The sequence below is a fragment of the Scyliorhinus torazame genome, chromosome 15 (assembly GCF_047496885.1).
Source record: "Scyliorhinus torazame isolate Kashiwa2021f chromosome 15, sScyTor2.1, whole genome shotgun sequence".
Taxonomy (NCBI): domain Eukaryota; kingdom Metazoa; phylum Chordata; class Chondrichthyes; order Carcharhiniformes; family Scyliorhinidae; genus Scyliorhinus; species Scyliorhinus torazame.
The window spans coordinates 147,308,505-148,455,203 of record NC_092721.1 but is presented as its reverse complement, the minus strand read 5'-3'; the positions used below and the strand labels follow the sequence as shown (position 1 = coordinate 148,455,203).

The 1,146,699-nt window shown below is 47.5% G+C and overlaps 2 protein-coding genes across 5 annotated transcripts; one reads left to right on the top strand and one right to left on the bottom strand.

Moving 5' to 3' along the window:
* Positions 1-235,572: 235,572 nt before the first annotated feature.
* On the top strand, positions 235,573-1,126,173 carry atp8a2 (ATPase phospholipid transporting 8A2). 4 transcript variants are annotated; one of them, XM_072476889.1, is made up of 37 exons: positions 235,573-235,902; positions 392,365-392,503; positions 413,506-413,605; positions 419,635-419,733; positions 448,251-448,296; positions 451,513-451,553; positions 466,283-466,356; positions 472,697-472,766; positions 473,479-473,606; positions 478,332-478,443; positions 508,355-508,520; positions 518,362-518,489; positions 519,442-519,519; positions 523,171-523,259; positions 524,503-524,547; positions 540,366-540,438; positions 549,356-549,461; positions 552,197-552,279; positions 552,682-552,731; positions 553,418-553,487; positions 555,722-555,806; positions 557,306-557,445; positions 561,178-561,316; positions 574,759-574,823; positions 715,591-715,763; positions 811,161-811,344; positions 813,175-813,285; positions 892,940-893,014; positions 896,216-896,338; positions 935,505-935,583; positions 953,270-953,331; positions 960,976-961,032; positions 962,249-962,356; positions 1,016,418-1,016,506; positions 1,019,975-1,020,079; positions 1,085,574-1,085,662; positions 1,122,744-1,126,173. In XM_072476889.1, the coding sequence occupies exons 1-37, from the start codon at positions 235,857-235,859 to the stop codon at positions 1,122,839-1,122,841; spliced, it is 3,525 nt and encodes a 1,174-aa protein (XP_072332990.1). In that variant the 5' UTR covers positions 235,573-235,856; the 3' UTR covers positions 1,122,842-1,126,173. The 4 variants fall into 4 exon arrangements, with proteins under 4 accessions (XP_072332990.1, XP_072332991.1, XP_072332992.1 ...); XM_072476890.1 differs by lacking the exon at positions 235,573-235,902 and adding an exon at positions 236,123-236,228; XM_072476891.1 differs by lacking the exon at positions 235,573-235,902 and adding an exon at positions 392,162-392,259.
* Positions 1,126,174-1,129,550: 3,377 nt separating this feature from the next.
* On the bottom strand, positions 1,129,551-1,142,120 carry shisa2b (shisa family member 2b). Its single transcript, XM_072476907.1, has 2 exons — positions 1,140,936-1,142,120; positions 1,129,551-1,132,859 (listed from the first exon to the last, which is right to left on the bottom strand). Exons 1-2 carry the CDS (start codon positions 1,141,249-1,141,251, stop codon positions 1,132,297-1,132,299), a joined length of 879 nt encoding a protein of 292 aa, XP_072333008.1. The 5' UTR covers positions 1,141,252-1,142,120; the 3' UTR covers positions 1,129,551-1,132,296.
* Positions 1,142,121-1,146,699: the final 4,579 nt, after the last annotated feature.

Sequence of the window (1,146,699 nt, the reverse complement as noted above, 5' to 3'; positions counted from 1 at the left end):
GTCACCACCACAGAACTTCACGATTACTTCCCTGGGGCAAAAGGAAGCAGTGTCGTCGTCGCCAATGCCCGCAACCCTGACTCCCTACAAGAACCCGCCTCCATCCTCACCCATTAAGCCTCCCCCTCCCGACTCCAGCCCTGCACATTCTCCGCGATCGCCGCCCAGTAATAATAAGAGGTACAAAAGACTCAACCCCCCAACTGCTGGCCGCTCTGAAGTGCCACCTTCCTTATCCTGGCCACCATCCCTGCCCAAACAAATTATGAAACAAAGTTGTCCAACCCCTTAAAAAAAAGACTTCTGCAAAAAGACCAGGAGGCACTGAAATAATAGAAACCGCGGCAAAATGTTCACCTTAACTGCCTGCACCTGACCTGCCAGCGGCTGTCCCACCTCAAAAATCAGCTTTCACCCTCCCACCCAGACCCGTAAAGCCGTGCCCAAGACTCGTGAAGCCGCGCCCAATTGCGGGCCACCTGCACCGCCAAATTCCTGAAATGGGTGGTTGCCACCTGAAAAGGCAACCTCCCCCCTCCAACCCTCACTCCTGGAGGAGACACCACAAAATAGTTGCTTTCCCCCAAATTCAACTTGTATCCCCAAAATGCCCCAAATCTCTTGAGCAGACCCATTATGCTTCCCACCGAAGAGCTCAGGTCCAAAATATATAACAGCAGATCAACTGTGTACATCCTGTGCTCCAACCCTCCCTGCCAGTACCCCCCTCCCTCCCTGCCTCACTACCCCTTCCATAAATCCAAGCACCTCAGCGCAGTGGCCAAGGGCTCTATCACCAGCGTAAACAGAAGGGGGGACAAGGGTCATCCCTGCCCCATTTCCCGATGTAGCGGAAAATACTCTGAATTCATATCATTCGTTCGCACACACGCCGTCGGATCCTTATACAACAATTTAACCCATGCTACAAAAGGCCCAATCCCAAACGTCTGCAACACCTCCAACTCCCTTCCAAATTCAGCAGTCGCCGCACATTCAACGACAACTGCCTACCCTTAACAAACCTGTCTTATCCTCCCCAATCAAAGAACAAATAAAAGTACAGCACAGGAACAGGTCCTTCGGCCCTCCAAGCCTGCACCAACCATGCTGCCTGTCTAAACTAAAATCTTCTACACTTCCGGGGTCCATATCCCTCTATTCCCATCCTATTCATGTATTTGTCAAGATGCCCCTTAAACGTCACTATCGTCCCTGCATCCACCACCTGCTCCAGCAGCGAGTTCCAGGCACCCACTACTCTGTGTAAAAAATTTGCCTCGTGCATCTCTTCTAAACCTTGCCCCTCGCTCGCACCTTAAACCTATGCCCCCTAGTAATTGACCTCCTACCCTGGGAAAAGGTCTCTGACTATCCACTCTGTCTGTGCTCCTCATAATTTTGTCGACCTTCGAAGGCATTCCTCCAACCTTAACGTCACCTTCGCCAGTATCTTGGCATCCACATTCAACAGAGATATGGGCCTATATGACCCACACTCCACCGGATCCTTACCTTTTTAAACAACAACGAAATGGATGCCTGACCCATCATTTCCGGCAAGGCCCTCCAACCATCGCGTCTTCAAACATTTCTACCAACAGCAGTGCCAACCTATCCTTGAACGTTTTATAAAATTCCAAGGGAAAACCATCCGCCACCGCTGCCTTACCCGTCTGCATCTGCCCTATCGCTACCTGCACTTTTTCCACCCCCACTGGCTCCTCAATCCCGCCCTGTCCTGCCTCTGGGCATTCTAACTACCCCAAAAACTGCCTCATATCCGACGGATATTCTGACAGCTCTGACCTCCACAGGTCCCAATAAAACTCTTTAAAAAGCTTGTCCACCTGCTCTGGCACCACCACCAACTCACCCATCCTATCTCTGACCCGAACTATCTCCATCGCCGCTGCTTGCCTGTGGAGCTGGCCCGCCAACATGCGGCTGGCCTTCTCCCCATGCTCATAAATGATGACCCCCCCCCCCTTGCCCTTCTCAGCTGTCATACCGCCTTTCCAGTAGACAGAAGATCAAACCTCGCCTGTAACTCCTTTCTCCTCACCAGAAGATCCAGGTCCTCCTCGTACCTCACATCTATTTCCAAAATCTCATCCATCAACCGTTGGCATTTCTCACTCACCACCCTATCCACCGGTGCCTTAAACTAAATAACCTCAACACCGCCTTCAACGCTTCCCATACCACTGACAGTGAAACCTCCCCATTACGATTAAACCCCACATGCTCTTCGATTACCTTCCCCATTTTAGGACAAAAATTCGGGTCTGCCAACAGTCCCACATCTAACCTCCATGCCGGTCTCTGGACTGACCCCTTTAAGGACCACATCCACCCAATGTGGAGCATGATACAAGATCACAATCGCCGAATACACTCTTCCTCAGCCCGGGTAACAGCACCATTCCAGTTACACAAATGTCGATCCTCGAGTGCACCTTGTGATCAGGTGAAAATAACGAGTACATCATGTCCCACGGATGCAAGACCTCCACGGGTCCACCCCTCCAGTCTCCCGCATAAACCCAGCCAACGCTTTTGCCCCCCACCCCCCGACAAGGTCAGAGAACGCGGCTGGGACCTGTCGACCTTCGGCACCAACACTCCCCACCCCCAGTATCAACCTGTGAGTGTCCAAATTCGCAATGGTGGCCAGCATTTTCTTCACAAACTCAACATCTCAATTTGAGACATATACGCTAACCAGCACCACCAACCTCCCCTCCAACGAGCACCCGTTACTATCACATACACACACCCCTGATCTGTCACCACCTTCTCCATCTGGAACCTTGCCCACCAGAATTGACACTCCCAGGGCCCTGCTGTCAAAGCCCGAGTGAAATCTGGCTCACCAAATGCTTCCTCAGTCTCTTCTGGTCCTTCACCCTCAGATGGTCTCCTGTAGCAGCACCACATCGACTTTCAAACTCTTCAAGTGGGAGAAAATTCTTGCTCTCTTCACCAGACTCCCCAGCCCTTCCACATTCCACGTCATCTCCCTGAACACTGCGTGGGAGGTGGTGGCAGAGGCAGTCAGTGCGGCCAATCTCACCAGGAGGAGACAGCTGGTGGTCTGGAGGGGTGGGTGTCACTGGTGAGCCCTCTGCCCTGAGAGGGGCAGAAAACCAGGAAGTGTATCAAAGGCTCCGGTGTAGGTGCCCTCTGGTTGGGGTGAACTCTGCTGAGCCCCGCTTTCTCTGCAATGGGGGAGCGCTTAATAATAAAAATACTAATAATAATCTTTAATGTCACAAGAAGGCTTACATTAACTGCAATGAAGTTACTGTGAAAAGCCCCCAGTCGCCACATTCCGGCGCCTGTTCGGGTACACAGAGGGAGAATTCAGAATGTCCAATTCACCTAACAGCACGTCTTTCGGGACTTGTGGGAGGAAACCGGAGCACCCGGAGGAAGCTCATGGAGACACAGGGAGAACTTGCGGACCCATCCCCCAAACCTTTTAAACTCCCCACCCCATAATCCCACAAACACAACATAAAAAAACACACACAATCCCCAAACCCTCCCTTCCCCACACAAAAATAAGCAACAACTCCCAAATAACAAGAAAAACGAGAGGGGAGATACGTCAAAAGAAAAGAAAGATCATGGTTAGCAACATCAAAGTCCAAACCCATCTCTGTCACAGTCCTTCAGCCTTCACGAAAGCCTCTCGTCTCATCCGCCGTCTCAAAAGTTAAAGTCCTTTGTGTTCGGAGTCACCCTCAGCTTCGCTGGGTAGACCACTTCAAACCTCATGTTGAGACTACACAACGCCGCCTTCACCCAACCAAAGGCTGTCCATTTTCTCACCAGCTCTGCTGTAAGATGTTGGTATGTTCGAATACCAACACCTTCCCACGTCACCTCTAGATTCTGCTTCGCTCATCTCAAGACCTCCCACTTCACCTGGTAGCTGTGGAAGCAGACTAGCTGTGGAAGCAGACTATCACTGCCCTCGGTAGTTCATTCATCTTTGGCTTCGGCCGGAGTGAATGACCGACGGGCCATATGCAACTTGTCTTTCTCCTGCCCCATCAACTTAGTGAACACCTCTGCAAAGTACAGCATTGGCCTCCGGCCCCCCACCTCCTCAGGTATTCCCCGGTCCACAAATTCTGTCTTTGTGATCTGTTCTCCAGGTCCTCCAGTTTGGCTCTCAGCCCTTTATTGCTCTCCACCACCCTCCGCAGCTCCTCATCCATCAAGGTGAACTGGTCGCTGTGCTGCAATAATGATTCCTCCACCCCCTTCAACACCTCCTTGCTCCTGCATCTCCGTCGACGTCTTAATCAAACCTGGCTTTATCAGGGCAAGAGTCTCATCTACTACTCCTTGAGCATGGTCATCATCTCTTTCCAATGTATGTCAAAGTGTTTGGAGAACAACCATTCAAACTCCCCCGACACCACTTCAGTCAGCTTTTCCACCGTAATGGGAGTGGCCCCTCCCGATGAACTAGCACCCCGCCATCTTTCCTCCTGTTTGACCTTCAGCCACACTCGCCGACGGACTTTCACTCGCCCCTTTCCCCTGATTCTTCCTCTGGAACTTCAACAAACAACCTCCTCAGGCCTTCCAACACCTAATCATTCATAAAATCTTCCCATAAACTGGGCATAAAGGGCCAGAAACTCTAGCAGGAGCCACCTAACGTGCGACCTCCACCTACATGTCGCTACCTACTTGTTGCTTTATTTCTTGGCTGTTAAACTTTGTAACTTTGCACTGTAATTATTTCATCTGGTGAGTTATTTTAATGATTATAAATTCAGCAGAACAGAAAATGAGAGAAATTCTCATATTTCAGAAACCACTCAGTACATATTGCAGGTCACTTTCAATAAACGTTGAATTACTTTTGTAACAGTTGTGCATGTTTGCGATTTAAAGTTTCTTCCCAATTGTTTTGCTTGTGGCAACGCTTCCGAGTAGCTGCAAAAAGTATTAGCAGTTATTGGAAACGCTACCAGACTACACTGGAAAAGAGAGTATTTCGACTGTCAAGTATCCTGACAACGATATCTTCTTGGTTACCTCAAGCATACCTTGGCATTTATGTTTGAAGCCACTGACATTAAAACCACCTGTAGTGATATATACCACCTCTAGCAGCTGTGCAATGTATCTTGGGAACTGGATATTGATTGGAACTCTGACTGATTTTGTTTCCCTTCCCTGTCCCTCTACACCGAGTCATTGTGCCCCATTCTCATTTTAGGTGAGATTATCTAAGTGGCTACAGACAGGGAATCAAAGCTGGGACTTTCTTGGTCTGTAGTTCAATCCCAAAGTTTAGTGAATTTGTCCATATGAAGAAAACTGTTTTTGCATTCCTGATTTATTTTTCCTGTTTGTCAACCATTGATTAGTATGTATATTAGCATATGTATAATTTTCATTATGGCAGTCAATATATACTTAAGTATTGCAATTGTATTAAAAATATGATTGGTGTTTACATCTATCTAAATGCTAATCCTGATTCATGAAATTATTGTATGTTTACTATTGATGTGAAGCATTTTTCTATTGGCCTCAAATTTAAACTTTCATTTTAAGATTTTATTAAATTATTTTTGTATGCTTACAGTTCCCCAGACACTTTACGAAGCAAAGTTCCCTGCCCTACACATTCTTGGTTATATGAGTTCAGTATATTTTTGTACAGATTGCATTCATATTGTACAATAGAAATATAGACCAGTACATTTAATTCCAGCAGCGCATAAAACAAATGATATATCAATTGCCTACTTGCAAATACAATAATGCCTGTTTTATTACCATGTCAAAGTTAAATATTCTGGGGATAGTTCCACAATTGGTGGCACCCTTTCACTTACAGCATTATGTAAAGATTGTAATTTGAGCATTGTCATTGATAAAGTCTGTAATGGAAACAAATTTTGCATTTAGGTTTAGCGAAGTTTGATAACATCTGAAAGCCCTAAGCTTGAGTTTTGGATGGAATGCTGAACTAATTAAGGATCACCTTAGATGTAAAACTCTAACAGACACAGGAACCTGTGCCAATTATATCATTTAAATTTTTTAAAAATCTCTGTCCTCCACATTTAACACCTTTACCTGTGGGAAACTGACGAAGGAACTTTGCTGCGATATTCCCTTGCTTGTTATCTGTGCCTTAAGACGAGGGGAGTACTTCCTGTACATGTGCAGATGTGGAAATCCATCCATTAAATTCCTAAAAATAGGAGTTTACTTGTAGCAGAAGAACTTGAATGTGTTTCCTCAGTAATTGTTTGTTCTATTAATATATTTTCAGTGCTCAAGATCTGACTTATAATGGATCTTATTTTGGAGCTATTTTATCCTTTCATGTTGGATCATTGGGGGGGCATGGTGGCACAGTGATTAGCACTGTTGCCTCACGTCGACAGGGACCCGGGTTCAATTCCGGCCTCGGGTAACTGTGGAGTTTGCACATTCTCCCCTTGTCTGCGTGGGTTTCCTCCGGGTGCTCCGGTTTCCATAAGACCATCAGACATAGGAGCAGAACTATGCCACTCGGCCCATCAAGTCTGCTCCGCCATTCAATCATGGCTGATATTTTTCTCATCCCCATTCTCCTGCCTTCTCCCCATAACCCCTGATCCCCTTATTAATCAAGAACTTATCTATCTCTGTCTTACAGACACTCAGTGATTTGGCCTCCACAGTCTTCTGCGGCAAAGAATTCCACAGATTCACCACCCTCTGGCTGAAGAAATTCCTCCTTGTCCCTTTAGTCTGAGATTGTGTCCTCTGGTTCTAGTTTTTCCTACAAGTGGAAACATCCTCTCCACGTCCACTCTATCCAGGCCTCGCAGTATCCTCAACTGTTCCTCATACGACATGCTCTTCATGCCAGGAATCATTCTTGTGAACCTCCTCTGGACCCTTTCCAAGGGCAGAACATCCTTCCTTAGATACGGGGCCCAAAGCTGCTCACAATACTCCAAATGGGGTCTGACCAGAGCCTTATACAGCCTCAGAGGTACATCCCCGGTTTTGCACTCTAGCTCTCTCGACATTAATGCTAACATTGCATTTTCCTTCTTAACTGCCGACTGAACCTGCACGTTAACCTTAAGAGAATCGTGAACAAGGACTCCCAAGTCCCTTTGTGCTTCTGATTTCCTAAGCATTTCCCCAGTTAATATCATCTGCAAACTTAGCAACAGTGCCTTCAGTTCCTTCTTCCAGATCATTAATGTATATTGTGAAAGATTGTGGTCCCAGCACAGACCCCTGAGGCACACCACGAGTTACTGGCTGCCATCCTGAAAAAGACCATTTTATCCCCACTCTCTGCCTTCTGCCAGTCAGCCAATCCTCTATCTATGCCAGGATCTTACCCGTCACACCATGCGCTCTTAATTTATTTAACAGTCTCCTAGGCGGCACCTTGTCAAAGGCCTTCTGGAAATCTAAATAAATCACATCCACTGGTTCTCCTTGTAACTTCCTTGTTACCTCCTCAAAGAACTCTAACAGATTTGTCAGACACGACCTCGTTTGACAAAGCTGTACTGACTCAGTGTTAAGTAATGGGTTAAGAGACATTCCAATTCGTTGTCTCATTTATGTTAAGTGTCCAATAATTGACACTGATTTGTAAAGGGGCTTCAGGTGGCCTTTGTGTCAGGTGATGTGAAGATAGAGTTTTGTGCAGAGTCTGTTAAAGTGAAATAAAGGTGTCTGTGAAAAGGAGATGAACTTTCGACTCTTTATACAACAGCAGCTAAACGTCTAACACTCAGTCCTATTTTATGATGCACTTCCAAGTACTCCGCGATCTCATCTTTAATAATGGACTCTAAAATCTTACCAATGACGAAGTCAGGCTAACCAGCCTATAATTCCCATCTTCTGCCTCTCTCCCTTCTTAAACAGCGGTGTTACATTAGCTACTTTCCAATCCTCTGGGTCTCTTCCTGCCTCCAGTGATTTCTGAAAGATCACCACCAATGCCTGCACAATTTCCTCAGCTATCACCTTTTAGAACCCTGGGGTGTAGTCCATACGGTCCAGGTGATCTATCCATCTTCAGATCTATAAGTTTCCTCAGAACCTTCTCCTTAGTGATGGCCACTGCACTCACCTCTGCACCCTGATTCTTCTGGAGCTCTGGCATCCTCCCACAGTCCATAAATGTGCAAGTTATGTGGATTGGTCATGGTAAATTGTCCCTTAGTGCTCAAACGTTAGGTGGGTTTATGGAGGAGTGGGCCTACTTAGGGTGCTCTTTGAGGGTTGGTGCAGAATCGATGGGCTTCCTTCTGCACTGTAGGGATTCTATGATTATAATATGGTTTATAACTATATTATGCACTCAGATTTACTTCTTCCATTTTCTCTCCTCCACCCAACAATTCTTTTAAGACACATCGATCTTCATAGAACATAGACCATTACAGCGCAGTACAGGCCCTTCGGCCCTCGATGTTGCGCCGACATGTGAAACCACTCTAAAGCCCATCTACACTATTCCCTTATTGTCCATATGTCTATCCAATGACCATTTGAATGCCCTTAGTGTTGGCGAGTCCACTACTGTTGCAGGCAGGGCATTCCACGCCCCTACTACTCTCTGAGTAAAGAACCTACCTCTGACATCTGTCCTATATCTATCTTCCCTCAATTTAAAGCTCTATATCTATCTCCCCTCAATTTAAAGCTATGTCCCCTTGTGCTAGACATCACCATCCACGAAAAAAGGTTCTCACTATCCAATCCTCTGATCATCTTGTATGCCTCAATTAAGTCACCTCTTAACCTTCTTCTCTCTAACGAAAACAGCCTCAAGTCCCTCAGCCTTTCCTCATAAGACCTTCCCTCCATAGCAGGCAACATTCTGGTAAATCTCCTCTGCACCCTCTCCAATGCTTCCACATCCTTCATAAAATGCGGCCGCACCAGAGTTTTGTACAGCTGCAACATGACCTCATGGCTCCGAAAATCAATTCCTCTACCAATAAAAGCTAACACACCGTACGCTTTCTTAACAACCCTCTCAACCTGGATGGCAACTTTCAGGGATCTATGTACATGGACACCGAGATCTCTCTGCTCATCCACACTGCCAAGAATCTTACCATTAGCCCAGTGCTCTGTCTTCCTGTTATTCTTTCGAAAATGTATCACCTCACACTTTTCTGCATTAAACTCCATTTGCCACCTCTCAGCCCAGCGCTGCAGCTTATCTATGTCCCTCTGTAACTTGTAACATCCTTCCGCACTGTCCACAACTCCAACGACTTTAGTGTCATCTGCAAATTTACTCACCCATCCTTCTACGCCCTCCTCCAGGTCATCTATAAAAATGACAAACAGCAGTGGCCCCAAAACAGATCCTTGTGGTACACCACTAGTAACTGGACTCCAGTCTGAACATTTCCCATCAACCACCACCCTTTGTCTTCTTCCAGCTAGCCAATTTCTGATCCAAACTGCTAAATCACCCTGAATCCCATGCCTCTGTATTTTCTGCAATAGCCTACCGTGGGGAACCTTATCAAACGCTTTACTAAAATCCATATACACCACATCAACTGCTTTACCCTCATCCACCTGTTTGGTCACCTTCTCAAAGAACTCAATAAGGTTTGTGAGGCACGATCTATCCTTCACAAAACCGTGTTGACTATCTCTAATCAAATTATTCCTTTCCAGATGATTATACATCCTATCTCTTATAAACCTTACCAAGATTTTGCCCACAACAGAAGTAAGGCTCATTGGTCTATGTTACCGGGGTTGTCTCTACTCCCCTTCTTGAACAAGGGGACAACATTTGCTATCCTCCAGTCTTCTGGCACTATTCCTGTGGACAAAGATGACTTAAAGATCAAAGCCAAAGGCTCAGCAATCTCCTCCCTAGCTTCCCAGAGAATCCTAGGATAAATCCCATCCGGCCCAGGGGACTTATCTATTTTCACACTTTCCAGATTTGCTAACACCTCCTCCTTATGAACCTCAAGCCCTTCTAGTCTAGTAGCCTGAATCTCAGTAGTCTCCTCGACAACATTGTCTTTTTCCTGTGTGAATACTGACGAAAAATATTCATTTAGCACCTCTCCTATCTCCTCGGACTCCAAGCACAACTTCCCACTACTGTCCTTGACTGGCCCTACTCTTACCCTAGACATTCGTTTATTCCTGACATATCTATAGAAAGCTTTAGGGTTATCCTTGATCTTACCTGCCAAAGACTTCTCATGCCCCTCCTGGCTCTTCTTAGCTCTCTCTTTAGGTCCTTCCTAGCTAAATTGTAACTCTCGAGCGCCCTGACTGAACCTTCATATCTCATCTTTACATAAGCCTCCTTCTTCCTCTTGACAAGTATTTTGACTGCTTTAGTAAACCACGGTTCCCTCGCTCGACCACTTCCTCCCTGACTGACAGGTACATACGTATCAAGGACATGCAATAGCTGTTCCTTGAACAAGCTCCACATTTCCATTGTGCCCATCCCCTGCAGTTTTCCTCTCCATCCAATGCATCCTAAGTCTTGCCTCATCGCATCATAGTTGCCTTTCCCCCGGATACAACTCTTGCCCTGTGGTATATATCTATCCTTTTCCATCATTGAAGTAAACGTAATCGAATTGTGGTCACTATCACCAAAGAAATGAAAAATGAAAATCGCTTATTGTCACAAGTAGGCTTCAAATGAAGTTACTGTGAAAAGCCCCTAGTCGCCACATTCCGGCGCCTGTTCGGGGAGGCTGGTACGGGAATTGAACCGTGCTGCTGGCCTGCCTTGGTCTGCTTTCAAAGCCAGCGATTTAGCCCTGTGCTAAACAGCCCCTGTATGTGCTCACCTACCTCCAAATCTAACACCTGCCCTGGTTCATTACCCAGTACCAAATCCAATATGGCCTCGCCTCTCATTGGCCTATCTACATACTGTATCAGGAAACCCTCCTGCACACATTGGACAAAAACGGACCCATCTAAAGTACTCGAACTATAGCGTTTCCAGTCAATATTAGGAAAGTTAAAGTCCCCCATAACAACTACCCTGCTGCTTTCGCTCCTATCCAGAATCATCTTTGCAATCCTTTCCTCTATATCTCTGGAACTTTTCGGAGGCCTATAGAAAACACCTAACAGAGTGACCTCGCCTTTCCTGTTTCTAACCTCAGCCCATACTACCTCAGTAGACGAGTCCTCATCAAACGTCCTTTCTGCCACCGTAATACTGTCCTTGACTAACAATGCCACCCCTCCCCCTCTTTTACCACCTTCCCTGAGCTTACTGAAATATCTAAACCCCGGCACCTGCAACAACCATTCCTGTCCCTGCTCTATCCATGTCTCCGAAATGGCCACAACATCGAAGTCCCAGGTACCAACCCATGCTGCAAGTTCACCCACATTATTCCGGATGCTCCTGGCATTGAAGAAGACACACTTTAAACCACCTTCCTGCCTGCCGGTACACTACTGCAACTTTGAAACCTTACTCCTGACCTCACTCTCTTAACCTCCTGTATACTGGAGCTACAATTCAGGTTCCCAAGCCCCAGCTGACTAGTTTAAACCCTCCCGAAGAGCATTAGAAAATTTCCCCCCCAGGATATTGGTACCCCTCTAGTCCAGGTGTAGACCATCCTGTTTGTAGAGGTCCCACGGACCCCAGAATGAGCCCCAATTATCCAGAAATCTGAAACCCTCCCTCCTGCACCATCCCTGTAGCCACGTGTTCAACTCCTCTCTCTCCCTATTCCTCGTCTCGCTATCACGTGGCACGGGTAACAACCCAGAGATAATAACTCTGTTTGTCCTAGATCTAAGTTTCCACCCTAGCTCCCTGAATTCCTGCCTTACATCGCTATCCTTTTTCCTACCTACGTCGTTGGTACCTATGTGGACCACGACTTGGGGCTGCTCCCCCTACCCCTTGAGGATCCAAAAAAACACGATCCGAGACATCACGCACCCTTCAAGGTATTCACTCCTGTGGCGGGACCATCGTATGAGGAGGTTGGTTAGGATTATATTAATTAATAAAATCATATCATAGAATTTACAGTGCAGAAGGAGACCATTCGGCCCATCGAGTCTGCACCGGCTCTTGGAAAGAGCACCCTACTTAAGCCCACACCTCCCCGTATCCCAGTAACCCCACCTAAACTTTTTGGACATGAAAGGCAATTTAGCATGGCCAATCCACCTAACCTGCACTTCTTTGGAGTTTGCACATAACTGGAGTTTAGAAGAATGAGAGGGGATCTTATAGAAACATACAAAATTCTAACAGGATTAGACAGGGTAGATTCAGAAAGAATGTTCCCAATGGTGGGGAGTCCAGAACTAGGGGTCATAGTTTGAGGATAAGGGGTAAACCTTTTGGGACTGAGCTGAGGAAAGAGTGGTGAATCTGTGGAATTCGCAACCACAAAGTATTTGAGGCCAAAATGCTGTGTAATTTCAAGAAGAAATTAGATATTGCTCTTGGGGCTAAAGGGATCAAGGAATATGGGGATCAGGGTATTGAACTTGATGATCAGCCATGATCATAATAAATGGCAGAGCAGGCTCGAATGGGCGAATGGCCTCCTGCTTCTATTTTCTATGTTTCATTACTCGAGGATTAAGAGTTCCATTATCTACTGACTGAGTGTGTCAGGTTGTGTCGGGATTCCCTGCATTTGTTCACTTGTTCAAATAAACAGAAAGATGACATTGGGTTTAAAGAGAGCTCCACATGTGACCCTTTAAATATTTCAAAATCACTAACTCCTGTCGTGGAAAGGCTTCAGGAACAGCTGCGCCTGCACCAACAGCTGCGGCTGCACCAACAGCTGCGGCTGCACCAACAGCTGCTCTTTGGATTGGGTGCATGTGCACAACTGTTCATGACTCCTTTCTGGTTGGCAACAAGAGTTGCAGTGCTCTATATCAATTGTTTTTCTCGGGAAAAGCGATTTCATTCTCCTGCTTCCTTGTTGTTAAAGTGGTTATCTTTAAGTAAAACTAGAAGAGTTTTCACTCTTTCGGGTTGCGTGCTAATTGAATAGTTTTGTCTAGATAGACAACATAAAAAGCTACCTGATCCAAAGTGCTGCATGTCAACCCAAACGCCCTACTATTGGCTTGCCTGCCGTAGGCAGAGCTCCAGGTTATAATGCCATCCACCTGAACTCATCAAGCATGGGAAGCCAGCATTTCTGTGGCAAAAGCACAAACTGCACTTTGTACTGGAGGAAGGCAACAGTGCTCCAGGTTAGGTGTGATGAAAAGATTGTGACCCTGTAGTAGACCAGGCTGAAGCGGCGATTATGTTAAATATAGAGGCATCGCCCTGCTGAGCATCATGGGAAATTTATTTGCCTGTGTTGCCCTTGTAAGGCTGCACATTCTGGCTGAGTACTCCAATGTGGTTTCAGCCTAATTGACATGATCTTAGTCTGGAAGCTGCAAGAAAAATGCTGTGAACAAAAGAGGCCATGGCAGCCTTCAGCAATCTCATCAAAGCATTTGACTATGGGAGCAGAGGGTGGTCTATTTAAGCAGCTGGAGAAAATTGGCTGCCCGCAGAAGTTGCTTAATGTGTTCTCTTGCCATGACAACATGAGTAAGGTGAGCCACTTGATGGAGGAACATCTGAACTCTCAGAACTGCAGTAGGCACTTAAATTCTTTGCATGTTCTTTTTGCTGTTGTCATGTACTTTAGGTCATCTATAGATGGTATCTACTTGCATACCAGAATATCCAGAAAGCTGTTCAGCATTGCTGGAGGTTGAAGACAAAGGTGTTCATCAGAGGGTTACTCTGCACTGACACTGCAGCACTAGCATTCCATACCAAGGGACACTGGCAAATAGAAAGACTTTTTCATGCCTGTAAGAGTTTGGCTTGACCATCTGCATTGTGAAAACAAATGTCATAGTCCAGGACATTACCATTATGCTTCCTTTGATGCCGTAACACTGGAGGCTGTTTAGTTTCACATGTCTACACTCCACAAACACCAGCAATCTGTAACTTTTAAAAATATATATATTTTATTGAAATTTTTCAAACAGAAATTTTCCGTTTTTACAACTTAATAAAGGAATATACATTAAACGTTATTTAAATAATATATTAAACTAACAACAAATGAAAAAAGAGATAAATCAAATGAAAAAAGAGATAAATCGTTCGCTGGACTACTAGGGACGCAAAGGCCAAGACGTCGGCCTCATTCGCCTCCTGCACTCCCGGTTCTTCTGCAACCCCAAATATAGCTAACCCCCAGCCTGGTTTGACCCGGACCCCCACCACCTTTGAAATCACTCTTGCCACACCCTCCCAGAACTCATGCAGTGTTGGACACGACCAGAACATGTGAGTGTGGTTCGCCGGGCTTCCTGAGCACCTTTCACATCTATCCTCCACCCCGAAAAACCTGCTCAGTCTTGCTCCCGTCATATGCGCTCTGTGTAGAACCTTAAATTGAATCAGGCTAAGCCTGGCACACGAGGACGAAGAATTTACCCTACTTAGGGCATCAGCCCACAGCCCCTCCTCGATCTCTTCCCCCAGCTTCTCTTCCCATTTTCCCTTCAGCTCCTCTACCATCGCCTCCCATCTCCCTGTATATTTCGGACACTTTACCTTCTCCAACCCATGCCCCCGAAATCACTCTATCCTGGATCCCTTGCGTCGGGAGCTGCGGAAATTCCCTCACCTGTTGCCTCGTAAATGCCCTCACTTACATGTATCGGAAAGCATTCCCTGGTGGCAGCTTATATTTTTCTTCCAATGCTCCCAGACTCGCAAACGTCCCGTCTACAAACAGGTCCTTCAGCTTCCTAATTCCTGCTCGCTGCCAACATTGAAATCCCCCATCTATCCTCCCCGGGATGAACCTGTGGTTATTCCTTATCGGGGACCACACCGAGGCACCCGTCACTCCCCTGTGTCGCCTCCACTGCCCCCAGATCTTCAAGGTCGCCACCACCACTGGGTTTGTGGTGTACCTTTTCGGGGAGAACGGCAGCGGCGCCGTCACCTGCGCTTTTAGACTCGTTCCCTTACAGGAAGCCATCTCCAACTTTTTCCATGCCGCACCTTCTTCTTCCCTCATCCACTTACAGACCATTAACACATTAGTGGCCCAATAATAGTCACTCAGACTCGGCAGTGCCAATCCCCCTCTGTTCCTACTGCGCTGCAGGAACCCCCTCTTTACCCTCGGGGTCTTTCCCGCCCACACAAAGCCCATAATGCTCCTGTCTATTTTTTTGAAAAAGGCCTTTGTAATCAGGATGGGGAGGCACTGAAACACGAAAAGAAACCTCGGGAGGACCACCATTTTAACCGCCTGTACTCTGCCCGCCAATGACAGGTGCACCATATCCCACCTCTTAAAGTCCTCCTCCATCTGCTCTACCAATCGCGTCAGGTTAAGTTTATGTAGGGTTCCCCAGTTTCTGGCCACCTGAATCCCCAGGTATCAAAAGTTCCTTGCCACTCTCCTCAGCGGCAGATCATCTATCCCCCTGCCCTGTTCCCCGGGGTGCATCACAAAAAGCTCACTCTTTCCCATATTTAATTTGTATCCCGAGAACTCTCCAAACTCCCTGAGTATCTGCATTACCTCTGGCATCCCCTCTACTGGGTCCGCCACATATAGCAGTAACTCATCTGCATATAGTGATACTCGATGTTCCTCTCCCCCTCCACTTCTTAGAGTCCCTCAGCGCTATGGCCAATGGTTCAATTGCCAACGCGAACAGTAACGGGGACAGGGGGCACCCTTGTCTTGTACCCCTATGTAATCGAAAGTATCCCGATCTTTGCCTGTTTGTAACGATGCTTGCCACCGGGGCCCCGTACAAGAGTCTAACCCATCTAATGAACCCCTCCCTGAACCCAAATCTCTTCAGCACCTCCCACAGATAGTCCCACTCCACCCTATCGAATGCCTTCTCTGCATCCATCGCCACCACTATCTCTGCCTCCCCCTCTGGTGGGGGCATCATCATCACCCCCAGCAGCCTTCGTACATTGGCATTCAATTGTCTCCCCTTTACAAACCCTGTCTGGTCGTCATGTACCACCCCTGGGACACAATCCTCTATCCTTGTCGCCATCACTTTGGCCAGCAGTTTGGCGTCTACGTTTAGGAGGGAGATGGGCCTGTATGACCCGCACTGCTGCGGGTCTTTGTCTCGTTTCAGAATTAGCGATATCGTCGCCTCCGACATTGTCGGGGGTAATATCCACCTTTCCTTAGCCTCATTAAAGGTTCTCGCCAAGAGCGGACCAGCAGGTCCATATACTTCCTATAAAATTCCACCGGGAACCCGTCTGGTCCCGGGGCCTTCCCTGCTTGCATGTTCCCTATTCCTTTGATCACCTCATCCACCTCAATCTGCGCCCCCAGACCTGCCACCTCCTGCCCCTCCACCCTCGGGAACTCTAGCTGATCCAAAAAGTGTATCATTCCTTCTTTCCCCTCCGGGGGTTGGGACTTGTACAGCCTCTCGTAAAATGTCTTGAACACCTCGTTCACTTTCCCTATTCTCTGCTCCATCTTTCCCGTTTCGTCCCTAACTCCTCCGATCTCTCTCGCCGCTCCCCTCTTCCGAAGTTGTTGGGCCAGCAGCCGGCTCGCCTTTTCCCCATATTCATACTGTATCCCCTGTGCCTTCCTCCACTGTTTATTTGCCTCTCCCGTGGTCAGCAGGTCAAACTCCGTCTGTAATCTTCGTCTGTCCCTGTATAGCCCTTTGTCTGGGGCCTCCGCATACTTCTTATCCACCCTCAAAATTTTCCCCACTAATCTCGCTCTTTCTTTACCCTCTTGTTTCCCCTTGTGGGCTCTGATGGAAATCAGCTCTCCTCTAACCACCGCCTTCAGCGCTTCCCATACGACCCCCACCTTGCCCTCCCCATCGTCATTGACCTCCAGGTATCTTTCGATACATCCCCTCACCCTTCCGCATACCCCCTCGTCCGCCAGTAGTCCCATGTCCAATCGCCAGAGTGGGCGCTGGTCCCTTTCCTCTCCCAGTTCCAGATCCACCCAATGAGGGGCGTGGTCTGACACGGCTATAGCCGAGTACTCCGTCCCTGCCACCTTCGGGATCAGTGCCCTTCCCAAAACAAAAAAGTCTATCCGGGTGTATACCTTATGGAGGTATACTCCCGGTGGGCGGGAGGCCTAGATGGGGCCGGTGGAAGAACCGATCCACCTGGGAAGGGGGCGGCTGTGGGGTGCGCCGGTGGGAGGGAGGGTGGGACTGGTGGCGGGGGTGTGTGTGGGGATCCAGCGGGCGCGAGGTCCCGTAGGGAGACCGTATCCTGTCGGCCGTCGGGGTACGCCACGTAGGCGTACTGAGGGTTAGCGTGGAGGAGATGGACTCTCTCGACCAATGGGTCCGATTTGTGCGCCCGCACGTGTTTTCGGAGCAGGATGGGTCCGGGACCTGCCAGCCATGTCGGGAGCGAGATCCCAGGACTTCCTGGGGAAGACTAGGTGACGTTCGTGAGGTGTTTGTATGGTCATGGTACAGAGCAGTGACTGGATGGAGTGGAGGGCATCCAGGAGGACTTCCTGCCAGCGGGACACTGGGAGATTCCTGGACCGCAGGGCCACTAGGACGGTCTTCCAGACCATTCCATTCTCCCTCTCTACCTGTCCGTTTCCCCAGGGGTTGTAACTGGTCGTCCTGCTCGATGCAATGCCCTTGCTGAGCAGGAATTGACGCAGTTCGTCGCTCATAAAGGAGGACCCCCTATCACTGTGTATGTAGGCGGGGAAACCAAACAGCGTAAAGATACTATGGAGGGCTTTTATGACGGTGGTTGCGGTCATGTCGGGGCAGGGGATGGCGAATGGGAACCGGGAGTACTCGTCACTCACGTTCAGGAAGTACGTGTTGCGGTCGGTGGAGGGGAGAGGGCCTTTGAAATCCATACTGAGGCATTCAAAGCGACGGGAAGCCTTTATCAGGTGCGCTTTCTCTGGCCTGTAGAAGTGCGGCTGCACTCCGCGCAGATTTGGCAATTCCTGATGGCTGTCCTGACCTCGATGGAGTAGGGCAGGTTGCGGGTCTTGATGAAGTGGAAAAATCGAGTGACCCCCGGGTGGCAAAGGTCCTCATGGAGGGCTCGGAGGCGGTCCACTTGTGCATTGGATAGGGCATCAGGAGGCTCGTTAGCTTCCCGGGACGATACAAGATCTCATAGTTGTAGGTGGAGAGTTCGATCCTCCACCGTAAGATCTTGTCGTTTTTTTTATCTTGCCCCGCTGTGCATTATCGAACATGAAAGCAACCGACCGTTGCTCAGTGAGGAGAGTGAATCTCCTGCTAGCCAGGTAATGCCTCCAATGTCACACAGCTTCTACCATGGCCTGGCGGATTTTGGAGGCGTGGATGGTACGGGAGAAGAAGGCCACGGGTCTGCCCGCTTGGTTGAGGATGGCCGCCAGAGCTACGTCGGACGCGTCGCTCTCGACCTGGAAGGGGAGGGACTCGACGATGGCGTGCATAGTGGCCTTTGCAATGTCTGCTTAGATGCGGCTGAAGGCCTGGCGGGCCTCTATCGACAGGGGAAAAAATGTGGATTGGATCATTGGATGGGCTTTGTCCGCATAGTTGGGGACCCACTGGGCATAGTAGGAAAAAAAACCTAGGCAGCGCTTCAGGGCCTTGGAGCAGTGCGGGAGGGGGAACTCCAGAAGGGGGCGCATGCGTTCAGGGTCGGGGCCCTATAACTCCATTACGCACTACGTAGCTGAGGATGGCTAGGCGGTCGGTGCTGAAAATGTATTTATCCTTGTTATACGTGAGGTTATGGATTTTTGCGGTCTGGAGGAATTTTCGGAGGTTGGTGTCATGGTCCTGCTGGTCGTGGCCACAGATGGTGACATTATCGAGGTACGGGAATGTGGCCCGTAAACCGTATCGGTCAACCATTCGGTCCATCTCTCGTTGGAAGGCCGAGACCCCATTAGTGACACCAAAGGGAACCCTTAAGAAGTGGTAGAGCCGCCCATCTGCTTCGAAAGCAGTGTATTTGTGGTCACTAGTGCAGATGGGGAGCTGGTGGTAGGCAGACTTAAGATCCACCGTGGAAAAGACCTTGGATTGCGCGATCCTGTTGACCAGGTCGGATATGCGGGGGAGAGGGTACGCGTCAAGCTGCGTAAACCTGTTGATGGTCTGACTGTAGTCAATGACCATCCTATGCTTCTCCCCGGTCTTTACAACCACTACTTGAGCTCTCCAGGGGCTGTTGCTAGCCTCAATGACACCTTCCCTCAGTAACTGTTGGACCTCTGACCTAATAAAGATCCGGTCCTGGGAACTGTACCGTCTGCTCCTGGTGGCGACTGGTTTGCAATCCGTGGTGAGGTTCGCAAACAGGGAAGGCGGATCGACCTTGAGGGTAGCGAGGCTGCAGACAGTGAGGGAGGGTATAGGGCCGCCGAATTTGAAAGTTAGACTTTGGAGGTTGCACTGAAAGTCCAAGCCTAGGAGTGTGGTCGCGCAGTGGTGGGGAAGGACATAGAGTCGATAGTTTTTGAACTCCCTTCCCTGGACCGTGAGGTTAGCTACACAAAACCCCTTGGTCTCTACTGAGTGAGATCCGGAGGCCAGGGAGATTTTTTGATTAACGTGGTGGACGGGGGGAGAACAGCGCCTTACCTTGTCGGGGTGTATGAAGCTCTCCGTGCTCCCAGAGTCGATTAGGAAGGACGTTTCATGCCCATTGATAAGCACCGTCGTCGTAGCAGTCGAGAGTATTCGGGGCCGAGACTGGTCCAGGGTCACTGAGGCTAATCGTGGCATCAGTTGGATGTTCTCTTCGGGCGGTGTGTGGTCAGCCAAACTGGGGTCCTGGGAGTCCATCCAAGATGGCGGCGCCCACTGGTCGCACATGGCTGGGGGTGCACAAAATGGCGGCGCCCATCCATCGCACGTGGCATCCGCGAGACAAAACGGCGGCGCCCGGATGCCACATGTGGCCCTGGAGGAGGAAGATGGCCACACGGGGTCTGTGGAAAGAGTTGTGGTGGCGGGCCATATTCGCCTCCGGAGACCACAGCGACCGCCCGGGCCTGGCATACCGCCACAAAGTGGCCCTTTTTGCCGCGTCCCTTGCAGATGGATGATCGGGCTGGACAGCGCTGTCGGGGGTGCTTGGCTTGCCCGCAAAAATAGCAGCGGGGCCCCCCGGGGTTGCCAGGCCGTCTCGCAGCACAAGCTTGTGGGGGGATGGGAGTTGCCTCGGGGGGGTTCCATGCTGCCCAGGGGGCTGCCGCGTGGTCGGGGACGTCCGCGCGGTCGGGGACCTAAGCGCGGGCGTTTCGGGAGGCCATATCCAGGGAGCCGGCAAGGACCCGTGCCTCCTTCAGGCCTAGTGTCTCTTTCTCCAGCAATCGCTGGTGGATTTGGGAAGACCACATACCTGCAACGAAAGCGTCCCGGATCAAAAGTTCTGTGTGGTCGCTCGCCAAAACATGCGGGCAGCTGAAGTTTCTCCCCAACACCAGGAGCGCACGGTAGAATTCTTCCAGTGATTCCCCGGGATTTGTCGCCTCCTCGCTAGTAGATGTCAGGCGTAGACCTGGTTTACGGGCAAATATAATGTTCTTTCAGCAGCTCCATTGCGGCATCAAAATCATCCGTGTCCTCAATGAGGGTGTAGATTTCTGGGTTCACCCTCGAGTGCAGAATTTGTAGTTTCTGTTCTCCAGTGGTTGTGTTTTCGGCCGTCCCAAGATATCCGTTGAAGCCGCCACCCAGTGCTTGAAGGTTGCTGCTGAATTTGCCGCGTGGGGGCTGAGTCGCGTATTAAATTGATGCACGATCAATAACTCCAGAAGCGAGATTAGAGACAATTGAAGGCTTTAATACGCTAGATGTTTCCCCCAGCAGTGCAGGTACAGAAGAAAGCTGCTGGGGCGGCACGGACTCTTATACCCCACCTTGCAGGGCGGAGCTAACATACAGGCTTAACCAATGGGAACAAGTACATTCTCCACCAATGGTATTCCGGCATTACCAGGTACCATAATCCTTCTAACGCAGACTACCACACAAGGGCATTGGAAGAGGCGGAAAATGAAATAGTTGTCTGAGAAGAGGGCCCAGAGAAAACATGCCAGTGAACCCTGCACTTTGTCAACCAACTATTTTCTTCTTCACATGTTATGGTAAAAGCCACGCCAGAGTGGAGCTCCTAAGCTACGTCAGGCGGTGCTTAACCAACTGCCATGACACAAACCATTTTCTTGAGATGGAAGGCTGTCTAAACTTTTCACAATACTCTAGATGCGGCGTCACCAGATCCCAGTACAACTCTAGTAAAATTTGCCTTACTTTTATATTGCATTCCCTTCAGAATTAACACCAACATTCCATTTACCTTCCTAATTATTGCTTACTGATATTTTTGTGATATATGTATAGGGGCATCCAGATATGTCTCGACTGCAGAATTCTGGAGTGTCTCCATTTTAAATAATCTGCCTGCCGTTGTGCACAACCTCACATTTTCCCATATCATATTGTATCTGGCCAGTCACGTAACTTTTGCCCTCACCTGAAGATTTGCCCATTTGCCCTCACCTGAAGATGCATAAATAACGCCGATTGCTATTAGCCTCACTTTTATTTTAAGGCAAATTTATGGCTTTAATAATGATCTTTATTATTGTCACAAGTAGGCTTACATTAACACTGCAATGAAGTGTGAAAGTTACTGTGAAAATCCCCTAGTCGCCACATTCCAGTGCCTGTTCAGGTACACAGAGGGAGAATACAGAATGTCCAATTCACCAAACAGCATGTCTTTCGGGACTTGTGGGAGAAAGCCAGAGCACCCGGAGAAACCCACGCAGACACGGGGAGAACGAGCAGACTCCGCACAGGCAGTGACCCAAGCTGGGAATCGAACCTGGGATCCTGGCACTGTGAAACCACAGTGCTAACCACAGTGCTACTGTGCGGCCCTTTTATGTGCAAGAAGGACAGGTTTGGTACAAATAAATTCTTTGAACTGGTGAATAATGAGAAGTTCAAGCCAGCCAAAACTTTGGACATAGATTTTAGAGATTTGGATGGTTGCTTTTTAAATAGTCTTTGGCACACAGTCTTCTACACACTTAATAATAAAGTCATTTACTGTCATGGCATTCTCGTTCTCGTCAGTTACTGTTGTGGCGTTCTGGTGGAGTTTTTAAATACTGACCAGTCCACTGACTCTAAGCAGTCCCGCAGGAAATCATCCGATTCCTCAGACGAACAATGCACGACTTTCTTTGACGTATTCTCCCGCTTCAGTTTTTGCTTATAAGCCGGGAGCAGGAGTACAGCCTTGTGGTCAGATTTGCCAAAATGTGGGCGGGCGATAGAGCGGCAGGCATGTTTGATATTTGTGTAGCATTGACGCTGCAGGTAGACGCTGAGATAATGTTTCCACTGACTGGGAAATCTAGAACAGTCTCAGAATATGGGGCTGATAATTTAGGATAGAGGCGAAGATAAATTTCTTCACTCAAAGGGTTGTGAATCTTGGGAAAATCTCTACCCTAAGGCTTGGTGTTTCAGAGCATCAAGGGTTGATTGGAGTGGGCAAGAAAATGATTGCATTGACTGGTGAAATAGAGTCATAGATGTTTCCAGCACGAAAACAAGCCTTTTTGCTCAGCTTGTCCATGCTGCCCAGTTTCTATCACTAAGCTAGTCCCACTTGCCTGCATTTGGCCCATATCCCTCTATACCCACCCTGCCCATGTAACTGTCTAACTGCTTTTCTATTAATAAATTTAAAGTACACAATTTTTTTCCAAAGGGACAATTTAGCATAGCAAATCCATCTACCCTACACATCTTTGGGTTGTGGAGGCGAAACCCACGCACGGGGAGAATGTGCAAACTCCACACGGACAGTGACCCAGAGCCGGGATCGAACCTGGGACCTCGGCGCCGTGAGGCAGCAGTGCTAACCACTGGGCCACCATGCTGCCCTATCTAACTGCTTTATAAACAATTTTTTAAATGTTTTTATTCTCCATTTTCACATTTTCCTTCAAAATTTACAGCCCACCCACAAACAGTAAATGGTAACAAATACAAAATCAAACCCCTTAACAATACCAACGATCCCATCCTTCCACCACCCCAAACAGCGGCCCACCTGTCAATATATGCATTCCATAAAACAAACCCTCCCACGGTGGAAACAAAAAACAAAAGAGAAAAAAAAAGGAGTCCGAACCGCCCATGGTCACCATTAACCTATAGAGTCCACTCCCCCTCCCCCCTACATTCAACGCCCTCCAACCTCTGAAAGAGTACCATACATGATACCCAAGAGTTGTACAACCCCCCCTTCCCCCCCCCCCCCAGTCTCCAACTCCTCCCGTCCACTGCCTCTTGTAAAACTCCTCCCCCAACCTCGGTTCCTTCCCCCCAACTTTCCACCCCGGCTAGACCACTCGAACCCTGTTCTGCCAGGCTCCGATGGCCGCAGTCCCCCTCCCCAACCTCACTCCCGTTCACTGGCTGGCTTAAACCGGCCAGCGTGGAGGCTCCCGCCCGGGTTCCTTTCCCCCTTGCCCGGCCCCAGGAAAGCCCAGAAATCCCTTTTTAAGCACACAAACCCCGCATATCCACCTACACCCCAAAGAGCCCTCATTTCCAGTGAAAGTCCCATCACTTCACTTGTCCAAATATATACAACATTGGCTCCTTTAGCCCATACACCCGCACACAGTGAAACAAAAAAAAAGAAAATACAGTCAGTCATGAGCTCACATCGGCACATGGCCATTTCTCAATTTCTCAGTTCTGCCACAGTCCTTCCGCCTTCGCAAACTCCTCCGCTGCTTCCGCCGTTCCAAAATAAAAGACCCTGAGCTTGTAAGTCACCCTCAGCTTCGCTGGATATACAATGCCGCACCGCACCTTGCTAATGTACAGTGCCCTCTTCACCCGGTTGAAGGCAGCCCGCCTCCTTGCCAGCTCCACTGTAAAGTCCTGGTATACACGTATACCAGCTTCAGCCCACTGCACCACCCGCTTCTGTTTGGCCCAGCTCAGGACCTTCTCCTTCACACTGTACCTACGGAAGCACAGAGTCACTACCCTTGGCGGCTCACTCGCCATTGGCCTCCACGACCGATGAGCCCAATCCAGTTCATATCGGGAGGGATCCTCCCCCTCCCCCAATAGTTTCGCCAGCATCGCGGCAAAATACTCAATCGGCCTCGGTCCTTCAACTCCTTCGGGCAGCCCCACAATTCTCAAATTCTGTCGCCTGGATCTGTTTTCCAGGTCTTCCATTTTTCCTCGCAGATCCTTGTTAATCTCCATCACCTTCCACATCTCCTTCCCCATCGAGGCAAGTTGATCACCATGCTGCAATAACGTCTCCTCCACTTCCTTCAGCACCTCCCCGTGCTCTCGCACCTCCGCCACTGCGCTCGCCACCGCCGTCATCACCGGGGAAATCGCCTCCTCCACCAGCGCACTCAAATCCTCTCTCATCTCCTTCCTCATTGTCTCCATGTATTTTGTAAACTGCCTTTCGAATTCCGCAGCCATCACCTTAGTTAGTTGTTCAGCCATAAGCAATGCCTCCCCTGGTGCTCCAGCCTCCATTTTCCTTGGTGACCCCTCGGTGACCTTTCCACTCCCCGACGGACCTTCAGCCATTTTCTTTACGGACGATTTTTTGCTTACCCTCGACATTTTTCTTCACTGTTTCTTCCTGCTTTTGCCGCCTCCGTGGACCCTGGGACCGGGCTTAAAGCCCCGAAAATGCCGTTCCCGAACGGGAGCCCTCCATTGTGCGGCCGCCTCCCGCCCACCGTCACCGGAAGTCACCATCTAACTGCTTTTTAAAGGACAAAATTGTACCTGCCTCTACCACTGTCAGCCGGTTCCAGATGCTACCACCCTCTATGAGAAGAAGTTTCCCCTGTGGTCTCCTTTGTGGTTTCCCCTGTGGTCTCCTCTCAACTTAAAACTACGCCCTCTAGTTCTAGACTCCTCTACCTTTGGGAAAAGATGGGGACTGTCTCCCTTATCTATGCTCCTCATTATTTTATAGACCTCTATAAGATCACCCCTAAGCCTCCTATGCTCCAGGAAAAAAGTCCCAGCGTCTCCTTATAACTCAGACTATCAAGTCCTGGTAGCATCCTCGTAAATCTCTTCTGTCCTCCTTCTAGTTTAACAATATCCTTCCTATAATAGGGTGGCCAGAACTGAACACAGTGTTCCATGTGTGGTCTTACCAATGTCTTGTGCAACTTCAACAAGACGTCCCAACTCCTGTATTCAATCTTCTGACCAATAAAACCTAGCATGCTGAATACCTTCTTCACCACCCTGTCCACCTGCGACTCCACCTTCAAGGAACTATGAACCTGTACTCCAAGATCTCTTTGTTCTGTAACTCTCCCCAACACCCTACCATTAACTGAGTAGGTCCAGGACCTTTAATGAGGCAAAGGAAAGGGGACAACTGCCCCCGACTATGTCTGAAGCAACGATATCGCTTCTCTTAAAGAAGGAAAAGGACCCGCTACAATGCGGGTCCTATAGACCTATTTCCCTCCTAAATGTAGATGCCAAGATCCTGGCCAAGGTAATGGCAATGAGAATAGAGGAATGTGTCCCGGGGGTGGTCCACAAGGACCAAACTGGGTTTGTGAAGGGGAGACAGCTGAACACGAATATACGGAGGTTGTTAGGGGTAATGATGATGGCCCCACCAGAGGGAGAAACGGAGATAGTAGTGGCGATGGATGCCGAGGAAGCATTTGATAGAGTGGAGTGGGATTATTTGTGGGAGGTGTTGAGGAGATTTGGTTTTGGAGAGGGGTATGTTAGATGGGTGCAGCTGTTGTATAGGGCCCCAGTGGCGAGCGTGGTCACGAATGGACGGTGTTCTGCATATTTTCGGCTCCATAGAGGGACAAGGCAGGGATGCCCTCTGTCCCCATTATTGTTTGCACTGGCGATTGAGCCCCTGGCGATAGCGTTGAGGGGTTCCAAGAAGTGGAGGGGAGTACTTAGGGGAGGAGAAGAACACCGGGTATCTTTGTATGCGGACGATTTGCTACTATACGTGGCGGACCCGGCGGAGGGGATGCCAGAAATAATGCGGATACTTGGGGAGTTTGGGGATTTTTCAGGGTATAAATTGAACATGGGGAAAAGTGAGTTGTTTGTGGTGCATCCAGGGGATGCACCAATTTCAATGGTGAGTAAGTGGATGGGAGAGGAGGAGGGAGCGGCGTGGAAGAGATTAGAGAGGGCGTCCTGTAGGGGGACTAGCCTACAGGCTATGGTGACAGCCCCATTGCCGTTCTCACCGAGGAACTACACCACAAGCCCGGTGGTGGTGGCTACACTGAAGATCTGGGGGACAGTGGAGACGGCATAGGGGAAAGACTGGAGCCTTGGGGGGGGTCCCCGATAAGAAACAATCATAGGTTTGCCCCGGGGGGAATGGATGGGGGATATGGAATGTGGCAAAGAGCAGGAATAACGCAACTGAAAGATCTGTTTGTGGATGGGAAGTTCGCAAGTCTGGGAGCGCTGACCGAGAGAAATATGGGTTGCCCAAGGGAATGCATTCAGGTATATGCAACTGAGGGCTTTTGCGAGGCAACAGGTGAGGGAATTCCCGCAGCTCCCGACACAAGAGGTGCAGGACAGAGTGATCTCAAAGACATGGGTGGGGGGATGGTAAGGTGTCAGATATATATAGGGAAATGAGGGACGAAGGGGAGACTATGGTAGATGAACTAAAAGGGAAATGGGAAGAAGAGCTGGGGGAGGAGATCGAGGAGGGGGCTGTGGGCAGATGCCCTAAGCAGGGCAAACTCGTCGTCCTCGTGTGCCAGGCTAAGCCTGATTCAGTTTAAGGTATTACACAGGGCACATATGACTGGAGCACGGCTCAGTAAATTTTTTGGGGTGGAGGATAGGTGTGCGAGGTGCTCGAGAAGCCCAGCGAATCATACCCATATGTTTTGGTCATGCCCGGCACTCCAGGGGTTTTGGATGGGGGTGACAAAAGTGCTTTCAAAAGTAGTAGGAGTCCGGGTCGAACCAAGCTGGGGGGTTGGCTAGATTTGGGTTGCACAAGAGCCGGGAGTGCAGGAGGCGAGAGAGGCCGATGTTTTGGCCTTTGCGTCCCTAGTAGCCCGGCGCAGGATATTGCTAATGTGGAAAGAAGCCAAGCCCCCGGGGGTGGAGACCTGAATAAATGACATGGCGGGGTTTATAAAGCTAGAGCGGATTAAGTTCGTCCTAAGGGGGTCGGCTCAAGGGTTCACCAGGCGGTGGCAACCGTTCGTCGAATACCTCGCAGAAAGATAGACGGAATGGAAAAAAGAAGGCAGCAGCAGCAGCCCAGGATCGGGGGGGGGGGGGGGGGGGGGGGGGGGGGGGGGGGGGGGGGGGGGGAGAGGAGGAACCAGAAGGACTCTCAGGGTTGTTAATATATACTGTATAGTATGTATAGGTCGTTGCTACAGATAATTATATATTGGACTGTTAAATTATAATTTTGGAGAGTGTTACTTGTGACAAAGCAGTTGCCAATTAGGGCTAGTTTTCATTTTTGTTATTTATTATTTATTCATTTTTTGTTTATAAAATAGGTCATTGTTATTTGTGTAGTTATAATATTGTGTAAAGGATGCACAATGTACTGTGTTGGTTGACCAAAAAGTTTCAATAAAATATTTAATAAAAAAATAAAAAAAACTGAGTAGGCCCTGTCCCGATTCGATGTACCAAAATGCATCACCTCACATTTATCCATCTGCCATTCATCGGGCCACTGGCCCAACTGGTCAAGATCCTGTTGCAATCTTATATAACCTTCTTCACCATCCACTATGCCACCAATCTTGGTGTCACCTGCAAATTTACTAACCATGCCTCCTACATTCTCATCCAAATCATTTATATATATATAAAACAAATAACAGTGGACCTAGCACCGATCCCTGAGGCACACCGCCGGTCACAGGCCTCCAGTTTGAAAAACCACCCTCCACAACCACCCTTTGGCTTTGGTTGCCAAGCCAATTTTGTATCCAATTGGCTACCTCACCCTGGATTCCGTGAGATTTAATGTTTTGCAACGCAACCTACCTTGCGGTACCTTGTCAAGAGCCTTGCTAAAGTCCATGTGGACAACATTGACCGCATTGCCCTCATCAACCTTCTTGGTTACCCCTTCAAAATGCTCAATCAAATTTGTGACATGGCTTTCCCTAATTAGCCCTTGCCTGTCCAAATGCCTGTAGATCCTGTCCCTCGGAATACCTTCCAACAACTTACCCACTACAGAAGTTAGGCTAACTGGTCTGTAGTTCCCAGGCTTATCCCTACAGCCCTTCTTAAACAAGGGCACAATGTTTGCTACCCTCCAATCTTCAGGCACCTCTCCTGTGGCTGTCGATGATTCACATATCTCAGCTAGATAAATGGTCCACTTCTGTTACTTTTTCTGATATCTTTATGCTCTTATGTTTACTCTCCACCCATATCCCCTTTCCACACTCACTCCTACTAGTTTCTGTATTTTCCCTGGAAAAAAACTATATCTCCCCTATTCACTTACAACTACACTTTGAAAATCCCAACTCTCTATCTTCGGCCCTCCATTCACAATGATTCTTCAGCTACTTATTTGTTCAACAGAACCCTCACCACCATCTTTCAACTGACAAAATTATTATTCTCTCCCACCGTGCCAAAGGCCTTGTATAGCTCTAATTTCTGATCCCCTAAGTAAATGGAAGACAGACTTGAACAGATACAGTGGATGATTGGTTTAGCCATTCATCCTCTGATCAGGTTGTATCACATAAAGCATTGTCAGATCCTGCTTGTGTCCTTTAAAACTGCTAACGATTCCAGGGTAATCCGAGAATGCAAAGACAATACTTGACTTCTCTTTATTACTAGCAATCTTAAACCCCTGTCATCTCCAATATCGCCTCCAACCAGTCTGAGGATCTCATGGACTTCTTGAACAGTAAGAGTTAAATTGCACCAATCCAATGAGTTCTTTGTCTTTCCCTCCCTTCCATTAACCCACCAGGCTCAATTTCCTGTGCAATGCATGCCCCCACCCACCCACCCATTGCCCTGAACCTGTACGTTTCTCTTGTTTCTTTCCTATCTCCCTCATATCGTGTCCATGAGCGCTACTTCCTATACCCTCTACCCTACTCGCACTAAAGACTATCCCCATTTCATAAACCGGGCCTGAACCCCAGAGTCTACTAGTCTGCTAGGACAAAGGACCCTGCAACCTCCTTTCAAATTCTGAATCGTTAGAACATTAACAAACTCAGGAATTAAGACAAAGGAATATACCCGTTGTCAAAGCCCAAGTGGCAGTCACATGACATGACCAGCTGCTCTTCCTACCACCCCTCCCCCCCCCCCCCCCCCCCCCGTTGAGAGAACCAGTTGTACTATCGTACTGGACTGCAAATCGCCCTGCCTGCGTCCATCCTCTAAACAGCAGCACTGAAAAAGATCTATGTCCAGGTTTAAATGCCTAGCCCCACTTACACTGTTTCAATTGGAACTTCATAACCTCTCTCCCAGTGCCTACAAGACTAATTCATTTGTGTGTCCGTCAAATTGTGGAAGTCATTTCTAATCAAAGTGAATTTTCCAACATCAGTCTTAGCCTGCCAACCTCTGTGAAAGAATACGCCATTGGACTTTGATGCTGTACTCAAGTGAAACAATATTTTCTCTTGTGGTCTTTGCTCTGTTTATCCCGTTTTATTATATCTGTGTAAATGAGATTACGTTTTGACTCTTCTGTCACGTTTGAGTATATGCTGTGAGGCTATTAATATAAATTGGATAGCATCAAAACTGAAGGGTTGGGAAATACTCCACCGCTTACAAAGGGGAATATCAAAATCAAGACGCCTTTCTGTTTATAGATGGTGATGAGAGGATAAATCGGGGCTGTTTAAACTAAACCCCCTCCTGTCTGTGACCAGGTGCTGTCCCCATCTACTTTAATCTGCTGCCATCACCTCTGTCCACCATCCTTGCAAACTACTGTCTGTCTCCAACTTTCCTTTCCTCTCAAGGCTATGTGTCATCACCTCCCAAATCTGTGCCATCATTCATGGAATTCAAAGGAATTCAATCAGGTTTCTGTCCTGGACAGAATACTGATACTGTGCTTGTAAAAATGACATCCAATGTGACTGTTACAAAGGTAAAGTAGCCCTTCCTGATCCGTCGTCAGCCTTTGGCACAGTTGTCCACACCATCTTCCTGTTGTCCAACTTGGTGGGACTACACTCGTCTTGTTGCATTCAATCTATGCAATCTTAGTCATAGTATCATCTGCAAAGGCCTATCTTCCCACTCTGACACCATTACTTCTGGTGTGTTCCAATCCCGAAAGCCAGTTGTGAAGGAAAATTGGACATTACAAGCGTGCACCTCTGATCCAACAGCTACAATTTTTTTCTATTTCTTAACAAACACCAGGTGCGCAAATTAACAAATCAATAAAGCAAATTAAAATGACAGCCCCTTAATGGGGCACTGTAACTAAAAACAAAATAGAAATATAGAAAATAGAAGCAGAAGGAGGCTATTCAGCCCTTCAAGCCTGCTCCGCCATTCATCATGATCATGGCTGATCATCAAGTTCAATATCCTGATCCCTTGATCCCGTTAGCCCCAAGAGCTACATCAAATTCCTTCTTGAAATTACACAACGTTTTGGCCTCAACTACTTTCAGTAGTAGCGAATTTCACAGATTCACCACTCTCTGGGTGAAGAAATTTCTCCTCACCTCCTAAAAGGTTTACCCCATATCCTCAAACTATGACCCCTAGTTCTGGACTCCCCACCATCGGGAACATTCTTTCGGAATCAACCCTGTCTAATCATGTTTGAATTTTGTAAGTCTGAATGAGATCTCCTCTCACTCCTCTAAACTCCAATGAGTATATTCCTAACCGACTTAGTCTCTCCTCATATGACATCCTGCCACTCCAGGAATCAACCTGGTAAACCTTCGCTGAACTCCCTCCATAGCAAGAACATCTTTCCTCAGATAAGGGCACCAAAACTGCACACAGTACTCTAGGTGTGGCCTCACAAATGCCTCAGTAAAACATCCCTATTCCTGTACTCAAATCCTCTTGCTAGGAAGGCCAACGTACCACTTGCCTTCTTTACAGCCTGCTGTACCTGCGCGTTTAGTTTCAGCAACTGATGCACGAGGACACCTCTTTCAATTTACAACAGAGATGAGGAGGAATTTCTTCAGCCAGAGGATGGTGTATCTGTGGAACGCCTTGCCGCAGAAGGCTGTGGAGGCCAAATTATTGAGTGTCTTTAAGACAGAGATAGATAGGTTCTTGATTAATAAGGGGATCAGAAGTTATGGGGAGAAGGCAGGTGAATGGGGATGAGAAAAATATCAGCCATGATTGAATGGCTGAGCAGACTCGATAGGCCGAGTGGCCTAATTCTGCTCCCATGTCTTATGGTCTTACGTCCATTCAAATAATAATCTGCCTTCCTATGTTTGCTACCGAAGCAGATAACCTCACATTTATTCACATTATATTGCATCTGCCATGCATATGCCCCCTCATTCAGCCTATCCAAATCCCGCTGATGCATCTCTACATCCTCCTCACAGCTCACCCTACCACCCAACTTTGCGTCATCTGCAACTTTGGAGATAATACATTTAGTTCCCTCCATATATAACATGAACAGTTGGTATCCTAGCACAGATCCCTGCGGTACCCCACTCATCACTGCCTGCCAATCAGAAAAAGACCCGGGGCAGATGTGACCTGTATAAGAAGGACGGGTTGCATCTAAACCGGAGAGGCATAAATATCCTGACCGCGAGGTTTGCTAGTGTCACACGGGAGGGTTTAAACTAGTATGGCAGGGGGGTGGGCACGGGAGCAATAGGTCAGAAGGTGAGAGCATTGAGGGAGAACTAAGGAATAGGGACAGTGTGGCTCTGAGGCAGAGCAGACGGGGAGAAGTTGCTGAACACAGCGGGTCTGGTGGCCTGAAGTGCATATGTTTTAATGCAAGGAGCATTACGGGTAAGGCAGGTGAACTTAGAGCTTGGATTAGTACTTGGAACTATGATGTTGTTGCCATTACAGAGACCTGGTTGAGGGAAGGGCAGGATTGGCAGCTAAACGTTCCAGGATTTAGATGTTTCAGGCGGGATAGAGGGGGATGTAAAAGGGGAGGTGGAGTTGCGCTACTTGTTCGGGAGAATATCACAGCTGTACTGCGAGAGGACACCTCAGAGGGCAGTGAGGCTATATGGGTAGAGATCAGGAATAAGAAGGGTGCAGTCACAATGTTGGGGGTATACTACAGGCCTCCCAACAGCCAGCGGGAGATAGAGGAGCAGATAGGTAGACAGATTTTGGAAAAGAGTAAAAACAACAGGGTTGTGGTGATGGGAGACTTCAACTTCCCCAATATTGACTGGGACTCACTTAGTGCCAGAGGCTTAGACGGGGCGGAGTTTGTAAGGAGCATCCAGGAGGGCTTCTTAAAACAATATGTAGACAGTCCAACTAGGGAAGGGGCGGTACTGGACCTGGTATTGGGGAATGAGCCCGGGCAGGTGGTAGATGTTTCAGTACGGGAGCATTTCGGTAACAGTGACCACAATTCAGTAAGTTTTAAAGTACTGGTGGACAAGGATAAGAGTGGTCCGAGGATGAATGTGCTAAATTGGGGGAAGGCTAATTATAACAATATTAGGCGGGAACTGAAGAACATAGATTGGGGGCGGATGTTTGAGGGCAAATCAACATCTGACATGTGGGAGGCTTTCAAGTGGCAGTTGAAAGGAATACAGGACCGGCATGTTCCTGTGAGGAAGAAAGATAAATACGGCAATTTTCGAGAATCTTGGATGACGAGTGATATTGTAGGCCTCGTCAAAAAGAAAAAGGAGGCATTTGTCAGGGCTAAAAGGCTGGGAACAGACGAAGCCTGCGTGGAATATAAGGAAAGTAGGAAGGAACTTAAGCAAGGAGTCAGGAAGGCTAGAAGGGGTCACGAAAAGTCATTGGCAAATAGGGTTAAGGAAAATCCCAAGGCTTTTTACACGTACATAAAAAGCAAGAGGGTAGCCAGGGAAAGGGTTGGCCCACTGAAGGATAGGCAAGGGAATCTGTGTGTGGAGCCAGAGGAAATGGGCGAGGTACTAAATGAATACTTTGCATCAGTATTCACCAAAGAGAAGGAATTGGTAGATGTTGAGTCTGGAGAAGGGGGTGTAGATAGCCTGGGTCACATTGTGATCCAAAAAGACGAGGTGTTGGGTGTCTTAAAAAATATTAAGGTAGATAAGTCCCCAGGGCCTGATGGGATCTACCCCAGAATACTGAAGGAGGCTGGAGAAGAAATTGCTGAGGCCTTGACAGAAATCTTTGGATCCTCGCTGTCTTCAGGGGATGTCCCGGAGGACTGGAGAATAGCCAATGTTGTTCCTCTGTTTAAGAAGGGTAGCAAGGATAATCCCGGGAACTACAGGCCGGTGAGCCTTACTTCAGTGGTTGGGAAATTACTGGAGAGAATTCTTCGAGACAGGATCTACTCCCATTTGGAAGCAAATGGACGTATTAGTGAGAGGCAGCACGGTTTTGTGAAGGGGAGGTCGTGTCTCACTAACTTGATAGAGTTTTTCGAGGAGGTCACTAAGATGATTGATGCAGGTAGGGCAGTAGATGTTGTCTATATGGACTTCAGTAAGGCCTTTGACAAGGTCCCTCATGGTAGACTAGTACAAAAAGTGAAGTCACACGGGATCAAGGGTGAGCTGGCAAGGTGGATACAGAACTGGCTAGGCCATAGAAGGCAGAGAGTAGCAATGGAGGGATGCTTTTCTAATTGGAGGGCTGTGACCAGTGGTGTTCCACAGGGATCAGTGCTGGGACCTTTGCTCTTTGTAGTATATATAAATGATTTGGAGGAAAATGTAACTGGTCTGATTAGTAAGTTTGCAGACGACACAAAGGTTGGTGGAATTGCGGATAGCGATGAGGACTGTCGGAGGATACAGCAGGATTTAGATTGTCTGGAGACTTGGGCGGAGAGATGGCAGATGGAGTTTAATCCGGACAAATGTGAGGTAATGCATTTTGGAAGGTCTAATGCAGGTAGGGAATATACAGTGAATGGTAGAACCCTCAAGAGTATTGAAAGTCAAAGAGATCTAGGAGTACAGGTCCACAGGTCATTGAAAGGGGCAACACAGGTGGAGAAGGTAGTCAAGAAGGCATACGGCATGCTTGCCTTCATTGGCCGGGGCATTGAGTATAAGAATTGGCAAGTCATGTTGCAGCTGTATAGAACCTTAGTTAGGCCACACTTGGAGTATAGTGTTCAATTCTGGTCGCCACACTACCAGAAGGATGTGGAGGCTTTAGAGAGGGTGCAGAAGAGATTTACCAGAATGTTGCCTGGTTATGGAGGGTATTAGCTATGAGGAGCGGTTGAATAAACTCGGTTTGTTCTCACTGGAACGAAGGAGGTTGAGGGGAGACCTGATCGCGGCCACCATCATTAAAGCCCTGCATAGTGTCATCACCCCGTTCGGTTTCCCCACGTACGTCCACAGTGACCAGGGTTCGTCGTTCATGAGCGACGAACTGCATCAGTACCTGCTCAGCAAGGGCATCGCCTCGAGCAGGACTACCAGTTATAACCCCCGGGGAAACAGGCAGGTGGAGAGGGAGAACGTGACAGTCTGGAAGGCCACCCTGGCCCTACGGTCTAGGAATCTTCCAGTTTCCCACTGGCAGGAGGTCCTCCCCGACGCACTCCACTCCATTAGGTCCCTCCTTTGCACGGCCACAAACGAGATCCCTCATGACCGCCTGTTTGTTTTCCCAGGAAATCCTCCTCCGGGGTCTCGCTTCCGTCTTGGCTGAAGACACCGGGGCCCATCCTACTCCGCAAACACGTTAGGAGCCATAAGTCAGACCCCCTGGTCGAGAGGGTCCAGCTCCTTCACACCAACCCCCAGTACGCATACGTTGAACACCCCGACGGCCGACAGAATACGGTTTCCCTCTGGGACCTGTGTCCCACAGGTTCCACTACCACCGCAACCCCAACTTACCCCACCCAACCTACGCTGACCAGCGCCCCCGTCCCTCCATGGCACCCGCACCCCCTCCTGCCCCCCGTCCCCCCTTCACCGTCCCACAGGAACGAAGCTCCAGAAGACACGCACCTGGAGTCCACGTCTGTGCCCGCACCGGCGACTTCACGACCCATGCCCGTACGGATGAGTTCGACACTAGGGCCGGCTGCGATACCAGAGCTTCGGCGATCACAGCGCACGATCCAGGTGCCGGACAGGTTGAACCTGTGAACCCTTCATTCCCGCAGCACTTCAATTTTTTAACAGGGGGTGAATATGGTGAACATACTGTATTAACCATTCACCATGTGTGTCACTGAATCATGCTGTTGCCCATGTGGGGTCCACCTATGGACCATTGTATGATATTACATGGAATGTATTATGTTGGTGCCCTTCTGGGCTCCGCCCCTTGAGGGGAGGTAGAAAGAGCAGTAGCCCTGTAGGCGGCTCTCACTAGCAGAGCAGTCGCAGGCAGGCACTGTTCTAGTCGATTAAAGCCAGTTTACATCTACTCTCTGTTTCGCGTGAATTGATGGTCGCATCATGTATCATACTGATAATGTCATTTTGGTCAAAAAATTCTGTTTTCCTACTGCTTCTGGACATCTAAAATACGGATGAGATTGTAAAGTATTAAGGCTGTACCTTTAAAGATATGGTTATTGGACTGATTCCCTGCTCAAACAGAAAAATGGCCTCTGATCTCAGCATTCTTGTTTGCTCCCCTGGTGGTAGCATGGGAGCCCGAGCCTATTGGAATTTACAGTGTCTCATCATTTACACGTGATCATTCATTTCCTCTACAGTTTGAACCTGCTTCAGGGGCCAATGGGAAGGGAGACCCATGGAATGGAAAAATGTAGCCCTTAAGGGCTGTGGTCCAAATTAAAGGGATATCTTTAAAAAAAATTTAGAATACCCACTTAATTTTTTCCAATTAAGGGGCAATTTAGTGTGGCCAATCCACCTACTCTGCACATATTTGGGTTGTGGGGGAGAAGCCCACACAAACACGGGGAAAATGTGCAAACTCCACGGACAGTGACCCAGAGCCGGGATTGAACCCAGGACCGTGGCGCTGTGAGGCAGCAGTGCTAACCACTGCGCCATCGTGCCGCCCCCAAATTAAAGGGACATGACCACAATTTATTTTTGGAGGGTGAAGTATGGAAACAGTCTACAGCCTTTAGAAAGAATGAAAAATGTTTAATATGTTTATCAGCATTTCCACTGCCATATTTGATGGCTGGTGAAGATAACTTGCTGGCTACTTCAGGTAGGCACAAAGAATCTACTCTGATAGGCACTCCAGTGCACCACATCTCTCCCGAGGGTGACTGCACCATGTCTGGCAGGAATGGCAGCCAGACTGTAAACTGTCTCTTTATAGCACCTGTAAACATGTGTAGAAACAGATGGTGCAGTAAAAGATGGACTGAGGTAATACTAGCAGTATCATGTTACAGTTATGATATGGAGATGCCGGCATTGGACTGGGGTGAGCACAGTAAGAAGTCTTACAACACCAGGTTAAAGTCCAACAGGTTTGTTTCAAATCACTAGCTTTCGGAGCACTGCTCCTTCCTCAGGTGAATGAAGAGGTAGGTTCTGGACCTACCTCTTCATTCTGGAACCTACCTCTTCATTCACCTGAGGAAGGAGCAGTGCTCCGAAAGCTAGTGATTTGAAACAAACCTGTTGGACTTTAACCTGGTGTTGTAAGACTTCTTAATGTAACAGTTAAATTCATAAAATCATAGAATTTACAGTGCAGCAGGCCATTCAGCCCATCGAGTCTGCTCCAGTCCCTGGAAAGTGCACCCCACCCAAGCCCACACCTCCACCCTAGCCCCGTAACCCAGCAACCCCACCCAACCTTTTTTGGATACGAAGGGCAATTTAGCACGGCCAATCCACCCAGCCTGCACATCTTTGGACTGTGGGAGGAAACCAGAGCACCCGGAGGAAACCCACACACACACGGGGAGAACGTGCAGACTCTGCACAGACAGTGACCCAAACTGGGAATTGAACCTGGGACCCTGGAGCTGTGAAGCAACAGTGCTAACCACTGTGTTACTGTGCCGCCCGTGTGCAAAAACATGCTGCTTTCAAGGCTACTTAAATCTGACAAACCAGAAATGGTTGCAACATTATCCTAGTGTTCGATAAAAAACAGGTGTATGTAATGTCTTTAAGCAGCAGACACACAGAGAAATAAATGCAAGTCTCCTGTTTATCTTGAGGTACAAATGTGACCTTCATTGATCCTTTCACACCTGGTTCTCTCTCCACAAACATCTGCAAGGGGCTGGATTCTCCATTTCTGAGACTAAGTGTGGACGCCAGCACAGGATTCGTGGAGTTTCACGACTACAAAGCTGGCACCGCACCTGGACCGATTCTGCTACTGTTAAGGGGCCCACACCAGTGCCGCCTGGAACACAATCGATTCCAATGAGAAACAGTGCAGATTCGCTGGTTTCGCGATTGACACTCCGTAGGCTGACAAGTTGCAGCCGCATATACACACTTCATTCCCCACACACCATCCCTGCCAACAAGATGGCAGCAAGGAGAGCAGCTCCACGCTTCACCAACGCTGACCTGGACACCCTCCTGAACGCGGTGGAGATGGTGCCAATCATCTGTGCCACTCAGGCCAACACTGCACGGGTGGCTTCAATGGTGGAGGCATTGGGGGCAACGGTTTTGGCTATGGATCAGCATGTCCAAGGCCTGGGGCATTCTGTGCAGGCACTGGCTGATATGACACAAACCCAGAAGGTGGTGGCACAGTCACTGGGTGATGTGGCACAGTCCCAGACGGAGATGGTCCACTCCCTGTGTTCCATGGCTGCGAGAATACAGAATAGAGGTGGAGACCAGGGCGGGCCTCCAGGACTGGCACCACCAGTTGGCGGGGCAGCCTTGGGGGATAGCTCAGCTCACATGTCCGTCCCATGGAGTAGCCCGGAGCCATCAGGCACCTCGAGGGAGGAGGAGGTGATGGCGCCCACGCCGGTGACTCCCGCAGGGGAGGTGCCGGAACATCGCAGCACCTCGGAAATGGATGTATTGAGACGCCCGAGTATATAGGGCCTCAGTGATGGAGTGGATGCACACGTGCACCGAGGTCTGTGAGATCCCTGACAGGTCCCCACTCGGTGCCTGGAAGGACCCCGTGACATAAAGGTTTAAGGCATCCGTCACCTTGAAGGCCACCGGGAGCGGGTGTCCTACCCCATACCCCCACGGTGCCAGGTATGCCATTATGTGCCAGATATGTCGCATTGTCACCCTGCTCAGCCTTCATCTTCAATGGCATGCCCGGTCCAGCAGGTCCTCGAATGACGGGTGCTGCTGGTACACGCAAAGCCTCATGCGTCACGTCCTTAGCACCTCATCCTCCTCGGCCTGTTGCGTGGCTGTCTCACCATCCTGGGCAGCTGCTTCCTGTCCCTCGACTCTCTCCCACCCCGTAACTCCCTCACAAACTCTCCATCTCTGCAGCCCCCTCACAAATTCTCCCTCTCCCCTCAAGCCCCTCACAAACTCTCCCTCCCCACAACCCCTTCACAAACTCCCTCCCCCCACAACCCCATCACAGATTCGCTCTCCCTCCATAATCCTCTCACAAACCCTCCCTTCCCCATGATCCCTCACAAACTCTCCCTCCCCCACAACCCCCTCAAACTCTTCCACCCCCACAACCCCTCACAAACACTCCCTTCCTGCAACCCCCTCACAAACTCTCCCTCTTCACAACACCCTCACACCTCTCCCTCCCTGCAACCCAACCCCCTCCTACATTCCCCCTCCCCCATCCCCTCACTGTCTCCCCTGGGCTAGTGTGTGATCGACTCCAACCCCACAGACTCAGCACAAATGAATTAACTAATAGTTTACATAACGTTTCTGAGATCTTTGGCCCTTGATTGCTTACAGGCACCAGATTTGTAAGTGAAACACAACTAGTTATTTATAACAAAAATAGAGTTAAGACATACAATACTTATATTAGAATAACGGCCAGCAAATCTACTACTCCCCCCTTTTACAGTCTCACCCTCTATCCGAACATACACAAGACAGACACACAGAGAGGGCGGGGGAAAGATAATAAGAGGATTAATATGAAATGGAAGCACGTGTCCTTGCTTTGGATGTTGAATTCATTGCAGCAACAGGCTGTCCTCCCAGGATGCGGAGTGATTGTAACCACTGGTTGGAGTGAAAACAAGGATCGTCTGGTGGCGGCATTTAGTCATACCTCCCAGCTTTTGGATTCCCTCACAGCCTCAAGCCTGTGTAATTCTTATTTGTTTCCAACTCCACCATAATGACCAACAGCCCATCTGAGATAAGAACAGAGTTCCCCACACGAGAGTTCAAAAGGATTTTCAAACAACTGGCCCTGCCTGCAGCTGGTGGCTGGTCTGAATGTCGTTGCACTTCAATCTGGCTGTAGAGGTAGAAAGGTCTTTACCTTGGATCTTCAGACAGAAACCATCAGATGAGAGAGATCGATCAGGTGTGTGACCTGATCAAAACACAACTAAAACTGGAAACACAGTCTCACAGAGGGAGGAACGTTCCAGAGAGAAACTTGACCAATCAGCATGATCCATTGATAAGTACCGGCAATCTGAAACAGTCCACCAAGATGTGACATGTCTGATGACCAAACAGCACATCCTGCTGGAGTTTCATTTATTTAAATTAAAGGTGAAGTCCATCTTAAAGTTATAGGTCCCATTAATTGCCCAAGTACAAAAATTGAAATAGCAGAATAACAGAAATTAAAAGGAAAGAACAAGGGACAGACAGGGATTAACAGGAGGATCCTTACACCCCCAACCCTATCCTCTCCCATTCGCACCTCGCTCACCTAGGGTCCTCTAAGCAACCTACTTCACCCATGCTGTGTCCTCTGTGTCCGCACCTCTGCCTTGCTTCAGGATGTCACATGTCTGTTGCTGACCTGGGAGAGAGGATCCGCTCTGCTGTCGACGCCATCCTTGGCTTCCCAACACTGTGTCCTTGTCATGGCCTCGGGGCCTCGTGTGCTGGTCTGTTCTGCTGCTGGTGCAGATCTCGACTTTCCCACACTGTTCTCACGTGGCCAGGTGCCTTGCCTCTCTCTCGCTCCGTGCTCTCATGCACGCCTGCTGCCAACCGTTACTTACCTTTCCGCTCTTTTGTTCTCATCCAATCAGAGTCTGATTTTGCTCTGCATTTGCTGCTGATTGGTTACTCCTGCATTTGCTGCTGAGAGAGCCTGACTCTGATTGGATGCCCTGTTGACTGTCTGGCCATGTTGATGTGCTCTCCAGCTGAGCTGACTTTGAGCATTCCACTACCGGGTCCGGCAGTACAACAGGATGGCCGGTAGTGTGTTTTATTGTAAATCTGCCCCATATGTAGGCTGATTGTCGCACTTCCGATTTCAAAGACATTACTGCAGCAATTCTTCAGGGAGTGTGTGAGACATAACCATCTTTGGTTGCAATGACCTTCCCTCCACCATAAGGTCAGAAGCGTGGATGTTTGCTGCTTCTTGCTGTTGTAACCTCCCCCACCCCCAAGACCAACTGGGATGACCCGATCAATCTCCCCGTGGGTCTCATAGAATGCGACTCCCCCTGCTGAGGGGCGGAAACCCAACTGCAAGGCTTGTTAATTCCCCGAGATAAAAGCGGGCCCAGAAGGAAGCTGGCATCTTCGGATGGGCCCGGCTGGGACTAGGTGCTTTTCACCGCTGTGCGTTGTTACTGAGAGTGTGAAATTAACTACTTGAAATTGCCTTTTCGAGACTCCCCATTGATTACCATATTGGCGATGAAGACAAAACAGAACTCCAGGTGATGGTGCTGGACATTCAGACCAAAGCTGCATCTCACTACAGAGGAGCAAGGTTAGCACTGGTTTAGAAATGTCAATCTGCGGGAGCTCTAAACTTTTGACGTGAATATAGAAGACTGGGCTCAGTACGCTGAGTGAATGGCTTACTTTTTCAGGACGAATGACATTGTTGGGGCTGACCGCCAATGGGGCCCCCCACCTTTAGCACCATAAAGAGCCTAACCTACCCTGCGGCCCCAGGCTCAAGACGTTTGACTAATTTGTGGCATTCATGGCGGACCACTATGAGCCAGCATCAAGTCCAACCCCACTGGATGAGCTGCCTTTTCATTCCACCTGCCCAACACCCAAGGGCCTGGGGAGAATACCTCCTTGGGGCCCTGTAACTCCCACGAGACTCACGTGGTGACCCGTGGGGCTTGTGGGATATGAGCTTCCCACTGAGACGGACGGCCAGCAGCGGGGCTCGTTAATTCCCCGAGATAAAAGTCAGCCCAGAAGGAAGTCGGCATCTTCAGATGGTCTTTGCTGGGACTAGGTGTGCTTTTCACCACTGTGCGGTATTACTGTGAGCAAGAAATGAACTACCAGAACTTACCTTTTCGGGATTCCTGATTGATCACCATTATTGCACAGTGTTCAGTACCATTCACAGCTCCTCATAAGAACATAAGAACTAGGAACAGGAGTAGGCCATCTGGCCCCTCAAGCCTGCTCCGCCATTTAATGAGACCATGGCTGATCTTTGTGGACTCAGCTCCACTCTCCGGCCCGTACACCATATCCCCGAATCCTTTTATTCTTTAGAAAGGTATCTATCTTTTTCTTAAAAATGTTTAAAGAAGGAGCCTCAACTGCTTCACTGGGCAAGGAATTCCAGAGATTCACAACCCTTTGGGTTAAGAAGTTCCTCCTAAACTCGGTCCTAAATCTACTTCCCCTTATTTTGAGGCTATGCCCCCTAGTTCTGCTTTCCCCGACCAGTGGAAACAACCTGCCCGCATCTATCCTATCTATTCCCTTCATAATTTTATATGTTTCAATAAGATCCCCCCGCATCCTTCTAAACTCCAATGAGTACAGTCCCAGTCTACTCAACCTCTCGTCATAATCTAATACCCTCAACTCTGGGATCAACCTAGTGAATCTCCTCTGCACTCCCTCCAGTGCCAATATGTCCTTTCTCAGGTAAGGAGACCAAAACTGAACACAATACTCCAGATGCGGCCTCCCCAACACCCTATACAATTGCAGCATAACCTCCCTAGTCTTGAACTCCATCCCTCTAGCAACGAAAGACAAAACTCGATTAGCCTTCTTTTTTTTAAATAAATATTTTATTGAAAATTTTTGGTCAACCAACACAGTACATTGTGCATCCTTTACACAATATTATAACAACACAAATAACAATGACCTATTTTATAAACAAAAAATGAATAAATAATAAATAACAAAAATGAAAACTAGCCCTAATTGGCAACTGCCTTGTCACAAGTAACACTCTCCAAAAATATAATTTAACAGTCCAATATATAATTATCTGTAGCAACGACCTATACATATTATACAGTATATATTAACAACCCTGAGAGTCTTTCTGGTTCCTCCTCCGTCCCCCACCTCCATCCCCCCCCCCCCCCCCCCCCACCTCCATCCCCCCCCCCCCGATCCTGGGCTGCTGCTGCTGCCTTCTTTTTTCCATTCCGTCTATCTTTCTGCGAGGTATTCGACGAACGGTTGCCACCGCCTGGTGAACCCTTGAGCCGACCCCCTTAGGACGAACTTAATCCGCTCTAGCTTTATAAACCCCGCCATGTCATTTATCCAGGTCTCCACCCCCGGGGGCTTGGCTTCTTTCCACATTAGCAATATCCTGCGCCGGGCTACTAGGGACGCAAAGGCCAAAACATCGGCCTCTCTCGCCTCCTGCACTCCCGGCTCTTGTGCAACCCCAAATATAGCCAACCCCCAGCTTGGTTCGACCCGGACCCCTACTACTTTTGAAAGCACCTTTGTCACCCCCATCCAAAACCCCTGTAGTGCCGGGCATGACCAAAACATATGGGTATGATTCGCTGGGCTTCTCGAGCACCTCGCACACCTATCCTCCACCCCAAAAAATTTACTGAGCCGTGCTCCAGTCATATGCGCCCTGTGTAATACCTTAAACTGAATCAGGCTTAGCCTGGCACACGAGGACGACGAGTTTACCCTGCTTAGGGCATCTGCCCACAGCCCCTCCTCGATCTCCTCCCCCAGCTCGTCTTCCCATTTCCCTTTTAGTTCATCTACCATAGTCTCCCCTTCGTCCCTCATTTCCCTATATATATCTGACACCTTACCATCCCCCACCCATGTCTTTGAGATCACTCTGTCCTGCACCTCTTGTGTCGGGAGCTGCGGGAATTCCCTCACCTGTTGCCTCGCAAAAGCCCTCAGTTGCATATACCTGAATGCATTCCCTTGGGGCAACCCATATTTCTCGGTCAGCGCTCCCAGACTCGCGAACTTGCCATCCACAAACAGATCTTTCAGTTGCGTTATTCCTGCTCTTTGCCACATTCCATGTCCCCCATCCATTCCCCCCGGGGCAAACCTATGGTTGTTTCTTATCGGGGACCCCCCCCCCCCAAGGCTCCAGTCTTTCCCCTATGCCGTCTCCACTGTCCCCAAATCTTCAGTGCAGCCACCACCACTGGGCTTGTGGTGTAGTTCCTCGGTGAGAACAGCAATGGGGCTGTCACCATAGCCTGTAGGCTAGTCCCCCTACAGGACGCCCTCTCTAATCTCTTCCACGCCGCTCCCTCCTCCTCTCCCATCCACTTACTCACCATTGAAATATTAGCGGCCCAATAATACTCACTTAGGCTCGGTAGTGCCAGCCCCCCCCTATCCCTGCTACGCTGTAAGAATCCCTTCCTCACTCTCGGGGTCTTCCCTGCCCACACAAAACCCATGATGCTCTTTTCAATCCTATTAAAAAAAGCCTTCGTGATCACCACCGGGAGGCACTGAAACACAAAGAGGAATCTCGGGAGGACCACCATCTTAACCGCCTGCACCCTCCCTGCCAGTGACAGGGATACCATATCCCATCTCTTGAAATCCTCCTCCATTTGTTCCACCAACCGCGTTAAATTTAACCTATGCAATGTGCCCCAATTCTTGGCTATCTGGATCCCCAGGTAACGAAAGTCCCTTGTTACCTTCCTCAACAGTAGGTCCTCTATTTCTCTACTCTGCTCCCCTGGATGCACCACAAACAACTCACTTTTCCCCATGTTCAATTTATACCCTGAAAAATCCCCAAACTCGCCAAGTATCCGCATTATTTCTGGCATCCCCTCCGCCGGGTCTGCCACGTATAGTAGCAAATCGTCCGCATACAAAGATACCCGGTGCTCTTCTCCTCCTCTAAGTACTCCCCTCCACTTCTTGGAACCCCTCAACGCTATCGCCAGGGGCTCAATCGCCAGTGCAAACAATAATGGGGACAGAGGGCATCCCTGCCTTGTCCCTCTATGGAGCCGAAAATATGCAGATCCCCGTCCATTCGTGACCACGCTCGCCATTGGGGCCCTATACAACAGCTGCACCCATCTAACATACCCCTCTCCAAAACCAAATCTCCTCAACACCTCCCACAAATAATCCCACTCCACTCTATCAAATGCTTTCTCGGCATCCATCGCCACTACTATCTCCGTTTCCCCCTCTTGTGGGGCCATCATCATTACCCCTAACAACCTCCGTATATTCGTTTTCAGCTGTCTCCCCTTCACAAACCCAGTTTGGTCCTCGTGGACCACCCCCGGGACACATTCCTCTATTCTCATTGCCATTACCTTGGCCAGGATCTTGGCATCTACATTTAGGAGGGAAATAGGTCTATAGGACCCGCATTGTAGCGGGTCCTTTTCCTTCTTTAAGAGAAGCGATATCGTTGCTTCAGACATAGTCGGGGGCAGTTGTCCCCTTTCCTTTGCCTCATTAAAGGTCCTCGTCAGTACCGGGGCGAGCAAGTCCACATATTTTCTATAGAATTCGACTGGGAATCCATCCGGTCCTGGGGCCTTTCCCGCCTGCATGCTCCTAATTCCTTTCACCACTTCTTCTACCTCGATCTGTGCTCCCAGTCCCACCCTTTCCTGCTCTTCCACCTTGGGAAATTCCAGCCGATCCAAGAAGCCCATCATTCTCTCCCTCCCATCCGGGGGTTGAGCTTCATATAATTTTTTATAAAATGTCTTGAACACTCCATTCACTCTCTCCGCTCCCCGCTCCATCTCTCCTTCCTCATCCCTCACTCCCCCTATTTCCCTCGCTGCTCCCCTATTCCTCAATTGGTGTGCCAGCACCCTGCTCGCCTTCTCCCCATATTCGTACTGTACACCCTGTGCCTTCCTCCATTGTGCCTCTGCAGTGCCCGTAGTCAGCAAGTCAAATTCTACATGTAGCCTTTGCCTTTCCCTGTACAGTCCCTCCTCCGGTGCTTCCGCATATTGTCTGTCCACCCTCAAAAGTTCTTGCAGCAACCGCTCCCGTTCCTTCCTCTCCTGCTTCCCTTTATGTGCCCTTACTGATATCAGCTCCCCTCTAACCACCGCCTTCAACGCCTCCCAGACCACTCCCACCTGGACCTCCCCATTATCATTGAGTTCCAAGTACTTTTCAATGCACCCCCTCACCCTTAGACACACCCCCTCATCTGCCATTAGTCCCATGTCCATTCTCCAGGGTGGGCGCCCTCCTGTTTCCTCCCCTATCTCCAAGTCTACCCAGTGTGGAGCGTGATCCGAAATGGCTATAGCCGTATACTCCGTTCCCCTCACCTTCGGGATCAATGCCCTTCCCAGCACAAAAAAGTCTATTCGCGAGTAGACTTTATGGACATAGGAGAAAAACGAGAACTCCTTACTCCTAGGTCTGCTAAATCTCCACGGGTCTACACCTCCCATCTGCTCCATAAAATCTTTAAGTACCTTGGCTGCTGCCGGCCTCCTTCCAGTCCTGGACTTCGACCTATCCAGCCCTGGTTCCAACACCGTATTAAAATCTCCCCCCATTATCAGCTTTCCCATCTCTCGGTCCGGAATGCGTCCTAGCATCCGCCTCATAAAATTGGCATCATCCCAGTTCGGGGCATATACGTTTACCAAAACCACCGTCTCCCCCTGTAGTTTGCCACTCACCATCACGTATCTGCCCCCGTTATCCGCCACTATAGTCTTTGCCTCGAACATCACCCGCTTCCCCACTAATATAGCCACCCCCCTGTTTTTCGCATCTAGCCCCGAATGGAACACCTGCCCCACCCATCCTTTGCGTAGCCTAACCTGGTCTATCAGTTTCAGGTGCGTTTCCTGTAACATAACCACATCTGCCTTAATTTTCTTAAGGTGTGCGAGTACCCGTGCCCTCTTTATCGGCCCGTTCAGCCCTCTCACGTTCCACGTGATCAGCCGGGTTGGGGGGCTTCCTACCCCCCCCCCCCCCTTGTCGATTAGCCATCACCTTTTTCCAGCTCCTCACCCGGTTCCCACGCAGCTGTATCTCCCCCAGGCGGTGCCCCCCCGCCCATCCTCTCCCATACCAGCTCCCCCCTCTCCCCAGCAGCAGCAACCCAGTAATTCCCCCCTCCCACCCCCCCGCTAGATCCCCCGCTAGCGTTATTACTCCCCCCATGTTGCTCCCAGAAGTCAGCAAACTCTGGCCGACCTCGGCTTCCCCCCGTGACCTCGGCTCGCACCGTGCGACGCCCCCTCCTTCCTGCTTCTCTATTCCCGCCATGATTATCATAGCGCGGGAACCAAGCCCGCGCTTCTCCCTTGGCCCCGCCCCCAATGGCCAACGCCCCATCTCCTCCACCTCCCCTCCTCCCCCCATCACCACCTGTGGGAGAGAGAAAAGTTACCACATCGCAGGATTAGTACATAAAACTCCTCTTTCCCCCTTTTTAACCCCCCTCTTTGCCCCCCACCACTTTGTTCAAACGTTCTTTTTAATAACCCGCTCATTCCAGTTTTTCTTCCACAATAAAAGTCCACGCTTCATCCGCCGTCTCAAAGTAGTGGTGCCTCCCTCGATATGTGACCCACAGTCTTGCCGGTTGCAGCATTCCAAATTTTATCTTCTTTTTATGAAGCACCGCCTTGGCCCGATTAAAGCTCGCCCTCCTTCTCGCCACCTCCGCACTCCAGTCTTGATAAACGCGGATCACCGCATTCTCCCATTTACTGCTCCGAGTTTTCTTTGACCATCTAAGGACCATTTCTCTATCCTTAAAACGGAGGAATCTCACCACTATGGCTCTGGGAATTTCTCCTGCTCTCGGCCCTCGCGCCATCACTCGGTATGCTTCGTTTAGCCTTCTTAATCACCTGTTGCACCTGCACACCAACTTTTTGCGACTCGTGCACCAGCACACCCAGGTCCCTCTGCACAGCAGCATGTTTTAACATCTTACCGTTTAAATAATAATCCATTCTGCTGTTATTCCTCCCAAAATGGATCAGATAATGAAGCAGTCTATGCCTCCATGCAGCGAGAACTGGGAAACATATTAAGGCTTGGGCTGATGCGGCAAGTAACATTTGCACCATAGAGGTGCCAAGTATTAAGCATCTCCAACAGGTGAGAATCAAATCAGCTACCCCACCCCCCCACCCCCGCTGGTGGTCCAACCAGCCCTGGATCTCCGCACCCACCACCCCAGACCTCCAATTACCCCGCATCCCCGTACCGCCCCAGTCCTCCTCCACAGTCAGCTAAATTGTTCCCCGACACATGAAACTCCAAAGCACCCGGGGAATAAATAACCTTAAACAATTCATTATTTCTATTTATAATAAAAATCTGCAAACTGTTTATAGGGAAGAAGAAATCATAACCTTGATCATCTGAGAACGTGCAAAATTCTACTCCTACATATGCATATATAATTTGCTCTGTTCTCTGAAAAACAGACACAGTTTTTCAAGTATTTCTCCAGATTTCTATTTTTTTAAATAAAAGACCACAACCTTGCCAATGCATGTTCTATTCTTTCTTTTGCCTCAATGATGACATCCGCCCACCTCAGAAAACAATGGACTGCACCAAGGGTGTATGTCACCTCTGGATTTAACATCGTCTGTTGTGGCTGTCAAGGACAATTAGTGAGTGGCAATCCCTTCCGCAGCTGCCACAGATGAATAGGATTGTCCCTTGGTCTACTGGTGTTTTCTTCCTTCTGACAGCTTCTCTTTTCCTCCATCTGGTTGGTTCTTTTTGTCCTCTGCTGTTTCCGTCCCTTCCAGTCTGCTTGTCTTCAGGTACTCAAGTCAGCAACAAGGAATTCCCAGGCATTGACTCTGATCCCGGTCAATTTGATGTCTTGCTTGTGGACACCTTTGTGCCCAGATGTGGGCGACCTGTTAGCCTTATGCCGATAACAAAGTTCACCTCAGAGAAAGTCTTTGGGAATGTAGTTTACATCCATTCAGCTCACTTGAATTCAAGTCCTCATGACCGTGGCAATCCTATGCTGATTTCGGCATCAAGGGACAGGCTGCTGGTCATTGTTGAGCCAAGATATGCGAGACTGTTGACAGCCTCCAGAGCCAGTCTGTCGATCTTGATGGAGTCGCCACATCCTGGCCCATAACTTTGGTCTTCCTGGTGTTGACCGTCAGTCCAAACTCCTTGCAGGCACAGGAAAAACCATCTACAAGCTGTTGCAAGTGCACTTTAGTACGGGAGGCCAGCACTATGCAATTCGTAAACAGTAACTCATGGACTAAGACAAAATAAGCCTTCACTTAATATTGATTCACTTAATAGTGTTTCACTTTAATGTGGCTAATAAAGTCATTTCAGTATATCCATTTAACGTTGCCCATTTCACTTTAACATCCTCTTCTGTGACCTGTCTGCTCACATGACTTTTCCTGCAGTTCTCCCACCCTTGTCCTTGGTCCCTCTTCCTCCTGCTCCCGGCCTTGCCACTCCCACCTCCCCTTGCTGATTCCCAACCATGGCTCTCTAAACTTTGCCTCTCCTGGCCTTCCGACTCGTGGCCATAATTACCGATGCCCCTCTTGCAAACGCCCTGCCTTGCCAACTCCTCCCTTGTAACCTTAATTGCCACTCTATCCTCCGTGCCCCTTGCCTCTCCCAAATTGCCAACTCCTAGCTTTAATTGCCTCTTCCCCTCCACTGAACGACTACTCCCTTGCCTCCTCACCTATGTTCTTACCTGAGTCCAAGGGTCTGTTCCTCAGTCGCTCCCAATCCCTGTCTTGACTCCGCTCGAGGCTTCACTCCTGAACTTAAACTAAGTCTTGGGTTCCATCTAGTGGCAGAAATTGGACAGTTCAGGTAGCCTCAAACTGCACCAACCAACCTCTGTCACTAGATGGCACCTGGTCAACATAAAAATGCCATATACTGAAGTGAGTACCATACTTTTTAATAATAATTTAATTTGTATCTTGTATTTCTTTTATATTTAATGTTGTATTTTATTTTGCAAATTATTTCACCTAGGAATTCACAGTGCTTCAAATGCATGGTATAGTATTTCAACTTGTACATTGCTTTTTTGTGGGCGAGATGTATTTTTCTGGGTGAGAAAGGACCCAGAACCTAACTTTAGCTTCAACATTGATTCCTATAGAAATCTATGATTCACTTAAAGTCATCTCACTTAAAGTTGCAATTTTATGGAATTCAACCACAAATTCAAGTGAGGACTTATTGTATTGCACACTTTTGTCTTGGTGTGCAGTCTTGCCAAGTTGAACAGCTTGCCATCAGCTCTGAAATGCAGGTAGGCACCCCCATTGGAGCTTCCAAAAGCAGCATGGAAGAAAATATGGTGAAGAGAATTGGCACGAGTACACAGCCTTGCTTTATCCTGCTGCTTTTCTTGGAAGCATCTGATAATGCTCTATTGTAACGGATGAAACTGGACATATAATATAATAATCTTTATTGTCACAAGTAGGCTTACATTAACACTGCAATGAAGTTACTGTGAAAATCCCCTAGTCGCCATATTCTGGCACCTGTTCGGGTACACAGAGGGAGAATTCAGAATGTCCAAATTACCTAACAGCATGTCTTTCGGGACAAGTGAGAGGAAACTGGAGCACCCGGAGGAAACCCACGCAGACACAGGGAGAACGTGCAGACAGTGGCCCAAGCCGGCAATCGAACCTGAGATCCTGTGCTACCATGCTGCCTACATGTCATAGAAAGAAGAAATGGCCAGGGGACCAGGTGGGCAGGTTATTTTCCATAGCAGCTAAAAGATTCAACCTCTGCTGATGAGATCAAAGGCCTTGGCAAGGTCCACGGAGGCAGCACTTGTTCTGAATTATCAATGAGAAAATCATGTCAACTGCTGACCTGCCAGATCTAAAGCTACATTGGGACTCAGGGTAGATACGTGAAACCAGGGTTTGCAGTTCAGTCAGAGCAATGCGAGTAAAGACCTCCCCATCATACTTAACAAGGAGATGCCTTGGTAATTGTTGCAGTCACTGCGGTTCCTTTGTTTAAGTTAACTATATTTGTATCACGCATGTCTTGAAGCACAAATCTTTACTTCGAGAAAACGTTCATGGGGATATTGCAACAGTGTCATTTTGAGGTGGAATGTCATTGTTTCCTGGGGCTTTACCATTAGCTAGACAGTCAATGGCCTTGTTAAACTCCACCAAGATGGGCTCACTGTCCAGCTCCTTCCTGACTGGAAAGTCCAGAAGGGTGCTGAGAGCTTCTTCAATTAGCATGCAGATTGAGATAGTGCTCCACTGACCTTTCCATCTCCTTGCTAGGTTGAGGGATGGCCATCCCTATCTTTGTCTTCAAGGGAGCTGAATTGTTTGCTGTTGGGCCTGTTGTTTTCTTGATTCCTTCATACATCCCTCTAGCATCCCTGGATTCAGCAGCCGATTATATGCTATTGCAGAGTCTCAACCAGTAATGACTGGCACAGTGCTGAGCAGGCTGCTGAAATTTCATTCTGTCAGCTCTGAGAGCATCTAGATTTTGGTTACATAGAAAGATACTGAGAAAATAGGAGCATGAGGAGGCCATTTGGCTCTTCAAGCCTGCTCTGCCATTCATCATGATCATGACTGATAATCAAGTTCAATACCCTGATCCCGCCTTCCCCCATCCCTTGATCCCTTTAGCCCCAAGGGCTATATCTACTTCCTTCTTGAAATTGAACAATGTTTTCGCCTCAACTACTTTTTGTGGTCTTGAGTTCCACAGATCTCTCCCCCCCCCCCCCCCCCCCCCCCCCCCGGTGAAGAGGTTTCTCCTCACCTCAGTCCTAAAAGGTTTACCCCACATCCTCATACTATGACCCAAAGTTCTGGACTCCTCCACCATCGGGAACATTCTTTCTGAATCTACCCTGTCTAATCCTATTCGGATTTTATAAGTTTCTATGAGATCCCCTCTCACTCTTATAAACTCCAATGAATATAATCTTAACTCATTTAGTCTCTCCTCCTATGACAGTCCCGCCATCCCAGGAATCAGCCTGGTAAACCTTTGCTGCACTCCCTCCACAACAAGAATATCCTTCCTTAGATAAGGACACCAAAACTGCCCACAATACTCCAGGTGTGGCCTCACCAATGCCCTATACAATTATCGTAAAACATCCTTATTCCTAACTCAAATCCTCTCACTATGAAGGCCAACATGCCATTTGCCTTTTTTACTGCCTGCTGTACCTGCGCGCTTACTTTCAGCAACTTATGTTCGAGGACATCAAAGTCTCACTGAGTATCCACCTCTCTCAATTTACACCCATTCAAATAATAATCTGCCTTCTTATTGTTGCTACCAAAGTGACTGGATAATCTCACATTTATCCACATTGCACTCCATCTGTCATGCATATGCCCAGTTACTCAGCCTGTCCAAATTTCACTGAAGCGTCACTGCATCCTCCTCACAGCTCACTCTCCCACCCAACTTTGTACCATCTGAAAATTTGGAGATACTACATTTAGTTCCCTCGTCCAAATCATTAATATATAATGTGAACAGCTGGGGTCCTGGCACTGATCCTTTCGGTACCCCATTAGTCACCGTCTGCCAATTGGATAAAGACCCATTTATTCTAACTTTTTGCTTCCTGTTTGCTAACCGCTTTCTATCCATCTCAAAGCTAAACAAACCACATCTACTGGGTCTCCCTGGTCAATTCTACTAGTTACATATTCAAAGAATCCAGTACATTTGTCAAGCATGATTTCTCTTTCGTAAATCCATGGTGACCTTGACTGATTTTACCACTAATTTCCAAATTCTGTGCTATGAAATCCTTGATAATGAACTCTACAACTTCCCTACTACTGACCTTGGGCTAACTGGTCTATAGTTTCCTGCTTTCTCTTTGCCTCCCTTTTTGAATAGTGGGGTTATATTAGCTACCCTCCAATCCGTAGGAACCATTCCAGAATCCAAAAGAATTTTGGAAAATGATCACCAAAGGATCGACTATTTCTCGGGCCATTTCCTGAAGTACTCTGGATGAAGATTATCAGGCCCTGGAGTTTATCTGTCTTCAGTCCCATTAATTTCCCTAAATCCATTTCTCTACTAATTCTAATTTACTTCAGCTCCTCACTAAACGCGTGTTTCTTAGAACTTCAAGTACATTATTCATGTCTTTCTATGTGAAGACAGAATCAAAGTACAAAATTAGTTCTTCAGCCATTTCTTTGTTCCCCATTTCTGGCTTTACATATCTATAGACACTTTTACAGTCAGTTTTTATGTTCCTTGCTAACTTACTTTCATATTGTATTTTCCCTTCTTAATCAATCCCTTGATCTGCCTTTGCTGAATTTTAACTTATTCCAAATCCTCAGGTCTATTGCTTTTTCTTGCTAACTTGTATGCCTCTTCTTTGAATCTAATATCTCTAATTTCCCCTGTAAGCCATGGTTTGGCCACAGTTCCCTTTCTACCCATGCGCCAAATAGGAATAAACAACTTTTGGAATTCATCTATTCATTCCATGAATGCCTGCCATTGCCTGCCCATTGTCCTTCCTTTCAGTAATGTTTCCCAGTCTGTCATAGCCCTCATACCATCATAATTACCTTTATTGAGATTCAGGACCCTAGCCTCAGAATCAACTACCTCACTATCCACCATGATAAATAATTCTATCATATTCTGGTCACTCATCGCCAAGGATTCTCTCACAACTAGGTTGTCAATTAATCCTTTCTCATTGCACAATATCCAGCCCAAGATGGCCTGTTCCCTTGTTGGTTTTGCTCAACACATCGGTCCAGAAAACCATCCCATACACACTCCAGAAATTCTTCTTCTATTGTACTGTGACTAATCTATATGTAGATTAAAGTCACCCATAATCACAGATTGCACAGAATAAATCAATCAATCCTTTAAGACATGCATCATGACATTTCCTATTGAATGCTATTCCCAACATTACCACTGCAGTTTGGTGGTCTGTATACCACCCCTACAAACGTTTTTTTGCACCTTGGTATTTCTTAACTCAACCCACACAGATACAGTGCTAATATCTTTACTCAATATTGGATCACTATCTTCTTAAATCAATAATGCAACTCCACCACCTTTTCCTTTCTGTCTGTTCTTCCTAAAATCTGAGTGGCCCTCAATGTTTTAGTTCCCATCGTTCGTCACCTTCAGGCCATCTTTTAACGTTCCTTGACTGGGAATTTGCTTGTAGTTCATGAGGGTTCTCCTCTTGGTTCCAATAACTGGCTCCATTGAACTTTTTTTTTCATGATGTTAAAATTAGAAATGAAGTTTTGTGTTATTTAAAGGCTTTGAATCAGGTTTCTTAAATTACATTTCTTGGAAATATTTCTGTTTTTTCACAATTGTTGGTCCTGTTAATTGCTTTCACAATTTTTAATAAAACATTACATAACTTGAATTTATTTGTGTGGTCATTAAGTGTTTGATTTGAGCAGTGGACAGCATGAAGCAGCCGATACTTATAGAATCTTAGAATCATACAATAGAACTGCACTAAAGGAGGCCATTCGATCCATGTGGCTCCTACAGCTTCATTCTTTCCCCATATCCACACAATATTTTTCTCCTTCCAGTATTTATCCAATTCTTTTGAAAGTTATAATTGAAGCTGTTTTTGCCACCCTGCCTGGTGTCATCGTCTGCATCCTTACATCTACCTGAGATATGTCCATGCACCAAATCCTGAGCCAATGGAATATTTTTTGCCAATGGCTAAAGAGGTCAACCCAGGAGAGGGACAAGTGCCGCATGTGACGTGGTTATCAGATGTTGTTATGGATGGGGAGGGTAGGTTGAACCTATCAGACAGTGAGGCAAGTGTGACTGCCCTTGACATCAAGGCAGCATTTGACCGAGTATGGCATCAAGGAACCCTACCTAAACTGGAGTCAATGTGAATCAGGGGGAAAACTGTCCACTGGCACAGAGGAAGATGGTTGTGGTGGTTGGAGGTCAATCATCTCAGCTCCAGGACATCACTGCAGGAGTTCCTCAGGGTAGTGTCCGAGGCCCAACCATCTCCAGCTGCTTCATCATTGACCTCCCTTCCATCATAAAGATCAGAAGTGGGGATGTTTGCGGATGACTGCACAATGTTCAGCACCATTTGCGACTCCTCAGATAATGAAACAGTCCATGTCCAAATGCAGCAAGACCTGGACTATATCCAGGCTTGGGCTGACAACTGGCAAGTTACATTCACATTACACAAGTGCCAGGCTGTGACCATCTCCTCCATGAGAGGATCTAACCACCACCCTTTGACAGTCAATGGCATGACCATTGCTGAATCCTCCACAATCAACATCCTGGGAGTTACCATTGTCAGAAACTGAGCTGGACTAGCCATATTAATACTGTGGCTACCAGGGCAGATCAAAGGCTAGGAGTAACTCACTTCCTGACCCCCCCAAAGCCTGTCGACCATCCACAAGGCACAAGTCAGGAGTGTAATGGAATACTCTTCACTTGCCTGGATGAGTGCAGCTCCAACAACATCAAGAAGCTTGACACCATCCAGGTCAAAGCAGCCCGATTGATTGCTCCCCCTTCTACAAACATTCAAACCTCCACCACTGATGAACAGTGGCAGCTGTGGGTACCATCTACAAGATGCACTGCAATAACTCACCAAGATTTCTTAGACAGCACCTTCCAAACCCACAACCACGACCATCTAGAAGGGCAAGAGCAGCAGATGCTTGGGAACCCCACCCACCTGGAGGTTCCCCTCCAAGTCACTCACCACCCCTAGTTGGAAATATATTGCCGTTCCTCCATTGTTGCAGAAGCAACATCCTGGAATTCACCCTCCCTAAAAGCATAGTGGGTGTACCTACACCACAAGGACTCCAGGGGTTCAAGATGGCAACTCACCACCATCTTCTGAAGGTCAACCATGGATGGGGAATAAATGCTAGCCGAACCAGCGACGGCCATATCCCGTAAATGAATTTTTAAAAAATTCCAAATCCAAACCGGGTCAAAGTTTTTCCTTATGTTGCCCCGGTTTTTTCCCCAGTCACCTTCAATCTGTTCCTTCTGGTTACTGACCCACCAGCTACTGGAAACAGTTCCCCTCCATTTGCTCTATCTAAACCCTTCATGATTGAAATACCACAACCAATATCTTTGTGGCCTTTGCTATTCGAAGAGAACCACTCCAGCTTCTCTCGTCTCTCCACATTACAAGCCATCAATCATGGAATGATTCTAATAAAACCTTCATGTCCTTCCTAAGGTATGGTGTCCAGAATTAGACACTGTACTCCATCTGGGCTGAATAACTGTTTTATATAGACTTAGCATAACTCCCTGGCATTTGAACTCTCGGCTTTTATTTATAAGGATTAAGATCCCATATGCTGTATTTACTGCTTTGTTAATCTGACCTGTCATTTTCAAAGATTTGTGGTTCAATTATGCCCAGGTCTCTCTTCTTGTACCCTCTTTAGAATTGCACCAATTGTATGGGGTGGCAATGGCGTCATGATATTGTCATCAGACTAGTAATCCAGACACAGAGACTTGCTCTGGGGACCCGGGTTTGAATCCTGTCATGGCAGAGGGTGAAATTTGAATTCAATAAATATCTGGAATTAAAAGTCTAATGACCATCATGAAACCATTGTCGATTGTCGTTAAAGCCCATCTGGTTCACTGATGTCCTTTGGGGAAGGAAATCTGCCGTCCTTACCTGGTCTGGCCTGCATGTGACTCCAGACCCACAGCAATGTCTTTGACTCTAAATACCCTCGGGGATGGGCAATAAATGTCGGCACAGTCAGTGGTACCCATATCCCATGAACGAATAAATCTAAAAAAATGTTTTTGCTTGTACTCTCTTGACAAGGTTGCAGTTCTGTTTTACTTTATAGGATGTGGGTGTGGTTGGCAAGGCTATTAATTACTGTCCACCCTTCATTGTCCTTGAAAGGTAATGGTGAGCTAAGGTCTCGTACCATAGATGTTCATGTGGTGAAGGCACTGCCACAGTTCTGTCAACTGGTGAGTTTCAGGATTTTGATCCAGCAATGATGAAGGAATGACAACATATGTGCAAGTCAGGATAATGTTTGACATAGTGGGGAATTTGAAGGAAGTGCTGTGCCCATGCATTTGCTGCCCTTAATTTTCTAGGTAGTAGTGGATACAGGTTTGTGAGGTGCTGTTGAAGTCGCCTTGGCAATTTGCTGCACTGCATCTTGTCAATGTTACACACTGGTGGTGGAGGGAGTGAATGAGGTGAATTCTCAGCTTCTGAACTTTAAAAACATTATTTATAGGGATGTGGGCATTGCTGGCTAGGCCAGCATTTATTACCCACCCCCAATTGCCCTTGCGAAGGTAGGCCACCACCTCCCTCAGCAATTTACCCAGATGTCAGTGATCACCATGAGTCACTAAAATCCTTCCAGTCCTGACTTCCAGCTGCTCTCTATCAAGGATTATAGCTTCTAATTCCACTCCAACTTGGACTGCCCAATGATTGCTTGCTGACCATCTGCTCAATCATTTCTCCCAAGACTGCCTCCCACTGGATTAATTTTTAATAAAAATGTATTTTATTGCAAACATGTGTCAACACAGGTTACAACACATAAACACCCCCGGAAACATACTTCCCAGCAACCAACTATACAGTCTGTAGAGATTTTTTCCCTTTTTTACTCCCCCCCACCCTCTGCGACGAACAGCTCCTCACACACGGTCACAAACATCCCCCAGCTTTTCTCAAACCCTTCTGCTGAGCCCCTTAACTCATACTTTATCTTCTCTAACCGCAGGAAGTCGTGCAGGTCACCCAACCAAAACACTAACCCCGGTGGAAATGCCGCCCGCCACTCCAGTACAATTCACCGCCGTGCAATCAGAGCGGCGAAGGCCAAGACATCGGCCTTCCTCCTCTCCATGAGCACCGGCGTCTCTGAAACCCCAAATATCACCACCAAAGGGTCCGGGTCCACCTCCAACCGCAAACACTCCCACCCAGAATTTTACCAAAATTTTGCAACCCCAAAACATGTGTACGTGATTCGCTGGCCCCTTCCTGACTTTTCACACTCATCTTCTACCCCTGAAAGAACCCATTCATTCTTGCCCGAGTAGCATTCGCTCCAGCAGGGTGTATCCCGGCAATCTAGAGAAGCCCCTCCAGACCTTTCGCACAAAGTCCCTAACGTTTCAATCCCCACTTTCCGCCAACACTGAAAACCCCTTATCCAGTTCCCCCAGAGCGAACCTGTGATTCCCACAGATCGAGGCCCAAATCGAGGCCCACTCAAGCCTGTCAAGTGCTGTCTCCACTGTCCCCACACCCTCAGGGCTTAGGGCTGCCACTACCACCGGGCTTGTGGAGTACCTGGCCGGCGAGAACGGCAGAGGCGCTGTCAGTCAACAGCGCTCCCCGGACTTCCGGTTGTGGCTATGCGGAGCTAAGTCGCACATTCGGCGGCTCCCGCAAAAACAGACTTTTGTGCTCTTTTCAGGGCCCCCAACGGCACTTTTTCGACGTTTCCCGGTGTGGGAAGGAGATTACAACAATTCCCCGATAGTATATGGCTTTTACCAGGAGCGGGGCGACTAAAAAGGTGGTGGTGGACCCGAAGAAGGTGCAAGGGAAGAAGAACAAAATGGCGGCGGGTGGAGACCAGGCAGCGTGGATGCAGTGGGCGCAGGAGCAACAGGAGGGTATCCAGCGCTGCTTCACGGAGATTAAAGCGGACCTGCTTGAGCCGATGAAGGCTTCTATCGATAAGCTGCTGGAGACACAGACAGCCCAGGGGGTGGCGATCCGCGAGGCCCGACAAAAGATCTCCGATAACGAGGACGAAATCTTAGGCCTGGTGGTAAAGGTGGAGGCGCACGAGGAGCTTCACAAGAAATGGCAGGAGAGGTTCGAGGAGATGGAGAATCGGTCGAGGCGGAAGAATCTGTGGGTTCTGGGCCTCCCAGAGGGGCCGGATGTGGGGGCCTATGTGGTCATCATGTTGAACTCGCTGATGGGAGCGGGGTCCTTCCAGGGGCCCCTGGAGCTGGAAGGGGCCCATAGAGTGCTGGCCAGGAGGCCCAAGGCTAACGAGCCGCCGCGGGCGGTGCTGGTGCGGTTTCATCGGTTCGCTGATCGGGAGTGTGAGGTGGGCCAAGAAGGAGAGGAGCAGCAGGTGGGAGAACGCGGAGGTTCGAATATACCAGGACTGGAGTGCGGAGGTGGCGAAGAGGAAGGCCGGGTACAATCGAGCGAAGGCGGTGCTGCACAGGAAGGGGGTGAAGTTTGGTATGTTGCAGCCGGCGCGACTGGGTCACCTACAAGGACCAGCACCATTATTTTGAGTCTCCGGAGGAGGCGTGGGCCTTTGTTCAGGCCGAGAAGTTGGACACAGATTGAGGGTCGGGATGGGGTTTGGGGACTGCGGTGGATGTGTTACTTTTTGAGGGGGGGGTCCTTTGCTCTTGGTTTCTTTTTCTTTGTGTTTTTCTCTTTCTGGTCGGTGAGGGTCGTTAGGGCGGGTTGGGCACTGTTTTGGTTGGGTTGGTCGGGGGGGCTCTTGGAGGGGGGTAAGCAAATGGAACAGGTGGGGATGGCCGGTGGTGAGATGGGGCCCCGCGGGGGAGGGGGCGTATAAAAGGAGCTGCGTTAGAGGTGGCGGGGCCGGGTAGGTGGAAAACGCGGGCTTTTTCCCGCGCTGAAGACTGGAGGGGGCGGGGCCAGGGCAGGGAAGCGAGGGTTGTTTCCCGCGCTCAGCATGGAAGGGGGAGGGGGAGAGCCTGTGGATGGGGAACAGAAGAGGAGGGTGTGTCACACAATGGGAGTAGTCGAAGGAGAGGCGGGAGTGGTCGGGGTCAGCAGGAGTCAGCTGACTTGTGGAAGTGCAATGGGGGGAGTAAAACAGCTAGGATGGGTCCTAGCCCGGGGGGGGCGGGATCGAGTTGCTGCTGCTATGGTCAAGGGGGAGCTGGAACGAGTGGGGGGGGTCGAGACAGGGGTCTGCCGCCGTGGGGAACGGGCCGGGCATGGGATGCGGGCGCGTGGCTGGCCGAGGAGGGGACATGGCTAGTCGGCGGGGAGGGGGGCGGGTAGTCCCCTGATCCGGCTGATAACCTGGAATGTAAGGGGACTGAATGGGCCGGTCAAGCGGGCCCGGGTGTTCGCGCACCTGAAGGGGCTGAAGGTGGATGTGGTTATGCTCCAGGAGACACACCTGAAGGTGGCAGACCAGGTAAGATTGAGGAAAGGGTGGGTAGGTCAGGTGTTTCACTCGGGGCTAGATGCCAAAAATTGGGGGGTGGCGATCTTGGTGGGAAAGAAGCTGTCATTTGAGGCGTCGACCATTGTGGCAGACAATGACGGTAGGTACGTAATGGTAAGTGGTAAGCTGCAGGGAGAGAGGGTGGTACTGGTCAATGTGTATGCCCCGAACTGGGACGATGCAAGTTTTATGCGGCGCATGTTGGGTCAGATCCCAGACTTGGAAGTGGGGGGCCTGATAATGGGGGGAGACTTTAACACGGTGCTGGATCCGGCAGTGGATCGCTCCAGGTCTAGGACGGGTAAGAAGCCTGCGACGGCTAGAGTGCTGAGGGGGTTTATGGACCAGATGGGAGGGGGGACCCTTGGAGATTTGCAAGGCCGGGGGTGACGACCTGACTACCATCTCCACATTGCGTCCCTCTGGGCGCATCGAGGAGGTGAGCGAGCGGGTCCGAGGAAGTATAGAGAGGTACCTGGAGGCCAACGATAACGGGGAGGTCCGAGTGGGGATGGTATGGGAGGCACTGAAGGCGGTGGTGAGGGGAGAGCTGATCTCCATTAGGGCCCACAAGGAGCGGAGGGAGCGGGGGGAGAGGGAGAGGCTGGTGGGGGAGATGGTGAGGGTAGACAGGAGGTATGCGGAGGAGCCCAAGGAAGGATTGTTGAGGAAGAGGTGCAGCCTCCAGGCTGAATTCTACCTGGTGACCACCAAGAAGGCGGAGGTGCAGTGGAGGGAGGCCCAGGGGGTGATTTACGAGTATGGGGAAAAGGCAAGCCGGATGCTGGCGCATCAGCTTCGGAAGCGGGACGCAGCTGGGGAGATGGGGGGATTTAAGGACAGGGGAGGGAGTGTGATGCGGAGTGGGGTTGGCATCAATGGGGTTTTCAGGGACTTTTATGAGGAATTGTACCGGTCTGCGCCCCCACGGGAGGAGGGAGGGATGGGCAGCTTCCTGCACCAATTGAGGTTTCCGAAGGTGGAGGAGGGACTGGTGGCGGGATTGGGGGCCTCGATCGGGCTGGAGAAACTGACCAAAGGGATGGGAAGCATGCAGGCAGGGAAGGCACCGGGGCTGGACGGTTTCCCGGTCGAATTCTATCCAAAATATATGGACCTGTTGGGCCCGCTGTTAGTTAGGACCTTCAATGAGGCAAGGGAGGGGGCCTTGCCCCCGACGATGTTCCGGGCACTGATCTCCTTGATCCTGAAGCGGGACAAGGATCCCCTGCAGTGTGGGTCTTACAGGCCGATTCCGTTGCTAAATGTAGATGCCAAGGTGCTGGCGAAGGTCTTAGCCACGAGGATTGAGGATTGTGTGCCGCAGATCATCCACGAAGACCAGACGGGGTTTGTGAAGGGGAGGCAGTTGAACGCGAATGTGCAGAGGCTTTTGAACGTTATCATGATGCCGGTGAGGGAGGGGGAGGCGGAGATAGTGGTGGCGATGGACGCTGAGAAAGCCTTCGATAGGATAGAGTGGGGGTGCTTGTGGGAGATGCTGAAGAGGTTCGGGTTTGGGGAGGGGTTTGTCAGGTGGGTTAGGCTGTTGTATGAGGTCCCGATGGTTAGTGTGGCCACAAACAGGAGGAGGTCCGAGTACTTTCGGTTGCACCGAGGGACGAGTCAGGGGTGTCCCCTGTCCCCTCTGCTCTTCGCACTGGCGATTGAACCCCTGGCTTTGGCACTGAGTGAGTCGAGGAACTGGAGGGGGTTGGTGTGGGGTGGGGAGGAGCATAGGGTGTCGCTCTATGCGGAAGACTTGCTGCTATATGTGGCGGACTCGGTGGGGGGAATGCCAGAGGTAATGAGGATCCTTCGGGAATTCGGGGATTTTTCGGGGTACAAGCTCAACATGCCGAAGAACCACAAGCTGTTCGTGGTTCATCCAGGGGACTAGGAGAGGGGGATTGGTGAGCTCCCACTAAAAAGGGCGGAGAGGAGCTTCAGGCATTTGGGGGTCTAGGTGGCCAGGAGCTGGGGGGCCCTGCATAGGCTTAATTTCACAAGGCTGGTGGAGCAAATGGAGGAGGAGTTCAAGAGGTGGGACGTGTTGCCGCTGTCCTTGGTGGATAGGGTGCAGTCAGTCAAAATGACGGTGCTCCCAAGGTTTTTGTTCCTGTTCCAGTGCCTCCTCGTGTTTATCCAGAAGGCCTTGTTTAGGCGGGTCAACAGGAGTATAATGGGGTTTGTGTGGACGCGAGGGACTCAGAGGGTGAGAACGGTGTTCCTGGAGCGGAGTAGAGATAGGGGGGGCTGGCGCTGCCCAACCTCTGTGGGTACTACTGGGCCGCCAATGCGACGATGGTGCGCAAGTGGGTGATGGAGGGGGAGGGGGCTGCATGGAAGAGGCTGGAGACGGCGTCTTGTGTGGGTACGAGTCTGGAGGCACTGGCAACGGCGCCGCTGCCGTTCCCTCCAAGGAGGTATACCACGAGCCCGGTGGTGGCGGCTGCCCTCAAAATCTGGGGGCAGTGGAGGCGGCACAGGGGGGAAGTTGGGGCCTCGGTGTGGACCCCAATACGGGGTAACCACCGGTTCATCCCAGGGAGAACAGATGGAGGGTTTTCGGGGTGGCACAGGGCAGGGATACGAAGGTTGGGGGACCTGTTTGTGGACGGGAAGTTCGCGAGCCTGGGTGAGCTGGAGGAAAAGTACGGGCTCCCCCCCGGGGAACATCTTCAGGTACTTACAGGTAAGGGCGTTTGCCAGGCGGCAGGTGGTGGAATTCCCGCGGCTGCTGCCACACACAGTACAGGACAGGGTGCTCTCGGGGGGGCGGGGGGGAGAGGTGAAGATCTTGGAAACTTACTAAGTGATGCAGGAGGAGGAGGAGGCCTCGGTGGGTGGAGGTGAAAGGTAAGTGGGAGGAGGAGTTGGGAGAGGAGATTGAAGATGGGACGTGGGCAGATGCCCTAGGGAGGGTGAACTCTTCCTCATTATGTGCGAGGCTCAGCCTCATACAGTTTAAGGTGCTGCACAGGGCACACATGACCAGGACAAGGATGAGCCGTTGTTTTGGGGGTGAGGACAGGTGTGTTAGGTGCTCAGGGAGCCCAGCAAATCACACCCATATGTTCTGGGCATGCCCAGCGCTGGAGGAATTTTGGAAGGGCGTAGCAAGGACGGTGTTGAGGGTAGTAGGATCCAGGGTCAAACCGGGCTGGGGGCTCGCAATATTTGGGGTGGCAGAGGAGCCGGGAGTGCAGGAGGCGAAAGAGGCCGGTATTCTGGCCTTTGCATCCCTGATAGCCCGGCGAAGGATTCTCCTTCAGTGGAAGGATGCGAGGCCCCCAAGCGTGGAATCCTGGATCAGCGATATGGCGGGGTTTATTAAGTTGAAATTCGCCTTTGGAGGGTCGGTACAAGGGTTCTGTAGGCGGTGGCAACTGTTCTTAGACATTGGTCAATGGCAGCAGCAACTCGGGGGGGGGGGGTTTACTTTATTTTTGTTTGCGTTATTTACAATGGTGGGTCTGAGGGGGTGTATATACCTGTTGTGTTAAGTTGGGGTGTTAATGTTAATTTATGAATTATGTACAGGGGGAAGGGGGTATGCTTTTCTAGACTGTGTTTTGTACGCAACCCTGTTGGGTTCCTTTTTCATTTTGTTCTTGATATTTTATGAAAACCTTAATAAACATTATTTTTTAAAAAAACAGCGCTCCCAGACTAGTATCCTCACAAGAGGCTGCCTCCATCCATTCACAAATCGACCCGCCCCCCACTACCCACTTTCTTACCATGGCTATATTTGCCACCCAATAATAATTCATTAAATTTGGCAAGGCTAACCCCCCCCCCATCCCCTCACCTTCGCTCCAACAAAGCCTTCTTTACCTGAGGGGCCTTTCCAACCCACACAAATCCCAATATCAACAAGTTAACTTTCTTGAAAAAGGCCTTGGGGATAAAAATTGGGAGGCTCTGGAATGCAAACAAAAACCTTGGGAGCACTGTAATCTTTACAGACTGCACCCACTCCATCAGTGACAACGAAAGCACATCACACTTTTAAAATTCGCCCCTCATTTGCTCCACCAACCGAGCCAGATTCAACTTGTGTCGTTGCTCCCATCCCCGCGCCACCTGGATACCCAGATACCTAAAACTCGCCCCACCATCTTAAATGGCAACTTGCCCAATCTCCTCTCCTGCTCCCTGGCCTGAATCGGAAAGGCCTCACTCTTTCCCATGTTTAGTTTTTACCCCAATTACCGAATTTCACCATAATGTCCATGATACCCCTATGCTTCCCAGTGGATCCGCATACCAGGGACACCCTATGCACCACGCTGCCACCCCCCCACCCCCCCCACCCCTCAGCACAATTCCTTCCCAAATCCTAGAAGCTCGAAGCACCATCGCCAGTGGCTCTGTCGCCAAGGCAAAACGCCACGGAGAAAGTGGGCACCCCTGCCTAGACCCCCTGTACAACCTAAAGTATCCCAAACTAATCCGATTTGTTCTGACACTTGCCACCGGCGGCCAGTACAGCAATCGAATCCAATCTACAAACCCGTACCACCCCAGCATCTCCCACAAATACTCCCACTCTACCCGATCAAAGGCTTTCTCCACATCCATCTGACTACCATCTCCACATTGCGTCCCTCTGGGGGCATCATTATAACTTTTAGCAGGCGGTTGATATTGGTCGACATGTGTCTCGCCTTTACAAATCCCGTCTGATCCCCCCTCCCCATCACCTCCAGCACACAATCCTCAATCCACGAGGCCAGAAACTTCGCCAGCAACTTGGCATCCACATTCAACAGCGATATAGGACGGTATGACCCACACTGCTCCGGTTCCTTGACCTTCTTCAGGATCAGCAATATTGAGGCCTGCGCCAATGTAAGAGAGAGCTCACCCTTCTCCATCGCATCATTAAATGCCTGCACCAGCAGGAGCCCCAGGTCACCCAAAAACGTTTTATAAAACTCTACTGGGAAACTGTCCAGACCCGGGGCCTTCCCTGCCTGCATCGCCCCTATATTCTCCAGCACCTCCACCAATCCAGTGGGCGCTCCCAGCCCCTCTCCAGACCCTTCTCCACCCTGGGGAATTCCCCAATATCCCGCATTCCCTCACCCTCAGCCGGGGGCTCCGATTCATAAAGCCTCCTATAAAACTCCTCAAACGAACTTCCGGTTGCGGCGATGACCAGCTAAGCCGCACGTTTCGGCACCTCCCATTTCAACCGACTTTTGGGCTCTTATCGGGAGCCCCAACGGAAATTTTTTACGGCCAAACCCAGTGTGAGGTGACAAAGGAAGAAGTCCCCCCCGAGTGTGGATGGAAAGGAGTGTCAGCAGTGTCCAGATTGCGGAGGATCCTCTGGAGCAGCGGCAGGGAAGAGAAGGGAGAAGCAAGATGGCGGCCGAGGGAGCCTAGATGGTATGGGCCCGGAACAGCAGGAGTTCCTCCGACGATGTGTAGAGGAGCTCAAGAAAGCGGTGCTGGCGCCGATGTTACTGGCAATCGAGGGACTGAAGGAAACACAAAAGGTCCAGGCGATGGAACTCCGTGGAGTGAAGGCAAAGGCAGCCGAGAACGAAGACGAGATACAGGGCCTGGTGGTAAAAACGGAGATGCACAAGGCACTACATAAGAGGTGCATAGAAAGGCTGGAAGCCCTGGAGAACAGCTCGAGGAGGAAGAATCTAAGGATTTTAGGTCTCCCTGAAGGGACAGAGGGGGCTGATGCTGGGGCGTATGTGAGTACGATGCTCCATACCCTAATGGGAGCTGAGGCCCCAACGGGCCCCCTGGAAGTGGTGGGAGCTTACCGGGTCCTCGTGAGAAGACCAAAGGCAGGGGGAACAGCACGAGCAATAGTGGTGAGGTTCCATCGCTACAGGAAGATGGTCCTGAGTTGGGCTAAGAGGACACGGAGCAGCAAGTGGGAGGACGCGGTGATACGCGTATATCAAGATTGGAGTGCGGAGGTGGCGAGAAGGAGGGCGAGCTTCAATCGGGCCAAGGCGGTGCTCCATAGGAAGAAAGTCACATTTGGGATGCTGCAGCCGGCAAGATTGTGGGTCACACACCAGGGCAAACACCACTACTTCGAGACGGCGGAGGAGGCATGGACATTCATTCAGGAAGAGAAATTGGACTAGACTTGAGAAATTGATGTCTGGAGAGCGGTCGCGAAGTGGTGGCACAGAAATGTAAAGTGCAGAGAGGGGAGGGCTAATACGTAAGAATGTTGGACGGGGGATTTTTTCTCCACCCCCCCCCCCCCGAGGGGACACACACGAAGAAATGTGGGCGCCGACGGAAAAGGGGACAGGGAAGGGGAATGAGGGAACTGCTCCACTAGGGGCGGGGCCGAGAGGGAAGAGCGGGTTTTTTCCCTCGCTATGGAAATTGAGGCGGGAAAAAGGGCGCAGGAAGGAAGGGGGCCTCACACGCAGGGAGGTCAATGGATAAATGGGGGAAGCCGAGGTCAGCCAGAGTTAGCTGACTCCCGGAAGCAATATGGGGGGAGCAATCAAGCTAGAGGGGAATCTAGCGGGGGGGGGGGGATTAACTGGGTTGCTGCTGCTGAGGGTAAGGGGAGCTGATACGAGACGAGGTGGTCGGGACGGGAGGGCGCCGTCTTGGGGAACAGACGGGTTCGTGAGACCTGGGTGAGGAGCTGGCTTAAAAAAGGGGATGGCTAGTCGACGAGGGGGGGTAATTGGCCCCCCCAACCCGGCTGATTACGGGGAATGTGAGAGGTTTAAATGGGCCGATTAAGAGGGCAAGGGTGTTTGCGCACTTAAAGAGCCTGAAGGCGGACGTGGTTATGCTCCAGGAGACGCACCTGAAATTGGCGGATCAGGTTAGACTAAGGAAAGGATGGGTGGGACAGGTATTCCACTCAGGGTTAGATGCGAAAAACAGAGGGGTGGCAATACTGGTGGGGAAACGGGTATCGTTCGAGGCTAAGACCATAGTGGTGGATAGTGGGGGCAGGTATGTGATGGTGAGTGGCAGATTGCAAGGTGAGGCGGTGGTGCTGGTGAACGTATATGCCCCGAACTGGGATGACGCGGGATTCATGAAGCGAATGCTGGGACGTATCCCGGATCTGGAGGCGGGAAGCTTGGTAATGGGGGGGGATTTTAACACAGTGCTGGACCCAGGGCTGGACCGGTCCAGATCCAGGACCGGGAGAAGGCCGGCAGTGGCCAAGGTGCTTAAGGGATTTATGGAGCAGATGGGAGGGGTAGATCCGTGGAGATTTGCTAGTCCGATGGGGAAAGAGTTTTCCATCTTCTCCCACGTCCAGAAAGTATACTCCCGGATAGACTTTTTTGTCTTGGGAAGGGCGCTGATCCCGAAAGTGGCAGGAACAGAGTACTCGGCTATAGTCGTTTCAGATCACGCCCCACATTGGGTGGATCTGGATCTAGGAGAGGAAAAGGAGCAGTGCCCACTTTGGAGTTTAGACATGGGACTACTGGCGGACAAGGGGGTATGCGGAAGGGTGAGGGGATGCATCGAAAGATACCTGGAGGTCAATGATGGTGGAGAGGTCCAGGTAGGGGTAGTATGGGAAGCGCTGAAGGCGGTGGTTAGAGGAGAGCTGATTTCTATTAGAGCCCACAAAGGGAAACAAGAGGGTAAAGAAAGAGAGAGATTGGTAGGGGAAATTCTGAGGGTGGATAGGCAGTATGCGGAGGCCCCAGATGAAGGGCTATACAGGGAAAGACGAAGACTACAGACGGAGTTTGACCTGCTGACCACGGGAAAGGCAGAGACGCAGTGGAGGAAGGCACAGGGAACACAATATGAATATGGGGAAAAGGTGAGCCGGCTGCTGGCCCAACAACTTCGAAAGAGGGGGGCGGCGAGAGAGATCAGAGGAGTTAGGGACGAAACGGGAAAAATGGAGCAGAGAGCAGGGAAAGTGAACGAGGTGTTCAAGACATTTTATGAGAGGCTGTATAAGTCCCAACCCCCGGAGGGGAAAGAGGGAATGATGCACTTTTTGGACCAGTTGGAATTCCCGAGGGTGGAGGAGCAGGAGATGGCAGATCTTGGGGCGCAGATTGAGGTGGAGGTGGTGATCAAAGGAATTGGGAATATGCAAGCAGGGAAGGCCCCGGGACCAGATGGGTTCCCGGTGGAATTTTACAGGAAGTATATGGACCTGCTGGCCCTGCTTCTGGCGAGAACCTTCAATGAGGCTAAGGAAAGGGGGACACTACCCCCGACAATGTCGGAGGCGACGATATTGTTAATTCTGAAACGAGACAAAGACCCGCTGCAGTGCGGGTCATACAGGCCCATCTCCCTCCTAAACGTAGACGCCAAACTGCTGGCCAAAGTGATGGCGACAAGGATAGAGGAGTGCGTCCCAGGGGTGGTACATGACGACCAGACAGGGTTTGTTAAAGGGAGACAATTGAACGCCAATCTACGAAGGTTGCTGGGGGTGATGATGATGCCCCCACCGGAGGGGGAGGCAGAGATAGTGGTGGCGATGGATGCAGAGAAGGCATTCGATAGAGTGGAGTGGGACTATTTGTGGGAGGTGCTGAAGAGATTTGGGTTCGGGGAGGGGTTCATTATATGGGTTAGACTCCTGTACGGGGCCCCGGTGGCAAGCGTTGTTACAAATAGGCAAAGATCGGGGTACTTCCGATTACATAGGGGTACAAGACAGGGGTGCCCCCTGTCCCCGTTACTGTTCGCGTTGGCAATTGAGCCATTGGCCAGAGCGCTGAGGGACTCTAAGAAGTGGAGGGGGGTGCTTAGAGGGGGAGAGGAACATCGAGTGTCACTATATGCAGACGATTTACTGCTATATGTGGCGGACCCAGTGGAGGGGATGCCAGAAGTAATGCAGATACTTAGGGAGTTTGGAGAGTTCTCGGGATATAAATTAAATATGGGAAAGAGCGAACTTTTTGTGATGCACCCCAGGGAACAGGGCAGGGGGATAGATGCTCTGCCGCTGAGGAGAGTGACAGGGAATTTTCGATACCTGGGGATTCAGGTGGCCAGGAACTGGGGAACCCTACACAAACTTAACCTGACGCGACTGGTAGAGCAGATGGAGGAGGACTTTAAGAGGTGGGATATGGTGCACCTGTCATTGGCGGGCAGAGTACATGCGGTTAAAATGGTGGTCCTCCCGAGGTTTCTTTTCGTGTTTCAGTGCCTCCCCATCCTGATTACTAAGGCCTTTTTGAAAAAAAAAAATAGGAGCATTACGAGCTTTGTATGGGCGGGAAAGACCCCGAGGGTAAAGAGGGGGTTCCTGCAGCGCAGTAGGGACAGAGGGGGATTGGCACTGCCGAGTCTGAGTGACTACTATTGGGCCGCCAATGTGTCGATGGTCCGTAAGTGGATGAGGGAAGAGGAAGGTGCGGCGTGGAAAAGGCTGGAGATGGCGTCCTGTAAGGGAACAAGCCTGAAAGCGCTGGCGACGGCGCCGCTACCGTTCTCCCCGAAAAGGTACACCACAAACCCAGTGGTGGTGGCGACCTTGAAGATCTGGGGGCAGTGGAGACGACACAGGGGAGTGACGGGTGCCTCGGTGTGGTCCCCGATAAGGAATAACCACAGGTTCGTCCCAGGGAGGACAGATGGGGGATTTCAAAGTTGGCAGCGAGCAGGAATAAGGAAGCTGAAGGACCTGTTTGTGGACGGGACGTTTGCGAGTTTGGAAGCATTGGAAGAAAAATATAAGTTGCCACCAGGGAATGCTTTCCGATACATGCAAGTGAGGGCATTTACGACGCAACAGGTGAGGGAATTTCCGCAGCTCCCGACGCAAGGGATCCAGGATAGAGTGATTTCGGGGGCATGGGTTGGAGAAGGTAAAGGGTTGGAAATATACAGGGCGATGAGAGACGAGGGGGAGACGATGGTAGAGGAGCTGAAGGGAAAATGGGACGAGGAGCTGGGGGAAGAGATTGAGGAGGGGCTGTGGGCAGATGCCCTAAGCAGGGTAAATTCCTCGTCCTCATGTGCCAGGCTTAGCCTGATTCAATTTAAGGTTCTACACAGGGCGCATGTGACGGGAGCAAGACTGAGCAGGTTTTTTGGGGTGGAGGATAGGTGCGGGAGGTGCTCGGGAAGCTCGGCGAACCACACCCACATGTTCTGGTTGTGTCCGGCACTGCATGAGTTCTGGGAGGGTGTGGCAAGAGTGGTCTCAAAGGTGGTGGGGGTCCGGGTCAAACCAAGCTGGGGGTTAGCTATATTTGGGGTTGCAGAAGAACCGGGAGTGCAGGAGACGAATGAGGCCGACGTTCTGGCCTTTGCGTCCCTAGTAGCCCGGCGAAGGATTCTACTCATGTGGAAAGCGAAGCCCCCGGGCTTGGAGGCCTGGATAAACGACATGGCACGGTTTATAAGACTGGAGTGAATAAAATATGCTCCAGAGGATCGGCTCAGGGGTTCACCAGGCGGTGGCAACCATTCCTTGACTATCTCGCGGAACAATAATGGAAAAACAGAAAGGACAGCAGCAGCAACCCGGGGGGGAGGGGGGTGGTGGGCGTATTATCCTGTGTTTTTGTTTTTTGCCAGTTATTGATATTTGATTTTTGTTTATCTCTTTTTTCATTTGTTGTTAGTTTAATATATTATTTAAATAACGTTTAATGCATATTTCTTTATTATGTTGTAAAAAAGGAATATCTCTGTTTGAAAAATGTCAATAAAATATATATTTTTAAAAACTCCTCAAACACCCCATTCACCCCCACCGGATCCAATACCAGTCCCCCCTTGCCATCCTTCACCCTGCCAATCTCCCTTGCCGCTTCCTGAGCTGGTGGGCCTTCTCCCCGTACTCAAACACTGCCTCTCTGGCCCTCCGTAACTGCTCCACTGCTTTCGCTGTGGACACCAATCCAAACTCCATCTGGTGCTTCTGCCTTGCCTTCAACAACCCCGCCTCCGGGGTACCTTCTGTCCACCTGCTTAATGTTGTCCACCAACCTTGACATCTCTGCCCGCTCCTCCTTCTCCCTATGCGCCTGAACTGATATGAACTCTCCCCTGCCTTGCGTGTCTCCCATAATGTGGCGGCTGAGACCTCAACAGTATTGTTCACCTCCACATTCCCCCTGATGGCGGCCCTCACCCGTTCACAGACCTCCTCCTCCGCTAAGAACCCCACATCCAACCTCCACTGTGGGCCCTGAACCCCCCCCCCGATCCACTCACAAGTCCATCCAACGCGGCGCGTGGTCTGAGACCACGATCACCGAATATCCTGAGACCACCGCCAGCAACGGACACACCACAAAAAAAATTAATTGGTGAGTAGACCTTATGCACATGGGAGACGTATGAAAACTCCTTCGCTCTCGGCCTCCCAAACCTCCACGGGCCCACTCCCCCTATGCGCTCCATAAATCCCTTCAGCTTCTTCATCACCGCCGACACCCTCCGATCTCGAACTCGGTCGTCCATCCCCTGGTCAATGACAGCATTAAAGTCCTCCCCCAAAATCAGCCGGTGTGAGTCCAGTTCTGGGAGCTTCCCCAATACTCGCCTCATAAACTCCACATCGTCCCAATCTGGGGCATAAACATCGACTAGGACCACTGGCATTCCCTCCAATTTCCCGCTTACCATCACAATCCTCCCCCCCCCCCCCCCCCAACACCGAGTCCGATACAGTATTCCCCACATCGAACGCCACCCGCTTATTGACCAACACCGCCACTCCACACGTCTTTATATCTAACCTCGAGTGGAAAACTTGCCCTACCCACTCTTTCCTTAGCCTTGTCTGGTCCCCAATCTTCAGATGTGTCTCTTGCAAAAAGGCCACATCCGCCTTCAAACTCCTCAGATGCATGCTAGGCTGATAATATTGAAGAAGTCCTGCATTTTGACTGGGATGTTAAATGAGGTCTTTCCACCTCCTCAGGTGGACACAAAAGATTGCATCACACAATTTTGAAGGAGACCAGAGGACTGATTCCTGCTAACATTTATCCCTTAATCAACATTACATAAACAAAACAGGTTACCTGGTCATTGTCACATTGATGTTTGTCAGACATTATTGTGTGCAAATTGACTTGCATATTTCTAACATTACAACAGTGACCGCATTTCAGAAGTACTCCATAAGCTGTGAAATGCTTTGAGATGTCAGGTATATAAATTCAAGTCTTTGTTTTAAAGTATCATTCAGTATGTGGCGAGTGACTTATGTCCTGATTCCCCACACCGCTTCCACCATGTACAAGGCACAAGTCCGGGCTATGATAGAATCCTGGATGAATGCAGCTCCTATTTTATTCAAAAGGCTCAATTCTATCCAGGACAAGGCAGTCCACTTCCTCAGCACCCCAACCACCACCTTAAACCTCCTCACCCAGTGATGGAAATTGAAGTTCTCCATCCAGTGTGTATTCTGTTCCCTTGCTCCCTTCATGAAGGAATACCGACATCTCGGTGGAAGGAAGAAAATAGCAGATAATTATCAGGAGTGTTCTTTGTTCTGGTTCCACGAGACTTCATAGGGTCCAGAGTCCATGTTGAAAACTCACAGCTGCCACTCCTCCTGCTGTTGCCTCTGGTGGTCTGCCCGGCCAGTAGGATAGGACATACCACTGTCCAGGAGGAGTCTGATTTTGGCTGTTGGCTGTGATTCTGTTAGTATAATTAGCAGGCTGTCGCTCGACTGTTCTGTGGGACAGCTCTCCCAATGTTGCAAGACCTCAGAAGTCAGGAAGGAGGACTTTGTCTGATTGTCACATCTGGTGCCTCCATATGAAGCCCACCTGGTTTAATTATTCTCTTATTATACTTCTTGGTAACAGTTTGGTGCAGCTGGGTGGCTTGCTTGGCCATTGGAGAACGCAATGAGGGTGAACCACATTGCTATGGGTCTGGAGCCACACAAAGGCCTGACCAGGTGAAGCTGGCGGACTTCTTTCCTGAGAGAGCGATAAGTGGACGAGATGGGTATCCCAACAATTCTCTGCCAGTCCAGTAGATGGCGCAGACATTGACAGCTGAGTGCTATCGGGGTTCAAAGGCTTTCTTTTCGAGGGGAAGCTGACCAACTCTTTAGTAAATGTCAGCTTGAACTTGCTGCTCTTAATCACCGCAGGGGTGGAGAGGCAGTCCCATTGTAAGTTTTGTTTTGTTTAGTTTATGGCACGTGCTGTCACAGTTCATTACAAGGACGTTATGTCAATAGGATTTTTTTGGGGGTGTTTGATGTGGAACGTGTCTGTTCAAGTGAGGCCGAGGGTTACCCAGCAACTAGTTACAGAGGAGCTTTTAAATTGAAGGGTAGCCAAATTCCGTTCATCGCCGATATGTTGGATTTGCTGCGATTATTTTTTTCTATTTGTCGCTATTCTCCTTTATCGTAATTCTCTCGAAAAAAAAATCAGAATTACAGGTGGTTTTGATTTAGAGGTAGACATGTTTTGACCTCCAACAAGGCATCTCCTGAAATTCTGTACACGTGTGTGTGTGGGGCAGACGCTGTCTACTTTTCAGGTTTGCGCCATCCGCTGTGGCTCCGTAATTGTTGACTTGTTTTCAAAGTGTCGATTAAAAGTTAGATTTAACAGTGAAAATCCACCGTGGTCGCTGCTAAACGATGTCAAACTGTTCCTTCGTTACTGCAATGGGTTAGAATGTTTTCTGGCATTCACATTCACAGTTATTAACAGTGTGTAGGTGCTATTTTTCACAATGAGATTGTCAGGTTCATAGGAAGATTCAAGATGGCTGCTAGATGGTAAGGGAACTCCTTTAATGTGCAACTCTATGGTCTATGCGCTACCATCCTTTGCCCCTTTCTCCCCCAATCCCCTTTCTTCCACTCCTCAATTTCCCTTGGCCCTCATAGTTAGATGTATTTTAGCCCTAACTCCCAAGTTCAAACAACTGTTATCCATCTAATAATAATCTTGATTATTGTCACAAGTAGGCTTACATTAACACTGCAATGAAGTGACTGAAAATCCTCCAGTCACCACACTCCGGGTACACAGAGGGAGAATTCAGAATGTCCAATTCACCTAACAAGCATGTCTTTCAGGACTCGTGGGAGGACATTTGAACACCCGGAAGAAACCCCCACAGACATGGGGAGAATGCGCAGACCCGCGACTGTGACCCAAGCTGGGAATCGAACCTGGGAACCTGACTCTGTGAAGCAACAGTGCTGACCACTGCGCTACCGTGCCGCCCATCCTCCCAACCATGCCTGCTCCTTGCTTTCCTCAATTGACAATGGCCATGTCTCTTAAATTTAGCTTCCAAATTCTTGGCCTTCTTTGGACATTAAGACTGCCCTGTCTCTGATCTACTGCACTGTTGCTTGAATTTTCAAGTAACTTTGATCAGTTTGCAGTCTTTCCCACATCGCTGTTGAGCCGATGACTGGCATACTGATTTATCAGCTTTGGCTAGTCTGGAACTTTGACACAGTGTCATCCACAGATGCTGTCAGATCTGTTGAGATTGTCCAGCATTTTCTGCTTTTTCATCTAGTCTGGCTCCTGGACAGAGGGAATAACCCTGGATTATTTATTGGACTTCCAACTATGCTTCTGTTTTTTACCTTCCTGGAAACATATTCTGCAGGTCCCTGGATCTTCATTCCTACAAAACACCTCCATCAGTATAGAACATAGAACATAGAAAAATACAGCACAGAACAGGCCCTTCGGCCCACGATGTTGTGCCGAACCTTTGTCCTAGATTAATCATAGATTATCATTGAATTTACAGTGCAGAAGGAGGCCACTCGGCCCCTCGAGTCTGCACCGGCTCTTGGAAAGAGCACCCTACCCAAACTCAACACTTCCACCCAACACCAAGGGCAATTTATCATTGGCCAATTCACCTAACCCGCACATCTTTGGACTGTGGGAGGAAACCGGAGCACCCGGAGGAAACCCACGCACACACGGGGAGGACGTGCAGACTCCGCACAGACAGTGACCCAAGCCGGAATCGAACCTGGGACCCTGGAGCTGTGAAGCATTGTGCTATCCACAATGCTACCGTGCTGCCCTTGAGAACAAATAAATCTACACTATCATTTTACTGTAATCCATGTACCTATCCAATAGCTGCTTGAAGGTCCCTAATGTTTCCAACTCAACTACTTCCACAGGCAGTGCATTCCATGCCCCCACTACTCTCTGGGTAAAGAACTTACCTCTGATATCCCTCCTATATCTTCAACCTTTCACCTTAAATTTATGTCCCCTTGTAATGGTTTGTTCCACCCGGGGAAAAAGTCTCTGACTGTCTACTCTATCTATTCCCCTGATCATCTTATAAACCTCTATCAAGTTGCCCCTCATCCTTCTCCGTTCTAATGAGAAAAGGCCTAGCACCCTCAACCTTTCCTCGTAAGACCTACTCTCTATTCCAGGCAACATCCTGGTAAATCTTCTTTGCACCTTTTCCAAAGCTTCCACATCCTTCCTAAAATGAGGCGACCAGAACTGTACACAGTACTCCAAATGTGGCCTTACCAAAGTTTTGTACAGCTGCATCATCACCTCACGGCTCTTAAATTCAATCCCTCTGTTAATGAACGCGAGCACACCATAGGCCTTCTTCACAGCTCTATCCACTTGAGTGGCAACTTTCAAAGATGTATTAACATAGACCCCAAGATCTCTCTGCTCCTCCACATTGCCAAGAACTCTACCGTTAACCCTGTATTCCGCATTCATATTTGTCCTTCCAAAATGGACAACCTCACACTTTTCAGGGTTAAACTCCATCTGCCACTTCTCAGCCCAGCTCTGCATCCTATCTATGTCTCTTTGCAGCCGACAACAGCCCTCCTTACTATCCACAACTCCACCAATCTTCGTATCGTCTGCAAATTTACTGACCCACCCTTCAACTCCCTCATCCAAGTCATTAATGAAAATCACAAACAGCAGAGGACCCAGAACTGATCCCTGCGGTACACCACTGGTAACTGTGATCCAGGCTGAATATTTGCCATCCACCACCACTCTCTGACTTCGATCGGTTAGCCAGTTCGTTATCCAACTGGCCAAATTTCCCACTATCCCATGCCTCCTTACTTTCTGCATAAGCCTACCATGGGGAACTTTATCAAATGCCTTACTAAAATCCATGTACACTACATCCACTGCTTTACCTTCATCCACATGCTTGGTCACCTCCTCAAAGAATTCAATAAGATTTGTAAGGCAAGACCTACCCCTCACAAATCCGTGCTGACTATCCCTAATCAAGCAGTGTCTTTCCAGATGCTCAGAAATCCTATCCTTCAGTACCCTTTCCATGACTTTGCCTACCACCGAAGTAAGACTAACTGGCCTGTAATTCCCAGGGTTATCCCTAGTCCCTTTTTTGAACAGGGGTACGACATTCGCCACTCTCCAATCCCCTGGTACCACCCCTGTTGACAGTGAGGACGAAAAGATCATTGCCAACGGCTCTGCAATTTCATCTCTTGCTTCCCATAGAATCCTTGGATATATCCCGTCAGGCCCGGGGGACTTGTCAATCCTCAAGTTTTTCAAAATGCCCAACACATCTTCCTTCCTAACAAGTATTTCCTCGAGCTTACCAATCTGTTTCACACTGTCCTCTCCAACAATATCGCCCCCCTCATTTGTAAATACAGAAGAAAAGTACTCGTTCAAGACCTCTCCTATCTCTTCAGACTCAATACACAATCTCCCGCTACTGTCCTTGATCGGACCTACCCTCGCTCTAGTCATTCTCATATTTCTCACATATGTGTAAAAGGCCTTGGGGTTTTCCTTGATCCTACCCGCCAAAGATTGTTCATGCCCTCTCTTAGCTCTCTTAATCCCTTTCTTCAGTTCCCTCCTGGCTATCTTGTATCCCTCCAATGCCCTGTCTGAACCTTGTTTCCTCAGCCTTACATAAGTCACCTTTTTCCTCTTAACAAGACATTCAACCTCCCTTGTCAACCGTGGTTCCCTCACTCGACCATCTCTTCCCTGCCTGACAGGGACATACATATCAAGGACACGTAGCACCTGTTCCTTGAACAAGTTCCACATTTCACTTGTGTCCTTCCCTGCCAGCCTATGCTCCCAACTTATGCACTTCAATTCTTGTCTGACAACATCGTATTTACCCTTCCCCCAATTGTAAACCTTGCCCTGTTGCACGTACTTATTCCTCTCCATTACTAAAGTGAAAGTCACAGAATTGTGGTCACTATCTCCAAAATGCTCCCCCACTAACAAATCTCTCACTTGCCCTGGCTCATTACCCAGTACTAAATCCAATATTGCCCCTCCTCTGGTCGGACAATCTACATACTGTGTTAGAAAAGCTTCCTGGACACACTGCACAAACACCACCCCATCCAAACTATTTGATCTAAAGAGTTTCCACTCAATATTTGGGAAGTTAAAGTCGCCCATGACTACTACCCTATGACTTCTGCACCTTTCCAAAATCTGTTTCCCAATCTGTTCCTCCCCATCTCTGCTACTATTGGGGGGCCTATAGAAAACTCCTAACAAGGTGACTGCTCCTTTCCTATTTCTGACTTCAACCCATACTACCTCAATAGGGTGATACTCCTCGAACTGCCTTTCTGCAACTGTTATACTATCTCTAATTAATAATGCCACCCCCCCCCCCCACCTCTTTTACCGCCCTCCCTAATCTTATTGAAACATCTATAACCAGGGACCTCCAACAACCATTTCTGCCCCTCTTCTATCCAAGTTTCCGTGATGGCCACCACATCGTAGTCCCAAGTACCGATCCATGCCTTAAGTTCACCCACCTTATTCCTGATGCTTCTTGCGTTGAAGTATACACACTTCAACCCATCTCCGTGCCTGCAAGTACTCTCCTTTGTCAGTGTTCCCTTCCCCACTGCCTCATTACACGCTTTGGCGTCCTGAATATGTCCTTTGATACTCTACCTTTCAAACAGCTTCTGGACTTCACTCAACCAACTCAGCTGTCCCTGAACTTGGACAAAAGTAGTTTGATGCACCTTGCTACCGACCAGTCTTAACTCTGGACTGCCTCATTTTGTTTCAGCTCTATTCCCTGTTTACTGGCACAATATATGTATCCTCTAAGAATTGCAATGTAACCAGGCCCCTGTAACTTGAATGTTTCCTGTGTCTGTTCATACGCAGGTTTTTATTGTTGCTCTGGGCTTGAGCCTATTGCTTCTATTTCCACTTTTTAAATCCATTTTTAAACTTCCAGAAGGGAAAAAACAACTTCGACCAATATTCTTATTTTCCTGTTTGACTGGGGTGTTCCAGTTGAAAGTGTACAAGGTCAGTCCAGATCAGTATTCTTATTTCCCTGTTTTATTGGTTATTTTTTTTCCTTTTGGGCTATTATTCTCTTTGCCTCTCCTGCCATTTTTGCCTCTCTTAATTTTTATCTCCCGAATATGCTGCCTGCTAAATTCCGACTCTTGACCTTCCTGTTCTTCTGGTGGCTTTTCAAGCTTAACTCTTCCTTGGATAAGGTTACAGCTTCTCTCTGTGCCTCTCTTGGCATCCTTGTAAAAGCCAAACAAGGCGCATCACTGCTTACTTATTAACAGCAACCCAGTTGCCCTATCTTACTCTCTTGCCAACACAAGATTAATAATCTTGTTAATCACCTCCATGTCTACTCCCAGTAGCACAGTGGTTAGCACTGTTATTTCACAGTGCCAGGATCACAGGTTCGATTCCCGGCTTGGGTCACTGTCTGTACGGAGTCTGCACGTTGTCCCTGTGTCTGCGTGGGTTTCCTACGGGTGCTCCGGTTTCCTCCCACAAGTCCCCAAAATGTGCTGTTAGGTAATTTGAACATTCTGAATTCTCCCTCTGTGTACCTGAAAAGGCGCCGGAATGTGGCGACGAGGAGCTTTTATCAGTAACTTCATTGCAGTGCTAATGTAAGCTGACTTGTGACAAAGATTACTATTATACCAATGCAGACCCTGTAGACAGCTGATTAGTCCTCACAACCTCTTTCTGCAACTCTCTCCTGTATGTCCATTCACTTGTGAACGACCACCTTGCCATCTATGCCCTCATTTTGAATGATACGATCGATATCTTGGTTTAATAGCAATCTACCTGAGGAATTATGATTCCGTCCCCTTAAGGATTTCGTCACAGGTTTCGTCGACAGGTTTCCGTCACAGAAACCTGTGATCCTGGCTATGCCTTAAACCACTTGCCCTACCCAGACCATCATAATGGTGTGTGGCTCTTATTACCAAATTACACCTTTGTCTATCCCTACACATTTTCTCTTCCTTTGAGTAACTCGCCCTGTTTTGCTCCTCTTGCCTCTCATTTAAAATTCTTGTTCTCCAATGCCCACCCAAGTCCAGAAAACATTTACTCACCAAGATAGCTTCACTGCTTTCCTCCCTCGACAGTTGCAGCTTGTGACTTCTCAACCTTGGTGATTTTGACCTTGTCTCATTTCTCTCCTGAGTTCACAGCCCCCTTACCCTCCATTAATATCTTTTTCTCCATCGAAACTCCCCAACCCGTATTCATGGACATGGCCTTGACCTTGTCATCTCATCAAGGATTGTTTTGTTTTTGAATACATTTTGTATAAGAAATAGGTCTTCCCAATTTGGATTCCAATGCAAATCACTTCCCATCCTGGTCCTATGCCTCTGATTAGAAGTTTTAGGATTTTTGATGTATTCCTAGATGCAATCTCAGTGCATCTAGATCAAGACTCCAATGGAGGGTCACTGTTAGAATCAACCATCTTTGACCATTGAAAGTGCATGTGTGTGCGACTTAATGTTCACTGTTAATCTGATTGGAAGCTCATGGCCAATATTTCAAAGAAGCGCAGAGGAGTGTTAACCAGTGTCCTGACGGATATTTACTTCTCAATCAACGTCACTAAAACTCTTGATCTGGTCATCAGTTTATGATAACTTATTATGTGCAAATTGGTTTTATTACGGCAGTGACCATACTTCAAAAATACTTCTTTGGCTATAAAATGCTTGTTGGATATCCTGAGCTAGTGAAAGATGTGATATACGTTGTTCCATCTGGTCCCCAGGAGAGGTCCCCTAATTGTTAACCTCTCAAACGGGACCCCAATTTTGTTACATGCCTGGGTGGGGAGGAATTAGCTGGCTCTCCTTTTGTATTCAACCTCCCCTCTGTTGGCCACAAGGCGGTGGAACGACTATTCATTTCCAATTTTTCACTGACTGATAATGCCCTTGCCTCAGGAAAATTTCCTCTTGGTTGTCGGCCCTACATTCAGATTTTTGACATTGAGAAGCAAAGCTCAAAGATAAAGGGAATAAGTTCCTTCTTACAGATCACCGGGAGCCAGTGTTTAAATGTATAAATTTGCTCTTGGTGGGATTTGGGCATTTTTATCTGAGACCATGGTTCCTTCTGCCAATGGAGGGAGGTGGTAAAGGCTGGATCAGATAGCAAGTTTGTTTTGATAAGTCGTAGTCAAGTTGACTAGGTGCATAGTTTTAGGAAAAGCTTGCCACTGAAGAGAACACTCCAACTATTTCTTGAGCAGGAGAATTTATTTTTCAAAGTTGCATTAAGAGTGCTGTGAAATGCAGTTGATATCAGTCAAGTGTGCAGGAAAATTGAGTCTACTATGGACTTCTGGTGGCGGCTATGAAGGAGTAGGTCGCATATTTGGTAGCTCCCGCTCGGGTCGTACCTTTGGACCTTTTCCCCCGATTTTTTACCGGACTTGATTTGGAAAATTGATGGTAGAGGTAATTGTTGATTCAATTCCCACATCAGTGCAGGAAAGGCGGAATAGAAGTCGCAAAGGGAGAAACAGCCGAACAGAGAAGGCTTGGGCTGAAGCTGCAACGGGAGAAAGCATGGCGGACGACCGGGATCCTGGCTTGTCGACCCAGCGGTCAACGGAGCAACTGATGCAATTTATCCAGGAGGGCTTCGCCAAGCAGAAGCAGGAATGCCTGGACCCGATTTGAAGAATCAATTGCGTGGCTGGAGCACAGATTGGACGCCCAAGATCGGGCGATCCAGAAAGTAGAGAAGTCGCTGGCTGAGCAGGAGGAACATCAAACTGCAGTGGAGTTGGAGGTGGGGATGCTGAGAGACCAGCGAAGAAGGAGGACTTGGAGAATAGGTCCCGCTGGCAGCACCAGAGAATTGTCGGTCTCCCGGAGGGGTCCAAAGGAGCGGACGCTGGGGCATAGATAGCGGGCATGTTCGAGAAGCTGCTGGGGGATGGGAGGTTCTCCCGACCCTTGGAGGTGGACAGGGCTCACAGAGCGCTCACGAGGAAGCCGTGAGTGGGGGAACCCCCTGAGGGTAATAGTCGTGAGATTCCACATGTACTTGGATAAGGAGCATTTTTTACAGTGGGCCAGGCAGACAAGGAGCTGTAAATGGGAGAACAGTATCCTGCGGATCTATCGGGACCTGAGTGCAGAGGTGGCCAGGACAATAGCGGGGGGAGAACTCGAGCTCTTATACTCCGCCTTCAGGGCGGAGCCAGAAGGCGGCAGATCCAACCAGGATCCGGGACTTGTCAGCCAATAGCCTCTCGGCTTCACAGGTACCGTATTACCCCTAATACATACCACCACATTCACCCCTTGTTAAAAAAACCCGGCGGGGTGGTGGTTCGCATGGTGGTAGGGGTTTACAAAGGCTGGTCCTGGAACAAATTTCGAACAGTGGCTATGCATTTAGCCCAACCGTTAACTATGTACAAGTTCTGTCAGAATTATTATGTACCGGTTTTGTCAGAATTATTATGTACCGGTTTTGTCAGAATCATTATGTACAGGTGTTGTCAGAATCATTATGTACAGGTGTTGTCAGAGTTATTTACAAGTTTTTCTGGTGTCACGCGGATTCCACGAGTCGAGCGGGTGCCCTGGTCGTCCTTGTCGATCGCCTCAGCCCCGGTGGTGGTGCAGGTGCTGGCTTGGGCACTGTCGTCCCTGGGCGCGTTGCACTGTTCGTTCCTGTTTCTTTACTCCTGTGCGGGCACGGGAGGAGGACCGATACACCCGGAAAGGGGGCGGTCGTGGGGTGCGCCAGTGGCAGGGAGGGGGTGATCGGTGTTGGGAGTGTGTGTGTGTTTCCGGCGGGCGCCGGGTCCCGCAGGGAGACCGTGTCCTGTCGGCCGTGGGGTACGCCACGTAGGCGTACTGGGGGTTTCCGTGGAGAAGGTGAATCCTCTCGACCAACGGGTCCGATTTGTGCGCCCGCACATGCTTTTGGAGCAAGATGGGTCCTGGGGCTGCCAGCCAGGTCGGCAGCGACGTTCCGGAGGAGGACTTCCTAGGGAAGACAAAGAGGCGCCCGTGAGGCGTTTGGTTAGTGGTGGTACACAACAGCGACCGGATGGAGTGGAGGGCATCCGGGAGGACTTCCTGCCACCGGGAAACTGGGAGATGTCTGGACCGTAGGGCCAGTAGGACGGTCTTCCAGACCGTACCGTTCTCCCTCTTGACCTGACCGTTCCCCCGGGGGTTGTAGCTGGTCATCCTGCTCGAGGCAATGCCCTTGCTGAGCAGGAACTGACTCAGCTCGTCGCTCATGAAGGAGGACCCCCGACTTCCGGCTGCGGCGATGACCAGCTAAGCCGCACGTTTCGGCGGCTCCAGCTCGAACGGACCTTCGGGCTCTTTTAAGAGCCCCAACGGGGAATTTTTTCGGGACGAAACCCGGTGAGGGGTGAGACAACAGGGAGTCCGTCCGTGTGTCCACCCCCCCATCGAAAAAGAAAAATATCGGCGGCGGCGGCCAGATCGCGAAGAATCCTCGAGGTCAGGGGCAGAAGGAAAAAAGGAGCAAGATGGCGGCGGAGGGAGCCCAGGCGACATGGGGACCGGACCAAGACGAATTCTTAAGACGGTGTGTGGAGCTGCTTAAAAAGGAGGTGCTGGCCCCGATGCTACAAGCAATTGAGGGGCTTAAGGAGACACAAAAGACCCAGGCGATGGAGCTCCGTGTGGTAGAGCAGAAGGTGACGGACAACGAGGACGAGATCCTGGGCCTGGCGGTCAAAATGCAGACGCACGAGGCGCTCCACAAAAAGTGCATTGAAAGGATTGAAGTCCTAGAAAACAGATCACGGAGAAAGAACCTCCGGACCTGGGTCACCCCGAGGGAGTGGAAGGAGCGGACGGCGGGGCTTACGTGAGCACGATGCTATGCTCGCTAATGGGAGCTGAGGCCCCCTCTGGCCCCTTGGAAGTGGAAGGGGGCCCATCGGGTCCCTGCGAGGAGACCAAAGGCTGGAGAACCACCTAGGGCGATGATCGTGCGATTTCACTGCTTCAATGACAGAGAGGTGGTTCTGAGATGGGCCAAAAAGGTACGAAGTAGTAGATGGGAGGATGCGGTGGTACGAGTGTACCAGGATTGGAGTGAGGAGGTGGCGAGAAGGAGGGCGAGTTTTAATCGAGCCAAGGATGTGCTACACAAGAAGAAGGTGAAGTTTGGGATGTTGCAGCCGGCGCGACTGTGGGTCACGCACCAGGAGAGGCATCACTACTTCAAAATGGCGGAAGAAGCATGGACCTTTGTGGTAGTATGCATTAGGGGTCATGTGGGACTGTGAAGCCGTGATGTCATTGGCTGACAGATCCCGGGTCCTAGTTGGCTGTTGATCTCTAGCTCCGCCCTGAAGGCGGAGTATAATAACCAGGAGTTCTCCCCCGCAGGCCAGTCTGTTGCTGAACTGCGGGGAACAAGTCACGCTTAATAAAGCTTCATCGACTTCATCTCTATTCGTCTCTCGTGAGTCTTTGTGCGCTACAATTTATTAAGCGTGCTTAAAGGACTATGGAGCTCAGGATCATCCCGGAATGCCTGAGGATCAGCCCCCACGCAGTGAACTCAGCAGCAGTTTTTAAACACTGGCAGACTTGTTTCGAAGCATACCTCCGAACGGCCCCCGGCCGGGTCACAGATGACCAGAAACTACAGGTCCTGCACTCGAGGGTAAGCCCGGAAATTTTCCCTCTCATAGAAGACGCAGAGGATTGCCAGACGGCGTTCGCAGCACTAAAGAGCATTTATGTTCGCCCAGTGAACCAGATCTACGCACGCTACCAACTCGCAACGAGACGGCAAAGTCCCGGAGAATCGCTAGACGAATTCTACGCCGCGCTGCTAATTTTGGGACGGGCCTGCAGCTGCCCGCCGGTAAACGCGATTGAACACACGGACATGTTAATTCGCGATGCGTTCGTGGCTGGTATGAACTGTCCCCAAATCCGCCAAAGACTTTTAGAAAAAGAGTCGCTAGGACTCTCAGAGGCACGGGCCCTTGCAGCCTCACTAGATGTGGCTGCGCGAAACGCCTGCGCGTACGGCCCCGACCGCGCGGCAGCCCCTTGGGCTCCGCGGCCCCCTGTCACGACAAACCACCCCCCCCCCCACCCCACAGGCTTGCGCGGTCCAGACGCCAAGTCGTCCCAGGGGAGCCCGCTGCTATTTCTGCGGCCAGGCGAAACACCCCCGGCAGCGATGCCCGGCCCGCGCAGCGATTTGCAAGAGCTGCGGGAAAAAGGGCCATTTCGCGGCTGTGTGCCGGTCCCGGGAGGTCGCCGCTGTCCCCGGAGAAGAAGGAGTCCTGCGCGTCTCAAACGCTCCCCAACCCCCCCCAGCGCCCCATGTGCGACCCGCAGGCGCAGCCATTCTGGGTCCCGGCCACCGCTGTCCCCGGAGAACAAGGAGTCCTGCGCGTTTCAAACACTCCCCAACCCCCCCAGCGCCCCATGTGCGACCCGCAGGCGCCGCCATTTTGGGTCCCGGCCACCACGAAGGGAGGAGGGGCGCCGCCATCTTGGGACCTCCCAGCCCTGTGCGACGCATGGGGGTGGCCATTTTGTCCACCCCCGCCGCCATCTTGTGACCCCCCAGCCATGTGCGATGCATGGGGGTGGCCATTTTGTTCACCCCCGCCGCCATCTTGGACGGCAACAATGGACCCCAGCATCGACGGCTCCACGGGGTTCGAGGAAGACGCTGAAGCACTACGACCATGTCTGGCCTCAATGACGCTGGACCAAGCACGGCCCCGGACGCTCCAGACGACGACAACAACGGTGCTGATCAACGGGCACGAGACACCATGCCTGGTCGACTCCGGGAGCACAGAAAGCTTCATCCACCCCGACACGGTAAGACGCTGTTTTTTGACCATCCGTCCCAGTGCGCAAAAGATTTCCCTAGCTGCAGGATCCCACTCCGTACAGATCAAAGGCTTCTGCATAGTGACCCTAACGGTGCAAGGGAGGGAGTTTAAAAACTATAGGCTCTACGTCCTTCCCCAACTCTGCGCGCCCACATTACTGGGATTAGACTTCCAGTACAATCTGCAGAGCCTAACTTTCCAATTCGGCGGCCCAATACCCCCACTCACTATCTGCGGCCTCGCAACCCTCAAGGTTGAACCCCCATCCTTGTTTGCAAACCTCACCCCAGATTGCAAACCCGTCGCCACTAGGAGCAGACGGTACAGCGCCCAGGACCGGACATTCATTCGGTCCGAAGTCCAGCGGCTACTGAAGGAAGGCATAATCCAGGCCAGCAATAGTCCCTGGAGAGCACAGGTGGTAGTAGTAAAGACAGGGGAGAAGCAAAGGATGGTCATAGACTATAGCCAGACCATCAACAGGTACACACAGCTAGATGCGTACCCTCTCCCCCGCATATCCGACATGGTCAATCGGATTGCCCAATATAAGGTCTTCTCCACCGTGGACCTCAAGTCCGCCTACCATCAGCTCCCCATCCGCCCAAGTGACCGCAAGTACACAGCCTTCGAGGCAGACGGGCGATTATACCACTTCCTAAGGGTCCCATTTGGCGTCACAAACGGGGTCTCGGTCTTCCAACGAGAGATGGACCGAATGGTTGAACAACACGGGTTGCAGGCCACGTTCCCGTATCTCGACAACGTAACCATCTGCGGCCACGATCAGCAGGACCACGACGCCAACCTCCAAAAATTCCTCCAGACCGCTAAAGCCTTGAACCTCACATACAACGAGGACAAGTGCGTTTTTAGCACAAACCGGCTAGCCATCTTGGGATATGTAGTGCGCAATGGGATAATAGGCCCCGACCCCGAACATATGCGCCCCCTCATGGAATTTCCCCTCCCTCACTGCTCAAAAGCCCTAAAACGCTGCCTGGGGTTCTTTTCATATTACGCCCAGTGGGTCCCCCAGTACGCAGACAAGGCCCGCCCCCTAATACAGACCACGACCTTCCCTCTGTCGACAGAGGCTTGCCAGGCCTTCAGCCGCATCAAAGCGGATATCGCAAAGGCCACGATGCGCGCCATCGACGAGTCCCTCCCCTTCCAGGTCGAGAGCGACGCCTCCGATGTAGCTCTAGCGGCCACCCTTAACCAAGCGGGCAGACCCGTGGCCTTTTTCTCCCGAACCCTCCACGCCTCAGAAATCCGCCACTCCTCAGTGGAAAAGGAAGCCCAAGCCATAGTGGAAGCTGTGCGACATTGGAGGCATTACCTGGCCGGCAGGAGATTCACTCTCCTCACTGACCAACGGTCGGTAGCTTTCATGTTCGATAATGCACAGCGGGGCAAAATTAAAAATGACAAGATCTTAAGGTGGAGGATCGAGCTCTCCACCTTCAACTATGAGATCATGTACCATCCCGGAAAGCTGAACGAGCCGTCCGATGCCCTATCCCGCGGCACATGTGCCAACGCACAAATTAACCGTCTCCAAACCCTCCACGAGGACCTCTGCCACCCGGGGGTCACTCGGTTCTACCATTTTATAAAGTCCCGCAACCTCCCCTACTCCGTGGAGGAGGTCCGTACAGTCACAAGGAACTGCCACATCTGCGCAGAGTGCAAACCGCATTTTTTCAGGCCGGATAGTGCGCACCTGATCAAGGCCTCCCGTCCCTTTGAACGCCTCAGTCTGGATTTCAAAGGGCCCCTCCCCTCCACCGACCGCAACACATACTTCCTGAACGTGGTGGACGAGTACTCCCGTTTCCCCTTCGCCATCCCCTGCCCTGACATGACAGCGGCCACAGTCATTCAAGCCCTTAACACCATATTCACACTGTTCGGTTGCCCCGCATACGTCCATAGCGACAGGGGGTCCTCCTTCATGAGTGACGAGCTGCGCCAGTTCCTGCTCAGCAAGGGTATAGCCTCGAGCAGGACGACCAGCTACAACCCCCGGGGGAACGGGCAAGTAGAGAGGGAGAACGGCACGGTCTGGAAGACCGTCCTACTGGCCCTACGGTCCAGGGATCTCCCAGTTTCACGGTGGCAGGAGGTCCTCCCGGACACCCTCCACTCCATCCGGTCGCTACTGTGTACCACCACTAACCAAACGCCTCATGAGCGCCTCCTTGTCTTCCCCAGGAAGTCCTCCTCTGGAACGTCGCTGCCGACCTGGCTGGCGGCCCCAGGACCCATCTTGCTCCGGAAACATGTGCGGGCGCACAAGTCGGACCCGTTGGTCGAGAGGGTTCACCTCCTCCACGCGAACCTGCAGTACGCCTACGTGGAGTACCCCGACGGCCGACAGGACACTGTCTCCCTGCGAGATCTGGCGCCCGCCGGCAACACGCACACCCCCTCGACACCAATCACCCCCTCCCTGCCACCGGCGCACCCCGCGACAGCCCCCTTCCCGGGAGGATCGGTCCTCCTCCCAGGTCCGACCAGAAGTGAAGCTGAAGCAGAAATCGTAAAGCTCCCGGAGACGACAACACTGGAACAAGCTCCACCACCACCGGGGCTGAGGCGATCGACAAGGACGACCAGACCGCCCGACCGACTCGTGGCATCGGTGTAACACTAGAATGTTGTGGACTTTAACGAGAATTTTTTTCCTTTTTCCCTCTTACGAATACTGTAAATAGTTCAAAACAAAAAAACCCTGTACATAGCCCAGTGTAGGGCACTGTAATGACATGCAAAAGTTTTTTTCCTCCCAGGACTAGCCTTGTAAACCCCTACCACCATGCGAAGCACCACCCCGCCGGGTTCATTTTTAACAAGGGGTGAATGTGGTAGTATGCATTAGGGGTCATGTGGGACTGTGAAGCCGTGATGTCATTGGCTGACAGATTCCGGGTCCTGGTTGACTGTTGATCTCTAGCTCCGCCCTGAAGGCGGAGTATAAGAACCAGGAGTTCTCCCCCGCAGGCCAGTCTGTTGCTGAACTGCGGGGAACAAGTCACGCTTAATAAAGCCTCATCGACTTCATCTCTATTCGTCTCTCGTGAGTCTTTGTGCGGTGGTACGAGTGTACCAGGATTGGAGTGCGGAGGTGGCGAGAAGGAGGGCGAGTTTTAATCGAGCCAAGGATGTGCTACACAAGAAGGTGAAGTTTGGGATGTTGCAGCCGGCGCGACTGTGGGTCACTCACCAGGAGAAGCATCACTACTTCAAAATGGCGGAAGAAGCATGGACCTTCATTAAAAACGAGAAACTGGATCAGAACTGAGGGACTGATGTTGGAGGGGAAATGACAATGCTGATGTATATAGAGATATAAATTGGGGAGGGGGGGACACTGAGAAATGTGGGCGCCGGTGGGGGGGAAGAAGAGACATAGGCGGGGGATGGGGAATGGGAGTGGGGCGGCAGAGGGAGCTGCGCCACGAGCGGCGGGACGGCTCTAGAGAACACGGGCTTATTTTTCTTGTTCCCGCGGCAGAAAGATGATGGCGGGAAGATAGGCGCAAGGCGGATGGGAGTTCCCCACACGGCGGGGGGTCAAGGAGAGAGCGGGAGAAGCCGGGTTCAGTTGAAGTCAGCTGACTTTCGGAAGCAATATGGGGGGAGTAACCATGCCAGATGGGGATCTGCGGTTGGGGGGGGGGGGCGGGATAACTGGGTCGCTGCTGCAGAGATCGAAAAGGAACTGGCAAAAGAAAAGGTGGTCGGGGCGGGAATGCGCCGCCTGGGGAACGGGTGGGTACGCGGAACCGGGACGTGGAACTGGCCCAGAGAGTGTGATGGCTAGTCACCAGGGGAGGGGGGCAGGCAGCCCCCCAGTTCGGCTGATCACGTGGAACGTGAGAGGCCTAAATGGGCCGATTAAGAGGACCCGAGTGTTCCCGCACTTGAAAGGACTGAGGGGAGACGTGGCCATGCTTCAGGAGACGCACCTGAAGGTGGCGGACCAAGTTAGGTTAAGGAAAGGATGGGTGGGACAGGTGTTCCACTCCGCGCTGGATGCAAAGAACAGAGGGGTGGCCATACTGGTGGGGAAACGGGTGTCATTCGAGGCTAGGAACATTGTAGCAGACAACGGTGGCAGATATGTGATGGTGAGTGGCAGACTGCAGGGAATGGAGGTCGTGTTGGTCAATGTATATGCCCCGAATTGGGATGATGCGGGATTTATGAAGCGGATGCTGGGACGTATCCCGGACCTGGAGGTAGGAAACCTGATAATGGTGGGAGGGACTTCAACACCGTGCTGGACCCAGGGTTAAATAGATCTAGATCTAGGACCGGAAGAAGGCCGGCAGCGGCCAAGGTGCTTAGGGGGTTTATGGACCAAATGGGGGGAGTGGATCCGTGGCGATTTGTTAGGCCGATGGCCAAAGAGTTCTCCTCCTCCTCCCATGTCCACAAGGTGTACTCCCGGATAGATTTCTTTGTTTTGGGAAGGTCACTGATTTCGAGGGTGGAAGGAACTGAGTATTCAGCTATAGCTGTTTCAGATCATGCCCCACACTGGGTGGACCTGGAGTTAGGAGAGGAGAGGGAGCAGCGTCCACTCTGGCGACTGGATGTGGGATTATTGGCGGATTAGGGAGTCTGCGGAAGGGTGCGGGGATGTATCGAAAGGTACCTGGAGGCCAATGACGACGGGGAGGTCCGAGTGGGAGTAGTATGGGAAGCACTAAAGGCGGTGGTCAGAGGAGAGCCGATCTCCATCAGGGCCCACAAGGGGAAAACAGAGGCCAAGGAAAGGGAAAGACTACTGGGGGAGATTTTGAGGGTAGATAAAAAATATGCGGAGGCCCCGGATGAAGGACTATACAGGGAGAGGCAACGACTCCAGACGGAGTTCGACCTGTTGACCACAGGGAGGGCAGAGGCACAGTGGAGGAAGGCACAGGGGATGAGATATGAATATGGGGAAAAGGCGAGTCGCCTGTTGGCCCTCCAGCTGCGAAAGAGGACAGCGGCAAGGGAGATAGGGGGAATTAGGGATGAATAGGGAGCCACGGTGCGGACAGCAGGGAAGATAAACGAGGTGTTTAAGACCTTTTACGAGAGGCTATATAGGTCCCAACACATTACTGGAGGGAAAAGAGGGGATGCAGCAGTTTTTGGACCAATTAAGGTTCCCGAGGGTGGAGGAGCAGGAGGTGGAAGGCCTGGGGGCGCCGATTGGGGTGGACGAGGTTACCAAGGGGCTGGGGAACATGCAGGCAGGGAAGGCCCCGGGACCAGATGGGTTCCCGGTGGAATTCTATTGAAAATATGTGGACTTGTTGGCCCCGCTGCTGGTAAGGACCTTTAACGAGGCCAGAGAAGGGGGGACCCTACCCCCGACAGTGTCGGAGGCGACGATATCTCTAATCTTGAAGTGAGATAAAAATCCGCTGCAGTGTGGGTCCTATAGGCCTATCTCACTGCTAAATGTGGACGCCAAGTTGCTGGCAAAGGTGCTGGCAACGAGGATAGAGTATTGTGTCCCGGGGGTGGTGCACGAAGACCAGACAGGGTTCGTAAAGGGGAGACAATTAAATGTCAACGTGCGACGGCTATTAGGGGTGATAATGATGCCCCCAGCAGAGGGGGAGGCAGAGATAGTGGCGGCAATGGATGCAGAGAAGACATTTGATAGGGTGGAGTGGGAGTATCTATGGGAGGTGCTGAGGAGGTTCGGGTTCGGGGAGGGGTTTGTCAGCTGGGTTAAACTCCTATATGGGGCCCCAACGGCAAGTGTGGTCACAAATCGGCAAAGGTTGGAGTATTTTCAACTACACAGGGGAACAAGACAGGGATGCCCGTTGTCCCCATTACTGTTCGCACTGGCAATTGAACCACTGGCCATAGCGCTGAGAGACTCCAGAAAATGGAGAGGGATGATTAGAGGGGGAGAGGAGCACCGAGTGTCACTCTACGCAGATGACCTACTGCTGTATGTGATGGACCCAGTGGCGGGGATGACAGAGGTCATGCAGATATTGAGGGAGTTTGGAGATTTCTCGGGATATAGGCTTAACATGGGAAAGAGTGAGCTTTTTGTGATACACCCTGGGGACCAGAGTAGAGGGATAGATGGCCTACCGCTAAAGAGAGGGGAAAGAAACTTCCGATACCTGGGGATTCAGATAGCCAGGAGTTGGGGAACCTTACACAGACTCAATCTGACTCGACTGGTGGAACAAATGGACGAGGATTTCAAAAGGTGGGACATGCAGCCGCTGTCGCTGACGGGCAGAGTGCAGGCGATTAAGATGATGGTCCTCCCGAGGTTTCTATTCGTGTTCCAGTGTCTCTCTATACTGATCACTAAGGCCTTTTTCAAAAATATTGATAGAAACATCACGAGCTTCGTGTGGGCAGGGAAGGCCCCGAGGGTAAGGAAGGGGTTCCTACAACGTAGCAGAGTCAGAGGAGGACTGGCGTTGCCGAATTTGGGCGATTACTATTGGGCCGCCAACGTGGCGATGATTCGTAGGTGGATGATGGAGGGAGAGGGAGCGGCGTGGAAAAGGCTGGAGATGGCGTCCTGCAAAGGAATGAGCTTAAAAGCGCTGGTGACGGCGCCACTAATGCTTTCCCCAAAAGAATTTACCACGAACCCAGTGGTGGCGGCAACATTAAGTATCTGGGGGCAATGGAGGCGACAGAGGGGTGTGCTGGGAGCCTCTGTGTGGTCCCCGATCAGGAACAACCATAGGTTTTCCCCAGGGAGGCTGGACGGAGGATTCCAGAGCTGGCACCGGGCAGGAATCAGGAGAGTGGGAGATTTATTTATAGATGGGATGTTTGCGAGCTTGGAAGCGCTTGAGGAAAAGTATGAGCTGCCCCGGGGAAATTTCTTTAGAAATATGCAGGTGAGAGCGTTCACGAGACAACTGGTGAGGGAATTTCCGCTGCTCCCGACACGAGGGATCCAGGACAGGGTGCTTTCGGGGGTGTGGGTCGGGGAGGGCAAAGTGTCAGAGATATACTGGGAGATGAGAGAAGAGGGGGAGGAGCGGGTGGGCGAACTGAAGGGAAAATGGGAAGAAGAGCTCGGGGAGAAGATTGAGGAGGGTTTGTGGGCTGATGCCCTAAGCAGGGTAAATTCCTCTTTCTCGTGTGCCAGGCTTAGCCTGATCCAATTTAAGGTGCTGCATAGAGCACACAAAACGGGAGCAAGGTTGAGCAGGTTCTTCGGAGTGGAGGACAAGTGTGGGAGGTGCGGGGGAAGCCCGGCGAACCACACACATATGTTTTGGTTGTGTCTGGCACTGGAGGGGTATTGAAGGGGAGTGACGGGAGCGATCTCGAAGGTGGTGAAGGTCCGGGTCAAGCCAGGCTGGAGGTTAGCTATATTTGGAGTGGCGGATGAGCCGGGAGTGCAGGAGGCGAAAGAGGCCGATGTCGTGGCCTTTGCGTCCCTAGTAGCCCGGCGTTGGATTTTACTCATGTGGAAGGAAGCGAAACCCCCCGGACTGGAGGCCTGGATAAACGATATGGCGGGGTTCATAAAACTGGAGCGGATGAAGTTTGCGCTGAGAGGATCGGCTCAAGGGTTCACCAGGCGGTGGCAACCGTTCCTCGACTATCTAGCGGAGCGTTAGGGGGAAGATAGATGGCCAGCAGCAGCAGCCCGGGGAGGGGGGGGGGGGGGTAAATTGTTTGTGTTTTTGGAGGGTGTGGGGGAGCATTACTGTTTTTTGGTTAGTTTACTATGTTAGTTAAACAATGTTATATAGCAGTTATCATGTTACCATTTTTGTTGATTTGTAAGGGAAAAAATTGGGTTTGAAAACTTTAATAAAATATATATATTTTTAAAAATGAAGGAGGACCCCCTGTCGCTATGGATGTACACGGGGAAACCGAACAGTGTAAAGATGGTGCCGAGGGCTTTAATGACTGTGGTCGCTGTCATGTCGGGGCAGGGGATGGCGAAGGGGAAACGGGAGTACTCGTCCACCACGTTCAGGAAGTATGCGTTGCGGTCGGTGGAGGGGAGGGGGCCTTTGAAATCCAGACTGAGGCGTTCAAAGGGACGGGAAGCCTTTATCAGGTGTGCTCTATCTGGCCTGAAAAAATGCGGTTTGCACTCCGCGCAGATTTGGCAGTTCCTGGTGACTGTACGGACCTCCTCCACCGAGCAGGGGAGGTTGCGGGACTGCACAAAATGGTAGAATCGAGTGACCCCCGGGTGGCAGAGGTCCGCGTGGAGGGCTTGGAGGCGGTCTACTTGTGCGTTGGCACATGTGCCGCGGGATAGGGCATCGGGCGGCTCGTTCAGCTTTCCGGGACGATACAAGATCTCGTAGTTATAGGTGGAGAGCTCAATCCTCCACCTCAAGATCATGTCAGTCTTAATTTTGCCCCCCTGTGCATTATCGAACATAAAGGCTACCGACCGTTGGTCAATGAAGAGAGTGAATCTCCTGCCGGCCAGGTAATGCCTCTAATGTCGCACAGCTTCCACTATGGCTTGGGCTTCCTTTTCCACTGAGGAGTGGCGGATTTCTGAGGCGTGGAGGGTCCGGGAGAAAAAGGCCACGGGTCTGCCAGCTTGGTTGAGAGTGGCCGCCAGAGCTACGTCGGATGCGACGCTCTCGACCTGGAAGGGGAGGGACTTGTCGATAGCGTGCATCGTGGCCTTTGCGATATCCGCTTTGATGCGGCTGAAGGCCTGGCGGGCCTCTGTCGACAGGGGGAAGGTCGTGGACTGGATTAACGGGCGGGCCTTGTTTGCGTACTGGGGAACCCACTGGGCGTAATACGAAAAGAAGCCCAGGCAGCGTTTCATGGCTTTGGAGCAGTGGGGGAGGGGAAATTCCATGAGGGGGCGCATGCATTCGGGGTTGGGGCCTATCACTCCATTGCGCACTACGTATCCCAGGATAGCCAGACGGTTGGTGCTAAAAACTCATTTTTCCTCATTATAGGTGAGGTTCAGGGCGTTAGCGGTCTGGAGGAATTTGCGGAGGTTGGCGTCGTGGTCCTGCTGGTCATGGCTGCAGATGGTTACGTTGTCGAGGTATGGGAACGTGGCCCGCAAACCGTGCTGGTCAACCATTCGGTCTATCTCCTGTTGGAAGACCGAGACTCCGTTCTTGACGCCAAATGGGACCCTTAGAAAATGGTAGAGCCGCCCGTCTGCCTCGAAGGCTGTGTACTTGCGGTCACTCGGGCGGATGGGGAGCTGGTGGTATGCGGACTTGAGGTCCACGGTGGAAAAGACCTTGTACTGTGCAATCCGATTGACCATGTCGGATTTGCGGGGGAGAGGGTACGCATCTAGCTGCGTGTACCTATTGATGGTCTGACTATAGTCTACGACCATCCTCTGTTTCTCCCCGGTCTTCACAACTACCACCTGGGCTCTCCAGGGACTATTGCTGGCCTGGATTATGCCTTCCTTCAGCAGCCGCTGGACTTCGGACCGGATAAATGTCCGGTCCTGGGCGCTGTATCGTCTGCTCCTAGTGGCGACGGGCTTGCAATCCGGGGTGAGGTTCGCAAACCAGGAAGGCGGTTCAACCTTGAGGGTTGCGAGGCTGCAGATAGTGAGTGGGGGTATTGGGCCGCCGAATTGGTACGTTAGGCTCTGGAGGTTACACTGGAAGTCTAACCCCAATAGAGTGGGAGCGCAGAGTTGGGGGAGGACGTAAAGCCTATAGTTTTTAAACTTCCTCCCTTGCACCGTTAGGTTTGCGATGCAGAACCCTTGGATCTCTACTGAATGGGACCCCGCTGCCAGGAAAATCTTTTGGGTGCTCGGACGAATGGAAAGAAAACAGCGTCTTACCATATCCGGGTGGATAAAACTTTCCGTTCTCCCAGAGTCGATCAAACATGGCGTCTCGTACCCACCGTTGTTGTTGCCGTCTGGGGCATCCGGGGCCACGATTGGTCCAGGGTCACCGAAGCCAGTCGTGGTTGTTGCGTCGCAGCGTTTTCTTCAGACCCTGTGGAGCCGTCTATGCTGGGGTCCTTGGCTATCAGCCAAGATGGCGGCGTCCATGGATCGCACGTGGCCGGGGGGGGGGTCACAAGATGGCGGTGCCCATCCTCCCCTCGTGGCGTCCGGGACCCAAAATGGCGGCGCCCACGGGCCGCACGTGGATCGTTGGGGGGGCTGAGTCTGCTGTCCCCGTTCTCCCCCAGGGATTGCGGCGACCCCCCGGGACTGGCACATCGCTGCGTAATGCCCCTTTTTGCCGCAGCTTTTACAAATCGCTGAGCGGGCCGGGCAGCGAGACAAAGAGGAGTCATATCTAATCGGCTTTAATCAGCTAGAACTGTACCCAGCAGCGGTGATACAGAAAGTGAAGGCTGCTGGGACGGCATCGGTTCTTATACCCCACCTCTCAGTGGGCGGCTATGTACATTATCCAATGGTAGACCCCTCGTTCTAGCCAATGGTCATTCACCTCTCAGGTACTGCAATACCTGGTATTACCACATTCACCCCCTGTTAAAAAGAACCCAGCGGGGTGATGGCCAGTGTTACTGTCGCCTTTTGCATGGTAGGACCAGGTATTGCAGGTACCATGATGTCGAGGGTAACAGAGAAAGTTTCTTTTTTTTTTTTTTGTTTCATGGTGCAGCAATCAGACGATCGGGTGGCCTGGTCGTCCTTCTGGAGCGTCTGAGTTTCGGCGGCGATCCTGGTGAGGGCCCTGGCGGTTGTGACTCCGGGAACGTGGTGTCTTCCTCCCAGGCAGTTTTGTCACCCCCAGGCGGCGCTGTTGGGGCGAAAAGTGGGCAGGGGGGAGGGGCGCCTATAGGGGGCATCGGTGCCTGTTCAGCGCTGGGTAGGGGTTCCGGCTGCAACACAGTGCTGCGGGGGGGGGGGGGGGACAATGGCGTGGGTGCACGTGTGGCTCCGGCGGGCGCTAGGTCCCGAAGGGAGACCGTGTCTTGGCGGCCGTCGGGGAAAGCTACGTAGGCGTACTGGGGGTTGGCATGCAGTAGGTGGACCCACTCGACCAACGGGTCCGACTTGTGCGCCCTCACATGTTTCCGCAGCAGGACGGGTCCGGGTGTCGCCAGCCAGTTGGGGAGCGAGGTCCCGGAGGAGGACTTCCTGGGGGAAACAAGGAGACGTTCGTGAGGTGTCTGGTTTGTGGTAGTACATAGCAGCGACCGAATGGAGTGAAGGGCCACTGGGAGGACTTCTTGCCAGCGGGAGACTGGGAGATTCCTGGACCGAAGGGCCAGCAGGACGGTCTTCCAGACCGTTCTGTTCTCCCTTTCTACCTGCCCGTTTCCCCAGGGGTTGTAACTGGTCGTCCTGCTCGAGGCGATGCCTTTGCTAAGCAGGAACTGATGCAGTTCGTCGCTCATAAAGGAGGACCCCCTATCACTGTGGATGTATGCGGGGAAACCGAACAGTGTAAAAATACTTTGGAGGGCCTTGATGAAGCTGGTTGTGGTCCTGTCCGGGCAGGGGATGGCGAATGGGAAATGGGAGCATTCGTCAATCACGTTCAGGAAATACGTGTTGCGGTCGGTGGAGGGGAGGGGGCCTTTGAAGTCCATGCTGAGGCGTTCAACGGGACCACCCCTCCCATCTGCTCCATAAAATCCTTAAGCACCTTGGCTGCTGCCGGCCTCCTACCAGTCCTGGACTTCGACCTATCCAGCCTTGGTTCCAACACCGTGTTAAAGTCTCCCCCCATTATCAGCTTTCCGGTCTCTAGGTCTGGGATGCGTCCTAGCATTCGCCTCATAAAATTGGCATCGTCCCAATTCGGGGCATACACGTTTACCAACACCACCATCTCTCCCTGTAATTTGCCACTCACCATCACGTATCTGCCCCCGTTATCCGCCACTATAGTCTTTGCCTTGAACATTACCCGCTTCCCCACTAATATAGCCACCCCCCTGTTTTTCGCATCCAGCCCCGAATGGAACACCTGCCCTACCCATCCTTTGCGCAACCTAACCTGATCTATCAGTTTCAGGTGCGTTTCCTGTAACATGACCACATCTGCTTTAAGTTTCTTAAGGTGTGCGAGTACTCGTGCCCTCTTTATCGGCCCGTTAAGCCCCCTCACGTTCCACGTGATCAGCCGAGTTGGGGGGCTTCCCACCCCCCCCCCCCTGCCGGTTAGCCATCATCTTTTTCCAGCTTCTCGCCCAGTTCCCACGCGGCTGTATTTCTCCCAGACGGTGCCCCCCCGCCCATCCTTTCCCGCACCCACTCCCCCCTTTCCCCAGCAGCAGCAACCCAGTAATTCCCCCCTCCCCCCCCCCCCCCGCTAGACCCCCCGCTAGCGTAATTACTCCCCCCATGTTGCTCCCAGAAGTCAGCAAACTCTGGCTGACCTCGGCTTCCCCCCGTGATCACGGCTCGCCCCGTGCGGCGCCCCCTCCTTCCTGCTTCTCTATTCCCGCCATAATTATCATAGCGCGGGAACCAAGCCCGCGCCTCTCCCTCGGCCCCGCCTCCCATGGCCAACGCCCCATCTCCTCTCCCTCCCCACCTCCCCCCATCACCACCTGTGGGAGAAAGAAAAGTTACCATACCGCAGGATTAATCATACAATCCCTCTTCGCCCCCCCCCCCCACTCGTCCCACCACTTTGTCCAAACGTTCATTTTCGTAGTCCAATCATTCCAATTTTTCTTCTACAATAAAAGTCCACGCTTCATCCGCCGTCTCAAAGTAGTGGTGCCTCCCTTGATATGTGACCCACAGTCTTGCCGGTTGCAGCATTCCAAACTTTATCTTTTTTTTGTGAAGTACCGCTTTGGCCCGATTAAAGCTCGCCCTCCTTCTCGCCACCTCCGCACTCCAATCTTGATAGACGCGGATCACCGCGTTCTCCCATTTACTACACCGAGTTTTCTTCGCCCATCTAAGGACCATTTCTCTATCCTTAAAACGGAGAAATCTCACCACTATGGCTCTGGGAGCTTCTCCTGCTCTCGATCCTCGCACCATAACTCGGTATGCTCCCTCCACCTCCAACGGACCCGTCGGGGCCTCCACTCCCATTAACGAGTGCAGCATCGTGCTCACATATGCCCCGACGTCCGCCCCCTCCACACCTTCAGGAAGGCCAAGAATCCTCAAGTTGTTCCTCCTTGCATTATTTTCCAGTGCCTCCAACCTCTCCACAGATCGTTTCTGGTGTGCCTCCTGTATCTCCGACTTCACCACCAGGCCCTGTATATCGTTTTCATTCTCTGCTGCTTTCGCCTTCACGACCCGAAGCTCCTGCTCCTGGGTCTTTTGTTCCTCTTTCAGCCCTTCAATCGCCTGTAATATCGGGGCCAACAACTCTTTCTTCATTTCCTTTTTTATCTCCTCCACGCAGCGTTTCAAAAACTCTTGTTGTTCAGGACCCCGTATGAAACTGCCACCTTCCGACGCCATCTTGGTTTCTGCTTGCCTTCCTTGCCGTTGTTCCAAAGGATCCGCTGCAATCCGGCCACTTTCCTCTCCTTTTTCCATCCGTGTCCAGGGGGAACACCCTTCTGGTTTATCGCACGGTGTTTTCAGCCGTTAAAATTGCCGTTAGGGCTCCTATCAAGAGCCCAAAAGTCCCTTTCACAGGGAGCTGCCGAAACGTGCGACTCAGCTGGTCATCGCCGCACCCGGAAGTCTCGATGACCCCTTCCTTAAGCAGCCTTTGGATCTCTGACTTGATGAAGGTCCGGTCCTGGGCACTGTACCGTCTGCTCCTGGTGGCGACGGGTTTGCAGTCTGGGGTGAGGTTCGCAAACAGAGAAGGCAGGTCGATCTTAAGGGTTGGGAGGCCGCAGACGGTAAGGGGGTGGTATAGGGCCTCCAAATTTAAAAGTCAGGCTTTGTAGGTGGCACTGGAAATCCAGCCCGAGAAGGGTGGCTGCGCAGAGGTGCGGCAGCACGTACAGGCGGAAATTGCGGAATTCCCTGCCTTGGACGGTGAGGTTCGCGAGGCAGAACCCTTTTATCTGCACTGCATGTGACCTGGAGGCCAGGGAGATCCTTTGTTTGATGGGATAGGTGACCAGAGATCAGCGCCTTACCGTGTCGGGGTGGACGAAGCTTTCCGTGCTCCCGGAGTCGATCAGGCACGATGTCACGTGGCCGTTGATGGCGCTCGTTACGGTGGCCTTCGCTAACGTCCGGGGCCGACTCTGATCCAGGGTAAAGGAGGCCAGCTGCAGCAAGGAGTTCTGGTCGGGCAGCGCGTAGTCAGCCGTGCTGGGGGCTTGAGGCACCATCCAAGATGGCGCCGGCCATGGGTCGCACACGGCGTCCGGGGATGTGGACTCCGAAGATGGCGGCGGCGAGGGACAAAATGGCGGCGCCCACCCATCCAGCGTGGTTGCCGTGGGGCAAAATGGCCGCGGCCGCGGGTCGCACGCTGCCTGGAGGGACAAAGGCTGCGGTGGGCCTTGGACAGCCGGGACCTGGAAGAACGGCTGTTGGTGGTCGCTGGATACCGCGGCCACAGCGCGGGCTAGGCAGACCGCGGCATAGTGGCCTTTCTTGCCGCACCCTTTGCAGGTGACGGTGCGGGCCGGACAGCGCGCGCGCGGGTGGTTCGCCTGGCCGCAGAAGCAGCGTTGGCCGGTGGCGGTAGCGGGGCGCCTTGCCGCGCAGGCCTGCGGAGTTAGCGGGTAAGTCTGGGGGGCTGCCGCGGCGGGGTGCCACGCAGCCCAGGGGGGCGCTGTGCGCGCGGGGGCATACGCGAGTGTGTTTTTGTACGCAACATCCATGGACCCTGCCAGGGCCCGGGCCTCAGTGAGGCCCAGTGTGTCCATTTCGAGGAGCCTTCGGCGGATGTCGGGGGAAGCCATACCTGCCACGAAAGCATCCCGAATTAAAAGTTCCGTGTGCTCGTTCCCCGTCACCGCTGGGCAGCCGCAGTTTTGGCCCAGCACTATCAGTGCCCGGTTGAAGTCTTCGAGTGTCTCATCTGGGCTCTGTCGTCTCGTTGCCAGCAGGTGACGGGCGTAGACCTGGTTCAGTGGACGAATGTCATGTCCTTCTAGCAGCTCCATGGCTGCAGCATAGTTCGCCGCCCCTTCGATCAGGGAGGTAGATAGCCAGGCTGACCCGCGAGCGTAGGAGGTGTATCTTCTGCCTTTCCGTGGGGGTGTCGGCAGCCGTTTCGAGGTAGCTCCCAAAACACGCCAGCCAATGCTTAAAAATAGCAGCGGAGTTTTCTGCGTGAGGGCTGAGCTGAAGGCACGCCGTCTTGATGCGGAGATCCATCCTTCAAAAGTACTAGCTGATTAAATTGATGCACAATCAATACTCTCGAGACAAAGAGGAGTCATATCTAATCGGCTTTAATCAGCTACAACTGTACCCAGCAGCGGTGATACAGAAAGTGAAGGCTGCTGGGACGGCATCGGTTCTTATACCCCGCCTCTCAGTGCGGGGCTATGTACATTATCCAATGGTAGACCCCTCGGTCTAGCCAATGGTCGTTCACCTCTCAGGTACTGCAATACCTGGTATTACCACAGTTTTTAAACTCCCTCCCTTGCACCATTAGGTTCGCGATGCAGAACCCTTGGATCTCTACTGAATGGGACCCCGCTGCCAGGAAAATCTTTTGGGTGCTCGGACGAATGGAAAGAAAACAGCGTCTTGCCGTATCCGGGTGGATAAAACTTTCCGTGCTCCCAGAGTCGATCAAGCATGGCATCTCGTACCCGTTGATCAGCACCGTTGTTGTTGCCGTCTGGAGCATCCGGGGCCGCGATTGGTCCAGGGTTACCGAAGCCAGTCGTGGTTGTTGCGTTGCAGCGTTTTCTTCAGACCCCGTGGAGCCGTCTATGCTGGGGTCCTTGGCTGTCAGCCAAGATGGCAGCGTCCATGGATCGCACGCGGTCGGGGGTGTACAAAATGGCCGCCCCCACGAATCGCACGTGGCCGGGGGGGTCACAAGGTGGCGGCGCCCATCCTCCCCTCGTGGTGTCGGGGACCCAAAAGGGCGGTGCCCGCAGGCCGCACGTGGATCGTTGGGGGGGCTGAGTCTGCTGGCCCCGTTCTCCCCCAGGGATTGCGGCGACCCCCCGGGACTGGCACATCGCTGCGTAATGCCCCTTTTTGCCGCATCTTTTACAAATCGCTGAGCGGGCCAGGCAGCGCTGCCGGGGGTGTTTCACCTGCCCGCAAAAATAGCAGCGGGGCCCACCGGGATGGTCTGGTGCACTAGCCGCGCAGGCTTGCCGGGGGTGGGGGGGGGGGGGGTCGGTGCCGGGGAGTCGGTCGCAACGGGGGTCCACGGAGCTCAAGGGGCTGCCGTGCGGTCAGGGCCGTAGACGCGGGCATTTTGTGAGGCCACGTCGAGGGAGGCCGCAAGGGCCCGTGCCTCTGTGAGTCCTAACGAGTCTTTCTCTAACAGTCTTTGGCGAATTTGCGAGGAAGTCATACCTGCCACAAACGCACCTCTGATTAGTAGCTCCGTGTGCACGACCGCGTTCACCGACGGGCAGTTGCAGTTCCTCCCCAAAAGCAAGAGTGCGCTGCAGACTTCGTTGAGCGATTCTCCGGGGATTTGCCGTCTCGTCGCGAGTTGTAGACCCGGTTTATGGGCGTGCGTAGACCTGGTTTATGGGCCGAATGTAGACTCCTTTCAGCATGGCGAGCGCCGTCGGGAAAAGTGAAGGATTCTCCTTCTACTCACGCATGCATAAAGTGTACTCCTGGATTGATTTTTAAAATTTTGAGCAGGGCTTTACTGACTGGGTGGTGGACACTGGGTACTCGGCGATTACAATCTCAGATCATGCACCGCACTGGGTTGACCTACAGGTTAGCCAGGACAGTAGCCAGCGCCCGTGCTGGAGGCTGGACGTGGGACTTTTAGCTGATGAAGAGGTGTGCGGGCGGTTGAGGAAGTGTATTCAGAACTACCTGGAAGTCAACGACACGGGGAAGTTTCGGCAGCAGTGGTCTGGAAGGCATTGAAGGCGATGGTTAGAGGGGAGTTGATCTCGATACGGGCCCATAGGGAGAAGGTAGACAGGGCAGAGACGGACCGACTGGTAAAGGAGATATTACAGGTTGACAGAAAGTATGCAGAGACCCCAGAGGCAGGGCTTTTAAGGGGACGGTAGAGGCTACAGGCAGAGTTTGGCTTGTTAACTACAGAGAGGGCGGTGGAGCAGCTGAGAAAGGCGAGGGGAGCGATCTATGAGCATGGAGAGAAGGCCAGCAGAATGCTTGCACAGCAGCTTAGAAAGAGGGGGGCAGCCAGGGAGATAGGGAAAGTAAAGTACGGGGACAGGAACCTGGTTGGAGTCTCAGCAGGGATGAATAAGGCGTTTAAGGAGTTTTCCAGTATGCTGTATGGGTCGGAACCCCCAGCGGGGCCGGAGAAGATGAGGCACTTCCTAGCGGGGCTGAATTTCCCGAAGGTGGACGGGGGGCTGGTAGAAGGACTAGCCGATCAGGTTGGAAGAGTTAGCGGAGGGTCTGAAGGCCATGCAGTCAGGTAAATCCCTGGGGCCGGACGGGTACCCAGTGGTGTTTTATAAAATGTTTTCTGGGATATTAGGGCCGCTGTTGATGAGGACATTCGATGAGGCAAGGGAAAGAGGGGTGCTGCCCCCGACGATGTCACAGGCTATTATTTCATTGATCCTGAAGCTGGACAAGAACCCGGAGCTGTGTGGGTCCTGCATGCCGATATCCCTATTGAATGTGGACATCAAACTGCTGGCCAAAATCTTGTCCTCTAGGATTGAGGATTGTGTTACGGATGTTATTGGGGAGGACCAGACGGGGTTTGTTAAGGGAAGGCAGTTGGTGGCTAATGTAAGAAGGTTGTTAAATGTGATCATGATGCCCCGGAAGGTAGGGAGGTGGAGGTAGTGGTCGCAATGGACGCAGAGAAGACTTTTGATCGAGTAGAATGGGAATATCTGTGGGTGGACAGTTCGGATTCGGGCGGGGCTTTATTGGTTGTGTCAGGTTGCTGTATCAGGCTCCTGTGGTGAGCGTACGAATGAATAGGACAACACGAAGGACCTGTACTGCGCTGTATCGTTCTATGTTTTATGTTCTATCGGACAATTTTAGGCTGCATCGGGGGACGAGACAGGAATGCCCCATCTCCCCACTGTTGTTCGCGTTAGCCATAAAGCCGCCGGCAATTGCCCTCAGAGCCTCCAGGTCTGGGGGGGGAGTGGAACACAAGAGTCTTGCTTTACGCAGACGACCTGCTCCTGTATGTATCGGATCCATTAGAGGGGATGGAAGCAATTATAAGGGTGGCAATGAGCCCAGAGGTGGCGATTTTTGGAGTGTCGGAAGATCCGGGAATCCAGGAGGAAAAAGAGGCAGACATTCTGACCTTTGCTTCCCTGGTAGCCTGGAGACGGATATTATTAGCTTGGCGGGACTCGAAGCCCCCTAAGTCGGAGATCCGGCTATTTGACACGGCTAGCTTTCTCTGCTTGGAGAAAATCAAGTTCGCCTTGAGAGGGTCAATGTTAGGGTTCGCCTGGAGATGGCAGCCGTTCGACGATTTCTTTGCGGCACATTAATCGTCAGCAGAAGGGGGGGTGGGGGAGAGTTAGCTCAGTTTAGAGTAGGGAGTTAGTAAAGGTGGGAACTGTAAGGGAGGAAGACGGCTTTTGCACTATGTTTATAAATTCATGTACATTGTTTACTTTGTTGTAAAACCATAAATACCTCAATAAATGTTTATTTTTTAAAAAAAAATGTAGTCTACTACTCCTTGACAGAAACCTTTGGAACCTCACTGACTTCAGGTGATGTCCCGGAGGACTGGAGAATAGCCAATGTTGTTCTTTTGTTTAAGAAGGGTAGCAAGGATAATCCAGGGAACTACATGCCGATGAGCCTTACGTCAGTGGTAGGGAAATTACTGCAGAGCATTCTTTGAGACAGGATCTACTCCCATTTGGAAGCAAATGGACGTATTAGCGAGAGGCAGCACGGTTTTGTGAAGGGGAGGTGATGTCTCACGAACTTGATAGAGTTTTTCGAGGAGGTCACAAAGATGATTGATGCAGGTAGGGCAGTGGATGTTGTCTGTATGGACTACAGTAAGGCCTTTGACAAGGTTACTCATGGCAGACTGGTACAAAAGGTGAAGTCACATGGGATCAGAGGCGAGCTGTCAAGATAGATACAGAACTAGCTAGGTCATAGAAGGCAGAGAGTAGCAATGGAAGGGTGCTTTTCTGATTGGAGGGCTGTGACTAGTGGTGTTCCTCAGGGACCTTTGGTGCTCGTAGTATATATAAATGATTTGGAGGAAAATGTAACTGGTCTGATAGTAAGTTTGCGGACAACACAAAAGTTGGTGGAATTGCGGATAGCGATGAGGGTTGTCACAGGATACAGCAGGATTTAGATTGTTTGGAGACTTGGGCGGAGAGAAGGCAGATGGAGTTTAATCCAGACAAATGTGAGGTAATGCATTTTGGAAGGTCTAATACAGGTAGGGAATATGTAGTGAATGGTAGAACCTTCAAGAGTATTGACAGTCAGAGAGATCTAGGTGTACAGGTCCACAGGTCACTGAAAGGTGGAGAAGGTAGTCAAGAAGGCATATGGCATGCTTGCCTTCATTGGCTGGGGCATTGAGTATAAGAATTGGCAAGTCATGTAGCAGCTGTATAGAACGTTAGTTAGGCCACACTTGGAGTATAGTGTTCAATTCTGGTCGCCACACTACCAGAAGGATGTGGAGGCTTTGGAGATGGTGCAGAAGAGATTTACCAGGATGTTGCCTGGTATGGAGGGCATTAGCTATGAGGAGAGGTTGAATAAACTCTATTTGTTTTCACTGGAACAACGGACGTTGAGGGGTGACCTGACAGAGGTCTACAAAATTATGAGGGTCATAGATAGAGTGGATAATCTGAGACTTTTTCCCAGCGTAGAGGGGTCAATTACTAGGGGCATAGGTTTAAGGTGCAAGGGGCAAGGTTTAGAGGAGATGTACGAGGCAAGCTTTTTTACACCGAGGGCAGTGGGTGCCTGGAACACGCTACCGGAGGAGGCGGTGGAAGCAGGGACAATAGTGATGTTTAAGGGGCATCTTGACAAATACATGAATAGGATGGGAATAGAGGGATACGGATCTTGGAAGTGTAGAAGATTTTAGTTTAGACGGGCCGCATGGTCGGCGCAGGCTTGGAGGGCCGAAGGGCCTGTTCCTGTGCTGTACTTTTCTTTGTACTAGCGAGGTGTCCAGTTTATTGTGAAGAAGTAATTCATGCCATAGACATGGAGTGGGAGCATGTGCTTGATGAGAATGAGGAAGAAGATTCACCTCCCGTATGAGTATAGCTTTTTGAAATCTTAGCTCAGAAAGAGATCCAGAGTTAATATTATTCTAAACGTTCTTATTTCTTGCCCTGTTTGACGCCGTTGGAGTGCATTCTGGGCCAAGCTGTCATATACTGAATCTTTATGTTCATGTATGTGGTTTTTGGGAGGCATGCATGGTGGCACAGTGGTTAGCTGTGCATGCCGCACAGCGCCAGGGACCCGGGTGCAATTCCAGCCTTGGGTCACTATCTGTGTAGAGTTTGCACTTTCTCCTTGCGACTGTGTGGATTTTCTCCGGGTTCTCCAGTTTCCTCCTACAGTCCAAAGATGTGCACATTAGTTAGGTGGATTGGCCATGTTAAATTGGCTCTTAGTGTCCAAAAAGATGCCTACGTTAGATTAAGGGGTTTATGGCATAGGGTGGGGAACTGAGCTTGGGTAAAGTGCTCTTTCCGAGGGTCAGTGCGGATTTGATGGACTGAGTGGACTCCTGCACTGTAGAGAGTCCATGATTCTAGATCCAAAACACATTGACCTTGTTCCTCGGAGAAACCGTAAATTCAATTAATTGATGTAAGCTTTTTCCTTACAATGGGGTGAGTTGCTCGAGCTGTTGATGCTATCCCCAACCGTTTTAATTTTACTGCCTTCTATTCTGTTGGCTGACCACTTCAGGTAGGCTGGTCAAGTAGCTGTATGGGTATTTTGTTTCATCTATGCTGTATTTCCAGTCTATTCAAAAAGCTACATACAAATGATTGCTATACAAATTGTACCAGTCTACAGAACAGAATGCCATAAATGTACATTTGAATTGAGCAATGCAAAAATGTGGATTGTACATATTAGTGTCAAACTGAAACAGATTTTGTGTTTACCTTTTCACTTTCAGAAATGGGGGAGCCGGATTCTGACAATGAGCTGTTGGAATATTCTGAAATGGAAGAGAGTGGTGAGTATATCTGAGTCATTGGCATGTTTCTGATCACCTTATCCCTTTCAGATAAACAGCTAGAATGTTGTCAGTAAAACTGTACCTGTCATGCATAACTCATCCAATGTCACAAATTAGTGCAGTAGGGATGTGCAGTAAATGCTGGCCTAACCAGCAACGCCCACATCCCATAAATTAATTTTAAAAATATTTAATTGATCAGCAGGTCCATTATCTAATACAAGCAGGTCCATTATCTAATACAATCAAAACTTGTTTATATAATGCCTTTAACACAATAAAAGATCCGAAGGTGCTACACTAGAGCATCATAAAAGAAAGTATGAAGCCAAGGCACACATGAAGCTATTTGGTGAGATGACCAAAAGCTTGTCAAAGAAGTAGGTTTTAAGAAATGTCTTTGAAGGAGTAAAGTAGGTGGAGAGAGGGTGGGGATGGCGCATAGAGTCTCGCTCTGTGCAGACGACCTGCTTCTGTGTGTATCGGACCCGATAGAGGGGATGGAAGAAAAATGAGGATTCTAGGGGAATTTGGCCGGTTTTCGGGGCAAAATATGAGGAAAAGTGAGATGTTTGCGGTCTAGGCGAGGGGACAGGAGAGGTGATTGGGGAGCTGCCAGTTGGATTAGTAGGGGGAAGCTTTAGGTACCTAGGCATTCAAGTGGCGCGGGAATGGGACCGGCTGCATAAATTAAATCTGGCCCGATTAGTGGACCAAATGAAGGACACTTTTTGGAGGTGAGACGAGCTCCCGTTGTCTTTAGCTGGGAGGGTGCAGACGGTGAAGATGACGGTCCTCCCGAGATTCCTGTTCGTGTTTTAATGTCTCCCCATCTTTATTCTGCGGTCCTTTTTCAAACGGGTCAACAAAGTGATCACTGGCTTTGTCTGGGTGGGCAAGACCTTGCGTGTAAGGAAGGTGATGCCTGAGCAGAGCCGGGGAGAGGGCGGGCTGGCGCTGCCAAATTTTAGTATCTATTACTGGGCGGCGAATATAGCCATGATCAGGAAGTGGGTGGTGGGGGAGGGGTCAGCATGAGAGCGTATGGAGGCGGCTTCATGCAAGGGTACCAGTCTGGGTGCGTTGGTAACTGTGCCTCTGCCGTTCCTGCCGGCACGGTATTCCACCAGCCCGTGGTGGTGGTGGCCCTGAGAGTCTGGGGGCAATGGAGGAGACGCGTGGTAGCAGAGGGAGCATCGGTCTGGTCCCCAATCTGTAATAAACTCCGGTTTGCCCCGGGAAGTATGGATGGGGGGTTGCGGATATGGCGGAAAGCAGGGATTGAGAGGATGGGGGGATATGTCTATAGAGAAGAGCTTTCTGAGTATGAGGGCGCTGGAGGAGAAGTTTGGGTTGGCGAGGGGAAACAAAATTAGGTATCTACAGGTGCGGGACTTCCTATGTAAACAGGTGTCAACCTTCCCGCTCCTACCACTAAGGGGGATTCAGGACAGGGTAGTTTCCAGAGGGTGGGTAGGAGAAGGGAGAATCTGACATTTACAAGGAACTTATGGGATCAGAGGAGACGCAGACCGAGGAGCTGAAGCGCAAGTGGGAGGAGGAGCTGAGAGGAGAGATAGAGGATGGTCTGTGGGCGGACGCATTGAGTACAGTCAACGCTTCCGCAACATGTGCCAGGCTCAGCCTGAAACAATTTCAGGTCGTTCACCGGGCTCGTATGACAGCGGCCCAGATGAACAGGTTCTTTGGGGTGGAAGACAGGTGTGCAAAATTTGCGGGAGGACCAGCGAACCATGTCCACATGTTCTGGGCATGTCTGAAGCTTCGGGGATTTTGGCAGGGCTTTGCGGATGTCATGTCTACGGCGTTAAAAACAAGGGTGGCACCGAGTCCAGAGGGCGTTTTCCGGGGTGTCGGAAGACCCGGGAATCCAGGAGGAGAAAGAGGCAGACGTTCTGGCCTTTGCTTCCCTGGTAGCCCGGAGACGGATACTATTAGCTTGGAGGGACTCAAAGCCCCCGAAGTCGGAGACCTGGTTATCGGACATGGCTAGTTTTCTCTGGAGAAAATCAAGTTCACCTTGAAAGGGTCACTGTTAGGGTTCACCCGGAGGTGGCAACCGTTCGTCGACTTCTTCGCGGAAAATTAATTGTCAGCAGGGGGGAGGGGGTTTAGTTTAGCTTAGAGCAGGGCTTAATAAAGGTGGGACCTGTAAGGGAGGGAGACGGCTTTTGCACTCTGTTTATAGTTTCATGTACATTGTTTATTTTGTTGTTGTTATAATACCAAAAATACCTCAATAAAATGTTTATTAAAAAAAAAGTTCCCTAGCCATGCCGAGGCACGAGATGGCATCACAATTCTCCAACTCAGGAGGATTCACCTCTGAGCAACCAGTGAGACGAATGCCAGGATATCTGCACCCCCACTTGTCCACAGGTCCGATACCCCGAATATAGCCACTAAAGGACAGGCTCCAGCTCAACGTGTCGGATTGCCTATATGGTGCTGTTTAAAAAAAAAAAAAGGGACCCAGAAGCTTGGGACAGGACCAAAACATGTGCGTGTGGTTTGCAGGCCCTCTCGAACAGCGCCCGCACCTGTCCTCAACCCCCGCAAAGAAACAACTCATTCTGGCATTGGTATGGTGTGCCCTAAACACTGGATCTGGATCAGGCTGAGCCTTGCGCAGGATGACTCCATACCTCCTTCAGTATGGGTCCCAGCTCCACCTCCCATTTGGCCTTCACCCCCTCCATCAAGACCAGATCCTCTTCCAAAATCCGTCCATACATGCCAGCTGAACTACCCTCTTCTGACCCCTGAGCAGGAAATAATCCTCTCTAATAAGGTTGATAGCGGTGCCTGCCGAAATGTCAGGAATGTCCGTCGAACAAAAGTTTGTACCTGGAGGTACCTCAATGCGTCTTGAGCTAAGAGCCTGACTTTCGCTTTCAGCTCCTCCAGGCTGGCAAGCTGCCCCTCCAGAAATACATCACTCATTCTCTCCGGCCCCTTTCACCACTCAAATGTGGCATCCAACTTTGCTAGTTCAAACAAATTGTTCATACAAATGGGGGCCCACCTTGATGCTGATGGAGGTGCCTCCATATTTTTAAAGTGAAGACAACCACCGGGTTTGACGAGTACTTTGCCAGAGCACAAGGCAGACACCGCCACCAGCGCCCCAAACGAGACCCTCTCCACGTCCCATACTTCATCCACACCCAGGTAGAGCCCAGGTCTCCACACCACCCCAACACCTCCGCTTTGGCAGCCCAGTAGTAAAACATCAAATTTGGCAGCGCAAGACCCCGACTGTCTATCCCACTATAGGATCCCCCTCCGAATCCTCTGGCTTTTCCCCACCCATATGAAACCCGATATAAGCCTCTCAATCCCCTAGAAAAAAGATTTGGGTAGGAATAGCAGAAGACATTGAAAGAAAAACAGGAACCTTGGCAAGAAGTTCACCTTGGATTGAACCCGGCCTGCCAAAGACAATAAATAGGTGGCTGTCCCACTTTTGCAGATCTGCTTTGAGCCTACTTCCCAGGCTGGTGTAATTCATTTCATGGAACTGCTCCCAATCCCTAACCACCTGGACCCCCAAATACCGAAAGCTTGTCCAGCCAGGCGGAAAGGCAACCCCCCCCCACCAAACCAGCTTCCCTCCCAGAAGTGTTGACCACAAAATACTCACTCGTCCTTAAATTTAACTTGTATCCTGAGAAGGAGCCAAAGCTCCTCAATTTTCCCATTATGTTCCCCCCCTCCCCCATAACTGGCCCCAGGTCCCTCATGTATAGCAAAATGTCGTCTGCATATAAGGATACCCTGTGTTCCACCCCACCTCTCACAATTCCTTTCCACTTATTTGAGGCCCTCCGGGCAATCGGCAGTGCAAACAAGAGGGGAGACCTCGGACACCCCGGCTTTGTTTCCCCCATGTAGCCAAAACAACTCCAAACTCATGGTGTTGGTATGCACTCTGGTGGAAGGAGCCTCTTATAACAACGGCACCCACAACACAAACCCAGGGCCCAGCCCAAACTTCTCCAAGGCCATGAAGAAGTACCTCCACTCAACCTGATTGAATGAATACTTTTTCTGCGTCCAGCAACACGATTACCTCCGGTTCTGGTCCAGCCGCTGGGGTGAGAACCACATTGAGCAGCCGCCTCACGTTGGATGACAACTTTCGGCTCTTCCCAAATCCCGTCTGGTGCACCCCAACTATTTCTGGGAGTCATGTTTCCAACTTCAGCGCCAGGATCTTAGTCAAAAGCTTCACGTCGACATTGAGCAGTGAAAACTGGCGATACGACCCACACTCTGTGGGATGCTTGTCTTTTTTCAGTCGAAGGGAGATGGATGCCTGCCCCAGCGTCTCGGGGAATGAATCCCGCTCCAGAGAAGCATTAAGTATCGCCATCAACAACGTAACTAACTGATCCACAAATGTTTTTTTGAAAATATTTTTATTGAGTTTTTAACATTTTATACATAAGTAACGGTCAAACAATGCTGACCTACAAACTTATAAAATTATACCGGGAACCCGACACCTCCCCGTCTGCATCTTTTCTTTATAAAAAAAATTTAGCATACCCAATTCTTTTCTTTCCAATTAAGGGGAAATTTAGCATTGCTGATTAACCTACCCTGCACATCCTTTTTGGGAGGTTGCAGGGGTGAGACCCACCCAGACATGGGGAAAATGTGCAAACTCCACACGGGACAGTGACCCAGGCCGGGATCGAACGTGGGTCATCGGTGCAGTGAGGCAGCAGTGCTAACCACTGCACCACCGTGCTGCCCCCCCCCCCCCCGTCCGCATCGTTCCTCAGGCTGTTCGAACTTCCTACAGTCCCAGCGGCGCCTCCAACTCCTCCCACAGTTCCTCCCCACCATGGGATATTTCAGACGCTCAAAAAGCTCTGCCATTCCCTGCACGCCTGCTGACTGCTCTGACCGATAAAGTCTCTCATAAAAGGCTCAGTGTCCCATTCACCTTGTCTGGTGCGGAAACTGGCCTACCCTCTGAATCCCGAGCCTGAATTATCTCCCTAGCAGCCTCCACCCGCCTTAGCTGGTGAGCCAAGAGATGGCTGGCCTCCTCCACATACTCGTACACCACTCCCTTAAAACACCTCAGCTGGTGCACTGCGCTGTCTGTCGTCAGCAGGTCAAACTTCATTTGCAGCTTTTTCCTGGGTGCCAATACTTCTGGAGTTGGGTTGCCTGCATACCTGCGATCCACTCCCAGGATCTCACCCACTAACTTCTGTTGCTCCTTTTTTCTTTTTGGAAATTTTTTTTTTTTAATAAACAATTTTAATGAGGTATTTTTTGGCATTGGAAACAGTAGAATTACAGAACGAGAAAACAAAAGGACTGTACAGTAAACAAAGTGCATAGTGCAATTGCTGTAACCCACCCCACCCAGATAATAATGCATAATTGATCCCCTATACTACATCCCCTAATCCTTCCTTCCTTCCCCCCCCCACAACACACACACACACACACACACACACACACACCCTGCTGACGATTAATTCTCTGCAAAGAAGTCAATGGATGGTTGCCACCTCCGGGCGAACCCAAACAACGACCCTCTCAAGGCAAACTTGATTTTCTCTAAGCCCAGGAAACTCGCCATGTCTGACAGCCAGGCTTCCGACTTCGGGGGCTTTGAGTCCCTCCAAGCTAGAAGTATCCATCCTCCGGGCTACCAGGGAAGCAAAGGCCAAGACGTCGGCCTCTTTCTCCCCCTGGACTTGCGGGGCCTCTGAAACCCCAAACATCGCCACCTCTGGACTCATTGCCACCCTCGTGTTCAATCCTCTAGACATGATGACCAGAGGAGGGGCAATATTGGATTTAGTACTTGGTAATGAACCAGGGCAAGTGATAGATGTGTTAGTGGGGGAGCATTTTGGAGATAGTGACCACAATTCTGTAACTTTCACTTTAGTAATGGAGAGGGATAGGTGCGTGCAACAGGGCAAGGTTTACAATTGGGGGAAGGGTAAATACGATGTTGTCAGACCAGAATTGAAGTGCATAAGTTGGGAACATAGGCTGTCAGAGAAGGACACAAGTGAAATGTGGAACTTGTCAAGGAACAGGTGCTACGTGTCCTTGATATGTATGTCCTTGTCAGGCAGGGAAGAGATGGTCGACTGAGGGAACCATGCTTGACAAGAGAGGTTGACTGTCTTGTTAAGAGGAAAAAGGAGACTTATGTAAGGCTGAGGAAACAAGGTTCAGACAGGGCGTTGGAGGGATACAAGATAGCCAGAAGGGAACTGAAGAAAGGGATTAGGAGAGCTAAGAGAGGGCATGAACAATGTTTGGCGGGAGGGATCAAGGAAAACCCCAAGGCCTTTTACACATATGTGAGAAATATGAGAATGACTAGAGCGAGGGTAGGTCCGATCAAGGACCATAGCGGGAGATTGTGTATTGAGTCTGAAGAGATAGGAGAGGTCTTGAATGAGTACTTTTCTTCTGTATTTACAAATGAGAGGGGCCATATTGTTGGAGAGGACAGTGTGAAAAAGACTGGTAAGCTCGAGGAAATACTTGTTAGGAAGGAAGATGTGTTGGGCGTTTTGAAAAACTTGAGGATAGACAAGTCCCCAGTGCCTGACGGGATATATCCAAGGATTCTATGGGAAGCAAGAGATGAAATTTCAGAGCCGTTGGCAATGATCTTTTCGTCCTCACTGTCAACAGGGGTGGTACCAGGAGATTGGAGAGTGGCGAATGTCGTGCCCCTGTTCAAAACAGGGACGAGGGATAACCCTGGGAATTACAGGCCAGTTAGTCTTACTTCGGTGGTAGGCAAAGTCATGGAAAGGGTACTGAAGGATAGGATTTCTGAGCATCTGGAAAGACACTGCTTGATTAGGGATAGTCCGCACGGATTTGTGAGGGGTAGGTCTTGCCTTACAAGTCTTATTGAATTCGTTGAGGAGGTGACCAAGCATGTGGATGAAGGTAAAGCAGTGGATGTAGTGTACATGGATTTTAGTAAGGCATTTGATAAAGTTCCCCATGGTAGGCTTATGCAGAAAGTAAGGAGGCATGGGATAGTGGGAAATTTGGCCAGTTGGATAACGAACTGGCTAACCGATCGAAGTCAGAGAGTGGTGGTGGATGGCAAATATTCAGCCTGGATCCCAGTTACCAGTGGCGTACTGTAGGGATCAGTTCTGGGTCCTCTGCTGTTTGTGATTTTCATTAATGACTTGGATGAGGGAGTTGAAGGGTGGGTCAGTAAATTTGCAGACGATACGAAGATTGGTGGAGTTGTGGATAGTGAGGAGGGCTGTTGTCGGCTGCAAAGAGACATAGATAGGATGCAGAGCTGGGCTGAGAAGTGGCAGATAGAGTTTAACCCTGAAAAGTGTGAGGTTGTCCATTTTGGAAGGGCAAATATGAATGCGGAATACAGGGTTAACGGTAGAGTTCTTGGCAATGTGGAGGAGCAGAGAGATCTTGGGGTCTATGTTCATACATCTTTGAAAGTTGCCACTCAAGTGGATAGAGCTGTGAAGAAGGCCTATGGTGTGCTAGCGTTCATTAACAGAGGGATTGAATTTAAGAGCCGTGAGGTGATGATGCAGCTGTACAAAACTTTGGTAAGGCCACGTTTGGAGTACTGTACAGTTCTGGTCGCCTCATTTTAGGAAGGATGTGGAAGCTTTGGAAAAGGTGCAAAGGAGATTTACCAGGATGTTGCCTGGAATGGAGAGTAGGTCTTACGAGGAAAGGTTGAGGGTGCTAGGCCTTTTCCCATTAGAACGGAGAAGGATGAGGGGCGACTTGATAGAGGTTTATAAGATGATCAGGGGAATAGATAGACAGTCAGAGACTTTTTCCCCGGATGGAACAAACCATTACAAGGGGACATAAATTGAAGGTGAATGGTGGAAGATATAGGGGGGATGTCAGAGGTAGGTTCTTTACCCAGAGAGTAGTGGGGGCATGGAATGCACTGCCTGTGGAAGTAGTTGAGTCGGAAACATTAGGGACCTTCAAGCAGCTATTGGATAGGTACATGGATTACGGTAAAATGTTATAGTGTAGATTTATTTGTTCTTAAGGGCAGCACGGTAGCATTGTGGATAGCACAATTGCTTCACAGCTCCAGGGTCCCAGGTTCGATTCCGGCTTGGGTCACTGTCTGTGCGGAGTCTGCACATCCTCCCCGTGTCTGCGTGGGTTTCCTCCGGGTGCTCCGGTTTCCTCCCACAGTCCAAAGATGTGGAGGTTAGGTGGATTGGCCATGATAAATTGCCCTTAGTGTCCAAAATTGCCCTTAGTGTTGGGTGGAGGTGTTGACTTTGGGTAGGGTGCTCTTTCCATGAGCCGGTGCAGACTCAATGGGCCGGATGCCCTCCTTCTGCCCTGTAAATTCAGTGATAATCTATGATTAACCTAGGACAAAGGTTTGGCACAACATCGTGGGCCGAAGGGCCTGTTCTGTGCTGTATTTCTCTTTGTTATATGTTCTAACCCCTGCCAGTATATCCTAAGTTTTGGACAAGCCCAAAACATGTGGACTTGGTCTGCCAGTCCTCTCAGACACTTTACACACCTGTCCTCTACGCCAAAGAATCTGCTCATCCGGGACACTGGCATGTGGGCCAGGTGGACAACCTTAAATTGAATCAGGCCAAGCCTGGCACATGTTGCAGTCCCATTAACCCTGCTCAGCGCGTCCGCCCACATGCCTTCCTCAATCTCCCCTCCCAACTCCTCCCCCCATTTATGCCTCAGCTCCACGGTCTGCATCTCCTCCGCCCCCATGAGCTCCTTGTAAATATGAAATGAAAATGAAAATCGCTTATTGTCACAAGTAGGCTTCAAATGAAGTTACTGTGAAAAGCCCCTAGTCGCCACATTCCGGCGCCTGTTCGGGGAGGCTGGTACGGGAATCGAATCGTGCTGCTTGCCTGCCTTGGTCTGCTTTAAAAGCCGGCGATTTAGCCCAGTGTGCTAAACCAGCCCCTAATATCCGAGACACTTCCCTGCCCCACCCATTTTCTAGACACTACCCTATCTTGGATCCCCCTTAGTGGCAAGAGTGGAAAAGATGTCACCTGCCGGCGCAAAAAGTCCCGCACCTGAATATACCGGAATTCATTCCCTCTCGCCAACCTAAACTTGGCCTCCAAGCGCCTTCAAGCTAGGGAAGCTCCCTTCCAAAAACAAATCTCCCATCCGCTCAATCCCCGCCCTCCGTCTTACCCGAAACCCCCCGTCCAACCTCCCCGGGGCAAACCGATGGTTGTCACATATCGGGGGCCAGACCGATGCTCCCGTGGTTCCCACGTGCCTCCTCCACTGTTTCCAGATCCAAAGTGCCGCCACCACTACAGGACTGGTGGAGATTCACACCGGAGGGAACGGCAGAGGTTCTGTCACCAACGCCCCCAGACTGGTACCCCTACATGAGGCTGCCTAAACCCGCTCCCAAGCCGCCCCTCCCCCCACCACCCACTTCCTTATCATGGCTATGTTGGCCGCCCAATAATAGTTGCTGAAATTCGGCAGTGCAAGACCCCCTTCCCCCCGGTTCCGCTCGAGCATCACCCTCTTCACTAGCGGGGACCTGCCCGCCCATGCAAAGCCCAAAATTATCTTGCTTACCCTCTTAAAAAAGGAACGTGGAATGAAAATGGGGAGACACTAGAACACGAATAAGAACCTTGGGAGGACGGTCATTTTAACTGTCTGTACTCTCCCAGCTAACGACAGTGGGAGAGCATCCCACCTCCGGAATGCCCCTCGCATTTGATCTACCAGCCGGGACAGGTTCAGCTTGTGTAGTCGACCCCAATCACGTGCCACTTGTAGTCCCAGGTATCTGAAACTGTCCCCAACTAACCGGAACGGCAGCTCCCTCAGCCGGTCCCCTTGGCCCCTCTCATAGAACATAGAGCATACAGTGCAGAAGGAGGCCATTCGGCCCATCGAGTCTGCACCGACCCACTTAAGCCCTCATTTCCACCCTATCCCCCGAACCCCAAACCCTCCTAAAGCTTTTGGACACGAAGGGCAATTTAGCATGGCCAATCCACCTAACCTGCACGTCTTTGGACTGTGGGGGTTCTCCTGAACTCCTGAACTACAAACATTTCACTTTTTGTCATATTCAATTTGTACCCCGAAAACCGGCGGAATTCCCCCAGTGTTGCCATGATTCCGTCCATCCCCGCCATCGGGTCCGAAACGTACAAGAGCAGGTCATCTGCATACAATGAAACTCTGTGCTCCACCCCCCCCGAACCAGCCCCTTCCAACCCTCTGAAGCCCTCAGAGCAATTGCCAGCAGCTCTATAGCTAGTGCAAACAGCAGTGGGGAGAGGTGGCACCCTTGTCTCGTCCCGCGGTGCAGTCTAAAATAGTCGGAAATCGTCCTGTTTGTCCTCACACTAGCCTCCGGGGCCTGATATAGCAGCCTGACCCAGTCGATGAAACCCACCCCAAATCCAAACCGTCCCAGCACCTCCCATAAGTAGTCCCACTCTGCCCGGTCAAACGCCTTCTCCGTGTCCATTGCCACCACTACCTCCACCTCCTTTCCCTCTGGGGGCATCATGATCACATTGAGCAATCTTCTTGTATTCGCCACCAGTTGCCTACCTTTAATGAACCCTGTTTGATCCTCCCAATAACACTCGGCACACAATCCTCAATCCTAGTGGCCAAAAGCTTTGCCAGCAGTTTAGCATCCATGTTAAGAAGGGAGATCGGCCTATAAGACCCACACGACTCCGGGTTCTTGTCCCATTTTAAAATCAAGGAGATAGTAGCCTGTGACATCGTCTGGGGCAGCACCCTTCTGTCCCTTGCCTCATTAAAAACCTTGACCAGCAGCGGCCCCAATATAGAACATAGAACATTACAGCGCAGTACAGGCCCTTCGGCCCTCGATGTTGTGCCGACCTGTGAAACCACTCTAAAGCCCATCTACACTATTCCCTTATCGTCCATATGTCTATCCAATGACCATTTGAATGCCCTTAGTGTTGGCGAGTCCACTACTGTTGCAGGCAGGGCATTCCACACCCTTACTACTCTCTGAGTAAAGAAACTTCCTCTGACATCTGTCTTATATCTATCTCCCCTCACTTTAAAGCTATGTCCCCTCGTGCTAGACATCACCATCCGAGGAAAAAGGCTCTCACTGTCCACCCTATCCAATCCTCTGATCATCTTGTATGCCACAATTAAGTCACCTCTTAACCTTCGTCTCTCTAACAAAAACAGACTCAAGTCCCTCAGCCTTTCCTCATAAGATCTTCCCTCCATACCAGGCAACATTCTGGTAAATCTCCTCTGCACCCTTTCCAATGCTTCCACATCCTTCCTATAATGCGGCGACCAGAATTGCACGCAATACTCCAAATGCGGCCGCACCAGAGATTTGTACAGCTGCAACATGACCTCATGGCTCTGAAACTCAATCCCTCTACCAATAAAAGCTAACACACCGTACGCCTTTTTAACAACCCTCTCAACCTGGGTGGCAACTTTCAGGGATCTATGTACATGGACACCGAGATCTCTCTGCTCATCCACACTGCCAAGAATCTTACCATTAGCCCAGTACTTTGTCTTCCTGTTATTCCTTCCAAAATGAATCACCTCACACTTTCTGCATTAAACTCCATTTGCCACCTCTCAGCCCAGCGCTGCAGCTTATCTATGTCCCTCTGTAACTTGTAACATCCTTCCGCACTGTCCACAACTCCACCGACTTTAGTGTCATCTGCAAATTTACTCGCCCATCCTTCTACGCCCTCCCCCAGGTCATTTATAAAAATGACAAACAGCAGTGGCCCCAAAATAGATCCTTGTGGTACACCACTTGTAACTGGACTCCAGTCTGAACACTTCCCATCAACCACCACCCTTTGTCTTCTTCCAGCTAGCCAATTTCAATATCCCGGAGAACTTTTCATAAAATTCTACCGGGTACCCATCCGGCCCCGGGGCTTTACCTGACTGCATGGCCTTTAAGCCCTCTAATACCTCCTCAGCTCTGATCGGGGGCCCAGCCCTTCTACTAGCTCCCTACTCACTTTTGGGAATGTCAGGCCATCTGAGAAGCGTCTCATCCCCTCCGGCCCCGCGGGGGGGGCTCTGAGCTATAGAGTCTGCTATAAAAGTCCTTGAAAGCCCTGTTCACACCCGCCGCATCCCCTACCAAGTTACCACCTCCATCCACCACTTTACCTATTGCCCTAGCCGCCTCCCTCTTTCTGAGCTGCTGAGCCAGCATCCTGCTGGCTTTCTCTCCATGTTTCTATACCGCACCCCTCGCCTTTCTGAGCTGCTCCACTGCCTTACCCGTGGACACCACCCCAAACTCCGCCTGCAGCCTCCTCCGATCCCTCAAGAGCTCCGCACTCGGGGTCCCTGCATACCTCCTGTCAATCTGCAGGATCTCCGCTAACAGTCGGTCCATTTCTGCCCTGTCCGCCTTGTCCCTGTGAGCCCGGATTGAAATCAGCTCCCCTCGCACCACTGCCTTGAGCGCCTCCCACACCACGCTGCTGAGACTTTCCCCGTATCGTTGACCTGTAGGTCGTTTTGTATACACTTCCTCACCCTCTCGCACACCCCTTTGTCCGCCAGCAGTCCCACATCCAGCCTCCACTGCGGGCGCTGGAAGCTCTCTTCACTCACCTGTAGCTCGACCCAATGCGGGGTATGGTCGGAAATGGTGATTGCCGAATACTGCGCATCCACCACCCCTGTCAGTAGATCCCTACTCAGTATTAAAAAATCGATCCAGGTGTAGACCCTATGGACGTGCGAGAAAAAGGAGAACTCTTTCCCTGTCAGTCTTCTAAACCTCCAAGGGTTGACCCCCCCCCATCTGCTCCATGAACTTCCTCAGCTCTTTTCCCATTGCTGACACTCTGCCCGTTCTTGAGCACGACCAGTCGAGGCCTGGATCAATAACTGTATTGAAGTCCCCTTCCATAATCAGCTTGTGGGAATCCAGATCAGGTACCTTCCCCAGCACCCTCTTTATGAAATCCGCATCATGCCAGTTTGGCGCATATCTGTTGACCAGGACCAACTTCCTTCCAGTTTACCGCTGACCATAACGTAGTGACCTCCCCCGTCCGAAACAATATTCCCCACCTCAAACTGCATCCGCTTGTTCACCAGAATCGTGATCCCCCTGGTCTTAGTAGCTAGCCCTGAGTGGAATACCTGACTAACCCAGCTCTTCCTCAACCTAATGTGGTCCGCTACCTTCAGGTGGTCTCCTGCAACATTATCACGTCCACCTTTGGAGCCCTAAGATGCGCGAACACCTTTGCCCTCTTCACCTGCCCATTTAGCCCTCTAACATTCCACGTGACCAGCCTAGTTGGGGCACCGTGCCCCCCCCCCCCTTGCCTGTCAGCCATCCCCTTTCCTGGGCCTGCCGCCAGCCCCTGCTCTGCGCCTCTTGTGGCCCCGCCTCCTGGCAGCACCCATCCCCGATCTCTTCTCCGTTTCTAAAATCAAATCCCTCCCTCGTCAGCCGAACAAGCCGCCCCACTCCCCCCAGCAACAACACTCTGTAACCTAACCCCAACCCTAATCTGATTGTATCTTCTCCCCCCCCCACTGTGCTTCCACAGACTAGCTCACCCAGCTAGCCTGGTGGCCCACGGCTCCACCCACGGCCCACGGTGGCCAGCATGTCTCCCATCTATTGTTGCCTACCTGCCCTCCCCCCGTCCATCGAAACCATCGCCCTCATCAACCCAGCCCCGACAACCGCCCACTTTAAGAAACAGACGCCAACCAAAGTCAGTGTAAAGAAAAACAAAGCCAAACTCTCACCATAACACAGATCAAAGTAATGCTACTCAAAATAATACAAAGTCAAAAATCCCCACCACCATCCCCCTCACAACACAGAAAACCCACCAAAATGGAATAATTTTTAAAAACTACTTTCCCCTTCTTAAACAAAACACAGTTATCGAAAAGAAAAAGCCAAGAACGAAAACGAACGAACAAATAAATCTGTGCAAACAGCATTTAAAACCAACAGGAAAAACAGTTTTTCAAACTTAGAGCAGAATGTTCTCAAGTTGGCACCAGTCCTTTCCTCCTGGCGACTCTATAGCGCCCTCGGGCGACTCAAAGTAATGATGTTGGTCCTCATGCGTAACCAAAAGTCGCGCCGGATACAACAGTCCGAACTTAACCTGCTTCTTGAACAGGATCGACTTGACTTGATTAAAGCCTGCCCTCCTCTTGGCCACCTCCACGCTTAAATCTTGGTACACCCGCAAAATGCTGTTGTCCCACTTACAGCTCCGTGTGCGCTTGGCCCACTGGAGAATGCGCTCCTTATGCAGGTACCTGTGGAACCTGACCACCATCGCCCGAGGGGGGTCTCCCTGCCACGGCTTCCTCGCCAGCCCTCTGTACACCTGATCCACCTCCAAAAGTCGGGGGAAAGCCCCATTTCCCAACAGCTTCTGGAACATGTTCGCCACAAACTCCCCGGCATCATACCCCTCCGCCCCCTCCGGGAGGCCAACAATCCTTAGGTTCTGCCTACGGTACCTGTTCTTCAAATCCTCTACCTGTTCCAGCAGCCTTTTTTGCCGGTCCCTCAGCATCCCCACCTCCATCTCCACCGCCGTCTGGTGTTCCTCCTGTTCAGCTAGCACCTTCTCCAGTTTCTGGATCGTCCGGTCCTGGGCATCTAGCCTCCGCTCCATCCTCTCCACCGTTTCCTTAATTGGGTCCAGACATTCCCGTTTCTGATGGCCATCTTGTCCACTGCTGCAGCCAACACCCAGCTCAAGCCTGTCTTTTTGTTTCATCCCTTTCGATCCCTTCGGGCTCTCTTCTCCATAAACCAATACATACAACAGACACTTGTTCACTGTTTCTTCAAGTGCAGCGCTTAAAAACGCAAAAAAAGTCTGGGGGAAAGGTCCGAATGTCTAGCCAGAGCGGGAGCCACCAAATGTGTTTTCATATTTTATATCCAGCAAATTATAAATTATATGTTATCAGAAAACCCCCCATGCAAAAACGAATATTTACAAGTGAGCACGTCATAACAACAATTGTGGCCGTGACCCCCCTTTAACTGGCTGTCGCTTCTTCTTGATTGTCCCATCCATGAATGCCTTGTACGATATGATCTCCACTCTAATCACCGCCTTTCATGATTTCCACAGAGTAGAGGGTGATTGATTGATTTGATTTATTGTCACATGTACAAGTGAAAAGTACACAGTACATCGACAAATAAGTAATTGACTCCAGTGTGGAACAAGGGCCAAACAAAGCAAATATGACATGAGCAAGAGCAACCTAGGGCGTCATGAATAGTGTCTTACAGAGAGGGAGAGTCATTGATGAGTCTAATAGCTGTGGGGAAGAAGTTGTACGCAAGTGTGGATGTGCGGGTCTTCAGAATTCTGTATCTTCTGTCTGGAAGAGGACAAACCCTAGGTGCGAGAGATCTCTGACAATGCTGTCTGCCTTCCTGAGGCAGTGGGAGGTGTAGACAGAATCAATTTATTACAAACATATTCAAAAACATAAAGAAACTAGAGAACATTCTCCCTAACTCACAATTTTACAGACTGTACAAGTTTTCCCCCTGTTTCACAGCCCCCCCCCCCCAGCACCTCAAAGTCTTCTGGCGAACCCCTCAATTCAAACTTAATCTTCACCAACTGGAGGAAGCTATGCAGGTCCCCTAGCCAAGCCATCACCCCCGGTGGCGTTGTCAACAGACATTCCAGCAAAATTCTGCGCCAGGCAACCAGAGAGGCGAAGGCCATGACATCGGCCTTCCTCCCCTACATCAGCTCCGGCATTTCTAATACCCCAAAAATCGGCACCATATGGTCTGGCCCAACCTCTACCCCCACAATCTTGACTAGTGTCCCGAACACTCCCATCCAGTATCTCTCTAACATCTCACACCCCCAAAACACATTTGCGTGATTTGCTGGTCCTCGCCCACACTTCTCACACTTGTCTGTTACCCACTGGAAGAATCCACTGATCCTCGCCCGAGTCATTTGTACACTGTGTACTACCTTTAACTGTATCAAACTCATCCTTACACACGTGGAGGTCGAATTCGCCCTGCGCAACGCCTCACTCCAAACTATCTCTCTCTCTCTCTCTCTCTCTCTCTCTCTCTCTCTCCCCCCCCCCCCCCCCCCAAACTCCTCCTCCCATTTCTCCTTGATCCTCACCACTTATGCTCCCCCTTATACAGCCACCTGTATATGTACTCCGTTTTACCCTCCCCTTCCACGTCGGAAGCTGCAACCGTTCCAAAAGGGCACATTTCAGCAGCCTGGGAACTTTCCACACTTTCTGTGCAAAGCCCCTCACTTGTAAATACCAAAATTCACTTCCCTTTGGAAGCTCTATCCTCTCCTGCAGCTCTTCCAGACTTGCGAACCTCTCCTCCAAATATAAATCCCTCGCCCTCACCAGCCCACCTCTCTCCATCTCCTGTACATACCATCCTTCTCCCCCGGTCTGAATCCGTGGTTCTCATAAAGCGGTGTTAACACCGCCATCCCCTCCATCCTTGTGTGTCTCCTCAGCTGGTTTCACACCCTAATCGTGGACTGTACAACCGGGCTCTCTGTATGCCTCCTCGGTGCCAGCGGTAGCGCCGCCGTCACCATGGCCCTCAGGCTGGACCCCCTACAGGACTCTTCCTCAATACTAACCCATACTAACCCCTCTCCTTCCCACCACCGCCTCACTTTCTCCACATTCGCTGCCCAATAGTCGTGCAGCAGGTTTGGTAATGCTAACCCATCTTTCTGCCTCTGTAGCAGGGCCTTCTTTACCCTTGGCACCTTCCCTGCCCACATAAACTCCTGAAATTACTGCGTCCAGCTTCTGGAAAAAGGCCTTTCGAATAAAAATCAGGAGTATCTTGAATACGAATAGGAACCTTGGCAAGACATTCATTTTCATCTCTTGGACCCTCCCTGCCAGAGTCAGGTGCAGTGTATCCCACCTCCTGAAGTCCTCCTTTATCCCCTCCACCAACTTTGTTAAGTTTCACTTGTGCAATGTCGCCCACTCCCCCGTCACCTGGATCTCCAGATACCTAAACCTATCCCTGACTACCCTGAATGGTAATACTCCGAAATTAGCTCCCCAACCCGCCTCGTTCCCACGTTCAACTTATAACTCGAGAAAGCCTGACCCTCTCTCTAATGAGCTCATAATCCTCCCCATACACTCCAGCGGGTCTGACACACAACAGCAGGTTTTCCGCATACAGTGACACACAGTGCTCCCTACTCCCCCTCATAATCCTCTGCCACTCTGATCCCCGAAGGGCTATCGTCAAGGGCTCTATCGCTAGCGCAAACAACTGTTGCAGTAGTGGGCACCCCGTCTCGTTCCCCTAAGCAACTCAAAACTCCATGAGCTCAACTTGTTGGTCCGTACACTCGCCACTGGAGCCACGTACAGCAGACGCACCCATGTCACAAACTTGGGCCCAAACCTTCCCAGGATCTCAAACAGGTACCGCCACTCCACCCGGTCAAATTCCTTCTCCGCGTCCATAGACACCACTACCTCCGATGCCCGTCCTCTCAACAGGGTCATGATCACATTCAATAGTCGCCTTATATTATTCGAGAGCTGCCTACCCTTCATGAAGCCCCTTTGATCCTCTGCAACCACCCCAGACCACACACTTCCATCCTCCCCCCGCCACTAACTTAGCCAACACTTTCAAGTCTGTATTTAACAGTAATATGGGCCTGTATGACCCACATTGCAGCGGGTCCTTCCCTTTCCTTGGTATTAGTGTAATTGTCGCAAGTGTCATTGTCTCCGGCGGCTCCCCCTTCACTTCCTTGAACACCTCATTTATCCTCCCCAGCTCCGACACTACCTCACCCTTCCCTGTCCGTACTCTCAGGATTTCTCTAGACATGGCCAAGCTCCATAGCTGATGGGCTAGCAGTCTCTCCACATTCATACTGCACCCCCCCTTGCCCACCGTAGATGCATAACAGCCCTTCCTGTCGTCAGCCTATTGAACTGCCCCGGTACCTTCTTTCTCTTCGCCAATCCCTCCACGGTGGGGGCCCTCAAGTACTCCTTGTCCACCTCGTCTATCTCGCCCAATAATCATCCATACTCCTCTCTCCTCTTCCTATCTCCGTGCGCCTTGATCAAGATAATCTTCCCCCCCCGAACCACTGCCTTTAATGCCTCCCAGAATGTGGCCGCCGATACCTTCCTATTTTGATTCAACTCCACGTAATGCTTAATCACCAGCTGCACCTTATTGCAGAACCCCTGTCTGCTAACAGCCCTGTCCAGCTTCCATCCTGGCCTCTGTTCCTGCCTCGAGCTAAGTCGAACCTCCAGCCAGTGTGGTGCGTGGTCCGAGATTACAATTCCCACGTACTCTTACCCCCACCAACGAGGGCGGCGTGGTAGCACAGTGGTTAGCACTGTTGCTTCACAGCTTTCGGGTCCCACGTTAGATTCCCGACTTGGGTCACTGTCTGTGTGGAGTCTGCACCTTTTTCCTGTGTCTGCGTGGGTTTCCTCCGGGTGCTCCAGTTTCCTCCCACAAGTCCCGAAAGATGTGCTTTGGACATTCTGAATTCTCCCTCTGTGTAAGCAAACGAGCAGCGGAATGTGATGACTAGGGGCTTTACACAGTAACTTCATTGCAGTGTTAGTGTTAATGTAAGCCTACTTTTGACAAAAACACCTCACGGCTCACCACAAAACAAAATCTATTCTGGAGAATACCTTGTACACGTGCAAGAAAATGGAGTACTCCCTCTTCTCTGGGTTCTTAAACCTCCACGGGTCCACCATACCCATCCTTTGCATAAACCCTCCCAGCTCCTACGCCATCCGCAGCCTTCCCATTAACCTGGTACTCGACCTGTCCTCTGATGTTGAGACAGTTCTGGGGGGCAAAAGGACCTGTACAAGTTGGAAAGGTTACACCTAGCAGAGGCAGAACCAATTTCTTTATGGAGTTGCGCTTTCTTTATGATTTGCTTACACTATAGGGAGGGTTTAAACTAATTTGGCAGGAGTGTGGGAACTAGGACGTAATGTTAGTGAGGCAAATAGAGGTGCACTGCGAACTGAGACGGACAGCACTGCGTTTGGAAATAGTATTGTAAAAGGTGGGGTCAGAATACGAGGGAACTAATAAGGTCGAAATGAGGTTTTCTGTGCATTATTGTCAATCTGCGGAGTGTAGTAAATAAGGTTGGTGAGCTGCTCAGCTAACCAAATAGGAATATGATGGCATGGAGATAATGGAGATTTAATTCAAAAAAAGCAGGACTGGATTCCTAGATATGAGATTTTCAGGAAAGATGGAGAAAGAAAGAAGGTGGGGATCAAAGAGAGCATTAAAATGCTGAAGAGAAATTAAGAATCTCTCAGAGAGGTTAAGGACAGAGTCTATTTGGTGAAAGCTAAGAAAGGAGGGAATGAAGAACATTTGGAAAAAATAGAATAATGAATACTCAATATGATTTCAAAACGGACACCTTGCTTGACAAACCTTTTTGAATTTTTTGAGGAGGTTACCTAGCGAGTTGATAATAGTAATAAAGTAGATGTAATTTATCTGGATTTTCTAAATACTGGTAAGAGACATGATAAAGACAATAGACAGAAAGAATGAAGACGAACTCATTATGGTTTGCTAATGAAATGACTCGCCTGATACAGTGGACTGAATGACCACCTCAGTGGCTGTAAATGGGAAAGAGACAAAAGTGGAAATAGAGGAGAGACCGAAGTGGCTGAGGAGGATAAGAAGAAAGATGGGGGGTCAGGTGGGTGGGAAAGGAGGACAGACAAAGGAGGAAGAGCAACAGTGGCAAGCAACTAAAGAAACAAAAGTGACTGAAAATGGATGGTTATATAAGGGGTATTGTTGGTGGTGAAGAGACTGGTGTGCACTTTTTTGCAGACCTGGGAACGACCTGTTTCCTTGGCTAGAGAGGTAGGAAGAGGCTGAAAGTTGACTTCAACTGATGAGTTTGGAAAACTGATGTGTCAGATAGTTTTGTTCAAATTTGTTGTCAAGAATACAATTGATTTGAGTGTGTGTGTGTCAGCAGGACATGTTTCAAGCAGGCACCTGATCTTCAAGTGTTTTATAGATAGTTGCTACTGTTCACTGGCAGTTCACTAAAGTATGGAGCATGTTTTATAGTCTGCAATTACTGTTGATATCAGAAGGCTTGTTTTTATTTTTTCTAATACAGATGCACTTGATGGCAAGAGTAAATGGAGACGGTTTTGGAAGAGTTTCATTGATCATCTTGGTAAGCGTTGCGCTGTCAACCACTTTCACAAAGTTATAATTTCCATCGTCAGCTTCTGCCATTTGGGATACTAAAATGTCATTATTGTGAAATACTTTTGTTTGAGCATGTGACATTCTCAGTTGAATATTTTGTTTCCAATGTTAGACACAGTGAAACAAAAATGCATGAGAAATTGGTAAAAACAGTGAACATTTATAGGTCAGCAAAAGCCTCATTTTATTTGTCTTTCAATGTTTTATTGTGTGATGGCAGAAATGGAAGAGGACTGGACTTCCGGTAGCGACTATGCTGTGAACAGTCACACATTTAGCAGCTCCTGCTCTTGGTGGTTTTTTAAACGGCTTTTAAGCTGGATTTTCGCGGAAATTTTTTCTAACATAGGTGGATAAAAGTGAGAGCAGGAGAAGGTGACCCCTATCCTATGGAACTATGCTCAAAAGGTAATCACAAAAGAAGGAATCAAAAGGAAGTGAGGATGTGAGCTTGGTGGCTGCAATGGCAGAGAAGCGAGGTCCGGCCCCGCCGGCTCAATGGTCGATGGATCAGTTGGTTACATGCCTGGATGAGAAGTTCGCCCAACACCATAAGGACTGTTCGGAAGACCTGACCAAGGTGGTAGCCTCGATTAAGGAGGACCGGACGGAGGTGACAGTGACGGCCCAGGGACAGTCGATCCAAAAGCTACAGGAGCAGGCGATGGAACAAGAGGCGCAGTCCACTGGGATGACACTGCAAATTGGCATTCTACAGGATCGGCAAAAGTGGCTGCTGGAAAAGGTAGAAGACCTGGAGAATCGTTCCCACAGGCAGAATGTTCAGATCCTGGAGGGAAAGGAAGGATCGGATGCTGGTGCGTATGTTGTGAAGATGTTTGAGAAAATGATGGGGGCAGAGGTGTTTGACAGGCCGTTGGAGGTGGACCGGGCTGACAGGGCACTCATGCGCAAGCCCCAGGGTCGTGAGCCCCCGAGGGGGTTGGTGGTGAGTCTGCATTGATTACTGGACAAAGAACGCATCATGAGATGGGCTAGGGAGACAAAATGATTCGTATGGGAAGAAGCTGAGATCTGGTTTTACTAGGACTTGGGAGCAGAACTTGCTAAGAGGAGGGTGAGTTTTAATGAAGTTAAAGCAGCCCTGTATGCAAAGGGAATAAAATTTGGACTACTCTACCCGGCCCATCTTTGGACAACCTACGAGGAACGGGAACTATATTTTGGCTCGCCGAAGAAGTGGCGGGCTTTATGAAAAACAACAACCTGGGGGACCCATAAAGACTTTAAAAAAAGAAAAAACTGGTCGGCAGCGATTTTAAATCAAAAAGTTCTGTGGTGTACTGTAACTTGAGTTGCGATGACCGGGAAGAGAAGGATTTCTCTGAGTTATCTAACTTTGACCTTTCAGTGTATGTACTAAGTTCTAAGGTCTTTCAGTGTATGTACTGAGGTATGTACGGTTTCTTCCTTTTTTTTGTGTTTGTAAAAAAAGAGAAAAGGGAAAATTAATGGAGGGGGTGAAGAAAAGTTCTCAAATTGAGATGTTCTAGGAAGGAAAGACATCAGTTTGAGTTTTTGTATGCATAATTTTTTCGGTCTCTCCATTTCTCCTGTTTGTTTACACTTCCATTGTTTGGCGCTCTGTTTGAAGGTGATGGGATTGATAGGATGTTGTAAAGGGGGAGGACTGGGCCATTGAGCCTAGATCTTAAGTAGATGGTGTGTTTGCTTTCTGTGCTTGGTGCTATTGTTTTGAAAACTTATGTTAAGAGTTGTGGGGGAAAGATCCAGCAGCTGGTAGACTTTTAGGCATCAAGGGTGCGAGCTGCTAGGCTAGCTGGTAAGGCTGGCTCATGGAAGCAAAGTGGGGGGTAAGCTGAAAAGTGTGTTGGGGGGGGGGGTTGACTGCTGATGATTAGGGGACTTCCTGGAGGCTGGAGATGGAGACTAGATGACGGCTGCGGCCGAGGGGCGGATCTGGGGAGGTGCGGGCCATGAGTTAAGGGATGGCCTAGGAAAGGTCATGGCTGATCGACAGGGGAGGAGGGGCAAGAATGCCCCCCCCCCCCCCCGACCAGACTGGTTACGTGGAATGTTAGTGTCCTGAATGGGCCGGTCAAGAGGGCCCGTGTGTTCGCACACTTGAGGTAGTTAAAGGCGGACGTGGCCATGTTACAGGAGACACACTTGAAGCTGGGGGATCAATTTAAACTGAAGAAGGGATGGGTCGGACAGGTGTTCCATTCAGGATTGGACTTTAAAGCAAGGTGGGTGGCCATCCTGATTAACAAAAGGGTGGCATTTGAGGTGGGGAAAGTGGAGGCAGACCCGAGAGGCAGATTTATTATGGTGAGCGGGAAACTGGAGGGAATAGCAGTGGTGCTGGTAAATATATATGCCCCAAACTGGGATGACGTCGCATTTGTCAGGAACATGCTGGGAAAAATCCCGGACCTCGACTCACACCGGTTGATTATGGGGGGTGAGTTTAATACGGTCTTGGATCCTAGGATGGACCGGTCAAGTTCTAGATCGGGGTAGGTATCAGCAATTGTGAAAGAGCTGCAGGGGTTCATGAATCCCATGGGGGGTGTTGATCTGTGGAGATTTGCGAAGCCAAGGAGCAAGGAATATTCATTCTACTCTCATGTGCACAAGGCGTACTACAGGATCGATTTTTTAAATATTGGGCGAAACATTGTTAGTGGGGGTGGTGGACACAAGAGTATTCAGCAATCATAGTATCGGACCATGCGCCACATTGGCGAGACCTACAGATGCACATGGGAAGTTCTCAGCTCCCACAGTGGAGGCTAGATGCAGGGCTGTTTTTAAAAATATATATATTTTATTCAAGATTTTTGGCCAAACATAACCGTACGTAGTGTTTCTTTTACACAACAATAAAGTAATATAAATAACAGTGGCCAGTTTTAAACAAATAAATAAATAATATATAAACAAAAACAAAAACAAAACTGAATGGCAACTGCCTTGTCCAAAATAAATACTCTCCAAAAATACAATCCAACAATCCAACATACAATTACCTATAACAAATACCTATACATATTATACATATACAATAACATCTCTGAGAGTCCGTCCGATTCCTCCCCCCCCTCCCCCCGGGTTGCTGCTGTTGTCTACTTCTTTTCCATTCCCTCTATCTTTCTGTGAGGTAATCGACGAACGGTTGCCACCGCCTGGTGAACCCCTGGGCCGAACCACTTAACACAAACTTAATCCGTTCTAACTTTATAAACCCTGCCATGTCGTTTATCCAGGTCTCCACACCCGGGGGTTTGGCTTCCTTCCACATTAACAATATCCTGCGCCGGGCTACTAGGGACGCAAAGGCCAACACGTCAGCCTCTCTCGCCTCCTGCACTCCCGGCTCTTCTGCAACCCCAAATATAGCCAACCCCCAGCTTGGTTCGACCCGGACCCCCACCACCTTCGAAAGCACCTTTGCCACCCCCACCCAGAACCCCTGTAGTGCCGGGCATGACCAGAACATGTGGGTGTGATTCGCTGGGCCTCTCGAGCATCTCGCACACCTATCCTCTACCCCAAAAAATTTACTAAGCCGTGCTCCAGTCATATGCGCCCTGTAAAAAAGGACGATGAGTTTACCCTACGTAGGGCATCAGCCCACAGCCCCTCCTCAATCTCCTCCCCCAGTTCTTCTTCCCATTTCCCTTTCAGCTCATCTACAATGATCTCCCCCTCGTCCCTCATTTCCCTGTATATGTCCGACACCTTACCGTCCCCCACCTATGTCACTGAGATCACTCTATCCTGCACCTCCTGCGTCGGGAGCTACGGGAATTCCCTCACCTGTTGCCTCGCAAAAGCCCTCAATTGCATGTACCGAAATGCATTCCCTTGGGGCAACCCATATTTTTCCGTCAGCGCTCCCAGACTCGCAAACGTCCCATCTACAAACGGATCTCTCAGTTGTACTACCCCAGCTCTTTGCCATGCTCCAAATCCCCCATCCATTCTCCCCGGAACGAAACTATGATTGTTTCTTATCGGGGACCGCACCGAAGCTCCCGTCCTTCCCCTATGCCGTCTCCACTGCCCCCAAAATTTCAATGTAGCCACCACCACCGGGCTTGTGGTGTATTTCTTTGGTGAGAACGGCAACGGTGCCGTCACCATTGCTTGTAGGCTAGTCCCCCTGCAGGACGCCCTCTCCAATCTCTTCCACGCCGCTCCCTCCCCTTCTCCCATCCACTTACACACCATTGAAACATTGGCGGCCCAGTAGTACTCACTTAGGCTCGGTAGTGCCAACCCCCCCCTGTCCCTACTATGCTGCAAGAATCCCCTCCTCACTCTCGGGGTCTTCCCAGCCTACACAAAACCCATAATACTCTTCTCGATTCTTTTGAAAAAAGCCTTCGTGATCACCACCGGGAGGCACTGAAACACAAAAAGGAATCTCTGGAGGACCACCATTTTAACTGCCTGCACCCTACCTGCCAATGACAGGGACACCATGTCCCATCTCTTAAAGTCCTCCTCCATCTGTTCCACCAACCGCGTTAAATTAAGCCTGTGTAATGTACCCCAATTCTTGGCTATCTGGATCCCCAAGTACCGGAAGTCCCTTGTTACCTTCCTCAACGGTAAATCCTCTATCTCTCTGCTCTGCTCCCCTGGATGCACCACAAACAACTCACTTTTCCCCATGTTCAGTTTATACCCTGAAAAATTCCCAAACTCCCCAAGTATCCGCATTATCTCTGGCATCCCCTCCGCCGGGTCCGCCACATATAGCAACAAATCATCCGCATACAGAGATACCCGGTGTTCTTCTCCCCCCCCTGAGTACTCCCCTCCACTTCCTGGAACCCCTCAATGCTATGGCCAGGGGTTCAATCGCCAGTGCAAACAATAACGGGGACAGAGGACATCCCTGCCTCGTCCCTCTATGGAGCCGAAAATAGTCAGACCCCCGTCCATTCGTGACCACGCTCGCCTTCGGGGCCCTCTACAGCAACTGTACCCACCTGATATACCCATCCCCAAAACCAAATCTCCTCAGCACCTCCCACAAATAATCCCACTCCACTCTATCAAATGCTTTCTCGGCATCCATCGCCACCACTATCTCCACTTCCCCCTCTGGTGGGGGCATCATCATTATATTTGTATTCAGCTGTCTCCCCTTCACAAACCCAGCTTGGTCCTCATGAACCACCCCCGGGACACAATCCTCTATCCTCATTGCCATTACCTTGGCCAGAATCTTAGCGTCCACATTCAGGAGGGAAATGGGCCTGTAGGACCCGCATTGTAGCGGGTCTTTTTCCTTCTTTAGGAAGAGCGATATCGTTGCCTCTGACATAGTCGAGGGCAGCTGCCCCCTTTCCCTCGCCTCATTAAAGGTTCTCATCAGTAGCGGGGCCAGCAAGTCCATATATTTCCTATAGAATTCAACTGGGAATTTGTCTGGTCCCGGGGCCTTCCCCGCCTGCATGCTCCCAATCCCTTTCACTACTTCCTCCGTCTCAATCTGTGCTCCCAGTCCCACCCTCTCCTGCTCCTCCACCTTAGGAAATTCCAGCTGATCCAGAAAGCACATCATTCTCTCCTTCCCATCTTCATATAATCTTTCGTAAAATGCCTTGAACACTCCATTCACTCTCTCCGCTCCCCGCTCCATCTCTCCCTCCTCATCTCTCACCCCCCCTATCTCACTCGCTGCTCCCCTTTTCCTCAGTTGGTGGGCCAGCAACCTGCTCGCCTTCTCCCCGTATTCGTACTGTACACCCTGTGCCTTCCTCCATTGTGCCTCTGCATTACCCGTAGTCAACAAGTCAAATTCTACATGTAGCCTTTGCCTTTCCCTGTTCAGTCCCTCCTCCGGTGCCTCCGCATATTGTCTGTCCACCCTCAGAAGTTCTTTCAACAACCGCTCCCTTTCCCTACCCTCCTGCTTTCCTTTATGTGCCCTAATAGATATCAGCTCCCCTCTAACCACTGCCTTCAGCGCCTCCCAGACCACTCCCACCTGTACCTCCCCATTATCATTGAGTTCCAAGTACCTTTCAATACACCCCCTCACCCTTAAACACACACCCTCCTCTGCCAATAATCCCATGTCCATTCTCCAGGGTGGACGCTGTTGTTTTTCTTCCCCTATCTCCAGGTCCACCCAATGTGGAGCATGATCCGAAATGGCTATAGCCGTGTACTCCATCCCCGTCACCTTTGGGATCAGTGCCCTTCCCAAAACAAAAAAATCTATTCGTGAATAAACTTTGTGGACATAGGAGAAAAACGAAAACTCCTTACTCCTAGGTCTACTAAATCTCCAGGGGTCTACTCCTCCCATCTGCTCCATAAAGTCCTTAAGCACCCTAGCTGCAGCCAGCCTCCTTCCGGTCCTGGACCTCGATCTGTCCAGCCCTGGGTCCAGCACCGTATTAAAATCTCCACCCATTACCAACTTCCCCACTTCTAGGTCCGGGATTCGTCCTAACATACGCCTCATAAAGTTGGCATCATCCCAGTTCGGGGCATACACGTTCACTAATACCACCGCCTCCCCTTGCAATTTGCCACTCACCATCACGTATCTGCCCCCACTATCCGCCACTATAGTCTTTGCCTCAAACATTACCCGCTTGCCCACTAGTATGGCCACCCCCCTGTTTTTTGCGTCTAGCCCCGAATGAAACACCTGCCCCACCCATCCTTTGCGTAGTCTGACCTGGTCTATCAGCTTCAGATGCGTCTCCTGAAGCATAACCACATCTGCCTTAAGTTTCTTTAGGTGTGCGAGTACCCGTGCCCTCTTAATCGGCCCGTTCAGCCCTCTCACATTCCACGTGATCAACCGGGTTGGGGGGCTCTTTCCCCCCCCCCCCTTTACGACTAGCCATCTCCTTTTTCAATCCAGCTCCTCACCCGGTTCCCACATAGCCGTATCTCCCCCAAGCGCCCCCCCCGCCCCGACCACCCCCCCCCCCCCCCCCATACCAGCTCCTCCTTCTCCCCAGCAGCAGCAACCCAGTTAACACCCCCCCCCCCCCGCTAGATCCCAAACTAGCTTAATTGCACCCCCCATGTTGCTCCCAGAAGTCAGCAAACTCTGGCCGACCTCGGCTTCCCCCCGTGACCTCGGCTCACACTGTGTGAGGTCCCCTCTTTCCTGCTTCCCTGTTCCCGCCGTGATTACCATAGCGCGGAAACAAAGCCCGCGCTTCCCTTTTGGCCCCGCCTCCAATGGCCGGCGGCCTCAGCTCCTCATCCTCCCTCCCCCCTCCCCCACGACATGGGGAAGAGAGAAAAGTTACAGGGTCGCAGGATTAACAACTTGGGAAGTCATCTCTTCTCTCTTTTCCCCCCCTTCATCCCACATATTCACCTCCTCCACTTTGTCCCAAACGTTCTTATTCTGGCCCGCTCACTCCAGTTTCTCCTCGACAATAAATGTCCACGCCTCATCTGCCGTTTCGAAGTAGTGGTGTTTCCCTTGATGTGTGACCCACAGTCTTGCCGGTTGCAGCATTCCAAATTTAATCTTCCGTTTGTGCAGCACCGCCTTGGCCCGATTAAAGCTTGCCCTCCTTCTCGCCACCTCCGCACTCCAATCTTGATATACACAGATCACCGCGTTCTCCCACCTACTGCTCCGAATTTTCTTTGCCCATCTGAGGACCATCTCTCTGTCCTTATATCGGAGAAATCTCACCACTATGGCTCGAGGAATTTCTCCAGCCCTCGGTCTTTGCGTCATAACTCGATAGGCTCCCTCCACCTCCAGCGGACCCGTCGGGGCCTCCGATCCCATTAACGAGTGCAGCATCGTGCTCACATATGCCCCGACGTCCGCCCCTTCTACACCTTCGGGAAGACCAAGAATCCTTAAATTCTTCCTCCTCGCATTATTCTCCAGCACCTCCAGCCTTTCCACACACCTTTTGTGTTGTGCCTCGTGCATCTCCGTTTTCACCACCAGGCCCTGTATGTCGTCCTCATTCTCAGCAGCCTTTGCCTTCACGACCCGAAGCTCCTGTTCCTGGGTCTTTTGCTCCTCCTTTAGCCCCTCAATTGCTTGTAATATCGGGGCCAACAGCTCCTTCTTCATCTCGTTTTTGAGTTCTTCCACGCAACGCCGCAGGAACTCTTGTTGGTCAGGGCCCCATATTAAACTGCCTCCTTCCGACGCCATCTTGCTTTGTGCCTGCCTTCCTGGCCGCTGCTCTAGAGGATCCACCGCAATCCGGCCACTTTCCTCTCTTTTTTTCCAGCCCTGTCCAGGGGGGATTCCCTTCTGGATTACCGCACAGTGTTTTTTGCCGTTAAAATTGCCCAAATTATCAAAAGCCCAAAAGTCCGTTCCACCGGGAGCTGCCGAAACGTGCGACTTAGCTGGTCATCGCCGCACCTGGAAGTCCAGATGCAGGGCTGTTAGCAGACGACAAGAGATTTGAGTGAGTGAGGGAGGCCATTCGGGGGTATATAAACACCAACGACATGTGAGAGACCGCGGCTGGGGTGGTGTGGGAGGCATTGAAAGCGGTCATCAGAGGGGAATATGTTTCGATTCGGGCCCATAGGGAAAGGGTTGAACGGGCAGAGCTGGACAGGCTAGTAGGAGAAATCTTACATGTGGCTAGGAGATATATGGAGTCTCCGAATTAGGAGCTCCTGAAGGAGTGTCAGAGACTTCAAATGGATTTTGGGCTTCTTTCCACAGGCAAGGCAGAGGGACAGCCGAGGAGGGTAAAAGGGGCAGTATATCAATATATGGAGAAAGCTGGCAGGATGTAGGCACATCAGCTGAGGAACCAGAAGGCGGCGAGAGAGATCGGGAAAATTAAGGCTGTGAAGGGGAAAGTAGCGTTATGGGTGAGTCGTTTTCAGAACCCCAAAATGTATCATGGAGTTCAACCAACCTCTCCCTTTAATGGATTTGTTGCTTTTCCTAGCACACGGCTTTTTCCCTAGGTGTGGGATTACAATTATGGACACGTTGATTTTCAAACACAAAAAACTGTTTATTTCATGAACTCTCTTAACACCCCTTACTTCAAAGATAACTCAGAAAATATTGCAACAGTAAATAGCTCCTTAAAATGTTCCTTCAAACTTCCAAGAGACTTAACACCTTTAAACAGAATCACATCAGGTTAAAGGCTTCACTTTAAATCACCCAAATGATCCAGAGATAGTCTTTCATGGTAGAGATCCAGCTCACTGCAAAACACAGACACACCCAGCTCTTTTCAAAACATGCAGCCCCCTGGAAACACACAAACACGCACACACTGCTTTTTAAACTAAAACTAAAAACCTGCAAAATGGCTGACCTGAGCTCAGCCCCACCCACTCTCTGACATCACTGTTTTCTGAAAGGTACTGATGCGCAATCAATTACTCTCGAGACAAGGTGAGTCATAACTAATAGACTTTAATCTGCTAGAACTGTTCCCCAGCAGCTTCGATACAGAAAGTGAAGGCTGCTGGGACGGCATCGGTTCTTATACTCTGCCTCTCAGGGCGGAGCTATTTACATCAGCCAATGGTAGACTCCTGGGTCTAGCCAATGGTCATCCACCTATCAGGTACCGCAATACCTGGTATTACCACATTCACCCCCTGTTAAAAAAAGAGCCCGGCGGGGTGATGACCAGTGTTAATAGTCGCCTTTCGCATGGTATGACCAGGTATGGAGGTACCGTGATGTCGAGGGTAATAGCAAAGTGTTCATGGTGCAGCAATCAGTCGATCGGGTGGCCTGGTCGTCCTTCTGGAGCGTCTGGGCTTCGGCGGTGATCCTGATGGGGGTCCCGGCGGTTGCGACTCCGGGAACGTGGTGTTGTCCTCCCAGGCAACTTCGTCACCCCTAGGCGGAACTGCTGGGGCGAAAAGTGGGCGGGGGGGGCACCTGTAGGGGGCGTCGGTGCTTGTTCGGGCCTCGGCAGGGGCGGCGGGAGTACTGACCCTCCGGTCAGGTGCTGCGGGGAGGGTGGGGGCACTGGCGCAGGTGCGCGTGGGGCTCCGGCGGGCGCCAGGTCCCGAAGGGAGACCGTGTGTTGGTGGCCGTCAGGGAACGGAACATAGGCGTACTGGGGGTTGGCGTGCAGCAAGTGGATCCTCTCGACCAACAGGTCCGACTTATGCGCCCTCACATGTTTCCGAAGCAGGATGGGTCCGGGTGTCGCTAGCCAGGTTGGGAGCGAGGTCCCGGAGGAGGACTTCCTGGGGAAAATAAGGAGACGTTCATGAGGTGTCTGATTTGTGGTAGTACAGAGCAGCGACCGGATGGAGTGAAGGGCCACCGGGAGGACTTCTTGCCAGCGGGAGACTGGGAGATTCCTGGACCATAGGGCCAGCAGGACGGTCTTCCAGACCGTGCTGTTCTCCCTCTCAACCTGCCTGTTTCCCTGGGGGTTGTAATTGATCGCCCTGCTCGAGGCGATGCCTTTGCTGAGCAGGAATTGACGCAGTTCGTCACTCATAAAGGAGGACCCCCTATCACTGTGAATGTATGCGGGGAAACCGAACAGTGTAAAGATACCCTGGAGAGCCTTGATGACGGTGGTTGTGGTCATGTCTGGGCAGGGGCTGGCGGATGGGAACTGGGAGTAATCGTCAGTCACGTTCAGGAATTACGTGTTGCGGTCGATGGAGGGGAGGGGGCCTTTGAAGTCCAGACTGAGGCGTTCACAGGGACGGGAAGCCTTTATCAGGTGCGCCCTCTCTGGCCGGTAGAAGTGCGGTTTGCACTCCGCGCAGATTTGGCAGTCCCTGGTGATGGTCCTGACCTCCTCGATGGAGTAGGGCAGGTTGCGGGTCTTGATAAAATGAAAGAAACGAGTGACCCCTGGGTGGCATAGGTCCTCGTGGAGGGATCGGAGGTGGTCCACTTGTGCGATGGCACAAGTGCCGCGGGACAGGGGATCAGGAGGCTCGTTCAGCTTCCCCGGACGGTACAAGATCTCGTAATTGTAGGTGGAGAGTTCGATCCTCCAGCGCAAGATCTTGTCGTTCTTAATCTTGCCCTGCTGCGCATTATCGAACATGAAGGAAATTGACCGTTGGTTCGTGAGGAGAGTGAATCTCCTGCCGGCCAGGTAATGCCTCCTGTGTCGCACAGCTTCTACTATGGCTTGGGCCTCCTTTTCGACCGAGGAGTGGCGAATTTGGAGTGGCGAAGCATGGAGGGTACGGGAGAAGAAAGCCACGGGCCTGCCCGCTTGGTTGAGGGTGGCCACCAGAGCTACGTCGGACGCATCGCTCTTGACCTGGAAGGGGAGGGACTCGTCGATGGCGCGCATCGTGGCTTTAGCAATGTCTGCTTTGATGTGGCTGAAGGCCTGGCGGGCCTCCGTCGACAGGGGGAAGGTTGTGGACTGGATCAGGGGTCGAGCCTTGTCTGCGTAATTGGGGACCCACTGTGCATAATAGCTGAAGAAGCCGAGGCAGCGCTTTAGGTCCTTGGGGCAGTGAGGGAGGGGGAACTCCATAAGGGGGCACATGCGTTCTGGGTTGGGGCCTATGACTCCACTTTGCACTCGAATGGCTAGACAGTCGGTGCTAAACACTCATTTATCCTTCTTGTAAGTCAGATTAAGGATATTCGCGGTCTGGAGAAATTTTCGGAGGTTGGTGTCGTGGTCCTGCTGGTCATGGCCGCAGATGGTGACGTTATCAAGATACGGGAACGTTTGCGCGTAAGCCGTACCGGTCAACCATTCGGTCCATCTCTCGCTGGAAGACCTTGACCCCGTTCGTGACACCAAAGGGAACCCTTAAAAAGTGATAGAGCCGCCCATCTTCTTCGAAGGCAGTGTACTGGCGGTCACCATTACGGAGGGGTAGCTGGTGGTAGGCAGACTTGAGATCCACCGTGGAGAAAACCTTGTATTGCGCAATCCTGTTCACCAGGTCGGCTATACGGGGGAGAGGGTACGCATCCAGCTGCGTAAACCTGTTGATGGTCTGGCTGTAGTCAGTGACCATCCTATGTTTCTCCCCGGTCTTTACCACCACTACTTGAGCCCTCCAGGACTGTTGCTTGCTTCGATGACCCCTTCCCTCAGCAGCCTTTGGACCTCCGACCTGATAAAGGTCCGGTCCTGGGCACTGTACCGTCTGCTCCTGGTGGCGACGGGTTTGCAATCCGGGGTGAGGTTCGCAAGCCGGGAAGGCAGGTCGACCTTCAGGGTCGCGAGGCCGCAGACAGTAAGGGGGGGTAAAGGGCCGCCAAATTTAAAAGTCAGGTTTTGCAGATGGCACTGGAAATCCAGCCCAAGGAGGTTGGCTGCGCAGAGGTGCGGCAGGACGTACAGACGGAGATTGTGGAATTCCCTGCCTTGGACAGTGAGGTTTGCTAGGCAGAACCCCTTTATCTCCACCACGTGTGACCCGGACGCCAGGGAGATCCTTTGGTTTACGGGATGGGTGACAAGAGAACAGCGCCTTACCGTGTCTGGGTGAACAAAGCTGTCCGTGCTCCCAGAGTCGATCAAGCACAACGTCACGTGGCTTTTGATGTCGTTGTAGCTTTCGCGAGTGTCCGGGGCCGACTCTGGTCCAAGTCACCGAGGCCAGCTGCAGTAATGGAGAGTTCTGGTCAGGCAGCATGTAGTCGGCTGTGCTGGGGGCCTGGGGCCCCATCCAAGATGGCGTCAGCCATGGGTCGCACATGGAGTCCAGGGATGAAGAAGATGGCGGCGGCAAGGGACAAAATGGCGGCGCCCACCCGTCCAGCGTGGTGGCTGGGGGGGCAAAATGGCCGCACCCGCGGGTCACACGCGGCCTGAGGATAGGGGGTGGGCGGTGGGCGGCCGGGGTCTGAAAGGCGGGCTGCCGATAGTCGCTGGAGACCGCAGCCACGGCCGCGGGCCTGGCAGACCCCGACATAGTGGCCTTTCTTGCCGCACCCTTTGCAGGTGGCAGTAGCGGGCTGTCTCGCCGCGCAGGCTTGCGGTGTCAGGGGGAAGGTCTGAGGGGCTGCCGCAACGGGGTGCCAAGCAGCCCGGGGGACACCGTGTGTCCGGGAGCAAAAGCCAGCGTGTTTTTATATGCAACGTCCATGGACCCCGCCAGGGCCCGTGCCTCAGTAAGTCCCAGAGTGTCCATTTCTAGGAGCCTTTGGCGGATATCGGGGGTGGTCATACCTGCCAAGAAAGCATACCTGATCAAAAGTTCCGTGGGCTCGTTCCCCGAAACTGGCGGGCAGCCACAGTTTCGGCCCAGCACCAGCAGCGCCCAGTAGAAGTCTTCTAACGTTTCCTTGGAGCTTTGCCTCCTAGTCGCCAGCAGGTGACGAGCGTAGACCTGGTTCACAGGGCGGATATAATGTCTTTCTAGCAGCTCGATCGCGGCAGCATAATTCTCCGCCCCCTCGATCAGAGGGTAGATCCCAGGGCTGACCCGCGAGCGTAGATGGTGCATTTTTTGTCTTTCCGTGGGGGTGTCGGCAGCCGTGTCGAGGTAGCCCTTAAAGCACGCCAGCCAATGTTTGAAGATAGCAGCAGAGTTGTCCGCGTGGGGGCTGAGCTGAAGGCACTCCGGTTTGATACGGAGATCCACCCTTTCAACTGAAGTTGTAGCAGATTAAATTGATGCGCAATCAATTACTCTCGAGACAAGGTGAGTCATAACTAATAGGCTTTAATCTGCTAGAACTGTTACCCAGCAGCTTCGATACAGAAAGTGAAGGCTGCTGGGACGGCATTGGTTCTTATACTCCACCTCTCAGGGCGGAGCTATGTACATCAGCCAATGGTAGACTCCTGGGTCTAGCCAATGGTCATCCACCTCTCAGGTAACGCAATACCTGGTATTACCACAGGTACATTGCTTAAACATCCATGTCTTAAAGGTACCCTCACATGACAGTAGTGAGGGACCCGGGGACGGTTAATGATGTGTTCCGTGAATTCTATAATCGTTAATATGAGTCGGAACCCTCTGCAGGAGAGGAGGGAATGAACCAATTCCTGGAGAGGTAGAATTCCCGAAGGTTGCTGAGGAGCTGGTGGAAGTCTTGGGGGGCCCAATTGGACTCGGTGAAGTGTTAGACAGATTGGGGGCAATGCAATCGGGTAAGGCCCCAGGACCTGACGGATTCCCAGTGGAATTTTATAAAAGGTTTTTGGTGCTGGTGGGACTGCTGTTAGTCAAGGCATCTCAGTGAATCCAAGGAGTTGGGAGTGCTTCCCCCACCGCTATCACAGGCATCAATCTCTCTCATCCTGAAGCAAGACAAGGACCCGGAAAGCTGTGGATCGTACAGACCAATTTCCCTTTTAAATGTAGAAGCTAAATTACTGGCAAAGATCTTGGCCACCAGAATAGAGGACTGTGTCCCGGAGGTAATAGGTGAGGATCAGGCGGGATTTGTGAAGGGCAGGCACCTGACGTCCAATATTAGATGGCTTCTTAATGTTATAATGATGCCAGCTGAGGTGCGTGAGGCTGAGGTGGTAGTAGCCATGGACGCGGAGAAGGCTTTCGACCGGGTGGAGTGGACATACCTATGGGATATTTTAGGCAGGTTTGGGTTCGGGCAGGGATTTGTGGACTGGGTCCGGCTGTTGTATCAGGCCCCGGTGGTAAATGTGAGAACCAACCGAACCCGATCAGAATATTTTCATCTCGGGAGAGGGGCAAGGCAGGGATGCCCGCTCTCCCCATTACTGTTTGCCCTGGCCATGTGGCCTTTAGCAATGGCCCTTAGAACATTTAGTGCGTGGCGGGGAATAGTGAGGGGGGGGGCGGGGCGGGTGGGGGGGGCGGTGGTGAGCGTAAGTTTCTCTCTGCGGATGACTTGCTGCTTTATGTTGCAGACCCGGTGGGGGGGCCGGGGATGACCAAAATCATGGCGGTAGTCGGAGAATTTGGGCGATTTTCAGGCTACAAGCCGAATATGGGAAAGAGCGAGATGTTTGTGATCCAGGCACGGGACAGGACGGGAGACTGAGGGAGTTACCTTTTAAAGTAGTGGCAGGGAGTGGATATTTAGGGATTCAAGTGGCTAAAGAGTGGGGGCAGCTCCACAAGTTAAATCTGGGCAAAGCGGTCAACCAAATGAAAAGGGACTTCCACAGATGGGACATGCTCCCGCTGACGCTAGCGGGAAGGGTCCAGACGGTGAGAATGACTGTCCTCCCAAGACTGTTTTTCTTTTTTCAATGCCTTCCGATTTTAGTCCCAAAGGCTTTTTTTAAGAAAAATAAACGTGGCGATTACAAGTTTTGTGTTGGCGGGGAAAACCCCGAGAGTAAAGAGGGCACTCCTGGAGCGGGTTCACGGAGAGGGGTCCTGGCACTCCCGAGCTTTATTAATTATTACTGGGCGGACAATATATCGATGGTCAGGAAGTGGGTAGTGGGGGAAGGGTCGGCCTGGCAGCGAGTGGAAGCGGCATCCTGCAAGGGTACGGGTTTGGAGGCTTTACTAACAGCGCCTCTGCCGTTCTCGCCGGCACTGTACTCGACAAGCCCTGTGGTGGTGGCAGCCCGAAGGGTGTGGGGGCAATGTAGGCAGCACATAGGATTGGAGGGGGCGTCAGTGTGGTCTCCAATTTGTAACAATCACTGGTTTGTCCCGGGAGGCTGGTGGCAACAGGCAGGGATCGAGAGATTTGGGGAATTATTTTTCCAGGAGGGCTTTCCGACCTTGAAGGCACTAGAGGAGGAATTTGAGCTACCGGGCGGGAATGGGTTTCGATATCTTCAGGTCTGTGACTTAGTCCGAAGGCAGGTCCCAAGCTTCCCTCGCCTCCCTCTGAGGGGACTACAGGATAAGGTGATGTCAAAAACTAATGTTGGAGAGGGGAGGATTTTGGAGATATACAAGGAGTTGATGGAGTGGGAGGGGGCTCCGATCAGAGAGGTAAAACGGAAGTGGGAAGAGAGCTGGAAATGGAAAAGTGGGAAAAAGCCTTGAAGAGTCAATTGATCTTCATCCTGTGCCAGATCCAGTTCAAAGTGGTCCACAAGGCCCACATGACGGTAGCCCGGATGAGCAGGTTCTTTGAGGAGGTGGAGGATAGATGTGTGGGGGTAGCCCGGCTAATCATGTGCATATGTTCTGGGCATGTACGAAGTTGAGGGGATTCTGGCAGGGATTTGCGAACGTTATGTCAGAAGTCCTGGAAGGGAGGGTAACCCCGAGTCCAGAACTGGCAATATTTGGGGTATCGGATGATCCAGGGGCCAAGGGGGGAGGAGGGAGGCCGATGTCCTGGCCTTCCCCTCCCTAGTGGCCCGGAGACGGATTTTGCTGGGATGGAAGGACTCAGAGCCCCTGAAGTCAGGTGTGTGGGTCAGCGATATGGCAGGGTTTCTCAGCCTGGGAAAAAAAAAATCAAGTTCGCCTTGAGAGGATCAGCTCAGGGGTTCGCCCGGAGATGGCAGCCGTTCATCGATTTCTTCAAAGGAAATTGAACGTCAGCAGTAAGGGTGGGGCGGGGGGGGGGGGGGGGGGTTAGTAAAGTTGGGGGGAAGAAAATAGGAGGCGCGGCAGTGTTAGATAAGGACAGGGCACTCCGTATACAGGTAATTAGGGAATAGGGCGTGGGCAGTAGGGAACATTGGTTTTTTTAGGTCTTTTGCGTGCGCCGGCCCACGGGGTTTTCTTTTAAGAAATGCTAATGTGTTAAACTGTGAAAATTACAAATGCTTCAATAAAGTATTTTCTAAAAAAGCAGAAATGGATGAGGACTACATTTAGTCATTGTACTTCAAAAGGTGCATAGGGTTGCCAATTCTCCAAGGTTGGCCTGGCGGCTCCAGAAATTGAAAATCAATCTCCAGGACACTGAGAGAACACTGAGAGTTGCACTGAGAGAGTGCAACACTGGAGAAAAATCATCGGGACATTAAAAAATATTGTTTTTCTTGAAATTTGGGGGGGGGCTGCGTGCGTGTGCAGAAGACTCTTTGGCAGACAGTCAAGCATTATCCAATTGGATAATGAGATTTTTTGCTTTCGAATCAGGAGAAGAAGATAGTATGTCACAAGGATACAAGTGTGGATAACTAATGGCTGGAGTGTGAGGGCAAGTAATGTGATGAAACCACAAGGTGCAGCATTAATGTACTGGTTTTTAATTTTGAATGAATCAAAGGAGTCCATTAAACAAGGGAACTGTTCCAGGCCATATGTTGCTGCACCTGGCCTTTCTATTCCTATTGAGAAAATAATTCCCATGCCAATCCACCCAATGTGAATTTGAATGGGCCGAGAGAGTGTCACCACCATTCATGGAGGTTGGTCATTCTTTCATTCAAGATGTTTCAGCAAATCATTTTTCATTATTTCAAAATAAATGCACACTAACCAGCAAATACATACAGGTACAGTACATGAATATCACCGTCAAAATGTAACAACCCCACTAACCCCATCCCACCTGCCCATAACTAGACACAGACTAATAACCTCCCTCAACTGCTGACAGTTACTAGATCTCTGAAAAAGGAAATGAATTGTTGTCATCTTGAGTAGAACCCTTCTACAGACCCTTCACTTGACTTTCTGTAGGTATAGGAGCTCCATTAGATCTCCCAACCAGGCCGATGCACTGAGCGAAGTAGGAGAACTCCATTCTAGAAGAACTCGCCTCTGCGCTATCAACAAGACAAAGTTGAGGACATCTATGCCTTCACCCCTGCCTGCAGCACCGGTGAGTCCGAAAACCCTAAAATGGCCACAAGTGGACAGGCTCCATCTCGATATCAGAAATCCATGACAAGTTGTTAAAGAAGGAGACCCAAAATCTTAAGTTTAGGACACGACCGGAGCATATGGGTATGATTCACCTGTCCTTGAGAACAACGTTTACACCCATCCTTTACCCCCAAGAAAAAAAACACTCAACCTCGTATTGGTCAGATGGACCTTGTGCACCACCTTGATCTGAATCGAGCTGAGCTTGACACAGGAGGAGGTTGAGTTGACCCTATGAAGAGCCTCACTCCAGACCGCTCCCTCAAAAACCAGACCCAGCTCTCCATCCCACTTCCTTCTCAACTCATCCTGCGCCCCGACAGGATCCGGCCATAAATTTCCGAAATCTTTCCCTCACCCACCAGGGCCAGAGAGAAAATCCTATTCAGGAGGTAGGGCACAGATGTCAAGGAAAACAAAGACATTTTCTGATGCAGAAAATCACACACCTGAAAATACCTGAATAAATTAGACCTCGGAAGTTGGAATTTATCTATCAGCTCCTCATATCCGACAAACCCACTCTTCACAAACAGATCCCCAAACCTCTCCAGCCCTTCTCTCCCCCAGGACCTGAACTTGCCAGTCCAAAAAGAGGTTTCCTACAGATAGGAGCTGATAACGACATGGAGCCGAGCTTAAAATGTTGCCTAAACTCCCTTCAAATCCTCAGTGTGGACACCACTACCAGACCCAAGGTACATTTTGCAGGGGAAAACCCACTCACCAGACTAGCAGCATTTTGTTTATGAAGTGAAGCCCAATCATCGGCTACCTGGATTCCCAGATAATGAAAGCTAGATCTGGAAAGGTGAAAAGACAACATCCTCAGATTGGCTCCCTTCCCTGGGAAGTACACCAGAACATATTCACTCTTGTCTAAATTTAACTTCCACCACGAGAAGGAGCTGAAATCCCTAAGTAGCTTCATTATCTTATCTATGGTGGAGACTGGATCTGTGATATCAAGAAGCAGATCATCTTCATGCCAGGACACCCTATGCTCTCTCCCTCCCACTTTATCCCCTCCACTCAGTGGAAGACCTAAATGCTGTGACTAGTGGTTCGATTGCCACGGTGAAAGGAAGCAGAGACCGTGGACAACCCTGCCTTATTCCCCCTACCCAGCTGGAATCAAGTCATTTGTGTGAGCACTAGCGGTGGAAGCCCTATACAACAAATGAATCCACAATATAAACTTTGGCCCAAACCCAAGTCTCCCTAGGATCACAAATAGATACCCCTACTCGACCCTATCAAAAGCTTTTTCTGCATTCGTTGGGACAATCACCTCCAGTTTGGGCACTGGAGAGGGGTGCAGTACGATACTTAATAATCAACGTATATTGGCTGACAGATGCAGACCCTAGACAAAACCATTTGTTCTTCCAAAACACCCCTGGAAGACAGGTCTCCAACCGCATTACCAATACTTAAAAAATATATATATATATTTTATTCAAGATTTTTTGGCCAAACATAACAGAACACAGTTTTTCTTTTTAACAACAATAAAACAATATAAATAACAGTGGCCAGTTTTAAACAAATAAATAAATAATATATAAACAAAAACTAAATGGCAACTGCCTTATCAAAAATAGTTAGTCTCCAAAAGTACAATCTAACAGTCCAATATACATTACCTAAAACAAATGCCTATACATATACAATGGCATCCCTGAGAGCCCGCCGGGGTCCTCCCCCCCTCCCCCCTGGGTTGCTGCTGTTGCCTTCTTTCTTTTCCATTCCCTCTATCGTTCTGTGAGGTAGTTGACGAACGGTTGCCACCGCCTGGTGAACCCCTGAGCCGAACCCCTTAATACGAACTTGATCCGTTCTAGCTTTATAAACCCTGCCATGTCATTTATCCAGGTCGCCACGCCCGGGGGTTTGACTTCCTTCCACATAAGCAATATCCTGCGCCGGGCTACTAGGGACGCAAAGGCCAAAACATCAGCCTCTCTCGCCTCCTGTACTCACGGCTCTTCTGCGACCCCGAATATAGCCAACCCCCAGCTTGGCTCGACCCGGACCCCCACCACCTTCAAAAGCACCTTTGCCACCCCCACCCAGAACCCCTGTAGTGCCGGACATGACCAGAACATGTGGGTGTGACTCGCTGGGCTTCTCGAGCATCTCCCACACCTATCCTCTACCCCGAAAAATTTACTGGGCCGTGCTCCAGTCATATGCGCCCTGTGTAAAACCTTAAATTGTATCAAGCTTAGCCTGGCACACGAGGACGATGAGTTTACCCTACGTAGGGCATCAGCCCATAGCCCCTCTTCGATCTCTTCCCCCAACTCTTCCTCCCATTTCCCTTTCAGCTCATCTATCATGATCTCCCCCTCGTCCCTCATTTCCCTATATATATCCGACACCCTACCATCCCCCACCCATGTCTCTGAGATCACTCTATCCTGCACCTCCTGCGTCGGAAGCTGCGGGAATTCCCTCACCTGTTGCCTCGCAAACGCCCTCAGTTGCATATACCTAAACGCATTTCCTTGGGGCAACCCATACTTTTCCGTCAGCGCTCCCATACTTGCAAACGTCCCATCCAGAAACAGATCTCTCAGTTGTACTATCCCAGCTCTTTGCCATACTTCAAATCCCCCATCCATTCTCCCCGGAACAAACCTATGGTTATTTCTTATCGGGGACCGCACCGAGGCTCCCGTCCTTCCCCTATGCCGTCTCCACTGCCCCCAAATTTTTGGTGTTGCCACCACCACTGGGCTTGTGGTGTATTTCTTCGGTGAGAACGGCAACGGTGCCATCACCATTGCTAGTAGGCTGGTCCCCTTGCAGGACGCCCTCTCCAATCTCTTCCACACCGCTCCTCCCCTTCTCCCATCCACTTACACACCATTGAGATATTGGCGGCCCAGTAATAATCGTTTAGGCTCGGTAGTGCCAGCCCCCCCTATCTCTACTACGCTGCAAGAACCCCCTCCTCACTCTCGGGGTCTTCCCGGCCCACACAAAACTCATAATACTTTTCTCAATTCTCTTAAAAAAGCCTTCGTGACCATCACCGGGAGGCACTGAAACACAAAGAGGAATCTCGGGAGAACCACCATTTTAACCGCCTGCACCCTACCTGCCAGTGACAGGGACACCATGTCCCATCTCTTGAAATCCTCCTCCATCTGTTCCACCAATCGTGTTAAATTAAGCCGGTGTAAGGTTCCCCAATTCTTGGCTATCTGAATCCCTAATACCGGAAGTCTCTTGTTACCTTCCTCAGCGGTAAATCCTCTATTTCCCTGCTCTGCTCCCCCGGATGCACCACAAACAACTCACTTTTCCCCATGTTCAATTTGTACCCCGAAAAATCCCCAAACTCCCCAAGTATCCGCATTATCACTGGCATCCCCTCCACCGGGTCCGCAACATACAACAACAAATCATCCGCATACAAAGATACCTGGTGTTCTTCTCCTCCCCTAAACACTCCCCTCCACTTCCTGGAACCCCTCAGTGCTATGGCCAGGGGCTCAATCGCCAATGCAAACAATAACGGAGACAGGGGACACCCCTGCCTCGTCCCTCTGTGAAGCCGGAAATAATCAGACCTCCGTCCATTCGTGACCACACTCGCCATCGGGGCCCTATACAGCAACTGTACCCATCCGATATTCCCATCTCCAAAGCCAAATCTCCTCAGCACCTCCCACAGATAAGCCCACTCCACTCTGTTGAATGCTTTCTCGGCATCCATCGCCACCACTATCTCCACTTCCCCCTCTGGCGGGGGCATCATCATTACCCCTAGCAACCTCTGTATGTTCGTGTTCAGCTGTCTCCCCTTCACAAACCCGGTTTGGTCCTCATGGACCACCAACGGGACACAGTCCTCTATCCTCGTCGCCATCACCTTGGCCAGAATCTTAGCATCCGCGTTTAAAAGGGAAATGGGCCTATAGGACCCGCATTGCAGCGGGTCCTTTTCCTTCTTTAAGAGGAGCGATATCGTTGCCTCTGACATAGTCGGGGGCAGCTGCCCCTTTCCCTAGCCTCATTAAAGGTTCTCGTCAAAAGCGGGGCCAGCAAGTCCATATACTTCCTATAAAATTCCACCGGGAATCCGTCTGGTCCCGGGGCCTTCCCCGCCTGCATGCTCCCAATCCCTTTCACTACCTCCTCCATCTCAATCTGTGCTCCCAGTCCCGCCCCCTCCTGTTCCTCCACCTTAGGGAATTCCAGCTGATCTAGAAAGCACATCATTCTCTCCTTCCCTTTCGGGGGCTGAGCTTTATATAATCTTTCGTAGAATGCCTTGAACACCCCCTTCACTCTCTCCGCCCCCCCGGCTCCATCTCTTCCTCCTCATCTCTCACCCCCCCATCTCCCTCGCTGCTCTCCTCTTCCTCAGTTGGTGGGCCAGCAACCGGCTCGCCTTCTCTCCATATTCGTACTGTACACCCTGTGCCCTCCTCCATTGTGCCTCTGCATTACCCGTAGTCAACAAGTCAAATTCTACATGTAGCCTTTGTCTTTCCCTGTACAGTCCCTCCTCCGGTGCCTCCGCATATTGTCTGTCCACCCTCAAAAGTTCTTTCAGCAACGCTCCCTTTCCCTACCCTCCTGCTTTCATTTATGTGCCCTGATAGATATCAGCTCCCCTCTAACCACTGCCTTCAGCGCCTCCCAGACCACTCCCACCTGAACCTCCCCATTGTCATTAAGCTCCAAGTACCTTTCAATACACCCCCTCACCCTTAAACATACCCCCTCATCCGCCAATAATCCCATGTCCATTCTCCAGGGTGGGTGCTGTTCTTTTTCTTCTCCTATCTCCAGGTCCACCCAATGTGGAGCATGGTCCGAGATAGCTATGGCCGTGTACTCCGTCCCTGTCACCTTCGGGATCAATGCCCTTCCCAAAACAAAAAAGTCTATCCGTGAATATACTTTATGAACATAGGAGAAAAACGAGAACTCCTTACTCCTAGGCCTGCTAAATCTCCAGGGGTCTACTCCTCCCATCTGCTCCATGAAGTCCTTGAGCACCCTAGCTGCAGCCGCCTCCTCCCGGTCCTGGACCTCGATCTGTCCAGCCCTGGGTCCAGCACCGTATTGAAGTCTCCCCCCATTACCAACTTTCCCGCCTCTAGGTCCGGGATACGACCCAACATATGCCTCATAAAATTTGCATCATCCCAGATCGGGGCATATACGTTCACTAGAACCACCGCCTCCCCTTGCAATCTACCACTCACCATCACGTATCTATCCCCACTATCCGCCACTATGGTCTTTGCCTCAAACAGTACCCGTTTCCCCACTAATATAGCCACCCCCCTGTTCTTTGCATCTAACCCCGAATGGAACACCTGCCCCACCCATCCTTTGCGTAGTCTGACCTGGTCTATCAGTTTCAAATGCATCTCCTGCAGCATAACCACATCTGCCTTTAATTTCTTTCGGTGTGCGAGTACCCGTGCCCTTTTAATCAGCCCGTTCAGCCCTCTCACATTCCACGTGATCAGCCGGGTTGGGGGACTCTTTACCCCCCCCCCCCCCCCCCCCCCCCCCCCTGTCGACTAGCCATCCCCTTTTTTAATCCAGCTCCTCACCCGGTTCCCACGTACCCGTATATCCCCCCGACGGCGCCCTCCCGCCTCCCCTTTCTGGCGTAGTTGCACCTCCCATGTTACTCCCAGAAGTCAGCAAACTCTGGCTGACCTCGGCTTCCCCCCGTGACCTCGGCCCCCACTGTACGAGGCCCCCTCCTTCCTGCTTCCCTGTTCCCGCCATGATTACCATAGCGCGGGAACAAAGCCCGCGTTTCCCACTTGGCCCCGCCCCTAATGACCGGCACCCACAGTTCCTCATCTTCCCTTCCCCCCCCCGTCCCCCACAACATGGGGAAGAGAGAAAAGTTACAGGGTCGCAAGATTGACAACTTGAAAAATTATCCCCCCCCCCTTTTTCCCCCTTCACCCCATGTAATCACCCCACCACTTTGTCCCAAACGTTCTTTTTCTTGCCCGCCTATTCCAGCTTCTCGTCCACAATAAATGTCCACGCCTCTTCTGCCGTCTCAAAGTAGTGGTGCTTCCCTTGGTGTGTGACCCACAATCTTGCCGGCTGCAACATTCCGAATTTGACCTTCCTTTTGTGAAGCACCGCCTTAGCCCGATTAAAACTTGCCCTCCTTCTTGCCACCTCCGCACTCCAATCTTGATATACGCGGATCACCGCGTTCTCCCACCTACTGCTCCGAGTTTTATTCGCCCATCTGAGGACCATCTCTCTGTCATTATAGCGGAGAAATCTCACCACTATGGCTCGAGGTATTTCTCCAGCCCTCGGTCTTCGCGCCATACCTCGATAAGCTTCCTCCACCTCCAACGGTCCCGTCGGGGCCTCCGATCCCATTAACGAGTGAAGCATCGTGCTCACATATGCCCCGACGTCCGCCCCTTCTGCGCCTTCGGGAAGACCAAGAATCCTTAAATTCTTCCTCCTCACATTATTCTCCAGCACCTCCAGCCTTTCCACACACCTTTTGTGTTGTGCCTCGTGCATCTCTGTCTTCACCACCAGGCCCTGTATTTCGTCTTCAGTTTCCGCGGCCTTTGCCTTCACGACCCAAAGCTCCTGCTCCTGGGTCTTTTGCTCCTCCTTTAGCCCTTCAATCGCCTGTAATATCGGGGCCAGCAGCTTCTTCTTCTTCTCCTTTTTTAGTTCTTCCACACAGCGCCGCAGGAACTCTTGTTGGTCAGGGCCCCACACTAAACGGCCACCTTCCGACGCCATCTTGCTTTGTGCTTGCCTTCCTTGCCGTTGCTCTAGAGGATCCTCCGCAATCCGGCCGCTTTCCTCTCCTTTTTCCATCCGTATCCAGGGGGGAATTCCCTTCTGGTTTACCACACAATGTTTTTAGCCGTTAAAATTGCCGTTGGGGCTCCTATTAAGAGCCCAAAAGTCCGTTCCACCGGGAGCTGCCGAAACGTGAGACTTAGCTGGTCATCACCACACCCGGAAGTCCCCTTACCAATACTTTTTAACCAATAATTTAGCATCAGCATTCATCAACGGGATAGGCCGATGTGACCCACATTCTGTATGGTCCTTATCCTTCTTCAAAATCAGGAAATTCGAGACCTGCGCCAATGTAACCGGCAATACCCCCTGGGACATGGAATCGCTTAACGTGTCTAATATCAGTGGGATCAACTGCCCCGCACATTTCTTACAGAACTCGATGGGAAACCCATTCGGACCCGGAACTTTGCACTGAAGCCATTGGAGCATTGAACCATATACTTCATAACTTCCTCAGGCCCCAATGGGGATTCCCACTCCTTCCTTCCTACCCTTTCCACCATGAGGAAGGACAACCCTTCCAAAAACTGCACACAGGTGCCTCTCCTCTGGGGGCTGCAAACTGTCCAGATTTTGATAAAAAACTTGAAATGCTGCATTAACCTTTGATGGGGCAAACCTGCCATCCCCATCCCTTAGATGCACAATCTCCCGGGAGGTAGCTGGTGGTGCTAAAAGCGACAGGCCTTCTCTCCACGCTCATAATATTGAGCGTCGCAGCTGGCTTACCATTTTATCCATTGAAAAATGCTCAAATTGCATCTGCTCCTTTTTCCTACTCACCAACAACCCTGGTGTAGGGGTAAGCGAGTACTGGTGATCCACCAATAGATGGAATCCACTCGCCTCTGCCGCTCCACCCTCCCAGTCTTGTCCAGTGACGTGTGGGAAATGGAAACTTAAGGGCCTCCCACAATGTAGAATGTGAGATAGACTCACTTATGTTAAAAGTAAGGTATGCCCCAATGGCGGAGAATATCCAGTCTCAAAAATCTTTATCTGCCAACAAAGTTAAAAGGACCCGACTCCAACACCACATCCACAAACTGTGGGGCATGATCTGAGATAATTACTGCTAAGTAACCCACCCTCTTCACCCCAGGATGGAGAGACCTACCCACCACAAAATCAATGCGAGAGTACACCTGATGGGAGAAAAAAAGAAAGGTTCTTACCACAGAAACTGCCACGGGTCAGCACCCCCTACGCTCCATAAAAGCCAATAATGCTTTTGCCACCCCTGATGGAATCAGAGACTTAGACCTACAGCTGTCCAACTGAGGGTCTAAAACACAATTTAAGTTACCACCCCCCCCCGCCCCCCCCCCGGCCAAAATTGACTGGTGAGCCCAGGTCAGGAATAGCCATTAGCCCCCCCCCCCCCCCAGTCAGCTGGGGGCTGGTTTAGCACAGGCCTAAATCGCTGGCTTTGAAAGCAGGCCAGCAGCACGGTTCGATTCCTGTACCAGCCTCCCCGAACAGGCGGCGGAATGTTGCGACTAGGGGCTTTTCACATTAACTACATTTGAAGCGTACTTGTGACAATAAGCGATTTTCATTTCATCAAAACCTGTCCCATCCAACCCTTTTGTAACTCTGTCTGGTCCCTTATCCACAAATGGGTCTCTTGCAGAAACACCACATCAGCATTCAGGCTCTTCAAATGAGAAAATATCCTCTACCTTTTTATTGAGTTAGACAACCCTCCTACAGTTCAAAGTCCAAAGATGTGCAGGGTAGGTGGATTGTCCATGCTAAATTGCCCCTTGATTGGAAAACTAAAAATGGTTTCAATAATTTGTTTATAGTGATTGAGTAAGTGAAATTGTTTTATTACAAGTAACTTTTCCATTGATTTATACTCTGCACTTCCATTAGCTTGTTGAGCAGTAGATTGTTCCATTTTTGTCACATGGAATTACAATATTCGCTAGAACTGTTCTTTGCATCTTGCAATTCTGTTTTACAATTTTTAAAAACTGCAAACTCATAATCTTGCTTATAGCCACATCCTGGTTCCTCACTGAAAGATTTGTTTGAGAACATCTCGTGTCCACCCACACAGTCATTACCATGCTTCTGTAGTTACAAATAATGGTGTAGGCATCTTGTAAATTGCTTTAAATTGCAAGACAAACACTAGTCAGACTTTTGATAAACCTTTGGGCAGTGTACTTAATGAAGTAAAAATTGAAGGGTTTTAACAGATTTTTAAAAAGACCTGTGGTAATAAAAGCAGATGCATAAATGACAGTAATGGAAACAAGATGGTCCAGAAAAAGATAATAGAAGAAATCAAGTGTTTTCATTTGCAGATTTGTAAACTAGGCATTCATGAACAAATGTGAACAATATTGGTGCTAGTAAAAATACAAAGTGTTTGACCTTTTTAAAATAATTATTTAAATATGTTGTCAGACTCTTAATTCATCTTATTGCAGATGTTCCCTTGATGCTGTGTCCTTGAATTGTATTAATTTCAGACTCCACTTCCTAAAACTTCATAGTTTCCTATCCACATCAAGGTTACATGATTATATCTCATTTTTACACAACATCCTTTCCATGTATCACTTGGGATAAATCTCTGAAGGCAGACTAGTTAATTATTAGTCCTGTTTGCAGTAAAACTCCACATCCTGCTTTCTTGATATTTTGGGAACAGTAGTTGGTTTACCTTAAATGGAACAACCTTATTGTCATCTATCTGCTGTATTTCTACATTTGATAAATAAATAGTCATCAACCTACTGAAATGAAAAATGAAATGAAAATTGCTTATTGTCACAAGTAGGCTTCAAATGAAGTTACTGTGAAAAGCCCCTAGTCGCCACATTCCGGCGCCTGTTCGGGGAGGCTGGTACGGGAATTGAACCGCTGCTGGCCTGCCTTGGTCTGCTTTCAAAGCCAGTGATTTAGCCCTGTTCAAGTTGCAGCAAAAAATGGATTGAAAACTCAAACAGATTTAGATAAGCACTATGAAACCTCTCGGCATCAGTTAACTGTTTCTTTCAGTACTTGACCCCAGTGCTTTATAAATTTGTATATCTTAGGCCAGTTGAAGTCCTTAAGACGAAGGGAATGGGATGGGGTCCTTCTGATCAGGCACCCAGTTGCCCATGGAAAGTCACCACAGTTGCATGTTGTTCTTGTTGTGTTCTGTTAATGATGCACACAGAACATCTAGTAGTTTGACGAGAAAGATGATGTATTAACAAAAACGTGGAAAGTTAGCTGACAGACTACTATACAGACAATGGCTACGAAATGAATTCAGTGAATTCTCCTGGAGCTACTCTGTGCGACTATCTTCTTGTACGACTCGCTACCAACTGGCGGGTGTCTCCAGCCACATGATGGATCTCTGACGCCACCTGGTCGGAGGTCATTCCAATAACTATGTGCATTGATATACAACTATATACATTAAAAAAAAAAAAAATTTAGAGTGCCCAATTCATTCTTTCCAATTTAGGGACCATTTAGAATGACCAGTCCACCTACCCTGCACATTTTTGGGTTGTGGGGGCGAAACCCACGCAAACACGGGAAGAATGTGCAAACTCCACACGGACAGTGACCCAGGGCTGGGACCGCACCTAGGACCTCGGCGCCGTGATGCAGCAGTGCTAAACACTGTGCCACCGTGCTGCCCACAACTATATACATTTATGTGTACATGCATATCACCACAGTCCCCACTGGGCAACTTTTTCTTTGCCATTTAGAATGTCTGGGTGCTGAGAAGGAAAGTTGCTATCGTGGGAGGAAGTTTGAGCAGCATATTCACTTCTGCTTTTTGTTGTTGGTGTGCAACTGCTACAAGGTTTCAACATCCCTTGTGGTTTTGACACGCTAGCTGGAGGTTGCTGTGTATACACAGTGGTTTGTGTGTCTATTGACTGTGTCATAATCGTAGTTGGAAGTAGTTGCTTCTCAGACAGTTGATCCTTCTCTGGGGCCAATTCCACTGGAGGTGCAATGAAAGTCTTGTGTGCGATAGGTTGACGAGGTCTTTGGGGATACTCTGGGATCTGGAACGATGTTGGATAAACTTGCTCCACAAAAAAAGAGAAATCACATGTGAAATCAGAGTCTGAGTACTCTTTAGTATTTGAGGAGTCGGGACCGTGTTGTGGCCGGCTAATTACGTGCTAGTCTTAGCATCTTCTGGCAGCTGGAGAAGATTGAGGCTACACTGGCATCTCTGCTCATAGAGACAAGGAGTGGCTGATTGCGGATGACATACATCAGTTCAAAGATTTGTTTGTCACTGTTCCTCGATGGTTCAAACATCATGCCTATGATGCAGAGTTGGACTCCTCCACTCCATACAATGGAGCGGCTGTCATTCAAATCCACCGTCCTTGGAGACATGGTTCCTCGTCTGACAGGACTCGTGCTGGCGCGTGAATCTAATTTAAAATTTGTTACATGACCATTTACCCAGGATGTCAGCATTCCAAAGCGAAGAACCGCATTGTTGGTTGTCCTCCAAGAAGAAAGGCTGTTTGTCTTGCGGGCCTTCAGTCTCGACCTCGTGAATGATCTTTGGAATGTCTGTGCAGTGCTTGGGTTTTGAACTTGGCAGTTTGCAGAAACATCCCTGTCTGTTGCAGTGGAAGCATTGGTCAGTACTTGCAGGATACTGATCGATCTTGTGAGGATGTTTCTCACTGCAGTACTGGCGAAATCATTCCGCTGGTCGTCTCCAGGATTGCTTTCACTGACTTGAGTGGTCCCTACGATTTTGTGACTTGATATGGTGAATGGAAGATTGGCGCCTGCCCCATGAAGTGTTCTCACCCCTCAGCATAGTTCTGTGTTCTTCATGTAGCTCAGGCAGTCTAACTAACTTGATAGGCTTGTCGAGAGCAGGATCATTATCAATTTGTAGGAGGTCAGAGACTGAATAATCTGTAACTGCCACCATTATTCTGTCTCTGATGCGCTCAGACTTTGAATCGTCATTTACATACCCTTCTGCCAGCTTATAGACATAAATAATGAAGGAATCGACAGATTTCCTGGGAAGTTGGGCGCTCTTAAATTTAGTTTTCCAGTATTTTGTTGGATCTCGGGTTGAAATAGATGTTGAAAGATTTCAAAACATCAAGTTTGACAGATGATTCATCAATAACTTGTCATCCAGTGATGTTGTCTGCTATTGGCCCAATTGAGAAAAGAAGTGTACTAACCTGTTCTGCCTCTTATGTTTAAAAGATTTAGACCTGCAGCAATGCACTATCTTAAATCGTCTATCCTAAAGACTACAATTCTGTGACTGGTTTGGGCCACGGGGCAATCTCAGTGGACTTGTAAGTGTGGAATTTGAGATACCCTCAATTACGACTCCGGAGAGGAGTTTGATAATACAAAGGCTTTAATAACCAGAAAAACAGACAGCAGCCGAGAAGTGTGCTCACTGCACGCTGCCTACTGAACGTAACCTTATATACAGCTTCCTAGGGGCGGAGCCGGAGGCAGAGTCCCCCAGGGTTCCAAACCCGGTCTTAAAGGGGCCTAAGCATTAAAGGTACATATGTATACAGATGTGATTCTTCACATTCACCCCCTGTTTAAAAAAAACGCATAGTCCGTCGGGGGTGAAGTGGAATTACAAGTTCAGTCTTTTGGGTGGTCTGATTGCCCGTGTCGACCTTCTCAGCTCCGGCGGTGGTGTGGCAGATACGATCGTCCTCGGTGGTGGTATATCCAGGAGCACCGTTGTCTGAGGCTTTGCCCGCGTTGGAGCAGGGGAGGGTATCCGGGGTGACTAGGGTGATTGGTGTCGGCGCCGGCTGGGGGGAGGTGGGCACTATGGGGGTGGGGGGGGCGCTGTCTGAGTCGACCGCCGGGGAGGGGAGCGTCGGTGGAAGGGGGGGCGTCGGTGGACGAGCCAGCAGGTGCCAGGTCTCGCAGGGAAACGGTGTCCTGCCTGCCGTCGGGGTGCTCGACGTAGGCGTATTGAGGGTTTGCGTGTAATAGTTGGACCCTCTCGACCAGTGGATTTGTCTTATGGCTCCTCACGTGCCTCCGGAGTAGTACTGGTCCCGGAGTAGTCAGCCAACGTAGAAGCGAGACCCCAGAGGTGGATTTCCTGGGGAAGACAAACAAACGGTTGTGAGGGGTCTCGTTCGTGGCCGTACAGAGGAGTGACCTAATGGAGTGTAGGGCATCGGGTAGGACCCCCTGCCAGCGGGCGATTGGGAGACTTCTGGACCGTAGGGCTAGAAGAACAGCCTTCCAAACTGTTGCGTTCTCCCTCTCCACCTGCCCGTTTCCCCGCGGGTTATAGCTGGTCGTTCTGCTCGAGGCGATGCCCTTGTTGAGCAGCTACTGACGCAGCTCATCGCTCATGAACGATGTACCCCGATCGCTGTGGATATAAGCGGGGAAACCAAACAGGGTGAAGATGCTGTGCAGTGCCTTGATTACGGAGGCCAAGGTCATATCGGGGCAGGGGACAGCGAATGGGAAGCGGGAGAATTCGTCGATGACAGTGAGGAAGTAGGTGTTGCGGTTGATGGACGGGAGGGGCCCTTCGAAGTCCACGCTTAGTCGCTCAAAGGGCCCAGAGGCCTTTACCAGGTGAGCCTTTTCTGGTCGATAGAAGTGCGGTTTGCACTCCGCACAGATCTGGCAAGCCTTAGTCATGGCCTTGACCTCCTCGGCGGAGTAAGGTAGGTTGCGGGATTTGATGAAATGGGCAAGTCGGGTGACCCCCGGGTGGCAGAGGTCATTGTGGATGGCCCGCAGACGGTCTTTCTGCGTGTTGCCGCACGTGCCGCGGGACAGGGCACCTGGGGACTCGTTGAGCTTCCCCGGACGATATGTAATATTGTACGTGTAGGTGGAGAGTTCGATCCTCCACCTCAGAATTCTATCATTCTTTATTTTGCCCCGTTGTGCGTTATCGACCATAAAGGCGACCGACTGTTGGTCGGTGACGAGGGCGAACCTCCTACCGGTTAGGTAGTGCCTCCATTGCCGCACAGCCTCTACTATCGCTTGTGCCTCCTTCTCGACTGCAGAGTGTCGAATTTCCGAGGCGGTGAGGGTTCGGGAGAAGAACGTTACCAGTCTGCCTGCCTGGTTGAGGGTAGCAGCCAGAGCGATGTCTGATGCGTCGCTTTCTACCTGGAAGAGAATGGTTTCGTCCACCGCGTGCATGGCAGCCTTGATGATATTGGCTTTGATACGACTGAAGGCCGACTGAGCCTCAGCCGTCAGGGGAAAACCGTGGTCTTAATGAGTGGACGGGCTTTGTCCGCATATCTGGGGACCCACTGGGCATAATAGGAAAAGAGCCCCTGGCACCGTTTGAGTGCCTTGAGGTTACGGGGGAGGGGAAGTTCCTTAAGGGGGCGCATGCGGTCGGGGTCTGGCCCTAGGACCCCATTTTCCACGACGTAGCCGAGAATGGCTAGCTGGGTTGTGTGGACCACGCATTTCTCTTGATTGTATGTCAGATTGAGGGCCCGGGCGGTCTGGAGGAACTTCCTCAGGTTTTCGTCATGGTCCTGCTGGTCATGGCCGCAGATGGTGACGTTGTCCATGTACGGGTATGTAGCCCGTAAGCCGTACTGGTCCACCATTTGTTCCATTGCCCTTTGGAAAACTGAGACTCCGCTTGTGACCCCGAAAGGGACCCTGAGGAAGTGGAAGAGCCGACCGGCTACTTTGAAGGCTGTATAGGGGCGGTCCTCTGGGTGGATAGGGAGTTGATGATAGGCCGATTTTAGGTCGACCGTAGAGAATACTCGATACTGGGTGATTTGGTTCACCATTTCTGCTATGCAGGGAAGAGTTGCGTAAAGCGGTTTATGGTCTGGCTATAGTCCACCACTATACGTTGTTTTTCCCCGGAGCGGACTACCAGGACGTGCCCTCCAAGGGCTGTTGCTAGCCTCTATGACCCCTTTTAGTAGCCGCTGAACCTCTGACTTGATGTAAGTCATGTCTTGGGCACTGTACCGCCGACTCCTGGTGGCGACAGGCTTACAGTTGGGGGTGAGGTTCGTGAAGAGGGGGGGTGGTGCAACTTTGAGTGTCACCAGACTACATACCGTGAGCGGGGGCAGGGGTCCGCCTAACTTCAGGGTCAGGCTTCGGTGGCTGCACTGAAAGTCCAGGCCAAGCAGCAGGTGAAGGAGGACATAAAGTTTAATACGGGCGTATTTGGCGCCTTGGATAGCGAGGTTCGCGACACAGTACCCCGTGATTTGGACTGAATGAGACCCAGATGCGAGGGCGATAGTTTGGGAGGCGGGATAGGTGCGCAGGGAGCAGCGTCTTACTGTGTCTGGATGGACAAAACTCTCCATGCTCCCGGAGTCAAAAAGACAGGGGGTGTCGCGGCCATTGATTTGAACCTGCATCATTGAGTTTCGCGGGTGCTTCGGCCGAGATTGATCGCTCCTCGTTGCGGGCAGTCAGAGTCCTCGGTTGAATCGGACTAGCAAAATGGCCGCCGCCGTCGGTCGCACGTTTTGGGTTTTGAAGATGGGCGCCGCCAAGATGGCCACCCCCATGACTCGCACAAGGCCGATGACGCGTCGGAAATAGGCGTGTCTGGCCGCCGCGCAGCCGCGTTGCGGGGCCTGTAGTCCCGGGAGTTCGATTTCTGGGCCTGATGAGACTTTTGTTTCTGGCCTTTGGGCCCAGCCAAGCAGATGTTCGCGAAGTGTCCCTTCTTTCCGCATTCGCCACAGATAGCGGAGCGGGCCGGGCAACGCTGGCGTGAGTGCTGGCCTTGCCCACAGAAATAGCATTGGGGGCCCCCGGTGTGAGCGGGTCGCCGCGTGACGCAGGTCTGAAGCGTGGCCGAGTCTGGAGGGGATCGAGAGGGGTTCGCAAGGACCGCGGGGTACGTGCGGAGATTATGGTGGGCCGCTTCCAGGGAAGAGGCGAGCGTTACCGTGCCTTGGAGGTCCTTCGCTCCGTCTTCTAGGAGCCGCTGCCGGATGTACGTGGATCGGATACCGGACACACAAGCATCATGAATATGTAAGTTCATGTGGACTTCTGCCGTCACCTCTTTATGGTCGCAGTTCCTGGCGAGTGTGGTGAGTCTCTCCAAATATTCATCTTGCGTTTCCCCGGAGCGCTGGCGGCAGGTCGAGAGCAAATGTCTGGTGTGTATCTCGTTTATCGGCTTTATGAAGTGCTTCTGTAGGATTTCGACCGCCGTTTCGTACGTCGTAGCTTTCTCGATCACGGAGGATAGTCGGTGGCCCACCCGAGCATGTAGTAAGCTCAGCTTGCGAGGTCCGTCAACTTCAGTCTCTGCGGAATTCAGATAGGCCTCAAAGCACCGGAGCCAGTATTTAAAAATTTCAGTGGCTTCTGGAGACCGAGAGTCCAAATTGAGCTTCTCCGGCTTTAGACCACTGTCCATCATGATGTAGTCTGGTTATTAAATTGAAATACCCTCAATTACGACTCAGGAGAGGAGTTTGATAATACAAAGGATTTAATAACCAGAAAACCAGACAGCTGCCGAGAAGTGTGCTCACTGCATGCTGCCTACTGAACGTAACCTTATATACAGCTTCCTGGGGGTGGAGTCGGAGGTGGAGTTGCCCAGGGTTCCAAACCCGGTCTTAAAGGGGCCTATGGATTAAAGGTACGTATGTATACAGATATCTTTCATCACAGAATTGAAATCCAGTTTTGATTAAAAAAAAGTGTATGTACATCTTTAAGAAATTACAGACTTCCAAAATGGCCTCACCAGTTACTGCTGAACAAAGTATCTTCATGCCCTTTTTGTTTTTGGTGAGTTTTGCAAAATGGCAGCAGCACATTTCTGCCTGAAGAAGAAGGGTCCGCAATGGTGGTATAGGTCAGCTGCTGCCAACTTAATTCATTCAGCAGTATGGCGTTACGAGTAGGAGCTCTTGGAAAAGAAATGCAGGCTTGTTGTTTCTGAACTTGGACGGTTGCGAGGCATCCGGAATGGACAAAATATATTATTAATAGTTTGTTTTTGCCAGACCAGGATCTATGTGTAGGGACCCGGAGTCTGGGATCGGGTTTAACGACAGGTTGCTTTCAAGTGGCACTTCTGACTGAATGACTTTAAAAAGGTTTCTCAGGACAAGCTGGCCTGGAATTTAAAAGGTTCCTCACCCTTTCAAGCTGCAAGATCTGCTTGGTGAAGCTGTACTTCCAAGGGGGATACAAATGAGTCTTCTAGAGTAAATTTCTTTCCTTTCTGTTTGCTACCAGGCTCTTCTGCCTCTGGAGCATTTTATTTTATTTTTTTCTGGTGCGTTTTCTCAGCATCTGTAGCTTCAATCAGGAGTTAGGTTCTGTTATACCGTCAATTCACTGTGAGATGGTGAGAACGAGTGAGTACTAAGCTTTATTATCCATGAACTCGCCTGCCAGTATCTGTTGTACAAATGAGTGCCACCCACAGGTGGCCGGTCTATATATCCCCCGGTGAAGGCGGAGCCCACCGGGGTTCCACTACAGTACCTGGAAGTAGACCGTATTATTATTTCCAGGTCATAGGTCACAGCACTATACACACAGTTCATACTTGGGTGAATGCATTCACCACATTCACCCCCTGTTTAAAAAAAAAATCAAGTCCAGCGGGGGTGACGTGGGGTCATCAAATGTTCAGTCTGTTTGGAGACCAGATCGTTCTTTTAGACCTCCTCAGTTCTGGTGACGCGGCGGGTACGGTTGTTGCAGGTGGTGACTCCGGGGGCGTGTTGTCTGGAGCTTGAGCTTCAGCCCGGCGTGTTGGAGACGATTGAAGGGTGGGGGTAGGCAGGGGGATGGTGGATGGCGGCATTGCAGGTGCGGAGCAATACAGGAGACCCAGGGGGGCGTAAGGGGCGCTGGGGGTGGCGGTAGGCAGCAGGGGGGCACGTTGGCAGAGGAACCAGCTGGCGCCAAGTCCCGTAGGGAGACCGTATCTTGCCGTCCGTCCTGATGCGTGACGTAGGTGTACTGGGGGTTGGCGTGCAGCAGCTGGACCCTCTTGACCTGGGAGAGTCGGTCTTATGGCTCCTCGCATGCTTCCGGAGAAGGACAGGTCTCAGAGTTGTCAGCCAGTATGGAAGCGAGACCCCGGAGATGGACTTCCTAGGAGAGTCAAACAAACGATCATGAGGGGTCTCATTCGTGGCTGTGCAGAGGAGTGATCTAATGGAGTGGAGGGCATCAGGGAGGACCTCCTGCCAGCGGGGGATCGGGAGACTTCTAGACCGGAGGGCCAGAAGGACGGCTTTCCATACCATCGCATTCTCCCTCTCCACCTGCCCGTTTCCCTGCGGGTTATAGCTCGTAGTCCTGCTCGAGGCGATGCCTTTACTGAGCAGGTACTGACGCAGCTCATTGCTCATGAACGATGTGCCCCGGTCGCTGTGGACGTACGCAGGGAAAACCAACAGTGTGAAGATGCTGTGCAGTGCCTTTATAACTGTGGCCGAGGTCATGTCGGGGCAGGGGACAGCGAAGGGGAAGCGGAGTACTCACCAACGACGAATAGGAAGTATACATTACGGTTGATGGAGGGGAGGGGCCCTTTGAAGTCAATACTGAGGCGCTCAAAGGGCCGGGAGGCCTTTACCAGGTGGCCCTTGTCTGGCCGGTAGAAGTGCGGTTTACACTCCGCGCAGACTTGACAGTCCCTGGTCATGACCTTGACCTCCTCAGTGGAGGAGGGCAGGTTGCGGGCCTTAATAAAGTGGGTAAGCCGGGTGACCCCCGGGTGACAGAGGACATCGTGGATATCCCGAAGGCGGCTATCTTGCGCGCTGGCGCATGTGCCGCGGGACAGGGCATCTGGGGGCTCATTGAGCTTCCCAGGACGATACTTGATATCGTAATTGTAGGTGGAGAGTTCGATCCTCCACCTCAAGATTTTGTCATTCTGAATCTTGCCCTGTTGTGCGTTGTCGAACATAAAGGCTACCGACCGCTGGTCGGTGACGAGGGTGAACCTCCTACTGGCTAGGTAGTGCCTCCAGTGCCGCACGGCTTCCACTATGGCTTGTGGTTCCTTCTCGACCGCGGAGTGTCAGATTTCGGAAGCGTGGAGGGTTCTAGAGAAGAAGGCCCGCCTGGTTGAGTGTGGCGACCAGGGCAACGTCTGACGCATCGCTCTCTACCTGGAAGGGGACGGACTCGTCCACCGCATACATTGCGTCCTTCGAGATGTCGGCGTTGACGTGGCTGAAGGCCGAGCGGGCCTCAGCTATCAGGGGAAATGCGGTGGTTTTAATAAGTGGGCGGGCTTTGTCCGCATAGTTGGGGACCCACTGGGCATAGTAGGAGAACAGCCCCAGGCATCGTTTGAGGGCCTTGAGGCTGTGGGGAGGGGGAAATTCCGTGAGAGGGCGCATGCGGTCGGGGTCGAGCCCTAGGACTCCGTTCTCCACGACGTAACCGAGGATGGCTAGTCGGGGAGTGCGGAAAACGCCCTTCGCTTTGATATATGTGAGGTTGAGGGATTGGGCGGCCTGGAGGAACCTCTGAAGGTTGGCGTCATGGTCCTGCTGATCGTGGCCGCAGATGCTAACATTGTCCAAGTACGGGTATGTCGCCTGCAGCCTGTACAGGTCCACCATTCTGTCCATCGTTCTCTGAAAAACCGAGACCCCGTTAGTGACGCCGAAAGGGACCCTGAGGAAGTGGAAGAGTCGGCCGGCTGCTTCGAAGGCAGTATAGTGGCGCTCTCCCGGGCGGATCGGGTGCTGGTGGTAGGCCGACTTCAGATCGACCGTTGAGAACACTCTGTACTGTGCGATCTGGTTGACCATCTCCGCTATGCGAGGTAGGGGGTACGCATCCAGTTGCGTGAACCGGCTAATCGTCTGGCTGTAGTCCACATCTTTTCCCCGGTCCGGACGACCACCACTTGTGCTCTCCAGGGGCTGGTGCTGGCCTTGATGATCCCTTCCCTCAAGAGTCGCTGAACTGACTTGATAAAAATCATGTCTTGGGAACTGTACCGTCTGCTCCTGGTGGCGACGAGCTTACAGTCGGGCATGAGGTTCACAAAGAGAGAAGTGGGGGGGGAGGGACCTTGAGGGTCGAGAGGCTGCATACCGTGAGGGGGGTAAGGGTCCGCCGAACTGTAGGGTCAGGCTTCGGTGACTGCATTGGAAGTCTAATCCAAGCAGTAGGGGGGCGCAGAGGTGAGGGAGGATGTACAGCTTAAAACGAGCATACACGGCGCCCTGCATCGCGAGAGGATCTGAACTGAATGGGATCCGGAGGCAAGGGAGATTGTTTGGGGTGCAGGGTAGATGTGAAGGGAGCAGCGCCTTACCGTGTCAGGCTAAACTAAGCTCTCCGTGCTCCCGGAGTTGAAAAAACAGGCGGTCTCGTGCCCGTTGACCCGGACGACCATCATGGAATTTTTCAGGTGCTTTGGCTGCGACTGGTCGAGGGTGACTGCGCCAAGCTGCGGGTAGCCTGTGTGGTCGGCGGTATCACAAAATGGCGGCCCCCATGTGTCGCATATGTCGGGCTGGGTCGAGAGGGCGACCAAGATGGCCGCCCCCATCGGTCGCACGTGTCGGCCGGAGCCGACGGCCAAGGTGGCGGCCCCCATGAGTCGCACGTGTCGATCGGTGTTGTAGCCGGCGGCCAAGATGGCGGCCCCCACTTGTCGCACGAGGCTGATGATGCGTCTGAAAGGGGCGTTTCTGGCTGGCACGCAACCACATTGCAGGGTCTGCGGGCCTGTGAGTCCATGGGTCGGGCCTGGTGAGTTTTCAACTTCTGGGCTTTAGATCGGCCCAGACAGACTCTGGCGAAGTGTCCCTTTTTGCCACAGTCGCTGCACGTCGCTGTGCGGGCTGGGCAACGCTGCCGGGGTGTTGACCCTGGCCGCAGAAGTAGCATTGAGGTTCCCCACTCTGGACGGGCAGCCGCGCAGCACAGGCCTGTGACGTAGTCGAGTCCGATGGGGGCCACGATGATGGTGTCCACGAGGGGTTTGCCAGGTCCGCGGGGAACGCACTGAGGCTCTGGTAGGCCACCGCTAACGAGGTGGCTAGCTTTACCGTGTCCCGCAGGTCAGTGGTCCTGTTTTCCAGTAGGCGCTGCCTGATGTAGTTAGATCGGAACTAGTGCCGGGCATGCCCAAAACATATGTGCGTGATTTGCCGGGCTCCCGCCACACCTCCCACATTTGTCCTCCACTCCAAAGAACCTGCTCAATCTTGCTCCCGTTATGTGTGCTCTATGTAGCACCTTAAATTGAATCAGGCTAAGCCTGGCGCATGAGGAAGAGGAATTTACCCTGCTTAGGGCATCAGCCCACATACCCTCCTCTATCTCCTCCCCTAGTTCTTCTTCCCACTTTCCTTTTAGTTCGCCCACCGACTCCTCCCCCTCTTCCCTCATCTCTCGGTAAATCTCTGACACCTTGCCCTCTCCGACCCACACCCCTGAAAGCACCCTGTCCTGTATCCCCTGTGTCGGGAGCAACGGAAATTCCCTCACCTGTTGTCTAGTAAATGCCCTCACCTGCATATATCTCAAGAAATTTCCCCGGGGCAACTTATACTTTTCCTCCAATGCTCCCAAGCTCGCAAAAGTCCCATCTATAAATAAATCTCCCACCCTCCTAATTCCCAACTGGAACCAGCTCTGAAATCCTCCATCCATTCTTCCTGGGGCGAACCTATGGTTGTTCCTGATTGGGGACCCCACCAGGGCTCCCCGCACCCCTCTCTGTCGCCTCCACTGTCCCCAGATATTCAATGTTGCCGCCACCACCGGGTTCGTGGTAAACTTTTTAGGTGAGATCGGTAGCGGCGCCGTCACCAGCGCCTCTAAACTCGTCCCTTTACAGGACTTTCTCTCCAGTCTTTCCCACGCCGCTCCCTCACCCTCCATCATCCATTTACGTATCATTGCCACATTGGCGGCCCAATAGTAATCGCCCAAGTTCGGTAGTGCCAATCCTCCTCTGTCCCTACTACGCTGAAGGAACCCCCTCCTTACTCTCGGAACTTTCCCTGCCCACACGAAGCTCGTGATGCTCCTGTCTATTTTATTAAAAAAGGTCTTGGTGATTAGTATAGGGAGACATTGAAATACAAATAAGAACCTCGGGAGGACCATCATCTTAATTGCTTGCACCCTGCCCGCCAGCGATAGAGGCTGCATGTCCCACCTCTTGAAGTCCTCCTCCATTTGTTCTACCAACCGTGTCAGATTAAGTCTGTGCAAGGTTCCCCAGCTCCTAGCGATCTGAATCCCCAGGTATCGGAAGTTTCTTTCCACTTTCCTTAGAGGCAAGCCTTCTATCTCTCTACTCTGGTCCCCTGGATGTATCACAAATAATTCACTCTTCCCCATGTTTAGCCTATACCCCGAGAAATCCCCGAACCCCCTCAAAATTCGCATAACCTCTATCATTCCCCCCGCTGGGTCCGACACGTATAACAATAGGTCATCCGCATATAACGAGACTCGGTGTTCTTCTCCCCCTCTAATCACCCCTCTCCATTTCCTGGAGTCTCTCAACGCCATGGCCAGAGGTTCAATTGCCAACGCGAACAACAATGGAGACAGCGGGCATCCCTGTCTTGTTCCCCTATATAGTCGGAAATACTCCGATCTATGTCGACCTGTAACTACGCTTGCCGTTGGAGCCCCATAAAGAAGTCTAACCCAGCTAATAAACCCGTTCCCAAACCCAAACCTCCTTAACACTTCCCATAAATACTCCCACTCCACCCTATCAAATGCCTTCTCTGCGTCCATTGCCGCCACTATCTCTGCCTCCCCCTCCACTGGGGGCATCATTATCACCCCTAATAGTCGTCGCACGTTAACATTCAGTTGTCTCCCTTTTACGAACCCTGTCTGGTCTTCGTGCACCACCCCCGGGACACAGTCCTCTATCCTCGATGCCAGTACCTTTGCCAACAATTTGGCGTCCACGTTCAACAATGAAATGGGTCTATAGGACCCGCACTGCAACGGATCTTTATCCCTCTTCAAAATTAACGATATCGTCGCCTCCGACATCGTCGGGGGTAGAGTCCCCCCTTTCCTGGCCTCATTGAACGTCCTCACCATCAACGGGGCCAACAAGTCCACATATTTTCTGTAATACTCCACCGGGAACCCGTTTGGTCCTGGGGCCTTCCCTGCTTGCATGCTTCCCAGTCCCTTAATAACCTCGTCCACCCCAATCGGTGCCCCCAGGCCTACCACCCCCCGCTCCTCCACTTTCGGGAACCTCAATTGGTCCAGGAACTGCCGCATCCCCTCCTCTCCCTCTGGGGGTTGAGACCTATACAGTTCCTCATAGAAGGTCTTGAACACCTCATTTATCTTTCCTGCCCTTCACACCGTGTCTCCCCTTTTGTCTCTAATTCCTCCTATCTCCCTCGCTGCTGCCCTCTTTCGCAATTGATGAGCCAACAGGCGACTCGCCTTTTCCCCATATTCATACCTCCTCCCCTGTGCCTTCCTCCACAGTACCTCCGCCTTTCTGGTGGTCAGAAGGTCAAATTCCGTCTGGAGTCGTCTCCTCTCCCTGTACAATTCCTCCTCCGGGGTCTCTGCAAATTCCCTATCCACCCTTAAAATCTCCCCCAGTAACCTTTCCCTTTCCTTGGCCTCTGTTTTCCTTTTGTGGGCCCCAATGGAGATCAGCTCTCCTCTGACCACCGCTTTTAGTGCTTCCCATACCACTCCCACAGGGACCTCGCCGTCGTCATTGACCTCCAGATATCTCTCAATACATCCCCGCACTCTTGCACACACTCCCTCATCCGCCATCAGTCCCACATCTAATCGCCAGAGTGTTCTCTGCTCCCTTTCCTCTCCTAATTCCAGGTCCACCCAATGTGGGGCATGATCCGAAACCGCTATGGCTGAGTACTCAGCTTCTTCCACCCTAGAGATCAACGACCTTCCCAAAACAAAAAAATCTATCCGGGAGTACACTTTATGGACATGGGAGAAGAAGGAAAACTCCCTAGCCCTAGGTCTAAGAAATCGCCATGGATCCACTCCCCCCATTTGGTCCATAAACCCCTTAAGTACCTTGGCCGCTGCCGGCCTTCTTCCGGTCCTTGAGCTGGATCTATCTAGCCCCGGGTCCAGCACCGTATTAAAGTCCCCTCCTAAAATCAAGTTTCCTACCTCCAGGTCCGGTATACGCCCCAGCATCCGTCTCATAAATCCCGCATCGTCCCAGTTTGGGGCATACACGTTAACCAACATGACCTCCATTCCCTCCAGCCTGCCACTCACCATTACATATCTACCTCCGCTATCTGCTACGATGTTCTTTGCTTCAAATGCGACCTGTTTCCCCACCAAAATGGCCACCCCTCTATTCTTTGCGTCCAGTCCTGAGTGGAACACCTGTCCCACCCATCCTTTCCTTAGCCTAACTTGGTCCGCCAACTTTAGGTGCGTCTCTTGGAGCATAACCACGTCTGCCCTTAGTCCTTTCAAATGCGCGAGCACTCTGGCCCTTTTTATCGGTCCGTTCAGGCCTCTCACGTTCCACGTGATCAGCCTCACTAGGGGGCTACCTGCCCCCCTCCCGTGTCGACTAGCCATTACCTTCTCTAGGCCAGTCCCATATCCCGCCTCCGCGCTCCCGCTCGCTCCCCCAGCGTCGCACACCATCCCCGCCCACCCACTCTTTAGCCATTTCCTTTTGGATTTCCGCAGCAGCAACCCAGTTGTCCCCCCCACCCCCCCCCCCTCCCCGCTAGATCTCTTTCTAGCATGATTGCTCCCCCCATATTACTTCCGTAAGTCAGCTGACTTCAACTGACCCCGGCTACTCCTGCTCGCTCCTCGACCCCCCCCCATGTGGGGAACTCCCATCCGCCTTGCGCCTGTCTTCCCGCCTTATTCTTTCTGGTGCGGGAACATCCCTTTACCTGACCCGCCTCTTATGGCGCAGCTCCCTTTCCCCTCCCCCTCCCCTTCCCCATTCTCCAACTATGTCCCGTCTTTCCCCCCCCACCGGCGCCCACATTTCCCCAATGTCTCCCCCCTTCCCTGTTTACTTCTCAATTAACTTCCACCGTAACATTAACAATAACATTTCCTGCAGCATCAGTCCCTCAGTTCCGATCCAATTTCTCTTCTTTGATGAAGGTCCATGCTTCCTCCGCCGTCTCGAAATAATGGTGTCTCTCCTGATACGTGACCCATAGTCTTGCCGGCTGCAGCATCCCGAACTTCACCTTCCTTTTATGCAACACCTCTTTGGCTCGGTTGAAGCTCGCCCTCCTTCTCGCCACCTCCGCACTCCAATCCTGGTATACCCGTACCACTGCATTCTCCCATCTGCTACTCCGCACCTTTTTAGCCCATCTCAGGACCTCTTCTCTATCCTTAAGGCGGTAAAATCGCACGATTATCGCCCTGGGTGGTTCTCCCGCTTTTGGTCTTCTCGCCGGAATCCGATTTGCCCACTCCACCTCCAAGGGGCCCGTAGGGGCCTCAGCACCCATCAGTGAGCTCAGCATCGTACTTGCGTACGCTCCACAGTCCACTCCTTCCACACCCTCAGGGAGACCCAGTATCCGAAGGTTCTTCCTTCGCGCTCCATTTTCTAGGGCTTCGATCCTTTCAGTACACTTTTTATGAAGTGCCTCGTGCGTCTGTGTCTTAACCGCCAGGCCCAGGATCTCGTCCTCAATATCTGTCACCTTCTGCTCCACCACACGGAGCTCTGTCTCCTGGGTCTTTAATGTCTCCTTGAGCTCCTCAATTGCCTGTAGCAACGGGGTCAGCACCTCCCTCTTCAGCAGCTCCACGCACCGTCTCACAATTTCATGCTCAGGCCCCCATGTCGCCTGCGCTTTCTCCGTCGCCATCTTGTACTTCTCTCTTTCTGACCCTTTGGTCGACGATTCCTCGCGCTGCAGCCGCCGCCGCCGGTTTTTTCCTCCTTCGTTTGGGGGGGACTCCCTTCTCACACGCCCCACACCGGGTTGCGTCGTCGAAAAATTCCCCGTTGGGGCTCTTAAAAGAGCCCGAAGGTCCGTCGGAGCTGGAGCCGCCGAAGCGTGAGGCTAGCTAGGCATCACCGCAACCGGAAGTCCCTTCAGTGGCCTTGATGAGGTCTTTTCACAGTTGTTCCCTCTGCTGCTAGAATTCACTTTTGATACAGGCCCTCAGGTCAGCTTGCAGCTTTAAGCTTGCCCTTCCCCCGCCTGCATGCTGGAAGAGGCCCTGTTTATCCTGCAGTTGCAGCCAAATCTTTTACTGTTTCTGCGTGTGTCTGGCAACCAAGAGACATACCCTTCCTGGGGGACACTGTCGGGGGAATATTGCAGCCTTCTTCCCACACCGGGAAATGTCAAACAAATGCCGTGGGGGCCCTGTAAAAGAGCCCAAAAGTCCGTTCCAAGCAGGAGCTGCCGAATATGCGACCTAGCTCTGCATAGCCACACCCGGAAGTCCCTAACTATTGCTCCTTGACATTCAATGGCATTACCAGCGCTGAAGCCCCCAATGTCCGCATCCTGGGGGTTATCATTGACCAGAAACTGAACTGGACAAGCCATATAAATACTGTCGCTACCAGAGCAGGTCAAAAGCCAGGGGTTCTGCAGTGTGTAACTCGCCTCCTGACTCCCAAAGTATGTCCACCATCTACAAGGCACAAGTCAGGAGTGTAATGGAATACTTTCCACCAGTCTAGATCAGTGCAGCTCCCACAAAAGTCAAGAAGCTTTACACAAAACAGTCAATTCCTCCACCACCGACGAACATTGGCAGCCGTGTTTACCATCTACAAGATGCATTGCAAAAACTCATAGAACATAGAACGATACAGCGCAGTACAGGCCCTTCGGCCCACGATGTTGCACCGAAACAAAAGCCATCTAACCTACACTATACCATTATCATCCATATGTTTATCCAATAAACTTTTAAATGCCCTCAATGTTGGCGAGTTCACTACTGTAGCAGGTAGGGCATTCCACGGCCTCACTACTCTTTGCGTAAAGAACCTACCCCTGACCTCTGTCCTATATCTATTACCCCTCAGTTTAAAGTTATGTCCCCTCGTGCCAGCCATTTCCATCCGCGGGAGAAGGCTCTCACTGTCCACCCTATCCAACCCCCTGATCATTTTGTATGCCTCTATTAAGTCTCCTCTTAACCTTCGTCTCTCCAACGAAAACAACCTCAAGTCCATCAGCCTTTCCTCATAAGATTTTCCCTCCATACCAGGCAACATCCTGGTAAATCTCCTCTGCACCCGCTCCAAAGCCTCCACGTCCTTCCTATAATGCGGTGACCAGAACTGGACTCAATACTCCAAATGCGGCCGTACCAGAGTTCTGTACAGCTGCAACATGACCTCCCAACTCCGGAACTCAATCCCTCTACCAATAAAGGCCAACACTCCATAGGCCTTCTTCACAACCCTATCAACCTGGGTGGCAACTTTCAGGGATCTAGGTACATGGACACCTAGATCCCTCTGCTCATCCACACTTTCAAGAACTTTACCATTAGCCAAATATTCCGCATTCCTGTTATTCCTTCCAAAGTGAATCACCTCACACTTCTCTACATTAAACTCCATTTGCCACCTCTCAGCCCAGCTCTGCAGCTTATCTATATCCCTCTGTAACCTGCTACATCCTTCCACACTATCGACAACACCACCGACTTTAGTATCGTCTGCAAATTTACTCACCCACCCTTCTGCGCCTTCCTCTAGGTCATTGATAAAAATGACAAACCGCAACGGCCCCAGAACAGATCCTTGTGGTACTCCACTTGTGACTGTACTCCATTCTGAACATTTCCCATCAACCACCACCCTCTGTCTTCTTTAAGCTAGCCAATTTCTGATCCACATCTCTAAATCACCCTCAATCCCCAGCCTCCGTATTTTCTGCAATAGCCTACCGTGGGGAACCTTATCAAACGCTTTGCTGAAATCCATATACACCACATCAACTGCTCTACCCTCATCTACCTGTTCAGTCACCTTCTCAAAGAACTCAATAAGGTTTGTGAGGCATGACCTACCCTTCACAAAGCCATGCTGACTATCCCTGATCATATTATTCCTATCTAGATGATTATAAATCTTGTCTCTTATAATCCCCTCCAAGACTTTACCCACTACAGACGTGAGGCTCACCGGTCTATAGTTGCCGGGGTTGTCTCTGCTCCCCTTTTTGAACAAAGGGACCACATTTGCTCCAGTCCTCTGGCACTATTCCTGTCGCCAATGATGACATAAAAATCAAAGCCAAAGGTCCAGCAATCGCTTCCCTGGCCTCCCAGAGAATCCTAGGATAAATCCCATCAGGTCCCGGGGACTTATCTATTTTCAGCCTGTCCAGAATTGCCAACACCTCTTCCCTACGTACCTCAATGCCATCTATTCTATTAGCCTGGGGCTCAGCATTCTCCTCCACAACATTATCTTTTTCCTGAGTGAATACTGACGAAAAATATTCATTTAGTATCTCGCCTATCTCTTCAGACTTCACACAATTTCCCATCCCTGTCCTTGACTGGTCCTACTCTTTCCCTAGTCATTCGCTTATTCCTGACATACCTATAGAAAGCTTTTGGGTTTTCCTTGATCCTTCCTGCCAAATACTTCTCATGTCCCCTCCTTGCTCGTCTTAGCTCTCTCTTTAGATCCTTCCTCGCTACCTTGTAACTATCCATCGCCCCAACTGAAACTTCACACGTCATCTTCACAAAGGCCTCCTTCTTCCTCTTAACAAGAGATTCCACTTCCTTGGTAAACCACGGTTCCCTCGCTCGACGCCTTCCTCCCTGCCTGACCGGTACATACTTATCAAGAACACGCAGTAGCTGATCCTTGAACAAGCCCCACTTATCCAGTGTGCCCAACACTTGCAGCCTACTTCTCCACCTTATCCCCCCCAAGTCACGTCTAATGGCATCATAATTGCCCTTCCCCCAGCTATAACTCTTGCCCTGCGGTGTATACTTATCCCTTTCCATCATTAACGTAAACGTCACCGAATTGTGGTCACTGTCCCCAAAGTGCTCTCCTACCTCCAAATCCAACACCTGGCCTGGTTCATTACCCAAAACCAAATCCAACGTGGCCTCGCCTCTAGTTGGCCTGTCAACATATTGTTTCAGGAAACCCTCCTGCACACACTGTACAAAAAATGACCCATCTATTGTACTCGAACTATATCTTTTCCAGTCAATATTTGGAAAGTTAAAGTCTCCCATAATAACTACCCTGTTACTTTCGCTCTTATCCAGAATCATCTTTGCCATCCTTTCCTCTACATCCCTAGAACTATTAGGAGGCCTATAAAAAACTCCCAACAGGGTGACCTCTCCTTTCCTGTTTCTAACTTCAGCCAATACTACCTCGGAAGAAGAGTCCCCATCTAGCATCCTCTCCGCCACCGTAATACTGCTCTTGACTAGCAGCGCCACACCTCCCCCTCTTTTGCCTCCTTCTCTGAGCTTACTAAAACACCTAAACCCCGGAACCTGCAACATCCATTCCTGTCCCTGCTCTATCCATGTCTCCGAAATGGCCACAACATCGAAGTCCCAGGTACCAACCCATGCTGCCAGTTCCCCTACCTTGTTTCGTATCCTCCTGGCATTGAAGTAGACACACTTCAAACCACCTACCTGAACACTGGCCCCCTCCTGCGACGTCAAATCTGTGCTCCTGACCTCTATACTCTCATTCTCCCTTACCCTAAAACTACAATCCAGGTTCCCATGCCCCTGCTGCATTAGTTTAAACCCACCAAGCCTCCTCAGGCAGTACATTCCAAACTCACAACCTCTATCATAAAGAAGAGCAGCAGATACCTGGGAACACCACCACCTGAAAGTTCCACTCTGTCACTCACGATCCTGACTTGGAAACACATCGCTGTTCCTTCACTGCCGCTAGATCAAAATACTGGAACTCCATCCCGAACAGCACTGTGGGCGTACCTACATCCCAGGGACTGCAGTGTTTCAAGAAGGCAGCTTCACCGCCTTCTCGACTAGGGATGGGCAATAAATGCCGGCTTAGCCAGCGATGTCCACATCCCATAAATCAATTTAAAAATCATAGCTCCATTTTTTTTCTTCTTCCTCCAGTCCCGTGTTTTCTCGATCTGAACATACTTTGTTCCAGTCCTACTTGAGGCCCCCCCCCACCTCTTTTTCTGGTACATTGATAGCTGTATTTATGCCGTACCTTGCTCTTGCCTTGAATTGGAAAATGTAATCAACTTTGCTTCTGGCATTTTGGGGGCAGCATGGTAGCACAAGTGGCTAGCACTGTGGCTTCACAGCGCCAGGGTCCCAGGTTCGATTCCCCGCTGGGTCACTGCCTGTGCGGAGTCTGCACGTTCTCCCCGTGTCAGCGTGGGTTCCCTCCGGGTCCTCCGGTTTCCTCCCACAGTCCAAAGACGTGCAAGTTAGGTAGATTGGCAATGATAAATTTCCCTTTGTGATCAAAAATGTTAGGAGGGGTTACGTGGATAGGGTGAAAGTAAGGGCTTAAGTGGGTCGGTGCACACTTGATGGGCCAAATGGCATCCTTCTGCACTGTATGTTCTATATGTTCTAATTTCCACCCCTCTCTTAACTTCATGTAGTTTATCACGGAATCTTTTCTTCCCCATTTCTGGGGATGGGCAATTCACTAAGAAACGTCTCTTTTTGGCTGTTGATCTGTCAAGGGAAGAAAGTTAATGTTCTAATGATTGAGAAAAGCTGTTGCCGTTCAGGGAGCTGAAATGAATCTGTTGCACTCCATGAGGTAATTTTTCAGGTCCCACCCACTGCAGGAATCATCATGGGCAGGACAAAACGTTTTACAGTCCATTGAAAGGCCAGTTGACTTCGGGCAGGAATTTCCAGTCTCTGGGTCGGTGGAACTGGAAATTCCCGCTACATATCCCAGTTGAGAGATTACTGAGGTTAACCATAGAGGATTTATGGACTAATTAAGTGAGACATTTCAGGGTGGCAAGGTGGTGCAGTGATTAGCACTGCTGCATCACGACGCCGAGGAAGGCCCAGGTTCGATCCAGGCCCTGGGTCAATGTCTGTATGGAGTTTTCACATTCTCATTGTGTCTGCCTGGGTTTCACCACACAACCCAAAGATGCTCAGGGTGGGTGGATTGGCCACCCTAAATTCCCTCTTAATTGGAAAAAAAAAGGGAGAGACATTTCTGTTGATCAAAGGTGGTCAAATTGAAAAGTCCCTCAGCTGGGGCTGAGTTTGCAAAATTTTAAATTTGAGTGTGTTCAAGTGCCAAGGACAGAAAACACATTTCAAGTTAACAAAACTGGTATTACATATTCTTTATTCAAATATAGATACTGTTCATGTAATGAACTCATGGTTTTACAAGATGATTATATTTTGGGGCTGCCTCTTTAATTGAAGGTACAATGAAAAAATATAGAGGGTCACATGATCTGCTTCGAATTCTGCCCAACAACAAGCCTCGGTACTTTGGTTATCATGGAGACCAGGGCCCAGGTTGAGACTAATTAATTTGTTTGTCTGCTTTACCATCATTAAGAGAGGGGTCACAAAGAAGCAAGAAGTCTGCAGCTGGTGTGGTTGGCAGGGGGTAGAAAGTTGCAGTTCTTTGTGAGTGACAAGGTAGCATGAGGGAGGAGAACAGCTTCTGGTCTAGTGGCAATCTAAATATTTACCCAGGCGAAGCCAGGAAGAGAAATTGCTAAAGTGGATCTCTCAGCTTCTTGTCAGTTTGGAAATTCTCTGAAAACGGAGGGAAGCGCCCTTTGAAGATCATTCTCAGTGAATCAGAGACACATGAATCCGTTGGAAGCTGGGAGAGGCTGTGCAATGTTTCCTATAAAGTATGAAATTCTGTGGAAAGCGTGTTAGAATATGACATGAGGGGAATCAGTCATGTTAAAGTATGAATAAGGGTTAACTTTTCTCCAGTTTAGATGATTTATTTCCTTACAGGTAATGTTTAGTTGATGTTGCTTTTAGTTGGTTTGTTCCAGTAAACACCTTGAAGCTTGAAAATCTGTTCTGCAATTGCTTTAAATTGGTCACTTGGAATTCAAATTTATAGGTCTCTGGGTATGGGGCTCTTGTGGGAGAGGAATCCAGAGGCTGGAAATGAGTACACTGAAATTAGCCAGAGTTTAAACTGACAAGATTTCACAATTTTTGTTGTTTCCATTTAAACGTTAACATGGCTCCAGCTTGTAAGAGAAGACCTATCTGTGAATGCCTTGTGGCAGTGAACAAAGGTTAATTTGAAGACTGTAGCATGAAGGTTAGAAACAGATTTAAAAGTAGGAGCTAAGCGGTAGCACAGTGGTTAGCACTGTTGCTTCACAGCGCCAGGGACACAGGTTTGATTCCCGGCTTGGGTCACTGTCTGTGTGGAGCCTACACGTTCTACCTGTGTCTGCGTGGGTTTTCTCCGGGTGCTCCGGTTTCCTCCCACAAGTCCCGAACGACGTGCTGTTAGGTGAATTGGACATTCTGAACTCTCCCTCTGTGTACCTGAACAGGCGCCGGAATGTGGCGACTAGGGGATTTTCACAGTAACTTCATTGCAGTGTTAATGTAAGCCTACTTGTGACAATAAAGATTCTTTTTTAAAAAATGGCAGAAATGGTCGAGATATTGGCTCAACACCTGAACCTTCAGGAAACGAAAAGTAATCCAGATAGCACCCAGGTTGATTCAGTTACCAATGAAGAAATTTGAATTTGAGGAGAAAAAGAGAAATGTGAAAACTTGAATTAGAATTCTAAATGGAAGAGAAAGAAGAAAGAAGTTTCAAAGAGTAAAACAGCCTTGGTTTCAAAAACATAAACTGGAACAAGACAAATTAGCACGGAAATTTGAATGGGGACAGAGTAAGGCTTAGATTATGTGAACAAGGAGTAGAAGAGAAATATAATGATGATTCAGATTTATCTCTTGGTTTTGATTTACATAAGAACATAAGAACAGCAAAAGGGATTATTATTTAAATGATAAAATATTAAAACATGCTGCTGTGCAGAGAGACCTGGGTGTGCTAGTGCATGAGTCGCAAAAAGTTGGTTTACAGGTGCAACAGGTGATTCAGAAGGCAAATGGAATTTTGTCCTTCATTGCTAGAGGGATGGAGTTTAAGACGAGGGAGGTTCTGCTGCAATTGTATAAGGTGTTAGTAAGGCCACACCTGGAGTTTTGTGTTCAGTTTTGGTCTCCTTACTTGAGAAAGGACGTACTGGCACTGGAGGGTGTGCAGAGGAGATTCACTAGGTTGATCCCAGAGCTGAAGGGGTTGGATTACGAGGAGAGGTTGAGTAGACTGGGACTGTACTCGTTGGAATTTAGAAGGATGAGGGGGGATCTTATAGAAACATATAAGATTATGAAGGGAATAGATAGGATAGATGCGGGCAGGTTGTTTCCACTGGCGGGTGAAAGCAGAACTAGGGGGCATAGCCTCAAAATAAGGGGAAGTAGATTTAGGACTGAGTTTAGGAGGAACATCTTCACCCAAAGGGTTGTGAATCTATGGAATTCCTTGCCCAGTGAAGCAGTAGAGGCTCCTTCATTAAATTTTTTTAAGATAAAGATAGATAATTTTTTGAAGAATAAAGGGATTAAGGGTTATGGTGTCCGGGCCGAAAGTGGAGCTGAGTCCACAAAAGATCAGCCATGATCTCATTGAATGGTGGAGCAGGCTCGAGGGGCCAGATGGCCTACTCCTGCTCCTAGTTCTTATGTTCTTATGTTCAAGGTCCTCACCTGTCATAGCCTCATTTCCATCAGTCACTGGCATGTTATTTGTGTCTTCCACTGTGAAGACTGACCCAAAAAACCTGTTCAGTTCCTCAGCCATTTCCTCATCTCCCATTATTAAATCTCCCTTCTCATCCTCTAAAGGACCAATATTTACCTTAGCCAGTCTTTTTTGTTTCATGTATTTGTAGAAACTTTTACTATCTGTTTTTATATTCTGAGCAAGTTTACTCTCATAATCTATCTTACTCTTCTTTATAGCTTTTTTAGTAGCTTTCTGATGCCCCCTAAAGATTTCCCAGTCCTCTAGTCTCCCACTGATCTTTGCTACTTTGTATGTTTTTTCCTTCAATTTGATACTCTCCCTTATTTCCTTAGATATCCACGGTCGATTTTCCCTCTTTTTACCATCCTTCCTTTTTGTTGGTATAAACCTTTGCTGAGCACTGTGAAAAATCACTTGGAAGGTTCTCCACTGTTCCTCAACTGTTTCACTATAAAGTCTTTGCTCCCAGTCTACCGTAGCTAGTTCTTCTCTCATCCGATTGTAATCTCCTTTGTTTAAGCACAAAACACTAGTGCTTGATTTTACCTTCTCACCCTCCATCTGTATTTTTAATTCCACCATATTGTGATCGCTCCTTCCGAGAGGATCCCTAACTATGAGATCCTGAATCAATCCTGTCTCATTACACAGGACCAGATCTAGGACCGCTTGTTCCCTCGTAGGTTCCATTACATACTGTTCTAGGAAACTATCGCGGATACATTCTATAAACTCCTCCTCAAGGCTGCCTTGACCGACCTGGTTAAACCAATCGACATGTAGATTAAAATCCCCCATGATAACTGCTGTACCATTTCTACATGCATCTGTTATTTCTTTGTTTATTGCCTGCCCCACCATAATGTTACTATTTGGTGGCCTATAGATTACTCCTATCAGTGACTTTTTCGCTTTACTATTCCTGATTTCCACCCAAATGGATTCAACCTTATCCTCCATAGCACCGATGTCATCCCTTACTGTTGCCCGGATGTCATCCTTAAATAACAGAGCTACACCACCTCCCTTACCATCCACTCTGTCCTTCCGAAAAGTTTGATACCCTCGGATATTTAACTCCCAGTCGTGACCATCCTTTAACCATGTTTCAGTAATGGCCACTAAATCATAGTCATTCACGATGATTTACGCCATCAACTCATTTACCTTATTCCGAATACTACGAGCATTCAGGTAAAGTACACTTATGTTGGCTTTTTTACCTCTGTTCTGAATCTTTTTTTTTAAATAAATATTTTATTGAAAATTTTTGGTCAACCAACACAGTACATTGTGCATCCTTTACACAATATTATAACAACACAAATAACAATGACCTATTTTATAAACAAAAAATGAATAAATAATAAATAACAAAAATGAAAACTAACCCTAATTGGCAACTGCCTTATCACAAGTAACACTCTCCAAAAATATAATTTAACAGTCCAATATATAATTATCTGTCGCAACGACTTATACATATTATACAGTATATATTAACAACCCTGAGAGTCCTTCTGGTTCCTCCTCCCCCCCCCCCCCCCTCCCGATCCTGGGCTGCTGCTGCTGCCTTCTTTTTTCCATTCCATCTATCTTTCTGCGAGGTACTCGACGAACGGTTGCCACCGCCTGGTGAACCCTTGAGCCGACCCCCTTAGAACGAACTTAATCCGCTCTAGCTTTATAAACCCTGCCATGTCATTTATCCAGGTCTCCACCCCCGGGGGCTTGGCTTCTTTCCACATTAACAATATCCTGCGCCGGGCTACTAGGGACGCAAAGGCCAAAACATCGGCCTCTCTCGCCTCTTGCACTCCCGGCTCTTGTGCAACCCCAAATATAGCCAACCCCCAGCTTGGTTCGACCCGGACCCCCACTACTTTTGAAAGCACCTTTGTCACCCCCATCCAAAACCCCTGTAGTGCCGGGCATGACCAAAACATATGGGTATGATTCGCTGGGCTTCTCGAGCACCTCGCACACCTATCCTCCACCCCCAAAAATTTACTGAGCCGTGCTCCAGTCATATGCGCCCGGTGTAATACCTTAAACTGAATCAGGCTCAGCCTGGCACACGAGGACGACGAGTTTACCCTGCTTAGGGCATCTGCCCACAGCCCCTCCTCGATCTCCTCCCCCAGCTCTTCTTCCCATTTCCCTTTTAGTTCATCTACCATAGTCTCCCCTTCGTCCCTCATTTCCCTATATATATCTGACACCTTACCATCCCCCACCCATGTCTTTGAGATCACTCTGTCCTGCACCTCTTGTGTCGGGAGCTGCGGGAATTCCCTCACCTGTTGCCTCGCAAAAGCCCTCAGTTGCATATACCTGAATGCATTCCCTTGGGGCAACCCATATTTCTCGGTCAGCGCTCCCAGACTCGCGAACTTCCCATCCACAAACAGATCTTTCAGTTGCGTTATTCCTGCTCTTTGCCACATTCCATATCCCCCATCCATTCCTCCCGGGGCAAACCTATGGTTGTTTCTTATCGGGGACCCCCCCAAGGCTCCAGTCTTTCCCCTATGCCGTCTCCACTGTCCCCAAATCTTCAGTGTAGCCACCACCACCGGGCTTGTGGTGTAGTTCCTCGGTGAGAACGGCAATGGGGCTGTCACCATAGCCTGTAGGCTAGTCCCCCTACAGGACGCCCTCTCTAATCTCTTCCACGCCGCTCCCTCCTCCTCTCCCATCCACTTACTCACCATTGAAATATTAGTGGCCCAATAATACTCACTTAGTCTCGGTAGTGCCAGCCCCCCCCTATCCCTGCTACGCTGTAAGAATCCCTTCCTCACTCTCGGGGTCTTCCCGGCCCACACAAAACCCATGATGCTCTTTTCAATCCTTTTTAAAAAAGCCTTCGTGATCACCACCGGGAGGCACTGAAACACAAAGAGGAATCTCGGGAGGACCACCATCTTAACCGCCTGCACCCTCCCTGCCAGTAACAGGGATACCATATCCCGTCTCTTAAAATCCTCCTCCATTTGTTCCACCAACCGCGTTAAATTTAACCGATGCAATGTGCCCCAATTCTTGGCTATCTGGATCCCCAGGTAAGGAAAGTCCCCTGTTACCTTCCTCAACGGTAGGTCCTCTATTTCTCTACTCTGCTCCCCTGGATGCACCACAAACAACTCACTTTTCCCCATGTTCAATTTATACCCTGAAAAATCCCCAAACTCCCCAAGTATCCGCATTATTTCTGGCATCCCCTCCGCCAGGTCTGCCACGTATAGTAGCAAATCGTCCGCATACAAAGATACCCGGTGTTCTTCTCCTCCTCTAAGTACTCCCCTCCACTTCTTGGAACCCCTCAACGCTATCGCCAGGGGCTCAATCGCCAGTGCAAACAATAATGGGGACAGAGGGCATCCCTGACTTGTCCCTCTATGGAGCCGAAAATATGCAGATCCCCGTCCATTCGTGACCACGCTCGCCATTGGGGCCCTATACAACAGCTGCACCCATCTAACATACCCCTCTCCAAAACCAAATCTCCTCAACACCTCCCACAAATAATCCCACTCCACTCTATCAAATGCTTTCTTGGCATCCATCGCCACTACTATCTCCGTTTCCCCCTCTGGTGGGGCCATCATCATTACCCCTAACAGCCTCCGTATATTCGTGTTCAGCTGTCTCCCCTTCACAAACCCAGTTTGGTCCTCGTGGACCACCCCCGGGACACATTCCTCTATTCTCATTGCCATTACCTTGGCCAGGATCTTGGCATCTACATTTAGGAAGGAAATAGGTCTATAGGACCCACATTGTAGCGGGTCCTTTTCCTTCTTTAAGAGAAGCGATATCGTTGCTTCAGACATAGTCGGGGGCAGTTGTCCCCTTTCCTTTGCCTCATTAAAGGTCCTCGTCAATACCGGGGCGAGCAAGTCCACATATTTTCTATAGAATTCGACTGGGAATCCATCCGGTCCCGGGGCCTTTCCCGCCTGCATGCTCCTAATTCCTTTCACCACTTCTTCTACCTCGATCTGTGCTCCCAGTCCCACCCTTTCCTGCTCTTCCACCTTGGGAAATTCCAGCCGATCCAAGAAGCCCATCATTCTCTCCCTCCCATCCGGGGGTTGAGCTTCATATAATTTTTTATAAAATGTCTTGAACACTCCATTCACTCTCTCCGCTCCCCGCTCCATCTCTCCTTCCTCATCCCTCACTCCCCCTATTTCCCTCGCTGCTCCCCTTTTCCTCAATTGGTGTGCCAGCAACCTGCTCGCCTTCTCCCCATATTCGTACTGTACACCCTGTGCCTTCCTCCATTGTGCCTCTGCAGTGCCCGTAGTCAGCAAGTCAAATTCTACATGTAGCCTTTGCCTTTCCCTGTACAGTCCCTCCTCCGGTGCTTCCGCATATTGTCTGTCCACCCTCAAAAGTTCTTGCAGCAACCGCTCCCGTTCCTTACTCTCCTGCTTCCCTTTATGTGCCCTTATTGATATCAGCTCCCCTCTAACCACCGCCTTCAACGCCTCCCAGACCACTCCCACCTGGACCTCCCCATTATCATTGAGTTCCAAGTACTTTTCAATGCACCCCCTCACCCTTAGACACCCCCCCTCATCTGCCATTAGTCCCATGTCCATTCTCCAGGGTGGGCGCCCTCCTGTTTCCTCCCCTATCTCCAAGTCTACCCAGTGTGGAGCGTGATCCGAAATGGCTATAGCCGTATACTCCGTTCCCCTCACCTTCGGGATCAACGCCCTTCCCAGCACAAAAAAGTCTATTCGCGAGTAGACTTTATGGACATAGGAGAAAAACGAGAACTCCTTACTCCTAGGTCTGCTAAATCTCCACGGGTCTACACCTCCCATCTGCTCCATAAAATCTTTAAGTACCTTGGCTGCTGCCGGCCTCCTTCCAGTCCTGGACTTCGACCTATCTAGCCCTGGTTCCAACACCGTATTAAAATCTCCCCCCATTATCAGCTTTCCCATCTCTAGGTCCGGAATGTGTCCTAGCATCCGCCTCATAAAATTGGCATCATCCCAGTTCGGGGCATATACGTTTACCAAAACCACCGTCTCCCCCTGTAGTTTGCCACTCACCATCACGTATCTGCCCCCGTTATCCGCCACTATAGTCTTTGCCTCGAACATTGCCCGCTTCCCCACTAATATAGCCACCCCCCTGTTTTTCACATCTAGCCCCGAATGGAACACCTGCCCCACCCATCCTTTGCGTAGCCTAACCTGGTCTATCAGTTTCAGGTGCGTTTCCTGTAACATAACCACATCTGCCTTAAGTTTCTTAAGGTGTGCGAGTACCCGTGCCCTCTTTATCGGCCCGTTCAGCCCTCTCACGTTCCACGTGATCAGCCGGGTTGGGGGGGCTTTCTACCCCCCCCCCCCCCCTTGTCGATTAGCCATCACCTTTTTCCAGCTCCTCACCCGGGTCCCACGCAGCTGTATCTCCCCCAGGCGGTGCCCCCCTGCCCATCCCCTCCCATACCAGCTCCCCCCTCTCCCCAGCAGCAGCAACCCAGTAATTCCCCCCTCCCACCCCCCGCCGCTAGATCCCCCGCTAGCGTAATTACTCCCCCCATGTTGCTCCCAGAAGTCAGCAAACTCTGGCCGACCTCGGCTTCCCCCCGTGACCTCGGCTCGCACCGTGCGACGCCCCCTCCTTCCTGCTTCTCTATTCCCGCCATGATTATCATAGCGCGGGAACCAAGCCCGCGCTTCTCCCTTGGCCCCGCCCCCAATGGCCAACGCCCCATCTCCTCCACCTCCCCTCCTCCCCCCATCACCACCTGTGGAAGAGAGAAAAGTTACCACATCGCAGGATTAGTACATAAAACTCCTCTTTCCCCCCTTTTTAACCCCCCTCTTTGCCCCCCACATTCGCCCCACCACTTTGTTCAAACGTTCTTTTTAATAACCCGCTCATTCCAGTTTTTCTTCCACAATAAAAGTCCACGCTTCATCCGCCGTCTCAAAGTAGTGGTGCCTCCCTCGATATGTGACCCACAGTCTTGCCGGTTGCAGCATTCCAAATTTTATCTTCTTTTTATGAAGCACCGCCTTGGCCCGATTAAAGCTCGCCCTCCTTCTCGCCACCTCCGCACTCCAGTCTTGATAAACGCGGATCACCGCGTTCTCCCATTTATTGCTCCGAGTTTTCTTTGCCCATCTAAGGACCATTTCTCTATCCTTAAAACGGAGGAATCTCACCACTGTGGCTCTGGGAATTTCTCCTGCTCTCGGCCCTCGCGCCATCACTCGGTATGCTCCCTCCACCTCCAACAGACCCGCCGGGGCCTCCGCTCCCATTAACGAGTGCAGCATCGTGCTCACATATGCCCCGACTTCCGCTCCCTCCACACCTTCAGGAAGACCAAGAATCCTCAGGTTGTTCCTCCTTGTGTTGTTCTCCAGTGCCTCCAACCTTTCCACACATCGTTTCTGATGTGCCTCATGCGTCTCCGTCTTCACCACCAGGCCCTGTATGTCGTCCTCATTCTCGGCTGCCTTTGCCTTCACGACCCGAAGCTCCCGCTCCTGGGTCTTTTGTTCCTCCTTTAGCCCTTCGATCGCCTGTAGTATCGGGGCCAACAGCTCTTTCTTCATTTCCTTTTTGAGCTCTTCCACACAGCGTTTCAAGAACTCTTGTTGTTCAGGGCCCCATGTTAAACTGCCACCTTCCAACGCCATCTTGGTTTTTGCTTGCCTTCCTTGCCGCTGTTCTAAAGGATCCACTGCAATCCGGCCACTTTCTCCTCCTTTTTTCATCCGTATCCAGGGGGGATTCCCTTCTGGTTTACCGCACAGTGTTTTTAGCCGTCAAAATTGCCGTTGGGGCTCCTATCAAGAGCCCAAAAGTCCGTTTCACCGGGAGCTGCCGAAACGTGCGACTCAGCTGGTCATCACCGCACCCGGAAATCCTGTTCTGAATCTTAACACCTCGATCAGTAACCTCTCCTAAGTTATATTTCCTCTGAACCTTTCTCCTAATTTTCCTTGTCGTCGAACCCATATCTTCCTGTAACAACCTGCCGCGTCGCTTACCATTAATGTTTTCACTTCCCGTTTTATTTCTTTTAGTATTCCTGGTCCTATTCACTGAGCTCCCCTCAGTCACTGTACCTTGTACTGTCGCCCTTTTTGATTTTTGACTATGGCTTCTCTGCCTTACACTTTCTCCCTTACTGCCTTTTATTTCTGTTCCTGTTTTACTACCTTCCAACTTCCTGCATCGGTTCCCGTCCCCCTGCCACATTAGTTTAAACTCTCCCCAACAGCTCTAGCAAACACCCCCCCTAGGACAAGGATTTGGCAAGGAATATTCACACAGCGCCTTAATTCAGTGAGGAAGGAGTTGAAATGTATTTTGTGTGATTTGAGAAAATTGCTACAAGGTTATAATGGCTGAGTGATGGACAGTGTTACTGTGAAATATGTTCACTGGGAAAGCATGAGAAGCATACTCAGCATTTATTGATATGTAGTCCACTTCAGTGCTTCCCAATCTTGTTCCCACCATGACCTCATTTTGAGGCCTCAAAATTGCTGCCACTCTTCAGTGGAAGCTGTGACAGCAGGGCGGGATGAGGTGGTGTAGTGATCTATGAGAGTAGGGATATGGAGGTTTTTAATATTCACAGATTTTTACAAACCTGTTTCATTCGACTTTTGGAGCAGGAATTGAGCCTCCGGCATCAGCCAATTCAGCCTCGCCCACCATTTCAAATAAGCGATTATTGAAGGGCGCCTTGCAGCATTTAACATACAGTTGGAGTTCCATGGCAAGTATTTGCTTCTGTAAAGCTTGCAACCCCAGATTGGGAAACCCTGGTCTAGTGATTATGTTATAGTGCAGAATGCTGTTCTCAATGCATATCAGTTAGTGCCAGAAGTTTACAGTGAAATATTTAGTAACTTAATGGAGAAACAGAATCAGACTTTTCCTGGAGAAAAGGATTTTATATTTGATGGGTGGTATAGGGCCAAGGAGATTGAGCCAGATTTAAAAAAATTGTATAGAAGTAATGTTAATGGGCAAATTTTAAAATAGTGTCCCTTTGAAAATAAGGTACCACCGAGAAGACCAGAAAGTTTCTAGGTTAGTGCAGTTAATAACTACGAATTGTCTCAAACACGAGTCAAAGCAGACTATTATTTGCAAACTTGCACAAAAACTGGAGAAATAAGTGATCTGATAACAAACAGAATACTGGTTAGTGTGAAAGATAGAAAAAAATGAAAGAGACATACTAAGCGTATTTAAAAAGTACAGTATGGGGAATTGGTATGATTCAGGGGGACCAATTTGTTACTTTTGTTTCAAGAAAGAACATCTGAAGCCAGATTGTTGGAAATTAAATGCCAAAATAGTAGTATTTGTAGGTGTGCATACTTAATTAAAGAAAATGTTGTATTGATCAGTAGTGCTTGCGACAAACCAGTAGCTTTGAATGGATTTATATCAGAAAAGATCAAGAGCATAGATTATAAGGATTTTGTGTTCAAGTGTGAAGTCTACACATTTTTGTCTGGTAAAGTAGGCAAACAAATTAATATTCTTAAAGATATGAGATCAGTTCAATTACTGGTAATAAGTGAAAGGAAACTCTCTCTTAAAAAATTATTGATTTAAGGGTATTAATTGAGGTTTTTTAATTGCTCTGTTGCATAACTTTAATATGTGACTTCATTTCTGGTATTGTAGTTGTGGGAAATGCAGTGAAGTTGCCTATGGGAAATGTAGTGAAGCTGCCTCTTGTGTCAATTTTATATTAGGAAATTATCTCACTGTATGTAGTATTGCTATCTCCAACAAGTCCAGTAAAACCATTTAAATTGCAAATTTACTGGGGATATCAATTGACCAAAGGAAATAGGTGACGATCTATACACCTGCTGAAAAATGTACTGTTTCAACTAAGGATGTGCCCAAAGAATCAAAAAATCAGGCTGCTGATGTTAAGGAAGCACTGGAACATCAGACTGACCACCGTTGGCAACAAATGGGAGGGGGTCACATGATGGACGTGCAGGAATAGCAGTGTTTCCATTGGCTCTGGCACAACTCATCCTTTAATCCTCTCAATTATCCTGTTTACCTGTTGCATGCTACGGATCCTGCAGTGAATACTCCATATCTGTCCCTAAAACGTTTCTGGCTAAGTGGTATTGAAAATATGCTGTGGAATCCTAAAAACATTGCGGATAAAAGGGAGCAGTCAGATGCAACTGGGGTGGAGCTGACTTATCAATATGGCAACCTGATGCTCGAGCGGGCTCTTGAACCTGCACTTTCGAATGCATTGTAGATGATGACTGTGAACATCATTCAAGTAAGTAACAATAGACTTGGCTTGTTCGCGCAGAATATCAGTGCTCATGAGACTGAGCTGCAAAATACTAATAGGAGGCTCGATGAAATGGCGGAGAGAATCCTGACTGTCAATATTGCAACTTCCTCAGTTGAGGCTCACTTGCAATCCTTGGAAAACTAGGTTTGTGGTATTTCAGAAATCCTGGAAGATCTGGACAACCGAGGCCAGAATAAAAATGTTCAGGTTGTCGGTTTGCCAGAAGGACTGGAGGGCAAGCTGCCTCTGAAATTCTTTGAGAGCTGGCGGCCATATTTTCGTAAGCTGGATACAAAACCTGGGCTTATTAAGTTAGAAAGGATACATTGTATCGTGTCTAGGAGAGACAATCAATGTCTCTGGCCTGTAATTATCAATTTTCATAACTTCGGAGATCGCCAGTGTTGGAAGTGACGAGGCATGGTGGAACCTGGCTCTAAAAGGGGGTGATGGTCTCTCTTTTCCAAAATCTCTCGGCGGCGACATAGCAGAAGAGTAGAGTCTTCGATGAAGTGAGAAAATGATTCAAAACTGTTGGGATAAATTTTTCCCTGCTTTATATGGCGATGGAGGATGGTATCCAACAACTCCGTAAAGACATTCGACAACCTGGTCATGACTTTGGCTTATGTGAACTGCATGAAAAGCAATATCTTCTGCAGCTCATTATAAAATTGGGATTCTATCCCTGTTATAATACTTATTGTCTGATCGCATGTTGCCAGTTAATCATGCTAGCAGGGATATGTTGGCAGTCGAGCACTATATTGAATGTTTTATCCTTGCGAATCTTGGGGAATTCCATTTATTTTTAATGGAAATTACCCTTCAGCATGGTCCTTGTAGTGAAGGGGTGTGCTGTGTAGGTGGTATAGTAATGGAGCTGCGTGATAGATATGTCTTTTCTTCTTATCCGTGCTTTATGATGGGATTCTATGCTTTGTGGTCTCCTGACTTGAATCATGATGAATACAAGTAGTGCCACTGCCGGGAGGTGATTGAGTGGTTTAAGTCTTCATGGGTGGGGTCAAAATGCAGGAGGGGCATTTGGCACCTATTCTCATTCTGGGTTATCTTCTCTTTTCTGAGACTTATGTCTCCTGAATGTAACAAAGGAATGGTTGTAGGGATAGCACTACATATCCTCACATGCGTTGAGGAATATCCCTTTCGAATTAGAATCATCACATTTTTTGTATTTTTTCATTTTGGGATTTAAGAACAATGGTACAGGGAGATCTCTTATCCGAGGAAAAGATGTTGTATTGTATTTATGCTGCTTGATACTTGGTCGCTGGCACAACTGGAAATGGTGGAGATATGGTTTGGTACATGTCCAAACGTGGCATGAAATTCTTGTCCTGTATTTTCTCTGACTAATTGAGCAATGGCAGTAGCTACATTAAAAATTTGCTCCTGAAATGTGCAGGGAATAAATCATCCTATTTGGAGAAAAAAGATTTTGTTATTCCTTAAAAAAGAGAAAATTGACATTGTTGTGTTTTATAGCTCCCCTGATCATGAAGGTACACATAGAACACAAAAGATATGATGGTATAAGTATTTATTCTTGACACGTTGGATGGTAACCATGCATTTCTATGTACAAACAATTATGGCTATGTAACTGTGAAACTAAGATGGAAGATGACTGTCCCCTTGTCCGTCCTACTGCCAAGTGGCTGCGCCTCGTCCATCCCCTGGTAATATATGTCTGTATGGTGTCTGGTACCACCAGCTTGCGGAACGTCATAACTGTCCCTACATGTATTGGTCAGTGACGATGTACACTGGTGCTGTTATATTCAAATATATACATTGGTACAATTATGTACAGTTATACATAGGTACGCCTATGCGCATATCACCATAGACATAGCTTTATTGCAGGAAACTCATTTAGATGACAAGGGACACTTAAAGTTGAGACTGGAGCGGGTGGGGCGGGTTTTTCTCACCTCGTCTCGACCAGTAGCCTGGGCATGGCAGTATTAGTTAATAAAAATGTTCCTTTCAAATTATAGAACTGTGTGAAGGACGAAGGTGATAGGTATGTGATTGTCAAGGACCTTTTATATGGGGAATTTGTCTTGATAATGAATGTGTGTGGTCCTCCAAATAATTCCCCTGCTTTTATTACTAATGTTTTCATGGACTTTGCTGACCAGGCATTGGTTAATTCCTTTATAAGTGGAACTTCAATTGTCACCTTTACCCCATGATTGCCAAACTCCCAGTGAACTGAAACCCTCCTACCCAACAGGCAAGAGCGTTCATGTCAGTTTGAGAGAAGGTGAGGTACTTAGATGTGTGGAGAACACTTCATTCTTCGGGATAAAGAATTCACATATTTTTCTGCTCCTCATTAATGACATACTAGAATTGAGTATTTCTTCATGCCAAGAGCAACCTTAAACTGAGTGGCCTCCTGCTCCTTAGACAGTATAGTGATTTCCGACCATGCTCCTTATATTCTGGGGCTTTTGCTTGAGCCCCCCCCCCCCCCCCCCCCCCCCCCATCTAGGTCATGGAAGTTCAAAGTTCAACACCTCTGTCCAGGAATAATTATTTTACCACATATATTTTAATTTGGAATTTGACCTCTGCTGCTCAGTCAATTGCTTCTTTGTTGTAAGCCCCTCTATCCTGTGGAAACCTGTAAGGCATATGCTAGTGGGCTAGTCATTTCATTTACGGTCAAAAAAAGGCATAAAATGCTGGAGAAGCAGAGCCGGTAGGAAGTAAAATTGGCCGCAGCGCAGAAGGGAGTATGGCAGGAGTCCTAACCACTTGAAAGAAATTTGTGCTACTCGTGCTGCACTGGACACATTACTGACTCAGTGGGCTGAGAGGAGTTTAAAGTTTGCGGAGCCAAAGTTGTATAAATTTGGAAACAAACCGAGTAGATACCTGGCCTTTTTGACGAGGAGGAAAGTTAGATTTCAAAGGTAATAGGTGATCAAAACTGAGGATATCAACAAAGCATTTAAGGGTTTTTATACCAATTTATTTGAATTGTGCTCGTTTGGGGATGCACTGACACCGATGGAACGCTTCTCTTTTCATCAGCTCCCAGTGATCTCCGAGGACCAAATATTGGTTCTAAATACTCCTATTTCTAAAGGGGAAGGCCTCTTTCATTGACTGAGCTTCAATTTGGTAAGGTCCCTGGGCCCAATGATTTTGGATGTGAATTTTAGAAGGAATTTAAAGACTTGCTAATATATCCATTGATTGGCATACGTAATCACTCATTTGAAACCGGTCTGCTGCCACAGTCTCTCCGGGAGGCGAATATTTCTTTAATTCTATATGGCAATTTTTAACTGTGTTGTTGCCTAAAGTCTGAGCACGGTGCCTGGAGTGAGTTCTCCAGCTGATCATCAACGGAGATCAGACTGGGTTCAAAAGGCTCAGAATTCATGTAACAATGTAAGGAGACTACGGAATGTTATTTAGGTCTTTCCAAAATGGGCATTGGATGGGTCGGTGATCTCCTTAGATGCAGAGGAAACTTGTGGCTGGTGTGATAACCCCCAGGAGGACCATGAGGGCTCTATAGAGCTTGTGGAGTATGAATTACCCTGGTAACGGACGGAGGCCTGCCCAACTGGGACTCGTTAACTCAGCCCTTTCATTGTCAGCCCGAACCTGGACGAGCGGTTCAGATAGCCCCACACTGGGCTCTATTGCTGTACGCCACGGGAGTGCTTTACTTGTGAGTTGTAAATAAACAAAGTTAACCTTCTAGATTGTGTCTCTTGGATTAATATACTGCCAACATGGATCAAGAACAAGATCCTGGATAGCCTTGCCATGGTTGATTCCTGTAAAATAAAGACAGAAAAATCCGAAAATGCCGCTATTTGGCAAACTAGATCCAAATGATGCGGGTGTGGCAGATTGGCCTCAGTATGCTGAAGGACTGCAATATTTATTTCGAGCAAATGGCACAGAAGGCGAAGACTGACAGAAGGTGATTCTTCTGACCACTTGATGAACCCCAACGTCTGGCGCCTGACCTACCTGGAAGCCCCGATTCAAAATTATTTAATTAACAGATAGACCTGGTCGTGAACCGTTCTGATCCTAAACCATCTTTGATATTGCAATGTAATAGATTCAACACGACCGGTAGAACCCCCCCCCCCCCCCCCCCCCCCCGAGAATCAGCAACGGAATTCCTGACCAGGCATTGGAAACTGGCAGATCACTGAGCATGGATTTCCGGTGGTGGCATATAGAGGGGAAGTCACATGCTGGGTAGCTCCTGCTTGAGGCCTGCTTTTAGGAGTTTTAAAGTCCAGTCCTGGGGGGGCAATTTGCAAATGATTGATTGAAAGAATATACAAGGAAGGCAAAGGATGTCAAAAGGATTAAGAAAAACAGCCGTGAAGAAGAGAGCGAGTGAGCGTTCACCATCAAGTGACAGGGCCAGCCAGGGAGCGAGCAAGATGGCGGAGGCTGGGCTGCCGGGGTGGGGCCGCACTGTTCACAGCAGAGAGGATGACTGAGGTGATGTCTTTGGTGCAGGAGAAGCGGTTTGTGAAGCACACGGAGGCGGTGAGGAAGGGGATGGCGGTGGCTTTGCAGACGTTGATGGAGGAGGCAGTCGCCCCGGTGAGAGTAGCTGTGGCAAAGACAACAGCCAAGGTGAGGTAGCAGAGCAAGAAGGTGAAGGGAGTGGAGGAGGCCATGTCGCAGCACAGCGATCAGCTTACTTCGATGGGGCTGAGCTGCGACGGGTGATCAAGGGGCTTAGAGCAAAGCTGGAGGACCTGGAGAATCGCTCGAAGCGCAAAATGTGAGGATTGTGGGCTTGCCTGAAGTGGTAGAGGGCTCGAGGCCGATGGAGTACTTCACCAAGATGTTGGCGGAGTTGATGGGGGAGGGTGAGGAGCCCTCCCGGTATGTACTGGACTGAACCCACCGGTCGCTGAGGTCGAAGCCAAAGTTAAATGAGCTGCCAAGAGCAGTGATCTCTAATTCCACAAGTACCACATGAAGGAGAAGGTTTTGAACTAGGCGAAGCAGAAGCGGGAGGTGCAGTGGGCTGGTGCTGGTGTTTGCATATACCAGGACTTTACGGTGGAGCTGACAAAGAGGCGAGCAGTTTTCGGCCAAATTAAGACGGCAGTATACAACAGTGGGGTTCGATTTGGTGTGGTGTACCCAGCAAAGATGAGGGTGACCTACAACGCCAGAGATTTCTACTTCGAGGCTGCAGAGGGGTTTGTGAAGGAAGAAGGCCTGGGACAGAAGTGAAGACTGGAACTGGAGAGGGGTTGTGGACTGCGAATGGGGAGTTGAGAGAGTGTGTAAATGTGTTATTGTTTGACCTACATTGTTCTTTATTTGCTTCACACTGGTTTAGAGTTCTAGAGTGTCATGTGGATGTACCTTTAAGAAATGGGTGTTTATCAAATAGGTGCAGTGATATCAGTGTGTGGGTGGAGCTGGGCTGTTTTTCTGTCTTTTTACTTTTGATATGAGCAGTAAAACTGCTTTGTGGCTCTGTTTTTGGTTCCGTTTTCAGAGTTGGAGAGCTACATTCAAACCAAGCAAATGTGAATTGATCGATCTCTCTCAATCTAAAAAATGTCTCCAGATTACTTGATGATTTAAAAGTAATACCTGTTTCTGTAGAGAATTTAAACCTGATGTCTTTGTTAAAAAAGGGTTGTTTTAACTTATGGATGTTGCTAGGAAAGGTATTAAGGGTTACCTATGGAGTATTGTGTCTGTGAGATTACGTGTGTTGGTGGTTGATAAGATGTTTACTATGTGTTTATAAAATGTTAACTGGGTTCATAGAATAAACATTGTTTTGTTTTAAAAATACTGAAGGTCTCTGTTGCATAACACCTGGAGAGTGGACCCTTGTGCTCCCCGTAACGAAAATCTATTCAAAGTCATGGGTCTGGTGAACTCCATGATATACTTTGGAGTTTTCTAAACCCTGGCCCATAACAAGAGTTTAAGTTTTTTTTTGATTGTCATTGTGTGGTGAATGTATTACTGCTACCATTCACCATTGTATTACATTCCATTGTATTGTATTATGTTTTTTAAAAAAAATATATATATTTTATTGAAATTTTTTTCCCTGAGCAACATTTTTCCCGCTTACAAAACAAGCGAAACGATAACAGTAACAAAACAGAAATTTTTTAACTTTTTAATAATAATAATAATAATAATAATAATAATAATATACAAGTAACAAAACCTCGTACTCTATTGACCTATACTCAACTGAGCCTCCTTTCCCCCCCCCCCCCCCCCCGGGTTGCTGCTGCTGGTCATCCGTCTTCCCTCTAACATTCCCCTAGGTAGTCGAGAAATGGCTGCCACCGCCTGGTGAACCCTTGAGCCGATCCTCTCAGGGCAAACTTTATCTGCTCCAGTTTAATAAACCCCGCCATATCATTTACCCAGGCCTCCAGTCCGGGGGGTTTCGCCTCCTTCCACATGAGTAGGATCCTGCGCCGGGCTACTAGGGACGCAAAGGCCACAACGTTGGCCTCTTTCGCCTCCTGCAGTCCCGGCTCTTCCGCAACTCCAAATGGAGCTAACCCCCAGCCTGGTTTGACCCGGGCCTTCACCACCTGCGAAATCACTCCCGTCACTCCCTTCCAATACCCTTCCAGTGCCGGGCACGCCCAAAACATGTGTGTGGTTTGCCGGGCTCCCGCCACACCTCTCACATTTGTCCTCCACTCCAAAGAACCTGCTCAATCTTGCCCCCATTATGTGTGCTCTATGTAGCACCTTAAATTGAATCAGGCTAAGCCTGGCGCATGAGGAAGAAGAATTTACCCTGCTTAGGGCATCAGCCCACATACCCTCCTCTATCTCCTCCCCTAATTCTTCCCACTTTCATTTTAGTTCGCCCACTGACTCCTCCCCCTCTTCCCTCATCTCTCGGTATATCTCTGACACCTTGCCCTCTCCGACCCACACCCCTGAAAGCACCCTGTCCTGTATCCCCTGTGTCGGGAGCCGCGGAAATTCCCTCACCTGTTGTCTAGTAAACGCCCTCACCTGCATATATCTCAAGAAATTCCCCCGGGGTAACTTATACTTTTCCTCCAGTGCTCCCAAGCTCGCAAAAGTCCCATCTATGAATAAATCTCCCACCTTCCTGATTCCCAACTGGTACCAGCTTTGAAATCCTCCATCCATTCTTCCTGGGGCGAACCTATGGTTGTTCCTGATAGGGGACCCCACCAGGGCTCCCCGCACCCCTCTCTGTCGCCTCCACTGTCCCCATATGTTCAGTGTTGCCGCCACCACCCGGTTCGTGGTGTACTTTTTCGGTGAGAACGGTAGCGGCGCCGTCACCAGTGCCTCTAGACTCGTCCCTTTACAGGACCTTCTCTCCAGCCTTTTCCACGCCGCTCCCTCACCCTCCATCATCCATCTACGTATCATTGCCACATTGGCGGCCCAATAATAATCTCCCAAGTTCGGTAGTGCCAGTCCTCCTCTGTCCCTACTGCGCTGAAGGAACCCCCTCCTTACTCTCGGAACTTTCCCTGCCCACCCAAAGCTCGTAATGCTCCTATCTATTTTATTAAAAAAGGTCCTGGTGATTAAAATAGGGAGACATTGAAATACAAATAAGAACCTCGGGAGGACCATCATCTTAATTGCTTGCACCCTGCCCGCCAGCGATAAAGGCTGCATGTCCCACCTTTAAAGTCCTCCTCCATTTGTTCTACCAGCCTTGTCAGATTAAGTCTGTGCAAGGTTCCCCAGCTCCTAGCGATCTGAATCCCCAAGTATCGGAAGTTTCTTTCCACTTTCCTTAGCGGTAAGCCTTCTATCTCTCTACTCTGGTCCCCTGGATGTATCACATATAATTCACTCTTCCCCATGTTTAATCTATATCCCGAAAACCTCTGTCATTCCCCCCGCTGGGTCCGACACGTATAGCAATAGGTCATCCGCGTATAACGAGACTCGGTGTTCTTCTCCCCCTCTAGTCACCCCTCTCCATTTCCTGGAGTCTCTCAGCGCCATGGCCAGAGGTTCAAAGGCCAGCGCAAACAACAATGGAGACAGCGGGCATCCCTGTCTTGTTCCCCTATATAATCGGAAATACTCCGATCTATGTCGACCTGTAACTACGCTTGCCGTCGGTGCCCCATAAAGTAGTCTAACCCAGCGAATAAATCCGTTCCCAAACCCAAACCTCCTTAACACTTCCCATAAATATTCCCACTCCACCCTATCAAATGCCTTCTCTGCGTCCATTGCCGCCACTATCTCTGCCTCCCCCTCCACTGAGGGCATCATTATCACCCCTAATAGCCGTCGCACATTAACATTCAATTGTCTCCCTTTTACGAACGCTGTCTGGTCTTCGTGCACCACCCCTGGGACACAGTCCTCTATCCTCGATGCCAGCACCTTTGCTAGCAGTTTGGCGTCCACGTTCAATAGTGAAATAGGTCTATAGGACCCACACTGCATCGGATCTTTGTCCTTCTTCAAAATTAGCGATATCATCGCCTCCGACATTGTCGGGGGTAGTGTCCCCCCTTCCCTGGCCTCATTGAACGTCCTCGCCAACAACGGGGCCAACAAGTCCACATATTTTCTGTAGAATTCCACCGGGAAGCCGTCCGGCCCCGGGGCCTTCCCTGCTTGCATGCTTCCCAGTCCCTTAATAACCTCGTCCACCTCAATCGGCGCCCCCAGGCCTGCCACCGCCTGCTCCTCCACTTTCGGGAACCTCAACTGGTCCAGGAACTGCCGCATCCCCTCCTCTCCCTCTGGGGGCTGAGACCTATACAGTTCTTCATAAAAGGTCTTAAACACCTCATTTATCTTTCCTGCCCTTCGCACAGTGTCTCCCCTTTCATCCCTAATTCCTCCTATCTCTGCTGCCCTCTTTCGCAGTTGGTGCGCCAACAGGCGACTAGCCTTTTCCCCATATTCATACCTCCTCCCCTGTGCCTTCCTCCACAGTACCTCCGCCTTTCTGGTGGTCAGAAGGTCAAACTCGGTCTGGAGTGTCTCCTCTCCCTGTGCAGCTCCTCCTCCGGGGTCTCTGCAAATTCCCTGTCCACCCTTAAAATCTCCCCCAGTAATCTATCCCTTTCCTTGGCCTCTGTTTTCCTTTTGTGGGCCCCAATAGAAATCAGCTCTCCTCTGACCACCGCTTTTAGTGCTTCCCAGACCACTCCCACAAGGACCTCGCCGTCGTCATTGACCTCCAGGTATCTCTCGATACACCCCCTCACTCTTGCACACACTCCCTCATCCGCCATCAGTCCCACATCTAATCGCCAGAGTGTTCTCTGCTCCCTGTCCTCTCCTACTTCCAGGTCCACCCAATGTGGGGCATGATCCGAAACCGCTATGGCTGAGTATTCAGCTTCTTCCACCCTAGAGATCAACGACCTTCCTAAAACAAAAAAATCTATCCGGGAATACACTTTATGAACGTGGGAGAAGAAGGAATACTCCCTAGCCCTGGGTCTAAGAAATCGCCATGGATCCACTCCCCCCATTTGGTCCATAAACCCCTTAAGTACCTTGGCCGCTGACGGCCTTCTTCCAGTCCTTGAGCTGGATCTATCTAGCCCCGGGTCCAGCACCGTATTGAAGTCCCCTCCTAAAATCAAATTTCCTGCCTCCAGGTCCGGAATACGCCCCAGCATCCGTCTCATGAACCCCGCATCGTCCCAATTTGGGGCATACACATTAACCAACACGACCTCCATTCCCTCCAGCCTACCACTCACCATTACATATCTACCTCCACTATCTGCTACGATGTTCTTTGCTTCAAATGCTACCCGTTCCCCCACCAAAATTGCCACCCCTCTATTCTTTGCGTCCAGTCCTGAGTGGCACACCTGTCCCACCCATCCTTTCCTTAGCCTAACTTGGTCCGCCACCTTTAGGTGCGTCTCTTGGAGCATAACCACGTCTGCCCTTAGTCCTTTCAAATGCGCGAGCGCTCGGGCCCTTTTTATCGGCCCATTCAGGCCTCTCACGTTCCACGTGATCAGCCTCACTGGGGGGCTACCTGCCCCCCTCCCGTGTCGACTAGCCATTACCTTCTCTAGGCCAGTCCCATATCCCGCCTCCGCGCTCCCGCTCGCTCCCCCAGCGTCGCATTCCGCCCCCGACCACCCTCTCTTTAGCCATTTCCTTTTGGATTTCCGCAACCCAGTTGTTGTCCCCCCCCCCCGCTAGATCCCTATCTAGCTTGATTGCTCCCCCCATATCACTTCCGTAAGTCAGCTGACTTCAACTGACCCCGGCTACTCCTGCTCGCTCCTCGGCCCCCCCGGTGTGAGGGAACCCCCATCCGCCTTGCGCCTGTTTTCCCGCCTTATTCTTTCTGGCGCGGGAACATCCCTTTACCTGATCCGCCTCTTATGGCGCAGCTCCCTTTCCCCTCCCCCTCTCCTTCCCCATTCTCTGACTATGTCCCGCCTCTCCCCCCTCACCGGCGCCCACATTTCCCCAGTGTCCCCCCCGTTCCCTGTTTACTTCTCGATTAACTTTCATCATCCCATTAACAAAAACAATAATAACAACAATAACAGTTCCCTGCAGCATCAGTCCCTCAGTTCCGGTCCAGTTTCTCTTCATTGATGAAGGACCATGCTTCCTCCGCCGTCTCGAAATAATAGTGTCACTCCTGATGCGTGACCCATAGTGGCTGCAGCATTCCAAACTTCACCTTCCTTTTGTGCAAAACCTCTTTGGCTCGGTTGAAGCTCGCCCTCCTTCTCGCCACCTCCGCACTCCAATCCTGGTAGATCCTTACCACCGCATTCTCCCATCTGCTCCTCCGCACCTTTTTAGCCCATCTCAGGACCTCTTCTCTGTCCTTAAGGCGGTAGAATCGCACGATTATCGCCCTCGGTGGTTCTCCCGCTTTTGGTCTTCTCGCCGGGATCCGATTTGCCCACTCCACCTCCATGAGGCCCGCAGGGGCCTCAGCACCCATCAGTGAGCTCAGCATCTTACTTGCGTACACTCCACAGTCCACTCCTTCCACACCCTCCGGGAGACCTAGTATGCTAAGGTTCTTCCTTCGCGCTCCATTTTCAAGGGCCTCAATCCTATCAGCACACTTTTTATGAAGTGCCTCGTGCGTCTGAGTCTTGACCGCCAGGCCCAGGACCTCGTCCTCAATACCTGATACCTTCTGCTCCACCACGCGAAGTTCAGTCTCCTGGGTCTTTAAAGTCTCCTTAAGTCCCTCAATAGCCTGTAACAACGGGGTCATTACCTCCTTCTTCAGCAGGTCCACGCACCGTCTCACCACCTCGTCCTGCTCAGGCCCCCATGTCACCTGTGGTTTCTCCGCCGCCATTTTGTTCCACTCCCTCTGACCTTCTGGCTGCAGATCCTTCGGGCTGCAGCCGCCGCCGCCGGTTTTTCCCTCCGTCGTTCGGGGGGGGACTCCCTTCCCTCGCGCCTCGCACCAGGTTTTACGGCCGTCCAAGTCCCCGTTGGGGCTCTTAAAAGAGCCCGAAGTTGCGTCGGAGCTGGAGCCGCCGAAACGTGCGGCTAGCTCATCCCTGCCGCAACCGGAAGTGTATTGTATTATGTTGATGCCCTTGTGGACTCCGCCTATGGCTCCGCCACCTCGGGGGAAGTATATAGATTTGCAGCCTGTAGGCGGCACTCAGTACAGAGCAGTCGCAGGCAGGCACTGTTCTCGCTGATTAAAACCACTGTTCACTTCAACTCTCCGTCGCGTGTGAATTGATGGTCGCATCAATCTAATCAGCTACAATATCGCTATGGAAGCAGCCCTCAAACCTGATCGACTGAAACGAGACCCACAGGCAGCTGAAGCCAAAGGAATTTTTTCGCACTGGCTCTGTTGTTTTGAGGCCTACCTCGCCGCCTCCTCCTCGCCCACCGTCACCGAGGAACAGAAACTGAGTCTCCTCCATGCCCGGGTGAGCCACAGAATCTCCGTGCAGATCGAGGAAGCGACCACGTACACAGACGCGGTCGCGATCCTGAGAAGGCAGTACGTGAGGCCGGTGAACGGAGCGTTCGCGTGGCATCTCCTCACCACTCGTCGTCAACGCCCCGGGGAATCGCTGGAGGAATACCTACGCGACCTGAAGGTACTCGCTCGAAACTACAAGGACGTCACGGCCCCGTAGCATATGGAACTCGCCATCCGGGACACCCATGTGGCTGGAGTCTGGTCCAACTACGTCATACAGCGCTTTCTCGAAAAGGGCGCCCACGACCTAGAAGAGACGGTAAAACTATCCACCTCCTTAGAAGTAGCTTTTCAGAGCCTCAATGCTTTCCCCTCCGACCACGCAATCCCCTCGTGGACACCCGACCAGAGGGTGCCCCAGGCCTGTGCCGCGCGGCTGCCCGCCCAACCCAGGGGCCTGCCCTGCTATTTCTGCGGCCAGAACCAGCATCTCAGGCAGTGTTGCCCGGCTTGGAATGCGACCTGTAGCGACTGCGGCAAGAAAGGACACTTTGCCAAAGTCTGCCTGGCCAGATCCAAAGCTCCTAAATCACAGGCCCGACTTTCAGACTCACAGGCCCACAGACCCCATAGCGCGGCTGCGGGCCTGCCGGTACCGCCCCCTTTGGACGCGGCATCAGCCTCGTGCTGTCCGTGGGGGACAGCCATCTTTAATCCTACCCGACACGTGCAACTCATGGAGGCCGCCATCCTGAACGCCGCCCGACACGTGCGACTGACGGGGGCAGCCATCTTGGGACCACCCCACCACCTCCGACCACGCCGGCTCCCCGCAGCTCGGCGTGGTCACCCTCGACCAGTCACGGCCCAAGCACCTCAGGAACTCGATGATGACCGTCCGGGTTAATGGGCACGAAATGCCCTGCCTGTTTGACTCTGGGAGCACGGAGCGCTTCGTACATCCAGACACGGTAAGGTGCTGTTCTCTCCAAATTTCCCCCCCATTCCAAACAATCTCCCTCGCTTCCAGATCGCATTCAGTACAGATCCGGGGGTACTGTGTCGCGAACCTCGCGATACAGGGCGCCGAGTATGCCAATTTTAAACTATATGTCCTCCTCGATCTCTGCGCTCCCCTCCTGTTGGAACTGGACTTCCAGTGCAACCTCAGGAGCCCGATCCTGAAGTTCGGCGGGCCCCTACCCCCTCTCACTGTATGTAGCTTCGCGATCCATAAGGTCGCCCCCTCCCCCGCTCTTCGCGAACCTCACCGCCGACTGTAAACCCGTCGCCACCAGGAGCAGGCGGTACAGTGCTCAGGCCAGGACTTTTATCAAGTCAGAGGTCCAGCGGCTCTTGAGGGAGGGGGTCATCGAGGCCAGTAATAGCCCCTGGAGAGCCCAAGTGGTGGTCGTCAGGACCGGGGAAAAGAACCGGATGGTTGTAGACTACAGCCAAACCATAAACCGGTACACGCAACTCGATGTGTACCCTCTTCCCCGGATAGCGGACATGGTGAATTAGATTGCACACTACCGGGTATTCTCCACGGTAGATCTGAAGTCCGCATACCACCAGCTTCCAATCCTCCCGGAAGATCGCCACTACACAGCCTTTGAGGCAGACGGCCGCCTCTTCCACTTCCTCCGGGTCCCCTACGGCATCACTGTAGCGCACAATGACTTACGAGAGAGACGAGTAGTGATGAAGTCGATGAGGCTTTATTAAGCGAGACTTGTCCCCAGCAGTTCAGCAACAGAATGAAGCGGCGGGGAGAACCTCGGGTTCTTATACTCCACCTTCAGGGCGGAGCCAGGAGTCAACAGCCAACCAGGACCCGGGATCTGTCAGCCAATAGCATCACGGCTTCACAGTCCCACATGACCCCTAATACATACCACCACATTCACCCCTTGTTAAAAAGGAACCCGGCGGGGTGGTGGTTCGCATGGTGGTAGGGGTTTACAAGCCTGGTCCTGGGAGGAAAATTTCGGGCATGTTACTACAGTTTTAGCCCTACACTGGGCTATGTACAAGGTTTGTGAAACTATTTACAATATTAGTAAGAGAATTTTTTTTTTGTTACAGTCCAACAACATTCTTGGTGTCACGCCGATGCCACGAGTCGAGCGGGCGGTCTGGTCTTCCTCGTCGATCGCCTCAGCCCCGGTGGTGGTGCAGGTGCTTGTTCAGGAGTTGTCGTCTCCGGGAGCGTTTCGGTGTTCGTTCCTGTTTCACCCCTGGGCGGGCACGGGAGGAGGACCGATCCTCCCGGGAAGGGGGCGGTCGCGGGGTGCGCCGGTGGTAGGGAGGGGATGATCGGTGTCGGGGGGGTGTGTGTGTTGCCGGCAAGCGCCAGGTCCCGCAGGGAGACAGTGTCCTGTCGGCCGTCGGGGTACGCCACGTAGGCGTACTGCGGGTTCGCGTGGAGAAGGTGAACCCTCTCGACCAACGGGTCCGATTTGTGCGCCCGCACATGTTTCCGGAGCAAGATGGGTCCTGGGGCCGCCAGCCAGGTCGGCAGCGATGTTCCGGAGGAGGACTTCCTGGGGAAGACAAGGAAGCGCTCATGAGGCCTTTGGTTAGTGTTGGTACACAGCAGCGACCGGATGGAGTGGAGAGCATCCGGGAGTACCTCCTGCCACCGGGAAACTGGGAGATCCCTGGACCGTAGCAGGACGGTCTTTCAGACCGTGCCGTTCTCCCTCTCTACTTGCCCGTTCCCCCGAGGGTTGTAGCTGGTCGTCCTGCTCGAGGCTATGCCCTTGCTGAGCAGGAACTGGCGCAGCTCGTCACTCATGAAGGAGGACCCCCTGTCGCTATAGATATATGCGGGGCAACCGAACAGTGTGAATATGGTGCCAAGGGCTTTAATGACTGTGGCCGCTGTCATGTCAGGACAGGGGATGGCGAAGGGGAAACGAGAGTACTCGTCCACCACGTTCAGGAAGTATGCGTTGCGGTCGGTGGAGGGGAGGGGCCCTTTGAAATCCAGACTGAGGCGTTCAAAGGGGCGGGAAGCCTTGATCAAGTGGGCTCTATCCGGCCTGAAAAAGTGCAGTTTGCACTCCGCGCAGATGTGGCAGTTCCTGGTGACTGTACGGACCTCCTCCACAGAGTAGGGGAGGTTGCGGGACTTTATGAAATGGTAGAACCGAGTGACCCCCGGGTGGCAGAGGTCCTCGTGGAGGGCTTGGAGACGGTCTATTTGTGCGTTGGCACATGTGCCGCGGGATAGGGCATTGGACGGCTCGTTCAGCTTTCCGGGACGGTACAAGAGCTCATAGTTGAAGGTGGAGAGCTCGATCCTCCACCTTAAGATCTTGTCATTTTTAATTTTGCCTCGCTGTGCATTATCGAACATGAAGGCTACTGACCGTTGGTCGGTGAGGAGAGTGAATCTCCTGCCGGCCAGGTAATGCCTCCAATGTCGCACAGCTTCCACTATGGCTTGGGCTTCCTTTTCCACTGAGGAGTGGCGGATTTCTGAGGCGTGGAGGGTTCGGGAGAAAAAGGCCACGGGTCTGCCCGCTTGGTTAAGGGTGGCCGCCAGAGCTACGTCGGATGCGTCGCTCTCGACCTGGAAGGGGAGGGACTCGTCGATGGCGCGCATCGTGGCCTTTGCGATATCCGCTTTGATGCGGCTGAAGGCCTGGCGAGCCTCTGTCGACAGGGGGAAGGTAGTGTTCTGTATTAGCTGGCGGGCCTTGTCTGCATACTGGGGGACCCACTGGGCGTAATATGAAAAGAACCCCAGGCAACGTTTCAGGGCTTTGGAGCAGTGGGGGAGGGGAAATTCCATAAGGGGGCGCATGCGTTCGGGGTCGGGGCCTATTATCCCATTGCGCACTACGTATCCCAGGATGACCAACCGGTTTGTGCTAAAAACGCACTTTTCCTCGTTGTATGTGAGGTTCAAGGCGTTAGCGGTCTGGAGGAATTTTTGGAGGTTGGCGTCGTGGTCCTGCTGATCGTGGCCGCAGATGGTTACGTTGTCGAGATACGGGAACGTGGCCTGCAACCCGTGCTGGTCAACCATTCGGTCCATCTCCCGTTGAAAGACCGAGACCCCGTTCGTGACACCAAATGGGACCCTTAGGAAATGGTATAGATGCCCTTCTGCCTCGAAGGCTGTGTACTTGCGGTCACCTGGGCGGATGGGGAGCTGGTGGTAGGCGGACTTGAGGTCCACGGTGGAGAAAACCTTATACTGGGCAATCCGATTTACCATGTCGGATATGCGGGGGAGAGGGTACGCATCTAGCTGTGTGTTCCTGTTGATGGTCTGGCTATAGTCTATGACCATCCTTTGCTTCTCCCCGGTCTTTACTACTACCACCTGGGCTCCCCAGGGACTATTGCTGGCCTGGATTATGCCTTCCTTCAGCAACCGCTGGACTTCAGACCGAATAAATATCCGGTCCTGGGCGCTGTACCGTCTGCTCCTAGTGGCGACGGGTTTGCAATCCGGGGTGAGGTTTGCAAACTAGGACGGCGGTTCAACCTTGAGAGTTGCGAGGCCGCAGATAGTGAGTGGGGGTATTGGGCCGCCGAATTGAAATGTTAGGCTCTGCAGGTTACACTGCAAATCTAATCCCAGTAATGTGGGCGCGCAGATTTGGGGAAGGACGTAGAGCCTGTAGTTTTTAAACTCCCTCCCTTGCACCGTTAGGTTCGCAATGCAGAACCCTTTGATCTCTACGGAGTGGGATCCTGCAGCTAGGGAAATCTTTTGCGTACTTGGATGGATGGTCAGAAAACAGCGTCTTACCGTGTCTGGGTGAATGAAACTTTCGGTGCTCCCGGAGTCGATCAAGCATGATGTCTCGTGTCCGTTGATCAGCACCGTTGTTGTCGTCGTCTGGAGCGTCCGGGGCCGTGATTGATCCAGAGTAACCAAAGCCAGTCGTGGTCGTAGTGTCGCGGCGTCTTAATCGGACCCCGTGGAGCCGTCGATGCTGGGGTCCAATGTTGTCATCCACGATGGCGGCGTCCATGAATCGCACGCGGCCGGGGGTGGACAAAGTGGCCGCCCCCATGGATCGCACGTGGTCGGGGGTGGACAAAATGGCCGCCCCCATGAATCGCACGTGGCTCGGGGGTCACAAGATGGCGGCGCCCATCCTCCCCTCGTGGTGCCCGGGACCCAAAATGGCGGCGCCAGCGGGCCGCACATGGGGCGCTGGGGGGGGTTGGGGAGCGTTTGGGCTATGCTGGGCTCGTTCTTCTCCGGGGATTGTGGCGACCCCCCGGGACCGGCACACTGCCGCGTAATGGCCCTTCTTGCCGCAGCTTTTACAAATAGCTGCGCGGGCCGGGCAGCGCTGCCGGGGATGTTTCGCTTGCCCGCAGAAATAGCAGCGGGCCCCGCCGGGATGGTCTGGCGCTTTAACCGCGCAAGCCTGTGAGGGGGGGGGGGTTTGTCGCGACGGGGGTCCACGGAGCCCAAGGGGCTGCCGTGCGGTCGGGGCCGTAGGCGCGGGCGTTTTGCGAGGCCACATCTAGGGAAGCTGCAAGGGCCCGTGCCTCTGAGAATCCTAACGACTCTCTTTCTAAAAGTCTTTGGCGGATTTGGGGAGAGTTCATACCTGCCACAAAAGCATTGCGAATTAGCATGTCCGTGTGTTCGATCGCGTTCACCGGCGGGCAGCTGCAGCCCCGTCCCAAAATTAGCAGCGCGGTGTAGAATTCTTCTAGCGATTCTCCGGGACTTTGCCGTCTCGTTGCGAGTTGATAGCGCGCGTAGACCTGGTTCACGGGGCGAACGTAGATGCTCTTCAGTAATGCGAGCGCCGTCGGGAAATCCTCTGCGTCTTCTATGAGAGGGTAAATTTCCGGGCTTACCCTCGAATGCAGGACATGCATTTTCTGGTCTTCTGTGATCCGGCCGGGGGCCGTTCGGAAGTAGCCTTCAAAACATACTTGCCAGTTTTTAAATACTGCTGCCGAGTTCGCTGCGTAGGGGCTGATCCGCAGGCATTCCGGGGCGATCCGGAGCTCCATAGTCCTTTAAGCTCGCTTAATAAATTGTAGCGCACAATGACTTACGAGAGAGACGAGTAGTGATGAAGTCGATGAGGCTTTATTAAGCGAGACTTGTCCCCAGTAGTTCAGCAACAGAATGAAGCGGCGGGGAGAACCTCGGGTTCTTATACTCCGCCTTCAGGGCGGAGCCAGAAGTCAACAGCCAACCAGGACCCGGGATCTGTCAGCCAATAGCATCACGGCTTCACAGTCCCACATGACCCCTAATACATACCACCTCAATCACCAACGGGGTCTCGGTCTTCCAAAGAACGATGGACCGAATGGTGGACCAGTACGGGCTGCGGGCCACATTTCCGTACTTAGACAACGTCACCATCTGCGGCCATGATCAGCAGGACCACGACGCCAAGCGTCAGAAGTTTCTTCAAACCGCCCAAGCCCTCAATCTCACCTATAACAAGGAGAAATGCGTTTTCTGCGCAACCCGATTGGCCATCCTCAGCTATGTCGTGGAAAACGGAGTTCTGGGGCCCGACCCCGACCGTATGCGCCCCCTCCTGCAACACCTCCCTCCCTCCCCCACTACCCCAAGGCCCTGAAAAGATGCCTCGGGTTCTTTTCATATTATGCCCAGTGGGTCCCCAACCTAGCGGACAAAGCCCGCCCACTTATCAAAGCCACCATCTTCCCCCCCCTGACGTCTGAGGCCCGCCTGGCCTTCAGCCGCATCAAGGCAGATATTACCAAAGCCGCGGTGGACGGGAACATCCCCTTCCAGGTGGAGAGCGACGCGTCATAGGTCACCCTGTCCGCTACCCTTAACCAGGGCAAGCAGGCCCGTAGCCTTTTTTTCCCGTACCCTCAACGCCTCCGAGATTCGACACTTCTCAGTCGAAAAAGAAGCTCAAGCCATTGTGGAAGCTGTGTGGCATTGGAGGCACTACCTGGCTGGTAGGAGGTTCACCCTCGTCACCGACCAACAGTCGGTAGCCTTTATGTTCAACAATACACAGCGGGGCAAGATCAAGAACGATAAAATCTTGAGGTGGAGGATCGAACTCTCCACCTATAACTATGATATTGTATATCGTCCAGGGAAGCTCAACGAGCCCCCACATGCCCTGTCCCGCAGCACATGTGCCAGCGCGCAAGATAACCGACTCCGGGCCATCCACAATGACCTCTCTCACCTGGGCGGTCACCCGGCTTCTCCACTTCTTTGAGACCCGCAACCTGCCCTACTCCACAGAGAAGGTCGGGGCCATGACCAGGGACTGCCAAATCTGCACGGAGTGTAAGGCGCACTTCTTTCGACCAGATAAGGCCCACCTGGTGAAGGCATCCCGGCCCTTTGAGCACCTCAGCATCGATTTCAAAGGGCCCCTCTCCTCCACTGACCGCAACGCGTATTTTCTTAACGTCATTGACGAGCACTCCCATTTCCCCTTTGCAATCCCATGCCCCGACATGACCGCGGCCACTGTCATTAAGGCCCTGCATTGTATCTTCACCCTGTTCGGTTTCCCCACTTACGTCCACAGTGACCGGGGCTCCTCGTTTATGAGCGACGAGCTGCGTCAGTACCTGCCCGGTAAGGACTGCCAGTTACACCCCCGGGGAAACGGACAGGTGGAGAGGGAGAACGCGACGGTATGGAAGGCCGTCCTTCTGGCCCTACGGTCTAGGAGTCTCCCAGTTTCCCGCTGGCAGGAGGTTCTCCCCGACGCGCTCCACTCCATTAGGTCACTCCTTTGCTCAGCCACGAACGGCACCCTTCATGACCACCTATTTGACTTCCCCAGGAAGTTCACCTCCGCGTTCTCGCTTCCGTCCTGGCTGACTACACCGGGGTCTGTCCTCCTCCGAAGGCAGGTGAGGAGCCATAAGTCCGACTTCTTCATGCCAACCCCCAGTATGTCAACGAGGCGCACCACGACGGCCGACAAGTCTGCATCCGGGACCTGGCACCCGCCGGTTCCCCTGCGACCATCACCTACCCACCCTACACCGAACCCCCACCCCCCGCCTCTACATGGCCTACACCCACCCCCTCCCCCCATTGCCGACCTACAGGGTTGAAGCTGCAGAAGACACGCTCCCGGAGTCAACGAGCTCAACACCGTGCCCGCAGCGATGAGTCCAACACCCGTGCCCGCAACAAAACCAGAGCTCAGGCGATCGCAGCGAATGATCAAGGCGCCGGACAGACTTGATCTGTGAGCCCACTTCACCCCCGCTGGACTTCAATTTTGAACAGGGGGTGAATGTATTACTGCTACCATTCACCATTGCATTACATTACATTGTATTGTATTATGTTGATGCCCTTGTGGGCTCCGCCTATGGCTCCGCCCCCTCGGAAGGTATATAGATCTGCAGCCTGTAGGCGGCACTCAGTACAGAGCAGTCGCAGGCAGGCACAGTTCTCGCTAATTAAAACCACTGTTCACTTCAACTCTCCGTCTCGTGTGAATTGATGGTTGCATCACATTGTTGCGACGGTTTTATATTTTATTGAGATGTTTGGGTTTGATTGTTTTACTGCCACTGGGCAGGAGGGGAGGGAAAGCCTTGGGTGGGGGCCCGTTAACTTAAGTCGGCTAGTGAATGGAGGTGAGGTGGGGGAAGGGGCTGTGGACATTTGAGCCTGGCGGGCAGGTTTTCGATGGGCCTAAGAGGTGTGAAAGGGCGGGGGTGGGGGGGATCGATCCTGGGTGAGGGTTTTTGAGAGTAAGTGCACGGGGTTCAATGTTAACAATGGATAGGGGTGGGTCAGGCTCATGGGGCAGGGCCCGGTGTTACGATGATGGTGGATAAGAAGGGAGTGGGGTTGAGAGACCCCCGGGTAGGATAGTTACGTGGAACATGAGGGGGTTGGGTGGCCCAGTCAAGAGATCAAGGGTGCTGGCACATCTGAAAGGTTTGAAGGCCGATGTGGCGATGCTGTACGAGACTCCCTTGAGGGTGAAGGACTAGGTGAGGCTCAGGAAGGGCTGAGTCAGCCAGTTGTTTCATTATGGTTTTGGTAGTGATCCTGGTCAGCAAAAGAGTACGGTTCCAGATGGAGAAAGTGATTGCAGACCAGGGAGGCAGGCATGGAATAGTGCAGGGGCATTGGAGGGGAGGCTGGTGGCGCTGGTAAGTGTATATGATCCCAACTGGGATGATGTAGAATTTGTGAAGGTGTGTCGGGCCATCCCCAACTTGGTTTCACACGAATTGATAGTGGGTGGGGCTGGAACCTGGTGCGGGGGCTGAGATTGGACAAGGCACGGCCGTGCTCGCTTGTCCCGTCAGTGGGGGTGGAGGGCGAAGGTGTTGCCTGGACTAATGGCGGAAATGGGAGGGGTGGACCCTTTGGAGGTTTTTGCACCCGGGGGGACTCTTTTTTTTTTCTCCTCAGTCCACAAGGTTTATCGCAAATTGACGTTTTTGTGGTGGGGAAGGCGCTGTTGGTATGTGTTAAGGGGTCGGAATACTCGGCAATTGCGATATCGAATCATGCGCCATATTGGGTGGATATGGTGTTGGAGAGGGGGGCAGAGCAGAGGCCGGGGTGAAGAATGGGTGTGGGGCTATTGGAGGACCGTGGGTTCTGTGACGAGATTAGGAAAGTAATCGAGGAAGATGTGAGATTCAATTATATGTTGGGAAGTTTTGCAGGCGGTAGTTTAGGAAGCTCTAAAATCGAGGGGGGAGGTGATCTCGTTTAAGGCAAAGGTGGATAAGGAGGAGAGGGTGGAGCAACAAAGGGTAATAAGATGAGATTCTGGAGGTAGACCGGAGTTATGCAGACGACCGGGATCCAGCGAAGTTGGAAAAGAGGAAGGAGCTACAGGCAAGCTTTGACCGGCTGTCCACGAGGTAGGCAGTGCACTGATTGAGGTGGGCAAGGGGAGCGGTATATTAATATGGAGAGAAGGCATGTTGGCAGGCCAGCTTCGGATGGGGCCAGCGGCGAGGGAAATTGTTCAGGTGCGGGATAGGGCAGGGAAGTTTGTGGTGGCTCCGGATCAGATTAGTAGTGTTTGAGAGGTTTTCCGAGCGATTGTGTTGGTCGGAGTCACAGGGGGGAGGGGGATGCAGGAATTCCTGGATGGTTTAGAATACCCGAGGTTGTGGGAGGGGGATAGGGACATATTGGATGGGGCGATAGCGAAGCAAGAGGTAAAAGATGCGATTGGGAGGATGCAGTCAGGAAAGGAAGCAGGGCTGGATGGGTTTCCGGTGCAGTATTACAAGAAATTTAAAGATATTGCCACCTCTAATGGTGGGGATGTTTGAGGAGGCAATAGGAAAGGGGGTGTTGCCATAACCTCATCTAACCTGCACATCTTTGGACAAGGGCATTTTTTTAAGCATGGCCAATCCACTTAACCTGCACACACTGGACTGTGGGAGGAAACTTGAGCATTCCGAGGAAACCCACGCAAACACAGGAGAATGTACAAACTCCACACAGTCATCCAAGTCCGGAATCGAAATCAGTCCCGGTCGTTGTGAGGCAGCAGTGTTAAGCACTGTGCCACTCACTACGGGACCAACTTGTATGCAGGCTACATAATGTCACGACCCTACCCTGGACCTTAAAGGAGGCATAGAATTGCTACTGTTACATGAGAATTATGAAAATGGTGCCCAGGAATTCTAGGGTTCCATAGATCACAGCATCCTCTGCGTCGGATGACCTCCATACAGGAGAACCAGTTTCCCCACGGACAGCGCTCACATCACCCACCCACCCCCAAGTCAACAATTGGATGTAAGAGGGCGGGGTCAACGGCCGTGTGTCATCAGAAACAAATGGGAAACCTCGCCAGAGGACTCTGGAGAGCAGTCGTAAAGTTGCTGCACTTGTGGTTGTCGGGCATGCCCAAGGCAAGGCTTCCAGAATCGGCAGAATGTGTACCGTCCAGACTGGAAGACAAACCACCTCAGGCCAGTGCATTGTAAATCAACTAGTCTGAACAGGAAGAGTTCATGCAATTAAATTGTGTTTCACTACCCTCCAAAGTTCCTTCAATCTGGATCAAACTCCAGGTCAACGGTCGCTCCCTCGACACGGAGGCAGACACAGGAGCTGCCGTCTCCATTATAGGGGGAACAGATTTTCAGGCGTCTCCGAGTGGGCACTTTGCCCCTGGACCTGAACGATACCAAGGTCAAGTTGGCCACGTACACAGGGGAGCCATTACACATAGTTGGATCCACAGGTCACCCTTGGGCAGCAGATGGTCTGACTCCCCTTAATAGTGCTGGAAGGACTAGGATCCAGCTCCTGGGAAGAGACTGGCTGCAAAAGATCCACTTGGATTGGCAACAGAGTTTTAATATGGGAACCAGTAACATATATGAAGTCAGTGACAAGTATCCTGAGGTGTTCCAGGAAGGCGTTGGAAAAATTTGTGGCGTAAGGGCCAAAGTCTATTTAGACCCAGAGGCCCTATGCAAGCACTTAAGGGGCATGGCAGATCCCCTACACACTACTCGCCAAAGTAGAGGCTGAATTGGAGCAACTGGAGAAACTGAGCATCATATGCCTGGTACAATTATCAGAATGGGCTATCCAGTGGTCCCAGTTTTGAAGCCTGACAAGTCAGTTCACCTTTGCAATGATTATAGGATGACCATCAACAGAGCATCCTGCCGAGCCCGAAACCCCATGCTGCCCACTGAGGAGCTATATGTGAAACTTGCTGGAGGCCACACATTCACAAAATTGCATATGAGCCATGCTTACCTCCAGCTGGAGCTTGCTGTGGCATCTGGAAAATACGTCATCATTAATACCCACAAAGCGTTATACGAGTATACTCGCTTACCTTTCGGAATATCATCGGTGTGCGCTATTTTCCAGAGGGTGATGGAAACCATCCTTCAAGTATTGTCCAGAGTGGCAGTTTACCTGGACAACATATTAATCTCAGGAGCCATCGGAAAGGAGCAACTGCAAAATTTGGGTGAAGTCTTGCGGCGATTATCTGATGCAGGCAATTGTCTGAAAAGAGAGAAATGTGTGTTTCAAGGCAAGCAAGTTAACGTACCTCAGGTACCATGTCGACAAGGATGGTCTACATCCCGTAGAAGATGTAGTAAAGGCTATACCGGGAGCTCTGACACCAAGAAACACAACGGAAACAAAGTTGTTCATAGGTCTCATAAATTATTACTGGAAATTTATACCTAATCTAACCACTTTACTAGCACCCCTGCATGCTCTATTAAAACATAATCCGAAATGGTGATGGCAAACACCACAACGCGAGGGTGAAGAAGTAACTGCTTTCATCAAACATATTGGCACATTATGACCCCTCAAGACCACTCATATTAACATGTGATGCCTCTCCTTATGGAGTAGAAGCAGTACTATCTCACCAATGGGACGATGGCACCAAGCGACCGATCGAGAATGCACTGAGGACCCTGGCAGACACAGAGATGAGATATGCACAGATTGAAAAAGAGGGATTGGCCATGATATTTGCGGTAAAGAAGTTTCACCAATCGACCGATCAGTGCCATCATCCCATTGGTGAGATAGTACCACTCCTACTCCATAAGGAGAGGCATCACATTAATATGAGTGGTCTTGACGGGTCATTATGATAAAGGACAAAACTTTATCACCATCATGGACCACAAACCTCTATTGGGTCTAATTAAGGTGGACAAGACGATTCCTCCCATCACCTCAGCCCGGATCCAACACTGGGCACTATTATTGGCAGCATCCGAGTACATTTTTGAGCATCTCACAGAACGCAAATAACAAATGCAGATACCCTGAGTTGCCAAGCTGCCCACGAGCCTGCGCCGCTCCCCCAGTCTCCCGCCAAGCCAGTGATGGATGAAGTCATTATGACATGGATCCAAATGTACGTTATCCTGGCAAACTCAACACCATGTCGTTCTAAGTGGTGGAGTACAAGGCCACAGAGACCCTTCCTCACAAAACACCAGGAAGTGTGGAAGACGGCATTAACCTGTGGGAAGCCCGAGTGATTGTCGCACATCCAGGTAAGCACCTGATATTGCGCTACATCATGACCATCTAGGAATCTCAAAAATGAAGATTCTCGCAAGAAGACAGGCCTGGTAGCCTGGTCTCGACGTGGACATTGAGAATATGGTAAGACAGTGCCGATCCTGCCAAGAGAATCAAGATCCTGCGTCGGCCTCGCTGTACCCATGTGAGTGGCCAGGGAGACCCTGGAGAATGGCGCATGCAGACCTCACTGGACCATTCATGGGTCCCATGTTTCTAATCTTAATTCAGACCCATTCCAAATGAATGAATGTGCATCGGGTGGCCTCCATTACTTTCAATGCCACCATAGAGAGATTCTGACAGTCATTTCGCACCCATGGAATACTGGAGGCCCTTGTAACGGACAACAGGACCACATTCACCAGTGGGGAATTCCAGGCGTTTATAAAGAACAATGGAGTGAAACACATCCATATGGCATCATATCACCCGACCTCAAATGGCCTAGCTGAATGGGTGGTGCAAACATATCAAGAGTGGCATTAAAAAGCAAACCACAGGCTCGCTCGAGACAAATTTAGCATGATTCCTTTTTAATTATGCCACAGAGAAAAATAGGAGTGGCATCAGTGGAACAATTAATTTGTCAATGCTTCCAGGCCAGCTTAATGTTCCCCAACTGAAAAGGGAAGGTAAGAGTCAAAGCGAGAGGCTCCGAAGAAAAGCCACGACAGCCGGAAACCAGATAGGGTCTTTAGGATGGGAGACAGCATCCACATACGTAACTTCAGAGACGGCTCCCTTTGGATCCTGGAAGTCATAATAGTGAAAATGGGGTGTGACGATTGGAGGATTTTAATAATAGTGGCTTCTAAATAGTGGGTCAATTTAAAAGTTAAAAGCGTGGCAGTAATGTATGTTTGACTGCAATGGTCATGTTATTAAAAAGGATTTTGTTTTGCTTCAGCATGTGAAATTGACCAGATGAATGTATTTTTGACTGGGGGAGGTCCCTGGGGAGTTAATATGCTTTTGCAGCCTGCAAAGTAAAGTTTGTTTTTTCAGCTTGGGACAATGAGGTCATTGCTGGGTGGAGCCCAGAGAGGCAGTGAGTTCTGCCTGACTGAGTCAACAATTATGGCAGGATAATTTTTAAAAAGAGTAAGATTTCAAAGCAGAACAGTCTTGTCTGAAGACCAGGACGAGCCTGAAACAACCTGGTTGAAACAGCTATTTGAAGATATTCAGCCAGAGTCTGAAGGGGTTCCAATTGTAGCCAAATCTGTTTTGTCAAGCAAATATTACTCCAAGGCTTGCTAATTTTAAACTAGATTGAGATGTGTATGTTTCTTTTCTTGTTGTTTTATGGGCAATTGTATCGTGGTGTTAAGGAAGAATTGTTAAGGAAGCTGGTTATATTTTGGGTGTGAAGTTAAAAAGTTTAATGTTGTATTCATCATAAAGTTTTTTGTTTTAGAAATATCAAAGCCCTTTTTTTATTTCATGTAATCATTCCTGGAGTGAATCATTCTTTCTGCAGTCTTAAAATTCGCTAAATTATTGGGCTTTCGGTCCTGTATCCTAACCATTGTTGGGGTCTAGTCTGGGATCAAGGCCAGTATCATGTCAGGTCAAAACCAGAGATAAGACATTAACACAGCATGTAGATCCACTGAAGAAACTACTTTTGGAGAAATTGTACTCTCGATGCCCTTCATACTGACCAACAGACGGGACACAACGCGTCATGGTCCCGTAAATCAGTCAGCAAGATGACGAGGACTTGGGCTCCAAAATATAGGTAGAGGTGACAGAACTCCGGCTGAACATTTGGTGTCAAGTGAACGCCCTTAGCTGATCGCGGAAGAGATGATCCGCCATTCGCTATACGCCCTCTGACATGGCCCCATGACCACATGCGAACAGGCAGAGAAGGCACATTTGGACTTGGGGGTGAGGGGGGGAAATATGATAACCCCATGAGCAGCATGAAGGATCAATGATAGATCTCCGTGTGGGGCTTGTGGAGTAATTTTTCCTGGTACCAGGCGCAAAGGCCACAGAACTCGGACTTATTATCTCAGCACTTTAAATGCCAACTCGAACCTGGACTGGCCGTTCTAGTAGCTTCTGGCTGGGGTTCTATTGTGCTGTGGCTTTACTTTTGAGTTGCAAATAAACAAAGTTAACCTTCCAGGCTGTGTCACGTGGATTACTACAAACCGTTAAAGTGGAATTATTTCTGTTGTACGCTGCAGAGGTTTAGGTGGGAAGGGACTATGTTGAGTGGATACTGGTGCTTTACGGCACTGCTTACTGGCAGATATAGGTCTGAAAATTTGTGTCTCCAGAAAGGAACTATACAGGGGTGCCAGTTATTCCTGTTGTTGTTTGCAATAGCCATGGAGCCCCTGGCAGTGGCAATAGACAGGATCCTTGGTTTTGGGGTTGCATCGTGGAGGGAAGCAGCATAGGACCACACTCTCTGTGCGGAGTATGCACATTCTCCCCGTGTCTTCGTGGATTCCTCCGGGTGCTCCGGTATCCTCCCACAGTTCAAAGACATGCAGGTGGATTGGCCACACAGACAAGGGGAGAATGTGCAAATTCCACATGGACAGTGAGCCGGGGCCGGTGCTGGGATCGAATCCGGGTCCTCAGCACGGTGCCATACTCCCACTGTTATTGACATGATGGATAGATTTAACCTTTTCTCTGGCTACAAGATCAATTTCACAAAGTCATGACGCGGTGCCAATGGGTGATCTCAGAGGGAGACCGCCCCCTTTCTTAATTTTCCATTCAAATGTTCCCCTTCGGGATTTACTTATCGGGATCTAGTGGTTACCCCCTCCTTTATACATTTGTATGGGGCAAATTTCCCCCTGTTAATTGCGCCTATCAGGTGGGATCTGCTCTATGGGTCTTCCTTCCCAATTTTGCGGCTGGGCAGGATAGTGTTGATTACGACGAATATGTTGCTTAGGTTATTGTATCCTGTAGAGATGCTGCCAGTCATGCTTTTTGCTCAGGCCTTAAGGAAATTAACGGGATGTTTAGTTTTTTTATATGGAACAAGGAAAACCCTTGTTTCAAAATAGCCAAACTACAGCTTCCCAGTTCAAGTCCTGTGTAAGTATATCAGAAACACTGCAGACTTGGGAAAAGGATTTTGCAGTTGGTATTAATGAGGAGGCCTGGGGAAGATATGGGAATATATCAATAAAATTTCAGTCTGTAATAAAACAAAAGCAACTCCATTTAAAATATTCCACCATCTGCATATCACACGAAGCTTGAGACACATGTTTGCCCCTGCTATATCCTTGTTGTACCAAAAGTGCAAGGTAGTTGACGGAAACTACATACGTTGCGTGGTACTATGTCAAAATTAAATCCCAGTGGTCTGGTGTACTTAAAAAGTTTGAGAAGGTATTCAGTACGGCTTTAGAATGTGATCCTTTGTTCCTAATTTTGAGGCTCCCAGATAGAAGAATTATTGACGCTAATGGTAAGATGCTGCAAGATATTCTAGGTGTAGCAGCATGGAAGAACATCCATTGTCCTGGATTAGTGATAAATTTCCATCAATTCAGAATTGACATAAAATTATCATGGAATATATCCCTATGGCATTCCTAAGTAGCATACTCCGTTCTCAATTGGATGTATTCCTTAGTGTGACACCTCTATTTCAAGTTTATAGGCCCCTGTAGCCACCTAAAATGGCTGATTCCCTATTAATTTGGCCAAAACCCGATTTAAAATGGTTCACCGAAAAGGCTGATGGGAAAAGCAGCCAACAGGACACAAACGGACAGCTGCAGACAGAATAGCATATTCGGCTCTGGGGAAGTCGGCCCAGAGCGATACTCAAGACCATTAGCAGCACATCAACCCAGACATCTGCAGTTTAATCAGCTATCCCCGGGAACAATTGCAACATATTAGCAATTGAATGCCGGGCCAAACCTGTCGGCGCCTGCAGTGGCCGAAACAAAGACAGGTGAACGACCACCCCCCGATCGAGGAATCGCCCCGTTATTGGACGTATCGAACCCAGTGATTGGGAACAAGTCCAATCACTTGGGACTCAGGGTCAAGCGCCGCCCCGAGAGGCGGGAAGCCCCTGGGCCCTATAAAATACGGGGCAAAGTTCAGAGCTCTCTCTCTCTCATCTTCGCCTGCTCGCGACCTTCGCAAGAACATTGACCAGAAAGCGTAAGTTTGACTCCAGCGATCGCGACCCGATATAGAGACTCCTAGCCATCGACCTGTATCAGCCTTTTGAATCCCGCGGGCCAGATCCGATTGGATAAGCCTTTTGTTTCCCTGACCTGGTGGGCCCTTCCTAAAGCTAAGTATTGGCCAGGAGTGATAGGTTTCTATATAGAGAATAGCATTATTGTATAAGTATTTATTGCTGTATATATAATAAATGACCGTTGATTTCAATCTTACTAAGCGGTGTGCTGACTTATTAATCATAACTCGAGCTTGAACCACGTGGCGGTATCAGAAAGATACCTGGCGACTCATGAGCAAAGGTGACGTAATTAGAACTAAATAAACTAAGGCTAATAAGAGCAACACCCCACTATGTCTGACCTGCTCCTACAAGGTTTTCCCTAAGTTGCAGCACCGTCTCAAACTTGCTATATGTGTTGGTGTACGCTATTTTGCTATATTTACATGGCCTTTTCCTCTTCTCCCTTGTTCCTGATGTTTATCTGCTCGTTGTTCTTTGTTATTATATAGTTGGAGACACCAAATTTAAAGATTAAGCTGAACCAATTGTGTTGTCATTTTCTTGTCTTTCTGTACTCATGTATGCAGAAGCACTTGTACTGTGCCAGTTTTGATAGTCTATTGCGTTATTTGTAAAAATGGAAAATCTGTAATAAAAATACATTTTAAAAACCTGCATGCATACCCGAAGCCAGAGGTGTCAAAATAGATGACAGCAGCTGATGATTGTGTTTTAAAGCCAAATAATTCTGCTGAAACTAACACCGGTACCATGGAGCTATGAGGAAGGATATGTGTACTTAGATGTAAATTTTAACTTTTTAATGGATGAAACATTCGCTTTTGCTCAACAAACTCGACCAGGCAAACTCCTATTGAGTGGGAAAATGAAAACCAAAAATAACTTGCAAGTATTTGTGAAGTGGCTAAAAAAGTGTGAAGGATATTTTGACTGATCATCAATGGGACCTTAATGAGGTTCTTAAAGTAGCAAAGGATGCAATGTTAAACTTGCTTCTCCTGGACAAAATCGGTGAAGATTTGAATTATGGGAATTAATGTGAAGATGGAACGAAGTTAGACACAAACGTAATCTTGCATTTAAACAGGAGGGGACAATTCAGCTGTCTGTCTGGTTCGATATTAAAACTGTACAGCCATGAAACAGAATGGAGATCTGGAATTAAAACCTGAACAGTACACTTCCAAATCTGCATTTTAAAAAGTCAACACCCTGATGGCCATTTAATGTCTGTTTGAAATAAAGAAGAAAAAGAGGAATTACTGAACCGAGTGGGTTCATGACAGGGAGTTTCTTGTGGGTTTATGATATGCATCTGTTTGTACCTGAAAGCCAGAGAGATTATCTAAAATGAGCAATGTTGTTCTTGGCTAAGTTAACCACACAATTTTCCCTCCCAGGGCTCAGAAAAACTGTGAAAATGAGAAAGGAGATTTGCTATGATCAATGATGAAAAGTGAAGCTATCCGTAGTAAACCTAACTTCATTGAGAAGAAAATTGGAATTCTGAAACCTCCTATAAACTGAACTTTAAATCTAATTCTCACATGAGAATGGTTATGATGGGTTAATCTTAATGTGCTGCAAGGATGGACTGTTTAATGATGAAATGCAGCAAGGCAGAGAATGTTACTTGTACTATGTATAATAGCCTTGCTAAAAGGTGACTACGATGATCCATTTAGTGGTGTTGTAGAAAAACACCACAGTAATAATTTTCATCATGGGGGGGGGGGGCGTGTGAAGTTAAGGTTTTATTAGACTATTATGGTTTGGGACTCTCTTTAATTCTAGGTAAAATGGAGGATTGAAGAGGGCCCTGTTATCTGCTTCAAATTCTGCACGACAACAAACCTGGGTGGCTTGGTTACTATGGAGACTGGAGGCAAGATTTGGTGGGAGCAGGATCTGAAATGTTCACACCTGAAAACAAGGCATGAACAACTCTTTTGAGAGAGAAAGCGGTCTCCCAGATCCAAAGGCTGCGGCTGATGTTATCAGAGAGAAGAAGGCTGCAAAGCAGAATTTGGGGGTGGGAGCAGTCTCTTAGTGAAGAAACACATCCTGTCACAAGCCAAAGACTCAGGACAATTTGCTGTAGTGAAGAAATCACTGGAATGGATCTTACTGCTGGAAGTTGGTTTGGAAGTTCTCCAAAAACTGAGGGAAGCACCTTTCAATGGTAACTTGATATTATAACTTCGCGAAACTGGGAGATGTGAACTCATTGGAAGCTGTGCGTGGCTGAGGACTATTTCCTATAAAGAACTCATTGAAAACCGGGAGTGGCTGTGAACTATTTCCTGTAAAGAATGTAATCCTGTGGTGAATGTGTGGTAATGTATTGTTATGACTGGGGTTGGAGTCCCACAACTCCACAGGTCGTACCATTGGTTTAAAAGTTTAATTTACTCACCAAAATAGCAAATGGTTACTTTCCGCACTGGCACCCAGAATAAAAGAGACTTTAACAGGCTTTTTAAGAAATAAACTTAGAACAATTGATTTATTATAAAACCAACCTTTTTAACAAATTGCAAGAACTGGTTAACACACAATGATAATCTGGAAATACAACAATCTATCTCCTCTTAAAGCTTTCCAGCACACAGACTTGGAGAAACAAAGGACACACAAGTAGTCTCTGTAGAGATGGGCAGTTAGAAAAAAATTATATAAATGGGATAAAGTTAGCAGGGTTTGACGTTATTTGTCTGAAGTTTCCTCTTGTGAAGATGGGCCACTGGTCCCAGTCGCTGTCTGGAGGTTCTCACCAACAGAGCTTCACTATGGAGAAATGTATCTTGCTGGATGAATTATTTTTGTCTCTGCTTCGCAGGTTTCCAAATGCAGACAGGTTGCATGGAAATGAGTATTCTCTGCCGACAGGTTGATGATGACACACAGAATTCCAAGCAAGGCTGGGAGAGAGAGTTAGTTAGGGTAGCCTTCCATCTCGCCTTATTCCCCCCCCCCCCCCCCCCCCCGCCCCAAAATGTTTTTAAAACAACAGGTTTAAAACGTAAAGCTTTTCACTACTATGCAATTTCCACTAAGTCCCTTTGACTTTTTTCAATGTTTTCAGCATCAATTAAAGTGATTGCAATTCAAATAAAAGTACAGGTCTTCCCCTTTAAATGCCATGCTGGTCAAGAGATTTCTTTGCAAAGGCATTTTGTTTCCAAAAAAAAAACTTGAGCATCCACATGTCCTTCCAAATTTTAAAAGAAAGTCCAATTTGTGAAAATATGGTTTTCCCAACAGTATATTTATGTACCATGAATGTGATCAACCCTGTTAATAAGGGTTACCTTTTTGTACTTCTCGAGTATTATTTGCTTATTTGGTCATGTTTAGCCATACTATTGTTAGTTGGTTTGTTCCAGTAAAAGCATTAAAACTTGAAATCCTACCTGCAATTCCTTTAAATTAAGTAAGTAAGTCAATTTGCGGATGACACAAAGGTTGGTGGAATTGCGGATAGCGATGAGGACTGTCAGAGGATTCAGCAGGATTTAGAACGTTTGGAGACTTGGGCGGAGAGATGGCAGATGGAGTTTAATCCGGACAAATGTGAGGTAATGCATTTTGGAAGGTCTAATACAGGTAGGGAATATACAGTGAATAATAGAACCCTCAAGAGTATTGACAGTAAGAGATCTAGGTGTACAGGTCCACAAGTCACTGAAAGGGGCAACACAGGTGGAGAAGGTAGTCAAGAAGGCAATCGGCATGCTTGCCTTCATTGGCCAGAGCATTTGAGTATAAAAATTGGCAGGTCATGTTGCAGCTATATAGAACCTTAGTTAGGCCACACTTGGGAGTATACTGTTCAATTCTAGTTGCCACACTACCAGAGGATGTTGAGGCTTTAGAGAGGGTGCAGAAGAGATTTACCAGGATGTTGTCTGGTATGGAGGGCTTTAGCTATGAGGAGAGGTTGAATAAACTTGGTTTGTTCTTACTGGAATGACGGAGGTCGAGGAGCGACCTGATAGAAGGCTACAAAATGATGAGGGGCATAGACAGAGTGGATAGTCAGAGGCTTTTTCCCAGGGTAGAGGGGTCAATTACTAGGTGGCATAGGTTTAAGGTGAGAGGGGCAAGGTTTAGAGTAGATGTACGAGGCAAGTTTTTTACACAGAGGGTAGTGGGTGCCTGGAACTCGCTACCGGAGGAGGTGGTGGAAGCAGGGACGATAGTGACGTTTAAGAGGCATCTTGACAAATACATAAATAGGATGGGAATAGAGGGATATGGACCCCGGAAGCGTAGAAGATTTTAGTTTAGATGGGCAGCATGGTTGGCGCAGGCTTGGAGGGCTGAAGGGCCTGTTCCTGTGCTGTACTTTTTCTTTGTTCTTTGTTCTAAATTGGTCACTGGAAATTCTTTGTTTTAAGTTATTGGTCTCTCTGGAGATTGTAACATTCGCAAGAAGGTGAGTTTAATGTTCCTTGGGTATCTGTAAATTTTACTTGCACATCAGTAACATTTGCCAGTCGAAATTGTGTATGGGAAAATTGAGAATTAGCAGGAATGATCGATAAGTTAATAGTAACAATCAACAGCTGGATCATTCAGTGTGGCAGTTAAATATAAGGAAACTGACTAAGGGCCAGAAACCACTGGAGTTTCTGTTTTGGCCTAGATCGTTTGACTGAGTTTAGAAAGCCAGACATGTTGGATCTTTGTCTCAAAACTCAGCTTTACCATTGGTTGATGGGTATGAAACTCTAAATAAAATGTCAGTTAGCTATAGAGAAGGCTTAGTCAGAATTGTTGGATATTGAGCGACCAGAAAATTGAAATAAAATGTTGCAAGAGGTTTGTCCAGACTGTCCTATAAACTGTATAGATTTCTGAACAAAAATTACAAAAGGAAGAATTTTTTTCTACGGGATGTGGGCGGTGCTCGTTAGTCCAGCATTTATTGCCCATCCCTAGATACCCTTCAGAAGGTGGTGGTGAGTTCCCTTTGTGAACCACTGAACGGTGAGAATACAAGTGTTTTATTTTCCAAGAATGAATTTGATTTCCACTTATTGTGGTGGAGTGCTGACACTGAGAGCAGGAAAAGAAAGTTGAACCCCATGCTGAGAAATGTAACCTCCAGCAAAGGTCACAGATTTATTGTGCATGAGGTGAGAAAAAGAACACACAGCAAACTATAGTGCTGACATAAACAGAGGTTTCTTTCAGAAAAGCATGACCTAATTTGGATTACTTCAAAAATGGAGTGTATAATCCACAGAAGAATTATAGTTTTGTATGTATATGTTTGTATATATTATATATAATGCATGTTTGAATGCGCATATATAAATCAATCATAATGGAGTGTTAAACAACATTATACTTTGCTTAAATATGGTTCTGATGTTGGCTTTTTCAATGTAACTTGTGATGAGGGTTGGTATTAACTTGTTTGAATTTTTCCTTGGAACTATGCTATCACTTATGCAGCAACTCTGTGGGCAGGGGAGTTGAGGATCGAGGGGAAATAAGAGGGTTCCTAAATTCAGTCTAACCTTGCGTCAATCTGACTGTTGGTCGAAAATTTGAAACCTTATTTCCTTTTTGTTTATATGGCTGAAACTGGCAAAATTATTTTCACAGTATGTTAACCCTGTAGCAGTTTATTATTTGCATGCACGTCTATTCCTGTGCACTAATTAGGATGAATACCCAAGTCTAGTCAGATACATGAGCATAAATGTTGCAAATCAATCCTTTTTAGAAGTATAAATGGTATAATGTGTCTGTACAGCAGAAATATATTACAAGATGTACATGTAAATTACATAAATAATATGTGTTGACGACTAGTTGGCATTTATGCATTTGAATGAGGAGATTTCAGGCATGTATGTAGTGTGCAATTTAAGTTGTTTACAGTTCCAGATTAAGAAAAAGATTTGATGGTAACTCTTTAAAAGTGCACAAGCAATGAGGTGTGGCAGTAGGATAGAAAATAGAAATTTAAAATTGTGAAGATTACAGAGTATAAAACTATTACGATTATGAGGTTTATAAGACTTATGTTTTGGGACTTTAAGAAGTTGTGTGACTTATTCTGAAATCTGCCTGACAGCATGCCTAGGTGGTTTAATTTTTAGAAATAAAAGGGGGCCTAGATTGTTTTAGTAGGCAGAAAGTACAAGACGTTTACACTGGGAGACAATGGCAGCAGCTTGTGTGCCAACAGTGGAAAGACTGAGTTTCTCCAAAGTCCTGGAAAAGTGTTGAGAATGTCAGGAGAGTTGGGCTCTCATGGATAACGAATCAGCATTTCTACCTGAATATAAGGCCCATGTTATTCATGTTGCCATGCTGATGGGCTTTGAGAGGGGAGCATTTCTAATGTCTCCTGAAACTCTCTCACAGTTAGTCTGCCAGGATTTGAGGATGGGGAGATAGGTGAAAGGGAGAGAAACTAGACTCCAAAAGTCTCTGTTGTTCACTGTGCAAGAATACTGTTGGGAACTCAGACTTCAAATGAAAAGATTGAATTTGTGAGAATTTAGAACACAGTTGGAAGATTCGCCTAGCCTTAGCTAGCAGAAAAATCTCCAGAGAAAACTCCCACAGGGAAGGACAGTTCTAGGGATAAAAGTTACCAGGCTGGGAAAGGAAAAGAATGAATGTAAATCCTCAGGTCAACGCCCGAGTGACGCCAAAGGAAAGTGTTTCCAGGAAAATTGAATATTGACTAAATATCTATTTTGGTTATGCTTAACATTCAGTTCTGCAGTATAAAGCAGGGCCTTTCAAACTCAGGGTCCCGATCCATGAGTAAATCGCAGGCGGGTGTCAGGAGGGTCATGGAGCGATCGGTCGCGGCATTCCCAATCGTGGGAGAAGCACCCAATGACTGCGACGGGCTTTTGAGAATGGCAGCTGTGACTGGCCTTTTAAATCCAAACGATGGAGTCTTCCCGTCAGATGCGGAGGCAGAGAACAGGTCATGCGCTCAGCACTTACACTGACGTCCCGAGCCCTGTACAACCATGCTTTGGGTGTGAAAACACAGAGGAGAGATTCCTCCATTTTGTAGCTGTCAGCAAGCAAGCAACAGGGCTGTGTGAAGAACTGAAGATGGGTCATTTTGTAATGAGCAAGAGAGGGCCAGAGACACAAACAGGCTAGGATCTCACAACTGAATCTGCTGGAGAGAGCTTCTCAGGAGAGTCCAAGGCAGATGAAAGCAGTGCTCGTGAGATCTGTATGCAGAGCTCCAGGGAACAGCGAAAAAGAAGAAACTGAAATCGGGACTAAAGCAACATAAAAATAATTTCATAAGATGTGGCTTTGTTAATTGTGCCAATGCAAATCAGGATGCAAAGCCCATGTGTGTTATATGCAGGAACGTACTGGTAAATTAAATTTGAAACCCTCAAAAGGCATTTGAACACTAAGCATGGTGAGTTCGAGGACAGACTCTTTGATTTTTTTTCAAAGGAGGCAGAGAGAACTTAAATCATCAACTTAAGTCCATAGCAGAAATGTAACATTGAATGACAAAGCAAGTGAGATCGTGAGGACCATGCAGGTTCACCTGTCACATTAAAGGTAAGAAATAATGGTGTGTCACAAAGGTTGGCAGATGCGGGTCGTAAAGGTCAGCTGGTGCGGGCTTCAAAGGTCGGCTGGCATGGTAAAAGTGGGTCCCGGAAAAAAAAAGTTTGAAAAACACTGGTATAGAGGTTAGGCTGCTTACAAAAGTAGTCAAGTGTTTTGTTTGTTACCATAAAGTCTTAAAATGTGAAGTCTTGTTATGTCATTCTTTCAACTATTAACTGGTTGTTCAAAGATTTTTTTTAAAGAACCAGTCTCTGCCAAGAGATATAGACTCTGTGGTTTGCAGATGTCATTTGCTGTTGCTGGAATTAATTGATGTGCATGTCCTAAAGACCTCTCATCGACCACCAGGTATTTACTTTGTTCCTGGTCCCTGTGTGACTTTCTCCACTTTGTCCCTCTCCCAAACACTTCTTCCAGCTTAAGCTTCTGTATTATGTTTTTGATCCCACTTTCATGTTTGTGAAATATCTAATGATCAACTAGTGACTATTATTGCTACAAATATTAAGTTTTTGTCACATTGTTATGTTTTGGGACTGTTTCTGTAATTTTATGGAGACTGTGGGGGGGGGTCATGTGCTCTGTCCAGAATTCTGTCTGACAACAAGCTTGGGTGGCTGAGTTGGTGTGGGACCAAGAGGGCCCCAAGTCAAGAGAGTTACCGAGAAGATGCAAAATTTTCACACCTGTGGACAATGGCAAGAGCAGTTGTGCTGACTGTGGGTAGACTGTTAGTCTCCACGTCTCATTGGGAGCTGTTAGGAATGTCCGGTTTTAGAAGGAATTATACTTTGTACTGTCCATCTAGTTCCACTACAGAATGGATTTGGGGGTCCATAGGAAAACTGGAGTTAAAAGGGCTGCGTCATCGCAACAACACTCTTCTCCATCTACCTTTCAGCAACATCGCACCTCAGCACCCTGAAGCTCCCTGCTGGAGTGGAGTGAACCTACTGAACAAGCGGGAAACTGTCTAACCTCTTGATGCCTCCAGGCCAGAACCAAGTCCACCCCAACTTCTGTCATCGAGCTACAGTGCGCAGATGATGCTGATGTGCACACTCCAGGCCGAGGTACAAACCATCATCGGCGCGTTCACCAAGGCATATGAGAGAATGAGCCTCAGACTAAACATCCGGAAAACAAAGGTCCGCTACCAGTCTGCACCTGTCACCCAAAACTGCCCCCTGACCATTAGAATCCAGGGTGAGCCACTGGATAATGTGGATCATCTCCCATATCTTGGGAGCCTCCTCTCGGTGCGAGCAGCCATCAACGATGAAATCCAGCATCGACACCAAAGCGCCAGTGCAGTCTTCAGATGCCTGAGGAACAGAGTGATCAAAGACCGAGATCTGAAATCCAGCACCAAGCTCATGGTCTACAGAGCACCATGGAGCCCTCCTATATGTATCAAAAACATGGATAATGTACAGCAGCCACCTCAAATCCCTAGAGAGATATCACCAATGTTGCCTCCACAAAATCCTGCAAATCCACTGGTAGGATAGGCATACCAACGTGAGGGTCCCCCCCCCCCCCCCCCCCTCCCAGGCCAATATCCCCAGTATCAAGGCACTGGCCATGCTCAACCAGCTGCAATCGGCTGGCCACATTGCCTGCATGCCTGACACAAGACTCCTGAGACAGCGCTTTATTTTGAGCTCCGCGATGGCAGCGATTAGTAAGAGGGAAGAGGAAACGCTACAAGGTCACTCTGAAAGCCTCCCTAAATAAATGCAACATCTCCATTGACACATGGGGATCTCTTGTCTTAGAACGCACAAACTGGAGAAGAAGCATCCGCGAAGGTGACAATCTCTTCAAGCATCACAGGGTGGAGCACGTGGAGGCCAAGCCGATATAGCGAAGCGAGCGTAGAATCCAGAGCATCCCATCCACCCACCTCCTCAAACACCACCTGCCAAACCTGTGGCAGAGTCTGGGGATCCAGGATTGGACTATACAGCCACTGCAGAACCCACCTCCCAGAGGTGGAAGCAAGTCATCCTCGACCGTGAGGGACTGCCCACAAAGAATTGTCATTTCCATGTGGATATAAGGTTCATATGATTGAGTTTGGCATGGAGATGGGCTTTGGGAAGTGAAGAGTTCACACCATGCCTTTGTAGTATCAAGTTACTACGGTATTCCAGAAACTCTTAAGACAAGTCAATCTGCAAGAATCTTGGATAAAGAGAGAGCAGGAAATGCAAAGAAAATGTTGACCCGATTGTTCACGATTCAGATAGGAGTGTGTGCTTCCATCAAAGGAGACCAAACTTGAGGATTTAAAGATGGCAGGAACATTCGCCTACCTTAGGCTACAGTGAAGTAATTTCCAGTGTGATTGTCAAAGTGAAAATCAATTCTGGGATTAAATGTTACCCAGCTGTAAAAGACAAAAGGAAGCAGACCATCAGGAATGGAGAATAGCTTCAGACTGGTTCCAGGAGAACAATGTGCATTTTTGATCATTTTATAAGTTAAAAGGGGAAATATTTCTGTATTTCTGAGTATTCGTTGCCAAAAATATATTTTCTTCGATGTTGTTTGTCATTTATTTCAGTTAAAATGTGGAAATTTTAAGTCTTGTGTGATCTTTTCTTTTTAAAAAAAATATTTTTATTAGGGTATTTGCAAATTTTTATAATAATATCGGTGACATAAACATGGTACAATAAACATTTCCACCCCCATCGCAATCTTCACACACCCCAACCATAAAACAACAGTCCCCCCCCCCCCCCCACCTTTGGAATTCTGCTTCTGCTGCCATTTTAATTTTCCCCGGGAAAGTCGACGAACGGGGTGAACCCAACCATTGACCCTCTTAAGTCGAACTTTATTTTCTTGAGACTGAAAAACCCAGCCATGTCATAGATAGATTTACATAGATAATTTGGAGTTGGGGACCAAGGGCAATGTGTCCAAGTTTGCAGACGACACTAAGATGAGTGGTAAAGCAAAAAGTGCAGAGGATACTGGAAGTCTGCAGAGGGATTTGGATAGGCTAAGTGAATGGGCTAGGGTCTGGCAGATGGAATTCAATGTTGACAAATGTGAGGTTATCCATTTTGGTAGGAATAACAGCAAAATAGATTATTATTTAAATGATAAAATATTAAAACATGCTGCTGTGCAGAGAGACCTGGATGTGCTAGTGCATGAGTCGCAAAACGTTGGTTTGCAGGTGCAACAGGTGATTAAGAAGACAAATGGAATTTTGTCCTTCATTGCTAGAGGGATGGAGTTTAAGACTAGGGAGGTTCTGCTGCAATTGTATAAGGTGTTAGTGAGGCCACACCTGGAGTTTTGTGTTCAGTTTTGGTCTCCTTACTTGAGAAAGGACGTACTGACACTGGAGGGTGTGCAGAGGAGATTCACTAGGTTAATCCCAGAGCTGAAGAGGTTGGATTACGAGGAGAGGTTGAGTAGACTGGGACTGTACTCGTTGGAATTTAGAAGGATGAGGGGGGATCTTATAGCAACATACAAAATTATGAAGGGAATAGATAGGATAGATGTGGGCAGGTTGTTTCCACTGGCGGGTGAAAGCAGAACTAGGGGGCATAGCCTCAAAATAAGGGGAAGTAGATTTAGGACTGAGTTTAGGAGAAACTTCTTCACCCAAAGGGTTGTGAATCGATGGAATTCCTTGCCCAGTGAAGCAGTAGAGGCTCATTCATTAAATGTTTTTAAGATAAAGATAGATAGTTTTTTGAAGAATAAAGGGATTAAGGGTTATGGTGTTCAGGCCGGAAAGTGGAGCTGAGTCCACAAAAGATCAGCCATGATCTCATTGAATGGTGGAGCAGGCTCGAGGGGCCAGATGGCCTACTCCTGCTCCTAGTTCTTATGTCACTAATCCAGGTCGCTACACTCTGGGGCTTCGACTCTCTCCACATTAATAAGATCCGTCTCCGGGCTACCAGGGAGGCAAAGGTCAAGACGCGGCCTCTTTCGCCCCCTGAACCCGCGGTTCATCCAATACTCCAAAGATCGCCACCTCCGGACTCGGCACCACCTGTGTTTTAAGTACCGTGCACATTGCCTTAGCGAAACCCTGCCAAAACCCTCTAAGCTTCGGGCATGCCCAAAACATGTGGACATGATTTGCTGGGCTTCCCGCGCACCTCGCACACCTGTCCTCTACCCAAAAAAAACTTGCTCATCCGGCCACCGTCATGTGTGCCCAGTGGACTACCTTGTATTGTATCTGGCTAAACCTGGCACATGATGAGGATGTATTAACCCTGTTTAGGGCATCCGTCCACAGACCCGCCTCTATCTCTCCTCCTAGCTCGTCTTCCCACTTGCCCTTAAGCTCCTCCACCGGAGTTTCCTCCTCATCCAAAAGTTTCTGGTAAATATCTGATACCTTCCCCTCTCCCACCCAGGTACTGGAAACTACTCTGTCCTGTATCCCCTGTGGCGGCAGCAGCAGGAAGGCCGGAACCTGCCTTCTCAAGAAGTCTCGCACCTGAAAATACCTAAACCCATTCCCTGCTGGCAATTCAAATTTATCCTCCAAGGCTTTCAAGCTGCAGAAGCTCCCGTCTATAAATAGATCCCCCATCCTCCTAATTCCTGCCCTTTGCCATCTCTGGAACCCACCATCCAGCCTACCCGGTACAAACCAATAATTATTATAAATCGAGGTCCAAACCGATGCTCTCTCCACTCTTGTATCTCCTCCACTGCCACCAGATTCTCAGAGCCGCCACAACCACCGGACTTGTGGAGTATCGGGCCGGCGAGAATGGAAGAGGTGCCGTTATCAGTGCTCCCAAACTTGTGTCTTTACATGACGCTGCCTCCATCCCCTCCCACATCGACCCCTCCCCCACTACCCACTTCCTAATCATGGCTATATTAGCCACCCAGTAGTAATTGCAAAAGTTCGGCAGCGCCAAACCACTCTCCCCCGACTGCGCTCCAGCAACACTTTCTTCACTCGCGGGGTTTTACCCGCCCACACAAAGCCCGCAATAATCTTATTCACCCGCTTGAAAAAGGCCCTTGGGATGAAGATGGGGAGGCACTGAAAGACAAACAGAAATCTGGGGAGGACCGTCATTTTCAGTCTGTACCCTCCCCGCCAGTGATTTGTGTGATCTTTTCAGTTGGTCAATGATCCTTTTATAAGTTATTAGTTTCTATGGAAATCGTAACATAATCCTGTGGGAGATTTGAAGGGAAGTGCGCCTGGTACCTTGGGAGTCATGTTGGCTGCATGATAATGTATGGTAAAGAAAGACTGGAGTGCAATGAACCCTCTGTAACACATGGGAGAATTCATGAATGAGCCAGGCAGCCCAATTGTACTCCAGGGTATTGTTAATGATTAATTGCTTTATTTTACAAACCTGTGAAGGTTGGAATTCTTCTCATTTGGCACAATAACCGTATAGTTCAATGCCCTCGTGGTCTTGGCTGGACAATCAGCAGGAAGTTTATTAGTCCTACGTAGGGAAATTGTTTGTTTTTTGTTTGTTAGACCCCAGCAGGACTACTGGATAAAGTTGGGAAGTCCTTAAGTCTGCCAATGTGGACTGAAGCTCACTGGATTAGTGGGGAAATTATGGTGTCAGAGTGTGCACATTATTTTGGGAAAACAGAAACACTGGGTCATAATCTCCCATAGGATGCTGAGTAAACTCACATTGGGGCTAAAACTGGAGGCATGCGGATCTGCAATTTCAAAGTTGTCAGGCCATTCCTGCTGGATACCATTTCTCCCAGGGTGGGAAACATGGCAATTGGCGGGCATATATTTACAGCGATGTTGGGAATGCCATATAAATGCCTGTTCCAAATATAATTTATCCTGATGATGGAATTTTCCTTCAGGTGGGTGGGTTCCTGACTGTGGGATAGGATGGGAGGGCAGGTGGGAACAACCATAGGGCTAATGTCCAAGTGAACAGAAGCAAGCCTTTTAACCTGCCCACTTGTTGCCACCTTTGGCTGCATCGGGAGACAAGTGACCACAATTGCACCCTGAGTCTGACACTCGGAGACTTTATCCTAATGTGTTTGGAAAGTACCGGTGCTCCCGATGAGATCACTTGTCTTACAGTGAACATGATGGTATGCTCATATAAATTAAAGATTACCTTTTCCTTTGGGATCATGCTGGCCTTCATTCTTATGGTCACCAGTTGATTAGAAAAGCCTCCATCCTGCCGATCTGTGAGTCTACGTCTAAAACTCCGAAAGATGGCAGATCCAGAGGAATGTATTTGTAGTTTGAAAAGGATGTGTTTATTTGTTTTCCACACTTACAAAAAATTAACGCTATGCAAGTTGCTTCTGTTGGAGTCTTAAGAGTTTACTGCAGATTGTGGTTGTACTTGTTCAGTCTGTCAATTTAACTGTGGTCAAGTACTTGAGTTTGGAAGTTTCCATGTGTAGCTTGGCAGAATGACCTTGAATTTGCGCTCTCGACTCCCTTGATGGTATTGGCATTTGTTTACTTTCATAAATATGATCCATCCCTTACTTTTCGTTTAGTTGGATATTGATGTTTGGCCTTCCCATTAGCATGTTTTATTTGTCCATTTCTTGGTGGTGAGTGCCGAATCTGGATTGATGTGGCTTTGGATGTTCCTTTGTCTGGACTGTTCTTGTAGTCTTCTAAGGCTTAGGTTCAATTAAACCACTAGTTTGTTCAAACTTATTAATTTGATAGATCATATGCTTTCATCATTTTACATAATATAAGAAATAGAAGCAGGAGTAGGCTCTTTAGCCGTTTGATCTTGCTCCATCATTCAATACAATTATTGCTTAAGTGGGCCACCGCACGCATGCGTGGCCGCGCGGTCTGGCTAGCAGGGCCCCGCTGGCAGCCAGAGCTGCGGAACGCATGCCCGGGGCTCTGCTAGCCCCCTGGAAAATGGAGAATCACCCCGGACCTTCGAGGAAAAGGTCCGGAGTGATTCTCGCCTGTTTTCCAGCAGGCGTGGGAACTTAGTCCCCAGAAGGGAGAATCCCACCCATGAAGTGAGTCGGTATGTCTGAAAATATTTTCGTAGAATATAGAGCATAATAGGTCCCGATGAAAGGTTATTTAAAACCTTTACTCTATTGCTTTCTCTGCCTGACTGGCTGAATATTTCCAGCATTTTGTTTATATTCTAGATTTTCAGTGCCTGCAGTTATTTTGCCTTTCGATTGAAAGTGGCAGCTTGTTATAGAATAGAAAAACTGTTAGCGTAGAATTTACAGTGCAGGAGGCCATTCGGCCCATCGAGTCTGCACCGGCTCTTGGAAAGAGCACCCTACCCAAGGTCCACACCTCCACCCTATTCCCATAACCCAGTAACCCCACCCAACACTAAGGGCAATTTTGGACACTATGGGCAATTTAGCATGGCCAATCCACCTAACCCGCACATCTTTGGACTGTGGGAGGAAACCGGAGCACCTGGAGGAAACCCACGCACACACGGGGAGAATGTGCAGACTCCGCACAGACAGTGACCCAAGCTGGGAATCGAACCTGGGACCCTGGAGCTGTGAAGCAATTGTGCTATCCACAATGCTACCGTGCTGCCCTATCTATAAAGGACTATAAAGGATCGGTTCCTGTCAACCTGTCCCCATTCAACTATTTTCTGTCATCTAATTCTAAATCTAAGAGAGGCAGTCAACACCCGCTGGAGAGAGTACTTTGAACTCCTCAACCAAGAATCATCCTTTGGTGCAAGTGCCCTCGACACCATCCCACAACATGCTATCTGCCACAATCTGAGCGCAACCCCAGCTCCCTGCGAGGCCGAAAAGGTCATCCGACAGCTGAAAACAAGGCCTCTGGCACAAATGGAATCCTCACAGAAGTATTAAAATGTGGCAGAGAGGCATTCTTGACAAGAATCCACAACCTCACCACCCATGTCTGGAAGAAAGAAAGCATGCCAGATAATCTCGGAGACGCCTTAATTGTGACCATCTTCACGAAAGGAGACCGGTCCGACTGCGGAAATTATAGAAGGATTTTGCTACTCTCCGCCACGAGAAAGGTCATCGCGAGAATACTCCTCAACTGCTTCCTCCCAGTGGCTGATGCGCTCCTCCTGAGTCTCAGTGCGCTTCCATCCATCAAGAGGCCAAATGCACATGATCTTCAGCGTGCAGAAAATGCAGGGAACAGCATCAACTTCTGTACATGGCCTTCTTCAATCTCGCAAAGGCCTTTGACTTTGTCAACTGTGAGGGATTGTGGAATATCCTCCTCAAATTCAGCTGCCTGCCGACATTTGCCACCATTCTCGCCTGCTCCATGGTGACATGCAAGCCGTGATCCCCACCAAAGAAACCGCCACAGACCCAATCCATGTGTCAAGTGGAGTCAAACAGGTTACTTCATTTCACCAATGTGCTTCTCCATCTTCCTCACAACAACACTCCACCCTGAAGCTCCCCTCTAGAGTGGAGCTAACTTACCGGACAAGTAGGAAATTGTTCAACCTCCGGCACCACCTGCCAGAACCAAGACCACCCCAACTCCTATCATTGAGCTGCGCCAGTGCAGTCTTCGGATGCCTGAGGAAGACTGAGACCAGAAATTCAGCACCGAGCTCATGGTCTATGGAGCATCCATGGTCCTTGCCCTCCTGTATGCATCAGAAACATGGACAATGTATAGCAGTTACTTGAAAACCCTGGAAAGATACCACCAATGTTGCCTCCGCAAAATCCTGTGAATCCACTGGCAGGCGTACCAACGTGGGCGTCCTCTCCCAGGCCAGTATCCCCAATATCGAGGCACTGGTCACGGTCAACCAGTTGCGATGGGCGGGCCACATTGTCCATATGCCTGACACATGACTTCCAAAACAAGTGCTCTACTCCGATCTCCACAATGGCAAGAGATCACTATGAGGGCAGAGGAAATGCTACAAGGTCACTCTGAAAGCCGTGCTAAATAAATACAACATACGCATCTACACGTGGGAATCTCTTACCTTAGAACGCACAAACTGGAGAAGAAGCATCTGCGAAGACGCTAATCACCTCGAGAGTCACAGGGTGGAGCATGCGGAGGCCTGGTATCTTTCCAGGGATTTCAAGTACCTGCTATACATTGTCCATGTTTCTGATGCATACAGGAGCATGCGGAGGCCCAGTGGAAGTAGAGTGCAGAATTCAGAACGTCTCACCCACCCACCTCCTCAAATACCACCAGCCAAACCTGTGGCAGAGTCTGTGGATCCAGGATTGGACTATTCAGCAACTGCAGAACACAACTCCTCGGAGTGGAACCAAGTCACCAATGACGCTGAGGGTCTGCCCAAGAAGATTCATCTATTTTCTGTCATCTAATTATTCTATCCACCCATCTTTCTCCCATTTCATTGGCTAAATATCAAGTTGACAGGGCTATCATGTAATTAATTTATAATTGTGATGGATTCAATCAAATGTCTGAGTTGGTTTCTGCTGGCTGCCATGTTGTCATGGAGCTGGGCACTGCTCCTAAGTATCTGCAGTCTCAACAGTACTGAAATCTTCTGGTATGTTACTGCACTGCAGCCATTCAGCAGGTTTCTCTAGTCCTGTTGTGAGTGTCATGTGAGAGTACCTTTAAGAAATGGGTGTTTATAAATGGGTGTGGATATAAGTACCTGTAGTGAGAGTACCTTTGAAAATGGGTGTTTACTACTGCAGTGATGTCAGAGTGGGTGGAGCTGGGCTGTCTGTCAGCTTTTTACTTTCATTTTTGAGCAGGCTGCAGGGTGTGTTTTAGTTTTGTTTTCAGTGTTGGAGCTGAAGCCAGACCAAGCCGGTGTACTGCTGTTATCTCTGGCATCAAAAGACTATCTCTTGATCATTTGGTGAATTCAGAATTATACATGTTTTCAGTAGTGACTTTAACCTGATGTGCTTCTGATAAAGGTTTTGTTTTTAAGTTGTATGACTGTTAAAAAGGAACTTAAAGGTTTAGTGTTATAGTCTTTGGGGGTTGTATTTGAATTAATGGTTGATAAGATGTTCACTGTTTTTAAAAGGTTAACTTGAGTTCATAGAATAAACATTGTTTTGCTTTAAAAACTACTTTTCCATTTCTGCTCTACCACACCTGTACAGTGGGCCATGTGCTCCCCATGCCACAATCTATTAAAAGTTGTGGGTCAGGTGATCTCCGTGATACACTTTGGGGTTCTCTAAACCCTGGCCCATAACATGAGTGTTATTGTGAGTCTACCTCATACGCTGCAGGAAATGATGTTCCGATACGTTGGCGAGACCATGCAGACGCTGCGACAACAGATGAACGGACATCGCATGACAATCGCCAGGCAGGAATGTTCCCTTCCAGTCAGGGAACACTTCAGCAGTCAAGGGCATTCAGCCACTGGTCTTCGGGTAAGCATTCTCCAAGACCGCCTTCAGGATGCGCGACAATGCAGAATTGCCGAGCAGAAGCTGATAGCCATGTTCCGCACGCATGAGTACGGCCTCAACTGGGACCTTTTGAAATCCTACCAACTGTCCTGGTTTGAGCCAATTCACACCTCTTTAACCTGGGATTATCCCTCTCCCCAGTCGCTCCATCTGGACCTGTAAAGACTTAATTACCTGCAAAGACTTGCATTCGAAGTATTGTCTTGCATCATTGACTTTGTCTATATGTGTGTTTCTGGAACCTACCTCTTTATTCACCTGAGGAAGGAGCTGCGCTCCGAGAGCCAGTGATTCGAAACAAACCTGTTGGACTTCAAGCTGGAGTTGGAAGATTTCTTACTGTGCCCACCCCAGCATCTCCACATCATAATCCTCTAAACACCGCAACCCCCCCCCCCCAAATCGGAATTACACATAATACCAATTGGCCACATTGCCTTGGAGTCATCATAACAATGGCAAGACCATTTTGTTTGGTGTATAAATGTAGCCTGGCCCCAGATCCCACCCATTCTCGATTGTTGATCTTTCTCCCTCTGAGCAGAAGGCCTAGCCTTCGTTTTCTTACATAAATATGCCTTTCTACTACTTCTGGATATCGTCTTGTTGTTTTCAATATCTCTCTCCAATTGATACTAGCTACTCAAAGTAACAGGTGAAGTAAATTATTAAAGTGATATCCATGAGAAACATCGAGAAAGCTTGGGGGACCTGGACTGGTAGGAGACCTAGAGGAGAGGAAACATGGACGAAGAAACTTGAAGAAGACGGAGACAAAAGAATTATGGAATAGGTGGTAGCAAGAATGAATGAAGCAGGCACTCTGTCTAATTGTCTTGTGTAGAACTAGTCTGTTGGGGGGGAAAATTCAGGCATACACTTTTGGTCATGATCAAGGTCGTGGCTTTAAGTAAGAATGAGTTATTTGTGGATTAAACTCTTGAATGCAAAGGTGGGGGAACCCCTTGTCTCCGTATTGATTATTACTCGAACGCAGATGTGTTGTAATTAACCCAAATACTAGCTTTGGTTAGGCTGGAAGTCCAACACGCCTTGAAATTTGAAAGTATAAACTGTCAGGGGAAACCTGGATTATATGAATTACACGAATCCATGCCGCTCCCTGGAATACCCTTTCATTTTCTATATTAGAATCCATTGTAAACGAACGGGGAAATGACAGGGCAGGGAGGACTGTGCTCCGCTGATAATCCCTTTTAGTTTAGCTGTCTGTCAATGGCAAATGCTCTTTCTCTCTCTTCTCCCCACTCGCTGTCATCCGATAATGATGCGTAGGTCCCATCAGAGACATGGCGCTGCTGCTTGGCGCCAGGGAGCCAGCCATTAGCCCGGGAGAAGGAGCGCCGCAGAGAGGCCACTTCTGGCGGACAGGAGCCCGCCACTGACAGCCAGCATCAGCAACCCATCGCCGCCGCAAGATGTCTTTCCCCAGGAAATCCCCAAAAATCCATTCATCAGGAGGAGGTGAGTGGGGGAAATGGAAGTAGGTGGGGCATCTTTCAACCTGGCAAGAACAGAAATGGATTGAATCGCAATGTGTGTGGCTTTTATTTTTGTTAGCATTTGCTTTTGATCGAAGAGGTCGAGCAGTGATCCCCCCCCCCCCCCCTTTTTGTAGTATTATTGTTATCCTTGTTACCGATCACTTTGGGTGGCCACGGATTCGCCCAGTGTGAGTGGGTTGGGTCCGGGCGCCGGGATCATGAGCAGCTGACGTCCTACCTGCACATTGGAAGTGACATCCCGCCTGTCTGACACTCTGACAGAAATGTTTTGAAATGGTGCATAGCGTGAGTACCGGAGCTTACACATACTCCACTTTGATCCGCTTCTGCTGTTTTCAGGCCACATACAACAACACCCCTCCCCCACCACCCTCCATCTGCTGTCACCTTCTCGGTTTCAATTCCACACCAGCTTTCTGTTCCTCCTGGCCGCCCACCTGCTTTTGTTTGGCGGCGCCGCGATGGTTTGGAGACGACCGCATCTGTTCTGTCAGCCCATGTCCTAGTTTACGCAGTGGAATAAACTGGTTTGCGTTCGGATTAAAATGTCATCGCACTTCTCGGTCAGCGAAATGAACCGGCGTGTTTTTCTGTGCTTCCTAATCATGAAATGTCCCCTTGTTTCTATCGCATTTTCAATCAAAACAATGGTCAGTGCAGTCCCAGGCTGAACCCCAGTGTCGGAAAATGTAATCCCGAGAGCAGAACTCTCATTGAAAGAAGGCAATTGGCTGACTTTATGACGGCTTATTTGAAACCGTAAATGTTGTAGAAAAGGTAAATTCAGTGCAGTAGTTTACATCATGCCATGAACAAATGGGGCGCAGGTTCAAGCTGGTGAAGAGTAGTTTTGGGGCAATTGGTGAACAGTTATTATTACGAGCAATTAACATCTGGTTACAGTATTCAAGGTCAAAACCTTTAAGTAATTTAAGAGAGTATAATTTTTTGAGATGGGTGGTGATTCAGTTTTGAATTGCCGTTTTGTAGTGTTGCTCCCCGGTGATTACCAAGATTATTATAATTTCGGATCTAGTAATTAGCAGTTCTGTACTTTCAATTAGGAATAATTGTTCCAAAAATAGTTCTTTCATGAGCCTGGCAATTAAACAAGTTACTTCAAAATGCACGTCAAAGGATTCAATAGTAAAGCAAGATTACAAACTGCTGACTCACAGAGGAAAATTCTACCCCATTATGTGTTTTTTGTCTTCTTGGATGTCTTTCTTCATTCTTTTTGATTTACCAATCACCGTATTAATTGTCTTGCAAATTAGATGACATATCGGTGGCTTGCTGCTGATCAATGTCTGTTGATATTAGGGATAAGACCGTAAGATATAGTAGAATTAGGCCATTCGTCACATCAAATCTGCTCCGCCATTCAATCATGGCTGATGTTTCTCATCCCCATTCTCCTGCCTTCTCCCCATAATCCCTGATTTCCTTGTTACTCAAGAACCTATCTATCTCTGTCTTAAAGACACTGTGATTTAGTCTCCACAGCAGTCTACGGCAAAGAGTTCTACACTTTCACCACCCTCTGGCTGAAGAAAATTCTCCTAATCTCAGTTTTAAAGGATTATCCCTTCAGCCGGAGGCCGTGCCCTCTGGTTCTAGTTTTTCCGACTAGTGGAAACGTCCTCTCCACGGCCACTCTATTTGCGCCCCTCAGTACCCTGTAAGTTTCAATAAGATCCCCCCCCTCATCCTTCTAAACCCCAACCAGTACAGACCAAGAGTCCTCAACCGCTCCTCATACGACAAGCCCTTCATTTCTGGGATCATTCTTGTGAACCTCCTCTGGACCCTTTCCAAGGCCAGCACATCCTTCCTTAGACATGGGGCCCAAAATTGCTCACAAAACTCCAAATGGGGTCTGACCAGAGCCTTATACAGCCTCAGATGGTGATTATAGATTATAGGATTTACAGTGCAGAAGGAGGCCATTCGGCCCATCGAGTCTGCACTGGCTCTTGGAAAGAGCACCCTACCCAAGGCCAACACTGCCACCCTATCCCCATAACCCAGTAACCCCACCCAACACTAAGGGCAATTTTGGACACTAAGGGCAATTTATCATGGCCAATCCACCTAACCTGCACATCTTTGGACTGTGGGAGGAAACCAGAGCACCCGGAGGAAACCCACGCACACACTGGGAGGATGTGCAGACTCCGCACAGACAGTGACCCAAGCCGGAATTGAACCTGGGACCCTGGAGCTGTGAAGCAATTGTGCTATCCACAATGCTACCGTGCTGCCCATGCTGCCGTGCTGCTGTGCTGAGTAGATGGAGAGTCTGCTATGAGTTATGCTGAACTCGATTTGAATAGTCCCAAAGGCAATAAATCAGCTGTACAGAATAATAGATGACTGGTATATAAACAAAAAGTGCGGGTAATATTCAGCAATTCAGGCAGCATTTGTGGAGAGAGAAATAGGGCTGACATTTCTGGCTGGTGACATTTTGTCAGAACTGAAAAAAATTCCTGATGTAACAGGTTTTGATTAAGTACAGAAGCAGGAGAAGAGGTTGGGCTGGGGTTTGGGAGTATGGAGAGGAAGGAATAAAATAATAGGTATGAGTTTGAGTGGAAGGAGGAGTAAGGGATAATGGCTTAAGACAAAAAAGAGCATTAATGAGACAGGTGAAGAAAGAAAGATTGATCTAGAGAAGCTGTAAATGCAACAGTAGAAACATTACGAGCATCCAAAAGGAAAACAAAGTTAGGATTTGGTGGTGAAACAACTTTTGTGATACTTTCATTTCAATATACAGTATTTACTGTGTTCTCCTTTCCAGGGGGAATGAAACATAGTTTAGGAGACTACTTTGTTGAACACCTCCATCTGTACGCAATGTGTCCTTGAGCTTTGGCTACCTGTCATTTAAATTTCTGTTTTCTTGTTGCCTATATGGCTCCAATGAAGCTCAATGGAAGCCTGAAAAAGCACACAACCTTTTGATTAGGCACTTCACAATCTTCCAGGCTTGACCAAGTTCAACTATTCCACATCACCCACCCACCTTGTGCTCCTTTCTTACCTGCCGCTGAACATTCTAAGGACCTACAACATCTGTAAAAGTTTCCACTGATGACAGGGCATTGGCCTGAAATGTTAACTCTGCTTCTCTTTCTGCTCATTTTTCAAACTTCCAACAATCACGGTATTTTGCCTTTGTAATCGATGACTGGTTGTGCGTGAGAATGGTGAAATGTGCTTTGAAATTTTGGTTGGGCAATTTGATTGCCATTTGATTTTTGTTTGGTTTTGAGGGCATGAGGAATAAAGTTGAATAAAACATTTCCTGTTTAAATCTTATTGCTAAAGTACATTGTTTTCAAAAGTACTCAGACATTATTTTACAGGGATAAAGCATGTATTACACAGGTACGGATTCCAACAATACATTTCTATCCCCTGATCAATTCTGTTCAGAGTAAACTTTATTACAAAATCAGAGTAAATAGCCTGAGTGAAATATGATCTATCCTCTCAAAATAAATGTTGGTGAATGAATTTTTTTCCAATAAGGAACATGAAGCTACACACACAAGCAGGTGGTAACATGCTCACGAGCATGAGATGCAAATGTTACATTTTTTAATAAGGTAATAAAATTAATGGGAATTTACAGTCCATTTGAGTTTGACTTTGGGTAAAAATATTAAACCTTTGTTAAGGAGAAGAATATGGAGCGTCTGGATAGAAATAAAATGTGCTTTTGATTGCAAGTTCTTGCCTGTCTATTGCTTTTCTTTGAGGGTGTGATGAAATAACTCATTTATTGTAAAGATAGTGCACTTCGATTTCAATAAAACATTGATTATAGTTATTCCGGAAAGACTGGTACAGAGAATAAAATGGGAATCAGTTAAGAATTCTGTACATTTATAGATGAACATATTTGTATCTAGGTGATGTGGATGTTAATCAGTATACCTGACTTCAAAAATTGCAAGATCATTTTTAAAACAGTACAGTTAAATATATTGGTATGTTTACCAAGGAAAAATGAACTTACATTTGTGTAACAACTTTTTGAAACTTCACAATATCCTAAAGTTTTAAATACATATATTTTTTCATTTGAATAAGGTTTTTATTATAACAAAGAAAACAACAATACAACAAATACCAACCCGTACTATACCAAAAGTACACCCCCCCCCCCCACCCCCCAATACCCCAGTCCTCCCCTTCCCCCCTCATAAAGAAAACAGAACAGATCACCCCCCCAACAGTGATGGTAACCAGTTCCCTGAAAAAACTGAGGAAGTGCTGTCACCTCGAGTAGAACCCTTCCACCGACTCCCTCATGGTATACTTGATCTTCTCAAGGTGCAAAAATTCCATCGGATCCCTCAACCTAGCTGACGCCTTAGGCGACATACAATATCCTAAAGCTGTTCATAGCTGGTTGAGTATCTTTGAAGTGTTGCCACAATTGAGTAGCGTTTGTTGATTTTTTTCCCTCTAAATAACTGTTTGTGTTTTAAAAAATTGTCTCTTATACTTGTTGATTCCTGGCAGCAGATAGCTGCAATACTTCAAAAAAATAGTTTGAGCGATTCAATTGGGAGGCTTTGCTTGTTGATTTATTTGTAGTTGCTTGTCACCAGATTTGATTTTCCTATTTGCTTCCCTTTTGTTTGTTGGTATGTTTTCTACCTGTTGAGTGATATTCAAATAATTAGCTTTGTTCATTTTGTTTGTTTGCTTTTATGTGATTGATATTTGAGTTGGTTAAGCAAGCATGATGTGCAAATTGCATATGCGACATTGAGTATTTTGGGCTTTCAGCTAAATTCTCTGTCAGTCACTTCTGTCAATGCTTAGTGAATTGTTTGGGCGATGAGTGAAGAGGAAGCGGGCTAATTAACTATTTCATAAGAGGATTGAAAGCTATAAGATAAATTGTGATGATCAAATACATCTTCAGAGCACAATAATTCATTTGCTATTGGGATCATAGATGAGACGTTTATTGAAAGCGACTGATCAGAACGTGCTTTGTAATGTTGAAAGCTTGCTCCTTTGTTTCCTTTATGATGGAGAAATGTTGCAAGAGGATGACCTATGTTTGATTACTTTCATTTGGAAATTCTATATGTTGGGAGAATTAATGACCAAGCAAATAGTTTTTCGGCTGCTTAGGGGTTTAGCCTTTTCCCATTGCTTTTCTCATATTCTTGCTTTTCTTTTATCAGTCTGTATGACAGTGTTTCATTTTGCATTGTAACATGTTCTTCACATAATTTACTATGTTTAATAACAGCACAGCTTGTTAGACATTGAATTCAAGCACACGTAATAGACCAATCGTACGTAATACAGTTTGAAAAGAATTTGGAATGTGGAAATTCCCATTGAGATATTAAGCTGTTCTTTCAAATTCTTGGCAGGCTGCTGAGGAGCTTACCAAGTTCAAATGGTCACTAAGCACAGGGTTTGGCTTGGCACTTCCTATTTTCAGAACATTTTTTGTCAGGTTACTGTCTGTTTCAATGAAATGGGTACAAAAAGACAACCAAGTGAAGTATGGAGTATTAAAATGTTCTAAAAACTAAAATTGTAATTGAGATTGTAATTTCTGTCTTCGACTAGATGTATTATTTCTGTGGAAAGCAATTTTTACATGAAAAATTTTTGCAAAAAGGCAACATGTTTGTAATTTCGAAACTGGATGATAAATGCAAAGATTAATGGATCAAGAAAAGCAGGAAGAATCTCGGAGATAAACTTTTAATTGGGGAAAAGTCAATTGAAGGGAACATGCTTTTCAGTTCACTGAAAAGAACATATAATGTTAGGAATAAATTATTTAACTCTCACTACCAGCACCGAATTAGTTCAAAGTTAAGAAACCTCCAGCGAGAGTGAGATTTGAAAAATACTTTGGTTGAGAATTTCCTTGAAAGTTACCACAAAAGGAATGGAACAGCCAAATGAGCTCCCCTTCCTTATTACTTGAGAAAATGCCAGTGGGTTTTCCACTGCTGTCTACCGCAAGCCTATCTTCACTGGTCAATATACCCATTACACATAGTTCTACATTCTATAAGGTAGGCCTTACCAACAACCTCGTAAATAGGGCCGGAGCCATTTGCTCACCATGCAAGTTTGATGCTGAAATACGGTGCATCAAAGCTATTCTGAGAGATAATGGCCACCCAGATCAGACCATCACTTGCTGTATATCACACCAACTCATGAATGGGTCTAAAGCCACCACTTTTGGGCTTGAAAGGTGCGCAGCCTACCTCTGATTACCCTGGAAGAGTAAGGTGTCGTAAATATTTGAGTAAACAGGTTAAGTTATCCATTTCATGCTGTTATTTTGCTGTAGGAACACAAGTGGTATTCTCTGCTAACAAAATGCTGTGATCAAACTAGAAAAATGTTCTGTCTAGCACGAAATGAGAAATGTGGTATATGAATTTTAGTGCTGGTGTGATATCAGGTATGTAGGCTGTATGTCCCAATGATAAGGGGATTGTTTCAAACAGCACATCCCTTTGGCTGTTTGAAACCAATAAAGTACTGACCATAGCCAAACAGCCCATGCTTGCAAGACTCAAAACCTAGAATCACATCTAATGTTGAACATTGTGATTCCACAATATCCATTAAACAATTCTGGTTGTGCTAAGAATTACACTGAAAACCAATTTAAGGTTGTTATTTGGACTCGGTGTGGTTCACTTACTCATGCTACAAGCCACATATATTCACACGAACGGCTCTGTCTGAACATGTCCACACATTGCCTTTTTCAACTAAACAAAGGCTTGGGGAACAGTCATTCCTTGGTTCATTCTCCCATGCCTTAACCAATCAGAGTTGACCTCTCTGGTTTGAATTTGAACAATGCTGGGCAGTTCACTGTTCAGTGCTGCATTCTCAATGATGTGGATATGCCGGCGTTGGGCTGGGGTGAAATGGACATAGAACATACAGTGCAGAAGGAGACCATTCGGCCCATTGAGTCTGCACCGACCCACTTAAGCCCTTATTTACACCCTATCCCCGTAACCCAATAACCCCTCCTAACCTTTTTGGACACGAAGGGCAATTTAGCATGGTCAATCCACCTAGCCCGCACATCTTTGGACTGTGGGAGGAAACCAGAGCACCTGAAGGAAACCCACGCAGACATGGGGAGAACGTGCAAATTCCGCACAGACAGTGACCCAGCAAGGAATCAAACCTGGGACTCTGGCGCTGTGAAGCCACAGTGCTATCCACTTGTGCTACCGTGCTGCCCCCTGTGCTGGGCACAGTAAGAAGTCTTACAATGCTAGGTTAAAGTCCAATAGGTTTATTTGGAATCACAAGCTTTTGGAACGTAACTCACCTTATGCTATGCTCCGAAAGTTCATGATTCCAAATAAACCTATTTGACTTTAACCTGGGATTCTCAATAGCAATACATTACAGAATCCACTTGCCAACCAACCTGCACTCTCTTTTCATGCAGTATAAATTGTTGTTTCCCCATTACTGTTTTAAGTTTTGTGCAAGCTAACCTGCTAAGTGCAAAACAAAAAGCTTTGATAGCATGCCTTTTTTTTTTCAGCTAAAATTATTCCCAAATATTGAGTGGAAACTCTTTAGATAAAATAGTTTGGATGGGGTGGTGTTAGTGCAATGTGTCCAGGAAGCTTTTCTAACACAGTATGTAGATTGTCCGACCTGAGGGGAGGCCATATTGGATTTGGTACTTGGTAATGAACCAGGGCAAGTGATAGATTTGTTAATGGGGGAGCATTTTGGAGATAGTGACCACAATTCTGTGACTGTCACTTTAGTAATGGATAGGGATAGGTGCGTGCAATAGGGCAAGGTTTACAATTGGGGGAAGGGTAAATACGATGCTGTCAGACAAGAACTGAAGTGCCTAAGTTGGGAACATAGGCTGTCAGGGAAGGACACAATTGAAATGTGGAATTTGTTCAAGGAACAGATACTACGTGTCCTTGATATGTATGTCCCTGTCAGGCAGAGAAGAGATGGTCGAGTGAGGGAACCATGGTTGACAAGAAAGGTTGAATGTCTTGTTAAGAGGAAAAAGGATACTTATGTAAGGCTGAGGAAACAAGGTTCAGACAGGGCTCTGGAGGGATACAAGATAGCCAGGAGGGAACTGAAGAAAGAGATTAGGAGAGCTAAGAGAGGGCATGAAAAATCTTTGACGGGTAGGATCAAGGAAAACCCCAAGGCCTTTTACACATATGTGAGAAATATGAGAATGACTAGAGCGAGGGTAGGTCGGATCAAGGACAGTAGCGGGAGATTGTGTATTGAGTCTGAAGAGATAGAAGAGGTCTTGAACGAGTACCTTTCTTCAGTATTTACGAATGAGAGGGGCCATATTGTTGGAGAGGACAGTGTGAAACAGTCTGGTAAGTTCGAGGAGATACTAGTTAGGAAGGAAGATGTGTTGGGCATTTTGAAAAACTTGAGGATAGACTAGTCCCCCGGGCCTGACGGGATATATCCAAGGATTCTATGGGAAGCAAGAGATGAAATTGCAGAGCCGTTGACAATGATCTTTTCGTCCTCAATGTCAACAGGGGTGGTACCAGGGGATTGGAGAGTGGTGAATGTTGTGCTCCTGTTCAAAAAAGAGAATAGGGATAACCCTGGAAATTACAGTCCAGTTAGTTTTACTTCGGTGGTAGGCAAAGTAATGGAAAGGGTACTGAGGGACAGGATTTCTGAGCATCTGGAAAGTCACTGCTTGATTACGGATAGTCAGCATGGATTTGTGAGGCGTAGGTCTTGCCTCACAAGTCTAATTGAATTCTTTGAGGAGGTGACCAAGCACGTGGATGAAGGTAAAGCAGTGGATGTAGTGTACATGGATTTTAGTAAGGCATTTGATAAGGTTCCCCATGGTAGGCTTATGCAGAAAGTAAGGAGGCATGGGATAGTGGGAAATTTGGCCAGTTGGATAACGAACTGGCTAACCGATAGAAGTCAGAGAGTGGTGGTGGATGGCAAATATTCAGCCTGGATCCCAGTTACCAGTGGCGTACCGCAGGGATCAGTTCTGGGTCCTCTGCTGTTTGTGATTTTCATTAATGACTTGGATGAGGGAGTTGAAGGGTGGGTCAGTAAATTTGCAGATGATATGAAGATTGGTGGAGTTGTGGATAGTGAGGAGGGCTGTTGTCTGCTGCAAAGAGACATAGATAGGATGCAGCGCTGGGCTGAGAAGTGGCAGATGGAGTTTAACCCTGAAAAGTGTGAGGTTGTCCATTTTGGAAGGACAAATATGAATGCGGAATACAGGTTTAACGGTAGGGTTCTTGGCAATGTGGAGAAGCAGAGAGACCTTGGGGTCTATGTTAATCGATCTTTGAAAGTTGCCACTCAAGTGGATGGATCTGTGAAGAAGGCCTATGGTGTGCTAGCGTCCATTAGCAGAGGGATTGAATTTAAGAGCCGTGAGGTGATGATGCAGCTGTACAAAACCTTGGTAAGGCCACATTTGGAGTACTGTGTGCAGTTCTGGTCGCCTCATTTTAGGAAGGATGTGGAAGTTTTGGAAAAGGTGCAAAGGAGATTTACCAGGATGCTGCCTGGAATGGAGAGTAGGTCTCACGAGGATTGGTTGAGGGTGCTCGGCCTTTTCTCATTAGAACGGAGAAGGATGAGGGGTGACTTGATAGAGGTTTATAAGATGATCAGGGGAATAGATAGAGTAGACAGTCAGATTTTTTTCCCCTGGTGGAACAAACCATTACAAGGGGACATAAATTGAAGGTGAATGGTGGAAGATATAGGGGGGATGTCAGAGGTAGGTTCTTTACCCAGAGAGTAGTGGGGGCATGGAATGCACTGCCTGTGGAAGTAGTTGAGTCGGAAACATTAGGGACCTTAAAGTGGCTATTGGATAGGTACATGGATTACGGCAGAATGATGGGGTGTAGATTAATTTGTTCTTAATCAAGGACAAAAGTTGGGCACAACATCGTGGGCCAAAGGGCCTGTTCTGTTCTGTATTTTTGTATGTTCTAAGTTCTATTTTTCTGTTCTTAGCCATTTTCAGGCTTTCAGTTTAACTGCTAATTAATATTGCACAGACACTATTATTGAACATTTTTGAAGATGGTTTAAGTAACTTGTAGGACAGTGCCTCAAGGAGTTGTGTTTATGCAGAATAGAGTCACAACTAAAGCAGTTAATGCCAAGTTAGCTGGCTCAAAGACGGTATGGTGGGGTAGTGGTTAGCACTGCTGCCTCATGGCAACGAGGACTTTGGTTCGATCCCGGCCCCTGGTCACTGTCCATGTGGAGTGGACTTTGGTTCGACCCCGGCCCCGGATCACTGTCCATGTGGAGTTTGCACATTCTCTCCGTGTCTGCGTGGGTCTCACTCCCACAACCCAAAGATATGTGGGGTAGGTGGATTGGCCATACTAAATTGCTCCTTAATTGAAATAAATTAAAAATAAACACTTATCTGGCTCCTTTTAAGAAACAAACTGGGTAAATATTGGATTTGGGGTGGGATTCATGGTCATTGGGGTAAGGATAGATAGAAATGTTCAAATGGTCTACTGACTACATTGGTTCCTTTTCTTTTGGGATCATGGACCTGTCTTCTGTGGAAAATCTCCTGGGTTGAAAATGCAGATTGTAAGTTTGTTGAAATTTACTGGATGAGGCATTAGTGAAATGCTGTGCAGAACCTAAACATTGTAGTGTTTAAATATGTTAAAGCCATAAACAAATTGAATATGATCCTGGGGGAAACTTGCAGTTTGGATTTTCCCCCATGCTTTCTAACCTTTTAAAACATCTAACTTAGTCATAAAAGCCCAATGAAGGGTTAGCATGGTGAGTGTAGAGATGTGGGTGCTTTGATCAAGTGCATTTTAAGAGTAGACTTGACACGTTTCCATATGATTCGTATATAAAAGAGGAAATAGAACAATTCAAAGATAACATAGACCATTAGCTTAATGTAGTTGGTAAGAAAGCTAATGGAATTCTCACTGTAATAGAAAAACTCTGAGAAACTGATCGAGTTGACAAGCATGGATTTCAAAAGGGAAGATCATGCTTGACCAAGTTTACTGGATTTTTTTGAACAAGTAGCAAAGTGTAAATTTGTGTAGAGAAGTCGATGTGTCGTATTTGGATTTCCAAAAGTCCATATAAGGAACCACATAGTAGATTCATAACTCAGCTCAACATGTGGAATCAACAATTTTTATTGCAATAAAATGGCCCAAAGTATTTCACAGGAGTGTCAATAATATAGAGACCAAGGTCCCATACAAGTTCAACAGAACACTCTGTTTTTCAATTCTCGCTCTAGAATCGAACAAGGCAAGCTTATCCTCGTGACTTGACAAGTCCTCCTCCACACCCTTCAGCGTCTCCCCTTGCTCTTTCACAGCTGCTTCCGTACCGAGGGGGTGGTTAGAATGTAGAACTTGCTGCTGCGTGGAGTAGTTGAGACAATCAGCATAACTGCATGTCAGGCTGGTGCATGAGGGAGAATAGAATGGAAATTTATGTTAATGGAATCAGATGCAGAGAGCTGAGAGAAGAATAGTGTAGAGCATATGTACCAGCATGGACCTGTTAGGCTGAATGGCCTGTTTTGTTTTGAAAATAACTATGTGGTGCTGTGCTTGCCTTTCAAATTGAAAAGGTTACAATCCTTGATACTCATGTGGAGATGCCGGCGTTGGACTGGGGTGAGCACAGTAAGAAGTCTTACAACACCAGGTTAAAATCCAACAGGTTTGTTTCAAACACTAGCTTTCGGAGCACTGCTCCTTCCTCCGATGAATCCTGAGGAAGAAACAGTGCTCCGAAAGCTAGTGTTTGAAACAAACCTGTTGGACTTCAAGCTGGTGTTGTAAGACTTCTTGCTATCCTTGATACTGACATCTTTGATTTTTAAAAATGCATTGTGATGAATTCAAAATGATATAATATGATTGATTTTCCGAGGTGGCAGGTAGGACCAATGGGTATCATTGCCCAGGTAACACAGATTTATGTTTATCAAATCACAAGCTTTGTACTAAAAATAATTGATGGAGACAATTAGTTTTGCTGCAGTTACTGAATTTTGATAACCTATCAGTTTGTTTTGAAATTTAAGATGAACAAAGGCAGAGGTTCAGGTATTGACTGATAGGAATGACAGCCATGTATTGTTGACTTCTTTATTTCTATGTGAACCACAAGCTGTTTCTTATATTGACCGAATGATGACACAACCAGTATATTAGTTCAGAAGACCATTTATTAATAAACACAAGACTAATTTCTTTCTATATGCAATGATACATGCGGCTATGGACTAAACTATACCTAATAACTAAGATGACCTTTACTTAACTTCGGAGTGACCGGCTCTGTGCGGGAGATGAGGCCTTTATCTGTGTCCAAGTGGGTCGGTTGGAAGTCCGTCAGGTTTGCTCGGCTGGGCTCGTCCTTCAGGTAGCGATCATGGGTCCTTGAACTTGGCTGGTTGATATGCTGCAATTGGTCGCACACAGGCCGGACCAAAAGAGGCCAATCTCTCGGTTTGCAGTTCTTCTTATTCCCCTGAGTTTTCGCACCTTTTGGAGCAGTCCTAACTCCAGATCCAATGGATCGATAGAGTTTCGCTCACCCTCATTGATCCTGGCCAATTAGGGGGCGGATACCTCTGGCTGGGCAGGTCCTAGCTGCCATTGTCCCAGGCACATATGCCTTTCCAAAGAAGGGGAAGTGGCGCCGGTTAGTCTGCTACTGTTGCTGTTCCTTGATTTGAGTTTTATTGTTGTGGGGAAGTGGTGATTGACCTTTAATAGGTGCAAGTTTCTGTCAGGTCTGGCTTCTTTGCACTATACACAGAGGCTGTGTAATTGTCTGTGCCCCAAGTTGACCACAATTCCCATGGTCCTTTGCAGGTGGCCATTTTAGATGGCTACATTCCATCCTCTTGATCCTGAACACGAAGCGTGGTGGATCACAGTATTGATCCCATGTCTGTCTTATGGGTTTTGGTCACTCTTCAACCAGTGACGGTCCTATTCTGCTGTCCTAAAGTCATTGCGCAATTTTACCTAATTCCTTAGTATATACATTCATTAAATCAATTCACCAATAATGGTAAAGGGATGTTCCTGCGCCAGAAAGATTATGGCGGGAAGACAGGCGCAAGGCGGATGGGAGTTCCCCACACGGGGGAGGTCAAGGAGTGAGCAGGAGTAGCCGGGGTCAGTTGAAGTCAGCTGACTTACGGAAGTAATATGGGGGGAGCAATCACGCCGGAAAGGGATCTAGCAGGGGGGGTGGGGGGGGACAACTGGGTTGCTGCTGCGGAAATCAAAAAGGAAATGGCTAAAGAGTGGGTGGACGGGGATGGAATGCAACGCTTGGGGAACAAGTGGGAGCGCGGAGGCGGGATATGGGACTGGCCTAGAGAAGGTGATGGCTAGTCGACACTGGAGGGGGGCAGGTAGCCCCCGAGTGAGGCTCATCACGTGGAACGTGAGAGGCCTGAACGGACCGATTAAAAGGGCCCGAGTGCTCGCGCATTTGAAAGGACTAAGGGCAGACGTGGCTATGCTCCAAGAGACGCACCTGAAGGTGGCGGACCAAGTTAGGTTAAGGAAAGGATGGGTGGGACAGGTGTTCCACTCAGGACTAGATGCAAAGAATAGAGGGGTGGCCATATTGGTGGGGAAACGGGTAGCATTTGAAGCAAAGAACATCGTAGCAGATAGCGGAGGTAGATATGTAATGGTGAGTGGCAGGCTGGAGGGAATGGAGGTCGTGTTGGTTAATGTATATGCCCCGAATTGGGACGATGCAGGATTTATGAGACGGATGCTGGGTCGTATACCGGACCTGGAGGTACAAAGAACAAAGAACAAAGAAATGTACAGCACAGGAACAGGCCCTTCGGCCCTCCAAGCCCGTGCCGACCATACTGCCCGACTAAACTACAATCTTCTACCCTTCCTGGGTCCGTATCCTTCTATTCCCATCCTATTCATATATTTGTCAAGATGCCCCTTAAATGTCCCTATCGTCCCTGCCTCCACTACCTCCTCCGGTAGTGAGTTCCAGGCACCCACTACCCTCTGCGTAAAAAACTTGCCTCGTACATCTACTCTAAACTTTGCCCCTCTCACCTTAAACCTATGCCCCCTAGTAATTGACCCCTCTACCCTGGGGAAAAGCCTCTGACTATCCACTCTGTCTATGCCCCTCATAATTTTGTATACCTCTATCAGGTCGCCCCTCAACCTCCTTCGTTCCAGTGAGAACAAACCGAGTTTATTCAATCGCTCCTCATAGCTTATGCCCTCCATACCAGGCAACATTCTGGTAAATCTCTTCTGCACCCTCTCTAAAGCCTCCACATCCTTCTGGTAGTGTGGCGACCAGAATTGAACACTATACTCCAAGTGTGGCCTAACTAAGGTTCTATACAGCTGCAACATGACTTGCCAATTCTTATACTCAATGCCCCGGCCAATGAAGGCAAGCATGCCGTATGCCTTCTTGACTACCTTCTCCACCTGTGTAGCCCCTTTCAGTGATCTGTGGACCTGTACTCCTAGATCTCTTTGACTTTCAATACTCTTGAGGGTTCTACCATTCACTGTATATTCCCTACCTGCATTAGCCCTTCCAAAATGCATTACCTCACATTTGTCCAGGTTAAACTCCATCTGCCATCTCTCCGCCCAAGTCTCCAGACAATCTAAATCCTGCTGTATCCTCAGACAGTCCTCATCGCTATCCGCAATTCCACCAACCTTTGTGTCGTCTGCAAACTTACTAATCAGACCAGTTACATTTTCCTCCAAATCATTTATATATACTACAAAGAGCAAAGGTCCCAGCACTGATCCCTGTGGAACACCGCTGGTCACAGCCCTCCAATTAGAAAAGCATCCCTCCATTGCTACCCTCTGCCTTCTATGGCCTAGCCAGTTCTGTATCCACCTTGCCAGTTCACCCCTGATCCCGTGTGACTTCACCTTTTGTACTAGTCTACCATGAGGGACCTTGTCAAAGGCCTTACTGAAGTCCATATAGACAACATCTACTGCCCTGCCTGCATCAATCATCTTAGTGACCTCCTCGAAAAACTCTTATCAAGTTAGTGAGACACGACCTCCCCTTCACAAAACCGTGCTGCCTCTCACTAATACGTCCATTTGCTTCCAAATGGGAGTAGATCCTGTCTCGAAGAATTCTCTCCAGTAATTTCCCTACCACTGAAGTAAGGCTCACCGGCCTGTAGTTCCCGGGATTATCCCTGCCACCCTTCTTAAACAGAGGAACAACATTGGCTATTCTCCAGTCCTCCGGGACATCCCCTGAAGACAGCGAGGATCCAAAGATTTCTGTCAAGGCCTCAGCAATTTCCTCTCCAGCCTCCTTCAGTATTCTGGGGTAGATCCCATCCGGCCCTGGGGACTTATCTACCTTAATATTTTTTAAGACACCCAACACCTCGTCTTTTTGGATCACAATGTGACCCAGGCTATCTACACCCCCTTCTCCAGACTCAACATCTACCAATTCCTTCTCTTTGGTGAATACTGATGCAAAGTATTCATTTAGTACCTCGCCCATTTCCTCTGGCTCCACACATAGATTCCCTTGCCTATCCTTCAGTGGGCCAACCCTTTCCCTGGCTACCCTCTTGCTTTTTATGTAAGTGTAAAAAGCCTTGGGATTTTCCTTAACCCTATTTGCCAATGACTTTTCATGACCCCTTCTAGCCCTCCTGACTCCTTGCTTAAGTTCCTTCCTACTTTCCTTATATGCCACACAGGCTTCGTCTGTTCCCAGCCTTTTAGCCCTGACAAATGCCTCCTTTTTCTTTTTGACGAGGCCTACAATATCACTCGTCATCCAAGGTTCCCGAAAATTGCCGTATTTATCTTTCTTCCTCACAGGAACATGCCTGTCCTGTATTCCTTTCAACTGACACTTGAAAGCCTCCCACATGTCAGATGTTGATTTGCCCTCAAACATCCGCCCCCAATCTATGTTCTTCAGTTCCCGCCTAATATTGTTATAATTAGCCTTCCCCCAATTTAGCACATTCATCCTCGGACCACTCTTATCCTTGTCCACCAGTACTTTAAAACTTACTGAATTGTGGTCACTGTTACCGAAATGCTCCCCTACTGAAACATCTACCACCTGGCCGGGCTCATTCCCCAATACCAGGTCCAGTACCGCCCCTTCCCTAGTTGGACTGTTTACATATTGTTTTAAGAAGCCCTCCTGGATGCTCCTTACAAACTCTGCCCCGTCTAAGCCCCTGGCACTAAGTGAGTCCCAGTCAATATTGGGGAAGTTGAAGTCTCCCATCACCACAACCCTGTTGTTTTTACTCTTTTCCAAAATCTGTCTACCTATCTGCTCCTCTATCTCCCGCTGGCTGTTGGGAGGCCTGTAGTATACCCCCAACATTGTGACTGCACCCTTCTTATTCCTGATCTCTACCCATATAGCCTCATTGCCCTCTGAGGTGTCCTCTCGCTGTATAGCTGTGATACTCTCCTGAACAAGTAGCGCAACTCCGCCTCCCCTTTTACATCCCCCTCTATCCCGCCTGAAACATCTAAATCCTGGAACGTTTAGCTGCCAATCCTGCCCTTCCCTCAACCAGGTCTCTGTAATGGCAACAACATCATAGTTCCAAGTAGTAATCCAAGCTCTAAGTTCATCTGCCTTACCCGTAATGCTCCTTGCATTAAAACATATGCACTTCAGGCCACCAGACCCGCTGTGTTCAGCAACTTCTCCCCGTCTGCTCTGCCTCAGAGCCACACTGTCCCTATTCCCTAGTTCTCCCTCAATGCTCTCACCTTCTGTCCTATTGCTCCCGTGCCCACCCCCCTGCCATACTAGTTTAAACACTCCCGTGTGACACTAGCAAATCTCGCGGCCAGGATATTTATGCCTCTCCGGTTTAGATGCAACCCGTCCATCTTATACAGGTCACACCTGCCCCGGAAGAGCTCCCAGTGGTCCAGATAACAGAAACCCTCCCTCCTACACCAGCTGTTTAGCCACGTGTTTGTCTGCTCTATCTTCCTATTTCTAGCCTCACTGGCACGTGGCACAGGGAGTAGTCCCGAGATTACAACCCTCGAGGTCCTGTCTTTTAACTTTCTGCCTAGCTCCCTGAACTCCTGCTGCAGGACCTCATTCCCCTTCCTGCCTATGTCGTTAGTACCAATATGTACAACGACCTCTGCCTGTTTGCCCTCCCCCTTCAGGATTCCCTCTACCCGTTCGGAGACATCCTGGACCCTGGCACCAGGGAGGCAACATACCATCCTGGAGTCTCTTTCACGTCCACAGAAGCGCCTATCTGTGCCCCTGACTATAGAGTCCCCTATAACTATTACTCTTCTGCGCTTTGACCCTCCCTTCTGAACATCAGAGCCAGCCGTGGTGCCACTGCTCTGGCTGCTGCTGTTTTCCCCTGATAGGCTATCCCCCCCGACAGTATCCAAAGGGGTATATCTGTTCGAGAGGGGGACAACCACAGGGGATTCCTGCACTGACTGCCTGCCCTTTCTGGTGGTCACCCATTTCTCTGCCTGCACCTTGGGTGTGACCACACTTACATAACTGCGATCTATGACGCTTTCCGCCACCTGCATGCTCCTAAGTGCATTCAATTGCTGCTCCAACCGAACCATGCGGTCTGTGAGGAGCTGCAGTTGGGTGCACTTTCTGCAGATGAAGCCATCCGGGACGCTGGTAGCAAACTTGATATTGAGAGGGGACTTCAATACCGTGCTGACCCAGGGCTAGATAGATCCAGCTCAAAGACCGGAAGAAGGCCGGCAGCTGCCAAGGTGCTCAAGGGGTTTATGGACCAAATGGGGGGAGTGGATCCATGGCGATTTTTTAGACCGAGGGCCAGGGAGTTCTCCTTCTTCTCCCATGTCCATAAAGTGTACTCCCGGATAGATTTTTTTGTTTTGGGAAGGTCGTTGATCTCAAGGGTGGAAGAAGCTGAGTATTCAGCCATAGCGGTTTCAGACCATGCCCCACACTGGGTGGACCTGGAACTAGGAGAGCAAAGGGAGCAGAGAGCACTCTGGCGATTAGATGTGGGATTGATGGCGGACGAGGGAGTGTGTGGAGGGGGTGTATTGAGAGATACCTGGAGGTCAATGACGACGGGGAGGTCCGTGTGGGAGTGGTATGGGAAGCACTAAAAGCAGTGGTCAGAGGAGAGCTGATCTCCATTGGGGCCAACAAAGGGAAAACAGAGGCCAAGGAAAGGGAAAGATTACTGGGGGAGATTTTAAGGGTGGATAGGGAATTTGCAGAGATCCCGGAGGAGGGACTGTACAGGGAGAGGAGACGACTCCAGACGGAGTTTGACCTCCTGACCACCAGAAAGGCGGAGGTGCTGTGGAGGAAGGCACAGGGGAGGAGGTATGAATATGGGGAAAAGGCTAGTCGCTTGCTGGCTCATCAGTTGCGAAAGAGGACAGCGGCGAGGGAGATAGGGGGAATTAGAGACGAAAAGGGAGCCACGGTGCGAAGAGCAGGGAAGGTAAATGAGGTGTTCAAGACCTTTTATGAGGGACTGTATAGGTCCCAACCCCCAGGGGGAAAGGAGGGGATGCGGCAGTTCCTGGATCAATTGAGGTTCCCGAGGGTGGAGGAGCAGGAGGTGGAAGGCCTGGGGGCACCAATTGGGGTGGACGAGGTTATTAAGGGGCTGGGGAACATGCAAGCAGGGAAGGCTCCGGGACCAGACGGGTTCCCGGTGGAATTTTATAGAAAATATGTGGACTTGTCGGCCCCGTTGTTGGTGAGGACGTTCAATGAGGCCAGGGAAGGAGGGACTTTACCCCCGACAATGTCGGAGGCGACGATATCGCTAATTTTGAAGAGGGATAAAGATCCGTTGCAGTGCGGGTCCTATAGACCTATTTCATTATTGAATGTGGACGCCAAATTGCTGGCAAAGGTACTGGCATCGAGGATAGAGGACTGTGTCCCGGGGGTGGAGCACGAAGACCAGACAGGGTTCGTAAAAGGGAGACAACTGAATGTTAACGTGCGACGACTATTAGGGGTGATAATGATGCCCCCAGTGGAGGGGGAGGCAGAGATAGTGGCGGCAATGGATGCAGAAAAGGAATTTGATAGGGTGGAGTGGGAGTATTTATGGAAGGTGTTAAGGAGGTTTGGGTTCGGGAACGGGTTTATTAGCTGGGTCAAACTTCTTTATGGGGCCCCAACGGCAAGTGTAGTCACGGGTCGGCAAAGATCGGAGTATTTCCGATTATATAGGGGAACAAGACAGGGATGCCCGCTGTCTCCACTGTTGTTCGCATTGGCAATTGAACCTTTGGCCATGGCGTTGAGAGACTCCAGGAAATGGAGAGGGGTGATTAGAGGGGGAGTAGAACACCGAGTCTCGCTATACGCGGATGACCTATTGTTGTATGTGTCAGACCCAGCGGGGGGGATGATAGAGGTTATGCGGATGATGAGGGAGTTCGGAGATTTCTCGGGATATAGGCTTAACATGGGGAAGAGTGAACTATTTGTGATACACCCAGGGGACCAGAGTAGAGAGATAGAAGGCCTGCCTCTAAGGAAAGTGGAAAGAAACTTCCGATACCTGGGGATTCAGATCGCTAGGAGCTGGGGAACCTTGCACAGACTTAATCTGACACGATTGGTAGAACAAATGGAGGAGGATTTCAAGAGGTGGGACATGCAGCCTCTGTCGTTGGCGGGCAGAGTGCAGGCAATTAAGATGATGGTCCTCCCGAGGTTCTTATTTGTATTTCAATGTCTCCCTATACTAATCACTCAGACCTTTTTCAAAAAAATAGACAGGAGCATCACGAGCTTCGTGTGGGCATGGAAAGTCCCGAGGGTAAGGAGGGGGTTCCTACAACGTAGCAGGGACAGAGGAGGATTGGCGCTACCGAATTTGGGCGACTACTATTGGGCCGCCAATGTGGCGATGATTCGTAAATGGATGATGGAGGGAGAGGGAGCGGCATGGGAAAGACTGGAGAGAAAGTCCTGTAAAGGGACGAGCTTAGAGGCGCTGGTGACGGCGCCGCTACCGTTCTCACCAAAAAAGTTTACCACGAACCCGGTGGTGGCGGCAACATTGAATATCTGGGGACAATGGAGGCGACAGAGAGGTGTGCGGGGAGCCCTGGTGGGGTCCCCAATCAGGAACAACCATAGGTTTGCCCCAGGAAGAATGGATGGAGGATTTCAGAGCTGGCACCAGTTGGGAATTAGGAGGGTGGGAGATTTATTTATAGATGGGACGTTTGCGAGCTTGGGAGCATTGGAGGAAAAGTATAAGTTGCCCCGGGGAAACTTCCTTAGATATATGCAGGTGAGGGCGTTCACTAGACAACAGGTGAGGGAATTTCCGCTGCTACCGGTACAGGGGATTCAGGACAGAGTGCTTTCGGGGGTGTGGGTCGGAGAGGGCAAGGTGTCAGAGATATACCGAGAGATGAGGGAAGAGGGGGAGGAGTTGGTGGGCGAATTAAAAGGAAAGTGGGAAGAGCTAGGGGAGGAGATAGAGGAAGGTATGTGGGCTGATGCCCTAAGCAGGGTAAACTCCTCTTCCTCATGCGCCAGGCTTAGCCTGATTCAATTCAAGGTGCTACATAGAGCACACATAACGGGAGCAAGACTGAGCAGGTTCTTTGGAGTGGAGGACAAGTGTGGGAGGTGCGGCGGAAGCCCGGCAAACCACGCACATATGTTTTGGTCGTGCCCGGCACTGGAGGGGTATTGGAACGGAGTGACGGGAGTGATTTCTCAGGTGGTGAAGGCCCGGGTCAAACCAGGCTGGGGGTTAGCTCTATTTGGAGTTGCGGATGAGCCGGGAGTGCAGGAGGCGAAAGAGGCCGACGTTGTGGCCTTTGCGTCCCTAGTAGCCCGGCATAGGATTCTACTCACGTGGAAGGAGGCAAAACCCCCCGGACTGGAGGCCTGGGTAAACGATATGGCGGGGTTCATAAAACTGGAGCGGATAAAGTTTGCCCTGAGAGGATCGGCTCAAGGGTTCACCAGGCGGTGGCAGCCATTCCTCGACTACCTAGAGGAACGTTAGAGGAAAGACAGATGATCAGCAGCAGCAACCCGGGGGGGGGGGGGGTGGAAGTTTTAGTTTATGTTAAATGACTATGTTGATTAGCCATTTGTTTATTGTTAAACTTTCTTTACTGTTATGTTTGTTCTGTAAGGGGAAAAAATTTTGTTCGAAAAAATTTCAATAAAACATATTTTTTTAAAAAAAATTCACCAATAATGGCTATTTCATTTCTAAAATTAGATTCGCATAAAATATTGTTAACTTAAATTCATATAAAGACAGTTGGTTTCTAACAAAACTTTCTACACTACACTCATAGAACATAGAACATAGAAAATACAGCACAGAACAGGCTGCTGCTGCTTTTACATAAAGAACTTATTTACAACACAAAATTTAAACCAGCAGCCCAACATTCCTTCTCCTTATCGTATTTCATCAGTACAGAGGCACAAATGGTCCATTTTAGCAGCGGTTGTTACAGTTGATCGTAAGTTCTACATTCGTATGATAGCTTTGTTGAATTCCAAAGAAGGGGGTTCAAACTGTGTATATAGGGGGCGGGAGACTTTTGCCTTCCATTTATAGAGTCGGAATGTAAGGATGACAATATATATCATCGCAATCAGGAGGAGGGCCTCTACTACGTATGAGAATGGGTTCCATTTTGCAATGTCTTCCCACCAGGTGGGGGTTTTGGTCTCGATCTCTAACAGTTGCTGGGTGGTATCCTGACTGGAGGTGGTCTGTTGCTTGGTGGCGTTTGGGACTGGCTTATGTTCTAATCTAATTATGTGTATTACCAAGTTACCTTTAGTGGGTGTCCCTGGGCAATTTTGTCCAATTCCTAATGTGTTCCCTGCACTTCTCTTTAAACATCCAATTTCGGGACACCCTTCATTAGTAAGTTCCCACCAATCTCCTTTCCCAGTTGTGCTGATGTAACATTCTGATGTGGTCCCATTGGGCTTTCTATACATTGTCCCGTGGTTCTTACACCCAAATAGAATGCTTCTGTTGGGTTAGACCCACAGTGTCCCATCATCACATTCCCCTGTATCTGGGGGGTTTATACCACAAGCCGCCGGGCTGTGGCGAGTCGTTTTGTGCTCTCAGCTTGTGTGGTCGATGCAAGGAGTGGGAGGATGCTTTCTTCCACCAGTCTCCATCTATACTCACAACTATGGGAGGTTGAGGCTTTGCTTAACCAGCCATATTTCAGGGCGGCTAGTTTCATAAAGTTTCATCCCAGGGGCTCAGAGGTAGCGGTAGTGATCAGCAACCATTGTTTTTAAGTGTAAATAGCATTTGGAAACGACCCGAAGGGGTCTAAAGAAAAGTGGAAAAAGTAAGGGTTTAGACTGTGGAGCGAAAGGAAGACTCAAGACCGGAGCGAAAGGAAGATTCAAGACCTGCCCAAATCAGTGAAGCGTGTAGTAAACCATTCCAGGGAGCGTGTGGGCCGCTGCGGGAGAAGAATGGGTGGGATCCCCGGGTAGGGCGGGGGTTAGTGCCGTTACTCCACTACCCGAGCTTGAATTGACCGGATAATTCTGGGACCCTCAGGTCGCCAATAAATGTTGATTTCTTTATTTCTATGTGAACCACATGCTGTTTCTTATATTGACCTAATGACCACACAACCAGTATATTAGTTCAAAAGATAGTTTATGAATAAACACAAGTCTTATTTCTATATGCAATGATACATGCGGCTACACACTAAACTATACCTAATAGCTAAGATGACCTTTACTTAACTTCGGGGTGACCGGCTCTGTGCGGGAGATAAGGCCTTTTTCTGAGTCCACGTGGGTCGGTTGGAAGTCGTCAGGTTTGTCTCGTCTGGGCTCGTCCTTCAGGTAGCGATCATGGGTCCTTGAACTTGGCTGGTTGATATGCTGCAATTGGTCGCACACAAGTCAGTCCAAAAGAGACCGATCCTTTCGGTTTGCAGTTCTTCTTATTCCCCTGGGTTTTCGTGCCCTTTGGGGCAGTCCTAACTCCAGATCCAATGGATCGATACGGTTTTGATCACCTTCATTGATCCTGGCCAATTAGGGGGCGGATACCTCGATGGATGGGCGGGCCCTAGCTGTCATTGTCCCAGGTACATATGCCTTTCCAAATAAGGGGAAGTGGCGCCGGTTAGTCTGCTACTGTTGCCGTTCCTTGATTCGAGTTCTATTGTCCTGGGGAAATGGTGATTGACCTTTAATAGGTGCAAGTTTCTGTCAGGTCTGGCTTCTTTGCACAATACACAGAGGCTGTGTACTTGTCCGTGCCCCAAGTTGACCACAATTCCAATGTTCCTTTGCAGGTGGCCATTTTAGATGGCTACAGTACCCTGTACACTGTTAGATATTGTGTGCATAGAAGCATCGAGAATGGAGTTGTTTTTTTTTGCATGTATGTTCAATACTAGCATTGTGAATTAAAAACAAAACAAATTACTACATATAGACATGCAAATTTTAAAGCTGTATTTTGACATATTCATGATTTGGGTCAGAATGCAGGTCAAACCGTCATGATTTAGGTCAGAATGCAGGTCAAACCGACTTGATTAATGGCTGCCAACCAATCCTCTGTTTAGTAGCTTCTCTTAATATTCAACATGTTTTCACAATTGACTAATTACCTTAAACCAACTGAGTGGCTTTCAATAGTTGTGAGCATGCAACAATGAAGACAGCTTGCATTTATATCGCACCTTAAAAATTAATTGACTCCAAGGACTCCGCGGGAATGTTGTCTGTCAAACAAAACTTAACACTGGGCCACTTGAGTGTTAGGAGAGCTGACCAAAATTTGGTTAAAGAGGTAAATTTTGAAAAATATCCTAAAGCTCAGAGAGAGGTTTAGGAGGAATTTTGAAAGTTTAGAGCCGAGACAGCTGACAGCATAGAACATAGAACATACAGTGCAGAAAGAGGCTATTCAGCCCATCGAGTCTGCACCGACCTACTTAAGCCTTCACTTCAACCCTGTCCCCGTAACCCAATAACCCCACCTATCCTTTTTGGACACTAAGGGCAATTTAGCATGGCCAATCCACCTAACCTGCACGTCTTCGGACTGTGGGAGGAAACCGGAGAACCCGGAGGAAACCCACGCAGACACTGGGAGAACGTGCAGACTCCGCACAGACAGTGACCCAGCGGGGCCCTGGTGCTAACCACTGTCCTAAATGCTGCCCCATGCTGCACTGGCCACAGACAGTGGAGTGATTAAAATTGGGAATGCACAAGAGGCCAGAATTGAGGGAGTGCAGAGATCGGAGAAGTTTGCAAAAAACGCTGGCCTTGCAAATGATGCTCCCGTCACATGAACAAATACATTTCTTGAAAAGTTATTTTTAAACATTACACTTTCCCCAAAAAATATCAGAAGAAAACGATTAAGTCTCCAGAATAACAATCTAATAATGACTCTGTGCTCTATAGCTGATTTCATGGAAAGTTGTGGCCAGAATTCTGTGACGTTGTGACCTCCACTACTTCAAACGCATCCAAAATCTCACTCCATTTGCAACAGAACTGCTTAATAAAAGAGGATTCCCTTGTAAGTTTTCAATAAGCAAATTTGCAGAGCAGCGACAGTGAAAGAAGAATCTTGAAGCTTTTTTTAAACAGAAGTATGAATGTAACTGTTGAAATTAGTTGATGTCTCAATTTCTACCGAATGATAGCATACAGTACATGGTCAAAATTAAGTGTAATGCAGAAAGAGCTAAATTGACCAATTACACCAACATAGTAAATCGGCCATATTCTCCGAGAACTCGTTATCTTCACCATTGTGGCCTTTCTGCTCGCTCTGCTCTTCAGTAACACCATTTCTTCATCTACCTTGTCTAAACCTGCTGTATTCTTGGATACCTTTACAGACCTCGGATGAGAATTAGCCACCGCCTTGCTCCCAGCGAGGATATGGGCGTGCCGGTTAAATAGCGGGAAAGGCCAAAATAAAGATTTGCGCCAGCCAAAAACTGTCCCTCTCCCGATCGTGATTTCCGGATCTTTTCCAAATATGGTGAGCTATCATTAACCCTAATCTGCATGAATTTCCACTTCATTAGTGAGATTGAAGTCGAACGTAATGGCCTCCCAGGAATTAACTGGCTCCCCAGCGAGAAATCATACGGACATCGGTTGGTATTTCTTTTTAAAAATGTGAAGCTGACACAATGGCTGCTGAGGAGAACTGAGGAGGTGAGTAGCCATTTTCATTTTTAGGCATGCAGCTCCAGGTCACTGGAGGGGGCTTTTCATCTTTTGAGGCCTTCAAGGCATCTTTACGTATTGTGGATCCTCATAACCGGGGCACCTACAACTGCTGCCTGTCTGTCCTACCAAACACTTCCAGGCCAGAGCCCTGTTCTTGGTTATCTGCTGAAGGTCACTTTAACTCCCTTTGACTGTGAGCAGCCTCCAACTTCACAGCTGATGGCTATTGCTAATGATAATTGGCCTAGTTAGTTGTGAGAGCACTTCACAGCTGCAGGTTGTGTTTGCTGCTGTCAGTGGCTGCGCCTGCCTGGAGGCTGCTGTTGGTGTTTCTTTCCTTTTCTGTAGCCAGAAAGGAGGACAATTTTTTCGAAGCAACTTGGGTCCTGGGCTCAGGGGAGCGTATGAGTCCAGAAGGAAATCAGGTTTGAAGCAAGAAGATGCTGTGGGGACTGGTGCGTAATATTGTTCCCATTGGACCACCTGCTAATGCCATTGAAGAACTGTTTTTCCGGATTGCTGGTGCTTTTGTTGCTAGCATGTCACGTGGGTAAAACATGCTGGATATCAAGATGTTCAAGTGTATCTTGAGCGCTGGTGGAATATGTGGATGCCAGGATTTCGTTCCAGTGAGATTGGACCGTGTGGGAGAGTCTGCCCAGCTGCGGCTCCTGGAGAGAGAATGGCACTTAGACATGGAGCAAGTCACACGTTGAATGGACAGATTATTTCTACAACAAAGTTCTGGACATGATAACGCATTCTCAGACTTATCCTCCTTTTCTGTTGAGGAACCTGCGAGGGTGATACCCTGTGTTCAATTTTCTTTTGTGAAAATGAGTTGACATAGTTTTGTATTGGTACCAATATGGAACAGTGACGTTTCCTTGTCTAATGGTTAGTGTGATATGTGGAATGTTACGTAGTTGACCGTTTGTTAGGACATTGTTGTAAAACCTTTTGTTTGTCCTGTGTTTCTTTTTATCCCTGTCCTGCTGCCTGTTTTGATCTACAGTCTTCTGGTTAGCTGCTACAACATTACTGAACCATTTGGGATTTTTGTTTAAACTGCAGATGTTAGGGAGAGTTGAAACCCCCTGTCTTTTTGCACCAGGCCAAAACGTCCCCTCTAGGTTCTGTGGCAGAACCTGTGATGTTGATTTGATAGACTTGACAAGCACCCAATCAGTGTATGTAGGATTCTTGGCCTTCTCCTATTGTTGCCTGTGATTGGTGGAACCAGTCAGAAACATCCAAAAAGAAGGCAGGTCAGTTTATAAAGAAATATCAGGACAATGGTCTACCAATCTACCTTTTCCCAGTTCTGCGAAGGAAGCCAACTAGTAAGGTGCTTGAAGATTCTCTCTCTCTCTGTCCTTCTCTCTCTTCGCCAAATGATTTTAAGAGGCATTCTAGCTAAATCTGTCAAGACTTTCTTGTTTAAAATACCTGGGTAAGAGACCTCTGGAATGCAAAAGTGGCATGTGTTATCCATAGGTCGGTAACCTATAGGGGCTGGTTTAGCACAGGGCTAAATCGCTGGCTTTGAAAGCAGACCAAGGCAGGCCAGCAGCATGGTTCAAGTCCCAGGTGGGCAGGCACCAGAGAAGGCAGCTGTGTAGACGCAGGCTGGAGGTAGAACCCCATGTGCACTGGGTCGCTGCACATCCTAAAGATCCGGCCGCCCATCAGACCAAAGAGGAATCCAGAGGGAACGCCAGCGATGGCCCAAGGTGTACAGGCGTTGTTGGTCTTTCAAGGAGATGTTGGACAGCATGTAATGCGGGAGAATGCATCCCAACAAAGAGACAGTGTGGCACCTGTGCCATGTCCTTGTGGATTTAGTACCCCGTGGAGGAGGAGGGCACCTGCTCTCGGTGGCCATGAAGGTGACCGCAGCCCTGAACTTCTATGCTACCTGTTCATTCCAGGGTTCAAGTGTGGTCTTGTGTGGCATTTCACAAGCTACGGTCCACAAGTACATCCGTGAGGGCACTGTTGCCCAGGCATCATACTTTATAAACTTTGAGCTGGACCAAGCCCACCAACATGCCCGGGCCGCAAAATTCTCTGCCATCGCCAGAATGCCCCAGGTCCAGGGGGTAATTGATGGCACGTAATTCGCCTTGCGCGCACCGGGGCAACAGAAAGTACCCTTCATTAACAGGAAGGTGTTCCAGTCCCCCAATGTTTAACTCGTGTGTGACCACCACCTCTAGAGCGCGCATGACCGCTCCAACCTGAGGCACCCGGAGACCCCCGGCATCATCTTGGACCAGTGCTCCTCAATCTTCTTGAACTTACATGACTGAGTGCTACATCTCGGTGTGTATGCAGGATGCAAATCCAAGGTGGAGGCAACCTGCTGCTTTTCGGGCCCTGTGGCCTTTGATCCCCTTTGCGGATGTCCCCTGGAGGAGCTGGAGCCGGAGGGCCTCGGCCGACTTAGCGGTGCCACTGGCTTCGCCATGCCACCCCGTTCTGTCCACTGCTCTTGTGATGCGTCAGTGTCAGGAGATGGGGATTCGGAAGAACTGAACACCGCGGTCGTTTCCTTGATGGCATGTCCCGGGTTAACCTCCCAAGACATCACTGCAGGAGTTCCTCAGGGTAGTGTCCTAGGCTTTCAGCTGCTTCATCAATGACCTTCCCTCATAATGTCAGAAGTGGAGCTTGCACAGTGTTCAGCACCATTCATGACTTCTCTGATACCAAAACAGTTGGTGCCCATTTCAGCAAGACCTGGACGACATTTGAGCTTGTGCTGATCAGTGGTAAGTAACATTCGTGCCACACAAGTACCAGGTAATGACCATCTCTTATTATAGACAATCCAATCCTCATTGAGTCCCCCAGTATTGACATCTTGAGAATTATCACTGACCAAAACTTAAACTGCACCAGCCATTTAAATACTGTGGGGACTTAAACTGCACCAGCCATATACATACTGTGGGGACAAAAGCAAGTTAGAGGCAGGGAATTCACCAATTCACAAGTAGCTTGGGCGCGATTCTCTCTTTCCCCCCCCCCCCCAAACCGGGTGGGAGAATTGCCGGGGCACCGCGCGAATCGCGCCATGCCGCCCCGACCCCCGCATGCGATTCTCCCATCCCCTGGAAACCAGCGCCGCGCGATTCGCACCGGGACGCTCGGAGAACCGGCGATTCTCCGGCCCGGATGGGCCGAGCGGCCGCTACAACACGACAGGTTCCCGCCGGCGCCGTCCACCCCTGGTCACTGCCGGCGGGAACGCCGGGGGGGGGGGGGGGGGGCGGCCTGTGGCTGGGGGAGAGGGGCTCCTTCACTGGGGTGGCCTCCGATGGGGTCTGGCCCCCGATCGGGGCCCACCGATCGGCGGGCCTGCCTCTCCCCTCTCGGGCCTACCTCCTTCCGCACGCGGCCCCAGAACAACGGCGCCACGTTGGTGAGGGGCCGGCGCGCATAAGACATTCCCTGCGCATTCGCAGGATGGCGTGGCCCAACTGCGCATGCGCAGGATTGGGCTGCCCCAAATGCGCATGCGCGGGTTGGCGCGGTGCCCATTTGCCGCTGCGTAAGGACGCTGGAGCGGCATGAACCGCTCCAGCGCCGTGCTGGCCCCCTATGGGGGCCAGAATAAGTCGTGCCCAGGCCCTGTTTGCGCTGTCGTGAAACGTGACGGCGTTGACGACGACGCAATCACTTAGTCTCCATTTTGGAGAATCGTGCCCCTCGTCTTCTGTCAACCCAAAGCCTGTTCACTATCTGCAAGGCACAAGTCAGGCATGTAATGGAACTTTCTCCACTTTTCTGGATGAGTGCAGCTCCAACTATATTCAAGAAGCTCAACACCATCCAGGATAAAGCAACATGCTTGATTGGTACACATACACCAACTTCAACAGCCACTCTATCTATCCCCGATACACAGTTGCAACAGTTTGTATCATTGATATGATTTCCTGCAGCAATTCAGCAAGATTCCTTTGACAGCACAATCCAAACTTACAGCCTCCACAGCCTAGAAGAACAAGGGCAGCAGACACATGGGAATACCACCACACGCAAGTTCATGTTGAAACCACAGACAATCCTAACCTGAAACTATATCGCTGTCCCTTCACTGTCACTGGGTCAAATCCTGGAACTCCCCACCCTGACAGCACCATGGGCACATCTATACCATATGGAGTGCAATGTTTCAAGAAGACAACTCCCCATCATCTTCTCCAGGCAGCATGGTAGCTTAGTGGGGGCAGCATGGTAGCACAGTGGTTAGCATGGTGGCTTCACAGCTCCATGGACCCGGGTTCGATTCCTGGCTTGGGTCACTGCCTGTGCGGAGTCTGCATGTTCTCCCCGTGTGTGCGTGGGTTTCCTCCGGGTGCTCCTGTTTCCTCCCACAGTCCAAAGATGTGCAGGCTAGGTGGATTGGTAATGTTAAATTGCCTTTAGTATTCAAAGGTTAGTTGGGGTTGCTGGGTTACGGGGATAGGGTGGAGGTGTGGGCTTCGGTAGGGTGCTCTTTCAGGGCCGGTGTAGACTCGATGGGCCGAATGGCTGCCTTCTGCACTGTAAATTCTATGATTATATGAATTAAGGGTGGCCAAAATATATGCTGGCCTAGTCAACAATGGCCATGTCCCATAGAAAAATAGAAAACAGGAGCAGGAAAGAGGCCATTCGGCCCATTGAGCCTGCACCGCCATTCATTATGATCGTGGCTGATCATCCTATTAAATAGTCTGATCCCCCTCCCCTCTCCCTTGGCCTTTGACCCTCCTCAAGTGCTAAAAAACAGTACTGTGTAGAACTGGACTCACTGTGTTATCAAACATCTCCTGTATTTATTCCAGCAAAAGTTCCATTGACAAGTTAGTCCCAGTTGGCAGGAATTACCTGTTTTAACCAGCTATTTCAATTAGGCAGCCTTGTCCTGGATGGTGTTGAGCTTCTTGGGTGTTGCTAAAGCTGCACTCATCCCGGCAAGTGGAGTGTATTCCATTACACTCGTGATTAGTGGATTGTGGACTGGCATTGGGTGGGGGGACAGAAGGTGAGTTACTCACGACAAAATTCCCAGCCTCTGATCTGTTCTTGTTGCCACAGTATTCATATGGCTGGTCCAATTGAGTTTCTAGTCAGTGGAACTTCCAGGAGATTGATAGTGGGATTCAACAATGGTAATGCTATTCAATGACAAGGGACGATGATTATTACCTGGCACTTGCGTGGCGTGAATGTTACTTGCCACTTGTCAACCTAACCCTGGATATTGTCCAGTTGTTGTTTCATTTGGACATGGACAGCTTCACTGCGTAACGTCCACTAGCAGACAGCTGTATTTTGTGCTAATAGTGTGAAAACAAGTACTCGGACAACTAGTTCTGCTTTCCTCACCCCCGACAGCAACAACCTCACCATAATAAAGAAGTCAATCCTTGAGTGTACACGTACACCGACGAAAACAAGGAATACTCGCTACCTGCTGGATGTAAGAACAGCCAGCATTCTCTTCATAAACCTGACATCATCCCAATTTGGGGCATACATGCTAATCAACACCACCAACCTCCTTTCCATCGCACCCATAACCTAACATATCCATCTCCACAGTTCCGCGACCACCTTCACCATCTGATACCTGGAGCGCACAAAGACTCCGTGAGACGAATATAGTGAAGTCGATGAGGCTTTATTAAGCGTGTCTGTTCCCCAGCAGCTCGATAGTAAACTGGCCTGCGGGGGAAGACACCGGCTTCTTATACTTCGCCTTCAGGGCGGAGCTTGAGGTCAACGGCCAACCAGGACCCGGGATCTGTCAGCCAATGACATTAGGGCTTCCAGTCCCACATGACCCCCAATACATACTACCACATTCACCCCTTGTCAAAAATGAACCCGGCGGGGTGATGCTTCATATGGTGGTAAGGGTTTACAGGGCTGGTCCTGGGAGGATAGAACATTCACATGGTAGTACAGTATTGGACAGTTTCGTCCTGTTGCAACTATTTACAGAGGGTATAGGAAAAAAACAAAATGTTCTTTGAACAGTCCATCTTTGTTTTACATCGATGCCACGAGTCGGTCGGGCGGTCTGGTCGTCCGTGTCGATCGCCTCGGCCCCGGCGGTGGTGGTGGTGCTTGTACCAGTGTTGTCGCCTCCAGGAGCCGTACGGTTTCAGCTGTCGGTGCAAAGGGGAGGGGGACTGATCCTCCTGGGAAGGGGGCGGTCTCGGGGTGCGGCGGTGGCAGGAAGGGGGGCGGTTGGGTTGATGGTGTCGGGGGGGTGTGCGTGGTGCCGGCGGGCGCCAGATCCCGCTGGGAGACTGTGTCCTGTCGGCCGTCGGGGTACTCCACGTAGGCGTACTGGGGGTTTGCGTGGAGGAGGTGAACCCTTTCGACCAACGGGTCCGCCTTATGTGCCCGCACATGCTTTCGGAGCAGGATGGGTCCTGGGGCCGCCAGCCAGGTCGGCAGCGACATTCCAGAGGAGGACCTCCTAGGGAAGACAAGGAGACGCTCGTGAGGCGTTTGATTAGTGCTTGTACATAATAACGACCGGATGGAATGGAGAGCGTCCGGGAGGACCTCCTGCCACCGTGAAACTGGGAGATCCCTGGACCGTAGGGCCAGTAGGACGGCCTTCCAGACCGTGCCGTTCTCCCTTTCTACTTGCCCGTTCCCCCGGGGGTTGTAGCTGGTCATCCTGCTTGAGGCTATGCCCTTGCTGAGCAGGAACTGGCGCAGCTCGTCACTCATGAAAGAGGACCCCCTGTCGCTGTGGACGTATGCGGGGTAACCGAACAGTGTGAAGATGCTGTTCAGGGCTTTAATGACTGTGGCCGCGGTCATGTCGGAGCAGGGAATGGCAAAAGGGAAGCGGGAGTATTCGTCCACTACATTAAGAAAATATGCGTTGCGGTCGGTGGAGGGGAGGGGCCCTTTGAAATCGAGACTGAGGCGTTCAAAGGGGCGGGAAGCCTTAATCAGGTGCGCTCCATCTGGCCTGAAAAAATGCGGCTTGCATTCCACGCAGATGTGGCAGTCCCTTGTGACTGTACGGACCTCTTCTAAAGAGTATGGGAGATTGCGGGACTTGATGAAGTGGTAAAACCGAGTGACCCCCGGGTGGCAGAGGTCCTCGTGGAGGGTTTGGAGGCGGTCAATTTGTGCGTTGGCACATGTGCCGCGGGATAGGGCATCGGACGGCTCGTTCAGCTTTCCGGGCCGGTACAAGATCTCATAGTTGAAGGTGGAGAGCTCGATCCTCCACCTTAAGATCTTGTCATTTTTAATTTTGCCCCGCTGTGCATTATCGAACATGAAAGCTACCGACCGTTGGTCAGTGAGGAGAGTGAATCTCCTGCCGGCCAGGTAATGCCTCTAATGTCGCACAGCTTCCACTATGGCTTGGGCTTCCTTTTCCACTGAGGAGTGGTGGATTTCTGAGGCGTGGAGGGTTCGGGAGAAAAAGGCCACGGGTCTGCCCGCTTGGTTAAGGGTGGCCGCTAGAGCTACGTCGGAGGCGTCGCTCTCGACCTGGAAGGGGAGGGACTCGTCGATGGCGCGCATCGTGGCCTTTGCGATGTCCGCTTTGATGCAGCTGAAGGCCTGGCAAGCCTCTGTCGACAGAGGGAAGGTCGTGGTCTGTATTAGGGGGCGGGCCTTGTCTGCGTACTGGGGGACCCACTGGGCGTAGTACGAAAAGAACCCCAGGCAGCGTTTCAGGGCTTTTGGGCAGTGCGGGAGGGGAAATTCCATGAGTGCGCGCATACGTTCGAGGTCGGGGCCTATTATCCCATTGCGTACTATGTAGCCCAGAATGGCTAGCCGGTCGGTGCTAAAAACGCACTTGACCTCGTTGTACGTGAGGTTCAAGGCTTTGGCGGTCTGGAGGAATTTTTGGAGGTTGGCGTCGTGGTCCTGCTGATCGTGGCCGCAGATGGTTACACTGTCGAGATACGGGAACGTGGCCCGTAACCCATGTTGATCAACCATCCGGTCCATCTCCCGTTGGAAGACCGAGACCCCGTTTGTGATGCCAAAAGGGACCCGTAGGAAATGGTATAATCGCCCGTCTGCCTCGAAGGCTGTGTACTTGCGGTCACTTGGGCGGATGGGGAGCTGATGGTAGGCGGACTTGAGGTCCACGGTGGAGAAGACTTTATACTGGGCAATCCGATTGACCATGTCAGATATGCGGGGGAGAGGGTACGTGTCTAGTTGTGTGTACCTGTTGATGGTCTGGCTATAGTCAATGACCATCCTTTGTTTCTCCCCTGTCTTCACTACTACCACCTGCGCTCTCCAGGGACTTGCTGGCCTGGATTATGCCCTCCTTTAGTAGCCGCTGGACTTCGGACCGAATGAAGGTCCGGTCCTGGGCGCTGTACCGTCTGCTCCGAGTGGCGACGGGTTTGCAATCCGGGGTGAGGTTCGCAAACAAGGACGGGGGTTGCACCTTGAGGGTAGTGAGGCCGCAGATAGTGAGTGGGGGTATAGGGCCGCCGAATTTAAACGTAAGGCTCTGTAGATTACATTGGAAATCTAATCCCAGCAAGGTGGGGGCACAGAGTTGGGGAAGGACGTTAAGTTTGTAGTTTTTGAACTCCCTCCCCTGCACCGTTAGGGTAACTATGCAGAATCCCTGGATCTGTACGGAGTGGGATCCTGCAGCTAGGCAAATCTTTTGTGCGCTGGGATAGGTGGTCAAGGAACAGCGTCTTACCGTGTCGGGGTGTATAAAGCTTTCCGTGCTCCCGGAGCCGACTAGGCATGGCGTCTCGTGGTCGTTAATTAGGACCGTTGTCGTCGTCGTCTGGAGTGTCCGGGGCCGAGTCTGATCGAGCGTAACCGAAGCGAGCCGTGGTTGTAGTAGTGGGGTGGAGTCCGTTGTTGCCGTCCAAGATGGCGTCGGGGATGGACAAAATGGCCGCCCCCATACATCGCACGTGGCTGGGGGGTCACAAGATGGCGGCGGGGGTGGACAAAATGGCCGCCCCCATGCGTCGTACAGGTCGGGGGCGGTCCAAGATGGCGGCGTCCCTCCTCCCCTCGTGGTGGTCGGGACCCAAAATGGCGGCGTCTGCGGGTCGCACAACGGCGCCCCTCCTCCCCTCGTGGTGGTCGGGACCCAAAATGGCGGCGTCTGTGGGTCGCACATGGTGTGCTGGGGGGTCTGGGGAGCGCTAGGACCGCGAGCGCTAGGACCGCGCGGAGCTCCCTCACCGCGAGCGCTAGGACCGCGCGGAGCTCCCTCACCGGGGACAGCGGTGGTCGGGGCCCAAGTCGGCGGCGCCGGCGGGTCAGGCGTGGGGCCGCGAGCGCGAGGAGCTCCCTCACCGGGGACAGCGGTGGTCGGGGTCCAAGTAGGTGGCGCCGGCGGGTCAGGCGTGGGGCGCGGGACGGGGGTGAGGGTGGCGTTAGGGACGCGAAAAACCCCCTCCGCTCCGTGGAGAGTGTTGGCCGGGACCCAAAGCGGTAGCGCCGGTGGCGGGTCGTACATGGGCTGCGGGGAGGGGGGTTGGGGAGCGTAGGCGGCGTGCAGGGCTCCCAGTTCTCCCGGGACCGCGGTGGTCGGGACCCAGAGCGGCTGCGCCTGCGGGTCGCACATGGCGTGCTGGGGGGCTTGGGACGCATAGACTGCTTGTAGGGCTCCCTGTGGCCCCGGGACGGCGGCGACCTCGCGGGATCGGCACACCACCGCATAATGGCCCTTTTTCCCGCAGCTTTTGCAGATGGCTGCGCGGGCCGGACAGCGCTGTCGGGGGTGTTTCGCCTGGCCGCAGAAATAACAGCGGGCGCCCCCGGTGCGACTCGGCGTTTGGACTGCGCAAGCCTGTGGGGTGTCCGGGGGGGGGGTAGGGGGTTCGCCGCGACGGGTACGTACGGGGCCCAATGGCCTGCCGCGCGGTCGGGGCCGTAGGCGCGGGTATTACGTGCGGCCACGTCTAGGAAGGCTGCTAGGGCCCGTGCCTCTGAGAGTCCTAGCGACTCTTTTTCTAGAAGTCTTTGGCGGATTTGGGAGGATTGCATACCTGCCACAAAAGCGTCGCGCATTAACATGTCCGTGTGTTCGTTTGCATTCACCGACGGGCAGCTGCAGGCTCGTCCCAAAATCAGCAGCGCGGCGTAGAACTCGTCCATCGATTCTCCGGGAGCTTGCCGTCTTGTCGCGAGCTGGTAGCGAGCGTAGATTTGGTTAACTGGGCGAACGTAGAGACTTCTCAGTGCTGTGAACGCCGTTTGGAAATCGTCGGTGTCTTCAATGAGGGTGAAAATCTCCGTGCTCACCCTCGAGTGCAGGACCTGAAGTTTTTGTTCGTCTGAGACTCGGCCGGTGGTCGTTCTGAAGTAGGCCTCGAAGCAAGTCTGCCAGTGTTTGAAGGCTGCTGCCGCATTCACTGCGTGGGGGCTGATCCTCAGGCATTCTGGAATGATCCTGAGCTCCATAGTCCTTTTTAGGCACGCTTAATAAATTGTAGCGCACAAAGACTCCGTGAGACGAATATAGTGAAGTCGATGAGGCTTTATTAAGCGTGTCTGTTCCCCAGCAGCTCGATAGTAAACTGGCCTGCGGGGGAAGATACCGGCTTCTTATACTTCGCCTTCAGGGCGGAGCTTGAGGTCAACGGCCAACCAGGACCCGGGATCTGTCAGCCAATGACATTAGGGCTTCCAGTCCCACATGACCCCCAATACATACTACCACAATACCCAACTCTCAACCGACTAGTACTCCCTCTGACAACTAGTTAACTATGAAAACAACTAGTTAAGGTTCTAGTTAAGTGCTAAGTACAAAATGTAACTCGATTTCAAAAGATGTCAACCCTTAAAACCCTCAAGTTTCCTCAATGACCAAATTCCCCAAGTTTAGTTCATTTTAGAAGCAGTATTCCTTAGAAATGGACCTCATGTACTTGCTTCATATGCAAACAAAGACAGTTAATTATTAGTGCATGTCTGTGCTTGTGTGATTCGTTTTACGAATAGGGTAATTCTAATATATTTATTTTTGAATCGACACAAGTTTAGTTGGTGAGTAGGAGAAATAGTGTAATTTTAAGAGGATAAAAGCCTGTAAGTTTGTTCCGAAAGTACATTTGTAAATTAAGTTCAGATTTTGAGTGTAGACTCTCAGATCTATATTATTTCTTACAAGGAAAAGTAGAATATCACCAATATAAGAAATGGGAGCAAGATGGCGACTAGGGGCTTTTCACAGTAACTTCATTGAAGCCTACTTGTGACAATAAGTAATTATTATTATTAAGAGTGGCCATATGGCGTCTTGAGTCTGCAAACCATCACAGCCAGAATGAACATTTTTATTTTGTGCAATGGAAATTTAAAATATTGTGAATATTTCTAAGTGTTTGGCTAAAACGTAGCCTCATCAGAAAAAAAGAATGTAAATTGTCAGCAAGTCAGAATACTACATTTCCACTGACATATCTAAGGACACAACTTGTAAAGTGGTGTCCAAATGTAGTACAGAGTTGTCATATTTCTTTGTTTCCACCAAGAGAAAAGGTATGCTCTCGATTCCTGTAAAAGACAATGAGAAGTTTAATAAGGATGTTGCCCGGACAATCAAGATGATGATCTGCCCAAAACCTGTACAAATTCTCGACAGATATCACTGCACATCACATAACACTAAACCAGCAGGAATGTATTCTCTGATACATAACACGAGCCATAAACATAAACCAGTGTTGACCCCTGATCTGTGTTGAATTAGTTTATTTTTTCGTGGGTAGTAGCACCCTTGTGCCAGGTAGAGCGTGAAAAAAAGTAATCAGGGTTGTTCCTCGCTATTTACTGACCTTACTAAAAGTCCTTGTGTGTAGCCAGCAGGAGAGACCGGATCAGGTCTAGCTATGAATCTTGGCGCAAGTAACCTGGCATCAAAGCTTCCAGATAACCAGTGCAACCTGAACCTCTGCTTCACAGAGTCATGAGGAAAATGGCCACTGAACCAAATTGGAAAATTTAGGAGGACTGGTCATAAAGATGGGGTTTTAGAGGTGGTGAGGTACATTGATTTAGCAACAACATTTAAAATGTGGCAAGATAGTTGTTGATGAGGATAATCCAGGTATTACAGGTCAGTGAAAGTTAATGTCAGTGGTAGAGAAATTATTGGAAAGGATTCTTCGAGACAGGATGTTCTCCCATTTGGAAGCAAGTGGATATATTACCATGAAGCAGCATGGTTTTGTGAAGGGGAGGTCGTGAGTCACTAACTTGATTAAGATTTTCGAGGAAGTGGTGAAGATGATTGATGAAGATAGGGCAATGGATGTTGTCTGTATGGACTACAGTAAGTCCTTTGACAAGGTCACTCATGGCAGACTGGTACAAAAGGTGAAGTCACAAGGGATCAGAGGTGAGCTGTCAAGATAGATACAGAACTGGTGAGGTCATAGAAGGCAGAGAGTAGCAATGGAAGGGTGCTTTTCTGAATGGAGGGCTGTGACTACTGGTGTTCCACAGGGTTCAATGCGGGGACCTTTGCTGTTTGTAGTATATATAAATGATTTGGAGGAGAATGTAGCTGGTCTGATTAGTAAATTTGTAGATGACACAAAGGTTGATGGAATGCGGATAATGATGAGGACTGTGCGAGGATACAGCAGGAGATAGATAGGTTAGAGACTTGGGCAGAGAGATGGCAGATGGAATTTAATCCAGACAAATGTGAGGTAATGCATTTTGGAAGGTCTAATACAGGTGCGAATTATGCAGTAAATGGCAGAACCCTGAAGAATATTGACAGTTGTGGTAGTATGCATTAGGGGTCATGTGGGACTGTGAAGCCGTGATGCTATTGGCTGACAGATCCCGGGTCCTGGTTGGCTGTTGATCCCTAGCTCCGCCCTGAAGGCGGAGTATAAGAACCTGGGCTTCTCCCCGCAGCTCCAGTCTGTTGCTGAACTGCGGGGAACAAGTCACGCTTAATAAAGCCTCATCGACTTCATCTCTATTCGTCTCTCTCGTAAGTCATTGTGCGCTACAACAGTCAGAGGGATCTGGGTGTTCAGGTCTTTAGGTCATTCAAAGTGGCAACGCAGGTGGAGAAGTTAGTCAAGAAAGTAGGATAAATAGGCGGATACTGTTTATGACAGAGAAGTGGTCTTTTGCGCTATGTTTCTGCTTTGTGTTGATATTTGCACATTACTGTACACTGTAACTGTTTACAATGCCAAGTTGAGGGGCGACCAGATAGAATTCTACAAAATTATGAGGGACATGGACAGAGTGGATAGTCAGAATCTTTTTCCCCTAGTTGGGTAAGGTGGGAGTAGGTTGTTCGGAAATTGTTGTTGGGGTGCTGTTTATGTAAGCCATGTTGACTGGGTTTTGTTTTTCTTGGTGTATGGTTTATTCTGTTAAACTTTATAATATAAATGCCTCAATAAAATATTTAAAAAAGAAAAGTTTTGCCCAGGGTGGAGAGTCAATTACTAGGGGACATAGATTTAAGGTGCGAAGGGGCACGGTTTAGAGGAGATGTGTCAGGGAAGCTTTTTTACACAGAGGGTAGGGGTGTCTGGAACTCGCTGCCGGAGGAGGTGGTGGAAGCAGGTACGATACTGACAATCAAGGGATGTCTTGACAAAGGCATGCGAATAGTGGGATACTGGCCCCAAAAGTGTAAAGGGTTTTAGGTTAGACAGGCAGCAAGGTCGGCATAGGCTTGGCGAGCCAAAGGGCCTGTTCCTGTGCTGTAATTTTCTTTGTTCTTTGATGGGGAGTAGGGAAGTGGGGTGAAAAAATGGTTGGAGTCGGGCAGGTGGTTGGATGAAAGGTGTATGGCTGAAGAAAAATGGCAAAGGAAGATGTTACAAACCATAAGGTTTCATGGCAAATGTTACTTAATGCGAGTAGTTGTGTCATGAGATTTTTATTATTAATCTTGCTGTGGCAATTTTCAAAACATCAATAAACATTGGCCAAAAGGTTGGCTGCAATGAGAGACAAACATTTTAGTTTTCTGTCTGTCTTTCTGATGCCAAATGCACTCCAGAAGAACATCAATTGCCAAACATGCAGCAAGCAAAGAGGGGATTTGTGACTATTAAGTCAGGATTTGTTTTATCTGAAATATAGGATACGGAAGTCTCAGACACAGGAGTCCACTGAGCATTGGAAATAAACTAATTGAATTACGATGGTATTTAACAACTGTTAAACTTTGAAAATGTAAATACCCTAATCTGATGATCTGTACGTTTTCTGCTCTGTTCCTTCTGCCATTTAAAAAAAGTTATATTTTGTTTTGTTTGGCCCTTGATTGCAATGGAAGTTGGTTTTTAAGTAAATACACTTGTGACAAAATGCAAAAGTCAAACAGACCAGTTACTATGTAGTTGGGTTGACCTTTGCAGAGATTGACTTCTGGGCATCATTAGTTGGGCTAGCAATAATAGGTAGTGTGAAATGGCGGACGGTTTTGTGCTGTGGACTTAGAGAGGTAGGTTTTCATTCCATCTTTGTGAACTTGATTCATTTCTAGAACATCGATCTGAAAGAACACTTTGTACTACTTGATCATCAGATGTTAGTATATTAATACAAAAGCAAATAATGCGGATGTTGGAAATCTAAAATAAAACAGAAAATTCTGGAAATACCCAGCAGGTCTATGGAGAGAGAAGCAATTAACGTTTCAGGTATGTCACTTTCCATCCAAATTCTGTATATTTAGTTGTTAGTTCTGTTAGTATATTAACATTTCCTTTGGTGAATGGAGATGAAACATGCGCACATGTGGCATGGTGCTGACTTAGTGCCAAGGACCAAGGTTCAATTGAGGACTTGGGTGACTGCCTGTGTGGAGCTTGCACGTTCACCCTGCGTCTACTTGGGTTTCTCTGGGTGCTCTGGTTTCCTCCCACAGTCCAAAGATAAGCAGTTTAGGTGGAGTGGCCATGTTAAATTGCCCTATAGTGTCCAAAAGTTAGATGGGGTGGGGGAATGGGCCTAAGTCAGGGTGCTCTTTCAGAAGGTCATTGTGGACTTGATGGGCCGAATGGCCTCCTTCTGCAAGGGATTCTATGATACTTTGTTGCAGTAGGAACTTGGCTACCTATTGAATGCTTCTGGGCGGCTCTTTAGTTTATAACCTGAGGAATAACCACTTCCCCCTCACTAAAGTTAGGTTTGGCATAATTGCTTAATTGATTATACCTCCTCATTTTCCTTGGCGGAGCACTAATAACTTCTCTGCATCAATTCCCTTCATGAGTTTAAAACTCGAACTTCTGTCAAATGAGAGACAGTATAACTTCTTCAGTGAGACAGTTACCATACTTCAGAGCCTTCTTGGATCAGTCTTTTTCTGTAAGTACAATGGCTGAAACTGGTTACAGTATATCATATGCCCTCATCTATGATTTATGAACTCTCAACATCATATCTGTAAACTTGTCATTCGTGGATCCTTAACTTTGTAGTTCCTTTTGGAATATTGTAATTGTGCACTGTAATAATGCTTTGAATGTTAAATCAATTGAAGCCTGTATTTCCACATATGCTGAGCTTCCTGATCTTAGCTGCGGTAAGACAAGGTGTTGGAACAAGGCTTTCTCCACATGGAGAAAGGAGGAATTAGAGAGGAAGGCATTCAAGAGTCCTCTTAGTCATAGTAGACAGTAGTGTATGGTACTGGGAGACGAGGAAGGAAAATACTTTATTTATACTATGTTTATCACATCCTCAGGGCATCCCAGAGTACTTCACTGAAAATAGGAAATAAAGCAAATAGAGACTGGCAAACACATTATTTTAATCATAGAATCTGTTTATTGTATTCTTAAAATAGAAACAATTTTAATAAGGAAGTAAAAGTTCCCATTTTCACAGTTTTTCATTGATTGGGTCAGTTCCTCAAGTTTTTCCACAATTAAGAAGTGTTTTCCATTACAGATCTGTGTATATATTTTATTCTGAAACATAAATATTTAACAGCAGATTACTCAATTCCGGTGAAATGAAAGTAAGAAAAGCAATATACATGCATATTGTTCTGGCTAACTAGTGACTGTTAACTTAATTATCTCAGACTGTGATGTAGGTATTTCACAATGTGACACTGGTTCCTGTCATTGTAGATGCCTGGTGATTTGGTTGATATTTAATACTAATCATAACATTGTATTCCTTATGCCAAAGGTGAATGGGTTAAAATGTTAATGTTGATTATGCTGTTGGTTAAATTCATTTAGATAATAAATACCATTTCATTGGCAATTGGTGCATCCTCCAACTACCTGTTCTGACATCACTTGAATGAGTGAAATTTGCTCCAGTATAATATTGACTTAATATCAAATCGCGTTTTGTGCGGGGGCGGATAATCCAATTTGGCGCTGGAATCGGGCCTGGCGCTGGTCTGGCGATTCTCCGGGCCCCGAAAATTGGAGTGTGCATGTAGTACTCAGCGCGGCATTGCCAGAGCCCCTCCCAGTGATTCTCCGCTCCTGACCGGCCGAGTTCCCGACGGCGTGGAACCAATATGCTATGGACGGTCGGGACTCTTGCGTCGTGGCTGCCCTGGTTGGGGGGGGCGGGGCTTATGGGCGGTTGGGGGAGAAATCGGGCCGGTCTGATCTTCAGGCGGGCGTGTCCGTTCGGGGGGGGGAGCCTATATTCTTCAGCTGCCTCCGCGGTACGAGTCAATCATGACCTTTGGCGTGGCCGCTGGAGGCCGCCGCCGTGCTCATGCACAGATTCCAGACCGGAGGTGCAGGGGTCCATATTCACAGGTTATGTTAATAGTAGCTCTGGGAAACGATGGAAGAAACAAAGCTTCTGACTTCAACGCTGCTATTTCAAAGACCCAGACTGACCCCTGCACTGAATCCCCTGGCCCTTGGACTCAACTCTCATCTCAGACCTGACACCTCCACCATTTGGTGCACGTAATTGGGTATGTAGCAACAATCTGACAGTGTTTGCCATTCAGGAAAAATTATGGCCCAGTAAACCTGGAATTGCAAACTATTCTTTGTAATAGTGCCATGAAGCTATTGTTGATTGTTGTAAAATCCAATCTGGTTCATTTAGGGAGGGAAAATGCCACCTTTACCTGATTTGCCATATATGTGACACCAGCAATGTGGTTGACACTTAATTTCTCTCTGAAGTACAGAGCCACTCAGTTCAAGGTAATTAGGGATGGCAATAAATGCTGGCTTTTCCACCACTGCCCACACCCCATGAAAAAATAAATAAATGAAATAAATTGTGCTAATTGAGATTTGAAGCCTGCTTTTTTGGGAGAACTTAAGATGAGGAAATTGTAGTGATGTGGTACAGTATTTCTGCTGCCTAGGAATCAACTACATTTCCATAGTTAATATATAACCGAATAACCATGCAATATAATATACCAAGATGTCTCTGTGAGTTATCTGAAGCTGAACACATTTAGGGCCAAATGACGAACCCTGTGTCCACTACAACTATGTGTAACCCTTGTAAGGTCACATGTAATTTAGTGAAGTGTTTATCGAGTTCTGTTGCTGGTGAGCAGATTGAAAAATTAATTGTCTTTGTAAATCAAATATTTAATAAATTGATGAAACCATGTAGCTTAAGTCATAACTGTTTCTTTGCCTGTCTGAATTAAAAACAGAAAATGGTGGAAAAATCCCACAGATCAGGCAGCAGCTGTGTAAAAACAAGTAGAGTTCATAATTAATTCCGAATTGGAAGAAATAGAAATGTGACAGGATTTAAGCAAGTGCAGAGGCTGGGAGAGAACAATAGTGAAAATAGTGGAGTAAAATCTTACACTGAGTGTACTGTTCTCAGTGAATTTGTCTACTTTCACTGCATTTCCTGTCCAGAATCCATTCAGTTCATCCATTTTCTCTGCCTCTGCCGCATCTCTTCAGATGATGGCACCTTCCGTACCAATGCTTCCAATATATCTTCCTCATTTGAGGATTCCTCTCCACAGTGGTTGACGGGATCCTCAACGGTGATCATTACATTTCCCACATTATAGCTGTCACCCCTCCCAGAACTGGGGTGAAAGATCAATAACCTGAATCTTTATCTCTGTTTCTATCTCCACAGATGCTGCTTGGCCTGCTAAATTGTTCCAGCATTTTCTGTTTTTATTTCAGATTTCCCATATCTGCAATATTTTCACCTGTTTTGGAATTATTTGCAGTCAAGTAAACATGACTATAAAAGCATGTTAGTGCTTCTTTAATTATTTATATATTTTTAATAAATTTAGAGTATCCAATTATTCTTTTTTTTCCAATTAAGCGGCAATTTAGCGTGGCCAATCCACCTAACCAGCACATCTTTGGGTTGTGGGGATGAAACCCACGCAGATACGGGGAGAATGTGCAAACTCCACATGACAGTGACCCAGGGCCGGGATCCAGCTTTTCTTTAATTATAACTTTCAATCTCATAATGGGCACCGTTAGTTTAATCAGATACATCCAAATGTGTTAAATCACCAAATAATTTTGTTTTCTGTACACTTGTTTTATTCTTCTACATTTTCCAATGCGGCTGAATTGAATTTGAACAGATTTTAGATTTTTTTTCATTTAATTAATTTAGTTTCTTTGTTAGAATTACAGGTATGCTCCAAAACTGCACAATGTTGCAGCCTGATATTTTAAATGTTTCTTTTTATTAAAGTGGATTTCTACTTCGAGCATTGTCTATTAATGCCATCAATAAGATTTGTTAAAGTACAATAAAATTTGCAATTGTCATATTAAAAACATTGGTTAAATGGCCAATTTGCATAACTTGTATACTTGAGTAAAGTGGAACTTGTGTAAAACAGAATACTTCAATTTTTGGTCAAATGATCCTTCATTTTTCATTTGCCTCATAAGTTTGACCTCTGACTTCTAACTAAAAAATCCAAACTCTACACGCTACCTACTTGTTGCTGAAGTCATGCTTGCCCCTGGTGCAAACCTATTTGATAGAATCATACGTTGGACATCATTGATGTCAACATGTGGTGTCAAGGCTACTATCTCAATGGTATGTATTGCCATCCCATCCCCAAGAAGGATGGTAGATACACAGCACAGTTCAAACTATAAAGTCATTGAGATTACAGAGCAGACAAATAATTATGCAGCAGATGGAGAATTAAAGGTAGCGGGAGAAGACCGTTAGAGATTGGAGGTAGCTGCACAGCTCAGGCAGATATCTAAGAAACACTGCACAGAGTAAAGTTAAGCATGTGGCCACAGTTGGAAAACAAATTTGCAAAATGTGTCAATGGGAATCGGCAGAATGGACTCCTGTTTCTTGAGGATCTTTCCTGAAACAAGCAAAATATTTAAGTATTGATTTGCAGATTTCAAAGCCAACCCAGGCTTATGAAGAGAAACAGTTTTGTACTACGGCAGAAGACCAACATTTCACAGCATCTCCCAAAAAAACTTGATGACGGGCTTATTCAATTTAAGCAGTTTGTAATAAAACTTGGACAAAAGAAAAGAGACAGATTGGTCTGTATGGGGACATGGATAAGTCTCCTGTGAATTTTGACATGCCAACGAGTCAAACCGTGAGCAAAGTTGGCGAGAAAATCAGTGTGAGCATGAAAGGTGGTCATGAAAAGAGTGGAAACACAGTTGTACTGTTGTGTATTTCTACAAGAACACAAAAAATGAAAGCAGGAGTGGAACATATGCCCTGTCGAACCTGTCAATTCGTTTTGCCGCTCACTCCCCCATATCCCTTAATTCCTTGAGAGACCAAATATTTGTCTATCCTGTTGTGTTCTGTGATCTTGTCTATGCAATGAATCTTCAGAACTGCTGATGACTTAACTAGAATGATAATTTATTTGTGTACACATGGTAAAGTAACAATCAGAGTTGCTATACAGACCAAATTATCATAGAGTTACATTAGACTCGCCTGGAACTACCCTTACGTGCGACTGTCCTGATGTACGGCTTACAACCTTTTGCCGATAGCCGTATGTCACATGACTGATGTCTGACGCCAGCTGCTGGTCAGAGGTCCATTGCTGAGTGCATGCAACATTGCCCACAGGCATATCACCACATATCTCGGCAATGGGAATCCACAACCCCCTGTGATAGAGAATTTAGAAGATTCACAACCCTTTGAGTCAAGTAATTTCTCCATCTCAATCCAAATTGATCAGCCCCCTATCCTGAGACTGCCCCCATGTTTTAGACTCCTCGACCAACAGAAACAATCTCTTAGCGTGTACTCTGAGTCCCTTCGGAATTTTGTAGGTTTCAACGAGATCGCCTCTCATTCTTTTAAACTCCAGATAATATAAGCCCAATTTCATTAGCCTCTCACCATAGGACATCCTCCTTATCCCAGGAACCAATTTAGTAAATCTTTGCTGTACCACCTCCAATGCAAATATATCCTTCCTTAACTGTGGAGCTCAAAACTGCGCTCTTGCTGTAACATCAGCATTACTCTGTCTCTTCAACTAAGTCATTAATATGGATGGTAAATAGCTTAGGACCCAGCATTGATCATTGTGGCACTCCACTGTGCACTGCCTGCCAAAAAGCCCCATTTATGCCCAGTCTCGGTTTTCTATCTGTTAACCAATCATCTATCCATGTTAAATAATTATCCCGTTGTGTGACACCTTATCAAATGTTTTTTGGAACTCCAGGTATACTACACCTACTGCTTCCACTTTATCTGCCCTCCAGGATAAAGCTTGATCCAATGGTGATATGCAAGAGAAAAACCCACTCAAAGCATCTATTCCCAAAGGGGGTAGTTAAAAAATTTTTTTTAAAAAATTTCATTGAAGCATTTGTAATTTTCACAATTTAACATATTGACATTTCTAAAACAACCGCGCAGGTCGACGCACAAAATACCCCCTAAAATAACAACAAATAATAGACCACGTACCCCACTTCTCCCACCCTATCCCCAGTTACCCGTATACTAAATTCCCTGTTCCAAAGTGGGTACTTGTCCATGTTCATAATAAAGGATGGATTGATGAAGGAGTTTTGAAAATATAGCTGAGGAAAGTGTGGAGTTTCCAACCAGGATGTTTATAAAAAGAAGAAAGTTTTTGACTGTGGGATATGTTTAGATCGTATCTTGTTGAAGTTGTTGCTGAAGGTAGATCACAAACTAGCCTTGTTCAACCATTGGATGGCTCTCTAAGCAAACATTTCAAGCATAGCATGAGCAAAAAGTGGAATGACTGGATCATTGGAAGAGAGACGACATTCATAGAAAATAGGAGCAGGAGGAGGCCATTTGGCCCTTTGAACCTGCTTTGTCATTATTTATGATCATGGCCGATCATCCAACTCGATAGCCTAATCCCGCTTCCTGAATCCCCTTAGTCCCAAGTGCTATATCTAACTGCTTCACCAAGGGAGACGGCATATTGGTTCCTACATTAACCTTTCTGTGTGCATGGGTTGTAGAGGCCTGAAATATAATCAGAATTGTGATTGTTGTCAAATCATTCAAGAAATGTGGGACATCCAATTAACTTGATTTCACAAAAGATGATTATTTGTGGAATGATATGGCCATTGAAGATGGTGATGATGATCCATATGCTACCACTCGAGAAGCAGATTGGATGCATTATTTGGATCTGAAAAATAGGAGGAGGGTGATTTTTTTTTTTTTACATTGGATTTTAATTAGTGTTCAGTGCATGCTCTGCTGCTGCATTGTTTTCTGTTCTGCACTGAAAAATGTGAAATTGCAAAAATTTATATGTGGCTTTTGATTAATTTGAATTTAGTGTACGGAAATTAATGTCTGCCTCCATGAATGTTATGGGAAAACAAAAGTACTTGTGGCTCCTTTTGCACTATCTTGGGGGTGGGGTTAGCAGGAACAATGTTCAACCTGGAAACTTTGTGATAGTGAGGCCTTTGGAGAGGGTGGGTTTCAACCTCTCAAATGTTGCCCATGACGAAGTCAACTCCTTTTTGACTGAAAATTTAGTCATTTAACTTTTAGACAGGTATATACGGTATGATGTATCAATAGATTAAATGAAGCTGAGTGAGAGCACATATGAGTTGAGTGACATGAACGGAAAAATATTTTGATTTAATGGAACAAATGAGGGAACAGAAGGGTACTGGAGAGGTTTTGCTAACTTTTACTCCATTACAATATGCCTGTTTAATGTAAAGTCCAGGGGGTAGTAATCCAAATGTACAGGACAACCAATTAAATGTATTTTAAGTGAGCATGTCCAAATGAAGAATTGTTTGGGGACCTCTTTTTTTTTTTTTTTCTTCAATCATAAATCATGTGTAACACATAGCCTCTGACCTAAATAATACATATTTATTACATATGGATATTGGGGTGGCACGGTAACACGGGTTGGCACTGTTGCTTCAGCGCCAGGGACCCAGGTTTGATTCCCAGTTTGGGTCACTGTCGGTGCAGGTTATGTACATTCTCCCCGTGTGTGCATGGGTTTCCTCTGGGAGCTCCGGTTTCCCCCCACAAGACCACAAGACGTGCTTGTTGGGTGAATTGGACATTCTGAATTCTCCCTCATTGTACCCGAACAAGCGCCAGAGTGTGGTGACTAGGGGATTTTTACAGTAACATCATTGCAGTGTCATGTAAGCTTACTTGTGATACTAATAAAGATTATTATTATTTCCCTATTTGTTTTTTAAAAAATATGCATCATCTGTTCACAAAAGCAATATCCTCAAAATGAAAATTTGAAAAAAAGTAAATGCTTCAAAGTTGAAATTAACACGACAGGTAAATGAGCATCTGAAGGTCTGGTGAATGAAAAGAAAAGTGAGGCTTGCATTTATATAGTGCTTCTCATGATAAATGGATGTCTTAAAGTATTGTACACCCAATGAAGTACTTTTGAAATGTTGTAGGAAATGCAACATACAGTTTGTGCATAGCGACAAACATCAATGCGATAATGATCAGGTAATCTGTTTTTGTGATGTTAATTAATGTTAATTAAGCGATTAAAATTGACAAGGATATTGGAGATAATAGTCCTGTTCTTTTTCAAAATAGTGCCTTGGAATCATATAATGGATGGCTGGGACCACTGTTTGACATCTTATTTTAAAGACCACTCTTCCGACAGTGCAGCACTCCCTCAGCACTGCATTAGAGTGTCGGCTTTGAGCACATTTCTAGTACTAACCATTCTCTTTTGTTTGGTCCATTTCCAGCATTTTTGTATTTTCCCAGTGGCAGATTAACTAAAAGACACAGTAAAGGGATTGGGTTGCTTGTCCTTTATCTTTGCTCAAAGACTAGTCCTGGCATACAGGTAGTAGTTCAAATAAAGCCAGAACGTACTGTATTTCTATAGTGCCATCAGATTATATTTGCAAGGAAGGTCGAATGGTAAGTGAATTACACCATCGGCTTTTGTTTTGGGAGGGAGAAGAATTCACCTGTTTTCGCATTGATCTTTAAAATGTTAACTTCTAGTTTCAGACCAGATCTGAATTTTCAGTAAATGTGTTTCTTAGTAGCATGTCTGACATGTGTAATAGTCAGGCCTTTTGCCTGGACTGTAGAAGGGAATTCATTGTTATTTGGGAATTTGCTTAAACAGCGGATCCATCAATGATTTTTTGTAAAGCGCTGCAAATGTTATGTAATCATTTGACAGATAAAACAGTAAGTAAACTTGTCAGTGATGCTGGTGAAATAATTACAGTTGTACATTACAAGTGTTGGTTATGCAAAGCCTGTTTTGCTGTGTGCAATGTTGATTAAACTATACATAGCAACAACATGATGTTATTTGGCTAGAATGAACATAAATATAGACAGCATGACTATGAACATAAGTGGAGTATCAGAGTTGAAATACGCACCACCAGAGAGTTGAACTCGGAGGACAGCACAACCAGTATGCAGGATCAGCAAACAAATCCTTGTTTTTCAAAAATGGACCAAAGGTAGATTTATACTGATGGAAAGCTTTTGTTTGATTATTGATTTGACTAAATTGAGATAGTTTATTTTAAAGAAATGGCAAGACAATTGTAAAGGCCCAACTGAGAGATTGGGGAATGAAGTACTGTATGTGATGGATATGGTATAGCAATTGTGCACAATGATCTTACCAAAACTAATGCAATAAATCACATGTAGGGTTGTTTTTGCTGCTGTTAATTTAGGGAGGAAAGTGCCACATTGTCAGACGTGTTCTTTAGATTGGATCAGGCACTCTCCCACCTCTCTCAAATTAGAAGCAGTGTATCCCTAATATCTGACCTAGGACTGAATTTTGGCCTCTGCATCCAATAATCTTAAGAACTTGTGCGATCCGAAGTCTGTTCCCGACCTAGCTCTCTTAGAGGAAGGAGTGTTTTTACCTAGTAACTAATTGTTGTTACCAGCAAGACCAACAATGTGAAATATAAACGCTCAGGGTTTTCCAAATGTGTTCACCAGACAAAGCATGATTTTGCTGCTGCCAGCTTTGAATTATATTCTTCGTGAAACACTTTCAGGAAGAATTGCTCAACTTCCAAAATCACACCTGCAAATTTTATGTTAAAGCAAAGAACAGAGCTATTAATTGGGGCCGATGAGGAGATTTTAAATTTCTGTTATATGCTGTCATGGATACTGGCGTGTACCCTGCAAGCAAAACTCTCGGACATGTGAAAATGGGGGACACGGAAAGGTTAATTGGGCCTTCACGTCTGTCCCAATTTCATCATGCTGAAATTTCTGCACACCATGACCCTCAATACGTTCCTCCCTCAACCCAACATCCGAGCAACCATGTATTTTCCTCAGCGAGACGACAAACTAGGGGGGAAAAAACAATGCCAGTTACGTTTTCTTTTCATATCTGGAATGCGATTACATAAGTTTCAAGATCTTTTCATCTCTTGTAAATCTCCTTGGACAGTAAATGTTAACATACACATCCTTGATTGTTTTGTTGATTGAAAGCAAAATCCTCAATTTAATTCCCCTCTTGATGGTGTGGCGTTTCGTGCTTAGTTTTCAGCTGGTTGTTGAAATAAGTTGACTTCTGATGGTATTACTCACTTTTACTCTGCAGTACACACTGTTGTGATGGAATAGTTGTGAACTTCGCTTGTTCCTATAAGGCCACGACTCGGGTTCTCCCTATGATGAACTGGTCTGAACATCCATTAGAATTCGATTGACATGTGCTGTGCAAAGTTTTCAGACTTCTAAGTTGTTTCAAATTTTCATCTCAAACAAGACGATCATATGGATTTCTTAAAATAATTTTGATTATTTACAATTTTGCAATTGATAATTGGAAAATCTTTACATACTCTCGTAGATCTCATATAATCATGTACTTGGTAATGTAGAGTCATTGCAATATTTTGACAAATTGTCAATAAAAAGGATTTTGTTTTAAAGACTAATAAGACTCAAGATATTTATGAAGAAAGTCAATTAAGTGAACATTTTGTTTGTTGATATTTTATTGAAGAGTTAATTTAAAAGTTAGCTGGATAACGTTTTTTATCGTGAAGAGTGGAATTGTTAATCAGCATTAATGCCAATTGTAAGGGCCCTTGCTGTTGATTCCCTTATTTCTCATTTATTTTACTTTGTCATCCCGCTGACCTCTTAACTATCCTTGAAGAAGTTGATATACGTTTCCATCTCCGGGCAAACCCCTCCACAGTCCCCCTCAAGTCGAACTTGATTTTTTCCAATCTAAGGAATTCCGAGAGGTCGCTCACCCTCACCCCGGGTTTTGGGGTCTCCGAGTCCCTCCATTCCAACAGAATCCGTCTCTGGGCTACCAGGGAGGCAAAGGCCAAAACGTCGGCCTCTCTCGCCCCCTGGACTCCAGTGTCTTCCGACACCCCAAAAATCGCTACATCTGGACTTAGGACCACCTTCACCCTCAGCCACTCGGACATCCTGGGCAGATTCTCCGCCGGTGGGATGCTCCGTTTTGCCGGCGCCCAGGGGCTGCCCCACAATGGGAAACCCACTGGCCGGTGTAATGGAGCATCTCGCCGGCGTGGTGAGGCAGAAATGTGGCGGAGCGGAGCATCCCGCCCCACATCCGTGAACCCCCGCAAAAATCCCTCCAGCTTCGGACAGGCCCAAAACATGTGGTCATGGTTCGCAGCCCCCGTGCACCACCTACACCTATCCTCCACCCCCTCAAAAAACCTGGTCACCGTCATGTGCGTTGTGTGGCCGACTTTAAATTGAATGAGGTTAGGCCTAGCGCACAATAAGGATGCATTCACCCTCCTCAGAGCCTCCTCCCATAACCCAGCCTCCAACGTCCTCTCCAGCTCTTCCTCCCACTTCCACTTAACCTCTCTGATCGGGCCGCCCCCCAGTGCATTAAATCCTTGTAAATCTCCGACACCCTGCTCTCACCAACTCCTATTTTGACACCACCTTGTCCTGCAGCCCCGAGGGCGGCAGATCAGGAAAGGACCTCACATAGCTCTGCACCTGTAAGTACCATAACCCATTCTTGCTGGGCAGCTCATACTCCTCTACCAGTTCCTCCAAGCTCGGGAAGCTGCCCCTCATGAATAGGTCTCCAAAACGCAACCAGCCCCCCCCCCCCCCCCCCCCCCCGGGAACAAACCTGTGATTTTCACAAATCAGAGCCCAAACCGAGGCACCCTTCAGCCTTAGGTGCTGCTGCCACTGTCCCCACACCCTCAGGGCTGCCACCACCACTGGACTTGTAGAATACTTGGCCGGTGAGAACGGCAGATGCGGCGTCAATAATTCCCCTAAACTAGTGTCCTTACAAGAGGCTGCCTCCATCCACCCCACCCACTACCCACTTCCTGATCATGGCTATATTTGCTGCCCAGTGGTAGTTCATGAAATTAGGCAAGGCCAACCCCCCCCCCCCCCCCCATCACCACCACACTGGCAGCACCTTCTTCACTTTCCCCTTCCACACACACCCCAAGATCAATGCATTCAAGGCCTTTGGAATAAAAATTGGACGGTCCTGAAACACGAATAGAAACCTCGGGAGTACCGTCGTTTTCAAGAATAGCACCCGTCCCACCAATGACAGCGGGAGCAAATCCCACCTCTTAAAATTCCCCTTCATCTGCTCCACCAACTGTGCCAGATTTAATTTATATCACTGCTCCCATCCCCGCGCCATCTGGATGCCCAGATACCTGAAACTCGCCCCAATACTTTAAACGGCAGCTACCCTGACCTCCTCTCCTGCCCCCTTTCCTGGATCAGAAAGACCTCACTCTTCCCCATGTTTAGCTTATACCCAGAGAACCGGCCGAATTCCACCAAAATGTCCATGATGCCTTCAATATTTTCCAATGGGTCTGATATGTAAAGCAACAGATCGTCTGCATATAGCGGGACCCTGTGTTCCACCGCCCTTCCCTGCACTATCCCTTTCCAACCCCTTGACGCTTTTAGCGCCATTGCCAGTGGCTCTTTCGCCAAGGCAAAAAGCAACGGGGAGAGTGGGCATCCTTGCCTCGCCCCACGATACAGCTAAAAATACCCTGAACTCGCCTCGTTCGTCCTTGCACTCGCTGCTGGAGCCTGATAGAACAACCGGACACTATCACCCTCTATCATCCCCGGCACACAGTCCTCAATCTGCAAGGCCAAGATCTTTGCCAACAACGTGGCATCTACATTCAGCAGTGATATTTGGCGGTAGGATCCATACTGTTCCCAGTCCTTATCCTTGTTCAAACCCCAGGTCAAGTGGGACTGGAATTGATTCCTTACTTGTCCAGAGTGGGTCTGGAATTGACTGTGCATTAGTCCAGGATGGGTCTGGAATTGACTGTGCATTACTCCAGGGTGGGTCTGGAATTGACTGTGCATTAGTCCAGAGTGGGCCTGGAATTGACTGTGCATTAGTCCAGAGTGGGTCTGGAATTTACTGCGCGCTAGTCCAGGGTGGTGCTGGAATTGACTGTGCCTTAGTCCAGGATGTCGTTGCACAGTATATAGATTCAAATGAATCAAACTCCACAATGATACTCAATGAAATAAATTGTAGTTAGATAAAGTAGAGTCTAATTTTAGATGGGTAAGTGGAGTTTACTTTATTACTTCTGGGAGTAAGAAGGAAATGAGTTTTATTTTGGAATTGCACACCATGGTTATTCATATCAATCACGCATTGTGGGTTTTGCTCCTTCATTTGTAACTGGGGTTCAGGTGCTAGTTACTAATGGGAAGATAGTCTTTCACTGCAGTACAAGGTTGGCTTGTCACCATTAATGGCTATGGAGGTATATGTACGTTGTAGGGTTTTCTGAAAGTCCAATCAAGCTCATGTCCACAGGCTTTTGTCTCCAAACACCACCTGAGCGAAATGAAAACACCTACTGAGCGAAATGAAAACAAAAGTGCTGGATGCACAGCATCCACAAGGGTAGTCAGTGTGTCCTCTTCTAACATTTTTAGGTTCCTTTATGTTTTGCGTTGTATACAGTGACACTTGGGCAGATAAAATGGACATTGCATAAATATATTTATATTTATGTATGAAATGTCCATTTTTATCTTCCACCAAGTGTCACTGTATATTTATATTTATGTAACTGTAAAAATTATCTCCTATCCCACTTGCATTCGTATCTAATCATATTTGCAATATGTAACCTTTGTATTTTACAAGTCCTATTATCATTTATTTAGCCTCGGAATATACAATCACATGAACTTGGTTAATGTAAGGCACTGAAAAAGTACAGCGATTCTTGTGACTTCTGATAATCAAACAAAAACTAATTTCCTGCTTCAGGAAGATGGGATAGCAGAAATAAAGGCGATGATAAAAGTGGAATGAACCAATTGAGCACGAATTGTAAATAAAAATAATTTTGTTTTTAAAGGCTAATGAGACTGAGATATTTTTGAAGAAAGTAAATTTTAATAAATTTTTTGGTAAGGCATTGCTAGTTTTTAATAAATTAGAGACTGTTGTCTCTCAAAATCTCTGATCTGTGATTAATACCTCCCTGCCTCAAGTAGTAGTGCTCCGGATATTATTTTAGTTCAGTAAACCGATTACTGCACGTAAGGATAACTGTTAATCTTTGGGTCATGCAATTCAGCCTCTTAATTTTAAGCAACTAGGTCAGTAACCTGGGTCAGGTAAATTGGGTAAATAGACGAAAATAAATGAATAGTGGGCCAAGTTAAAGAAACAAAAATACATTCCGTTGAAGAACAAAAACTCAGCAAGAAGGATCCATCCATGGCTCATTAAGTACGTTTTTATTTCTTTCATGGAATGTGGGCATTGCAGGCATTTATTGCCCATCCCTAATTGTCCTCGAGGTGAGTGGCATTTTAAGAGTCAACCACATTGCTGTGGATGTGGAGTCACATGTAGGCCAGACCAGGTAAGGATGCAAGATTTCCTTCTGTAAAGGCATTAATCAACCAGATGGGGTTTTGTGACAATTGACAATGGTTTCATGGTCATCATTAGACATTTAATTCCAGATATTTTATTGAATTTACTTTCCACTACCTGCCATGGTGGGATTCAAACCCAGGTCCCCAGAGCATGATCCTAGGCAGTGGATTTCTAGCCCAGCGACAATACAACTACGCCACTGCCTCCCCCTTATTTAAATTAAGGATAGTATTGCATTAGAAGAAGCAGCTATTAATGTAAAAAAAACAGCAAAAAGTCTGAGGATTTGGGAGTTGTAGAAAGTACATTCATATACATATTGCCGAGCAACCTGTGCACCAGCAGTGATGTGGGGAAGTGCACTCCCTCTCATCTGCACTCAACAGTATATAAAGCAGTAGAGCAATGTTTTTCGATTTTTCCCAGGACTCACTTTTGCCAACTGGCTGTCCTTCAGGACCCAAGCCGGCAGTCCTTCTCAACACACACCACGTTCGCATACCTTTTGTTAAAATAGAATACCCAATTAATTTTTCCCAATTAAGGGGCAATTTAGCTTGACAAATCCACCTACCCTGCACATCTTTGGGCTGTGGGGGTGAAACCCACGCAAACACGGGGAGTGCTTACCTTTAATATGAAAGGGAAGCCTGCTTGGTCCTCACGATCTCAGTCCAATCAGGATAATAGGAGGAGAGGGCAATGCACATATCAATTAAGCCAGTTCCCTTGTGCCATCTTCATCTTTGTGAGAATGGAAAAAAACACATGTAGGTCATCGTGAAGGGCAATAGCAACAAAGTGCTCATTTCACTCAGCACTGGATACTCCTGGGAGATACTATTCCAGAATGTTGACAGACTCATGGGCTTTTGGTGTGTTTTTAATGTGCTGCCACAGGCCTGGTGCAGTAGCTTAGTCTTTTCATTTGGAGTCAGCTGTAAGTTAATAACTGCCTCTGGGGTCTCAAGGAATTTCATCACCCACCACTTTGGCAGCACAATGGTTAGCACTGTTGCTTCACAGTGCCAGGGTCCCAGGTTCGATTCCCGGCTTGTGTCACTGTCTGTGCGGAGTCTGCACGTTCTCCATGTGTCTGCGTGGTTTCCGTCGGGTGCTCCAGTTTCCTCCCAGAAGTCCCGAAAGACGTGCTGTTAGGTAATTTAGACATTCTGAATTTTCTCTCTGTGTCTGAACAGGCGCCGGAATGTGGCGACCAAAGGCTTTTCACAGTAATTTCATTACAGTGTTAATATAAGCCTACTTGTGACAATAAAGATTATTATTATCTTTCAAAATCTGAAACTTCACTCATTTGCTGGTATTTCCCTGCATATAACACACATGGGCTTTGCACCCTTATTTGCTTTGGCACAATTGACAAGACCATGCTTCCAGAAATCATCTTTATACTGCTTTGGTCCTAAGTTAAGTTTCTTCTTTGTAGGCTCTTAACCAGAGGCCGAGGAGCTCTGTGCAGAGATAACCCTATCACTGGTCTGTCCTGCTGTGGATTGTCCTGAGCAGCTCTCTCCAGCAGATTCAGATGTGAGATCCTGATTAGTAGGTATACTGCTTGTTTGTGTCACTGGCCATCTCTTGTAACAAAATGATGCATCGTCACTGTCTTCTTGCCTTGCTTGCTGGCCACCAGAAATTGGAAGACGTTCTCCTCCATGATTTGGCGGCAAAAGCACCTAAGATTCAGGGCGCTTGACGCCAAATGTACATGCAGGACGTGCTGACCTGCTCACTGCTGCCGCTTATAGTCACAAGATCACACACAATCTCATTTTGTGCCAATTTAAAAGCCGGTACCGTCCGCATTTTAAATTTAAATGCATGTAGCAGCCGTTGGGTGTTTCTCGCGCGATGTGGAACACCATGGAAAAGGCGCAACCTTTCGCTCCAGGACCCTCCCAACACCCAACAATAGGTTGCATTCCACACTTTGAAAAATCTGCAGTAGAGTACTTAAGTCAATAAACTGTGTAAGCTATCATCTGTGTCGTCGTTCACACATAACCACACAACATCACATGGTGTCAGGAGCTGGCTGAGATGGCATATGGACTCCAGCGCATCGATCTGTTTATTTTTGATGAGATTATCACTGACAACTGGGAAAATTCCGAGAATGAATGGTGCAACTACTACTACACCTGTCTCTCCGACAAGACAAAGAAGGACCAAACCTGCACGCTGCTGAAGCTGACACGCCCAGAGACTGTAGAGAAATCGGAATCTTTCGAATTCCAGCGTGAGTGATTTAGGATTTCTGACTTGGATAATTAATCTTTCAAGTCTGCTTCTAACTAAGCCACCGAAAGAGGGAAAGTTATCTTCCCATAAAAAAACTGAACAGCTCTCAATAGAAGGCGATTACTCTTCCAGCTTTGAAGTTAGTTAAATAGCTTTCAGTTACGTTCTGGTGGGAATTATTGACGACATCCTAACGAGCGGCTTAGAATTTCAACTTACTCAATGTAACAAACGCAGTTTATATTTTTAGTGGGGTTTTATTACAAAATTTTAGAATATGAAATAGAGTTAGAGTCTACAAAATGTAAGTCTGCTGTTTAAACAAGTTATCTCTACTTCAAAAATTTAAAAGAGTAAGAGAGACATATTCACAAAAGTTTCAAAAGACTTGTTTGACGAAACAGATGAGAACCAAACTGAGTACCGGCTCTGTCAATGTCACTTTTTATACGTTTTTCTCCCCATTCCCGACTAGCCTGATGGTAAGTTTGGTAAATATGTCATATGAGGCTATTTTAGAGATGGCTATTCATATTTGTAGATTTATATTTTTTATAATAGCCTGATGGTAAATAGCCTATAGTGGGCCATCTTGAAGATGGCTAATCACGGGTATAGACTCCCCACCCTTTTTTAAAAAGAGGTTGTTTACAGGACAAGTTAGCTCTGTGTTTAATTGCGGCGCTGGTGGCAATACATCTTGACATGTGGCCAGACTAATGGGTTCGAGCAACATTTTATCTCTGTGGCCCTCTTGCTTAAGCTTTTACTAATAATATTAGGAAGAATTTTATGTTTATCAATTCAAGATCTTGGAGTAAGATTTATTCTCTTTGTCACATTTCTTGTTTGGGGTGGTTTGAACTATTTAAGTCTCATTTTAAAAACAATTTTCCAGCTAAGGGCCACTTTTAGTGTGGCCAATCCACCTACCCTTGCACATCTTTGGGTTGTGGGGTTGAGACCCACGCACACACTGGGAGAATGCGCGGGGCCAGGATCTAACCCAGGTCCTTGGTGGTGTGTGGCTGCAGTGCTAACCACTGCGCCACCGCCCACTTTTTAAGTCCTATTCCTAATTCTATTTATTATGTTTCTATCTCAATGGGTATTAGGGATTCTGAAAGACACTTGTATTATATTGCTTTTACTTGTGTCGCACACACTGTGCACCAGAATCAACCCTTGGTCATGAATTTTGACTCTTACAAAAGCTTTTTATTTTACCTGACTTTGTGGTCAGTGTAATATTCATCACATTCTCCTCTTGATAAACTTAAATCATTTTTCTTTCTGTGCAACCGGAGGGGGTGGGGGGTGGGGTGGCGGGGGAGAGAAAAATGGGGAAACTGCGCAATCTGGGGGGGGGGGGAGAAAAATGGGGAAACCACAAGAGAAGACAAAGGGTGCTGAAACCAATTGCGGGGGGGGGTGGGTGGGGGGGGGGGGGAGGGAGGATATCATAGACCGATCCAGAGGACAGCAAAATGTACGTACAGTTAGTCAAATGAAGGACAAAGCAAACCTCTCTGTAAAATAAAGCAAATTAGCGCGGGCAAGAAAAATGTAATGTATATAAGTAACAACTGTTTATAGGTGTGAGAAAAACCAATAAAAAGATTTTCAAAAAAAATTATTATTTTTCTTTACTGAGTTGTTTTACCAAAGCCCGTCCTCTCATCTACAGTAACACTGACTTGTTCCTGATTGTAGAGCCGATTTAACATTCCCAAATGTTTTGTTTCTCAGAAGTTTTTTGATCTCTATTTCCTTATCAGTTTGGATAATCTTCTATTGCATTTTGTCCAATAAATCATTACAATTTATCTTAGATTTAAGAACTATTAAGGATTAATCTGCTAGGCCCTGGTTTTCTCTTCTTGTCTCCCTCAGAGAGAAATCACAGGAATCTCGCCCCTGTTAGTTACAACAGTGTATCCACAAGCTCTCTGCAATTCTTACTCTTTTTGTTGGGGTAGTGACATGGAACTATTGTAACTAGAATCAATTTTCCATTTTCTTCATATCTGGTCCTTTTTTAGACTGTCCATAGGAGATACCAATGGGATTGGTCTCATTGCCATGTCGTCATATTCATAGTTTAGGTGTCTCATTAGTTCCATTCCTTCCCTATGCTCTAGTTTAGGAGGATTGGAAGATCATGGTCTCCAAATCAGATGTGCCACATCGAATAATTGGGATACCAAGGTAGAATAGATTTGGATTGTACTCCCTTCTTGCCTGCAAATGGTACATTTTTTGGAATTGGGGGATTTAATACACCTGTTTCCTTACAGGAAAATCAGTGTCATGAGTCTCATCCTGAGTACATTGTGTTAATTCTGGGGTGTGATATTCTCGAACACAAATCCATCCAGGTTATCTGCGGGAATTCACTTCGAGCTCCGCTCAATATTCAGCCTTCAATCAAGCTCCAGTCTTTCCTGGCTGTACTTGGTGGTCATCCACTATCAATCCCCATAGGTTATCCAGATTGTCTATACTCGGGAGAATCCAAAGATTCATTTTATCCTTTTCTTGGGGAATGGAAAGAGAATAGAAACCTGGACAAGAGAATTCTATATCAAATTTAATCATCATTAAATTTCAACATGCAATGCAGGCATGGCTTTATTTCTTTCTGGCCATTCTGTTGGTGATAGATTAATCATTTGGTCTTCCCAAGAGGATGTACAGTATTGTTACATACAACAGCAAGGAAGTAAAGAGTTTCTTGATCATTGCTTAACGTGTATTTTCATGTTTGTTCCATGAGGCTCGGATTGTCCAGGCCTCAAAGTATTCTGATCTCCATTCAGTCCTCCCTCTATGCGAGAGGAGAAATATTTCTTTATAATTTTCCCAAAATAGGATTTGGATTTTTGTTCATAAAAGCCATATTGACCTACTATTTGTTGTACATAAACCTGCTGGGCTGTGTTGGGCTCAGTGTATTAATTTAATTTAATTTGGTATAGTCACTAACTAGTTGACATTTTCCCTCTGCATATTCAACTCCGAACATAGACACTGGGCTAAATCGCTGGCTTTTAAAGCAGACCAAGGCAGACCAGCAGCACGGTTCGATTCCCGTACCAGCCTCCCCGAACAGGCGCTGGAATGTGGCGACTAGGGGCTTTTCACAGTAACTTCATTGAAGCCTACTCGTGACAATAAGCAATTTTCATTTCATTTCATTGATGTTCAAGTGAGTCTATTATTTTAGTTAGTTGAGATTTCCCTGAGGTTTTGGGGGATATGACATTGTTTTTGAATGGGAAATGGATTAACACCAAGGGAAGTTGGTTGTTCTTGCAACTTTCTACAGTGCTTATTGTGTTGTAAGTTATCCAACTATTCAAAAGATTTTTAAAATTTGGCCTCCACGATATCCTAATTGTTTTAAATCATGTCCAGTTCTTTCATCTACTTCAGAATTAACTGGAGTCATATTATACCACAATTTTTAGTCTTTTAGCACCAATTAGTAACAAAATCTTGTTACCAGAAAGAAATATCTGATTTATTTTTTTATTTATTTTTTAAAAACATATTTTTATTCTCCTTTTTCACTTTCTCCCGCATTTACACCCAGCAACAATAAACAATAATCAGCAACAGATAGTCAATCCCCATAACAGTAACAACGCTCCCATCCTCCCACCAACCCCCAAACATCAGCCTGCATGTTTACATAAACAAATGACAAAAAGGAATCAGGGATTACCCATAGTCACCCTTAATATACACAATCACCCTTAATATACACAACCCTCCCACCCATCCCCCCTCCCAACTGTTATCCAGTTCTTGAAAGTGCATAATAAATAGTGCCCATGACTTGTAGAACCCCTCCGAACTTTCCCTCAGTTCGAACTTAATCTTCTCAAGGGTCAAGTAATCCAACAGGTCCGCCCGCCACGCCAGGGCAAGGGGTGGAGAGGCTGCCCTCCATCCCAGCAGGATCTGCCTTCGGGCGATCAACGAGGCAAAGGCTATGATATCTGCCTCCGCACCCGTTTCCAACCCTGGCTGGTCTGACACCCCGAATAAGGCCTCCCGGGGACCCGGGTCCAGTTTCACACGCACCACCTTGGAAATTACCCTAAACACCTCCTTCCAGTACTCCCTTAGCTTTGGACAGGACCAAAACATACGAACGTGATTAGCGAGCCCCCCCCCGCAACGCGCTCACACATCCACTACTCCTTCAAAAAATCGGCTCATCATCGCCCTCGTGAGGTGCGCTCTATATACCACCTTCAGCTGTATCAGCCCCAACCTCTCACATGAGGTGGAGGCATTCACTCTCCGGAGCACCTCACACCAGACCCCCTCTATAACCTCTCCCAGCTCTTCCTCCCACTTTGCTTTGATCCCTTCCAGTGGTGCCTTATCCTCTTCCAAAATAGCTCCGTGCACCTCTGACACTGCCCCCTTCTCCAGGCCCCTTGTCGTCAGCACCTCCTCCAGCAATGTGGAGGCCAGTTCCTCTGGGAAGCTCTGTATCTCCTTCCTGGCAAAATCTCGAACCTGTATGTACCTAAACATTTCTCCCTGCTCCAGCCCATACTTTGCTTCCAGCTCCCTGAATCCTGCAAACCGACCCCGAAGCAACAAATCTTTTAGCGTCTTAATCCCCTTCTCTTCCCATTTCCGAAAACTTCCATCCCACCTCCCTGGCTCAAATCTGTGGTTCCCCCGAATCGGCATTTCCCTTGACCCTGCCCCCAACCCGAAGTGTTGGCGAAACTGCCTCCAGATTTTCAATGAAGCTATTATTACCGGACTCCCTGAGTATTTACCCAGAGCTATCCGGAGCGGCGCTGTTGCTAGTGCTTTCAGCCCCGACCCACTGCACAAACCCTCCTCCATTCTGACCCACTGCGAATCAACCCCTCTGACCCAGCTCCGCACCTTCTCCACATTCGCCACCCAGTAGTAGTACAACAGGTTCGGGAGATCCAAACCCCCTGCCTGCCTTCCCCTCTGTAGCAGCACCTTTCTCACTCTGGCCACCTTCCCTCCCCATATGAATGAGGTAATCCTTCCCTCAATCTCCCTGTAAAAAGACTTTGGCAGGAAAATCGTAGGCATTGAAAAATAAACCGAAATCGCGGCAACACATTCATTTTAACCGCCTGTACCCGACCCGCCAATGACAGAGGAAGGCCATCCCACCTTGCCAGATCGGCTTTCACTCTCCGCACCAAACTAGTGATGTTGATATCTGATTTATTTTTAACAAAGCAATGTTTAAATTGTGCAGAATTCTGTTGAATTCTACAGGGCAGTTAAAAATTTGAGATAGTTGTGATTGACTAGTGATTTCAATTATTTGCACTTATTCTGTGGGTTCCCCCAGCTGGAACGGGCAGCACAGTAGCATTGTGGATAGCACAATTGCTTCACAGCTCCAGGGTCCCAGGTTCGATTACGGTGTGGGTCACTGTCTGTGCGGAGTCTGCACATCCTCCCCGTGTGTGCGTGGGTTTCCTGCGGGTGCTCCGGTTTCCTCCCACAGTCCAAAGATGTGCAGGTTAGGTGGATTGAAAATGAAAAATTGCCCTTAGTGCCCAAAATTGCCCTTAGTGTTGGGTGGGGTTACTGGGGATAGGATGGAGGTGTTGACCTTGTGTGGGGTGCTCTTTCCAAGAGCTGGTGCAGACTCGATGGGCCGAATGGCCTCCTTCTGCACTGTAAATTCTATGTAAAACTTAAAGTTTACATGGGGATGTACAATTGAAAATCTGCCCCTGTGTCAATTATTGTTGGTCCTATAAAGTTTCTGATTTTAATATCCACAAATAGGTAATAATTCTCCTGGTTCGCACTGGGTATGCCAATTTCCTATTGTTGGTCTGGTCTTGGGGCTTTCCAGGCTGTTTAGATTCAACCATATTAGTCTGGGCTTGTCCTGGAGTTTGTTGGCCTTTCAGTATTTGATTTTGACGATTCCCATTCTCTTCCTGTCGTCAAGGGGTTGGGGGAACCTGCCCCTGATTTTCCAATTGTATCTGGAATTAGGAATTTTATTTCTCTGAGGATGTTGTTCGCTGGTTGTTGCCGTGGGTACTCCCTGTTGATGATATCATTGAGGGGAGTCTCCTGAGAATAATTGTCAGGGATGGAACTGAGCTTCCTGTAAGTCCCAACTACCTCTTCTCGGAGACTGTCTTAGTCTAGGAGTTGTCGGGCCTGATTGCTGCCGATACCTTTGTTGACCAGAGCCTCCTGAAGGAGTAGTGGGTGGCTGACTATTAATACCCTATGCTCCGGATCACCCTCGTCCACCTGTATTGCCTCCTCCTCTACATCCTGGAGTTCCTTGGGAACCTAACTCTGATCTGGAGGACCCTAATCCTCTGTCTCCATTATGGTTCCTGTGTTCACTGGACGGTACAACAGGGATACCTGCGGCTCCCAGTAGTTGGGTTAGTGTTTGTCTAACATTGTTGTAACTCATTGTTTCACCTCATTCATTAAAGTCTAGCTTGGCCATTGTCCTAACCAGCTCATTCGGGTAACAGTGTGACAGGATGACGACTTCCGGTTGCTATGCCTAGGTAGGTCGCACGTTCGGCAGCTCCCGCCGGGAACGGACTTCTGGGCTCTTCAGAGGGGCCCCAACGGAAATTGTTCAACGGCTCCCAGTGTGGGAAGGTGATAGCAAGGTTCCCCCGACATTATATGGATTGGACCAGGAGTGGAGCGGTTAAAAAAGTGATCCTGGTGCAGCGGAAAGTGCGAGGGGGGAAAAGCAAGATGGCGGCGGGAAAAGCAAGATGGCGGCGGGTGGAGACCAAACAGCATGGGCGCAGTGGTCGCAGGAGCAGCAGGAATTCCTTAAACGCTGCTTTGCAGAGCTGGACAGAAATGCTGGCGCCAATGAAGGCGGCGATTGAGAAGCTCATGGTGACCCAGAAGGCCCAAGGGGCGGCGATCCAGGAGGTGCGGCAAAAAGTCTCGGAGAACGAGGACGAGATTTTGGGCCTGGCCGTGAAGGTGGAGGCGCACGAGGCGCTGCACAGGAGGTGGCAGGAAAAATTTGAGGACCTGGAGAATAGGTCGAGGAGGAAGAATCATCGGATTCTGGGTCTTCCTGAAGGAGCGGAGGGGCCCGATGCCGGGGCATTTATGAGCACGATGCTCAATTCGCTGATGGGCGCGGGAGCTTTCCCGAGGCCCTTGGAGCTGGATGGGGCTCATCGGGTCCTGGCAAGGAGACCCAAAGCCAACGAGCCGCCAAGGGCTGTAGTGGTGAGGTTCCACCGCTTTATGGACAGGGAGTGTGTCCTGAGATGGGCCAAAAAAGAAGGGAGCAGCAGGTGGGAGAACACAGGTCCGCATTTACCAGGACGGTAGTGCGGAGGTGGCTAAGAAGAGGGCTGGTTTTAACCGGGCTAAGGCGGTTCTCCATCGGAAGGGGGTGAAGTTCGGGATGCTGCAGCCAGCGAGATTGTGGGTCACGTTCCAAGATCGGCACCACTATTTTGAAACGCTTGATGAGGCATGGAACTTTATCCGGGCTGAAAAGTTGGACTCAAACTGAGGGTTTGCCGTGGGGGGATGCGTACTGTGTTTACTGCGTTTGGGGAATGTTCTTTTTGTTTTGGTGCTGGGTGGGGATGAGTGAATGGATTTGATGTGGGGGCTGTGGGAGAGTGTGGGTGTCGGTGTTGGAGGGACAGGGCCCCGCGGAGGAAGAGGGGGGGGGGGGTGGAGGCCCGGGGATGGGGAGTTGGGGTAAGGCTGCAAAAAGGAGCTGCGCCAGAGGGGGCGGGGCCGGCTCAGACGGAAAGCGCGGGCTTTTTCCCCTGCTAGGGAAGGATGGGGGGGGGGGGGGGGGGGGCGGGCAGTGCCAGAGAGGAGCGCACACTGACTGCCAAGGGGTGGGAGGGATTCTCACACTGGGGGGGTCGATGGAATGGCGGGAGAGGCCGGGGTCAGCATGAGTAAACTGACTTACGGGAGTGTCATGGGGGGAGCAAAATGGCTAGATGAGGATCTAGCGGGGGGAAGGGGGGGCTACTGGGCTGCTGCTGCATTGGCCAAAGGGGAGCTGGAAGTCGGAGAGGTGGTCGGGGCGGGGGTCCACCGCCTGGGGGGCTGGAGGGTGCGGGAGGCGCAGGCACGAGGCTGGCCTAGAAAAGGAGATGGCTAGTCGGCAGGGGGCCGGGGGGGGGGGCTGGTTGCGAGTAACCCCCTGATCCGGCTGATAACTTGGAATGTGAGGGGCCTGAACGGGCCGGTCAAGAAGGCCCGGGTGTTCGCCCACTTAAAGGGACTGAAGGCAGACGTGGTTATGCTCCAGGAGACACATTTGAAGGTGGCAGATCAGATTAGGCTGAGAAAGGGATGGGGAGGGCAGGTCTTTCATTCAGGACTGGATGCGAAGAACAGAGGGGTTGCAATACTGGTGGGGAAGCGGGTGTCGTTCGAGGCACTGAATATTGTAGCGGATAATGGAAGTCAATATGTTATGGTGAGTGGTAGGTTGCAGGGGGTGCGGGTGGTACTGGTGAACGTATATGCCCCGGATTGGGATGATGCCGGATTTATGAAACGCTTGTTGGGTCCGATTCCGGATCTGGAGGTAGGAAGCTTGATAATGGGGGGTGGGGGGAAACTTTAACACGGTGCTGGACCCAGCACTGGACCGTTCTCGGTCCAGGACGGGTAAGATGCTGGCTGCGGCCAAGATGTTCAGGGGGTTTATGGACCAGATGGGGGGAGTGGATCCATGGAGGTTTGCCAGGCCACAGGCCAGGGAATTTTCCTTCTATTCCCACGTCCATAGAGCCTACTCCCGGATAGATTTTTTCATTTTGAGTTGGGCGCTAATCCCGAAAGTGGAGGGAAAGGAATACTCGGCCATAGCCTTCTCGGACCACGCCCCGCATTGGGTGGAGCTGGAGTTGGGGGAGGAGAGGGACCAGCGCCCGCTGTGGCGCCTTGATGTCGGACTGTTGGCAGATGAGGGGGTGTGCAGGGGTGTATGGAACGATACTTGGAGGCCAATGACAATGGGGAGGTAGTCTGGGAGGCGTTGAAGGCGGTGGTCAGGGGAGAGCTAACATCCATTAGGGCCCACAGGGAGAAGAGAGAGAGGAGGGAGAGGTTAGTGGGGGAGATTTTAAGGGTGGACAGGAGTTTTGCAGAGGCCCCCGAAGAGGGGCTACTCGGGGAGCGACGGAACCTCCAGACGGAATTCGACCTGATAACTACGGGGGAAACAGAGGCACAGTGGAGAAAAGCGCAAGGGGTGGTTTATGAGTATGGGGAGAAGACGAGTCGGATGCTGGCACATCAGCTTCGTAAGAGGGAGGCAGCGAGGGAGATTGGTGGAGTTAGGGATAGAGGGGGGGGAATACGGTGCGGAGTGCGGTGAGAATAGACGAGGTATTTAGGGACTTCTATGGGGATCTGTACAGGTCTGAGCCCAGGGTGGGGGAGGAGGGGATGCGACGATTCCTAGATCAGCTGAGGTTCCCAATGGAGGAGGAGGAGGAGGAGGTGGCTGGTTTGGGGGCGCCGATTGGGCTGGAGGAGCTGGTTAAAGGATTCGGGAACATGGAGGCGGGGAAGGCCCCGGGGCCGGATGGGTCCCCGGTTGAATTTTATAGGAAATACGTGGACCTGCTGGGCCCGTTGCTAGTGAAGACTTTTAATAAGGTGAGGGAGGAGGGGATAATGCCCCCGACAATGTCCAGGGCGCTGATTTCTTTGATCTTAAAGCGGGACAAGGATCCATTGCAATGTGGGTCGTATAGACCGTTCTCACTCCTCAATGTTGAAGCTAAGTTGCTGGCGAAGGTGCTGGCTACGAGAATTGAGGACTGTGTCCCGGGGGTGAGTCATGAGGACCAGACGGGATTTGTGAAGGGTAGGCAGCTAAATACAAATGTGTGGAGGCTCCTCAACGTGATTATGATGCCCTCGGTGAGGGAGAAGCGGAGGTAGTGGCAGCTATGGAATCGGAAAAGGCCTTTGATCGGGTGGAGTGGGAGTATCTTTGGGAAGTGTTGCGGAGGTTTGGGTTCGGGGAGGGATTCATCAGTTGGGTCAGACTGCTATATAGAGTCCCGGTGGCGAGTGTGGCTACGAACCGGCGGAGGTTGGAGTACTTTCGGCTGTACCGGGTGACGACACGGGTGCCCTTTATTCCCCTTGTTGTTTGCACTGGCAATTGAGCCGCTGGCCATGACACTGAGGGAGTCCAGGAAATGGAGGGGATTGGTTCGGGGGGGGGGAGAGGAACGCCTGGGGCGGGATTCTCCGACCCCCCGCCGGGTCGGAGAATCGCCGAGGGCTGGCGTGAATCCCGCCCCCGCCGGTTGCCGAATTCTCCGGCACCGGATATTCGGCGGCGGTGGGAATTGCGCCACGCCAGTTGGCGGCCCCCCCCCGCCCCCAGCGATTCTCCAGCCCGCGATGGGCCGAAGTCCCGCTGCTGGAATGCCTGTCCTGCCGGCAAGATTCAAACCACCTCTCTTACCGGCGGGACAAGGCGGCGTGGGTGGGCTCCGGGGTCCTGGGCGGGGCGATCTGGCCCTGGGGGCCCACCGATCCGCGGGCGGGCCTGTGCCGTGGGGGCACTCTTTTCCTTCCGCCTTCGCCATGGTCTCCACTATGGCGGAGGTGGAAGAGACCCCCTCCACTGCATGCGCGGGGATGCCGTGAGCGGCCGCTTACATTCCCGCGCATGCGCCACATGGCAAAGTCATTTCCGCGCCAGCTGACGGGGCACCAAAGGCCTTTCCCGCCAGCTGGCGTGGCGGAAATCAGTCCGACGCGGGCCTAGCCACTCAAGGTGAGGGCTCGGCCCCTGAAGATGCGGAGAATTCCGCACCTTTGGGGCTGCGTGATGCCGGACTGATTTGCGCCATTTTTGGCACCGTTCGGCGGACATCGCGCCGATTGCGGAGAATCCCGCCCCGGGTGTCGTTGTATGCTGATGACCTGTTGTATGTTGCGGATCCAGTGGAAGGGATGGCGGTGGTCATGCGGATCCTTAGGGAGTTTGGGGACTTTTCGGGGTATAAACTCAATGTAGGGAAGAGTGAGCTCTTTGTGGTGCACTCAGGGGACCAGGGAAGGGTGATAGACTGGTTACCGCTGGGGAGGACGGAGGGGAGCTTTCGGTACCTGAGGATCCCAGTAGCTAGGAATTGGGGGGCCCGGCACAAGCTTAATTTGACGCGGTTGGTGGAGCAGATGGAGGAGGATTTTAAAAGATGGGATATGCTGCCACTCTCACTGGCGGGTAGGGTGCAGTCGGTAAAAATGACGGTCCTTCTGAGGTTTCTCTTTGTGTTCCAGTGCCGTCCCATTTTGATCCACAAGGAGCATCATGGGATTCATGTGGGCGAATAAGACCCCGAGGGTGAAGAGGGTGTTTTTGGAGCGTAGCAGGGATAGAGTGGGGCTGGCGCTGCCGAATCTGCAAGCCTATTATTGGGCAGCCAATGTGTCGATGATCCGTAAGTGGGTAATGGAGGGAGATGGAGCGACGTGGAAGAGGTTAGAGATGGCGTCCTGTCTGGGCACGAGCCTGAGGGCGCTGGTGACGGCACCGCTGCCGCTCTCGCCGACAATGTTGTTAAGTAATGGATTAAGAGACATTGCAATTAGTTGTCTCATTTATGTTAAGTATCCATTAATTGACACATATGTAAAGGGGCTTCAGGTGGACTCTGGCAGGTGGTGTGTTGGTAAGAGTTTTGTGCAGAGGCTGTGGAAGTGAAATAAAGGGTGTTTGGTGAAAAGGAACAAGAACTTTAGACTCTTCATATCACAGCAACTAAAACGGCTAACAATTGGTAGCAGAGGATGGTTGCTGTGTAAATGTGAAGGGTTGAAAGATACAACTTTTCCAGATCAAACCAAGGAGTGAGTGAGAAAAGAAAAAAAAAGGGATATATGGCTGAACCGAGGATACAGATGGCTGGATATGACTATCCTCCCTTATTTTCTGAAAGGGAATCGTACGACCAATGGAGAAGTGCAGGAGTTATGTGGACTAAGGTAACTGCTTTGGGAAAGAGAAAACAAGGTATGGCATTGGCTCTTTCTCTACCATATGGCAGTAAAATACGAAACAAAGTGCTTTCTGAGCTGGAATTGGAAGAGTTAGACTCAGAAGAAGGTCTGGAGACTTTATTACATTATATGGATAAGATTTATAAGAAAGATGACTTGTTAAGTGCGTATGAAGCATGGTCGGATTTTGATAAGTTCCGGAAAATGGTGGATATCTCCATGGAAGACTATATCATGGAATTTGGCAGACTATATAAAAGGCTGCAGAAACACAATCTGGAATTTCCACAGTCTGTGTTGGCCTTTAAATTACTTGACTGTGCTAGAGTGAGCAACATGGATAGGCTCCTGGTTTTGACAGGAGTTTAGTTTACTGATAAGGATACCTTATTTGAACAGATGACAAAAGCTTTACAAAAGTTTCTGGGGAAACATTCGATTCCGATGGCTCTGATGACCCAAATAGGTCAGCCTGCAATACGGCAGAATATGGAAAATACACTACCAACAGGATGGCAAAATCGTATGGCTACGAACAGGGCTCAAGACTATAGATGGAGACCGAGACAAGGAAATTATGAAGACAGAAGCCCAGTTAGAACCTACAATAGGAAGATGAACCCCAGAAATGGACAGGGCATGATAAATAGATGTTTTCGATGTGACTGTCAATACCATTATGCTTTCAACTGTCCAACTCGTTATGATAGCGTTTGAAGCGACACATGACACGGAAGAGTCAGAAGAGGAAAAAGATAGTGACCAGAAAGAAGGCATTGTCCTATTGACAAGCAGTTTTACGCCGGTAATGAGGGTGTTGGTTGCAGAATCCTTCAACTGTGCTGTATTGGACAGTGGCTGCACATCTACTGTGTGTGGAATTGACTGGTTAAAATGTCACCTGGACTCTTTGAATGCTGAAAATCGTAACAAGGTTAAGGAATTTGAAAGTTCCACAAGTTTCAGGTTTGGGGATGATAATACTCTGAAGTCGCTGAAAAGAGTGGTGATCCCTTGCAATATTGCCGGAGTGAATCATTTCATTAGCACGGATGTTGTATCAAGTGAGATACCTTTGTTTCTGAGCAGATCGTCGATGAAGAAAGCACACATGAAACTGGATATGGAACAGGATAAGGCAACAGTTTTTGGAAAGACGGTGGACTTACAATTTACACAGTCGGGACACTATTGTATTCCATTACTGACAAATAATCTTTCAAGTAGAGTGGTTAAGGATGTGTTAATGGCAGTTGAAAATGGGACTTTCGCTGATAAAAAGCTTGTGGTACTAAAATTGAATCGGCAATTTGCACATCCGTCTCCTCGGAGGCTGAAAAATTTATTAAAGGATGCAGGGATAAGGGATGACGACTATACTAAACTGATAGAACAGGTTAGTGACCGCTCTGAAGTTTGTAGGAAGTACAGAAGGACACCAGCACGACCGATAGTAACCCTACCTTTGGCCAGGGATTTTAACGACATTGTGGCCATGGACCTTAAGATCTGGGATAAAGCAAATAATATATTTATTTTGCATTTTGTAGATTTAGCAACCAGATTTAGTCAATCAACAATTGTACGAAGTAAAGAAAAGAGAGTAATTCTGGATCAAATCGTGTAAAAATGGATAGGGACAGGAATGGGTCCACGGCAAAATTCCTTGCGGACAATGGGGGAGAATTTGCTAATGATGAGTTCAGGGATATGTGTGAAAACATGAATATCAGAGTTATGAATACGGCTGCAGAAAGCCCATTTAGTAATGGTGTCTGAAAGAAATCATGCTGTCATCGATGACATGTTTAGGAAAATTTTGGCAGGTCGACCAAATTGCAGGCTAAATTCAGCTTTAGCATGGGCAGTACATGCAAATAATTCATTGCAGATGGTTGGGGGCTATAGTCCTTATCAATTAGTGTTTGGTAGAAATCCTAAAATTCCGTCCATTTTGGATGACCAGCCTCCAGCTTGGGAGGGGACTACAATTAGCTCTAGTTTTGCTGAACATTTAAATGCATTACATAGCAGTAGAAAAGCTTTTTTGGAAGCAGAAGTCTCTGAAAGATTTCGCAGAGCTTTAAGACATAACATACGGCCATCAGATACCGTTTCTCAGCAAGGAGGCATGGTATACTATAAGAGAGACAATTCTAATGAATGGCAAGGCCTGGGGAAGATCATAGGCAGAGATGGCTAAACAATTATTTTGCAACATGGTAATCAAACTGTTAGGGTACATTTATCAAGGATAATGGGTACAGATTACAAATGTTCAAATTTAGACAGAGCAGACAGACATGACGAGGAACCAGAGTCATCTGGTACGCATGTGCTACAGAATTATGAGGACCAATTAACTGATATAGACAGGGTTTCTGTGGAGGAACACAACACTTCTGGTGAATTAGAACAGGCCATTTTTCCAAAAGGGCAACTGCCAAAAGTTGGTACAAAAGTGACATACTTGCCTGACGGGTCTAATCAATGGAAGGATGCAATTGTTATTAGTAGAGCAGGGAAGGCCACTGGAAAGTATAATCATTGGTTGAATGTACAGCATTCAGGGGAAGGAGTCAAGACAATGGATTGGGAAAACAAAGTTCAAAAATGGAGGGCACAGAAACGCAGTGCCAGTTCAGATAGTACATCGGATAGTGAACAGGTCCGCAGGAAAAGGTCGAGAACTATTGAAAGGACATCCCACAGCAGAAGGGAAAGATCAAGCAGTAGCAGTACAGAACGAGACACCAGGCGGGAGAGGGGACTTAGTTTGTCAAGATCTCGGAACATGAGTCAGATTACGAATACTAATAAGAGTAGAAGCCCACATGCACGTGAGATTTTGGTGGCTTCAAATAAATTAGATGAAAAAGTTATTAAAGAAGCTAAACAGCAAGAATTGCATAGTTGGCGTGAATTTGGGGTATACACGGAAGTACCGGATAGGGGACAAAGAGCTCTATCCCACAGATGGATTTATTTGCACGGAAAAGGTTCTTCCGGATGGAACTTATAAGGCAAAGGCCAGGCATGTGGCAAGGGGATTTGAAGAAAACTTAGAAGATCAGGATTTAAGGGTAGATTCACCTACAGCAGGAAAGGTTATTTTAACGATCTTCTTGGCTTTATTAGCCACAAAGGCATGTTAATGCAAATCAATAGATATAAAAGCTGCCTTTTTGCAGGGGCATCAGCTCCAGAGAGACATTTTTCTCCGTCCTCCTAAGGAAGCAGCTAACACAGAAGGGGTACTCTGGTAGTTGAACAAATGTGTATATGGATTAAATGATGCAGCTAGAGTCTGGTATTTTTCGGTAAGGTCAGTTTTGTTAAAGTTAGGCTGTTTGCCAGTTGAATGCAGATCCTGCAATGTTTTACTGGCACTATAAAGGAAATCTTTATGGCATTTTTATGATGCATGTCGATGATTTTTTTGTGGGGTGGGACTAGTGATTTTGAAGCTATTGAAATCTCTGGTTTGAGGAAAGAAATCGGGGTTGGAAGTCAGGCTTCCGGTGCATTTAAATATATTGGACTGGAAGTTGGACAGACTAATTTAGGGGCAACTTTACATCAGCAATCTTATTTGGAAAGCGTCACCCCAATAGCAATTAGTCGTGGCCGGGTTTCACAAAAAGACGCAATGGTTTCAAAGATAGAAAAAGAGCAACTGCGAAGTTTAATTGGGCAACTGAACTGGTTAGGTAGAGAGACTAGACCGGACGTGAGTTTTGATGTCTTAGAGTTGAGTACAGAAATGAATGATCCCAAAGTGGAAGACATAATAAGAGCAAATAAAGCGTTGGCCAAACTAAAAATGCAGGCGTGTATTTTGAAGTTCCCGGTTTTATGTGACCGTAAGCACTTGAAACTCGTAGTTTATAGTGATGCGTCCTACGCAAATTTATGTGATGGGGTTTCAAGCGCAGGAGGTTTTATAATTTTCCTTTTGGGGAACAATGGTAAATGTTGCCCGCTTGTGTGGGAAACAATGAAAATAAGGAGAGTGGTAAAAAGCACCTTGGCTGCTGAGACGTTAAGCCTTGTAGAGGCGGTGGATATGGCCTTTTATATAAGTATGATATTGACAGAAATTTTGGGATTAGGGGATTTGGGTAATATACCTATTGACTGTCACATTGACAATAAATCCCTGTGGGAAAATGTGCACTCTACAAAAAGTGTCAATGAAAAGAGGTTACGGATAGACATTGCAAGTTTGAAGCAGATGTTGGACAGAGGGGAAATAACAAAAATTAAATGTGTCGACAGGAGCTCTCAACTGTCAGACTGTTTTACGAAAAGAGGGGCGAGTTCACAGAAACTTTTGGATATTGTTAATGAAGGGCGCTTGTATCTGTGACTTTTTTTTCCTTTCTCGTCCAAACCCAAAAAAGAAAGCGGGGGCAAATCATGTGTGTGTTTTTGAGTTTCTTGAAATTTTGTTTTCACCTAATTATTTTTTTTCTCCAAGGAAGGGGAGAGCGTTAAGTAATGGGTTAAGAGACATTGCAATTAGTTGTCTCATTTATGTTAAGTATCCATTAATTGACACTGATATGTAAAGGAGCTTCAGGTGGCCTCTGGCAGGTGGTGTGTTAAGAGTTTTGTGCAGAGACTGTGGAAGTGAAATAAAGGGTGTTTGGTGAAAAGGAACAAGAACTTTAGACTCTTCATATCACAGCAACTAAAACGGCTAACAAAGGTACACCACGAGTTCAGTGCTGGCGGCGATGCTGAAGATCTAGGGGCAGTGGAAGCGACACAGGGGCGAGATGGGGGCGTCGGTTTGGTCCCCGATTCGGGAGAACCATCGGTTCGTCTCGGGAAGGATTGATGGGAGGTTTCAGAGCTGGCATCGGGCAGGGATTAGAAGAATGGGGGTCCTGTTCATCGATGGGACGTTTGCGAGCCTAGGGGCATTGGAGGAGAAGTTTGGGCTACCCCTGGGAAACACTTTTAGGTGCATGCAAGTGAGGGCATTTGTGAGGCGGCAGGTGAGAGAATTCCCGCTGCTTCCGGCACATGGGATTCAGGACAGGGTGACTTCGGCTGTATGGGTTGGAGAAGGCAAGGTTTCGGTGATTTATCAGGAGCTGAAGGAAGAGGAGGAGGCCTCGGTGGAGGAGTTAAAGGGCAAGTGGGAGGAGGAGCTTGGGGAGGAGATAGATGAGGGTCTGTCAGCTGATGCCCTGAGTAGGGTTAGTTCTTCCTCCTCTTGCGCCAGGCTCAGCTTAATACAGTTCAAGGTTACTCACAGCGCATATGACAGGGGCGAGGTTGAGTAGGTTCTTTGGAGTGGAGGACAGATGTGGGAGGTGCTCGGGGAGCTCGGCAAATCACATCCATATGTTCTGGTCGTGCCCGGTACTGGATGGGTTTTAGAGGGGTTTTGCGAGGACTATGTCCAAGGTGGTGAATGCCCGGATCAAGCCGAGCTGGGGATTAACATTATTTAGGGTATCGGACGAGCCGGGAGTGCAGGAGGCGAAAGATTGCGTCCCTGGTAGCCTGGCGGAAGATTTTGCTACTATGGAAAGATGCGAAGCCCCCTCGTGTGGAAGCTTGGATCAATGACATGGCAAGGTTCATCAAGCTGGAGAGGATAAAGTTTGCCTTGCGAGGGTCTGTGCAAGGGTTCCTCAGGCGGTGGCAACCGTTCCTAGACTATCTCGCGGAGCGTTAGGAGGAGGTCAGCAGCAGCAGCCCAGGGGCGGGGGGGAGGGGGGTTTCTCTTGAGGTGGTGTTTGGGTGAAGGTGTGGGGGGTTCCTATTTGTGCTTTTTACTGTTATATGGGGGGTTACTTTCTATGGGGGAAATCCAATGTATAATTTCTACTTGTGTTCTTGTTGCTTTCTTTTTGTTGGGGGGGGGGAGGGGTTTGTTGACAATTTGTTGAAAAACTTGAATAAATATATATTTTTTTAAAAACAGTGTGAAAGGATACTCTGACCTGTGTCCCAATTTCCCTCAGTCAATTTGGTAAGTCATAGGCTATTGTGAGTCCTCTTTCTTAAATGTAGTGAGACCATTCGTGAAACAAAAGAGTTTTGGAAAATCAAAGCTAGCACATCCATTATCTCCAAAGCGATTACGAGGGAACGAAAGGAGCACTGGCTGTCGCTATAGAAATAATGGATGTGCTAGCTTTGATTTTCGAAAACTCTTTTGTTTCACGAATGGTCTAACTAAATTCAAAGGCAAATGTTACACTGCTTTTGAAGAAAGGAAAGAGAGAAAATAGTGAACTACAGGCCAGATAGCCTAACATCAAAGAAAATGCTGGAATCTATTATTACGGAAATTTTAACAATGCACTTCGAAAAGCATAGTATGATTTGAATAACTCAATATGGTGGCTGAAATTTTCCGACTGATGTCGCCTTATGGTACCGCTGATGGTGCTCCCAGATGCAGGCAGGTGCATTCGATGGGAAACCCTGTTGACAACAGCAGGACCAGAAGATCCCACTACCAGCCAATGGCAGGGCACCTTCACCACGGCTAAACACTCGGTAGGGGGTGCGGAAAATCCTGCCCGGTTTTACTAAACAGAATTCCTGTTTGACAAATTTGTTAGTTTTCGAGGATGTAATCAGTAGGGTAAATAAAGGGGAATCAGTAGATGTGGTATGCCTGGATCTCAAAAAGGCAGCCGATAAGGTACGCACTAAAGGTTAACATTCAAAATATGGGCCCGTGGAATTAGGATACCATATTAGCATAGATCGCGGATTGGTTGACAGATAGATAACAGAGAGTGGGCATAAGGGAGGCTGTTTCAACGTGGCAGGCAATGAACAATGGAGTGCCACAAGGATCAGTACTATCGGCTATTTCCCATCTTTATGAATGACACAGATAAAGAAACAGAGAGTAATGTATCTAAGTTTGCTGATACCAATCTAGGTGTAAAGGTAAACTGTGGGGAGCACACCGAGACGTTGCAATGAGATGTTGACAGGTTAGGTAAGTGGGCAACAAGATGGCAGATCGCGTACAATATAGGGAGTGTGGAGTTATTCACATTGGTTGTAGGATTAAAAAAGAAGTATTTTTAAAAGGCAAGAAACTTATAAGTGTTGATGTTCAAAGAGACGTTAATATGTTTGTACAAGGTAATGCAGAAAGTTAGCAAGCAGGTGCAACAAATGGCATGTTGGCCTTTATTACAAGGGGTTTGGAAATATAAGAATAAATAAGTCTTGCTACAGTTGTAGACGGCTTTGTGGAGATTCGCATCTGGAATAATGGGTGCATTTTTTCTCTACATTTAAGAAAGAATATGAGCTGCACAGTACCACAGTGGTTAGCACTGTTGCTTCTCAGTTCCAGGGTCCCAGGTTCGATTCTCGGCTTGGGTCACTGTCTGTGCGGAGTCTGCACGCTCTCCCTGTGTCTGCGAGGGTTTCTTCCGGGTGCTTCGGTTTCCTCCCACAGTCTAAAGATGTGCAGGTTAGGTGAATTGGCCATGCTATATTGCCCTTAATATCCAAAATAAAAGTTAGGTGCGGTTCCTGTGTTATGGGGATAGGATGGAGGTGTGAGCTTAAGTGGGGTGCTCTTTCCAAGGGCCGGTGCAGACTCGATGGGCCGTATGGCTTCCTTCTGCACTGTAGATTCTATGATTCTATGAATATACTTGCATTGGTACCTGGGATGAGGAGTTGTCCTATGATGAAAGGCTGTAAATCGGGCTCAGCTTCTCTGGAGTTGTAAATCGGGCTCAGCTTCTCTGGAGTTTCAAAGAATGGGAGGTCATCTTATTTCAACCTACAACAATGTGAAGGAGCTTGATCGGGAGGATGCTAAGAGATTGTTTCCATTGGTTGGGGCATCTGAAACATGGGGGCACATTCTCAGGTTAAGGAGCTGATCATTTAGAACTGAGATGAGAAGAAATGTCTTCACTCAGTTGGAATTCTCTACCCAGAGGATTGTGGATGCTCCCATCGTTGAATATATTTAAGGCTGAAACAGACAGATTTTTGGTCTCTTAGGGGTATGGGGAGCAGGTGGGAAAATGGAGTTGAAGCCCAAGATCAGCCATGATTATATTAAATGTTGAAGCAGGCTTAATGGTTCGTGCGATCTCCTGCTCATACTTCTTATGTTCCTATTTTCTTATGTTCTTAGTTTTCAGAAGAAACTGTGAATCATGTTCCATGAAAACTTAGACCCCTTCTACCATCATAAAATAATTTGGAGAGTCCATGACATGAGCTCAATTGATCAGCACCCCAACCGCTGGACTCTTTATTTACCCCTATCACCACAAGTTGGAGGTATGGATGTGTTAAATATTATGGGTTGAATATTACATGTCCCCAGTTGATGTGTTTCCAATGAGAAGAGGGGGGGGGCACGTAAAATTGTGGGCTGCCACCCCTGAAAGGGGCAGGTGGGCTCTAAAATGGGCAACCCAGCTGCCATATTCAAACGATTAATCAAGGGTCAATCAGGCTTGTTATTAAGTCAACTGACTGTGATAATATACCGTCCATGCAATAAAACATTTGGCTTGGGCAGCCAGGCAGGAGTGGTAGACCCGATTTCCCGTCAGGGACCACTGCACCTTCCTGGGGCTGCTGGGACTGCAGGAGCTCCCAGCCAATCATTTTAGCTGGCAGCTTCAGAGAGTGGGACTTTCTGCCCAATGTGTCTGCTGTTTCTCTCCCCCCCCCCTCCCCCCCCCCCCCCCCCCCCCCCCGCCCCCCGATGTGCTATTCAGCCCAACTCATCAAGGTTACTTTGATAGCACCTTCCCTCCTTGAACATGCATCGCTGGGCCAATTTCCTTAGATTCCTTATCTAATGGATGATCCATCATCATGACTGTGCCCAAATGTGGCCCACTATCACTTTTTTCATTCTTTCATGGGATGCGAGCGTCATTGGCAAGTCCAGCATTTATTTCACATTCCAATTTGCTCTTGAAAAGGCGGTGAAGAGCCAGCTTCTTGAACCTGTTATGGGCGAGGCGTTTTCAGAACCCCAAAATGTATCATGGAGTTCAACCAACCTCTCCCTTTAATGTATTTGTTGCTTTTCCTAGCACACGGCTTGTTCCCTCGGTGTGGGATTACAATTATCGACATGTGGGTTTTTAAACAGAAAACAATGTTTATTCCATGAACTCAACTTAACATCTTAAATAAACATTGGATCTCTTAACACCCCTTACTTCAAAGATAACTCAGAAAGTATCGCAACAGTAAATAATTCCTCAAAATGTTCCTTCAAACTTCCAAGAGACTTAACACCTTTAAACAGAATCACATCAGGTTAAAGACTTAACTAATTATGAGTTTAAATCACCCTAATGATCCAGAGATAGTCTTTCATGGCAGAGATCCAGCTCACTGCAAACACAGACACTCCCCAAGCTCTTTTTCTCCAAACTGCAGCTCTCTGGAAACACACACACACACACACAAGCTGCTTTTTAAACTGCAAAACTAAACTGCAAAATGGCTGACCTGACCTCAGCTCCACCCACTCTCTGGCATCACTGTTTTATTCAAGGTACATTGCTTAAACATCCATGTCTTAAAGGTACTCTCACATGACAAACCTCTTCAGTACACCTGGTTTAGGCACACTTAGGAATGGAAAGTTTTTGACCTGGTGTCAATGAAGGAATCGTAATATAATTCCAAGTCAGGATGGTGTCCGGTTTGGAGGGGAACTTGCAATAGATGTGTCCCATGTGTGTACTGTCCTTGTGCTTCTCACTGGTAGTGCTTGTGGGTTTAGAAGTTGCTGTCTATGCTTACATGGTGAGTTTCTACTATGCATTTTATATATGGCACACACTGCTGCTACTGTACACCGATGGTGGTGATGGAGGGAGTGATTGTTCACAATGGTGAGTGGAGTGCAGATCAAGTAGGCTGTTTTCTTCTGGATTGTCAAGCTTCTTGAGTTTTTTTTGAGCTGCAATCATCCAGCCATATGGAGATTATTCCATTGCTCTCTTAACTTGTGTCTTGTACATAGATAGCAGACAGGGTTTGGGGAGTTGGGAGGTGATTACCCGCTACAGAATTCCCAGCCTCTGACCTGCTCTTGACATCAGTTTTATATGGCAAGTCCAGTTATTTTCCAATTCAGATTTTTAAAAATCGAATTCAAACTGCTATTGTGGAATTTGAATTTGTGCTCTGGAATAACAGTTTAGCTGGATTAATAGTTTAACCCTCTAGATTGGTTGCTTGTCCAGTACACTACTGTATCCCCAAATTCCTCACTTCATCTGTATTTGTCCTTTATGTCGGATAATTGCAACTGTGAAGTTACAGTGTTCTATCAGATTGCACTTTTCATACTGCAATTAAATTCTGGTTGTCGGGTAAGAGAAATATTGAAATGCCAAAGGTAGAAGGATCATGAAGTTAGGCCCCAATGTCAGGAGCCTGACATATGAGGAAAGATCAGGAAAAGCTTGAGCTTTCTAGTAGCCAAAATAATGGGTTTCTGAGATGATTTCATAGAATTATATAAGGTGACTGGGGGAATGGAAAAAGTAATTCCAGAATATTATCTGAAATTAATTTGTGAGAGTAGAACAAGAGTACAGCGGTTCATTCTAATGAGTGATGAACACTTTCCGACAGAGTAGCTAAGGTGAGTATATAGATATGACAATAGGAGTAGTTTATCAACAATGAGCTGCATCATTTACATGTCTGGCACAAAACAATGTTAAATTGATTCCAGTTTTAAAAATACCTAATAAAGTTAATTCTCATTTCTAAAATGTATGGAATAAGGTGGTATTGTTTAAAATGCAGAAATTGCTCAGTGCTTCATTCCACATGCATTTGGAAAAATTATAATTCTGATTTGTCTTTTTTAAAGCAATTTGTCTTTTTTTAAACTTTAGTCCAATGAAATGTATTAAGTTACAACTTTACAGTCCCAGGAAACACAATGAAGAACAGACAGTCCCTTCCTTTCTGAAGATTGCAATGACTTCCTGATTTAATCACATTTGGGTTCCTCAAATTTAAAATCTGGGAATTTGGTGAGGTTTCCTCCCCAATACAGTCGTTGCAGTCTGGAAATCTCCTCTTCCATGTTTTTCTTGTATTCTGGACCAGCATCAACAGGACCACCAGCTTTCTGGCTCTTAGTATTGTTGTCACGGATCTTATCTATGAAGAGTTTTTGGATCAGGTCGAGGTTTTTCGTCTTATTAAACATCACCACCGTGAACCCAATATTTCGCTGGCGCTTAACAGAAAGGGAAGATCGCATGATGGTGGAAAACTGGAACAAGCATTGCAGGATCATTGTGGCCCGGTTAAACCGGACAAAGCAAACACTTGTCCTCACCAATATCATAAAAATGATTAACAGCAGGTGAGTATCTAATTAAGCCTCTTATTAAAGCAACAGATGTTTCTAATTGCACACATGCTACAAGTTAAGCTGATTTAGAGCTTTTGTGTGAGGAGCGGGGGCAAAGAGTTACCACGAGTAAATAATATTCAGCACTACCTTTTGAGTGCAGGCTAACATTTAAAGTAACTAATGCCAACTTTTGACAATTTGGAAATGTTATGTTTATTTGTGACAACAGGTATACAAAATTTAATGATAACACAGATTTTCAAGATTTATGAAACTGATGAAACACTGAGTCCAATTATGACCAATTTCCTGCCACAGATTTACCAAATAAGATTATTAGTGACTTTGTAAAATGTTATCATTTGTGGGGGTATGTAAACTAATTTATAACTGTTGAAGCTCATTTTAAGTTATAAAAGGTTGGTATTATAATTCTAGGTGAGTTTAGATGCATGCTGTTATAATGTGGCATAAATATCATTATTGCATTGGTATATATACGGAGTGAATGTTACTTTCTTCAAACTAATTTATTTTCCATGATGGATTTTGATGGCTACAACTCAAAAATAAGGTTCAGAATTTTCCCTTCATTAATTATGAATGAGAGGAAAATCCTCATCAAGATGTTGCCTCTTTATTGATTCAATCTTTCAATGGAGCCTGAATCCTTTTAGATGCAAAATATCTAATTAGACTGATGCATGTTGTGACAGGTTGGATATGTGATTCCGAACGATCTAATTCGTTTTTCAGATACTCACTGCCAGGTTAAATCGTTGCAAGGTACATGTTAATTGTTTAACATGTACCTTGCAACGATTTACCCTAGCAGAGTATCTGAAAAACTAATTTGATCGTTTGGAGTCACATATCCAACCTGTCACAACATGTCTTAATATTTCAGCAATCACTTTTATTTCTGCTCAAGTTTAGTAACTCTCATCAATGATGGTACTCCTGTATATAGGATGAATTTGGATTTTTCATGTTGGTTCAGAAGAAAGCATAAATATAGAACTAAAAATCGTAATGATCACAATAAAATGTTTATCTTCTGCTTAAGTACATGTACAGAAACCAAAGATAGCTAAAGGATCTCTATTGGTGAATAGACAGCTTATTATTTTACCGTGGCAAGTCTCTCCGGTTGGTTGCAAGATGTGGGTAGATTTTTTTTTTAATATAAATTTAGAGTACCCAATTATTTTTTTCTCCAATTAAGGGGCAATTTAGCGTGGCCAATCCACCTAACCTGCACATGTTTGGGTTGTGGGGGTGAAACCCACACAGACATAGGGAGAATGTGCAAACTCCACATGGACACATGATGAGATATTGGCATCAAATCATGGCTGAAAAAAAATAACTTTAGCTTAGTATAGAAGTTACAGCAAAATTCAAGAATTTTTAATTTCAGTTCATGGAGGTTTTGAGGACTGTACCATTGGGGACTAGGACTTAATACAGTTCATGTTTCAAAATTTGAAGTTGATAAGGGTGGAACTCCAGAGGTTGGAAAGGAGAACAATTCATTAGTTGAGGCATAACTCTGCAAAATCTTCCATAGGCATGTGAAAGCAAAAGGATGGTAAAAGGAGGAGTGAGGCTGCATAGTGGCCTAAAAGGGAATTTGTGTGTGGAGGCAGGGGGTTGGCTGAGATACTAAACAAGTACTTTGCGTTGTGAATGCCACAGAGGCCGATAAATTTTAAAGAGATATCCATTTCCTCGTGAGCAACTCAAATGAACACGCAAGATTTCATGTTTTAAGCATTTTACCATATCAGACACCCTAAATAAAATGAGGAAAGTAAGAATGTAAAATGCGGGGCATTGGCCATAATATTCCAATCCCCTTTAAATGCAGTGGCAGAGAACTGGAGAATTGAAAGTATTACATCCTTATTCTTAAAAGGGTGTAAGGATAAATCCAGCAACTACAGACAAGTCAGTGTTTTCCTTGGTGGTGGGAAAGCTTTTAGAAATAATATTTTGAGACAGAATTAAGTCACCTGGACAACTGTGGATTAGTTATGCAAAGCCAGCATGGATTTATTGAAGGAGAATCTTGCTTGAGTTTTTGGTGGGATAAAAAAGTGGCTTGACGATATGCTTGATGGAGAGTACATTGCTTTCCAAAATACATTTTATTAAGTGTCACAGAACAGGTCCGTCACAAAGTTAGAACACATGGGGATAAAAAGTGACAGGAGCAGCACAGATATTAAATTGGTTGAGTGACCGGATTCAACAGAGCAATGCACAGTTGTTTTTCAGACTGGAAGAACGTTTTTGGTGGGTTCTCCAGCGACCAATCTTGGGACCGCTGCTTTAATAACCTAGATTTGTGGTTTACAGGGCACAAGGTCAAAATTTGAGGATGACACAAAACTTGGAACTTGTGATTTGAGAATAGTGATAAACTTGAAGGGTTTATGTACAGGCTGGTGGAATGAGCAGACAAGTGGCAGATTAAATTTAATGCAGCGAAGCATGAAGTGATTCATACAAATTCATTTTGATAGAAAGGATGAAGAGAGGAAATATAAAATAAAAGGTTAAGTTCTAAAGAGGGTGCAGGATCAGAGGGACCTGGGGATATTGGTGCACAAATTATTGAAGTTGGGGGTTATGATCTCAGTTGAGTTGAGCAGCAACTTCATAAAAGAAATTCAAACTCCAGTTATCAGAAATAATTCTGCTACAAGGTACAACGCTTTAAATCAAACATTTCACTATAGAAGAGTTAAACAAAGCATGTACTGCTGTCTTAACTGACTTGTACTTGTACAATACTTATACTTGCAAATCTCAACAACACATTCCTTGTTCTATTTTTATGTCGCCGTCTCCCCCACCAATTACTGTACTTTACAGGATCTTGAAGGTTCCTTCAATTCTCCAGGAACAAAGCTGAGGTATGCCACAGCTCTCAGTACTTTTCAGTTTTATTCTCTTCAGTGTTCCTTCTACTCTCAAGGTATGAAATTTCTTTGGACCCTTCCACTGGTAACCAGCTGGACGATTCTCCAATTCTCCTTCAACACATCGTGACATGGATTGCCCAGATCGAGCATTAGCCTTGCAACACTTTTTTGTTTGGTGACTCCTCTGCTATTGGTCCCAGCAGATTCTCCCTTTCTGCCTGCCTCAAAGCTGCAGATAAAAACTCAAAGCTGAAGAAGTTTCCCTGCAATCTACCCCCACAGGAATGTTGCATTCCTGAAATGACCTAATAGAAATTTAAACGATTTATATCCAACTTTAACTCTCATTTGATCTGAAAAGTATATGGATTTTTAAGACCTTCCTTTCTTTACCTTTGATCTGGAAAAAATATATGAATAATGTAAACCACTTATTCAGACATCCTGTCTCCATAATGGAGCCTCGGGTCACTCATTGTTCAGTGTTTTCACATAAACAAACATTGGCCTTTAATTTGTGATTACTATAGGTCTGTTTACTAGCTTCTCAAACCAGATGCTTTCATTTAGCTTGCATTCAAAAGAAATTCAATCTCCAAACTAAACTACATTCCTAAAACATCTGAACGATGAAATTAGGTATTTGAAGCAGAGAGCAGGTTGAGAAAGCCAGTAATAAAACACATGGGATCCTGGACTTAGGACATAAATAAAGACATAGAGTACTGTACAAAAGCATGAACAATGTGACAAACCTGTGTAAAACAATGATTAAGGGCAGCACGGCGGCACAGTGGTTAGCACTGGGACTGCGACGCTGAGGACCCGGGTGGAGTTTGCACATTCTCCCCGTGTCTGCGTGGGTTTTGCCCCCACAACCCAAAAGATGTGCAGGTTCGGTGGATTGGCCAAGATAAATTGCCCCTTAATTGGAAGAAAAAATAATTGGGTACTCTACATTAAAAAAAACCCAATGATTCATTCTCAGTTGTAATATTATGTCCAATTCTGGGCTTTGCTTTGTCGTGTCTTCTCTGGGGCGGGAGTCGTAGGGGTGGGGGGGGGCTGTCATTTCGGGTGACAACGACGCACTTCAGATATTTCAGATTGCAGGTGGGCCAGGATTGGGCCAGGCTTCGTAAGTTGAACTTTACTAATCTGGTAGGTAGGGTTAAGGCAGATCTACTTAGGTGAGATAGTCGTCCCCTGTCATTGGCCGGTCGGGTGCAGGCAGTGAAGATTAATATTTTGCTATGTTTTTTTATTTCTATTTCAGTGCCTGCCGGTCGTTTTGCCGAAGTTATTCTTGAAGAGGGTGGATAGGCTGGTTTTGTTGTTTGTCTGGGTAGGTAAGGTGGCTAGGACTAGGAAGACGGTACTTCAGAGAAGGCAGCCATTGGGGCGGAGGGGTGGGAGACGGATAGGGTTAGGCCATCCAAGCTTGTACTGTTGCTGGACGGCAGAGTTGGAGTCGGAGACAGAGGCTTTGTGGGTGAGGATGGAGGCACTTTCTTGTAGCTGGCTGCGGTTGCGGGCGCTGGTAATGGCACCGCTCCTATTTACCCCAGGTAGGTATTCGGGGATGCCTGTGGTGGTTGCCACACTGAAAATATGGAGGCAATTTCGGCAACACTTTAGGTGCTGGGTCAAGGTTGATGCCGATCCAATGGTATCATGGGTTGGGATGATGGATGGAAGGAAAGAGGGGTGATGGAGATGAAGGACCTGTTTCTGGAAGGGCGGTTTGCATGTTTGAGGGATTTGGGGTGAAGTTTGGGTCCCCATGTGGGGAGGGCTTTAGGTTCATGCGGGTGTGGGACTTTACGAAAAAGGTCTTTCCGACCTTTCCGGTAGCACCTTCCTCATCGTTGTTGGAAGAGGTGTTGTGGGTGATGGAGTTGAAGGATGGGCCGTCTCAGCGATTTATGGAAGGATTTTTGGAGGAAGATAAGACGTCTGTGGAGGGGGTTAAGGTCAAGTGGGATGAGGAGCTGGGAATGGCGCTAGAGGAGGGTTTGCGGTGTGAGGTGCTGCGGAGAGTGAATGCCTGAACCTCGAGTGCGAGGTTGGGTTTGATACAGCTAAAGGTGGTACAGGTAAAGGGCATAGAGACACAGGGCGTTGGGACAAAGTCAAGGATGATTCAGTTGTTTGAGGGGATAGAGGATATCTGTGAACGATGTGGGAGGGGCCCAGCTAATCACGTACATGTGTTCTGGTCCTGCCGAAAGTTGGAGAAATTTTGGGGGGTTTTCAGCATGTCGGTGATCTTGCTTATGGACTTGGAGCCTAGCCCCCTGGAGGCCATATTCGGGTGTCAGACCTGCCAGAGATGGAGGCTGGAGCGGGGCAGATGTTTTAGCCTTCTCTTCACTGATCGCTCACAGGGTGGTTTTGTTGGGGGTGAAGAAGGTCAGCTTCTCCATCCTGTGTCTCGGTTGGCTGGGGGATCTAATGGAGTTCCAGCATTTGGAGATGGTGATATTTGCCCTGAGAGTGGTGAATAAAAGGTTCCATAAGGGTAGGGTTTGTTTGTTCTGCATTTTAGAGAACTAGTTACCATCAAGTGTTCGGGTGGGTGGGGGGCAGGGGAGGGTGATGGGTGGTGGTGGTGGGGGGGGGTTACTGGGAGGGGTGGGTTGTATTGGTTTTATTTTTGTGATGTAATGTTTTTCAGATGTTAAAATGTTAAAAATTTGAATAGAAATACTTAATTCTGGGATTCACACTTCAGGAGGAATGAGAAGGGTACTGTAAAGGTTCAGGAGAATGGTTCCACGGATGAAGAACTTCAGTTATGGGGATAGATTGGAGAAGTTGGGGCTTTTCATGGAAAAGTGGAGAGGAGATTTGGCAGAGGTGTTCAAAATCATGAGTGACCTGGACAGAATAGATAGAAAGAAACTGTCCCTGTTGGTAGAAGGGTTGAGAACCAGGCGACACCGATTTGAAGTAATTGACAAAGGAGCAATGTCTACATGAAATTTTTAAAAATGCAGCTGATGGTTAGGATCTGAAATGCACTCCCTGAAAGTGTGATGGAGGCAGATTCAATTAAGGCTTTCAAAAGGGAATTGGAGAATTATATGAAGGAAAACAAATTGCAGGATGATGGGATAAAGGCGGGGGAGAGTTGGGCAATTGAGTTGCTTTAGTAGAAAGCATGGTCATGATGGGCTAAATGGCTTCTTTCTGTGATTAACTTATTTTATGAACATGCAATTTGACCAACATTCTACCATCCTGCTTCTCCTTTAACACTTAATTCCAAAATGCATTGAATTCAAAATTTTTGCCTTTGACTGCAAGTTGTTTCACCCTCTTGTTTTACCAGACCTCTAATCTTCTCCAGCCTTGTGCCTCAGTGTGTATTCTATACTGCTCTGCTTTTCATCTGCTCTTCACCTTCCAAACTCTGGTCCACATGTAGTCAAAGAGACTTGATCCATTTTGAACCCTTCCTGTAGAATGCATCTCTAAACTACTAGTTGTTTGTTTATTTATTTATTTAACTTTGATTTAGCCAGGTGAGTCAGTTGACAACCAGTTCTCATTCTTATGGCGCCTGGTCAACTCTCAACTGTTAACTGAGAGACTGAGCCAGAACCATAACTTTGTAAAGTTTTAAGACGGTGCAGAAAGATCGATTCGTTCCGGGAGTGATAATATAAGAAATGGGGCTTGATTATTTTATAAACAAACTTAATCAGAAGAAAGGACAACCCAATATTTAAACTTTTAATTCAGCTTTAACACTAATGGATTACAAGCAGTTTTTTAACCTTCACATATTAGTTCCTATTAAACATCACATCTGAATAAACATGCTGCTCTCAAGCCACTTACACAGACAGACAAAGGCAATACTTGGATTTACGAAGCAATTTTTCTTCTATGAGTGACATTTGTTCCAAACCCTTTTCCAAAGCCTGCTTCAGTGGCAACTTTCATGACCTCTTTGGTCGATTTCCAAAGCCTTCTCCCTGTAACTGTTCAAAACAGCATTCCTCTCTCTCTCTCTGTAAGCTCTGCCCAGACCCTCAAACAAAGGCTCTCTGTCTTGGGCTGCCTAGACCTGAACACATCGCTGTTATCTTGGCTGCTTGACTTCCCACTTCTGTTTATACAAAAGAACAGAGTCATACTATTGATATGCATTTAACTGCCCATTGACAGACAAAGAGGCCATCAGGTTATGGAATGGGCTATTAGCTGGTCAGATAGTAGTGACCCAAAAGATAATGGATCTTGAGCGAATAACCCTTGCTGAACTGGGCCATCCTATGTATTCCCACTAACGAGTTAAAGTCTCAATGGGACAATGTAACTCAGCCAGATGTGGGCATATCCCTGTGACTCTGTGCTAGAATGTTTTTCTTCTCAGTCTGTTTAACCCCTAAATCGCCTGCTACATTGGGGTCTCATTTCTGAACCCAATTTCCTAATATCTCCATATTTCCCTCATGTGACATAATTTATAATAAAACTAGCCAAGAGGTTAATGCTGCAGCAACAGAAATTACACAGCAATGCACAAAATTACAAACAGTTAAACATGAGAATCAATAAAATATAAATCAGCAGTGAAAGTGAATTGACAGTTTAACAAGTACAGGTATCAGTCAACCGATCCGTAACTCTTTGGCAAAAGGCATACATGGTAAGAAAATTAGTTAGCTTCAGCTTTAGTTGTACCTCGGCAACTGCAAATTGAAATGAATTACGACTAAAGACTGCATTCACTCTTTGACTGATTTGACCAAGTCAAATGACCTCCGATTATAAGAAGAAACAGTAAAATTAACAGATTTCAATAAATTAACAAAAGCCAGTTGCGTTGGTGTGCAATGAGGGCCAGTTAATCAGGGAATACAGGTCACAGTGATGGGTGTGAAAAGGGGGCACCAATCACAAACCTAATTGCAGAGCTATAGAGAGCGTCTAATTTACCAAGAGCGGTTTTGGAGGACATTTTATAAATGAGGTCACTGTAATCAAAAACTGGCAGGTTAGACATCTGAACGAAGATGCATCTGGAGAGTGAGTAAATCAGAACTTACTGCAATATGGAAAGCAAGTCTCGCCTTAACCTTAGCTTGTAAAATGTCAATGTGGAAATTAGGTCAAAGCATGGTCCAGCCAGATTCTGAGATATTTGTAAGTGAAACTTGCTCAAGTTCAGAGTTATCCAGTATTAAAGTTTTGTGATGGCAAGGAAAGTAAGTTTTTTTTCCTATCAAACAGCATTAACTTGCTTTAGTTGAGTTCAGCACAAGGTGAAGAGTAAAAAAGTGCTGTTGTACATCAGCAAAACTGAGTTGTAAAAAAGAAGGAATGGATGGAGCTACAGAATATAAGATTGTGGTATCTGAATACAGATGGACAAAACAGCTCCTTATTACTTGAACCTCATTGTTTATATAAATAGAAAAAAATAACAACTCTGTGTGTAGCCACTTAAAATGGCCAACTCACGATTCAAAATGGCGAACGGCAAAGGCTGATGGGAAAGTCAGCCAACAAGACAAAAACGAGCAGCTGCAGGTTGGCTGTGTATTTACTTCTGGAAAGGCCAGACAAGATTGATACCAGCAACCATCAGCATAACAAAACACCAGCCATCTGCATACTAATGAGCAATCCCCGGGAACAATAAGCAACATTTAGACACACAAAGCAAAACCAGACTCTTCGGCGCCAGCAGGAGCCTACACAAAAGGAAGTGAACGAGCACCTCAAGACTGCCCATCGATCAGGGAACTGCTCCAGCATTGGAGAAAATCGAACCAAGCGATTGGGACAAAGTCCAATCACTTGGGACCAGGTACAGGGTCTGCCCCGAAAGGCGGGAAGCCTCTGGGAACTATAAGAATTGAGCCCCAAGTTCAAATCGCTCTCGTCTCCACTGCTTCTCCAGCTCTTCACTCTTCAGCAGCTAAACAAAACTGTAAGTCTTACTTCAACGCTCGCTACGAGATAGGCGCTCCTAGCTATCAATCTGTACCAATTTCGAATCCCGCAGGCTCAGAACCCGAACGAAAGGCCATTTGTTTCTCTGACCTGGTGGGCCAGTTCCAAGTTAAGTATAGGCCTGTTAGTTGTAGAAATAGCTTAAACGTAGAATTTGTGCATGAGTAGCGATTACTGTGTATAATAAATGTGCTTTGATTTAAATCTTACTAATCGGTGTATTGGATTGTTGATCATTACTCGGACTTGAACCACGTGGTGGTATCATAAAGATACCTGGCGACTCGAGCAAAGGTGATAAAACAGAGCAATTGAACTAAGGCAAAGTTAGCAACATGTGAAACACCATTTTTAACTTTTTTAATTTTTTTAATAAATATTTTTATTGAATTTTACATTTGTACACTTTACAGGAGATGATTGAAATGGTTATTATTTACAACTTACATGCTTTTCCTTTTTGGCTTCTGTTGCTCTTTTTAGCCTGAGTTTATTAGCTCTGAGTATGTCACCTTTGCTCACGAGTCGCCAGGTATCTTTCTGATACCGCCACGTGGTTCAAGCTCGAGTTATGATTAATAAGTCAGCACACCGCTTAGTAAGATTGAAATCAACGGTCATTTATTATATACAAGTAATGCTTACACAATAATCCTACTATCTATGTAGAACCTATCACTACTGGCCAATACTTAACTTTAGGAAGGGCCCACCAGGTCAGGGAAACGAATGGCTTATCGAATCGGATCTGGCCCGCGGGATTCAAAAAGGCTGATACAGGTCGATGGCTAGGAGTCTTTATCGGGTAGCGATCGCTGGAGTCAAACTTACTGTTTCGGGTTGATGTTCTAGCGAAGGTCTCGAGCAGGAGAAGAAGGGAGAGAGAGAGCGATCTGAACTTGGCCCCTTACTTTATAGGGCCCAGGGGCTTCCCGCCTCTCGGGGCGGCCCTTGACCCTGAGTCCCAAGTGATTGGACTTGTTCCCAATCACTGGGTTCGATACGTCCAATAACGGGGCGATTCCTCGATCGGGGGGTGGTCGTTCACCTGTCTTTGTTTCGGCCACTGCAGGCGCCGACATGTCTGGCCCGGCATTCAATTGCTAATATGTTGCAATTGTTCCCGGGGATAGCTGATTAAACTGCAGATGTCTGGATTGATGTGCTGCTAATGGTCTTGAGTATCGATCTGGGCCGACTTCCCCAGAGCCGAATATGCTATTCTGTCTGCAGCTGTCCGTTTGTGTCCTGTTGGCTGCTTTTCCCAACAGCCTTCCCGGTTAGCCATTTTAAATCGGGTTTTGGCCAAATTAATAGGGAATCAGCCATTTTAGGTGGCTACACTTCCCCCTCCCTTTTCTGCTATTCTGGCCCCATCTTAGGCCCTTTCTCCCCTATAGGTGTTCTTAGCCATCATTTATCTTGTTTTGGTTCTTATGGCTTCGTGGGGGGGGCCCTCTGGCCCCCTCCTCAATCTCTCCCTGGAAAACCACTTAGTCTTTCCTTGGGTTCCTCCCTTGCTGCTTGCTCCCCCCCCCCCCCGCCCCCCTCAACCATGTTCCTGTCTGCTTTGTGTGGCCCTGGTGGTTCCTATTGGTTCCACCCCCCCCCCCCCCCCCCCCAACCTTCCTATTCGTTATTGTCTTCAAACAGGTCTTGGAACAGGTTGATGAATTGTCCCCACACTTTGTGGAAAACGTCATCCGACCCTCTTATTGTGTACTCAATCTTCCTCCAGATGCAGAAATTCCGACAGGTCTGCCAGCCAGTCTGCAGCTGTCGGTTGGTCGCCAGCCGAGCAAGATTCTCTGGCGGGCAATTAAGGAAGCAAAGGCAAGGGTGTCGGCCCTCTTCCCCATATGATATTCTGACTGGTTTGATACGCCGGAGAATGTCACTTTCGGGCACATCTCCTCACCCCCACAACCTTGGACATCGCCTCGAAGAAGGCTGTCCAGACCGCAAGCCTGGGGCAACCCAGAACATGTGGCCGTGGTTTGTCCTTCAACTCCGGGAAGAACCTGCTCATTCGGATTCTGGTTAGGTGTGCTCTATGCATCACTTTAAACTGCATGAGGCTTCGCTTTGCACAGGAGGTGAAGTTGATCCTACTCAGTGCTTCGCTCCAAGATCTCCACCCTACTTCCATCCCTAGTTCATCCTCCAATTCTGTCTTGCTCTCGCCCTTTCTAAAAGTTGTCCGTATATGGCCCCAGTTCCCTTCCTCCATACTGTCTTTGTCCAGTAGCTCCTCCAATGTTGCGTCTCTCGGGGCCCTAGGATACCTCGTCGCCTCCTTGAGGAGAAAGTTTTTGATTTGTAAATGTCCATTTTTAGCGATGATGGCCATCGCCTCCGGATCGCACTCAGTGCAGATCCGGGGGTACACCGCCGCGAACCTCTCAATACAGGGCGTCGAATATGCTAACTTTAAACTGTACGTACTCCCCGATCTCTGCTCTTCTCTCCTGTTGGGACTGGACTTCCAGTGCAATCTCAGGAGCCTGACTCGAAAGTTCGGTGGGCCCCTACCCCCCCTCACCGTTTGTAGCCTCGCGACCCTGAAGGTCGACCCTCCCCGCTATTCACGAATCTCATCGCCGACTGCGGTTTGGATAAACTTCTAAGGTTGGCGTCGTGGTCCTGCTGGTCGCGGCCGCAGATGGTGACATTGTCCAAGTCCGGAAATGTGGCCCGCAGCCTGTACTGGTCCACCATTCGGTCCATCGTTCTTTGGAAGACCGAGACCCCGTTGGTGACGCCGAAGGGGACCCGGAGGAAGTAGAAGAGGCGGCCGTCTGTCTCAAAGGCCGTGTCGTGGCGGTCCTCCAGGCAGATTGGGAGCTGATGGTATGTGGACTTCAGGTCTACCGTGGAGAACACCCGGTAGTGTGCAATCTGATTAACCATGTCCGCTATCCGGGGAAGGAGGTACGCATCGAGGTACGTATACCGGTTCATGGTTTGGCTGTAATCTACAACCATCCGGTTCTTTTCTCCGACCCTGATGACCACCACCTGTGCTCTCCAAGGGCTGTTACTGGCCTGGATGATCCCTTCCCGCAAGAGCCCCTGGACCTGAGACTTGATAAAAGTCCTGTCCAGGATACTGCACCGCCCAAGCCCTCAACCTCACAAGAAGAAATGTGTTTTCCGCACATCCAGACTAGCCATTCTCGGCTATGTCGTGGAAAACCAGAGTTCTAGGGCCCGACCCTGACCGTATGCGCCTCCTCCTGCAACTCCCCCTTCCCCACTGCCCCAAGGCCCTGAAAAGATGCCTCGGGTTCTTTTCCTATTATGCCCAGTGGGTCCCCAACGATGTGGACAAAGCCCGCCCACTGATCAAAGCCACCATCTTCCCGCTGGCGGCTGAGGCCCGCTTGGCCTTCAGCCGCATCAAGGCAGATATTGCCAAAGCCACGATGCGCGATGTGGACGAGTCCATCCCCTTCCAGGTGGGGAGCGACGTGTCAGAGGTCGCCCTATACGGCACTGGAGGCACTACCTGGCTGGTAGGAAGTTTACCCTCGTCACCAACCAACGGCCGGTACCCTTCATGTTCGACAATACACAGCGGGGCAAGATCAAGAACGATAAAATCTTGAGGTGGAGGATCGAACTCTCCACCTATAATTACAATATAGATGCCCTGTCCCGCGGCACATGCGCCAGCACGCAAGATGACCGACTCCGGGCCATCCACGATGACCTCTGCCACCCGGGGGCCATCCGGCGTATCCACTACATCAAGGCCCGCAATCTGCCCTACTCTATCGAGGAGGTCAGGGCCATGACCAGGGACTGCCAAATATGCGCGGAGTGTCAGCCGCACTTCTATCGAACGGATAAGGCCCACCTGGTGAAGGCATCCCGGCTCTTCGAGCGCCTCAGTATCGACTTCAAAGGGCCCCTTCATCTACCAGCCGCAACACGTATTTCCTCAACGTCGTTGACGAGTACTCCAGCTTCCCCTTTGCAATCCCTTGCCCCGACATAACCGTGGCCACTCTCATTAAGGACCTACATAGTATCTTCACCTTGTTCGGTTTCCCCACTTACGTCCACAGTGACTGGGGCTCCTCGTTTATGAGCGACGAACTGCGTCAGTACCTGCTCGGTCAGGGCATCGCCTCGAGCAGGACTACCAGTTACAACCCCCGGGGAAACGGACAGGTGGAGAGGGAGAACGTGACGGTCTGGAATCTCCCAGCTTCCCCCTGGCAGGAGATCCTCCCCGACGCGCTCCACTCCATTAGGTCACTTCTTTGCACAGCCACGAACGAGACCCTTCATGACTGCCTATTTGTTTTCCCTAGGAAATCCACCTCCAGGGTCTCGCTTCCGTCCTGGCTGAAGAACCGGGGCCCGTACTACTCCGGGAACACGTGAAGAGTCATAAGTCCGACCTCCGGGTTGTGAGGGTCCAGCTCCTTCACCACAACCCCCAGTATGCATACGTAGCGCACCCCAACGGCCGACAAGATACGGTTTCTCTCCGGGACCTGGCACCCGCAGGATCCCCTACCATCACCTACCTCCCCACCGAACAGCGCCCCACCCCTACATGGCCTACACAACCCCTCCTATACGCTGTGGTGGTATGTATTAGGGGTCATGTGGGACTGTGAAGCCGTGATGCTATTGGCTGACAGATCCCGGGTCCTGGTTGGCTGCTGACTCCTGGCTCCGCCCTGAAGGCGGAGTATAAGAATCCGAGCTTCTCCCCGCCGCTTCATTCTGTTGCTGAACTGCTGGGGACAAGTCTCACTTAATAAAGCCTGAATCGACTTAATCACTTCTCGTCTCTCTCGTAAGTCATTGTGCGCTACAATTTATTAAGCGAGACTTGTCACCAGCAGTTCAGCAACAGAATATAAATTGTAGCACACAATGACTTAAGTGATGAAGTCGATTCAGGCTTCACAGTCCCACATGACCCCTAATACATACCACCACATACGCCCTCCCCCCTCCCCCCATCGCCGACCTACAGGGATGAAGCTCCAGAAGACATGCTCCCGGAGTCCACACCTGTGCCCGCATCGACGAGTTCAACACCCGTGCTCGCACCGACGAGTTCGACACCCGTGCCCGCTGCAAAACCAGAGCTCCAGTGATCGCAGCGCACGATCAGGGCGCCGGACAGACTTAACCTGTGAGCCCTTCACCCCTGCCGGGCTTCAATTTTTTAACGGGGTGAATGTGGTGAATGTATTATGGTAACCATTCACCACTGTATTACATTGTACTATGCTGTTGCCCATGTGGGCTCCACCTATGGACCATTGTACTGTATTACACCGCTTGTATCATGTTGGTGCCCTTGTGGGCTCAGCCCCCTTGAGGCGAGGTATATAGAGCAGCTGTCCTGTAGGCAGCTCTCAGTGCAGAGCAGTCGCAGGCAGGCACTATTCTAGTTGATTAAAGCCACTGTTCATTTCAACTCTGTCTCGTGTGAATTGATGGTCGCATCAAAGGGGCAGCATGGTGGCGCTGTGGTTAGCACTGCTGTCTCACGGCACCGAGGTCCCAGGTTCGATCCCAGCTCTGGGTCATTGTCCGTGTGGAGTTTGCACATTCTCCCAGTGTTTGCGTGGGTTTGGCCCCCATAACCCAAAAATGTGCAGAGTGGGTGGATTGGCCACTCTAAATTGCCCCTTAATTGGAAAAAATGAAATGGGCACAAAAATTTTTTTTTAAAAATCATAATATAATTTAAAGCTTTTAATGCAGCTGTAATGCATCCATGTCCTGAGCGGAAACCAGACTGCATATCTGACAAAATGTTGTTAGTGTCTAAAAGATAAGCTTGCTGCTTGTAGACAATCTTTGCCGTAACTTTAGAAAGGCAGAATAAAATAGAAATTGGTCTGTAGTAGTTTGGTTCTGAACTATTACTCCCTTTAAAAGAGGTAGGACAGCAGCAGATTTCAGTCATAGAATCACTGCACTCCGGTGCAGGACGCCATTCGGCCCATCGAGTCTCTACCGACCCTCTGAAATAATACCCTATCGAGGATCAGGCCCCTACCATATCCCCTTAACCCAGTAACCCCATCTAACCTAACCTCTAACCTTTTTGGACATTAAGGGGTAATTGATCATGTCCATCCACCTAACCTGCACACCTTTAGACTGTGGGAGGAAACTGGAACACCCGGAGGAAACCCACGCAGACACGGGGAGAAATTGCAAACTCCACGCACACAGTCACCCGAGGCGGGAATTGAACCGGGAGCAGTGAGGCAGCAGTGCTAACTACTGTGCCACCATGCCGCCCCAATAATAATCTTTATTAGTGTCACAAATAGGATTCAATTAACACTGCAGTGAAGTTACTGTGAAAATCTCCTAGTCGTCACACTCTGGCGCCTGTTCGGAAACGCTGAGGGAGAATTCAGAATGTCCAAATTACCTAACAAGCATATCTTTTGCGACTTGTGGGAGGAAACTGGAGCCCCCGGGGGAAACCCACGCAGACACGGGGAGAACGTGACCCAAGCCTGGAATTGAACCCGAGTCCCTGGTGCTGTGAAGCAACAGTGCTAACCACTGTGCTACCAATCTGTGGATGCTGAAGGAGTTTCTGCTGTTTAAATAGAGAGATTAAATAGATGACATAAAGAGGCAGAAATTACATGAGCTGCAGTTCTGGCAAAAAAAGGGTCCAGATCATCAGTACCAGCTGCTCTATTAGGGTCCAAGTTGAATCATTCTATCTGAGGCCTCTCTTCTCACCTTCAAAAATCTCCCTTTTAAAAAAAAAAGAAATCTCTTGTTGTAATGTCTTTATCTATGCCTCTAGTCAGCTGCTCTAAACTGCTGTCTTACCCCTGTTCGATTTCATTTTTTGAAAGTATTTTACTATGTTAAAAGCACTATATAAATGCAAGTTGTTATTATCAACTTTCACATATTAGGAAATCAAATAATTGAGCTTTACGGTATAGTCTCCATCTTTTATGCCGCACAATTGGTTTAGCCATTAATTGCCCAGTCTGGCTCGACCACATTAAGTGTAATTGGGACTCGCTCTCCTCTGGTCATTACTCAAGAATCATCCAGAATGTAGTGATAACCACAGATTGCTTTTAGACATAGACAGTCATCTTAAACCCCTCTCTTTGGCCATCCATTTTCACCATTAGCAACAAACACCATGAGCTTGTATGTCTTTGTCACTGAGATTGAACCATCTGTTCAGTTGCCTCTGCTGTGCATGCTTCCCACTCCCTTTGCCAACAAACCAAACTAAATTCCTTCAATGACCTGAGCTGCCCAAGCACTGAATGCACATCTTTCTCCAGTTTCTGTCCAACTCTCCTATATTTTTGAGCTAATTTTATCCTTGATACCTATTGTCAATTGTCTTGATGATACCCCATTAAACTTCTGACCACTGAACCTCTCCTCCTTGCCCTCATGCTCACTGACATTGTAACTGAGGCTGCCTCTTTTGGTTCTGTTCCCCTTCCTTTCAAAGCTGTTGCCATCACCCTTCTCAAAAAACAATCCGTGACCATTCGAGTCTGTCTCCAATCTCCCTTTCCTCCCTCAAATCTTTGAATGTGTTTGTGTTTTCCAAGTTTTTGTTTGAACCTCTCCAATCAGATTTCACAACACTGAAATGGCTCTAATTAAAGCCTCGTATTGCATCCTATTTGATGCGAGGGAGTCCTGTTTATTATGGGGACCCTCATCCAATATCCTCAGCAGTATGACAAATCAAAGATAGATCATAGAATTTACAGTGCAGCAGGAGGCCATTCGGTCCATCGAGTCTGCACCGGCTCTTGGAAAGAGCACCCTACCCAAGATCAACACCTCCACCCTATCCCCATAACCCAGTAATCCCACCCAACACTAAGGGCAATTTTGGACACTAAGGGCAATTTTATCATGGCCAATCCACCTAACCTGCACATCTTTGGACTGTGGGAGGAAACAGGAGCACCCGGAGGAAACCCTCGCACACACTGGGAGGATGTGCAGACTCCGCACAGACAGTGACCCAAGTCGGAATCGAACCTGGGACCCTGGAGCTGTGAAGCAATTGTGCTATCCACAATGCTACCGTGCTGCCCATTATAGTGATAGCTCGAGACAGGTTGTGGTTAGGTAGATCTGTTTTCATTAGCCCACATGTGGATTATGATGTGTTTTCAGATGCTGTCACTAAGGGGGCTACAACTGGATAGATAGGATTGGAACTGGGTGAGGACAATCTCACCCAGCCGGACAGTGGAGGAGGAGGTTGGGTAGGCTGGTGTGGCCACTCGTGCCAAAGTTGGATTGAAAGGATGAAGAGAGACAGTTTACCTTTTTCGCAGTCACATCGGATGTCATTTGAAATTTCAGTGCTGTTTCAGTGTGGCATGGGTGGAAACTTGTTTGGAGACGGCTTGGAATAGGAAAGATTACTGCAGTTTAGGAATGTGGCAATGCATTTAAAGACTTAGGAGGGGAAAGGGAGGGTGGAGCTATGGTGGTAGCTTGCAAGAAAACTAATACATGCTTAGAAACCTGCTTATCTGACAAATACCTGCTTTAAGATAATCCCCAATTTATAATGGGGAAGAAAATGTTCTGTCAGCCTCTGTTCTTTCTAACTGGTCTGATTTGATTTGTTTTTAGTTTCTGGAAGGATCTAATTGACAATTCCAGTGAGAAGGGCAGGTTTATTTCTTAAAATGCTAGTGACTTACATGTATTTTTAAAGGGTCATGTGGCATAAAGGTTCAATATAGTATTTAAGTATACTTTTAGAAGCCATCAACACAGGTGGCTGCCTGCTTGATTAACACCTAGATTATTAATAAAATGAAGACAATTTCCCTTTAGCTCATCAGTCTAGTATTCCAGCTTTCATTTCACAGCATCAATCTCATTTTGAATCTTCCTTTGCTCTCTGATACCATCTCACTTTGTACATTATTCCAATGTTTTATCACTTCTTGAGTATTTCTGAATATTTGTTTGAAATTACCTTTCACCATTTTAATTTTGTGTCTTCTCTTTGCACCTGCTTTCCTGGGTTGCTGCTGTTATCTACTTCTTTTCCATTCCCTCTATCTTTCTGTGAGGTAGTCGACGAACGGTTGCCACCGCCTGGTGAACCCCTGAGCCGAACCCCTTAACACGAACTTAATCCGTTCTAACTTTATGAACCCTGCCATATCGTTTATCCAGGTCTCCACCCCCGGGGGCTTAGCTTCCTTCCACATTAACAATATCCTGCGCCGGGCTACAAGGGACGCAAAGGCCAACACGTCAGCCTCTCTCGCCTCCTGCACTCCCGGCTCTTCTGCAACCCAAATATAGCCAACCCCCAGCTTGGTTCGACCCGGACCCCCACCACCTTCGAAAGCACCTTTGCCACCCCCACCCAGAACCCCTGTAGTACCGGGCATGACCAGAACATGTGGGTGTGATTCGCTGGGCCTCTCGAGCATCTCGCACACCTATCCTCTACCCCCAAAAATTTACTAAGCCGTGCTCCAGTCATATGCGCCCTGTGTAGCACCTTAAATTGTATCAGGCTTAGCCTGGCACACGAGGACGATGAGTTTACCCTACGTAGGGCATCCGCCCACAGCCCCTCCTCAATCTCCTCCCCCAGTTCTTCTTCCCATTTCCCTTTCAGCTCATCTACCATGATCTTCCCATCGTCCCTCATCTCCCTGTATATGTCCGCTACCTTACCGCCCCCCACCCATGTCTCTGAGATCACTCTATCCTGCACTTCCTGCGTCGGGAGCTGCGGGAATTCCCTCACCTGTTGCCTCACAAAAGCCCTCAATTGCATATACCGAAATGCATTCCCTTGGGGCAACCCATATTTCTCCGTCAGCGCTCCCAGACTCGCAAACGTCCCATCTACAAATAGATCTCTTAATTGTACGACCCCAGCTCTTTGCCATGCTCCAAATCCCCCATCCATTCTCCCCGGAACGAACCTATGATTGTTTCTTATCGGGGACCGCACCGAAGCTCCCGTCCCTCCCCTATGCCGTCTCCACTGCCCCCAAATTCTCAATATAGCCACCACCACCGGGCTTGTGGTGTATTTCTTTGGTGAGAACGGCAACGGTGCCGTCACCATTGCTTGCAGGCTAGTCCCCTTGCAGGACGCCCTCTCCATTCTCTTCCACGCCGCTCCCTCCCCTTCTCTCATCCACTTACACACCATTGAAACATTGGCGGCCCAGTAGTACTCACTTAGGCTCGGCAGTGCCATCCCCCCCCTGTCCCTACTACGCTGCAAAAATCCCCTCTCGGGGTCTTCCCGGCCCACACAAAACTCATAATACTCTTCTCGATTCTTTTGAAAAAAGCCTTCGTGAACACCACCGGGAGGCACTGAAACACAAAAAGGAATCTCGGGAGGACCACCATTTTAACCGCCTGCACCCTCCCTGCCAGTGACAGGGACACCATGTCCCATCTCTTGAAATCCTCCTCCATCTGTTCCACCAACCGTGTTAAATTAAGCCAATGTAATGTACCCCAATTCTTGGCTATCTGGAACCCCAGGTACCGGAAGTCCCTTGTTACCTTCCTCAACGGTAAATCCTCTATCTCTCTGCTCTGCTCCCCATATGCTGGCATTCGTATCGATACCATGCATTCACTATCTTACATAAATTGATGTCCTCGGAACTTCCGGGTGCGGCGATGACCAGCTGAGTCGCACGTTTCGGCAGCTCCCGGTGAAACGGACTTTTGGGCTCTTGATAGGAGCCCCAACGGCAATTTTGACAGCTAAAAACACTGTGCGGTAAACCAGAAGGGAATCCCCCCTGGATACGGATGAAAAAAGGAGGAGAAAGTGGCCGGATTGCAGTGGATCCTTTAGAACAGCGGCAAGGAAGGCAAGCAAAAACCAAGATGGCGTCGGAAGGTGGCAGTTTAACATGGGGCCCTAAACAACAAGAGTTCTTGAAATGCTGTGTGGAAGAGCTCAAAAAGGAAATGAAGAAAGAGCTGTTGGCCCCGATACTACAGGCGATCGAAGGGCTAAAGGAGGAACAAAAGACCCAGGAGCGGGAGCTTCGGGTCGTGAAGGCAAAGGCAGCCGAGAATGAGGACGACATACAGGGCCTGGTGGTGAAGACGGAGACACATGAGGCACATCAGAAACGATGTGTGGAAAGGTTGGAGGCTCTGGAGAAAAACGCAAGGAGGAACAACCTGAGGATTCTTGGTCTTCCTGAAGGTGTGGAGGGAGCGGACGTCAGGGCATATGTGAGCACGATGCTGCACTCGTTAATGGGAGCGGAGGCCCCGGCGGGTCCGTTGGAGGTGGAGGGAGCATACCGAGTGATGGCGCGAGGGCCGAGAGCAGGAGAAATTACCAGAGCCATAGTGGTGAGATTCCTCCATTTTAAAGATAGAGAAATGGTCCTTAGATGGGCAAAGAAAACTCGGAGCAGTAAATGGGAGAACGCGGTGATCCGCGTTTATCAAGACTGGAGTGCGGAGGTGGCGAGAAGGAGCGCGAGCTTTAATCGGGCCAAGGCGGTGCTTCATAAAAAGAAGATAAAATTTGGAATGCTGCAACCGGCAAGACTGTGGGTCACATATCGAGGGAGGCACCACTCCTTTGAGACGGCGGATGAAGCGTGGACTTTTATTGTGGAAGAAAAACTGGAATGAGCGGGTTATTAAAAAGAACGTTTGAACAAAGTGGTGGGGCGAATGTGGGGGGCAAAGAGGGGGGTTAAAAAGGGGGGAAAGAGGAGTTTTATGTACTAATCCTGCGATGTGGTAACTTTTCTCTCTTCCACAGGTGGTGATGGGGGAGGAGGGGAGGTGGAGGAGATGGGGCGTTGGCCATTGGGGGCGGGGCCAAGGGAGAAGCGCGGGCTTGGTTCCCGCGCTATGATAATTATGGCGGGAATAGAGAAGCAGGAAGGAGGGGGCGTCGCACGGTGCGAGCCGAGGTCACGGGGGGAAGCCGAGGTCGGCCAGAGTTTGCTGACTTCTGGGAGCAACATAGGGGGAGTAATTACGCTGGGGGGGGATCTAGCGGGGGTGGGTGGGAGGGGGGAATTACTGGGTTGCTGCTGCTGGGGAGAGGGGGGAGCTGGTATGGGAGGGGATGGGCGGGGGGGCACCGCCTGGGGGAGATACAGCTGCGTGGGAAGCGGGTGAGGAGCTGGAAAAAGGTGATGGCTAATTGACAAGGGGGGTGGGTAGGAAGCCCCCCAACCCGGCTGATCACGTGGAACGTGAGAGGGCTGAACGGGCCAATAAAGAGGGCACGGGTACTCACACACCTTAAGAAACTTAAGGCAGATGTGGTTATGTTACAGGAAACGCACCTGAAACTGATAGACCAGGTTAGGCTACGCAAAGGATGGGTGGGGCAGGTGTTCCATTCGGGGCTAGATGCGAAAAACAGGGGGGTGGCTATATTAGTGGGGAAGCGGGTAATGTTCGAGGCAAAGACTATAGTGGCGGATAACGGGGGCAGATACGTGATGGTGAGTGGCAAACTACAGGGGCAGACGGTGGTTTTGGTAAACGTATATGTCCCGAACTGGGATGATGCCAATTTTATGAGGCGGATGCTAGGACGCATTCCGGACCTAGAGATGGGAAAGCTGATAATGGGGGGAGATTTTAATACGGTGTTGGAACCAGGGCTGGATAGGTCGAAGTCCAGGACTGGAAGGAGGCCGGCAGCAGCCAAGGTACTTAAAGATTTTATGGAGCAGATGGGAGGTGTAGACCCGTGGAGATTTAGCAGACCTCGGAGTAAGGAGTTCTCGTTTTTCTCCTATGTCCATAAAGTCTACTCGCGAATAGACTTTTTTGTGCTGGGAAGGGCGTTGATCCCGAAGGTGAGGGGAACGGAGTATACGGCTATAGCCATTTCGGATCACGCTCCACACTGGGTAGACTTGGAGATAGGGGAGGAAACAGGAGGGCGCCCACCCTGGAGAATGGACATGGGACTAATGGTAGATGAGGGTGTGTGTCTAAGGGTGAAGGGTGCATTGAAAAGTACTTGGAACTCAATGATAATGGGGAGGTCCAGGTGGGAGTGGTCTGGGAGGCGTTGAAGGCGGTGGTTAGAGGGGAGCTGATATCAATAAGGGCACATAAAGGGAAGCAGGAGAGTAAGGAACGGGAGCGGTTGCTGCAAGAACTTTTGAGGGTGGACAGACAATATGCGGAAACACCGGAGGAGGGACTGTACAGGGAAAGGCAAAGGCTACATGTAGAATTTGACTTGCTGACTACGGGCACTGCAGAGGCACAATGGAGGAAGGCACAGGGTGTACAGTACGAATATGGGGAGAAGGCGAGCAGGTTGCTGGCACACCAATTGAGGAAAAGGGGAGCAGCGAGGGAAATAGGGGGAGTGAGGGATGAGGAAGGAGAGATGGAGCGGGGAGCGGAGAGAGTGAATGGAGTGTTCAAGACATTTTATAAAAAATTATATGAAGCTCAACCCCCGGATGGGAGGGAGAGAATGATGGGCTTCTTGGATCGGCTGGAATTTCCCAAGGTGGAAGAGCAGGAAAGGGTGGGACTGGGAGCACAGATTGAGGTAGAAGAAGTGGTGAAAGGAATTAGGAGCATGCCCGCGGGAAAGGCCCCGGGACCGGATGGATTCCCAGTCGAATTCTATAGAAAATATGTGGACTTGCTCGCCCCGGTATTGATGAGGACCTTTAATGAGGCAAAGGAAAGGGGACAACTGCCCCCGACTATGTCTGAAGCAACGATATCGCTTCTCTTAAAGAAGGAAAAGGACCCGCTACAATGCAGGTCCTATAGACCTATTTCCCTCCTAAATGTAGATGCCAAGATCCTGGCCAAGGTAATGGCAATGAGAATAGAGGAATGTGTCCCGGGGGTGGTCCACGAGGACCAAACTGGGTTTGTGAAGGGGAGACAGCTGAACACGAATATACGGAGGCTGTTAGGGGTAATGATGATGGCCCCACCAGAGGGGGAAACGGAGATAGTAGTGGCGATGGATGCCGAGAAAGCATTTGATAGAGTGGAGTGAGATTATTTGTGGGAGGTGTTGAGGGGATTTGGTTTTGGAGAGCGGTATGTTAGATGGGTGCAGCTGTTGTATAGGGCCCCGATGGCAAGCGTGGTCACGAATGGACGGGGATCTGCATATTTTCGGCTCCATAGAGGGACAAGGCAGGGATGCCCTCTGTCCCCATTATTGTTTGCACTGGCGATTGAGCCCCTGGCGATAGCGTTGAGGGGTTCCAAGAAGTGGAGGGGAGTACTTAGAGGAGGAGAAGAACACCGGGTATCTTTGTATGCGGACGATTTGCTACTATACGTGGCAGACCCGGCGGAGGGGATGCCAGAAATAATGCGGATACTTGGGGAGTTTGGGGATTTTTCAGGGTATAAATTGAACATGGGGAAAAGTGAGTTGTTTGTGGTGCATCCAGGGGAGCAGAGTAGAGAAATAGAGGACCTACCGTTGAGGAAGGTAACAGGGGACTTTCGTTACCTGGGGATCCAGATAGCCAAGAATTGGGGCACATTGCATAGGTTAAATTTAACGCGGTTGCTGGAACAAATGGAGGAGGATTTTAAGAGATGGGATATGGTATCCCTGTCACTGGCAGGGAGGGTGCAGGCGGTTAAGATGGTGGTCCTCCCGAGATTCCTCTTTGTGTTTCAGTGCCTCCCGGTGGTGATCACAAAGGCTTTTTTTAAAAGGATTGAAAAGAGCATCATGGGTTTTGTGTGGGCCGGGAAGACCCCGAGAGTGAGGAAGGGATTCTTACAGCGTAGCAGGGATAGGGGGGGGCTGGCACTACCGAGCCTAAGTGAGTATTATTGGGCCGCTAATATTTCACTGGTGAGTAAGTGGATGGGAGAGGAGGAGGGAGCGGCGTGGAAGAGATTAGAGAGGGCGTCCTGTAGGGGGACTAGCCTACAGGCTATGGTGACAGCCCCATTGCCGTTCTCACCGAGGAACTACACCACAAGCCCGGTGGTGGTGGCTACACTGAAGATTTGGGGACAGTGGAGACGGCATAGGGGAAAGACTGGAGCCTTGGGGGGGTCCCCGATAAGAAACAACCATAGGTTTGCCCCGGGGAGAATGGATGGGGGATATGGAATGTGGCAAAGAGCAGGAATAACGCAACTGAAAGATCTGTTTGTGGATGGGAAGTTTGCGAGTCTGGGAGCGCTGACCGAGAAATATGGGTTGCCCCAAGGGAATGCATTCAGGTATATGCAACTGAGGGCTTTTGCGAGGCAACAGGTGAGGGAATTCCCGCAGCTCCCGACACAAGAGATGCAGGACAGAGTGATCTCAAAGACATGGGTGGGGGATGGTAAGGTGTCAGATATATATAGGGAAATGAGGGACGAAGGGGAGACTATGGTAGATGAACTAAAAGGGAAATGGGAAGAAGAGCTGGGGGAGGAGATCGAGGAGGGGCTGTGGGCAGATGCCCTAAGCAGGGTAAACTCGTCGTCCTCGTGTGCCAGGCTAAGCCTGATTCAGTTTAAGGTATTACACAGGGCGCATATGACTGGAGCACGGCTCAGTAAATTTTTTGGGGTGGAGGATAGGTGTGCGAGATGCTCGAGAAGCCCAGCGAATCATACCCATATGTTTTGATCATGCCCGGCACTACAGGGGTTTTGGATGGGGGTGACAAAGGTGCTTTCAAACGTAGTGGGGGTCCGGGTCGAACCAAACTGGGGGTTGGCTATATTTGGGGTTGCACAAGAGCCGGGAGTGCAGGAGGCGAGAGAGGCCGATGTTTTGGCCTTTGCGTCCCTAGTAGCCCGGCGCAGGATATTGTTAATGTGGAAAGAAGCCGGGCCCCCGGGGGTGGAGACTTGGATAAATGACATGGCAGGGTTTATAAAGCTAGAGTGGATTAAGTTCGTTCTAAGGGGGTCGGCTCAAGGGTTCACCAGGCGGTGGCAACCGTTCGTCGAATACCTCGCAGAAAGATAGACGGAATGGAAAAAAGAAGGCAGCAGCAGCAGCCCAGGATCGGGAGGTGGGGGGGGGGAGGAGGAACCAGAAGGACTCTCAGGGTTGTTAATATATACTGTATAATATGTATAGGTCGTTGCGACAGATAATTATATATTGGACTGTTAAATTATATTTTTGGAGAGTGTTACTTGTGATAAGGCAGTTGCCAATTAGGGTTAGTTTTCATTTTTGTTATTTATTATTTATTCATTTTTTGTTTATAAAATAGGTCATTGTTATTTGTGTTGTTATAATATTGTGTAAAGGATGCACAATGTACTGTGTTGGTTGACCAAAAATTTTCAATAAAATATTTATAAAAAAATAAAAATAAATTTATGTCCTCTTTTGGAGTGTGGCTTTTTGTTTCCTCTATGGTTCTTAATTTGGAAGAAGGGCAGCACGGTAGCACAGTGGTTAGCATAGTTCCTTCACAGCTCCAGGGTCCCAGGTTTGATTCCCGGCTTGGGTCACTGTCTGTGCAGAGTCTGCATGTTCTCCCCATGTCTGCGTGGGTTTCCTCCGGGTGCTCTGGTTTCCTCCCACAGTCCAAAGATGTGCAGGTTAAGTGGATTGGCCATGTTAAATTGCCCTTAGTATCCAAAAAGGTTAAGTGGGGTTACTGGGTTACGGATGTGGGCTTAAGTGGGATGCTAATTCGATGGTCCGAATGGTCTCCTGCACTGTAAATTCTATAAGACTCTTCTGTACTTCTGTTTCTGGTATACAAATACACTCAATAGTTTTGTTGTTCAGCTCTTACCTTGTCCTGTGTTCTTCTCTGAACGTAACTTTTAAAATTGACTAGAACTTTCACATAGAATTTTGTCAAAGGCTTTCTGAAATCCAAATAAATTTGATCATGGAATGTTTAGTTATTTTATTGGTATCATTATCTAGGAAATTAAGGAGCTATATTACACTGCATCTTCCAGTTCTAATCTTTGCTGCTTATTTCTCTAAATTATTACTTTTTTGGTATCTATCCAGCCTATCCCTTTGATGTATCGGTAATTTTATTGACCTTGTGCCAAAAGATTTGCTAATCTGGTGGAGATGTATGTTATCAAATATCTATGATATTTCTCCATAAAATATTATGACTATTTTAAGAATTGTATTCAGTGACATGAATGTTCACAACGGTGCAGTTCTACAAGTTGTAGTCTGTTGACGTAGATGTGCAAAGTGAAGCAATTGTCTTTAAGATGTTTGTTGTCTGCTTCAGACTCTCTGTTCCAGTGTTTTGATGTTACTTCTAGTCGTGACTATTCTAATGTACACCTGGCTGGTCGCCCACAACTTTTGCCCAGGTATTACAGTCTCTGGATTTCTGAATTGCCCAAGATCGGATATACAACCAAAGCTATGTGTCAGGACCCTACAGGAGTCTTGACGTGCTTACCTCCATGGGAATTCATAAAATCCCTTCAGTGCAGAGGAAGGCAATGCAGCCTATCAGGTTTGCACTGACCCTCCGAAAGAGCATTCTACCGAGGAACACTCCCTGCCCTACTCCCATAACCGCATTCATTGATCATGGTCAATTCACTGAACCTGCACATCTTTGAAATCTGGGACGATACTGGAGACCTGGAGAAAACCCACACAGACATGCGGAGAATGTCCAAACTCAACACAGACAGTCACTCAAGGCCGGAAGCGAACCCAGTCCCTGGTGCTGTGAGACAGCAGTGCCCCCCTTTTTCAGGATGTTTCAACCTTGGATGGATAATTACCCTGCTCTCCAGGATCCTCAGCGAATGTCGCCATCTAGACTTCGGACAGTTCCAATGTGCTTACCTGGATAGTTACCCAGGAAATGTTAGACAGATTAAAACCTAGGTGACTACAGAACTGATTCTCCCAATAACCTGACTGTCATCTCGGCCCCGACCCTTGTGACCACACTAACCCCCATCTACCCCTGACACACCTACCAATATACCCACTCACTACACCACCCACCGCACTACCCACCTCAACCACTTACATAGATAAATAGAAGATAGGTGCAGGAGGAGGCCTTTTGGCCCTTCGAGCCTGCTCCGCCATTCATCACGATCATGGTTGATCATCCAACTCAATAGCTTAGTCCTGCTTTCTCCCCATTGTTATTTGATCCCATTTTCCCCAAATGCTATATCCAGCCGTCTCTTGAATATATTCAAAGTTTTAGCATCAACTACTTCCTGTGGCAATGAATTCCACAGGCTCACCCCTCTTTGTGTACAGAAATGTCTCCTTATTTCTGTCCGAAATGGTTTACCTTGAAACCTCAGACTGTGACCCCTGTTTCTGGACACACCCACCTTTGGTAACATCTTCCCTGCATCTACCCTGTCTAGTCCTGTTAGAAATTTGTAAGTCTGTATGAGATCCCCCTCATTCTTCTGAACTCCAGCAAGAACAATCCCAATCTAGTCAATCTCTCCTCATATGACAGTCCCGCCATCCCTGGAATCAGTCTGGTAGACCTTCGCTGCACTCCTTTGAGAGCAAGAACATCCTTCCTCAGAGAAGGAGATTAAAACTGCACACAATACTCCAGGTATTAACTTACCCTCTCACTTATCCATTTACCACAATCTCCTACCATTCACTCATTCATCTACTACTAACCCATTCAGTAATATTCAGACTGGATCTTTAAACTTATCATGTTGCAGCTAGTGCCATAATTCTATGGCACTATTAAAGGAGACCATGTCTTGTCTTCCCTGACTCCATAACAAATGGATGAAGTTCTCTGCGGGATGTTGCATTTCATGTTTCAGGGAACGCTACGCTTCGAAGACCTGGCCGCTCCTCGGAAATTCGGAACCCTTGTCTTCAGATCCCACCATGGCCTTGACTGTCCTTCTTGTTGAAGTCTCTTCCAGTCCCACAGTACTTTGAGATATGAGCTCCTCTAATTCTGGCCCCCAGTGTATCCCTGATTTTGAATTGCTCCAGCATTGGTGGCTATGTCTTCCGCTGTTTCGACCCCAAACTCTGTAATGCCCTCCTTAAACCGTTCCGCCTCTCTACTTTTCTCTTTTAAAACGCTCTTTGGAACCTATATCTTTGACAAAGCTCTTGGTCATCTGACCTAGTTTCTTCTTACGTGGCTCAGTGTCATATTTTATTTTATTATTTTCCTGCAAAGTACCATGGGACACTTTATTATACTAAAGGTGCAGGCGCGATATAAATGTAAGTTGTTTGGGAATTGGTAAAATTGTAGACACAGGCTTCTTATAAATGCTTCCTATGAAAAGGTTTCTGAATATATTTTGGACATACAAAATCAAATTATAGATGGTTTGCCAGTATAGCAATTCTTCCTTACTCTTGATTATTGCACGATGGTTTTCAGATACCCTTGGTAGCATACTCAATTTGTTCATACTCTTTTCTGCAGATTAATGGTGCCTTTTTTCCCTGTTCTTAATGCTGCAAAGTGTTGTCACTCTCTCTCTCTAAATATCTATCTACACATTTTCTTTGATGCACATTATTTCCCTCCAAGTCATTCCTTCCTCTTCTGGGATAGTGAGGAGTTCTGGGAAAGGGAGGAATTTATTCCTTTTACTATTTTGTTTGTGTTTTTGCTGTCAATAGTGGAGGTTATAGAGTCATCACAGCACAGGTCCATGCCGGGTGATTAGGTTTGAAGTGTTTGGATGCTTCTCACTGATTGAAGATTACCATATCTTCGATATATACTGAAGGAACCCATTTATAGTTATAATGGATGCCTACCTAATAAATACTTAGCAGTAATTTAACAATCATAGACTCATAGAATCCCGAGATGCAGAAGGAGGTCATTCACCCCACTGAGTCTGCACCAGTCTTCTGAAAGAGCACTCCAGCTAGGCCTGCACTCAAACCCCAACCCTGGAACCCCGTCTAACCGTTGGACACTAAGGGGCAATTTAGCATGGCCAATCCACCTAACCTGCACATTCTTTGGACTGTGGGAGGAACTATAGGAACATAGGAATTCAGAGCAGAAGTAGGCAATTCAGCCCTTCGAGCCTGCTCCGCCATTCAATCAGATCATGGCTGATCTCTTCCTGGTCTCAAAGCCACTTCCCTGCCTGTTTCCCATATCCCTTGAACCCGTTTTCTTAAATCAGGAATATATCTATCTCCCTCTTGAAACTATTTAATGATTTAGACTCCACCAAACTATGGGTCAGCGAGTTCCACAAATTCACCACCCTCTGCGAGAAGTAGTGCCTCCTCGTCTCAGTTTTGAATCTACCGCCTCTCAACCTGTATCTGTGACCTGTTGTTCTAGAATGCCCCACAAGGGGGAACATTTGGTCTACATTTACTTTTATCAATCCCTTTTAGTATTTTATATACCTCGATCAGATCCCCTCTCGTCCTTCTAAACTCCAATGAGTATAAGCCCAAACTGTTTAATCTCTCATCGTACGTCAACCCCTTCATCCCCGGAATCAATCTGGTGAACCTCCTCTGAACTGGCTCAAATGCCACCACATCCTTCCTCAAATAAGGAGACCAAAACTGTACACACTACTCCAGATGTGGTCTCACCAACACCCTATATAATTGCAACAGCACTTCTCTACCTTTATACTCCAGTCCTTTTGCAATAAACGTGGACATTCCATTTGCCTTTCTTGTTACATTTTGTAGCTCATTAAATTTTGGAGCAAACTTTCTGCGATTCGTGAGCAAAGACGCCCAGATGCATTTTGAATCTGCTTTTCATTTAGATATTAATTTGCCGTTATATTTTTTTCGGCCAAAATGGATAACCTCACACTTATCCACATTAAACTCCATCTGCCAAATTTTGGCCCCAGCTCCGAGCCTATCTATATCCACCTGTAAAATCTGTATCTCCTCTTCACTGCCTGCTTTCCCATCTATTTTAGTATTTAGGGAGGAAACCGTAGCATCCAGAGGAAACTCACGCAGAGACGAGGAGAACGGGACAGCACGGTAGCATTGTGGATAGTACAATTGCTTCACAGCTCCAGGGTCCCAGGTTCGATTCCAGCTTGGGCCACTGTCTGTGCGGAGTCTGCACATCCTCCCCGTGTGTGCGTGGGTTTCCTCCGGGCGCTCCGGTTTCCTCCCACAGTCCAAAGATGTGCAGGTTAGGTGGATTGGCCATGATAAATTGCCCTTAAGTGTCCAAAATTGCCCTTAGTGTTGGGTGGGATTACTGGGTTATGGGGATAGGGTGGAGGTGTTGATCTTGGGTAGGGTGCTCTTTCCAATTCACCACAGTACAGTGGTGAATTGTAATAGCATACGTTCACCACATTCACCCCCTGTTTAAAAAATTGAAGTCCAGCAGGGGTGAAGTGGGCTCACAGATCGAGTCTGTCCAGCGTCTTGATCGTTCTCTGTGATCGCCGCAGCTCTGGCTTCGCTGCGGGCACGGGTGTTGAACTCGTCGCTGCGGGCACGGGTGTTGGGCTCGTTGACTCCGGGAGCATGTCGTCTGGAGCTTTATCACCATAGGTCGGCGAGGGGGGGGTGTAGGCCACGTAGGGCGTGGGCGGTGTTCGGTGGAGGGGGGTAGGTGATGGTCACAGGGGAACCGGCGGGCGCCAGATCCCGGAGGGAGACTGTATCTTGTCAGCCGTCGTGGTGCGCCACGTAGGCATACTGAGGGTTGACGTGGAGGAGCTGGATCCTCTCGACTAGAGGGTCGGACTTATGGCTCCTCACATGCTTTCGGAGGAGGACAGGCTCCGGTGTTGTCAGCCACGCTGGAAGCGAGACCCCGGAGGTGGATTTCCTGGGGAAGACGAATAGGCGGTCACGAGGGGTCTCGTTCATGGCTGTACAGAGGAGCGACCTTATGGAGTGGAGTGCGTCGGGGAGGACCTCCTGCCAGCGGGAAACTGGGAGACTTCTAGACTGTAGGGCCAGAAGGACGGTCTTCCATACCGTCGCGGTCTCCCTCTCCACCTGTCCGTTCCCCCGGGGGTTGTAGCTGGTAGTCCTGCTCGAGGCAATGCCCTTACCGAGCAGCTCGTCGCTCATAAACGAAGAGCCCCAGTCACTGTGGATATAAGTGGGGAAACCGAACAGGGTGAAGATGCTGTGCAGGGCCTTAATGACAGTGGCCGCCGTCGTGTCAGGGCATGGGATGGCAAAGGGGAAACTGGAGTACTCGTCAACGACGTTAAGAAAATACACGTTGCGGTCAGTGGAGGGGAGAAGCCCTTTGAAATCGACTCTGAGGCGCTCAAAGGGGCGGGATGCCTTCACCAGGTGGGCCTTGTCTGGCCGATTGAAGTGCGGCTTGCGCTCCGCACAGACTTGGCAGTCCCTGGTCATGGCCCTAACCTCCTCGGTGGAGTAGGGCAGGTTGCGGGCCTTGATGAAGTGGAGAAGCCGGGTGACCCCGGGTGACAGAGGTCATTGTGGATGGCCGGAGTCGGTCATCTTGCGCGCTGGCGCATGTGCCGCAGGACAGGGCATCTGGGGGCTCGTTGAGCTTCCCTGGACGATACACAATATCGTAATTATAGGTGGAGAATCCACCTCAAGATTTTATCATTCTTGATTTTGCTTTGCTGTGTGTTGTTGAACATAGCTACCGACCGTTGGTCAGTGACGAGTGTGAACTTCCTACCTGACAGGTAGTGCCTCCAATGCTGCACAGCTTCCACAATGGCTTGAGCTTCCTTTTCGACTGAGGAGTGTTGAATCCCGGAGGCGTTGAGGGGACGGGAAAATAAGACCACGGGCCTGCCTGCCTGGTTAAGGATAGCATCGCTCTCCACCTGGAAGGGGATGGACTCGTCCACTGCGTGATCGCGTCCATGGTAATGTCTGCCTTGATGCGGCTGAACGCCAGGCGGACCTCAGGTGTCAGGGGGAAGATGGTGGCTTTGATAAGTGGGCGGGCATCGTCCGCATAGTTGGGGATCCACTGGGCATAATATGAAAAGAACCCGAGGCATCTTTTCAGGGCCTTGGGGCAGTGGGGAAGGGGAAGTTACAGGACGGGGCGCATGCGGGCGGGGTCGGGCCCTAGGACTCCGTTTTCCATGACATAGCTGAGGATGGCTAGTCGGGTTGTGCGGAAAACGCAAATCTCCTTGTAGATGAGATTGAGGGCTTGGGCAGTTTGGAGGAACTTCTGAATGTTAGCGTCGTGGTCGTGCTGATCGTGGCCGCAGATGGTGACGTTATCCACGTACGGGAACGTGGCCCGCAGCCCGTACTGGTCCACCATTCGGTCCGTCGTTCTTTGGAAGATGAGACGAGAGTAGAGAGTAATCAAGGCTTTATTAAGCAGAGATGTGTGGCCTCCTGCAGCTGCTCCAGAATGGCAGCAACTCGGCGTGCACACACATTTATACTCCGCCTACTGGGCGGAGCCAGCAGGCAGGGATTTACCCCCGTACCTGCAGTACAGGATCCTTACCGTATTACCTCTAATAACAACTATTATACAATCAGTGGGGACGACCACATTCACCCCCTGTTAAAAAAGAGTCCAGTGGGGGTGGTGGAAAAAGAAATTTACAGGTTTGTGAAAATTTTAAGTTTACAGTCTGGTGAAAATTTACAAATTCAGCCGGTTGGGTGCCTTGATCCTCCGCTGTGAGCGCCTCGGTCCCGGTGGTGATGCAGTACCCCCAGATTTCCATGGAATGGGATCCAGAGGCTAGGGAGATTCTCTGGGTAATGGTGTGTACCGCGAGGGAGCAGCGCCTTACCGTAGTGAGGTGGATGAATCTTTTCGTGCTCCCGGAGTCCAGAAGGCAAGATGTCTTGTGCCCATCGACCTTCACCCCCTTCTAATAGGCGCTGGCGGATGTACCCGGACCCCATGCCTGTAACAAAAGCGTCCCTGATTAAGAGTTCTGTATGTTCAGCGGCCGAAACTGCCTGGCAATCGCAGTTCCTCGCCAGGATGTGCAGGGCACGTCAGAAATCGTCTAATGACTCACCGGGGAGTTGTTGCCTCGTGGAAAGGAGGTGCCTGGCATAGAGTTTGTTGATTGGCCGGATATAGTGTCCAGTCAGAAGCTCCATAGCTTCAGGGTAAGTGGGCGCATCCCGGATAACGGGAAAAATCTTGGAGCTCACCCGTGAGTACAGGATCTGGAGCTTCTGTGCGACCGAGGGTTGTTCAGTCGCTGATCCGAGGTAGCTTTCGAAACAAGCTAGCCAGTGGTCGAAGGCCAACGTGGCGTTGGCTGCTTGCGGGTGCAGCTGTAGGCGATCTGGCTTGATGCGTAGTTCCATCGCTGTAATATCTCTGCTTAATAAATTGCTTAATAAATTGATGCACTATCAATTGCGACGAGACGAGAGGAGAGTAATCGAGGCTTTATTAAGCAGAGATGTGTAGCCTCCTGCAGCTGCTACCAGAATGGGAGCAGCTCGGTGTGCATATACATTTATATGCTGCCTACTGGGCGGAGGCAGCCGGCAGGGATCTACCCCCGTACCTGTAGTATAGGAGCCTTACCGTAGTACCTCTAATAACAACTATTATACAATCAGTGGTGACTACCACACAGACGAAACGGTCCCGTAAGGATCGGATAGTGTGACTACAAACTCGCATGAGGCGGCGAGCGTTTGTAAGCGCTTCCAAAAGTCACCATTTGAAACTCCTTGGGCCTGAGGAGGACCATTATTAGGGGCTGCGGGTTAAGATGCGCCTCGACCAGGGCCACCAACACGGCAAAAATCTTGGAGTCCGGTCTGTCCGGCTTTGTGAGGCTCCTGATGAGCGCATCGGCGGGTCCTCCGACTGCCGCCAGCAGGATAACGGTCTGTCGTTCATCTCCAACGATTCCGTTTGATAAAGAAAAACTATATATTGGGTCCAGTCATCGGTACCTAGGTCGAATTGGTAAGTTTCCCGATGTGCGGCATCTCACTGTTTGGAGTGGAGGCCTCTCTGGGCCTGAACTAAGCGGGTCGGTGGTGTAACACACGATGACTGCGGCAGCTCCTCTTCACCCTCATCGCCTGTATAGAACCGAAGTGGGAGAGACAACAGGAAGGGTAGGGTAGAAATGAACGACTGGTTTATTACGATATACACAAAATAACTAAACTAGTACTCCTCTGTCCGAAGGGCCACCCTCTCTGACCTGCACCCAGGTCAGGATTTCTACAGAGCAGTTTCCCCTTGTTGAGGGAAAACCCCACTCCCAATTACCGGGAGAGTTCATACTCCGCTCTGTAAGGGGAAAGCGAATGGAGCAGAGTCCTTGGCCCCCAAGGGGGTCATAACACTGTCCACTGCGTTGGTGATCTATGTTGCTACTGTTGTCTGTAACCATTTATAAATTTTGTTTTGTAAGGATAATGGACTGGATTCTCCATTTCGGAGACTATGTTCACCCACCAGAATGGAATTGCACCAGTTTTACGATCTCCTTGGGGTCATAAAGCAGGATGCAATTTAGTGTTCCGCACCATGTGAATTTATACATGGAGGAGGACTGAGTGTCCAGTACTGTCTGTGTCTGTGTGTAACAGGACTGAGTGTCCCAGCACTGACTGTGTGTGTGTGTAACAGGACTGAGTGTCCCAGCGCTGACTGTGTGTGTGTAACAGGACTGAGTGTCCCAGCACTGACTGTTTCTGTGTGTGGTAAACCACGGTATTACATTATATTGTATTGTATTGTGCATGCCTGGGCTTGTCCAGGTTGGCTCCGCCTGTGGCTCGGCAAGTCTCCGCCTCCGACCCAGTTCGGGTCCAGAGGCAGGAGGCTTGCTGTTTAGTGTATTAAAGCCTCAGTTACGTTCATTATTCGTCGTGTGTTATTGATGGTGTATCAATTTAATACACTAAACTCCTAAAGATGAACTCATCACTCAAGCCTGATCGCTTGGAGCTGGGCCCACAGGCAGCCGACGCTACAGAAACGTTTGAACACTGGCTAAGCTGCTTCGAAGCGTACCTCACATCCTTCACCGAAAACTTCACAGACCTCCAGAAGAAGCAGAGCCTCCACGCACGGGTGAGTCCAAGAGTCTTTCTCCTCATCACATACACGGAGGCAATAACGCTGCTAAAAGGACAATACGTGAAATCCGTTAACGAGGTGTATGCTGGGCACCTCCTCGCCATGAGACGGCAATGCCTTGGGGAATCACTTGCAGAATTCCTGCGTGCCTTGCGCATACTCTGCCGGAACTGTGACTGCCGGGCGATATCGGCTACCCAGCACGCGGAGCTGCTTATCAGGGACGCTTATGTCACGGGCATGAACTCTACTATATCCGCCAGCGATTACTAGAAGGGGGGACACTCGGCCTCCCAGAGACAGTACAACTCTCCAACTCGCTGGAGGTGGCCTCCCAGAACATGGGGGCCTACACCTCCGACCGCACGGCACCCTCGTGGGCGCAGCCATCAACTGACCCGGGTGCGACGCAAGCCTGCGCCGCGCAGCGGCCCGCTAACGCTGGAAGCCCAAGGTGCTACTTCTGCGGTCGGGTAATCACCCCAGACTACGCTGCCCGGCACGGAACCCACCTTGTAACGGCTGTGGGCATAGGGCCACTTTGCAAAAGCCTGCCAGGCCCGATCCCCCCCTAAATCTTCTAAGCCCAGCAGCGTTGCTTGCTGCCTGTCGGAGTCGCCCCCAGCTGCCGCGCCACCCGCCATGTGCGACCCGTGGGCGCCGCCATCTTTAATTTCGGCCGTCACGTGCGCCGCACGGGGGCCGCCATCGCCGCTGCCACCCGCGACCCATGGGGGCCGCCGTCTTGGACACCATTGCCGATGCCACCCGCGACTCATGGGGGCCGCCATCTTGGGACCACTCCACAGCCTCCCGGGAGCCCAGCTCGCCCGACCGTATGCTGGCTGCCGCCACCTCCGACCGGCCTACTGACCGCCTTCCGAAGCTCGCCTCCATCACGCTCGACCAGTCCCGGCGGGCCGCACCACCTCGCGAAGTCCACGATGACCGTTCGGATGAACAGGCATGAGACGGCCTGCCTTTTCGACTCTAGGAGCACAGACAGCTTCATACACCCAGATACAGTAAGGCGCTGCTCCCTCCCAATCCTGCCTGCGACCCAGAAAATCTCCCTGCTCCCGGATTCTATGCAGTAGAAATCTGGGGGTACTGTGTCGCGACATTTACTGTACAAGGCGTAGAGTACACTAACTATAAGCTCTACGCCCTCCCCCATCTCTGCGCTGCCCTATTACCGGGGCTCGACGGGGGAGGGGTACACATCGAGCTGCGTGTACTGGTTGATGGTCTGGCTGTAATCGATGACCATCCGGTGCTTCTCCCAGTCTTAACTACCACCACTTGAGCTCTCCAGGGGCTGTTGCTGGCCTCAACGAACCCCTCCCGCAGAAGCCGTTGGACTTCCGACCTGATAAAGGTCCTGTCCTGTGCACTGTACTGTCTGCTCCTCGTGGCAACGGGCTTACAGTCCGGGGTGAGGTTTGTGAAAAGTGAGGGCGGATCGACCTTATGGGTCGTGAAGCCACAGACGGTGAGGGGGGGGGGGGGGGGGGGGGGGGGGCAAGAGTCCGCCGACCTTCAGAGTAAGGCTCTGGAGGTGGCACTGAAAATCGAGACCTAGTAACAGGGCAGCACAGAGATGGGGGAGGACGTAGAGTCTGAAGTTACTGTACTCTACGCCCTGTACGGAGAGGGTCGCGACGCAGTACCCCCGGATCTGTACGGAATGGGATCCGGAGGCCAGGGAGATATTCTGGGAGGACCGGGAGGGAGCAGCGTCTTACTGTAGCAGGGTGGAGGAAACTCTCCGTGCTCCCGGAGTCGAAGAGGCAGGTCGTCTCGTGCCCGTTGATCCGTACGGTCGTCGTAGCAGTCACGAGGTTGCGGGGCCGAGACGGATCGAGGGTGCTGGAGGCGAGCTGCTGAAGTTGTTGGGAGTGGTTGGGCTGATCGGCGGTGGCGTAGGTATCGGCGGCCCGCGAACGGCCAGGCGAGCAGAGGTCCTGAGGTGCGGTCCAAGATGGCGTCCAAGATGGCAGCGCCCATGGGGCGCACACGGCCGACGACATCCAAAATGGCGCCGCCCACGGGCCGCACGTGGCGGGCGACGGCGAACATGGTGGCGCCCCTGGATCACACGTGGGGGGGTGTAACGATGCTGGGCCTGGAAACGGCAGCGACCGATCCGGCCTGGCAAACGAAGATGAAGTGGCCCTTCTTGCCATACCCGTTGCAGGTCGTGCTCTGCGCTGGGCAGCGTTGTCTGGGGTGCTTGTTCTGGCCACAAAAATAGCATTTGGGGCCCCAGGAGTTTGCTGGCTGCCGGGCGGCGCAGGCTTGCGGTGTACCCGGGTCGGATGTTTGTGCGGCCCATGACGCCCACGAAGGTGCCGCACGGTCGGAGGTGAGGGACTCTAGATTGCGGAAGGCTACTTCTAGGGCGTTAGCGAGCTGTACAGTCTCTGTGAGGTCGAGTGTACCCCCTTTCAATAATCGCTGGCGAACGTAATTGGACTTAATGCCCGTGACATAGGCGTCTCTGATCAGCAGTTCCGTGTGTTGGACTGCCGACACTGCCTGGCAATTATAGTTTCTACCAAGTATCCGCAAAGCACGCAGGAAATCGTCCTGAGACTCCCCCGGGGTTGCCGTCTCGTGGCCAGGAGGTGCCTGGCGAACACCTGATTCACAGTCTTGATGTACTGTCCCTTTAGTAATGCCATCGCTTCCGTGTAAGTGGGCGCATCCCGAATGAGGAGGAAAACTTGTGGGCTCACCCGTGCGTAGAGTATCTGGAGCTTCTGTGGGTCTGAGAGGGCTTCTGTGGATGCTCCGAGATATCCTCCAAAGCAGGCTAGCCAGTGCTCGAAAGTGGCTGTGGCGTCGGCTGCGTGAGGGTTCAGCTCCAGGCGATCCGGCTTGATTAAAACGTTCATCTTTAAAATTCTAGCACAATAAATTGATATACCATCAGTGACCATGAGACGAAATCGTGAACTATTGAGGCTGTATTGTGCTAGATGTCAAGCCTCCGGCAGCTGGAACCAGAATGGAGGCAGCACAGGAGAGTATACACTTTTATACAGAGCCTGCTGGGTGGAGCCAGCAGGCCGGGATTTACTGTATTGACTGTAGTACAATGGCAGTACCGGAATACACGTAGTGTATGACCAGTGGTGTTTACCACAGTGTGTGTTACAGGACTGAGTGTTCCAGCATTGACTATGTCTGAAACAGGACTGAGTATCCCAGCACTGACTGTGTCTGTGTGTGTGTGTGTGTGTGTAACAGGACTGAGTATCCCAGCACTGACTGTGTGTGTGTGTGTGTGTGTGTATATAACAGGACTGAGTATCCCAGCACTGAATGTTTGTGTGTAACAGAACTGAGTGTCCCAGGGACTTCCGGTGGCGGCGATGTGCTGAGCGGATGCACATTAGGTGGCTGTCCTCTCAGTTGGACCCAACACAGTAAATTTATTTGAGTTTTTGGGCGAAAAAGCTGCCTAAAACCCACCCGAATACAGATGGCACCAACAGCGCGAGAAAGAAAGAGGATGCCTGCAAAGAACAGATCGAGGGGACGGTGAGAAGTGAGAAGCGAGAAGCAGAAGTGGAGCAAAGGGGCAGGAACAAAGGGCGAGCGGACGGTGGTCCCACAAAACGAGGTGGAGGCCCAGGCGAACCAGGAGGGGGAAAGATCAGCGACCTGAACGGCGGAGCAGGAACGGACTGATGTGTTATGTACTCTGGGATAACACAGGCTGCAATTGGATGCAGCTTTAACCAAAAGATATTCCAGACCTTGAAGTTAGTTCAATCTGATTTATTGAACCAGTAGCACAGTTCTCTATGAATTCGACTCTCTGCTACCCTAAGTGTGGTTACTCTGTTTGACTGAACCAGACTAGATCTTAGCCACGTGCTGGAGTTGTGATCCTGTACATACACCCTGACTCACTCTGTAGATGTTCATCAGTGGAAAGAGACGGAGTGTGAGTGCCTCGTGCCTTTTATAGTGAGATACCACCCCTGAGTGTCCTGCCTGCTCATTGGTCATGTCCTGTTCTCTGTGTTCATTAGCTGCCTGCCTGTGCCTTCCTGTATATTCCCCCCCCCCCCCCCCCCCACACACACACACGGGGATGGATGGAGGACCGTTTTGAAAAAGGAACTGACCGCCATGAAGGAAGTGATTAAGATGGAGTTCCAGGAGGTGGTGACGAAAGCGGTAGCCACCCTTCAGCGCACAATAGGACCCGGGACGGAAGGTAGAGCCCAGGAGAAGACGTTCCTGGACCTGGAGAAGGCGTCAACTGACCTGAGCGACAGGTTCATGGCTCTGGAGGCCGAGGTGAAGAGGCTGGTGGCGGCGCAGGGGAACCTAAAAGGGAAGGCCGAGGATCAGGAGAATAGGTCCAGGATGCCAACGGGCTACATCGCCCACATGCTGGGCAATCTATTTGGGAGGGAAGACTTTCCAAACCCCCCAGAGATGGACAGGTCACGCAGGTTGCTCCGGCCCAAACCCAAAACTGGGGAGCAACCGAGGGCGATAATTGCAAAGCTGCACCGAATCCAATGCGGGAAAAAAATCCTTAGGTGGGCCCCACAGACAAAGTCATGCTCGTGGGAAGGGTGCAAAATCAAGGTCAACCAGGATACTGGGGTGGACCTGCCAAAAAAGAGGGCCGAATTCATAGAGCAAAATCGGTGCTCGACAAGAAATGGGTGCGATTCAGCATGATATTACCAGCCAGATTCTGGGTGACACACCAGGTGAAGGAACATTACTTCGGCACCCTGACAGAGGCCAATGATTTCGTAAAAACGAACAACCTGGAAGGAGAGCAGACGAGGCTGTGGGGAAAGCGGCAGGGCATAGGAAGAAAGGGAATGAGAGTGGACGTCGGACCGAAAACAAAAACTGTAATATGGACTCGTGTTTTTGCGTGGGACTCGTTTTCGTGTTTGTTTGTTTTCTCAGTCTGAAGAAGGGCAACAGGGAAAGGGAAGCGAGAATAGGGGAAGCAGGCAAGGGGGTGAGACGGGGTAGAGATGGGTAGAAAAGGGCCAAGGCGAAACCAGCACTGGGAGGGGAGCCACCGTACTAGCGCGGAGGGCCAGCATGGAAGACAGGCAGTAAGGGAGGCTGCTGCGCACCTCTCAGGGGAGCGGGAGTGTCTGGCCAAAAGAGGGGGGGACAGGGCAGAAAGAGGGGGAGAACACAAGTGGGGGGGACAGAGAGATGGGGACGGGGAGGGGAAGATAGGGGAAGGGGGAAACGGAAACTGGGGGGGGGGGGGGTGGAAATGTGCAGAACATAAAAGGAACAAAAATACATATGGCTAAGCAACGAGACAGACACAGGCCTCTGCAGGCATGGAGCAGGGCGAAGAACCAGTGGTTGCGCCGCAAGCAACCACTCGGGAGTGCCCCTGGGCAAAGGGAGACCCTGGAGTGCAGGGGCGCACCCACGTGGCGCACACCTAATTGGTGGCCATGTTGGGTGGCCCCTGGACGAAGGGAAACCCCGGAGTGCAGGGGCACGACCTCATGGTGAAAGCGGCGACCGTGGCCATTTTGGACGGCCCCCTGACAAAGGGAAACCCCAGAATGCAGGGGCGCATCCACCAGGTAAGTAAGGTTGATCCTCACGACCGGGATGACAAGAAACCCCCCACCAGGATTGTTACCTGGAACGTAAGTGGGCTTAACGGCCCGGTGAAAAGATCCAGAGTCTTCGCCCACCTAAGAAGATAGTTAAGGCGAGGCAACGAGACAGACACAGGCTTCGGCAGGCATGGAGCAGGGCGAGGAACCAAAATGCCGATGCAAGCAGCCACTGAGGAGTGCCCGAGAGCAAAGGGAGACCCCAGAGTGCAGGCGCGCACCCATGTGGCGTTTGGCCAAAAGTGGGGCGGGTGGGGGCAAAGGCGGGGATAGGGTAAGAGGGAAACGGAGGCGGGGGGACGCGCATAACAGAAAGGGAACAAAAATACAGATAAGGCTAGGCAATGAGACGGACACAGGCCTCGGCAGGCATGAAGCAAGGCGGGGAACCAAAATGGCGCCGCAAGCAGCGACTCGCTGGCAAGGGGCACTTTTCCTCCTACACTAGTGCAGGCCACAATCTCACTGATACCCAAAAAGGATAAAGACCTGGAATGCGGATCATATAGACCCATTTCACAGCTGAAAATACTCGCAAAGGTCTTGGCCAAAAAGCTGGAATCCCGCTCCTATAGTAGCCCAAATCTTTCCAGTACTTCGAGGAGGTACTTCCATTCGACTCTATCGAAGGCCTTTTCTGCATCCAGGGAGATGATAACTTTTGGATACTGAGGGGTAATTTAGCATCGCCAATTCTCCTAATCTGCATATTTTAGACTGTGGGAGGAAACCAGAGCATCTGGAAGAAAGACATACAGACATGGGGAGAACGTGCAAACTCCACGCAGTCACCCGGAATTGAACCTGGGTCCCTGGTGCTGTACGGCACCACTGTGCTTCTCCTTGCAATCTTATTGTGGTTCTTACTGTATTAATTTAAACCTCAGTAATAGACCTTTATCACTTAAAATATTTTAACAATGTACATTTTATTTCTCCATTTACACTCTCCCTGCGCACCCAGAGGTGGTTGCAGAGGATCAAACGGGCTTTGTCAAGCGTAGGCAACTCACTGCGAACATCAGGCGGCTGATGAATGTAATAATGACCCCTCCCCGCTCTTGTTCGCGCTAGTAATCAAACCCCTGGCGATAGCCCTGTGGAACGCGAAAAGCTGGAAGAGCATCCAGAGAGGAGACAGCACAGAGTCTCACTCTATGCAGATGACCTGCTCCTGTATGTCTCAAAGCCGCATGAAGGACTGAAGGCAATCATGTAGATCCTGAAAAAGGTTGGAACCTTCTCGGGTTACAAACTCAACCTGGGTAAAAGTGAGGCATTCCCAGTGAACCCAAACAAGGGAGGGACAGTGCTGGAGGGGCTCCCATTTCAAACAGCCCAGGGAGGAAATCAAAAGTGGCTTGGCATTACCAAACCTGCAGTATTACCACTGGGCAGCAACAGCGGAAAGAGTGAGGGGATGGATAAACAAACCCTGCTCAGAGAGGGTATAGATAAACAAACCCTGCTCAGAGTGGGTATAGATGGACGAGGCCTCCTGCAAGGGGACGACCCTCCAGACCTTGGCTACTCAGCACTCTTATCCCCTCAGCAAAATACACATCAAGCCCAGTGGTAGCGGTCACACTGAAAGTGTGGGCCCAATTAAGACGGCATGTCCCCCATGGCTCCCATCTGCGGCAATCACAAATTCCCCCCAGCCATGACAGTTAGGGACTTTTGGGTAGGGCACAGACTAGCGACCACTGGACGAACTGACGGAGGAGTATCGGTAGCACGAGTGGATAGCACTGTAGCTTCACAGCGCCAGGGTCCCAGGTTCGATTCCCCACTGGGTCACTGTGCGGAGTCTGCACGTTCTCCCCATGTCTGCGTGGGGTTCCTCCAGGTGCTCCGGTTTCCTCCCACAGTCCAAAGACGTGCAGGTTAGGTGGATTGGCCATGCCACATTGCCCTTAGTGTCCAAAAAAGTTAGAACATAGAACATAGAAAAATACAGCACAGAACAGGCCCTTCGGCCCACGATGTTGTGCCGAACCTTTGTCCCAGATTAATCATAGATTATCATTGCATTTACAGTGCAGAAGGAGGCCATTCGGCACATTGAGTCTGCACCGGCTCTTGGAAAGAGCACCCTACCCAAAGTCAACACCTCCACCCAACACTAAGGGCAATTTTGGACACTAAGGGCAATTTATCATGGCCAATCCACCTAACCTGCACATCTTTGGACTGTGGGAGGAAACCGGAGCACCCGCAGGAAACCCACGCACACACTGGGAGGATGTGCAGACTCCGCACAGACAGTGACCCAAGCCGGAATCGAACCTGGGACCCTGGAGCTGTGAAGCAATTGTGCTATCCACAATGCTACCGTGCTGCCCTTAAGAACAAATAAATCTACACTATATCATTTTACCGTAATCCATGTACCTATCCAATAGCTGCTTGAAGGTCCCTAATGTTTCCGACTCAACTACTTCCACAGGCAGTGCATTCCATGCCCCCACTACTCTCTGGGTAAAGAACCTACCTCTGACATCCCCCCTATATCTTCCACCATTCACCTTCAATTTATGTCCCCTTGTAATGGTTTGTTCCATCCGGGGAAAAAGTCTCTGACTGTCTATCTATTCCCCTGATCATCTTATAAACCTCTATCAAGTCGCCCCTCACCCTTCTCCGTTCTAATGAGAAAAGGCCTAGAATCCTCAACCTTTCCTCGTAAGACCTACTCTCCATTCCAGGCAACATCCTGGTAAATCTCCTTTGCACCTTTTACAAAGCTTCCACATCCTTCCTAAAATGAGGCGACCAGAACTGTACACAGTACTCCAAATGTGGCCTTACCAACGTTTTGTACAGCTGCATCATCACCTCACGGCTCTTAAATTCAATCCCTCTGTTAATGAACGCTAGCACACCATAGGCCTTCTTCACAGCTCTATCCACTTGAGTGGCAACTTTCAAAGATGTATGAACATAGACCCCAAGATCTCTCTGCTCCTCCACATTGCCAAGAACCCTACCGTTAATCCTGTTTTCCGCATTCATATTTGTCCTTCCAAAATGGACAACCTCACACTTTTCAGGGTTAAACTCCATCTGCCACTTCTCAGCCCAGCTCTGCATCCTATCTATGTCTCTTTGCAGCCGACAACAGCCCTCCTTACTATCCACAACTCCACCAATCTTCGTATCGTCTGCAAATTTACTGACCCACCCTTCAACTCCCTCATCCAAGTCATTAATGAAAATCACAAACAGCAGAGGACCCAGAACTGATCCCTGCGGTACACCACTGGTAACTGTGATCCAGGCTGAATATTTGCCATCCACCACCACTCTTCGACTTCTATCGGTTAGCCAGTTCGTTATCCAACTGGCCAAATTTCCCACTATCCCATGCCTCCTTACTTTCTGCATAAGCCTACCATGGGGAACCTTATCAAATGGCTTACTAAAATCCATGTAAACTACATCCACTGCTTTACCTTCATCCACATGCTTGGTCACCTCCTCAAAGAATTCAATAAGACTTGTAAGGCAAGACCTACCCCTCACAAATCCGTGCTGACTATCCCTAATCAAGCAGTGTCTTTCCAGATGCTCAGAAATCCTATCCTTCAGTACCCTTTCCATGACTTTGCCTACCACCGAAGTAAGACTAACTGGCCTGTAATTCCCAGGGTTATCCCTATTCCCTTTTTTGAACAGGGGCACGACATTCGCCACTCTCCAATTCCCTGGTACCACCCCTGTTGACAGTGAGGACGAAAAGATCATTGTCAACGGCTCTGCAATTTCATCTCTTGCTTCCCATAGAATCCTTGGATATATCCCGTCAGGCCGGGGTGGGCTTGTCTATCCTCAAGTTTTCAAAATGCCCAACACATCTTCCTTCCTAACAAGTATTTCCTCGAGCTTACCAGTCTGTTTCACACTGTTCTCTCCAACAATATGGCCCCTCTCATTTGTAAATGCAGAAGAAAAGTACTCGTTCAAGACCTCTCCTATCTCTTCAGACTCAATAAACAATCTCCCGCTACTGTCCTTGATCGGACCTACCCTCGCTCTAGTCATTCTCATATTTCTCACATATGCGTAAAAGGCCTTGGGGTTTTCCTTGATCCTACCCGCCAAAGATTGTTCATGCCCTCTCTTAGCTCTCCTAATCCCTGTCTTCAGTTCCCTCCTGGCTATCTTGTATCCCTCCAACGCCCTGTCTGAACCTTGTTTCCTCAGCTTTACATAAGTCTCCTTTTTCCTCTTAACAAGACATTCAACCTCTCTTGTCAACCATGGTTCCCTCACTCGACCATCTCTTCCCTGCCTGACAGGGACATACATATCAAGGACACGTAGTACCTGTTCCTTGAACAAGTTCCACATTTCACTTGTGTCCTTCCCTGACAGCCTATGTTTCCAACTTATGCACTTCAATTCTTGTCTGACAACATCGTATTTACCCTTCCCCCAATTGTAAACCTTGCCCTGTTGCACGCACCTATCCCTCTCCATTACTAAAGTGAAAGTCACAGAATTGTGGTCACTATCTCCAAAATGCTCCCCCACTAACAAATCTATCACTTGCCCTGGTTCATTACCAAGTACTAAATCCAATATTGCCCCTCCTCTGGTCGGACAATCTACATACTGTGTTAGAAAAGCTTCCTGGACACACTGCACAAACACCACCTCATCCAAACTATTTGATCTAAAGAGTTTCCACTCCATGTTTGGGAAGTTAAAGTCACCCATGACTACTACCCTGTGACTTCTGCACCTTTCCAAAATCTGTTTCCCAATCTGTTCCTCCCCATCTCTGCTACTATTGGGGGGCCTATAGAAAACTCCTAACAAGGTGACTGCTCCTTTCCTATTTCTGACTTCAACCCATACTACCTCAGTAGGCTGATACTCCTCGAACTGCCTTTCTGCAGCTGTTATACTATCTCTAATTAACAATGCCACCCCCCCCACCTCTTTTACCACCCTCCCTAATCTTATTGAAACATCTATAACCAGGGACCTCCAACAACCATTTCTGCCCCTCTTCTATCCACGTTTCCGTGATGGCCACCACATCGTAGTCCCAAGTACCGATCCATGCCTTAAGTTCACCCACCTTATTCCTGATGCTTCTTGCGTTGAAGTATACACACTTCAACCCATCTCCGTGCCTGCAAGTACTCTCCTTTGTCAGTGTTCCCTTCCCCACTGCCTCATTACACGCTTTGGCGTCCTGAATATCGGCTACCTTATTTGCTGGACTACAAATCCGGTTCCCATTCCCCTGCCAAATTAGTTTAAACCCTCCCGAAGAGTACTAGAAAATCTCCCTCCCAGGATATTGGTGCCCCTCTGGTTCAGATGCAACCCGTCCTGCTTGTACAGGTCCCACCTTCCCCAGAATGCGCTCCAATTATCCAAATACATGAAGCCTTCCCTCCTACACCATTCCTGCAGCCACGTGTTCAGCTGCACTCTCTCCCTATTCCTAGCCTCGCTATCACGTGGCACCGGCAACAAACCAGAGATGACAACTCTGTCTGGCCTTTTCCTACCTATGTCGTTGGTACCAATGTGCACCACCATAGGAGGGGTTATTGGGTTACGGGGATCAGGTGGAAGTGAGGGCTTAAGTGGGTCGGTGCAGACTCAATGGGCTGAATGGCCTCCTTCTGCACTGTATGTTCTAAAGAGTGGGAACTGCCGACAGGAAATGAGACACCTGCAAATAAAGCACTTCCTCCGCAAAGAGACAGTAGGATACTCCAGGGGCCCAGAAACTACTCTATTAAAGGACCTGATAAACACGTACAGTAAAGAAAGGGAACTATGTGGGAAAATGTATGGACAGCTACTCTACAGAGCCCGAACACCACTGGACGAGACCAGATGGAAATGGGAGGATGAACTGGGGACAGAAGTGGGATGGGGACTCTGGAGCGAAGCACTGAGCAGCGCCAACGCCACCTCCTCCTGCGCAAGGCTCAGCCTCATGCAGTTCAAAGAGGTGCGCAGAGCACACCTGACCAGGACCCGAATGAGCAGGTTCTTTCCGGAGGTGGAGGATAAATGTGAACGGTGCAAGAGGGGCCCGGCCAACCACACCCACGTGTTATCATAGAATTTACAGTGCAGAAGGAGGCCATTCGGCCCATCGAGTCTGCACCGGCTCTTGGAAAGAGCACCCTACGTCCACCCTATCCTCATAACTCAGTAACCCCACCCAACACGAAGGGCAATTTTGAACACTAAGGGAAATTTATCGTGGCCAATCCACCTAACCTGCACATCTTTGGACTGTGGGAGGAAACTGGAGCACCCGGAGGAAACCCACGTACACATGGGGAGGATGTGCAGACTCCGCACATACAGTGACCCAAGCCGGAATCGAACCTGGGACCCTGGAGCTGTGAAGCAATTGTGCTTCACACCCACGTGTTATCATAGAATTTACAGTGCAGAAGGAGGCCATTCGGCCCATCGAGTCTGCACCGGCTGTTGGAAAGAGCACCCTACCCAAGGTCAACACCTCCACCCTATCCTCATAACTCAGTAACCCCACCCAACACGAAGGGCAATTTTGAACACTAAGGGAAATTTATCGTGGCCAATCCACCTAACCTGCACATCTTTGGACTGTGGGAGGAAACCGGAGCACCCGGAGGAAACCCACGTACACATGGGGAGGATGTGCAGACTCCGCACAGACAGTGACCCAAGCCGGAATCGAACCTGGGACCCTGGAGCTGTGAAGCAATTGTGCTATCCACAATGCTACCGTGCTGCCCCATGTTCTGGGCATGCCCCAAACTTGCCCAAATCAAAGAGAGGTAAGTGCAGTGAAATCACATGCTCGAGTGTTTGGATTACACTTAGTGCTTGGAATGCACTTGCCTAGCGTGGTGGAGCTCGCGGTGGTCCAATAGGGAAATGGTCACCCCCTTGACCCACCGCGAAGTCCACCACAATAGGGCCACGCTGGTAAAAACCACAAGTGATCCGTGCCCACATGATTCCCAGCCACGGGGACTGGAGAATCACGGGAGGATGGAACATAGGGCACCAGGCCCGATCCATTTGCATTTATTTACATTTCCTGCTAGTGTGCATCATGGACCCAGTTCACGCCGCCAGTGAGGTTGGGAGCCTGGTGTGGTGGCGATCCTGATTTTCCCCGATGCTCGGAGAATTCTGCCCAATATGTAAAAAAATTATGAGTTACAAATTTAAAGAAATTAAGAATATTGGCAGCAAAATGTAAAAACTGTTGTCGGCTGCAGTTATAGCAAGTATCAGCCCCATTACCTCTTTAAACAAAATAGTCCTTACAAAAGAGTCAAGTCCATTCCCCAGGGAATTGCTGAGCATGCAATTAAAAAGATCCAGGAGCGAATGTTACCTTCCCCTGTGACTTGAGTGGTGTGCTATAGAGATGAATCAGTTCATGCATCATCATATTGATCACCCGAAATCAACTTGAGCCTGCTAACCCTGCCATCAATGGCTGGGTTTTCATGCTGATTAATATGCTTTTAATATCGAAATGGTTGAAAAGTTCCATAGATTAAAGTTTAACAATGACATGGAAAAATTGTGAGATTGACTGTGAAACTCATGCCTATTCAATTGCTAATATCATGATCTTTCAATGACTTGCTAATCAAGTCAGATATAGATGTTAGTACTTCTGGAAATCCTGAAGGTGTATAATATCCCATTGAATGAGTATACTTCAATTTTCCACTATGATATGCTCATAGTTTGATATTTGTAATTATGTCTGTACTTTATTTTGTAATTGGTGGCTGATGAACATCATTGTCCAGTGGGATTGCAGCTGCCAGCAGCAGCATTTTATGTACTGCTAGAAATTACACTGCGACAAGCTCATTGTTTGCTTTTTCAAAGAAACTTGTAATGTGAGCAATGTTAGGGTGGAGGTCCAAGCTATTGAGTTACTGATCTCTGCTGCAATGCTGTCAGAAGTCACCAAGCCCAAGCATCATATTACACTTGGGGGGGAAAAACTTGAGAAAACAGTTTTTGGACAATTTTTGGATGGCAAGATTATGAATGGAAGCTAGTAAGCAGAAGCCCCTATCTTTCTAACTGCAGAATCTAGCCCTGAAATACCAAAAGAGCAAAAAAGTGAAATACCACCCGTAAATCACTGCAAAGAAACCAATACAAAGAGCATAGAAAGCATTGCTTTTAAAACAAATTTGTCGAGAGCAATACCAGCCTGCCCTGGCAATTATGGGCTAGGTTTAAACCTATTTTGCAGAATGTTTGGCCTAGATCTTCCGCAAAGTCTTTACAACCTATTGATATCTGCCCATTTCTTCTGGGATTTTCTTCTACGCCCATTTGACTTATATCCCCTGTACCTCCAATCGAATATTGATTATACTTTTGGAAGATTAATCACTCTGTCAGCGTGCTACTTTGAAGATGCGTAAAAGGATTGAGTTTAAAAAATCATTGGTTGTGTGCTTGGAGACTGGTCCAACATTTATCACCCATCCTCCCTAATTGCCCTTTAACATCGTGACGCCATTTCAGAGCGCATTCTGTGGATCTGGAGTCATATGTCGGTCAAACTAGACCAGATAAAGATAGCAGATTTCCTTCCCTGAATTACATTAATGAGCCAGGAAGTTTTTTAATGATTGTTTCATGGTCATTGTTAGATTTTTAATTCCAGATTTTTATTGAATTCAGATTTCACCACCTGTCGTGGTGGGATTCCAACCTGGGTCCCCAGAGTATTATCCTGGGTCTCTGTATTATTAGTCCAATGACAATACACTGCCACCATTCCCTTATTAGCTCTACCTTTCTTGGGCCTTCCGTGTGCTTTCAGCAAGGTTTCCCCTTTAAGCCGTCTCCAAATTTTCCACAGTTGCAGAGTCCCAGTTCAACATAAGCATCTCCCAGTATCTTAACCACAATCACCTTGGCCCATAGCTCTCAAAGAACAAAGAACAAAGAAAAGTACAGCACAGGAACAGGCCCTTCGGCCCTCCAAGCCCGTGCCGACCATGCTGCCCGACTAAACTACAATCTTCTACACTTCCTGGGTCCGTATCCCTCTATTCCCATCCTATTCATGTATTTGTCAAGATGCCCCTTAAATGTCACTATCGTCCCTGCTTCCACCACCTCCTCCGGTAGCGAGTTCCAGGCACCCACTACCCTCTGTGTAAAAGACTTGCCTCGTACATCTACTCTAAACCTTACCCCTCTCACCTTAAACCTATGCCCCCTAGTAATTGACCCCTCTACCCCGGGGAAAAGCCTCTGACTATCCACTCTGTCTATGCCCCTCATAATTTTGTAGACCTCTATCAGGTCGCCCCTCAACCTCCTTCGTTCCAGTGAGAAAAAACCGAGTTTATTCAACCGCTCCTCATAGCTAATGCCCTCCATACCAGGCAACATTCTGGTAAATCTCTTCTGCACCCTCTCTAAAGCCTCCACATCCTTCTGGTAGTGTGGCGACCAGAATTGAACACTATACTCCAAGTGTGGCCTAACTAAGGTTCTATACAGCTGCAACAAGACTTGCCAATTCTTATACTCAATGCCCCGGCCAATGAAGGCAAGCATGCCGTATGCCTTCTTGACTACCTTCTCCACCTGTGTTGCCCCTTTCAATGACCTGTGGACCTGTACTCCTAGATCTCTTTGACTTTCAATACTCTTGAGGGTTCTACCATTCACTGTATATTCCCTACCTGCATTAGACCGTCCAAAATGCATTACCTCACATTTGTTACCTGATACTAATACGAATGTTACATGTTCCTGATACTAATATTCTTTAACTGTGGAGTCTTGCATCTAAAATGCTGCATTCCCTCTCTCTGTCTGTCTGCCTCTCTCTCTCTCTATCTATCTGAGATTGTAATGGAGGCTGGTTCAATTAAATCATTCAATAAGGAATTAGAGTGCTATCTGAAAAGGAAGAACGTGCAGTGTTATGGGGAGAAGGCAGACAAATGGCACTAAAGGAATTGCTCAATTGGAAAACTGGTGCAGACATGATGGGCTGAATGGTTTCATGTATTGTGGCAATTCTGTGGTTCTCCCAAAAGTGGTTTGAAATTGATAATCTTTTCCATTTTAGGGAATATTAACTGAATTTGGATTGTGTAATATCAGCCTTTACAATGCCCTCCGTTATTGTTTGAAAATTTAAACAAAAACTACAGACAAATTTCAAGTTCTTCCATCGGGCAGGAGATACAGAAGTCTGAGAACACGCCCGAACAGACTCAAAAACAGCTTCTTCCTCACTGTCACCAGACTCCTAAATGACCCTCTTATGGACTGACTTCATTAACACTACACCCTGTATGCTTCATCCGACACCCTGTATGCTTCATCCGATGCCAGTGCTTATGTAGTTACATTGCATATGTTGTGTTGCCCTATTATGTATTCTCTTTTATTCCCTTTTCTTCTCAAGTACTTAATGATCTGTTGAGCTGCTTGCAGAAAAATACTTTTCACTGTACCTCGGTACACGTGACAATAAAAAAAATCCAATCCAATCCAATAGTTCCTTTCAGGTAATGTTTCTTTTCTAGCGGTTTTTAACAGGGTAGAATCTGGTTATTCAGCCAAGCTTCAGTGAGGAAAGTGTGCCAATTGCACAGATGGGATAATGAGAGAGAGACCTCTCGTTAAGAAAAATTGAATCAGCCTATAATTCACACTGTTACATTGACAGAGAAATGTAAAGGTTTTAGTAGTTGACAGTGAAATAATGTTAATTCTTTCCTTAAATTTGAGTCTTATTCCCAAATAAAAACAAGTGAGTAGAATTGTGATGGTTATTATTAGTGTGGTTATTAAAGTAAAAATCTAAATTATTTTCAAACATAGCTAATTAAAATAATTTAGATTTTTACTTTGTCTAATTTCTACTTTTGTTTTCTGAATATATCACAACAGTCACAAAACAATGCCTTTGCAAATCGCATAGCATTGCTACAAGTTATGATATCCTTATTTATTGCTGTTAAATCCTTGACTTGTTTGCCCCTCATTGGCGAGACACACCATGAATCAACCAGTGACCTAAACTTCATAATCACTGTTACTTTCCGTCAGTCTTGTCATTCATAGTCCCTTAAATGCCATGTTTGGCATCCACTGAAATGCCAAATCAAAAGATTATCTTATCCCGCTGTATTCCCAGATATCCCACTATGATAATGGTAAACTCCAGGAACCTCGCCCATGTTCTGCCAAACGTCAATGCTATTCCCCTCTTCTGATGATGCCCAGGATTATCCCATTGTGTTGCCAAAGCTCAGGATTATGGGATTGCTACTAAAGCTCAAGCCTATCTCCAACAGTAGCTGTTCCCCATCCCTCATGACTCATGCCAGCCCTCCATTCTTGCATCCATCCTCCTTTGTTCTCCTCGGTCTCTGATGCTCCTTGCTCCCTTGAATTGCCTCCATCGTCTCCTTGCTTCCTTCTGCCCTTTGCCCTCTTGTCACCCCATCTCTCCTCTCCACCTTCTGCTTGCTATCTCTCTCCCTGTCCTGCTCCCTTTCATAAAGTAACCTCCCATACCTTTTTGCCCCCCCCCTTGTGACCCTACCCACTCCCTCACAATCCCGTCTACTCTCTCTTAACTCTGTCTCCTCTCTCCCAACCCTGTCTACTCTCTCCCAAACCACCTGCACCATATGACCCCACCTGTCCGTTATGACCTTGCCCCCTCCACACACTCCCTTTCTCCCTCCTTCTTCCTCCCACTCTCTCTCCCTTCCTCTGCTTTCTCCTCCTCTTTCTCTCCTCTCTTTTGTCTTCTTTGGGAGGCATGTGCCATGTCTCAGTTGTGCCCCTCAACTCCTGAGTGACAAAATTAAGACTGGCCAAGAGAAACTGTTGCTCTGTTTATGAATATGGCGGTCAATATGGTCACCTTCCTTAATCCTAATTATGTTTGCTTTAGAGTCGCCAGGTATCTCTCGATACCGCCACAAGGTTCAAACCCGAATACTGATCAAAGAGCCAATACACCAGTTTGTTAGTTCAAAGTCAATACTATTTATTTACACACACAGTAATATCTACTCATGCACAAAGTACTACAAACTAAACTATCTCTAATGCAAACGCCTATACTTAGCTTCGGGTGCCCACTCAGTCAGAGGAACAATGGCCGTTGTTCGGATCTGAGGTTGTTGGGTTCAAAGTGGTACAGGAGAACAGCTAAGGTCGTCCGTCTGATAGCGAGCGTTGACCTTGGACTTACTTGCTTCTGGTGCAGCTGGTGGATGGGTCTCTCCACTTTGAGAGCCAAATCCAAGAGAGCGATTCTCTCGTGGGGGTTCCTTCTTCTACCCGGAGGGGCTTCGCACGCTTTTAGGCAGGCCTTAAACTTTGCCCCAATTAATTGGGCCGCTTCTCGATCACTGGTATTGATCTTGACCAATAAAGGGGTGGGTGCCCTGATGGCTGGGCGGGTCTTTGGTGGCCGTCGGCCTTGCTTTGTTTGTGCTTTCGGTTGAGGAACTGGTGCCGGGATGTCTGAAACAGTATCGGTTGCTTGAGCGTCTTTCCTTTGTTCCCGGAGATGGGCCATCAGTATGCTAATTGACCTATAGTTTCAATTCCGGCTGGGAGCTGTTTGCCCAATATGCATACAGGCTCTGTGCCTGCTTGTTTTCCTAACATTGTCCACAGTTCCCTACATTCTTTGCGAGCGGCCATTTTGTATTCTGGAAGTGGCCATCCCAGATGGCTACAAAACGAGCAAACTTGGAAACACAGAAAAGCATAATATTCATTAATGCATTCATCCTGATATCAGTCCTTTGCTAGCTGAGATGCAGATTGTTGGTTGCATTCTACAGTTGAACAGCAGATGCAATGGTTTGAAATTTGAGCCAGGACATGATGTACATCTGCCAGTAAGTCTGAGTAAGAGAAAATTAAGAAGACAGAATGGTGATCTATAATTTCCATGTACTTAGCCAAAAGGGGCAAAAACAATCACTCTCTGGCCAGTATAATTCATGTATTGAATTTTGCCTTTATGTAAATACCATTTTATTTGTAAAATACTTTTTAGCTGTGCTATATTGCCTCTGTCGCCATTTACCTTAAATGAGCATCACCTGGTTTTCAAACCTTCCACCAATGTGCTGATCATCTTGACGCCAATAATCTCAGCCTGCTCCGCCATTCAATATGGTCATGGGTGGGGAATCCAGTCGTAGTTTGGGGCTAGGCGGCGAGAATCTCTGGCCACGCCTGCCGTTGACCAGAAATTCCCACCCGAGGTCAATGAACCTTCACATGGTCTGCGCCTGCCTGTGGCAGTCTTGTGGCGGGCGTGGCCGAAGAATCCAACCCAAGGGGCTGAACCTTTTTGGACTGAGGTGAGGAGAAATTTCTTCACCCGGAGAGTGGTGAATCTGTGGAATTCACTACCACAAAAAAATAGTTGAGGCAAAAAACATTGTGTAATTTCAAGAAGAAGTTAGATATAGATCTTGGGGCTAAAGTGTTCAAGGGATATGGGGGGAAGATGGGATCAGGATATTGAACTTGATGATCAGCCATGATCATAATGAATGGCAGAGCAGACTCGAAGGTCCGAATAGCCTCCTGCTTCTATTTTCTATGTATGAAGCACGGGTTATTTACTTCACCAATATAAAGTCAGAACAGAAAAGAGACAGAAAGCAGCAAGGCAAGAAATAAGCCATCTGTGATAAAACACCATGCAAGCATTTATATTAGGGACATAATATAAAATGGTGCATTCCAGAGTATTTAACCTTTTTTATTAACTTTGTTTTTGTAACCTAGTTAATACAAACTGGTGCAATGAGAAACCAAGAACAAAATCTAATTTCAGGCCCATTAAAGTATATTATCCGAATAGACTTCCTGCATACAAAAATTCCATCTGATTTCACACACACTGTGGAATTTTCCACTACTCCTTCACAAGAGAAAAAGCTTTTGCATCTTTGTTGTAATCGACTGTTTTGCACTCACTTGCAACTGTGCTTTACGCAGAAATGTAATCAGATCAGAGAGAACTGATGAGCATTGACCATAAGTTAAGACTGCCCATTGAGAAAAATGGATGGTCACCTGAAATTGAAGTAAAAAGAAAACAAATAGCAGAGAAAATGGCAAATACAGGTTAATGTTTTAATATTGTTGTTTCTTCAGAGCTGGAAACAAATAGGTGCAAATTAATTTTTTCGACTTCATTTATCTTCCAGTTTCCAGTTCTGAAGCGTCTGTACCCAATATATTAACATATGTTCTTTCTGTTTTTGAGAGGTTGAGTGACTAACTGTGTATATTTTTAACCTTCTTTCCTTTTTATTTCAGAATTCCAGCATTTGCACTTTTTTTGTCCGCACTATTTGATTTACCACCATTTAGGGGAAGTGGCTTTGTATTATCACTGGGCTAGTAATCCAGGGTAATTCTCTTGGAACCTGAGTTCGAATCCCACGATATATATATTTTTTAAAATCTGAAATTAAAAGTCTAATGATGACCATGAAACCATTGTCAGTTGTCGTAAAAACCCATCTGGTTCACTAATGTACTTTAAGGAAGGATATCTGCCAGCCTTACCTGATCTGGCCTACGTGTGATTCTAGACTCACAGCAATGTGGTTGATTCATGAATGTCCTCTGAAATGGCCGAACAAACCATGCAGTTCAAGGACAATTGGGGATGGACAATAAATGCAAGCCGAGCCGACGACTTCCGGTGGCGGCCATGGTGTGAGTGGTAGCACACGTGACAGATCCTACTCGAAGGCATAGGAAAGATCTCTTTTTACCCGATATTGGGTGTAATTTTGCCAAAAAGGTGCAGTTGAAGGTTGGAGGAGTAGTTTCCCCCGGGAGTGATATGTCCGCTGGTTACCAAACCCGGCAAAAAACGGTGCGAGACCTTGCCAAAGAGTTGGAGGAAGCCAAATGGAAGGATGGCAGAAGGGGAAGGGCTGGTGAAAACCCCCAGTTGAAGCAGTTACTGGCTTTTATTAAGGATGAGTTCCACCAGCAGAGGAAGGAGATGCGGGAGGTCCACTCAAAGGCCATTGAAGGAGGTGTGGCACCCCTGAAGAGTTTAATGGAGCAGGTAGAGAAATGTTTGGAGGTGCAGGGGTCGCAGATTGAAGGGATGATTTTGGATCTTAGCAATCGAGTGGTGGGGCTCTGAGGAGACCTTTGCAAGACATTGAGGACGAAGGTGGAGGAGCAGGAGAACACCTCTAGAAGGCAGACCCTGCGGATCGTGGGGTGCCTGAAGGAGCGGAAGATGTGAGTGCCGCGAGGTATGCCTCAAAGATGCTGACGGGGCTGGTGGCGGAGGGGGTGCTGAATAAGACCCCTGAAGTGGACAGAGCACACAGGTCTCTGAGGCAGAAGCCTAAAGCTGGGGCAATTTAGAATGGCCAATCCACCTAACCTGTACATCTTTGGACTGTGGGAGGAAACCGAAGCAACCGGAGGAAACCCATGCAGACATAATGAGAAGGTGCAAATTCCACACAAAGTTATCCAAGGACGGAATTGTTATCTCTGTCCTAAATGGTCTATCCCATATCCTCAGACTGTGACCCTTGGTTCTGGACACACACACACTATCAGGAATATCCTTCCTGCATCTACCATGTCTAGCCCTGTTAAAATTTTGTAGGTTTCCATAAGATCCCCCCTCATTCTTCTGAATTCCAGTGAATACAATCCTGACCAATTCAATCTCTCCTCATACGTCAGTCCCGCTATCCCAGGAATCATTCTGGGAAATCTTTGTTGCACTCCCTCTCAAACAAGAACATTCTTCTTCAGATAAGGAGGCCAAAACTGCACACAATAGATAAGAAGACCAAAACTGCACACAATATTCCAGGTGTGGCCTCACCAAAGCCCTGTATAATTGCAGCCAAGTCATCCCTACTCCTGTACACAAATCCTCTCGCAATTAAGGCCAGCATAACATTTGCCTTCTTTACTGCCTACTGTACCTGCCTACTTACCTTCAGTGACTGATGTATGAGGACACCCAGGTCTCGTTGCACAATGTCCTCCTTATTTATAACCATTCAGATAATAGTCTGCTGCCTTTTTTTTTGCTTCCACAGTGGATAACCTCAGATTTATCCAAATTATACTGCATCTGCCATTCATTTGCCCACTCACTCAACTTGTCCAAATCTCACTGAAGGGTCTCTGCATCCTCCTCGCAGCTTACCCTCCCACCCAACTTGTTGTGATCTGCAAATTTCGAGATAACATACCAATGTAAGCAATTAATGCTATTGTAACCACCTTTTTTCTCAGAAAATTTAATTATTCTATAGCATTATTATATTTTGTCAAAATTGGTGATGTCTGTTCACATCACTATTATTCATGCTGCCAAAATCCAATAATGCAACCATTTCTCCATATTTTAAAGAATAAATGGAGCAAACAGATTATGAATTACAACTGAAAAATTGGAAATGATTGAACAAATTTAATAGAAGAGAACTTTATTTTTCTGAAACAGGAAAGTGTAACTGGAAAAAGGACATGTTCTTAATGTAGCATTTACATGAGCATGCAACGCCTGCATATATTTTCTGAATATTGCTGAGGTACCCTCAATAATGATGCTAGAGATTAAGCTGTAAAGAAAGCTTTATTAGGCTAATAACTATGCTACAGATTTGGACGAGAGCTGACTGCTATACAGACCATGAGGCAGGCCTTTATGTATGGCTCCCAGATGGGCGGAGCCAGAGGCGGAGTCCCCAGGGTTCCAAGCCTGGTCTTAAAGGGGACATCACCTTACATGATGATAAGGCAGTAACAGTTCATCACATTCACCCCCTGTTTAAAAAGGAGTCCGGCGGGGGTGAAGTGCCATCATCGGTCCATCCGTCTTGGCGGCCGGATCGTCCTCCTCGATCTCCTCAGTTCGGGCGGTGGTGCGGCGGGCAACGACGTCCCGGTTGAGGGCACATCCGGGAGCACAGCGGTCGGAGCTTCGGTCCGGGTCGGGGCAGAGGAACTAGGCAGGGCCGGGGGTAGTGGAGCCGGGACAGAGGAACTAGGCAGGGCCGGGGGTAGCGGAGCCGGCGCCGGCGGGGTGTGTAAAGGGGGGGGCGCACGGTAGCAGCTCACCAACGGGTGGTAGGGCCGGAAGGGGGTGTGTTGTAGGGGCGACGGGTCCTGCAGGGGAGCGGCGCGGGAAGGGGCGTCTGTGGTGGAGGATCCAACGGGTGCCAGATCCCGGAGGGAAACCGTATCTTGCCTGCCGTCGGAGTACTCCACGTAGGCGTAACTGGGGTTGGCGTGGAGCAGTCGGACCTTTTCAACTAGGGTGTCCGTTTTATGGCTCCTCGCGTGCCTCCGGAGAAAAACAGGTCCCGGAGCCGTCAGCCAAGGTGGAAGCGAGACCCCGGAGGTAGACTTCCTGGGGAAGCGAAACAATCGCTCATGAGGGGTCTCATTTGTGGCCGTGCAGAGGAGTGACCTAATGGAGTGTAGGGCATCGGGTAGGACCTCCTGCCAGCGGGTGGTTGGGAGATTTCTCGACCGCAGGGCCAGAAGGACAGCCCTCCACACGGTCGCGTTCTCCCTCTCCACCTGCCCGTTTCCCCGTGGGTTATAGCTGGTCGTTCTGCTCGAGGCGATGCCTTTGCTGAGCAGATACTGATGCAGTTCATCGCTCATGAACGATGTACCCCGGTCGCTGTGGATATAAGCAGGGAAACCGAACAGGGTGAAGATGCTGTGCAGTGCCTTGATCACCGTGGCTGAGGTCATGTCGGGGCAGGGAATGGCGAATGGGAAACGGGAGAACTCATCGATCACGGTGAGGAAATAGGCATAACGGTTGGTGGACGGGAGGGGCCCCTTGAAGTCCACGCTCAGTCGCTCAAAGGGGCCCGAGGCCTTCACGAGCCGAACCTTGTCTGGCCGATAGAAGTGCGGTTTGCACTCCGCACAGACCTGGCAGGCCCTGACCATGGCCTTGACCTCCTTGGTTGAGTAAGGTAGGTTGCGGGACTTGATGAAATGGACGAGCCGTGTAACCTCCGGGTGGCAGAAGTCATTGTGGATGGCTTGCAGGCGGTCCTCCTGCGCGTTGGCGCATGTGCCGCGGGACAGGGCATCTGGGGGCTCGTTGAGCTCCCCTGGACGATACCTGATATCGTACGAGTAGGTGGAGAGTTCGATCCTCCACCTCAAAATTTTATCGTTCTTTATTTTGCCCCGTTGCGTGTTATCGAACATATAGGCGACCGACCGTTGGTCGGTGACGAGGGTAAACCTACCGGCGAGGTAATGTCTCCAGCGCCGCACAGCCTCCACAATGGCTTGTGCCTCCTTTTCGACTGCAGAGTGTCGAATCTCGGAGGCAGTGAGGGTTCGGGAGAAGAACACTACTGGTCTGCCTCCTTGATTGAGGGTAGCAGCCAGGGCGATGTCTGATGCATCGCTCTCTACCTGGAAAGGGATGGTTTCGTCCACCGCGTGCATGGCGGCCTTGATGATGTCGGCCTTGATGCGGTTGAAGGCCAATTGGGCCTCAGCCGAGAGGGGAAAAGTGGTGGTCTTTAGGAGTGGGCGGGCTTTGTCCGCATACTTGGGGACCCACTGGGCGTAATAGGAGAAAAGCCCCAAGCACCGTTTGAGGGCCTTGAGGCTGCGGGGGAGAGGGAGTTCCTTAAGGGGGCACATGCGGTCGGGGTCGGGACCTAGGACCCCGTCTTCCACGACATAACCGAGGATGGCCAGCCGGGTGGTGTGGAAAACGCATTTGCCCTCGTTATAGGTCAGGTTAAGGGCTCGGGCGGTCTGGAGGAACTTTTTGAGGTTAGCGTCATGGTCCTGCTGATCATGGCCGCAGATGGTGACATTGTCCAAGTACGGGTATGTAGCCCGCAAACCGTACTGGTCAACCATTTGGTCCATCGCCCTTTGAAAGACGGAGACCCCATTTGTGACACCAAAGGGGACCCTGAGGAAGTGGAAGAGCCGGCCGGCTGCTTCGAAGGCATTATAGGGGCGGTCTTTTGGTCGGATGGGGAGCTGGTGGTAGGCAGATTTGAGGTCGACCGTGGAAAAGACTCGGTATTGGGCGATCCAATTTACCATTTCCGCGATGCGAGGAAGGGGGTACGCATCAAGCTGCGTGAATCGGTTTATGGCCTGGCTATAATCCACGACCATCCATTTCTTCTCCCCGGACCGGACTACCACCACTTGCGCTCTCCAAGGGCTGTTGCTAGCCTCGATGACCCCCTCTCCCAGTAAACGCTGGACCTCTGACTTGATAAAAGCCATATCTTGGGCACTGTAGCGCCGGCTCCTGGTGGCGACGGGCTTACAGTCAGGAGTGAGGTTAGCGAATAGCGAGGGGGGTGCGACTTTCAGTGTCGCAAAGTAGCACACTGTAAGGGGGGGCAAGGGTCCGCCGAACTTCAGTGTCAGGCTTCGGTGGCTGCACTGGAAATCCAGTCCGAGCAGCAGGGGGGCACAGAGGTGAGGGAGGATATAAAATTTGAAACGGGTGTATTTGGCACCCTGGATCGAGAGATCCGCAATATAGTACCCCGTGATTTGTACCGAGTGGGACCCAGATGCGAGGGCTCTGGTTTGGGATGTGGGATGGGTGCGTAGGGAGCAGCGCCTTACCGTTTCAGGGTGGATAAAGCTCTCCGTGCTCCCGGAGTCGAAGAGGCATGCAGTGTCGTGCCCGTTGACCTGGACCTGCATCATGGAGTCCTGCAGGTGTTTTGGCCGAGTTTGATCGAGGGTGACCGCACCCAGTCGCGGGTAGTCGGAGTCGTAAAATGGCTGCTGCCGTTGGTTGCACGTGTCGGGTCGAGAAGATGGCCGCTCCCATGATTCGCACGAGGCTGATGACGCGTCAGAAGAGGACGTGTCGGGTCGGTGCGCAGCAGCATTGCGAGGCCTTTATTCTTTGTTTTTCTGGCCCCTGGGTCTGGCCAGGCAGACCCTCGCAAAGTGCCCTTTCTTCCCGCAGTCGCTGCAGATCGCAGAGCGGGCTGGGCAGCATGGGCGTGGGTGCTGGCCCTGCCCGCAGAAGTAGCAAGGTGTGCCCCCATGGTGAGCGGGTTGCCGCGTGGCGCAGGCCTGTAATACGGGCGAGTCTGAGGAAGTCCGGGGGGGGCTGGCAGAGTCCGCGGGGTACGTACCCAAGTTGTGTCGGGCCACCTCCAGCGAGGAGGCGAGCGTTAGCGTCTCCTGGAGGTCTTTTGCCCCGTTTTCGAGCAGTCGCTGCCGGATGTAGGTCGAGCGGATGCCGGACACAAAAGAATCTCTGATGTGCAGGTTCATATGGACTTCCCCTGTCACATCCTGATGGTCACAGTCCCTGGCCAGCATGGTGAGTTTCTCAACAAACTCGTCGAGCGATTCCCCCGAGCGCTGCCGGCAGGTAGAGAGCAGATGCCGGGCGTGCACCTCATTGACGGGTTTGACAAACCGCTTGCGGAGCAACTCAATCGCTTCCTCATAACTCGTCGCCTTTTCGAGCGTGGCGGAGATTCTGTGACTCACCCGGGCGTGGAGTAGACGCAGCTTGCGTGGCCCCAGGATGGGAGTCTCTGCGGAGTCCAGGTAGGCCTCGAAGCACCGCAGCCAGTATTTAAAAATTTCCTTTGCCTCCGGCGTTCGTGCTTCCAGATTGAGCTTCTCTGGTTTTAGGCCTGCGTCCATCCTGAATCTAGTTTAGCCTAATAAATTGAGGTACCCTCAATAATGATGCTCGAGATTAAGCTGTAAAGAAGGCTTTATTAGGCTAATAACTATGCTACAGATTTGGACGAGAGCTGACTGCTATACAGACCATGAGGCAGGCCTTTATGTATGGCTCCCAGATGGGCGGAGCCAGAGGCGGAGTCCCCAGGGTTCCAAGCCTGGTCTTAAAGGGGACATCACCTTACATGATGATAAGGCAGTAACAGTTCATCACAATTGCCTTTCTAAATGTCTTAATCAGGGCTCCAGATTATATTAGTTAGTTAGTATGTTACAGTTGGTGGATATACTGCACTGTCACTGTTCTTTCAAAAAAGGCAAACATTTGGACCTCACTTAGAATTGTGATTACAGCCCCAATCAAACATACCACTTATTTTTCCAGAACGATTTATTAACCTAGAATCCTTCAATAGTACACTAGCTAACCACTTCATAGATTATCATAGAATTTACAGTGCAGAAGGACTTGACTCCTGTCTCTCCTTTTTTCATTAGTTAGTATTTACAACAAAAAGAACTTGATGAATCAAAATCAGAAACACAGAAATTTATTTTGATCTGCCTGAATGTTGCAAAAGGGACTTAGCTGTTAGCCTGTCAGCCAAACTTTATCACCTTTTATTTCATTATTGAATGATGCTAACGTGTGATGAAACCGAGTTAAAAGATAGCATTTTGAATTGGAAATTAATTTTAGGTAATTCGATCATTGGGGAATTGGAAGTAAAATGGAGGTGAATATACCGACATGCTCTAACATAATGATTAACTTTATGATTAACCGTTTAAGTATATGGGGAATGACAAAAGGATCCAAAATGAGTTCCATAATTGCATACCACTGTTAGTATTGAGTATATTTTATACCCATACAGTTCTAATTGAATGTAGTTGTTCAATTGAACACTTGTCCTTGCAATATGTAATGACAGCTAGATTAGTAAACCAGTAAGTATCTTCTTCAAATGAGATGCAACAACATGCTGACTGTTTCTTGACACATGTTTAGTTTCAGGTAAATTGGGCTACCTAGTGTCTAGTTTCTTTTCTGTGATTATGTGACCAGAAAGCATTTAGACCTGATGGAGAATTGATCAAAAGTTGAAACGTTATTCCAAAACAGCATCTCTTGTGCCATAGGTCAATTTCTCCCGAACAAAATAATGGGAGCTTCCTGGTGACATCTGTGCTATAATGGCTGTTGCCATATGGTGTCCCCTGCTGTTTGCAAATAGGTGACACTTGCAACATATTTTGTGTCTTGTATGGTTCATTTTCAGGATCAATGTTAGTAATAATGTGAGTAAAGCTGTGTGTGTTTTAAAAATGTGGTTTCAAAATTCAATTGAGCTGTTATTCTACCAGAATAGAGAAATATTTAGCAGAATTGAAACCACAAAATAATTTCACTGTATTTTCTCGAAGTATAAAACATATAGATTATTAAGTGCTTTGCATCTGTATTAATGTGTATTTTTATTGATTATCAGCTTGGCTGAGTGGTAGCACTTTCATCTGAGTATCAGCACAAAATCCTAACTGACACCTTACTTCATTGCAGTTGCAGTGTTAATGTAAGCCTACTTGTGACAATAATAAAGATTATTATTATTATTATTATTATGAAAATCTCAGTACAACCTGTGCTGAGGGAAAGATGAGTGCTATGGACTCTAGATGCAATCCAGCGGCCACACTGCACCTGAAAAGCAGCTTGCTGAGGCGCAGTGTGGCCGATAGAAGCCAGGCGAATTCGCTCCCGTGATCTACCCGGCTTGCAAGGCCTCGCGAGATCTAATGTGATCTTGCGAGACGTTGCAGTGTAAATCCCGCCCATTGTGGGTGGTACCACTTTTTAACAAATCTGCAAATTAAAGAAAGGCAGATAGGCTCACTTTAATGTACAGACTCCTGAGGTATCCGAGGCGTGGGAACAGTCTCCCTCGCCTCGGAGATCTCGAGTGCCCTTCAGCATTGGGTCCACAAATGGGGACCAGACGGAACGGCACTTGTGAGGATCTCCCAGGGGATCCGACTCCCAGGTGCATGCCCTTTGGGCAGGCTGGTACCCTGGAACTGCAGGTGCCAGCTGGCAGGGTGGCAAACACCTGATGTAATATGCTTCTGTGATGTCACAATTTCAGCTTATCGGTGTAGCCAGGACACCGAATGACCGTGGTAATATGATGCAATAATGTCATGATGTTTTGCATTGGAAGATGCTATGCAGAGGAGAGGGTCAACCCATGACAAATTATATATACAATAGCATAGCTTTCAGAGATCTAGAAATTAGTGAAAACCTGATGGGTGAAATTATTTGAAGATAATGAAGGGAATGCACAATGTTTCAAGTTTGAGTGGGGAGGAGACCAAAGGAGCAGGAAGTGAGTGTGATGCTCGAGCTTGCTCACTCAAATGAATTATTGGACTTTGAGAGTTATGAAAGGAGCAGTATTGTAGTGGGTTCTGACGAAAGGTCGCAGACTGAAACGATGGCTGTTTCTCTCTCCACAAATGATGCCAAACCTACTATTTCGGGCAGCACGGTTACATTGTGGATAGCACAAATGCTTCACAGCTCCAGGGTCCCAGGTTCGATTCCGGCTTGGGTCACTGTCTGTGCGGAGTCTGCACATCCTCCCCGTGTGTGCGTGGGTTTCCTCCGGGTGCTCCGGTTTCCTCCCACAGTCCAAAGATGTGCGGGTTAGGTGGATTGGCCATGCTAAATTGCCCATAGTGTCCAAAATTGCCCTTAGTGGTGGGTGGGGTTACTGGGTTATGGGGATAGGGTGGACGTGTGGACCTTGGGTAGGGTGCTCTTTCCAAGAGCCGGTGCAGACTCGATGGGCCGAATGGCCTCCTTCTGCACTGTAAATTCTATGATTCTATGATTTCCAGTATTTTGTTTTGAGTTACGTGCTGTGTTGTGGTATTGTCGTGAGTTTGTGATTGGTCTGTTTTTTCCTGTAATTCCTGCTCTCAGGTTCATGTTTCACTAAATCAGCTACAGGACAATGGTGCACAGTTGCTGTTTGGATTGGTGACATTAAAATCTTTTTTAAAAATGACTGACTCTTTTGAAAATCAAGAAAATATCATTCTAGATGTTTTATTGAGGAGTTGGTCAACTTTTTTATCATCTATTCCTAAGATGTGGGCTTTGCTGGCTCGGCCAGCATTTACTACCCATCACTAATTGCCCTTGAGAAGGTGGCCGTGAGCTACCTTCTTGAACTGCTTGCAGTCCAGGTGGGTGTCGGTACAGGAGTTGCAGGAGAAACAGTGAAGGAAAAGCAATATATTTTCAAGTCAGGATGGTGAGTAACTTGAGGGAATTATGCAGGTGGTGGTGTTCCCATGTGTCTGCTGCCCTGTCCTTCTAGGTGGTAGCGGTCTGAGTTTGGAAAGCGTTGTCTAAGGAGCCTTGGTGAATTCACTGCAGTGTATCTTGTAGATGGTGCACACTGTTTACTCTACATTTCGTTGGTGGAGGGAATGAATATTTGTGGATGGAGTGCCAAACAAACGGGCTGCTTTGTTCTGGATGGTGTTGAGCTTCTCGAGTATTGTTGGTGATGCACTCAACCAGACGAGAGTATCCCATCACACTCCTGATTTGTACCTTGTAGATGGTGGACAGGCTTCAGAGAGTCAGGAGATGAGTTACTCACTGCAGGATTCCTAGCTCCTGACCTCTTGTAGCCAGAGTATTTATATGGCTGGTCCAGTTTAGTTTCTGGTCATTGATAGCCCCCAGGATGTTGATACACTAATTGTTGTGAGCATGTCGCTGCGATTGGAAGTGCATTGCCTGGAGAGATGGTGGAAACCGATTCAGGGAAAACTGGTTAAAGATACTTAGGTAATGCATTTTGGGAGGACTAACAAGGCAAGGGAATACATAGAAACATACACAGAAAATAGAAGCAGGTGGAGGCCGTTCATCCCTTCGAGTCTGCTCCGTTATTCATTGTGATTGTGGCTGATCATCAAGTTCAATACCCTGATCCCGCCTTCCCCCCCGACATCCCTTGATCCCTTTAGCCCCAAGAGCTATATCTAATTCATTCTTGAAATTACACAATGTTTCGGCCTCAATTACTTTTTGTGATAGTGAATTCCACAAATTCACCACTCTCTGCTTGATTAAATTTCTCCTCACCTCAGTCCTAAAAGATTTACCCCTTATCCTCAAACTATGACCCCGAGTTCTGGACTCCCCCATTATCGGGAACATTCTTTCTGAACCCACCCTGTCTAATCCTGTTAGAAATGTATAAGTTGGACTTCCGGGTGCGGCGATGACCAGCTAAGTCGCACGTTTCGGCAGCTCCCGGTGGAATGGACTTTTGGGCTCTTAATAGGAGCCCCAACGGCAATTTTAACGGCTAAAAACACTGTGCGGTAAACCAGAAGAGAATCCCCCCTGGACACGGGTGGAAAAAGGAGAGGAAAGTGGCCGGATTGCGGTGGATCCTCTAGAGCAGCGGCCAGGAAGGCAAGCACAAAGCAAGATGGCGTCGGAAGGTGGCAGTTTAATATGGGGCCCTGACCAACAAGAGTTCCTGCGGCGTTGCGTGGAAGAACTTAAAAAGGAGATGAAGAAGGAGCTGTTGGCCCCGATATTACAGGCGATTGAAGGGCTAAAGGAGGAGCAAAAGACCCAGGAGCAGGAGCTTCGGGTCGTGAAGGCAAAGGCTGCTGAGAATGAGGACGAAATACAGGGCCTGGTGGTGAAGACAGAGATGCACGAGGCACAACACAAAAGGTGTGTGGAAAGGCTGGAGGTGCTGGAGAATAATGCGAGGAGGAAGAATTTAAGGATTCTTGGTCTTCCCGAAGGTGCAGAAGGGGCGGACGTCGGGGCATATGTGAGCACGATGCTTCACTCGTTAATGGGATCGGAGGCCCCGACGGGCCCGTTGGAGGTGGAGGGAGCTTATCGACTTATGGCGCGAAGACCGAGGGCTGGAGAAATTCCTCGAGCCATAGTGGTGAGATTTCTCCGATATAAGGACAGAGAGATGGTCCTCAGATGGGCAAAGAAAACCCGGAGCAGTAGGTGGGAGAACACGGTGATCCGCGTATATCAAGATTGGAGTGCGGAGGTGGCGAGAAGGACGGCAAGCTTTAATCGGGCCAAGGCGGTGCTGCACAAAAGGAAGGTTAAATTTGGAATGCTGCAGCCGGCAAGACTGTGGGTCACACATCAAGGGAAACACCACTACTTTGAAACGGCAGAAGAGGCGTGGACATATATTGTCGAGGAGAATCTGGAATAAGCGGGCTAGAAAAAGAACGTTTGGGACAAAGTGGTGGGGTGACTACGTGGGGTGAAGGGGGGGGGGAAATGGGGGAAGAGATGATTTCCCAAGTTGTTTATCCTGCGACCCTGTAACTTTTCTCTCTTCCCCATGTCGTGGGGGAGGGGGGGAGGGAGGATGAGGAGCTGGGGGCGCCGGCCATTGAGGGCGGGGCCAAATGGGAAGCGCGGGCTTTGTTCCCGCGCTATGGTAATCATGGCGGGAACAGGGAAGCAGGAAGGAGGGGGCCTCGCACAGTGGGGGCCGAGGTCACGGGGGGAAGCCGAAGTCGGCCAGAGTTTGCTGACTTCTGGGAGCAACATGGAGGGTGCAATTACGCTAGAAAGGGATCTAGCGGGGGGGGGGGGGGTTAGCTGGGTTGCTGCTGCTGGGGAGAAGGGGGAGCTGATATGGGGTGGGGTGGTCGGGGCGGGAGGGCACCGTTGGGGGAGATACGGCTACGTGGGAACCGGGTGAGGAGCTGGATTGAAAAAGGAGATGGCTAGTCGACAAGGGGGGGGTAAAGAGCCCCCCAACCCGGCTGATCACGTGGAATGTGAGAGGGCTGAACGGGCCGATTAAGAGGGCACGGGTACTCGCACACCTAAAAACACTTAAGGCAGATGTGGCTATGCTGCAGGAGACGCATCTGAAATTGATAATAGACGCAAAAAACAGGGGGGTGGCTATATTAGTGGGGAAGCGGGTAATGTTTGAGGCAAAGACCATAGTGGCGGATAGTGGGGGCAGATACGTGATGGTGAGTGGCAGATTGCAAGGGGAGGCGGTGGTTTTAGTGAACGTATATGCCCCGAACTGGGATGATGCCAATTTTATGAGGCGTATGTTGGGACGCATCCCGGACCTAGAGGCGGGAAAGTTGGTAATGGGTGGAGATTTTAATACGGTGCTGGACCCGGGGCTGGACAGATCGAGGTCCAGGACCGGAGGGAGGCCGACTGCAGCTAGGGTGCTCAAGGACTTTATGGAGCAGATGGGAGGAGTAGACCCCTGGAGATTTAGTAGACCTAGGAGTAAGGAGTTTTCGTTTTTCTCCTAAAAGTCTATTCACAGATAGACTTTTTTGTTTTGGGAAGGGCACTGATCCCGAAGGTGACGGGGACGGAGTACACGGCTATAGCTATTTCGGACCACGCTCCACATTGGGTGGACCTGGAGATAGGGGAGGAAAAAGAACAGCACCCACCCTGGAGAATGGACATGGGATTATTGGCAGGTGAGGGGGTGTATTGAAAGGTACTTGGAACTCAATGACAATGGGGAGGTTCAGGTGGGAGTGGTCTGGGAGGCGTTGAAGGCTGTGGTTAGAGGGGAGCTGATATCTATCAGGGCACATAAAGGAAAGCAGGAGGGTAGGGAAAGGGAGCGGTTGTTGAAAGAACTTTTGAGGGTGGACAGACAATATGCGGAGGCACCGGAGGAGGGACTGTACAGGGAAAGGCAAAGGCTACATGTAGAATTTGACTTGTTGACTACGGGTAATGCAGAGGCACAATGGAGGAAGGCACAGGGTGTACAGTACGAATATGGGGAGAAGGCGAGCAGGTTGCTGGCCCACCAACTGAGGAAAAGTGGAGCAGCGAGGGAGATAGGGGGGGTGAGAGATGAGGAGGGAGAGATGGAGCGGGGAGCGGAGAGAGTGAATGGAGTGTTCAAGGCCTTTTGTGAAAGATTATATGAAGCTCAGCCCCCGGAAGGGAAGGAGAGAATGATGTGCTTTCTGGATCAGCTGGAATTTCCTAAGGTGGAGGAGCAAGAGAGGGCGGGACTGGGAGCACAGATTGAGACGGAGGAAGTAGTGAAAGGGATTGGAAGTATGCAGGCGGGGAAGGCCCCGGGACCAGACGGATTCCCAGTGGAATTTTATAGGAAATATATGGACTTGCTGGCCCCGCTACTGATGAGAACCTTTAATGAGGCTAGGGAAAGGGGGCAGCTGCCCCCGACTATGTCAGTGGCATCGATATCGCTCCTCCTAAAGAAGGAAAAAGACCCGCTGCAATGCGGGTCCTATAGGCCCATTTCCCTCCTGAATGTGGATGCTAAGATTCTGGCCAAGGTAATGGCAACGAGGATAGAGGATTGTGTCCCGGGGGTGGTTCATGAGGACCAAACTGGGTTTGTGAAGGGGAGACAGCTGAACACAAATATACGGAGGCTGCTAGGGGTAATGATGATGCCCCCACCAGAGGGGGAAGCGGAGATAGTGGTGGCGATGAATGCCGAGAAAGCATTTGATAGAGTGGAGTGGGATTATTTGTGGGAGGTGCTGAGGAGATTTGGCTTTGGAGATGGGTATATCAGATGGGTACAGTTGCTGTATAGGGCCCCGATGGCGAGATGGACGTGGTCACGAATGGTCACGAGGGTTTGATTATTTTCGGCTCCATAGAGGGACGAGGCAGGGATGTCCTCTGTCCCCGTTATTGTTTGCACTGGCGATTGAGCCCCTGGCCATAGCATTGAGGGGTTCCAGGAAGTGGAGGGGAGTACTCAGGGGAGGAGAAGAACACCGGGTATCTCTGTATGCGGATGATTTGTTGTTGTCTGTGGCGGACCCGGCGGAGGGGATCCCAGAGATAATGCGGATACTTGGGGAGTTTGGGGATTTTTCAGGGTATAAATTGAATTTGGGGAAAAGTGAGTTGTTCGTGGTGCATCCAGGGGAGCAGAGCAGGGAAATAGAGGATTTACGGTTGAGGAAGGGAACAAGGGACTTCCGGTACTTGGGGATCCAGATAGCCAAGAATTGGGGTACATTACACAGGCTTAATTTAACGCGGTTGGTGGAACAGATGGAGGAGGACTTTAAGAGATGGGACATGGTGTCCCTGTCACTGGCAGGTAGGGTGTAGGCGGTTAAAATGGTGGTCCTCCCGAGATTCCTTTTTGTGTTTCAGTGCCTCCCGGTGGTGGTCACGAAGGCTTTTTTCAAGAGAATCGAGAAGAGTATTATGAGTTTTGTGTGGGCCGGGAAGACCCCGAGAGTGAGGAGGGGATTTTTGCAGCATAGCAGGGACAGGGAGGGGTTGGCACTACCGAGCCTAAACGACTATTACTGGGCCGCCAATGTTTCAATGGTGTGTAAGTGGATGGGAGACGGGGAGGGAGCGGCGTGGAAGAGATTGGAGAGGGCGTCCTGCAGAGGGACTAGCCTACAAGCAATGGTGACGGCACCGTTGCCGTTCTCACCGAAGAAATACACCACAAGCCCGGTGGTGGTGGCTACATTGAAAATTTGGGGGCAGTGGAGACGGCATTGGGGAAAGACGGGAGCCTCGGTGCGGTCCCCAATAAGAAATAACCATAGGTTTGTTCCGGGGAGAATGGATGGGGGATTTGGAGCATGGCAAAGAGCTGGGGTAGTACAATTGAGAGATCTGTTCATGGATGGGACGTTTGCGAGTCTGGGTGCGCTGACGGAAAAATATGGGTTGCCCCAAGGGAATGCATTTCGGTATATGCAACTGAGGGCTTTCGCGAGGCAACAGGTGAGGGAATTTCCACAGCTCCCGACGCAGGAGGTGCAGGATAGAGTGATCTCAGAGACATGGGTGGGGGATGGTAAGGTGTCGGACATATATAGGGAAATGAGGGACGAGGGGGAGATCATGGTAGATGAGCTGAAAGGGAAATGGGAAGAAGAGGTGGGGGAGGAGATTGAGGCGGGGCTGTGGGCTGACGCCCTACGTAGGGTAAACTCATCGTTCTCGTGTGCCAGGCTAAGCTTGATACAATTCAAGGTTCTACACGGCGCATTTGACTGGAGCACGGCTCAGTAGATTTTTTGGGGTAGAGGATAGGTGTGGGAGATGCTCGAGAAGCCCAGCGAATCACACCTACATGTTCTGGTCATGCCCGGCACTACAGGGGTTCTGGGTGGGGGTGGCAAAGGTGCTTTCGAAGGTGGTGGGAGTCCGGCTCCAACCAAGCTGGGGGTTGGCTGTATTCGGGGTTGCAGAAGAACCGGGAGTGCAGGAGGCGAGAGAGGCTGATGTTTTGGCCTTTGCGCCCCTAGTAGCCCGGCGCAGGATATTGTTAATGTGGAAGGAAGCCAAACCCCCGGGTGTGGAGACCTGGATAAACGACATGGCAGGGTTTATAAAGTTAGAACGGATCAAGTTCGTATTAAGAGGTCCGGCTCAAGGGTTCACCAGGCGGTGGGAACCGTTCATCGACTACCTCACAGAAAGATAGAGGGAATGGAAAAGAAGAAGACAACAGCAGCAGCCGAGGGGAGGGGGGGGGGGGAGGGAGGAACTGGACGGACTCTCAGAGATGTCATTGTATATGTATAGACACTTGTTATAGGTAATGTATATTGGATTGTATCTTTGGAGAGTAACTATTTTTGACAAGGCAGTTGCCACTTGGTTTTGTTTTTGTTTTTTGTTTATATATTATTTATTTATTTGTTTAAAATTGGCCACGGTTATTTATATTGCTTTGTTGTTGTTCAAAAGAAAAACTATGTACTGTTATGTTTGGCCACAAAATTTTGAATAAAATATATTAAAAAAAAAGAAATGTATAAGTTTCTGTAAGATCCCCTCTAAATTTTCTCAACTCCAAAGAATATAATCCTAATCTACTTAGTCTTTCCTCATATGGCAGTCCTGCCAGCCCAGGAATCAGCCTGGTAAACCTTTGTTGCACTCCATCCATAGCAAGAACATCGTGAGGTTATCCACTTTGGTAGCAAAAACAAGAAGACGCACTGAGACCTGGGTTCCTCGTACGCCAATCACTGAAGGTAAGCATGTAGGTACAGCAGGGGGTAAAGAAGGCAAATGGTATGCTGGCCATCATTGCAAGAGGATTTGAGTACATGAGCAGAGATGTCTTGCTGCAATTAAACAGGGCCTAGGTGCTGTTTACTGGAATATTGCGTGCAGTTTTGGTCTCCTTATCTGAGGAAGGATGTTTTTGCTGCAGAACGAATGCAGCAAAGGTTTACCAGACTGATTCCTGTGATGGCGGGACTGACGTATGAGGAGAGATTGAATCGGTTAGGATTGTATTCGCTGGAGTTCAGGAGAATGGGGGGGGGGAAATCACACAAGCCTATAAAATTCTAACAGGATTGGACAGGATAGATATAGGAAGGATGTTCCCGATGATGGGTGTGTCCAGAACCAAGGGTCATACTCTGAGGATACGGGGTAGACCATTTAGGACAGAGATGAGAAGAAAATGGGGAGCCTGTGGAATCCGTTACCATGGAACGTAGTTGAGGCCAAAACATTGTGGGCGCGATTCTCCCAGCCCCGGGCTGGAGAATCACCGCAATCACGCCACGCCGGCGCGTGATTCTCCGAGGTGTGGAGAAATTGCCGCCATTTGCGCTGGCGGGTTTGGTGTGGCAGCGGTCGAGGGCTGCTGTACGAGGCCGGGCTGCCGATTCTCCGGCCCGGATGGGCCGAACGGAAAAAGCAGAGTCCCGCTGGCGCCTTCCACACCTGGTCGCTGGTTTACAGTGTCATTATCTGATACAGACACTTGATTTATCAGTTTCCTTATTCTCCTTCCTGTCATTTTCTCTTGTTCTTGATTTCCCCCGTGCTCTGAATCCCTACATAGGTTCCCATCCCTCTGCCAAATTAGTTTAAACCCCTCCGAACCGCTCTGGCAATTACCCCCGCAAGGATATCAGTAACAGCCCTGCCCAGGTGTAACCCATCCAGTTTGTATATCTCCTCCAGAACCGGTCCTAATGCCCAGGAATCTGAAACCTTCCCCCTCGCACCATCTCTTCAGCCACATATTAATCTAATATATCATACAATCTCTATTCTGATTAGCACGTTTCACTGATAGTAATCCTGAAATCACTACCTTTGAGGTCTGACTTCTCCACTTTATTCCTAATTGTCTATATTCCACATTTAGGACCTCATATACAATGAATGGTCAGATCTGAGGAAGTACTGAGGATCAAAACGACCTTGGTGTGCATGTCCCAGATCTCGGAAGACAGCAGGACAGGTAGATAAGGTGGTTCCGAAGGCTTATGGGAATTTTGCCTTTATTAACCGAGGCATTGAATATAAGAGCAAGGAGGATATGTTGGAGCTGTATAAAATGCTGGTTAGCCCAGCTGGAGTAATGTGTGCAGTTCTAGTCACCACACTATAGGAATGAACCGATTGCACTGGAGAGGGTGCAAAGGAGATTCACCTGGATGTTGCCTGGGCTGGAGTGTTTCAGCTATCAAGAGAGACTGGATAGCCCGGGGTTGTTTTCCCTGGAGCAGAGAAGGCTCAGAGTAAATCTTATTACGGTGTATAAAATTATGAGCGACATAGATAGGGTGGATAGGAAGATACTTTTGGCCTTAATGGAGGGGTCAATAACCAGGGGGCATAGATTTAATGTAATAGGCAGGAGGTTTAGAGGAAATGTGAGGGAAAACCTTTTCACCTAGAGGGTGGTTGGAATCTGGAACTCACTGCCTGAAAGGGTAGTAGAGGTGGGAACCCTCACAGCTTAGTATTTAGATGATCACTTGAAATGCCATAGCATTCAACGTTACGCGCCAAATGCTGGAAAATGGGATTAGAATATAAATAGGTGCTCGATGGCCAGCACGGACGCAATGGGCCGAAGGGCCTCTTTCCATGCTGTAAAAATTCTATGACTTGAGGGAAAGATATTTGCAGACCTGTGGATCGATCGGATAGCTCTATCAAGGAGCTGCATAAGCACAATGGATGGAATTGCCTCCTTTTGCATTGTATCATTCTATGGTTTTATGTTCCATCCTATTCATCACATAGTCACTTTCCATTGAGGATCTGCTTAAACTACACTGAGATTACCACCACTATATGCCTCTTGAATGCCGCCATTGCTGTCAATGAGTGCACTACCATTTCCTTCCTCATTGATGATCATAACCTTGTCTAGATTATCTTGTATACTGTAAAATTGCCCTTAGTATTGGGTGGGGTTACTGGGGTATGGAGATAGGGTGGAGCTGTTGACCTTGGGTAGGGTGCTCTTTCCAAGAGCCGGTGCAGACTCGATGGTCCGAATGGCCTCCTTCTGCACTGTAAACTCTTATGATTCTATGATTCACGAGGCAACCATAACTCTTGTACAAAAAATGTAATTAATTATCTGCATCTGTGTTTTCTGCCTAAGCAACATATCTGAAGGATTTAGTTTATACTTCTATTTCTGTTCATATGGTTTTATCTTGGAAATCCATCACAGGAAATAAACTGCTTTGTATGTTTTTTTATCTGAGCATGTTGGTTCTACACCTTGCTTTGGAAGACAATCAAATGGTGGCATCAATCTTTACTCTATTTTTTGAAGATTAAAATTTCCTTGCTCCAAAAACTGCAGTGACAACAAACATGACTCTTTGAGAAAGTAATTACACTGGTGATCAGAAACAGTTGCATTTGGTCATTCTGGTTTGGTATTAGCTACAGGCTCCTTGACATAAATTTAAATCATGTTTGAGTAATATTAATCAAATACTCAAAGATACAGTCGATTTAACAACATTCAAGACTTGAATCAACATAGGAACTTGGGTAGACCACTTGGACTCTTTCACATTTCCACCAATTAATTGGGTCATTGGGCAGCACGGTGGCATGGTGGTTAGCACTGCTGCCTCATGGCGTCAGAGACCCGGGTTCGATTTTGATCTGGGTGTCTGTCTGCGTCAGTTTCCTCCTGGTGCTCTGGTTTCCTCCCAGTCCAAAATGTGCAGGTTAGGTTGATTGGACATTGCTGAATTATCCAAAACATCAGGTGGGGTTAGTGGGTTACAGGGATAGGGTGGGGGCATGGGCCTAGGTAGGATATTCTTTCAGTGGGCCGTAGCAGACCGATAGACTGAATGGCCTCCTTGTGCACTTTGGTGATTCTATGACTCTGGTTGATCTTTACCTCACCTCCAGTTACCCATCTTTGTTCTGTAATAGTTTTATCAATCATAAATCTGTCTCAGTTTTGAACTTTTCAATTGGCTTAGCCTTGACATCTGTGGTTAAATCAGAGCTTTATATCATTGTAGCATAACTTCCAGCCATCTGCATTCCAGTTCCCCTGGGATACAATCAATTCAACATTTTTTGCATCTGTTCACTACCTTTAAGTTATTCCTGCACCTGCTCCTATCTCTGCTCCTCCACAGTTCTAGAAAATAATCTGATCTATTTTTCTTGGGTACAAACTGGATGACCTCACTTGCCGTCATTGAACTCCATTTGCCCATTCACATAATCTATCAATGTCCCTTAGAGCATTTTTCCTCCCATCTACACTACTTATTCCGGCACCTAACTGAACATTGTCAGAAGATGTGGGCATGTGGCTCTCTAAATATAGTGGTAAGCCTGGCATAATGCATATCCCTGTGAGATGCATTAAGCTGCATCTTGTAAATTACAGTACATGCCCATTATTCCTACTCCATCTTCATATTTTCTAATCAATTCGCTACTCATCATAATTTGTTTTTCCTCTTCTACTAATGCAATACAACAACCCCTGGTCATGGGAATAGATGGATCGCTTTTCACTCTGAGCTGATGCTATTCAATAGAAAGTGAACAGTCACCTTGGTTGACCTTCAATACAGAACTTTCTCCTGCATTCTCAACTCTGCTCAACTGAGATTGAGAGGTTATTGTTTGGAAAGAGCATCCTTAGTCCTGGAGCAGTGTGTTAATACACAGCTGGATCTATTTACCATATTTTGTCATTTGTTCTTCCTGAACTAACTGCTTGAGCCATTACTTTGTTTTTTGAAATTGCAATGATAAAATTTTTGACTGCTCGGAATATTAGAATATGTGTTTACAGTAGTAGCTGCTGATCCATTATGTTGTTAGACTAACAGAAATTATGATTGAATCAGTCCCATTGCTCAGTATAAAGCTGACCGATGGACTGATTGGTATAAGCTGCAACAAGGTTACTGCCTGTGGATCCCAAGATACTAGGAAGGGAATCCTTAATATTACATTAGTTGTCTATTTAAGTATTTCTTATCAGCCCTGCATAATTTATTACACTCATAGAGTGAAAAAGTATTTGGTCAGGCATGCTCTTGCAAAGCAACCATTTATATCGCAGTGACACCGACAGTTCACTGATGCAGCTTGCACTTCCATCAATGCTGGTCTTCCCATTGGTCTGGCAAAATTATCTCTTTTGCATTAATAGCCCTTTTGTTGTCCTGAAGGTTATTTATTTTGCAAACCTGAAAGTCTGCTGATAGCTGTGTGCGCCTGCCCCACATCCATTGAACAAAGCCTGGCCGTCAGTCATTGTTTACAGAGCATTGTGCTGCTCTCAGCAGCATAATTTATTGTGAGCGCAGCCCCACAGTTTTATCAAACTTTAAACATCTGCCATCGGCAAAACATAAATTCTGTTCACTTAAAGTTACTGAGTGCTTTCTTGTCTGAACACTAGGAACTGGTTGTTCATCTTCGGGCTACGAGAAAGCTGATGATGAGATGTCTGGAACTACATCTCCAGAGCCAGATCAAGCAGGCCGAGTTATTAATATCAATCTGCCTCAGATAACTAAATTCTGTGACAACCATGTCAGGTAAGAAAGTCTTGTAAACTTTGAAAATTCTGTGTGTGAATGTTAGGATGTTTACAGTCTTATGAAGGGGTAAGCTTCATTTGTTTTCTCCACAGAATTGTAGAGTTTGAATTATTTATTGACTTACAAGTGTGTGCCTGATTCCAATATGCAGTGTTAATTAATAGAAAGAAGTAAGACTTTGTGCCTGTGAATGAAATGAAATGAAATGAAATGTGAGGAGCAAACCTAATTTCATGTCCTGCACAAGAACTCGGTTTCTTCAAGGGATACAAAATCAAGCTTGGCATGAAGATTGTTGAGCAAAAAGTGATTTTAGTGGCAGAAAGAATGTCAAATGTTGCATTGCATTGAAGAATAAATACTTGCAGTATTGCTGATTTCACCTACTAATATGTGCTATTTAAATAAAATGTAATAGAAGCAGAGTTGTAGATTATCTCTGAACTCCCTGATTATCAGGCGTTTCAGGTCAATTCCGGTTTGTATTTGGATGCAGTTAATTCTGCGATTGGAGCACTATTCTGTGGAAATAAAATTGCGTTCCCCTTTTAGGCAGTAGGTTTTTGAACTGGGTTCGAGTGGCTAAGCGTGCAAGGACCGTAAACATGATTGGAGGTTTCTCTTTTTTTAACTTAGAAGTATGTTTTTCTGTTGCTGTAAACTAATTTAAAAAGGTATTTTCTGCAATAATTGGATAGCTCATGGTGTCTTACTGATGTTGGGACCGGGAGACATTTGGGAGTGTATCAGTGTTTGAAAGAGGTATCAAATATGCAAGTCTCAAAACCACTGTTTTATGTTTACTGCACAATGTGCTTTATGGTTGGTGAGTTTTGGATAGAGATGGCAGGAGGAGCGGCAACTTGCTATGGAAATGAGTATTGCACTGAAGACCTGCTTGCAGTCTTGGGAAGGCAACTGGAAACATTGCAAGAGATAAATGACTTATTATAAGATAAGCAGAAATCTGAACACATGGGGTTTAGATTGTAATTTCCCATTTGCAGATCTTTGAATTTCAAGTTCAGATTCATTTCCTTCAGTAAGAGACTAGCACATTTTGTTTCTGTGGGATACTAAACAAGTACTTAAACTTCTGATACTACACTTAAATATCTCCAGAGAACAAATGGAGTAACTTTGGTTAATAATTGAAGTTATAATGCTGGGAAAGGATTCTAAAAGTCAGGGAAATATGAATCTCTATGACTGAATGGTACCTTCTATGCTTTTCCTAGGTGTTATATATTGTACGGCAGAGTGAATATTCCCAGAATGCTGGATATCTGGGAATGATTACAATGCTTTTAGTTGATCAGAAACAAAAAAAGAAGCAAAAATTTCATTTATACTATACTCTCATTACCTCAAAGTCTTCAGCCAATAAAGTACTTTTGAAGAATAGTCACTATTGTAGTGGAGAGAAACGTCGTGCCCATTTTGTACACAGCAAAGTTCCAGAACCACAGTGTGAAAATGACCAGATAATGGGCGTGAGCTACCGGCCTCATACATCTTCGGACCCGACCTGAGGACTCTCTTATAGGTGATCTGGGGCTTTGGGGGGGGTTTGGGCGTCACGCCAGGGGGTCATGAAATCGGGACACCATTTAAAAATGGGATCCCGACCTCTTCGTGCACTGAGGAGTTCTGGCGAATGGAGCTCCTTAGTGCAGGAAACGGGACTAAGTGCAGCCTCGGCGGGGTGTTCCCAATAGATAACAGTCTGTTTCTCGGCACTGCGAGTGCTGGGCAGCACCCGGCTAAATGCGCTCATCACGGACACTGTTCCAATTTTGATAGATGTGCCCCATATATTTTACTGGTGATGGTGGAGGAATGAATATTAGCCAGAACCATCTTCCTGCTCTTTAGAGAATGTCAAGGAATCTTTACTATCTACCTGGGTGAGTAGATATGCCTCAGTTTAACAACTCCTGAAAGGCTGGAACCCTGACACTGCTGAGGCTTGAACCCACAACCTTCTCACTAAGAGGCAGGATTGTTATCACTAAGTCACACTGACACCAAATTGCTCAGCTCAGGTATTAAAATATATTAGTGCAAAGTATATGAGGGAGAAACATCTAAACTGTAAGAAATCAGATTACAACCTTGACATGATTTTCCTGGTGTGTCTCATTCACCTTAATAATTTTTCTTGTTTGTTTGGAATTCATTTTTTAAAAAGTCAGTTTAATCAGAGCAGAAGTTCCAAATGCCATATATTTGTCTTAATGTGCTAGCAATGTCATTCGATGTGTGAATTATAATTTTTTTGTTACCTGAACACGAGCAACTAAAATGAAATGGTACTCTAATAAATTAGGATGAAGTTCCATCAAACCAGGAACAGTGTAAACAATAGAAGAACCCCATAGAACTGATGCTTTACCAGAAAAGCATCGGAGATATCTCAGTAAAAACCTCAACTGAGCAATTTGATGGAGAAATTGGAGATGCTCGTAAAATTAAGTGGAACTAGCCTGAAGGAGTTTTAATGAGGAAGTGAACTGTGAAGTTGGCTATGCCATTGATGGCATTTGGTAAACTAATAGTTTAGGAAATGGAAGTCTTGATGCAATCACGTCTGATTAAGTTGAATTTGAGAGGTAATGGCCACATATGGGTGCTGCAATGTAATCGCTTTATTTCTGCAGTGTACATCTTAAGTAGATTCTCTGGAATTGCATGATTCACTAGAACTGATTTTAAAAAGAAAAGAACATTGCTCAATCCTTTATGAGCATTTGCTATTGCCTATCCAGCATACTTAATTCTGAAGCCAAGTTTTAACGCTTGATTCATATCTGATTTTTGTTTCAAAAGAACCACTGTCACTTCAGAAAGAGTAGAAAATTGGCTCAATTTGTTCATTTCAAAGCATTAGTTACTTTGTATGTTTTGAAACCATGTTTGTTTTGCAACAGTATCTATATTCAGGAAGTTCTGGTATAATCTTTTGATAAAGTGGCTTTAATTTTTGAGCACAACTAGTTTTTATTGTGTGTATATTGGGATTAGCTGAACATCGAGATATGTTTTGTAACAACTATGCAATTTCAGTTGTTTTCCATCAGCTATGCCCTTGTTTCTACAGAAAATCTTTATTACAAGGCTTCAAAGTTAAGGCTACAGTAAGTACTTCTACCTTTAGAGAATTAGAAACTGTTACATTGTGCTCACACCCAGGCCCATGGTGTCACCCTCAACATATCAATTTCATGCAGCCAGCTGCAACTCAGAAGCAAACTTGTTGAGATTCACTAATAGGAATGGTTAGAAAAAGCTGCGAATTGTGGATCTTCCCAACCTTACTGAAAACCAGTGGATCTGTTGGTGGCACTTGATGCAATATAAACACAGTTAAGTGTCACTGGATCATTGGAAGCAGGATGATTGAGCTCGCAAGTGAGCCAAGTTACTTCTGCAGATCCTCAGCACGATCAATTCTTATGGAATTAAATAAGGGACAAGTCACCCTGGACCATTCAAGTGGGGCACGGGGGTGGGGGTACACAGGTTACACAATTCAAGTGTTGATGAAGCTTCAAAGACGATATTAGGGACAAAATTCATTGCTTAAGGATTAATTAAGGAAATCTCAGCACAAATTTGTTAAGGGCAAATCATGTTTAATGAAGTAATTGGAGCAAAGTGACTGGGGAGCTGTGCAGAAATCATTGAAGGTGGCAGGACAGGTTGAGGAGCAGTTAATAAAGCGTACGGCATTCTTGGCTTTCTTAATAGGGGCATAGAGTACAGTAGCAAGTAAGGTATGTTGAACTTGTATAAAGACTAGTTCGGCCTCAGCTGGAGTATTGCAGCCAGTTCTCGGCAACGCCCTTTTGGAAAAATGTGAAGTCATTAGAGTGAGTGCAGATTCACAAGAATGGTTCCAGGGATAAGGAACTTCAGTTACATAGAAAGATTGGAGAAGTTTGGACTGATCTCCTTGGAGAAAAATGTTGGTTGAGTGGAGATTTAACAGAGGAATTCAAAACCATAAGGGATCTGGACAGAACAGTTCAGCAGAAACTGTTCTCGTTGTGGAAGGATCGAAAACCAGAAACCAGCAATAGTGACATGAGGAAAGATGTTTTCTCGCAGGAAGTTGTTGGGATCTGGAATAAACTCCCCGAGTGTGTGGTGGAGGTGGGTTCAATCAAAGCATTCAAGAGGGATTATTGTCTGAAAAGCAAATATGTGCAGAGTTCAGGGGAAAGACAGCACAGTGTGACTAGGTGAATTGTTTCTTCAGAAAGGCAGCACAGACATGAGGGGCTGAATAACCTCTTTCAGTGCTGTAACCATCCTAAGATTCTCAGAGACATTGGTGGGGGGAGAATCACATTGTTTGAAGGGCTTGAGATCAATAGATCTCCTTCTGTTCAAAATTGTTCACAAATTACACTGCAGCTCCATGGTGGTTCGAAACTTTGTAGTTTGACTGGGCAAGATGCATAGAGGGGCTAATCCGTTGAGGGACCAAAGCCCCTCAGCGGTTGGGTGTTCTCTCCTTCTTACATGTCTTGTTGGATCGCCTCTTTGAATAAGAGAAAGATAGCATCTATATTGTTACACACATTATTTATTCACACAGTCCTCCAGACATTTTGCTCGTATTAATGTACGACAGACGGGTTATGGCTCTTAAATACTCTCTGACAGCAGCCGTTTGTATATTTCCTGAAAACAAATCATCAGGGATAATTCTTCCAGCTTTAACCCAAACCCCTCCTGGCTACCCTACCCACCCCCTTCACACCTAAACACACTCGCTCATTTAAACTGAAGAGTTACAGCAATCAAAGAAATATTTGGTGCTGTTCATCTTTCTGGACCTTCCAGCATCGGGTTACTTTAATTCCACCGTGGGAATAGATGAGCTCATATTTACAGTTATTTTTTCATTTGAGTGTTTTTTTAATATTGTGTTGCTTTGCAACTTATTCAGTTGTGCACCTACAGCTCGTTCCCCTTTAAGCACAGTTTTGTTGGTTTCTCTCTGTGGTTACCATCTGATACCCCCTTGTGGATGATGGTGGTAGCACATTGAGGCTGTACATAAATGCCAAAAACAGACAGGGATCTGTAAAACAAGACTCAGGAGTCTAAGCGGACTACCAACTTTTCAAATATGGGAAAATACCAGGTTGGGAAGAAAACGTACAGGACACGGGACAATCAGCAATATTAAGGGCACAATCCCCCAATTTTTATCGGTCACCCTGCTTCCTAATAAAGGGAAGTTTCCCACGTTGTTTGACTAAGATTCTCTCAGTACAAAGAGCGTAAAGCCAACAGATAAAGCACGCCATGGATTCTCATCCAATTTCAATGGATAGTCCATGTAAAGCATTGGAAAAGACCCAAGAAATGGTCAACAATGAAAAAAAAAATTACTATTGGGATGGCTGTGTTGCAAGGCCTGAGATAGTGTTGGATTTGAATTGCAGTTGTTAGCTATGCCTCAGCATAGCATTAAGATGTTTTTCTTTCGTGAACAATGCTATGATGGAGACAAAAATATATATGAAATCCTACTAAAAATGTTTTCAGCTTAAACAATTAAACTGTGAAAATTATCCTGCTTTTTAATCAAATCAGTGACATTTTATTATGCAGTTCTTGGTCTAACGGAATTGTCACATACTCATTGTAACAGTACGGTTGTTACTAGATTAATGGTTCTGATTCATTGAATGAAACATAACTGAACGGGTAACTTTATGTAGCTACTGTAACTGAACAGTTACTGCTACTCGAAGCAATACTAGTTCAAGAATATCTTGGAAATGCATCAAATAAGTATGTTCTGCAATCAGTGCTATTGGAATAGATAGAAGGCAAGAATATAAGTAACTCAGCACTTGAGAATCAAGCAATGGATGAAACATTTTTAATTCTACAGAAAGAAGATCGATACTGTTATAGTGGCCAGAAGGACACTGGGAACATCAATAGATATTTCCGTGGGCTTTGTGGAATATGAACTTCCCTATTGAGCGGGTAGAGAAATGGGAAATGAGCAGCAGGAGTTTAAAGTCCACTGCTTCAACCCAGGCCAATATTCTGTAGGCCCCTGGGCTTGTACGTGTGTACTGTAAGCCGTGGCTGTGGTCTTTTTCCATTATGTAAATAAAAGGGAATGGTGTTGGAAGACTGGCTTTGGCGAGATTATTACAAATACAAACCATCATATGGGCAGCACAGTGGTTAGCAATGTGGCTGCACAGCACCAGGGTCGGTCACTGTCTGTGTGGAGTCTGCACATTCTCCCCGTGTCAGCGTCGGTTTCCTCCGGGTGCTCCGGTTTCCTCCTCCTAGTCCCGCAGGAGTGCTGTTCGGTAATTTGGATGTTCTGAATTCTCCCTCCGTGTACACGAAAGGCACCGGAATGTGGCGACTAGGGGCTTTTCACAGTAACTTCATTATTATCAACGTGATGTGGAATTCTTGTCCTTGTTCTGGATTCCTCCACTTGAGAAAATGGATTCTCTGCAACAATTCTCTCAAACTCTCTTGGCGTGGTAAACACCTTGATTACATCACCGTTCAATCTCCTAAAATCAGGGGAATATAATAATGAATACGGTATAATAGTTAGAATTTAACACTTTAAGCCCTGGTATCATTCTGGTGAATCTGCAGTGCAAGTCCCCAATCTCTAGGACAAAGTGTCTTTCATGAGATGTGGCTCCCAATACTGAACATAGCACTTTAAATGTTGTTTGACTACCGCCCTGTGATGAGATCTGATTAGAGCACCCAAATCGCTGAATTCCACCACAATGCCTAGTCTCTAAATATCAAAAAATGTTTTAAACTAGATGACACTTCCCCATATTGAACTGCATTTGCCACGGTTTAGTCCATTCACTATCTTTCTACATCTCTTTTGCAATTTCCTGCTTCCATCCATGCAACATCCATCTTGATTTTTAAAAATTTGTTCATGGGGCTTGGGAGTCGTCGGCTGGGTCAGCATTTATTGCCCATCCCTAATTGCCACATGTAGGCCAGCCGGGTAAGGATGCCAGATTTCCTTCCCCAAAGGACATCAGTGAACCAGATGGGTTTTTACGATGATCGATAATGATTTCATGGTCACCATTAGACTTTTAATTCTAATTTATTGAATTCAAATTCACCATCTGCAGTGGTGGGGTTTGAACCTGGTTCCCCAGAGCTGAGTCTCTGGTTTACTAGTCCTGTGACAATGCCACAATGCCACCACCTCCCCACATAGTATTGATGTGGTGTAATCTGCAAACCTGGACACACAGCTCACTATTCCTTTACCCAAGTCATTAATACATATTTAAAATCTCACCAAATTATTAACTCACCAATTTATTAACTTTCATTTGAAATCCAAGTTCTCTGCCACTCATCCAAGTACCATACCAATTCTCTCAACAAGCTATCTTCATTGATTTATAATCAGCCCTTGACTTTGATATCTCACATTACCATATGTGATAACTGAGCACCTAGTAAATACTGGCAGGATTGGGCAGAGTCAACATGGATTTATGAAAGGGAAATTTTGTTCGACAATCCTATTGGAGATTTTTCAAGATGAAGCTTGCAGAAGAGATGAGAAGGAACTAGTGGCTGTGGTGTATTTGGATTTTCAGAAGGCTTTCAATAAGGTCCCACACAAGAGCTTAGTAAACAAAATTAGAGGGTATGGGATTGGGGGATTGGGAATTGGTTAATGGACAGAAAACAAAGTAGGAATAAACCGGTAATTCTCAGTTTGACTAGTGGGGTGTCACAAGGATCAATATTTTGGTCCAGTTATTCACAATATAGATCAGTGATTTGGGTGCAAAGAGGTTTCAAGGAGAGTTAGACAGGCTAGGTGAGTGGGCAAGAACATGGTAAATAACGTCGCCAAAGCCCCAGATGACAATCTGCTTTCCATCCTTCAGGGGGAAAGCTGACTGATGGTGATTTAACCTGAGGATGACCACACCTCAGACGAGGGGAAAGGTTGAGAAGGCGGGCCTTCATGAATAACCTCAAGCGGTACGGGAATTGAACCAGAACCTAGCTGTCCAGCCAACTGAGTTAAATCAGCTCCACATGTAGAACATAATGTGAAGTTATCCACTTGAATATGAAAAACGGAAATGCAGAGCATTTTTAAATGATGAGAGATTGGAAGTGTTGATGGCCAACAGGACCTGGGTGACATGTTCATGAGTCACTGACAACTAGTATGCAGCAAGCAATGAGGAAGACAGAGGGTATGTTGACCTTTATTGCAAGAGGATTTGAGTACTGGATGTCATGCTGCAATTATATGGAACCTTAGTGAGGCTGATCTTGAATGTTGTGCACAGTCCTGGCCTCCTTGTGCCATAGAGGAATTGAAATTAATGTTCACCAGGTTGATTCCTTGGATGACGTGATTGTCCTCTGAAGAGAGATTGAGACTGCACCTGTTTTCTCAGAAGAATGAGAGGCAAACTCATTGATTCATACACAATTCTGACCAGGCTAGACAAGCAGATGCAGAAAGGATGTTTCCCTTGTCTAGGGGTTCTAGTACCAGGGGACACAATCCCCGAATAAGGAGCAGGCCATTTCAGAGTTAGAGGAGGAAGAACTTCTTTATCCAGAGGGTGGTAAATCTTTAGAATTCTTGTTTATTAGTGTCACAAGTAGGCTTACATTAACACTGCAATGAAGTTACTGTGAAAATCTCCTAGTCGCCACACTCTGGCACCTGTTCGGGTAAACAGAGGGAGAATTCAGAATGTCCAATTCACCGAACAAGCACGTCTTTCGGAACTTGTGGAAGGAAACCGAAGTGCTCGGAGGAAACTCATGCAGACACTGGGAGAACGTGCAGACTCTGCACTGGCAGTGACCCAAGCCGGGAATTGAACCTGGGTCTCTGGCGCTGTGAAGCAATAGTGCTAACCACTGTGCTACATGCCCTTCGTCGTGGAACTGCGGAGGCTGACTCATCGGAACCTGAGTCTGACATGGAGTCTCAGCCAATGAAAGTTGCATAAGGTCCAGTGGCGCCAGCCGACCCCAGCATGGTAGAACCACTCGAGCATTTAGCCCGAAAATGTCACTCCCCAGTCCATTACACCCTCCTGGTCTGGCGCAGCGGCCACCTGAGAGACAGCCCTGAGCAAAGAGAACAAAGGATTTTCCCCCTCCAGCCATCACATGGTAGCACAGTGGTTAGCATTGTTGCTTCACAGGTCCAGGGCCCCAGGTTCGATTTCTGGCTTGGGTCACTGTCTGTGCGGAGTCTGCACATTCTCCCTGTGTCTGCGTGGGTTTCCTCTGGGTGGTCCAGTTTCCTCCCACTGTCAGATAATTTGGACATTCTGAATTCTCCCTCTGTGTAACCGAACAGGTGCCGGAATGTGGCAACTAGGGGATTTTCACAGTAACTTCATTGTAGTCTTAATGTAAGCCTACTTGTGACAATAAAGATTATTATAATTATGAGATGGACAATGTGTTGGACTGGGGGGTTGGGTTAGGTTATAACCCTACCCAAGGCCATGGGGTCTGCACCATCAGGTTCCCCATGGTCTCACCTGAGTATGATCTCCCCAGATGAGGGGTCGGAGCTAAGCCCTTAACATAGGGGACCATGGGACTTAAATACCCTGGCCCCAGTGTGTGCCAGGTGCGGGAGATCTTTCGGGGAGTAGGAATTTATTGAATAGGTGAATAAATATTGTGTTTTGCTAATCCGTCATCGCTTCCATTTGGTCGCCTGGAAATTTACACCTTCCCTTCAAACATACATGATATTTATTCCGCTTTCCAGATTCACCAAGCAGTTCACCAAACAATCACAGAAAGCTCCTAGAAAAATGATAACGCAATTTGTTAGCATCTGGTTACAAATATTGTCCGATATAGATACAGCATGGGTCATTAATATTAAGAGGAGCGCAAACATAATTCAGTGTTAGTTTGTGTACACCCTCTAGGTGATCCTAGCACAATTATTAAACAAACCAGGGAGTACAAATTTTACTTTAACGGCATCATTATTATTAATTTGATAGGAAAGTATGCCATTGATTTTTTTTATAACACTGCAGACAATAACATTGATTTCGGTGACTGCCTCTGACCTCATCAGTGTGTTCTGCACATTCTGCTATGTGGACCTCGTGCCAGTAAATGCATATTTGGGTGAAAGATTCAATACTTGCAACCAAGATAGAATGCACAAGATCTTTTTCATTCTGATGAAGAGGTTGAAGACTTTCTCCTGTGTGGGTTTATGATATTCAATACCTGTATAATTATTCCCTACAAGAGGTGTAATTGGATGCTGTTTTATCCGTATCACCAAGATATAAAGTTAAATGACTTCTGAGCAACAAAGTGGAATGATTGAACAACTTCGGTCTTCACTGTTAGTGAGAAAAGTTGGAGTCCTCGGGTGTCTCTGCGATACATCTTTTAAGAAGACAGACTGAATAGTTCACAATTGTATCAGTGTTTCTTTGATCAGAAAGTATGAAGACTCTGCTGATTGATGCTTCTCACTACAATATATTTTCAAGATCTCAACAGTTCATAGGCTCCAAGATAAAGTGGGATAATAGGTAAGTATGCAAAAGGACAAGACTAAAGTCAATGGAAAAAGGTGTTGAGAATCATATGCAGTGTACAGCAGGTTACTGATCCACTAAGCCCATTATGCACACCTGTCCTGGCAATTTCACCCCACAAAGCCTGCTCGGCAAATTCCATTAGCAACAAAATAAACAGAACGCCGATTCCACCCTCTGTTCACAAGGCAGTTATGGATGGCAACAGGCTTCTATCCCAGCTCATCCAAGTGACTTTGGGCACATGTATTAGGAGTAGGAGTAAACCATTTGACCCCTTAAGCCTGCTCTGCCATTTGATAACATTGCCTACATTGAAAATGAAATGAAATGAAAATCACTTATTGTCACAAATAGGCTTCAAATGAAGTTACTGTGAAAAGCCCCTAGTCGCCACATTCGGGCGCCTGTTTGGGGAGACTGGTACGGGAATTGAACCTGCGCTGCTGGCCTACCATGGTCTGCTTTAAAAGCCAGCTATTTAGCCCTGTGCTAACCAGCCCCAGTGACTACTTCAATTCAAATGTTCTTTATTGGTTATAAAGTGATTTGGACATCCTGAAAGGTGCTGTGTAAATGCAGGTTTTGTGTTTCTTTCATTACACCAGCATGCAGGAGGCAGAATGATTGGAAATCCAATGCTTATTCACCTAGAATGGTTAATCAAAGAGTAATCAACTGATGTTAGGAAAGTGTCGATTAAGAAATCACTACATTTACAAAACAATTCAACTCTGTAACTAATCCAACTTTACCATTCTGACCTCCCTGACACCAACCATAAATAGCACCTGCCCCTTTTACGCTTATGACACTATCCCCAGGATTTGTCAATCAGATATGTACCAGCAGCTCAGGAAAAATATACTTCGAATTGTTGGTCTGAATTTTTCAGAAACGAATGATAAATGGTGTAAAAATTCAGAAACTGGATTGTTTCCCCTTCCATCAGAAGCTGTCATACACATAGGGCTGAATTATTGCACCCCGCCCACCGCGGATGAGCCACGGACAATGGAGATTTCCAGGCGGACGCGGCCGGAGAATCCCGCCCATTGTGTTATACACTGAATTTGCAGCCTATCTGGGGTGAACATAGGATGGTGTAGAGGTTTGTAAAAACCTATGTTTTTTAGGAATCTGGTGACAAATATGAATTTCATTAACAGACTTTGCAAGAGTAATAAAACGGGCAATATTGTGTATTCCCTGGTTTGTATCAATCCCAGTTTTTAGTTTTACATTTATTTTGGTGAGGCCCAGATTCTCAGACCTATGATCTTTAACATGTCATCAGAATTGTGTCTACTTTAAAATTTGAACTGCGAGTTATATACTGGTTTAAATTCAAGTGCTAATTTTGAGATATGTATAGCATTTAATTTTGTGGTTCTAAACCTTAAAAGTGATTCCCCTCAACCGCATCCCATGACCACAAACACCTACCTTACCCCCTCACGCCCCCCACTGCCTCCCCATTGCCTCAACCCCAACCCCATCCTCTCATCTTGCCTCTTCACCTCACTTCCCCCCACCTCGCCTCACTCCTTCACAACCTCACCTCACTTCCTCACACCCTCATTTCATCCTCCACCTTAACCTCCTGACCTCACACCACCACCTCTCCTCCCTCATCTCACCTCAACCCCACCTTCTCAGCTCAGTCCCGCTGCCCTCCCCCTCACCTAACTCCCCACCTCACTCTCCACTCCCTCACCTCACTCCCCATTGCCTCACCTCACTCCCCACTGCCTCACCTCACTCCCCACTGCCTCACCTCGTATACCTCCCCCACCTCACTTACCTTCCCCTGCACCCACACCTCACCTCTCCCACTCCCTCACCTCACAATCCCCTCACTCTCACTTTATGGCCCCTACCTCATTTGTCCTGCCATGAGAGCATGCACATACGGCACACATACACACACTCACCCCCAGCATCCAATTAACTCTAAAATGATTCAAGCTTCTGATCTTTGGGCTCTTTGCAGTCTTTTTGGTGGATTTTTCTAAATTGGAACTGTCATAATATCCACTCATGTATATAATGAGATGCAGACAGGCAGTGATTGACACACAGGATAACCAATGAACACACACGACACATAACGACCAATCACCAGACAGGACACCACCACTATAAAGCACACAGGGCATTAAGACTCTTCCTCTCTCTACAGGACACAGCTACTGAGATAGTAAGAGTGCACAAGCCAGTGAGCACTATCACCATGAGGTAGAGAGTTAGTCTGGTCAAGCCAGTAGGAGGTTATCTGTTAGATTGATAGAGTGTCAACTCACAGCAGACGATGTACAGCAAACAGGAAGTTCAATAAAACAGTGTTGGACCATCTCCTGTGTCAGAAGCCTGTTTCTAGTTTCACTGCACCCAGTTGCAGTCAACGTTGAACCAACTTACTTAACACTTCATGGTACCAGAGTGCTATTAATACTAACGAACCTACCTCGAGTGCATCTGCAATGACCAGCAAGCAGCCATCCAGCAGCATGAAAAGGATCCAGCCTCCTTCGCAACTCCGGATCTCCGGCAACCTCGGCGCCAACTGGAAAGTCTTCAAACAAAAGTTCTTCCTGTACATCGAGGCCTCCAACCTCGAGGCAGCATCAGATGCCAGAAAGATCGCGCTGTTCCTCTCGACTGCAGGGGATCACGCCATCCACATCTATAACTCGCTTATGTTTGCTGATGGCGAAGACAAGACAAAGTTCAAGACAGTTCTGCTGAAATTCGACAACCACTGCGACATTGAGGTGAATTAGAGCTTTAAACGGTACATCTTCCAACAGAGGCTTCAGGGTAAGGATGAACCTTTTCAGTCCTTCTTGACCCATCTCCGCATCCTAGCGCAGTCATGGATTGATTCCATGATCCGGGATCAGATCGTTTTCGGGGTCTAGTCCAACTCCCTGCGGGAGCAGCTCCTCAAAATCAAACAGTTGACCCTCTCCGTCGCCATCGAAACGTGCGTTGTCCATGAGCATGCCAGAAATCGCTACTCCCGCATCAGGGCGGCGGAAACTGCAAAACTGGCCTCCCACGAGGCAGAAAGGGTGCAGGCCATAGCGAAAATGCAAGGCCTGAGCATCGAGGAGAGTGGCCGTTTTGCGCACTTTTCTCGGGTCCCCACGCATGCGCGCCACGACCGGGTGGACGATTAGGCCGAAGACCCTGAGACGCATGCGCGAACGTCGGCCGACCGCACTGCGCATGCGCGATGGCTCACAGAACGTACTGACGTCAGCGTTATGACGTGTCCGAATTGTGGCCCCGCCCATTTAAAGCGGCAATGTCCAGCCAAAGGCAGGCAATGTCTACTGTGTGGAAAGCCTGGCCACTACGCGGCCTTCTGCAGGTCCACTCCACCGAACAACAGCCAGTGATCCCAGCTGCAGCACAGACGTGTCCGCTGCGTACAACAAGGCATGCAGGATTCTGATCCAGACAGCCCAATGGACCCCGATGATGACAACCTCGAGTCTCCATATCGGGTTGGCATCATCACCACACACGAGTTGATCTCTACTGTGCCTACCAACCGCCTTTTGATCCTCAGTGTGGTTCCTGACGACGAGTGGTGTGCCGTCATCACGGTCAACCAGTCTCACATCCGATTTAAATTGGACACTTGCGCGTCTGCAAACCTCATATCACAGTCGGACCTCGACAGCATCCGACACCAACCTAGCATTCTTCCACCAGCCAGCCAGCTCCTTTACTACAATGATAATGCCATAGTTGCCAGTAGGTCGTGTCAGCTAGGTGTCTCGCACAAGGAAATCAAGGTGACGTTGAGATTCAAGATCGTCTGGCCTGACAAGGCATCCCTGCTCGGTGCTCGCGCATGCAAACTCCTAAATCTGGTAAAGCGAGTTCATGCCATGTCTTTGACACCGGCGACGGCCTTGCCCAATGCGAATCTCCAGGCTGAGATAGGCGACATTCTCACACAATACCACAGTGTGTTTGATGGGATGGGTACGCTCCCAAATCACTACAAGATATTGCTCAAGCCGAGTGCCACCAGGTCATCCATGTACCACGCCGGGTGTCGGCTCCTCTCAAGGATCGTCTGAAAACGCAGCTACGAGAGCTCCAAGACTAGGGCATCATCTCAAAGGTCACGGAACCCACAGACTGGGTCAGCTCCATGGTCTGCATCAAGAAACCCTCTGGCGAAGTCCGCATTTGCATTGATCCCAAACAAAGACCTGAATCGCAACATCATGCGAGAGCATTACCCGATCCCGAAGCGTGAAGAATTGACCTGTGAGATGGCTCACGCGAAATTCTTTACCAAGCTGGGCGCCTCCCGTGGCTTCTGGCAAATTCAGCTGGACGAGTCCAGTCGGAAGCTGTGCACTTTTAACACTCCGTTCGGCAGGTATTGCTACAGCCGCATGCCTTTTGGTATCATATCAGCTTCCGAAGTATTTCATCACATAATGGAGCAAATGATGGAGGGCATCGAGGGGATACGAGTCTATGTGGACGACGTGATCATCTGGTCCACGACGCCCGAGGATCACGCCTCAAACAAGTTTTCCAGAGGATTCATGAAAATGGCTTCCAGCTCAACAGGGCCAAATGGTCGTTTGGGCGGTCCACTATCAAGTTTTTAGGTGACCACATTTCACAGCAAGGTGTGCAACCTGACGCCGACAAGGTGCTGGCCATCAATGCCATGAAGACACCAGAGGACAGAAAGGCGGTCCTCCGCTTCAATTTTCTCGGAAAATTCATTCCCAACGTGGCATCCCACAACACGGCCCTCCGGCACCTCATTAAAAAGTCGACAGTGTTCCAGTGACTTCCCGCACATCAAGCGAAGTGGCTTGAGCTGAAGGCGAAGCTCACCACAGCCCCAGTACTGCCGTTCTTTGACCCAACCAAGGATACCAAGATATCCACAGACGCAAGCCAGGACGGCATTGGGGCGGTGCTCCTCCAGCGAGACAATTCCTCGTCCTGGGCTCCAGTGGCATATGCCTCCAGGGCCATGACTCCAACCGAACAATGGTATGCCCAGATCGAAAAGGAGTGCTTGGGTCTCCTGACAGGAATAGTCAAGTTTCATGAGTACGTATGCGGTCTGCCAAAGTTCACGGTGGAAACAGACCACAGGCCTTTAGTCCACATAATCCAGAAGGATTTAAATGACATGACACCTCGACTGCAGCGAATTCTTCTTCGTCTCCGCCGATATGACTTCTAACTTGTCTATACACCAGGCAAGGAGCTGATTGTCGCGGATGCCCTATCCCGATCCATCACCATGCCACGTGAACCGGGCGACTTCATTCGCCACATCGAGGCACGGGTGCAGTTTTGTGCCAGCAACCTCCCAGCCACTGATGAATGAGTTGTCCAGATATGCGAAGAAACTGCCAAAGATCCTCTACTGCAGCGCGTGATGCAACACCTTGCCCATGGCTGGCAAAAGGGGCAGTGCCCCCAGTTCTTCAACGTGAAGGACGAGTTAACGATTGTCGAGTGGATCCTTCTTAAACTAGATAGAATCGTCATTCCCCAAAGCATGCAAGCCAAGGGTCTCAGACAGATCCATGAGGGTCACCTCGGGGTCAAAAAATGTCGACGCAGAGCTCGGCAGGCAGTCTACTGGCCTGGCATCAGCCAGGACATTGCCAACACGGTCCTCAACTGCACAACATGCCAGAAGTTTCAACCAGCTCAGCCCAAGGAAACAATGCAACAGAACGAGATCGTGACTTTTCCGTGGTCCAAGGTGGGGATGGACCTCTTTCACGCAAATGGGAGTGATTACGTGCTCTTGGTCGACTACTTCTCCAGCTACCCGGAAGTGGTGAAACTGTCGGACATCACGTCCAAGCCAGTGATTAAAGCCTGCAAAAAGATGTTTGCCAGGCACGGCATACCACTCACAGTAATGAGTGACAACGGCCCATGTTTCTACAGCCAAGAGTGGTCCGACTTTGCACGATCCTACCACTTCAGTCACATCACATCCAGTCCCCATTACCCGCAATCAAACGGGAAGGCCGAAAAAGGGGTCCATATTGTCAAGCGGTTGCTGTGCAAGGCTGCAGACTCAGCCTCGGACTTCAATCTGGCGCTGTTGGCATACAGGGCAACCCCTCTGTTGACTGGTTTGTCTCCGGCGTAGCTGCTCATGAACCGCAACCTCGAGGACGACTGTTCCAGCCATCCATGTTCCAGACCTTGACCGCCTCACGGTGCTGCAGAAAGTGCAGCGATCCAGGGACCAGCAGAAGATCACGTATGATGCTCATGCCAAGGATCTACCTGCGTTGGCTCCAGACAATGTTGTTCGCGTCCAGTTGCCTGAGGGAGGTTGGTCAGCCCCAGTTGTTGTCGTCAGGCAGGCTTCCCCCAGGTCCTTCATTGTCCAAATGGCTGATGGTTCCATTCTACGGCGCAACAGGAGGGCGCTACGAAAGGTTCCCTGCCCACCGCCTGGCCGCACTTCTCCGCATGTCATCATGCCTCCTCCGGACATCTCGCAACACGAGGCCACCGACATGGCAGCAATCCCGCCTGCCCGAGTGCCGGCGTCCAACCCTCTACCTTGGAGGCGATCGACAAGAATTCATTGCCCGCCACAAAGACTGAACCTATAGACTTAAATCTGGTAAATTTTGTTCAGTTTGCTCTGTATCTGCACGATAGACACCTTCCCATGTACATATGTTCATTCACTCACCACATGTATATAATCATGCATGTATATACATTGCCACGTTCCAAAATTTACTTCAAAAAGGGGAGATGTCATAATATCCACTCATGTATATAATGAGATGCAGACAGGCAGTGATTGACACACAAGATAACCAATGAACACACACGACACATAACAACCAATCACCAGACAGGACACCACCACTATAAAGCACACAGGGCATTAAGACTCTTCCTCTCTCTACAGGACACAGCTACTGAGATAGTAAGAGTGCACAAGCCAGTGAGCACTATCACCATGAGGTAGAGAGTTAGTCTGGTCAAGCCAGTAGGAGGTTATCAGTTAGATTGATAGAGTGTCAACTCACAGCAGACGATGTACAGCAATCAGGAAGTTCAATAAAACAGTATTGGACCATCTCCTGTGACAGAAACCTGTTTCTAGTTTCACTGCATCCAGTTACAGTAAATGTTGAACCACTTACTTAACCATCAGGAACCAGCAAACTGCTGAATGTCAGAAGCAGTGGAGCAGCTCACTGAAACTAATCTGAAAAAATGGCAAAGCTGCAACTTTCATGTTGATAGTTCTGATTTTTAAAATAAAGTTCATCACTCTGGACGATATTACAACACCGAGCCCCACTCCCCCAATTGTCCCTTAGTCCCAGTGTTTGGCACTGTCTGCAAACCTCTCTCTTGGTCACTGCTCAGTCAAATTGATCTGTGTCACTAATACTATTAACCATCTCCAGAGCAAAAGTACACTTGTGGACTTGTCAGTATTTTGGGGGCACTAGTTTTGCTACGAGTGTGGCGATGCTTGATCATCATCATAGTCTTTCCACCACTATTTGTTCTTAAAAATGTTTCGCTCGGACTTCAAAATCACAAAAATCTTCAGATCTTTCACGCTTTCTGTATCCACAGGATGACTGCCTCTTTAACAGACTCGTTCTCTGAGGTGTGAGAGTGTATGTGATTGTTTTATTATACTGTATTTTTTTCGAATATACAAATTTGCATTGCACTAGTATTTTACTGTTTGCTGGACGAAGAGCTTTCCAGGAATGGGCAGACCAACTGTTTATGTATCAAATGTATGGAGGAAGGATGGAAGGAAGGAAAGGAAGAAATTATTTTAAGTGCTAACCTGTCGGTAATAATATATTGATGACAATGCAAAGTTATTTATCTGCAGAGTGTTTCACATTACTGTTCTGAAACTTTCTCCATTTTTGCAATAATAATAGCACCATAATGCGAGTAGAAAACGTGCTTTCTTCTTGATGCCTTGTCTGCCATTTCCATTGCTGCTGTTACTCCGTATTCTCCTCATGTTACACATTTTTAAATACCTGTCATGAAAGTTTATATACTCTTTTTTTTACCCGCACCAATTATATAGTGGTGTATTTTATTTAAATAATTTCACATGTCAGCAATTAGATGATTTATTTCCCGTCAGGCAAGTACACATTTAAAGAAAAGACTTGCGTGTTTGTATCGTGCCTTCCACAACCTTAGGACATCTCAAAGCACTTTGTAGCCAGCAAAATACTTTTGGTGTGAAGCTGCTGCTGTTATCTCGGCAACCAGTTTGCGCAAAGTAAGATCCCAACAATAGCAATGTGGACAAGATCATCTGTTTTAGTGATGGTGGTTGACGGATAGATTTTGGCCAGGATTCTGGGATGAATGTCTCTGCTCTTATTTGAAACAGTGCTGTGGGATCTTTTACATCCATCTGAGAAGGAGCCTCAGTTTAATGTCTCACCTGAAGGGCAGTACCTTGGACAGTGCAGCATTGCCTTTTGCACTGTAGATTCAGCCTAGAATTGTTGCTCAAATCCATGGAATTGAATTTAAAACCAATAACCAATGATCCCTGTATTATGGGCGAGGTGTTTTCAGAACCCCAAAATGTATCATGGAGTTCAACCAACCTCTCCCTTTAATGGATTGTTGCTTTTGAAGCACACGGCTTGTTCCCCAGGTGTGATATTACAATTATGGACGCGTGATTTTTTAAAACAAAATAATGTTTATTCCATGAACTCAAATGAACCTATTAAATAAACATTGGACCTCTTGACACCCCTTACTTCAAAGATAACCCCGAAAATAATACAACACTAAATAATCCCTGAAAATGTTCCTTCAAACATCCAAAAGGCTTCAAACCTTCAAAACAGTAACACACCAGGTCACAGAATATATATATTTTCTGTTGAATGGCAAAGATATATCAGATTGGTTCACGTCAGCTCCAGCACCTTGCTTTTCTTCCTGCAGCTCTCTGGAAACACGCAGACACACATAAGCTGCTTTTTCAAACTGAAACCAAAAGCAGAAGTGAGCTCAGCTCCCCCCTGTGACATCACTTCAGTAATATGATCAGCTTCATCTGTTAAAGGTACATTGCTTAAACATCCATTTCTTAAAGGTACTCTCACATGACACTTGTAAGCAGAGCGTTCATATGCAGCCATGGAGTAACCTGAAAACAAGAACAACTCACAAGCTGTTCCATTTATTGTGTGACCACACAAAGAAACGTACCAGGCACTAAAATGCACAATGAAAGTATTTAGAGGTATAACCCACAGCCTTCCTATTCTGAGGTGAAGAGGCTAATTGTACTTCCTTGGCTGTTGCCTAGGTACAGTCAAATCGGACTGGAAATTGAATTTGAGACCTTATGATCTTTATAGCTTATTCTACTTTGCAGAAGTGAAAAGACTAGGAAAATGTTTAACTACAGAAATAGTGGTAGGATTTACTGCGCAACCCACCACATGTTTCATGGTGGTGGGAAGTGAACCGCCATTGGTTGGTGCCGGATAATCTGGTCTCACTGTTATTAACAGGGCTTCCTGTTGAATGCACCCCTCACCACCGTGAAACCTACAGAGGTGGTGCGCCGTCGGCAGGACTAGAAGATCCCACCAACATGAATGGCTGGAAAGTTCTGGCCAGTATCTCTAATAATCCATTTGATGTCCATGCAACTCCTTTTCCATATTAAAAATAAATTACTGTGCATGCTGGAATTACAGTGGATGCAGCTTTGACAAAGAGTGATCTGGACTCGAAAGGTTAGCTCTTTTCTCTCCCTACAGATGCTGCCAGACCTGTTGAGATTTTCCAGCATTTTCTCTTTGGTTCCTTTTCCATATTTCTCTGTCCAGGTTTTACTCACTCACTTTCTGTCTGTTTCTCTCTCCCTTCTGGCTTCCTGATTTCATGTATCTCTTAAGTGCTTTGACTATGTTAGACGTGGAAGAGAGTATCCTTCGCAGGTTCCTCTTCAGTGTTCCATTTTCTTGATGGAGATATTTGCTTGTGGTCTCACTGTTACCCCTGCTTTGCCGAAATGGGAAATTAATTTAAATTAAAGTGTTGAGTTTTAAAAAAGAGATGTTTCAGCTGAGACCTGTATTCAGAATTTTCAACAACTCTGATGAAAGTAGCTAAAATGTTGACAAATATTTTTCTTTTTCAGATGGTGACTTATACTTTTGGGTAATATTTTCCCGGTAATAATTTCCCTATGTGTAGAAGTAATAGTCCTTGGTCTTAGTGGACTGACAGTTTTCTTTTGCCAGGGACTGGCAGAGTTGTAAATTTTCTGTGGTTTGATTTTTCTTACGGAAATGACAATATCCTTCTCTTTATGATCAACAGCACTGCAAAATACAGCCTGATAACATTTCTGCCTCGGTTCTTGTATGAACAGATCAGAAGAGCTGCAAATGCTTTCTTTCTTTTTATAGCCTTATTACAAGTAAGTCTAACTTGGACATGTTTGGGTAAAATGCTGCTCTAATTTCAGATTATTTCTCCTGATGTTTTCCCCTTCATTGTGTCCGAACTTTATATAAATTGTTAAATCCTTCTCACTGACCCTCACCAACCTAAGGATTTTGAGACAAATTCTAGAGTGCGGTACACCAACTGCATGAAATCAACTGATGCAGCAAAGTGGGATCTCCAATAATTTAATGAGTCAGTTTGTTATCTCCATTCCTCATATGAAGTCAGACAGTTGGCAGTTAAATTTTCCTTTCCGCTTCTACTCATGTACATTAAAGCCACTCCATTACAAAGAGTTTTATGATAGAAGCTTTAAACATTTTTGAAGGAAAGGCAAACTTAAATAGTTCTGGTGTGGGGTGGCACATCTCTTTTAATATTTATCATTGTTTTTGAGAAATTGTGCTGAGTGCTGACTAATTTAAAGTTTTAAACAATCGGGCCTGCTTCTTGGTTTGTATTTTTTATTGAAACATGTTGATTTCCAGCTAGAGCTTTGTCTACTGGTGCATCACTTACCACTGCTGAACAAGAAACTGAGGGTGACTTCATTCTTAGCAGCCCTAGTTTGGATTTGTGCTAATGTAAAGTGGCTTTTAACCACACTGAAATTTATGATTGTTGCTTTGAAGGCAGAAACTGGAGTATGATCTGAAATAACCCATTTTACTGTATACTCAGCAGAAATTTGTTAGTGATCATTACAACATCTGTTACAGCTCTTTCCTGTCTCCTGACTTCTTTAATAATGATCAGTTGAAATTCTTCTGTCAGTCATCATCTTAACAAAAAGTACACGAATCAGCACTGAAAATAAGCATTATGATTTATGCCACATCGCTCCAGTAAGATTGCTAAGGAAAAGGTGTTTGGTAAGATGAGGTTCTGATTCTCATTTGCTCAAGCTGTTGCCTTGCTTGGGTGTTTCTTGCATAATCTTAATTTCTTTCACATGATTTTTTAAAATTGAGCTGGATAGGTAGTTCCTGCATGGATAGCAATCTACTTTCTTCTCACTTTTATTGTTCATTGAAAGTTCTTAAAGTCAGCACCTTTGGTGGGAAAATTCATATGGATGGTGAGATGTACCCTAAAACTGAATGCTGTCTCACATGTTCTTGCAAGTTATTCCCAATAAATTGGTGAATAATTATACAATTTTAGGACCAATATTTCTGGCATGCATCACTAATTCCCGTAACAGCCTCCCGAACAGGCGCCGGAATGTGGCGACTAGGGGCTTTTCACAGTAACTTCATTTGAAGCCTACTTGTGACAATAAGCGATTTTCATTTTCATTTCATTTCATAATGTATATGGGGGAAATGGGAGAAGAGGCTTATGCATTTTCATTCCAGTTAGAAAACATGCAATTACTTCATTTACAAGTAAGAGAATATTTACTATTATCTTAGTAGTTCATTCCTGATAAATGTTTACTTCTGATAGTTGTTTCAGACTCCATATATAAATTGGAAATTACAGGAATCAGCCAAATCCTTGGTTCATACCTGAGCAACCGTTGGATGTGAAGTCACAGGAACTCCTGCCATTCAGCACTGACATGCTGGAAGTGATTGATCTAACAATTTCAACTAGCACTGACATGCTGGAAGTGATTGATCTAACAATTTCAACTTGCACTGACATGCTGGAAGTGATTGATCTAACAATTTCAACTAGCACAGACATGCTGGAAGTGATTGATCTAACAATTTTATCTAAGTGGCTTAATGATTGTCTTAACTTTTCTTATAAGTTTAACTAATATATTAAAGTTTTTTGAGGAAGTAACAAGCAAGATGGATAAAGGGGAACCTGTAGATGTGGTGTACTTGGATTCCAGAAAACATTTGATAAGGTGTCACATGAAAGGTTACTACACAAGACAGGAGAACATGGTGTTGGGATATTAGCATGGATAAAGGATTGGTTAACTGACAGGAAACATAGACTAGGGATAAATGGTCCTTTTCTGGTTGGCAACCTGTAATTAGTGGAGTACCAAAAGGATCAGTAGTGGGGCCTCAACTATTTTCAGTCGACATCAATGACTTGGATGAAGGGACCAAATGTATGATAGCTGAGTTTGCTGATGGCACAAAGGTCGGTAGGAACGTAAGTTGTCAAGAGCATGTAGGAAGTTTGCAAAGTAACAGGTTAAGTGAGTGGGCAAAAGATGGCGTATAACATGGGAAATATGTGAACTTGTCCACTTTGGCAGGGAGAATAGAAAAGCAGGGTACTGTTTAAATGGAGAGAAATTGTAAAACTCAGTGGTAAAGAGGGATTAGGGTGTGTTGGTTTATGAATCACAAAAAAATATATGCAGGTGATTCGGAAGGCAAATGGAATGTTGCCATTTATCGTAAGGAGATTAGAATATTAAAGTAGGGAGGTTTTATTGCAGCTGTATAGGGCCTTGGTGAGATCACATCTGGAATATTGTATACAATTTTGATCTCCTTATTTAATAAAAAATATATATAATTGCATTTGAATCAGTTCAGAGAAGATTCACTTGACTTATTCCTGGAATGAAGGGCTCATCTTATTAAGAAAGGTTGAAAAACACCTATTGGTGTTTGGAAGAATAAAATATTAGATTTTAATATGTAAGATCTTGAGGGGCTTTGATAGGTAGATACCGGGAGAACATTCCCACATGTAGGAGTGAGTAGAACTAGGGGGCACAGTTTAAGAATAAGAGATTTCCTTTTTAAGACAGAGATGAGAATTGTTTTCTCTCAGAAAGTTGTCGGCATGTTGGATTCCCTTCCTCAGAAAGCAATAGAGGCTGGGCCGTTGGATTTATTCAAAGTAGAGTTAGACAGATTTTTGAAAGACAGAAAAGTGAAGGGCTATGAATGGCAAACAGGAAAGCGGAGTTGAGACCACAACGAGATCAGCCATGATTATACTGAATGGAGGGGCAGGCTCGAAAGGGTGAAGGGCCTACTCCTGCTCCTAAATCTCATGTTTCTTTGTTAACTGTTGTCATAATAATAGTAGCATTGTTGAATTGTAGTTTGATAGTTTTCAATATTGCTTTATTACCTAGGAGCTAAAGTCATCAGAATATTTTCCCTGGTATTCTAAGTTCAATGAATAGTGAGGAATAAAGATAAAAGCAGAGGCAGAGGGTGTCCGCTTCAATGAATATACGAGTTATTCTGTGGCAATTCTGTCAAATCCTTTCATTATATCATTTGTACTAAGGTGTAAAGCCTTTACTGCCCTTCATAAAATTATCTGTCAATGTTCTTAACCATGGCTTCTGAAAAATATGTATCTACTGTTTAATTTCTATGTGACTCCCTGCATATTTCCAGCTGCCCAACACATGTGCAGCATGGATTCTCAAACCAATGGAGACTGTTTCCTTACCTTTGGCCTCCTTTCATTTTGTTTGGATGCTGCAGGTGGTAGTTTTGGTAGTTATGTTCGCTTCTTCATTTGTTTTGTGTAGTGTTAGTCAACTTAAGGAGCTAGTAATCATGCACATCTTCTTAATACCTCATTTTGTTCTAACTCCGATTTAGTCATCTTTGAAAATTATTGATTAACCCCTGGGATGTTCGCATCACTTGCAAAGCAAAAGATTATTATTGATTCCTAGTTGCCCTTAAAAAGGTGGTAGTGAGTCTGCTTCTTTAACCATTGCTGTCCATATGATGCATGTGCTGCCACAGTGTTATTAAGTTAGAAAGTTCTGGGACATTTATCCAGCTGTGATGTAGTGGTGATATAAGAATATAAGCAGTCAGGGGACATAGATCATAAGAAGTAAAAGTAGACCATGTGACCCCTCCAAACCTGCTCCACTATTCAGTAAAATCATGGCTCCACTTCCCCGCCCACCCCTTCCTTTGTTCCGCAATGTACAAACATTTATCCACCTCCTTCTTCAATATACTCAACAAACGAGTTGTATGCAGAGAATTCCAAATATTCACAAACCTCCTCGTGAAGATTTTGAACAAAATTTGAACCCCAAATGGCCGATTCCTTATCCAGAGACTGGCACCTAGTTCCATAGAATCCCTACTGTGTAGAAGGAGGCCATTTGGCCCATCAAGCCTGCACCAACTTTCTGAAAGAGCACTCTACCCAGGCCCACACCCTCACCCTATCCACATAACTCCACCTTACCTACACATCTTTGGACACGAAGGGACAATTTTAGCATGGCCAATCCACCTAACTCAGCTAGGAGGAGCAGCCTCTTGGCATCTAAGCTGCAAAACCCTCTCAGAATTATATATCTTCATTGAGATTACCTCTCCTTCTAAACTGCAGAGAATATAAACAAATTCTACTTAATCTCTCTTCATAGGATTAACCTTTTATTCCAAAAATCCATCTAGTGAACTTTGTTTGACCACCCTCTAAGGGAAGTACGTCCTTCCTAAGGTAAGGAGACAAGCTGTAGTTGTGGTCTCGCCCACTAATTACAACATTCCAATCCAAAATTAATGTTTGTTCCTACTCTGTATTCTGTCTGCTACTGATTCCTCAATTCATAGTAACATGGTGCCCCCAATACCATGAGATATTTGTCTTAACCAGGATGATGTCTGACTTTGTGTAGAGCAGGGAGCTTGAAGTTGATAGTGTTCCCTTCTGGGTTTAGAAGGTGTTGTCTAATAAATCTTGGCAAGTTGCTGCAGTGCATCTTGTAGGTAGTATATACTGCAGCTGTGGTGTGCTTTTGGTGGAGGGAATGAATTTTCAAGGTGCTAATCAAATGGATTACTTTGCCGTGGATGATGTTGAGCTTCTTGAACAACAGTTCCCAAACTATTGGTCACAACCTCAATTGGAGTCACAGAAACAGAAGATGTGGTTGAGAAATAAAGTCACGCTAATCTCTGGTACCTTGCCCAATTGCTGGTTCATGAGTGAGTTTTAATAGTCAGTATCAATAGCCCGTCAACTGTGGGAGGAGCTAACCCAGCACCATCTCTGACACCATCCCCTCTATGGAACACATGACAAACAATTTCAAGATATGTTACTAACTCTTTCTTGATGAGAAATGTAAGCTGGTCTTTCTGTTTCTGCAATATTTATATTATATGAATTATTCTTTTGTCTCCCTGTTTTGATATGCACTGTCAGGCACTCGAGTTAAGATGTTAGAATACCTCAATGCCTGTGTTAGGAAGAAACCCGTACATGAGAAGAGAAAATCTAGATTAGAACACAACAACCCTACCTGAAAATGTATTCTAAAGAAGGAATTGGGGGCTGTTGGGTTAGTTCTCCTACAATTGACGAGTTATTAATACTGGCTGTTACAATTTTCAGATGAACCAGCAGTTGGGTAAGTTACCAGAGGTGGTCACAACCTGTAGAACTGCAATCCAGTATAAACTACATCTGTATACAAGTCAGTTGTTTGTTTAAAACCAAAATCAAGAACCCTTATTAAGGTGGGTTCTTCCTGACCAGACACACGGCCAAAAGTTTTCTGTCTCTACACTGAGGACCTGGGATTTTCATCATAGATTTTTATATTTATGTGATGTATTGTATATTATATATGCAAACTTTGATAAACATGTACGGAATTGCTTTATTGCTTTTTTTGGCATCTGGGGTGACATACAAATTTTGAAATTAAAAATGGGGCTGCATTGAAGAATAGTTTGGAAAGCGCTGATGTTGCACAATACAAGTAGTAAGTGTTGCATCATATTTTTAACCTTGTGACTTTGGGGAGTCAGGAAGGGTGTCTCATGCCATAGAATACACTGCCTCTGATCTGCTCCTTCAACCACAATATTTGTGTGACTGGTCCCACTAGGTTGTGGGCAAAGTGACAGCCAGGATGTTGTTTGTGGGGAATGCTGTTGAACGTCAAGGGGAGGTGATTAGACTCTTGCACTTGTGCTTTTATTACAGTAGCTTTTGCTCTCATTGTTGCTGATGTGATTTAAATTAAGAAATGTAACCAAAATGTTCTTGTTAAAACTAAAAATTGATTGTTTGTTTTAGCAAATTCCGGATGTCTCCCCCACAGGAAGGTATACCACTTTGATGCCACTTATCTTCATCCTCACAGTTGCTGGCATCAAAGAAATCATTGAAGATTATGTGAGTAGAACTGATATTTTGCTTCTGTTACTCAAAGAATAAACTATCACGTAACACATTTCTCAATAATTCTATTTTAGTGGGTCCAGGAATTTGAATAGTCTGAAAACCATAGTAGATATAATAATCTTGCATTTTAAATATGATTTTTTGTTCTAACAGTGGAGGACCTTTTTATTTTTGACTGTAGGATCTGAACAAGTTAATATGTGCTGCTAATATTTTTACAAGTATTATTCAAAATATGCAATGGGAGAATCCGTAACATGGGGTTTGTCTTTCTGAATGCTCAGCTAGTGAAAATAGGTAAAAACAGCTAAATGCTAAGGTATTCATGTGCCTTGAGATCTTTAATTATCTGGATAATGTTCAAAACATGAAGAGCATGTTAGAACGGCGCCGGTGGGACTCAGATTTTTTCAGACGATTCGTGCGCCCCCCCCGCCGATTCTCCGGTCCGGTGGGGCGTCGGAGAATCGACCCGCCGGGGGCTGGAGTGAATCCCGCCCCTGCCGGTTGCTGAAGTCTCCGGCACCGGATATTCGGCGGGGGCGGGAATCGGGCCGCGGCGGTTGGCGGGGCCCCCCGCTCGATTCTCCGGCCCGAATGGGCCGAAGTCCCGCCGCTAAAATGCCTGTCCCGCCGGCGTAACTTAAACCACCTACCTTACCGGCGGGACAAGGCGGCGCGGGCGGGCTCCGGGGTCCTGGGGGGGCGTGGGGTGATCCGGCCCCGGGGGGTGTCCCCACGGTGGCCTGGCCCGCGATCGGGGCCCGCCGATCCGCGGGCGGGCCTGTGCCGTGGGGGCACTCTTTCCCTTCCGTCTCCACCATGGCGGAGGCGGAAGAGACTCCCTCCACTGCGCATGCGCGGGAATGCCGTCAGCGGCCGCTGACGCTCCCACGCATGCGCCGCCCGGAGATGTCATTTCCGCGCCAGCTGGCGGGGCACCAAAGGCCTTCTCCACCAGTTGGCGGGGCGGAAATTCGTCTGCCGCCGGCCTAGCCCCTCAAGGTTGGGGCTCGGCCCCCAAAGATGCGGAGCATTCCGCACCTTTGGGGCGGCGCGATGCCCGTCAGATTTGCGCCGTTTTGGGCACCAGTCGGCGGACATCGCGCCGTTTCCGGGAATTTCGCCTGTGATCTTTCATGGGTTGTGTGCTTTGCTGGCCAGACCAGCATTTATTGCCCATCTCTAGTTGCCCTTGAGAAGGCGGCTACTTTCTTGAACCACTGCAATTCATGTAGTGTACACACACAGTGCTGTTAACAAGGGGGTTCCAGGACTTTGACTCAGCAACAGTGAAGGCAGGGAGATTTTGTTCCAAATCAGGATGGTGTGTGGTTTGGGGAGGAACTTTTAGGCAAAGAGATTTCCATACATCTTCCATCCTGATCCTTCTAGGTGGTAGAGGTCACGGGTATGGAAAGTTCTGTCTGAGGAGTCTGGTGAGTTGTTGCAGTGCATCTTGTTGATGGTACACACTACTGCCACTGTGCATTGGTAGTGAAATGAGTGAATGTTGAAGGTGGTGGATGGGGTACCAAACAAATGGGCTGCTTTGTCCTGGATGGTGTTGAGCTTCTTGAGTGTTGTGGAGCTGCACTCATCCAGGCATGTGAGGAGTAGTACATCACTGACTTGTGCCTTGTAGACGGTGGACAGACATTGGGGAGTCAGGAGTTGAGTTACATGCCGCAGAATCCCCAGCCTCTGTTCTGCTCTTTTAGCCACAGTATGTATACTGCTGTTCCAGTTCAAGTTCTGGTCAATGGCAACCCCAGATGTTGATAGTAGGGATTGCGATTCAATGTCAAAGAGAGATGGTTAGATTTGCTCTTGTTGGACGTGGTCATTGCCTGGTACTTGTGTGGTGTGAATGTTACTCGGCACTTATCAGTCCAAGTTTTGATATTGTCTGGGTCTTTCTGCATTGGGCATAGACTGTTTCAGTATCAAGGGAGTCGCAATTTGGATTGGATTTGATTTATTGTCACGTGTACCGAGGTACAGTGAAAAATATGGTTCTGCGTACAGTCCAGACAGATCGTTCCATACATGAAAAAACATAGGACATACATAGACATGGACATCGGGTGAAGCATATGGAGTGTAGTTCTGCTCAGTAGAGAAGATGTGTGAAGAGATCAGTTCAGCCCATAAGAGGGTCATTCAGGAGTCTCGTAACAAGCTGTTTTTGAACCTGTTAGTGCATGTTCTCAGAATTCTGGATCTCCTGCCCAATGGACGAGGTTGGAAGAGAGGATAACCTGAGTGGGAGGGGTCTTTGATTATGCTGCCTGCTTTCTCAAGGCAGCGGGAGGAGTAGACAGAGTCAATGGATGGGAGGCGGTTTCGCGTGGTGGACTGGGCTGTGTTCATGACTCTTTAGTTTCTTACGTTGTTGGGCCAAGCAGTTGCCATGCCAGGCTGTGATGCAGCCAGATAGGATGCTTTCTTTGGTGCATCTGTAAAAACTGGTAAGAGTCAATGTGGACATGCCAAATTTCCTTAGTTTCCTGAGGAAGTAGAATCATAGAATCATCAAATTTATAGTGCCTGGGCTGATTTAGCACAGTGGGCTAAAGAGCTGGCTTGTAATGCAGAACAAGGACAGCAGTGCGGGTTAAATTCCAGTACCAGCCTCCTCGAACAGACGCCGGAATGTGGTGGCTAGGGGCTTTTCACAGTAACTTCATTGAAGCCTACTTGTGACAAGCGATTATTATTATTAGAAGGAGGCCTCTCGCCCCATCGAGTCTGCACCGGCCCCTGAACAGAGCACCACACTTAAGCCCACCCTATCCCCATAACCCAACCCAATCTTTTTGGACACTAAGTGCAATTTATCATGGCCAAGCTACCTAACCTGCACATCTTTGGATTGTGGGAGGAAACCGGAGCACCCGGAGGAAACCTACGCAGACACGGGGAGAACATGCAGATTCCGCACAGACAGTGACCCAAGCCGTGAATCGAACCTGGGATCCTGGAGCTGTGAAGCAACTGAGCTAACCACTGTGCTACCGTGCTGCCCCAATTATAGGCCCTGTTGTGCTTTCTTGGTCGTAGCATCGACGTGGGTGGACCAGGACTGATTGTTGGTGATGTGCACACCTAGGAATTTGAAGCTGTCAATCATCTCCACCTCGGCAGCATTGATGCACGCAGGGATGTCTATGATACTTTGCGGCCTGAAATCAATGACCAGCTCCAAATGGTACTAAACGTTGCTGAAAATTGATGAAAAGGCAGAAGATGTTTATACCTAGGAAACTATTTTGAGGAACTCCTGAAGCAGTGGTTACAGACAGGAAGGGGATTGATTTAAACAACCCTGAATTATCCTCTCACGACCTGTCCGTAAACAAAAACGTGCCTTTGCTTTTTGATTTTCCTCTTTACAAGTATTTTTTCCAACCCTTAAATTTGGAGTGTTCCAATCCTCTATGAATAACTTGCACAACAAACTCGATAAGATAAGAAAAGGGCTGGTTTATTTTATATACACACAAAACATGGGAAAAGGGTTCCACAACATTGGTCTCTTTTGCACTCATACAATCAAAAAGGGATTAGAGATAGAAAGGGATACAAGGGGCAAGATCATGATAAAAATACGAATTATGATTTTATGAGTTATGAGACTGAGATGATTGACCTCCAACAAGCATAACCATCTTTCTTTGTGCTAGGTATGACTCCAACCAGCTGACAGTTATCCCCCTGATTCCCATTGACATCAGTTTTGTTTGGCTCTTTGATGTCACATTAGAAAAATGATATTAAGGGCAGTCACTCTCACGTCACCTATTAAATTAAGATCTTTTGTCCATGTTTGGACCAAGGCTGTAATGAGATCAGGAGCTGACTAGCCCTGGTGCCAGTGAGCAGGTTATTGCTGAGTATGTGCTGCTTGGTAGCATTGTTGATGACGCCTTCCATCACTTTGTTGCTGATAGCAAGTGAACTCATGGGGTGATAATTGGATTTGGCCTGTTTTTTGTGGATTAGATATAGCTGAACAATATTCCACATTGCTGGTTAATAGCCAATGTTATAGCTGTTGGCTTGGCTACCTGCGCCCCACAGGTAGTTCTGGAGTACAAGTCTGTAGAGCGATTCGTGGAATTTTGTCAGGGCACATATCCATTGCAGTATCTCGTGCCTTCAGCCATTTCTTGATATCATATGGAGTGAATTGAAGTGGCTGAAGACTGCCAACCATCAGGGGCTGGTTGAAATTAATCATCTACTTAGCCCTTCTGGCTGACTATAGTTGCGAATGCTTAAACTTTGTCATTTGCACTGATGTTGAGGATCGGGATATTTGTGGAGGATCCTCCTTCAGTCTAATTGTCTGCCACCATTAACGACTGGCTTTTGAGCATTGCGGTTCTAAGGAATAGGAATAGATCAGTGGCCCAATGAACTCAGCCACTGTACTAAAGTCCTTATTATGAGGAACAGGAGATGATCAATGGCCCAATGAACCCATTCGATACAATCATGGTTGTTCTTCACCTCAACTCCACTTTCCAAGTCACTCACCATGTACTTTAATTCCCTGGATTTCCAAGAGGCATTCGATAACATGGCACACAAAAGGTTAATACGCTAGACAAGGGCTTGTGGAGTTGGAGGTGATATATTAGCATGGATAGAGGATTGGTGAAAGACAGGAAATAGAGTAGGCATACAGTGGGTATTTTCAAATTGGCAGGCTGTGATTAGTAGAGCGCCACAGATCAGTGCTGGGGCCTCAGCTATTTACAATCTATATTAATTACTTAGATAAAAATACAGTAATATTTCTAGTTTGCTGATGATGCAAAGTTAGGTCGGAATTCACACAAGAAGGTGGACATAAACAGGCTGCAAAGAGATATAAGACAGTTAAGTGAGTGGGCAACAAGGTAGCAGATGGATTATAACATGGGGAATTGTGAGGTTGTTGACTTTGGTTGTAAGAATAGAAAAGCAAAATATTATTTAAAAGGCGTGAAACTTGTAAACATTGATGTGAGAGAGATTTGGGTATATTCGTAAAGGAACACAAAAGGTTAGCCTGTAAGCACAGCATTCAATTAGGAAGGCAAATGGCATGTTGACTTTCATTCGAAGGAGATTATTGGAGTTCAAGAATAAAGAAGTCTTGCTACAGATGTCCAGGGCTTTGGTGAGATTGCAATGACAATGTTGTGTGCAATTTTGGTCTCCATGATTAAGGAAGGATATACTTGCATTGGAGGCAGCACAGTGAAGATTCACTAGCTTGGTCCCTGGGCTGAGAGGGTGACAAATGATTAGAGGTCGAGATAATTGAGTCTATACTCTCTGGGGTTTAGCAGAGGGAGAAGTGATTCCCTTTGAAAGATTCAAGATTATAAAGGAGCTTGGAAGGATAGTTAGTGAGACAGTGTTTCCCCTGTTTGGGAATCTAGAACAAGGGATCACAGTTTCAGGATAAGGGACAATCATTTAGGATTGTGGTGAGGGAAAAAAATCTTCATTCAAGGGTTGTGAATCTTGCCCCTCGGGTTATAGATGTGCCATCAATTAATATATTTAAGGCTGAGATGGGCAGATTTGGCCTTGGGGAATCAAGGAATGTGGACAGGAAAGCAGTTGAAGCCCATGATCAGCCATGATCATATTGAATTGCAGTCATAGAATCCCTATTGTACTGAAGGAGACGATAAGACCATAAGACATAGAAGCAGAATTAGGCCACATGGCCCATCGAGTCTGCTGCTCCATTCAATCATGGCTGATATTTTTCTCATCCCCATTCTCCTGCCTTCTCCCCATAACCCCTGATCCCCTAATTAATCAAGAACCTATCTATCTCTGTCTTAAAGACACTCCGTGATTAGGTCTCCACAGCCTTCTGCGGCAAAGAGTTCCAGAGATTCACTACCCTCTGGCTGAAGAAATTCCTGCTCATCTCTGTTTTAAAGGATGGTCCCTTTAGTCTGAGATTGTGTCCTCTGCTTCTAGTTTTTCCTACAAGTGGAAACATCCTTTCCACATCGACTCTATCCAGGCCTCGCTGTATCTTGTAAGTTTCAATAAGATCCCCTGTCATCCAAACTCCAACGAGCACAGACCCAGAGTCCTCAACCGTTCCTCATACGACAAGCTCTTCATTCCAGGGATCGTTCTTGTGAACTTCCTCTGGCCCTTTCCAAGGCCAGCACGTCCTTCCTTTGATACGGGGCCCAAAACTGCTCACAATACTCCAAATGGTGTCTGACCAGAGCCTTATATAGCCTCGGAAGTACATCCCTGGTCTTGTATTTTAGCCTTCTTGAGAATGCTAACATTCATTTGCCTTCCTAACTGCCGACTAAACCCGCATGGTAACCTTAAGAGAATTGTGAACAAGGACTCCCAAGTCCCTTTGTGCTTCTGATTTCCTAAGCATCTCTCCATTCAGAAAATAGTCTCTGCCTCCATTTCTCCTTCCAAAGTGCATACCTTTCTGCACTGTATTCCACCAACACTTCTTTGCCCACTATCCTAGCCTGTCCAAGTCCTTATGCAGCCTGCCAGCTTCTTCAATACTACCTGCCCCTCTGCAGATCTTTGTATCATCTGCAAACTTAGCAACAGTGCCTTCAGTTCCTTCTTTGAGATCATTAATGTATATTGTGAAAAGTTGCAGTCCCAGCACTGACCCCTGAGGCAGCCAATAGTCACCAGCTGCCATCCTGAAAAAGACCTCTTCATCCTCACTAACTGCCTTCTGCCAGTCAGCCATTCCTCTATCCATGCCAGGATCTTACACTTAACACCATGGGCGTTTAATTTATTTAACAGTCTCCTATGCGGCACCTTGTCAAAGGCCTTCCGGAAATCTAAACAAATCACATCCACTGATTTTCCTTTGTCTTACTTCCTTGTTACTTCCTCAAATAACTCTTAACAGATTTGTCAGACATGATCTCCCCTTGACGGAGCCGTGCTGACTCAGTTCTATTTTATCATGCACTTCCAAGTACTCCGCGATCTCATCTTTAATAATGGACTCTAAAATCTTACCAATGACCGAAGTCAGGCTAACCGACCTATAAGTTCCCGTCTTCTGCCTCCCTCCTTCTTAAACAGCAGTGAGACCATTCGGCTCATTGAGTCTGCATCGATCCTCCGAAAGAGCACCCTACCTACGCCCATTCCCCCAACCTATCCCCATAACCCCACCTAACCTACACATCTTTGGACTGTGGGAGGACACCGGAGCACCCTGAGCAAATGTAGAGCAGATGCTTCCTCTTGTGGGGCATTCTAGAATGAGAGGTCATAATCTCAGGATAAGGGGTAGCAAATATAAAACTAAGATGAGGAGAAATTACTTCTCCCAAAGGGTCATGATCTGTCGAATTTGCTACCGAGAGTGCAGTATATGATGGGGCAGTGAGTAAATTTAAGGAGGTGTTAGACAGATTTTTAATTACTAATTGGTTGAAGGATTACGAAGAACGGTCAGGGCGGTGGAGTTGAGCCCATGATGAGATTATTCATGATGGGATTGAATAGTGGAGCAGGCTCGATGGGCTAAATTGCTACACCTGCTCCTAGTTCTTATGTTCTCAGAAATAACTATTCTGTCTAATTCCACCATCCAACTCTTGGTCTGTAGCCCTGTAGGTGACAGCACCTCTAGCACATATCTGGTGTTCTTGATTAATAAGGACATTTCTTGATTAATAAGAAGATCAGGGGTTATGAGGAGAAGACAAGAGAATGGGATGAGGAAGATATCAGCCATAATGGAATGGCGGATCAGATTTGATGGGCGGAATGGCCTAATTCTGCTCCTATGTCTTATGTTTACAAAGCACTCAGTTCACACTCTTGTGATTACTTACGTAGTTTGCCACCAAGTTTTACAATGCAGATTCCCCATTTGATTCTACCCATAATGGTTTCCTGGTTTTGAGCTGGAGCAACATTGGGGAAGTCGAAAAATTAACTTTGCTCTAACTAATTCAAGAACAACACAACCTCAGTCCTGGAATCACAAAGCCTGTCATCCTATCCTCTACTGTTTGCTAAGGAATGATAGAAGTTGTGAGACAAGCATTGGGCTATGTCAGAGTAACAAAATAGGAGGAGGAGATAAAAAAAAAAAGAGAATAATGCAGCTTTGCTATATATTCTTAACATCAGTTCTGTAACAGTACCGCTAATCATCAACATTATCAGCTGTTGTATCTTACAAAATGTGTTGAGAAATGAAAACTTCAAAGCAGTACTAAATTCAATGGAAATATGTTCTTCTCGTTTTGATTTTACTGCCAAATGTAATTGTAAAAATTGATTTTGATGCGAACAAAACTTATTGAATGAACTGTTTTTAAAAATCTACATTGTTGCTACCTAAGCACATTTAATGGCTGATTTTATCTGTTCACTGTTGTACAGTTGTCCATTAGGATTCAACAAATTGATTTCCAGTTTCTTGAGTGGATCTAAAGAATTTTGGCTGGATCTGCACAAAAATGTCTGATCGATGGCTTATAATATAAAACCTCTTTTGTGAGTTTGCTCCTGCATTGAATAGCTCTTGTCATCATTTGAAATTTTTGAGGGAAAATTCACAGTTAGACAATAACGGCAGTGCATTTAACGGTTTGTGTCCCTTTCTACATTCCCACATTTCAATGCCAACAACCTTCATTCCCCTATCTCAAGAAACACAACGTGCAAACAGATACAGAAAGAAAATTAAAATAATTTTTATGTACCAAATAGAAAATCATTGTCCTTTTTTATAGTTCCCTACTAATTAGCTACAGTTAAAGTGGAAGCTGCCCTCCCTCAGTAGAGATGAAAATGAATGGCAGGAAACAGGCTGCCTATCAGAAGCAAGCACAATTGGTTGATTTGAAAAGCAATCAGAATAAAAGAGCTTTGTCGTAAGAACAAATTGAATTGCAATAAGGGGGGAGAAGATGAAGTATGAGTGCAAGCTAGCTAGTAATATAAAGGAAGATAGGAAGAGATTTTTTTCAATATATTTTTCAATATATATAAGGTAAGAGAGAAGCAAAAATAGACATTGGAACACTAGAAAATGAGGCTGGAGAAGTAATAATAGGAAACAAAGAAATGGTAGATGAACTGAATAGTTACTTCGCATCAGTCTTCATGGTGGAAGACACCAGTGGGATGCCAGAGCTCCAGGAGAACCAGGGGGCAGAAGTGAGTGCAGTGACCATTACTAAGGAGAAGGTTCTGGGGAAACTGAAAGGTCTGAAGGTGGATAAGTCACCTGGACCAATGGACTACACCCCAGGGTCCTAAAAGAGATAGCTGAGGAAATTGTGGAGGCATTAGTGATGATCTTTCAGGAATCACTGGAGGCAGGAAGGATCCCAGAGGACTGGAAGGTGGTTAATGTAACATCTCTGTTTAAGAAGGGAGGGAGACAGAAGACGGGAAATTATAGGCCGGTTAGTCTGACTTCGGTCATTGGTAAGATTTTAGAATCTGTTATTAAAGATGAGATTGCAAAGTACTTGGAAGTGCATAGTAAAATAGGACTGAGTCAGCACGGCTTTGTCAAAAGGAGGTCGTGTCTGACAAATCTGTTAGAGTTCTTTGAGGAGGTAACAAGGAAGTTAGACAAAGGAGAACCAGTGGACATGATGTATTTAGATTTCCAGAAGGCCTTCGACAAGGTGCCGCATAGGAGACTGTTAAATAAATTAAGAGCCCATGGTGTGAAGGGTAAGATCCTGGCATAAATAGATGACTGGCTGACTGGCAGAAGGCAGAGAGTTGGGATAAAGGGGTCTTTTTCAGGATGGCAGCCGGCGACTAGTGGTGTGCCTCAGGGGTCTGTGCTGGGACCATAACCTTTTACAATATACATTAATGATCTGGAAGAAGTTACTGAAGGCACTGTTGCTAAGTTTGCAGATGATACAAAGATCTGTAGAGGGACAGGTAGTATTGAGGAAGCAAGGGGGCTGCAGAAGGACATGGACAGGCCAGGAGAGTGGGCAATGAAGTGGCAAATGAAATACAATGTGGAAAAGTGTGAGGTTATGCACTTTGGAAGGAGGAATTTAGGCATAGACTATTTTCTAAAGGGGAAATGCTTAGGAAATCAGAAGCACAAAGGGATTTGGGAGTCCTTGTTCATGATTCTCTTAAGGTTAATGTGAAGGTTCTGTCAGCAGTTAAGAAGGCAAATGCAATGTTAGCATTCATGTGAAGAGGGCTAAAATACAAGACCAGGGATGTACTTCTGAGGCTGTATCAGGCTCTAGTCAGACCCCATTTGGAGTAATGTGAGCAGTTTTGGGCCCGTATCTAAGGAAGGATATGCTGGCCTTGGAAAGGGTCCAGAGGAGGTTCACAAGAATGATCCCAGGAATGAAGAACTTGTCGTATGAGGAACGTTTGAGGACTCTGGGTCTGTACTAGTTGGAGTTTAGAAGGATGGGAGGAGATCTTATTGAAACTTACAGGATACAGCGAGGCCTGGATAGAGTGGATGTGGAGAGGATGTTTCCACTTGTAGGAAAACCTAGAACCAGAGGACACTATCTCAGACTAAAGGGACGATCCTTTAAAACAGAGATGAGGAGGAATTTCTTCAGCCAGAGGGTGGTGAATCTGTGGAACTCTTTGCCGCAGAAGGCTGTGGTGGTCTATTCACTGATGTCTTTAAGACAGAGATAGATAGGTTCTTGATTAATAAGGGGATCAGGGTTATGGGGAGAAGGCAGGAGAATGGGGATGAGAAAATAGCAGCCATGATTGAATGGCGGAGCAGACTCTATGGGCCATGTGGCCTAATTCTGCTTCTATGTCTTATGGTCTTATCATTTTATGTGAATGAACACTCAGAAGTTAGACAATATTTTGTGTAGTTGTCAGTTAGCGTTCTGTGGAACTAACTGTTCTTAACTGTGGTTTTGGATATGAGAGGCTGGCATCATCGACTTCAGAGATTCTGCACTTGAAAGATTCTCCTTTAGTTTTGGGTTCTGGCAGGAACATCTCAAATCCAAGTGCAAATTCCAGAACACATTCATGCCCACTTGCATGTTGTTTGCCTTGAAGATCTTCATTTCCAAACGCTATGTTGTTTCAATCTGTGGAGCTTGTGGACTGATTTAAATGTTTTTGTGCCATTTAGTAATTTGTTTCTGGAATGACATGGGAAGAATGTGCAAATTCCACACAGGCATTGTGTTGCAATGTTGTTTCATAGAATTTACAGATTATCATAGAATTTACAGTGCAGAAGGAGGCCATTCGGCCCATCGAGTCTGCACCGGCTCTTGGAAAGAGCACCCTACCCAAGGTCAACACCTCCACCCTATCCCCATAACCCAGTAACCTCACCCAACACTAAGGGCAATTTTGGACACTAAGGGCAATTTATCATGGCCAATCCACCTAACCTGCACATCTTTGGACTGTGGGAGGAAACCGGAGCACCCGGAGGAAACCCATGCACACACGGGGAGGATGTGCAGACTCCGCACAGACAGTGACCCAAGCCGGGAATCGAACCTGGGACCCTGGAGCTGTGAAGCAATTGTGCTATCCATAATGCTACCGTGGTTGTCAAGTTTAATGTCTGAATTTTCTGCAGCTAATGGATTTATTTGAGCTTGTGTTTAGATATTGATGAGTTAGTGTCACAGACTAGAGAATCATTTTTCCTTTTCCTTTTTTAAAATAAATTTAGAGTACCCAATTCATTTTTTCCAATTACGGGGCAATTTCGAGTGGCCAATCCACCTAACCTGCACATTTTTGGGTTGTGGGGGCGAAACCCTCGCAAACACGGGAAGAATGTGCAAACTCCACATGGACAGTGACCCAGAACCGGGATCGAACCTGGGACCTCGGCGCCGTGAGGCAGTAGGGATTACCCACTGCGCCACTATGCTGCCCTCAGACTGGAGAGTAATGATAGGAATGTGAGCAGAAGACATGGTCAAAGAACAGATTAAATCCCATAACTGGGAAAGCCCATGCCAAACTTTGCTTTTTAGAACGCAATTCAACCGAAAGCAGTTTCTCTTTAAGTAAGAAACCAAGGTAGGGAAGTCTAGCCTTCAGGTTTACGTAAAACCTTTATATTTATAAAAAGCTTGTGAAGAAGGTGAATCTTAGCAATTAGGTAGATGAATTCAAAATTCAATGAATCCCTAAAATACTATTTGCCCGATACCATGTGTAAATAGTGAAATAAACATTAAGCTTAGAGCAGATTTATGAGTTTGTAAAAGGGCAAGACAGACTTCTTATGGTTTGGGATGATATTTTGACAGCAGAGGAGGCATGACTTGTACTTAGAACTGTGGAGAAAACAATTATTTCTTCCACATGTTCGGTGTGAATTAATTGGTTAGGTTTGCTTTTTAATTGATGCCGTGCAGTTCTTTTTTTTCTTTTTTGTCCTTTGAGGCAAAGCTGACTATGTTCATTATCTGTGGTACTTTTTACAGATTTGGTGGGCACAGAAGGCTTTTGAGACTGACCTGCACCCAAAGGTTTCTGTTGCAAATAGGACAGGATTATCGGACCGAGTTTTGGGTGATTTGCTGGCTCAGGGTGTACTCTGTTTGTGTTTCTCTGATGTGCACTTGCTTTCAAAGGAGGCTGCCCCATTTTTATTTGGAATCAATATCCACTGCACTCCCAGGGAGTGCATTCCCAAAGGTTTTCTCATATCACAATTACTTCTCTTGCAAATCACTTTAAATCTGTTTCCATCTTGTTCTTGATCCTTTTCCGAATGGGAGCAGTTTCCTTTCTATCTACTCTGTCCAGCCCCTCACCATTTTGAACATCTCTATATCAGATCTCCTCTTGGAATTCTCATCTCCAAGGAGAAATATCCCAACCTGTCCAATCTATCCTCAGTTATCCTCATAACTGAAGTTTCTCATCCCTAGAACCATTCTTGTAAATCTCTCTTCACTGCCTTAGCATCCTTCCTAAAGTGTGGGACCCAGAACTGTACACCATACTCCAGCGGAAGTCAACTGGTTTTTTGTTCAGCAGAGCCTTCTCGTTCATATACTTTATGCCTCTATTAATAAAGCTCAGAATACTATATGCTTTATTTTATTTTTTAAAAATGTTTTTATTCTCCTTTTTCACATTTTCTCCCACATTTACACCCATCAACAATAAACAATAATCAGCAAGATATGTCAATCTCCATAATAACAACGATCCCATCCGCCCACCAACCCCCAAACCTCAGCCCAGATGTTTACATAAACAAATGACAAAAAGGGATCAGGGATTACCCATAGTCACCCTTAATCTACATAGCCCCCCCCCCCCCCCACCCACCCCCCCAACTAATGTTCGATGTTATCCAGTTCTTGAAAGTGCATAATAAATAGTGCCCATGACTTGTAGAACCCCTCCGAGCTTCCCCTCAGTTCGAACCTAACCTTCTCAAGGGTCAAGTATTCCAACAGGTCCCCCAGGGCACTGGGTGGAGAGACTGCTCTCCATCCCAGCAGGATCCGCCTTCGGGCGATCAACGAGGTGAAGGCTATGATATCTGCCTCCTCTCCCGTTTCCAACCCTGGCTAGTCCGACACCCCGAATATGGCCTCCTGGGGACCCGGGTCCAGTTTCACCCGCACCAACTTGGAAATTACCCGCAACACCTCCTTCCAGTACTCCCCTAGCTTTGGACAGGACCAAAACATATGAACGTGATCCCCCCCCCCCCCCCCCCCCCCCCCCCCCCCCCCGGGCCGCAACGCTCACACGCATCCTCTACTCCTTCAAAAAATCGGCTCATCCTCGCCCTCGTGAGGTGCGCTCTATATACCACCTTCAGCTGTATCAGCCCCAACCTCGCACACAAGGTGGATGCATTCACTCTCCGGAGCACCTCACACCAGACCCCCTCCTCTATAACCTCTCCCAGCTCTTCCTCCCACTTTGCTTTGATCCCTTCCAATGGTGCCTTATCCTCTTCTAGAATAGCTCCGTACACCACTGCCCCCTTCTCTAGTCCCCTTGTCGTCAACACCTCCTCCAGCAATGTGGAGGCCGGTTTCTCTGGGAAGCTCTGTATCTCCTTCCTGGCAAAATCCCGAACCTGCATGTACCTAAACCCTTCTCTCTGCTCTAGCCCATACTCTCCCCACCAAACTAGTGATGTTGTACCTCCGAAGCCTCCCCCACTCCCGGGCAACCTGCACCCCCAGATACCTAAAATGAGTCTCTGCTCTACGGAATGGCAGCCCCCCACCCCTACCCCCACCCCCGGCCGAGACACCACAAAGTACTCACTCTTGTCCAGGTTCAACTTGTACCCCAAGAAAGACCTAAATACCCGCAGTAGTTCCAATATTCCTCCTATCGACACACTCGGCTCCGACACATAGAGCAGCAAGTCGTCAGCATATAAGGACACCCTATGCTCTATTCCCCCCCCCCCCCGCACTATTCCTTTCCATGCTCCCGAACTTCTCAATGCGATGGCCAACGGCTCAATCGCAAGTGCAAACAGCAGGGGGGACATAGGACATCCCTGTCTCGTCCAACGGTAGAGAGAGAAATATCTCGAACTGATATTATTTGTGCGGACACTCGCCTTCGGTTCCTTATATAATAGCTTTACCCAGTTCACAATCCTTGGTCCAATCCCAAACCGCTCCAGCACTGCCATCAGGTACCCCCATTCTACTCGATCAAACGCCTTCTCGGCGTCCAATGCCACAACTACCTCTGTTTCCTTTCTTTCCGCCGGTGCCATAACAACGTTCAAAACCCTCCTAATGTTCGAAAACAGCTGCCTCCCTTTCACGAACCCCGTTTGATCCTCCCCTATTACCTTCGGAAGGCACTCCTCCAGCCTACCCGCCAGTACCTTCGCCAACACTTTTACGTCCACATTCAGAAGTGATATGGGCCGATACGACCCACACTCCGTCGGATCCTTATCTTTTTTTAGTAACAGGGAAATCGATGCTTGCCCCAAGGTTTGCGGCAACACCCCCTTCCCTGTCGCCTCCTCAAATATCCCCACCATCAGGGGTGCCAACCTATCCTTAAATTTTTTATAATATTCCACCGGAAACCCATCCGGCCCTGCCACCTTCCCCGACTGCATCCTCCCAATCGTATCCTTTATCTCCTGCTCCGCTATTGCTCCTTCTAATGTAGCCCTGTCCCCCTCCCCTAGCCTCGGGCACTCCAGCCCATCGAGAAATTCCTGCATCTCACGGTCTCCTCCGAGTGGCTCTGACTTATACAACCTCTTATAAAACTCCTCAAAAACCTTGTTAATCAGCACTGGGGCCACCACCAACTTCCCTGCCCTATCCTTCACCTGAAGAATTTCCCTTGCCGCTGCCTCCCTCCGGAGCTGACCTGCTAACATACGCTGCATAACATACGTTCATAAACTGCACCCCTTGCTCGTCTCAGTTGGCGCACCTCCTTCCTGGTGGACAGTCGGTCGAAGCTCGCCTGTAGTTCCTTGCTCTTTTCCAGCTTCGCCGGGTCCCCATCCTCTGCATACCTCCTATCTACCTCCAACATCTCATCTATTACCCTCTGCCGCTCCAACCTCTCCTCCTTATCCACCCTAGCCTTAAACAAAATTACCTCACCTCTCACCACCGCCTTTAGAGCCTCCCAGACGACTGCCTTCGACACCTCACCCGTGCAATTGAAACCTACATATTCCTTAATTACCTTTTCAATTTTCTCACAGAATACTTGGTTCCCCAAAAGCCCCACATCCAGTTTCCACCCCGGTCTCTGCGCTGCCCCCTTCTCTAGCACCATATCCACCCAATGTGGAGCATGATCTGACACTGGAATTGCAGAGTATTCCGACCCCTTGACTCCAGCCAGCAAAGCCTTCCCCACCACAAAAAAGTTGATTCGCGAGTATACCTTATGGACCGCTGAGAAAAACGAATATTCCCGTTCCCTTGGGTGCAGGAACCTCCAAGGGTCCACCCCTCCCATTTCCAGCATTAGCCCAGCCAGCGCCTTCGCCCCCCCCCCCTGATGGGACCAGCGAGCGCGACTATATGCTTTATTAACTGTTCTCTCCACCTGACTTGTCACCTTCAATGATCTATGCACACATCCACCCAGCTTTATCTACTCCTGCACCCCTTTAAGAATTTTATCCCTTATTTTACATTGTCTATCCATGTTCTTCCTACCAATATGCATCACTTCACACTTCTCCATGTTGGCACCTATTTGCCCACTTCACCATTTTGTCGATGATCTTTTGAAGTTCTACACTGTCCTCTTCATGGTTTACAATACTTCCAGGTTTGTGTCATCCACAATTTTGAAATTGTCCCTGCACACCAAGATCTGGATCATTAATATTTATCAGGAAAAACAAGGGCCCCACTACTGACTCCTGGGGAACACCACCAGAACCTTCTTCCAGCCTGAAAAATATTAATTGACCCTTACTCACTACTTCCAATTATTCCGCCAATTTTGTATCCACATTACTACTGTCCCTTTATACATTTTCTCGCAACTCTGTTGTGTTGAGTGCCTTCTGAAAGTCTGAAAGCTTGGTCATTGCCAGAAGTCATCTGAGATTGAGCAGCTTCCCACTCCTTAATACTGATGTTGATGCTTGAATCACCAATATGGAAGGCATTGGAGAACATTGCGGAGAAAAACATTCTGTTGAACCATTTTGATGAATTTCTGAGGGAAGCCAATTTTCCCCATTACCAGTCAGCCCTTATGGCTGACTGTGTCAGAGGCCTTGGTCTGGTCAATGAATGTGGTGTAGAGATGCATGTGCTGTTGCTGGTATTTCTCCTGGAGCTGCATAGCTGTGAAATCTATATTGGTGATTACTTGACCTTTTTCTGAAACTGCACTGTCTCTCAGCAGCAGATCATGGTCAAGATGTTGTACTAAGCAGATCGGAATGATTCTGGTGAAGATTTTGCTTGCAGTGGAAAGAAATGAGATTCCTCTATTATCTATGCATGACTATTTGCTTCCTTATTGCTTGTATATGTATATTTTAAATTATTCATTTAGGGGATATGGCCATCACTGGCTACTCCAGCATTTATTGCCCATCTCTAATTGCCCATGAGAAACTTGTGGTGTGTCACCATCTTGAACCTCTAAAGTTCTTGTGGCGTTGGTACACTCACAGTACTGTTAGGGAGGGAGTTCCAAGATATTAAACAAGTGACAGTGAAGGAACTGCGATATAGTTCCAAGTCAGGATAATGTGTGGCTTGGAAAGGAACTTGCAAGCAGTGGTGTCCCCATGCATCTTCTGCCCTGGTCCTTCTAGGAGACGGTGATTGTACGTTTAGAAGGTGATGAAGGAGCCTTGGTGAGTTGCTGCAGTGGATCTTGTAGATGGTACACAGTGCTGTCATTGTGCAACGATGGTGGAGGAAATGAATATTGAAGGTGATGGAAAGGGTGCAAAGCAAGTGGGCTGCTTTGTCCTGGATGGTGTTGAGCTGCTTGAGGGTTGAACTTGAACTAATCAGGCAAGAGGGTGAGTATTCTGTCACACTTATTACGATCCCAGAGCAGACCCCAAAAGTGGCTCGTTACTGGACTGAAACCCCAATATTTTATTTTAATTTATTAAGACTGTGAACAAACGATTCCTCGCTCCAGGAGTGATTGCATGAAGAAATAGGGATCTGATATATTAAAACAAACTTTATTATGTACACCGTATTAAAATCTTTAACATCGCACCAAAAAATAGCTTAAACAATACTGCTCAATAGAGTGAATAAAATATCCTTAACCTTGATCTTCATTCCCACTTAAACAACAAGAAAATAGACCATCTCGGCTCTCAATCCACCTTGAATATAAATGGAACAGAGGAATGCTTGCTTTACAGAGGTATTCTTTGCGAAGAGGAGATCTCTTGACACTACTTTACAGAAAAGATCTGGGGCGGAATTCTCCCCCCCCACCGGGTGGGCGAATCGCCCGGGCGCCGTGCGAGTCCCACCACGCCGTCCCGACGCCCGCACGTGATTCCCCCCCCCCCCCAAACCGGCACGGCGCGAACAACGGCTGGCTGCTGGGAGAATCGCCGCTTGCCGTTGGTGATGGACGAGCGGCGATTCTCTGGCCCGGATGGGCCGAGCAGCCTGCCCAACACGACAGGTTCCCGCCGGCGCCATCCACACCTGGTCGCTGCCGGCGGGAACAGCGTGGGAACGCTGGGGGGGGGGCCTGAGGGGGGTTCCTGCACCGGGGGGGTTCTCAAAAGGGGCCTGGCCCGCGATCGGTGACTACCGATCGGCGGGCCGGCCTCTCTGAAGGAGGACCTCCTTTCCTCCGCTGCCCCGCAAGATCAATCCACCATCTTCTTGCGGGACGGCCGCGGGGAGGACGGCAACCGCCCATGTGCGGGTTGGCGCTGGCCAATCCGCGCATGCGCGTGTGACGTCATTTACGCAGCACCAGTCGCGTCATTTACGTGGCGCTGCTTTTACGTGGCACCAAGGCCTGGCGCGTGTAAATGACGCGGTACCGCTCCTAGCCCCCCAGGGGCGGGAGAATAGGGGGCTGGGAACGGCCTCCGACGCCGGAGTGAAAAACTCCGGTTTTCTCTCCGCCGTCGGGACTTAGTCTCCCGATGGGAGAATTGCGCCTCTGATTCTGGTCAAACCCATACAGAAACTGGCTGTATGTCTTCAAAAGCTGTTTCAACTGGCTGTTCAGCTCCCCCGTGGCCTCAGACAAGTTTGCACTGCTTTAAAGACTGTTGATCTATTTTTAACTAAACTGCAGAGAGCAAAACCAGATTTGCAATCTGAGCTTCATCCAGAACAGAACAGAACTGAAAATGCTTTCTCAAAAAGCCTGATGCCTAAAAAAAAAAGCCTGATGCCTTCGATCCACCCAGCGATGGCATTGAAAACTGATTAACTCCCCAGGGAATCTCCTTAATCAAAACAAAATGTCATTAGCCCAAACTTTTTCTGATGGTTAATTACACCAAAGCTTTTTGTCTTTCAAACCCAGATTCTTTTAAAACATGTCTTCAGCCATGAAACACATTCTAACCCAGGCTTTTATATCTAACTTCACCAAATATTCCCTCCATTCACACACTCCTGACATGTGTCTTGTAGATGGTGGACAGGCTTTGAGGAATCAGGAGGTGAGTTACTTTCCACAGAATTCCAAGTCTCTGACATAGAGAATGGAAGCGTTTTGTATTCTTACAGATGGTTCCTTGTTCCCATATGGACTGAGCTTCAGTGAGCTTCTCAACGAGGTCTTGACCTCCAGCCTTGAAGACCTCAACTGGAATGTCCAGCTCCTGATTTTACGAAGCAGTTCAGAAGGATTCTGGGGAAGATTTTTCTCGTGTTTGCATTTACAAAACACATTTCCCCTCACCTCTCCCGTCAGAATTCTGCAGGAATCATTACCTCTGTGACATCCTGGTCCACTACTACATCATGCCCGACTTCTCATCCCTCCCCACATCACCTTCCCTGAAATTGCATAAGGTGCAACATCTGCCCCTTTACCTCCTTCCTCCTCACCATTCAAGGCCCCAAGCACTTGTTTCAGGTGAAGCAACATTTCACTTGCACTTCCTTCAATTTGGTCTGCTATATTCCTTGCTTCCTGTGTAGTCTCCTCGACGTTGCGGGGACTAAATGTAGACTGGGTGGCCGCTTTGTGGAACACCTTTGCTCATCCTGCAACCATGACCCTAACTTTCATGTTTCTTTCCATTTTGGCTCAGCATTTTTGTCTCATGGCCATCCTTGGCCTGCTGCAATGCTCCAGTGAAACCCAATTCACTGGGGGATTAGGCACGTTTCAGTCCTCAGGACTCATTATTGAGTTCAAAAACATCAGATTCTGTGATCTTTTTCCTCCATCTTAATCCCTTAGTTTGTGGCCTCAGTAATGAAGCCATCCAAAGAGAATTGTTGACTGAAGCAGCATTAACCCTAAAATCTGCTACAGAAGTTGCATTGTCTGTGGAACTTGCTGCGAGAGAAGCTTTGCTAGTTTGAGCTAAAGTTGGAGCTGTGAGAAGCTGGTGCACCAAGATACTGCCATGTCATTGCTGCAACCAAGTGGGACATATGGCAGGACATTGTTGGAACAAGGAGAAAAGAATGCAAAAATTATGGTGAAGTTGGTCACATTCCCAAGGCATGTTGGGCATGCCGATCCTCATCAGCACAAAATAAGTGTACCAAGAAAAATACTGCAAAGTCTACAGGGTGCGTTTATCAGTCAAGTGATCCAGTTGAAGACTTACCTTGTACCAATGTGTCAAGTCAGCTTAAGGAATTTTTTTTAAATTATAAATTTAGAGTACCCAATTATTTTTGTTTTCCAATTAAGGAGCAATTTAGCATGGCCAATAAACCCACCCCGCACATCTTTGGGTTGTTTGGGGGGGGGGAGGAGACCCACGCAAACACGGGGAGAATATGCAAACTCCGCACAGACAGTGACCCGGAGCCAGGATGGAACCCGGGTTTTCGGTGCCATGAGGCAGCAGTGCTAACCACTGCACCACTGTGCCGTCCAGCTTAAGGAATTTAAACTCTGTGTTCTAGCAGTACAAGGAGACCAGGAACAATTTTGGGTATAACCAAAATTAAATGGGAACACTATTAAGATGGAAGTAGATTCAGGCGCGCTGCCTTATCACTTATACCTGAATTGATTATACTGTCAGAAATTGACGTATCTGCCATCAGAACAATCTGATATGGTATTGAGGACACATACCGAGGAGGCCGTGCCACTGAAAGGTTTCATCAAGGTGACTGTGGAAGTTAACGGGCAGAAAGTGGAGTTGCCTTTTCACATTGTTCAAGGAAACATTCCAGCATTATTTGGGAGATCTTGGTTAAGTAACCATGATGTGGAGATGCTGGCTTTGGACTGGGGTGGGCACAGTAAGAAGTCTTGTAACACTAGGTTGAAGTCCAACAGGCTTGTTTGGAATCACTAGATTTCGGAGCGCAGCTCCTTCATCAGGTGAGTCACTGATGCTCCGAAAGCTAATGATTCCAAACAAACCTGTTGGACTTTAACCTGGTGTTGTAACAATTCTTACTTGGTTAAGTAAGATTCAGCTAAACTGGACTATTGGAAACCAACTTGTTGATTCTAGGAATGATCCTCAACCACATCTGAGAACGTATGCAAAGGTATTCAAGGGTTACTTGGGTCCATGGCTGGGATCGAATTAAAACTCAGGCACGCTGTTTGCCTTTATCTGAAGTATTTGAAAATGGGTACCATACTCTATGCAATTCAAGGTAAGGTGCAAGAAGAACTCAAGAGGTTACCAAAAACAGGACTCATTGAGCCTGCTACCACCAGCGATTGGGCAACCTCAATCATTCTAGTCTTAAAGAGGATGGTTCAATATGAATATGCGTGTATTTCAAGACGATTATCAATGCTGTATTATGTGTTGATCAGTACCCTCTACCAATTATCAAAGGCCCCTCAGGTGACCAAAAATGTAGCAAAATTGAATCTAGAAATGAACGTAGCTATTGAGTCTCAACCATGACTGACCATAGTAACACACCAGGGTCTGTTTCGGTATTAAAGAATCATAGAATCCCTACAGTGCACAACGAGGCCATTTGGCCCATTGAGTCTGTACCGACCCTCTGAAAGAACACCCCATCTAGGCCTACTTCCCCATTCTATCTCCCTACCCCCACCTCATCTTTGGACACGAAGGGACACTTTTTAGAATGGATAACCCACCTAACCTGCACAACTTTAGACTGTGGGAGGAAACCAGAGCACCCAGAGGAAACCCATGCAGACTCGGGGAGAATGTGCAAACTCTACGCAGACAGTCACCCAAGGTTGGAAGCGCACCTGGGTCCCTGGTGCTGTGAGGCAGCAGTGCTAACCGCTGTGCCCCCGTGCTGCCCAGGCTACTGTTTGGGATAACATCAGCACTGGCACTCTTCCAATGATCTATTGATCAGATCTTGAGTGGGCTATTGGGTGTGCAATGCTACCTGGGTGGCATTTTGATTACAGGTTTAAACAATGTAGATGTAAAGAACTTAGAAGCTACTCTTGCAATGTTGCAATTGCATAATATTAGGGTCAAGAAAGAGAAGTGCACATTTTAAAAATCTTTTATTTACTATATTGGACAAATCATCGACCACCTTGGTCTTCATAAAGAACCTCAGACGATGTCGGAGATCCTGGATGTTCTACGATTGCAGAACATTGACTCAGTTAAGGCCGTTTCTGAGGATTATGAAATTACTATGGAAAGTTTGTACCACACTTAGCTACAAGTTAATGGTGAAGTGGCTTTGTATTGTTTTGTAACAAGCCAACTTGGCTCTGGACGAAAGATTGTGAGGATGCTTACCAAAATGTCAGCAAAATAATAATCGCTTATTGTCACAAGTAGGCTTCAATGAAGTTACTGCAAATAGCCCCTAGTCGCCACATTCCGGCACCTGTTTGGGGAGGCCAATACGGGAATTGAACCTGCTGTGCTAAACCAGCCCCTGGATTATTACAGGGATTGGAGTAATTGATCCATTATAACCCAAAACTGAAGCTGCAGCTTGCTTGTGATGCATCACCCTATGGGGTTGGAACAATTATCTTGAACATAATGCCTTCAGGCAAAGAGCGACCAATAGCATTTGCTTTCAGGATATTGATCAGTGCTCAATCCAACTCTGCTCAAGAAAAGAGCTGAGAAAGAAGCTCTCGGCATTATTTTTGGTATTCGAAGATTCCACCATTATTTATTTGACTGTCTATTAGTGACTGGCCACTGTCCCTTAACAATTGTCCTCTGCATAAGGGGGTCCCTTCGCTTGCTGCTAATCTTGTCGGCACATGCTTACGTAATCGAAGAACGCATGTCTGAACAGCGCGCAAACGCTTTGTCTAGACTGCCGCTGCAAGATCAACAAGACCAGAAAGATAATTACTAATCTTTTTTAAAATATTTTTATTAAAACTTTTATTGTTTTATTCAAATCACAATCATAGTAGCAAACATAATAACAATAAAAAAGCAAAAAACAAAGAATAACAATGCCCCCCCCAAATAGAACTATCCCCCCAACAGTTGACAGTGACCAGATCCTTGTGCCATATGAACGTCCGCCATCTACGATAGAACCCATCGATCCACCACTTCACCATGAACTTGGCCTTCTCAGGATACAAAAACTCCCATCAAATCACCGAGCCAAGCTGTGACGCTAGGTCGTGTTGCCTGCTTCCAACTCAGTAAAATCCATTGCTAGGCCAGTAACGAAGCGAATGCCAAAGCGTCCGTCCCCACCCCCATCCCTGTCCTCAGCTCTGGTTGGTCCGACAACCCAAACGCAACTACAAACGGGCATGTCTCTGGACCCGCATTCAGGAGAGTCCATATGGTGTTTTTAAAAAAGGCCCCTAAACCCCCACCAACTCGGGGCAGGTCCAGAACATGTACATGTGGTGAATAGGCCCTCTCGAGCGCCACTCACACTTCTCCTCGACCCCTTTAAAGAATCGACTCACCCTGGCCCAAGTGAGGTGCGCAATGAACACCACCTTTAGCTGAATCAGATTAAACCTCACGCAGGATCACTAGTTTTTGGTCATGGTTGACGTGCATTTGAAGTGGTCGGAGGATGCCACCATAAAATCGACAACTATGGAACAGGCCATGGGAACGCTTGATGAGGATTCAGGTGACCTCAACAACTTGTGAGCGATAGTGGTACTCCGAATTCGAGGACTATCTGAATGTCTGTGGCACCCGCCATATCAAATCTGCCCCCCACCATCCATGCTACCAATAGCTTCACTGAACGTTTCATACAATCGCTCAAGCATGCAGTGAAGGTTTTGAGGAATAAAGGCTTGCTACCTTACACATGTCAGTAGTTTTTCACTGACATACAGAAACACTGCGCATTCAGCAACCCATAGCTCACCAGCTATACTGATGTTCAAAAGGAAACTTCGTATACTGTCCATTCCTTTGACTCCCCCCTTCAACTTCAGAGATAGTCAGGCAACAACATCAGATGCAAGTGGTTAGAAGGGAACAACATTCCAAAAACCGAGTCTTTGACAATGGGAAACGTATCCTCGCAAGAAATGACACCTCCAGTGAAAAATGTACTCCAGCAATTGTATGAGTCAAAAGGAGTTTGATTTCATATTCTGTGCAATCTGATGATGAAGGAATTTGGAGTCAACATGCTGGCCAATTATCGTCAGCACATATTGAGATTACAGAATCTGTACCGTATGTTTTCACCACAACAGTATGGACAGTGATATACATGACTTGAGGACCACAGCTGCCGAGATTATGGAATCTGTTACAACAGAATCATCCACACAACCAGAGACAGATCCTGAATTGTTTTTGCCAGATGTAATACCGACCAGTGTACTAGAAAACACTCCCAGTACCCCGAAGAGCCAAGTTCCTGAACGTCGTGTTCTGCCAAAATGAGACAGACTTCCACCCAAGGGACTGTCTTACTAATGTACCCCAGCTATTCACAATATGTATTAATGATTTGGATGAGGGAACAAAATATAACATCACAAAGTTTGCAGATGATACCAAGTTGGGTGGGAGGATGAACTGTGACGAGGATACAGAGATCCTACAGCATGATCTGGACAGGTTGGGCGAGTGGGCAAATCAATGGCAGATGCAGTAGAATTTGGATAAGTGTGAGGTTATTCACTTTGTAAACAAAACAGGAAGGCATATTACTACCTGAACAATTGTAAATTGGGAAATGGGAGTGTGCAGGGGGACCTGGATGTCCTTGTGCACCAGTTGCTGAAGGTAAGCATGCAGGTGTAGCAGGTGGTAAAGAAGGCTAATGGTATGTTGGCCTTCAATGCGAGAAGTTTTCAGTACAGGAGCAGGGATGTGTTGCTGCAATTATACAGGGTCTTGATGAAGCCACACACACCTGGAATATTGTGTGCAGTTTTGGTCTCCTTGCTCTCGAGGGAGTGCAGCGAAGGTTTACCAGACTGATCCCAGGGATGGCGGAACTGTCATATGAGGAGAGATTGACTAGGTTAGAATTGTTCTCACTGGAGTTCAGAAGAATGAGGGGGGCATCTCATAGAGACTTATAAAATTCTCACAGGACTCGACAGGGTAGATGCAGGAAAGGTGTTCCTGATGGTGGGTGGGTCCAGAGCCAGGGGTCACAGTCTGAGGATTCAGGGTAAACCATTTTGGACAGAGATGAGGACACATTTCTTCACCCAAAGAGTGGTGAGCCTGTGGAATTCATTAGCACAGAAAGTAATTGATGCTAAAACATTGAATATATTCAAGAGGCGGCTAGATATCGCCCTTGGGGCGAATGGGATCAAAGGTTATGGGGAGAAAGCAGGATTAGGCTATTGAGTTGGATGATCGACCATGATCATGGTAAATGGCAGAGCAGGCGCGAAGGGCCAAAAGGCCTCCTCCTGCTCCTATCTTCTATGTATCTATATATATCCATAACATAACAATGTTGCTTACGTCATAATATGTTGGATCTGTGTTAAAGTGTTTGATTAAGTAAAATGCCAAGGACACTGTGGTATTATAGGTATTACGGTACCTGAGAGGCTGAAGTACCATTGGTAGAACCTGTATGCTTGCTATTGGCTAGAGAGTATAATAGCTCCGCCCTGATAGGTGGGGTATAAGAACCCGTGCCGTCCCAGCAGCCCTCATTCTGCACCTGAGTTGCTGGGGGAAACATCTAGCTTATTAAAGCCTTCAGTTGTACTCCAACCTCGTTTTAGTGGTCATTGATCGTGCATCAGACACTAAAGGAGTAAAGAGGGAGGGGTGTTGTGAATCAGAATAACACTATTCGCTGATGTAATGTCACGTGTTACACTGTGACAGCATTGGAGCATTTTGTGGGCTTTTGTGGAGTTCACTATTGTACCATGTTTGAATAGCACCTTGTAAATCAACCTCATGCACTAATTTATACGAACTCGACGTGTGTCACCTCTGATTCTTTCTCTTTGCAACTACAATATCGAATATAACAGGAAATAAGTTTGTTAAAATAAATGTTCCAAATCCTTTCAATAAATAATAATAGGTTTCTTAATTTGTCTTATTCCACAAAATGCTCCAATGATGTCACAGTGTAACACGTGACATTACATCAGCGAATAGTGATTAAACTCGTCTAAGTTTTATTAATGCAATATTTTTTGTTGAGACTTTGAATCTCAGTATTCAATATCATCAATAGAAGAGATTCAATATAATCAATAGAAGAGGATAATAAACTTCATTGTCCTGATGGATAATTGATTATTAATTGAATTTTGTTATTTAGATTAAATCCTGAATTTAAAAATTCATAATTTTATTGACAAATTTAGCATTTTCCCTGCTGAAGCAATCAAATATCCGGATGCACATTAAGCATTAGGAAGGTGAGAAAGCTGAGCAGAATTTTTTTGCCAAAAATAAACTATTTGTAGAATAAACTACAAAGGTATTGCCATTGAGGCAAATATTATCATAGATCAGAAGATAATCAATGGGATTATGAAGTAATAAAGGAATTGTGAATTAAAGTGAAATGCAGGTGAGATTGAGATCTGTCATAAAGAGAGAGGTTTGTTCAAAAAAAAGTCTTGTTTTCCTGTTCCCAAATGTTTTCACGTTCTGTTACTTTCCTGTACAACTCTACCGATGTGTACTGACTGTTAACCTTGCTAGTTTGCATATTAAGTGGAGTCGTTCATCTGGAAAGAGAAGCCTCCCAATGTTGGCCATTAAACCGAGCGTGTAAGTTAGAGGATATATGTTCCAGCTTTGAACATGAGGTTTTAATTAGTTATCCTTCATTTGTTCAAATGAATATTACACATTGTCAGCTCCAGGGAATTAGTGTGAAAGTCTTCCACTAAATTGCCTGTCAAATGTTTTGACAGTCTTGCAAACTGACAGCATATTCATATTAAGCTGCCATATTTAAAAGTCACAGGGAGACCTATCGCCCCCCCCCCCCCCCCAAACACACACACACACCCCACACACACACACACACACACACACAGCATGTTTCATGGTGGTGGAGGCAACCCACCATTAGCCAGCGGCAACATCTTCTGATCCCGCCGCTATGAATGGGGTTTCCCAGTGCATGCACCACCTTGCTGCCAGAAAACCCACAGCGGGTGTTTGCTGCCAGCAGTACCAGCCGGAAAATTCCGGCAATAGAATCTCGAGAATCTGGAACATTAAAATTGGTATCTTCAAAGTGAAACAGACCGGCTAGCAGAAAAAGTAGTAGCGCCCCTAATATTGAGTGCACCTGTCATATTGGTTGTTTTTGTTTGCTGAAATGTGGATTGGTCTGAGCTGTTCAACTACCACTTACCTTCCTTAATTTGCATCATCTTTAATGTGTTCATGAACACATTTTGTTGACACCAAAATCTAACGAATACACAATTTCAGATTTTGTAGGAATGACATCATTAGCACAGCCACATTTACGTTTCCGTGTACTCCCAATAGAAAAGAAAAGCTTTGTCCAAAACCTAGAGTTGTCTGTGTTTTTCATTTGCCAGCTGTAATCAAAGGACTTAACTCATACCACATAATTTAGTTGAGGTCTGTTATATGTAGTGACCAAAGCACTTGATTAGGCAAGTTATATATATTCTGTGCATGTGATCACACAAGTTTATCTTTGCTGTTTCAAAAATATTCACAAATGCATTGGTAATCAATAGTGCATGCTGTTTTGATAATAAAGTTTATCCCACCTAAATACATAACGTTTTATATGTGTTTATCATGAAAGCAGAAATACTGGAGTTGCATATTCAGGAGCTATGCAAGTAAAAGATGGTTAATTCTTGTACAAAGAGTGTTTAAAGGACTGACTGAAGAAATGAAATGAAATGAAAATTGCTTATTGTCACAAGTAGGCTTCAAATGAAGTTACTGTGAAAAGCCCCGAGTCACCACATTCCGGCGCCTGTTTGGGGAGGCTGGTACGGGAATTGAACCTTGCTGCTGGCCTGTCTTGGTCTGCTTTAAAAGCCAGCTCTTTATCCCAGTGCTGGAGGTCAAATTATAAAATGCAAAATATTTTCACATAAAGGCAACTGATGGGTTCTTAAATACTGGTGGATGGATTAAGTTTGCTCTACAAAATCTCAAAAGTGTGTGATTTATTTTACCTGCCAATTATCATGTTATGTATATTTTTAATTGCCTTTTGGCAGAACTCCAAAATGTTTTTGGCAATAGTGTGAGGGTTTGTCTCTTGTCACTTGTCTTCAGCATTAAAACATTGGGCACTCTTGCTGTGCCTGTGCTAATGACACGATAGGCTATTTTGAAAAATCATGAAATGGAAGTATATCAACAAAATCTATGACTTATTTAACGGGAGGAAATATTATGTCAAAACATTGCAAAGGACCTTTTTTCCCAAAGTACTTAAATTCTCTGTTTTATTTTGTAACAGAAAAGACATAAAGCTGATAATAATGTCAACAAGAAAAAAGCCAAAGGTGAGTGCGTGAGAAGTGAGGCTGAGACTATTTGAGGACTACTGCCTCAGACATTATTGTGAATAATAATAAATTATGCAAACTGAAAGAAATCCAAGGGGTATTACAAATTAACATTGCCAAATTTGATCCAGTTGTTATCATATTCATAATGAACATATATTCAGCAGGGATTTCTTGGTGTATTTCCTGTATTCCTGCTGTAAACCATTTAGTGTGATGATGAACTGTGAAAACTTCTGCAATTAATCAATAATGCTTACTTTTTGAAAAATGAAGACTACAGTTCTTTATCCAACACTGCCCACCTTCTGAAGCACCCAGTCCAATGAAGATATAATAAAATACTCCTTCAGTAACTGTTATTACGAACCCGGACCAAATCCCAGCTGTTGCTAGGATACTGGATGGAAACCCCAATTCTTAATTTAATTTGTAAGTCTGTGAGGAAAGGATACCTTGCTCTAGGAGTGATTCCACACACAAATAGAAATATGGTATATTAAAATACATTTTATTAATAACACAGTACTTTAACATCATAAAGACAAATAGCTTTCAATTACCAGTTAAACAATGCTTAATAACACAATGAAACAATCCTAATTGCTTTCTTGATCTCCACTCAAACAAAACCCATCTCTGGTCATAGTCGCTTTTAAATACAGTTAGCAGATTCCAGAATACTTGCTTAAAGAGATGTCTTGGATAAACCACTTTTTGAGGGTGATGTCCTTCAGGACCCAGCTTACAGATCCTTGCCTATCTCATAGGAACATAGGAATTAGGAGCAGAAGTAGGCAATTCAGTCCCTCGAGCATGCTCCGTCATTCAATCAGATCATAGCTGATCTCTTCCTGGTCTCAAATTCATCACCCCACCTGTTGCTCATATCCATTTAACCCATTTATTAAATAAGAAATATACCTATATCCTTCTTGAAACCATTTCATAGATTCCACCGCACTATGGGGCAGCGAGTTCCACAATTTCACCACCCTCTGAGAGAGGTAGTTCCTCCTCATCTCCGTTCTAAATATACTGCCCTTCAACCAATATCCATCAACTTACTGTTTAAACTGATGGCCTTAGAAATTGATCCTAGCCTGTTCATGGGCAAATCTTTAACTCTGTCTTGAGATCAGCTGCTGGTTGTCCACAGTCAAATCTTAACTGGCTGTTTCTCCAGAAACTGCTCGTCAGCTCACAGACAGATCTTTAACTGAACTGTATTGAGAGCACAGCTTCTTGTCTGTGGACATTCAAACCTAAAACTGAAAACCTCAACTGAAAGCTTCAACCCCTGGCTCCTCTCATTAGCTACATCATCTTACTAAACTGAACACACTGTCACACTGTCTCTAATTATCTACTCCCCAAGGCAGTGTTTTTCAAACTATTGTTTTGTCGGGACCCACTTCAACCGATCAACCTTCGCAACCCACGCTGACCGAATTGTTTCCAGGATGTCTTCCTCCTACATCCTCCTACAGCCAACAGATCTCAGCTCAACATATTTTACTCTTTCATCTTCGATTTTATTGTCCTCTGCACCCCTTTGAACTTTTTTTTCAAAATATAAAACTCTTTCATGTTTTTCCTATTGCCACCTGTTTTGGGTCATATAAATTTAATAACCTCCTCTTTGCAAGCTGTAAAAGTCTTACTCCCATGAAATTTAACAGCTCTATCTCCGAATGCAAATTTTAAAACTTATTTACTTATAAATTCACTTGACTATTAGACGCATTACCATTGCATGACAAGGAAAGCATGTGGTGCAAGGAAGAGTACAGCATGGATAGAAGATGTTTTGCTTATGCATGATTATAATCCATCAGATATTTTGTGATTATAATCCATCAGATGTTTCACCAGAAATCTCAACTGATACTGATATAAAATTAACCCCTCAGTTAAGTCTGATTAATTCCAGCACAGATTCAGTGCTCTTTCTTTGGATGGTTTGTATTGAATGTTTAGTATTGTATTTGAGTTGATGATGTCAGTATGATGAACCATAAAAATACTCTTGTGCTGTCTGGATTGGCACATTTGTTTTTGTTTTTCGATCGACACAGATCAAAACAACAAAGAAGTGATTGTGGTCAACATGATTACAGCTTCACAAACCACGTTCAGATATTAGGTTAGATGGTAAAAAATTCACAATAGTCTCATTTTAATTTTATGGCAAAAATGTCGCAAAATAGTCTCAATTTTATTGAAGCTGCACTACTTTTGAATATAATAAATTGACACTAAACGTGAAGTAAAATGTGATTTATTGTCAAGAGAAAACATATCAGGTCAAGTATGCATGAGGCCCAAAATGCCAGAGTAAGTAATTATGTTGTACTTGCGTTAAGAGCCATTAAGTAAACTTGATTTATGTTCTGCACATGTCAAAAGAAGGATATCAATAACCATTAATAATGCATACAAACAGGAAAACTATTCAATGAATAAATAGTTACCTGCTGTTTCTTCCACTCATATCTCATAATACACATTATTGATTTGTAGTTTTCAGTGAAATAAATTGTAGAGTTATTTCCAAAGTACTGATGAAAATCCCATAATTCAACTTAATACAAGCAAAATTTCACTTTTGGGTCAGTCGTGGCTCAGTTAGAAGCACCCTTGCCTCTGATTGAGCTCAAAAATTTACACTTGATTGTTCAGTGCAGTAATGGAGAAGAGTTGAATTGTCGGAGGTGCTGCCTGTTGCATGACCCATTAAAGTGAGGCCCCATCTGCCTGTTCAGATGGATGTGAAAGATCCCATGTCTTTATTTCAAAGAAGAGCGGGGGCATCATCCCTTGTGTTCTTCGTGAAATGTATCCCTCAATCAATATCTGAAAAAGAACAGGTTATCTGCTCTTTAGCTCATTGTTTATGGGGGTTTTCTGTTTGCAAATTGGCTGCCTACGTTACATATATGACTACACTTCAAAAGTACTTCACTCGCTGTAATGTGTATTGAGTTGCCTGGTGGTCATGAAAAGTGCCTTAATTAAGTAATTTTTAAAATGTCACTTTTGTGGCCATGTTGATGATTTTTAAAATATGTTTCGTGGGACAGCAAGCTCTAATTGTAACAGGTAAATAGTCAGATGTGAACATTTAACACGAGCAACAGAAAAAAAGAATAAAAAGCATAGTTCCAAGTTTTTATTCTACTTGATGGTAAGAAATATTTGTTATCGTTTCAGTTTTAAGAAATGGCATGTGGAAGATCATTATTTGGAAAGAGGTATGTGATTCATGTGTAGAAAAAAATTATGAAGTTGTTACAGAGATTTTTTTTTTAATTGAGTTCCCAATTATAATGTTTTTCCAATTAAGGGGCATTAATGGCTAATCCACCTAACCCGCACATCTTTGGGTTGTGGGGGTGAAACCCAGGCTGACATGGGGAGAATGTGCAAACTCCACACAGACTGTGACACAGGGCAGGGATTCGAACCTGGGTCCTCAGCGCCGCAGTCCCAGTGCTGTCCACTGCGCCGCATGCCACCCTCAAGTTGTTACAGAGAGCAACAATTAGAAGAACTTCATAAAATCAAATGGATCATTTTAAATTAAACTTTCAGAGCTTGGAATTAAACAACTAGAGTATTCAGCAGCATTTTGTAGCATCTCCAGAAGTATTTAACACAGGGACGTTTTCAAACCTAATTGCTACACTGCGGGGGTGTGGGGTTATCCTTCAGAGAGTGGTATGTCTTGTTCATATGTGCAGTAATAAATCCAGCATGGATATGAACCAGGGTTCCCAGTGCTTGACAATACCAAATCTAAAAATTAGGACTTTTAAAAACATTGACTGACACTTAAATAATGCCAAACATTCCACATAACCGGAATAATGATTTGCCTTCCACTACATTCCAACTTGGTTTATTTTGGTAGAGCTTCATCAGAATTTAGCTGAACAACTGATTGTAACAGTTGGCCAGATTGTGCTAGAATTTCAAGTGAAAACTTAATTTATCAGTACATGGTAACTTTTTTTTTAAATTTGGAAATATTAACTTATTTTACAACAATGGATTCATTGAGGGGACTGTTTACATCTACTAGATATGATCTCCAGTTAAGTCTACACTTTTGGGCAATAATTACCCAATTACACATTTTCCATATTTACAGCATTGAATATGTGAAATTGCGGTTTCATCACTTGAAATTTATTTTATAATCCAGGACTGTCATTGCTTAGCTGAAGAAAAGCAAATGTGATGGGTAGGATGCAGCAAATTATATAAAATCCAGGCTAAAAGCTTCTGAGTTTAAGTTTAAATTGATCACTGCACTTGAAAAAGATGGTCTAGCTCTCTGCAGTGTGTTACATTTATTATGTATTTGAAATATCTGTTCCTTCCAAAGTGTTATTGGAAATTAAGCTCAGAGGCCCAAATTTTCGCTGCCAAGTCGATGGGCAGGTGAAAATTGGAATTGGGCTGGCATTCCCAGAAAGAGTGCAGACACAGCCACAGGGCTGCCAAATGCAGAGGTGGGCAGTTTAAAAGGGCCAAACTTTTGATTTACTGTTATTATTACAACTGGGATAAAGTCACTCTGCGGGAGGGGCAGCATGGAAAGAACCCAGGGAAATATCAAGAGGACAAGGGAAAAGACTGAGGAGGGGGCAACAGTAACAAACACAAAACAAAAGAGAGCCTACAACATGCACGACAGAAGAAAGACCCCAACAAGAAGGGGGGAAGGAGGAGCAAGGGTGGGGAAGGCCAATGAAAGGGGAACATATAAATTGTACATAAGAACCGTCTCACTCGCATATTGTATGGTGTACAGATGCAAAATTCAGTAAAAATATATATACATTTAATTTTCAAAGGGGTACCGTACCTCTCCCAAACGGGAACCTGGCTTCTCCAAATAACGGCAGCAAGTTTAGACCTTTTACCCTTTTTCTCCATTTAATAAATACCACTAGTTATGTTTTAGAAATCACATTAATGGAAATTGCTTCTGATTGAAGGATGTTGCACTTTTAAATGTGCTGCTCCCTCTGTGAACAATAGATGTGTGAAATATCTCCCACCCCTGTTCACACCCTCATCCCATCCAGTCTAAATAGTGGGTTGCAGGTTCAGGGGTGGGCCTTCTGGAATTGAGGCTCTGGTGTTATTTTGGCTAAGGCTCGACCAAAAATGCAAAGACCTTCTCTGATTGGATGTTTTATTGTTGCCATGAACAAAATGTACTTGCTTTCTAGAAAAATAGATGCTGAAAATCAAAACTCTAGCTAAAAATCACTTTTTACACCTCAGTCAGCTCTTTTTTAAAATTCTTTATAAAATACACTAGTCAGACTTCCGGGTGCGGCGATGACCAGTTGAGTCGCACGTTTCGGCAGCTCCCGGTGAAACGGACTTTTGGGCTCTTGATAGGAGCCCCAACGGCAATTTTGACGGCTAAAAACACTGTGCGGTAAACCAGAAGGGAATCCCCCCTGGATACGGATGAAAAAAGGAGGGGAAAGTGGCCGGATTGCAGTGGATCCTTTAGAACAGCGGCAAGGAAGGCAAGCAAAAACCAAGATGGCGTCGGAAGGTGGCAGTTTAACATGGGGCCCTGAACAACAAGAGTTCTTGAAATGCTGTGTGGAAGAGCTCAAAAAGGAAATGAAGAAAGAGCTGTTGGCCCCGATACTACAGGCGATCGAAGGGCTAAAGGAGGAACAAAAGACCCAGGAGCGGGAGCTTCGGGTCGTGAAGGCAAAGGCAGCCGAGAATGAGGACGACATACAGGGCCTGGTGGTGAAGACGGAGACGCATGAGGCACATCAGAAACGATGTGTGGAAAGGTTGGAGGCACTGGAGAACAACGCAAGGAGGAACAACCTGAAGATTCTTGGTCTTCCTGAAGGTGCGGAGCGAGCGGACGGCGGGGCATATGTGAGCACGATGCTGCACTCGTTAATGGGAGCGGAGGCCCCGGCGGGTCCGTTGGAGGTGGAGGGAGCATACCGAGTGATGGCGCGAGGACCGAGAGCAGGAGAAATTCCCAGAGCCATAGTGGTGAGATTCCTCCGTTTTAAGGATAGAGAAATGGTCCTTAGATGGGCAAAGAAAACTCGGAGCAGTTAATGGGAGAACGCGGTGATCCGCGTTTATCAAGACTGGAGTGCGGAGGTGGCGAGAAGGAGGGCGAGCTTTAATCGGGCCAAGGCGGTGCTTCATAAAAAGAAGATAAAATTTGGAATGCTTCAACCGGCAAGACTGTGGGTCACATATCGAGGGAGGCACCACTACTTTGAGACGGCGGATGAAGCGTGGACTTTTATTGTGGAAGAAAAACTGGAATGAGCGGGTTATTAAAAAGAGCGTTTGAACAAAGTGGTGGGGCGCAGAGGGGGGTTAAAAAGGGGGGAAAGAGGAGTTTTATGTACTAATCCTGCGATGTGGTAACTTTTCTCTCTTCCACAGGTGGTGATGGGGGGAGGTGGAGGAGATGGGGCGTTGGCCATTGGGGGCGGGGCCAAGGGAGAAGCGCGGGCTTGGTTCCCGCGCTATGATAATCATGGCGGGAATAGAGAAGCAGGAAGGAGGGGGCGTCGCACGGTGCGAGCCGAGGTCACGGGGGGAAGCCGAGGTCAGCCAGAGTTTGCTGACTTCTGGGAGCAACATGGGGGGAGTAATTACGCTAGCGGGGGATCTAGTGGGAGGGGGGAATTACTGGGTTGCAGCTGCTGGGGAGAGGGGAGAGCTGGTATGGGAGGGGATGGGCGGGGGGGCACCGCCTGGGGGAGATACAGCTGCGTGGGAACCGGGTGAGGAGCTGGAAAAAGGGGATGGCTAATCGACAAGGGGGGGGGGGGGTAGGAAGCCCCCCAACCCGGCTGATCACGTGGAACGTGAGAGGGCTGAACGGGCCGATAAAGAGGGCTCGGGTACTCGCACATCTTAAGAAACTTAAGGCAGATGTGGTTATGTTACAGGAAACGCACCTGAAACTGATAGACCAGGTTAAGCTACGCAAAGGATGGGTGGGGCAGGTGTTCCATTCGGGGCTAGATGCGAAAAACAGGGGGGTGGCTATATTAGTGGGGAAGCGGGTAATGTTCGAGGCAAAGACTATAGTGGCAGATAACGGGGGCAGATACGTGATGGTGAGTGGCAAACTACAGGGGGAGACGGTGGTTTTGGTAAACGTATATGCCCCGAACTGGGATGATGCCAATTTTATGAGGCGGATGCTAGGACGCATTCCGGACCTAGAGATGGTCCAGCTGATAATGGGGGGAGATTTTAATACGGTGTTGGAACCAGGGCTGGATAGGTCGAAGTCCAGGACTGGAAGGAGGCCGGCAGCAGCCAAGGTACTTAAAGATTTTATGGAGCAGATGGGAGGTGTAGACCCGTGGAGATTTAGCAGACCTAGGAGCAAGGGGTTCTCGTTTTTCTCCTATGTCCATAAAGTCTACTCACGAATAGACTTTTTTGTGCTGGGAAGGGCATTGATCCCGAAGGTGAGGGGAACGGAGTATACGGCTATAGTCATTTCGGATCACGCTCCACAGTGGGTAGACTTGGAGATAGGGGAGGAAACAGGAGGGCGCCCACCCTGGAGAATGGACATGGGACTAATGGCAGATGAGGTGGTGTGTCTAAGGGTGAGGGGGTGCATTGAAAAGTACTTGGAACTCAATGATAATGGGGAGGTCCAGGTGGGAGTGGTCTGGGAGGCGTTGAAGGCGGTGGTTAGAGGGGAGCTGATATCAATAAGGGCACATAAAGGGAAGCAGGAGAGTAAGGAACGGGAGCGGTTGCTGCAAGAACTTTTGAGGGTGGACAGACAATATGCGGAAGCACCGGAGGAGGGACTGTACAGGGAAAGGCAAAGGCTACATGTAGAATTTGACTTGCTGACTACGGGCACTGCAGAGGCACAATGGAGGAAGGCACAGGGTGTACAGTACGAATATGGGGAGAAGGCGAGCAGGTTGCTGGCACACCAATTGAGGAAAAGGGGAGCAGCGAGGGAAATAGGGGGAGTGAGGGATGAGGAAGGAGAGATGGAGCGGGGAGCGGAGAGAGTGAATGGAGTGTTCAAGACATTTTATAAAAAATTATATGAAGCTCAACCCCCGGATGGGAGGGAGAGAATGATGGGCTTCTTGGATCGGCTGGAATTTCCCAAGGTGGAAGAGCAGGAAAGGGTGGGACTGGGAGCACAGATCGAGGTAGAAGAAGTGGTGAAAGGAATTAGGAGCATGCAGGCGGGAAAGGCCCCGGGACCGGATGGATTCCCAGTCGAATTCTATAGAAAATATGTGGACTTGCTCGCCCCGGTATTGACGAGGACCTTTAAATTAGGCAAAGGAAAGGGGACAAATATATTGAAAGACTATGTCTGAAGCAACGATATCGCTTCTCTTAAAGAAGGAAAAGGACCCGCTACAATGCGGGTCCTATAGACCTATTTCCCTCCTAAATGTAGATGCCAAGATCCTGGCCAAGGTAATGGCAATGAGAATAGAGGAATGTGTCCCGGGGGTGGTCCACGAGGACCAAACTGGGTTTGTGAAGGGGAGACAGCTGAACACGAATATACGGAGGCTGTTAGGGGTAATGATGATGGCCCCACCAGAGGGGGAAACAGAGATAGTAGTGGCGATGGATGCCGAGAAAGCATTTGATAGAGTGGAGTGGGATTATTTGTGGGAGGTGTTGAGGAGATTTGGTTTTGGAGAGGGGTATGTTAGATGGGTGCAGCTGTTGTATAGGGCCCCAATGGCGAGCGTGGTCACGAATGGACGGGGATCTGCATATTTTCGGCTCCATTGAGGGACAAGGCAGGGATGCCCTCTGTCCCCATTATTGTTTGCACTGGCGATTGAGCCCCTGGCGATAGCGTTGAGGGGTTCCAAGAAGTGGAGGGGAGTACTTAGAGGAGGAGAAGAACACCGGGTATCTTTGTATGCGGACGATTTGCTACTATACGTGGCAGACCCGGCGGAGGGGATGCCAGAAATAATGCGGATACTTGGGGAGTTTGGGGATTTTTCAGGGTATAAATTGAACATGGGGAAAAGTGAGTTGTTTGTGGTGCATCCAGGGGAGCAGAGTAGAGAAATAGAGGACCTACCGTTGAGGAAGGTAACAAGGGACTTTCGTTACCTTGGGATCCAGATAGCCAAGAATTGGGGCACATTGCATAGGTTAAATTTAACGCGGTTGGTGGAACAAATGGAGGAGGATTTCAAGAGATGGGATATGGTATCCCTGTCACTGGCAGGGAGGGTGCAGGCGGTTAAGATGGTGGTCCTCCCAAGATTCCTCTTTGTGTTTCAGTGCCTCCCGGTGGTGATCACGAAGGCTTTTTTTAAAAGGATTGAAAAGAGCATCATGGGTTTTGTGTGGGCCGGGAAGACCCCGAGAGTGAGGAAGGGATTCTTACAGCGTAGCAGGGATAGGGGGGGGCTGGCACTACCGAGCCTAAGTGAGTATTATTGGGCCGCTAATATTTCAATGGTGAGTAAGTGGATGGGAGAGGAGGAGGGAGCGGCGTGGAAGAGATTAGAGAGGGCGTCCTGTAGGGGGACTAGCCTACAGGCTATGGTGACAGCCCCATTGCCGTTCTCACCGAGGAACTACACCACAAGCCCGGTGGTGGTGGCTACACTGAAGATTTGGGGACAGTGGAGACGGCACAGGGGAAAGACTGGAGCCTTGGGGGGGTCCCCGATAAGAAACAAACATAGGTTTGCCCCGGGGAGAATGGATGGGGGATATGGAATGTGGCAAAGAGCAGGAATAACGCAACTGAAAGATCTGTTTGTGGATGGGAAGTTCACGAGCCTGGGAGCGCTGACCGAGAAATATGGGTTGCCCCAAGGGAATGCATTCAGGTATATGCAACTGAGGGCTTTTGCGAGGCAACAGGTGAGGGAATTCCCGCAGCTCCCGACACAAGAGGTGCAGGACAGAGTGATCTCAAAGACATGGGTGGGGGATGGTAAGGTGTCAGACATATATAGGGAAATGAGGGACGAAGGGGAGACTATGGTAGATGAACTAAAAGGGAAATGGGAAGAAGAGCTGGGGGAGGAGATCGAGGAGGGGCTGTGGGCAGATGCCCTAAGCAGGGTACACTCGTCGTCCTCGTGTGCCAGGCTAAGCCTGATTCAGTTTAAGGTATTACACAGGGCGCATATGACTGGAACACGGCTCAGTAAATTTTTTGGGGTGGAGGATAGGTGTGCGAGGTGCTCGAGAAGCCCAGCGAATCATACCCATATGTTTTGGTCATGCCCGGCACTACAGGGGTTTTGGATGGGGGTGACAAAGGTGCTTTCAAAAGTAGTGGGGGTCCGGGTCGAACCAAGCTGGGGGTTGGCTATATTTGGGGTTGCACAAGAGCCGGGAGTGCAGGAGGCGAGAGAGGCCGATGTTTTGGCCTTTGCGTCCCTAGTAGCCCGGCGCAGAATATTGTTAATGTGGAAAGAAGCCAAGCCCCCAGGGGTGGAGACCTGGATAAATGACATGGCAGGGTTTATAAAGCTAGAGCGGATTAAGTTCGTCCTAAGGGGGTCGGCTCAAGGGTTCACCAGGCGGTGGCAACCGTTCGTCGAATACCTCGCAGAAAGATAGATGGAATGGAAAAAAGAAGGCAGCAGCAGCAGCCCAGGATCGGGGGGGGGAGGGGGGGGGGGGGTGCGGGGGGTGTGGGGGAGAGGGGGTGGGGGGGGATGGGGGGGAGGGGGAGGAGGAACCAGAAGGACTCGCAGGGTTGTTAATATATACTGTATAATATGTATAGGTCGCTGTGACAGATAATTATATATTGGACTGTTAAATTATATTTTTGGAGAGTGTTACTTGTGATAAGGCAGTTGCCAATTAGGGTTAGTTTTCATTTTTGTTATTTATTATTTATTCATTTTTTGTTTTGTAAAATAGGTCATTGTTATTTTTGTTGTTATAATATTGTGTAAAGGATGCACAGTGTACTGTGTTGGTTGACCAAAAATTTTCAATTAAATATTTATTTAAAAAAAATACAGTAGTCATTACCCTCTTCTGAAGAGAGAAGAACGTGCATGAAAGTACAACTTGTGCACCAGAATTACCATCAAGCAACCATTTAAAACACTAGTCATTTTTGTTTGTTCCTTGAACTGTGGTAATTGAGGAAATTGTTAGAACTTAAAATAAGGTTATAAAGATGCACCTTCACAGACTTTAGCGAACACAAAAGGTATTTGTTTACTAGATGCTCAGCCCTTGTTGATTCAGATATAAGGGGTGGGATTCTCCGAAATGGAGGCAGAGTGTTCGCGCCATCGAGGTTCACGACGGCACGAAACGGCCCCTATCCCGACCGATTCAGGGCCCGATAATGGGCTAGGAGCGGCGCCGTGTCATTTACGCGCGCCAGGTCTTGGCGCCGCGTAAAGGCGGCGGCGCATACATGACGCGGCCGGCGCCGCATAACTGGCGTCACCCGCGCATGCGTGGTTGCCGTCCTCTCCGGGTCCGCCCCGCAAGAAGATGTCTGACGGATCTTGCGGGGCTGTGGAAGAAAGGAGGTCCTCCTTCAGAGAGGCCGGCCCGACAATCGGTGGGCACCGATCGCGGGCCAGACCCCATTTGAGGCCCCGCCCCGGTGCAGGATCCCCCCTCGCCTCCCCGCAGGCTGCCCCCCCCCCCCCAGCGTTCCCGCGCTGTTCCCGCCGGCAGCGACCAGGTGTGGACGGCGCCGGGGGGGAACCCGCCGTTTTGGGCGGGCCGGAGAATCGCGGGGGTGTGAATTGCCATTTTGGCTGTCTCGGGCGATTCGCTGTACCACGCCGCGCAAAACACGATTGAGCCCATCTGGCCGCTTCCGTGAATCGCGGGAGGGCGTCGGACCGGCGTCGCGGGAAAATTTGACGACCCAGGCGATTCTCCCAACCGGTGCGGGAGCGGAGAATCGCGCCCAAGGATTTTGTATACTACAAACCATGGTAGCCCCTGCAGCAAACCCTCCATTAGAATATCGCAAGTGCCAAAGGCATGCCATAAGGCAGATGGGTATACTTGAATAGTATGTTTTCACCTCATTTGAGTTGCTGGTACTCGTGCCTCATATCCAGCTTTGTGTAAGATTGACCTCCTGCCACCTTTGCACTCGGGTCTTCAATTTTCACGATTGGATATTTATCCAGCTTGGCGGCCTGATTAACTGTTAGTTTATAATCGCCGCAGATGCGGATGGTCTTGTCTAGTTTAAAAACGGGGACTATAGGTGCTGCCCATTGTGAAAACTGAACTGTCTGGATAATGCCTGGTTCTTCCACCCTGTTTAACTCTCTATCCACTCTCATAAGACATATGGTACCAGTTCTGCCCTAATGAATCGGGAAGTTGCCTCTGGATCCATATAAACCTTAGCTTATAGTCCTTTGATTTTGCCTAATTCATCACAGAAGACGCTCTCGTATTTTCGTCTCAGTTCAGGCAGTCCCCTTTCCTGCACTTCAAAAATCTCATTCCAGTTCTTTCTTTAAGCCAATCGCGCGAAGAAGGCTTGGTCCGTCACCCATTGCTACTATCACTGGGAGCTGGGTACCATTGTGGTGCCATGTATTTTATTGCTTCTCCCAAGCAAGTCTTCAACTTGGCAGGCGTGCTCTTAAAGTTCAGTGGTTGGACTCCCTCTTAAGTACTGAAATGTATGCTCGCCCATCACAGTGGCTGATGCCCCTATATCCGCTTCTATCTTAAGAGGCTCCCCATTTACCTGGAGCGTTACAGTAATCGGGTCTATTTTGCCTGATTTAGATTAAACAGATAGTGAATACCAGAATCATAGGTGCTAAGTTCTTCCACATTGTATAGTGAAACATCTTAGTTGATCGATTATTCGGTGATGTTGACTTAGCTCTGCACTGCTTCATCAAATGTCCTCTTTTGCGACAATAAAAACACTCCGCCTCCTTCAACTGACATGATTTATGTGTGTGGTTACCGCCAATCAGTAACGCTCTCTTTAAGCATTGCTGACTGATTGCCTGTTCTGCAATTTTTTTTTTGTTGGTGGCTGAAATTATTTCCTGCTTTGCAGCTACTTCAGCTGTTTTGGAATCATGGTTAGCTGCAGGTTCCTACCTTAACTTGTGAACGGTGCCATTTTGGGTCCTCTGCAGCTCCTGTGCATCTTTTTCAGTGCTTTTTCACTGTAGTGATTCTATGATTCTACGATTCTGTGATTATTTCCATGGCCATCCATCTCTCCATTGCTCATTTAAAATTTAGATCAACCTCTGCAAGCAATCTGCTTTGAATAGCACGCTGTTCATGCCGCATACTGTCCCATAGCCTGTTGTTCAGGGTAGCTTCAAAATCACAATGCTCCAATAATTGCTTCAGTTTAGCCATGTAAAGTTGCGATCGATTCGCCTGGTGCTCTCACCTCAAATTAAATTTTAATAACTGGATGGGAGGTGGCGAATAACAAATAAATGACTCATGGGTGAGGTTGAATTGAGCCTTCACTAAATCCATGAGCTTCCTAAATGATTGGGAATCAGGCACCGAGGGACTTTAAGACTGCAAATAAGGATATAGGTCTGAGTTCCACAAACACTTAGGAGAATTGCATTTCACCTCCTCTATTTCATTTGCTTGGAAATAATATCCAAGGTGATCAACATAGTGTGTCCAGGTTCTCAATGGAGGAGTCAAATTCACCCAAAGTGAGGCATTCTGGTGAGTATTGATTAAAGCCAGATAAAACGGGTGTCGAGCCAGAGGCAGTGTCAGAATAATTTATCCTCATCGCCAGATGTAAAGATGCACTTTCACAGACTTCATCAGTGAACACAAAATATATTTATTAATAAACGTTGTACAGCAGTCTCATGGCTGTAGCCAGCTCCCAAAATGTATGCCTATCTCACTATGGGTTCTATGGGTCTGAGTCCCAATTGGTTACAGTCCAACTAGTCACCCAGTTCAGGTGACCCTTGCTCTGCTGCATTGCCCTTGAAGGGACAATCACCATAAAGGTAGAAAAAGGTAGGGACAATCTACCATAAAGATAAAAAACCTAGTAGAGCCTAAACCTCTGGAATGCTTCTTTATACTTTGTGGACTAGAGTTTTCACTGTGCTTTCCCTCCTTTCCTGGTGTAACCAGTGGAATACGAGTAAAAGTCCTGGAGAAACACCAAAAACAGCACAACTTCTTGGGTTTCCACCATTGGAAATTATTGACAGTTAATCATTTAGTATTTTATATGATGAGGGAATGTTCTTCAGTTCATAAGATGCTAATTCAATTGCTAATGAAACCATTTTTCCACTTATGACTGTGTGGAAAAGTAAGGGATACTGATGGTTTGGGGCAGGTCGATGTGGGAATGACGTTTCCACTTAAAGGCATAATATGAATATGATGGATGGATATTTTAGTCTCTGAACAATGTTGAATCACTTTTCCATTGCTTTTAATTTTTTAACATTAGAAATGAAAATTGTGGACGGTGTCATGCTCCCTCTGTCATGTGCAGTGAAGATTGTGCCGAACTGAAAAGCATTCTGGAGGTGCTGCTGATTGCAGCCCCCGGATAAAACCAACTATATTTATCCATATTCATACCTGTTTATTGAGCTGGATGACAATGGTGAAATACCTGCTTGTTTCCCAGATGTTTTGTTTCCATTACAGTATTTGACTTCATAAAATATTAGGAAACGTAACAAAATACAAATAAATATGAATCATGAGGCAGTGCTGTAGTGGTATTGTCACTGGACTAGTTAACCAGAGACCCAGAGTACTGCTCTGGTGACACAGGTTTAAATCCCGCCACTGCAGATGGTGAAATTTGAATTCAATAAAAATCTACAATTAAAAGTCTAATGATAAACATGAAATCATTGTTGATTGTCGTAAAAAACCCATCTGGTTCACTAATGTCCTTGAGGAAAGGAAATCTGCTGTCCTTACCTGGTCTGGTCCACCTGTGATTCCAGACCCACAACAATGTGGGTGACTCTTAACTGTCCCCTCAAGGGAAATACGGGATGGGCAATAAATGCTGACCCAGCTTGCGAGGCCCACGCCCTTGAACAAATCAAAAAAAACAATCACTCCATGCACGCTATGGAAATAAATGTGGAGCACTTATAGCCATGAATATTACATTATTCTGAGCCAGGCATTTGTGTGTGAAGCAGGTGAATATTTCATGCACCATAAAATGCCTCCCAGGCGAGAGAAAATAGTCTTGGACACTTGGCTTGTGTTTGCAGTAGGTTTCTTCATACAAATATCCTCTGTTCAAAGCCAGTTCCGCTTATTTTCAGATCAGCTCGATTTGAAAACAATAGAACTTAGCAAAAAAGTGCTGGGTTCATTTTCAATTGCTGCGCATGGACCAAGAGCCACTTTGTAACTGCGCATGTCACTCTTTGTTTTGACACACCGTCGCTTCACTCACCATCTCTCCCAACCTCATTGCTCCCTCCTGCTTGCCACTTCCCTCTCATGTCCCTATTACTCACTCCTGCCTCCTGTTCGCCGCTTCCTTCTCCCATTCCGCCCGCCGCTTCTGTCTCCCACTCGCCGCTTCCCACCAAACACTGGTTGCCACACCCTCGCTCCTGTCCCTTCCACTTGCTGCTTCCCTCTTCTGACCCTCTGAATCCCTCCTGTTCATCATCTCTCTTTCTCTCCACTGCCTCCTTCTCCCGGCTCCCTCACATTCTCCTCCCACTCGTCGCTTCCCTCTCCTGACCCCCATTCACTGTCTTGTTTGCAACTGCTCTCCACGGGCTTGGGAGAGTGACAACAAGAAGCTCCATTGCAACTAAGGGACAAGGGTCGATAAAGGGGCAGAAAGTAGGAGGGAGCAAGAGAGGCACTAAGAGGGGCAGTGACGAGATGGGAATAGGGGTCGGGAGAGGGAAGTGGGGAGGCAGGAAGTGAGTGGGTCAAGGGAGGGAAGTGGTAAGTGGTAACCAGGAAGGAGTGAGGGGATTAGGAAAGGGAAGCAGTAAGTGGGTGGCAGGAAGCAGCAAACTGGAGGTAAGTAGAAAGCGTTCTAAGTTATTAAGATTAGTAAGAATAGCAAGTTGAAAGAGGGTTTTTGATCTTGTTATGTTTGAGGCAGCCAGAACCTACGGTCTGTAACGTAACCCACCTTTATTATGCTTCGTTCTTGGAAAGTCTTTTTCATTTATCACAATTTCATTTTGCAACCATTGTTTAGGAACACGTTAAAAGTGCCAGACAAAGGATATTGCAATCAAAATTATAATTTGTCTGCAATTGTATCGGCTCATAGGATTAAACTTATTTTGGCCAAACCTGCAACCTGAAAATAACAATTCATCATTGGACCAAAGTGAAATACTGCAGAAGTTGGATACCTGAATTAGAAATATAATATACGGAGGCCAGTCAGCAGATCAGGCAACATCTGTGGGGAGAGAAACAGAATTATAGATTGAATAATTGATCCATCGCAATTTATCTTTGTAAATGGGGAAGGGAAAGGAGAAATGGTCATTGAGGTTTATTTAGGTAAATTCACAATGTCCTTCTTCTTGAATTCTTTTCCTTCACACCAAGAATCCCCTTCATTGTAAATAGTTGCCCATGGAGAGCAAGCTACAGAATAAAGAGCTGATGTAAATACTGTAGTTCTATCATAAAGTAAAGCTATCCATAAAAAAACACTTGCCAATAAAGCTAAAAGTTAATTTATAACCTGCTGAATAATGAAGAATGGCTAGTAATGTACTACATACATACCATGTATAAAGTTTCTGTAATCTAGCATTATACCAGCTGGCAGTCTCTAGTAATTGGAATTGCTGTGTTGAGACTGATTTTTGACTGGAGATGTGTCTCCTCCTTCAGAAGCTGGGTGCACCACTTGTTGCTGAGTGGTAATGTTCACTGCTTCTTGTCAGTCCCACTCTCATGCAACCACTAATGATTATTGTTATCGGCGGCTTGTCCTCTCTCTGGTCTCTGCTCCTGCTGTTCTGCAGAACCCAGTTCCCTTGACTCCCACACCTTTTGCAAGACCTCAACATCCACATCACTGCAAGGTGACCCAACCACTCACTGGACAATGTCAGAATGTATAGAAAGCCTACAGTGCAGAAGGATGCCATTCGGCTGAGTGTGACTGCACCAACCCTCCGAAAGAGCACTCCAAAAGAGCACTCCACTGTACATCTTAATGAACCGGTGCTTTTGATTGACCAGTGCCTCCCATTCCCAGAACATGACAGATATCAGAAATTTTACTCCTGTATGGTGAATTTTTTGAAGGCCAGAAGGAAGAGTAATTGGTGCAAAAAAAGCAATCGTAAATGGCACTGGATGGGCACATTTTTGAGGTCCTTCACAGTCTAACAATCTTTATAAAGTAAATATTGGTTTGTCTTTAGAATTAGTGCATAGCTTTAAATGTTTGCAACTCTCAAACCTAACATTCAACATTTGAATTGAAATATATTTTGGGAAGTGAGGAATTGCAACCATGCTAAGTTACTAAAAGAGCTACTTAAAATTTTGGTTCGACAATATTAAGTGTAAAATCCAAATTTAGACTTAATTAATGAGCTGGATGGAGGCAAAACTAAACTGACATTTAAAAAAAAATTTAGAGTACCCAATTCATTTTTTCCAATTAAGGGGCAATTTAACGTGGCAAATTCACCTACCCTGCGCATCTTTGGGTTGTGGGGGCGAAACCCACGCAAACACAGGGAGAATGTGCAAACTCCACACGGACAGTGACCCAGAGCCAGGATCGAACCTGGGACCTCGGCGCCGTGAGGCTGCAGGGCTAACCCACTGCGCCACCGTGCTGCCCCAAGCCTGACATTATTGACAACACTCTGGATAGTTTGTATCTTGAATAATGTAATTGTGATTTTTTTGATGTATATATTGTTTTTTGTCGTCTGCCTTTCCTTTCTTTCCATATCACATTGTTCTTTTTTTGTAGGTTGCAGTGGGGGATGTTGTGAAAGTGACCAATGGGCAGCGTCTCCCAGCTGATATGATCATTATCTCTACCAGGTCAGGCACCATATGAGGTTGCTCATTGCAGGATGTGCTGAATGAGGCTTTAAAAGCAATGCGAATTGTTTTCAGTGTTGTAATTTTAACAAATACTTCCACATTCCAAAACTTTTAGAAGTTGTTAGTTCTGAGTGAATTAACAGACCTCCTGGCACGTGACAAAGTATTTTGAGGACTAGGAAAATAACTTTGAACTAATTTCAAAAATATCAGAAGATCTCCCGCTCTTAATTTATTCAGAGAATAATGATTTTTATATATTAACTGTGAATGTTCCTCCTATTAATGTCATTAGTTTAAAAATCAATTATCTCAATAGAGTTGATATGAGAGGGTATCGACCTTTGAAATTTCCACAGCACTGATCCTGATTTGATATACTTATCAGATTTATTATTGGTACATTTTGTATTAAACTTGTAGTGAACTTGTGGTATTCATCAAGATTAGGAACGGCAGTATTGGGAATGGATGTTTCAAAAGGCAGCACTTTTGTCCCTTAGTACCATTGCTGAATTCTGTTAGATTTTGCATGAGCTAGAAAGCCCATGTACGGGTACTCTTGCACCAGTATATCTCAATATCAAGCATGAGAGAGCTCCATCCAGTGTGAAATGTATCAAATTACTCCAGCAGTAGCATATTGAACTTCAGAGTAGGGGAAACAGTAATCAGGTGATGAGAAGTGTAGTGTCAAAGGAAAGTTTTGAGAATCTTTTTTTTTAGATATGGAATGCAAAGTAGCAAGTTTGAGAGCATAGTGATGAAATAAGTAGCTTTTAACTTTCTCACTGCTGGTGAATGAAGGGATAAACAGAAAGCCAGAATAAGAGAAATAAAGGACATAGATTAGGAGAGTTTGCAGAATTATGGTGAGATGAAGTGGAGCAGTAGAGGAACATGTAAATATGTATGAGGATCCTGGCATCCCCTCACAATGGGTGGAATTCTCCTAACCCACCCGCAGCAGGTTTGGTGGTGGGTGGGAATGGAGAATCTGGCAGGAGCAAAAAAAGTCGGAAACTTGCCGGCTAAAATCACGCTGCAATTCTCCCAATGGCAGGTTAATGGTGGGTCGGTCTTGCCACTGGCTGGTGGCGTGAACGTCCTTTGCATCTCATGAATTCTCATTAAAACAGCAGGCTGCTGGTATCCTATAAGGCCTTCCAATCTTGGCCCTCAGTTCGCCAGAGACTTCAAGATGAGTGTGCAACAAAGCCTATCTGCCATAGTGCTGTGTAGCTCCTGATGTGCTGTGTACACCACTTTACCGGGGTTCCTGCTGTGCATCTCCATGCCAAACTGGTCTTCATGGGCGGCACCATTCTATTTGACCCATGGACCATCCTGTGTCACTGATCAGATGAGTACTGCACCTGGAGTTAGGGAGTACAGGGCTCTCCTGCCTCCAGGGACCACACATCAGTGTCAATCTGCTGCGGGCTATTGCAGCCACTGCAACAAAGGTCCAAAGATCAACATGGGGAGAGGTGCAAGGCAGAATTGGCTGACAAAGACAAGGGAGGCAATTTAGAGTGATGGGGAAAGGGCAAACATGAGGGGATAATGTGTAAGGAGGGCTATGCAAGTGGGGAAAGGGTGAGGGCTCATGATGGCAGCCAGGTGGCATGGAGGTGGTTTAGGAGGACAAACAGTGAAACGTAGAAAATAGGAGCTGTAGTACACCATTCAGCCCTCCGAGCCTGCCCCACTATTCAGTATGATCATTGCTGATGCTCCATCTCAACACCAAACTCAATGCTCTCCCCATACTCCTTGACCCACAGAATCTAGAAATCTATGTATTTCCTCCTCCTCAAATATATTAAATGATTGGTTTACATAGTCTCCCAAGGTAGATAATTCCACTGGTTCACAACCCTCTGAGAAATGTCTCCTCATCTCAGTCCTAAATGGCCTACTCAGTATCTTGAGACTGTGACACCTTCTTCCAGACCCCACCAATCAGAGGAAACAACATCCTGCATCCAGTCTGTCCAGCCCTGTTAAAATTCTATACATTTCAATGAGACGCCTTCTCATTCTTCTAAGTTCCAGTGAATACAGGCCCAGTTGGCACAATCTTTCCTCATGCAACCATCCCGTGCATAACTGATGAGCTTCCAAGTGTATGTATAATCTGGAATAGGATCCCGCCACTCTAGCCAGCTGGAAAAGCTCTGCTGGAGCCTCCCACTACCGCACTTGTCTCAGTTTGTTTTAAGGCTGAATTAAAATCAACTTTGAGAGGTGAATCAGTAGCTACAGAGAGTTAAAGCAGATAATTTTATTTTCCTTTGTATTTTTAATTGGTGAAGAAGGGATATGATAGATCGCAGTGTTTAAGATGACCCAATTTATCTGGTTCCAAAAAATCATGTTTTTACATATACTCAGCATTATGGTTAACTAACCCTCACTCCCACCCCCTCGACCTATTCAGCCACAACATGTTACACTCTCATCAGTCATCAGCCTCAGCTTTTCAGCCCACAAATGCATGATTTACTTCCCAGTACCTTAAAACTGGGAGCAAGGGATCAAGTGGACTATATTGTGAAAATGCGTGAGAATTTGAGACACTCACACAGAGCAGGCCACACATGGCGAACGACAAAGAGAAGTGAATCTTCTAACAAAACAAAGGAAGTATGAAGCCAGTTTCAAGCTAAAGGTTATAACATTTACTAACTTGTCAAATAATTAACCTGCGACAAGAGAATTTGGTGTAAGTGAAACATTGGAGAGAGAATTGAAGAAGTCTGCTCTGAAAAATATGCCCAGGACCAAATGCACCATGCAACAGGGACCAGCCACTGATCGGAGAAGCATATACCGGAATGGGTCCACTAAAATCAGTGGAATACTTACCTCATCACCAGATGCAATGAGCCAGTCCAAACCCTGAGTTTGTTGGGAGAGTGTTCGTTCCAGAACATAATCAGATGAAGAGGTTTTCAGAGTCTTCTGTAGGTTAACTAAGTAAACTACCAGGACAATTTACACATGAACAGTAAAGGTTTGGAGGTGCCTCCATGCATAGGTCTATACATGGCCCTGCTCAATGCCGTACGGGCCCTGGGTCTGGGCCATGTGCCTTCTTACACCACTGTGGGGGTGGTACTATACTTAGTCCCACATTTACCCTGTATGTGCTAGATCCTTATACTACCAGACCCTTATACTACACCCACCCCCACAAGTCTTTATCCAAAGTATTTGGAGTTATACTAGTTCACATCATATCTTACATTACTAACAGTCTCATACATTTACTTTGTTGTTACTACATTATCACTATTACTACAGTACATTTTGGAGCTAGATTTCAAAGAAGATTCAATAGTCTTCTGCTGCAGTTAAGATTTCTGCCTTCAACTTCCAGGTCTTTCTCTGGAGTGTTTTCTGGCGATTTGTTTTCTCTGCACTCTCTAAAGGGCAATTCAGCATGGATAATCCACCTAAGCTGCACATCTTTGGACTGAGCAAAAAACCTTCATAAAGAATGGAAACGCACGTGTTGCCCCGCTTGATGTTTTGTACGGTTTCATCACCAAATTGTGGGATGCTATTAATGCACAAATTTTAATCCGGTCATACATTAATAATAATAAACGTATATTGTCACAAGTAGGCTTCAATTACGTTACTGTGAAAAGCCCCTAGTCGCCACATTCCGGCACCTGTTTGGGGAGGCTGGTACGGGAATTGAACCCGCGCTGCTGCCTGTTCTGCATTACAAGCCAGCGATTTAGCCCAGTGTGCTAAACATTAAATGCAGAATATCGAATTCAATGGATGGAGCGGAAGATGATTTGTTGTGGTGGAATGATTCTGAAGCTGAAAACACCGCATCCGGCCCAGAGTGGGATCCTTACAATGCCAAAGTGACTCTGAATGAATTTGATTAACTCTGCATCGGATGCTGAAGACAATGAATTTGAGGGGTTTTAAAACGCATTGATCATAGTTGAAGCTAACTTTGTGGAATTAATTCATTCAATAAACCATACCACATTAGTTCAATATAAATTACCTGTGTTATGATTTATTCACATTTCAAAAAGGTCACCACCCACACAGTTGGTTTACATTTTATATTTGGCATATAAGTTGTCACCTATTTTTGCAGGATTTTTGGAGTTTTCAAAAGTTTGACTTATACACCATGATCTATGGAAACTTTTATCTCAGTTCTAGCTGGATTCTGATTCAAATTCCAAAAACTGAAAAAAGTTAAACCTCTACACTGTCAGTCCCTCTTTTTGGAATTATTTTAATGGTAATGTCATGTGTAACTTGCTTTTTTAAAAAGGAAATACTGCTACCTTTATACCCTTATCCAAATATACGATTCAGCTACTTTCAGGATTTGATGTATCGATTTAATACCAAGCGCATCTGCTAAATGTGTTTTCTTAGCTTGCCACCAAATAAATGGTTTGGTTCATTTAAGGTCCTTAAGGCCTCTGCTACTCTGTGCTCTCATACAACACCATTAATTCCTACAGTTTCCTTGTATATGTTTGCTTTTTCCTCAAATGCCTCTTAAACACTATATGGGTTATCCGATGCTCTGTAATAGTTTGCTTTGATAAAGCCACCAGGGACACGTTTACTTCCACTGAGAGTACAGATGCACAGTTTTTAAAAGCAAGTCCCTCATAACAGACCACCAGGACTTTAGTTTGCAAATTTTATAGGGTCACAGAAGAAATGTATGTGAGGAAAATTACAGATTATAATAGAATAAATTGTAAGTCTTGTTGAACTTTTTAAGGTGATTTTTAAGGGGCTGGTTTAGCACACTGGGCTAAATCGCAAGCTTGTAATGTAGAACAGGCGGCAGCGCGGGTTCAATTTCTGTATCAGCCTCCCCGAACAGGCGCTGGAATGTGGCGATTAGGGGCTTTTCACAGTAACTTCATTGAAACCTACTTGTGACAATAAGCGATTATTATTATTATTATTATTATTATTATTATTATTAATATCTTGGAACATTTAAGGTGATGAAACATTTTCAAAATTGTTCAGGTTGTTTTGAAGAGCTCACTTTTGAGTAGCCTTCAGATTGCGCTAAACCTTTCAGAAACAAAACTATGCCAGTATTGCTTTAATCCATTATCGGAAAAGTATGTAGCCACTTACTGTCTGAACATGCCTTCATTAATATGTAATGAGAGGAAAATCCAGAAATAGTTGCTCAAAAAGTGATGAGATAATTGCAGTTCACTTCTGTTTGTATGTGACCATGAGCTATTCCTGTACCGACTGAGGTTATTCATGAAAGCTCCGCCTTCTCAACCTTGCCCCTTGCCTGAGGTGTGGTGATCCTCAGGTTAAATCACCACCAGTCAGCTCTCCCCCTCAAAAGAGAATGCAGCCTATAGTCATCTGGGACTATGGCGACTTTACCTTTATTTATTAAATGTAACTTGTGCAATCATTTTCCTTATTTAGCAGTGTTGAGTATTTTGTTTACCAATTAAATCAGGTTATCTTTATCGGCTAATTTCTGAATTGATGAATATCGAATATGCAATGGCACCAGAAAGGCTCGCAGTTAATTAATCCTAATTGAGACCAACATTTAGGTACTTCATATAACAATAATTATGGTACTGATATAACAATACATAAACCCTGTTTCTGGCTCAGCCTTGGAACATATTCTGTGTGGAATAAAGCCTAGAAGATCCCAAGTTCAGTTGGTCTATCCTGGTTGATTTGATCTACGGCAGGGCAGAATCGAGGGCCCAACATTTGTCTGATGTTCCCACATACTTGCCCAATAACACCTGCTGCATGTCCTGTACGTAATGGTGAGAACACCGTTTGATTTAGATGTTATGTCTCCCGCAGCCTGTTGATACTTCTTCTGAGGACTTGCACAAAAGAGATGTGTCAGGCTGCTGTGCTGATCAATTGTAGGGCTACAAATGCTGTAAAACTTCATCCAGCAAGTGCTGTTAGATTAGGAGAAGCAACATTTGGGAGGGGTTTAGAGCATGTTCATGTAGTTGTATAGTTGGAAGAGTAATGGGCAGGAATCTGGAAAGGAAATAAAGGAATAAATATAAATTGGGAATCTAATGGCAATAATGATTTTTAGATAAACTCATATTTTCACAATTACCAATCTGATTTTCTGTTTGAAGAAAGAGATTGACTAAAATCCATCTCTGTCAGCTTTAATGTGTTCTTCTGTATTGTTGAATCATCATTTAATGTTAAGTGCCCCTTTCCTGTTCATAGTTGCTTTTATGCAAAACGTGCAGGATGTTTTTGTGCTTTTGCTGTATATCATTGAACTAATCGCTTTTTCATTTCCCAGTGAGCCGCAGGCAATGTGTTACATTGAAACATCCAATCTGGATGGGGAAACAAATCTCAAAGTACGACAGGTAAATCAAGTTCCACTCCAAATTGGTGTTTCTGAGAAATATTTTACTATTTAGGACCTGATGGACACATGGGCCTGTAGCTTCTTGGCTCCCCAGCATAGGATTTGAGGGGTACTCCAAAATCCCTCTTGGAAATTCCCAGTCAAGGGTTTAACCGGCAAATGTCCAGAAGAGTTGAAAAAATGAAAATCGCTTATTGTCACGAGTAGGCTTCAATGAAGTTACTGTGAAAAGCCCCTAGTCGCCACATTCCGGCGCCTGTTCGGGGTTAACTTCTCTTCGGACAATTGTGTTGGGAACTATTCGATAAAGCAATTTAAATTGCTACGTTTGAATTGTTCTGCCAGTGATCTGCTAACCAGACTGGGCCCTGCATGGAACGTTTCTCACTCCCACCGCCCCACCCACAACTGAGTACCTGACTCCCCACGGTGTTCTCCACTCGCAAGGGATTCCCCAGCCCCAATGAGGAACCCATAATTCACAACAGCTAGTTATTGTCGGGAGCTCTATTACCTGAAATGTTTCTGGGATTTTTATGAGGATAGTGAAGTTTTAACTTGCTTGATTCCATTTTAACATAGTAGATGTACTTTAACATTTTGTATTTCCCATTTATTTGGTTAGTGCCATGAGAAATATTTACTATATTCCTAGAATTTCTTTTTAAAATGGAATAATCTAAATGTTATTTATCTTTCTTTCTTGTTAGGGTTTGCCCGTGACTGCTAATATTCTATCCACTGCAGATTTAATGAAGGTGACTGGGAGTTTAGAATGTGATGGACCCAATCGACATCTCTATGATTTCACTGGCAACCTCCGAATTGAGAGCAATGGGTATTGCAAAGTTTTGACATACTTGTTTTTTTCCTCCATTTGTAATTTTTTCTCTAACTTCATTAGGCTCGATTGCTCTCCATACTGGAGGGGGGGCTTAAGACTGTGGCTAGGGTTATGCCAGTGACCAAGTCAATAGGAGGTGTGTGAGTAAATCTGGCTAAATTATTACCACCTCATCCCTGCTTTGAGGGGTAATTTTATTTGCTTCTTTATTAGTCATGGCAGCGCACATTAATTGCACCTTTAAGCATTAAAGCACGGTAGCATAGTGGTTAGCACAATTGCTTCACAGCTCCAGGGTCCCAGGTTCGATTCCCGGCTTGGGTCACTGTGTGTGCAGAGTCTGCACGTTCTCCCCGTGCGTGCATGGGTTTCCTCCGGGTGCACCGGTTTCCTCCCACAGTCCAAAGATGTGCAGGTTAGGTGGATTGGCCATGCTAAATTGCCCTTTGTCCAAAATTGCCTTTAGTGTTGGGTGGGGTTACTGGGTTATGGGGACAGGGTGGGGGTGTGGGCTTGGATAGGGTGCTCTTTCCAAGAGCCGGTGCAGACTCGATGGGCTGAATGGCCTCCTTCTGCACTGTAAATTCTATGTAAATTACAATTGATAGACACTTTTGCCTTTCATTTTTAACCTTGATTATATTATGTTATCATAGGAAATGTGGTATCGGGGAATGCTAGTGCTATCATTTCAAATCTGAGCTATTCGTCACAAGATACTTGGTTAAGAACGGGAATTTTTCTCTTTCGTTTACCCATTAGAATCACTACAGTGCAGAAGGAGGCTATTCGGCCCATCGAGTCTACACCGACCCCCTGAAAGAGCATCCTACCTAGGCCAACTTACCTACCTTAGCCCCACAACCCCAGGAGAGAACGTGCAAACTCCACACAGTCACCCAAGGCCGAATTGAACCCGGGTCCCTGGTACTGTGAGGCAGCAGTACTAACCACTATGCCACCAGGCATGATGTGTATGACTGCGTTTAATAGGATTTCATCATAGTTCATCATGAGAGATTGATTACATTTATAATTTATTCAACTCCTTAGTTTTCTTTGTTCTATTCTTCCTTCTCCTGCAGCTTTTGACATTGTTGAATACAATATTCTCCTCTCTTTCGTTCTTCAGTTGAATGGGACTTGGCTCCGGTCTTGTACATCCAGTTTTCCTTGGTCCTTTCCTCTTCCTCATCAGTGACAATATCCGAAGTTATGATGTGAGATTGCATGTGCACACTGCCATCACCCAGCTCTATCTCTTGACCTCGCCACAGACCTTATGTTGTCATTTAGCCCTGGATGAGCTGAAATCTTATCCATTTAAACATCGGGGAAACTAAATCTTTCATATTTTACCCTCATTAAAATTTAGTACTCTCACCCCTGATTTCAGCCCTCTTCATGGCTAATATTTCAGATTAAAACTGCTGGTTCCCACCCACAGCATCCTATTTGACCATGATCTGCATTTCGTGCCCCATACCCCGCCATCACAAAGTCAATTGACTTTCACTTTTGCCAGATCGTCTGCCTCTGCTCTTTCATAAGCCCATCTGCTGCCAAAATTAGCCTGTAACCCAGACTAATACTCGGGGGACACAGGTTCAAATCCCATATTGGACTTTAAATTCAATTAATAGCTATTTTCAGTAATGGTGAACATGTAACCATGGTAGATTGCCGTAAAAGCCCTTCTGGTTTGTTAATGTCCTTTCGGGAAGGAAATCTCATGGACCTGGGACTGCCATCACCTGCAAGCTCCCCTCTAAGCCCCATACCATCCTGACTTGGAGCTATATTGCTGTTCCTTCATTGTCACTGAGTGAAAATCCTGAAACTCCTTTCCGAACAGCACTGTGCATGTACCTACGCCACATGGACTGAGGGGTTCAAGAAGGTGGCTCATGACTAACTTCTCAATGACAGTTGGTAATGGGCAATAAATGTTGGCCTCGCCGACAACACCCAAACCTTGTGAAAGTATTTTTAAAATGCTCCTTCGTGTCTGTCACTTCAAGTCTTAACTGTTGCAGTGCTTTCCTGGATACAATCCAAACCTCCACCCTGCAAGTCCTTCTCAGTCATGACTCTTGTGCTTGCTGACCTACATTGGTTCCAATGTCCCAAGTCTACAATTTTGAATTTTTATTATTAAGTTGAAATCCATTCATGGTTTTTCCCCTCCAGATCTTTATAGCCTGTGATAAATTTGCAGTTATACAAATCCAGGCCCATGCGTCCCCTGTTCCCTCTCGCCCAGGTTGGCTGTAGGTCTTTCAACAAACTCGGGCTAAAACTCCAGAATCCCTAACCCTCTGTTCCTCTCCATAAAATTATAGAATCATAGAATTTACAGTGCAGAAGGAGGCCATTCGGCCCATTGAGTCTGCACCAGCCCTTGGAACGAGCATCCTACCTAAGCCCATACCTTGACCCTATCCCTGTAACCCCACCTAACCTTTTTTGGACACTAAGGGCAATTTAGCATAGCCAATCCGCCTAACTTGCACATATTTGGACTGTGGGAGGAAACCCACGCAAGCACGGGAAGAACGTGCAGACTCCGCACAGACAGTGACCCAAGCCGGGAATCAAACCTGGGTCCCTGGAGCTGTGAAGCAACTGTGCTAACCACTGTGCTACCATGCTTCCCACGTTTAAGGACGAGGAACATGTATCTATAAAGTATCTCATCATGACCTCAGAACTTCTCAAAGCTCTGTAAGCAGTGAAGTACATTTGAAGTGTAGTCACTATTGTTGCATTGTCGGGAAAGCAGAGAAACCAAATTGTGCACAGTTGCATCCATGAACTGTAATGAAATAACTGACCAATTCAGTTGTTTTGGTGGTGTTCAGGAAGGATAAATTGACTGGTGTTACAATCCTGTAAGGGACCATTAACACCCTTAAACATAAAACAGAACACCCTAAAATTAACTGACAGAACTACGCAACAAGATTTCATATGTTCAAATGAAAACAAACCTATTATCTATAAGAATTAAACAATCAAGCGCTATTATGCTATGGCTTGTAATTACTTATGCTATGAACTCAGATCTACTTCTCCCCCCAAAATGTCCTTCTCACAGCTTCCAAGTTAATTCTACTGACTGTTTTCTGCCACAAAGCTCTCTGAGGTGCGCCATAGACATTGTTCTCTATCTACTAACTAGGCAGATCTTACAGCTGCTTTTCCCATCAAAATCCAAACTGAGCTTGAGCCCCACCCATATTCTGTATAGTGGACAATAAAGTTAATATTTTCCTCTGCTTAAAGTGCAGACCTGACTAACAATCATCCCCTATCGGCTCTCTTAAATCAGTCAGATGTAAACTACACCAAAGAAAAACTGCAACTTCTTTCTTGTGAGCAAACACCCAGTTAACTTAAACAAAAGAACCATCTACTCATAATAGGTCACCTCTATGACAATATGGCATGGTTTGTTCTCAAACAAAAATATTAATAAATTATTGACCTTCAACAAAACTCTTTGATTATGCAACCTATATGAATGAGCTCTATTTCTAGTGAATGTAAATGCCCTCTCTACAGACTCAACCCACTAAGAGGTTCAGAGGTTGGTCACCCATTATTTAAATTAATTTTAACTCTGACCCTGTAATAAAAACATGGATAATTAAACCAAAGCTATTTCTTCTGTTTCATGATTGTTTATCAGTTTCTCAATCAGGCTTTTCCATTTATCTTACATTTAAGTCTTTAATTCCTAAAACTTGTAAGTTATTCTAAAACATATGAATTATAAACTAGATGTTTGCAACACTCAAACCCCATGGGAACTCTCCTACTCTTTGAATCCCGCCATGCAATCTTTTATAATTGCCTGAGATATATTCACTCAAAAGATGACACCTTCTACAGTGCAACATTCTCTTCAGTACAGCACTGAAGTGCCATTTGAGTTTTTGTGCTTAAGAATTGAAATGGTGCTTGAATTCACAACATTGTTACTCATTGCTAAGAGTCCCCCGATCAAGCTTTTACTCGCCCCCCCCCCCCTTATTATCTCCTCCTCCAATTTCTGTCTGATTATGTTTCTGTCATTGTCTTGGGGTGTTTTTATTTAAATTGAGTTGTACGCCTAGTTTGGCTTTGTGAGACCATTGCCCCCTATTATTTTGGCAAGAAGATGACAAGTGAGCCAAGTCAAAGGGCACTTGCGGTCTGATCACTGCAGAGTAATGCGTAATTTCCACCCATTTCCTTCTCCTGAAAGTGTGTTGAATTTTATGTGGAAAAGGTTGCTACTGAAGGTTCAAATCCACCTACTTTATTGTAGGGCTCACCAATGGATCCAGCTAACTGGTGCCCTTCCATCTGTAAATAAGCTCATTCTCTAATCTTTAGTTTGGAACTTTTACAATTTTTCACAGATTCTTGTACTTGTCTCTACATTTTCCCTGAGTAGGGATCACAAAGCCACTTCATGGGTGCGATGATGGACAAGTGGAGTGCTGTCTGTATTTTGGGATGCATCTTTAGGAAGCAGTAGAAGAAACTCCTGAATATTGTTATTATAGTGGTTGACAGCTTTGATAAACAATTTTTCACATTTTCTGAAACATTGCAAACACAGATGTTTGTGGCCTTCAAATTTACATCATTAAAGTTGCAGCTTTGAACTGAATAGCTGTAGTGTGCAAAGTTTGTATTTGTGTTTATAATTATGTTATTATCCTGCTGCAGTCCTGTTTCAGTAGGACCTGATCAAATTCTGTTGAGAGGAGCACAGCTAAGGAATACGCAATGGATTCAAGGCCTTGTGGTCTACACTGGACACGACACTAAACTAGTGCAGGTTGTTATCTAAATTTCTTGTTTATTTTTTATTAATTGTGCAATTGCAGCTTATATTTGCATTTTAAAAATTTATTGGTGAAAACACCTGTTCCAAATCTCATGGTTGCATCTAAGCAGAAGAGAATTTAAAAAACCATTACACTGGTGGATGTACCCGTTGAGTTTTTTTTTCCAACATGTCCCCTCATTAACTACATAACCTAATCATTGGAACAGGTTTTCCTGTAAAATCACTGCTAACTATTTCTGTTCCAATTTCTGTGATGAAGATTTAAATGCAAAAGCCTAGAAATCCTACACTGCTACCCCAAAAACGACCCCAAAATGGCATCTCCGCAACTGATTCGCCATTCAAAAGCATTGAACATGCATTGAAATGTATTCAACAAAACTAAATTCCTGTACTGAGCTCATAGGTGTGGACTAAACTCACCATAAAGGTTAAGATTTGTTCATTCAGTTTAAATACCTTTTCATGGCATAGTAAGCCTTAAATACTGCCAAACAATCTCTTTGGCACTGAAAATCAACTTCTACAAATGTGTAATCTCATTGCTTCTGTTTTTAATTATTGTCAGAGCTTTTAATATTGTAAAAAAAAATTTTTTTACCTCTCACCTCAGTCCAATATTTCTTTTTCCCCTCTCTTGCTTGTCGTTAACTTTTGAATTCAATATTCCAATTTATACTACTTGATTCAGACTGTACGGCTCATTAAGATAAGAAGTAGACCACATAGTCCCTGCAGCCAGCTCTGTCATTCCGCAGATCATGGCAACTCTTTACTCTCAATTACAGATTCCTGCCTGATACCCATATCTCTCGCTTCCCTTAGAATCCAAGAATCTAATGATCTTAGCTTTGAATATATTCAACAAATTAGCATCCACATTTGAATGATTCATTACCTGTTGAGTTAAGAGGTTTCTCCTCAAATCAGTTTGAAATGGCCGACCCCTTATCCTGAGATTGTGAGCCCTCGTTCTAGATGGGGAATCACCTTCCAGCATCCTCCTCCTCAAATTATGTTGCATTGAGATTTCCTTTTCATTCTTCTAAACTCCAAGTAGAAGACCCACCCAACTCAATATCTCCTCATAGGACAACCCTCTGATTTCACTGAATCAATCCAGTGAATCTACATTGCACCTCCTTCTAAGGTAAGTATATTCATGTTCAGGAGCAGATGCCAAAATTGTATGCAGTATTCCAAGTGTAGTCTCACGAAAGCCCCATGCAATTGTGACAAGTCGTCCTCACTCTTATACTTTGAACCTCTTACATTAAAGACTAACATACTGTTTGCCTCCCTAATTGTGTGATGCACTAGCATATTAACTTTTTTGTCGACATCAAAATCCCTCTGAACGCCAACATTTGAAAGTATACTAACATTAAAAAAATATTCTGATATCTATTCTTCCTACCAAAAGTGTATAAGCTCACATTTCCCCAGATCTACCATCTTCTTGTCCACTTGCTTAACATTCCTTTGCAGGCTACTTCGGCAGAGCTTAATGTTCGAGGCAAGGTTCACATATACTGATTTGAAAAAAGGAGGGGAACGCCACATTGAGCATTTTCAGGAGCCCCAGAGCAATTTTGTGAAAATCAAACACTTGCATGAATAATTATTTAATTAGTCTGTGGAATTCTCTTCCTCAGAAATCAGTAGCGGCTGGGTCATTGAGTACATTCAGGGCTGAGTTAGATAGATTTTTGATAAGCAAGGGAGATTTCTGTTCAGCAAGGGAGTCCAGCCGTATGAGTGACAGACAGGAAAGTGGAGTTCAGGCCACAACCAGAGCACCCATGATCTTATTGAATGTTGGAGCAGGCCAAGTGGGTTATTCCTGCTCCTAACCCGTGTTCTTGTGTTCATCAGGCATCCCGTAGAATCAAACACCATGCAAGCCTTATATGCTGCCAGCCAATCAGAGGCCAGCAGCTCTCCAGTACTGACAGTACCAATGGGAACAGTGGCCTCTGCCGGTATTGGGCCTTCATCAGGTATTGCTGATGTACACCTGGAGAGAGATCAGTGGGACAGGATGGAGATACCGGGGAAGGAGATCAGCAGTAAGGGCAATGCCTTCTCGTTGGGTTTCCCTTCCCAATGCCGGGCCCCTTGATCGGGCACAGATCTGTGAGTACAAAGGATTCCGCCCTCTCATTTAGACCGTAGGCAAGACTGATGGAGTTGTCCTGCATGGCGGGTTCCTCACTGATTGCTGGTAAAATTCCAGCTGGCGCGATGAGGCCGCTAAGTGGCTATAAAAGCGACTCAATTGGCCACTTGGCCTCCAAGTGGGAAGACTGCCCCCCACTCTTGCACCCTAAACCCGATTGGAGGAACTCCGAAAATGGCATATTAGAGACCATGTCATGAGCTGTGTGGGAGTAGCTGCTTTTCTGCTGGCTCTGGCGCCACTCACTTATAATCCATCATGTATCCTGATTGCCTGACATGTTATGTCCCTAGAAGACTTCTGGCTTAATTAGTATTGGGAAGATTATGCCTAAAAACGTCAAAACATCTGTCGATAAAAGAGTGTAGCCGAATTCAATGTGGGTGGATCGGCCCTTTCAATATGCCAGCTTGATCTTCAGAAGGTCTGTCGACTATGCACCCTTGGATACTCTTGAAAGTGGTGAAAATGATGACTGCTAACATTATCTGAGTTATTGACCAACGGCTCGGTGTGTTGACCCAAATCTATGTGCTCATGAGGTCAAGTTGTAAAACACCATTAAGAGGTTTGATGATACGTAGGAGAGAATTCTGAACGTTGAGCATGACGCTTCCTTTGCGGAGGCAAGAATTCAATCTTTGGAAAACCGGCTGGCGGGTGTGGAGGTTATGTTTTGAGGACGGGCTGCTATGTTTTCTCAAGCTGCGGGTTTCAAATTAGAAAGGGTGCATTGTATCCTATCTTTGAGGCCAAGGGTTGGTTTTCATCCCAAACCCTTAATCATTCACTTCCACAATTTTAAAGATCGTCGGAAGGTCCTGGAGATGACAAGACAGTTGGGACCTGGCTGGACGAGGGAGTATTTCCTTCTTCCAAAACTTCTTTTTTTTTTATTAAATATTTTATTGAAAATTTTTGGTCAACCAACACAGTACATTGTGCATCCTTTACACAATATTATAACAACACAAATAACAATGACCTATTTTATAAACAAAAAATGAATAAATAATAAATAACAAAAATGAAAACTAGCCCTAATTGGCAACTGCCTTGTCACAAGTAACACTCTCCAAAAATATAATTTAACAGTCCAATATATAATTATCTGTAGCAACGACCTATACATACTATACAGTATATATTAACAACCCTGAGAGTCCTTCTGGTTCCTCCTTCCCCCCCCCCCCCCCCCGATCCTGGGCTGCTGCTGCTGCTGCCTTCTTTTTCCCATTCCGTCTATCTTTCTGCGAGGTATTCGACGAACGGTTGCCACCGCCTGGTGAACCCTTAAGCCGACCCCCTTAGGACGAACTTAATCCGCTCTAGCTTCATAAACCCCGCCATGTCATTTATCCAGGTCTCCACCCCCGGGGGCTTGGCTTCTTTCCACATTAGCAATATCCTGCGCCGGGCTACTAGGGACGCAAAGGCCAAAACATCAGCCTCTCTCGCCTCCTGCACTCCCGGCTCTTGTGCAACCCCAAATATAGCCAACCCCCAGCTTGGTTCGACCCGGACTCCTACTACTTTTGAAAGCACCTTTGTCACCCCCATCCAAAACCCCTGTAGTGCCGGGCATGACCAAAACATATGGGTATGATTCGCTGGGCTTCTCGAGCACCTCGCACACCTATCCTCCACCCCAAAAAATTTACTGAGCCGTGCTCCAGTCATATGTGCCCTGTGTAATACCTTAAACTGAATCAGGCTTAGCCTGGCACACGAGGACGACGAGTTTACCCTGCTTAGGGCATCTGCCCACAGCCCCTCCTCGATCTCCTCCCCCAGCTCTTCTTCCCATTTCCCTTTTAGTTCATCTACCATAGTCTCCCCTTCGTCCCTCATTTCCCTATATATATCTGACACCTTACCATCCCCCACCCATGTCTTTGAGATCACTCTGTCCTGCACCTCTTGTGTCGGGAGCTGCGGGAATTCCCTCACCTGTTGCCTCGCAAAAGCCCTCAGTTGCATATACCTGAATGCATTCCCTTGGGGCAACCCATATTTCTCGGTCAGCGCTCCCAGACTCGCGAACTTCCCATCCACAAACAGATCTTTCAGTTGCGTTATTCCTGCTCTTTGCCACATTCCATATCCCCCATCCATTCCCCCCGGGGCAAACCTATGGTTGTTTCTTAACGGGGACCCCCCCAAGGCTCCAGTCTTTCCCCTATGCCGTCTCCACTGTCCCCAAATCTTCAGTGTAGCCACCACCACCGGGCTTGTGGTGTAGTTCCTCGGTGAGAACGGCAATGGGGCTGTCACCATAGCCTGTAGGCTAGTCCCCCTACAGGACGCCCTCTCTAATCTCTTCCACGCCGCTCCCTCCTCCTCTCCCATCCACTTACTCGCCATTGAAATATTAGCGGCCCAATAATACTCACTTAGGCTCGGTAGTGCCAGCCCCCCCCTATCCCTGCTACGCTGTAAGAATCCCTTCCTCACTCTCGGGGTCTTCCCGGCCCACACAAAACCCATGATGCTCTTTTCAATCCTTTTAAAAAAAGCCTTCGTGATCACCACCGGGAGGCACTGAAACACAAAGAGGAATCTCGGGAGGACCACCATCTTAACCGCCTGCACCCTCCCTGCCATTGACAGGGATACCATATCCCATCTCTTGAAATCCTCCTCCATCTGTTCCACCAACCGCGTTAAATTTAACCTATGCAATGTGCCCCAATTCTTAGCTATCTGGATCCCCAGGTAACGAAAGTCCCTTGTTACCTTCCTCAACGGTAGGTCCTCTATTTCTCTACTCTGCTCCCCTGGATGCACCACAAACAACTCACTTTTCCCCATGTTCAATTTATACCCTGAAAAATCCCCAAACTCCCCAAGTATCCGCATTATTTCTGGCATCCCCTCCGCCGGGTCTGCCACGTATAGTAGCAAATCGTCCGCATACAAAGATACCCGGTGCTCTTCTCCTCCCCTAAGTACTCCCCTCCACTTCTTGGAATCCCTCAACGCTATCGCCAGGGGCTCAATCGCCAGTGCAAACAATAATGGGGACAGAGGGCATCCCTGCCTTGTCCCTCTATGGAGCCGGAAATATGCAGATCCCCGTCCATTCGTGACCACGCTCGCCACTGGGGCCCTATACAACAGCTGCACCCATCTAACATACCCCTCTCCAAAACCAAATCTCCTCAACACCTCCCACAAATAATCCCACTCCACTCTATCAAATGCTTTCTCGGCATCCATCGCCACTACTATCTCCGTTTCTCCCTCTGGTGGGGCCATCATCATTACCCCTAACAACCTCCGTATATTCGTGTTCAGCTGTCTCCCCTTCACAAACCCAGTTTGGTCCTCGTGGACCACCCCCGGGACACATTCCTCTATTCTCATTGCCATTACCTTGGCCAGGACCTTGGCATCTACATTTAGGAGGGAAATAGGTCTATAGGACCCGCATTGTAGCGGGTCCTTTTCCTTCTTTAAGAGAAGCGATATCGTTGCTTCAGACATAGTCGGGGGGCAGTTGTCCCCTTTCCTTTGCCTCATTAAAGGTCCTCGTCAGTACCGGGGCGAGCAAGTCCACATATTTTCTATAGAATTCGACTGGGAATCCATCCGGTCCCGGGGCCTTTCCCGCCTGCATGCTCCTAATTCCTTTCACCACTTCTTCTACCTCGATCTGTGCTCCCAGTCCCACCCTTTCCTGCTCTTCCACCTTGGGAAATTCCAGCCGATCCAAAAAGCCCATCATTCTCTTCCTCCCATCCGGGGGTTGAGCTTCATATAATTTTTTATAAAATGTCTTGAACACTCCATTCACTCTCTCCGCTCCCCGCTCCATCTCTCCTTCCTCATCCCTCACTCCCCCTATTTCCCTCGCTGCTCCCCTTTTCCTCAATTGGTGTGCCAGCAACCTGCTCGCCTTCTCCCCATATTCGTACTGTACACCCTGTGCCTTCCTCCATTGTGCCTCTGCAGTGCCTGTAGTCAGCAAGTCAAATTCTACATGTAGCCTTTGCCTTTCCCTGTACAGTCCCTCCTCCGGTGCTTCCGCATATTGTCTGTCCACCCTCAAATGTTCTTGCAGCAACCGCTCCCGTTCCTTACTCTCCTGCTTCCCTTTATGTGCCCTTATTGATATCAGCTCCCCTCTAACCACCGCCTTCAACGCCTCCCAGACCACTCCCACCTGGACCTCCCCATTATCATTGAGTTCCAAGTACTTTTCAATGCACCCCCTCACCCTTAGACACACCCCCTCATCTGCCATTAGTCCCATGTCCATTCTCCAGGGTGGGCGCCCTCCTGTTTCCTCCCCTATCTCCAAGTCCACCCAGTGTGGAGCGTGATCCGAAATGGCTATAGCCATGATTATCATAGCGCGGGAACCAAGCCCGCGCTTCTCCCTTGGCCCCGCCCCCAATGGCCAATGCCCCATCTCCTCCACCTCCCCTCCTCCCCCCATTACCACCTGTGGGAGAGAGAAAAGTTACCACATCGCAGGATTAGTACATAAAACCCCTCTTTGCCCCCCACATTCGCCCCACCACTTTGTTCGAACGTTCTTTTTAATAACCCGCTCATTCCAGTTTTTCTTCCACAATAAAAGTCCACGCTTCATCCGCCGTCTCAAAGTAGTGGTGCCTCCCTCGATATGTGACCCACAGTCTTGCCGGTTGCAGCATTCCAAATTTTATCTTCTTTTTATGAAGCACCGCCTTGGCCCGATTAAAGCTCGCCCTCCTTCTCGCCACCTCCGCACTCCAGTCTTGATAAACGCGGATCACCGCGTTCTCCCATTTACTGCTCCGAGTTTTCTTCGCCCATCTAAGGACCATTTCTCTATCCTTAAACCGGAGGAATCTCACCACTATGGCTCTGGGAATTTCTCCTGCTCTCGGTCCTCGCGCCATCACTCGGTATGCTCCCTCCACCTCCAACGGACCCGCCGGGGCCTCCACTCCCATTAACGAGTGCAGCATCGTGCTCACATATGCCCCGAAGTCCGCTCCCTCCACACCTTCAGGAAGACCAAGAATCCTCAGGTTGTTCCTCCTTGCGTTGTTTTCCAGTGCCTCCAACCTTTCCACACATCGTTTCTGATGTGCCTCCTGCGTCTCCGTCTTCACCACCAGGCCCTGTATATCGTCCTCATTCTCGGCTGCCTTTGCCTTCACGACCCGAAGCTCCCGCTCCTGGGTCTTTTGTTCCTCCTTTAGCCCTTCGATCGCCTGTAGTATCGGGGCCAACAGCTCTTTCTTCATTTCCTTTTTGATCTCTTCCACACAGCATTTCAAGAACTCTTGTTGTTCAGGGCCCCATGTTAAACTGCCACCTTCCGACGCCATCTTGGTTTTTGCTTGCCTTCCTTGCCGCTGTTCTAAAGGATCCACTGCAATCTGGCCACTCTCTCCTCCTTTTTCCATCCGTATCCAGGGGGGATTCCCTTCTGGTTTACCGCGCAGTGTTTTTAGCCGTCAAAATTGCCGTTGGGGCTCCTATCAAGAGCCCAAAAGTCCGTTTCACAGGGAGCTGCCGAAACGTGCGACTCAGCTGGTCATCGCCGCACCCGGAAGTCCTTCCAAAACTTCTTGGCGGTGACTGAGGCCAAGTGTCGGGGCTTCAGGGAAGTTTAAAGGCAACTGAAGGCTGCTCGAGTGAATTATGTTATGCTTTATCCTGCAAACCTGAAAATTGTATCCGACAATTCTGTAATTTAGCTACTGCCTTGGCCTTCATTGAATCCATGCGGGGCAAATATTTTGAATGATGGTTTGCAGCTCAGACTAACTTGAGCTTTAATCTGGACTCTTTCCCTATCATGGTGTTGTTGTCGTCTGAATTTGTCTTTAATCCTGTTCAAGGGAGTTTCTATTATATAAACGCTGATTGAATATCTTGTGCTTCTCTTTGAGTGCTTTAGGAACTCGTATCAGCTTATCTCAGCTATGAAAGATGTGCCATGTGCTGATTATCCACTGTCTTCCTTATAGTATCTGAGTGTTAATCATGTCAAAACCGCGTGGCGCCATTGTTGAAGCGTGGGTGGTGTTCGACGCAGATCTCCATTCTTGGGTCTAAAATGTGGGAGGAGCGTTTGATTCCCATTCCCTTTTTGGCTCTTCTTTTCTTCTCGTTGTACTGGAAAAATAATCCAGATGGTAACGATATTATGGCAGTGGGGTTAATTCTACGGGTCCTCGGTCTTAATGAGGAATGTCCTCTGGGAACTAGTGTGGTCGCGATTCTTTTGTTATTATAGGAGGGGTTCTGTGTTATTGTCCTATCCTACTTTGGTGCAAACTGGTCTTTAATCCATGAAAGGAACGGTTTGAGGATAACCTGGTTTTTCTGACGTAGAGTGAGTTGGATGAGATGGGGGAATGGGGTTGTTGTAGAGGGAGACTTTGATTTTCCTCATATTGACTGGAAATCTCTGAGGACCAGGGGTCCGGATGATGAGGAATCTGTTAAGTGTGTCCAGGAAAGAGTTTTGGAACAATATGTGGATAGTCCGACTAGCGAGGGGGCGAGATTGGACCTAGTACTAGGGAACGAGCCCGGCCAGGTCATTAAAGTTGCAGTGGGTGAACATGTGGCGAATAGTGACCACAATTCTGTAAGTTTTCGGATACTCATGTTACTGTGAGTCTGATCATCTCACCTAGATTTACCTAAAACTGAACCACTTCTAATAAAATAGTATTATTGATCAGAAAGCATTCAATGCCTGTATTTTTCTCTCTTGCCGTGGGAAATCAGTGATTAGTGTTACCCTATAGTCAAATGGATGTGACAGAAATTCAAAATCAGGAATCATAACAGCATGCCTGTGTTCCACTACCTTATTCAGTAATGTTACCATTTAGAGCTTTGTTGCTTTTATATGGCATGTAAATTATTTTTCGTTTGGAGAGTATTTATTGGTGATTCAACCTGTGGAGCTAGAAAAGAGCAATTTATAGCAGATCTTGTAAAATGCCCTCAATATCTCATAACTGAAGTGCGCTGTCTGGATAGTTTAGGATGTCAACAGCACCGAAAAGAAGTAACATAAATGGAATTAGCATACATTTATAATCTACACATGGACCCAACGTGTAGGCAAATAAGCAGTAATTGGAGTGCGATCCATTTTTAATACTCCTAATTATGTTGTGGACATAGAGTCAACTGCTTTTTTGGAAAAGGAAAGCCCATGACTATCCTCTGGGCTATTACTGTATAAATACAATCAAAATTCCTCTCAACATTATTTTAAGTGGCGTCACTCCATTTATTTCAAGGCTATTAACGTTATAGTTAACAAAGGAATTTCAAATTAAATTGTACATGCTGATATCCCTTAGTACAATTTGGAGGTCAGATTTTCTTTTCCCTCCCTTCCTCCTGGTTAATGGAAGCTGCAGTTTTTGGCTTTTTAAAATTCTTTCGCAAGATGTGGGCGTCACTGGCTAGGCCAGCATTTATTGCACATCCCTAATTTCTCTTAAGTTGGTGGTGAACCACCTTCTTGAACTGCTGCAGTCCACGTGGTATTGGTATACCCATAGTGCTGTTAGGAAGGTAGTTCCTGAATTTTGACCCAGCAGCAGTGAAGGAATGGTGATATAGTTCAAAGTTAGGACAGTGTGTAGCTTGTAAGGGTTGTTGCAGATGGTAGTGTTCCCATGCATCTGCTGCCTTTGTTCTTCTAGGTGGCAGAGGTTGCAAGTTTTTAAGGTGCTGCCGAAAGAGTCTTGGTGAGTTGTTGTAGTGCATCTTGTGGATGATACATGCTGTTGCCACTGCGTCGGTGGTGGATGGGATGCCAGTCATACTGCGGGTTTCCTCAGAGTACTGTCCTGAGCCCAACTATCTTCAGATGCTTCATCAATGACCATCCCTCCATCACCAGATCAGAAGTGGAGATGTTCACTAATGTTTGTGCAATATTCAAACCCATTCATTACTCGTCAGATCTGTTTGTCTTGGATGGTGTCAAGCTTCTTGAGTGTTGTTGAAGCTGCACACATCCAGGCAAGTGAATCACACTCCTGACTCTTTCATAGAATTTACAGTGCAGAAGGGGGCCATTCGGCCCATCGAGTCTGCACCGGCTCTTGGAAAGAGCACCCCACCTAAGGTCAACACCGCCACCCTATCCCCACAACCCAGTAACCCCACCCAACACTAAGGGCAATTTTGGACACTAATGGCAATTTATCATGGCCAATCCACCTAACCTGCACATCTTTGGACTGTGGGAGGAAACTGGAGCACCCGGAGGAAACCCACGCACACACGGGGAGGATGTGCAGACTCCGCACAGACAGTGACCCAAGCCGGAATCGAACCTGGGACCTTGGAGCTGTGAAGCAATTGTGCTATCCACAATGCTACCGTGCTGCCCTTGTGCCTTGCTTCATAGAATAGAATCCCTACAGTACAGAAGGAGGCCATTTGGCCCATCAAGCCTACACTGACCCTCTGAAAGAGCACCCTAACTAAGCCCACTATCCCACCCTATCCCTGTAACTCTATAACCCGGCCTAACCTTTGACCACTATGGGGAAATTTAGAATGACCAATCCACTTAACCCACACATCTTTGGACTGTGGGAGGAAACCGGAGCACTCGAAGAAAACCCACGCAGGAATGAGGAGAATGTCCAAACTCCACACAGTCACCCAAGGACAGAATTAAACCTGGGTCCCTGGTGCTGTGAGAAAGCAGTGCTAACCACTATGCCACCGTGCTGCCCATGTAGATGGTGGACAGGTTTTGGAGGGGAAGTTACTCTTTGCAGAATTGTCAGCCTCTGGTCTGCTCTTGAAGCCACAGTATTTGTATGCCGGTCCAGTCCAGTTTCTGGTTAATGATGACCCTCGAGGGGAGATGGTTGAATTCTCTCTGTTGGCGATAGTTTTGCCTGCTGGCACTTGCCACTTATCACCCAAGCCTGAATATTGTTCAGGTCTTGCTGCATATGGACATGGACTACTCTAATATCTGAAGAATCACGAATATTGTGTAATCATCAGTGAACACCCACTTCTGATGGAGGGATGGTCATTGATGAAGCACCTGAAGATAGCTGACAATACCTGAGGAACTCCTGAAGTGATGCCCCAGGACTGAGATGATTGACCTCCAGCAATTGCATCCATCTTCCTTTGTGCTAGATATGACTCCAACCAGTGGAAGTTTCCCCCCTGATTCTCATTGATTTCAGTTTTACCAGGCTTCCTTGATGCCACATGTGATTGAATCCTTGATGTCAAGGATAGTCACTCTCATCTCATCTCTGCAGTTTAGCCGTTTTGTTCATATTTTGAGCAAGGATGCAATGAGGTCAGGAATTAACTGGCCCTGGCGGAACCCATACTGAGCATTCGTGAGGAGGTTGTTGCTGAGTAACTGCCACTTGATAGCGCTATTGATGATACCATCCATCACTTGGCTGGTAATAGAAAGTAGACTGATGAGGTGGTAATTAGTTGGATTGGATTTATCCTGCTTTTTCAGGACAGGACATACCTGGGCAATTTTTCATATTGCCAGATAATAATCTTTATTGTCACAAGTAGGCTTATATTCACACTGCAATGAAGTTACTATGAAAAGCCCCTAGTCGTCACATTCCGGCGCCTGTTTGGGTACACAGAGGGAGAATTCAGAATGTCCAAATTACCTAACAGCACGTCTTTCGGGACTTATGGGAGGAAACCGGAGCACCCGGAGGAAACGCACGCAGACACGGGGAGAACGTCCAGACTCCACAAAGACAGTGACCCAAACTGGGACTCAAACCTGGGACCCTGGAGCTGTGAAGCAACAGGTCTACACAGTGCTACCATGCTGTCAGTGTTGTAGCTGTACCGGAACAGCTTAGTTTAGGATTTGGCTAATTCTGGAGCACAAGTCTTTAGTGCTGGAATGTTGTCAGGGTCTCTAACCTTTGCCTTCAGCCGTTTCTTAATATCGCATGGAGTGAATCGAATTTGCTGAAGACTGGCATATGTGATGCTGGCGACCTTGGGAGGAGACCTAGATTGCACCATCCTTGGTTTTATATGTTTTAGCCAGGTCCTTTGGTCTGATGTGCTGGACTCCCTCATCGTTGAGGATGAGGATATTTGTGAGACTCCACATCTTGTTAGCTGCTAACAACTGGATGTAGACATGGCTGTAGAACGTAGAATTGAACTGTTGGTCATAAAGTCACTTAGCTCTGTATAACATGCTGAGTCCATTGTTTGGTGTGTAAGTAGTCCTGTGTTGTAACTTCACCAAGTTGAACCTCATTTTTAGGTATGCCCTACTGTACTGCTCATTGAACCAAGGTTGATCCCCTAGCCTGATGGTAATAGTAAATTGGGGGATATACCGGCCATGAGGTTACAGATTGTGATTCTATATAGTTCTGCTGCTGCTAATGGCCCAAAGCACCTCATGATTGCCCAGTTTTGAGTTACTAGATCTGTTCATTTAGCATGGTGGTAGTGCAACACGATACAATGGAGTGCATGCTCAATGTGATGATGAAACTTCACCTCCAGAAGGTCTGTGCGGTGGTCTCTCCTAACACTACTGCCATGGACAGATACAGTTATACAGGAAGATTGGATAGGATGAGGTCTTGGAAGGATTTTCCCTCTTGTTAGTTCCCTTATCATCTGCCGCAGATACAGTAAAGCCACAATGTCTTATCGGGCTTGGTCAGTAGAGGCCCTGCCGAGCCACTCTTGGTGATGGATATTGAAGTCCCCCACCCAGAGTACATTCTGTGTCTTAGCCACCCTCAGCGCTTCCTCCAAGTGGTGTACAACATGTATGAGCTGAAGGGGACCAGTAGATGGTAATCAGTAGGGAGTTTCCTTATCCAGGTTTGAAGTGATGTTATAGGAATGAGTTCGTTGTCAATATTGCCAACTCCCAAGACAACTACTCCCCAACTGTGTTGCCACTCTGATGGCTCTGTCCTGCCAGTGAGACAGGACTTACCCAGGGGTGGTGATGGCAGTGTCTTGAACATTGTGTATGAGGTATGTTTTGGGGAGTATGCCTATGCCTGGACTGTTTTGACTAGTCTGTGTGACGATTCCTCCAAGCTTTGTGCAAGCCTCCAGATGTTCATATGAAGGGCTTTGCTAAATCGACGGGGCTGAGTTTGCTTAAATCGATGCTGGGTGGTCCGTCAGGTTTCATTCCTTTTTGTAGACTTAGTAGCAGTTTGATGCAACTGATTGATTTGCTGGACCATGTCAGTGGGCATTTGAGAGTGAACTATATTAACTTGGCAAGAATCATCGGTTTCATGGAAACATAGAAAATAGAAGCAGGAGGAGGACATGTGGCCCCTCAAGCCTGCTCTGCCATTCATTATGATCTTGACTGATCATCAAGTTCAGTACCATGATCCCGCCTTCTCCCCTCATACTCCTTGATCCCTTTAGCCCCAAAAGCTATAACTAATCTTCTTGAAATTACACAACGTTTTGGCCTCAAATATTTTTGTGGTAGCTAGTTCCACAGATTCACCACTCTCTGGATGAAGAAATTTCTCCTTCCCTCAATCCTAAAAGGTTTACCTCTTATCCTGAAACTATGACCCCTAGTTCTGGACTCCCCTCCCCATCGGGAACATGCTTCCTGAATCTACCCTGTCTAATCCTGATAGAATTTTGTAAGTTTCTATGATATCCCCTCTCACTCTTCTAAACTCCAATGAATATAATCCTAATCAATTTAGTCTTTCCTTGATTCCACCACCCCAGGAATCAGCTTGGTAAAATTTAGCTGCACAAGAACATCCTTCCTCAGATAAGGACACCAAAACTTCACGCAATACTCCAGGTGTGACCTCACCAATGCTCCATACAATTGCAGTAAAACATCTCTATTCCTATACTCAATCCTCTCATTATGAAGGCCAACATATACCACTTGCCTTCTTTACTGCCTGCTGGACCTGCATGCTTACTTTCAGTGACTGATGCAACAGGTCCAACAAATTATCGTGTCCTCCGTAGAGAAGGGTGGTTTATAATGTATGGCGAACGGGCGTATGACAGTTCCCTGCATGTTATGAGCCTGGTCGAAAGGAGGCAAGGCGGCTCGGGTTGTTCTCCCGTGTTAGTACAATAAAAATATCTTGTGCAATATCAAAACAGTAACCATACGACAAATAAGATTACAATGGCGATTATAATCCAGAACACAATCCTCTGTTCTGACGACCCTACCATCCAAAGCCGAAGTCCCATCCCTCATTTTTGTGTAATCTTGTTACCTCCCTACGAATGTGATCAACCAGATTATCAATTTTTTTGAGTTGTCAGGGATGTATGTGCAACAGTCACTTCCAATCAGGGCACAAGTGCCTCCCTTTTCAGCTAACAAGAAATCAAGAGCCATTCTATTCTGCAGGGTAACCGCTCTTATTTTTTTTTTAATTAAATATTTTATTGAAAATTTTTGGTCAACCAACACAGTACATTGTGCATCCTTTACACAATATTATAACAACACAAATAACAATGACCTATTTTATAAACAAAAAATGAATAAATAATAAATAACAAAAATGAAAACTAGCCCTAATTGGCAACTGCCTTGTCACAAGTAACACTCTCCAAAATTTTAATTTAACAGTCCAATATATAATTATCTGTAGCAACGACCTATACATACTATACAGTATATATTAACAACCCTGAGAGTTCTTCTGGTTCCTCCTCCTCTCCCCCCCCCCCCCCCCCCCCACACCCCGATCCTGGGCTGCTGCTGCTGCCTTCTTTTTTCCATTCCGTCTATCTTTCTGTGAGGTATTCGACGAACGGTTGCCACCGCCTGGTGAACCCTTGAGCCGACCCCCTTAGGACGAACTTAATCCGCTCTAGCTTTATAAACCCCGCCATGTCATTTATCCAGGTCTCCACCCCCGGGGGCTTGGCTTCTTTCCACATGAGCAATATCCTGCGCCGGGTTACTAGGGACGCAAAGGCCAAAACATCGGCCTCTCTCGCCTCCTGCACTCCCGGCTCTTGTGCAACCCCAAATATAGCCAACCCCCAGCTTGGTTCGACCCGGACTCCTACTACTTTTGAAAGCACCTTTGTCACCCCCATCCAAAACCCCTGTAGTGCCGGGCATGACCAAAACATATGGGTATGATTCGCTGGGCTTCTCGAGCACCTCGCACACCTATCCTCCACCCCAAAAAAATTACTGAGCCGTGCTCCAGTCATATGCACCCTGTGTAATACCTTAAACTGAATCAGGCTTAGCCTGGCACACGAGGACGACGAGTTTACCCTGCTTAGGGCATCTGCCCACAGCCCCTCCTCGATCTCCTCCCCCAGCTCTTCTTCCCATTTCCCTTTTAGTTCATCTACCATAGTCTCCCCTTCGTCCCTCATTTCCCTATATATATCTGACACCTTACCATCCCCCACCCATGTCTTTGAGATCACTCTGTCCTGCACCTCTTGTGTCGGGAGCTGCGGGAATTCCCTCACCTGTTGCCTCGCAAAAGCCCTCAGTTGCATATACCTGAATGCATTCCCTTGGGGCAACCCATATTTCTCGGTCAGCGCTCCCAGACTCGCGAACTTCCCATCCACAAACAGATCTTTCAGTTGCGTTATTCCTGCTCTTTGCCACATTCCATATCCCCCATCCATTCCCCCCAGGGCAAACCTATGATTGTTTCTTATCGGGGACCCCCCCAAGGCTCCAGTCTTTCCCCTATGCCGTCTCCACTGTCCCCAAATCTTCAGTGTAGCCACCACCACCGGGCTTGTGGTGTAGTTCCTCGGTGAGAACGGCAATGGGGCTGTCACCATAGCCTGTAGGCTAGTCCCCCTACAGGACGCCCTCTCTAATCTCTTCCACGCCGCTCCCTCCTCCTCTCCCATCCACTTACTCACCATTGAAATATTAGCGGCCCAATAATACTCACTTAGGCTCGGTAGTGCCAGCCCCCCCATGTCCCTGCTACGCTGTAAGAATCCCTTCCCCACTCTCGGGGTCTTCCCGGCCCACATAAAACCCATGATGCTCTTTTCAATCCTTTTAAAAAAAGCCTTCGTGATCACCACCGGGAGGCACTGAAACACAAAGAGGAATCTCGGGAGGACCACCATCTTAACCGCCTGCACCCTCCCTGCCTGTGACAGGGATACCATATCCCATCTCTTGAAATCCTCCTCCATCTGTCCCACCAACCGCGTTAAATTTAACCTATGCAATGTGCCCCAATTCTTAGCTATCTGGATCCCCAGGTAACGAAAGTCCCTTGTTACCTTCCTCAACGGTAGGTCCTCTATTTCTCTACTCTGCTCCCCTGGATGCACCACAAACAACTCACTTTTCCCCATGTTCAATTTATACCCTGAAAAATCCACAAACTCCCCAAGTATCCGCATTATTTCTGGCATCCCCTCCGCCGGGTCTGCCACGTATAGTAGCAAATCGTCCGCATACAAAGATACCCGGTGTTCTTCTCCTCCCCTAAGTACTCCCCTCCACTTCTTGGAACCCCTCAACGCTATCGCCAGGGGCTCAATCGCCAGTGCAAACAATAATGGGGACAGAGGGCATCCCTGCCTTGTCCCTCTATGGAGCCGGAAATATGCAGATCCCCGTCCATTCGTGACCACGCTCGCCACTGGGGCCCTATACAACAGCTGCACCCATCTAACATACCCCTCTCCAAAACCAAATCTCCTCAACACCTCCCACAAATAATCCCACTCCACTCTATCAAATGCTTTCTCGGCATCCATCGCCACTACTATCTCCGTTTCTCCCTCTGGTGGGGCCATCATCATTACCCCTAACAACCTCCGTATATTCGTGTTCAGCTGTCTCCCCTTCACAAACCCAGTTTGGTCCTCGTGGACCACCCCCGGGACACATTCCTCTATTCTCATTGCCATTACCTTGGCCAGGATCTTGACATCTACATTTAGGAGGGAAATAGGTCTATAGGACCCGCATTGTAGCGGGTCCTTTTCCTTCTTTAAGAGAAGCGATATCGTTGCTTCAGACATAGTCGGGGGCAGTTGTCCCCTTTCCTTTGCCTCATTAAAGGTCCTCGTCAGTACCGGGGCGAGCAAGTCCACATATTTTCTATAGAATTCGACTGGGAATCCATCCGGTCCCGGGGCCTTTCCCGCCTGCATGCTCCTAATTCCTTTCACCACTTCTTCTACCTCGATCTGTGCTCCCAGTCCCACCCTTTCCTGCTCTTCCACCTTGGGAAATTCCAGCCGATCCAAGAAGCCCATCATTCTCTCCCTCCCATCCGGGGGTTGAGCTTCATATAATTTTTTATAAAATGTCTTGAACACTCCATTCACTCTCTCCGCTCCCCGCTCCACCTCTCCTTCCTCATCCCTTACTCCCCCTATTTCCCTCGCTGCTCCCCTTTTCCTCAATTGGTGTGCCAGCAACCTGCTCGCCTTCTCCCCATATTCGTACTGTACACCCTGTGCCTTCCTCCATTGTGCCTCTGCAGTGCCCGTAGTCAGCAAGTCAAATTCTACATGTAGCCTTTGCCTTTCCCTGTACAGTCCCTCCTCCGGTGCTTCCGCATATTGTCTGTCCACCCTCAAAAGTTCTTGCAGCAACCGCTCCCGTTCCTTACTCTCCTGCTTCCCTTTATGTGCCCTTATTGATATCAGCTCCCCTCTAACCACCGCCTTCAATGCCTCCCAGACCACTCCCACCTGGACCTCCCCATTATCATTGAGTTCCAAGTACTTTTCAATGCACCCCCTCACCCTTAGACACACACCCTCATCTGCCATTAGTCCCATGTCCATTCTCCAGGGTGGGCGCCCTCCTGTTTCCTCCCCTATCTCCAAGTCCACCCAGTGTGGAGCGTGATCCGAAATGGCTATAGCCGTATACTCCGTTCCCCTCACCTTCGGGATCAATGCCCTACCCAGCACAAAAAAGTCTATTCGCGAGTAGACTTTATGGACATAGGAGAAAAACGAGAACTCATTACTCCTAGGTCTGCTAAATCTCCACGGGTCTACACCTCCCATCTGCTCCATAAAATCTTTAAGTACCTTGGCTGCTGCCGGCCTCCTTCCAGTCCTGGACTTCGACCTATCCAGCCCTGGTTCCAACACCGTATTAAAATCTCCCCCCATTATCAGCTTTCCCATCTCTAGGTCCGGAATGCGTCCTAGCATCCGCCTCATAAAATTGGCATCATCCCAGTTCAGGGCATATACGTTTACCAAAACCACCGTCTCCCCCTGTAGTTTGCCACTCACCATCACGTATCTGCCCCCGTTATCCGCCACTATAGTCTTTGCCTCGAACATTACCCGCTTCCCCATTAATATAGCCACCCCCCTGTTTTTCGCATCTAGCCCCGAATGGAACACCTGCCCCACCCATCCTTTGCGTAGCCTAACCTGGTCTATCAGTTTCAGGTGCATTTCCTGTAACATAACCACATCTGCCTTAAGTTTCTTAAGGTGTGCGAGTACCCATGCCCTCTTTATTGGCCCGTTCAGCCCTCTCACGTTCCACGTGATCAGCCGAGTTGGGGGGGCTTCCTACCCCCCCCTTGTCGATTAGCCATCACCTTTTTCCAGCTCCTCACCCGGTTCCCACGCAGCTGTATCTCCCCCAGGCGGTGCCCCCCCGCCCATCCTCCCCCATACCAGCTCCCCCCTCTCCCCAGCAGCAGCAACCCAGTAATTCCCCCCTCCCACCCCCCCCCCCCCCGCTAGATCCCCCGCTAGCGTAATTACTCCCCCCATGTTGCTCCCAGAAGTCAGCAAACTCTGGCCGACCTCGGCTTCCCCCCGTGACCTCGGCTCGCACCGTGCGACGCCCCCTCCTTCCTGCTTCTCTATTCCCGCCATGATTATCATAGCGCGGGAACCAAGCCCGCGCTTCTCCCTTGGCCCCGCCCCCAATGGCCAACGCCCCATCTCCTCCACCTCCCCTCCTCCCCCCATCACCACCTGTGGGAGAGAGAAAAGTTACCACATCGCAGGATTTGTACATAAAACTCCTCTTTCCCCCCTTTTTAACCCCCCTCTTTGACCCCCACATTCGCCCCACCACTTTGTTCAAACGTTCTTTTTAATAACCCACTCATTCCAGTTTTTCTTCCACAATAAAAGTCCACGCTTCATCCGCCGTCTCAAAGTAGTGGTGCCTCCCTCGATATGTGACCCACAGTCTTGCCGGTTGCAGCATTCCAAATTTTATCTTATTTTTATGAAGCACCGCCTTGGCCCGATTAAAGCTCGCCCTCCTTCTCGCCACCTCCGCACTCCAGTCTTGATAAACGCGGATCACCGCGTTCTCCCATTTACTGCTCCGAGTTTTCTTCGCCCATCTAAGGACCATTTCTCTATCCTTAAAACGGAGGAATCTCACCACTATGGCTCTGGGAATTTCTCCTGCTCTCGGTCCTCGCGCCATCACTCGGTATGCTCCCTCCACCTCCAACGGACCCGCCGGGGCCTCCGCTCCCATTAACGAGTGCAGCATCGTGCTCACATATGCCCCGACGTCCGCTCCCTCCACACCTTCAGGAAGACCAAGAATCCTCAGGTTGTTCCTCCTTGCGTTGTTTTCCAGTGCCTCCAACCTTTCGACACATCGTTTCTGATGTGCCTCCTGCGTCTCCGACTTCACCACCTGTATGTCGTCCTCATTCTCGGCTGCCTTTGCCTTCATGACCCGAAGCTCCCGCTCCTGGGTCTTTTGTTCCTCCTTTAGCCCTTCGATCGCCTGTAGTATCGGGGCCAACAGCTCTTTCTTCATTTCCTTTTTGATCTCTTCCACACAGCATTTCAAGAACTCTTGTTGTTCAGGGCCCCATGTTAAACTGCCACCTTCCGACGCCATCTTGGTTTTTGCTTGCCTTCCTTGCTGCTGTTCTAAAGGATCCACTGCAATCCGGCCACTGTCTCCTCCTTTTTCCATCCGTATCCAGGGGGGATTCCCTTCTGGTTTACCACACAGTGTTTTTAGCCGTCAAAATTGCCGTTGGGGCTCCTATCAAGAGCCCAAAAGTCCGTTTCACCGGGAGCTGCCGAAACGTGCGACTCAGCTGGTCATCGCCGCACCCGGAAGCCGGCAACCGCTCTTATAGCAACCATCTCAGTTTCTATCTGGTTAACAGCTTCTGCAGTGTCATTAGCTACCTGCTCAAGGATGTCTCGTAGTTCGCATAGTTCGTACGCATTAGTAGCTATTCCTAATGGTGGTATCATGATTCCCAGCATTTGTGCCCATGTCATAACTCTTTGTGTTGCCCTGTGATGGGATGGTCCTGCAGTTGCTGAATGTGATGCACATAAGGGACTACCTATCCCAAATAGGAGCCTTCCCAATTTTCTGGTATGGCCAGAGATAAACTACGTGCCATTATATGCGGTCAGGTTTCCTTTACTATCAGTCATCATTAGTCTAATCGATCCCCTTTCCAGGAGCCTCCACTAGTTTGATTTTCAACTCCTGGCCAATCAAAGATGAATAGTCCTTTAGCTGTAAGGTGGAACATAGAGGGTTGCCAATTCAAGGTCTGGTCGCACTGACTCATGCCTACTGAGTAGGTCCCATATGTTTTATGATTCTTAAAGCATATACTTCCTTTTGGGACTCCAGTATAATTGGGAAGGATCAACCAGGGCAGTGGACTTGTTACATTAAACCTAGGCCCCCACCATTCCTCAAACCTATTCAGATCGTATCCAGCTAATCTCCAATCTAACATATTCTGTGTATCTTCACCACGTCCTGTACTATTTTGTCTTAGAGCCCATTCTGCTATCTCTTTACTGGTGAATGGAATAGGTCGCACAGGGATGTCCTCCCCCGAGCATCTGGGAATTTGTGTACAAACCCAACAACTGAATTTATTTACCCTATCTGATTATGAGTGAGACATGTATATTAAGGTGTTAGTATGCAGTTTACCCTCTACATGATGTAGGATTAATATGATAATATAAAAACATCAACGCCGTCGTTCTCTTCAGGTTAGCGTTTCGCTAGTACTCTTAATGTTCCGTATGATGTAGTTTACACGAGTTGTGTGGATCCCATCTGGCTTTTCTTTTACTTTAGCGGCTGTTTGGGTTGTTAGCAGCACTTGGTAGGGTCCATTTCACCGAGGAGAAAAATAATCTTTGTTTAGTGCTTTCACATATACTTGATCTCCAGGTTTAAACGGTGTGAATTTCCCTCTTTTGGATGCATCTGAGCCTGTCGCACCTTTTCATGTTTTCTTTTTTGTTCAGCGGTTTCACTCATGGCCTGGGCATATTTTAGTGATGCCTCATCTGCCCATATTAAGGCTACTGCCGCTGGAGTCATTGGGGGTTTAGTTCCAGTTGTCATGGGACGTTAATATCTCATACGGGGTTAAACCCTATTAGGATTTCTCTGATTTCTCAGGGCATACATTATTATGGGTATAGCATCTGGCCATAGCAGCCCATTTTGTTGACGCACTTTTGTAACTGCAGTTTTAATTATTCCATTCGCCCTTTCCACCATTCCTCAGGATTGTGGCTGATATGGTATATGCAATTTCCGATCAAATCCCATGGCTTCTGTTAGGGCTTTGGTCAATTTGCTAGTGAAATGAGTTCCCCTGTCACTGTTAATACCCATTGGTATCCCAATCCCAGGATATTCGTACTTCAACACTTCAGTTGTCTGATTTTCCACTGGCTTACAAACACAGTCGCCCACTCTGTGGCTTACAACCACTCCCACCTGCGATCCAGCTATATCATTACCCAAGATAAACTGTATTCCTGGACAAGATAATTTCTCTATTACTCCTACTACCACTTCACCACTCTTCACTGGACTTTCCAACCTTACCTTATATAATGGAACACTACTCCTCTCACCCTGAATTCCACATATTACCACCTTTTCTGGCAACATTCTTCCCAGACTACATAACTCCTCATCTCTTACCATCAAAGATTGACTAGCTCCCGTATCTCTTAAAATCTGGACCTCTTTACCTGCTCCTCCTGATACACATGAGTAAACTTTACCCACACAAGTAAATTCTTGAAAGAGATCTGGCACCTTCTTATCAATCAACTGTTGATCAGGCTGTACAATCTTTTGCACCTCCTTCGCGTCCCTTGGGCTTTCCTTTACTACTTTAACAAACCCCACTGTCTTATCCTGTTTTACCACATCAGCCTTCCCAGTGATTTTCTTCAACCACCAACACTGTGACTTTACATGGCCAGGTTTATTACATTGAAAACATTTGAAACTTTTCATTTCTTTTCCACCCTCCTGGATTTATTTTTTAATCTGAGGTACACTCTCCTTATTATCTCCCATTAGATAACCTTTACCTTTACCACTTGAGTATTTCTCATGTCCCCAGTTTCTATCCCTCACAGGCTGAAACTGATGTCGGAAACCAAACTTTGATTTATGAACTAATTCATAATCATCTGCCATTTCTGCTGCTAGTCTCGCAGTTTTAATCCTCTGTTCTTCGACATGAGTTCTCACTCCATCAGGAATTGAATTTTTAAACTCCTCCAAAAGTATAAATTCTCTGAGAGCTTCATACGTTTAGTTTATTTTCAAAGCCCTTATCCACCTATCAAAAATGTCTTGATAGCAACCTGCTTTTAGCCAACAACGATGCTCCTGCAGAGAGGCTTGCTCCTGTGCTTGTTTTAACTTTGATTCTGTTATGGTGGATGGAAGTTCAACTGCAGCATCTTGCAGTTGTGGTTGCTGTTTGAGAGCCAATTCCTTTGCTATTTTATCAGCAAATCTATTGCTGCATGAGACTTCATCGTCTGCGGTAGTATGCGCTCACACTTTAAAACGGCTATCTTGCTGGGCAGCTGAACAGCATCTAGTAAGTTTAAAACCAATTTAGCATGTTTAACAGGTTGGCCGGAGGAAGTTATGAATCCCCTGTTTTTCCATAATTGGCCAAAATCATGTACTACCCCAAAAGCGGATCGGGAATCATATAAATATTGACTGTTTTATTTTTAGCTAGAATACATGCTTTAGTAAGGGAAACTATTCAGCCGCTTGAGCAGACATTCCCGAAGGCAGAGCAAAAGCTTCCACTATCTCGAATGGAGTTACTATTGCATAGCCGGCCAGGAGGGTCATATCATTTGGTCGGTTTGCTGACCCATTGGTGAAAAAGATGATGTCTGGATTTTCTCGTGGGTGAATCAGGTCGAGTGGTTGTGGTGGCTTCAACTAATTGTAAACAGTCATGATCATACATATGTTCTGCTTCCGAGGGCGTGGGCAAGAGTGTTGCAGGGTTGACAGCTGGCGCTCGCTTGTAGGTTAAGTTGGTTTTAGAGAGGATTACTTCGTACCCAGTGTGTCGAGCCACAGTAAAATGCCATGATGCGGTTGAATTAAGCAGCAACAAAACTGATTTTTTTTTCTACTCTGATCGCTGTGGCTGCTCCTGCTCTTTAGCAATTTGGATAACCTTTACCACAGCACATAGGGCCACCGAGTAATAGGCAAGGGGTCTTTTCCCTCCTCAGTGCTCTTGCACCAGGACCCCTGTTGCAAATCCCCCTGCTTCATTCACATAAAGAGTAAAGAGCTTGCTGAAATTAGGAAGTCCCAAGACAGGGGCGCTAATCATGGCTTGTTTCAAATTACGAAATGCTTGCTCCCTCTCTGGTAATAACTGAACATAGAACATTACAGCGCAGTACAGGCCCTTCGGCCCTCGATGTTGCGCCGACCTGTGAAACCACTCTAAAGCCCATCTACACTATTCCCTTATCGTCCATATATCTATCCAATGACCATTTGAATACCCTTAGTGTTGGCGAGTCGACAACTGTTGCAGGCAGGGCATTCTACACCCGTACTACTCTGAGTAAAGAACCCACCTCTGACATCTGTCTTATATCTATCACCCCTCAATTTAAAGCTATGTCCCCTCGTGCTAGACATCACCATCTGAGGAAAAAGGCTCTCACTGTCCACCCTATCCAATCCTCTGATCATCTTGTATGCCTCAATTAAGTCACCTCTTAACCTTCTTCTGTCTAATGAAAACAGCCTCAAGTCCCTCAGCCTTTCCTCATAAGATCTTCCCTCCATACCAGGCAACATTCTGGTAAATCTCCTCTGCACCCTTTCCAATGCTTCCACATCCTTCCTATAATGCGGCGACCAGAATTGCACGCAATACTCCAGATGCGGCCGCAACAGAGTTTTGTACAGCTGCAACATGACCTCATGGCTCCGAAACTCAGTCCCTCTACCAATGAAAGCTAACACACCGTACACCTTCTTAACAACCCTCTCAACCTGAGTGGCAACTTTCAGGGATCTATGTACATGGACACCGAGATCTCTCTGCTCATCCACACTGCCAAGAATCTTACCATTAGCCCAGTACTCTGTCTTCCTGTTATTCCTTCCAAAATGAATCACCTCACACTTTTCTGCATTAAACTCCATTTGCCACCTCTCAGCCCAGTACTGCAGCTTATCTATGTCCCTCTGTAACTTGTAACATCCTTCCGCACTGTCCACAACTCCACCAACTTTCGTGTCATCTTCAAATTTACTCACCCATCCTTCTACGCCCTCCTCCAGGTCATTTATAAAAATGACAAACAGCAGTGGCCCCAAAACAGATCCTTGTGGTATACCACTAGTAACTGGACTCCAGTCTGAACTTTTCCCATCAACCACCACCCTTTGTCTTCTTCCAGCTAGCCAATTTCTGATCCAAACTGCTAAATCTTCCTGAATCCCATGCTTCCGTATTTTCTGCAGTAGCCTACCGTGGGGAACCTTATCAAACGCTTTCCTGAAATCCATATACACCACATCAACTGCTTTACCCTCATCCACCTGTTTGGTCACCTTCTCAAAGAACTCAATAAGGTTTGTGAGGCACGACCTACCCTTCACAAAACCGTGTTGACTATGTCTAATCAAATTATTCCTTTCCAGATGATTATACACCCTATCTCTTATAAATCTTTCCAAGGTTTTGCCCACAACAGAAGTAAGGCTCACTGATCTATAGTTACCAGGGTTGTCTCTACTCCCCTTCTTGAACAAGGGGACAACATTTGCTATCCTCCAGTTTTCTGGCACTATTCCTGTTGACAAAGATGACTTAAAGATCAAAGCCAAAGGCTCAGCAATCTCCTCCCTAGCTTCCCAGAGAATCCTAGGATAAATCCCATCCGGCCCAGGGGACTTATCTATTTTCACCCTTTCCAGAATTGTTAAAACCTCCTTGAAGCCTTGATGCCCTTGAAGGGGCGTCCTGTAGGGTAGCCTTACGCAGTACTGCATCCTTGATGCCCTTGAAGGGGCGTCCTGTAGGGTAGCCTTGCGCAGTACTGCGTTCATCTCTCTATAGTCCGGTATCCACTGCCTGCAATAGCCCATAATTCCGAGGAAGGTAAAGGTTTCCTTTTTCGTGCGTGGAGTTGGTACCCTTGCTACAGCCTGTAAGCTTTCAGACCCAAGCCTCTGCTCTCCTTGCTGCAGCGGAAACCCCAAATACTGAATTGTCTCCTGACAGAATTGCAGCTTGTCCATTGAGACCCTATGCCCTCTTTCTGCCAGATGTGATAATAACAAAAGGGTATTCTGTTGACAAACTAGCCCTCTCTCTGAGGCTATCAATAAATTGTCATCATACTGAGGGAATGTTGAACCTGCAGACAACTGGCACTTGTCCAAGTCTCCTTTAGTACTGTTATTCCGATATGTAAAGGCAAATAGATATTGACTTTCTGGGTGCAATGGTATGGAGAAAAAGGCTGAGAAAGTATTCGTTGTTGGTGGTATAGAAGACAAAATGACATTTGTGTCCGGCACCAATGGAGCAACAGAGATAACAATTTTATTGATGGCTCTAAGATCTTGCACAAACCACCTTTGGGTCTTCCTACCTTTGGAATGGGGAGTAGAGGGGTATTACAGGGGCTTTGTGTTCTCTTCAGCACCCCTTGCTTTAATAGTGCATTGATCACTCCCTCTATCCCTTTTTCTGCTTCCGGTGCCAATCAGTATAGTTTTAAGCAGGGCAGGGCAACGTTCTTCTGTAACTGCACCCTATGCGCTGGGGCAGAATTCAGCAATGTACTTTTCCAACATGGTTTTTATGTTGGGCCCATAGATGTGCCAGTACCTGGGCCAGGATTGAAGGGAGTAAATAGTGGCTCTCTCGGGGAGGTTGTTGTCTTTCAAATGTAGGGGGCCATTGCTCCTCTTTCTAGGTCACTTTGGATTGGATTGGATTTGTTTATTGTCACGTGTATCGAGGTACAGTGAAAAGTATTTTTCTGCGAGCAGCTCAGCAGATCATTAAGTACATGAGAAGAAAAGGGAATAAAAGAAAATACATAATCGGGCAACACAACATATGCAATGTAACTACAAAAGCACCGGCATCGGGTGAAGCATACAGGGTGTAGTGTTAATGAGGTCAGTCCATAAGAGGGTTATTTAGGAGTCTGGTGACAGTGGGGAATAAGCTGTTTTTGAGTCTGTTGGTGCGTGTTCTCAGACTTCTGTATCTCCTGCCCGATGGAAGAAGTTGGAAGAGTGAGTAAGCCGGGTGGGAGGGATCTTTGATTATGCTGCCCACTTTCCCCAGGCAGCGGGAGGTGTAGATGGAGTCAATGGATGGGAGGCAGTGCCCTCCTGTTTGCCATAAAATTCTATCAGGCAATTTCGTCCGTCCATTTTAATATAAATCACGTGTATTACTTTTTTCCTTTGGCCTCTTTGATCACTTCTCCTATTTGCTTTGCCTTAGCAGGCTGTCTTACGGCCAATGTTAAATAGGGTTCTGAAGTTAAACCCATCTAAAAAGGTCCCTCTGACAATGGGTCGACTGTACTAACATTCCTAATCCCACAACACCGAAAAATAAAAATGAGTAATATGCAATGAGGTCTGCTTTCCTAAGTGACTTTGTGTTTGTAAATTGTTTGCATGCTCATCCTCACAAACATACCAAGCCATGCAATGGGTCACTATATTCTCGCATCTGGACTCTTATCAGGTGTTTTAATAGCTGTGCCCAAGGGTCATTAATCTTTTGCAAGACTTCCTGCAGTTTAAATTTTTTTTTTAAACAGTGGTACTGCAAGGGTTAACATTCAGCTGCCAGCATACAACACACACACAGAGCGATCGGGTGCAGGCTCAGAAGTTACTAAATTTTTCAGCTGGTGAGCTCGTATTTGAGACAGTTCTATAAACATTCCATTATCAATGCAATGTATTACCTCTCCTAATTTGCAGAGTGTCTGTCGGCCTAATAGGGAAAGGTGTCGTTAGGTGGGGTACATCCTTTCTGGGGGTTAAATGTTTCTTGGCCCCTTGCATGATAGCCTCTTTCCCTCTATTTGCTAACCAGTGTTCGAGGGACTCATTTCCTTCATTCAAATGATTATCATTATTGGGAACCCAGCCCCCATTTATGCTGGGTGGGATTGCATCCTTCAAAGCCATGATGCACCATAAGAGTATTTTAGAAGCAGCAAAACATCCCCTGGGAGGGGGCTACAACTAGCACACATTTAAGTCAATTTCCAATGATTGATTTTATAGGCATTAGCTATTCTTAGAGACGCATATTTTTCTTTGTCAATTCAGAAAAGGTCAACTGTCTGCTGAAATGGTTAATGTTTCCTGCAGAATCTAAGGGGCGGAGAACTTGGCATGATGCCATTTACGTCTTTTCACGTGATCTAAAAACTTATTCATATTCAATTACTTTTATTCGTAAAGGCACTTTCTTTCTTTAAACTGATTGTAATTTCCAATGTTTCCATTCATTAGAGAAATCCCAACAAAAATCACTGAAGTTATAATCTCTGACTCTGACTCACAATGACAGACGATAAAAAATACAACCCATGTAGCACTTCATGCTTTGACTTAAATTAATTGGTTAAACAAAACACACAGATTCTCACAGCTCACAAATATCACAGTTAACCGTTAGCCTTATCTCGCGGCTACAGAAAATCTGAAGTCCCTTTCTCGACAGGAACTCATCTGTTACGCTTTTACCTTAATCTTCTATTTACTTTTACTCCCCTGTTTTTTTGTTTTGAGTGGGGGTCAGCTTCGTTAGATTCCTATGCGGGACATATAGGTTTTCCTACCTCATTTCGTTGCTTTACGATTGTTTCTTTTCATTTTCTTACTCATTTTGACTCCCTTATCTGTCCTCTTTGAGGAGTTCACTTTCTTTCCCGATCCGGATGTCGTTACCGAGGCTTCGGGACGACCTGTGAGGGGGCGTCGAGTTTATTGCTCATCGTTCCTTCTGCAAAATACTTTAGAACATATACCTAACAATAACAACGACCGTTGAAATCATTTACAAATACTACAGGGAGCGCACACCGGTGTTTATCCTTTCACGAACCTCAAAGTTTTTAAAAAAAAATTAGTCTCTAAGGTACCTTTTTCTTCCCATGCAGCTATCATTAATTTATTAATTAAGATAACTCTCCTAGCATGAGTCACTGGCCAGTAATTAAGGCTGCCGAGCCGCAGACCCCCCTTTCAGCTGGGGTCGTGCTATGGCTCTCTCCCTTTTAGCTGAGAGAGTCCTGTTTAGAGATTCGTTTCGGGTTTCACTTCCCATTAAATTAGGAAAACTGCAACGACTACGCCAATTTGTCGTGGAAATCAGAATAAAGACAAATTCCTCGAGGTCCGATTTAAGGAAATTTATTGACACAAATATATTTGCGGAGAGAGAGTGTTCCAGCTGCAAAAGCTAGTGCACTGCACCCTGAGTTATACAGTCGAAAACCATTATATTTATAGTGTGAAATAAACAACTTTGAAGAGATAAAGCTTGGGAACATACGCAAGAGGAAATATGAATGTTTTGCCCTTGGTTTAGAAACAATTCGAGTACGCATTTTGTTGTCCTTCAGAAGAAAACTTATTATCATAATAAGGCCGAGTACAAATTACTAAGCTGTATTTAGTTTACATTACTTTACCTACTTATTTTCGCTCAAAAGCAGTGTTAAAATATAGTCAATATTCCCAGCACGCTTCTAAATTGGTAACTCATTAATTTCCCTTCCGCAACAGATCTTATTGTATAGATTTGGAGCTTGATCAGTGAATGAAATGTGTGTGGAATAAGACAAACTTCAAAACCTGGGTTTGACCCAGCAATTCCAGAATCATTTATGAGAATAAAATTGTTTTGCGATGTGGATATTAGAGTAAATGGCCATCATTTTGTCACTTTGCGTAGGTACAGAATTTTATAGGTTCATGCTTCACATCTTTGGCACTGATTTGGGATTCATGTTATGCCTGAAATGCTTTTTAAAACTTTCATTTTGAAGATTGCCTAAATGTCAGACTTTCTGAGACTGGATTTCATTTTGCTTGGTTCATAGAGTATCATGCAGCCATAATCCATTGCTCATATCAAAATTATATGCAGCGCAATTGAAGAGTGCAAATTCATAAATTTTCAGAATGGTGAGGGAAGGGTGAATGTTTTAATGTCTGAAGTATATATTTTTGGCCCATTTAGCTTGTTTGATATTGCATAGGTGTATATTAAAGAACTTTCAATTTGCCAAAGGATTTGAATGATTTTTAAAAGTCTTAACAACCATGGAGTGTGGATTCTAAAATGTGAAGCATAATCGATTTTCAAAAGTTTGATCATACATAATTATTTTTGTTTGGTGTGCTTTCTCAAAATGCAGAATTCTACTAAGGCACCATTGAAGCGATCCAATGTTGAAAGGGTTACAAATGTACAGATCTTGGTCCTCTTCTGCCTTCTTGTGGCCATGTCTTTGGTGAGCGCTGCAGGTGCTGAGATTTGGAACAAGAAACATACTGATTCAGACTGGTACCTGCGTTCAATCGGTAAGAATTATTACTATCCAGGGCAGTACGGTGGCGCAGTGGGTTAGCCCTGTTGCCTCACGGCGCCAAGGTCCCAGGTTCGATCCCGGCTCTGGGTCACTGTCCGTGTGGAGTTTGCACATTCTCCCCGTGTTTGCATGGGTTTCGCCCCCACAACACACAGATGTGCAGGTTAGGTGGATTGGCCACGCTAAAGTGCCCCTTAATTGGAAAAAATGAATTAGGTACTCTTTAAAAAAAATAAAAAATAAAAACTTTTAAAACAAACAATTATTACCATCAAAATTTCCCATCCCAGCATAAACATTGCTTTGAAAGAACAATATTATTCTTTATGCACCGGATCTAGTAATTTTCAAATGTTGAAATATAGTGCACTGATGCAAAATGCCTCCTCACTAGGATTTCTGTGGAATTCCACTCTGAGCAATGATTCAAAGTAACTCTTACTCTTAATTTGTGTTTCTTGAGCTGCTAGTACATTTTAACTATTATTAAAGAAATAAAAGTTCATTTATTTCCTAATTGTTTTCCAATATTTAGCAAATGCACAAAGATACAATAAAAATATCTAAATGTGGTGAAAATTAAAGCACACTGAAAAGCTGGTTTTATAAGGCAGAGCCTAGATTTTCTGTTACTAATGATGCTATGCTGGAATGGTGTTAAACCGCCCCCCCCCCCCCCAAAGTATTCAATTTGCACCCAATTTTTAAGGTCAGCTCAGTTAATACAACTTTAGGTCTGGGTTTGGATAGATCCAACAAGCATAATTTCAAATTAATTTTAAGACAATCGGCAATATAGTTCCTACCAACTGTCCTTGCTTGAGACAATTCACATCTCTTTAACCTGCGATTATCCCTCTCTCCAGTCGCTCCATCTGGACCTGTAAAGACTTAATTACTTGCAAAGACTCGCTTTCAAAAGTATCGTCTTGCATCATTGACTTTGTCTGTATATGTGTTTCTGGAACCCACCTCTTCAGTCACCTGAGGAAGGAGCTGTGCTCCAAAAGCTAGTGATTCAAAACAAACCTGTTAGACTTTAGCTTGGTGTTGTAAGACTTCTTACTATAAACCATGTCTTGAAGGACATAGCGGCTAGGCTGGTTTTGCAGGATAGCTGGTGAGAGAACTAACACAAGGGAAAGAACCTATTTAACCTCATCCTCAAAAATCTACCTGTCGCAAATGCACATATCAGTGATTGTATTGATGGGAGTGACGACTGCGCAATCCTTGTGGAAAAAGTCCACGTCACTTGAGGATACCACCCATTGTGTTGCATGACACTACCCTGGTACTAACTAGAATGAATTCAGAACAAATTTGGAGCTCAGAACTGGGCATCCATAAGGTGTTATAGGTCAGCAGAATTGTACTCCACATTCTGTAACCTCATGGCTCAACATATTTCCTCATTATATTATTATAATTACGTTGTGTGGGGGGTAATGTGGCTTAATGAAGAGTGTTGGAAACTAGAGATTGAAGCAGATTAAAAACCCAGAATATTTTGAAAACATTCAGTGGACCTAGCAGTTTTTGTGAAGAGAGAAATAAAATTCACATGTGACCTTTCATCAGAATCTGTTAGTGAAGTGGGTGTATGGATTTTGGCAGGTGGATATAGAGCATCTCCCACACAGCATGATCTGTCCAGCTTTCTGGTATAAGAGGTCGTCTTCTGACAAACAAGTAAGATGAGATGACATGGTGGCACAGTGGTTAGCACTGCTGCCTCACAGTGTCAGGGACCTGGATTAGATTCCGTCCTTGGATGACTGTGTGAAGTTTGCATATTCACCCTGTGTCTGGGTAGGTTTCCTCCGGGTGCTCCAGTTTTCAAAGATGTGTGGGTTAGCTGGATTAGCCATGATAAATTGCCCCTTTGTATCGAAAAATATGTAGGTTCGGTTGCGGGATGGGGGCAGAGGAGTGGGCCTTGATAGAGTGCTCTTTCAGAGGGTCTGTTCAGAATCGATGGGTCGAATGGCCTCCTTCTGCATTGTAGGGATTTTCAGGTTCTTCTGTCAAAGCTTAGGCTCTTGAAGGTCTGAAACTGAGAATAATATTTTTTTCTAATTATTTGAAGAAATTAGAAAATTACTTCAGAAAATGGTTAACATATACGGAAATTGTCAATGAGACCGATTTTATGGTCATCAGCAAAGTCATGGTGCTTGTCACTGGCCTTGAAGAAAGCTTCCCATAAAGATTTAGTGATCTCTGTGGTGCATTTCGCCTTTACAGTTTACAGGAGATGACTTGTCGTGCAGAAGTGGCGGCCCCATCTCAGAGCCAGAGTGTCCTATGCCAGGACATATTGAATTGTTGACCACAGAAGGAACGTTCATGATGTAGTTCAACCTTCCACCACTTCCCAAATATTCCCCCAAAGGGAAAAAAGTATCTGTGAAGTGTTATTAATCTAGCTGATGTTACCCAACAGACTAGTTGGATCCCAGGGTTTAACCGGGCTTGAATGATCCTAACTTATATATTTGTTTAGAAACATGAAAGAGCGACTACTGAACAGAGTCATGGGAGTCGGCAGATGAACATTAAACAAAAAAAACATTTATTAAACAAGAAAAGGTTAACTATATTACAATACTCCTTCGCCCCTAACTATACCTTTACAGATATATACTGATTTGTAAGGATAACAAAAGTTACTAAATCCATCCAGTACTTATTAATCAGTCCATGTAAATCAGCAGGAGACCTGTTGTCAGACATCACATACTCTGAAACCATAGACGCGACCCAAAATAACCTCTACGGATTATTCATCAACCCCCTCCAGGTGCCTGTCACACTTAGAACCAGCTGGTCTCACTGGAACACCATCTTTCACATAAGGGTTTCCAATCTCTGCTCTCAAAGAACATGACTTGGAATCTTCTCCCAAGTGTTGGTTTCTCTCGGATGTCTTCACCAAGGATCCACCTCCAGTGTTTCAACCTCTCCTTACGGCATTCCTCTCCTCTGGATCACCACGTGCATTCAAACTTTGCCTTACATGCAATCTCATATACTCAGCCATACCAACAGACAACCACTGCTTCTCAGGTTTGTAGTAAAGATCCACCAACCTTTGGCTTTCTCCTTGGAACTTCTGACTTCCAGCAAGCCCATTTTGCTTTAAATCTGCTTCCTGCAGCTTTCTCTCTTCCCCATCTGCTCCTCACCCCTAACTTGACTGAACGGGATCATTTCCAGATTTTTGTTCTTTTCCTGAACATGTGATTTTCTGGAACTTTCTTTCATCCCCACTCCCTGGGATTTCCTTTTGTTTTCCTGGGAAATCGCTCTGCAGCTTTGTCCCGCTCCTTATGTGCCTCTCTGCATAATGGCGTTTTCTTCTGGGTCGTTTGATCATCTTGCCGTTTTCTTATGTTTTTGTTTAATTTACCACGCAGATGCAGGGTTCCCTTTAAAGCTAGGAAATGTGAAAGAACAAACTGCACATGTGTTCAGGGCCATTTACCAGCTTAACACAGAATACTGACCAACTACACATGTGCAACCATTCTCACACCAGCTGAAGCCAAAGATCATAAAATAGGAGTGATTTACGCATATGCGACCATTCTACACACAGCAACGACTGAGACCTACTGGGATTTGTAGTCCCCAGTCTTCAAGTCCAGATCTTCATTTCAAAGCTAAATATTTGTTTTCTCTGGGGCCCATAACAAGGTTTGCTAAAATAAAAATCTATTTGAATCAACTGCCAAGTCGAGGGAATCTCCAGACATCCAGCAGTAGGGATATCATCAGAGTAGACAGCCAATGACTTTGAACTATTCTCAGACATTGAACCAGGATGTATAAACCACTGAGTTCCCTCACTTAATTTTTAATTTTGCAGGTAACAAAATAAATTAATTATGGGATTAGGATAGAAGCCAAAATATCATAAACTTTACAAAATTAAATACATGGATTTTTTAAATCATAATAGAGAATTGTAACATTCAACAAACACAAAATTACTATTTTCAAGACCATTATGGGATGTTTGGCAGTACTTCTGAACTTGATATTTCATAGCTCAGTTACTTCTCATTCATCTAGATATAATTTTTTTCAGCGACCATTAATAATCCCGCTGATATTAAATGCGAGGATATCCCAAAACCCAGAAGAGTAACCTGGAACGCCAGGTTCCTACTGGTATATATTTTCAATATGGTATACTGTGAGAAAAGATATGCCAATAAGGAACAGTCCAGCTGTTTTGTAACCAATTCATAAAGAATATTTATTAACTTGCAAGGAAACACATGGCAAGTACAATATAATACACTCCAGCAGTACACTTAACTGAATTGATTGCTATATACACGCAGTATTTCATGTAGTTACCCCTTTGTTCCCAACTATCTACGTTTCCTGAACTCTGAGATGTCCCTTGTTCCCAAACAACATCCAATATTATCGAACTTTAGACTTCCGGTTGCGGCTATGCGGAGCTAAGTCGCACATTCGGCAGCTCCCACCAGAAATTGACTTTTGGGCTCTTTTCAGGGCCCCCAACGGAATTCTTTCGACGTTTCCCGGTGTGGGAAGGAGATTGCAATAGTTCCCCGACAGTGTACGGCTTGGACCAGGAGCAGGACGACTAAAAAAGTGGTGGCGATCCCCAAGAAGGTGCAAGGGAAGAAGAGCAAAATGGCGGCGGGCGGGGACCAGGCAGAGTGGATGCAGTGGACGCAGGAGCAGCAGGAAGTTATCCAGCGCTGCTTCAGGGAGATTAAAGCGGACCTGCTGGAGCCGATGAAGGCTTCTATTGACAAGCTGCTGGAGACCCAGACGGCCCAGGGGGTGGCAATCCGCGAGGTCCGACAAAAGATCTCCGACAACGAGGACGAGATCTTAGGCCTTGTGGTAAAGGTGGAGGCGCACGAGGCGCTCCACAAGAAATGGCAGGAACAGTTCGAGGAGGTGGAGAATCGGTCGAGGCGGAAGAATTTGCGGATTCTCGGAGGGACTGGAGGGGTCGGAAGTGGGGGCCTATGTGGTCACCATGTTAAACTCACTGATGGGAGCGGGGTCCTTCCAGGGGCCCCTGGAACTGGAAGTGGCCCATAGAGTGCTGGTGAGGAGGCCCAAGGCTAACGAGCCGCCGCGGGCGGTGCTGGTGCGGTTTCATTGGTTCGCTGATCAGGAGTGCGTGCACAGGTGGGCCAAGAAAGAGAGGAGCAGCAGGTGGGAGGGCGCGGAAGTTCGAATATACCAGGACTGGAGTGCGGAGGTGGCGAAGAAGAGGGCCGAGTACAATCGGGCGAAGGCGGTGCTGCTCAGGAAGGGGGTGAAGAAAGGGGGTGTCGTTCAAGGCGTTGAGCATTGTGTTGGAGCATCCGGTGTTGGATCCGGCACCGGATCGCTCCAGGTCTAGGACGGGTAAGGAACCGGCGGCGGCTAAGGTGCTGAGGGGGTTTATGGACCAGATGGGAGGGGTGAACCCTTGGAGATTTGCAAGGCCAGGGGCTTGGGAATTTTCATTCTCCTCGTATGTTCAGAAGGCTTATTCCCGGATCGACGTTTTTATTATGAGTAGGGCGCTGATAGGGAGAGTAGAGAATACCGAGTGCTCGTCGATAGCCATTTCAGATCACGCCCCGCATTGGGTAGACCTAGAGCTGGGGGAGGAGAGGGTCCAATGCCCTTTGTGGCGCTTGGAGGTGGGCCTGTTGGCGGACGAGGAGGTGAGTGAGCGGGTCCGAGGAAGCATAGAGAGATACCTGGAGGCCAATGATAACGGGGAGGTCCGAGTGGGGATGGTATGGGAGGCGCTGAAGGCGGTGGTTAGGGGAGAGCTGATCTCCATTAGGGCCCACAAGGAGAGGAGAGAGCAGAGGGAGAGGCTGGTGGGGGAGATGGTGAGGGTAGACAGGAGGTATGCGGAGGTGCCGGAGGAGAGACTGTTGAGGAAGAGGCGTAGCCTTCAGGCCGAATTCGACCTGTTGACCACCAGGAAGGTGGAGGTGCAGTGGAGGAAGGCCCAGGGGGCGATTTATGAGTATGGGAAAAAGGCAAGTCGGATGCTGGCGCATCAGCTTCGGAAGCTGGTCGCAGCTTGGGAGATCGGGGGAGTTAAGGATAGAGGAGGGAGTGTGGTGCGGAGTGGGGTTGACATCAATAGGGTCTTCAGGGACTTTTATGAGGAATTGTATCGGTCCGAGCCCCCACTGGAGGAGGGAGGGATGGGCCGCTTTCTGGACCAATTGAGGTTTCCGAAGGTGGAGGAGAGACTGGTGGTGGGATTGTGGCCCCAATTGGGCTGGAGGAGCTGGCGGGGAAGGCACCGGGGCCGGACGGTTTCCCGGTCGAATTCTACAAGAAATATGTGGACCTGTTGGGCCCGTTGCTAGTTAGGACCTTCAATGAAGCAAGGGAGGGGGGGGCTTTGCCCCCGATGATGTCCCGGGCACTGATCTCCTTGATCCTGAAGCGGGACAAGGATCCCCTGCAGTGTGGATCTTACAGGCCGATTTCGTTGTTAAATGTAGATGCCAAGATGCTGGCGAAGGTCTTAGCCACGAGAATTGAGGATTGTGTGCCGCAGGTGATCCACGAAGACCAGACGGGGTTCGTGAAGGCGAGGCAGTTGAACGCGAATGTGTGGAGGCTCCTGAACGTTATTATGATGCCAGCGAGGGAGGGGGAGATAGTGGTGGCGATGGACGCTGAGAAGGCCTTCGATGGGGTAGAGTGGGGGTAGTTGTGGGAGGTGCTGAAGAGGTTCGGGTTTCGGGAGGGGTTTGTCAGGTGGGTTTGGCTGTTGTACGAGGTCCCGATGGTGAGTGTGGCCACGAACAAGAGGAGGTCTGAGTACCTTTGGTTGCATCAAGGTACGAGGCAGGGGTGTCCCCTATCCCCCCTGCTCTTCGTACTGGCGATTGAACACCTGGCTATGGCACTGAGGGCGTCGAGGAACTGGAGGGGGTTGGTGTGGGGTGGGGAGGAGCATAGTGTGTCGCTCTATGCGGACGACTTGCTGCTATATGTGGCGGACCCGGTGGGGGGAATGCCGGAGGTAATGAGGATCCTCAGGGAGTTCGGGGATTTCTCAGGGTACAAGCTCAACATGGGGAAGAGCGAGCTGTTCGTGGTTCACCCAGGGGACCAGGAGAGAGGGATTGGCGAGCTCCCACTAAAAAGGGCGGAGAGGAGCTTCAGGTATTTGGGGTCTAGGTGGCCAGGAGCTGGGGGGCCCTGCATAGACTTAATTTCACGAGGCTGGTGGAGCAAATGGAGGAGGAATTCAAGAGGTGGGACGCGTTGCCGCTGTCCCTGGCGGGTAGGGTGCAGTCAGTTAAGATGACGGTGCTCCCAAGGTTTTTGTTCCTGTTCCAGTGCCTCCCCATGTTTATCCCGAAGGCCTTCTTTAGGCGGGTGAACAATAGCATAACGGGGTTTGTGTGGGCGCAAGGGACTCCGAGGGTGAGAAGGGTGTTCCTGGAGCGGAGTAGGGATGGGGGGGGGCTGGCACTGCCCAACCTCTGTGGGTACTACTGGGCCGCCAATGCGGCGATGGTGCGCAAGTGGGTGGTAGAGGGGGAGGGGGCTGCATGGAAGAGGCTGGAGACGGCGTCTTGTGAAGGTACGAGTCTGGAGGCACGGGCAACGGCGCCGCTACCGCTCCCTCCAATGAAGTATACCACGAGCCCGGTAGTGGCGACTACCCTCAAAATCTGGGGGCAGTGGAGGCGGCACGGGGGAAGTTGGGGCCTCGGTGTGGACCCCAATACGGGGGAACCACTGGTTTGTTCCAGGGAGAATAGACGGAGGGTTTTAGGGGTGGCACAGGGCAGGGATAAGAAGGTTGGGGGACCTGTTTGTGGACGGGAGGTTTGCGAGCCTGGGTGAACTGGAGGAGAAGTATGGGCTCCCCCCCGGGGAACACCTTTAGATATTTACAAGTAACGGCGTTTGCCAGGCGGCAAGTGATGGAATTCCCGGGACTGCTGCCACAGGACAGGGTGCTCGCGGGGGGCGGGGGGGACTGCTGCCACAGGACAGGGTGCTCGCAGGGGGGGGGGGGGGTTGGAGTGGGAAAGATCTCGGAAACTTACCAGGTGATGCAGGAGGAGGAGGAGGCCTCGGTGGTGGAGGTAAAAGGTAAGTGGGAGGAGGAGTTGGGAGAGGAAATTGAGGAAGGGACGTGGGCAGATGCCCTGCGGAGGGTGAACTCTTCCTCATCGTGCGCGAGGCTCAGCCTTATACAGTTTAAGGTGCTGCACAGGGCACACATGTCCGGGACAAGGATGAGCCGGTTCTTTGGGGGAGAGGACAGGTGTGTTTGGTGCTCAGGGAACCCAGCAAATCACACCCATATGTTCTGGGCATGCCCAGCGCTGGAGCAATTTTGGAAGGGCGTAGCGAGGACGGTGTGGGGGGTGGTAGGATCCAGGGTCAAGCCGGGCTGGGGGCTCGCAATATTTGGGGTTGCAGGGGAGCCGGGAGTGCAGGAGGCGAAAGAGGCCGGTATTCTGGCCTTTGCGTCCCTGGTAGCCAGGGGAAGGATTCTTCTTCAGTGGAAAGATGCGAGGCCCCCAAGCGTGGAATCCTGGATCAGCGATATGGCGGGGATTATTAAATTGGAGAGGGTGAAATTCGCCTTAAGGGGGGCGGTACAAGGGTTCTTTAGGCGGTGGCAACCGTTCTTAGACTTCCTGGCAGAGTGGTAGACAATGGTCAGCAGCAACCCGGGGGTGGGGTGGTCTATTTTATTTCTGTTTATTTACCCTGGGGGATCTGAGGGGGTGTATATATTTGCTATGTTTGCTTTGTGTTAATTCGGGGTGCTAATTTATTATTTATGTATACGGGGGAGGGAGGCATGGGGGTTGTTTTACTTTGTTCTGTATTTAATTCTGTTGGGTTCCTTTTTTATTCTGTTCTAGATATTTTGTGAAAACCCCAATAAAAATTATTTTTAAAAAAATATTATTATCAAACTTTTTGAGCTAAACCCAGCAGATGGTTACCATCCCCAGATTATTTGTCACGTTTGTGAAAACCATCTTCAGTTTCAGCGTAGGTGTAATATTCTTATGTTCGAGTTTTGGAATTTAACTAGCGGCTTTTTAGCAATAACTTGTTTTCAGGAATATCTGCTTTCTGCAGCTGGATGTGGTTGTCATGGTAGCTGCTTCTACTGTTCCCTTTATCCAGTTGTTGTGCTATAGATATATCATTTTTTCCCTTTGATGTACTGCACCCTGTGGACCCAGCTTTTAGCATACAAGCAATTCCCTTATCTCTCCACTTTGAAGTCACCCTATGGAGGAGCTAGGCAGTTCTGACTGCAATCTCTGCATTTCTGCATGCAATTGTCACGTGTGGACACCAGAATTTGTCAGTTTCATAGTTTTAGTGATGGTCAACGCTGATGGATTTTGCATCATTACGACCGCAAGATCTGGGCCGTTGTAAATTTGGGCGATATCCATTGTAGAGTCTGTGTGTGTATGTGTGCGTGTATTATGTATATGACAGGAGTCATATGTTGTGGCTAAAATTTGAAATGAACACTCCTTGTTCAAATTTGTATGTGAAGCCTAAAAAATGGCTAATTTGGCCATAGGAAAATCACTTATTGTCACGAGTAGGCTTCAACGAAGTTACTGTGAAAAGCCCCTAGTCGCCACATTCCGGCGCCTGTTCGGGGAGGCTGGTACGGGAATTGAACCGTGCTGCTGGCCTGCCTTGGTCTGCTTTAAAAGCCAGCTATTTAGCCCAGTGTGCTGAACCAGCCTTTACATTTAGATTTTGTTCTGATATCTGTGTTGAGCAATTAATTGTAACTTTGTTTCCTTTCATAGGTACTGTCTCAGCTAATTTTGGGTACAATCTTCTGACCTTCATCATTCTTTACAACAATCTTATTCCAATCAGCCTGCTAGTAACACTGGAAGTTGTTAAGTTTACCCAAGCGCTGTTTATTAACTGGGTATGTGTCTTTTTTAAAACATGTGTTATTTAAGATTATATATTCAAATATTTATATTTCTGTTTTGCTGACTCCCATAATGGCTCAATGAGTTCATTCAGTGAGCCGAGTGATGCAGATGTGGGATTTGCTACGACAGGGAGTGGTTGAAGTGAGTAGTGTAGATGAATTTAAGGGGAAGCTAAACAAGCATATTAGGGAGAAGGGAATAGAATTTTACAATGATAATTTTGATGAGAAACAATGGGGAGATTGAGTGGAGCATAAATTCACCATGGACTGGTTGGGCCAAATGGCCTGTTTTTGTGCAGTATTTCTTATGTAAATGGTCCAGCAAGTTTTGGTTCTTAGTCTGTGCTGACTAACCTAGAAGTGGGAAAACTGCAACTATTTGTCATGTCCCTATATATAAAGAAATTGCTGCTTGCTCCTGTTCTTGATTGTTGTCCAGTGAAACCAATTGTAGTGAGCGGGTGCGAATAATAACTGGACAGAATGGAACATCAGCATTGATGTTTTCTCACAATTGAATGAGTCAGACATGAATAATAACAACTTTGGTAATGTACAGGATGATTCCCATGGGACCTATATTTTAACAAGCAATGACCTTGACGAATGGAGAAAAATTGTTAGGAAATTGTTGAATTATGAATATCAAAGGAATGTTTGGGTAATACTTTAATCAGCTTTAAGCAATTTTCTTCCTTGTACAGTTGCAATTTTTAGGGTATTTGCTATATTTTTCTTGTGCTTAAGGAAAATAGTATAATGCACAATATTTGATAATTATCTTTGAGCAATGTGTCTTTAGATATGGAGACAAATTGTTAGTTTTATCATTCAGTTCTAGAATGTTTACCTTGTAAAATAAATTGTGGGTACATGTTTAAATTGTAGTATATGTAAGGGGCTCTGAATTGGATGTCTCATTTGTCCTTGGATATTTTAGGATATGGATATGTACCATCCAGAAACAGACATGCCTGCAATGGCTAGAACATCTAATCTGAACGAAGAACTTGGACAGGTGGGAGTCATCTACAGTTTTAAATAACAGAATCATTTTCACGGAATTTCATCAAACAGAAAGTGGGACACAATTGACTTTTGCGTTTATTTCCAGGAAAATACTTTGTTTTCAATTTGCCTTGAGCTACTTTAAAATGTTAAAATATGTAAGACTTTGATTTAGAACTTTGGGATCTACATGTTGTAAGGATGGGAATAGAGGGATACTGACCTCGGAAGTGTGGAAGATTTTAGTTTAGACGGGCAACATGGTCGGCGCAGGCTTGGAGGGCCGAAGGGCCTGTTCCTGTTCTGTACTTTTCTTTTTTCTTTGTTCTTTGTACTGTTCCCACAATGAACATTTTGTATTTATGGCTTTATGACTATCAAAAATCCCCATCTTTGATTCTTGCAACTTCTGTCAACAATGTTCTTAGAAACCACGTTTCTAGTAGTGTACGTCAGATATCCTTAGCTTTGATTGCCCTCTTCGTGAATAGTCTTGGAACAGATATGAACTGAATATACTTGAGATGGTTCAGTGCGTTATAAAGATGTATCGTTCCAACTACTCTTTTCTGCAAGCCCTACCCCTTTCCTTCGATAATTGGTGACCATTCTCTCAGCAGTTTAGGCCCTTAAAACTGTCTGCTGATGCACCTTATTCTCTTCCTTTTAGCCACCCCTTCTAACATCTCCTTCCTTGGCTTGGTATAAACTTTTCCCATTATGCTTCCGTCAAGTGCCTTGGGGTCCTTTCCTCTGTTAAAGGTGTTATTTAAGTGCAAGTTGTTTTCTCTTTTGAAGTGCAGTCACATTCCTTGCAGGTGTGCTGCCTGTGCAGCTTTGCATGTATTAGATATCAGAGCAACATTGTTGTCTTAACATTGTAATAGTCATAGAACATAGAACGATACAACGCAGTACAGGCCCTTCGGCCCACGATGTTGCACCGAAACAAAAGCCATCTAACCTACACTATGCCATTATCATCACTATCGACAACACCACCGACTTTAGTATCGTCTGCAAATTTACTCACCCACCCTTCTGCGCCTTCCTCTAGGTCATTGATAAAAATGACAAACAGCAACGGCCCCAGAACAGATCCTTGTGGTACTCCACTTGTAACTGAACTCCATTCTGAACATTTCCCATCAACCACCACCCTCTGTCTTCTTTCAGCTAGCCAATTTCTGATCCACATCTCTAAATCACCCTCAATCCCCAGCCTCCGTATTTTCTGAAATAGCCTACCATGGGGAACCTTATCAAACGCTTTGCTGAAATCCATATACACCACATCAACTGCTCTACCCTCGTCTACCTGTTCAGTCACCTTCTCAAAGAACTCGATAAGGTTTGTGAGGCATGACCTACCCGTCACAAAGCCATGCTGACTATCCCTGATCATATTATTCCTATCTAGATGATTATAAATCTTGTCTCTTATAATCCCCTCCAAGACTTTACCCACTACAGACGTGAGGCTCACCGGTCTATAGTTGCCAGGGTTGTCTCTGCTCCCCTTTTTGAACAAAGGGACCACATTTGCTATCCTCCACTCCTCTGGCACTATTCCTGTAGCCAATGATGACATAAAAATCAAAGCCAAAGGTCCAGCAATCTCTTCCCTGGCCTCCCAGAGAATCCTAGGATAAATCCCATCAGGACCCGGGGACTTATCTATTTTCAGCCTGTCCAGAATTGCCAACACCTCTTCCCTACGTACCTCAATGCCATCTATTCTATTAGCCTGGGTCTCAGCATTCTCCTCCACAACATTATCTTTTTCCTGAGTGAATACTGATGAAAAATATTCATTTAGTATCTCGCCTATCTATTCAGACTCCACACACAACTTCCCATCCCTGTCCTTGACTGGTCCTACTCTTTCCCTAGTCATTCGCTTATTCCTGACATACCTATAGAAAGCTTTTGGGTTTTCCTTGATCCTACCTGCCAAATACTTCTCATGTCCCCTCCTTGCTCGTCTTAGCTCTCTCTTTAGATCCTTCCTAGCTACCTTGTAACTATCCATCGCCCCAACTGAAACTTCACACCTCATCTTCACATAGGCCTCCTTCTTCCTCTTAACAAGAGATTCCACTTCTTTGGTAAACCACGGTTCCCTCACTCGACGCCTTCCTCCTTGCCTGACCGGTACATACTTATCAAGAACACGCAGTAGCTGATCCTTGAACAAGCTCCACTTATCCAGTGTGCCCAACACTTGCAGCCTACTTCTCCACTTTATCCCCCCCAAGTCACGTCTAATGGCACCATAATTGCCCTTCCCCCAGCTATAACTCTTGCCCTGCGGTGTATACTTATCCCTTTCCATCATTAACGTAAACGTCACCGAATTGTGGTCACTGTCCCCAAAGTGCTCTCCTACCTCCAAATCCAACACCTGGCCTGGTTCATTACCCAAAACCAAATCCAACGTGGCCTCGCCTCTTATTGGCCTGTCAACATATTGTGTCAGGAAACCATCCTGCACACACTGTCATCCTAATATATAAGGGAACTTTGGTACTACAGTAACAGCCATCAAGTAACATAAGGCCTATTGCACCGGGAATGTTCAAGTGATGACATCCTGGTATGTTAAACTGCAGTTGCTGATACTTTTATATCAAATGCCTAACCATCAAAGTAACTTTACCATTAATTTTGGAACAAAAAGCATTTGCTTATTTCTTGTAGGTTACTTCCCATGTTTCATTTTGAAACTTAATGAATGATAATCCTGCATTTTACCTTTGACAATTTTAAAGGTCATGCGTAACTCAGCAATGCAACACTCAATTCAGATTCTGTTGTTGATGAGTTGTGGAGAATATCAGACATTGCCAACTGAACTTGCATATATCCTTCAGAATAAGCTTGACACCATGTCCCAAGAGGTTTTGCAGCAACATTAATGTGGCAACTGGCTTATGCATTGCTTAAATAGGACCCTCTGAAATTGATTCAACTCAACAAACAAGGGTGGCTGTATGCCAGCAGTTCATTTTCATAATTCATCCATGAACCTTAACAATGAATATCAAATTATTCAACAATGAGAGTATCGTGGTTAAGCCCAATGATGTCCTCATCTTTAAAAATCAGTTGCAACATTGGTTACTGGATAGTGATCAGGAGAGGGGATGTTGGGGTTGGATTTTTACCCATCCCTCTCCTGAGTTAACAGTGCTCAAAGTAATGTAATGCTACAAATAACTAGCTAAATCAACACCAATCACAGATGGATTCTGACACCTTGGTCTCTATGGCTAAATTCTTAATCGTGAAAGGCTTGATCTTATTTTTCTTCACCTGAAGATTTATGTCATAGGACCCTGTCTGTAATATGTGCAAAGAACCTCAGAACTTGGTAATAAGAATGTGTTGCTATACAGAACGTTAAAAGAATCATGTATCCTTCAGCAATTTAACTGAACAGCAGGAAGCAATCTGGTAGATTGATCAATCAGTTTAGATTATCATCTAATCAAATATAACCATATTTGAAGTTCAACCTAAAAGTTAGGATCTGCAAAGAATTGTAATATGTGCACAGACAGTTCCTGCTGTGAGGGGAAAAACTTCACCTGTTCTTTCATTTTAAGCACATTTAAACAGATTTCTGAAAAATTAAATTATTTTTCTTGTTCCATTTCAGGTCAAGTACATATTTTCAGACAAAACTGGAACCTTAACTTGCAATGTCATGCAGTTCAAAAAATGTTCCATTGCTGGCATTACATATGGGTAAGGGCACAAATGAGTGGTCAGACATCTGCATATTTTTAGATTCTACTTTACTTTGAAATTACCTAGATATCAGGAATATATTTCCCAAAAGTGTAAGAGGAAATGTAGAGAAAAATTATACAAAATTATACAAAAAATAGTCCACCGGTTTACTGCACAAAACCAGTAGTGCTTAGAAACCATCAAACATACAAAACCAGGGGCTCGTTTATTCTTCTATATTTGGTCCAATTTGTCCTAATTTATTGTGTGCCACATCCTTCCATATTGTCATTATCCAAGTTACTTGTTACCATTGTTGTGAGTGAGAGAAAAATGTACCCCTCTGCCAAAAATATTAATGAAAATTTATTATGAATTTAAATTCATGGACAAATCAAAACAGCTGAAAATAATTAGCTGACAGTACAACAGTCGCTCCTGGGATCAGCTGATTTTGGAAGTGTAAACCAGGTTCAATCCCAGGTCTGTACTGAGCTAGCATCTCAGCTGGGTGGTAATTGTGAATACAATAAAATAAGTCAACATTATCACATTTAATAATTATTCATCGACGGCTGTTGAAAATGTAGATTTTTTTTTACATGTTTGGTGACACAATGGTGAGGTCATGGCTTGTCTGTGGTCTCCTCACAACATAAAAAATGTAACGGTGTTTACCAGTCAGACTCAGAAGGCCCAGTTGAGTTATGTAACAATACCTAGTTACAGTTGCGGGTTTAATGGAACAGGGAGGGGAAAATGAAGGAACGGGGTAGAATAGCAAAATAAAATTGGAGATGTGTCAAAACATTTGATCCACTCTGAAAAATGTGCAATAAAAAAAAAATCAAGTTTACAGTGCGTTGTCTGAAGAAGTAGGAAAGATTAAAACAACATTTGTAAATAATATAGGGTTTTTTTTGCTGCAGAGGATTTGATGACATCTGGTGTCTTCACACTGTGATGGTAATTCCATTCTTAGAATATTGTAAGAGAAATTCTTTAATATAAGAGAAAAAGTATTAAGGGTAAGTTAATTGTTGATCACTTTTATTGCTAATTTGTCATTTGCAAAATTGCGTCAAACAGTGTAATTATCCTCAGTGTTCTAGAGAGTGAAAGACTCAGATCCATTGCAAGATGAAATCCACAAAACACCCGGCCTTATCCCATGTGGATTTATTATAGTTATTTGCATTTTATGCTTCTAGAGTTGGTGCACTCTGTATACAATAAAATTCTCATCTCTTTCTCCTAGTCATTATCCAGATTCAGACACTGAACGCTCTTCTGACGATTTGGGGTACGAGAATCTTTTTAATGTTCTACCAAGTTTAATTTGCAATTTCTAACATATATTGCATATTATGTTTTGTCAAGGAGGTTTTTTTTAAGTACTTGATGTCACTGAGTTGCTTTAGGTTTGGCATTAAAGGCCTCCTCTCGGTGAAATATTCACAATTGATGAGCAGAGGTTAGACATTGAGCTAAACCATAATAATAGCACTCGATGGGTAAGGGCGAATACTGATTTCTCAAAATATCAGAGTATGAATATATGAATGAAAATGAAATGAAAATCACTTATTGTCACAAGTAGGCTTCAAATGAAGTTACTGTGAAAAGCCCCTAGTCGCCACATTCCGGCGCCTGTTCGGGAAGACTGGTATATGTTACAGCTCCTACCTCCACATTAAGGACAGAGATTAAATGCCCATCCCTGCTATCGATGGCAGAGGTACCAGCTGAATCAGATCGGGGAAGTGGTCACATCATGGTAATATCACTGGTCAAGTAATCCAGAGACCCAAGCGAATGCTCTGTGGAATGGATTCAAAACTCACCATGGCAACTGGTAGAATTTAAATTCAATTAATAAATCTGTGATTAATAGATAGTCTCAATATAAGTGACCATGAAGCAATTTTAAAACCCCATTTGGTTCATTAACGTTCTTTAGGGAAGGAAATCTGCCGTCCTTAGCTGATCTGGCCTATATGTGCCGCAAGACCCACAGCAATGTGGTTGACTCTTAATTGCCCTCTGAAATGGTTGATGCATGATCAATTACACAAAGACGAGAGTTGGATGCAATCAAGGCTTTATTACACTAAGATGTGTGGCCTCCTACAGCAGCTGGCGAAATGGCTGCTGTATGAGGAGCACACATATTTATACTCCGCCTATTGGGTGGAGCCAGCAGGCAGGGAACTACCCCCGTACCTGTAGTACAGGGCCTTACCACAAAGCATCGAATGTGACTACCACATTCACCCCCCCCCCCCCCGTTAAAATTGAGTCCGGCGGGGGTGGTGGAGAACTATATATAAGTAGATGTTTTAAAGTAAAGAAAAAAAATTGAGTCCAGCAGGGGTGGAGGAGAGTTATACAGAAGGATGATGTTTTTTTTTAAAGAGTCCCGATCAAGTTACAGGTTCAGTCGGTCTGGAGCCTTCATTTGCCATTGAGAGCGCCGCAATGATGGCGGTGATTCCGGTGTCGGTCTGGTCTTCGGTGACTCCGGGAGCGTGCCGAAATCCTCTTCATCCATGGGCAGGGGGAGGATGGATTGTCCTGGGGCGGGGGTTGCGGCTGGGTGCGCGGGGGGAGGGGAGGGTGGCGCCGGGCTGGAGAGGTGTGTGTGGAATCAGCTGATGCCAGGTCCCTGAGGGAGACAGTATCTTGGCGGCCGTCGGGGTACGCTAGGTAGGCGTACTGTGGGTTGGCGTGGAGTAGCTGTACCCTCTCAACCAACGGGTCCGCCTTGTGGAGCCGTACGTGCTTACGGAGGAGTACGGGTCCTGGAGCTGCGAGCCAAGTCGGGAGCGACACCCCGGAGGTAGACTTCCTGGGGAAGGCAAAGAAACATTCATGGGGTGTGTCATTAATCGCAGTGCATAGGAGCGACCGAATGGAGCAGTGCGATATTCATCGACCACACTGAGGGAGTACGTGTTACGGTCGGTGGAGGGGAGGGGCCCTTTGAAGTCCACGCTGAGGCGTTCAAAGGGGCGGGAGGCCTTCACCAGGCGCGCACGGTCTGGCTGGTAGAAGTGCGGTTTGCACTCCGCGCAGACCTGGCAGTCTCTGATGATTGCCCTGACTTTCTCAATGGAGTAGGGCAGATTGCGGGCCTTGATGAAGTGGTACAAACGTGTGACTCCCGGGTGACAAAGGTTGGCGTGCAGAGTCTGGAGTCGGTCAACCTGTGTGCTAGCACACGTACCTCAGGATAGGGCATCGGGGGGCTCGTTGAGCTGACCAGGGCGATACAAAATCTCGTAGTTGTCGGTGGAGAGCTCGATCCTCCACCTCAAGATTTTATCGTTCTTGATCTTGCCTCGCTGTGTGTTGTTAAACATGAAGGCTACCGACCGTTGGTCAGTGAGGAGAGTGAATCTCCTGCCGGCCAGGTAATGCCTCCAATGCCGCACAGCTTCAACGATGGCTTGGGCCTCTTTTTTGACGGAGAAATGCCGAATTTCGGAGGCATGAAGGGTTCATGAAAAGAATGCCACAGGCCTGCCTGCCTGGTTGAGGGTGGCGGCTAGTGCGACGTCTGATACGTCGCTCTCGACTTGAAAGGGTAACGTCTCATCGACTGCGTGCATCGCGGCCTTGGCGATGTCAGCCTTAATACGGTTGAAGGCCTGGCGAGCCTCGGCCGTTAGGGGAAAAAGAGTGGATTGAATGAGTGGGCGGGCCTTGTCCGCATAATTTGGGACCCACTGGGCGTAGTAAGAAAAGAATCCCAGGCAACGTTTGAGGGCATTGGGAGAGGGGGAGTTCCATGAGGGGGCGCATGCGGTCGGGATCGGGCCCCAGAACTCCGTTCTGGACCACATAGCCGAGGATGGCTAAGCGGTTCGTGCTGAACACGCACTTCTCCTTGTTATAAGTTAGGTTGAGGAGAGTGGCGGTGTGGAGAAATTTAGCAAGGTTGGCGTCATGGTCCTGCTGATCGTGGCGCAGATGGTGACATTGTCTAGGTACGGGAAAGTGGACCGTCAACCATTCGGTCCATTTCCCGTTGGAAAACTGAGACCCCGTTTGTGACGCCAAAGGGAACCCTAAGAAAGTGGTAAAGGCGGCCATCTGCCTCGAAGGCAGTGTATGGGCGGTCCGCCTTACGGAAGGGGAGCTTGTGGTAGGCGGATTTTAGGTCGACAGTTGAGAAGACCCAGTACTGTGCAATCTGATTGACCATATCAGATATGCGTGGGAGGGGGTATGCGTCGAGCTGCGAGTACATATTGATGGTCTGACTGTAGTCCACGACCATTCTGTGTTTCTCCCCAGTTTTCACAACTACCACTTGGGCTCTCCAGGGGCTGTTGCTGGCCTCGATGATGCCTTCCCGAAGCAGTCGCTGGACTTCAGACCTGATGAAGGTCCTGTCCTGGGCGCTGTACCGTCTGCTCCTGGTGGCGATGGGTTTACAATCTGGGGTTAAGTTTGCAAATAGGGAAGGTGGGTCGACCTTTAGGGTCCCGAGGCCTCACACAGTAAGGGGTGGTAGGGGCCCACGGAATTTCAATGTTCGGCTCTGGAGGTTGCACTGGAAGTCCAAGCCGAGTGGCAAGGCAGCGCAGAGGTTGGGGAGGACGTAGAGGCGGAAGCCGCTGAACTCCAGGCCCTGGACAGTGAGAGTGGCTATGCAGTACCCCCGGATCGCCACAGAGTGGGACCCGGAGGCCAGGGAGATTCTCTGGTTGGCGGGGTGTACCGCGAGGGAGCAGCGCCTTACCGTATCGGGATGGATGAAGCTCTCAGTGCTTCCAGAGTCCAGCAGGCAGGAGGTCTCATGCCCATCGATTTTCACGTTGGTAGAGGCCGTTGCTAGGTTGCATGGGCAGGACTGGTCAATCGTGACCGAGGCGAGACACGGCTGGTCGTTGGTGGTGGCAGACGATGGGGTGCCCGGGTGGCATGGGTTCTGGTACGATGGCGGCGCCCGTGGGCTGCACGTGTCATGGGGGAAACAAGATGGCGGCGCCTGATGATCCTGGGGAGGACAAGATGGCGGCGCCCACGGGCTGCACGTGGTGGGGGTCGAACAAGATGGCGGCGCCCACAGGCCGCACGTGGTGGGGGTCGAACAAGATGGCGGCACTCACGGGCCGCACGTGGTCTGGGGAGGGGAAGATGGCGGTGCCCACTGGCCGTACATGGGGGGTGCCGGAACAATAGCGGCGACTGCGTGGACCTGGAACACCGCAGCAAAGTGTCCCTTCTTGCCGCAGGCCTTGCAAAAGGCGCTCCGGGCCAGGCAGCGTTGTCGGGGGTGTTTTGGCTCCCCACAGAAGTAACATTTGGGGCCTCCAGGGTTGATTGGCTGCCGGGTGGCACAGGCGTGGGGTTGGCTGAGTGGGGACCCGATGGGACGGCCGTCTGTGGAGTCCAAGATGCGTAGGAGGGGTGGGCCGTGCGGCCGGGGTTGTAGGCCTAGATCTTGCGCGAAGATGACCGTCAGCGAGAGCGCTAGCTTTTTGGTTGCCGCAATGTCGAGCGTGGCCCCGTCTAAGAGGCGCTGGCGGATGTAATCCGACCCTATTCCCGTAACAAAAGCGTCTCTCGTGAGCAAGTTCAAGCGTTCCGTGGCTGTGACGGCCTGACAGTCACAGTCTCTGACTAGGGGAATTAGAGCACGCTAGACATCTTCCACTGACTCACCAGGAAGTTGACTCCGAGTGGAGAGGATGTGTCTGGCATAGAGCATGTTAGTCCGCTGAGCGTAGTTTTCCTTCAGTAGCGTCATGGCGTCTTCGTAGGTCGGCGCATCCTGGATAAGTGGAAAGACGTTGGAGCTCAGCTGCGTGTAGAGGATCTGAATCTTCTGAGCTTCCGGAATTGGGTCTGGTGCAGACCTGATGTAAGCTTCGAAACAGGCTAGCCAATGTTCAAAGTCCTTTTTGGCATTGCCCGATTGCGGATCCAGCTGCAGGCGATCCTGCTTGATGCGGAGGTCCACCTTCTGAAAACTTTAGTGGAATAAATTGATACACGATCAATTACACAAAGACGAGAGTTGGATGCAATCGAGGCTTTATTACACTAAGATGTGTGGCCTCCTACAGCAGCTGGCGAAATAGCTGGTGTACGAGGAGCACACATATTTATTCTCCGCCTACTGGGCGGAGCCAGCAGGCAGGGAACTACCCCTGTACCTGTAGTACAGGGCCTTACCACAAAGCACCTAATATATACATCAGTGGTGACTAGCACAATGGCCTAGCAAGTCACTAAGTTGTATCACATCACGATGAAGTATAAAAGGAATGAAACCAGACAGACCACTTGACATTGACCTAAGCAGCGGAAACAATAACAGCAAATACAGTACAGTTGACCCTGCAAAGTCTTCTTCACATCTGGGAATTGTGCCACAATTGGAAAAGCTGGCCAAACCACCTACCCTGCACATCTTTGGGTTGTGGGGGTGAGACCCTCTCAGACACTGGGAGAATGTCCCGAGAACAAACCCGGGTCCTTGGAGGCAAGAGACAACAGTGCTAACCACTGCGCCACCGTGCCACCCTTCTGTGCGTATATCCTATCCTACCGGCAGGCCGATTCACCAGAAGTGGCTCACAGTCAGGAGGGATTTTCCCTGGGAGTCCTCACTTTGTGTCTGGATCCCATGAAATCTCATGATATCAGGTCAAACATGGGCAAGGAAACCTGCAACTTATCCCGTAACTCCTTCCCTTAAGGAGACTGAAAGTGTTTACAATACTTTAGGTGTGGTCTCACCAATGCCATGTAGAATTGCAGTAGCAAGAGTTCCCTACTTTTGTACTCCATCCCCCACACAATAACAGCAACATTGCATTTGCCTTACTTATTACTTGCTGTACCTGTATGATAGCTTTCTGTGCTTCAGGTACGAGGACACCCAGACCCTTCTGTACCACAGTATTCTGCAGTGTCTCTCCATGAAAATAATCTGCTTTTCTGTTCTTCCTGCCGAAGTAAACAACCTTACATTTTATTACATTATATGCCATTATCAGCGGCACGTTGGACAGTGGTCAGCACTGTTGCTTCACAGCGCCAGGGTCCCAGCTTCGATTCCCGGCTTGGGTCACTGTGCAGAGTCTGCACTTCCTCCCAGCGTCTGTGTGGGTTTCCTCCTGGTGCTCCGGTTTCCTCCCACAAGTCGTGAAAGACGCGCTGTTAGGTAATTTGGATATTCTGAATTCTCCCTCTGTGTACCCAAACAGGTGCCGGGATGTGGCCACAAGGGGCTTTTCACAGTAACTTCATTGCAGTGTTAATGTGAGCCTACTTGTGACAATAATAAAGATTATTATTATCATCCACTAAGTTTTTGCCCACTTAGTTAACCAATCTATATCCCTTTGCAAACTCTTGTATCCGCCTCAAATCTTGCTTTGCTACCTGTCTTTATATCATGAGCAACTTTGGCTACAGTATGCTCAGTCCCTTCAATTAAGACATTAACATAGATATAAATAGTTGAGGCTGCAATGCTGACCCCTGTGATATCCCACTAGTTACACATTGCCAACCTGAAAGTGACACATTTCTGCTTTCTGTTAGTTAGCCAATCTTCTATCCATGTTCTTTCTCCTACCATCCTCGCCAGCATGAACTTTTAGCTTGTGCAATAATCTTTGAATTTTTTTGTGCAGCACCCTTTTATGTGGCACTTTATTGAATGTCTTTTGGAAATTGAAATGTGCTAATTACACCTGCTATCTTCCTCTTAAATCCCTAATAAATTTGTCAAGCACTATTACTATTTCATAAAACCATTTTGACTGCTTGATTATATTGCAGTTTTCTGAATGTCTAGGTACTACTTCCTGAACCATAGATTCCAGCATTTTCCCAATGACCGATGTTGTGAAACCATCTGCTTGTTAGCCTACTTTCTGTCTCTCTCCTTTCTTGAATAGGGCCATTACATTTGCAGTTTTCCAGAATTTGTTCAGAATCAAGGAAATGTTGGAAGGTTTCTAACAATGTATCCACAATTTCTGCAGACACTTTTAAGATTATAGAATGCAGACCATCAGGTCCAAGGAACGAGTCAGCCTTGAGTCCCAATAGTTTCTTTGTACTTTTTAGTGATCATGATTGTTTAAATTCCTCCCTCCCTTTTGTCTTCTGATTTGCCAGTATTATTGGGATGATTTTAGTCTTCTACTGTGAAAACAGACATAAAATATTTGCTCAAAGTCTCTTGCCATTTCCTTGTTTCCTATTATTCATTCCCCCATCTCATTCCCTAAGGGACCAACATTTACTTTAACTGCTCTCTTCCTTAATATATACTTAATGACGTTCTTACTGTCTGTTTTTATATTTCTTGGAGCTTTATTCTCAAACTATTTTTCCTCTTTTTTTTTCAGTCACCTCTTGCTGGCTTCTAAAATTTTGCTAACATTTGGTTTACTGTACATCTTTGCAGCATTACTTTCAACTCTATATGATTCTTAACTTCCAAAGTTCACCACAGGTTGTTCATTATTTTGTACAGACTGTTTCTCAATAAAATCTATTTTTGTAGAGAATTCTGAAGTAGATGCTTTCTTTCTAATGAAATGGTTCTTATCCTTCTATCTGCATTAGTTGATGGGAATGCGACCTCAGAAACTTGGTGAAGTCAGATGAGACTGTACACTTCACTTCTTTTGGTGGCTGAGCAAGCCGATTCTGGAAAGGCAAAGTCTGCCACAAGTGACACACACAAATTGTCCCTAGTGTTAAGAACCCCACTGATGTTGGATACTATGATATCCCAAATTCCAGAAGGGTAATTTGGAACACTGGTTCTTAGTGGTGTGTATTTTCAGTTTGGTACACTGTAAGAAAAGATATGCAAATCAGGGGGGAATAGTCCAGTCATTTTGTGATCAATTAAGAAAGAATATTTGTTAACTTAAAAGAAAAACACACAAGAAGGACTATCATACACTGCAGCAGTACACTTAACTAAACTGATGGCTATACGTACACAGTAGCATGTGAAGTTACCCCTTTGTTTCAACTATCTACATTTCCTGAACTCTGAAACCCCCTTTTCCCCAAACAATATTATATAACTCTGTGAGCTAAATCCAGCAGATAGTTGCCATGCACAGATTATTTGTCCATGTTTAGGAAAACCTTCTTTTGGAGTTTTAGATTTTTCTTAGCCACCTTTTAGCAATAGCCTGTTTTCAGGGGAATCTTTCTTCAGCTGGGTGTGGCTATCATGGTAGCTGCTTCTACTATATCCCTTACTCCAGTTACTGTGCCATGGATATATCATTTTTTCCCTTTGATTTGCCCACTCTGTGGATCCAGTTTACAGCATATATGTGCCACTTCCTTTATCTCTCCACTTTGAAGTCACCTCTTCTAAACCCAATGTTCTCCCCATGCCAACAGGTAAACATTTGCTGTTCTCACTATTATGCTAATTTGCATATCAAAACACCTCTTCAGACAGCTGGATTTATTAATCCCCTTTTATCCCAATTTCATTTTTTATTCTTAATTTTCCCCAATTCTTAACACTAGTCATTAGTGCAGGGTGCTCTCTGCAAATGCCTTGTTTGCAGGGCTGGCATCTGCTTTGGAGCTTCTGAAAGTATGTTGATGTGGCAATTTTTTGCCTACAGCTGGAGCCGCAATTTGCATCAATCGTTAGATAGAGATTTCACTTGTCATTATTTATGTTAAGGGCTTTCATTTGATTTCGACAGCATCCTTTAATCGGATTTGCGGGCCCTGCTGGGCTCTTGCCATGGGCTACCTCTTTTATAGAATATCCTTGGGATGTGCCCAAGATAGTGGTCTTACTTTGCTTGATTAGGTCTAGCATATTTGACATGTTTGCCATAGAAAGGAGTGCTTCATTGCACAAACCAGGGTAAAGATCTGGGCCTATATTCAGTTGACATTGTCTTTCCATGTGATGTCAAGGATGCATAATAGAGACCAGAGATGGATGTTTTTGAGCTTTTGCTATTGGTAGTAGTACGTCATCCAAACTGCACTAACATTCAGTAATGTGACTTCCGGTGACGGCGGGCGGGAGGCAGCCGCACATTGGAGAGCTCCCGTTCGGGAACGGCATTTTCGCGGAGTAACGCCCGGTCCTAGGGCCAGCGACGGCAGTAAAAGTTAGGAGATAGCGCAAGGAGAAGAAGGATGTCGAAAATCACCAAAAAAACGGCCGGGAAAAAAAGTGGCTGAAAGTCCGTTGGAGAGGGGTAAGGTCACCGCGGGGTCAACAAAGGAAATGGAGGCTGGAGCACCAGGGGAGGCCGCAGTGCTTACGGCTGAAGAACTAACTAAGGTGATGGCTGCGGAATTCCAAAAGCAGTTGCCGCAGATTGAGAAATGTATGGAGATGGTGAGGAAGGAGATGAGGGAGGTTTTGAATGTGCTGGTGGAGGAGGCGGTTTCCCCGGTGAAGACGGCGGTGGCGAGCGCAGTGGCGGAGGTGCGAGAGCAAGGGGAGGTGCTGAAAGAAGTGGAGGAGACGGTATTGCAGCACGGTGATCAACTTGCCTCGATGGGGAATGAGATGCGGACGGTGATGGACACGAACAAGAATCTGCGAGGAAAAATGGAAGATCTGGAAAACAGATCCAGGCGACAGAATTTGAGGGTCGTGGGGCTGCCCGAAGGAGTTGAAGGACCGAAGCCGACTGAGTATTTTGCCGCGATGCTGGCAAAACTACTGGGGGAGGGGGAGGACCCCTCCCGATATGAACTGAATCGGGCTCATCGGTCGTGGAGGCCTGCACCAAAGGTGAGTGAGCCGACAAGGGCAGTGACTCTGTTCTTCCGTAGGTACAGTGTGAAGGAGAAGGTCCTGAGCTGGGCCAAGCAGAAGGGGGTGGTGCAGTGGGCTGGAGCTGGTATACGTGTATACCAGGACTTTACGGTGGAGCTGGCGAGGAGGCGGGCTGCCTTCAACCGGGTGAAGAGCGCACTGTACATTGGCAAGGTGCAGTGCGGCATTGTATATCCAGCGAAGCTGAGGGTGACTTACAAGCTCAGGGACTTTTATTTTGGAACGGCGGAAGCAGTGGAGGAGTTTGCGAAGGCAGAAGGACTGTGGCAGAACTGACAAATAGAGGAATGATCATGTGTCGATGTAACCTCATGACTGTATTTCCTTCTTTTGTTTTGTATCACCGCGCGCTGGTGTAGAGGCTAAAGGAGCCAATGTTGCATATATTTGGACAAGGGAAGGGACGGGACTTTCACTCGAAAGGAGGGCTCTTTGGGGTGTAGGTGGATAAGTGGGTTTTGTGTGCTAAAAGGGGATCTTTGGGCTTTCCTAGGGCCGGGCAAGGGGGAAAGGGACCCGGGCGGGGACCTCCACGCTGGCCGGTTTAAGCCGGCCAGTGAATGGGAGTGAGGTGGGGGAGGGGCTGCGGCCATCGGAGCCTGACAGAACAGGGTCCGAGTGGTCTAGCCGGGGTGGAAAGTTGGGGGGAGGGCACCGAGGTTGGGGGACGGAACCGAGGTTGGGAGGAGGAGTTTTACAAGAGGCATTGGGCGGGAGGAGCTGGAGACTTTGGGGGGGGGGGGTACAACTTTGGGGTATCATGTACGGAACTCTCTTAGAGGCTGGAATGCGTTGGTTGGGGGGCTGGAGACCTGCGGGGGGGGGGGCAGGGGGGAGCTGTGTAAGATTAAGGGTGACTACGGGTAATCCCCGATTCCTTTTTGTCATTTGTTTAGGTAAACATGCGGGTTGAGGTTTGGGGGTTGGTGGGTAGGTGGGATCGTTGTTATTATGGGGACTGACATATCTTGCTGATTATTGTTTATTGTTGATGGATGTAAATGTGGGAGAAAATGTGAAAAAGGAGGAGAATTTTTTAAAAAATGTTTTAAATAAAAAAAACCATTCAGTAATGTGCTAAGGATACAGGCTTTGTAGATGAGCATCGTGTCCTACGGATTGGTTTGTTGTCCCATGCCTATTTTGGTCAGCCAGAGCTGGTGGCTGCCATTTTCAATGTATGTGCTCAGCTCTTTGTCAAGAGGCATATTTTTGTCATGGTAGATCCAAGGTTGTATAATAGACAATGTGCACCCACTTCCCTCACCCCTGACAATGTGCATTCACCTCCCTCAGCCCTGACAATGTGCACCCACCCCCTTCACCCCTGACAATGTGCACCCACCCCCTTCACCCCTGACAATGTGCACCCACCTCCCTCAACCCTGACGACGTGCACCCGCTGCCCTCACCTCTGGCAACATGCACCCACCTCCCTCACCCCAACAATGTGCATCCACTTCCCTCACCCCTGATGACGTTCACCCACCGTCCTCATCTCTGACAATGTGCCCCGCCCTCTCTCACCCCAAAAATGTTAATCCATCTATCTCAGCACTGACCATGTGCACCCACCTCCCTCACCCCTGACAATGTGCACTCACCCCTGACAATGTGCACCCACCTCCCTCACCCTTGACAATGTGCACTCACCCCTGACAATGTGCACCCACTTCCCTCATCCCTGACAATGTTCTCCTGCTCTCCTCACTCTAACAATGTTTACCTTTCCTCCCTCACTGGATGGAACTGTTTAGTTCCCTTCACTCCCCAGAAATTCCAGAAGGTGGGTTAGGGGAGGGGCTGGAGGAGAAAGTGAGCACTGTTTGAGTGCAGTGTGGGTAAGCAACGTCCGAGGAGGAGTGAGATGAGGAGTGGTGATGAGGTGGGGTGTGGTGAACCTTGTCGGGTTGAGGGTTGAACAGTGCTGTGGATTTTTGAATGCTTTGATACTCCAGCTGATTTACTTAGAGTTTTGCTGGTTGTTATTCCTGCTATGAAAAGCTTTCATGCCCAAACAAGGGTAAAGATCTGGGCCTATATTTTCACAATTTCTTTTTCCTTTATTTATTCATGAGATGTGGGCATTGTTGGCTGGGTCAGCATTTACTGCCCATCCCTAGGGGAATGTAAGAGTCAACCACATTGCTGTGGGTCTGGAGACACATGTCGGCCAGACCAGGTAAGGATGGCAGATTTCCTTCCCTGAAGGACATTAGTGAACCAGATGGGTTTTTATGACAATCGATAATGGTTTCATGGTTATCATTAGACCTTTAATTCCAGATTTTTATTGAATTCAAATTACACCACCTGCCATGGTGGGATTCAAACCCGGGTCCCCAGAGCATGTCCCTGGGACTCTGGATTACGAGTCCAGCGACAATACCACTACACCACTGCCTCCCCCATGAGCACATAACTTTTAAAAATATATTATTTACAATTTTGTCTGTTTTCTGTTTCTTCCACTTACAACTTATTTCCCACAACCAAAAATCTCTGCAATTCCATGCCTTTCTCATATTTTCGTTTTTCCAACAGTCTGTAGCCCATTTAAACCCAAGCCTGATGTTCCATTATCAGAATGTCCTTACTTATCTCTGATAATGTCGCGCGGAAAATTACACAACTATTCGACTATTGTGTACTTCACCGGCGGTATACAGCTCGCACACCAGACAGCTTTACATTACGATGCTTTACATTACGATACAGAAAATTAGCACATACTAATCACTTGTTACTAGTTGTCTGTGTCCAAGTATGACTTTCGATTAGGTTTACATCATGCATAGTATATGAGAATACTTAACCAATCGCATCAAAGTTCTGCATGCTTAATTAAACTATTCAATCAATACAAAGGCACATGTGTTGTCTTGCAATTATTGATATTGGTTGTCCGGTTACTGGTATTGGCCATCAATCAACCCTCCCTGCTGTTATCAGGAGACATCCTGGGCCTGTGCAAATGGTATACTGTCCTACATTGTTGTACAAGCCGTGAGAGTTAACACCTGGCTATTTCCTGCCCGGGAACTAGCCCCATAGCAGATTGTGTCCTTGGGGTGTGTCATGTGCGAGTACCTTTAAGAAATGGGTGTTTATCGAATAGCTGTAATGGAAGTACATTTAAGAAATGGGTGTTTATCAAATAGCTGTAGTGGGTGTACCTTTAAGAAATGGGTGTTTATCAAATAGCTGCATGATGTCAGAGTGTGGGTGTAGCTGGGCTGTCTGTCTGTTTTACTTTCGCTTTGAGCTTGCAGCTACAGGGTTTGTTTAGTTTCGTTTTGCAGATTGGGAGCTGCATCCAGAAAAAACAGATGTAATCCTAATTTCTTTCTGCATGAAAGGAATGTCTTCAAATCACTTGCTAATGTAAAAGTGATAGCTGCTCTCAGTAGAGAAATTAAACCTGATGTCTGTGTTGAAGAGGGTATTTGTCTTATGGATGTTGCAAGGAAAGATTAAGGGTTACTTATAGAGTACTGTATTCTTTGTGGGGATTATTGGTGTTGAGATGTTTACTGTGGGTTGGTGTTAACTGGATTCATAAATAAACATAGTTTTTGTTTTAAAGGTACTTTAGATCTCTTTTGCAGCACACCTTGTGCTCCCCATAACCACAATCTATTAAACGTTGTGGGTCAGGTGAACCACATAATACACTGGGGTTCTCTAAACCCTGGCCGATAACAGGTGTCTTCTTAGAATTGGCAACTTCAGTTAAACAGCTTGGGGGTGTATTACAGATTGATACAGAAGTGTTTAATCCCTTCAGCACTTATTGGATGACTAAAGTTTTTTAAAACTAATTTCCAATTAATTCCGATACTATTTTTTCCCTCATCAAGTTCATTACTACACATGTATGGTGCTTCTGAACTTTAACTGAAGCACCTTGATGGGATAGAGTAGGAGGAGCTATGTTCTAACAACAACTTATATTTATATAGCACCTTTAACATAATGAAATGGTCAAAGGTGCTTTGCAGGAGCATTATAAAACAAAGTATGACACTGAGCCACATATGGAGATATTAGATCTGTTGACCAAAAGCTTGGCCAAAGAGGTAGGTTTTAAGAAATGTCTTCAGGGAAGAAAGCGAGGTCGAGATGACCTGTGCAAGAAGGACGGGTTGCATCTAAACTCAAGGGACATCAATATCCTGGCTGAGAGGTTTGCCAGTGTCATTCGGGAGGATTTAAACTATTACGGCAGGGGAGTGGGAACCAGAGTGTTAGCTTAGAAGGTGTCATAACTGAAGGGCAAATAGAGAACAAAACATCACCCTCAGGCAGAGCAAAAAAGGTGACCAGTGTGAGAAGGGAGATGGTCAATGCACGACTGAGGGTAATGCACCTTAATGCGCGCAGTATACGGAACAAGATAAATGAGCTTGTTGCGCACATTGAAATTGGCAGGTACGATGTTGTGGGCATCACAGAGGCGTGGCTGCAAGGGGATCAGGGCTGGGATCTAAATATCCAAGGATATGTGTCCTATCGAAAGGACAGGCAGATGGGCATAGGGGGCGGGTTGCATTGTTAGTAAGGAATGAAGTTAAATTGATAGCAAGGAGTGATATAGAATAAGAAGGCATAGAATATCTGTGGGTAGAGTTGAGTAATCGCAAAGGTAAAAAGACCCCAATGGGAGTTATGTACAGGCGCCCTAGCAGTAGTCAGGATGTGGGGCAGAAAATAAATCAGGAGATCGAGAAAGCATGTAAAAAAGGTAATATCACAATAGCCATGGGTGTCTTCAATATGCACATGGACTGGGAAAATCAGGCTGGCAGTGGATCCCAGGAAAAGGAATTTGTGGAATGTTTAAGAGATTTTGTTTGGAGCAGCTTGTAGTAGAGCCCACTAGGGAATAGGCAATTCTGGATTTGGTGATGTGTAATGAGGCAGACTTGATTAGGGATCTTAAGGTGAAGGAATCCTTAGGGAGCAGTGACCACAATATGATAGAATTTATCCTGCAATTTGAGAGGGAGAAGCTGGAGTCAGATGTAACAGTATTACCATTAAATATGGGTAACTACAAAGACATGAGGGAGGAGCTGGCCAGAGTTGAATAAAAAAGGAGCCTAGCATAAAGGGACTTGGGAGTCCTTGTTCACAATTCTCATAAGGTTAACGTGCAGGTTCAGTTGGCAGTTAGGAAGGCAAATGCAATGTTAGCATTCATGTGAAGAGGGCTAGAATACAAGACCAGGGATGTACTTCTGAGGCTGTATAAGGCTCTGGTCAGACTCCATTTTGACTATTGTGAGCAGTTTTGCACCCCATATCTGAGGAAAGAATGTGCTGGGCTTGGAAAGGGTCCAGAGGAGGTTCACAAGAATGATCCCTGGAATGAAGAGCTTGTCATATGAGGAACGGTTGAGGACTCTGGGTCTGTACTCGTTGAAGTTTAGAAAGATTTGCGGGATCATACAGGATATTGCGAGGCCTGGATAGAGTGGATGTGGAGAGGATGTTTCCACTTGTCGGAAAAACTAGAACCAAAGGACACAATCTCAGACTAAAGGGACGATCCTTTAAAAAAGAGATGAGTAGGAATTTCTTCAGCCAGAGGGTGATGAATCTGTGGAACACTTTGCCGCAGAAGGCTGTGGAGGCCAAATCACTGAGTGTCTTTAAGACAGAGATAGATAGGTTCTTGATTAATAAGGGGATCAGGGTTATGGGGAGAAGGCAGGAGAATGGGATGAGAAAATATCAGCCATGATTGAATGGCGGTGCAGGCACAATGGGCCGAGTGGCCTAATTCTGCTCCTATGTATTATGGTCTTATTGAGAGGTGTAGGGAGGGAATTCCAAAGCTTGGTGGAGAGCGGTTGCTGCTATCTCAAGCCCAATGGTTTTGATCTAAATTTAAGATTATTTCTCAGAAAAAGCAGTGGAATTCTGGAACTCTGCATCTCAAAAGGCAATGGATGTGGGGTTAATTTAAACTTTCCAGACAAGGGGTATAGAACAAAGGTGGGTAAATGGCATTGATATACTGATCAGCCATGATGTAATTATATGATGGAAAATACATGAAAGAGCTGATTAGCCTGCTGCTGTTCCTAGTCCCTTATGGATGTTCTAATGATTCAAACAGTCACGTCCAAGCCTTTCTCATTCTTAGCAAATCATTTGGTTTATCTTCACCTTACTCACTTTTATAACGACCTTAAATTATATTGGAACAAGAGGAAATGGAAGGAACTGTGAAATATTTCTCTGGTGAGAAAAATATTATGTGCTGAATTAATTTTATTTTTCCATTTTTCATTTCTCAGGCATTTGGTTTCCTCCAAGGATTCTTTTGAATTTGATGATCCAACATTGTTAGACAACATTCTCAGTGAGCACGTAAGTCTTTATTGAACCAAGTGATACTACTCCTGTTGTAAGTTATAATTATAGTATGATTAAGACTTGAGTTTGCATAATTTCTTAACCTAATTCCAAGAAATTTACCAAAGTGTTTCACACAAAATAAATAGAAACATACACAGAAAATAGAAGCAGGAGGAGGTCATACGGCCCTTCGAGCCTGCCTTGCCATTCATTATGATCATGGCTAATCATCAAGTTCAAAACCCTGACCCTGCCACCCCCACCCCCCAATACCTTGAACCCTTTAGCCCCAAGAGCTAATTCTTGAAATTATATGACATTTTCGCCTTGTGTTTTCCACAGATTCACCACTCTCTGAGTAAAGAAAGGTTTACTTACCCCTTATCCTCAAACTGTGGCTCTAGTTCTGGACTCCCCACCATCGGGAACATTCTGAACCTACCCTGTTGGAATTTTATAAGTTTCTATGAGATCCCATCTCACTCTTCGAAACACCAATGAATATAATTCTAACCTACTTAGTCTCTCCTCATATGGTTGTCCCGCCATCCCAGGAATCAGCCTGGTAAACCTTCGCTGAACTCTCTCCATAGCAAGAACATCCTTCCTCAGATAAGGACACCAAAACTGCACACAATACTCCAGGTGTGACCTCACCAATGCCCTATTCAATTGCAGTAAAACATCCTTATTCCTCTACTCATATCCTCTCGCTATGAAGGCCAACATATCATTTGCCTTCTTTACTGCCTGCTGTACCAGGCCGTTTATTTTCGGTGACTGATGCACAAGGCCCCAAGGTCTCACTGAGTATCCACCTCGCTCAATTTACACCCAACAAATAAAAATCTGCCTCCCTATTTTTGCTACCAAAATGGATAACCTCACATTCATCGACATTATACTGCATCTGCCATTCATATGCACACTCACTCAGCCTGTCCAAATCCCGCTGAAGCATCTCTGCATCCTCCTCACAGTCCACCCTCCCACCCAACTTTGTATCATCTGTAAATTTGGAGATAATACATTAAGTTCCCCAGTCCAAATCATTAGTACATAATGAGAACAGTTGGGGTACTAGGTACCCACTTGTCACTGCCTGCCAATCGGAAAAAGACTCATTAATTCCAACTTTTTGCTTCCAATCTGCTAACCAGTTTTCTGTCCAACTCAAGACATTACCCATGCGCTTTCACTTTACATAGTAATTTGCTATGTGAGAGCTTGTCGAAAGCCTTCTGAAAGTCTAAACAAACCACATCCACCTAGTCTCCCAAGTAAACGCTACCAGTTACATCTTTAAATAATTCCAGTAGATTTGTCGAGCATGATTTCCCTTTCATAAATCCATGCTGATTTTGTCTGATTTTACCACTACTTTCCAAATGCTGTGCCATGAAATCCTTGATAATGGACTCGAGCAACTTCCCTACTCCTGACGTTAGGCTCACTGGTCTATAGTTCCCTGTTTTCGCTCTTTTTTTAAGAAAATATTTTATTGAAGCATTTGTAATTTTTACAGTTTAACACACAACATTTCTTAAAAGAAAAACCCGCGTGTGCCGACACACGCAAAAAACCTAAAAAACAATGTCCCCTACTGCCTACGCCCTATTCCCTAATGACCAGTATACTGAGTTCCCTGTCCTTATCTAACACTGCCATGCCTCCTATTTTCTTCCCCCCCCCCCCTTACTGCTGACGTTCAATTTTCTTTGAAGTCGATGAATGGCTGCCATCTCTGGGCGAATCTCCTGAGTTGATCCTCTCAAGGCGAACTTGATGTTTTCCAGGCTGAGAACCCTGCCGTATCGCTGACCCACACACCAGACTTCAGGGGCTCCGAGTACCTCCACCCCAGCAAAATCCTTCTCCGGGCTACCAGGGAGGAGAAGGCCAGGACATCCCCCCCCTGACCCCTGGATCATCCGATACCCCAATAATTGCCAGTCCTGGACTCGGGGTTACCCTACCTTCCAGGACTTCTGACATAACGTCTGCAAATCCCTGCCAGAATCCCCTCAACTTCGGACATGTCCAGAACATGTGCACATGGTTAGCCGGGCTACCTCCACACCGCCCACATCTATCCTCCACCTCCTCAAAGAACCTGTTCATCCGTGCTACCATCATGTCGGCCCTGTGAACCACTTTGAACTGGATCAGGCTACGTCTGGCACAGGACGAGGATGAATTGACTCTCTTCAAGGCTTTTTCCCACTTTTCCATTTCCAGCTCTCTTCCCAGCTCTTCTTCCCACTTCCGCTTCACCCCCCGATTGGTGCCCCCTCCCACTCCATCAACTCCTTGTATGTCTCCAAAAGCCTCCCCTCTCCAACCGCAGTTTTTGACATCACCTTACCTGTTGTCCCCTCAGAGGGAGGCGAGGGAAGCTTGAAACCTACCTCCGGCCAAAGTCCCGGACCTAAAGATATCGAAACCCATTCCCGCCCGGTTAGTGCCTTCAAGGTCGGAAAGCCCTCCTGGATAAATAAATGCCCAAATCTCTCGATCCATGCCTGCTGCCACCTCCTGAAGCCCCCATCCAGCCTCCCCGGGGCAAACCGGTGATTGTTACAAATCGGAGACCACACTGATGCCTCCTCCAATCCCATGTGTTGCCTCCATTGCCCCCACCTCCTTAGGGTTGCCACCACCACAGGGCTTGTAGAGTACCCAGCCGGCGGGAACGGCAGGGGCACCGTTAGTAAAGCCTCCAAACTCGTACCCTTGCAGGATGCCGCTTCCACTCGCTGCCAGGCCGACCCTTCCCCCACTACCCACTTCCTGACCATCGATATGTTGGCCGCCCAGTAATAATTAATAAAGCTTGGGAGGGCCAGGCCCCCCTCTCCACGACCCCGCTCCAGGAGTGCCCTCTTTTCTCTCGAGGGTTTTCCCTGCCCACACAACCTGTAATCGCCACGTTTATTTTTCGAAAAAAAGCCTTTGGGACAAAAATCGGAAGGCATTGAAAAAAGAAAAGCAGTCTTGGGAGGACTGTCTTCTTCACCGTCTGGACCCTTCCCGCTAGTGTCAGCGGGAGCATGTCCCATCTGTGGAAATCCCTTTTCATTTGGTCGACCGCTTTGCCCAGATTTAACTTGTGGAGCTTCCCCCACTTTTTAGCCACTTGAATCCCTAAATATCTAAAACTCCCCACCACCACTTTAAAAGGTAACTCCCTCAGTCTCCTTTCCTGCCCCTGCGCCTGGATCACAAACATCTCGCTCTTTCCCATATTCAGCTTGTAGCTTGGAAATCCCCCAAATTCTCCAGTACCTCCATGATTTTGGTCATCCCCCCCCACCGAAAGCAGCAAGTCATCCGCATCGAGAGAAACCCTGTGCTCCAACCCCACCCCCCGCGGTCACTATTCCCCGCCACGCACTCAATGCCCTAGGGGCCATTGCTAAAGGCTCTATGGCCAGGGCAATCAGTAATGGGGAGAGCGGGCATTCCTGCCTTGTCCCTCTCCCGAGATTAAAATATTCCGACCGGGTTCGGTTGGTTCTCACATTTCCCACCGGGGCCTGATATAACAGCCGGACCCAGTCCACAAATCCCTGTCCGAACCCAAACTTGCCTAAAATATCCCATAAGTATGTCCACTCCACCCGGTCGAAAGCCTTCTCTGCGTCCATGGCTACTACCATCTCAGCCTCACGCCCCTCAGCTGACATCATTATAACATTAAGAAGCCATCTAATATTGGATGTCAGGTGCCTGCCCTTCATAAATCCCGTCTGATCCTCACCTATTACCTCCGGGACACAGTCCTCTATTCTGGTGGCCAAGATCTTTGCCAGTAACATCTACATTTAAAAGGGAAATTGGTCTGTACGATCCACAGCTCTCCGGGTCCTTGTCTTGCTTCAGGATGAGAGAGATTGATGCCTGTGATAGCTGTGGGGGAAGCACTCCCAACTCCTTGGATTAATTGAAAGCCTTGACTAACAGCGGTCCCACTTTGACTAACAGCGGTCCCACCTTGACTAACAGCGGTCCCACCTTGACTAACAGCGGTCCCACCTTGACTAACAGCGGTCCCACCTCGACTAACTACCTCCCTTTTTGAATAGCGGGGTTGTATTAGCTATGCTCCAATCTGTAGGAACCATTCCAGAATCCAAAACATTTTGGAAAATGGCTGCCAATGGATCTACTATTTCTAGGGCTACTTCCTTAAATACTCTGGAATGAAGATTATCAGGCCCAGGAGATTTATCTGATTTCAATCCCAGTACTTTCCCCAACACCATTTCCCTACTAGTAGTAATTTCCTTCAGCTCCTCACTAAAACTTGTGTTTCTCTGAACTTCCAGTACATTATTCATGGCTTCCTTTGTGAAGCCAGAAACAATGTACAAATTTAGTTCCTCAGCTATTTCTTTGTTCCGTTATGAACTCCACAATTTTTGACTGTAAGGGGCCTACATTTGTTTTTATCAATCTTTTTCTCTTTACATACCTATAGAAACTTTTACAGTCAGTTTTTATGTTCCCCACTATCTTACTTTCATATTGTATTTCCCCCATCTTAATCAATCCCTTGGTCCGCCTTTGCTAAAATTTAAACTGTTCCCAATCCTCGGGCCTATTGCTTTTTCTTGCTAATTTTTAATACCTCTTTGAATCTAATGCTATCTCTAATTTCCATTGTAAGTCATGGTTTGGTCACGGTTCCCTTTCTTTCTACTCTTGAGCCCAATAGGAATAAACAACTTTTGGAGTTTACTTATTCGTTCTTTGAATGTCCGCCCTCTCAGTAATGTTTCCCAGGCCATCATAGCCAACTCTTGCCTCATACCATCATAGTTACCTTTATTGAGATTCAGGACCTTAATCTCAGAATCAACTACCTCATTTTCCACCATGATACAGAATTCTATCATATTATGATCACTCATCCCCAAAGGTGATCTCACAACTAGATTGGTAACTAATCCTTTCTCATTGCACAACACCCAATCCAAGATGGCCTGTTTCCTTGCTTGTTTCTCAATGTATTGGTCCAGAAAACCATCCCGTATACGCTCTAGAAATTTCTCCTCTGTTGTACTGTGACCGATTTGACTCATCTAATCTGTATGCAGATTGTCACCCATAATCACAGATGTTCCTTTATCACTTGCATCTCTGATTTCCTGTCTAATGGTATTCCCAGCATTACCACTGCAGTTTGGTGGTCTGTATACCTGCCCCCATGAAGGTTTTTTGCACCATGGTGTTTCTTAACTCGACCCATACAAATTCCACATAGTCCTTGCTAATATCTTTCCTCAATATTGTATCAATATTTTCCTTAATCAAAAATGCAACTCCACCATCTTTTCCTTTCTGTTTGTCCTTCCCAAAAACTGAATAGTTTCATAATTCATACAAAATGAATTATTTAGAACTGTAGTAATTGTTGGTGTGTTGGTAAAGACATAGTTTGTTATCCTAACAGCACAGATGGAACAGACAAGCCTTTGAGCACAGCAGGGTAGCCTATCTCTTAGAATATCTGTTGTTTGAATTCCTCTATTGACATGTGGAGCATTCTGGGGACCAAAAGAAAATGTTGCTCTTGGGAATAAAATATTTCATCCTTTCAAATTGATGTTTCCATAACTTTCACTGTTCTTCCAATTTTTATAACTCATTTTAATAGTGCTCGCTTTTCAGAACTTGCGTGATTCCTTTTTGCTCTCAGGCCCCAAACTTGGTTGCTCTTAAATTAACCACTAGGTGGTGTACAACAATGACAAGTATCACAGGGAAATGCCTGGGATTGCTCGCTCAACACATGGGGTGCTGCAGGCGTAAACTATTCTTCGTGGCACAACATGTTCATCTTTGGCTTTGTGCTCCACCACCATACTCCCCCATAAGTTAAAATGTTTTCATTGTACCAGAACGTTATTGACTACTTGGTTGTCTGACTTAAAGGAAACCTTCAAAGTGCAGAATTTGTAGTTGCATCCATTGAAGTCGCTATGAGTGTGTTGCAGTGGGTTAATGCATCTGACACTCAGTGAAATCCTGCTCATAGTTACTGTAAAGTTTAGACTGTTTTAAATGCATATCTTCTTCAGCACCACTGTAAGTGAGGAATGCCTGATTACATCTGGACCAGTCAGTTATTCAGGAATCATTATTTATATTCTCTTTCACACCACTTTTGTGCTTCATTTTGGTCTGACGTACTGCTGTAATGGTTGTGCCTCAACAAAACATTGAACAAAATAAATTTCTTGTGTGAGCCCTGCCGGCTATCCAGTGGCTACCGCGGAATGTATTCTGCTTGGATGCCATTTATTGCCCCTTGCCTTCCAAGTGGAATGGTCGCTTGAATGGGTGCTTGTGAAGATTAGCTGCACCCATATTCATACCCCAAACTGTGTTACTGTATGTAAGAGAAAAACGGAGTGAGATTGAAGATGTTTCATGTTTGTTTTAAAAGTTAGTTTAATTCATGATATTCACATCAAACTTGTCTCATATCTGTATTGTCTTAGGGATGGTAGAATGTCACAAACAAATATGTCAGTGTTATAAATAACATTGCCTGTAAATAATATCACACCACTCTCATGAGAAAAATCGACAACAATCTCAAGTTGAATGAGATACAAACAAGCCATTAAATCAGGTTTCATTTAACACATGGCTAGAGAATTCAAGTAGAGACCAAACATTCTGTACTATAATGCAGCTAATTATGGTAACCCAAGCTCGTAACATTATACTCTATTGTGCTTTAATTTTGTACACGTGAAATTGTATAGTTTTATTAAGTTTACAGCAGTTTGAATTTGAAAGCTTTCACAAAATAGATTAGAGAATGTTTCTGTGCAAAGTAGTTGATTCAGTTGATAAAGTAACAGATTTGTGTTTCCATGAACTTGTTAAAAATTACTACAATCAAAGTTGTGTTTTGCAAATGTCAGGCTCAGTTTCCATTTTTGACCTGAAGCAATTTGGTCGCTGCTCATTGAAATGCTGACATTTACTCCCCTGCATTTCTTTCACAATACTTCAGGATTAAGACAGTAATACTGGTGTTCAGGTGCAGTTACAAAAGTTGTTTTCCTTTTTCATAGGTTATGCAAATACTTGATTTGGTCAGTTGTATTATATTTGCCTAGTAACATAGAATAGTGACTTACAATAAAGAAAATAGTGCAGCTTTTGTCACAGTTTTAATGGGTAATTAGTTAGTGAGGTTGAATGACTGGGCAATAGAAAATAACGAACAAGTGTGTAGCTTAAGAAATTGTGATTTGAAGTGGTGTTCTTGGTCTTTATCGTTCACCCTGTTAGTAAATGATTTACATCAATACACTTAAAGCAACTAAAGCAGTTATGTGGTTCATGATAAGTTAACCATCTCGGTGAAGGAGTGATAGCTAACAATGTTGAAAAACTTTGGTGTTCAGCAGACCAAACGTGTGTGTGTATTGAATTGCTGGCCACTGGTGAGTGGACAAGGAAAAAGATAGAGTGAGATTTAGTTAAACTTAATCCAATACTTGACAGAACATGTGGATTCTGGTACAATTGGGAGCCTGTGAATTATATATGGGAGACGTACATTTAGCCACATGCTTGAGTACCTGTCAGCATTCATGAGGGTTCCAGGTTAAGGATTCAGGTGTGCCCGGCATCTTTGAATTTGTCTATATTAGTGTTTCTGGAACATACCTCTTCATTCACCTGAGGAAGGAGCAGCGCTCCGAAAGCTAGTGACATCGAAACAAACCTGTTGGACTTTAACCTGGTGTTGTAAGACTTCGTACTGTGCTCACCCCAGTCCAACGCCGGCATCTCCACATCATTGCATTTAACTGATATGGTGAATTATAAACATGGGAAAAAGAAGCATGGGATGTCTACTCCAATGTGAAGGAAATGTAGCATATCAGCTTTTAACTTGCGAGCTGAAGAGATTGAGTTACATTTTGTGGCAGTTATTGTGAAATAGGAGCTTATTTGTTTACTTTTTTAAGTTTTCAAATCATAATTCAACTGCTACATCAAAATAGTTCTGAATCTGTTATGCATACTTTTATCTTTCTAAAATGTTTGTTGCTATCATCAAACTTCAGTTAGTTCCTTTGGCATATATGTATCTACATTTTTAATGATAGCAATTATTATTGCTTCTTCTGAACTGAATTATAAACACAAATTAGCAGTACTATGTATACACACGAAGCCTATCAAAGAACTCCTGAAGTGAGGGGAGTGGGTTGAAGATCAAACTTTCTATTTTTTGGATTAGTAGCACAAACCAAATGTTTAAATGACAAAGTTATATCTCAAATGGGAAAGTTGATGCAACTGTCCCATTTGAATATAGAATGGAAGATGTGGAGCGCTAGGACTGTTGCAACTGCCTGTTTTACTCTACTGGCTGTTGGCTACGAACAGGTCTTGAAACAAGTTGGTGAACAGCTTCCATATCCTGTGGCAACCTCATCCCGACCCACAGATGGCAAATTTTATTTTCTCCAGCCTGAGAAATCCTGCCGAGCAGGATTCCCCAGCAGGCAATCAGGGAGGCAAAGGCTAGGGCGTCAGCCCCCCTCCCCATGAAGAGCTCTGGCTGATCTGATACCCCGAAGATTGCCACTTTTGGGCATGGCTCCACCCTCTCTCACAACCCTGGATGTGGCCTCAAAGAAGGTCGAACCGTACCCGACAGGTTTGGGGCATGCCCAGAACATGAGTGTGGTCGGCCAGGCCTCTCTGGCACCATTTGCATTTAAATATAATTATGCTGTCCTGACAGTGGGAAAAGTGTGGATTCTCAACAGTATGTGAAATTTGAACATGTATGTGATCAGATAAATAGATTTTGAAACTGTAAGACAATATAAAGGAACATGAAAAGTTCTTAACTTGGTTGTTCACGCTGAATATGCATGCTTAATTTCAGCCAACGTCTGCCGAGATCCGGGAGTTTCTCATTATGATGGCAATTTGCCACACAGTAGTTCCTGAGAAAGATGGTGACGACATTAACTACCAGGCTTCATCTCCAGGTGAGATAACTAGAATATGATAGTGAGAAACTGCAAGGTATAATTGTAGAACTAAGATCACAAGTGGAATCCATGCCTTCATTTATCGTGCACCAGCTCCTTAAAGAATTTTAGTATACTTCAGTGGAATGTTATGATTTTGAAGGGCCGAGGGGGGGCCCTTCAAAATCATATTTTTTTTAATGGTTTTGAAGGGCCACAATCCTGAACAACGCCTTTCTGAGGAGCCCGTCTTACTAAATTAATTCAGAGTCATTCCATGTGCTTAATTTGCTTCAGTCTTGATTTACGTATCCCTCTGACAAATGCACAGACATCTCCCAATTGTGTTAACCTTATAGGGTGGATTCTAACTTAATCAACTGAGTAGCAGCATTCTCTTTTCTGTTCAGTTCCTTTAGTTGCCCTGGCTGTCTGTGCAAAGGAATTTCAGGGCGGTATGCACTTTTGTTTCAGTGTTCCATGGTTATGCACAAGCCTGTTTTGTCCAGTGTGTCATTGGATCAGCTCCTTATGGCTGTGCGAATGTGTGACTTTATTTGGGTACCAGTACTTGGACTTGATCACTTTCTGGTCTTATTGTTATCTTCTAGCCATAGCTATTAACAGCTCGCTGTTCCTCTACTGTATGCCACAAAATCTGTCATTTTAACTGGGATTGAACAGCAAGGTTCGATACATCATAGGCAGGAACTGCTGACAAATAGGGAACTTTTAATCCATCAGATGCAGGAACTGATTTTTATATTTATGTATCCATTGAGTGTTTAATAGATTTAAACTCGAGTGTTTTAAATATTTATAGTCATTATGATCTTGAATCATTGTGATTCATGGTGCATCAGATCTGCTGAGGTAGCCAGTCCTGTTCAGTGGAATGTTAGTCTGTCTAAATTTATTGCATGTGCTTCGGCAGCTGGTAGTTAATTGCTAGGAAGTTATATTTACTCAAATTGTAAAACAGATGATCAAGATGGGCTGCATAGAATACTGTTTCTCAATAAATCGTTGCTCAGGTAAATATTGTATCACTGTAATACTAATCAAAGGAAATGATTGTAAGGTATAAATTGCATATTGTGAGTTCTGATGTTTATAATTGATTTTCACATCAGCGCAAATAAAATGCTGGGAAAATCCTAATTGCAAACAACATAAATAGAGCATTGTCTCGTGAGCTTTGTCAATCATATGAGAAATATCCCTTTCTTCCTTTGCACCTCATGCTTCCAGATTTTTTCTGATGTGTGTCATTTGTTTTACAACCTGCCTGGCCATACAATTGCTGCCTGACATAATTTCCATTGTTCGTCACACATTTGTGTGTGTCTTCCAGAGAAATAATTGTTACCATTGAATAGAGCACAAACTCAATGTGGTAGGAATGGATTGATGTGAGTGAAAGAATAATGAGAGTACCAGTATAAGAAGTGAAGTGGTAAAGAAAAATATGATTTGGTACTGCAGTGATAATTGAGCAACAAATTTGAGAAATTAGGATCTATGTAGCCTACCTACTCAGTTACCCGTTTTGACGTTCACATTCATTCATGAGGTTAATAATTACAATAAACTGAAATGTAGTGACTTTAATATAGAAAATGGCTCAAAGTGATCAGAGGGGAAATTGATTTGGAGCAAAAGTTGAAGAGTTAGGAGAGAAGGCAGAAAATAGAGAGATTAGATAATATTTTGAGGAAGTAATGAAGGAAGATAGCAAAGCAGGAGGATTCCAGAGAAATTAAAGTTGGTAGAGCTGGAAACTGTACCATCAGTGGAGGGAGGGGGAATGCACAGGAAGGTAAAGCTTTAATGGATCGAAGGCTGCAAACTGCAGCATTAAACTGGAGGTTGCAGAAGTCTTTGGCGATGGAAGCAGTGGAGGTCACAGGATATTGTGTGGGCCACTGCAGTGTAAGGTACAATTGGTGGAATTATGAACCAATCGATCAGTAGAACTTGATGCTTGGCAGGCCAATGAAGTGCACACTGATCACATCCAGTGAAGAAAGAGCTCGCAGTTTATAAAGTCTTTGTTCATCGGATATCCAAAAACTTTAAAGTCAGTTGATTACTTTTGTATTATAGTATACTGTGGTTAGATGGAGCAATACAGCAACCAACTTGTGCAGAGCAAGGTCCAGAAACAGAGAATGTTTTTTGGTGGTTGCTGTTGAGGTACAACTATTTGCCAAGGCACCAAGAAAACTCCCCAACTTTATTTTGAATAGTGCTGTGGGCAACATTCTGGCCCACGATGTTGCACCGAAACAAAAGCCATCTAACCTACACTATGCCATTATCATCCATATGTTTATCCAATAAACTTTTAAATGCCCTCAATGTTGGCGAGTTCACTACTGTAGCAGGTAGGGCATTCCACGGCCTCACTACTCTTTGCGTAAAGAACCTACCTCTGACCTCTGTCCTATATCTATTACTTCAGTACTGCCCAGAAATATCACTCCAGATTATGTGCTTCCACCTCTGGAGTGGGAATGTAAAACACAATCTCCTGTTTTATATGTCAGTGTTGCTATACTGAACTAAGGCTGTCACCAAAGTTGATTAAACTATGGATAAGGGTGAAAGTGATGAAATGGAGGAACCATGCCATGTTTTGTAGGTGGAGGTAAGTGGTGTTAGCAATCGGCACAGAGGAAAGGTCACCACTTACTTTTTTACTATTAATTATGGGGGTAATCCTACTGACTGACAGATATGTTTTTGCGCAGACGAAAACTCATTGGTAAAAGCTGCAAAGAAGTTTGGATTTATCTTCACTGGAAGGACACCTGATTCTGTTATTATAGAAGCTGTAAGTAAACTTATTGATTGATTTTGCTGGAGGTAGGATGGCTGAGAGTGGGTGGGGTTTTATGGTGAAAGTGCATTGAACATTTTGGGATGGGATTGGCTTGATGAACCAGTTGGACTTTTCCTACCTATGTTCATATATTCTCTCATTATTGATTGGGGTACTTCATTACAGAGAATGAAATGTTTATGTATTTTCAAGGTTTGCTATTGAAGAACTGAGGAGCAGTGTTTTTAATTTTTCTGGAAACATCAAAATGAAATATATAAAACTGCATCATTTGTTTTGCCAAGTGTCATGTGTGTTTTGATTGCTGAAGTTTATTGAGAACTACTTGTATGATCTGAGAAGTTAAAATTACAAGCCAGACAAAATAACTTGATTTTACTTCTCATTTACCAGATGGGAGAAGAGCAGACCTATGAACTCCTTAATGTTCTGGAATTTTCCAGGTAATGCATCTGTCATTTAGTTCATCACAATGACCAGTCCCATTGAAGTAACTGCATGGTGAAAACAATGCATTTAGAATGTACCTTATTATGACATCAAATACTCAAAAACCTTCACACAATGAATTACTTTTAGTTGTGATAATTGTTGTGCAGGAAAAACTGCACATTGGGGCCAAGGGTAGATATTTATTGAGATCTGAATTTAACTGTTAATTATGAAAATAATGGTCCATAATTTCTCTCTATCTGTTTTGATATGAGACTCTGTAGCGGATGCACTTGATCAAGTTTCAGTTTGTGAGGATGAAATAGGGACGGTTCGAAATAAATGTCAGGGTAATGCAGGCCAAACCTTCTCAAAATTGACTTGTGGCTGTTAATCTTTGTTAGACTTTGGGCTTATTTTATTATGTCCACATTTTGGGTTATATTTTTCATAGAGTCAGAAAGTTTTACAGCAATTGAGGACACATCAGTGGTGTGCTCTGTGCAGTTGAGAATGTTTATGTGCACAGCAAAAAATTAATAATTGCAATGTAACACCTTCAACTTTGTCAGTTAGTAATCCTCAATAACGAGGAAGTTATTTATTATGAAGAAAACAGAATTATGTGGCTTAGCTGGTGTATACTATTTTTATTCACAATTGTGTGAAGTGAATTTGTTTGTTTTACCACCAATAGCACAAGGAAGCGAATGTCGGTGATTGTTAAAATGCCATCAGGAACGATCCGACTGTACTGCAAAGGAGCAGTAAGTGTTCTGTTCAATTTGTTCAACCACACAAATAGCACAAATCTGTAAGGCTGTTCCCAACTCTGATTACCATTTGGGTTTTTTTTTAAGTAGTGTTTACTTTAACATTTTGTGTTCAGGGAGAATTCAAAGCATTTGTAAATACTGTACATACAAAAATAAAACTCATTCCATTCATGCTTCATGAAGTCCTAAATTCACAAAAACTGAAAAGCTTCATATCCTCTGTGCTCTGATATCAGCTGGGATGGCAATTTGCATATTTGTGCCTCAGAACTAGTTGCATCCTGTTGGCCAAGCTGTTCTAGTACAGCTACAATACTGGCATCTCCCCAACAATGTGAAAATTTCCCAAGATTGACCTGTTCACAAAAAAGGGACAAATCCCATCTGGTCAACTATCACCCCATCAACCTCCACTCAATCATTCGCAAAGTGATGCAAGGTGTTCTCGACAGTGCTTTCAAGCACACTACAGCAATAACCTTCTCATTGATGTTCAGTTGGGTTTTGCCAGGTCCACTCAGCTCCTGACCTCTACAGTCTTGGTCCAAACATGAACAAAAAATTTGAATCCTAGAGGTGAGGTGGGAATGCCTGCACCTGACATAGGGCAGCATTTGACTGACAGGAGCACTGGCAAATTGAAGTCAGTGAGAATTGGGGGTAAACTGTCTACTTGTTGGCGTCATACCTAGCACAAAGCCACCATCCTGACTTGGAAATATGTATCAATTATTGGAGGCCAATTTGTCCCTGGACATCACTGCATCACTACTCAGTCTGGTCTGGGACACTACCCTATCTTCAACTGCTTCATCGATGATCTTCCTTTCACTGTACGATCATAAATGGGGATGTTTGGTGATAATTGCACAGTTGGTGCCATTCACAACTCCTCAGACACTGCAAGGCATGTTCGACACACATTTGACGGGCAGCACGGTAGCACAAGTGGCTAGCACTGTGGCTACACAGCGCCAAGGTCCCAGGTTCGATACCCCGCTGGGTCACTGTCTGTGCAGAGTCTGCACATTCTCCCCGTGTCTGCGTGGGTTTCCTCCGGGTGCTCCGGTTTCCTCCCACAGTCCAAAGACGTGCAGGTTAGGTGGATTGGCCATTCTAAATTGCCCTTCGTGTCCAAAAAAAAAAGGTAAGGAGAGGTTATTGGGTTACGGGGATAGGGTGGAAGTGAGGGCTTAAGTTGGACGGTGCAGACCGAATGGCCTTCTGCACTGTATGTTCTATGACGCGCCTGCCATACAAGTGCAGCACGGAGGCACAGTGGTTAGCATTACTGCCTCACAGCACCAGGGACCCTCGTTCAATTCTGGCCTTGGGTAACTGGGTGGTGTTTGCATATTCTCCCTGTGTCTGCGTGGGTTTCCTCCGGGTGCTCCGGTTTCCTCCCGCAGTCCAAAAATGTTTTTTTTAAAATAAATTTTAGAGTACCCAATTATTTTTTCTCCAATTAAAAGGGCAATTTAGCCTGGCCAATCTACCTCCAAAGATATGCAGGTTAGGTGGATTGGCCATGGTAAATTGCCCCTTAGTGTCCAAAGATGTGCCGGTTAGATGGAGTTACAGGGGCGTGGGCCTAGGTAGGGTGCTCTTGGTAGGGTTGGTGCAGACTGGAAACTGTCAATTACTGGGTAGGGGGATGCCCTGGGGGTTTGGGAAGGGGGTGATCGCGACATTGGGGTTCGACCCAGGGAGAGTGGTTGAGGTAGGGCTGCAGCTTCCATGCCCAAAGGGCAGGGCAGGGCACCCCAAATCTGACAGGCCTACAGATTGAGGCGCCCTAGCCCCGCTTCCTGCCTGAGATGGAGAATTGTTCCTTTTTCTGTTTCTCAACCTGCTGGGCAGGGTAAGGCCTTTAAGTGGCCATTTTGGCCAGCTGAGGGCCTGAATAGTGGAATTGCAGCTGAGTTGGGGTGAGGGAACTCACGTCCATGTGAATTTACACCACTCCCGCTTTGCAACTCACCTGGGGGAATGGAAAATTCTGCCCAACAGTCGATTTTACTTTTTAAAATATTTGCCTTTTGACAATGCAAAAGTGCTGGTCCTCAACCTACGGGTTTTTCAATTGCATGGATAATAGTTTGCAGTTAGGTTTCCCAGATTCCAGAAAATGGTGGCCATTTTCAAAGCAGACCATCTTACATTCCTGCAGAATTTAGGTGCAATATTTAAAAGGTAAAATAAATTAATATTTTGCCATTTAACAGGACAATGTCGTTTTTGAAAGACTTGCTGAATTATCAGAACATAGAGTTCAGACATTAAATCACCTTGAACAGTTTGCTACAGAAGGTAAGAAAACTCTGAAATACCATGTACTTCGTGATGTCGATGAATGTTTGACCACAACCAGCCATGGAATAAAATAGTGGCAAATTTACTATAATAGCGAGCAAAATAGTGGTTCATTTTATTGCAATACTCTCAATGACACCAGTTTCTGCAATATCAGAATCTTAAATTCCTAACTCATAAGATGTTTTCTCTTTTGTGATTTGGCAAATATCTAGAATATCAAATGTTCCTAAGACTCCTGGTCAATCAGGAAAATTATTGAAAACAGCCTTGAAAACATTAGATTTAAGTACTCTTTTTATCACCAATGAGCATCTGCACTGGATGGTTAAACAGAATTACGACACTTCGAAAAATAGAAACATCGAAAATAGAAGCCGGAGGAGGCTATTCGGTCCTTCAAACCTTCTCTGCCATTCATTATGATTATGGCTGATTAAGTTCAATACCCTGATCCCACCTTCCCCCATATCCCTTGATCCTTTTAGCCCGAAGAGCTACATCCAATTCCTTCTTGAAATTATACAACATTTTGGCTTCAACTACTTTTAGTGGTAGCGAATTCCACAAATTCACCACTCTCTGGGTGAAGATATTTCTCCTCACCTCGGTCCTAAAAGGTTCACCCCTTATCCTAAAACTATGACCCCTAGTTCTGGACACCCCCACCATCAGGAACATTCTTTCTAATCTACCTTTCTAATCCTGTTAGAATTTTGTAAGTTTCTATGAGATCCCCTCTCACTTTTCTAAACTCCAATAAATATAATCCTAACCGATTTAGTCTCGACTCATATGACAGTCCCTCCATCCCGGAATCAGACTGAACTCCCTCCATGGAAGTACATGGGTGGGGGGGGGGGGGGGGGGGGTGGAGTAGGGCTGGGGAGTAGCAACACAGGGTGGGAGTTACGGTGGATGGAAGTGATAGCAGCAAGGGAACTTCCTCATAGTAAAATAATTTAACATACTCTCTAGGCAGGATTTTTATTCTGGGGTCAAGACCATTTCAGTGTCTGTGGCCCGTTGCGATTGTTGAACTGCTGGCTCAGCACCCCAGAGAGGTTTGAAATCCTGCTGTCCGAGATGGTAAGAGAGAGAGGATGTCTCAAGATTAAGCAACTCTTAAAGACTTTTTAATTAAGATGAAAATTGACAGAGGTGGCCACAGGATTGGGGTGGCTGTGGCCTCAATTACCAGCTGGAAAATTCTAGTCGTCTTTGCCCTTCTTCGACTCTTTGAGGGCCTTAATTGACTACCAGTTGTTTGAAGACAGGTAACTGTCCTATCACCTGAAGGTGAGAACATATAGGCAAACTGGTCTGGTAGAGTCATGCGCCGATTTCCAGCCCTCCCAACTTTTTTTTTGCATCTGACACAGATGAAAATTTCCAATCTCTGTCTCTTAAATTGGATTAGGTTAGGTTCACGGCACAATTATTTCCTTAATTTACAGTTTAGTATTTAGTATTGAAATAGTTTTATTCCTTTTCAGGTTTAAGGACGTTGTGTTTTGCGTACACTGATCTGGAATTGAATGACTACAAGCAGTGGTCACAGATTTATAACAAAGCCAGCATAGCTCTTCGGCATAGAACCACTAAGTTGGAGGAATGCTATGAACTCATAGAAAAGGTGAGGTGTGATTACTGCTGTGTTACATGCATGTGCCACAGTTGTGGACAGTGCCTCAAAACTTGCGCATTGGAAAAGCGAGAGACCATGAAAGCAATTTGTTATAGAGTGTTATTATTATGCATCATCTTTTTTAAATCCATTGCTGATGTCATTAGTTGTTGTTACCACCTGTGTATCTTCATATTTAACTGCCGTTGGTTCTAATTGTATTCAGTTACTGTTATTTTGATATTTAGCCAGCTGCTCCATTTTTGAGTCCATACTGCATTTTAAACTGCATTATTTTTATATATTAAAGAAGATGAACTTTCACCGCATTTCGACTACCTTTTCGTGGCCAAGTTACCGCACAATTGACATGGCACTGGCCTGTGCTAGATACCCACAGAGCTTCTTTTATATTGTCCTGATACTTCAGCTAGGTCCCAATTAAAGTGCATCTCATTTCACTGGCTGCACCCCAAAAGTGAATTTGCTGATATATTTTTATTGTCTTGCTTTGAGAAGAAGGAGGACCACCTGCTTGTGAAAAGAAGACAACAGCAGCCTTTTGCAGTCCAGAGCCAGTCCACAGTTGGAAATGAATATATGTTGCTCTAGACACTGCAATAGAGCAGCTGCAAGAGTTCCTCGATCCTGCCTCAAAAGCAGCGCAAGAGTCATTGATTGTTTCGCAGATTAGCTCTGAGAGAACAACCGCATAACCTGGAAGCTTTTTCAGTGACTCCACCATCTTCTTTTCCCTTGAACCATTAACTTTTAACTGCCTTTTATTTTATAATTTTGTGTATCTCGAAGGAGTAATTGGCATTCTTTAGTAGTTCATACTGTATGTTAATAAGCGTTGCCTTTCTATTTGACAAGGCTGAATTTATAATACGCTAATAAGTTTGTTCAATGAGAGAAACTTTGTTAAAGTTTATTCTGGGTAACAGTAAGCTAAGGTAAACAACTGACCATTTTGGGGTGTGTGAATCAACCTTTTAATCTAATAGTGCAATCTGTGCAGCAGGGGGGCTAATTAAACTAGCACTTCTCTCATCTCGATCCTAACAGTATAGAAAACAGAAAATGCAGATAAAGTTAGGATGACTGGTCGTGTGGTGGATTGATTGGGACAAATGGCCTGTTTCCATGTTGTAATTTTTGTGTGTAAAATGAAAGTGTTATTTGAACTAAATCCAGCAGAGTGCAGCAGTATTTAAACTTCTGAAGCTGTAAAAGAAAATCTCATTTATTTTTAACAATATGTTGTACCATTTAACAGTACGAATGCTCAGTGAAAGAATGAAATTAGAAATTAGTTAAGAAAATCTGTACATATCGGGGGGAAAATGAGTGAGCAGGTTGAAGTTTAAAGTACTTTCAGGCTTGTTAATTAACTTTAGCTCTAGAAGTCAGCGCTGTTCCTTTTGATGGCTCAGTAAATATATATTGTATCATGAGGTGTGGCAGTAAGTCATGCAAACTTGAAGCCCTTGGTCGCCTGTGCTGAGTTAATTGTTTTCAGTGGTAAGAATTGGCCTCCGTGTCCTGTGACTGCAATAGCAACTTGCATTTAAACTGTGCCTTTATTGTAGTAAAATATACATGAGCAATTACACAGTCAGATTATTTCATCCCCATTCACCATTTGTCTCACTTTCACTCTGATTGAAATAAGTAATTACTTATGAAATGAAATGAAAATCGCTTATTGTCACAAGTAGGCTTCAAATGAAGTTACTGTGAAAAGCCCCTAGTCGCCACATTCCGGCGCCTGTTCGGGGAGGCTGTTACGGGAATTGAACCGTGCTGCTGGCCTGCCTTGGTCTGCTGAAAAAAGAGACATGCTGTCAAATATTTTTGTCTTGCACTCATCAGCACAGCTGCAAGCATGCCAAATTTCAAAGCGAACAACAATTTAAACTGAGAGAGAATAGGGGTGCTGATTGATTGATTTGCTGATTTGCAAATGGGCTTTGATTGGTTGAGGCGTTGCTATGGTGACCGCCATATTGACCCAATCCTTCTGTTTATTCAAAGAAGGTTCAATGTTTGGGCATATTTCTTTTGTCTACAGTAGACAGGTCCCTGCACATTAATATCTGTAATATCTAGCAAGCTACATTGTGAGCCCAACTGATAATTATGATTGTTAGTGTGATTCTGAGCACATCTGGGTTGTTCAGTAAGTTCTGCCCAATAATAGAATCACATCTAATGTTAGACATTATTTTCTGAGCTTTACAAACACAAATGGCTGAGTATGGTCAGTGTTCTGCCAATTGTGAACAACTGATGAGAGGTTGTGTTTCATATGATTGACCAGTCATTGGAATGTATGGCCTACATATCTGGCATCATGCTGGCACTAAAATTCATATACCACATTACGCATTTGTGTGGTTTGTCTTCATGGCAGCATCCTGTTACTGGAAAACACCCCACATGTTGCCACTTCATAGTAGGAGTACGAAAACAGCTAGCGTTAGCCATTGCTGGAATTTTTGAGATATTTTACCCTTGCAGAATAATTTGAGATAGAATGGACACCTTGCAGGTCCGAAAGGGGTGGCCTGAGACCCATTTGTGAGTGTGTAATATACAGTTCGCTTTGAGCAACAGTGAAACAGTGAAGCTAGCCATCTCATGCTGCTACCACGTGGTGACAGCACAAGTGATATTTTCCACAAACCAAATGCTGCTGTCAAGCCAAAAGACATTCTGTCTACTGTACAAGTGTATAAATCATATAATCTACAGTGCAGAAGGAGGCCGTTTGGCCCATCGAGTCTGCACCGGTCCTTGTAAAGAGCACCCTACTCAAGCCCACAGCTGCAATCTATCTGCATAACCCAGTAACCCCACTTAACGTTTTTGATTTTTGGACACTAAGGGCAATTTGGCATGACCAATCCACCTAACCTGCACATGTTTGGACTGTGGGAGGAAACCGGAGCACCAAGAGGAAACCCACGCAGACACGGGAAGAACATGCAGACTCCACGCAGACAGTGACCCAAGCCGGGAATCGAACCTAGGACTCTGGAGCTGTGAAGCAACTGTGCTAACCACTGTGCTGCCCTGATGTGCCATATAAATTCCAGTGCCCAAAGGCAGTATGGTGGCGCAGTGGTGAGCACTGCTGCCTCACGGCGCCGAGGTCCCAGGTTCGATCCCAGCCCTGGGTCACTGCCCGTGTGGAGTTTGCACATTGTCTCTGTGATTACGTGGGTTTCACACTCACAAACCAACGATGTGCAGGGTATGTGGATTGGACACACTAAATTGCCCCTTAATTTAAAACAATAAAATAAAAAAGTAAATTACAGTGCCTGTGTGATACAAGGTACATATGTCCCAACAATGATGAATTGTATCAAACAACAATGGGCAGAGTGTTGAATGTACCCAACAAGACCGTGCTACATATATTCATGTGCAGGCAAAAGGAATATGTACAGCCATGCATCTTTTTGAATAAACAAAAGCATGGAGGACAATCAATTCTTGTGCATTCACAATGGAAATGTCCTGACCAATCAGTGTCAATCTTCCAACCAATCAGCACTCCTTTTCTCATGCAGTATAAATTGTTGTTCCCTTGAAATGTGGCTTTCTTGTGTATCACCTGAAGAGTGAAAGAGGAAAAGCTTTGACAGCACGTTTCTTTTTTCAGAAATACTCAGGTTCTGTTTTCCAAGAGACTATCTGTGTAATATATTTTCTCATAAACCTATTTTTCAGAATCTGTTGCTTCTTGGAGCAACTGCCATTGAAGATCGTCTTCAAAATGGAGTACCTGAAACCATAGCAACACTATTGAAAGCTGAAATCAAAATATGGGTCCTGACAGGCGACAAACAGGAAACTGCAATCAATATAGGTGTGTCTACCTTCTATTCCACATACACTAGTTTTTTTAATGCCCAACATGTTAATAAAATCATAATATAAAATCCATATTATTACATTTGTGTATTCTAAATTCCTGGGTATATTTGAAATAAAGTTCAAGATTAAATAGGGTGAACTATGAAGACACAGATGGCAAAATTGCTTTGACTAGATGCTTTGTTGCCTGAATTACAGAATGAGGGGCAACCCAATTGAAATTATTTTGACTATACTCATGAAAATGAATTTAGGTAAATACAATCCTGTACAGAGTCGAAATTTTCAAATGCACATGAATGAACCATGATTGATCATTTTAGGCAGAAGTGAACAATCTAGGAACAGTTTGCATATTGTTTTCAACCAAGTCAATACCTCTATCTAAAAGCATGTTTTGACCAGTCGTGCCCGAAATGACTTGCAAACTTGGCATGATTTGTTCAGTAACATGATTTGTTCAGTAACCACGTCTGATCAAATGAGTCAACAACAGTTGGAAAGTTGGTGGGGGAAATGGGGATTCTCAATAAAGTTCATAGCTGGGACTTCTGGTGGCGCAATGTAGGGGAAAGATGTGCATGAGGCGGCTCCCGCTAGAGTACTGCACTTTTTGCTCTTTTCTCTCAGTTTCAGCGGGTATTTTCTTTTGAAATCCTACATAATTAATGGGTTAAGGATCCTATATGTCTGAAATGTCCAGAAACATCAGGGAAAGAAGGTGATCAGAAGTTCGTTGATGGAATTGGAGGCCTCTCAGAACTCGCCAACAGATAAAATGGCAGAGGCGGGCTCTGGCAACTCCACTAACAGCTGAGGGGATTCTGAGTACATTGGCGAAGGAATTTGATAAACACTGGCGGATTGTGTCGGGGGACCTCCGGAAATCGATGAAGGAGACCTTGGCCCCATCCGAGAGGCTCTGGAGAAGAACAGTGAAACCGTGAAAGCCCGTGGAGTCACGATAAAAGATATGGAAGTGGCCCTTTCAAGACACAGTGATTGCCTCACTGGAAGCAGAGATGTCTTTGGTGGCCAAAGCGAACAGATCATTGAAGGCCAAGGTAATGATTTAGGTGGCGAAGACACCCTCCCAATTCGAGGGCATAGTGAAGGGCTGTGTCCACTGGCGCTGCGATGAGGAGGGACGGGGTGAACTGTGCGGGATACGGATACTATGGGCAGGTGTCACGGTGCGTGTCTGAATGAACCGTGACCAGGCAGCCGGGGCACCCATTCATCGAAAGGCCCCTGGCTGCCTACAGGTGGTCGTGCCAAGGCGGCGGAGGCGTCCCATGCGTCACCGTGTCTACCAGAACCGCATTTCCTTCGAGGACCTAACGGAAGCGGCATGCAGGAGGCGACTCCAATTGGGCCGTGAGACGGTCGGGCACATATGCCACCTAATAGCGCACCTGGCACCACGTGGAACGGGGGGAGGACATGCCTTCCCAGTGAGAGTGAAGGTCACTGTCACCCTGAATTTTTTCGCGACCGGCTCCTTCCAATCGCCGAGCGGGGACCTTTGTGGAATCTGTCCGGCCTCGGTGCACCAGTGCATCTGGGCAGTTACCAACGGCCTTTATGCTGTCGCGGGACGATACATCAATTTCCCGGAGGAGCACGCGCACCAATTCGCCTCAGTGGCCGAGATCCCGATGGTACAGGGCGTCGTGGATGATGTGCACGTCAACCTGCGTCCACCCTCTGAGAACAGGGACGTCTTCCTGAACAGGAAGGGGACATATTCGATGAACGTCCAGGTGGTATGCGACCACGGAATGCGAATAATGCACATGTGCGCCCAGTACCCGGGAAGCGTGCATGACGCCTTTATACTGGCGCAGTCCTACATCGCTGCAATTTTTGAGGGTAACACACCCCCCCCCCCCTACCCCCCACTACAATGAGGCCCATGCTGCAACCAGGGGTGTGGTGGAGAGGTGCTTCGGCCTCCTTAAAATGAGGTTCCAGTGCCTGGACCGCTCTGGAGGCGCTCTACAGTACAACCCCGACAGGGTCGGAAGAATCATCGTTGCATGCTGCGTCTTGCACAACATCGCCCAACAGAGGGGCGATATAATGGAGGAGGAAGAAGCAGGTGAGCCCGATGAGGGCATCGACTCTGAACATGAGGAGGAGGTGGAGGATGAGGAGGGCGAGGATTGGAGGGCGGCGGGGCACAGACACCATCGGGGTGCGGGATTTGGCCGGGAGGCCGCACAACGCCACCGGTTGGGACAGCGAGGCGTTGATCGATGCATGTTTCGCACACTAGGGGGAGGGCATCGTTGTTCAGGGCACTCGCACCGTTGACCGCACGCACAGGCTCCACCCAGCAACCCCCTCACCTACCTCCCGCACCATCGCACAACCCTACCACACACGGCACCACTCTCAAGCAACACTACACCTGCGGCACCTCGTTACTGTCGGTACACTTTTACTTCCGTAAGCCGGTGTGAACAGTGCCATGTTGGATGATGACAACCCGCTCTGCGATGAGCTGTGAGCTACAGATCACTACTGAATGTCTGACTTATGGCCATATCTGAACACCACCACCTTGGTGTCCCCTTTGTGCGTCACGGACACTCCATCACATGTCCATGTGGGGCAGCGGGCGTCGGAGCACTGAGGACGACGGCGTATTTGGTGTTGGGGGGGCTGATGCGACCATCATTCACTCGAGACAAGAGTAGAAATACACTGGCTTTAATCAACTAGAACAGTGCCTGCCTGCGACTGATCTAACACTGAGAGCCGCCTACAGGTCGACTGCTCTTTGTACCTCCCTTCAAGGGGAGGAGCCATGGGCAGAGCCCATACAGGCCCCAACATGTTACCTTATGGATAATACCATACAATGGCCCATAGGTGGAGCCCACAAGGGCAACAGCATAGCACAGATACACGTGATTATTAATGTAATACATTCACCCCCTGTTAAAAAAATGAAGTCAGGCGGGGGTGACGTGTTCATAAGTTCAGCCGGTCCGGCGCACGGATTGTGCGCTGTGATCGCCGAAGCTCTGGCATTGTTGCTGGCCCGGGTGTCGAACTCATCCGTGCTGGCATCGGTGATGAGGGCGCCGGTGCGGGTACAGACGTGGACTCTGGGAGCGTCTCTTCTGGAGCTTCATTCCTGTGGATAGGTGAAGGGGGAATGGCGGGCGGGAGGGGGTGCAGGAGCCATATGGGGCAGGGGCGCTGGTCATGGTAGGTTGGGCGGGATAGGGTGAAGAGGCGGTGGTGGTGGAACTGGCGGGTGCCAGGTCCCGGAGGGAGACCGTATCCTGTTGGCCATCAGGGTGTTCGATGTATGCGTACTGGGGGTTGGAGTGTAGGAGCTGGACCCTCTCTTCCAGGGGGTCGGACTTATGGCTCCTGACGTGCTTTCTGAGCAGGACGGGCCCTGGTGTCTTCAGCCAGGACGGAAGCGAGGCCCCTGAGGTGGATCTCCTGGGGAAAACAAATAGGCGGTCATGAGGGGTCTTGTTTGTGGCCGTGCAAAGTAGGGACCTAATAGAGTGGAGCGCATCGGGGAGGACCTCCTGCCAGTGGGAAACTGGGAGAATCCTAGACCGTAGGGCCAGTAGGACGGTCTTCCAGACCGTCGCGTTCTCCCTCTCCGCCTGCCCATTTCCCCTGGGGTTATAATTGGTAGTCCTGCTCGAGACGATGCCCTTACTGAGCAGGTACTGACGCAGTTCGTCACTCATGAACAACGAGCCCTGGTCACTGTGGACATAATTGGGGAAACCAAACAGGGTGAAGACACTATGTAGGGCTTTAATGATGGTGGCTGTGGTCATGTCGGGGCAAGGGATCGCAAAGGAGAAACGAGAGAACTCATCGGTAATGTTGAGAAAATATGTATTGCGGTTGTTGGAGGGGAGGGGCCCTTTGAAATTGATACTAAGGCGCACAAAGGGCCAGGATGCTTTACCAGGTGGGCCTTATCTGGTCGATAGAAGTGCGGCATACACTCCGCACAGATTTGGCAGTCCCTGGTCATGGCTCTGACCTCCTCGGTGGAGTAGGGCAGGTTGCGGGCCTTGATATAGTGGGTAAGCCGGGTGACCCCCGGGTGGCAGAGGTCATCGTGGATAGCACGTAGTCGGTCATCTTGCGCGCTGGTGCGTGTGCCGCCGGACAGGGCATCTGGGGGTTTGTTGAGTTTCCCAGGACGATATACTATATCGTAATTATAGGTGGAGAGTTCGATCCTCCACCTCAAGATCTTATCGTTCTTGATTTTGCCCCGCTGCGTATTATTGAACATGAAGGCTACTGATCGTTGGTCGGTGACGAGGGTGAACCTCCTACCAGCAAGGTAGTGCCACCAGTGCCGTACGGCTTCCATGATGGCTTGGGCCACTTTTTCGACTGAGGAGTGCCGAATTTCGGAGGTGGTGAGGGTGCCTGCTTGATTGAAGATAGTGGCGAGAGCGGCCTCTGATGCGTCGCTCTCCACCTGGAAGGGGACGGACTCGTCCACTGCGCGCATTGCGGCTTTGGCGATATCCGCCTTGATGCAGCTGAAGGCCTGGCAGGCCTCAGTTGCGAGTGGGAAGATGGTGGCCTTGATTAGTGGGCGGGCTTTGTCCGCATATTTGGGGACCCACTGGGCGTAATATGAAAGGAACCCGAGGCACCTTTTCAGGGCCTGAGGGAAGTGGGGGAGGGGGAGTTGCAGGAGGGGGCGCATACGGTCAGGGTCGGGTCCTAGAACCCCGTTTTCCACGACGTAGCCGAGGATGGCTAGTCTGGTTGTGCGGAAAACGTATTTCTCCTTGTTGTAAGTGAGGTTAAGTGTTTGGGCGGTTTGGAGAAATCTGTGGAGATTGGCATCGTGGTCGTGGCCGCAGATGGTGACATTGTCCAAGTATGGAAATGTGGCCCGCAGCCCGTACTAGTCCACCATTCGGTCCATTGTTCTTTGGAAAACCAAAGGGTCATCCTCCCCCACGCGGCCCGCCACATGCGATCCATGGGGGCCGCGATCTTGGACGCCATCTTCCTCACCGCCCGACATGCTCAACCGACGGGGGCCATCGAACGAACGGGGGCGTTCGTGACGCCAAAGGGGACCCGGAGGAAGTGGAAAAGGCGGCCGTCTGCCTCAAAAGCCGTGTAGTGGTGGTCCTGCGGGCAGATTGGGAGCTGGTTGTATGCAGACTTCAGATCCACCGTGGAGAACACCCGGTAGTGTGCGATCCGGTTAACCATGTCTGCGATCCGGGGAAGGGGGTACGCATCGGGTTGCATGTACCGATTTCTGGTTTGGCTGTAATCTACAACCATCCGGTTCTTTTCCCCGGTCTTGACGACCACCACCTGAGCTCTCCAGGGGCTATTGCTGGCCTCGATGATTCCCTCCCGCAAGAGTCGCTGGACCTCGGACCTGATAAAAGTCCTGTCCTGGATGCTGTACCGCCTGCTTCTGGTGGCGACTGGTTTGCAGTCGGCAGTGAGATTTGCGAAGAGTGGGGAAGGGTCGACCTTTAGGGTCGCGAGGCTACATACGGTGAGTGGGGGTAGGGCCCCCCGAATTTCCGGGTTAGGCTCCTGTGGTTGCATTGGAAATCTAGTCCCAATAGGAGAGGAGCACAAGAGGTCTGGGAGCACATATAATTTAACATTGACGGACTCGGCGCCCTGTATTGCTCGGGTTCCAGCACCCTCGGATTTGCACCGAGTGCAACCCGGAGGCGAGGGAGATGGTTTGGTGTGCCGGGAAAATTGGGAGCGAGCAGCGTCTTACCATGTCCGGATGGATGGAGCTGTCTGTGCTCCCGGAGTTTCGTGCCTGTTTACCCGGACGGTCATCATGGAACTCCGGAGGTGTTTAGGTCACGACTGTCAGAATATACACCAGTATATCATGGTGCAGACACACACACTGATGGACACACAGCAAGACAAATTGACACACGCAGCCAATCACCAGTTAGAGCACACTCACTATATAGACAGGGGGCATCAGAGTTCCCGCTCATTCGAGATGCAGCCTCTTAGAAGGACAGAGCTTACAGCTTACAGCACAGATCTTCACCATGTGCTGAGTGCATAGACAGGTTAGGACAGGCATAGGTCTTTAGTTTAATCTAACATCGTGTTAACCCACAGTGAAAGTATGTTCAACAGTTTCTAACTTAAAATAGTGTTGTACTATTTTAAGTGTTGGTGGCCTGTATGTGTTCCACGGATCCAGAGCACCCAATACATCAGCGACTGGTCCAGGGTGACCGCGCTGAATTGCGGGTAGCCGGCGTGGTCAGAGGTGCTGGGGCGGTTCCACGATGGCTGCCCTTGTTGGTCGCACGTGTCGAGCGGCGTAGCAGATGACGGCTAAGACGGCGGCCCTCGTCGGTTGAGCATGTCGGGCGGTGAGGAAGATGGCGTCCAAGATGGCGGCCCCCATGGATCACATGTGGCGGGCCGCGTGGGGGAGGATGCCCAAGATAGCGGCCCCCATGAGTCGCACATGCTGTGTGGGCTGGAAGATGGCTGCCCCCACGGATAGCACGAGGCTGATGACGAGCCTACAGGGGGTAGAGTCGGCAGACATGCTGCCACACTGCGGGGTCTGCAGGCCTGTGAGTCTGAGAGTCGGGCCTGCGATTTAGAGTTCTTGGACCTGGCAAGGCAACCTTTGGTGAAATGTCCTTTTCTCCTGCAGCTGCTGCAGTTCGTGTTACGGGCCGGGCAGTGCTGCCGGGGGTGTTGGGACAGGCCGCAGAAATAGCAGGGTAGCCCCCCATGGTGGGTGGGCAGCCGCGCGGCATATGCCTGAGGTATTCTTTGGTCGGGGGTCCACGAGAGGATCGCGTGGTCAGACGGAAATGCGTTAAGGCTTTGGAACGCTACTTCCAGAGAGGAGGCTAATTTTACCGTCTCATCCAGGTCTAGGGCCCCTTTTTCGAGTAGGCGCTATCTCACGTAGTTGGACCGGACTCCTGCCACGTAGACGTCTCGGACGGCGAGGTCCATATGTTGAGTGGCCGTAACGGCCTGGTAGTTGCAGCTGGGTGCAAGGACTTTGAGGTCGCGTAGGTAGTCTTCTAGCGATTCCCCGGGACGCTGGCGGCGAGTGGTGAGGATATGTCGCGCGTATACCTCGTTCACGGGCCTTACATAGTGGCATTCTAGCATCGCGAGGGCGTCTGCGTAGGAGGAGGCCTCATTGAGTTGAACAGAGATTCGATGGCTTACCCGTGCGTGGAGGAGGCTCAGCTTCTGTTCGTCGGCGACGGAAGGCGTGGAGGAGGCGGCAAGATAGGCCTTGAAACAGCGGAGCCAGTGCGAAAAATTTATTTCGCCTCCGCGGCCTGCGGATCGAGTTCCAGTCGGTCAGGTTTGAGAGCCGATTCCATAGTGGCGTTGTAGTTGATTAAATTGATGCGACCATCAATTCACTCGAGACAAGAGTAGAAATAAACTGTGGCATACACATGGTGAATTATTAATGTAATACATTCACCACAGGGGCGCACACCCGGACTCACCCTTGCAATGATTTTCAAACACCATCGTCACCGGGCGCCCTCGTCACCAGGCGCCCTCACGTGTCCCCCCCGACCCCCCCAGGCACCGGACATAGGACGGACGCATGTAGGTTTGGTGTAACAACTTTAATTGTGACATTGAAAGACATGTGCCCTAGCCCCTATTACTAATCTGTGCCCTGCACCCGTGTCTAACTTACTAAGTGTCTAACTTTTTGGCCATACGCGCCCTACCACTATGTCTAGGTGATTCCCCAGACGGTACAGCAGGAGTGGAGGCGGACTGCTGAGAATCCTGCCCTTTAACGTGGCTCCCCGTCGGCGTGCGCTTCCTGGGGTGGCCCGGCCTGGATGGGCCAGGCTGCTCGGCGGGCGTGCTGGATGGCGTGTTGCCACCCTCCTCTGCCCGCTGCCCACCAGATGCACCAGGGACAGGACGGGGGGAGTGCGAGTGTTCCGGTCCCTCCCTTGTTGGTGTAACCGGGACAGGCACCGGGACCTCCTCCTCCCTCGGGGAGCCCATTGGCCCCCGGGCCCCTCTAAGGGATGGTGGTTCGCCCGGAGGCAAGCCCCGTTGCACCACCGACATCTGGCGCTGCCAGTCCTGGAGGCCCGCTGTGGAATCGACTGGGGTCTGAACCTTCCCGGCGATGGTGCTGAGGGAGTGCGACATCCCTGTCAGGGACTGCGCTACCTCCCGCTCGGTCTGTGCGACGCCATCCACCACATGGACAAGGCCGCCGATGCTCTCAGCTTTGGCCTGCTGGGACAGGGTCATGGCCTACTGAGACTGGGCCAGACCCCGGAGCGCGGTGGCAGTGTCCACGTGGCTCTGGAGCATGGCTGCCTGTGAGTGGGCAGCCCGGTCGTGGGCCACGGATGACGCGTGCACACTAAGCCCCACGCCCTGAAGAACCTGACCCATGCCCGAAACCGTTTCCCCCATTGCCTCCATCAAGGACGCCACCCGTGCGGTGTCGGCCTGGGTGGCAGCCATGACCGGCACCACTCCCTGCTCGTGGACGCGGGTGGACTCCTCCAGCTGCGTCTGCAGTTGCCGGAAGACAGCCGTCATCCCGTGGTCTGGTCCCTGGGGTTGCAAATGCATCGGGTCTGTGGGTGGGCCTGGGGGCCCCATCCAAGATGGCGTCACCCATGGGTCGCAAATGGTGTCCGGGGATGAAGAAGATGGCGGCGGGGAGGGACAAAATGGCAGCGCCCACCCGTCCAGCGTGGTGTCCGAGGGGCAAAATGGCCGCGCCCGCAGGTCGCACGTGGACTGAGGATAGGGGGGTGGCGGTGAGCGCTGGGCGGTCGGGGCCTGAAGGGGGGGTTGCCGATAGTCGCCGACGGCCCTCAAACCTGATAGTTGCTGACGGCGCGGGCCTGGCAGACCCCCACATAGTGGCCCTTCTTGCCGCACCCTTTGCAGGTGGCGGTGAGGGCCGGGCAGCGCGGGCGGGGATGATTCGCCTGCCCGCAGAAGAAACAGCGGGGTCCGGCGGCGTTAGCGGGCCGTCTCGCCGCGCAGGCTTGCGGGTCAGGGGGAAGGTCTGAGGGGCTGCCGCTGTGGGGTGCCACGCAGCCCAGGGGGCCGCCGCGCGATCGGTGCAAAGGACAGTGTGTTTTTATAGGCAACGTCCATGGACCCTGCCAGAGCCTGTGCCTCTGTAAGTCCCAGAGTGTCCCTTTCTAGGAGCCTTCGGGGGAGGTCATACCTGCCACGAAAGCATCCCTGATCAAAAGTTCCGTGTGCTCGCTCCCCGAAACTGGCGGGCAGCCACAGTTTCGGCCCAGCACCAGCAGCGCCCGGTAGAAGTCTTCCAACGTTTCCTCGGGGCTTTGCCGCCTAGTCGGCAGCAGGTGGCGAGCGTAGACCTGGTTCACAGGGCGGATATAATGTCCTTCTAGCAGCTCGATCGCGGCAGCGTAATTCTCCGCCTCCTCGATAAGAGGGTAGATCCCAGGGCTGACCCGTGAGCGTAGGAGATGCATCTTTTGTCCTTCCGTGGGGGTGTCGGCGGCCGTGTCGAGGTAGCCCCTGAATCACGCCAGCCAATGTTTAAAAATAGCAGCAGAGTTGTCCGCGTGGGGGCTGAGCTGTAGGCACTCCGGTTTGATACGGAGATCGATCCTTCCAACTGAAGTTGTAGCAGATTAAATTGATGCACAATCAATTACTCTCAAGACGAAGTGATTCATAACTGAAGGCTTTAATCTGCTACAACTCTTCCCCAGCAGCTTCGATACAGAAAGTGAAGGCTGCTGGGACGGCACTGGTTCTTATGTGGCGGAGCTATGTACAACAGCCAATGGTAGACTCCTGGGTCCAACCATTGATCATCCGCATCTTAGGTGCCGCAATACCTGGTACTACCACACCTGGAAAGCCCAGGAACCCGGGAGCCGTCAGGGCAGCAGCTGGGTGCTGGGCCTGGCCTGCCCTCCGACCGTCCAGCCCCTCGGCTGCTCCTACCTCCACCTGCTGTACCGATTTGGCTGTGTGGTGCGCACCAGTCAGTGACCCAGAAGCCTCGTCACTTACTTGCCCAACCGAGGTGAGTGTATCTGCGATGGCTGAAGTGGTGGGTGACAGCAGTGCCGCGGCCACTAGGTCCTCGTCTGTACCCAGGTCTGGGGTCTCCTGGCTGGAACCTTGGCCGGTGCATTAAGACCTCGGCCCATGCCAGGTGCCGTGCCCCTGTGCCTCGAATGTCGCAACGTCCTCTGTGCGCCACTGGCCTGATGGGCTGTCCTGTCGCCGTCACTGTCCTGGCTCGTTGTACCCTTGTCGTCCGTCTCACTGTCATACGTGTCTGTCTGTCCTCTGTGCGTAACCCCTCGGTGTCCCGGCCCCAGAGGAGGGCCCTCCTGCCCATGATCCTTCCCCTCTGTCTCGTGCGTCCTTGTGGCCGGAAGAAGTTGGAGCTGGACGGCGGCGGGGTGACCGAGCAGTTCCACGGCGGTGCTCCTCTGGCCCTGGAGAACACAGTAAGGCACGTTTCGTTAGCGGGGTCATATGTGAGGGAGTGGAGGGGGTGGTGCAGTGCCAGGCGGTGGGGTGCGAGGGTGTGGACTGCGGGGGCTGTGCAGTGTCAGGTGGTGGGGTGTGAGGGGCCCGACTCTGGGGGTGGTGCAGTGTCAGGCGGTGGGAGTGAGGGGGTGGTGTGTGAGGACGGGTGGGGGTACTGATGGGCTGAGGGACTGGTTGCATGCAGGGGATTCTCACTTGGTGCTTCGCCTCCGACCTGGCACGGTGCTACCTCCCGGCTGGAGGCTCCCCCAGCAAGGTCCAGTGCCCTTTGCTCATAGACGGTAAGGGGTGCAGCTCAAGTGATCCCCCTCCGGTTCTTGAACGCTCCCTCTGATTGTGAGCTGTCTTGCCCTGGGGGAGGGGGGGAGGGGTACTTACCCTCGCTGCCCTCGTGAGGTCGTGCAGTTTCTTCCTGCACTGGTCTCCCGTGCGGGAAATGTGCCCCACAGCGCTGACCGCCATCCCGACCTCTCGCCATCCACGCCTCACAGTGCTGCACGGCTGCCGGTGTCCATGTCTGGGGAAGAGGATGGCCCGGCGCTCCTCCACAGCGTCTCAAAAGTGCCTCCAGGTCCCTGTCCCGGAAGCGGGGAGCAGCGCGACGGGGCTCATCCATCTCTGACCTCGGTGTCTGTGTGCCAATCCGCTCACTTCCTCTTGCGCAGCGTCATCCTGGTGTCGCACGATGACGCTGCTGGTCTTTCGCCACGCCCACCGCGTTTCTCGTGGCGCCGCTGCTGGCCCCTTTTCTGTCCCTGAATCAGTCGCGGCTGGGGCCTGTTTGCGCCATTGTGAAACGCGACGGCATTCACGATGGCGCGGGCACTTAGTCCCGCAATCAGAGAATCGCCCCCACGATATCCAGATCTATTGTTCTTCAGGACACTCCTGTCTGAACAACTATTAGCCCGTTACAGAGTCTGATGGCCTCTGTCCGTCATTGAGAGGTTCGTTGCATGTCAATAATATTGCTCTGTTTTATATAAATGGGAGTGAGCAATCAAACAAACAAGATAACCCTGATGATTCCCAGCAAGGAAACTCCAGCAGAGAACTTAGCCACTGCTGAGTGCTGACCAGGCACCAGTAACAGCTGACTCTGGATTGAGGGGGAGGTAGGAGACCCCCAATTCGCTTAGTCACCTGCAACATCGGGGGGGGGGGGTTGAATGGCCCAGTAGAATGCTGAGAATATTTTTTCACCTTACGAGTTTAAATTCTGACGCGGTAGTGGTTTTGTAAGAGACTCATTTGCAGGGACAAGACAAGGCTGTGAACGGGGTAGGATAAGTCTTTCATTTGGGCTTCGATGGGAAGGCCAGGGGTGTGGTAGTATTAATTAATTAAAATGCTCAGTTTTCTGCCTCTAGGATCTTGGCCGACCCCAATGGCAGATATGTTGTTTTCTGTGGCTCTTTAACGGGCACTCCGGTGGTTCTGGTTAATATCTGTGCACCAAACGGGGACATTATGAAGTTTATTAATAATCTGCTGGCCTCCTTCCCCGATTTGAATTCACATCAGCTTATTTTGGGTGGGGAACTAAATTGTATTCTGAACCCGAGTCTGGATCGTTCCAGTCCCAAATCTCTGACTCCATCAGGGGGGTAGATCCTTGGTTCTTTTTACACACAGGTGACAAAGAGTTTTCATTTTTCTCACACATGCATCAAGTATACTATTTTGTGGTGGATAGGTATCTCCTCCCTTCTGTGGTGGCTGATGAGTGTTTTGATTTCAGACCATGCACCGCATTTTGTTAATTTGACACTAGAGCTTGGCAGGCATAGTTCAGACTATTGAGATGAACGTACTCCCGAGATTTTTATTTATTTTTCAATGTCCCCCCACTTTTCTCCCCAAGCTATTTTTTGTAAAAATCAACAAATGAATGTCTTCCCTTATTTGGATGGGTAAGACTCCAAGGATCCGTGGGCCTTTTAGTCGGGAGCTTGGCTCTACCCAATTTATTGATTTACTATTGGGAAGCCAATATTCAGAAGATGTAGTTGTGGTTCAGTGATCTTGATTCCATATGGAGACAAATGGAAGTGAGTTCCTGCACTGTTTCTGGCCTTGTTACTGCATCATTGCCTTTCTCTCCGATAAGATTTTCCCTGAATCCAGTGGTGATGTCCACCCTGAAAGATTTGAAGCAGTTCAGGCAGCATTTTAAGCTTTGTTCCCTGTCTTCGCTAACCTTCATCTGCAACAACTACTTTTTTTCTGCCAGAAAGTTTGGACATGACATTTGAGGGGAAGGGTTTGGAGATATGGTTGTGAGTTTGCCAGTTTTAAGGGGTTGGTGGAGAAATTCCAACTGCCTAGTTCCAGTCTTTTTTGGTACTTCCAGATTTGTGATTTTTTTTGCGCAAGGCTTGCCCCTTCTTTCCCTTGGCACCACCCTCTTCCCTGTTGAAGAGGATTTTGGCTTCAGTTGGGTCTGAAGGTAGAACATTTTTGGGCACATTTGGCCATATCCTCTCAGCGGAATCAGCTCCGTTGAATGAGGTGAGGATGAAATGGGAGGGTGAATTGAGTCCCATTCTGAATGGTGAGGTGTGGAGTGAAGATTGAACATACCACCTTCCTCATATGTATGGTTCAGTGCCAAGGTGAACAATGCCTTTATCAACTGAGCCATTAGAAGTTTTTAGTTGAAACTGCATTATGACCGTTATGAAAGTTGTTTCTTTGGTCCTGGTGACTTCCATCATAAGTGAACTAGGAGTCCTTTCCTGAGATATTTTTCAAAATATTCATACTTGTGCTTGGAGTTTGGAGCGAAAAAGAAACGTCGTCAAAGTATTATTCTGTGACTTTTGTAATTGTCAGTGTTGTGTTTAGGTTGTCTGTTTCAACTGACATGTGTTTCTGTTCTTTTAACAGGTTATTCCTGCAAGCTTGTGTCCCAAAGTATGTCACTACTTATAGTGAATGAAGATTCTTTGGATGTAAGTCATTCCTTCTTTCCAAATCTTGTATTAATTTAAACCTTAAAATATGCATCTTTGTGAGCATCTTTCATTTACCATCGTAAGCCTTTCCATCATTCAATGCCGACAACATTTCTCACCTGTCGGATTACTGAATAGGCACAGAAACTTTAATTGTCAATAAGTTGTGATATAGTATTGTGCTTTTTGATTTTGCATTTCTTCTGTTATGACCAAGTGAGAAAGGATGAACTGACTTCCCTCTAATCAATCTCCTTGGTTGGTCACAACAAATGTTTAAGTTTCTTCTTTACAAGGATATGCCTTTTCCCACTTGGAATGTATTTAACTAAGCTGTGAGCAATGAGGAGCCAATCAAACAAGGTTTGAGTCAAAGAAAGAGCAAATTTATTAACTAAATCCGAGAATAATAATAAATGCAACATTCAGCATTCGGGCACAACATGCTGTCATTAGGGCATGCACGCACACATATTGGAAATAAGGGGTATCGAGTTCAATTTTTTTAAAAGGTAAAAAGAATATATATTTAGTTGTCCTTTGATTATCCTTGAAGTGTAGGTTTTTAAACACTGTGGCTGATACAGGTTAGCTGGTTACTTGGACGCAGTCAGATAAAGCAGTTGCAATTATTACAAAATCTTCTGCTAAAGACTTTCTGGACACTGCCGGTGTCTCTTGCAATCTTTCTCTAGTGGCTGGCAACCTTGCCTTGGGATACTTCACCCTTTATGGATTTCCAAGAGGTTTTGGTGGAGTCTGTCTGTGATAGCCATTGTTTCAATGTCCAGTACTTTGCATTTTTAATGTCACTTCCTTCGAGGGTTCCGAACTTCGATGGGTATCTGGAATATAGGAACTGTCTCTCACTTCACACTCCCCTGAGGGTGATTTGATGGTTTCTCGCCTTCAACCTCGAATGAGGCCTTGCATTTTTAATCTTTTTACTGTGTCTCCGTTTGAATTGCAAACGTTCCAGTTCGTTGAAAGTTGAAAAAAATCATACTTTCTAAAATAAAGATGCCTTGTAACATGTACCATCATAGTAAATTAGGCACTGTACCAATATGCCATAGGAGACAGGCTATAAGTGGATACTCAACACTTCTCTACATGCAGAGAAGGAAAAGGATTTAGCCTTGGCCTGATTTGGTGTCTAGTGGTTGATCCAAATCTTCACGTCTCAAGTTTGAATCTCGGATTTGATAACTAATTAGAATCACAGACCCTTCAGCAGTGTAGAGGCAGATTCTCTTTCCCACCTCTCCTCCTCGTCTTTTCTCAGTTCTCAAACTGAATCTTCATTATCATAAATATCATAGTGCAGAAGGAGGCCATTCGTCCCATCAAGCCTGCATCAACCCTCTGAAAGAGCACCCTACCTAGGCCCACTCCCCCACCCTAACCCCAGAGGCTGGTTTAGCATAGTGGGCTTGTAATGCAGATCAAGGTAGCAGCACGGGTTCAGTTCCCAGACCGGCCTCCCCAAACAGGCGCCCGAATGTGGCGACTTGGGGCTTTTCACAGTAACTTCATTGAAGCCTACTTGTGACAATAAGCGATAATTATTATTAATATTGCACAACCCCACCTATCCTTTGGTCACTAGAGGGCAACTTAACATGGCAAATCCACCTAACCTGCACATCTTTGGACTGTGGGAGGAGACTAGACACCTGGAGGAAACCCAAGCAGACATCGGGAGAATGTACAAACTCTACACAGATAGTCACCCAAGGTCAGAATCGAACCGGGTCCCTGGTGTTGAGGACTGTGCCGCCCTTGTCTCACAAGAAGATACCAAATAGAAATGACATACCTCCTTGCATTTAGAAGAGAAAGTAGGTGTACAAATCCTCAGTGGGCTGCTGTTAAGTAAAGAACAGCTGAGATAACAACAGAAGTTGCACCCCCCACCAGTCCTCAGCAATGCGATGTGACGTAGGAATTGATTGGTGCTGGGTGTGTGGGGGAAATTAGGGGTAATAAAACCTGTAGGTTCTTTATTGGAAGATAAATTTACTCGAATATAAATACAATGACATGGCCTCAACAAATGCATTTTGTTGGAATCTAGATGAAGTTGACATTAGCGCACTCCGTCTTGGGAGGAGTTAGAATGTTGGTAACTATTAGGATTAATTTCACCATTTTTGGTCATGGTGAAATTGGTGTGACTTTGTTGCCCTTCTGATACATCTGACAAGGAAGTGGTTTAAGGATAGAATTATAAGAGCTATATGAATGAACAAAAAATTGATCATTTGATACCAAAAATAAATAAACACACGGGTCAATAAAGTGGATACTTTGGACAAGAGTATAACAATCTCTTGTTCGTGCTATATGGTGTTCATAAATTGTTATGTTGTAAAGTTGGGTGAAGTGTAACTGTACACATAATTATAATTATATTTTGACTGACAGATTAGCATGTGCAACTGGCCAGCATAATCGCTGTCTGGGCAGTCAGTGACTGAGACAGGTGAAGATAAAGCTCCAATATGAAGATTGCACACACACATTACTTGATAAAAGCAATCCTTTACCTGCATGATCATTGTATCCTCAATCCTTTCAGATGTTAGATTAATGACACAGGAATGTCAAGTTGTTTGACTGTTATATCTTGGAGTTAAAAAAGTTTCATCTAAGTTTATAATTCACTGCTAGAGAACCTTATTTAAAATTATGACTAGATAACTGGAGCAACATTTTAAAAAGAATATATTATGGGCAGTCACAGAACATTTTACCAGTTTTCAACGAGGTGGGTGAGGTCATGAAGAGACCAGGCCAACCTTTTCCTGGCACAGAAGAATGAAAAATTGGATGTCAAATCAGCTGTGCATACCTCATAAATCTTGCTAAAATGTCAGAGCCAATGTGTAATTTCCACCTATCTTTTAACCCACAAAATAGCTCCGGAGACAAACTATAACAATTTGTTTTCAAATTAAATAAATCACTTTATTGCAAAGTAATTTGATAGTTGCTCATTACAATGAATGAATGTAAAATGTTTGGGTGAAGTGAATCTATGGAATTCCCTGCCCAGTGAAGCAGTTGAGGCTCCTTCATTAAATGTTTTCAAGATAAAGATAGATAGTTTTTTGAAGAATAAAGGAATAAAGGGTTATGGTGTTTGGGCGAGAAAGTGGAGCTGAGTCCATAAAAGATCAGCCATGATCTCATTGAATGGCGGAGCAGGCTCGAAGGGCCAGATGGCCTACTCCTGCTCCTAGTTCTTATGTCCTTATGTTTCACTGTGTTTCTTAAAGAATTCATTAAATGTACAGTTACATTGCATTGAATTATATGGAGGCCGTAAACAAAATCAACCCTCTGGCAGATTTTGTAATCCAGTGTATGTCAGCAATATTTCAGTCTCCCATTGATTGAACCTGTCGCAGCTTTGGAACTTGGAGAAATAAACGAACAACAATAAAAATAACTTGCAGTTATATAGCACCTTTAACACAGCAAACCATTCTGAGGTCTTCACAAGAGGCTTATCGATCAAAATATGAGAGTAATCCACAGAAGGAGCAATCAGCACAGATAGCCAAATGCTTGTTCAAAGTGATAGGTTTTTAGGAACATCTTAAAGGTTAAGAGGACATTGGCGAGATGATGAGGTTTAGGTAAGGTATTGCAAAGCTTAGGACGAAGGCAACTGACAACACAGCGACCAGTGATAGTGCAATTAAAATCAGGAGTACACGATGACAGAATTGGAGGATCACAAAGATCCCAAAGACTTATCAGGCTAACGGAGTTACAAAGCTAGGGAAGGCTGATGTATTTTTTCACCACCACTGGCTGTCAGATTTTTGTAACTTGGCACTGTAAGGGCCCTTCCTGCTGTTTCCCTTATTTAACATTTCTTTTATTTTAACGTTATAATTTTTGTTTAATGGACATATACCTTTAAGTCAAGCAGAGGAGGTGAGGAACTCAAAAGTTACAATATAGTACACTGTGATAGCTTTCGAACAGCAGAACTCAGACGTTTGGCATCTGAGCGATAGGAGGGACTCGGTTTGATTGGTCGGCTGGTGGCTATTGAATTTGCCAAAAGACCGTATTCTGCCTGGTAACAGGCAGTAGTGGCTGGGTCCTACCTCAGTGGGATGGATTTCAGAGAACCAAGGAAAGGACAGTCAGGTCCTGGGTGCTCAGCAAAGAAGCTGTGTGAGTCTCTCTCTCTCTCTCTCTCTCTTTCGCCAGAAAAGCCTCATAACTGCTGTATTTCTGAATCTACAGAGATCCTGGGTGAATCTATAGTGATAACTATCACATACTAAAAGCATAAACCTCCAGCTGAAAGCTTAAACTAAAGGAAGGTGTACTAGAAGACAACCATCTGAAACAAAGACTCTTATCCTTTTTGCTTTCATCATTATTTTTACACCTCTCTTTTCCCCTCTCTGTGTTTGTCTGTCTTATGTGTATGTGTTTGTTTAGGGGATGAGGCCAAGTAAAGCGGGGCGGAGGATTAGGAATTAGATAATAGTTAACCAGTTGTATTTGCTGCATATTGAATTATAGTTATTGTTATTAATAAAATTCATTGTGTTTAAATTTACAAACCTGGTGACTATAATTATTGGGCAGGCAAGGGCCAAAGACTGTAGGTGTTTCTGAGAATTATTTGTTAATTTCAATTGTGTTGCGACTCCGGATCAAGTGGGGCTGGAATTGACCACGCACTAGCCCAGGAAGGCCTAACAGCACCATTATCTCCCAGATAAATCTTTAAGCCATTGCACAGGAGATCGTAAGCACTTAGTTGGACATAACCAAAAACAGCCTTATTAATGCAACTCTTCACGCACTTAAACACAACACCTGCAACACCTCTGCTTCTGTCAATCTGGACTGAAGCTCATGGCTTTGGATCATTGGGATCGTTCTCCCACTCCATTTCGGGCAAAGAGAAAGTCCTATAGCCGTGTACAGATTTCTTAGTAACTTGATTTGGAGACTTTTAAACATCACTGACTCAGTTGCCTGGCTTGTCAGAATGAAAATTGCTGATTCCACAGACTTGTGTTGTTTAAAACAAAGCAAAGTACAATTTAAAATACCTTGGGAACATTTGGATTTTCCAGTTTTTCTTTGCTTGTACACGGATCCAATGAAAGAAAAAAGGGGAATGCGATGCTGTGATGCCATTGAGAGTCTAATCCATGAGTCTCTTGTAACAGTGGTGATTTCTGATTTATAACTGTCTGATGCGTGAGTGAAGAAAATGGAAGATTTCATGGCCAGTCACAGTTGCTTATCATGAGAAATGTGCACTGTGCTGACTTCAGAGCTTTTTTTTAAACAAGATTGTATGTTATATTTGACTTTTACATGCAAAAGTTCTGTGTTGCTTGATAGTTTTAAAAAATATATATATTTTATTAAAATTTTTCAAACACAATTTTTCCACCTTACAAATCAACAAAAAAGATAACACAATAACTAATAAATAACATAATTTAAATAAAATAGTGATATAATAAAGGAACAAAAAATAGTGCTCCCCCCCGCCCCCTCCACCCCAACCAGAACAAAACAGGTTCCCCCCGCCCCCCCCCCCTCTGGGCTGCTGCTGCTGACAATCTATTTTCCCTTAACGTTCCGCGAGATAGTCAAGGAACAGTTGCCACCGCCTGGAGAACCCCTGAACCGATACTCTCAACGCAAACTTCATCCGTTCCAGTTTTATGAACCCTGCCATATCGTTTGTCCAGGCCTCCACGCCGGGGGGTTTCGCTTCCTTCCACACGAGTAAGATCCTTCGCCGGGCTACCAGGGACGCAAAGGCCAGAATATCGGCCTCTTTCGCTTCCTGCACTCCCGGCTCATCCGCTACCCCAAATATAGCTAACCACCAACCTGGCTTGACCCGGACCTTCACCACCTTTGAAATCACTCTTGCCACTCCCCTCCAGTACTCATCCAGTGCCGGACATGACCAAAACATATGTGTGTGGTTCGCCGGGCTTCCCAAGCACCTCCCCCACCTGTCCTCCACCCCGAAGAACCTGCTCAGCCTCTCTCCCGTCATGTGTGCTCTGTGTAGAACCTTGAATTGTATCAGGCTAAGCCTGGCACACGAGGAAGAGGAATTTACCCTACTTAGGGCATCAGCCCACAGACCCTCCTCAATCTCCTCCCCAGCTCTTCTTCCCATTTTCCCTTCAGCTCCTCTACCAGCACCTCCCCCTCCTCTCTCATCTCCTGATATATTTCGGACACTTTGCCCTCCCCGACCCATACCCCCAAAATCACTCTATCCTGGATCCCCTGTGTCGGGAGCAGCGGAAATTCCCTCACCTGTTGCCTCGTAAACGCCCTCACTTGCATGTATCTAAAGATATTCCCCGGGGGCAACTCATACTTTTCCTCCAGCGCTCCCAAGCTCGCAAACGTCCCGTCAATAAACAAATCTCCCAATCTCCTCATTCCTGCCCGATGCCAGCTCTGGGACCCTCCGTCCATCCTTCCTGGGACAAACCTATGGTTGTTCCTGATCGGGGACCACACCGAGGCACCCGTCACACCCCTATGTCGCCTCCATTGCCCCCAGATCCTTAAGGTTGCTGCCACCACTGGGTTCGTGGTATACCTTTTCGGGGAGAGCGGTAGCGGCGCCATCACCAGCGCCTTTAGGCTCGTTCCTTCACAGGACGCCATCTCCAGCCTCTTCCACGCCGCCCCCTCTCCCTCCCTCATCCACTTGCGAACCATCGCCACATTGGCGGCCCAGTAATAATCGTCCAGATTCGGCAACGCCAGTCCCCCTCTGTCCCTGCTGCGCTCCAGGAACCCCCTCCTTACCCTCGGGGTCTTCGCTGCCCACACGAAACTCATAACACTCCTATCTATTTTGTTAAAAAAGGCCTTAGTGATCAAAATGGGGAGACATTGAAACACAAAAAGAAACCTTGGGAGGACCATCACCTTGACCGCCTGCACTCTGCCTGCCAATGAGAGCGGCAGCATATCCCACCTCTTGAAATCCTGCTCCACCAGCCGCGTCAGATTGAGTTTGTGTAAAGTTCCCCAGCTCCTGGCTACCTGAATCCCCAAATATCGGAAGCTCCTTTCCGCTCTCCTCAACGGCAGGTCGTCTATCCCTCTTCCCTGATCCCCGGGGTGTACTACGAAAAGCTCACTCTTCCCCATATTAAGCCTATATCCCGAAAAATCTCCAAACTCCCTCAATATCTGCATAACCTCTGTCATCCCCTCCACAGGATCCGCCACATACAGCAGTAGGTCATCTGCGTAGAGTGACACTCGGTGTTCCTCTCCCCCTCTAACCACCCCCCTCCATTTCCTAGAGTCTCTCAACGCTATGGCCAGTGGTTCAATTGCCAGCGCGAACAGTAATGGGGACAGAGGGCACCCTGCCTCGTTGCCTTGTGTTACCGGAAATACTCCGATCTCTGCCGATTTGTGACTACGCTTGCCACTGGGGCCCCATAGAGGACTTTAACCCAGCTGGCAAACCCCTCCCCGAACCCAAACCTCCTCAGCACCTCCCATAAATACTCCCACTCTACCCTATCAAATGCCTTCTCTGCATCCATCGCTGCCACTATCTCTGCCTCCCCCTCCGCTGGGGGCATCATTATCACCCCCCAACAGTCGTCACACGTTAGCATTCAGTTGTCTCCCCTTTACAAACCCTGTCTGGTCTTCATGCACCACCCCCGGGACACAATCCTCGATCCTCATCGTCAGCACTTTTGCCAGCAACTTGCCGTCTACATTCAGGAGCGAGATAGGCCTATATGACCCGCATTGCAGCGGATCTTTATCCCGCTTCAGGATTAATTATATCATAGCCTCCGACATTGTCGGGGGTAGAGTCACCCCTTCTCTGGCCTCGTTAAAGGTTCTTGCCATCAGCGGGGCCAACAAGTCCACGTACTTCCTATAAAATTCCACCGGGAACCCGTCTGGTACCGGGGCCTTCCCTGCCTGCATGTTCCCCAGCCCTTTAGTCACCTCGTCCACCCCGATTGGCGCCCCCAGACCTGCCACCTCCTGCTACTCCACCTTCGGGAATCTTAGTTGGTCCAAAAACTGTTGCATCCCCTCTTTTCCCTCCGGGGGTTGGGACCTATATAGCCTCTCATAAAAGGTCTTAAACACCTCATTTACCTTCCCTGCACTCCGGACCGTAGTTCCAGTTCCATCCCTAACTCCCCCTATTTCCCTCGCTGCTATCCTCTTACGAAGCTGGTGGAACAAAGAACAAAGAAATGTACAGCACAGGAACAGGCCCTTCGGCCCTCCAAGCCCGTGCCGACCATGCTGCCCGACTAAACTACAATCTTCTACACTTCCTGGTCCGTATCCCTCTATTCCCATCCTATTCATGTATTTGTCAAGATGCCCCTTAAATGTCACTATCGTCACTGCTTCCACCACCTCCTCCGGTAGCGTGTTCCAGGCACCCACTACCCTCTGCGTAAAAAACTTGCCTCGTACATCTACTCTAAACCTTGCCGCTCTCACCTTAAACCTATGCCCCCTAGTAATTGACCCCTCTACCCTGGGGAAAAGCCTCTGACTATCCACTCTGTCTATGCCCCTCATAATTTTGTAGACCTCTATCAGGTCGCCCCTCAACCTCCTTCGTTCCAGTGAGAACAAACCGAGTTTCTTCAACCGCTCCTCATAGCTAATGCCCTCCATACCAGGTAACATTCTGGTAAATCTCTTCTGCACCCTCGAAAGCCTCCACATCCTTCTGGTAGTGTGGCGACCAGAATTGAACACTATACTCCAAGTGTGTCCTAACTAAGGTTCTATACAGCTGCAACATGACTTGCCAATTCTTTTTTTTAAATTTTATTCAAAAAAAAATTTTCGGTCAAACAAAACAATACAAAGGTTTACCTTTTTACAACAATAAAACAATATATATAACAGTGACCTTTTTAACAAATAAATGAATAATATATAAACTAAATGGCAACTGCCATAACAAAAATAATAACTCTCCAGAGATAAAATCAAACAATACAATATACATAACCAAGTACAAATATCTATACAAAAACACCCCTGAGGACCTGCCCGAGCCCCCCCCCTCCCCCTCCCCCCTGGGTTGCGAGGTAGTCGATGAACGGTTGCCACCGCCTGGTGAACCCTTGAGCCGAACCCCTTAGTGCGAACTTTATCCGTTCTAGTTTTATAAACCCTGCCATGTCATTTATCCAGGTCTCCACGCCCGGGGGTTTGGCTTCCTTCCACATAAGCAATATCCTTCGCCGGGCTACTAGGGACGCAAAGGCCAAGACATCAGCCTCTTTCGGCTCTTCTGCAACCCAAAATATAGCCAACCCCCAGCCTGGCTCGACCCGGACCCCCACCACCTTCGAAAGCACCTTTGCCACCCCCACCCAGAACCCCTGTAGTGCCGGGCATGACCAAAACATGTGGGTGTGGTTTGCTGGGCTTCTCGAGCATCTCCCACACCTATCCTCTACCCCGAAAAATTTACTGAGCCTTGCTCCGGTCATATGCGCCCTGTGCAAAACCTTGAATTGTATCAGGCTTAGCCTGGCGCACGAGGACGACGAGTTTACCCTACGTAGGGCATCAGCCCACAGCCCCTCCTCAATCTCTTCCCCCAGCTCTTCTTCCCATTTCTCCTTCAGCTCATCCACCATGATCTCCCCCTCGTCCCTCATTTCCCTGTATATATCCGACACCCTACCATCCCCCACCCATGTCCCTGAGATCACTCTATCTTGAATCTCCTGCGTCGGGAGCTGCGGGAATTCCCTCACCTGTTGCCTCGCAAATGCCCTCAGTTGCATGTACCGAAATGCATTCCCTTGGGGCTGGAGAATAACTCAAGGAGGAAGAATTTAAGAGTCCTGGGTCTTCCCGAAGGCGCAGAAGGGGCGGACGTCGGGACATATGTGAGCACGATGCCTCACTCGCTAATGGGATCGGAGGCCCCGACGGGCCCTTTGGAGGTGGAGGGAGCACCGGGAATCCGTCTGGTCCCGGGGCCTTCCCCGCTTGCATGCTCCCAATCCCTTTTACCACCTCCTCCATCTCAATCTGTGCACCCAGTCCCGCCCTCTCCTGCTCCTCCACCTTCGGGAATTCCAGCTGATCCAGGAAACACCTCATTCCCTCCTTCCCTTCCGGGGGCTGAGCCTTATATAACCTCTCATAGAATGCCTTGAACACCCCGTTCACTCTCTCCGCTCCCCGTTCCATCTCTCCCTCCTCATCTCTCACCCCACCTATCTCCCTCTTCCTCAATTAGTGGGCCAGTAGCCGACTCGCCTTCTCTCCATACTCATACTGTACACCCTGTGCCCTCCTCCACTGTGCCTCTGCCTTACCCGTGGTCAGCAGGTCAAACTCCACATGTGACCTTTGTCTTTCCCTGTACAGTCCCTCCTCCGGTGCCTCTGCATATTGCCTGTCCACCCTCAAAAGTTCTTTCAACAATCGCTCCCTTTCTTTACCCTCTTGCTTCCCTTTATGTGCCCTTATGGATATCAGTTCCCCTCTGACCACCGCCTTCAACGCCTCCCAGACCACTCCCACCTGAACCTCCCCATTGTCATTAAGCTCCAAGTACCTTTCAATACACCCCCTCACCCTTAGACATACCCCCTCATCCACCAACAAGCCCATATCCATTCTCCAGAGTGGGTGCTGTTCTTTTTCCTCTCCTACCTCCAGGTCTACCCAATGTGGAGCGTGGTCCGAAATGGCTATGGCCGTATATTCCGTCCCTGTCACCTTCGGAATCAGTGCCCTTCCCAAGACAAAAAAGTCTATCCGTGAGTATACTTTGTGAACATGGGAGAAAAATGAAAACTCCTTACTCCTAGGCCTACTAAATCTCCAGGGGTCTACCCCTCCCATCTGCTCCATGAAGTCCTTGAGCACCCTGGCCGCTGCCGGCCTCCTCCCGGTCCTGGACCTCAACCGGTCCAGCCCTGGATCAAGCACCGTATTGAAGTCTCCCCCCATTACCAACTTTCACGCCTCCAGGTCCGGGATACGTCCCAACATACGCCTCATAGAATTTGCATCATCCCAGTTCGGGGCGTATACGTTCACCAGAACCACCGCCTCCCCTTGCAATCTGCCACTCACCATCACATATCTACCCCCACTATCCGCCACTATGGTCTTTGCCTCAAACAGTACCCGTTTCCCCACTAAGATAGCCACCCCCCTATTCTTCGCATCTAAACCCGAATGAAACACCTGTCCCACCCATCCTTTACGTAGTCTCACCTGGTTTATCAGTTTCAGATGCGTCTCCTGCAACATAACCACATCTGCCTTTAATTTCTTTAGGTGTGCGAGTACCCGTGCCCTTTTAATCGGCCCGTTCAGCCCTCTCACGTTCCACGTGATCAGCCGGGTTGGGGGGCTCTTTACCCCCCCCCCCCCCCCCTTGTCGATTAGCCATCCCCTTTTTTAACCCAGCTCCTCCCCTGGTTCCCACGTACCCGTATATCCCCCCGACGGTGCCCTCCCGCCTCGCCCACACCATCCCATAACAGCTCCCCCTTCTCCTTAGCAGCAGCAACCCAGTTAACCCCCCCCCCTCCGCTAGATCCCCCTCTAGTGTAATTGCACCCCCCATGTTGCTCCCAGAAGTCAGCAAACTCTGGCTGACCTCGGCTTCCCCCCCTTATCCTCGGTTCCCACTGTGCGAGTCCCCCTCCTTCCTGCGTCCCCGTTCCTGCCATAATTACCATAGCGCGGGAACAAAGCCCGCGTTTCCCACTCGGCCCCGCCCCTAATGGCCGGCGCCCACAGTTCCTCATGCTCCCCCCCCCTCCCAAACATAGGGAAGAGACAAAAGTTACAGGATCACAAAATTAACAAATTGAAAAATCATTTCCCCCCCCCCTTGTAATCACACCACCACTTTGTCCCAAAAGCTCTTTCTCTCGCCAGACTATTCCAGCTTCTCGTCCACAATGAATGTCCGTCCACGCCTCTTCTGCCGTCTCAAAGTAGTGGTGCTTCCCTTGGCGTGTGACCCACAATCTTGCCGGTTGCAACATTCCAAACTGGACCTTTTTGTGAAGCACCGCCTTAGCCCGATTGAAACTTGTCCTCCTCCTCGCCACCTCCGCACTCCAATCTTGGTATACGCGGATCATCGCGTTCTCCCACCTACAGCTCCGTGTTTTCTTCGCCCATCTGAGAACCGTCTCTCTGTCATTGTAGCGGAGAAACCTCACCACTATAGCTCAAGGTATTTCTCCAGCCTTTGGTCTTCGCGCCAGAACTCGATAAGCTCCCTCCACCTCCAAAGGGCCCGTCGGGGCCTCCGATCCCATTAGCGAGTGAAGCATCGTGCTCACATATGTCCCGACGTCCGCCCCTTCTGCGCCTTCGGGAAGACCCAGGACTCTTAAATTCTTCCTCCTTGAGTTATTCTCCAGCGCTTCCAACGTCTCCACACACCTTTTATGCTGTGCCTCGTGCGTTTCTGCCTTAACCACCAGGCCCTGTATTTCATCTTCGTTTTCAGCAGTCTTTGCCTTCACGACCCGAAGCTCCAGCTCTTGGGTCCTCTGCTCCTCTTTTAGTCCTTCAATCGCCTGCCATATCGGGGCCAACAGCTCCTTCTTCAACTCCTTCTTCAGCTCTTCCACACAGCGCCGCAGGAACTCTTGCTGCTCCGGGCCCCATAGCAAACGGCCACCTTCCGACGCCATCTTGCTTTGAGCTTCCCTTCCTTGCCGCTGCTCCAGAGGATCCTCCGCAATCCGGCCGCTATCCTCTCCCTTTTCCATGCGTGTCCGGGGGGATTCCCTTCTGGTTTACCGCACAGTGTTTTTGCCGTTTAAATTGCCATTGGGGCTCTTATTAAGAGCCCAAAAGTCCGTTCCAATGGGAGCTGCCGAAACGTGCGACTCAGCTGGTCATTGCCGCACCCGGAAGCCTGACTTGCCAATTCTTATACTCAATGCCCCGGCCAATGAAGGCAAGCATGCCGTATGCCTTCTTGACTACCTTCTCCACCTGCGTTGCCCCTTTCAGTGACCTGTGGACCTGTACTCCTAGATCTCTCTGACTTTCAATACTCTTGAGGGTTCTACCATTCACTGTATATTCCCTACCTGCATTAGACCTTCCAAAATACATTACCTCACATTTGTCCGGATTAAACTCCATCTGCCATCTCTCCGCCCAAATCTCCAAACAATCTAAATCCTGCTGTATCCTCTGACAGTCCTCATCGCTATCCGCAATTCCACCAACCTTTGTGTCGTCTGCAAACTTACTAATCAGACCAGTTACATTTTCCTCCAAATCATTTATATATACTACAAACAGCAACGGTTCCAGCACTGATCCCTGTGGAACACCACTGGTCACAGCCCTCCAATTAGAAAAGCATCCTTCCATTGCTACTCTCTGCCTTCTATGACCTAGCCAGTTCTGTATCTACCTTGCCAGTTCACCCCTGATCCCGTGTGACTTCACCTTTTGTACTAGTCTACCATGAGGGACCTTGTCAAAGGCCTTACTGAAGTCCATATAGACAACATCCACTGCCCTACCTGCATCAATCATCTTAGTGACCTCCTCGAAAAACTCTATCAAGTTAGTGAGACACGACCTCCCCTTCCCAAAACCATGCTGCCTCTCACTAATACGTCCATTTGCTTCCAAATGGGAGTAGATCCTGTCTCGAAGAATTCAATCCAGTAATTTCCCTACCACTGAAGTAAGGCTCACCGGCCTGTAGTTCCCTGGGTTATCCTTGCTAACTTTCTTAAACAGAGGAACAACATTGGCTATTCTCCAGTCCTCCGGGACATCCCCTGAAGACAGTGAGGATCCAAAGGTTTCTGTCAAGGCCTCAGCAATTTCCTCTCCAGCCTCCTTCAGTATTCTGGGGTAGGTCCCATCAGGCCCTGGGGACTTATCTACCTTAATATTTTTGAAGACACCCAACACCTCGTCTTTTTGGATCTCAATGTGACCCAGGCTATCTACACACCCTTCTCCAGACTCAACATCTACAAATTTCTTCTCTTTGGTGAATACTGATGCAAAGTATTCATTTAGTACCTCGCCCATTTCCTCTGGCTCCACACATAGATACCCTTGCCTATCCTTCAGTGGGCCAACCCTTTCCCTGGCTACCCTCTTGCTTTTTATGTACGTGTAAAAAGCCTTGGGATTTTCCTTAACCCTATTTGCCAATGACTTTTCGTGACCCCTTCTAGCCCTCCTGACTCCTTGCTTAAGTTCCTTCCTACTTTCCTTATATTCCACGCAGGCTTCGTCTGTTCCCAGCCTTTTAGCCCTGACAAATTCCTCCTTTTTCTTTTTGACGAGGCCTACAATATCTCTCGTTATCCAAGGTTCCCGAAAATTACCGTATTTATCCTTCTTCCTCACAGGAACATGCTGGTCCTGAATTCCTTTCAACTGACACTTGCAAGCCTCCCACATGTCAGCTGTTGATTTGCCCTCAAACATCCGCCCCCAATCTATGATCTTCAGTTCCCGCCTAATATTGTTATAATTAGCCTTCCCCCAATTTAGCACATTCATCCTAGGACCACTCTTATCCTTGTCCACCAATACTTTAAAACTTACTGAATTGTGGTCACTGTTACCGAAATGCTCCCCTACTGAAACCACCTGGCCGGGCTCATTCCCCAATACCAGGTCCAGTTCCGCCCCTTCCCTAGTTGGACTGTCTACATATTGTTTTAAGAAGCCCTCCTGGATGCTCCTTACAAACTCCGCCCCGTCTAAGCCCCTGGCACTAAGTGAGTCCTAGTCAATATTGGAGAAGTTGAAGTCTCCCATCACCACAACCCTGTTGTTTTTACGCTTTTCCAAAATCTGTCTACATATCTGCTCCTCTATCTCCTGCTGGCTGTTGGGAGGCCTGTAGTAAACCCCCAAAATTGTGACTGCACCCTTCTTATTCCTGATCTCTACCCATATAGCCTCACTGCCCTCTGAGGTGTCCTCTCGCAGTACAGCTGTGATATTCTCCCTAAACAGTAGCGCAACTCCACCTCCCCTTTTACATCCCCCTCTATCCCGCCTGAAACATCTAAATCCTGGAACGTTTAGCTGCCAATCCTGCCCTTCCCTCAACCAGGTCTCTGTAATGGCAACAACATCATAGTTCCAAGTACTAATCCAAGCTCTAAGTTCATCTGCCTTACCCGTAATACTTCTTGCATTAAAACATATGCACTTCAGGCCACCAGACCCGCTGTGTTCAGCAACTTCTCCCTTTCTGCTCTGCCTCAGAGCCCCACTGTCCCTATTCCCTAGTTCTCCCTCAATGCTCTCACCTTCTGACCTATTGCTCCCGTGCCCATCCCCCTGCCATACTAGTTTAAACCCTCCCGTGTGACACTCGCAAACCTCGCGGCCAGGATGTTTATGCCTCTCCAGTTTAGATGCAACCCGTCCTTCTTATACAGGTCACACCTACCCCGGAAGAGCTCCCAGTGGTCCAGATAATGGAAACCCTCCCTCCTACACCAGCTGTTTAGCCACGTGTTTTGCTGCTCTATCTTCCTATTTCTAGCCTCACTGGCACGTGGCACAGGGAGTAATCCCGAGATTACAACCCTAGAGGTCGTGTCTTTTAACTTTCTGCCTAGCTCCCTGAACTCCCTCTGCAGGACCTCATGCCCCTTCCTGCCTATGTCGTTAGTACCAATATGTACAACGACCTCTGCCTGTTTGCCCTCCCCCTTCAGGATGCCCTCTACCCGTTCGGAGACATCCTGGACCCTGGAACCAGGGAGGCAACATACCGTCCTGGAGTCTCTTTCACGTCCACAGAAGCGCCTATCTGTGCCCCTGACTATAGAGTCCCCTATTACTATTGCTCTTCTGCGCTTTGACCCTCCCTTCTGAACATCAGAGCCAGCCGTGGTGCCACTGCTCTGGCTGCTGCTGTTTTCCCCTGATAGGCTATCCCCCCCGACAGTATCCAAAGGGGTATACCTGTTCGAGAGGGGGACAACCACAGGGGATTCCTGCACTGACTGCCTGCCCTTTCTGGTGGTCACCCATTTCTCTGCCTGCACCTTGGGTGTGACCACATTTATATAACTGCGATCTATGACGCTTTCCGCCACCTGCATGCTCCTAAGTGCATCCAATTGCTGCTCCAACCGAACCATGCGGTCTGTGAGGAGCTCCAGTTGGGTGCACTTTCTGCAGATGAAGCCATCCGGGACGCTGGAAGCCTCCCGGACCGGCCACATCTCACAGTCCGAGCACTGCACCCCTCTAACTGACATTGCGTCAATTAATTAAAATTAAAAGTTTTTTTTAAAATTTATATATTATTTTAATTTTTTCAAAGTTACTGTTAACTATCTGCTTCCTAGCACTAGATTGCTAATATAAATGCAAAAGCTAAATATAGTACTCTCCGATCTCTGGCTTAGATACCACTCTGAATTATTTCATAGAATTTACAGTGCAGAAGGAGGCCATTCCGCCTATCGAGTCTGCACCGGCTCTTGGAAAGAGCACCCTATCCAAGGTCAACACCTCCACCCTATCCCCATAATCCAGTAACCCCACCCAACACTAAGGGCAATTTTGGACACTAAGGGCAATTTATCATGGCCAATCCACCTAACCTGCACTTCTTTGGACTGTGGGAGGAAACCGGAGCACCCGGAGGAAACCCACGCACACACGGGGAGGATGTGCAGACTCCGCACAGGCAGTGACCCAAGCCGGAATCGAACCTGGGACCCTGGAGCTGTGAAGCAATTGTGCTATCCACAAGGCTACCGTGCTGCCCTATAACTATAATTAAGTAATTATGTTTAATTAGTTACCAATGCTTAATTTTTTAAATTTAGTGTAGATTCCCAACCAGCCACTCAGGTCACAGCTTTTCTGTGATGTCATGTGATGTGGGCCAACAGCCGACTCACCTTGTCCCCATATTCGTATCTCATCCCCTGTGCCTTCCTCCACTGTGCCTCTGCCTTCCCTGTGGTCAGCAGGTCAAACTCCGTCTGAAGTCTTCGCCTCTCCCTGTATAGTCTTTCGTATGGGGCCTCCGCATATCTTTTATCCACTCTCAAAATCTCCCCCACTAATCTCTCCCTTTCTTTGCCCTCTTTTTTCTCCTTGTAAGCCTTAATGGAGATCAACTCTCCCCTAACCACCGCCTTCAGCGCTTCCCATACTAACCCCACCTGGACCTCACCATCATCATTGGCCTCCAGGTACCTTTCAATACATCCCCGCACCCTTCCACAGACTCCCTCATCCGCCAATAGTCCCACATCCAGTCGCCACAGTGGGCGCTGTTCCCTCTCCTCTCCTAGTTCCAGATCCACCCAGTGCGGGGCATGATCTGAAACGGCTGTGGCCGAGTACTCCGTTCCTTCCACCCTTGGAATCAGTGCCCTACTCAAAACATAGAAATCTATCCGGGAGTAAGCCTTATGAGCATGGGAGAAAAAGGAAAACTCTTTGGCCAACGGCCTAGCAAATCTCCACGGATCCACTCCCCCCATTTGCTCCATAAACCCCCTGAGTACCTTGGCCGCTGCCGGCCTTCTTCCGGTCCTGGATCTAGACCGATCTAACCCTGGATCCAGCACAGTATTGAAATCCCCCCCATTACCAGGCTTCCTACCTCCAGGTCCGGGATACGTCCCAGCATCCGCTTCATAAATCCCGCATCATCCCAGTTCGGGGCATATACATTTACCAGCACGACCTCCATTCCCTGCAATCTACCACTCTCCATCACATATCGGCCACCGTTGTCCACTACTATATTCCAACCCTCGAACGACACCCGTTTCCCCACCAATATAGCCACTCCTCTATTTTTTGCGTCCAACCCTGAGTGGAACACCTGTCCCATCCATCCTTTCCTTAACCTAACCTGATCCGCCACCTTCAGATGCGTCTCCTGAAGCATGACCACGTCTGCCTTCGGTCCGTTTCAGTGCGCGAACACTCGGGCCCTCTTAATCGGCCCATTTAGGCCTCTCACATTCCATGTGATCAGCCGGATTGGGGGGCTGCCCACCCCCCCCCCCCCCCCCCCCCCCCCCCCGCCGACTAGCCATCCCCTATTCTAGGCCAGTCCCACGTCCAGGTCCCGTGTACCCACCAGTCCCCCAGGCGGCGCACTCCCGTCCCGACCACCTCTTCCCTTGCCAGCTCCCTCTCGATCCCAGCAGCAGCAACCCAATTATCCCCCCCCCCCCCCGCTAGATCCCCATCTAGCATGGTTACGCCACCCATAATGCTTCCGAAGGTCAGCTGACTCCAGCTGACCCCGCCTTCCCCCGCTCTCTCCTTGAACCCCCCCCCCCCGGTGTGGAACTCTCCTCCTCCTTGCGCCTATCTTCCCGCCATCATCTCCCTAGCGTGGGAAAAAACCCGCGCTTTCCTAGATCAGCTCCGCCCCCTATGGCGCAGCTCCCACTACAGCCCTGTTCCCATTCCCCATCCCCCACCTATGTCCCTTTTTCCACCGGCGCCCACATTTCTCAGTGTCCCCCCGTCAAAGAAAAAAGGAATTCTTCTCTTCCCTTTCCCCTCCCCATCTATCGTCCCGATACGGTGAACCTCCCATTCCCCAATTTACATTTCTGTACATCAACATCGTCATCTCCCCCACAGCATCAGTCCCTCAGTTCTAGTCCAGCTTTTCTTTTTGGATGAAGGTCCATGCCTCTTCCGACGTTTCAAAATAATAGTGTGTATCTTGGTACGTGACCACAATCGCGCCGGCTGCACCATCCCAAACTTTACTTTCTCAATGCGAAGCGCTGCCTTGGCCCGATTAAAACTCGCTCGCCTTCTCGCCACCTCCGCGCTCCAGTCCTGATACACTCGCATCACTGCATTCTCCCACCTGCTACTCCGTACCTTCTTGGCCCAGCTCAAAACAGCCTCTCTGTCCGTGAAGCGGTGAAATCTCACCACTATCGCCCTTGGTGGCTCTCCAGCCTTGGGTCTCCTCGCAAGGACCCGGTGAGCCCCTTCCACCTCCAAGAGGCCCGAGGTGGCCTCAGCTCCCATTAGCGAATGGAGCATCGTGCTCACATAAGCCCCAATGTCAGCTCCCTCCACTCCCTCGGGGAGACCCAGAATCCGGAGGTTCTTTCTCCTCGATCTGTTCTCCAGGACTTTGAGTCTTTCAATACACCTCTTGTGTAGCGCCTCGTGCGTCTCCATTTTTACCGCAAGGCCCAGAATCTCATCCTCGTTCTCAGCTGCCTACTCCTTCACCCCACGGAGCTCTATCGCCTGGGCCTTTTGCGTTTCTTTTAGCCCTTCGATTGCCAACAACATCGGTGCCAGCACCTCCTTCTTTAATTCCTCCACACAACGTCGAAGGAATTCCTGCTGGTCCGGGCCCCATGTCGTCTGGGCTCCATCCGTCGCAATCTTGCTTCTTCCTTCTCTTCCCTGCCGCTGGTCCAGAGGATCCTTCGCAATCGGGCCAGTACCACCGATCTTTTCCATACACACTAGGGGGGACTCCTTACTTCGTCACCCCACACTGGGTTTGGTCCGAAAAAATTTCCGCTGGGGCTCCCAAAAAGAGCCCAAAAGTCCGTCAAAGCGGGAGCTGCCGAAACGTGCGACTTAGCAGTGCATCGCCGCAACCGGAAGTCCCGTTACTTGATAGTTAAGATGAGAACTCCAAAGATATTCCTAGGAATGGAACAGCTCGAAAGTGGTGTAATGACTGAATTTATCACACTCATGGCTCGTATAATTTTACAAGCCTGCCTGAATTCTGTAAACAACTTGAATGTCTGTATGGTATTCTCAATTATTCTAGCTCATCAAAACCTGATGGTGTGCCACGTGGCACTAAAATTTAAGCTCTCAAACAAACATTTCAAGAGTCATAAACAATGCAAGTACACAGGCTTGTGAGGCAGTTTCCTCTATGTCAATATAAATGCAAGTAGATAAACCCATGAGAAAGGTCAATAGAACTTAGCATTTTATAAATATGGACTTAAGGGTGTCGGTCATTTGGTCCTCCAATCCTGCTCCACCATTGAACAAGATAATGACTGATCTTCTACCTCAACTCCACTTTGCTCCATTATCCCCATATTCCATAATTCCCTTCATACCTAAACATCTAACAACCGCTGAATTGGATATACTCAGCAACTGAGCGTTCACAGCTCTCTCGGGAAGGCAATTTCTTTGACAAATGAAATAACTCCTTATCTCTGTCCTGAAGAGTCAACCCTTTAGTCCAGGGGTTCCCAAGCTGGGATTCGAGGACCCCCAGGGCAAATGGAGTCAGTGTGTGAGAGGGAGTCAGTGTGTGAGAGGGAGTCAGTGTGTGAGAGGGAGTCAGTGTGTGAGAGGGAGTCAGTGTGTGAGAGGGAGTCAGTGTGTGAGAGGGAGTCAGTGTGTGAGAGGGAGTCAGTGTGTGAGAGGGAGTCAGTGTGTGAGAGGGAGTCAGTGTGTGAGAGGGAGTCAGTGTGTGAGAGGGAGTCTGTGTGTGAGAGGGAGTCAGTGTGAGAGGGAGTCTGTGTGTGAGAGGGAGTCAGTGTGAGACGGAGTCAGTGTGAGAGGGAGTCAGTGTGTGAGAGGGAGTCAGTGTGTGTGAGAGGGAGTCAGTGTGTGAGAGGGAGTCAGTGTGTAAGAGGGAGTCAGTGTGTGAGAGGGAGTCAGTGTGTGAGAGGGAGTCAGTGTGTGAGAGGGAGTCAGTGTGTGAGAGGGGGTCAGTGTGAGAGGGGGTCAGTGTGAGAGGGAGTCAGTGTGAGAGGGAGTCAGTGTGAGAGGGAGTCTGTGTGAGAGGGAGACAGTGTGTGAGAGGGAGTCAGTGTGTGAGAGGGAGTCAGTGTGTGAGAGAGGGAGTCAGTGTGTGTGAGAGGGAGTCAGTGTGTGTGAGAGGGAGTCAGTATGTGAGAGAGGGAGTCAGTGTGTGTGAGAGGGAGTCAGTGTGAGAGCGAGTCAGTGTGAGAGCGAGTCAGTGTGAGAGGGAGTCAGTGTGTGAGAGGGAGTCAGTGTGAGAGGGAGTCAGTGTGTGAGAGGGAGTCAGTGTGTGAGAGTGAGTCAGCGTGTGTGAGAGTGAGTCAGTGTGTGTGAGAGGGAGTCAGTGTGTGTGAGAGGGAGTCAGTGTGAGAGGGAGTCAGTGTGTGAGAGGGAGTCAGTGTGTGTGAGAGGGAGTCAGTGTGTGAGAGGGAATCAGTGTGTGAGAGTGAGTCAGTGTGTGAGAGTGAGTCAGTGTGTGAGAGTGAGTCAGTGTGTGAGAGTGAGTCAGTGTGTGAGAGTGAGTCAGTGTGTGAGAGTGAGTCAGTGTGTGAGAGTGAGTCAGTGTGTGAGAGGGAGTCAGTGTGTGAGAGGGAGTCAGTGTGTGAGAGGGAGTCAGTGTGTGAGAGGGAGTCAGTGTGTGAGAGGGAGTCAGTGTGTGAGAGGGAGTCAGTGTGTGAGAGGGAGTCAGTGTGTGAGAGGGAGTCAGTGTGTGAGAGGGAGTCAGTGTGTGAGAGGGAGTCAGTGTGTGTGAGAGTGAGTCAGTGTGTGAGAGTGAGTCAGTGTGTGAGAGTGAGTCAGTGTGTGAGAGTGAGTCAGTGTGTGAGAGTGAGTCAGTGTGTGAGAGGGAGTCAGTGTGTGAGAGGGAGTCAGTGTGTGAGAGGGAGTCAGTGTGTGAGAGGGAGTCAGTGTGTGAGAGGGAGTCAGTGTGTGAGAGGGAGTCAGTGTGTGAGAGGGAGTCAGTGTGTGAGAGGGAGTCAGTGTGAGAGGGAGTCAGTGTGTGAGAGGGAGTCAGTGTGTGAGAGGGAGTCAGTGTGTGAGAGGGAGTCAGTGTGTGTGAGAGGGAGTCAGTGTGTGTGAGAGTGAGTCAGTGTGTGAGAGGGAGTCAGTGTGTGAGAGGGAGTCAGTGTGTGAGAGCGAGTCAGTGTGAGAGGGAGTCTGTGTGTGAGAGAGTCTGTGTGTGAGGGAGTCAGTGTGAGAGGGAGTCAGTGTGTGAGAGGGAGTCAGTGTGTGTGAGAGGGAGTCAGTGTGTGAGAGGGAGTCAGTGTGAGAGGGAGTCAGTGTGAGACGGAGTCAGTGTGATAGTGAGTCAGTGTGTGAGAGGGAGTCAGTGTGTGAGAGGGAGTCAGTGTGTGAGAGGGAGTCAGTGTGTGAGAGGGAGTCAGTGTGTGAGAGGGAGTCAGTGTGTGAGAGGGAGTCAGTGTGTGTGAGAGGGAGTCAGTGTGTGAGAGGGAGTCAGTGTGTGTGAGAGGGAGTCAGTGTGTGTGAGAGGGAGTCATCCCCGCCCACGCTGCCCGGCCCGCACCGGTGATCTTTCAGGAATCACTGGAGGCAGGAAGGGTGCCAGAGGACTGGAAAGTGGCTAATGTAACACCACTGTTTAAGAAGAGAGAAAGGCAGCGTATGGAGTTGGCTTCATGCAAGGGCACCAGTTTAGGGGCGTTGGTAACTGCGCCTGTGCCGTTCTCACCGTCATGGTACTCCACCAGCCCCGTGGTGGTGGTGGCCCTGAGAGTCTGGGGGCAATGGAGGAGACGTGGGAGCAGTGGGAGCATCGGTCTGGTGCCCAATCTAATATTCACCGGCTTGCCCCAGGAAGTATGGATGGGGGGTTCCGGATATGGCGGAGAGCAGGGATTGAGCGGATGGAGGAGATGTTTTCGAGGGAGCTTTCCGAGTATGAGGGCGCTGGAGAAGTTTGGGTTGGCGAGGGGAAACAAATTCAGGTATCTGCAGGTGCAGGACTCCCTACTTAAACAGGTGTCAACCTTCCCGCTCCTACCGCTAAGGGGGATTCAAGACAGGGTAGTTTCCAGAGGGTGATTAGGAGAAGGGAGCATCTCGGACATTTACAAGGAACTTATGGGGTCAGAGGAGACGCAGCCCGAGGAGCTGAAGCGCAAGTGGGAGGAGGATCTGGCGGAGAGATAGAGGATGGTCTATGGGCGGACGCGTTGGATCGAGTCAACGCATCCACAACATGTGCCAGACTCAGCCTGATACAATTTAAGGTCGTTCACCGGGCTCACATGACAGTCAGTGGCCCAGATGAGCAGATTCTTTGGGGTGGAAGACAGGTGTGCAAAATGTGAGGGAGGACCAGCGAACCATGTCCACATGTTCTGGACATGTCCGAAGCTTAGGGATTTTGGCAGGGTTTGCAGATGTCATGTCCACGGTATTAAAAACAAGGGTGGTGCTGAGTCCAGAGGTGGCGATATTCAGGGTGTCGCAAGACCCGGGAATCCAGGAGGAGAAAGAGGCAGACGTTCTGGCCTTTGCTTCCCTGGTAGCCCGGAGACTGATACTATTCGCTTCGAGGAACTCAAATCCTCCGAAGTCGGAGACCTGGCTATCTGGAAACCTGGAGACATGGCTAGTTTTCCCTATTTGGAGAAAATCAAGTTCGCCTTGAGAGGGTCACTGTTGGGGTTCGCCCGGAGGTGGCAATCGTTCGTCAACTTCTTCACGGAAAATTAATCGTCAGCAGGGGTGGGGGGGGTTAGTTTAGCTTGAGTAGGGGGTTAATAAAGGTGGGACCTGTAAAGGAGGGAGACGGCTTTTGCACTATGCTTATAGTCTCATGTACATTGTTTATTGTGTTATAATACCAAAAAATACCTCAATAAAATGTTTATTAAAAAAAAAAGAAAGGAGGGAGGCAGAAAATGGGAATTATATGACGGTTCACCTGCCTTCGGTCAATGGTAAGATTTTAGAGTCTGTTATTAAAGATGGATCGCGGAGTACTTGGAAGTGCACGGCTTTGTAAAAGGGAGGTCATGTCTGACAAATCTGTTAGAGTTCTTTGAGGAGGTAACAAGGAAGTTAGACAAAGGAGAGCCAGTGGATGTGATTTATTTAGATTTCCAGAAGGCCTTTGACAAGGCGCTGCATAGGAGACTGTTAAACAAGTTAAAAGCCCATGGTGTTACGGGTGAGATCCTGACATGGATAGAGGATTGGCTGACTGGCAGAAGACAGAAAGTGTGGATAAAAGGGTCTTTTTCAGGATGGCTGCTGGTGACTAGTGGTGTGCCTCAGGGGTCTGTGCTGGGACCACAACGTTTCACAATATACATTAATGATCTGGAAGGAGGAACTGAAGGCACTGTTGCTAAGTTTGCAGATGATACAAAGATCTGTAGAGGGACAGGTAGTATTGAGGAAGCAAGGGGGCTGCAGAAGGATTTGGACAGGCTAGGAGAGTGGGCAATGAAGAGGCAAATGAAATACAATGTGGAAAAGTGTGAAGTTATGCACTTTGGAAGGAGGAATTTAGGCATCGACTATTTTCTAAATGGGGAAATGCTTAGGAAATCAGAAGCACAAAGGGACTTGGAGTCCTTGTTCATGATTCTCTTTAGAATAACGTGCAGGTTCAGTTGGCAGTTAGGAAGGCAAATGCAATGTTAGAATTCATGTGAAGAGGGCTCGAATACAAGACCAGGGATGTACTTCTGAGGCTGTATAAGTCTCTGGTCAGACCCCATTTGGAGTATTGTGAGCAGTTTTGGGCCCTGTATCTAAGGAAAGATGTGCTGACCTTGGAAAGGGCCCAGAGCAGTTTCAAAAGAGTGATCCCTGGAATGAACAGCTTGTCGTATGAGGAATGGTTGAGGACTCTGGGTCTGTACCTGTTGGAGTTTAGAAGGATGAGAGGAGATCTTACAGGATACTGTGAGGCCTGGATAGAGTGGACATGGAGAGGATGTTTCCACTTCTAGGAAAAGCTAAAACCAAAGGACACAATCTCAGACTAAAGGGACGATCCTTTAAAAAAGAGATGAGGAGGAATTTCTTCAGCCAGAGGGTGGTGAATCTGTGGAACTCTTTGTCGCAGAAGGCTGTGGAGGCCAAATTACTGAGTGTCTTTAAGACAGAGATAGATAGGTTCTTGATTATTAAGGGGATCAGGGGTTATGGGAAGAAGGCAAGAGAATGGGGATGAGAAAAATATCAGCCATGATTGAATGGCGGAGCAGGCTCGATGGGCCGAGTGGCCTAATTCTGCTTCTATGTCTTATGGTGTGTGTGAGAGACTGTGCACGTGTGCGTGAGGATGAGCGTGTTTGTGCGTGTGAGGATAAGTGCATGTGAGGGGGTGAGCACGTGTGTGTGAGAGAGGATTATTGAGCCTGCGTGTGAGAGGATGAGTGTTTGTGAGGATGAGTGTGTGTGAGGAGAAGAGTGTGTGAGAAGGGGATGAGTGAGTGTGCGAGAGGGGATGAGTGCCTGTTCTTGAAAGTGTGGATGAGCAGAGGGATCTAGGTGTCCATGTACATAGATCCCTGAAAGTTGCCACCCAGGTTGATAGGGTTGTGAAGAAGGCCTATGGAGTGTTGGCCTTTATTGGTAGAGGGATTGAGTTCCGGAGTCGGGAGGTCATGTTGCAGCTGTACAGAACTCTGGTACGGCCGCATTTGGAGTATTGCGTACAGTTCTGGTCACTGCATTATAGGAAGGACGTGGAGGCTTTGGAGCGGGTGCAGAGGAGATTTACCAGGATGTTGCCTGGTATGGAGGGAAAATCTTATGAGGAAAGGCTGATGGACTTGAGGTTGTTTTCATTGGAGAGAAGAAGGTTAAGAGGAGACTTAATAGAGGCATACAAAATGATCAGGGGGTTGGATAGGGTGGACAGTGAGAGCCTTCTCCCGCGGATGGATATGGCTGGCACGAGGGGACATAACTTTAAACTGAGGGGTAATAGATATAGGACAGAGGTCAGAGGTATGTTCTTTACGCAAAGAGTAGTGAGGCCGTGGAATGCCCTACCTGCTACAGTAGTGAACTCGCCAACATTGAGGGCATTTAAAAGTTTATTGGATAAACATATGGATGATAATGGCATAGTGTAGGTTAGATGGCTTTTGTTTTGGTGCAACATCGTGGGCCGAAGGGCCTGTACTGCGCTGTATTGTTCTATGTTCTATGTGTATGTGAGGATGATTGTGTGTCTGAGGGAGTGAGGTTAATATGTGTGAAATGTGAATCCGCTTTCCAGCATAATTCTTTCCATTAAAAATGACAACGGGAAAGATTTAAGTATTTTTTTAAGTAAGAGAGCATTTTAATTATTACCAGATTACCCACTCTTAAAGTGGATACTACTTCCAGGCGTTAATTTTAAGGGGGCATGGGAGGAGGGGCCATATAGCTGGAGAATATATTTGCGACAGTGTGACTCGTCCTAATTCCTCATTTATGCACAGATATAGCTGGAAAAGACTTGTTTACATTTGATTTCTGTGTTTGCAGCTCTTTCATGGCAAAAAAGGGACCTCGACATTATGAGAATGCTTGGGGTTCTGCAATGCCTTTGGGAGGACACTTGGGGTTCAACGATTTGAGAAGTATGGGAAGCATTGCCTTCGTCCAAGACTGTAACCTCTTGTTCTAGGTTCCCTAGAGGGGTAATACTTCCTCAGTATCTAGCCTGTCAATAAAGAATAATTTTGCATGTTAGATCATTTCTCATCTAAAATCAGGAAATGTAGGCTATGGGTGGGATTTTCCAGCTGGAGCTGCTGCCGAGATGGTTGATCCCACTGTAAGTAAATAGACATTTGGCACCACATCCCCTGTGACAGGTCCCACCATGGTGGGGCCGCAAAGTCCCAGCCTTAGTCTACTCAATCTCTCTTCACGGGCAGTCCCTTCATCACACGAGTCAGTCTCGTGAATCTTCATTATACTCCTTCCTTAGATGAGGAAACCGAACCTGCTGCAGTACTTCAGGTGTGGCTGTCACAATGGCCTATATATTTGCAGCAAGACGTCTTTACTCTTAGACTCCAATCCCTTTGTAAAAGAAGATAATGTACTTGGTAATTGCTTGGTGTACCTGCATGCTAACTTCCTTTGATTCATGTGCAAGGACGTCCAGGTCCCTTTGAATATAACTATTTTCTTGTCTCTCACCATTCAAAAAATATCATGCTTTAAAAAAAATTCTTGCTGAAGTGGATAACTTTATACTTGGCCACACTAACGCTGAAGAAAACTGTATGGCTACACTAACGCTGATGAAGTCGAGATTCTGGAGTATGGTAGGGATGGATTTCTAGAGAAGTATGTTGAGGAACCAACGAGGGGGCTGGCTATTCTAGATCTAGCATTACGTAATTGTTATAACCCACACGGCCTATAGTGTTGGAGCCATCGGTCTGTCCGTTAGTCTCGCTGAGAACCTGCTCCCCGCTGAGGGAGTGGGGATACCGAGGACATTCATGATTGGGTTCTATATAAAGTCGGCCAGGTATGGAACCAACATAGCAGACCTGGCTGAGATCTAATGCATATTGTAAATAAAAGTGCTGAGCAATAAACTTAGTTTTCTTTCACCTACTCGATTTGGACTTGTCTGTGGCCTACAGAATTCAGGAGCAACTTCTCACAGAGGGTGATGAATTTGTGGAACTTGCTGCCAATAGTGCGGTGGAATCTGAATCATTAAATGGTTTCAAGAAGGAGATAGATATATTTTTGATTAATAAAACGGGTTAAAGTGATATGGAGAACAGGCAGGGAGGTGGATTTGAGACCACGAAGAGATCAGCCATGATCTAATTGAATTGCAGAGCAGGTTCGAAGGGCTGAATTGCCTACTTCTGCCCAAATTCACATGGAATTCCCCGGCACTGCCTCCTGGCACTGGGCATGACCCTCTTTCCCCCCTGAGCGATGCACTCACCTGACCTCCTCTGGCAAGTCTACCGGCCAGGTTCATGCCTTTGAAACCAGTTGTAATTCATGCTGGTTGGCCCTCACGCTGATAGAAATGGACTTTCTTACGGGATGGGGGGTGAAGAAAATGATTCCGCAGTAGAGGTCCAATAATATGTAAATGTATTTAAATGATGTTCCTGATGTTGAACAACTATGTCATTGACGGGGCGGGGACAATCACGTCACACTTCTATGGCAGCTTGAAATCATTTGAACATCACGCAAGATTTTCACCTCCCATCGCCAATCCCTCCCGACAAAAACTTCTCCATGCTGACTGGCCTGCTGTATATATATCCTGCATTTTCTATTTTGTATTAGTTTTCTAGTATTTGCTGGTTTTTTTTGCATTTTATATGTTTCATAGTATATTCTGTCAGAATAAGTTGTGTCAGCATGCTATGTAAAATCGCATTACAGAAACTTCCCAATTTGAATTTCAATTGAAATCCTGAATTTCGATATTTTATTTGCGCAGTACGTTTTACACCAAGGCAGTGAATCGAAACTCCGCCCCCCGCTATCATGCACTGACTTTATGGAGGTCTGTTTATTCTTCGATCTTGAACTTACAGATCCCGTGTATAGGCCACTATTTTATAATGGTGGAATAAGTCCATTTCTGTATGTTTTGCATTGGATTGTTGTCAGTCTTTTGGCCTCTAACCTTTTGTTGTCTGTCCCTTGTTTACTCGAGTTAAAAGGTGGTGTCATTTTCAATGGCGACTAGTTAGCCTCCACTCTTCTTTCCTGTCCGAGGCATCCTTTCCTGGTTTCCTATTTTTCATGAGCAAACCTCCTCTGCCATTTAACTACTTTATTTGTGCAGCTTGTTCATGCTTGGTTCTTCCTCATACAGAAATAACAGCTATTGGTCAGCTATTATTCAGGTGTGTTCATGCTGGTGTGATCCATTTTGTTAAAATATATTCAGCAAATGGTATCCTCATCAATCTTTATTAGATATATTTTTAGTTTGACAATTAACTCATCAATCTTTATTAAGTATATTTTCAGTTTGACAATTAATTTCATGCTCATTAGGTGAAAAGTTGGAACTCCTTTCTATCCAGTGGCAGCATCAGCAACTCCCCAGGTCAGATACAGTGTAAAATTCCCTCTATAAATGTTACTATTGACTTATGAAGTGAAAAGTGACAGGACATTAGAGTTATGAATTTTGTTTTGCCTATCTGTAAATGATTATAAACTACTCGAGCTTTACTATTGCACTTTGTTATAAAGGTGTGAACTTCTACCTTGTAAGTCAATTTTAGGTATTTTAAAACTATTAGAGAGTACGATACATCCCATTGTTTAATGACTACTTTTTATTTACAGTGATTGACAGACCTTCAGTCCACATTATCAATACATTTTCTCCAAATGATATTTGCAATCTTTACAGCCTTTTATTTCTCCAGTATATTTTGTTTACTCTATCGAGATACTATAACCTTCCATTTCATGTACCCATTGTAAATGTCTATTTCTAACACCACACAAGCTTTGTTATATTCCACTGTTGATAATATCGGATGGTTGTGGTGTTGTGTTGAATGTTTTGGGGGAAATGCACCTTCATATCCATTGTACATGCGTAATGGAGAACAGGAATAAATGACACACATTTGTGTGGACCTAATAATGGACTGTGTTTTCATAGTATACGCACTGCGTTTAAATCAGAAACCAAGAACAACAATGTTTGCTGCAAAAGATTAGGTAAATCGACAAGTAATAATTAAATAGCTTTAAAGTTAGGTTTTGTAAGGGTGAGGTTGCAGGAACAAAGGAAAATTCAGCAGGTCCATAGCTTTGAAGTCCTAAAATGCATGAAGAATAAGAGTGATGAAAACCTATTTATTTGTTTTCCCTAGCTGTGTCTTGTATATTTGCTCTTGCCTCCTAAAGTAGGTTTGAAAGAATTATTCAGTTCCAACTGTGTGGTTATATTGTATAAGAAATATCTCAACTAATTTAGTTCCAGAATATTGGCAGAAGGAGATCCATATAACACCTATTTACTAAATTATCTGGAATCCTTGAATTGACTAAAGAGCTCAATTTATTTGGGGTAACAGAACAAGCTAGGATCTGTTTACGTGTGCTGTACTTTGAGAGGGACTTTTAAACATGATAAACTTTTCAGTAAGAACATTGCAATTTGAACTACCATTATTATAATGATTGAAAGATGCAAGTTATGCTGGTACATGATGTATGTACAGGCCACTGGGAGGCAGGCTGTTGGAGATTCTATTTACATTAGAGTTTGTGGCCAAAATTTAAGATTGTAATTTGGAGACACTGTTGGGATATATATATGTCTTTCTATGAACTGTGAAATAACTTGAACTTTTCTCATGGAAGTGAGGAATGAGCCTCTGGTAATTAATGGTTTCTCCTACATTTTCAGACAGGCTTTCCCTTGAGAATAAATGCTTAGTTTCAAGTGAGGCATGCTTAAACCATTATAGTATGTGTCCCTAGAGATGGAATACCAGAAATGTGAGGTAACCATTATTTGCACAGAATAGCAATGGGAATGTTCTTTTTGGGTTGGAGGTGGCATGTTGGGGCAGGAGTGGCAGGGGAAATGCATAGACTTTATTGTATTGCTTATGCAAACTCTCTGCTTTGAGCTCCCGCTCTTGCATGTTCTCTGGCTGTTCAAATGTTCTGTTTGTTTATGGAGATGTTGCAATGGTTCATTGAATTCACTGCTTCTAGTTATTTATGGTACTGGATTACAGAAATTAATGCTTGTTTGTAGGAATGTCATAAACCTAATCCTTTATCCTGTAAATTATCGTAATGATGATGTCACCTCTTAATCTTTAACATACCATTATTATTTTTGTAACACATACTACTGGGCTTTAGAAGCCCTGTTACTTTTTTTTAAAATGCTTCAGGAGCTCTCTTGGCACACTGAAGGATCCCATCTTGCATCTCCTTTTTTAGATTAGCTGATCCTATCTGGGACTGCAGTTGAGGGCCTACTATTATTGGGGTGGGCACATCTATTTTCAGGAACAAAATCCTGAAACTGTGAAACATAAATAAATCTTTCTTTTGAAACATACATCAACCTGTGACTTACTTACACAAAACAATGTCCTTTTCAGTAAGCATAAATAAATACCAGTACTCAAATTGATTTTAGATAGAAACACTTAGCAGAAACAAATTTGCCGAGTTGCTCAGATCTCTGTAGCTAAAATTGTGGATACAAGTATTTAAAATAAAAGGTTTGTCTCCTTTCGTTCCATTCCTCATTGTGTTTTTCACATGAAGTGTCCAGTTTGGTGCTGATCAATGGTGACTCCTAAGAAGGTAATAAAGGAGGGAACTTGGGCTTGGTGGTTACATTCGATGTGTATGAGAGACAGCCAAATTCTATCTCAGAAGGCATTTTACATTTTTACACCTTTTGCAGAGAAATTACAACAAAGAAACCAGCAAATTGCAACTGGTGTTAATCCTTCACATGAGCAGTAGTTAGAATCTTGTGTGCCTTTCCTGTTACAAATTATTTTTATTTGTTCTTATAAGTTGATCTGGATATTCTTTCAATCACTAACTCTGTTTGTGCAATCCGTAGCCTCAGAATCCTCAGTATGAAAAATGTTTCTCCTGCTCTGAAATCCAAACTGCTAGTATGGTGTGTGACTACCTGCCTGACAGGTGATTCCGGCTAAACCTGAATCGTCTTCAGCTCAATGTTGACAAAATGGAAACCATTCTGTTTGGCTCTTGCTAGAAATGTTTTCCTTCAGTCACTGATCTCAACCTTAATGTGAATGCATCCTCAATGCCCTGTTCAACCCTGAAGTGCACATCAAACTGTCACATCTATTCAATCACAGAATTGTTACAGTGCATGAGGAGGCCATTTGGCCTATCATGCCTGCACTAGCTCTCCGAATGAGCAATTCACCAAGTGCCATTCTCCTACTTTCTCCCCATAACCCAGCATATTCTTCTTTTCTAGATACCAGTCTAATTCACTTTTGAGTGCTTCAATTGAACCTACCTTCACCATGCTCTCTGGCATTACAGATATTAACCACTCGTTGCGTAAAAAGTTTTTTTTCTCCTATCATTTTTGTTTTTGCCAATTTAAAAACCCTGTTACTGAGGGCTGTGCCCTCTTCTTCTCTGACCTTGAACAAATGGAAAGAGTTTCTCCCTATCTATTTTGTCCAGACTCCTCATGACTGTGAATTTTTAAAAATTCATTTAGGGGATGTGGGCATCGCTGGGTAGGTCAGCATTTATTGCCCATCCCTAGTTGCCCTTCAGAAGGTGGTGGTGAGTTGCCATCTTGAACTGCTGCAGTCCTTGAGATGTAGGTACACCCACTGTGCTGTTAGGGAGGGTGTATTTCGTACCTCTGTCAGATTTGCATATCCCCCTCAACCTTCTTTCCTCCAAGGAAAACCGTCTCAACTTCTCATTTATGTAACTGAAGTTTCTCATCCCTGGAACTATTCTTGTGAATCTTTTCTGAACTCTCCCCAATGCCTTCACATCGTTCCTGAAGCCAAACCAGTATCTTGTACACGTTTAGCATAACTTCCTTGTCCTTGTACTCTATGCCCCTATCAATAACTCCTAGGATATAGTATATTTTACCAACCACTCTCTTAAACTGCCCTACTACCTTCAGTGAATTATGCACATGTGCACCCAGGTCCCTCTGAACCTGCACCCCCTGTAGAGTTGTACCCTTATTTTAATTAGGATTTATGACTCCCACCTCTGAACCTCCATGTATTTAAGTCAATATCTCAGCTCCAGCACTGCCAAAATTCTCCATCACACATTCACCAGAAACTTCATTTTTGTAGTGCCTAATATACAAATTCTAAATGCAGTGTGAGAACTGGAAGTGACTTAAGTTATCATCCAATTTTGACAGTTGACCTGTAATTTTCCATTGCATAACTTCCATATAGTTGTTTTGAATTCTGCTTTAAGACTAATTAAGAAGGGGATTAGCAGTATTATAGAATCATAGAATGTACAGTGCAGAAGGAGGCCATTCGGCCATCAAGTCTGCACTGGCTCTTGGAAAGCGCACCCGACTTAAGCCCACCCTATCCCCATAACCCATTAATCTCAGCTAACCTTTTTTGAACACTAAGGATAATTTATCATGGCCAATCTACCTAACCTGCACATCTTTGGACTGTGGGAGGAAACAGGAGCACCCGGAAGAAACCCACGCAGACATGGGGAGAACGTGCAGACTCCGCACAGACAGTGACCCAAGCCGGGAATTGAACCTGGGACCCTGGAGCTGTGCTAACCACTGTGCTACCGTGCTGCCCTATTGGTTTATTCGGAATGAAGGGGAGAGAACTTGGCACATATGTAATCCTTTTTACATTCTTGGACCACTCCAAACTGTTCAATAGCCAACAAGTTACTTCAAAAGTGCAGTCACTGTGATATGAGAGAAAGATCAGATAATAGCAAAGATTAATCTAGGTTTGGTGGTGTTCGGTATATAAAAATAGATGATTCATCTCAATGTTAAGGAAATGGGTATTATATAGTGTGACCATTTACTTCGCTTCCAATGGACATCAGGTTTTGCCAGAGAATAATCCTTTGTTTTACCCTGCCCACTTTGGAAATAGGATAGCCCTTCATAAAGTAATTGAAGATTACATAGCAGCATGGAAGCCTATTGTGTTCAACTATTGTGATTGAATAATACATACTTTGTGATAATTTCTTTCCACCTCTAATATTACAGAAATTACACGCAATTGGGGTTAGTATTTCTAGCACATTAACAAATTGATGCAATGTCTTTGACTTCTCTGAGCACTTATTTATTATTTAGGTTGCAATCACGCAGGGGTAAATAAATTTGGTGTTAGGTTTTCATGTCACGTATCTAGTATTTTGTTCATGTTTCAACCTGTGTGACAAGACTGACTTGGCCTCTTAAAAGCCGGTATTATTTTATTAGGTGAGTAGAGTTTGAATTCTGAGGACTGCACCTGTTGCCCAGAGACTAACTTTCTACAGTTGACCTTTATTGAGTCCTCCCGGTACTGTGGGAGGGAGGGGTGCAAACATAATGTTTGACTAAAGATTATCTTAGCATGGATCGATTCTGATATGCGAGTCCGCCACAATCATCTTTTGTCAGCTTTATTTGAGCATGCTTGAGAACAGGTTTCTACCACCAGGATTGTGCACATTGAGGCTGCTGGCTTGAATTTCACTACTTTTCCGGAGTCTGGAACTTAATTACCAATTAAAAGGGTTTTTGAAAGAAACTGAAGTACTGTGGCACTGGAACAGCTGGAACAGTTGGTTCCTAATTAACAAAACAAGTGGCACACCTACTTTGAGAGAGAAAAGATTAAAATCGATTGCATGAGAGTTCAATGGAAAAGTCATGCAAATTGCCGTAAATGTTAATAACGTGAATAGTAGTATTGACTTTCCATGCATTCATGACAGTGTACTATTGTCTTTTAAAGTCTTTCAATCACGCTGAGAAAATGTTCTGCACACCTGTTTTGTATTTTAATCTTTTACCTGCTTCTATTCTCTCGGAGATATCCTCCTTCCTTTCCTTTCCTCACCAATGCACTGAGCTACTCCTCATCCTCAGTGATGTCAGTCTCCACAGTAGCTCACCTTGTTCTCTCTTTAATTTTATTGGCATCCTTTCTTCCCTAACAACCTCCCTCCATATGAACATTCTTATTCATATGCACTGACACTCCTTAGTTTTGTGACTGCACATGAACTCTACTCCCTTTGAGTTTTTCACAGACGAGGCCATTTCTGACCACTTCCCTGTACTGTTACTAACCACACCCATCTACCTGCTTCCATTCCCAATTTGACTTTATCTACTGCCACAAAAACTCTTGCCAAGTCAGTTGCAATTGTTCAGTCTTTGGCCTTCTCGTCATCACAATATTTATGCAGTTCTTCATCTGCTCATCAACTCCTACACCCCCACCTTTAGTGTCCTTGTCATGAGAAAAATCTTTTATCCTTCCATCCCAGCAATTGCTCCTGGTATGGCTTTCTTTCAAATCCGAGGGTTGTACAATCCAAAAATGTGCAGGTTAGGTGGATTGGCCATGCTAAATTGACCTTTAGTGTCCAAAAGGTTAGGTTGGGTTCCTGGGTTACGGGGATAGGGTTGAGGTGTGAGCTTAAGTAGAGTGCTCTTTCCAAGAGCTGGTGTGGACTCGATGAACCAAATGCCTCTTCTGCACTGTAAATTTTATGATTCTATGTGAAAATAGCAGGGTTGGTGTGGTGGGTGATTTTAATTTTCCCCCATATTGACTGGGGCTCCCTTAGTTCCAGAGATTTGGATGGAGAGCAATTTGTTAGGTGTGTCCAAGAGTTTTTTTTTTAAATACTACGTTGATAGTCCAACCAGAGAGGAGGCCTTACTGGACCTAGTATCGGGGAATGAGCCCGGCTAGATGACCAATGTTTCAGTACGGGAACATATTGGGAATAGTGATCCTGATCCGTAAATTTTCAAATACTCCTGGATAAGGACAAGAGTGAGGCTGCTAATTGGGGAAAAGCTAACTACAACATAATTTGGCAAGGGCTGGAGAATGTGGATTGGGAGCAGCTGTTTGAAGGTAAATCCACATTTGATATTTGGGAGTCTTTTAAAGACCAGTTAATTAGAGTGCTTGTCCATACAAAAATGAAGGACAGAAATAGCAGGATAGGGGAACCATGGGTGACGGGGGAAATTGTGCGACGAGTCAAAAAGAAAAAGGAAGCATACGTAAGGTCTAGGCAACTTAAAACAGACAAAGCTTTTGAAGAATATATGAGAAACTAGGAACAAACTCAAACGGGGAGTGAGGAGGGCTAAAAGAGGCCATGAAATGCCATTGGCAAGCAGGGTCAAGGAAAATCCCAAGGCCTTTTATACATATATAAGGAGCAAGAGGGTAGCTAGAGAAAGAGTAGGCCCACTCGAGGACAAAAAAGTTTTGCGTGGAATCAGAGGAAGTGGGTGAGATTCTTAATGAGTACTTTGCATTGGTATTCACCAAGGAGAGGATCATGACGAATGTTGAGGTTAGGGATGGGTGTGTGAAAACTCTAGGACATGTCAGCATAATGAAGGAAGAAGTGTTGGATATCTTAAAATGTGTTAAAGTAGACTAAGTCCCCTGGACTGGATAGGATATATCCCAGGTTACAGTGGGAGACAAGAGAGGAAATAGCTGGGGCTTTAACAGATATCTTTGCATCATCTTTGACCACAAGTGAGGTTCCTATGACTGGAGAATAGCCAATTTTGTCCCTTTCTGTAAAAAAGACAGGGATAATCCAGATAATTATAGGCCAGTGAGCCTGGTATGCGAGGTGGGGAAGCTGTTGGAGACGATGCTGAGGGACAATATTCATTCACATTTGGAAGCAAATGGACTTGTTAGTGATAGGCAACATGGTTTTGTGTGGGGGAGGTCATGTCTTACCAACTTGATAAAAGTTTTTTGTGGAGGTGACAAAATTAATTGATGAGAGAAAGGCTGTGGATGTCGTCTACATGGACTTAAAAAAACAAACATTTTATTAGGGTATTTGTAGTTTTTATACTAATAACGATAATAGCAACAGAAGTATGGTACATAAAACATTTCCATCCCTATCACGTCTTCGCACCCCCAACAATGAAACAATAGCATAACCCCCCCCCCCCCCCACTAGATTCCTGCCTCTGCTGACATTTTAATAATAGTAATAATAATTGCTTATTGTCACAAGTAGGCTTCAATGAAGTTACTGTGACAAGCCCCTAGTCACCACATTCCGGCGTCTGTTCGGGGAGGCCGGTACGGGAATTGAACCCACACTACTGTTCTGCATTACAAGCCAGCTGTTTAGCCCACTGTGCTAAACCAACCCAATTTTCTCCAAGACGAACCCTAACATTGACCCTCTTAGGGTGAACTTTATTTTCTCGAGACTGAGAAACCCAGCCATGTCACTAACCCAGGTCTCTAATTTTGGGGGCTTCGAGTCCCTCCACATTAACAGTATCCGTCTCCGGGCTATCAGGAAGGCAAAGGCCAAAACGTCAGCCTCTCTCGCCGCCTGGACTCATGGCTCTTCCGACACTCCAAAGATCGCCACCTCTGGACTCGACACCACCTGTGTTTTAAGTATCGTGGACATAGCCTTAGCAAAACCCTGCCAAAACCCACTAAGCTTCGGGCATGCCCAAAACGTGTGGACATGGTTTGCTGGACCTCCCGTGCACCTCGCACACCTATCCTCTATCCTAAAGAACTTGCTCATCCAGGCCACCGTCATATGTGCCCGGTGGACTTCCTTAAATTGTATCAGGCTAAGCCTGGCACATGATAAGGATGTGTTAACCCTGCTTAAGGACTCCGCCCACAGACCCGCCTCTATCTCTCCCCCTAGCTCATCTTCCCACTTGTCCTTTAGTTCCTCTATCTGAGTTTCCTCCGACTCTATAAGTTCTTTTTAGATATCTGATACCTCCCCCTCTCCCACCCATGTTCTGGAAACTACCCTGTCCTGTATCCCCTGTGGTGGCAGGAGCGAGACTGTCGGAACCTGCCTTTCCAGAAAATCCCATACCTGCAGATATCTTAATCCATTCCCTGCTGGCAGTTCAAATTGCTCCTCCAAATCCTTCAAGCTAGGGAAGCTCCTGTCTATAAATATATCTCACACCCTCTCAATTCCTACTCTCTGCCATCTCCGAAACCCTCCTTCCAGGCGCAAACCAATGGTTGTTGTAAATCGGGGACAGACCGATGCTCCCTCCACTGCCCCCACACTCTCAGAGCCGCCACTACCACCGGGTTTGTGGAGTACCGGGCCGGCGGGAACGGCAGAGGTGCCATCATCAGTGCCCCCAAACTTGTGTTCTTACACGATGCCGCCTCTACCCCCCCCCCCCCCCCCCCCCCCCCCCCCCCCCCCGGCCAGTGACAGCAAGAGCATGTCCCATCTCCTAAAGTCCTCCTTCATTTGTTCTATGAGCCAGGATAAGTTTAGCTTGTGCAATGTCTCCCATTCCCGTGCCACCTGGTTTCCCAGATCGCGAAAGCTCCTTCCTACCATTATAAACGGCAGCTCTCCCAGTCTCCTCTCCTTCCCCCTCGCCTGGATCGCGAACATCTCGCTTTTCCCCATATTCAATTTATACCCCGAGAACCTGCCAAATTCCCCTAAGATCCGCATTATCTCTCCCATCACCTCTAATGGGTCTGATATGTATAGGAGCAGATCATCCGCATAAAGCAAAACCCGATGCTTCCGTTTCAGAATCAGTGCGATCGAGGCCCGCGACATTGTTGGGTGAAGGACTCCCCTCTCCCTTGCCTCTGCAAATGTCCTCACCAGCAGTGGGCCCAATATCTCCGAGAACCTGTAGAATTCCACCGGGTAGCCGTCCAGCCCCGAGGCCTTGCCCGACTGCATGACCTCCAGCCCCTCCATTATTTCCTCAATTTCAATTGGGGCTCCCAGCCCTTCCACCAGATCCTCATCCACCCTCGGGAACCTCAGCTGACCCAGGAACTGCCTCATCCCCTCCACCCCAGCCGGGGGTTCCGACTCCTTGCTATAAATGTCCTTAAACACCTCATTCACCCCCACTGGGTACAGGACCGCATTCCCTCCTCTGTTCTTTACTCTCCCTATCTCCCTGGCTGCCTCCCTTTTCCTCAGCTGGTGTGTCAGCATTGTACTGGCCTTTTCCCCATACTCGTACACCGCTCCCCTTGCCTTCCTCAGTTGTTCAACTGCCTTCCCTATAGATAACAGCCCAAACTCCAGCTGTAACCTCCGCCACTCCTTCACTAGCCCCGCGTCCGGGGCTTCCGAATATCTCCTATCCACCTGGAGTATCTCCCAACCAACCTATCCCTCTCTGCTCGTTCCACCTTTTCTCTATGGGCCTGTATTGAAATTAACTCCCCTCTAAGCACTGCCTTCAGAGCTTCCCACATCGTTGCTGCCGAGACTTCCCCCGTATCATTTATTTCCAAATAGTTCTAGATGTACTTGCTTACCCGCGCACACACACCCTCATCTGCTAATAGATCCGCATCCAGCCTCCATGATGGGCGCTTCCCTCTCTCCATACTAACCCGTAAATTCACCCAATGTGGGGCATGATCTGACACCGCGATTGCCGAGTACTCGGTATCCACCATCCCCGGCAGCAGAGCCCTGCTCAGGATAAAAAAGTCGATCCGAGAATATACTTTGTGGACATGGGAGAAAAAAGAAAACTCCTTCGCTCTTGGCCGTCCGAACCTCCATTGGTCTACTCCCCCCATCCGCTCCATAAACCCCTTTAATTCCTTCGCTACGTCTGGCACCCTCCCTGTCCTAGATTTTGACCGGTCTAATCCTGGATCAATGATTGTATTGAAATCTCCCCTCATGATCAGATTGTGTGACTCTAGGTCCGGGATCTTACCAACACCCGCCTCATAAATTCCACATCATCCCAGTTTGGTGCATATACATTCACCTGTACCACCCGCATCCCCTCAAGCATCCCACTCACCATAATGTATTTGTCCCCCACATCTGACATGATTCTCCCTGCCTCAAATGCCCACCCGTTTGTTAATCAGGATCGCGACCCCCTGGTCTTAGAGTCCAGCCCTGAATGAAATACCTGGCTGACCCTCCTCTTCCTCAATCTGGTCTGCTCTATAACCTTTAGGTGTGTATCTTGTAGGGCAGGATGATGGCACAGTGGTAGCACTGCAGTCTCACGGCACTGAGGTCCCAGGTTCAATCCCGGCTCTGGGTCACTGTCCATGTGGAGTTTGCACATTCTCCCCGTGTTTGCGTGGGTTTCCTCCCACAATCCAAAGATGTGCAAGGTAGGTGGATTGAACATGCTAAATTGCCCCTTAATTGGAAAAAATGAATTGGGAACTCTAAAATTTAAAAAAAGGTGTGTCTCTTGTAACATTGCCACATCCGCCTTCAATCCCCGCAGATGCGCAAACACGCGAGCCCTCTTAACTGGCCCATTTAGCCCTCCGACGTTCCAAGTAATCATGGCTTCCCGCCCCCCACCCTGCTGATTAGCCATCACTCTTCTTACGCCAGCCGCCAGCTTGCGTCTCTCATCTCCTCGACCCGCCCCCGGGCATCCGCTGTCCTCGACCTTCCTTTTGTCACCTAGCAACAGTTCCTCCCCTGTCAGGAAAACAGATCTCCCCCTCTCCCTAGTAACAGCACCAGAAACCCAACCCCCCAATCAAACTTATCACCCCCCCCACTGCGCTTCCGTGAGCTAGCTAACTGAGCTGGACTGGTAGCTCCCATCCTTGGCACCAGACATCCTATCTCCCCATTGTTCTCATTCTTTCTCCCCCCCCCCCCCCCCCCGGCTTAGACATACATATTCAAAGCATCACAGTCCCCAGTAAACAAACAGGAGAAAAAATTCCTCCACCCAACTTCCAATGGAACAGAGTTAACTTACGTTTCTGAGCGGCTGCTCAAACATCTTATCACAACGAAAACCAAAGAAAAAAGGAAGTGGCAAACAAAAATAACCCCTTGTTACAGAGCACAGCATATTCAAAACAACACAGAAGTGATTTTGACCAAATCGCCACCGCAGCGCCCTCCCCCAGGGTTCAGTGACCTTAATCCCCTGCTAGCCTTTTCTCCTTGATAAAGTTCATAACTTCGTCCAGTGATTCAAAATAAAGTTCCTGGCCCTCAAACGTGACCAAAAGACGGGCTGGATACAACATCCCGAATTTCACTCCCGAGGGCCGTTTTGCACTGTTAAAACCGGCTCGCCTTCTGGCCACTTCTGCGCCCAGGTCCTGGTAGATGCAGTTCTCCCACACGCAGTTCCGTACCTGCTTGGCTCACCGCAAAATCTGTTCCTTGTCCAGGAACCAGTGCATACGCACCACCATCGCTCTCAGCGGTTCATTCGCTCGCGGCTTCCTTGCAAGAGCTCTATGTGCTCTATCCACTTCCAAGGGCTGCGTAATCGCCCCATCTCCCATCAAGTTTTCCAGCACACTTGCCCCATATGCCTGCGAGTCCGAACCCTCACTGCCCTCAGAGAGGCCGTCGATCCTCAGGTTCTGTCTCCTGGACCTGTTCTCCAAGTCCTCCAACTTCTCCTGCAACCTTTGCTGGTAGTCCATCATCAGCCCCATCTCGACCTCCAAAGCGGTTAAATGGTCCTATTGCCCGGACACCTTTTCCTCCACCTTCTGAATCACTCCGTGGGTTTCTAGACCCTGTTCCACCCGATCGATCGATGCTTTAATCAGGGCCAGCGTATCTTTCTTTAGCTTGGCGAAGCTCTCCTTAAAGAACTTCACCAGCTGTCCCGTCGACCACTGTGCCACCGCACCAGGATCCTGCGACTCTGCCATGCTTTCCTGCGCTGCCGGCTCTGCACGAGTCTTCCTTACTTGACTATGTCTCCTTACACGGCCACTTCTAGTCCACTGCTGCATACACTGGTGGGGGTTTTCTCCTCACAGTCTCACTCTCCACCGATTTATCCAGTGAAATTCCAAAATAAACGGACAAAACGGTCCAAAGGTTTCATCACAAGCGGGAGCTACCAAATGTGTGACCTCCTACTCCATGGCCGCCACTGGAAGTCTACATGGACTTTAGTAAGGCATTTGACATTCTAGCCAAAAGGCCAGAAGACTGCGTGCCAGAGGTGGTCGCAGAGGACCAAACGGGCTTTGTCAAAGGTAGACAGCTTACCTCCAACATCAGGCGCCTGCTGAACGTGATAATGACCTTATCCAGGGAGAGAACACCAGAGGTGATCGCCTCCCAAGACGCAGAAAAGGCCTTCGACAGAGTCGAATATAAATACCTCATAGAGGTACTGGAGCGGTTCGTGCTTGGAACAGGATTCACCCCCTGGATAAAACTCCTATACAACGCTCCCATGGCGAGCGTACGGACAAACAACACCAACTGCCGATACTTCCAGCTGCACAGGGGCACCAGACAAGGATGCCCACTGTCCCCGCTGCTGTTCGCCCTAGCAATCGAGCAACTAGCAATTGCGCTCAAAGCGGCAAAAAGCTGGAGGGGGATCCGAAGGGGTGGCAGAGAGCACAGAGTCTCACTCTATGCAGAGGACCTGCTCCTCTACACTTCGGACCCACAAAGCAGCTTGGACGGAATCATCGCGCCCCTGAAAGAGTTTGGCGCCTTCTCGGGCTACAAACTCAACATGAGCAAAAGCAAGATCTTCCCGGTACGCCCACAAGTAGGTGGGGCAGCACTAACGGGACTGCCGTTTGAACAAGCCCAATACAAATTCCGCTACCTGGGGATTCAAATAGCCCATGACTGGAAATGGATCCACAAATGGAGCCTCACCAGTCTGACAGAGGAAGTAAAAAAGGACCTGCAAAGATGGAACACACTCCCACTCTCCCTCGCGGGGAGAGTCCAGACGATCAAAATGAACGTGCTGCCCAGGTACCTCTTCCTATTCAGATCCATCCCGATCTACATCCCCAAGGCCTTTTTCAAAGCATTAGACAAACTAATCATGGTGTTCGTATGGGGGGAGGGAAGAAGGCTAGGATCCCAAAGAAGGTCTTAGAAAAAACAAAATCAAGGGAGGACTAGCCCTCCCAAACCTACAATTCTACCACTGGGCGGCGAAGGCCGAGTGAATAAAGGGATGGATCAAGGAGCCAGAAGCCGAGTGGATGCACGCAGGAGGCCTCCTGTAAGGGGACCTCCCTCTCGGCCCTCTCCACGGCGACACTTCCATCCCCACCCAAAAAACACTCCAGCAGCCAGGTGGTGATAGCCACCCTCCAGTCCTGGAACCAACTAGGGCAGCAGTTTGGCCTGACCAAAATGTCGGACAAAGCTCCATCTGCAACAACCATAGGTTCACACCAGCACTGACTGACGCCATCTTCAAAAGGTGGAGACAGGACGGGGGGACACTGACAGTCAGGGACCTATACACCACGGCAGGGTCGCAACACTGGACGAATTGACAGAGAAATTCCAGCTAGCCAGGGGGAATGAGCTAAGGTACCTGCAACTCAAAAACTTCCCACGAAAGGAGACAAGGACTTACCCACAACTGCCACGACAGACATTCCTGGAAGAGTTATTGGACGCAAGCATATTAGAGAAAGGAAACTGTAGCGACATGTATGACCGACTGGTAGAAGGGGCCGACACCGTACTGAATGCAACAAGAATGAAATGGGAGAAGGACCTGGGGATCTAAACAGGGTGGTGACTCTGGAGCGAAGCACTGCATAGGGTCAACTCCATCTCCACGTGCGCAAGGCTCAGCCTGCCGCAACTAAAAGTGGTACATAGAGTCCACTTAACAAGAACCCGCATGAGTAGGTTCTTCCCGGAGATGGAAGATAGAGGTGAATGGTGCCAAGGAGGCCTGGCGAACCATGCCCACTTGCCCCAGATTTGTGGAGTACTGGACTGCCTTCTTCGAGGCAATGTCCAAAGTGGTGGGGGTGAGGGTGGAGCCATGCCCGAAAGTGGCGGTCTTCGGGGTTTCAGACCAGCTAGATCTATTTCTGGGGAGGAGGGCAGACGCCCTTGCCTTTGCCTCCCTGATCGCCCAGCGTAGAATCCTGTTCGGCTGGCGGTCAGCAGCATCAGCCAAAGCTGCAGACTGGCTGTCCGACCTCTCAATCTCTCCAAATGGAGAAAATCAAATTCGCCATCCGAGGGTCAGACGACGGCTTCCACAGAACGTGGGAGCCATTCACCCAATTGTTCCGGCACTTGTTTGTGGCCAACAAACAAGCAGAAGAATAGCCAGGTAGCCAAGAACTAGGGGAAAGCAGCCAAAGCATGAGAGAGAGCGGGAGAGGGGTGGTGGACAGCTCAATCTAAGAAGAGGGAAAGGCGAACCGGGGTGGGGGGGGGGGGGGGGGGGGGGGGTGGGGAGAGAGAGAGAGAGAGAGAGAGTGACAGGGAACAATAGAGGAGAGCCAGGGAGGTAGGTGGGGGGGGGGCAGAGAAACGTTAACTAACTTGACATCCACAGGAACAGAGAAAAAGGAGAATACAGGCGGAGGATGGGAGGGCAGGCTGAAGCGGTAGATTGCACGAGAAGACAACGGCAAATATACTCTGTTCAAAAATCCAATAAAAATCATGTATTAAAAAAAAAGTAAGGCATTGGACAAGGTCCCTCGTAGCAGACTGGTACAAAAAGTAAAGTCATATAGGATTCGGGATGTGCTAGCTAGATGCTATCTTTCTAAAGGCTGTTGAGGCACCTCCAGAATGCAATTAATAGAAAACTCTTTGAATTGACAAGAACCTCCACGCTTATGTTTTTAATCTTTCTATTAGAACCCTTTCATGTTTATAATTTGTTGAATGATATGTAACTGGATAGTGTACCATCTTCACAGTTATTTCCTCCCTGGTCTTGAAAAGTTAATTTTGTGGAATGCCTAATTTCTCCATGATGATCAAAAATTCCACTTCTTTTTTAAAGAGTTTGTTTATCTTTAGTTTGCTCACTGAAAATTTTGAAGTGAAGACATTAAGTGCTTTAACTTCCTGGTTTATCATGTGTGAATAATTCAATTTGAAAGGCTGCTTACTTGCTTGCTAACATCACTGCTGCTATCTGCCAAGAGATCATCTTGACTTGGTGCCAGATTGTCACCAGGAAATGGGAAATCCATGCCACAGAAATTGCTAGATCTTTTGCGGGCAGCTCCCTTTGAGGTCAGTAGTGAGCACTATTGCACAGCTGCTGACCCCAAAATTATGACCATTTGGACAAGGAGTGGAAGTGCGCCTTTCAGCCTCTTGAACGTGATCCACCATTTCATGTCTGATCTGATAGTAACCTCAACTCTGGTTTTTTTTCTCTTCCCAGTATCTTTTATTTGCTGTTTTATACCTCCCTATTACTTTGAGAATCATTGGAGAGATCTGGACAGAGGGGCCATGTGACATATGGCAATGAGAAAACAAATTGGAAGTTATCTTTGTTTTTCAGAATGATTATGGAGTAGTGGGTTGTGTTGCCAGGGAGAGTGAGGGCTAATGGTGCTTACTAGATAAAAGATATCTAAAGCAGTTGGTCCGATATGTTCAAGCCTGTAGCCCTTGGCCCTAAGGAGGCCGTACCAAGGAGAATGGCTCAAACGAGAGAGATGAAAGATTTTTGGGGAGGGCCTCAAGGTGGAGGTGAATAGGTGGTTCCGCAAATGGGCAGTTTCAGAGTTACTGTGGGAAAAGTAAAGCTAAAGGCTAGGTAGTTGGAAGTTTTGAAGTTCAGTTGTGATGGAAATTTTTTAAGGTCAGATGGCAAATAAAATTAGGACTTGGTAGGAGTTATGTAATTGTGGGTGTTGGGGGATACAAGGAGATATTCATGTCTCTGTAAGGTCATGTGAGTAAAGAAAGATGGAGTTTAGAAGAGTCAGTGCTGATGTCATGAAAACTTGATGATTTCCTAAGGAAGATGATGTGAGGTCTTTCTAAGTGGCAGGTGAGTTTGGAATTGGGGATCATACTCTCGGGTTAAGTGATAAGCCATTCAAAACTGAGTTGGGGAGAAATTTTGTTAGTTAAAGGGTTTTGAACGTTTGGAATTTTCTCTCCCAGAGAACTATAAATGCTCAGTCTTTAAGTATCCTTAAGACCCAGCAAATCACACCCATATGTTTTGGACATGCCCAACGCTGGAGGAATTTTGGAAGGGCGTAGTAAGGACGGTGTCGAGGGTGGTAGGATCCAGGGTCAAACCGGGCTGGGGGCTCGCAATATTTGGGGTGGCAGAGGAGCCGGGAGTGCAGGAGGCGAAAGAGGCCGGTATTCTGGCCTTTGCGTCCCTGGTAGCCCGGCGAAGGATTCTTCTTCAGTGGAAGGATTCGAGGCCCTCAAGCGTGGAATCCTGGATCAGCGATATGGCGGGGTTTATTAAATTGGAGAGGGTGAAATTCGCCTTGAGAGGGTCGGTACAAGGGTTCTTTAGGCGATTGCAACCGTTCTTAGACTTCCTGGCAGAACGGTAGACATTGGTCAATGGCAGCAGCAACCCGGGGGGTGGGGGGGGGGGGGGGGGGGGGGGGGGGGATTACTTTATTTTTGTTTTTGTTATTTACACTGGGGGGTCTGAGGGGGTGTATATACCTGTTGTGTTAAGTCGGGGTATTAATGTTAATTTATTATCTATGTACAGGGGGGAGGGGTGTATGGAGGGTTGCTTTTCTAGACTGTGTTTTGTACTTAACCCTGTTGGGGTCTTTTTTCATTTTGTTATTGACATTTTATGAAAAACTTAATAAAAATTTTTTTAAAAAAAAAGTATCCTTAAGACCCAGATCAATAGATTTTTAGATACCAAGGAACCCGAGGGCGATTGACATAGGGCAGAAGAGTGATGCTGAGTTTGAGGATCAAATGTGATCTTCTTGATTGATGGACCAGACCTAGGGGGTTCTAGGAATTATTTGGCTCCTATCTTATGTTCTCACGGAGATTGAAATCATTGAGGACATAGAATCACTCACTCCTGAGGTTGATGAAGGATTTCTCAGTGAGAAACTGAGGATAAGTTTTGTAGATAGCATTCGGCACAATTGTGAAGGAGAGGCCAGACGGAGGAACAAAGTGAGAGCCTGGAAGTGGGAATGGTACCCAAAGAGTTGGAAATGAGGCCAAGGTAGGATTGGGGTTATGAGCGACACTGGCACTGTAGCATTACGGGTGAGGCGGATGGCAGAAATTATAGTTAAGCTTCAGTAAGAGACAATGTTGTTGCCATCTATGAAGTACATTGCTGTCAAAGCCAGGATGGTGTCAGCTGTGGATCAGTTGATATCATTCTCGCTATTAAACCACAAAGTTTCACGTTCAAGTCCCTCTCCTGGGCTGGAGCACAAAAGTTAAGGCTGACACTCCAGTACAATACTGAGTCAGCGTTGCACCATTGTAGGTACCTTTTTTTAAATTACACATTAACCTGAGGCCCCATCTTCCTGCTGGGGTAAATATAAATAATTGATGGCACTATTTCAAAGAAGAACAGTGGCGTTATTTCTGGTGAACCTGGTCAAACAACATATTACTTGACCTCATCTCCATGATGGTGATGCAAGATCAGAACTTGGGAAAGAAACTTCAAGCAGTTGATGCAAAAAGCAGTTTATATTGGCTGTAGGCGACCTGTTAATGGCAAGACAGTTTGATAAATAGAGCGAATCTTGAATGATTAATAACCTTGTTCTGGTTTTCGTTTGCTGCCAAGTTATAAGTGTTACTCTCATGCATTTATAAAGAAAATGGATTTAGTTGGTATTGGCTTTTCCATTAGACTTTGCCCTAATTGCATCAGATTGCAGTGAAAACACTAGCATTCATTCAGTATCCATCATCACCTGTCCTCCTTTAAAAGCAAAAGTGCAGAATTCTGTTTATTGTTCCATGGTGTTTGTCTTCCATTCAGTTAGCAGACTTCTACTTAAATGATGGACTTGACAAAGATTTTTCCAGCTTGACTTAACTGGAATGAGTTGACCATTTAATTTTTCATCACAGGCTCTGTAAATAAAAGCCAACTAAATAGCCACTTTAATAGCCAACGGTACTGTCATGTTTAATATTTAAAACCATGTACTGATACTGTTTACAAGTCTATCTGTTATTATATGCATGAGAAATAATTTATTTTGCGATCTGACCTCCTAATTTCGGTGCTGAATTGGAAATGAATGTTAGCACGGTAGCACAAGTGATTAGCACTGTGGCTTCACAGCGCCAGAGTCCCAAGTTCGATTCCCTGCCGGGTCACTGTCTGTGCGGAGTCTGCACGTTCTCCCCGTGTCTGCGAGGGTTTCCTCCGGGTGCTCCTGTTTCCTCCCACAGTCCGAAGACGTGCAGGTTAGGTGGATTGGTCATGATAAATTGCCCTTAGTGTCCAAAAAAAAAGGTTAGAAGGGGTTATTGGGTTACGGGGATAGGGTGGAAGTGAGGGCTTAAGTGGGTCGGTGCAGACTCGATGGGCCGAATGGCCTCCTTCTGCACTGTATGTTCTATGTTCATACAAGCTGCTGCTTTACAGGGAAATTTCAAAGGAAAAGTCAATTCCTGTGGGCCTCCCATGGGAGGGGCTAGCTCCAGTGCCTTGTCCAAATGACTATTCCTTCTGTGTGAGCCTGGGTCAGTGTTGGCTCTTGTAGGGATGCCACAGTCACCGCTGATACTGTAAACCAACACAAAAACCTGTTCACCTTCCAGCAACAGAAGCCAAGAATCAGTGATCAGGAGTCAAAACCTTTAGCTGATTTACTCCATCCCCACTCCAACCGTCTGGAGATTAGATCTGAGAACGATCAGCACCCTTCTTAACCTTAATCACCTCCATCAACAATTCTTTTGTTTTTATATCCATGACATCATTGTCAATCTCCACCCATCGCTGCCCCCTATTCCGTCCAACCACTCCATGCCTCTCTTCCCCCCCCCAAACAACAGTATAAGTCTGACTCTATTTACAGTTCTCTCTAGCTTTGACAAAGAGTCATCTAGACTCAAAACGTTACCTCCCTTCTCTCTCCATAGATGCTGTCAGACCTGCTGAGATTGTCCAGTATTTTCTGATTCTTTCAGATTTCAGAGTGCGCAGTAATTTGTTTTTATTTTAAGATCTGGGAACTTCCTGCTTCAAATCGTTTGTTACATATTGCTTTTACCAACCAAGGCCTAGGAGGAGCAATTCAAACTGAATGTGATGCAGAAACTTTTCAAGTGGAACCACTCTAACAAACTAGATCAGGGCACTATGGGAGTGGCTTTGAGATGTCTGTTACTTATTTCCTACATCCATCATCTAATGGGTTGCGGAAGATTTTTACACCACAGCTGGATAGGAAGCTGTTAATTGGCCCACAAAATTGAGGTAATTGAAGTTTGAGTTTTAGATGACTGTATAAGTGAATAAATATAACAAATATATGTAAGGGGAGGAAAACAATTAACAAAGCTAGTATTTTCACCCTAAATACTATTACAACACCCTGGCTAGTGCGCGGCCAATTCCAGCCCCACTTGACCAGGAGTCGCAACACAATTGAATTAACCAATAATTCTTGGAAAAATACCCAAGATTTTTGGCCCATGGCTGCCCAATAATTACAGTCACCAGGCTTGTAAATTTAAACACAATTACTTTTTATTTAGAAAAGAACTGGAATTAAATATGCAATTAATTCAACTGGCCATGATCTAATTCCTAATCCCCCACTTTAACTTGCGCACCCTCTGCGCGCACACACATAAGACAGAAACACAGGAGGAAGGAGAGGGGTGAAAATAATAAGTAAAAGGAAAAATAATCTTCATTTCAGATGGTTGTCTTTAAGCAGATCTTCCTTGAAACTAAACTTTCACATCCAGGTTTCTGTTTGCAGCCTGTAATGGTTTCATTCAGGTGTCTGCAGTTTCAGAAATACAACAACTCACAACCTTTCAGGAGAGAAAGAGAAGGTCCTTTCCTCTGAGTGTCCAGAATTCAAACTGAGCTTCTTGGGTCTCTGAAAATCATTCCACTCGAGTAGGACCAAATCGCCACCTGTTACCAGGCAGAATGTGGCCTTTTGACCAAATCATTGGCCATCAGCCAACCAATTGAACCAATTCCCACCCCATCTCTCGGGTGCTGGAAAGTATGGGTCTGGCTGTCCAAAGCTAGCAGCACCATTTACTATGTTGCAACTTCTTGAGATCTTCCTTCTCTTTGCTGCTTGACTTCAAGATGCATGTCCATTAAACATCCCTGGATCAAAAATGATAACGGCAAAAATAAAAAGGGGAAATAAATAAAGCAGGAAGGACCCTTCTAATATACTTAGTCTGGTAATAATTGAAGAGAGTAGGAAGTCTTGCAACACCAGGTTAAAGTCCAACAGGTTTGTTCGAATCACTAGCTTTCAGAGCGCAGCTCCTTCCTCAGGTGAATGGACTTTAACCTGGTGTTGTAAGACTTCTTGCTGTGCCCACTCTAGTCCAACGCTGGCATCTCCACATAATTGAAGAGAGTCCAAATTCCTGACATTTGTTTATTAAATCACATCCCTGATAATATTAATAGATAGAACAGAACGAGCTTGAAACGTTGTGGTTCTGCCAGCCTGATTTCCAGGTTGTGGACACCAAATCACAGAAGTAAAGTGAATGAAAGGAATCACAAAATAGTTGAACACATCAAGGAAAAGTAACAATGGCATATTATTTCCAAAGTAAAGACTTAATAGACACTATCTAGGATTTCGCAAATATCTATAAACCCTTTGGATGCAGCTCCAAGCTGCTAATTGCAGCGGAGAAGAAAAACTCTTTGCTTATTTCCCATCTATCTTTTGTGAAGTGTTTTCCTAATTTATGGTTTATGTGTAGAGTAATTTAATACTCCTGCATAAGGCCTGGAATTGGAGTACCACCTGAGGCCTTTTTAACTGGCTAGTGGTTTTAATTGGAAAGCAGGGAGTTTATAATTACAAAAGTGAAGTTGGTAAAACCAGCAACATTCTTTAAGTGTTGAAGTCGTACAATATTTTCCCAAAATTAACAATAATGCTCATTCCATGTGATGTATCTCAGTCAATTGATTAAAATAACATCGCAAGATCATTTTTTTCAAATCGACTTTGCACAGAGCAAGTATTTGTTTCCTATACAAGCTGAAGTATGAGATTCAAAATGTGGGAAGCTCCAGTTCTTTGACAGAAATTGAAATAAAGATGAATATTGTTTTTTTTAACCCAGTCTTTCTTTGTCTCTAAACTCCCCCTTCACATCTTAACCAACTGAAATGGCATAAAAATGGATTGTGAACTTCATATTAAATAAGTGATGCTGTCGATGCTGAGGTAAAGAAGGCCAGATGCTTTTGGTGATTCATGTACTTCTGCGGCCAGGGAAATGCTATCTGTGGGAAAACTATCAGCCAGAGCTAAGAAATGAAGATTGTAAGATTGGATTGATTGCAGGCAGTTCTGGAGAAACTTTTGTCAAACTTACCCTTGGAGTAGATAACTCTCTATGTTTAAAAAATATACATGTTAGGTGAAAGATTGAAATTAATGGACAAATTACCTCTCTTCATTCTTTGCTCCCTTATGATCATCATATAAATGTTGTCAACAGACAAATTTCTACCTAAGGATCTCACTTGGCGTTTACATATTAGTATGCAGTTGTTTTATGGTATCTTAGGTTAGTGTAGAATTGACAGCTTGCTTTTTTGACCATTCTCCACCCTGTAAACTGCTCTGAATAATAAAGCTCATTTAAAATTTGAGAGAGAAACCTGCATAGTAAAATTGCAGTGGTGTTATTTTCAATTTTCAATTAACAGTCCAAATTACAAACAAACTGTAGGCCAAGTGATAATTTTCATAAACAAATGTTTAAAGGAGCCTGATGAACTAGAGTTAGTGCTGCATGTTCTGTACCTAATGATATCAGAGTGACCTTGCAAATACTAGAGATCAAGTGGCTTACTTGTCCCTTTGATCAGAGAATGTTGCATGCAGCAAGAGGAGGCATAAATAAATAACTAATCAAAATGAGAACTGCAAGTCCAAATATCTCTTTCTTAAATTTAAAGCTATGTTTGGTAAACACTTTTATAAAAAAAAAAATTATTCTCCTTTTTCACATTTTCTCCCACATTTACATCCATCAACAATAAACAATAATCAGCAAGATATGTCAGTCCCCATTATAGCAACGATCCCATCTACCCACCAACCTCCAAACCTCAACCCGCATGTTTACATAAACAAATGACAAAAAGGAATCGGGGATTACCCGTAGTCACCCTTAATCTTACACAGCCCTCCCCCCCCCACCCACCCACCCCAGGTCTCCAGCTCCTCCTGTCCATTGCCTCTTGTAAAACTCCTCCTCCCAACCTCGGTTCCTTCCCCCCAACTTTCCACCCCGGCTAGACCACTCGGACCCTGTTCTGCCAGGCTCCGATGGCCGCAGCCCCTCCCCCCACCTCACTCACGTTCACTGGCCGGCTTAATCCGGCCAGCGTGGAGGCCCCCGCCCGGGTCCCTTTCCCACTTGCCCGGCCCTAGGAAAGCCCAAAGATCCACTTTTAGCACACAAACCCCGCATGTCCACCTACACCCTAAAGAACCCTCATTTCGAGTGAAAGTCCGGTCCCTTCCCTTGTCCAAATATATACCACATTGGCTCCTTTAGTCTCTACACCCACACGCAGTGATACAAAAAATAAGAAAATACAATCATGAGGTTACATCGGCACATGGTCATTCCCCAATTTGTCAGTTCTGCCACAGTCCTTCTGCTTTCGCAAACTCCTCCACTGCTTCCGCCGTTCCAAAATAAAAGTCCCTGAGCTTGTAAGTCACCCTCAGCTTCGCTGGATATACAATGCCGCACCGCACCTTGCTAATGTACAGTGCCCTCTTCACCCGGTTGAAGGCAGCCCGCCTCCTTGCCAGCTCCACCGTAAAGTCCTGGTATACACGTATACCAGTTCCAGCCCACTGCACCACCCGCTTCTGCTTGGCCCAGCTCAGGACCTTCTCCTTCACACTGTACCTACGGAAGCACAGAGTCACTGCCCTTGGCGGCTCACTCGCCTTTGGTACAGGCCTCCACGACCGATGAGCCCGATCCAGTTCATATCGGGAGGGATCCTCCCCCTCCCCCAGTAGTTTTGCCAGCATCGCGGCAAAATACTCAGTCGGCTTCGCTCCTTCAACTCCTTTTGGCAGCCCCACGATCCTCAAATTCTGTCGCCTGGATCTGTTTTCCAGGTCTTCCATTTTTCCTTGCAGATCCTTGTTAGTGTCCATCACCTTCCGCATCTCTTTCCCCATCGAGGCAAGTTGATCACCGTGCTGCAATAACGTCTCCTCCACTTCCTTCAGCACCTCCCCTTGCTCTCGCACCTCTGCCACTGCGCTCGCCACCTCCGTCCTCACCGGGGAAACCGCCTCCTCCACCAGCACACTCAATACCTCCCTCATCTCCTTCCTCACCATCTCCATGCATTTCGCAATCTGCGCCAACTGCTTTTCAAATTCCGCAGCCATCACCTTAGTTATTTCTTCAGCCGTAAGCAGTGCGGCCTTCCCTGGTGCTCCAGCCTCCATTTTCCTTGGTGACCCCGCGGTGACCTTTCCACTCCCCGACGGACCTTCAGCTGTTTTTTTTTCGGCCGTTTTCTTGCTCACCCTCGACATTTTGCTTTGTTTTTTTTTCTCCTGTGTCTTCACTGTGCCTCCGTGGACCCTGGGACCGGGCTTAAAGCCCCGAAAATGCCGTTCCCGAACGGGAGCCCTCCATTGTGCGGCCGCCTCCCGCCCGCCGTCACCGGAAGTCTCGGTAAACACTTTTTTTGTAAGAATCTTTACAAGGCATGACTTAGTTAAAATTGGTGTATATATGGTTTTTATGACTTTTTAAATATGTGCTCTTCCTTTTGCTTCTCACTTAATCAGCCCCAGTTACGTAAGAAAATGTAATACTCCCTTCAAAACACAGCCAGATGTAAGAAGGTTGCTGAAGATTTTAAATTGAAAGAATTTCTCCCTTGCGTCCCTTAACAGCTGTCAGAAAGAAAGGAAAGCTTTGTCCTCTTTCTCAGAGCTGCATACAAGAGGTGAAAGATGATGCTTCAGATTAGTGCACTGTGCCTTACAATGCCAAAAACTATTTGCTGAGCCTATGCATCGGGTTTAAGCCAAACTGTCAACCAACACCCCTCCAACTACAATTTTTTTAAATCTTAAAATAGACATGCTCATTCTCAAGGTGTTTGGTCAATTTGTGGCATGGCAGAAACTGCCATTGTCATCAATCCCATCTTTGGATTGGACAATGTGGTGTGATGCTGATTTTACAGCAAGAAGAGAAAAACATATTTTTCAATGCTTTTGTTAATGTGCCTTGTCATAAAAATAAGTTGATAATCATGAATAAGAAAATGATGCCACCTTTAACCAGCACACCAATATTTTGAGAAGCTATTTTAAGCATCAAACTGTAATTTTAAAACCTTGCTTTTACATGGCACACGTTTAAGTGTAGTCAGGGATATAGGAAAATGTGGTAGTCACTTTATGCCATATGTTAGTAGTCAATTTAATTTTGTTTCATAATGTTCATTGGGGTAATAATATTAGCCAAGATGCACAGGAATACTGCTTCAGCCCAATATATCATATTTGTTCGGTATTGGCTGGATAATTGTCTGTACGGAAATTTGTCGGTTCCTGTCAAATGACATGTTTTCACTTCAAACAGCAGGGGTGAATCTGCAGTTGTACTTTGTTTCTCCTGAGAATATAAAAACAGGGAAAGGACATGAGCCTATCCCACCACTCTATTAGATCACTACTATTTCTATACTCCAGCTCGGTTTCCTCGCTTTTCCACCATTTTTGCTCTGGCCGAATAACAATCTATTGATATCGGTCTTGTAAACTCAACTCATCCACAGCCTTTGGGGAGATTTTTACATTTCCATTAACTTTGGGGTTCCATGCAACGGATTAAAAAAAAGTATTATGGACTTCCGGTTGCGGCTATGCTGAGCTAAGTCGCACGTTCGGCAGCTCCCGCCAGAAACTGACTTTTGGGCTCTTTTGAGGGGCCCCAGCGGCATTTGTTCGACGGTTCCCAGTGTGGGAAGGTGACCGTATGATTTTGCAAGAGCAGCAGGAGTTTCTCAAGCGCTGCTTCACGGAATTGAAAGCAGAGCTACTGGAGACGATGAAGGCTTCGATCGACAAGCTGGTTGAGACCCAGAAGGCCCAAGGGGCGGCGATCTGCGAGGTGTGGCAGAAGGCATCGGAGAATGAGGACGAGATATTGGGCCTGGCGGTGGAGGCGCATGAGGCGCTGCATAAGAAATGGCAGGAGAAGTTCGGGGACATGGAGAATCGGTCAAGGAGGAAGAATCTGCGGATTCTGGGTCTCCCGGAGGGAGTGGAGGGGTCGGATGCTGGAGCATATGTGGTCACGATGCTGAACACGTTGATGGGCTCGGGTGCCTTCCCGAGACCCCTGAAGCTGGATGGGGCCCACCGAGTCCTGGCGAGGAGGCCCAAGTCTAACGAGCCGCCACGGGCGGTATTGGTGCAGTTCCACCACTTGGTGGACAGGGAGTGTGTCCTAAGATGGGCAAAAAAGGAGCGGAGCAGCAGGTGGGAGAATGCAGAGGTCTGTATATACCAGGACTGGAGCGCGGAGGTGGCGAAGAAGAAGGCCGGGTACAATCGGACTAAGGCGGTTCTGCATCGGAATGGGGTGAAATTCGGGATGCTGCAGCTGGCGCGACTGTGGGTCACATTTAAGGACCGACACCATTACTTTGAGACGCCGGAGGAGGCGTGGACCTTTATTCAGGCCGAAAAGTTGGACACGGACTGAGGGTCGGTTGTGAGGGGAGGTCGCGGGGGGCTACTGTGGTAACTGTGCTTTGGGGGATGTTCTGTTCTGTATTGTTTCCTTGGGTGCTGGGTGGGGTAGGGTGAAATGGTTCGAAGTGGGGGTTTTGAGAGAGTGTGGGCGTCGGTGGTTGGAAGGACGGGGCCACGTTGGGGAGATGGGAGGCCCGAGGTGGGGGAGCTGGGATTAGGCCACAAAAGGGAGCTGCGCTAGAGAGGGCGGGGCCGGTCTAATGGAAAGTGCGGGCTTTTTACCGTGCTAGGGAAGGAAGGGGGCAGGGCCAGGAGGGAAGGGCGGTGTTGGAGAGAAGCGCCCGCTGATGGACAGGAGGGAGGGGGGGAGACTACCACATTGGGGGTTTGATGGAGTGGCGGGAGTGGCCAGGGTCAGCTAGAGTCAGCTGACTTACGGGAGTGCTATGGGGGGAGCAACGCAGCTAGGGGGGGACCTAGTTGGGGGAGGGGGGGAGAACTGGGTTGCTGCTGCATTGGCCAAAGGTGAGCTGGAGCTCGGAGAGAGAGTTGGGGTGGGGGTCTGCCGCTGGGGGGAATGGAGAGTGCGGGTGGCGTGGGCACATGGCTGGCCTAGAAAAGGGGATGGCTAATCGGCAAGGGGGGGTAAGAAGCCCCCTGATCTGGCTGATAACTTGGAATGTGAGAGGCCTGAACGGGCCGGTCAAGAGGGCCCGTGTGTTCGCGCACCTGAAGGGACTGAAGGCAGATGTGGCTATGCTCCAGGAGACGCATTTGAAGGTGGCAGATCAGGTTAGGCTGAGAAAGGGGTGGGTAGGGCAGGTTTTCCACTTGGGGTTGGACGCAAAGAATCGAGGGGTGGCGATTTTGGTGGGGAAGCGGGTGTCGTTTGAGGCGCCGAACATCGTGGCAGACAATGGAGGTAGGTATGTGGTGGTGAGTGGTAAACTGCAGGGGGTGCGGGTGGCATTAGTGAATGTATATGCCCCGAATTGGGATGATGCCGGATTTATGCGTCGCATGTTCGGCCGGACTCCGGACCTGGAGGAGGGGAGCTTGATAATGGGGGGGGGACTTCAACACGGTACTGGATCCAGCATTGGACCGCTCCGGTCCGGGACGGGTAAGAGGCCGGCGGCGGCCAAGGTGCTGAGGGGGTTTATTGACCAGATGGGAGGAGTGGACCCATGGAGGTTTGTCAGGCCGGGGTCCCGGGAATTTTCTTTTTTTCCCACATCCATAAAGCCTACTCCCGGATAGACTTCTTCGTTATGAGCAGGGCACTAATCACGAGGGTGGAGGGCACGGAGTATTCGGCCATAGCCATCTCCGACCATGCCCCGCATTGGGTTGAGCTGGAGCTAGGGGAGGAGATGGACCAGTGCTCGCTGTGGCGCCTGGATGTGGGCTTGCTGGTGGATGAGAATCTGGGGGTGCATTGAAAGCTATCTAGAGGCTAACGATAATGGGGAGGTGCAGGTGGGGGTGGTCTGGGAGGCGCTGAAGGTGGTGATTAGGGGTGAGCTAATCTCCACTAGGGCCCACAAGGAGAAGAAGGAGAGGAGAGAGAGGGAGAGATTGGTGGGGGAGATTTTAAGGGTGAATAGGAGGTATGCAGAGGTCCCCGAGGAGGGACTACTCAAGGAGCAACGAAGCCTCCAGGCCAAGTTCGACCTGTTGACCACCAAGAAGGCAGAGGTGCAGTGGAGGAAAGCGCAAGGGGCGGTGTATGAGTATGGGGAGAAGGCTAGCCGGACGTTGGCACACCAGCTTCGGAAGCGGGAGGCAGCGAGGGAGATTGGGGGAGTTAGGGATAAAGGGGGGAACATGGTGCGGAGTGCGGTGGGAATAAATGGGGTATTTGAGACTTTTATGAGGGGCTGTATAGGTCTGAGCCCCCGACGGAGGAGGGGGGGATGCGTCGTTTTTTGGATCGACTGAGGTTCCCGAGGGTGGAGGAGGAGCAGGTGGCTGGGCTTGGGGCACCGGTAGGGCTGGGGGAGCTGACTAAGGGGCTGGGGAGTATGCAGGCAGGGAAGGCACCGGGGCCAGATAGGTTCCCGGTGGAATTTTACCGGACGTACATGGACCTGCTGGGCCCTCTATTAGTGAGGACTTTCAATGAGGCGAGGAGGGAGGGCTCCACCCCCGACGATGTCCAGGGCACTGACCTCATTGATCTTGAAGCGGGACAAGGACCCATTACAGTGTGGGTCGTATAGGCCAATCTCTCTCCTCAACGTGGACATGAAGCTGTGAGCGAAGGTGTTGGCTACCAGAATTGAGGACTGTGTCCCGGGGGTGATTCACGAGGACCAGACGGGTTTTGTTAAAGGAAGGCAGCTGAAATCCAATGTGCGGAGGCTCCTTAACGTAATCATGATGCCTGCAGTGGAGGGGGAGGCGGAGATAGTGGCGGCGATGGACACGGTGAAGGCCTTCGATAGGGTGGAGTGGGGGTACCTCTGGGAAGTATTGAGGAGGTTTGGGTTCAGGGAAAGGTTCATTAGTTGGGTTAGGCTACTTTACGAAGCCCCGGTGGCGAGTGTGGCCACGAATCGGAGGAGGTCGGAATACTTTTGGCTGTACCGGGGGACGAGGCAGGGGTACCCCCTATCCCCCTTGCTATTTGTATTGGCAATTGAGCCTTTGGCTATGGCTCTAAGGGAGTCCTGGAACTGGAGGGGGCTGGTCCGGGGTGGGGGAGGAACATCGGGTATCATTGTATGCCGATGACCTGTTACTGTATGTGGCGGACCCAGTGGGGGGGATGCCGGAGGTGATGCGGATCCTCGGAGTTTGGGGACTTTTCCGGCTATAAGCTCAACGTGGGGAAGAGTGAGGTCTTCGTGGTACACCCAGGGGACCAGGGAAGGGGGATAGATGAGCTTCCACTGAAGAGGGCGGAAAGGAGTTTTCGGTTCCTGGGGATCCAGGTGGCCAGGAGCTCGGGGATCCTACACAAGCTCAACTTGATGAGGCTGGTGGAGCAGATAGAGGAGGAGTTTAAAAGGTGAGATATGCTGCCACTCTCCTTGGTGGGTAAGGTACAGTCGGTGAAGATGACGGTGCTCCCGAGGTTCCTTTTTATATTCCAGTGCCTCCCCATCCTGATCCCGAAGGCCTTTTTTAAGCGGGTCAATAGGAGCATCGTGGGATTCGTGTGGGCGAAAAAGACCTAGAGGGTGAGAAGGGTGTTTCTGGAGCGGAGTAGGGACAGAGGAGGGTTAGCGTTACCTATCTGTGTGGGTATTACTGGGCTGCCAATGTGGTGATGATACGCAAGTGGGTAATGGAGGGGGAGGGGCGGCGTGGAAGAGGCTGGAGATGGCGTCCTGTGTGGGCACGAGTCTGGGAGCGCTGATGACAGCACCGCTTCCACTCCCGCCGACTAGAACATAGAACATAGAACATTACAGCGCAGTACAGGCCCTTCGGCCCTCAATGTTGCGCCTGGTACACCACGAGTCCGGTGGTGGCGGCGACTTGCAAAATTTGGGGGCAGTGGTGGCGCCACAGGGGTGAGGTAGAGGCTTTGGTTTGGTACCCGATCCAGGAGAACCAACAGTTCGTCCCGGGGAGAATGGATGGAAGGTTCCTGAGCTGGCACAGGGCAGGAATTAGAAGGATGGGGGACCTGTTTTTAGATGGGACATTTGCGAGCCTTGGGGCGCTGGAGGAAAAATTCAGGCTTCCCCCGGAAATGCCTTCAGGTACATGCAGGTGGAAGATAGGTGTGGGAGGTGCTCGGGGAGTCCAGCAAATCACACCCACATGTTCTGGGCGTGCCCGGCGCTGAATGGGTTCTGGAGGGGTATTGCGAGGACGGTGTCTAAGGTGGTGAACACCCGGGTTAAGCCGGGCTGGGGGTTAGCACTATTTGGGGTATCGGACGAGCCGGGAGTGCAGGAGGCGAAAGAAGCCGATATTCTGGCCTTTGCGTCCCTGGTAGCCCGGCGGAGGATTCTGCTACAGTGGAAGGATGTGAGGCCACCGAGCATGGAAGCCTGGATCAGCGACATGGCAGGGTTCATTAAATTGGAGAGGGTAATATTTGCCTTGAGATGGTCTGTGCAAGGGTTCGTCAGGCGGTGGCAACCGTTCTTAGACTTTCTAGCGGAGCGTTAGGAGGTGATCAGCAGCAGCAGCAACCCAGGAGGGGGCGGGGGGTGTACTTTGTGTTTTCTACTGTGCTTATTATTGCTTAATGGGGGGTTTGTATATTGGGGGAATTCGTAATGTAGTTGTAAGATGTTTATTCATGTGTTCTTTGTTTTTCTTTTTTCTGTAATTTTTCTGTATTTGTTGAAAATACGTAAAAATCTGAATAAAAATATTTCTTTTTAAAAAGTATAATTATTAATTTTTTATTTCATTTTTAAAAATTTTATTGAAGCATTTGCAAAAATTTTATAACAATAACAAACAAAACAATAATAACATAAACATCAACATGATAAACTAGACACTTCCCACCCAACCCCTTCTGTACATCCCTTAATCGTATTGCACCTACCGCCCCCCCCCCCCTTCAGAATGCTGCTTCTGCTGACATTTTAATTTTCCCCGAGAAAGTCGACGAACGGCTGCCACCTCCGAGAGAACCCCAGCATTGACCCCCACAGGGAAAACTTTATTTTCTCCAGCTTGAGAAACCCAGCCATGTCAGTGACCCAAGTCTCCACACTCGGGGCTTCGAGTCCCTCCACATTAACAGGATTCATCTCCGGGCTACCAGGGAGGCAAAGGCCAGAATGTCGGCTTCCTTCACTCCCTGAACTCCCGGGTCTTCTGACACTCCAAAGATCGCTATCTCTGGACTCGGCACCACCCGCGTACCTTGGACATTGCCTTGGCAAACCCCTGCCAGAATCCACTGAGCTTCAGGCATGCCCAAAACATGCTGGGCTTCCCGCACACCTTGCACATTTAGCTTCTACGCCGAAAAATTTGCTCATCCTCACCGCCGTCATGTGTGCCCCGTGTACCACCTTAAACTATATTAGACTGAGCCTGGCACATGATGAGGAGGAATTAACCCTGCTTAGGGCATCCGCCCACAGACCGCCTCTAACTCCCCACCTCGCTCCTCCTCCACCTTGCCCTTCAGTTCCTCCACCGGGGTCTCCTCCACCTCCAACAACTCCTGATAGATATCCGACACTTTCCCCTCCCCCATCCAGGTACCGGACACTACTCTGTCCTGTATCCCCCGTGGCGGGATCAGTGGGAAAGCCAACACCTGTTTCCTCAGAAAGTCCCGGACTTGTAAATATCTGAAACCATTCCCCGGCGGCAGCTTGAACTTCTTCAGACTGGGAAAGCTCCCGTCTATGAATAGATCTCCCATCCGTCTAATTCCTGCTCTCTGCCAACTTCGGAACCCGCCATCTATCCTGCCCGGCGCAAACCTGTGGTCATTGCAAATCGGGGTCCAGACTGACGCACCTCCACCTTCTTATACCTCCTCCATTGCCCCCAGATCCTCAATGCCGCCACCACCACCGGGCTAGTGGAGTACCGGGCCGGCGAGAACGGCAGAGGTGCCGTTACCAGTGCTCCCAAACTGGTGCCTTTGCATGACGCCGCCTCCATCCGCTCCCATGCCGACCCCTCCCCCATTACCCACTTCCTAATCATCGCTATATTCGCTGCCCAGTAGTAGTTGCAGAAGTTCGGCAGCGCCAGCCCAACCCTCCCCCCGACTGCGCTCCAACAACATTTTCTTCACCCGCGGGGTTTTATTCGCCCATACAAAGCCTGAAATTATCTTTTTTACCCGCTTGAAAAAGACCTGCGGGATGAAGATGGGGAGGCTCTGTTTTGTTTGTATTTATAACAAACAAAAGATAAGAGGACACAGGAAACATATATAGGAACACGGGCATATTAACAGTAAAATCACAACTGATCGGTTACAGAAGCCTACAAAAGCTATATACATGCTACGTCATTGCATTAAAACATACTAGGGGTATGATCGAGGCAACAGCAGCATAACCCATTAGTCGCCATGGCAGCCTAAATGGGTTTTCCCCTCCCTTCGACCTTTTTAATGTCTCTGTGCTTGTTTCCCCTGTATTCTGGGTGTTGTCTCCTCTACTCTCCCTTCCCCTTAATTTCCCTAGTTCACCCTCTTCCTTCCCCCCCCTCCCCTCCCTCCCACCCCACCTCCCTACTCCCTCCCCATCCCTTAGTTGCTGGTCACAAAAAGGTTCTCGAAGGGTTGCTGAATTTCCTCCATGTCTTGTGGAAGCCTTCTTACGATCCTCTGGTGGTAATTTTATTTTCTCCAATTTGAGGAATTCCATCAAGTTGGACAGCCAGAGGGCAGCACGATGGCGCAGTGGTTAGCTCTTCTGCCTCATGGCGCCAAGGTCCCAGGTTCGATCCCGGCTCTGGGTCACTGTCCGTGTGGAGTTCGCACATTCTCCCTGTGTTTGCGTGGGTTTCACCCCCACAACCCAAAGATGTGCAGGGTAGGTGGATTGGCCACGCTAAATTGCCCCTTAATTGGAAAAAATGAATTGAGTACTCTAAAATTTTTTTTAAATATTGGACAGCCTGTCTGCGCCTTGGGTGGCGCTGCTGATCAGCAGCTGAGCAGGAATCTCCGGCAGGCGATCAGGGAGGCAAAGGCTAATGCGTCTGCCCCTCTCCCTGTAAAGAACTCTGGCTGTTCCGATAACCCGAAGATCGCCACTAGTGGGCATGTTTCCACCCTCACCCCTACAATCCTGGACATGGCTTCGACAAAGACCAGTACAAGACAAGTTTGGGATAGGACCAAAGCATGTGGGTGTGGTTGGCCGGGCCTCCCTGGCACCGTTCACATTTGTCCTCCACTTCCGGGAAGAACCCACTCATGCATGTTCTGGTCAAGTCTTCCCTGTATGCTACCTTTAGCTGCGTTAGGCTCAGTCCTGTGCATGAGGTGGTGGAGTTCGCCCTATGCAATGCTTCAATCCAGAGTCCTACCCCTATCTCTATGCCCAGCTCCTCCCCCCACCTTTCCGTCCTGTGGGGCCCTTCCCTCTAAGATTCGTCCATACATGTTAGCGCAGTTCACGTCCCCTAATTCAACCGCGGCCAGCAGTCTGTCCGGTAGGGTGTGTCCGGGGATGTAGGGGAACGTTGCGGTCTTTTTGCAGTCCCTCAGTTGCAGGTATCAAAGCTAGTTCCCTTTCAGGCGTTGGAACTTTTCTGTTAGTTCGCCCAGGGTCGCTCTCAGTTTACGTACAGGTCTCTTACTGTCAGCACCCCTTTGTCCTGCCTCCATGGTTTGAAGGAGGCGTCTATTTTTGCTGGGATGAATTTATGGTTTTTTGCAGATGGAGGCCGCAACAGACATGTCACCAAGTTTGAAATGGGGCCTGAGCTTGTTCCAGAACTTAGCGTGGCCATCACCACCGGGCTTCTCGAGTATTTGGCTAGAGGAAATGGAAGTGGGGTCATGGCCAGTTCTCGGAGTGATGTCCTCATCGAGGAGATCTCCTCCATTTGCAGCCATTCCGCCTCAGGCTCTTTCACCTACCCCCATACCGTTTCTACATTTGCTGCCCAGTGGTAGAATTGGAGGTTTGACAGCACCAAGCCCCACATATTCCTCCTCCTTTGTAAGATGCTTTTACAGATTCTGGGGTATTTTCCTGCCCACACAAACGCCATTATTAATTAATCTACCTTGATGAAGAAAGCCTTGGGACTGAAGATCGGGAGGGATCTGACTAGGAAGAGGAATCTTGACAGCATTTTTATTGCCTGCACTCTTCCCGCAAGATAGAGCGGGAGCGAGTCCCACCACCACAGGTCTCTTTTACCTCTTCCACTAAGCTCGACAGGTTCTACTTCTGGATCCGTGTCCAGCTATCCGGATCCCCAGGTATCAGAACTTGGTTTGGGACAGTTTGATCAATGCCACAGATTTGCGAGAAAAGTTATAACTCATGCAATAAAAGGGGCACTAGCAATGTGGTTAGAAAATTGGCTGAGTATTAGGAAACAGAGAGTAATGATCAGTGGATATTTTTGGGACTAGAGGAAGGTGTGTAGTGGAGCCAATAATGGGACCCTAGATCTTGCTGCGCAGTGCTCTTTACATGGCATCGGGGGCCTGTGTGAAAAGGATAAGCAAGTGTATGTACTTAAACTATCAGATTGAAGTACTGTTATGAGTATGAACCAGGAGGTGTAAATTAAAGATACAAAAAGAGAATGTAAAAAAAAATTTAAGCTCATTTTTAAGATTTTCCGACAACAATTAAACTCTGAAGGAATGAGACTCCACACTTCTAAAGTTTCATTTTCAGTGGCAGAGAAATTGTTTGGTTCTAATTAAAATTTGCGGCATAGTTAAGAATGGTACTTTGAGCTGGACAAGCCCTAGCTTTCAGTGGTGCGTTTTGTCTGTAGCCACAACATTAAATACAGAAACTTCAGGATGTCCAATACATTCAAACAAGGAGCCAGACAGTGTGATGTTGCTTTGGCATGTTTGTGAAGGCATGACTCATCTCAGACGTCAATTTTAGATTTTTACATTATCTGCACTTTCCGAAAATGCATACATTAAGCAGCATTAGAGCCACAGTTATTTTAAAGTGTTGCCACTTTGTAAAAGGTTTCAGCAAAAACTTGGAAGCTTTATTTGATGTATTGATTTGATACTTAATTATTTGACTTTTAACATTCTTACCACGGAAATGGTTGCAAGAGGAATCCAAGTCATTCACTGCTGTTTTTTCTTCCTCTACAAAGATTCATAGTAATGAGGCAAAACCTAAGGTGACACGATTGTATGACATGCAAGAAATGACAGAATGGAAGTGCTTGCTTCAAAATGCAGCTCCCCAGTGGCTTTTCATTTCCAGGCTAACACCAGATTAGTTATAATATTTACAGCACAGTGTGACAATTGGAAGATTTTAGGAAAATTGGATTTTAAATGTATTGTGCAAGTTGAGGGTTAAAAGCCTGGGGTTAGAATGTGTTAAATTGTAATGATCATTTTTTATTTTCAAGAATTCTGCTCTGCAGGGCCTGGGTGAATTTAGTAGCCAGCAGGTGAAATTGACAAAGGAATATGTTTTTCAGTCTGGGCTAATGCATAGTGGTTTGCCTGGGGAAGTCCCTGGGGAGTTGATGTGCGTTCAGTCCCTGGGGGGAGTTGATGTGTTTTCAGTCCCTGGAAAGTTAATTTGTCTTTTAGCTTGGGGAGATGAGGTCATTGCTGGGTGGAGCCAAGGAAGGTAGAGAGACATTTTGAGAAAGCGGTTAGAGACAGGGTTTTGGAGAAAGTCTATTTGGAAGTGAAGTCTGATCTGGCAATACTTGTTTTTTTTTAGACCACACATGAAGGCAGTTTTCTTTCCCAGCAGGAGAGTTTAAAAACAGGAGTAACAAAATTTTAAAAGTAGAACAGTCTTGTCTGAAGAGAAGGAAGAGGCTGAAACAACCCAAGCAGCTATTTGAAGATATTCTGTCTGAAGGGTTCGAACAAGAGCCAGAACCTATTCTGTAATGGAAGTATCACTTTATGCCATGCTGGTTTAAACAGGATGGAGAACTGTATATTTATTTTCTAATAGGAAATTGAGTAGCAGTATTTAGGAGTCAATGTAAGCTGTTCTTTTTGGGTGTGAAGTTAAAAGAAGTTCAATATTGTAATCATAATAAAGTTTTTTAAAATAACCAAGCTCTATTTGTCCATGCAGTCACCCCTGGAGCGAATCATGCTTTCCGTACCATTTTCCGAATAAAATGAAACATTGGGGTTTCGGTCAAGTATCCTAGCCACTGTTGGGGTCAGGTCTGGGATCATAATAACAGTGATTGAGATTATTTTTTTCAGCCAGGAACCAAATCTAATACTGCATTATAATTAAGTTTAACAACAAGTAATTTCCTGTATATAGTGCTTCAAATGTAAAAGACATTCCTCAACATATAGAAAATAAAAGCTAAGACAGGAACGAATGATCAGAGAGATGGGATTTAACGTATTTGAAGGGAGAGCGAGGTTTGGGGAGGCAAAAAGATTTTTGGCGAGAGTACTGAGCAGGAGCAGAGAGGTTCAAGGAAGAAATTAAGGAATATGTAAAAGAGCGAAGTCAGAGGAACAGAGTGTTATGGTTGCAACGGTATAGTGGGGAGAGGCCATGGAGAGATTAGAAGATGAGAAATTTAAGATGTTGGAGGGCATAGGTCCACAAAGACTGGAATGATGGATGAGTGGAACGTAGTGCAGGAAAAGATAAGTGCGGCAGTGTTTTGGACATACTGGAGTTCATATACTGTAGGGGAATGAAGGTTACCAAAGATACATAAAAGAGGGAAAGAACTTGAAGAAGGAAATTGTAACTACTGCTTCGGTATATTTGGAAGTTATTATGGGATTTAACATATGGAGCTGATCAAAATATTTTTCCAAATTGGCTTTTTTTATCTGTTATGGAAGGAAATATCTTTTAACTTCAACTACATTGTGGTGCAGTTGCAATTATCTTTGATTTGAGCTCAAACTATGGCCACTTTGTCATGATATTCAAACACACACATCATGATGGACACACCAACAGGCAAATCAGAGCACACAACACCACAACCAATCACAGACAAGAACACCAACCACATAAAAAGCACGAGCACGACACCTGGTGGTCAGTAGGTCTGGGGATAAAGAAACAGAGAAGAGCTGTTACAACATCACAAGCAGGGAACCCCCACGTGCAGAGTGCAAAGACAAAACTGTACATAGTAAGTTTGAATAAAATAGCGTTGTACCATATACAACCGTGTTGGCTCATCTGTGTGTCAGAACACCCAACACCACACACTTGTGGAGTGTGTCTTGCTGTTACGATTCACACATGGATGAGGTACCAAAGGGCTCCTGGTACCAGTGGAACTGAAAAGTGAAAGCCAGGTATGATGAGGAGAAAGTATATGGGAGGAGAGCAGGTGTCAAAACATGTCACAGAAATAATCAATTCGCAAAGAGACTAAATGTTAGAAAGGGCAGGTCGCTGAAGAAAAATGGAGACAAATATTAGTTACACAGGCACAGAACATACAGTGCAGAAGGAGGCCATTCGGCCCATCGAGTCTGCACCGACCCACATTAAGCCCTCACTTCCACCCCATCCCTGCAACCCAATAACCCCTCCCAACCCTTATGGACACTACAGGCAATTTAGCATGGCCAATCCACCTAATCTGCACATCTTTGGACTGTGGGAGGAAACCGGAGCACCCGGAGGAAACCCACGCACACACGGGGAGAACGTGCAAACTCCGCACAGACCGTGATCCAGCGGGGAATCGAACCTGGGACCCTGGCGCTGTGAAGCCACAGTGCTCTCCACTTGTGCTACCGTGCTGCCCCCGTAAAGGTGACTGCAAGAAGCAATCATTCACTTTTATCACAGGAATGAATCAAATTAACCATGAAAGCTTATTTGAAGAAACTTGAATGGCATTTTAAATTAAACTGTTTTTTCAATAGAACCAAGACATGCAACTAGGCATTGGGGAATGTGGCTTGCAGCAAAGTTTCACATTAAATTAACATATAAATTGGCATACGGTTGAGAAGGTGCAGAGACCGAATCCCAGTCTCTGGGATAAGAAGCGGAATGAAAATGTTAAGTCTGGAAACATTAGAATAGCACTTTGAGAGCCCTTGGGTATTTGGGAGTGTCGAGAGGCAGTGTTGTAAAAGCTACAGAAAACAGCTGCACAAAGTATGAGGGAAATGGCAATAGGGTGAGTGAACTGATACTATGTTACTGTGTGACCAGCTGAAATGGGGCTTCCTTGCCAAAATAAATTTGAGCACAATAAAATGTGTGATAATGGACTCACTGGATTTGCCCCTTCATTAGTGCACCCACTCTCACAATACATCAGAATGCATGTGGAAGTCATTAAAGTGTTGTAGGAGTCAACAGGACTGCCTGATAGCTGCTGTATGACTGACAATGGATTATTGGACACCAAGATTGGAATGTCTTGAATATATCGTGTGGAACTTGCATTCCTTTAAATATCTGGGATTTTGAAATGTTGCTACATCCCCAGGTGCAGTAATTTTGTCATGAAGGAAAGTTTTCTTTGTACTATGTTTTTCAGAGTCTATATAAGTAAAGATTCACAGTATATTCCTAGAAGAAGTAGATTTGAATGTTAAGTATAGAAAGGTTTGTTTTGCAGTTTGTTGATCCAGCACATATGGTATTCACTTCAGTTTTAAAATAGTAAATATTTATGGCAGCGTTGCTGTGATAGGGCACTGCTTTGGGAGTGTTAGGTAGTTTTGCAGTATCGCAACACCGTACGTTACTGATCATGGATGTTCTGACACACTGTTTTTAAATAGAGTCCAGGCAATTTCAAATTGCAGGCGGATAATTGTGGAATTCCCTCAGTTGGTGCAATTCAAAGACAACAGATCTGACACAGAGAATCATAGAATGATTCAGAAGGGAAGACATTTAGCCCATTATATCTATGCCAACTTCACGAGCTACCCAATAAGTCCCATTCACCTGTCCTTTTCCTGCATTTTTTCCTTTCAAGCATTTATCCAATTTACTTTTGAAACTTGTTATTGAATTTGTTTTCACCACTCTTTCAGGGAGTGCATTCTAGATCAGAACTTGCTGTGTTTAAAAAAAAAAATCTCCACATTTTGCCTCTGTACCTTTCTGCTAATTACGCAAAATCTGTGTCATCTGGTTATCAAATCCTCCTGCCATTGGATTAAGTTTCTTCTGATTTATTCTATCAAAGCCCTTTCTATTTTCTACTTGAATCCCCCATTGGCCTCCTCTATTCTAAGGAAACCCCAAAAAAGAAGCTGTATTTTATAAAGAGTTTTTAAATATAATTTTGTTATTTTCAACGTCAGTAGTGGTAGATTTGTTGCAATCCGATATTTATCATCACTTTTCATTCCTTGGTTCTCGCAGTTTAGATTTGCAAGTTTTATTTGAGTTCCAGAGAAACAAATTAGATTTTTCTGGTATTTGATTTTCTTTGCTGAATTGTACAAGTGGTGCTGGTTTATGTACGTTTTAAACACAAAGAAAACCCTGAGCTTTTACCCCTTAACCCTAAAAAAGGTGGTCCTCATGGACATGGCCCTATGAGGTGGGCTTGACCCACTTCTCCACACAACATCGCAAGAATGGAAGTGCGTTAGATTTTGCCATTCATCTCCTTGTAATGGTACTGACTCAAGTTGAGATACAATTCCATGGGTGCCTCCTGGAACAAGGCTACAGATGTCTTACATTTGTGTGTTCACGATCTGTTATTAATAAAGTTGGTTTATATTAATGGTTTCAGTAATCCTGGAACAACAAGATATGGTATCGGGAGTGAACTAAATGTAACAGTGGAGATTCTGTGTTATGGTGGCCACAAAGGACATGGGGGGGATTGTCAATAGATCACCTCCTGGGCTTTGTAGGATATAAATTCCCCTTTTAAATGGGTGACAACGAGCCCAACAGGAAATGTATGGTGGGTGCTTAAAACCCACTGTTCCTACCTGGATGGGCACCCTGGGCTTGGGCATGTATATTGTGAGCCATGGCAGCAGCCTTTTTCGTTACGTCAATAAAGGGATTTGGAATTGGAAGACTGGCCTTGGAGAAGTTATTACATTGGCTACAAGCAGGAAAAGCAAGTTTTTCTGAACAAAAACAAGCAGCTTCTCCAGTTAAAAAAAAATGCGCCTCCTCGATAAACGCGAACCCTATGACAGTGGACTGGGCTCAATATACGGAGCACATGCGTTACTTCTTGTGAGCAAATAATATTGTGGGAGATGAGAAACAGAAAGTAATCCTGCTGACAGTATGCAGGGCCCTGACGTTCAGCGTGATTAAAAAGTCTGACCTACCCTGACTCAAAACCTTTTGATGAGCTTGTGGACCTAGTGCGAAATCACTATGACCCTAAGCCCTCTAACATCCTCCAGAGATGGCACTTTAACACGGGAGAACCCCGGGGGAACCTGTCACTGAAATTTTGACCAGATCGAGGAAACTGGCAGAACATTGTGAATTCATCCCATCCCTGACCAAAATATTGCATGTGGACTAAACAATGCGACAACTCATAAAGAGTTATTGGAAGAACCCAATATGTATTTTTTAATGGCCATTAAATAGCTCTAAAATGCAGAAAAAGGGGTTCAGGACCCACAAGGGGCAGCAGATAGCAATGTCCTCTGGTTGGGGGGGAACCTTGTGTAAAAGTGACCATTCTTCAAGTGAACTAAATAATCTGACACCAAATCGAAGCTGAGTTCACATTTCTCCACAGTCAAGGAAATATTATGACAGTCTGAAAGTAGGTAGGGGACCCACGTTGAAAGGTTGCATATATCAGACGATGGACTATTGTAAGCACTGTAAAAGGGCACAGCCCAGGCAAAGCTATAGCAAAAGGCAATACGCATGCGCTACTCAGGGAAGAAGCCAAGTTCAGCACAGGCCCACACCATGCCGGGATAACTACTCCCAGAAGCAGAGACAATGAGACTAAACCGTATCATCATGACCAAAGTCATCCCAATAATGGTGGAACTGCTGGTAAATGGGCATCCATTGAAAATGGAGGTGGACAGGGGAGCTGCAGTCTCTGTCATTGGGGAGCAGACATTTGATCACCTACAAAGTGGTGTCCAACCCTTGAATTTAGAAGATACAAGAGCCAGAATAGCCACCTACGTGGGGAAACCTTTGCAGATTTAGGGCACCACAATGGCTCCAGTGACCTACAGGTAGAAATCAGTTCATTTTGTACTCATCGTTGTGCAGAGGCAGAGACCAAGACTTATGCGGAGAGATTGGCCTCAGCGGATCAGATTGAACTGGCTAGAGATTTTCAAGCTGTGCGTGGGAGGACAAAATGAGGTCATCAGCAAATACCCTGAAGTCTTCCAGGGGGGCCTTGGAAAAATAAAAGGAGCCAGAGACAAATTTTATGTCAACCCTGATGCTACGCCTAAATATTTTAGAGCAAGATCCGTTCCATATTCTCTGTTGAAAAAGGTATAGACAGAACTGAAGTGCCTGGAAAATTGTGCCAGTCATCCCTGCCCTTAAACTGGACAAATCGGTCCACCTCTGTGGAGATTATAAGTTTCCAAGTTGGATAGGCACCCCATGCCATGAATTGAAGACCGATAACCCAAGCTATCAGGTGGCCATTCACTAAGTTAGATATGATCCACAAATAACTTCCCCGCCTTCCCGCAAGTATGTTATGATCAACATGCACAAGGGCCTATATGAGTATACTTGCTTTACCTTCGGGGTCTCGTCGGCATGCAGCATATTCCAAAGGATCCTGGAAAATATGCTCCAAGGGTTACTTGAAATGGTGATGCACTTGGATGGCGTTCTGGTCACAGGGACTTTAGAACAAGAGCACCTGGCAAACCTAGAAGAGATCTTGTGGTGATTTTTAAAGTTGCAGTACATCTGAAAAGGGAAAAATGTATAGTGATCTTTTGAGCTGTCGGGTGGATAAAAAAGGGGTACATGCAGTGGAGGACAAGGTGAGGGCAATCAGTGAAGCACCAAATCCAAGAAACACCACGGAATTGAAATCCTTCCTTGGATTTGTCTATTATTATGGGAAGTTTATCCCGAATTTGGCCTCCTTGCTATCTCCACTACACGCACTACTGCGAATGTACCAAAACTGATTTGGGAGACACCACAAGTGGTGGCATTCGAGAAAGTAAAACAACAGCTGCTGTCGCTCAATTTATTGGCCCATTTCGACTTCAAAAAGAAACTCACCGTGACATGTGGGGTCGGATTCTGTGATCCTGAGGCTAACTGTTGACACTGTCAGAAACGCCGTTGCATTTCTTGACGGCGTCAACACGGCTTCAGGATCAGCAATTCTGGCCCCTACAGGGGGCCAGCACAGCTCTGGAGCGGTTGACGCTGCTGATCCCGCGTGAACTGTGCGCCGCGGGATCCGCGCATGCGCGGTGGCACCGGCGCCAACGCGCACATGCGCAGTGGCTTCCTTCAACGTGCCAGCCCCGACGCTACCATGGCGCAAGACTACAGGGGCCAGACTTCCGGTGACGGCGGGCGGGAGGCGGCCGCACAATGGAGGGCTCCCGTTCGGGAATGGCATTTTTGGGGCTTTAAGCCCGGTCCCAGGGTCCACGGAGGCGGCAAAAGCAGGGAGAAGGCACAGAGGAGGCACAGTAAGAAAAGAGAAATGTCGAGATTGAGCAAAAAAACGGCCGTAAAAAAAACAGTTGAAGGTCCGTTGTGGAGTGGAAAGGTCACAGAAGGTCACCAAGGAAAATGGAGGCTGGAGCACCAGGGGAGGCCGCATTGCTTACGACTGAAGAAATGACTAGGGTGATGGCTGCGGAATTTGAAAAGCAGTTGGCGCAGATTGCGAAATGCATGGAGACGGTGAGGAAGGAGATGAGGGAGGTTTTGAGTGCGCTGGTGGAGGAGGCGGTTTCCCCGGTGAGGACGGCGGTGGCGAACGCAGTCGGGGAGGTTCGAGAGCAAGGGGAGGCGCTGAGGGAAGTGGAGGAGACATTATTGCAGCACGGTGATCAACTTGCCTCGATGGGGAGGGAGATGCGCAAGGTGATGGACACTAACAAGGATCTGCGTGTGCCAGGCTAAGCCTGATACAATTTAAGGTGTTACACAGGGCGCATATGACTGGAGCACGGCTCAGTAAATTTTTTGGAGTAGAGGATAGGTGTGCGAGATGCTCGAGAAGCCCAGCGAATCACACCCACATGTTCTGGTCATGTCCGGCACTACAGGGGTTTTGGGTGGGGGTGACAAAGGTGCTTTCGAAGGTGGTGGGGGTCCAGGTCGAACCAAGCTGGGGGTTGGCTATATTCGGGGTTGCAGAGGAGCCGAGAGTGCAGGAGGCGAAAGAGGCTGATGTTTTGGCCTTTGCGTCCCTAGTAGCCCGGCGCAGGATACTGTTGATGTGGAAGGAAGCCAAGCCCCCGGGTGTGGAGACCTGGATAAATGACATGGCAGGGTTTATAAAGTTGGAACGGATTAAGTTCGTCCTAAGGGGATCGGCTCAAGGGTTCACCAGGCGGTGGCAACCGTTCGTCGAATACCTCACAGAAGGATAGAGGGAATGGAAAAGAAGAAGACAGTAGCAGCAACCCAGGGGTGGAGGGGGGGGGGGGGGGAGGAAGGGGGGAGGAACCAGAAGGACTCTCAGGGATTTTAGTGTATATGTAAAATATGTATAGGTTGTTGTTATAGGTAATTGTATATTGGACTGCTAAATTGTATTTTTGGAGAGTATTTATTTGGGACAAGGTGAGGTGGGGGGAGGGGCTGCGGCCATCGGAGCCTGGCAGAACAGGGTCCGAGTGGTCTAGCCGGGGTGGAAAGTTGGGGGGAAGGAACCGAGGTTGGGAGGAGGAGTTTTACAAGAGGCAATGGACGGGAGGAGCTGGAGACTTGGGGGAGGGGGTGGGGGGTACAACTCTGGGGTATCATGTACGGTACTCTTTCAGAGGCTGGATGCCGTTGGTTGGGGGGGGGGGTGGAGGGGTGTGGAGCTGTGTAGATTAAGGGTGACTACGGGTAATCCATGATTCCTTGTTGTCATTTGTTTATGTAAACATGCGTGTTGAGGTTTGGGGAGTGGTGGGTGGGCGGATGGGATCGTTGTTATTATGGGGATTGACATATCTTGCTGATTATTGTTTATTGTTGATGGGTGTAATGGAGAAAATGTGAAAAAGGAGGAGAATTTAAAAAAAAAAAAATTTTTTTAAAGGACTACAGGGGCCAGCGCGGAAGAAACGAGGCCCCCAGCCAGAGAGGCCGGACCGCCGATCGGTCGGCCCCGATCGCGGGCCAGACCACATCGGAGGCCCCCCCGGGGTCAGACCCCCCCCCCCGCAGCCGTCCCCTGACCCTTCCATGCTGAGGTCCCGCCGGCTGAGAGCAGATGTGGACAGCGCCGGCAGGCCTCGCCGTTTTTACGACGGCCGCTCGGTCCATCCCGGGCCGAGAATCGGCGGCCCAGCCGCATCGGGGCGGCGTGGCTCGATTCGCGCCAGTCGCGGGGATTCTCCGGCCCAGCCCCGGTCTGAGAGAATCCCGCCCGTGATGCCTCCCCTTATAGGGTTGACACTACTTTCACACTACTGGAAAGACTGAACCGAAAGGCCCATCACCTACATATCAAGGACTCTCTCAGATGCTGAGTGGAAGTATTCTCAAATCAAAAAGAAGAGTTGGCAGTCAGGTTTGACATAAAAGGTTTCACCAGTACGTCAATGATAGGTTTTTCATAATAGTGACCGAACACAAGCCCTCATTGGGACTTTAAAAAAAAACTCCAGATACAAAATAGAACCCCTATATCCCAACCCACATCGCCTGTCCCTTTTTCTAACTATAATACCCAAAAGGAAAACCCCCACCTCCCATAACAACCTCCCGATTCATCTTTGACACCGTCATATGTGCTCCATGCATCAACTTAAACTGAATGAGACTTAGTCTCGCACATGAAGAGGATAAGTTAACCCTTTGCAGAGCCTCACTCCATAGCCCAGCTTCTAATGTCCTTCCCAGTTTCTCTTCATTTTCTGCTTTATTTCCTCCATCGAGGACCCCCCAATCTCCATCAGTTTCTGTAAATGTCCGAGTTCCTACCCTCCCCTATCTCCTCCTTGGACAGGATCTTATCTTGTAATGCATGGGGTGATTGATTCGGAAACATAGCCACCTCCTTTCTGACAAAGTGCTTGACTTACTGGTACCGAAACCGATTTCCTCTTGGTAGTTGAATCTCCTACTCTATTCCCGCCTGCTCCCACGTGCTGAACGTGGAATCCAACCCCGCCAGAACAAACCTTATAATTGCTGTGCATTGCTGAGCAATGAGACAACCACCGAACTCATGGAATACTTGGCAGGCAAGAATGGGAGAGGTGCCAATCACCATGCCCTTAAATCCATCCTCCTGCAAGAGGCCTCCTCCATCAGTCCCCACACGGGATCCTTCTCCCACCGCTCACCCCCTAACTTTTTCAACGTTCGTCGCCCAGTAGTAATTCAACAAACCCAGCAGCGCTAACCCCCCTCATTGCCTGACCCTCTCCAAAAACATGCTCCTAATCAGGGGTGCCTCACCCGCCCAGATGAACTCCGAGATCATCTTATTTATCCTACCGGAAAAAAAGATTTGGGCACAATAATCAGAAGGCTTTGAAAAACAAGCAGGAAGTTATTTTTAATATCTGGCCCCTTCCAACCAATGAGAGCAGCAGGGCATCCCACCTCATAAAGTCCTTCATCCATTCCATCAAGTTTGTCAAATTCAGCTTGTGCAACTGGACCCAACTGTACGCCACCCATATCCCCAGTATCGGAAACTTGACCCAACCAGTGAATCGGCAACTTCATCAAGCCCTTCCACTGCAAACAAAGAACAAAGAAATGTACAGCACAGGAACAGGCCCTTCGGCCCTCCAAGCCCGTGCCGGCCATGCTGCCCGACTAAACTACAATCTTCTACACATCCTGGGTCCGTATCCCTCTATTCCCATCCTATTCATGTATTTGTCAAGATGCCCCTTAAATGTCACTAGGTGCTTCCACCACCTCCTCCGGTAGCGAGTTCCAGGCACCCACTACCCTCTGCGTAAAAAACTTGCCTCGTACATCTACTCTAAACCTTGCCCCTCTCACCTTAAACCTATGCCCCTTAGTAATTGACCCCTCTACCCTGGGGAAAAGACTCTGACTATCGACTCTGTCTATGCCCCTCATAATTTTGTAGACCTCTATCAGGTCGCCCCTCAACCTCCTTCGTTCCAGTGAGAACAAACCGAGTTTATTCAACCTCGCCTCATAGCTAATGCCCTCCATACCAGGCAACATTCTGGTAAATCTCTTCTGCACCCTCTCTAAAGCCTCCACATCCTTCTGGTAGTGTGGCGACCAGAATTGAACACTCTACTCCAAGTGTGGCCTAACTCAGGTTCTATACAGCTGCAACATGACTTGCCAATTCTTATACTCAATGCCCCGGCCAATGAAGGCAAGCATGCCGTATGCCTTCTTGACTACCTTCTCCACCTGTGTTGCTCCTTTCAGTGACCTGTGGACCTGTACTCCTAGATCTCTTTGAATTTCAATACTCTTGAGGGTTCTACCATTCACTGTATATTCCCTACCTGCATTAGACCTTCCAAAATGCATTACCTCACATTTGTCGGGATTAAACTCCATCTGCCATCTCTCCGCCCAAGTCTCCAAACAATCTAAATCCTGCTGTATCCTCTGACAGTCCTCATCGCTATCCGCAATTCCACCAACCTTTGTGTCGTCTGTGTTATAACCTGCCTACTTACGATTGGCTGGGGACTAATGACTATCACACAATCCTATGGGAGTATGAACTTCCCCAATGAGGGGGGCGGAGAAACTCCTAGTATAAATAAGCTGGCTAGTTCAGGAACCAGCAGGAAGGAGAAGGTAGCAAGGGAAGTTACTGCTACTGTTATGTATATATTGTTATAGTAAATAAATGTTATTACTTTGTATCCTTAAAACTCGTGCTGGATTCTTCGTGGCCCTTACAAAACTGGCGACGAAGGTAAAAGTGAATAGCTGTCTACACTGCTGAAGCCACCTCCCTGGATTTTTGTTGGATACAGGTTGGAAGTTGTTTTCTATTATACCATGCCTCTGTACGGACGTTTGGATGTTTTTGATGCTGCGCTGGAAAGCTGGAACCAGTACACACAACGGATGCGTTACTATTTCCGGGCAAACAATATCACTGAAAACGAGCGCCAGGTGGTCATATTGCTCACCGCCTGCGGGCCGCATACGTTTGGGGTGATTAGGAGCCTTACGTACCCAGCTGCGCCGGACACCAAAACGTTTGACGAACTTGGGAATATAGTGGGGCAACACTTTAACCCAACCCCGTCCACGATAGTCCAGCGTTACCGGTTTAATACCGCTGAGAGGACCCCTGGAGAATCCCTTGCCGATTTTTTTATCCAGGCTACGCGGGATTGCGGAATACTGTGACTATGGTGAGACCTTGTCAGAAATGTTACGCGACCGTTTGGTTTGCGGTATTAACAATGCAGCAACCCAGAGAAAGTTGTTAGCGGAGCCAACATTGACTTTTCAACAGGCAATACAAATAGTCTTGTCCCGAGAGAGCGCAGAGTGAGGAGTACAGGAGCTACAGGGAATGGAAGTGCATGCCTTGGGGCGCAACCCTTTCCGCCCAAAAATGTCCCCCCGCCGTCCTGCGGTACCTTGGGCGAGGCAACGACCGGACCGACGCCAGTGGCCATCGGACATTCCTCCCCGAAGGGAGCCTTCTCCAGAGCCAATGGATGAGGAGCCATGTCCGTGTCAGACTTGTAGGCGCCGACCCCGTCGCGGACGGCGGTCCTGGGGACGCCAGAGGCGCCGTCGTTCCGACCGAAACTGGGACCAGCCCAGGGGCCGTAACTGGGACCAGCCCAGAGGCCGTACCTTCCATGTGGATGAACCTGCGGCGACCACTCCTGAGGACGTGGAGACGGAGGACGACTGCCTGCAGCTGCATTGTGTGGCAGCTCCCCATGTGGCCCCCATTAAGGTGACAGTACGGGTCAATGGCCACCCGCTGGAGATGGAGTTGGATACTGGCGCAGCGGTCTCCGTGATCGCCCAGAGGACATTGGACCGCATCAAGCAGGGTATACAGACCCTTACATTAACTGACTCACAGGCCAGGTTGGCCACCTACACGGGGGAACCACTGGACATTGCAGGAACTACAATGACCCCTGTTGTCTATGGACGCCAGGATGGGCATTTCCCACTTATCGTAGTGCGTGGCCATGGGCCCAGCCTGTTGGGTCGGGACTGGTTGCGCCATTTGCGGTTGCAATGGCAGCACATCCTCCAAACAGTTTCTGGAGGGTTGACTGAGGTGCTAGGACGATACCCAGAGGTATTCCAGCCTGGTTTGGGGAAAATAAAAGGGGCCGTAGCCCGTATCCAAGTTGAACCAGGAGCCACGCCGCGCTATTTCCGGGCGCGCCCAGTGCCATTACGCTTTGCTCGAGAAGGTAGAAGGGGAGCTCACTCGTTTGGAGAGTTTGGGTATTATCAGGCCCGTCCGTTTTGCTGACTGGGCAGCACCAATTGTACCAGTAATGAAGCCAGATGCCACAGTTCGCTTGTGTGGCGACTATAAACTTACAGTGAATACAGTTTCCCGACTCGACCGATACCCAATGCCTCGCATAGAGGATCTCTACGTGAAACTTGCAGGTGGACTCTCATTCACAAAATTAGATATGAGTCACGCCTACCTGCAGTTGGAGCTGGACCCTGCCTCCCGACCATATGTAACAATTAACACACACCGGGGCCTGTATGAATATACACGGTTGCCCTTTGGAGTATCCTCTGCCTGCACAATTTTTCAACGTGTTATGGAGGGCATTTTGAGAGGTTTACCACGTGTGGCTGTCTACCTAGGTTATCGGGTGGACCGCGAGGGTCTGCACCCCGTCGCAGAGAAGGTGTGTGCAATTCAACATGCCCCCACCCCGACTGACACTTCGCATCTTCGTTCTTTTCTCGGTCTCGTAAACTATTACGGGAAGTTCCTCCCCAATCTGGCAACTACGCTGGCCCCCTTGCACCTGCTGCTAAAGAAAAATCACACCTGGGTTTGGGGTCAGCCGCAAGAAACCGCTTTCCGGCGGGTAAAGCAACAATTGTCGTCATCTGGGTTACTAACCCACTATGATCCGGGAAAGCCTTTGCTCGTCACATGTGATGCATCCCCGTATGGTATTGGGGCTGTCCTGTCCCACAAGATGGAGAACGGGGCCGAGCGACCGATAGCTTTCGCCTCCCGCACATTGACTGCAGCGGAGAAAAAGTACGCGCAGATCGAGAAGGAGGGCCTGGCAGTGGTTTTCGCGGTGAAACGCTTCCACCAGTATGTGTACGGCCGCCATTTCCCTATCGTGACTGATCATAAGCCCCTGCTGGGACTCTTCAGAGAGGATAAGCCAATACCGCCCATTGCTTCTGCACGGATCCAGCGCTGGGCTTTGTTGCTTGCTGCATATGAGTATTCTCTGGAGCACAAACCAGGTACGCAGATAGCAAATGCCGACGCACTGAGCCGATTGCCTTTATCGATCATCCCCTCAAAAGATTCCCCGCCCCCAGAGCTCATTTCAACAGCCGCAAAGACCAGAGACAAGGGAAGGTAGTCCTCAAAATCTTCCACTGGTGCCTCACTCGAAGCCTGCGCAGGTCGTTACGGGACCGAATGGAGATAGAGACGCTGACATGACGGAGGCAGCAGACTCTGACTCCGAGATGGAGACACAGGATGCATCAGAGGGGGAATCCTCGGGTCCACAGGCCGTGGATGTACAACCGCGCCGTTCATCACGGAAGCGCCGGTCTCCGTCTCGTTACACGCCGCCTGACCCAGCGCCGCGTGCAAATGGCGTCCGGCCTGCGGCCAAACGAGTTCGACGCCTTCCTTCGCCAGGGTCTTCGGTGGATTCCTTGGACTTTGGGGGGGAGGGATGTTATAACCTGCCTACTTACGATTGGCTGGGGACTAATGACTATCCCACAATCCTATGGGAGTATGAACTTCCCCAATGAGGGGGGCGGAGAAACTCCTAGTATAAATAAGCTGGCCAGTTCAGGAACCAGCAGGAAGAAGAAGGTAGCAAGGGAAGTTACTGCTACTGTTATGTATATATTGTTATAGTAAATAAACATTATTATTTTGTATCCTTAAAACTCGTGCTGGATTCTTCGTGGCCCTTACAAAAGTCTGCAAACTTACTAATCAGACCAGTTACATTTTCCTCAATCATTTATGTATACTACAAACAGCAAAGGTCCCCGCACTGATCCCTGTGGAACACCACTGGTCACAGCCCTCCAATTAGAAAAGCATCCTTCCATTGCTACACTCTGCCTTCTATGACCTAGCCAGTTCTGTATCCACCTTGCCAGCTCACCCCTGATCCCGTGTGACTTCACCTTTTGTACTAGTCTACCATGAGGGACCTTGTCAAAGGCCTTACTAAAGTCCATATAGACAACATCCACTGCCCTACCTGCATCAATCATCTCAGTGACCTCCTCGAAAAACTCTATCAAGTTAGTGAGACACGACCTCCCCTTCACAAAACCATGCTGCCTCTCACTAATACGTCCATTTGCTTCCAAATGGGAGTAGATCCTGTCTCGAAGAATTCTCTCCAGTAATTTCCCTACCACTGAAGTAAGGCTCACTGGCCTGTAGTTCCCTGGATTATCATTGCTACCCTTCTTAAACAGAGGAACAACATTGGCTATTCTCCAGTCCTCCGGGACATCACTTGAAGACAGTGAGGATCCAAAGATTTCTGTCAAAGCCTCAGCAATTTCCTCTCCAGCCTCCTTCAGTATTCTGGGGTAGATCCCATCAGGCCCTGGGGACTTATCTACCTTAATATTTTTTAAGACACCCAACACCTCGTCTTTTTGGATCTCAATGTGACCCAGGCTATCTACACACCCTTCTCCAGACTCAACATCTACCAATTTCTTCTCTTTGGTGAACACTGATGCAAAGTATTCATTTAGTGCCTCGCCCATTTCCTCTGGCTCCACACATAGATTCCCTTGCCTATCCTTCAGTGGGCCAACCCTTTCCATGGCTACCCTCTTGCTTTTTATGTACGTGTAAAAAGCCTTGGGATTTTCCTTAACCCTATTTGCCAATGACTTTTCGTGACCCCTTCTAGCCCTCCTGACCCCTTGCTTAAGTTCCTTCCTACTTTCCTTGCGTATAGCCACCCCTATATTTTCACAGATCCACTTTTTGTTAAAATAATATTTTTATTGAGGTATTTGAAAATGTTTATAACATTTACAAAAACAATAACATCCACATGGCAAAATGAACATTCCCCCCACCCCCCGCCCAATCTTCACGCACCTCAACCAAACAACAACAATCCCCCCCCCCCCCTTCCTTGGAATACTGCATCTGCTGACATTTTCATTTTCCCCAAGAAAGTCGACGAATGGCTGCCACCTCCAGGAGAACCCTAACATTGACCCTCTTAAGGCGAACTTTATTTTCTCGAGACTGAGAAACCCAGCCATGTCACTAACCCAGATCTCTACACTCGGGGGCTTCGAGTCCCTCCACATTGACAAGATCCGTCTCCGGACTACCAGGGAGGCAAAGGCCAGAACGTCGGCCTCTTTTGCCCCCTGAACTCCCGGATCTTCCAACATTCCAAAGATCGCTACCTCCAGAGTCGGCACCACCCGTGTTTTTAGCACCGTGGACATTGCCTTAGCAGAACCCTACCAAAACCCTCTAAGCTTCGGGCATGCCCAAAACATGTGGACATGATTTGCTGGGCTTCCCGCGCACCTCGCACACCTATCCTCTACCCCGAAAAATGTGCTCATCCTAGCCACTGTCATGTGTGCCCGGTGGACTACCTTAAATTGTACAAGGCTAAGCCTGGCGCACGATGAGGAAGTATTAACCCTGCTTAGGGCATCTGCCCATAGACCCGCCTCTATCTCTCCACCTATCTCGTCTTCCCACTTGCCCTTAAGCTCCTCCACCAGAGTTTCCTCCGCCTCCGAATGCTCCTGGTAAATATCCGATACCTTCCCCTCCCCCACCCAGGTACTGGAAACTACTCTATCCTGTATCCCCCCGTGGCGGCAGCAGCGGAAAGGCCGGCACCTGCTTTCTCAGAAAGTCTCGCAAATACCTAAAACCATTCCCTGGTGGCAATTTAATTTTATCCTCCAAAGCTTTCAAGCTGGGAAAGCTCCCATCTAAAAATAGATCCCCCATCGTTCTGATTCCTGCCCCCTGCCACCTCCGGAACCCGCCATCTAACCTACCAGGTACTGTTGCCTTTTTTACCTACTGTAAATATGGCAATCAATGAGGTTGCCCTTTCTTTGGATATCAATATTATATTGCTCAGAGTCGCCAGGTATCAAACGATACCACCACAAGGTTCAACCGGCTATCGATCAAAGAGCCAAACACCAGTTAGTTAGTTCGATATCAAGGGTACTTTATTTACACACACAATTAATCATGCAACATAAACACTACTAGTTAAACTACACCTATCAACTATGACAACCTGTGCTTAACTTCAGGCACCCTGCTTAGGTCAGAGGAACAGTGGCAGTTGTTCGATTCTGGATCTATCGGGTCTGTAGAAGTATCTGCTGCTCAGCTAGGCTCATCTATCTGGTAGTGGGCGTTGAACTTGAACTTGCTTCTGGTAGTGCTGCACTTGGAAGTAGACGTTGCCAGAGCGCCAGGTCCAAGAGAGGCCGAACACATGGTGGTCTCTCTTTTTTTCCTTGGGTGTTTTTGTGCTCTTTTGAGCGGTCTTTCAGTTTGGACCCCACTAATTGGGTAATTCCTGATCATTGTGTTCGATTCGAACCAAGAAAGGGGCGGGTGTCTTGATGGCTGGGCGTGTTCTAAGTGGTCATTGACCCTGTTGTTTACGCTTCCCGAGTACAGGGAGTGGCGCCGAAATGTGTGGGATTGTATCGGTCGCTCAAGTATCAGTCCTTTGTCTGACGGAGATGGGCCATCAAATGCTAATCAGTTGGGGGTTTCGATACCGTCTGGATTCCTCATTCGCAAATATACATTCAGGATCTGAACCTGCCTTACTCGCGCATTGTCCATTTTTCCAGCTATGCTTTGCGACCTTCCCTGTTCCTGGTTGTAAGTGGCCATCCCAGATGGCTACATTCCGTTCTCTTGATCCTCAAAGCGAAGCGTGAAGGATCACACTACTGGATCGTCTCCTGTCTCTGACATGTTGTGTATCCTCAATCAAGGACAGGTTCTATCCTACTCTGTCCTATGGGTCGAAATATTTACTCAATACAACACATATCTCTAAAAATTCCAAAGCGGCACTATAACAGTCAAACATACATTTCAGTCTCTTTACACAAAAAGGGGGAACCTCTAACTGTCTTTAACTAAACTACACTCATGCTGCTATCTAATAACCAAATAACTTATATTGCAATACAAAATACACAATAGCAGCATCACATTCCTTCTTATCACTAATGTCCATGTACAAAGAAAGTAAATTTATTTAAAAAAACAACCGCTGAATTTATTCGGGAGGAAAGTTCAGAAAGTGTGTGGGGTTTGCTGGAGTCCGAGGAAAGGGGCTCTAAGTGTTTATCCTGGAGGGCGGGAGGCTCTCCTTCGTCATTTCCGAAGTCTGATTGTCTGGATGACACTGTAAAGTATAGCTATAACAAGTAGGGCCTCTACTGTGTACGAAAGGGTGTACCATTTTATGATATCACACCATGTGGGGGTATCAGTGGCTGTGTCTGTGAGTGGTGTAGTGTCCGGGCTAGGGGTGTCGTGTTGGGCGTTCATGTTCAGGGTCTGTGTGGTGAGGGGTGTAGGGGCGGGTAACGCGCGCAACTGTATTGATCCAACGATGATCATGATGCAGAGCATCAGGTTTGTCTTCATCTTGTCTGTATCTTTCTCTGTCTTCAGGTATATCCGTATCTTCCTGGGGGTACAAGCATAATATCTGTTATTATCTTGTTGCTTAATATCTCGTTTGTCTGTCTGTTTCTCCTTAACAACAATTTTCCATTTAGAATCGTCACCATATGTGACTCCCTCATTTAAAAAAAAAAAAATTCCAACAACCATTTGGGAGACAAGACATCCGGAAAAAAATTCTGTCACAGTGCGAGCATTCTCGCAGCCTGTGTTTGATGGGCTGAGTGGGCGGACAATTTCGCCGTCCTCTGCAAACTCGTTTCAGTCAAGTGTTTTGAACATGTAAATAGCAGGTGGGGGGATAGCAACCGAAGGGTCGCCGGAAATGGAACAAAAGTTGTGGCAAAGGTGCATTCTTTAAACCACAGTTGTAAAAAGAACAGCAAAAGAGTTTCAAACATAATTCTCCGAATGGGGTGCGTATGAGCCGCGCGCGGCAGGGCAAGAATGGGTGGAATCCCCGGGTAGGGCGGTGATCAGTGCCATTACTCCACTATCCGAGCTTGGCTGACCAAATGTATAGGGGGTCCTCAGGCAGGGCGGGGATCAGTGCCGTTACTCCACTGCCTGAGTGACCTTCCAAGAGCGGTAAGAATTTGAGGATATATGGGCTTCAGCAAACTTGTGCCTTTAACTGCCATGTGGCGTCAGAGGAGTAGTCATAACTGTATCAAGAAACGTGCCTGAGATCGACACACAAAGTCGTACAAGAGAGAGAACATTCAACATTAAAAACAAACGAAAGAAAGAAAGCGGGCAGGTTCCATCAGGGAGTAGGACACCGTAAATCTCAATCGGTTCCTTTCTCTCATCATCTGGACACCTCAAGGTTCCATTCCAAAAAGGGTCTCAAAGGGGTTAGCATGGTGGGAGTCATACTCTGAGTCATCACCATCTCCCGGGTGCCAAACTCGTGCCTGGAGTTTTAGTGCCAGTGCGGCGTGTGCCGATGTGGGGTCCATCTCATCGTTCCGTGTCAGACGACAGGAATTGTCGCGGTGCCAATGTTTCTTATTCTGTAGGGCGGTAGGGGCAAGGGGGGTGTCGTTATCGTCGGTTGGTGGTTCAGGTTCTGGTAACGGCAAATAGATTGTGTCCAAGGGGCCGAACATATCGTGGTCGGTGTCTCTGGGGCTGTAGGGACTGGGGCCTGGTCTGTGTTTCCATTGTTCGGGTCTATCAAGGGCGTCCGTTGTGCTGTTGCTATCGCTAGTGGCCGAACCAAGTGTTAGGGTGAAATTGGACTCTGGGGGTGGGGTCATGTCTGTGGACGCGCTGTCCTGGCTGCGGGAGGACTGGATTGGGTTGTCAGTGGGCGGGTCTCCGTTGTCTGCCATTGCCAATGAGAGGTGGTGCGAGTGGCTGCACTGCGTTCCATCAACCTTAAGCAGGTTTATATGGAACCACCCTGATTTTCCATTAGGATATGTGATCTTGTAAACTGAGGGACTTACTTTATTGGAAATTGAGTAGGGTCCTGCAAATTTAGGGGAGAGGAATGAACTAGGATTGTACAGGGAGATCAAGGCTTGCTGTCCGACTGTATACTCTGTCGGGTGTACTTCTTATCAAAGCAGGGCTTACTCTGCTTTCGTCTAGCGCCTAGTCGAACAGCTGCAGCGAGCTGTGCTGCTTTAATATTCTCCATCATGTTTTGGACTGCTTTCTCTTGGGTCAGGGCGGTGACTGCAGGGCTGGCCAAATCAAGTCCAAATAAATACTCAGTACCCTTCATGGGTCGTCCGGTAATGACGGTATGGGGGTGTAACCTGTCGAACTCGACACCGTGTTTCTAATAAACATCAGTGCAAATGGGAGCACTGTGTCCCATGTCGTATTATGCTGCTGTACCATCTTCCTAAGTGTGGCCTTTAGTGTCCGATTCATGCGTTCCACAATGCCGCTGGACTGCGGGTGATAGGCAATGTGAAACTTCTGTTTTATGCCAAAAATTGTCATGATATTTTTCATAACTCTGCCTGTGAAGTGCGAACCTGGGTCCGACTCAATACTACGGGGAAATGCCCATCTAGTTCAGAAAATCTGTTCAGTAGAATTTTTGCCATGGCTTTGGCCGTGTTTGTTCTTGAAGGGAAAGCTTCTCCCCATTTTGTGAATGTGTTGATGACAACCAACACATATTTGTATCCATTTCTGCAGGAGGGGAGGGGACCAATATAGTCTAACTGCAAGTTTGTCCATGGGCCATTAACAGGGAGGGTGCGCCTTATCTGATCTTTATTTGCATATCTGTCCGGGTTGTTCTGGGCGCAAATCAAACAATTCGCAATGTAATGGGATACGTCGGTTTTTAAATCGGGCCACCAGCAGAGAGGTCTGAGGTGGGCAAGGATGGATTCTATCCCTTGGTGTCCATGTCCGTCATGGAATTTGCAAATAATCTCGTTCCTATCCTGGGTGGGGACTACATAAATGCCATCCTTTAAAACGATTCCGTCATGGATCGTTAAAGTATCTTTAAACTTATCATAGGGAGCTTGGAAGTTTCCTTCTAGAATTTCCTTCAGTGTCTCATCTTCCTTTTGTGCTTGGGCTAAGTCTTGAATGTTGGTCTGTGAGACCTGGACCACGTGCACTGGGGCACTCGGGGGGGTGCCAAAAGTGGCATGTCATGAGCCCGCTTTCGCTAGGGCGTCTGCTTTCACGTAGCCAGGTGAAGAGGAGCGGTAATGACTTCTAACTTTAGTATTTTCTATCTTTCGCTCCAGTTCCTAGAGGCTCTTAACGGGGAGAGAGGGCACCCTTGCCTCGTCCCTCAGTGTAGTTTAAAATACCCCGACCTCAGCAGGTTCGTACGCACACTCACTACTGGTGCCTGATAGAGCAACCGCACCCAGTCGATAAAGCCCTCACCAAACCCAAACCTTCCCAGCTCCTCCCACAAGTAATTCCACTCCACCCGATCAAAAGCCTTCTCCGCATCCATCGATATCACCACCTCCGCCTCCCCTCCTTCTGAAGGCATCGTAATAACATTTAGAAGCCTCCGAACATTGGCCTTGAGTTGCCTGCCCTTAACAAATCCCGTCTGGTCTTCCCCTATCACCGACCGGGACACAGTCCTCTATCCTTGTGGCCAGATTCTTAGCCAGCAGTTTGGCATCCACATTTAGTAGAGAAATCGGCCTGTATGACCCACATTGCTCCGGATCCTTCTCCCGTTTTAGGATCAATGAAATCGAGGCCTGCGACATTGTTGGGGGGAGGACTCCCTTCTTCTCTCTTGCTTCGTTAAGTGTCCTCAACAGCAGTGGGCTCAATATCTCTGAAAACTTCTTATAAAATTCCACCGCCTAGCCGTCAGGCCCCGGGGCCTTGCCCGACTGCATGCCCTCCAGCTCCTTGATTATTTCCTCAATCTCAATTGGGGCTCCCAGACCCTCCACCAGGTCCTCCTCCACCCTCGCGAACCTCAGCTGATCCAGAAATTGCCTCATCCCCTCAACTCCAGCCGGGGGTTCCGACTCATACAATTTACTATAAAAATCCTTAAACACCTCGTTCACCCCCGCTAGGTACAGGACCGTATTACCGTCTCTGCTCTTTACTCTACCTATCTCCCTGGCCGCCTCTCTTTTCCTGAGCTGGTGCGCCAACATTCTGCTTGCCTTTTCCCCGTACTCATAGATCGCCCCCCTTGCCTTCCTCAACTGTTCCACTGCTTTCCGTGTGGTCAACAGCCCAAACTCCACCTGTAGCCTCCGCCGCTCCCTCAGGAGCCCTGCATCCGTAGCCTCCGAGCATCCCCTGTCCACCTGGAGTATCTCCTCCACAAATCTATCTCTCTCAGCCCGTTCCACCATTTCTCTGTGGGCCCGTATTGAGATTAATTCCCCTCTGACTACTGCCTTCAAAGCTTTCCAGACTGTCGCTGCAGAGACTTCCCCCGTATCGTTTGTTTCCAGGTAGTTCTGGATGGACTTGTTAACCCCCCACAAACCACCACGTCCGCTAGCAACCCCACATCCAGTCTCCACAGCGAGCATTACCCTCTCTCCACACTAACCCAGAGATCTACCCAGTGCGGGGCATGATCCGACACTGCAATAGCCGAATACTCAGTATCCACCACCTTTATTAGCGCCGTGCTCAGAACAAAAATGTTGATGCGAGAGTATACCTTGTGGACATGAGAAAAAAAAGAAAACTCCTTCGTCCTCTGCCGTGCAAACCTCCATGGGTCTGCACCCCCCATCTGTTCCATAAAACCCTTCAATTCCTTTGCCGCAGCCGGCCTCCTCCCTGTCCTGGATATTGACCGATCCAATTCCAGATCAATGACTGTGTTGAAGTCCCCTCCCATGATCAGGTTATGTGACTCTAAGTCTGGGATCTTACCTAACATCCGCCTCATAAATTCCACGTCGTCCCAATTTGGAGCATATATGTTCACAAGTACCACTCACACCCCCTCCAGCTTCCCACTCACCATTATATACCTACCCCCCTTGTCTGACACGATTCTCCCTGCCTCAAATGCCACTGGTTTGCTGATCAAAATCGCTACCCCCCCCTGGTCTTTGAGTCCAGTCCTGAGTGGAACACTTGGCCAACCCATCCCTTCCTCAATCTCATCTGGTCTGTAACCTTTAGGTGTGTCTCTTGTAGCATTGCCACGTCCACCTTCAGTTCCCTCAAATGCACGAACACGCGAGCCCTCTTGACCGGCCCATTCAGTCCTCTCACGTTCCATGTGATCAGCCTGGACGGGGGGCATCCCCCCCCCCCCCCCCCCCCCTCCGCCGATTAGCCATCACCCTTTTTAGGTGAGCCTCGAGCTCGCGCCTCCTGCTTCCTCGAGTCCCCCCCTCGGGCTGTCGCCGTTCCCGACCTTCCATTTGTCCCCTAATAACAGTTCCCCCCCCCCCCAAGCAACAATACTAAAAGTCCCCCAGCTGACCCATGCTGACTCGATAGCTCCCATACCTGGCACCAAGCAGTCTGTCTCCCTATTGTTCACTCCTCTCTCTCTTCCCCCCCCCCCCCACATGAATAAACGTTTTAGCAGCATCACATTCCCCAGTAAACAAACAGGAAAAAAAAGTGAAGAAACAAATACTTTAGAAAAATAGTCACCCAAAAAACAGAACTAAATTCAAAGCCCATCCTCCCCTCAAACAAGGTCTCTGCAAGACAAAATATCCTTTAACCATCCACACAGCCCATTATTTCACACAGAACTACTTAAATTTTTACAATCCAACACTACAAATCGCCGCCACAGAACATCTCCGAGGCTTAAATGTCTTTTAATTCGCCTCCAGCTTCTTTTCTTAAAAAAGATCCATACTTCGTCTGGTGTTTTGAAGTAGAAGTCATTTTCCTCATGTGTGACCCGCAGACGGGCTGGGTACAGCATCCCGAACTTCAACCCCTTCTTAAAGAGGGTCGTTTTTGCCCGATTGAACCCAGCTCGCCTCTTGGCCAAATCCACTCCCAGGTCCTGATAAATACGCAACTCACAGTTCTCCCACTTGCTGCTCCATTCTTTCTTGGCCCATCACAAAACGTGTTCCTTGTCCATAAAAAGGTGAAAACGTACCACCATGGCCCTCGACGGTTTGTTCGCTCTGGGCTTCCTCGCGAGGACTCTGTGCGCTCTGTTCACTTCCAGGGGCCGAGGGAACGCCCCAGCCCCCATCAAGCTCTCCAACATGTCCGTCACATAGGCCCTCGCATCCGATCCCTCACTGCCTTCAGGGAAGGCCAACAATTCTGAGATTCTGCCTCCTGGACTTATTCTCCAGGTCCTCCAGCTTCTCCTGCATTCTTTTCTGGCGGTCGTTGATCATCCCCACCTTGCTTCCCAGCACGGTTATGTACTCCTCATGCTCAGACAACTTTTGTTCGACCTCCTGGATCGCTCTCCCGTGGGTTTCCTGACTCTGAACCACTTGATCAGTCGAAGCCTTAGTCGGGTGCAGCGTGTCCTTCTTCAGCTTGGTGAAGCAAATCTCGAAAAACTTTGCCAGCTGCTCCGTCGACCACTGCGCCGTCTCCCCGCGGCCCTTGCCCTCTGCCATGCTGTCCCGTGTTACCAGGTCTGCTTGCTTCTCCCTTATAGGACTTTGTCGTTTCACCTGGTCACTTCTGGTCCAGTTCTCCATACACCGGAGGGGGATTTCTCCTTGCTGTCTCACACTTTACTGATTTATCCCATAAAATCCAAACAAAACCGGGGGAAAAAGGTCCAAAAGTCTGTTACAGGCGGGAGCTATCAAATGTGCGACCTACCCCTCCATGGCCGCCACCGGAAGTCTTCGCGCACCCACTTATCAGCCAACAGCCCCACATCCAGCGGCCGCTGGGAACCCCCGCTTTCCACGCACAGGACCACCAGGTGCGGCGTGTGATTCAACACCACAATCGCCAAATATTCAGTTCCAACAATATTTTGCCCAGGACAAAAAAAAACATCTGGAAATACACCCAGTGCACATGCGAGAAAACAAAAATTCCTTTGCCTCTGGCCTACCAAACCACCACAGCTCCACCCCTCCCACCTGCTCCATAAACCCAAACAACTCTCTCTCCATCGCCGATACCTTCAGAGACTTCGGGCACGACCAATCGAGGATCAAGAACCGTATTGAAATCCTCTCCCATAATCAACTGGTGCGTGTCCAAGTCCAGGACCTTCGCCAGCACCCTCCGCATTAAATCTGGATCATCCCAATTGGGGGCATATATATTCACCAGCACCACAGGAGCACCCTCAAACCTCCCACTCATCATTACATACCTACCCCAGGGATCACCCACAATATTCCTCGCTGAGAAAGCCACCCTCTTGCTCAGCAACACTACTACCCCTCCTCACATTCTTATCGAACCCATGGTCAACTTACTCGCCTCCCCCGAAATACCAAAGTAGTGTTCCTGTCCCCCATGCGTGACCGACAACCGAGCAGGGTATAACACCCTGAACTGCACCTTGTTCCGAAATAGAGTCACCTTTACCCTATTAAACCAGGCCCAACCGCTTGGCCATCTTCGCTTCCAAGTCCTGGTAAATGCGAACCTCTTGTCCATCTCAGGTACACGCTCTAGTTTCCGTCACCCACCGTAGGACCTTCTCTTTATCCAGATAGTGATGCAGCCGCACAATAATCGCCCTCGGCAGCTCCCCCGCTTTGGGCTTCCCCCTCAAGAGACCTGTGCGCCCGATCCATTTCAGGAGGTCGGTCAAAGATTCCATCCCCCACCAACCTCTCGAACACCCCAGCCACATATTTTGTGGCCTGCTTTCCTTTGTTCCCTTCAGGTAGTCCCATGATCCTTAGATTCTGCCTCCTCAAGCGGTTTTCCAAATCATCCACCTTCTCTCAGTTTCTTCTGGCACCCCGCCATCATAAGCATTTCTGCCTCCAATGAGACCAGCTGACTTTCATAATCAGCCACCGACTCCTCCACCTTCTGAGGCATCACATTCTGCATCTCCAGCCTCTACTCCACTCTCCAGGGCAGCCCGAATCGGCTCTGCCACCCTAGCCAAATCTTCCGAGGCTACCTTACTCTGCTGCTGAAACTCAGCTGTCGGAAACTCCACCAGTTGCTCCATTGACCATTGTGTGGACAATGACGCCCCAGATCTCTCCGCCATCTTTCCCTCTGCTGTGCCATGCCGGTCCTCTTGGCTTGACTGTGGACCTTTGCTCGTTGCACTCCTTATTTGGTAAGGTTGAGACATTCCCTGCCGAAGGAGAATCACCAGTTCTTTCTTAATTTCACGTTTTTCACCAACAAACACATCGGAAAGCTCAAAGAAAGGGCTAAAAAAATCCAACCTCAGGCAGGAGCCACTTTGTGTGCAACCACTTACTCCATGGCCACCACCAGAAGTCCTTATTGGGACTTTTTAAAGAGGACAAAGTAATTCACCCCTCTTGCTCTTTCTTTCTTTCTTTCGTTTTTGCATTTTATCCGCAAGTTATCTAGAGGGGATGGCAGGAAAGCAGTGCAATGTTCCTCCTGCAGAATGTTTGAGGTGAGGGACACTGTCAGTGTCCCTGCTGATTTCACCTGTGGGAAGTGCACCCATCTCCAGCTCCTCAAAAACCACGTTAGGGAGCTGGAGCTGGATGAACTTCGGATCATTCGGGAGGCAGAGGTGGTCATAGATAGAAGCTTCAGGGTGACGGTGACAGGGGCTGGGAGAAAGCAGTCAGTACAGGGATCCCCTGTGGTCGTTCCCCTTAGTAACAAGTGTACCGCTTTGGATACTGGTGGAGGACGACGACTTACCAGGGATAAGCCATGGGGTACAGTTCTCTGGCACAAAGTCTGTCCCTGTTGCTCATAAGGGAAGGGGGGAGAGGAGTAGAGCATTAGTTATTGGGGACTCCATAGTTAGGGGGACAGATAGGAGATTCTGTGGGAATGAGAGAGAGTCACGGTTGGTGTGTTGCCTCCCAGGTGCCAGGGTCCATGATGTCTCAGATCGTGTTTTCGGGATCCTTAAGGGGGAGGGGGAGCAGCCCCAAGTCGTGGTCCACATAGGCACCACCGACAGAGGTAGGAAAAGGGATGGGGATGTAAGGCAGGTATTCAGGGAGCTAGGGTGGAATCTTCGAGCTAGAACAAACAGAGTTATTATCTCTGGGCTGTTACTCGTGCCACGTGCTAGTGAGACGAGGAATAGGGAGAGAGAACAGTTGAACACGTGGCTAAGGGGATGGTGCAGGACGGAGGGATCCAGATACCTGGATAATTGGGGCTCATTCTGGGGTAGGTGGGACCTCTACAAACGGGATGGTCTACACCTGAACCAGAGGGGTACCAATATCCTGGGGGGGGGGGGGGGGGGGGGGGGGGGCGTGGTTCTGCTAATGCTCTTCGGGAAGGTTTGAACTAATTCAGCAGGGGATGGGAACCTGAATTGTAGCTCCAGTGTACAGGAGGTTGAGAGTAGTGAGGTCATGAGTAAGGTTTCAAGGTCGCAGGAGTGTGCAGGCAGGCAGGAAGGTGGTTTGAAGAGTGTCTACTTCAACGGCAGGAGCATCAGGAATAAGGTGGGTGAACTTGCAGCATGGGTTGGTACCTGGGACTTCGATGTTGTGGCCATTTCGGAGACATGGGATAGAGCAGGGACAGGAATGGTTGTTGCAGGTTCCGGGGTTTACATGTTTCAGTAAGCTCAGGGAAGGTGGTAAAAGAGGGGGAGGTATGGCATTGTTAGTCAAGGACAGTATTACGGTGGCAGAAAGGACGTTTGATGAGGACTTGTCTACTGAGGTAGTATGGGCTGAGTTAGAAACAGGAAAGGCGAGGTCACCCTGTTGGGAGTTTTGTATAGGCCTCCAAAAAGTTCCAGAGATGTAGGGGAAAGGATTGCAAAGACGATTCCGGATAGGAGCGAAAGTAACAGGGTAATTGTTATGGGGGACTTTAACTTTCCAAATAGTGACTGGAAAGGCTACAGTTTGAGTACTTTAGATGGGTCAGTTTTTGTCCAATGTATGCAGGAGGGTTTCCTGACACAGTATGTAGATAGACCAACGAGAGGCGAGGCCACATTGGATTTGGTACAGGGTAATGAACCAGGCCAGGTGTTAGATTTGGAGGCAGGTGAGCACTTTGATGATAGTGACCACAATTCGGTTACGTTTACTTTAGCGATGGAAAGGTATATACCCCAGGGCAAGAGTTATAGCTGGGGGAAAGGCAATTATGATGCGATTAGGCAACACTTAGGATGCATAGGATGGGGAAGGAAACTGCAGGGGATAGGCACAATTGAAATGTGGAGCTTGTTCAAGGAACAACTACTGCGTATCCTTGATAAGTATGTACCTGTCAGGCAGGGAGGAAGTGGTCGAGCGAGGTAACCGTGGTTTACTAAAGTAGTTGAATCACTTGTCAAGAGGAAGAAGGAGGCTTATGTAAAGATGAGACATGAAGGTTCAGTTGGGACACTTAAGAGTTACAAGTTAGCCAGGAAGGACCTAAAGAGAGAGCTAAGAAGAGCCAGGAGGGGACATGAGAAGTCCTTGGCAGGTAGGATCAAGGAAAACCCTAAAGCTTTCTATAGGTATGTCAGGAATAAAAGAATGACTAGGGTAAGAGTAGGACCAGTCAAGGACAATAGTGGGAAGTTGTGCATGGAGTCCAAGGAGATAGGAGAGGCGCTAAATGAATATTTTTCGTCAGTATTCACACAGGAAAAGACAATGTTGTCGAGGAGAATACTGAGATGCAGGCTACTAGACTAGACGGGATTGAGGTTCATAAGGAGGCGGTGTTAGCAATTCTGGAAAGTGTGAAAATAGATAAGTCCCCTGGGGAAAATAGATAAGGAATACGGATGGGATTTATCCTAGGATTCTCTGGGAAGCTAGGAAGGAGATTGCAGAGCTTTTGGCTTTGATCTTTAAGTCATCTTTGTCTACAGGAATAGTGCCAGAAGACTGGAGGATAGCAAATGTTGTCCCCTTGTTCAAGAAGGGGAGTAGAGACAACCCCGGTAACTATAGACCAGTGAGCCTTACTTCTGTTGTGGGCAAAGTCTTGGAAAGGATTATAAGAGATAGGATTTATAATCACCTTGAGAGGAATAATTTGATTAGGGATAGTCAACACGGTTTTGTGAAGGGTAGGTCGTGCCTCACAAACCTTATTGAGTTCTTTGAGAAGGTGACCAAACAGGTGGACAAGGGTAAAGCATTGATGTGGTGTATATGGATTTCAGTAAAGCATTTGATAAGGTTCCCCACGGTAGGCTATTGTAGAAAATACGGAGGCATGGGATTGAGGGTGATATAGCGGTTTGGATCAGAAATTGGCTTGCTGTAAGAAGACAGAGGGTGGTGGTTGATGGGAAATGTTCAGCCTGGAGTTCAGTTACTCGTGGTGTACCACAAGGATCTGTTTTGGGGCCACTGCTGTTTGTTATTTTTATAAATGGCCTGGAGGAGGGCGAAGAAGGATGGGTGAGTAAATTTGCGGATGACACTAAAATCGGTGGAGTTGTGGACAGTGCGGAAGGATGTTGCAGGTTACAGAGGGACATAGATAAGCTGCAGAGCTGGGCTGAGAAGTGGCAAATGGAGTTTAATGCAGAAAAGTGTGAGGTGATTCATTTTGGAAGGAGTAACAGGAATACATAGTACTGGGCTAATGGTAAGATTCTTGACTGTGTGGATGAGCAGAGAGATCTCGGTGTCCATGTACATAGATCCCTGAAAGTTGCCACCCAGGTTGATAGGGTTGTTAAGAAGGCGTACGGTGTGTTAGCTTTTATTGGTAGAGGGATTGAGTTTCGGAGCCATGAGGTAATGTTGCAGCTGTACAAAACTCTGGTGCGGCTGCATTTGGAGTATTGTGTGCAATTCTGGTTGCCGCATTATAGGAAGGATGAGGAAGCATTGGAAAGGGTGCAGAAGAGATTTACCAGGATGTTTCCTGGTATGGAGGGAAGATCTTATGAGTAAAGGCTGATGGACTTGAGGCTGTTTTCGTTAGAGAGAAGGTTAAGAGATGACTTAATTGTGGCATACAAGATGATCATAGGATTAGATAGGGTGGACAGAGAGAGCCTTTTTCCTCGGATGGTGATGTCTAGCATGAGGGGACATGGCTTTAAATTGAGGGGAGATAGATATAGGACTGATGTCAGAGGTAGGTTCTTTACTCAGAGAGTAGTAGGGGCGTGGAATGCCCTGCCTGCAACAGTAGTGGACTCGCCAACATTAAGGACATTTAAATGGTCATTGGAGAAACATATGGATGATAATGGAATAGTGTAGATGGGCTTTATATTGGTTTCACAGGTCGGCGCAACATCGAGGGCTGAAGGGCCTGTACTGTGATGTTCTATTCTATTCTATTCTATTCTTGCCTCTGCCTAGATGTAGCATTGGGCCCTATTACTTGAAGCTTATGAATATCTCTTCGAGCACTGCCCAGGAGCGCGAATACCTAACGCTAATGCTTTGAATTCCCTCTCACTACTCACAAGCCTGGCACCCTTTCTAGCACTGAAAGTGGCTGCGATGACCAGCCTCCATAGAGACCAAATTGGCAAGGTTTTTTTGATTATAGAACCACTCTCATACAACAACCGTAATCGCCCCAGCAGAACTGTTAATGGGACGGTGGCTTCATACAAGATTAAGCCTCCTGTTCACAAACCTCGTGGGGAGGGTGGAGTCCCAACAAGAGAAATAGAAAATAAATGAGGACTGTGAGAACCAAAAGAATATTCAAGACAGGTGGTCTGGAATATGAGGAACTTCAGAGCTGGTTCGAGCTGGATCCCCAGAATCATAATGGAGAAAACAGAGTCAGTGTCCTATAAGGTGAAGGTCCAGGACAAAGCCTTGAGGAACCACCTGAAGCACCACAGGACTGGAGAGTCCGTCCCCATGCAAGCCTCGCTACCTGCCATAGAGGTGGCCACTGTTCGTACAGGGCCCCCCCCCCGATAATGAGGATACAGGCTGTGCTGTTCAGATTTGTATTGTGTATACTCACAATTGGGCAAAAGACTGCCACTTTTGAACCTGACAAGGACCAGTGCCTGCCTGCTTGATCATGCCACCCGGGCACCCTACCATCAGAGTGGCAGTGCCAAGACACCAGGCTGGCAGTGCAAAGATGCCCAGATGCCAGAGGGAGAGCCAGGGCACCCCCCTGCAGTGTCCCCGATGATCCAGTGGTCTCCAATGACCTGGAAGATCACCCCAGGTTTTCCGTTATACCTGGTCCACGTTTGTGTGGACCAGTACTAAATGGTGCCTGGTTCAGGTCCAGCTGCTGAGGTTTTTAGTTACCAGACGCTCGGAGAATCTGATGCAAACATATTTAAATGAGCCGTATGCATATCTGAATCTCACCCAGCACTCGTGATCCAGATTGCGACGTCTCACGAGTTTCAGATGAAGCTCACAAGATGACTAACCATCGGAATCTCGCGAGAAGCCTCTCACGAGATTCAGCGGCCTCATCGTGTCACCAAGTCAGGCGTGACAAGGCCAGTAAATTGCACCCTTTAATGCTGAAGGTATGAAGATGCATTCTGTTACCCATTGTCACTATAGTTATTTAAAATGTGGAGATGCCGGCATTGGACTGGGGTGGGCACAGTAAGAAGTCTTACAACACCAGGTTAAAGTCCAACAGATTTGTTTTGAATCACTGGCTTTCGGAGCGCAGCTCCTTCCTCGGGTGAATGAAGAGGTGGGTCCCGCAACCACATATATAGACAAATTCAATGATGCAGGATGATACCCTAAATGCGAGTCTTTACAGGTAATTAGGTCTTTACAGGTCCAGACGGTGCGACTGGAGAGAGGGATAATCACAGGTTAAAGAGGTGTGAATTGTCTCAAGCCAGGACAGTTGGTAGGATTTCGCAAGCCCAGGCCAGATAGTGGGGGGGTGAATGTAATGCAACATAAATCCAAGGTCCCGGTTGAGGCCGTACTCAAGCGTGCGGAACTTGGCTATCAGTTTCTGCTTGGTGATTCTGCATTGTCGCGCGTCCTGAAGGCCGCCTTGGTGAACGCTCACCGGAAGATCAGAGGCTGAATGCCCTTGACTGCTGAAGTGTTCCCCGACTGGAAGGGAACATTCCTGCCTGGCGATTGTTGCGTGGTGTCCATTCGTCCGTTGTCGCAGCGTCTGCATGGTCTCGCCAATGTACCACGCATCGGGACATCCTTTACTGCAGCATATGAGGTAGACAACGTTGGTCAAGTCACACAAGTATGTGCCATGTACCTGGTGGGTGGTGTTCTCACGTGTAATGGTACCCATGTCGATGATCGGGCACATCTTGCAGAGATTGCCATGGCAGGGTTGTGTGGTGTCGTGGTCGCTGTTCTGAAGGCTGGGTAGTTTGCTGCAAACAATTGTCTGTTTGAGGTTGCGCGGTTGTTTGAAGGCAAGTCGTGGGGGTGTGGGAATGGCCTTAGCAAGATGTTCATCTTCATCGATGATGTGTTGAAGGCTGCGAAGAAGATGTCATAGTTTCTCTGCTCTGGGGAAGTACTGGACGACGAAGGGTGCTCTGTTGGTTGTGTCCCGACGGGGTTTGTCTTCTGAGGAGGTTGGTACAATTTTTTGCTGTGGTGCGTTGTCGATCGACGAGTAGAGCGCCATATCGCGTTGTTACAATGGCGTCTTTCAGCATCTGTAGTTGCATCTTTTGGATGGTCTTTGCAGACTCGATGGGCCGAATGGCCTCCTTCTGCACTGTAGGGATTCTGTGATTCTATGAGTATGGTGTACTTGGATTTCCAAAAGCCATTTGATAAGGTGCCATGTCAGAGGTTACTATACAAGATGAAAGTTCATGGTGTGGGGGATAACATATTAGCATGGATAAAGGATAGTTAACAGGAAGCAGCAAGTGGGGATCAATGGGTCTTTTATTGGTTGCCAAGTTGTAACTAATTGAGTGCCATACGGACCAGTGCTGGGGCCTCAACTATTCACAATCCACATGAATGATTTGGATGAACGGACCAAATGTTAATAGCTAAATTTGTTGATGTCACCAAGGTAAGTCGGTAACCAAGACGCCAAGACGAGGTAAACAGTCTGCAAAGGGATAGAGATAGATGACTAGGAAAAATATTGGCAAATGGAGCATAATGTAGGAAAATGTGAACTTGTCCACTTTGGCAGGAAGAATAGAAAGACAGTATACTATTCAAATGGAGAGATTGCTGAACTTGGTAGTACAGAGGGATATGGGTGTTAGATACATGGAGTGATACGAAAGGCAAATGGAATGTTGTTGTTTATTGCTAGGGGAATGTGTCATATGGGAGTACCTTTGAGAAATGGGTGTTTATAAATGGGTATGTATTTAAATATCTGTAGTGAGAGTACCTTTAAGAAATGGGTGCTTACGACTGCAGTGATGTCAAAGAGTGGGTGGAGCTGGGCTGTCTGTCAGCTTTTTACTTTTGTTTTAGGCTGTTTGCTGCAGGGTGTGTTTTAGTTTTGTTTTCAGTGTTGGAGCTGAAGCCAGACCAAGCAGGTGCACTGCTGTTCTCTCTGCCATCAAAAGACTGTCTCTTGGTCATTTGGTGAATTCAGAATTATAAATGTTTTCAGTAGTGACTTTAACCTGATGTGCTTCTGATAAAGGTTTTGTTTTTAAGTCGTATGGATGTTAAAAAGGAAAGCTTAAAGGTTTACTTAGTGTTGTAATCATTGGGGGTTGTATTTGAATTAATGGTTGCTAAGATGTTCACTGTATGTTTTAAAAAGGTTAACTTGAGTTCATAGAATAAACATTGTTTTGCTTTAAAAACTACTTTTCCATTTCTGCTCTACCACACCTGTACAGTGGGCCGTGAGCTCCCCAGGCCACAATCTATTGAAAGTTGTGGGTCAGATGAACTCCATGATACACTTTGGGGTTCTCTAAACCCTGGCCCATAACAAATGGAATATAAAAGAAGGGAAGTTTTACTGCAGCTGTACAGGACATTGGTGAGACCACATCTGGAATACTGTGCACAGTTTTGGCCTCCTTATTTGAAAAAAGGTACAATTGCATTAGAAGTACATGGGAGGTTCTCTCGACTGGTTGGTGGGATGAAGGTATTATCCTATGAAGAAAGGTTCAACAGGTTAGGCCTATATCCATTGGAATTTAGAAGAATGAGAGGTGATCTTATTGAAACATAAAAGGTCCTGCGAGGACTTGTTCGAATCAATACTGGGAAGAGGATGCTTCCACTTGTGGGGGAGACCAGAACTAAAGAGCACAGTTTAAGAATGAGAGGGCTCCCTTTTAAGACTGAGGTGAGGAGAATTTGTTTCCTTTCAAAGGCTCGTTAGTATGTGGAATTCTGTTCCCCAGAAAGCAGTGGAGGCTGGATCATTGAATTTATTCAAAACTGAGTTGGAAAGATTTTTTTTAAAAATAAACATTCTATTGAGATATTTTTGGTATAGTAACAACAACAAAATAAACAACATACATGAAACCATAAATATAGTGCAAAAGCCATAGGTCCCACCCTTATTGACGTCCTACTCTAATATCTAAACTACTCTCCCCCCCCCCCCCCCCCCCCGGGTCTGCTGACTATTAATTTCCCGCAAAGAAGTCGACGAACGGTTGCCACCTCCGGGTGAACCCTAACAGTGACCCTCTCAAGGCGAACTTGATTTTCTCCAAACAGAGAAAGCTAGCCACGTCCGATAGCCAGATCTCCGACTTTGGGGGCTTTGAGTCCCTCTGTGCTAATAGTATCTGTCTCCGGGTTACCAGGGAAGCAAAGGCTAGAACGTCTGCCTCTTTCTCCTCCTGGATTCCCGGGTCTTCTGATACCCCGAAAATCGTCACCTCTGCACTCAGCGCCACCCTTGTTTTTAACACCGTGGACATGACATCTGCAAACCCCTGCCAAAATCCCCATAGCTTTGGACATGTCCAAAACATGTGGACATGGTTCGCCGGTCCTCCCACACATTTTGCGCACCTGTCCTCCACACCAAAGAATCTGCTCATCCGGCCCACTGTCATGTGAGCCCGGTGAACAACCTTAAATTGTATCAGGCTGAGCCTGGCACATGTTGCGGACTTGTTGACACTACTCAACGCGTCTGCCCAGAGACCATCCTCTATCTCACCTCCCAGCTCCTCCTGCCACTTGCGCTTCATCTCCTCGGTCTGCGTCTCCTCCGACCCCATAAGCTCCTTATAAATGCCCGAGACGCTCCCTTCTCCTCCCCACCCTCTGGAAACTACCCTGTCCTGAATCCCCCCCTTAGCGGTAGGAGCGGGAAGGTTGACACCTGTTTACGAAGGAAGTCCAGCACCTGCAGATACATGAATTTGTTTCCCCTCGTCAACCCAACTTTTCCTCCAACGCCCTCAGACTCGGAAAGCTCCCTTCTATGAACATATCCCCCATCCTCTAAATCCCCCCCTCTCCGCCATAACCGGAACCCCCCCCGTCCATGCTCCCCGGTGCAAACCGGTGATTATCACAGATTGGGGCCCAGATCGATGTTCCCACTGCTCCCACATGCCACCTCCACTGGCCCCAAACTCTCAGGGCCGCCGCTACCACTGGACTGGTGGAGTACCATGCGGCAGGAACGGCAGAGGCGCAGTTACCAACGCCCCCAAACTGGTGCCCTTACATGAAGTCGCCTCCATACGCACCCATGCCGACCCCTCCCCCACCACCCACTTCCTGATCATGGTTATATTAGCCGCCCAGTAATAGTTACTAAAATTTGGCAGCGCCAGCCCGCCCTCTCCCCAACTCTGCTCAAGCATTACCTTCCTTACTCGCGGGGTCTTGCCCGCCCAGACGAAGCCCGTGATCACTCTGTTGACCCGCTTAAAAAAGGACCGCGGAATAAAGATGGGTAGACACTGAAATATGAATAGGAATCTCGGGAGGACCGTCATCTTCACCGTCTGCACCCTCCCAGCCAGAGGCAACGAAAGCCCCATCTCCGATAATCGTCCTTCATTTGGTCCACCAGCCGGGCCAGATTTAATTCATGCAGCCGGTCCCATTCCCGCACCACTTGAATGCCTAGGTACCTAAAGCTTCCCTCTACTAACCTAAACGGCAGCTCTCCCAATCGCCTCTCCTGTCCCCTCGCCTGGACCACAAACATCTCACTCTTTCCCATATTAAGCTTACACCCCGAAAACCAGCCAAATTCCCCTGGAGTCCTCATGATTTCTTCCATCCCCTCTATTGGATCCGAAACGTACAGAAGCAGGTCGTCTGCATAGAGCGAAACCCTGTGCTCCACCCCTCCCCCAGACCAGTCCTCTCCAGCCCCTCGAGGCTCTCCGAGCAATTGCCAACGGCTTTATAGCCAGCACAAACAACAGTGGGGAGAGGAGGCATCCCTGACTCGTCCCCAGGTGCAGTCTAAAATAGTCCGATGTTGTCCTATTCGTCCGTACACTTGCCACAGGAGTCTGATACGGTAACCTGACCCAGTCATTAAAGCCCCGCCCGAATCCGAACCGTCCCAGTATCTCCCACAGATAGTCCCATTCTACCCGATCAAAAGCCTTTTCTGCATCCATTGCGATCACTACCTCCACCTCCCTACCTTCCGGGGGCATCATGATCACTGTCATGATATTCAAGTGAACATCACAGCACATACACACATACATAATGATAGACAGATCAACGGACCAATTAGCACACACAACACGACAGCCAATCACAGACAAGAGCTCACACAGTACAATACAAGGAACACGACACTTCCTGGGCAGTCCAACAGGAGACGGCTCAGGGCAAGGACCTCCAAGCCAGACACTCAGACAATCACCATGTGCTGAGTACCAAGTTTGTTATATAAATAGTTCAAAGAAATAAAACTGCGTTGTACCAATCGCAACCGTGTTGGTTCGTCTGTGTCTCAGAGTACCCAACACGTCAATCACATTTAACAGCCTTCTTACATTGGCCACCAACTGCCTGCCCTTAACAAACCCAGTCTGGTCCTCCCCAATACCGTCCTGAACACAATCCTCGATCCTGGAGGACAGGATTTTGGGCAGCAACTTGGTATCTTCATTCAACAGGGAGATGGGCCTGTAGGACCCACACAGGTCCGGGTTCTTGTCCCGCTTAAGAATCAGCGAAATCGGTGCCTGTGAGATCGTCGGGGGCAACACCCCTCTTTCCTTTGCCTCATTGAACATCCTCAATAACACCGGCCCCAATATGCCTGGGAACGTTTTATAAAACTCCACTGGGTACCAGTCCGGACCTGGGGCCTTACCCGCCTGCATGACCTTCAAGCCCTCCCCACCATCTCTTCCAGCCCGATTGAGGCCCCCAGCCCTTCTACCCGCTCCCCGCCCACCTTTGGGAAATTCAGCCCCTGCAAGAAGTGCCTCATACCCTCCGGCCCCGTACGGGGTTCCGACCTGTACAGCCTGCTGTAGAAATCCCTACATGCCTTATTCCCCCCCAATGAATCACCAACCAGGTTCCCATCTCCGTCCTTTACTTCCCTATCTCCCTAGCTGCCTCCCTCTTCCTAAGCTGCTGTGCAAGCATTCTGCTGGCCTTCTCTCCATGTTCATAAATCACCCCCCTCGCCTTTCTCAGCTGCTCCACCACCCTCCCTGTGGTCAACAAGCTAAACTCCGCCTGTAACCCCCGCCGTTCCCTTAAAAGCCCTGACTCTGGGGTCTCCGCATACCTCCTATCAAACTATAATATCTGTCTCTGTCCACCATCTCCCTATGGGCACGGATCGAGATCAGCTCCCCCAGGACCACCGCCTTCAGTGCTTCCCACACCACCGCTGCTGAAATGTTTCCCATGTCATTGACCTGCAGGTTGCTCTGAATACATTTCCTCGGCCGCTCGCAGACACCTTCATCCACCAAAAGTCCCACATCCAACCTCCAGTGCCGGCACTGGTTACTGTCTTTACTAACCTGCAGGTCAACCCAGTGTGGAGCATGGTCTGAGATTGTTATTGCCGAATACCCCGTGTCCACCACCCCAGCCAGCAAGGCCCTGCTCAAAATAAAGAAATCAATCCGGGAATACACTTTATGCACTTGTGAGTAGAAGGAGAACTCCTTTACCCTCGGCTGCCCAAATCTCCATGGATTCACTCCACCCCCCCCCCCCCCCACCCCCACCCCCACCCCCCCCCCCCCTCCGCCCACGATGTTGTGCCGTACTTTTGTTCTAGATTAAGAACAAATTAATCTACACCCCATCATTCTACCGTAATCCATGTACCTATCCAATAGCCGCTTGAAGGTCCCTAATGTTTCCAACTCAACTACTTCCACAGGCAGTGTATTCCATGCCCCCACTACTCTCTGGGTAAAGAACCTACCTGTGACATCCCCCCTATATCTTCCACCATTCACCTTAAATTTATGTCCCCTTGTAATGGTTTGTTCTACCCGGGGGAAAAGTCTCTGTCTGTCTACTCTATCTATTCCCCTGATCATCTTATAAACCTCTATCAAGTCGCCCCTCATCCTTCTCCGTTCTACTGAGAAAAGGCCTAGCACCTTCAACCTTTCCTCGTAAGACCTACTCTCCATTCCAGGCAACATCCTGGTAAATCTCCTTTGCACCTTTTCCAAAGCTTCCACATCCTTCCTAAAATGAAGCGACCAGAACTGCACACACTACTCCAAATGTGGCCTTACCAAGGTTTTGTACAGCTGCATCATCACCTCACGGCTCTTAAATTCAATCCCTCTGCTGATGAACGCTAGCACACCATTGGCCTTCTTAACAGCTCTATCCACTTGAGTGGCAACTTTCAACGATCTACGAACATAGACCCCAAGACCTCTCTGCTCCTCCACATTGCCAAGAACCCGTCTGTTAACCCTGTATTCCACATTCATATTTGTCCTTCCAAAATGGACAACTTCACACTTTTCAGGGTTAAACTCCATCTGCCACTTCTCAGCCCAGCTCTGCATCCTATATATACATCTTTGCAGCCGACAACAGCCCTCTTCACTATCCACAACTCCACCAATCTTCATATCGTCTGCAAATTTACTGACCCACCCTTCAACTCCCTCAACCAAGTCATTAATGGAAATCACAAACAGCAGAGGACCCAGAACTGATCCCTGCAGTATGCCACTGGTAACTGGGCTCCAGGCTGAATATTTGCCATCCACCACCACTCTCTGACTTCTATCGGTTAGCCAGTTCGTTATCCAACTGGCCAAATTTCCCACTATCCCATACCTCCTTACTTTCTGCATAAGCCTACCATGGGGAACCTTATCAAATGCCTTACTAAAATCCATGTACACTACATCCACTGCTTTACCTTCATCCATGTGCTTGGTCACCTCCTCAAAGAATTCAATAAGACTTGTGAGGCAAGACCTACCCCTCACAAATCCATGCTGACTATCTCTAATCAAGCAGTGTCTTCCCAGATGCTCAGAAATCCTATCCCTCAGTACCCTTTCCATTACTTTGCCTACCACCGAAGTAAGACTAACTGGCCTGTAATTCCCAGGGTTGTCCCTATTCCCTTATTTGAACAGGAGCAAGACATTCGCCACTCTCCAATCCCCTGGTACCACCCCTGTTGACAGTGAGGACGAAAAGATCATTGCTAACGGCTCTGCAATTTCATCTCTTGCTTCCCGTAGAATCCTTGAATATATCCCATCAGGCCCGGGGGACTTGTCTATCCTCAAGTTTTTCAAAATGCCCAACACATCTTCCTTCCTAACAAGTATCTCCTCGAGCTTACCAGTCTGTTTCACGCTGTCCTCTCCAACAATCTGGCCCCTTTCATTCGTAAATACTGAAGAAAAGTACTCGTTCAAGACCTCTCCTATCTCTTCAGACTCCATACACAATCTCCCGCTACTGTCCTTGATCGGACCTACCCTCGCTCTAGTCATTCTCATATTTCTCACATACGTGTAAAAGGCCTTGGGGTTTTCCTTGATCCCACCCGCCAAAGATTTTTCATGCCTTCTCTTAGCTCTCCTAATCACTTTCTTCAGTTCCCTCCTGGCTATCTTGTATCCCTCCAGTGCCCTGTCTGAACCTTGTTTCCTCAGCCTTACAAAAGTATCCTTCTTCCTCTTAACTAGACATTCAACCTCTCTTGTCAACCATGGTTCCCTCACTCGACCATCTCTTCCCTGCCTGACAGGGAAATACATGTCAAGGACACGTAGTATCTGGTCCTTGAACAAGTTCCACATTTCAATCGTGCCCTTCCCTGACAGCCTATGTTCCCAACTTATGCACTTCAGTTCTTGTCTGACAGCATTGTATTTACCCTTCCCCCAATTGTAAAACTTGCCCTGTTGCACGCACCTATCCCTCTCCATTACTAAAGTGGAAGTCACAGAATTGTGGTCACTATCTCCAAAATGCTCCCCCACTAACAAATCTATCACTTGCCCTGGTTCATTGCCAAGTACCAAATAAAATGTGGCCTCCCCTCTGGTCGGACAATCTACATACTGTGTTAGAAAAGCTTCCTGGACACACTGCACAAACACCACCCCATCCAAACTATTTGACCTAAAGTGTTTCCACTCAATATTTGGGAAGTTGAAGTCACCCATGACTACATTTTAAACTTTTCATGTCTCTTCCACCCTTCTGGATTCCTTTTTTAATCTGAGGTACACTCTCATTATCTCCCTTCAGATCACCTTTGCCTCTACCACTTGAGTATTTCTCATGTCCCCAATTTCTATCCCTCACAGGCTGAAACTGATCTCGGAAACCAAGCTTTGATTTATGAACTAATTCTTAATCATCTGCCATTTCTGCTGCTAATCTCGCAGTTGTAACCCTCTGCTCTTCCACGTGAGTTCTCACTCCATCAGGAATTGAATTTTTAAACTCCTCCAATAGTATAATTTCTCTGAGAGCTTCATACGTTTGGACTATTTTCAAAGCCCTTATCCACCTATCAAAATTACTCTGTTTGATCCTTTCAAACTCCATGTATGTTTGATCAAATTCTTTCTTTAAATTTCGAAACCTTTGTCTGTAGGCTGCAGGCACTAGTTCATATGGATGGATTTTTTCACCTCTACATACGTCACAGATACCTCCTCCGATAGTGATGCAAACACTTCACTAGCCCTACCTACCAGCTTTGTTTGAATCAGTAATACCCCCATGTCCTGTGGTCATTTCATTTGTTTAGCTACCTTCTGAAACGAAATGAAAAAGGCTTCTATCTCCTTCTCATCAAACCTTGGCTCTGCATGGACATATTTAAATAGATCCCCACCAAGCCTTCGACTATGACGCTCTTTCTCACTATCCTCATCACTATCTTCCAACTGTACGTTTCCCTTTATGCCCGCCAATTTTAACTGACTGTCATGTTTCATGGCCATTTTCTGAAGTTCAAACTCTCTCTCTTTATCTTTTTCCCTGATCTGTATCTCCCTTTCTCTTTCCTTTTGTTCTGCTAGGGCTATTCTCTCTGTTTTCCTTTCTTCTCTCTCCTTTTCTTTTTCCTGTCGATCTCTTTCTTTTTCCTCTCTCTCTTTCGTAGTCAAGCTGCTTTAATTATTTCTCATGTTCCATTTGTTTAATTTGTAACTAAATTTTTGCTATTTCCAATGAGTCAAACTGCATCTCACGCAATTTTAAATGCTTAGCCATCGCCATCATTTCCTCATCTTTTCGCATTTTGTCAGGTAATGTTAACTGCAATGTTTTTGCAACTCTAAAAGCCTGTTTTTAGTCTCTGTCCGTAAGGTACTGCGTGTGACCGTCTCCACCCCCAAAAAACTTCAGAGCCTCTGAAAGAGCCATTGTCCACAACACACTCCCTACTTAAACTGAAATACAATACCTGAAAAGCAACGACAATATGCTCACCCCTCACTGTCTTTACGTTCACTAAGCCAATCCAATAGAAAGACTTTTATCCCCCTCGGACCCCCAATTTGTTATGGGCCAGGGTTTAGAGAACCCCAAAGTGTATCATGGCGTTCACCTGAGCCCCGACTTTTACTCGATTGTGGTATGGGGAGCACACGGCCCACTCTACAGGTGTGGTGCAGCTGCAATTTAAAAGTAATTTTTAAAGCAAAACAATGTTTATTCTTTGAACTCAGTTAACCTTTTTAAAACATACAATGAATACCTTAGCAACCATGAATTCAAATACATCCCCCAAAGAATACAACATTCTAAGTAATCCTTAAACTTTCCTTTTAACATCCATAAGACAAAAATCCATTTTACAGAAGCATATCAGGTCTAAATTCTCTACTGAGAGCAGTTATCACTCTGAATTCACCAAATGATCTAGAGATAGTGTTTAGATGGCAGAGAGATCGAAATTACACCTTCTTTGGCTGGCTTCAGCTCCAACACTAAAACGAAACCAAAAAACACAGACACACCCAAGCTTTTCCTCAAAGTGAAGCTAAAAAGCAGAGCCAGAGCTCAGCTCCACCCACACTCTGACATCATTGCAGCCACCTGAGCAGACAGACATTTCTTAAAGTGACATTCCCATGACACTACGTGATGGTCGGGTTTTTGGTGTGGAGTACAGATTCCGTACAAGTATTAATGTATTTTTTATGATTTTGAAGTAACAAGGGAAAGTTGCTATGTTGCTTCACAGCCTGAAGTGGTTCTGGTATTCACTAAGGGCAGTGTTGTAACAGAAGTACTGATTGATCACCAGCCTTTCTGTCCACCTACAATTCATAATAGGTAAAAATTAGTGCGAAACATTCAAGTGCACACACACTCAACATCATGTTTTTGTTTTGTAATGTATTCTCCTTCTCAATGCCTAATGCAAAAGTAAGGTATTTCGTCTTGTCTTCTTTGTGGCTCACCATTCGTGTCTGTGGGCCATACTCGCAGTCCTCTGCTGATTCTGCTTTATCCCACTTGAAGGCAGACCAATCCATCAATGATTTTTCCTCCTTGTTTTTGTTTATACTTTTCCACCCAGTTTGGTGTACCTTGCATCTACTCATGCATCTCACAGGAGCATGGCTGTCATAAAATAAATGTGTGGTTGGGAAATCATCAGGCTGAACCCATTACTCCCAATTCCATGATGCAGTGCTCCAAACTGGCTGTGCCATTGAAGTATTTTTAAATATCGGCGTGACTTTTACCTTCATGTGATAGAGGATGGAATTCTGATGAAGACCTTTACCATAAATATATTGTCTCAGGTTAAAGGAACAAATAGATAATTTACACCAACTTGTCTTCGGAAACTCAGTTCAACAGAAGCCCATCAACTTTGGTGGGATCCAAACCATGCAATCATTATAATTAGCATTATATGCTTTCTCCTTGAAATTGGTTCCAAAGTCCGAATTGTCTGTTCTTTGGTTTCCAGCTAAGAAATTAAAATCATATTTTTATTTTTCATTCTACTCGTGCACACACAAGAAAATGCTCGACTCATTAAGGTTGAGGCGTATTTGTGCCTGTGAATTGAATACTTCTCCATCTAGTCACTTTGTGGTACAGAACATGAGTATTGCTGAAAAATGAGAGGTGCTGTTGAAGCTTTTCATCTTGCACTTATCCAGACAGCTTCATAAGAATACCAAGTCTAAAGGGAACTGCAGTTTGTATTGCAGCACCCTCTTCTCTTTCAATATAAATTGTTGTTCCCATTAGATTTGGTGTTGTTCTGAATCTGTCCCTGGTGAGTGCAAGACAAAAAGCTTTGGCACATGTCTTTTTTCAGCAATGCTTTTCCACTTTTGAACTCCTCAATCAGTTTTGCACAGGGTAGATTCATGGTTAAGGTGTTCCCACTCTAACCCAACAGTGTACCTTAACCCAACCCAACCCAACCACAAGTGAGATTTGCAATCTGTCAAGAAATTGGAAATATTCTTCAGAGATAAATTCGTGATTCGAAAATAGTATCTGCAGAAAGTCTTTCTCCCAATGTACTTGAATTGAAACTTCAAGAGCACTTGCTGTTACACAGACCACCGTTTGGAATTTTTGGAGCCATTATTTGTGCCTTTCTGACTGAGCTAATATCTGCGAAGTTTGACGCCAAGTATGGAACTTCACAATTTCACCCTCAAGAAACTAGTGTTGCAATTACTGCTATATTTGAACATTAGCCCAGCTTGAAATAGCAAAAATTAGCTTCTGCTACCCTGTTCTGTCCACCAAAGTTTAGATAATCACAGATTCCTGACCAGTGTTTACCCGTTCTAAGCCTTGACTATGATAAAAATGTTTTTGTTAGTTGTGTTCCTAACAAGGTCAATATTTGCTTAATTTTATTTCCTTAAATTGGTGTTTATTCATGAGTGCAATAATGACTTTGAGGTATTTCGAACTGTAGCCTGTTCTATTGCGTCACATGATGGCCATGTGGATTGAGCTGCAAAAAAGCTTTGAATGATCTTTTGCAAGCATTTGATTATTTACTGTGATCCAGTAAATATGTTTGTTCTCTGCTAGTGTTTAAGAGGTATTAACGATGGCTATAAATCTGATTATTGACTCAAACACATTCTCACAGATTCCACACAAGGGTGATATATTATTTGCTTTGATATACTTTAAGGACATCCTTTTGATGACCTTCAAGCATCCGCTCCAATAGATCTTTTGTGCTGAAACACACTGAATAAAGCTTCACAAATCAACTCTCCCTGACATGGTTCATACAACTGAATGATTTGAAGCTATAGAGCTGGTGCAAAGGAAATTGGAGTTAGCTGCAATCAGAAAGAAATCTTCAGCTTCTTTCCAGGTTTTTTGCTAATCAGAAAATCAGGCATTTAAAAATGGAAGTTTCACTTCATTCTCTGAGGATGATTTTTATCAAAAAGCATGATACTCCAGCCACTGGCAGTCTGAAATAAAAACATTTTTTTAAATCCTGGAATTATTCAGGAGGTCAGGCAACACCTATGAAGAGCGAAACAGAGTTAAAATTTCAGACCTTTAATCAGAATTGGGAAAAGATAAAGATACAATAGGTTTTGAGCAATGGGTGGATGGGACAATGACAGAAGGAAGATCTGTGGTGGCGTAGAAGACATTGAGTGACAGACAAGTTAGCCTTGGAGAACAAAAGGGAATGTTCATGGGGCAAGAAAGGAAAAGACGTGCCTGGAGCAGGTGTGCTACTGTTAGAAAGCAAAAAGAAGAGCTAAAATGAAACACTTGTGGGGTGGCACCATGGCACAGTGGTCAACACTGCTGCCTCACAGCGCCAGGGACCCGGGTTCAATTCGGACCTCGGGTGACTGTGTGGAGTTTGCACATTCTTCCCCTGTGCTCCTTCAGAGGGTCGGTGAAGACTCGATGGGCCGAATGGCCTCCTTCTGCACAGTGATCCTATGATTCAATGCAAAGCAAAGGAAACAAAAGAAGTGTGTGTGTGGGGGGGAGGGGGTTGATGGGAAACAGAGTTTATGGTTTGAAATTGTTTAACTCAACTATTGAGTCCAGAAGCCTGCAAAGTGCCTAATTGAAAGATGAGGTGCTGTTATTCAAGATTACTTTCAACTTTACTCGAACAGTGCAGAAGGTTAAGACAGCGTGAGAGCAAGGTGAAGAATTAAAATAACAGGCCATCAGAAGTTTGGGGTCATTCTTGCGGACGGAACAGAGGTGTTCCACAAAGTGGTCACCCAATCTAATTTTTTATCAAGATTCTTATGTTTTATTGATTGTATCAAATGATTGCTTGCGTGACTGTGAAGAAGCATTTAGTCACAGCATGTGGAAGTGTATAATTCTCCTAAGGCAACCATAATAATAGGTAATGTGATTGATGTGTGTCAGCTGTGGCTCTCACCTGTGAGTCTCAAGGTTCAGGGTTCAAGTCCCAATCCAGTGCAGTGCTGAGGGAGTTCTGCACTCTCTGATCTGCCATCTTTCAGATGAGACCAAGGCCTCATCTGCCTATTTGGGTGAGATTTCATGACACTATTTCATAGAAGAAAAAGGGGGGGGGGGGGTTATCTCCCTCATTCAACACCAGTAAAACAGGTTATCTGGTCATTATTTCAGTCCTGTTTGTGGGAGTTTGATGTATGCAAATTGCCTGGTGCATTTATTATATTAGAACAATGACGGCTCTTCAAAAGTAATTTGTTGATTGTTGAGCCCTTTGAGTGTGACAAGCGCTGTGTAAATACAAGTCTTTCTGATTTAAAAAGTATCAACTTGGCAGTAATGGCAATAATTGAAAATAGATATGAATTGTCAGCACAGCATGAGCAGTTACGAAACCATATGATTCAGGTGAGTTACAGCATACATACCAGTGATATTACAGCATAAAGGAGAGAACTTTCATTTATTTGGCACCTTTTGTAATTTCAGGACATCCCAAAGTGCTTTATAGTCAATGAAGTATTTTTGAAGCGCAGTTACTTTTATAAAGTAGGAACACATCTTGCACATGCTGGTGCAAAGCTTATTTATCTTTCATAGCAATGGAAATAAAGTAGCCTGGAATGTAAGATGGGTGTTCAAGTGTGAGCTGACCGTAGCATTAGTGTGAAATGAATTTGCTTTGGATTGACTCTACCGTTATAGTGTTCACGCATTCTAAGAGCTATGTTGTGATAATCGTGAGGGCTATCACTGGTATTGAAAAGATGAGGAAAAACCAAATGGTTTAGTATTTCTTTGTGAAATCACATAAGTTTGCAGTGGTAAAATTGACTTAATCTTGAATATAAACTGTGCAATAGAGCATGGGGCCAGATATTTGTTTTCATATTCACCAGTATTGACAACTAATATTAAAAATCAGTGACATCATTGATCATTAATAAAGAGAAACATCTGCTGGCTGGAGAAGTTCTAATGAGGTCAAAGTGGCAAAGTAAGAAAACTTTATTTCGATGATAGAAAGAGACTTTGAACAAATTATTGACCAAAGGAGTGGCAACGAAGTGCATCCACAATGCAGGATCAGAGTTAACAAATAAAAATCAAGAACTACTGAAGATTGGAAATCATGCTGAGTTATGAATTGCTAAAGACAGCACAAGAGTGATTGGAAGGGTTTTTGTGACAGTGAAAGAGGCGGTGATTAAAAGTGGGACAAGTGGGTCAAAATCTAGAAGATCAGAAAATGGCAGATGTGTTAAATGAATTCTGCACATCAGTCATCACAGATGAAGATCTTGGGCAAATTCCAGATCCAAACAACAGATATAACAGATGTAGAGGTCAGTAAAGCATGTGTTATGAAGGGAATCAAAGCATTAAGTGCCCAAAAGCCATCTGGAGCAGATGAAATGCATCTTTGAATCCTCAAGGAAATGACTGGGGTGGGGGCCGTTGAGGTGCTGAACAAGGCACCAAGTAAAACATTTTTGAGCCTTCAAAGCACTTAGTTCACCTGATATAACTCATTGACGAGGCTACATATGGAATATTGTGTGCAATTTTGGGCATACTTTATTTCTGTTTTATTTCCTTAAACTCATCAAAAGTCAATTTCGCTGCAACCTCATTCAAAACAAAAACTTTGTTTTAATGCAAAAATATTCTTTTGTACTTAGTAGAATTAGAAGGTTCCTGCATCCAATGGCAGATGAGGCTAACAAATCACTTGCTTAAATCTGTTTCTGTAGTATCGGGATTTGGTTCTATAATTGAACTCCCAGAGTAAGAAAATTCTTGTTGCGGCATAACCATATTGGTAAAAAGGACAAAGACTAATTTAGAATGTAAACTAGCAAGGTCTATTGGACAATAAAGATTGGTGCTTAACATTTCACTCGTTGAGGCATGGTACAAAACGTAACTTTAATGTCTGGGACTTTTGCAGTCTTCTCTTAATTCTTTGAACCCTGGTCTTTTGACTCACGATGCTCTTTGTGATTTTAAGCCACCTTAACTCTTAACGTAAATGCAGCTTTAAGACTTCAACTCTAGTGAATCCTTTTCAAAACCACAACTTCCCAGTCTAGCTGAACTACTGAAGTTACACCTTTCATAGTTGCCTGCTGAAAGTTTTCTCTCACACTCACCCTCTCAAGGCAATTGCTTCAGCCGTTTCAATTCTGTCTACAGAGGATTCACTGATATCTATACTGGAATCTTATGGCAATCCTCAAACTGTGACATATACTTTAGTAACTAAGACTAATGCTGGGTTCTTACAGAAACCAATTCTCCAATCTGTGACAAATACCCATCGGCTGGCAATTTCCTACTCAAATGTTACTTTTCCAGTAAATGTCCTGCTTCTGATAGGAGCTCTCTCCGAAGTGTGTTACGCACTTGCGTGTACTGGAAGCTCTATATATTAATACACAGGGCCCTGTTCTTTGCAGACAGAAAGAACATGTACACATTGCACCTGTTTCAGCTGAACCAAATGACGGCCATTTGCTGACTCATTACTCGGGGCAATGCCTTTCCAATTGGGATCAAGCTGCCTGGTTTAAATGTGAAACAATTCTTGGCAGCTAACTACCAGCCACCTGGTGCATACTCCGTGGTCATTCCTCTACTAGAGTGTACTTGCATTTTTTTCTCATACAATATAAATTGTTGTTTTCCCCATATAACAGAATTTTTGCGAAGTGTTTTGATGAGTGCAAGACAAAAAGCTTAGATGTGTCTCTTTCTTTCAGCAATAGACAAGTTCTGTTCTGCCAAATGACTCTTTGTAAATAAGAGAGTTAAATGTACGACTCAAAGATTGATGTGGGAGAAAAGGGTTTTGATTCATGGGGTACTGGCATCCAGTAAAGGGAAAGTGGGAGCTGTGTTATTGGGACAGTCTTCATTGAACCCTGCAGGACCAGTGTTCTGTTGAGTTGTATAACTAAAGTGGGAGAGGAGGCTTTAAACTAAATAGTGGGAACAAGGGAGCCAGTGTGAGAAGATATTATAAATTAAAGAGAAAAGACAAGGCAAAACAGCAAGGTGGCAAAGAGGAGAATGAAGGTCAGAGTGTGGCAGGAAAGGACAGAGCATACAAACTGATCAGTGTGCCAGCAAATAAGGGTTACAATAGAGGTTACAAAAATAACAACAGGACAGAATTAAAGGCTCTGTATCTAAATGCCCACAGCAGTCAAAGTAAGGTGAGTGATTGGTCCTCCAATGAAATGTGGGAATTAATAATGGAAGGAAATGGCAGGTGAATTGAATTGAATTGAACAGATGTTTTGCACTATAGAAGATACAAATAACACCGCAAGATAATTGTGAATGAAGCAGTAAAAGGGTTGGAGCGAAAAGATACTGAGAAAATTATTAAAACTGAAAGCTAACATGGCCCCATAGCCCAGTGGACTTCATCCTTGGGGTGGCACAGTGGTTAATACTGCTGACTCACAGCGCCAGGGACCCAGGTTTGATTCTGACCTCGGGTGACTCTGGAGTTTACACATTCTCCTTGTTTCTGCATCGGATTCCTTTGGGTGCTCCGGTTTCCTCCCACAGTCCAAAGATGTGCAGGTTAGGTGGACTGACTATGCTAAATTGGCCCTTAGTGTCGAAAGGTTAGATGGGCCTATGGGGATAGGGCAGAGGTTTGGGCCGAGGTAGGGTGTTCTTTCAGAGGGCCAGTGCAGACTCGATGGGCTGAATGGCTGACTGCTGCACTGTAGGGATTCTATTATACCATTGTATCCTCGGGCCTTAAAGGAAATGGCTGCTGCAATAGTAAATGCATTGGTTTTAATTTTTCAAAATTCCCTAGATTCTGGTACGGTCCCATCAGATTAGAAAATGGCAAATGTAACTTCTTTATTCAAGAAAGGAGGGAGACCAAAAGCAGGAAACTGCAGGCCAGTTAGCTTAATATCTATAATAGGGATTCTGTTGAGATCTGTCATTAAGAAGGTTATAGCTGAGTACTCACAAAATCTCAATGCAATCAGATGCCGTCAGCATGGTTTTGTGAAAGAGAAATTGCATTTGACTAATTTCTTTTGAATTGTTTTGAGTACGTAATTCGCAACATAGATAAAGCAGAACCTTATATTTCCAGAAAGTACCACATTAAAGGTTGCTACTTGAAGTAAGAACTCATGATGTAGGGGATAACAATTAGCATGTACAGGGAGTGATTAGCTAACAGGAAACAGAGTAGGCATAAATGGATCATTTTCAGGTTGGCAAAATGCAATGAATGGAGTGCCACAGGGATCAGTGCTAGGGCCTCAACACTTTAAATATATATCAGTGATGTGGATGAAGGGGCCAAATGCATAGTAGCTAAATTTTTGGATTTCACACAGATTGGTAGACAAGTAAGTTGTGAAGAGAACATACAGAGTCTTAAAAGCGATATGGATTGGTGAAGTGAGTGGGCAAAACTTTGGCCATTGGAGTAGAATGTGGGAAAATGTTAACTTGTCCACTTTGACAGGAAGAATAGCAAAGCAGTATATTATCTATATGGAGAGGGTTCTTTGTGTCCTGGCACATGAATCTCAAAAATGTTAATATGCCAACTTCTTAACAACATACCCCAAGTTTCATGAGTTATCCTAATGGTGCATGAAAATTAAGATTTTTCTTCAGAAGCCTATGTACAGTACAATTTAATAACTTAAGCCTTATTAATTACATCAATCTGTCTGACCACATTATGGGCACGATTCAATGGCCATGCTGTGCCCGAAAAGCAGCAATGTGGCCGACAATATTCGGGAGACCCCGCTCCCGGGATCTACCCGGCTCGCAACACCTTGCGAGACCTAACACGATCTCGGGAGACATTGCCATGTAAATCCCGCCCATTGTGGATGGGATCACTTTTTAGAAACTCTGCATATTAGAGCGAGACAGATAGTCTCACTTTAATGTGCAGATTCCCAAGGTACCTGAGGCGTTGGGATCTACCCCCTTCACCTCTTGAGACCTCGGGCGAACGCTGTTCAGCACTGGTCATTAACTCGGTGAAAGACGCTCTTTGGTCTGCCCGGAACTTGCTGATCTTCCAGTGCAAAGAGCTGTCCTCGACCGAGTGTTGCAGACTGGCACATTCCAAGGTCCAGGACTACGTGCTGAGGGACGCACTCAAGCTTGGGGCAGCTGCCGCCAAGGCGCAATGGGGAAAGTCCACTGTGTATGGTCTTACCAGCAAATGTACACCGAGGGGTGGGTAACAGTGTAAACCCCCCTCGGTCTGGGTCACTAACACTCCAATGTATAAAGGAAACATGACAATGTAAATATTAAAGAAGGAATTGTAACGTAAAGAGCGATATGTGTGTAAGGTTATCAAAATTGAATGGAAGAAAGTCAAGGGAATGTGTAACTCTGATGGAAATGTACAGTCAAGACAATTCAAAATGTTCTGTCATGTTTATGATAGATTTTATGAATAAAGTATATTATTTGAAAAAAAACTGGTCCCCACAACCAGGGATCAGATTGAATTGCACTCGGGGAGTGGGGGGGTCTTCCAGGGGGGTCTCCCAGGGGAGCAGAGGCCACCAGGTGCTTGCCCTTTGGGCAAGGTGGTAGTCTGGCACAACTGGTGCCTCCCTGGGCACCCTGGCAGTGCCACCTAGGTGCCAGTCTGGCACTGCCAAGGTGCCCATATGACCCTGCCAGCTGGTGGGGCATTGACAGGGTACCAGGTTGGCACTGCCAAGCTGGCATTTTTGTGTGCTGGCGATCGGGCCAGGGGTGCCCTGTGCGGGCATTAGGGGGGATGCTTGGGGGCATCGGAGATCAGGACGCCATATAAAAATGGAGCCCCGATCTCGCGCTACACTGAGGAATTCCACCAAGCGGAGCTCCTTGGTGTAGAAAACGGGGCTATATAGGCCCCAGAATCATTGTATAATCATGTGTTTATCGGCACTGCAAGCACCGGGAAACACACGACTAAACACGCTCGCTATGGGACTTTGTTCCCATTTATTTGAATCACTCCCTGTGAATGCACCTTCTGTGGTTATCAAGTCCCAGAGTGGGTCTTGAGCCTGGAACTATGGGCTCAAAGGCAGGGCCGCTACCCACTGAGTCTCATGATCTCCCTTATAGACGTACTAACCCATTAAAAAGTAACCACAAATATTGTGTGAATTTCCAGCCTTTGTTATGGAATGAGGCAGCGTGTGGCATAAATTTGTTAAGTTAATGACTTTAGACATGGCATGGCAACTTAAATTGGTTAAAGTGCTTTGTCTGGCTTAGCATTGACCAGAAATGTCAAATTTGTCTCATTGATGAAAAATCCTGCAGCCTAAGGACACTGTCTATGAAATATCTATGCTTAACCTATGCTATGGTCGCCTCCTAACTGTTTTACACTTGGACCCAGATCAGTTTGTTCATCATAAAACATTTCCAAAGTTCTTGCTTAAATGATTTTTTTTTGGCTCTGTTAAACTTTCAACTTTATTTTAGCACGCTCTTCCTTTTCTCAACATTATTGCTATTTACTCATTGTAATGATATTAAAAGGGTCAGCACGCTGGCACAGTGGATATCACTGCTGCCTCACAGCACCAGGGACCCAGATTGAATTCCGGCCTTGGGTGTCGATCTGTGTGAAGTTTGCATATTCTGTGTCTGCGTGGATTTCTTCCGGGTGCTCTGGTTTCCTCCCAGTCAGAAAATGTGCAAGTTAGGTGAATGCTAACTTGCCCCTTAGTGTCCAAAGGTTAGGTGAGGTTATCGGGATAAGGTGGGGGAATGGGCTGAGTGGGGGGTTCTTTCAAGAGGGCTCAATGGCCTCCTTTTGCACTGTTCGGATTCTATGATTTACAATTAAGTTCTTTATGGGGAACTGTTATTTTTACAAAAATGTGCGAGCTTAATGTCAGAAAGGGTGGTGTAAGGAGCTGGTAAACTTTTTTCATGGACCTACTTACGTTGCCCATTCTGTTCTGCCCTGCGTGGAAGTCACTTGGTTCAAACCTGCAAAGTAAAATTATTTTTAAAATGAGACAAAAAGCAATTGTCTGAAATCTGCTTGATTCGATTAACTATTCAAATCAATATTAAATCAGTTGCCAGAAATAATAATTTCACATTGTAAACAAACAGAAGGGAATGAAAATATTGAGCTCTTAGCTAATATAACTTTCAGAAGAATCAAATCCAGCTATTGGTTGGCAGCAATGAAAATCTCCTACAGACAGGATCCTCAAATCACATCAAGGCATTTCATTCAAAACACATCTTGTGATAGAAATGCTTAAAGCTGCAGTGGTCAGTAAGAAAAATGCTAATTATAAAACCCCAATTGTAAGTGAAATGAGAAGAAGGAAATGTAAAAGCACACTTGTTGATACCTCGCACAGTTAGATGTTCAGATTTAGCTAGGCAGGACTTAATAGATTTGGCATGCCTGGCAACTACACCATATATATTCCCTTTCTTCTTTTGGCTTTGTAAAATATACCATGTGCAGGTTGCAATTATAAGTTCATAAGATATAGGAGCAGAATTAGGCCATTTGGCCCATAAAGTCTGCTCCGCCATTCTGTCATGGCTGATATATTCCTCATCTTTTCGCTACAATGCTATAGACCAAGGGCTAGATTGCAAAATCAGCCAGAGCATTTCCTCCCTAGAACACATGGCCGAAGAGCAGGAGTAGGCAATTTAGCCTCCCGAGCCAAAACACCTTCAATGTCATCATAGCTGATCCCATCATGGCATCAACTCCACTGACCTGCCCGTTCTCCATAACCCTTCAACCCATTACCAATTAAAAATCTGTCTTTTCCTCCTTAAATTTACTCACTGTCCCTGCGTCCACCACACTCTGGGGTGAATTCCACAGATTCACGACCCTTTGGGGGAAGTAGTTTCTCCTCAAATCTGTTTTAAATTTACTACCTCTTATTCTAAGATTATGACCTCTCATTATAGAATGCCCCACAAGAGGAAGCATCTGCTCCACGTCAACTTTATCCATACCGTTTAGCATCTTGTGTACTTCGATTTGAACTCTTCTTATTCTTCTAAACTCCAGAGAATGTAGGCCTAAACTTCAATCTCTCCTCATACGATAAACCCCTCATCTTTGGAATCAATCTAGTGAACCTCCTCTGAACTGCATCCAATGCCACTACATCTTTCCTCAACTAAGGGGACCAAAACTGGGCACAATACTCCAGGTGTAGTCTTACCAATGCCTTGTATAGTTGCAACAATTCTTTCTTACCTTTATACTCAATTCCTTTTGCTATGAATGTCAATATTCCATTTGCTGTCCTTATTATCTGCTGTACCTGCATGCTCGTTTTCTGTGACTCATGCACAAAGACACCCAGATCCCTACACATCGGAGCACCCCGAAGTATCTCCCTATTTAGATAATAAGTTGCCTTTCCATTTTTTAGACCAAAATGCATGACCTCACACTTATCCACGTTAAACTCCATCTGCCACGTTTTGGCTCCACTCTCTATATCCATTTGTAAGGTTCTTATTTCCTCATTGCAACTTACTGTCACACTATTTTTGTGTCATCTGTGAATTTGACTATAGAACCTTCTAACCCTGTATCCAAGTCATAAATATAGATGGTAAATAGCTGGGGCCCAAGTATTGAACCCTGTGACACCCCGCTAGTTACATCTTGCCATCCAGAAAAAGATGCATTTATCCCGACTATCTGTTTCCTGTCCGTCAGCCAGACTTTTATCCAAGCTAATAGGTTACCCCTTATCCCATGTGATCTCACCTTGTGAATTAACCTTCTGGGCGGCACCTTATCAAACACCTACTTAAGTCCAGATCTATAGGATTCCCATCATCCACTTTGCTTGTTACATCTTTGAAGAACTCAAGCAAATTAGTCAAACATGATTTGCCCTTCATAAAACCATGCTGACTCTGATGGATAGCTCTTTGGCTTTCCAAATGTCCTGATATTATGTCCTGAATAATTGATTCCAACAATTTTCCAACAACAGATGTTAAACTAACTGGTCTGTAATTTCCCACAATCCGCTTCTCTCCCTTTTTGAAAAAGGACGTTACTTTAGCATTTTTCCAATCCACTGGAATCTTTCCCGTGTCCAGGGAATTTTGGAATATTATAACCAATGGGTTCACTATCTCTGCAGCCACTTCCTTTAACTCCCTCGGATGAAGGCCATCTGGCCCTGGGGACTTGTCTGCCCTCAATCCCAAGAATTTGTTGAATTCCGTTTCCCTATTGATGCTAATTGTTCCAAGTTCCACCCTTTCTATTACCTTTGAATTGCCAGTTCCGAAAGGAATGGTACTAGTGTCCTTCGCCATGAAAACCAAGGCAAATTATTGATTTGGCATCTTTGCCATTTCTATATTCCCCAGTATTAACTCACCGGTTTCATTTTCCAAGGGGTCAACGTTGACCTTAGTGACTCTTCCCTTTTATGCACCTTTAGAAGCTTTTGTTATCCTTTTTGATATTCTGTCCTAGTTTTTTTTCCGTAATTTACCTTGGCTCTTTTATCATCCCTTTGTTTATGTTTGAAAGTTTCCCAATCTTCCAGCCTGCCACTGACCTTTGAAATATGAAATAACTTAGTTTTTGTCTTTATAATGCCCTTGAGACCCTTGTTTAGCCATAGATGCTTTTTACCCCTCCAACCTTATTTCTTCCTCACCTGGATATATTTTAGTTGTGAGGATTTGAGTATCTCCTTAAACAACTGCCACAGCTCATCAGCTGTCCTTTTAGCCTTCCTGCCCAGCCTATACGGGCCAAATCGAAGTGGGTTTTCACATTTTCAGGTGTTTTTTTCCCCCCAGTCGGAACTCTGTCAGTTTCAGTGAGAGGGAGAGAGACAGGGGAAACTTCCTTACCTTCCCGAGCTGCTGTCTTCTCCGTTGCTGAAATTGAAGGTCTCAGATCCCTGCTCAGAATTTAAACTTCCTTACCTTCCCAAGCTGCTCTCTGTTTAATTGCCAGTCAGCTGCTCTCCTCTCCACTGCTGAAATTGAAGGTCCCAGATCCCTACTCAGAATTTAAACTTCCTTACCGTCTCGAGTTGCAATCTGTTGCTGCAATACGTTGACATTGCACAAAACTTGCTTAAAATAGTCATCAAATGCCTTCAGGAGCTTCCTTCCAGAATCAGTAGATAACAAATGGTTTCAAGATGCTGCTTCATCATCAAACCACCATTTTAAATCACACATTGTTAATTCAATTTAAAGCGTTTCTCTATATGTCATGGACTGATAAGGTCAATGTCACTTGGTATATCCTGTGCATACATGTTTGGTGGTCAAGCCTGAAGAATTCAATTAACCATCATGTGTAACAGGTGAATATCATCTCAAACTAGGGGTGGCATTTTACAGTCCTGAAGTGGCGGGTGCTAGGCCATAAAATATGCTAGCTGCTCAAAAGTCTGTTGATGTTGGCGGGACAGGAAAATCCCTCCAGCAGGAGGAGCCACAAAATTGTACTCTATATATATTTGATGGTCCACCTTGTAGAATTCATTTAACCATCACATATGACAGGTGAAGGGCAGCACGGTGGCGCAGTGGGTTAGTCCTGTTGCCTTACGGCGCTGACGTCCCAGGTTCGATCCCGGCTCTGGGTCACTGTCCGTGTAGAGTTTGCACATTCTCCCTGTGTTTGTGTGGGTTTCGCCCCCAAAACCCAAAAATGTGCAGGGTAGGTGGATTGGCCACGCTAAATTGCCCCTTAATTGGATAAAGTGAATTGGGTACTCTAAATTTTTTTTAAACATACGACAGGTGAATATAGTTGAATAGTTGAACACTATATGGCAGTTACTTGATTTCATGTACAGTGACATCCTCTTGTTGTATTCAGTTTATAGTATTTTGAGAAGTATTGTATGGCAGAGGCCTGTAGTGGTGGCTAAAATAATAGCCCACCCTGTTTCAGCTCATCTGTTGCTGAAATGCTTTATTCTTGCCTTTCCTACCTCTAGCCGTGACTAATTGAATGCACACCTGACCAGCCTCCCATGTTGTACCGTCCATAAGCTTAAGATCTGTGGAAACCTGTCACAATAAAATGTTCACTAATAAAACACACCTCATACATGTGAAATCTCTTGTCACATTAATCTTCACTACAGGCCTAACCCCCCCACCCAGGCAGAGTGGTCCAAGATCAAAGGCCTCGGAATCAGACCCCATTCAGAGGATGGGAATGGGGCCAACGGGAGGGAGATTAAGGGGCCTTTGGAAGGAAATGGGGGGTACGGGGCTTTGAGCTGATGGACCCATCTCCGTCCGAGGAGAATCCCTGGCCCTTCTCGCATGTCGGACCCTCCCTGCAGCCTGTCCTCCGACTCCTCCTCGGGCTTGTCCTCGAGCCCCTCCTGGTCCACCTCCTCTTCAGAGGAGGCCACATGTCCTTCCTCCCCCAGCATGTCTCCCTGCTACTGTGTCAGATTGTGGACGGAACAGCAGACCACCACCAAGCGGGAGACCCTCTGTGGGGGGGGTGGTTTGAGTACTGCAGGGCTAGTGTTCAAGGCATCAGAACCACATTTTCAACAGCCCAGTGCACCGCTCAATGACAGCACGGGCAAAGTGATCCTCATCCTATTGGGTCTCTGCTTCGATCTCAGGCCTCCGTACCAGCGTCATCAGCTATGTCCTCAACAGGTATCCCTTGTTCCCCACGAGCCAACCAGTCATCCTGCGGTGGTCCTCAAAGATACTGAGGATCTTCAAGTTCCCCAGGACGTAGCTGCCATACATGCTCCCAGGGTAGCGGGCTCACACGTGCGTGATTCTAAGGCAGTGGTCGCACACAATCTGAACATTCAGGGAGTGGAATGCCTGCCTGTTAAAATAGGGTTCTCCCTGATTCCCCGGTGCTTGCAGGGCGGCAGCGATTGCCCCCTGGCGTCCCAGCGATGGCGCCAAACCTGTAGCCCAGGCATCTTAGTGGGCCCGGTTCAGGTCTAAGTTGACAGAGCCCAATGCCAGGGCATACAGAGCAACCGTCACCTCCCTGATGCACCTATGGGCGGGAGATTGGGATATGCCACACAGGTCCGCGCTCGAGCCCTGGAATGACCCATTGGTATCGAGATTGAGAGCTGCGGTGACCGTCACGGCCACCAGGAGTCGGTGTCCTCCTCCTCCACAAGATGTCATGTTTGCGAGGTGCCATACTGGAATGACCAACGACACCTGTACACTTTGCCAGTCGTTGCTGGCCTTCGCTTCTGACTCTCTCCTTGGCCTGATGGGCGGCTGGGTCTTCATGGTGTGCGCCGGTCCCCTGCACATGGGGTGCCGCCTCCAGCCTGCGTTGTCGCTGCCTTCTATGGCGTCTGCCCACCTCGGCTTCCACAAGCACAGCAAAGGCAGCCTTTGTGGGATCCACACCAGCAAGCATAGTTTTATCTGGAAGGAATTGGAGAAGGAGAGACACCGACAATGGGTTAGGGCTTCCATCCAGGGACCATCAAATTCCTCAAGCCTCCCCCACCCTTATCATGACTGTACCACCTTCTCTCAGAATGCCATCCAGCGAGCCAGTTGTGCTGGCAAACCTCAACCTGCAGACTCACCCCCAGCCACATCAGGAGCCCCTAGATCATAGACATCTGCTGGGATCATAAGGGAGGCCATGCTCAGCTGTCCTCTGCTCATCCAGCCACTTACCCTTTGACCATGAGAGGATCCTCAGTGGTGAATCCCTGCTCTTTACTGGACAGCACTGCTTTTGCAGTTGAGATATTCTGAATATATTATATATCTGAAAACTAAGGAGAAAAGATTTTATTGTGCAAAGATTGAAACTTTCTCCTGTAATGCACACTAATGTGCTTTATGATTAGCATTTTTTGTGATTTCATGGGCTACCAAATAATTTTAATGTGCCTTGACATGTAAATGGCTGTTCCCTCCATAAATTAGAAATTTGTAAACGGTGATAATGTCAGGGGCTAGTTCCACAGTTCAGAAATAGCTATGCAAGAGCAGTGCTGTCCAGTATAGAGCAGGGATTCACCAGTGAGGATTCTCTCACGGTCAAAGGGTAAGTGTCTGGATGACCCCCCAAAAAAGGCTTCTAGGGGCTTGGATCCAAGTTCCCAAGTACTACCCCCGAGATAACCCTGAGAAACCTCCCTCCAATAAACCCCTCACGTTCCACATAACTATCCGAACTGGGTTCTCTCACGCACACACACATCACCAACCTGGGCAGCACGGTAACATAGTTCACAGCTCCAGGGCCCCAGGTTCGATTTCCAGCTTGGGTCACTGTCTGTGTGGAGTCTGCACGTTCTCCCTGTGTCTGCGTGGGTTTCTTCCGGGTGCTCCGGTTTCCTTCCACAGTCCAAACATGTGCAGGTTAGGTGGATTGACCATGCTAAATTGCCCTTAGTGTCCAAAAAGGTTGGGTGGGGTTACTGGGTAACGGGGGTAGGTTGGAAGTGTGGGTTTAAGTGGGGTGCTCTTTCCAAGGGCTGGTCCAGACTCGATGGGCCGAATGGCCTCCCTCTGCACTGTAAATTCTGTGATTCCCCACCTATCCACCATTATCATAACTCCAGCCCCTGCCCACTGGACTTGGCCCACCCATTGTTACCACCAATGTTACCATTGTTATAGCCCCTCCCCCCACTCTCAGAATCCTCTCGAAAACACCTCACCCAGTATCGGTCCCCTCCCCCAAAACTTCACACCTCCTCGGCCTATCGAAGCCTGCTCTACCAGGCTCTGATGGCAGCAGCCCCCCACCCCACCACACTGCTGTTCATTGCCCAGCTTAAGCTAGCCAGTGTGGAGGCCCCTGCCCGGCCTCATTCCCTCCATTCCCCCCACCGCCCGGTCCCCAGAAAACAAAGAAATCCCCTTCAGCACACAACCCCAGTGTAAACACGCAAACCCCAAAGAACCATCATTGCAAAATAAAACTCTTACCTTGTCCAAGTAGGCAACTTCAACTCATTTAGCACATATAACAACATGCAGTGAAAAATAGAGCTAGATACACTCCTCACCCCCCTACCCTCAGTCCAAGACCAATCCTCAGTCCCATTTCTCACTTCTGCCCCAGTCCTTCTGCCTTCACAAAAGCCTCCGCCGATTCCACCGTCTCAAAATAAGTTGTAGGACACCCTCAACTTAGTTGGGTACACTACGCCAAACCGCACCCTACTGTTATACAGTGCCGCCTTCACTCGGCCGAAGACCGCTCGCCAACTCCACAGTAAAGTCCTGGTATATACGTATACCAGCTCCAGCCCACTGCACCTCCCGTTCCTGCTTTGCCCAACACATGACTTTCTCCTTTACACGGTACCTACAGAAACAAATAATCACTGCTCTTGGCGGCTCATTCGCCTTTGGTTTAGGCCTCCACTCCCTATGAGCCCGATCAAGTTTGTACCGAGAGGGATCTTCCCCCTCCCCCAACAGCTCCGCCAACATCTTGGCAAAATACTCCGCAGGCCTCGGGCCCTCCACCCCTGCGGGCAGGCCCACGATCCCCAGATTTTGTCGCCTAGGTCTGTTTTCCAGGTCCTCCACTTTGGCTGGCAGTCCTTTGTCAGTGTCCACCACCATTGCATGTTGTTATATGTGCAGCTCCTCACCCATCGAGGTGAGTTGATCAATGTGTTGCGATAAGGCCTCTTCCACACACTTCAGTTTCTCACCCTGCTCCTGCACCTCGGTCGATGTCCTCAACACCGCTGCCTTCACCGGGGCAATCGGCTCCTCCACCAGCACCTTCAATGCTGCCATCATCTCCTTCCTCATCACCTCCGTTCGTTTTGAGAACTGTTTTTCAAGTTCCACAACCATCACCTCGGTCATCTTTTCTGCCGTGAACAGTGCAACCCCACCCAGCGACCCAGCTTCCGCCCACCTTCCAGTTGCTGAGCCGATCCTTCCACCCAACAGTGAACCTTCATTCACCCCCTTCTTCATGGCAGCTTTCCTTTAGGTTTTGGACATCTTTCTTCCTTATGTCCTCCTCCACTTATTTTTCTTTTAAATTTAGAATACCCAATTAATTTTTTTTTCCAATTAAGGGCCAATCCACCTAACCTGCACATCTTTTGGGTTGTGGGGGCGAAACCCACGCAAAGACGGGAGAATGTGCAAACTCCACACGGACAGTGACCCAGAGCCAGGATCGAACCTGGGACCCCAGCGCCGTGAGGCAGCAATGCTAACCACTGTGCTGCCCCTCCTGCACTTATTTAACCAAAAATTGCCCCAGGGACCGGGCATGAAATTCCAAAACATTGAGCAGGAGCATCCAGCGTGCGACCACCTCCTACATGCTGCCACTAGAAGTGACTCACCAAGTCTCCTTAATAGCACCTTCCAAGCTCGTGACCTCTACCATCTAGAAGGACGAGGGCAGCAGAAGCATGGGAGCACCGCCACCAAGAAGTTCCGCTCCAAGTCATACAGCATCCTGACTTAGAACTATATCACCATTCCTTCAGTATCTCTGGGTCGAAATCTTACAACTCCCTTCCTAGCACTGTGGGTGCACCTATACCACAGGGACTACAGTGGTCCAAGAAGAGCATCGCGCCACCACCTTGTCATGGGCAATTGGGGAAAAACAATAAATCCTGGCCTAGCCAGTAATGGCCAAACCCTGTGAAAGAGTAAATAGATAAACACACTATCCAAGATCTGACTGTCTGAAAGCATGCCATTTTCTTCTGGGTGCTGCTCATATAACAGAGTGAAGGAACGAAGAGGCCATTCTCTGATTCAATTCACGGTTTGCACAAATTTAGCTGATCTTGGAAGGCGTTGCTACAGGAATGATACAATTGGCCTCAGGACCCCTGACAATAAAGCATAAGTTCAGTCAGAGTTCTCCTAGTATCTATGCCCTGGTATACATATGTCTGCATTTCCATGAGATTTGCAAGGGCCCTCGAGCTGATCTGCGGATTCATCCAAAATGCAAGTCACTGACTCACAATGCCACAGTCAATGCCACAGGAGAGAACGGGCTGGAATCCTCATCCTTCCTCTTGTGACGTCACACAACCAGACCGGCTTCTGAGTGCACGGCACGAGTTGTTATAAGTGCGAGAACAGCAATGCGGTCTTGGAAGCAAGATTTATGTTACTATTATGTTCTACAACTACTTTCCCAGTTAACAGTTTCATATCATAAAATGTGACAAGCTGATAGCTGAGCAATGCAAACAAAATGTACAGATATAAAAACAGAAACTGCAGGAAGAACCTGACAGGTCTGGCAGAATCTTTGCAGAGAGAAACTGTTTCTCTCTCCACGGATGCTACCACACATGCTGAGTTTTTCCAGCACTTTGTTTCTTTTCATGTTTCTTTTCATGTCTCCAGCATCAGCAGTATTTTGCTTTTATTTAGATGTACAAATATTTTTGTTTTATGACATTAAGAATCAACAATTAGAATTTAGAAGCATAAAGTAGAAAACACTTTCCCTGTGGAACCCAAATAAACCCAAAAGTTTCCTTCCCTTCAATTATTAAAATGTTCTTAATCAGTTTACTTGTCCTCAAGCATCAAAAATAACTTAAAATTCAAGCTTCTGTATTTTTATGTGTAGGAGGAAACTCATTGGAGATCATGGAAGGAACTTCTTATGAGAAAATCTGATTCGCTTAACTTTGTTTCCTTAAAGTTGCACTTCTAAAGAAAGCAACTCGGACCTTAATAGAGGAAATACTGCCGTGCTGCAGATTCTCACTGGTCATTGATCCGTAATATTTACAGTTCGAGGAATATTGGAACAGAAGTAGACCATTTCACACTGCAAGCCTGTTCCTGTTGTTCAGTAAAATCATGGTTGATCTGCGGCCTAACTCCATGTATCTGCCTTTATTTCATCTTGATACCTTTGGTGAACAAAAATCTATCAATCTTAGATTTAAAAGTAACAGTGATCTTACATGAATTGCCTTTTGTGGAAGAGAGTTTCAAATTTCTCATTCCCTTTGTGGGTAGAATTGTTTCCTGATTTCATTCCTTAAAGGTCTGGCTCTAATTTTTAGACCTCACTCGCTTGCCCTGGATTGCCCAGCTAGCAGAAATAGTTTCTTTCAATCTTATCTATTCCCCTTACTATCTTGACATGTTTGACCAAGACACCCTTTAACTGCCTAAATGCTAGGTTTCTAAATTCCAAACCTAGATCGTGAAATTGTTCCCTGCTATTTAACTCATGGAGACCAGGCATCATTTTGGGAATTCACAATATTGCAGGCTGCTCTGATGCTGTATAATTGTGGCATTCTAATACTAGGAGAGGGAAGGTGGTTGGGTTTCTGAAGAGGAAATCGATATTAAAAGTCAGGAAGTAAACAATTTATTTCCTTGGAAGTGCCTTAATGATTTTTCAGTAATTATAGTTGGAAATTAACTCGTCTAGTCTACACAAAGTAAATAAAGTTGGACAGCTGCTGATTTATCTCCGAAAAGGTTGCTTGTAAACCTGTATTGTGATACCACTATCCACCCGTGACCAAAATGCTAATCAAAAACGCTAGTAGCTTACATTTTTAAAGGCAACACTGATACTTAGCAAGAAATCCAGAGCCTTAAAACAGTGACCTGGAATTAGATGCTTTCCTGTATAATAATCAGCATGGCATGACCTTGCATGACAAAAGCAGAGGCAGATGTTGCACATGACTGATGTACATGGAGCTCACATTTTACAACTACGAATCCATAAATGTCAAGCAGTTAGTTCAACTGACAAGACAAAAGAAAATGTGTCTGGCTTAATTTGTTGCCTCAAGGTCATAGATCAGTAGGCTACTGTAGCTGCAATAACAGGAGAAAAAGAAACAGTGGTAGATTTGCTGTTGAAGCATTAAATTGAAGATCTTCAGCTATTGACATTTATGGAAATACTGGCTGACACTTTTAGTGGCTGAAACCATCAATTAAAGTTTTTAAGCTGTGTGCAAAGTGAGGCATTTAAAGGCAAAGTGCATGGCTGCTAATGAGAGTTGCTTTCAATTATTCCTCATTTCACATGCAGCTGTAAGATTGACCAATAAACTTCAGTTATCTTCAAAGTCCTTTTTTGAGATCCTCAAGATGCAGCTAAATTCTTTGCAATATCATCCCCCCCCCCCCCCTCCCCCCAGACTATAATTCCAAGATGTTCACAAATACCTGCACTCAAAGGCCAACTTATTTTCAGGCTTGCCCCGACTGTCTTGCAGTCCCACTTCACACCACCAGAACAAAACATCTTTTCCAGTCACCAATGAATAGCTTCTCGGACGTTAACAGCTGAACATATCATAGTAATTTCTACAGTTCCTGATTGTAACTGCATGCATATTTCACTCTTGACATACTTCATATGTGGTCCCAAAAATACAGATAATACTAGCCATCTATTGGCGAATTCAGAGTAGGGTCTACTGCTTCTGTGGAATCTGATGGGAATTTAGAAGTTCTTTTGAAGATTAATTATAAATGGTTTTGTGCTTGAATCAAGGTGTTTGGAGGCAAGTGCACTTGAGTGAAATTGAGGTGTACAATGTAGGTTTGATCTCAGGTTAAGACATTCAAACATGATGAGTCCAGAACCTGTGACTTTCTTTGTCCATGTGCAACTTCAATTTATAATTTTTTTTGTCAGAATAATACAACATTTTTATGGGATCGATATTTAGGATATTCTGCTAATTGATTATTTCAAGATCAGATTTTTCTATTTTGAAGGAATCCAAGGCACTATCTTTATTGTTGCCTTGAGGTCTTATTTCTACTGTTTGTTTCAGTTTTCAACTATTTCTGGGAGTTTTAGCAGGTTCCTTTCCATCTGGTTGTCACAAAGTGAAAAGTGTTAATAGTAAAGCTTTCAAAATACCAGAGATTCCATGCTGTTTTGGTGTCACAGATGTGAATCAATTTGATTGATAGCAAAAAGAATAGGCCCTCTTGCTCATGAGTGATATTCTGTCAACTGTTCAGGAGTGATGATAAATCCATTTGCGTATCTGTATGTTTAGCTGAATAACTCTGAGAACAGTTCATTTGTATACATTTTTAAAGAAGATGTGGGGACAATTTACTGTTTACAAAAGTGTTCTAACAGTTTTATGCCCCTACTCCTAAACACTTGGACAACCACGAGTAAAACCTGCCAGAGGCTTGAAATTGAATGTGCTTCAGTTCTGACTGAACAGTACTCAGTGTACTGTTTAATGCAAAACCACTAATGGTGATTAATTATCTAGTGTCTGGAGGCTCTGTTCCACTGCTTATATTTTATTTAGCTGTTTAGTCCCAGAGCAGAGAGAACAAAAACTGTTTCCATATTTAATTGTGAACCGAGAGATCTATCCAGCATCCATGGTTGGATGTTTTTTTCACTGCTAATAAAATATTGGTGTTAATATGGAGCTATACAGAACCACTGTGACTGTAGTAATCCAGGAAGTTAGAAGGTGAGAAAATGTAAACTTCATGTCATTACATGATAGCTTACAGAGCTTTGAGGTGCAGCCTGCGGCTAAGACCACCCACAACACTTGGACTGTTGGCTGTTCTGATTAGCTAATTGCAAAGGGGCCATGTTCCGATGGACAGATTCACAATGGTAGATCTTTTGTTCCTACCTTGTACTGTAGGGATTTAAGTGATTTAAACAGAACACAGAAATTCACAATTCTTTTAACGTGGATACATTTGTCGGCTGTTGACTTAGGAATTGCAATTTCTCTGGTTTGTTGAAATATCCTTTGTGATCATTGTGTATAATAAAGCTGACAAGAGATTTTCTTTTCTTTTTGAATTGATGTGACAGGAGATGCCCTACAAATATTTATCAGAACAAATATCCCATTCCACATGTCTGTATCATTTGCAGAAAATACCACAAAATTGGAATGTGATCTAGTGAACAGTTACTGTCATTTTTACACGCCTTGTTTTATTTATGTTTTATTTTGTTCCTTTCTGAAAAGTATTTAATTCCCGATCAGGCTCTTTCCCTTTGCTCTGGGACTAAACGGGTAAATAAAATATAAGGTTGTTGTAGACAATTTCAGAGTGTCACTGGCAGGGTCTGGAAGATCAACCTGTCCCCTCAGAGAATGTAAGACAGATTGGGGTTGCTCTTCTCCAAGTTTGCCTCCTTTTCTCCTATTGAAGTGTCACTATACTAGACTTTGAGAACATGGATAAAATCAGGGGATCTACATATAGGAGTGAAGAACCACCTCACAGTAAACTTCACATTGCACTTCTATCTTACAGGCCAGGGAGAAATCTTATAGTCCCAAATGGAACTGGAAGGCCGACCTTCAGTTAGTCAAAATAAACTGGGCAAATGGTCTATGGGCTGTGGAAGGAAAGGGATTGAATTACTCCTCATGGTTCCACTTATGTGGCTGTCTATGCATTCTCACTTCTTGACTCGAACCAAGTTGTTCCATCTTGGATTACCATTACTGAAACCATCAATTAACTCATCTATTTCCTCGCCCTGCCTCCAACTTGGGTACTCATTTCAGTGGTACTGGAGCTTCAAATCCTATATCCAGTTCATCACAAAGAATATCTACTAATACCTAAAAATATTGCACATCTCTTTTCCCCATTTTACCAGCATTGCCACCAAAACCTTCACTGATTCTGGATTGACTTTTTCAGCATCTTCCTCTTAGGGCTCCTGAGTTCCACCTTATTTCACTTCCACTGCTCCAGAGATCCGTTGTCTGCATAAAATCCAGCTCATCTAATCTATTTTTGCTGATTAGCTTTATCCCTCAAAACATGAAATTCCTGTTCTCACCTTCAGATCCTTCCACATTTCTCCCTAACTTCCTTCTCCAGTCTTATGTCTGTGATTTTTATTCTTCCATGAGACGTGAGCTTCACTGGCAAGGTCAGCATTTGTTTCCCATCCCTAATTGCCCTTGAGATCGAGACTGTGGTGGTGAGCCACTTTCTCTATTTTCCCAACTTTGGTCATGCATTTCTCCTCTCCACTTTGACATACCTACCAGAGCCATCAACCTTCTTCCCTTCAAACTCTGGAGCTCCCTCCTTAAAATCTCCTGTTGTCATGCCTACATGCTCCCCACCTTCAGAAGAGTGCTAAAAGCCAAATTCTCTGACAGAGCCTTCAACTGCCTCTCCTACTCCTGGTCACTCCCAATCCCCAGATATGAAATTTTGCAATGTTTCATTATGTTAAAGGAAGTATAGAAATATTTAAAATCACTGACAAGTTTTTTTATTATTTGAGTCAGAAGAAATAGGAGAGACATTGAATGAATACTTTTCTTCAGTGTTCACAAAGGAGAGGGGCCATGTTTTTGAGGATGTGTGATTCAGGCGGGTAGGCTGGAGGAAGTAGATGTTCTGAGGAAGGATGTATCAGCAATTTTGAAAAACCTGAGGATCGACAAGTCCCCTCGGCCAGATGGGATATACCCAAGGATTCTTTGGGAGGCAAGGGATGAGATTGCAGAGCCTACGGCTTTGATCTTTGGGTGCTTGCTGTCCACAGGGATAGTGCCAGAGGACTGGAGAGTGGCGAATCATAGAATTTACAGTGCAGAAGGAGGCCATTTGGCCCATCGAGTCTACCGGCTCTTGGAAAGAGCACCCTACCCAAGGTCAACACCTCCACCCTATCCCATGACCCAGCAACCCCACCCAACACTAAGGCCAATTTCGGACATTAAGGGCAATTTATCATGGCCAATCCACCTAACCTGCACATCTTTGGACTGTGGGAGGAAACCGGAGCACCCGGAGGAAACCCACGCACACACGGGGAGGATATGCAGACTCTGCACAGACAGTGACCCAAACCGGAATCAAACCTGGGACCATGGAGCTGTGAAGCAATTGTGCTATCCACACAATGCTCTGTTCAAGAAAGGGAATAGGAATGACCCTGGTAATTATCGGCCAGTTAGTCTTACTTCAGTGGTCGGGAAGATAATGGAAAAGGTCCTGAAGGATAGGATTTATGACCATTTGGAAAGATGCAGCTTAATCCGGGATAGTCAACACGGATTCGTGAAGGGTAGGTCTTGCCTCACTAATTTGATTGAATTCTTTGAGGAGGTAACTAAGTGTGTAGATGAAGATAGAGCAGTTGATGTCATATACATAGATTTTAGTAAGGCGTTTGATAAGGTTCCCCATGGTCGGCTCATGAAGAAAGTAAGGAGGTGTGGGATAGAGGGAAATGTGGCCAATTGGATAAGTAACTGACTATCACATAGAAGACAGAGGGTGGTGGTGGATGGAAAATTTTCAGACTGGAGACCAGTTACCAGCGGTGTACCACAGGGATCAGTGCTGGGTCCTCTGTTATTTGTGATTTTTATCAATGACTTGGAGGAAGGGCTGAAGGGTGGGTCAGTAAATTTGCTGGTGACACCAAGATTGGTGAAGTAGTGGATGAGGTGGAGGGCTGTTGTAGGCTGCAAAGAGACATTGATAGGATGCAGAGCTGGATAAGTAACTGACTATCACATAGAAGACAGAGGGTGGTGGTGGATGGAAAATTTTCAGACTGGAGACCAGTTACCAGCGGTGTACCACAGGGATCAGTGCTGGGTCCTCTGTTATTTGTGATTTTTATCAATGACTTGGAGGAAGGGCTGAAGGGTGGGTCAGTAAATTTGCTGGTGACACCAAGATTGGTGAAGTAGTGGATGAGGTGGAGGGCTGTTGTAGGCTGCAAAGAGACATTGATAGGATGCAGAGCTGGGCTGAAAAATGGCAGATGGAGTTTAACCCTGATAAGTGCGAGGTGATTCATTTTGGTAGAAAAAATTTGAATGCGGATACAGGGTCAACGGCAGGGTTCTGAGAAATGTGGAGGAACAGAGAGATCTTGGGGTTCATGTCCACAGATCTCTGAAGGTTGCCACACAAGTGGATAGAGCCGTGAAGAAGGCTTATAGTGTGTTAGCGTTTATTAACAGGGGGCTTGAGTTTAAGAGCCACGGGGTTATGCTGCAACTATACATGACCCTGGTGAGACCACATTCGGAGTATTGTGTGCAGTTCTGGTCACCTCATTATAGGAAGGATGTGGAAGCATTGGAAAGGGTGCAAAGGAGATTTACCAGGATGCTGCCTGGTTTGCAGGATAGGTCTTATGAGGAAAGGTTAAGGGAGCTAGGGCTTTTTTCTTTGGAGCAGAGGAGGATGAGAGGCGACTTAATAGAGGTTTATAAGATAATGAGGGAGATAGATAGAGTGGACGTTCAGAGACCATTTCCTCGGGTGGATGTAGCTGTTACAAGGGGACATAACTATAAGATTCAGGGTGGGAGATACAGGAGGGAAGTCCGAGGTAGGTGCTTTACTCAGAGAGTGGTAAGGATGTGGAATGGACTGCCTGCTGCCTGATAGTGGAGTCGGACACTTCAGGAACTTTCAAGCGGTTATTGGAAAGGCACATGGAGTACACCAGAATGACAGGGAGTGGGATAGCTTGATCTTGGTTTCGGACAATGCTCGGCACAACATCGAGGGCCGAAGGGCCTGTTCTGTGCTGTACTGTTCTATGTTCTAGAACATGCACCAGTTCAGGGGCAGCCCCTCACAGCACCAAAGACCTGGGTTCAATTCGGGCCTTGGTTGACTAGACATTCTCTCTGTGTCAGCTTGGATTTCCTTCAGGTGCTGCAGTTACTTCCACAGTCCAAAGATGTGCAGGTTAGCTGAATTGTCCTTTAGTGTCCAAAGATGTGTAGGTTATTGTGGTGTTGGGTGTTCTAACACACAGAAGAGCCAACACAGTTGCATATGGTACAACACTTGTTTATTTAAACTCACTATTTACAACTTGGTCTTTGCACTCTGCACGTGGGGGGCTCCCTGCTTGTGGTGTTTCAACAGCTCTTTCATGCTTCCTTCTCCCCAGACCTACTGACCTCCAGGTGTCGTGCTCGTGCTTTTTATGTGGTTGGTGTTCTTGTCTGTGATTGGTTGTGGTGTTGTGTACTCTGATTTGCCTGTTAGTGTGTCCATCATGATGTGTGTGTTTGAATATCATGACATCCCCCCTTTTTACAAAGATATGTGCCTACGTGGTAATAAATATGATCGTGACGTGAGTGCATCTAAGAGTGTGTGTGTGTCGTGTGCAGCATGTGTCTATGACGGAACTATGTACATGGGGCGATGTCGAGTGCGTCACATGAATCCAGTTGTACCATAACATAACAGAAATGCGAACGAGAGAAGAAGAAAAAAAATTTTGAACAGTTGTCCAGTCAGACGACATCTGGAACGATAAACAACAACAGGTTATCATGTAAAATTGTCCAACTTATTGAACATATGAACTGTATTATAAGTCCATTCTAATGGGTTTGCGACGAATTCGGGTTGACCGCCTTAAGGGTGGATCAAGAACCACCGGCTGCTGTGCAGGCATGGCCATGGGTGGCGATGGAAAGGGCGTGATGTGCGGCAGCTCCACAAAGTCATCCTCGGAAGCCTGTTGAGGATCCGGCGTGTTGTGTGGCTGTGAACGTGGAAGTCGGCGAAGGGCGCGCCGATTGCGGCGACGCACGGAACCATCCGGCATGCGAACCAGGAACGAGCGGGGAGCCACTTGTCGGAGGACTTCGGCCGGTGCTGACCAGCCACCATACGGTTGATGGACGCGTACTTTGTCTCCGGAGGACAGGGGGGGCAGGTCCGTCGCTCGTGTGTCGTACCGACCTTTCTGGCGATCACGCTGCAGTTGCATGTCCCGAAGAACCGCCTCATGGTCTGTTGTCGGTGCCAGGACGGAAGGTACCGTCGTCCTGAGGGAGCGACCCATTAGTAGCTGCGCTGGCGAGAGGCCCGTGGATAACGGGGCCGATCGATAGGCCAGCAAGGCAAGGTTAAAGTCCGATCCGGCATCAGCCGCCTTGCACAGGAGCCGCTTTGCGATGTGGACACCCTTTTCAGCCTTCCCGTTCGATTGTGGATGCAGAGGGCTGGATGTCACATGAGTGAAACCATATGCTGCGGCAAAGGACGACCATTCACGGCTGGCAAAACAAGGTCCATTGTCTGACATGACAGTCCTTGGAATGCCATGGCGAGCAAACGTTTCCTTGCAGGCCCCAATGACTGCGGACGACGTCAGATCATGGAGAGGCATGACTTCCGGGTAGTTTGAGAAGTAGTCTATAATAACAATGTAATCTCTGCCGAGCGCGTGAAATAGGTCAACACCCACCTTCGCCCAGGGGGACGTCACCATCTCGTGTGGTAGAAGTGTTTCCGGAGGTTGCGCCGGCTGAAACCTCTGACAGGTTGTGCAGTTGAGCACCATGTTGGCTATGTCTTCATTAATACCCGGCCAATATACCGCCGCCCGGGCCCTTCGTCTGCATTTTTCGACACCCAAGTGGCCTTCGTGTAGTTGACGAAGAATCATCTGGCGCACACTGTGTGGAATGACGATCCTATGCGATTTCATAAGGACCCCGTCTATATTGGTGAGATCATCTCGCACATTGTAAAACTGGGGGCACTGCCCTTTTAGCCACCCTTCCGTCATGTGGCGCATCACTCGCTGCAGCAGAGGGTCAGTCGCCGTCTCTGCGCGTATGTGGGCCAGACAAGGATCATCAGCTGGCATATTTGCTGCTGTCAGAGTCACGTGTGCCTCAATTTGACGCACGAACCCCTCCGCATCTGGTGGTGTGCTCACTGCTCGGGAAAGAGTGTCCGCCACTATGAGTTCCTTCCCCGGAGTGTAGATCAGTTCAAAATCGTACCTCCTGAGTTTGAGTAAGATGCGCTGGAGGCGAGGAGTCATGTCGTTCAGGTCTTTGTTAATGATGTTGACCAGGGGGCGGTGGTCAGTTTCGACCGTGAATCGTGGCAGGCCATACACATAGTCGTGGAACTTGTCCAGTCCAGTTAACAAGCCCAGGCATTCTTTTTCGATTTGCGCGTAGCGCTGTTCGGTAGGGGTCATGGCTCGTGAGGCATACGCAACCGGGGCCCATGATGACGTGCTGTCTTTTTGCAGGAGTACCGCTCCAATACCAGATTGGCTGGCGTCTGTTGAGATCTTTGTAGGGCGAGTCGCGTCAAAGAAGGCCAGCACTGGTGCCGTGACCAGTTTGTGCTTGAGCTCCTCCCATTCCTGCTGATGCGACTGGTGCCAGTTGAATTCCGTCGATTTTTTTACGAGATGGCGCATGTTTGTTGTATGAGAAGCCAGGTTGGGAATGAACTTCCCAAGGAAGTTGACCATGCCCAGGAATCTTAAGACAGCCTTCTTGTCAGCCGGTCGTGGCATGGCTGTGATGGCGCTAACCTTGTCTGCATCGGGACGGACCCCGGACCTTGAGATGTGGTCCCCGAGGAATTTCAGCTCCGTCTGGCCGAAAGCACACTTCGCACGGTTGAGACGCAGGCCATTTTGCCGTATGCGGGTGAAGACACGTCGAAGACGATGCATGTGTTCCTGCGGAGTGGTGGACCAAATGATGATATCGTCCACATATACACGTACCCCTTCGATGCCTTCCATCATCTGCTCCATAATGCGGTGGAATACTTCAGATGCCGAAATGATGCCGAATGGCATCCGGTTGTAGCAGAATCTGCCAAAAGGGGTGTTGAATGTGCATAGTCTTCGGCTGGCCGGGTCCAGTTGGATCTGCCAGAATCCTTTGGACGCATCCAATTTAGTGAATATGTTGGCTCGCGCCATCTCGCTGGTGAGGTCTTCTCGTTTTGGGATGGGATAGTGTTCCCGCATGATGTTGTTGTTCAGATCTTTTGGATCTATACATATACGGAGCTCGCCAGAGGGCTTCTTTACACAGACCATGGAGCTGACCCATGGCGTGGGCTCCGTGACCTTGGATAGGACCCCTTGGTCCTGAAGAATCTGCAGTTGTGCCTTGAGGCGGTCTTTGAGAGGCGCAGGAACCCTGCGAGGTGCGTGAACGACAGGGATGGCGTCCGGTCTGAGTCGAATCTTGTACGTGTGTGGCAATGTCCCCATGCCTTCAAAAACCTCCTGGTTGTGAGCGAGGAGGGAATGGAGATTCGCGTGGAACTCAGCATCCGGGAAGTCGGATATCTCATCTGGAGAGAGAGACATGATGCGCTGTACCAGGTGAAGGACCTTACACGCTTGTGCGCCCAGTAACGAGTCCTTTGATGAGCCCACAACTTCGAAGGGGAGTGTGGCCGTGTACCCCTTGTGAGTCACCTGTAGCTGGCAAGATCCTACGGACGGGATAACGTTCCCGTTATAGTCAACCATCTTAAGCCGGGATGGTGTGATGAGTGGTTTGACCTTCATGGCCTGGACTGCAGAGTAAGCAATCAGGTTGGCGGATGCGCCGGTGTCCAGACGGAAGGCGACGCGCGATCGGTTGACCGTCAGGGTGGCACACCACTCATCGTCTGGATTGATGGCATTGACCTTGTTGACATCAATGACGGCAACTCTGAAGTCATCCTGGTCATCTGCATCACTTAACTGGAAGTCTTGATGCGTGGGCTGGACGGTCCTGACTCGTGTGCGAGGTTGTCGAGGATGCGCCGGATCCATGGGTTGAGCCGCACGACAGCGGGCTGCGTAGTGGCCTATCATGGCACATCTGTTGCACTGTTGGTATTTTGCAGGACATTGCCCTTTTAAGTGTAGACCTCCACACTTGCTGCACGTCATGACGTCACGGCGTTCGTTGCGCCACTGCGCATGCGCAGTGCGATCTTGCGGTGGGCGCGCCTGCGCAGTGCGTCCCTCGTTGTGGCCGTTATTCTTGGCGCGCACCTGCGCGGGAGACCGCGAAAAGCGCGGGAAGCGGCCGCTGTCGTCCGGGCCGTGGGGCGGGAAGAAATCGACGGCCTGGATGCGTTCAACGTCGTGGGCGGCCTGGCTTGCCGATTCGACGGCTGGGGACCCCCTCCGTGCCAACTCGGACGCCTGGAATCGGGCAAAACGGCAGGTCGCATTTTCATGGAGGACACAGGCTTCCACAGCAGACGCTAAGGTGAGGCTCTTTATTTTAAGAAGCTGCTGGCGTAGGCCACTGGAGGCAACGCCAAAAACAATCTGGTCCCTGATCATGGACTCTGTGGTGGTGCCGTAACCGCAGGACTGCGCTAGAATCCGGAGGTGCGTCAAAAAGGGTTGAAAAAGCTCCTCCTTACCTTGCAGGCGTTGCTGAAAGATGTATCTTTCGAAAGTTTCGTTTACTTCAGTTTGAAAGTGCTGGTCCATTTTGAGGATGACCGTGTCATATTTGGCCTGGTTTTCGCCTTCCTCGAACACCAGTGAATTAAAGACATCATTTGGGTGGGGGCCTGCGTAGAAGAGGAGCATTGCAATCTTCGAATCATCCGAGACATTCTGTTTTTCGGTGGCACGGATGTACAGGTCAAATCGCTGCCTGTAGAGCTTCCAGTTGGTGCCTAGGTTCCCCGTGACTTGCATCGGCTGCGGTTTGCCGGTGTGGTCCATGTCCAGAATGGCAGGTTGGTAGGCAGGTATCGATCCACTCCTGTACCATGTGGTGTTGGGTGTTCTAACACACAGAAGAGCCAACACAGTTGCATATGGTACAACACTTGTTTATTTAAACTCACTATTTACAACTTGGTCTTTGCACTCTGCACGTGGGGGGCTCCCTGCTTGTGGTGTTTCAACAGCTCTTTCATGCTTCCTTCTCCCCAGACCTACTGACCTCCAGGTGTCGTGCTCGTGCTTTTTATGTGGTTGGTGTTCTTGTCTGTGATTGGTTGTGGTGTTGTGTACTCTGATTTGCCTGTTAGTGTGTCCATCATGATGTGTGTGTTTGAATATCATGACAGTTATGTATGGTTATGGGGATAGGGTGGGGAGTGGGCCTAGGTAGAATGCTCTTTCAGAGGGTCAGTGCAGATTTGATGGGCCAAATGACCTCCTTCTGCACCATAGGGATTCTATCGTCCAATTCTTTTGTTCCATGGTTCTGTTGCGGCAAAAGGCTCTTGAGAGGCAGTGTTGGTAAAGATATAACTTCTGATGAACCAAAATACTTCTGCTGTTGAAGGTTTTGATTTTATTACTTAATTTTTTTTAATGTGTAAAAGCCTTAGATTCCAAGTTTACAAATTTTCTTTCCCTGTTCCTACAGAATGCTGCTTATTAATCTGTGTAGTATAAAGTAAATTGAGGTTTTGTTAATGTGTTAATCAGTCACCTATCTGTGACGGGAACATCATCTTTTTTTATCTGGAGCTAAAGAGTCAATGTAATGTCTTTGAAGTCTCATTAGCCACTCGAAGTTTTGTTACATAGTAGCTGTGAGAAGTACAACAGAGGTTTACTTATTCGTATTTAACTTCCTGTTTTCTGTCACGTATTTACATAGTATTTCATTGTGTCTTGGGGCAAATGTTTCACATGCAGCAAACCATTTGATGTGCAGACACTGTTGGTGTGTTGGCAGACATAGCAATCGTTATATGGACAGCAATATCCCACAAATAGCAATGCAATGTGTGACCAGTTAATCTCTCTGTGATCGTGTTGGTTGAAGAAGGAATGTTGTTGAGGACACCAACAGAACTCCCTGCTTGTCTTTAAATGGTATTATTGGATATTTAACACGCAACCTGAAATGCTGGGATGGGTTTAACGGATGGAATATAATCTAGCATATTGCACTTGGAACAATGCAGGCTGGGCACATTTACTAACTGGAGAGGACCTACATCAGTCCCCCAGCAATGGCAAAACTTCTCCCGCTTAAGATAGAGGAGAGGCAGGCGCTGATGTGGGAATTCCAGCCTATGTTGGGGCTGCCGACGAGGCCTATTACTGCTGAACCAATTACAATTCAGTGGTGGCTCAGGGAATACATGGGAGCCACGTGAGTTTCCCATCCCTCCCAAAGGCCACCCAGCGGGTTGGTTTGCCAGTGACCTGCCAGAGAGGGCTTCCCTCATTATCAGCACTCATTGCCAATTCGAGGGACCCAGCATTGTGGGGGTGGGGTGCGAAGATGGCTAATCTCTAACAATCAAACTACCCAGGTTTGCTGCCAGGCAAACTTCAGAACAGGTCACACGAGCCTCTTCATTTCAAATTAAACAGTCGCAGAACATCATAATCTTAGAAACCTCAGTTGTAATAAGGTTTACAATTTTGCTCCAAGACTGAGTGCAAGCAACATTTGATTTCAGATTGAATAGCATTCAGAGGAGCCAGTGTTCAGACCTGTAAGAACGGTAAACATTTTATATGCCAAAAATACCTCAATAAAATTGTTTATTAAAAAAAAAGTTTAAAAATTAAAAAAACAATGGTAAACATTTAGACTAGAGTACACACTTCCAAATTACCCCCTCTAGAACCCAAAAATGGTTCAAAGATAACTATGACTTATTTGTCTTATTTTTAACTACTAAATGCGCATTAAATCTCCACGTTATGGCTCAACATTTTTGTTCTATTTTGTGGAGGTCAGGCTGTTTGTTACTTGCCTTTCACTTCGGAGTATAGCAGCAGGAACAAAAATGGATGTGATGATCATGGATCAGGAACAATGTCGTTCAGGATTGTTCATGATACATTTGTTTATTTTTTAGGCAACCAGGGAAACACTTACTCACCATTGTGAGGACCTAGGTGAGTCCTTGAACAAAGAGAACGATCTTGCCCTAGTTATAGATGGGCACACATTGAAATACGCACTATCCTTTGAAGTCCGTCGCTCGTTTTTAGATCTGGCTTTGTCTTGCAAAGCTGTCATCTGCTGCAGGTAAGAATACTGACTGCATTGACAATAGAACTTCAGGATTTATTTTTAGATTTATTCTTTGGTTATGGATCTCAGTCGCAAGGCAGTATTTATTGCCCATTCCTAGTTGCCAAGAGGGCATCAAGAGTCAATTAGCATAGTATGTGACAAGAGCCATTTCACGTCCAGAGAAGGTAGTGAACCAATTGGCTTTTTCTGACAATTTGCCAACTTTTGCAAAGATCTGACATAATGAAAGTCATAGTAAAACATTCTAACATGTCCTATGCATGTGATTGCACTGTGCTGAATAATGTGATGATGAATATGTTCCTCGTTCTAGCCGTTTCTAAAAATTGTCACATGCTTTTTCATATACACAGTCCCTTTTGATGAAATGAATTTCTCTTGAAAATTTCACACTGTCCCCTATTACTAATGAAAGATCAGTAGATACTTATTTGTGTTCAAGGTGATCATAATTTTATTACATCGATTGTAGCAATAAAGTGCTTCCACAGTGCTATGGTGTGGAAGAATTTGGTTAGCTTTTAATGCAGTGAAAGAAACTAAAGTCCGGTAGTATCAATCATGCCACTTTTGAGGGCTTCGGCAATATATATCTAGGATACCCTACTCGTTATATTAAAAGGATATGGTTTCTGAATGGATAGATTAGGTCGAACCTTTGTGTTGTCTTAATGTGTGCAGGGCAGATTCCTGATACTTGTGCAGCCAATCTTCCTGGCATTTCAGCAAAATAGGTGGACATGCATGTATAAAAGTTTAAATAATAATTGAGGCACTAAAATTGCTTTTAATGCTAATACCTTGACATTCAAATGCCATTCTGTTGATTCCAGGTATCCCTAACTGGGGAATTCATCCTATTTCTTTAAATAGGTTGGATTAACTGGGCGTCTGTGCATAAAGACTGAAGTTCTACGCAAACATTAGTAGAGAATTTGATATGCTTCCTTTCAGTAACAAGTGATAAAAATCCAAATTTGCTCATACCATATGTAAACTTTTTAATTACTCTAATGTGAACATGTTGGCATGGTCAAGCTGACTGACTCAAAATCGTAACATTAGCTGCTGCTAGAAATATTTGACTCTCTGCTTATTGTTAGTTATTGTGTTGAGATAAACATTGCTTTGATGGATCAGTTTATAGTAGTTGTGTTTGATTGCTATTTTTGTTGGTGAGAAAATGCGTGCATGGGTATGAGTATATGTTGTTAATGCTTTGTTTTTAAAGCAGGCTGATGCAGCTCCACATTGTTATTGGTATCTATAGAGTTGAAACTTATGTGGTTGACCCATCTTACTCAGATTTCTGCAGCAGAGGTAGAGTTCATTATTGGGAATTGCTTTTTGTTAATTTACAGTGGGGGCATCACTGGTATTTCCATATTCCCTGCATATTCTGTTTGACACTGGCGACAAGAGATTTTGGATTGTCACTGGGTATTTGGAATTCTATTTCTATCTCACAAAAGCAGAAGACTGCATAATTAATGAATGAAAATAGCAAATGTCTAATGAAAGCTTTCCTCATGAGTATTTTAGCTTGCATTATTTTACTCTTTCTCATTTGTGGGCAGATGCCTCTCAGTGGTTTACAGAATATACACTGAATAGAAAAAAGCTCAAAAAACATGAAAGACAACAGTAGAGGCAAAAACAATAGTCTTTTTAGAAATTATTTTATGGTGAAATTGAAGGTAATGCAGTCTTTCTGGGTGGATGAATTAAGATCAGCTGAATGGTCTGCCTCATCAAAAAAGACCAACGTCCATATTGATCACCTTCTATCATCCTGACAATTGCATGATATAATTATAAGGAATTGTTGATTAATCTCAGCAATCCATCTCTATCTCTTGGTGTACAGCAGACCCCAAAACAACAAAAGGAAAACCATAGTGCAGGAGAACTTTGGGAACCAGAGATCCTAACTCACCTGTTATGCCCAACCATAGCACACATACCATGTCATATTTCAAACTACACATATGCTGTATCCCAAAATTTTATTTCCTGAAATAAATCTTCTGTTGCACAAATGAGAATATTCGAGGAGGATGGCAAGGTTGCAAGACAATAAAAAGCAAAAAACTATTGCGACAGACAAACATTGTAGTTTGTAACTCACCAGCAAGGCCTTAGTGTTTGGTGACAGTGCTCAGAGTACAATGCCAAGCTCCAAGGATGTTTCGAGGAACGAAAGGCTGTTCATCAGGAGGTAGGAGCGAAATCTGAATGAGTTTGGAGTGAATTATTTCAGGTAAGGATGACGTTGATCGAGAACAGATAAAGGTGACTTTTTATGCCTATTGTTGGAGCATCTTAACTCTGCTCTATGCTCCAAACAAATTTTATTTATCTCCACCCCCACTTTTTCTTAATTTATTTTCAAGGCAATAGCCGCTCCTTCAGTACCTCCTATAAGTGCTGGTTCTTAATACTTTAATTTAAATAGCTACTGTCAGCAGTTTACTGAGTATAACAGCCAAGTCTAGCATTGTACTCCAACTTCATTCCTCAGCCTTGGTCCAGCATGAGTTGTCATGTGAAGATCACCGGCTTGACATCAACAGAATCTTTCCAAGAGCAGAGGGTTTAACTGAAAACTCTTGATTTGTATAGCTCAGCTATTCATATTCCAGTACACAGTTCCAATGAGCCATCAGTGAATTCAACTGTGTGTGTTTCCTTTTGAAACACTTCAATTTAAATTTAGTCAAAATATGAAATTTATGAAATGAACACTTTACAGAGGCATTTGATAATCATGAATGGTTGTGGAGTTGTCTGCTTGGCTGGACATATTCCGCGAGGCATCAGTATAAGTGATGTCATGAAAAGCCGGTGTCATGGCATGAGTGGATTCTAGGTTTATGAGTTGGCTGGGTGAACATAGAAAATCCAAATCATGCCATCATGCTCTCGCTGTACAATAATTACGGGGGAGTGAGAGATAGGTAGCATTGTGGATAGCACAATTGCTTCACAGCTCCAGGGTCCCAGGTTGGATTCCGGCTTGGGTCACTGTCTGTGTGGAGTCTGCACATCCTCCCCGTGTGTGCGTGGGTTTTCTCCGGCTGCTCCGGTTTCCTCCCACAGTCCAAAGATGTGCAGGTTAGGTGGATTGGCCATGATAAATTGCTCTTAGTGTCCAAAATTGCCCTTAGTGTTGGGTGGGGTTGGGTGAGGTTACTGGGTTATGGGGATAGGGTGGAGGTGTTGACCTTGGGTAGGGTGCTTTTTCCAAGAGCCGGTGCAGACTCGATGGGCCGAATGGCCTCCTTCTGCACTGTAAATTCTATGTAATATTGGAAGTATCAGTGACAATCAAATTTCATTGTCAACTGAGCTGCTCTGTGTCCTCTCATGACCGTATTCAGTCAATACTCTCACTCTTTAAGTCAAGTTCTGGTGTTTCACTTGACAAGCCATGTCACTGGCCCGTCCCCCTATCCCTGGTTCCTCCTGGGAGTTGGGATCTGCTCTCCACCCAATTCCCTACTGCCTGCTGTGCAGGAATGGAGAACCTCCATTTACCAGCCAGTGGTGCGGGACCCTCCATCTTGATTTTAGGGGTTATGATGCTTTTAGGCCAAATGGACCAAACTTATGACATCAATTAAAATTGTTTTAAAATCTCTCAGAAAGCTTTCTTTGGCCATAAAGAGATCAGTGCCAATTCCAAGAGACTCCTGCCATTGCAGGAATCATCTGGTGAACTTGTTGGGTTGAATGGCCTGCTTCTGTGCTGCAACTTCATTGGTTCAATAAAAGTGACATCAGCATATGTGCCATATATGAAAATATTCTCTGAATGGTTCCTTGCTCTGAAACCAGATTTCAGCCATATTATACCATAGCATCATAAATGCTCCAATTACTTCTGACAAAAGACTTGTTTTGGATTCTTTACATCTTGAGTGAACACTCGTAATTTGCTGTTTTTGCAAAAAATATAGTTGCCATCAGGTCCTCCGCTGCCTCAAATTCACAACATAATCGCATGGACCGCGTCTACCCTCAAATTTTAGAACTGTATACAGTATAAGAACCTTATTAATCATATAGTTTTACTTGGAACAGTAGATGGTGCTCTTCCAGCTGCAAAACTTAAACTATTACTGCCATTGTCATAATGCAGTAGAAGTTGATGTGACATGAATTGTCATGACTGGGAGTGTTCTTCAGATTTGAAATTATAACATATTTTAGAACTCTCATTTTCCAAGTTCTCGTAATTTTCTTTGATTTGCACCCAGCAAAATCCATGTATTTAACCACCAGATAATGTAACAACATGATATTGTAACTGATGTGTTGAGGAAGTTCAGAATGTGTTACATGTCATCTGAAACTATTATTAGAAACTAAAATTTATTATTATTATGTCAGCGCAGTGATTAGCACGGCGCCAAGGTCCCAGGTTCGATCCTGGCTCTGGGTCACTGTCCGTGTGGAGTTTCTCCCCGTGTTTGCGCTGGTTTTGCCCCCACAACCCAAAGGTGTGCAGAGTATGTGGATTGGCCACACTAAATTGACCCTTAATTGGAAAAACTGAATTGGGTACTTTAAACTTATATTTAAAAATATATTATTATGTCATCCGAAACCTGTTTAAATTGTGGCAAACGGTTTATACTCAAAAGCTGAAGCAGAAATATTGGAAATGGATATAACCCTGAACAAGTTCTGATCAAGGGTCACACATAAAATAATAGAATTGTATGGCATAGAAGAAAACCATTCGGCCCGCTATGCCAGTGCTAGCACTTTGAAAAAGCATTCCAATGTGACCCAGGCCCTTGTTCTTTCCCATATAGCCCTGAAAATATTTCCTTTTTAAGGATATATTGAATAACACCTGAGACATTAACTGCCGTTTTTCTTTCAGGTGTGAATTGACCTGCTGTACAGGTGTGGCATTTTTCTATCTTCATTTCAGCTTTTGTCAATGGCAGGGTTTTACATTTTATATTAGTTAATTGGCAACTTTTTCCAGCAATTATCTGATTTTTTTTGTATGATTAACAGTTTAAAGGAAATATTCATGGAAGCTTTTCTCGACATCCGGGTGCGGCGATGACCAGCTAAGTCGCACGTTTCGGCAGCTCCCATTGGAACGGACTTTTGGGCTCTTAATAGGAGCCCCAACGGCAATTTAAACGGCCAAAAACACTGTGCGGTAAACCAGAAGGGAATCCCCCCGGACACGCATGGAAAAGGGAGAGGATAGCGGCCGGATTGCGGAGGATCCTCTGGAGCAGCGACAAGGAAGGGAAGCTTAAAGCAAGATGGCGTCGGAAGGTGGCCGTTTGTTATGGGGCCCGGAGCAACAAGAGTTCCTGCGGCGCTGTGTGGAAGAGCTGAAGAAGGAGTTGAAGAAGGAGCTGTTGGCTCCGATATTACAGGCGATTGAAGGGCTAAAGGAGGAGCAGAGGACCCAAGAGCTGGAGCTTCGGGTCGTGAAGGCAAAGACTGCTGAAAACGAAGATGAAATACAGGGCCTGGTGGTGAAGGCAGAAACGCACGAGGCACAGCACAAAAGGTGTGTGGAGAGGATGGGAGCACTGGAGAATAATTCGAGGAGGAAGAATTTAAGAGTCCTGGGTCTTCCCGAAGGCGCAGAAGGGGCGGACGTCAGGACATATGTGAGCACGATGCTTCACTCGCTAATGGGATCGGAGGCCCCGACGGGCCCTTTGGAGGTGGAGGGAGCTTATCGAGTTCTGGCGCGAAGACCAAAGGCTGGAGAAATACCTCGAGCTATAGTGGTGAGGTTTCTCCGCTACAATGACAGAGAGACGGTCCTCAGATGGGCGAAGAAAACTCTGAGCTGTAGGTGGGAGAACGCGGTGATCCGCGTATACCAGGATTGGAGTGCGGAGGTGGCGAGAAGGAGGGCAAGTTTTAATCGGGCTAAGGCGGTGCTTCACAAAAAGAAGATCCAGTTTGGAATGTTGCAACCGGCGAGATTGTGGGTCACACACCAAGGGAAGCACCACTACTTTGAGACGGCAGAAGAGGCGTGGACATTCATTGTGGACGAGAAGCTGGAATAGTCTGGCGAGAGAAAGAGCTTTTGGGACAAAGTGGTGGGGTGATTATGTGGGGCGAGGAAGGGGAAGGGGGGGGATGATTTTTCAATTTGTTAATTTTGTGATCCTGTAACTTTTCTCTCTTCCCCATGTTGGGGGGGGAGGAGTATGAGGAACTGTGGGCGCTGGCCATTAGGGGCGGGGTCGAGTGGGAAACGCGGGCATTGTTCCCGCGCTATGGTAATTATGGCGGGAACAGGGACGCAGGAAGGAGGGGGCCTCGCACAGTGGGGGCCGAGGACAAGGGGGGAAGCCGAGGTCAGCCAGAGTTCGCTGACTTCTGGGAGCAACATGGGGGGTGCAACTACGCTCGAGGGGGATCTGGGGGAGGGGGGGTTAACTGGGTTGCTGCTGCTAAGGAGAAGGGGGAGCTGTTATGGGATGGGGTGGTCAAGGCGGGAGGGCACCGTTGGGGGGATATACGGGTACGTGGGAACCGGGTTAAAAAAGGGGATGGCTAGTCGACAAGGGGGGGGGTTAAAGAGCCCCCCAACCCGGCTGATCACGTGGAACGTGAGAGGGCTGAACGGGCCGATTAAAAGGGCACGGGTACTCGCACACCTAAAGAAATTAAAGGCAGATGTGGTTATGTTGCAGGAGACGCATCTGAAACTGATAGTCCAGGTCAGATTACGTAAAGGATGGGTGGGGCAGGTGTTTCATTCGGGTTTAGATGCGAAGAATAGGGGGGTGGCTATCTTAGTGGGGAAACGGGTACTGTTTGAGGCAAAGACCATAGTGGCGGACAGTGGGGGTAGATATGTGTTGGTAAGTGGCAGATTGCAAGGGGAGGCGGTGGTTCTGGTGAACGTATACGCTCCGAACTGGGATGATGCAAATTTTATGAGGCGTATGTTGGGACGTATCCCGGACCTGGAGGCGGGAAAGATGGTAATGGGGGGAGACTTCAATACGGTGCTTAATCCAGGGCTGGACCGGTCGAGGTCCAGGACCGGGAGGAGGCCGGCAGTGGCCAGGGTGCTCAAGGACTTCATGGAGCAGATGGGAGGGGTAGACCCCTGGAGATTTATTAGGCCTAGGAGTAAGGAGTTCTCATTTTTCTCCCATGTTCACAAAGTATACTCACGGATAGACTTTTTTGTCTTGGGAAGGGCGCTGATTCCGAAGGTGACAGGGACGGAATATACGGCCATAGCCATTTCGGACCACGCTCCACATTGGGTAGAACTGGAGGTAGGTGAGGAAAAAGAACAGCACCCACTCTGGAGAATGGATATGGGCTTATTGGCAGATGAGGGGGTATGTTTAAGGGTGAGGGGGTGTATCGAAAGGTACTTGGAGCTTAATGACAATGGAGAGGTGCAGGTGGGAGTGGTCTGGGAGGCGTTGAAGGCAGTGGTCAGAGGGGAACTGATATCCATAAGGGCACATAAAGGGAAGCAAGAGGGTAAAGAAAGGGAGCGATTGTTGAAAGAACTTTTGAGGGTGGACAGGCAATATGCTGAGGCACCGGAGGAGGGACTGTACAGGGAAAGACAAAGGTTACATTTGGAATTTGACCTGCTGGCCACGGGTGAGGCAGAGGCACAGTGGAGGAGGGCACAGGGTGTACAGTATGAGTATGGAGAGAAGGCGAGTCGGCTACTGGCCCACCAATTGAGGAAGAGGGGAGCAGTGAGGGAGATAGGTGGGGTGAGAGATGAGGAGGGAGAGATGGAACGGGGAGCGGAGAGAGTGAACGGGGTGTTCAATGCATTCTATGAGAGGTTATATAAGGCTCAGCCCCCGGAAGGGAAGGAGGGAATGATGTGTTTCCTGGATCAGCTGGAATTCCCGAAGGTGGAGGAGCGGGAGAGGGCGGGGACTGGGAGCACAGATTGAGATGGAGGAGGTGGTAAAAGGGATTGGGAGCATGCAGGCGGGGAAGGGCCCGGGACCGGACGGATTCCCGGTGGAATTTTATCGGAAATATATGGACCTACTGGCCCCGCTTTTGATGAGAACCTTTAATGAGGCCAGGGAAAGGGGGCAGTTGCCCCCGACTATGTCGGAGGCGACGATATCGCTCCTTTTGAAGAAGGAAAAAGACCCGCTGCAGTGTGGGTCCTACAGGCCTATTTCCCTTTTAAATGTAGATGCTAAGCTCCTGGCCAAGGTGATGGCGACGAGGATAGAGGAGTGTGTCCCGGGGGTGGTCCACGAGGATCAAACTGGGTTCGTTAAGGGGAGACAGCTGAACACGAACATACGGAGGTTGCTAGGGGTAATGATGATGCCCCCACCAGAGGGGGAGGCGGAGATAGTGGTGGCGATGGACGCCGAGAAAGCATTCGACAGAGTGGAGTGGGATTATCTGTGGGAGGTGCTGAGGAGATTTGGTTTTGGAGAAGGATGTTTCTTCGCAACATGAATCAGCATCAATCTTCATCATGTTTCATGTGAATAGCCCTAAATGCTGCTACAAGGAAGTCATTTACTCTTCATTCCAATTTAAGGATGTCATATACTCTTTATTCCAGGTTTAACCTAAACACAGTTCTCAGTATGCCTGAGAGGAATTTGAGCTCCAAATATTCTGCAGGCTATCTGCCTTGTTTATTGCCTCCATTGACAGTTTGAACTAATAATTAATTGATGTGCCTCATTCTCTTTTAATTTCTTCTTTGCCAAGTGTTATTCCCATACATACACACCCACAACATAGTAGCTTGCATTTGTAGAAGTTCAGTACTTCATTGGCTGTTAAAGTGTTTTGGGACATCCTGAGGTCATGAAAAATGCTAAATCTTTTATTTAGCTTCATACACCACTGTGGAGCCCGAATGCAATCTGTGTCAAACATTTTCTTTTAGCTTGTGACTGTCTCCCTTAAATCATAATTCCATGTTAAAGATTGAGATTTTCTGTAGATACCTTCTCAAGTTCAAGAGCTTCTGTTAAAGATCTGAGTACCTTTGTGAGAATTGACTCTTCTGCTGTATAATTATTTGAATAATAGTGTAACCCAAGGTTGCAAGAAAAGTATCCTATTATGACTGAGCCTGAGTTCTTATTTATTGAGTCTGTACTTCAGTAATCACAGAAAAGGAGGGTCCAGCAAACGTTTGGTGAGGGATGCCAGATATGAATTGTTCAGCTAACATGCAGTAAAGCAATAAAGCTCACACTCAGTTAATTCAATCCGTACAGTTATATCTTACTTTTATACATTTTAATTCTCATTCATCTTACTGATTATGTATCAACAACAACCTGCATTTGTGTAGCATAAAATCACACCAGAAGCACCTGAAAATAATAAAACTCATGTTGAATTTCTTGCCATATTGTGCAGCTGGATTACTTCAGTATTAAGTGGAAATTGATCAGTGCTTTTGCCATTTATTGGCAAACTGTCCACTTTTCAAAAATATAATCAGTAGACAGCTTACAAGTAAATTCAATACTCCTGTACTTGCAATGTTGGATTGACCTTGATTGGAGTGTGGTCAGAATTGGCTACAATGCTGTAGCCGTAACAATCTGTCATATGTTCTCTTTGAGCAGAAAGCTAGAGGTGCTGAAATACATTATGATTTACCATCATAATGACATCATTTACACAGTGAATTGGTCTCTATTGTACAGCTAGTTGTAAGTAAATATGGATTAGAATGCACAGGATTTGATTTAAAATATTGAAATTTAACTGTGGTTTTATTTGCATATTAAACTTTTTTTATTTTAAGGTTGATTTACTCATGTGGCTGTTGTTATGAGATAAGTTAAGCTTCTAAAAATGCTTTTGGCCTTTAATCTTTATGGAAGAAATTGATTTTAGACAAGCTAAACAAACTGGTACTTCAGTTAACTTCAAAATGATGCCATTAACTGAGAATGGGAAATGTTGGTCATTTTCCCCATTCCTGATCATTGACCAGAGATCTCTTCTGGAAAATGCACAAGTGCACGCATTGGCTGAGCAGAAGATCAAACAATCGCTGACATACACTATTTATGGTCATGTAAAAAAGGACTATTTAGAAGTGAACAGAGGATAGCCGCTAAGGCTTTTATAACCCAGCAAGGAGTTAGCACCTTTCGGGGAGGGGAAGATAACATGGTGGGTGTGGACGGATCCTGAAAACTCTTATTTGTAATAGTTAAAACACATTCCATAAGCTAGTCCTTGTCCTGAGACCATATGAAAAATCTGAATAAAATTCTTGAACTAGTTTTTGTTTAGGAATCCAAAATTGCTGGATAAGTGTGTTATGGATATAAACTATATTATACATTCATAGCAGAGCTTTCATGGAGTGATATGTTTTACCAATGTATCAACAGTTATTTAGGAAGCTTGTGGTATGTCTGATTTTCCTGTACAGCTGGCTTTCTTTTGCCCTCTGTCTGTGACTCCGCTAATTCACCACGAGGGCTTTGGTTCTATACAAGGCAACTGCAGCAGCTGGTCCTCAGTGGGGGGCCAAAGGCTTAGCTAAAGAGGACTGGCTTCATTCTCAGTCTGAAATAACACAGCTGCGAACAGTATGGTGGCTTTCCTCTGCAATGTATAGCCTGCCTAATTATACAGGAAGCCACTTTGTAGTTTTTAATAACTTACTAGTGTAGGTCAAAATTCTTGGACTTCATCTGGAGAAACGCAGTTGCAACTAACTCGAGGTACAGGAAAGGTCCATAATGTGTTTCACCTTGACTGCAAACAATAGGCATTACTGAACCTGACTGTTGAACAGTTTCTTTATTCATTTCCATTTTGAATCTAGGATTATGAATTTTGTGTTGAATTTTACATGCTATTTTCATTAGCACTCTGATTTTAAATTCGTTAAGTTCACTGAAACAAACAGAAATGGATACTGAAGGAGGTAAAGGATGAAGATGTAAGGGCTCATGTTTCCCAGCATTCTACTTAATTCAGGCATGCCAGAAGAGATTGGTAAACTGGGAAAATCCACTGTGTCCACATAACATTATATCTGAGACTGAATAGAAAATAAGATATTTGATATTCCATGCTTTGTATTCAGTGGTCTCCAGCCTGCAGGGTGTAAAGGACAATCTTCCATTTATAACAGTATGTTGCTATTTCGGTGTCACAGGGTGTATTTACGTATGATATCAGGTTGTACCTGCAATCTTCAGTGTCCATTCGTAGTGGCTATCTGCGAGAGATGCCTAGCAATGGGAAGGTTATAAGGTGCTTAAGACAAATAATGGAATTGACATGTTTATCGGGAACAACACTTCTTCCTGTTATATGCATAATTAAGGAACTTAATCTTAAAAATAGAGCTAACCTGATTAAAAATGAATCCAGGAGATGGTTCTTGCAGGAGTGAGTCCAAGAAATGGACTTGTGACAATGTGAAATGCAGTGCTTCAGAAGTCATAGATGAGGAATAAGTTGGTATATTTAAAATCAATGTAGGTACTTACCCTGGCGATAAAGATATTGGGCGGAATTCTCTGCCCCACCGTGCCACATTTCTGCCCCAACTGACCGGTGGGATTCTCCGTTATGCCAGCCGGTCAACAGGGTTTCCCATTGTGGGGCAGCCCCACGCCGTCGGGAAACCCCCGGGCACCGGCATAACGGAGAATCACGCCGGGGGAGAATCCCGGCCCCTAAATTATGGAGAAAGGGCAAAGAATTGAGATTAGAAAGAACAGCCATGGTTAAACAAGATAGTCATTTGGGCTGAATGTGCTAGGTGGCCTAATCCTGTCTTTCTTTCCTATGATTAACTAACTGGATAATTTGCTATGATATGGAGGGGAATGACCTGATAATTTTCAGGAAATAGGGTATTAACATAAGCTATATCTTGTTAGAATTGCCTGAATTGATACTGCATCTTACAAAAAGAATTCTGTGACAAGTAGAGTTGATGAGGACAGTGTGGTAAATATGATTTACAAGGATTTTGACATGAACCTTCTGATAAAAAAATGAAACCCTTGGGGCCCAAGGGAGAGTAGTAAATTGATCCAAAATTGGCTTAGTGGCAAGAGCAAATGGTAATGGTTAATGGGTGTTTTGTGATAGGAAGACTATTACCAGTGAGATTCTGCGGGGCTCAGTGTTTGGTACCTTGGTTTCTGTAGTTTATACTAATGATGAGACTCAAATTTAGGGGCAATGAGGAAGCAGTTAGCAGATTAAAAATTGTTTGTGTGGTTGATAGTGAGGAAGAAAGCTTTAGACTTCAAAAAGAAAGAAAAGTCTGATCAGCTATGCAGATAAATGAAAAATGGAATTCAATCTGAGGAGTATGAGGGAATAGATTTTACAAGGTAAGGGAATACACAATAAATGGGAGGATACGGAATAGTGTGAAGGAACAGAGGGTCCTTTGAGTGTATGTCAGAGTCCCTACAGTGCAGAAGGAAGCAGTTTGGCCCATCAAGTCTGCACTAACCCTCCAAAAGAGCACTCTACCTATGCCCACAGCTCTCCCTATCCCTGTAATGCCATAACCCTTTTGGACACTAAGGAACAATTTTTGCCATGGCCAATTATCCTAAACCTGCACACCTTTGGACTGTGGGAGGAAACTAGAGCACCTAAAGGAAATCCACAAGATCATAGAATCAGAGAAAAGTTATAGCATAGAAGGAGGCCTTTCAGCCCACCTTGTCCATGCCAGCCCGAGAACACCCAGGCGCCCTTTCTAATCCCACCTACTTGCACCTGGTCCATAGCCTTGTATCTTAAAGCACTTCAGGTTCAGATTCAGGTACTTTTTAAAAGAGTTTGGGCTCTCTGCCTCCACCACCAACTCAGGCAGCGAATTCCAGACTGCCACTACCCTCTGTGTAAAAAAGGTTCTTCCTCCTGTCCCCTCCAAACCTTCTCCCACTCATCTTGAATTTATGTCCCCCTGGTTCTAGAATTCTCCATCAAGGGAAACAATTTTATCCTGTCCACTCTTTTTCTTCCCCTCATAATTTTGTAGACCTCAATTGAGTCACCCCTCAGCCTCCTTTGTTCCAAGGAAAATAACCCAAATTTATCCAATCTCTACTCATAGCTACACTTTTCTAGCCCTTGCAACATTCTTGTAAACCCCCTCTGCACTCTCCAGAGCAATTACATCCTTCCTGTAATGTGTTGATGAGAACTGCACACAGTACTCTAGTTGTGGCCTCATGTGTTTTACACAATTCCAAAATTAAATCCTTACTTTTCAATTTCATACCTCGAAAGGTATACCTCTAAAGATATGGGGAGAATGTGCATGCTCTACACAGTCACCCAAGGTCAAATTGAACCTGGGTCCCTGGCGCTGTGAGGCAGCAGTGCTAACCACTTTGCCACCGTGCTGCCCTAAATGTCCATTGATCCTTAAAGGTAACAGGACAAGAAGACAGATAAGGTGGTCAAGAAGGTACATGGCAATCTCTCCTTTATTACTTGAGGCATAGAATATATGAACAGAGAAGCTGTGCTAAAACTGTATACAACACAAACTACAGAGGGGAGGGTGAGGAGGAGATAGAGAGGACAGGAACGGAACGGGCATAGGAGTGGGTGAGAGCAACCCGGGGGGGGGGGGGGGGGGGGGTGTTTGGCCACCACACTAGTGGGGAAAGCTAGCGCTGGGAAGCATGAGAGAGGGAGGCCGCGGCGCATCTCCCAGCGGGGAGAGAGAGAGCCTGATGGGGGGAGGGAATCACAGGGATGGGGGGGAAGGTAGGGGGACAAATAGAAAGGGGGGCGTGGGCAGAGAGGGAGATAGAATGAGGAATCGGGACTACGGGGCGAACATAGCGATAAGGAAGTGAAGGGCTCTAGACTGGCTTCAGCAGGTCAGTTTCGGGAAGATGGCACCGTAAGCAGCTACTTTGGAGGGTCCCTAAATGAAGGGAAATCCTGGAGTTCGGGAAAAAGTATGAAAGTTGGCATAGCCTTCCTCCAAGAGACGCACCTGAGGGAGAAGGACCGACTGCGACCAAGATGGTTACGGACCAAGGGGGACTGTATGTCATGGTCAGCGGTGTCCTAGACGGGGCACCGGTGGTCCTAGTAAACGTGTACGTTTCCAACTGGGACAACACGGAATTTATAAAGAAGACCATGGCGGAAATCCCCAACATAGTTACGCGCCAACTGATTATGGGGGCGGTGGGGGGGTTTAACTGTGAACAGGATCCACTGACGAACAGATCAAACCCCAGAACGGGGAAAACGGCAGGTATGGCTATGGAACTGGGAACATTCGTGGAGCTGATGGAGGCAGTGGACCCATGGCGGTTCTTTCACCCAGGTGAGAAGTAATTTTCGTTCTTCTCACCAGTGCACAAGGTCTACACCTGCATCGACTTATTTGTATTGGGGAAATCGATGCTTCCAGAAATAGTCAGAGCGGAATACTCTGCGATCGTAATCCCTGACCACGCTCCACATTGCATGGATGTGAGGTTGGAGACGGGCCGTGCCCAACACCCCAAATGGAGGTCGGATATGTCCGTCTTGACTGACAAGGTCTTCTGCCAGAAAACATTGCAGGTTTAGGCGAGTATGTTACATACAACCGGAAATGGAAAGTCTCACCTTCCACGTTCTGGGAGGTACTGAAGGCTGTGATTAGACGAGAAGTGTTTGCCTACAATGCTCGTAGACATAGGGAAGAGAGGGCGACTAGGCAGCAACTAATCGACTCCATACTGGATATCAACAGAAGATACTCCGAGGCCCTGACCCTCGAGTTTCTGATGGAGAGGGAAAAAACTACAAATGGACTTTAACCTGCTATCCTCCAGGAAGGCAGTGTACCTATTCCGTCAGGTCACAGGGGGACCGTCTATGAGCATGGAGAGAAGGCTAGCTGCTTGCCAGCTCACCAGCTGAGAAAACAGGCAGCCACAAGGTTAAAGGCACAGGTGAAGGATAGCAGAGGCAGACTGGTAGCCAAACCAAAAAAGATCAACTAAGCTTTTGAGGCTTCCGAGCCCCCCGGCGGGGACTTGGGGATGCAACGGTTCCTCTAAGAACTGGGCATGGTAATCGTGGGGAACAATAGACGAGGGGAGCTGGAAGTACCAATAGGACTGGGAAAGGTCATGGAGAGGATCAACTCCATGCAGGCGGGAAGGCGCCGGGACCCAATGGGTTCCCGGCAGACTTCCACAAAACATTTGTGCCGGTTCTCGCCCCGCATCTGCGGGAGATGTTCACAGATTCACTAGCGAGGGCACCCTGCCTCCAACAATAACCCAGGCCACCATATCACTGATACCCAAAAAAGACATAGATCCAACGGAATGTTGATCATACAGACTCATTTCACTGTTCAAAACTCCTGTACGACGCCCCCAAGATGAGACAGCACTACGGTTTAAACAAGGTATCCACGATGGTCCCCACCTGCGGCAACCGCAGGTTTCCGCCAGCCATGCCAGATGCCACCTTTAAGAGGTGGAGACAGGATGGGGGGGGACACTAGCGGTTAGGAACTTTTACACCGGGGACAGACTAGCGACTATAGAGCTGACGGAGAGACCTGGACTACCGAACGGACAGGAACTCCAACAGCTGCAAATCAAAACCTTTCTCCGCAAGGAGGCAATGACGTACCCTTGGGTTCCGAGAGACACAATGTTGGAGGAGCTACTGGATGCGGACAGTCTGGGAAAGGGGATCTGTGGGGACGTATACGGACAACTACGGGAAAACGGGAAGAAGGGCTGGAGACGGAAGTAGGAGGGAGGACTCTGGAACAAAGCACTGAACAGGGCCAACTCCAGCTCACCCTGCGCAAGAGTAAGCGTCATGCAGCTAAAGCTGGTGCGGCCAGAGAGAGACCGACACGGGGACCAGCGGGCCCAACACAAGACCACAAGAGAAAGAACCCTCAGAAAGCAAGCAGACAACAGGAGGGGAAGAGCGAAAAGAAAGGGAGGGGAGGGAAAAGGAGGGCACTGTCCACAGACAAACATCAAACATCCACCCACGGTGAAATAAAGGTGCTGTGATAAGACCTGGAAATAGCAGAGGAAGGGAATTGGGGGGGGTGACAAAAACATGTAAACTGTAACCATCTCATCTGTCTTATGTACAGTGTAAACATGTAAAACTTTAATAAAATATTTAAAATAAATAAAATTGTAAAGTATGGATTCATTACTGTCAATTTTGTTTCTCACTTCTATGCCCAATATAACTAATTCAGGTAAAAAGGAGTTGTTGCATTGATGTCGACACAGATTGTACACTGCTTTGGTCCTCAGTTCTTAGATGCAGAATGGCATCTGTCAAGAAACGAGTGAAAGGTGAGTTCCTTGGTGGTGTGCCTGACATCTGGCAGCTTGCTTCTATGGCTGGTTGTCCCAAATGCATTATCGCTCTGAGTCGGACGTGAGGTACTCAACTGTTTTTGATGTCTCTTCACCAGCATCGCTGGAAATTTGAAGTTCAGGAAGTCAGTGTTTACATGGAAGCTGGGTTTGTGCTGCTTGTAAATGATGCATAGGTTAGTTTCAACTCTGGAAAACAAAAACTGAGAGTTCTGTAAAATTAGAAAAACATCTGTGTATTGGAATGGTTGTAGAGAAGAGTTTTGAGTTTTGCTTTGCTTCTGTCACGCAGAAATTTTACTTTTGCTCCCTTGAGGTTCTCTTCCCTGCCCCCCCCCAAAGTTTGAGTTAAAATTAATATTTCAAGGTAATTTACAGAGCATGGATCTGGCTTCATCAGTAAATATGAGATGAGGCAAAATAAGTGTTTTTCAGTTCATCCATGAATCCATAGTTTTATTTACCCTGCATTTTAAAAAATGTATTTCACAACATTTTTAAATCCGAGAATAAAATTCTGCTTATTCAAAAGAAACTGTGTTGCAGGAATGTCTGACTCCTGTAGCAATCCTCACGCAATTGGGCTTTGCATTGTTGCCAGACAGAGAATAAGGCATGTAGCCTGTTTCCAAATTTTGCAAAAGCTGCTTTCAACAGCTGAATTGGTTGGGCTTGTGATGGAAGGCCAACATTTCCTACCCATTCAATTGAAGGAAATACTCCCCTAAATGTCATGGGATCAGAGCCTCACTCTGTGGAATTTCAGAAAGGGAAATTAAGTAGAAGCTGTCCACATCTATGATTGAGTAATCAATGCATTAATATCATGCACAGTGACACCGAGGGACTTTTGCACAGTCATAGAAAAAAACCCAATTACAAACATTGCAAAATTGCAATATTTGACACCACAGGCCAGAATGTTTTCAACAACCACAACGTGTGCTTTTGAATTATTATCCATGGAGGGATTTGAAAACAACAATGGGAATTTTCAAGGTGAAGCATTCTTAACTGGAAACCAACATGGGGCAAAATGCACAGAAGTGATGCATGAATCAGACATTAGGCAAGCAAGTTTAGATGTGAACCCAACGTTTTGGATGACCTCAACTTTAAGTCGGGTGGAAGGTGGCAGTCAGGCCAGGGGAGTGTTAAAATATATATATATAAACACACAAAATAGTTAGAATAGATAGGGTAGTTTCATATGTCTTTTATTAGGAAAACAAAGGTAGTTTTAAGGGATTTGTACTGTAAACATTAGAAATGAGGTATAGTTTTAAGTGGATTTAGTTTAATATTTCTGCGCCTCGTGTCATGATAGAGAGATATTAGGAACTTGGATCCAGCAATGGGATCCAAGATGTAGCAGGCAATTTAGGGATTAAAATGGCTGCTAGCAGTGGACTCGGAGGGATACGCCCACAACCTTGTCCCATTGAGACTTCATCTCATTTGTGGGAATACACCGGATGCCCCGGTTCAGCCAGGATGATCCACTCAAGATTCATTGTCATCAGGGACAACCTTGTTTGATCAAGCCATCAGTCCATCACTTGGATTCAGAGAAGAATGTATATTTGTCCACTGTCATCTTGTGTGCTTAAAAAGGACTTTTTATGCGAATGACACCTTTGTAGCTTCAGAAATACGTGTAATCCATGTTAATCTTTAAATCGGTGTGAATTTGCTCAGCCAAGGGGGAGTAAAGGCTGGATATCACCCAGAGAGGCCATGAAGGAGCAGCTTCCTTCATGACCTTTCTGGGTGACCGCCACAGCCTTCTGCTGTAACTGTTCAAACAAAGGTTCTCCCCTGAGGTGGCCAGACCTGAATCCCTTATTGGGGGATTCTTTTGCATTATAATCCAATTTTTCCATGATTAATAAATATTTTATTCCCTATTGAAGATAATTAGTCCTGTGACTCTGTTCCTCCAAGTTTTATAATAAAAAATAAAAGTTACTGGGCGGGATTTGTCTTTGAAGGCTGCTGTCATACTTTAAATCTGGTTATTGCAATCGTCAACTCAGAACACTTTGTTTATTTTTCCTTGAATTCCGAAGCCTAAATCGGGAACAGCGATCTGGCAGTGAATGGCTCCCGACGTTGAAATTGCAGCAGGCGCCGGTTTGACACCAGGTCGTTTGCTCTGCCCACTCCAAATCGGCATCAAACAGACGCACGCAGTCGCAACCCCGTTGGAATGTCATTAGCAAGCCCATCCGCGATATTCCGCCTCCGATGGGCTGTGTTCTCGACGGGCAGCCCACGTGTGGTCTCAGCGGTCATGAGCCTGGCGTGGCGCCTGCGGGGGGAGTGCGAGATCGTGCAAACACTGCCATGCTTGGCCGAAATCCGTGCCGCTAGCCGGGAAGGGGGGGCTTCTGCCAGGGCTGGGGCGAGTGGCGCGTGGGGCCAGGAGGTGGACTGTGGGGTCGGTGTGGATGGGTATGTGGTCCAGCACAGCTGGCGCCATCTTTTCCGGCGCGATCGATGCATGTGTGGGGGGTGTAAGCGCGGCTGCAGCCTGTTAGCCCTGCGCATGTGCAACACGGACCTGGTGATTCTCCAACTGTTTACCGTGCGTTCGTGGGTGTTTTCCACAGCGCCGGTGCTATTTCATCGCTGGTAGTGGAATAGGTGAGGGTTTTGCGCCAATTTTCCTGTTGTGAAACACCACGGATCCTCCGTTGGCATCGGCACTTCGCCTCAGGAACGGAGAATCCAACCCACTGTCTTTTGAGCCAGCGTTCCATTCTAGAATCTTTCCATTCAGTTATAACATCAATTGGGATCGTAGCACTTTCATAAAACCTTTCCCCCCCCATTCATTTAAGTGAAAGGAAAATCAACCAGCATGCATTCCACTGCACCAGATTTTAATTCCACCTCTATGTCTAAGGCCTAGGCAGGGAAAACAAAAACCCACCTGTGTTTTAAAACTGACTGTGGTTAATGCATAAAGTGCATCATGATCGGTGCAGGCTTGGAGGGCAGAAGAGTCTGTTCCTGTGCTGTAATTTTATTTGTTCCTCTTTATTCTTTTATCTTTGTGGTGGGCTGGAGAATTCAATATGCTGAACTGTCTCGAGCAAGTTATATTTTTGAACCATTAAAGTGTTTATATGTCAAACACTGTTTTAATCATTTGCTCTGTGTTTTTCACTTATGTATAATTATTCTACTTGTAATCAAACTTGATCATTAGCTTTCGTCTGAGCACAATGCGTCTGTCTTTCAAAATTTATTTTCAAATGGGTAGGAAAGCATGGTTTGCTTCTGAAAGAATCCCTAGTGCAAAGTACTGTTTTAAAGTATAATAGTTTTTTGGCACGCTATCCCATTCACGTCACTCCTACTGCTATAAGTTTCAGCTCATTAGAGACGTGGATCTGCTGAGTACTAACTGCCTTTTGAAATGAACCGAGATTAATAGTGTTGGGAAATACTGAATTTGAACACCAGTGTAACATAATAGTAAAAGATAATGAGGTCCTATTGTTTAATGACTGTTAACAAGTTAATATGTATGCACTATCCATGTTAGGCAGTTAGGTGTATTAGACTTCTTCCAGTTTCACTTTGATAGTGTATGTTCAGCAAAAGAATTGTTCCAATTACTAAAATAATATCCCCCCTTAGTAATTTTTTTCGTCAGGTTGCGGTTTGCCTTTGAAGTTCAGTGGGTGAAAAGTGCAGAGTTGCAATAATTACTGTGTCCTGGATTACTGCCAATTCTAACATAAGGTAAATGTGTAGTAACAGTATTTGAAAAAGGTAATTGAGGCTTTTTTGTCCCTTTTTCATTTGCCATGGCATTTTCCTAATATTTTGATGCATTTTTGAAGAATTTTCACATTATGGTTACTCTCTATCAATGCTCATTCCCTCGTTTTCCACCAGTTCTTTTACTTAAGACTTTCATTCTTGCTAACGCGCAGTGCTTGGAACACCAGGGGCGTCATTCTCTGACCCACCGCCAGGTCGGAGAATGGCCGTTGGCCGCCGTGAATCCCGCCCCCGCCGAAGTCTCCGGTACCGGAGATTGGGCGGGGGCGGGAATCGGGCCGCGCCGGTTGGCGGGACCCCGCGCTCAATTCTCCGGCCCGGATGGGCCGAAGTCCCGCCCAGAAATTGTCTGTCCCGCCGGCGTAAATCAAAGCTAGTATTTACTGGCGGGACCAGGTGGCGGGGGCGGGGCCCTGGGGGGGGCGCGGGGCGATCTGATCTCGGGGGGTGCCCCCACGGTGGCCTGGCCCGCGATCGGGGTCCACCGATCCGCGGGCGGGCCTGTGCCGTGGGGGCACTCTTTCCCTTCCGCCTCCGCCACGGCCTCCACCATGGCGGAGGCGGAAGAGACTCTCCCCACTGCGCATGCGCGGGAAACTGTCGGCGGCCGCTGACGCTCCCGTGCATGCGCCGCATTTCCGCGCCAGCTGGCGGGGCACCAAACGCCATTTCCGCCAGCTGGCGGGGCAACAAACGCCATTTCCGCCAGCTGGCGGGGCGGAAATCCCTCTGGCGCCGGCCTAGCCCCTCAATGTTGGGGCTCGGCCCCCAAAGATGCGGAACATTCCGCACCTTTGGGCCGGCGCGATGCCCGTCTGATTGGCGCCGGTTTTGGCGGCAGTCGACAGACATCGCGCCGTTGGGGGAGAATTTCGCCCCAGATTCTCTCCAGGACATAACAATAATAGAGGAATAGGAGTGGGCCAGTCAGCTCTTTGGGCTTGTCCTGTAGTTATTTCAGATGATGGTTGATTTGTACCTTAACTGCATTTAGCTTCCTTATCTCCCTATCCCTTGAAACCCTTACTGAAAAATATATTGAAAATTTTGACAGTTTCTGTATTTATTGCCTTTTGAGGCCGGAGTTTCAGACTTCCACTATCCTTTATTCTCACTCTACACCAATATCCATGTAAGTGAACTTGCAGTTAGCAATCAGAAGCAAGAACACTACCCATTATCTATTCTTTAACTCATGGGAACTGAAAATCTTTGTTCCCACCCAAACTGAGATTAGCAAACTCAGGGTAGATAGGATCAAACCTAGAATTTCCTTATCTGCTTTTCTGAAGTCACTCAACTCTTTATCCTACAAAGCTATTGATAAAACCTTCACCAAGGAATTGGGTATTGCAAGATTTTAATATTTTTTATTCCCTGTTGTCATACCCCAGGTTGGAGGCTTTTACAATCTCTATGTTACAAATACTTAATGAAACCTTTGCAGCAGGGGACCCCAAATGCTTTTCTATCTGTTTACCTGATCGCAATGTACATTTTTTGAACAAAACGTTATCTTACTGTAAGATCCTGACAATAGAATCTACTTTTTAATGTTTAAGAGCAATTTTGTTTACATTGTTTGAGACTGTGTTGGAGAATGGCACACTTTCACTTTATTTAGAACTGAGTGTTCTAAATAAGGAATGTCAGCTCTGAGTACCTGATGTGCCAAATCTCCAATCTCTTTCCCTTCTCATAACCTACATGATTAGGAGTTGTTTTCTCTTGCCTTCCAGGTATTCTTTTTTTTTTTTTAAATAAATTTAGCGTACCCAATTCATCTTTTCCAATTAAGGGGCAATTTAGCATGGTCAATCTACCTAGCCTGCACATCTTTGGGTTGTGGGGGCGAAACCCACGCAAACACTGGGAGAATGTGCAAACTCCACATGGACAGTGACCCAGAGCCGGGATCGAACCTGGAACCTTGGCTCCGTGAGGCAACAGGGTTAACCCACTGCGCCATCATGCTGCCCTTTCCAGGTATTCTTGTTTTTTTGAGTGACGGTGCCAGTATATGTTGATCTTTGTGCAGTTTTATGCTGTGGATTTGTAACTACTCAGAACTGTGTTGAGATTATTTGTACCCTATTCAATGACATGAAAACAGGTGGAAATGCACAATAATCGTTGTTAACCTGCATACACATTTGAAAAACTAGTGTGTAAATTTAAATGTTTTCAAATATTCTTTTTTTCCTACTCCATGTCCTATTATTCTCCTTGCATTCTCCTGTGCTCTCTAGAGAAGACCACAAATACTATCATCATAATGCCTTCATATACACTTAAGGCATGCACAAAACGCAGCAAGAACTTTCAACATTTGTTTGATACCCTTGAAGAGCCTGTGAGATGCGTAAATCTCAATCCACAGGGACATCTAAGAGCATATTTATGTTGAAACTGAAGTTTGAATTTTGCTCTTCTGGTTGCAAGTCCATTGTCTTAATATGAGTTACTAGGTCTCAGCAGTCAGATGACCAAATGCCTCCAAGTTCGGGCCTATTCAGTTTAGCTTCTGAGTGGGAATAGTGGACATTTTTACATTGTAAACTGGATACCAAAATCTGATCTGCAGAGCATAAATTCACTTTTACTATTTAATTCTATGCCTGTCGTTTGTGACTGTTAGATTTTCAGCTAACCAAGCTTTCCTTGAAGTTTCCTCGTAAGCAAAGCAAATATCAGAACGCACCATGTTCCTGCCTTATGCCCTGATTCTTTCTGGTTACACCTTGACCAAAAAAGTGTCATTTTTACTGAACAGTGGGTTGAGCAGTAAGTTTGTCGCCATAAAATTTTAATAATGAGTGATCTCCTGTAAAATGAGGTCTGTTACAAACTGCAACTCTCCGCATAGCCCATTATAAATTGTTTCGAAGTTTGACAGGTGACCTTGCTCCTTGTTATTGTGCTTTTGTTTTAACTAAGTGTTTTCAATTCTGCATGTGTCACAGATGTTCAAAGAGAATATCTCATGCACCTGGCAGCTGGAACAGTATTTACAAATTACATGGATGAATCAATAAAAGGCAGCGAGGTCAGATACTACAGTTAACCTGGTCTTATCAGTTTCAAACATACTATGGCATGGACCTTTTAGATCTGATAGTTTTTTTTAAAGAAATACACCAGTTGAAATGTGGAGTACAGGATGAAACTTTGAGGGTTGCTATAAGGATTTCTCTATTTACAGCGACATTTCCATAGCATCTATAGTATCCCTACAGTGTGGAAGGAGGCCATTCAGCCCATCAAGTCTGCACAGACCCTTCGAAAGAGAACCCTATCTAGGTCCACTCCCCCACCGTATCCCCATGAACGCGTAACCTCACCTAACCTGCGCATCTTTGGAGTGCGGGAGGAAATCTACGCAGATACAGGGAGAAGATGCAAATTCCACACAGACAGCCACCCAAAGCTTGAACCAAACCCACATCCCTGGTGCTGTGAGGCAGTAGTGCTAACCACTGTGCCACCGTGGAGACATTTGTGTGACCACGTGTATTATTTTTGCGCCACCATAAATTCCACGGCCACGACCGTCATCTGATTTCAAAGAGCAACACATTGTTAGTTTATAAATTGTAGATCAAATTCTGCTCATGTTGAACTTAATTGGACAAGATAATGCTGTTGTGTAAAATTTATACTGTGTTGAGAGTGCTGTTGATGCCAGACATACAGTACTACCGCTATCAACAGCACTCTCTAATACAAAACAGCTGTTTCTCCCTGCTGGGTCTTTTGGTTCTAATTATCTGTGCACACATGCAATTGTATTTCAGTGTCACCGATATTAGCTGATTATCGCACGCAGTTGTATTTCTGAAGATCTGTACAGAACTGGTCCTGGGTTCAGGAGCTTCAGCATCTCCTGATCCATCCAAGATGCCCTTTTATAAGCCACGTCCACTTCATGATTCCTCATATGGTGTAAAACTGAGCCCTAATTGGCCTTAATCATTCTGGCTGAAAACGGAAAATGCAGAATGTTCGGCGTCTGCATTGAAGCTCTGTTCTGTCAGAAACCTAAACAAAGTTAAAAATGTTGCATCTCTAAAGGTTGCCTTTCTTGTTTTTTTTACTCATTTAAAAACAATTCTAAAATGTCTAGATGAGTCAGACTTGTGCAATCGGAAAGTTTCCATTGATTGAATGTGAATTGACACCACAAACATGGTTTAGAGAGCTGGTTTAGCTCAGTGGGCTAGACAGCTGGTTTGTGATGTGGAACGAGGCCAGCTGCGCGGATTCAATTCCCAGACCAGCTCAGAATTCTGAATTCTCCCTCTGTGTACCCGAACAGGCGCCGGAATGTGGTGACTAGGGGCTTCATTGCAGTGTTAATGTAAGCCTACTTGTGACAATAAAAGATTATTTATTATTTAAATAAAAAAAATGTAACGTATTTCAACTTTCTATACAAATGCTTTGTTTAAAACTGCTTGTTGTAAAAGTGGTTAAAAAGGATTTACTTCCACATGCTTTTTTGGCGTTTTATGACACTTTAAAATACTTTACTGGAACTGATGGAGAATTTACTGAGCCTGTTAGTCTGATGAAAAGAAAAAAGTCAGACTTCATTTATAAGCATGAGTGCTTTTCACAACTACAGATGCCCCAAAGTGCTTTACAGCCAGTGAAGTACTTTTGGAGTATAGTCACTGTTGTAAAATGGGAATTGTGACCAGATAATTTACACACAAGCGCCCACAACTGTGATAATGAACAGATAATCTGCTGTTTTGTGATGTTGATTGAGTGATAGATATTGACCAAGTTACTGGGGATAACTCCCGTATTCTTTGAAATAGTGCCATGGAATCCTTTTACATCCACCTGAGAGGCAGGCCGTCACTTCATCTGAAACACTTTCAGCAGTCCACTGCTCACTCTGTACTGCACTGGAGTATCAGCCTTGACATTTGGGCTTAAGTGGAAATTGAACCGGGAGCCTTGTGATTCAGAAGCACATTTATTAGAATTAAACCATGGCAGATACACAACCCAAGCTTGTATAATCTCTTCCTGTAATTTAAACATTTGAGTTCAGATATCATTCTGCTCAATCTATGCTTATGAATATTAACTCAATTTTCTAAAATACCAGGTTCCAATGGGAATATTGTTTGAAAGTATTGGCACATGAAAACATATCCATTTTTAAAAAGCAATATTGTAAATTTCGTGCCCATGTTTCAGTGCTACGGGTGCAGTACCGCAGATAATAGGTTAGGATAAAGACAGAGAGATGGGAACTTAGTTGAGAAAAAGGGTGTAAAATTTTGTTTGTGTGGAGCTAAGGAACAATAACGGACAGAAATCATTTATGGGACTAGTTTATAGGACTCTTGGTGATATTTGTATTGTGTCAGGCAGGGTAGAAATTGGAAATTAGAGGTGCTGTAACAAAAGTAATATCATGGGGAACTTTAATCTCCTTACAGATTGGACAAACCAAATTTGTAATAATATTGTTGAGGGCAAGTTTATGGGATACATTCAAGACCATCTATTGATCGAGACTTGGTTGTCAGTATCACAATAAGTCCTGTTTTACTCTGTCTACCAGATACACTGGGGTTCAAATCTCTATCCTGCCCATTTTTGGTTACAGAGACCAAAACCTCTCGGTAAATTAGATTTCCTCCTTGCCTCGACAATTAGATTTGATACTAGTGCCCCTTTACACACCCATTATTGCCACCTGTACTCCCTGATTAACTGGCCCTCATTGCACACAAGGCACCAACTCCACTGGCTTCGATTAATTAATCGAACCTTGCTTGTGAAAACACCTACCTATTTGTTACAAATTAAGGTTTCTTATAATCTGAGGCTAGGTGACTTGATCAAATTGGTCACTTCAAGAGTGAGCACAGTCATGGGTTGTAATTCATTTCAATTTGCAGCTGCCGTGGTACAACTCAAGCTGAAGCTAACTAATTTTACAAGCATGGTTGCTGTAAAGTCTCAGTCAAGCGACCACTCTGAAGCAATGTCTATAGAAAAATTCAACCTGGAAAAATACCTGGTCTGGGGTATTTATATCCCAGCAGTCCTAGGAACAGTGGGGTTAGCCCCGCTCCCTCACCTGGGTAGATCATATTCAGGAAAGGCCAGAGGGCCTCTGATGTTGCAGATCCCTGGACTTCCTGTAGGGTTATAACCCCCCCCCCCCCCCTCCCGAAGTCCGATATGCCATCCTTGTCGACAGAAAGGGGGAAATATTTTGCCCTCTTCGCCAAAGGCTGATTATCCAGCACCTGCTGCACCAGGTCCGGAGGGGTGTAACGCACCGGGGAGCATCATCACCTGGTCAACTGTCTGGGAGGCTCTGCTGCCTGTCACTCGGCGGTCACCTCTGGATGTGCGTCGATGTCTGTTGGCAAAAACTCCATGTCCGACTCCTGGTCGGACTGGTCGATCTCCCGCATTTCTGAGTCAGCGGGTCCAGCCGCCTCATTGGATACCACTGGCAACTTTTCCGGAGGGAGGGACACCACTGGATTCAGAATCCATGGTCGGTCCTTGGGTTCATGTTCTACCCGGCCCCGGAGATGGTTCACATGCCGATTTGAGACCTCCATATACAAGACCAGCCTGGTGCATTTTATGACTTTCCCGGAATCCATAATGTCCCGCCAGTGAAATTCCGGATGTAAACAGAGTCACCAGCGGTGAATTCTCTCACGGGTCTGGCTCACTGCACTCTGGTCCATTCCTGCTGGTCATGGATCCTATCCCCTATGTCCGGCAAAATGAGGCTGAAACATGTGCACAAACAGCGACCCATCAAAAGCTCCGCGGACATTACTCCGGTGGTAGCAAATGGCGTGGTCCTATAAGAGAACAGAAAGCAGGTTATTGGTGAGCCTGTGGTCTGTTTTCTCATCCCCAGTTTGAATGTCTATATGGCACATTCTGCCAACCCATTTGAGGATGGGTGATAAAGCACGGTGCGGATACAACTGACTCCATTTTGCGTCAAAAAACCTGCAAACCTCGAGCTAGTGAATGAGGTGCCGTTGTCCGACACAAGGACCTCCGGAGTCCGTGAATGCTAAAGGTCTTACGGAGACCTTTGGTGGAGGCACGCGATGTGGTTGTCGTCACCCAGTATACATCCATCAATTTAGAATGTGCGTCTACTATCAGTAGGTACATTGCTCCCTGGGAAGACCCCGTGAAATCCACATCGGGGCGGGAGCATGGCCGTCCCGGCCATCCCATCCTCATCGCCAGTGTAAAGTCTCAGGCAAGCTACCACTCAGAAGCGATGTCTGTAGAAAATTTCAGTTTTATTCAGGTTACTATATATTCCTCCTACTCCCCGAAGGGTCTCCCGCACACTGCCCACACCTGGTCTGGGGTATTTATAGCCAAGGAAGCAGCCTGTGTCCAGAGAAATTTTGAAAGTAGGAACGGAAAGGGGAGAGGTAATATCCCGAGGCTGGAAGAGGAGAAGAGGCATTAGAAGAACCATTGAGCCTGAGAGAGGTGATTGAAAGTATTAGGGGAATGAAGCCAGGGAAAGCACCTGATGGCGTTTGCAACAGAACTGGCGCCACACGTGTTGGGGATGTTTAATGAAGCTGTGGAAATGGGAGAGTTACCAGAGACACTAACGCAGACATTGATTACATTAATCCCGAAAAGTGGGAAAGATCCATTGGAGTGTGGGTCATATAGGCCCATTTCGTTGTTAAATACTGACGTGACGGTTTTGGCCAAGGTATTGGTGGGAAGGATGGAGGGATGAGTGTCAGAGATGGCAGCAGAAGACCAAACAGACCTTTTGTAAAAGGCAGACAGCTCTCCAGTAACATCAGGAGGCTATTGGATCTGAAAATGACACCGCTGGGGGGGGGGGGCAGGTGCCGGAGGTTGTTGTCTTCATGGATGCGGAGAAGGCCTTCGACCAGGTGGAATGGAGGTATTTGCTTGAAATTTTGGATTTGCTTGAAATTTTGGATAGGTTTGAATCTGAGTTTGTGGCGGGGTGCGCTTGTTATACACAGCCCCAGTGGCACATGTTGCCACGAACTGAATGGGTTCACAAGATTTTGAGCGATACAGAGGTACGAGACTGGGATGTCCACTGTCACCGTTGCTATTTGTGTTGCCGATTAAAACTTTGGCAATGGCCCTTAGGGCGGGGGATTGTGAGAGGGAGTAGGGAACATTGGGTATTGCTGTTAGCGGACGACCTGTTGTTGTTTGTGTCAGACCCTCTTGAGAGCATGGGCAGGATCATGGGAATACTGGAAAGCTTTGGGGCCTTCTCGGGATGTAGATTAAACGTGGGGAAGAGCAAGATATTTCCGGTGAACGAGGTAGGGCTGAAGGCCAAACTAAAGATGCTACCATTAAAGGTGGCTAGGGAAGAGTTTAGATACTTAGGGATTCGGGTGACAAGGGAATGAGCCATGATGCACAAGTGGAACTTGGCAACACTGGTGGAAGAGATAAAAGGGGACCATAAGAGATGGGATACACTGCATTTGACGTTGGCTGGGAGAGTACAGGTCATAAAAATGAATATGTTGCCAAGGTTCTTATTTGTCTTCCAAGCCCTCCCAACCTTTATCCCGATGTCTTTCTTTCAGAAATTAGAGGCAATAATCTCAGAGTTACATAGAATTACATAGAATTTACAGTGCAGAAGGAGGCCATTCGGCCCATCGAGTATGCACCGGCTCTTGGAAAGAGCACCCTACCCAAGTCCAGACCTCCACCCTATCCCCACAACCCAGTAACCCCACCCAGCACTAAGGGCAATTTTGGACACTAAGGGCAATTTAGCTTGGCCAATCCACCTAACCTGCCATCTTTGAACTGTGGGAGGAAACCGGAGCACCCGGAGGAAACCCACGCAGACCCAGGGAGAACGTGCAGACTCTGCACAGAGACCCAGCGGGGAATCGTACCTGGGACCCTGGAGCTGTGAAGCAATTGTGCTAACCACTATGCTACCGTGCTGCCCTTTGGGTGGGGAAGCTGTCGTGGGTAAAGAAAGCTCTGCTCCAGAGGCAGAGACAGAAAGTAGGGGGGGGGGGGCGGGGGTGGCGTGGCACTCCTGAACCAGTTACGGGGACTTGTGTGATTTTAAGTTTAATAACCCAAGCCAAATGAGGAATTATACTTAAGATCCCGAATGAGCCGCCAAGTTTATTACGATCCCAGACCAGGCCCCAACAGTGGCTAGGATATTGAACCAAAACTCAAACATTTTAGTTTATTTTTGTAAGACTTGCGGAAAGAATACTTCATCCAGGAGTGAAAGAAATAGGGATTTGGTATTTTAAAACAAAACTTTATTGTTAACACAAGATTAAACTCTTTAACATAACACACAAAAATAGTTTATCATTGCCTCTTACTCAATACAGTAAATATAATATCCTTACTTACTGTCTCTATTCCCAATTAAACAGCAAGAAAGGAAAAACATACAGCTCTCAATCCCTCCTACATCTCAAATGGCACAGATTAATACTTGCTCTCCAGAACTGATTCGGCTCCTGTTAAAACCCCTTCAGACTCTGGGTGGTTGTCTTCAAAAAGCTTTTTCAACGGGGTTGTTTCAGCTTGTCCTCAGACAAGCCTGCTCTGCTTTAAATATTATTAATCTTTTTTTATCCATCCTATTATGAAGGCAGTATACCTTACTTCTGGCCTAAAGGGTAACCAGAGCAGAACTCAACTCAAAAAGCTTTCTCAAAATGTTTGAATATATTGGCTACACCCAGCAATTACATCTTCTTCCCAAACTGAAAACAAATTAACATCCCAGACTGGAAAAACATTGGGCTGGATTATCCGCAGCCTGACACAGAAATCGTGATCGGCGACTGAGCGGAGAATGGATTCCAACACCAGAATTGGGGCCGGCTCCGGTTTGACACTGGTCCGCCATTCACCCCCCCTTCCAAACAGGCATCACCATGATGCAAGGCGCGTGTAATTTCAACGTTGTTGGCGCGTCATCGGCCGGCCCACCCGCGATGCTCCGCCCCCCTTGTGGGCTGAGTTCCACGTGTGGTCACAGCGGTCAGGAACCCGGTGTGCCGGCGCCGCCAACTCATCTGTGATCCATGCCGCTGGCCGGGGGGGGGGGGCGGCGGAGCTTCTGCTAGGGCTCGTGGGGGATGGTCAGGGCTGTGGGGTCGCTATTGGCGGGTCAGGGTGCGCAAATGGCCAACGGCATGTCGTGTGTTGCGACCGCTGCATGTCGTCAGCCCTGCGGAGGCGCGCCCGGGACCCGGCCATTCCCCAGCCGTTTTCAACACGGTACTAGAATCAGTGAGGGGTTCGTGACAATTTTTCTGTAGTGAACCTCCCCGGATTCTCCGTTCGCGTCTGTGGCTCCTAAAAGATGTCTGGTCTTGCAAACCACGATTCTTTTAAAGTCATGACAATTGCAGTCAAACACACTATATCCCAGGCTTTTAACCCTTAAATTGCTAAATGTTTATGATCCAATACATCTAACATTCGGCATTCGTCACAAAGTGGAATTTTTTTAAGTAGGAGCAGTGGGCCATTCAGCCCCTCATCTGTTCTGCCATTAAATTAAATCATGGTTGCGCTAAATATGGCCTCAACTCCACATTCCACCTACTCCAATAACCTTTAAATCCCTTGTTAGTCAAGAATCTATCTTCCTCTATCTTAAAAATATTTAATAACCCACTTCTCTCTGAAAAGAGCGTTTCAAAGCAACTCAACTGACAGAACCAATTCTTCTCCTCTGCATCTTAAATGGTCGATCCCTTATTTTTAAGTTGTGTCCCTTAGTTCTAGTCTCACTCACAAGGTGTACCACAATCAATCACTCACGAGGCGAGAAGAGATGAAGTCAATCGATGGCTTTATTACGCAGACTTGTTCCCCAGCAGCTTGGTTTTCGAATGCGGCTGCTGGGAGAACTCGGGTTCTTATACTTCGCCTTACTGGGTGGAGCCAGCAGGCGGCAAATCCAATCAGGACCCAGTGTCTGTCCACCAATAGCCTCTCGGCATCACTGGATACCGTACTACCCCTAATACATACCACCACATTCACCTCTTGTTAAAAAAAGAACCCGGCGGGGTGGTGGGTCGCATGGTGGTAGGGGTTTAGAAGGTCGGTACTGGGATTCAATTAACACAGTGACTATGCATCGATATCAACTGTCAACTATTTACAATGCCGCTTTTACTGGGCTACTGAATTATTTACAGACCTTGCTTTGTCACGCAGATTCAATAAGTCGAGTGAGTGCCCTGGTCGTCCTTGCCGATCGTCTCAGCTCCGGTGGTGGTGCAGGTGCTGGCTCGGGCACTGTTGTCTCTGAGAGCGTTGCGACGTTTGTTCCTGTTTCACTACTCCTGGGCGGGCACGGGAGGAGGACCGATCCACCCGGGAAGGGAGCGGCTGTGGGGTGCGCCGGCAGGAGGGAGGGGGTGATTGGTGTTTGGGGGGTGTGGGGAGCTCCGGTGGGCGCCAGGTCCCGCAGTGAAACCGTGTCCTGTCGGCCGTCGGGGTATGCCACGTAGGCGTATTGAGGGTTCGCATGGAGAAGATGAACCCTCTCAACCAACGGGTCCGATTTGTGCGCCCGCACATGCTTTCGGAGCAAGATGGGTCCTGGGGCTGCCAGCCAGGTCGGAAGTGACGTTCCGGAGGAGGACTTCCTAGGGAAGACAAGGAGGCGCTCGTGAGGCGTTTGATTAGTTGTGGTACACCGCAGCGACCGGATGGAGTGGAGGGCATCCGGGACGACTTCCTGCCAACGGGAAACTGGGATACCTCTGGACCGTAGGGCCAGTAGGACGGTCTTCCAGACCGTTCCGTTCTCCCGCTCTACCTGACCGTTCCCCCGGGGGTTGTAACTGGTCGTCCTGCTCGAGGCGATGCCCTTGCTGAGCAGGAATTGACGCAGTTCGTCGCTCACTAAGGAGGACCCCCTATCGCTATGGATGTAGGCGGGGAAGCCGAACAGTGTAAAGGTGGTGCAGAGGGCTTTAATGACTGTGGCCGTGGTCATGTCGGGTCAGGGGATGGCGAAAGGGAAACTGGAGTATTCGTCAACCACGTTTAGGAAGTACGTGTTGCGATCGGTGGAGGGGAGGGGGCCTTTGAAGTCCAGACTGAGGCACTCAAAGGGACGGGAAGCCTTTATCAGATGCGCTCTATCTGGCCTGATAAAGTGCAGCTTGCACTCTGCGCAGATTTGGCAGTTCCTGGTGGCTGTTCGGACCGCCTCAATGGAGATGGGGAGGTAGCGGGTCTTCACGAAGTGGTAGAACCGAGTGACCCCCAGGTGGCAGAGGTCCTCGTGGAGGGCTTGGAGACGGTCCACTTGTGCGTTGGCACATGTGCCGCGGGATAAGGCATCGGACGGCTCGTTCAGCTTTCCGGGACAATACAAGATCTCATAATTATATGTGGAGAGTTTGATCCTCCACTGCAACATCTTGTTGTTCTTGATCTTGCCCCGCTGCGCATTATCGAACATGAAGGCTACCGACCGTTGGTCAGTGAGGAGAGTGAATCTCCTGCCGGCCAGGTAATGCCTCCAATGCCGCACAGCTTCTACTATGGTCTGGGCTTCCTTTTCCACTGAGGAGTGGCGGATCTCTGAAGCGTGGAGGGTAGGGGAGAAAAAGGCCACGGGTCTGCCCGCTTGGTTGAGAGTGGCCGCCAGAGCTACGTCGGATGCGTCTCTCTCGACTTGGAAGGGGAGGGACTCGTCGATTGCGTGCATCGTGGCCGTTGCGAAATCCGCTTTGATGCGGCTGAAGGCCTGGCGGGCCTCTGTGGAAAGAGGAAAGACAGTGGACTGAATTAGCGGACGGGCCTTGTCCGCGTAGTTGGGGACCCACTGGGCGTAATAAGAGAAAAAGCCCAGGCAGCGTTTCAGGGCTTTGGAACAGTGAGGGAGGGGGAACTCCATAAGGGGGTGCATGCGTTCAGGGTCAGGGCCTATCACTCCATTACGCACTAAGTAGCCAAGGATGGCTAGATGGTCGGTGCTAAACATGCATTTTCCCTGTTGTAGGTGAGGTTCAGGGCGTTAGCGGTCTGGAGGAATTTGCGGAGGTTGGCATCGTGGTCCTGCTGGTCATGGCCGCAGATGGTGACGTTGTCGAGGTACGGGAACGTGGCCCGTAAACCGTGCTGGTCAACCATTCGGTCCATCTCCCATTGGAAGACCGAGACTCCGTTCGTGACGCCAAATGGATCCCTTAAAAAGTGGTAGAGCCGCCCGTCTGCTTCGAAGGCAGTGTACTTGCGGTCGCTTGGGCGGATGGGGAGCTGATGATATGCGGACTTGAGGTCCACAGTGGAAAAGACCTTGTACTGTACAATCCGATTGACCATGTCGGATATGTGGCGGAGAGGGTACGCATCTAGCTGCGTGTACCTATTGATGGTTTGACTATAGTCTACGACCATCCTCTGCTTCTCCCCGGTCTTTACAACTACCACCTGAGCTCTCCAGGGACTATTGCTGGCCTGGATTATGCCTTCCTTCAGCAGCTGCTGGACTTCAGACCGGATAAATGTTCGGTCCTGGGCACTGTACCGTCTGCTCCTAGTGGCGACGGGTTTACAATCCGGGGTGAGGTTCGCAAACAAGGAAGGCGGTTCAACCTTGAGAGTCGCGTGGCTGCAGATAGTAAGTGGGGGTATAGGGCCACTGAATTGGAACGTTAAACTCTGAAGGTTACATTGAAAATCTAACCCCAGCAGAGTGGGAGCGCAGAGGTGGGGGAGGACATAAAGTCGGTAATTCTTAAACTCTCTCCCCTGCACCGTTAGATTCGCGATGCAGAACTCTTTGATTTCTATGGAATGGGATCCTGCTGACAGAAAAATCTTTTGGGTACTCGGGTGAATTGAAAGAAAACAGCGTCTTACCGTATCCGGATGGATAAAACTTTACGTGCTCCCAGAGTCGATCAGACATGGCGTTTCGTACCCGTTAACCAGCACCTTCATCGTTGCCGTTTGGAGCGTCCGGGGCCGCGACTGGTCCAGGGTCACCGAAGCCAGTCGCGGTTGCTGCATCGGGGCATTTTCTTCAGGCCCCGTGGGGCCGTCCTTGCTTGTCAGCCAAGATGGCGGAGTCCACGGATCGCACGCGGTCGGGGGCAGACAAAATTGGTCGCAGATGGATCGTTGGGGGAGTCGAGTCTGTGATCCCTGTTCTCCCCCGGAGATTGCGGCAACCCCCCGGGCACACCGCTGAATAATGCCCCATCTTGCCGCAACTTTTACAGATGGCCGAGCGGGCTGGGCAGCGCTGCCGTGAGTGTTTCGATTGCCCGCAAAAGTAGCAGCGGGGCTCCCCCGGGTGGCCTGGTGCTCTGGCCGCGCAGGCTTATGGGGGGTGCCGGGGAGTCGGTCGCGGCGGGGGTCCATGGAGCCCAAGGGGCTGCCGCGCGGTCAGGGGCATAAGCACGGGCATTCTGCGATGCCACATCGAGGGAGGCCGCAAGGGCCCGTGCCTCCATGAGCCCCAATGAGTCTCTTTCCAGCAGTCACTGGCGAATTTGGGATGAGGTCATACCTGCTACGGAAGCATCCCTAATTAGGAGTTCCGTATGTTCGTTAGCAGTCACCGATGGGCAGTTGCAGCTCCTTCCCAATATTAGTAGCGCGCTGTAGAACTCGTCCAGCGATTCTCCGGGTATTTGCCGTCTCATCGCGAGTTGGTGGCATGCGTAGACCTGGTTTACGGGCCGAATGTAGATCCCTCTCAGCATGGTGAGCGCCGTTGGGAAATTCTCCGCGTCTTCGATGAGCGTGTAGATCTCCAGACTCACCCTGGAATGCAGGACCTGCATTTTCTGGATTTCTGTAGGTCTGCCGGGGGCCATTCGGAGGTATCCCGCAAAGCACGCTAGCCAGTGTTTAAAAGTGGCCGCTGAGTTTGCTGCATGGGGGCTGATTCGCAGACACTCCGGGGCGATCCGGAGCTCCATAGTCCTTTAAAGTGTGCATAATAAATTGTAGCACAATCAATCACTCACAAGGCAAGAAGAGATGAAGTCAATCGATGGCTTTATTACGCAGACTTGTTCCCCAGCAGCTCGGTTACAGAATGCGGCTGCTGGGAGAACCCGGGTTCTTATACTCCGCCTTACTGAGTGGAGCCAGCAGGCGGCAGATCCAATCAGGACCCAGTGTCTGTCCACCAATAGCCTCTCGGCATCGCTGGGTACCATACTACCCCTAATACATACCACCACGCAAGGGAAAACATCCTTTCAGTATCCACCCTGTCAAATCTCCTCAGGATTCTATGGGCTGGATTTCCGTTGGTGGGATCCTCTGTTTCGCCGGCAGCACACTCACGTCCGCGGATTTCCCGATGGTAAATCACTAAGTGAGCATGCAGGTACAGCAAACAAATTGTGTGTTAATCTTTATTGCAAGGGGGTTGGAGTATAAGAGTAAGGAAGTCTTAGTGCAGTTCTTTCGGGAATTGCTAAGACCACACTTGGAATACTGTGTACAGTTTTAGAATCCTTACCTAAAGGAGAACGTAGTTTTCTTCGATGGAGTGCAACAAAGGTTCACTAAACTGTTTCCTGAGATGAGGAGATTTTCCTATGAGGAGAGACTGAATAGACTGGATATATATTTGCCAGTGTTTTAGGAGAATGATAGATGGTCTCATTGAAACATCGAAAAAATTTAAGGGCTTTGACAGTGTAGATGTTGGGAGGGTATTCTCTTGGTTGTGGAGTCTAGAACTAGAGGTCAGAATTTCAGAATAAGGGGTCAGCCATTTCGGATTGAGATGAGGAGAAATGTCTTCACACAGTTGTAAATCTTCAGAATTCTCTACCCCAGAAAGTTGTGATGCTCAGACTGAGATCGATAGATTTTTGAATACTAAGGGAATGAAGGGACCTGGGGATAGTGGAGGGAAGTAGAGTTGTGATTGAAGATCACGTCTGATCTTATTGAATGGTGGAACAGTGTCGAAGAGCCGAGTAACCTTCTGTTGTTTCTATTTCTTATGTTTTTCAAAATGATTTACTGCCATATGAGCTTTAGTAGCAATTAGATTGCATGTCGAAAGAAAAATAATGTTTCCTTTGACGTGGGCTTGTGTTTTAATGTCTAAGTGCATGAGATAGAAACACTAACATTTTATAGTATCCACAGCCTCACTCGCAATAATAGTTGCAGATTTCTTCGATCAATGTGCTTGCTTCATATTGATTTTTGTTGTCAGGCATATGAAAGAAAGATTATGTAAATACACGAGTTTGAGAGTTTCTCAAGAGGCAGAACCACATTTTTCTGCTGCATGTTAATGAAATCAGAGAGTGCCCCTGTGGTTTTTGCTGGAAGTAGACTATATCCTGATGTTCCTGCAGACACATTCCTCTCACTCATTCACTCTGCCTCAGTCGGCTTTTGCTGCAAAAGGCGATGTCTTACTTTCTGATCCACTGAAACATAAATTTATTATAGAATCATAGAATCCCTACAGTGCAGAAGATCATGAATTCAACCCATCAGGCCTGCAGCGACCCTCCGAAAGTACACCATACCTAGGTGCCATTGCCCTGCCTTATCCCCGTAACCCCACCTAATTTTGGAAACTAAGGAGATATTTAGCATGGCCAATCCACCTATGAAAGTAAGTTCAGTTGCCCATAGCTTCTTTTGTTTAAATTCAGAAGTTCCAACTTTTACACTGGAGTATTCAAGAAAATGTTTATATTGCCAGTGATGAACTGCAGCCTGTTAATCACTTGCACACAGTGCACAATATAATAAATATTACTTGTTCTTGCAGATATAATGATAGTGCTTTGTTTGGTGAGCTTAATTAAAATGAACAGGCCAGGGAGAATGTGAAGGCTTTGGGGAGAATGCTGAAAAGATTGACGAGAATGGTTCCAGGGATGAGAAACTTCAGCAGCTTTATGATAGATTGGATAAATTGGAACTGATTTCCATGGGGAAGAGAAGGTTGAGAGGAGATTTGATGGAGATATTAAAGATCATGAGGCCCCTGGACAGAGGAAGTGGGGATTGATACTGTTCCCATTGGTAGAAGGATCAAGAATCAGCGGATACAGAAATAATTGGTGAAAGAAACTATGGTGAAAAGAGTATAAACATTTTCACTCATCTGTGGTTAATGCAATCAAGAGGGTATGTTGAATTATTACCCAAAAATAGCAAATGTGCAGGGCTACGGGGGAACGTGGGAGTGACAATAGGTAAATTCTATTTCTATAGAAGGCAATAGGCAATAGCTCCTTCAGAGAGCCAGCACTGACATGAGCTGAATGGTTACAACCCAATAAGAGGCCATTCTATGATTCAATTAATTCTAAATTTAAGCAAAACACTGCAGATGCTGGAAACCTGAAATAAAAATAGAATATGCTGGAAATATTCAACAAGTCAGGCAGCATCTGCAGGAAGAGAAATAGTTTTAGAAAAAAATATTTTTATTGACAATTTTTTAATGAATACAAAAACAAACCATAAACCAAAAACAACACCCTTCTCCGATCCTTAACAGCTGACGGTGACTAACCTTTTACAGAACACAACAAAAGGCCTCCATCTTTTGTGGAACCCCTCAATTACACCCCTTAATGTATATTAAAAACTCCATGAGATCCCCAGCCACTCCTTAGCATTTGATGGAGAAGCTGATCTCCACTCCAACAGAACCTGTCTGCAAGCGATCAACGAGGCAAAGGCTAAGATATCTGCCGTCTCTCCCGTCTGCAATTCCAGCAGGTCGGACACCCCAAATATGGCCATTAGACGACTGGACTCCAAGTCCATCTGTAAAATCTCTGAAATGATGCTGAAGAAGGGGACCCAAAATCTCACCAGCTCGGGACCGCCCAGAACAGATGCACATAGTTTGCTGGGCCCATCCCACACCGCCCACACTTAAATTCCATTTGCTCAAGCACCCGACTCAACCTAGCCCTCGTTAAGTGGGTCCTATGTACCACCTTCAGCAATATCAACCCCAGTCTCGTGCCCACAAGGCATTACCCCCTTCTCCAATTCCACCTCCAACTCCTCCTCCCTCTTGGCCTTAACTGGGAGCAAAAATAATTAATGGGGTGCTTTTATCAGGTCTTTGGAGGCTGGGATAGGGGAAGTGAATTATAAAACCTGACAGAAATGCCAGCATTTGTTCTGCCTCCTACCACTTTCCCTGGTGGTATCTTCTCTGCGCGGATGCCAAACTGTTTGGCTGCAATGTGAAGCCAGTTGAGATTGATAATGAAGCATTCAGCATTTTCTGAGGACATCAGAATTTTACCAGCAGCACATGGGATCCCCACAGTATCTGCAGCTCATCAACTCACAGGAGATTAATGCATAGTGGGAGGTTGGAGCACCATGAAAATGATATGCCATTTCCATGTTGAAGGTGAAAACTGGCAATCTTGAGGACATCTGCAAGTAGATTTGTAATTGCATGATTATCTCTTGGAGATGGATAGCATGGTTAGTACTGCTGGTGACATTGACTTCAGCCTTTTTGTGCCTCCCGTTTATCCTACCTTCTCTTTTCCCATTTACCTCTGCAGCACTTTCACTGCAGGAACAGTGAAGACTGGCATCTGCTCTTGAAAACTCGTATGTTAAATCCTATCCCACTTCCTCAACCCACTTTTGTCGCAAATTGGACAGCGACCCTAGAGGTGCCCTCTTAATTGGATATCTCCCGGAAGATTTTATCAGCAGTCCTGCTGCTGCAGCGATTCAAACTTGATCCCATCTTCCAAAAAAAGATTTCAGATTGATGACCTTTCATCAGAATTGGAAAAAGATTACGACCTTTCATCAGAATTGGAAAAAGATTACAGGTTCTGAGGAAATAGAGACTGGGATCGAGGAAGGGAAGGTCTGTTACAGGGTGGACGGGAAGAGAAATTAAATGATAAAGGGATGATGTTGCGAACCAAAAAGCGATGGTAAAGAAATAAAAGATGGGTCTAGTGAAGGCGTACACAGAGATAGTAGCATCATTACCAACAGGTGCTATCTTGAAAAAATATAGGTGAAGAGGTTATGATCTGAAATTGTTGAATTCAAAGTTGAGTCCGGAAGGCTTATAAGTGCCTAATCAAAAGATGACTTGCTGTCTTCAAGGCTACTTTAAGTTTCATTGGAACAGTAGCAGAGTGAGGGTAGAGAGGTCAGAGTGGGAGTGGAGTCGAGAGTTAAAATGACAGATGGCCAGAGGTTCAGAGTCATGCTTGCAGACTGAAGTGCTCTACAAATCTGTCACCCAGTTCAACATCTGGTGGTCTCAAGGTCATGGAGACTACCATCAGCAATGAAATCAGTATACTAAATTAAAATTAGCACTAGTAAATCAATATTTCACCTGGACGGAGTGTTTGAAGTGCTAGACAGTGGGGAGAACATTAACAATAGGAGCTGGAGTAGGCCATTTGGCCTTCAAGCCTGTCTGCCATTCAATATCATGGCTGATCCATCACAGCTCCACCTTGCTGCACTCTCCCTTTATTCCCTTGGTACCCAACATCCTATCGATCCCTTTCTTACACACAGTCAGGGACTGAGCATTCACAACTCACAATCCAAGTTTAGCCACAAGGAATTACTGTTGCTAGTGACACCTCCAGATGGGAGGGATCAGCAGCAAGTGTGGATGGGTGGCTTGCATTGTCCACTCACCTTCCCGATGTTGGGTTCCCCAATCAGGCACTGAGTATTGGAAAACAAGGGGCTTCCCACATGACAAGTTTCCGATCCGGTATTGGGGAATAGCAGTGTTGATGGGATGAGGCCCCTTAATGGCCATTTATTGCACACTTTAGGACCTTAATTGGTGTAGGAGACTGTCCATGAACCTTCCAACCCGCCTTAACCTGGGAAGAGGCAGGAAGGTCTCTCCCCTCGCTCCCACCCAGCTGGTCCCCTCCCGTCCAATTAAATGCCCTCGCCACAAACTCCCCTCAGAGAGGGCATTAAATTCCAGCCCTTGACTGGATTTATGGTACTTGCATTAACCTCCCTTCGCCTCTGCATCAAACAACTTCTCAACCTTGATGATTTAAACCTCCATCTCAACTCATCATGTTCTCTCTGTTCTGAGTTTACTGCCCTCTTATCCACCCTCAACTCTCCCTCCACATAAATCCACCAATCCATATTCAAGACCAACCGTGACCTTGTCATCTCTTGTGGTCTTGCTCATCCTATAATATTCACAAATAAGACAGTCTCTAATCCCTTCCTTGCATCATTCTTACACCCACAATCCCTTCCGCTGCCCAACCCTATTTCCCCTGTATCTGCCCCTGAAAAATCTATCCCATAATTCATTTAGAACTGCACTTTCAAAGTCCCAACTGTCCACTTTGGCTCTCGATCAAGCAACATGATTTTAAAATTCTCAACCTTGCTATCAGCGCTTCCTATGTCTATTATCTCCTCGAGCCCCACAGTACTTGAGATATTTGAATTTCTCTAATTCATAAAATCAGTACAGTGCAGGAGTAGGCCATTCGCCCATCGCGTCTGCACCGACCCTCAGAAAAAGCACTCTACCCAGGCCCACTCCCCCACCCCATCCCCACAAACTACCTAAACGTTTTGTACTCGAAGTGGGGCAATTTATAATGGCCAATCCACCTTTCCTGCACATCTTTGGACTGTGGGAGGAAACAGGTGCACCCAGAGGAACCCCACATAGACATGGGGAGAACGTACAACTCCACACAGACAGTGATCCAAGGCTGGGATTGAACCTGGTCCCTGGCACTGTGAGGCAGCAGTGCTAATCACTGTTCCACCGTGTCACCCACGTGGGGCTTGTCTTTTTGATTCGAATCGCTGCACCATTGGTAGCCATGCCTTCAGCCACCTAGCCCCAACCGCTGGATTCACCTTATCTGCACCTTTCCATCTCGATTTCCTGCTCTGAGACACTCCTTAAGGCTTCTTACTCTAAACAGCCTCTCGAGTACCTTTAGTGTTGCTGTGAAGTACCTTGGAACATTTATGTTGAGGGCCTACATAAATATAACTTGTCATTATTGCTGCCGAGGCATTGTTCTTCCATTCACTTGATGTTTCTGCAGTGATTTGTTCAGCTGCATCCTCGCCTCTTTCTTAGATGACCTTATCCCTATTAAAACTCTCTTTCTCTCTCTCTCTCTCACCCACCCTCTCCCTCTACTATGGTCTTCATCTATATTCCCTTAAGTCTAAGGATTGCAGGCTTGAAAGAATATTGTGAACAACTGGTTTAGTTATCCACTGCCAGATCTGTCTGGTTGACATAAGCACTTTTGGATCCTGCGCTCGTCTGCTAAAATTGTGCAGTATTCCAGGATCGTTCTGTAATGCAAAGATAACCCTTGGCTTCTTTTCTCCAATGTTGTCATCTTAATTCCTTCTCCTGTCTTTTCTATCTTAACCTCCAACAATAAGTGCAAGGAGTTCAATGAGTTAAAGTCAAGACCACTGGGATCACCAAGGTCAGCTGTCTTTTCCCTTCTACTTATCCACCAGCCCAAACTTCCTCTTACATTCCCTGCTGCCCTCGCTCTGAAATTGCATCTTTCTTTATTTTCTTTCCTATTCTTGATCACCTTGATTATAAGACTCGCCTCCTTTTTTCCTCAACCCTATTCCCACTAAATCACTGACCACTCAATATCGCTCCTGGTCTCCCTGTTAACTGGTATTGTTAACAGTTCTCTCCTTAAATCTGTCGTCACCACCCCTCTCTTCAAAAAAACAACCCTAACGCCATCATCCTTGCAAATTACCATCCCATCTCCACCCTCCGTTTCTTCTGCAAAGTTCATGAATATGTTGTAACCGCCCAAATCTGTGCCCATCTTTCCCAGAGCTTCCCTGTTTGAGTCCCTCCAATCATATTTCCACCCCTGCCATGGACTGAAGCAGCCCTTCTCAAAGTCACAAATGAGTGTGATGAAGATGAAACTATCCTTCCTCATCCTTCGATCCATCCTCATCCTTTTTGACCAGTCTGCAGTCTTTGCCACAGACATCTTCCTCCAACACCTCTCCACTGCCATCCAGCTGGGTGAGGCTTAGAACATAGTGTTGGGTGCTCTGATGCACAGATGAACCAACAGTTGTATTTGGTACAACTCTACTTGTTGTGTGTTCTGATTTGTCTGTTGGTGTGTCTATCATGATGTGTGTGTTTGAATATCATGACATCCCCTCTTTTTACAAAGATATGTGCCTACTTGGTTATAAATATAATCGTGTCGTGTGTGCATCTAAGAGTGTGTGTGTGTTATTTACAGCATGTGCATACAACGTAACTATATACATGGGGCGATGTCGGGTGCGTCATGCTAACGAGGTTGTACCATAACAAAACATGAATGCAAAAAAACTTTGAATAGTGGTCCAGTCAAATGATAACTGGAACGATAAAACAACAACAGGTTAGAATACAGTAGTGTTTAACGTTTAAACATATGAACAGTGTTATAAGTCCAGTCTAATAGGTGTGCGACGAATTCGGGTTGACCGCCTCAAGGGTGGGTCAAGAACCACCGGCTGATGTGCAAGCCTGGCCATGGGTGGCGATGGAAGGGGCATGATCCGTGGCAGCTCCACAAAGTCATCCTTGGGAACCAGTGGAGGATCCGGCATGTGTGCACGGTTCAGTTGCGAGCGTGGAAGGCGGCGCAAGGCTCGCCGATTGCACCTACGCACCAATCCATCCGCCATGCATACCAGGAACGAGGTGGAGTCTTTTTTCTTTTTATGTTTGTGGTGGTGCTGTTGGATGGCATCTTGTAGCTGAAGGGTCGTTACCATTGAAGAGGTACCATCACTAATATCATGCAAGGCGATGAATGTGCCAATTGTTGAAGTCGGCTGAGACTGTGCATGCTCGTTCTGGCCACATGCTGTGCTGGAAGGGTGATTCTGCTGAGAAACGTCGAAGCATGTTGCCTTGGAGAGAGAATTGCTGCTCGCATCAATGTCTGGTGATGGTGTGAAACTAGAACCTTGCATCAGATAGGAAAACGCTATGTGGCTAGGCTGTGGTGCAGCAACTCCTGGGCTGTAACTAAGGCATCCAGCCTGTAGTGCAGATTGCACTGGCGGTTGTCCTCCTTCAGTCTTGATTTCATTAGTGGGCAATGCGCAGTGTTGGCCTGTTTGAGAATATGCTGCATAGACTGCCGGCTGCTGCAGGCTTGAATACTGGGTCTGTCCAGCATGAGCTGTCATTAGCCGCACTGTCGGTGTGGACCAAATGTGTGGACATAGCTGTGGTGTAAATTGGTGTATCCGTCTTGGACTGTCGGTGCTGGTTGTTATTGCTGACCCAGTGTGATTGTCACGTGATCCATTCCCTGTCGCTGTGGCATCCGCTGTCAGCCTGAGCGTGCCACCACCGAGGCCGCGACACTGCCCGTCTGGAGCAAAGTCTGGCGTACGTGAATCAGAGTCGGCGCCTGGCCGCTCCCCATCTGGAGTCCGGTCTGTCTTCCGCCGATGCTCCCCGTCCGGAGTCCCAGCAGGCTCACTGGAGGCAGCTGAGATTTCGTGAAGCTGCACTTGTGGAGTCGGGACATGCAGGAGTGCATTGATTAGTGGAGAGGTTCGAGCCATTGAGGGTGGAAGTGGTGCGGTGTCACCGCAGTTGTCAGTGATCCCACCGTGATCGTCGAGTGCCTCCGTACGCACTAGGCGAGGTCTGTCACTTTGCACCCCCTGCATGGGAAGTGGGACGCCGCCGTCACTCGTCTCACCCCCCGTGGATGGATCCTCACTGGCAGCTTGCTGTTCACTAGGGTTGGGTAAATTGTCAGAGTTTTCATCTGGTGGTGCAAACCATGGCGGTGGACTGTCATTGTCTTGCCGTTGTCCTTCATTTGGGCTTTTCTTCTTTGGAATTTTAAATCTTCCCCCAGACATTGCAGAACCTTGTTTATTACCCTCAAGTTCTCCCATATGTATGGCCTCGAATGTTGGATCCAATGTTTCTTTTGACATTGTGCTATGTTCCAAAGAACATTCCGTTTCAGTTTTCTTTTCAGTGACTTCATATGTATCTTTGTTTAATGTACATGCCTTCATAGTCTCTGGGTCTGATTTTGCTGGGACTGGCATAGTCACAGTCTCTCTTTTAGTGTTCTCAATTGCCCACATTGTACTCCCCAGACATAACTGCTTAATCTCTGGGGTTAGTGAGGTACAATGGATAGACGGGTCGACCTTATCTGCATCTTCACCATCAGTGGAAAGCACAATTGGTTCCCTTGAAACTGCTGCGGGTTTTAAGTTCTTTATCTGGCTACTCGATGTCGGTGTCCTCAGGATTCTTGCTCCAATGATCTGCTCATTTATCAGTGGAGTGTGTATAGGTTCAATGCAATTAATGTTCCCCTCAAGGTTTGAAGAGTCATTACTGACTAACTGCTGGTCTCCGAAGTTGGGACTTTGCGGTGTTGTGTTGAAGGGAGACATTTGTCCCTGCTGTAGATATGATTCAGGTTGTGTTATTTCCATTACCTGAGGATCAATGTCTTGTCCATTTTTTCGATCCGTACTAAAACACTGGCAATTCTCAGTCTGCTCCTTGCAAGTTAAACATACAAGTAATTTCTTTAGCAAATCCTCAGCATCCTTCTGTGACCGTGCAGCATTATTAATCTCTGTTCGGCTATAATGATCCTGAAGGTCAGCGCATAAACCTTTTTTCTTCGGGCTTGGAAGAGGCGATTGCTTTGGCTTGTCTTCAGTTGGGCTTGAACAGTCATCAGCGCTGTGCCCTTCATTGTAGCATGAGAGACCGTCATGGTCATGCTGCTGTGTAGTGGAGCATGGTAGGCTGTTATAGCCTTCTTGCTGTTCACGTGAGCATGGCAGACTTGCATCGTCTGCCGCTGGTTGGTCAGGGGAGGTTGCTAGACCCTCATGGTCTTGTTCCTGCAAGGACTGCGCATCGGAGTCCAGCGTTTCTTCTGTCGTGGAGGCTGTCCACGAGCTCTCTGTGGAGGCTTGTGACACTGGAGTCACTTCTTGTTCGTGCAAGGACTGCGCTCTGGAGTCTTGCGTTTCTTCTATCGTGGAGGCTGTCCACGAGCTCGCTGTGGAGGCTTGTGACTCTGGAGTCACTTCTTGTTCATGCAAGGACTGCGCTCTGGAGTCTTGCATGTCTTCTTTCATAGAGTCGGGAACGCTGAGCGGGACGTAGACCATGCTCTGTGTGGCAGCAGGCCGCTCTCTGTGGGCTTGCACTGCTCCCTGTCTCCTAATTTCAGGCTGCAGCATCATCCTGCACTGATGAGTTGGGACGTCATATCTGCTGGGTTGAAGATCTTCAAATCCGAAAAATGAATCCGCATCTGCGTCGGATTCAATGTGAGGGTCGCCAATGTTCAACACGAAAGGTTCGTCCGAGTCGTAGTCGTATAGGACCACGGAGTTGTAATTGGGCTCGCGAGGTCCAGAAAAAATGTAAAGATCGGTATTGAAGTATTCGAGGTCGGAATCATCGGCTTGTGCGTAGGTAACTGCTTGTTGCAGGGTTCTTCGGAGGTCAAATTCATCTCCTGGGTCAATTTGCGGCAATGTGCTGTCATTCCAGGTGAGGGAAGGTTGTTTTACAGCTTTAACAGATTTTTGTTTTTTTGATTTGGGACGTTTCCCTTTTAAATTGGATTTGGGACGTTTCCCCTTTAAATTGGTGCGGTCTGGGGACTCTGACATCCTGACGCTCGGTATGTAGCACGTAGGAAGCGACTGCGCATGCGCAGATCGCTGTTCCTTTACCGATGGCCGTTTTCTTGACTGCGCATGCACATGCGCAACCGAAACTTCCGGTTCTGCGCACTGCTCACGCAACTGTGCTAGCATGATACCTTTAGCAAGATGGCCGCTGACCTCGACCCAAATCTCTCTCAGGCCCGGGATTTCGGCCTCTGGGAATTCGGCCTCCGGGATCCCGGTCACGAGGTGAGTGCTGCCGCTTTTCTTACCTTTACTTGCCGATTGGAGTGCGTTTTCCTCACAGTATTTGGCGAATTTGTTCAGGACTGCCTGGTAATCGTACCTTTGTTGCCTCCTGAAGAACTTGAATTTTGTGAAGATTTCTTTTGCCCTTGCACCGGCGATGGTGAGGAGAAATTCAATTTTTTCATCATCAGCCAGGTCTTTGAGTTCAGCTGCCACCAGGAATAATTCAAACGCTTGCCGGAATCGCCGCCAGTTTTCGCGGAGATCGCCGTGGCACTGGAACGGCTGCGGAACCAGGAGCCAATACATCTTGCCTGGGTACTGCTGGTTGTCTCTGTACACTGAGGTATGCCGGCAGGTATTGATCCACTCCTGTACCATGTGGTGTTGGGTGCTCTGATGCACAAATGAACCAACACAGTTGTATTTGGTACAACTCTATTTTATTTCAACTGCTTTATATAATTTGGTCTGGATACTCTGCACGTGGTGTCTCCCTGAATGTGTAGTGTAACAGGTCCTGTCCTTGTCCTGGTCTCCAGCTCTACTGGCCACCAGGTGTCGTGTTTGTCCTTTTATACTGTCCCTGTCCTTGCCTGTGATTGGTTGTGGTGTTGTGTGTTCTGATTTGTCTGTTGGTGTGTCTATCATGATGTGTGTGTTTGAATATCATGACACAGGACATACAGTGCAGAAGGAGGCCATTTGGCCCATCGAGTCTGCACCGACCCACTTAAGCCCTCACTTCCACCCTATCCCCGTAACCCAATAACCCCTCCTAACCTTTTTGGACACGAAGGGCAATTTATCATAGCCAGTCCACCTAATCTGCACATCTATGGACTGTGGGAGCACCCGGAGGAAACCCATGCAGACAAGGGGGGAACGTGCAGACTCCGCACAGACAGTGACCCAGCAGGGAATCGAACCAGGGACCCTGGAGCTGTGAAGCCACAGTGCTAACCACTATGCTCCTGTGCTGCCATTCTTCAACCTGGTTCCATTTGCCACTTTCTAACTTTACCCAGAGTATCACTTGCAGTGGCTTCTCTGCCCACCCCCTCACCGTTAACTCTAGTGTCCCTCTAGAAACTTGTCCTGTATTTTTCAAGCATGTGGTACCCTTCAGGGCACCATCCAATGGCACAGCCTTGGTTTTCACGTACCCTGACATCATCCAATTCTGCCTCAGCACCACTTTTCTTAATTCTTCCACTGTTATTAAATTACCAGATGGCTTACACAGATCCAGTACTGCAGAAGCATAAATTTCCTTAATTAAATATTGGGAAGACCAAAGTCATTACCTGCTCTCCCATTCCAACTCCATTCCCCAGCTTCCATCTCCGACCCCCTCCCTGGCGGCAATCAGAGACTAACTCAGTCTGTTCGTAATCTTGGTGTCATATTTGATCCCGAGGCTAGTTTCTGACCACATCACAAAGATGACCTATTTCCACCTCCTTAACATTTCCCAACTTCATCTCTGTTTCAGTGTATCTGCTGCTGGAACACTCACTCATGTCTTTGTTACCTCCAAACTTGACTTTTCCAGAGCTGTGCTGGCTGGTCTCCCACATCCTACCTTTCATAAACCTGAGGTCAACTAAACCTCTGCTGCCCATGACTTAACTCACACGAAGTTCCATTTACCTATCAATTAATTGATAGGATTCTGAGGTCAGACTCTATCTCGGTTAAGCAATGCCTTGATTTTAAAGGTCTCATCCTTATTTCCAAATTCCTCCATGCCTTTGACCCTCCTATCACTGTAATTTCCATCAACCCCACAATTCTGAGTAATCTGTGCTTATCTAATTCTGGCCTCTTCAGCATCCCCGATTTTTTTTGATTTTTTTAAAATTTAGAGTACCCAATTCATTTTTTCCAATTAAGAGGCAATTTAGCGTGGCCAATCCACCTAGCCTGCACATCTTTTTGGGTTGTGGGGAGAAACCCACGCAGACACGGGAAGAATGTGCAAACTCCACACGGACAGTGACCCAGAGCCGGGATCGAACCTGGGACCTCGGCGCCGTGAGGCAGCAATGCTAACCACTGCGCCGCCCTCGCATCCCCGATTTTAATCACTCCACCATTGGTGGCTGTACTTTTGGCTGCTGAAAACCTAAGTTACCTCTCCGCCTTACTAGCTGGCTTTCTGTCTTTAAGATGCTTCTTAAAACCCACATTTTTGATAAACCTGTGGTTATCTGATCTATCTCCTTTAGTGGTTCAATGTCATATTTTGTCGTATCGTACTCCTGTAAAGCACCATGGGCATTTTATTATGTTAAAAGGCACCGTAAAAATGTAAGTTATTGTTGTAATGTTAAAAACCAGTGGTAATAAGTGTAAGGCCAGCGATTAATGAATGGTTCTGGCAGCTGTTTGGAATACTGTACAAAATTGTTACTTGTATTTCTAATAAAGTAAGCTGAAAATCTGGAAGTAACTCAGCTGTGACATGAGGTAAACTATTATCCCCGTTGATTTAAATTTGATACTGTTTTTCTCTCAAAAGGAGAAATTAGAGTGGAATCTCATTTGAAACAGTTGCTGGAATGTGGCTGCTGCTTCACAACAGATTCCACCACCCTGTTCAAAGTTAGAATAAGGCGAGTATCAGTACTTCAACCTGCTGTGTGGCCACTTGGTAGGATGCTGAGGTCAGACCTGTTCATCTAAATATGGTGAGTTCCCATTCTGAAGCTTGCACTTCGTTCCAGCAGGCAAAATACATTCAGTTGAATTACATGTATTTAATTATCTTACTCGGGACCTGACAGCTGCCTATGTAACCTCCAGGAAAGGAGCAGCCAAATGCATTTGAAACTCCAATTTTAATATTAGCAAGATAGTTCACAATCGGCGGCAAGGTGGTGCAGTTGTTAGCACTGCTGCCTCATGGCGCTGAAGACCTGGGTTCGATCCCGGCCCCGGGTCACTGTCTATGTGGATTTTGCACATTTTCCCCGTGTCTGTGTGGGTCCCACCCCCACAACCCTAAAAGATGTGCCGGATAGGTGGATGGACCATGCTAAATTGTACCTTAATTGGAAAAAGATATAGTTGGGTACTCTAAATTTATTTTTAAAAGATTGACCACAATCTTCAGTGGTAAAATTTCCAGTTTTTGGTTGGCCAATATCCATTTGAATTTCAATCTTTACTGATTTTGATGAGTACGGTTTCCCTGTGGATTGCACCTGGCTGTCTCGTGAGGCCGTACAAACTACAACAACTTGCATTTGTACAGTTTTGATAGGCATCAATTACAATGTTCTAAGGCACTTCACTAGAGTATTATTACAAAGGATTTGACAGCCACTTGAAATAATGGGACAGATGACTGATGTTTTGGTAAGGGAGCTGGGTTTAAGGAGCATCTTAAAGGATGCGAGAAGGTTAGAGTGGCGGAATGGTTTAGGGACGGAATTCTTGAGATTAAGGTGGCTGAAGGCAAGGGATGTGCAAGAGATGAGGATTGGAGGACACAATCACTGAGTGAAACCTGAACAGAAGAAAATATTTCCTTCCTGTGCTGTTGGAACCTGTCACCATTTAGACTCAACCGAAGACCAGCATTGACTAATTGACCAGTGGGGCAGGTCATGCTTAGGATGGCGATGGTGATATCTGGGACATTGTAAGATATGATTTCATGAGTATGAATTTGTCAGGCTGTTACTTGACTCGTCTGTGGGTCAGCTCTCCCAATTTTGGCACAAGCCCCCAGATGTTGGTATGGATGACTTTGCAGGGTCAACAGGGCTGAGTTTGCCATTTTTGTTTCTAGTGCCTAGGTCGATGCCCAGTGGTCTATTTGGTTTCATCCTTAAACAATTTCTAGTGATTGTGATATAGCTTGAGTGATACAACAATGGTTTGCTAGGTTGTTTCAGGGAGTATTCAAGAGTCAACCACATTGCTGTTGGCCTGGAGTCCCATATAGGCCAAAGTAAGTATTGCAGATTTCCTTCCCTAAAGGACATTAGTGAACCAGATGGATTTTTACCACAATTGACAATAGTTTCATGTTCATCATTAGACTTTTGATTCCAGATTGGTTTTATTGAATTCAAATTCCACCATCTGCCATGGTGGGATTCAAGCCCAGGTCACCTGACCATTACCCTGGGTCTCTGGATTACTAATCCAGTGAGAACACCAGAACACCACTGCCTCCCGCCAAAATGGGCAGCCTTCTGCTTTGAGCCTGGGCATCAAAATTGTTCTGACCTCTTTATTGACAAAAAGGGACTTTTGGTCACCCAAAAGTTAAGTTGACCCAGATCTTTCAGAATAAATTGATCTATCTTCATTATAGGAAGGATGTGGAAGCATTGGGGCTGTTTTCGTTAGAGAGAAGAAGGTTAAGAGGTGACTTAATTGAGGCATACAAGATGATCAGAGGATTGGATAGGGTGGACAGTGAGAGCCTTCTTCCTCGGATGGTGATGTCTAGCACGAGGGGACATAGCTTTAAGTTGAGGGGAGATAGATATAAGACAGACGTCAGAGGTAGGTTCTTTACCCAGAGAGTAGTAAGGGTGTGGAATGCCCTGCCTGCAACAGTAGTGGACTCGCCAACACTAAGGGTATTCAAATGGTCATTGGATAGACATATGGATGATAAGGGAATAGTGTAAATGGGCTTTTGAGTGGTTTCACAGGTCGGCGCAACATCGAGGGCCGAAGGGACTGTACTGCGCTGTAATGTTCTATGTTTACATTGGTTTATATGACCACCAAACTAGAAGTGCAAGTTAAATGTTTTTCTAAGTTGGGTAAAGTTATCATAATTTAGTGTGATCCGTAAGTTTCATCAATGCTGGACATGCTTCAGTATAAAGTAGCCCACTTGATCCCTATCCCATCCACCTTAAGCATTTACTCCCTCCAACACCAATGCACAGTGGCAGCACTGTGTACCATATGCAAGATGCACTGCACCAACTCGTCAAGCCTCCTTTGACAACACCTCTCAAAGCAAGAAGGACAAGAGCAGCAGATGCATGGGAGTACCACCACTTGCAAATTCTCCTCCAAGCCACACACCATCCTGACTTGGAACTATATCACTGTTACTTCATTGTCACTTGGTCAAAATTCTGGAACTCCCTAACAGCACTCTGGGTGTATCTATTTTACATGTACTACACCATCAAGAAGGCAGCTCACCACCATCTTCTTGAGGGCAATTCAGGATGGGCAACAAATGATGGCCCAGCTACCGCCATGCAAATTCCATGAAAAAATGCATTTTTAGTAAATCATTACTGTTGCTGCTGGTTTCTCTCAATCCTCATTGCATTCTAGAACATGAAAGTTTGACCTTGGCCTCAACAAAAATTGAATACTCAACTAGAAATAAACTGCCAATTGACTCAGACACATGCAAAGTTGAGGTGAGCTCTTGAAATAGTAATGCATGCTTGCGGCTTACAGTATAGTAATAATGAGCTGGTTCGTGATGCAGTGCAACGCCAACAGCACTCATTCAACTCTTGTACCAGCTGAGGTTACCATGAAGGCCCCACCATCTCAACCTTATCCCTTGCCTGAGGTGTTAAATCGCAGCCAGTCAGCTCTCCTTCTCAAAGGGGAGAGCAGCCTATGGTCCTCTGGGACTATGACGACTTTCAATGGGGAAGTGACGAGTGCTGAGAAGTAAGAAAAAACTATTTGCTCATCAAAGACAAAACTGAACCAAAGCTTGCCAAATGCACTTCATGTGTATTCAAAGTACTGCCTGCAGGACAGGGATAAAATGGTACATGACACCAGATATCTGGTAACTGATGGACTCCACAGCTTGTGTCGGCTCTCAGTAATCAGACCCCTCTTTAGACATGGAATCCAGTCTCAAAGTCTTAAAAAGATGCATACAAAAATAGTCCTGATATCCTGTGGCCTCAGTTATGTTACTGATGCCACACTTGCAACATATACATTACATTGTCTGTCCTGTTGCAAATTGGCAGCAAGGTTTGAATAGTTACAATTTGCTGTTTGCTCCTATTGTATGCATGCCTTCCATGCTTTTCAAATACGTTTTGTTGATGGAATATTTCTTCTTTGAATTAAATATTTTTCATTGTATCAAAGTGTGCTTCACTCAATATAAGTTTGGAGTGCATATACTTCCAGTTTGCAATATTGGAGAATTGCTAAAATGTGTTGAGATAAAAAGCTGCAGGCGAGTGGCAAATACAAATTATTATTATGCTCAACTCCCTGGGCAGTCCATACCTCATTTTCCTGTGGTGCTGTGAAACAAATGATAGGGACCCATGAACACAGTTACTTAATTCCATTTCAATAATGGGCAACAAGGAAATATCTTAAAACCAAATTATTTTCTGTTTATTTTCCCATTTTGATCTGAGAAACCTAATAAAATCGGGGAAAATTCTGCAGGCAGTAAAACTTTGGACTTATAACAGATGTCCTGTGTCAATGCAACGTTTTCCGCCTCATCTTGATCAAGCCTAGCCTGTTCATGGTAGCATATGATCAAAATCCGATGTATATTCATATTTGTTGATTGTAATACTCTTAATTGTCTATAATTATTTGACATTATGACCTGAAGTTTTAAATCAGGTTTAAAAAACTACACTGCAATCTGTTGTCCCATAATTAAATGTGTCTGATGAAGAAAGGAGATTTCGAAGCAACATGCTAAAGTAATATCTTGCTGGCACCAACAATTTATAGAGATATGAAGCATTCCCAAGTGGAATTCAGCCTCGAGAATATTTGGTGTACCCAGCCTGCTGATCTTAGATCTTCACTGAATTCTTGTCAGTGAGTAAACCCAATGGACTGTGCAGACCAAGCCTGGGACTGAAGTAAACTTGCACTAAACAAAACTGATGTCACAGGAATAATACCGTTAATAGTTAAGTTTCTTCAGCTAGGTTGTTTATTTAATCTTGGTACTTTTTAAAATCTCTGTATTTAACAACTTGCTTATTTCGATGTACCTTGGAGGAGGCATGAACTCTCAAGAGATTTTGCTTGTCAGCACTTCTGATCACCAGTTATTTCTGAAGTTTAATTTGAGGATAAATTATTTAGTTTTCATAACCTTTTTAGTGCACTTGAATAAATTTTTTGCCAAAGCACAGTTTGAAAACAGTAAAGAGGAAAAGTTGGGCTTGTGCCAAAACCCTTTGAGTATCTGTCCTGCTGTTGGTGCACCATTAATTTTTCATGTTCAGTAACTTTTGATGTTTTTCACCAGTTTTACCCGGTAGTTGTGTGTTTACAATGAGACGTCTTAAGGAAGTGTTAAAGTGATCGCTCTTCTGCTTGCCCGTGCACTGACTCGGTGCATCGTGGAGATCTGTTGTCAGATGGATGTTCTCATCTGGTCAATCCAGCTGTTTAATCAACTGTGGTTGGGCTGTTGCTGACAACTAATAAGTTATAGCAATGTTGATGTATGTGTTCTGCTTAGATTTAGACATCTTGGAGCCACAAAAAGCTTCAAGGAATTCTCTTCCACTGACTGCGGAAATGCTTCTCAGATTTCTTTTGGAATCTTGATTTCCATGTGAAAAAATTGAGTGTGCTGTCTTGGAGTATGCTTATATAACAGAGTCGGTCTGCTGTAATAAATACTTTGGTGCTTTTGCCTAATTTTCAACAATAGAGTAAAATATTGTTTTATTTTATTTGGGTTCTGATCACAAATGGTGAATAGTTGAAAGGAATCTCTACACTCCTCATACTTGAGCTGGAGTTAACCATAGGTTTACAAATACAAATTAAATTATTAAGCAAAAATTACCCTTCCTGTTTTAGTTCAAATTTTGTCAGTTCATTTTCTTGATGACCATTTCTATAAGAAGACTGTATGACCAACAATCTACAGCTTGTGTATTTATCTCTGTCACTTGATAAATAAATCATAATGAACTATTGGAGGATACCTAGATAATGAATAGATTGGATGCTTGCCATATCTCTTGTTAATTCAGAATTTAAGGCTATGCAGGAGCAATGTGGTCTCAGGAAAAAGTACGCTTTCAATAATCATGTTGCCTTTCCAAAAATATTGTTAATAGTCTTTAATGTTTTTAACAGAATTTGCATTTGATTCACTGAAGAACAGAACAATATGTAGAGAAAAGTTTTTTTTAAAAAATATTTTATTGAGGCATTTATATATTCACACAACAAACATAATCACAAATCAAAACAAACCAACAGGTCTGCAAATCACAAACTCAACAAAATAATTGGCAGGGGTGTGGGAGTCCATAAGAGCAGAATTCAACCATTTGCCCCATCGAATCTGCTCCATCATTCATTGAATTCATAGAATTTCATAGAATGTATAGTGCTGAAGGAGGCCATTCGGCCCATCGAGTCTGCACCGGCCTTTGGAAAGAGCACCCTACCCAAGCCCACACCTCCACCCAATTCCCGTAACCCAGTAACCCCATTCCACCTTTTGGACACTAAGGGCAATTTAGCATGGCCAATCCACCTAACCTGCATGTAGAGATCTACCATGCGGATCTAGTGAAGTCTTGCAACACGAAAACTCAATAGAAATTTGAGTTACACTTCTCAGATGCAAAAAAGAATCTTTTATTGCCTCTATTTGATTACAATTAATAATTGTGTGTGGGGGAGGGAGGGGGGTCGGAAACTGAAGTGACATCACAGAAAAGCTGTGACCTGAGTGGGTGGTTGGGAATCTACACTAAATTAAAAAAATTAAGCATTGGTAACTAATTAAACATAATTACTTAATTATAATTTAGAGGGGTATCTAAGCCAGAGATCGGAGAGTACTATATTTAGCTTTCACATTTATAGTAGAAATCTAGTGCTAGGAAACAGATAGTTAACAGTAACTTTTTTTTTAAAAATTAACTTTTAACTTTAATTTACTAATTAATTGACGCAATGTCAGTTAGAGGGGTGCAGTGCTCTGACTGTGAGATGTGTCAGGTCCGGGAGGCTTCCAGCGTCCCGGATGGCTTCATCTGCAGAAAGTGCACCCAACTGGAGCTCCTCACAGACCACATTGGATGCACTTAGGAGCATGCAGGTGGCAGAAAGCGTCATAGATAGCACTTATATAAATGTGGTCACACCCAAGGTGCAGGCAGAGAAATGGGTGACCACCAGACAGGGCAGGCAGTCAGTGCAGGAATCCCCTGTGGTTGTCCCCCTCTCGAACAGGTATACCCCTTTGGATACTGTTGGGGGGATAGCCTATCAGGGGAAAACAGCAGCAGCCAGAGCAGTGGCACCACGGCTGGCTCTGATGTTCAGAAGGGAGGGTCAAAGCGCAGAAGAGCAATAGTAATAGGGGACTCTATAGTCAGGGGCACAGATAGGCGCTTCTGTGGACGTGAAAGAGACTCCAGAATGGTATGTTGCTTCCCTGGTGCCAGGGTCCAGGATGTCTCCGAACGGGTAGAGGGCATCCTGAAGGGGGACGGCAAACGGGCAGAGGTTGTTGTACATATTGGTACTAACGACATAGGCAGGAAGGGGCACGAGTTCCTGCAGCAGGGGTTCAGGGAGCTAGGCAGAAAGTTAAAAGACAGGACCTCTAGGATTGTAATCTCGGGATTATTCCCTGTGCCACGTGCCAGTGAGGCTAGAAATAGGAAGATAGGGCAGCTAAACACGTGACTAAACAGCTGGTGTAGGAGGGAGGATCTCCGTTATCTGGACCACTGGGAGCTCTTCCGGGGTAGGTGTGACCTGTATAAGAAGGACGGGTTGCATCTAAACTGGAGTGGCATAAATATCCTGGCCGCGAGGTTAGCTAGTGTCACACGGGAGGGTTTAAACTAGTATGGAAGGGGGGTGGGCACGGGAGCAATAGGTCAGAAGGTGAGAGCATTGAGTGAGAACTAGGGAATAGGGACAGTATGGCTCTGAGGCAGAGCAGACAGGGTGAAGTTGCTGAACACAGAGGGTTTGGTGGCCTGAAGTGCATATGTTTTAATGCAAGAAGTATTAAGGGTAAGGCAGATGAACTTAGAGCTTGGATTAATACTTGGAACTATGATGTTGTTGCCATTACAGAGACCTGGTTGAGGGAAGGGGAGGATTGGCAGCTAAACGTTCCAGGATTTAGATGTTTCAGGCAGGATAGAGGGGGATGTAAAAGGGGTGGCGGAGTTGCGCTAGGGAGGATATCGCAGCTGTACTACGGAAGGACACCTCAGAGGACAGTGAGGCTATATGGGTACAGATCAGGAATAAGAAGGGTGCAGTCACAATGTTGGGGGTTTACTGCAGGCCTCCCAACAGCCAGCGGGAGATAGAGGAGCAGATAGGTAGACCGATTTTGGAAAACAGTAAAACAACAGGGTTGTGGTGATGGGAGACTTCAACTTCCCCAATATTGACTGGGACTCACTTAGTGCCAGGGGCTTAGACGGGGCAGAGTTTGTAAGGAGCATCCAGGAGGGCTTCTTAAAACAATATGTAGACAGTCCAACTAGGGAAGGGGCGGTACTGGACCTGGTATTGGGGAATGAGACCGGCCAGGTGGTAGAAGTTTCAGTAGGGGAGCATTTCGGGAACAGTGACCACAATTCAGTAAGTTTTAAAGTACTGGTGGACAAGGATAAGAGTGGTCCGAAGGGTGAATGTGCTAAATTGGGGGAAGGCTAATTATAACAATATTAGGCGGGAACTGAAGAACCTAGATTGGGGCGGATGCTGAGTGTAAATCAACATCTGACATGTGGGAGGCTTTCAAGTGTCAGTTGAAAGGAATTCAGGACACGCATGTTCTTGTGAGGAAGAAGGATAAATACGGCAATTTTCGGGAACCTTGGATAACGAGAGATATTGTAGGCCTCGTCAAAAAGAAAAAGGAGGCATTTGTCAGGGCTAAAAGGCTGGGAACAGACGAAGCCTGTGTGGAATATAAGGAAAGTAGGCAGGAACTTAAGCAAGGAGTCAGGAGGGCTAGAAGGGATCACGAAAAGTCATTGGCAAATAGGGTTAAGGAAATTCCCAAGGCTTTTTACACGTACATAAAAAGCAAGAGGGTAGCCAGGGAAAGGGTTGGCCCACTGAAGGATAGGCAAGGGAATCTATGTGTGGAGCCAGAGGAAATGGGCGAGGTACTAAATGAAGACTTTGCATCAGTATTCACCAAAGAGAAGGAATTGGTCGATGTTGAGTCTGGAGAAGGGTGTGTAGATAGCCTGGGTCACATTGAGATCCAAAAAGACGAGGTGTTGGGCGTGCTGAAAAATATTAAGGTAGATAAGTCCCCAGGGCCTGATGGGATCTACCCCAGAATACTGAAGGAGGCTGGAGAGGAAATTGCCGAGGCCTTGACAGAAAGCTTTGGATCCTCACTGTCTTCAGGTGATGTCCCAGGGGAGAATAGCCAATGTTGTTCCTCTGTTTAAGAAGGGTAGCAAGGATAACCCAGGGAACTACAGGCCGGTGAGCCTTACGTCAGTGGTAGGGAAATTACTGGAGAGAATTCTTCGAGACAGGATCTACTCCCATTTGGAAGTAAATGGACGTATTAGTGAGAGGCAGCATGGTTATGTGAAGGGGCGGTCGTGTCTCACTAACTTGATAGAGTTTTTCGAGGAGGTCACAAAGATGATTGATGCAGGTAGGGCAGTGGATGTTGTCTATATGGACTTCAGTAAGGCCTTTGACAAGGTCCCTCATGGTAGACTAGTATAAAAGGTGAAGTCACACTGGATCAGGGGTGAGCTGGCAAGATGGATACAGAACTGGCTAGGTCATAGAAGACAGAGAGTAGCAATGGAAGGATGCTTTTCTAATTGCAGGGCTGTGGCCAGTGGTGTACCGCAGGTATCAGTGCTGGGACCTTTGCTGTTTGTAGTATATATAAATGATTTGGAGGAAAATGTAACCAGTCTGATTAGTAAGTTTGCAGACGACACAAAGGTTGGTGGAATTGTGGATAGCCATGAGGATTGTCAGAGGATACAGCAGGATTTAGATTGTTTGGAGACTTGGGCGGAGAGATGGCAGATGGAGTTTAATCTGGACAAATGTGAGGTAATGCATTTTGGAAGGTCTAATGCAGGTAGGGAACATACAGTGAATGGTAGAACCCTCAAGAGTATTGACAGTCAGAGAGATCTAGGTGTACAGGTCCACAGGTCACTGAAAGGGACAACACAGGTGGAGAAGTCATTGGCCGGGGCATTGAGTATAAGAATTGGCAAGTCATGTTGCAGCTGTATAGAACCTTAGTTAGGCCACACTTGGAGTATAGTGTTCAATTCTGGTCGCCACACTACCAGAAGGATGTGGAGGCTTTAGAGAGGGTGCAGAAGAGATTTACCAGAATGTTGCCTGGTATGGAGGGCATTAGCTATGAGGAGCGGTGGAATAAACTCTGTTTGTTCTCACTGGAACGACGGAGGTTGAGGGGCGACCTGATAGAGGTCTACAAAATTATGAGGGGCATAAACAGAGTGGATAGTCAGAGGCTTTTCCCCAGGGTAGAGGGGTCAATTACTAGGGGGCATAGGTTTAAGGTGAGAGGGGCAAGGTTTAGAGTAGATGTACGAGGCAAATGTTTTACACCGAGGGTAGTGGGTGCCTGGAACTCGCTACCGGAGGAGGTGGTGGAAGCAGGGAATGCATCTTGACAAATACATGAATAGGATGGGAATATAGGGATACGGACCCAGGAAGTGTAGAAGATTGTAGTTTAGTCGGGCAGCATGGTCGGCACGGCACGGGCTTGGAGGGCCGACGGGCATGTTCCTGTGCTGTACATTTCTTTGTTCTTTGAGAAGTAACTTATAAACAATTTAACTTTCAAAATAATACAGAAATGGTTTCTTGCTTCCAGCAAAACAGCTTGCATTTACTTCAAGAGTCAGAGTGGAAAAGTGAAAATATGAAAATAGTGACAGCGAGTAGTTAGATCAAAGTATAGAATGATCCTGGATAAAGACGACCGTACGGAACATCATGTTTCAGGAGAATTTTATCAGTCTAAAGCCATCTGTCTACACCTCTATGTTGTCCTAATTGGTTTGTGTGAGAATCAAATGCATTTGAATCGATGGTTAACTATCAATCCTCAATGTGCAACATAAGTTCTGAATGTTTCATGTTTGAATATTTGTGCATGCTATGGAATGCGATTTTGTGCTATTATCAAGACTGGTTTTTGCTGGTTTTCTGCTGACTTTACTTTATCCACATTATGAACAATGGTGCCTTCATATTGCTATGGTGCTTACTTCGACCTTGATCTAGATTACTGGTACAGCTCATTTCTTAATGTCAAACTGACTTTGAAAATCTGTTTATTAGAACAATAGCTTGTTCATTTTGTCAGCAGAAATGTTGTTTTAATCTACAATTAGTTTATGCATGTGTCAGGCTTTTGTGCTTCTGTTGAAGTTGTGTGTTTCGTCATGGCCTGAGGTTGAAATCCTTATTTTAAAATCAGTATTAAAACTGGGCTTTAATATTTACATTAAAATAGCATTTTTACCTATCAGAAAATACTTGATTACTATCACTGCACATCTTTGGACTGTGGAAGCACCCGGCGGAAACCCATGCAGACAGGTGGAGAACATGCAGACTCCGCACAGACAATGACCCAAACCGGGAATCGAACCTGGGACCCTGGAGCTGTGAAGCAACTGTGCTAAACACAATGCTACCATGCTGCCCATTCAATTATGACTAATGTTTCTCATCCTCATTTTCCTGCCTGCTCCCTATTATTAATTCCCTTATTCTGTCTTAAAGACACTCAGTGATTTGGCCTCCACATCCTTCTGCAGCAATGACTTCCACAGATTCACCAACCACAGGCTGAAGAAATTCCTTCTCATCTCTGTTTTAAAGGATCATCCCTTCAGTCTGGGGCTGTGCCCTTGGGTTCTGGTTTCTCCTACTAGTGGAAACATCCTCTCCATGTTCACTCTATCTAGGCCTCTCAGTATTCTGTAAGTTTCAATGAGACCCCCTCTCTCCTTCTAAACTCCATCAAGTACAGACCCGGAGTCTTCAACCGCTCCTCATATGAAAAGCCTTTCATTCTGGGGATCATTCTTGTGAACCTCCTCTGGACCCTTTCCAAGGCCTCCACATCCTTGGATATGGGGCCCAAAACTGCTCACAGTATTCCAAATAGGCGTGACCAGAGCCTTATGCAGCTTCAACAGTACATCTTTGCTCTTGTATTCTAGCCCTCTCGACATGAATGCTAACATTGCATTTTCCTTCCCAACTGCTGACTGAACTTGCATGTTAACCTTAAAAGAATCCTGAACAAGGACTTCCAAGTCCCTTTTTACTTCTGATTTCTGAAGCCTTTTCCCATTTAGAAATTAGTTTATGTCTCTATTCTTCCTACTAAAGTGCATAACTTCACACTTTTACACATTGTATTTCATCTGCCATTTTTTCCCACTCTCCTGGGCTGTCCAAGTCCTTCTGCAGCCTCTCTGCTTCCTCAACACACCCCGCCCCTCTACATATCTTTGTATCATCTGCAAACTTAGCAATAGTGCCCTCAGTTCCTTCTTCATTAATGTTTATCGTGACTCGCTGTGGTCCCAACACTGACACCTGCAGAACACCACTCATCACCGGCTGCCATCCTGAAAAAGACGCCTTTTATCCCCACTCTCTGCCTTCTGTCAGTCAACCAATCCCCCGTCCATCCCAGTACCTTGCCCCGAACAGCATGGGCTCTTATCTTATTTAGCAGCCTCCTGTACAACACCTTGTCAAAGGCTTTCTGGAAATCCAAATAGATCACGTCCACTGGTTCTCCTTTGTCTAACTCTCTTGTTACCTCCTTAAACAATTCTAACAGATTTGTCAGGAATGACCGCCCTTGACAAATCCTACTGACTCAGTCCTACTTTATCATGCACTTTTAAGTACTCCGCAATCCCATCCTTAACGATCGACTCTAAACCTTACCAACAACTGAAGTCAGGCTAAGCAGGCTATAATTTCCTATTTTCTGCCTCCCTTCTTTCTTAAGCTGGGGTGCTACATTAGCCTTTGTTCCCTGTTATTACTTCTCCAGTTTCATTTTCCAGTGGTCCAATGTCCTTTCTCACCTCTCTCTTTTATATATTGAAAAAAACTCTTCATTTATATTACTAGCTAGCTTACACTCCTACTTCTTCTCCACGCCCCCCCCCCCCCCCCCCCCCAAACCCTCTCCCCGATTGATTGATTTTAGTTGTCATCTGCTTGCTTGTAAAGGCTTCCAAACCTCTGGTTTACCACTAATCCCTCACCACATTGTATGTTTTTTTCCTTTGCTTTTATACTGTTCTTGACATTCCTTGTCAGCCATGGTTGACTTGGCCTCCCCTTAGCATGTTTCCTCCTAAACACAATGCTACCATGTGGGGGGGGGGTGGGGGGTGGGGGGGGGGGGGGGGGGGGTGGGGGGGGGGGTCAACGACAGGATCTATTTTGCTAGAGCTAAGGAGCTAAAAAGGCGCAATTACATTGTTCAATATAGTCTACCAATGGGAAGGATGTAGAGGAACAAATTTGCAAGGAAATTACAGAGTGGTGCAAAGATTATTGAGTACTGAAAGATGGAGGAAAATTTCAGTGTGTTTCCACTCCAAGACTGCAAGACCTAGTCCTTGGGAATGAGCTGGGCCAAGTAGATTAAGTGTTAATGGGAGAACATTTAGGGGACATTCATCATTGTATCATAAGGTTTAGGCTGACTATGGAAAAGGACAAAGAACAATCCCGAGTGAGATTAATTAACAGGCAATAAGTCAACTTCACTGGGGTAAGAAAGGATCTTGGCCAAAGAAACTGCAGTCAAAGGTTAGCAGGAAAAAGGTAACTGAACAATTGGCTACCTTAGATGAAGTGAGAGTCCGAGCACAGCCAAGGTATATTCCCTTGAAAGAGAGAGATGGGGCAAACAAATCCAGAACTCACTGGAAAACAAAAAAGATAGCTATTAAGTTGAAGAAGAAAAGTATTCCTATGACAGATGTCAGTTTGAAGATACAATTGTGAACCAGGCTGAAGAGAAGGTTCCGAAGGGAGGTGAAAAAGCAAATAAGTGAAACAAAGATGAAAAGATACTGGGCAACATAAAAAGGAATCCCAAATTCTTCTATAAGCATATAAATAGTAAAAGGAGGAGTAGGGCCAATTATGGGCAAATGGGGATTTACAGATGGAGTTAGGGGGCATCACTGAGGTATTAAATTAATGCTTAGCATCTGTCTTTACCAAGGAAGAAGATGCTATCCAGGTTATGCTGAAAGAAGATGTAGAAGGGTTTATAATTGTTGATGAGGAAATAGAGGCGAGTTTACTGAAAGTTGATCAGACACCAGGGCCAGATGAGATTCTCCCAAGGATACTGAGAAAAGTGGGAGTGGAAATTGTGGAGACAGCAGCTATATTTTTCAGTCTTCTTTCGACTTGGGGGTGGTGCTAGAGGTCTGGAGAATTGCAAACATTCCACTAATTTTTTAAAATAAATTTAAGAGTACTCAATTATTTTTTCAATTAAGGGGCAATTTAGCATGGCCAATCCACCTAACCTGCACATCTTTGGGTTGTGGGGGTCAAACCCACGCAGACACACGGAGAATGTACAAACTCCACACAGAAAGTGACCCACATTACACTCATTTTTGAATAAGGGTGTAAACATAAGCCAAGCAACTACAGGCCAGTCAGTCTAAGTGGTGATGGGAAACTTCTAGAAACAGTAATCTGGGACAAAATTGTCACATGAACAAATGAGTCTTAATTAGGGCAAACCAGTGTGGATTTCGTAATGGAAAATAGTGTTCCACTAATTCCCCAGAGCAGTATTTTTCAAACTTTTCTTCCGGGGATCCATTTTTACCAACCGCCAACCTTCGGGACCCAACCCGGCTGACCTTCGTGACCCACGCCGGCCGACCTTCGTGACCCACGCCGGCCGGCCTTCGTGACCCACGCCGGCCGGCCTTCGCGACCCACGCCGGCCGGCCTTTGCGACCCATGCCAGCCGGCCTTCGCGACCCACGCCAGCTGGCCTTCGCGACCCACGCCGGCCAGCCTTTGCGACCCACGGCGGCCGACCTTCGCGACCCACGCCGGCCGACCTTCGCGGCCCACGCTGGCCGACTTGCACGGCCCACCATTTTCTCTTACCTTGTTTGTTGCTGCCAAAAATGGAGGAAATGGTTTTGAGTCCCTTTGACCCCAATGGTCCCTTTGTTCCTATGGCCCCCCAAACATGAGGAAAAAAAAGGCTGCGACCATGTAAAAAAAAAAACGGCCGCACTGAGCATGCGTGCCCGATCATCGGTGCGCATGCGCAGTGCGGCCAAATTTTTTAAATCTCTTCCTGGCCATTTTGAAGGCCGCTCGCAGCCGGCATTATTAAAAGCCGGCTGTTGCGCGTGGATTTGCGCCGTGACGGACGGCTCCGTGACCCTCCCGACACCCGCCCGCAACCCGCGCCCCTGAGTTTCACAATCCCTGTACTAGTGTATTTTGAAGAGATTTGAGGTCAATGCTGTTGATGTGTATATGGACTTCCAAAACGCATTTGACACAGCACCGCACAACAGACGTGTGAGCAAAGTTGAGCTCATGAACTAAAAGGGACAGTAGCAACATGGATACAAAATTGGCTGATGACCGGAAACGACAGGAATTTATTAACTAATGTTCTTCGGCCTGGCAGAAGGTTTGCAGTAAATTTCCCGAGGGTCAGTGTTGCGACCCTTGCTTTTCCTGATTTTTATATGAATGATCTGCCCTTGGTGTACAGGACACAATTTCAATGTGGATGATTTGAACTTGGAGGCATTTTAAACAGTGAGGACAATAGTGCAGAACTTAAAGGGACAGAGCCAAGTTGGTGGATTGGGTGGACAGGTGGCAGACGACATTCAGTCTGGAGAGATGTGAGGTGATTCACACAAGGGTACAAGTCTAAAGGGTGTATGTGTGCTTAGGGCACTGAAGGCGGCAGGACAGTTTAAGAGTGTGGTTAATAAAGCGTACAGTTGACTTCCGGGTGCGGCGATGACCAGCTAGGTCGCACGTTTCGGCAGCTCCCGGTGGAACGGACTTTTGGGCTCTTGATAGGAGCCCCAACGGCAATTCTAACGGCAAAAAACACTGTGCTGAAATCCAGAAGGGAATTCCCCCTGGACACGGATGGAAAAAAGAGAGGAAAGTGGCCGGATTGCGGTGGATCCTCTAGAGCAGCGGCCAGGAAGGCAGGCACAAAGCAAGATGGCGTCGGAAGGAGGCAGTTCAATATGGGGCCCTGACCAACAAGAGTTCCTGCGGCGTTGCATGGAAGAACACAAAAAGGAGATGAAGAAGGAGCTGTTGGCCCCGATATTACAAGCGATTGAGGGGCTAAAGGAGGAGCAAAAGACCCAGAAACAGGAGCTTCGGGTCGTGAAGGCAAAGGCTGCTGAGAATGAGGACGACATACAAGGCCTGGTGGTGAAAACGGAGATGCACGAGGCACAACACAAAAGGTGTGCGGAAAGGCTGGAGGTGCTGGAGAATAATGCGAGGAGGAAGAATTTAAGGATTCTTGGTCTTCCCGAAGGTGTAGAAGGGGCGGACGTTGGGGCATATGTGAGCACGATGCTGCACTCGTTAATGGGATCGGAGGCCCCGATGGGTCAGCTGGAGGTGGAGGGAGCCTATCGAGTTATGGCGCGAAGACCGAGGGCTGGAGAAATTCCTCGAGCCATAGTGGTGAGATTTCTCCGATATAAGGACAGAGAGATGGTCCTCAGATGGGCAAAGAAAACTCGGAGCAGTAGGTGGGAGAACGCGGTGATCCGCGTATATCAAGATTGGAGTGCGGAGGTGGCGAGAAGGAGGGCAAGCTTTAATCGGGCCAAGGCGGTGCTGCACAAACGGAAGATTAAATTTGGAATGCTGCAACCGGCAAGACTGTGGGTCACACATCAAGGGAAACACCACTACTTCGAAACGGCAGATGAGGCGTGGACATTTATTGTCGAGGAGAAACTGGAGTGAGCGGGCCATAAAAAGAACGTTTGGGACAAAGTGGGGGGGTGAATATGTGGGATGAAGGGGGGGGAAAGAGGGAAGAGATGACTTCCCAAGTTGTTAATCCTGCGACCCTGTAACTTTTCTCTCTTCCCCATGTCGTGGCGGAGGGGGGAGGGAGGAGGGAGGATGAGGAGCTGAGGGCGCCGGCCATTGGGGCGGTGCCAAAAGGGAAGCGCGGGCTTTGTTCCCGCGCTATGGTAATCACGGCGGGAACAGGGAAGCAGGAAGGAGGGGGCCTCGCACAGTGTGAGCCGAGGTCACGGGGGGAAGCCAAGGTCGGCCAGAGTTTGCTGACTTCTGGGAGCAACATGGGGGGTGCAATTACGCTAGTTTGGGATCTAGCGGGGGGGGGAGGGTTAACTGGGTTGCTGCTGCTGGGGAGAAGGGGGAGCTGGTATGGGGGGGGGGGCGGGGCGGGAGGGCGCCGCTTGGGGGAGATACGGCTACGTGGGAACCGGGTGAGGAGCTGGATTGAAAAAGGAGATGCCTAGTCGTCAGGGGGGGGGGTAAAGAGCCCCCCAACCCGGTTGATCACGTGGAATGTGAGAGGGCTGAACGGGCCGATTAATAGGGCACGGGTACTCGCACACCTAAAGAAACTTAAGGCAGATGTGGTTATGCTTCAGGAGACGCATCTGAAGCTGATAGACCAGGTCAGACTACGCAAAGGATGGGTGGGGCAGGTGTTTCATTCGGGGCTAGACGCAAAAAACAGGGGGGTGGCCATACTAGTGGGGAAGCGGTAATGTTTGAGGCAAAGACTATAGTGGCGGATAGTGGGGGCAGATACGTGATGGTGAGTGGCAAATTGCAAGGGGAGGCGGTGGTATTAGTGAACATGTATGCCCCGAACTGGGATGATGCCAACTTTATGAGGCGTACGTTAGGACGAATCCCGGACCTAGAAGTGGGGAAGTTGGTAATGGGTGGAGATTTTAATGCGGTGCTGGACCCAGGGCTGGACAGATCGAGGTCCAGGACCGGAAGGAGGCCGGCTGCAGCTAGGGTGCTTAAGGACTTTATGGAGCAGATGGGAGGAGTAGACCCCTGGAGATTTAGTAGACCGAGGAGTAAGGAGTTTTCGCTTTTCTCCTATGTCCACAAAGTTTATTCACGAATAGATTTTTTTGTTTTGGGAAGGGCACTGAACCCAAAGGTGACGGGGACGGAGTACACGGCTATAGCCATTTCGGATCATGCTCCACATTGGGTGGACCTGGAAATAGGGGAAGAAAAACAACAGCGTCCACCCTGGAGAATGGACATGTGATTATCGGCAGATGAGGGGGTGTGTTTAAGGGTGAGGGGGTGTATTGAAAGGTACTTGGAACTCAATGATAATGGGGAGGTACAGGTGGGAGTGGTCTGGGAGGCGCTGAAGGCAGTGGTTAGAGGGGAGCTGATATCTATTAGGGCACATAAAGGAAAGCAGGAGGGTAGGGAAAGGGAGCGGTTGTTGAAAGAACTTCTGAGGGTGGACAGACAATATGCGGAGGCACCGGAGGAGGGACTGTACAGGGAAAGGCAAAGGCTACATGTAGAATTTGACTTGCTGACTATGGGTAATGCAGAGGCACAATGGAGGAAGGCACAGGGTGTACAGTACGAATACGGGGAGAAGGCGAGCAGGTTGCTGGCCCACCAACTGAGGAAAAGGGGAGCAACGAGGGAGATAGGGGGGGTGAGAGATGAGGAGGGAGAGATGGAGCGGGAAGCGGAGAGAGTGAATGGAGTGTTCAAGGCATTTTACGAAAGATTATATGAAGCTCAGCCCCCGGATGGGAAGGAGAGAATGATGTGCTTTCTGGATCAGCTGGAATTCCCTAAGGTGGAGGAGCAGGAGAGGGTGGGACTGGGAGCACAGATTGAGACAGAGGAAGTAGTGAAAGGGATTGGGAGCATGCAGGCGGGAATGGCCCCGGGACCAGACGGATTCCCAGTTGAATTCTATAGGAAATATATGGACTTGCTGGCCCCGCTACTGATGAGAACCTTTAATGAGGCGAGGGAAAGGGGGCAGCTGCCCCCGACTATGTCAGAGGCAACGGTATCGCTCCTCCTAAAGAAGGAAAAAGACCCGCTGCAATGCGGGTCCTACAGGCCCATTTCCCTCCTGAATGTGGACGCTAGGATTCTGGCCAAGGTAATGGCAATGAGGATAGAGGATTGTGTCCCGGGGGTGGTTCATGAGGACCAAACTGGGTTTGTGAAGGGGAGACAGCTGAATACAAATATACGGAGGCTGCTAGGGGTAATGATGATGCCCCCACCAGAGGGGGAAGCGGAGATAGTGGTGGCGATGGATGCCGAGAAAGCATTTAATAGAGTGGAGTGGGATTATTTGTGGGAGGTGCTGAGGAGATTTGGTTTTGGGGATGGGTATATCAGGTGGGTACAGTTGCTGTATAAGGCCCCGATGGCGAGCGTGGTCATGAATGGACGGGGGTCTGACTATTTTCGGCTCCATTGAGGGACGAGGCAGGGATGTCCTCTGTCCCCGTTATTGCTTGCACTGGCGATTGAACCCCTGGCCATAGCAATGAGGGGTTCCAGGAAGTGGAGGGGAGTACTCAGGGGAGGAGAAGAACACCGGGTATCTCTGTATGCGGATGATTTGTTGCTATATGTGGCGGACCTGGCGGAGGGGATGCCAGAGATAATGCGGATACTTGGGGAGTTTGGGGATTTTTCAGGGTATAAACTGAACATGGGGAAAAGTGAGTTGTTTGTGGTGCATCCAGGGGAGCAGAGCAGAGAGATAGAGGATTTACCGTTGAGGAAGGTAACAAGGGACTTCCGGTACTTGGGGATCCAGATAGCCAAGAATTGGGGTACATTACACAGGCTTAATTTAACACGGTTGGTGGAACAGATGGAGGAGGACTTTAAGAGATGGGACATGGTGTCCCTGTCATTGGCAGGTAGGGTGCAGGTGGTTAAAATGGTGGTCCTCCAGAGATTCCTTTTTGTGTTTCAGTGCCTCCCGGTGGTGATCACGAAGGCTTTTTTCAAAAGAATCGAGAAGAGTATTATGAGTTTTGTGTGGGCTGGGAAGACCCCGAGAGTGAGGAGGGGATTCTTGCAGCGTAGTAGGGACAGGGGGGGCTGGCACTACCGAGCCTAAGTGAGTACTACTGGGCCGCCAATGTTTCAATGGTGTGTAAGTGGATGGGAGAAGGGGAGGGAGCGGTGTGGAAGAGATTGGAGAGGGCGTCCTGCAGGGGGACTAGCCTACAAGCAATGGTGACGGCACCGTTGCCGTTCTCACCAAAGAAATACACCACAAGCCCGGTAGTGGTGGCTACATTGAAAATTTGGGGGCAGTGGAGACGGCATAGGGGAAGGACGGGAGCTTCGGTGTGGTCCCCGATAAGAAACAATCATGGGTTCGTTCCGGGGAGAATGGATGGGGAATTTGGAGCATGGCAAAGAGCTGGGGTAGTACAACTGAGAGATCTGTTTGTAGATGGGACGTTTGCGAGTCTGGGAGCGCTGACAGAAAAATATGGGTTGCCCCAAGGGAATGCATTTCGGTATATGCAATTGAGGGCTTTTACGAGGCAACAGGTGAGGGAATTCCCGCAGCTCCCGGCGCAGGAGGTGCAGGATAGAGTGATCTCAGAGACATGGGTGGGGGTTGGTAAGGTGTCGGACATATACAGGGAAATGAGGGACGAGGGGGAGATCATGGTAGATGAGCTGAAAGGGAAATGGGAAGAAGAACTGGGGGAGGAGATTGAGGAGGGGTTGTGGGCTGATGCCCTACGTAGGGTAAACTCATCGTCCTCGTGTGCCAGGCTAAGCCTGATACAATTTAAGGTGTTACACAGGGCACATATGACTGGAGCACGGCTTAGTAAATTTTTGGGCATGATGTGGAGATGCCGGCGTTGGACTGGGATGAGCACAGTACGAAGTCTTACAACACCAGGTTAAAGTCCAACAGGTTTGTTTCGATGTCACTAGCTTTCGGAGCGCTGCTCCTTCCTCAGGTGAATGAAGAGGTCTGTTCCAGAAACACATATAGACAGATTCAAAGATGCCAAACAATGCTTGGAATGCGAGCATTCCAAAGATGGGGTTACCCCATCTCTGGATCTGTAAAGACTTAATCACCTGCTAATGCTCGCATTCCAAGCATTGTTTGGCATCTTTGAATTTGTCTATATATGTGTTTCTGGAACAGACCTCTTCATTCACCTGACGAAGGAACAGCGCTCCGAAAGCTAGTGACATCGAAACAAACCTGTTGGACTTTAACCTGGTGTTGTAAGACTTCGTACTGTAAATTTTTGGGGGTAGAGGATAGGTGTGCGAGATGCTCGAGAGGCCCAGCGAATCACACCCACATGTTCTGGTCATGCCCGGCACTACAGGGGTTCTGGGTGGGGGTGGCAAAGGTGCTTTCGAAGGTGGTGGGGGTCCGGGTCGAACCAAGCTGGTGGTTGGCTATATTTGGGGTTGCAGAAGAGCCGGGAGTGCAGGAGGCGAGAGAGGCTGATGTTTTGGCCTTTGCGTCCCTAGTATCCCGGCGCAGGATATTGTTGATGTGGAAGGAAGCCAAACCCCCGGGTGTGGAGACCTGGATAAACGACATGGCAGGGTTTATAAAGTTAGAACGGATTAAGTTTGTGTTAAGGGGTTCGGCTCGGGTTCACCAGGCGGTGGCAACCGTTCGTCGATTACCTCACAGAAAGATAGAGGGAATGGAAAAGAAGTAGACAACAGCAGCAACCCAGAGGGGAGGGGGGGGAAGGGCGGGGGGGGAGGAATCGAACGGACTCTCAGAGATGTTATTGTATATGTATAATATGTATAGGTAGTTGTTATAGGTAATTGTATATTGGATTGTTGGATTGTATTTTTGGAGAGTATTTATTTTGGACAAGGCAGTTGCCATTCAGTTTTGTTTTTGTTTATATATTATTTATATACTTGTTTAAAACTGGCCACTGTTATTTATATTGCTTTATTGTTGTGTAAAAGAAACACTACGTACTGTTATGTTTGGCCAAAAATCTTGAATAAAATATATATATTTTTTTAAATAAAGCGTACAGTTTCCTACGCTTTATTACTAGGGGCATAGAGTTTGAGAGCAAGGAGGTTATCTTGAACTTATATAAGACTCAGTACTTCAGCTGAGGCTGAACTGATATCCAGTTCTGGATACTGCACTGTAGGAAAGATGTTAAGGCATTGGAGTAAGTGCAGAAAAGTTCCAGGGATGAAGAACTTCAGATATGAAGATAGACTGGAGAAATAAGGCCTCTTTTCCTTGGAGAAGAGAAGTCTGAGAGGAGATTTAATAGAGATGTTCAAAATCATGAGAGGATTGAACAGAGGAGATTGGGTGAAATTGTTCCCACTCTGGTTTAAAAAAAGTAAAAGCAACAATAAGGAAAAGCTTTCTCATGTAGCGAGTGGTTAATGTCTGGAATGCACTGCCTGAGAGTGTGGTAGAGGCAGGTTCAGTCAAAGCATTCAAAAGGGAACTAGACTTTTAACTGAAAAGAAATAATGTGCAGGGTTATGGGGAGAAGGAGGGAGAATGTCACTAACTAAGTTGCCCATTCAGAGAGCCAGTACAGACATTGATGGATCAAATGGCTGACTCCTGCACTGTAACAATTCTGTGATTCTGAGTTTACCCTAATGATATAAGCCAATACAAAAGGTTGTTTCTTAAGTTGTGATCCTTTGGATTTCAATTACTTTTGAGTTTCCTATTTTACATGTATCCTGCCGAAAACAACAATATTTCTTATGGAAGGGTCTATGATGTGATGGTTAAATAATAAGCATGCGTCAGACCATAATTACAGATTTTTAGTTGACTGAAAACGTGAGGAAAATTCAGGACATGATATAGATTCTAGTACAAACACATCACATAATTTCAGTGAACAATTTTCAGTGAACAGAATTGTTACAGTGCAGGTGTCAGCCATTTGGTCCATCAATGTCTGTACCGGCTCTCTGAATGGGCAATTTAGTTAGTGACATTCTCCCTGCAAAAGTCCATGGTAGCTCACCCTGTGACCTGATGGCGTGTAATTGAGACATTAAGTCTTGGTTTGAATTCCCCATTTAAGCTGATCTCAAATGGAAAGACTGAATTTGTAATGGGCAAAGACTCCCAAATGCAGAATTAAATGTTGACACCAGGACTGAATTGCATGCATTTCACGTTCCCGCTGGGAGTGCTATTTGTGGAGCAATTCAGTGCATGCTAGAGGGCCTGCACTCTGCTGAATTCTAACCACTGGGGCCGGAGTTAACGTTAAAGAGCCTGGCAACTAGAGCCATTTCTAAGCGCTCCACTTACCACACACTCACTGCAGGCACCAAGATGGCTCTCAGAAAACCTGCCCCTGAGGTTGGGAGTCCTAGGTGGACCCACAGTGAGGAGTGGAGGGACACCTTCTTCCCTAGTGTGGATCAGATTCAAACCTGCCCTCCTGAACACTGCTTGGGAGGTGGTGGCAGTGGCAGTCAGCGCTGCCAGTCTCACCAGTAGGAGATAGCTGGTGGTCCGGAGGGGTGGGGGTCACTGGTGAGCCCTCTGCCTTCAGAGGGGCAGAGAACCAAAGGCCATCGTGCAGGTACCCTCTGGTTGGGATGAGCTCTGCTGATCCCCTGCTTCCTCTGCAGTGGGGCAGCACCAACACCTGGCGGGCTCCTGATTGAGCTTGGCCCTTGATGATACAGCTGGGGTATAAGGGTTACCAGAGTGGCAGCCTGGGTGGTCTCCCACATGACCAGAGGCCCTCTGAGCATTCAATAGATACAGGCAGCACTCAGCAGTGTGAGCAGCCAGGAGCCTGTAGGTAGCACCAAAAGGGTGGGTTTAAAAGACAGACTGCAGCAATGGTGGTCTGAGCCAGGCTACTACGATTCCGAGGGGGACACCCCAAGTCCACAGACTTGGCACCAAGTCACTGCCCACTACTGCCTCTGACCCAAGCAGCCATCCCCCAGCAAGCCTGACATTTTTCAACAATTTTTCAGTGTTTTTTTAGCCTCCTGCTCTTCCCTCCGCTGTCATGGCATCCAGTCCACGTTCGTCAATACTTGTAGTAATTCACGCCCAGGACTTTCAGTGGCGGTCATGAGCTGAGCGGTCGCATGAAATCCTCAAATATGACCTTTTAACTCTGCAAACGGGCGCCAAAAATATTTACAGTACCCAGCCTAACCCTCCCAAACCACATCACCAAGGAAAAGAGGGGAAGAAAATTGGAAAAGTCAGCTGCCCACTCGAAATGCCAGCAAGGATGAGGGGAGGGAAACCTCTGCCTCGGAGCAGACAGCCAGGTGAGGTAGCATGGAACCCTGGCGCTGATGGACAAGCTTACGGGCTTCCTTACCTCCGAGCTTCAAAAATACAGGGAGGAGCTGAAGAAAGACCTTCAGCAGTTGTCAAGACAGCGATGGCCCCCATGAGGGAAGCAATGGCCAAGATGGAGCGGTGGCTTGAGGCCCAAGAAACAACGTCAAGAGACCTCGAGAAGGTCGCCACGGGCCAAGGGGACCATATCGCGGCACTCAAAGCTGAGGTGGCAATCTTGATTAAGACCCCGAAGCCGGGAAGCCACTGCGGGCAATAATCGTGAGGCTCCACAAGTACCAGGACAAGGAGTGGATCCTGAGGTGGGCAAAAGGCCCGAGATGGTGCAAGTGGGAAGGACATTCCATCCGCTTGTACCAAGACATTGGGGCAGACCTGGCCAAGTGCCAGGCTGAATTTAACACCGCCAAATCCGCCCTGTACAGAAGTAAAGTGTGGTTTGGCATGCTTTACCCTGCCAAGCTATGGGTCAAGCGCCAGGGGAAAGAGTACCATTTCTATGACTTGGAAGAAGCCAACAAGTTTTCCAAAAGAATGGTCTGGGCTAACAGTGATATTGCACAAAGTCTAACTCTCACTCCCCCCCCCAAAAAAAATCTGGATGGTTGCATGAAATGTGAGGGGCCTCAACCGGCCGGTGAAGAGATCCAGAGTCCTCGCCCATCTCGAGTCTGAGGGTGGACGTAGCCTTCCTGCAGGAAACAGCCTGAGAGAGAGGGGCTGACAGCGGGTAAGGAAGGGCTGGGCAGGACAAACATTTCACTCATGTTTCGACACTAGGACAAGGGTGGGGCTAGACAGCTGGTTGTGATGCATAAGGCCTACTTCTACCACATATATGAGGCCTGCTCACGGATAGATTTTTTGTGGTAGGGACGAGGGTGTTTCCAGTGGTAACGAAGGTGGAATACTCAGTGATTATAATCTCTGACCACGCGCCTCATTACGTTGACATGTGCTGAGAGAAGGGACAGGCCCAACTTTTACTGAGGGCTGTACACCTCCAAACCCCCTGAGGGGGTCTCAGGGTTGGAACAGTTCCTTGACAGACTCGATATACCAGTGGTGGGGAAGGACAGGAAACAAGTATTGGAAGCACCGCTAGGATTGGGCAAAATCATGGAGTGCATCAGCTCCATGCAAATGCGGAAAGCGCCGGGAACAAATGGGTTTCCAATAAACATTTACATAAAATTCTAAGCAGCGCTGGCTCCGCACCTGCGGGAGATATTCAATGAGTCACTGTCGAAGGACGCCTTGCTGCCCATGCTGGCCCAGGCTCGATCTCATTGACAAAAAGGACAAAGACCTGACAGGGTGTGTATCATACAGACCCATCTCTTTCTTAAATACTGATGTGAAAGCACTGGCTAGGTGACTGGAGAGTTATCTGCCACAAGTAATTGCGGAAGATAAGACCGTGTTTGTTAAAGGCAGACAGCTAACAGCGAACATCAGATGCCTGTTGAATCTAATTATGACCCCCATCTGGGGAGAGGAAACCAGAGATGATCGTCTCCCCGAATGCTGAGAAAGCCTTCAAGCGAGTAGAATGGAGGTACATCATGGAGGTGCTTCAACGGTTTGGGTTCGGAATGGGATTCACCACATGGGTGAAACACCTGTACAGCACCCCTATGGCAAGCGTATGGAAAACGCAATCAACTCCGAATACTTCTGGCTGCACAGGGGAACAAGGCAGGGGTGCCCCCCCCCCCCCCCCCCCCCCCCCCCCCCCCCGGCAATCGAGCCGCTGGCTATCGCCCTTAGATCGGTAGATTGGTGGACGGGCATTCAGAGAAGGGGGCACTCTATGCGGATGGCCTGCTCCTCCACGTGCCGAACCCCCTAGCCAGTATGGGAAAGATAACCCGACACCTTAGGGAGTTCAGGGCCTTCTCAGATTACAAATTCAACTTGGGAAAGAGCAAAATCTTCCTGGTAAACCTCCAAGAGGGAAGAATGGAGTGAAAGATCTGCCGTTTAAATTAACCAAGACCAAGTGCAGGTATCTGGGGATCCTGGTGGGCCATAACTGGAAGAGGCTCCACAAATGGAACCTCTCCAGCCTGGTGGAGGCGGTGAGGAGGGACCTGCAAAGATGGGACTCGCTCCTGCTTTCGCTGGCCAGAAGGATACTGACGGTCAAAATGAACGTGCTGCCTAGGGTTCCTCTTCATATTCTGCTCACTCCCGATCTTCATCCCCAAATCCTCCTTCACCAGGGTCGATAAGTTAATCATGGTCTTCATCTGAGAGGGGGGGGAAGAGTTCCTCGAGTGCTTAAGCCTATTCTACCACTGAGCGGCCAACGCGGAAAGGGTGAGGAGGTGGCTAAGGGACTGGGTCCGAATGGAGGAGACCTCCTGCAAGGGGACATCTTTCTGAGCCCTCCACACACACGCACTCCAGGAGCCCAATGGTAGTGACCCAGTTTAGGCACCACTTCGAACTTGGCGAGATATCCATGGGGGCTCCCCCATCTGGAACAACCACATGTTCGTATTGGCATGGATAGACACCATATTTGGGCCTTACAGGGAGGACAGAGGAAGGCTGACAGTAGAGGACATGTACATAGATGAGATGGAAACCCTGGGGGAACTTATAGAGAGAGCCAACTCCCAAAAGGGAACAAGCTTAAATACCTGCAGCTGCGCGACTTTCTCCGCAAGGAGACAAAAACATTTCCCCAAAGACCTGGACACACATTTCTGGACACAGTGATAGGCTGGACTGGTTAGGAGACAACAAATATGGCGACATGTACAGACAACTTATAGAAATCAGCACCCCCACTGGACGAGACCAGACGGAAATGGGGGGAGTAAATAGGCATGGAGATAGGGGGAGTACTCTGAATTGAGGTGCTGCACAGAATCAACTCCTCCTCCTCCTGTTCAAGGTAGTGCACAGAGCACACCCTACCAAGACGTGTATGAGCGCGTTCTTCCTGGAGGTGGAGGACAAGTGCGCGTGGTGTTGAGGAGGCCTGGCCACCCAGACGCACATGTTCTGACCCTGCCCTGGACTCAGAGAGTTCTGGATGTCCTTCTTCAAGGCCATGTCCAGGATTGGGGGGGGGGTAAAGATGGAGCTGTGCCCCCCCCCCCCCCCCCCCCCCGTCTTCAGGGTGTCAGTGCATCCAGAACTCCAGAGAGGGAGGGGGTGGATGCCCAGGGCCTCAGAATTGCTCTCAGAAAATAAAATTTGAAGTAAGTGGGTCTAGAGGAGGGAGTGGGAGTGTGGTGGGAGCTTGTGGGGAGATAGCTAGGGAAGGGGGGTGGCAGGGAAGGTCACCTAGCGGGTGGGGAGCTCGTGAGGAACAGAGTAAAAACGGGGAGGTGGGCCACACACAGGAGGAACACAACCCCTCCCACACAGGGAGAAGTCAGGAATTCAAACGGACCCACTCTCCCTGGAAAACTCAAATTCAAGGGAGAAGCGGAACCTCCTCCCCACTGATGAAATGAGACAACCATTGAGCAAGGGGAAGGATCCCAACAATATCTGTACATATGTGGGTAAAGTCCCAGTAGGAACCCATCAATACATTAAAAATTAACTGTAAAAATGTAAATTAGTTTTGGAGTCTCAGTCATGGTGCAAACCTCGTTATCACCACCAGCGAAGGAACAGAGCATGGTGCCCGAATCGGTTGGACTTGGACTTCTGTTTTGGCCGGTTGCCCAATTCTCCACCCAATTTTGGTTCACGTTTGCGGCATCGCAAGGGGGAGTATTTCGCCCAATGTAGATAACAGCTATGTAAAATATTTCATCCCAAAACCTCATGTCAAGTTATAAAGGTGATATCACAAAGATGGAAATCAATTTTCATAGTTTTGTAACTATCCATAAGACATAAAAAAAGGAAAGTAGTCTTACGATTGTAATGATAGTGCACCCTAAGACAGGGAAATCAGTTGACTTGTTAGTTAATTATTCCCATCCACCCTTTAGCATTGTGCTAGACTACATGTAGTATCCCCACTGTGCTTAATCGCAACTGCCTCTTATTCTACACTTCATGACATTGTAGCATTTCACCCTTGCTGCACAGCACAAGTCCTCTTCCTGAGCTAACTGCTGGAATAGATTATACTTCTCCATCCCAACTGAACAAATTTTAGCCCAACCCATCCAACCTCCACATTCATCTCCATTCCATTGAAACGTATTTTCAATTTTGCTACTTTGGACATAATCCAAGTTCTCGTTAAAGCACAATTTTATGATCAATCCTGATTTCACATTTGTATATTGACGGGGTTTACTTTTTAACAGACCACGGTCATGAGTCAGAACTCTTCAATAACTGCATAATGAAAACTGTGATTCTCCCTTTTCTCTCTCAAATCTATATATTAGATTCAGTCATATGATGGTCAGTATTTGCAAAATGTTCTAATTCCATTGCATAATTCTGGTTTTATGTTTGTTGGTTTTAAAACATTGTACTGGACAGATATCCCAAATGAATTCCAGAGGTTAATTGCCTTTACTACCTTTACTACTGGAACTGTTCTGCTTCTTTCAGCATATGTGAAAATTTAAAAATACCCATTAGAATACTATTGTTTTTGCTACACGTTTCCCTAATCTTGTATTTATACATCCCGATGAACACATCACTGCTATGAGGAGCTCTGTAAATAACTACAAGAGTCTTGCATTCTTTGCTTTTCTTCATTTCTACCCACAATGTTTCTACTGCCTAATCTTCCTTACTAAAATCCCTTTACTGCTGTAATTGTTTCTTTTCATCAAACCGCTACTTGTACTTTCCCAATTATCATGTCCTTTCTTTTGCTTGGTCGATTTAGCTCTTGATCATGTCTGGCTTGTAGCCAAATCTCTCTGAAGCATCGTATCCTTTCAGCTGAATTTCTGCTTCTAACTCAGTCATTTTGTTTCTTAGTCTACATTCATTCATGTACAAATTTCTTATTTGGATAATTGTCCCCGGCCTTTCTTTATACCCTGCTGACCTTTTATGCACTTTTTAATCTACAGTGTGGATTTTCTCCATCTACCCACCTGACTAGTTTAAATCTTTCCCCACTACACTTAGTACTCTTTCCACACAAACATTGGTGCATGCCTGACTTAGATGAAAGCCAACCTGTCTCTACATGTTTTCCTGATGTCAAAAGTGGCCCTGGTGCTCCAGGAATCTGAAAGGATCCCTGCCAACCAAGGATTTGGCATTCCTAGTTTTACTCTCTTTAATTAGGCCAATGTAATGCAGGATTATTATCCTGGAGATGGTGCTCCATAATCTGTTTCCTTGATTGTTCACCCACTTTTTCCAGAATCTTTTATAATTACTTCATGATTTCCTGAACCCTGGCACCTCAGGGGAAACAAGTTCTGAAATCGGGATTATAGCTACAAAGTAACTATCTACTCCAACACCAGAATTTCCCACAATCACCATTCACCTAATCATCCTCCCATATTGTTTCCCCATTAATAGCCACTTGCCTTGTGCTCACTTATGCTCACCCTTCTCTGTAACTTCCTTTTTTGTCCACGTTAATGGTTCCAAAATAAGTAGACTAATTCATCTCTACAGATTAACCCCTTTCTAACCTAATCTGTTGTTCCCTGCCCTGTCGGTGGATGGTCTCCCAGTCTCCCTCTGAGCAACCTGGGGTGTTACCATCTTCTTTGACATTTACTCCAGAAAACATTCTCCTTCCTGAATGTGTGCTGTGTGCCTGGTTGATTTTCATCTTTCTGCTCAAAGAGTGCAATCATTGTAAACTTCACACACATCTATATTCGCCATGCATGATATGCGAGTCTGAGCAGGTCAACATTATACATGATGCATACATCACGCTCAATCCTGCCATAATCTGTTTGTACATTTAACCCAATTAAATTTATTTTGAAGTTATGGTCTGTAGAATTATTTCTATTTGCTCACTCCAATTTATTATTTGTACTTGAATTCTTCTCTTTATCCTACTCTCTGAAGATGAATAATGACTTAAATGTTTTACATTTTCTGGCCATCACTACTCCTTGCTTGTAGTTATTGGGGTTTTGTGATTCGGTAATTGTTGGGGTCTTTACTGTAAGATAAAAGGAAGTAAATTTAGCTTCTAACATTGTCAGTGTTGATCACAGTACTAAAATACCTGGTCTGTTATTCGTTGACTCACACTGTTTCCTAATTCGCAAATCTGAATTTTATTTAAAAAATGGCAATTGTGTACAGTTTTGATCTCTTTATCTGAGGGAAGATTTTTTTTTTCTATTTATTCATGGGATATGGATGTTGGTGGCTGGGCCAGCATTTAATGCTCATCTCTAATTGCCCTTGAACTGAATGGCTTGCTAAGCTATTTCGGAGGGCATTTGCTGTGGGTCTAGTCACATATAGGCCAGACACGTTTTATTACCTTTGCTCTCGAGTCGCCAGGTATCTTTATGATACTGCCACGAGGTTCAAGTCCGAGTAATGATCAATAACCCGATACACTGATTAATAAGGTTTAAATCAAAGTACATTTATTATACACAGTAATCGCTACTCATGCACAAATTCTACGTCTAAGCTACTTCTATAACTAACAGGCCTATACTTAACTTTGAACTGGCCCACCAGGTCAGGGGAACAAATAGCCTTTCGTTCGGGTTCTGAGCCTGCGGGATTTGAAGTTGGTACGGATTGCTAGGAGCGCCTATCTCGTAGCGAGCGTTGAATTAAGACTTACGAATGTCGGTCTTCACTGCACCGGTCACGGTCAATGGTGGTTTGTTGTTGCTGGGTGACCCGGGCAGGAAGGAGAGCTGAAGAGGAGCTGCTGAAGAGTGAAGAGCGCGATTTGAACTTGGGGCTCAACTCTTGGAGTCCCCAGGGGCTTACTGCCTTTTGGGGCGGACCCTGTACCTGATCCCAAGTGATTGGACTTTGTCCCAATCGCTTGGTTTGATTTTCTCCAATACTGGAGCGGTTCCCTGATCGATGGGCAGTCTTGAGGTGCTCGTTCACCTCCTTTGTGTTGGCTCCTGCTGGCGCCGAGGAGTCTGGCTTTGCTTTGTGTGTCAAAAATGTTACTTATTGGTCCCGGGGATTGCTCATCAGTGTGCAGATAGCTGTTACTTTGTTATGCTGATGGTCGCTGGTATCGATGTTGTCTGGTTTTTGCAGAGGTAAATACGCAGCAAACCTGCAGCTGCTGGTTATTGTCTTGTTGGCTGACTTTCCCATCAGCCTTTGCCGTTCGCCATTTTAAATCGGGAGTTGGCCACTTTAGGTGGCTACAGAGGACGTAGATGTGGATAGGATGTTTCCATGGCTGGTGAGTCTAGAAGCAGGGAACAGTGTCTCCGAAGAAGGGGCAGTACATTAAAAACTGAGATGAAACTCGGGGTGGTGAATCTTTGAAATGCTGTACCAAAGAAGGCTGTGGAAACTCAGCCATTGAGCATATACAGGACAGAAATTGACAGAATTTCTGGCTACTAATGACATCAAGGGATATGGGGATAGTGGAGGAAAATGGCATAAGAGGTAGATGATCATCCAAGATCAGGTTGAATGATGGAGCAGACTCGATGGGTCGAATGGCTTACTCCTCCTATTACCTATGTTCCTATCCATATATTGAGACGTATGTCCACAATTTCAAGGCCAATTCAGGAGATAGCTTTTAGTGAGTCTTTTACCGTCGGAGAGAGATGGCTGGCGGAGTAATGGTTGAGTGAGAGCATTTCTGAGTGTAGGACTATACCGGGGTGGGAGGGGAAGGGGGAGGGAGGGTAGGAGACACAAAAATGACCAGCGATCAATAGAAAATGCACAGGAAACAAGTATCCAAATCTTCCATGTTGGATTCAGTTGTGTATGATGTCAGAACAAAGCACCTTCTGAATTCTAGGGATATTGCTAAACAATTAATTGAGCTATAGGTTTTGCAATCAGGCCAATGGAATACACATAACTTTGAAGAGAAACAAATCCATTCTGCACAACTATCCATCTACCAAAAACAGAGATGGCAAAAATTATGAAATGTTAACAGTAAATGTCATATCATACGTACCAATGAGTCACTCTTCCATCTGAACAAGATGGTGTACAAGATAAATTAAAGGACCAGTTCTGGTTATCATTCTTTAGATCAATAGTCAGAGGCTCTTTGACCTCTGTCTTTCGATGAAAACAGCTAATACAGAATGGATTTAAAAACAGAGCCAAGTAACTTGTATAATTGTTGTTCTTCATCCAACATGAAGATTGTGCTATATCCTTTGTTCAATCCAGAATAATTCATGATGATTATAAATTTCTATGACGAATGCCACCATGGAATGAAACTTTATTAAAACATATTTATCAAGACAGTTTTATCCATTGCTAAATGTAGAAATTGATTATTTACATAGTCTTCACCACCAGTTTACCCAAATTACCATTCTTCATCTGTGTGCCCTCAGATTGCCAGTTGACCCGGGAGGCCTTCACAATTGAGGCCAATACTGCACTAAACTAATCTTAATCTGATTCACTAATGTCTGGAAGGAAAATCTGCCATTCTCACCGAGTGTGGCCTCCACATGCCTTCCGATTCACAGCAATGTGAAATGACTTAGAAAGCCATTCAGTTGTATCAAATTGTTACAGAAAAGTTGAATGCGAAGAAAACTGGATGCAACATTTAGTTTGACCTAACCATCAGAAACAACACGGCATCCTCTGCCAGTCGACCATGCAAAGTCCTCACTAACATCTGGGGATTTGTGCCAAAATTGGAAGAGTTATCCCACTGTAGCACAGTGATTAGCACAGTTGCTTCACAGTTTCAGGGTCCCAGGTTTGATTCCCGGCTTGGGTCACTGTCTGTGCCAAGTCTGCACGTTCTCCCCGTGTCTGCGTGGGTTTCCTCCGGGTGCTCCGGTTTCCTCCCACAGTCCAAAGATGTGCAGGTTAGGTGGATTGGCCATGCTAAATTGCCCTTAGTGTCCAAAAAGGTTAGGTGGGGTTACTGGATTACGGGAATAGGGTGGAGGTGTAGGCTTGGGTAGGGTGCTCTTTCCAAGGGCCGGTGCAGACTCGATGGGCCGAATGGCCTCGTTCTGCACTGTAAATTCTATAATTCTATGAACAGCCTGACATGGTCATACTCACTGAATCACGCCAATCCAGCCAATGCCCCAGATTCCTGCATCAATCCAGAGTATGCCCTGTTCCACTGGCAGGGCAGACTCACCGGTCAGAAGGGAGTGGCACTTGGAATTCTCAGAAAATTGACTCTGGTCCCCATAAAATCCCCTGGCATTAGGTCAAACATGGGCAGGTGAACCTTCTGCTGATCGTCACTGATTGCCCTCCCTCAGCTGATAAATCGGTAGTACTCCATGTTGAAAACCACTTGGAAGAAACACCAAGGGTATCAAGGGAACAGAATGAACTCTGGGTTGGGGACTTTAGCGTCCATCACCATGAGTAGGTTGGTAGCATCACTACCGACCACACTGACTGAGTCCTGAAGGATATGTCGAACAAACAGGGTCGGCAACTGGTGGTAAGAGGGGGGGGAGCTTAGTTGTCCTCGTCCTCATCAACCTAACTCGCAAATACATCTGTTCACATGACCGTACTGGCAGGAGTGACCAGCTGAGGAGGGGAAGTCAGGTGATGACAGCTTATGTCTGCGCAATGTCAGAATGAACCTGTGCATTCCTACATCGGAAAATTCAGGCATTGTTCGTTCATTACTTATCACTATCTTAATGGAAACATTGCAATATGAAACAAATTGTCATTGTCAACAGTATTTTTGGTAACAGTACAACAAATTCAATGGATTACTGAAATAAATACTTGATGGCTATTAAGGAATTTGAAGCTGTTATTTGATCCTGGGATTTGGACAGTTTGGAAATCTTTGTTTTTTCAACCCAGACTGCTTGTGGAGGCATGATGGTGCAGTGGTTAGCACTGCTGCCTACGGCGCTGAGGACCCGGGTTCAATCCCGGCCCTGGGTCACTGTCCATGTGGAGTTTGCACATTCTCCATGCTAAATTGCCCCTTAATTGGAAAAAAAATAATTGGGTACTCTAAATTTAAAAAAAGAAAAAAATGTTTTTTTAAACCCAGACTGCTTGAATTTGATTTGATTGCTGTCTTGGAATTGAATAGCAGCCATACAGAGTCGTAGATTACCCATTGTGGAGTTTATTATTATTATTATTTCATTATTTAAGTTATAGTTTACTTTGGGTAGCTTCTCTGATGACAGAAGAGACCATTTTTGCATAGTCAAGTGTACACAATAATTAGAATTGCAGAGCAAGTTAAATAACTTAATTTGCACACGCTAGTGACCCGCAATAATATAGGGACTTCATTAAACAGTTTGTGCTAAATTATTCCTTTTTTTAAAAATATATTTTATTCAAAATTTTTGGCCAACCATAACAGTACATTGTGTATCTTTTACACAGTAATATAACAATATAAATAACAATGGCCAGTTTTTTAAACAAGAAATAAATAATATATAAACAACATCAAAATTAAAAAACAAAACAAAACTAAATGGCAACTGCCTTGTCCAAAATAAATACTCTCCAAAAATACAAATCAGCAGTCCAATATACAATTACCTATAACAACAACCTATACATATTATACTTATACACTAACATCCCTGAGAGTCCTTCTGGTTCCTCCTCCCCCCCCCCCCCCCCCCCCCCCCCCCCGGGTTGCTGCTGCTGTTTTCTTCTTTTCCATTCCCTCTATCTTTCTGTGAGGTATTCGACGAACGGTTGCCACCGCCTGGTGAACCCTTGAGCCGATCCCCTTAGGACGAACTTAATCCGTTCCAGCTTTATAAACCCTGCCATGTCATTGGTCTCCACACCCGGGGGCTTGGCTTCCTTCCACATCAACAGTATCCTGCGACGGGCTACTAGGGACGCAAAGGCCAAAACATCAGCCTCTTTCGCCTCCTGCACTCCCGGCTCTTCTGCAACCCCAAATATAGCCAACCCCCAGCTTGGTTCGACCTGGACCCCCACCACCTTCGAAAGCACCTTTGTCACCCCCACCCAAAACCCCTGTAGTGCCGGACATGACCAGAACATGTGGGTGTGATTCGCTGGGCTTCTCGAGCATCTCGCACACCTATCCTCTACTCCAAAAAAATTTACTGAGCCATGCTCCAGTCATATGCGCCCTGTGTAACACCTTAAATTGTATCAGGCTTAGCCTGGCACACGAGGACGATGAGTTTACCCTACTTAGAGCATCAGCCCACAGCCCCTCCTCAATCTCCTCCCCCAGCTCCTCTTCCCATTTCCCTTTCAGCTCATCTACCATAACCTCCCCCTCGTCCCTCATTTCCCTATATATGTCTGATACCTTACCGTCCCCCACCCATGTCTTCGACATCACTCTATCCTGCACCTCCTGCGTCGGGAGCTGCGGGAATTCCCTCACCTGTTGTCTCGCAAAAGCCCTCAGTTGCATATACCGGAATGCATTCCCTTGGGGCAACCCATATTTTTCGGTCAGCGCTCCCAGACTTGCAAACGTCCCATCTACAAACAGATCTCTCAATTGTGTTACTCCTGCTCTTTGCCATGTTCCAAATCCCCCATCCATTCTCCCAGGAGCAAACCTCTGGTTATTTCTTATCGGGGACCACCCCGAGGCTCCCGTCTTTCCCCTATACCGTCTCCACTGCCCCCAAATTTTCAGAGTAGCCACCACCACTGGGCTTGTGGTGTATTTCTTCGGTGAGAACAGCAACGGCGCCGTCACCATAGCTTGTAGGCCAATCCCCCTGCAGGACGCCCTCTCCAATCTCTTCCACGCCGCTCCCTCCTCTTCTCCCATCCACTTACATGCCATTGAGATATTGGCAGCCCAGTAGTACTCACTTAGGCTCGGTAGTGCCAGCGCCCCCCCCCTATCCCTACTACGCTGCAAAAATCCCTTCCTCACTCTCGGGGTCTTCCCGGCCCACACAAAACTCATGATACTCTTCTCAATCCTTTTGAAAAAAGCCTTCGTGATCACCACCGGGAAGCACTGAAACACAAAGAGGAATCTCGGGAGGACCACCATTTTAACCGCCTGCACCCTCCCTGCCAGTGACAGGGATACCATGTCCCATCTCTTGAAGTCCTCCTCCATCTGTTCCACCAACCGCGTTAAATTTAACCTATGCAATGTACCCCAATTCTTGGCTATCTGGATCCCCAAGTAGCGAAAGGCCCTTGTTACCTTCCTCAGCATTAAGTCCTCTATTTCTCTGCTCTGCTCCCCTGGATGCACCACAAACAACTCACTTTTCCCCATGTTCAGTTTATATCCTGAAAATTCTCCAAACTCCCCAAGTATCCGCATTATCTCTGGCATCCCCTCCGCCGGGTCCGCCACATACAACAACAAATCGCCCGCATACAGAGATACCCGGTGTTCTTCTCCTCCCCTGAGTACTCCCCTCCACTTCCTGGAACCCCTCAATGCTATTGCTAGGGGCTCAATCGCCAGTGCAAACAATAATGGGGACAGAGGACATCCCTGCCTCGTCCCTCTATGTAGCCGAAAATACGCAGACCCCCGTCCATTCGTGACCACGCTCGCCATCGTGGCCCTATACAGCAGCTGTACCCATCTAATATACTCATCCCCAAAGCCAAATCTCCTCAACACCTCCCACAAATAATCCCACTCCACTCTATCAAATGCTTTCTCGGCATCCATCGCCACCACTATCTCCGCTTCCCCCTCTGGTGGGGGCATCATCATTACCCCTAGCAACCTCCGTATATTCGTATTCAGCTGTCTCCCCTTCACAAACCCAGTTTGGTCCTCATGGACCACCCCCGGGACACAATCCTCTATCCTCATTGCCATTACCTTGGCCAGAATCTTAGCATCTACGTTCAGGAGGGAAATAGGCCTATAGGACCCGCATTGCAGCGGGTCTTTTTCCTTCTTTAGGAGAAGCGATATCGTTGTCTCTGACATAGTCGGGGGCAGCTGTCCCCTTTCCCTCGCCTCATTAAAGGTTCTCATCAGTAGCGGGGCGAGCAAGTCCACATATTTCCTGTAAAATTCAACTGGGAATCCATCCGGTCCCGCGGCCTTCCCCGCCTGCATGCTCCTAATTCCTTTCACTACTTCCTCCATTTCGATCTGTGCTCCCAGTCCCACCCTCTCCTGCTCCTCCACCTTAGGAAATTCCAGCTGGTCCAGAAAACACATCATTCTCTCCTTCCCATCCGGGGGCTGAGCTTCATATAATCTTTCATAGAATGCCTTGAACACTCCATTCACTCTCTCCGCTCCCCGCTCCATCTCTCCCTCCTCATCCCTCACTCCCCCTATTTCCCTCGCTGCTCCCCTTTTCCTCAATTGGTGGGCCAGCAACCTGCTCGCCTTCTCCCCATATTCGTACTGTACACCCTGTGCCTTCCTCCACTGTGCCTCTGTAGTACCCGTTGTCAGCAACTCAAATTCTACGTGTAGCCTTTGCCTTTCCCTGTACAGTCCCTCCTCCAGTGCCTCCGCATATTGCCTGTCCACCCTCAGAAGTTCTTGCAGCACCCGCTCCCGTTCCCTACTCTCCTGCTTTCCTTTATGTGCCCTGATTGATATCAGCTCCCCTCTAACCACTGCCTTCAGCGCCTCCCAGACCACTCCCGCCTGGACCTCCCCATTATCATTGAGTTCCAAGTACTTTTCAATACACCCCCTCACCCTTAGACACACCCCCTCATGCGCCATTAGTCCCATGTCCATTCTCCAGGGTGGACACCGTTCTTTTTCCTCCCCTATCTCCAAGTCCACCCAGTGTGGAGCGTGATCCGAAATAGCTATAGCCGTATACTCCGTCCCCCTCACCTTCGGGATCAACGCCCTTCCCAAAACAAAAAAGTCTATACGCGAATAAACTTTGTGGACATAGGAGAAAAACGAAAACTCCTTACTCCTAGGTCTGCTAAATGTCCATGGGTCTACTCCTCCCATCTGCTCCATAAAGTCTTTAAGCACCTTGGCTGCTGCCGGCCTCCTTCCAGTCCTGGACCTCGATCTGTCCAGCCCTGGTTCCAACACAGTGTTAAAATCTCCACCCATTACCAACTTCCCCACCTCTAGGTCCGGGATACGTCCTAACATGCGCCTCATAAAGTTGGCATCATCCCAGTTCGGGGCATATACGTTCACTATGACCACCGCCTCCCCCTGTAATTTGCCACTCACCATCACGTATCTGCCCCCACTATCCGCCACTATGGTCTTTGCCTCAAACATTACCTGCTTCCCCACTAGTATAGCCACCCCCCTATTTTTCGCAACCTGTGGAAGAGAGAAAAGTTACCGGGTCGCAGGATTAACAAAATAAAAATCATTTCTTAAGGTGTGCGAGTATCCGTGCCCTCTTTATCGGCCCGTTCAGCCCTCTCACATTCCACGTGATCAGCCGGGTTGGGGGGCTCCTTACCCCCACTTGTCGATTAGCCATCCCCTTTTATCCAGCTCCTCACCCGGTTCCCACGCAGCTGTGTCCCCCCCAGGCGGTGCCCTCCCGTCCCGCCCACCCCACCCCATACCAGCTCCCCCTTCTCCCCAGCAGCAACAACCCAGTAAATCCCCCCTCCCACCCCCCCGCTAGATCCCCCACTAGCGTAGTTACACCCCCCATGTTGCTCCCAGAAGTCAGCAAACTCTGGCCGACCTCGGCTTCCCCCCGTGACCTCGGCTCGCACCGTGCGACGCCCCCTCCTTCCTGCTTCCCTATTCCCGCCATAATTATCATAGCGCGGGAACAAAGCCCGCGCTTCCCTTTTGGCCCCGCCCCCAAATGCCAACGCCCCCAGCTCCTCCACCTCCCTTCCTCCCTCCCCCACAACCTGTGGAAGAGAGAAAAGTTACCGGGTCGCAGGATTAACAAAATAAAAATCATCTCTCCCCCCTTTTTCCCCCCTCTTCGCCCCCCATATTCGCCCCACCACTTTGTCTCAAACGTTCTTTTTTAATAACCCGCTTATTCCAATTTCTCTTCAACAATAAATGTCCACGCCTCATCCGCCGTTTCAAAGTAGTGGTGCTTCCCTTGATATGTGACCCACAGTCTTGCCGGCTGCAGCATTCCAAATTTAATCTTTTTATGAAGCACCGCCTTGGCCCGATTAAAGCTCGCCCTCCTTCTCGCCACCTCCGCACTCCAGTCTTGATATACGCGGATCACCGCGTTCTCCCACCTACTGCTCCGAGTTTTCTTTGCCCATCTGAGGACCATCTCTCTGTCCTTAAAACGGAGGAATCTCACCACTATGGCTCTGGGAATTTCTCCTGCTCTCGGACCTCGCGCCATCACTCGGTATGCTCCCTCCACCTCCAACGGACCCGTCGGGGCCTCCGCTCCCATTAACGAGTGCAGCATCGTGCTCACATATGCCCCGACGTCCGCCCCTTCTGCACCTTCAGGAAGACCAAGAATCCTTAAATTCTTCCTCCTCGCATTATTCTCCAGCACCTCCAGCCTTTCCACACATCATTTATGGTGTGCCTCGTGCATCTCCATCTTCACCACCAGGCCCTGTATATAGTCCTCGTTCTCGGCAGCCTTTGCCTTCACGACCCGAAGCTCCTGCTCCTGGGTCTTTTGCTCATCTTTTAGCCCTTCAATCGCCTGTAATTTCGGGGCCAACAGCTCCTTCTTCATCTCCTTTTTAAGCTCTTCCACGCAGCGTTTCAAAAACTCGTGTTGTTCAGGGCCCCATATTAAACTGCCACCTTCCGACGCCATCTTGCTTTGTGCCTGCCTTCTTTGCCGCTGCTCTAAAGGATCCACCGCAATCCGGCCACTTTCCTCTCCTTTTTCCATCCGTATCCAGGGGGGATTCCCTTCTGGTTTACCGCACAGTGCTTTTAGCCGTTAAAATTGCCGTTGGGGCTCTTATTAAGAGCCCAAAAGTCAGTTCCACCGGGAGCTGCCGAAACGTGCGACTTAGCTGGTCATCGCCTCACCCGGATGTCGTCGTGCTAAATCTATCCTGATAACTGATTGAAACATTTTTAGCAAATCTATTAAACTGACCATTAACATGAATTGCTACTTTGAGGGGTAAATTATTTGATTCTTGGAGTTTAAAGGTTGTAATGGAATGTTAATATTTACAAATTAATAGCAATAATAATTAAAATATTTGGCAGGTAAATTAAGCAAGCTTCTATTAATATTGGGTGAGACGAGGGCAGCACGGTGGCACAGTGGTTAGCACCGCTGCCTCACGGCGCCCAGGTCCCAGGTTCGATCCCGGCTCTGGGTCACTGTCTGTGTGGAGTTTGCACAGTTTTCCCGTATTTTCTTAGGTTTCGCCCCCATAACCCAAAAATGTGCAGGATAGGTGGATTGGCCACGCTAAATTGCCCCTTAATTGGGGAAAAAAAATGAATTGGGCAGTCTAAATTTTAAAAATAAATAAATAAATATTGGGGGAGACTGTGAGCCCACGTTAGCAATCAATGAAAACAGCATTGCGGGCGGAAAATTAGGCGAGAATCAGAAAACGCGATTCTCTCCAACGTAATCATGATTTCCAATTTCCCAGGCCCCTCACTGGCGAAGTGTTGGGAAATCCGATGCAGAAGGCAGGAAACCTAATTTTTATATGTTATAATATGTTCGTGAGTACTCTCTCCGGAAGTTCCCCACTCAGTGAATCTTTATCATTTGCCAGAATGACCTCACACTGTCGCGATTTACAAGAGCTGCAGAGAAACGAGAAGCTGGCGACCTCGCCTCCGAAGGCGAGTGTGGGCACCTAGGCTGTCATTACCATTCAGGGTGTCAATCGCGAAGGGGGCAGTGTAGAGAACATAGGGGCGGGGACGGGATCACCCGCAGGCATTGGCAGCCCTTCACGTCCATGAGCCTCCACTTATGAAGCTGTCTGGCAGCTGGTGTGCAGGCAGCACTTCCCGTGTTTTCCTTGCTGGCATCTGGCGATATAACTGCTGAAGGATTGCCCTTCCAGAGTGGCAGCTGTAAAGTGAGTGGGAAAAGGTGAATCCATAGGGTCAGCACTGGGAGTGACCAAGATTCTTGGATGGTGTCAGGGTCTGCTGAGACTCTCGTGGGTCCAAGTGCTTAATTCAGGTGGAGTTGAGAGGGACAACTGTGTGGAAATAGCTATTGTGTGACAGGGAGAGAGTGGAAAGGCATTCACATCGGGAAAAGTGCATGGGTAGATGTCCCAGATGCTCAGAGGGCTGAGGATCAGGGCACCGTCAGCCATCCTCATTGCTCACTTTGATGTTCTCTTCCTTTCCGTTTATGATTCTGGAGAATCATGGAGCTAGTCAAGTTGGTAATTCTATTGATTGCAATCGACCAGCAGCATTGACGTGCCACTGCATGTGGCCAGGAACAGCACCCTAAGGAGGAGGAGGATGCAGGGCCTGTTACTCTTCCAGGAGCAGGGCCACAGATGGCGGAGCCTCGGATTCGCCTGCATAGCGGGTGTCACCAACTGCACCCACGTGGTTCTGTGGTCTCTGTGGCAGCAGGGGGTGCCATTTATGAACCACTCGCTCTATGTCCGACTCATCTGTAACCACGCAATGCACGTCATGCAGGTCTGTGCCCATTTCCCATGGATCACTTATAATAGTTACCTCTTGCATTGCTCTCAGATTCCAATCGTCTTTGAGGGAGAGCAGCAGCTGGAGGGATGCCTCCTTGGGGAGGAAGGGTATCCCCTCAAGAGTTGGCTGATGATGTCAGTGCAGAGGCCACAAACACCTGAGACTCGTACGTCAATGCTACAACGAGGCTCATGCATCAATGCGCATCCTGGTCGTGCAGGCAATTGAACTGCTCAAGGCACAATTCCTGGACCGGTCGGGGGGCGGGTTCGTTCCCCAATACAGTTCCCAGAGGCTATCCCCCATCATTGTGGTCTGCTACACTCTGCGCAACCTGGCACTGTAGTGGGGAGAGCAGCTGGACCAGGAGGAGATGGAAGATGGCCACATCTCCTCGGATGAGGAGGAGGTCGACGAGGACAGCAAGGGTCAACACAGGAAAGAGGAAGGACCTAAGTCGATGACCAGGGCCTACATGGGGTGAAGGACTAGGAACACCCTCATAGCATGTTGGTTTGGGGACGTCTAACACTAGGGTGTGAAGAGCTCTCCCACCAAAGGGTCTCACATCAACCCACGAATGTGATGCCTGCGGGATGTCCTCGTGATGGTTCCTATTCATGTGCAGGATGCGAAAGCCAGTGGCCGCACGCTGCAGGAGAATCATGATAACTTGCATTGAGGAAGAGTGATGCTCCTCTCATCCTGAGTGATATGTCTGACAGAGACTCCTGCCTGATAGAGAGCTGACACATCCTCCCAATGAATGGACTTATCATGGGGTTCAGAGATTCTCGATGACAAATCTCAGCTCCTCCTGCCCCCTCCTAGGTTAAGGGTGTTGGTGTTTTCTCCACCTGACTTACGAGGTGGGCAGGCTCTCAACACTTTGTCAGCCCTTGGCATTCTCATCACTAGAGAAAAGTGGCAGACACGAGAGGCATGAGAATTGATGTTGCAGGGGAGGTTGTTACCTTCTATGGGTGGGGGTTTGAGGGGGTGAGGGCTCTGGGGGGCCCATGCCAGAAGAAGCACAGTGTTTACTGTGTCATCAGTGTGGGAGATGGAAGAGACATAAAACTGCCATTTTCACTCTCCATAAGGATGAAGCCGTGTGCACGGGAGTTTACGGAACATGGCACCATGAAATGACAAAAGTGGAGAATCTGCTGGTGAACAAAGTGATTTCTAATGCTAGAGCCTTATTGTAATGGTGACCTATCTCAACTAGTGCCACAGTTCACCCATGCCCATTAGGTACCTATAGTTTCTTACTTTGATTTATTGTCACATGTACTGAAGTATAGTGAAAAGTATTTTTCTGCGGCCGAGGGAATGTACACAGTACGTACATAGTAGTCAAAAGAATAATCAACAGAGAACATTGACAAATGGCACATCGACAAACAGTGATTCGTTACAGTGTGGAACAAGGGGCCAAACAAAGCAAATACATGAGCATCTTCCTCAGAGTGATATTGTTCCTCACCCTCCTGCTACGTTTAGGTGTCTCCCCAGAATCCACAGCTGAGGTTGAGGCAGTCTGCTGCTTTCCATGTCCTGTTGCCTGAGATGACATTGGCGGGCAACCCCTGGGGGCCTGGACCATGTCGAATTTCAGACTGCATGTGCGTTGCAGAGTTGCCGTCCTCGATGTGCAGGGCTAGAGTGTGTCGCTCACAGGGAGGGGGTGTCAGATGGGTTGGACACTCCCAGGGTCTGCTGTGTGGAAGGCCCCAGGCTACGCTCTTCACAATCCTCTTCCCTTCCGGTGTCCGGAGGTCCCTGGGTTCCTCCATGGGATAGAGGGGCAGCTGGAGTGAGATCCCCACCATCCTCTGGCATTGACACTCATGGATTCCCGCTTGTGCCTGCAGCATGCTGTGGAAGCCCTGCACCATGCAACTCATGCCCTCAGCCATGGAGGTCATGAGCTGAACCAAGGGCCTGACATTCCTGCCATGACGTGCATGTCCTGCGCCAAGGTTTCCTCTGTGGACACCACCGTTGCAATGTTAGCCTTGTTGCGTTTGTGTGATGCTACCATCTACTTGGACAGAAGACATGGGACTCCTCCAGGAGGCCTTGCAGGTGCTTCCTGATGCTCGCAACTCTGCCTTTGCACTTCCAACAGCACTGGGACGAACGGACAGAGGGATACATCATCGGCCAGCGGCTCAGGCATCCCTCTGACTGCTGGATCCACTGGACCATTCCTTCCTCCGCCTGATGTGGATCTTCAGCTGTGATGTGCTGACCAGTGAGTGTCCCAGAATCCTGGCTACTAGTTAATCCCACCGAGGTATGAGTATCTGCAGGGTGCTTGTGACAGCTGTGACACCTCTCGATGCTCGTCTCCAAGATGTCTCCCTCTGAACTATTTGGATCTGTGTGTCCAGAGCACATGAGGATGGTCCAGGCTGGTCAACAGATTGACCTGCAAGGGAGCAAGGTGGCATTAATGTATCACAGAGTATAAATGATGAGTGAAAATTAACTCACGTGAGGCTTGAACCATGGCCTTGATGGTTCTCATTGTTATCTGCTGCCCCCCCCCCCTTTGCCCTCTGCACAGGTTGGTCCTGCACCTCATTGGCCACGCCATGAGCTCACTCCTCAAAGGACGTTAGGGTTCTTCATTCTCGAAAGACTCCGCCAGGCTGTGCCCGCTCATGCTCGGGTTTGTCCTGCAATGAGACAGATGGGGAGAGTGTAGGCGGGAATCCTGGCAGATCAGATGTTGATGAAGTCTGGCACACGTGGAACATGTGTGGAAGCGGAGATATAAAAAGATGATTATCTACTGAGGGGAGCATAGGGAGTAGGGGGTGGGGGGGATTGGCGGTGAGTGGCGCCATGAGAAGTGTTGAGAATCCATGAGGTGGCTAGGTGAGAGATCACTGTGGAGGTGGAAAGGGGTGAAACAGTATACATCAGGAGGAAGGTCAAATCAGCTGGTCTGTGTTTGATGTTTTCTTTGTATTGTCCTAGACTGTGTTTACAGGATCATGAATATTAATAATAATAGTCTTTATTAGTGTCACAAGTAACATTACATTAACACTGCAATGAAGTTACTGTGAAAATCTCCTCGTCGCCACAGGAGAATTCAGAATGTTCAATCCACCTAACAAGCACGTCTTTCTGAACTTGTGGGAGGAAACCGGAGCACCCGGAGGAAACACACGCAGATACGAGGAGAACATGCAGACTCCGCACAGACAGTGACCCAAGCCGGGAATCGAACCCAGGTCCCTGGCCCTGTGAAGCAACAGTGCTAACCACTGTGCTACCGTACCAGTATGGTACCAGGGGATCTGGCATTGAGGCTTTGGGAATGCAGTTCATGGAACTGTGGCATTTCCGTAATCTTCAAAAGATGTTGGGCGGGATCCTCCGTTTCGTCGGTGGCACAGTCATGCCTGCAGATTTCCCGGCGGCGTGGGGGTGCCCACAATGGGAAACCCCGTTGGCTGGCTGCCAGGACGGAGAACCCCGCTGCCGGTGGGGACGCGCCGCACCAGAAAGCGGGTGCGGCAGGACGGAGAATCTCTCCCATTATCTGTTTCAAGGACAAATTGAAGGCTGCCGTTTGGATTTCTTGCCAACATGGGCCATTTGCATGGAATGAGCTTGCTTTTTTTTTTATAAAGCTTTCAGTACCATGTCTGTTGGTACATTTTTAAAAATTCATTTGGGCTAGGGACATCACCTGGTCAGGCCAGTATTTATTGCTCATCCCTAATTGCCCTTGAGCAGATACTGGTGCCACCTTCTTGAACTGCTGCATAGGTACTTCCACAGTGCTGTTAGGGAGAGAGTTCCTGGATTTTATTATGCTTCATTATCTGAAGAGGTACAGAGAGGTCTAAACAGCGTAAAATCGTCAGCGAACATCCCCACTTCTGACCTTATTTTGGAGGGACGATGATTGATGAAGCAACCAATGATGATTGGGCCAGAGCACCACCCTGAGGAACTCTTGCAATGATGCCCTGAGACTGAGCTGAATAGTCTACAACAAGCGCAGGTGGCATCCTCTGGGCTAGATTTGATTCCAGGCAGTGTAGAATTGTCCCTGATTTTCATGGACTCCAATTTTGCCAGAGCTTCTTGATACCACACTTAGCAAAATGCTGCCTTGATGTCAAGAGGGGTAATTTTTACCCCACTTCTGGAGTCCAACACTTTTGTCCAAATTTGGATTTAGGCCGTAATGGAGTCCGGAGCCAAGTGGCCCTGGCAGACTCCAAACTGAACACTGGTGAGTAAATGCCCTTTGATAGAATCCTCGGCGACAGCTCCCATCACTTTGCTGATGATTGAGAGTAGGGAGAATTGAATTTGTCCTGCTTTTTGTGGACAGGACATATTTCGGTAATTTTCCACATTGTTATATAAATTACATGTTTATAGCTGTCCTGGAGCAGCTTGACTCGGGGCAAGGCTAATTCTGGAGCACATTTTCATCATTACTGCCGAAGCGGGTTGTCAGGGCTCCATAGATTTTGTTGTACACAGTGTGCTCAACCTTTTCACATTGAGTGACTCCAATTGGCTGAAGACTGGCATCTATAATATAGGGGGACTCGGGAGGAAGCCAAGTTCCATCATCCACTTGGCACTATTGGCTGAAAAGGTTTGGAAACTTTTCAGCTTTGTCTTTTGCTCTGAAATGCTGGGTTCTGCCTTCATACCATTTTATGCATAACATTAATCATTGTTTCAGACTGTATTTTTTTAGTTTTATAACAGGTGACTTCTTGCTTTAAGGCAAAAATAAAGGAATCTTGTTTAAATTTACATGTCTGTTTCCAGTGTTACCACCATTTCCATTTCCTCCTCACTCTCCCCTCTCCCCATCCCCACACATATAATGCATCACATAATTAGGTGTCTCCCTGCTTACCTCTGAAGTCAACCATGAAGCCAGCCATGATATGTGTAAAGACATTGCAAATTCAAAATTTGTTCCTACCCCTCTTTTGGGGATTTTGCCCTTCTGAACTGCTGAATACACAATGCTCAATCTTCCATGAATATTACTGATCTCCTTAACCAGAGCAGTTACCAAATCATTGATCAGCTGATTAAAATGCTGGTGCGTATTATATTTGTTACGTGAAATGAGAATTTTGTGCACCAGACAGAAAAACCTGAACATCCAAAGCTATCATAGTGACTTACATATTATTTCATTTCAGAGTTTCTCCTCTCCAAAAATCAGAAATAGTAGACATGGTGAAACACCATGTTAATGCGATCACCTTGGCTATCGGAGATGGCGCGAATGACGTGGGGATGATTCAGACTGCACACGTTGGCGTGGGGATTAGTGGCAATGAAGGCTTGCAAGCAACTAACTCTTCTGATTATTCCATAGCACAGGTTAGGCTTGAAGTGTTTTGCCTTTTTAACCATAAATCAAAAATCTCTTTAATTCTTTGTAAAACGCGATCTCCTGCACAAATGCAGTCGAAGTGTGTTTCTGCTGCACTAAAGTTGGTTTAAAAAATTTAAACATGAAAAGCTGGATTATTATACCATGTTTCTAATTCCCCCCTTATCTTAACAATTACACAGCGATTTTATGATTAACATGGATTACATAGTACATAAACTACAGTGGTCTCATTAATACACACAGTCCCTTTTTTATTAATTTAGAGTACCCAATTCATTTTTTTCAATTAGGGGGCAATTTTTTAGCGTGGCCAATTCACCTACCATGCACATTTTTGGGTTGTGGGGGTGAAACCCACGCAAACACTGGGAGAATGTGCAAACTCCACACGGACAGTGACCCAGAGCCAGGTTCGAATCTGGGACCTCAGCAGCGTGAGGCCGCAGGGCTAACCCACTGCACCACTGTGCTGCCCTCACAAAGTCACTTTTAAGCGCACAATATGACTGTGATAACACACACACCTCTCTGGAACCAAGTGAATATCCATGGATTTCTCCTCAGAATTCCCCCAGATGATTGTCACATGAGAGTTTCCAAATGCCACTTCTGAAAAACAGGCTTTAAAACCTTTGTGCATAATAATGCTTCCCCTTGGTGGTTTGCATTCCGCAATCCAATCCAGGTTTTACAAATGATACTTTCAAACAAAGCTTCCGTTCCATTTTCAGCAGTGAATTCAGTCCAGGATTTCACACCAGCCCCTTTTGGATTTCTAGGTCTTGGCTGCTGTGCAAACTACTCACTATTTCCTTAACTTTTGATTCCCAGACTATAATAAAATAACATTAATTGGTTCATCTACCTCTGAAGTCTGCTGTCCCACTTTAAATCTAGTGACTGTGATTGTCTCTTTTAACGGAGAACATTTTGTTTACTTTTCTTTGAATTCTTCTGAACAATATCTTGATCTCTGTTCATTTAACGCCAGACTTCTTCGACAATCTTTCTGTCCCAATTCCCTGGTTATCTGGACTGTATCTTGTTCCTTAGGAAACCTGCATAACCTTTGTCCTGCCCAGCTTCTCCTGGCAGAGTTCAGAGCTATTCACTCCTCAGTAACCTGGCTCCAACTGCTTTGGTTTCCAATTAAAACTATGACCAAAGGAAAGCCGTTCCCTCTGGAAATGGCCTCCTGTTGCGAAGCACCAATTTACTTCTATTTATTCTTCAGACCGTAGCCCCCTTTAAGCACATGGGAACTTAACCGACCCCCACATGTACAAACACCTTTGTCCAGCATGAATCTAGCCATAGGTCTTACCCTGCCAGGCACAGAAACATTAAATGAAACACCCTTAAAACTATCTTTGTTTTCCAAACAAGGTGGATTAATATCCATAAATGGCCATTAATTGGCCACAAAGGATTCATCAGGCCTATGTGCTGGTGGGCTAGTAGGTTCCTTACCCACCTCCATATTATGGGGACTGGCTCAGAGGTAGGCAAGAAGGCAATGGGCTATCCACCCAACATAGTTTAAGTGCACCCTCTGCCAAAAACATACCTAGCTGGCTGGAGAAGAGGGGGACATAAAATTCAACCCCAGATTCTTAATGTAGAACAATTCCAGGTTTACTGCATTGAGGAAATATATTAATTGCTGTATGTTGATCTATGATATTTTAAACCTGAGACAATATTATTAGTATCTGAGCAATTTTAGCAGAATTAATCACCCTGTGCATTATTTGCTCTTTAGTGTGGTTTTAAAAATCTTTGTGATATTAATGAAGGCTTTTTTCTTCTTCTAGTTTTCATATTTAGAAAAGCTTTTATTAGTCCACGGAGCCTGGAGTTATATTCGAGTGACAAAGTGCATCCTTTACTGCTTTTACAAAAATGTGGTGCTGTACATAATAGAGGTAAGGACTTGTATCTGTGACTCTGTCGTAATTTTTTTTTAGGTGGAATACAGATACCTTGCATTATGGTCAAAGAGCCATATTTTTAAGAATATCTCAAATGAAGAAAGAGAGGTAAAGAGGCAAAGAGATTTAGGGATGGAATTCTCGAGCTTGGGGCCTAAGCAACTGAAGGGACAACCATCTTTGGTGGAGCTATTGATATTGGAGATGTTCAAGAGGCCAGAATTTACGGAATGCAGAGTTCTTGGGTGCTTTAATATTGGAGGAGATTACAGAGATGGAGAGAGCAAAGCCATGAAGAGATTTTGAAAAAAGAATAAAAAGTTTAAGGCCTTGCCTAACAGGGTACTGGTACAGGTCAATGAACACAGGGGAGATGAGTGAGCACCCACTGTTGCCGTACAGTCCTGTTTGCCAACTTTTGCTTCCACCTCTCCTCATCTAGGTTGCTCAGCTTTCAAAAAGCTGTCATTATCCAGTGTTCAAGTTTCCCTTTCTAATTAGAGCTTAACACTACTATATTCCCAAGCACTCACTCACATTTAGCTCATCTATCCGATCTATTTCAACTACTTAGATCCAGCAATGCCTCTGGTCTTGTATCCTACTCATGTACTGCTTGAGGCAGGGGCCCTGAACACATTTTAGGAATTCTATTCTCTTTTCTCCATTTACTCCCCCTAACCCATCAATGAATGTATAATTAAAATCTTCCAGAACAATAATATTATTCCAACTCATCTCTTAACAACTGTGCGATACGTCTTCCCCATTGGCTTGAGTGAAATGCATTTCAACCAATGCAGTGGAAACCATTGCAGTGTCACTGCCGTTGATTATGTTTTATTGATTTAAAAAAATGAAAGGCTCATGATAAGTAGTCCTACTTATTACTAAGACAATTCAAAACTAATTCAATTCAAGCTAATGGTAAAGATATGCTGGTGAGGCCTAGGCTTGAAATAAATGCACTCTAGCTGGCACTATTTCAGGTATGGTTTTATCATCAGTACAGAGTTCTACCACTGGTAGACCAGTAGCATCAAAAGTGACTCCCTAGGTCAGTGTATAGGGTAAATCTGCAGTCATTACTACAGCATGCAATATTGCTGGCACAAAGACTTATTTTTCTAACCATGTGTTTCATATTCTGTCAGTTTAGTGTAAACACACATTTGGATCAACACCAGAGTTCAACTTTGATCAGGCAATGGAGAGACAAGTGTGATCAGAGGCCAATTAAAAAATTTCTCGGCTGGGATAGTGTTCTTCAATTGGACATCATAAAATCACTAAAAGGAAAGCCAAGTCACTAATTTAGTCATAAATTTCACATTCTAATTTAACCTTTAACCCAGAAATGAATTTTGTCCTTCACTCCTTATTACTAATGCTCTGTTGCAATTTTGGCTTTGAAATAAGAGTGTTAATGCTGCTGGGGTATGCACTTCAGAGTGCTGCTGTACAAGAAATGAACACTATTACTTTATTTGCTTGGTGGTATGAGTTGTGAAATACTTCCCAAAGTTCCAACAACTTCAAGTTAAACAACAGAGATATTAACCTCTGATTTTCACCACTTTCTGCAGTCTGACTTGTTCTTTTCTGAGTCTTTTGGCAAAATGATGCAAGGGGAAAAAATGTACAAATAAACTAAGTATGTTTTATTCTCGTATCATCATTTAACAGACTGGGCTACTGGGGGTTAGGAGGGACAACAAACTTGTGCTATTCATTTGGAACTGGTGTAACTGAATTCCCCCTTTATTGGATCTTGCATTCCTTATTATGATGAGCATCCCTTTCTTGCTCAATGTTTATGGCGTGCCCTGGGAATATAACATGAACGGGTTGCCATTATCATCCTCCACATGTACTTTCCACTTTTCCATAACTTGGACTGCAGTGTGATAAATTTCAGTACAAATTGGTAAGTTGTTTTATTTTACAGTCTCTCCTGTGATATAGAAAATGTAATAAAATACATCATGTTACTTCGTTATCGGACTAACTCAACTGTTTCTGCTGGACCTTTTCTCTGAATCTGACCCTCTTTGAACTGGGAAGAGCTTTCATTTATTTCTTCTGGCTCCCTATCCAGACATTGTTGAGCTGACCCTGGGCCTTGTGTTTCTCTTTTGTGCATACCCTTGGAACTTGGCAATTTATCTTCTGACTGCTTCCCTGTGGTGATTGGCCAATACAGTGGCCAATCAAAACAGATACCACATCACCCAGATGTGGGCCCCCTCAAACAGCTTTATGCTGTGAATGGAACTTGTCTCTCTCAATCAACATCTCAGGTGAATGCCTACTAGAAATGTTGCAACGTGATGATCCACTTATTATCCATGACCACTTCAGAAGCTGGTTTGTTAACTTTGGGCTTGAATACACGTGGCTCACTTACAAAGAGAAGAGTACAGAATGGCATTTATGTTTTTATCAAGAGTAGAGAATGGTATTTATGTTTTTATATCATTTTCTTCCATTTACCAAACAAGAGGAATATCTTAGATTTACTGATAATCACGCGCGCATGTGTGTAGGTGGTTGGGTGGAGTTTGGTCAGTAAAAGTATGTTCTGCAAACAGTCCAGATTAGAACAAAGAACAGTACAGCACAGGAACAGGCCCTTCGGCCCTCTAAGCCTCCGTTGATCAAGACGCATGTCTCAACTAAAGCCTTCTACAATATTCCAGAATTGTATGTAATATTCCAAATGTGGTCAAACTAAGGTTCTGCACAGCTGCAGCATGACGTGCCAATTTTTATACTCCGTGCCCCAACCAATGAAGGCAAGCATGCCGTATGCCGCCTTGACTACCTTATCCACCTGCGTTGCCACTTTCAGTGATCTGTGGACCTGTACGCCCAGATCTCTCGGCCTGTCAATACTCTTAAGAGTTCTGCCATTTACAGCATAATTCCCACCTGTATTAGACCTTTCAAAATGCAATACCTCACATTTGTCCGGATTAAACTCCATCTGCCATTTCTCCGCCCAAGTCTCTAACAGATATATATCATAAGAACATAAGAACTAGGAGCAGGAGTAGGCCATCTGGCCCCTCGAGCCTACTCCGCCATTCAATGAGATCATGGCTGATCTTTTGTCGACTCTGCTCCACTTTCTGGTCTGAACACCATAACCCTTAATCCCTTTATTCTTCAAAAAACTATCGATCTTTATCTTAAAAACATTTAATGAAGGAACCTCTACTGCTTCACTGGGCAAGGAATTCCATAGATTCACAACCCTTTGGGTGAAGATGTTCCTCCTAAACTCAGTCCTAAATCTACTTCCCCTTATTTTGAGGCTATGCCCCCTAGTTCTGCTTTCACCCGCCAGTGAAAACAACCTGCCCGCATCTATCCTATCTATTCCCTTCATAATTTTATATGTTTCTATAAAATCCCCCCTCATGGGGGCTGGTTTAGCACACAGTTAAATTGCTGGCTTTGAAAGCAGACCAAGGCAGGCCAGCAGCACGGTTCAATTCCCATACCAGCTTCCCCGAACAGGCGCCGGAATGTGGTGACTAGGGGCTTTTCACAGTGACTTCATTGAAGCCTACATGTGACAATAAGCGATTTTCCTTCTAAATTCCAATGAGTACAGTCCCAGTCTACTCAACCTCTCCTCGTAATCCAACCCCTTCAGCTCTGGGATTACCCTAGTGAATCTCCTCTGCACACCCTCCAGTGCCAGTACGTCCTTTCTCAAGTAAGGAGACCAAACCTGAGCACAATACTCCAGGTGTGGCCTCACTAACACCTTACACAATTGCAGCATAACCTCCCTAGTCTTAAACTCCATCCCTCCAGCAATGAAGGACAAAATTCCATTTGCCTTCTTAATCACCTGTTGCACCTGTAAACCAACTTTTTGCGACTCATGCACTAGCACACCCAGGTCTCTCTGCACAGCAGCATGTTTTAATATTTTATCATTTAAATAATAATCCCTTTTGCTGTTATTCCTACCAAAATGGATAACCTCACATTTGTCGACATTGTATTCCATCTGCCACACCCTAGCCCATTCACTTAGCCTATCCAAATCCCTCTGCAGACTTCCAGTATCCTCTGCACTTGTTGCTTTACCACTCATCTTAGTGTCGTCTGCAAACTTGGACACATTGCCCCTGGTCCCCAACTCCAAATCATCTCTGTAAATTGTGAACAATTGTGGGCCCAACACTGATCCCTGAGGGACACCACTAGCTACTGATTGCCAACCGAGAAACACCCATTAATCCCCACTCTTTGCTTTCTATTAATTAACCAATCCTCTGTCCATGCTACTACTTTCCCCTTAATGCCATGCATCTTTATCTTATGCAGCAACCTTTTGTGTGGCACCTTGTCAAAGGCTTTCTGAAAATCCAGATATACTACATCCATTGGCTCCCCATTATCTACCACACTGGTAATGTCCTCAAAAAATTCCACAAAATTAGTTAGGCACGACCTGCCCTTTATGAACCCATGCTGCGTCTGCCCAATGGGACAATTTCCATCCAGGTGCCTCGCTATTACTTCCTTGATGATAGATTCCAGCATCTTCCCTACTACCGAAGTTAAGCTCACTGGCCTATAATTACCCACTTTCTGCCTACCTCCTTTTTTAAACAGTGGTGTCACGTTTGCTAATTTCCAATCCGCCGGGACCACCCCAGAGTCTAGTGAATTTTGGTAAATTATCACTAGTGCATTTGCAATTTCCCTAGCCATCTCTTTTGGCACTCTGGGATGCATTCCATCACGGCCAGGAGACTTGTCTACCTTTAGCCCCATTAGCTTGCCCATCACTACCTCCTTAGTGATAACAATCCTCTCAAGGTCCTCACCTGTCATAGCCTCATTTCCATCAGTCACTGGCATGTTATTTGTGTCTTCCACTGTGAAGACCGACCCAAAAAACCTGTTCAGTTCCTCAGCCATTTCCTCATCCCCATTATTAAATCTCCCTTCTCATCCTCTAAAGGACCAATATTTACCTTAGCCACTCTTTTTTGTTTTATATATTTGTAGCAACTTTTACGATCTGTTTTTATATTCTGAGCAAGTTTACTCTCATAATCTCTCTTATTCTTCTTTATAGCTTTTTAGTAGTTTTCTGTTGCCCCCTGAAGATTTCCCAGTCCTCTAGTCTCCCACTAATCTTTGCTACTTTGTATGCTTTTTCCTTCAATTTGATACTCTCCCTTATTTCCTTAGATATCCACGGTTGATTTTCCCTCCTCCCGTCCTTCTTTTTTGTTGGTATAAACCTTTGCTGAGCACTGTGAAAAATCGCTTGGAAGGTTCTCCACTGTTCCTCAACTGTTTCACCATAAAGTCTTTGCTCCCAGTCTACCTTAGCTAGTTCTTCTCTCATCCCATTGTAATCTCCTTTGTTTAAGCACAAAACACTAGTGTTTGATTTTACCTTCTCACCCTCCATCTGTATTTTACATTCCACCATATTGTGATCGCTCCTTCCGAGAGGATCCCTAACTATGAGATCCTGAATCAATCCTGTCTCATTACATAGGACCGCTTGTTCCCTCGTAGGTTCCATTACAGACTGTTCCAGGAAACTATCGCGGATACATTCTATAAACTTCTCCTCAAGGCTGCCTTGACCGACCTGTTTAACAATCGACATGTAGATTAAAATCCCTGATGATAACTGCTGTACCATTTCTACATGCATCAGTTATTTCTTTGTTTATTGCCTGCCCCACCATAATGTTACTATTTGGTGGCCTATAGACTACTCCTATCAGTGACTTTTTCGCCTTACTATTCCTGAATTCCACCCAAATGGATTCAACCTTATCCTCCATAACACCGATGTCATCCCTTACTGTTGCCCGGATGTCATCCTTAATTAACAGAGCTACACCACCTCTCTTACCATCCACTCTGTCCTTCCGAATAGTTTGATACCCTCAGATATTTAACTCCCAGTCGTGACCATCCTTTAACCATGTTTCAGTAATGGCCACTAAATCATAGTCATTCACGATGATTTGCGCCACCAACTCATTTACTTTATTCCGAATACTACGGGCATTCAGGTAAAGTACACTTATGTTGGTTTTTTTACCTCTGTTCTGAATCTTAACACCTCGATCAGTAACCGCTCCTAAATTATATTTCCTCTTAACGTTTCTCCTAATTTTCCTTGTCGTTGAACCCATATCTTCATGTAACAACCTGCCGTGTCGCTTACCATTAATGTTTTTACTTCCAGTTTTATTCCTTTTAGTATTCCTGGTCCTATTCACTGAGCTCCCCTCAGTCACTGTACCTTGTACTGTCGCCCTTTTTGATTTTTGACTATGGCTTCTCTGCCTTACACTTTCCCCCTTACTGCCTTTTGTTACTGTCCCTGTTTTACTACCTTCCAACTTCCTGCATCGGTTCCCATCCCCCTGCCACATTAGTTTAAATTCTCCCCAACAGCTCTAGCAAACACCCCCCCTAGGACATCGGTTCCAGTCCTGCCCAGGTGCAGACCGTCCGGTTTGTACTGGTCGCACCTCCCCAGAACCGGTTCCAATGCCCCAGGAATTTGAATCCCTCCCTCATGCACCATCTCTCGAGCCACACATTCATCCTATCTCTCCTGACATTCCTACTCTGACTAGCTCGTGGCACTGGTAGCAATCCTGAGATTACTACCTTTGAGGTCCTACTTTTTAGTTTAACTCCTAGCACCCTGAATTCAGCTTGTAGGACCTTGTCCCGTTTTTTACCTATATCATTGGTGCCTATGTGCACCACGGTTCACCCCCCCCCCCCCCCAGAATGTCCTGCAGCCGCTCCGAGAAATCCTTGACCCCTGCACCAGGGAGGCATACCATCCTGGAGTCTCGATTGCGTCCGCAGAACCGCCTGTCTATTCCCCTTACGATTGAGTCCCCTATCACTATAGCCCAGGCATTCTTCTTCCTGCCCAGCTGCGCAGCAGAGCCAGCCACGGTACCATGAACCTGGCTGCTGCTGCCTTCCCCTAGTGAGCCATCTCCCTCAACAGTATCCAAAGCGGTATATCTATTTTGCAGGGAGATGACCGCAGGGGACACCTGCACTGCCTTCTTACTCTTGCTCTGTCTTTTGGTCACCCATTTTCTATCTCCCTCAGTACCTTTCACCTGCGGTGTGACCAACTCGCTAAACGTGCTATTCACGACGTCCTCAGTATCGTGGATTCTCCAAAGTAAGTCCATCCACAGCTCCAGAGCCGTCAAGCGGTCTAACAGGAGCTGCAACTAGACACACTTCTTGCACGTGAAGGAGCCAGGGACAGTGGACGTGTCCCTGAGCTCCCACATAGCACACGAGGAGCATGACACATGTGTTTACTCTGGCAGTCTTCTTCACGATCTTCAACCCCACCAATCTTTGTGTCGTCCGCAAACTTACTAATCAGACCAGTTACATTTTCCTCCAAATCATTTATATGTGTCGAGGTACAAATGTGTAGACAGATTACAGAAAAATGTAGGCGCAATAGGATGGTCTTGATGGGAGATTTTAACTTCCCCAACATTGAATGGGACTCATGTAGTGTTGGAGGCGTTGATGGAGCAGAATTTGTAAGGAGCATCCAGGAGAGTTTTTTAGAGCAGTATGTAAATAATCCAAATCTGGAAGGGGCCATACTGGACCTGGTATTGGGGAATTATCCCGGCCAGGTGGTTGAAGTTACAGTCGGTGATTACTTTGGGATTAGCGATCACAATTCCGTAAGTTTTAGAATCCTTATGGACAAAGACGAGAGTGGTCCTAAAGGAAGAGTGCTAAATTGGGGAAAGGCCAAGTATAACAAAATTCGGCAGGAGCTGGGGAATGTGGATTGGGAGCAGCTGTTTAAGGGTAAATCAACATTTAAAATGTGGGAGTCTTTTAAGGGAAGGTTGATTAGAATGCAGGACAGACATGTCCCTGTGAAAATGAGGGATAGAAATGGCAAGATTAGGGAACCATGGATGACAGGTGGAATTGTGAGACTAGCTAAAATGAAAAAGGAAGCATACATAAGGTCTAGGCGACTTAAAACTGATGAGGTTTTGGAGGAATATCGGGAAAGTAGGACAAATCTCAAACGCGCAATAACGAGGGCTAAAAGGGGTCATGAAATATATTTGGCTAACAGGGTTAAGGAAAATCCCAAAGCCTTTTATTCGTATATAAGGAGCAAGAGGGTAACTAGAGAAAGGATTGGCCCACTCAAAGACAAAAGAGGGAATTTATGCGTGGAGTCAGAGGAAATGAGTGAGATTCTTTTTTTTAAATATATTTTATTCAAATTTTTTCGGCCAAGCAAAACAGTACAAAAATTTTTCCCTTTTACAACAATAAAACAATATAAATAATAGTGACCGTTTTTAACAAATAAATAAATAATATATAAACTAAATGGCAACTGCCATAACAAAATATTAACTCTCCCAAATAATAAAGTCAAACAAGCCAATATACATATCCAAGTAAAAATATCCATACAAAAACACCCCTGAGGACCCACCCGAGCCCTCCCCTCGCCCCCTGGGTTGCTGCTGCTACTTTCCCAGTTCCTTTATCGTTCTGCGAGATAGTCAGTGAACGGTTGCCACCGCCTGGTGAACCCTTGAGCCGAACCTCTTAGTGCGAACTTTATCCGTTCCAGTTTTATAAACCCTGCCATGTCGTTTATCCAGGCCTCCACGCCCGGGGGTTTAGCTTCCTTCCACATTAACAATATCCTTCGCCGGGCTACTAGGGACGCAAAGGCCAAAACATCAGCCTCTCTCGCCTCCTGCACTCCCGGCTCTTCTGCAACCCCGAATATAGCCAACCCCCAGCTTGGCTCGACCCAAACCCCCACCACCTTCAAAAGCACATTTGCCACCCCCACCCAGAACCCATGCAGTGCCGAGCATGACCAAAACATGTGGGTGTGGTTCGCTGGGCTTCTCGCGCATCTCCCGCACCTATCCTCTACCCCGAAAAATTTACAGAGCCTTGCTCCGGTCATGTGCGCCCTGTGCAAGGCCTTGAATTGTATCAGGCTAAGCCTGGCACACGATGAAGAGTTTACCCTGCATAGGGCATCTGCCCACAGCCCCTCTTCGATCTCTTCCCCCAGCTCTTCTTCCCATTTTCCCTTCAGCTCATCCACCATGATCTCCCCCTCGTCTCTCATTTCCCTGTATATATCTGACACCCTACCATCCCCCACCCATGTCCCCGAAATCACTCTATCCTGAATCTCCTGCGTCGGGAGCTGTGGAAATTCCCTCACCTGTTGCCTCACAAAAGCCCTCAATTGCATATACCGAAATGCATTCCCCTGGGGCAACCCGTATTTTTCCGTCAGCGCTCCCAGACTCGCAAACGTCCCGTCTAGGAACAGATCCCTCAGTTGCACAATCCCTGCTCTCTGCCATGTTCTAAATCCCCCATCTATTCTCCCCGGGACAAACCTATGAGTATTCCTTATCGGGGACCGCACCGAGGCACCCGTCATTCCCTTATGCCGTCTCCACTGCCCCCAAATTTTCAGCGTTGCCACCACCACTGGACTTGTGGTGTATTTCTTCGGGGAGAACGGCAACGGTGCCGTCGCCAATGCTTGTAGGCTGGTTCCTTTACAGGACGCCATTTCCAGTCACTTCCACGCCGCTCCCTCCCCTTCTCCCATCCACTTACACACCATTGAGATATTGGCGGCCCAATAATAATCACTTAAGCTCGGCAGTGCCAGTCCCCCCCCTATCCCTGCTACGCTGCAAAAAACCCTCCTCACTATCGGGTCTTCCCAGCCCACACAAAGCTCATAACACTCTTCTCAATTTTTTTGAAAAAAGCCCTCGTAACCATCACCGGGAGGCACTGGAACACAAAAAGAAATCTCGGGAGGACTACCATTTTGACCGCCTGCACCCTGCCCACCAGTGACAGGGACACCATGTCCCATCTCTTAAAATCCTTCTCCATCTGTTCCACCAATCGTGTTAAATTAAGCCTATGTAGGGTTCCCCAGTTCCTGGCTATCTGGATCCCTAAGTACCGGAAATCTCTTGTTACCCTCCTCAGCGGTAAATCATCTATTCCCCTGCTCTGCTCCCCCGGATACACCACAAACAACTCACTCTTCCCCATATTCAATTTGTACCCCGAAAATTCCCCAAACTCCCTGAGTGTCCACATTATCTCAGGCATCCCCTCCACTGGGTCCGCAACATACAGCAATAGATCATCTGCATACAATGATACCCAGTGTTCTTCTCCTCCCCTAAGTACTCCCTCCACTTCTTAGAGCCCCTCAGTGCTATGGCCAGCAGCTCAATTGCCAATGCAACCAGTAACGGAGACAAGGGACACCCCTGTCTTGTCCCTCTATAAAGACGGAAGTAGTCGGACCTCTGCCTGTTCGTGATCACACTTGCCGCCGGGGCCCTATATAGCAGCTGTACCCATCCAATAAACCCCTCTCCAAAACCAAATCTCTTCAACACTTCCCATAGGTAGTCCCACTCCACTCTGTCAAATGCTTTCTCAGCGTCCATCGCCACCACTATCTCCGCCTCCCCCTCCGGCGGGGGCATCATCATCACCCCTAGCAGCCTCCGTATATTCGTGTTCAGCTGTCTCCCCTTAACGAACCCAGTTTGATCCTCGTGGACCACCCCCGGGACACAATCCTCTATCCTTGTCGCCATCACCTTGGCCAGGAGCTTAGCATCCACGTTCAGGAGGGAAATAGGCCTGTAAGACCCGCACTGCAGCGGGTCTTTTTCCTTCTTTAAGAGTAACAATATCGTCGCCTCCGACATAGTCGGGGGCAACTTCCCCCTTTCCCTGGCCTCATTAAAGGTTCTCGTCAAAAGCGGGGCCAGTAGGTCCATGTATTTCCTATAAAATTCCACCGGGAACCCATCCGGTCCCGGGGCCTTCCCCGCCTGCATGCTCCCAATCCCCTTTGCCACCTCCTCCACCTCAATCCGTGCTCCCAGTCCCGCCCTCACCTCCTCCTCCACCTTCGGGAATTCCAGCCGATCTAGGAAATGCATCATTCCCTCCTTCCCTTCCGGGGGCTGAGCCTTATACAGCCTCTCGTAGAATGCCTTGAACACCCCGTTCACCCTCTCCGCTCCCCGTTCCATCTCACCTTCCTCATCCCTCACCCCACCTATCTCCCTCGCTGCTCCCCTCTTCCTCAGTTGTTGGGCCAGTAACCGGCTCGCCTTCTCTCCATACTCATACTGTACTCCCTGTGCCCTCCTCCACTGTGCTTCTGCCTTGCTCATGGTCAGCAGGTCAAATTCCATATGTAGCCTTTGTCTTTCCCTGTACAGTCCCTCCTCCGGTGCCTCTGCATATTGCCTGTATCCCCTCAGAAGTTCTCTCAACAGTCGCTCCCTTTCTTTACTCTCTTGCTTCCCTTTATGGGCCCTTATGGATATCAGTTCCCCTCTGACCACCGTCTTCAGCGCCTCACAGACCACTCCCACCTGGACCTCTCCGTTATCATTAAGCTCCAGGTACCTTTTGATACACCCCCTCACCCTTAAACATACCCCCTCATCCGCCAACAACCCCATATCCAATCTCCAGAGTGGGTGCTGCTCCTTTTCCTCCTACCTCCAGATCTACCCAATGTGGAGCGTGGTCCGAAATGGCTATGGCCATGTACTCCGTCCCTGTCACCTTCGGAATCAGTGCCCTTCCCAGGACAAAAAAGTCTATCCGTGAATACACCTTGTGAACATGGGAGAAAAATGAAAACTCCTTACTCCTAGGCTTAATAAATCTCCAGGGGTCTACTCCTCCCATCTGCTCCATGAAGTCCTTAAGCACCTTGGCCGCTGCCGGCCTCCTCCCGGTCTTAGACCTAGACCGGTCCAGCCCTGGATCAAGCACCGTATTGAAGTCTCCCCCCATTACCAGCTTTCCCGCCTCCAGGTCCGGGATACGCCCCAGCATACGCTTCATGAAGTTTACATCATCCCAGTTCGGGGCGTATACGTTCACCAGAACCACCGCCTCCCCTTGCAATCTGCCACTTACCATCACGTATCTACCCCCACTGTCCGCCACTATGGTCTTTGCCTCAAACAGTACCCGTTTCCCCACTAAAATAGCCACCCCCCTATCCTTCGCATCTAAGCCCGAATGAAACACCTGCCCCACCCATCCTTTACGTAGTCTGACCTGATCTGCCAGTTTCAGGTGCGTCTCCTGCAACATGACCACATCTGCCTTTAAGTTCTTTAGGTGTGCGAGTACCCGTGCCCTTTTAATCGGCCCATTCAGCCCTCTCACGTTCCACGTGATCAACCGGGTTGGGGGGCTCTTTACCCCCCCCCCCATGTCGACTAGCCATCCCCTTTTCTAACCCAGCTCCTCACCCGGTTCCCACGTACCTGTATATCCCACTGACGGTGCTCTCCCGTCCCGACCACCCCGCCCCATAACAGCTCCCCCTTCCCCTTAGCAGCAGCAACCCAGTTAACTCCCCCCCCCCCCCCTCCGCTAAATCCCTTTCTAGCATAGTTGCACCCCCCATGTTGCTCCCAGAAGTCAGCAAACTCTGGCTGACCTCAACTTTCCCCGTTTGTCCTCGACCCCTCATTGTGCGAGGCCCCCTCCTTCCTGCGTCCCCGTTCCCGCCACAATTACCATAGCGCGGGAGCAAAGTCTGCGTTTCCCACTCGGCCCCGCCCCTGATAGCGCAGTTCCCTTCTCCTTCCCCTTTCCTTCCCACCGGCGCCCACTGTTCCCCATACTACCCCCCCCCCACCCCCCCCACGAGGGGAAAAGAGAAAAGTTACAAAATTGAGAAAAAAAAATTCCCCCCCTTCCCCTTCCTCATCCCACATAATCACCCCACTACTTTATTACAGAAGCTTTTTCTCTCGCCAGACTATTCCAGCTTCTCGTCCACAATGAATGTCCACGCCTCTTCTGCCGTCTCAAAGTAGTGGTGCTTCCCTTGGTGTGTGACCCACAGTCTCGCCGGCTGCAACATTCCAAATTTAACCTTTTTGTGGAGCACCGCCTTGGCCCGGTTGAAACTTGCCCTCCTTCTCGCCACCTCTGCACTCCAATCCTGGTATAGGCGGATCACCGCGTTCTCCCACCTGCTGCTCCGAGTTTTCTTCGCCCATCTTAGAACCATCTCTCTGTCATTGTAGCGGTGAAACCTCACCACTATGGCTCGAGGTATTTCTCCTGCCTTTGGTCTTCGCGCCAGAACTCGATAAGCTCCCTCCAACTCCAAAGGGCCCGTCGGGGCCTCCGATCCCATTAGCGAGTGAAGCATCGTGCTCACATATGCCCCGACGTCCGCCCCCTCTGTGCCTTCGGGAAGACCCAAGACTCTTAAATTCTTCCTCCTCGAGTTATTCTCCAGGGCTTCCAACCTCTCCACACACCTTTTGTGCTGTGCCTCGTGCGTCTCTGTCCTTACCACCAGGCCCTGTATTTCATCCTCATTCTCCGCAGCCTTTGCCTTCACGACCCGAAGCTCCAACTCCTGGGTCCTCTGCGCCTCCTTTAGCCCTTCGATCGCCTGTAGCATCGGGGCCAACACCTCCTTCTTCAGCTCTTCCACACAGCGCCGCAGGAACCCTTGTTGCTCAGGGCCCCATACCAAACAGCCACCTTCCAACGCCATCTTGCTTCGAGCTTCCCTTCCTTGCCGCTGCTCCAGTGGATCCACTGCAATCCGGCCGCTATCCTCTCCTTTATCCATATTTATCCGTGGGGATTCCCTCCTATTTCACCGCACAATGATTTTCGCCGTTAAAAATTGCCGTTGGGGCTCCTAATAAGAGCCCAAAAGTCCGTTTCAACGGGAGGTGCCAAAACGTGCGACTTAGCTGGTCATCGCCTCACCCGGAAGTCTGAGTGAGATTCTTAATGAGTATTTTGCATCGGTATTCATCAAGGAGAGGGACATGACGGATGTTGAGGCTAGGGATGGATGTTTAAATACTCTAGGTCAAGTCGGCAAAAGGAAGGGGGACGTTTTGGGTATTCTAAAAGGCATTAAGGTGGACAAGTCCCCAGGTCCGAATGGGATCTATCCCAGGTTATTGAGGGATGCGAGGGACGAAATAGCTGGGGTCTTAACAGATATCTTTGCAGCATCCTTGAGCACGGGTGAGGTCCCGGAGGACTGGAGAATTGCTAATGTTGTCCCTTTGTTTAAGAAGGGTAGCAGGGATAATCCAGGGAATTATAGAACCGTGACCTTGACGTCAGTGGTAGGCAAACTGTTGGAGAAGATACTGAGGGATAGGATCTATTCACATTTGGAAGAAAATAGACTTATCAGTGATAGGCAGCATGGTTTTGTGCAGGGAAGGTCATGTCTTACAAACCTAATAGAATTCTTTGAGGAAGTGACAAAGTTAATTGATGAGGGATGGGCTGTAGATGTCATATACATGGACTTCAGTAAGGCGTTTGATAAAGTTTCTCATGGCAGGTTGATGGAAAAAGTGAAGTCGTATGGGGTTCAGGGTGACTAGTTAGATGGATAAAGAACTGGCTGGGCAACAGGAGACAGAGAGTAGTGGTGGAAGGGAGTGTCTCAAAATGGAGAAAGGTGACTAGTGGTGTTCCACAGGGATCCGTGCTCGGACCACTGTTGTTTGTGATATACATAAATGATCTGGACGAAGGTATAGGTGGTCTGATTAGCAAGTTTGCAGATGATATTAAGATTGGTGGAGTTGCAGATAGCGAGGAGGACTGTCTGAGAATACCGCAAAATATAGATAGATTGGAGAGTTGGGCAGAGAAATAGCAGATGGAGTTCAATCCCGGCAAATGCGAGGTGATGCATTTTGGAAGATCTAATTCAAGAGCGGACTATGCGGTCAATGGAAGAGTCCTGGGGAAAATTGATGTACAGAGAGATCTGGGAGTTCAGGTCCATTGTACCCTGAAGGTGGCAACGCAGGTCGATAGAGTGGTCAAGAAGGCATACAGGCATGCTTGCCTTCATCGGACGGGGTATTGAGTACAAGAGTCAGCAGGTCATGTTACAGTTGTATAGGACTTTGGTTAGGCCACATTTGGAATATTGTGTGCAGTTCTGGTCGCCACATTACCAGAAGGATGTGGATGCTTTAGTGAGGGTGCAGAGGAGGTTCACCAGGATGTTGCCTGGTATGGAGGGTGCTAGCTATGAAGAAAGGTTGAGTAGATTAGGATTGTTTTTGTTGGAAAGACGGAGGTTGAGGGGGGACCTGTTTGAGGTCTACAAAATTATGCGAGGTATGGACAGGGTGGATAGCAACAAGCTTTTTCCAAGAGTGGGGGTGTCAATTACAAGGGGGCATGATTTCAAGGTGAGAGGGGGAAAGTTTAAGGGAGATGTGCGTGGAAAGTTTTTTACGCAGAGGGTGGTGGGTGCCTGGAACGCTTTGCCAGCGGAGGTGGTAGAGGCAGGCACGATAGCATCATTTAAGATGCATCTAGACAGATATATGAACGGGCGGGGAACAGAGGGAAGTAGATCCTTGGAAAATAGAAGACAGGTTTAGATAAAGGATCTGGATCGGCGCAGGCTGGGAGGGCCGAATGGCCTGTTCCTGTGCTGTAATTTTCTTATATACTGTGAACAGCAAAGGTCTCAGCACTCATCTCTACCGAACACCACTAGTCACAGTCTTCCATTCAGAAAAGGGCCTTTCCACCACTACCCTCTGTCTTCTATGACCAAGCCAGTTCTGTGTGCATCTTTTCAGCTCACCTCTGATCCTGTGTGACTTCGCCTATTGTACCAATCTACCATGACAGACCTTGTTAAAGGCTTTACTGAAGTCCATGTGAACATCATCCACTGCCCTTCCTTCCTTCATCAATCATCTTCGTCACTTCCTCAAAAAACTCGATCAAATTAGTGAGACACAACCTCTCCTTCACAAACCCATGCTGCCTATTGCTAATAAGTCCATTTGTTTCCAAATGTGATTAAATCCTGTCCCTAAGAATCGTTTCCAATAATTTCCATACCACTGATGTAAGGCTCACCGGCCTATAATTTTCTGGATTATCCCTGCTACCCTTCTTAAACAAAGGAACAATATTGGCTACTCACCAATCCTCTGGGACCTCACCTGTAGCCAATGAGGATGACAAAGGTTTCTGTCAAGGCCCAAGAAATTTCCTCTTTTGCCTCCCTCAGCATTCTGGGGAAGATCCCATCAGGCCCTGGGGTCTTATCTACCTTAATGCTTTTTAAGACGCCCAACACCACCTCCTTTTTGATATCTACATGACCCAGAATATCTATATACCCCTGGACCCATCATCCAGCAAGTCTTATCTTTGGTGAATACTGATGCAAAGTACTCATTTAGTACTTCACCCAATTCCTCTGGCTCCACGCATAGATTTCCTCCTCGGTCCTTGAGTAGGCCTACCCTTTCCCTGACTACCCTCTTGCTCTTTATATGCATATAAAATACTTTGGGATTATCCTTCATCTTCATAGGAACATGCCAGTCCTCAATTCTAATCAGCTGACGTTTGAAAGACTGAAACCTCGATCACCTGGCTGAGCTCATTCTCCAATACCAGGCCCAGGTCCCTTCCCTAGTTGGACTATTTACATATTGTTTCAAGAAACCCTCCTGGATGCTCCTTATTGGGGAAGTTAAAATCACCCACCATAACAACCCTGTTGCTTTTACATCTTTTCAAAATCTGTCTACATATCTTCTCTATCGCCCAGTGGCTGTTGTGAGGCTGTAGTAAATTCCCAACATAATGAATGTATCCTTTCTACTCCTGAGCTCTGCCCATATTGCCTCACTGCATGAGCCCTCTGAGGTGTCCTCCCTCAGTACAGCTGTGATATTTTCCTTAACCAGTAATGCAACTCTCCACCTTCTTTACATCCCCTTCTATCCTGCCTGAAGCGTCTAAATCCTGCAACGGTTAGCTGCCAATCCAGTACCCTCCTCAACCAAGTCTCTTCATCTGCCTTACCTGTTATACTTCTCGCGTTGAAACAAATGCTGTTCAGGCCACCAGCCCCGCTGTGTTCATCAACATCTCCCTGCCTGATCTTCCTCTTAGTCTTGCTGGCAGATTCAAAATTACCCAAACCGACAGCTATTCATTGTGGCCCCTGGTTTAATTCCTTGGTGGCTCACACCGAAGCAGGGCTGCATTTGGGGTACTAATATTAGCCTCCCTCTTCTCTCCCCCCACCCCCCATTTCCTGTCCTTGACCAAAACCTACAGAGAAGTGAAATCTGCCAAGCTGATTGGATACACAACAGGATAGGGCTCAGCTGCAATTAACCGATGTGCAAATTACATTTTGAAACATACAAGGTACATGCATGAGAAGGAAACATTTCATAGAATCTCTGCAGTGCAGAATGAGGCCATTTGGCCCATCGAGTTTGCACCAACCTCCGGAAAAGCACCCAACCTAGGTCCAATCCCCCACAGTAACCCCATAACGCCACCTAACCTGCACATCTTTGGTCATTGAGGGGTAATTTAGCATGACCAATCCACCCAACCTACACATCTTCGGTGAGGAACAAAAGGCTTGCTGGTCATAGTAAACCGTACTGCACTATGTCTCTGTTCAAAAGAGGACGTGAGAAATATTACACACAGTGATGAGATTCAACTCATGTTGGAGTTCTATTAGCAACCAGCTGACCTCAGCCTGTGCTGGCGATTGCAAATGTTTGCAGTTCTTTGTAAATAAAAAGATTTTGAGAATATAATATTCCAGATACTACATTAAAACCAGTTACTTAAATTTTTATAAACTGTACATATGTCTGGAGTTTCTGTAATCTTCCTTTACCTCAGTACGCATATTGCAATTATATAATAGAGATATCATCAAAGGAAGCTGTGGTGGAGAATGGATTGAACTGAGAACTTTTAAAATCACTGACAAAGGGAATGACCAGATTTCTTGTCTGATGGTAAACCTGTATGTTTCAGGTGTTCTCAAATCTTAAAAAATAAGATTTAAAGATACAAATAATCTCTAGTACAGGTGATGCAACATAAAAAACATTGAAAACATTTGTACACTTTGGAAAATTTCTGTCAGCAGCAATACCCCTTTTTGATGCTTAGCATAGTCCAACTTCAAAACTATTAAAAGTATGTTACACAAAAGCTTCACTGAATGCAGCCCAGTCTCCTATTAATCATCCAAGCATGTTTTGTTTGTCTTGAGCAGATTACAGTACATAGTGTTTAGACTAATTCTGCTTTTGCGTGTCATTGTTTACATGTATCATTCAAAGTAGCTTGAATCAATTTTGTGCCCCAATGCCATAACTTAACAGGGAGAAAGGGCATTTGTACTATTGTATTGTCCTCATAATATGTCAAAGAAAGCTAATTGTTGTTCTCATCATGTTTTTGCATCTATATTTATGAAAGTTATGCAAGATACTATTAATTATCGAAATCTGCTTCTTCTTGAAAGTGGAGCTTTTCACTGGAGATTGTGTTCCAACCCAGAATCTTATTATTAAACACTTTGATCATTCCTCGATCTTTTCCATAGATATCTTCAAAGCTTTTGATGATCTGGCACCATGTATTTCTAAACAAGTTATAAGTATGTTGGCCTCCCAACAAAGACAGCTAAGTTCTTGAATGGTTAGTTTTCTCTCGCATAGTCCTATTTGTGTGACAGTTGTTGGTTTCTTTGCAGTTTGTAACTCAGGAGTGTCCCTGGAATCTTTCTTTATTATGTTAGTAACCTGCGCATATTGTCGAATCCTCTGCACTCTTACCTATTTTCACCTCTGTAACATTTTTGACTTTGCCCCAGCTCGACTGCTGCTGAAACCATCATTCATGCATTCGGTATCTCTAGACTCGACTGTACCAACACACTCCTGGCTTGTCTCCCACATTTTACCCTTTGTAAACATAATGTCACCTAAAACACTGCTGTCCTTGTCTTACTCGCAGCAAGTACCATTTTGGCTTTTAGCAAACATAAGTGAGCTCGACTGATGATCTTAAATTGGTTGTTAGTGTAATTCTTAGCACACTTGGGATTGCTCAGCACATGTTGCCCAATCGCTGAATCACATCTAATATTAGGCATTATGTTCTGGGTTTTGCAAACATGTGTTTGTTGAATTGCGGTCAGTTTACTGCCTATTGCGAACAGCTGTTTGATACAATCTGCCAGTTGTTGGGAAGTATGCCCTACATACCTGGCATCACACTGACACTGAAATTGACACCGAAATAGGATGCAACAAAGCTATCATGTGGGACCATGGCTAACCCAGTCAGATCATTGCTCACAGTGTATTGCGCATTCTCAACGATTGGATTTGGGACCTGAATACTGCTCAGTATATCTCAAATTACTCCAGAAGGGTAAAGTTTCTCAAAACATTTGAGACTTATTAAGAAGGCATTAGTCAACCTACAATATCTACATGTATGGAATATGTTAGTCGTAAGAGATCCATCAAAAATGTAGATTGTGTATGTTACACTGTCCAAAGAAATGCCTCACCACATGCCATTCCTGTTAAAAACAGCTTTGAAATGAAGACTAATAGAAAAGGAGTTTTGAAAAGCATATAATATATATAAACGCACCTGAGTTTTATTCCTCTACATTTAATTAATTATTTTCACCAACTCCTTTACCAACACTAAACAGTCAGCAGATCTTAATGTGCTACATATAGGATTCTCAGAGGCCTTGACAGGGTAGATGCTGAGAGGTTGTTTCCCCTTGTGGGAGAGTTGTGGAGAGAGGGCATAATCTCAGAGTAAGGGGTTGCCCATTTAAGACAGAGATGATTAAAGAATTTCTTTCCTCAGAGGATAGTGGATCTGTGGAATTATTTACCACAGAGGGTTGTAAAGACTGAGTTGTTAAGTATATTTCATGGCTGAAATAGAGAGATTTTTAATCAGTAAGGGAATCAGGGTTATTGGGATAAGGTGGGAAAATGGAGTCGAGGATTTTCATATCAGATCAGTCATGATCTCATTGAATGGCGGAGCAGACTCGATGGAACGAATGACTTACTTCTGCTCCTCGCCTTACAATCTTATGGTAGCTGAGAGTAGCAGAATCAGAACTGAGAACAGGTAAAGCTTACTTTAGAGTTGTATGGCCTCAGTTATGATTTGTCTTGAAGGCTTCATATTTTCTGCATCTAGAATTCTTGATCTCTTGCCCGAAGCCAAATTTAATGTGAACTGTCTTTTTAAGATTAGTTGAAGATTTGAGTTTAAATTGGGTGGGGTACTCTTTCCAAGAGCCGGTGCAGACTCGATGGGCCGAATGGCCTCCTTCTGCACTGTAAATTCTATGGCATCTATGAACCATACCTGGTGATTTGTGAGTTTATAACCAGAAACAATATCATGAAATCTGATGGCTTGTCAGAAAAATCCAACAGTACACTTATTTCCATTTAGGAGGAGAACCTAACCACTCCTACTGAGTCTGCCCAACAATTGACTGCAGTCCCACACAGTGTGGTTGACTCTTGAGGTCCTCAGGAGAAAAAATACAGAGGGGCAAAAAAATGCTGCCTTGCCAGCATACCAAAACTGATTAACCAACAAGTAATCTACTCCATTACCCCATTTCTTTTTTAATTTTCAGAAATAATAAATGTAACTTCATCTATTAGTTTCAAATCAGTCCAACATTTAGAGTCTCATTCTGTGATCAAATCTGATAATGTGTGCTTTGCATCATCCATCATCAGATGTACTTGAGCTTTTCTGCAATTAGTTCTCTAGAATTATTTCTTACCTACGATTTTCCAGATCTGCTTATCCATGCAAGCAAGATTAGAATCCTAGAAGCTTACAACACAGGAGAAGGCCATTCAGCTTTTTGTGTCTACGCTGGCTTTTTGAAAGAGAAGTCATGTTTATTCATATATCCCCACTTTTTGTCCATGACCATGTGTGGTGGTATGTATTAGGGGTAATGTGGTACCTGTGAAGCCGAGAGGCTATTGGCTGACAGGTCCCGCCCGGGTCCTGGTTGGATTTGCCGACTTCTGGCTCCGCCCTGAAGGCGGAGTATAAGAGCTTGAATTCTCCCCGCAGCCTCATTCTGTTACTGAGCTGCTGGGGACAAGTCTCGCTTAATAAAGCCTAGATCGACTTCATCGCTTCTCGTCTCGCGTAAGTCATTGTGCGCTACAATTTATTAAGCGAGCTTAAAAGACTATGGAGCTCCGGATCGCCCCGGAGTGCCTGCAGATCAGCCCCCACGCAGCGAACTCGGCGGCCGTATTCAAACACTGGCAAGCATACTTTGAAGGCTACCTCCGAACGGCCCCCGGCCAGATCACAGAAGAGCAGAAAATGCAGGTCCTGCATTCGAGGGTAAGCCCAGAGATTTACTCGCTTATAGAAGACGCAGAGGATTTCCCGAAGGCGCTCGCATTGCTGAAGGGCATCTGCGTTCGGCCCGTAAACCACGTCTACGCGCGCCACCAACTCGCGACGAGACGGCAAATTCCCGGAGAATCGCTCGAGGAATTCTACGGCGCGCTGCTAATTTTGGGACGAGGCTGCAACTGCCCGCCGGTGAACGTGATCGAACACACGGACCTGCTAATTCGTGATGCATTCGTGGCAGGTATGAACTCTCCCCAAATCCGTCAAAGACTTTTAGAAAGAGAGTCGCTCGGACCCTCAGAGGCACGGGCCCTTGCAGCCTCCCTTGATGTGGCCTCCCAAAACGCCCGTGCCTACGACCGCGCGGCAGCCACTTGGGCTCCGTGGACCCCGTCGCGACAATCTCCCCGGCACCCCCCCCCCCCCCCCCGCGCAAGTGTGCGCGGTTAAAGCGCCAGACCATCCCAGGGGGGGGGGGGCGCTGCCATTTTTGCGGACAAGTGAAACACCCTCGGCAGCGCTGCCCGGCCTGCACAGCTACTTGTAAAAGCTGGGGCAAAAAGGGCCATTTCGCGGCAGTGTGCCGGTCCCGGGGGGGTCGCCGCAATCCCCGGAGAAGAACGAGGACAACAGATCCCGAACACCCCCCAACCCCCCCAGTGCCCCATGTGCGACCCGCGGGCGCCGCCATTTTGGGTCCCGGGCACCACGAGGGGAGGATGGGCGCCGCCATCTTGTGACCCCCCCCCCAGCCACGTACGATTCATGGGGGCAGCCATTTTGTCCACCCCCGACCACGTGCGACCCATGGGGGCGGCCATTTTGTCCACCCCCGGCCGCGTGCGATTCATGGACGCCACCATCTTGGTTGACAACAAAGGACCCCAGCATCGACGGCTCCACGGGGTCCGAAGAAGACGCCTAGACACTACTACGACGACTGGCTTCGGTGACACTGGATCAATCGCGGCCCCGGACGCTCCAGACGACGACAACAACGATGCTGGTCAACGGATACGAGACGCCGTGCCTGATCGACTCCGGGAGCACTGAAAGTTTTATTCACCCAGACACGGTAAGACGCTGTTTTCTAACCATCCATCCAAGCACGCAAAAGATTTCCCGAGCTGCAGGATCCCACTCAGTGGAGATCAAAGGGTTCTGCATCGCAAACCTAACGGTGCAAGGGAGGGAGTTTAAGAACTACAGGCTCTACGTCCTGCCCCAACTCTGCGCGCCCACATTACTGGGATTAGACTTCCAATGTAACCTTCAGAGCCTAACATTCCAATTCGGCGGCCCAATATCCCCACTCACTATCTGCGGCCTCGCAACTCTCAAGGTTGAACCGCCGTCCTTGTTTGCAAACCTCACCCCGGATTGCAAACCCGTCGCCACTAGGAGCAGATGGTACAGCGCCCAGGACCGGACATTTATTCGGTCTGAAGTCCAGCGGTTGCTGAAGGAAGGCATAATCCAGGCCAGCAATAGTCCCTGGAGAGCCCAGGTGGTAGTCGTAAAGACCGGGGAGAAGCAAAGGATGGTCGTAGACTATAGTCAGACCATCAACAGGTACACGCAGCTAGATGCGTACCCTTTCCCCCGCATATCCGACATGGTCAATCGGATTGCTCAGTATTAGGTATTTTCCACCGTGGACCTCAAGTCCGCCTACCACCAGCCCCCCATCCGCCCAGGTGACCGCAAGTACACCGCCTTCGAGGCAGACGGGCGGCTATACCACTTCCTAAGGGTCCCATTTGGCATCACGAATGGGGTCTCGGTCTTCCAACGGGAGATGGACCGAATGGTTGACCAGCACAGGTTGCAGGCCACGTTCCCGTATCTCGACAACGTAACCATCTGCGGCCACGATCAGCAGGACCACGACGCCAACCTCCAAAAGTTCCTCCAGACCACTAACGCCCTGAACCTCACATATAACGAGGAAAAATGCGTTTTTAGCACAAACCGTTTGGCCATCCTGGGATACGTAGTGCGCAATGGAGTAATAGGCCCCGACCCCGAACGCATGCACCCCCTTATGGAATTTCCCCTCCCCCACTGCTCCAAAGCCCTGAAACGTTGCCTGGGCTTCTTTTCATATTACGCCCTTTGGGTCTCCCAGTACGCAGACAAGGCCCGCCCGCTAATACAGTCCACTACCTTCCCCCTGTCGACAGAGGCTCGCCAGGCCTTCAGCCGAATCAAAGCGGATATCGCGAAGGCAACGATGCACGCCATCGATGAGTCCCTCCCCTTCCAGGTCGAGAGCGACGCATCCGATGTAGCTCTGGCGGCCACCCTTAACCAAGCGGGCAGACCCGTGGCCTTTTTCTCCCGGACCCTCCACGCCTCAGAAATCCGCCCCTCCTCAGTGGAAAAGGAAGCCCAAGCCATTGTGGAAGCTGTGCGACATTGGAGGCATTACCTGGCCGGCAGGAGATTCACTCTCCTCACCGACCAACGGTCAGTAGCCTTTATGTTCGATAATGCACAGAGGGGCAAAATTAAGAATGACAAGATCTTAAGGTGGAGGATCGAACTCTCCACCTACAATTATGAGATCTTGTATCGTCCCGGAAAGCTGAACGAGCCGTCAGATGCCCTATCCCGCGGCACATGTACCAACACACAAATAGACCGCCTCCAAGCCCTCCATGAGGACCTCTGCCACCCGGGGGTCACTCGATTCTACCATTTCGTAAAGTCCCGCAACCTCCCCTACTCTGGAGGAGGTCCGTACAGTCACCAGGAACTGCCACATCTGCGCAGAGTGCAAACCGCACTTTTTCAGGGCGGATAGAGCGCACCTGATCAAGGCTTCCCGCCCCTTTGAACGCCTCAGTTTGGATGTCAAAGGGCCCCTCCCCTCCACCGACCGCAACGCATACTTCCTGAACGTGGTAACTCCCGTTTCCCATTCGCCATCCCCTGCCCCGACATGACAGCGGCCACAGTCATTAAAGCCCTTGGCACCATATTCACACTGTTCGGTTTCTCCGCGTATATCCATAGCGACAGGGTGTCCTCCTTCATTTTTTTTTAATTAAATATTTTATTGAAAATTTTTGGTCAACCAACACAGTACATTGTGCATCCTTTACACAATATTATAACAACACAAATAACAATGACCTATTTTATAAACAAAAGATGAATAAATAATAAATAACAAAAATGAAAACTAGCCCTAATTGGCAACTGCCTTGTCACAAGTAACACTCTCCAAAAATATAATTTAACAGTCCAATATATAATTATCTGTGGCAACGACCTATACATACTATACAGTATATATTAACAACCCTGAGAGTCCTTCTGGTTCCTCCTCCTCCTCCTCTCCCCCCCCCCCCCCCCCCCCCCCGATCCTGGGCTGCTGCTGCTGCCTTCTTTTTCCCATTCCATCTATCTTTCTGCGAGGTATTCGGCGAACGGTTGCCACCGCCTGGTGAACCCTTGAGCCGACCCCCTTAGGACGAACTTAATCCGCTCTAGCTTTATAAACCCCGCCATGTCATTTATCCAGGTCTACACCCCCGGGGGCTTGGCTTCTTTCCACATTAGCAATATCCTGCGCCGGGCTACTAGGGACGCAAAGGCCAAAACATCGGCCTCTCTCGCCTCCTGCACTCCCGGCTCTTGTGCAACCCCAAATATAGCCAACCCCCAGCTTGGTTCGACCCGGACTCCTACTACTTTTGAAAGCACCTTTGTCACCCCCATCCAAAACCCCTGTAGTGCCGGGCATGACCAAAACATATGGGTATGATTCGCTGGGCTTCTCGAGCACCTCGCACACCTATCCTCCACCCCAAAAAATTTACTGAGCCGTGCTCCAGTCATATGTGCCCTGTGTAATACCTTAAACTGAATCAGGCTTAGTCTGGCACACGAGGACGACGAGTTTACCCTGCTTAGGGCATCTGCCCACAGCCCCTCCTCGATCTCCTCCCCCAGCTCTTCTTCCCATTTCCCTTTTAGTTCATCTACCATAGTCTCCCCTTCGTCCCTCATTTCCCTATATATATCTGACACCTTACCATCCCCCACCCATGTCTTTGAGATCACTCTGTCCTGCACCTCTTGTGTCGGGAGCTGCGGGAATTCCCTCACCTGTTGCCTCGCAAAAGCCCTCAGTTGCATGTACCTGAATGCATTCCCTTGGGGCAACCCATATTTCTCGGTCAGCGCTCCCAGACTCGCGAACTTCCCATCCACAAACAGATCTTTCAGTTGCGTTATTCCTGCTCTTTGCCACATTCCATATCCCCCATCCATTCCCCCCGGGGCAAACCTATGGTTGTTTCTTATCGGGGACCCCCCCAAGGCTCCAGTCTTTCCCCTATGCCGTCTCCACTGTCCCCAAATCTTCAGTGTAGCCACCACCACCGGGCTTGTGGTGTAGTTCCTCGGTGAGAACGGCAATGGGGCTGTCACCATAGCCTGTAGGCTAGTCCCCCTACAGGACGCCCTCTCTAATCTCTTCCACGCCGCTCCCTCCTCCTCTCCCATCCACTTACTCACCATTGAAATATTAGCGGCCCAATAATACTCACTTAGGTTCAGTAGTGCCAGCCCCCCCCTATCCCTGCTACGCTGTAAGAATCCCTTCCTCACTCTCGGGGTCTTCCCGGCCCACACAAAACCCATGATGCTCTTTTCAATCCTTTTAAAAAAAGCCTTCGTAATCACCACCGGGAGGCACTGAAACACAAAGAGGAATCTCGGGAGGAGCACCATCTTAACCGCCTGCACCCTCCCTGCCATTGACAGGGATACCATATCCCATCTCTTGAAATCCTCCTCCATCTGTTCCACCAACCGCGTTAAATTTAACCTATGCAATGTGCCCCAATTCTTAGCTATCTGGATCCCCAGGTAACGAAAGTCCCTTGTTACCTTCCTCAACGGTAGGTCCTCTATTTCTCTACTCTGCTCCCCTGGATGCACCACAAACAACTCACTTTTCCCCATGTTCAATTTATACCCTGAAAAATCCCCAAACTCCCCAAGTATCCACATTATTTCTGGCATCCCCTCCGCCGGGTCCGCCACGTATAGTAGCAAATCGTCCGCATACAAAGATACCCGGTGCTCTTCTCCTCCCCTAAGTACTCCCCTCCACTTCTTGGAACCCCTCAACGCTATCGCCAAGGGCTCAATCGCCAGTGCAAACAATAATGGGGACAGAGGGCATCCCTGCCTTGTCCCTCTATGGAGCCGAAAATATGCAGATCCCCGTCCATTCGTGACCACGCTCGCCACTGGGGCCCTATACAACAGCTGCACCCATCTAACATACCCCTCTCCAAAACCAAATCTCCTCAACACCTCCCACAAATAATCCCACTCCACTCTATCAAATGCTTTCTCGGCATCCATCGCCACTACTATCTCCGTTTCTCCCTCTGGTGGGGCCATCATCATTACCCCTAACAACCTCCGTATATTCGTGTTCAGCTGTCTCCCCTTCACAAACCCAGTTTGGTCCTCGTGGACCACCCCCGGGACACATTCCTCTATTCTCATTGCCATTACCTTGGCCAGGACCTTGGCATCTACATTTAGGAGGGAAATAGGTCTATAGGACCCGCATTGTAGCGGGTCCTTTTCCTTCTTTAAGAGAAGCGATATCGTTGCTTCAGACATAGTCGGGGGCAGTTGTCCCCTTTCCTTTGCCTCATTAAAGGTCCTCGTCAGTACCGGGGCGAGCAAGTCCACATATTTTCTATAGAATTCGACTGGGAATCCATCCGGTCCCGGGGCCTTTCCCGCCTGCATGCTCCTAATTCCTTTCACCACTTCTTCTACCTCGATCTGTGCTCCCAGTCCCACCCTTTCCTGCTCTTCCACCTTGGGAAATTCCAGCCGATCCAAGAAGCCCATCATTCTCTCCCTCCCATCCGGGGGTTGAGCTTCATATGATTTTTTATAAAATGTCTTGAACACTCCATTCACTCTCTCCGCTCCCCGCTCCATCTCTCCTTCCTCATCCCTCACTCCCCCTATTTCCCTCGCTGCTCCCCTTTTCCTCAATTGGTGTGCCGAAGCCTTCTCCCCATATTCGTACTGTACACCCTGTGCCTTCCTCCATTGTGCCTCTGCAGTGCCTGTAGTCAGCAAGTCAAATTCTACATGTAGCCTTTGCCTTTCCCTGTACAGTCCCTCCTCCAGTGCTTCCGCATATTGTCTGTCCACCCTGAAAAGTTCTTGCAGCAACCGCTCCCGTTCCTTACTCTCCTGCTTCCCTTTATGTGCCCTTATTGATATCAGCTCCCCTCTAACCACCGCCTTCAACGCCTCCCAGACCACTCCCACCTGGACCTCCCCATTATCATTGAGTTCCAAGTACTTTTCAATGCACCCCCTCACCCTTAGACACCCCCCCTCATCTGCCATTAGTCCCATGTCCATTCTCCAGGGTGGGCGCCCTCCTGTTTCCTCCCCTATCTCCAGGTCCACCCAGTGTGGAGCGTGATCCGAAATGGCTATAGCCGTATACTCCGTTCCCCTCACCTTCGGGATCAATGCCCTACCCAGCACAAAAAAGTCTATTCGCGAGTAGACTTGATGGACATAGGAGAAAACGAGAACTCCTTACTCCTAGGTCTGCTAAATCTCCACGGGTCTACACCTCCCATCTGCTCCATAAAATCTTTAAGTACCTTGGCTGCTGCCGGCCTCCTTCCAGTCCTGGACTTCGACCTATCCAGCCCTGGTTCCAACACCGTATTAAAATCTCCCCCCATTATCAGCTTTCCCATCTCTAGGTCCGGAATGCGTCCTAGCATCCGCCTCATAAAATTGGCATCATCCCAGTTCGGGGCATATACGTTTACCAAAACCACCGTCTCCCCCTGTAGTTTGCCACTCACCATCACGTATCTGCCCCCGTTATCCGCCACTATAGTCTTTGCCTCGAACATTACCCGCTTCCCCACTAATATAGCCACCCCCCCTGTTTTTCGCATCTAGCCCCGAATGGAACACCTGCCCCACCCATCCTTTGCGTAGCCTAACCTGGTCTATCAGTTTCAGGTGCGTTTCCTGTAACATAACCACATCTGCCTTAAGTTTCTTAAGGTGTGCGAGTACCCGTGCCCTCTTTATCGGCCCGTTCAGCCCTCTCACGTTCCACGTGATCAGCCGAGCTGGGGGGCTTCCTACCCCCCCCCCCCTTGTCGATTAGCCATCACCTTTTTCCAGCTCCTCACCCAGTTCCCACGCAGCTGTATCTCCCCCAGGCGGTGCCCCCCCCCCGCCCATCCTCTCCCATACCAGCTCCCCCCTCTCCCCAGCAGCAGCAACCCAGTAATTCCCCCCTCCCACCCCCCCCCCCCGCTAGATCCCCCGCTAGCGTAATTACTCCCCCCATGTTGCTCCCAGAAGTCAGCAAACTCTGGCTGACCTCGGCTTCCCCCCGTGACCTCAGCTCGCACCGTGCGACGCCCCCTCCTTCCTGCTTCTCTATTCCCGCCATGATTATCAGAGCGCGGGAACCAAGCCCGCGCTTCTCCCTTGGCCCCGCCCCCAATGGCCAACGCCCCATCTCCTCCACCTCCCCTCCTCCCCCCATCACCACCTGTGGGAGAGAGAAAAGTTACCACATCGCAGGATTAGTACATAAAACCCCTCTTTGCCCCCCACATTCGCCCCACCACTTTGTTCGAACGTTCTTTTTAATAACCCGCTCATTCCAGTGTTTCTTCCACAATAAAAGTCCACGCTTCATCCGCCGTCTCAAAGTAGTGGTGCCTCCCTCGATATGTGACCCACAGTCTTGCCGGTTGCAGCATTCCAAATTTTATCTTCTTTTTATGAAGCACCGCCTTGGCCCGATTAAAGCTCGCCCTCCTTCTCGCCACCTCCGCACTCCAGTCTTGATAAACGCGGATCACCGCGTTCTCCCATTTACTGCTCCGAGTTTTCTTCGCCCATCTAAGGACCATTTCTCTATCCTTAAAACGGAGGAATCTCACCACTATGGCTCTGGGAATTTCTCCTGCTCTCGGTCCTCGCGCCATCACTCGGTATGCTCCCTCCACCTCCAACGGACCCGCCGGGGCCTCCGCTCCCATTAACGAGTGCAGCATCGTGCTCACATATGCCCCGACGTCCGCTCCCTCCACACCTTAAGGAAGACTAAGAATCCTCAGGTTGTTCCTCCTTGCGTTGTTTTCCAGTGCCTCCAACCTTTCCACACATCGTTTCTGATGTGCCTCCTGCGTCTCCGTCTTCACCACCAGGCCCTGTATGTCGTCCTCATCCTCGGCTGCCTTTGCCTTCACGACCCGAAGCTCCCGCTCCTGGGTCTTTTGTTCCTCCTTTAGCCCTTCGATCGCCTGTAGTATCGGGGCCAACAGCTCTTTCTTCATTTCCTTTTTGATCTCTTCCACACAGCATTTCAAGAACTCTTGTTGTTCAGGGCCCCATGTTAAACTGCCACCTTCCGACGCCATCTTGGTTTTTGCTTGCCTTCCTTGCCGCTGTTCTAAAGGATCCACTGCAATCTGGCCACTTCCCTCTCCTTTTTCCATCCGTATCCAGGGGGGATTCCCTTCTGGTTTACCGCACAGTGTTTTTAGCCGTCAAAATTGCCGTTGGGGCTCCTATCAAGAGCCCAAAAGTCCGTTTCACAGGGAGCTGCCGAATTGTGCGACTCAGCTGGTCATCGCCGCACCCGGAAGTCTGCCTTAAGTTTCTTAAGGTGTGCGAGTACCCGTGCCCTCTTTATCGGCCCGTTCAGCCCTCTCACGTTCCACGTGATCAGCCGAGTTGGGGGGCTTCCTACCCCCCCCCTTGTCGATTAGCCATCACCTTTTTCCAGCTCCTCACCCGGTTCCCACGCAGCTGTATCTCCCCCAGGCGGTGCCCCCCGCCCATCCTCTCCCATACCAGCTCCCCCCTCTCCCCAGCAGCAGCAACCCAGTAATTCCCCCCCTCCCACCCCCCCCCCCCCCCCCCCCCCGCTAGATCCCCCGCTAGCGTAATTACTCCCCCCATGTTGCTTCCAGAAGTCAGCAAACTCTGGCTGACCTCGGCTTCCCCCCGTGACCTCGGCTCGCACCGTGCGACGCCCCCTCCTTCCTGTTTCTCTATTCCCGCCATGATTATCATAGTGCGGGAACCAAGCCCGCGCTTCTCCCTTGGCCCCGCCCCCAATGGCCAACGCCCCGTCTCCTCCACCTCCCCTCCTCCCCCCATCACCACCTGTGGGAGAGAGAAAAGTTACCACATCGCAGGATTAGTACATAAAACCCCTCTTTGCCCCCCACATTCGCCCCACCACTTTGTTCGAACGTTCTTTTTAATAACCCGCTCATTCCAGTGTTTCTTCCACAATAAAAGTCCACGCTTCATCCGCCGTCTCAAAGTAGTGGTGCCTCCCTCGATATGTGACCCACAGTCTTGCCGGTTGCAGCATTCCAAATTTTATCTTCTTTTTATGAAGCACCGCCTTGGCCCGATTAAAGCTCGCCCTCCTTCTCGCCACCTCCGCACTCCAGTCTTGATAAACGCGGATCACCGCGTTCTCCCATTTACTGCTCCGAGTTTTCTTCGCCCATCTAAGGACCATTTCTCTATCCTTAAAACGGAGGAATCTCACCACTATGGCTCTGGGAATTTCTCCTGCTCTCGGTCCTCGCGCCATCACTCGGTATGCTCCCTCCACCTCCAACGGACCCGCCGGGGCCTCCGCTCCCATTAACAAGTGCAGCATCGTGCTCACATATGCCCCGACGTCCGCTCCCTCCACACCTTAAGGAAGACCAAGAATCCTCAGGTTGTTCCTCCTTGCGTTGTTTTCCAGTGCCTCCAACCTTTCCACACATCGTTTCTGATGTGCCTCCTGCGTCTCCGTCTTCACCACCAGGCCCTGTATGTCGTCCTCATTCTCGGCTGCCTTTGCCTTCACGACCCGAAGCTCCCGCTCCTGGGTCTTTTGTTCCTCCTTTAGCCCTTCGATCGCCTGTAGTATCGGGGACAACAGCTCTTTCTTCATTTCCTTTTTGATCTCTTCCACACAGCATTTCAAGAACTCTTGTTGTTCAGGGCCCCATGTTAAACTGCCACCTTCCGACGCCATCTTGGTTTTTGCTTGCCTTCCTTGCCGCTGTTCTAAAGGATCCACTGCAATCCGGCCACTTTTTCCTCCTTTTTCCATCCGTATCCAGGGGGGATTCCCTTCTGGTTTACCGCACAGTGTTTTTAGCCGTCAAAATTGCCGTTGGGGCTCCTATCAAGAGCCCAAAAGTCCGTTTCACAGGGAGCTGCCGAAACGTGCGACTCAGCTGGTCATCGCCGCACCCGGAAGTCGGGTGTCCTCCTTCATGAGTGACGAGCTGCGGCAGTTCCTGCTCAGCAAGGGCATAGCCTCGAGCAGGACGACCAGCTACAACACCCGGGGGAACAGGCAAGTAGAGAGGGAGAACGGCACGGTCTGGAAGACCGTCCTACTGGCCCTACGGTCCAGGGATCTCCCAGTTTCCCGGTGACAGGAGGTCCTCCCGGACACTCTCCACTCCATCCGGTCGCTGCTGTGTACCACCACTAACCAAACGCCTCATGAGCACCTCCTTGTCTTCCCCAGGCAGTCCTCCTCCGGAACGTCGCTGCTGACCTGGCTGGTGGCCCCAGGACCCATCTTGCTCCTGAAACATGTGCGAGCGCACAAATCGGACCCGTTGGTCGCGAGGGTCCACCTTCTCCACGCGAACCCGCAGTACGCCTATGTGACATACCCCGACGGCCGACAGGACACGGTCTCCCTGCGGGACCTGGCGCCCGCCGGCAACACACACACACCCCCGACACCGATCACCCCCTCCCTGTCACCGGCGCACCCCGCGACCGCCCCATTCCTGGGGGGATCGGTCCTCCTCCCGTGCCCGCCCAGGAGTAAAACAGGAACAAACAGCGAAACGCTCCCGGAGACGACAACGCCCGAGCAAGCACCTGCACCACCACCGGGGCTGAGGTGATCGACGAGAAAGACCAGACCGCCCGCTCGACTCGTGGAATCCGCATGACACCAAGAAAAGCAAGAATGTTGTTGTAACAATAAATGTTTTTGCTCGTATTGTAAATAGTTCTCACAAACTTGTACATAGCCCAGTGTAGGGCTAAAGCTGTATTAGCACAGTCCGAAATTTGTTCCAGGGCCAGCCTTGTAAACCCTTACCACCATGCGAACCACCACCCCGCCGGGTTCTTTTTAACAAGGGGTGAATGTGGTGGTATGTATTAGGGGTAATGTGGTACCTGTGAAGCCGAGAGGCTATTGGCTGACAGGTCCCGGATCCTGGTTGGATCTGCCGACTTCTGGCTCCGTCCTGAAGGCGGAGTATAAGAGCCCGAGCTTCTCCCCGCAGCCTCATTCTGTTGCTGAGCTGCTGGGGACAAGTCTCACTTAATAAAGCCTAGGTCGACTTCATCGCTTCTCGTCTCGCGTAAGTCATTGTGCACTACACCATGTAAGTTACCTCAAGCAGTTGTCCCGCTGTCTTTTAAAATGAGCTCAACTTCCACCAGCTTTTATTGCAGCATGTTCCAGATCCTGACAAGTTTTGAGTAAAATAAAATTATTCCTATTCACCCTCTGCATCTTTGCAAATGATTTTAAATCTGCAATTTATGATGAATGACCCACTCACCAGATAAAATAGTTTTCTTTATCAATTTCATAATAATCTCTTATAATTTTGAAAACCTCTATTCGATCACCCATTAACCTACTCTTATTTTTGTAAATTCTTTTTATTGATTTCCAAAAAGTAGGTAAACATAGTACAATACAGGACCATAATGCAACCCCCGCATAAACAGACAAACAAAAACTATACAATAAAAGTTAACAGTCAACAGCATTAACTCTTTAAAGAAAGAGACAAATGGTTGCCATCTGCAAAGAAATTTCTCAGTGGATCCTCTTATGACAGACATGATCTGCTCCAAAAATAGAAAAGACATCAAGTCTTCCAACCGGAATGAAGCATTGGATAGCTTGCGGGATTTCCAGGATAATAAAATCCTCCTGTGGGTTATTCATGAAGCAAATGCAATGGTGTCTGCTTCAATCTTAGCAGACAAGGCTGTAGATCGATATCTAGAACTTTGGAAAGAGCGTCAAAGAAGGATGATCAAAAACTAGCGAGCTCTGGGCATGACCAGAACATGTGGGTATGGTCAGCAGGGGCGAGTGAGGCATCTGTTGCGCTTGTCGCTTGTGTTGGAGAAAAACTTACTAATTCTGGCTTTTGAAAAGTGATTTCTGTACAGAACTTAAAATTGATTTAAGCTTAACTGAGCAAAGGAGTCGTCAGGTTGAGCCCAAGCTCCGCTTCCTAATCATTTCCTACCTCATAGAGAGGGGAGGGTCCAGAGGATATAAGGAGATCCACTGCTTATCGAACCACTGCTGGTTTGAGGCGATGACAAAATCCCTTCCAACGATGTACTTGGAGGTAGTTGAGGAAAGGATGGACAGTTCAAGTGAACAAAACCACGGGCTTGAAAATAGCGGTAAATACTAGATTCAGGTAAAGTGAATTTTGCTGCAAGCTCGCTAAAACTGGCAAAATTCCCATTCACAAACAGGTCAGTAAAATGTCTGACTCCTTTCTTCCTCCACAAGGCAAACACAGAGTCAAGCATGGAAGGAAAGAATAAGTGATTATTCCAAACAAGACCTAATAGCGAAGGAGTGGAATGTTTAAAATGCTGACAAAATTGTTTCCATATTTTTTAAGTAGAAATCACAGTGGGCGGCGACTTTCGGTTGCGGCGATGCGGAGCTAAGCCGCACATTTCGGCGGCTCCCGCTAGAACGGACTTTTGGGCTCTCCAGAGGAGCCCCAACGGAAATTTTTCGACGACTTCCCATGTGGGAAGGTGAGAGCAAGGTCCCCCTTCCATAGTATATGGAGTGGACCAGAAGTGGAGCTGTAAAAAAAGCGGCTTTGGAGCAGCAAAAGAAACAAGGGAGGAAAAACAAGATGGCGGAGGGCGGAGATCGAGCAGCATGGGGGCCGGAGCAGCAGGAGTTTCTCAGGCGCTGCGTGGAGGAGCTTAAGAAAGAGGTGCTGGCGCCACTACTGACGGCGATCGAGGGGCTGAAGGAGACCCAGAAGGCCCAAGGGATAGAGATCCGAGAGGTGCGGGAAAAAGCCACCGAGAATGAGGACGAGATCTTGGGCCTGGCGGTGAAGATGGAGGCGCACGAGGCGCTGCACAAGAGGTGGGCCGAAAGATTCGAGGACCTGGAGAACAGGTCGAGGAGGAAGAATCTTCGGATTCTGGGTCTCCTGAAGCGGTGGAGGGGGCCGATGCCGGGGCATATGTGAGCACGATGCTCCATTCGCTGATGGGTGCGGAGGCCTCTCCGAGTCCCCTGGAGCTAGATGGGGCTCATCGGGTCCTGGCGAGGAGACCCAAGGCCAACGAGCCGCCAAGGGCGTTAGTGGTGAGGTTTCATCGTTTCGTGGACAGAGAGTGTGTCCTGAGATGGGCCAAGAAGGAACGGAGCAGCAGGTGGGAGAATGCGGTGAACCGAATCTATCAGGACTGGAGTGCAGAGGTGGCAAAAAAGAGAGCTGGTTTTAATCGGGCCAAGGCGGTGTTGCATAGGAAGGGGGTGAGATTCGGAATGCTGCAGACAATCGCGCTGGTTGTGGGTCACATTTCAGGATCCACACCACGACTTTGAAATGCCTGCAGAGGCTTGGACCTTTATACAAACTGAAAAGTTGGACTCAAACTGAGGGTCTATGGTTGTGGGGGGATGTCGGTTGTATACAGGGTTTTAAATATGCGTAAGGAATGTTCCACGGGTGGGGCGATGGATGGGATGGGGGAAGAGATCTGATGGGGAGACTGTGGGGAATGTGGACGCCGGGCTGTCGGGAGGGGAGGCCCGGAGATGGGGGAATTGGGATAAGGCCGCAACAGGAGCTGCGCCAGAGGGGGCGGGGCCGGCCCAGGAAAGCGCGGGCTTTTTCCCGCGTTCGGGAAGGACGGAGGGGGGGGATGGAGGAGCGCCCACCGATTGCTGGGGAGGAGGAGGAGGGGGATTTCCACACGGGGGGGGGGGGGTCCATGGGAAGGGGGGGAAGCCGGGGTCGGCAGGTGTCAGCTGACTTACGGGAGTGTTATGGGGGGAGCAAAAGAGCTAGATACGGATCTAGCGGGGAGAGGGGGCAAATAGGGTTGCTGCTGCATTGGCCGAGGGGGAACTGAAAACAGAAGAGGTGGTCGGGGCGGGGGTCCCCCGTCTGGGGGGACTGGAGGGTGCGGGAGGCGCGGGCACAGGACTGGTCTCAAACAGGAGATGGCTAGTCGGGGGGGGGGGGGGGGGGGGGGGGGGCCCAATCCGGCTGATAACGTGGAATGTGAGGGGCCTGAATGGGCCGGTGAAGAGTGCCCGAGTGTTCGCGCACTTAAAGGGACTGAAGGCGGACGTGGTCATGCTTCAGGAAACACATTTGAAGGTGGCAGACCGGGTCAGGTTAAGAAAGGGATGGGTGGGACAGATATTCCATTCGGGGCTGGATGCGAAGAATAGAGGGGTGGCAATACTGGTGGGGAAGCGGGTGTCGTTTGAGGCCAAGAATATTGTAGTGGACAATGCAGGTCGATACGTGATGGGGAGCGGTAGGCTGTAGGGGGTCTGGGTGGTATTGGTAAACGTATACGCCCCGAACTGGGACGATGCTGGATTTATGAAGCGTATGTTGGGGCGCATTCCGGACCTGGAGGTAGGAAGCTTGATAATGGGGGGGGGGAATTTTAACACTGTGTTGGACCCAGCATTAGATCGTTCCAGATCTAGGACGGGGAAGAGGCCGGCTGCGGCCAAGGTGCTTAGGGGGTTTATGGACCAGATGGGGGGAGTGGATCCGTGGAGATTTGCCAGGCCCCTGGCCAGGGAATTTTCTTTTTCTCCCACGTACACAAAGCCTACTCCCGGATAGATTTCTTTGTTCTGAGCAGGGCGCTGATCCCAAAGGTGGAGGGAACGGAGTATTCGGCCATAGCCACCTCAGACCACGCCCCACACTGGGTGGAACTGGAGTTGGGAGAGGAGAGGGACCAACGCCCGCTGTGGCGTTTGGATGTGGGAATACTGGCAGATGAGGTGTGCGGGAGAGTACGGGGGTGCATTGAAAGATATTTGGAGGCCAACGACAACGGGGAGGTGCAGGTGGAGGTAGTATGGGAGGCGCTGAAGGCGGTGGTCAGGGGAGAGTTAATCTCCATCAGGGCTCACAGGGAGAAGAGAGAGGGCAGGGAACGGGAGAGGTTAGTGGGGGAGATTTTACGGGTGGACAGGAGATATGCAGAGGCCCCTGAAGAGGGACTACTCAGGGAGAGGCAAAGTCTCTAGACGGAATTCGACCTGTTGACCACAGGGAAGGCAGAGGCACAGTGGAGGAAAGCACAGGGGGCGACGTATGAGTATGGGGAGAAGGCGAGCCGGATGCTGGCACATCAACTCCGTAAGAGGATGGCAACGAGGGAGATAGGTGGAATCAAGGATGGCAGGGGAACTACGGTGCGGAGTGCGGTGAAAGTAAATGAGGCATTTAAGGCCTTCTATGAGGAGCTGTACAGATCTCAGCCCCCAGCAGGGGAAGAGGGGATGCGACGATTTCTGGACCAACTGAGGTTCCTGAGGGTGGAGGAGCAGGAGTTGGCTGGTTTGGGGGCGCCAATTGGGTTGGAGGAGCTGATTAAAGGACTGGGGAGCATGCAGGCGGGGAAGGCCCCGGGACCAGATGGGTTCCCGGTTGAGTTTTACAGGAAGTACGCCAACCTGTTAGCCCCATTGCTGGTGAGGACTTTCAATGAGGCAAGGGAGGGGGGGGGACCCTGCCCCCGACAATGTCCGGGGCGATGATCTCTTTGATTCTGAAGCGGGATAAGGACCCACTGCAATGTGGGTCGTATAGGCCGATCTCGCTCCTTAATGTGGATGCTAAGTTGCTGGCAAAAGTGCTGGCTACGAGGATTGAGGACTGTGTCCCGGGGGCGATTCACGAGGACCAGACGGGATTTGTAACGGGCAGGCAGCTAAACACCAATGTGCGGAGGCTCCTAAACGTGATTATGATGCCATCGGTGGAGGGAGAGGTGGAGATAGTGGCAGCTATGGACGCGGAGAAGGCCTTTGACCGAGTAGAGTGGGAGTATCTCTGGGAAGTGTTGCGGAGGATTGGGTTTGGGGAGGGGTTTATCAGTTGGGTTAAGCTCCTATATAGAGCCCCGATGGCGAGTGTGGTTACGAATCGGCGGAGGTCAGAGTATTTTCGGCTGTATCGAGGGACGAGGCAGGGGTGCCCCCTGTCCCCCCTGTTGTTTGCATTAGCAATTGAGCCTTTGGCCATGGCATTAAGGGAGTCCAGGAAATGGAGGGGGGTGGTCCGAGGGGGAGAGGAGCATCGAGTGTCGCTGTATGCAGACGACCTGTTGCTGTATGTGGCGGATCCAGTGGTGGGGATGGTGGAGGTCATGCAGATCCTCAGGTAGTTTGGGGACTTCTCGGGCTATAAGCTCAATGTAGGGAAAAGTGAGCTCTTCGTGGTACATCCAGGGGACCAGGGAAGAGGGATAGACGACCTACCATTGAGGAGGGCGGAAAGGAGCTTTCGGTACTTGGGGATCTAAGTAGCTAGGAGTTGGGGGGCCCTGCATAAACTTAATTTGACGCGGTTGGTGGTGCAGAAGGAGGAGGACTTCAAGCGATGGGATATGTTACCACTCTCACTAGCGGGCAGGGTACAGTCGATTAAAATGATGGTCCTCCCGAGGTTTCTTTTTGTGTTCCAGTGCCTTCCTATTATGATCTCCAAGGCCTTTTTTAAGAGGGTAGGCAGGAGCATCATGGGTTTTGTGTGGGCAAACAAGACCGCGAGCGTAAGGAGGGGGTTTCTGGAGCGTAGTAGGGACAGAGGAGGGCTGGCGTTGCCGAATCTGGGTGGCTACTATTGGGCAGCCAACGTGGCGATGATCCGTAAGTGGGTGATGGAGGGAGAGGGGGCGGCATGGAAGAGGTTGGAGATGGCGTCCTGCAAAGGAACGTGCCTGGGGGCGCTGGTGACAGCACCATGCCGCTCTCGCCGACAAGGTACACCACGAGTCCGGTGGTGGCGGCAACGCTAAAGATCTGGGGGCAGTGGAGACGACAAAGGGGTGCGATGGGAGCCTCGGTGTGGTCCCCGATCAGAGGTAACCATCGGTTTGTCCCAGGAAGGATGAACGGGGGGTTTCAGAGCTGGTATCGGGCAGGGATTAGAAGAATGGGGGACCTGTTCATCAATGGGACGTTTGCGAGCCTAGGGGCGCTGGAGGAGAAGTTTGGGCTACCCCCGGGAAACGCTTTCAGGTACATGCAAGTGAGGCCGTTTGTGAGGCGACAGGTGAGGGAATTCCCGTTGCTCCCAGCACAGGGGATTCAGGACAGGGTGATTTTGGGAGTATGGGTCGGAGAGGGCAAGGTGTCGGCGATATATCAGGAGATGAAAGAAGAGGAGGAGGCTTTGGTAGAGGAGCTGAAGGGCAAATGGGAGGAGGAGTTGGGGGAGGAGATTGAAGAGGGGCTGTGGGCTGATGCCCTGAGTAGGGTTAATTCCTCTTCCTCGTGTGCCAGGCTTAACCTGATACAGTTCAAGGCTATTCACAGAGCGCATATGACAGGGGCGAGGCTGAGTAGGTTCTTTGTGGTGGAGGACAGATGTGGAAGTTGCTCAGGAAGCCCGGCGAATCACGCCCATATGTTCTGGGCGTGCCCGGCACTGGATGGTTTCTGGAGGGGTGTTGTGAGGACTATGTCTGAGGTGGTGAAAGTCCAGGTCAAGCCAAGTTGGGGGCTAGCACTATTTGGAGAGACGGACGAGCCGGGAGTGCAGGAGGCGAAAGAGGCCGGCATGCTGGCCTTTGCGTCCCTGGTAGTCTGGCGGAGGATCTTGCTATTGTGGAAAGACGCGAAGCCCCCCAGTGTGGAAGCCTGGATAAATGACATGGCAGGGTTCATCAAGCTGGAGAGGATAAAGTTTGCCTTGAGAGGGTCTGCGCAGGGGTTCTTCAGGTGGTGGCAACCGTTCCTAGACTATCTCGCGGAGCGTTAGATGGAGGCCGGTCAGCAGCAGCAACCCAGGGAGGGTTGGGGGGGTGGGGGGGGGGGTCTCTTTTGGGAAGGGGGTATATGGGTGGGCGGGGAAAGGGGGTTTTCCTCGGGGCACTTGAAAAAGGAAAAACATAAACATATGGGAAAGTCAATATATGCGGGAGGAACCCATTGTACAAGTTCTGTATTATGTTGGATTGATATGTTTATGTCCTGTTCTGTTACTTTTCCTTCCTTTTTTTTGTTACGGGGGGGGGGGGGGGGTTTGAATGGTTGAAAATTTTTGTTGAAAAATTCTGAGTAGACATTTTTTTTAAAAAGAATTCACAATGGGCTTTGACATGTATTTAGAGGGGGAAGAGGGTAGCAGGGCACAAACTAAGGCAGGAAAAGAGGATGTGAGCAGCAGGAAATACTCTTCCATAAGACACGAGTTTATACTTGGATCATGACAAGATGTTAAAATCTTTTGAATATTGGTCATCCAATTACAGTACAGTAGATTAGGAAGAGCTATCCCACCAACCCATCTCCCTCGTTGAAGTGTGGCTCTAGGAGTTCTGTCTGTCCATGTTGATATCAGCTTCTTAACCATAATCAAGAATGATTTTGATAGAAAAATAGGGTGACATTGAAAAAGAAACAAGAACCTGGACAGAATGTTCATTTTTATGGATTGAATTCTGCCAGCTAAGGAAACTATCCCAGTGCTATAAATCCACTTAAATTTTGGTGACCCGGCTGTAAGATTTGTTCTTTGACTGCGTTATGTTCACACCTAGGTAACGAAAGTCAGCATCAGATATACAAAACGGCAAAGTTCTTGGGGGGCACTCGAGTTAACTGGGAAACACTCACTTTTGTTGATATTCATTTTATAATCCGAGAACAAGCCAGCGGTGCCAAAATATTAATTATGCAGCCAATACAGGCAACAGGTTTAGTGATATATAATATGTCATCAGCATTTAAGAATACATGGTAGTACTCTACACCAGCTCTAAAGATATCCTTTAGCAGTGTGGAAGACTTTTAAGGCTATTGACAGGGGTTCTAATGCCAGGGCAAAGCGCAGTGGGGACAGAGGACATTCTTGAAATACTCTTGAGTGTAGAGAGCTGGTGTGTACACTTGCAGTAGAGGAGGTATAAAGAAATGAAGTAAATTTTGGAGAAAACCCAAATTTACCCCAAATTGCAAACAAATAAACCCACTCCACCTGATCAAAAGCCTTCTCCACATCCGGCGAGACAAGGACTTCAGGGACAGTCAAGGCAGTTGGGCAAAGTATATTTTCAAAAAGGTGACATACATTTTAGGATAATTGCCGTCGCTTTCCAAAACCAGTTTGGTTATTAGATATTATACCAGGGAGATATGGCTCCATCTGGCATGCATTTTGAGAAATTACACCTTCCCGGAGAACCACCTTGAGGGTCTCCCATAATTCTGATGAGGTAGTGGAATCAGATTTGTTTGTTTTAAAAAAAATATCTATACTGGTGGATACAGATTTCCTTGTCCAAAATCCTTGTCAGATAGTAGGGTTATGTCAAATCTCCATGGAGGCCAACCATTAATTTTGGACATAAGAGCCAGGTCAAGAGAGTGGTGCGCCTGGTCTGATATAACTATGGCAGAATACTCAGCAGTTTTAACTGTGGGGAGAAGAACTCTGTCCAGAAAAAATAGTCAATGCGTGAGTAAGCATGGTGGACATGAGAGAAGTAAGAAAAGTCCCTTGCGACCGGGTGGAGGAAACGCCAAGGGTCCTCGGAACCCATTTGAGTCATAAAGGTGGAAAGAGCCTTGGAAACACTGGAGAGGGCAAACGTCTTTGGACTTGAGCGATCCAGCTTTGGATCTATAACAGTTTAGATCTCCTCTGAAAATAAGATGGTAAGTGTCTCGATGAAGATGGAAGCAATGTGATAAACTTTGTATTGTCCCAGTTAGGAGCATAGATGTTCACCAAAACTACAGGGGCTTGAACAAGTGCAATACTAACTATTGTAGAACGTCCACCAGGGTCTGAGATTACATTTAAGGGGGCGAGCTGCATTCTTTTGTTCATCAAAATTCCCATCCCCGAGCTCGATCGTTAAAACTGGAGTGAAACACATGGCCAACCTATGCTTTATGTAATCTGATGTGATCGCTAACATGAAGATGCATTTATGTAAGGAATGTAACATAATTGTTGAGGCTCTTGTGATGTGAAAACACTTGGGAATGTTTTACTGGGTTATTTAACCCCCGAACATTGTATGTGACTAAACTGATCGAGAGCCCTGTACCACCCTGATCACCTGAGCTAGTCATATGAAACAGAAGGCTTTGTAAAAGGGTCAGTGAATTGAATGGAAAAGAAAGCAAAGCCAATAGGATGCATTACATAATGAAAATGGCCAAACACAAAAAGATCTTTGATTACAGTCAATGCAGGAAATCCCTCCCACCTCACTCCATCCCCAGAACAATCATCACACTCCCAAAGCACTAGAACAAAAATCAAACAGTGTGATAATAAACCTTGAACTAAATTAAACCATGAATAAGTCGAGCAACAGGTATTCCATCTTCTACGGTGGCACAGTGGTTAGCACTGCCGCCTCACAGTGCCAGGGCCCGGGTTCATTTCCAGCCTCGGGTGACTGTGGCGTTTGCACATTCTCCCCATGTCAGCGTGGGTTTCCTCCAGGTACTCCAGTTTCCGTCCGCAGTCCAAAGATGTGCAGGTTAGGGCAGCACAGTGGCGCAGTGGCTTAGCATTGCGGCCTCACGGCGCCGAGGTCCCAGGTTCGATCACGGCTCTGGGTCACTGTCCGTGTGGAGTTTGCACATTCTCCCCGTGTCTGCGTGGGTTTCGCCCCCACAACCCAAAAGATGTGCAGGTTGGTGGATTCGCCATGCTAAATTGCCCCGTAGTGTCCAAAAGGTTAGGTGAGGTTACTGGGTTACGGGGGTAGGGTCGGGACGTTGGCCTAGGTCGGGTACACTTTCCAAGTGTCGGTGCAGATTCAATGGGCCGAAGGCTTCCTTCTGCACTGGAGAGATTCTGATTCTATGATAACATCTGTTAACTAAACAACCTTGCTATTGGGGTATACTCCCGACACATGAGCTACGTTGTATAAGACATCATTGGAAAGTTGTTTGTTCTAACTGCGTAGCAAGAGCTTTAGTATAAACAGTTGAAAATGCCCTTAATATTAAATGGTGTATACAGGTATTCAAACACATGATACAAAACAAAACCACAAACTTAGCAAGCCCGGCGAGAATTAAGTATCCGCTGCTGAAGGAAAGAGTCTGTCTTGTCTGGTGCGTCAAAGAATTGATATTCTCTATTAAACGTGACGCGGAGATGGGGAGAGTGAATCGGCCCAAAGCTAATTCCTTTCATGTACAGCGTATATTTGATGCTGTTCAATGTTGCATGCCTCCTTGCCAGACCGATCCTGATTGAGTGGCCCTATGCACACCAATAAACCAGCTCCTTATCATTGTAGCAGTGGAACTGGACTACAATAGCTTTCGGGTCACCAGGGCAGGGTTTCAGCCGAAGGGTACAATGGGTTCAGTCCAGCTCCAGGTGTTTAGGGAATGTATCTTTGCCCACCACCTTTTTGAATTATTCCGACATAAACTGTGTTGGGACTCGGCCTTCAATCCCTCCTGGTATACCAACAATGCATAGGCTTTGCCTTCTTGACCGGTTTTCCAGTCACAGACTTTGTCCCACTTAATCGCTGCAGTTAGCCTGGATTCTGTCATGATATGCAGACATGCAGATAATGATATACAGACAGGCAGCTAATGAACACAGAGGACATGACCAATGAGCAGGCAGGACACTCAGGAGTGGTCTCTCACTATAAAAGGCATGAGGCACTCACACTCCGCCTCTTCCCACTGATGAACATCTACAGAGTGAGTCAGGGTGTATGTACAGTATCACACCTCCAGCACGTGGCTAAGAGCCAGTCTGGTTCAGTCAGATAGAGTAACCACACTTAGGTTAGCAGAGAGTCGAATTCATAGAGAACTGTGCTAACTGTGCTACTGGTTCAATAAATCAGATTGAACTAACTTCAAGGCCTGGAGTGTCTTTTGGTTAAAGCTGCATCCAGTTGCAGCCTGTGTTATCCCAGGGGAAATAACACATCATGCTACCAGGAGACTGCTTAATCTAGGTGGTTTACCTCAGTCCGTTCCGTGACGACCAGCGAATGTATCCCGGCACCATGGCGAAGATTCAGGCTCCTCACCAGCTCAGGACCTCCGGCAATCTCAGTGCCAACTGGCGGTCATTCAAGCAAAGGTTTCTGCTGTACATCGAAGCTTCAGACCTCGAGGGTGCATCTGATGCAAGGAAGATCGCGCTTCTCCTCTCAACAGCGGGTGATCAAGCCATCAAACTCTTCAACTCTTTTCACGTCACCGAAGGCCAGGACAAGACAAAGTTTCAGACCATCCTGGACAAGTTTGACAGTCACTGTGAAGTGGACACCAATGAAATCATCGAGTGCTACATGTTCCAACAGCGTCTACAAGGTAAAGATGAATCTTTCAACTCCTTCTTAACTAACCTCCGCCTGCTAGTGCTGTCCTCCAACTTTGGTGATATTGCTGACTCCATGATCAGAGACCAAATCGTTTTTGTAGTTCACTCTGATCCCCTGAGAGAGTAGCTGCTGAAAATCAAGCATATGACCCTGCCAGTCGCGATTGAAACATGCACAGTGCATGAGCACGCCAAAAATCGCTATGCCCAGTACAAATCGGCTGAAAATGAGAAACGTGCCTCCCATGAGGCAGAGAGTGTGCAGGCCATCTCCCGGATGCAGCGCCTCAGCATTGATGAAAGCGGCCATTTTGCACGCTTCTCCCGGGGCACCACGCATGCGTAATGCGAACGGTATAACAAAGCGGCCGACACCCGCACTGCGCATGTGCGACGACGCGGGGAGCGTCAGGATGCCAACATCATGACGTGCTCGAACTGCGGCAACGCCCACTTAAAGAAACACTGCCCTGCAAGAGGCAGCCGCTATTTAAACTGCAGGATGTCTGGACACTATGCAGCCTTGTGCAGGTCTGCACCACCAGTCAGGTGCCAGCGCTCCCAATTCCGACGACGGCACGTTCAGAGTGTGCAACAACGATTACAGGATTCTGATCCTGGCAGCACAACGGATGCAGAGGAAGAATGCCTGGACTCCGCCTACTGTGTGGGCATCATTACCAAATGTGAATATCCCACATCTAACTCATCACAAAGTCAATCCATCCTTGCTGTGGATTCTGCGGACGAATGTCATCGGTGGTGCAGGTCAACCACTGCTCCATCCAGTTTAAGCTGGACACGGGTGCTTCTGCCAACCTGCTCTCACAGGCAGATTTCAAAAGCATCAAGAAGCCCCCCAAGGTCCTTCCAGCAGCCTGCAGGCTCCTGGACTACGATGGAAATGCCATCACGGCACTGGAATCCTGCCATCTACTCGTCTCCAACCGGAGCACCCATGCACGGCTACGTTTTGAAATTGTCAAACCAGACAGGGCATTCCTACTTGCCTGCTAGCAGCTGAACCTCGTGCAGAGGGTTTACACAACGACATCTTCCAATGTGGATCTTCAGGCCAGCATTGACGACATCCTCGCTCAGTATCCGGATGTGGTCAACGGGATGGGCACGCTGCCATATCGATACAAGTTTCTGCTACGACCTGATGCCAAGCCAGTGATCCACACACCACACCGGGTCCCGGCTTCGCTGAGGGAGCGCCTGAAGGCACAGCTCAAGGATCTTCAGCAACAGGGCATCATTTCCAAGATAACTGAACCGACTGACTGGGTCAGCTCGATGGTATGTGTTAGAAAGCCTTCGGGAGACCTGCGCATCTGCATTGATCCCAAGGATCTCAATAAGAATATAATGCGTGAACACTACCCCACCCCTAAGCGGGAGGAACTCACCAGTGAGATGTCACACGCACGTTTTTTCACCAAGTTAGATGCATCACATGGATTTTGGCAAATCCAGCTGGATGAGCCCAGCAGAAGGCTCTGCACCTTCAACACACCGTTTGGCAGATACTGCTATAATCGCAATCCGTTTGGCATTGTCTCGGAACGGAGATCTTCCATCGCATCATGGAGCAGATGATGGAGGGCATTGAAGGGGTTTGTGTGTACATGGACGACATCATCATATCGTCCACGACCCCTGAAGAGCATGTTTCCCGTCTCCAGCAGGTATTCCACCGTGTTCATGCCAATGGCCTGAAGCTGAACAGGTCCAAATGTTGCTTTAGCAAGTCGACACTCAAGTTCCTAGGTGACCAGATCTCTCAGCAGGGCCTGTGCCCGGACACAGGCAAGGTCAACACCATCGAAGCCATGAAGGTCCCTGAAGACAAGAAGGCGGTGTTGCACTTCCTGGGCATGGTCAATTTTCTGGGCAAGTTTATCCCAAACCTGGCCTCACACACCACGGCCCTACAAAACCTGGTGAAAAAGTCCACTGCCTATGAGTGGAAGGCAGCACATCAGGCAGAGTGGTTGGAGCTGAAGGCCAAGCTCACCACTGCACCTGTCTTGGCATTTTTCGGCCCAGACAGGGAGACGAAGATCTTGACAGATGCGAGCCAGGATGGCATCGGTGCGGTGCTGCTTCAGCGCGATGACACTTCATCCTGGGCACCGGTAGCCTACGCATCGAGGGCCATGACGCCCACCGAAACAAGGTATGCGCAAATAGAGAAAGAATGCCTGGGTCTTCTCACTGGCATTCTCAAGTTTCACGACTATGTCTACGGACTGCTGACATTCATTGTCGAGACGGATCATAGGCCTCTGGTCCACATTATCCACAAGGACCTGAACGACATGACGCCTCGTTTGCAGCGCATCCTCCTCAAACTCAGAAGGTACGACTTTGACTTAGTGTACACGCCTGGCAAGGAGCTCATCATTGCTGATGCATTGTCCCGCTCCATCACATTGCCTAGTGAACCGCTGGAAATCATCCGGCAGATAGAATCGCAGGTGCAGCTATGTGCTAGCACCCTCCCGGCGTCTGATGAGAAGGTCGTTCGTGTCCGCGAGGAGACAGCCAAAGACCCCTTCTTGCAGCGTGTCATGCACCACATCGCCAATGGCTGGCTGAAAGGGCAGTGCCCTCAATTTTACAATGTAAAGGACGACCTGACGGTGATTGATGGTATCCTCCTCAAGCTGGACTGGATTGTCATTCCACTCAGTCTCCAGAGCTTGGTGCTCCGCTAAATCCATGAGGGATACCTGGGCGTCGTGAAGTGCAGACGCAGAGCCAGGCATGCTGTCTACTGGCCCGGTATTAGCCAGGACATCTCGAACATGGTCCTCAACTGTGCGACCTGTCAAAGCTTCCAGCCAGCGCAGAGCAAGGAGACGCTCCAGCAGCATGAAATCAAGACCTCCCCATGGCCCAAGGTTGGCATCGACCTCTTTCGTCCGAATGGTCGTGACTACGTGTTGATTATTGACTATTTCTCCAATTACCCTGAAGTCGTGAAGCTCTCAGACATCACATCTCGGACCGTCATCAAGGCCTGTAAGGAGACGTTCTCCAGGCATGGTATCCCACTCACTGTCATGAGTGACAATGGCCCGTGCTTCAACAGCCACGAGTGGTCTATGTTTGCCAAGTCATAGCATTTCAAACCTGTCACTTCCAGCCCACACTATCCGCAGTCCAATGGTTAGGTTGAAAAAGGGGTGCACATTGTGAAACAGCTCATCTGCAAGGCCGCGGATTCTGCTTCTGACATCTACCTCGCGCTGCTTGTGTACAGTGCAACTGTCCACTGGCATGTCGCCGGTTCAACTCCTGATGAACAGGGACCTGCGACGACACTTACAGCCAAACACTTGCCCAACTTGAATCACCTCCCTGTGCTGCAGAAGATGCAGCAGCTCCGAAACCAGCAAAAGCAGGGCTATGATGCTCATGCCACCAATTTGCCCGTGTTATCCCCGGCAGACATTGTCAGGATCAAGATACCGGACGGTGGCTGGTCTGCTCCTGCTGTCGTTGTTCGACAGGCTGCGCCCCGCTCGTATGTTGTACGTATGGCTGATGGTTCTGTTGTGCGACGAAACAGATTGGCACTGCGCAAAGTTGCCTGCCCGCAACCGCTTTCTTCTCCGCTTCCGTCCTTTGTTTTGCCACCTCCTGATACCTCGAACAGCTGTCATGTGAGGGTACCTTTAAGACATGGATGTTTAAGCAATGTACCTTTAAGAAAACAGTGATGTCATAGAGTGGGTGGAGCTGAGGTCAGGTCAGCCATTTTGGAGTTTGGTTTTGCAGTTTGAAAAGTGCCTGGCTGGTTTTGCTGAGAGCAGCTAAAAAGTGCCTGGCTGGTTTTGCTGAGAGCAGTTTAAAAGTAGAAAGCCAGTTTGAGACAGCAGCTTGAGAAGTTCTGGTTTGCTGTGATCTGCTTGAAGGAAGAAAGCCAGGTTTGAGAAAGCAGCTTGGGTGTGTCTGTGTGTTTCCAGAGAGCTGCAGGAAGAAAGCAAGTTGCTGGAGCTGAAGTCACCCAAACTAATATATCTCTGCCATTCTACAGAAAATATATATATCCTTTAACCTGATGTGATACTGTTTAAAGGTGTTAGGTCTCTTGGAAGTTTGAAGGAACATTTTGAGGAGTTATTTACTGTTGCAATATTTTCTGAGTTATCTTTGAAGTAAGGGGTCTTAGGAGATCCAATGTTTATTTAAGATGTTAAGTTGAGTTCATGGAATAAACAGTGTTTTGTGTTTAAAAACCCACGTGTCCCACATGTAGCGAAAAAGCCGTGTGCTAGGAAAAGCAACAAATACATTAAAGGGAGAGGTTGGTTGAACTCCATGATACATTTTGGGGTTCTGAAAACGCCTCGCCCATAACACTACGAGGCCAACAGCCAGGCTTCCATCCCGCCTGTCAAGGCGCCGTCGTCCCCACCACCACCTCTCCGGCAGTCAACCAGGATCAGACACAAGCCCCAGAGACTGGACTTATGAACATTTGTTTTGTTTGCTATGTTCTGTTTTCTCACATTAGACAGCTGTCTTCACATATAAATACGTTCACATATGCCACCGCTTGTAAATATGTTCATATATGCCACCACATGTAAGTACGTTCCCCTGTGCCAACAAAACATTTTTTAAAAAGGGGAGTTGTCATGATATGCAGACATGCAGATAATGATATATAGACAGGCAGCTAATGAACACAGAGGACATGACCAATGAGCAGGCAGGACACTCGGGGTGATATCGCACTATAAAAGGCACGAGGCACTCACACTCCGCCTCTTTCCACTGATGAACATCTACAGAGTGAATCAGGGTGTATGTACAGTATCACACCTCCAGCACGTGGCTAAGAGCTAGTCTGGTTCAGTCAGACAGAGTAACCACACTTAGGTTAGCAGAGAGTCGAACTCATAGAGAACTGTGCTAACTGTGTGACTGGTTCAATAAATCAGATTCAACTAACTTCAAGGCCTGGAGTGTCTTTTGGTTAAAGCTGCATCCAGTTGCAGCCTGTGTTATCCCAGAGTACATAACACATCAGATTCCAGTGTATTCCATCATTGTGATCCTTAAGGGCTGCCTCTGTGATGTTGGTAAGGGTGCTGGCTTGAGAGTTGACAGCTAAATGGATGGTGTCAAGGGAGGCCCAAATAGGACCCAATGATTCTTCCAATGAATTTTTCGGTTCCAGAGCCAAACCTCGTCGGGATTTGCTGAACTCAGTGACCAGAATTTTGCTTAGTGTTTCGGCTGTTAGACGTATGGAGGAACCGGCCACTATCTTAATTGTAGCCATCTCGGCAGGGGTGTCTTTATCACTTAATATTTTCCAGCCTGTATATTTTAAATTTGGGGGCATATTTTTAAAAACATGTTCCTTGACTTTTTAAATTCATTTTTGCAGCAGCAAATAAAAATATATCAGCGCGTTAAAAAATAACTTGTAAAAAGGATTGTCGGGGGTAACACCACATGTGCTTCCCCTACATTGTGCAATCGGAAGTCCCCACTCTGTTTCAAAGAGAAGAATTCTAATTTCTCCACTCTCTCATAACTGAAGTACTTCACCACTGATAACATCCTACTAAAACTCTTCTTTACCTTTTTTAAGGCCTTTATATATTTCCTAAAGTGTGGTGCCGCAAATTTTCTACAATACTCCAGCTGAAGCCTAAGCAGTGTTTATGAAGTTCTCGCATGATCTCTTTGCTTTTATATTTGATTTCTGTGGATGACCCCAAGTAACCGTTTTTCTAACCTTGATTTATACAATGGCTTTCATGCATGCACAATGACACCCTTCAATACTGCCATCATGTCACCTTGAGATCTCTCAGGTCTCTGTGCCGATTGATCTCACTCCAATTGCTTTTGCATTTACTTCTGCTCAGAACCTCTATCCACCGCAGATCCCCTCCCACCCTTTCACTCAAGTATGCTGTCCACTTCTAGTAATCTCTACTGGTACTCAGCAATTATTTAGCATCAGCTTAAGAGATTTAGTTGTAGATTTTGATTGACAATTGTGCCTCCTTTAGGGACAGGGACAATGATTGGCTGTGCACATTAGTAAATTATTGTGGATGCTGGAAATCAAAAGTAAAAACAGAAAATGTTGGCAATACTCAGCAGGTCAGACAGCATTGGTGAAGAAAGAAACGGGTTGACACAGTGGTTAGCACTGCTGCCTCACAATGCCAGCGAACGGGGTTCGATTCCAGCCTCGGGTGACTGTGTGGAGTTTGCACATTCTCCCCGTGTCTGCATGGGTTTCCTATGGGTGCCCTGGTTTCCTCCCCAAGTGCAAATATGTGCAGGTTAGGTGGATTGGCCATGATAAATTTACCCTTAGTGCCCAAAAGGTTAGGTGGGGTTATGGGGATAGGGTGGGGGCGTGGGCCTCGGTAGGGTGCTCTTTCAGACGGTCAGTGCAGATTTGATGGACCGAATGGCCTCCTTCTGCAGAGCAGGGATTCTATGAAACAGATCTAATGTTTCAAGTTGATGACTGTTGATGTGAGCTCTGCCAATAGGTCATCAACCTGGAATGTTACCTCGGTTTCTCTCTTTGCTGAGAATTGGCTGTGGACCTTTGACAAACAGCTCTGTTTAGAATAATAATAATAGCTTATCGTCACAAGTAGGCTTCAATGAAGTTACTGTGAAAAGCCCCTAGTCGCCACATTCCGGCGCCTGTTCAGGGAGGTAATGAACCCGCGCTGCTGGTCTTGTTCTGCACTACAAGCCAGCTGTCTTAGCCCACTGATGTTTCTAGCATGGGCTTTGCTAAGGCTATGAAGCCAATAAGAAGCTAGCCTCATTGTCAGTAACTCGAACAGTATTTACCAAGTAAGAAGTGAACATCATTTTTGAGGCTCAACATTTGTTGAGAGACAACTCAGGAAAACAATTAGATACTGAACAGAGCAAATGTATAATCACTCAGATATTTTTTTACCCAAAATTATCATGCTTTGAGCTCATAAAACGGGACTCCAGCCAATCAATGATCCTGTTGTCTTCTTAACGATCTTAGTGTTGGAATAAAAGTCACGCACTCCAACTCTAGACTAACTTCTGATCTGTGATATTGGCTTGGGATCAGCTTCCCACAACTAATTCAAAATAAAAATAGGAGGTGGCTATGTCCCTTACAATTATAGTTCTCGGTATAGTGTCTCAAAACTGGCAACCAGGGGGACCAAAGTTGTGCCACCTTTCCAGTCAGGCAGTTCATCAAGGGTATGTTTATCAAGCAAGGATGGCAAAGGGAAGTTTTGAAAGAAATAGAGGCAATGCTGCAAAATTACCACAAAATTCTTTGGAGCTGCTTCAGATCCATTATTGTTACTTTGCAGAAACTCTGTGCATGTAAATGGAAATCCAGCTACATTTCAATGAAGTGTTGGTGGTGGAGTGGCAGGAGCTTCAAGGAATCTCCCAAACACACAGTTAGACCAAAGATGTCGGTGAGGAGGGAATGTCAGATGATGGCAGCTTTAAAAAGTGCCCAGTTTTCGGACATCGCTGGTTTTCGGATAACCGGATTTGGGACCGTGTATCTGTAGATGAATTAAACATTCTTCAATAATATTGATAATGGACAATCTTTCAACTTGATCTGTCTGTGGTCACAAGAACTCGGTGACTGACTAGATTATATTAACACATGAGAATACCTTTGTTAGAAGACGCAGTACCACAGTGCATATTTTTTGTTACATCTTTTTATTGCCGTTTTCAAAGTTATGTACATTGCCGTTCGTCTTCGTTTATTATACAGTGCAAAAAGGCTTTTTCTTATTTTACTCTATTTACATATTCTTGCCGTCTGATACGGCGAGTCACAGTGCATATTTGCTCTTCATCTGCGATAACATTTTCTGTGTAAAGCAAAATTAGATGGTAAAGTAGTAGTAGAACAGAGAGGCATAAAGGAAAATACGCAATTAACCTTGTTTATTTAGTAATATGACTGCATAAGTTTGACAAATTTAACAAAAACAACAATTATTTTTTTCTGCTGGATCTTACCATTGTTTACCTAAATATTGGATCATGTTAAGCATTATGCCCATTTACAGGTGTGTCTCATGAATTGGATTGGATTTGTTTATTGTCACGTGTACCGAGGTACAGTGAAAAGTATTGTTCTGCGTACAGTTCAGACATATCATGAAAAGAAAATACTTAGGGAAAACATAAAATACATAATGTAAACACAGGCATCAGGTGAAGCATACAGGAGTGTAGTACTACTCAGTAGAGAAGATGTGTGAAGAGATCCGATCAGTCCATAAGAGGGTCATTTAGGAGTCTGGTAACAGCGGGGAAGAAGCTGTTTTTGAATCTGTAAGTGCGTGTTCTCAGACTTTTGTATCTCCTGCCCTTTGGAAGAAGTTGGAAGAGTGAATAAGCCAGGTGGGAGGGGTCTTTGATTATGCTGCCCGCATTCCCAAGGCAGCCCGAGGTGTAGACAGAGTCAATGGATGGGAGGTGGGTTTGTGTGATGAACTGGGTGGTGTTCACGACTCTCTGTAGTTTCTTGCGGCCTTGGGCCAAGCAGTTGCCATACCAGGCTGTGAAGCAGCCAGATAGGATGCTTTCTATGGTGCATCTCGAAAGGTTGGTAAGAGTCAATGTGGACATGCCAAATTTCCTTAGTTTCATGAGAAAGTATAGGCGCTGTTGTGCTTTCTTGGTTGAAGCATCGACGTGGATGGACCAGGATGTGCACACCTAGGAATTTAATGTTGGTGATGTGCACACCTAGCAATTTGAAGCTGTCAACCATCTCCACCTCGGCCCCGTTGATGCAAACAGGGGTGTGTATGAGACCTTGCTTCCTTAAGTCAATGGCCAGCACTTTAGTTTTGTGACATTGTTGTTGTTACACCACTCCACTATGTTCTCTATCCCCCTCCTGTATTCTGCTCAGCGTTGTTTGAGATCTGACCCACTATGGCATGTGTCAGCAAACTTGTAAATGGAGTTGGAGCCAAATTTTGCAACACAGTCATGTGTGTATAGGGAGTATAGTAGGGAGCTAAGTACGAGTCCATGTGGGGCACTGGTATTGAGGACTATCGTGGAGGAGGTGTTGTTCATTCTTACTGGTTGTGGTCTATGGGTCATAAACTGAGGAGCCAAGTCTTAAGTTTTAGAGCTTTGATATGAGCTTGGCTGCGATTATGGTGTTGAAGGCGGAGCTGTAGTCAATAAATAGGAGTCTGATGTATGAGTCATTGCTGTTGAGATGCTCCAGGGATAAGTGTAGGGCCACGGAGATGGTGTCTGCCGTGGACCAGTTGTGGTGGTATGCGAATTGCAGTGCATCTAGCCATTCTGGGAGTATGAAGTTGATGTGCCTCATGACCAACCTCTCGAAGCACTTCATTACGATCAGTGTCACGGCCACCGGACGATACTCATTGAGGCACGTTGCCTGGTTCTTCTTTGGCACCGGTATGATGATGGTCTTGAAGCAAGTGGAAACCTCGAAACATAGTAGGGAGAGGTTTAAGATGTCCACGAACACATCTGTCAGCTGGTCCGCGCAGGATCTGAGTGCACGACTAGGGACTCCGTCAGGTTGTTTTCTGAGGGTTCACTTTCAAGAAGGCCGATATGACTTCGGAAGCTGTGATGGTGGGTATAGGTGTGTCTGGGGCTGCTGGGACAGTTGTCAGCTGTTTGATGGTTTCCTGCTCGAGCCGAGTATAGAATGTATTGAGTTTAACGGGGAAGGGTGCCTTGCTGCCGAGATACTGCTCGGCTTTGCTTTCCTTAGTTTCCTGAGAAAGTATAGGCGTGTTGTGCTTTTTTGGTCGAAGTGTCGCGTGGGTGGACCAGGATGTGCTCACCTAGGAATTATGCCCGTTATGTTGTTAAAGCCTTGCCACAACCAGTGAGAGTCTGTGACATTATTTGTGACTCTAGCTTGGTCTGACATTGTCTCTTGGCATCCCTGATGACTTTGCGGAGGTCGTACCTGAATTTCTTGTATAGGCCAGGGTCGCCTGACGTAAAAGCCTCAGACCTGTCCTTCAGTAGGGAGTCAATATCTCAATTAAACCATGGTTTCCGGTTGGGGAACGTATGTACTACATTCTTTAGCACGCAGTCTTCTACACATTTGCTGATAAAGTCTGTGATGGTGGTGGCATGCTTGTTTAGGTTGGTCCCTGAATTCTTAAATATGGACCAGTTCTTAAATATGGACCACATTAAGAACTTTCAGTTAATACTTTTAAAAATTGGACATAAACAAGCTGTTAACATGGTGACTGCAAATCATTTAACTTTCTTTTGACATTTGGACTAAAGACAGTATCTTGTCTCTGGTGAATATCTAATTAAATATGGACATAGAAGAGGGTACCCTGCTGCCATTTGTTGAATTCACACATCTCTGTTGAAGGATGTGCCCACAAGGAAAGACTGGAGTTTCCAGTCTGCCTGTCTGTGTTTCATACTGAACAAAAGGACAGATCTAAACTCAATTGCCACTCATTGTAACACAATGGCTTCTCCATCCAAATTAAACTAGATGGGCCTCAGAAGTGTTAACCTAGCGATAATGTGATCAATGATGGTTTCAGAGACTGCACCATTATTACCCTAGGACCAAGCAGATCATCAGTCCCTACAGATGCTGTCAGACCTGCTGAGATTTTCCAGCATTTTCTTTTTGGTAACATGCTCCTGCCCCACCAAACTTACTTCCTCTTATCTTGACTCCATCCTCACTCCTCTGGTCCATTCCCTCCCCACCTACATCTGGGGTTTCTCTCATGCACAGCTTCCAGTTTGCGGGCCCTAACCGCTTCCTATTCACTATGGAATCCCGTTATACCTCCATCCCACACCAGGATGGCCTGAGAGCTCTTCACTTTTTTCTCGAAAAAAGGCCTGGACAATTCCCATCCACCACCATTCTCCTTCGCCTGGCTGAACTTGTTCTATCTCTCAACAACTTCTCCTTTAACTCATCCCATTTTCTCCAAATCAAAGGTGTAGCAATGGGTACCCGCATGGGTCCTAGCTACGCTTGCCTTTTTATGGGGTATGTGGAACATTCCTTCTTCCAGGCCTACCCGGGTCCCCTCCCACAACTCCTTTACCGTTACATTGATGACTATTTTGGTGCCATTTCAAGCTCTCGCCCAGACCTGGAAAAATTCATCAACTTTGATTCCAGTTTCCACCCTCTATCAGTTTCACCTGGTCCATTTCAGACTCTTCCCTTCCCTTCCTTAATCTTCCAGTCTCCATTTCCAGCAGTAGACTATCTACTAATATCCACCGCAGGCCCACTGACTCCCACAGCTATCTGGACTACAGCTCTTTGCACCCTACACCCTGTAAGGCCTCCATCCCTTTCTCTCAGCTCCTTCGCCTCTGTCGCATTAGTTCCAGTGATGCCACTTTCCAAAATGGTGCTTCGAAAATGTGTTCCTTCTTCCTCAATCGTGATTTCCCCCACCTACAGTTGTTTTTTTTTTTTTAAAGTATTTTTATTAAGGTTTTGCAGAATCTTTCATAATAAAACAGTAATAACAATAATAACAAAACAAACTAGAGTGAACATTAACCTAGTGCAAAAAGAGAATATACAATAACAATTGAATAGACATTACTCCACGCGACTCAGTCTTCCCACACCATCCCAATGAAGCACTCACACCCCCCCCCCCCCCAACCCCCCTACGGATTGCTGCTGCTGACATTTTAATTTTCCCCGAGAAAGTCGACGAACGGCTGCCACCTCCGAGAGAACCCTAGCGTAGACCCTCTTAAGGCAAACTTTATTTTCTCGAGGCTGAGAAACCTAGCCATGTCGTTAACCCAAGTCTCTACACTCGGGGGCTTCGAGTCCCTCCACATTAATAAAATCCGTCTCCGGGCTACTAGGGAGGCAAAGGCCAAGACGTCGGCCTCTTTCACGCCCTGAACTCCCGGGTCTTCTGACACTCCAAAGATCGCTATCTCTGGACTCGGCACCACCCGTGTGTTAAGCACCTTGGACATTGCCCCCGCAAACCCTTGCCAGAACTCTCTAAGCTCTGGGCATGCCCAAACATGTGGACATGGTTTGCAGGGCTGCCCTTGAACCTCATACAACTGTCTTCTACCCCAAAAAACATGCTCATTCTCGCTGCCGTCATGTGTGCCCGGTGGACCACCTTAAATTGAATTAGACTGAGCCTGGCACATGATGAGGAGGAATTAATCCTGCCCTAGACCTCTGCCCACAGACCCGCTTCCAACTCCTCGCCTAGCTCCTCCTCCCACGTGCCCTTGAGCTCCTCCACCGGGGTTTCCTCCGCCTCCTGTAGTTCCTGGTAGATATCCGACACCTTCCCCTCCGCCACCCAAGTGCCAGAGACCATCCTGTCCTGTATCCTCAGTGGCGGCAGCGTCGGAAAGGCCACTACCTGTTTTTTCAGGAAGGCTCGTACTTGCAGATATTTAAAGGCGTTTCCTGGCGGCAGATTAAATTTGTCCTCTAGCGCTTTCAAACTGGGAAAGCTTCTGTCTATGAACAGATCTCCCATCCTTCTGATGCCTGCCCTGTGCCAGCTCTGGAACCCACCATCCATCCTACCCGGGACAAATCTGTGGTTGTTACATATCGGGGTCCAGACCTACGCTCCCTCCACCTTCTTGTACCCCATCCACTGTCCCCAGATCCGCAGTGTCGCCACCACCACCAGACTTGTGGAGTAACGGGTCGGCGAGAACGGCAAAGGAGCCGTTATCAAAGCTCCCAGACTAGTACCTTTACATGACGCCGCCTCCAGTTCCCCTCCCTCCCTCTGCCATTCCTCCCCCCCACTTCGCTTGTACCTAGCCTACCTGCTAGCAGGGTGACCCTCACCTGAGTCAACCACCTCTTCCCTCCCAAGACCAATGTCCGCCCCCTTTGCTTCAACCTTTGTGTCGTCCAATACTCCTTCAACCCCCCCCCCCCCCCCTTCCAATGCTGCTCAAAACCCCACATGATAATGTACATCAAACATTGCACCCAACACTAGGGGGATAAGAAGTTACAACAGTTCTACCTGAACACAAACACAACTCTACTTCCAAGTCCTGGTAAATGCACAGTACACGATCTTCCCAGGTGCACGCTCTCATCTACTTCACCCGGCATAGAATTTTCTCCTTGTTCAAATAGCGGTGTAGCAGCACGACAGCTCTCCTGCTTTTGACCTCCTCCTCAGCGACATGTGCACCCAATCCACTTCAAGAGGTGGGTCAAAGACCCCCGCCCCCATCCCAACTTTTCGAACATTCGACTCATATATATCATGATCTGCATCCCGTCAATTCCCTCAGGCAGCCCCACAATCCTGAGATTCTGCCTCCTTCAGCGATTCTCTAAGCCATCCACCTTCTCCTACAACTTCTTCTGGTCCTCTACCATCATCAGAATTTAAGCTGCTAACGAAGCCAAATGGTCCTCGTGGTCAGCCACCGAACCCTCATCCTTCTGGAGCGATGTATGCTGCGCCTCCAACCTCTGCTCCACTTGCTCTTGGGTAGACCGAATCGCTCTGTCACCTTAGCTAAGTCTTCTGAGGCCTTCCTCTCTTGCTGGAATTTGACTGTTAAGAACACCACTAGCTGCTCTGTAGGCTACTATGTGGGCAACAACGCCACAGAGCTCTCTGCCATCTTTTCCTCTATCATGCCTTGAGAGTCCTTCTGGTCTCACTGTTGCCCGATATTAGTTACACTCTTCGTTTGGTAGGGCTTCGACATTCACTACCGAAGGAGACTCACTAGCTCTCAATGTTCTTCCGTTTTCCACCTGCGTAACACCCTACAAAACAGGCAAAAAGGACCAGAAAATTCAACCTCGGGCAGGAGCCACCTAATGTGCGACCACTCACTCCATGGCTATCACCGGAAGTCCGTAACAACACAAATGTTGAGAGAAACACACATATCCAAATTTGCTGATGACAAAAAGATAGTAAGAAGTCTTGCAACACCAGGTTCAAGTCCAACAGGTTTGTTTTGAATCACTAGCTTTCGGAGCACTGCTCCTTCCTCAGGTGAATGAGCAATTCACCTGAGGAAGGAACAGTGCTCAGAAAGCTCGTGATTCGAAACAAACCTGTTGGACTTTAACCTGGTGTTGTAAGACTTCCTACTGTGCTCACCCCAGTCCAACGCCGGCATCTCCACATCATGACAAAAAGATGGATGGCACTGTAAGCAACAATTTCTCCTTTACAAGCTGTAGATTTACAATGACAATCCTTACTTTAAAATCTGTATTACATTTTTGGCTTTTATGTTACACATTACATTCCAGTTTAGTGTTAATGACTACTGCTTTATGCAGACTTCCTATAATCCAACATATTGCTTTTGTCACAGACAGAAAGTATTTTTGTTCTCTTCCTGCTAGCAATAAATATGTTTCATATGGAAAGAAGTGTCTTCTTTTTACTGTTGGAGTGTATGGTCCAACTAAATAATTTATCCGTGAGTTTAAAAATAAAGGTGGTTATTTATTCTCACGCATTCATCCCAAATTAACACAACACATCACTCATTCAGGCTCACTCACACACACACTTTTACAAATCATAATTAATTCAGTCCTTAATTTGGTGACTTAAAGTTGAAGTGCTTGGGAGTGGATGATTGTCTTTGTGACGGGGGTAGTTGGTAGGGGTGGGATGGTGAGTTCTTTGGATTGGGGGAAGGATGGGGGAGGGACGGGTTGCTGACGTGGAAAGTGCTGATGTGACGCAGTTGGTTGGGGGGTGGCGACCATTGTCTTGAGGAGGCCTGGGAGGGGCGTGGGCTTCGAGGAGTTCATTAAACAGCAGATATGGCTGATCGGTGGGGGGGCCTCCTGGAGCCCTCCAACCAGGCTGATCGCCCAAAATGTTAGGGAACTTGAATAGGCCGATCAAGAGGCCCCACGTCTTTGCGCACTTAAAGGGCTTGAAGGCAGACGTGGTGTTCATGCAAGAGACTCATTTAAAAGTTGCAGATCAAACAATGTTGAATCAAGGATGGGTGGGGCAAGTGTTTCATTCAGATCTGGATATGAAGACGAGGGGACTGGCGGTGCTGGTGAGTAAGAGGGTGGCGTTTCTGGCTGGTAGTATTGTGGTGGATCCTGGGGGCAGATTTGTGATGATGAGCGGGATGTTGGAGGGGGCACCCATGCTTCTGGTGAATATATATGCCCCAACTGGACTGATTTGGAGTTTGTGAAGAAGGTGTTGGCAAAAGTTTGGGACCTGGACACACTGGTTGATTATGAGGGGGAGTTTCAATATGGTTTTGGATCCAAAGGTGGATCGGTCATGTCCTAAGTTCGTGAAGGTGTCGGCAATGGCGAGGGAATTGTCAAGATTTATGGAGCGAATGGGAGGAGTGGACTCAGAGGCTGTTTAGCACAGGGCTAAATCGCTGGCTTTGAAAGCAGCCCAACGCAGGGCAGCAGCGCGGTTCAATTCCTGTACCAGCCTCCCCTAACAGGCACTGGAATGTGGCGACTAGGGGCTTTTCACAGTAACTTCATTTGAAGCTTACTTGTGACAATAAGCGATTTTCAGTTTCATTTCATTTTTCATGACTGTTTGGGAGGCCAAGGGCAAAGGAAATCTAGGTTTTTTTTGCATGTTCACTGGGTTTATTATTGGATCGATTTTTTTCATGATGGTTAAGAGGTTGCTGGCGGGAGTGGTTGGGACGGAATATTCAGCGATTGTGGTTTAAGATCACGCGCTGCACCTCGTGGACTTGCAAGTGGAAAGAGGGGATTACCAGCGACTGCAGTGGATTTTGGATGTGGGGTTGCTGGCTGATGAAGGGATTTGTGAAAGGAAAGGGGTGGCTATGCGGAATTATGTGGAGCTAAATAAGACGGACGAGGTCTCTGCCTCCGTAATATGGGAAGAGTTGAAGGCGGTGATTGGGGTGAGTTTATTTTGATCCGGGCACTTAAAGAGAAGGGGGAGCGGCTAGAAAGGCAAAGACTAGTGGAGGTCATTCTGGAAGTCGATCAGAGTTATTCGGCAGTCCCTGAGGAGGCGTTGCTAAAGGACGGGAAGAAGATCCATATGGAGTTTGAACTTATGTCCACAGGGAAAGCGGTGGGGCAATTGCCTCTGGTCAGAGGGGTGATGTATGAACATAGGGAAAAGACCAGCAGGATGCTTGCACATCAGCTGAGGAGGCAGGTGGCAACGAGGGAAATTGGCTAGATTAAGGATTTAGGGGTAAGGTGATCACGGTTATGTTTTGTAGTTACCATCCCCTGCGCTGCAGGATAAAATTCTGTCCGAGGACGAGATTGGGGAGGGAAGGTTCTCGGACACATATGGGGAGTTGACAGAGAGAGGGGCAGTCTTCCGTGGAGGAAATAAAACGGAATTGGGGAGAGGAGCTGAGGGGGCGTTGTCGAGGCCAGGCTATGGAGTGAGGCCCTGCAGAGGGTAAACACGTCCTCATATGCGATACTGAGTCTCATCCAGTTCATGGTGGTGCAAAGGGCGAACAAGACAGTGTCAAGGATGAGTCGGTTCTTCCCGGAGTCGAGGATGGGTGCGGGCAGTGCACAAGAAGACGGGAGAATCATGTCCACATGTTTTGGGCATGTCCGAAGTTGGAGGAGTTTGGGAGGCCTCTGCGGGAACTATGTCAAATATGCTGGGGGTGAAAGTGGCTCCGAGCCCGTGGGTGGCAATGTTTGGAGTTTTGGAGGATCTGGAAGTGTAGATGGGAGAGAGGCTGATGTGTTGGCCTTTGCCTCCATTTTAGCCTGGAGGTTGATATTTTTAGAGTGACTGCTTAACTGGAACAAATTACTTACAAGTATAAAAACTTCCTCCGCAAGGACACTGTCATAATATACACATCAGTATATGATAGTGCAGAGACACACACTGAATGACACACTGCAAGACCAATCAACACACATAACACTGCAGCCAATCACCAGTTAGGGCATGGTCACTATAAAGACAGAGGGCACTAGTTTTCCCGCTCATTCGGGATGCAGCCTCTGAGACAGACAGAGCCCGCAGTCAGTAGCACAAACATCCACCATGTGCTAGCAGTATAAGCTGGTCAGGTTAGGCATAGGTCTTCAGTCAATCTAACATAGTGTCGACCCACAGTGCAAGTATGTTTAACAGCTTTTAGTTAAATAAAATAGAGTTGTACTATTACAAGTATTGGTTGCCTGTCTATGTTACTGCTAAGGTAAAAGCAGTCTCCACAGATCCAGAGTACCCAACACCTCAGACACGACATCATACCCATGGACACCGAGACACTCAATGCTAGAGGAACTGTTGAACACGAGCGACTTAGGTGGGGGGGAACTGCGGGGAGCTGTATGGGTGACTGTTAGAAGGGGCACGCTCCCCGCTGGACATAAAACAGGGAAAATGGGAGGACGTCCTAAGGTCAGAAATAGGGTAGGGACTCTGGAGTGAATCACTGAACAGGGCCAACTCCACCTCCACATGCGCATGGCTAAGATGAATGCAACTGACCCCCGTGCCTTTGCCTCCCTAATCGCCCGGCAAAGAATCCTGCTCAGCTCGCGATCAGCAGCACCACCGAAAGCTGCAGACAGACTGGCGGAGCTAATGCAATTTCTCTACCTGAGAAAATCAAATTTGCCATCCGGGGGTCAGAAGAGGGCTTCAACAAGGCGTGGAAGCCATTCACCAACTTGTTCCAGGATGTGTTTGTAGCCAACAGCCAATAGAGCACGGTGGAAGGAGAGGAGGGGGGCTCCGCAGAGGGGACATAAAAGCACCAAAGAATAAGGAAAAAAGAACGGGGAGGAAGGGAGGAGGAAGGAAACATCTCTACTGGACTAGCAGGTCTAGCAGCATTCGTGCTGTAAAAACACAGCAGGTATGGTAGAACCGAGTTGGAAAAACACAGCAGGCCTGGCAGCAAACGTGTTGTAAAAACACAGCAGGACTGGCAGCAAACGTGTTGTAAAAACACAGCAGGACTGGCAGCATCCGTGCTGTAAAAACACAGCAGGCCTGGCAGCATCCGTGCTGTAAAAACACAGCAGGCCTGGCAGCAAACGTGTTGTAAAAACACAGCAGGTCTGGCAGCATGTTGTAAAAACACAGCAGGCCTGGCAGCATCCGTGCTGTAAAAACACAGCAGGCCTGGCAGCAAACGTGTTGTAAAAACACAGCAGGTCTGGCAGCATGTTGTAAAAACACAGCAGGCCTGGCAGCAAACGTGTTGTAAAATCACAGCAGATCTGGCAGCATGTTGTAAAAACACAGCAGGCCTGGCAGCAAACGTGTTGTAAAAACACAGCAGGACTGGCAGCATCCGTGCTGTAAAAACACAGCAGGCCTGGCAGCATCCGTGCTGTAAAAACACAGCAGGTCTGGCAGCATGTTGTAAAAACACAGCAGGTCTGGCAGCATCCATGTTGGAAAAACACAGCAGGTCTGGCAGCATGTTGTAAAAACACAGCAGGCCTGGCAGCATCCGTGCTGTAAAAACGCAGCAGGTCTGGCAGCATCCGTGCTGTAAAAACACAGCAGGCCTGGCAACAACCGTGCTGTAAAAACACAGCCGGTCTGGCAGCATCCGTGTTGTAAAAACACAGCAGGTCTGGCAACAACCGTGTTGTAAAAACACAGCAGGTCTGGCAGCATCCGTGCTGTAAAAACACAGCAGGCCTGGCAGCAAACGTGTTGTAAAAACACTGCTGGCCTGGCAGCATCCGTGCTGTAAAAACACAGCAGGCCTGGCAGCATCCGTGCTGTAAAAACACAGCAGGCCTGGCAGCATCCGTGTTGTAAAAACACTGCTGGCCTGGCAGCAAACGTGTTGTAAAAACACTGCTGGCCTGGCAGCAAACGTGTTGTAAAAACACAGCAGGCCTGGCAGCATCCGTGCTGTAAAAACACAGCAGGCCTGGCAGCATCCGTGCTGTAAAAACACAGCAGGCCTGGCAGCATCCGTGTTGTAAAAACACAGCAGGCCTGGCAGCATCCGTGCTGTAAAAACACAGCAGGCCTGGCAGCATCCGTGCTGTAAAAACACAGCAGGCCTCACAAAATCCGTGTTGTAAAAACACAGCAGGCCTGGCAGCAAACGTGTTGTAAAAACACAGCAGGTCTGGCAGCAAACGTGTTGTAAAAACACAGCAGGTCTGGCAGCAAACGTGTTGTAAAAACACAGCAGGTCTGGCAGCAAACGTGTTGTAAAAACACAGCCGGCCTGGCAGCAAACGTGTTGTTAAAAACACAGCAGGTCTGGCAGCATCCGTGCTGTAAAAACACAGCAGGCCTGGCAGCATCCGTGCTGTAAAAACACAGCAGGCCTGGCAGCATCCGTGTTGTAAAAACACAGCAGGCCTGGCAGCAAACGTGTTGTGAAAACACAGCAGGCCTGGCAGCAAACGTGTTGTAAAAACACAGCAGGCCTGGCAGCATGTTGTAAAAACACAGCAGACCTGGCAGCAAACGTGGTGTGAAAACACAGCAGGCCTGGTAGCAAACGTGTTGTAAAAACTCAGCAGGTCTGGCAGCATCCGTGCTGTAAAAACACAGCAGGTCTGGCAGCATCCGTGTTGTAAAAACACAGCAGGTCTGGCAGCATCCGTGCTGTAAAAACACAGCAGGTCTGGCAGCATCCGTGCTGTAAAAACACAGCAGGTCTGGCAGCATCCGTGTTGTAAAAACACAGCAGGTCTGGCAGCATCCGTGCTGTAAAAACACAGCAGGTCTGGCAGCATCCGTGCCGTAAAAACGCAGCAGGTCTGGCAACAACCGTGTTGTAAAAACACAGCAGGTCTGGCAGCATCCGTGTTGTAAAAACACAGCAGGTCTGGCAGCATCCGTGCTGTAAAAACACAGCAGGTCTGGCAGCATCCGTGCTGTAAAAACACAGCAGGTCTGGCAGCATCCGTGCCGTAAAAACGCAGCAGGTCTGGCAACAATCGTGTTGTAAAAACACAGCAGGCCTGGCAGCGTGCTGTAAAAACACAGCAGGTCTGGCAGCATCCATGTTGGAAAAACACAGCAGGCCTGGCAGCTTCCGTGTTGGAAAAGCACAGCAGGTCTGGCAGCATCCATGTTGGAAAAGCAGACCAGGTCTGGCAGCATCTGTGGAGAGAGCAACCAAGTTAGCATTCGAATGTCATATTCACTTCGAAACATTAGCTCTGCCCCTCTCTCTCTACAGATGCAGCCAGAAGTGCTGAGTTTTACCAGTATTTTGTTTTTATTCAGGATTTTTAGCATCTGCTTGAGTTTGCTTCATCCATTTTCATTTTGTCTTATTGTGTCCCAGAGTATCCCAAAATGATTCATAGCCAATCATTTTGTTCGGAAATGTAGTTGCTGTTAAATAGACATATTCAACTACCAGTTTTCACACAGCAATGCTCCATGACAAACATTTTTGATGAATAACCAATTAATATGTTTTTAGTGCTGAAAATTGTTGTTGCTTTGAATAATAGCCTGGGAGGTATATCCAGCTGAACAGACCTCGGTTTAACTCCCTCGTTCCAAATTGAGCTGTCAGCCAAGATTATTTACTCAAGTTCACTAATTCAAGTGAAGGGGTAGCATAGCCTTTGCTGCAACCTCACCTTATTTCTGCTCTGTGCATCCCAGGTTGAAACACATTAATCTTGGGAAGGTATTCTTATTTTCCTTTCTCAAACTGTGAAGACTCCTTGTGGCCTTCAGGTATTCTATTCTGACCAGTGTGACAATTACTGAAACTGTTCCTGTTTACAGCTGGTAAGATCAAACACCAAGAACTCTTGGCAGTCCTGGTCCATAAACCTTTGCCCACATGGATCCAATTCACTGCTTTAGGGTTCGATGGCTGTTGCCTTTTGTTTTTGTTTCTGTTACTTGAAGTAGCTGATGTGATTCATTGTTCAGCAGTAAATGCTGCAAGTTTGACAAGTCTACCTTGTGACGTATAGCAGAGTAAAAGCTACCATTCATATAACTGATCTCCATTGCCAAGGTGCCAAAAACAACATTAATCAAAAGCTAGAAGCTTCTGGCTAATTTTTCCCAAGCTGTCAATTCCCAGTTACTCATTATTTATACAAGTATGCTGAGTTTGTACTAAGCATCCAGACCCTTTCAAATGTATAAAATAAAAGCTCAGATTACTCGGCTCAATTGAGCACACTCTAATATAAACCTTTAAAATTCCGATGGAACAGGGAATTCTCCTGTACCTTGAAATTCTCCGGTACCTTGACAATGTTGGGAGCTGTGATTTCGAATGCAAATTGCACACAGACGAGACTGTCATTTATCTTCTGTCCAAAGTGATTTTATAAGTAAGCTCCAAATATCAGTGAGGGCTGCAGCATCTGCACTGTTGATCTCAATCTTTTGAAGTCCAATCACATGGCCTAGAAACTGGCGCGTTTGACCCGGCCGTGGGCCGCCAATTCTCCGGCCCGGATGGGCCGAGCGGCCACGCGGATACGACAGAGTCCCGCCGATGCCGTTCATCCCTAGTCGCTGCCGGTGGGAACTCTGCGCGAAGGGTCGGGGAAAAGTGTGTTCATCGGGGGGGGGGCTCCGATGGGGTCTGGCCCGCGATCGGGGCCCACCGATCGGCGGGCCGGCCTCTCCCCCCACGGGCCTACTTTGTTGCGCGGCTGGGTTCTGAACACCGATGCCATGTTGAGTTGGGGCCGGCGCGCTGAAGAAGTCCCCCGCGCATGCGCAGGTTGACGAGGCCCAACTGCGCATGCGCGGGTTGGCGCGGCGCCCATTTGGCTCCGGGAAGGAAGGCTGGAGCGACGTAAACCGCTCCAGTGCCGTGCTGGCCCCCTGTGGGGGACAGAATCGGTCGTACCCGGGCCCGTTTCGCGCCGTCGTGAAACGCGACAGCGTTCATGATGGCGCAAACACTTGCTCTCCATTTTGGAGAATCGCCCCCTGCATATTTGTAACTTATCACCATATGTTCAATATGGGTAAATAAATTGGGAGGTTTATTTTATGTGTTCATTGGTTTTGCTTATTTCAAACCAGGAATATTTTATTCTTAACCAGTTGGATGTTGATGAAAGTTTTCTCCAACAATGAAATGCTGATTTCATATTTGGCAAAGGAAGCATATTATAGTACATCTTGCAGCATGTAATTTTAGAAAAATACATTTGTAGAAAACATTGATTTCTCCAAACCAAAAAAAGCTACAGATTAACACAATAACTAGCATCATTCTAAATGAAAGCATGCAACAGAAAGTCACTTGGCCCATCAATCAGCTACTCACAGTGAACACTTAAGTAGATTGCAGTTCAAGGATTAAACTGGGATATACACAAGCCAGATCATTGGTCAAGGGGTAGAAAAGTAAAACTTGTACCAGCTGAAAAGGAAACGGCATAAATCACAAGAAGATTTATGTGAGAAGTCAATTGGACTTGTGATTAAGTTTATATTTGCAGATAATAGCATGTCAGAAAAATAAAGGGTATGCAATACTAAAGGGGTACAAGAACAGAGAGACTGGGGGCATATCTGCACAAAATATTGAAGGTGGCAGAGCAGTTTGAGAAATTGAATCCTGGGATTTATAAATAGAGGCATAGATTACAAAAGCAAGAAGTTATGGCAAACCTCTATTGAACACTGGTTCAGCCTCAACAGGAGTATTTATTGTGTCCAAATTTAGACACCACACTTTAGGAAGGATGTGAAGGCTTTCGACTGAGTGCAGAAAGGTTTTATGAGACTGATTCCAGGCATGTGGGGCTTGAGTCTAGTGGATAGATTGGCAAAGCTTGGGTTGTTTTCAAAAAGGAGAAGGTTGAGAGATTTGATAGAGGTGTTTAACATCATGAGGGATCTCGACAGTGACGGCATTGATCTAAGGTGATTGGAAAAAGAAGGCGAAACATTTTACGTAATGAGTGGTTAGGATCTGGAATCCACTGCCTGAGTGTGTGTTAGAAGTAGGTTCAATCAGATGGAAGCTAAATAAGCACCTGAAGAGTAATAATTTGCAGGGCTATGAGGAAAGGATAGGGGAAGGGGCCACTGAGTTGTTCTTGCATAGAACTAGTGCAAGCACTACAGGCAGAATGGCCGCCTCCGGTGCTCCAAAAATTCTATGAAAAGTCAAGTTTCAGTCCTTTAGTGAATTAAATCAAGTCATACAGCAAAATCAAGACCTTTTGGAACTTTAAGATGGCAATTAAGATATTCCCAACCCCCCAGCCCTGGATATATATGTATTTTGGCCCCATCCTCCTTGAGCTGAGGATGTGGCCAAAATGTAGCTTGAGCTACATGTTTGTTTCCATTTTTCTGCACACTGCATAGTAGCTGACCACAAATACAAAGCAAACAAACTAGCTATTAAAATTCAGTGCAAAGAAGCTGCAAATGATCCGTCACATAAATTGTAGGAAAACCCAGGTTTTATTGTGCTCATCAAGGTAAGATGTTTAATGCAAGGAGAATGGAACAGTTTGCACTTGCGATCCGATCGGTGTCAAACACTCCAGGTCAGTTATAGATTCAGAGTGATGCTCCCTCTACTCTATCATAAGAATTACTTCAACCAAACCTCTCAAACACCTGCACATTTGTGTGGTGTTCATTCCATTTCCTGCATCAATCATCCTTAGACCTGATTGAATGATATTGCCAATTTGAGTTGACCTAGTGGCAGTATTGGTCTGAATTCGGGGCTGTCTTATAGAATTGTGCAGAAGGCGGCCATTCAGCCCATCAAGTCCGCACCGGCTCTTGCAAAGAACACCCAAGCCCATGCCTGTAACCCACTAACCCTATCTAACCTTTTGGAGACCAGGGGCAATTTATCATGGCCAATCCACCTAACCTGCATATCTTTGGATTGTGGGAGGAAACCGGAGCACTCGGAGGAAACCCATGCAGACATGGGGAGAACGTGCAGACTCCGCACTGACAGTGACCCAAGCCGGGAATCGAACCTGCGAGCCTGGAGCTGTGAAGCAACTGTGTTAACCACTATATGCTGTATCTATATGCCGAATAGGAAATGAATTGAAACTGAAACTGACGGTAACGGCCAATATCTAACTTCCCCCTCAGTTATCCAGTTATCAGCCACATATTGTAACAGTCTTAGTTCTGCTGCCTGCTGAGGTTGTCCATTCAGCTTACTCTCTATCCTTTTTACTCTTTTTGGTGGGATGGAGGAGGATGCATGCTGGCTCTGTTTGTTTGCCAGTAAACTGTTTTGTTATGCTCTTGACGTAGCATAAGCTGCTTCCTTGATGTACACTCTGACAAAGGAAGGTTCAGACTTGGAGATAGATTTATCAAATGTATTAAACTATTAACAATTCTCCTACTTGGATTCGACTCTCCTGTTAATACTGCTATAGCTACTCAGACTAACTAACCAGTCTGCTACAATCCACGTGGTGGGTGTGATGTGTTTCAATCAACCCTGTCTGTACTCACTAAGTGTCTCCACTGGAAAGAGGGAGATCATGTGTGCTGTGTCCTTTATATGGGTAGCCCCCTTGTGGTAGTGTCACCTCTGTGTGTGTCTTGACTGCCCATTGGTCGTGTCCTATCTTACTGACCTATTGGTTGAATGTCTGTGTCATGTCTCTGGTGCTCCCTCTAGTGTCTAGCTAGGTGTAGTGTATGTATATTAACCCCTTGTGTATTTACAGTGATGCATATCACCACATAAACCAAGTGATAGCTAGCCCAATCAGCAGTTATTATTCTTGCATCGTTTAACAGTTCCACAGTGAGCATGTTTAATGCCTTCTGTCCTGCTGAAAAGTAGCTATTATTGATGTAAGCCACATGACGTAACCACTTGAGCATGGTAAGTCCTTGCTAATGAGTTTTCACATGCACGTGTGCCGAATTAAAATATACTGAAACAAAAAACTGTTTAAACAAAATAATATATCATTTTCGTATGCATTACGTGACTAAGACTGTTGTAATCAACAAATTGTGAACTCTTAGAGTGACTGCAGTGCTTCACCGAAAGACACATGTTCGAACATAACTCCCATTATATAAACATCATTGTTCATATTTATAACTTGGATTAGAGGAACCTAGAAAGCCCACAAGAATGCCTGATGTGGCAAATGGAAAAATTCATTTATGCTGGAAGGTATTCTCTTTTCAAGTAAGAGTTTAAGGACCATTATGATAGAGTAGGAAGGGGCTTGGTTTTGCCCCTGTCTCTGCTGTACTCGGCTTGATATGTATTTCCTAATTCCCATCAATTTTGTCATTTCCTCTCCTGAAAGAATTGGTTTATTCTTGGAATGCATTTCTTTCTTGTTTTTAACATTAAAATACACTGGATGACATTTCAAAGTATGTAAGGGAGTACAATTGTATTAGATATTAGATCAGCCACATATCATACAACCCACTCAATCTTCCTTTCCATTGAAGTCTTTTATCACCAGCCTTTCCCTCTAAATGTTACTTCAGCCGCATAAATATGTGAAATGACAAGTTGCTGGGTGTACAAAGAAGTCCTTTTAGATTGAGGTCAACCTTGCTACCTATTGTCAAGTCCTGAGGTAGACAGCTGCAGGCTGAACCACTTAGGTTAGGAGGGCGCTGGTCTCAGGTGCTCCTTTGCAGTTGTGTGGCCAAGGTCCCCACTTCAAGTTATAAATGCAACCTGGTGATGAAATAAGTTACAGAAGGAAATGCAGCCAAAATTTTAAACAGAAGGTTATAAGGGCAGGTTTTGAGGGCGGCACAGTTGCACAGTGGTTAGCACTGCTGCCTCACGACACCGAGGACCCAGGTTCGATATCGGCTCTGGATCACTGTCCATGTGGAGTTTTCACATTCTTCCCGTGTCTGCTTGGGTCTCACCCCCATAACCCAAAGATGTGCAGGTTAGGTGGATTAGCCACGCCTAAATTGCCCCAATTGGTAATTGTTTTAGAAAACGGCAAGTTTTCATCAGATCCAATGAAACAACAACTTGCATTTATTTATTTAAGTTTTTCGAAGGCGGTGATTAAGGGGAAGTAATAGCATACAGGACACTTAGGGACAGGCAGGAGAGGGCGGTCAGGCAACGGCTGACTGCTCCATATCGGAGGTGCATAAGCCCTGACCTTGGAACTACTGGTCAGAGGAAAAATCTACAATTGGAATTTGACCTTCTACCGGGAAAGCAGTGCACCAACGCTGCCAGACACGGGAGCCTTTTTATGAACATGGAGATGAGGCCAGCAGCCTGCTGGCTCACCAGCTGAGAAAGCAGGCAGCCACGAGGGAGATCGCACAGGGGAAGGGCAAGAACGGTAAGCTAGTCACAGCGTCAGATAAGATCAATGAGGCCCTTGCGACCTTTTACCGGGAACTGTACACCTTCGAGCCCCGCATGGGGACTCGATGAGGCAGTTTCTTGATGGGCTGGACATATCCACTGTGAGGGAGGAAAAGAGGCAGGGACTAGAAGCACCACTAGAACTGGGAGAAGTCATGGAGAGCATCAATTCCATGCAGTCGGGGAAGGCATCGGGTCCAGATGGATTCCCAGTGGACTTCTATAAAATATTTGTGGCAGCACTGGCCCCACTCCTGCGGGAGATGTCTCGCTATCGAGAGGGGTCCTGCTGCCCATGCCAGCACATGCCTCGATATCACTGATCCCTAAAAAAGACAAAGACCGGACGGAGTGGGGGGTCATACAGACCCATTTCACTCCTAAACACTGATGACCTGGTAAAGGCCGTAGCAAGGAGACTGGAGAGTTGGGTGCCAGAGGTAGTTGCAGATGATCAGACAGGCTTTGTCAAGGGCAGACAACTGTGGCGAAAATCAGCCGCCCAGTGAACGTGATTATGACTCCCACCGGGGCGTAAACATCAGAAGTGATAATCTCCCTGGATGCAGAGAAGGCCCCCCGTGATGCTTCCAGTCCCTGCCTCTTTTCCTCGCCCGCAGCTGAGGTGAATAGAAGTACCTCATGGAGGTACTAGAACGGTTTTGGTTTGGTCCAGGGTTCACCTCACTTCCAAGATGAGCGTACGGACAAACACCACCAGCTCTGAATACTCCTGGCTGCACAGAGGCATGAGGCAGGGATGCCCATTATGCCGCTACTATTTTGCTCTGGCAATCGAGCCATTGGCAATAGCACTCAGATCAGCTAAGGGGTGAAGAGGCATCAGAGGGGAGACAGGGAACCCCCTCAAACCCCCGAGTCAGCATGGGACGAATAATGGAACTTCTAAGGGAGTTCGGATCCTTCTCAGGTTACAAACTCAATCTGAGCGTGGGGTGGAATCAGAGCTAGTTCAAGCTGGCCCAACCAAATTCCAATACCTGGAGTTCCAAATATCCCACGACTGGACACGGATCCACAAGTGGAACCTATCGAGTCTGGTTGAAGAGGTAAAAAGGGTCCTGCTGTGGTGGGACTGGCTCCTGCCCTCCCTGGCATGGAGAGTGCAGACAATAAAAATTAACATGCTGCCTATCTTTGGGGCGGCACAGTGGTTAGCATTCCTGCCTCACAGCTCCAGGGTCCTGGGTTCAATTCCGACCTCGGATGACTGTCTGTGTGGAACATAGAACCTAGAACTAGAACATTACAGCGCAGTACAGGCCCATCGGCCCTCGATGTTGCTTCGACCTGTGAAACCACTCTAAAGCCCATCTACACTATTCCCTTATCGTCCATATGTCTATCCAAAGACCATTTGAATGCCCTTAGTGTTGGCGAGTCCACTACTGTTGCAGGCAAGGCATTCCACGCCCTTACGTTCTGAGTAAAGAACGTTTGCACTTTCTCCCTGTGTCTGCGTGTGTTTCCTCCAGGTGCTCCAGTTTCCTCCCACAGTCCAAAGATGTACAGGTTAGGTAGATTAGCCATGATAAATTGCCCCTTAGCATCCAAAAGGTTGGGTGGGGTTACTGGATGAGGTGGGCCTGGGTAGGTGCTCTTTACGGTGGTCGGTGCAGACTCGAAGGGCCAAATGGCCTCCTTCTGCACTGCAGGGATTTGATGATTCTATGTTCCTCTTCCTGTTCAGATCCCTCCCGATCCTCATTCCCATGCCACCTTCGCCAAAGTGGACAAATTAATCAAGGCATTTGTGTGTGTGTGTGGTGTGGAGGGGGTGGGGTGGGGGGCGGGCAGAGAGAACCCCATGATCTGCAAGAGTCCTACAGAGAGGGATAAATATGGGGGGGCCTGACCCTTCCGAACCTCGTATTCTACCACTGAGCAGCTAACGCAGAAAGAGTACGGAGGTGGATCAAAGAGCTGAGGGCAGAATGGGTAAGAACAGAGGAGAACTCCTGCACGGGGACATCCCTCCGAGCACTGGCCACTGCCCCACTCCCATTTCCCCCAGCCAAGTACTCAAGAAGCCCAGAGGTAGTGGTCATGCTGAGGACGTGGAATCAACTCAGGCACCACTTCAGTCTGGTTGCAGTGTCCAACATGGCCTCCCCGTCTGCAAGAACCATAGATTTACCCCTGCGACAATGGACGCCTCCTTTAGAAGGTGGAGATAGGATGAAGGGGTACTGATGATGGGGGACCTATAGGTAGATGGCAGGGTAGCGACCCTAGGGGAACTAACGAACAAGCTCCAACTCCCAAAAAGGAACGAGCTCCGGTATATACAAATAAACAACTTCCTCCACAGGAACTACGTTCCCCCAGCTACCAGGACACTCCCTACTGGACAGATTCTTAACCTCGGGCAAACTAGGGGCAGTAACTGCACTGACATGTACAGACGACTGACTATTAGAGGAGGTACGGTCACCGCTGGACCAGACACGGGAAAAGTGGGAGGAAGTGCTAGGCATAGAGAATCGAAGCACTGCATCGGACGAACTTCAGCTCCTCATGCGTAGGGCTGAGTCTAACACAGCCAAAGGTAGAGCATAGGGCGCACTTGACCAGAACACACATGAGCGGGTTATTCCCGGAGGTCGAGGCCCAGCCAACCACACCAACATGTTCTGGTCCTGCCCCAGCCTTGTCGGGTACTGGGCCACCTTTTTCAAGACCATGTCTAAGGTTGTGGGGGTGAAGGTGGAGCCATGCCCACTAATGGCAGTCCTCGGGGTATCAGAACAGCTAGAACTCTTCCCGGGAAGAGGGGCAGACGACCTAGCCTTTGCCCCCCTAATCACTCACCGGAAACACCTGTTCGGCTGGAAGCAGTGCCACCCAAGGCCTTGGACTGGCTATCCGACTTAGCAGTATTCCTTAAATTGGAAAAAATAAAATTCACCATTTGAGGATTCGGCGGAGGAAAGCTCCTGCAACACTTGGAAGCAATTCTCCAGCTTGTTTAAAAACCTATTTGTGACTAGCAACCAATAAGGGAGGGGCCGTGCGGGGGTGGAGAAAGAGAGGGATGTGCAGGGAGGACTGAAATGGATAATGGAAGAAAAGGAGGGGGGAGGATAGGGGGGATAGGAGAAGGCTCAGCTGTTTACTCATTGTAGACTTCCATTGGTGGTCTGTTTCTCTGTCATACATCCAGACACACATACATGCACAATTTATCATTTTATAGCACAAAATTTAAACATCACTTCCATAAAGCTTTTGTAAAATATCCTTTAGATATCTTTTAAAACTGAAAATAATCTGAAGCGAGACATTATGCCGGTGAGGCAGACTAAATTCTAATGATGTTCTTAGAAAATAGTGTAAGCTTTACGTGTTCAGATTAATGGATCTGCCTTCAGCTAACAGCTTGCATTTAGAAATTACCTTCAACATAAAAAATAGTTCAAAAGAATTTACAGAGGAGGAGGGAATAGGCAAACGAATAGGTACTGTGAGAGAGATTGGAGAAGTGACTGGAATCTTCATCAAAAATTTAGTTGTGAGGTGGTCTTAAAGGGAGAGAAGGGGACCTGAGCGTGGGCCAAATTTGCTGAAGTTTTTGACAGGTGAAGGAAGGGGAGATGCACAAACAAAACACAAAATTGCAAGACAGAAGGATATGGGGAGCTGCAGGAACCTGCAGAGAGTGAAGGAAGCCAAGTAGGAACACGATGACAAATATATATTTGTTGAAGTTCTGAAAGCTAGTCAAGTTCAGCAAGGGCAGAAATAGTGTACAAGCATACAAGGTGGTTTCATTTTGGGCTATTTGGAGTTTATGGAAGCTGGTAGGCCAATGAAGACCTTTGAGAAAAATATAATTAATTTAAATTGCTGAGAAAAAAGTTGTGACCAAATAAACATTTTTGGGATCATTGGAACATTGGGAATAGAGTACTTTATTCAGCTCCTTGCCCTGCTAGCTGTTAGATTCAAGGATTTGAAAGGCTAGATCGAGAGAAACTCTTTCTTCCAATCGGGGTGTGCAGAACAAGGGGGCCTAACTTTAAAATTAGAACAAGACATTCAGTTGTGAGGTGTCGGGAAACACTTGTGCAAAAGTTAGTGGAAATCTGGAACTCCTTGCCCACTTAAGAAAAAAGCTGTTGAGGCTAGGCCAACTGAAACTGTAAACAACGAGACAAATAGATATTGTGAAGCAAAGGTGTTTGAGAGCCACGGCACCAAGGTGGGTAAAGGGAGTTAAAACACAGATCATAATTGGCTGGTGAAACGTATTAAGAGGCCGAATGTTGCTACTTCTGTTGTTAAGTTCCTAGATTCTGACTATTCTGCACCTCAACTCCATTTACCTGTCTTTGCTCCGTACCTCAGGATTATTTTGCCTCGTAAAAATTTAGCTATCTCACCTTAAAAGCAGTAATTGTCCCAGCATCCACAGACTTATAATGGGATAGTTGCAAATTTCTACTATGCTTTGTGTGAAAAATGTTTCCTGAAAGCTTTATTTTATTGATAGGTTCTAATGACATTGGCATTCAAGATTGGACGCCTCCAGAAACACTTAGTATTTTCTCATTGGTGACTGTCTCCACACTATTGTTACTTTTTATTTATACTTATTTCATTTCTTAATTTCTGATTTAATTCAGAATAGTAGAATTTTAAATGGATATGTACCAATACATCTCCAGTGAAATTGTCACTTTGGTAAGTGAGATGGTGTGCTGCTTTGCAAGGAGAAGTAAGTTATGCTGTTACCTTCATTGCACCTTCATTACAGCATCTAATGGCTGGTCAGAGTTTAATTTTTGTACAGTAAGGATTGGAAGATGCTGGCAATTTTCAATCGCTGATCAGTTGTAAGCTTTTTTTAAATTATTCATGAAGGCCCGCCTTCTCAACCTTGCCCCTCACCTGAGGTATGGTGATCCGCAGGTTAAATCACCACCAGTCAGCTCTCTCCCTCAAAGGGGCAAGCAACCTGTGGTCATCAGGGGCTATGGCGACTTTACTTTTACTAGCTTTTTTACTGAAAAAAAAAAATTGATGGACAGAACATGCACACACATTGGTTTTATATAAATAGACCGATAGATATTATCAGAATGTGAATAGCAAGTTTATTTCTTAGCTACAGCCTCTAGCGTATGGTGGGTTAATTGAAGTTTTTCTTTACAGTGTACCAAGCAAGGGGCATAAAATATTGTTTCAATGCAAACTAACTTATTGGTGCTGTGCAGCAGTAGGTGGTTAAAATATATGCTGTGGTTGTGGTGTTAGTTTATCAGGCAGAAATTTAACACTTCATGACATTAAAGCCCAAATTTGTGATTGTCTTAATCACGCAAGTAAACAATCTTTTTAAACTTGTAATTGACATATTTAGTAATTTGGTTCAATTCCATTATTGCACTGCCTTCTCAGAGTGTTAGCTGTACGTAAAGAAAAATCTTGGATTCATGTCTTTTGGACATTTTGAGCTCCTCAAGACCAAATAGGCATCCCTATTAAGCTGACAAACATGGCAGCTATTCAGTGCAAAGCAAGATCCCACAAATAGCAGTGAGATAATGAGATAAATGACCATTTTGTTGGTGTTGATTGAATGAAACTAAATGTTGACCATGACATTGAGAGTACTCCATGGCTCCACCTCATATAATCCTGCAGAATCTAATGTCAACTTGAACAGTCGGTGGGGCTTATGGGTGATCAGTGGGGCAGACGGGCAGGGACAAGGTGAACAGTGGGAGAAGCCAAAAATGAGATCCGCGCCAGGCGCCAAACAGTGTACAATGCAACTGGCCCACTCCCATAGGCAAAATTGGGATCTCGCCGTAGCAAGAAACCAATTATCACCAATTATTAAGCTCCATTTCCATACAATCAACAAGAGCGACCCCATATCCAATGGCCTCGTGTCATTCAGCAGCCTCCCCAGCAACTGCTCACACTGGCACCGATTAGCACTCCTTTGGAAAATGTGAACCTGGCGGAAGGGCTTCTGTGGGGAGCCGAGGAGATGAGTAGCCATCTTTGCTCACAAGCAAAGGGCCCAGGGGCACTGGGATTGCCACCCCAGTGATTGGTGGGGGGTGGCTCGACTGGGGGTGGGGCACCCTCCACAGAGGCGGGCTGCCATGGGAGGGGTGGGCGAGGCGGTAAGGGGCAACTGGGGGCAATCGCTCGATGCACCACCATGCCAACACCTGGATCGTGTGTACCCATTCTGGGAGCAACCTTGTCCCTACCTGTCTGCCCCACTGACTGCTGAGGCCTCTGTTAATAGGGAATTGGTAATTGTGATTAAATGAGCATTTGACACATGCCAAGTGTATTCCTGTGGGTGGGTGGGCCATGTAGCATGTGGGAGTCATTATTTAGCATCCCATTCACAGCTTGATGCCTGGACACTGAGCTTAAACACTGCGGGAGGCAACACCACACACGCAACATCCGAACACCCAGGGGATGGGACACAGCTCTGGGGACATGTCCATCGCCAGAGGGTGGGTGGGTGCCACAGGGCGGGGGGGGGGGGGGGGATGCCTGGAGAGATGGGAAAAGGGTCCAGAGGTTGGCCCGCATTGCAGAAGAAAGTGACAGAGGCATGATAATGGTTCTGCAAAAAGGTATTTAATGTGCTATAGAATATCCCACTCCCGATGGTGCCGCCCACCTCCCTACACCATACCTACACTCCCCACCCCCCACCCTAACCCCCTACCCTGGTGCCCTCAGTGATCCTCAACTTGCTTGGCCCTCGTAGCTTTACCACTACATCTTGGTTGTTCCCCAGGATGCACATCAGAGGTGGAGGCAGCCAGCTGCTTACCTTGTCCCGTTGCCTTCGATGCCCCTGGCGGGCGTAACTCACTTGTTGGCAGCATATGTACAGCCGTGTGCTGACTTCGAGACACGGCCTCATCAGAGGGGTGGAATAGGGGAGTTGGTGCCCACTGTCACCACTCCCTGGGACAGGTCTGGCCTGGCATTTAGCGCTCCCTCCTCCCGGTTGGTGCCCATAGGGTCCTGGGATTCATCTTGAGACGGAGGGGCAGCGGGTTCGAGCCCCGGCTGTCCCTGCATCATCTGGCTCTGGCGGTTCCCCATGGTCCCCACCATCGTGTCGACGCCCTCATCGATGCTCCTTCGTGACTGGGCCATGCTCTGCAGCGCCTCGGCCATGCCCACCTGTGACTGGGACAAGCTCCGCAACGCCTCGGCCATGCCCATCTGAGAGTGGGACGTGTCCCGCAGAACCTCATTAAGGTCGGCCTGGTGCTGCGTGACATTCCCCAGTGAGGCGGTCATTCGGCCGAGGCCCACAGTCAAAGCCGTCACCGACTGTGCAACGCCTTGAACACCTTCACTAATGGTGCCGACGCCATGCACCAGGCTCTCAACCGTGGTCGCCACCCTCGCAGTGTTGGCCTCGGCACCACGCGTTGCCAGTGCCATCTCCTGCGCCCAAAGCCTCTGGGAGTCCTCCAAGCTGGAGCGACGCTAACATCTACCTCTGAATGTCCCGGCCGCTCCCTATCATCTCCATCAGCTCCGGGTAACCCACTTCCACAAGCTCAGTATCATGATGGAACTCAGCTGGGTCCTGGGATCCAGCAGCCCTCCGACTGCTGTCTCGCCTGGGGGTTCCTGCTTCCAACGGATGTACATCAGCAGCAGTGCGGTGCTCATCAGATTGTGCCCCAGAAGCCTGTCCACCAACATTTCCCACCGAGGTGTGTGTGTATCTGCACTGGTGGGGTGTGGGGATGACAGCTGTACCACAACCATGGTGGCATCCTCGCAGCTCTCCTCTGAGATGTTCTCCAGCAGAGGGGCCCACCCAGGATGGAACGGCGCCGTCGCTGGAGGACCTGTGGGAGAATGGGCATGTGGTCAGTGGGAGTGATAGGTCAGTCTGGAAGGCAATCACTACTCACGTTTGACAGGTCCCCCGGGTGGAACCCCTTGGTTCCTCACCTCTGCGGCGTCCACCAACCTCCGCGTGGGTCACCAATCTGTCCTCGGCCGCCCCAGTCACCTCCAGGGCCCACTCTCGAAGGAGGTTAGGATTCTTATGTCTGGCACCCCACCGTCAGTCTGGGCCATCTCCCGCTGATTGTGGGCGAACTTTTCCTGCAGAGACACAGAGGGGAGCATCGTAAGCCACACGCATGGTTCAGTGGTGGGAGAAGGGGTGTGTAAGTGGGGTAGGGGGGAGGGAGGGCTGGGGGTCACAAGGAGAGGTGAGGGATGGATGCTTCCATGTGGGCGGAAGGGTCTGCAGGACGGGGTGGGGGGGGTGGGGGGGGAGAGGTGGTATTGGTGTCTACTCACTCCTGCTGCCCGATGTAGGTCGTTGACCTTCTTCCTGCACTTCTGGCCAGTCCTCTTGGTCATACTATTCGAACGGCTGCCACCACCTCCTCCCAGGCAGCACGTGCTGCCTTGTGGCATACGCTCCAGGACCCACGGGGGACCCGGACATCCTTCCTGGCCTCCACAGCATCCAGGAGGCTCCTCAGGTCAGCATCCCCGAATCTTGGGGCCGGTCTCCTCGGCGCCATTATTGTGAGCTGGCTGCGGTTGGCTGAACAAGTGCAGTTTAAGTGCTGCTCGACTTTGTTAGCGTGGGGTTGGCGAGCGCGGTCCCAGCGAATCAGCTGGCAAGCCGTCATTTACAGCGAGAAGCCCGTGAGGCCTCGTTAAGTGGACCAATTAACGTTGAATTGCATTGCCGGTTTCGCTGGGCCGAGCTCTGGGAAACTCGTGGCAATTCCCGCTCGCTACCACACTTAGAAATGTTTCTGGAGAATTCACTGTGGAGAGGTGATGCCAGTTTCATTTATTTGGCCTCTGTTGTATTGTATCCAGAATAGGAGTAGCATGAAAGCAACATAATGTTCCCCTCTTCCTGTTTCCTGGCTACTATCCCATTCCTCTAAGTAATGATGGGTGTAATTCTGCAGGAATTGAATACCATTTCCTTTTGAAGTTAATGACCTTTCTTTCAAAAATGGAATAGAGAAGGAAGAGGGTAGGGTATGTTTTGCAAAGTTAAAGCTGAGTCCAAATGATGTTCTCTTATAATGGGGAAAAATGTTTTCTCTGAAAAAGGTATTGTTTTATTAGGAAATAATCTATTTTCTAAGTGCTTGTTGTCTTACTGATGATGGAAAATTGATTGTTCAATCAGCAATAATCTGTTGATATTCTTTCTCTGTTAACAGCTTTGGTTTGCATTTGTCAATGGATTTTCGGGGCAAATTCTCTTTGAGCGGTGGTGTATTGGCCTGTATAATGTGGTAAGTACATTTAGACATTGTTATGATGCAGGACAATGTCTAACAAAGGAGGGAGACAAAAAGCAAGTAACTAAAGGCCAATCTGTTAATGGGAAAATGTTAGAGTCCATTGTAAAGGATGCAACAGCAGAACTTTTAGAAGTGCATTATATAATCAAGCAGAGTCAGCATGGCTTCATGAAGGAAAATCATACCTGACAAATTTATTAGAATTCTTTGAGGTGGCAACAGGCAGGATAGATGAAGGGGAACCAGTAGATGTAACATATTTGGATTTCCAAAAAGTGTTCAATATAGTACCACACAAAAGGCTAAAGATAAGAGGCAATAGTGTTGGGGTAGCATATTAGCATGGATAGAGGATTGACTAACTGATAGAAGGCAGAGTTGGGATAAGAAGACAGATTTGGGATAAGAGGAGCTTTTTCAGGATGGCAACCTGTAACTAGTAGAGTGCCACAGAGATCTGTGCTGGGACCACAATTATTCACACTATATATATATATTAATGACTTGGACGAGGGAAGTGAATGCACTATTGCCAAGTTTGCGGATAACACAAAATTGGTGGGAAGGCAAATGGTGAGGATGACACAAAGGGTCTACGGTGAATGGGCAAAAATTTGGCAGATTAAATATAATGTAGGAAAACGTGAAGTTATGCACTTGGGTAGGAAGAATAAAAGAGCTAAATATTATTTAAATTGAGAAAGATTGCAGAAACCTGCAGCACTGGGATTTGGGAGTTCTTGTGCATAAATCACAAAAAGCTAGCATGCAAGTTGAGTGGGTAATTGGGAAGGCAAATGGAATGTTGGCCTTTTTTTTTACAGGTGAAGGGAGTTTTAAAATTGGGTAAGTCCTGCTAAGAGTATACAAGGCCATTAGTTAGACCACGCCTGGAATACTATGAACAGCTTTGGCCCCTTTTCTCTTATAAGATATACTGGCATTGGAGGCAATCCAGAGCAGGTTCACAATGTAGATTCTGGGTATGGAGGGATTTTCTTATGAGGAGAGGTTGAGAAGATTGAGCCTGTACTCATTGGAGTTTAGAAGAATGAGAAGTGACTTTATTGCGACATCTGGAATTCTCGGGGGGCTTGACAGGGTAGATGCTGAGAGGATGTTTCCTCTTACTGGCGAGTCAGGGACCAGAGGGCATAATCTCAGAGTAAGGGATTGTCCATTTAAGACCAAGATGAGGAGGAATTTCTTCTCTCAAAGGGTAGCATATCTGTGGAATTCTTTCCAATCAGACGGCTGAAGAAGCTGAGTCAGTAAGTATGTTCAAAGCTGAGATTGACAGAATTATGATCAGCAAGGGAATCAAGGATTATGGGGATAGGACAGGAAAGAAGAGTTGAGGATCATCAGATCAGCCATGAATGGTAGAGCAGAATTGATGGGCTGAGTGGCCTAGTTGCCTAGTTCTGTTCCGATCTTATTGTTATGACCATCTGTTATGGTCTTATTTACTCTTGCTTGCCCTAAAACCAACTTTGATTAAATGGCCTACATCTTTCGCACACTCTCTCTCTTAACCTAGGGTTGGATTTCCTCGGGTGCTGTGATCTCCCTGCCCACCTCATGTCACCTCCCGACCCCCCTCCACCCCCAGCTAAAAGGTCAGTGGAGAACCCACCCAGGGGGTTGAACAACTACCCTGCTGTCACCTAATAACCAGTAGGCTTGAGGCAAGATTTGTAGCTCTTAGGGAGACGATGGTCTGCCTCAGAGAGCTGCCAGCCAGTCAGATGGCTGGCAGTTCTGTGGTGATGGCAGTGCCAGGTGGGAGTGTGGCCACTGCTGTGATTACAAGCAGTATCCAGTGGAAATCATTGCTGGAGCCAGACCCCCCAAGATAAAGTGGAGGGAATTTCACTGAAGTCAGGCCGGCAGTGTGTGATCTTGCTGGGAGGGGAGGGGGCCTCCGATGGGCGCAGGAGACCCGTAAAGGAGGTCCACCGCCCAACCCCCACCTTGGCTGACTCTAGCCTACCTTACTCTGACGTGGGTAAACTAGCAGTCGGGAGTGAGGTAAGATTCTTAATTTGCCATTAATTGGCCATATAGGTAGCAAGATAGGTGTATGAGTGGGTGGGTGGGCTACCTGACGCCTCCACCACCCCAGATAAAATTTCATTTGGTTAAGGGCGGGCAGGTGCGCAAAGGGAAGGCCACATTCTAGATTTTACGAGACTCTCTCACAGACTTCAAAGCTGCTGGTGGGGGAGCCAAATGCGTGCAGTAGCCCTCGGAGCTAACTTGCATCACAATAAACGTACAAGACCTCGCTTTTTCATTTTATCCAAAAAGGGTGCCAATTTTTAGAAATTCTTTCATAGGATGTGGGCATCACCGAGTGGCCAATCCACCTAGCCTGCACATCTTTGGGTTGTGGGGGTGAAACCCACACACACACTGGGAGAATGTGCAAACTCCACATGGACAGTGACCCAGAGTCGAGATCGAACCTGGGACCTCGGCGCGTGAGGCTGCGGGGCTAACCCACTGTGCCACCGTGCTGCCCCTTTATTGCCCATTCCTAATTGCCCTTGTGGATACAGTTAGGAGTCAACCACATTGCTGTGGACCTGGAGTCACATGTAGGTAAGGATCATAGAATTCCTTCCCTAAAGGGCATTCGTGAACCAGATGGGGATTTTTATGACAATCGACAATGATTTCATGGTCATCTTTAGATTTAAATTCCAGATGTTTTATTGAATTTAAATTCTACCATTTGCCATGGTGGGATTTGAAATCAGGTCCCCAGAGTATTACCCAGGGTCTGGGTTACTAGTCCAGTGACAATACCATTACTCCACTGCTAATTCCTCTGAATCCCTGTTCCTTAACATCACTTCCTCTCCACCTTTAAAAATGTTCTCAGACAGATTTTTTGTTCAATCAGCTCTCCTAATTGCTCTCTTCGCATGCATCCCTTTCCCTTACTTATCTCTATTTTGTGAAGTACCTCTGGACCCATTTCACATTAAACATGCTATGTAAATATTATTTATTTTCGCCTTGGTATTTATGAAATATGTATAATTTATCAAATGCATACTTTATCCTAAATGTCCTGGGCTTTAATAACTTTTAGTACAGAATTCATGGTTTAGTAACTGTAAAGTACTTGAACCCTACACTGGCATTTTGTTTATTCATGGAAGTCTTTTACAATTCCCTCGCCAGATTTTCACAGCCCTACCTCCCTTCGCATTGGGTATTTTCGAAAGGACATGCAGTCAAGAGAACATGCTGCGATTTCCACAGCTGTATAGGATTACCCAGAATGCAGATTGCTTTAACACACAGGTAAATATTATGATACCCCAGCAATGTGCAATGCGCACAAGGACAGCTTCAGTGTGATGCTAAGAATAATTTCTTTTACTTGTGTTACAATTTTGGGACAAAAAAATACTTTTGAAGAATTCATATAAATGTTGCAGAGAATTAAAACATATTTTTCAAAACTCCTTGCAAACTAAAAAAACAAAGCTCAAAACACTGTTCAGTCAATTTTGTTGCAAGCGTTCTCATTGAATCTAGTCAGAAATGTATGGAGGAAAATAACTTCCTCGTTAAGTACAGATTCTACATCACATCTTTCCACACAGGATGTGATTCTTTTCTTAGCTGGTTTGATATCCTATCTGCCCCCACAGCAGCAACATAGTAGCACAGTGGTTAGCACTGTTGCTTCACAGCACCAGGATCCCGTGTTCGAGTCCCGCTTGGGTCACTGTCTGTGCGGAGTCTGCATGTTCTCCTCGTGTCTGCGTGGGTTTCCTCTGGATGCTCCGGTTTCCTCCCATAATTCTCGAAAGACGTGCTTGTTAGGTGAATTGTAGATTCTCCGTCCCGCCGCACCCGTTTTCGGTGCAGCACACCACCGCCAGCAGCGGGATTCTCCGTCCCAGCAGCCAGCCAATGGGGTTTCCCATTGTGGACACCCCCACACCGCCGGGAAATCTGTGGGGATTTTATAAGGGACCGTAAACTAGGGGAGAAATGAGGGTTGGTGTGAGATGGAGTAGCTATGTCTGCAAAGGTTGGAGGTTATGGCTATTGTGTGTTGCTGGAGGGTGTTTTTTTTTCCTTGGTAATTATAAGTTTGTAAGGGGGTACAAACACCCTATGATGTTTTTCTTTTCCGAGGGGGCGATTTGCAATTTTATGCATTTTTTCTTTTTGGTTAAGGGGCATATATGGTGGGACCTGCTGGGTGGGGTTACCAGCTGAGGGGTGTTCAGGTGGGTAAGGGGGCCATTTCCACAGGCTAAGATGGAATGGTGGGGAGGGGGGTTACAGAGGGGTGTGTAGGGGGGGCCTTAAAGCTGGGGCTGGTAGGTAATTCTGGTGAACGGAGGTGAGGCGCGGGAGTGACGAATGTGATATAAAATAGTAACTTTAAAGATATTAGTCACTGTAATGTAGATATAGGCCGGTCTAATTCTAGTGAGTTCACAGACAAAGGATTTCAGAACGCATGGCAAAGGAGGGAGAATGGGGTGTCCAGTGGAGGAGGAGAAAAGGATGCTGGGTAATAGGAGGCCAGGGAAAGGGATGAGAAGTGAGCCAATCAGTATGTATGGCCAGGTCAGGAGGGGTATAGGATGACCTATGGGAATCGTGTATGTGAAACATGATGCCATTTGAATGTATTTGCAGAGATCCCTTTGTCTCCTTCCTCATTCGTTTCCCAGGGGTCCAGGAGACTGGTTCTGTGTCTGTGTGAAACGAGTCAGACTTGCAAGTCAAATAAAAATAACTAATGCTATGCCTGCAAATCCACCTCGAGTTTTATTGAGGCCAGACTGACGGGTAAAGAAATTTATATTTTGTCATTTGGTGCCGGAAACCCGGGATTTCTCAAGACGGTTCTGACCAACCGCGAGATCAGAATTAGACTGATTTTGGACAAAGGAGAGTGGAAAAGGGCCCACAATGTGTAGCTGGAAAATGACCGCGCATTGATTTCTCCCCTCTTCTTATGGTCTGATTAGTCTGGTCACTCGCGGTTGGTACAGAAAGATCATCTCGACAAAATCAAAGGTCAGTCTGGGGATCAGAAATTTAACTGATGGGATTTCATAATATGATTCGGTTTTGGGTTAGGTTTTGGGATTAATGGGACATCAAAAAAAAGATGGTTTAATTCCATGTGTGAGTGTTTTAAATCTATAGTTGATTAAGCTAAAATTGTATCCATGGACTGTAGTGGCGAGAAATGATAAATTTTAAAACAAACTGGATGCTGCATGTCAGTTAAAGCAGAAGTCTCTCAAAGGGTTAACAGCAGCTTGAGATAACAGGCAGCTTGTGGTGTAATTGGATACCTTTCTTTCGAGTCAGTGAAACTCCAGCAAAGTTACGTTTTGAATTAATTAAAGGAAACCAGTGGGTTTCTCCACCTCTTTGATAAAAGTTAATTATTTTAGTAAGCAATCGATTGAAATTGCCAGAATCTTAAGTTTTAATTACTTGAAATAATGTTTATCTCATTTTATTTATGAATTAATACAAAATTAAAGAAACACACTGACACCATTTTAAAAAGTGTAAATCTGGAGATGACAGTTGACTTTGCTCCAGTATAAATCACCGCAGCTAACTGCTCCCTCATTGATAGCAGCCAACATTTTTGTGAATGTAAGAAAAACTTGTTAAAAGAAAAATTGTTAAGATAAAGAATTAATTAAGTTGTAAAAGTTATACAAATTTGTGTTAAGCAAATCGTAAATTTAGTTCTGAGTTGAGATCAGAGCTAAGCTTGCAGGTTGCTGTAATTCAGTTTGAATTTTCAAACATTTTAAGTTTTAAAAGAACACTGTTAAAACCTTTTCAATAATTTTGCCAAGTAGCAAAAATTGCCATTGGTTATAAATAGGAATTTTTAAAAAAAAATAATAATAATAAAAAAGAAAGAGAGCCAAAGTATGAAAGCTAAAGTGTTAATTAGATTATGGAGACAATATTGTCAACATGAGAGGGATAAGATCATGTTATTAAGTTGGCAAGAAAATGCCCTTAAAATGGGGATTCCAATTAGTGAAGGGGGAAAAAAACCCAATGGGCTACATAGTTCAATGGCTGGCCTTGCATTGACAGAGACTGAGGATGAAGATTTTGAAAATTTGACAAGGTCGGCTAGGGTTCCGACTGCACCAGTAGCATTGTCTGCACTAATTCCGGAACCACCAGAGTATCATAATTGATATCCAGTCACTGCTCCCCAGATTCAAATCATGCCAGCTTCTCCAGCCCCTTCGGTACCATCTCCTCTGTTCCACAAGCCCAATTAGCTCTAGGACCCGATCTCGGACAGCGAGAGAAGGGCCTGATCCTATCCAGAAACAATCACGCATACCACCTAAATCCCTACAGACCGATAAGGAGGGACAGAAAAGTCCGAGAGCAAAGGGAGAGGATAGGGATGACTCTGAGGAGCTGGAGCTCCCTCTAGTGACAGGGAGGCACGTCGAAGTCTTGGAAGAGCCAGAGGAAACAGCTAGAGTGCCCCCCGGTGAGACTCTGAGACAGTTGCCGATTAGGAAAATACCAAACCTTGACGCTGTGACGGCGGCGGCGGCCCACGATAGACATTTATTTCCCATGGAGACCCAGTGAGATGATGGCTATTATGGCTGCAATCCCAGACAGAAAAAAATCTCCTGCTCTTTCATGGATCATCTGAGAACTACCATCTCAGTTTATCAAACTGATTATAGGGACCTCTGGGCCCTAGTCCAGCAGCTTTTAACCCCAGCAGAGCACCGCAGTTACCTCAACCACTTGAATTATGCTAGCCACGCCGCACTTCACCAAGCCCATGCGTTGGACGATGATAGACGGACACAAATCCTGAATGCGTTGAATAACACATTTCAAAAGCCCATAAACATCTCTGCTATCTTAGACCTCAAACCTAAAAAGCTGAAGAGCCAGAGGAATCTCTGGAACGTTTTAATGAAATCTACTGTGGGCAGTCAAGCGACTTGCCATATCAAAATGGTCAGAATTCTCCTCAATATTGTGCTATGTTAATGCATTGCCTACCACCTTCCGTGGCTACTGCCGTGAAATGTAATAACACGAATTGGACAGAGAACGACCCTTCCCGAATGGCCAGGGCAGTCAGATTTTATTGGAAGGAGGGGGTAGGTCAGGAAGGAGGCTCAGTTACAAAGATTAAGACTGAGTATGTAATGAAAAAGGATGATCTGAGACCCCAACCAGCGGCAGAAACGGTGGCTTACCAGCTGGAACCCCAATATTGTGACTTTGGGTGGGTGGATCAACACTGGGGAGGATATCAAATCCACCCAAATGGACCCTCAGCTCCTCTTTATGGCCCACCGTATGCACCAACAGCTTTACAACTGCCGCCCCCTCTGAGGGGCCATTGGTCTACTGGGAAAAGAGGACGGGGCAGATATAGAGGGAACAATGCATGTTTTAATTGCAGCCGTGCAGATCACTGGCAACAGGAAGGCCCCTTTAATAGACGGGCAGCAGAAGGAGACTACCCGACCCAAAGGAGGGGGTACCCACCAAGGGGAGGACAGACGAGGTACACTGACTTCTCCCAGGCAAACCCTTTCCAAACACAGGATTGACTAGCTAATTTAGTCATAAGGACTCTCCAATCAGACAGGGAACCTATTATCTCTCTGCAGATAGGATATCAACATCACCCATTTGTAATCGACACTGGAGCAGCCATGTCTTCAGTGCAATCAGAACTTCGACTACCACTATCTGACCACACGCAGCATTTGTCGGGGTTCCAAGGACAGGTGTGTGAGTACCCTATTTCTGAACCTGTGACAGTCACTTACGAGAATAAGTCTGCAGATCATCAGTTTGTAGTGACTACTGGATTGGACTGTAACTTGTTGGCCCGAGATTTGCTGTGTATCTTCGAGCTACAGCTAGAGTGCGGAGACAAAGGGGTAACGGTTCAATCATGGAGGATGAGACAACAGTGCTATATTTCTATCACTCCCCAGTGGTGGACGTTAGACATTGAACATTCACTGCATCACGTTACCCTGGCCTATGACAGAACCGGACAAAACAGGGAGTTGGAGGACACATACTGGCCGTTAATTGGGACCGAATGGCCAGTCAAGGTTACAGCCACAGTCACGGGAAAAGAAGGTACAGCCGATTTTGTTACAATACCACCACATTTATGGCCATAGTCAGCTTCTGTAGGCCCTCATATTACACGTCAGGTCCACGTCCAGTACCATGCCAAGGATCTGGGGCCTATGGGAAGGGTAGGCAGTGGCTACCAAACATCGCTGTCTATACAAAGCTGATGACGCCTTACACTAGGGAAGGAGGGAATTTTACTCTCACCACCGAGGCTCTCGAAGCCTTCCGTTGCCTGAAACAGGCCTTGTTACAAGCACCGGCCCTCGGTAGGCCCTTGTACGACCGACCGTTCCAGATAAACTGTACTGTTCTGGAAGGATGTTCAACAGCGGTACTCACCCAGCAACATGGGGACAAGTAATGGCCCGTAGCATATTACTCTTCCAAACTTGATCCAGTGGCGTTGGGCCACCCTGTTTGCACCCAGATCTTGGCAGCGATATACAATAGTTTGCAGGCTGCTGCCAATATAACTCTCCAACAGGATATTACGGTGTATAGCTCCCACTCAGTCATCGCACTACTGGGGCAATTGCAAACTCAGCATCTTACCGCAGCTCGTCATAATAGGTATGAGATATACCTTTTGAACAATCCACGTCTGACATTTAAATACTGTACCACTATCAATCCAGCCTGTTTTCTTAGCGGTCCCCCTGTCCATGAAGACGCACCTGGCCACGACTGTTTAGCCTTGATTCAGGAAACTACCACAAGAAGGGACCATCTGAGTGATATTCCGTTAGAACAACCTGACATGATTATGTGTGGTCAAATATCCCACCGGGGTTTAGTTAATGACCTACTGCAGGCCCTCCTTATGCCCGCGCAGATTTCCGTCATTATATGCGCTGCCCATACAAACGGTAAGACCCCAGTCGACGTTGGTAATGAACAAGCAGATTGTGCAGCGCGGACAGCTGCGTAAACTCAGCAAGTGATGGCGCCTAAAATGTTAGGTCAGACTAAACGTTCTGCAATAAGTAGGTCTGCCTCTGACAAGCCAATGCCAACCATCCAAGAAGTCATAAGGTTACAGGAGGACGCTCCTGAGAGTGATAAATAAATGTGGAAATGGTTAGGTTGTACATATGATTCTGTTTCCTCTTTATGGACCACGCCAGCACATCAGACTTGTATGTCTGATGTACTGGCTTTATGGGTCGTTGAATGTGTACACTTTGCAACTCATTGTGGGGCTCGGGGGACTAGTGATTTGTTGCTGGACACTTGGTGGCACCCTAAAATGCAGGGGTTGGCCCAGAGTATCAGCAATCGGTGTTTGATTTGTCAGCAATATAACACCGCAAAGGTATCCCTTGTGGTATGGGGCAAACCCCGTTGCCCAATGGTCCCTTTGAGATGCTCCAAATGGATTACATTGAGTTAAACAGGTGTCAATGTTATACATATGTTTTGGTCATTGTGGAGGTGTTCAGCAGATGGGTTGAGGCGTATCCAACTATCGATAATAAAGCTGCTACTGTGGTTAAAGTTCTGATGCGGGAAATCATTCCCCAGTACGGTATACCAGCTCAGTTGAGTTCTGATAACGGGCCTCATTCTTTTGGACAGATTAACCTGCCTCCCTTCCCCAGCGCTATTTTACAGGTGTGGAGCATGATGGGGTGGCCTGTGTGATCTTCGGCCTCACCTCGCTTGGAGTGACATCGGGGACGGACATGGTAAAGGGACATATTATCTATATTTGTAACCCCAACCAAACTACAAGGACATTTTGTTTATGCAGAGGTGATGTTCTTCGGTGCCCCCATATACGAGGGCATGGTATCAACTCATGGAAGGTCACCAGGTTAACGGACAATGCAGGACTCGTGAAGCAATTGCACCGGTCCCGGCGATGGGACGGGAACATTACATGGACATTGCCTCGTTTTTGGAGTACATGTAAATTTGATTTTGGGATGTGTTAAGATCGGTGCCATAAAGGTAAAATCAGACCATCAGGAGAGGGTAGGAAGAGGTTGTGAGAGAGAGAGGGGGACTAAAGAGAGGACGGGGCGTGTAAGGAGGGGAGTACAACTAGAACGTAGGTTATCAGGAGATACAGTTAATTCATTTAGGGCCCAGACTGAGGAAAACCGGGGTAGTATGAATCTCTTCTACCAGATTTACCACCGCTTGTATGGCCAGGGACGGGTTGTCTGCTACCCGAACCCCGCAGTGGTGTCTAGGTTATTTTCTGTTTCACCACTTTGGGGCACTCCCCAAACGGTGGTTCATTGGCAGCATTCCGAGCCACCGCCCGAGCAAGTCACTCTTCCTTACGATCCGGGTTCAGCACCACCGGCTATTTGCCTTCCCCTTCCTTGGGATAATTCCCACTCACAGTATGATAGGCTGCAACGGTGGAGGGCGTACATACCTAGCCACTTCACTCCCACTAGGGACTCCTGGTCGTACGAGAATTGTTTCAGCAGTGACGGGTACGGCTGTTTTCTGGTAGAGGTGGAAACGAATATAACATGTCTGTTCTCCACCTGTACGGACAGGAGGTGTCATATCACTCAGGCGTCTGGCCAATGCGTTTGTTACAACACCACCTGCGTTCCATTGAACGCCGGCCTCCAGCTCCTTTGTGGCTGGGCGAATGTCTCTCATATCACTGTTGGGACTAGGGCTTTCCGCATTGCTAGGCGGCCTGAATGGGCGTTCCAAAGCTGGATAAACTGGGCTACTGGGGGATCCCTACGCAACCAATATACTGATTGTGATGCTAGCCTGTACACGGAGCAAGGATACTACTTTTTATTGAATGGCACAGCGACCAATGTTTTGTCACCCCCATTTCCCCGCCAAATTGTTATTGGGACTCTCGTCCCTACCACAGTCCCCTGCCCCTCGGCGTGGATGCTACATAATCAGTCAGCACGCCGGGCATTCTCAGCTGAATTCTGCGAGAACTGGAAACAACCTCAGGTTCTCGCATCCAACCGGGGCCACTCAGCCGGGTGCGGAATTCTGAGCGTCTTGTAGCTGCGGTTGTTTGCAATGCAAAACCGGTATGCTCTTGACTATCTTCTGGTCCGTGAGGGTGGGGTATGCGCCATACTGCAGGGCAAGTGTATCATGGGAGTTCAAGATCTAATCGTTAACATCATTAAATTTATGGATCGCATACGGGATCACCTGGACGGAATGTAGGACCCTGGCTCTTGGGGTAACTGGGGATTTGGAGGTTGGAAGGACTGGTTGATAAATATGGCCATGTATTTAGCAGTGGCTATTGGCTGCATCTTTGTGGGCCTGGCCATCCTTAAATGCGTGATGGGTAGAATGCAGGGTGCACTGGAACAGATAGACGCCCCTAGAATCTTGGCTGTTAGGATCCACGAGAGTGCAGCGGATGAAGGGGGCTACAACAGGAATTGGAAATGCAGCGACAAATCTTTTTAGATGAGGGGCCGTAGCTACGGATTGAATAGATAGGGAGGGAATGACGAATGTGATATAAAATAGTTACTTTAAAGATATTAATTACTGTAATGTAGATATAGGCCGGTCTAATTCTAGTGAGTTCACAGACAAAGGATTTCAGAACGCATGGCAAAAGAGGGGGGATGGGGTGTCCAGTGGAGGAGGAGAAAAGGATGCTGGGTAATAGGAGGCCAGGGAAAGGGATGAGAAGTGAGCCAATCAGGATGTATGGCCAGGTCAGGAGGGGTATAGGCTGACCTATGGGAATCGTATATGTGAACCTTGATGACATTTGAATGTATTTGCAGAGATCCCTTTGTCTCCTTCCTCATTTGTTTCCCAGGGGTCCAGGAGACTGGTTCTGTGTCTGTGTGAAACGAGTCAGACTTGCAAGTCAAATAAAAATAACTAATGCTATGCCTGCAAATCCGTCTCGAGTTTTATTGAGGCCAGACTGACGGGTAAAGAAATTTATATTTTGTCAGGAGGGGGCCGCAGGAGGTGGCCAGGCAGAGGGAGGGGGAGATGGGAGGGGGGGAGATGGGAGGGATGGGGAGGGGGGGATTGCAACGTGGCAGAGTTGGAGACTGAGCTTGGTCATGGGCAGAGAGGGGGCCATCTTGGATGGACCCGGTTTAGGGTGGTATTAGATGCGGCAGAGTCACGGGGATGATGGTGGACGTAGAGGGGAGTAGAGGCGTAAGCCTCTGGTAAGAATTGTAACGTGGAATGTCCGTGGATTGAACGGACAGATTAAGAATTCTCAGATTTTTGCGCACCTGAGGAGTTTGAAGGTGGAGGTGATCTTTTTATAGGAGACACATCTCTGGGAGAAGGATCAGGTTAGGTTGAGGAAGGAATGGGTGGGACAAGTATTTCACTCGGGCATTGACTCGAAGTCGTGGAGGGTGGCCATTTTGTTGAACAAAAGAACGGGGTTTGTGGAGGCCAAGGAAGTACGGGACCTGGGGGGGAAAGATATGTGATAGTGAGTGGGGTCCTGGAGGGGATGCCGGTGGTGCTAGTCAACATATATGTGCCGAATTGGGACGATGCGGGGTTTGAGAAGGATTTACTGGGAACGATCCCATACTTGTATATGCACCAGTTGATAACTGGTGGAAATTTTAATTCTATGATGGAACTGAGGGTGGACAGCTTGAGCCCCAAGTCAATGGGAAGGTTGTGGGTGACAAAGGAGTTGGGAAGATTTATGGAATGTATGGGAATGGTTGATCCATGGAGGTTTTAGAACTCCTTCTTCTCACACGTGCGCAAGGTGTATTCGAGAACTGATTTCTCTGCGGTGTGTCGAGCAGTGTTCATAGATTATCATAGAATTTACAGTGCAGAAGGAGGCCATTCGGCCCATCGAGTCTGCACTGGCTCTTGGAAAGAGCACCCTACCCAAGGTCCACACCTCCACCCTATCCCCATAACCCAGTAACCCCACCCTACACTAAGGGCAATTTTGGACACTATGGGCAATTTATCATGGCCAATCCACCTAACCTGCACATCTTTGGACTGTGGGAGGAAACCGGAGCACCCGGAGGAAACCCACGCACACACGGGGAGGATGTGCAGACTCCGCACAGACAGTGACCCAAGCCGGAATCGAACCTGGGACCCTGGAGCCGTGAAGCATTTGTGCTATGCACAAATTGTTATTGGGGGTGGTGGGAGCGGCGTATGCAGAAATTGTGATATCTGATCATTCGCCGCATTGGATGGACGTGAAGCTTAGCTCGGGCAAGTGCAGAGGCCGGGATGGAGACTAGATTCGGGTCTTTTGGCGGATAAGGGATTTTGTGAAAAGGTGAGGTTGGAGATTGGAATTATGTGGAGACCGACCAGAATGGGGAGGTATCGATGGCCATGGTGGCGGTGGTCCGAGGGGAGATTATCTTGTTCAAGGCACACGGATAGGAGGAGGAGGGAGGAGCATGAACGGTTGTTGGACGAGATAGTCTAGATGGGCAGGAGATACTCAGGGCCCCCACAAAGGAGTTGTTGGCGGAGAGGAAGAGGTTGCAGGGGCAGATCGATAGGTTGATGACAGGAAGGGCAGTGGGGCGGCTATGAAGGGCGAGGCTGGGTGCAATATGAATATGGAGAGACGGCAAGCTATATGCTGGCCCACCAGCTGAGGAGGCATGTTGCGCCCAGGGAAATTTTAAGGGTTCGAATAGAGAAGGCGAAGGGGAGGATAAATGAAGTGTTCAGGGGGTATTATGAGAAGCTGTACAGAGCAGACCCAGGTGGAGCGGAAGGGATATGGGACTGTTTCTGGATGGGTTGGAGTCTCCATGGTTGGAGGAAGAGAGTAGGCATGCATTGGAGAAGCCACTGGGGCTGAGGGCGATGGTTGACAACAGCATTAGGGGGCCGAAGTTGGGGAAGGCTCCAGGGCTGGACGGCTTTCCAGCACAGTTTTAGAAGGTATTAGCGGCAGAGTTGGCACCACGTTTGTTGGGGATGTTTAGTGAGGTATTGGAGAAGGGGGTGCTACCAGAGACGCTGACACTAGCATCGATCATACTAATCCTGGAGAAGGGGAAGGATCTGTTGAGTGTGGGTGGTATAGCCCCATTCCATTGTTGAACACAGACATGACTGAACTGGTGGCAGGGAGGATAGAGGGATGTGTACCAGAGGTGGTCACTGAGGATCAAACGGGTTTTGTAAAGGGTAGGTAGCTCTCCAGTAACTTCAGGAGCCTGTTAAATGTGGTTATGACTCCGTTAGTGGGGCGGGTGCCGGAGTTGACCGTCTCTATGGATGCAGAGAAGGCTTTTGATCAGATGGGGTGGAAGTATTTATTTGAGATCTTGGGTAGGTTTGGGTTTGGCCCAAAGTTTGTGGGTGTGATTGTTATATATAAGCCCGGTGGCAAGTGTACATACAAATGGGATGAGGTCATGGAGTTTTCGACTGCACTGGGGGACGAGACAGGGGTGTCCGTTGTCACCATTTTTGCTTGCGCTGCTGATTGAGCCCTTAACGATGACCCTTAGGGGGTCAGTGGAGTGGCAGGGGGTTGTGATGGTGAGCAAGCAGAATCAGGTGTCGTTGTATGCGGACGACCTGTTGTTGTTCGTGTCAGACCCGTTGGAGAGTATGGGTAGGATCATGGGAATATGACAGTTTTGGGGCCTTCTCTGGATATAAGTTAAATGTCAGTAAGAACGAGGTGTTTCCAGTGAATGTGGCGGGGCGTGCGGCCATTCAAGGTAGCTAGGGAAAGGTTCAGATACTTGCCGATTGAGGTGATGAAGGAATGGGCTATGATGTACAGGTGGAATTTGACAACGTTGGTGAAGGAGATTAGGGGGGATTTTAAGAAATGGGATACTGAACACCTGATACTGGCAGGGAGGGTGCTGGTGGTAAAAAGTAATGTGCTGCCAAGGTTCCTTTCGTTTTCCACACCCTCCCAATCTTTCTCCCTAAGACCTTCTTCCGGAAATTGGAGACAGTAGCTTTTCACAGTAATTTCATTGAATCCTACTTGTGACAATAAGCGATTATTATTATTATTACAATGATTTCGGAGTTTATATGGGCGGGGAAGGTGCCGAGAGTAAAGAAGGCCCTGTTATAGAGTCAGAGATGGAAAGCGGGGTTGGCGCTCCTGAACCTGCTGCACTATTATTGGGCGGGAATGTGGAGAAGGTGGGGGTGGGGGGTGGGGGGGGGGGGGGGGGGGGGTTAGTGGGTCAAGATGGCGGAAGATTCCTGTTGGGGATCCAGTCTGAGGGCAATGGTGATGGCTCCACTGCCACCAGCTCCGGGGAAGTATACGGGAAGCCCGGTGGTACAGTCGATGACTAAGGTGTGGAATCAACTGCGGAGTCACTTTAAGTTGCAGGGGATGTCGGGGTTGACACCGTTGTGCGGGAACCACAGGTTTAAGTCGGAGAGATAGATGGGATGTATGGGAAGTGGAGGAAGGCGGGGCTGGAGAGGGTGAGAGACTTGTATTTGAAAGGGACGTTTGCATGTCTGGATGAGTTACTGAGGAGGAGTGAATTTAAGAAATGCAGGCGAGGGACTTTGCACGAAAGGAGTGGAAGATGTTTCCCAGGATGCCGGAGTACACCGTATTGGAGCAACTGCTGCTCCCGGATGAGTCGGGAGAGGGTAGGATTAGGGATATATACAGGTGGTTGGGGAGCAGGGGCGGGAATCAAGGTAGCGAAGATCAACAACAAACGGGAGGAGGAGTTGGGGAAATAAGTTGGGGACTGGTGTGAAGAGATGTGTCGGATGAACTAAACCTCCTCTTGTGCAAGGAGGAGCTTGATTCAGTTCAAGGTGGTGCACAGGGTACCAGGGTACATATGACCTGATCGAGGATGAGTGGGTTCTTCCAAGGGGTGGTTGATGAGTGCAAGAAGTGTGGGCGAGGGCCGGCGAATCATGTGCATATGTTCTCGGGTTGCGAGAAGCTGGAGAGATACTGAGAAGCGGTGTTGGGACATTATCTAAAATTGTTGGGGTGGAGATCAGACGGGACCCAATGGGGCGATGTTTGGAGTAAAGAAATGCCGGAGCTGGTGAAGGGGAACGGGGTGGATGTTGTGGCCTTCGCCTCCCTAATTGCCCGGTGAAGGATCCTGTTAAATTGGTTCAGTGTAACCAATGACAGACCGCGTGGTTTGGTTGGAGCAGCAATTGGATGCACTTAGGAGCATGCAGGTGGTGGAAAGCGTCATAGATGGGAGATATAGAGATGTGGTCACACCCAAGGTGCAGGCAGAGGGATGGGTGACCGCCAGAAGGGGCAGGCAGTCAGTGCAGGAATCCCCTGTGGTTGTCCCCCTCTCGAACAGGTATACCGCTTTGGATACTGTTGGGGGGAATAGCCTATAAGGAGAAAACAGCAGCAGCCAGAGCAGTGGCACCATGGCTGGCTCTGATGTTCAGCAGGGAGGGTCAAAGCGCAGAAGAGCAATAGTCATTGGGGACTCAATAGTCGGGGGCACAGATGGGCGCTTCTGTGGACGTGCCAGACACTCCAGGATGGTATGTTGCCTCCGTGGTGCCAGGGTCCAGGATGTCTCCGAAAGGGTAGTGGGCATCCTGAAGGGGGAGGGCAAACAGTCAGAGGTCGTAGTACTTATTGGTACTAACGACATAGGCAGGAAGGGGGTGAGGTCCTGCAGCAGGAGTTCAGGGAGCCAGGCAGAAAGTTAAAAGACAGGACCTCTAGGGTTGTAATCTCGGAATTATTCCCTGTGCCACGTGCCAGTGAGGCTAGAAATAGGAAGATAGGGCAGCTAAACACGTGACTAAACAGCTGGTGTAGGAGGGATGGTTTCAGTTATCTGGACCACTGGGAGCTCTTCCGGAGCAGGTGTGACCTGTATAAGAAGGACAGGTTGCATCTAAACTGGAGAGGTATAAATATCCTGGCCGCGAGGTTTGCTAGTGTCACACGGGAGGGTTTAAACTAGTAAGGCAGGGGGGTGGGTACTGGAGTAGTAGGTCAGAAGATGAAAAAATTGAGGGAGAACTAGGGAATAGGGCCAGTATGGCTCTGAGGAAGAGCAGACAGGGAGGTGTTGCTGAAAACAGCGGGATTGGTGGCCTGAAGTGCATAGGTTTTGATGCAAGAAGTATAACGGGTGAGGCAGATGAACTTAGAGCTTGGATTAGTACTTGGAACTATGATGTTGTTGCCATTACAGAGACCTGGTTGAGGGAAGGACAGGATTGGCAGTTAAACGTTCCAGGATTTAGATGTTTCAGGCGGGATAGAGGGGGATGTAAAAGGGGTGGAGGAGTTGTGCTACTGGTTAGGGAGGATATCACAGCTGTACTGCAGGAGGACACCTCAGAGGGCAGCGAGGCTATATGGGTAGAGATCAGGAATAAGAAGGGTGCAGTCACAATGTTGGGGGTTTACTAAAGGCCACCCAGCAGCCAGCGGGACATAGAGGAGCAGACAGGTAGACAGATTTTGGAAAGGAGTAAAAGCAACACGGTTGTTGTGATGGGGGACTTTAACTTCCCCAATATTGACTGGGACTCACCTAGTGCTAGGGTCTTGGACAGGGCAGAGTTTGTAAGGAGCACCCAGGAGTGCTTCTTAAAACAATATGTAGATAGTCCAAATAGGGAAGGGGCTGTACTGGACCTGGTATTGGGGAATGAGCCCGGCCAGGTGGTAGAAGTTTCAGTAGGGGAGCATTTGGGGAACAGTGACCACAATTCAGGAAGTTTTAAAGTGCTGGTGGACAAGGATAAGAGTGGTCCTAGGGTGAATGTGCTAAATTGGGGGAAGGCTAATTATAACAACATTAGGCGGGAACTGAAGAACCTAGGTTGGGGGCGGATGTTTGAGGGTAAATCAACATCTGACATGTGGGAGGCTTTCAAATGTCAGTTGAAAGGAATTCAGGACCGGCATGTTCCTGTGAGGAAGAAGGATAAATACGGCAAATTTCGGGAACCTTGGATAACAAGAGATATTGTAGGCCTCGTCAAAAAGAAAAAGGAGGCATTTATCAGGGCTAAAAGGCTGGGAACAGCCGAAGCCTGTGTGAAATGTAAGGAAAGTAGGAAGGAACTTAAGCAAGGAGTCAGGAGCAAAGGGGTCACTGTCATGAGAATGTCGCTTTAAGAAATGTTTGGCTGCTCATGTTACTGCAGTGATGTCAGAGTGTGGGTGGAGCTGAGCTCTGGCTCTGCTTTTTAGTTTCACTGTGAGAAAAGCTTGGGTGTATCTGTGTCTTTTTGGTTTCGTTTTTCAGTGTGTTACAGCTGAAGTCAGACAAAGCAGCTGTACTGTTGAGCTCTCTGCCTGAATGACTGTCTCTTGATCATTTGGTGAATTCAGAATTATAAATGTTTTCAGTAGTGAATGTAAACCTGATGTGCTTCTGTTTAAAGGTTTTTAAGTCTTTGGATGTTAAAAGGACAGCTTACGGATTACTTAGTGTTGTATTCTTTGGGAATTGTATTTGATTTACTGGTTGCTCAGATGTTCACTGTTGTTTTAGAAAGGTTAACTTGAGTTCATAGAATAAACATTGTTTTGCTTTCAAAAAATACTTTTCCATTTCTGCTGTACCACACTTCTAGAGTGGGCCCAGTGCTCCCCATACCACAATCTATTGATAGTTGTGGGTCAGGTGAACTCCATGATACAATTTGGGGTTCCCTAAACCCTGGCCCATAACAATTGGGGGCTCGTCTGGGATAAAAGTCTATCTATTGGATTGGCTTAGTGAACTTAAAGACAGTGAGGGGTGAGCATATTGTGGTTGCTTTTCAGGTGTGGTATTCTGGTCAGTAGGGAGTGTTTTGTGGACAATGGCTCTTTCAGAGGCTGTGACGTTTTTGGGGATGGAGACGGTCACACGCAGTACCTTACAGACAGAGACTAAAAGCAGACTTAGATTTGGCAAAAACATTGCAGTTAACATTACCTGACAAAATGCGAAAAGGTGAGATAATTATGGCGGTGGCTTAGCATTTAAAGTTGCCTGAGATACAGTTTGACTCATTGGAAATGGCAAAAAATCAACTTAAACAAATGGAACATGAGAAATAATTAAAGCAGCTTGAATACGAAAGAGAGGAAAAAGAGAGAGAAGAAAGGAGAAAAGAAAGAATAGCCCTAGCAGAACAAAAAGAAAAATAAAGGGAGATACAGATCAAGGTAAAATTTGTGTGTAAGAAATCGGAAATTACATTATTGGATTACGTGTCAAATTTTAGGGAACGATTAAATAGAGCAGGTGAATTGGCTAGACAGCATTTAAAAGGTGCACAACATGTGATGAAACGGGTAGCGAACAAGAAATCCAAAGTTCGTAGTTTTGCCAGTTGAGATAAAGTTTTAGTATTGTTACCAGTGGTAGGTGAACCTTTAAAAGCAAGGTTTTGTGGACCTTATCAAATTGAAAGAAAATTAAGTGAGGTGAATTATGTGGTTAAAAACACCAGATAGAAGAAAGACTCACCGAGTGTGTCATGTGAATATGCTTAAAAGGTACTTTGAAAGGGAAGGAGAGAAAAAGGAGGAGGTTTTAATGATTCTAACTCAAAGTGGCAAACCAAATCCAGATGACTGAATTTGACATACCTCAAATTAATTGGAAAATGAGGATGTTCTTAAAAATTGGGATAAATTGTTGAGTTATCTTCCATAGGAAAAACAAACTGATCTGAAAGAGTTATTGATATCACATGGGTAAGTTTGTGGAGATAAATTGGGAAGTACTAAAATGGCTATACATGATGCAGATGTGGGAAATGCTGTTCCAATCAAACAACATCCATACAGACTTAACCCTTTAAAATTGGCTCAGGTTAACAAAGAGATTGAGAGTATGCTTAAAAATGGCATAATTGAAGTGGGTTGCAGCCAATGCAGTTCACCCGTAGTGATGGTGCCTAAACCAGACGGTACCCAACGGTTGTGTGTGGACTGTAGAAAGGTTAATGCAGTTATAAGAATGGACTCTTATACTATCCCACGTTTGGAGGATTGCATTGAGAAAGTGGGACAATCAGCTTTTATTTCCAAACTGGATTTAGAACATGAGAACTCGGAGCAGGAGTAGGCCATCTGGCCCCTCGAGCCTGCTCCGCCATTCAATGAGATCATGGCTGATCTTTTGTGGACTCAGCTCCACTTTCCGGCCCGAACACCATAACCCTTAATCCCATTATTCTTCAAAAACGATCTATCTTTATCTTAAAAACATTTAATGAAGGAGCCTCTACTGCTTCACTGGGCAAGGAATTCCATAGATTCACAACCCTTTGGGTGAAGAAGTTCCTCCTAAACACAGCCCTAAATCTACTTCCCCTTATTTTGAGGCTATGCCCCCTAGTTCTGCTTTCACCCGCCAGTGGAAACAACCTGCCCGCATCTATCCTATCTATTCCCTTCATAATTTTATATGTTTCTATAAGATCCCCCCTCATCCTTCTAAATTCCAACGAATACAGTCCCAATCTACTCAATCGCTCCTCGTAATCCAACCCCTTCAGCTCTGGGATTAACCTAGTGAATCTCCTCTGCACTCCCTCCAGTGCCAGTACGTCCTTTCTCAAGCAAGGAGACCAAAACTGAACACAATACTCCAGGTGTGGCCTCACTAACACCTTATACAATTGCAGCATAACCTCCCTCATCTTAAACTCCATCCCTCTAGCAATGAAGGACAAAATTCCATTTGCCTTCTTAATCACCTGTTGCATCTGTAAACCAACCTTTTGCGACTCATGCACTAGCACATCCAGGTCTCTGCACAGCAGCATGTTTTAATATTTTATCATTTAAATAGTAATCCCTTTTGCTGTTATTCCTACCAAAATGGATAACCTCACATTTGTCAACATTATATTCCATCTGCCACACCCTAGCCCATTCACTTAGCCTATCCAAAACCCTCTGCAGACTTCCAGTATCCTCTTTTTGCTTTACCACTCATCTTAGTGCCGTCTGCAAACTTGGACACATTGCCCTTGGTCCCCAACTCCAAATCATCTGTGTAAATTGTGAACAATTGCGGGCCCAACACTGATCCCTGAGGGACACCACTAGCTACTGATTGCCAACCAGAGAAACACCCATTAATCCCCACTCTTTGCTTTCTATTAATTAACCAATCCTCTATCCATGCTACTACTTTCCCCTTAATGCCATGCATCTTTATCTAATGCAGCAACCTTTTGTATGGCACCTTGTCAAAGGCTTTCTGGAAATCCAGATATACCAAATCCATTGGCTCCCCGTTATCTACCGCACTGGTAATATCCTCAAAAAATTCCACTAAATTAGTAAGGCACGACCTGCCCTTTTTTGAACCCATGCTGCGTCTGCCCAATGGGACAATTTCCATCCAGATGCCTAACTATTTCTTCCTTGATGATAGATTCCAGCATCTTCCCGACTACCAAAGTTAAGTTCACTGGCCTATAATTACCCACTTTCTGCCTACCTCCTATTTTAAACAATGGTGTCACGTTTGCTAATTTCCAATCCACCGGGCCCACTCCAGAGTCTAGTGAATTTTGGTAAATTGTCACTAGTGCATTTGCAATTACCCTAGCCATCTCTTTTAGCACTCTGGGATGCATTCCATCAGGGCCAGGAGACTTGTCTACCTTTAGCCCCATTAGCTTGCCCATCACTACTTCCTTAGTGACAACAAACCTCTCAAGGTCCTCACCTGTCATAGCCTCATTTCTATCAGTCACAGGCATGTTATTTGTGTCTTCCACTGTGAAGACCGACCCAAAAAGCCTATTCAGTTCCTCAGCCATTTCCTCCTCTCCCATTATTAAATCTCCCTTCTCATCCTCTAAAGGACCAATATTTACCTGAGCCACTCTTTTTTGTTTTATATATTTGTAGAAACTTTTACTATCTGTTTTTAGATTCTGAGCAAGTTTACTCTCATAATCTATCTTACTCTTCTTTATAGCTTCTTTAGTAGCTTGCTGTTGCCCCCTAAAGATTTCCCAGTCCTCTAGTCTCCCACTAATCTTTGCCACTTTGTATGCTTTTTCTTTCAATTTGATACTCTCCCTTATTTCCTTAGATCCGCGATCGATTTCCCCTCTTTCTACCGACCTTCCTTTTTGTTGGTATAAACCTTTGCTGAGCACTGTGAAAAATCACTTGGAAGGTTCTACACTGTTCCTCAACTGTTTCACCATAAAGTCTTTGCTCCCAGTCTATCTTAGCTAGTTCTTCTCTCATCCCATTGTAATCTCCTTTGCTTAAGCACAAAACACTAATGTTTGATTTTACCTTCTCATCCTCCATCTGTATTTTAAATTCCACCATATTGTGATCGCTCCTTCCGAGAGGATCCCTAACTATGAGATCCTGAATCAATCCTGTCTCATTACACAGGACCAGATCTAGGACCGCTTGTTCCCTCGTAGGTTCCATTACATACTGTTATAGGAAACTATCGCGGATACATTCTATAAACTCCTCTTCAAGGCTGCCTTGGCCGACCTGGTTCAACCAATCGACATGTAGATTAAAATCCCCCATGATAACTGCTGTACCATTTCTACATGCATCCGTTATTTCTTTGTTTATTGCCTGCCCCACCATAATGTTCCTATTTGGTGGCCTATAGACTACTATCAGTGACTTTTTCGCCTTCTTATTCCTGATTTCCACCCAAATGGATTCAACGTTATCCTCCATAGCACCGATGTCATCCTTTACTATTGCCCGGATGTCATCCTTAATTAACAGAGCTACACCACCTCCCTTACCATCCACTCTGTCCTTCCGAATAGTTTGATACCCTTGGATATTTAACTCCCAGTCGTGACCATCCTTTAACCATGTTTCAGTAATGGCCACTAAATCAGAGTCATTCACGATGATTTGCGCCATCAACTCATTTACCTTATTCCGAATACTACGAGCATTCAGGTAAAGTACACTTATGTTGGCTTTTTAACCTCTATTTTGAATCTTAACATCTCGATCAGTAACCTCTCCTAAGTTATATTTCCTCTTAACTTTTCTCCTAATTTTCCTTGTCGTTGAACCCATATCCTCATGTAACAACCTGCCGCGTCGCTTACCATTAATGTTTTTACTTCCCATTTAATTCCTTTTAGTATTACTGGTCCTATTCACTGACCTCCCCTCAGTCACTGTACCTTGTACTGTCGCCCTTTTTGATTTTTGACTATGGCTTCTCTGCCTTACACTTTCCCCCTTACTGCCTTTTGTTTCTGTCCCTGTTTTACAACCTTCCAACTTCCTGCATCGGTTCCCGTCCCCCTGCCACATTAGTTTAAACCCTACCCAACAGCTCTAGCAAACACCCCCCCTAGGACATCGGTTCCAGTCCTGCCCAGGTGCAGACTGTCCGGTTTGTACTGGTCCCACCTCCCCCAGAACCGATTCCAATGCCCCAGAAATTTAAATCCCTCCCTCGTGCACCATCTCTCGAGCCACGCATTCATCTTATCTATCCTGACATTCCTACTCTGACTACCCCGTGGCACTGGTAGCAATCCTGAGATTACTACCTTTGAGGTCCTACTTTTTAGTTTAACTCCTAACTCCATGTATTCAGCTTGTAGGGAGGACCTCGTTCCGTTTTTTACCTATATCGTTGGTGCCTATGTGCACCATGACAGCTGGCTGTTCACCCCCCCCCCCCAGAATGTCCTGCAGCCGCTCCGAGACATCCTTGACCCTTGCACCAGGGAGGCAACATACCATCCTGGAGTCTCGATTGCGTCCGCAGAACCGCCTGTCTATTCCCCTTATGATTGAGTCCCCTATCACTATGGCCCTGCCATTCTTCTTCCTGCCCAGCTGCGCAGCAGAGCCAGCCACGGTGCCATGAACCTGGCTGCTGCTGCCTTCCCCTGGTGAGCCATCTCCCTCAACAGTATCCAAAGCGGTATACCTGTTTTGCAGGGAGATGACCGCAGGGGACACCTGCACTGCCTTCCTACTCTTGCTCTGTCTTTTGGTCACCCATTTTCTATCTCCCTCAGTACCTTTCACCTGGGGTGTGACCAACTCGCTATCCACGACTTCCTCAGCATCGCGGATGCTCCAAAGTGAATCCATCCGCAGCTCCAGAGCCGTCAAGCGGTCTAACAGGAGCTGCAACTGGACACACTTCTTGCACGTGAAGGAGCCAGGGACAGTGGACGTGTCCCTGAGCTCTCACATCGCACACAAGGAGCATGACACGGGTCTGAGATCTCCTGCCATGTCTTAAACCTTAGGATAACTTATACAACTACAATTCCAAAAAACGAAAGAAAAAATAAATAAATTAGACAATGAAAAGAAAAACTATTTACCAGTCACTTATCATGGATAAAAAGCACCTCCTCCCCACCCAGCTTCGAATTCCCACCTAGATTCAAATTCCCAAACTCACTCTTTGCTGTCTCACTCTGGCTGTGTCTTCTCTGGCTCATTGGGAGAACTCACTGGGACTTAAAGGTTACTAGCAGGTACCCTTTATCCGAAAGGGCGAAGGAGATTTCAGCTTTTGTGACTCCAGATGGTATATACCAATTCAAAGTTATGCCATTTGGCATGAAAAACACCCCAGCCACATTTCAACAGTTAACTAACAAAGTTGTTTCAGGATTACCCAATTGTGCAGTATACATCGACAATTTGTTAATTTTCAGTCAGACATGGAAAGAACATTTAAAACATCTGATGGAGTTATTCGATCGACTTCAGGAGGCGGGTTTGGTGATAAACCTAGCCATAAGTGAATTTGGAAAAGCCCAAGTCATTGTCCTTGGCCATACAATCGGACAGGGTCGAATGGTCCCACGGGATGTGAAAACAAAAGTTATTGGGGAGTTTCCGATACCCTCGACACGACGGGAAATATTGCGATTTCTTGGTATGAGTGGATTTTACCGGAAATTTGTACCGAATTTTAGCAGTGTGGTTGCTCCACTGACGGACTTGCTCACGAAGCGTAACAAATTCCAGTGGACAGCGGAGTGTCAACAGGCATTTGACGGCCTGAAGGTTGTGTTAACCACTGCTCCTGTGTTAGCCATCCCAAATTACAAAACCATTCAAAGTGGCTGTTGATGCGAGTGATGTGGGTGTAGGTGCAGTGCTTCTACAAGACGACGACGAAGGCTAGAGCGGCATATTGGTTATTTTTCAAAGAAATTGAATTCTCATCAGAAAAAGTATTCCACGATTGAGAAGGAGATGTGTTTGGTGCTAGCTTTGCAACATTTTCACATTTATGTGACCAGTAATCCGTCTTACACCATTATATATACTGATCATAATCCGTTGACGTTTTTGGAGCGATTCCGGAATAACAATAAGAGGTTTTACAGCATCAGGTTAAAGTCCAACAGGTTTGTTTCGATGTCACTAGCTTTCAGAGCACTGCTCCTACCTCAGGTGAATGAAGAGGTATGTTCCAGAAACATATATATAGACAGATTCAAAGATGCCAGACAATGCTTGGAATGCGAGCATTAGCAGGTGATTAAATCTTTACAGATCCAGAGATGGGGTAACCCCAGGTTAAAGAGGTGTGAATTGTGTCAAGCCAGGACAGTTGGTAGGATTTCGCAGGCCAGATGATGGGGGATGAATGTAATGCGACATGAATCCCAGGTCCCGGTTGAGGCCGCACTCATGTGTGCGGAACTTGGCTATAAGCTTCTGCTCGGCGATTCTGCGTTGTCGCGTGTCCTGAAGGCCGCCTTGGAGAACGTTTACCCAGAGATCAGAGGCTGAATGCCCTTGACTGCTGAAGTGTTCCCCGACTGGAAGGGAACATTCCTGCCTGGTGATTGTCGCACGATGTCCGTTCATTCGTTGTCGCAGCGTCTGCATGGTCTCGCCAATGTACCACGCTTCGGGACATCCTTTCCTGCAGCGTATGAGGTAGACAACGCTGGCCGAGTCGCACGAGTATGTACCGCGTACCTGGTGGGTGGTGTTCTCACGTGTAATGGTGGTATCCATGTCGATGATCTGGCACGTCTTGCAGAGATTGCCATGGCAGGGTTGTGTGGTGTCGTGGTCACTGTTCTGAAGGCTGAGTAGTTTGCTGCAAACAATGGTTTGTTTGAGGTTGCGCGGTTGTTTGAAGGCAAGTAGTGGGGGTGTGGGGATGACCTTGGCAAGATGTTCATCTTCATCGATGACGTGTTGAAGGCTGTCAAGAAGATGTCGCAGTTTCTCCGCTCCGGGAAAGTACTGGACGCGAAGGGTATTCTCTCGGTTGTGTCCCATGTTTGTCTTCTGAGGAGGTCGGTGCGTTTTTTTGCTGTGGCGCATTGGAACTGTCGATCGATGAGTCGAGCGCCATATCCCGTTCATACGAGGGCATCTTTCAACGTCTGTAGATGTCTGTTACGCTCCTCGTCTGAGCAGATCCTGTGCATACGGAGAGCTTGTCCATAGGGGATGGCTTCTTTAATATTAGTGTTTAGGGTGGAAGCTGGAGAAGTGGAGCATCGTGAGGTTAACCGTGGGTTTGCTGTAAAGCGAAGTGCTGAGGCGACTGTCCTTGATGGAGACGAGTGTGTCCAAGAATGCAACTGATTTTGGAGAGTAGTCCATGGTGAGTCTGATGGTTGGATGGAACCTATTGATGTAATCGTGTAGTCGTTTCAGTGATTCTTCGCCGTGGGTCCAAAGGAAAAAAATGTCATCGATGTATCTGGTGTATAACGTCGGTTGAAAGTCCTGTGCGGTGAGTAGGTCTTGTTCAAACTTGTGCATGAAGATGTTGGCGTATTGGGGTGCGAATTTGGTCCCCATGGCTGTTCCGTGTGTCTGGATGAAGAATTTGTTATCGAAGGTGAAGACGTTGTGATCCAGAATGAAGCGGATGAGTTGCAGAATTGAGTCTGGAGATTGGCAGTTGTCGGTGTTGAGTACTGAGGCTGTTGCAGCAATGCCGTCGTCATGGGGGATGCTGGTATAGAGTGCCGAGACGTCCATTGTGACGAGGAATGTTCCTAGTTCAACTGGTCCATGGGTGCTGAGTTTCTGTAGGAAGTCCATCGTGTCGCGACAGAAGCTGGGCGTGCCTTGTACGATGGCTTTCAAGATGCCCTCGATGTAGCCAGAGAGGTTCTCACACAGGGTCCCATTGCCTGAAACGATAGGACGGCCTGGTGTGTTGGCCTTGTGTAGAGATCTCCAATGTGGGGAGTACGCGGGATGAGAGCACGTAGGGTGCTCTGAAGATCTGGATCCAAGGTCTTGATCAGTCTGTTAAGTTGACGTATGTGTTCCTTGGTCGGATCTGCGGGTAACTGGCTGTAGTGTTCTTGGTTGTTCAGTTGGCGGTATACTTCTTTGCAGTAGTCCGTTCTGTTCAGTATGACAGTGGCCCCTCCTTTGTCTACTCGTTTGATGACGATGCTGCGGTTGGTCTTGAGAGCGCGGATGGCATTGCGTTGTGCTTGGGTGACGTTCGGGGCTGTCTTGTGAATGCGACTGATGAATCTGGCATTGACGCGACTCCTGACGGCTTGAGCATACATGTCGAGGCTAGGGCAGCGGCCTTCCGGAGGGGTCCAATTCGACTCTTTCCTCTTCGGTCTGCTGTTCTGGTTCATTGATAGTCTGCTTGGGTTCGCTGTTTGCCTCTTGGGGTCTGTGGAAGAATTCCCGGAGCCTCATTCGCCTGATGAATTCCTCCATGTCTGCCGCGAGACTGATGGGGAATAACAATGCAAGGCTGTTTCACTGGAGTTTATTGCTACAGCCATTTCATTTAAAAATAGCACATGTGACAGGATGAGAAAACGTGATAGCCGATGCTTTGTCACAAATGTGATGAACAGAAGCAGTTTCAGTTGGGGAAAAAAAAATGGACTATTATTATACCTGTTTGCGTTTGTTGTTTTTTTGAAACGATAAAGTATATTTACTGTGTGCATTTCTTAAAGGATGGTGAAAAGGTGAAAAATGAAACCATCTTGAAGTTGATGGGGTTTTTTTTCTTCGGGGGAGGTGTCATGAGAATGTCGCTTTAAGAAATGTTTGGCTGCTCATGTTACTGCAGTGATGTCAGAGTGTGGGTGGAGCTGAGCTGTGGCTCTGCTTTTTAGTTTCACTTTGAGCAAAGTTTGGGTGTATCTGTGTCTTTTTGGCTTCGTTTTTCAGTGTGTTACAGCTGAAGTCAGACAAAGCAGCTGTACTGTTGAGCTCTCTGCCATGAAAAGACTATCGCTTGGTCATTAGGTGAATTCAGAATTATAAATGTGTAGAAGGGACTTTAGTTGGCAGATTAGCTGCCTTAAATACCTTGTATTATTTTAATCAGCTGCTTGACTATATTTCATGGAAATAGGCACTTAGCGAAGCATGATGGATATATAGCCTTATTTTTAGTCAAAAAGTTCGAAGTACTGTATGAAACAGTCGGAAGGTCACACCATGTAAACAGGTGTACAGCTGCACATTGTTTTGCTTAGGTGAGGAACTCAAGGCCTGTTATTAAACTTTGCTCACTTTCTGTCTCCTTGTTTAATCTCAAGAATGTCTCTCTGTGCTAGATATTGCTTATGATATATAAATTACTCGCCTTACCTTTGTAAAGCAGGGACATTTGGAAAGACTGCAGTCATTCTAATTCCCTCCACGAACTTCGTGTTAAATAAAGGACCTTTTGCAAAAACTTGAAGTGTTGACTATTTTTTTCTTCAACAAAATGTTTTCAGTCGTGAATGTAAACCTGATGTGCTTCTGTTTAAAGGTTTTTAAGTCTTTGGATGTTAAAAGGACAGCTTACGGATTACTTAGTGTTGTATTCTTTGGGAGGTGTATTTGATTTACTGGTTGCTAAGATGTTCACTGTTTGTTTTAGAAAGGTTAACTTGAGTTCATAGAATAAACATTGTTTTGCTTTCAAAAAATACTTTTCCATTTCTGCTGTACCACACTTGTAGAGTGGGCCCAGTGCTTCCCATACCACAATCTATTAATAGTTGTGGGTCAGGTGAACTCCATGATTCACTTTGGGGTTCTCTAAACCCTGGCCCATAACAGTCACGAAAGGTCATTGGCAAATAGGGTTAAGGAAAATCCCAAGGCTTTTTACACGTACGTAAAAAGCAAGTGGGTAGCCAGGGAAAGGGTTGGCCCACTGAAGGACAGGGGAGGGAATCTATGTGTGGAGCCAGAGGAAATGGGCGAGGTACTAAATGAATACTTTGCATCAGTATTCACCAAAGAGAAGGAATTGGTGGATGTTGAGTCTGGAGAAGGGTGTGTAGATAGCCTGGGTCACATTGAGATCCAAAAAGACAAGGTGTTGGGCGTCTTGAAAAATATTAAGGTAGATAAGTCCCCAGGGCCTGATGGGATCTACCCCAGAATACTGAAGGAGGCAACAGAGGAAACTGCTGAGCCTTGACAGAAATCTTTGGATCCTCACTGTCTTCAGGTGATGCCCCGGAGGACTGGAGAATAGCCAATGTTGTTCCTTTGTTTAAGAAGGATAGCAAGGATAATCCAGGGAACTACAGGCCGGTGAGCCTTACGTCAGTGGTAGGGAAATGTGTGGAGAGAATTCTTCGAGACAGGATCTACTCCCATTTGGGCAGATCGTGTCTCACTAACTTGATAGAGTTTTTCGAGGAGGTCACAAAGATGATTGATGCAGGTAGGGCAGTTAATATCGTCTATATGGACTTCAGTAAGGCCCTTGACAAGGCCCCTCATGGCAGACTTGTACAAAAGGTGAAGTCACACGGGATCAGAGGTGAGCTGGCAAGATGGATACAAAACTGGCTAGGCCATAGAAGGCAGAGAGTAGCAATGGAAGGGTGCTGATTGGAGGGCCATGACTCGTGGTGTTCCGCAGGGATCAGTGCTGGGACCTTTGCTGTTCGTAGTATATATAAATGATTTGGAGGAAAATGTAACTGGTCTGATTAGTAAGTTTGTGGATGACACAAAGGTTGGTGGAATTGCGGATAGCGATGAGGACTGTCAGAGGATACAGCAGGATTTAAATCGTTTGGAGACTTGGGCGGAGAGATGGCAGATGGAGTTTAATCCGGACAAATGTGAGGTAATGCATGTTGGAAGGTCAATGCAGGTAGGGAATATACAGTGAATGGTAGAACCCTGAAGAGTATTGAAAGTCAGAGAGATGTAGGTGTACAGGTCCACAGGTCACTGAAGGGGGCAACACAGGTGGAGAAGGTAGTCAAGAAGGCATACGGCATGCTTGCCTTCATTGGCCGGGGCATTGAGTATAAAAATTGGCAAGTCATGTTGCAGCTGTACAGAACGTTAGTTAGGCCACACTTGGAGTATAGTGTTCAATTCTGGTCGCCACACTACCAGAAGGATGTGGAGGCTTTAGAGAGGGTGCAGAAGAGATTTACCAGGATGTTGCCTGGTATGGAGGGCATTAGTTATGAGGAGAGGTTGAATAAACTTGGTTTATTCTCTCTGGAACAACGAGGTTGAGGGGCGACCTGATAGAGGTCTACACAATTATCAGGGGCATAGACAGGATGGATAGTCAGAGATTTTTTCCCAGGGTTGAGGGGTCAATTACTAGAGGGCATAGGTTTAAGGTGCGAGGGGCAAGGTTTAGAGGAGACAAGTTTTTTTACACAGAGGGTAGTGGGTGCCTGGAACTCGCTGCCGGAGGAGGTGGTGGAAGCAGGGACGATAGTGACGTTTAAGGGGCATCATGACAAATACAAGAATAGAATGGAAATAGAGGAATACGGACCCCGGAAGTGTAGAAGATTTTAGTTTAGACGGGCAGCATGGTCGGCACAGGCTTGGCGGGCCGAAGGGCCTGTTTCTGTGCAGTACCTTTCTTTGTTCTTTGTTCTTTGGAAGTCGGATAAACCATCGGGATGGCGGCCTGGCTGGCGGACTTGTACGACTTTAACCGGTTGGAAAAGATTAAATTTGAGTTGAGTGGGTCAGCAGAGATTTTCAAGACACAGTCGGGATTGTTCATGATAATGTTTCAGGAACTGTTCGTCGTGGCGGATGAGGAGGAGGGGGGAGGGTAGGGGGTAAAAAGGGGAAAATCGTAAAAAAACTGTAGATTACGAGTTTGTGGAGTGTGTTGCTGTACATGTTACTGTTTTTTACAAATGTTTGGAATAAAATACATTTTTAAAGGGCACTCCGATCTCAAAGTTACAAAAAAGGTCCCCTACGCACCCCCCACCCCACCCGTATGAAAATGGGACACCACAGAGATCGAGAACCCCCCGCGCCACAGAGATTAACTACCCTTAACTTCCTGAGGGAATCACTGATGGGTCTTTCTTGCTGCGTTTTTGTGTATTAATGGAATGTACCATTTTGAGTTGTTTCTTTCAGGGCTTGTGGAGGGAGTGACCTTCCTCCATTCGGGGGAATGCATGTGGGGGTTGTGCATGTGCCCCCGTGGCACTGCTCCTGGAACTTCCAGGGGGGCAACGCCAAGCCTTGTTCTCCAACCCTTGGGCCTACAGGCACCTCCATGCTCCTTGCGTGGTCATCACGACTGGTCTGTGCTTCGAAAACCAGCAGTGATTCATGCCGGCATGATGGCATGCTGCAAGCGTGCAGGGGGAAGGGATGCACTGTGGTCGGATGCGACAGCATCAAGCACTTTAATAATATGTTAAAATATGGTAATGTTTTGAAATCAGGTTCACACTCTTTCTGGGCGTTAACCTGATCACGTCACTAGCAGGGGTCAGAGAGGATCCCAAACTGAGATCTTGCTGCCACAAATCCCAATTTTGGCCATTTGCGAGATTTAGCAGCCATTACGGGATTTGCACCTCTGACTAACGGGGCCACTAGATCGTTGCCTTTACTTCTGCCTGCACAGTAGAAGACACATGTTGCATACCAGAAACAAGGGTATCCTTGAAGCTAAAAGGAGTGAGGGAATTGAAATTAATAACAGCAGAGAAAAAATAGTGGTGAAACCTAAAGAACTAAAATCTGACAAATCCCTGAGACTTGATGCACTACATTCTAGGGTTGTAAAAGTTGTCGCAATAGTGAATGCTAGCTATGGCTTTCCAAAATTCCTTAGACTCAGGAACATTTCTATTAGCTTGGTAAGGTACGGGTAGAACACAGATAATTCAAAGAAATATAAACAGTAAATAATAATAATCTTTATTAGTATCACAAGTAGGCTTAGATTAACACTGCAATGAAGTTACTGTAAAAAGCCCCTAGTTGCCACATTCCGGCGCCTGTTCAGGTACTCGGAGGGAGAATTCAGAATGTCCAAATTACCTAACAGCACGTCTTTCATGACTTGTGGGAGGAAACCGGATCACCCAGAGGAAACCCACGGGGAGAATGTGCAGACTCCGAACAGACAGTGACCCAACCCTTTGAAGTAATTTATCTTAATCTTAGTCCTAAATTATCTCCCCCTTATCATGAAACTCTGCTGCTGCGTTTTAGATTCCCCAACCAGAGGAAATAATCTCTGTGTCTATTTTCAGTCTCTTCAGAAATTTGCATGTTTCAATGAGATTGTCCCTTGACAAGTCCAATTTACTCAGCGTCTCATTAAAAGACAACCGTCTCATCCCAGGAACCAATCTAGTGAACCAGTTCTGTGCTGCCTCCAATGCAAATATATCCTTACATATAATGACCAAAATTGCACACAGTATTCCATATGTGGTCTCACCAGAGCCTTGTAGAATTGTAGGAAGATTTTTTATTCCAGTACTCCAATCCCCTTGCAATAAAGGCCAACATGCAATCTGTCTTCCTAATTGTTTGCTGTACCTGCATGCCAAAGATGTGCAGGTTAGGTAGATTGACTATGCTAAATTGTCCCTTAGTGTTCAGGGATGTGCAGGTTAGGTTATGGGGATAGATGGGGTGGGCGGAGGAGTGCTCTTTCGGAGGGTCGGTGCAGACTCAATGGGCCGAATGGCTTCCTTCTGAACTGTAGGGATACCATACTAACTTTCTGCATTCCTGTAGAAGCACATTGAAGACTCTGAACAATATTTACAAATTTCACATCTTTCAAAAAATATTCTGCTTTTCTATTGTTATGACAAAAATGAATACCTCACTTTCCTACATTATACTCCATCTGCCATCTTGTTAGCACTGTTGCTTCACAACGCCAGATCCCAGATGATGGAGGAAGGTGGCATGGGATGGGCGGCAGGCTTCTGTGAGTGCAGAAAGCAATTTTTCTAATCACTGCTGTCCTGTATGGGATTTGCGAACTTTGCATTCATATACTCCCACACTGCTACCACAGGTCAACTTCAATAATCTGTTGATAGTGGAACCTGACCAACTTGTTGATAGTTTCTCAGTGCTATAAAAATTGATCGTGTTAACCCACTACAAAGGTCAGAGACTATGTTCCCATAGTCCTTTAAAAAATCCATTAGCCTTTTAGTCCAGTCATTGTCCAATTATTCACTAATATCATGAATCGCAGCCATTTTTTGTAAATGGGGCTTGTTGCGCAGTTGCAGCTATTATTGGCTTTCAGAAGCATGTCTAATTAGGGTCAAAGTACTAAACTGGATCAACTTAGTCTCAGTGCATAGTCCTGATGTCTTTACGTAATCTTTCACCACATGGAAATCCTCTAATCTGTATTAATTTTGAGCCTTCAGTTGATTTTTTTTCATCACAGTGCTTAAATTATGCCTGCCCTGCCTCAATGTTGTTCTCCTGGGGCAAGACTATCTAGCAGCCGCCGACCACAAACACAGTCAGTTCTGCTCTTTGGTTCACCCGGTTTGAATAGTGCAGGAAGGAGGACGGACTTGTTCCAATTTATCACACTGTGTGCCTTTGTGAATGTTAAATATAGATTCAAAATTGACCAGCACTCTGGCATGAATATATATAATAGCTAAAAAGAGATTTCTTATTCATTACTTTGTTGTGCCTCTTCCAGCTAGACCAAGGAAATAGTCAATAAAATTCTTCTCTGATTTCAACATTTTATTTACATTGAAATCTGTATCCACTGAGATTTAGACCTTTATATCAGTGAATGACAGTTATTTTTTATTTTGCTGGAGTGAAATTGTTGCACAGTTCACTTATTCAGAATTGGGTTAACTGCTATGCTACACCAACTGTACTCTTACTGACTGCTTCATTTGGACACACATAAGTAGACCCCAAAAAACAAAGATCCTGTGCAGTCTCAACTTCAGTAACATAGAAAAGTGCTTTTTATTTAAGCAGGTAACATGGTGGCATTCCATATTGATCAGCAGCAGGAACCATCGAAGTGGAGGGATTCCAGTTCAGTCCACCAATTTGCTTAGTTCCCAGTCTTAATCATTTTACACAGAAAGATTCCAGACAGTTGAAAACCGAGGGAATGAAAGGGGAATGAAAATGAGTTGTGATGTTTCTGTTGAACCTATCCAGCAGATCTTCTGAAATCTGCATATTTGAGAATTGTTATTGATATGGGTATTGGTTAATGCAGGCTCCAGGGGGAGTGACAACAAATTAAATTCTGTCCTAAAAATATGCACCAGAAGGCCAGAAAATTAAAAACAATAGAATATCTGAGTCAACTGCCTTTAGAAACACAAAAAGAAAGGGTGGAGAAATTACAAGGTATTAATTTGAATAAAGAAAACTATAATCTCTGTTGGTCCACGTTCCAATTTTATATGTGTGTTCTGTACGCAACTTTCAGTTTTGTAAAATGGGAAAGATTTTGCGAATAAAGAATGAAAATAAATATTCATTTATTTTGGGGCTGGTTTAGCACAGAGCTAAATCGCTGGCTTTGAAAGCAGACCAAGGCAGGCCAGCAGCACGGTTCAATTCCCGTACCAGCCTCCCCAAACAGGCGCCGGAATGTGGCGACTCGGGGCTTTTCACAGTAACTTCATTTGAAGCCTACTTGTGACAATAAGCGATTTTCATTTCATTTCATTTCAAATAGTCATGTACCAATTTATTTTTATATTTCATGTTCCTGTACTAAAAATAAAGTTAAAAAGGAAATTACTTCTAAACAAGTTAAGTTTGACTGATTTAGAGGGGTGTGTAATCATGATACTGCGGAAGCAATAAAGGGTGTTAATTTCCATGCTAAATGACTCAAGGTGACCTGGCATTCCTTGTGCACATGGAGAATGTGTAGTAGTTAAGTTTTTGTAACATGCTTGATCAATGAGCCAGATAACCTATGTTCAACTTTGCTCCTTGTGTCTTATTAAGGTTTATTGTTGTAGCCATGATTTGCTGCATTAATTATTGTGAACTTTGCATTCATCTTACATGTGCCAGTGGGGAGATTGTGGGGCACGATTCTCCAAAATGGAGACTAAGTGTTTGCGGGGCACGAGGACTACTGATTCTGTCCCCCACAGGGGGCCAGCACGGCGCTGGAGTCGTTCACGCCGCTCCAGCCTCCCTCCCTGGCGCCAACCCGCGCATGCGCAGTTGGGCTGCGCCAACCCGTGCATGCGTGGGGGACTTCTTCAATGCTCCGGCCCCGACGCAATATGGCGTGGGGGTTCTGGGGCCAGAAGCGGAACAAAGTAGGCCCGGAGAGGGAGAGGCCGGCCCGCCGATCGGTGGGCCACAATCGCGGGCCAGACCCAATCGGGGGCCCCCCTGGTGAAGGAGCACTTTTCCTCACCCCACAGGCCGCCCCCCGACCCTTCGCGCAGAGTTCCCGCCGGCAGCGACCAGGGGTGAATGGCGCCGGGGGGACTCTGCCGTTTCTGCTCGGCCCATCCGGGCCGGAGAATCGGCGGCCTGGCCTCGTACGGCGGCCTGCCACCGGCGCCGCGCCAAATGCACCGGCGCAAATGCCGGCGTGGTGCGGTTGCGGCGATTCTCCGTCCCGGCGCGGGGCTCGGAAAATGGCGCCCTGTGTGTAAGATATCAGTGCTTGTCACTATATAGTGTTGTTTCAATGTAATTCTGGGGGGTTTCTAGTCCAAAATCTGGGGGTTTGTCCACAAGTCTTTACATATTAGTGAGTTTTTATATTGAGTTTTATTTGCGAGTTGTTCATCCAGCAATGCAAGAATCTTCCTTTTTTTTAACAGGCAAAACATCATCTAATTGAAGGCCATTCAACCTACAATGAGGGATACTCCATTTTCTCTTTTCCTGCCATCTGTGTTCCCAGGACTGATATTAGGGTTGCCAAGTGTGATTAAATGTATCCCTGAAAGTTTCATCACATAACATCCCCCACGCAGCAGTCATTAGTTGGCCAAAATATCCATCCTTGAGATGCATGGTGCCATTCTTTACTAGCTGGAAAACAAAGAGACTCATTACCCTTTTGGATAATGCTTTGACTGTCAGCCAAACAGCCGTTATTCCCATTTTCAATATTTTTATATCTAGTAAAGAGAATTCTTTGAAGAAAATTACAAAATACACTATCTTTTTTAATTTCCTAATTATTTTTCTTCATGATTTTTAAACATTTTGTCATAAAGCGCTTTTATGAAAGTATACATGTTAACATAGAAAAATAGCCGAAGGACTATCGGTGGCGACCATGGGGTGAGCGGTCACACATTTGGTGGCGCCCGCTTGTAGTGGACTTTTTGAACCATTACCCCGGCTAACGGCGGAGCTGAGTGATTGTATAAGGTGCAGGAGAGGTGAAGAAGAGAGTATCCCACCGGCTTATGGACTTGTGGACCAGAAGTGGTCGAAAAAGAGGGAACAACTGTTGAAAGCTGGTGTGGTGTCTGCGACACGGGAAGATGGCGGAGGGTCAGGGTCCGAGCCTGCCTGCCCAGTGGTCGACAGAGCAGTTAGTGAGCTTCCTCCACGAGAGGTTTGCCCAGCAGAGGAAGGAGAACTTGGAGGATCTGGCCAGGGTGGTGGATCCCATAAAGGCGGGGTTCGACCGCATGGAAATGAGGTTGGAGGCCCAGGGCCAGGCGATCCGGAAGGTGGAGGAGGCGGTGGGGGAGCACGAGGAGCAGCTTGCCTCAATGGCTGCAGAGATAGGGTTGATGAGAGCTCAACAGAAGAGGCTGCAGGACAAGGTAGAGGACTTGGAGAATAAATCGCGCAGGCTGACCTTGAGGATCATGGACCTGCTCGTGGAGGGCATTGAGGGAGCGGGCGCCGGTGCATATGTGGCATGAATGTTTGAGAAGCTGCTGGGTGAAGGAGCGTTTGCTCAGCCCTTGGAGATGGACCGAGCGCACAGGACTCTTATGAGGAAGCCACAGAGAAACGAGCTGTCGAGGGCGATGGTGGTGCGATTGCACTGGTTCCTGGATAAGGAACGGATTTTGAGGTGGGCCAGGCAGATGCGCGCTGTACATGGGAAGGCAGCGAGCTGCGTGTCTGTCAGGACCTAGGTGCGGAGCTGGCCAAAAAGAGGGCGAGCTTCAATAAGGTGAAGTCGGCCCTCTATAAGAAGGGAGTGAAGTTCGGCATGCTGTACCCAGCGCATCTGTGGGTAACGTGTTAAGACCGGGAACTCTACTTTGTGCCGCCAGAGGAGGCGATGGAATTTATCAGAGATAATGGACTGGCAGGAGAATGAGCACATTGAACTCTGGAGGGGATGTTCCCATCTTGTATTTTGGTTTTCTTCTGGTTTGTATGAACCACTTTTACACTGTACTCTGTTTTTGGGCTTTGGGTTTGTTTATTTGTTTTTGATGGGGGATGGTGAGTTGCTTTTTCCTTTGTGTTGGACAGTGATTGTAAAGTGTGCTCTGGGAGGATGGTTGAGCGGAGGGGGGGGGGAATCAGTGGGGGGTATGATGCTTGGCGCCATGGCCGGGGGCTAGCTCACGGAAGCGCAGTGGGGGATGAGCAGGTGGTAAGTGTGTAGATGGGAGTTGGTATTGTTATTTTGTTATGGGATGGGGGGGGAGAGGGAGGGGGTAGAAGTCTGTTGACCGGGGAGGGACCTGTGAAAGGTGATAGGGTGAGGATTGATGACAGTGGACGCCCGAGGGCGGGCCTGAGGAGGCGTGGGACGCGGGCTGGAGGTTGGCCGAGGAAGGGCTATTGGTGATCCAGGGGGGGGGAGGGGTAGTAGTGTTGGGTCGTGCCCCGTGCTGGGTAGATTTACGGATGAACAAGGAGGGGCCAGCGCCCGCACTGGAGGTTGGACGCAGGACTATTCGCAGAGGAGGAGGTGCGGGTGAGGGAGGCCATTCAGAGATATGTGGATATAAACGATATGGAGGAGTTCTTGGCAGGTGCGGTATGGGAGGCATTGAAGGCAGTGATGAGAGGGGATTTTAAAAAAAAATTATATTCTCCTTTTTCACATTTTCTCCCAAATTTACACCCAACAATAATCAGTAACGAATGTAATGTCAATCCCCATATCAATAACAACAATCCCATCCTCCCACCAAACCCCCAAACATTAGGCCCGCAGGTTAACATAAACAAATAACAAAAAGGAATCACCCATAGTCACCTTTAACACATACAGTCCCCCTCCCCCCAACGATCCCAACCCCACTCTCCCCAAATGTTCAATGTAATCCAATTCTCGAAAGTGCATAATGAATACTCCCATGAATTGTAGGACCCCTCCATCCTTTCCCTCAGTTCAAATTTGACCTCGAGTCAAGGATTCCATCAGGTTACCCCGCCATGCCAGGGCACAGGGTGGAGAGGTTGATCTCCACCCTAACAGGATCCACCTTGGGGCGATCAACGAGGCGAAGGCTACAATATCTGCCTCCGCACCTGTTTCCAACCCCAGCTGGTCCAACACCCTGAATATGGCCTCCCGAGGGTCCGGGTCCAGTTTCAAGTACACTACTTTAGAGATAACCCTAAAACCTCCTTCCAATAATCCTCCAGCTTTGGACAGAACCGAAACATATGAATGTGATTTTAACCGCCTGCACCCAACCCACCAGTTACAGAGGGAGACCATCCCACCTTGTCAGATCAGCTTTCACCCTCCCCACCAAACTAGAAGTGTTGTACCTACGGAGCCCCCCCCCCCCCCCCCCCGAGCAACCTGCACCCCCAGGTATCTAAAGTGAGCCCCTGCCCTACGGAATGGCAGCCCCCCCCCCCCTACCCCTGCCCCCACCCCCGGCCGAGACACCACAAAATATTCACTCTTGTCTAGATTTAATTTGTACCCTGACAAATACCCGAAGCAGTTCCAGTATTCCCCCTATTGACACACTCTGTTCCGATATGTATTATAATAAATCATTGGCATATAAGGATATGCTCTCTCTCCCCTGCACTATCCCTTTCCGTAACCCCAGCCTTAACTTTAATGCGATGGCCAGTGGCTCTATCGCGAGTGCAAACAGCAGGGGGGACATAGGACATCCCGGCCTAGTCCCACGGTGGAGAGGAAAGCATTCCGAACTGATGTTATTTGTGCGGACACTCGTCCTAGGCTCCTTATATAATAACTTTACCTAGCCCACAAATCTTGCTCCAATCCCAAACCACTCCAGAACTGCCATCAAGTACCCCCATTCTACCCGGTCAAACGCTTTCTCGATGTCCAATGCCACAACCACCTCTGTTTCCTTCTCCTCTGCAAGGTGAGAGGGAAGTTTAACTCGATATGGGCACACAGGGAGAAGGTGGAGCGAGTGGAGATGGATAGATTAGTGAGGGAGAGCCTAGAGGTAGACAGGAGGTATTCGGAGGCCCCGGAGGCGGGGTTGTTGAAGGAGCGGCAGAAGCTGCAGATGGAGTTTGGGTTGCTATCTACGGGGAAGGCGGTGGGGCAGTTGAGAAAGGCATGAGGGGCGGTGTATGAATATGGGGGAAGGCTTGTAGAATGCTAGCACACCAGCTAAGGAAATGGGAGGCGGCAAGGGAAATAGGAAAAGTGAAGGATAAAGCTTTGGACAGAACCAAAACATATGAATGTGGGCTCTGGGGGCCCCAATTGGGCTGTTTGAAGTGATGGAGAGGCTGGACTGGGTCCGATTGCTGTACCAGGCACCGGTGGCGAGCGTGCGGACGAACCGAGTGAGCTTGGATTATTTCAGGCTGGACCGGGGATGAGTAGGGATGTCCACTCTCCCCACTGGCGATGGCGGTGAGAGCCATAGTATTAGGATGGGCGGCAGGGGCGGGGGGGGGGGGGGGGGGGGGTGGAGCACAGGGTCTTGTTATATGCATACGACCTACTTTTGTATATTTCTGACCCGCTGAGGATGATTGGAGAGATTATGGGGATTCTAGGAGAATTTGGCCGGTTTTTGGGGTACAAATTGAATATGGGCAAAAGCGAGGTCTTTGCGATTCAGGAGAGGGGCAGGAGAGGAGATTGGGGAGGGATGCCGTTCAAGGTGGTGGGAGGGAATTTTCGGTATTTGGGAATCCAGGTGGCGCGGAAGTGGGAGCAGCTGCACAAGCTGAATTTGGCTCGGTTAGTGGAGTAGATGAAGGAGGACTTTAGAAGGTGGGACATGCGCCCGTTGTCACTGGCAGGGAGGGTGCAGACGGTAAAGATGACGGTTCTCCCGAGGTTTTTGTTTGTATTTGAGTGCCTGCCTATTTTTATCACAAAGGCTTTTTTTAAGAGGGTGAACATGGTGATCTCTGGGTTCGTGTGGGAGGGAAAAATCCCATGGGTAAAGAAGGTGCTGCTGGAGCGGGGTTGAGGGGGGGGCTGGCCCTACCGAATTTTAGGAACTACTATTGGGCGGCGAACATAGCAATGATCAGGTAGTGGGTTGGGGACGTTGTGGGAGCGGGTGGAGGCGGCATCAAGTAGGGGCACAGGTTTAGGGGCATTGGTAACGACACCACTGCAGTTCTCGCCGGCTCGGTACTCCATACGCCTGGTGGTAGTGGCGGCTTTGTGGGTGTGGGAACAGTGGCGGAAGCACGTGGGAGTGATGGGAGTGGAGGGACACCAATTTGTGGCAACCACCGGTTTGCACCGGGGGGCTTGATGAGGGGGTTTCGTAGGTGGCAGCGAGCTGGGATCAAGCAGTTAGGGTGTGGTGATACACCACTGTACTTCCCTAGCATTGTACATAGTTATATAATAGTTGTGTGTAACGTGGCCCTGTAATCCTGTGTATTGTACTGTGTATTGTACTGTAGCTCTGTAGAGGTTCGGTCACCTGTATGTAACCTGACCTGGCCACGGAGAGCTCCGCCTTGGCCACTCCCACGGGAGTTAGGTATAAGACCCAGCTTCTGAGACCTGACCCATTTTGTCTGGGGTTGTCTGTGTCGGGTAAGCTTCCTATGTAGTGTGTTAAAGCCTTGGTTAAAGTCTCACGTGTCTTTGTGGTTCTTGACGCTTAGTGCATCATAGGGGACCTGTTTATTCACAGCAGCATTCCGTGCTTGGAGGAGGAGTTTGAGCTGCCAGGTGGGAATGGGTTCTGCTACCTGCAGATGAGGGACTTTGCACGGTAGCAGGTTTCAACCTTGCCGTACCTACTGCCCCAGGGAATACAGGACAAGGTGGTTTCGAAGACTGGAGTGGGGGAGGGGATGATCTCAGAAATTTATAAAGAGCTCATAGAATGAGAGGGAACCCCGATAGGGGAGGTAAAGCAAAAATGGAAGCAAGAGTTGGGCAAGGAATTAGAGGCGGGATTGTGGGATGATTCCATGAGTAGGGTTAGGGTAATCTCACAGGACACGGGGGAATAATAAATTAAAATTTTACAGCTCATACACATTATGATTCATTGTTCAATGGATGATACGTGGGTTTTAGTTGGTATGCAAGTTTCTCATTAGCTGTAATGTTTCTTTGAGAATAACTTAAAATACCTCGAGCTGAAGAGCTTTAGATAAAATGTGAATCCACAATCCTGACTCTTTGAAAATGCATTTAGCCACAATAAGCTGTACTGGAGCAATGTTAATCCATTTTGAAATGTTTCCATTAATTGCAAATATTACTGGTAAAGTTAAACTAACGTAGCGCATTTATATTCTGTATAACTGTGCTAATTGAAGTCGGGTAAAATGGAGGTCGAGGGGGCGATTCTCCTAGCCCCGCGCCGGGCCGGAGAATCGCCGCAACCGCGCCACGACACCCCGACGCCGGCACGTGATTCTCCGAGGTGCGGAGAATAGGCGCCATTTGCACCGGCGCATTTGATGCGGCGCTGGCCACGGGCTGCTGTAATCGGCGGGGCCGCCGATTCTCCGGTCCGGATGGGCCGAGCGGCCACGCTGATATGACAGAGTCCCGCCGGCAGCGTTCACCCTTGGTCGCTGCCGGCGGGATCTCTGCCCGAATGGTCAGGGGCGGCCTGTGGTGCGGGGAAAAGCGCTCCTTCACCGGGGGGGCCTCTGATGGGGTCTGGCCCGCGGTCGGGGCCCACCGAAATGCTAAGGCGTTCATGACGGCGTGAACACTTCGTCTCCATTTTGGAGAATCGCCCCCCATGTCTTTGGCTGGCTCCTGACTCTGGAAATTTGTTTTCTCCATAGGTTTTCTGGGGTCACTGCATAAATGCCCTGGTTCACTCCATAATCCTTTTCTGGTTACCACTAAAGGCACTTCAACAAGGTAAATGCTCCATTATTATTAATGTAACTGGGGAACAAATGCTTTTTTCAAATATGCTTGTTTAGAAAAAATGTCACTTTTCATTGGTCTACTGGGACTATATGGTTAATTACACAATGAAAATAAAGTAAAATTATAGTTATTTCTTGTCGAATAGCATCTAAAAACTACGATAATTTAAAATGTGTGTGAAAAATATGTGACAAACTTACAGAATTTGAACAAAATGAGGGGTGTCTTCCCACCTGCAGCTATTTAACATTGTTATTATGTACATTTTATGAGGACATTGCACTGTGTAAACTTCTGTCATGCGTGCTGGCAATTTTTCGATTTTCTTGTGACCAATGCCTATCTGTCTTCTGAAACTGCTGACTCTTTGCTGTGATGCAGTTGTACAAGTATCAGTTACCCTCTAGTACATTGGATAATTTGTAATTTATTCATTTGTAAATATTGGCAAACTATTTGATGTAGCAGGAATTCCAGAGGGCAGCTCTGGTCCCATCCTCACCTGATGTCCCCATACAAGCACTTGCTAAATATTAAGTGGATACAAGAATATTGGTAGAATTCTTTCCATTTCCCCTCTCTTTCAAACCAATTAACACTGAGGCTAGATAATGTGCCCTAATACTGGACTTGCTAAAATTTGTTAACTCAACACTTTTTGGCTCAGCTAATTATGCAATTCACGTGTTAAACCATTCGGACTGTCACTTTTTTTTTCACACAATTTGATGTTTTACCAGTCTGCTTCTTGCATTCTCTAATATATGAGTATTTCAGGAATGGTATAGTTAATATATTTTGAAAACAGGGAGTCATTTGTGGAAATCATCCCAGACTATAGAATTGATCAGGACTTTGATAATTCTATTATTTTGTTACCGTTCTAGCAAGTGAATGTCCAACAAAATAATTTACGTTTTTGTTTTTTGAGATAGCACAGGGAAATATTTACCAACCTTTTTTGTAAAAAAGTGAAAATTTCCATTTGCCATTTGCTGGGACTTTGAGTTTAACATCAGCTGTAGTGTGTACTTGCCATTTGTAACTTTTTTTAAATAAATTTGGAGTACCCAATTCATTTTTATCCAATTAAGGGGCAATTTAGCGCGGCCAATCCACCTACCCTGCACATCTTTGGGTTGTGGGGGTGAAAGACACGCTAACACGGGGAGAATGTGCAAACTCTACACAGACAGTGACCCAGGGCCGAATCGAACCTGGGACCTCGGCACCGTGAGGCAGCAGTGCTAACCACTGTGCCGCCGTGCTGCCCCTTGCCATTTGTAACTTAATGCTGTCAAAGGATTATTTTGTATTCAGTTTTGATCCAAATTTTATTAACTCCCATGTAACCATACTTCTCATTTAGTCCCGCCCTTTACATTGCTTTGCTTCAACTAATCTCAATCACTACTATCAAGTCTGGGGACCAATCCTGGTTCAATGAATATAAGAATTTGTGAAATGCAACAACAGGCATACCTCAAACTGAGGTCTCAACCTGGGGAAGCTACAACACAGAACTGTATATCTGCTAACCAGCAAAGGAACATGCTATGGACTGAGCTAAGTGATCCCACAATCAACATATCTGATCAAAACTTTGCAGTCCTGCCCCATCTAGTCGTGAATGATGGTGGACAATTAAACAACTGGAAGAGAAGGCTCCATGAAAATCCCCATCATCAATGATAGCAGGGCAGCACGGTGGCACAGTGGGTTAGCCCTGCTGCCTCACGGCGCCGAGGTCCCAGGTTCGATCACGGCTCTGGGTCACTGTCCGTGTGGAGTTTGCACATTCTCCCCGTGTTTGTGTGGGTTTCGCCCCCACAACCCAAAGATGTGCAAGCTAGGTGGATTGGCCACGCTAAATTGCCCCTTAATTGGAAAAAATGAATTGGGTACTCTAAATTTATTTTTAAAAATCAATGATAGCAGAATTCAGCACATAAGAGTGCAAAGGACAAGGCTGAAGCGTTTGTCACCACAGCCGCCTCACAGCTCCAGGGAGCCAGGTTCAATTCCGACCTCGAGTGACTGTGTGGAGTTTGCACTTTCTCCCCGTGTCTGAGTGGGTTTCCTCCGGGTGCTCCAGTTTTCTCCCACGGTCCAAGGATGTGCAGATTAGGTGGATTGGCCATGATCAATTGCCCCTTAGTGTTCAAAAGGTTAGGTTAGGTGGGGTTACCAGTTTAAGGGGATAGAGTGGGGCCTGACCCTAGGTAGGGTACCTTTTCAGAGGGTCGGTACAGACTCAATGGGCCAAATGGCCTCCTTCTGCACTGTAGTGATTCTATAATTCTATTCTATGATTAAGCCATAATTGCCAAGCTGGTGATCTATTTTGGCCTCCTCCTGAGGACACCACCATAACAGAGGCCATTCTTGAGCCAATTAATTCTCTGTATGTAATATCAAGAAACAACAGATGAACTGAATATGACAATGCCTATCGATCATAGAATTTACAGTGCAGAAGGAGGCCATTCGGCCCATCGAGTCTGCACCGGCTCTTGGAAAGAGCACCCTACCCAAGGTCAACACCTCCACCCTATCCCCATAACCCAGTAACCCTACCCAACACTAAGGGCAATTTTGGACACTAAGGGCAATTTATCATGGCCAATCCACCTAACCTGCACATCTTTGGACTGTGGGAGGAAACCGGAGCACCCGGAGCAAACCCACGCACATGGGGAGGATGTGCAGACTCCGCACAGACAGTGACCCAAGCCGGAATCGAACCTGGAACCCTGGAGCTGTGAAGCAATTGTGCTATCCACAATGCTACCGTGCTGCCCATAAAGAATGGAAACGCACGTGTTGCCCTGCTTGATGTTTTGTACGGTTTCATCACCAAATTGTGGGATGCTATTAATGCACAAATTCTAATCCGATCATACATTAATAATAATAAACGTTTATTGTCACAAGTAGGCTTCAATGAAGTTACTGTGAAAAGCCCCTAGTCGCCACATTCCGGCGCCTGTTTGGGGAGGCTGGTACGGGAATTGAACCCGCGCTGCTGCCTGTTCTGCATTACAAGCCAGCTATTTAGCCCAGTGTGCTAAACATTAAATCCTGACAATATTCTGCTGTGTAGCTGAAGACAGGGGTCCAGAACTAGCAATTCCTATAACCTGTTTTTAAAATGTTTTTATTGAGTTTTTGGGATACAAACAAATATAAATACAAACAAACAGTGGGAGTTAAACAAGAGAATATAAAATTCGAACTATTTACATATAGATCAGTTGTTTCTATTACATGGATACATCACAGTTTCCCCTTCCATTTCTTTTATTCCTTCCTTCGTGTTTGCAGTGCCGATTGTGGTCCCCTGCGTTTCGCTTCCCACTGGTTTTCCCTTTGCTTTTCTTCCCTTTGGTTCAGGTCCACCCCCTACCCTTCCCCCTTCCCCCTATGGGGCCCCTGGTTCTCTTGTTGGGTTGAGTTACTTGTTCCCCTGACCCCATCCCAACTGCCTTCTTCACTGTGTCGTGGCTACCCCCTCTTAATCTTTGGCTTCCTAGTTGTTGGCAACAAACAGGTCTTGGAACAACCAAGTGAATGGCTCCCACGTTTTGTGGAAGCCTTCTTCCAACCCTCGGATGGCGAATTAAATTTTCTCCCTTTTGGAGAAATTCCGACAAGTCAGACTGCCAGTCTGCAGCTTTAGGTGGTGATGCTGACCGCCAGCCGAGCAGGAGTCTCCAGCGGGCGATTAGGGACACAAAGGCAAAGGCATCGGCCCTCCTCCCCATGAATAGATCTGGTTGTTCTGATATCCCTAAGATTGCCACTCTCAGGACAGCACGGTGGCGCAGTGGATTAGCCCTGTTGCCTCACGGCTCCGAGGTCCCAGGTTCGATCCCGCATCTGGGTCACTGTCCGTGTGGAGTTTGCATATTCTCCCCGGGTTTGCGTGGGTTTCGCCCCCACAATCCAAAAGATGTGCAGGGTAGGTGGATTGGCCATGCTAAGTTGCCCCTTAATGGGAAAAAATGAATTGGGTACTCTAGGTTTTTTTAAAAAAGATTGCCACTCTCGGGCATGGCTCCACCCTCATCCCCACCGCTTTGGACATTGCCTTGATGAAGGCTGTCCAGAACCCAGCAAGTCTGGGGCAAGACCAGAACATGTGGGCGTGGTTGGCCGGGCCTCCTTGGCACCATTCACATCTGTCCTCCACCTCCGGGAAGAGCCTGCTCGTTCGGGTTCTGGTTAAGTGGGCTCTGTGTACCACTTTCAGCTGCATTAGGCTTAGCCTTGTGCAGCTGGAGGTGTAGTTGACCCTGTGCAATGCTTCACTCCTGAGTCCCCACCCTATTTCAAACCCCAAGTCCTCTTCCCATTTCTCCCTTGTCTCGTCAAGTTGGGTGTTGGCCCCTTAGCAGTCGCCCTATATGTCACCACAATTCCCTTTCCCTAAGATGTCCGGGTCCAGCAGGTCCTCCAGCAGTGATTGGCTTGGTAGTTGTGGATACGTCCTTCTTTCCTTTCGTAGGAGGTTTTTGAGTTGTAGGTACTTAAGTTTGTTTCCCCTGTCAGCTGGAATCTTTCAGTCAGTTCATTGAGCATTGTTAACCTGTTGTTGGTGTAAAAGCCCCTAACTCCCTGTGGTAGTATGTATTGGGGGTCATGTGGGACTGGAAGCCCTAGTGTCATTGGCTGACAGATCCCGGGTCCTGGTTGGCCGTTGACCTCAAGCTCCGCCCTGAAGACGGAGTATAAGAAGCCGGAGTCTTCCCCCGCAGGCCAGTTTACTATCGAGCTGCGGGGGAACAGACACGCTTAATAAAGCCTCATCGACTTCTCTCTATTCGTCTCATGGTGTCTTTGTGCGCTACACTCCCCCAGTACTGTCTCCACCTTTAGGGGCTGGTTTAGCACAGCAGGCTAAACAGATGGCTTGTAATGCAGAACAAGGCAGTGGTTCGATTCCCGTACCTGCCTCCCGAACAGGCGCCGGAATGTGGCGACGGGGGGCTTTTCTTTCTTTTTAAAATATTTTATTGAAGCATTTATAATTTTCAGAATTCAACATATTGACATTTTTAAAACAACCGCGCGGGTCGATGCACAAAATGCCTCTAAAATAACAACACACAATAAACCACGTTTCCCGCCTTATCCCCAATTACCCATACACTAAATTCCCTGTCCTTATTTAACATTACCATGCCTCCTATTTTCCTCCCCCCCCCTTTTTTTCCCTTTCCCCCCTTACTGCTGACATTCAGTTTTTGTTAAAGAAATCGATGAACGAGCTGCCATCTCCGGGCGAATCCCTGTATTGATCCTCTTAAAGCAAACTTGATTTTCTCCAGACTGAGAAACTCTACCATATCACTGACCCTCACTCCTGATTTCGGGGGCTCCGAGTCCCTCCATCTCAGCAAGATTTGTCTCTGGGCCACTAGGGAGGAGAAGGACAGAATATTGGCTCACTCCCCCCCCCCCCCCCCCCCCCCCTTTGCCCCCGGATCTTCCGACACCCAAAATATTGCTAATTCTGGACTCGGAGTTACCCTCCTTCCAGGACTTCTGACATAACATCTGCAAATCCCTGCCAGAATTCCCTCCGTTTCGGACATGCCCAAAACATATGAACATGTTTGGCTGGCCCCACATCTGTCCTCCACCTCCTCAAAGAACCTACTCATCCGAGCTACCATCATGTGGGCCCTGTGGACTACCTTGAACTGAATCAAGCTGAGTCTAGCACAGGACGAGGATGCATTTACCTTTTTCAAGGCTTTTTCCCACAGTTCAGTTTCCAGCTCCCCTCCCAACTCCTCTTCCCACTTCCTCTTCACCACTCTGATATGGGCCCCTTCCCACTCTAACAATTCCCTGTATATGTCCGAAACCTTCCCACCTCCAACCCCTGTTTTTGACAGCACGTTATCCTGTAGTTCCCTCAGGGGGAGGCGAGGAAAGCTTGGGACCTGTCTCCGTACAAAGTCCCGCACGTGAAGATACCGAAACCCGTTCCCTCCCGGAAAGTCAAACTTCTCCTCTAATGTCTCCAAGGTCGGGAAGCCCTCCTGGATGGATAGATCCCCAAACCTCTCAATCTGTGCCCGCTGCCATACCTTAAAGCCCCCATCCAGCCCCCCCCGGGACAAATCGATGATTGTCGCAGATCGGTGACCACACTGACGCCCCCTCCAGTCTCATATGCTGCCTCCATTGCCCCCACCCCCTCAGGGCTGCCACCACCACAGGACTTGTGGAGTACCGAGCCGGCGAGAACGACAGGGGCGCTGTCAGTAAAGCCTCCAGACTCGTACCTTTGCAGGATGCTGCCTCCATCCGCTCCCAGACCGACCCCTCCCCCACTACCCACTTCCTGACCATCGATATGTTGGCAGCCCAGTAATAGTTGATAAAGCTAGGGAGAGCCAATCCCCCTTCCCGGCGGGCCCGTTCCAGGAATACCCTCTTTACTCTCTGGTTTTACCCGCCCATATAAACCTCGATATCGCCACATTAATACTTCTGTAAACAGCCTTTGGGACAAAAATCGGGAGACACTGAAAAAAGAAAAGCAGTCTCGGAAGGACCGTCATCTTCAACGTCTGAACCTCCCCGCCAGCGTCAGTGGGAGCATGTCCCATCTCCAAAAATCCCTTCTCATTTGATCCACTGCTTTGCCCAAATTTAACTTGTGAAGCTGCCCCCAATCCTTGGTCACTTGAATCCCCTGATACCTAAAACTTTTCCCAACCGCTTTAAAAGGTAGCTCCTTCAGTCTCCTTTCCAGCCCCATGCCTGAATCATGAACATCTCGCTTTTCCCCATGTTTAACTTATAGCCTGAAAATAGCCCAAATTCTCCTAATACCTCCATGATGACTAGGGGCTTTTCACAGTAATTTCATTGAAGCATACTTGTGAGAATAAGTTATTATTTTGAACCGTCGTGAACCTGTGGTTGATGCAGATGGCGGCTTTATTGGACACTTCAGCCCGAAATGCTGTCGCAGTTGGTTCCATGACTGGAGTGTTGCTACCACCACTGGGCTCGTTGAATATTTATTCAGTGGGGATGGGAGTGACTCTGTAGCTAAGGCCTGGAAGGAGGTCCCTCTGCAGGAGCCCTCCTCCATAAGCACCCACTCTGCTCCATTATCCACCCCATTACTCTCTCTGGTCACTGCCCAGTGGTAATATTGCAGGTTTGGGAGGGCTAGGCCACCCATGGATTGAATTCTCCGCAGTACTCCCTTTGGAGTTTGTTCAGTGAGTTGAAAAAGGCCTTGGGAATGTGGATCGGGATGTATCTAAACAGGAAGAGGAACCTGGACAGTACGTTCATTTTGATCGTCTGCACCCTCCCCGCCAGGGAGAGTGGGAGTGTGTTCCATCTCTGCGGGTCCTTTTTAACTGCCTCCGTCAGGCTGGTCAGGTTCCACTTGTGGATCCCTGTCCAATTGTGAGCGATTTAGATCGCATGATAGCGGAATTTGTGTCGGGCATGTTTAAACAGCAGCCCCTCCAGCTCTGCCCCTCCCCCTTGCGGGTTCACCGGGACGATCTCGCTTTTGCTCAAGTTAAGTTTGTAGCCCGAGAAGGTTCCGAACTCTTTCGAGTGTCATGATTCCTTCCATGCTACTTTGTGGGTCCGAAATGTAGGAGCAGGTCATCTGCATGGAGCGAGGCATTGTGCTCTCTGTCTCCTCTCCAGATCCCTTTCCAATTCTTTGCCGCCCTAAGTGCGATCGCTAATGCCTAGATGGCTAGGGTGAACAGCTGCGGGGACAACGGGCATTTATGCCTTGTGCCTCTGTGCAGCTGGAAGTACTTAGAGCTGGTGGTATTGACTCATACGCACACCGTGGGAACGTTGTACAGGAGTTTCACCCAGGCGGTGAACCCTGTTCCAAGCCTAAACCGCTCCAGTACCTCTATGAGGTACTTCCATTCGACTCTGTCGTAGGCCTTTTCAGTGCCCAGGGAGACGATCACATCAGGTGTTCTCTCCCCAGATGGGGTCATGATCACGTTCAGCAGGTGCCTGATGTTAAATGTTAGCCCTTGACAAAGACCGTCTGGTCTTCTGCAACCACCTCTGGTACGCAATCCTCTAGGCTTTTGGCTAGGATCTTGGCCAGTATTTTTGAGTCTACATATAGCACCGAGATGGGTAAGTAGGAACCGCGTTCTGTTGGGTCTTTGTCTTTTTTAAGTATCAGCGAGATTGAGACTTGTGCTAGCATAGGAGGCAGTGTGCCCCTTGCCAACAAGCATGCGAACATTTCCCGCAGTTGTGGAGCCAATGCTGTGGCGAATCATTTGTATAAGTCCGCTGGGAAACCGTCTGGTCCTGGTGCCTTCCCTGCCTGCATGGAGCTAATACTCTCCATGTCCTCCCCCAGTTCTAGCGGTGCTTCCAGGCCCCATTTCCTGACCTCCCCCACGACTGGCATGTCCAGTCCAGCAAGGAACTGCTTCATCCCCGTGTTCCCTGCTGGGGGCTCCGAGCAGTACAGCCCATGGTAGAAGGTCTTTTTAAACGCTTTGTTAACCTTGTCCGGTTCCTCTACTAATTTTCCTCTGCTATCCCTGATCTGTGCTATTTCCCTTGTGGCTGCATGCTTCCTCAGCTGGTGAGACAGCAGACGGCTAGCCTCGTCTCCGTGTTTCTACGGGTCCCCGTGTCTGGTGGAGTTAGTGCACTGCTTTCCTCGTGGAGAGCAGGTCAAAGTCCATCTGTAGCTTTTTCTTCTCCGCCAGGAGCTCTACGGTTGGGGCCTCGGTGTATCGCCGGTCTACTTCCAATATGGAGTCAACTAGCTGTTGCCTAGCTGCCCTCTTTTCCCTATCCCTTTGTGCTTCATAATTTCTCCCCTGATCATAGCCTTTAGAGCCTCCTAGAACATGGAGGGTGAGACCTTCCCTTTCTGGTTATTAGTAATATACTCATCGATGGCCTGTGATATTTTCTCCTAAAAAGCTTTGTCGGCCAGGAGGGCCAAGTCCAACCTCGCGTCCATATAATGTGGAGTGTGGTCGGAGATTACGATCGCAGAATATTCCGCCTTTTCTAGTCCTGGAAGCACCAATTTTCCCACTACAAAGAAGTCAATCCATGAATAGACGTTATGTATTTGGGAGAAGAAGGAGAACTCCTTCTCCCCTGGGTGGGTAAATTGCCATGGATCCACCGCCCCCATCTGCTCCATGAATAGGCTGAGTTCCTTTGCCATGTTTGAAGTCTTTCACGTTTTGGGATTCGACCTGTCTGTCCGTGGGTCCTGTACACAGTTGAAGTGTCCGTCCGTCTCTCCTCCTCCTCTTTCCCCCCCCCCCCCCCCCCCCCCCCCCCCACCGCCATGTTCTTCTGTATAACTCCGTGTCGTCCCATTGGGAGCGTACACCGCTGACCATGGCATACCGTCCCCCTGTGTCCATAACCGTCTTTGTCGCTGTGAACATCATCCTCTTTAGCAAAACGGCTACACCCCGGCCCTCGTCATGAAGCAGGAGTGGTCGGTCTGTCCCACCCAGCCCTTCCTTACCCACAGTCGGTCCTTCTCCCTCAGGTGCAAGTCATGTCAGCTTTCATGTTTTTCAGGTGGGCGACGACTCTGTATCTTTTCACCAGGCCATTAAGTCCCCTTAAGTTCCAGGTGACTATCCTGGTGGGGGGGTTTGTCCCCCTCCCCGCTCCTGCAGGATCCACCATACTTACCTTCTGGACGTGCCCCTGCACTCTGGGGTTTCCCTTTGTTAGGGGGCTGTCAAAAATGCCCGCAGTCACCGTTCTTCCCTTTATTGGAAAAAAAAGAATCGGGTACTTTAAATTTTTAAAAAAGTAAGGATGTTATGCTTCAGTTATACAGGGCATTTAAGGAGGGGAGGGGAAAGGAGACACGGAGACACCATGGGACAGAGAGGAAAAGGAAATGGGGGAGGGAAGGGAGCGGGGCGCAGATGAAGGGAGAGCGAAGGTACTCAAAAGGAACATGAGGGACAGGCAGGGCAAAGCTGCAAGGGACCGGTCCGATGGCAAACTAAGGCCCAAACCAAATTGTATAAAAATGCCTGTATATATGTGTCTTGGCAATATTGAGGAATGTAAAATATGTCCGTTGGTTAAAGGGGTATCACAGCACAGTTGTGAAGATGTTCGCTTGTGAATATGTGTTGGTTTGCGTGGTTTTGCAATTTCTAAATAGTTGGATTATAAAATATGGAAACTCATTAAAAACATTTTTTTTAAGTTATACAGGGCATTGGTGAAACCACATGCAGAATTCATACTGTGTTATTTTTTGGTCTCCTATTTAATTAAGAATGTGAATAGGTTAGTGGCAGTTCAGAGGAGTTTTACTCGATTGATACCTGGTTGTCTTATGAGGATAGTTTGGACAGGCTGGGCGTGTCTCCACTGGAGTTTAGAAGAGTGACAGGTGATTTGATTGAATTTTATAAGATTCTGTACAGTTTTGACAAGATGGAAACCCAAATGATGTTTCCTCTTGTGGGTGAGTCCAAAACTATGGGGCACTGTTTTAAAATTAGGGGGCGTGCTCTTCATCATAGAATTTACAGTGCAGAAGGAGGCCATGCGGCCCATCGAGTCTGCACCGGCTCTTGGAAAGAGCACCCCACCCAAGGCCAACACCTCCACCCTATCCCCATAACCCAGTAACCCCAACCAACACTAAGGGCAATTTTGGACACTAAGGGCAATGTATCATGGCCAATAGACTGAGATGAGGAGAAATCTTTTCTGGGGATTGTGCAACTTTGGAACACTCTGCCTTAGAAGGCGGCAGGGTGAGATCATTGAATATTTTTAAGGCAGAGGTAGACAGATTATTGTTGGGCAAGGGAATCATAGATTATTAGGGGTAGATGGGAATGTGGAATTAGAAACACAGATGGATCAGCCATGATCTTATTGAATGGTGGGTCAGGTTCAAGGGGCCAAATTGGTTCCTTGCGCTCCTATTTTGTATGTTTGTATGTAATCTCCCCCTCCCACTCAGTCCATGGTCTTGTCCCTCTCTATCTTACTAATCTCTTCCAACTGTACAAAATCTCTGTACTTTTCCAATTCTGGCATTTTGTGCATACCAATTTCCTTCACCATGCCTTTAGCTGTTCCAGCCCTAAGCTCTGGAATTCCCTCCCTAAAGCCCTCTATTTCTCTATATCTGTCTCCTCCATGAGGTTGTTCTTTAAAACTTGCCTGTTTGATTGGGGCTGATTTAGCACAGTGGGCTAAACAGCTGGCTTGTAATGCAGAACAAGGCCAGCAGCGCAGGTTCAATTCCCATACCGGCCTCCACGAACAGGCGCCGGAATGTGGCGACTAGGGGCTTTTCACAGTAACTTCATTGAAGCCTACTTGTGACAGTAAGTGATTATTATTATTAAGTCGCCTGAAATTAAGTTGTTCAGGAATGCTGAACAAAAAAGTTTTGTTTGATAATGCCCCTGTAAAGTGCCTCGGGATATTTTGCTATGTTAAATGTGCCGCATAAATTGTTCTTGTGCAATAATAGGGTGATGGACAGTATCTTCTTACAGTATCTCTTTTCAGAAACCCTTCTGGTAATCAATATGTATATTCAAATAACAAATCCAGGAGGGACTGGGTGATGTAAAACGTTAGAAAAGTCATTCTCCTTTGGGACACAGATTTGAATCCAACCCAGACTGAGGTGATGAATACTGAAAACAAAATTAGTCTGGACAGTCTCAAATCCCAATGACGGGAACAGTCTGCACAAAACTGCCAATAATTAAGCACTAAATGGGCAGTTTCACTCCAGTGGGTCAAAAGAATAGCTAATATTGGAAATGGAAATGCCACTGGCACAGTTAAGTGTTACCCTTCTGAGATTTGAGTTAAAACATGTCTGTAAGAGTGAGTGGAGCAAGCTTTAGTTGTTTCTAACCTATGCAATGGCTGATTTAGAAATGTTTTATGCTGAAACTAGGTGCAAGAAGCAGTAGAATATATTCCATTACCAAGGACCAAGATCCCTCACCTTAATTAAAACAAATTCACTTCAAGCTATCAAAAAATTACTATTCCAGAATAAGGGTTAGGAAAGTTTATTAGTTTGTAATCCTTAAGAGCTAGCCACTCTACCTAACAAATCTCAGCTGTAACTTGACATCTCAGAGCGCATTACACTTGTAGCTAGTAAATGGCATGACAGCCTCCTCCAGGAATCAAACCTCAGAATGCAATATTGGAAGCAGGCAAACAACTGCTTCCCCAGGAGTTTTTCTTTGAAGCAGCAGATATTTTAACCTAAAGGGTGTCCTTTTCTGAGAACGAACACCAGGTAAGACCAGGAGTCTACCCATATGTGCCACCTTATCACAATGTAGAAACTTAAATGCAAGCACTGAATACGGAATTTTTAATTAGAATTTCAAAGTCTGACCCTGCCACATAAGCATCTAATAGATCAACATTGTTATAAATAAATTACATCCATGAATTTTAAGAAAATATCCAAACCTTCATCAGTATCCAGCTGATGGGCATCCAGTTCACAATATACTTTGCTTCTGATTTTACTTTTGTTAAGAAGAAAAACTGTCAATATTGTTTTGTCTTTGGTGATGACGCAATGTATGTCCATTATCCTTTTCACTTTTCCACTGGTCATAAGGCTTGGATTCAGAAAAAAAATCTTAGTTTCCAATCTTCACCTTTAGGCAACCATTCTTTGCTTCCATGTTAATTTATTCTGAAGCATAAAACCAGACACCAATCCTTTATTTAATCGAGATTTGTTTACAGAATGCTACATTTAAATGTTTTCCTCCTCCCTAACAACACCGCGTTCCAAAAATCTCTCTTTATATGTGCTCAAGATACTTAAATCGGTGCCCTATATATCTTTTTTGGTTAATTTAGAGTACCCAATTCATTTTTTCCAAATAAGGGGCAAATTAGCATGTTCAATCCACCTATCTTGCACATCTTTGGGTTCTGGGGGCGAAACCCACGCAAACACGGGGAGAATGTGCAAACTCCACACGGACAGTGACCCAGAGCCGGGATTGAACCTGGGACCTCGGCACTGTGAGACTGCAGTGCTACCACTGCGCCACCGTGCTGCCCTGCCCTATATATCTTTAACCTTAATAATACAGTATACCATTAACATGACAGAGGGTGCCATCAGTATTATGATGAAAGTATCACTGACGGACTGTTGCTCAATTAGTTTTTGGGATAGTACCTGTTTTGTTATGCTCTTGACATAGCATAAGCTGCTTCCTTGTTGCACACTGACAAAGGAAGGTTCAGACTTGGAGATAGCTTTAACACATTTATTAAACTATTAACAATTCTCCTACTTGGATTCGACTCTCCTGTTAATACTGCTATAGCTACTCAGACTAACTAACCAGTCTGCTACAATCCACGTGGTGGGTGTGATGTGTTTCAATCAACTCTGTCTGTACTCACTAAGTGTCTCCACTGGAAAGAGAGAGATCGTGTGTGCTGTGTCCTGATATATGGGTAGCCCCCTTGTGGTAGTGTCACCTCTGTGTGTGTCTTGACTGCCCATTGGTCGTGTCCTATCTTACTGACCTATTGGTTGAATGTCTGTGTGTCATGATGTCTCTGGTGCTCCCTCTAGTGTCTTGCTATGTGTAGTGTATGTACATTAACCCCTTGTGTATTTACAGTGATGCAGATCACCACATCCCCCCTTTCTTCGTGTTACATATTTTCTGGACAGTTAAAGAAAATTGAACAAGAACAGGTAGATAAGTGATGCTATGTACAAGTTATGATGACTGTGATGATTATGCAATATCATACAAGGCCAAATAATAGTTGTGATGACTTTGAGGATAAGACAATACAAAATGAAAGTTATGAGTCCAAAGTTCGTGAGTTTATATGGTCTGGTATGGAAGTGTCAATGGTGATGTTGTCATTCCCTTGTGAACGCCATCAGTGTCCTGGTGTTTGGTCATCAGGTGGTGTTCAAGTGTTCAAATCACTTCATTGACTGACTTGGAGTCTGTTTCTTTTTTTTGTTCTTCGATGCTTATGATAGCAATTCTTGATGGCATCTGTCCTGAAAGCCAGGTTGCCTGTTGGTAGTGCAGCAAACATGAATTGGTAAGATGCATCGTCCTGCCATGGTATGTCATTGTACTGAGCTGAGCAGTAACAGTGTCCCTCATTTGCAGAGTTGTACCATGTCGTACCAGTCGTAGTTCCATTGTTGTTGTTTTTGTCGTGCTTGTTGTCGACTTTGTTGGCTCTGGTACGCTTCGTGTCATTGTCTTTGTTGTTGTTTGTGTAGATTTTGTTGTTGAGTTTGTTGCGCTCAATGACCACACCGAGTGGGTTATACGAGTCCTTCACACAGTTATTCATGTCAGCGTCCTTTGTGGCACCTGCTGTTTCATTGAGCGTGCCATCTCTGATTCCGCGGCGCTCCCCGTCTGGAGTCATGTCCGGCTTACTTGAATCAGCTTTGGCTTGTCGGTGCTCCCAGTCTGGAGTCTGGTCTATTTCACCTGAGTCAGTTTTGGCTTGTCGATGCTCCCTGTCTGGAGCCCTTTCTGGTTCACCTGAATCAGCTTTGGTTTCTTGACGCTCCCCGTCCGGAGTCATTGCAGGTTCACTTGCATCTTCTGAGGTTTCTTGATGCCCCACGTCCGGAGTCAAAACGTTCAGGAATGCATTTGCTTGTGGAGAGGCTCGAGCGGATGAGGATTGAATTAACGTGGTGTCACCGAAGTCACCAGTAGTCTCACTGTGATTGTCGAGTGCCTCTGTACACACTAGCTGAGGTCTGTCACATTGCACATCTGGTATGGGAAGTGGGATGCCGTTGTCACTTGTCGCACATTCAGTGGGTAGAGCCTCAGTGTCTTCTTGCTTTGCACTTGAGCAAAGCAAGTCTGCTTGCTGCTCACTTGAGCGTGGTAGACTGTCATAGTCAGCTTGCTGTACACTTGAGTGTGGCAGACTGTCATAGTCTTTCTGTTGTTCACTTGAGCGTGGCAGACTTGCATCATCTGCTGCTGGTTGCTCAGAGGAGGTTGCTAGACCCTCATGGTCTTGTTCATGCAAGGACTGCGCTCTGGAGTCTTGCGTTCCTTCCATCGTGGAGTCCGTCCATGAGCTCGCTGTGGAGGCTTGTGTCACTCCCTCTGTGGAGTCTTGCAGCGTTGCTTGTGTGGAGTCTTGCATTGGTCTCGCTGTGGAGACTGTCATCACTTTTTGTTCATGCAAGGACTGTGCTCTGGAGTCTTGCGTTTCTTCTATCGTGGAGGCTGTCCACGAGCTCGCTGTGGAGGCTTGTGTGACTCGAGTCACTTCTTGTTCATGCAAGGTCTGCGCTCTGGAGTCTTGCGTTGTTTCTATCATGAAGTCTGTCCACAAGCTCGCTGTGGAGGCTTGTGTCACTGGAGTCACTTTCTGTGTGGAGACGTACAGTTGTCTCGCTGTGGAGTCTTTCATCGCTTTCTGTGTAGCGGCTGGAACACTTTGTGGTGCGTGGACCACTCTCTGTGTGGAGTCGGGGACCCTTCGCGGTGCATGGACCATTCTCTGTGTGGCAGCAGGCCGCTCTCTGTGGGCTTGTACCGCTCTCTGTCTCTTGGCGTCAGGCAGCAGCATAATCCTGCACTCACGAGTCGGGTTGTCATATATGCTGGGCTGAAGAGCCTCAAATCTGAAGAACACATCCGCATCTGTGTCGGATTCGTCATTGTGCAACACATCTCGTCGCGGTTCGGATTTGGTAGTGGGGTCGCCATCTACAAAGATGAAATCATCGTCTGAGTTGTAGTCTTCTCGGACCATATCATCACGTTTTGTGTCGGAGCTGGCATTGGGCTCGCGATGTCCAAAGAAGAAATCAAGGTCTAAGTCGTAGTCTTCAAGGACTGTATCATCTCTTTGGGCGGTGCTAGCTGCTTGTTGCAGGGTTCTGCGGAGGTTACTTTCAGCTACTGGTCGAAGTTCAGGCATTGTGCTGTCGTTCCAGGTGAAAGAATCTTGTTTTGAGGCTTTAAAAAAAAAAAAAAATCTTGTTTTGGGACATTTCCCCTTTAAGTGGGCATGGTCCGGGGCCTCTGACATCACAAAGCTTGTGGCGTAGAGCGTAGGAAGCGATTGCGCATGCGCAGATCGCTGTTCCTTTACTTTGCACCCTTCTCTCAACTGCGCATGTGCGGCACCTTTTCCAAGATGGCCGCCAATCAAAATTGTTGTTCGTTGCTCACCTCCCTCAGCCTCGTGGTTAGCATTGGTGCCTCTTTTACCGCTTTCTGTTGGTTTCTTTGAGTTTTCTGCGCAGTATTGTTCGAACTTGTCCAGGAATGTCTGGAAGTCTCTCTTTTCTTGCCCTCCAGAGTACTTGAAAGTTTTGAAGATTTGTTCTCCATTTGCACCCGCAGTTGTGAGCAGAAGCTCTGTCTTTTCAGCGTCGGCCACGTCTTGTAGGTCGGCTGCTACCAGGAAGATCTCAAACCTTTGCCTAAATGCACGCCAGTTTGCACTGAGATTGCCATGGCACCTGAGCAGCTGTGGAACCGGAATCGTGATCATCTTGCCTGGGTGCTATTGCTGGTTGTCACGGTTTGCTGAGTTGAAACGATAGGGATTTAAATAGTTACTCCTTGGTACCATGTTTTGTTATGTTCTTGACGTAGCATAAGCTGCTTCCTTGTTGTACACTCTGACAAAGGAAGGTTCAGACTTGGAGATAGCTTTAACATATTTATTAAACTATGAACAATTCTCTTACTTGGATTCGACTCTCCTGTTAATCCTGCTATCGCTACTCAGACTAACCAACCAGTCTGCTACAATCCACGTGGTCGGTGTGATGTGTTTCAATCAACCCTGTCTGTACTCACTAAATATCTCCACTGGAAAGAGAGAGATCATGTGTGCTGTGTCCTTATATATGGGTAGCTCCCATGTGGTAGTGTCACCTGTGTGTGTGTGTCTTGACTGCCCATTGGTTGTGTCCTATCTTACTGACCTATTGGTTGAATGTCTGTGTGTTATGATGTCTCTGGTGTTCCCACTAGTGTCTAGCTAGGTGTAGTGTATGTACGTTAACCCCTTGTGTATTTACAGTGATGCATATCACCACAGTACCCTCACATTTGACACATTTTCAGATATTACTGAGAAGGACTTGGCGAGGTTAACTGGGCAGGGTGTGCCTTTACAATATCTGGTGCCTAGATTGATGCCGGATGGTCCATCTGGTTTTATAATTTTTCAACTTTCACAGTGGTTTAATACAACTGAGTGGCTTGCTAGGCAATTTCAGAAGACAGTTAGTGTCAACCACATTGCTGTGGATCTTATGTCACGTCAGCCAAACTGGTTGACATTCATGAACTTGATGGGTTTTTGCAACACTCCAATAGTTTTATGATTGTCAATGCCAACATTAGCTTTATTTTGTTCCAGATATATTTATTTAAGTTTAAATTCCTCAAGCCGCCGTGGTGGGATTTGAACTTGTGTCTCTGGAGCAATGGCCCAGGCATTTGGATTACAATTACTGTAACATTACGACAATGCTGCTATACATTACAATACCATGAAATTTCATGTGATTTTTAACAATGATGAAGGAGCAGCAGTAAGTTTTACACTGAAGTATCATAACCACATTTTAATTTTGCCTTTCTTGTTTCAGATTCAGTTTTAATGAACGGACAAGCTATGGATTATTTATTTCTTGGAAACATTGTTTATACAGTAAGTCAAACCATTTCTACAGCAACATGAAAAGCAAATTTGGGGGTAGGAATATTGCCGGTTGTCTTTTGGTAATACATTTATTTTGTGTCTGCTAGCATATGTATCTAGTTGAGGTGCAAATTGTTAAATTGTGACATGGGGCGAAATTCTCCTACCCGCCCCGCCACATTTCTGCCCCGACCGGCCGGCGGGAGTCTCCGTAACACCGGCCGGTCAATGGGGTTTCCCATTGTGGGGCAGCCCCACGCCGTCGGGAAACCCCCGGGCGCCAGCAAAACGGAGACTCCCGCCGGCGGAGAATGACGCTCATGCTCACTGCAAAACTGGTAAATTAACATTTGGCATTATAAATCCTTTGAGTGTAACAGAACCAGTACCACAAACATTGTTAGTTCATTCCAGGCCCATTACAGTTCTAATTGCCTAGCTAGGAAATGGTCTATTTGATTTGAAATAGAAAGAGAAAAACACTCAACAGGTTAGGCAACATATTTGTAGAAAGAAAAACAGAGTTAAAGTTTCAGGTTAACCTTTCATCAGAACTGGGAAAAGTTAGAGATGTAATAGGTTTTGAGCAAGGAGGAGATGGGATAAGGACAAAAGCAAGGTCAATAATATGATGGAAGACAGGATAGATTAAATGACAGAAATGTTAGCCCTCCAGTGCCAAATGGAAAGGAGATAGGTCAAGAAAAGAAACAACAAATGTGCCTAGAGCAGGTGCTGCTAGCTGAAAGACAAAAACTGAAATAACCAAAGCAAAGAGAGTTTACGGTCTGAAATTGTTGAACTCAAATGTTGAGTCCAGAAGGCTGTAAAGTGCCTAATTGAAAGAATGAGGTGCAAGCTTATGTTGATTCACATTGGAACATTGCAGCAGGCCGAGGATAGAAATGTCAGCCTGAGAGCAAGGTGGAGAATTAAAATGACAGGCCACTGGAATCTTGGGGTCATGCTTGCGGTCAGAACAAGGGTGTTCCGACTTCCGGGTGCGGCGATGACCAGCTAAGTCGCACGTTTCGGCAGCTCCCGGTGGACGGACGTTTGGGCTCTTAATAGGAGCCCCATCGGCAATTTTAACGGCAAATAACACTGTGCGGTAATCCAGAAGGGAATCCCCCCCGGACACGGATGGAAAAAAGAGAGGAAAGTAGCCGGATTGAGGTGGATCCTCAAGAGCAGCGGCCAGGAAGGCAGGCACAAAGCAAGATGGCGTCGGAAGAAGGCAGTTTAATATGGGGCCCTGACCAACAAGAGTTCCTGCGGCGTTGCGTAGATGAACTCAAAAAGGAGATGAAGAAGGAGCTGTTGGCCCCGATATTACAAGCGATTGAGGGGCTAAAGGAGGAGCAAAAGACCCAGGAACAGGAGCTTCGGGTCGTGAAGGCAAAGGCTGCTGAGAATGAGGACGACATACAGGGCCTGGTGGTGAAAACGGAGATCCACGAGGCACAACACAAAAGATGTGTGGAAAGGCTGGAGGTGCTGGAGAACAATGCGAGGAGGAAGAACTTAAGGATTCTTGGTCTTCCCGAAGGTGCAGAGGGGGCGGACGTCGGGGCATATGTGAGCACGATGCTGCATTCGTTAATGGGATCGGAGGCCCCGACGGGTCCGCTGGAGGTGGAGGGAGCCTATCGAGTTATGGCGCGAAGACCGAGGGCTGGAGAAACTCCTCGAGCAATAGTTGTGAGATTTCTCCGATACAAGGACAGAGAGATGGTCCTCAGATGGGCCAAGAAAACTCGGAACAGTAGGTGGGAGAATGCGGTGATCCGCGTGTATCAAGATTGGAGTGCGGAGGTGGCAAGAAGGAGGGCAAGCTTTAATCGGGCCAAGGCGGTGTTGCATAAAAGGAAGGTCAAATTCGGAATGTTGCAGCCGGCGAGACTGTGGGTCACACATCTAGGGAAACACCACTATTTCGAAACGGCAGACGAAGCGTGGACATTTATTGTCGAGGAGAAGCTGGAGTAAGCGGGCCAGAAGAAAAAGAACGTTTGGGACAAAAAGGGGGGGGGGTGAATTTGTGGGATGAAGGGGGGAAAAGGGGGAAGAGAAGACTTCCCAGATTGTTAAACCTGCGCCCCTGTAACTTCTCTCTCTTCCCCATGTCGTGGGGGAGGGGGTGAGGGAGGATGAGGAACTGTGGGCACCGGCCATTGGGGGCGGGGCCAAAAAGGGAAGCGCGGGCTTTGTTCCCACGCTATGGTAATCATGGCGGGAACAGGGAAGCAGGAAGGAGGGGGCCTCGCACAGTGTGAGCTGAGGTCACGGGGGGAAGCCGAGGTCGGCCAGAGTTTGCTGACTTCTGGGAGCAACATGGGGGATGCAATTACGCTAGCTTGGGATCTAGCGGGGGGGGGGGGGTTAACTGGGTTGCTGCTGCTGGGGAGAAGGGGGAGCTGGTATGGGAGGGGGGGTCGAGGCGGGGGGGCGCCGCCTGGGGGGGATACAGCTACGTGGGAACCGGGTGAGGAGCTGGATTGAAAAAGGAAATGGCTAGTCGTCAAGGCGGGGGGGGGGGTAAAGAGCCCCCCAACCCGGTTGATCACGTGGAATGTGAGAGGGCTGAACGGGCCGATTAAGAGGGCACGGGTACTCGCACACCTAAAGAAACTTAAGGTAGATGTGGTTATGCTTCAGGAGACGCATCTGAAGCTGACAGACCAGGTTAGACTTCGCAAAGGATGGGTGGGGCAGGTGTTTCATTCGGGGCTATATCCCCATACTAGTGGGGAAGCAGGTAATGTTTGAGGCAAAGACTATAGTGGCAGATAGTGGGGGCAGATACGTGATGGTGAGTGGCAAACTGCAAGGGGAGGCGGTGGTATTGGTGAACGTGTATGCCCCGAACTGGGATGATGCCAATTTTATGAGGCGTATGTTAGGACGCATCCCGGACCTAGAGGCGGGAAAGTTGGTAATGGGTGGAGACTTTAATACGGTGCTGGACCCAGGGCTGGACAGATCGAGGTCCAGGACCGGAAGGAGGCCGGCTGCAGCTAGGGTGCTTAAGGATTTTATGGTGCAGATGGGAGGAGTAGATCCCTGGAGATTTAGTAGACCTAGGAGTAAGGAGTTTTCGTTTTTCTCCTATGTACATAAAATATTTTTACGAATAGATTTTTTTGTTTTGGGAAGGGCACTGATCCCAACGGTGACGGGGACGGAGTACACGGCTATAGCCATCTCGGATCATGCTCCACACTGGGTGGACCTGGAGATAGGGGAAGAAAAACAACAGCTTCCACCCTGGAGAATGGACATGGGATTATTGGCAGATGAGGGGGGGTGTTTAAGGGTGAGGGGGTGTATTGAAAGGTACTTGGAAATTAATGATAATGGGGAGGTACAGGTGGGAGTGGTCTGGGAGGCACTGAAGGCAGTGGTTAGAGGGGAGCTGATATCTATTAGGGCACATAAAGGAAAGCAGGAGGGTAGGGAAAGGGAGCGGTTGTTGAAAGAACTGCTGAGGGTGGACAGACAATATGCGGAGGCACCGGAGGAGGGACTATACAGGGAAAGGCAAAGGCTACATATAGAGTTTGACTTGTTGACTACGGGTAAGGCAGAGGCACAATGAAGGAAGGCACAGGGTGTACAGTACGAATATGGGGAGAAGGCGAGTAGGTTGTTGGCCCACCAACTGAGGAAAAGGGGAGCAGCGAGGGAGATAGGGGGGGTGAGAGATGAGGAGGGGAAGATGGAGCGGGGAGCGGGGAGCGGAGAGAGTGAATGGAGTGTTCAAGACATTTTATGAAAGATTATATGAAGCGCAGCCCCCGGACGGGAAGGAGAGAAGGATGTGCTTTCTGGATCAGCTGGAATTTCCTAAGGTGGAGGAACAGGGGAGAGTGGGGCTGGGAGCACAGATTGAGACGGAGGAAGTAGTAAAAGGGATTGGAAGCATGCAGGCGGGGAAGGCCCCGGGACCAGACGGATTCCCAGTTGAATTCTATAAGAAATATTTGGACTTGCTGGCCCCGCTACTGATGAGAACCTTTAATGAGGCGAGGGAAAGGGGGCAGATGCCCCCGACTATGTCAGAGGCAACGATATCGTTCCTCCTAAAGAAGGAAAAAGACCCGCTGCAATGCGGGTCATACAGGCCCATTTCCCTCCTGAATGTGGCTGCTAAGATCCTGGCCAAGGTAATGGCAATGAGGATAGAGGATTGTGTCCCGGGGGTGGTCCATGAGGACCAAACTGGGTTTGTGAAGGGGAGACAGCTAAATACAAATATACGGAGGCTGCTAGGGGTAATGATGATGCCCCACCAGAGGGGGAAGCGGAGATAGTGGTGGCGATGGATGCCGAGAAAGCATTTGATAGAGTGGAGTGGGATTATTTGTGGGAGGTGTTGAGGAGATTTGGCTTTGGGGACGGGTGTATCAGGTGGGTACAGTTGCTGTATAGGGCCCCGATGGCGAGCGTGGTTACGAATGGACGGGGGTCTGACTATTTTCGGCTCCATGGAGGGACGAGGCAGGGATGTCCTCTGTCCCCGTTATTGTTTGCACTGGCGATTGAACCCCTGGCCATGGCACTGAGGGGTTCCAGGAAGTGGAGGGGAGTACTTGGGGGGGAGAAGAACACCGGGTATCTCTATATGCGGACGATTTGTTGCTATATGTGGCGGACCCGGCGGAGGGGATGCCAGAGATAATGCGGATACTTGGGGAGTTTGTGGATTTTTCAGGGTATAAACTGAACATGGGGAAAAGTGAGTTATTTGTGGTGCACCCGGGGGAGCAGAGCAGAGAGATAGAGGATTTACCGTTGAGGAAGGTAACAAGGGACTACCGGTACCTGGGGATCCAGATAGCCAAGAATTAGGGTACATTACATAGGCTTAATTTAACACGGTTGATGGAACAGATGGAGGATGATTTCAAGAGATGATACATGGTGTCCTTGTCATTGGTAGGTAGGGTGCAGGCGGTTAAAATGGTGGTCCTCCCGAGATTCCTTTTTGTGTTCCAGTGCCTCCCGGTGGTGATCACAAAGGCTTTTTTCAAAAGAAGTGAGAAGAGCATTATGAGTTTTGTGTGGGCTGGGAAGACCCCGAGAGTGAGGAGGGGATTCTTGCAGCGTAGTAGGGACAGGGGGGGGCTGGCACTACCAAGCCTAAGTCAGTACTACTGGGCCGCCAATGTTTCAATGGTGTGTAAGTGGATGGGAGAAGGGGAGGGAGCGGCGTGGAAGAGAATGGAGAGGGCGTCCTGCAAGGGGACTAGCCTGCAAGCAATGGTGACGGCGCCGTTGCCGTTCTCACCAAAGAAATACACCACAAGCCCGGTGGTGGTGGCTACATTGAGAATTTGGGGGCAGTGGAGACGGCATAGGGGAGGGACGGGAGCTTCGGTGCGGTCCCCGATTTGAAACAATCATAGGTTCATTCCGGGGAGAATGGATGGGGGATTTGGAGCATGGCAAAGAGCTGGGGTAGTACAACTGAGAGATCTGTTTGTAGATGGGACGTTTGCGAGTTTGGGAGCGCTGACGGAGAAATATGGGTTGCCCCAAGGGAATGCATTTCGGTATATGCAATTGAGGGCTTTTGTGAGGCAACAGGTGAGGGAATTCCCGCAGCTCCTGACGCAGGAAGTGCAGGATAGAGTGATCTCAGAGACATGGGTGGGGGACGGTAAGGTAGCGGACATATACAGGGAGATGAGGGACGAGGGGGAGATCATGGTAGATGAGCTGAAAGGGAAATGGGAAGAAGAACTGGGGGAGGAGATTGAGAAGGGGCTGTGGGCGGATGCCCTACATAGGGTAAACTCATCGTCCTCGTCTGCCAGGCTAAGCCTGATACAATTTAAGGTGCTACACAGGGCGCATATGACTGGAGCACGGCTTAGTAAATTTTGGGGGGTAGAGGATAGGTGTGCGAGATGCTCGAGAAGCCCAGCGAATCACACCCACATGTTCTGGTCATGCCCGGTACTACAGGGGTTCTAGGTGGGGGTGGCAAAGGTGCTTTCGAAGGTGGTGGGGGTCCGGGTCGAACCAAGCTGGGGGTTGGCTATATTTGGGGTTGCAGAAGAGCCAGGAGTGCAGGAGGCGAAAGAGGCTGACGTGTTGGCCTTTGCGTCCCTTGTAGCCCGGCGCAGGATATTGTTAATGTGGAAGGAAGCTAAGCCCCCGGGGGTGGAGACCTGGATAAACGATATGGCAGGGTTCATAAAGTTAGAACGGATTAAGTTCGTGTTAAGGGGTTCGGCTCAGGGGTTCACCAGGCGGTGGCAACCGTTCGTCGACTACCTCACAGAAAGATAGAGGGAATGGAAAAGAAGTAGATAACAGCAGCAACCCAGGGGGGTGTTGGGGGAGTAATCGGACGGACTCTCAGGGATGTTATTGTACATGTATAGGTATTTGGTATATGCAATTGTATATTGGGCTGTTGGACTGTAATTTTGGAGAGTATTTATTTTGGACAAGGCAGTTGCCATTTAGTTTTGTTTTTCTTTTGTTTTTGTTTATATATATTATTTATTTATTTGTTTAAAACTGGCCACGGCTATTTATATTGCTTTATTGTTGTGTAAAAGAAACACTACGTATTGTTATGTTTGCCCAAAAAACTCGAATAAAATATATTAAATAAAAAGAACAAGGGTGTTCCTCACAGCTGTCACCCAACTTGGGATTGGTCTCCCCGGTGTAGAAGAAGCCATATTGTGAATATAGTAGACTAGATTGAAAGAAGCACTCTTGAATTGCTGCAGTTTTGGAGGAGAGAGGAGTTAAAAGAGCAGATGTTCGATCTCCTGTGTTTGCATGGAAAGATGCTCTGGGAACGTAGGGACTGCGGAGTAGCCCATGGTTATGCCATAATGCTGAAGATGGTGGAAATGGCAAAAAATGATCTGTTGAATATGGAGGCAGGTCGGATAATAGTGAGGACAAGGGGAACCCTATCATAATTCTGGGAGGTAGCGCAAGGTGAGAGATGAAGTGCAGAAAATGTGGCAAACACAGTGAAGGGGGTGGAAAGCCCAGTTGAGAATAAAAGGAGACATCATGGAAGCACAGTTGGAAGGTTGCGTCACTAGAACAGCTGTGGCGGAGACTGGGAAAGTCAAATTGATTCCTTTCTATTTGAATTTGACTCGTCTGCCACCCAACCAATACCATCTTTTTCTTTCTGAGAACGGTTACAAACACGTACTGTTTGATCTGTGCAGCACTCTTGAATAGGCTCCAGCTGATCTACTTAAACATTTACAGATCAGCTCTTATTTGGAAGGAAAAGCAGAAAATCAATTCATTTCAGATCTAATGTTTCCATGTATGAAAGTGAAAAAGACATGTTAACATTCTGGGTGAGGATCTTTTTGAACACAAATTAATCCAAACAGAGCATTTCAAAAGAGCTGAAGAACTTCAAGACGTTTATTACGAATTTAACTGGACTGTTGCCGTACACTACTCAATGCTAATTTTACGGGCGCATATAACATTATTGATGGTAATTGCAGTAAAGCCACCATCGTACTTCATTTAATAGATCTCAGTGTCTTTAATTTAGTTTCAAATTAACTTAATTTTTATATTCCTATTACATTATGATATATTGTATTAAAAATCAACGTTGATCATTTTTTGCCATATTTCCATCTTTTTCTACAGTATGTTGTTGTAACTGTATGTTTGAAAGCTGGCTTTGAGACAACGGCATGGACAAAGGTAGGCGCATACTTTGTTGTGAATTTAAACCTACATATAAAATAATTTAGGTGCATCATTAGAATACTGGAAACTTCAGGAAATTTCTGGCTTCCTGTAGCCGTGGTTCTAAAGATTTATTTTTCAACTTTTGTGTTACGCATTGTCTAATTAACCATTATTAATATTAACCATTGACAAATTTCCTTTGCCCCATTCTCACTTCCTTAAAGAAGTTTTACTTTTGCTAACAAATATGCCATATTTTAGGTAATGTATACCAAAGTCTGTAAATAAATTTATTTTACTTTTATAAAATCTTAACTGCTTCGTTCCAACCATCTATTTTGGAAGTGGGATTTATACTCCTAAATATGGCTGTGAATGGTAGAATAAATGCTTCAAAAGCCAGTTTTCTGTCAATTACGACCTAGATTTCTAAAGGTTGATTTGGTTGCATCATTCAATTGGTCAGAGCAACAGTGCACATAATTTTGAGTGTATAAGCAGAAAACACAATCACTCGGCTTGAAGGGTCAGTTTGATCAGTTGGCTAGATGGCTGAAGTATGGTATAAAATGACTCAGTATGGATTCAATCTCTGTACCAGCTGTAGTAGTTAATTGAGCCCTGCTTCTTGCCTTTCACCATTCTCGATATGGAGTGGTACGCCTCAAACTATATTATGAATTGTCCCTCTCTAAGGGAGAGAGATGCCTATGCTCCTTCGTGGACTGCAGCTTTATCTGACCAGCTGGCAATTGATATATTGGTGTATTGATTAAGATTGGCACAGTGGTTAGCACTGCTGCCTCATGGCACCAGGGACCCGGGTTCGATTCTGGCTTTGGGTGACTGTGTGAAGTTTGCACATTCTCCCCATGTCTGCATGGCTTTCTTCCGGGTGCTCCAGTTTCCTCCCAAAGATGTGCAAGTTAGGTGGTTTGGCCATGCTAAGTTGTCCAAGAATGTGCAGGTTAGTTCGATTGGTCATGATCAATGCACAGGGTTACGGGGATAGAGCGGGGGAGTGGGCCTCGGTAAAAGGCTCTTTCAGAAGGTCGGTGCACACTTGATGGGCCAAATGACCCCCTCCTGCACTGTAAGGATTTTATGAATTCTATTCTATGGCTAATGTAGCAGTCCCACGGCATAAGACACCTTCGGCACGTTGCGGTGTTATTAGTTTGTTATTAATTTGTTTATCCATTTAATAAACTATTTATTCCTTCTTTAGTTCAGTCACTTGGCTGTGTGGGGCAGCATATTGATGTGGTTAGCCTTTTTAGGAGTCTACTCAACCTTCTGGCCCGCCATACCTATAGCACCAGATATGCTTGGACAGGTAAGTACGAATGTTTTATACTAAATGATAGCCAATGGATTATGCTCCCAATATTCAACATTTACAAGGTTGTTTGCTGTTAAGGCCACATATGTAAAAAAAAAGGAATTAGCTATGAAGTGATTGAGAGGTGACCAGGAGATGCTTGAATGGCAGAAGCGATAACAGTATAAGAATAAAGGAAGCGTTTTTCGAGAAATAAAAGACGAAAAGCTCCCAAACAATGTGCGAACAGGGAAAACAAATTAGCTAAGTTAAGAGGGACAAAATGGACAATGGTATCAGAAAAAGGCAGGTCTACATTCGGAGTGCTGTCCACAAGGCCGGTAGTGTATCTTCCCAAGCAACGACCCCTATTCACTGAAAGCTGGCATATTCATTGCACTTCTGTGTCAAAATGGTAATGGATATTTAGGAAATCCAGGGAATGCATCCCTGAAAATCTTTGAATGCTGACACTAAAACTGTTGTATTATGGTTCATTTTAAGCTCTTAAATAATTCAGAATTGATAGATGTTTGATTTTTTATTTAAATAGTGGCATTTGGATTTCAACAAATCAACCGGACCACATTTTACCCAAATGTTAACTCAGCAGTCCTCTCCTATATCGAGCCACTTGACTGTTTCAGTACCCAAAAGCACTCAAGCCGTTCCAGACATGTTCACAAACATCGTACCCATGCAGCTCCCTACTCCTGTGCAAACACTACCTTCTTCAACCCTCCCCATTCATTCTGGCACTCTTCTCCTCCTCAATTTCAGTTAAACTGTCTTCCACTTTCCCAGATCAAATTGGTGTTTTTCTCTGTCTCGCCCATCCAAAATCATGATGGCACTCTCCTTTCACTCCCTCTGTTCAAGCTAGAAGTCCCACTTCACTTCAGTCTCTTCCCATCTCCCCATCTCTCAAAAGCTTATCTTCCAACTTTTCCCTCCCAAGTGCCATACTTTGTTTCTATCCTCTACTTCTGAGAACACGCAGCTATGCTGCTTTCTCTCCAATTCCCCTTTTCTTCTTACCTTCATTGCCATCTATTTAACTCTTCTACTGCCATCCATTCTCCTCCTTCCCTTTCCCAAGCACCCACTTCCCGCCCAACCCTGACGGTTAGTATTTAGTGCTGAGAAGACGTGTTCTGGTATATCGGCCACTGGATTCAGGGGGAGTGATTGGGGCAGATAGGCCGAGCGTCATTGTTTCTGCCTGGAAATTCTGACTAGGGTCCCTCAAAGTACGACTGTTGCCATGTGTTAGAATACCCCAAACAACAAAGAAAACATTTATGACCAAAGCTTTCGTAGAATTTTCTGTCATGTAGTGTAAATCCAAACCTTTTGCACCATTTTGGAAAAACATTTAATAAGTAAATCAAACTGAGATTTCATTATTGACAACATCACTGAGCCTAGAGATCCCCTCTCACACTTAGATGCTGATCCAGGGCACAACATTGTTTTACTGACTTTTCTTTTGTATGTCTTCCTTCCTTCTTCCTCTCCAAATAAAATAGTCAATAAAATAGCAGACCAGTGCATTCTTGTTGTCAGCCTAATCAGCATAGCAGGAGTTTTTTTTAAATCCCTCCACTTCAGGACTAATATTATTAACTGTTCCCTCTTGTGGAAGGATTGAAATCAAGAGGGCACAGATTTGCAGTAATTGGCAAAAGAAGCAAAAGCTATATGAGAAAATCTTTTTCACGCAGCGAGTGGCTAAGGTCTGGAATGCGCTGCCTGGGAATGTGAGAGAGGCAGGTTCAATCGAGGCATTCAAGAGGGAATTAGATGATGTTGAAAAGAAACAGGGTTACTGGGCGAAGGCAGGAAAGTGGCACTAGGTGAAATTTTCATTCCGAGAGCAGATAATATGGGCCAAATGGCCTCCTCCTGTGCCATAAAATCCTCTGATAAGCTTAGGAATGGAAGTACACACCATCAATCAGATAAAATAGTATGGATTTGGTGGTAAGACCAACAGTCGGGTTATCAAAGCTCACGGATATAAGAAGTAAATTGGAAAACAACTTCCTGCATTCACACATGTGCAATTAAATAAAGAAGTTTGGAGGTTGCTGTCTTGAGTTGCCCTACTCCTCCAGAAGCTTCACCACACTGGTATCTCATCGCAAGCTGCGGCATTCAAGCACATGAAGTACTTGGAGCTGCAGTACTAACACACTAGATACGCACTAAAAACACCTGAATAATTAGGGCTTGACCAGATAAGAGTAAGTGAATTGCAAAATAAAGTTTTAATTACTCCCAAACCACCTCTCTAGTACTGAAAAATTACTTTGACAAGCCTGAAGTCAAATGCCTTCAGATTTGTGTACTATTGCTGATTTGTTTTTTAATTAACTTCAAATTTAAAATAGTGTTTTTAAATTTGTTCCCAATTAAGGGGACAATTTAACGTGGCCAATCCACCTACCCTGCACACCTTTGAGTTGTGGGGGTGAGACCCATGCAGAAACAGGGAGAACATGCAAACTCCCCATGGACTGTGACCCAGGGCCGGGATCAAACCCGGGTCCTCGGTGCCGTGAGGCAACAGTGCTAACCACTGCCCCACCATGTCGCCCAAAATAATGTTTTTACATTTTTATCGCCTCTTTTTCTTTCTCCTAATCCCATCTTTCTTCCCTTTCTATTTTGCTTTCTATGATTTCTTATTCAATTATGTATTTGTCTTGCATTTCCTGACTTAAACTCTGTATGCCTCAGTAAGGATTCTTTAATATGTTTGGTTGAAGAGCTATGCAGTTGCTTTCCTTATTCTTCTAGGTCTCAGATCTCCTGTATAGGGTGCCACACTGTATCATACTCTCGATTACTGTAATTTGCCATGGAAAGGCGTGTGAAAAATCTGTGGACAGCTGTAAGCATAATGAATGGTCAGTGCCATTTGTTGCTGGTTGCAAGGTCTGAGCCAGTATGATTTTTTATAAAATTACTGGAATCTCCTTTTAATCCTAATTGACAAGTTTTGTTGGTGGAGGTTACAAGGTTAGACTTTCAAGGAGCTTGAAAGTGAATGAAAATACAAAAAATGTTCATTGTATTTTTGAAGATGTGACAAAGGTTTCAGGGTCGTGAGGATTCTGGTGCCACTGCAGAGTCTGAGGCTAGCACCGTGATGCTTTCAGTGCCCTTGGGCTCTTTGCCATGTTAATTTTTGTTTTGGGTGACTGCTGCAAATCATGACAGCATATGTATGATACTTATGACTGCAAGTAAAAGGTGATCTCTTCTGGCCTGGCATATAAACTACTGAGGCTGTCGTGGGAGGCAAAGCTTTATTATTGCAGTACAAAATTAGGCCAAGCATTGTTGAATGCGTAGATCAGCCTGCACTACATTTGATAGTCCCTATGTAGAATTGAACAACCTAAAGCCCTTAGAATATTTATTTTGGTGGTGAAAGTATTTTTCTTTGTAAGAATACCTACAGTGCAGACGGAGGCCATTCGGCCCATCAAGTCTGCAACGATGGTCCGAAAGAGCACCCTACCTAAGCCCACACCTCCACCCTATCCCTGTAGCTCCACCTAACCTTTTTGGACACTAAGGGGCAATTTAGCATGGTCAATCCACCTAACCTGCACATCTTTGGAATGTGGGAGGAAATCAGAGAACCCGGAGCAAACCCACACAGATACAGGAAGAATGTGCAGACTCCAAACAGAAATTCACCCAAGGCCAGAATCGAGCCCGGGTTCCTGGCGTTGTGAAGCAGCAGTGCTAACCACTGTGTCACCATGCTACCCTCCAGGATGGTACTGAATGAAACAAAGATCCATGAATTATTTTCATCATAACTGTAAAGTTTCTGTCAGGACAAAAATCCCCTTCACAGAACTATCAAGACAAAGTGTGCCACGAGCAGCAAATACAAATAAGTAGGGATGCTGTTGGTTCAGACCTTCACAACAAATAGCTATACTAAAGAACTGAGGTTTGATAAGTTCTACATAGGAGTCACCAACCATAGTGCAGGTTCCACAACACACACAGGAATGTTTGTCATGTTGTATAATTGCAATAACAAAATGTTTCTGCTCTCAAATACTTCAGTAGTTCAAATCCTCCACAACAGAGATCACCTTTTAACTGCTGTCAGAACAACATTTGCAATTACATCATGGTAAAACATTCCAAGCCACTTCACAGGAGCATTATCCAAAAAAATTTATACGTATGACAAATGTGCCTCAAATGTCCAGGACAGTAATACCCTGCAGTAAGATCCATTCCTGATGTTGAGGAAGATCCAAGGTTAGAAACTGAAGTCACACTTAGAACTTTCTTTGGTACATTTTGCACACTCATTGGGTGTAATAAATTAAATGACACTACTCAAAGAGCAAGTTCTCCAAGTGTCCTGACCCATAACCATCATTAGAACTGAAATAAAAACAGAAAATGCTGGCAAGAAACTCAACAGGTTGGGAAGCATCTGTATGGAGACCGAAACAGAGTTAATGTTTCAGGTCAGTGCATTTTCACAGAACTTGGGAAAATTAGAGACGCATTAGGATTTGAGCAATAGATGGGTTGGACAAGGACAAAAAGGAAGATAATTTCTGACCTTGTATGGGCGGGGAAGGTGCTGATGATGGGGAGGACCCTGCTACAGAGGCAGAGGCAGCAGGGGAGGTTGGCGTTGCCGAACTTGCTTCATTATTATTGGGCGGCGAATGTGGACAAGGTGCGGCGGTGGTAGGAAGGAGAAGGGGTAGGGTGGGTTAGGATGGAGGAGGAATCTTGTAACGGGTCTAGTTTGAGGGTTATGGTGATGGCACCTTTGCCAATGGCTCGGAGTAGGTATTCAAGGAGCCTATTGGTGCAGTCCATAGTGAAGATATGGAATCAGTTGAGGAGGCATTTTAGGGTGGAAGGGATGTCGGTGCTAACGCCGCTGTGCGAGAATCATGGGTTTGAGCCGGGGAGGATGGATAGTGAATACAGGAGGTGGAGGGAAGTGGGGCTGGTCAAGGTGAGGGATCTGTATTTGGAGGAAGGGTTCACCAGTCTGGAGGAGCTAAGGGGGAGGGTAGAGCTGCCGAGGGGGCGTGAGTTCAGGTATCTGCAGATTAGGGACTTTGCACGAAAGGTCTGGAGGGGGTTATACCCTGCTGGAGCGACTGCTGCTTCTGGATGTGGAAGGGGAGGGAAGAATTCGGGATATAAACAAGTGGCTGGGGAGCAGGGAGGTAAGCGGTTGGTGAAGATCAAGGAGAAATGGGAAGCGGAGTTGGGAGGGGAGATCAATTGGGCAGTATGGAGTGAGGCACTGCGTAGGGTTGGAGTTGCTGGAGTGGCGGTCGGCATCGCCACCGGGGGTCGAGGCTTGGTTGGGTTACCTGTACGACTTCCTGCGATTAGAGAAGATAAAGCATGAGTTAAGGGGCTCTTCAGGGGGGTTTGAGGAAAGACAGGCGCTGTTTGTGACCGTGCTTGAGGGGCTGTTTGTCACGGGGCAGGGGTGAAAAAGGGAAAAAAATCTGTGCAGACTGTATGGTTGATTGTTGGGAAGCATGTTTCCGGGGTTTTTATTCACTGTATCTTGTTTTGATACGTATTTGTAATAAAATACATTTATTTTAAATGGACAAAAGAAAGGACTGTGATATGGTGAAAGGTAAGAAAGATTGGATTATAGAACAGTTAGTCCTCCAGGGCCACAGGGACTGGAGATGGGGCAAGTCAAGAAATAAAGAAACAAAAGATATGCCTAGAGCAGATATGGGGGCGGCACGGTAGCACAGTGTTTAGCAGTTGCTTCACAGCGGCAGGGTCCCAGGTTCAATTTCTGGCTTGGGTCACTGTGCAGAGTCTGCACGTTCAAGCTGTGTCTGCGTGGATTTCCTCCAGGTGCTCCGGTTTCCTCCCACAAGTCCCAAAAGATGTGCTGTTAGCTGATTTGGACATTCTGAATTCTCACTCGGTGTACCCGAACAGACAGAGTGTGGGGAATAGGGGATTTTCACAGTAATTTCATTGCTGTGTTAATGTAAACCTCCTTGTGACACTAATAAAGATTATTATTATTATGGTGCTAACTGAAAGAAGAAAGCAAAACAAGCAAGGAAAATGAAACAAATGGAGGGCAGAGTTTACGGTCTGAAATTGTTGAACTCAATTTTGAGTCTAAGAGGCTGTAATACCTTATTGAAAGGTGAGGTGCAGTTCCTCAAGCTTAGATTGAGCGTCACTGCAGTAGACGGAGGACAGAAATGTCAGCATGAGAGTAAGATGGAGAATTAAAATGACAGGCCACTGAAAGCTCGGGGATGGAGTGTTCAGGGTGACTGAGGAGTGGACCAGGGTATTATGGGGAAATGGACCTTTCAGAATATTAAAAGGTGAGGAGAGAGGAAAGATGTGCTGGTGGTGACATCATGCTGAATGTGGTGGAAATGGCGGAAACTTGTTCAACACTCTTTATTCATTTCTGGGAAATGGGTTTTGCTGGCTAGGCTAGCATTTATTGTCCATCTCTAATTGCCATTGAAAAGTGCTTTCATTAAAACTGATGTTTGTAAGCTCAAATGAAGTGAGTAGTTGCATCATCATTGAGCAGATTATTATAAATTGGTATGATTTTAGAGAGTGATTTACCAGTACCCTAATACCTGTTTGATAACTGTATTTCCTAGTGAGATACTGAGCACATGGACAAGGAATGTCCTTGGTTTTATTCATAATAATAAATTGAAACAGAACTGCATTAGTTGTGCCACTGCCCTGTGCCAGGAAGGTATTATATAAATCTGGGTCCATTATGAATGCTATCTAGTGATCCCTGTTTGAAAGTGTGGGTGAGGACAGGATTGGGCTCAATTGTAATCCCCTTCAATTGTTGAAGAGTCTAACACTACTCTAAACCTACATCCATTTATCATAGAATTTACAGTGCAGAAGGAGGCCATTCGGCCCATCAAGTCTGCACCGGCTCTTTTGAAAGAGCACCTCTCCACCCTATCCCCATTACCAAGTAACCCACCCAACACTCAGGGCAATTTTGGACACTAAGGGCAATTTATCATGGCCAATCCACCTCACCTGCACATCTTTGGACTGAGAGGAAACCGGAGCTCCCGGAGGAAACCCACGCACACACGGGGAGAACGTGCAGACTCCTCACAGACACTGACCCAAACCGGGAATCGAACCTGGGACCCTGGAGCTGTGAAGCAATTGTGCTAATTGTGCAATTGTACTAACCACTATGCTACCGTGCTGCCCTTATGGAAAATGTGCACTTGGGCACGGACCTGTACTCGACACAAGCCACTGTCTTCAGCAGAGGAGAAGAAAATGAGGAAAGACAATGATAATAGTGCTTACCATTCTTGTTTATAATATCCATGAGATAGCAACACAAGTCTCTGATTAATATGTCCCAATGCAGGACTGTGTTCAGTGCTTAAATGTAATTCGACCTGAACAAAGGATTCCAGTTTGCTACTGTCTATCTTACAAAAGAGATAACATCCTGTCAGCTGTTGGCCCTATTCACTCAAGTATCCTTACGTTGAATGGGGTGTAGCATACATATGAGGGTACACAGCAGCAGTGAGTCTTGAAAAATAAGCATGTAAACTATAGCTCTACACCAGCGAGTAATCTGGTTTATGTCATTCAGTGGCTTACTTTTAAAAATTCGATTTCAAACACATGCAATAGGCATGTTGAAAGCAATGGTTTTTAATTGTATTTCTTTATCACTACTCAACATATTTTTATTGTCTGTGTTCGAATCAAACACAGAATTTTGAAAAGAACATGAAAATTAAATATAAGTGGCACAGTAGCACAGTGGTTAGCACTGTTGCTTCACAGCGCCAGGGACCCGGGTTCGATTCCCGCCATGGATCACTGTCTGTGCGGAGTCTATAAGTTCTCCTGTGTCTGTGCGGGTTTGCTCCGGGTGCACCAGCTTCCTCCTACAAGTCCCAAAAGACATGTTTGTTAGGTGAATTGGACATTCTGAATTCGCCCTCAGTTTAGTGTGGCGACTAGGGGATTTTCTCAGTAACTTAATTGCAGTGTTAATGTAAGTCTACTTGTGACAATAATAAAGATTATTATTAAATATTACCAAATCTTTGCTGACTTTGGTTGAACAAATTACTGAAAATGTCATGCAACACAACAGAACACTGTATATTATGAAGAGAATATGGACATTCTAAATTTAATGGTATATAGTAGCCAGGACACAATGCAAAACTGGCGTATGCCCAGTATAAATGAAATCCGTACATTTATATCTGGATACAATGTGAACTGTTGCTGTTAAAAAAACTCCATGATCCATTTCACGTTTTACTACTTACAAATAAACCTTTTACGGAGTTAATTGTGGGCAGTCTGGAACCTCATATGCAGTTTGCAATGTTTACCCCTTTTCTCAGCTTGACATAAATTTACCTAACTGAGAAGCACCTTGGGATTTTTTAAATGTTGAAGGTGCAAGTTGTTGATACTATAACCCTGCTGAAGTTTAAACAGAACGGTGCTTCTGAAGCAATTTGTACATGACTAACTCAAGCTCAAAAATAACATTCCTTACTGACGCTATAAAATACAGACCTCCAAGACAGTGGACCTTTAATTTCCGATGGGAGTGGAGTAGCAATTGAGTCAGATTGCCACTTTAAAGTTCTTAACTTGAAATCTAGCCAATCATATCTTGAAACACAGGCAAACATATCTCGCCCAATCTCCCAACTAAGGCTGGGTGAGAATTGGGCAGTACAGAACACTCCCGGAGCCTAGCTTCGAGAGCTGTAGAGCTGAAGGTAAGTAAGCCTTTTTTACAGCACTACCTGCCCATGGGGTGGGTCCATTGGTGGTGGGAGTGGGGGTTGAAAAGAGTTCCACGGAGGGAGTAGCGGATGGGGGGGGTGGGGGAGCGACTCCCCTTGAGGTTTTGTGGTGTGAGGGGAGTAGTCCATACTGAGGGGGGGGCGGTCATTGTGGGTTTGTACAATAGTTATCCTGAAGCTGGAAATGGTTTTAATTATTTTTAATTCGACTAACGTTTTCTGGGTAACTTTGATAAAATGGGGAGGTGGGTGAGGTAGTGGTATTATCATTGAAATAGTATTCCAGAGACCAGATATAATGGGCGGGATTCTCCGAAATGGAGGCAGAGTGTTCGCGCCGTCGTGAACGTCGTCGAGGTTCACGACGGCGCGAAACGGCCCCTATCCCGACCGATTCAGGGCCCGATAATGGGCTAGGAGCGGCGCCGCGTCATTTACGCGCGCCAGGCCTTGGCGCCACGTAAAGGCGGCGCCGCATACATGACGCGGCCGGGGCCGCATAACTGGCGTCACCCACGCATGCATGGTTCCAGTCCTCTCCGAGTCCGCCCCGCAAGAAGATGTCAGACGGATCTTGCGGGGCTGTGGAAGAAAGGAGGTCCTTCAGAGAGGTCGGCCCGACGATCGGTGGGCACCGATCGCGGGCCACACCCCATTTGAGGCCCCCCCCCCGGCGCAGGATTCCCCCTCAGGCCAGCCCCCCACCGTTCCCGCACTGAACCCGCCGTTTTGGGCTGGCCGCTCGGCCCATCCAGGCCTGAGAATGGCAGGGGTGCCGGAGAATCGCCATTTTGGGTGTCTCGGGCGATTCTCCGGCCTGCACCGAGCGGAACTCGACGGGGCCGTTCTCGCCGCTTGGGAGAATCACGGGAGGGTGTCAGACCGGCGTCGCGGGAAAATTTGGCGACCCAGGCGATTCTCCCAACAGGCGCGGGAGTGGAGAATCGCGCCCAATGCTCTGGGGACCTAGGTTCGAATCCCACCATGGTAAATGGTGAAATTTGAATCAAACAATCTGGAAATAGAACTCTAATAATGATCGTGAAACCATTGTCGATTGTCATAAAAAAACAATCTGGTTCACTCATATCCTTTAGGGAAAACAATCTGCTTCACTCATATCCTTTAGGGAAAGACATCTGCCATCCTTACCTGGTCTGGCCTACATATTGTTATGTTCTGTATTGTGGCCGTAGCACAGATGCACACAGAACATCTAGTTCTTTAACTAGTAAGATAGTTTTAATAACAAGATGAACACATGGAAAGATACCTAACGAACTATGATACAAAAGGTAACAAAATAAATTAATTCAGTGAATTCTCATGGAGCTACTTCTAGTGTGACTGTCCTCTAGTACGACTTACTATCAACTGCCGAATCTCTCGAGTCACATGGTGACTTTCTATCGCCACCTACTGGTTGGAGGTCGTACCAATAACTATATACATTGATGTGCACATACATATCACCACACATATGATTCCAGATCCGTAGCAATCTTAAATGCTCTGTGATAGGCCCAGCAAGCCACTCTGTTCAAGGGCAAATGGGATGGGCAACAAAGAATTTTAAAAACACAGCCGAAGTTCACAATATAAATTCGCAGTTGCCCTTGGAGTACTTCCAAGCCTTGAAGCTTAGAGGTTATGGCCCATTATTTGCAATGCAAACTGAAATAAATTGCATGTAACCCTGTTGTAGTTACCCTAAACTGCATTTCCAGATATATCCCTGACAATTTTTGGTGGATCTCACATGTTGGATTTGCAAGAGGCAAGTGCTTTAACTGTTTCTTCTGTTCTCAAAACATCCTCCTTTTTTCTTAGTTATAGTAATGACTATGAAATATATATTTTGCTTTCTTTACTTCCCATGGTAACATTTTAATACTTGCTGAAACTGTCATTGATGCTGCCCTATCAAAAGTTGTTCCTTCCGCTGTTGGGATTCCAACATAGACATAGAACATACAGTGCAGAAGGAGGCCATTGGGCCCATCGAGTCTGTACCGATCCACTTAAGCCCTCACTTCCACCCTATCCCCATAACCCAATAATCCCTCCTAACCTTTTTTTGGTCACTAAGGGCAATTTATCATGGCCAATCCATCTAACCTGCACGTCTTTGGACTGTGGGAGGAAACCAGAGAACCCAGAGGAAACCCACGCAGGCACGGGAAGAACGTGCAGACTCCGCACAGGCAGTGACCCAGCGGAGAATCGAACCTGGGGCCCTGGCGCTGTGAAGCCACAGTGCTATCCACTTGTGCTACCGTGCTGCGACTAACTTACTGGGCCACACCAAGAGAACCCCACTGCTCTTCGAGTAGTGTTATAGAATTTATCACAACCAACCAAGAGGGCAGAAGATTCTTAGTTTAATGTCTCATCCAAAGTACAGCTCTTAGACAGTGTAACATACCTTAGTGTCACACTGAAGTGTCAGTTTAGATTATATGTTCACACTCCTGCCTTAAATCGATAGCAGGGAGCGATATAGAATCAGAAGGCATAGAATCTTTGTGGGTAGAGTTGAGGAATCGCAAAGGTAAAAAGACCCTGATGGGAGTTATGTACAGGCCCCCTAGTAGTAGTCAGAAAATAGATCAGGAGATAGAGAAAGCATGTAAAAAAGGCACTATCACAATAATCATGGGGGACTTCAATATTCACATGGACTAGGAAAATCAGGTTGGTCGTGGATCCCAAGAAAGGAATTCGTGGAACGTTTAAGAGATGTTTGTTTGGAGCAGCTTGTCGTAGAGCCCACTAGGGAACAGGCAATTCTGGATTTGGTGATGTATAATGAGGAAGACTTGATTAGGGATCTTAAGGTGAAGGAACCCTTAGGGAGCAGTGACCACAGTATGATAGAATTTACCCTGCAGTTTGAGAGAGAGAAATTGGAGACAGATGTAACAGTATTACAATTAAATAAAGGTAACTACAAAGACATGAGGGAGGAGCTGGCCAGAATTGATTGGAAAAGGAGACCAGCAGGGAAGACAGTGGAACAGCAATCACAGGGGTTTTTGGGGGTTATTCGGGAGGCACAGCAGAAATTCATCCTAAGGAGGAGGAAACATGCTTAGGGCAGACAAGGCATCCATGGTCGACGAAAGAAGTCAAGGACGGCATAAAAGAAAAAGAAAAAGCATACAGAGTGGCAAGGATTAGTGGTAAGCCAGAGGATTGGGAATCCTTTAAAAGCAAGCAGAGGACAACTAAAAAAGCAATAAGGGGAGAGAAGATGAAATATGAGTGCATACTAGCTAGTAATATAAAAGAAGATAGGAAGAGTTTCTTTCAATATATAAAAGGTAAGAGAGAGGCAAAAATAGACATTGGACCACTGGACAATGTGGCTGGAGAAGTAATAATCGGAAATAAAGAAATGGCAGACAAACTGAATAGTTACTTTGCATCAGTCTTCACAGTGGAAGACACCAGTGGGATGCCAGAGCTCCAGGACAATCAGGGTGCAGAGGTGAGTGCAGTGGCCATCACTAAGGAGAAGGTTCTGGGGAAACTGAAAAGTCTGAAGGTGGATAAGTCACCTGGAATGGGTGGACTACACCCCAGGGTCCTAAAAGAGATAGCTGAGGAGATTGTGGAGGCACTCAGGAATCACTGGAGGCAGGAAGGGTCCCAAAGTCAAGAAAGTGGCTAATGTAACATCACTGTTTGGGATGGGAGGGAGGCAGAAGACAGGAAATTATTTGCCGGTTAGCCTGACTTTGGTCATTGGTAAGATTTTAGAGTCTGTTATTAAAGATGAGATTGTGGAGTACTTGGAAGTGCATGGTAAAATAGGACTGAGTCAGCGCGGCTTTGTCAAAGAGAGGTCATGTCTGACAAATCTGTTAGAGTTCTTTGAGGAGGTAACAAGGAATTTAGACAAAGGAGAACCAGTGGACATGATTTATTTAGATTTCCAGAAGGCCTTTGACAAGGTGGTGCATAGGAGATTGTTGAATAAGTTAAGAGCCCATGGTGTTAAGGGTAGGATCCTGGCATGGATAGAGGATTGGCTGACTGGCAGAAGGCAGAGAGTGTGGATAAAGGGGTCTTTTTCAGGATGGCAGCCGGTGACTAGTGGTGTGCCTCAGGGGTCTGTGCTGGGACCACAACTTTTCACAATATATATTAATGATCTGGAAGAAGGAACTGAAGGCACTGTTGCTAAGTTTGCAGATGATGCAAAGATCTGTAGAGGGACAGGTAGTATTGAGGAAGCAAGGGGGCTGCAGAAGGATTTGGACAAGCTAGGAGAGGGGGCAATGAAGTGGCAAATGAAATACAATGTGGAAAAGTGTGAGGTTATGCACTTTGGAAGGAGGAATTTAGACATAGACTATTTTCTAAATGGGGAAATGCTTAGGAAATCAGAAGCACAAAGGGACTTGGGAGTCCTTGTTCACGATTCACTTAAGGTTAACGTGCAGGTTCAGTCGGCAGTTAAGAAGGCAAATGCAATGTTAGCATTCATGTCAAGAGGGCTAGAATACAAGACTTCTGAGGCTGCATAAGGCTCTGGTCAGACCCCATTTGGAATATTGTGAGCAGTTTTGGGCCCCGTATCTAAGGAAGGATGTACTGGCCTTGGAGTGGGTCCAGGGGAGGTTCACAAGAATAATCCCTGGAATGAACAGCTTCTTGTATGAGGAACGGCTGAGAACTCTGGGTCTGTACTCGTTGGAGTTTAGAAGGATGAGGGGGGATCTTATTGAAACTTACAGGATACTGCGAGGCCTGGATAGAATGGACGTGGAGAGGATGTTTCCACTTGCAGGAAAAACTAGAACCAGAGGACACCATCTCAGACTAAAGGGACGATCCTTTAAAACAGAGATGAGGAATTTCTACAACCAGAGAGGGTTCAATCTGTGGAACACTTTGCCGCAGAAAGCTGTGGAGGCCAAGTCACTGAGTGTCTTTAAGACAGAAATAGATAGGTTCTTGATTAATAAGGGGATCAGGGGTTATGGGGAGAAGGCAGGAGAATGAGGATGAGAAAAATATCAGCTATGATTGAATGGCGAAGCAAACCCGATGGGCCGAGTGGCCTAATTCTGCTCCTATGTCTTATAGTCTTATGGTCTTATGGGACTTGAACCATCACCTTTAGATTCTTGAGGCAAGAAAACCAGGGCAGGCAGCATGGTAGCGCAGTGGTTAGCACTGCTGCCTCACAGGTTCAGTTTCGGCCTTGAGTGACTACATTCTCCCATGTCTGCGTGGGGTTTCTCCGAGTGCTCCAGTTTCTTCCCACAGTCCAAAGATGTGCAGGTTAGGTGGGTTGGCCATGCTAAATTGCCCCTCAGTGTTCAGGGGTGTACAGTGTCAGCAACAGGATAAATTTAGAGTACCCAATTATATTTTCCAATTAAGGGGCAATTTAGCGTGGCCATCTTTTTGGGTTGTGGGGGTGAGACCCATGCAGACATGGGGAGATTGTGCAAATTCCACACTAACAGTGACCCGGGGCTCAGTGCTGTAGGCAGCAGTACTAACCACTGCGCCACCATGCTGCCAAAACTATTTCTAAAAATGTTGACATGACATGGGTTAAAACGTGAGTGCTCTTCCCCGTTCAGTAGCATTATGGAGAGCCCACGACCAACCCCCTAAGTGGGAAGTACTATTAATTTTAAATACACCCCCACTATATTTCCAAAAAATATAATCCAGAAAATGTATTCTCATTTTACAAAATGGAAGTGTCAAATCTGAAGCAAATGTTCACCTGAATCGAACTTTCTTAATTGCTTTTGGCTGCTGTGTGACTTCTTGCAGCTTGCAATGTGGAAGTAACCAGCAGTCTAAAGTGTATTAAGGCTGTTTGGATCAGTCAGTTAAACAGTCCAGAGTGACCTAACTCCAGAATAGCTGTCCTGTTGTTTTTTTAAGAATCTGAGAATTTGGGATAGATTTTCAAATCATTAATAGGCCATTAAGACATGCTTGCAATCTGTCTCTTTTGCTAAAGTTACAGAATGCTACATAAACTTTTTCCCACTACATTTCTCTTCTTCAGTTTAGTGCGACTATTGTCGACTAACCTTTAGCTGGACTAAAGGTAGCTGATGCGAGGGAAAATTGCCATGTGGAGGAAGAAAAGGAAAATCCACCAAATGCAATGAACGTTGCCCCAGCCAAATTACTCTCATTAATTCAATTAGTGTCAGAAATCCATGTAAATAAATCCTGACAGCTGCAGCAGGTTTCATTTCGAAAGGGCTTTGATAGGAATGTGGAGACCAGCAAATTGTAAAATCTGCATGTATAAAATAGAGCAAACCGTTGACTGTGCAGGGAGGGAGAAAAAGATACTTATTGCAGTGGAACATTGTTTTGTGGTGACCTACCAAAGCGAGACACTGGTGCTTGCTCCAAGAATCTGTGCTACCCCTGTGAGGGGATGTGTTGAACAGCTGGTACATTTTAAAGGCTTGTCCGCACATTGCAAATTCCTGCCATCCCATACCTAATGCAGTTGGTGAATAGTGAGGATAGGGTCTGTTCACTCCAAGTCTCTTGAGAATTTTGTTTTGCATGGCTTATTGTTTCTATAGCCAGCACTAAACATAGCAAGTATTCTTAAAATTTTGGTACATCGTTCATAAGCTGTAAGTTGACTTGAGTAATTTTCCAAAGCTGGTCAGTTAGAGAGGGGAATTTTGCAACAACTTTAATGTGTCAATCTTGTAAATGTAAACAAATCTCCCCGTGTTTGCATGGGTTTCGCCCCCACAACCCAAAAATGTGCAGGCTAGATGGATTGGCCACTCTAAATTGCCACTTAATTTTTAAAAATGAATTAGCTACTCTAAATTTATTAAAAAATAGAAAAACAAAAGTAAATGTAAACAAAGTACCAAAATACATTGGTATGAGTTGCTGATTATTTTTCAGTGATAATATAATTTTATTACACTACTGTCCAATTATCATGATGTAAAATGTCTCAATCAGATAATGGCAAATAAACTGCACAATTGCTATTAAACTCCAATATTCAGAAGCGTACAGTTAGAATTTGAGACCTGTGCTAAGTTCTCAAGAGGCTGTCCACAAAAAGGTCACTAAACCTTCTGAAATTGCTTTGTAATGGTTTCTCACGGTTTTTCAAGCGATCCAAATGGGAACATTTTGACAGTGACAAACGGTGGAATATTCTGCTTATTTCCTTTGACGAACATCCTTGTTTGCAATCACTGGGCTTGAGCGCACAGGTCAGTTTGGCAAACAAGGCTCAATAAAGTTAATGATCACCTTGTGCAAATATCCATAGGTTGAAAATAGCTTGTTATTTACATTACACAGATAAAACAATTTAACTCTGTGTAATATATACACAGTACTTCACAACTGTTGATTTCCGCATTCATACTGGCCTGTTGCAACCAGAAAAAAATGAAATAATTTTTGATAGCTTTAATATTCAAAAGTGACGTTCATAGAACTTAACAAAAAAAAATGTACTGCTATGTAAAAATAGAAATTAGATTTTGGAGACAAAATGCTTCTCAATTATTGAAATTAATAATTAAAATTCATAACAGTACTTAGCCTCCAAAATGGAGTAACACTGGAGCCTGTATGCAGCAGGATCTACCTCACAAGGTGTGGATGAGTGAACTATGCTATGGAGAAACTCATTGTATTGTGCTATTTTGGATGTGAGAAATTTATACAAATGGAATGGCAAATCTTAGAATTTGTACCTTTTACATCTCAGCGAATATATTTTGTTGCATGTGGGTGGTGCCCTCCTCTTATTACTGGAGAACTAACCAGCCAAAGGAACCATTGCCAGAGGTTGGGCTGCAGCTGGTCAACAGCAAAAATATAAACCTAAATAAACTGAAGACATTTGGAAAATTTTACTGAGAAAAATTACAAAGTTAAACACATTTTATCATGAGTTATGGGGAAAGGGAATTTCACAATAAGTAGACTTACACGGCCAAACAACTTTCCAGGTTGCAAAAAAACTATTCTGTACGGCAGTCAGTATTCCTTTTCATAAATCGGAACCTTAGACCGCAATATTACCAAGAAGGCTAGTAATAGCAGTGGGGGGAACCCAGCAAGGTCAGAAACATCTCGCAGGACCTTGTTATAAACTTTTCTTTTGTTGTGTGCCCAGCAACCAGCCAAATTGGCTAGCTGCTGGATGGGAAAACCAGAGCAGGAGGCTGAAGCTGGGGGCCTTTGGGAATAGCACCTGGAAAGAAGGGCAGATGGACCTTGGGATAGGGGCTTTGGGGAAGGAATTGGAGCAGGGACAGTGTGAACTGCTGTCCCTCATTTTAAGGCATTGTCCCTTATTTTGAATGTTTTTCCCATGTTCTTAGGAATGCTTTTTGTCCTAGATTTCCAGAATAGCCAGTGGGAGACTGATCCAGAGACACTCAGGGCAGGATTCCCCAAGTGTGGTAGCGAGTGGGAATTGCTCCGAGCATCCCGGCTCTCGGCCCAGCGAGGCCGGCAACACTATTCAACGTTACTTGGTGCACTTAAGGAGGCCTCATGGGCTTCCCGCTGCAAATAAAGGCTCGTGAGCTGATTCGCTGGGACTGTGCTCGCCAACCCCCATGAACAAAGTCAAGCTGCACTTGCTCAGCCAACCCCATCCAGCTCAGAACAATGGCGCCGAGGAGACCAGCCCCAGGATTTGGGGACGCTGACCTGGGGAGGCTGCTAGATGCAATGGAGGCCAGGAGGGATGTCTGTTCCCCCGGGGGCCTAGGACGGTTAGCCATAGTGCTGCCTGAGACGAGGCTGTGAGCTCAGGGAGTGTGACAAGGAGGACTGGCCTCTAGTGCAGCAAGAGGGTCAGTGACCAGGCAGCACGAGTGAGTAGACACCAGCCTCCCAGGAGACTACCTCGGAGGTGAGCTCCGAGGATGCCACCGTGATAGTCGTGGCACAGCTGTCATCCCCATCCTCCACTAGCGCAGATACACACACCTCGGTGGGAAATGTTAGTGGTCAGTCTTCTGGTGAGTACCACATTGCTGCTGATGTACATCAGGTGGAGGCAGGAACCTCCAGTCGGGGAACTGATCAATCCTAGGACTCAGCTGGGTCCTGGCCTGATGCTGAGCCTGTGGTACAGGGTTACCTGTAGCTGATGGAGGCGTTACGGAGCACCCAATACATTCAGGGGGAGACGTCAGCGACACCCCAGCAGATCCATAGCCACTTGGAGGAGTCCCAGAGGCTACGGATGCAGAAAATGTCGCTGGCAATGTGTGGCACTGAGGCCACTGAGCGTGGCGACCGCAGTGGAGAGCCTGGTGTATGATGTCGGCACCCTTAGTGAAGATGTCCAAGGCGTCGCGCAATCAATGATGGCCATGGCTGAGTGTCTCGACAGAATGTCCACCTCGCTGAGGGATGTCACCCAGTACCGGGCTGACCTTGATGAGGTTCTGTGGGACATGTCCCATTCTGAGCTGGGAATGGCCGAGGCACTGCAGAGCATGCCCCAGTCGCTGAGGAATAATGCTGAGGGCGCCGACATGATGGTGTGGACCATGGACAACTGCCAGACCTGACAGAGCCAGATGGTGCAAGGGCAGCCGGGGCTTGAATCAGCTGACCCTCTGACCCAAGGTGAACCCCAGGGCCCTATGGGCACCAAGCGGGAGGAGGGGGCGCTGAGTGCCAACCTGGGCCTGTCCCATGGAGCATGGTGGTCATCAGCTCTCCCAAGTTACACCCCTCTGATGAGGCCGCGTCCCATGGTCGTGAGTCGGGGCATTCCGTCCTCAGAGCCCCAGTGGACGCCCGCCAGGGACATCGAAGGCCACGGGACAATGTAAGCAGCTGGCCGCCTCCATCTCTGATGTGCATCCTGGGGACACACCTAGACGTAGTGGTATAGCTAGGAGGACAAAGCACATCGAGGATCACTGAGGGCACCGGGGCAGGGGGGAGGGGTGGGAGAGCAGGGGGGTGCTGCAACATCAGGAGGGTGGGGAATTATCAAACACAAACACCTTTGTGCACAACCAGTATGATGCCTCTTGTCATTTTCTTCTGCAATACGGGCTGACCTCCGAACCCTTGGCCCATCTATCCAGGCATCGCCCCCTCCCATGGCAGCCACCTATCCTCCTGCCGTGGACATGTCCCCGGAGAGGTGCCCCATCCCCTGGGTATTCAGATGTTGGCTGCTGCGTGTGTGGTGCTACCTCCTGCAGTGTTCAGGCACTGTGTCCAGGCATCAAGGTGTGATTGGGATGCTAGGCAATGACTCCCACATGCTACATGGCATGCCCACCCACAGGAATCCAATTGAGTTATATGGCATGCCCACTTAAACATGATTACCAATTCCCTATTAGCAATAGCCTTCTGCCACATGGCCAGAGGCCTTGGCAGTCGGTGGGGATTATGGATGGTCGGTGGGGCAGACGGACAGGAACAAGGGTTGCCACTGGAACTTGTAAACACGATCCAGGGGTTGACATGGTGGTGCTTCGAGCAGTTGCCCCCTCCCCCCAGTTGACACCTCCCCCCTTTCCCATGGCGACCCACCCCTGCGGAAGGTCTCCCACCGAGCACTGGAGTGGCAAGCCCAGCACCCCCAGCCTCTTTGCCAGATACATTTGCGGCAGGTTAGGTGCAATCTAACATCAAAGTCTTAGTTACTGACTTCAATGACACCTGCAGCTATTTTTCAGACACTTCATTCAACTTCGGCTCCAAAGCAGAATGTGTGACTTGTCCAGTGTCTTGTCAGAATGTAATATTCCCTGCAACCAAACCATGTTCAGCAGCAGTAATCTAATGAAAATAGTACCTTGATTGGCCTCTTGAAGTATCAAAGCACTTCACAGACAATGGATTACTTTTCAAGCACAGTCATTCAAACTCAGGGCAGCATGGTAGCACAGTGGTTAGCACAGTTGCTTCACAGCTCCAGGGTCCCAGGTTCAGTTCCCGACTTGGGTCACTATCTGTGTGGAGTCTGCACGTTCTCCCCGTGTGTGCGTGGGTTTCCTCCGGGTGCTCCGGTTTCCTCCCACAGTCCAAAGATGTGTGGGTTAGGTGGATTGGCCATGCTAAATTGCCCTTAGTGTCCAAAAAAAAAGGTTAATTGGGGTTACTGGTGTAAGGGGATGGGGTGGAGGAGGCATGTGCTTGAGTGGGGTGCTCTTTCCAAGGGTCGGTGCAGACCCGATGGGCCGAATAGCCTCTTTCTGCATTGTAAATTCTATGATTGATTCTATGATTTTTGTTGATGTTTAAAGTAATCAATTTATAAAATTTAAAAATACCTGTATTTATGTAGGGAATTTTATAACCACCGTATGTCCTAAAGCTTGCTAAGTACCACTGCTCCGAGGTCCCAGTTTCGATCCGGCTCTGGGTCACTGTCTGTGTGGAGTTTGCACATTCCCCCCATGTTTGTGTGGGTTTCGCCCTCACAACCCAAAGATGTGCAAGGTAGGTGGATTGGCCACACTAAATTGTCCCTTAATTGAAAAAAAATAATTGAGTACTCTAAATTTATTTTTAAAAATAGTGACCTCAGTACATTTGAAGTACTCTGTATACTCAATGGTGTTGTATACACAGCAAAGTACAACAAGCAAATCACATCAATTCTGTTCTTGGTGCTTTTGGTTTGTGAGAAAAAATGATAGCTTGGAATCTCATAGAATTTCCTGCTCCTATTTGAATTGTGTCATGGAACCGTAACATTCACCTGAACGGGGACACAGCCGCAGTTTAATGCATCATTCTCAGTACAGCACCTTGGCATCGCAGCATTCCCGAGTGACAGCCTAGATTATGTGCTCAAGAACTTTGTTCTTGGGATGTGGGCGTCGCTGGCTCGGCCAGCATGTGTTGCCCATACCTAGTTGCCCTTGAACTGAGTGGCTTACTGGGTCATTTCAGAATGGGGCAGTTAAGAATCAACCATATGTGGGTCACATGTAGGCCAGACCAGGTAAGGACGGCAGATTTCCTTCCCTGAAGGACAGTATAGTGAACCAGATGGGTTTTTACGTCAATCAATGGTTTCATTTTTTTTAAAATATATTTTATTCAAGATTTTTTGGCCAAACATAACAGTACATGGTTTTTCTTTTAAACAACAATAAAGCAATATAAATAACAGTGGCCAGTTTTAAACAAGTAAATAAATAATATATAAACAGAAACAAAAACAAAACTAAATGGCAACTGCCTTGTCAAAAATAGTTACTCTCCAAAAATACAATCCAACAGTCCAATATACATGACCTATAACAAATGTCTATACATATACAATGACATCCCTAAGAGCCCGCCCGGATCACCCCCCCCCCCCCCCCCCCCCGCCCCCCCCCTCCCTTCTGGGTTGCTGCTGTTGTCTTTCTTTCTTTTCATTCTCTCTATCGTTTTGTGAGGTAGTTGACGAATGGTTGCCACCGCCTGGTGAACCCTTGAGCCGAACCCTTTAATGCGAACTTGATCCGCTCTAACTTTATAAACCCTGCCATGTCGTTTATCCAGGTCTCCACTCCCGGGGGTTTGGCTTCCTTCCACATAAGCAATATCCTGCGCCGGGCTACAAGGGACGCAAAGGCCAAAACATCAGCCTCTCTCGCCTCCTGCACTCCCGGCTCTTCTGCAACCCCGAATATAGCCAACCCCCAGCTTGGCTCGACCCGGACCCCCACCACCTTCGAAAGCACCTTCGCCAGCACCCAGAACCCCTGTAATGCCGGACATGACCAGAACATGTGGGTGTGATTCGCTGGGCTTCTCGAGCATCTCCCACACCTATCCTCTACCCCGAAAAATTTACTGAGCCGTGCTCCAGTCATATGCGCCCTGTGTAGAACCTTAAATTGTATCAAGCTTAGCCTGGCACACGAGGACGACTAGTTTACCCTACGTAGGGCATCAGCCCACAGCCCCTCCTCAATCTCCTCCCCCAGCTCTTCTTCCCATTTCCCTTTCAGCTCATCTACCATGATATCCCCCTCGTCCCTCATTTCCCTGTATATGTCCGACACCCTACCATCCCCCACCCATGTCTCTGAGATCACTCTATCCTGCACCTCCTGCGTCGGGAGTTGCGGGAATTCCCTCACCTGTTGCCTCGCAAAAGCCCTCAGTTGCATATACCGAAATCCATTCCCTTGGGGCAACCCATATTTTTCCGTCAGCGCTCCCAGACTCGCAAACGTCCCATCTACGAACAGATCTCTCAATTGTACTACCCCAGCTCTTTGCCACGCTCCAAATCCCCCATCCATTCTCCCCGGAACAAACCTATGGTTATTTCTTATCGGGGACCGCACCGAGGCTCCCGTCCTTCCCCCATGCCGTCTCCACTGCCCCCAAATTTTTTATGTTGCCACCACCACCGGGCTTGTAGTGTATTTCTTCGGTGCAAACGGCAACGGTGCCGTCACCATTGCTTGTAAACTGGTCCCCTTGCAGGACGCCCTCTCCAATCTCTTCCACACCGCTCCCTCCTCTTCTCCCATCCACTTACACACCATTGAAATATTGGCGGCCCAGTAATAATCATTTAGGCTCGGTAGTGCCAACCCCCACCCTATCCCTATTACATTGCAAGAACCCCCTCCTCACTCTCGGGGTCTTCCCGGCCCACACAAAACTCATAATGCTTTTCTCAATTCTCTTAAAAAAAGTCTTTGTGACCATCACCGGGAGGCACTGAAACACAAAGACGAATCTCGGGAGAACCACCATTTTAACCGCCTGCACCCTACCCGCCAGTGACAGGGACACCATGTCCCATCTCCTGAAGTCCTCCTCCATCTGTTCCACCAATCGTGTTAAATTAAGCCGGTGCAAGGTTCCCCAATTCTTGGCTATCTGAATCCCCAAGTATCGGAAGTCTCTTGTTACCTTCCTCAGCGGTAAATCCTCTATTTCTCTGCTCTGCTCCCCCGGATGCACCACAAACAACTCACTTTTCCCCATGTTCAATTTAGACCCCGAAAAATCCCCAAACTCCCCAAGTATCCGCATTATCTCTGGCATCCCCTCCACCTGGTCCGCCACATACAACAACAAATCAGCCGCATACAGAGATACCCGGTGTTCTTCTCCTCCCCTAAACACTCCCCTCCACTTCCTAGAACCCCTCAATGCCATGGCCAGGGGCTCAATCGCCAGTGCAAACAATAACGGAGACAGGGGACATCCCTGCCTCGTCCCTCTGTAAAGCCGGAAATAATCAGACCCCCGTCCATTCGTAACCACACTCGCCATCGGTCCCCTATACAGCAGCTGTACCCATCCGATATATCCATCTCCGAAGCCAAATCTCCTCAGCACCTCCCACAGATAATCCCACTCCACTCTTATCAAATGCTTTCTCGGCATCCATCGCCACCACTATCTCCGCTTCCCCCTCTGGCGGGGGCATCATCATTACCCCTAGCAACCTCCGTATGTTCGTGTTCAGCTGTCTCCCCTTCATAAACCCAGTCTGGTCCTCATGTACCACCCCCGGGACACAGTCCTCTATCCTCGTCGCCATTACCTTGGCCAGAATCTTAGCCATGATGTGGAGATGCCGGCGTTGGACTGGGGTGAGCACAGTACGAAGTCTTACAACACCAGGTTAAAGTCCAACAGGTTTGTTTCGATGTCACTAGCTTTCGGAGCGCTGCTCCTTCCTCAGGTGAATAAAGAGGTATGTTCCAGAAACACATATATAGACAAATTCAAAGATGCCAAACAATGTTTGGAATGCGACCATTAGCAGGTGATTAAATCTTTCCAGATCCAGAGATGGGGTAACCCCAGGTTAAAGAGGTGTGAATTACATCAAGACAGGACAGTTGGTAGGATTTTGCAGGCCCGATGGTGGGGGATGAATGTAATGTGACATGAATCCCAGGTCCCGGTTGAGGCCGCACTCATGTGTGCGGAACTTGGCTATAAGTTTCTGCTCGGCGATTCTGCGTTGTTGCGCGTCCTGAAGGCCGCCTTGGAGAACGCTTACCCGGAGATCAGAGGCTGAATGCCCTTGACTGCTGAAGTGTTCTCCGACTGGAAGGGAACATTCCTGCCTGGTGATTGTTGCGCGATGTCCATTCATTCGTTGTCGCAGCGTCTGCATGGTCTCGCCAATGTACCACGCTTCGGGACATCCTTTCCTGCAGCGTATGAGGTAGACAACGTTGGCCGAGTCGCACGAGTACGTACCGCGTACCTGGTGGGTGGTGTTCTCGCGTGTAATAGTGGTATCCATGTCAATGATCTGGCACGTCTTGCAGAGATTGCCATGGCAGGGTTGTGTGGTGTCGTGGTCACTGTTCTGAAGACTGTGTAGTTTGCTGCAAACAATGGTTCGTTTGAGGTTGCGCGGTTGTTTGAAGGCAAGTAGTGGGGGTGTGGGGATGACCTTGGCAAGATGTTCATCGTCATCAATGACGTGTTGAAGGCTGTGAAGAAGATGACGTAGTTTCTCCGCTCCGGGGAAGTACTGGACGACGAAGGGTATTCTGTCGGTTGTGTTCCATGTTTGTCTTCTGAGGAGGTCGGTGCGGTTTTTCGCTGTGGCGCGTTGGAACTGTCGATCGATGAGTCGAGTGCCATATCCCATTCGTACGAGGGCATCTTTCAACTTCTGTAGATGTCTGTTACGCTCCTCATCGTCTGAGCAGATCCTGTGTATACGGAGCGCTTGTCCATAGGGGATGGCTTCTTTAATGTGTTTAGGGTGGAAGCTGGAGAAGTGGAGCATCATGAGGTTATCCGTGGGTTTGCGGTAAAGCGAAGTGCTGAGGTGGCCATCCTTGATGGAGACGAGTGTGTCCAAGAATGCAAATGATTTTGGAGAGTAGTCCATGGTGAGTCTGATGGTTGGATGGAACTTATTAATAAACACAGAATCTGGACTTCCGGGTGCGGCGATGACCAGCTGAGTCGCACGTTTCGGCAGCTCCCTGTGAAACGGACTTTTGGGCTCTTGATAGGAGCCCCAACGGCAATTTTAACGGCTGAAAACACCGTGCGGTAAACCAGAAGGGTGTTCCCCCTGGACACGGATGGAAAAAGGAGAGGAAAGTGGCCGGATTGCAGCGGATCCTTTGGAACAACGGCAAGGAAGGCAAGCAGAAACCAAGATGGCGTCGGAAGGTGGCAGTTTTATATGGGGCCCTGAAATACAAGAGTTTTTGAAACGCTGCGTGGAGGAGATAAAAAAGGAAATGAAGAAAGAGTTGTTGGCCCCGATATTACAGGCGATTGAAGGGCTGAAAGAGGAACAAAAGACCCAGGAGCAGGAGCTTCGGGTCGTGAAGGCGAAAGCAGCAGAGAATGAAAACGATATACAGGGCCTGGTGGTGAAGTCGGAGATACAGGAGGCACACCAGAAACGATCTGTGGAGAGGTTGGAGGCACTGGAAAATAACGCAAGGAGGAACAACTTGAGGATTCTTGGCCTTCCTGAAGGTGTGGAGGGGGCGGACGTCGGGGCATATGTGAGCACGATGCTGCACTCGTTAATGGGAGTGGAGGCCCCGACGGGTCCGTTGGAGGTGGAGGGAGCATACCGAGTTATGGTGCGAGGATCGAGAGCAGGAGAAGCTCCCAGAGCCATAGTGGTGAGATTTCTCCGTTTTAAGGATAGAGAAATGGTCCTTAGATGGGCGAAGAAAACTCGGTGTAGTAAATGGGAGAACGCGGTGATCCGCGTCTATCAAGATTGGAGTGCGGAGGTGGCGAGAAGGAGGGCGAGCTTTAATCGGGCCAAAGCGGTACTTCACAAAAAAAAGATAAAGTTTGGAATGCTGCAACCGGCAAGACTGTGGGTCACATATCAAGGGAGGCACCACTACTTTGAGACGGCGGATGAAGCGTGGACTTTTATTGTAGAAGAAAAATTGGAATGATTGGACTACGAAAATGAACGTTTGGACAAAGTGGTGGGACGAGTGGGGGGGGGGGCGAAGAGGGATTGTATGATTAATCCTGCGGTATGGTAACTTTTCTTTCTCCCACAGGTGGTGATGGGGGGAGGTGGGGAGGGAGAGGAGATGGGGCGTTGGCCATGGGAGGCGGGGCCGAGGGAGAGGCGCGGGCTTGGTTCCCGCGCTATGATAATTATGGCGGGAATAGAGAAGCAGGAAGGAGGGGGCGCCGCACGGGGCGAGCCGTGATCACGGGGGGAAGCCGAGGTCAGCCAGAGTTTGCTGACTTCTGGGAGCAACATGGGGGGAGTAATTACGCTAGCGGGGGGTCTAGCGGGGGGGGGGGAGGGGGGAATTACTGGGTTGCTGCTGCTGGGGAAAGGGGGGAGTGGGTACGGGAAAGGATGGGCGGGGGGGCACCGTCTGGGAGAAATACAGCTGCGTGGGAACTGGGCGAGAAGCTGGAAAAAGATGATGGCTAACCGGCAAGGGGGGGGGGGGGGGTGGGAAGCCCCCCAACTCGGCTGATCACGTGGAACGTGAGGGGGCTTAACGGGCCGATAAAGAGGGCACGAGTACTCGCACACCTTAAGAAACTTAAAGCAGATGTGGCCATGTTACAGGAAACGCACCTGAAACTGATAGATCAGGTTAGGTTGCGCAAAGGATGGGTAGGGCAGGTGTTCCATTCGGGGCTGGATGCGAAAAACAGGGGGGTGGCTATATTAGTGGGGAAGCGGGTAATGTTCGAGGCAAAGACTATAGTGGCGGATAACGGGGGCAGATACGTGATGGTGAGTGGCAAATTACAGGGAGAGATGGTGGTGTTGGTAAACGTGTATGCCCCGAATTGGGACGATGCCAATTTTATGAGGCGAATGCTAGGACGCATCCCAGACCTAGAGACCGGAAAGCTGATAATGGGGGGAGACTTTAACACGGTGTTGGAACCAAGGCTGGATAGGTCGAAGTCCAGGACTGGTAGGAGGCCGGCAGCAGCCAAGGTGCTTAAGGATTTTATGGAGCAGATGGGAGGGGTGGACCCGTGGAGATTCAGTAGACCTAGGAGTAAGGAGTTCTCGTTTTTCTCCTATGTCCATAAAGTCTATTCACGCATAGACTTTTTTGTGTTGGGTAGGGCATTGATCCCGAGGGTGAGGGGAACGGAATATACGGCTATAGCCATTTCGGATCATGCCCCACACTGGGTAGACTTGGAGATAGGGGAGGAAACAAGAGGGCGTCCACCCTGGAGAATGGACATGGGACTAATGGCGGATGAGGGGGTGTGCTTAAGGGTGAGGGGATGCATTGAAAAGTACTTGGAACTCAATGACAATGGGGAGGTTCAGGTGGGAGTGGTCTGGGAGGCGTTGAAGGCGGTGGTTAGGGGGGAGCTGATATCAATAAGGACACATAAAGGGAAGCAGGAAAGTAAGGAACGGGAGCGGTTGTTGCAAGAACTTTTGAGGGTGGACAGACAGTATGCGGAAGCACCGGAGGAGGGACTGTATAGGGAAAGGCAAAGGCTGCATGTGGAATTTGACTTGCTGACCACAGGCACTGCAGAGGCACAATGGAGGAAGGCGCAGGGTGTACAGTATGAATATGGAGAGAAGGCGAGCAGATTGCTGGCACACCAATTGAGGAAAAGGGGAGCAGCGAGGGAAATAGGGGGAGTGAGAGACGAAGATGGAGAGACGGAGCGGGGAGCGGAGAGAGTGAATGAAGTGTTTAAGACATTTTATAAAAAATTGTATGAAGCTCAACCCCCGGATGGGAGGGAGAGAATGATGGAGTTTTTGGATCGGCTGGAAATTCCCAAGGTGGAAGAGCAGGAAAGGATGGGATTGGGAGCACAGATCACGGTAGAAGAAGTGGTGAAAGGAATTAGGAACATGCAGACGGGAAAGGCCCCGGGACCGGACGGATTCCCAGTTGAATTTTACAGAAAATATTTGGACTTGCTCGCCCCGCTACTGACGAGGACCTTTAACGAGGCAAAGGAAAGGGGACAACTGCCCCCGACTATGTCAGAAGCAACGATATCGCTTCTTTTAAAGAAGGAAAAGGATCCGCTACAATGCGGGTCCTACAGACCAATCTCCCTCCTCAATGTAGATGCCAAGGTCTTGGCCAAGGTAATGGCAATGAGAATAGAGGAATGTGTCCCGGGGGTGGTTCATGAGGACCAAACTGGGTTTGTGAAGGGGAGACAGCTGAACACGAACATACGGAGGTTGTTAGGGGTAATGATGATGGCCCCACCAGAGGGTGAAACGGAGATAGTAGTGGCGATGGATGCTGAGAAAGTATTTGATAGAGTGGAGTGGGATTATCTGTGGGAGGTGTTGAGGAGATTTGGGTTTTGGAGAGGGGTATGTTAGATGGGTGCAGCTGTTGTGTAGGGCCCCAGTGGCGAGTGTGGTCACGAATGGACGGGGATCGGCATATTTTCGGCTCCATAGAGGGACAAGGCAGGGATGTCCTCTGTCCCCATTACTGTTTGCACTGGCGATTGAGCCCCTGGCGATAGCGCTGAGAGGTTCCAAGGGATGGAGGGGAATACTTAGGGGAGGAGAAGAACACCGGGTATCTTTATATGCGGATGATCTGCTACTATATGTGGCGGATCCAGCGGAGGGGATGCCAGAAATAATGCGGATACTTGGGGAGTTTGGGGATTTTTCAGGGTATAAATTGAACATGGGGAAGAGTGAGCTGTTTGTGGTGCATCCAGGGGAGCAGAGTAGAGAAATAGAAGACCTACCGTTGAGGAAGGTAACAAGAGACTTTCGTTACCTGGGGATCCAGATAGCTAAGAATTGGGGCACATTGCACAGGCTAAATTTGACGCGGTTGGTGGAACAGATGGAGGAAGATTTCAAGAGATGGGATATGGTAGCATTGTCAATGGCAGGGAGGGTGCAGGCAGTTAAGATGGTGGTCCTCCCGAGATTCCTCTTTGTGTTTCAGTGTCTCCCGGTGGTGATCACGAAGGCTTTTTTCAAAAGGATAGAAAAGAGTATCATGGGTTTTGTTTGGGCCGGGAAGACTCCGAGAGTGAGGAAGGGATTCTTACAGCGTAGTAGGGATAGGGGGGGGCTGGCACTACCGAGCCTAAGTGAGTATTATTGGGCCGCTAATATTTCAATGGTGAGTAAGTGGATGGGAGAGGAGGAAGGAGCGGCGTGGAAGAGATTAGAGAGGGCGTCCTGTAGGGGGACCAGCCTGCAGGCTATGGTGACAGCCCCATTGCCGTTCTCACCAAGGAACTATACCACGAGTCCGGTGGTGGTAGCTACACTGAAGATTTGGGGACAGTGGAGACGACATAGGGGAAAGACCGGAGCACTGGGGGGGTCCCCGATAAGAAACAACCATAGGTTTGCCCCGGGGGGAATGGATGGGGGATATGGAATGTGGCAAAGAGCAGGTATAACGCAATTGAAAGATCTATTTGTGGATGGGAAGTTTGCGAGTCTGGGAGCGCTGACCGAGAAATATGGGTTGCCCCAAGGGAATGCATTCAGGTACATGCAATTGAGGGCTTTTGCGAGGCAACAGGTGAGGGAATTCCCGCAGCTCCCGACACAAGAGGTGCAGGACAGAGTCATCTCAAAGAAATGGGTGGGGGACGGTAAGGTGTCGGATATATATAGGGAAATGAGAGACGAAGGGGAGACTATGATGGACGAACTAAAAGGGAAATGGGAAGAAGAGCTAGGGGAGGAGATTGAGGAGGGGATGTGGGCAGATGCCCTAAACAGGGTAAACTCGTCGTCCTCGTGCGCCAGGCTAAGCCTGATTCAGTTTAAGGTATTACACAGGGCACATATGACTGGAACACGGCTCAGTAAATTTTTTGGGGTGGAGGATAGGTGTGCGAGGTGCTCGAGAAGCCCAGCGAATCATACCCATATGTTTTGGTCATGCCCGGCACTACAGGGGTTTTGGATGGGGGTGACAAAGGTGCTTTCGAAAGTAGTAGGAGTCCGGGTCGAACCAAGCTGGGGGTTGGCTATATTTGGGGTTGCACAAGAGCCGGGAGTGCAGGAGGCGAAAGAGGCCGATGTTTTGGCCTTTGCGTCCCTAGTAGCCCGGCGCAGAATATTGCTAATGTGGAAAGAAGCCAAGCCCCCGGGGGTGGAGACCTGGATAAATGATATGGCGGGGTTCATAAAGTTAGAGCGGATTAAGTTCGTCCTAAGGGGGTCGGCTCAAGGGTTTACTAGGCGGTGGCAACCATTCGTCGAATATCTTGCGGAAAGATAGATAGGGGAGAATAAAGAAGGCAGCAGCAGCGGCCCAGGACTTGGGGGGGGGGGGGGAGATGGGGGGGGATGGGGGTGGTGGTGTGTGGCCTGAGACAAGGCAGTTGCCAATTAGGGCTAGTTTTTATTTTTTGTTATTTAATATTTATTTATTTGTTGTTGTTTTTGTTTAAATTTAAAAAGGTCATTATTATCTGTATTGTTACAATGTTGTGTAAAGGATGCACAATGTACTGTGTTGGTTGACCAAAAATTTTCAATAAAATATTATTTAAAAAAAAAATAAACACAGAATCTTAGCATCCACATTTAAAAGAGAAATGGGCCTATAGGACCCGCATTGCAGCGGGTCTTTTTCCTTCTTTAGGAGGAGCGATATCTTTGCCTCTGACATAGTCGGGGGCAACTGCCCCCTTTCCCTCGCCTCATTAAAGGTTCTCGTCAGAAGCGGGGGCCAGCAAGTCCATATACTTACTATAGAATTCCACCGGGAATCCGTCTGGTCCCGGGGCCTTCCCCGCCTGCATGCTCCCAATCCCTTTCAGTACCTCCTCCATCTCAATCTGTGCACCCAGTCCCGCCCTCTCCTGCTCCTCCACCTAAGGGAATTCCAGCTGATCCAGAAAGCACATCATTCACTCCTTCCCTTCCGGGGGCTGAGCTTTATATAATCTTTCGTAGAATACCTTGAACACCCCATTTACTCTCTCCGCTCCCTGCTCCATCTCTCCCTCCTCGTCTCTCACCCCCCCTATCTCCCTCGCTGCTCCCCTCTTCCTCAGTTGGTGGGCCAACAACCGGCCCGCCTTCTCCCCATATTCATACTGCACACCTTGTGCCTTCCTCCATTGTGCCTCTGCATTACCCGTAGTCAACAAGTCAAATTCTACATGTAGCCTTTGCCTTTCCCTGTACAGTCCCCCCTCCGATGCCTCCGCATATTGTCTGTCCATCCTCAAAAGTTCTTTCAGCAACCGCTCCCTTTCCCTACCCTCCTGCTTTCCTTTATGTGCCCTAATAGATATCAGCTCCCCTCTAACCACTGCCTTCAACGCCTCCCAGACCACTCCCACCTGAACTTCCCCATTGTCGTTAAGCTCCAAGTACCTTTCAATACACCCCCTCACCCTTAAACATATCCCCTCATCTGCCAATAGTCCCATGTCCATTCTCCAGGGCGGGTGCTGTTCTTTTTCCTCCCCTATCTCCAGGTCCACCCAATGTGGAGCGTGGTCCGAGATGGCTATTGCCGTGTACTCCGTCCCTGTCACCTTCGGGATCAGCGCCCTTCCCAATACAAAAAAGTCTATCCGTGAATATACTTTATGGACATAGGAGAAAAACGAGAACTCCTTACTCCTAGGCCTGCTAAATCTCCAGGGGTCTACTCCTCCCATCTGCTCCATAAAGTCCTTGAGCACCCTAGCTGCAGCCGGCCTCCTCCCGGTCCTGGACCTCGATCTGTCCAGCCCTGGGTCCAGCACCGTATTAAAGTCTCCCCCCATTACCAACTTTCCCGCCTCTAGGTCCGGGATACATCCCAACATTCGCCTCATAAAATTGGCATCATCCCAGTTCGGGGCATATACGTTCACTAGAACCACCGCCTCCCCTTGCAATCTGCCACTCACCATCACGTATCTACCCCCGCTATCCGCCACTATGGTCTTTGCTTCAAACAGTACCCGTTTCCCCACTAATATAGCCACCCCCCTGTTCTTTGCGTCTAACCCCGAATGAAACACCTGCCCCACCCATCCTTTGCGTAGTCTGACCTGGTCTATCAGTTTCAAATGCGTCTCCTGCAACATAACCACATCTGCCTTTAATTTCTTTAGGTGTGCGAGTACCCGTGCCCTTTTAATCGGCCCGTTCAGCCCTCTCACGTTCCACGTCATCAGCCGGGTTGGGGGGCTCTTTACCCCCCCCCCCCCCCCCCCTTGTCGACTAGCCATCCCCTTTTTTAATCCAGCTCCTCCCCCGGTTCCCACGTAGCCGTATCTCCCCCCGACTGCGCCCTCCCGCCTCGACCATCCCACCCCGTACCAGCTCCCCCTTCTCCCCAGCAGCAGCAACCCAGTTAATCCCCCCCGCTAGATCCTCTTCTAGCGTAATTGCACCCCCCATGTTGCTCCCAGAAGTCAGCAAACTCTGGCTGACCTCGGCTTCCCCCCATGACCTCGGCCCCCACTGTGCGAGGCCCCCTCCTTCCTGCTTCCCTGTTCCTGCCATGATTACCCTAGCGCGGGAACAAAGCCTGCGTTTCCCACTTGGCCCCACCCCTAATGGCCGGCGCCCACAATTCCTCATCCTTCTCCCCCCCCCCCCCCCCCCCCCCCCCCCCACACGACATGGGGAAGAGAGAAAAGTTACAGGGTCGCAAGATTAACAATTTGTGAAATCATCCCCTCCCCCTTTTCCCCCCCCCCTTCACCCCACGTAATCACACCACCACTTTGTCCCAAACGTTCTTTTTCTGGCCCGCCTATTCCAGCTGCTCCTCCACAATAAATGTCCACGCCTCTTCTGCCGTCTCAAAGTAGTGGTGCTTCCCTTGGTGTGTGACCCACAGTCTTGCCGGTTGCAGCATTCCAAATTTGACCTTCCTTTGGTGAAGCACCGCCTTGGCCCGATTGAAACTCGCCCTCCTTCTCGCCACCTCCGCACTCCAATCTTGATATACGCGGATCACCGCGTTCTCCCACCTACTGTTCCGAGTTTTCTTCGCCCATCTGAGGACCATCTCTCTGTCATTATACCGGAGAAATCTCACCACTATGGCTCGAGGTATTTCTCCAGCCCTCGGTCTTCGCGTCATAACTCGATAAGCTCCCTCCACCTCCAATGGGCCCGTCGGGGCCTCCGATCCCATTAACGAGTGAAGCATCGTGCTCACATATGCCCCGACATCCGCCCCCTCCGCACCTTCGGGAAGACCAAGAATCCTTAAATTCTTCCTCCTCGCATTATTCCCCAACACCTCCAGCCTTTCCACATACCTTTTGTGTTGTGCCTCGTGCATCTCTGTCTTCACCACCAGGCCCTGTATTTCGTCTTCATTATCAGCGGCCTTTGCCTTCACGACCCGAAGCTCCTGCTCCTGGGTCTTTTGTTCCTCCTTTAGCCCTTCAATCGCCTGTAATATTGGGGCCAGCAGCTCCTTCTTCATCTCCTTTTTAAGTTCTTCCACACAGCGCCGCAGGAACTCTTGTTGGTCAGGGCCCCATACTAGACGGCCACCTTCCAACGCCATCTTGCTTTGTGCTTGCTTTCCTTGCCGCTGCTCTAGAGGATCCTCCGCAATCCGGCCACCTTCCTCTCCTTTTTCCATCTGTGTCCAGGGGGAATTCCCTTCTGGTTTACCGCACAGTGTTTTTAGCCGTTAAAATTGCCGTTGGGGCTCCTATTAAGAGCCCAAAAGTCCATTCCACCGGGAGCTGCCGAAACGTGCGACTTAGCTGGTCATCGCCGCACCCGGAAGTCATCAATGGTTTCATGATCATCATTAGACTTTTAATTCCAGATTCTTATTGGATTCAAATTTCTACATCCGCCATGGTGGGATTAGAACCCAGGTCCCCAGAGCATTACCCCGGGTCTCTGAATTACTAGTCCAGTGACAATGCCACTACACCACCACCTCCCTGTGAGCTTAACCCACAGAGCTGAGTGTCTTAATGTATTTTGAGAAATGTATGAGATAGTTCAGAAATGTACATGAGCTAGAATATCTGGCTTTCCTGTAGTGAAACACTACACATGCAGATGCAATTATAGTTGCACATGATGGGACCTTTTAGGGTAAGGAGCCCCTGGTGAGTGCGTATTTGGGAAAAATTAAATAAGCATACTGCCGGATAGATAGAACAATGCCATGGGCTGGGTTTTGGGCTTTGCATTGTGTAGGGCTGCTCCAGAGAACTTTGTGTGGCCACTCTTTGTTTCTTCGCAAGAAGACCTTTTTCTTGTGTGTGCATTTGTTCAATACAGGACAATCCTAGAGGGATTGCCTCATTCAACTAATTAGCGTGAAAGCATACATCTGGCTTTCTAATTACTGCTCTAGGCTTGCCAAGACCCAAGCTGTTACCTTCATTAAATCGTAGCGCTGTCTTTTAAGGAACTTATACATGAATTCCCTCCAAGAATTGTATCTAAATTAGTATCTGACTGGCCTCTTTTCATTCTTTACTGATACCAGCTGACCGAGATTGGCAAAAAGATGCTAATTGGTTAGGCCTAGTCAAGAACAAAAAGTCTGCCTAATATAACAAAAGGACTAATGTGTCATTCAACACCAACCAGATTGTTTGAGTGCCTTGTGTAATTACTACAATTATCATAAGATGAAGACAATACCATAATTGAGCCTAGGCAGCGGGAGTGCGTCGTTAAATTAATAATGACACCGGGCTGATTAAAAGGTGATTTTTCCTGAGTTGAAAGCTCTTTTCACCTTTGTTTTAACCAACACTGTAAAACTGCAGGGCTTGGTGCAGAAAGACGATGTTGATTTTAACTGAGAAGGAATTTAGTAAACCTCTTGGGCTGAGTCATGGGATAGTAATAAAACAAAGAAAACAATATCAGTAGTAGTTTGGCAAAAGCAAGACAGACAGTGCTTCTGTGTGAGGATTCTGGCTCAAAATACAATTTTTGTCAAGACCACTTCCTGATCTAAGGAGGTGAACAAGTAGTAAATAACATTGTCACTCCTTGAAAACAGTCTTCCTGCTTTGCTGCACTACTTGAAGATGTTAAACTGTATTTTAGGCTACCCCACAAACTTTCTCAATCATTTAAAGTTGTTTTCATTTTTTTTTTGCCTTTTTACGTGATAGATTTTTTTTTTAGATTGTTCTCTGTTAAACCGCCAGATATTTATCCTTATTGGAGTGAGTGGAAAAGTGGCTGTGTAAGCTTACATTAATGGTTCTGGATTAATGCTGCTTTGGCTGGTAGGAGTTGTAGGAGCAGCACAGGTTATCTTCCCAATTTCCCTTTCTTTCAGGAGAGTGTCATACCTCTATTGATGTTCAATAATGGCAAACAATACACAATAAGTCATGGTAATTTTCAAAAATGTAAGATTTTAAAACATTTACCTCAGTCCACAATTCTGTCTGGTCGTTCCATTTATTAAAATATCAAACAAGACACCATCCCCTTTGTGTTGTACAATCGAGCAGTGCATCAAGTCACATGAGGCAAATAAGTAGAAAAGATAATGCAATAATTGTTTAATGAAGTGCGTTCCAAAACCTATACAACTTCTATTTTGATTTTATTCTTTTAAATTGGGTCTTTCAAAGTCAGCTTCTAACATTTTGATGAAGCAAGATATGGCTGCTCTAAATCACAATTGTGTCTTTCATATTAAAAGCGTTTACCCAGTCTCAGGTAGATTTCTACAGTGCGATGTTAAAGATGAGGAACACAGAAACTTAATTTTTAGAAGATTTGCAATGCCACTAAAACATTTTTCACAATTGTTCTTCTACAATTGTAACTGTAAAACTTCTCAGGAAGAACTCCAAGGACTAAGAAATCAACCCTTTTTAAATTTACATATCACTTCTGCCTAATATTTTCCTTTCTGTTTTCCCTAAAACAATGGTTCAGGTGCTCCAACATTCTCCTCTTCCTCAGCGTAATGTTCATTCTTAAAGGTATGAACCTACACAATCGGGAATGTCAAAAAAAGTGGCAAAATTTGAGCGTCACATTTGAGCCGAATTCTCTCGTAATATGATGCTAACGCGCATAACTTTTCATCAAGGGTAATGGACAGTGAACAGTAGATTGAACCCTGGCTTGTGTTTGTTTTTCTTTCTATTGTTGGACAACTGAGATAAATTGTGGCAACTCTGCCATTGCACCAGCTGAGACCAGCTCAATCTGGGGATTGAACCTGTGTGACTCACTGCAAGACCAGGGAGCACGTTCTTTTTCTGATCCGTGATGAGGATTCCAACTAAAGTCCCCTGATGCTCATTTACACTGTGCTTTCTAAATTTGCCCTTCCTTCAGCTGAAGACTACATTGAATCTTGATCACCCCAAGTGCAATACAACAGAGCATTAACCTGTTCAAATAGTGTGTGTCGTGTTAGGTACACTGGTCTAACTCTGACTGCCACTGGATGCAGCTTAGATCAGAAAGATACTCCAGACCTTGAAGTTAGTTCAATCAGGTTTATTGAACTAATAGCACAGTTCTCTGTGAGTTCGACTCTCTGCTAACTTAAGTGTGGTTACTCTGTCTGACTGAACCAGACTAGCTCTTAGCCACATGGTGGAGGTGTGAGATTGTAACAACACCCTTGATTGACTCTCTGGATGTTCATCAGTGGAAAGAGCGGAGTGTGAGTGCCTCGTGTCCTTTATAGTCAGATCCCACCCCTGAGTGTCCTGCCTGCTTATTGGTCATGTCCTGTTCTCTGTGTCCATTAGCTGCTTGTCTGTATATCATCATGTGTGTGTCTGCATATCATGACAGTGTGTACTCATGGATCCTTAAGCACCTTCAGCGAGTAAATGCATGAACATTATCTTAACTGTTGAATTAGCTGTCACCTTTTTACTTTTGATAGTGATACATGCAGTTTGTTATCCATGCAAGTTTCTAATAACCTGCCCCCGCCGTCCCATATTTCTGAGCCTTAAATCCCAACAGACCATTTGGATCCTGCAATTCTGGCTAATTTTCCCTTGGACCAATTGTCTAGGTCATGATATTTCATAGTCTTTGTAATAATGCGAGATAACACTGAGGGGGCTTCTTGTATAACAAAGATGTTTATTGGAAATGACAATGAGGTTTAACTATATACAGGCACAGAGGCACATCATACAGGCCTTGACACCTGGGTCCACACTCCCCGGGCCCCTGCTCCCAGGGCCCCGTGATTTTTCCCCATTGGTTGGTGTTCACGCATTCCCGCGCAGTAGGCCCCAAGCAGGTCATGTGGCCTGTGAAAGATTGCCCCTTAAACGGGCCACGCTACCACAGTTTTAAAATAAGGTTTCTGTTAATATTCTAGTATAAGGGGTTAATTCTTACTGTGTGATATGCTAATGAGGCACTGTGTACATTGTCACAGGAAGTGTTGCAACATCTTATGATTTTGCTCTTGTAGACCTCGTGGCAAGCTGAAGCCACTGTAAAATGGTTTTCAACAAAATTTTCCTTAACAGACTGTATATATTCTGTTAGCACAATGAAACAAAGAATATTATAAATATAATCTAATATTGGAAAATTGTTATCTCCAGAATCATAGAATTGTTCCAGCACATAAGACGACCTTCTGGCCCATCATGCACATGCTAGCTCTCCAGGAACAATTCACGCACAGCCACTCCCATGCCCTCTCCCCCATTCCTCCTTTTCAGATATTTAGAAAATGAAGAAATATTTACAACACAGAAGGAGGCCTATCTGTCCAGAAATAAGCCATCCAGCCTAATCCCATTTTCCAGCACTTGATCTGTGCCCTGGAGGTTACGGATTTCAGATGCATATCCAGCCACCTATCAAATGAGCTGAAGGTTTCTCCCTCCACTACCCCTTCAGACAGTGAGATCCAGACCCCTACCACCCCACCCTCTCAGTAAAAAAATATTTTGTTCATCTCCCCTCCAATCCTTTTACCAATCACTTTAAATCTATTCCTCTAGTCACTGACCTCTTTGCTAAGGGAAATGGGTCCTTCCCATCCACTCTATCCAGGCCCCTCACAACCTGGTATTCCTCAATTTATTTCATCATTTCCTATGTGCATCAAATATTGTTCAGGTTTTATTGATGAGTTATCACGCTAGAAAAGTGTAGGCCACTGGCAGGGAGGGTGCAGACGGTGAAGATGACAGTCCTTCTGACACTGCTGCTCTTTTTTCAATGTCTCCCGATTTATGTCCCGAAGGCCTTTTTTGGGAAAATTAATGCAGTGATCTTGGGTTTTGTGTGGGCTGGTAAAACCCCGAGAGTGAAGAAGGCACTCCTGGAATGGGGCCACGGGGAGGGGGGCTTGGCCTTCCCGAGTTTTATTAATTATTATTGGGCGGCCAACATATCGATGGTCAGGAAGTGGGTAGTGGGGGAGGGGTCGGTTTGGGAGCGAGTAGAGGCGGCCTTCTGTGAGGGTATGAGTTTGGAGGCTTTATTGACGGTGCCCCTGCCGTTCTCACAGGCTCGGTACTCCACAAGCCCAGTGGTAGTGGCAGGCCTGAGGGTGTGGGGACAATGGAGACAGCACATGAGTTTGGAGGGGGCGTCAGTGTGGTCACCGATCTGTAACAATCACCGTTTTGTTCTGGGGGGGCTGGATGGGGGCTTTAGGAGGTGGCAGTGATTGAGAGATTTGGGGATCTCTTCATTCAGGAGGGTTTCCTGAGCCTGGAGGCATTAGAGGAGGAGTTTGAGTTGCCGGGTGGGAGCGGGTTTCGGTACCTACAGGTACAAGACTTTGTCCGGAGGCAGGTTCCATGCTTTCCTCGCCTCCCCCTGAGGGGACTACAGGATAAAGTGATGTCAAAAAGGGGGTTGGGGAGGGGAGGGTCTCGGAGATATACAAGGAGTTGATGGAGTGGGAAGGAGTCCCTATCGGGGAGGTGAAGAAGAAGTGGAAAGAGGAGCTGGGAGGAGAGTTGGAAATCGAATTATGGGAAAAGGCTTTGAAGAGAGTCAATTTATCCTCGTCTTGTGCCAGACTTATCGGAAGATCCGGGGGCCAAGAGGCTGATGTTCTGCCCTTCTCCTCCCTGGTGGCCTGGAGATGGATTTTGCTGAGATGGAGAGACTCGGAACCCCCAAAGTCAGGAGCATGGGTCAGCGACATGGCAGGGTTTCTCAGGATGGAAAAGATCAAGTTCGTCTTGAGAGGATCAATTCAGGGGTTCGCCCAGAGGAGGCAGCCGTTCATCGACTTCTCCAAGGAAAATTGAATGTCAGCAATGGCGGGGGGGGGAGGCATGGTAGTGTAAGACAAGGACAAATAACTTAGTACAAGGGTAATTAGGAAATAGGGCGGGGGTAGTAGGGGATATGATTTTTAGGTTTTTTGCATCTGTCGGCCCATGCGGTTGTTTAAGGAATGTTAAAGTGTTAAACTGTAAACTGTGAAAATTACAAATGCTTCAATAAAATATTTTCTCAAAAAAAAGAAAAGTGTAGGTAACACAAAATAAATATAAAGATAAATACCAAGATAAATAAAACAACCTGCTATATCTTCACACGTAGCAGAGCTGGAAGAAATTGTGATGTTATAATGCATCATGATGTGGAGATGCCGGCGTTGGACTGGGGTGAGCACAGTACGAAGTCTTACAACACCAGGTTAAAGTCCAACAGGTTTGTTTCGATGTCACTAGCTTTTGGAGCGCTGCTCCTTCCTCAGGTGAATGAAGAGGTCTGTTCCAGAAACACATATATAGACAAATTCAAAGATGCCAAACAATGCATGTGGCGCGTTGGAACTGTCGATCGATGAGTCGAGTGCTCCATCAAGGACGGTCACCTCAGCACTTCGCTTTACCGCAAACCCACGGATAACCTCATGATGCTCCACTTCTCCAGCTTCCACCCTAAACACATTAAAGAAGCCATCCCCTATGGACAAGCGCTCCGTATACACAGGATCTGCTCAGACGAGGAGGAGCGTAACAGACATCTACAGACGCTGAAAGATGCCCTCGTACGAATGGGATATGGCACTCGACTCATCGATCGACAGTTCCAACGCGCCACAGCGAAAAACCGCACCGACCTCCTCAGAAGACAAACATGGGACTCAACCGACAGAATACCCTTCGTCGTCCAGTACTTCCCCGGAGCGGAGAAACTACGTCATCTTCTTCACAGCCTTCAACACGTCATTGATGACGATGAACATCTTGCCAAGGTCATCCCCACACCCCCACTACTTGCCTTCAAACAACCGCGCAACCTCAAACGAACCATTGTTTGCAGCAAACTACACAGTCTTCAGAACAGTGACCACGACACCACACAACCCTGCCATGGCAATCTCTGCAAGACGTGCCAGATCATCGACATGGATACCACTATTACACGTGAGATCACCACCCACCAGGTACGCGGTACATACTCGTGCGACTCGGCCAACGTTGTCTACCTCATACGCTGCAGGAAAGGATGTCCCGAAGCGTGGTACATTGGCGAGACCATGCAGACGCTGCGACAACGAATGAACGGACATCGCGCAACAATCACCAGGCAGGAATGTTCCCTTCCAGTCGGGGAACACTTCAGCAGTCAAGGGCATTCAGCCTCTGATCTCCGGGTAAGCGTTCTCCAAGGCGGCCTTCAGGACCCGCGACAACGCAGAATCGCCGAGCAGAAACTTATAGCCAAGTTCCGCACACATGAGTGCGGCCTCAACCGGGACCTGGGATTCATGTCGCATTACATTCATCCCCCACCATCTGGCCTGCGAAATCCTACCAACTGTCCTGGCTTGATACAATTCACACCTCTTTAACCTGGGGTTACCCCATCTCTGGATCTGTAAAGATTTAATCACCTGCTAATGCTCACATTCCTAACATTGTTTGGCATCTTTGAATTTGTCTATATATGTGTTTCTGGAACAGACCTCTTCATTCACCTGAGGAAGGAGCAGCGCTCCAAAAGCTAGTGACATCGAAACAAACCTGTTGGACTTTAACCTGGTGTTGTAAGACTTCGTATAATGCATCATTTCAGCGGTAAGATGTAAATTCTTCCTGCATCATTTCTCAATGCTGAATTCTTGGTCTTAACCAAGGCAGTTGATAACACCAAGGATAGAAAGCAACCCCCCCCCCTCCCAAAAAAATAAATAAAGCAAATCCTATGGTTCTGTTGCACCCGTTTTGGTGCCCAACTCAGCAGGGATATTAGCAAAAGACTGGGAAACATTAAATAACATCTTTTATGAACACTCATTCTGTAAAATGCTCCAAAGTATTTGATAGGAGCACAATAGCTACCATTGTGTATTCCAGGAAAATACATGAGGAACCAAGAGGAATACAGAGACAAATACTTGCAGAATGGTGAAAATTGAAAGAATTAGGCAAGTTAAAGTTGATAAATTTGTCATCACCAATCTTTAAATCCAACTTGAAGGAAGATTGTGTCATTTATAGTAGTTGGAAGGAATGCTGTATTGAAGAACATTTTAGAAGAGCCAATTCCTTTTCATTCCTTTCTTTATTTGATGTAAAATTATTTTTGGACTCCCATGTGGTTTTCAGTGTAATTTAGGTTGGTAGCTTGTGCTCTAATGATGCAGCCTGTAAGTATTTCCATTTAACCATTTTAAGTAACTAGTTCCTGCAATGCAGTTGGTTCTTTCATTGTTGTTCCAGATTGTGCTAAAGACATTTAAATCTACTTCTCCCCAATGCTGGCAGACAGATGCAATCCTAACAGGATACATCATTAAAGCTGTGTTGTCAATCAAAGTGTTAATCCTAACCAGACTGAAGATGAAAATTAAGCATTTGGAAACCATTCTTCTCTTCTGCTGGGGGGAAAAGATAAAGTGCATTTAAAACATTGTATTGACCCTTTTGCTTGAGTTCCTTTTAAGTTAATCTAATAAGTAGCTTTATGTTTAGCTTTTTATATGAAATAAAATATTTTAGTGGGACAGCACAATAAACATCTTTTATTCTCGAATTTGATATCTTTCATCCAGTTGAAAATCCAGGACCTTCCTTTCTGCCATTTGATTAAATTCATTAGTTGAATCTCAGTCACTTCAGCACCATCATTTCCCCGAAGCATATCACTGTCAGTCGAAGTTTTAACGGGATCATTGTCTCTTTGGGGCTTAAACCTGTCTAAGACAGACACCTGTGCAGTCTTGTTGAAAGATGTGTTGAAGGAGAATGTTTTGATTAACCAAATCCAAATCCCAATTTCCCACACTAAATTTCCATACCTTTTGCTCAGCATAATAATTAAATTCAGTGATTGGGGAGAGTGTGTTGCAGCAAACTCCAGTTTGCTTATGATTAGCTGCTACAGATTTCATTTTTATTCTTGGATCTGAATTATATCTGGACATTACAGTCTCATTGAACAGTTTTTTCTTTTAACCAGAAATATATTTTAAAGCACATCTGTTGAAAGATGTCCCTTTTCACCATTATTATTGATTCTGGTTACTAATAAATGAGCATTGTGACTGTGGCTTTATTTGAAAAACAGTTCTTAGATTATATTTGGTCCTAATACACTGTGACAAATTTTCTCTCGTGATTAAGTGATCTAATCAGCAGTAATGACTTACAACAAGATTCCCAGAATGTCCTTCAGATTAGTGTACAACTTCCTTTTCCTTATGAAAATTCTCATGAAAAATAGAACTGCAACCAAATAAGTACAAAAAAAATAGTGATTATTGCTTCGAGCTTTTATCTGAGTTTTACCCCAGAGTTTTCATTATTACATAGACAGCCTTTTATAAGAACATCGAGTCAGACAGCAAGACAACTGCTTGTTAGAAAAGTGAATGTGCTATGAGCACAATGTGTTTGCAACAAATGACAGTTTTTACTTAGTTTACGTTCAGGAATGTCCTGCAGTTGTGATATTTTCTCTTGTACAACTGTGTTACTGGAGCTGCTATCTTACAGTTATAAGAAGAAATACCTTACAGGTGGAAACTGAAGTTAAGAATTGTTTGGAAAACAAAGGTAGTTTAAGGGATTTACATTTGTATTGGTAAACATTAGAAATAAGGTATTGTTTTAATGTGTTTAATTTAATGTTTCTGTGCCTGGATGGGTAAAACCTATCGTTAGATCCATGCTGGAGAAAGGTGTGGTTAAGTTCCAACTGTGATTCTATTGTGCTTAGGGAAGGTTATGGCATAAAGAATAAATAGAACTAGCAGGGGTTGCTTAACAACTGGAGGCCTGTGTAAGGATTTTTTTTTTTAATTTAGTTTTAGCTGAATTTGTTGGCAGTTGGAGGCAGGACACTGGGAAGTGAACACCTCTCAACTCTGCCAGAAGAAAGATTGGACAGGACGGGAATAACAAAGAGGCAGGCTTCCTAAACTACAAGTTACAGACCGGATAGCCAGGGAATTGGGACAGAAAGAATGTTTAAGCCGACTGGAGTTAAGTGAACAGAGACCACGGCATTGTTCAGAAGAATTCAAGGAAGAGTAAACAAAGTATTCTGTGTTAAAGAGACAATTGCAGTAACCAAATTTAAAATGGGACAGCAATCTTCAATGGTAAATCAAACGTCTGATGCCATTTTAATACAATCTGGGAATCGAGAGTTAAAGCAATTGTAAGCACAGCAGTCAAGACAAAGAAATCCTAAAGGGGTTGCTGTAAAATCCTGAGCTGGATTCACTGTTAAAAGTGGAATGGAAACTTTGTTTAAAAGTATCATTTGGAAAACCTGGTCAGGATTTTGGAATGCAAACCACTAAGAGAAAGCATAATTATGAGAGAAGATTTTAAAGCGTGTTTTGGGAGTGGAGTTTGAAAGCTCTTGTGACAATTTGGGGGAATTCTGAGTAGACATCCACAAACATTCACTTGGGGTTCAGAGTGACAAGTGTATTTATTTGCGCACCGTCATCTTGTGTGCTTAAAAGAGATTGTGTTAATGAGCCCATTATAATCCTAAAACCTGCGTATAATTGGTAAGCTAAAGGGGGGGGGGGTAAAGGCATATTGTATCATAATCCAATTTTTTCATGTTTAATAAATGTTGTTTTCTTGTTGCTAAAACTAATTAGCGGCCCCGTGATTCTGATCCTCCATGTTTTAAAGTAAAAGTTACAGTCTTTTGAGCCAGGATTACATTCTGAAATCTTCCCGTCCGGTTATAACATCAACTGGGATCATAACTAAATCCATTTCTTCAAATCTCCCAGCATCTTCAAGTCCTCTAAATCATGAGGATATAAAATTTGATAGTTATTCGTATTCATTGCATTTACCGATGGACTAAACATTGCCAATGTTCGGGCTGAGCTGGTGAATGGAGCAGTTAACAAAATGGATGCTTTGAAAAAGAATGATGGAACTAACCTTATCCTATAAAAATAATGATCCCTCGAGTGAACTTGGGAGTTAAACTCCATTAAAGATAACAGCTTGGGCCATCGTGTACTTTTAGTTAAAAGACAAAGCCAAGTGATAAAATGTAACGGAAAGAGGATGGACTTAGGTGGAGGCTTTTTTGTATTTATACCAGGTTATGCTGAAGAGACATGAAACAGCTGCTTTCTGTGCATTCTGAGACCGACTCGTCAGAGCACAGTTCCTGTCCAGAGTTTCCAGCTGAAGTCACTTGAGACACAGATACTGCCTATTGCATGTTTACTCATCTGTGAGAATGCTGACAGCAGGCATTTGTAAATTCCCACAGTTGGCCAGCATTGGACATAGAACAGATGCAGGGATTATTTGACTGATTCGGCTAGGCTTTTAGAGTCTATGGTTATAATTCATTCTATGTCATGGACAGAACTTTCTGAAATTTGGTTTTGTTAGGAGTCACAGACTTTGCAGGCTTAATTGGAGTAATGTTATATAAATCCGCCTCAAACTGGATATTGCCATTTCGGCATCTCACCCTTTTCAGGAATTAAATGAGCTATTTAAATTGAAGAATAATAGTAGTGGGTCTATGAGGAGGGAGATTGCTAAAGCTACCAAAAATAACTGCTATGTAGCAGGCCCACAACTGATCATTTTAAAGCTTAGGAATGCTAAGGTTACATATAGCATTCCTACGACAACTTTGCCACAAACCAGGGGCGCGATTCTCCAAAATGGGGACTAAGTGTTCGCGCCGTCGTGAACGTCGTCGCATTTCACGGCGCGCGAAACGGGGACTACCGATTCTGTCCCCCAGAGGGGGCTAGCACGGCGCTGGAGCAGTTCACGCCGCTCCAGCCTCCCTTCCCGGCGCCAAATGGGCGCCGCGCCAACCTGCGCATGCGCGGGGGACTTCTTCACCGCTTCGGCCCCGATGCAACGTGGCGCGGGGGTTTTGGGGTCGGAAGCGGGGGGGGGGGGGGGGGGGGGGGGAGAGGCCGGCCCGCCAATCGGTAAGCCCCGATCGCGGGCCAGACCCCATCGGAGGCCCTCCCCCGGTGAAGGAGCGCTTCCCCCCCCCCCCCCCGACCCTTCGTGCAGAGTTCCCGCCAGCGCCGTTCACCTCTGGTCGCTGCCGGTGGGACTCTGCCGTTTCCGCACGGCCGCTCGGCCCATTCGGGCCAGTGAATCAGCGGCCCGGCCTTGTACAGCGGCCCGCGACCGGCGCCGCGCCAAAAGCGCCGGCGCAAATGCCGCCGAATCTCCTCACCTCGGAGAACCACACGCCGGCGTCCGTCCAGCGTGGCGTGGTTGCGCCAATTCTTCAGCCCGGAGCGGGGCGCGGAGAATTGCACCCCAGTTCTTTAGTTTGGAATTCAACCTGGACTGAATGTTCTTGTACCAAGTGAACTGCATACAGAGTATAATCCTATCTATGAAGCTGGAGCAGTGAATTGCTGGATCATACGAAGATTCAGCACCAATCGCTTGTCGAGATTTTGGCTACAAGGAAGTTTGTTTTCACAGAATTACCCATAAATTGAATATCTCGGATCTGTTTCTGATTCCTTTATCAATGCTGATGAAACAATATCAAGGAATTATGACCCAGACTTGGCCGATTTTGAATTTGATCATGATTTGATAAAGCTTCTCAGTTGAAAGAAAAGCCCCTAATTGACTCCTGCATGCACCATTTACTCTACATATTGAAATAATACTTTATATAGCCATTTATCTCTTGTTCCAGTTGCTGGAAATGTATAGAGTAAAAAGAGGATAATAGCATACCACAGTGATTCAAAATGTTCCATTTGGAAGAGCTTTTGAGCATCTGAGAAACATCTGTGATCATGAACAGCAGACTTTTGAAAATTATAAAAGGTTCTCTGTGGTATCCCGAGACATTGTTTTCCTTCCTGATACTCTTGTCAAAGATTTAATGAACAGATAGTGTTAGCAGGTTAATGTAAACCTGGTTCTATTCTGAACTATCTAATCATAGCTAGGGTATCACCTGTAATGGCTTCCCTTCCTGCTTCCACACCATTACCTTTGGGATTACTCAATGATCTATCTGTGGCCCTTCCTACTCCTTGCTTACTGTTCCTCAACAACAGCATCCAAAACAGAATTAGCTTGCACATGTACGTTGACAACACCCAGCTCTACCTCACTATTGCCTCTCTCAAAACATACACCATTGCTAAATTATCAGACTGCTTATCTGACGTCAGTACTGCATGAGCAAAAGTCCTTCCAATTAACTTTTGAGAAGATAAATATTGTTGGACGTATTTTTGCATAATTTGTCAGTGTCAGAGTGTGACTGAAAACTGGCGTGTATCTCTCCAGATGCACTGCCGAGTTTTCAGACCAAATTTGTTTTAATATAAATTTAAAGTATCCAATTCTTTATTTTCAATTGAGGGCCAATCCGCCTACTATGCACATCTTTTTGGGTTGTGGGGGTGAGACCCACGCAGACACAAGAAGAATGTGCAAACTCCACACGGACAGTGACCCGGGGACGGGATCGAACCCGGGTCCTCGGCGCCGTGAGGCAGCAGTGTTCAGACCAGATCTTGAGCTACCTCGACAAAACAAAATCGGGGGGCTAGCTTGCACTGTCAGCCTGGCGGGGCATGATAAAGCCAGCAAAGCCGACTCTAAGCTCACCCAAAGTTCTTCCGCCTCTGTCCTTGTTTGCACCAAGTCCCATTCACCCATCAACGCTATGTTTGCCGTCCGACACTGATTCCCAGTTAAGCAACACCTTGATTTTAAAATTCTCCTCGTTTTCAAATCTTTCCATGATCTCACCAGCCTCATAATTGTTGAGATATCTGAGCTCATCTAATTACCACTTGAGCATTCCTGATTTTGATTGCTTCACCATTGGTAACCATGAACTGCCTGGGCCCTAAACTCTGAAAATGCCTCCTTAAACACTCCACCTCTCTACCTCTCTTTCCTCCTATAGAGGCACTTTAACATCAAACTCCTTGACCAAGCTTATTAATCTGCCCCAATATTATCCTTTTGGCTCAATGTCAGATTTTGCTTTATACCATCTTTTGTGAGGGCCACGGAGAATCCAGCACGAGTTTTAAGGATACAAAGTAATAACATTTATTTACAATAACATAAACAGCAGCAGCAACTTCCCTTGCTGCACACTCCTTCCTGCTAGTTCCAAACTGGCCAGCTTTATTTATACATGGAGTTTACTAATGGTTTCTCCGCCCCCCTCATTGGCGAAGCTCATACTCCCACAGGATTGTGGGATTGTCATTAGTCCCCAGCCAATGGTAAGCAGGCAGGTTATAACATCCCCTCCCCCCCCCAAAGTCCAAGGAATACACCGAAGACCCTGGCGAAGGAGGGCGTCGGACTCGTTTTGCCGCAGGCCGGACACCATTTGCACGCGGCGCTGGATCAGGCGGCGTGTAACGAGACGGAGACCGGCGCTTCCGTGATGAACGGCGTAACGGTTGTACATCCACGGCCCGTGGGCCCAAGGATTCCCCCTCTGATGCGCCTGTGTCTCCATCTCGGAGTCAGAGTCTGCTGCCTCTGTCATTTCGGCGTCTCTATCTCCGCGCGGTTCTGTAACGACCTGCGCAGACTTTGAGTGACACACCAGAGGAAGATTGTGAGGACTAACTTCCATTGTCTCTGGTCTCTGTGGCTGTAGCAATGAGCTCCGGGGGCGAGGAATCTTTGGAAGGGATAGTCTTCTGGACCGAACATGGTCTACATGTTTGCGCTGGAGACAACCCTGGGCTTGCACCTGGTAAGATATAGGGCCCGTTTGGCAAAAGATTACGCCAGGAACCCACTGGGCACCACCAGCAAAATTCCGAACGAACACTGGGTCACCGGGCACAAACTGCCGAATCGGCCGATGCCGAGAAAAACCCTGTCCCTGCCGTTCTTGTGTGCGGCGTACTTTTGCGCCAATGTCCGGGAAAACCATACTAAGGCGGGTGCGAAGTCTCCGGCCCATTAGGAGTTCTGCGGGAGCTATCCCAGTCACCGCATGGGGGGTGGTCCTATACGAAAACAAAAAGCGAGCCAATCTCGTGTCCATTGATCCGGAAGACTGCTTCTTTAGGCCTCGTTTGAATGTCTGCACTGCGCGCTCTGCCAACCCATTTGAAGCCGGATGGTAAGGGGCAGTGCGGATATGGCGTATGCCGTTCATCTTCATGAACCTCGCAAACTCCTCACTCGTGAATGGAGTGCCGTTATCCGTGACCAGCACCTCGGGGAGGCCATGCGTACTAAAAGACAAACGCATCTTCTCAATTGTTGCGCAGGACGTTGTGCCCAGCATCTTATGCACCTCTAGCCATTTAGACTGGGCGTTGATTAATAGAAGGAACATGGATCCTTGAAAAGGGCCTGCGAAATCCGCATGCAAGCGCGCCCAAGGCCGCCCTGGCCATTCCCAGTGATGTAGGGGCATGGCCGGCGGAAGCTTCTGATGCTCCTGGCAAATGGAGCAGTTTTGGGCCACCTTCTCAATGTCGGTGTTGAGGCCTGGCCACCAGACATAACTCCGGGCCAACATTTTCATTTTGGTCACACCTGGATGCCCATTGTGCAAGTCTCTTAGTATCAGCTCCTGTTCTTTTTCCGGGTCAATCACACGCGTCCCCCACAAGAGGATGCCGTCTTCCACGCTGAATTCTGAAAGCTTGGAGGAAAATGCCCGCAACTCGCCTGGGAGCTGTCTATGCTGCCCACCATACAGGACTATGTGCCGAACCTTTGACAGGACTGGCTCCGTCTGGGTCCACTCACGGATCTGTGATGCCGTGACAGGCAAGGTGTCCATAAAATTTAGGGTTGCAACCACCTCACCGGTTGTGGGGGTCGACATGGGGCCGGTCGATAAAGGCAATCGGCTCAGTGCGTCGGCATTCGCTATCTGCGTTCCTGGTTTGTGCTCCAGAGAATACTCGTATGTAGCAAGCAACAAAGCCCAGCGCTGGATCCGTGCGGAAGCAATGGGCGGTATTGGCTTATCCTCTCTGAAAAGCGTCTAAGGACAGCCTCCAGATTTTCCAAATGCTCCTGCTCCGACGTCCCTGTAATCAAAACGACATCTAAGTAGACAGCGACACGCAGTAAACCTCTCAAAATGCCCTCCATAACACGTTGAAAAATAGCGCAGGCAGAGGATACACCAAAGGGCAACCGTGTATATTCATACAGGCCCCGGTGTGTATTAATCATTACATATGGTCAGGAAGCAGGGTCCAGCTCCAACTGTAGGTAGGCGTGACTCATATCTAATTTTGTGAACGAGAGTCCGCGAGGCATTGGATATCGGTTGAGGCGGGAAGCCGTATTCGCTGTAAGTTTATAGTCGCCACACGAGCGAACTGTGGCATCTGGCTTCATTACAGGTACAATTGGTGCTGCCCAGTCAGCGAAACGGACAGGCCTGATAATACCCAAACTCTCCAAACGAGTGAGCTCCCCTTCTACCTTCTCGAGCAAGGCGTAAAGCACCGGGCGTGCCCGGAAATAGCGCGGCGTGGCTCCTGGTTCGACTTGGATACGGGCTACGCCCCCTTTTATTTTCCCCAAACCAGGCTGGAATACATCTGGGTATCGTCCTAGCACCTCAGTTAACCCTCCAGAAACTGTTTGGAAGATGTGCTGCCATTGCAACCGCAAATGGCGCAACCAGCCCCGACCCAACAGGCTGGGCCCATGGCCGCGCACCACGATGAGTGGGAAACGCCCCTCCTGGTGTCCATAAACAACAGGGGTCATTGTAGTTCCTGCAATGTCCAGTGGTTCCCCCGTGTAGGTGGCCAACCTGGCCTGTGAGTCGGTTAATGTAAGGGTCTGTATACCCTGCTTGATGATGTCGAATGTCCTCTGGGCGATCACGGAGACCGCTGCGCCAGTTTCCAACTCCATCTCAAGCGGGTGACCATTGATCCGTACTATCACCTTAATGGGGGCCACATGGGGAGCTGTCACACAATGCAGCTGCAGGCAGTCGTCCTCTGTCTCCATGTCCTCGGATGTAGTTGCCGCAGGTTCATCCACATGGAAGGTACGGATCCTGGGCTGGTCCCAGTTTCGGTCGGAACGACGGCGCCTCTTGCGCCCCCAGGACCGGCGTCCGCGGGGTTGGCACCTACAAGTTTGACACGGACATGGCTCCTCATCCATTGGTTCTGGAGAAGGCTCCCTTCGGGGAGGAATGTCCGACAGCCACTGGCGTCGATCGGACGTCGCCTCGCCCAAGGTACCGCAGGAGTGCGGGGGGACGTTTTCGAATGGAAGGGGTTGCGCCCCACGACATGCACCTCTATTCCCTGTAGCTCCTGCACTCCTCGTTCTGCGCTCTCTCGGGACAATACTATTTGACTGGCCTGTTGAAAAGTCAATGCTGGCTCAGCTAACAACTTTCTCTGGGTGGCCGCATTGTTAATACCGCAAACCAAACGGTCGCGTAACATTTCTGACAAGGTCTCACCATAGTCACAGCACTCCGCAATCCTGCGTAGCCTGGATAGAAAGTCGGCAAGGGATTCTCCTGGGGTCCTCTCAGCAGTATTAAACCGGTAACGCTGGACTATCGTGGACGGGGTTGGGTTAAAATGTTGCCCCACTAAATTCACAAGTTCATCAAACATTTTGGTGTCCGGCGCAGCTGGGTACGTAAGGCTCCTTATCACCCCAAACGTATGCGGGCCGCAGGCGGTGAGCAATGTGACCACCTGGCGCTCGTTTTCTGTGATATTGTTTTCCCTGAAATAGGAACGCATCCGTTGTGCGTACTGGTTCCAGCTTTCCAGCGCAGCATCAAAAACATCCAAACGTCCGTACAGAGGCATGGTATAATAGAAAACAACTTCCAACTGTATCCAACAAAAATCCAGGGAGGTGGCTTCAGCAGTGTAGACAGCTATTCACTTTAACCCTCGTCGCCAGTTTTGTGAGGGCCACGAAGAATCCAGGAACTTCCCTTGCTGCACAATCCTTCCTGCTGGTTCCAAACTGGCCAGCTTTATTTATACATGGAGTTTACTAATGGTTTCTCTCCCCCCCCCCCCCAAATGGGGAAGCTCATACTCCCACAGGATTGTGGGATTGTCATTAGTCCCCAGCCAATGGTAAGCAGGCAGGTTATAACATCATCCCAATGTAATGCCTTGGGATGTTTCATCATGTTGAAGGTGTTATATGAGTACACGTTCTTGTTGTAGCATTTCAAGTTTTATCTGAACAGGCAAGGGAGATCATTCAGATGTAAACAGTGTTGTTTAATTGGTTCTGTTTGTATATTGCTGAAAGTTCCTTTTGAAATTTGACTGTTGGGGTTTTCAAGTCCTCACGTTCTGGGATATTAAAAAATAATAATTTTTATTCAAATAAAACTCTTCTTGAGAGCCAATTTGAATATATGAATTTAAAACTCCTGGAGAGAAAATAATTTATTTGAAGAAGCAATGTGATCTGATTAAACTCTCATGTTCATAAGAAATTCAAAGAAAATAATCTATCATTAAACAATTATTTACAAAGAACCAGCTTAGGTCTTCAAATTACTATCTCTTCATTATTGTATCCACTTTGGTGGAAGAATGTCTAATATAAATATATGTAGTAACCATGTTAAATGACTGTTACTTGTTCCTTCATCTTCCATTAAATTAATTTGCTGAGGGCAACACGGTGGGGCAGTGGGTTAGCCCTGTTGCCTCATGGCGCCGAGGTCCCAGGTTCGATCCCGGCTCTGGGTCACTGTCCGTGTGGATTTTGCACATTCTCCCCGTGTTTGCGTGGGTTTCGCCCCCACAACCCAAAGATGTGTAGGGTAGGTGGATTGGCCATGTTAAATTGACCCTTAATTGTAAAAAAAATGAATTGGGTACTCTAAGTTTTAAAAAAAACTCTAAAAAATATATAATAATAATAATTTGCTGATATCTTTATCTGAAAAAGAAGTCTGATGTGATATGTTGCTGATTTCAAAGACTGACACAAGATATTTTGGAGTCGTAAGATAAGTCTCCTTTGCAAAGAGCAATTACCAGATGGGGCGAGTTGTTTTCATCAGTCACTGAAAGCTTACCCAGAACTCGAGGCAAGGAAACACATTCTTGAAATTAAACGGAGTTTGTGCTCACCCATTAAAGTGGTGCAAGATACAAGAGCACAAGAGCTAAAATAATGTTAAAAAAGTTTAGGAAGGATCAAGAAGGCACTGAACATTTGTCAATCAAGAATTGTATCATTTATCAGTTAAGGCACTGGATCTGCTCGCCTTCCATCCACCCTTTGAATATATTCTCTCAATGTGCTCTATTTTATGTGTGATCGCAGAGAGTTTGGGGGAATTTGCAGCCAGACATTGCAACTAATATTGATCTTTCCTTCCGTCACTGGGCATCTACGTATGTTCTTTTCACAAAGGTCACTGGATTTGATTTATGGAGCTACATACTGACTTTTTTTTAGGTGAATCAGAGCACTATCACTGTAGCTTTAACTTTGTTCAGCCAATTTAACACCAGTGACTGACCTGGACCTTTCATAGACTGTATAGATGAGCACCACACTAGGCAGTGCACTCACTGTGCCTGAAATACAAGATTACTTCGTTATTGCAAGGATTGTGTAATTTCAAACTGACTGCAGCTTAATAATATCTGCTGCATCTGAAATTATTGCACAGCCAATGCTAACTTCAGTGAACTGTTCGGAACACGATGTTCCCGGATCTTAACCGGCTTGAATGGTACAGCATGATAACGATCGTAAATAGAAGAGATAAGGGGCGGGATTCTCCGACCCCATGCTGGGTCGGATAATCGCCGGGGGCTGGCGTGAATCCCGCCCCCGCCGGTTGCTGAATTCTCCGGCACTGGATATTTGGCGGGGGCGGGAATCGCGCCACGCCAGTCGGCGGCCCGTGATGGGCCGAAGTCCCGCTGCTGAAATGCCTGTCCTGCCGGCGAGAATCAAACCACCTCTCTTACTGGCGGGACTAGGCGGCCCGGGCGGGCTCCGGGGTCCTGGGGGGGGGGGGGGGGGGGGGGCGATGGGGCGCAGGGCAATCTGGCCCTGAGGGCTGCCCCCATGGTGGCCTGGCCCATGATCGGGGCCCACCGATCCGTGGGTAGGCCTGTGCCATGGGGGCACTATTTTCCCTCCATCTCGGCCACAGCCTTCACCATGGCCGACACGTAAGACGCTGATGCTCCCGCGCATGCACGGATGTCCGCTGACCGGCGGAGTCCCTTCGGCCCCGACAGGCGTGGCGCCAAAGGCCTTTCCTGCCGTCCAGCGGCACGCCAACCACTCCGGCGCGGGGCTAGCCCCTCAAGGTGAGGGCTTAGCCCCGAAAGGTGCGGAAAAAGGGGCGGCCCGACACCGGAGTGGTTCACGCCACTCCATCCCGCCGGGACCCCCCGCCCTGCTGGGTAGGGGAGAATCCCGGCCAAGGGCTTTGATAACGCATTGTAAAATGTGTAACTTATGGTTTTTATTGTAAGTTAGTCCATATATATTCAAGGGTCTTAGTCTCCAAGTCTTGGGTGTGGAACAGCATAAAACGAATGTCACACTGTTATCATTCAAAGGGTTATCACCTCAAAACTGACAAATGAGCTTTTAAAACACCTCATCAGTGTGGAGTGAAACAGCTAAAGCTACTTTGTGACTAAATTGGGATTAGTGACCTTTCCACCCAGATTAGACTGTGAAATAATAGCTCTTTTTAGCCAAGTAGAGAGCAGCTAGCAAAACTTCTGCACATACATCAGTCCTCACCTTCTGTGATCTGTTCCATTAACTCCCACCTACCACCACCAACTCCACCCCCCCCCCCCCCCCCCCCCCCCACCCTCCTCCACCCGTATTGCCTACACACTACTTTTTGCAATGCATGATGAATATTTCATATTTCATTCTCTCTTTTGTAGGCTGGGATGATGGTGAAATGTGCGACATTCTGGCTTGGACTGCTTGTGGTGCCCATTGCATGTCTGCTAAAAGATGTGGTTTGGAGAGCGTAAGCATTACTGAACTGCAACAGCCTTTATATAGTTTTTTTAGCATAGTAAAATGTTCCAAGATGCTTCACAGAATGTTATCAAACAAAATGTGACACTTGTCCACAGGAAATATTAGGATAGGTAACCTAAGGTTTGGCAGGAAATGTTGGTTTTGAAGGAGAGAAAGATAGAGAGGCAGAGAGATTTGGGGAGAGAATTCCAGAGCATAAGGCCAAAACAACTGACAGGCACAGCTGCTTGTGGTGCATTGATAAAGATTAAGGTTATGCAAAAGGCCAGAACTGGAGGAGCACAGCGATCACAGGGTTGTTCCACTTGCAGAGATAGAAAAGGGAGAAGCAGTAGTGAGATTTTTGAAAACAGAGATGTGAAATTAACAATGTAACTAAATAACAATTTGACTGAGATATGCAACTGCTCTTGAAAGTCACTATTATTGCTGAAAAGAGAGACATGTTGCCAAAGCTTTTTGTCTTACAAGAATACCAAATTTCAAAGTATACCGCAGGACTGCTGATAGATACACCAATAGCCAATTTAAAATAATGAATCAAGCTCATAACATGGTGCTTACTGGAAGCAACATGCTTTCATAAACAGGGACTATTCCCTGGGAATATGTGCATTTTTGAATAACCCAGATGCATGGGGAGCCAAAAATTCCCCACTGCTTTCTCCAAGGCAATGCCTTTGCCAAGCAGAATTCATTCACCAACCAATCAGTGCCCCTTTTCTCCGGCATTATAGATTGTTGCAATCATTTGAAATTTGGCATTCTTGCATTTGTGCTGATGAGGGAAAGACGGAAAGCTTCGGCAGCATATCTCTCTTTCCAGCAATATTAAAGTTCTGTGTTACCAAGTGAAAGTCACTATTATCATTCATTTCATTGCTGCTTTTGGGACCACACTGCATAATTTGGCTGTCACATTTTCCTGCGGCACAACATTGGCTGTATCTTGAAAATTACTCAACTGACTGCTAAGCATTTTGAGTCATTCTGAGGTCATGAATAGTGATATATAAAGACGTTTAAAAAATCTTTTTCCTCACTCTTTCTCTTTCCTGTTGTGCAAATTTAGCCATGGTTTAGCCACCTATCACTAGAGCTAGCTGAATCGTGTCATTCTCTACAGAACTTTTTATTTTTTGCCAAAACCACCTTGATACCCTCAGATCTTCAATCCTTTCTCTTTCAGCTTTTCCCATATTATATGGAGTCACCACAATGCAGATCGATCACCCTTCGTATCAAGTATTGTTTTTGGGGGGATTGACAGGTGGTTTTACAGCCAGATGCCCTTCCTGCTGTTAACTCTCCCCAATGATCTGGGCTGGGGACCGGCACAAGATACACTAGTTTACCTTCACCAGTGGCCAGGTTCACCCGATACCCTGGTTTTGTTTTTTCCTTCAGCCCCAAGATGGATGGACAACTTTAACCAAAATTAGAGGATTGGGTAGAGCACCAATTTTACATCCAGTTCAATTTTACTTACAAGTAGTTTCAGTACAGAATAAATTGATGGCCAAGGACATGGAGGCCCTGATCATTTTATTGGAGGGCATCATTCAATTAAAGAATGGAGTGCCCACCCGAAAGCCAGTCAGCAGGGAAGAGCAGAGATATGTGGCAGGAGCCTTCAACTGAGGTCCAATGGAAATTGTTCCTGACAGGCAGTGGAATACTGAGCATGATCAGGGGAAGAGGGGTAACACTGGCTGTGATCAGGAAGGAGAGGGGCAACACTGGCTGTGATCAGGAGGGAGAAGGCCAACACCGGCTGTGATCAGGAGGAACCAGGCAACACTGGGTATGATCAGGATTGTGAGGAGCAACACTGGCTTTGATCAGGAGGAAGAGGGGTAACTGGCTGTGATCAGGGGAAGAGGGGCAACACTGGCTGTGATCAGGAGGAAAAAGGACAACATTGGCTGTGATCAGGAGGAACCGGGCAATACTGGGTATGATCAGGATTGAAAGGAGCAACACTGGCTTTGATCAGGAGGAAGAGGGGTAACTGGCTGTGATCAGGGGAAGAGGGCAAACACTGGCTGTGATCAGGAAGGAGAAGGACAACATTGGCTGCGATCAGGAGGGTGAAGGACAACACTGGCTTTGATCAGGAGGAACGGGGCAAAACTGGGTATGATCAGGATTGAGAGGAGCAACACTGGCTTTGATCAAGAGGAGGAGGGGTAACTGGCTGTGATCAGGAGGAGAGGGGCAACACGGCTTGTGATCAGGAGGGAGAAGGACAACACTGGCTGTGATCAGGAGGAACGGGGCAACACTGGGTATGATCAGGATTGAGAGGAGCAACACTGGCTTTGATCAAGAGGAAGAGGGGTAACTGGCTGTGATCAGGGGAAGAGGGGCAACACTGGCTGTGATCAGGAGGGAGAAGGACTACATTGGCTGCGATCAGGAGGGAGAAGGACAACACTGGCTTTGATCAGGAGGGAGAAGGACAACATTGGCTGCGATCAGGAAGGAGAAGTACAACACTGGCTACGATCAGGAGCGAGAAGGACAACACTGGCTTTGATCAGGAGGGACAAGGACAACATTGACTGCGATCAGGAGGGAGAAGGACAACACTGGCTTTGATCAGGAGGTAGAAGGACAACATTGACTGCGATCAGGAGGGAGAAGGACAACACTGGCTTTGATCAGGAGGCAGAAGGGCACACACTGGCTTTGATCAGGAGGGAGAAGGGCAACACTGGCTGTGATCAGGAGGGAGAAGGTCAACACTGGCTTTGATCAGGAGGGTGAAGGACAACACTGGCTGTGATCAGGAGGGAGAAGGACAACATTGGCTGCGATCAGGAGGGAAAAGGGCAACACTGGGTATGATCAGGACGGAGAAGGGCAACAGTGCTCATGATTAGGGGAAGGGAGAACCATTAGCCATGATCCCTGGTGGGGGTGGGTGTTCCTTTAAGCCCGAGCGGGGAGTGGGTATCTGGCCATGAGAGGGAAAGTGTTGCCCTCAGTGCAAGGAAGGCCCAAGGTTGCTTTGTGAGGCCCAGAGGACCCCTTTGTACTCCCGTCCCTCCCAGCTGCCCGCAATGGACCTGAAAAACAGATTCCGCTCATGGTCGGTTTGCCTTACTGGGAGACAGATACTAATAATCCCCCACCATGTTCCTGCCCCATCGCCACCTTCCCTTCCCCTGGCCCACCTCCTCTTCCCCCACACCGCCCCATTCTCTTTACCCTTCCTCTCCTCCCCAAACCCTACCAGGCCCAAATATTCAGTATAAGTGGATGAAGGTTAATGTTACAGTGGGTGATTTGGGAATTTATTTCACTTTATCTAACTTTATTGACCATCTTTTTCAGGTACACAATTTACAGACAAACCACTCTAGTTGAACTCTACATGTTTTCTCTCAACTTTTAATAATACATCTGTTTGTTTTGTGAAATAAACTCTTGAAATTTATGTGCTCCCCAGAGGCTGGCATTCTTACCGTAAAACTTTGCTGGAGGAGGTTCAGGAACTAGAAGCCCGGTCTCAAGACCCATCAAAGGCAGTATTGCGCGGTATCAGTACAAAGAGGTAGGAAAAATAAATCAACAGTGGTACAGGCACTCTAACTAAGCAGGCTAGCAGTTCTTCATGAACGGTTTATTCAAAAGAAGAAAGCAGAATCTGTGCCTAAATTCCTGTCATGGCACAGCGGCATCTATTTTTGTGTGCTATAAAAGCAGAAAAAGCTGGAAATGCCCAGCAGGTCAGGCAGCATCTGTAGAGAGAGAAACAGGAGTTAACAGTTTATGTTGCTGACCTTCCATCGGAACTGGCGATCTCGTTTTGTGCTGTTTATGGAGAGTTGTGAAATTCTAATCCATGGACACAATTTTCTTCATTCTTGTCCCTGCTCTCTCAACCTAGCACAAAAATGTATGAAAGCATTTATGAGCAAAGTTAAAAGAGGAATAATTCTGAAAAAAACGCCACTATATACATTTTGATCTGTTCGGCAGAGGAACTTCGCTTGGGTAACTCCTGTGCCTGCTGGTTACCAACCAGTCCTTGTATTGTATTTTGCATCCATGCAATCAAAATATTATTTCCTCCTGCATTGAAATGTTTAAAAAAGCTGCTCTTTTTCAACCAATTTGTTCAGTATGCATTTGCTCTTGTGAAGCAATTCCAGACTCCTTTCCTCATGTTGTCGTTATCGCAGTTAATCATGTCAACTGCTCTTAAGTTACCTTTATACATTACAGATTTTTCGTTACTTTGCTCAGACTTGGTTTGTTAATTTGCTACTTTGTCCCATTTGGCCCACCATACTTCCGCAAGCTATCAAAAGAGCAACCTAGCTAGTCCCATTCCTCAGCCCTATCTTCGTAACCCTCTAAATTAATCACTTTCAAATATATATCCAGCTCTCTTTTGAAACCTCCCAGGTGGTGCAGTAAACTTTGGGAACTACACTGACATTGTTAATGTCCATGTCTCTTGATGAATGTACATGTTTGCACAAATATCTATGTTTGTATGAGTATATAATTTAAAATAGATATGTTGCATTATGAATCACCAACAATGCATTTCAGACAACATTCCAGGAATGTGCCATTTAAATGAGTCAGGCCACTTTGTGATGGAGTGGTAGAATACCGGGTTTATGCCTGTAATGTGCAATTATGTACAACGTGCAGAATTCATAGCTAGCAACTTCTCCACAAGCATGGGGAGAAAACTAGTGAGACAATCTCTCTGCTGCACCTCTTAGGAAATGCGACAGAAATGGTTGAGGTGAAAAAGAAGAATAAAAACGAATTACGCCTCAGAAGCTATATTAAAAATAATTTGAAAGGAAAAATTATAACTTCTCTTTCTCCCTCCATCTTGGATTCTCTGAACTGTTCTAAACACACAAATTTCTTGCACGCAAGTTATTAACCTAATCACCACCCTCGTCAGTTTTTGCAGTAATTAATAATGCAAGTCTTGCTTTGAAACTCAAGGGCATCTCTTTGCAAAAATGCTTTAATAATTCTGCTATAAATACCAAGATATTTGTCAGAAGAATCAGAGATACCATGTTTGTCATGCAAGTATGACTGGCTTCATAAAACTGCATCAGCAGGACTTTGAGGGCTACCCTCAAAGTCCGATCAATGCTGTATTGCACTGCATATTGTGGTTGTGTCTGTTTTAATGTTGAAAGATACAAGTACTAGCAACTACATAACATCAAATGAAAATTGGGTTTCCAAAACATAAATTTGTGTTAGTCAATCTGTCACATTTCCAATTCCTCAAGAATTGAACAAGTTTATATGTGAAATACTTTCTATTATTTATCTTGTGAATTGATTTGGGTTTGTGAAAGAGCACTTAATAAGAGTTAAATAAAGTTTAACTGCAGCCTTTAACCTTCTTGGAAAAAGTGTAAAGAAAATGACTACACTGATGGTAAAGTTGAAAGTGACTACACTGATAATACAACTGTAATTTAATTGAGTTCAATCAGGGGCGAAATTCTCCCGAAACGGCGCGATGTCCGCCGACTGGTGCCCAAAACGGCGCCAATCAGACGGGCATCGCGCCGCCCCAAAGGTGCGGAATGCTCCGCATCTTTGGGGGCCGAGCCCCAACATTGAGGGGCTAGGCCGACGCCGGAGGAATTTCCGCCCCACCAGCTGGAGGAATTTCCGCCCCACCAGCTGGCGGAAACGGCCTTTGATGCCCCTCCAGCTGGCGCGGAAATGACATCTCGGGGCGGCGCATGCGCGGGAGCGTCAGCAGCCGCTGACAGTTTCCCACGCATGCGCAGTGGAGGGAGTCTCTTCCGCCTCCGCCATGGTGGAGACCGTGGCGGAGGCGGAAGGGAAAGGGTGCCCCCACGACACAGGCCCGCCCGCGGATCGGTGGGCCCCGATCGCGGGCCAGGCCACCGTGGGGGCACCCCCCCGGGGCCAGATCGCCCCGCGCCCCCCCCAGGACCCCGGAGCCCGCCCACGCCGCCTTGTCCCGCCGTTCAAAAGGTGGTTTAATCCACGCCGGCGGGACAGGCAATTTGTCGGCGGGACTTCGGCCCATCCGGGCCGGAGAATCGAGCGGGGGGCCCGCCAACCGGCGCGGCCCGATTCCCGCCCCCGCCGAATATCCGGTACCGGAGACTTCGGCAACCGGCGGGGGCGGGATTCACGGCAGCCCCCGGCGATTCTCCAACCCGGCAGGGGGTCGGAGAATGACGCCCCAGATGTTTTATGAGCAGCCATCATGAAATTGACTGTTTAAGCGGGTAGAGACGGCATCTTGTAAAGGCACGAGTCTGGAGGCTCTTGTTAACGGCACCTCTGCTGTTCCCGCCAGCTCGGTACTCCACAGGCCCAGTGGTAGTGGCAGCCCTGAGAGTGTGGGGGCAATGGCGGCAGCATATGAGACTGGGTGGGGCGTCGGTGTGGTCACCGATCTGTGACACTCGGCGGTTTGCTCCAGGGGGGCTGGATAGGGGTTTTAGGAGGTGGCAGCGGGCAGGGATTGCGAGATTTGGGGTCTCTTCATTGAGGAGGGGTTCCCGAGCCTGGAGGCAGTAGAGGAGGAGTTTGAGTTGCCGGGTGCGAACGGATTTGCAGGTACGGGACTTTGACCGGAGGCAGGTTCCAAGCTTCCCTCGCCTCTCTCTAAGGGGACCATAGGATAAGGTGATGTCAAAAACAGGGATCGGGGAGGGTCTCGGAAATATAGAAAGAATTGATGGAGTGGGAAGATGTCCCAATCGGGGAGGTGAAGAGGAAGTGGGAGGACGAGTTGGGGGGGGCTGTTGGAAGTCTGGCTATGGGAGAAGGCCCTGAAAAGAGTCAATGTATCCTTGTCGTGTGCCATGCTCAGCCTGATCCAGTTCAAGGTGGTCTACAGGGCTCATATGACTGTGGCCTGGATGAGTAGGTTTTTTGAGGATTGGATTGGATTTGTTTATTGTCAGGTGTACCGAGGTACAGTGAAAAGTATTTTTCTGCGAGCAGCTCAACAGATCATTAAGTACATGGGGAAAAAGGGAATAAAAGAAAATACATAATAGGGCAAGAAAATACATAATGGGGAGGAGGTGGAGGACAGGTGTGGGAGGTGCGGGTGAAGTCCGGCAAATCATGGACATATGTTCTGGGCGTGTCTGAAGCTGAGGGGATTTTGGCAGGGATTCTCCGATGTCACGTCAGAGGTCCTGGATGTGAGACTGACTCCGAGTCCAGAGATTGCAATATTTGGAGTGTCGGAAGATCCGGGAGCCCAGTGGGGGAGAAAGGCCGCCGTTTTGGCCTTTGCTTCCCTGGTGGCCCGGAGATGGATTTTGCTGGGATGGAGGGACTCGGAGCCTCCAAAGTCGTGGGTGTGGGTCAGTGACATGGCAGAGTTTCTCAGGCTAGAGAAGATTAAGTTCGCCTTAAGGGGTTCTGTGGTGAATGTATTGTATTAATAATCCACCATTTGTATCTGTGCTATGCTGTTGCCCTTGTGGGCTCCACCTATGGGCCATTGTATGGCATTGTCCATAAGGTAACATGCTGGGGCCTGTATGGGCTCCGCCCATGGCTCTTCCCCTTGAAGGGAGGTATAAAGAGCAGTCGACCTGTAGGCGGCTCTCAGTGTTAGATTAGTCGTAGGCAGGCACTGCTCTAGTTGATTAAAGCCACAGTTTATTTCTACTCTTGTCTCGAGTGAATTGATGGTCGCATCAATTTAATCAACTACAACGCAACTATGGAATCGGCCCTCAAACCTGACCGACTGGAACTCGATCCGCAGGTCGCGGAGGCGAAAGTAATTTTTTCGCACTGGCTCCGCTGCTTCAAGGCCTATCTCGCCGCCTCCTCCATGCCTTCCGTCACCAACAAACAGAAGCTGAGCCTCCTCCACGCACGGGTGAGCCATCGAATCTCTGTTCAACTCGATGAGGCCTCCTCCTACGCAGACGCCCTCACGATGCTCGAACGCCTCTATGTAAGGCCCGTGAACGAGGTATACGCGCGACACATCCTCACCACTCCCTGCCAGCATCCTGGGGAATCGCTAGAAGACTACCTACGCGACCTCAAAGTCCTCGCACGCAGCTGCAACTACCAGGCTGTTATGGCCACTCAACATATGGAACTCGCCGTCCAAGACGTCTACGTGGCGGGAGTCCGGTCCATCTACGTGAGACAGCGCCTACTCGAAAAAGGGGCCCTAGACCTGGATCAGACAGTAAAATTAGCCTCCTCTCTGGAAGTAGCGTTCCAAAGCCTTAACGTGTTCCCATCTGACCACGCGACCCCCTCGTGGACCCCCGACCAAAGACTACCCCAGGCCTGTGCCGCACGGCTGCCCGCCCACCATGGGGAGGCTACCCTGCTATTTCGGCGGCCAGTCTCAACACCCCCGGCAGCACTGCCCGGCCTGTAAAGCGAACTGCAGCAGCTGCAGAGAAAAGGACATTTTGCCAAAGTTTGCCTGGCCAGGTCCAAGAACTCGAAATCGCAGCCCGACCCTCAGACTCACGGGCCCGCAGACCCCGCAGTATGGCAGCGTGTCTGCTGACTCCTCCTGTAGGCGCGTCATCAGCCTCATGCTATCCGTGGGGGCAGCCATCTTCCAGCCCACACAGCACGTGCGACTCACGGGGGTCGCCATCTTGGCCATCCTCCCCCACGCGACCGGCCACGTGCAATCCATGGGGGCCGCCATCTTGGACACCATCTTCCTCACCGCCTGACACGCTCGACCAACGGGGGCCGCCATCTGCTACGCCGCTCGACACGTGCAACCAACAAGGGCAGCCATCGTGGGACTGCCCGAGCGCCACCGACCACGCCGGCTACCCGCAACTCAGCGCGGTCACTCTGGACCAGTCGCGACCCAAACACCTCCGGAGCTCCATGATGACCGTCCGGATAAACGGGCACGAAATGCCTTGCCTCCTCGACTCCGGGAGCACAGAGAACTTCATTCATCCGGACATGGTAAGACGCTGCTTGCTCCCAATTTTCCCAGCGCACCAAACCATCTCCCTCGCCTCCGGGTCGCACTCGATGCAAATCTGAGAGTGCACTACCACAACCCTAGCAATACAGAGTGCCGAGTACACCAATTTTAAATTATACGTACTCCCAGACCTTTGCGCTGCTCTCCTATTGGGACGAGATTTCCAATGCAACCTCAGGAGCCTAACCCTGAAATTCGGGGGGGCCCTATCCCCACTCACCGTATGCAGCTTCGCGACCCTAAAGGTCGACCCTCCCCCACTCTTGGCAAACCTCACCACCAACTGCAAACCAGTCGCCACCAGAAGCAGGCGGTATAGCATGCAGGACAGGACTTTTATCAGGTCCGAGGTCCAGCGACTCTTGCGGGAGGGAATCATCGAGGCCAGCAATAGCCCCTGGAGAGCTCAGGTGGTGGTAGTCAAGACCGGGAAAAAGAACCGGATGGTTGTAGATTACAGCCAAACCATAAAACCGGTACACGCAACTCGATGCGTACCCCCTTCCCCGAATTGCAGACATGGTTAACCAGATCGCACACTATCGGGTGTTCTCCACGGTGGATCTGAAGTCTGCATATCACCAGCTCCCAATCCGCCCGGAGGACCGCCACTACACGACTTTTGAGGCAGACGGCCGCCTTTTCCACTTCCTCTGGGTCCCCTTTGGCGTCACGAATGGGGTCTTGGTGTTCCAAAGAGCAATGGACCGAATGGTGGACCGGTACGGGCTGCGGGCCACATTTCCGTACCTGGACAATGTCACCATCTGCGGCCATGATCAGCAGGACCACGATGCCAACCTCCACAGATTTCTCCAAACCGCCAAACCTTTAACCTCACTTACAACAAGGAGAAATGCGTTTTCCGCACAACCAGACTAGCCATCCTCGGCTACGTCGTGGAAAACGGGGTTCTAGGACCCGACCCCGACCGTATGCGCCCCCTCCTGCAACTCACCCTCCCCCACTGCCCCAAGGCCCTGAAAAGGTGCCTCGGGTTCTTTTCATATTATGCTCAGTGGGTCCTCAACTATGCAGACAAAGCCCGCCCACTAATCAAGGCCACCATCTTCCCACTGGCGGCTGAGGCCCGCCAGGCCTTCAGCTGCATCAAGGCGGCCATCGCCAAAGCCGCGATGAGCGCGGTGGACGAGTCCGTCCCCTTCCAGGTGGAGAGCAACGCATCAGAGGTTGCTCGCCCCGCTACCCTCAATCAAGCAGGCAGACCGGTTGCATTTTTTTTGCGCACTCTCACCACCTCCGAAATTCAGCACTCCTCAGTCGAAAAGGAGGCCCAAGCCATCATGGAAGCCATACGGCACTGGAGGCACTACCTCGCTGGTAGGAGGTTTACCCTCGTCACCGACCAACAATCCGTAGCCTTCATGTTTGATAATACGCAGCGGGGCAAAATCAAGAACGATAAGATCTTGAGGTGGAGGATTGAACTCTCCACCTATAATTATGATATAGCATATCCTGGGAAGCTCAATGAGCCCCCAGATGCCCTGTCCCGCAGAACATGCGCCAGTGCTTAAGATGACTGACTACGTGCTATCCACGATGACCTCTGCCACCCATGGGTCACCCGACTTATCCACTACATCAAGGCCGGCAACCAGCCCTACTCCACCGAGGAGGTCAGAGCTATGACCAGGGACTGCCACATCTGTGCGGAGTGTAAGCCGCACTTCTATCGACCAGATAAGGCCCACCTGGTGAAGGCATCCGAAGGCACTTTGAGCGCCTCAATATCGATTTCAACAACCGCAATACAACAACCCCTCCAACAACTGCAATACATATTTTCTCAACATTATCGATGAGTTCTCTCGCTTCTCCTTTGCGATCCCTTGCCCCGACATGACCACGGCCACCGTCATCAAAGCCCTACATTGTGTCTTCACCCTGTTTGGTTTCCCCAATTATGTCCACAGTGACCAAGGCTCGTCGTTCATGAGCGACGAACTGCGTCAGTACCTGCTCAGTAAGGGCATCGCCTCGAGCAGCACTACCAGTTACAACCCCAGGGAAACGGGCAGATGGAGAGGGAGAGCGCGACGGTCTAGGAATCTCCTAGTTTCCCACTGGCAGGAGGTCCTCCCCGATGCGCTCCACTCTATTAGGTCCCTACTTTGCACGGCCACAAACGAGACCCCTCATGACTGCTTATTTGTTTCCCCCAGGATATCCGCCTCAGGGGCCTCGCTTCCGTCCTGGCTGGAGACACCGGGGCCCGTCCTACTCAGAAAACACGTCAGGAGCCTTAAGTCCGACCCCCTGGTAGAGAGGGTCCAGCTCCAACCCCCAGTACGCATACATCGAACACCCTGATGACCGACAGGATACGGTCTCCCGCCGGGACCTGGCACCCGCCGGTTCCACCACCACCACCGCCGCCGCTCCACCCTATCCCGCCCAACCTACCATGACCAGCGCTCCCGCCCCTATGTGGCTCCCGCCCACCATCCCCCTTTCACCGATCCACAGGAATGAAACTCCAGAAGAGATGCTCCCGGAGTCCACGTCTGTACCCGCATCGGCACCCTCACTACCGATGCCAGCATGGACGGGTTCGACACCCGGGCCAGCAACAACGCCAGAGCTTCGACGATCACAGCGCACAATCCGTGCACCGGACCGGCTGAACATATGAACCCGTCACCCCCGCAGGACTACATTTTTTTAACAGGGGGTGAATGTGGTGAATGTATTATATTAATAATCCACCATTTGTATCTGTGCTATGCTGTTGCCCTTGTGGGCTCCACCTATGGGCCATTGTATGGCATTATCCATAAGGTAACATGTTGGGGCCTGTATGGGCCCTGCCCATGGCTCCTCCCCTTGAAGGGAGGTATAAAGAGCAGTCGACCTGTAGGCGACTCTCAGTGTTAGATCAGTCGCAGGCAGGCACTGTTCTAGTTGATTAAAGCCACAGTTTATTTCTACTCTTGTCTCGAGTGAATTGATGGTCGCATCAGGTTCATTACAGGGATTCGCTCGGAGGTGGCAGCCGTTCATTGACTTCTTTAAGGAAAACAGACCGTCAGCAGAAGGGGGGATGGGGGGGAATGGGGGCGGAAAGGGAAGGCATGAAGTGGAGAATAAGGGCAGGGATTCAAATATATGGGTAACTAGGATTTAGGGCGGGGGGAAGTTGGGTATGTTACTGTGGGGTTTTTGCGTGTGTCGGACCGCTCTACTATTTAGAATATTGATATGCTAAAATTATAAATGCCTCAATAAAATGTTTTCTAAAAAAAAAATGAAATTGACTGTTTAACATGATTTAATCCCATCACCATGGGAACAATCACTAACCAAGCAACTGAGTGCTGATAGGCACAACAGTTTGTTACAGGTGTATGTTCATGGGTTTTAAAGGAAAAGTTGCAGAAGCCTTAGATATGATTTAATAGGCACTTCCGGGTGCGGCTCAGCTCTGCATAGCCGCACGATTCGGCAGCTCCCGCTACCAAGGACTTTCAGGCTCACTAGAAGAGCCCCAACGGAACCTTTTTTGATATTAACCCGTGGGGAAGGTAAGAGGGAGGTTCCCCTCCAACTTTTATGAAAAAGACAAGATGGCGGCGGCCAGAGACAAAGTGGAGCTGCAGGAGTTTATCAAGCACTGCTTCGAGGAGCAGCGCGAGGAGATGCGTAAGGAAATGCTGCCGCCTATGCTTTCGGCAATCAAAGCACTAGGGATCACCCAGAAGGCCCACGAGGTTCAGATCCAGGAGGTACAAAAAGGAGTTGGTCAGAACGAGGACAAGATCTCGGGCCTGGTGGTGAGAGTGGAGCAGAACGAGGCGCTACACAGGAGGTGGGCGGGAAGACTCGAAGACCTGGAGAACAGATTGAGGAGAAAGAATCTGCGGATCCTGGGTCTCCCTGAAGGAGCGGAGGGGGCCGATGCCGGGGCATACGCGAGCACGATGCTCGGGGCGATGATGGGCAAGGAGGCCCCTTCGAGGCCGCTGGAGTTGGACGGGGCACACCGGGTACTGGCGAGGAGGACCCGGGCAAATGAGCCGCCAAGGGCGATGGTGGTGAGGTTCCACCGGTTCACGGACAGAGAGTGGGTCCTGAAATGGGCCAAGAAGGAGCGGAGCAGTAAGTCGGACAATGCAGAGATCCGAATGTACCCGGACTGGAGCACGGAGGTTGCAAAGCGGAGAGCGGGTTTCAACCGGGCCAAAGCGGTGTTGCACCGGAAAGAAGTGAAATTCGGAATGTTGCAGCCAGCGCGACTGTGGGTCACATACAAGGGCCAACACTACTACTTTGAAACGCCTGAAGAGGCGTGGACATTTATACAAACCGAAAAGTTGGACTCTAACTGAGGGTTTGTGAGGGTGGGGGGGATATTTGAGGTTTGATGTGTGATGGTTGTTGTATATAGGGGGTCAATCACAATCACGCACAGGAAATGTTACATGGGCTGGGGGAGAGAGACAAGGCCGTGACAGGAGCTGCGTCAGAGGGGGCGGAGTGGGCTTCGGAAAGCGCGGGGTTTCTTGTTTTTCCCGCGTGCGGGAAGAAAGGTGGGAGAGGGAACTCCCACACGGGGAGGTCAATGGGATAGCGGGGGTAGCCAGGGTCAGCAGGTGTCAGCTGACTCACGGGAGTGACATGGGGGGAGCAAAAAAGCTAGACAGGGGTCTAGCGAGGGGGGGGGAGGGAAGGGTTGCTGCTGCACTGGCCGAAAGGGAATGGGACATAGAAGAGGTGGTCGGGACGGGGGTCCCCTGTCTGGGGGACTGGAGGGTGAGGGAGGCGTGGACACGGGACTGGCCCAGAAAAGGAGATGGCTAGTCGGCAGGGTGGTGGGGGGGGGGGGAGAGAGCCCCTCCAATCCGGCTAATAACGTGGAACGTGAGGGGCCTGAATGGGCCGGTGAAGGGGGCTCGAGTGTTCGCGCACTTAAAGGGACGGAAGGCAGACGTGGTCATGCTCCAAGAGACACACCTGAAGGTGGCGGACCAGGTCAGGTTAAGAAAGGGATGGGTAGGACCGATATTCCACTCGGGACTGGACGCGAAGACTAGAGGGGTGGCAATATTGGTGGGAAAACGGGTGTTATTTGAGGCCAAGACTATTGTAGTGGACAATGGAGGGTGATATGTAATGGTGAGTGGTAGGTTGCAAGGGACGTGGGTGGTGTTGGTAAACGTATACGCCCCGAACTGGGATGATGCAGGATTCATGAAGCGCATGTTGGGGCGCATTCCGGACCTGGAGATAGGAGGCCGGATAATGGGAGGGGACTTCAATACAGTGTTGGATCCAGCACTGGACCGCTCCAAATCAAGGACTGGAAAGAGGCCGGCGGCGGCCAAGGTACTTAGGGGGTTTATGGATCAGATGGGGGGAGTGGACCAATGGCGGTTTGCAAGGCCGCAGGCCAGGGAATTTTCTTTCTTCTCCCATGTACACAAAGCCTACTCCCGGATAGATTTTTTTGTTCTGGGCAGGGCGCTCATCCCGAGGGTAGAGGGGACAGAGTATTCGGCCATAGCCGTTTCGGACCATGCCCCGCACTGGGTGGAACTGGCGCTGGGAGAGGAGAGGGACCAACGCCCGCTGTGGCGGCTGGATGTGGGACTGCTGGCGGACGAGGTGGTGTGTGGGAAGGTGAGGGGGTGTATCGAAAGGTACTTGGAGGCCAATGACAACGGGGAGGTGCGGGTGGGGGTGGTATGGGAGGCGTTGAAGGCGGTGATCAGGGGAGAGCTAATCGCCATTAGGGCTCATAGACAGAGGGCATGGAAAGGGAGAGGTTAGTGGGGGAGATTTTGAGAGTGGACAGGATATACGCAGAGGCCCCGGAGGAAAGATTCGGGGAAAGACGACGGCTCCAGACGGAGTTTGACCTGTTGACCACAGGGAAGGCGGAGGCACAGTGGAGGAAAGCGCAGGGGGCGATCTACGAGCATGGCACACCAGCTCCGTAAGAGGATGGCAGCGAGGGAAATAGGGGGAGTCAAGGATGGAAGGGGAGCCACGGTTCGGAGTGCGACAAAAATAAACGAGGTATTTAAGGCCTTCTATGAAGAGCTGTACAGATCACAGCCCCCAGCGGGGGAAGAGGGGATGAGACGATTCCTAGACCAACTGAGATTCCCGCGGGTGGAAGAGCAGGAGGTGGCTGGCTTGGGGGCACCAATTGGGTTGGAGGAGCTGAGCAAGGGTTTGGGGAGTATGCAGGCGGGGAAGGCCCCGGGACCTGATGGGTTCCCGGTGGAGTTCTACAGGAAGTATGTAGACCTGTTGGCCCCGTTACTAGTGAGGACCTTTAACGAGGCAAGAGAGGAGGGGACCCTGCCCCCGACAATGTCGGAAGCGACAATTTCTTTGATCTTTAAGCGGGACAAGGACCCACTGCAATGTGGATCGTACAGGCCGATCTCGCTCCTCAATGTGGATGCAAAGTTGCTGGCAAAAGTGCTGGCCACGAGGATCGAGGACTGTGTCCCGGGGGTGATCCATGAAGACCAGACGGGATTTGTAAAGGGCAGGCAATTAAACACAAACGTGATTCACAGTATAAAAGTGATCCCCTACAGTGCAGACTTTGTTTGCACTGAGTGCTGAATTTGGTGCTTTTTGAGTGCTATAGTAAGAGTTTGGTGACCGAGGGAGTGCTGAATTTGGTGCTTTTTGAGTGCTGTAGTAAGAGTTTGGTGACCGAGGGAGTTAGGTGAGGAGGGAGTAAGGTGCTCCTTTCATTTTGTTTCCGACATTTCCGCAAAGTGTGCGAAGAGAGCCAGGAGTTTACAGAAAGTGTAGCTGACTGGGAGCAGAGTCGGAGGGCGGAGATCTAGTTAGTCCACAGGGCAGCTATATTCTGTCACGTAAGAAGGGATGGAGGCTAGGCCAGTTGCATGCTCCTCCTGTAGGATGTGGGTGGTGAGGGATACCACCGGTGTCCCCGCTGACTATACCTGCGGGAAGTGCACCCAACTTCAGCTCCTCAAAGACCGTGTTAGGGAACTGGAGCTGAAGCTGGATGAACTTCGGATCATCCGGGAGGCAGAGGGGGTGATTGAGAAGAGTTACAAGGAGGTAACTACACCCAAGGTACAGGACAAGAATAGCTGGGTTACAGTCAGGGGGAGAGAAAAAAACAGGCAGACAGTGCAGGGATCCCTCGTGGCCGTTCCCCTTCAAAACAAGTATACCGTTTTGGATGCTGTTGGGGGGGATGGCCTACCGGGGGAAGGCCCTAGCGGCCAGGTCTCTGGCACTGAGTCTGGCTCTGGGGCTCAGAAGGGAAGGGGGGAGAATAGAAAAGCAATAGTTGTAGGAGATTCAATGGTTAGGGGAATAGATAGGAGATTCTGTGGTCGCGAGCGAGACTCCCGGAAGGTATGTTGCCTCCCGGGTTCCAGGGCCAGGGATGTCTCGGATCGTGTCTTCAGGATCCTTAAGGGGGAGGGTGAGCAGCCAGAAGTTGTGGTGCACATTGGTACCAACGACATAGGTAGGAAAAGGGGTGTGGAGGTAATAAACAAGTTTAGGGAGTTAGGCTGGAAGTTAAAAGCCAGGACCGACAGAGTTGTCATCTCTGGTTTGTTGCCGGTGCCACGTGATAGCGAGGCTAGGAATAGGGAGAGAGTGCAGTTGAACACGTGGCTGCAGGAATGGTGCAGGAGGGAGGGCTTCAGGTATTTGGATAAGTGGAGCGCATTCTGGGGAAGGTGGGACCTGTACAAGCAGGACGGGTTGCATCTGAACCAGAGGGGCACCAATATCCTGGGAGGGAGGTTTTCTAGTACTCTTCGGGAGGGTTTAAACTAATTTGGCAGGGGAATGGGAACCGGATTTGTAGTCCAGCAACTAAGGTAGCCGATATTCAGGACGCCAAAGCACGTAGTGAGGCAGTGGGGAAGGGAACACTGACAAAGGAGAGTACTTGCAGGCACGGAGATGGGTTGAAGTGTGTATACTTCAACGCAAGAAGCATCAGGAATAAGGTGGGTGAACTTAAGGCATGGATCGGTACTTGGGACTACGATGTGGTGGCCATCACGGAAACTTGGATAGAAGAGGGGCAGAAATGGTTGTTGGAGGTCCCTGGTTATAGATGTTTCAATAAGATTAGGGAGGGTGGTAAAAGAGGTGGGGGGTGGCATTATTAATTAGAGATAGTATAACAGCTGCAGAAAGGCAGTTCGAGGAGTATCACCCTATTGAGGTAGTATGGGTTGAAGTCAGAAATAGGAAAGGAGCAGTCACCTTGTTAGGAGTTTTCTATAGGCCCCCCAATAGTAGCAGAGATGTGGAGGAACAGATTGGGAAACAGATTTTGGAAAGGTGCAGAAGTCATAGGGTAGTAGTCATGGGCGACTTTAACTTCCCAAATATTGAGTGGAAACTCTTTAGATCAAATAGTTTGGATGGGGTGGTGTTTGTGCAGTGTGTCCCGGAAGCTTTTCTAACACAGTATGTAGATTGTCCGACCAGAGGAGGGGCAATATTGGATTTAGTACTTGGTAATGAACCAGGGCAAGTGATAGATTTGTTAGTGGGGGAGCATTTTGGAGATAGTGACCACAATTCTGTGACTTTCACTTTAGTAATGGAGAGGGATAGGTACGTGCAACAGGGCAAGGTTTACAATTGGGGGAAGGGTAAATACGATGTTGTCAGACAAGAATTGAAGTGCATAAGTTGGGAACATAGGCTGGCAGGGAAGGACACAAGTGAAATGTGGAACTTGTTCAAGGAACAGGTGCTACGTGTCCTTGATATGTATGTCCCTGTCAGGCAGGGAAGAGATGGTCGAATGAGGGAACCATGGTTGACAAGAGAGGTTGAATGTCTTGTTAAGAGGAAAAAGGAGACTTATGTAAGGCTGAGGAAACAAGGTTCAGACAGGGCATTGGAGGGATACAAGATAGCCAGGAGGGAACTGAAGAAAGGGATTAGGAGAGCTAAGAGAGGGCATGAACAATCTTTGGCGGGTAGGATCAAGGAAAACCCCAAGGCCTTTTACACATGTGAGAAATATGAGAATGACTAGAGCGAGGGTAGGTCTGATCAAGGACAGTAGCGGGAGATTGTGTATCGAGTCTGAAGAGATAGGAGAGGTCTTGAACGAGTACTTTTCTTCTGTATTTACAAATGAGAGGGGCGATATTGTTGGAGAGGACAGTGTGAAACAGATTGGTAAGCTCGAGGAAATACTTGTTAGGAAGGAAGATGTGTTGGGCATTTTGAAAAACTTGAGGATAGACAAGTCCCCCGGGCCTGACGGGATATATCCAAGGATTCTATGGGAAGCAAGAGATGAAATTGCAGAGCCGTTGGCAATGATCTTTTCGTCCTCACTGTCAACAGGGGTGGTACCAGGGGATTGGAGAGTGGTGAATGTCGTGCCCCTGTTCAAAAAAGGGACTAGGGATAACCCTGGGAATTACAGGCCAGTTAGTCTTACTTCGGTGGTAGGCAAAGTAATGGAAAGGGTACTGAAGGATAGGATTTCTGAGCATCTGGAAAGACACTGCTTGATTAGGGATAGTCAGCACGGATTTGTGAGGGGTAGGTCTTGCCTTACAAGTCTTATTGAATTCTTTGAGGAGGTGACCAAGCATGTGGATGAAGGTAAAGCAGTGGATGTAGTGTACATGGATTTTAGTAAGGCATTTGATAAGGTTCCCCATGGTAGGCTTATGCAGAAAGTAAGGAGGCATGGGATAGTGGGAAATTTGGCCAGTTGGATAACGAACTGGCTAACCGATAGAAGTCAGAGAGTGGACTTCCGGGTGCGGCGATGACCAGCTGAGTCGCACGTTTCGGCAGCTCCCTGTGAAACGGACTTTTGGGCTCTTGATAGGAGCCCCAACGGCAATTTTAACGGCTGAAAACACCGTGCGGTAAACCAGAAGGGTGTTCCCCCTGGACACGGATGGAAAAAGGAGAGGAAAGTGGCCGGGTTGCAGCGGATCCTTTGGAGCAGCGGCAAGGAAGGCAAGCAGAAACCAAGATGGCGTCGGAAGGTGGCAGTTTCATATGGGGCCCTGAACAACAAGAGTTTTTGAAACGCTGCGTGGAGGAGATAAAAAAGGAAATGAAGAAAGAGTTGTTGGCCCCGATATTACAGGCGATTGAAGGGCTGAAAGAGGAACAAAAGACCCAGGAGCAGGAGCTTCGGGTCGTGAAGGCGAAAGCAGCAGAGAATGAAAACGATATACAGGGCCTGGTGGTGAAGTCGGAGATACAAGAGGCACACCAGAAACGATCTGTGGAGAGGTTGGAGGCACTGGAAAATAACGCAAGGAGGAACAACTTGAGGATTCTTGGCCTTCCTGAAGGTGTGGAGGGGGCGGACGTCGGGGCATATGTGAGCACGATGCTGCACTCGTTAATGGGAGTGGAGGCCCCGACGGGTCCGTTGGAGGTGGAGGGAGCATACCGAGTTATGGTGCGAGGATCGAGAGCAGGAGAAGCTCCCAGAGCCATAGTGGTGAGATTTCTCCGTTTTAAGGATAGAGAAATGGTCCTTAGATGGGCGAAGAAAACTCGGTGTAGTAAATGGGAGAACGCGGTGATCCGCGTCTATCAAGATTGGAGTGCGGAGGTGGCGAGAAGGAGGGCGAGCTTTAATCGGGCCAAAGCGGTACTTCACAAAAAAAAGATAAAGTTTGGAATGCTGCAACCGGCAAGACTGTGGGTCACATATCAAGGGAGGCACCACTACTTTGAGACGGCGGATGAAGCGTGGACTTTTATTGTAGAAGAAAAATTGGAATGATTGGACTACGAAAATGAACGTTTGGACAAAGTGGTGGGACGAGTGGGGGGGGGGGGCGAAGAGGGATTGTATGATTAATCCTGCGGTATGGTAACTTTTCTTTCTCCCACAGGTGGTGATGGGGGAGGTGGGGAGGGAGAGGAGATGGGGCGTTGGCCATGGGAGGCGGGGCCGAGGGAGAGGCGCGGGCTTGGTTCCCGCGCTATGATAATTATGGCGGGAATAGAGAAGCAGGAAGGAGGGGGCGCCGCACGGGGCGAGCCGTGATCACGGGGGGAAGCCGAGGTCAGCCAGAGTTTGCTGACTTCTGGGAGCAACATGGGGGGAGTAATTACGCTAGCGGGGGGTCTAGCGGGGGGGGGGGGAGGGGGGAATTACTGGGTTGCTGCTGCTGGAGAAAGGGGGGAGTGGGTACGGGAAAGGATGGGCGGGGGGGGCACCGTCTGGGAGAAATACAGCTGCGTGGGAACTGGGCGAGAAGCTGGAAAAAGATGATGGCTAACCGGCAAGGGGGGGGTGGGAAGCCCCCCAACTCGGCTGATCACGTGGAACGTGAGGGGGCTTAACGGGCCGATAAAGAGGGCACGAGTACTCGCACACCTTAAGAAACTTAAAGCAGAGGTGGTCATGTTACAGGAAACGCACCTGAAACTGATAGATCAGGTTAGGTTGCGCAAAGGATGGGTAGGGCAGGTGTTCCATTCGGGGCTGGATGCGAAAAACAGGGGGGGTGGCTATATTAGTGGGGAAGCGGGTAATGTTCGAGGCAAAGACTATAGTGGCGGATAACGGGGGCAGATACGTGATGGTGAGTGGCAAATTACAGGGAGAGATGGTGGTGTTGGTAAACGTGTATGCCCCGAATTGGGACGATGCCAATTTTATGAGGCGAATGCTAGGACGCATCCCAGACCTAGAGACCGGAAAGCTGATAATGGGGGGAGACTTTAACACGGTGTTGGAACCAAGGCTGGATAGGTCGAAGTCCAGGACTGGTAGGAGGCCGGCAGCAGCCAAGGTGCTTAAGGATTTTATGGAGCAGATGGGAGGGGTGGACCCGTGGAGATTCAGTAGACCTAGGAGTAAGGAGTTCTCGTTTTTCTCCTATGTCCATAAAGTCTATTCACGCATAGACTTTTTTGTGTTGGGTAGGGCATTGATCCCGAGGGTGAGGGGAACGGAATATACGGCTATAGCCATTTCGGATCATGCCCCACACTGGGTAGACTTGGAGATAGGGGAGGAAACAAGAGGGTGTCCACCCTGGAGAATGGACATGGGACTAATGGCGGATGAGGGGGTGTGCTTAAGGGTGAGGGGATGCATTGAAAAGTACTTGGAACTCAATGACAATGGGGAGGTTCAGGTGGGAGTGGTCTGGGAGGCGTTGAAGGCGGTGGTTAGGGGGGAGCTGATATCAATAAGGACACATAAAGGGAAGCAGGAGAGTAAGGAACGGGAGCGGTTGTTGCAAGAACTTTTGAGGGTGGACAGACAGTATGCGGAAGCACCGGAGGAGGGACTGTATAGGGAAAGGCAAAGGCTGCATGTGGAATTTGACTTGCTGACCACAGGCACTGCAGAGGCACAATGGAGGAAGGCGCAGGGTGTACAGTATGAATATGGAGAGAAGGCGAGCAGATTGCTGGCACACCAATTGAGGAAAAGGGGAGCAGCGAGGGAAATAGGGGGGGTGAGAGACGAAGATGGAGAGACGGAGCGGGGAGCGGAGAGAGTGAATGAAGTGTTTAAGACATTTTATAAAAAATTGTATGAAGCTCAACCCCCCGGATGGGAGGGAGAGAATGATGGAGTTTTTGGATCGGCTGGAAATTCCCAAGGTGGAAGAGCAGGAAAGGATGGGATTGGGAGCACAGATCACGGTAGAAGAAGTGGTGAAAGGAATTAGGAACATGCAGACGGGAAAGGCTCCGGGACCGGACGGATTCCCAGTTGAATTTTACAGAAAATATTTGGACTTGCTCGCCCCGCTACTGACGAGGACCTTTAACGAGGCAAAGGAAAGGGGACAACTGCCCCCGACTATGTCAGAAGCAACGATATCGCTTCTTTTAAAGAAGGAAAAGGATCCGCTACAATGCGGGTCCTACAGACCAATCTCCCTCCTCAATGTAGATGCCAAGGTCTTGGCCAAGGTAATGGCAATGAGAATAGAGGAATGTGTCCCGGGGGTGGTTCATGAGGACCAAACTGGGTTTGTGAAGGGGAGACAGCTGAACACGAACATACGGAGGTTGTTAGGGGTAATGATGATGGCCCCACCAGAGGGTGAAACGGAGATAGTAGTGGCGATGGATGCCGAGAAAGCATTTGATAGAGTGGAGTGGGATTATCTGTGGGAGGTGTTGAGGAGATTTGGGCTCGGAGAGGGGTATGTTAGATGGGTGCAGCTGTTGTATAGGGCCCCAGTGGCGAGTGTGGTCACGAATGGACGGGGATCGGCATATTTTCGGCTCCATAGAGGGACAAGGCAGGGATGTCCTCTGTCCCCATTACTGTTTGCACTGGCGATTGAGCCCCTGGCGATAGCGCTGAGAGGTTCCAAGGGATGGAGGGGAATACTTAGGGGAGGAGAAGAACACCGGGTATCTTTATATGCGGATGATCTGCTACTATATGTGGCGGATCGAGCGGAGGGGATGCCAGAAATAATGCGGATACTTGGGGAGTTTGGGGATTTTTCAGGGTATAAATTGAACATGGGGAAGAGTGAGCTGTATGTGGTGCATCCAGGGGAGCAGAGTAGGGAAATAGAAGACCTACCGTTGAGGAAGGTAACAAGAGACTTTCGTTACCTGGGGATCCAGATAGCTAAGAATTGGGGCACATTGCACAGGCTAAATTTGACGCGGTTGGTGGAACAGATGGAGGAAGATTTCAAGAGATGGGATATGGTAGCATTGTCAATGGCAGGGAGGGTGCAGGCGGTTAAGATGGTGGTCCTCCCGAGATTCCTCTTTGTGTTTCAGTGTCTCCCGGTGGTGATCACGAAGGCTTTTTTCAAAAGGATAGAAAAGAGTATCATGGGTTTTGTTTGGGCCGGGAAGACTCCGAGAGTGAGGAAGGGATTCTTACAGCGTAGTAGGGATAGGGGGGGGCTGGCACTACCGAGCCTAAGTGAGTATTATTGGGCCGCTAATATTTCAATGGTGAGTAAGTGGATGGGAGAGGAGGAAGGAGCGGCGTGGAAGAGATTAGAGAGGGCGTCCTGTAGGGGGACCAGCCTGCAGGCTATGGTGACAGCCCCATTGCCGTTCTCACCAAGGAACTATACCACGAGTCCGGTGGTGGTAGCTACACTGAAGATTTGGGGACAGTGGAGACGACATAGGGGAAAGACCGGAGCACTGGGGGGGTCCCCGATAAGAAACAACCATAGGTTTGCCCCGGGGGGAATGGATGGGGGATATGGAATGTGGCAAAGAGCAGGTATAACGCAATTGAAAGATCTATTTGTGGATGGGAAGTTTGCGAGTCTGGGAGCGCTGACCGAGAAATATGGGTTGCCCCAAGGGAATGCATTCAGGTACATGCAATTGAGGGCTTTTGCGAGGCAACAGGTGAGGGAATTCCCGCAGCTCCCGACACAAGAGGTGCAGGACAGAGTCATCTCAAAGAAATGGGTGGGGGACGGTAAGGTGTCGGATATATATAGGGAAATGAGAGACGAAGGGGAGACTATGATGGACGAACTAAAAGGGAAATGGGAAGAAGAGCTAGGGGAGGAGATTGAGGAGGGGATGTGGGCAGATGCCCTAAACAGGGTAAACTCGTCGTCCTCGTGCGCCAGGCTAAGCCTGATTCAGTTTAAGGTATTACACAGGGCACATATGACTGGAACACGGCTCAGTAAATTTTTTGGGGTGGAGGATAGGTGTGCGAGGTGCTCGAGAAGCCCAGCGAATCATACCCATATGTTTTGGTCATGCCCGGCACTACAGGGGTTTTGGATGGGGGTGACAAAGGTGCTTTCGAAAGTAGTAGGAGTCCGGGTCGAACCAAGCTGGGGGTTGGCTATATTTGGGGTTGCACAAGAGCCGGGAGTGCAGGAGGCGAAAGAGGCCGATGTTTTGGCCTTTGCGTCCCTAGTAGCCCGGCGCAGAATATTGCTAATGTGGAAAGAAGCCAAGCCCCCGGGGGTGGAGACCTGGATAAATGATATGGCGGGGTTCATAAAGTTAGAGCGGATTAAGTTCGTCCTAAGGGGGTCGGCTCAAGGGTTTACTAGGCGGTGGCAACCGTTCGTCGAATATCTTGCGGAAAGATAGATAGGGGATTACAAAGAAGGCAGCAGCAGCGGCCCAGGACTTGGGGGGGGGGGGGGGGGGGGGATGGGGGGGGGGGGTGGCCTGAGACAAGGCAGTTGCCAATTAGGGCTAGTTTTTATTTTTTGTTATTTAATATTTATTTATTTGTTGTTTTTGTTTAAATCTAAAAAGGTCATTATTATCTGTATTGTTACAATGTTGTGTAAAGGATGCACAATGTACTGTGTTGGTTGACCAAAAATTTTCAATAAAATATTATTTTTAAAAAAAAGAAGTCAGAGAGTGGTGGTGGATGGTAAATATTCAGCCTGGATCCCAGTTACCAGTGGCGTACCGCAGGGATCAGTTCTGGGTCCTCTGCTGTTTGTGATTTTCATTAATGACTTGGATGAGGGAGTTGAAGGGTGGGTCAGTAAATTTGCAGACGATACGAAGATTGGTGGAGTTGTGGATAGTAAGGAGGGCTGTTGTCGGCTGCAAAGAGACATAGATAGGATGCAGAGCTGGGCTGAGAAGTGGCAGATGGAGTTTAACCCTGAAAAGTGTGAGGTTGTCCATTTTGGAAGGACAAATATGAATGCGGAATACAGGGTTAACGGTAGAGTTCTTGGCAATGTGGAGGAGCAGAGAGATCTTGGGGTCTATGTTCATACATCTTTGAAAGTTGCCACTCAAGTGGATAGAGCTGTGAAGAAGGCCTATGGTGTGCTCGCGTTCATTAACAGAGGGATTGAATTTTAGAGCCGTGAGGTGATGATGCAGCTGTACAAAACTTTGGTAAGGCCACATTTGGAGTACTGTGTACAGTTCTGGTCGCCTCATTTTAGGAAGGATGTGGAAGCTTTGGAAAAGGTGCAAAGAAGATTTACCAGGATGTTGCCTGGAATGGAGAGTAGGTCTTACGAGGAAAGGTTGAGGGTGCTAGGCCTTTTCTCATTAGAACGGAGAAGGATGAGGGGCGACTTGATAGAGGTTTATAAGATGATCAGGGGAATAGATAGAGTAGACAGTCAGAGACTTTTTCCCCGGGTGGAACAAACCATTACAAGGGGACATAAATTTAAGGTGAAAGGTGGAAGATATAGGAGGGATATCAGAGGTAGGTTCTTTACCCAGAGAGTAGTGGGGGCATGGAATGCACTGGCCGTGGAAGTAGTTGAGTCGGAAACATTAGGGACCTTCAAGCAGCTATTGGATAGGTACATGGATTACGGTAAAATGATATAGTGTCGATTTATTTGTTCTTAAGGGCAGCACGGTAGCATTGTGGAGAGCACAATGCTTCACAGCTCCAGGGTCCCAGGTTCGATTCCGGCTTGGGTCACTGTCTGTGCGGAGTCTGCACGTCCTCCCCGTGTCTGCGTGGGTTTCCTCCGGGTGCTCCGGTTTCCTCCCACAGTCCAAAGATGTGCAGGTTAGGTGAATTGGCCAATGATAAATTGCCCTTAATGTCCAAAATTGCCCTTGGTGTTGGGTGGAGGTGTTGAGTTTGGGTAGGGTTCTCTTTCCAGGAGCCGGTGCAGACTCAAAGGGCCGAATGGCCTCCTTCTGCACTGTAAATTCAATGATAATCTATGATTAATCTAGGACAAAGGTTCGGCACAACATCGTGGGCCGAAGGGCCTGTTCTGTGCTGTATTTTCTATGTTCTATGTGCAGCGGCTTTTTTAAAAAATATATTTTATTCAAAATTTTTGGCCAACCATGACAGTACATTGTGTATCCTTTACACAGTAATATAACAATATAAATAACAATGGCCAGTTTTAAGCAAGAAATAAATAATATATAAACAACATCGAAATTAAAAAACAAAACTAAATGGCAACTGCCTTGTCCCAAATAAATACTCTCCAAAAATACAATTTAGCAGTCCAATATACCATTACCTATAACAACAACCTATACATATTATACATATACACTAACATCCCTGAGAGTCCTTCCGGAGCATATACCGGAATGCATTCCCTTGGGGCAACCCATATTTTTCGGTCAGCGCTCCCAGACTTGCAAACGTCCCAACAGATCTCTCAATTGTGTTACTCCTGCTTTTTGCCATGTTCCAAATCCCCCATCCATTCTCCCCGGAGCAAACCTATGGTTATTTCTTATCGGAGATCACACCGAGGCTCCCGTCTTACCCCTATGCCGTCTCCACTGCCCCCAGATTTTCAGAGTAGCCACCACCACCGGGCTTGTGGTGTATTTCTTCGGTGAGAACGGCAACGGCGCCGTCACCATAGCTTGTAGGCTAGTCCCCTGCAGGACGCCCTCCACTTCTCCCATCCACTTACATACCATTGAGACATTGGCGGCCCAGTAGTACTCACTTAGGCTCGGTAGTGCCAGCCCCCCCCTATCCCTACTACGCTGCAAGAATCCCCTCCTCACTCTCGGGGTCTTCCCAGCCCACACAAAACTCATAATGCTCTTCTCAATTCTTTTTAAAAAAGCCTTCGTGATCACCACCGGGAGGCACTGAAACACAAAAAGGAACCTCGGGAGGACCACCATTTTAACCGCCTGCACCCTCCCTGCCAGTGACAGGGATACCATGTCCCATCTCTTGAAGTCCTCCTCCATCTGTTCCACCAACCGCGTTAAATTTAACCTATGCAATTTACCCCAAATCTTGGCTATCTGGATCCCCAAGTAGCGAAAATCCCTTGTTACCTTCCTCAGCGGTAAGTCCTCTATTTCTCTGCTCTGCCCCCCTGGATGCACCACAAACAGCTCACTTTTCCCCATGTTCAGTTTATATCCTGAAAATTCTCCAAACTCCCCAAGTATCCGCATTATCTCTGGCATCCCCTCCGCCGAGTCCGCCACATACAACAACAAATCGTCCGCATACAGAGATACCCGGTGTTCTTCTCCTCCCCTGAGTACTCCCCTCCACTTCCTGGAACCCCTCAGTGCTATTGCCAGGGGCTCAATCGCCAGTGCAAACAATAATGGGGACAGAGGACATCCCTGCCTCGTCCCTCTATGGAGCCGAAAATATGCAGACCCCCGTCCATTCGTGACCACGCTCGCCATCGGGGCCCTATACAGCAGCTGTACCCATCTAATATACTCATCTCCAAAGCCAAATCTCCTCAACACCTCCCACAAATAATTCCACTCCACTCTATCAAATGCTTTCTCGGCATCCATCGCCACCACTATCTCCGCTTCCCCCTCTGGTGGGGGCATCATCATTACCCCTAGCAGCCTCCGTATATTCGTATTCAGCTGTCTCCCCTTCACAAACCCAGTTTGGTCCTCATGGACCACCCCCGGGACACAATCCTCTATCCTCATTGCCATTACCTTGGCCAGAATCTTCGCGTCTACATTCAGGAGGGAAATAGGCCTATAGGACCCGCATTGCAGCGGGTCTTTTTCTTTCTTTAGGAGAAGCGATATCGTTGCCTCTGACATAGTCGGGGGCAGCTGTTCCCTTTCCCTCGCCTCATTAAAGGTTCTCATCAGTAGCGGGGCAAGCAAGTCCACGTATTTCCTGTAAAATTCAACTGGGAATCCATCCGGTCCCGGAGCCTTCCCCGCCTGCATGCTCCTAATTCCTTTCACTAATTCCTCCATTTCGATCTGTGCTCCCAGTCCCACCCTCTCCTGCTCCTCCACCTTAGGAAATTCCAGCTGGTCCAGAAAACACATCATTCTCTCCTTCCCATCCGGGGGCTGAGCTTCATATAACCTTTCATAGAATGCCTTGAACACTCCATTCACTCTCTCCGCTCCCCGCTCCATCTCTCCCTCCTCATCCCTCACTCCCCCTATTTCCCTCGCTGCTCCCCTTTTCCTCAATTGGTGGGCCAGCAACCTGCTCGCCTTCTCCCCATATTCGTATTGTACACCGTGCCTTCCTCCACTGTGCCTCTGCAGTACCCGTAGTCAGCAAATCAAATTCTACATGTAGCCTTTGCCTTTCCCTGTACTGTCCCTCCTCCGGTGCCTCCGCATATTGCCTGTCCACCCTCAGAAGTTCTTGCAGCAACCGCTCCCGTTCCCTACTCTCCTGCTTTTCTTTATGTGCCCTGATTGATATCAGCTCCCCTCTAACCACTGCCTTCAGCGCCTCCCAGACCACTCCCACCTGTACCTCCCCATTATCATTGAGTTCCAAGTACTTTTCAATACACCCCCTCACCCTTAGACACACCCCCTCATCCGACATTAGTCCCATGTCCATTCTCCAGGGTGGACGCCGTTCTTTTTCCTCCCCTATCTCCAAGTCCACCCAATGTGGAGCGTGATCCAAAATAGCTATGGCCGTATACTCCGTCCCCCTCACCTTCAGGATCAGCGCCATTCCCAAAACAAAAAAGTCTATTCGCGAATAAACTTTGTGGACATAGGAGAAAAACAAAAACTCCTTACTCCTAGGTCTATTAAATCTCCATGGGTCTACTCCTCCCATCTGCTCCATAAAGTCTTTAAGCACCTTGGCTGCTGCCAGCCTCCTTCCAGTCCTGGACCTCGATCTGTCCAGCCCTGGTTCCAGCACCGTGTTAAAATCTCCACCCATTACCAACTTCCCCACCTCTAGGTCCGGGATACGTCCTAACATGCGCCTCATAAAGTTGGCATCATCCCAGTTCGGGGCATATACGTTCACTAAGACCACCGCCTCCCCCTGTAATTTGCCACTCACCATCACGTATCTGCCCCCACTATCCGCCACTGTGGTCTTTGCCTCAAACATTACCCGCTTCCCCACTAATATAGCCACCCCCCTGTTTTTCGCATCTAGCCCCGAATGAAACACCTGCCCCACCCATCCTTTGCGTAGCCTAACCTGGTCTATCAGTTTCAAATGCGTCTCCTGTAACATAACCATATCTGCCTTAAGTTTCTTTAGGTGTGCGAGTACCCGTGCCCTCTTTATCGGCCCGTTCAGCCCTCTCACATTCCACGTGATCAGCCGGGTTGGGGGGCTCTTTACCCCCCCCCCCCTTGTTGATTAGCCATCCCCTTTTACCCAGCTCCTCACCCGGTTCCCACGCAGCTGTGTCCCCCCCCAGGCGGTGCCCCCCCCGCCCCGCCCACCCCACCCCATACCAGCTCCCCCTTCTCCCCAGCTGCAGCAACCCAGTAAATCCCCCCCTCCCACCCCCCCCGCTAGATCCCCCACTAGCGTAGTTACACCCCCCATGTTGCTCCCAGAAGTCCGCAAACTCTGGCCGACCTCGGCTTCCCCCCGTGACCTCGGCTCGTACCGTGCGACGCCCCCTCCTTCCTGCTTCCCGATTCCCGCCATAATTATCATAGCGCGGGGACAAAGCCCGCGCTTCCCTTTTGGCCCCGCCCCCAATGGCCAACGCCCCCAACTCCTCCACCTCCCTTCCTCCCTCCCCCACAACCTGTGGAAGAGAGAAAAGTTACCGGGTCGCAGGATTAACAACATAAAAATCATCTCTTCCCCCCTTTTTTCCCCCCTCTTCGCCCCCCATATTCGCCCCACCGCTTTGTCTCGAACGTTCTTTTTTAATAACCCACTCATTCCAATTTCTCTTCAACAATAAATGTCCACGCCTCATCCGCCGTTTCAAAGTAGTGGTGCTTCCCTTGATATGTGACCCACAGTCTTGCCGGCTGCAGCATTCCAAATTTGATCTTCTTTTTATGAAGCACCGCCTTGGCCCGATTAAAGCTCGCCCTCCTTCTCGCCACCTCCGCACTCCAGTCTTGATATACGCGGATCACCGCGTTCTCCCATCTACTGCTCCGAGTTTTCTTTGCCCATCTTCGGACCATCTCTCTGTCCTTAAAACGGAGGAATCTCACCACTATGGCTCGAGGAATTTCTCCAGCCCTCGGTCTTCGCGCCATAACTCAATAGGCTCCCTCCACCTCCAGCGGACCCCTCGGGGCCTCCGATCCCATCAACGAGTGCAGCATCGTGCTCACATATGCCCCGACGTCCGCCCCTTCTGTACCTTCAGGAAGACCAAGAATTCTTAAATTCTTCCTCCTCGCATTATTCTCCAGCATCTCCAGCCTTTCCACACATCGTTTATGATGTGCCTCGTGCATCTCCGTCTTCACCACCAGGCCCTGTATATCGTCCTCGTTCTCGGCAGCCTTTGCCTTCACGACCCGAAGCTCCCGCTCCTGGGTCTTTTGCTCATCTTTTAGCCCTTCAATCGCCTGTAATATCGGGGCCAACAGCTCCTTCTTCATCTCCTTTTTAAGCTCTTCCACGCAGCGTTTCAAAAACTCGTGTTGTTCAGGGCCCCATATTAAACTGCCACCTTCCGACGCCATCTTGGTTTTTGCTTGCCTTCCTTGCCGCTGCTCTAAAGGATCCACCGCAATCCGGCCACTTTCCTCTCCTTTTTCCATCCGTATCCAGGGGGGATTCCCTTCTGGTTTACCGCACAGTGCTTTTAGCCGTTAAAATTGCCGTTGGGGCTCTTATTAAGAGCCCAAAAGTCCGTTCCACCGGGAGCTGCCGAAACGTGCGACTTAGCTGGTCATCGCCGCACCCGGACGTCGTGCAGCGGCTTTTAAACGTGATGATGATGCCATCGGAGGAGGGAGAGGCGGAGATAGTGGCAGCTGTGGACGCGGAGAAGGCCTTTGACCGAGTAGAGTGGGAGCACCCCTGGGAGGCGCTGCATAGGTTTGGGTTCGGGGGAGGGTTTATTAGTTGGGTTAAACTCCTTTACAGAGCCCCGGTGGCGAGTGTAGTGACGAACCGGCGGAGGTCGGAGTACTTTCGACTGTACCGAGGGACGAGACAGGGGTGCCCCCTGTCCCCCCTACTGTTCGCATTGGCGATCGAACCCTTGGCCATGTCATTGAGGGAGTCTAATAAATGGAGGGGGGTGGTCCGAGGGGGAGAAGAGCATCGGGTGTCGCTATATGCGGATGACCTTTTGCTGCACGTGGCGGACCCAACGAAGGGGATGGTGGAGGTCATGCAGACTCTGAGGGAGTTTGGGGAGTTTTCGGGCTATAAGCTCAATGTAGGGAAGAGTGAGCTCTTCGTATTACAGGCAGGGGACCAGGAAAGAGGGATAGGGGACCTACAGCTGAGGAGGGCGGAGGGGAGCTTTTGGTATCTGGGGATCCAGATAGCCAGGAGTTGGGGGGCCCTACATAAACTGAACCTGACGAGATTGGTGGAGCAAATGGAGGGGGACTTCAAAAGATGGGACATGTTACCACTCTCGCTGGCGGGTTGAGTGCAGTCGGTCAAAATGGTGGTCCTTCCGAGGTTTCTGTTTGTGTTTCAGTGCCTCCCCATCGTGATCACCAAGGCTTTTTTTAAGAGAGTAGGTAGGAGTATTATGGGGTTTGTGTGGGCGAATGAGACCCCGAGGGTAAGGAGAGGGTTCCTGGAACGCAGTAGGGACCGAGGAGGGTTGGCGCTGCCAAATCTAGGGAGCTACTACTGGGCAGCAAATGTGGCGATGATCCGCAAGTGGGTTATGGAGGGAGAGGGGGCGGCATGGAAGAGGATGGAGATGGTGTCCTGTAAAGGAACGAGCCTGGGGGCGTTGGTGAAGGCACCGCTGCCGCTCTCGCCGACAAAGTATACCACGAGCCCGGTGGTGGCGGCAACGTTAAGGATCTGGGGCCAGTGGAGACGACACCGGGGCGCAATGGGAGCATCAGTATGGTCCCCGATCAGAGGTAACCACCGGTTTGTTCCGGGGAAGATGGACGGGGGGTTCCAGAGCTGGCATCGGGCAGGGTTTAGAAGAATGGGGGACCTGTTCATTGACCGGACATTTGCGAGCTTAGGGGCACTGGAGGAGAAGTTTGAGTAACCCCCGGGAAATGCCTTTAGATATATGCAGGTGAGGGCTTTTGTGAGGCGGCAGGTGAGGGAATTCCCGTTGCTCCCGGCACAAGAAATTCAAGACAGGGTGATCTCGGGTGCATGGGCCGGGGAGGGCAAGGTGTCGGCAATACACCAGGAGATGAAAGAAGAGGGAGAAGCGCTGGTAGAAGAGTTGAAGGGTAAATGGGAGGAGGAGCTGGGGGAGGAGATCGAGGAAGGTCTGTGGGCTGATGCCCTGGGTAGGGTTAATTCCTCCTCCTCGTGTGCCAGGTTCAGCCTGGTACAGTTTAAGGTGGTTCACAGAGCTCACTTGACGGGGACGAGGTTGAGCAGGTTCCTTGCGGTAGAGGACAGAAGGTGCTCAGAGAGCCCGGCAAACCATATGTTTTGGTCATGCCCGGCACTGGAGGGGTTCTGGAGAGGAGTGGCGGGAGCAATATCTCAGGTGGTGAAAGTCCGGGTCAAGCCAAGCTGGGGGCTAGCAATATTCGGAGTAGTGGACGAGCCGGGAGTGCAGGAGGCGAAAGAGGCCGGTATTCTGGCCTTTGCGTCCCTAGTAGCCCGGCGAAGGATCTTGCTAATGTGGAAGGAGGCGAAGCCCCCCAGCGTGGAGGCCTGGATAAATGATATGGCTGGGTTCATAAAGTTGGAGAGGATTAAGTTTGCCTTGAGAGGGTCTGCGCAGGGGTTCTACAGGCGGTGGCAACCCTTCCTAGACTATCTCGCGGAGCGTTAGAGGAAGGTCGGTCAGAAGCAGCAGCAACCTGGGGGGAGGGGAGGGGGGGGACGTCCGGGGAGTGGGGGGGTGCGGGGGGGAGCTGCCTGGGCGGGTGGATGAGCAAGAGATAACATGAAGAGTCGGGGAAACTGGCACGTACGGGAGAGAGCCAGTGTACAAAGCTATGTAAATATACTATTTTGCCATGTATATATCTTGCTCCGCGCGATTTCTCGTTTCTTTTTTATTGTTACGGGGGGGGAGATTATTGTTTGTAAGGGAGAAAAATTGTGTTAAAAACTTTAATAAATATATATATTTTTTTAAAAAAGATATGATTTAATAGGAAATGATGTGGATCTGATTGCAGGCATAAGTTGCAGCTTCAGTAGTAACTCTGTGAGAGGTCTAATGTGGTTATTCTTGAAATGCTGCACATAGTTTGACTGTTACTTGGGACAGTGAGGCAAGAATATGATTTTATGTTGTAAACCCGCTGATAGCCCTTATTGCTATTGAAAGAAGTTAACACTGCATGCTGCAAATGTTTAATTGTCCTAAAATGGACTTGCATAGAAATTCAGCACTGCTTTACTGTGGCAAAGTGTGAATATTTTTGGATGTGAAAATGGCTGGACTCAAAATGTTTGCTAACTTGAAGTATTTGATTTTCTGGTACACTGTTGACAAATTTAAAGTGAGTCAAAGTTTGATCTGCTTTATTACCTCTGATTGCAGTTAATGTCTCTCTGGACGGAATTAAAGGTGATTAGACACTGGGACAGACAAACGCTTGGTCTTAGATATCAGAGAGTTTTCGATTGAGGTTAAAGGTTAAGCTTTTCCAAATTGCTCCTTGTAACTGAATGGTAGTAGCCAGTTCACAGTTTCTCACAATGAATGGGAACTTTATGAAGGGACCACTTGAAATGCTGGTTTATTTTTCTTTCTTTCATTGGCAGTTATAAAGCTCCTGAGCTCTGTAAGTACTATTTTGTTCGAAAGTATTTTAAAGTTTAATTTCTAAAGTGTATACAAAGAATTGTTTGAAGCCTGCTCAAAATCCAGTTATAGTCAAGTTTTTTATGGGCATATTTCAATCTTCTGAAGCTTATTTATGTTCAGCTCATTCGGCATCTCTTGGCAGTATTCTATTTTTAAACGAGCTACTTAAATATTGTAGCAGAGGAACATTAATTTATTTCCAGTTGGAGCCTTAATTTAATTGTTTTAAAGTATGGTTAGATGCTGTCGGTCAGCTATATTTGACATGCTAATCAGCTTCTTTAGGATTTTCCAAGAGTTCTAGCTAAAATTCCCTTTCAGTTTTATTGGAGTTAAAAAATTGTTATTAATTTTCCATCATTATTTGGAAGTGGAGTTTAGTCTCCATTAGGTGTAGAGTGGTAAGATCATGTTACTGTGGATGAATTTTCTTTTTTTGTATAAATTTAGAGTACCCAATTCATTTTTTCCAATTAAGGGGCAATTTTGCATGGCCAATCCACCTACATCTTTGGGTTGTGGGGGCGAAACCCACGCAAACATGGGGAGAATGTGCAAACTCCACACGGACAGTGACCCAGAGTCGGGATCGAACCTGGGACCTCATCGCTGTGAGGCAGCAGTGCTATCCACTGGGCCACCGTGCTGCCTCTGTGGATGAATTTTCAACCATCCATAGCCAGTGCAAAGGGGCAACAGCACCTCATAAATAATGGGCAATGACGTACTCCATTGTTGTTATTCGCCATGGCTACTACTGGAAACCGCCTGAGTCAGACAAGTAGGCAGTTTAAATGGTAATCGGAATGTTATGATGTGCCTAGAACCTGAATTGCCACTTTTGGACTGAACTAAACGGAATGTGTATTGTGCACCTTCTAACCAGTAGCAGCTTTGGCATGGCCGGCTGAAAAATATCCTGGAGGTAAGTCCCTGTTCATGTTTATTGGGCAGACAGAGGAAGGATGTTCCTCCAGGCTCCACAAAACAAGCCTGGTCCACAGCTACTCCAGCTTCTCCAGGAGTTGCCCACTCTTACCTCAGCACAAATGCTCTCTATCACCATCATGTAGACCTACCTTTGTCCACCCAGCGGTTGTCCTCTGCCTTGAGGTGTTTCATATCCAAATTCAGTTTGGCAATCCAATACTAAGGAGATCCAGCACACACATGGTATTAGAACTGCGAGGTCATATGGCGACCTGGTGGCGCAGTGGTTAACACTGTTGATTCACGGCGCCGAGGACCCAGGTTTGATCACAGCCCCGGGTCATTGTCCGTGTGGAGTTTGCACATTCGCGCTGTGTCTGAGTGGGCCTCACCCCCACAACCCAAAGATGTGCAGGGTAGGTGGATTGGCCATGCTAAATTGCCCCTTAATTGGAAAAAAAAGTATCGATACACTTAAGAACTTCTAGATCATTCTGTAAAATCAATCGCCCAAAGTTTTCTGGAGAGAAGGGTCAAATCACCACTATATCTCGAACAAAGCAATTTCAGAAGTTTCAAGAATTATTTGTTTGCTGTGGTGCGAAACATAGAATCATACAATGGTTACAGCATAGAAGGAGACCATTTGGCCCACCAATTCTCGCAAGAGCAACTTTATATCCAGGGAAAATTGTTGACTAGCCAATGGATACGTAACTGAATTCTGCATTGCTGTCATAATGGAGGAACCCTAGTACAATTCATAATCACCACCTGGTGCTGAAAAACCATGTTACACACTGGAAAATTTCCTTTCCTAGCTTTAGTAGCTTGATTTCTTCAAGTCACGGCTCTGGAGTGACTTTATGCTGTCTTCCATCTTTTCAAATGGAGCCAGTCTCGCGCATCTTCATACTGTCAGGAAAACTTTCTAACTATGTCTGACAAATAAATAAATAAATGCATTGCATTATAGAAGCACTTCTCCCTAGATTTCCTTCCCCTTTTAAGATACAGTTTTCTATATTGTTTGATGCCATAAGGCTGTGGAATACAGAGTTCATCCCAAATTGCACTGTGCTGCTAGCTTTAATCATGATGTACAAAGTTACTGAGCAGAAGTCAGGAACCCACCATTCCTTAAAAAATGATGGAAGAACTCAGAATAGAAGTCTTCAAAGGGTCACTTTGCAGGCTGCATGGAAAATCGAATGAACAGTCATCATGAGGAGACAGCAGACTGGCATTGGTGGTGACTTTTGCTTTTGTTTGCAAAAGGGAAGAAAAAAATAGAAAATGACAGTACATCACCTCCCAAAGAGAGTTAACTGGACCTCTCTGATGTTTTGTTGAGTAAATGTCCCAAATGGCATGATATTGACTCAAGCAAACCAAAGAAATTTTCACAACAACAGTTGGCACTATAATCTGAACATCCCTGAGCAAGGAAAATAAAAACTGACTTGTGATCATCACATGTGAAACCTGGTCCCTTGGACAAGCATAATAGCAATACAATGCAAAAAATGCTATGGTCTCAGTTGTGATTATTAATACAAATTATTGAGAACAAATCTGAACACATTGGGCTGTATCCACTGAGGGTTGGCTACCTGCACCGCAGCACAGATTTTGGGGGTGAGCCTGCCTTGCTTAATTGGCTCGCCCTGCTCTAATTTCTCAGGTGACTGCCCTTTAATTAGGATGAGTTTGGACTTCCATCCATCTCCCGAGGCCAGCTGCTCTGGACACTCACAGCACCACCAGAAGTCTGGTACTGCTGGTAGGCCAGGGAGGTGTGGTTCACTCTGGCATTCGGGTTTTTCTCAGATCCCACTGAGGCCAGGTTTGCAGGCCCTGGTAAAGGGTATTTGTGGTGTGTTGAATAGGGCGGTTAGGGTGGTGGGGGGTCCCCGATTGGCACGAGGGGCCAGCAAGAGGCACACCCATCTGATTAACTGACTTGTGGTATTAAACTTGTCAGGCTGTATGGTGAGCACCGGTTTCTCCTGCTACTTGTTAAGTCTGAGTGGCAGCAAGATGGGGCATTAATTGAGATTTAATAGCCCACAAGGAATACTGTGGGCCCTGTGTTTGCGGGGGAGGGGGGGTGGTGGGGGGGCTGACTCACTGAACCCATCCAACCGAACCCACATGACGCCTCCTGCTGCTTATAAAATCTCAGTGGGCAGGCAGCAGACATAAAATCTCGGCAGGCAGGCAGCAGGCAAGTTGCCAATTTTTTTTGTATTTTTTTATTTATTTAGAGTACCCAATTAATTTTTTCGAATTAAGGGGCAATTTAGCATGGCCAATTCACCTAGCCTGCACATCTTTTTTGGGTTGTGGTGCAAAACCCACGCAAACACGGGGAAAATGTGCAATCTCCACACGGACAGTGACCCAGAGCCGGGATTGAACCTGGGACCTCGGTGCCGTGAGGTTGCCAATGTTAATGTGCCCTAAATCTCTGGCCCCCTCCTGCTTTCCAGCCGCAGGTGACCTGTAAAATTCAGTCCATTGTTATCGTTGGTATCTTTTGGCTTTAGTCTTCTTCTGATACAGGTATTTGAATGCATTTGCTTTTTCCTCTTGGTGACTAAATTGTTAAGTGGTCTCAAATGCCTCATCAAATTAATAACATCAGTTTAGATGAAATTCTTATGCACCTTTACACATGTGCAAAGTACATCAGGTCAGGTGAATTGTAGCTGTCAAAAGAGGCTGGTAGACCTAAGATAACCTAGTCCTAGAGGCAAATTCCAGACAATTGCACTGCAACAGCTGATGCTACTGAAACAGTTTTTTTTCTTGTGTATTTACTTGCATTAAATTATCGCCTTTTGACAGTTAAAGTCTTTTTATAGATTGAAAAAAACTGGAAATTCCATCGCTGTTCAACAAGACACCACCTGCATTGTGCTGTAATTTTTCTTTGTTCTTTATCCTTAGAAAATAGGCGACAGTTTTAGATAGAGGATCTGGATCGGCGCAGGCTTGGAGGGCCGAAGGGCCTGTTCCTATGCTGCAATTTTTCTTTGTTCTTTGTTCTACAGCCTAGTTGTGCAGCAGGAGCCTCAATCCAGCAATTTACATTTATTGTATTAAGTTCCATCTTAGGCCATCGGTGCAAATATACATGTTTTATTTACCGTGATTAGCCTTGGTTTTGATAGATCTTGGCAAATTCAGAAGTGACATTTAAGGCAAATTTCAATCCCATAGCAGTTCGCTCTCGTCATTGGCCACAACAAAGTACCTTAAAAACTGTTGCCCTACAATTAGAATAACTTAGTTATGAACCAGAAAATTCTGGAAAAATTCAGCAGGTCTCTCAGTATCTGTGGAACAAAGAACAGTACAGCACTGGAACAGGCCCTTTGGCCCTCCAAGCCTGTATCGGTCATGATACCACTCTTGGCCAAAACTCTCAGCACTTTCTAGTGCCATTTTCCTCCATACCCATCCTACCCATGTGTTTGTCAAGATGCCTTTTGAACGTCGTTAATGTATCTGCATCCACAACCTCCCCTGGCAACGCACTCCAGGCACCCACCACCCTCTGTGTAAAAAAAAAACCTGCCTCGCACGTCTCCTCTAAACTTTGCCCCACGGACCTTAAACCTATGCCCCCTGGTGACTGACTCCTCCACCCTGGGAAAGAGTGCCTGCCCATCCACTCTATCTATGCCCCTCATAATCTTGGAGACCTCTATCAGGTCACCCCTCAATGAAAACAGTCCGAGTCTGTTCAGCCTTTCTGCATAGCTAACACCCTCCAAACCAGGCAACATCCTGGTAAACTGCCACTGCACCCTTTCCAAAGCCTCCACACCCTTCTGGTAGTGTGGTGACCAGAATTCTGCGCAATATTCCAAATACGGCCTTACCAAGGTTCTCTACAACTGTAGCATGACTTGCCAGTTTTTATACTCTGAGCCCTGTCCAATGAGGGCAAGCATTGCGTATGCTTTCTTGACTACCTTGTCCACTTGTGTTGCCATTTTCAAAGATCTGGGGCGAAATTCTCCCCCAACGGCGGGATGCCCGCCGACTGGCGCCAAAGCCGGCGCCAATCAGACGGGCATCGCGCCGGCAAAAAGGTGCGGAAGTCTCCGCATCTTTGGCGGCCTAGCCCCAACATTGAGGGGCTAGGCCGACGCCGGAGGGATTTCCGCCCCATCAGCTGGCGCGGAAATGCGGCGCATGCGCGGGAGCGTCAGCGGCCGCTGTCAGTTTCCCAGCGCATGCGCGGGAGCGTCAGCAGCCGCTGTCAGTTTCCCGCACATGCGCAGTGGGGAGAGTCTCTTCCGCCTCCGCCATGGTGGAGACCGTGGCGGAGGCGGAAGGAAAAGAGTGCCCCCACGGCACAGGCCCGCCCGCGGATCGGTGGGCCCCGATCGCGGGCCAGGCCACCGTGGGGGCACCCCCCGGGGTCAGATCGCCCCGCGCCCCCCCCCCCCCCCAGGACCCCGGAGCCCGCCCACGCTGCCTGGTCCCGCCGGTAAATACCAGGTTTGATTTACGCCGGCGGGACAGGCAATTCCTGGGCGGGACTTCGGCCCATCCGGGCCGGAGAATCCAGCGGGGGGTCCCGCCAACCGGCGCGGCCGGATTCCCGCCCCCGCCCAATCTCCGGGAGCGGAGACTTCGGCGGGGGCGGGATTCACGGCGGCCAACGGCCATTCTCCGACCCGGCGGGGGGTCGGAGAATGACGCCCCTGAGGATCTGTACGCCCAGATCTCTCTCACTTTCTATATTCCTAAGAACTTTGCCATTTACGGTATATTTCCCCTCTATGTTAGACCGACCAAAATGCATTACCTCACATTTGTCTAGATTAAACTCCATTTGCCATTTCCATGTCCAAGTCTCCAACCTATCTATGTTTTGCTGTATCCTCTGACAATCCTCAATACTATCTGCCACTCCACCAACCTTGGTGTCATTCGCGAACTTACTAATCAGGCGAGCTACATTTTCCTCCAAATTGTTTATGTATACTATAAACAAGAGGCCCCATCATAGATCCCTGTGGAACACCACTAGTTACAACCTTCCATTCACAAAAACACCCTTCTACTGCTACCCTTTGCCTTCTGTGACCGAGCCAGTTCTGTATCCATCTTGCCACCTCACCTCTGATCCACTGTGACTTCACCTTTTGTACCAGTCTGCCATGAGGCACCTTGTCAAAGACTTTACTGAAGTCCATGTAAACTCCCCTCATCAATCATCTTTGTCACCTCCTGGATTAACCCTGCTACTTTTCTTAAACAGCGGTACCACATTAGCTATTCTCCAGTCCTCTGGGATCTCACCTGTAGCCAATGAGAATACAAAGATGTCAGTCAAGGCCCCAGCAATTTCCTCCCTTGCTTCCCTCAGTATTCTGGAATAAATCCCATCTGGACCAGGACGTACCTACCTTAATATCTTTTAAAAGACCCAGTACCACCTCCTCCTTTTCGCTGTCAACATGACCCAGACTGTCCACGCACCCTACCAAAGAATCACGTTCCACAAAGTCCCTTTTCTTTGGTGAACACTGATGCTAAATACTCATTTAGTACTCATTTAGTTTAGTGAAATATAGTTAACAGGCACGATTTAACCAAAGAATTTCTAAGTGTTATTTTGGGTGGGTTCAGTAGGGTGTTTCTTGACGGCTTTTCACACCTTTGGGAATTTATCCCCAGTCCAGCCCACACTTTGAAAAAAGTTTAGCAATGGGGAGCTGAACCTGCCAACGAGACCGGGTCCTCAGAGATTGGGCAGCCATTTTGAAGGGTACGCCAATCTCCAAGTGAGCTTGAGGGTCCCATCACACCACCTACCCACAGGCAGTGTCATCACCTGCACACATGGGCATTATCCCCTCCTACCCAAGTGAGGACACCCCGCTATGGGGTTGCTGAGGGACCCCCTTTTCAGAGTTCTAGCCCCCCTTTTGGGACCCCCCTTTCAGGACCCCCACCCTTCAGCCCCCCCACCCTTCAGCCCCCAACCTTTAGGAGGCCCCTTCATATCAGCCTTCACTCCCTCCTACCCTTATTACCCCCCTCATCACCCCCCTTTCATGAGCATGATCCCCCTCAGGTCCTGACCCTTAGCAGTACCACCCTGGAAGTTGCCTGCCAGCCTGGCAGTGCCATCCAGGCACCTTGGAAGTGCCAGGGTGGCAGTTCCAGAGTTCCAGCCTGGCATTGCCATGGTGCCAGATGGAGAGCCAGGGTGCACACTGCCCTGTCCCTGAGCACCTAGGGGGTCTCCAGTGGCCTGGTAGACCCCCCCAGGTACCGTTACGCCTGGTCCACATTTGTGTTTGTTCCTGGGATTTGGGAGAATCAGGTGGCAACATATTTAAATGAGCCTAATGGTTCATTTAAATATGTTCATCAGTGGGCGAGATTCAGATCGTGATGTCTCGCGAGATCTCGTTCTAGTCACCGAGTCTGGTAAGGTGATGCCATTCGATCACACCCAACATTTTGAGTCTGTATGACTCTTCTTCAGAGCTAAAGAGAGGGAGAAATGTGATGGTTCGTATACTGTTTAAGAGGGACTGGAGCAAGTGGAGCAAAATAGAAGGCCAGGGATAGGTGGGAGCTCAGGAGAGATTTGACAAAGATATAATGAATACAAGACAAAGGGAGTGTTAATGGTAGTGTTAGAGACTAAAGAGGACGCTGATGGTAGCATAAAAGTCAGAAAACAGAATGTGTTAATGTGTCGCATCGTTATTCCATCTACATTCAGTAATGTTATACAGACATGTTGAGCGCGATTCTCCGGAAAAAGTTCCAAGTGTGGTAACGAGTTGCCATGAGCTTCCTGGTGCTTGGCCCAGCGAGGCCGGCAATGCAATTCCACGTTAATTGCTCCATTTAACAAGGCCTCACGGGCTTCTCATCGCAAATGAAGGCTCACCAGCTGATTCACCAGGACCGCGCTCGCCAGCCACCCCGCTAACGTGGTCGAGCAACACTTAAGCTGCACTTGCTCAGCCAACCCCAGCCAGCTCATAACAATGGCGCCCAGGAGACCAGGCCACGATTCGGGGATGCTGACCTGGGGAGGCCAGGAGGGATGTCCTGTTCCCCCGAATGTCCTGGAGGGTGAACCGTAGGGCAGCCAGTGCTGCCTGGGACAAGCTGATGGCAGCAGATGTGAGCTTGGGGAGTGTGACCAGGAGGACTGGCCTCCAGTGCCACAAAAAGGTCTGCGACCTACACCGGGCTGCACGAGTGAGTAGACACCAACGCGTTGCCCCCCCCCCCCCATCCCCCCAAGGGAGCATCCACTCCCCATGCGAGCCCCCTCCCCTTCAACCCCCCCTCCCCCCCCAGCCCTCCCTCAACACCGCTTCCCACCAATGTGATCCACGCGTGTGTCTCCTCAGGAAAAGCTCTCCCATAATTGACAGGAGAGAGCCCAGACTAGCAGAGGGGTGCTGGACTTGAGAAACCTCACCTCCTTCGAGGAGCGTGCCCTGAAGGTGACTGCAGTGGCCAAGGGCAGGCCAGTCACCCACGTGGAGGCTGCATGACGCCGCATAGGTGATAAATCACCAGGCTCCACCCGGGGGACCTTTTAAACGTGAGTTGTTATTGCCTTACTGTTTGACCCATCCATCCCACTGATGACATGTCCATTCTCCCACTGGCCCTCCAGCTGACGGCACCGGCCCATCCCGGGCGGACCCCTCTCCTGACTTCCACAATACCACCTCAGAGGAGAGCTCCAAGGATGCAACCATTATAGTCGCGGCACAGCTGTAATCCCCACCCTTCACCAGCGCAGATACACGCACCTCGGTGGGAAATGTTAATGGACAGGCTTCAGGGGCACAATCTGGGAACACCCAGAGTTACTGGGAGCTGTTTGAGACGATAGGGAGCAGCCGGGACATTCAGAGGGAGATGTCAGCTTAACTCCAGCAGATCCATAGCTGCTTGGAGGAGTCCCAGAGGTTACGGGCACAGTAGATGTTGGCGGCAATGCGTGGCACTGAGGCCAACACTGTTAGGGTGGTGACCACAGCGGAAAGCCTGGTGCATGACATTGGCACCATGAGTGAAGGTGACCAGGACATTGCGCAGTCGATGGCCATGGCTGAGGGTCTCGGCAGAATGTCAAACTCGCCTGGGGGATGTCACACAGTACCAGGCTGACCTTGATGAGGTTCTGCGGGACATGTCCCGCTCTCAGATGGGAATGGCCGAGGCACTGCGGAACTTGTCCCAGTCGCAGGTGAGCATTGGCAAGGCACTGCAGAGCACAGCCCAGTCACTGACGAGCATCACTGAGGGCGTTCACACGATGGTGCAGACTATGGGGAACTGCCAGGGCTGGCAGAGCCAGATGATGCCGGGGCTTGAACCAGCTGCCCCTCTGTCCCAAGGTAAACCCCAGGGCCCTATGGGCACCGACCGGGAAGAAAGGGCGCTGGGTGCCAGTCTGGGCCTTCCCATGGAGTGGCGACGGTGGCCACTAGCTTCCCTGAGTTCCACCCCTCTAATGAGACCACGTCTCGAAGTCAGTACACGGGACAGGGATTAGCCGCCGACAAGTGCACCGAGGCCCTCCGGCATCCGAGCCCCCAGAGGACGCCCACCATGGGCATCGAAGACCACAAGACGTGGTAAGCAGCTGGCTGCCACCACCCCTGATGTGCATCCTGGGGAAACGCCTAGACATAGTGGTAGAGCTCGGGGGGGAGGGGGGGCAAAGCAGATCATGGATCACTGAGGGCACCGGGGGGGGGGGGGGGGAGAGGGGAGTTGGGAGGATGAAGGTTGGGAGGGTGAGGGGGCGGCACCAACGGGAGAACAGGGACTTGTATTATACATTTAAAACCCTTGTGCACAACCAGTATGATGCCTCTGTCACTTTCTTTGGCAATGTGGGCTGTTGCTAACTTTTGGTTGGTTCACTTGGCTCTGTTTTATAACCTTTGCTCTCGAGTCGCCAGGTATCTTTATGATACCGCCACGAGGTTCAAGTTCAAGTAATGACCAATAACTCAATACACTGATTAGTAAGATTTAAATCAAAGCACATTTATTATACACAGTAATCGCTACTGAAGCACAAATTATACGTCTAAGCTACTTCTACGACTAACAGGCCTGTACTTAGCTTCAGACTGGCCCACCAGGTCAGGGGAACAAATGGCCTTTCATTCGGGTTCTGAGTCTGCGGGATTCGAAGTTGGTACAGATTGATAGCTAGGAGCGCCTATCTCGTAGCGAGCGTTGACTTAAGACTTACGATCTCTCGGCGGCCGCTGGACCAGTCACGGTCAATGTTGGTTTGTGTTGCTGGGTGACCCGGTCAAGAAGAAGAGGGGCGATTTGAACTTGGGGCTTAACTTTATAGTTCCCAGGGGGTTCCCGCCTTTCGGGGCGGACCCTGTACCTGGTTCTAGGTGATTGGACTTCGTTCCAATCGCTTGGTTCGATTTCTCCAATACTGGAGCGGTGCCCTGATCGTTGGGCGGTCTTGAGGTGTCCGTTAACCTCTTTTGTGTTGGCTCCTGCTGGCGCCGGGGAGTCTGGCTTAGCTTTGTTAGTCCTAAATGTTGCGATTGTTCCCGGGGATTGCTTCTTCGTATGTAGATGGCTGCTACATTATTATGCTGATGGTCACTGGTATCGATGCTGTCTGGGCTTTTGCAGAGTTAAATACACAGCAAACCTGCACCTGCTGGTTTCTGCCTGTGTTGGCTGAATCTCCCTTCAGCCTTTGCTGTTCTCCATTTTAAATCGGGAGTTGGCCAACTTAGGTGGCTACAGGGCTGACCTCCGACCCCTGGCCCAGCTCTCCAGAAATCCCCCCGCCCCCCACCCCACCCCCAGGCACACCGCATGCAGGTGATGGGTGTGAGCAAGCACTCAGCAGACAGGCAGAGGTCAGACTACGGCATTGAGGAGCACTGGCGTTCAGCTCTCTGTGGGTTATCATCAACCCCTTGCCCTCGACAGTGACTCGCTGATGGTCAGGACCCAATCCCAGCACCCTGGAGTGATGTGACAGACCCTGGGAGGGTGGGAAATGGGAATGGGGGGTGATGGACCCGACCACATCCTAAGTGTATCGGGCGAGTATGAGGGCCTCCATGACCCTCCGGGATTGCTGGACCCTCGCTACTGGCGCCTGGCCTGCGCCTCGAGCTGGCCCTCAGGTTCCTCCCCGGCCTTGTCCGCCAGCCCCTGCTGGTGTGGCACCTCCACATCATCCTTGTCCTCCTCTTCCTTAGAGGTTGCCACAGGTTCCTCATCACCAACCTCCAGGACGTCACCCCGCTGCTGTGTGAGGTTGTGGAGGGTACAGTAGACCACCACAAAGTGGGCGACCCACCAGGCGTTGTACTGGAGATCAATCTTGGAGCGGACGAGGCATCGGAACCTCATCTTGAGCAGTCCGATGCACCGCTCAATGACAGCCCGGGTGGCCACATGGCCCGTTGTATCAGGTCTCTGCTTCGGTCACTGGCCTCCGTACTGGCATCATTAGCCAGGTGGTTAACGGATACCCCTTAACCCCCCCAAGAGCCAACTGGCAGTCCTGGAGTGCTCCTCGACGAGGGCGGGGATGACCGACTACCCCAGGATGTAGCTGTCATGCACACTCCCCGGGAAGCGTGCATATACGTGCATTGTCTTCATCTGGTGGTCGCACACGAACTGTATGTTGAGGGGGTGGGACCCCTTTCGGTTAACAGAAGGCACCCCGAGATGGCCCAGTGAGTGCATGGCAACATTCATGACATCAATTACCCCCTGGACCTGTGGCATCCCGTCGATGGCAGAGAAACCTGCTGCCCAGGCATCTTTCTGAGCTTGGTCCATGTCAAAGATAATGTTGTTTTTCATCCGGGCATATAGGGCATCCGTGACCTGTCTGATGCACTTGTGACCTGTGAGATGCCACTGAGCTCCCCGCTCGAGCCCTGGAATGATCCCAAGGTGTAAAAGTTCAGGGCTGCAGTGACCTTAACGGCCACAGGGAACAGGTGTCCTCCTCCTCCATGCGGTGTCAAGTCCGGGAGGACATGGCACAGGTGCCGCACTGTCTCCTTGTTGAGACAGAGCCTCCTGCGCCACGTGCTGTCAGTCACCTGCTCAAACGACCTGCGACACCTGTACACCCTGGGCCATTGCGAGACTCCCCCTCTGAGTTTCTACCTGATGGGTGGCCGGGTCCGCAGGGTGTGGGGCGGGGTCAGGCACATGGTCCGCCACCTTGAACATCTGCAGATGCTCCTGCTGCTGCTGCCGCCTCCGGCATCTGGCTGCATCACCTAGCAGCAGCACCATTAGGGCAACTTCTACATCCAATATCCCTGCCATAGCGTTCAATATCTGTAAGGCATTGGGAGAGGGTGTAACCTGGACACCCGCTCGTAATGTCATCGGGACCAGACGCTGGTCCCCTCCCAGTGGCACTCAACCACCCTCCTGCCCCCGGAGCTGTGTCCCATCCCTGGGTGTTCGCATATTGGCTGCTGTGTGTGTGGTGTTGCACAGTGTCCAGGCATCACGGTTTTTTTGGGGATGCTAGGCAATAATACCCACATGCTACATAGCCCGCCCACCCACGGGAATCCACTTGGGTTTTGTGAAGTGATCACTTAACCACAGTTGCCAATTCCCTATCAGCAATAGCATTCAGCCAGAGGCCTCAGCAGTTGGTGGAGGTTATGGGTGGTCATTGGGACAGACAGGCAGGGACAAGGTTTGCCCCCAGAATGGATACACACGATCCACGGGTTGGCATGGTCATGATGTGAGCGGTTGCCCCTGGGCGCCTACCCTCCCATGGCCCTTGGCCTCTTTGCCTGTGAGCAAAGGTGGCTACCCACCTCCTCGGTTCCCCACAGAAGCCCTTCTGCCAGGTTTGCCTTTTTCAAAAGGAGTACTAATCGGCGCCAGCGTAGCCACCTGCTGGGGAGGCCTTTGGATATGGGGTGGCTCTCGTTAATTGTACGGAAATAGGGCTTACATGGTGATAATTGGTTTCTTGCCTCACTATTGCAAGATCCCGATTTCGCCTATGGGAGCGGGCTGGTTGCATGGAAACCTGTTTGGTACCTGGCACGCTTCTCGTTTATGGGCTCTCCTGCGATTCTCCGGCCTCGTTTCGCTTGAGCGAGTGTGTAACGAGGCCGGAGAATTGCGCCCGTTATGTCTTCAGAACAAACAATACTTGAACCATCTGCAGTTCAATGACTTATCCCAAGATTCCTTTAAAATTAATTCAGATAGATTTCAACCCCATTCGACTTCAGTGAAAGGCAATCCAGGTAAACACTATGCCATTGAGAAGGTTACATTTTCAGACACTGCAAATATCAAAGAATTTAAAAGCGGGAGATCATTACACACTCATATTTTGAATACATTATTGGAACTTCTGTGTTTATTTTTGATCCACAATGCTTACGTTTCAGAGCTGTTCAGTTTCATCAAATATTTCAATAATCTGCTCTGTCTTTCATAAGTGATCACACTGATTGTGTGATTTAATAATAGCCTCTGTTCCTTTTGTGTCTAAGATACTTCATTTAATATCCAAACTTTGGGAGAGATGAAATGCAGGAGCTATTGCAAAACCCCCAAGTATGGTAGCTTCAAATATACCACTCCAATGCCTTTTGTTCCATGTCACCTTTGTCATTTAATCTCCTCTACCCTATCCCAAACCTGCCCTTTTCTTCATTCTTCCCCTCCCCCATTAGATTCAAAATGTTAACTCTATTTTTCCCTTCACAGATGCTGTCAAACCTGAGTATTTCCAGCACTTTCTGTTTTTATTTCCGATTTCCAGCATCCGCAGTATGTTTTGTTTTATTTATGGTAATTTCAAATGTGTGTTGAGATTTTTGAGGACATCCGGCTGTCATGGAAACTGCAGAAGCTCACCATCTATTAGCATTTCGGACTCCATCTCCATGATTCAATTGACCTTGGGGAACAGTGCATTACTTAAAAAATCAACTATGTGAAGCCAGTCTGTATTTCTTTCACGATGGAACTTTGCGGTTGAATTTAATTATTGTAGGACATTTTTGTGTTCCAAAGCATACTATGATTGGAATAAATCCTTTAAAGGGGAGAACATTCAGCAGGCCAGGTCGTATGTGCAAAAAGAGAAAAATAGTCTCATACTAGAACGGCTGATTTCACAGATGTAGTTACATTGAAGCCATATTCTTCATCAGAGAGATGTTTGTATCACTTTTGAAACAGCCTAGACCATTCTTTGATGTCATGCACAGAACTGAAAGGAAATCTTTATGCAGTGGCAACGGGACATTTACAGTATGGACTCTTTGTCTCATCGGGGGAATTAATATTATTTTGTTGTAATCAAACATCTTGATTAAAACATTTGTTACTATTAGCAACAGAAAACCTGGTTCCATGAAAACCGCTTGTTCTATCGCTTTCCTTATTTTTCCTCTAACTTCCTCCAGAGAAGTATCAGTGTGTTATTTGTACAGTTTGTTTATGTTTCAAAATTGTTTAATATTTGAAATGTTTACCCTGAAAGACGTAAGCTATATGAATGCAATTTGCTTTGCTTTTCAGTGACTTGGCAATCACATTTAAGAATTTTTAAAAATGTTTAAAGTGCATTAAGGCATTTCATGTGCAATTTCCCCCAAACAGATTTTCATTTGACAACTGTAAACTGCTCTTTTGTTCAATTACCAATTCCTTGGCACCAGTGACAAAATATATTACTGTTCCTTCACTGTCGCTGGATCAAAATCCTGGAACTCCCTCCCGAACAGCACTGTGGGTGTACTTACACCTCAGGAACTACAGCGGTTCAAGATGGAAACTCGCCACCATCTTTAGAAGGGCAACTAGGGGTGGGCAATAAATGCTGGCCTAACCAGCCGCGCCCACATCCAGTAAATGATTTTTTTTTAAAGCAGAGTTGAGAACCATACTGGAGATAACAGCCAAGGTGAGAACAGTAATGGATTTAATGGATACTGAAACATCTATGAGCAATGACAATATTCATAGAATCATACGGCCCAATCTGTTTACAGTGACCCTCTGAAAGAACATTCTAGCTAGGCCCACTCCCTCGCCCTTTCCCTGTAACCCCGTAACCCCACCTATCTTTGGACACTAAGGGACAATTTAGAATGGCCAATCCACCTAACCTATACATCTTTGGACTGTGGGAGGAAACCGGAGCACCCGGAGGAAACCCACGCAGAGATGGGGAGAATGTGCAAATTCCACACTGACAGTCACCCAAGGCCGGAATTGAATCCTGGCGTTGCTAGGCAGCAGTGCTAACCAATGTTCCACCGTGCCGTGTATTCCGGAATTAATATTGAAGACCGGTGCTCGAGAATTTGCCACACCCCTAGCCAAGCTGTTCCAGTACAGTTGTAACACTAGCATCTACCCAGCAATATGGAAAATTGCCCAAGTGTGTCCTGTACACAAAAGCCAAGACGAATCCAACCCAGCCAATTCCCTGCCCCCCCCCCCTCTAAATCTACTCTCAATCATCAAGAAAGTGATGGAAGGGGGTTATCAACATTGCTATCAAGCAGCAGATAAGCAATAATCTGCTCAGTGTGGGTCCTGTCGGGGCCACAGTTTCTGATCTCATTAAAGCCTCGGTTCAAACATGAAGAAAAGAGCTGAACGCATAAGGTGAGGTGAGAGTGGCTGCCCTTGGCATCAAGACTGCATTTGACTGAATGTGACATCGAGGGGCCCTAGCAAAACTGGACTGAATAGGATTCAGGCCAAAAACTCTCCGCTGATTGGAGTCATACGAGCACAAAGGAAGATGGTTGTGAGATGGCAATCATCTCAGTTCCAGTTCATCACTGCAGGAGTTCCTCAGGGGAATGTCCTAGGCCAAACCATCTTCAGCTGCTTCATCAATGTCCTTTCCTCCATGTTAAGGTCCGAAGTAGGGATGGTCACTGATGATTGCACAATGTGAACCATTCGCGACTCCTCAGCTACTGAAGCAATCCATGTCCAAATGCAGCAAGACCTGGACATTATCCAGATCTGGTCTGGCAAGTGGCAAGTAATATTTGTGCCACACAAGTGCCAGGCAATCACCATCTCCAACAAGAGATAATCTAACCATCGCCCATTGACATTCAATGACATTACCATCACTGAATCTCCTATTATCTTTTTTGTTTATATTTTATTGTGGTATTTGAAAATGTTTATAACATTAACATAAACAATGACATCAACATGGTAAAATAAACATTTCCCCCCCCTAATCCCAATCTTCACGCACCTCAACCATACAACAACAATACGGCCCCCCCCTCCCCCTTGGAGTACTGCATCTGCTGACATTTTAATTTTCCCCGAGAAAGTTGACGAACGGCTGCCACCTCCGGGTGAACCCTAACATTGACCCTCTTATTTTCTCGAGACTGAGAAACCCAGCCACGTCACTAACCCAGGTCTCTACACTCGGGGGCTTCGAGTCCCTCCACATTAATAAGATCCGTCTCCAGGCTACCAGGGAGGTTAAGGTCAAGACGTCGGCCTCTTTCGCCCCCTGAACTCCCGGATCTTCCGACACTCCGAAGATCGCTTCCTCCAGACACGGCACCACCCGTGTTTTCAGAACCGTGGACTTTGCCTTAGCAAAACCCTGCCAAAACTCTCTGAAGCTTCGGGCATGTCCAAAACATGTGGACATGATTTGCTGTGCTTCCCGCATACCTCGCACACCTGTCCTCTACCCCGAAGAACTTACTCATCCTAGCCGCTGTCATGTGTGCCCGGTGGACTACATCAGGCTAAGTCTGGCACATGATGAGGAGGTATTTACCCTGCTTAGGGCATCCGCCCATAGACCCGCCTTGATCTCTCCTCCTAGCTCGTCCTCCCACTTGCCCTTAAGCTCCTCCACCGGAGTTTCCTCCGCCTCCGAAATCTCCTGGTAAATATCCGATACCTTCCCCTCTTCCGCCCAGGTACTGGAAACTACTCTGCCCTGTATCCCCCGTGGCGGCAGCAGCGGAAAGGCCAGCACCTGTTTTCTCAGGAAGTCTCGCACCTGCAAATACCTAAAATCATTCCCTGCTGGCAATTCAAATTTATCCTCCAAGGCTTTCAAGCTGAGAAAGCTCCCGTCTATAAATAGATCCCCCATCCTTCTAATTCCGGCCCTTTGTCAACTCCGGAACCAGCCATCTAGCCTACCCTGTACAAACCTATGGTTATTATAAATCGGGGTCCAACTCGATCCTCCCTCCACTCTCATATCTCCTCCATTGCCCCCAGATTCTCAGTGCCGCCACCACCAGCGGACTTGTGGAGTATCGGGCCGGCGAGAATGGAAGAGGTGCCATTATCAGTGCTCCAAAACTGGTGTCTTTACATGACGCCGCCTCTATCTGCACCCATGCCGACCCCTCCCCCACTGGCCACTTCCTAATCATCACTACATTAGCCGCCCAGTAGTAATTACAGCAGTTCGGCAGCGCAAACCCACCCTCCCCCCCGCCTGTGCTCCAGCAACACTTTCTTCACTCGCGGGGTTTTATCCACCCACACAAAACCCGAAATAATCTTATTCACCCGCTTGAAAAAGGCCTTGGGGATGAAGATGGGGAGGCACTGAAAGACAAACAGAAATCTGGGGAGGACCGTCAATTTCACGGTCTGTACCCTCCCCGCCAGTGATAGCGGGAGCATGTCCCATTTCTTAAAGTCCCCTTCCATTTGTTCTACCAACCGGGATAGGTTTAACTTGTGCAGTGCCTCCCATTCCCAGGCCCCCTGGATTCCCAGATATCAAAAGCTCTTCCCTACCATTCTAAGCGGCAGCTCTCCCAGTCTCTTCTCCTATCCTCTTGCTTGGATCGCAAACATCTCGCTTTTCCCCATGCTCAATTTAGACCCCGAAAAATTGCCAAATTCCCCCAGGATTCGCATTACTTCCCCAATCCCCTCCAATGGGTCCGAAATGTATTAGAGCAGGTCAGCTGCGTAGAGCAAGACCCCCCCCGAACCAGCCCTTTCCAGTTCCTAGAGGCTCTTAACACCATGGCCAATGGCTCTATGGCCAGAGCAAACAGTAACTGGGAAGAGGGGGCACCCTTGCCTCGTCTCTCGGTGTAGTTTAAAATACCCCGACCTCAGCCGGTTCGTACGGATACTCGCTACTGGTGCCTGATAGAGCAACCGCACCCAGTCAATAAAGCCCTCACCAAACCCAAACCTTCACAGCGCCTCCCACAGGTAATCCCACTCCACCCGATCAAAAGCCTTCTCCGCATCCATCGCTACCACCACCTCCACCTCCTTTCCTCTGAGGGCATAATAATAACATTTAAAAGCCTTCGAACATTGGCCTTGAGTTACCTGCCCTTTACAAATCCCGTCTGATCTTTCCCTATCACACCCCGGGACACAGTTCTCTATCCTTGTGGCCAGTATCTTAGCCAGCAGTTTAGTGTCCACATTCAGTAGAGAAATCGGCCTGTATGACCCGCATTGCTCCAGATCATTCTCCCATTTCAGGATCAATGAAATCGAGGCCTGTGACATTGTTGGGGGGAGGACTCCCTTCTCTCTTGCTTCATTAAATGTCCTCACCAGCAGTGGGCTCAATATCTCTGAAAACTTCTTATAGAATTCCACCGGGTAGCTGTCAGGCCCCGGGCCTTGCCCGACTGCATGCCTTCCAGCCCCTTGATTATTTCCTCAATCTCAATCATGGGCTGGATTAGCACAAGGCTAAATCGATGGCTTTGAAAGCAGACCAAGGCAGGCCAGCAGCACGGTTCAATTCCCGTACCAGCCTCTCCGAACAGGGGCCGGAATGTGGCGACTAGGGGCTTTTCACAGTAACTTCATTGAAGCCTACTTGTGACAATAAGCGATTTTCATTTCATTTCATTTTCAATTGGGGCTCCCAGTCCTTCCACCAGATCCTCATTTACCCTCGGAAACCTCAACTGATTCAAAAACTGCCTCATCCCCAGCCAAGGGTTCCGACTCATATAATTTACTATAGAAGTCCTTAAACACCTCGTTCAGCCCCACTGGGTCCAGGACAGTATTTCCGCCTCTACTCTTTACTTTGCCTATCTCCCTGGCCGCGCCTCTTTTTCTGAGCTGGTGCGCCAACATTCTGCTTGCCTTTTCCCCGTACTCATAAATCGCCCCCCTTGCCTTCCTCAACTGTTCCACCGCATTCCCTGTGGTCAACAGCCCAAACTCCACCTGTAACTTCCGCTGCTCCCTCAGTAGCCCCGCGTCCAGGGCCTCCGAGTATCTCCTGTCCAGCTGGAGTATCTCCTCCACTAATCTATCTCTCTCAGCCCGTTCCGCCTTTTCTCTGTGGGCCTGTATCGAGATTAATTCCCCTCTGACCACTGCCTTCGGAGCTTCCCAAACCGTCGCTGCAGAGACCTTCCCATATCATTTGTTTCCAGGTAGTTCTGGATGGACTTGTTAACCCACCCACTGATCGCTTCGTCCGCTAACAACCCCACATCGTTACCCTCTCTCCACACTAACCCGTAGATCCACCCAGTGCGGGGCATGATCCGACACTACGATTGCCGAATACTCAGTATCCACCACCTCCGGTATTAGCGCCCTTCTCAGAATAAAAAAGTTGATGCGAGGGTATACCTTGTGGACATGTGAGAAGAAGGAAAACTCCTTCGTCCTCGGCCGTGCAAACCTCTCTGGGTCTACTCCGCCCCCCCCCAATCTGTTCCATAAATCCCTTCAATTCCTTTGCCGCAGCCGGCATCCTCCCTGTCCTGGATTTTGACCGTTCCAAATCCGGCTCAATGACTGTGTTAAAGTCTCCTCCCATGATCAAGTTATGTGACTCTAAGTCTGGGATCTTACCTAAAACCCGCCTCATAAATTCCACGTCGTCCCAATTCGGAGATATATGTTCACGAGTATCACCCGCACCACCTCCAGCTTCCCACTCACCATTATGTACCTACCCCCCTTGTCTGACACGATTCTCCCTGCCTCGATTGCCACTGGTTTGCTGATCAAGATCACGACCCCTACCCCCCTGGTCTTTGAGTCCAATCCTGAGTAGAACATTTGGCTGACCCACCCCTTTCTCAATCTCACCTGGTCTGTAATCTTTAGGTGTGTCTCTTGTAGCAATGCCACGTCCGCCTTCAGCCCCCTCAAATGCGCAAACACGCGAGCCCTCTTGACGGGCCCATTCAGCCCTCTGACGTTCCATGTGATCAGCCTGGTCGGGGGGCTACCAGCCCCCCCCAGCCGACTAGCCATCGCCTTTTTTAGGCCAGCCTCGAGCTCGCGCCCTCCGCCTCCTCGTGTCCCCACTTGGGCTGTCGCCGTTCCCGACCTCCCATTTGTTCCCTAGTAACAGTTCCTCGCCTAATAACAGTTCCTCCCCTGTCAGCAAAGCAGCTCCCCCCTAGCAACAACACTAGAAACCAAACCCCCCAAGTCAAGGTCCAGTTTAACACCTGCTCACCCCCCACTGCGCTTCCGAGAGTCCGCTGACCCATGCTGACTTGATAGCGCCCGCACCTGGCACCAAGCATCTATCTCCCTATTGTTCTCTCCCCCCACGTAGATAAACATTTTTAAAGCATCACATTCCCCAGTATACAAACATCATAAAAAACAGTGGAGGAACAGTCACTTTAGAAAAATAATAACTGTAAAAGCAGAACCAAAGTATGGGCTAGAGCAGGAGAAGTGTTTAGGTACATGCAAGTTCGGGATTTTGCCAGGAAGGAGATACAGAGCTTCCCAGAGGAACCGGCCTCCACATTGCTGGAGGAGGTGTTGACGACAAGGGGACTGGAGAAGGGGGCAGTGTCAGTGGTGTTCGGAGCTATTTTGGAAGAGGATAAGGCACCACTGGAAGGGATCAAAGCAAAGTGGGAGGAAGAGCTGGGAGCGGTTATAGAGGAGGGGGTCTGGTGTGAGGTGCTCCGGAGAGTGAATGCCTCCACCTCATGTGCGAGGTGGGGCTGATACAGCTGAAGGTGGTATATAGAGCGCACCTCACGAGGGCAAGGTTGAGCCGACTTTTTGAAGGAGTAGAAGATGTGTGTGAGCGTTGTGGGGGGGGGGGGGGGCCGCGAATCACGTTCATATGTTTTGGTCCTGTCCAAAGCTCGGGGAGTACTGGAAGGAGGTGTTTAGGGTAATTTCCAAGGTGGTGCGTGTGAAACTGGACCCGGGTCCCCAGGAGGCCATATTCGGGGTGTCGGACCAACCAGGGTTGGAAACGGGAGCGGAGGCAGATATCATAGCCTTCACCTCGTTGATCGCCCGAAGGCGGATCCTGCTGGGATGGAGAGCAGCCTCTCCACCCAGTGCCCTGGCGTGGCGGGGGGACCTGTTGGAATACTTGACCCTTGAGAAGGTTAGGTTCGAACTGAGGGGAAGCTCTGAGGGGTTCTACAAGTCATGGGCACTATTTATTATGCACTTTCAAGAACTGGATAACATCGAACATTAGTTGGGGGAGGGGGGCTGTGTAGATTAAGGGTGACTACGGGTAATCCCTGATTCCTTTTTGTCATTTGTTTATGTAAACATGCAGGCTGATGTTTGGGGGTTGGTGGGCGGATGGGATTGTTGTTATTATGGGGATTGACATATCTTGCTGATTATTGTTTATTGTTGATGGGTGTAAATGCGGGAGAAAATGTGAAAAAGGAGAATAAAAAAATTTTTTTTTTTTTTTTAAAAAGCAGAACCAAACCCAAAGCCCATCGCCACCAAACCCAAAGCCCATCCGCACCAAACCCAAAGCCCATCCCCACCAAACCCAAAGCCCATCCGCACCAAACCCAAAGCCCATCCCCACCAAACCCAAAGCCCATCCCCACCAAACCCAAAGCCCATCCGCACCAAACCCAAAGCCCATCCCCACCAAACCCAAAGCCCATCCCCACCAAACCCAAAGCCCATCCCCACCAAACCCAAAGCCCATCCGCACCAAACCCAAAGCCCATCCCCACCAAACCCAAAGCCCATCCCCACCAAACCCAAAGCCCATCCCCACCAAACCCAAAGCCCATCCGCACCAAACCCAAAGCCCATCCGCACCAAACCCAAAGCCCATCCCCACCAAACCCAAAGCCCATCCCCACCAAACCCAAAGCCCATCCCCACCAAACCCAAAGCCCATCCCCACCAAACCCAAAGCCCATCCCCACCAAACTCAAAGCCCATCCCCACCAAACCCAAAGCCCATCCCCACCAAACCCAAAGCCCATCCCCACCAAACTCAAAGCCCATCCCCACCAAACCCAAAGCCCATCCCCTGAATCTCCTATTATCAACATCCAGGGAGTGTTGACCAGCAACTGAAGTGGATGAGCCGCTAAATACTCACCATCTGACTGCCCAAAGCCTGTCCATCATCTTCAAGGCACAAGTCAGGAGTATGATGGAATACTCTCCCCATGCCTGGATGAGTGCAGCTCCAACAACAAGCAAGAAGCTCAATGGCATCCAGGAGAAAACAACCTGCTTGATTGGCACCCTAACCACAAACATTCCCTCTCTCTACCACCGACACACTGTAGCAGCAGTGTGTACCACCTCAAGATGCACTACAGGAACTCAGCAAAGCTCCTGAGGCAGTACATCACAACCCCATAACCATCTCGAAGGACAAGGGCAACACCACCACCTGGAAGTTGCCATCCAAACCACTCACCCAACAACTTTAATGACAACATTTCATCCTTCATGTGCTGAGTTTCCAACCAGCATCAAGAATGTTGAGGAATTTCTGGTAACTCCTTCCCTAGCATAGGACTATATACACAAGTGAGGGGCAAAATAGTCACTTGGATGCCTTGAAACTATCAGCTTGATCTTCCATTGGATTTTTTCCATGTCTCCATAGCATCCTCAAACATTAAAAAGTACGCAATACTACCCTCATTGACTGAAGCGGGACTTGTGTCCTAACCCAGAGGAAGCATGATACATAACAGTCAGGCACACAGTGGACACGATTCTCTGGAAAGATTTCTAAGTGGTATAGCAAGCGGGAATTGCTGTGAGCCTCCCGGTGCTCGGCCCAGTGAGGCCGGCAATGCTATTCAACGTTAATTGGTCCACTTAATGATAATAACAATCTTTACTGTCACAAGTTGGCTCACATTAACACTGCAGTGAAGTTAACCAAGCCCCACTGGCTTCTCGCCGCACAAGAAGGCTCACCAGCCGATTCATTGGCACCGCGCTCGTCAGCACCCCGCTAACAAGGTCGAGCAGCACTTAAGCTGCAGTTGCTCAGCCAATCCCAGCCAGCTCGCAACAATGGCGCCAAGGCGACCAGCCCCAAGATTCTGGGACGCTGACTTAGGAAGGCTTCTAGATGCGGTGGAGGTCAGGGGGATGTCGTTCCCCGAGGGTCCTGGAGCGTTAGCCATAGGGCGGCCAGTGCTGCCTGCGATGAGGTGGCAGCAGCTTTGAGCGCCGGGAGTGTGACCAGAAGGACTGGCTTCTAGTGCCGAGAAAAGGGTCAGTGACCTACACCGGACAGCACGAGTGAGTCGACACCAACGCCCACCCCATCCCCCCGAGACCTGTCCGCCACCATGGGAGCATCCACCCCCAACTCTCCATGCGACCCCCAACCCTCCTTCCGACCCCCAACCTCCCTCCACCCCTTCCCCCTTAAATCCCCCCCTCCCAGCCCTCCCTTCACACCGCCCCCTACCACTGTGAACCACGCATATGGCTAACGATGCTCTCTGTGTCTCCTCAGGAAAAGCTCTCCCATAATCACCGGAGAGGGCCCAGACTGGCTGTGGTGTGCCAGATCTAAGTGTCCTCACCACCGTCTTGAAGCATGCCATGGAGCTGACCGGTGTGGCCGAGGACAGAGCGGTCACCAACGTGGAGGCTGGTGGACACTGCAGAGCTGAGGAAGCAGCAGGGTCCACCTGGGGGACCTGTCAAACTTGACTTGTTATTGCCTTACTGACTGACCCATCCCTCCACTGATCAAATGTCCATTCTCCTGGAGGTCCTCCAGCCTTCAGCACCGGCCCATCCCAGGCAGCACCCTGTCCAGCTTCCCAGGACACCACCTCAAAGGAGAGCTCCGAGGATGCCACTCTAATAGTCCCGGCACAGCTGTCATCCCATCCCTCCACCAGTGCAGTTACAAATTCCTCGGTAGGAAATATTATTGGTCAGGCTTCGAGGGCACAATCTGGTGAGCACAATACTGCTGCTGATGTACATCAGGTGGAGGTGGGAACCTCCAGGCGAGACAGCAGTTGGAGAGCTGTCGGATCCCAGGACCCAGCTGGGTCCCAGCCTGATGCTGAGCCTGTGATACAGAGTTACTGGGAACTGATGGCGAAACAGGAAGCAGCCGGGAGATTTCAGCATCACTCCAGATTCATAGTCGCTTGGAGGAGTCCCAGAGGCCATGAGCCCAAGGCGTCGCGCAGTCTGTGACGGCGATGGATGAGGGTCTCAACAGAATGGCTGCCTCACTGGGAGTTGTCACCCAGTACCAGGCTGACCTAAATGAGGTTCTGTGGGATATGTCCCGCTCTCAGATGAGAATGGCTGAGGCGCTGCAAAGCTTGTCCCAGTCGCAGTTGGGCATTGCTGAGGCGAGGCAGAGCATGGCCCCAGTCACTGAGGAGCATCGCCGAGTATGTCGACACAATGGTGCAGACCATGAACAACCACCAGGGCTGGCAGAGCCAGATGATGCAAGGGCACCCGGGGCTCTCCAGTTGCCCCTCCATCCCATGGTGAACCCAGGGCCTGATGGGCACCAACCGGGAGGAGGGGGAGCTGAGTGCTCCCCCTCCCGTGGACTGGGGATGGTGGCAACCAGCTGCCACGCGTTCCACCTCTTTGATGCAGCTATGTCTCACAGACAGCACACACACAGGTTGGCACAGCTGTGCATATGCCGCCGACAAGTGTGCCGGGGCCCTCCGGCGTCAGAGCCCCCGAGGATGTCCTCCAGGGGACGAGATAAGCAGCTGTCTGCCCCCATCTCTGATGTGCATCCTGGATTTACACCTAAATGTAGAGGTAGAGCTAGGAAGGCCAAGCACATTGAGGATCACTGAGGGCACCGGGGGAGGGGGGTTGGGGTGGGGGGGAGGGTGATGTGGGGGGTTGTGGAAGTTGGGAGAGTGGAGGGGTGGCACCATAGGGAAGTGGGGAATCTTTTACACATTAAACACCTTTGTGCACAACCATTATGATGCCTCTGCCACATTCTTCCACAATGCGGGCTGATCACTGAACCCTTGGCCCATCTGTCCAGGCATCTCCCCCTCCCCGTGGCACCCACCCACCCTCCCTCCAGCTGTGGACATGCCCCGGGTGCGGTGTCCCATTTCCTGGGTGTTCGGATGTTGGTTGCTGCGTGTGTGGTGTCCTCCCGCAGTGTTCCCCCTCCCTCCCCCTCCCCCTCCCTCTCCCACTCCCACTCTCTCCCCCTCCCCCTCCCTCCCCCTCCCCCTTCCCCTTCACCCTCCTCCCCCCTTTCCCCCCTCCTCCTCCCTCCCCTCTCTCCCCCACTCCCTCTCCCCTCCCCCTCCCGCCGTGATCCCCGTCCCGCAGTGTTCCCCCTCCCGCAGTGTTCCCCCCTCCCTCACTCCCCCATCTCCCCTTTCCCCCTTACCCCCCTCCCCCCCTTTTCCCCTTTCCCCTCCTTTCCCCCTCCCCCTCTTCCCCCTTCCCACCATTTCCCCCCTTCTCCCCTCCCCCTTCTTCCCCCCTTTCCCCCCTCCCCCTTCCTTCCCTCCCCTTCCCCCTCCCCCTTCCCCCTCCCTCTCCCTCCCCCTTCCCCTTCCCACCCTCGACTTCCCCCCCTCCCCCCCACTTCCCCCCTCCCCCCCACTTCCCCCCTCCCCCCCCACTTCCCCCCTCCCCTCCCGCTTCCCCCCTCCCGCTTCCGCCCTCCCCCCGCTTCCCCCCTCCCCCCCCGCTTCTCCCCCCACTTCTCCCCCCCCCGCTTCTCCCCCCCACGCTTCTCCCTCCCGCTTCTCTCCCCCCCGCTTTTCTCCCCCGCGCTTCTCCCCCCCCCGCTTCTCCCCCCCACGCTTCTCCCCCCACTTCTCTCCCCCCCGCTTCCCCCCCCACCCTGCTTCTCTCCCCACCCCGCTTCTCTCCCGCCCCCGCTTCTCTCCCGCCCCCGCTTCTCTCCTGCCCCCGCTTCTCTCCCCCCGCTTCGCTCCCCCCCGCTTCTCCCCCCGCTTCTCCCCCCTCGCTTCTCCCCCCTCCGCTTCTCCCCCCCCTCCGCTTCTCCCCACCCTGCTTCTCTGCCCCCCCGCTTCTCCCCACCCTGCTTCTCTGCCCCCCCCGCTTCTCCCCCCCGCTTCTCCCCCCCGCTTCTCCCCCCCCCGCTTCTCCCCCTCCCGCTTCTCCCCCTCCCGCTTCTCCATCCCGCTTCTCCCCCCCCGCTTCTCCCCCCCGCTTCTCCCCCCGCTTCTCCGCCCCCCGCTTCTCCGCCACCCGCTTCTCCCCCCCCCCGCTTCTCCCCCCCCCCGCTTCTCCTCCCCCCTGCTTCTCCTCCCCCCGCTTCTCCTCCCCCCCGCTTCTCCTCCCCCCTGCTTCTCCTCCCCCCGCTTCTCCTCCCCCCCCGCATAATGCACAACCATTATGATGCCTCTGCCACATTCTTCCACAATGCGGGCTGATCACTGAACCCTTGGCCCATCTGTCCAGGCATCTCCCCCTCCCCGTGGCACCCACCCACCCTCCCTCCAGCTGTGGACATGCCCCGGGTGCGGTGTCCCATTTCCTGGGTGTTCGGATGTTGGTTGCTGCGTGTGTGTGTCCTCCCGCAGTGTTCCCCCTCCCTCCCCCTCCCCCCCCCTCCCCCTCCCTCTCCCCCTCCCTCTCCCCCTCCCACTCTCTCCCCCTCCCCCTTCCCCCTCCTCCCCCCTTTTCCCCCTCCTCCCCCTTTTCCCCCTCCTCCCCCCTTTTCCCCCTCCTCCTCCCTCCCCTCTCTCCCCCACTCCCCTCTCCCCCTCCCCCTCCCGCCGTGATCCCCCTCCCGCAGTGTTCCCCCTCCCGCAGTGTTCCCCCTCCCGCAGTGTCCCCCCCCCCGCAGTGTTCCCCCCTCCCTCACTCCCCCATCTCCCCTTTCCCCCTTACCCCACTCCCCCCCTTTTCCCCTTTCCCCTCCTTTCCCCCTCCCCCTTCCCCCTTCCCACCATTTCCCCCCTTCTCCCCTCCCCCTTTCCCCCCCTTTCCCCCTTTCCCCCTCCCCCTTCCTTCCCTCCCCTTCCCCCCTCCGCCCTACCCCTCCCTCTCCCTCCCCCTTCCCACCCTCCACTTCCCCCCCCTCCCCCACTTCCCCCTCCCCCCCACTTCCCCCCTCCCCCCACTTCCCCCCTCCCCCCACTTCCCCCCTCCCCCCCACTTCCCCCCTCCCCTCCACTTCCCCCCTCCCCTCCACTTCCCCACTCCCCTCCCGCTTCCCCCCTCCCCTCCCGCTTCCCCCCTCACCTCCCGCTTCCCCCCTCTCCTCCCGCTTCCCCCCTCCCCTCCCGCTTCCGCCCTCCCCCGCTTCCTCCCTCCCCCCCCGCTTCTCCCCTCACTTCTCCCCCCCGCTTCTCCCCCCCACGCTTCTCCCTCCCGCTTCTCTCCCCCCGCTTCTCTCCCCCCGCTTCTCTCCCCCGCGCTTCTCCCCCCCCGATTCTCCCCCCCACGCTTCTCCCCCCACGCTTCTCCCCCCACTTCTCTCCCCCCCGCTTCCCCCCCCACCCTGCTTCTCTCCCCACCCCGCTTCTCTCCCGCCCCCGCTTCTCTCCCGCCCCCGCTTCTCTCCCCCCGCTTCTCTCCCCCCGCTTCTCTCCCCCGCTTCGCTCCCCCCCGCTTCTCCCCCCCGCTTCTCCCCCCCTCGCTTCTCCCCCCCTCCGCTTCTCCCCCCCTCCGCTTCTCCCCGCCCTGCTTCTCCCCCCCCCGCTTCTCCCCCCGCTTCTCCCCCCCGCTTCTCCCCCCGCTTCTCCGCCCCCGCTTCTCCGCCCCCCGCTTCTCCGTCCCCCGCTTCTCCTCCCCCGCTTCTCCCCCCCGCTTCTCCCCCCCCGCTTCTCCTCCCCCCTGCTTCTCCTCCCCCCGCTTCTCCTCCCCCCGCTTCTCCTCCCCCCCGCATAATGCACAACCATTATGATGCCTCTGCCACATTCTTCCACAATGCGGGCTGATCACTGAACCCTTGGCCCATCTGTCCAGGCATCTCCCCCTCCCCGTGGCACCCACCCACCCACCCTCCCTCCAGCTGTGGACATGCCCCGGGTGCGGTGTCCCATTTCCTGGGTGTTCGGATGTTGGTTGCTGCGTGTGTGGTGTCCTCCCGCAGTGTTCCCCCTCCCTCCCCTTCCCCCTCTCCCTCTCCCCCTCCCCCTCCCTCTCCCCCTCCCTCTCCCTCTCCCCCTCCCCCTCCCTCTCCCCCTCCCCTCCCTCTCCCCCTCCCCCTCCCTCTCCCCCTCCCACTCTCTTCCCCTCCCCTTCCCCCTCCTCCCCCTCCCCCTTCCCCTCCTCCCCCTTTTCCCCTCCTCCCCTCTTTTCCCCCTCCTCCTCCCTCCCCCACTCCCCTCTCCCCCTCCCCTCCCGCCGTGATCCCCGTCCCGCAGTGTTCCCCCTCCCGCAGTGTTCCCCCCTCCCTCACTCCCCCATCTCACCTTTCCCCCTTACCCCCCTCCCCCCCTTTTCCCCTTTCCCCTCCTTTCCCCCTCCCCCTTCCCCCTTCCCACCATTTCCCCCCTTCTCCCCTCCCCCTTCTTCCCCCCCTTTCCCCCCTCCCCCTTCCTTCCCTCCCTTCCCCCTCCCCCCTTCCCCCTCCTCTCCCTCCCCCTTCTCACCCTCCACTTCCCCCCCTCCCCCCCACTCCCCCCTTCCCCCCTCCCCCCCACTTCCCCCCTCCCCTCCCACTTCCCCCCTCCCCTCCCACTTCCCCCCTCCCCTCCACTTCCCCCCTCCCCACCCGCTTCCCCCTCCCCTCCCGCTTCCCCCTCCCCTCCCGCTTCCCCCCTCCCCCCGCTTCCCCCTCCCCCCCGCTTCTCCCCCACTTCTCCCCCCCACGCTTCTCCCCCCCGCTTCTCCCCCCCCGCTTCTCCCCCCCACACTTCTCCCCCCACTTCTCTCCCCCGCTTCTCCCCCCACCCTGCTTCTCTCCCCACCCCGCTTCTCTCCCGCCCCCGCTTCTCTCCCGCCCCCGCTTCTCTCTCCCCCCCGCTTCGCTCTCCCCCGCTTCGCTCCCCCCCCGCTTCTCTCCCCCTCGCTTCTCCCCCCCTCGCTTCTCCCCCCTCCGCTTCTCCCCCCTCCGCTTCTCCCCCCCCCTCCGCTTCTCCCCGCCCTGCTTCTCTGCCCCCCGCTTCTCCCCCCCGCCTCTCCCCCCCGCTTCTCCCCTCCCCGCTTCTCCCCCCCCGCTTGTCCCCCCCCTTCTCCCCCCCGCTTCTCCCCCCCCCGCTTCTCCCCCCCCGCTTCTCCGCCCCCCGCTTCTCCGCCCCCCGCTTCTCCCCCCCCGCTTCTCCTCCCCCCGCTTCTCCTCCCCCCCGCTTCTCCTCCCCCCCCCCGCTTCTCCTCCCCCCGGCTTCTCCTCCCCCCCGCTTCTCCTCCCCCTCCGCTTCTCTCCCCCCCGCTTCTCCTCCCCCCGCTTCTCCGCCCCCCACTTCTCCCCCCCCGCTTCTCCTCCCCCGCTTCTCCTCTCCCCCGCTTCTCCTCCCCCCCCCCGCTTCTCCTCTCCCCCGGCTTCTCCTCCCCCCCGCTTCTCCTCCCCCATTTCTCCTCCCCTGCTTCTCTCCCCCCCCCCCCCCCCCCGCTTTCATTGCCGCCCCCCCCCCCCCACTTTCTGGGCAGGCCACTGAATGACAGGAGGCCATTGGATATGAAGTGGCTCCCATGAATTGGATGGAAACAGGGCTTAAGTGGTGATAATTGGTTTCTCACCACGCTATGGCGAGGTCCCGACTTTGCCTACGGGAGCGGGCCGGTTGCATCGCAAACTGTTTGGCGCCTGGCGCGGTTTTCGTTTTAGCCTCTCCTGCTATTCACCGGCCTTGTTTCGCTTGAGCGAGAGCGTAACGTGGCCTGAGAATCTCGCCCAGTATTTTCAATCAAACAGAATGTATGTATTCTTTGAAACCAAACATGCCATAAATATCTTATTAGCTACTTTAGTCAGACCCTTTCTGAGCAACTTTAAAAGAGATGCCTTCAGAGAAACAGTGAAAGAAGCCTGAAGAAAGGTTATGGAATTGTATTTTATTCAAGTTAAAGTTTGTACTTTATGTTTTTAAGAATCTCTTTTGTGTTCAAAAATTTAAACTAGCGCAGGACAATTTTATGAGGCTGATCTGTTATGGAATTATTTTTTTGCCAGTTATTAAGCAGTTTTCTGTTCTTGATGCATTTTATGGAGCGACAAGAGGGAAATAAGTCCAAGAACTTGCAATCTCCTAAATTGTAACTGGTGGAGTATTGCCTCCTGACATCATCATCTGAGGCTGTAAAGCAATTAATGGATCCTGTCTGTTAAGTGGAAAAACTCCGCTTTGAAGTTTTTAAAACTCTGCAGATGAAATGAGAAATCAAATGTGCCTGTGCAACTAGTTATTGAGAAACTATTTTATGTTAATTGTATGTTCTTTGGAACCTGGTGTTTGCTTTAAATTCTATTTACTGCCCTGCAGAAAATGTTTGCAAAGATATGAACAGATTTGTATAGAACTTCAAAGTAGCCATTTGCACAGCAAACTACCGTAGCATAACTTAGTCTTTGTTTCTGTTATTACCACTGTTTTATATATTTTGAAATGCTAATGCCACTGTCTAGTGTCAGTATGCCAGTGTGGGAATTTGTGATAGATCTCTGCTCCTGTCATTGAGCTGCCATGGTGTTTTCAGCACATTGTTTATTGTTGCAAAGCAAAGGGTTCTACATGGTTCTGATTTTCCTCTGTTCGTCAACGCATGGATAATATCACATACACAATAATCTGCCAATGCCCAAGGTGCAGAACAACTTTGTTTTGTAAACATGTAGAGTGCACATTAGCCCACACTTAACCCATTTGGTAATCACATATGAGGGAAATAGATATATTTAACCCGCAATACTATATTGTTGCTCTCTCATACAACAAATTAAAGAATTAAACAAACTGGACAACTTTTGGGTCGGACAGGAAACATTGAAGATGTCTGAGCAGTGGCGCAGTGGGTTAGCCCTGCAGCCTCACGGCACCGAGGTCCCAGGTTCGATCCCGGCTCTGGGTCACTGTCCGTGTGGAGTTTGCACATTCGTCCCGTGTTTGCGTGGGTTTCGCCCCCACAACCTAAAGATGTGCAGGGTAGGTGGATTGAACACGCTAAATTGCTCCTTAATTGGAAAAATGAATTGGGTACTCTAAAAAAAAATTTTTTTAAAGATGTCTGAGCAGAACAATTTTTTTAAAATCTGACTGCAACCTGCAACATCTATTATCTGTACACAGAACCAGAACTTCTTTTATGCGCTTCAAGAGAAGCTGGTTCATGTCCAAAACAAGCAACAGGTGTGGAGTTCCAGAAACAACACCCCCTGCCTGCCTCTATACAATCTTCCTTATACTGACATTTGCTTTGCTATGATGGTGGGGGTGGGGAAGCAAGAAGTACCAAATACTTGAAAACACTTTTTTTAATGGGTATGCATTGCACAGAAGCAAAATTTGGTCCTTTGTGTACATATCTGCTGCTTATTCCAGCTAGGTACATGTTTTAGTTGCCAAGTTTGCATGTTCACTGAAGAACCTTTTTCATCTATATGCTTCCATACGGACTCGCTTCGTTATCAAAATGCTTTCATGGAGATCATGTAAGATTGCATCCCTACCACCCAGCCTTGCTCTGTATTGTTTTTATTTCACTAATTGCTTACAGATTCTCTGGGTGGTCCATCTGTGAACTAGATAATGGTGTGGCTAAATCTGTCAAAGGTTTTCATGTCTCTTTAACTGTGCTGTGGTTTCCAACTGGGTCTAATCACTGTGATGTTCCTTTCCTTTGTTCTTTCACAATTCCTTCACACCTGCTTATACTCTGCTGTGGAAGAATTCAGACAAGCTTCTGTTGGTTTTCTCCTGCCCTCATTTAGAAGATTCTCTGAATTCTAAGTGACACAGCGGTCAGGGAAAGACATGGGCTGCATTGTCTGTGGTTTTTGTGTGTGTGCGTGTCCCACATGCAGCCATCCTTTCCTTCAGTGGTCTTGCAGGGTATTCCTGCTGGTTTCTGTGACATTTTGTGTGTAACCCTGCACTCTGAAGATATGTAACTGTAGTCTGCTTGTTTCTAATTGGTTAGGGTCACACTGTTTATATTGGTTGGACTTCACAGGTTTCTGTAACTTTAAAAGATGGTGATAAATCAAAGCATCATATTCCCCATGTTTAATTAAAAAATGCTTACTTTGGATGTAAACAAAACACCACTGTCTTTCTGACACTTTTTCAGTTGTTCTGGCTAATGTAATTTATACATGTTTGGCACTTTGTCAAACCAGGCCAATATAAAAATGCCAGTCCTGCTGATCTGTATATAAGTCTTGGTCGGTCAGCTCATGAATACCTAAGGGGTATCTCATTTTTTCAGTGGCTCTGACCCCCAAGAATGACCTACCCACTACTCTGGGTGCTCTTGTAGTGCTATTTTCTGAAAGCCCTTATTGTGTGTGTATAGGGGGTTGACTACACAAGCATTTTTCTCGAGGCCAATACAAAACAGTGGTATTAAAGCTATTTTTAAAATCTTTGTTCATTCAAGGTTTCAGAGCTGCAGCTTTCTTGATGGAGAGGGTGGGGGAGGTAATTCCCTTTTAAATGTTGTAGACAAATAATTACAGTTGAGCCCTTGATACCAAATTGAAATGAAGGAATTATTTATTCCCTTTATTTGGCCTTTGCAGGCTGTATTCAAAAGCCACCAGCCCTACACAAGCTTTTTTTAAATGCTGTGCACTAGATTTTCTTTAACGTTTCTGCACTTTAATGTGATTAATTGTAATACTTGTCTTTGATTAAAGTGGATAGTTGCCTTTGAAGTATTTTTAGGTTGTTCAAAATCCAATTAATTTTTTCCTATTGTCTCTGTAATTTGATAATGTTGACAAAGTTCAGCACTAAGAAATTGGTAATAATTCTGACGGTTGAATTGCAAGTTTTGAAAATGCTGTTGTACCAGCTTTGTCTCCCCCCCCCCCCCCCCCCCCCCCACCCCCCCTTCACGAACTCAAATAAATGTCAACTACAAATAGAAGATGATGCTGAAAGTCCTTGGAATTATGGTAGAATAGTCTGTGGATTGGTGTGATGCAGGTTTGCATCTGTGATTCTGGAACAGTTATGGTGTGGAATTTTCTCAGCAGCAGGCTCTGTATTTTCTCATTTTTTCCCTTTTAATTTTCTGTTGCCCAGAACTTTTTAAAAAATAAATTTAGAGTACCTAATTAATTTTTTCCAATTAAGGGGCAATTTAGCATGGCCAATCCACTTAACCTGCACATCTTTTGGGTTGTGGGAGAGAAACCCAGGCAGACACGGGGAGAATGTGCAAACTCCACCGGACAGTGACCCAGAGCCGGAATCGAACCTGGGACCTTGCCGCCGTGAGGCAGCAGGGCTAACCCACTGTGCCACCATGCTGCCCTCGTCGCCCACACCTGAAAGTCTTGATTTACATTGAGATATGATTCCAGAGACATCCTTCTAACTCTTATCTAGACATGGTTTGAGCCTTAACTGTAAATTTTGGTGGACAATTTGATTAAGGGAGGCAGAATGGTGGCCAACCCTGTCACTAATTCTTCCCGTACGTCACAAACTAATGGTCACTGTAGTTGGTTGTAGGATCATAATTACTGTTCCTTGTTAAAATCAGTCTGTGTGCTTTCTGTTGCCTGATTAGAGAAAAACACTAGTAAAAGCCTACAACTGGCCCCCATCTCATTCTGTCAACAGAAGTATCTGCGGAGAGAAGGATAAACCTGTTTGGCAAAGTGCGATGGAATAGCATTTTTTAAATGTTCCAATTTTCTATTAATACTCCAAAGCAGAGCATTCAAAAATTACTTAATCATTGTCAAGGAGAAGAGAACCAGATAATCTCTGGTTTTGTTTTGTCGATGAAACTGAATGTCAGCACGATGATTGAATAAAATGCATGTAAAATAAATGCAGATCAACAGGAATTTTAACAAGGTTAAATAATAGGAGTAATATAGATTAAAACAATATTCAAAGCAACTAAATAGAAGATTGAAAGTTAATTTATCACAAGTAATGACTAACAGTAGGAATTTTTATAATACAGCTGATGCAAGCTTCTGAGGACATTTCTCATGCACAACTGACTCCGAATGAATAGTGTGAACTTGGTTCAAAGAGAATTTGAAATGTTGAGATGGAGTATATAGCCAAATAATTGTTAATTTGCTTTACGTTAAATCTCTTCAAATCATCCTTGTGACTGACTTCGAATACCGATGCTGTATTCATCCAATTAAGTTGAATGCTGGGCAATGATCTCTAAATTTTCTTTGTTGTGCATTGCCTGTTTATTTTCAATACACAGTAGCTTCATAAATTCTCTTGCACAGCCACACACATGGTATCTTAAGGAGGACAGTTTGTGAGGAGCCTGTGTGATATCTTCAAGATTGTTATGTGATCTCTCAGGAGTGACAAGTGCTCCAAATCATGCCACAAATCCAGATTGCTGTATTTGAAAACTGTTGCACTCTGTTTTTTACTTGTTTTTTCCATTTCCTGAACATAAATAATGGATCATAACTCCTTAAATAGATATCTCACTGGTGACATTGCTTTGGAGAGTGCTACCTGTGGTCCCACAGAGAAATAATTAACTAAGATTATTTTAAACTTTTCTGTTTAAAATAATGTAGTGTGGTTACAGTTCTTGCATTTAAGGCTGCCCTGTAGCAACATCACTGATTTTATATTTGGTGTGAGTGGCTTCCTATTCAATATTTTTTGAGAGAAGGATCCATAAAAAACGAGCAAGACACTGATAGGACACCAAAAATATACTTTTGATTTTGACAGAATGATGCAGAAAATGCTTGAAATCTATGATAGATTACTTATTCTCAGCTGCAGCCTTTGTCCATTTCATAAAGTATTTAACAGCAACTTATTTAATTGACTTCATGAACCAAATTAGTGTAGGCACCAAGAGATTTATAAAACTGGTATTCAGGAGCTGTTAAACTGAAGATTTGTTTTATTTGTGGTCAGCTAATTAACATAAATCATGCTCATTGTTAACAGTTGCTAATTAGCACCTGGTATGTTAATTGCTGACTAAGGAGATTGTCTCTTTTTAATTGCAAACCCAATGAGTCACCTGGACCTTGCATCTAAGTGTGAACATTTCCCTTGGTTTTCTGCTATTTGAATTTATATGCTCAGATGTTTACTCATACAGACCTGTATGCTGGTATCAAAACATGTCAAAAACCTGGCTTTCCACTTCCTAGTATGTGGGACTTACATGTGCTTTGTTTTGCTCTATAGTCTGAATGAACGTGCTTATCTGCTAAAGAGAGTGTTTAAGAAAACCCCCTCAAGCCTTGTCCGGACTCATTCTGTTCATGGTCAGTCACGTAAGTATCCCACTACCTTGTGCTACTTCAATTACATTTACACGGAAAGAAAAAGTGTAAACAGGAGGCTGTACTAGTTTTCACTGATTTTTTTTTAACTATGCACTCAACTACCAGTCAGGCCTTTCTTAACCAATATTTTGTATACTTCATAAGAGAGAGAAAATCCATGTGTAAACATCAGGAAATACAAAATATGGGAACCCACGGACTAGTAATATAGCCTCAAGATTATTTGTTTTGTGAAGGCCATGAAGAGTCCATCACAAGTTTGTGAGTCAAATTGAAACTTAACTTTATTTACACTAATATTTACACAGCACCAGTACTTCGCTGTTGGTCTCTCTAACTGGTACCTAACTGGCCAGCTCTATTCATACAACCGAAAAGTAATAATAATAATCGCTTATTGTCACAAGGAGGCTTCAATGAAGTTACTGTGAAAAGCCCCTAGTCGCCACATTCCGGCACCTGTTCGGGGAGGCCAGAACAGGAATTGAACCCACGCTGCTGGCCTTGTTCGGCATTACAAGCCAGCTGTTTAGCCCAGTGGGCTAAACCAGCCATTATTTTAATAACCAGAAAAGGTTAACGATTGACCCATCCCCTTTTTGAGGGACCTCATTCTCCAAGATCCATGGGGTAACCAATTGTCCCTACCCAATAGGATCTGTGCTGGTGGCAACAATTTGAAAAACTTTGTGCTACTTTTAATATTTGAAAGTTTTGTTCTGGGACTCTGCTTTGTTTGGCTCTCTCGGATCCTTTTTTCCTGTGCCACTTCCCCTTGCCACCTATGCCACCTTTCATCACCTCCATCACTTTTTTACCCCAATACCATCAGTGCTACTCAGCCTTCCTTATGGGCGGCATGGTAGCACAGTGGTTAGCACTATTGCTTCACAGCCCCAGGGTCCCAGGTTCGATTCTTGTTTGGGTCACTGTCTGTGCGGTGTCTGCCCGTTCTCCCAGTGTCTGTGTGGGTTTCCTCTGGGTGCTCCGGTTTCCTCCCACAAGTCCCGAAAGACGTGTTTGTTAGGTGAATTGGACATTCTGAATTCTCTCTCAGTGTACCCGAACAGGAGTGTGGTGACTCGGGGATTTTCACAGTAACTTCATTTGCAGTGTTAATGTAAGCCTACTTGTAACACTAATAAAGACTATTATTATTCTTCACTGCCTCTCTGAGCTTTCTGTGAAGGACCCATGTTAGGCATCTAAGACAGGGACAAAATGTGACACCATGGAGGTAGAAACAAACAGTCCTAATGATTGAAAGCTTACCTCAGTATCAAATATGACACCAAGGTTGTGAAGAGTCTGGTTGAGCCTCGGACAGTGGCCAGTAAGAAGGATGGAGTTGGTGTCCTTGGGACAGAGTGAAGACAGCTGAAGACAATGACTTTGATCTTCCCAATATTTTTATTAGAGGAACAGACTAAAGATACTGAGAGTTTGCAACTTGCTCCAGATTTCTGAAGTGCAAATTTATTTAAAATGAGGGTGACTAACCTGACCTTGTGGCAATGAGGCCGATGTAGAATACAAATGGAAAGGTTTTAAGAACAGGAATAAAGAATGTGGAAAACCACTATGTATCCAAAATCGAAAGAAAGAAGTAAAATATGAAAAAGCCATGGTCATGTACAAAAGCAAATAAGATGTTTTTATAAATTAAATGCATATAATACTTAACTGAACAGAGTTGAGTATATGGAACAGCTGAATAAAACAAAGGCTGTTAAATCAGCTGAAAGGTTTTGGAAAATAGATATTTTTGGAAGTAATGGGAAAAGCTTTTCAGTTATGTGAGGAGTTAGGAAGCTGTGGAAGACTGCACAGAAGAATGTTCAAGAACAGATTACAAAGGATTTGCTGCATATGTCAGAACTGCTGTGTGAGTGCCAGTTTTCATAGTTCACCACACTCTGGAATGGTTCCGATGGACTGGAAGGAGGCTAAAAGACAGACCCAAGTAACTATCGGCCCATTAGTTTGATGTCACAAATAGGAAGAATACCATGGTCCCAGGTTCGATTCCCGGCTTGAGTCACTGTCTGTGCGCAGTCTGTACATTCTCCCTGTGTCTGCAAGGGTTCCCTCCGGGTGCTCCGGTTTCCTCCCACAAGTCCCTAAAGACGTGCTGTTAGGTAATTTGGACATTCTGAATTCTCCCTCTATGTACCCGAACAGGCGCCAGAATGTGGCGACTAGGAACTTTTCACAGTAACTTCATTGCAGTGTTAATGTAAGCCTACTTGTGGCAATAAAGGTTATTCTGTTATTATTATATGCTTGAGGAAATCCGCATATCCATGTTTGGCTAGAGAGGGATATATTAGGGTCTTAAAATTTAATTGGATTTTTTTTTTGAATAAGTTATGAAATTGGTGGATGAGAGAAGGCCAGAAGACATTGTCTACTTAGATTTCCAGAATGCTTTTATGTAAATAAATAACTTGGATGAAGAGGAGCAGTGGTATGGTTGTTAAATTTGTTGATGACACAAATCGAGGTAAAGTAAGTACTGATGAGATAAAGAGGCTGCAGAAGGATATAAATAGGTTAAGTGAGTGGGCAAAGTCTGGCAAATGGAGCATATTTCAGGAAAATGTGCAATTATCCATTCTGGCAGGACAAATTGAAAAATGAAGCATATTATCTAAATGGTGAGAGACTGCAGAGCTCTGAGATGCAGAGGAATCGGAGTGTCCATTTGCATGAATTGCAAAAGACTAGTAGGCAGATGGTAATAGAATGTTATTGTTTATTGTGAGGGGAATTGAATACAAAAGCATGGAGGGTATGTTTCACTTATACGGGGTATTGGTGAGACCACATCTAAAGTACTGTGTACAGTATTGATCTCCATATTTAAGGAAAGGTGTAAATGCATTTGAAGCAGCTCAGAAGATTTTCTTGATTAAAATCTGGAATGAGCAGGTTGTCTTATGAGTAAAGGCTGGACAGGCTAGGCTTGTATCCATTGGAGCTTAGAAGAGTAAGAGGTGACTTGATTGAAACATACAAGACCCTGAGGGGACTTGACAAGGTGGATGTGGAAAGGCGTTTCCTCTTGTGAGAGAATCTAGAACTAGGGGCCAATATTTAAGTTAAAGAGTTACCCATTTAGGACAGAGAAATATATTGGGCGGGATTCAACGGGACAAAAACAGAGTCCTGTTTTGGGTGCATTTAGCAGGATTTGTTTTGGCGCAGCACCAAGAAACATCAAATTATTTAACGGGACTTTGCTGTTTTCTTTGGCCTTGGCAAGGAACACCCCACCAAGGCCACATTTTTGCTCATTTCCTGCACTAATCTTTCTTTCTTTAAAAAAAAAATTTAGAGTATCCAATCAATTTTTTCCAATTAAGGGGCAATTTTGTGGCCAATCCACCTACCCTGCACATCTTTTGGGTTGTGGGGGTGAAACCCACGCAAACACGGGGAGAATGTGCAAACACCACACGGACAGTGACTCAGAGCCGGGATTGAACCTGGGACCTCAGCGCCATGAGGCAACCGTGCGAACCACTTGCGCCATCGTGTAGCCCTCTGCACTAATCTTTCAGACTCCCTCAGCCACTACACCGCAGCCTCTGGATGCCCCCCACCCCCGCCCCACAAAACCCCCAACTAATTCCTCAGGGGATCCTCGAGCCCCCCCTCACCCCATCTCTTTAAGTGCAAGGCACCCCAGGGCCTAATCCCTGGCACGTGCAGCCTGGCCCCTTGACACTGCCGGGGTCCCTGGGTGGCAGTGTGAAGGTGCCATGCTAATGGTTCCCTTCCCAGGTGCCAACAGGAATGCCAGACTACCCAGGGGCCTCTAATGGATTGAACAACACTGTTTCTCTCCCCCCCCCCCCCCCCCCCCCCCCTCAGGGTGTCGTTGCTTGTGGAAGCCAGTGCTTAACAGCGCCATGGTGAGGTCTCCCAGGCGAGGCCATAAGTTCCTGGGCACCAGGAGAATCGGCATAGACATATTAGGCTCATTTAAATATGCTTATCTGGATCTCGCCCATTGAGGGCCACGGCGTCTCATGAGATCTCATTAAATCTTGCAAGGCATTTGGAGCATCGCAAATCTCGCAAGAGGCCTGTCGCGAGATTCAACGGCTTTGTTGCTTCACCAATTCAGGCCAGGCCGCTGATTCACGCCTATTTTCTCAGAGAGTTGTGAGAGTCTGAAATTCTCTTCCTCAAAAGATGTTGAGGCAAAATCTTTGAATATTTTTAAGACCGAGCTAGATAGATTCCTGATAAGCAAGGGGATGAAAGGTTATTGGGGTAAGCAAGAATGTGAAATTGAGGTTAAAATTAGATCAGCCATGGTCATATTGAATGGTGGAGCAGTTTTGAGGGGCTGAGTGGCGTACTTCTGTTTCTAATTCATATGTTCGTATGTAAGATTAAAGCCTCTAGTATTAGTGGCAATAGTATTAGTGACAATATATTGAGCTGTATTGAAAATTGGCAAGGTTTAAGAGAAAAGTAGCTCTGCATAGATTTGGATCTATATGAAGACCAGTCACCAGTGGTGTTCCACAGGATTCAATGTTGGGATGTATGTATGTATGATCTTTACTATTTTCATTAATTGTCTGGATGTAGATGTAGAGGGCACCATCTGCAATGTGTAGATGATACTAAGAGCTATGCAAGTTATTAGAACTACAGATGATGCTCGCTACTTCAGGTAAATCTTAATGTTTTGGGAGATTGGACTCATGACTGGCAAACCATGTATAATTTGGTGCAGTGTTATGTATGAGAGCAGGACAAGTGCATAACATTCTTGTACCCTTCAGGGAAAAGTGGCAAAAAAGAGATTCGAGCGTACAGGTCTCCAAAGGTGCATAAGCAATAACACAAAGTGATAGTTAGACCAAACAGGATGTTGGATGCATTTATATAACAATTATACCACAATTTATATCACAATTAAGTATGAGACGAGGATGTTCATTTGTCTTTGTGTGAAACATTGGCCAGGCCTCGCTTGGCCACTGTGTCCCATTTTGGTCTTCTCACATGATAGGTGATATTGAGTCTTTTCCCATATTCCCAGTATACAGCATCTTAGTTATTAAAATGAGTTAGAAAAGTTGAGAATCATAACCTAGTTCATGGGGTCAAAGTGATCACAATTTTAAGATGTAGAAATCTAGGTTACATGTCAGGAGGAGGTTCTTTTCCTTGAGAATATTCGATCCCATGAGCAGGCCGCCTTCTCGGGTGCTGGATGCCAATTCGCTGAATTACTTCAAGCAAGGACTTGGACCTGCTTCTGGTTTGGGTGACATCATTTCAGTACTTTAGGGAATTCTACACTAGAGTGATCTTTTTTAATTTGTTGTTGGGATGTGAGGCCAGCATTTGTTGCTCATTAAGTGAGTTGCTTTGTCCTAGATGGTGTCAAGCCTCTCGAGTGTTATTGAAGCTCCACTCATCCAGGAAAGTGGAGAGTGTTCCATCACATTCCTGACTTGTGCCTTGTAAATGATGGGACAGGCTTTGGGAAGTCAGGAGATGAGTTATTCGATCAGTTCTTGTATCCAGAATATTTACATGGTCTAAGTAAATTTCTGATCAATGGTAACCCCCAGGACGATGATGGTGGAGGGTTTCAGTAATGGTGATATTGTTGAAATTCAAAGGGAGATGCTAAGATTCTCTCTTGTTGGAGATGACCATTGTCTGGTACTTGTGTGAAGCGAATATTAGGTGCCCATGCCTAAATGTTGCTCAGGTTTTGCTGCATGCAGGCACAGACTGCTTCATTATCTGTGGAGTTGTGAACAGTACTGAACATTGTGCAATCATCAGTAAACATCCCCATTTTAAAAACATTTAGAGTACCCAATTCTTTTTTTTCCACCCTCCACATCCTTTTGGATTGTGGGGCGAGACCCACGCAGACACGGGGAGAATGTGCAAACTCCACACGGACAGTGACCCGGGGCCAGGATCGAACCTGGGTCCTAAGCGCCGTGAAGCAGCAGTGTTAACCACTGCGTGACCGTGCCGCCCTAAACATCCCCACTTCTGACTTTACTTGGGAGGAAAAATCATTAATGAAGCAGCAGAAAATAATTCGGCCTAGGACACTACTTTGAGGAACTCCTGTTGTGATGTCCTGTAGGTGAGATGATTTGACCTACAACAACCACAACTCTTTTTTTCTTCTAGATATGACTCAAACTTTTGGAGAGTTTTGATCATGTAGATGGGTTGGGCAGGAATTTCTTTTTCCCAATTTGCCCTGGGTTTGTATTTTTTCTGGCCTCGCCCAGGCGATCACATGGTTTCAGATGGGGTGGGAAGTATATATTATGCAACGTATTGAAATTGTGCAAGGCAGGCTGGATAGACCAGAGAGTCTTTATCTGTCCATCTTTGTTTATTGTTTGTAGTGTCATTGTGAATGATTCATATTGGGATCTAGCTCTGACTGACTAGTGAGGCACATGTTGCAACATCCTGTCCCTTACTGAAGCCATCCCTAACCTCTTCAAATTACCACAATGATAGTAGAGCCCTTAACACCAAGTTGAACCTTGACCAGACTCTATCTGCATCTCCCAATTTCCCTTCTAACCTTCTGAGTCACAGAAGTTTAGGGCTCAAGTACAAAAGTCGAAGCTGGACATGAGAAGTCTGTGGCAGGTAGGATCAAGGATAATCCTAAAGCTTTCTATAGCTATGTCAGGAATAAACAAATGACTAGGGTAAGAGTAGGGCCAGTCAAGGACAGTTGTGGGAAGTTGTGCTTGGAGTCTGAGGAGATAGGAGAGCTGCTAAATGAATATTTTTCGTCAGTTTTCACAGGAAAAAGACAATGTTGTCAAGGAGAATACTGAGATTCAGGCTACTAGACCGGAAGGGCTTGAGGTTCATAAGGAGGAGGTGTTCGCAATTCTGGAAAGTGTCAAAATAGATAAGTCCCCTGTGCCGGATGTGATTTATCCTCGGATTCTCTGGGAAGCTCGGGAGGAGATTGCTGAGCATTTGGCTTTGATCTTTAAGTCATCTTTGTCTCCAGGAATAGTGCCAGAAGACTGGAGGATAGCAAATGTTGTCCACTTGTTCAAGAAGGGGAGTAGGGACAACCCCGGTAACTATAGACCAGTGAGCCTTACTTCTGTTGTGGGCAAAATCTTGGAAAGGTTTATAAGAGATAGGATGTATAATCATCTGGAAAGGAATAATTTGATTAGAGATAGTCAACGCGGTTTTGTGAAGGGTAGGCCGTGCCTCACAAACCTTATTGAGTTCTTTGAGAAGGTGACCAAACAGGTGGATGAGGGTAAAGCAGTTGATGTGGTGGAAATGGATTTCAGTAAAGCGTTTGATAAGGTTCCCCACGGTAGGCTACTGCAGAAAATACGGAGGCATGGGATTCAGGGTGATTTAGCAGTTTGGATCAGAAATTGGCTAGCTGGAAGAAGACAAAGGGTGGTGGTTGATGGGAAATGTTCAGACTGGAGTCCAGTTACTAGTGGTGCACCACAAGGATCTGTTTTGGGGCCCCTGCTGTTTGTCATTTTTATAAATGACCTGGAGGAGGGCGTAGAAGGATGGGTGAGTAAATTTGCAGATGACACTAAAGTCGGTGGAGTTGTGGACAGTGCGGAAGGATGTTACAAGTTACAGAGGGACATAGATAAGGACATAGATACAGGGCTGAGAGGTGGCAAATGGAGTTTAATGCAGAAAAGTGTGAGGTGATTCATTTTGGAAGGAATAACAGGAAGACAGAGTACTGGGCTAATGGTAAGATTCTTGGCAGTGTGATGAGCAGAGAGATCTTGGTGTCCATGTACATAGATCCCTGAAAGTTGCCACCCAGGTTGAGAGGGTTGTTAAGAAGGCGTACGGTGTGTTAGCTTTTATTGGTAGAGGGATTGAGTTTCGGAGCCATGAGGTCATGTTGCAGCTGTACAAAACTCTGTTGCGGCCGCATTTGGAGTATTGCGTGCAATTCTGGTCGCCGCATTATAGGAAGGATGTGGAAGCATTGGAAAGGGTGCAGAGGAGATTTACCAGAATGTTGCCTGGTATGGAGGGAAGATCTTATGAGGAAAGGCTGAGGGACTTGAGGCTGTTTTCGTTGGAGAGAAGAAGGTTAAGAGGTGACTTAACTGAGGCATACAAGATGATCAGAGGATTGGATAGGATGGACAGTGATAGCCTTTTTCCTCGGATGGTGATGTCTAGCACGAAGGGACATAGCTTTAAATTGAGGTTACATAGATATAATTCAGATGTCAGAGGTAGGTTCTTTACTCAGAGAGTAGTAAGGGTGTGGAATGCCATCCTGCAACAGTAGTGGACTCGCCAACACTAAGGGCATTCAAATGGTCATTGGATAGACATATGGACGATAAGGGAATAGTGTAGATGGGCTTTAGAGTGGTTTCACAGGTCGGCGTAACATCGAGGGCCGAAGGGCCTGTACTGCGCTTTAATGTTCTATGTTCTCTGTTCTAGTACAATACTGAAGGAGCACTGCACTGTTAGAGGTGCCATCTTTCAGATGAGGTGTTAAACCGAGGCCCCATCTGCCTGCTCAGGTGAATGTAAAAGATCTCATGGCACTATTTCAAAGAAGAGCGGAGGAGTTACCCCCGGGTCCTGATCAATATTTATCCCTAAATCAATATCACAGAAACAGAATATCTATTCATTATCACATTGTTGTATGTGATAGCTTGCTGTGCGTAACTTTAAAAAAAATTAATAATTTTTATCATTGTCACAAGTAGGTTTACATTACCACTGCAATGAAGTTACTGTGAAAATCCCCTAGTCGCCAGACTCTGGTGTCTGTTTGGGTACATTGAGGGAGAATTCAGGATGTCCAATTCACCGAACAGCACATCATTTGCGACTTGTGGGAGGAAACCGGAGCACCCAGAGGAAACCCATGCAGACACAGGGAGAACGTGCAGACTTTGCACAGTGACCCAAGCGGGAATCGAACCTGGGACCCTGGTGCAGTGAAGCAACAGTGCTACCCACTGTGCTACCGTGCCGCAACCATTATTCCTAAATTACAACAGTGACTACACTTCAAAAAGTAATACATTGATTGAAAAGCTCTTTGAGACATCCAGTGATTGTACAAAGCACTATATAAATGCAAGCTTGTCTGTCATTCTTTCTATTGCTTTTACCCCACCATTGATAGCCAAACCATCAGCCATCTTGATTCCACTTTGTCTCATCCTCCACCTCCCTTCCCTTGAAAACTATCCAGTTTAACTGAGCTTTTGATCACCCCTCCTAACATCTCCAATGGCTCAGCCTTCCCCACAACTTTCTGACTCAGATGCTAGAGATGCTAACACTGAGCCACAGCTGACTTCTGAGTCAGAAGGTCACTGATTCCAACCCCATTGTAGAGATGTAGCCACATAGTCTAGGCTGATGCACCAGTGCAATACAGAGGGAGAGTGCTGCTTTTGTTTCTGCTTTAGCTGTGTCAGCACCACAGACTATTATTCATATTCTGCCAAATTTATATTGATAGTGCTAGCTAAAGCAGACATGACCTTTTGAGATGGTAGTCTTGACACTGAAAACTTTTAAATGGAAATAATCTAAAGATGGATCTTGAAGGTTTCAAGTGATGCGGCTTTTTAGTTATTATCCCAAAGATTCTTCCTCAGAAATCCAACACCCTGTTTGCTCTGGGTGTTATCTGCTGAATGTGGAATCCCCCATTGAAGATTGTTTTTAAGATGAACCCATAGGTATTGTTGTGTATCTGTTGGAGAATTTGATTGCAGAGCTTAAATGTATCTGTGGATCCTTTTTGTTGGTGATGCACATGACATGGCATTTTCTTCCCCAACTCGATTGGTCCTGCCATTTTCCCAATTTCAGAAGATCATCTTGAAGTGAAGTAATAGGTTCTTGAGTTTTTCCTGATGGTAAACCAAGGTCATCTGCAAATAGTCACACCCTGCCTTTTAACTTGTTGGTCAGGTTTTTTGTGTATGTCAAGGAAAGTAAAGGTCCCAACATAGTTCCCTGGGGCATTCCAGAGACGCTGCACCTTGGGAGGACGCGATCCAACAGCCATGCTGCACCCGAAAAGCAGCTCACTGTGACTCAGCATGGACGATTAAAGCCGGGGAACCCGCTCTCAGAATCTACCTGGCTCACAATGCCTCGCGAGATCTAACATTGTGGGCAGGATCACATTTTAGCAAATCTGCATATTAAAGCGAGGCAGCTAGTCTCACTTTAATGTGAAGATTCCTGAGTTACCTGAGGCATGGAATATATCTCCTTCACCTTGAAGACCTTGGGCAAGCGCCGTTTGGTACTGGTCTCCACAAATGGGGACTAGACGGAACGGCACTCGTGGGGGTCTCCAGGGATGCAGAGGCCCCTAGGTGCATGCCCCTTGGCCAACCTGGCACTGCCAGCCTAGCACCCTGGCAGTGCCACCTGGGTGTCAGCCTGGCACTGCCAAGGTGCCCAGGTGGCACTGCCAACTGTCGGGCACTGCCAGGGTGCCAGGTAGACACCAGCAGTGTGCCAAGCTGACATTTATTGTGCCCTGGCGATTGGGCCAGAGGTGCCCTGCACAGGTGTTGGGGCAGGGGGATCCTCCCAATGCGTTGGGGCTTGGGAGGGGTTGGGAGTCACATTGGGGGCGGCAGAGATTGGAACACCATTTAAAAATGTCTCTCACTGCACTGAGGAGTTCCGGCAAACAGAGCTCCTCAGTGCACGAAACGGGGCCATCTGCAGCCTCCTGCTCAGCCCTCTTATCTATTGCAGGTGGCGATTTCTTGGCGCTGCGCGCTCCGGGAAACATGCAGCTAAACACGCTCACTGTGGGACTTTGTTCCCTTTTTGTTAAATCGTGCCCACTGTCTTTCAAAGGACATAGAACATAGAACATAGAAAATACAGCACAGAACAGGCCCTTCAGCCCACGATGTTGTGCCGAACCTTTGTCCTAGATTAATCATAGATTTTCATTGAATTTACAGTGCAGAAGGAGGCCATTCGGCCCTTTGAGTCTGCACCGGCTCTTGGAAAGAGCACCCTACCCAAACTCAACACCTCCACCCAACACCAAGGGCAATTTTGGACATTAAGGGCAACTCATCATTGGCCAATTCACCCAACCCGCACATCCCTGGACCGTGGGAGGAAACCGGAGCACCCGGGAGGAAATCCACGCAGACACGGGGAGGATGCGCACACTCCGCACAGACAGCGACCCAAGCCGGAACCAAACCCGGGACCCCGGAGCCACGAAGCAATTGTGCTATCCACAATGCTACCGTGCTGCCCTTAAGAACAAATAAATCTACACTATATCATTTTACCGTAATCCATGTACCTATCCAATAGCTGCTTGAAGGTCCCTAATGTTTCCGACTCAACTACTTCCACAGGCAGTGCATTCCATGCCCCCACTACTCTCTGGGTAAAGAACCTACCTCTGATATCCCTCCTATATCTTCCACCTTTCACCTTAAATTTATGTCCCCTTGTAATGGTTTGTTCCACCCGGGGAAAAAGGTCTCTGACTGTCTACTCTATCTATTCCCCTGATCATCTTATAAACCTCTACCAAGTCGCCCCTCATCCTTCTCCGTTCTAATGAGAAAAGGCCTAGCACCCTCAACCTTTCCTCGTAAGACCTACTCTCCATTCCAGGCATCATCCTGGTAAATCTTCTTTGCACCTTTTCCAAAGCTTCCACATCCTTCCTAAAATGAGGCGACCAGAACTGTACACAGTACTCCAAATGTGGCCTTACCAAAGTTTTGTACAGCTGCATCATCACCTCACGGCTCTTAAATTCAATCCCTCTGTTAATGAACGCGAGCACACCATAGGCCTTCTTCACAGCTCTATCCACTTGAGTGGCAACTTTCAAAGATGAATGAACATAGACCCCAAGATCTCGCTGCTCCTCCACATTGCCAAGAACTCTACCGTTAACCCTGTATTCCGCATTCATATTTGTCCTTCCAAAATGGACAACCTCACACTTTTCAGGGTTAAACTCCATCTGCCACTTCTCAGCCCAGCTCTGCATCCTATCTATGTCTCTTTGCAGCCGACAACAGCCCTCCTTACTATCCACAACTCCACCAATCCTCGTATCGTCTGCAAATTTACTGACCCACCCTTCAACTCCCTCATCCAAGTCATTAATGAAAATCACAAACAGCAGAGGACCCAGAACTGATCCCTGCGGCACGCCACTGGTAACTGGGATCCAGGCTGAATATTTGCCATCCACCACCACTCTCTGACTTCTATCGGTTAGCCAGTTCGTTATCCAACTGGCCAACTTTCCCACTATCCCATGCCTCCTTACTTTCTGCATTAGCCTACCATGGGGAACCTCATGAAATGCCTTACTAAAATCCATGTACACTACATCCACTGCTTTACCTTCATCCACATGCTTGGTCACCTCCTCAAAGAATTCAATAAGACTTGTAAGGCAAGACCTACCCCTCACAAATCCGTGCTGACTATCCCTAATCAAGCAGTGTCTTTCCAGATGCTCAGAAATCCTATCCTTCGGTATCCTTTCCATTACTTTGCCTACCACCGAAGTAAGACTAACTGGCCTGTAATTCCCAGGGTTATCCCTAGTCCCTTTTTTGAACAGGGGCACGACATTCGCCACTCTCCAATCCCCTGGTACCACCCCTGTTGACAGTGAGGACGAAAAGATCATTGCCAACGGCTCTGCAATTTCATCTCTTCCTTCCCATAGAATCCTTGGATATATCCCGTCAGGCCCGGGGGACTTGCCTATCCTCAAGTTTTTCAAAATGCCCAACACATCTTCCTTCCTAACAAGTATTTCTTGTTACTACCTCTGTACTACAAGTACTACCTCTGACATCTGTCCTATATTTCCCCTCAATTTAGTTATGTCCCCTCGTGCTAGACATCATCATCCGAGGAAAAAGGCTCTCACTATACTCCACCCCAAGTGGCCCAAAACAGATCCTTGTGGTACACCACTAGTTACTGGACTCCAGTCTGAACATTTCCCATCAACCACCACCCTTTGTCTTCTTCCAGCTCGCCAATTTCTGATCCAAACTGCTAAATCACCCTGAATCCTATGCCTCCGTATTTTCCGGGCACAAAGAAGAAAGTCTCTCGACTTCCGGTGGCGGCCATGGAGGAGTAGGTCGCGCATTCGGCAGCTCCCATCTGGAACGGACTCTCAGACCTTTTTTCAGGAGTTTTCATGGACCTTTTGGGGCAGATTGGTGAAACGAACACTGCCAAAAGGATTCCCACTCTGTTGTATGGATAGCTGGACCAGGAGTGGCCGGGTGAAGAGTTTAAGTCGCAACAGACAGAAGTGGGTGCAGAGGCACGACATGGCGGCCGGTATAGACCAGGGTGCATGGCCGCAGTGGTCACAGGAGCAACAGGAGTTCCTTAGGGGCTGCTTTGCTGATCTTAAAAAGGACATGCTGGCCCCGATGAAGGCATCAATAGGCCAAATGATCGCAACTCAGGCGACACAAGGGAAAGCGATTAAGGAGATGGGGAAAAAGCTATCCGACCATGAGGACGAAATGGTCATATTGGCCCTTAAGGTGGAGGCGCAGGATGACCTCCACAAGAAGTGGCAGAAGAGGCTGGAAGACCTAGAATACAGGTCCAGGAGACAGAACTTGAGAATTGTGGGCTGTTTAGCACAGGGCTAAATCGCTGGCATTGAAAGCAGACCAAGGCAGGCCAGCAGCACGGTTCGATTCCCGTAACAGCCTCCCCGAACAGGCGCCGGAATGTGGCGACTAGGGGCTTTTCACAGTAACTTCATTTGAAGCCTACTTGTGACAATAAACGACTTTCATTTCATTTCATTCACCGAAGGTGTGGAGGGGTCGGATGCGGGAGCATTTGTGTCCAAGATGCTGTAGAGGCTGATAGGGATGGGGGTATTCCCTCGACATCTTAAACCAAGCCCCATGTATACTCTTGGATTAATATGAAAGATCCCATGGCATTGTTCGAAGAATAGTAGAGAGTTCATACAGTATCCTAGTATTTATCACAACCGATGTTACTAAAATGATTATCTGGTTATTCATCTTAATATTTTTGAGACCCAGCAGGACACGTGATTTTACTTCAAACTTAGCCTACTGGTTGTAAAAGAATTTGGGATCTCCTGAGATCAAGAAAGGAATTCCCTAAATGTGAAGTTCTTTATTTTATTCATTTGTTCTTTCTTTCTCTTTCACCCTACTCCACCCCTCACCCCAGTAATTATTTTACTCATGTTAAGTAATCCTATAGATGTGTCTGGGGATCATAAATAATATCTAATTAAGTAAATTTTACAGACAGATAATCCAGTTTTTCAAAATATTAAATCAAGGTGACTTATGGATATTAGATGTAGCATTGTTACACACTCGGTATATTGAGTAAACTGTCCAGCTGGAATTGAATGAACTTTCAGTTTGAATTAATAAGTGTATGTAGTGGATGCACTGAAGCCTCTAAACCAGTGACATGACCTGTCAAAATTATGTTAGTTCAGTGAAAGAAAGCTGTGGGAATGTCCACCTGAAATTGAGTTCAAGTTCATTGATGTTGATTGATTTTTAAAAATTGAAAATCGTTCAGGCAGAAGCAGCATCAACAGACCATAAGAACTATTCTAGAGTTTTCTCCCCCAAAAATGGTGCTCTAGAGAAAGGCCATTGTTCTCCAAAACATAAGTGAAAAATATTCCTTTGAATGGCAGGAAACACTTGTCCTCTAAGCTTTCGGTTCTACCAACTCAGACCCTCATATAAATAATTATCTTGCAATCCACAATTCCCAATTAAATTGGCTGTTTTCTATATTTTGCTGGATGGAGAAGCAATCATCAACTATTGGCTGAAAATCACCTCAGATATATGGTGACAGTGATTTTTTGTTTTGTTTCATTTCGATAGTCCCTTCCCTAAATTCAGGGATATTTTATTATTAATTGTGTTATGGTCATACTGCCCCACCCCATCCTATTAAAGTGCTAGAGAGTTTATTCTTTTGTAGTCCCCAAAAGACTTTAGACCAATTATATTTTCTTTTTTTTTAAATTTAGAGTACCCAATACATTTTTTCCAATTAAGGGGCAATGTAGTGTGGCCAATCCACCTACCCTGCACATTTTTGGGTTGTGGGGGCGAAACCCATGCAAACACAGGGAGAATGTGCAAACTCCACACAGACAGTGACCCAGAGCCAGGATCGAACCTGGGACCTCGGCGCCGTGAGGCTGCAGGGCTTACCCACTGCGCCACCGTGCTGCCCGAGACCAATTGTATTTTCAACCCAAACAAACTGCTCAAAAAGTCAGTCAAAAGCAATCTTCAAAGGGGATTCCACATTCAGCCGATAGTATCCAAAGCAAACAAATTTCTTAGATTTCTGAAGAGGAATCTTTGGTACTACAATAAAAAAATCAATGTCAAGGGCAGCACGATGGTGCAGTGGTTAGCACTGCTGCCTCAGGGCACAGAGGACCCAGGTTCGATCCCGGCCAGGATCACTGCCCATGCGGAGTTTGCACATTCTCCCCGTGTCTGCGTGAATCTCACCCCCACAACCCAAAAATATGTGCAGGGTAGGTGAATTGGCCACACTAAATTGCCCCTTAATTGGAAAAAAAGAATTGGGTATTCTAAATTTATTTTTTAAAATATCAATGTCATACCTGACCCAGCATTTATTTGTCCAATCTGTGGCCTCATGTAATTTGCCCAGGGGTTTATCAAGGAGTTTAATAGTAAATTAAAGTAAATTTAAAGTAAATTGCTTACTTTTACTTTGCAATTGAGTAAAATTCCTTCACTCCATTTAGCTGAAATGACAACTGCTGCCCTTTCTCCCAGAATCAATTTCCTGGGTAGTATTTTTTAAAAAGAATTTCAGTGATAGCTGCCTGTTTATCTAAACGAGTCTTATGTTCATACCTAAATATCTGGCTCAAGGGAGCCCTCAATGGTTTTGCCAGGCTTTGCTTGTTAAAGATCATGGGGGGTGGGGATTAAAGGCAAGCTCAGTTCGCTCCATGGCCAAAGCCCGCAGACATGTACTCTCCAACAAGTGTCTTGGATTGTCTTTCGGAGCAGAGGTGCAGGTCACCTTATTTCCACCCCCACCCCTAAACTAAAGATTGGGGGAGAAGGGAAAGTCAGGCAACCAAGAGGTGAAGTAATCAGCGGGGAGCATAGCTGCTTAGGGATACAAAAAAACACGAACAGACAAAACTCGAGTGGTTACGATTGTCCCCATCCCACAAAATATGACACAGTGTATGGAAAGGCTCAGTAAACCAAGGTCCACCACACTAAGAAAACTAAAAGGGACGGTCAATAGAGAATTAAAGGTGCTATATTTAAATGCGCGCAGTGTACGGAACAAGGTAGATGAGCTAGTGGCCCAGATTGTGACTGGCAGGTATGATGTGGTAGGCATCACAGAGACATGGTTGCAGGGGGTTCAGGACTGGCATTTAAACATCCAGGGATTCACAACCTATCGAAAAGACAGAGAGGTGGGCAGAGGGGGCGGGGTTGCCTTGTTAATTAGGAATGAAATTAAATCAATAGCACTAAACGACATAGGGTCAGATGATGTGGAGTCTGTGTGGGTAGAGTTGAGGAACCACAAAGGCAAAAAAAACATAATGGGAGTTATGTACAGGCCTCCTAACAGTGGTCAGGACCGGGGGCACAAAATGCACCACGAAATAGAAAGTGCATGTCAGAAAGGCAAGGTCACAGTGATCATGGGGGACTTCAATATGCAGGTGGACTGGGTAAATAATGCTGCCAGTGGACCCAAGGAAAGGGAATTAATTGAATGTTTACAGGAGGGCTTTTTGGAACAGCTTGTGATGGAGCCCACGAGGGAACAGGCCATTCTGGATTTAGTGTTATGTAATGAGCCAGACTTGATTAAAGATCTTAAAGTAAGGGAGCACTTAGGAGGCAGTGATCATAATATGGTCGAATTCAATCTCCAATTTGAAAGAAAGAAAGTAGAATCAGATGTAAAGGTGTTACAGTTAAATAAAGGTAACTACAGGGGCATGAGGGAGGAACTGACGAAAATCAACTGGGAGCAGAGCCTAGTGGGAAAGACAGTAGAACAGCAATGGCAGGAGTTTCTGGGAGTAATTGAGGACACAGTAAAGAGGTTCATCCCAAAGAAAAGAAAGGTTATCAGAGGGGGGATTAGGCAGCCATGGCTGACAAAGGAAGTTAGGGAATGCATCAAAGCAAAAGAGAAAGCCTATAATGTGGCAAAGAGTAGTGGGAAGTCAGAAGATTGGGAAGACTACAAAAACAAACAGAGGATAACAAAGAGAGAAATAAGGAAAGACAGGATCAAATTTGAAGGTAGGCTAGCCAGTAACATTAGGAATGATAGTAAAAGTTTCTTTAAATACATTAAAAACAAACGGGAGGCAAAAGTTGACATTGGGCCGCTCCAAAATGACGCTGGTAATTTTGTGATGGGAGACAAGGAAATAGCTGAGGAACTGAATACGTACTTTGCGTCAGTCTTCACAGTAGAAGACATGAGAAATATCCCAACAATTCCGGAGAGTCAGGGGGCAGAGTTGAATATGGTAGCCATCACAAAGGAGAAAGTGCGAGAGAAACTAAGAGGTCTAAAAATTGATAAATCTCCGGGCCCAGATGGGCTACATCCTAGAGTTCTAAAAGAGATAGCTGAAGAAATAGTGGAGGCGTTAGTTATGATCTTTCAAAAGTCACTGGAGTCAGGGGAAGGACCAGAGGATTGGAAAATCGCTGTTGTACCCCCCCTGTTCAAGAAGGGAACAAGGTAAAAGATAGTAAATTATAGGCCAATTAGCCTAACCTCGGTTGTTGGCAAGATTCTAGAATCCATTGTTAAGGATGAGATTTCTAAATTCTTGGAAGTGCAGGGTCGGATTAGGATAAGTCAGCATGGATTTAGTAAGGGGAGGTCGTGCCTGACAAACCTGTTAGAGTTCTTTGAAGGGATCACAAATAGGTTAGACCAAGGAGAGCCAATGGATGTTATCTATCTTGACTTCCAAAAGGCCTTTGATAAGGTGCCTCACGGGAGACTGCTGAGTAAAATAAGGGCCCATGGTATTCGAGGCAAGGTACTAACATGGATTGACGATTGGCTGTCAGGCAGAAGGCAGAGAGTTGGGATAAAAGGTTCTTTTTCGGAATGGCAACCGGTGACGAGTGGTGTCCCGCAGGGTTCAGTGTTGGGGCCACAGCTGTTCTCTTTATATATTAACGATCTCGATGACGGGACTGGGGGCATTCTGGCTAAGTTTGCCGATGATACAAAGATAGGTGGAGGGGCAGGTAGTATGGAGGAGGTGGGGAGGCTGCAGAAAGATTTAGACAGTTTAGGAGAGTGGTCCAAGAAATGGCTGATGAAATTCAACGTGGGCAAGTGCGAGGTCTTGCACTTTGGAAAAAAGAATAGAGGCATGGACTATTTTCTAAATGGTGACAAAATTCATAATGCTGAAGTGCAGGATTCTCTAAAGGTAAACTTGCAGGTTGAGTCCGTAATTAAGAAAGCAAATGCAATGTTGTCATTCATCTCAAGAGGCTTGAAACATAAAAGCAGGGATGTACTTTTGAAGCTTTATAAAGCATTAGTTAGGCCCCATTTAGAATACTGTGAGCAATTCTGGGCCCCACACCTCAGGAAGGACATACTGGCACTGGAGCGGGTCCAGCGGAGATTCACACGGATGATCCCAGGAATGGTAGGCCTAACATACGATGAACGTCTGAGGATCCTGGGATTATATTCATTGGAGTTTAGGAGGTTGAGGGGAGATCTAATAGAAACTTACAAGATAATGAATGGCTTAGATAGGGTGGATGTAGGGAAGTTGTTTCCAATCGCAGGGGAGACTAGGACCCGGGGGCACAGCCTTAGAATAAAAGGGAGTCACTTTAGAACAGAGATGAGGAGAAATTTCTTCAGCCAGAGAGTGGTGGGTCTGTGGAATTCATTGCCACAGAGGGCGGTGGAGGCCAGGACGTTGAGTGTCTTTAAGACAGAAGTTGATAAATTCTTGATTTCTCGAGGAATTAAGGGCTATGGAGAGAGAGCGGGTAAATGGAGTTGAAATCAGCCATGATTGAATGGTGGAGTGGACTCGATGGGCCGAATGGCCTTACTTCCGCTCCTATGTCTTATGGTCCTCCCCATGAATAGATCTGGTTGTTCTGATATCCCTAAGATTGCCACTCTCAGGGCAGCACGGTGGCGCAGTGGATTAGCCCTGTTTCCTCACGGCTCCGAGGTCCCAGGTTCGATCCCGGCTCTGGGTCACTGTCCGTGTGGAGTTTGCATATTCTCCCCGTGTTTGCGTGGGTTTCGCCCCCACAATCCAAAAGATGTGCAGGGTAGGTGGATTGGCCATGCTAAATTGCCCCTTAATTGGAAAAAATGAATTGGGTACTCTAAGTTTAAAAAAAAAAAAGATTGCCACTCTCGGGCATGGCTCCACCCTCATCCCCACCGCTTTGGACATTGCCTCGATGAAAGCTGTCCAGAACCCAGCAAGTCTGGGGCAAGACCAGAACATGTGGGCGTGGTTGGCTGGGCCTCCTTGGCACCGTTCACATCTGTCCTCCACCTCCGGGAAGAGCCTGCTCGTTTGGGTTCTGGTTAAGTGGGCTCTGTGTACCACTTTCAGGTGCATTAGGCTTAGCCTTGTGCAGCTGGAGGTGGAGTTGACCCTGTGCAATGCTTCACTCCGGAGTCCCCACCCTATTTCAAACCCCAAGTCCTCTTCCCATTTCTCCCTTGTCTCGTCAAAAATTAAGGGCTATGGAGAGAGAGCGGGTAAATGGAGTTGAAATCAGCCATGATTGAATGGTGGAGTGGACTCGCTGGGCCGAATGGCCTTACTTCCGCTCCTATGTCTTATGGTCTATATCTGGCTTCCCTGCCTGCACATCCCTGAGCAATTCTATTAATTTCATGTATTTGGGGACTTCCGGTGGAGTTACGTTGGGGAGGACGTGCATGAGGTGGCTCCTGGTAGAATACCTTTTGCCTTTTTCTCTTAATTTCAGTGGCATGATAGCACAGTGGTTAGCATTGTTGCTTCACAGCTCCAGGGTCCCAGATTCAAATTCTGGCTTCTACCAGCGTCATTCTGGCCTGTACGGAGTCTGCACGTTCTGTGTCTGCGTGGGCTTCCTCCGGGTGCTCCGGTTTCCTCCCACAGTACAAAGATGTGCAGATTTGGTGGATTGGCAATGCTAAAGTGCCCTTAGTGTCCATAAAAAGGTTAGGTGGGGTTACTGGGTTTGGAAGGTGCTGTCTAAGGAACCTTTGTGAGTTACTGCAGTGCATCTTGTAGATAGTACACAAGGCTGCCACTGTTCGTCGGTGGCGGAAGGTTTGAATCTTTGTGCAAGAAGGAGCAATCAAGCAGGCTGCTTTGTCCTGATGGTGTTGAGTTTCTTGAGTGTTGTTGGAGGTACACTCATTCAGGCAATTGGAGAGTATTCTATTACCCTCCTTACTTATGCCTTGTAGATGGTAGACAGACTTTGCGGGGGGGGGGTCCAGGAGGTGAGTTACTCGCTGTAGGATTCCTAACCTTTGACCTTTCCTGGTAGCCACACTATTAATGTGGCTAGTCCAGTTCATTTTCTAATCAATGGTAACCTCCAGGATGTTGATTAATGGGATACGGATTCTAAATGGGTGAAATGCCCAGATACGTCAGGGAAAAATGGCAGACAGTAGACATTCGTCAACGGAATCTCAGAGCTCGCCGGCAGATAAAATGGCGGAAGTAGCCTCTGGGGTTCCGGCCACTCCACTAAAGGCCGAGATGCTTTAGAGTACCTTGTGAAAGAATTCGATAAACGCTGGCGAGTTGTGTTGGAGGTCCTCCAGAAATCAATGGAGGAAGCCTTGACCCCCATCCGAGTGGCTCTGAAGAAGACCAATGAAACAGTGAAAGCCCATCGATCCACGATAAAAGACATGGAAGCAGCCCTTTCGAGACATAGTGATCAAATTGCCTCACTAGAAGCGGAGATGTTTCTGGTAGCCAAAGTGAATAAATCGCTGAAGACCAAGGTAAATTATTTAGAGAATTGGTTCAGGAGGCAAAACGTTTGAATTGTGGGGCTTCCAGAGGGAATGGAAAGCCCAACGCTCTTGGAGTGCTTTGCAGAGATGTTCGGGAAAATGGTGGGGGAGGGTGGATTCAAGTCCCCTCCTGAGTTGGACCGAGCCCACCATACATTCCGGCAGAGGCCTCGTCTTTGGGATCCATCGCGTGCAGTTCCATAGCTTCAAAGAGAAAGAGCGTTTTCTGAGATGGGTGGAGGGGCATCGTGACTTCAAATGGGAAGGCCACACCATCAAGTTTTACCAAGATGTGTAAATGGAGCTGGTGAAGCAGAGGCCTGGGTTCAACAAAGCCAAGGCAACCCTTTACAAAGTGGAGTCTGATTTGGTGTGGTGTACCCAGCTAAGAATGGCTTTCGGGGGAAAGGACTATTTATTTAAGGTGCTGGGAGAGGCGGGCTCCTTTGTAAAGAAACACGGGTTGGGTGCGGTGTGACTGATTTTTGGGGGGGGTTGGGGGACAATGCTTTTGCATTTTCCTGTTCTTGGGGTCAATTTTTTCATTTTGGGTTTGGGTTTAGGTTTGGGGTTTAGTTTTATGTATAGTTTTAATGGCTGATGGTGCATGAAGATTTTTCTTGTTAGACTTTTGACTTGGTTTGGTGGCCATCTTGGGTAGGCCTGGTTGTTGTACAGGTAATCTCCCTCGGTGGAAGTGGTTGACTCCGGATTGAGGTGCGGTGGGAGACCCCCAATTTGTTTGGTCACCTGAAATGTCATGGGATTGAATGGCCCAGTGAAAAGGTCAACAGTATTTGCTCATGATAAGAGTTTAAATTCTGACGTGGTGTTTTTGCAAGAGACTCATTTGTGCGTCAGAGACCAGACAAAGCTGTGCCAGGGCTGGGTGAAACAAGTCTTTCATTCAGGCTCCAATGGTAGGGCCCACAGTGCAGCAATATTAATTAATAAAAGGGTTCAGTTTTCTGCTGCTAAGATCTTGGCTGAACCCAATGGCAGACATGTTATTGTTTGTGGCTCTCTGGCAGGTTCTCCAGCGGTTCTGGTCATAGAATCATAGAATTTATAGTGCAGATGGGGGCCATTTGGCCCATCAAATTTGCACTGGCCCTTGGAAAGAGCACCCTACTTAAACCCACACCTTTACCCTATCTCCGTAACCCAGTAACCCCACCGAATCTTTTTAGACACTAAGGGCAATTTAGCATGGCCAATCTACCTAACCTGCACACCTTTGGACTGTGGGAGGAAACCGGAGCGCCCGGAGGAAACCCACGCAGACACGGGAAGAAAGTGCAAACTCCACCCGAGACAGTCACCCGAGGCCGGAATTGAACCTAGGTCCCTGGAGCTGTGAGGCAGCAGTGTTAACCAGTGTGCCACCGTGCTGTCCCCGTTAATATCTATGCTCCAAACTGGGACGATACAAATGTTATTAATAATCTGCTCGCCTCCCTCCCCGATTTTGATTTGCATCAGCTTATTTTGGGTGGAGACTTAAATTGTGTTCTGAACCATAGTCTGGATCGGTCTAAGCCCAAATCTCTGACCCCAACACCGGTGGCCAGAGTTTAGCTGTTTTTCATGGAACATGTTGGGGGAGGGGGCGTGAGGCAGAGGGATAGATGCTTGGCCATTTTTGCACCCAGGTGATAAAGATTTTAAAATATTCTCATATGTGCATCAGGTATTTTTCTAATGGCTAGGTCTCTCCCTTCTGTAGTGGCAGCTGGTTACTCTGCGATTGTGATTTCGGACCATGTCCCGCATTTTGTTGATTTGGCACTAGAGTCAGGTCCCTCCAAGTTATGGATGTTGAACACAACATTATTAGCAGACAAGAAATTTTGTAAACGCACGTCCATCGCCATTGAGGAATATATAACATTTTGTAAAACTGAGACCATCTCACCTACTATGCTGTGGGAAGCCCTTAAGGTGGTCCTTAGGGTGAAAACAGCCATGGTGGAGCAGCAGAGGCTGGTGGACACCATTCTTGAGGTGGACCAGCAGTACTTATTTGCCCCAACCCCGAATTTGTTGTAAGAAAAAGCTGCAGACACAATTCAAGCTATTGTCAACAGACAGAGTGGTGGGACAATTGTGACACTCAAAGGGTATGTTTTATGAATACGGGGAGGTCAGTCGCCTCTTAGCTCACTAGCTGAAGCGATGGGCGGCTTCCCAGGAGATTATTCAGGTAAGTACCTCGAGTGGCAGCCTGGTTTCTGCCCCAACTCAGGTTAACCTGGCTTTTAAAAAAAATTTTTTTAATTGATTGACGTTTTTACATTTTATACACTGTACATTCAGCACGGGTATATATGCATCAGTTACAAAGCAATTTTCCTCCATATCGATCCACCCTCGCCACCTCCCCTTGTTGCTTCAGGGCCCTTTCCTGGGTCGCCTATTATACAATGGGCAATTCTCTTTAATTTACATGTGTGCCGTGCCCCCCCCCCCCCCCCACTTTTATCGATTGGCGTCACTCTTCCCCCCCCAACTCCTCTTCTCTCCCCACACACACACACACACTTTTGTCGATTGGCTTCACTCTTTCCCCCCCCCCCAAGTCAGTAAATGAATGTCCTTCTTTATTTGGGCGGGTAAGACTCCGAGGATCCATGGGGCTTTGCTTAAAAGAGATAGGCAGTCAGGGGGCTTGGCTCTATCCAATTTATTGTTTTACTATTGGGCAGCCAATATTCAGAAGATATTGTTGTGGTTCAGTGATCCTGGTTCCATATGGGGACAAATGGAGGTGAGCTCCTGCATGGTTTCTGGCCTTGGTGCAACATTGTTGCCTTTCTCTCTGGTAAGGTTTTCCCTGAATCCAGTGGTGGTGTCCACATTTGGAATTTGGAAGCTGTTCAGGCAGCATTTTAAGCTCTGTTCCCTGTCTTCGCTAACCCCCATCTGCAATAACCACCTTTTCCTACCAGTGGGTTTGGACTAGACGTTTTAGTCATGGGAGGGGAAGGGTTTGGATAGTTTTGGACACCTATTTATGGAGGGGAGGTTTGCCAGTTTTAAGGAGCTGACTGAGAAATTCCAACTGCTTGGTTCCAACCTTTCAGATTTGCAATTGTTCGCACAAGGCTTTTCCCTCCTTTCCCTTGGCACCTCCCTCTTGCCTGTTGAAGATTATTTTGTCTTTGGCCGGGTCTAGTGGGGGGACTATTTTGGGCATGCATGGCTATATTCTCTCGGTGGAGTCATCTCTGTTGAGTGAGGTGAGGGCGAAATGGGAGTGGGAGTTGGGTCTGGATATGAGATATGGATTGAACCCCTTCACAGGTCCCTTGAGAGGGGGCGGTGGCATAGTGGTATTGTCACTGAACTAGTAATCCAGAGGAGTCTGGGGTCCCAGGTTCAATCCCGCCACTGCAGATGGTGAAATTTGAATTCAATAAAAATCTGCATCCTTACTTGGTCTGGCCTATATGTGACTCCAGACCCACAGCAATGTGGTTGACTCTTAACTGCCCCTCAAGGAAAATTAGGGATGGCAATAAATGCTGGCCCAGCCAGCAACGCTCATGCCCCATGAACAAATTTTTTTTAAAAATGTCTTCATATGCTTGGCTTAGTCTGATCCAATTAAGGTGCTGCACAGGGCGCATCTGACCAAAGTGAGGATGAGTGGATTTTTCTCTGGGGTGGAGGACAAGTGCGAGCGTTGCTGTCTGGGGCCAGCTAACCATACTCATGTTGTGGTCTTGCCCAAGTTGGTACGCTTTTGGGCATATTTCTTCAACACCATGTCAGAGATACTCCATGTTGATTTGGATCCATGTCCACTGGTGGCCATATTTGGGGTATCCGACTCGTCGGTGCTTCAGTTGGGGTGAAGACGGATGTCCTCACCTTCACCTTGTTGATAGCCCGGAGAAGAGTTCTGCTTGGGTGGAGGTCTCCTTCGCCCAGTCCCTCGGCTTGATTGGGTGACCTCAAGTATTTCTTACAATTGGGGAAGGTTAATTACACCATTAGATGGCAGCCATTCATTTCATATTTTAAGGAACTAGTCACCGTCAGCTGTTAGGAGGTTTAGTTTCGTTTTTGGAGGGTTAAGTTTAAGTGTTTTCGTCCGTGTGGAGTTTGCACATTCTCCCCATGTTTGCGTGGGTTTCGCCCCCACAACCCAAAGATGTGAAGGCTAGGTGGATTGGCCATGCTAAATTGCCCGTTAATAAGAAAAAATGAATTGGGTACTCTTTTAAAAAAATAAAAATAAAAATATTTAAATGTGCTTTTTCTTGTTAGTCTCGTTTAAAAAAAAAAAAAAAAAAAATTTTTAAATATATTTTATTAAAGTTTTTCGATCAAACAAAAACAAAATTTTTCCATTTTACAACTTTGTAATAATATATACATTGATCATTTTTTAAATAAATAATATGCTAACTAACGGCAACTGCCAACAACAAAATAAGAAACAACAGAAATAGTAACTAAAATAGTAACTTCGTAAAATCTAATATAAATAACTAATATATAAGCACACACATAAAACTCCTGAGGACCCAAATGAGTCCTCCCCCCCCCCCCCTCCCCCCTGGGTTGCTGCTGCTACCTTTCCTATTTTCCCTTATCGCTCTGCAAGATAGTCGAGGAACGGTTGCCACCGCCTGGTGAACCCTTGAGCCGAACCTCTTAGTGCGAACTTTATCCGCTCCAATTTTATGAACCCTGCCATGTCGTTTATCCAGGCCTCCACGCCCGGGGGTTTAGCTTCTTTCCACATGAGTAGAATCCTTCGCCGGGCTACTAGGGACGCAAAGGCCAAAACATCGGCCTCTCTCGCCTCCTGCACTCCCGGCTCATCTGCAACCTCAAATATAGCCAACCCCCAGCCTGGTTCGACCCGGACCCCCACCACCTTTGAAATCACTTTTGCCACACCCACCCAGAACCCATGCAATACCGGACATGACCAAAACATGTGGGTGTGGTTCGCCGGGCTTCCCGCGCATCTCCCGCACCTATCCTCCACTCCAAAAAATCTACTCAGCCTTGCTCCAGTCATATGCGCCCTGTGTAGAACCTTGAATTGTATCAGGCTGAGCCTGGCACACGAGGACGAAGAGTTTACCCTACTTAGGGCATCTCCCCACAGACCCTCCTCAATCTCTTCCCCCAGCTCCTCCTCCCATTTTCCCTTCAGCTCCTCTACCATCGTCTCCCATTTCCCTATATATATCTGACACCCTACCATCACCCACCCATGCCCCCGAAATCACTCTGTCCTGGATCTCTTGCGCCGGGAGCTGCGGAAATTCCCTCACCTGTTGCCTCACAAATGCCCTCACTTGCATATAGCGAAATGCATTCCCAGGTGACAACCCATATTTTTCTGTCAGTGCTCCCAGACTCGCGAACGTCCTGTCTAAGAACAAGTCCTTCAATTTTGCAATTCCTGCTCGCTGCCAAGATTTAAATCCCCCATCTATCTTTCCCGGGACGAACCTATGGTTGTTCCTTATCGGGGACCACACTGAGGCACCCGTCACTCCCTTATGTCGTCTCCACTGCCCCCAAATTTTCAGAGTTGCCACCACCACTGGGTTTGTGGTGTATTTTTTCGGGGAGAACGGTAAAGACACCGTCACCAGTGCTTTTAGGCTAGTTCCCCTACAGGACGCCATCTCCAGTCTTTTCCACGCCGCTCCTTCCCCTTCCCTCATCCACTTACATATCATTGACACGTTGGCGGCCTAATAATAATCACTTAGACTCGGCAGTGCCAGTCCCCCTCTGTCCCTACTGCGCTGCAGGAACCCCCTCTTTACTCTTGGGGTCTTTCCAGCCCACACAAAACTCATAATACTCTTGTCCACCTTCTTAAAAAAGGCCTTTGTAATCAGTACAGGGAGGCACTGGAACACAAAAAGAAACCTCGGAGGAACCACCATTTTAATCGCCTGCACCCTGCCCGCCAATGACAGGGGCGCCATGTCCCACCTCCTAAAGTCCTCTTCCATCTGCTTTACCAGTCGTGCCAAGTTAAGCTTATGCAAGGTTCCTCAGTTCCTGGCCACCTGGATCCCTAAATACCAGAAATCCCTTGTTACCCTCCTCAACGGTAAATCATCTATTCCCCTGCCCTGTTCCCCGGGTGCATCACAAACTGTTCACTCTTCCCCATATTCAATTTATATCCTGAAAATTCTGCAAACTCCCTGACTGTCTGCATTATCTCAGGCATCCCCTCCACTGGGTCCGTGACATACAACAACAAATCATCCGCGTATAATGACACCCGATGCTCTTCTCCTCCTCTAAGTACCCCCCTCCACTTCCTAGAGCCCCTCAGCGCTATGGCCAGTGGCTCAATTGCCAACGCAAACAGTAACAGGGACAGGGGACATCCCTGCCTTGTACCCCTATATAGTCGGAAGTGGTCCGATCGTTGCCTATTTGTAATCACACTTGCCACCGGGGCCCTGTATAGGAGCTGAACCCATTTAATGAACCCCTCTCCAAATCCAAATCTCCTCAGTACTTCCCACAGGTAGTCCCACTCCACTCTATCAAATGCTTTCTCTGCATCCATCGCCACCACTATCTCCGCCTCCCCCTCCGGTGGGGGCATCATCATCACCCCCAGCAACCTCCGTATATTAGCATTCAATTGTCTCCCTTTATCAAACCCCGTTTGATCATCACGCACCCCCCCCCCCCCCGGGACACAGTCCTCTATCCTCGTCGCCATCACCTTGGCCAAAAGCTTGGCATCCACGTTCAAGAGGGAAATAGCCTGTATGACCCGCACTGCAGCGGGTCTTTGTCTCTTTTCAAGATCAGCGATATCGTCGCCTCCGACATCGTCGGGGGTAGTGTCCCCCTTTCCCTAGCCTCATTAAAGGTTCTCGTCAGAAGTGGGGCCAGCAGGTCCACGTATTTCCTATAGAACTCCACCGGGAACCCATCCGGTCCCAGGGCCTTCCCTGCCTGCATGTCCCAATTCCTTTTACCACCTCCTCCACCTCAATCTGCGCTCCCAGTCCTGTCATCTCCTGTTCCTCAACCTTCGGGAACTCCAGCTGGTCTAGGAAACGCATCATTCCCTCTTTCCCTTCCGGGGGTTGAGCCTTATTAGCCTCTCGTAAAATACCTTAAACACCCCGTTCACCCTCTCCGCTCCCCGTTCCATCTTTCCCTCCTCGTCCCGAACCCCTCCGATCTCTGTTAGTCTCGTTTTTTAATTGTGTAACTTTGTTTAATTTTTTTTGCATGATTTTGTTTATTTTTTTTATTAAACATTTTTTAAAATGTATTTCTGGTTAGCAGCAAACATCAAAAACCTTGGACCTTCTATATAATTCAGTACCATTGGGTGCATTTTCCTACTGACCCATTGGAGCTGCATTGAACTGCATTGATTAGGCTTTTGGGTATTCTTTCCATTTCGTTAGATTGTAATTTTTTTCTTTACTGTGTTTGATAATTCACAAATGTTAACCTCTGATGCTAAATGCAAATTCCAGACTGTTTGCAGAGAGGCCATTTAGTTTTAAGTTAGAATCAAGAAGGAAGAAAAACAGTAATAGGTGCAAGCTTGTGCCCTGCTATTTAAGATTCAGGAAGGGGAAAGAGTTGCATAGTTCCTCTGGAAGGTTTTCTAAGGAATAGACATCCCTCAAGATTTCCCACACCTGACCTCACTAATGACATTTGAAGGATAGCTTCATTGAAATAATGAATACTAAACTAAAGTTGCATAATGTATCTTTATTCTGCATTCATTCAGGATATCCATTTCAAATAGCCCATAGCATCACAGCATGATACATATCAGTTTACATCCTGTATAGGTCTAAGGCCAAGACGCTAGGCCTGTCCAAACCTTGAGCAAGTCTCTAACCTGTAATACTGACACCTCTAAATGACTGATGGTAAAAGAAGGCATACATATTTCAACAGCACAGACACACATGTATTCTACTTTGATACAAAAAATGCATTCTCTCTCTGATGTGAGGTAATTAAGTAATTTAGTTAGTAGTTTGCTGCACTCATATATTCCTGCAGATGATGACTGAGAATTGTTGTTTGTGCGCACTGTTTGAAACACTTGGTTATTGATACCAGAAATCAGTGTGAGGCAAATTGAGTAAAACAACTATAAAGCGTGCAAATGTTCTTTATCTGGTCAGGGATGTAAGACATTTGGAGGGGGGATCGGGAAGGAAAGGCTATTTATGTACTTTAAAACTAAAAAAAAAAATTTAGAGTATCCAATTCATTTTTTCCAATTAAGGGGCAATTTTAGCGTGGCCAATTCACCTACCCTGCGCATCTTTGGGTTGTGGGGGCGAAACCCATGCAAACGTGGGGAGACTGTGCAAACTCCACACAGACAGTGACCCAGAGCCGGTATCGAACCTGGGACCTCGGCGCGGTGAGACAGCAGTGCTAACCACTGTGCCAACGTGCTGCCCATGCTTTAAAACTTGAGTAGAATTTCATAGCTTAGCAACCTTTTGATTCTGAGATACATTTATTCTACATTATAGATTCTCATTATGTTGCAGTATCTGAGAACCAGCTCCAAAGCTGTATTGCAAAAAGAGATGTAGAAAAATCCCTATTTCTATTGTTGCGAGTTCTTTCCTTTACTCTTTTCTCTGTCCTTTCTGTGGCTCTGTTCCAATCATGGCAATCAGTGAATTTGCCCTTCTTTCTATGTTATCTATGTCCTAAGCTTGAAGGGTTGGGCAGGTGAGTTGTTGGAGGTTTGTGTGCTCTCTCTGACGCTCTCTCACTTCTGCGTGCTACCAACAAAGTCTCTTGATATGTTGGGTGTCTTCTCAATAAACCTCCATTTTGGTTGGCCACAAGCCAGGACTCCCATAAATCGTCGCTGAAGGGATGTTGTAACAACATCCCTGAAGCGCTTCCGCAGTCCTGGGAATCTCCTGCCATGACCAAGTTCGAAATAGAGCAGTTGCTTCGGCGCTTTGTATCAGGCATATGAACAACATGTGCCACCTGGTGGAGTTGGTTTTGAGTGATTTGTGCCTTGATGTGGGCATGGTGGTTTGGGAGAGGATGCTGTTGTTGGATTTGGGAGATTTTGCAACGGTGATAGTGTTTCTCCAGTGCTTTAAGGTGCCTGTTGTGGAGTGTCCAAGTCTCCAAAGCATAAAAAAGCATGGGAATTACTGCTGTCCAGTAAACCATAACCGTATGGGGCGAAATCCACGCAAATCTTCTATGATAATGGAACTAAATACGGGGAGAATGTGCAAACTCCACACGGACAGTGTCGCAGAGCCGAGATCGAACCTTGGACTTTGGCGCCGTGAGACAGCAATGCTAACCACTGCGCCACCGTGCTGCCCTAGTTCAGCACCTTTGAGTTAGGGACAGGAGATCAAGGATGTTGATGGTTATCAGTGACTAGTCATCCCTAAAGCAAAGGCTTGCATCTAGAAAGCACATTATTACAAGTTTTAGAAGCATCCCAAATGTCTTTGTATGCTCTTAATTACTTTGAAATTAATATTGTGTTGGTGGACACGACAGTCAATTTGCAAATAGAAAGATTCCACATTGATCAGATCAATTACTATTTAATTTATGTTTGTCTGTCGGTTAAAGGAAGAATGTTGGTGGATTGAGTGCTCCTACTTGAACAAATGCATAATTAGACACGGCCCTAGTTTCATCCATTAAATGACATTTCCAACAATGTAACAATCCCTCAACACTGCACTGAAGCTTCAACCTACCTTTTCTGCAGAAGCCTAGAGGGTGGATTGACCTCTCAATCCTTGAGCAAGATGATGGTTACTACCTAAACCAAGCTAATGCTGCTGGAAAATGCAAGTAATTTAGGACAGAATCAGCCAGGTAGACTATCAACACTCACTCACTCTTATGTGAAGAGTGACCTCCAAATGAGACACCAGAGACTGTCTAGGCAGCATGGGAACTATGCCACTGCATTTGTTACCACTCACAGGTGAAGGGAGAAGAGCAAAGAAAATAATAAATTAAGGAAAACAGTAACATGGAAGTTGGAAAAGGAAATGTGCTGCACAGTAAAGAGAAAAGTCCTGTTTATAAAAAATTACATTTGTAGGAACAAGAGCAGGCTGTTTAGATCTCTAGCCTGGGTTTTCCCATTTGATTAGATCACAAACACCTTCTCACCAGATTTAAGGGCAGCACGGTAGCACAAGTGGCTAGCACGGTGGCTTCACAACGCCAGGGTCCCAGGTTCGATTCCCTGCTGGGTCACTGTGCGGAGTCTGCACGTTCTCCCTGAGTCTGCGTGGGTTTCCTCCGGGAGAACCGGGTTCCTCCCACAGTCCAAGGACGTGCAGGTTAGGTGGATTGGTCATGCTAAATTGCCCTTAGTGTCCAAAAAGGTTAGGAGGGGTTATTGGGTTACAGGGATAAGGTGGAAGTGGGCCGAATGGCCTTCTTCTGCACTGTATGTTCTATGTTCCTTACTGAGATGTGGGGCGGGATTCTCCCTTCTGGGGACAAAGTCCCCATGCCCGCCGGAAAACGGGCGAGAATCACTCCGAACTTTTTCCTCGAAGGTCCGGGGTGATTCTCCATTTTCCAGGGGGCTAACAGAGCCCCGGCGTGCGTCCCGCAGCTCTGCCTGCCGGCGGTGCCCTGCTAGCCAGACCGTGTGGCCGCTGCAACATGGCGGAGCCACACAGTGGGCCCGTGCGGAGGAAGATAGGTCCTTCCCAGATCGCGATGGCCCACCAATCGGTGTCCCCCGATCTTGTGCCTTGCCACCGCTGAAGCCCCCCCGGGATCAGATACCCCCTGCCCCCCCACCAGGACCGCCACAGCGGCCGCGGGTCCCAGCTCCCGCCGGATGGTACCACATGTACACCACGCCGGCGGGAGTTCGGCCGGTTGACCGCAGAGAATCGCCGCGGGGGCCTGTTCCAACGGCCCCAATCGGCGCCACATCGACCGCGGGACTGGCGGGTCAGCGGAGAATCGCGGGAGCGCTGTCGTGCCGGATTTCCGGCGTGAACAGCTATTCTCCGCCCCTGCGCCGGGCACGATTCCGGCGCGGAGGGTGGGAGAATCCCGCCCATCGCATCCATTATCCCATTCATTACATGGCTAAACATGGGGTATAGTATTGTTTCCAGTTTGGTTAAATCAGCAAAAGAAACCTTAAGTTTAGGCATAACTTATCCATTTCTGTTAATTTTTTTTTTTGAGTTTACAACCAAATTATTATTGACCAAAGCCCACTGGAATTGAGGCTTAGAAGATGAAACCACTGTTGGTAAACTGACATTGTTAACGAGCTGGCACTGTTGCTGCCAGATGTCATATGGACATCAAAATCAGACATATTGTTTGGCCAGGGGCCAGGTGACTAGCTTAGCTTTCCCATACAAGCCAACAGCACACCTAGCACTTGTTAGCTTTTGTAACATTTTCCTCTGCCACATATAAAGTAGCTGGCTTCCTTAGAAACTGCCCCACAATGTACGCAGTTGATTTGAAAAGCATATAGAGCCTAAGAATGACATAATAACAGGAGAGGATTGGTAGGCTCAAACAAGCCTTTCCTTCCTTTATAATTCAACCCCCTCTCAACAAAGTTTATACAACACCTTGACCATAGTAAAACATTCCAAGGCACTTCACAGGAGCATTATCGAACAATAATTTGACACTGAGTCACATAAGGTTAAAGATGTAGGTTTTAATGAAAAGAGAAAGGCCAATAGGCAGAAAGGAATTCCACAATTTGGGGCATGGTCAATTGAAGGCATGGCCATTAATGTTGGAGCAATGAAAATTAGGAGAGACCAGAATTGGAGGAACACTGATATCTTGGAAGCTCTTAGGGCTAGAGGAGGTTACATAGATGGGTAGCGGCGAGGGCATGGAGGGAATTGAAACAAGGATAAAAAGTTTAAAACTGAGACATTGTCAGACAGGTAGCTAATTTGGGTTAATGAGCAAAGGGACTGCTGTGTGCTCTGTTTCACAGAGACATGGCTCACCCCCGCCTCACCGGACTGTGCCATACAACCTGAAGGCATCTCAATTCACCTGGCGGACCGCACGGCATCATCAGGCAAAGCGAAGGGTGGAGGGGTTTGCCTCCTCATCAACTCCTCCTGGTGCTTGGATGTGGCGACCCTGGTGACCTACTGCTCCCCAGACCTGGAATACCTGACCGTGAAGTGCCGCCCATATTATCTTCCACGTGAGTTCACTTCAGCCATTATCACAGCGGTCAAATCCCACCCCAGGCAGAAGTGAGGAAGGCATTGGACGAACTATACACAGTTATAAACAACTATGAAACAGAACACCCGGAGGCCTTGTTCATCGTGGCCGGAGACTTCAACAAGGCCAACCTCAAGAGTGTACTGCCAAAATTCCACCAGCACATCTCCTGTCCCACCAGGGGCGACAACACTCTTGACCACTGCTACTCAAAAATCAAGGGCGCCTACCGTTCCATCCCCTGACTGCACTTTGGGAAATCAGACCATAAGACGGTGCTCCTTCTCCCAGCATACAAGCAGAAACTCAAGCGGGAGAATCCAGCTAAGAAGGTTGTGCAGTGCTGGTCCTAGGAGACAGAAGAGCTCTTACGTGACTGCTTAGAGACAGTGGACTGGTCTGTATTTAAGAACTCAGCGACCAACTTAAATGAGTATGCCACCACTGTCACAAACTTCATCAGCAAATGTGTGGACGACTGCGTGCCAAAGAAAGCAGTACGTACGTTCCCCAGCAGGAAACCATGGCTCAATCACGAGATTGACTCCCTACTGAAGGACAGATCTGAGGCGTTTAAGACTGACGATCCTGACCTATACAAGAAATCCAGGTACGACCTCCGCAAAGCCACCCGAGATGCCAAGAGAGAATATCAAACCAAGCTAGAGTCACAGACAGACTCTCGGCGGTTGTGGCAAGGACTAAACAACATAACGGGCTACAAAGTGAAGCCGAACAATATCTCTGGCAGCAGCGCACCCCTCCCCGATGAACTCAATGTATTCTATGCTCGGTTCGAGCAGGTAACCAGCAATCCGCTGTCGAGTGCCCCAGCAGCCCATAATTCACCCATACCCACCATCACAGCTTCCGAAGTCAGATTTGTCTTCCTGAAAGTGAACCCTCGGAAGGCGACGGGCCCGGACGGGATCCCTGGTCGTGCACTGAGAGCCTGCACGGACCAGCTGGCAGAGGTATTCGCGGACATCTTTAATCTGTCCCTACTCCACTCTGAGGTCCCCACCTGCTTCAAGAAGACCACCATCATACCGGTACCAAAGAAGAACCAGGCAACGTGCCTCAATGACTACCGTCCAGTGGCCCTGACTTCAGTCGTAATTAAGTGCTTCGAGAGGTTGGTCATGAAGCGCATCACCTTCATACTCCCAGAACGCCTTGATCCACTGCAATTCGCATACCACTGCAACCGGTCCACATCAGATGACATTTCCCTGGCCCTACACTCATCCCTAGAGCATCTCGAAAACAAAGGACTCCTACATCAGACTCCTATTTATTGACTACAGCTCCGCCTTCAACACCATAATCCCAGCCATGCTCATATCAAAGCTCCAAAACCTAGGACTTGGCTCCCCACTCTGCAAATGGATCCTCGATTTTCTGACCAGCAGACCACAATCAGTAAGAATGAACAACAACACCTCCTCCACAATAGTCCTCAACACCGGGGCCCCGCAAGGCTGCTTACTTAGCCCCCTACTCTACTCCCTGTACACACAAGACCGCCTGGCAAAACTTGGTTCCAACTCCATCTACAAGTTTGCTGACGATACGACCGTAGTGGGCCGGATCTCGAATAACGACGAGTCAGAATACAGGAGGGAGATAGAGAACCTAGTGGCGTGGTGCAGCGACAACAATCTCTCCCTCAATGCCAGCAAAACTAAAGAGCTGATCATTGACTTCAGGAAGCAAAGTACTGTACACACCCCTGTCAGCATCAGCGGGGCTGAGGTGGAGATGGTTAGCAGTTTCAAATTCCTAGGGGTGCACATTTCCAAAAATCTGTCCTGGTCCACCCGCGTCGACGCTACCACCAAGAAAGCACAATAGCGCCTATACTTCCTCAGGAAACTAAGGAAATTCGGCATGTCCACATTAACCCTTACTAACTTTTACAGATGCACCATAGAAAGCATCCTATCGGGCTGCATCACAGCCTGGTATGGCAACTGCTCGGCCCAGGACTGCAAGAAACTTCAGAGAGTCGTGAACACCGCCCAGTCCATCACACGAACCTGCCTCCCATCCATTGACTCCATCTACACCTCCCGCTGCCTGGGGAAAGCAGGCAGCGTAATCAAAGATCCCTCCCACCCGGCTTACTCGCTCTTCCAACATCTTCCATCGGGCAGGAGATACAGAAGTCTGAGAACATGCACAAACAGACTCAAAAACAGCTTCTTCCCCACTGTCACCAGACTCCTAAATGACCCTCTTATGGACTGACCTCATTAACACTACACCCTGTATGCTTCATCCAATGCCAGTGCTTATGTAGTTACATTGTATATGTTGTGTTGCCCTATTATGTATTTTCTTTTCTTCCCTTTTCTTCCCGTGTACTTAATGATCTGTTGAGCTGCTTGCAGAAAAATACTTTTCACTGTACCTCGGTACATGTGACAATAAACAAATCCAATCCAAAGGGGTGAAGAGTGAACAGAACATAGTGCAGGTTAGGTTCTGGACAGCAGACCTCTGGATGTTTATGGACAGAATTTTGTTGTCCCTGGGCAGCAGGTTTGCCATCAAGCGAGCCTGTAATCGTCCCAGGGTCGCCTGTCGGCCCCATACCAGTTTGCAAATTTACAGGGGTGGCGAGGCCATAGGAAGCCAGCCTGACTGAGCCCCGAACTGGCAGGTGGAGTTCAAGGGCCCATGTAGAGCCCAGCAGAGATGGAAGCCTCATGGACCCTCTTGCCACATTGGACCAACCTTCCTCCACTCCTCCCCGCCTTGCAATTACTTGGACCTCCAGGACTTAGAATCTGAAGATTGTTTGTATTTCCTGTCCTTGCCACTTGCTGGGACTACAGAGCTGAGATGGGGCCTTCACCTTGGCGCTAAATGGCTGCAGGGCTGCAGTGATTGACAAGCATGTGTTCCCAGCCAAATCTTATGGCGGTGGAGTGGGAAACCCACCATCCAAAAAATTCTGTCCTCTAAAGTACAAGAGGGGTAGCAAGAGGCATGGATGAGACTTTCAGTAGCAAATAAGCTGAGGCAAGGTTGGAGATGTGCAGTGTTGTGTAAATGGTAATAGGCCGACTTGCTGATGGAGCGGACTTTGCGTCGGAATCTCAGTTTGGAGTCAAATAGGATGCCAAGGTTGGGAATAATCTGGTTCGCTCTCAGTCAGTAGCTAGGGCCATGGATAGAATCAATGTCCAGGGAAATGAATTTGTTTGGGATACCTAAGACAATAGCTGTCAGCACATTCCTCCATCCCCTGTCTCTTCATAAATGCCTCTTCTGCCTGGTTTGTTTCTTCCATTAAACAGTAGGAAAGAAGTTGCTTGACACTGCTTTTTCAACGCTCTTTCTATAATCTTGAACATTGCAATTCGATCACATTTTGTTTCCAGAAAACATTATTGAACACATATTCATTAAACTTTCTTTATACCTTAAACTCTTGGCCTTTTGAATCATCTCTTCTCATGAAATACATCCTACCTCAGTATATGTGGATGTAGGACATTAGATTGCTGCAGCAACCAATGTAGTATGTTGCTATATAAATCAAGAAGGATCCATTAATTAGACCTGCAAGTGGTTTCACAACAATAATAATTTTTATTAGTGTCACAAGTAGGCTATACGAATATACTATTAGATATTTAGATCAATCGTGTTTAATAACTCTGTTCTATTTCAGATGGCTATGCGTTTTCTCAAGAGGAACATGGTGTGGTTTCACAGAGTGAAATGATCCGGTCGTATGACACCACCAAACAGAAGGTTGCTGCAGATTGAACACCACTTCCTTCCTCCCGTATTGGACTAATGGAAATTTTTATCAGACATTTGAGCATGCTGACAAAAAATAGTGGCAGCCAAACTAATGGATTCCTCATTTCTGTGGCCTTAGCCTACTAGCTTGACTTACATTAATTCTCGCACTGACTTCTGAGATCTAATGCTGTATCTAAAACTATTACTGTGTTGCTGTTCTGGTCAGACTTTAATGATGTAAAATTGTAGGTGCTTGTGAGAAATAATTGTTTAAAACAGTACTGTATCTTATATGGAACAGAATCAAACTGCCAACACTGCCCCCCCCCCCCCTCCCCCTCCCCATACAGTCAAACACATTAATGAGTTAATTTTACTTGAACTTAAGATGGTGGATGAGGCAATTGTATATTTAACTCATTTGACCCACATAAGCTGAAGATTGTTCTACGTATGCCTCAGGTAGTTCAATATCTTGGGAAAGGTTGTGAGTGCATTTATTCTCCCAGTGGAAGTCACTGCCTGCGTGAGATCTTGTGATTGTTGTAACTTGCAAGCCCAAAAGCAACTTGACAATTTGAAATAAAAAGATGACATCAGAGCTATTCAACCATACCTGAAGGAGGCTATCAAAATGAGTAAGCATCTGGGACTCTCTTTTTGAACGATTTGGAGTTGTGGTGGATTTGTTTAATGCTTTTGTAGTATTCTCATGTATTATAACATTCCCCAACAATGTTTCCATATAGCATTCTAATTACTAAATACAGAAAAATCCATTTGTCATAGACAAGTAATTTGGTGGTTCAGCAAGTTAATGTGCTGGAATTGGAGTGGTACAATGCAAATCTCCACCCACAGTTCTTTATGCAATAATCACCTGATTTCAGCTTCCCTCTCAGTGAGAGACTTAAAGGGTGCTTCCTCACATGGCATAAGCACCAATGTAGGCTGCTGGCTCACCTAGCCAGTCACAGGACTCCAAGCCAGAGATTTTGCAGTAGGTTACAATTTGCAGTAGCTTCCAGTTCACCCAGCCCAGTCTGTGACCTGGGGAGACCATGAGTGAAGAAGAAAATGAATATTACAATTTTTTCTCCGAAGTATGGAACTCCCTTAGAATTTTGGTTCAGCGATCAACTGAAGCAAGGCAAAAGAAATCCTGTCTGTGCCATAGTTGGTGTCTGCAGTTTTTTTTTTCATTAGTTGAAAGGGCATTCAGATATAGGCCAGGTAAAATCTACATTGTATAAGAATTATCAAAATGTGCAAATGTTAAAGCAAGGAAGGTTACACAATTTACATTGTCTGCACAATGTCTTTTCATCACATTAACAATTTTTCTATTTAATATAATAATATGGTGACCACTTTTGTTTCACATTAACCATGGCTTTGAAAATCTCTTGTGTATAGAGAATTGCAATTTCCTCATCTGAATACAAGGGGCCACTACGAGCTGGTCCACTGACAAATTCTGGATATGTTACTTATCAGCAGATTAAATCGTGCATTTTGTGTGTCATTTCTAAATTTGGTCTGTTTAAGTATCCTTTTGGATGCAACTTTGTAAATTGTGTCTGCGGAATGGAGTGATGCTTTGGAGAGTAACATTAAATTAATTCCCTGTAGAGCAGCGGGGCTTCCATAGATCTGCATATTTTTCTAGCAGTGCTCCAGTTTCCCTTGTCCTGTTAATGTTCAATGGTACTTTTAATACAATAAATAAATTGCAGTGGTTCTTTCCATCACTTGGAGCAAATTCCTATTAACTTTTAACTGCTTGACAGTGGTGTTCATGGATGCTGTAGATAATAATTTAAGAGTTTTTGGAACAGTGTGGACCTGCTTATGTTACACAGAAAAAGTTGCCAATAAACATTTTATAAGCTGTATCCCTGTTTTGGGTTTTCTCCTGTTTTCAAATCGCAGCTTAAATATTTCTCCAAGAGAAACTTAGACTTATATTTGTTTCATTGTTGAATGTTTTAAATAAGCACCTGTTGCCGATTTTAAATGCTAACATAACTGTCATACATTTTAGGCCAAAGTAACAGAGAAAATATTATCTTTAGAGCCCTGTGTTCTATGCTCTTCTGTAAACTATAGAATGGCATATTTCAAAGTCTGAGTCAGACTGAGAGATCCTTTTAAAATGGCCATGGTGGGACAGAGAAGATCCAGCATCTAAATTTATCTTCATATCAAAATGTTCCTCCCCTCCTTTCAATGGTATGGCCAAGAAAGAGAACTCTCTATGTGTCTCAGGCCATGAACTTGCAATTCTTAACACTGTTGGAACAACATGCTGTGTCAGCAAGCCTCCCAATTCTTGAATAAATGATTCATGTCCAACTGATGTTTACCCTTGCCTTGCCAATATTCTCCTCTCCGCCACTCTTGTAGATGTTGTCCATTTGTTGAAATCTAGTTCCACTCATTGTTTTTGTCATCTGGTATCTCACGCATGTCTAGTTTTTCATGCACGAGCCAGGCAATGACTAAACTATTCAATCATAGGAGTATGGCACCCACAATTGAACCCATTCTCACGCACCACTACATGTGTATTTTCATTGAGTGGTTTCTTTGTGAACCCAGGGTATTGAAGCTAATTGATGAACCCTACTGCTACCCTAGCCTAACCCGATTCGCAGTAAAATCAGGAATCAAAACAGGGCCCTTCCAAATGTAATAATCTTTATTATCGGCACAAGTAGGCTTACATCAACACTGCAATGAAGTTACTTTGAAAATCCTCTAGTCGCCACACTCTGGCGCCTGTTCGGGTACAATGAGGGAGAATTCGGAATGTCCAATTCACCTAACAGCACGTCTTTCTGGACTTGTGGGAGGAAACCGCAGCACCTGGAGGAAACCCACGCAGACATGGGGAGAACGTGCAGACTCTGCACAGACAGTGTCCCAAGCTGGGAATCGAACCTGGAACCCTGGCGCTGTGAAGCAACAGTGGTAACCACTATGCTACCGTGCCGCCCAATAATACATTAATTACCGTCTCACTGGATAATACTCTGATCCACCAGCACAGCACCAAGCAAATATAAACAATTTAGAATCTGTAAAGTTGCATGTGATGAAGTATGCATTTTAGCTTTGTGAAAATTATTTTCTACTGTAATTCACATAATGCGAATTCAGTATTATTGCTTGGTGTATGTAACCAGATGCATGTCCAGAATAAACTCTGAAATATTTTGATCAAAAGGAAGATTTACAAAATATATGCTCTTGTATTTCAATTAGTAATTGTTAGACTGTTGTAATCTGTATATTTCATGTAGAAAAAAATACCTGCATAAAGTTGATGGGCCAAATGGCCTTTTCCTATGTGTAAGTGGTTCTATATTTACAAGGCACAGTACACCATATCAAACTGCAAATCACCTTGTACCTTTGAGTCCTGTGAAACATCAGTGACATTAAGAGAGTGTCGAGCTGTCGACTCAGCCCCTTACCAGGTTGATACCATAATTTACTGCCGTCACTGTCAATTTAGACTTACTGCTTAACTCTTCAAGTTTAATTCATTAGTATAACCACAATCGATGTTTAAATCTCTTGTGACTTCTACACAATCATAGAATAGTTACAGCACAGAAGACAATTTGGACCATTGTGTATATGCTGGCCTTCTGAAATAGCAAATGTCAGTATTTATTAGAATATTTTTCAAACTTTTTCATGGTTCAGCTGATGTATCGTTGCCGTTCAGCACTGGTCCACACAAAATCGGGGGATCGCCCAGGCCATCGGGGGCCCCTGGGTGGCTAAGAATAGTGCAGGGTGGCCCCCTGACCTGCCACTTGGAATGCAGGCACCTTGACACTACCAGGTGCCCAGGCAGGGTGGCACTGCCAAGGATCAGGGCCCAATGGGGCCACCCCATGAAAGGAGGGTGGAGGGGGTATGACGGGTGGGGGGCTGCAGGGCACGTAAGGGGACTGAAAGATTGGGGGGGTGACAGGTGGGGATCCTGGAATGGGGGGCCTGTAAGAGGATGTGGGGGAGCCTAAAGAGATGGGCGCCCAGGGACCCGATAACAGGGTGTCCTCACTTGGGGGTGTGGAGTAATGTCCATGTGTGTATGGGGTGACGTTGCCCATAGGTGGTGGGTGTGGTGGCCACACAAGCTCACTAAGAGATCGGGCACCCTTTCAAAATGGCGGCCTGATCTCTGAGTTTAGCTCCCCAATGATGAAAAAATTCCAAGTGTGGGCTAAACCAGTGAGAAACTCCCCAGGGCCATTAGATAGCGATGGGGAACTCACAGGCAGAGCTGGCGGGAAACTCCCAGCAAAGCCTGCCACAAATGACACTTGGAAACTTTTCCGTTTAATCGCGCTCAGCATTTTTCTTGTTAAATGTGCCCTTGTTGATGTCAATCCACAAGTAGTTGTGTTTCAGATGGAACACATGACTTTTCACAGATGAAAATGACTAAAAATTTCACATGGTGAAAATCAAGGTTAGAAGAATGCCCAAGCATTCTAATAAGTTTGATTTTAGACGTTCCTAACCTTAAAAGAAAAGCCTGCTTGAACTGACAACTGGAAAAGATCGATTTAAAACTGGGCTATTTATCCTTGTGAACAAAGCCAACTTAGTTCAATCTAATAGGAATAACCTTTGAAAACTGCTTTTTAATTGACCAAACCTTTCAAATGTGGAATATCACCTAACCAGCCCAGATAAAATGGTGATTACCCACTACATCCAGGATTTCCAGTCATATGGGTCACAAAATATGTCCTTGAATGATTTGTCACTAAAGGAAACTCATTAGAGGATCTAAAAATCAAAAGAGGGACAAACATCCTGTAGGCCATACCCGAGCTTGCAAACTTTCTCAACATGGCAGATCCACCTGATTAGGAAATGCCCCATCAGACCCAGTTTTCACTCGGCGGCGGCAGACGTAAAATAGAATTGGGCCCACTGGCCCCTGGAAGCAAATCAGCCGCAGCCACAGTGGTGGCCAAGTGCCGAGACAGGCTGGTTAAAAGGCCCACCTTAGTTATTTGGGACTTCATCCCAGTTGTTTGTTTTAGGCCCTCTAGCCCTCGCTTCACTTCTCGTATCTGAGTTCTCCCCATTTTGCAACCTCCTGTTTAGGGGCTGTTTAGCACAGGGCTAAATCGCTGGCTTTGAAGGCAGGCCAGCAGCACGGTTCGATTCCCGTAACAGCCTCCCCGAACAGGTGCCGGAATGTGGCGACTAGGGGCTTTTCACAGTAACTTCATTTTGAAGCCTACTCGTGACAATAAGCGATTTTCATTTCATTTCATTTTCCTTCACAACTCAGGGGAAATCTGAACCAATGTCTCAATTTAAATGTGAGAGAAGAAATTCTGTGCCAACTGTTTATTATGAAAATGTAATTTTGTTTATCAAAAAATACACAAATGACCTTTGGAATATTACAGACGTGTCTGTATCTTAGTCTGTGTATATTTTGCACAAATAAAATGTGTACAACATTAGCTTAAGGGAAATACACTGTACAATTCAGTTTCTCTTTCACTCGCAACATTTCTGCACAATAAAATTTATATTAATTCTATGGTACAAAAAAGGCTGTAGCAAAGAATTTCACCGGTGGGGGGGTTCAGAGAAATCATTGAGAACAATGTGAAATACACACTGGCCACTGTGGTCCATGAGGCTGTTCTTTTTGCAGCAAGTGCTCATTTGGGTCTTTCTAAACTGAACAGAAAATTGGACCAAAGCCAATAAAGTTGCTCCTGTTCCAAAGACTAACAGAAGCTCTCAGTCTCCTGAGCCAAGAATTTCCTGTTCATTTTGGGTCAATCAAAAGACTGTTTTAGTCACTGATCATTAACACATGCATCCTAGCATCGCTACACTCTGAAATGCTATCATTTCCCTGAATTTCTAAGTACCCACAAGCAAGACACAAGAGTCCAAGTTGTGCAGCGTGATGGAACATCAACATACTACCCCAGCCCACCACAGCATCAAAGTTCAATTCCTCTGACCAATCTCTTCTACTGATTTCACACATTGTTGTGGATAGCACATGCAACACTCCAATGAGACATGGGAAAGGTGGGGGATCACAAAACCATCTGGCTGGACATGGTGAATGGACAGGGTGGAGTGGAGAAAGTGGATTGATTTGATAACCCGGTGAAAGTTAAAAGGAAGTATGGGCTCTCTAGCCTGAGTTCACATCCATGTTGTCCACTTAACGTTCCACTGTAGGGAAGAATTATACCAGCATTGGTCTGGGAAAACTGAAGATGAAGGTGAACAAGAGGTAAAAATGAAGACACTTGTGTTTTCAATAATTCTCCAAAATACAGGCAGGAACCATGTGGTTTTCCACACAGCAGAACATTCTGTTTATAACTTGCTGAATTCAAAGAAATTAAGGATGACACTGAATAAATAATTAATTTTCAAATACATGTCATTTAACCTCACCAGTACAAATAAAATCCCTGGGCTACAAGTTAACCTGTCAATTGTTGTCATCTTTATATATATATATCTATCATTGGATTCTCTTGCATAAAGTTCTGTTGTTCGCATAGTTTTCACTCTTTCAATCCAAATAATGAATGGTTGTTTGGGTACTGAGGGTTAAATTACATTGTCTTACAAATGATTACAAAAAATTAGTTTTAAATAGAAAGTGATGATAGATGGTCTCAATACCCAAATGCTATTCGTCAGGATTTCAGCACAGTTTTTAAAAAATATTTTTATTCAACATTTTCAACATACCACTGAGTTGGATGCATGTTTTCACTGCAAAAACTGAAATAAAGCGGAGTGTTCAAGATATTCATTGGTCTATATTTCGTTCATTTGGCAAGGTAATCCAGTATGAAAGCTGCTCGTTTGTAGTTGTTCAAAGTTTCTACCACAGTATCCACCTTTAAAATTGGGGATTATACACTGCTGCAACATACATAGCATATTTTACAGTACAATTTCAAAAAAGGATCAGCATTTGTGTTCTGTTTTGGACTTTTGAAGATTTTGTTGAGGTGAATATTATAAAATGCAGGTAGCTCGAATACTATCAATAGTTGAGTACTCAAAACAAACTGATTCTGAACTAAAATCTCCACTTGCAGTCTACTGACGAGGGTTCCAATAAATACTATCATCACAACTAAAATTCTCTTCTAGACTATTTGAAACAAATGAGAATGAACTAAACATCCCCTAGATTTATTTGGAAACTTCTCTGAATTAACTGGGAACGAAGGCCGAATTAAATTTACTGAGCCGGGAACGGACACAAACTCACGATGTAACTGAAATTAGATTTCAGGTTCATTTATTTTTCCTTCAAAATTGATACAACTGTTCAATTTTAGACACATTTAGTTGTTGAATGAAATGACAGCAAGTGCGAACCCCTTAAACGGTAGTTAATTTATTAGAAAACTTGAATTTGATGAAAAGATTATGTTACACCCCCCTCGTGTTGGATGGATTGCTGTTAACAGAATTGGCCATGTAAAGGCAATGTTTTTCCACTGCTGCAGCCAAGGTGCAAGAAAACCTCACAGTTCAAATTTGTAGTCAAAATTGCTTAAGAGTTAAAAACATTTTTGACTAACATGTATTTGAGTTTTCCTTTTTTTTAGGACTGAATTGTGATCCTTTACAACAAAATGAATATTGCTGTACCCAAGGCATTCTCTCACTCAATAAAGTAATCGATTGACCATCTTTGAAAACAGAAGTGTTGAGGCTGGCAAGTATAAGTCATTCTTGACAATCCGCACGTGGTTTTATGAAATAGAACTGTTTTTGGTAAAGAGGTAAACACAGATAGTGTGGTCACTTATCAGATCAGTTGTCTACTTAATGTAGTGACCACGCAAGGTACTGGCTCAAATCATCTGATCAGGAATGGAAGCCCTATTTCTGACCCCTTGTCTGATAAAGAAAATACCCTGCCTCCAATTTTTCTGGGCAGTCTGCTGATGAAGGATCCTTCTAAACTGACGCAAGTGCAGGAGACCTCAGAGAACCTGAGAAGCCCCCCCACCTTTAATTTTTTTTAACAGCACCAATTACAATATTTTGTAAGTAAAGCATTTAAATGTCCCAAAGCTTCTTTGAAAAGCTAGAGAAGGTAAATGGGTATGGGGGTAGGGTGGGTAAGATGAGGGATTAGGGTGGGTGAGGTAAATGGGTAAAGGGGTCAGGTAGATAAGGTAAGTAGGTAAAGGGGTAGGATGGCAGCTGGATCGGGTGGTAAGGTTGGGCCCGGGGGGGATCAGGCTGGGTTGGGGTGTCTGGGGGCTGTTGGGGTGGAGTCAGGTGCTGCAATTGGGTCAGCTTGGGCTGGGGCCAAGGAGGTGGGGTGATCAGTTGTATAATTACCCAGCAGTTAAATAAGGATTTTTTGTGGCACAGTGGTTAGCACTGCTGTCTCACAGTGCCAGGGACCTGGGTTCAATTCCGGCCTTGGGTGACTGTGGTGTTTGCATGTTCTCCTTGTGTCTGCGTGGGTTTCCTCCGGGTACTCCGGTTTCCTCCCACAGTCCAAAGATGTGCAGGTTAGGTGAGGATACGGTGATAGGGCGGGGAAGTTGGTCTAGGTGGGGTGCTCTTTCAGAGTGTTGGTGCAAACCCGATGGGCCGAATGACCTCCTTCTGCACTGTAGGAATGCTATTTATTTTTTTCTGAATATTTCCTAGGTAACTATCCAGGGAAGGCCTGAACTGTCCAAAGTCTCCAACTCTATTTCAGGGTTGCAGGTTGCAGATTTTTTCAGGATGCTGGGGAGTAAGGTAATTCCCACTGAGTCATTCCATTTTGACTTCTGAGGGGTCCTGCTCCGCTTCTTTGGGGCTACATCCAATCTCCAACTGTCTCCGGAGCCTGTGAGATCTAGCCTGATGTTTTACTGCCCACTCTCACTATGAACTCTTAACGTGTGATCGTGAGTGCTGTCAAACTGTCTGCTTTTAAGCAATGGAACAGGACTAACTGCATGGACTGCCACAGCCATCGATGAGACAATATTATCATGTACATCCAAGGTTTTCAGTGGGTTGGTCTCATTAGTGGGCAACAATGACCAATGTATACTCCCTTCATTGCGCATATTATCGTACTCACCACCAAATGCTTCCAACACCAACATGAGCAGCACTGACAATCACAAGAGCAGTCATTGGACAGCACTCACCATCAGATATTCCCAGGAGCATCAATAGGACAGAACTAAACATCAGCTCCTCCCATAAGCATCAACATGACAGCACTAACCATCAGATAGTCACAGGGTCATCAATGGGGTAGCAAATTAAAACATTTTTTCCATATACACAGTTTTTTTGCCATTTCACCTGAGATAAATTTGACAAAAGAACTGCTTACAAAATACTCAAATCGAGTTATGTTACATTTCAAAAAAGTGGCCCTCTCACAGCAGATATTACAAAGATTGAGAAGCATCTTTCTAAACAGTTACTGTTGTGTACACTATCTGTTCAGTATTCCCACTGACTTGAGGGAAGGGAGTCTGCATTTGTCGGAAACCATTCTGCAGCCCATCTATGTAAGGAGGCGTAGGGGTCATTGCCAAAGAGTCATGTTGAACGGCATAACCCAAATACTGAGGGTGTAAAAACTGAGCCTGGTGTGGCATAATCTGTGTGGCTTGCTGGCAGTTCATCATTGAGAAATTGGGTGGCATATTCAAGTATATATTATTCATTGTCCCTTCTGTCGGCAGACAGCAGTTTGTCTGTGTTCTTAGAGGGGGAGCCCTCGCCCCTGAGTTGCCGCTGGAGCTGGAGCTGGCAGCGGTGCTGGATTGCCGTGATGAGGATCCTCTGGGATTGCCAGAACTCGAGATCATGGGGATAGTTTCCATGAGGCGATTTTCTGTTGGAGCTCTGCTCTGTTGTGGTTCTTGCTTGGGCTTGAGACATCTGCAGCAGCAAGCTGCCACAAACGAGCCTACAATGACAAAGGCCACAAACACCGAGCCAACAATGAGGAAAGGCACGTATATTGGCACTGGAGGAAAAGAAACATACCATATTATTAACAAATAAATATTACAGGATGAAAAGAACACAACTGACAATAAATGTGGAACACATTAGCCTAGCAGGAATGATGTTCTCCTCGCCTAAATGACTAACAGTAATACTGAACATGATTATGACAAGTGGATGCAGAAGTATAAAGATACAAATATATTAAGATGGCACAGTGAAACAATATATTATGTGTTACAGAATAACAGTTCTATATACTTCAAACGTTAAGAGAACTATACGTGACCCATTGGAATAAATGAGATTCCTGGATGCATCATTTGTTTTATAGGATTGCTGCATTATTTGGAAGGCCTTCAGGATCAGAAACAATTCTTGCAAATGTGCCACTAGTTGGTCAATTGCTAATGTGGTTACTTCTGGCTATGAATAATTATGAAATTGACTCCAGACTCCCCCGCCACCCTGCCTTCAGGCAGCAGAGTACATGAAAGGCGCAACACAAAATCAGGTCACTGGGTCCAACAGGACTATGTCGGTGCTTATGCTCCAGACATGCCAACTCTTTCCCCTCTTCATCTAATCCTATCAACATAGCCTTTTATTCCTTTCTCTCGCGTGCTTTTTTACCTTCCTCTTCATTGCATCTATGTCATCCGCCTCAACTACTCCTTGTAGTAGCACGTTCTGCATTCTAACCATTCTCTGGATGAAAGAGGTTTCTCCTGAATTCTCTACTGGATTGGTGGTTTGCAATACTCGGGATACAACTGAGGAGAGGGCGGAAAAGAACTGTGACAGGAATTCAAATACATCCTGTTACAGCTAAGTCTGCTGCTTGTAATGAAAGCAATGAGTTACAAGGCTCATTGAAAATGTGTATATTCCGTGCTATTTCTGCTTGCTTTGTGAAATATAGAAATAGAAATAATTCAGAAAACAATAATTGTTACACAACCATTTTAACATATTTTAGACTGCCTTTATTTCCGAATGCAAACTGTTCTGGTGTTTAATTGGTTGATTTTATCCCTGCAGTGAAACAAGTTTGATAAGAAATTGCCATTCTATAAGCTGCATAAGTGCACAGCACAGAGGGCATGAGACTATTCCCCTTTCAGTTCTTTGATTTCAGGATCAAATTGGATTTAATTTGGATTTTCAAAATGTATTCAGAGTACTCCCCTTTGTCAGAAATATACATTATTTGTTACCCATGCCCAAATAACCCTTTGTGTTCATTTCAATGTGGGTTATGGCTGCTGCTCCGGACCGCAGTCCATTACATCTTGTTCTCTTTTCTTGGCCCTTCTCTCTCTTGGCCATATACCCTTTCCTTTCTCCCCTCTCTGATACTTTGTGCCACTGCCCCCACACACACACACACACACACACACTACATTGCCCCTATTCAAACCAATCACTACTCCTCAGCCTTCCTACCCTGTCCCCACCACATATTTGAATCCCCTTAAATAAGCACTGGTGCCCCCCTTGGCATCAGCTAAAAGGCCCACAGGTGTCCTAATCAGTAGCAACCCCAAATGTTCCATTCTCCTTTCTTGTTAACCTTCCCAACTCAGTCATTCCTATCTCATTCACTCCACCCACTGCTTTGGGCTCTGCCTCTCCACATTTTCCGTTAGAATGTCCACCCACTCAAGATTATCCTGAAGAGTAAGTATACCCCGTGGTTCCTTTCTCTGCTGACTTATCTCTTTAAACTCCATTCACCTACCCCTGACCTTTAAACAAGAGTGAGGAGCTCGTAGAGTTCTTTGTCACCATGGTAGAGACCACCAATTGAGCTTCCTCTACTGCATCTCTCCTCTTCCTCTTGCCCACCAAACCAACTTTCCACCCTGCTTGTATCCCCATCTCCCTCCAGTTTCTTCCCTTTCTTCCCAGACTCTTTTCCAATCCATCACATAGCTGAGACCAACCTCAAGACAATCAAGCAAGGAGGCAAGGACGAGAACAGTTATATGCCTGATCCTGAAAGTTCTGCCGATAGTGTGTAGAAAGGGGAGTGTAAACCTCTAACAAACTGATATTGGAAGGACAGTGAATTTTGTTTGTTGCTGCCATCTTCCTATAGCTTGGTTGGTGATCTAATGTGAACATGTTCCACCTGCCTACAGACAATACCACTCTGAATGACTAGCAGAAGCTGCATTTCATGTTTTTTTCCCCTTTTAAATATTTATTTTGCCGCCTTTTGAAATCTGTCAGCACTGACAGAGCATTTCATCTTTATGTTAAAAAATTCTCGTAACCCCCTTGTTCTTTTTGTGACAATTTAAAATTAAAATCTAATTACCGTCTCTGTAACCAGTTGCATAATTGTCTCCCCTTAACCACCTCTGTTGCAGCTTGCCCTCACTCTTTGTTCCAATGAAAAAGCTACAGTTTCTCTGGCCTCTTCGTACCAATACAGCACTTAAAATTGGACGCAATATTCCAATTGTAGCATAGCAATGATTTGTGGAAGTTTAGTATTGCTTCTGTGTGTTGTCAACTTTCCCAGTTCTCAGATGTGGAATTATTCTTCCTCTAAACAACAATCCCCAAGGGCTCAGTCCAGCACTGATGGTTCTGGATGAGAGGCAGCCCTAGGATTTCAGCCTCAGTATCTAGTTGAAAGTCAAATGACCATCAGTTCAGCTTGAATAAAACCTATAGCACAATCACAATGGAATATGATGGTGGAAATGTTTCAGAGTTAGCGTTTGGTGTCAAAACACAAATACAGCAAGATAACTCTCTGTTGCTGCCAATTATGGCAAGTTTGAGTGAGCGATCTCCGTGTGAGTTGAAAAGGTTTTTTTTCACACAAGTTGACACTGTCATCAAATATTCTGTTGCTTTACAAGCTCACATACCCTGATAGATTCTCTATGCATGTTGTCATAGAAAATCCCAACGCATGAAAGGAGTTATGACGCAGTGCACATGAACGCCAAAAGTTATGGTCCCTTTATTTATCACAGAGCTATAATTAGCATTACATAATCGTGCAAGTATTCACCTCTGCCAGTAAAGTAGAGAAATTAGCATTTTGGGTATTTTGTCCAATCTAAAGTCAGCAGTGCAGCCTGCAGAAATACCCATGCACAAGTTCCAGTGCATGTTGGGGCTGGAATGGCCTCAAAGTCCAATTTCAGAATGCAGCATAAATAATACCATTACTTATATTTACATGGCACTGTATCACATTGTGAGGTATTTTAAAGATAGTTCAGTGAATTACTTTTAAAGTGCACCGACAAAATGCAAGTGCACCTGCAGCCGCCATTCTGTACGAACAATGCTCCACAAATAGAAATGAGATTTATGGATAGAGTGGATGGGCGGGCACTCTTTTCCAGGGTACATAGGTTTAAGGTCCGTGGGGCACCGTTTAGAGATGTTCCAGGCAGTTTTTATACACGGAGGGTGGCGAGTGCCTGGAACGCGTTGCCAGGGGAGGTTGTGGAAGCAGATACATTAACGGCGTTCAAAAGGCGTCTTGACAAACACATGGATAGCAAAGAGAAAATGCTGGAAAAGCTCAGCAGGTCTGGCAGCATTTGTAGGGAGCGAAAAGAGCTAGCGTTTCGCGTCCAGATGACCCTTCATCAAAGCTTTGAAAAAGGGTCATCTGGACTCGAAATGTTAGCTCTTTTCTCTCCCTACAGATGCTGCCAGACCTGCTGAGATTTTCCAGCATTTTCTCTTTGGTTTCACATTCCAGCATCTGCAGTAATTTGCTTTTAAACACATGGATAGGATGGGTATAGAGGGATACGGCACAAGGGAGTGCTGAGGGTTTTGGCCAAGATTGGTATCATGACCGGTACAGGCTTGAAGGGCAGAAGGGCCTGTTCCTGTGCTGTATTGTTCTTTGATATAACTGAACACCCAGTCTGTTTATCCGATGATAAATTGTCCATAAATGGAGAAACCAGTCAAACACCTTGGTTTTCATTCTAGGTCTGGTAGCATCAGAGCTTACTAACTATTTGGATTTCTAGTGAGATTTGCATTGCAGCTTGATACATCTCGACTGATGGAGGTATGATAGTATAAAATAATTTAATTGGACCACGGTAACGGACCAAATTACAAAATCCACACCAGCATGGGTGGAACTGCAATTATCCTTGAATCTGGGGGCAGCACGGTGGCACAGTGGGTTAGCCCTGTAGCCTCACGGCGCCGAGGACCCGGGTTCGATCTTTCTCTGGGTCACTGTCCGTGTGGAGTTTGCACATTCTCCCCTTGTTCGCGTGGATTTGGCCCCCACAACCCAAAGATGTGCAGAGTAGGTGGATTGGCCACATTAAATTGCCCCTTAATTGGAAAAAATGAATTGGGTACTCTAAAAAAAAATTTAAATCCATGAATCTGAGCAGCAAAAGCCAAAATAACAAATGTACCAATCTAATATTTTCTTAATCCTTAGCATTTGGATTATATTTCAGGTTACACCCCAGCTCTTGCTTTAGATTTCACTATTTACTTGAAACCCGGGAGGGATGGACAGGTTTCTCTTACTGGACTAATTAAATGACTGGGTTTAAGTTATTTCCTTTCTATTAATTTACTAGTACGGCTTAATACGTTGGTATGGGAGGGAAAATTAAATTATTTGGCTGTAAGATTAGAAACATCAATTTCAACAGGTTTTTCTCAGCAAAAAGACTAATAAACTTTGAATATAGTGGTCACATAACCTATTTTAACTCATTTGACCAAAGGGGAAATATGCTGAATATTATATTTAAATTATTGTATTAACAGGTAATGACCCTCCGAATAACATAGCATTTTGGGTGAACATCAGTGTGTCGCTTTACCAATATTTAGTGGACTTAAATTTCTACGTCACTGTGGCTCAGGAACTCACAGAAACATGGAAAGATACATCACAGGAGGAGGCGATTCACCCATCAGATGTGTGTCAGCTCTTAGGAAAATCTATCCAATTAGCCGCACTGCACTTTCACCATGACTTGTGACTTTTTTTCCCCCTTTAAATATTGAATTTCCTTTTAAAAGTTACTACTGACTGCTTTCACTACACTTTCAGGCAGCGCATTCCCAATTGCAACTCACTGAAATGTCCTGTCCAGAATTGAACACAATATTCCAGCTGTGGCCTGACTGGTGTCTCATTGTTGCACTCCTTTCCCCAATGATAAAACTCATAAGACTCCTTTCATGGCCTTCTATTCTGTTGTTGTTTGCTACATTTCCAAGTTTCATGTCCTTTGCAAACTTTGAAATGATTACATGTATTCCCCAGTCCAGGATAATATACCAAAAGAGTATTGAGCCGACTGACCCCTGTAGTACATGACTGTACACTTCAAAAATAATGTTCACTATTACTCCACTTTCTGTCCCTTAGCCAATTTTGTATCCCTGCTGCAACTGTTCCTTGAATCCCCTGGGACTTAATGTTACTTACAGATGTGGTGCTGTATCAAGACCCACATATAACATCATCAGCACTCTTTGTTATTTCATCAAATATTTTTTATTTTTATTTTAGAGTGCCCAATTCATTTTTCCAATTAAGGGGCAATTTAGAGTGTTCAATCCACCTACCTTGCACATCTTTGGGTTGTGGGGACGAAACCCACGCAAACACGGGGAGAATGTGCAAACTCCACACGGACAGTGACCCAGAGCCGGGATAAGACCTGTAGATTATATAATTACAGCAGTGTGGTGGCTGACAAATTTTTTCAGTCGATAGGATCTAGTTCATGCTGGAATACTGGCTGCAAAATGTTTCAGATGAACCAGCTTTATTACAGAAATGTGCTCCTGGGCTCACTATGAAACAAAGCCTTTGGCCAAACCCTTACAGGGATCTGCAATGTGTTTACACTAGCCCGTGGCTAGTTCGTTTGCACCACTGTCTCATATTTAATTTCCTTTTCCTGATAAAATAATGGATCCTCTTCATGGTTCTCATTCTGTGTCCAGGAATCATCTGAGCAATGTAAACACTGGGAGCTAACACAGCAGCCTCCTGGGATCTGAATAAAACAAATGCTGGTGTCCCTTCAGCCTGGCTAGACTTCAAGCCAGTTCCCAAGAAGTCGTGACACCTTGCAAATGCACGCCATTATGTAGTCCCTTAATGGTTTTGATCATGAATAAAGTATTGCTAACTTGTTTATTTCAATTATTCAGAAGACATAGATGTTACTGCTCTTGCTTTCATTGACATTCCTACACTAATGTGCATTGTAAAGGAATGCCCTATAATCAGATTTTTTAAAAGAATCCCGAGGCCATTCGGCACATGGGGTCTGCACTGACCCTCTGAAAGAGCACCCCACCTAGGTCCACTCCCTGCCCTAGCCCCCTAACATGCACATTTTGAACACAAAGTGACATTTTTTTAGCATAGCCAATCCACCTAACCTGCACATCTTTGGATGTCAAAATGTTGCTGATTGACTCCAGAGCAAGAATTGCAGGTCAGATGTGTTACTACTATACTTTATTATTTCATTTATTATTTAATCACCTCATTAAAACGTTTACAGCGATTTATTTCATTGTATAATAGACTACGGGTAAGGACCCCCCTCCTTACATTCAAAATTGAAGGATATGAAAATAATTTGAGTTGGGGTTGATTGGGGGGGGGGGGGGGGGGGGGGGGAGCTTCGCCAATCGCTTTATTCGGAGTGTCAGGTGTAGGAGTGCTGTCAAGGTCTGTGCCCCAAGTATTCTCAGAAAAATCCCGAATGGGTCAAACTGATGGTGAAACAAATTGTGCCAAAATGAAGAGGAACTCAACATGAGACAGGCGGACTGGATTGATTGACAAAATAACTCTGAGCAGCAAGTGGACTTTTCAAGAGCTCTACCTCACATGGAAGTAAACCCCGGGTGAGTTTAAATGATCTCGCTCCAAATAACTTCTCGTTCCGCTGGGGCTGGAAGCCATGGGAAAGTTACGATGCCACGTTATTTATTTTGTCTGGTTATTTTGTTGTGTTTTTGTCTGGATGTTTTTGGGGGCCCGGTTAACTTGTGTGGTCTTTTGAATCACACTGTGAAGTGCACCGCTGGCCATGTTAACGTTGCAGTTATCACTTGCCGCAATCTGGACAAGGCTTAACTTTTCCACATAAATTAATGGACTAACAATTTGAAGTCCGGAGTTTACATTTTGCATGTACCGGTTTCGAGACAGGACAATAAACTAATGTTAAGATAGCATCTACACTTTCTAACACAAAAATGCAGTCGATTAGTTGGCATGCAGATGAATTTGTCCATTCATTTATAATGAAGAACTGTAACTGGGTGAATCGTTAACAACTTCCCAGCTGTTATTCACAGTGCAAGAACTAACGTGTGACCATGGCCAGCCTTCTTTAATATGCAAACTCCCCCTGACTGAGCTCGGCACACCCCGCCACTCTGTCCCACTCCATTCGCTGGCAGGTTGATGTGGAGCTGCTTTCCCGGAGTGAGTAGCCCACATTGCTGCAGAATGATGGATCCACACTGCACCTTGCCGCTATTTGTCCAGAACCCCCCCCCCCCCCCCCACACATATCCCCCATCCCCCCCCCCACATATCCCCCATCCCCCCCACACATACACTCTCCCCTGGGATTGTACCTCACACACTAACCGGTGTGAACAACCGGGACTGCTTTCATGTGCCCTCCCCCAGTGCCCGGTTTTTGATAATCGTGACGACAGATTAAAACTTCCGAAGGCACAAACTTTTCAATGGGACGCGACCACCACAACAAAAACCCTCCCTCCCCTCTTCATCCCTGTTGAGGTTTCCCGACAGACCATTTTTCACCGGGTTTTTTGTTTTGCCGAAGGTGGGAATCTGAGGAGTTTTGTCCCCAAGTTGATGAGGAAACAGAAGGAAGAGCGCTCACCCCATTACCCCCCCCCCCCCCCCCTACATGGAATTTACAGCAGGTACAGACCATTCAGCCCCATATTATTTCACCTAACCCCCTCAGCCTATTCTCTATCCCGCTGCCCAAAGGCATGGACCGTCACCCCAATGTCCCTCTTTTACAAAGTGTTCCGTACCCTGCAGTCCTCCCGTTCTTACCTGCCGAGGAGTCGCTGCTGTCTCTGCCGGGGGGGCCGTCGCTGCCCAGAGCCGGCTGGTCGTTGTGACAGTGGCCCTGGTCGAGCCTGGCCTCGGTGCTGGAGCAGCAGTAACGCAGCGAACAGGAGCCGCAGCAGATGGTGGCCGAGGCCGAGTCGAAGCGCTCGGGACACTGGAAACCTTGGTGCCAAGTCCCCTGAGAGTCCAGCCAGCCGTGGCAGTACTCTCCGGTAGCACTGGCCGGGGCCGGGGCCGCCAGGAAAGCAGCAAGAGACAGGAGGAGGCAGCCCGGGTACACCCTGCACCTTCTCATCATTAACCCCGTCCAAACTGGCTGCAGCTTCAATAATAGACACAACAATGCGGCGACCCTCCACAAACACCCCCTCCGCTCCTAAAACATCTTCAGCAAAAGTGCCCAGGTCAGAACAGAAACGCAGAGGTGCCCCAGCATCAGAGCCAGGAGAAAACAATCCTCAAACAGCAAAGCAAACAGCAAGTAGACAGACTTCACTCCCCATCTTCAGCCGGCGGGGAGACACAGCGGAATTTAGTTTAGTTGTTCGTTTTCACGGGACGGGCAAGGTGACACTTTCCCCGTCGCCAACATTTCCACGTTGCTTCCTGGCCCGCAGCAGCAACAAGGACACGGGAGCCACCTGGTTCAGGAAGAAATGAAGCGCCGTTTTAATCCCAAATGTGCAGCGGGCGCTGAGGATCGGCTGCTCCGTCTCCGGTCAAAGCTCCGTGTGCATCGCCTTGGACTCTTCCTGCAATGCTCAGATTTATAATCCCGCAGACCCGGCTGGAAGACTCTGTTGCATTTCCGCACAGGCTCCCCGAACTATCTGTGTACAAGGGGATTGACAACTTTTATTTGTTGCGGGGAAAAAAGAAACAAAATTGTCACTTTGCCCAAAGGCTGTCTCTGTTAGCACGGGCTGGGGGAGATTATCTGTCTTTACATACACGTGTTTGGAAAATTAAAGTTGGCAATGCTGCAGTGTGACCCATCTGAGCTGCAGTACCCCAGGTCACACTTGTTCCTCCCTCTGCCTCGTCTTAATACTTGGGACTGTTGCCTCCTACAATACTGCTCCCTCACTGCCCCTCCAGCCTCCTCCACTTCCCAATATAAGGGATTCAATCATTGGTCTGAGTCTGCGTGGAAAAAAACCCCAGCACTGTCCTATGGGAATTGGAGTTTCTTCAATGGCCAAACTTACTTAGTTGTCATTTATTCGCTCAGCGGGATTGATGTTAGTAAACAGTCAGTCCTAAAACTGAGAATTCGCTGGGCATATGTGCGATGTTTTAAAATATATTTGACCATGTGCAGGTAGAGTTTACTGGGCGCCTCGCCCTGCTGGCGGTGCATCGCAAGCTGCACAGAGAGGGAACATGTTTGCAAACGTTTGGCTCGGTTTCCGGACTCCGTCCCGTGTCCGAACCAACATATTGTTGGGTGTAACATGCGGACACCTACCTCCCTGCACACTAGTGTTGAGACAGGTAGCAACTCTAACGCATGGTTAAGCTAAACTTTTGTCAATGGACATGGTTTAAATTATTACAAATACAAAGCACAGATTTGAAAAAAGAACCCTGGAAATCAGGGAAGAAAAACGTCAAGTGCGGGATTGGTCATTCTAGTCGGGGTGCACACTTATGGTAATAGCAATGTACAGTTCTGGTGATAGCAATGCAGTTATTGCAGTTATGGTAATAGCAATGCAGTTATGGTAATAGCAATGTACAGTTATGGTGACAGCAATGCAGTTATGGTAACAGCAACACACAGTCATGGTAATAGCAATGCACGTTCCGCAAATTAAAATGGAGCCTTCATTGTCAAATAGGAAATGGTACCCAATTATTTTTCTCCCCCAATCAAGTGGCAATTTAGTGTGACGAATCCGCCTACCCTGCACATCTTTGGGTTGTGGGGGCGAAACTCACAAACACTGGGAGAATGTGCAAGCTCCACGCAGTGACCCAGAGCCCGGATCGAACCTGGGACCTCAGCGTCGTGAGGCAGCAGTGCTAACCACTGTGCTACAGTGCTGTCCCTCTTGGTGATTTTATCATGTATTTCATCACATTAATGTGCCTAGATAATAGGGGTTACTACTAGAACATGCCAGTCGGATAAAGTTATACATATCTATAGAGTTGTGGCTTTTAGATGTGAATCTTCTAGTCGGGCTGTGTCAGATGGTCAGCATTTCACCACAGGTCAATTTTGTCTGTGTGTTTGGTCCAAAAGTACAATTGCAGTTTTCCACGACCAATCAGATCAGCGGGAAGGAACAGGCAGCCTAACGTTTCATTGCACAAATGTGATGTGAAAAGACTTTTAAGATGAGCTCATGGTTTCTGGGAATTACGGTGACAGGTGTTGGTTTTTACAATGTGTCCCCAAAGGAGTTGGTGCAGAACAAATGATCGGCTTAAACAAGAGTTTAACATTTCCTTTTGAAGGAACTTCCTGAGAATGCCCAGAAATAAAGAAAATCTGCTATGAACACACAAACTGGCTTTCTTAACCATTCCCGTCACTGGAATGACCAAGAATGAACAAAGAGTGAGGACGAAATGGCAATGAGTTTTATTTAATGTAGGCAATTTAAAATAAGATTCCCATGTTTAGAGGTTCAGAGCAATGCACCTTTGTGATGTGCAATGCAAATAGCTGGCTTGTTTGTGTGTGTCACAGTTCCAACTCCATTCAATAAGCCACATCTTCTTGGAAAAATAACAGGGAGCTCACACCATTGTTAATGTCCAAATTGGCACCAGTTTCAGGGAAAGCAGAGAAAGGTCAAGAGTTGTGAATCTGCAGAACTTCCTGCGTGACATATGCCACTCTGACATTTTCCACACTCAAGTGCCATCTTATTCTTAACGCTGTTATTTTTAAGAACTTGCTGGATCTGCACATTGATTGCCCAATAAATTCACAACAGAAAATAAGGGAACAGAATTAACAATATAGGTAATGCAATTCCCATCACTCTCTGGGCCAGTAAGGGAACAATTTAAATCATTTTTTTGCAATGAATAACTTCGGGGCTATTAAAAAGTCGACTTTTATTTTTTCTTTCAATTTTTTCTTGCCTGTCAGCTACAGCTAAGTGGCTAGCACTCTTGTCTGTGAGTCAGAAGGTTGTAGGTTCAAGTTCCACTCTGGAGTCTTGACCATTAAAATCTAGGATCAAACACTACAGCAGTACTGAAGAAGTGCTGCACTGTCAGTAGATGCTGTCTTTCAGTTTCAACCTTAAATTGAGGCCATATTTGCTGTTTAGTGGATGTGAAAAATTCCATGCCGTTGTTTTGAAGAGGAGCAGGAGAGTTATACCCAGTGGGACTGGAGGTTGTACTGGTGTTCCCCAGGGGTCAGTGTTGGAACCCTTGCTTTTCCTGATGTATATTAATGACCTAGATCACAGAATTGTTACGGTGCATGAGGAGGCCATTAGGCCCATCGTGTCTACACTGGCTCTCCAAACGAGTACCATGGCTTGGTGTCATTCCCCTGCCTTTTCCCCTTACCTCTGTACATATGTTTACGAGAATAGAAACACTCACGTCCCCTTGAATGCCTCGATTGAACCTGTCTCCTCCACACCTCCAGCCAATGCATTCCAAACCCGAAGCACTCGTTGTGTGAGAGACTTTATCCTCACATCACATTTGCTTCTTTTGCAAATCACCTTAAATCTGTGTTGCCGCGTTCTTGATCCTTTTACAAGGGGGAACAGCTTCTCCCTCTCAACTCTGTCCAGCCCCCTCATGATTTAAAATTTTTTTTAGAGCACTCAATTCCTTTTCCAATTAATGGGCAATTTAGCGTGGCCAATTCACCTGACCTGCACATCTTTGGGTTGCGGGAGTGAGACCCACGCAGACACGGGGTGAATATGCAAACTTCACACGGACAGTGACCCGGGGCCGGGATCGAACCTGGGTCCTCGGCGCCGTGAGGCAGCAGTGCTAACCACTGTGCCACCATGCCCCCAGCCCCCTCATGATTTTGAACATTTCTATCAAATCTCCTTTCAGCCTTCTTCACTCCAAGGAGAACAGTCCCAACCTTAAATCTATCCTCATAACTGAAGTTTCTCATCCTTGAAACCATTTTTGAAAGCCTCTTCTGAGCTCACTCCAGTGCATTCAGATCCTTCCTATAGTGTGATGCTCAGAACTGTACACAATGTTTCAGTTAAGGTCTAACTAGTCTCCAACATAATCACCTTGCTCTTGTACTCTATATTCCTATTAATAAAGTCCAGAGTACCTTATGCTTTATTCACTGCTCTCTCCACCTGTCTTGACACCTTCAATGATTTGTGCACATATACACCTTTTAATAATAATCTATATTATTGTCACAAGTAGGCTTACATTATCACTGAAATGAAGTTACTGTGAAAATCCCCTAGTCACCACGCTCCGGTGCCTGTTCGGATACACTGAGGGAGAATTCAGAATGTCCAATTCACCTAACAAGCACGTCTTTCGAGACTTGTTGGAAGGGAACTGGAGCACCCGGAGGAAACCCATGCAGACACGGGAAGAAAGTGCAGACACCGCACAGACAATGACCCAAGCCGGGAATCGAACCCGGGTCCCTGGTGCTGTGAAGCAACAACGCTAATCATTGCTACCATGCTGCACCCCTTTTAGAATTTTACCCATTATTTTGTGTTGTCTCTCCATGTTCATCCTGTCAAAATACATCACCTCACACTCCCCCGCATTGAACTTGATCTGTCACCTATCTTCCTACGCCACCAACCTGCTTATGTCCTTTTGAAGCTCTACACTGTCCTCTACATAGTTTACAATACTTCCAAGTTTTGTATCATAAGGACAGAAGGAATAGGAACGGGGTATGCCATTCAACCCCTCGAGCCTGCTCCACTAAGCAATAGGATCATGGCTGATCTGACATTCCAACTTTCTACGCCTCCCGCTGCCTGGGGAAAGCGGGCAGTATAATCACAGATCCCTCCCACCCGGCTTACTCACTCTTTCAACTTCTTCCATCGGGCAGGAGATACAGAAGTCTGAGAACACACACGAACAGGCTCAAAAACAGCTTCTTCCACACTGTCACCAGACTCCTAAATGACCCTCTTATGGACTGATTTCATTAACACTACACCCTGTATGCTTCATCCGATGCCAGTGCTTTTGTAGTTACATTGTATATGTTGTGTTGCCCTATTATGTATTTTCTTTTCTTCCCTTTTCTTCTCATGTACTTAATGATCTGTTGAGCTGCTCGCAGAAAAATACTTTTCACTGTACCTCGGTACACGTGACAATAAACAAATCCAATCCAATCCAATCTTGCCCTTTCCCTGTAATCTTGGATTCCCTTACTGATCAAGAATCCATCTACCTCAGCCTTGAATATACACAAGGACTCTGCCCCACAGCTCTATTGTGTCAAGGAGTTCCAAAGGCTCACAATCCTCTGAGTGAAGAAATTCCTTTTCAGTCTTAAATTGGCACTGCTTTATTCTGAAACTATGCCCTCTGGTCCTAAACTCTCCCAGAAGGGGAACATCTTCTCAGCTTTTACCCTGTCAAGACCCTTAAGAATCTTGCATGTTTCAATGAGGTCACCTCTCATTCTTCTAAATTCCAATGAGTAGAGTCCCAACTTGTTTAACCTTTGCTCATAAGACAATCCCTCCATACTGAGGATCATCCAAGTGAATATTCTCTGAACTGCCTACAATGAAATAATATT

Coding starts and splice junctions, on each gene's coding strand:
- atp8a2 (XM_072476889.1), top strand. CDS start 235,857: ATGTCTTTCCCCAGGAAATCCCCAAAAATCCATTCATCAGGAGGAG. Junction 811,345..813,174: donor CTGATTATTCCATAGCACAG/GTTAGGCTTGAA, acceptor TTCTTCTTCTAG/TTTTCATATTTAGAAAAGCT. Junction 1,020,080..1,085,573: donor CGCGGTATCAGTACAAAGAG/GTAGGAAAAATA, acceptor TTTGCTCTATAG/TCTGAATGAACGTGCTTATC.
- shisa2b (XM_072476907.1), bottom strand. CDS start 1,141,251: ATGATGAGAAGGTGCAGGGTGTACCCGGGCTGCCTCCTCCTGTCTCTT. Junction 1,132,860..1,140,935: donor CAGCAGCGACTCCTCGGCAG/GTAAGAACGGGA, acceptor CTTTTCCTCCAG/TGCCAATATACGTGCCTTTC.